Source organism: Hippopotamus amphibius, chromosome 5 (assembly GCF_030028045.1).
Source record: "Hippopotamus amphibius kiboko isolate mHipAmp2 chromosome 5, mHipAmp2.hap2, whole genome shotgun sequence".
In the NCBI taxonomy this organism is placed as follows: domain Eukaryota; kingdom Metazoa; phylum Chordata; class Mammalia; order Artiodactyla; family Hippopotamidae; genus Hippopotamus; species Hippopotamus amphibius.
The window spans coordinates 30,451,161-31,604,593 of record NC_080190.1 but is presented as its reverse complement, the minus strand read 5'-3'; the positions used below and the strand labels follow the sequence as shown (position 1 = coordinate 31,604,593).

The 1,153,433-nt window shown below is 39.9% G+C and overlaps 6 protein-coding genes and 2 non-coding genes across 23 annotated transcripts; 3 read left to right on the top strand and 5 right to left on the bottom strand.

Annotated features, from left to right (window-relative positions):
• The first annotated feature begins 48,942 nt into the window (after positions 1-48,942).
• Positions 48,943-128,593, top strand: R3HCC1L (R3H domain and coiled-coil containing 1 like). Of its 3 annotated transcripts, none has more exons than XM_057736205.1 (8): positions 48,943-49,044; positions 66,992-67,099; positions 97,715-99,531; positions 113,435-113,610; positions 118,610-118,680; positions 119,548-119,643; positions 120,154-120,294; positions 127,815-128,593. In XM_057736205.1, exons 3-8 carry the CDS (start codon positions 97,729-97,731, stop codon positions 127,880-127,882), a joined length of 2,355 nt encoding a protein of 784 aa, XP_057592188.1. In that variant the 5' UTR covers positions 48,943-49,044; positions 66,992-67,099; positions 97,715-97,728; the 3' UTR covers positions 127,883-128,593. The 3 variants fall into 3 exon arrangements, with proteins under 3 accessions (XP_057592188.1, XP_057592190.1, XP_057592189.1); XM_057736206.1 differs by lacking the exon at positions 48,943-49,044 and adding an exon at positions 49,173-49,365; XM_057736207.1 differs by lacking the exon at positions 66,992-67,099 and having other exon boundaries at positions 49,016-49,044.
• On the top strand, positions 92,386-93,451 carry LOC130853827 (heterogeneous nuclear ribonucleoprotein H3-like). Its single transcript, XM_057736208.1, has one exon. The coding sequence runs from the start codon at positions 92,423-92,425 to the stop codon at positions 93,401-93,403; it is 981 nt and encodes a 326-aa protein (XP_057592191.1). The 5' UTR covers positions 92,386-92,422; the 3' UTR covers positions 93,404-93,451.
• A 2,686-nt stretch (positions 128,594-131,279) lies between the features above and the next one.
• LOXL4 (lysyl oxidase like 4) lies at positions 131,280-151,216 on the bottom strand. Of its 4 annotated transcripts, none has more exons than XM_057735480.1 (15): positions 151,108-151,216; positions 146,824-147,141; positions 146,087-146,265; positions 144,978-145,183; positions 143,478-143,516; positions 143,098-143,317; positions 142,050-142,233; positions 141,742-141,896; positions 140,845-141,012; positions 139,615-139,777; positions 137,142-137,385; positions 135,931-136,046; positions 135,126-135,262; positions 134,634-134,745; positions 131,280-132,553 (listed from the first exon to the last, which is right to left on the bottom strand). In XM_057735480.1, exons 2-15 carry the CDS (start codon positions 147,107-147,109, stop codon positions 132,483-132,485), a joined length of 2,280 nt encoding a protein of 759 aa, XP_057591463.1. In that variant the 5' UTR covers positions 147,110-147,141; positions 151,108-151,216; the 3' UTR covers positions 131,280-132,482. The 4 variants fall into 4 exon arrangements, with proteins under 4 accessions (XP_057591463.1, XP_057591462.1, XP_057591464.1 ...); XM_057735479.1 differs by lacking the exon at positions 151,108-151,216 and adding an exon at positions 151,071-151,086; XM_057735481.1 differs by lacking the exon at positions 151,108-151,216 and adding an exon at positions 151,071-151,086 and having other exon boundaries at positions 144,978-145,174.
• An 86,628-nt stretch (positions 151,217-237,844) lies between these two features.
• On the bottom strand, positions 237,845-275,325 carry PYROXD2 (pyridine nucleotide-disulphide oxidoreductase domain 2). 3 transcript variants are annotated; one of them, XM_057737260.1, is made up of 16 exons: positions 273,473-273,754; positions 268,857-268,876; positions 265,795-265,888; positions 265,640-265,713; positions 260,423-260,578; positions 258,311-258,464; positions 256,441-256,502; positions 256,251-256,348; positions 252,554-252,695; positions 252,025-252,159; positions 250,736-250,808; positions 250,320-250,476; positions 249,832-249,986; positions 249,085-249,191; positions 247,478-247,598; positions 237,845-238,221 (listed from the first exon to the last, which is right to left on the bottom strand). In XM_057737260.1, the coding sequence occupies exons 1-16, from the start codon at positions 273,597-273,599 to the stop codon at positions 238,184-238,186; spliced, it is 1,713 nt and encodes a 570-aa protein (XP_057593243.1). In that variant the 5' UTR covers positions 273,600-273,754; the 3' UTR covers positions 237,845-238,183. The 3 variants fall into 3 exon arrangements, with proteins under 3 accessions (XP_057593243.1, XP_057593242.1, XP_057593244.1); XM_057737259.1 differs by lacking the exon at positions 237,845-238,221 and adding an exon at positions 245,692-246,697 and having other exon boundaries at positions 273,473-273,745; XM_057737261.1 differs by lacking the exons at positions 237,845-238,221; positions 268,857-268,876; positions 273,473-273,754 and adding exons at positions 245,692-246,697; positions 275,213-275,325.
• Positions 275,326-275,527: 202 nt separating this feature from the next.
• HPS1 (HPS1 biogenesis of lysosomal organelles complex 3 subunit 1) lies at positions 275,528-298,588 on the bottom strand. Of its 7 annotated transcripts, none has more exons than XM_057737251.1 (20): positions 298,503-298,588; positions 296,904-297,010; positions 295,362-295,478; positions 292,343-292,480; positions 291,978-292,120; positions 291,398-291,506; positions 288,675-288,835; positions 288,060-288,162; positions 287,294-287,389; positions 287,086-287,155; positions 285,580-285,635; positions 284,141-284,308; positions 283,867-284,046; positions 282,736-282,797; positions 282,131-282,265; positions 281,980-282,044; positions 280,775-280,920; positions 278,851-278,964; positions 277,115-277,197; positions 275,866-276,633 (listed from the first exon to the last, which is right to left on the bottom strand). In XM_057737251.1, the coding sequence occupies exons 3-20, from the start codon at positions 295,476-295,478 to the stop codon at positions 276,471-276,473; spliced, it is 2,109 nt and encodes a 702-aa protein (XP_057593234.1). In that variant the 5' UTR covers positions 296,904-297,010; positions 298,503-298,588; the 3' UTR covers positions 275,866-276,470. The 7 variants fall into 7 exon arrangements, with proteins under 7 accessions (XP_057593238.1, XP_057593240.1, XP_057593239.1 ...); XM_057737253.1 differs by lacking the exon at positions 298,503-298,588 and adding an exon at positions 298,291-298,412; XM_057737257.1 differs by lacking the exon at positions 298,503-298,588 and having other exon boundaries at positions 275,529-276,633; positions 296,904-296,932.
• Positions 298,589-312,131: 13,543 nt separating this feature from the next.
• On the bottom strand, positions 312,132-1,061,044 carry HPSE2 (heparanase 2 (inactive)). 3 transcript variants are annotated; one of them, XM_057737262.1, is made up of 12 exons: positions 1,060,755-1,061,044; positions 1,057,682-1,057,839; positions 985,889-986,050; positions 593,678-593,851; positions 574,636-574,807; positions 543,543-543,590; positions 472,299-472,392; positions 455,662-455,768; positions 450,675-450,789; positions 340,701-340,846; positions 334,614-334,760; positions 312,132-312,967 (listed from the first exon to the last, which is right to left on the bottom strand). In XM_057737262.1, the coding sequence occupies exons 1-12, from the start codon at positions 1,061,042-1,061,044 to the stop codon at positions 312,802-312,804; spliced, it is 1,779 nt and encodes a 592-aa protein (XP_057593245.1). In that variant the 3' UTR covers positions 312,132-312,801. The 3 variants fall into 3 exon arrangements, with proteins under 3 accessions (XP_057593245.1, XP_057593246.1, XP_057593247.1); XM_057737263.1 differs by lacking the exon at positions 593,678-593,851; XM_057737264.1 differs by lacking the exons at positions 593,678-593,851; positions 985,889-986,050.
• LOC130854657 (U6 spliceosomal RNA) lies at positions 622,081-622,187 on the bottom strand. The gene has a single exon (XR_009054106.1). It is a non-coding gene; the product is annotated as a U6 spliceosomal RNA (small nuclear RNA).
• Positions 851,382-851,488, top strand: LOC130854633 (U6 spliceosomal RNA). The gene has a single exon (XR_009054082.1). It is a non-coding gene; the product is annotated as a U6 spliceosomal RNA (small nuclear RNA).
• Positions 1,061,045-1,153,433: the final 92,389 nt, after the last annotated feature.

Sequence of the window (1,153,433 nt, the reverse complement as noted above, 5' to 3'; positions counted from 1 at the left end):
GATCATCAACAAGGAGTGGGTGGGTACTGATGTTACCATTCAGAGATGAGATGAGGAACCAAATGGAGGTTGGAAAGCCAGATGAAGCAAGAATTCACACCCAGAAGTCCAAACTGGCAAATGGCGGGGTGGGGGTGACTAGATGGATTTTGGAGACAGGAGTCAATATCCACGGTTGGGCATTTGATATAGAGGTCAGCTCCGTTCAAAGGGGGCAAGGTGGGATGGGTAGGGATGAGACTGTTACTGAACTCAAGTCTGTGTGCCTGACACACAGTGAGACCAAACAATAGCAAAATGTGGGAGTGTGGAGCAGAGAAATATTTATTGCAGGGCCTTGCAAGGAGATGGGTAGCTCATGCCTTCAAAGACCCCTGAACTTCCCAAAAGCTTTCAGCAAAGCCCTTTTATAGGAAAGGTGAAGGAGGGGTGTGGCTAGTTGTTGCAAGTTTCTTGGTGTCAGATTCTTTTGTTCTTGAGGTCAGGTCACAGTCAGGTCACGATATTCCTGTAAGCCTTTACCCAAATAAATGTAATTCCCTGTTCTGACAAGAAAGGGCAAGGTCCCAAGACTCAACTTTCACCCTCTGAAGTCCAGGCCCTGGCTAAGAGGAGGGGATCTCTGCATGGGCCAGTTACTCTGCCCGGAGTATCCGTCCAGTACCCAATCTGGGTCCTCCTGCCAGTGCCCAGGCCCGGCTGAGGAGGCAGATCTCAGCTGGCAGTGCCCTCAGGGCCAGGTCCCCAGATGCTGCCCAGCTGTCGTCAATGAGGGAGTCAGGTGCCCAGCACCCCGCTGGCCCTCAGGCTCCTCAGGCCATCTGAACAGGAGTTGGGTCCCGCAGGCCACCACCCATGGAGACTGCCACTGCCGTTAGGTTTTGGAGGTGGGATGGGGCAGAGGTCCACTGCTGCCTCAGGGCCTGGGCCCGGCCGGTGGGCAGCCATGGCAAGGGCTCTGGAGCTCTGCTGGACACAGCCTTCAGCCTGTCCCTGGACCCCCAGCTCACCAGTTGGCCCGAGCCCACCAGGCCTGGAGGAGGGCCCCGGGGAGAAGACCATGATCCACCTCTCATGGCACTCTCTGCCCTGAGGGCTGCTGCCAGGCTGACGGTTGGCAGAGCGGGAACTCTAACCCTGGGTGCTAATGGTCTCATGCTCGCCTCGCCCCTATTACAAGAGAACACTGGATGCCTTCCTGGGAGGCTAGATCCAGAACAGGTAACAGAGATAGCATTTCCCATTTTCATCTTTCTTTTGAAATATTTTAATTAGGTGACAGAAGTTGTTGGTGCCTCTCTTCCAACTCTGCCTTTTACGGAGGTTAATTAATGATGGTAATAGAGGTGATTTATGGGCTTTAGATTCACTTCAGCATCTATCCTGGGTTATCCCATGATTACACAAGGCCCCAGAGAGCAGCTTCTGCCCAGGTGCCCCCTCTTCCAAAGCAAGTCCAACTGGTTGTCCTTCTCATCCACCAACCAGAAGAGATCATGTTATCTTTCGAACAAGCCCAGGACACCTGATATCCAAACACTGCTGAGCCAGGAGCCAACTTACTCTTTCATCATCAGACTCCTTGAATCTGTTCTCAGGTCTCCATCTCTGGATGCAGTTCTCCTGAACAGAGGTGGGGAATGTGTCTCCATGGCCGAGGTAAGCTGAACACTAGCCTGAGGCTTCAGTGTTGCTGAACAGAGTGATGGAACTCTGAGTGATGGAAGAGAGACCAGCGCTCCATTGTTGTCCTGTTTAGAATTCCTAACTGTATTCCACAGGAAAGGTTTTTCCAGTCTCCCTTCTTCTCTGTCCTGTGATTCCCCCAAATCCTTACTCTGGCACCAGTCAGAAGCTGTGTAGACCAAAGTATATCAGCATAGTCTTCTTTTCCTACCTTCAGCTCTTGGGGTTCCTGGCTCCTTGGTTCCCCCCTCCATGGTGCCACATGGGAAAGGGCTTCATTGCAGATTCAGAGGGAGTCATTGATGGGCCAGGAGGCCTGGATTCTAATTACAGCATTTTCAGAGCTTCAATCCTTGGCCTTGGGAATGTCTTCCTTCTTTGAGCTTCAGTGGCTTGGTGATTCTATAATTCTGAAAACTGGTAAAGCAAATCTCTGTCTCTCTGTCTCTCTGTATGTCTATCTGTCTGTCTCTCTCTGCTGAGAAAGCTGACCACTTGGCCTCTGTGTCTGGATCTTGCCTTGTGAGCTGCTTACATCTCTTTGGGCCGACCACCACTCTGTATATGTACCCTCTTAGCCACACCTTCCTGTAGATGCCTGGAGTTTTTAGTTGGGAAATCCAAAATTGGCAATAATTTTAGATGAGACCAAAATATTGGGCCACCAGAGACCAACAGGGATTTCAATAAACAAAACTTCAGCATTTAAAAGATTCAAGTCCAATTCCCTCCGAAAAGTTCCTGAAAATAGAGATTATCCACTTAAACACCCAAAGATAGCATTTACAAAAAAGGCACTTTGCTGGGAAATCAATCTTAATGTTGCTTTTCACAATTCCAAATCCCTTATGCTCTATTAATAAGTGGCTCTTTAACCTTTCCTTGGGTCTCTCTTCACCAACACCCTCCCCAGGTGGACCCAACCCACTTCTGCCTGGGGCTTGTCTTCTTTTCTGTAATGACAATTATGGGAAAACTGGAGGATTAGCAACAGCCACCCTGAACTAAGCATTGATATTAGGAAGGATCCTGGCCGTTCGGTTCCCATCTGTGAGCAATTACAGACTGGAGGAAAGGTAGTGAGAGGAATGCAAAACCTTCAGCTCAAATTCCAAACTTTAGGATTTTCTCTCAAAATTCTTATGCAGAGAGTGGGCTTTTAGAATCCTTTGCTTACCACTCATGCACATGCTTCTGAGTTTCCTTTTTCCCAAGGAAAAGGAAACAAAATCTTCTTACCATCTTTGGATTAATTTGGGTAGGGGGGAGGGTAGCTCAGAAGTTGGGAAAATATCAAGTGATAAAGTGAACAATGCTATTCCTTTCTTATCTTAGATCAGTTTTTTTCCCACTACAGCAGCATTTGAAAAATAGTAAGACGTATGTGAGAGGCATAGTATTTATTCATTCTATGGCTTTTTCTTAGTTGTCCTGCAGGAATTGGGGTTCCCTTATAATAATTCTGGGGTTCTACTAGGGTCTATTGCCTGCAGATTGGAAACGGCTATTCTAGAACAACAATAAAAATGTATTGATAGCATATACCGAGTGTTTCCTGCATGTCTGTCACTATGCTAAGTGCTAAGTGCTTTATGTACATTCCATTTCATTCTCATGACAACCTTATAAAATGGATACTTATATTATAGTCTCAATTTTATAGATGAGGAAACATAGGCTTAGAGAGGTAAAATAATTCACTCAAGCCCACATAGATAGCAAGTGGCAGAGTCAGGATTTAGACCCACATATTTCTGATTTCAAACCCATGTGCTTAATCACAGAACTAGAATTTGGCATATACTCTGTATATGTGTGTGTATATATATACTTTATAACTGGCTACTTTGAATTTAGCTCTTTGCATCTTCTGTAGATCCTAGCACAAAGAAAAAGCTCAATAAATGCTTTTTAAGTAATTGATTAGTAGTGAGGGTTTAAAAATTTTTTTTTTGATTCCTATGATTTAACTACTTATTTCCAAATAACCTCTTTGAGTGTGGGCCATTGAAGATCTTGGATGGCCTTGACTGACAAGTACCATTGTAAGTTTTGGATTCCAAATCAGGAATTAATAGATAGATGTCAGAGAATGAACTGAACTTGGAGTCCTGGCTCTTGATGTAGTTACGGAGCTTGATGAAGATTATTTTGTTTGCAAACCATGACTCAGCAGTCTTATTTTCCAGGGTGCTCAGCTAAGTTTCATCACCATCATCATCACTGCCATTAATATCACCATAAACATTTTCATTGTTATATATTTATAGAGCTACTTATTCTTGTAAGAAACTTTTCTAGATTCTGGGGATAGATATATAGAGGTATGACACAAATCCTATCCTTGAGGAGCTTTCAATCTAATGGGGAAATCAGGGAAAGCTTCAATGTGGAGGTGTATGTAGCCTGGGCCTTACAGGAGAGAGTGTAGAGGAAAGAAGGAACAGAGTTTGGACTTATAATATTCTAGACAAAGGGAAGAGTATAAGCAAATGCAGAGAGATGTAGAAGTGCATTAAAAAAGAATCCATGTTTAAAGAAATGTAAGCAGTAGAGTTAAGGGTGTTTAAAGGTTGTAACCTACCTGGAGTATATTCTATGTGGTGTGAGGTAGGGATCTGACTTTATTTTTCTCCATCTGGGTGGTTAATTGCTCCAATACAATTTAATTAATCTCCAATTCTTTCCCTAATAATTAAAAATAACATCTTATTCTTATAACACTTTCCCTGAAATTCTTGGGTCTTATTGTGGATTCTGTTCCATTTCATTGTCCTCTTTCTCTGTACCTGAGCCAGCAGCACATTATTTAAATTCATATACCTTTGTAATATGTGTTGACATCTGGTAGGATAAACTCCTCTTTGTTTTTCTTTTTCAAAGCAGTTATGGCTATTCTTGCACAATGACTTGTCTGTATGAATTCTAGAACTTGCTAATCAAATTCTTTGAGAAATCATAGGGGGCATGAAGGGAATGCCATGAGGCATAGAGGGAGTGTAATGGGCCATGAGGTTAGTAAAGCATTATAGTTTGAAGGTCAAATAATGGAAGCTTAGATTGTCAAGCCAAGATATGCAGAGCCTGCAGCACTTCCGGGCATTTCTAAAGAAGCTGAGCTTACTTCTGGCCCCCGCTTAAGAAACTTGTCTGCCAAGCCTTGCAAGTAGACCACCACAGATTAGCCAGAACACCCACATCCCCAGAGCCCACATGGCAGGCTGGAGAGAGAGCTCAGCCTGTGTTAGAAGGCCAAAGAAAGCCTTGTCCATCTTGTCTATTCAGAACTCAGAAGTGACCTGAATCTGGAATCCTGAGGCAGCTCCTTTCTCTGTGTCCTGGTCTTTTCACTGCCTCTGCTCCTTTTCACATGCAGCCCTCCCTGGCTGCCATCTGTCACAGTTACAGATGATTGGACAAGGATGAGGAGAGAGAGTCCACCGCCCGTTGTGTCTTCCCCTGAGGACTAATGTCATCCCTGGATCAGAAATCACGGGAAGCAACCCTGGCCCTTGGGTGAGGGGAGGGAGTATGAGGGCCCTTCAGACAAGCCTCTGAGGATGGGCTGCCCTCTCATCCATCCCATTCCATTAGCTACAAGACAGAGACGTGTGCATAGGGTAGTGACTCTCCTCTGCTTGCCTCTTCGGTTTCTCTTCTTTGGTTTTTGTTTATTTCTTCATCTAACAAGTATTTATTGAATACTTGCTATGTGCCAGGTCCTAGGTAAACAGTGAAAACAAGATGGACTTAGTTTCTGTTCTCATGGAGCTTATAGTCTGGTGGGGGCGACAGCCAGCACTAACAAACACACACATAGTTCTTTTCTTCTCTGCCCTCCTCTCCTCCATGCACAGCTCTCCCCCAGGAAGCCTCTTTCCAGAAGTGGGTAGAGTGGTGTGGGGGTGATATATCTGCATAAAAGGACTCTAAGCATACCAGCCTGATGGTGGTAGAGTGGGAGCATAATGAGTGATTTCTATGCGTAAGCGGCAGTCTGAATGGGTCTTAAAAATCTTACCTGGGTTCCCATTTTTATGACCCTATCAGGTTGCTTCCTATCTCCATTTTTGAGGGTCAGATAAATGTCTCATGTCTGAATAGCACCCCTCACTGAATGACACGAACTGTAAGAGGATGGAAGAGTTTTTCTGCTCTATACAAAGGAGGGGAGGATGGTGAATACTTTCTATATCCAAAGGTATAGAAAGGAGGACAAAATATTCTGACGGAGGGATCCTGGCTTACCAGAGGCAATCTGCAAAACACATCCTCCCCAGAGGGGTTCCTGGTGTTGGTGACCATGACGTGATGTGGATGATTGAAATTCTGGACCAGTTCTACAGCCAGACTAATCTGAGAGCAAGGAATACATAAAAAAGGGAAAGAGCAGTGATGTGGCCTTGAACACAAAGCACAGGCAATCTCATGGAGAAGATGGAGGGGGAAGGAGCAATGTAGGCCTATAATGAGGAGAGCCAGAGGGCTGTTGATCAGAGGGAAAATCATGAAGAACTTTGGGCTGCCCTCCAGAAATCCAAAGATGGAAACCTTTTAGTACTTGAATACAGGCACATGGAATTTGTTGAAAAACAAATGGCAAACCAGAAATGTGGCCTTGGGAAAGTGATGGGGCATCAGTCTCTTATTTATAAATAAATAAGTTGTGGTGAGGAAGGTGGGTTGGGATGCTGAGCATGGAATTTAAGGATTTCTAATGATTTTTCCACCTTTATATCATGTGACTCTGTTTTTGTCCACATGAAGCCTATATCATGTACCTAGAAAAGTGTAGAGGAAAGTTTTTTGTTTTGTTTTGTTTTGTTTTAAGTTTACTTTTGGGAGTCTTATAGGCTCTTTGAGAACAATAGGCATCTTTTTAGGAATTTGCATAAAGTTTTATTGGATGAATGAAGGAATGAATAAATGAGGCAAAAAATCACATATATGAAAAGTTCCCTTTTACCAAGTGAACCTACTTCCATGTTGGAGAGACCAGGTAATACACCTGAAATAGTTAAAGAAGTCTGCTAGACAATCCACATGCAACTTCTAAATTCTGACTGAACTCCCCACTTCCAGGGTACTGCGGACAGCTCCATGGTGCTGAAGGTAGAGCTATAATGAGGTGAATGTACTTTCTAATTCAGTGTTCACTGACTCCTTCACCCCACAAACATTCATTGAAGGCCTATTATGTGCAGACAGCATCTGGGTACAGTAGGGAAGAAGAAGACTGAGTATTTTAAAGTTGAAGATAACTTTAGGGGAAATCACTGAAACTATTACAACATAGGTTTCCAAGAAAAACAGGAAAGAAAACACAAAAGAAAGACAATTTCAGTTTAGAAAGTTGAATTCAGAAAGATTAGGAAACTTTCCATAATAGATACCATTTATTGAGTGCCTACTATAAAGCAGGCTCTGTATATACATCCTTTCTAAATAATTTGGTAAGACAGGAGCCAAGATAGGGTATGGATCCCAAATCACATGGCTTGTAAGTAGGAGCAGGATCAAGACCCATACCTGTTTCCCACTAAAGCCTGGGGTCTTTCTAAATTCTCATGGCTCCCCCTATGAGGCCACTATGGAGGAAGGAGCATTCCAGTCTGCACACAGCTTACTCAAGCTTATGAGGGAAAGACCAGCTCCTCTGCTTTCCTCCCTCCTCTCAGTGTCTCCTTGCCATCTTGGCCCTGGGAAAGTACCAACTGGTTGAGAGAGGAAGCAGAGAGTCCCCAGAATTATTTGAGATGTGTGAGGTGTATTAGATGGAGATCTTTCAGTAAGATAATACTTTCTCAACTCAAATAAGCCTAAGGTAGGTAATTAGCTCACAAGACTAGGAAGTTTAGGGACAGGTATAGCTCCAGCTTCAGATATGCTGACTCAGTGGTGGGGGAGGGTGTTGGAGGGGAGGAGGAAGGGATGTTTATCACTTGATGTTGTCAGGACTCTGCTCCTTCCTCTGGCTTTCATTCTCCAACTTGGCTTTATTCTGAAAACAGGCTCTGATTTGATAATAAGACGGCTGCCAGAAGTCCCAGAATCATACCCTCTCTGATTTGTATCATATCTCTCCCAATTCCCATGTATTAATCACAGATAAGATTCTGATTGGCCCTGCTTATGTCATGTGCACGTAATCTTATTGATCAGCCCAAGTGCCCTGGCTTCACCTGTTGGGAGTAGAAGGGCAAACAGGGCACAAGAATGATGGCTCCAGTGGTGTCCTCTGAAGTGAGGGCAGACCTTCCTAAAGAACCAGAAGAAAGATAATGGGGACTCAGACTGGACAATAAAAATGTTAAGTAGAAACACACAGCTATGTCAGGGGGTCTCCAGGGGTCTTATCTTCTGAGAGGGAAGTGGGGAGGCTGTGGGAAACAGGGCTCAGGAGAGGTTGGCAGCCCTGCTCAGGGGGCTCTTTGAGACAAAAAGTAGTTCTGGTTCCCATTTTTACCTGCAGAGCTCACCTTTATAAGGCAGAAGATAAAGCCTATCCACAAAAACAATAACCCTATCTTTGTTCAATTCTCTGTAGTTTACCAAAGTCTGTCTTACCACCTCCTCAGAGCCTCATAACAACTCTGGCAGGTAGTAAGAGCATGTGTTACTTCCCTATTTTACAGGTGAGGACACTGAGGCTCTGAGATACTAAATGACCTGTCCAAGGTCACTCAAGTTAGTTAAGTTGCAGAGCCATAACTGTCAACCAGCTCCCCAGCGTACAGAATTAATTAAAGTCCTCTGGAAAACAACAACAACAACAAAAGAAACAAACAAAAAAAACCCCAAAAAACCTCCAACACGAACAAGATTGGAAAGTGATGAGGCAAAATCTCATTGGCCAGACAAAAAGCTGCAGAGGAAACAGCTCTGCCAGTTGGAAAGCCAAAAACAGGAAGCTTGGCCTGATCCCCCAAGAAAAGAACAAAGAAATAGCCAGAATTTATAGGTGAGGAGAGAAAAATCAAAGAAAGGAATGAGATGCAACCTGCAAAACACATAAAAGGAAATAGAAAAAACATTCTTTAAAATACACTAGGAACAAGAGGAAGATAAGGGGGAATGTTTCTTCCTAATAGATGATGAGGGAAAGCTGATAATAGATGACACCAGAAATGCATAGGTTTTTAATGCTTTATTCCTCGGGTAGCTGGAACAAACTGCATACAGACTAGAAGGCAAGGAAAAAACAATTGGAGGGTAAAAGGTGAAGGGAAAGAGCCTGCGTGGAACTAATGATCTGGGATCGCAGTGACAAGAAACCTAGACTATCAAAGCTGGAAGGGCCCTGGATGTCATCCGGCCCCATCTCTCACTTTACAAACAATAAAACTGAGGATCAGTGATTGGGGAGTGAGCTGCCCAAGGTCACCCAGTTGGTATTAGAAAAGTCAGACTCTGGCTCTTGGTTCAGTGGGACTTTCTGGCACCCTTGGGAGATGGAGAGAAGGGGAGGTACAGTGATGGGTAAATCAAGACATATAAAATCTAGCATGAGAATTGGGCAAATGCACAAATAACCTTGATTGAAGGAAGGTGAAAGGCAGGACTTGAGGAGGGTCAGGAATGCAAGGTAAGGAGGAAGCTGCTTTGACATCGGGGTTCAAGTCTGGCTGTTGCTCTGGCCTCTGGTCTTCTGGAGGGTCTCTGGATCACTGACTGTGGTCTGGAGCTTGGATGCTCACTGCCTTGCTTTGTCTCTTGCATGAGTTTTCTGTGGCCACAATAATGCTAGCAAACTACCCCAATATTCAAGGTATTAAAACAATAAGCATTTGTTTAGCTTGTTATGGATCAGTGTTGAGACTGGGCTTAGCTGGCAGGTTTTCTTACTCTGGATTCTTGTGCATTTGTGGGGTGGTTGGCTTGCTGCTGGCTCATCGAGGATGGCTGTGACTGGATGGCTTGGATGACTGCTATGAATGAAGTGACTCAGCTCTCTGTCAAGTGTCCACTCAGGATATGTCAAGCCCAGACATATTCTCATGGCATAGCAAAGGTACATGTCCACAAGCCTGATCACACAAAGAATGGAAACACAGCCAGTTTTCAAGTTTCTGCTTGCAAACATTTGCTAACATTTTGTTGGCCAAAGCAAATTACATGGCCAAGTCCAGAGTCAGAGTGGGCAGGAATACAAAATTACAGGGTAGAGGGTGTAATTCAGCAAGGCCATTAACTGGAGCTATTACCACCATCAATCTACCACCAGGCCTCCATCCTCAGGGTCTTTGCTTGTTGTCTTATACTATTTCTCACCACCTCTCAGTCCTGCTGAGTGAGTGGCTTCTCTGGTTCCCAACTCTCATGGCTGAGAGTTCCCTATGCCCTGGGTCCCACAGCCCATTTGCCAATGGGACAACAAACAGTATCGTACCTTGGTTCTGCCTCAGTAGACTTTTGGATGCCTCTAGGCTGAGTTTGCCTTTCCTAGGACAGTGATGAAGACACTCATACAAGGCTAAGGTCCTCTCAATTCTGACCCCTCTGCCTTATCCTGCCTGGCCCTGCACCCACTTCTGTCCCTCCCCTCCTCACCCCCATTAGGTCTGGACTTTCATGAATTTAGAATGTCAAAGCCCATTCTCTTCTTTTTATCACCCTCAACAACATATACTTCAATATTTTTTTTTGGGGGGGGGGAAATATTAATGCCCCTATCATTTGAGAAAGGAGGGAAAGTGTTTCATTATAAGGCAATGAATAAGGACCTGTGTTAAGTTCTGAGGCAGGAGAATAGCCTGTCAAAGGAAGCTTTGATTGGATGTTGAGGCATCCCTTGATGGCAAGGGATGGGCTGGCAGCAGGGAGAGAGCCAGGCGGCCACTGCACTGGCAGGGTGAACAGAGCCCTGGGCTGAGAGTCAGAAGACCCAGTTCAGAGTCAGCTTCTGCCAGTCAAGCCTCGTGCATGTTGAATATGAAGCTGTGTGCCGCTTTGCCAGGTGCCGGGAAGGGAGAGCTGAACACGGCAGACCCGGACCCTGCCCTCACGGGGCATCTACTCTTTTTCAACATGACACTGGACAGTAGGTTCATGCCAGAGCCTCAGTTTCCCGATCTCTAAAACAAGAAGTCTGGACTATGATTTTTAATATCCTTTCCTGCTTGAACATTCCATAAGGGCTGTCCCTCGGGTATGAGGTGTCAAGGACTAAAACCTCTAAAAACGGGAAGTGGGGGATGAGCCCAGAAACATTCCTAAGAATGAATGAGCTCCTCAGCTGTGGGGAAGGAGTGACTCTGATGAGGCAAGGATGCCTGAGGTTTTTAACCTGAAGGTGTTATCCACACAGAAAATTGAAATTGATTGCTGGCCCAAATTAGACTATTTTCTGTATTTTTATTTATACAGGCAAATGGATCAAAACTATGTTTTTTCTCCAAGGAGAGAAGAATAAACTATATAAATGAAAAGCTGTGTGGGGAAGGTAGGGGAAGTACCCAGTGGCTATCTATTCATATGGATGAAAAAGATCCAGAGGTCCTAGTAGAGAATAAGCTGACTCCAAACCAGAAATCAGTACTGCTACAGAAAACAGTCTCAATATGGTGGTGCAATGACAGATGGGAATTGGACATAGAGGGGTCTTTCTCTATGTGCGCTGGAGGCCACAGGCCTGGAGAGGGAAATTGCCAGGTCATTGCTCCATCCCTGGGGGATTATGAGCCCAAAGCGATGTCCTTCTATGAGTGCTTGGTAACCAGCCAAACCATAGTTTAGTCAACTCAATAAACATTATTGTAGTATCTTCCATGCTCCAGGCAACAAGCTAGGTGCCAAGGATTCAGAAATGAATGAGTGAAGCTTCCTGTTTTAAAAATTAGAGAGAAGGTGAGCGGGGAGGCAGACACATGACTGAGCCTAATGCAGTCAGCCTGTGACATACTTAAAACGTTGTTGTCAGCAAAGTGCTGGTGACGAATTCTGATGGCTCAGCTCTGGGAAGGCCTCTTGGAGGAGGTGGCATTTGAGCTGGGCCTTATGTGCAATCTGCAATGGAAGAGGTAAGCTAAATGTAGGGACTTATGGAGGCATCATCTGCAGACTTTGGCAAGAGGAGAAGGGTGGAGGGTGGACTGGGGAGTGGAGAATGTTCTAGACCAAGGACGTGATTAAATTTGGAGGTGGCTTGGTGGGGGGAGGGGGATCCCGTAATGTGACCTTGGATGTCTAAGCACCCGTACAGTACACAACCAGATATACTGATTTAATTCAAAACTAAGTGGGGCCCCCATGCATGGGAGAAGCTACTTTGGTGAGGGCTGGGGAGAGTCAGTTACGGCAGGGGTGAGGGAAGAGGCAGTTACAAGCCACGGGAGGATGTGGGAGGTTTCAGACAATGCTGCTCTTTTGGAAGGGTGAAGCAGGCCAATGCTGCAGAGGCGTAGAAGCCTCCAGAGCCAGAGGGACAGTGCGCTGATGAGCTGCTTGGTCAGTGAAGCAAGAAAGGAGCTGGGATGGCAGCTGAAAAGATCCACGGGGTCAGAGGAGGAGGGAGGCAGTAAGCAGCCTGGGAGATCTTAGTTCCTCCCTACGCTGCCCTGCCTGAGCCTGAGGCTGGACGTGAGGGGGCTGCAGGCTTGCTAGGGCCTGCACAGAGGGGTTCTGGGCCAGCTCTAGGCCTCTGAGCAGCGTGGGGAGTGATCAGACGATAACACACACAGCCGAGCTTCTGAGGCCGTGCAGCTGACCAGGTGCAGACTGCTTACCTGGTGGGTATTGCAGACAGGGAACAGGTGTGAGCCCAGCTCCCCCTGGCTTCCTCCCTTAGAGCCCACCTTCTCTTTCCTCCTCTCCTCCCCTCTTCCTCCCTCTCATCCTCCCTATCACCTCCCTTCCTTTCGACAAAAATTTATTAAGCATTTATTACATTTGCACTGGGCTTGTTTTTCTGCAGAGGCCTTAGAGATCCTTTTAAAGAGGAAACACCCAGGCACAATTATAGCTACACTAGTCTGGCTCCCAGCCCAGGGTTTTTGCATGACCCTGCCTGCACCCTGCATACCAGGGCAGGGTAAACCTTGTTGGCTGCTCTATTCTTATGCCCACTCCCGCAATTGATGGCACACCAAAGGGGATGAGAAGTAGGGCTCTCAAATTATTGGGCAACGTCTCCTCCCTACACACGTTTATTTTCTTCTCAGCCATAATTATCTTCCTAACGTCAGTCTTACCTTCTTTCTCCCTGGCTCTTTATTCCTGGCCCTCTCATAGTTCTGAGAGAAAGCTGGAGGCTTCAGCTGGGAGGGTTATTGATAATAATAATGGCTATCACTTACTGAACGATCCTAGAAATGTCAGGCATCAAGTTAAACAAGTAACTGTATTTAATCCTTACCACACTTTGGTAAGGTAGATATCATTCCCCCCATTTTTCAGATGCGCACAATGAGGCTCAGAGAGGTTAAGTTAACTTGTCCCAGGTCACACAGCTACTAAGTGGCAGAGCTCATATTCCATTCCAGGTTTACCTGATTCCAAACCTATGCTAATCCCACTTCAGTCCGATCCCTTTGATCTTTAAACAATGCCTCATAGGCTTTGTGTCTCACCTGGGATGAGAGAGCAGATGGACCCTTTCCTTCAGACCCATCTCCCCTCCCCTGTGAACTGAGGCATCTTTAGTTCCAGTACCGTCCACACCCTAAGGCATCCAGCATGGCTGTGTTACCTACATAGGGGCGGGGCGGGGGGGAGGGTGGTGGCAGTGGTCATTTCACTGTCAGTTTTTCAGAGCGAGGGGAACAAAGGTAATTTGGCAGCAGAAAGGACAGAGCTCAGACACATAGAACACCCGAGGACAAGGGCAAGGGAGGGAGTTGGTTCCATTTTTCAATCCTGGTGACTTTATTGGCAGGACAAGGTAACCAAGCGTTGCCAAAGCTAGTTCATCAACCTCCTGTACTTTCCTCTCTGGCAGGAGCTGAAACTTCCATTCTGATCTAAGCTAGGTGGTGTTGCAGGGGCAGCTGCTGGCTCCTGCCATGAGCCTTCTACCTCTCCTCCTTCCCAAGGCCTCAGTTTCCTTCTTTGCTAACCTGGAGATGATGCTAACTAGGATAACACTCAGGATGCGTTTTCGCAGGCATCATCCCATCTGCACCTTAGCAGTTAAGGCCCTATTCAGGAGTGCCTTTGTGGCCCCTGAAAGGCCCAGACTACATTCTGAAATGCTGTTCCCCATCTCTTTGCCTGGATTCAAGTCTTCTTCTGTCTCCGTAGCCAGATTTGAATCCCAAACCCTAGCTCCCGCTCCAAGATACATAGACCCTGTTACCTGGGAGGCAAATGGTATGACCTCTATTTAAGATATGGAGAGACTGAGACCCAAAGAGATTGTGTCTTGAGTGAGGGTACACAGCTGTTAAGTAGAGAAGCCAACATTCAAGCCCAGGGCGCTCTCTACTACAGTGCGCTGTCTCCATGCCTGCCCGCCACCCCTCCCCCCGAGTGGGGGGCAGGGCAATGTTTGAAGTGGGCCATGGTGTACAAGAAGGATTTTGATGGCGAGTTTGGGTGTGTGAAAGGCATGAAGGTGTGACAGTACATGGTAAGCCTAGCTGGAAGACAGATGGGGCTAGGGACATGGTGAGGACATGGGGGCCTACTTTGAGGGCCTTTCCTACCATGTTAATGACTTTGAACCTCATTACAGGCATGGCCAATGCGGAGCCACTGGAATTTGGAGGTGGGGAATAGGATCATCTAATCTGGGCTTTAAGGTAGGTGGAATTTCTGAGGGAAATATCTGATACCCCAAGGAAACAGCTGGCACCAGTCCCTGGAGAATCAGATGAAAGAGTTAAAGTTGAATCTAGTGGTTTTGTCCAGTGAGGATATCATGGGAGCTGGGGTCAGTCTGAGGCTTATTGGTCAACAGGGATGTGGTTGTTCCCTGGGCCAGGGCAGGGGCCTTGGGGACTATCTCATGGGATACAGGGAGAGGATGGGTTCACTAGTTTCCCATCAGCTGAAAGACCAGGTGTCAGGACTTCAAGAAAGAGACATAGGGGTGAGAAAAATTGCTTTCAGGCATCAGGTCGCATGGGGGCAGGCACCCATGGATTTGGGGAAAGGGTCCAGGGCTCTGGGGGCAGTGCTGAGTGGACTCTGGGGACCCTCCCCGGCAGCCTAGGGCCTGCTCTCCCATGATCTTCCAAGGAACAGCGGGAGGGGCTCTGTCTTTCAACATGAGATCCCTTGAAGGAGGAGGTTTCAACAGATGCCAGGGTTCTGGCCCCTCGGAAGAGGATGTGGCTAATTCTCCCAGGCCAGGACTAGGCGCCTGGGATTAGGCGCCTGGGCTTCAGTTAGACAATCACCCAAATGCAGGCAGGTTCTTGGCTGGGGAGCTGGGGGCAGTTTTGGATTCTCTCTAACAGTTGCCCCTGCCTCCTCCCCTGCCCACCTCCAATCACTGCCTCCTGGGTCACTACACTCCAGCCGCACTGGCTGCTTTCCTTCCTTTAACTCCCGGTTCCCCTCCCTCTGCAGTCTCCCCGACCTGTCCCTTTCCCCTCATTACTCCTACTTGTCCTTAGATCCTTTGGCTTAGACGCACTTCTTCATGGGGAAATTGCCCAACTCCCCGGACTGGGGCTAGGCCCCCTGCCTGGATCTCATAGTTCCCTGTATGTCCTTATGATAGCACCTTCTTGTAGTTTGCAATTTACGGGTTCACGTGTGTGTGTGGTTTTGTCTCATGTCTGTCTCCTGCGCTAGACTGCAGGCTTCCTGAGGGCAGCTGCCGTGCCTGGTGTGCTCTTCACTATCCCCAGTGCCTGGCACACATGGGCACTCACAAGGGTGATGCTCTCTGGTGTCAGCACTTCCTGCCATTGAACCAGGTCAGCCAGGAGGCTGTGCTGTACCATCACGTTAGCCATGGACATGCGAGTCTAGTGGGGCCAGGGGCTCAGGCATCAGTGGGCCGGCAGGGCCACCACAGCCCCTGGTGAAGTGTGAAGATCCCTCAGAGGGCCTTGGGGCCATTTCAGAGCATTCTAGGTGCAGTTACTCAATCACTTAAGAGACTGATTCTTCTTAAGCATGTTTCTGCCACACTTGCCCTCCAACCGACCAAAATCCCCCGTTTGCCAATTTTCTTCTATAACACCATCCAATAAGAATGCTGTAAGTTGCTGCTGTGATTATTATCAAGATTGTTGAGAGGTTCAGAGTATTCCAAGCAACTCTAGAACCTTCCTTTTATTGATACAAGAACTATGAGGTTGGAAGGGCAAGTATTTCACCCCCATTTGACAGGAGGGGAAAATGAGACTCAGAGAGTGATGTGATTTGCCCTGATCACAGGTTCATAAGAGAGAGCAAGTCTGGAACCTTGGTTTTCTGACTCCTGTGGCAGAGGCCTTTTCCCTATGTCCGTGATGCCTTCACTGAAGGTGGTCATCATTGGGACATACTTCTCCCTTGTCCTCAGGCTCCCAGCTTAACTCCTCTTTGAATCCAGGGCAGCTGTTGTTTGACAGAAGAGAGTTAGGAGAGGGATATCCATTTGCAATTTTTTGTCCACCCCTGTGTGCTAGGCACAGTGCTGGGGCTGCCATTCTTGTACTTCTTCCTGCCTGCTGTCATTGTTACTCCTTCAACAATCCCAGGAGATAAGGCCAATGCTGGAAAATCACTTTGCAGAGAAGAAAATTGAGGACCAGAGATGGTAAGTGACTTACCCAAGCTCACACTATCCACAGCACAGCTAGGATTTAACTCCCTATTCGTTGGCCTCCAAAGCCCATGGGCTTTCCACATCCTTACTTTGCTTCTCATTACCATGTTCTCTGGGAAGAACCCTTGAGAAAGATGGAATGCAGATGGCGGGTACCAACTGTCTTTTACTGGAGGCAAGAGTCAGCTGCTCTGAGAGATGTGATCTGGTCTTTCATCCTCTCGACAGGTTTGCCGATGAACTGAACAAGGAGGATTCTTCCCTAGTTGTTAACCTATCTCTTCCTGTACAGGGCACACTGGACCCAGAGACCAGAAAGTTTATTTAGAAGTTCCAAGAGTGTCTGCACCCAAAAGAGATACGAGCAAGCAGTGGGACATTTGTCAAGGGTAGAAAACTGGAGAGGAGAACAAAGAGAAGTCAGTGGGAAGCAGGGAGAGGAAATAGGAGTCAAGGGGATGGTGGACACAGAGAAAGACAGAATGACTCAGGAAGAAGGATGGGTGCCCTGGGGGAGGGGTTGGGAACAGGGCTGGATTGGCGAGTTGCAATTTGTGAAGTTTACAGATAAATCTTGGTCCTTTCAACAAAGCTTATCTGTAATGGGCTCGGCTCGCTGAGGCCCCGTCTCCTGTAGACATAAATCATTTTCTAATTTATAACATGAATAATTGATTTTGCCTCTGTAGCCTCAACAATAAATCTCCCGATCACACATGCATAAGAAAATAATAATAATGAAAGCGATCAGGATATGCTGCCATCGATTAACTGTGAGAGGGGCCACTTGACTCGCAATTCATGTTTTAAGTATTCCAGGTGGCATTGGGCCCACAAGCCACTTCTGCCCCTTGCCCCTGGGTTCTGCCTGTCACTAGTGGGGACTGTTCAATATGTTTCCTTTCTGTTGGTGATAAAGTTCATGAGGCCAAGATCTGTATCTTTTTTGTTTGCCTCTGTTTCCTCAGGATGCAGTCTAGTGCATGGCACATAGTAGGTGCTCGGTAACTGCTTGTTGAATGAATGAATAAATGATCTTCCTGCCTCTAGCCTATTTCCTCTCTGGATCAGCCTATATAGAATAACTTTGTGTGTGTGTGAACGTCATGCCCAGATTTTTCTGTTCAGGAATTATCACCCATTGCCAGCGGCTGTGTGTGACACCAAATATCCGAGCCTGGCCCTGACAGCAGCAACCTGTCCTACTGGGTCACTCCAACTTCCTGACTCATGAGTCCTCTCAGTGGACTCTCTGCTCACTTCCTGAAATACACTCATCCTTCATGACGCGGCTTGCTTGCCAACTCTATTTCGGCACCTCTTTCTTTGCTTAAGAACTTCCGATGGTTCCCCTTTGCTACTGGATGCAAAGGGAGGACTCGAAGAGTTTTAAGTGGAAGAGCGATGTGGGCAGATTTGGCTTTGGGGTTGATTGTTCCGAAAGCTTTATGGGGGATGGGTCTGAGGGGGAGGGGACTGAAGGGAGGCGGGCCTTTCCCTGTGATCATGACCCTGGCCCCGCCCCTCAGATCCATGGAGCCAGGGGCCTGCGTAGGGCCTCAGGGTAACTCATCACCAGACTTGTTAGATTTACACCCAGTCCATGCCACGGCTGCTGCCATTCTATCCACTCAGATACGCTGCTGGCCCCGCCCCTGGGACTCTGGTTTCCCAGCTCCCTGGATCCCTGGCCTGAATCCCAGGGTCTCCCTTAAAATGGAACCTAAAAATAGAAGTGGCTTCTGTAGTGTAAGGGAAGAGGCAAAGGACCCAGGCAGGGTGTGAATAGACAGGCGTGACGCCAGGAGGGCTCTCTGGGGGCTCACCAGGACGGACCCAGGAGGCTCTGAGTGCGAGAGAGAGCAGAGGCCAGGCCTTCTGGAAGGAGACACAGTGTCCCTGATGGCATTTGGGCAGGCCTGGCTTCCCTTCCCTCACCAGCTCACAACCCCTCTCCCTACGCCTCTTCTGGCTTTGAGCCCAGGCCTTGCCCAGTGCTCTGTCCTCATCCCCAGGGAGGGCTCGCACAGCCATCCGACCAACCCAGGAACCTCAGGGAGCGCTAAGGAGCTACTCAACCAAAGCCAAACAGGGGAGACGAGGGGATGGCGGGGATGGCCCTGGGTGTCCGAAGGGATCGACCACCATCTAGAGCAACACACAGCTCTTGCGGGATGACAATGCATGGACATCGCTGCTCCCACCCAAGTGTCACTGAAAATGCCCTAGATGGGCCCATGGGCCAGGAGCACTGCATCACAAAGGCCTTGGAAGGTTCCCATTCCAACGTATGATGCTAGACAAGTTACCTTCCTGAACCATAGTTTCCTCATATTTACAACGGCAACTTTTTAAATGATAGGGTTTTAATCTTTTTAAAAAAAAACTGAGATATAACTCACATATAATAAATCATACAAATCCTAAGTGTGCAGTTGATAAGCTTTTATATCTGTGTACAACCATGTAACCATCACCCAGATCAAGGCACAGAACACAGGCAGCGCTGTACAGGGCTGCCTCTGGCTCCTTCCCAGTTGGTACCACCCACCCCTGCTCTCCCAAGGGGAACCACCATTTCTGATTTCTATCATTATAGATTAGGCAGATGCAGTTTTGAAATTTATATAAAATCATACAGCATGTGCTCTTTGCTGCCTTGTGAGATTCACATAAACAGTCCATATCAAAGTACCTAGGATGGTACCTGGCATCCTGTAGGCTCTTCATGAATATCCAAGGATATGGGGTGGTTTGAATCAAAAAGACCTGGCTTTGAAATCAACTCCATATCTTGCCAGCTTTGTGATATTCTGAGCCTCAATCTTTCCATCTGTCAAAGGGGATGATAATTGCTACCTCACAGGGTTGTCTTGGCCATTAAATGAGATAGAGAAAGTGTAATACCTGAACAGTAAATGCCTGATAAATGTCTGTTTTGTACTCCCCCCAACTGTGGTTCTGAAGCCAAATCCCCAGACTGTTCTAAAGAGCCAGTTACCTTGCTATATTCCAGCAGTTTTCAAACTGCATTTCTTGGAGCCTCAGAGCTCTGCCGTTATGAATCAGAGGATGAGGGAAAGAAGGAGGAGAACAGAAGAAGGAGGAAGCATAGCAGTTGGGGTTGGGGTTTTCTACCCCAGGTCAGCCAGAGCAGCTCTGCCCTCAACTGTTTGATAAGTTGAGGGATGGCATTTGCAAACAGTGTTCTGTTTCCAAAAGGGTTTGAAAACCGCTATTGTATTCTGTAACCGCAGAGTATTGGCCATCACACCAGCCAGATGTTGCATAAAAGGAAGAACAAGTGAGAACATATCCATGCTAATTGGTTAGACCTTCCCGAAAACCCCTCCAGACAAATGTCCTACACTTCAGTGCAAGGACACTGTAAGATGCCTCCAGAAATGAACAAAGCAGTTTCTTTTTTATTTTGCTCAAGTATAAATTGCTTTCGAGGGATATCTACATACCTATTTATTTTATGAGCTGTATTATAAGAATCAAGTTAAATTTTATAAGAAAAGCCTTCATGATCCTATCGCTTTACTATGACAACTTTGAAACCCATTAAAAAAAAAAACGGGGTATCTGTTGTTTTTGTCTGACAAGCAAGCATTTGCCCCTCTCCTGGTACCAGCATCTCATTTTTTTTCTCTGTGGAAACATTCCTTTCCCACTCTTGGTCCTTGTGGGATAAATCTGGTTTTAAGAATACATGTATGACTCAGAACTGGTCACTCATGAATTCCAACCTCTTGGCCATGGTGATTGTTTAGGGAAGGGTGTCACATAAGACAGGCCAATGACAGTCCATCCTTGGGCTTTTATTGAAACTGATGGGAAAGTGAAGCTCTCTTTTCCATTGGATTTGAAGATTGAGTGGTTGGGGGCCACCATGTTTGAAAGACCTGCTTGAGAGTGAAGAGGAAGCACAGGAGAAGATCTGAGAGATCAAGAAAGGCCAGGTCCCAAATATATTATTTCAGCTGCTGGATTCAGCTATGCCTGAAATGATATAACTGTGAGTGTTTCAACACTGACACAATAAATTATTTCTTTCTCCTCAAGGATTTCTTTCACCTGCCACCAAAAATCCTGCTTAATATACAAGTAGATAAAAGCTTAATCGTGTGAGTGCATTTTCTTTCAAAGCTGTCACCTCGGGAAGCAACTTTTATTCCAAAGTAGTTTTTAGGACTTCCCTGGCGGCGCAGTGGTTACGAATCTTCCTGCCAATGCAGGGGACACAGGTTCGATCCCTGATCTGGGAAGATCCCACATGCTGCTGAGCAACTAAGCCCGTACACCACAACTACTGAGCCCATGTGCTGCAACTACTGAAGCCTGCATGCTCTAGGGCCTGTGTGCCGCAACTACTGAGCCCATGTGCTGCAACTACTGAAGCCCGTGCACCTAGAGCCTGTTCTCTGCAACAAGAGAAGCCACCTGAATGAGAAGCCCGTGCACTGCAACAAAGAGCAGCACCCCACAACTAGAGAAAGCCTGTGTGCAGCAACAAAGACCCAACACAGCCAATAATAATAATAATAATATTAATAATAAAAGTGATTTTTTAAAAAAGTAGTTTTTAGAACTTCTCATTGAGACTACCCTTATATCAACACAACGATAATGTCATCTCCTTACTTTACATCATTTTGAGGAAGGAGAAGAGTTTTCGGTTTGATCACTTTGTTTGGTCACCAGACTTAATTCTGATTGACCATATCTAAAACTCAAGTCTACCCTCAGAGGATGTAGACTTGCTGACTAGGATGCCAACTGAAAATGAGTTACCGGTACAACTTTGAATTGGTGTTTTGCTTTTCAAGGTGAATGGGAGAAAATTAATTTGCGTAGGTGGATTGTCATCTGAAATATCAACCTCATTATCTTTGGTCATACCTCACAATAAGAGCAGTGCTTGTTTCCCTGACCTCTCTTGTCAGAGAACCATATGGACTCCATCTCCCCCTGGTCCTGCTGAGAGGACTTACAGTCACATTCACAGAGAAGAAAATGAAGGCAAATAATTTCAGAATGAAGTGAAGTTGCGTGTGTGTTTGTATGCAGAACACTACATGGAATCACCAGGAGATGAATCTTGGGATCTGGGCAGAGACAGGTGGGGCCAACAGGAAGCAAGATGAGGAACACGGGAAGCGAGGATCCAGCAAAGGCAGTGACTCATCAGGAGTGGGCTGAGGCCAGGTAAGAGTAGAGGAGACACCTAGCAGAGGCGTGAGGACCTGGCTCTGCTGGCATCTCTTCCTCCAGGTGACAGTGGGTTGTACATTGGCCCCAGGAGCACAGCCTGTGTTCCCTGCAGGGTCCTTGTCAGTGTGTGCGTGACCTGAGGGGAGAGCCAGGAGGGACTCCAAGGCTCCTAGCTTCTAAGCTCTGCCCAGGAAAAGGTGTGTTACCCTGAGGAGAGGTTTACTGCATTCAGGCAATTTAATCCTCCCAAGCAGTTGGGCAGGCCCTGGAGATAATAAAGAAAGAAGGTAACAGAGTAGATCTGCAAAGCCTTTAATACACAGCATTAAAGGGTAATGGGAAAATCGATGGAACTGTACAACAGGGTCACCCCAACTGCCAGCAGTGCTGTCATTAATGGGACAGTTGGTACAGCCACTGCAAAGCTGCTGGGCAGGGCCCCAGTACCAGGGCCCCAGCCTGACCTCTTCAGAGCTCAGATGGCTTTATGACTCAGTGTTCTGATCCAAGTGGGGCTTCCCACTCGGATCAGAACACTGGGTGATGACCTTCGTCTCTCCCGCGGGCATACCCCACTCTCCTCACTCTGGCCAAGTGACTTAATGATGGCTACCATTTATTGATCACTTTCTATGGCCAAGGCTCTAGGCTAAGAGCTTTCTGAATTGTTGCATTTAATCCTTACAACAACTCTATAAATTAGCTCCTATTACTGTAGTTTCCATTTCATGTGTAAGTAAAGTAAGGTCCAGAGAGACACATGTGCCCTTGATCGTCAGCTGGGAAAGAGGTTGATGGACTAGACAGATCCTAGGATGTGAGAGCTGGAAAGGGTCTCACAGAACATCTGGATGGAGCCCTCCGGACAGAGAAGTAAAGTGACTTGCCTTGATTCACACAGCTGCTCAGAAGAAAATGTGTGATTATAGAGCAGACATCCCACTTTTAGTCCTGTGTTCTTTGTCCCCATTATATCATCTGATCATTTCCATCTACAAAGCACACACTCCACTGGCTTTGGACTTTGGAGTCATTCATTGTAATTAAAGGGATGGTCATTTAGGAGTTGTTTCCATTCAATGTAAAGTTCCTAAAGCCCCTCACTGTGTTCTAGGGGAGGAGGCACCGCAGAGCAAGGGATCTGGTTATTGTTCTTCAACAGCAATAGCATCTGGCTGGGGAGAGAAAAACACGCAGACCTGAAACAACCTTAGACTAATTCGAAGATGACAGATAACTAAGTGTGAGAGTGTGCAATGCCAACCGCATATGGTGAACATTAGGGAATTAAAAGTAAAAGAGAAGACTTTGTGGGGGTGAGAAGTTTGGAACTGGGTTGTTAAAGGAAGAAAGGATTGGGATTAGAGAAAACGAGAGGGAGGGCTCGTCTGATGGCGGAAACCGTAGAAGCAAAGGCCTAGTGGCTGGAGAGAACGTGGTATAACATGTTGGACAGATAGGAAAGAGGATGCATGCTGCTGAAGGAGGGAGATGGGGGCTGGGCTGGCAGGGGATTTTAGACTCTGAGTGGAAAGCAATGCTGAGCCAAGGTAGATGGTTAAGTAGGGTAATGCAAGCTGACAGCAGCGGGTTTAGGAAGATGTAAGTGACACCAGCCATCCAGGAATATCAGAAGTTTGGAGGACGGAATTCTAGAGAGGAAGGAAATGAAGGAAGTCTTCTGGGCATGGAGCGGTGGTGGTATTGGGGGCTGGTGGGGAGGCCAGAAAGTAATCAAGGGGCCAAGCCCAGAGAGGCTGCAATGAAGGGGTCCCCAGGGTTTGGTTAAGGCTGAAGGACGGAGGGCGTCAAATGGAATGTCCACGTACAGGCCTGGAAGATGGTGCCGAGCTAAGTAGTTTGGGAATTGAGCTCAGGGGCGTGGGGTGGAGAGAGGAGAGTTATTTGGGTTGAGGGCTATCAGGCCGAACACAGGAAGGTCTAAGGGAAGGAAAACAATTGGGAAAACTGGCCTTTTTCCCATTTTCCTTTGAACTTCTTATGGGAAAGGAAGTTTCCATAAAAGAGGTTTCCCAAGTGGAGCGTGTGGAGCGGAGGTTGGGCCATGGGATGGGGAGACTGTCAGCTCAGGCCTGGCCCCTGCTCTGCCTTTACTGGCCTGGAGCCCTGGGCCAGTCACAGAACGGCAGTGAGGGGAACAAGACCCACCGCAGAGCGTAGGCAGGGGATTCGATGAGAGGCTTGCAAGGTGCTTCCCCGGTTCTTTCCCCACGCGCGCGATACCTGTGAGCTACTGTGATGACAAAACCGACGTTGACGTAGCATATGGTTCACGGTCCCAAACCACCAACATGGCTCAGGACTTAAACACATGGATTATGAAAAAAAGTGGCGTTGGAGAAAAAACTATTGGATGGGGTAGTGAGGAGAGTCCGGGGTGGCAATCTGTCCGAGCTCACCCCTGAGTTTCTCGAACAGGGGCGGATGGCCTCCTGCCTGGATCTCTCAAGGGGCTTATGGAAACAGCAATTCCCTGGCCCTTTGCAGGCCTAGAAAGCTGAAGCTCAGGGGCAGGGCAGGAACTATATTTTTAATAACATAACTGAAGTCTGAGATTCTAAGCCAAACCGAAGTCTGAGAACCACATTTTATCTGCTAACACAAATCTCCTTGGCAAGATCTCCGGCCTACGGGATCACCACGAAGGTGACGGGGAGCTCACTGGCCAGCCCACCCATCTCATTGGAGTGTGTGTCCTGTTCACGAGGTCCCTCTGAGAGAAATGAGAGGGAGTAGAAAGGAGGGCGGGATCTGGCAGCGGAGGAGGGGCGAGACGGAGGGAAGCACTGGAGCTGGGGGATGGAGCACGGGCACCACTGGGCGAGAAGCGCCCGCTCTGGCGCCCTCCCCGGTGCAGTCACACTGGCTTATTAAAGGGAAGAAGAATGAGCCTCTGTATCTCAGCGGAGCAGGGCAAGAGTCACCAGCAGCGTTATTAAAATCCTTTCCTCACCAGTGAAAGACACTTATCGCTCTTCATCAGCAACGCGTTCTCTTTTTGAAAAGGAAAGTCAACTTAACAGGTGGGGACTGTCCTTTCACTCCTCCTGTGAAAGAGTCCAAGGCTGCCTCCTGGCAGCCTCAAAACTGGGGCGGGGCTCACAGAACACCCCCAGAACGGCAGGAGAGGGACTTTGGAGCCCAGAGGCTTGGCACTGTGTGTGTTCACCAGGGGGGCCTCTCCCCTGCTGCAGGGAACACAGTGTGGGTGGCAGCGGCGGCAGCACCTGGCTGCTCCGGGTGCCAAGGATGACATACTGCTGCCCTGGGTCCCTAAACAAGAAACCCTGTGGGAGGAGCCCTGCTGCATAGCTGGGGGAGGGGGGGGGCAGGGGGAGGGGCAGGGCGGGATCTGAGCTGCAGCCTTCTTGCTGGCCTCCCGGCCCCTGCCCTCACTTACTTCATCCAGTCCTCCACCCCTCAGAGGCATCTCTCCTGAGCGCATCACTCCCTTGCTAACACATGCTCAGAAACAGCCCACTGGGGCAGAAATCCATCCACACACCTTAGTCCAGGCCCTCTACCCACCTGCCTTGCGGGGCCGCAGGGCAGCACTAGTCACTATTCCCCAATTCCACGCTGCTTTTGCTGCTTCCCTGCTTTTGCTCAAGGCGGTTGCTCTGCTTGTAACATCTTTCTCCTTCTTCTCTGCTAGGGGGTCCGCTTAACAGCGCTACTCAAATGTCCCCTCCGCTGGGACGTCCTCCCTGACCTGTCCAGGCAGAACTAATGATTTCCTCCTCCAGGCTCCCATAGCAGGCATGCTACTCTTTTAACAACGACCCCACAATATTCTAGTTGGTTGTAATCTCTTGTTTATATCTGTCTCCCCTCATTACGGGAATTTCTAGCAGGAAGAGGAGGAGGGCTGAATCTTGCTGCTCTTTGTACCTCCCACAGAACTAGGAGTAGTTGGTAATAAAAACATGTACTAGCCAGCACATGCTAAAGGCTTATTCAGAATTCTCAAGGTCCTTCACGTACATTATTTCATGTGATCCTCTAGGTTATTAAACCCGTTTCGCAGATGAGGAAATGAGGCTTGGGGATGTGAAGTGACCTGTCCAAGGACACATGGCTAGCTTGTGGCAGAGCAGGAATTAGAAACCAGGACAGCTTGAGCTCAGTGAAAGTTTGTTGACTGACTGAACGACCCCTCCCCACAACCTGTGGTGCCAGCAGCCCCTTAGGTAGACTGGCAGAGGGACATGTGGTGGTGTCTAGCTCCTAAACCACATCCCTTCCATCCACGCCTTTCCCCATCTCTGTGAGCTCGGGCTTTCTCTGCCAGCATGGCATCATACCATTTGCTCTGGAGTCTTGAATCCATTTTCACCTGGACAAAGTAAGGCTCTAGAGAAAGTTCTCTGTCACCTCCCCAGAATGAGCCCCCATCACCCCACCACTCTCCCTCTCCCCGGTCAGCAGCCCCACTGGCCATCCCTCCCCAACCCCTCCCCAGCTCCAGTTCCACAGGCAGTATTTCAACCTCTCTCTCCCGCATCCCAGGCCCCAGTGATCCTCCAGCTTCAGGCTAAGTCCTGAAAAACCTGCACAGGCTGGTGTTCTGGTTTTTGCCCCAGGTTTCAGGTAATTCTGGAGGGGATAGAGCCCAGCTGTCTCACAGCTTCTTCCTTCACTGGGGGATTCAGGAGGAGAGCCTCTCTTCTTTAGCCCCAGTTTTTAAGACCAAATCCAATTTTACAACTTGCAAGCTTTCTGAGAACAGTGGCTGAGTTTTTTAAATCTCTACAGGCACCACCCTCCCTAGTCCAAAGCTGTGCACCCAGACAAAGCCTGGGAAATGGTGAATGAATGACTCAACAGCAAACACCAAGAACACTCCATGAATATACTCTTCATGGTAAAATATTGTAAAATGTTGACGCCTATACCGGCATCAATCCTCTTGCTACTCCCTCTGGTTCTAGAAAGGATGGTGTCTCCTCTCCTCTCCAGATGTGTCCCCTCCCTCTCTATCGTCCCATCTCCTGGGGTAGCGACTCTCCAGCTACTCCAGGGTAGGTCAGCAGCCCTGAGAACCTCCCCTCCTCTAGCATCCCGAATGGACCCCGCTCTAAAAGACCAACAGGATTTATCTCATCTCTGTATTCATTTAACAAAAGGTCACTGAACACCAGTCATAAACTAGGACCTGCAATCGAGAGGAAATGTGGTTCAGGGCTACCCAGGGGCAACCGTCAGTGGGGCGAATCTCATTGTTTTGTTCACTGTTGGTTCCCTGCTGCCTAAAACAGTGCCTAGTATGCAGTTGGAGCCCACGAAGTATTGGCTAGGTGGATAAATGAATGAATGGCCATTGTGTTTCTTGTACTTCTCTGTTCATTCCAGACATGTTTATGTGATATCACCATCCTTCTACCTTGTTTACTCCAGGGACCTCTCTCCACCCTCCCCCTCAACCCCCCCACTTCTCATCATCCCATGACCCTGAGTTCTGTGACACCCCTCTGAGGACCCCCAAAGCTCGCCCTCATCCACTTGCATTAGCACAACTTTTCAGCCCCTGGGGTCTTCAGTTTCTCCCCTCCTCCCATTTTCCTGAATCGCCCTGTGTGTCCTGTCTTTGCTCACCTCCCTACACAGCCTGCTTCCCAGTAAGCCATTTCAGCAAAGAACTTGGTTATCTCTTGGTGACCCCTGCCTTCCTGACCCACCACTTGACCAGTCTTTGGCTCTGAATGGCCACCACTCTTGCCTTCTTTCCTTGCTAAGGGGGATTGCCTGAGAGCCCTGCAGAGCAGCATCACTGCAAAGCCTGATGACTAGCTTCAGCTGCTGGACAACTCTTTTAAAAAAATGTGCATTTAAACAATTTCTAAAGGGGAAAAAAAATCTCTTTTCCTCCTCACACCAACCGTTTACATAGTTCAGTGACCTTTCATGAACCCTCATTGTATAAGCATCGTTTTCCAGGGTAGAAATCAACCTATCCCATCCTATTTCATACTCCACCTTGTTCACCTAGCATTTTTCTGTATACGCTTTCTCACGTATTGACAGAGCACTCATATTCATCATTTGAAATGGTTATATAATATTCCATCATATTAATGTCCCATAGTTTGCTTAACCATTCCCCAACTGTGGAGCATTTGGGTGGTTTCCAGAGTTTTCCAATAATGAACACGGCAACAATAAACATCTTTTTGCAAATAGCATCTGTTTCCTTTTCAGTTATTTTTATGGTGTATATTCCCAGAAGAGGGATTATTGGGTCAAAGGCTAGGAATAATTTTATGACTTTTGTTTCAAGGTTCCAGACTGCTCTTTAGAAAGACTGTACTAATTTGCAATTCTCCAGTCTTTTTATTCTTGTTTTGTAGCCTCCTAGTGTATTCCTCCAGGGGTTGTTCCAAATCTTCTGGGCCTGTCTGGGGCATTCGGCCACTCTCACGCTCCAGAGGTGGTTTTACTGAGAAAGTTAAAGGCATTTGTCCCCGAGTTTCCTCAACTTCCTTCCACAGCAACATTTCTATTTTCACCCTGGCTCCCCTCCTGGGCTGATCTCTGAGGAAGAGGTGTCCAATTTCCTCTCCAAACAAACTTCCTTGCCTGCATATTTGACCTCTTTTCCTCCTGTCTCTTCAAAACCATGCTGCATTAGTTATTCTGCTCCTCTCATATCATCCATCTCTCCCTTTTCTCCTGCTCTTTCCCCACAGCCTACAAGTATCCTTTTCCTAAAAGCAATAAGCATTTTCCCTTCCCCCCCTGAACTACTCTCTCCTTCCATCACCATCCATCTTGCTGAAAGAATAGTCTACATGTCACCTTCTCATTTCCAGTTCCTTCTCAGCCTTTTGCTCTCTTTCGCTGATGCCCAACTTGCAACCAAAGTGGCCATCTCAAGGCCACCAGTCACTTTCTTAATCACCCAAACGAATGACCTTTTATCAGGGATCATCCCCACCACCTTGTTGGCTATTGTGTCCTCACCGAGACTGTCTCCTATCTGGGGTTCCATGGCAGAGCAATTTCCTTAGCGCTCCTTCCATCCTACCAATGTTATACCTCTAGAAGAATCTGTTCTGGGACCTTTTAGTGAACTTTAAATTATCCCTACCTCCCACTGTACAGCTACCAGGAGAACTGGATGGAACTGATTTCACTCCCAGCCTTCGTGATGAGCTATGACTGATCTAAGCCCCTTAGTATAAACCCATTCCTTTCCCCACAGTGATGGCTCAGGGCAAAGAAGACCAGAGCAATCAACATGTGACATTTACATGTGACATTTACATGTGACCTATAGTGATTCAACTAGACCAAAGCTCAAGTCTTTAGTTTCATAGTTGAGGAACGTCAGTTCTTTCTCTCCTCGTGGGTATAAATGATAAGGCATTAAACCTAATTGCTGTTGGCCACCAGCTTACAACCTTGAGAGAATCTAGTGTAAAGCCAAAACACAGAAAAGAGCAGAATTTAGAAAACTGAAGCATAATGGATCCAGATTTCTGATGGAACCATGCCTGAAGCCCACTGCACTGGATTTTTCAGTTACATAAGTCAATAAATTCCTTGTATTATTTATTTATAATTTATTATTATCATTATCATTATCATTTTGAGCAGAGAAAGAGTTCTCGCCAAGCAAGGAGAACAAGTGGCTCATGCTCAAAAAGACCCCAACTCCCTGATGGTATTGGGAAGAAGTTTTTAATAGGGAAAATTTGGGGTGAGGGCTGCAGGGTGTATGACTTTCTTCTGATTGGTTGGTGGTGAGGTAACAGGGCAGTGCTCCAGGGATCTTGTGCTCAGCCTGAAGTTCCTTGTATTATTTAAATCATAATGTGTAGAACTTTCTGTTATTTGCAGTTGAAACATATCACCATTATGGCCCTCTTCACTCTTCTCCCTTTACTTCTCACTGTTCTCACCCATTCCAGTAGCTTCCGTGATCACATCTACACAGATGATTCCTCTACACTCCTACCTAACACCTGCCTCCTCACCTCCAACTCCAGCACCACTAGGTTTTTGCTAGGTGGCCGTATGTGGTCTATGAAGCTTTCATTTTGACACATTAACACCAAAATTTTCACCAAGACCACCCAAGCCAAATCAACCTCACTTCCCTATTTCCTTACATCTGATTGTTCTATTGACCAAGTTTGAAACTTTAGAGTCATCCATACCATTCTCCCCTTTACACCCCACAGCCAGCCGGCTGCCATGACCTTGCACTTTGCCTCTGGCTGCTTCATGACCTTCATTACTTTTCTCTCAAACTGACTCTCTTCCCAGTTAGTCTTCTTGCCTCCTGGTTACCCCAGCTTCTGATCATCTTAAACACCTTTATCAAAAACATCTTCCTTGGTGGAGGGGATGGGAGATTGGGGTTGACATATATATGCTAATATGTATAAAATAGTTAACTAATAAAAAATTTATAAAAAAAAATCTTCCTTGGGATTTCCCTGGTGGCACAGTGGTTAAAGACTCTGCCTGCCAATGCAGGGGACATGGGTTCGGCCCCTGGTCCGGGAAGATCCCACATGCTGCAGAGCAACTGAGCCCACGTGCCACAACTACTGAAGCCTGTGCACCTAGAGCCTTTGCTCTGCAACAAGAGGAGCCACTGGAACAAGAGAAGCCACTGCAACAAGAGAGGCCACGGCAACGAGAAGCCTGCGCACTGCAACAAAGAGTAGCCCCTGCTCACCACAACTAGAGAAAGCCCATGCAGCAGCAATGAAGACCCAAGTCAGCCAAAATATTTAAAAACAACAACCCCCCGCCAGAACCCCATCTTCCTAAAACTTCAAAACAATCAAATGTTTTCAATGATTTCCCAATATGTTTCAGATTTAGTCCAGATTTTTCAACCAAAATCTAATTCTTCCACTACAGGTTCTTTCCATCATCTTTCCATTCTTATAATCTCTTTACTCTCTCATTGGTGCCCAAGCTACAGCCAAAGTGGTCTGTTTTCTATTTCTTCCACATCTTGTTGCCAGTGAGATGAATCCTGTGTGGACCACCTTCCCTTCATATTTCATCTATTGAAATCCTACTCATCCTTTAAGATTCCTCTCAAAAGACATCTCGATAAAGTATACTCTGATTTCCCTGAATAGATATGTATTTCTTTTTCTGAACCCCTCCAACTCGTCTCTCTTGTGTCACACATACAAATAGAAAAACTGACTTTTAGTTTCGTTTGCCCTAAGCACAGGGCTTTAAAAATAGTAGGTACTCAATAAATACTCATAAAATTAGCTTGAATCAGGGGTAACCTTTTGAGAACAAGATGCCACAAGAGGGTGCTTGAGAAGGAGTCTTTACCTGCAGATTCACTAGAACCTCTTTTTCTTTTTCATATTTCAGCTAGGGATTTATCAAGTCAACAAATATTTATTTAGTGTTTTTGTGTGCAAGTTAACACTGGGATCCGGGAGAAGCTACCTTTGAAATCTTGTAGCTGGGATGACTTAGAGCTATGGTTCTCAGAGTATGGTCCACATGAATGTTCCTGGCAACTGAGGATGTTCCTACAATATCAATATTTAGGACAGATTCTGAGATGGAGAGCTATTAAGGCTAATGGGAAAAAAGCAATGGACCGAGAGTCCATAGACCTGATCTGGGCCTGGATGTTTTACTTATTAGATGTGTGACCTTGCACAAGCCTTTTAACTTCTCTGGGGCTCTATTACTTCCTTACCTGTGAAACAATAGGGTTAAACTGCAATGTTTCTCAATGTGTGGTGCTCAGAACACTTGCATCAAATTCACCAGAGTGGCTTTTAAAAATGCAAATTCCCTGGACTCAAACCAGTGCTATTGAAAACAAATCTTTGGGGATAGGGTCTAGGGGTCTGCAGTGGATCAAGCTCCCCAGGTGATTCTTGTTCCACTCAAGTGAAACACCTCTAGAATTTTGGAATTACAAGGTCCCTCCTGTTCTAAAATGTGTGGGTTGCTGGATTCAGTAACAATTTGAGTTACTTTGCAGAGATCAGTAGAATGGCCAAGTGAGTAACCAGGAGGACATCTTGCCCAAAGAAAGTGTCTAAGAAAGAAAGCTTAGAGAACCCCTATTCTGTGGCCTACTACCCAGGCCACAGCTCCAGGACTACGCTGCAACTGATGCCCGTCTGCCCACTTGCCCCCTTTCTTATCCCTCCCTCTCTCTATCCCTTTCTTTTCTCCTTTTTCATTCTTTTCTTTCTTCCTTTTCTTCCGCTTCTCTATCTTCCCTCCCTCTGTTCCTTCCTTCTTTCCTCCTTTTCTTTTCTGTTCCTTCCAAAATCCCATCAGCACCTGTGTAAACACATCATTAGCAGTACATTTATTTGCACTTACATAATATACTTTTCTTTTGATGAAGTCTTCCCGGCTCCCTCAATCAGGTATGAGCATTTCCTGCTCAGAACCCTCACAGCACTTTGAATCAATCTTATGCCATTAATCATACTTTGCCATGCAATATTTCTAGGTCTACTCTATCGTATGCCCCTGAGGAAAAATGCTGTTTTATTCAGACACACACACACACACACACACACACACACACACACACACCCTCTGCAGTGCCCAACTTGGTGCCTTGCACATGTTGATGATATTTTACATTTATGGAGTGTACGCTAGTTTAATAAGTATTTTCACAGAAGTTAGTGAATAGCAAACACTGAGTATTTACTGAATGGACCAGTGAACAAATTCCTCTACTTTCCTTATCTTTTTCTTGAACTTGTCTTCTCTCCCGTCCAAGAGGCAGGTTTGCACGGTGGCAAGGCCACAGATCTTGGAGTCAGAGGCTTGAGTCTGAAACCTTGTTCTACCTCTTTAATAGCTGGGTAGTCTTGGGCAAATTGTTTAACCTCTCTGAACCAAGATTTTATATGTAAAGCAGAATAATACCTTATTTTCAGGGTTGGTGATGATGAACTGCAATTATTTGTGAAATAAGTATGTGCCACAATTACTGCATACAGCAGATAATTTTTAAAAGCTAGTTAAATGCAATTCTTCCCTTCCCCCAACCTTTCGCATCCATTAGAATGTCCCTCAGGACAAACAATGGCTTTTCTAATTCTTTCTCTCCGGGTTTGCATGCTGTGTCTTGGTGCACTGCATACAAAGATGTGCAGAATACATTTTGTAGACTCTTAAAAATAGTCAATGTCATAAGGTGAAACACATATGGAAAACACTCAAACTGAAATGAATGGAATATATTTGTCAAGATTCTTTGTTGCAAGGTCCATAATTCAAACAATCTTAAGGAAAAAATTTTTATATTAACTCCCATAATCAGGAAGTTCTGGAGGGCATCCGGCCTTAAGCACAGCTGCACCCAGGGTTACAATACTGAAGTCAGGATTCTGTCTCTTTTTCTCCAGCTTTGGGCCCTGTTTAGATGGCTTCATTCTCAGGAAGGCTCTCTCCAGCCGGTGGGAATGGTGGCTAGTGACTTTCAAGCTGAAAGGAAGAGATGCCTTTTTTACCTTTGTGTCGCATGCAAATCTCATGGAAGAATTCTCACTGACTGGTTGGGTCCAGTGTCCACATCTGGACCAGCCAGTGAGTCTAAAGGATGCAATATGATGGGTTGGCTCAGCCTGGGCCACATGCCCACCCCTGTGGCCCATGGGAAAGGACATAGTGGTTGACAGTCCCTCAGACCACAGGAATGAGGGTGAGGTAGTTCCTCCAAAAGAAGGGGTGTCAGCAGACAAGACCGACTTGATCAGTGCACAAAAGAAAATACACCATTTCCGGTAAGATGCCCTAGGCTTAACACTGCCTACTTTGTATCGTTTGAAGGACCCAGCTTCATTTACCAATTAATTTATTCATTCACTGTTATTGGGGATAATAAAATCATTTTGAGAGTGTCCTAAGTCCCAGGCCCAGTACCAAGGATTGGGGTAAAGCAGGGATGAAGACGAACACGGGTTTCCTTGGATGGAGCTCACAAGCTCTCCCTGCATGGAGTGCCACAGTTCCTAAAGGCTCTTTGCTAACTGTGACCTTTGGCTTCCAGTAATGATTTCCAGAAGAATCGGTGTTACAGTGTTTCAGCTGGGAGGAGCATCACTTTATCCCGTTATCACCCACTTAGCACAATCAGTTAGCTGGCTGAACTGGCCACTCTTGGCAGAGATCATAGAATCACAGGCTGTGGGATGAAAGGTCTTGTAAGGCCAGCTCCTTTCAGAGCTTGTGCTCAGTTCTGGAGAATATCAGAGTTTTGTTGTTGTTGTTGTTTTGTTTCTGTTTGTTTTTGTAATCAAAAAATTTTTTAATTGTAGTAAAATAACATAAACAAAATTTATCATTTTATTTATTTTAAGTACATAGTTCAGTTGTGTAAAGTACACGCACATTCTTGTGAAACCCATCTCCAGAACTTTTTTGTCTTGCAAAACTGAAAGTGTGTACTCATTACACAGCAACTCTCCATCCTCCCCTCCCCCACCCCCGGCAGCCACCATTCTACATTGTCTTTATGAATTTAACTATGCTAGGTACCTCATATAAGTGGAATCATACAACTTTTGTCCATTTGTGACTGGTTTATTTCACTTAGCATTATGCCCTCAAGGTTCACCCATGGTGTAGTGTGTGTCAGATTTTCCTTCCTTTTTAAGGCTGACCAATATTCCGTGGGACATCTACACCACATTTGGTTTATCCCTTCTTCCTTCAGTGGACGCTGGATTGCTTCCACCTTTTGGCTATTGTCAATAACGCTGCTGCAGACATGGTGGGGAAGATCAGTTCTGGTGGTGGGAACCTGTGTATTCTGGAGCTTGGCAAAATCCACGTGAGGTGGGGCCCAGGTGATCTCGGTGGCGTGGCAGTGGTGAGCGGTGGCCTGAAGCAAAATCGTAATTCCCTGCCCAGAAATTGAACCTGGGTAGCCTGGATGAAAATCAGGAGTCTTAGCCACCAGACCAGGAAGGGCTAGAGGCTGGAAGCTATTTTTCTCTGGCTCCTGCTCCCAGTGAAAAATGTATTTCTCACAGAGGCTAAAACTATAAAAGCAGGTACAAAGTTTGTTATTAGAGACATAGTGTAACAACAAGTGGGACAGCACAGGGAGAAACAGTTTGTTTAGTTAAGACAGAAGCAAGGCAGAGATACACACCCGGAGAGAAAGGGTGTGGGCGTCCCCCCTAGTGAGGAGGAGGCAGTTAAGTCATTTAGATAGGGCGGTGCTTCCAGGTCTTTGTTTACCTTTGGCCAGTTATCTGGTTTCTTTTTTCCCTCCCCATCATGCACACCCAACTTTTTCGAAGATGGATTTCAGCCCAGAGGCCCATGGGAAAGGCTTAGCATGACATATTATGGGGTGGTGCCCCCTCCTTTTTGACCTCCAAGGAGCCTTTCTGTGCATGTGTCATGTCTCCTTTGTCTTTAGGATGCAGAGTGTTATGACTTCTTGATCTCTTCACAGGGTTTAGCCCCTCTCTGTCCCTGCTAGAAAAGTGTCCAGTGTCCGGTTATTTACCCTATTCCTGTTGCTCTTTCTTATATCGAAGTGCAGGTATCGAAATATAGACAGGAGTCCGGTCATAGATATGTAGTCCTGGAGCCCGTTTGTCTCTTGCCTCAGGAAATGTAAACAGGGGGCTGGTAACGAATGTCCGGCCTGGAGCTCATCTTTTCTCCGCCTCATGAGATGTAAACAGGAGGCCACTTGTAAATGCCTAGCCTGGAGCCCATCTATCTCCTACCTCACATGTAGAACCCTAAGTGGACAAGCCCTGTGTTTGAAGGGGCAGCATGAGCCTTCAGAGTGCGCTCTTCTGGGGTGGGCTGGGGTTAGTGGAAAGGACGGTTTCCTGGGCCTGAGGAAGTGTGTGCATGTTTGAAGCAGAGGGTCCAGAAGGAAGGGAAATGCCAGACTTTATCTTCCTCACAATTTGTCCCACCCTGGCCCTGATTTCACACTTTGCTGATCAATCTTTGAAACTCTTGTCAGGTCACTGGAGGTGACTTCCAAACTATACCATTGTACTAATTGCTTTAGGAGTGATCTTTACTCCTAAAGAGGAGGAGGATCAGAGGAGGACTCACCACCTCCTCTGCTGAGCCTTCTCTCAAGGCACTCCCAGCGGCTGCCAGCAGCCCCATCCCACCCCCAGCAGAGCTCAGCCCCCTCCTCTGCCATCGTCTAGCCACCTTCACTTTTCTTTGCCAGTATTGCCTATATCAGACTTGGCAATTTGTCTCTTTTTCAGTTGCCTACCCTGGACTGAGATTTGGAACCAGCCTTATGCCAAGTGTCCAGTGCTGTTCCTGGCACCTAAGAGGTAGGTGTTCAACGTGGCTTTGTTTGTAGGTGAAAAAAGGAGGGTCATACTGATTAAACGGAAGCTGCTCAGTGATGCCCAGCCTCAGTAGACTGTTAGCTGGAGACTGAGCCAAATAGAAGTAGAGTGTCTAGGGGACTTTGAAATGGCCACTGAAGACAAGGGAATTGCTTGTTGAAACTAGGCGACCCAAGAGCAGATTTCACCGTGTATTAGATCAATACTGTTCCTTCTAAGGAAACAAACAGAATCAATGCCAGCTGCCCCAGGTGTCTGAGCAGATCTGAAAACCACGGGGCCCACGGATGGAGGCTCCATGCTGATCTTGCAGCATACAACAATGTGTACCCATTTGGGAGACTGAATGACGCTTTACCGAATTTCATACCTGTGATTGTACCTGGGCCATGACAAGCCCAATATACAAGGCTACAGCAACAGAGGAACACACAATCGGGTTGAAAGCATCCTTCACTGTTGGGGCTGGCATCCTTGCTGCCGTTCCCTACTTCTCTACCCATAGCAGACATTGCCTATTGGCATCCACACACTTGTTTGCCAAGCAGAGATGCAGCCTCAAAATATTCTCACCAGCGTTTCAGGCAGCCACTGCCAAGCGTTCATGGCTGGGACTTAATGTGAATGCTTTTCGCCTTTCCTGACCTAATCCAATCTAACATCATTCCAGTAGGACTACCTTCCATGGCTCTCTAGAGGGCTGCTCTAGAAGCTTTGTGAGCCTAATTTAGTCATTGAACTCCAATCCAATTAAAACACATTGCATTCCTACCACAGGAAAGGCCTGGGGCTGGGTGTTGAGAGGGTGTTACACGCAGGCAGAAATCTGCCTCCCTCTGGTCCTATACCTGCCTTCTGGATAACACATAAGGCTCTCCCTGTGTCCTATGGCGTTCCTTTCACTGCTTGAAGAGGGCTGTCGTACCTTCCATCCCACTGCCCCCATTCCACCTAAGTCTTTCTTTTTTCTAGAGGAAATCTTCTAAGTGCCTCTAGGCTTTTTTTTTATAGTATTTAGTTTTTCAGACCCCTCACTCTCTGGTTAGCCTCCCATGGTAACCCCCGATTTGTCTACATTCCTCTTAAATTGTGGTGCCCAGAACTCAGTACTTCATTTGTCATCTTACTGAATCAGAGCACAAGTCAACACAAAAGGATATTTAGTTGAGTCTTGATGGGTGAAAATGAGTTCGCCAGGTTGACAAGGTTCATTAAGGCGTCTCTAGGTAAGGGGAACGAGAATGTCTATGAACGTGTAACCAAGACTTGTTTGGAGTGGATCGTGCAGACTCTTGTACGGACCAAATCCTTTTACTTTTCATGACGTAACCATTACTGTTAGAATTATAAAACTCAGAGTTCCAAAGGTCCTTAAAAGACACAGTCAGCCATCTGATGATGAAATCTCACCAGGCTGCCACATTCCCTGCAAAAGATTGGGGGTCTTGAGTAACTTATCTAATGGGGAACTTTTTTATTTTTGAGGGCAGAGCATTCAATTTTTCGACTTCTCCGTTCAAAAGTTCCTCCTTTTCAGATGAAACCTGCCTGATTATAATGTTAGTCATTTTTCGGGGTTATTGAGCATTTTATTAGCTCAGCACTGTCCTAGGCACTGTGTGTGTGTGGCCACGTGTGTGCTGGGGAACACAAGCGCTCCACGGGGGGTAATTGAGGTGGAAGGACAAGGACAAATAAACTCAGATTTTTGTCTGCCAGGAAATTACAGTCCAGCGGGGAGACACACAAAAGAGGAAAACAAATACTATCGTCGAGACATGGGCTAAATGGTGTGCAAATACAGCGGAAAAGGTAATTACTTCCAATGAAGAGAGTAGAGATGGTTGATTCTTGTTCTACACGGAAGCCAGAGTTCTCTCTTTAAAAACAAAATCAGGTCACATTACTTTCCTGTCCAAAACCCTCCAAGGTTCCCATCACACTCAGGAATGGACCTGAGGTCCTTACGGTGACCTGTAAGATCGTGCACAGCCTCTCACTGGCCACCTCTCTTTGCCGACATGAACGAGCACTTTTCCACCCTGGTCACACAGACCTTCTTGCTGTGCCTCAAACCCACTAGTTGCTCTCTTAGGGCTTCTATACTGGGTGTTCCCTCCCAGGAACCCCATCCCTTGGGCCTCCCCATGGCTTGATCCCTCACTTCATCTCAGTCTCTGCCCCCTTGTCACTTGTGCAGAGACCTTGTCATTTTCTTATCCTGCCTTATTTACTTAATGACATTTATAACTACCTGAAATTATCTTTATTAACTGACAGTCTCTTAGTAAAATGTAAGCTCTTCTAAAGCATGGATTTTATCTGTTTTGTTCCTGTTATATTTCCAGTGCCAAGAATAGGGTCAGACACATAACAGGTATCAAATAACTATTTGTGGAGTGAACAAATGAGTTAATCTTCTCGAAAACCTATTCTAGCAGTCATTCCTAGTAAATCCAGTATTCTTGCCTATAGTTTCTAAAAAGAAAAGTCTAATCTTTTTGAAAAGGAGCCCAAACAGTTTCTCATTTGAAATCCTGTGGCATTTCCTAATTTTTACGATTTCTCAAAGATTTTGATAGTGACACTGAGTTCTGCAAATTCTTTCAGCTGTCTGGGAGATTTTCCTCCTAAGCTTAGGGACCTAGACAAATTGCATGCACAGAGGATGCACATCTAGCATGAAGGTTACATTCTCAAGTCAGCACAGAAAGCTAAAATGACATATTAGAATTTTCCTTGAATATCCTTAGCGCTGCAACAAATCACTGATTCTGTAGTGGTGCACCCAAAGAATTGGTTTGTTTGCATTAGGAGCCCAGTAGTATGAAAAATACGGATCTCTGCCTACCCAAGTTCCTCTCAGCCCCTTTGATGCTTTTCCTATAGGAGGTGTTTGGGAACCGAGTCTAGTGAGTGCTGGAGCCAGACTGCCTAATTTTGAAACCTGGCTCCACCGCTTGCTATGTGACCACAGGCAAGTTACTCAACTTCTTCATGCATCAGTTTCTTCATCTGTAAAGTGGAGTAATAACAGCACGCACCTGCTTCAGAGGCTTATATAGAGGACCAAATTCATTAATGTAGATGAGGTCCTGAGGCTAGCATCTGGCGTGTAGTATTTCAATTAATGTTAGCGATTATTTTATTATCTTCCATCTCCTGTTCATACTGGGGCATATGCTCAGTGGGTGGAAAGGCAAGCCGAATGTGCTAGACTATTTAAATTGTACTTGCTTGCCCCTTCTCTCACTCTCTTTATCTCTGTTTCTCTCTTTCCCCAAATACCAGTAGTTGAATTTGTGTGATGCGCCCTCACTGTAAGTTGCTTAGGCACTTTCCTTCAGCTGGAAATCTATATATTCTTATATTGATTATCATACATTTCTAGTTCGAACACCTTTGTAAAGACTGGAGAAGGTGAGAAAAAACAAACCTGGACTAGTTTGACCTCTGTGTCTCTATCACCCGTATTCTCACACTTTCCACCAACAGGGGCTTAGCCTTTTCTTAATGTTCTCCTGCAAACATGGCTGTGGAGTCCCTTTGGCTGCTTTTAGCTTTTCCTAGAGCACTGGCTCCTTCTCTAGCTTTAGCTTTTTGGACACTCTTCTTACAGATTCATGTTTCTCCCTCTCTTTTAGCACTGAGAAAGTTAAAAAGTCAGGAAGAAAGGCAACACTGCAGAAAATTCATAAAAAATAGCCAGCCAGTTTTTTTTTTTTGTTTTTTTTTTTTCTTTGAACAGAAGAGAGGAAGGAGGCCTGAGGAGCTGGCATGAGGAGAAAGGAGCATTTGCTGTTAGATACACAGAAGCTGCTGTCCTACAGTATGTGATGAATTCCCTGAGGCCAGAGCAGCAGGAGGCATGCAGGGCTCTTGGGGGCACTCGCACCAGGATGCGCAAGTAAGTTTTGAGCACGTCTGGAAGGTTCAGTTATTACAGATATTTGCTTTCCTTCTAAGCCCTGGGACAGGATTCCTTGGTCCTGGGCTGATACTGAGAATAATGAGAGAAACATTATATAAGAACTCAGTAAGGGCCAGATATTATTATTAATATCATCCTTTGGCTCAATACTGGACTCATTCACTCATTCAACAAATATTTACCGAGCACTTATGTATCAGGCACAGTGCAAAACATTGAGGGTAAAAAGATGAAGTAGACACAGTCTCTTCCCTGCTTATGTCTAGTGAGAAAGAGGAGCACAGACAGAGAATGCTCATACAGTAGGGTGAGTGCAGTGTGTTAAGTCGGCTGACCCAGAAGCCACCCTAGGCAGCAATCCGAGAAGTACCAGTTCAGGAGTTGAAGCTGAAAAGGAGAAGCAAAGGAAACCAATACAGGTATGTTAACGAATAGGTTACTGCTGTGGGCAATGGGGGCTCAGTGCCACTGGGGATGTCTCAGAGCTAGTGCAGAAGCTGTCTCGGTGTTGCCCCATCTGAGGGTGAGAATCTGGGGTATTTGCTCATTGACTCTGACCCTCTAGTCTGCTCTGACCTCTGGCTATGCACATGCATGGCCATAGGCAATAGAAAGCCATGGGTGTGTAGAAATGATGATACCAAGAGAATGTGGGCAGAGCACTGACAGTATCTGCTGCATGCACTTACAGGAACAAGCACAGAGCACTGCAGGAGCCCCAAGGAGGAGCTTCCAGCGCAACCTGGTCAGATCTAAGATGTCTGCCTGGAAGAAGTGATGGTTGAGCAGTGTCCTAAAGGATGCCTTCCTCCAGAGCTGTTCAGCAGTGTCTGCGGCAGAGTCTTTGCTGTCTGGTCACACTAAAGATTTTGCACTGAGAGTTCTGACTAAGATTAACAAAAAATCTGCTTATCACTCTACTCGCGGGGTTTGGGAGGTTGAGAGCAGGGCAAGAATTTAGACGGTTGACATCCTCACTGTGCTGTCCCCTCCAGAATTGAGTAGTGAAAGGGAGAAGAACAAGCAGTGAGCCTGTGTTTGCTCTTTGTAAAGAAAGCCTGAGGACGTTTCTGGGTTTGCCCAAAACCTACCCTGGGTTTCTGTCTACTTGTGTATTAGGTGCTTCCTCAGAACATCCTTCCTTCCAGAGCGGTCACCCTGCAGTGGAGCCCAGCCCCCAGGTGCTCGCTGCACTCCCTCCTTCATCAGCACCACCTCCTGATTAGACCGAGGATGTGGCAATCGGGCTGCCCAGAATTGCTCTCCCCACCTTCAGTTGCCCTGAGCAGAGTTCAGATTGCACATTTCCCGACACTCAGAAAGACCCATTAATATTTAGCATGTTACATTTCCAAAGCACTTTGCTAACACAAATTGATCTTTTCGGCACCCCCTTTTGAGACAGTTCGGTACTGCTAGCCCTACTGGGGACATCAGGCTTTGGGAAGATAAGCTACTTAGGAGAGGGCTATGGCTGGGGAGTGATGGATCCAGATTAGAACCAAAAGTCGATGAGACCAGTTGTCTGAGCTTCCAGACAGAACTCCAGAGTGGCCCCAGAGCCCCCTCCCTGCCCAGGATGTGCTGGAACAAATCCAGCCTTCTGAAGATTTAAATAGAATGAGCTTGTCATCTTTAAGATCGGACTATTATGAACCAGCTATTGTTTAGGGAGTGCTTATTATGTGCCAGGAGGTGGGTGCTTTACATGCAGTGTATCGTTTAGTTCTCACAACCCTTGCCCACCTCTGTGATGCCACTACTATTGTTATTTTACGCGTCAGAAAACTGAGGCACAGGAAGATTAAGCAACTGGCTTAAAGTTGCCCAGTAATTGGTAGAGCCAGGATTTAAACCTCAGCTATTCAGCTTCACAGACCTTTAACCATTATGAATGAGGCTAAGGGTGGGTAGAGGGACCGAGTCAAGTGGAATTACTCTCGGTGAAGTTCTGCCTACTCCCAGGCAATTCATCATATGCTTTGCAAGATTGTTTTGGGAGGTAAAGGAATTAGGTGGGGTGAGGGGCTGTCTGTGAAAGTGTTCTTGAGGAATGAGAGTGTAAACGAAAGTTGTTGGTTACTTGATTTCCTCTGATTTTACTCTTGGCTCCCCATTCCCAGCCCTGCCTAAAAGGAGAGAGAGAGGACTAGTTCATCCAATACACAAGTGTGGGGCCCACGTGCCACGCATCGTGTTTGGTTATGATGCTCGCTCTGGTGGCGTAGAGGCATTCATAAATCATGACGATTGGGTTGGGAGCACCGCGACTACAGAGCATGACAGCTCACTGGACAGAGGAGGCAGAAGTGACTTGTTCATCTAGGGAAGCTGGGGAAGTTTCGTGGAGGTGACATGAGTGAGATCCTGGTGGAGATAGAGGAAGGAGAGAAAGGGCATTCCAGGCAGAGGGGATAGCATGTACAAAGGAAGGGAGATGCGAAATAACATGGCAGTTTGGAGCATAACAAGTTCTGTTCATGTGGAAATGGGCTTTTTGTTTTCTTGGTTTGAGTAGGCCAGTTTGTGGCCCCGCTGCCCTAGATGAGGGGCGAGGTTACCAATTCTAGGTTATCCCTGAGAAAGTAACTCTTTGTGACATGCTAGCCAAATTCTTCGTGTTCTATTGCTGAGTAGAAAAGATGATTGTTTAATATTTAGTAAGTTCTACTGTATGCAAAGCACTGTTGTGGATAAGCGAGCATGACTTTTAGTGCTGTGGGGCCACGGGCAAGAGTGTGGGACCGAGGGATTGTGTGCCGGGAAGGAAACTTTGTAAAAGGGTCACTCTGCCCCTACTACTCTTCTAAGGGAAAAAAGAATTAGTGTTGCAATTTAAAAAATCTGTTTGTTCACTACTCATCCCTGTCCTTTATGAGCAAAACTTTGTGTAATGTGTATGCCCCTTTTTCTTGTTGCCTCTTTATAGTTTACCAAACCATTTCCCATCCGTTATATGACTTAATCCTCATGATAACCCAGTGAGGTAGGTGGCGTTGGTGGGTCTCCATTTTACAGATGATGAAATTGAGGTTTGGTGAATATCCAAGGTTATATACGCTTTATAGTAGTAGAAAGTTTCCCCATCCCAGTCTCAAGTTTGTTCCGTTACACACACCACCTTGCTTTCTAGATCAGTGTTCAGCACAGCCTCTGTGCTGTGCATGCCAGGGGCTCCCGATGGCACTCTGGGGTGGGAAGTGTCTTGCTGTAAATCCTGAGGTAGTTTTTGAGAATGTTAAAATCAAAGTACAGATATTGCTGTGTTGGAATCCAAAGCGCAGCTCTAAGTTTTGGACTGGCACAGTTGGAGTTGAGCCAGGAGATTCTAAGTGGCAGAAGTTATTAGACTATTTTCTCAATTATAGCTTCAAGGCGACAAGTTGTCCTCAGATAAGGAAGAATATGGACATAACATCACCTAGTCCTTCCCTCCAAGTGCCGTTGTGTTGGATAGTTTAGCCAGACCAGCCTTGGGGTCAAGTGGCAGATAGAATGGCCTTGGTGCCTGGAAAGCTAATTGTGAGAGTGTGTGTGTGTGTGTGTGTGTGTGTGTGTGTTGGAAGTACTGGCACAGCTTGCAGTTGGATTAGAACATCAGATGTGTGACCTCACAGCCCAGAGAGTCAACAACAACAACAAAGTTGCTGCCATGCCCTTTTAAAGGTGGCTTCAATTAGAGTTGGGAGACTTTTCTGGGCTCCTAACTTAGGCTTGGGGTCTGAAGTCATTGCTGCTCATCAGAGTCCTCTATCCTGTTTTCCTCATGAATTAAATGGGAGCTGTCTGGTTGATACTCTCTTCTCCTACTGTCCTAAAAAGTCTTATTTTTCCTTCAGTTGATACCCAAGACCAATACAGTTCTAGGTAGTAGCACTTACTGATGCTAGTCATGAGGGAAGGATCCAAGTACCCAGAAACCCAATAAAATTTGGATTCTTCTGCATTTATTGGCTGAAGGTCACTAAAGAAAAGAATTCTCTAGTTAGGAGGGAATAGTAGGGCCTGTATTTCCAAGGGGCAGGCTCATTTAGTCCCTCTCTCCTCATAATATTTTCTCCTCCATCGTCCATGCCATCTGGGTAATTATGGTATTATATTGGGGCATATTGAAACTCCAAGGAGATTGTGAAATGTCCCCAGCAGAGTTTTTCTCTAATATATGCCTTGTTCAAATTGTCCATTCTGAAGCTAAGCTGTAGATGACCAAGCCCTAATCATTGAACAGATAGGCAACATGGAATCCTCAAGAGTCTGAGGACCACATATCTTCTATTAATGTTACCTGAGGATTCCAAAGGGTCACACTACTAAAATAGGGGACCTGGCATTAGAAGTATCTGAATGAGAGGCGATGTAATTTAGTGGTTGAGAGCTCAAGACTCTAGGGCCAGATTGTCTTGGTTCAAATCTCAGGTTTGTTGGTTATTAGCATGTCCTTGGGCTTCAGCTTCCTCCACTGTAAAATGATGGTAATAATAGATCATACCTTGTAAGGTTGTGTGAGGATTGACTCAGATCAAGCATGTAAAGGGCTTAGCACATTAAGCACTTGTTAAATGTTAAATGCTATTATTTATTAAAGGGAGAATTCTTTTCCTGCTCTAGGGTGTTTCTTTCTCTTCCTTATATCCTTGACCCCCCATCCCCCTAGTTTATATTTCTGAAGTCAGCTGCTCCAATATCCCCTCCTCTTCTGGTCAAGGATGCAAAGAAAATACAGCTTGCACATGGGCATATTTTCTTCTATATTGCTTACGGCATCACCTTAAACCAACATACCGGAGTTCTTTTTAATCCAAGAGCTAGGGGCCCTTTAAACCAGCCATTCCTTATTTATTCTGTTAAAAAAAAATCAAGGTCTTTTGGTTTCATGTTCCATTATTGTATTTTGTAAGGCACCAAGCACATATTGGATGCTATGTAAATGTGAAATACTCTAACAATAGTAACTGAGACAGATGAGAAACTCAAGGAAGCAAAGTCACCATTTTGAGTTTAGCTTTTTATTGATAGGCTGAGTAATTTGGGAGAGACAGTGTGGCTCCAAAGCTAAAGAGCCCACAGGGATTCAGAGGGCAAATGTGTAAATCTCAGTCATAGCAGCAGCTCTGGTGACCCCAGGCAGGCAGCTCCCTTCCCCTGGACCTCAAATTCTCCCCATAAATACTAGGATTAATGCCATAAAACCATCTCCCAGGGGTGTTGAGCCAGGGCTGCCATGTGTGGTTGTACAAGGGTACCAGCTGAGGGGTAAGTGGAGGCTGAAATGTAGCCCACACTCTGCTCATCAATCTGTGTACCCTGGTGATGGACAGGGTCCACATGGAGGAAGGGACACTTTTTTTCCAATTTGCATAAAGGTAGTATATGGGCTAGTAGAGGCCCTGTGTGAAGCAAGGTGATAGTGATAGGGCACAAAGTTTAGCTCATAGAATGGATACATTTATTCAACACACAGATATTGAACATCTACTATGTGCCAGGCCCTAATCTAGGGGCTGAGAATATGGAGATGAATGTAAACAATTTCTGCCTTCAGGTCCTCATTCCTTCATCAGCCCATCCTCCCCTAACGTTCAATCATCAGCAAGTCTTGTAGACTCAATCTGCCAAACATATGTCAAGTCCCCCACCTTGTTCCACTGCCAGCACTTTGGTTTATAATTTCTTACCTAGGCTACTGCAGCAAATGGGCTCCGACTTCTACTCTGGTCCTCCAAACAAAAGCAAGAGTGACTGTATAAAAGGGTCCATAAGATAACATTACCCCCTTGTTTAAACTATTTGGTGGCTATTTAGTCAAGGGTCCTCACCATGTCCTCAAGGCTGTGCACATCTGGTCCTAATTACCTGGTCATGTCATCTGGATCTCTCAACCCACATGCTCTCCATCTGTATGAGTCAGGGGTTCTTCACAGAAATAGGAACCAATAGGATATGTATATATCTCCTATATATGTGTATATAAATAGGGTATATACATATAACTCCTGTATAGCTGTATATATGTATGTGTGTGTATATGCATATATAAAAGGAGGTTCATTGTGAGGTATTGGCTCATGTGAGTTTATTGAGGTTAAGAAGTCCCATAATTTGCTGTCTGCAAGTTGAAGACCCAGGAAAGCTGGTGGTGTTAATTCCAATCCAAGTCCGAAGGCCAGAGAACCAGAGGGCCAATGGTGTAAATCCCAGTCCAAGAGATGTCCCAGCTCAAGCAGGCAGGCAAGAAGAGAAGGACTCCTCCCTTTCCCCATTTTTTATTCTATTCACACCCTCAGCAGATTGAGTGATGCCCACCTAGATTAGCAGGGCAAATAAGCTACTAATCTGAGTCCACCCACTCAAATGCTAATCTTATCTGGAAATATCCTCACAGACACACCCAGAAATAATGTTTGATCTGGTCACTTAGTGGCCCAGTCAAGTTGACACGTAAAATTACCAATCCACAAAACTGACCATTCTGTCCTTCAAACAACCTAGCTCATTCTTTGTGTGGTCTCATCCATTTGGCTGGAACACTGATTCCGTTGTTCTCCCCTTGACCATCTATTTCTCATCCTTTGGTGCTCAGTGGAAAGGTCACCTCCTCAGAGAGGCCTTCTTGGACCACCTTGTTAAAGTAGCATAGTATTCTATGTCCACCACCACTCATTGCTAGGATGTTCTACAACAAAGCAGCCCAGCTCAATTTGTAAGCACACAGTTCTCTGTTTACATTCTGTCCTTTCTGCTAGATTGTAAGCTCCACACGGTAGGGACCATGTTTGTTTGTTCTTCACTGTAAATCCCTTCAGCATTTTGCTAGACTCAGGTGCACAGTAATAAATATCAATCAATATTTGCTAAATGAAGTTATTACAAAGAATTTGTCTCTCATAGGGGAGTAATCACCACAATACAATGTACAGATGCATTTTATGACAAAGGCAGCGATAGGCTGGTAAACTGACTCTCAACAACAACAAAAGGCCCTGCTTTGTCATTTGCTGCTTTCCATGGTGTTATAAATACTCCCATCACAGCTGATTTCAAGTTACCAATGGTTTAAAAACTGACTTGTAAAATTCCTGAACTTTTAACAGTTAGCTTTTCAAAGCTGGTATGAGCTGGCTCTAGCCTGTCACTGGAAGAGAGGTCAGCATGGGTGCAATGAGAACCCAGGAAAGAACCATTAGTTCATCCTGGGGGAGCTCAGCAAAGGCTTCCTAGAGGAGGTGACACTTGATCTGTGTTTTGAAGGTTGGGTATGTTGGCTCAGGCCCTTTACCTCCAAAGTGGCTAACAGAGCCCTGCTCCCAGTAGCCCACATTCAACTGTTCCTGGCTCCTCTACTCAGCTCATCTCTGCTTACCTGGGAGTTATCACTTGACTCAGTTCAATTCTCAGAAAAATCCTTCCATGTGGCCAGTATTTTACTGAGTTTGCGTTGAATGCAGCAGAGGAGAGTAAGACAGGGTAGAAGTTATTCAAGGGAGAAAGGGAAGGGTTTTCCAAACAGGAACAATTTATGCAGTTCAGCAGTTCCGTAAATCTAGAAGTATATGGGAGGGAGTGGGAGGAGATTAGCTCCTGACAGGCTTTGTTTGACAAGCTGAGGAGTGTATGCTGATTCACACCATAGGGTGGGTGGCAGAGGGAAAGAGAAAGGAATTGATTACTTTTCCTGCATAATAATTCCTGCATAATTCACAGCTGGTAGTTGTGGGGTTTTGTTTTTGTTGGTTTCATTTTTTGGTATGGAATAATTTGATTAATATCTGTCTCATCCAAGAGACTGTAAACTCCACAAGGGCAGGGACTGTCTTGTTCACTATTATTTTCTCAGTACCCAGCACAAAGCCTGATATAAGGCAGTCAACAAAATACATCTTGTTGAATGACTGAATCACCTAGGGAACATTTAACACATGCCTATGTCCACCTACACTGAAACAAGATCTGCTATAAATCTCTCTTCTCTGAAACTATGAACCTCAACATGTGTAAGGATGGAGAGTAAGAAGTGGGGCTGGTGTCCATGTTTTGAAAGAAACCACTCAAGAGATTCACTTCCATTTCTCTTCCCAAAGCCAATCAAGTGGATCCTTTAAATGGTTTAACCAAAAGTGTGACATGATTAAATTTGGCTGGTTGCATAAATAGGCCCGATGACAGTAGCAAGGACTCCACAGAGGTGCTGAAGTGCTGGGACTTCAGTAAGGAGGTCCACAGCTGTAATCAGGTAAGAAATGAGATGAGTCTGATTGAAATCTCTCGCAGTGGGTCTGAAGAGGGAACAGATTCAAGAGATACTCAGGACGGAGAATCTACATGATTTGGTGCCCATTTGGACATGAGTGGAAGAAGGAGTGAGACAGAGGGAGGAATCTCGGTTGAAGATTGGAGTATTAGTGAACAGGGAGAAGGGAAAAGTCGCTTTTGAAGTTGCTACATTTGTGATGCCTGTGGGACATGTAGAGACACTTAAATATTAGTGTTCTCCAAGAATTCTGGAGAACACATTTAATAAGCAGGTTAGAAAAAGAATTTCTTTTTTCAAAGTCCCCAATGTTTTTTTTTTTTTTAATTAAAAATTTTTTTTTTTTACTGGAGTACAATTGCTTTACAAGAAAAAGAATTCTTGAGGAAACTGAGAAGAATTACCGGAGAGGAAGAAGAAAAACCTGAATAGTGGCAGAAAATAAGTGATAATGTCCAACAGCGTCAAATGGTGCCTACAGCTTAAGTGAGATGACCTGAAAATATCTCCCCAAGTGAAGGCAACAAGGGCACGTTCTCTGGGGGCAGAAGCTGCCGGGCAGAGGACGAAGGAGGAAGTGGAGACAGCGACTACCTTTTTCAAGAAACTTGGCTGTGACAAGCAGAGGAGGGATGATATGATTGGGCCGGATGTGAGGAAATTTGAGCCCATTTACCGCTGAGAGGGAGAGGGAGGGTTGAGCAGACAGGAACGCAAACATCTCCCCGCCCACGCCATTTTGCCTGCCCCCCCCCCACGTGACCGGGAGGCGGCCCGCGCTGTCCTCCCTCGCGGAAACTACAGCACCCAGAAGGCCCCGCGGCTTGGGGGGAGGGGGGCGGAGCAGAGGCCTGACGAGCGCCTCAGCGGCGCGAGCGGAAGAGCTAGAGCTTCCAGGAGGCGGCGGATGAGGAGAGAGACTGCGCCCTGGGTAACGAGCCGCCCTGAGTCCCTGTCCCTCCCTGCACATCCCAGGCTGGGGCTCGTAGCTTCCACTTCTCTCCCCACACGTGGGACAAGCTTTGTTTCCCGTTTGTGTGTTACCGGTATTTTTCTCCTCACGTGACGCTTGGGGCCGGCCCCCGCCTGGGACGGAGGTTACTGGGAAGCTCCCGCCCTTCGACCCCTGCGGACCCTGGCTTGCGGGGGACCCTCTCAAGGCCATTTTTCATTCCCTGGGCTGCGTGCTCACTTTGGGCCCTCTCCCCAGATACTCTCTGCGGAGGGGCCGTTCCTTTCCTGGTTTCAACAGGTACTGAGCGGGGACGTGGCACCCTTTTTCTCCCCAGGGGTACGGGGTTGTGGACTGCGGAGGCCGCCCGAGACGACCCCGGGGCTGCGGGCGATTTCGGGGCGCGCGTCCCGAGCCTCTGGAGCGAGTCCGCTGCACTGCCAGGGAGCCCCGGGCTAGGGGCTGGGAGTGAGCAGTCTTTTAGAGAGGGTGTACTTCCTGATTTTCTTGGGCCGCCCTCGGAAAACTCCCAAGTCCGATTTTTAAAGTTTTCTTGATCGATAAAACCTTCACTCAGAGTTGAGTAGGGAAGCACGAGATTTGGAATCTGATGTCTTGGAGGAGTTTCGGGTCTGACACCTGCTGAAACTGTGATCTTTTGTAGCACATTTACCGTAGCCTTGGTTTCCCAGTGTGAAAAATGGGGTAATCATCTTTTTGGCTTGCCTGCCTGCCTTCCAGTGTTGTGGGGTTCAGCATAAGTGACATGTGTGAGAAAGCATGTTTCAAATACATCAACCTCACTATCTTTCCGCCTCCAGCTCAGGTCAGTTGAATTTTAAAACCATGTTCGTGTCTTTATGAACTTGGCTATAAACATGATCTTAATCGTTATGAAGATTAAATGAGTTAATAAATAGGGGGAAAGTGTCTTTGGAAACGAAGGTGAGCCATACAGATGTTCTTATGCTGTGTTGCGGGTGAAGAGGTAACATTAGGGCCCTATCACTTGTGAAGTCAATTTTAAACTTTTAGATTTTAAGGTCCACCAGAATTTGGACACGCCCACCAGCACGTGCGTGCACATGCGCGCGCACACAGTCTTGCTCCCCTCTTGCTTTGTTGTAGCCGTCCTTTCTAAAGTGCTACACAGGTACAAGTATCCCAGAAAGCACTTAATGTTCCTCAGAGGTGGTGCTAAGCTAATGGCTGTCTCCAGCTGGTCTGGTGTCTTTTGCCCCCTTTTCAGATACTACTTGTGCTAAACCTGGCTCTGATTCTAACACAGTACCTCTCACCTGTGTGTGTACTCGCTGAAATAAGAAATGTTGGGGTTCTTTTCACGTATCCTAGGTATATGTGTTAGGAGTCTGTGTTACTTTATAGTTAGAATTCAGACTATAAACAGCCAGTAGTCCAGTCTTGTTTTTATTCTGGCAGTTCAGCTCTGAGACTCCAAGCAGGTGGCTTTTTGTCTTATTTTTCCCCTTGTAGAGAGAGGATTTTACAATCAACTTTTTGTGGGGTTGGAGGTATAGTGATTAGGTAATCTTGTATTTATTCTGAAATCATTGGTTGAAAAGTACTTGCATGTGATTCTAAAAACTAAAAGGATGTACAGTGATTTAGTTGAATGTACAAAGTTGAACAAATTCGAGTTCAAATTCTGGTGCTGTGACTTCTAGTTTATGACTTTTGGCAATTTTTTTCACGTCTCTCAGCCTGTCTACTATTCTAAAATGGAGATGATAGCATTTACCTCACCAGGTGTCTATAAGAATTAAGAGAGACCTGAATATAAAATCGTGCTGGAGTGAGTGTGTGCTCATTATTTGGTTACTGTTGTAATTGATGACTATGATGATGGTGAAAATGATGATGATGTTAGGTATTTTCTTGAGATTCTATTTCTTTGTTGTTGTTGTTGTTTGTAAAATGAGGATAGTTATCCTTAACCCATAAACTTAAAAAAAAAAAAGCTGTAAATAAGTTCTCAGACCACAGGTTTGTTTTGAAGCAATTGCATTTTATATAAAGATTATATTAGGCTGTTTTTTACTTTTAGAGGTTTTCAAAATGCTCTTGTTGTTGGAGTGTGCTGTTGGACTGGTGCTTCATTTATAACCCATAGTAAGAATGCAGTTTTCTGTCTGCACATTGTAGCTTGTAGCAGAACAATTATCTATGTTTATGACTTAGCTATTGACTGTTGACTAGGACAGAGTTTTATAGAGCATTTTTGTTGGTTCCCTCCCCTCCCCGCCTTTTTTTTTTTTTTTAAGCCAGAGCATTTGACTGTAAAAATTCAATCTAGTGGGTAGGGTACAGAAGATTGGTGACCCTCGTTTTTTGAAAGTGGAAACTCTTAGTGACAGATGCTGATGGTGGCACTGGTGTGTGTGTATCTGCAAGGAGTGAGAGTTTAGAGAAACCAAGGAGGAACGCCTAATAGAGAAAACTGATTTGTTGGTCAAAGTCTTAAGAGTTAAGAATTCAGATGTTTACTTTTCATTCCTTTAGATGCTGTGTTGACTAGATGACTGCAGATGCAAATGTTTAGGAAATGTTTCCTTTACTCTCTTTTTTGATGTGGTTTCCCCTGGCTCTGCTTTGCCAGTTTTATCCTGACCTATAGTTAAGAATCAGCAAGATAACTTTTTTTTTTACTACAGACTTGTGTATAAACTATGACAATAGAGAGTCATTTCCATTAAAATCTACTTTGTGTGCTATAATATGTTATTTTTCCCTTTATGTTTTAAACATTTTTGTTCTTGACTGTTTTTTACCTAAAAGAAGTTTTTGGAAGGTAGACCCATTTTCAGGCTTAGTGAAAGATTGATGATATTATTATTATTACTGTATTTAATTTTTATTATTATGTATTTTTCTTATAGTCATGAATTTTGGTGAGACATATATATTCATTCCTATAATGCTTCACGTGATCACTGTATTTTTTTGTTAGCCCAGGTTACGTTTTTGATTGTGACCATTGAACCCTGAAAAACAGCAAAACTAATTGGCTAATATGTTTGAACCTGTGACTCTGTCCTCATTAGCTCCATAGGCTCGCTGTTCACAAAACATCTCACCAGAATGAATGACTGGTATATTGTTGATTTGACACTTGTGCACTCATTAGATGTAATAGAAGTAAATGAACTAGTGCCAGAAGTAAAAGTATAAATAAAGTATAGATAAAAGTATAGATTTTTAATTATAAACCTATAACACAAGACTAGCCTTCACCCTGTGTATAAACCTTGTGACTTGCAGGATGATCTTTGACCTGAACTCTAATTTAGACTTTTCTTTTAGTTGTTGAATTGTATTGGTTGCAGACTTCCCGCCCACAGGAGAAGTGAGAAGAAATGAAACTAGGCTGTTCGTGTTTTGAAAGAGAGCCTTACTTCTGCTATGCGACCCACCAGAAAATGTGCTCTTAGCTAGTGGGGAAAACATTTAGAGTTCTCTGTTAATGAGCCCAGTAAGATGGATGAAGCCCGGGTAACTCGAAAGAGCTTACTGAATTACAAAGAAATTCCAGAGGTTTAGATAGAAGTTATAGGGTATTGCTTTGCAGCGGTAAGCCTGCATTTGAGAGGATCTTCTCCTCTCAATAAAACATGGACCAGTTGCTCCCAGTCTGTAGTGTGCATTTTTCACAGTCTCATACTAGCCTTCTGTCTAGTTTTTCATTCTTCAGATTTGCTCTTCAGTTTCATTACTATCTATTGTCCCTTTTTTTTTTTTTTTTTAATGTCAAACATGGCTGGTTTTGGACTAGGGATAAAAACAGAGACAGAGAAGCACTGTTGGAAACAGCAAGTTCTGGTGTCTAGTATTCCGAGGTTCTCAAATAACATGGGTTAACCTGTGTACATGAAGATACGGATTTCTGGAATGGGCAAGTGGCTGACAGTTTGTTACTGTTTAACTTGGTGCAGAGACAGTGGGCAAATGGTGTGTGGTGCTCCTTAATATGAGATTTGCCTCTTAGGAAAAAATATGTGTAGTGTTGATACTGGCTTGCATCTGGGCTGTTTCAAGTTCTTTGCCATGGAATACCAGAAGAGTATTAAAGAAAGAAGGGAATCACATGGATTTGAATCTTCACCTCTCAAATTTATACCAGTAGTCCTGTTTGTTTTTTCTTGTCATCTGTAAAATAAGGTTAATAATACCAAGCCTGCTTTATAAAGATTAGAGGGAAAAGTTAACAAGAATGTCTTGGAAATGGGTAACTGTAGCGGAGAGACTTATAGAAAGGCAGAGTCTGAGGGGGAGAACACACACTGGGGTGGGTAACTTGAGGAGAGACAGAAAGAGGAGTACACACAGCAAAGGCAGAGAGTGAGGGTCAGAGACAGAGAGGGGACATTGGAAACACTGAGAGGGACAGTTAGACCGAGGCAGTTCGAGTTAGAAAGAAGGGTAATCAGAGATGTAGAGAGAAGGGCTGACTTAGAAATAACAGGTGGATGCAGGAAGGGAGCTGGAGGAGAGACTGTGAGAAGGAACAAAGGGGAGGGCCATGACCAAGAGTTGGGAGCTTATTGAGTTAGCTTTTGTCTGTAATTTGGAGAGATCTTGTAGACATTTGTAATTAGCCAGGAAAGGGAAGAAATGCAGATATTAGTAGTAAATCAAGTAACATGTTTATGCAGTTTTTATTACACTAAAATTTTCCCTTACACCCTATATTTTGCATATTCAACATATAAACACCAAGCCAACCTTTGTTACTGGCCTGTTACCTACTTACCTGACCCCTTCATAGTATAGTTTAAACACATTTTAAAAAATTAAATAAAATGATTATTTTCTTTTTTAGAAATATTTTTTCTTAAAAAATCTAATACGTGCTTACTGTAGGAAACTTGGGGAATACAGAAAAATTTAAGGAATAACAACAAAACTCATAATCTCACAATCTAAGCAACACATAATGAGGCCTGCATTTTTTATGTTTTCTTCCAGTCTTTTTTTTGTTGTTGTTTGTTTTGGTATTTATTAAAGCTCTTCTTCTTTCCTAACAGAACCAAAAAGCTGTTTATAAGTCCAAAATCATTTTTTAAATTAACTATTTGTGGTGGAGTTAACTTTATATGCCTATTTTGGCACTTAGGTACTTCCATAAACTATAGTATTTGTATACCTATTTTTATTTCCTCCCTCCCTAGGTTAGATTAATAACTAGACTATCTGTTATTCATCTTTGTGTTTTAGACTAACAAAGTGTCTTACGTATAGTGAGTACTCAGAATATATTTGAGATTAATTGTTAAGTTCTCTAAGTAGAAACTTTCGTATTTAAGTAGGTCTATCCAGTTTCTCACTGGTAGACTGGATCTTTCTTAAAGTTGAGAAAAGCTTGGTTTTAGGCTGTGTGTGTGCTTAATATAAAGTTATAGAACTCAGGGGTGCTTTTTCCAGTTAGCTTCTGTCATGTAGCAAGCCACTCTGAAAATTAGTGAAGTAAAATAGCATTTTATTATGCTATGGATTCTGCCAGAATTCAGACAGGGCATTGTGGAAGTGGCTTGAGCCTTAACTAGAAAGGCTTGAAAGCTGGTGGTGATTTTGTGGCTGGAAACTAGAATCTGGAGGCTTCTTCACGCATGTGCCTTATGATTGAAGTTGGCTGTCCCCTAGAACACCCACGTATGGTCTCTCCACATAGACTAATTGGGCTTCTTCACAGCATGATGGTGGCTGTTTTCTAAGAGCAAGCATCCCAAGAGAACCAAGTAGAAGCTCTGTTGCCTTTTGTGACCTGGACTTGGAAGTCACTTAGTGACACAAGCTTGCCATATTCAAGGAGAGAGCAGTGGTTACACTGAACCCACTTTTCACAGGAGGCGTATCAGAGTCACCTTGTAAGAAAAACATTGGGGGTAATGGAAGTGGGTAATAGGTGCCATCTTTGGGAAGGACAGCTGGTCACAAGCAGTTGCTTGACCAGGAAATAGTAAGTTAAAAAATGAGTTAATAAAACAGTATCACTTTTTGAATGTTAGTGAATAAGTATCCTATTGAATATTAGTAATGCTAACGGTGTTTTTATTTAGTTTAAAAACTTATACTAAACTTGTAAAGACAAACTTAACGCTATTTTATTTTCTTGACTTTTAGACTCTGAACAAAATCTTATTTCTTTTTTTAACCCAGTTTGCAAGTTGGTGAGTTTCTATACTTGGGCTTTGTTCCATCCCCATTTAAAATTCAACAGAGTCATATTTTGTAAATAATCTATTACTGTATATGTAAATAATATGATACTGTAGAAAATTTGGAAAATCAGGAAAGAAAATAAACCTATAATCTCACCTTTCAGATATAATCAATTAGAAGTCCATGATTTCTTTTCCATGGTTCCTAAATTCAAACTGTTGTGAAGATGTCAAGTTTTTAGGAAGTTTGTGGCAATCTCATTAGGCCCCAAAAGCCAATCTGCACTGATGTAAGGCTATTTGTAGTCTTTATCATATGTAGTATAGTGATTTATACTTTTTCCCACAAAAATTTCAACTTGTTTAATTACAGAGTGTTGCCCCAGACTCTGGTTAGACTATTTTGTAACTTATAGAATATGTACCATATTAACCTTTCTAAAAATCTGAAAAATTTTTCTGAATTCTGAAGCCTTTCTGACCCCAGGAATTTTGGATAGGGGATTTTTGGACTGGAATTAAAAACCTAGTGCTAGGAAAAGATAGGTTTATTAACCTTTTTTAGTGGTTCTAAACTTTTTTTATCATATGAATTGTCCCAGAACTTTTGTGCTTTCATTTCACATTTTTATTTTAGGAGAAGAACCAGAAAGAAAAGTAGTAGTCTTGATCTGTTTTTATGATTGGTAGTTCTCTGCTTCCATGCCAGATAACTCTTTCAAACTCAGCGTGATCATCTTTCAGTACTTTCAGAATTTCCAGGTTCTGGTGTAAGAGCCAGTGATTTAGTAAGTACTGGAGTTGATGAGCCCAGGGAGCCATGTAGATCTTGGTTTTTGCCACCAATGTTGTTAATGTGACACTGCTATTCTTTACTTTTTTACCATAGTGTGTTTTTTTGTTTTTGTTTTTTGTACTGTGCTTCTTGTTTTTCCTTGATTAGTCTGAAACTTTTCTTTGCCTCTGACACGAGTTCAAGGTTGAGGAATTTATCTTTGACTCCATAATGTCAGATAGTTTTAATTTTTAAAGTATTTTCTTATACTATTAACATAAGTTCAATTTGTGCTCATTATCTAGGATTTGGAAAATATAGCCATATTTTCACCACCTGGAAGTAATTTTTAACATTTAGGTTTATTTCCTTCCACTCTATTTTCTGTGTATGTATATTAATGTAACACACACACGTTGGAATCTCTTGATGTTGTATCAATATATAAATTTTGTATTCTGCTTTTTAAAAGGCATAACATGTTTATTGATAGTCTCTAGGTTTCTTTCTGGAGTGAGCATGAATTATATTACTGGGCAGTTACCTTTTAAATTGTATTCATTTTGAGTGGGAACCTAGGCGACAGGTTCAAATTCTGGCATTGCCATTGCCTCACTGAAAACTAGGGCAAGTTATAGGATAGCTCTGGGCTTCCATTGTATCAGCTGTCAGATGAACTTTTCAAGGTATTTGACACAACAATCTGATGAAAGCTAACCCACTCCTTGGAAAATCACTCATATACAAAAAAAGTCCTTGTTTGGTCAAATTTCTTTTAATTGAAGTATAATTGACTAACAATATTATGTTAGTTTCAGGTGTACAACAATAGTGACATGACATTTTTATATGTTACAAAATGATCACGACAATAAGCCTAGTTACCATCTGTTACCATACAAAGTTACTGTAGTATTATTGACTCTGTTTCCTGTGCTGTATATTACATCCCTGTGACTTATTTCTTTTATAATTAGAATTTTGTATCTTAATCTCCTTCACCTATTTTACCCATCACCTCCTACCCCTCTTCCCTTTGGCAACCACCAGTTTGTTCTCTATATATTTCTGTTTGTTGTGTTTGTTCATTCATTTTGTTTTTTAGATTCCCCATATAAGTGAAATCATACAGTATTTGTCTTTCTCAGTTTGACCTATTTCACTTAGCATAACATCCTTTAGGTCCATCTGTGTTGTCACAGATGGCAAGATTTCGTTCTTTTTCTAATGGCTGAATAATATTTAATTGTATATATGTGCCACATCTTCTTTATGCATTCATCTGTTGGTGGACATTTAGGTTGTTTCCATGACCTGGCTATTGTAAATAAGGTTGCAGTGAACATTGGAGTGCATATACCTTTTTGAATTAGTATTTTTGTTTTCTTTGGATAAATACCCATAAGCGGAATTACTGTATCATATGGTAGTTCTATTTTTAATTTTTTGAGGAACCTCCATAGTGGTTGTACCAATTTACTTTCCCACCAACAGTACATGAAGTTTCCTTTCTCTCCACATCCTCGCAACTCTTGTTATTTCTTGTCTTTTTGATTATAGCCATTCTGATAGGTGTGAGGTGATATCTCATTGTGGTTTTGATTTGCATTTCCCTGATGATTAGTGATGTTGGACATCTTTTTATGTGCCTGTTGGCCAACTGCATGTCTTTGGAAAAATGTCAATTTAGGTCCTCTGCCCATTTTAAAATTTTTGATATTGACTTGTATGAGTTCTTTATGTAGTTTAGAATTAACTCCTTATCAAACATATCATTTGCAAATATCTTTTCCTATTCAGTAGGTTGCCTTTTCATTTTGTTGATGGTTTCCTTTGCTTTGCAAAAGCTTTTGAGTTTGATGTAGTCCCATTTGTTTATTTTTAGTTTTGTCGCCCTTGCCCAAAGGAAACAGATCCAAAAAAAATATTGCTAAGACTGATGTCAAAGAGCGTGCTGCCTTTGTTTTCTTCTAGCAGTTTTATGGTTGCAAGTCTTACATTTGTCTTTAATTCATTTTGAGTTTATTTGTATTTGGTGTAAGAAAGTGGTCTAGTTATATTCTTTTGCACATGGGTGTGTGGTTTTCCCAACACCATTTATTAAAGAGACTATATTTTCCCCATTGTGTATTCTTGCTTCCAGTGTTGTAGATTAATTGATCATGTCAGTGTGGATTTACTTCTCGGCTCTCTATTTTGTTACATAGTCTGGTCAACCTTTGCAATTCTTCCCGTTCTGCTACTAGGTGAACTGTATGTTGAGGAATGCAAAATATTGCAGTATCTATTTGAGGTAATTAGGGTTTCATGGAAAAGGAGGGTCTTGAAGGAAGTGATAGAATGACAAATTTACTTGAGAAGACAGAAGAAAATTCCACATAGAGAGAGTGAAGAGAAGTTAGAAGCAAAAAAGTACAATATGTGAACTGAATGCGACAAAAAGGATATTTTAACAATATTGCACAAATGAAAGGTGCGCTTTTACTGATGTTGACAAATAGTAAAGAGATGTGATCTGTTAGTTTTTCCTGTGTATGGTGGTAATGAAGAATTAATGGAAAGCGTTGAGGGTTTGGCTGAAAAACTTAGATGTGATCCTATAGATGATGGTATTTTGGTTGAAGGTCATATGATGAAAACAGTATTTGAGAAAGGTTGTCCTGGCTGCTTTGTGGGATAACCTCAAGTAGGGAGTGGCGTTAGGGTGTTTCAGTAGGACAATTATGGAATAATGTGGAAATAGAAAACATGATAGCTCTTGTGGAGGAAGAGCAATAAATGTGGGGTTAGAAAAGCTGAAAGAGTTGGAATACCTCAAAGTTTTGAGCCTGACAAATCAAGTATGTTGTAGTGTCTTGATAGAGACGTAGAGAAGGGATCTCAGGTCTAGGGAGAAAGACAATGAGTTCAGCTGCTAATACAAGTTTTAGGGATTAGATAATGAGTAGTAGTTGAAAAATCTTGGTGCTTTAAAAGTAAAGAACTTAATAATATAAATGAATGCTGTCCCTTTTAAAATAATCCATTTTTAAGACCATGCATTTATTCTAACAAATAAATATTCTTTGAAATTTGTCATTTGGAACTGCTTTCAGAACGAATAGAGTCATACAAGAACACCAGTGTCATTACTTTATGGTCATATCTTTTGTGCCCAAGGGTATTATCTTGCTTGATCACTCATCTTATTTACTATATTTATTTCTAATTGATACTTAGAAACTCCTGAAAGTTAATCTGCAGAGGCATGAAAGTTATTACCATGGTGGATATTTAAATAACTATCATCATTGCCGAGGACAACCTTAAAAAGTCTTAAGCTGTGATAGCATCCTTAGAAAAGGTGCTAGTGCACGCTGGTTAAGAGGGTGCGTTCTGGAAGCCTAGATTTGAATGATCTCTTTTCCTCATTTTTAAAATGAGGATGGTGATAATATTCCCTATCTCATAGGATTATTGTGAGGATTAGCTCTTAGAACAATGCCTGGCAAATAATAAGAACTCAGTAAATATTAGCTCTCTATTACCATCACGACAGCTACCAGTGTTGCTGCCCACCACCACTTTGTCTGTTTTTTTGTTTTAAAAATCACTTGTGTTCCTGTTTAACTATGTCATGTACAAATGGAGTGATAGACAGCTGGAGATAAAATTAGAGCTCAAATAAATGATCAGACATACAGAGATGAGGTTTTTTTAGAATGTTTGACCCAGAACTTAGTAGGAGAAGAGCAGAAAAGACCAGGGATGGAATATTGGGGAATATTCATGGCAAGGGAGTGAGGGGCAGAAAAGGAGCCAGCAAAAGAGCAGGGGAAGATTGTTTAGAGAAAGAAAGAAAACAAGGAGTGTACATTAAAGGTTATATTAATTAGGATTAGATTTGGTTGCAACCAAATAACAGAGACTTAAGCATGATAGATTTCATTTCTCTCTTTTGATATCAGTAATTCCAGAAGTAGTCTAGGACTGTTGTGGGTTATTATGGTGTCATATTGTTGCTCCACTGTGCATGGATTCTGTTCTTTTCCAAAGTCACTTGATGGTCTAAGATGGCTATTGGAGTTCCAGCCTTTTCATCCACATTCGAATCAGCAGAAAGGAGGAAGAGAATAAGAACACATCTCCCTCTGTTTACAGATTTTGAATGGTCAGTGCCTGGGAAGAAAAAGCAGGACCAGTAAGGATAATCCGAGGGTAGCTAGATGAAGGATATAGGGTAGATAGAGTTAATTGTCTTTAGGACAGTTTAATTCATCATTGGTAATCCTTGATAGAGTTTCTGTAATTGGCAAGACTGTGAGTATGAAACTACTCTTGTCAAATTGCATCAACAGTACTTTGTTTTTAGGGTGTAATCCTGTCATGAATCTTTACTTAATTAGGATTATCAGTCTCTTATGAGGGAAGGATTATGAGTATGTATAATTATGTAATATGTAATATGATATATATCTTCTTATGTAACATTAGTGTTTGCTAAAATTACTTCATATGGCAACAGCATGCTGGTAAAATTGATGATAATTAAGCCTCTGATATCTTTCTTTAGTTGTTTTAAGCTTCTAATTTTACCTAGCCTTCTATCCACTCTCCAGTTTGGTTGTTTTGGGCCATTATTTTTAATCTGTCTCTGTCCTTTTATACTACCACTCTCCCACTGCTGTTAATTGTACTTCCCCAAATAGATAAATGAGCAAAGTTAATTAAATGTGTTATTTGCACTCTCCTGATCATTAATGAATTTGTAAGTAAGGTCAGACCTGCAGTCTTCCTGGTATTACAGTGATTGAATTCTCTCTATCCACTAAATTGGTAATTATTTGCTTTAGAGTGTTTTTTTAATTTTTAAAGCTTTTATATTTTGTATGTTTATGTTCTTTAAATGTTGGAAATATGAAGGTCTTCTAACAAAAAGGGAGAATGTTTTTCCTAGGATTTTTGTCCCTTTCAATTGAAAATGTTTTATTTATATATTTTTGAATGATGAACAATATATTTAAGATAGGAAGTTCATATGTTCCTATTTATATTTTGTCAACGGACATATAGTTTAAAATAGACACAGTTTAAAATGGGTTTATAACAAAATATAGTGAATAGTTATTGTCATTCCTGCTCACTCGCTCTAGTTCTCTCCCTAAAGTTAACCACTTTCAATTCCTTAAGCTGTTCCTTCTGGCATTTACATATCTCCGTATTTTAAAATAATATGTGTGTAATGCAGTCTTTTGATTCACCAATTTATTCATTATATGTTGCGTTTCTGTTGTGATAAAGAAAGTTTTGCTGTTTTTAAACCGCCATCACCGCTGCTACTCCTCCCCTAGCCTCCCAGTTTATGTTACAGTATTTGGTTGAGTCAAATAGTTAATGTTGTGTTTACATTATTATGTCTGTGCAAATTTTATTTGCTTATGGTGTCTTAAATAGTGGCCTCTAAGTTCAGTTTTCCACAAAATCAGTGACAGTAATCTGTCAGTTTAAATTTTCTTTCCTTTTTAAAAAAACTCTTGGAAATTTCTCTTCTGGAGACTTTCTTTGTCCTCCTGTCTGAGCCTACTATTTGGGCCTGCCACAGAGCTCTTTTCCTGGGATAGTTTTCCTTTGTTGTCATCCTTAGACTTTTCTCTCTTTTGGGTGTGATTCCCAATATTGTAATAACTCTTTATCAATTCTTCATTCTCCCTCTTGATTAGGTGGAGCACATCCTCTAGTAGTGTGTTGAAAAGATGGTACTACAGAGACCCTAGGGATGACTGCCTTCAACCTGCCTGTCTTTGTCACAAAGCTTTAATCTGGAATGGTTGCATTCTACTTCTAGCTTACAGTTAACATCCTGAAATTCCCATTCACCAATATTCCTTCACTTCTCTTTCGTGTTGGATATCCTGTTTTCCATATCCCATGTCTGTCTTTGTTTTGATTTATGTATTTGATTTATGTGCCAGGTACTGTGCTAACATCTTTTTTCTGTTTAATTTATGCTGACATTATTTCACACTACAGAAAAGTTAAAAGAATGTACAAAAAATTCACCCAAATACACCAAATGTAAACATTTTTCTATATTTCCTCTCTCTCTCTCTTCCTCCCACCCTTCAATATTTATTTCTTGAACTGTTTGAGAGTAAGGTGTACAGACCTATTGCCCTGCATACCTAAATCCTTCAGAGTACATTTCCTAAAAACAAGGACATTCTTTTATGAAAGTACAATACGGTTGTCAAAATCAGGAAATTAATATTGATTTAATATTGTTATGTAGTCTACAGACTTGTTCAAATTTCACTCATTGTCCCAATAATGTGCTGTTTTATAGCAAAAGAAAATTCTGGCTGATGAAGTGTATTCAGTTGTCATGTCTCTGTAGTTTCCTTTAATCTGGAGCGTTTCCTCACTCTGTTTTTGCATGACATTGACATATTTGAAGAGTATAGGCCAGTTATTTTTTTATACTTATTTATTTTCCCCAATTCATCCTACCCCAACCCCCCCACCCCCCACCTTCCCCACTTGGTGTCTATGTGTTTGTTTTCTACATCTGTATCTCTGCTTCTGCCTTGCAAACCGGTTGATCTGTACCATTTTACTATATTTTGCATCTATGCATTACTATACAGTATTTATTTTTCTCTTTCTGACTTACTTCACTCTGTATGACAGTCTCTAGGTCCATCCATGTCTCTACAAATGTCCCAATTTTGTTCCTTTTTACGGCTGAGTAATATTCCACTGTATATATATGTACCACATCTTCTTTATCCATTCATCTGTTGATGGACATTTAGGTTGCTTCCATGACCTGGCTATTGTAAATAGTGCTGCAGTGAACATTGAGGTGCATGTGTCTTTGAATTATAGTTTTCTCTGGAAGGCCAGTCATTTTGTAAAATGCTTATAATTTGGGTTTATCTGCTGTTTTCTCGTGATTGGATTCAGGTTATCCATTTCTGGCAGGAGTACCACAGAAGTAATGTTATTTTTCTCAGGGCATCACGTCAGGAGGCACAGGATGTTGAAATATTAGTTATGTGATCTTGAATCAGTTCATTAAGGTAGTATCTGCCAGGTTTTCACAGTACAAAGTTACTATTTTTCCTTTTATAATTTTTTTGGTGGTAAAATATACATAACAAAATTATCATTTTAACTGTTTTTAAGTGTACAGTTCAGTGGGATTAAGTACATTGACATTTTGTTTGTAATTTTGAGGTATCTTTGGAAAAATACTTTGAGATTTTATAAATATCATGTTATTCCTTGAACTTTTATCTCTGACTTTAGTATCCATTGGTGATTTCTGCATGAATCATTTTCATGGTGGTTCGTAACTGGTGATTTTCTATTTCCATCATGTCTTCTGCACTTATTTATAATACCTTATTTTATTATTTATTTTGACGCTATTTCTGATTTGGTCAGTGGGACCCCATTCAAGCTGATTCCTGTTTCCTTTTGCCTTGCCCTTATCATACTTGGAGCGCTTCCTCCCTTTTTACCACAAGATGTTCTTGGCTTATCTTGTACTCTCCCAGAGTGAGTCCTGGAATAAGTTACTTCCTCAAAGAGCTCTGGTTTGTTTTAGTAGAGAATGGCTTTGTAAGCCAGGATTTGGACTCTAGATGTCCGCATAGCTGCTGGGTATCAGTATCATTGCTTTTAGGCCCTTTTCAGTAGGCATCTAGAAAATAGAAATATGTGATATATGTGTGTGTATCCACACGCACTCATATACATCTTTATCTGTCTACTGAAAGCAATGAGTTTATATTGATACCTCTGATTTCAGTCCAACACTACAGGGTTTATTCATTCTGTATTTATAACTCCCTCTTCCAAAGGTGCAAAACCTGCCCCCATTATTCATGTTTTTATTTATTGGCCTAATCCTAGAATACCAGAAAATAGTTTAAGAATTGCTAACTCATATCACTACTTAAAAGACACCTAGTAAGTAGAGTTCAATATTTGTGTATAGTTTTTTTCTTTAGCCTATGGGTATATAGTCTAAATCTCCCCTGGCCAATAAAGTAGCCACTAATCACATAAATTGAGATGTGTTGTTAATATAAAATATACACTGGATTTTGTAAATTTAGTATGAAGTAAGAAATGTGAAATCTCATTAATATTTAATGTGTTATGTTGGTTATATGTTGAAATATTTTAGATATATTAGATAAAATAAATTGATAAAATTCATTTTACCTATTTTTATTTTAATGTGGCTACTAGAAAATGTTAAATTTCATATATGATATCCATTATCTTTCTATTGCATATTGCTGAGCAAGAAACCATGTTCAAAAGTTACTTGGATTACTTTTCTTTCCCCAACATTCTTCCTATAATGTGGCTATGTTAGTCATGTGAAATACGGTTCATTTCTATTACATTCTAACTTTTTCTCCCCATCCTAACTGATCTTATTTATTTTTGAACATGTGAAATATTAAATGGTTCCAAAAGTCAGAATAGTATTAAAAATAAATATGTACTCAAAGCAAAAGCAGTATCACCCATTTCTTCTTACTTTTCACCCTGTTTCCACCCACTCTCCATAGGTAGCCAATCTCATCATTCTCTGAATTATCCTTCTTGTGTGTTTTTTCCCCCAGGAATGAGGAGATATATGTTTATTTTCTTATTTCTTAACTTTTTACACAAAATTTAGCATACTGTAGATACTCTTTTGTACTTTGCTTAAGTTAAAAAACTTAACATTTCACTTAAGTATATTTTGGAAAATCCATTCCCTATCAGTTTATAGGCTCACCCTCCCTCCCTCATGCGGTTGCATAATACTCTATTGAGATGTTAACCATTCTTTTATGCCATTTCCAGTATTTTGAATTTATAAACATTGGTGCAGTTACTGACCTTGTTTATATATATTTTTGTATGTTGGAAGTATGGGTAAATTCCTAAAATATGATAGTTGGGTCAAAAGTTTAAAAGCAAATATAGTTTTCTTAAATACTATTAAATCCCTTTCTGTGGGGGTTGTACAAATTTGAATTTCCACCATCAATGTGTGAGAGTTAGTTTTCCCACAACCTCATCATCAGAGTATGTTGGCATACTTTTAAGTTTTTGCCAACCTATTTATAGTTAGAAAGATAGTATCTTGATATAGTTTTAATATTCACTTAGTAGTAGTTAAAAATCTTTTCATAGAATATACAAAGGTCATTTTAATATCTTTGTGTGAATTGTATTTTTAAATTCATTTTTCTATCAGGTTTTTGATTTTTTTTTTCCTCCCTCAATTTTTAAGATTTAAAAAAAATACATGTATATGGTATATTAGCTGTTTATAAGTGATATATGTTACACGTTTTCTCCCAGTTTGTCAGTTGTCTTTTACTGTGTGTGTGTGTGTGTGTGTGTGTGTGTGTGTGCATGCGTGCGAGCGTGCGCCTGTTTATGTGGTCCCATTTTTCAGTCTTTTGTTGCACCTGAATTTTGGGCTATAATTAGAAAACCTTTCCCTTTACCCAGGGTAAAGAGGAATTCACACATGTTTTCTTCTAGTACTTATATGGTTTTAGTTGTTACATGTGGATCCCTGATCCATTTGGAATTTTTAAACACATAATGTATGAGTTAATCTTTTTTCTAGATGCTAATTAGTTGTTTCAACATATTTTCTTTAAAAAGTAAATTTTGGCCAATATCTTGAGGTGCCATCTTTATCATACACTAAGTTGAGTTTATTTTTGGGTCACTTCTTTTGCACCGGTCTGTCTATTCCTGCATCATCACACTGTTTTAATTATAGAGGCTTGATAGTATATCAAGGGCTAGCTTTAAAATTTTTTATTGTTTTATTGGCTATTCTTACATGTTTGTTTTTCTGTTGAACTTAAGTATTAGCTCTCTGTTTCCATAAAAAAGTTTGCTCATATTGAGATTTTTATTGGGATTACGTTAAATTTATAAATTAATTTAGGGAGAACTGACGTCTTTATGATGTTGAGTTTTCCATCCAAGAATGAGGAGTATCTTTCCATTTGTTCAAATCTACTTTTGTGTCTTGCGGGAAAGTTTTAAAGTTTGCCTTATGTTGGTTTTGTCCATTTCTTAAAAACCTATTAATATGGTTTGTAGATCTTTAGGCCAATATTTGTAGAACTACATTATTCTTTTTAATATCTGTATTGTTTTCCATAGTATAAATGTAGCATAATTTAACCTGGCCCATATAGATGAACATTAAAGTTTTTTTTATAATTTTTTATTATAAGCAGTTTTGGAATAAGTATCCTGCAGAAATCCTTCTTTGAAGGAGAATTGCCTGGTCCAAAGGTCCTTTGATATATGAAAGATTTTGAAATATTGTTAAAATGTTTTATATATTAATAAAATGCATACCTCTGTTGACAGTGTGGAGCCCTATTCAGTCTATACTCACCAAAACAGGACCTTATTGCTCTTTTTTTCATCTTTGCCAGTTTGATGGGTAAAAGGTATATTTGTTTTGGATTTCTTTGCTAACTGATGTGATTTATTTTTCCTTTGCTAACTGATGAGGTTTATTTTTTATTCAGCCAGCCAGCCATCTGTTCAGCATATTCTTATTGAACATCTACCATGTGCCATCCTAAAAGTTAGAACTATAGTACCAACTAGCAGTTGAACATCTTTTTGTTTCGATCATTTGTATTATTTTGTTTCTTATCTCTTTCTCTCTTTTTTTCCTTTTTTGATGGCAGTTAGTAGATGTTTTATCCCCCTCAGACTAGTTCTCAGAGGACTGAGAATGAGAGATGACATTTCCTTATTCTGTTTTGTTGTTGAGCTTTTAAAAGTGTGTGTGTTTGTTTTCATTGCACATTCTGTGGTTTATCATTGCATTAAGCTCTTAGTAGTCATGAAGTGAGATTATGAAAGTCAAATGCACCGATAGGTGTCAAAGAAGTGATAACTACATATTTTTATAAAAATAACTTCAATGACTATTATTTTCCAGGTGACGCTGGTATCTATCAGAAGGAAACTTTTATAGCATTTGCCTCAGAGACAGTCTATCTGCACATTCCAGAGTTTTATGATTCAAAAAATAAATGTCACTTATTTGGTAAGTCATTGACTATACTTATGTATATTTTAGAAATATTGTTTATTCTATTTGTTTATATATATATTTTTTTACTGTCATTTAATTTTGTAACTCTCATATAAAACAGTTGTGAAAGTGGCAATATCCTGAAAGACTTTTAGGGTCTTTTGAAAATTTTCTTGCTTCTATTAATTGTCTTTCTTAAAATTTGGTTTTAATATAGAGAGAACAGGGGCTGGTTAAATATTGGAATTAGTTCTCAGAGTTGGATTACTAGCTTTGCTCTTTTCAGTCTCTTTCTGCTGTAAGAACTGAGAATTAATATCTTTCCTGTCCAGCTCTAGCTTCCCTGAGTTCAGATAGGGAGCAGCAGAATTGCATTGTTACTGTAGGGATTTGATGAACTGATTTAGGAAGACTAGATGGTCAATTAAATCCTCAGTAAAGCATAATAAAGCAGAATGAATAATGCTATCAAAGAACTTAGAAATGAAAACTAATTAGATAACTAGTGAAACTGATTTTAATTTTAAAAATGTTACTGTGTTTGTTTTTAATTAATTCTTTTTTCTAAGAAGATTTAAGTTGATATGACCTGCTGTTTTGTGAGAGGTTTTTCTTCCCGCATCCTCTGATGATCTTTTCAGTCTGTTCCAGCTTCTGACTCTCATGTGTAGCCAGTGGCAACCAGGAAGCTGATATATAGGATGAAGGCTTTTTCAGAGGGTCAGTCACAGCAACTGTCGGAAAATAATTGTACTTGTGTGCTGCTGAAGCACATGGCAAAGAATTGGATGGAAACGATAATGAAATGATACTGGTGATTTGCAGAATTTCCTTTTAAATGGTTTTGCACAGCAAAACATAGTGAGAAGTAAATGTTGATATTGAGAGCTGAGCTTAAAACAAAGTATTGTCAAATAAAATTCAGGGATGAGGAGCCATAGGCACAGAAAAAAGGGGAAGGAAGATTCTTCTTTGATATGTTTTTTGGTAGCCTCTTTGCTTCTGTTAGCATCAGAAAGCTGACTTCAGGTGTTCCTAGATTATGCGCGTGGCTTGTGGGAGTGGAGGCGTGGGATTTATTGTGCATGACTCTGAAACAGCCCAGATCTCAGAGTAAACCAAGCGAATTTTAATCTTGGTTATTTAAAATCTCCTTGTACCTGTCTTATTAGGAGTATTATTTTTTTTAAGAAGAAACTAATTTGCAACTGGCTATAAAGAGTGACATTGTGTCTGGGAAAATGCTATACTAACACACTACGCTGTCCCACAGGGGTACTTCTCAAGTCCCCAAACACAGTGCTGACAATCTGTGACAGCCTGTGAATTGTTGGGCAGCAGTTGGGGAGGATGGACAGCAGAGTGAGATGGTCGTGTGCAAGTTACAGAGGAGATGGGGGGGGGGGAGAAGAGCAGAGCAACTCAGGTTCTGTGGTCAGTTCGATGGTAGCCATTCTTGTTAGCTCTGCTGATACGACTGTGAGACGAAAAGCTGGAATTGGTTTTGGTGGAGTAGAAATAGTGTATTTCACTTTTCCTTTCAAGGTGTTATTGTTTCATTGTCTTCAAAACTGTAAGGTTAGATTTTCTGTTGATGAGGGTAGGGATTGGATAGATTGAAAAGTTTTGAAGAGACTAGAAATACCACTTCTTGCTAGGAAATGAAACTATAAAAATCAGGGTAATGGGGATGGGTCTTATCTTTTCCAGAAACTGTTGCAATGGTAGTAAGGCCAGTTACCATACCTAGATCCGAAATGACTGGGCTTTTATCTCAGACAAATGTATATCCCCGTTATTTATTTGTTTATTAGATTTTATACACATATACATATATCACCTGATATTTGTTTCAGAAACACTTGGCCAACTATAGGAGTCTTCATCAGGTATCAAGGCATGAGTTTCTGGATATTACTTGGATTGTGAAGTGGAATTTAATATGGGGCAAGCTTTGGTTCATTTCTTTCTCTGATTGTGAGAATGGCTATACAAAGTAAGTGTATTTGATTGCTCCCCTAGACGTAATGCCTGTTACTGAATATGGGATTAGACTTGGGGCATGTTGTTTTGGAGCCCATCCCTCCTGTTGATCTTGTTTCTGGGTTTTGGTTAAATGTTTCCGTTTGCTTATTGATACTGTTGGGTTAAGCAAGCATAAGAGAGATGTCAATGTTAAGATTGTGTGCTATCTTATCACCTCTACCTGATGGTACTTATTAAAAAATATGCCAGGGTAAATGAAAGGGCAGATGGTGTATGAGAAGGTATGGAGACCTAGAGACACAGTAATAGTATCAATTCTCAGGAATTGTCAGTAGGGTCTAGACTTGACTCTCCATTGCTTGGGGTATTGAATGTCTAAACCTAGTGTTGAAGGCCCTCCAGGCTGAAAACAATCTTTCTGGCGGAATATTCCACATTTTCCTATATTGAACCTTTGGCTCTAGTAGTTTCTATAGCTGTCTCCAAAATCAAGCTTTTTGACTTACTGCATCTTCAAATTGTTCAGGCTGTTCTTTCCTCTTGGAATATCTCCCTTCGATTCTCAATCTACATACCAGCTTCCAGTTCCCCCTACTTTATGACATCTTCAGCCATTCCAGGCCCTAAGTGATAGCTCTCTTTTTATCATTTACAGTTTTTCTCCATTGTATGCTAGCTTAAAACAACTTTGTTTGTTTGTTTGTTTTTTAAATTTCTTATCTTCACAATTAGGTAGAGACTACTTAAAGAGGAGGTTACATTATTCATGTGGTCAAACCATGTTCTTACCAGCAGTCCAGCTTTACAGTTTCCACTGTCCCAGCATAGGTCTCAGTACAATATGTGCACTTAATAAATAATTTCTTTGGCTACAAGAAAATGTCATTACCTATTGTTAGCTTTTACTGACCTTTAGCATTTTTTTTTTAAAGATTTATTTATTTAGTTTTGGCTGCGTTGGGTCTTTGTTGCTGTGTGCGGGCTTTCTCTACTTGTGGCGAGTGGGGGCTACTCTTTGTTGCAGTGCATGGGCTTCTCATTGTGGTGACTTCTCTTGTTGTGGAGCACGGGCTCTAGGCGTGTGGGCTTCAGTAGTTGTGGCGCTTGGGCTCAGTAGTTGTGGCTCGCGGGCTGTAGAGCACAGGCTCAGTAGTTGTGGTGCACGGGCTTAGTTGCTCCGAGGCATGTTTCCAGGCATACTTCCCATTCCAGGGATTGAACCCATGCCCCCTGCATTGGCAGGCAGATTCTTAACCACTACGCCACCAGGGAAGTCCTGACAACCTTTAACATTTATCTTGCTTTTTGTATCGTAAAAATAGATTAGAATACAGTTTAGTACCCAAACTATGTTTGTTCAGTAGATTATTCTACTTTGAAGGCCTTTTGTAGCACTCTGAAAAGGCTTCCTGATCCTTAAAGGAGCAATTCTCTGAAGATATTACTGTATTCTAAGGTTTGTTATTCTTGAAACTCTAATTAGTAAACTTTCATTCTGCATATAAGATAAGCTTTTATTTATTATCTGATGTTTTCTTTGCCTGCTTTAAAGTGAAGCTTACTTCTTTTGGTGTCTCAATTTCTTATCAGCTACGTTTGGCCTTCACACATGCTACTATAGCCACAGAGAGGAAGGAGATAGACAGTTGTTGTAACTGTATCTCTAACATGTACTCCATCTCCTTTACAATTATTCTTCTTTGTTATTATTGCACTTTGGTGTTTCTGTTGTTTTAAAGCTATATCTTAAGCTATGCTATCCTTTGTTTTACCCCATTTTTTAGAAGGTGTGTATTCTAGTCTGCTGTAGTACTTAAGTACAGGGACTTCAAAATCCTAACTAACACTTGGAAGCTGTGTGATGTTAAGTAACTTAGTTTCAGATTCCTCATCTGTAAAACTGAGATAATAATAGCTACCTCTTAGTATGTACTTGAGGTCAAATGAGATAATATATGTAAGACACTTAGCACAGATTAAGCCTAGTAGCCTCTACCTTCAAATTTTACTTAGTGGTTTATTAGCTTTAGTTTGTGAATCCTAGGGGAGAAAAAGATCAAACTTAACACATGTCAAGTTTGAGGCACATCCCTGAAAGCCTTATTCGTTTCAACTCTTTTATTGTCAACTGTAGGATATCATTGCAACCCAGGAGAGGAACTAATTTCAAATAAGTCCAGAAACACAGACCAACCTCCAGATATGTAGTGAGGGAAAGAAATTTTAGGAGGGAGTTTTCCTCTCTCCTCCCTACCACCAGGTACATATACAGAGTAGGAAGCAGAGTTTTCTCTCTGCCTTTCTGTTACATATTATATTGTTATATTTCAGTTATCTGCTTTGATCTGACTACCTTTTGAGGTGGTCAGTAGAAGGTGCAAACATTAAACTTGGAACAGTTAAGTTGGTGAACCATGGGGTTACCACATCAGTGGAGTGTGAAAGAGACTAAGCTGTGGACTGTTTCCCAGCTTGTAAAGCATGAAATCAGTTGGTGCCGATGCATGGCGACTGTGGCCAGTGGAGTGTAAAATAGATTGGGAGCACGAATTGTGTTATGCTGTAAGAAAAACCTTTTCATGCCATAGTTTGTTTACGTATTTGGGGGCCCTCAAGATCCTATTGGAATCATCTATCCCGTGTCTTTCATTGTCTTGATACTCACATTTTTCCTGAAATGTTTCTTCCAGATATGCAAGCTATATTCTTTGTTCAACTGCATGCACAGAGGCAAAGGCTATAAATGTCTGAAGCAGACTAATAATTAAAATACTGTAACTGTTATATTCTGTTTAAGATTACATCTGAGAATACCACCTGCAGTAGGTATTGATGTACAAGTTTCTTTTCTTTTTAGATTCAGATTTGAAAGTACACTCTACATTCTACTTTGAAGATTTCTACAGTCTAGGAACAGTGTTATCAATTTCACTGGTCCTTGTTCCCATGTTCCCATGTGCCTCTGGAGAAAGGGAAGTATGTAGAGAAAGGATAATGTTTTCAAATGGTTGGGGGAGTTGGTAGGAAGTATAGAGATTATTCTTATGGGGAATAGAAGAGAGGGAGTTCCTCTCCTGACACCTGGTGAGGTTTTTCACCATATGGCTTTGAGGGTGAGGCAAGGTGAATGAGCAAGTTTCAGAGATAGTAGTAGATTTTTATTGTCAGCACTTTTAAGTCTGGAAGGTTATTGGGAATAGTCATGCCATGAAAGCATTAATCTTTCATTCTTATCCTAGTTGATTTTCTTGTTTTACTGCAGCAGTCTTTGAACTCTCTTTGGTTGCTTTGCATTTATACAGATTCTAAGCAAATTGTTAATATTTATGAAATTAATAGATGATTGTGAGAGATCATCTTGCTGAATAGCAGGCAGTCTAGTGTAGTAGTTAAATGCAAGGACTTTGAAATCCTAACCAACACTTAGAAGCTGTGTGATCTTGAGTCATTTAAGCTTCAGATTTCTCATCTGTAAAATTGAGGTAATAATACCTACCTCATAGTATTATAGTTGGAATTAAATGAGAAAATAGATATATAAAATATTTAGCACAGTCCCTGTCACATTGTAAGGACTCATTGAATGGTAGCTGTTTAATTTTTCTTTCTCTTCCTTTGCTACTACTATTGGTACTACTCTACCACTACTTCACTTTCACTTGTAGGGCCTAAACCTTAATGGACTAGAAAACAAAATTAGACATGGTTCACAGCAGCAGGTTTTGAAAAATATGTCATTGTTCTCTTGCTTAATCTATTGCTTAATAGATCTTTCTTAACCAAATAGAAACTCTATAAAAAGACTGTAGTGAAAGGAAAGGATCTTTGTGTTGGCTTTAGATAGCCTTGTAAAAAAAATTGATTATTCTAAAATGTATTTGGTTAATGCAAATAAAACAGCTTTCCTATGAACTTAGGGAGTATATAGAAATAAAGTAAGAGTTTAAAGAATCGTCATTCCTTGTTATTCACCTAGCACCAGTAATTTTTTTCTTAGGTGTACCTTTTTTTTTTTTTGAATTCCTAGGAGAAATGTTTTGTCTGGTCCTGAGAATAGTTGTAGTAGAGTTCTTGTCCAGTGTATGAGGACATTTCTGTGGGAATGGGATGGAAAAATCATCCTGATCATTTATACTAATGGAGATGTGCATTAGTGTGGATAATACATTTGGTTTTGATGTGTATTATGTGATTATTTTTGCAGCACAATTAACTTCCTGATTAAACTTTGCTCAGCTCATATTCTACCCAGTATATATATATATATATATATATATATATATATGTATATGTGTATATATATATATGGAAAACTGGTTAAGGCGGCTGTTGATAGTGATAAAACTAACTTAGTTTAGTAGATGGGAGATCTGGGTTCTGGTCTCAGTTACTACTCAGATAGCTATAAGTCTTAAGTAAATTCCTCCAACAGTTTCCGCATCTTTAAAATGAGGAGGTTATACAACATGATTTTCCAAGGTCTCTTTCAGCTAGCTATAAGGTGTAAAGGTCTCCATGGAGGTAGCTTGACAGTCAGGAAATGCAGCAGTGACACATTTTGACCACCAGAGGGTGAAGTCCAATCAGTCAGCTTGTATTCTGTATTTGACCAGAATGTGGTGTCCTTGGAAATGAAGAGGACACATTGCTCCTCTAGACATTTAATTTAAGTTATTGAGCCTCTTGCTTTTCTGATTCTACTTGCATTAGACGTCTTTCTGCTTTTTTCTTTTCCACCTTCTAGATAAAGAAGGGAGAAGAGAATGGTAGATGTTTCTAGTCAGGGATTCATCTAATTTTGTTCTCTAAGATAGAGAATGACTCTCAGGTGACCCACTGGCAACTTTGATGGGAAGCACAACAGTATAAGTGGCTAAATTTAAATTACTTGTGGCCACCTTCCTCCCCCCAAACACACAGGCACACATACAAGTGACATCCATTCTCATTACCCTCACTCCCTCTGAAATCCCAAGGATGGAAGTGGGATGTCTGAGAAATGTAATAAAATAAGCACAATAGTTTTCATTGAAATCTAGGTTCCAGTGTTGCTTTGCCTTTTAGTACCTATCTAACCATGCACAGTACAACCTCAGATCCTGTTTCCTTATTTGAAAAATTAGGATGCTGAATTCTGACCTATACAGTCTTTTTCAATAATGTAATTCTAAGATTCTGTGAAAATTATTCAATGTTTATGTGAAGAACAGTGCTATGCTTGATAAGACATTATAATTAAGTAATACCTTGTGAAAATAGCACATGGTTTCTTTTTCTTTTTGCTAGGAATAGAACTATAGGGGTTGTTAAGTCATAAATATTAAAGTGTTAAAATAAACTACCATTATGGCAAGAAGAACGACAGTTGCCACTCCATTGAGACATTTTTCTGACCCCCAAAACAAACACCAACAAATTCTCTGAGCATCGGCTCAGAGTGGCAGTGAATTAGTCAAGGGGGGCAGGGCCAGGAGCCATGCCAAGCTGAGCTGGGGTACAGCTGCTAGTGAAGCATTTAGAGAAGTCATCTGGGGATGCGTGAGCTTAGAAAGAGAGGGCACGTGGGGTCTAGGAATCTATATCACAAATCTGGATTCAGAGTCCATTTCTTTAACCACGTTAGTAGAAGTAACTTTGATACATAGTCCAATTGTGTGAGTCTGAGAGCACAGGATAACGTGGAAGGAACCAAGAGGGCATGTAGTCCAAATAAACAAGCTAAGATGAGTGTCTGGAAGGTGACAGGCAAGTGGATGCCAAAGTGTGCTTGTGAAAACAGGCAAAGATTAGTACTTAGGATTTAATAATGTACACAAGAGAGAAGAAGCCAACCAGGCAAACTAGATAGAAACAGCATTTTAGGATTATGTGCAAAAGACAAAATTTTAATCTCTCCTGGTTTTAATCACCCTCCTTGATATTGGTAGTCATGTCTACTTAGTATATCCAAGACGCCATATGTGTAAGGCTAGTGATTATGTCACCGACATACTCTGCATGGTTTATATGCTTCTAATAGCTTCACACTCCACTGGATACACATATTCACAGATCTGCTCACTACAACTGCAGAGTTTGTTTCACAGAACTGGCTAGTAAAAAATCTGGCAGGCAAGCTAGCTTTTCAAGTGCTCCTAGGAACGGAGCCCAGCTGCTCCCTTTGGGCTTTGAGCTGTTGGAATTCATTGGGTTAGCTAGAAAGAATGGACTGTTAACATTTTCAGCCTAGTTCCTGACAGCAAAGCAGAGGTGTTAGAATTTCTGTTCTAGAGGTTTATACTTCAAGTAACTTAACCTGATTGTGTGTCTTAATATTACTGGGCTTCTGACCGCTGAAATATGGCTTGGATCGATGGTGGTTTGGAGAAAGTAGGAAGAGGGTTATCCATCATTCAGAGGCTCCATAGAAGCTGCCTGAGGCTGCTGCTTTCACCAGGCAGCCATCTGTCCATCCATCCATCAGCAGGATGAAATGAGATTTAGCGGAACAGGCAGCCGTAACTCTGAGACACTTTCTAACCAACGATTGCAGCCCTGGCCTTAGTCTGACCACAGAGCACAGCACTGGGGTTTGGCGGGATGTGGCAGCAAGTGCAGCCTCATTCCCGTCACTGCCAGCCTAGAGTGTGTTTAATACGAGGCTGAAGCACAGCCGCATCTCCCATACAAAACGTGGCTAAACTTTGCTTGACGCACAGACAGTAATTCTCCTTCAGGTCCATACTGCTTTACAAGTTGAGCAGACTCTTTTGATGGAGAAATTTTTGTCTGACTTGGAGAAGAAATAGAATTAAGAGCTGATTTAATTTCTCTGGAATCCTACCACACAGTTTAACCTATACAGTATATTGGCAGAAGGCTTTGTAAATGCTAATGAATCAGGACGACCACCTTTTTCCTCAGTTGTAAACACTGTGGGTACTTTTGCTGGCAGTTTCCAGTTCGACATGGTAATGAGGGATGAGGCTAAATTAAATTCAGGGATAATTCAATGATTTTATTTTATACAGATTCTTTTTCCTCTAAAATTGAAATTTTTACCTAGGTTGTTAGGGAGCAGAAGTTGCTTATTTCCCTCTACTCCGTGTTAGTGGTGTCAATATGAAAGGAAAGAAAATGTGGACAGGAAAATGGGTAAAAGATTAGAAGTAGGAAGCTGGATTACTCATAAAATGGATAATCAGGCTCTGGGTGTTGAAAGTTAATGGTTATCTTCCTGGTTCCCCTGCTTTTCCAGGGCACTGAGCCTGCTCATATTACCTGTCCTGGTGCCTTCCCTAGCCATGGTCAGGTTCCTTGTCTGTTTTCTTGCAGTGGTCACTTCAGACCTCAGCTCCTGCTCTTTGTTCTGAAGCCTTGCTTTTCATTTTAGATTGGGGGAGGGGTTGAGGGAGCCTAATGTACCGGAGATGCCTCGGAAATGAGAGCCTTGGATGAATTCCTGGGCCTATTGATCCACCGGCAGTTTATGCATCCTGACATTCATAATCTCAGTAGGCTGCTGATGTTCCTGATTAATGGGCCCAGGGGCTGTCCATCCGTCACTTCACATTAATTACTGAAGAGGTGTTTTTTCAGTGATTTACCTGACAGCGGGCTGTGATAAATACCCCTAAGCAGAGTGGGCAGTGATTTATCACAGGGCCACACCCTCCCCCCACTTACCCTTCCCCTAACCACAGGCCAGTATTGGGACCTGACCAAAGAGTGCCCCCTCCCCAGAAGCCATCTATCTCCATGATTGCTTGTGGATGCATATTTATTGGGGCATGGAACCTGGCAGATAGCATTCTAGAATTTGTGCCAAAGATGATGAAAAATAAATCTTCCTAGTAGGAAGAGTAGTGACTAGTATGTTTTTCGTGGGGCAGAGAAGTATATATAAGCTGCTTTTCTGTTACTTTTAAGAAATCTGATGGAAATATTACCTTCCTACTGTGCATGTCCTGAACACTATGATAATTGCTCTATGAGCTTTAAAGAGGGGAGAAAGCACAGTTTTGTCTTTTTGACGTTTGTAGTCTGTTCACAGAGAATATGAAGAAATATGAGAAATTAGAGAACATTTCAAGGCACTAATATAATCTTGGGAGGATTGGGATAGAACTCCAGGGTTCCACTTCCTACTTTATGGCCTTAGAAAGTGAAATTTAGTTAAATATTTAAATATTTAATATTTTGTGTGTCAGACATTGTAGTCAGCTCTGGGAATATGAAGATGAATGTGATGTAGCAGCAAATCCCAGGGAGCAAAGTCTAGTGCCCTTAGCTTTAGTTTCTCAAGCTATAAAGTAAGCTTTTCCAGCGTGTTGTAGAAGTATTTTAAATTAATTTAAAATTAAACTGAAATTAAAGGGATTTAAAATTAACTTCCACCTTCATTTTGTTCTCTAAATATTTATTGAGTACCGTTTGTGTTCCTGAGGATACAAGAAGCATTTGAGAAACAGTATCTGCCCTCAAGAAACTATCATAGAGTATGAGAGTGACATTCATAAGTAAAACAGGAATATAAGGTTGTTTATAATGACAAGTGAATACCATAGGTAACATTTGTACATGGATTCACAGAAGGGTGAAATCAGTGTGTCTTCAAATAGTTAAAGATATGAGATAAGCCTTTTGAATGAATACTAACTGGGAGTGTTTAAACTGAGATAATTCAAGGAGGACATTTCAGAATTTGAAATGAGCGGACCATGAAGCCTTTTGGTACAGAATGGAGGATTTGTGTTTGAGAGTGGTAGAAATATGATTGGAACAGTAGATTGACACCAAATCAAGGAGAACCTTGAATGCTAGGTAAGTTTAGTGACTCTAGTGAGTCACTAATGTTTTTGAGCAAGGAATTATGAAAAAAGATGTTTTAGAAAAAATTATATATTTATGTGCCCATGTCATTTGGAATTGTCAGAGTATCTTCAAATACTCCCTTCTTTTCTAAGATTGTTCAGAATCAGACTATCCAGATTTATTTATCTCCCTGAATGCAGTGCAAAGAATTGTGTTTTGGTTATATATGGAGTAAATAATAGAGTTGATAGTCAAAGAAGACCAAGTTTTGTAATCTTTACTCATGTGAAGTTGAGAAGACAATGGAAGTTTTAAGTAATGACTGCAGAATTAGGAAAGACTATAGCCTGAAGTTCTAAGAGAGAAATTGATCTTTAGTCATGCTAATATAACATCACTGAGGCTGCACTTATTACTCACTATATAAAATAGGTATATTTTAAAGGCAAGAGTCAGAAATTAGAGTTAGTGAGGCCAACTATGTTTTGGTAGGAATTTCTAGAGAATGTGATTATTTTTCATTTAAAAAATTAAGGTATAATTTACATAGAGTAAAATTCACTTTTCTTAGAGTACAGTCTGTGAATTTTGACAAAAGCATATGTCATGATTGAACTTGGTGTACCCCCCCCCAAAAAAAAAAAAAAAAAGCATATGGTCATATAACTCCCACACAGTTAAGATAGAGAACAGTTCCATCAATCCAGAAAATACCCTTGTGCTCCTTTGTAGTCAACCCCTTACCTGAACCTGAGCTGCTGGCAACTACTGATACATTTTCTGTTCTTAAAGTTTTGCCTTTTCCAAAATGTCATATAAAGGAATTGTATTTTGCTACTGATATATGATGTTCTTTGGTGAAGTATTGTTCAAATTGTTTAGTTTTGGATATCAGGTTTTGAGAGTTCAGTATACTCTGGATAAAAGTTCTTTATTGAATATGCAGTTTGCAAGTATTTTCTCTCAGTCTATGGTTTGTCTTTTCATTCCCTTTTAACAGTGTCTGAAGAGCAGAAGGTCTTAATTTTGCTGAAGTCTAGTTTATTAATTTTTTATTATGTTTTGGATCATGCTTGTCATATTGTATTTAAGAAATCTTGGCCTAACCCAAAGTCACAGAGATTTTTCTCCTGTATTTTATTCTGGTAGTGTTATAGTTTTAAGTTTTATATTTAGGTCTATAATTCATTTTGAGCTACTTATTGTATATGGTGTACAGTATGGATAAAAATTATTTTTTTGTTTTTGCTGCATAAGAATTTGTGATTATCTCAGCACCATTTATTGGAAAGACTATCATTTTTCTATTGAGTTTCCTTTGTACCTTTGTTGAAAATCAGCTGATCATATATGTTTACATCTATTTCTGGACTCCTCCCATTCCCACCCATTCCATTGATCTATATTTCTACCCTTTCTCCAATACATTGGTTTGATTACTGTACTTCACGGTAGCTTTGAAACCAGGTAGTATGAATTCTCTAGCCTTGTTCTTTTTTCAAAATTGTTTTGGCTGTTCTAATTCCTTTGCCTCTCTATATACATTTTAAAATCAGCTTGTTAATTTATCTGAGTTCAAGAAAATATGCAGTTTTGCACATTGTCCACCTTTTATTTTGTTTGTTTTAAGGGTGGGAAAGACATTCTCCAGCTTTCTACATCCTAGGTAGAATCCAGAAGTCCCACTTACTTCAGGACGTGATTTTGATGATTCCGATATGGTATTTTTGTTGCTAAGCATAGCATTTAAATTTGTCCCTTTCAAGTTTCTATCTCCGAGTTATTTTTGTTCATTTGTTCATTCATTTATTCAGAAAAAAAATGAGTCTGTGCTGTGTGTCCAATGTTGGGGTACAGTGATGAGCATGAAGATGCAGTCCCTTCTCTAATGAGCATATAGTTTAGTGGGAGAAGACCAGATAACTAAAGAAGTGATTAAAGTAAAATAGAAGAACTGAAATAGAAGACGTATGTGGCAGTGGCACCTACTCTAATCTAGAATGATTAGGTAAGGCTCTCAGAGAAAGAGCTATGATGGAGACTTCCAGGTTATATTGAAATTAGTTAGGTGAAGGTGGTTAGGAGGCTGTAGGGAAGTAGACTAGGCAGAGGAAAGGGACTGTGTAGGACTAAGATGAAAAAAAAAATCCACAAAACAAACAACATGGAATTCAAGAATCTGAGAGAAGTTTGATGTGACCTTACAGCATATATGGAAAAAAGTGACAAAAGAGAAGTTGATTGGCGCTAGGTTAGGAAGAGCCTTGTAAGCCATGTTTAAAAAGTTGATTTTATCATGAGAATGATGGGAAGGTAGTGAAAGGTTTTATGGAGGGGGATGTCTGAGTGGCTAATTGTTTTAAAAGAGTCATTGTAGATGCGAGGTGAGGAACGAGTGGACAGGAAACTAAACAGAGAGACCAGTTTTAATACTATCTAGGCATTTGTGTGTGTTGGTTTAACTTGGAGTAGCGTTAGAATAGGGAAAACTAGACAGATTAGAGAGATATCCAGGTATAATCAGTGGAATTTTTCAGTTGATTGAATGTGGAGGGTGAGGGCGAGGGAAGACTTGAAGTGTATCCAGTAAGTCTTGATGTGTTTCTGCAGAACCTCTAAATTTTCTTTTTTGAGAGAGAGAGCAGAAGAAAAGATCTTTGGTTTGCTTTAATAAATACCACCATTCGTGGCCCATAATTCCAAATTCATTGAACTTTTGGGTAAAAGTAAGTCAGAAAAGGGGAAAAGGAAACAATATCTAAATAATATCTAAGTCATGGTAAATAAAATTCTCTTCCCTGGTTGTTTTTGAGTGTTGAGAAAAACAGAAGACAGTTTGATACCTTCAATTTTGATGTTAGCCTGTTGGCATATAAACAAGTAAAATCTGCAAACTGGCTTTCTTGTTCTTTTGGAACAAAAATAGCATACAATTGATATTCTCAAAGAGCTGGTCCATGCAGAGAGAAACTTACTATATTTAATCACATAATTTCCTTGTTTTTCCCAGATGTTTTTACTCAGCATTTAGTGTGGTGGATAATTTAGAACTTGTGTTAGAGAGTTCAAATTTTCCAAGACTCCAGAGTTACCTAAGGTAGTGACCACCACCACTAATAGCTGTGGCAAGTTTTATACAGGACAGAGTTGGTGGGTGCCAAAAGTGGTGGGTGGGTTTTCTTGGTGTAGGAGGGGCAAAGTCTAATTTTCAGAAAAGGGAAAGTTGGTGATAAACAGCCCCTCTGTGATTCAAGATTTCAGTGGTTAAGGTGGGAAGGTATGTGTGGAGCTTATTAAGGTAAATAATTTTACTTCTCAGTGTTATGAAGTTAACAGTAAACATGGTATGTTAGCACAATATTAAAGTTAGGTATCTGTGATTCAGAAAGTTCAGAGTTGTTTTGTTGAGGATATACTATGAGAGGCAGAATTGTAAGCAGTCAAAACTTGGTTTCAGTTATGGCTCCTACACTTACTAGCTAGCTGTGTGACCTAAAGGTTTAGCACCTTATCTGTGAAATGGTAATGATAACTGTACATATCTCAAGGAGTTGTTAAGATAGTTAAATGAGATAATATATGAGCACTTAGCATAGTACTTCCACTCATTGACTTTAGTGCAGGACAAATATTGCTCTGTAGTTTTAAAAATCCAATATACAAGATTTTTTGTAATCTCAGAAATATTCGTAGTCTTAGTGCTTTCCAGTATTTCTTGTGATTGGGGTATGTCTCTATATCTACCTGTAAAAACGGGTAATACTTGAAAATATAGAGCATCATTTCTTTAATGGTGGCAGGACATTGTGGTTTTCAAAAATGAACCAGGTCCAGGGGACAGGCCTTTAATCTGGCTATAGTTTGATTTTGCTCTCACCATTAGTTTTCACATAAGGCTTCTTTCTGTAAATATATCATGTGTGACATATATAAGTTTAGAAGGGTCTATGTCAGTAGGAAAATAGCTAATGAGTTGAATTAAAAAAACACAATGACAAAGAATTCTTAACTGTGATCAAGAATACACATACCTTTCATCTATACATAGTCTCTAGTTAAGGAGAAATATCTGAGTTGATATTACTTTATGTAATGAACATTTGTTTTTATCCTCATTTTTTACCAACTATTTATTGAATGCCATCCATGTGCCAGGAATGGTGTTGTGCACTGAGGATTTAAAAATGATAAGACATTTCTTACTTTGAAGGAGCTCAAGGTATAATTGGAGTCAGACAAGCTACAGTTTGGTGTGGCAGCAGGGTGCTGAAAATACCTAACCCACATTCTCTCAAAGAATGTTTATTGAAATCTGCAACATGCAACAGGCATTCAGAGATCATTTAGGGCTGCATCTCAAAAGAAACAGTCCAGAACCATCCTTGGCAAGTAGGTCTTCAAATAGCAATGGACAGTCTTGGGTTTGGATTCACTATAGGACAGGCACAGTGTAATCCTAGACAAGATTAGACTCCTGAAAACTTCCTGATGAATTTTGTTGACCCACTGGTGTTCCTCTGGCTTTTCACTTCCGTGGCTCCATTATGTCTTTTGGAGCAGCTTTTGAAGAGAAAGGAAGGTGGTTAAGGTTTCTCATTTCCAAGGCATCAACTAACTGATGCAGTTATTCCTAATATTTTTCTCAGAGGATTGTAAGGTATTAAAGTGGAGGGCATTAAACACTGGTATATTCATATTGCCATAAGGCAGTTATGAGCACAAACACTGGAGTTATATTATCTAGATTAGAATCAGGCACTTTCTAGGTCCTTTGCCTTCGAAATATTATTTAACATCCTGTGCCTCATTTTCTCATCTGTAGAATTGGACTGGTAATAATCTGACTTTGTAGGGTTGTTGGGAGGCTTCAATGAGGACGTTAACTATTTTGAATGTCATCAAGTAAGCTACTTTTGTCACTCAGTTAAGTAGCCAGTTTAGCAGTTTGTTAAAGCTATTTGACCCCTCATTTGCTTTCTATTAATGATCTGTTTACCTTTGAATAAGGGCCTCTAAATGAATGTCTACCTGGTTTAAAAACCTTTTTTCTCTTCAGTCCAGGTATATTAAAGAGAAGACCTAGATTCACTAATGTCACAAATTATTGTCTATTCTGTTAATTTAAATCACAGCATATATTTTGTAAACCTGATTTGAATAGAAGTAAGACTAAACCTCCAAGTAGAAATCATTTTGTGTTTTCAAGTGTGAAATATGTCGTATTAACTAGTACAAGTGTATTTATGGAAGGATGCATTAAGAAAACTACAGCAGAACCAGCTGTGGTTCATTAACAGATTTTATAGTTTTTACAATATGAAACCATTTCTTTGCTGTCCAAGTATAATTTTTCATGTTATTACATCACAAGTGCCTCTTGGTTGTGTTTGGATCAAGTTTTTTTGTTGTGGGTTTTATTTTGTTTTTTTTTTAAAGTAGCGCTCTCTTGCAGAGGGAGGACATTTCTTGGTTTCTTGTTTGCAGAAATGTGCTTGACACTGGGAGTACAGGAACTTGAAAGTGTGGAAAGATTGGGTACATCCCTCATTTTATTATTATACTAAAGACTTCTGGTCAGGTGATATAATCTAATTTTTAACTCATGTTTTACTTTTATCTTGCTCCACAACCAAAATTCCAAATCAACTGAAATAGAGAATGCTTTCTATCCCTGCTGTGAAAATTTCTTGACATTGAATATGCTGTTTTAGAGTGGCTTTTCAATAAAGTGAAACAGCTTAGTGAATAAATTGATTTTAAATTATAAGAATCTAAATTGTTTTAAATTTAAAAAGTGAAATGAAATAGGTTTTAAAAAAAGAGCAGTGCAAATAGTAAGGGTAAGTATGTATTTTATGAAACTTTTTTCAGTCACATGTATGCATATGAATCTGTGTACTGTGTCATGATGTGAAATGTTTTTAACTGGAGTGCAGAAAAAAATTTGAAAAAACTGTCTTCGAAAGTCTTTCTGTACAGGAATCTGTGCTCATAACAGATCAGTTTCAGTCACAAAGCTTTTTAAAAAATATAAAAAGACCTTGAAATATATATAGCAAGATGTTTATAGTGCTCATCTCTGTAAGGTGAAAACACAGGATTTTTTTTGTGTGTGGTTTTTTTTTTTAGGTTTATTGCATAATTCTTTTGTATTAAGGGAAAAAATTACTTTTTTGGTTAGTGTTACACTTCATTACATTTTTTCTTAGAGCTAGAGTTCTCCTCTATTATACACCTTTGAGCCATCTATTATCCTTAAAAAAAGGGTGGCCTGTTTAAGGAAATCCCATTTTTTTTCTACTAGGAGACTTCAGCCCATAGTGACCAAGAAAAAGAACTTTGTAGTCTAGTTTTGTCAGAACATTGAACACTCTAAAAGTTTGTAAATAAATATTTACTGCTACATTCACAAGACTACCCAGTACTCACAAAAAAGTATGTATGTCTATATAGCCATTGCTAAAGAAGCAGAATTCATTTGTTTGTTTTCCTTAAACTGAATTCAGATGACTGAAGAACTGATTTTGCATAGGCTTTAATGAATGCTGAATTTTGCTAAGGCAAAAATAACATTGAAGAAAGATGTTGAATATGTAAGCTTAATTTGTGTATGAAACACTGAGGCTCAAGGTACCTTAACTGTCCTGAGGTGAATATTTGAGCATTTCAGAATATCATATTCTACTTAGTACTCCCCTTGTGTTTCTAATAATGTGACAAAGCAGGTATTGATAGAATTTCTAATCTTATAATTGCTACCTTTTTGTTACAGGATTTTAAAACTATTGTAAATATGCCTTTATTACAATTAAACTCCCCATCCCCTATTTATATCATCGGTTTCTCCCTTCCTATTGGATTGGTCTTCCTCACCTCATTCCTGAGTGAGGTATTTATCTCCCCAGCTCCACTGAAACTATTCCAGTGTCACCAACAACCTCTATCCTGCCAAATCCAGTAGAAAATTCTCAGTTCTTACTACTTGACTTTTCAACACTTAATGCAAATAATTACTCTTGCCTTTTAAAGAAATTTCGTTCATTTGGTTTCTGGGATACTGCATACTTCTGTGTTCTTCCTGTTGTCTTCCTCCATCTCCTATGCTTGGGCGCATCTCTTCTTCCTGACCTCTAAAGTTGTATTTCCCTCATGGCTCAATTCTCTTGGTCTTCTCTCTCTGTCACTCCCTGGGTAGTCTTATTCCTGTTCTTGGCTTGAATCTTTATGTTGATGACTTCTGAATTTTTATCTCCAACTCTTACACCTCCCCTGAGCTTCAGACTTATATTTCCAGTTGCTTCCTTAACAGCTGTACAGTGTCCAGTAGGCATTCAAATTTAAAGTGTCCAAATCACAAGTCTTGATTCCTCTTTTCTCGTTTCCTTCCCCAGTCTTTCCTGTCATCAACCAGGATGAGCAGACCAAAACTCTCAAAGTGACTCCTCTCTTCCCGTCGCATCCCGTACAACCATACCACCAAGTTTTTGTTCACTTTGCCTTCAGAATGTATCATTAATCCAGCCTTTTCTTGTGACCTCCTCTGTTACTGCTCTAGACATGCTGCATGTCTATTTTTAAACTTACAGATTTTCTTCCTCAATTCTTACCCCTTATTGTCACTTCCTCACATTTTTGCTAGAATGATCTTTAGCAAAGGTAAGTCAGATCATGTCATTCTCTTGCTGAAACCTTCCAGTGATTTCCCAACACATTCAAAATAAAATCCAAAGACCTTGTCTTGGCCTTGCAAATCCCTATTTGTTCTGGCCCTTTGCTGTCTTGTCAACTTCTGTGCCCTTTTTCACTCTGCTGTTGCTATACTTGTTTCCTGTTATTCCTGGAACATTTCAAGCTTGGCCTGCCTCGTAGCTTTTGTACTTGCTCTTCTTTTTTTCCTGGAATTCTCTTTTCCAGATAATTTATGTGACTCACTGACTCAACTTAAGTATCAACTCAGGTATTAAATCCTCATAGTGGTCTTCCCTACTTTACCATATGGTCTTCCCTTCTAAAATAGCCACACACCCCATCACTTTGTATTCCTGTCCCTCCTTCATTTTACTCCTTCACATTTACCACTGTCAAACATTAAAATATATATTTAAATGTTTATTTTTTGTCTCCACCATTGCACTGTAAGTTCCACGAGGCCAGACTTTGTTTTGTTCATTGCTGTGTTCCCAGTGTCTAAGACAGGACTTAAGCACATACTAGGTATTCGATAAATGCTTGTGGAGTGAACGGGGCCCCAAATCTCAACTGCGGGTTGGAAGAGCATCACCTATTGAGAAGTCTCACTTGCCATGGTTTAACAAATAGTATTTATTTAGTGCTAAATACAGTGCTGTGACACAAAAAGATACTAACCCTATACTTAAGGAACTTACTGTTTAGAAAAGAGGCAGACATGCAAACACATTACTAAAGCAATGTGATCATTGTTTTAATGAAGGTATTTGTAACAATATATAGTGGGAACTTATGGGTAGGATGGTAGTATATCAGGGAATCAGTGATGAAATTATAGAGGAGGTAACCTTTAAGGTGAGATTTGAAGAACAGGTAGGAGACTATCAGGCAGGCATCTGACTGAGAAGCTAATGTGTCTTAAATCACAGAGGTATCAGAAGGCAGCTGGGCATGTTTCTAGAACTACCAGGAGTTGGAATTGATGGACTATAAAGTCTGATATTAGGGATGTCTGGAGATGAGACTGGACAGCTAGGCAGTTTTAGGGTGGCAGTGGAGCTAGACCATATAGGGCCCAATCTGTTTTAAAGTATGTATGTGGTAAAGAGCCACTGAAGAGTTTTGAACAAGGAAATGACCAAATCTGACTTGTATTTTAGAAAATCATGGGAAACAGTATAGCAGTAGAATGAACAGCTTGGTAATTGATTGAAATGTCAGAGATAATGACTTCCAGGTTTCTGGCTTGAACTACTACTGAGTTGATAGTGATACTATTCACCAAACTATGAAATTAGGGCAGGACAGTGAATCTTTCCGAGAGGATGGCTAGAAGTTAAAAGTGTATAATTATATTTTACTGCTCAGAAATCTATTGGTTTACTTGTGTCACTTAATATATTTTGTATATTACATTTAATTATAAATATACTAAATCTGCTTTTAGGACACTTTTATTCCTTTACAGATACACATATATGCTACTGAACTGAAGGAGGTTGGCATTTCTTAGTTTTGTCTGCTTCTAGGCAGACCAGTGAGGATAAGAATGCTCTTGATAGTCTAGTAAAACCAAGATAGTTGTTTTATTAATATGCAAAGAAATGCTTCTAAATCTAAGGTCCTACACAGTTTTAAACATATATGAAAAAATGCTCCTAAATTTGTTGAGGGTAAATTTCACCACATGGGAATGTTGTCCGTTCAGTCTTATTTTCTGATTTGTGAAACATAAGTAGACTTAACTTCTTTTGATGCTTTATTTTTTGATCATTATGAAATTTGGGAAATTTGAATTGTTTGTGCAGAGATAAGCTTATCTGTATGTTCGTGTTTTAGTTGATTCCTTGGTTTGGTACATTCCCTTGTTGCTGAAAGTGAAAAAATCTGAAACAGGCAAGACACGAGGAAAAGCAAGACTGTGTTTGTTCTTGTGGCATTAAGGGTATAGCAAGATCTTAGACTGGTGCTATCCCATTAGAAATATAACACAGACCACAGATATAAGCCACATATGTAATTTTAAATTCTCTAGTAGCCACATTAAAAAATACAAAAATAAACAAGTGGAATTACTTTTAGTGTGTTTTATTTAACCCACTATATCCAAAATAGTATCATTAAACATATAATTGATATAAGAATATTAATGAGATATTTTACTTTTTATTTTCTATACCAAGTCTTTAAAATCCAGAGATATTTTACAAGCACAGCACAACTTAATTTAGACTGGCCACTTTTCAAGTGCTCAATAACTACATGTGGCTAGTGTATTGGACATTGTAGTTCTAGATTATTCTTAGGTCAAAAAGTAGAGGTTGCTCAGCATTCTGCAGCATTTGTGAGGTTATCTTTCCAACATCAAGTAATTTCCGTTCTGTTTGTTTCATTATCATATGAAGTATATTAAAGAGCTTGCTCTTTGCTTTCTCCTACACCAATATATGGTAATGGCCTCTTATACTAAAGCAATAACATCTTTAAATTTTAATGATTTTGTTTTTAATTACAAAAATAACTACATTTATTGTAACAAATTCAAACAGTACTGAGGTAAATGTATAAAAAGATTGTAGTTCTTAATTCTTTTCCCTCTCTCATTTTCTGCTCTCCCAGATGTAACCACTGTTAACAGTTTAGATAATAGCCTTTCTCCCCTTAGGAATATATATTTATGAGAAAATTTTGTTAAATGAGAAAATTGGCACTTTGAAAATATCTTAAAGTGGACCCATTTCAAATGGAGTTATTAATGAAAAAAAAAACCTGTTAGGGACAATTTTCTGACATGAAAATTTTTATTTCACCATGTATTTAGTAAAGTTTAGGTTGTAATTACAGCTGTGCTAATTCTTAGAATTAACAAAGAATGATTTAAGCGCTCTCTTGGTATAATTTTTCTCCCTAGAATTGTGTGATAGCCTGATAGCCTCCTTCCCTTTGATTTTCTTGGTATTTATCATATAGATTAGACAGGAGCTTCACTTTTACCAAAACTGTTGAGCACTTTAGCAGTTTCTCAAGAGATTTTTCTTAAGCCCTTGACATTTCCTTTCTTGATTCCTGTCCTGTCATCATCCTTGTTAGATTTTCCCTTCAGTTGTTCACTGGTTTGATTCTTCCAGATCTGCATTCTCAAGGGTTTTGCTCTGAGATGAGCACTTCCTTGAATATTATTTTCATAGGCTTCGTGAAATCTTGCATTCTTTTCAACATTTGTATTTTCACCTTACAATTGAATTGCACTATGTTTACTTTGTATTATTGGATGCTTACAACATTAGACTGTTAGTGAGAGATTGATGGGCAAAGCCAGGATACATAGTTACAGTAGATGTTAGTATCAAGTAAAAATGGATTTTATAGGTGATCAAGGCACATTCTGAATATTGTATTATAAGGACTTTTTTGATTCCTTGTGTAAACTTGTAACTTAAGGAACTCAACTACCTGTTTAAATAATAGCTAACTTTTATTGAGACTTTTGATGTGACTGGCAAGTTTCTATATGTGCATTGTTTAATTAATCTGTTCAGTGTGTCTATGAAATAAGTCTTTTGTTATCCTCATTTTATACTTTGTGTAAACTAAGGCTTAAAGTGGTAACTTTTGCTGCAGTTAAGTAATTTACCTGATATAAGGGTTAGTCAAGTCTGGGGCTGGGAACCATAGCCCATACTTGACTGCACACTTTTGTGTAAAAAAAAAAAAAAGAAAAGAAAAAAAAAGGATTGGATTGTAATTTTCTTGTTTCACTTAGTATTATTTTGGATATCAACCCATTATGTGGATGGGCCATAATTTTAATAAAGTTCCCCTATTTAGATTTTGTTTACAGTTTTTGTTTATTTTTTATTTTACTAATGTTGATGGTCTTGGTAACTAAAAGGTTTGGATTTTAATAGCCATGTGGGAAATAAGAGTGGAGGCATTGGACTTGGGAGAGATGAGTTGGAACTAAGTTTACTTCCTAAAGCCTTAAATCTCAAAGTGTTTTATCCTCACTCAAAGCATAGACTAGGAAAAAAAAATACTCAGTTACAGAAAGAAAATAAGGACACTTATCTGTTTTTACCTCGGTTCTGAGTGAGGCGGGCAAAGTTTCCTGAGATTGTGCAGCTACTGTTTTACTCTTAACTGGGTTTGTTTCATATTTATATTTAGTGCATCATTCAGAAAACTTCAAACTTAAAAATTAACATTAATGCAGAACCACTGTATAGAGGAATACTTATAGTCTGGCTGTATGGAATTCCCATTGATAAAGCCCCACTGATATTGAGCTCAGTACCCAAAATTACAACAACAACAGAAAACAATGCTTTAAGCAAAAGTCAGAGATACAAGAGATAACAGAATTAAATCCTCAGAAACTTCACAAAGTAGAACTATTAAATAATAAATATTTAATAGTAAATAATTAAAACTAATTATAAAATTAATTTAAAAGTAAATGCCACAACACATAGTAGACAGTTGAGATCACCAAACACATAACAGAATATCTTGAGAATCCTCAGAGAGGAAAGAGAGATTACTTACAAATCAGTGACAGACTGACAACAAATTTCTTAATGATAACAATAGAAGTCAAAATCCATTAAAGGATGGGAGCAATATAAAGATATTTTCGAACGAAAACTAAGAGTATGTATGAAGGGGTTGTGAGATAAAAGCTTTGTATAGTTGTCTAGGAGACAGATACAAATAATGATCAACTTTAGATATTTAGACAAGTACCCATGTTATTGATAAAATGCTAAGAACAGACTAGGAATTAGAGTATAGAGCTTTCTGAGCAGTAGAAGAAAAATAACTCAACCTGGAAGAAAGCAGGAAAAGAAGAAAACTACAAAAAGTAGGGTAAATGGAAAGGAAACACAAAATAAAATGGTAGAAATACTTCCAGATGTATCTATAATCACAATAAATGTAAATGGACTAAATTTGACAGTTTGACATTGATAGAATGTCAAATTTGATTGACAGTTTGACAGACATTAAAGAATTCATAATTCAGTTGTATACTGTTTGCAAGAGACACACCTGAAACATGATGACACAGAAAGTGTGAAAATAAAAGGATAAGAAGAGATACCTAAGCAAGTGAAAGTTGCTATAGCTATATTACTTTTAGACAAAATAGACTTTAGGGGCCCCCTCTCCAATAGAAGGGATCCCCTTTAGGGTCACCAATAGAAGGAAGGGATCACTTCATAATAGTAAAAGTAAAAATTCACCAGGAAGATAGAACAATCCTGAATATAAGCATTTGATAACATTACTTTGAAAAATTATATAAAAATTAATATGCAAACTTAAATCAATAAATCTACAAACAGTGGGTATTCATACTTCTCAGTGATTAATTAAGCATAGACAGTAAGTAGTATGATTTGAACAGTACTTTAATAAACTTGGTTTAATGAATACACACACACAGAACCACAAAATTTAGTAGCTGTTATACATTATTTTTAAGCACAGATGAGACAGTTACCAAAATTGACCATTTACTAGACCATAAAACAAAATCAACACGTTTTGTAGACTTGATCTCATTTAGACCACAGTGTAATTAAATTGGAAATCAATTTTAAATTAATTAAAAATATATATATACACATTTGGCAGACCCTTCTAAATAACTTATGAGATGAAAAAGGCATGGAAATATGTATTTTCATTATCATTTCATTGCAAAAATCAAAACTTGTGAGATCTGAAAGGGCTTAGACACAGTGACCAGACAAGTAGCAGTGAATTCCTGTAGTACCCATGTTAAAATACTATTTTTCACTAAAATGAACTAGGGCTTCTTGAAAAAAGTGGCTGATTCCAGCTCTGGTTAAGTTCTGGTATGACAAGCTGTCATACAAGAAAGCAAGGAACTATCAAAGATAACTTGGGCTTGTGTAGAAAGGACCTTGAAGGTGCTGCCATCGGCCAAAGATAGTTTGAGCTTCAAGAAGGATTATTGCAATGGATTGAAACAAAATAAGTGAAAATCTGTGAGGTTTTTTGTTTTGTTAAAATCAATAACAATAAAATATTGGTCATGGAACCAGTTCATTCAGAAACTGGTAAATAAATAATCAAATAGTCTGTCTTAACTTTATAAACTGTACCTCAGAATCACAAAATAGTTGATGAAGGAAGGAACTGTAAAAGAATTCCAGCTAACAAATGCGCAACGAATGCCAGAATTTGAATGTCGTCATTTTGCAAACCCTGATGAAATAGTATATCTTGGCAGTATTCCTCAAAGGCTACTAAAACCATTGTGTTAAAAAGACTGATAGGGAACTTTATAGTGGATGGTTGAGGCTGATGGACAGTACCCAAACCCACTGATCAATGTGTAATATTACAAAAAGGAGATAATCAGACATTATTGCTATCTGATGTGATGCAATGGGAAGTTCATAGCACCATCTGTGACATATTCTTGCTGTTAAAAAATTAAACCCAAATTTTATCAAGTCTCTAGATCAGTCACCACTTTTTAGGAAGTACAGAAATTATATATAAGAACTTATTAATGCTAAAGAGTACAGTCAGCAAACTCCAGAATGTGGGAAATTCTAAAGGACACATAACCCTAGTTTCTTTAACAAATGAATGTCAAGATAGGAAAACAAAAACAAAAGCAGTGTGACAGGCAACTATAAAAGACCAGTGCAGAAGCCAGTCGCTCTGCTGCGCAGCTTCCTTAGCGGTTGCCACCGCCGGAGACGGTTGGAAGATCCGTTTTGGGAGTGCTGCACGAGGCGGGCTACTTCTCCCTTCTCACAACCAGACTCCGCGAGCACCAGGGTCGGCGCTGCTGTCCCCCGACAGGCATTTAAATCAAACGGTATTGAGATGGATTGGGTTATGAAACATAATGGTTCAAATGACGCTAGTGATGGGACAGTACGACTTCGTGGACTGCCGTTTGGTTACAGCAAAGAGGAAATAGTTCAGTTCTTTCAAGGGTTGGAAATCGTGACAAATGGGATAACATTGACGATGGACTACCAGGGGAGAAGCACAGGGGAGGCCTTCGTGCAGTTTGCTTCAAAGGAGATAGCAGAAAATGCTCTGGGGAAACACAGGGAAAGAATAGGGCACAGGTATATTGAGATCTTCAGAAGTAGCAGGAGTGAAATTAAAGGATTTTATGATCCACCAAGAAGATTGCTGGGCCAGCGACCGGGACCATACGATAGACCAGTAGGAGGAAGAGGGGGTTATTATGGAGCTGGGCGTGGAAGTTATGGAGGTTTTGATGACTATGGTGGCTATAATAATTATGGCTGTGGAAATGATGGCTTCGATGACAGAATGAGAGATGGAAGAGGTATGGGAGGACATGGCTATGGTGGTGCTGGTGATGCAAGTTCGGGTTTTCATGGTGGTCATTTTGTACATATGAGAGGATTACCTTATCATGCAACTGAAAATGACATTGCTAATTTCTTCTCACCACTAAATCCAATCCGAGTGCATATTGATATTGGAGCTGATGGCAGAGCAACAGGAGAAGCAGATATAGAGTTTGTGACACATGAAGATGCAGTAGCTGCCATGTCTAAAGATAAGAATAACATGCAACATCGATACATTGAACTCTTCTTGAATTCAACTCCTGGAGGTGGCTCTGGAATGGGAGGCTATGGCAGAGATGGAATGGATAATCAGGGAGGCTATGGATCTGTTGGAAGAATGGGAATGGGGAACAATTACAGCGGAGGATATGGTACTCCTGATGGCTTAGGTGGTTATGGCCGTGGTGGTGGAGGCAGTGGCGGTTACTATGGGCAAGGTGCCATGAGTGGAGGTGGATGGCGTGGGATGTGCTAAAACATAACCACCAATATAAAAGTCCTGACAACAGCATCTGTCTACTAGACTTTCTTACAGATTTAATTTCTTTTGTATTTTAAGAACTTTATAATGACTGAAGGAATGTGTTTTCAAAATATTATCAAAATATTTCAAAATATTATATAGTAAAGCAACAGATTGTGATGGGAAAATCTGTTTTCTGTAGGTTTTATTTGTTGCATACTTTGACTTAAAAAAATAAATTTTTATATTCAAACCACTGATGTTGATACTTTTTATATACTAGTTACTCCTGAGGATGTGCTGCTTTCATAAGATTTGGGTTGATGTATTTTACTGTTAGCTCTACAAGAAGTGGTTTAGTGTAATCCTAGAGGACAGTGGTTCACCTCTGCATAAACTACATCTTAAGCAGACATCTGGAATAGAGCTTGGAAAATAATTATTATAACTTAATTTCTCCTGGACAATACTGTAAATATAAAACCTAAAGTTGAGTTTAGGTGGCTTCAGGAGTATAAATTCAGCTAATTCTGTATTGTTTTCAAACGTCATTTATTCAGGCATAGCTCTGAAGTGTTAGTGATCTAAGAGGCATCTGGATTTATGAATATTCATAACTGTTACTTGCAGGTGGGAGTGTTGGAAGTTTAAATTCTAGCCCTAGATTTTAGAATAAATTCCCTCAGCACTTGACTGAAGTACCAAAAAAATGTTTCCCAAAAGTGAGTTTTAAGTTCTCAAAATGTGTTAGCCTAGGTTAAGGTTCTCAGTGACATGAGGATTCAGTGCAAGTACAAAGGTATTTACCGTGGAGTATAATTCTCACAGATTTATTTTCAGTTTCCAGCCCAACAGTTAAAGCGTATGGTTTTTTAATAACTGTATAGATGACTACTTTTTAAAAAATGTAAGACACAAGTCCATGTCTTGAGAGTCTTGCAGTTGGATTTTGCATCTGATATGTTTGGAGTTTTAGAGCCATTGTGTTAAAAATTTATTATATGTAGCAAGAAAAAGGTGCTTTACTTTTAATCCCTTTGATCAATATGGCTTTTTTCCAAATTGGCTATGGATCAAAATGAAACCTGTCAATGTGAATTCAGTTATTGAACTTGTTACTTGTTTTTGCTAGAAATGTTATTAATGTAATAAATATCAATGTGGGAGATAAGAAAAAAAAAAAAAAAGACCAGTGCAGTGTGTAGATCTTTTTGGATACTGATTTTAACAAACAGCCAGTGGTGGTGTAGTGGAACATCTTCTACTGGTGTAAGAGCTAACTGTTAAAAAGTTTAGGAATTTTTCATACTGATTATTAAACATATCCATTATTAAAAATTAAATTATAGATCATTATTAAGTGACATTTATAAAAAATGTTTAAAATTCATCACTTCGTAATTACTTTATTTCATTTACTATGATCTGTGTTTTTGAAGTTTTTAATGTATAGTGTACCTTTATGGTTGAAATACTGTATCTTGGTGTGCTACTGTGTGTCCTTTTCCCAACTCCAGGTTCATTGATAACACATTGGTAGCTTGAGATTAGCCACGGTAGGAATATTTACACCTCAGAGGTCAGCAGATGCCATAAATCAGGGTTTGATTTATTGCTTATTGATTGTTTAGACTTAAAGTGATGGAGAAATGGTAATAATGCTGACTTACAAAAGTGCCATGTGTTTAGCTATTTTTATATTGTGCATAGCTCAAAAAATTGAGAATATATTCTTTTATTCAAAAATGATTGTCCAGTAAAGAAGTCACATCACTCACATTGGTGACGTCATTGATATAAATGAAAATATTTACCAATACTCCAAACTACACTTGGAAAGCCAATTGCTAAACATTTATCAGCACAGTGCTGGTCACGGCATAATTGAATTCAGTGCTTTAGTAGGAAATAGATAATAATTTAAATTTACTATATTGTTATTCGGCTTTCTAAATAATCATGATGACCTGTAGGTGTTAACTAAGAAAAAGCAGGTCAAGTTTTAAAAGTCATTTGCTGTAGCACAAAATAATTTAAAATTTGATATATGTCTATTGTGGATGACGAATAGAATCATAATTTAGTTTGAAGAACACAAAATTAATCCAGACCACTCTGCCTTACAGGTAGAAATTCTTTCTCTAGTATTAATCTGTCGTTTAGACTGTAAATTATTTTAGAGACAGAGCTCATTTACCTGATAATAGCGTTGGAGAACTCTAAAAGTAGAGTTCTCTTTTATATTGAGGTAAATTTTGTTTTCTTTTAATGTCTACCAGTTGGTTCTGGTAACTGACTTCTGGAGAAATACAGAAGCAACAAACCCTGTAGAGCAACCAACATTCAGGTATAAAGGTAGCTGGGATGTTTCCATTTAGACCTTTTTCGGGCAAGAAGTATACCTTTAGTTCCTTTAACCGTACCTTGTGTTGTATATTTTCTAGACTTTGTAATCTAAGACTGTGTTGCCTTTCTAAACATTCACGTCACTATCTTTTGGCTTTTATTGACTTTGTAGATGAAGTAAAAGCCTTTAGATCTTTGTGCAAATTATACATTTTATTCTGTGTTACATGATTCTTTTTGTTGTTGTTGTTAACCCAAAGCAGGTCTTTATATTTATTCATTCTTAGTCTTCATATTGCCTTCAGACATTAAAATTATAGAAGTGATATTATATTGTAATTTTATCATTTTTGGTATTTATTAATCCTGTCAATTTTGTGTCAGTTGTACATTTGATGAACACTCAGTATTTATTGTTTGTGTCTAAGTTATTGTTTAAAATGTTGAATTTTAAAGGGTAATGGGGACATAGTTCTCTGTTAAATAACCCTCTCTAAATTTGCTTCTACCCATTATCATGACTTTTTGTTGTGAGTCCACCTACCAGTTCTTAGTACCCCATATTATACCATCTTACAGTTCATCATGATATATTTTGTCAGATGCTTTGCTAACTGAAATCAAGATACACTATGTGGCATTCCCTCCAATGAAATACACTTTAGTACTTCTCTATTTTTGAAAAGTAGAGATTTTAAAAAGATCCTGGCATGGCTAAATGGTCTTTCACAAATGCAAAGACAGAAAATCTGTGAAGAATGATGAGCTAGATAATAGTTAAGATATTAAAAGAGAAAAGGGACAGATGGATCACTGAGGACACTTGATGATCAGGGCCATGGTATATCCCTGGGCTGAAAAGAAAATAGCCTGTGCCATGAAAGTGGACCTTTTTCACTGAGGAAGTATTCTGATAGGTGAAATTTTAGGGATCTGTAATAGAGTGGACAGAATTTGTTAGCCTTTCCCTCTTACCATCTTTTTCCTTTGAAAGGTATGTGGTGAAATACTAACAATGGGTGCTTCTTAGTATATATGGGTGTTTCTTTGCTATGTATAGACCTTCTTATTCTCTTTGTTCTGGACTAACTAGTACATACTTCACAGTATTATTTTGAAGATTGAAAGGATAACTCAGTATGAAATTGTCTAGTACATTTCCCTGTATTTTGTAGATAGTAGATAAAATTTTATTTAAGCTATGTTAAATTTTTTTCCCCTTGTTTAATTCCATTGACCAAACATGGTGGAGGTTGTCAGGGAATTACTAGTGAGTTGTCCCACCACATTCCTTGGCCTCCATCCTCTATCCTACCCAGACCCATTTTTATTGCTACTGGAAGGAAGAAAAATTTGTAGTAGGTCACTTGATTAAATAGTGTTAATAGAATGATGACTTTCTCTTTACCACTACCTATTTCTTTCCTAAAAATCATAGTTCACAAGCATTGTCTTCTAGAAAGCAGTCCACGATTAGTTGTCTCATTTCCTAGCCCACATTCAAATTACTCTCTCATTCATGTGTTACTCTTAAAATCATATTTATTTATATTTATTTATGTTGAACAAGTGCTTTTAGGGGTCCTCTTTGAATGTATTCTTCAGTGTAAATTCTGAGCTCCTAAGATGGTTGTGTTTTATGAGTACCTGATAGTCTGCAATCACTTTTCTAATAATCTGTTTTAATTCAGCTGAAGACAAGGCTACTTGTTTAAAAAAGTAGAGAGGACTTAGAAGGTAGGGGAAAGAGGCTATGTGGATAAAATTCATGGGCTCATGAATTATTCTGGAATTTACTTTCTTTAGTTGCTTACCTGCTTGCATTAATTATTTTATGGCAGGTTTTACTTTCTTTTAACTTGAGGGTTTCTATAGGATGGATTGGTAGGCCCTCTACCTAGTCTTTAAAAATCTCTTGGTTCAATACATTGTAATTAGTTTTTGGTAATTGAATCATTCTCTCTTTTTTTCTTGCAGATTGAGGTGGTGCCATGCAGCAGGAAGCAGAGAGATGCAGAGTTCGAGCCAGGAGGCCTGACATGGCGCTTTATGTACCCAAAGCTCGAAGGGGTATAGTAGTGCTCAAATCAGGTGATGAGGGAAAAAGCTGTAGTCCACCTAACTGTGTGGTGAAAGAAGAACAAAAGGAAGATTCTCTCTCCCAAAAGGAGACCGTTGGAGAAAACCCTGAGGCTCAGAGACTAAGCATTAATCCTGATAAAAGGGAGCACAGTCGTAGGGAAGGAAAGAAATCTTCAACAAAATTTAAAAAAGAGACGTGTCTTCAAGAAAGAAAGAAAGAGAGAGTTTGTGCTAAGAGGGTGGCCACCGAATCCAAAGAAGTATTATCCCAGGGACATCAGCAAAGAATTCCAAATCCTGGGATTTTATCCATGGTACCTTTACAAAGACATTTTAAGCCAAAGAAGGTAGAGCGTTTGGAGATTGAAACTAGAGATGTGACAGGACACAATGGGTTGCTTCTATCTCAGTCTTGTTCAGAAGTGAGTAAGGCTCAGGTTCCAAACAAACCATTCCAAAATGTGGAATTCTTTGATTTCAGTAAGCATAAACTAAATGGGGAAACATTTGAAGATAGAAATTTGAAAAGCAGAATGGAAACTGATGCCAGGGTTGCGGAGATACTATCCCAATTTCCTGGAGATTTTAGTTCTGTGGTGAAACCTGAGAGTATGATTGCACCAGTAAAACCAAGCTCCGATTCTGGAATTGTACAACAAGGCATGCAAACATCAGGTGGAATGCTGACGCACAGAAATGGAGGCATCACCACTGATTCTGTTCCTGGAAGTCCAGATGGTATCATTGATCAGACTTGCGTAGACTTGGATGCTGGGAATGTTGGTGATATAGCCAATAGTACAGATTTTATCTTGGGTCAGAAAGGTATAGATTCCATTCCTGAGACTATGGGTCACATCTCTCATCAAATGACTGTAGTTTGCAAATTAGAGAGCACATATGATATTTTTGATCCAACAGTGATTAGAGAGTGTGAGGAGAATGACAGCACTGCTGATGAGTTATGTGTAAAGCATGAACCTTCTGATACAGCTGTCCTTGCGCATGAAACATGTACAGATAATGGGTCTAAGAGTGTAGGTGACATCACCAGTAAGACATGGATGATGGACATTACAGATATATCTGATCAAATAACTGTAGGCAGCCCTCATGTAGTTGCAGGTAGAGTAGCTGATGAGGCCTGTAGCAACACAAGTAGTTTCTCAGACTATTTAGAAATGAGTGCAGATACAGCCCTTCTTCATGTCGCTAAAAGTGGGAATGACATTGAAAATTTCAGCAACCTGACTGCTTGCTCAGATGTTTATGCTGAGAGTATTTCATCTAGTTTCACAGAGTCAACAGGAAAGCTGAAAGAGAGCTTGTCAGATTGTGCTTCCTCCTTACCTATAAAGAAGATTGCTGGTAGTAATTGTAACACTTTTTTGGACTCTGAACTCAGTGTGTTAAATGGGACAAAAGTATTTTCAGACAGTGCCTTGGGCAGTGATCTGGATTGTACTGGTGATATAACAGAGGCATTGCATGAACTTAAAGCTGCTGAAGAGTTCCAAACAAAAGAAGATGACTCAGAGAATATAGAATTTGGTGTATCCTTTCCTGAAATAGAATCACTGTCTATGGAAACATCCATGGAACCGAAAGCAACTGATAGGTCTCACACAGAAGGAAGTGCTGCTGTGGAGGAGAGCTGGGAGTCCATGTTTAATGATGATGGTGACTGCCTGGACCCACGTCTTCTACAAGAGGTATGTTTTAGTAGAAATTGCTTGGCACTTAGGTAGTTTATCAATTCATAGAACCTAGGATTATGGGGATAATTTTGATAGACATTTTTTACATTCACACATTCACTCATATTACATCCAGTGTAATGGTTCCTGCAATGAACTAATAGGATTGTAGATTGAGAAAAGAATATCTGATAGATCTTTAAGAAACAAAACATACAGTGTTGAGCTATATCTATAATAGTGAAATCCTGAGAGACCTTGCTGAATAAAGATGAATTTAACAGATTCTGGCTAACTGTTGAGAAAATACAGAGGGAAACTTCTTCCAAAGGGCTTTTCTGTGTTGACAAAATGTATTTTACACCAGCCTATTTGAGGGGAGAAGAATAATTTATTATTCATATTTATTTTATTTTTCCAGGAGATGTTGGAATGTTGTTAGACACTGTAGAGGGAAGGGAAGGGTGTAATAAAGGAAGATGTGATTGTTTTTTTAAGGAGTTTGTGCTGAGTTGAAGAATAAGTGATTGTTGAGTACATATAGAAAAATAATGCTGGCTAGAGTTCATAAATACAAAATTTTGAATTTGAAGGCATCATAGAAATTATTTAGTTCAATCTTTTCATTTTCTTTTTTAGATATTCCCTCTTCCAGCATTTAAATTGCTTACCATAAATAAGAATCATTGGTTTTAAATAGTAGAATCATTCTCCCTTTTATTCCTTATAGTGAGTTCATATAACCTTTGCCCAGAAGGGGAAAAAATGATTTTCCCTATAAAATCTCCAGTTTTATAAATGGGGAAATTGAAGGTTAATGGTTGTATCTTTAAGAAATGCAAAATCAGGATTTCAGTCTACTTCTGTCTTAATCCAATATTTAGGTTCTTTCTACCATACCACTTCCTCCCCTATAAAATAGTTTTGTTTGAGTGATTCCATAGAGCCTTTTAAATACTAAGTGATGAGTCTTTTGTTTCTGAGAGTTGAACCAGAACAGAAAAATGTTCACAAGCATGTATAAAAGAGACATGTGAGACTGAAGAGAGCAGCCCATTGACAGAACTGACTTTCCAACACCAAGCACTTCCTCCTTATTCTTAGGAGGTGTTTGCATGCACATTTGTACCACAGTTAGTACTTCTTATGGTCAAGTTAGGAAACAGTAGGTCTTAAACATTTCTTAGAAAGAATATAGAGCAGAAGGCATTTACAAGTTAACATTCGTGAACCCTTTGAAATTGCATGCAAACTTTTATATATAAGTGCAGTCTTTCATAACTTTCATCAGATTCTCAAAGGTGATAGTTCCCCAAAGTATGGTCCCTGGACCAGCAGCATAAGCATCACCTGGGAACTTGTTAGAAATGCAAACTCCTTAGCCCAGCCATCTGTATGTTTACGAGATTTTCAAATGATTCCAGTGCACATAAAGTGAGAACCACTGCTCAAAGGCAACATACAAACTTAAGTTATATCAAGATGTATGGTAACCAGATATGGCCGTCAGCTCATAATTAGAAAGAAAAACACTGTTCAGCAGAGGTTTTAGATCCAAATCAGGTTAAGGCATACTAATAATATGGTAAGTTAGGTGAATATAGAGAAGTTATTAAGGATCCAAGCGTTGGGAGAAGGCCTTAGTCTGGGGAAGGAAGCAGTGTTCTTGGGAGTTGGCAGAGGGACTGCTTAGGGGGGTAAGAGAGCAGAGCTGTACGTGGGGGAGAACAAACAGCTTCCTACAAAAGATGGGCATGGGACACAGAGCCTTCTGTACATGGTAGGACTCAATAAATTTTTATTGAATGGATGTCAGCAGTAGGGTAGAGTTGCTCTCTGCCTTTTTAGGGTAGCCTCCAGGAGCTTTCAAAGCATCATTGCTGCTGGAACTTGGATTCCGTATGGTAGCTTAGGGATATGGCTTCTGTACTGGGGGGAGGGAGGTTCAGGTGTGCAACTCTTTTGTTCAAATCTTAACACTGTTTAGGTGCAAAAGAATTTAGGCAACTAAGTCTTTTGAGGAGCATAGTAATATAGCCAAAAGAGAACACTAGCATAAGCTAAAGCTGGAATGGCAGGAAAATGGAGCAGGTAGTGTTTTAAGCTGAAGACAGCCAGTGCCTGGGTATTGTGTTTGGATATCTTCTGAGGTGCTTGGTAGGGATTGGGGTCTATGTTGAGGCGTGAGGATAGATGAGAGCAAGAAAGAAGTTGGCTCGCGAATGCAAGTAGTGGATCCAACTCCAAGCTATCATCTCCTGTGCTTTGGGTTTTAGAAGACATAATAATAATAATAATGTTATTAAAAGATGTCACAAATCCAAGAACATTAATAGCCCTTTGGTGACTATTACTCCTAATTTATTATTTATATTGTTCCAGATGTACTTTATTAAAGGCTAAACCAGTGTGTCTGCCTACCTTGAAAACTTTCCAACCAAAGATTTTTGGCTCTTTTCCCAGCTGGCCTATTTCTTTGTTGACAATGGCTAGCCATAGAGGTATACCTAATACTTCTGATAGGCAGGGAAGTCTGCTCTAGACCAGGGTGTGGTAGCCTTTGGCATGTGAAGCAGTTTCCTGTGACGTTTGAACTTCTAAAACTGCCTGAGGGGGATAGGTCATTGTTGAGCTCCCAGAACTGCAACTCTTGATGAGTCTCCAAAGATTACACAGTTTCCTAAAACCGTGGGATGGTATGCCCAGAAATTGCAGTTGGTAATTGATAAAGAAAAGAATGTTGGTATGACTTCTTTTAACCCTTTGAGATCTTGGTATCAGAACACAGGAATTGTTGTTGTCTAAATAAAACTTCCTCTGCTGCCTCCTGTACTGATCAGCAAACCTATTGGTCGAAGGGTTAGTAAGATACCAGCAACATAACATTGATGTTGATAGACACTGGCATCTGGTCCCGACACTGGCCATTTCTGGTCTTGGTGTGTGTTTTTAGATAGCGGTAAATATTTTGGTAGCAGTTTCCTTTCGTTATAGAAGGTTACTAACCATGTAGGGAAAAGAGAAAAGAAACACCATTCATTCCCAAACTGTCTTTCTTCTGTGTGTGCCTACTCATGTTCCTGCTTCATCAATGGTCTTTCCATCCAGTCTTTTCAATCATGCTGGGAAGACAAGGAAATCCAGATATGTCTCCTTTCTTTCTCAGTCTTCCTCTTGACTATAAATTTAATCTATTACAGTGTTTTCACTGTTCAGTCTAGATAGCATCTTCCCAAGAATGCCAGCATCTGTTTGCCATATTAACCTTTCTTTACTGTCTGAATAGGAGCCAGGTCCATGTTGGTTCAGGATATTCCCTTGGTCCCTGCCCATATGTTCATGTGCCATACATTACTGTTCATCAGAGGAAACTAGAGCTCTCAAATTTGTCCTCTGGTGTTGGGGTCAGGAAGTGGTCATCTGACATGCCTCATTATTGTAGCTTTCTTATTTCCTTTTGGTCTCCTATTCTGCATTCTTACTCACTTTCGCGCTTTCTTCTCTTTTACTATGCCTTCATCCAAAGCTGTGGCTATGGATTTCTGTCACTGATGATAAACGGTGATATTGAGACGTTGCTGATACCTATTCTAGAGAAATCTTTAGATGGCACCTTGAATGGCATTCTTCCCATTCTGTGCTATAAATTTTATGAGGTCAAAGTTTGCATTTCTGGCCTTGGTTTCTTGATAAGGTCAGTGGAGGCATATAGCCTAGATATATTAGATAATTTTATTTTCAGATAGGGAATACCACTGAAGACGTCATCTACTCTTATACTTAATGTATAAAATGTTATGTAAAGCAACTATACTCCAATAAAAGTTAACTTAAAAGAAGTTAGAGTTTAAGTCTGAATTTATCCTCCTACTTTTATAAAGGATTTATGCCCAAAGCAGTATAGAAAAGGGTTGGAAGCCATAGCTTATGCTGTATGTTATACACTATAGTTTTATTATCTTTTTAGGGAACTCTCTTTGGATGTGTTTGAACTTAGGTCATGAGAAATTTGAAAAGCCTTGAAATACTTAAAAAAAAAAAATAGTGTTATTTCCCTACTTGCCAAAGATGGGAAGTTAAATGGGCAAAACATTTTAATTCTAGCTTTTGACTTATTCACGTTACCATGGACCAACATGAAAGATTCTTGGTTGTTATTCTCAATTTTTTGTGATAATGGAATGCTTTTGATAGAATCAAATCCAGATAATCCAAAAACCTTATTTTTTGTTTATAGCTTAAGCCTGCTCTTGAACAAAATCTTTTAATTTATCAGTTTGTAGTAAATAATAAATTTTTGAATTTATTTTCTTCAGTGAAAAGTGAGTTAATAAGCAGTTAAGTAAGTACAGGATAACAGTGGAAAAGTGAATAGAAACGAAGGGCTTGAATAACCTAACCTACATAATTGAGAATTGACTGTGAGTTAATTCTGTAAGTAATTATGTAAATAGACATGGTGACATTTGCAGCAACTGCAGTGATGTTATACCATCAACTCCTGGTCAAGTCTCTGTTGTCCATTTCCCTGTAACCTCCTGATATCCCCAATAGTTAAATTTGTTATAGCCACAACTATAAAGTGGTTTATTATGTTTAATTGTGTTTAATTGAAAGTACCTATAGAAATGTTCTTTTCTTTTTAAAAAAAAGATTTATTATTTATTTTTTATTTTTGGCTGCATTAGGTCTTCATTTTGGTGCGTGGGTTTCTCATTGCAGTGGCTTCTCTTGTGGAGCACAGGCTCTAGGTGCACGGGCTTCAGAGGTTGCAGCATATGGGCTCAGTAGTTGTGGCTCTCGGGCTCTAGAGTGCAGGTTCAGTAGTTGTGGCACATGGGCTTAGTTGCTCCGAGGCATGTGGGATCTTCCAAGCCCAGGGATCGAACCTGTGTCCCCCTGCATCGGCAGGCGGATTCTTAACTACTGTGCCACCACGGAAGCCCTTGAAATGTTCTTATTCCTACCTTTCAAGATAAGAGGCAGGATTATAACACAGGCCTTGAAAAATAAGTACTAGGAACTGGAGCTTTAACCTCTCTAAGAGATGGAGCTATTCATGTCTTTTTTTAAAAAGTGGAATGTTAGCATTGAAAGGGACCTGTAACATAATGTTTTACGTTTACCTCTTGTTTTATAGGTAAAGCAAGTAAGGCCCAGAAAGTTTGTTACTGACCTAACTAAGGTTAGTGCCAGAGCTGGCACTAGAATGCCAATCTCCTGGTTTCTAACCCTGGGGTCTTTCCATGACAGTAAGCCTTTGCCTCTACCTAAAGGTCTCAGCCAGTCAACAGACATTGTACAGCTATTCTGTGCCCAGCTCTGATATTGGTGATGTGAGGGATAAAAGAGATGGGTAACAATGTTTAAGGAGTTTATAGTCTTGTGGAGCTGATGAGACTTATTCTGAGAAATGTATACAAAAAAATAAAGAAGTATTCTATTTCATTGAATTGAAAATGCTGTTAATTGTGAAATATTTTTTGTATCACTAAGAAAGAAATTAAACTTTTACTTGGTGCTTACCCTTTAGAATTTTTATTTTGTATATATTGAAAGAACTCTTAATTAGACATAAATTTTTATCACATATTTCTTACATAAAGAAAATATAGGTGAAATAAATTGGTTACGGTTTCCTAAAACTTTGTGTTTATAGTCCAACTCTTTCTAATAATTTCTTGACTCAATCATTGATATTGATGCCTTTCCATCCTGTTACAATCTTCTGTGCCATCAAGAACTTTGACGATACAGCATTTCTTAAAGAATACATAAAAGAAGTAAAGATCATTGTTGCTAGATTCTTAAGCCGTTTTTGCAACTACATGGGGCTATTCTTTTTTATTTTAAGCTCTTTATTGGAATATAATTGCTTTACACAATTGTACCAGCTTTTGAGGTACACCAAAGTGAATCAGCTGTATTTATACATATATCCCCATATCCCCTCCCTCCTGCGACTCCCTCCCACTCTCCCTGTCCTGGTCCTCTAAGGCATCACCCATCATCGCGTTGATTTCCCTTTGTTATACAGCAACTTCCCACTAGCTATCTGTTTTACAGTTGGTAGTGTATATATGTCTATGCTACTCTCTCACTTTGTCCCAGCTTCCCCTTCGCCCCCCGCCCCCCCAGCCCCATGTCCTCCAGTCCATTCTCAGCATCTGCATCCTTATTCTTGCCCTGTCACTGGGTTCATCAGTACCTTTTTTTTTAGATTCCATATATATGCGTTAGCATACAGTATTTGTTTTTCTCTTTCTGGCTTACTTCACTGTGTATGACAGACTCTAGGTCTATCCACCTCATTATATATAGCTCCCTTTCATTGCTTTTAATGGCTGAGTAATATTCCACTGTATATATGTGCCACATCTTCTTTATCCATTCCTCTGTTGATGGGCATTTAGGTTGCTTCCATGTCCTGGCTATTGTAAATAGTGCTGCAATGAACATTATGGTACGTTTCTTTTTGGATTATGGTTTTCTCTGGGTATATGCCCAGTAGTGGGATTACTGGATCATATGATAGTTCCATTTTAGTTTTTTAAGGAATCTCCAAACTGTTTTTCCATAGTGCCTGTACCAGCTTACATTCCCACCAACAGTGCAGGAGAGTTCCCTTTTCTCCACACCCTCTCCAACATTTGTTGTTTCTAGATTTTTTGATGACGGCCATTCTGACTGGTGTGAGGTGATACCTCATTGTGGCTTTGACTTGCATTTCTCTAATGAGTGGTGATGTTGAGCATCTTTTCATGTGTTTGTTGGCCTTCTGTATGTCTTCTTTGGAGAAATGTCTATTTAGGTCTTCTGCCCATTTGTGGATTGGGTTATTTGCTTTTTTGGTATTAAGTTGCATGAGCTGCTTGTATATTTCAGAGATTAATCCTTTGTCTGTAGCTTCATTGGCAACTACTTTTTCGCATTCTGAGGGTTGCCTTCTTGTCTTGTTTATGGTTTCTTTCACTGTGCAAAATCTTTTAAGTTTCATTAGATCCCATTTGTTTATTCTTGATTTTTTTCCCATTATTCTAGGAGGTGGGTCAAAAAGGATCTTGCTTTGATGGATGTCATAGAGTGTTCTGCCTATGTTTTCCTCTAGGGGTTTTATAGTGTCTGGCCTTACATGTAGGTCTTTAATCCATTTTGAGTTTATTTTTGTATATGGTGTTAGGAAGTGTTCTAATTTCATTCTTTTCCATGTTGCTGTCCAATTTTCCCAGCACCACTTATTGAAGAGGCTGTCTTGTTTTTCCATTGTATATTCTTGCCTCCTTTGTCAAAGATAAGGTGCCCATATGTGCTTGGGTTTACCTCTGGGTTTTCTCTTCTATTCCATTGATCTTCCTTTCTGTTTTTGTGCCAGTACCATAATGTCTTGATCACTGTGGCCTGGTGGTGTAGTTTGAAGTCAGGAAGCCTAATTCCACCAACTCCATCTTTCCTTCTCAAGATTGCTTTGGCTATTCGGGGTCTTCTGCGTTTCCATACAAATAGTAAGATTTCTTGTTCTAGTTCTGTGAAAAATGCCGTTGGTAATTTGATAGGGATTGCATTGAATCTGTAAATTGCTTTGGGTAGTACAGTCATTTTCACAATGTTGATTCTTCCAATCCAAGAATGTGGTATGTCTCTCCATCTGTTTGTGTCGTCTTTGATTTCTTTCATCAGTGTCTTATAGTTTTCTGCATACAGATCTTTTGCCTCCTTAGGCAGGTTTATTCCTAGGTATTTTATTCTTTTTGTTGCAGTGGTAAATGGGAGCATTTCCTTAATTTCTCTTTCTGCTTTTTCATTGTTAGTGCATAGGAATGCAAGAGATTCCTGTGCATTAATTTTGTATCCTGCTACTTTACTAAAATCATTGATTAGTGCTAGCAGTTTTCTGGTAGAGTCTTTAGGGTTTTCTATGTATAATATCATGTCATCTGCAAAGAGTGGCAATTTTACTTCTTCTTTTCCAATCTGGATTTCTTTTATTTCATTTTCTTCTCTGATTGCTGTGGCTAGAACTTCCAAAACTATGTTGAATAATAATGGTGAGAGTGGGCACCTTTGTCTTGTTCCTGTTCTTAGAGGGAATTCTTTCAGTTTTTCACCATTTAGAATGATGTTGGCTTGTGGTTTGTCATATATGGCTTTTATTATGTTGAGGTAATTTCCTTCTGTGCCCATTTTCTGGAGAGTTTTTATCATAAATGGATGTTGAATTTTGTCAGAAGCTTTTTCCGCATCTATTGAGATTATCATATGGTTTTTATCCTTCAATTTGTTGATATGATGTATCACATTGATTGATTTGCGTATATTGAAGAATCCTTGCATCCCAGGGGTAAACCCCACTTGAGCATGGTGTATGATCTTTTTAATGTGCTGTTGGATTCTGTTAGCTAGTATTTTGTTGAGGATTTTTGCATCTGTATTCATCAGTGATGTTGGCCTGTAATGTTCTTTTTTTGTGACATCTTTGCCTGGTTTTGGTATCAGGGTGATGGTGGCCTCATAGAATGAGTTTGGGAGTGTTCCTCCTTCTGCTATATTTTGGAAGAGTTTGAGAAGGGTAGGTGTTAGCTCTTCTCTAAATGTTTGATAGAATTCGTACATGGGGCTATTCTTATATTCAGATTTTATACCACACTGCTGACCACCCTTTCTGCAGATTTTGGTACTGGTGCTTTTGGTGCTCATGCATATGCAGGCAAGCAGTGGCAGTGTGCATGGTTAAGATGCGTACTGATGTTGGAGATGTTAAAATGTGAATCTTAGAATTGATGAAATATGGTATATGTCCAACTGCCAAGTGTTATGATACAGTAATAGAGGGAATGGAGAAACCATCAAAATGGGGTCAAATAGGGAAAGCTTCAAGAGGAGATAAAGATTGAAGCTGGGTCTTGGAAGAAGGATCAGGAGCAGACAAGGCATTCCATGCTGTGAGAGCAGCTTGTAAAAAATATGGAATGTTCCCAGATTTAGGTCCTAAATTTGTTACTCTCAAAAGTTTAGATGATCAATTTTAAAATTTTGTTTTTGTTGTTTTCCTTTTATAATTTATTAAATTGGATTTTCTGCATGATTTATGTAACCAGAACAATTAAAGTTTATTGGTAAAAGGAAAGAAAAAAGTGTCATTTCCACCCCCCCAAATTTCAGAATGCCATCTAGAATCATTTAAAAAATATATGTTGCATAAATCAGTTTCTTATTGATGAGGGCACTGTGTAGAATCAGTCTTGATAAGTATGCATTTGGACAGAGTAATTATTTGAGGCATGTGCATTTTATTCATTCCACAGCTATTTTTTGAATGCCTAGTTTGTGCAAGATAATGTGTGTGGGGGGAATATAGGGATAATTATGACATGTCCCTTGTAGTTGAATTATAGAATCACAGCATTGATGAGGAAGCTGAAATTCCAGCCTTTCTTCCAAGGCTTACTCCCTGTATTAGTTTGCTAAGACTGCCAGAGCATAGTACCTAGACTGACTGTGGCAGAGTATCACAGAAATTTGTTTTCTCACAATTCCGGAGGCTAGAAGTCCAAGATCAAGGTGGCTGCAAGCATTGGATTCTCTTAAGGCCTCTCTCCTTGATTTGTAGATGGCCATCTTCTCCCTGTGTCTTTACATGGTTTTCCCTCTGTGTCTGTGTCCAAATTTCCTCTTATTATAAATATACCACTCAGATTAGGGTCTACTCTATTTTAACTTAATACCTCTTTAAAGACATCACTTCTAAATGCAGTCATATTCTAAAGTCCTGGGGTTTATGGCTTTTACTTATGAATTTTGAGAGGACATAATTAAGCCTGTAGCCCCCTCAAGTCCTCACATTATTTAGTGTAACCACACTGAACTATTTAATGAATACCATACTCCTCACATGCCTTTGCACACTTCTGCCTATGGTACTTTACTTTGTATAATTTCTTTACTTGGGCATTGCAGAAGAGTAAGCAAAGTTCATTCTCCTTTACCCACTGCTAATACCTTCTTCATTCTTATAACTTTATTGCATATTAAAATTCTTTGTTCAAGTTCTTTCTCTAATGTTATGTTAAATATATAACAAATATAAATGTTTGTTGAATAGGTGATTAGGTGGTCAGGTTAAGGTTGGAGGAGGAGACAGGTCTAATTAATGTAAGGTGTTATGCAGTGAGTACTGTAAAAGTAGCGCAGGTGAGGTAAATGCTATACAAGTATAGAGGAAGAATCAGATTATACATGTGACCAAAAATAATGTGATCAAAGCAATAGGCAGGAAGAAGCAAGATGCATTTAGGCATAGTATTACTCTTTTGTTGGGATGTAGCATATTTTAAGGGATTGCATGTCATAAAGCTAGAAAAGTAGTATATATATTAGTACACTGTTACTGATATAATAAATTACCACAGACTAGTGTCTTAAAACAACACAAATTTATGGTCTTACAGTTCTGGAAGTCAGAAGTCCAAAATGGCTCTCACTAGATTAATATCAGGTTATTGGCAGGATTGTGTTCCTTTCTGAAGATTCTAGGGGAAAATCCATTTTCTTACCTTTTTCAGCTTCTCTTAGATGCTGCCCACATTCCTTGGCTTGTGGCCCCTTTCTGTCTTCAAAGCCAGCTATGGTCAGTCAGGTCTTTCTCATATTGCCTCACTCTGACACACTGACTCTTCTGCCTCTGAAACAATTCTGCTTTTTAAGGACCCTTGTGATTATATTGGGCCCACCCAGATAATCTAGGATTATCAATTTAATTAGCTGTATGAAGGAAAAATATATGAAGGTTGGTCTTAAAATATGAAGGTTTCACATTGACAGTTGTGGCAAGTATTGTCTCAATACATGTGACTCAACAGTAAATGTTTCAATTGTCTACAATAGAAATATGATGCAAACTACAAATGTGAGCCATGTGTATAATTTAAAATTTCTATGAGCCACATTAAAAAAAGTAAAAATAAGCAGGTGAAGTTCCAAAATATCATTTCAGCATGTAATCAATATAAGGAATTATTAATGAGGTATTTTATTTTTTGTATTGTGTTTGAAATTCAATGTGTATTTTATACATAAAACACATCTCAATTCCAACTAGCCACATTTCAAGTACTCAGTAGCCACATGTGGCTGGTAACTACTGTATTGGACAGTACAGGTCTACTACAAAAAAGTCATTGCATCAAATCCTAGGGCCTCTCCTGAAATAGATTTATATTACTGTGTCTAATCCCTCTCTGACAGTGGTCTTTACCCTGCCCCCTACTACCTTCTCACAATCATGTTCTTATTGTCACTTTATACTGTATGGTCCTCTCTTAGTTGTTTCTCCTTTCTGTGCCACGTATTCCTCTCTACTTTATCCTGTCAAGGCCCCTTTGAATGTTTTGTCGAAATTCTCAGGAGAAAACACCATTAACAGTATGGCCTGCTACCTGCCAGCATACCTCCACAAAAAATGTGTTGCCAGTAGACATGTAAGCTGATTTCGATAATATCAGTACCATGGGAGAATGAAGTAAAGTTCTTCTCCTCTTAAGAAAAGTTAGGAATCCCTGACAATAGTGGAGTCTTGAGTGTCATAGGAAAAACTAGTCAGGAGTATGTTACTTGTAGGCTTTATATTTATTTTTCCATGAAATGTAGAGTAAGAATTGTGTGTTTTGCTGTTATTTACGCTTTGCATTGAATTAGTTCCAGAAGCTGAAATGCTTAAGTTACCTCAGAAATGGGATATAAGTATACAAATTCAAATTTGCTGACCAGGCAAAGGACCATAACCAAATTTTGTTGCTAGACTATCCTGCCTCTCTTTTTTCCTCTTTATAATCAGTTCTTATAGTCGCAAGGTATTTGTAATTATGCATTGTTTACCTCTCACAGTGCATTATTTAGCCCCAATTTATAAATGCATAGACATGCAGTGGTTTGTTTGGTTTGGTTTTTTGCAGAGTAACTCAAAAATGCCAGAAATTCAAAAATGAATGAAGAAAATAGTTCCAATTACAGTAACATAAAAAAGTTAGAAATAAATTCAACAAAAGAAGTATAAAACTTGTACTCTGAAAACTACAAAATATTTTTGGAAGAAATTAAAGAAGACCTAAATAAACATCCATATTTATCTTCTTTAATATTCTTAAGATACTACCCAAATTGATTAACACATCCAGCTCAGCCTTAGCTGTCCTTTATTTTTTGCAGAAATTGACAAACTGATCCTAAAATTCATATGGAAATGCAGGGGACTCAGAATAGCCAAAATGATTTTGAAAAAGAAGAACAAAGTAGGAAGACTCAACTTCTTGATTTCAGAACTTATAAAACAATAGTAATCAAGATAGTGTAACACTGGCATAACGATGGACTTGCAAGTAATTGCAGACTTCTCTCCTTTCTGGGGCTCTGAGTTATTCTAAACTGATACAGCAGTCCACTCTAGGCTTTTAAGAATTTGTTAAACATTTAGCTGATATCTTCTTGCCCACTTGTGTGGTGGCCACTTCTTCCCAGAGGCAAAACAGTTTACATATTCTCTTTCTCTTTGGAGGGACATATCCTGTGGATTTCAGTTTCCTTGCATACCCAAGTGTTGCACACTCAGCTATGGTAAACTCAAGAAAAGTCATGATTTTATAGATCAGTTTGTCTTTTCTCATTGTTACAGTGTGAGGAATATTCTCTTCCTGCTTTTTACATCATAAGCAGGGTAGAAATAACATGGTGCTTGGCCTATAATAGATTCAGCACCAAGTTAAATTGGTTTTAATTGGGTTGAATTCATCGAATACTTACTTAGGTGCCAGTTTGTGTGCTAAGCACTTATTGCATCATCTCATTTAATCTGCACACCTATCTATAAGGCGTTGGTACTACTATTATTCACATTTTTTTAGATGTAAAACTGAAGCTGAGTGGAGAAAAGGAACTAGAGGCATAGCAATAAATAAGCTTTTTTGTTGATTTTACCTAAATCACCTTCCTCCTTCCCTCCCTCCTGAATAAAATTCTTAAATCCATTTTTCACTTCTCCAAGGAAAGGAGATACACCCTTGGCGTTGCAAGTTCTCATTTTCTTATTTGATGGGAAAAGAGGCACAGTATGAAAGAAAGAAAGCTTGAAGGGCTCTAGGTGGACTTTTTATTAACAGAGAACACACTTATGAGTCTGAAGGCTCTGGTGGCCAGTACTAGCCTCTAGGTGAATGACAAAATGACTGTCATGGCTTTGCTGCCACTTTCCATTTTTCCCTTTCCATTCTCCTGCTTCCAGTGTGAAATAGTTAACAGCCTTCAGTTTTTTTCGTAGAATAGAAGAATTATAAGTATTTTTCATTACCGTTGATTCCTTTATTAACCTGCTGTGTGGAAATTCCTTTAGATAGCTCTCATGTTAGGGAACTTAAATATAATTACTTGTGCCGCTTACATTTGTCATAACAAATTTCTTTGTAAGCTACTGTCAATAAAAGGTAGACTAACAAAGTGTTTTCATTCGTAAAAATTTTGTTTTTGTTCACTTTCGGAAAAGAAACTATGGGTCTGATCAATAAGCTCAAATAAAACAAATGTTGTTAATTCATGTCCTCAGCTATTTTCTGAAATTCATTTTCTATGTGTCATTTGTAACTCACCACATTAATCATTCTACATTTTCTCACAAACCAGTTGATAGATGCAAGTTAAGTTTCATTCACTGCCTGCCTTTGCTGGAATTTCAGCACCTTTTCAAGTATTCCACATGTATAATATAAGCTGGGTGATAGACCCCAGTCATGGTTGTGTTCGTGAACAGAGACAAATGATAAAGGTTAAGGAGTAGAAACATGGAGACAAAGAGGAGGATTGTTTATATATGGGAGGAGAATTTATAATGCTCTGGCTTGATATAGCAGTCACATATATGCTTCCTCCTTTCTAGTTATCAGGGAACATGAAGGACAGAGAAAGCATCCAAGAACCGAGATTTGATTATTACAACCACGAAGTTCCTGATATTGACCTCAGTGATTGTGAATTCCCACATGTCATTGAAATTTATGACTTCCCCCAAGAATTTCGTACTGAAGATCTCCTACGGATTTTCTGCACTTATCAGTACGTATTTGCAAATGATTGGAGATGTTAGGGAAGGTGGAATGAAGTTTTCTTAAAATGTCTTCTGAAAGATCATCTCTTTTGTTTTCCTATTCCTTCATTTACTTTAGCATCAAGTTTGTTTGTTGTCTTTTCCTAGCCCATTAGAAATCTGTATCGAACTGCTCTTCTGAGTTCCTTTAAAAAATGCTAAATAGTCTTTTTAGACCCCATTTTAGCATTTAAGAAGAATATCATCAGTAATGACTTTGGAATCTGTCTTCATGGTACATTTAGTTCATTTATATTTATTGTAATTATTGATATATTTGGATGTATGCCTGCCATCTTTTTGTGTGTGTTTACCTGTCCCATATTTTTCTCTTCTATCTTGCCTTCTTTTGGATTAATGAGGTATTTTTTCTCATTCCATATTTTTGGGAAATGATACTGCTTCTATTATGTGGTGGTTACTTCAGAAATTATAAAATGCATGCTTAATTTATCAATGGCTAAAGTTAATGTTTTTACACTCTTTCCAAACATTCTAAGGATTTTAAACTCCATTCCCCAATTCCATTCCAACATCTCCCCAACCTCCAGCTAATATGCTATTGTGATTTAGTATTTTGAATCTTTGTAATTTTTTTCTTTTTAAACTCCATTTGATGTTACGTTAGTGTTTTGTATAATCAGTATTCAGATTCATCCACTTTCTGTATTCTTCATTTATATCTTCTTGCATTTCATATTTTTCACCTGAATTCTTCTTCCTCCTGCATGGAACATGTTCTTTAGCATTTAATTTAGTAACAGTCTGCTAGTAACACACTCAGTTGGGTTTTGTTGTCTTTGTTGTTGTTGTTTCTTAATGGCTTTATTTCAACTTCATTCTCGAAAGACATTTTTGCTGGGTATAGAATCCTAGGTTGGCAGTTACTTTTCTCAGAAACTTGAAGATTTTATTCTATTTTCTCCTGGCTTTCTTAGTATAGGATGAGGAGGCAGTTGAAAGTCTTAACTATTGCTTCTGAGTGTAATCTGTCTTTTCTCTTTGGATATTCTTAATGTTTTCTCTTTGTCTTTGGTATTGTGCATTTTCAGTATGATATGGCTTTGTGTTTCTTTTGTTGTTGTTGTTGTTATTGAGATTATTTGGGCTTCCTAAATCAGTGAATAAGTATTTTTCATTGGTTTTGGAGAACACTAGACATTATCTCTTCAAATATTGCCTCTGTACTAGTCTCTTTTATATTCTCTAAGATGCCAGTTAAAAGTGGATTAGACCTTCTCACTTAATCCTTATGTTGTCTCTTTAATATTTTCCATTTCTTTGTCTCCATTACATGCTGAGTAATTCTTTAGCTCTACTTTCCAACTTCTGATTTTTTCAGCTGTGTTTAATTTGCTGTTAAGTCTGTCCATTGAATTTTTAAATTGCACTTTATTTTTCTCATTTTTCAAAGTTCTCTATTTTTCAAATCTGCATGGTCATTAGTTTCTTTTTTTTCTCCAAATATTTTCAAGATTTAAAAAATGTCTTTAAGTATATTGAGCCATAGACCTTCTATAGTCTATATCTGGTAATTCCTTTACCTGAAGTCCTTTTAATTCTGTTTCTGCAAATTCTCACTCATAGTACCTTAACTTTTTTTGGAGGTTTAGTTATTTTTTTTTAAACTGTACAGCTGACCATTTCCTTTGGAATTTTATTTATGGGAAATGAGCCCTACAATAAAAGAAGAGGATATCTCCTGAGAGGATATGTTTTCTTCTGCCAGGCTCTAACGGCCCTAACAGTCCAAAAGAACTGTAAATTAAAGTATTGATTTGAGGTTATTCTGACCACTGAGATAGAAATAGTCAAGTAGAAAATGATCAAAAATGATTGTTATATGTCTCAACCAGTTTATTTTAACAGTACACATAAATGTCCATTTACTTGTCAGTCTTTGATGTGGTGCCATGGCCTTTTATTTTTTAAGTTACTAATTTGTTAATAGAAGAGGTTTTTTTTTTTTTTTTTTTGGATAGAAGAGTTCTTATGTGTCACCCTGATTATCACCTATGACTTCCAACAAGAACTTTAATGTCCCTTCAGAGTCACCTGAGTGCAGATTCCTTAGAGGTTAAAATGTTCCCTCTCTCTCTCTCTCTCTTTCTCTCTAAAGAATTTTTTTTGGCTGTGCCATGTGGCTTGCAAGGTCTTAGTTCCCCAACCAGGGATTGAACCCAGGCCATAGCAGTGAAAGTGCTGAGTGCTAACCACTGGACAACCAGGGAATTCCCTCTGTCTCTCTTTTTTTTTTACACTCTTTTGCCCAAACATAATCAATAATAGTTGTTTGGGTTTTTTTAGTGACTTCATCTTTCTCTAGTCTTCCAAAGCATTCAGTTAAGTTTTTATAGACACAACAACTTTTCTTTTCCACATTCATATTTCATTGTTTTAATTTTATTTAATAAATTAAATTATGTAGTGAAAATATAAATTGAAACTGACAAGTGGGTTTGAGAATAATTGCACTACCTCTTATATATGTATATAATTCATACGTATGTATGAGAAGGTAAAAGAGTCAGAAGTACACCTCTGTGTCTTTAGCTTATAAGAGAAAATAAGCTTTGGGAATAAAGAAATAATCCTGAAAGTAAGTTATTAAGAAAAAGATTTTCAGGGTCTGGAATAAAGTCATGAACAAGAAGGGATTATACTTTTAATGCTCCAATCCTGATATTAACAATAAACCAGGTCTATTGTCTGATATACACATTTAAAGTTAAAATTCAATTCATGTACATCTTGAATTAGGGTATAGCTCCCAACTTTTCCTTAAGTGTCAGATAGTAAGTATTTTAGGCAACTCTGCTATCATTGCACAAAAGCCATAGACAGGTAAACAAATGAGCATGGCTGTATTCATTGAAACTTAATATACAAAAATAAGCATGCTATTTTTCTATAAAGTTCTGGAACAGGCAAAACTAGCAGCCAGTTATCTCACTTAAATTTTGTTGGTTGAGGGACAGGGGCGGTGCTTTGCAGTTACATAACTAAAAGGAGGAGTGACCGGATACTGGAGGACAGTTAACACTCTCTGCCTTAGCTCTTACTCTAAACATACAGTGTAAGTCAGTCAGTCTAATTCATTTCAGTTATGTTAAGACCCAGTATCAGGGTCTGTTCCAGATAAAGTGCATAATAGCTTTTAAAAAGCAGTCAAAGAGATTAAATCCACAATTAGAACTACCTTAGGTTGTCACTAATAATGATGATTTTTATTTTTATTTTATTTTTTAATTTTTTGTATACCACATCATCTTTATTTATTCATCCACAAATGGAAACTTAGGTTGTTTCCATATCATGGCTGTTGTAAATAATGCTGTAATGAACATGGTTGGGGCAAGGGAGAGGAGGGCGTGCATGTGTCTTTTCAAATTAGTATTTTCATTTTCTTTGGATAAATATCCAGAAGTAGAATTGCTGGATCATATGGTAGTATTTTTAAGTTTTGAGGAACATTCATACTGTTTCCATAGTGTCTGCACCAATTTACATTCCTACCAACAGTGCATGAAGGTTCTATTTTTTCCACATCCTCACCAACAATTATTTGTTACCTTTTTTTTTGTTTTTGTTGTTTTTTGTTGTTTTATTTTTTTTAAATGAAGGATTAATTTTGTTGATGCCTGGAATTTCCTGAAGATTAATTAATTCTTAAGAATTATTAACTTCCCTTTGCTTTGTTTGTTCCCAGTCTTACCTGCAAGATTATTTTTCTATGAAACCCAAAAACGTTCTCAAAAGGGGAGAAGCATTTTAAAGGGTTATGAAATTCTGAAGTCTAAAAGGCCCTCTAGAGCCCATCTAGTTTTTTCTGCCTTTGTCAACTATCTTATAATATAGACTTCTACTCTTGAACTTTCTTATAGTCTTCAACTGCTGTGGTCATTTTATGCCATGGTCAAACTTACCTTTACATTCAGGAAATTGTCTAACTAACCTTCAAAGCCTCTTTATTCCTTTTTCCTTCAAAGGAAATTTTTTGACTGATGTTAAAGAGGGAAGATATTTTAGCAGCTATCTTTTTTTTTTCTTTGTAGTGCCTTATAAAAAAAAGGTCATGGTGCAAAAGCCTATAATAATGCCTGTGAGTCAAACACCAGAGTCAACTTCGTATTTTAATCACATCTTCATCAATATTGGAATCATCTTCCTTATGAATATTTCTATTAATAATGAAAAATAATGGGCACCATTCATTTATTAGATGTTCACTAAGTGCTCAATACTTAATACCCTTTGCCTTGTCATGGATGATCTCATTTCCATTTTCACAGCAACTCTTTTAGGAAGGAACTATAGCCATTTCTACAGATGAGCAGACCTAGCTTACAGAGAGATTAAACCTGTGCATGGTCTCACGGTGGCAGAACCTGAGTTTGCCTTTCTTCACTTATACAACTGGAAAGAAAGAATAGGTCAGCCCCTCTGATTATAGTTGTCCCTTTTCTCCCTTTTTTGATTAATAAATTATTTTGCTTTGAATGACCTGTCTCCCTCTTCCTCTCTGTCTCTTGTCTCTGTCCTTGAGCCTACATTTACATTAAGTCCAGGTGACCTTCCCTGCCTACGTCCTCCTCTAATATTCTTCTACCCCTCCTATGCTTCCTCGTTCCACCTCTTGTTCCAGTCCCTAAGAACATCTCTTGTAAATAGTGTGATAAATACTTTACCTCCCCAGGGAACATGTGAGGATTAATTAGTTGATGTCTATAAAATGGCTGACAACATAAAATACTCCCAAGTAGTTCTTTATGATGGTATTATTGCTTTTAAAATTCAGTGGCTTCTTCTGTCCTCCAAGCCGTTTTGTGGGTCATTATCCCTATTCCACCTGTGTGCTTTTTGAGTGTTTGTATCTCATTGTGAAATGCTTTATGGGACTTTATTTGAAAGATGTTTTTTAAAAGTAAATTTTATTTTAAGGAATAAAATTCTGTTCTTTTGTTGCAGAAAGAAAGGATTTGATATTAAATGGGTGGATGATACACATGCCCTAGGAATATTCTCCAGTCCAATTACAGGTATTCACCCAATGGATTTCAGTATACTTGTTGTCCATTTTCTCTTACTACTTGTCCTTATTTGCTTTTCCAGCCACCTGGCATTTTATTCAATCATTATAGATATCTGGCAGGTATAGGTTTTTGAGGCATGTTACTTAGGTACCCATATGCTCCCCTTGTCCCTTTTTTACTCTAATCCAGTGGTATTTGGAGAGTTAGCTCCTTCCAAGGTTATTTGCTGCATAACTGTCAGTTATGATAGTGCATAAACAGATTATAGGTAGAGATTTAAGAAGCCATTATGACTAAATCTTAAAATATTTAATGATTCTCCGCCCCACCCCCGGCCCTGACAGATGAATCTGCGGTAGCTTTTTAACCTGTCCAGTGAGCATTTGTAATACCTACTTCCTAAAATGTATGATTTGGCCTTTTCACTTATATAATTGGCCTCGAAGAAATTAGAGCTGTTGATTCCTGCCTGAATCACCTAAAATAGGGGTCTGCAAACTTATTCTGTAAAGAGCCAGATAGTAGATATTTTAGGATATAAGGTTTCTGTCACTACTTAAATCTGCTTTTGTAGCAAGAAGGCATCCCTAGACAATATGCAAACGAAAGATCATGGCTCTGTTTCAGTAAAACTTTACAAAGTAGGTGGTTGGCTGGATTTGGTCACAAAGCCATAGTTTACTGATCCCTGTTCTAAAATAATAACTGCCAAGTTGTTCCTTACGGATTTTCTGGAACTTACCATTTCTTTTGCTCATGATGAAAAACAAAGCATAACATCTAGGAAATACTTTCTAAGAACTAGCTTTTTTTTTTTTTTTTGCTTCACTTTTCTTCATGTCTTCAATTTCTTTATATTTATTCTCTTTATAGCTCGTGATGCTCTGGGTAGTAAACATACCATGGTGAAGATCCGGCCCTTGTCACAGGCCACAAGAGCAGCCAAGGCTAAAGCTAGAGCTTATGCTGGTAAGTCTATAATCTCAGGAGCTTTTTCTTGTTGATAGTAGTGTTACTGTTTTTTATACCCCTGTATAGCATCCAGAGCTCTAAAGACATATCACTTTTATTTTTAGTGTTAAAGGAAATTTTTTTTTTTAAGGAAAAAAGAAAAGAGGAAAGGCTATGTTGGAAATATAACATTGGAGTAGCCACTTGGAGAGAGTGAGAGACACTAATACTAACTGCAAGCAGTGCCGCAGCCATTTTCTGATGACATCCTTATCTAGTTTCCCTCTGGGTTTAGCTGTTTGATAGAGTCACTGTAAGAAATTGTGTTAACACAGATAATGGAGGCAGGGTTGTTTGTGCTTTGCAGTGTTGATTTCCTCTGATCTTCATTGGTCAGGCTTGTGTTAATTACTGCTGATGCAGCCCTTGTTAGTCTATTTTGTGTGTTAATTACTGAGTTAAATCACTTGGAGCTAGAGTGCTTTCTCTTCCTTAGTCCCTCATACTCCCTCCCTCTCCTCCATTCAGAGTTTCTCCAGCCAGCAAAGGAGCGTCCTGAGACTTCAGCAGCCCTAGCCAGAAGGTTAGTCATCGGTGCCCTTGGGGTTCGAAGTAAGCAGAGCAAAACGGAAAGGGAAGCAGAACTTAAGAAACTGCAAGAAGCCCGAGGTGAGTTGAAGTTGATGGCGTTCTTCTTTAGTCCCTTTAGAGCTCATTATAAGGCAGGTGTTAGAAAAAAAGAACGAAGCCCATTCCCTTTTGTCATTTCCATTTCCTGGAAGCCTCCCACATATATTGAAGTTGTTTTCATGCTTTATATTTAGGAGGAAGACATTTTAGAATTCGTCTGCCTGTTCCACACACCAAGGCATCCTACTCCATGTTCCTACTATTGCTTTTCCAAGAGATAGTTCAGTCTTTTTAGCTCGTCCATGGCTATTTCCATAGTTCTTGCTCCAGACTCTCAGAAAAATTTTCCTATGAAGACATAATAGTCTCCCAGGCATAAAACATTATTTGCTGTGTTTTTACTGGGCCATGATTGCCTTGATATTATCAAATGGTTTAGATCTTAGATAGAAGACAAGTTAAGAAAAAGCCAGCAACTGACATGGATGGTACTAACTGTAGGAGGTAATTTTTTTCTTTAAGGACAGTCCTGAGTGGCTCCATTAGAGCACATCTAGGTTAACCTAATCTTCTGATTATCTTCCAGTACTTAAGAGTTCTCAGAAAATATTTCAGCTGATCCACAAGCAGGGTTTTTCTTTCCCTATAGTTTGTACTTGAGGTTAAATATCTCTCTCCTCTTTATTGGCTGTTGACTTGTATGTAAAGGCCTGGGACTCTGGTTTACACTTAAGTACTTTTTATCAACCTTCAGGCTTTAGACAGTCCGATTGCCTTTCGCCCACGATCTGTGGAATCTGTGAAGGCAATTTATTCTGAAAATTCCACTTACCGAAAAGTAACTTCATTTTTCCATTAAATGAATTGAAGTTTCAAACTCCTTGTTTATTGCTGGTCTAACAAGGCCATTAATACTTCCTGTCCACTCTGCTTTGGTGATAGCAGGCAGCTTGCAGGCTTTCAGCTGCACTGGCCAGATAACCAGTGACAGAGTGTGTCATGGCAGGTGCTAGAGTTTCAGAGTTGAACCCAACTAACTTTTGAAACCTTAATGATTATAATGAGGCACTTTTGATTTTTCCCATGCATTCTTGACTCAAAGGCTTCCTACAGACTATAGAAACAGGGGAGGATTCCTCTGGTTTTTATATATGGCACTGTCAGAACTAGATTAAAGTAGAATGTGCAGTGTCCTTAACCTTTTATTAATTGGTTATCTCTGAGGAAAAAGATTTCTCTGTGATAACCACAGTTATCTCAGAAAATCAGTAGAGGGTAATAACAATGGCATCTATAAAAGGAGATGTGATGCTTTTTGCAATGTATCCTGCTTCCCTATGAGTGTACTGCAACAGTAGTTTTGTATGGATATCACCTGAGTATCCCCCTCTATTTCCCTGTAGGCACATCAGCATAACAGCTCCACTTGAATTTGTTTTAAATGCCCAGCTATACAAAGGATATTTTAGTGATGCAATTAAAAATGAGGCTGTTGGCTAAGTGGGTACCCTGTTACTTTTTTAAAGAAGGCCTTTAGTTGTGAATAGAGACCCACTGTGATAAATTTCTCCTTTCCATTGGTGCTGAAGCTATACCAGTTATAGACGACTCTTCCTTTAGTGTGTCTCAGAACTCTCCCATTTTTATGTCTGAGAAAATGCGTATGGAAAATTCCTGATATAGCTTTCTGGCTTCTTAATGCATTGAGCATATACTCTTGTAATTGCCTGCATGGAGCCCAAGACTTGGCACTTAAAGATTTTTTTCTTTGGAAATTAAAAGGACTGTTTACGCGTTAAACAGAACAGATACTTTTGTTCCAGGTCTTCTTCCACTGGAGGGAAAGGGGTCAGTACAGTATAGGAAATAACATTATAGACTCTGGAGTCAGACTACCTGGGGCTATATCTAAGCTCTGTCATTTTACTGGCTATGTCACCTTGGTCAAATTACTTACCCTCTAGAGGCCTCTGTTTCCTCATCCATAAAATGGAAATTAAGTGAGAGAGTCCACAAAAGGTACTTCATCATCTTCAGAACCCATAGGAGCGCTCTCCCTCCTGTTTCTCTAGGCCTGTAATAAGTGTGTGATAAATTTTAGCTGCTGCTGTTTTTAGTAATAGTAGCAATATCATTTTATGGTGAGTCCAGCACAGATTTCAGTGCATATTTTTTTCTTGTCATTAGTCTTTATTTTACATTGCCTCTGATACTCTATCAACTACGTTTGGCATTCACTGAATACCTGAGCACTGAGCACAAAGTATTGTGCTCCTTAGGAAAGTTAGAGAAATGGCAAGATTTTTTTCCTCTCCTTAAGACTTGCAGTCTGGTGGGGATATCTGCCTTGAGTAAGAAAGAAAATATGAACCTGATATTTTAAATAGTTGTTTCTCTTCTCTCTTCAGTTCTGAAGATTTTAAGATTAAAAGCCATGAAAAGATTTTTGCAGTTAAAAGGATTAGAAGGAAATTCCTGGCAATATGACCTATTAGATAACTCTAGGTGGGGATAATATTATCTCCAGTTTAGAGCTGGCCCAGAGAGGTGAAGTAACTGGCCTAAGGTCTCCCAGCTGGTAAATTCAGAGGAGGCATTTGAACCTAGGCTTCTCTAATTAAAACCCATGTCCCCTCTACAATACTGTAATCCTTTTTGAAGGAGTTTTGAGGTGACTAACATTTTTTTTTCCCAGAAAAAAAAAATTAAAAAATTTTAAGGTCTTCAGAAACTAAAACACGACAGACTTCTTTTTAGTTATCTGTTCCAATGGTTAGAACTTTTACTATTAGGAAATTCTTCCCTAGGTCTAACTTAAATCTGTACAATAGTTTAAAACAGTTTCTTCTTTTTTATTTAGTAGAAATCAGGAACATCTGGACACCATTCTGTTCTAACAGCCTTTAACTATAAAGATCAGGGCAGATCATTTAGGAATGAGAGGATCTGGACTATAATAGAGTTTTTCCATTAACTAGCTATGTGGCCATGGGCAAGGCTTTTATACCTCTCTGTGCCCCCGTTTTCCAACACAGTGAAAGCAATGCCTGATTTACCTAACCATGGAGAATTTTTTGAGCAACATAAGTTAACATGTATAAAAATGGTTAGAAAGCTGCTTTATGTGTTTAGAATACTGTTATTCATGTGACTCTTGGGAAATTAGTGTTTATTATAATAATACAGGCCAGTAATGACAACTATGTACTGTGTACTGTTGCTTCCCATTCATTACCCATGACAGACAGTGCTAATCAGTCATGACACTCTTTCTTGGTGAGTTTTGACTTGACAGTTGCCAGTAGATCAGAATTAACATAGAAATTGAAATCTGTGTGCCATCCTGATATAGGTACTTTTATTAATAATACTATGGTATAATCTCCTACCCTTTCTTTTTCCCATTTCAGGAGTTCTGCTGTCTGGCACAGTGCCTAGTTCATGAAGAGATGCTCAGTGTGCATATTCATTGAATACATGAATGACATTTATTACTTTAATTTTTCTTCATAAGTCTTATTTCACTTATGATTTTACTCCGAACTCTTTCAAGTCCTCCATGATTTTCTTTATAAAACCAGAGTCGAGCACTGCATATGGAACCCTTCTAATTAATGAATTTGGAATTTGGGGTTTTGAGGTATAAATACTTTCCTGATAACTTTCTCTACCCTACTTTGGTCTTCTTATCCTTTTATTGAGAAGTCTTTGTCTTAACCCTCAAAAAGGACATTAAGAAAGTAAAGCTACTCTGGGAAGAACTGAGAAAAAGGAAGTACCCAAATCATTTTAAGCAAATCATATTTTGTATATCTGGAAGATAAGGGCTTTAGTTCATAAGTCTTTGAATGTCAGGAACAGATCTTTTAGTCTAGCAGAATGCATGACAGAGCAGAACTATACTAAGAGCGGGAAATGAAAGCATAGACCATCCTTGAGTACTCATATTTGACTGAATCACGTTTTAAACTAAGGATTCACACTAAATGATAAAACCACATTTTAAAGACCAAACTCAGGAATACATGTAAAATTTCCCCATGTTCCACTTATCAGAACACTTGATTCCCACCTAAAGTTGGAATCAAAGTTCTCAGAATAAGCTGCTCTCATCTTCAAAGCCTGCCATAATTTTATTTCATAACTTTGTTCCATTTTACTCTTGGGTAGATGATTAATTGACTGGTTCTAAAAGGCCATCTTTTGGGTCATAAGGCCTGAGAGGCAGAGTAAGTAAACAATAATTTGATCCCCTAATTTGATTAATGAAATCACTAAGACCTTAAAAGTAAAATCATCTCTAAAGGATACTTAGTCAACTGTAATAAAAATTTAATCACAATTGCTGCTTTCTGAAGTCCCTTTTAGGAATTCCATTATTCTGCTGTCAAGGACAGTGCTGCATTGCTGACTCATAATCTAGGTCTCATGGCATTTTCTTGGTGTCTCTTCTCCCATGAAGTGAAGTTCCCTTAATTTCTAACTACATTTCCTTTCATTTTAGTCTGATCTTTTTCTGTGGGATACAGTATTTACCCAAATTTTTGGTGTCACCTGCTGTTTAATAAACTTGTATCTCTGGCCTATATCAGAGATGAAAATGTTTATGGACTGACTGACCACTTCACCAATTATTGCTAAGTAAATAGCACGTGTTATACTTAGTACATTGATAATTATTCTACCCTCTGGAGTTAAATGCTCCCTTAACATTTATGTGAGCCAGACTCTATTTTTTCTCAGTACATTAATGATTATATACATACTTTGTAAGCCTAAAATCTAAAACTTGCTAAAATGAAGAGGTTATTTATATTACCTCTCCTTGATCTACCAGGTCTGTCAATCCATAAAAGAAGGCAGTTAGTTTGACCAGACTTGTACTTGAAGTCTTCATGTTGGTTATTGCTCTGTAGGTGGCTGCAGGTGGGTTTTGTGATGATTTTTCTTATTTTCTTAGGTGTAGGAGTAAAGTTTGAAGGTTTAAATTTCCATCCCTTTTCTTTTTTTTTTTTTAAACATGACACCATATTGGCCCCTTTTTCATCTTTAGCACTTTCTGTTCCCTCAGTGAGAACTCATTTAATATAATCATTTCTGCCAATTTATTTATTGTACTGAGAAATAGACATCTTCAGGGGCAGCTTGTGAGTACTCTAGGTTAATCACTTCATGGTAACACTGTATGCTTTAGTTCCTTGCCCTCATGGCTGCTGTTGGGCTTTCTCTTACTTTTTTTCAATGGTGGAGTTAAAGTTAATAGGAGCTTTTTTAATACAGTCTATCAGCTATTATCCACTTTCTTTCTCTTTGATAAAGGGGCAACATGTTTATCTTTCTGACAATACATTTTTTCCTTTTCTGTGTAAATATTTTCAGATCCTTTCTTCAGGTGTCAGGATAGTGGAAAGTATGCTAATTTAAGAATTAAGGACCTGGGTTCCAGCTTCAGGTTTTCCCGATTATGTAATCTTAAGCAAGTCACTTAATGCCTCCAAGCTTCCATTTCTTCTTTAAAATGAAGATGTTTTTAGGTCTCATCCTAACCTGTATTTCTGTATTCTGTTCATGTTCTATATTTCTACATTTAAGCCTTGCATTTTCATTATTTCTTTGTGTTTCTCAGTTTGTCTCCCTACTCTTGCTGATTTTATCATATGGTTTACCACACCACCAGAATTTCCTCTTATATTTACATATATTTGGTAATACAGATCTACAGTCTTTTGTTAGAAAGCATTAGGGTAGGAAATATTTCAGAATTCTAAACTGTTTCAATTTTAGAAAGATACAGTGTTAGCACATGTTTCATAACACCACAATTGAATACATTAACATTAATATCTCTGCAGCAGAGTGTATGACTGTTCACACTAAATGGCATATGAAAACTATAAGCAGCCTCATGTCCTGTCAGGTTATGTTTACCACCAAAGGAGCTTTGACCCCAAACTTTTTAAAAAACAAAACTTTTTTTTTTCAGTGCTACTTCAGTTTTGAAATTGTGGATTATGGGCCAGTCATTCTGTCTTTCTGCTGCTCGTGGATTTCTTTTCTTATAACTTTCCATATTGCCTTTCTGGTTTAAGTTTCTGAGTTTATTGAAGAATTTGAGTTCTAATAATTCACTTTTCTAATTTCTCCACTTTTCTAATTTCTAATTTATCTACTTTTTCTTTGAACCCAGAATCAGTATTTTACTGTTCTTGTCCAAGCTTGCCTTTGCCTTTACGTCCTCTCCTAACTTTTCCCTGTTTGTAAGAATCAGAACCACAGCTGACCTTCCTAAGAAATCCCGGAATCCTTTAGGCAAGCCAGTTATCCTTAGTGCTATCTCCCTGGAGAATCCCAACCCAATTTAAGCCTGGCTTAGAGCTGAGTCACAGGACACTCAGTCTTCATTTTGGAATTTGCTTACCCCCATTTTTAGCCTCTTGTAACTTTGCTGCTGTTTTCAGATAATGCCACAAGATGGTGCCCAAATAGCAGCAAATTTCTCTTTCTCACATTTCCAAGTGCCAGTCAGCTTCCTTATCAAGTTCTTTGCCCTTAAAGTTGAGTCAAATCTAGTACAGGAATTTTGTAAGGGATTCTGCTGATTAGGAAAGATATGTCAAAATAGCAAGAATTTACTCTCAACTCATCTTGACTTCTGTAAAACCCCCCGGTTCATGACTTGCACAATCTTTTACAGACTTTATCTGAAATAATTGCCCTTGGAAGGAAGCACTTAGGCTTGATCATCTACATTTTATGGTGTCAAGATCAATGACTGACTAGCCATGAAATTAGAACTGGTATCGTGGCACCGAGTGAAGTGCTTGGGTCACCAAACCATGTATGGTCTTTATTGTCTCAGGTCTTGGTGAAAGTGTTAAATGGAAACCAAGTTCCTATGTTAAAATTTGAAGATGGATTGCCCAGGTTTATGCTTTTTTTGTTTTTAGAAATAGTTCTTAGTTTCCCTCCATTATGTGGTCATTTTTCCTTGTCGGAATAGGTATTCCAGAAGATTTCTGGCTCCTGAAAGTGCTCTGAAAATATAGAAATTTGCTTTTCCTGTGAAATATTTTTTTTGTAGGATTGTAGTAGAGAGATATGACTAAAACCCAGTGGGTACTATTTCCATTTGAGCAAGAAAGTAGGAGAAAAATATTGAAACATATTCTTGATCCTTACTGAAATATTTGTATAGATCAGTAAGTAGCCTGGAACTAATGGACAATTTTACTGAAGCGCTAACACAGTTGAGAAAGAATTAAAGTAAATACATTATAAGCAAGACAAGAATCTGGATCCTGCTCGGTTCTGACTTATTCCATATGCTTTTTATTTCTATTAGCCCCAGATCTTTCTCTTTTTATTATATAGTAATGGAAACATTGTTTCCACTTACAAAGCACTTGGAAAGTTAAAAATATTAACTCTTGGAATCAGGTAAGAGAAAACTAGGGAATTCACCTGTCTAATGATGAAAGTTTGCCTTGTACTTCGGATTAAGGGAAAGTCACTGGCTATGTGACCATACTACCATTTTTTAACACTGCCCTTGTTTACAGAGAGAAAACGATTGGAAGCCAAGCAACGGGAAGACATCTGGGAAGGGAGAGACCAATCTGCAGTTTGAACATCACTCAATGAAAGGGATAGTTCCAGGAATTCAGAAAATATTTCCAGTCTTCAGAGGATTTTTCCAGAGCTCTGTGTACATGCAGATGTGCATGTTAATGAAAGAAAGAGATAAAGCGATCAAGACAAGAGCTGACTGGGTACAGGAAGAAGATAGACTCCTGTTTGTCTTCACTCCTAAATGCAGTTCTTTGGAATCGCCTTACTGTGTTGGATGTGGAAGGAAGCCATCAGCTAGGAAGAAATTTGGAAGATGTGACTTCCAAGAGTCCTCTGGACAGGGCAAGTCACACTTCCAAGATGTTTTAAGCAAATGCAAAACAGAGGATTCAAACCTGTGACGATGGGAGATTTAGGCCCTGCAAAGTCAGGATGTTCCTTAGTACCTCACAACGCTGAGAACAGCAATGGGGTGGGGGTGCAGAGGGGAGAGAGCCATTAGTACAGAGAGATGGAACGGTGTCTGGTGTACATGGTATTCACAGAATCCACATCGCCGGTTCCAGAACCCCAGAGTTAGTGAACTGTAGGTATTTGCACTCCAGAGCTTGTACTGAGCTGAGTGCCTGGGGCTGCTCCAGCTGCACGGCAGCCAGGGGTGTGCCAGCTTCATTCCTCAGAGGAAGCCCGTCTTGGGAGCTGCGTGCCAGTTCCAGTTTCAGCAGTACTATCATATTGTAAGAGAGGGACATTAAAGCCCATTTTATGACACACGTCACTCTGCTGTTTGTCAGTTTCGTCATTCCCGTAAAGGAATTGAAGAGCAGCTCTCCCCTTTCCTACCCCCTGTAATGCTGTGCGTGGGTTTGGTGGACCTCTTGGTTCTATTGAACCCCGCTGAGTAGACCGCTGATCATCTCTGTGCCCCAGGGTATATGACAGAAATACTCTCCTGGGATTGGTATGTGGCAGTTCCTCTCCCCTTCTTGTCCTCTTTGCACATCCCACCTCGCTTGCTTGCCTTTTGCCGTTTCTGTCCAATCTGGCACCCTACAGAGGGCGTCTGGCACACAGCATGTTCTTGGTATGATCTTCTCTGCCTGTGCCAGAGGTGTTTGGCAAGCCGCACCAGACCATCCATTATAGCGAAGAGCAGCCAGAGTCAAACACACACCTCTGGGCAATGAGAGATTTCCTAAAAGACCAGAACAAGTCAGAGCTGCCATCTCAGGTTTTATCCTTCTCATATCTGCATTCTCAGTGTTTTTGAAGAAATCGTAGTGCTAGAGCTTAAGATGCTGAGGTAGCAAGAAATAGTGTCTCACTGTGCTTTCAATGAGGGCAGCAGCCTCATTTTTGTATGATTTAGTGCCCATGACAATAATAATGGTGGTGGAGTGGGGCTCTGTCCAAACGTTCCTCAAATTTCACTGGCCTTGGGTCTTGATCCCTGCTGCTGCTCCGGTCTTAGAGCCCGCTTAGTTCCTCAGCATTGTTTTTCTCATCCGTGCTCTGTTCTGAAACTGTCCCTTGTTCACGTTCAATACCTCCATTCCAAGTTTGGAGGAGTCATTAAGTCCTTCTCTTGACCCTCTGCCCTGGTACTACTTAGGCCAGGGCCCCTCTCTTTGGCTGTGGGCTGTACAGCTTGTGCTCTCTGTCTTCATAGAACAGAGGCAAATCTGTTTGAACACTGTGGCTGCATTTGAAAGGAAATGCAGGAAACTAGCCAGGTTTCATACTGAACAGTATACCTCTGAGGTATACCTTTGCTCTGTGTTGATTCTTCAAGGCTGAGAATGGCCTTGGGCAGTAAAAAAGTGATTGTTCCTATCACTTGCTTTTGAGGGTGCTTCCCCTTTCTGGCAGCATTTTGGCTTCTAAGGGTGTTGTTAATGGTAACATATAGTCCCATGTTTATTACCCAGTTTTCTTGTAGTACTCACAATTTCAAGAAGTTACTTTTGTCCTCATTCTAATGCTGTGTACTTGGTGTCTAGTAACTTACACTTTTTTTCAGATAACAGCCAGCCACTTCTAACTTTCAGATTTATCCTTATAAGTAGATCCAGAAAAAGGATTTTTTTAGCCAATACTGAAAGCTATGGAGTGTTTCTGCTTCTGCCATTAGTAGAGAATGCGCTTTTTAGTTGTATTTTTCCTGTAACTGGAATCGATATATACTGGCTGGAGGTAAGAGGACCTGCCCTGGCCCAGAAAGGACTACTTGAGCTTGTTCAGACAGGAACCAAATCCTTGTTCATATCTATGCCTTTGCACACTGAGCTAACTGGCGAGCCCTCTGTAGCTGCCACTGGCTCCTTTGGTAGATATTGGAGAAGACAGCTAGCGCACTCTGCTGTGTGTGTATGTTGCTTCCTATATGTTGAACTTCTGAATCCCAGTATGACCTGGAATTTATAGTAGAAAGACACATTCCCCTTGAGTTCCAATATACTCCTCATGGAGTGGAAGTCTTTGTGGAATAGAAATAAATTAGGCATCTGAATGGTAAGCTGAGGTTCCTAGTACTTCAGTTTCTCTGAGACTGAAGAATGCCGAGGTGAAAATCGGACATTTTTGGTTCTGTCTGGAATTTGGTGGTTGGTTTTCTGTTAACATTCCTCATCTAGTTACAAGTCATGCCAGCCACATCTTCCCATGTCCTTCCCTTTCAACTCAGGTGTAACAGCGCAACCCTTGTATAGCTTTTTCCAAGAATTAGAACTGGCTGCACCTATCGAATGTGTGATGTGGGCAGCACGTCTGAGACCAGAGCCGGTGGCTGGCTGCCTGGCCTGCTTTTTCTGGCCTTCTTGGAAACTGGATCCCGCCAGAAGCTGCGGGGAACCTCCCTGCCTGAATCTAGTCATCAGTCACCACATGCTCCCCCACCAGCTACACATTCTTTCACAGACCATTAGCTGCATGTGCGAGTATAATGTTGTTACTGTTTGGGAGATGTTTGCCGGAGCGGACAGGAAATCAGTCCTTCCCTCGTTTACCTAAACTGCCATACCGAAGCATAATACTCCCTCTGCCTGACGAAGGAGAGGAGGGAAGGTAGAGGAGAAGAAGGAAGAAAGCACTTCTTTGTAATCACAGAGGATACCCCGGAGCGGGTCCCTTTTCACTTCCTAAAGAGGGGCAGCTCTCGTGTGGGGATGGGAGAACTAGTGTAATTCTGCCCCATCTACCACCATTCCCTCTGGCCTTGTAAAAGTTTACCATCTCTGGACTTTTCCTTCTTTCCTCCTACTTTTCATCCCTTAACCTCTCCAACCCACGGTTCAGCACAGAGCCTAGGGAGGGAACTGGGAAGCAGACATGTGGCAGGGCTGCTGTGAGTAGTATGTGTGCCCCAACATCTTAGTAACCAGGTCACCAGGAGTGAAAAGGGGTGGAGTAGGGTGCTGGCAGCTGCAAAGAATCACAGCCAGTCTTGTCTTTGTCGCAGTCCATAGTGAGCAACCTTTATTGGCATTAGGGCGTCCGACCTGTAAGGATCATCTCTCAAGTGTGTCTAAGTGGAGACAGGATTAAGAATCATGTCAAGAAGACCAGGGGATTTCTTCCCACCTGAGCAAGGGCATATCACAGCCACATCAGGCAGGGGTGGTGGCCTTTCCTAGGTTTACTCAACTAAATTACATGTTCCCCCTTCTGACTTCTCCATAGTCTTCTGTCCTCCACTCTACCAGATCTGTCTTTTTTGTCCTGCAGAGATGAGTGGCCTGTTTGGCCACTGTTCTTTCTGCTGCAAAACTTTGTGCAATGCAAAATTCACTCCAGAAACTCAGGGGACCTGACATGTAGGCCCATCCTGAGATGCACAGTGATCGTGCCGGCTGGGTTTATGGCAAGTATTTTTCCCTTGGCAGTGGCCCTGGCAGCATCTATGGTCCATATCACCCCAGCCGTCTTTCTGTTTGGCCTTCTCTTGCTGCTCTGCAGGAAAGCTGTATCGGGCCACTTCTGTGAATCTTGCCCCGTCTCAAGCACTCAGTAACGGTGGTTTTGGCCCATCAGGAGATAAGGGGATGCCAGAGGCCTAAGCTTGCAGGGGTATTAGAAACACGCATGTGTGCAGTAGGATAAAGTTAAGGGCACTGAAGAACAGACTCTTAGTGTGACAGCTGAGTTGTAAATGGGGACAGATCGAGATCGAGCAGGGGACTGAATTCACCAGCTTCTCTGCCACTGGTGACTGGGATACAAGTTGTGTTGCGCAGAGCTCCTAGCAGAGCGCTGACCTCTCCTCCTGTGTATTTCACTCCTCCTCCAAGACGTTTGCAAAGCACCATTTAGATGGGGCACCGGGCCATAGTCCATTCATAAGGAACTGACAGAACCAGGAGCCCTGGGGCAAAATCCAGGAAGGACTGGGTCTCCTTATGGAAAAAGAGCTCAGCTGAACAAAGCCTGAAGGCCGTAGCCCAGAGACCAAAGGTCCTCAGGGGACAGGCCCAGAACCATCCTGAGGGAGCAGTGCTGTCCTGGTTTGGTGATCTTGCCGTCAAGAGGCTTCCTGAGCAGGTTCTTGGTGCCCCTTGGCACTGGCCCCTTACCCTCAGAGTTAGGGCTCTGTGAAGGGCATGGCTCCAATAAGCTGAGGTATCTGGTGTACGGGCAGCAGCTGGGAGTGTGTGGTGAGGGCTTCAGATGAGGTTGTTCCTGAGTCGCTGCTCCTGCTCCTGGGAGAGCTCCGTGTTAGCTCGGTATGCGTCCCCTGTGGGCCGAAGGAAAACAGGTAAGCAGCCGACCTGACCAGAGTCTCATCCCCTCCCTGACAACTTCACAAACACCAAGACATCCTGCCCAGCTCCGCCTTTCCATCAGGTTAGTCATGGGCACTAACAGCAATCCGTTGTATGGAAACAGATGCCAGCAGATGTGTAGTTGCAGGGCCATGGGGAAGGATGGGCCGTTGAGTGGGACGGGCTGTGCCAGTTACTCTCGCTTGCCCCCTCCCCCGGTTCCTCCTCTACCCCTCCTCATGCCCTAGAGACCTGACCCCTACACACTGCCTCACCCTGGCTCCCTCATCTTCTGGTTTCTGGTTGATTCAGGTCAGTGGGAAGCAACAGCAAGGGATTAGAGGATGGAAGGAGAGAGGCTGGGGTATTTCCTCCCCCGTTCCTGCAGGGATGGTCTCCTGCGCCTCCGGCCCCGCCAGCTGCTTGCTGCTCCTCAGTGCTAGCGTTCACCTGGCTCCAGGACACGCTTTGCCCCTTCTAGCCCAAAGGGGTGACGTTCTTGCTCATCCCTGGATGTCTCAACACCCCTCATCTCCTTTGTCCTACTCACACCTCTGTATAGTCCTCGCGTTAAATAACCTCATGCTCCCACCTGAGTGGGCGCGCCCTCTTGTTTCCTGCAGGGGCCCTGGGGGGGTCAGAGCTGCGCGGTGCTTCTCTCCTTGCTCGCTGCCCTGGCCCCTCGCAGCCTGCCCCAGCCTCTGCCTCCACGCCGGCAGCCTCGGGTTCCAACTCCTGATTTCCCTCACGGTCCTGTCTCACTTAATGGCAGCAGAATCTACTCAGTCACACAGTTGTCAAACCCTTTTTCCTCTTCTCACTGTCTTCCATCTGTTGCCAGAGTTATCTTCTGAAAATATAAATCGGATCTTCTTGCCTCCTTGAGTGAAATTGGTTCATGGTTCCCAGAAGCCCACAGGATAAAGCCCATTCTCTTAACAGGAACCATCGTAACCCTCCCTGCAAAGAACTCTAGTGGGTTTGAGTACACAGCCCTATTTTACAAAAGAGAAGACTTCTGAGGTGGAGATTTCCTCATGGTCTTAAAGCTAGACGGTGACGGAGCTGGATTTGGTGCCCAGTGAAGCCTTCTGAAGCCACATCCTGCTCTTCCTCCTGCTCCTGGCGGCTCTGACTTCTGCCTCTCCTTTGAAACCACCTCAAATGTCCCTTCCTCTGGGAAACCTTGGCTGGCCTCCAGGCTGTTGCTCAGAGAGCACTCTGCATGCTCAGCTGTAGTTCGCAGCGGCTTGGGGTTCTCAGTAGGGCTGGGGTTGTCCATTTGCATGTCTGCTTACCCTACGTGACCCCTAGCTCCCCATTTTACTCCTATTTGTGTCCCTAGTGGCTGGCAGTGCTCAACACAGAGGTAGGTCTCAATAAATGCTTGTTGATTAAACGAACAAGCCTGCTCCACCCCTATTGCAAAGTGTGGGGGTGAATGCACACACCCCACAGCAAATACAAGCATTTTAAACTTGAAGATAGAGGAACTGCTGCCTTTCTTTACAGGCAAGTGGGGCAACCACCTCCTTAATCTGCACCCCCCCCCCCCCCACTGGATCGTTGCTTCTTCGTCTGAAGCTACCAATCCTGCAAGTGTCCTGAGCCCTGTTCTCCATGGTCCCTTTCCTGGAAGCAGTGATCAGGGCTGGAGGTAGCAACACAGATCTGGGGGACTTCTACGTCTGCCTGTGAGGCAGTGAGCCTGGGATGGAGGCAACTAAGACCTTATGAAAGGACGGGGGAAAATAACAGACTGGAAAAGGGAAATCCTGACGTGGCCTAAAGTAACAGGGAAGATTCCAGGACAGATGGGGGACTGAGTTTACAATCCAAACGACCTTAAGGACAAAGAGGGACATAGAGTTATTGGGTGAGCCTGATGCAGCTTGTTCCAGAAATCTACCCTCTATGAAGCTGTCAAAGGAAATTCATCTCTGTCCCATCCCCAGCCTTGTACACACACACTGAAGTCACACACAGGGACACTGAGGGTCTCCCAGCTCCCCGAGCCCACGTGGGGCTGGTCTCACGGTGGCCCGCAGTTACCTGTGTGGCAGTTGTGCAGCCAGACCCGTTGGCCATCATACTTGCAGCGGCACCGCATCATGTTGTTTGAGAAATCTGACTCTGCCACCTCGAACTTGGGGTTCACAACCACCTGGAGTGAGAGAGGGTCAGCTGAAAACAGGTGATTTGGCTTCTGAGTTGACAGTGGCTGTGATAATCCTTTACATTTCATGTAGTCTTGTAAAGTGTGCTCGTATTTTTCATTAATCCCTACAATCACCCCCAGGAAGTAGGCATTAAGGTCCTTATTTTACAGATGGGGACTAAGCTATGACTTGCCCATTATTCATTGAACCAGGACTCAAACCTAGGTCCTGGATCCTGATCCTTCCCGTATAGCGTAGCTACTTCAAGTGCCAGACCTGTCAGAGGTCCTATTTATGAAGCTCTCCATCTTCACGTGACCTCAGGGAGCTTTTAGAACATCTGGAAGAAATGGAGTTCCTGCGGGGAATCCCCAAGCCCCCTTACCTGGAAGATATAATCCCCAGGGCCCACGTCTGTGATATCCACCCATTGGCAATCAATGTCATGTCGGTAGGTGTCCCAGCAGCCGACGGTCACTCCCTGTTCCCCAAAGTTAGCACACGCGTAGCGCCTCTGCATTCCTGTAAGGGAGGTACTGACAGTTATGAGGCCCTGAACAGGTGCCCGGAAGCCAGCACCTGCTAGGTCTTTCACATCCTTTATCATTTAATCCTCACACCAGCCTTGCTAGTTGAACACAGTCAGACGAGGAACCTGAGCTTCAGCTAAATATCCTGCCTGTCCCAGCCAGAATTCCTACTAAACAGGAATCCAGCACTGTAGCAAAGCCCAGCAGCGACAGAGATTATTTCTTTGGATGTTCTAGCAGAAATTCCTGTTGGCCTAGGAAATGTGGTTGGAAGACTCCAGCCCTACTGTGCTAATTCATTTGTTCCTCCAACCCTGAGAAGGGCCAGTGTTTCACCACGCCATTCTGAAGGGCTAGGAACTGTGGGTGTGCAAATAGGAATCAGACAGTCCGTGCCCTCACAGGGGTGAGGGCGAAACACGCCTGCAACTATTACCCAAAAAAGAAAGCATTAAGCATTTTAAACGTGGCACACAGTAGGTTGGGAATACGGAGGGAGTAGAGAAGGTAAGAAATTCCACTTCTGGAATTGCCTTGCGTGCTGACCGCTGCCAGGCCCGAGGCTCCGGGTGCCCGAGGCTGCTGAGCAGGGCAGAGGGGATCCTGACCCCAAAGGGGCAGAGGAGTGTAAGGAGGATATGCCAACAGGATACCACGTACCTGTGGGGCAATTTGTGTCCTCTAGACAGAAGCTGGCCTTGTGCCCCTCAGCCACCTTGGAGCCATTGAGAGTGAGTAGGTCATAGTGGGTGAAGACCTCAATGCTGTGGTAGTGCCTGCAGAAGGGGCAGAGCTGTCAGCCTGGCAGCAACAGGAGAGGGTCCTCACGGAGGAGTTGGCAGGGAAGACCGAGGCCCTAGGCCCCATCGTTACCCAGAGAGGAGGAGTGTTATGATAGCAGAGCAGTGCCCTTCTCCCTCCCAAACCCAGGGTTAGTGTGACCCACGGCCTACTTTCCTGGCACCCCTGCCAGGCAGCAAGTCACAGCTACCCCCCCACCTAGGGTCTCACACAGGCGAAGAGAGGTGAAAGCTCCAGGAGACTGTGCCTGGCTACAAGGCCTGAACCCTGCGGGTGGAAGGAAGGGGCACGTCCAGGGACCAGCCCAGGAGCAGAGCTGCTGAGTGAGGAGGGATGCTTACTCTGTGCCCTGCCAGCCTGGGCCCAAATTGCTACCATTGTTTCCAGTCCAGCTCTAATGACAACTCTCTTCCTGCTACAGGGAAAGGTGCTTATCATCTCAGCAAAGCCAGGTCCCAAAGTCACTGCCCGTTCCTCTCAGCTTTCCCCACCCACAGCTGTGTCCTGAAGTAAGAAAACACCCTTTTCCATTCCGCCTCTGTCACAGACATCGTCCGTCCTTCTGTCTGGGCTGGAGGCTCCTGACAGGGAAGAACGCTCATTGTCTCCTTCCAGTGCCAGCAGCCTTCGCACTCTTCCTTGGGGGCCTCGCTTTGCTGCTGTGGAAACCAACAAGCTTTTTCTGCAGAGCCAGCATCCTGGATGGGATGGCTATTCTCGGTCTCCAGGTTTCTAGGAGTCCCCACTTCACCTGGCTTTTAAAGACAAGGCCTCAGGCCCAACAGAAAAAAATTGTCCAATATCATTCTAACAGAGCCCAGCTCTGCTGGCCGTGGGAGATGGACACGAGTACGTCCGGGGCAGGCAAGAGAGTGATGGGGAGGGCTGCTTGATGTTCCTGGGATTCCTCACTGCCTCCTGGAGGCAAGGCCAGTAAGGCGTCTGGGAAGGAAAGCTCTTTCCCAGAGCACACACCCCTTCCAGGGAGGCTTGCCCGGGAAAGACCAGACTGGTTTGGCCCCAGACCCTGCTTTTTTCCCCCTAGAGCCGAGGCCTGAGCAGGCACTAACCTGTGGCACTGGTGCCAAATCCAGCTGTGGCGGCCCGTCTTGGGACGAAAGTCAGCCCGGCCCAGGTTGTGGATCTGCGAGGAGAAGCGCAAGAGGCGCCGGTGTCCGTAGGGCCAGTCCATGCGGTCAGCTGACTGGGAGAGGCAGTTCTCTTCGTGGGCACAGTACAGCTGGCTGAGCGGGCGGTCCTCCAGGTAGGCCGTCTCCTGCACTAGCTGGGCATTCATCACGAGGTCGGGAGCACCTGGGACACAAAGGGCATGCTGGAGACCGAAGGCTAGGAAGGCAGCCCATTTTGCTCTCTGGCCTAGAGGACAGGCTCGCCTCCAGACTAAGCTCTTTTGGAGGGCCTGGAAGAGTAGGGCAGCTTAGGAGTCAGGAGATGTGAGTTCTAATAACAGGAAAGATCTATCGCTTTAACCTGGGAGGCAGCTAGTGTCACAGTGAAGCTTGCTGGCTTTGGAGCCAGACCGCCTGGGTTCCTCTCTTGGCTTAACTTCCGACTACACCATAAACTAGCTCTGCGACTTGCGCGACCTTTTGTCTATCATTTTCCTCACCTGTAAGATGGGGACAATGATAGTATTAGTGTGATGGACCTGTGATGTTCTTAGATCGTGGTGTGGTGATAAGCATGCAGCTGATGTAGGCTAGTATTTCTTTTGTAGACTGCGTCTCAGCCCATAAGTGCCTCTGTGGCCGGGCTCATGTAACCCCTCAGTAAGCTTGGCTGAGGCCTAGCTTGTCACCCTAGCACGCTCTTCCTCTAGGCCTCAGTTCCTGCGATGTAAGGGGCAGAGGGAGAGGGCTGGAGAGCTGCAAGAGTTGATCTCCGAGCCTGCTCCTGGGTTCTGCTGTTCTGGTCCATTCTGCTACATTTCCTAAGCTGTGCTTCCTCCAGTTCTACCTTGATTGCTGCTGGGGTGTCCACACCAGGGCATCCTATGCATCCTCCTCTGAGGCATCGCGGACATTCCGATGCATAAAATCCCAGCATGCTGGAGCCTGTGTCTCCTCTCCCATTCCCCTCCTGTCCCAGGGGCTCCTACCCTCCTCAGAAGCTGGCGTGCTGCCACTGCTGGCCCTCACGTGTGTCAGCACGGAAACGTGGAGGTCCACAGCTTTTGCCACGGAACACCCAGAGAGAAAATCGCCAATTCTCAACACTTGTTCATGCAGAACCGGGGTACAGTTTAGATTTGAGGCAAAGCCATCAGATGGGTGAGCCTTGCGTGGACGATGGTGAGACGGGAACAGGGGTTTATTTCAGGGGACAGGTGCCCGGTGGGGAGCTGGTTTGCTGGGTGATGTCCGTACCATCACTGAATGTTCCTGGAAGTCCTGAGGTATATTTTGGAGAGAGCCAGGGTATGCCCACTGACGGACCCTAGAATTCCTGAGGGAAAGGAGTCCTTTCAGAGAGAAGAAGAGAGGGGAGAGGCAAGCAGGAAATGAGAAAAATCACAGAGGAAACTGGGGACGACCACGGAGGTGGCAGGCCGGCTGCCTGTGCTCAGCCGCTGTGAAGCATCGAGTGCCTCCAGGAGGAGAGCTGCCGCTCCAGGCAGTAGAAGAGAGGGGTGCAGGTTCCCAGGGGGGGAGGGAGTGGGGAGCAGGCCCCAGCGTGCTGGGAGCCCTACTGCTGGAGGCCCACTCGGAAGCCCCATCACCTTGCGGGGCAGGCTGTGCTGTAAGGGCTGGCATTCTTCCCCTGTGTGCGGTCAGAGAGGAAGTCCTAAAGCTGGCTGACAGAGGTTAAGGATGTCTGGGCCTTGAAGCCTGGCTGGGAAGAAGGTCAAGTGGTGACTTGGGTCGGTGGCAGCCTGCAGCCTTTGGACTGGATGTAGTTCTTGGCCCAGACCTGGTTGGCAGATGTCAAATCAATGCTGCTACTCCAAGAATCTGGGGGTGGGGGCAGACCAATGCCTCAAAATGGTCTTGACTTAAAGCCTTGTGGGTAAATCCCACAGCTCACTGTAGCCCCATGCGTCCTCACAGTTCTATACCCTCTACAACACATTTCAGACTCTTTTCTTACCACAAACTGCAGTAAGAAATATATTTTATGTTGTGACCTAGCACACACATACATAATTTCAAGAGAAAAACACTACCCTTACTAAATGTAACAACATTCTGCTGTTTTTTATCCTATTTTTTTTTCTTCTTTTAAACTATTGGTCATTACATGAAAATTGAAAAACACTGTTGTGCATCCTTACGTTTTCGTGTATTCTCTGTTTTGATTCTCATGGTAACGCCATGAGATGGGCAGGGCAGGGTTTGCGTCCCCATGCGGCAGGTGATTTGGCCGCACGTGGTAAATAGCAGAGCTGGTGCCCAGTGTCCGGCCCTCCTGCCACTCCCCAACCCCGAGGGCCTTGGAGCCGGGACCAGCACTCGAGGCCCTCCCTGAGGAGGAGAGGTACAGGCTTGCCAAACTGGGGGAGCCCTGGCCCCTCCTGCTACTCACTGTCTGTGCAGGAGACTCCGGCTGAGAAGCGCCCTACGCCGTGGGAGCAGTGCACTGGCCCGTGCCTTTGACACTGCTGCAGGGCCAGCTCTGTGCCCGAGCAGTGCACCCCGCTCATCACCACTTCTCTGGCCCCCGGTGTCCCCTGCCAGTACCAGGTGTCCTAAGAAAACAGCCAGCATCACCCAGTCAGGGCTGAGACATGCTTTTAGAGTCACCCGACTCCCACCTGAGGCTTGGACCCCGTCAGACCACCCGCACCGGGCTGTGCCCAGCCTTGGCCTGAAAATCTTTAGTGATGCCACTCTGGACCCCTCTGGTATTAGAAATGTCTTCCACGTATTGAGGCAAAAATCCACAGCTATGGCTTCCCCCGCTGGCCCTGTTCCCATCACGCTCCCAGACGGCAGCCCTCAGCTGTTTGAAGAGGCTGGTCCTGTTCCCTTCCTGTCCACCCAGGCCTGTCCCTTTGCCCCAGCTGTTCTTCTCAAACCCTAGATGGTCGGTTGAGCTCAGGGCTGAGCCCAGTTCTCCAGGGTGAAGTGTGCCCAGTATTGCCAGACAGGCCAGTGCGGGCGAACTTGAAGAGGTTTCTCCATCGCAGCCATGCCCCAGGCCTCTGGACTTTGTTTCCTTGATATCTTTTGAATCTATCCATCTGTTCGCCCCAGGACTGCCCCTAGCCCAGTGCACGCCAGCACCATTCTCAGCTGGGCTGCTGCAGTAGTGTGCCTCTCTGTGTTAATGTTCATCTCCACCCCAACTGTGTGCGAAAACACCAAGGAAGAAACCTTCTAAACATCTGCACTGCAGGCTTCAGATGGTCTTGCCCCCACCTCCTCCTCCACCCTCACACTTCACACCACTCACCCCAGACTGCCGCACTCCATGCGGGCCCTGACTTCCTCAACAGAGTCAAGTGTTCTCCAGCCACAAGATCTCCACAAGGGCGCTTTACTCCTCCCCCACCTCGTCTGGCTCACGTCTACTCATCTTTCCTACAGACATAATTACGTGCCTGTGGTGTGAACGTTTACGAATGACTGCCTCCCTCTCTTGACTGTATGGGGCGACTGACTGCTCCGGGAGGCAGGAACTGTGTCTTGTTCACCACAGTATCCCAGCAGCCAGCACTATACTGGTGCAGAGTTTCACTCATAATTAATTGTTGAATGAATGAAGGGTCAGCCGCTGTAGCACGGGACGTTCAGGAGCACGGCAGGGACCTACCTGGATGGCATGGCTGGCAAAGCCCAGGCCCAGCTGTCGGCAGGCCACCATGGCTTCGTTGAGGCCCCAGTGGTCGCTGCACACAGTCCCCCAGCGCTGGACCCCGTTCACCTCCACCTGCACCTCCACCACCCCCTCCTCGGCGCTGCGCCCGCCGGCCAAGCGCACCTGCAATGGTCAAGGGTGTGTGAGGAGCGGGGCCGCCTCAGGAGGGGAGAGCCCAGGGCTGCGGGCCTGGAGACGTGCCCAGGCCAGCTCGCCGTGCAGCCCTGGACACCACACTCCCCTCCTCTGGGTTAGTCTCCCTGGTAAAGTGAGGACATTTTATCAGATAGTCTCTAATGTCCCTGCCCGCTTGAGAAACCTGACTCAGAGCGCCTGCCCCTGGGGCTCCCATTCTGGCACTTGCCCTCCTGCTACCTGAAATCCTACCATTGATGACAGCTTGCCTATTGCCAAGGGCTTTCATATCTGTCGTCCCATTCACAAGGACCTGTGAGACAGTTGACCCCATCTTACAGAAGGGAATCAAGGTCAGAGACACGAGAGACTGGCCCCCAGTCCTTGTTAGCGTGACACCTGAACCCTGACCACCCCATGCAGCCTCCCAGTGCCACTCGCCAGCACTGACACCTGTGGCCCTCTGCCCTAGGCGCCTTCTCCCAACTTCACAGGGGACCTGAGAGGGTGGGCTGGGAGAGCCCAGTGACCTGAAGAGTCCCATTGATATTCTGACATCTCCGAAGGCTAGAACCTGGCCCTGAGGGGAAGCAGGCCAGGCCAGGGGAGGCTCACAGAGGAGAGGTCCCAGAGCACTGGCCGCCTCTCGTGAACCCCTCCCCACTGGCTGCGTGCAGTGTCCCAGGTTATCTCAGGGCTGCCCGGACCCGAGCTCACCTGGTCCTGGAAGCCCACATCAGGGACGTTGCATCTCACGGCAGCGTCATTGGCATGCTGGCAACCACTCTGGGACCCCTCCAGGGAGGGGCAGTCACTGAGGGTCCGCTCGTATCCCCTGCAGCGCACCTCACTCAGGTGGATGGGCCCCAGCGCTGCAGGAGGTGGGGAGAGAGGCCGTGGGGGGGCTCCTTCGCTGCCCCACAGCTGCGGCCTCCCCCCTGCAGGAGGGGAGAACCAGGGCCACCCGGGCAGGGACCAGCAGCACACCCAGGCCCTCCCACCCCGCCCCAGGCCTCCTCACTCACCTTGGCCCAGCTGGGCCCCGAAGAGGGCCTCCCGGGCAGAACCGAAGCCGAGCTGACGACACACGACGCTGGCGGAGATGAGGTTCCACCCGTGGTCACAGACCGTGCCCCACTGGCGGTTCCGGAGCACCTCCACCCGGCCCTCGCCCACCTGGGCCCCCGCGCGCAGGCGCACCCTCGTCTCCTGCGGGGAGAAACCCAGGCTTCAGGGAGGGCCGAGGAGGAGGCGGGGAAGGGGCTGCACCCCCGCCAGAGCCCCTTCAAGCCGCGTAGAGCCAAGGACCAGAGTTCCAGTCCCAGCTCCAACTTCTGCAGCCATTGCCTTGAATAAGCGGCTTTTCTCGACGTCCCCCTTCTTCAGTGACAAGGAACCGCCACAGTAATAACTGTGAAAACAAATTCCAGCCCTAACAAAAGAGCCTTAGGAGTTGGGGTCCCTGGTCTTCACAGCTTGCTGCCTAATCACCAGGTAAGTCCCTTCCTCTCCCCCAGCCTCCCTGCTGCTTTGTCCTTTGGGGCTGAACCTAGAGCAACGCTTCCCCAACAGATCTGTGAAATGATTTTAGAGACCCGCAGGGACATGTGTAGTGAAACGCACAATGGGGGAGTCATTTCTGTTCTAATTCTCTCCCATCCTTCTGATTTCATCAAGGAGGAGGCCATCCCAGGTGGCGCTGCCCTGTCTGCACCGCCTCACCAGCACTTGCTCGTTGCTTTTTATAACAAAGAGCCAGGCTCAGGCTCAATACCTTCAGCCTTCAACGGGATGTAGCTACAATGTAATTGCAGTTTTTATGGTTACCGTCTATTCACGGCCAGTGATGTCAGCTTTCCATTTATGATGGGGTTATAAATGTCCCTTTTACATAAATCCCAAAGTTCCACTGTTCTGTGATTTGCTCTCCTCCTCCTGGTCTGAACTGATGCCCCCTTGATAGGAGTGGTTCACCCCTCCTCCCCTGCCTCCTCATCAGTCCCTCCCCGTGGGCAGGGTCCTGTGAGAGGGGCCTGTGCCTCCCGGCCTGCGTGCAGGCCCCTTGGGACCCACCTCTGCCCCGGACTCCTTGCGCCCGGGCTTCGCCTTCGGAGGGTGGAAGCGGGGGCCAGCCACACAGCTGACCACAGCGTGCATGCCACCCGGGCAGGCCGGCTGCAGCTTGCCCTGGGCTGGTGCCACCTGCACCTGGCAGTTGGCCATGTGGGGCTCTGTTCCCAGGCAGTTAACCCGGTGGATCCAGAAGGAATTCTTCCTTGTCAGGCTCTTCAGTCTGGAAGACAAAGGAGACTGAGGGTGGGGGAGAGGTTGAGGGATGGGCTCAGGACTCAGGGAAGCCAAGGCACTGGGGAGGGGAGGAGAACGGAGGGGCGGGAAGGAGGCCCTTCATGCCACACCCCTTAGCATCCTCCCCTGAGGGTGCTGCTCCTTACCTAGACTTGGGATCCGTCATCTTCGAATTCCAGACTTTCCTGGATGGGAGCAGATGGGTGGGGAGTGGAGTGGGTGCAGAAGTCCTGCCCCCGTCACCCTGGCTCCTCACCGTTGTCCTGGAGTTTGCACTAGACGTCACAGTTTGTAAACTAGTTCACAAATCTTATCTCAATGCTGAGCTTCACCACCGCCCTGAGAGAATGGCCACTCCACAGATGACGATGGTCTATCTCCATGTTACAGGCAAGGAAAGCAAAGCCCAGCAAGGTCCCTTGCCTAAGCCCAAAGCAGAGTCTCTTCTGGACTGGGCTGCCCCGGGGCAGGCAGCTCCAAGCTCGCCCTTTTCCCCCGTCCAGATGAAGGGCAGCCTTCAGGGAGCAATTGGAGAAAAGGGGCCCTGGGGAAAGTCCTCTGGGGACAGGTTGAAGATGAAAGCCTTTCTGCTGGGGGCTGCCCACCCAGAGACACAGGCTATAATCAGGGCTGCCTTCCTCATGGGTGGTAGGAGAGTCAGCCAGGCCTAGATGTGCAATTACTGGGCAGAAGGGAGTCAGGGACCCAGATCCCAGCCAACCCCAAGGACGGAGCCACGTGGCTGGCCTTGGAAACCGCGGGGTCATCTAAGTCAGTGATACAGGACAGAACAACTGAAAGTGATTGGGGATGGGCAAGGGTCAGTGACTCAGATGTTTTGTGGGAGATTTATCCCTTGATGAGAAACATACGAAGTTTTTACTGACAGAGCTGGCAGAACTGTGACTGGTCATCATTTACAGGCTGATGCAATCTTGTGACAGTTCTGTCACGTTTCTGACAGAAGAGTTTTATGTCTCCTCTCCCAAATGCTGCCCCGCCCCACGCCTGGCTTACACACAACCCAATCAGAGCCTGGCTTGGATCAGAATTGAGGAAATTCACCGGAACAAAGTTCAGATAATTCCTTGTGGATTGGGTAATTGAGACCCAGATGCCCTACAAAGGCCCCGCAGCTGGTTATCGGCAGAGCTTAGACCAGAACCCAGGCCATCTGTACTTGTGCAGCACTGTATCTTTACCTCACTACATAGGTTTAATTTTTTAATTAGGGACACAATTTTACATTTATTTACATTTCATTTTGGGATTATTCTGTATTATAGTCAATTCTTTTTATCTGATTGGCAAGTACGATGTTTACTTTCTGACTGTTTCTAGGAATTTCCCAGGGTCTCGAAGTTCATCCTCACTCTTAATTATTCTGAGGGGTCTGTTAGCCAGGAAACCTGGGCACATTCCTTGGTTAGGCCTGCTTCCCTCGCAATCCCAACACCCACTGAATGTCCTCCCATAGACACAGACTCCTGCCAATCTCACTGCAGCCTGCAAGGTCCCACATGTCTCACACACACACACACACACACACACACACACACACTCTCACCACCTCCCCCCCCACCCCCCACACACACACAGTCACTGCCCCACATCCCCGCCTCCGGCATGGCCCTCCACCGTCCTACCTGTAGTAGTGGCTGATGACAGGTGCCTCGCTGGGGAAGCCCAGCATCCCGCACACCACCCTGCTGTTGTTCCTGGTCCAGCCCTGGTCACACACCTGCCGCCAGTGGCCATCGTACTTCACTTCCACGGCTCCCTCGGTCACCGGGCTCTGCCGCTTAGCACTGGCAAGGATGGGCTTGAGCCGCACCTCCTCCAGCTGCTGGCCCTGCAGGATGTGTGGTCACTGTGGGCCCCCGGATTCCTGCCCCCGCTGAACCCGTTGCATGTCTTCATGTGGGAAAGCTGGGGCTCAGAGCACTTAGAGATCACCCCACCCAGCACCCTCGTTGGAGGGGCCAGGGAATGGGGGCCCAGAGATGGGGGGGCATTTGCCGTACATAGTGAGTATGAGGCAGATGCATGGGTTACTTAGGGTCCTTTCCTCAACTCCAGAGAGAGCTGGAGGTCCGCACCCTCCCTGGGATCAGGATGTGAGCCCTTGGAGTTTGGGAGGCTTCCGCCTGGCATGGGGGGGGGGGGCTTCTTCATGCCACCCTGGGGAGGGTGGAGGATGGACACAGACCAACTACTTGAGACCACCAGCAGGATCCTTTGGCCCATGAGACCCCTGCCCTAGCCCTGGATGACTCAGACCAGTGCAGAGCCCACTGTCAGGCCTGCCACATTCAGTGGGCCAGGGCCAGCTGTCCTCAGGCTGAGGCTGCCTGGTAGCAGAGGGTAAGAGTCAGAGACCTGCCCTGGCTGCTCCTGTTGTTTGGCTTGGGCTGTTTTTAGCTCGGGGTTGTTTGTGCCAGGAAGAGACAGCAATTGTGGCCGGGCCTTGTGGGTGAGGCAACCCCCTAGCCCCCTGCTGCCTCCCTCATGGGGAGCAGCTTCAGTGATTCCTGGCAGGCCCAGCCTCTGATTCCCCGCCCACCCTGCCTTAAGCTGGGGCCCTCTATCCACGCACCTGCTCCAGGCCACAAGCAGACGTCAGGGCCCCGGGGATGCTGCCCAGCCCGCACTCTGCTCCCTTTCCCCTCCCTCCTCTTCCAGGCTCATCATCTGGAGGCCCTCTGTCCCGTGACCCCCTCTTCAGCTCAGGCCAGAGCCTGAACAGCCTCCTCACCTGGGGCCCAAGGGCATTGGAAACCCTCTCAGAAAGGTAGCCACGCTGGCGCTGGGGGCGGCACACCACCCCAACATCCTCCGAGTGGCTGCAGTCACTGACGCCCCAGCCATTAGAACTGCACTGGTCCAGGGAGCTCTCTGTGCCCACACAGCGTACATTGTCCAGCCAGATGGGTCCTGTGGGGGAGGGGATGAGTGATGCTCAGAGAGGCAAGTCATGGGCTCTACCTCCTGGATAAGACCCCACAGTCATCAACTTTCCTCTTCCAAAGCCTGAGTAGGAAATGGAGGTGGGGAGAGGAGTTGGTTCTCCTGGGAGCTTGGTATCTACAACCCTGCCTACTGCCTTGGCTTGGCATCAGGTTCCATAGAACCTGCTTTTGGAAAATGCTAGGTAGGTCTAGTAATTAGATCTACCTGTTCCCTCATTCATCTATCTAGTCATCCACTCAACAGCAATTGCTGAGTACCTACTGTGTGTGATTGCTATATTCAAGGAACTTAGAGTTGAGTGGTAGTGATGGTGATGAAGGTGGTGGCCTCACTGCAAGTGAGAATGGGAGGGCAGGACAGATCATTTGCAGCTGGAGCACTCAGGAAACACTTCATGGAGGCGGTCATTTGAGCTGGGTATTAAAGGACTTAGGAACGTGGTATGTTCTGTTGGAGGCTCAGGGAGCCCAGCCCCTGAGAGAAGCCCGCTACCATCTCCTTGTCATCCTGCAGGGTACTCACCCTCCCCTGGGCCATACTTGGCACTGTGGGCCCAGGTCAAGGCAGCCTCAAAGCCCAGCTGGCGGCAGGCCACTGTGGCCTCCTGAAGCGCGAAGTTGTCATCACACACGGTGCCCCACTGGCCCTGGTGCAGCACCTCCAGGCGGCCCTCCTCCGGGCTGCTCCCTGGGCCCACCAGTCTTAGCTTCACGGTGCTCAGTGACTGTAGCCGACTGGGAGGGGCCTGGCCCAGCAGCAGGAGCAGCAGCAGCAGGGGCAAGGCGGCTGGTGGGGACCACATTATCATGGTGACTTCAAGGGCAGCTGGGGTCAAGGCACCTGGGGAATGAGCAAACATGACAATGATCACCACCTATATCCCTGACCCCAGTCCTCTTCTGCTGGCAGAGACAAAGGATAGCATGGGTCCCTCAGAGATAGAGAGAGAGAAACTGTGTGGTGGCATCCATTGACTCTGGGCTCTGAGGTTAGTCCATCTGGTTCAAACCCACCATTTCTTAGCCATGTAACCGTGAGGAAGTTTAAGTTTAGCCTTCTTGAGTCTCAAGTCTCCTCATCTGTAAAGTGGGGGCAGTAATCCTTATCTCCTAGTGTTGTTGTGAGTGCTGAATGAAACACTGTATGTAAAGTGCTTATCATGAGCCTACCATATGGTAAGTGGTAGCTGTTTTTGATGTGGTCTTATATGTAGAAAGAGGGGGCTACCCTTTGAGTCATGGGGAGCCCAGGGGCTAGATTGTCTGAGCTGGAGGAGATAAAGGGTATTTGGTTTAACCTCCTGACTCTAGAAATAAGGAATCAGGTCCTAGAGAGTTTAAGTGACTTGCTTGAGCCACACAGCAAGCTCCACCTCTAGGTCCACCAACGTGCATGATTCATACATTGATTCAACAAATGTTTCTGGAATATTTGCTCAGGCCAATTATTAGGCCAGGTGCTGGGACACAGAAGTGAACACATCAAACACTACTCTCTGCCCTCATGAAGCTCAGAGATGAGGAATCAGGGAAGGCTTTCAGAGAAGGGACACTTAACCAGAGCCTTGTCAGATGAATAAGAGTTCTCTTCGGAGGGAAAGGGAAATTCCAGGTAGAGAGTACAGGATGAGGAAAGGAAGGAAGAGGGAAAGAGGTGAGTTTGTGTAAGAGAAGGGAGTGCCCTTTCTTAACCTTGTACTGCAGTATTGGGGGCTTGGAGGGGACTGAGGTGGAGGGACAAGCTGGGACCAGATGATCAAGGGTCTTGTACACCATGTGGTGGGTTTGCCCTTCATCCTGTAGGAAGTGAGGGGCCATGGAGGGTCTTAGGCAGTGACCATACATGGGAGAAGGCTCCCATCTCCAGGAGGCCATCATTAGATGCTCTTTAGGTTCTTATAGGGTATGAGTTGGGGGCTGGTCCTGTCCTGTCCCCTCCCCTTCATACATTAGCAGCCTTGGTCCTAGGAGCAGGGCTGGGAAGAACACAGAGGACAGTCATCCCTGGTTAGAGCTGTCAGAGTGTCTGCAGCCACCAGTGCTGAAGCTCCTCCACGGCCAGCTCTACTGCTGATGGGGAGCTGAGGCCGGCCCAGAAGAGTGGATGGAGAAAGTCTGGGAACTTTGTATTGTGTCCCCAGTGCCCAGAATAGTGCCAGGTAGGTAGGTGGCACCCTGTAAATATCTGCAGATACATGGATGTGAGGTGACAGAGCACCATGCTTAAGCATACAGACTGGGAGTCAGGCTGCCTGAGTTCACATCCTGCTTCCACCAGTTGGTTTATGGGTGGGTGGTCTTGGGCAAGTGAATTAGTTTCTCAATGCCACAATTTCGCCCTCTAAAATGGGGGTAGGATCCTTGTGAAGAGTAAATGAATGAACACATGTTAAACCCTTAGAGGAGCAAGCTCTCAATTGATAGCTATTACTAACAGCAACTGAAATAACTACTATAGAACCATTGGTCTAGGTTGGTCCCAGCCCCTCTTCGGATAAAGAAGGAATGGAGGCCGTGGGCCCAACTCAACAGCAAGTCCCCAGTACCTGATACCCTCTTTGTGACACTTCCTTCCCAGACTTAAGCACTGTTTCCTTCATGTCCCTCCCCACTCAGGGGCTTGTGGGGTCTCCCTGCTGACTGTCACCATGTGCCGAGTGCTCCCCGCTGCTTGGGATGTCCCCATTCCCTCCTCCCTGCACCCCTAAGGAGGAGGTGGACAGCTAGGGACTGAGACAAACTGAGTCACTGTGGATAGGGACCTTCCCCAGGTGACAAAAGAGGATCAAAGGACCCTCTAGCTGTTAGGACCCAGTGGCCACAACCGGTCTGGCCTGAACGATGACCCCACTCTCCACCAGCAGGAGTCAAGATGCTCCTCCCTCTGTCACCAGATTATGTGACTCGAGTCAGATGCTTTCTTCTTTCTGAGACTCAGGTGCAACACCTCTAAAATGAGCAGGTGGCCCTGGGGGCCCCCCACCTGTGATATGCTGTGATGGGCCAGGAGGTGGGCTGGGCAGGTCTGTCGTGTGGCTGTGACTGCTACCCCAGAGTACTGTGGAGGTCTTATTAGAGGCTGCGGACAGTTCTGGGCCAGCAGGCTCCCTCCCACCCCAAGGGGCCTCCCTGGGGACAGGGGTGGGCTTCTGAAGGACCCTGGGTGCTAGACCAGCTCCCTTCCATGAACACCTCCCAGGATGTGGATGGGTGGTAGCAGGAACTGAGTCATATTTAGGGAGAGGCTTCTCCCCAGCCTTCCTGCCCATTGCAGGTCCTTCTGTAGTTTTCGCTCCCATCACACTTTTCTTCTCACGTTCCCCAAACACATCCTTCAATTCCCAGCCTCCAAGCCTTTGTTCTCACTGTTCCTTCTACTTGGAGATCCCTTCCCTCTATCTCAGATTGTTAAATTCCAACACATCTTCCCACACCCAACTCAAATGCTACCCCCCCTCCATTAACCACCCCCCCCCCACCGACCCCCATCGTCCCAGCACTTGGTGTCTTTGCTTCCTGTCTCCCAGTGGAGTGTCTCCCACAACTGTTCCCCCAGCACTGAGCACAGAGAAGAGGACCAGGCTGAGAAGCCTCCCTTAGAGAAGGAAACAGCCTCAAAAGTGACAGTTCTTTTCCCAAGTGAAGGAGAAAGGGACAGAGTGAGCAGAAGGAAGGCAGAGGAGGAGGGCAGATTAATAATGTTATCATTATTACTATTCATTTAAAAATATTTGTTGAATACTTATTTCCACTTTACAGGTGAGAAGATGAGGCCCAGAGAAGCTAAGAAACTTGCCCAGCCAGGATTTAAACCCAGGCAGTCTGGCTCCAGAGCCAGGTTCCCAGTCATGAGAGAGACGGACATGGCAGGAGGGGGAAGAAGGAGGGAGGCAGGGAGATGAATGAAATTCCACTCTGTTGCTGGTTGATTTATGACCCAGCCGTGGTGTGAGGGCACTGGGCTGAGTGCCAGCGCTGAGGGCACCAAGTGACAGATCCAGAAGCCTGCCTGCTTGAAGGAGAGAGGCACCTGATCCAGGTGCTTCCAGGGGACCCTGGCACCTGGCTTGACTTGGCCCCACTAGGGAGGCTGGACGTGCCCGAGGGTGTTCAGGAGAGAGCACTGGGGTGCAGTCCTGGTGGCAACCAGCCCCGGGAATCACTGGAAGCCTCTTCTCCCGGCTCTTCAGGGAGGGGGTGGGGCTTCCCCCTCAGCCCTGATACCCTCCCTGGGACCACTGATTGTGGTGACCTGACACAGTGCCAGCAAACGTCCACCTGTCCAGGCATAGGACACGTAGAGGTGGAAGCCCCCTGTCCACCCTCCATCTCTGTCCCCCCATCTCCCCACCCCCCACCCCAACCCCCAGCACACTCAGTTTTGGTCTGTTTCCTCAGAGAGCCCAGCTCCACCCTGCCTCTTTGTCCCCTAAGTCACAAGAATGACATCTGAACCCACCTGCCCATTCCCCTGCTTCCCCCGCTCCCCCGGGGAGAGAAGGCCAGAGAAATGGTTGTGCTACACGCAGCGTGTCCACAGACGAGACACGCAGGCACCCCGAGGCCTCGATGCACCACCCTGAGCGGGCCTTGGGCCAAGCTGCCCAGCTTGGTCACTGCCACTGGAAGCAGGGTGGTGAGCGACTATAGGGCTAGGCTAACTGTCCATGGGACCCCTGTCCCTCCCATTCCCAGCCTTCAGGAACCCTCAGAGACTTGCAGATCCCCAGAGAGACAGAAGTCGGACAGACAGGACAGCGACAGACAGACCTGGCCGGGGCCAGACCGGGGCCAGACCGGGGCTCACCAGCTGGAGCGCGACGTTGCGGGTCTGGGGCCGGGACTCCGCGGCCGAGCGGCGCTAACGGGCCTCCTGGGGCACCCTGGGGCCCTTTTATCCGGCTGCCGCCCGCGGGTGCCCCCCGCCCCGCCCCGCCCGCCGCCGAGGAGGCCCGCAGGCCCCGCCCCCGGGCGGACCTGGACTCCGCCGGCGCCCCGCCCGGTCCGCCCCTACGAGGGCCCGGCGCCCCCCCTCCGCCCCCCCACCCCGGACACGGCCCAGGGCAGCCGCCCCCCCCCCCGCCCCCCGCAGCCCGCTGGCCCGGAGGTCCCGGGATCGCGAAGTTGCGGGGGTCGAGGCAGCTCTTTCCCGTGGAGGGACCTGGAGCGCTGCAGCAGGAGGGACTGTGGGAGGACCGGAGTTCCCGGGAAAGGACCGCGGCTCGGCGCCAGCTGGCTGCGTCTGCCCGAGTGCCGCTGGGGCCTCGTGAGTGAGTCCCCGTCGGTGGCGCAGCTTCCTCTTTTGCAGAACTTGCTGGTACGGCCACCCCCAGAGCTGACCTGGGGATTACATTCAGTGGGTCCCGAAGCTGCGCAGCGCTCCTCACGTGGTAGCACTTCGCTGTCCTAGGGCCCGGGTCCCACCAGCTCGGGTGCTTGGGGCAGCGCAGACTCCCTTCTGCGGGGGCGGGCCGGGCGGCGAGGGGGCTCTGTTCAGATGCGGCGGGGGTGGTATGGCGCAGGTGTGCTGTTTTTGGAGTAACAGGCGGTCCTCTCCATTGTCCTGGTCCCTGGAAGTACTGCGGGGGCGCGAGGCCGCTGCTCTGCCACTCGTACAGTTGGGAATACTGAGCTCCAGGAGACACCACTTGCTCCCCAAGGTAGTGAACTGTAACCGACAACTTAGAGCCTCCACTACACCGCTTACAGAGTTGAATGAGGCAGCCCTGGCCCTTGACAGGCTCCTAGAGGGGGAGTGTGTGAGGAGGGTGGGGTGGGGGAAGACTGTGGAATAAGACAAAAGTAGGAGAGGCTGACAGAGGGGAGTCCCGTCAGCTTAGCTGCGCACCCAGACATCTGAGTCCCAGCCCGTTTCCTCCAAATTTCTTTCCCCCAGCCCTGGTTCCTCCCAGTGCCTCAGTGCCCCCGTCTGTAAAATGGGCAGAGTTTCAGCCTCCCGGCTTCCTCCCTAGGCCCAAATCAGTACAGTCTGATTCCCCCCTTCCCCCCACCTTGCCTGACTGTCTTCCAAAGGTTCATTCATTCAGCAAATGTTTATTGATTTTCTCCTACTTGCTAGACAGGGGGCTAGAGTGCTAGACATGGCGGGGGGGGGGGGGGGGGGGGGGATGGGAGGGGATTCCCAGTCTGGTCAGGGAGGCAGATGTGTAAACAAACACCCCTACAAGGCAGAAGGTGACAAGGGCTAGGGTGGCAAGGTATACATTTTTGATTCCTGGGTGATAGCCAGGTCACACTGACCTGGCCACTGGAGGACTACTGTTCACCCCTGACTGCCCATGTCCCAGATGTCCCCCCAGTGCCCCTGCCCCACCCCAACTGGGCCCAAAGCATTCCCTGTGATGAATCAACAGGAAAGAATGCTCCCAGCCTTGGGTCAGTGACAGCAGGAGCAGCCCAGCCCCTCCCCCAGGGACAATGAGGCAGCTGTGGGCTGGGGTGCCAGGTATGCCTCGGCGCCCTCCCCGTGCCCAGCCACCTCTCATGCTGAGCCAGGAACAACACGGAAACCTCGGAAAACATGGGCTCCATCTGCTGCCAATCACCCACCCAGGCCTGGCCGCCCAGAACTAAAAATACCCTGGAGGCCAGGAGCTGGCCTGGGCTGGAGCCCAGGGAATGAATGGACGTTGCCCGGAAGTTATTTAACCTACACGTTTCCGGGCAGAGGCTGAGGCTGGAGAGCAGTGGAAGGAGGGACTTCCCCGGGGGGGTCACTGTAAGCCCCCTCTTTGAGAAGTGAGGGGCTTGGGTCCCAGGCCCAGCTCCATGATTTACTAGTGGTGGGATTTTTCTCAGCTGAGTGGCCATCTCCTCATCCTTAAATGCTGTTGCTCTGGGGGTCAGATGGAACTGTTCAGTTCATCTCAATAATCTTTGACTTGATGGAGACTGCCCGCTTCCTCCTTTGTGCCTGACTGTGCTCACAGCCTCAACTGGTGCCGAGATCCTCTGCTGTACTCTTGATATACAGGTCTGTGTCCACCTCGACTCTGGGGCCCCCTTGAGCTTCTTATTTATCTCTAAACCCAGTTTCTATCACAGGCGTCATGCCCTGGCACCCGTAGCAAGTGCTTAATAAGTGCTGGTGGATTGAGTAAATGGGCCTGCTTTGTGCTGGTCCTTAAGCCAGAGCTGGGGAGACGCAGACAAGCTGGATGTGAGATCCCTGTCCTCAAGGAATTTGCAGAGAGGTGAGGGAGACAGACCCACAGTCAACCAACAGACGAGGCATCATGGCCATCATCATAACGGCTAGCAGGTGTGGAGCAGTTGTTCTACATTTCATCTTATTTAATCTTAAAATCCTGTGGACAATACTTTCATCGCCCTCCTTTTACGAATGCTGAACTTAGGGCACAGAGAGGTTAAGTGAGCTTGCCAGTCACACAGCTTTTATCGGCAGAGGGTAGCGAGTGGTAGACTGCAGCCCAAGACAGGTCTGTGAGGTTACAGAGGAGGGAAGTCTGAAGATTGAAGTCTTCATGGAAGAAGAGCCTTGAAGGATGGACATGATGCACTAGGTAGAGAAGTGGGAAAGGGGCGCGGTCACATGTAAAGCTCTGGAAGTCATGGAACACTGTCAGATAGCAGGGTTTCCTATCTGCCATCACCCCTCAACCAGTCCCCCAGGGCCCAGGATGTAAACATCACCATCTGCCCACCCTTCCCAGAGTGAGGGGCTGAGAGGTTAAGAAGTAGTAACACGAATCCCTTCCCCATGGGGTATTTCTCACCCCCACCCAAATCAAAGCCTGTGCTTTCCTCCCAAGTGGGAAGGCCCAAATCTCCTGCACAAAGCTGTGACCTGGGACTTTGCCAGCAGCCCCGGGGGGGAACCTGGCTAGAGTACCCAGTGCCGTGCCCTCTGGGCAAACCTTCCTCCTCAGCAGCCTACGGGACTTAGCCCCACTTCCTTTTACACTCAGTATGGAGGAGATTGTGCATCTTGGGAACTGGGGACCTGAATTCTAGTTCTGACTGACTGCGCCGTGTGGCCTCAGGTGAGCCATTTTGCTGAGCCCAGTGTAGGGCCTCCAGCATCCATTTGTTCTGTTCTGCCTTTGCACTCCTGCCCTCTGACATCCCAGAGCCAAACTGCTCTCCTCTCTTCCCTGCATCTCATCTGACCCTGACTTCAGTAAATCCTGTGCAGGTGGATCTTCCTGACATGTTGTCATGCCCTAGCTCAAGAATCTTCAGTGGCTCACTATTGCCCACAGGATACAGAGAATCCACTGTTGCTCCTCCTGTTCCCTCTACTCCTTCCCTCTCCTGACTTCATTTTCCACCTTCTACCCGTCCCTTACGCCTAACTCCAATTCTAACTCTTCTACGAATTTGTCCCTGAAACATTGCATAAATGCTCTCAAAGTATAAGGTGCTGGCTGAGTCACAGAGCTGAACGAGACACAGTCTCTGGCCTCGAGTTGCTCACCACCTAGGGGGAGAGATGACTTAAAGACACAGTGGTGACGGAGAGTAGACTGTGATAGCACAAAGCAGGACAGATGGAGAGAAGAGACCATTTCAACAGAGGACACGTTTTCCCTTTGCCGGGAGCTGTTTATCAGGCATTTGTTCAGAGTGGGGGCGGGGGATGGGAGCTGAGGGGATCTTGAGCAATCTTGGGGATGGGGGAGTGAGGATGTGGATCTAGTCAGGCTGGAGAGGCTAGCCAAGAAGATGGGCCCTGGGGAGAAAGGAGCGGTGAGCTGGCTGAGTAAGGGGAGGACATATGAGGGAAGAGCTGGTTCAATGGAAATGTTAGCAAGTTTTGCTTTGTGATGTGTAATGTCATCTTCCTCCCTGTGCCTCTGAAAGCTTCAGAGAACTCTCTGTTGCTCAAGAACACTTGGAGGTGGACAGGCCCACCCCAACATTTGCAAGGCTTGGGCCTGAGTCAAAGGGCATACACACCACATGTCCACGTACCTAAGAGTTAAAAATCAAACTCACTCACTGTCCAATAAAACATGGTCTGCCCTCCTGCCTTGACAAATACACCTTCGGAAAGCCCTGGGAGGCCAGGTGTGAATCCAGAACTTTCTAAGTCTTGGAGTTCTGTGTCAAACGTACTATTACGGGGAATATCTACCCTGGGCCCTGAGACCCAGCGTGACCCACCCGCCTCCCTGTCCCACCCTTTGCTCCATCTCACACAGCGAGGGGCCCTTCGCTGTGACAGAAACGTGAACACACCAGGCCCTGTCCAGACCTCCACAACAGTGGCCCTTGGGCCCCCCGAGGCGGGGTGCACGGCCTGGAGGTGCAGTCTGCCCTCCGGAGGAAGGGCTGGGAGGTGGGCTTGGGCAAGAATTCCTGGAGCACGGGAGCACGGGGTTAGAGACAGGGTGGGGGCTCCAGTGGGCGCATCCCCTGGGTCCTGTGAACGCCATGCCCTGCGGGCGTGATTAGACAGGGGCCACGGGGACGCCCCCAGAGGCAGGCCGTCCTTGCCCAGTCTAAGGACAGCCTCAGGGGTGGGGCGAGGAGGTGCCACGAGGAGGTGGGAATGTGGCTTAGAGGTGGGTCCTGGCGCTGCGGGCGGGGTATCAGGTCACTCAAGTCCTGTTCAGAGAGCCGTGGGCCATCCAGCCCCAGAGCCAGATGGGGGCCCTGCCCTACCTTGGCAGGTAGGGGGGCCACGGAAGCTTTCCCAGGAGGGCTGGGGGTGGGTTTGTTTAGAGTTGGGCTGTAGGACTTCAGTCTTTCTGGGTACTGTCTTGAGCGGGTATTTAACTCTTCCCAGATTCATACCTTTTGGTGGGAGAAGGGTGCAGGTTCTGGGAAAGGGGGGGATCTGGGGCGAGGACAGGGAGGATCTTAGTAACCTGTAAGCTGCTAAAAGGCAGAGAACCCGACGGAGACGCCTCCATTTCCACTTCCAGCCCTGGATCCCCAGCACAGAGGCCCGGAGTTCCCACAGATGTTTGCTCCGTAGCCTTTTTTCTGCCACCCTTCTCCCCAGGAAGATAACGTGCTCTCAGCTCATTACCCTGTCCCTCAGGTTTAAGTCCTCACCTGAGGGAGGCTGTCGTCATCCTCCTCTTCCTCCTCCTCCTCCCCATCATCGTTCCCTACCTCCCCCTCTAGACCCCGCCCCACGCCCTGCTCCCCCCTTTCCTTTTCTCTCCCTGCCTCTTCCTTTCAGCCGCACAGCCCTCTCTAATCTCTCCCCCCATTCTTCTCCAGGTCCCTTAAGAATATGCCCCCCTCCTGTTCTCCTTCTTTCCCCTAGTTCCACCGAAAAACCCCAGATTTCCTTGTCTCAGCAGCTAAATATGGGCAGAGTGGCTGGACGTGCTTCTATTCAGGTAAATGAAAGTCATAAGTTCTGGGGGAAATGAGACGCAAGGAAGACTCAGTGCCACGGTCCCGAAGCCCCTGAGGTCCCATCAGAATCTCACACAAGTCTATGCTGACCTTCTCACCCGCCAGTAATTGAACCCCTTTTTCCTCAAGAGACACCAGACAAGTTAAATTAAAAAACATTTCTTATTCCATGCTGTTTTCCTGGATCTCTTAAAATGACTAATGTAGTAACCACATTGCTCCTCCAGGTTTCCGGTGGCAGATGAGGTCAGTCGACCTTAGTGGGCTGGCCTGGGAACCTCGCACTCTTTTGCACTGCTCTCCATTACCCAGGGTCTTGCTTCTTCTTGGACCCTTTGGGAAGATCATTGACTACTTGGGAGCTGAGGCAAACTGAACATGAAAGTATTAGGAGCCACTCAGAGCCCCAGGTTAACCATTTGTGAATTATCTCTGGAATTAACTGAGGCCGTCTGTGGGAAATATGAATGAGTTCAGGAACAGAGCTATGGATCAAAGAGAGATACACGCGACCTACACACTGTTTTGTGTATTTGAGTCTGTTAATCTAGAGTTTTGCACACATTTTTAAGGTTCTTTGTGAAGAATTGGCTTTATCTCCCCAGCTAGAATCTAAGATCGAGGCTGGGACTAAAAGACGATGAAGGGTTAATTTTCCATGCACTCAGCCAATGTCCAGCTTCCAGGAGCCAGGAGGGGGCAGCAAGGAGCTGTCCGGTGGGGAATTCCCCCGAACAGGCCTGCCACAGGGCAGGGGGTGGGACCTGCCAGGATGGAGGTCACGGGAAATCCCTGGATGAGGCAGATGCTGAGCCAAGACGGGCGCTGAGAGCCAGAGGTGAGACGGGGAGCCACTGGCACCGGCGCAATCAGAGGCCAAACCAGGAGCGAGGGTTGGGGCGCAGGGGTGAGAGACAAGCTCCCGCAGGAGGCAGCGCTGATCTGATGGGCCTGTTCAGACAACACCAGACGGGGCAAGAGGCAGGCTGGCAATCTCAGCTCCAGCCCAGCAGTTCTCCGAGTGTGGTCCCAGACTGGCAGCATCTGCGTCACCTGGGTACCTGTTAGAAATGCCAATTATCAGGCCCCACCCCAGGCCCACTCTGTGAGGAACTCCCTGGATGGGGCCCAACCTCTGTGTTTTAACAAGTCCTGCAGGTAATTGCAACACCTGCTAACATTTGAGAACCACCTTTCTAGACCACACCCTTGGAAAATGTTTGCCCTGACAGAGGCTGGAGCCCTGTGAATGTCATTTTCCTAGGAGTCTCAAACCTGTCTGGTGGGCTCAGCCCTCTCAGTGGCCCTCTTGCCTTATGAAGGGCCCCTCCATGTATGATGGGCTGACCTTTGGGGAATCACAGTTTTCTATATCGCAGTTATTCCGAAAGGGATTTCAGTCCCTTCATGGTGGGTGTGGGAGGGCCATATCGTCTGTCCTATGCAGAGTTCTACAAGGACTTCCATGTTCCCAAGGAGCACATCATTGGGGTGGCGGGGGGGGGGGGGCATTCCTCATTTTTGTCCTCAGGGGGCCCTGCCTGTACTGGGCCAGGAGTGGGGGGTCAGGCCAGCACCTAGATTCTGGCAGAATCTTCCTCCATGACAGGAAGTTCAACATCTCTCCAACACCACAAAAATCTGTGCCGTGGCGCACAAAGGCTGAATGTCTGAGGTTGGCCAGCAGGTGTCATTGACGCCCACCAGCTCTGGGCAGGCAGAAGGGCCTGGACCCCGTTCCAAATGCCCTTTCCTTCCCCTTGTAGAAGGGGCTTTCATGATGCACAGTGAACCCTGAGTTGCAGGAATAATTCTTAGTCCTGGACCATTCTGGATATACCAGTGGCCAAAGAAGGGTTAAGCAGTTAGGCAGCTGTTGATTTGTTCACAAAGGAAACTGCCCAGAAAGGACAAGAAAAGCTTCATTTCCTAGCCATTAACTGAAAACCACTTTTCTTAGGACAGCTTGACCCCTAAAGTGTTGACTGAACTATCCAGAAAAAATGTAGATAAATGATGCCTCCTTTTAGCATCAAGTGCTAGTAAACAAGGTGGGAGAGAAGGAATTCCACCAAGATATCAGCAGAAACTTAACTTCTTAGGGGAGAGAATTTCCTCTCCTCATTACCAGTTAATGAGCATACGCTTCTGCCCACCAGCCCTCTTTGAATTACCGTCACTGTGGTGAGGTGGTGTGACGGGAACTTCGTGTTAACGCCTTATGCTTTTGGCAAGGATCTGTAAACCAGAGCTAATAGGTGAACGTTTCTCATTCAGATTGGAGCACTTCCTGTACTAAATGTGGGGCGTGGATCTGTCATATTTGTACAGAGAACACTTTGCTAGGTATAGGCACGGGGCAGACACAAAGGGGTAAAGACCCAGTTCCTGCCCTCAATATGTCACATGTCATGAGTTATATTTATATCATTATGTGAATTATGTGAATTACATCAGCCAGTGCAATCTGTTTGTATGGATGACATCGTTCATTTACTTATTTGTTCAGCGATATTTACTGAGTACCTATTATTTATGTAGCCACTTTGGGAAATCTAGAAAAGTAAATTTAACCCAAGTTTCCCAGGCTCCAGGGTACTGCTGGGGTCACACTAACAGTAAAGGCCATATTTTCCAGGTTCTTCTCTCTGTTATCCTGGTAGAACATTCAACACCATCCCCCCTGCTCCCTCCTGTCCAACCAACCTGGCTCAGTTTACGTGTGGGAGTTTTCAGGGTGTGGTCAACATGGGTTCATAAAGTTGGCTGTAAGCTGCAGTTAGATTGCAGCACCTTCCATAATCTTCCACCCAGCTTTACACGCCCCCCCACCTCTGCCCACCACCACTACCACTGACGTCCATGACCTGAGAAGCTTTTGAAACACTTTGCAAGTATTTGTGGCTAGTACTCACAAGCCAAAAATGCTGACATCCAAGCCAGAGGGGCAGGTTGTTGATGCTTCTAAAGCTGCCATCTCTCAAGGCACAGAATGGTGCTACCTGCCCTCAGAGTGAGGAAATGCCTCTCCTGGATGGTGCCGCGCTGGGTTCCCTGTACCCTATCCTGTTTCCCTGGCCTATGGCCCATTTATTTCCTCAGTATCACACTGTTGATTGTTATTGCTTTAGAAGAAGTCCTACATCAGTCTTACAATTCTTTTTCAAAATTGTTTTATTCTAATTCCTCTGCCTTTCCATATACATTTTAGCATCAGTTTATCAGTTTCTACCAAAAAAAGCCTGCCAGAATTTTGACTGGGATTATGCTGAGTTTATAAATCAGGAAGGAGAAGTAATATTTTAAGAAAATTGGGGAGCTTCCCTGGTGGCACAGTGGTTAAGAATCTGCCTGCCAATGCAGGGTTCGATCCCTGGTCTGGGGAGGATTCCACATGCCTGTGGAGTAACTAAGCCTGTGTACCACAACTACTAAGCCCCTGTGCCACAACTATGGAAGACCGTGCACCTGAAGTGGGTGCTCCACAACAAGAGAAGCCACCACACTGAGAAGCCCATGCACTGCAATGAAGAGTAGCCCCTGTTTGCTGCGACTAGAGAAAGCTCACACGCAGCAATGAAGACCCAATGCAGCCAATAAATAAATAAATAAATAAATAAATTTATTTTAAAAAAAATAGAAAATTGTGCCTTCTGATCCATGAACTCGGTATAGGTCTCCATTTATTTTTCTCCTTTTATTTACTTAATCAGTGATTTGTAGTTTTTGGCAGAAAGATCCCACATATAGCATACATTTGTTAGATTTATGCTTAAGTATTCCATATTTTGATACTATTGTAAATGGCACTTAAAATTTTTTAAATTTCCACTTGGTCCTCACTGGCATATAAAAATACAATCAATTTTTACATATTGATCTTGTATCCTGTGAAATTGGCCCCAAATAAGATTTGTCCAAGTCCTAACTCTCTGAATCTATAAAAGTGACCTTATTTGGAAAAAGAACCATTGCAGATGCAATTAAGTTAAAGATCTAGAGATGAGATCATCCTGGATTTAGGGTGGGTCCTAAATCCAGTGACTGGTGTCTTTATAAGAAAAAGGAAAGGGAGATTTGAGACCCACAGACAGAGAAGAAGGCCATGTAAAAATGAAGTCAAAGATTGGAGTTATGTTGCCACAGGTCAAGGAACCTGAGCTGCCAGAAGCTGGAAGAGGCAGAGAAGGGTTCTCCCCGGAGCCTTCAGGGGAGTGTAGCCCTGCCAACACCTTGATTTCAGACCTCTGGCCTCCAGACTATGAGAGAATAAATTTTTGTTGTGATAACCACCTGATTTGTAGTCATTTGTTTTGGCAGCCACAGGAAGCTAGAACACCAGTCACAGACTGAAACTTTTGCTGTGAGGACCAAGCACCCTAAGATGTAGCAGCTACTCCATTGCCGTGTCACCTCTGGTTGCTGGGATGCAGCCCCTCTGTAGTCTGCTGGCTTCATGGACCTCATCCCTGATGTGACTGAACTTGGCCAAATCTGTGGTCACTGTACCCACTCAATATGGCCTTGACCTGCATGGCGACTCCATTTTTGGTAAACCTGAAGTGGCTTAGATGTCCAGGCACTGCCCCGACAGAGACATGGGATACAGCCTCTTATTTGTCATCTGTCCCCCCTTTCCTAGGACCTTTGAAACTATAGACACCAACTTCCACTAATTTAAACAAAAAAGGGATTTGTTGGAAAGGAATAGGAAAAGCTAAATAATGCAGGCTGGTAAGAGGCAGGCTAACAGCTCCAGGGAACCTGGTTATTAGCGGGAACTAAAGGGCAGTTGATTCAGGCTGCTGCCTGTGGAATGGCCTCAGGTCATCTCACTCAAGTTTAAATTCAACCCAAGAAGGTCTGGTTCGGGCTAATGCTGTTCTGTGCCACAGCTTGCTCAAGGACAAGGGGATGGGGCAGAAAGGGGCACTTTGACAGTGCTACCAAGGCATCATGGAATGGAGTGGGGGGTAGTTCCTCAAAGGGAAACGAGTGCTGATATCACAAAAGGGAAAGGACAGTAGGCAGAGAGAAACCCCAGCTGCCCAGGCAAGGGGCAAGAGCCGGCTTCCTGTTCTTCCCACCTTGATTCCCCACCCCCAATCTCTACTCCTTCCTGTTCAGTTCCTCAGAAGGAGTAAGGAGAAGCCACAAATTGTTCTTTATCACATCAGAGGATAACTGAGTCAGCAATGAATGATGATTAGACTGTGATCAGTCTATTTAAGCACTTCATTTAATCAATGATAATTGCCTATGCTGTCTCCAGGTATTGATTATAGAGTCCTGCCGTATGGAAATCTTAGAGCATCCTCTTGGGATGCTACCACTGACACTGGGGGTCTCACAGGCGTGTGAACACCCTGTGCGGAAGCCAACCTTTCCACGGCGTTGCTTGAGATACTTTTTCGTCTTAATTGTTTCTGACGACAGGACAGAATAGCAGCTCCTTCTCTTGCTAATCTGAATCTAAGCGGGAAGGAGCGGCCAGTTAATGGTGCATACAGCTGTTTCCAGGTGGGAAGGATAGGGTTGGCTGCTTCAGACACCCTCACAGAGAAGATACAGGATGCAGCCTAGAGATTGTCCGTGAACTCCTGTGAGGATGATAATTGAGAAGAGGTGGCTCTGGACTGACACCAAGTCACCTCATCCGCCCATAATCATCACGGCAGCAATGGGGGCTCAGGCCTGTCCAGGGGCCTGGAGATGCCTCTGGTGCAGGCAGTGTAGAAAGGGGAGGAAGGACTAGGTCAAGCAAGGAGGCAAGTCGCAGCGTTTCAACCTGGCTGCATGGTAAAAAAGACCCATGCCTCAGTCTATCCCAGACTCATTGTATCAGAATCTCTGCGGGGGGCGTGGGGGGCGTGTTTTAGGGCATCTGTATTTCCTACGTTCCTAGGTGACATTCTGTTGCATATTGAACATTAAGAACCACTGAATCAGTATGCTGCCCTCAACCTGATATCTGTGGTGGGCCTTGGGGGTATTGCTGATGTCGCCTGATGCAGAGTTATCTGTATATAAGCTTTTCTAGGGAGAGGAATTTATCGCTTTCATCAGGCTCTCAAAGTCTTGTGACCTTGCAAAAGACACAAAGCACTGAAATAACGTGGAGAGAGGGCCTGAGCCAGGAAAGAGGAGGGGGGTTCGAGCCATGGTGATTCTGATGCCAGGAGTCCCTTGAAGCCCTTCTGTCACAACCCCACAAAACTGTCCTTCCATCCTTAGCTCAGCAGCCAGAGGGCCTGGCCACCAGGCCTGCCAGGTAACTTCTCCATCAGCTGCTTGAAACCAGCTGCAAAAAGAGAAGGACAAGGTTTGGAGGCCGATGTAAGGTCACTGGGGATCTGCCTCAGTCTCCTCTGACCCCAAATTAGGGTAGCAGAAACCAGTTCCAAACCCTGTAAAGCAGTGGTTCTCAAAGTGTGGTCCCCAGATCAGCAGCTTTGACATCACCTGAGCATTTAGTAGAAGTGCCAGTCATCAGGCCCTATCCTAGACCTTCTGAATCAGAAGCTCTGGCGACGCCCAACAATCTGTGTCCTAACAGATCTCCTGGATGAACCTCCTGCACACTGGTCGAGAACTACTGCCGCGGGGAGTGAGCATCTCCTCGTTTGTTGATGGATTTATTCTGGGTGAGCTGAACTCCCAGGTAAGGCTGGTCCGGCAGGTTGAGCGCCTCTCTTACCCGCACTGAGACAGGCATGGAGGCCGAGAGAGAAAATGCTTCAGAGGCCTGTCCAGGGTGATGAGAGGAGGGTTGGGCAGCCATGCTCATTTGCTGCACCAGAGACCACGGAGGCTGGGGAGGGGGCAGGTTCTATATCCTGTTCCAGGCACACAGAGACCTCTGTGTAGACAGTTCTAGCAACCAGCTAAGACCTGTCGTCATAACTTTGGGAGATGCAGGGCCGGAGATGTGGTTACTCCTCAGCAGGTAGGTTTAGGTCCTGAGGGGGAAGTGGGAAGCAGTGAAGGAGCTGAGTGCAGAATCTGAGTCCTTCAGGACCCGCTCACTGGGCCCAGAGCACCTGCACTGTGCCGAAGTAGCCCTGATGTCCACAGCAGAGGGGCATTCCTGCCCTCGAGGGCTGCGTCCATCTGCCTGGGAGGAAGAGACCAGCACACAGGGAGCAGCCCTGCTTGGAGGGAAGAATTTCAGTGGTGGGGGGACATAAGTGTCTGTGGAGTGTCTGGGAAGGATGGAGGGGAGTCTTGCGCTACTGGCCATCCCAGAGGGGTTCCCATGGGGGAGTGAACTGTGCCTGGGGGCTGAGGAGCCGGCAGCTGCCCACAGGGATACAACCTGGGCCGGCAGGCATCCCCACCACCTCCCACACGGCCTGAGAGCGCAGAGACTCCCTGCCTGTCTGGAGCATCAGATCAGCCACAAGGGAGGTGAGGCTAGAAGGGAGGGCCCAGTGCTGGGTTGAGGGAGCACGACAGCCCAGGTGTGGAGTCGGGCACCTGCCTCCTGCTGCAGGCCCAGTGGGGGATGAAACAGTCCAGTGGTGGGTTAGGAGGAGCATTTTGGCAGCACAGGCTGGAGACCCCTGAGTGGAGAAATACCTGGGAGGTTACCCCAGGTATGAAGCGATGAGGACCCTCAGTTAAGTAAGGCAGGAGCAAGTTCCTGAGAGAAGCTAACATTGGAGTGAATGGCCTGGTGATTATTTGAAGGCTTTTCATGGACATGTGGAGCATCAACAGCCTGGGTCAGTGCTCCCGCCTCCTGCCCCCCATCCAGAGCCCAGGCCTGGGAAGTGACAGGTTGTGAACGAACCCAAGGACCTGTGCAGAGAGACAGGTTACCAGGAGCGGAGGGAGGGGAGATGGAATCCCCCCATAGCACAGCCCTGGTGTGGGGTGTGGTGCGAGAGAAGAAGTGTGAGGCCAATCTCCACCCACTGACACAGGGTGGTTTCCCCGCACTTTGTAGAGTGAAAAGAAACAGGTTCCATACCAATGCCCGTGGAAGGACGTCACTGGTGCACACAGTAAGAACCTCTTGTCATATGTGACTATGCCGATACATTTTTTAAAAAGTGGTCCAGAAAGGTACACAGCCAATGATTGATGGGCTTACCTCCAGGGAAGGGGGTGGGTATCCACAGCACAGTGTGAGGAAGGCCCAGGCACCCCTTTGTTTTGCAGAGCTGGGGACAGTGGTGGCCTGTAACACATGGCCAGGAGGGCGTGAGATGCGAATGACCCCCATTTCGGGGATTCTCAAGCTCCACTGTGCACAAGAGTTCCCAAGGGGCTGGTTTAACGCAGGTTCCTAGGCCTCATCCCAGCCATACTGAGAAAGACGTCAGGGTGAGGCCTAGACGTCTGCGATTTTACCAGCTTCCCGTGACTCTCATGCCGGTGGTCCCTTGCACACTCCCAAGGCAACTCTGTAAAACTGCCCTCTTCCCTGTAGCCCAGCTGCTCGGCCGCCAGCCTCGCTGGGAAACTGGGCAGGGCGGCTTTCCCTTCAGAGGCGGAGAGGCCGGGGGAGTACTGTGCGGGGCAGCCCTTCCTTTGGACTCTTCGGTGGGATAAACACCATTCTTCACAACCAAAGTCACTCAGCTGGGAGCCCAGGGCACTGAGCTGGATGCCACGGCCGCCTCTGGCTCCTTCATATGTTTTAAGGAGCAAAGGTAATCACTCAAACTTCCCCGGGCAGTTTTTAAAAGACATCTGAGCTACCCAAATCATCCTTCCCAAATTCATTTGGAATTCAAAGCAAGCGGGGGGAAAACCGGCATTAATTAAATACTTAATTGATGCCCGTTAAGGCTGGAATATTGGTTTGAGTTCAAATTTATGACGTGGTTGTATTTTTTATAGCTGCACATATATTGCATATAGGCCATTGGTTCCTCTCATGTAATAAAGTGTTGGGTATATTTATGCCCATTTTATAGGACTTGGAGCATAACTGGAGTAATGCAAGTGATTATAGAGACAACAGTATTTGCTTTTATGATGTTAGTGATGGTATGCATTTGCTATTAAGTCACCACTGATCAGACCAGTAACCACCAATTACGACCCTGGGCCTCTGGGAAAATGCGGACGACGGTACTACAATCCGTTTTATTATGCAGTGTTCAGGTACCTGTTGAGGCAAAATGGAGTGTGTTTGTATATTTACAAGGTCGGGGGTGGTTGACTGTCCGCTCACCTCACGTGACTGAAACAAAGTCCAGAAGCAAACGCCTGCGATTTAAAAGATAAGTTTGGAGATTCACTGAGGAGCAGAAGGGTTGTGAGTGACAGGTGCACGCGGGGCAGGGGTGGGGCCAACAGATCACACAGGTCCCCTCTTGCTCTTTCCTTCAGCCTCTAGAAGCCCTTGACCTGGTCCCGGCCTCTCGGCGGTGACGCTTCCTACCTGCGAGGAGGAAGGAGGAGCTGGAGAATTCCCGGTCTTCCACCGTCAACAAAACGGCTGCTGAGTCCGTTTGGGTTCCGCCATTAAGACTGGGTCAGAAGTAGCCCTTCTCCCGGAGCAGCTCTTTTGTTTCCAATAAAGCCGTTTTGCACAACTTTAAATTTCTAGAATGGCTGAAGTAGGCCCCCGTCTGTTTGAATTAACACAACATCTGGGAGACAGTTTAGAGATCCGAGGTCCAACATCCTTCTTTGAAGTTGAAAAAACAACAGTAACAACAACCAGACAGCAAACAACACTGAACTTTCCTGAAAACACGCCGTGTGCCAGGCCCACGCTGAGGGCTGCCCAGGCGTTGCCTCATTTGGCCCTCAGAACAGCCCCACGATGGAGGCCCTGTTACAACCCCACTTAGAGCCAAGGAAAGGGAGGCCAGGGAAGGTGAGTGATTTTTCCACGGTCACTCAGCCAGAGAGTGGCTCAGCATTGAATGAGGTCCCCCTGGTTCCGAGCCCAAGCTCCCCTCTGCCTTGGGCGTTCATTGTTGTTGCGTTGGCGGGTGGAGGCTTAGATTTTCAAGATCCAGACCTAGGGAAACGGAGAAGGGCAGAGGCATAGGGTGGTCCGGAGAGAAAGTCCAGACACAACCACAGATATACCGCCACTTGTGCCAGAATGCATCTCCGTCCACTGCAGCACATCCGTCGCCTGGCTCCGAAGTCTGAGAACAGTTCCCACAGCACCAGAGACTTCTGAGCTGTGCAGCGCAGAGTTGGTGTGGCTACAACGTAACTCCTCCTCAATACTCCAGGAGGTGTTCTTTGCCTCAGCACGGTTTGGAGGTTGGCCGCTTGAGGGGCCTAAGCCTTTATTTAGACCTCCTTCTGATGCTCAGCATGAAGGCTGGCCACGTCACAATCGAAGCACATTTATCAAACCTGCAGGAGTCAATCCCAGTACACTGGGGTCCAGGGAAACCAGGAGCCTGCCCACAGGCCCAGAGCTGAGTCCAGGCTGAGATCCAGGACCCCTGTGACCAAGCCTCTCCCCGTGATGCTCATGTCCACTTGCGTCCACCTGAAGCCTCAACTTGAGGTGTTTTCAGCCTTAAGCACACCTGGGGGTCAGGCGGAAGCCCCAGATGGGTCACGAGCACTCCGGCCCCCCGTGTTACTCCTTCCTAGACTTCCTTTTCATTTCCGTTTATTGGGCTCCCCTCTCCCTACCTCGACCTTGGCAGGAGGTCAGTGGTTGCCAGGGGATACGGTGGGGAGAGTATGATTACAAAGGGCAGCACCAGTTTCGGGGGTGATGGAACTGTCCTGTATCCTGATAACGGTGGAGGATATGTGAACCTATACATGTGCTAGAACTCATGGAACTCTACACCCAAAACAAAATAAAATGAAAATAAAAAGATCCACCGCTGCTGGAACACAGCCAGCTCTGAGAGCACCAGGAAGGGGGACTTTCGGTGGAGCATGGTGGTTCTGGGGGTATCCTCGTGGACCCTGCCTTTCTGCTCTCCATACCAGCAGGACGGAGCCCTGCTTCTGGCTCTGACCTTACTTTGGGCTCTGACCCGTCCGGTGGCCCTTCTGTCAACTCTCGGAGGAGTGTCCACTGCCTTCCCCCTCATGGGGTTGGGGTGGGGTGGGTAAAGCAGGCTCTGAGGCTTTCTCCGGATTCGCCAAGCGGCCCTAAGGCCCTTTTTCCTCTGGGCATGGGGACCAGCTGGGTGGCTGTGGGGGCAGGGGTGTAACCTACACACTGTTCCTCTGAGCCCTGCTGGGGTCCTGGAGAAAGGAAGCCCACCCTCCACCCCACTCCCTACCCCCAAATCACACACATACACAGGGAGACCAATTCACAGTCACTCCACCCTACTAATGGGAAAAGTCTTCCAGAATCAAATTACGCTGAATTGGCCAACCGAGCCAGGAGCCCAGAGCATGTGGGCACGGATGACCCAGGCATGCAGGAGAGGGCCCACAGGGTGGTGACACCATTGTTGGCAGTGCCCTCTGGCCCTGTCGGAGCTGGAGCTCTGGGGGTGACCCACATACCACAGAGCCGCATTGGGAGGCACGAGGAGAAAAGGTCGAGGTGGTGGTTTTAACCAGCTGTGGTTCCAGGAGGGGGGTTCTCTGAGTGGTGGCTCTTGTCATGAATGACAGGCAAGGCCTTGGCACAGAGAGGGGCGATCCCAGGCAGGCCTGGACCCTCGGCCTCATCTGCCAGTACTTTTCCTCACTTACTCATCAGACTCAAAAACAACTCCACCCACTTGCGGTGAACGCTGCCCTGCATTTTTCACCTTTGGGCTACCATCCTGTGGAAGAAACATCAGCCTGCGAGGAAGGTTTTGGCCGAGTTCAAAGCAAAAGTATTGGGGAATAGAAAGTCCTATGAAACCTCACTCGGATGGTGACTGCCTGACCCAGATTTTCCCTTTTCAAAAGTATGTTCAGAGCTCAAAGGCCCGGGTGTCATGTAGATACGGTTGTGACAGAGTCTTGGGGAAAACACACCAACCAAGCACAGCTGCAGGCTCTCTCAGAGAAACCTCAAGCCTGAGGGTCAGGCCAGACTCCAAAAGGCAGGCCGGCTGCAGGCGCTTCCTGTGGGGGCCTCGGGGGCTGCCTGCAGAAAGTGAGGCTTCAGCCCACCACGCTGTCCCCAGCTCGGTCCTCTCGTGGGGCCAGCTTCTGTCTGGACCTGAGGCCCCTCTCCCTTTTTTCCATTTCCTGGTGTCTTCATTCCCCCAGACCTGGATGCTGAGACCTTTGAAGGTGATCCCGGGAAACACGGCTGCTGGAGCGGGAAGGGGCAAGGGAGGGAGAAGAGGCTGAGTTACCAAGGGAGTTACCACTGTGAGCATCTGGGGTTGAATTCTGCTGGGAAATAGCACAGACTGGCATCTTGCAGTTAGCCCATCTGGGAGCAAGGGAACTGGGGTATTTATACCCCGTTGGGGGTTGGTTTAGGGCCACCAGTTCCATCATTCCATGGCAGAGCAGCCTGCGGGACTAGCAGCGGTGGGGGCTGGGCTGCCAGCTTGGAGGCGGAGAAGGCTGAGGGACAGCAACCTGGCACGGTGCGGCTGCTCCGCGCTGGGCTGCCTTTCTGTGCCTGGTCCTTGCAGATAGCTGCTTCCCAGACTCGACTTTCCTACAGCGCTGCAGCTGGTGAACATGGGCCAACACCCCCGGACACATTGCAGACCTCTCGATGACAAGAAAAAGAGCTCCTGTCCTCTCTCCTTCCAGCAGGGTGAGTGGGTCTGGCCTGGCAAGGACAGCGGCTGGGGGAGGCAGAGGCAGCGCCCCAACCCCCGGAGTGGGGGGCAGTTCAGGGAGCGGGGATGGCTCCTCTCTCCCTGCATCTGCATCCAGGTGTTGGCTCCTCGCCGTCTGTCCTCTTCCCCCAGAGGCAGAGAGGAGAGGACATGGTGAGAATGAAGGTGAGGGGGCTGCACGCTCAGCCTCGCCCTGGTTTCCTGGCTTCCGAGTGGGATCGTCCAGCCCTGAAGTCCGGGGGCACCGGCGAGCAGCCCACGGTCATGCCGAGCTTCGGTCTCGCCCCAAACCCGGACACCGGAGCCTTGCCGTTCCATGCCCCACCAGCCTCCCATCAAAGCAGACCTCAGCTTCATTGTCACCCTGCGGCCCGGGCCTTCTTAATCCTCCCCACCTGCCGTGGGCCCTGTGGCTGCCAAACGTGGTCTCTCAGCCCAACCCTACTCTTCTAGGTGGGACTTTGTGGTGCCTGGCCTGGGACCCTGCAAGCCAGCGGGTCCCTGGTGTGTTCTGCTGATGGGGTGGCCAAAGGAGACACGAGGCAGGAGGAGGAGGGAGCTGGGACTTGCTCCCTCTGGGCTGGATTTGCTTCTCGTTCCGGTCACCCTCACCCTAATGGTGGTTCCTCATCCCGGCAGCAGAAGTCAGTTCCAGTTTCCAGCTTTTCTGGCTCACTTCTAGAATCAGCCTCCTGTGCCCACTCTGATACGCCAGGCCAGCCAGGTAACACCCTTCCTCCGGAGCCCGAGGTCCAGCTCCTCCCCCTGAGCCCCTCTTCTTAAGTTTCCACATCCCGACACCCCCGAGTCTTCCCTGTTCCTGCTCTGGGGGTGGCAGCCGCTCTTGCACTTAGTCACTCTGTTTTCTCAATGTGTCTCCCCTCCTTTTTTCCTCCTCTTCAGTCATCCAATACCTGTTTTACCAATTCTCTAGATCAGATTCTCTCTGTTAAAATAACCATTGTGGTTTCTGTTTTCCGGACCAGACACTGACTGATACAGACCCCACGGCTGCCAACAGACTGCACGAGGAAGTTGTAATTCACCATCTGTTTTTCATCCATCAGAGGCATAGGTGGCTGCCAGCTTACCCAGTTACCACACTGCAACGAGGCCATTCCAGCCTGAAGCAAAAAAACCCAATGCCTTGGTCAACCTCTGTAAGCCGATCATGGGCAGAGTATGGGTTTCCTTCTGTCTTTATACGTAGTGAGGGTTCTTTGCAGGGTCCCTTGAGGTCCTTGGGGTGGGGGGTTGAGTGGGGGGGGAGGAAGACCATGATGGGAGCATCGATCTGGCCTCAGGTATCCTAATTCTTGCAGATCTTTCTGCTCCCCCGATAGCTGTGACACTCCTCCAGGCTCAAGACTCCCATGGCTCCCTCCCAGGTCGTACCCTCCGTCCTAGTTAGTCATTACAGATGGTCCTCTTGGTGTGGTGGGGGGTCCCCACAGGGCCCAGACTGGGGCTGAGGGGGAAGATTCCAGCACACACTGCAGTGGTTGAGTTTTCCCCAGTTCAGCGGCAACAGCATCACCGTTTTGGAGCTGGAAGAGAACCTAGAGATCAACTGCTCCCACCCTGCTGTTCTACTGATGGAGAAACCATGACCCAGAGAGGTTAGGCAGCTTGCCAAAGGTCACACAGCTTGTTAGAGGCAAGCCCATGGCTAAGGCCAAATTCTCTGTCTCTTGGGGGAGTTCCAGGGTCTTTCCATGAGCTACATTGAAATTGTTCAGGCTCAAGTCTCTGCAGGCCAGCTGAGGTCAGCTTGTTTCTGTACAGTATCCTTCTCTCCTAGACTTTCTAAGAAGTTAGCATTTTCTGTCTAATTCTCTGCTGCCCCTGATTTAGCCCTGAATTTCCTCTGAGCTTCCCTATCCCCTCTAGCTCCTTCTTATTCTCTACTTCTGGTCCAGCTCCCCTGATTCTCTGCCGGTCCCAACTGCCCTCTCCCACCCAGCCCCAGGCCTCTCTGTCCCTCTTAGGGATCTGGGGGCTCTCTCTTTCCCATTCCCAATTAACTCTTAGCAATTAGTCTTGGCTACTGGGTTATGTAAATAGTGGCTCAATGCAGGGTATAACCCTGTAATCACAGCAAGTCCCTGTCCTTATGCCCCATGGGCATTGATTTAGCTGTCTTTCCCTAAAATACTGTTTTTCTCAAATTGCAGGTCTGTGGGTACCATTCTTCTGAGGGTTCTTGGGAAGATGGGGTGCCACCCTTAAGAGTACAGATGCCATCATCCTGTGGATCCACTTGGGGTGTCCCCCAAAGCATTGTTTTCTAGTAAGCTTGCCAGTGCAGCAAAAGGAAAACCATCATTTCCTTTAAGGAGTGAAGCAGAGGCACTTCTTAGAAATCACATCTAAAGCTTTTACCCCTGGGCATAGCACAATAGAGCCTCCACTTATGTTTGTGCTGTGAGACTGTTTACCCTAGTTCAGGGCTCTCAAGTCTGATGTAAATCCAAATCACCTGGTAAGCTGTTTAAAAATAAGTTTCTGTCCCCCTACCCCCTGACCCGACACCACCGAGCTTTCAGAACAGTCCCTGGGAAGGGGGTGGGGTGGTCTTAGGATCTCTGTATTTTAAAGACTCTCTAAATGATTCTGATGTTCACCCAAGTTGAGAAGCGCTGCCTATGCAGCTAACAGAGGCTGCTGCAAGGCTGTTAGGACACATTGGTAGGAAAAAAAGATGCAGGGAAGGGTTTGGAGAACCTGGGGGATGAGGCTGTGCAGTTAGGCCCTTTGGGGGTGAACATTTCTCCTAGAACAGGCTGTGTGGGGGCAGATGCTAGATTCAGGTCTCTCCAGGTGTGATCAGCCCTTCTCAGTCAGGAGCATCTCCTTTGGGGCCACGCTGCCCCTGGTGCACAGACAGAGGCCCGGTTACTCTGACATCCTCCCTGCCAGGGACACAGGATGACTCTGGGGGCTTCTGTGAAAGTACAAGTTTGCAGTGTTTCCCAATGTGGCCCCTACACAGTGAAAGTTATCAGACGGCCTTGGTAAGTGCCACTTTGACAAGACCATTAGGTTTTATTTTGCATGAGTCTGATCACAAGAAAAGCACATGTGAAATATATGCAACTAAAGTACCTTTGTGTCTATCAGTCCGAAAGTCCTATCTATCTATCATCTGACTATCTATCATCTATCTATCGTCTATCATCTATCTATCTATCTATCTATCTATCTATCTATCTATCTATCTATCTATCTATGTCTGTCATCTATTATCTACCTATATATGGTACAACAATTCAACAGCTTTTATGCATCAACCGGCATCTGAATGTGGTTTGTATGGGAAATCCAAGTGATGCTACTGGATGTGCATTCACCCTGTCTCCCCTGGGAATAGCTCTCTCTGCCCAGTAGTCATCTTCCTATTGGGTGACTTGCCCCTAGTCAGGCTTGCTTGGGTCAGGGGTCATTCCAAACTGGCTGGATCAGATTTTTTCCCCTCTAATAAATTTGAATTGGGACTGAGAAAATGGAGCCAGTCTGGTCCAGTCTCTATTCTGGACCTACGAAGTGAATACTCATGAACAATGGAGGACATATTCTGTCAAATGGTTGGAAGAACGGAGACAACCACCTCCAGATGGAATGAGCAGCAGAGGTGGGAGATGGTGGTGGGTCCCGGTGAGGTTAGTATATCAGGCTTTTGGCGTCCATCAGACACTACTATGTCCTTGTAAGGCAACCCCTATGCCCATCTTCTGTTCCTTGCTACCACTGAGTCCTAACTCATGAACAGGGAAAGGGGTCACCAGTCCAGGTCCAGGGATTGACAGGTTGCTAAAGCAGCCTAGGCACAGCACGGAAGCTAACTGGATGATAATGTTAGGCGTCTGTAATTGAGCACTTACTGTATGCCAGACACAAGATAAGTGTTTTATATTCACCAGCTTTTAAAATTTTTACAACGACCCTAAAAGACAAATGTTATTATCTCATTTTACAGAAAAGGGAGACAAGGCTCAAAGATAAGGGATAACATTCTCAACTCACACAACGGGTGTAGAACTGAGATTCAAATCCATGTCTGTCTGACTTGAAAATCTAGCCTCTTTCAACTACACCTTGCTGCTTTTTCATGTGGTATAAATCTCAGGAGGATGCAGACACTGGCAAGCTGTCCATATTTGGCATAGCTGGTATCGGAGGGCAAAGCCAGGAAGGCAGAGGTGGTGGACCCAGCTCAAGTCCTGAGGGTCCACTAGGTCGGAAAGAGTTTTAGCAGAAGCTGTCCAGGACCCTGGAGAGCTCCTAAGGACAAACAAAGCCTAAACCTTCCTGCCCTGTAACTCAGCCTCTGTCATGAACCTTTGGATGCTGAAGGCTGTTTACTGGCACACACAGGGAGGGTTTATTCCTCAGGACCCCAGGGATTATCCTGCGTCATCCCATGCACTCACATACCCACCGTAAGTGTTTCTCTGCATCAGCTTTTGGGAGAGAATGCTGACTTAGGCTGCCCATGTCTCCACGTTTAAGGAGTTGAAAATAACTTAAATAATCTCTTTCAAGCTAACCCACCTTTTCATAGATGAAGTGACTCGCAAATGTGCTCTGTTAATCATGCCAAGCCTCTTTTGGCAGTGTAAAACCAAACCGGCTGCTTTGCATAATAAAAGGTTAAAATTATGAGCCGTACAGTGAACAAATAAAGTGTGATCATTCAGGCTCGAAATTTGTGACTGAGCATCCTTGCACTTGCCTTTCACAGTTGCTCCATTATCACATGTCTGCCCTCAGCTAAGGCTGTTTATTTTTAATCCATGTTTTCCCAAAATAGATATTAACAATTTTCCTGCAGCTTTCTGGCAGCACCCTCGGCATCAACCAATAGCAACAGTATCACTTTGACCCTATGCACTGGGGTTTTTTTTGACTGTTAATGGATCCTTTGCTTGGTATTTAAGTTGGCTCTTTGTGGGAAGCGTTGCTAGTTCAAACTTCCTTAATAAGGTCTCCATGACTGCATCTGCGATGACGTTAATAAAATCATTCTGAATATCAGTGGGCAGATAATGAGCCCAGAGGCGGTGATCAGGATGAGGGCCCCGATGGAGGGAGGGGTGGGTGAGTGAGGGGAAGTGGGAGCAAAGCTGTCCTTCCAGCTCCTAAAGCAAGGTGAAAATTAACTCCCCCACCCCAAGTCTGACTTTTCTTTTCTCCCCCCATTTGGAGAGATGTTGGTGGAACATATTCAGGAGTTTAATGGTCTTCCCCAGCCTGTGTAGGAGAATGAGACCCAGGAGTCAGCTCTCCCAGCCCTCCCCTCTCATGGTCTCCTTCTGGAGGGGAAGTTCGCTAGAGTTTTCTTTTCCCAGTTTAGAGAGACCCTGGAGGCAGGATCTTGGTGCTTTCTGGATGTACTTGGCTCTGTGCCTCTACTTATTTCTCTCCCACGCCGTCCTGCCTTCCTATACCTATCACCCCCATCGGCATCATCTATCTACACTGCCGGGGGCAGCTCCCCGCCTCCTGCCCAGCTCTTCCAGTTTCAAGCAGATACTGGCCTGGGCTCCTTTCTCTGCCCTGGGGCCTCTGGCCACTTCCTTGTGCTGGGGAGGCTGGAGGAGGCACTTGGGGCCCCATTAATTGGCTCTCCGAATTTATGGGGCACCGCAGGCTGTCCATTCCAGGCTGAGCCAACTGTTCAGGGAATGGAAGGAGACAATCAAAAGTCTTGAAGGGGTCATTTTGGGAGGATCTGAGACAAGAGACAGAATCAGCCCAGGCCACCCCACACCACCGTGCGAGTGATGTATTGCACAGCCATGGAGGCCTCGTTCAGATCATATACATTGAGGATTTGTAAATGAATTATGACAGTTTCCTGGCAATCATGTGTCTTGTATTAACAAAATCAATATATTACAACAATCTATCAACAGGTTGTGGAAGGGGAATCATTTTCTACTTTGTACAAGGATGCTTGTAGGCTGGAGTGTTCTCTATTTGGAAACCCCATAAGTTTTGAGGGACTTGCTGCATCACACATAGAGAAAAATCTCCCTGCACCAATTGTGCCTGGCCCTGGGAATGTGGCATTAAACTGGCTTCCAAACACTCAATTCAGTGTGGGAAGTACGGGAGCCGTAGACAAGGCTGCTCACGTGACTGGGCAAAACTCAGCTATAGATTGTGGTGGCTGTGAAGCCCACTGACCTTAACCTCCCAGGAGCATTGGGAGGCACAGGCGTGAAAATGATGCATGTGATGTGCTTTGGAATCTGGGGTTTGGCCTTGTTTAAAAACTCCAGCCCTATAACACACAGAGCTGGAGCAGGGGCCAGATTACTCCCCACTGCTGCAAACAGCAGCTCCATTTCATCCTCCTAGACATTCCAGAGCTGCTGAATAACAGTCTGCTCTTCAGAAGAGCCATTCAGTAGCCGTGGCCCTGCCTGGCCCCTCTGGCTCTTCTCATAAGAAAACAAACAGGAAGGCGATGCTGTCAGTAAACAGAATGGGACCAGGGGCAACCGTATGACTGGACAGAAGAGCTGTTACTCTAGGCAACAGATGACCCGGCTGAACTGCCCAGCCAGCGAGTCCCCAAGGAGAACACCACGAGGCCAGGAGCTGTGGCTTTGCCTCACTGAGGACGCAGAGAGCGCTTTCTCCCTCTGAATCTTAGTTCCCCAGCTGGTCAATGGAGGGGTTGGAAGAGGTGATCTCTGTGGTCCTTGCCAACTCTAATAGGTGTGGTTCTGGGCAGCTCACTTCCTGACCCGGCCTGTAGGTTCCAGGTGAGGTTATGGCTCACATGTGGGTCTGTGTCCATCTTGGCCCTGTCCCTGGAACTCTCAGGCCACCCTCAGTTAGTTGGCTTGGAAGGAAATGCATTCCTCTCCCATCCGGGGCTGGGCGTGCCTCAGCCCAGCTCGGCGGCCCGCACTCCTAGACAGCTGGTCCCTCAGCTGGAGCACACAGAGGTGCCAGGGCAGCAGAACTCTTCACGTAATTGAGCCCAGAGAGAAGCTTGGAGGTTATGTGTTTTTTTTCTCCCCTGGAGAAGCTGTTCCCTGCAGCCAAACGTCTCAGCTCAGGGGAGTACAAAGCTGATAAACACAGACTTTAGCAAGAGTAGCAGAAATGGGAGGAGGGAACGGGGCTGAGATGCTCTTCCTGAAAATTTAGCACAGGGCATGCGCACCATCCTGGGAGAGGGGACAACTGGTTCCTGGAGCAATAGCTTCCTGCCATCTCCCATCTCCTGAACCGCCTATGACAGTGTGTGGATCAGTGTCCTCACTCAGGGAGGGACAACAGGAAGAAGAAGCTCCTGTCAGGAGGAAGGCTCCTATCGCTGTTTAAGAGAATGATTGTCAAGCACATCACCCCTGGCCGGGAATAATCATGGTCATCACGGTCATGGTAGCAATAGTAGTTAATGTTTAGTGAGTGCTGGCTGTATGCTGGGAAATATTAAATATATTATTTCATTTAACCTCCATAGCAAAAGTATAAGCGGTTATTATTAGCTCCATCTCCCTGACAAGAAACGGAAGCTCAAAGAGAGTAACTTGTCTGCAGCCTGCAGGCTGCTCCGTAGCGATGCCAGGATTCCAAGTCTGCTCCGTGCCGCCACGCGGTGGTGAGGGGAGCAGACCTGCCTGTGGGGCTGGTGGGTCCGAAGCTGCAGGGAGGGAAAGTTGAGCAGCCAGGGGAGAGAGTGATGACAGATGCTGGTGGCACTGTCCAGCACTTTGGGGATGTCATGCAGGAAATAACCAAGGATATGGGGCTGGCAGATGGCCTCGGCTACCGCTGCCTGGAGTTTGGGGAGGCGGGGGAACTCTGGGTAGGTTGCCTGTGTTTGGACATCTAGAAGGACGGCAAACAAGTGAGCCAGCCTGCAGGGGTCACCCCTGGGGAGGGATGCCAGGAGATGGGGCCCCACCTTGCACTTGGGGATTCTTCTGAAGCCTTCAAAAGTTTCTACACACTCAGAACCCCGGGCCTGCCCTCTCAGCCTCTCTGGGAAGGGGCTTCTGGAGTCGGTTTTGCACAAGTTCCTTGGGTGATTCTGATTCGGAAGCTTGAGGGGGTAATACTTCTGGAAATTCCAGTCCAGAAGAAGTAATGAGAGCTGGGAAGCCCTAAATCTCAGAGAAAATGGGTTTCAGGGCAAGTAAAGACTGGAGCTTGAGCACCAGGACACAAGGCAGGGGCTGGCTACCAGGACAGTGGCACTGGGCCTCCAAGAGGTGCCTCATGTCAGGTGAGCGAGGTCCTCAGATCCCTCCATATGGGGCTGATGGGGCAATAGTTAGGATTTGGGGTTGAAGCAATGGGAGAGATCTTGTCATCTCCCCAATTAGAAGTTTATAGGGGCTTCCTATACCTGCAAAATAGATCCAGATGCCTTCCATGGCCATCAAGACTCCACGTGATCGAGCTCTTGGCTATCTCTCGGGCCTCATCCCCCTCCAGCCTCTTCATCCTCGTCCTACTGTATCCACATTGCTCTTCTTTCAACTCCCCTAATATGTGCTCCTCCCCATTTCTGGGCCTCTGAACACACTGGTCCCTCTGCCCTGAGGAGCCAGTGACAGTCTCCTTCTCTCTATCCAGCCCTGAACGAAGCTTTGACAACCTATCTGAGACGGCCGCCTGCGCTCTTTGCCCCACAGCTATTTTCTACCTCTCATTGCTTTCTTTCGTGGCTCTCACCAATACTCATGATGTCTTGCCCCCACCCACGCCCAACGGACTGTCAGCTCCAGGAGGCTGGGTGGATGAGTCAGTCTTGTTTACCTGTATATCCTTAGCACCTTCCACTTTGGGGACACCTGTTTAGTATCCGGGGTGGTGGGGGATGTGGGGAAACTGCAAGGCTTAGGAAAAAAAATCTCTTTGGGAACTTTCTGAAACATTTTCTTTAACACTAATCTAATCTTCAGTCATGGGAAAGTAAGGAAAGTTCACATCACCTTCTGGTTTCATTGTCCGAGTCTGAAAGAGATGAGGTGGGGGAAAGGATGTACACTCTTGCTGGTGCTTAAAAAGTAAAATAATAAATACAACATCCACTGACAGGTTACTCTTCTTCAAGGCTTTGCTGGAAATGCCACCTCCCTCAGGAAGCCCTTCCTGATCACCACCTACCTTAGCCAGTCAGACATAACTGTTTCTTCCCCTGTATTTTTGTTTGCCTTTGGTATGTCTTCTGTGGTGCTTACCACATTCTGCCTGGATTGTGCTACAGTTGTGTGCACATGTCTTATGTGTTATGTGCCCATGTCTGAATTCATCAGGATGCTTTTGATTACAAACAACAGAAACTCAAAGCAAACTACCATAACCAAGTGGAATTTACTGACTCATGTAACTAGGAATAAAGAGGAGGTGCTAGCATCGGACACAGCTGGATGGAAACAGGATGGAAACTACGATGGGAGCTCCTCTCTCTTGCCTCTCTTTCTCATTCTCCTTTCAAACATATCTTTTCCTCCCCACCCCACTCCTCATTACTCCATCTCTTGGCTCTTCTCTCTATACAGGACCTCATTCTTTTCCACTGAAGAGTTTTCTCTATGTGGTAGGGAATATGACCACGCCAGGCTTATTGCATCATCAGTCACTGTCCATGGAGATTGAATTTTTCTCTCACTGTCCTATATCGAATCCCACCAGAGTGTCCTGATTGGCGCTTCTTTGGTCATGTGCCCAGCCCTCTGACCAATCACTGTGAACAGGGAGGGGGATGGATGAGACTTTGGTTACTCCTGCATCCTTTCAGCCAGGCGCAGTCCACTGTTATTGGCAGCCTCACTAGAGAAGGGGAGGAGTATTTTGCTAAAGAAAAGGACATGGAAAAGGGGTGCTGGGGAGATAAAAGAAGTTTACTAAAATACTTTATAATGGTTTCTATTTCTATAGTGTCTGTGTGTTAGAATTGGTGCAAGACCTCTGCCACATGCTATTTCTAATCCTTTTAATAGCCAAAAAAATTGTGTATGTTGCATCCTATTTTTAAAGATGAGGAAACTAAGTTCAGAGAAGTTAAGTAATTTACCCAAGCCATATAGCTAGTAAGTAGCTAGTCCAGGACTCAGACATAGGTGAGTTTTTCCCCAAGGCCCAAGCTTGAGTTTTTCCACAAGCCCCAAGTCTCAGTGGCTTAAAACAGTTTTCTTTCTTGCTTGGTCAACATGTCCATTGTGGGTCAACAGGATGTTGTTGACATGGTGGCTCAGGGAGCCAGGCTGATGGAACAGCCACCAGCTCAAATGTTGCCAGTCACTGTGCCAGAGGGAAAAGGAGCTTTGGAAGGTCTAGAACCTTCCACTCTCCACTCATTGGCCAAAAGTAGGCACACAACCTCATTCAACCACAGGGGCCTGAAAAATGCAAATTTCCCATGGGACCCAGACAGAGGAAAACGGGAAAGATTTAGAGAACAACACTAATGAATATTTAAAAATCACTTTGTAATTTTTCTGTGGTATGTAAGAGAGTGATTTTTAAATGTAATAATGTAATTTTAGTTCAGTGTATTATTAAAGGTTGTATTATAAAGTTTATTTTAATCCCTCTTTAATTATATCCATTACGTTTAAAGCTGAATCGGGGCATTTTCCCCATTGAATAAGGGACAAATTTTGTGTAATTTACTTTAATTATGTGAAAAGGTGATTTGTTGACAAATTTTAATTTGATATATTATATGTTTCACTTGGGGGCCAAATATATTTTAAAATGTAGGTTGTAATTATAGCTGTAGTATAGAAAACTGTTCTTAGGGCCTCTTATTTGGAGTTATTGGAATTTTTGTGTCTTGAAAAATGTAAACGTGTTCTTCCATTCAACATTGAGGTGAAAGAGAAAGTTTGAAAGTGCTGTTTGTAAGCGCTTTTCAAAAACACATTACAGAAGCAGATCATCTTTATTCTTAAGAAATAAAAAAGCCAAATTGGCTATAATTGCCACTGTGTGTTTTCCCTTTTTAGCACTGGTTTATGGAGTCCTAGGAAAGTTTTGAGAATTATTCTGTTTGTTATGTTCCTCATTAACTTGATATTGTACTTCCATCTTAGAGTTCCTTATGCTTCTTGTCTTAAACCAATGGTCCATGGTGGGTGTAAATTAAACTGAGTATGACTAAACATAAAAAGAATTTAATACCACATGATAGTGGAAAACACCAGGACGGTTCTTGGTGATCAGCTGAGTGATGAGCCAATGGGCTGGAGACTGAGTCACGGGCAGACTTACCTGATCTCAGTGGACTCAAGGTGGTACCTTCTCATGGCATGACTTCGGAGCACGCACATCATCCCATTTCTTTTTTTATATGAATTTACTTACCTTTTTTTTGGCCACGCTGCGCAGCATGTGTGATCTTAGTTCCCTGACCAGGAATTGAACCCATGCCCCCTGCATTGGAAGGACACAGTCTTAACCACTGGACCACCAGGGGAGTTCCCACCATCCCATTTTAAAAAGTAAATATTATATTGATTTAAAAAAGAAAGGGGAGGGACTTCCCTGGTGGCGCAGCAGTTAAGAATGCACCTGCCAATGCAGGGGACATGGGTTCGATCCCTGGTCCTGGAAGATGCCCCATGTTGCGGAGCAACTAAGCCCGTGACCCACAACTACTGAGCCTGCATGTTGCAACTACTGAAGCCCATGGGCCTAGAGCTTGAGCACCACAATGAAGAGTAGCCCCCACCTGCCACGACTAGAGAACGCTCATGTGCAGCAATGAAGACCCAATGCAGCCAAAAATAAATAAATAAATAAATACTAAAAAAGAAAAGGGAGAACATAGTATCATTGCCTTTAAGCTCATGGATCCTTTGCACTAACTTCATGAGCCCTTGGGATCGCAACCAGCCATTGGGAAATGCTTTGCAGCAGCTTCCATCAGACTGCGGGGCCTGGGGCACATGCCAGAACTCAATCCTCTTTACCTGTTGCACCCTTCATGGTGCCAGCTCAGTGTATTTCCGGTAGGCTTAGATGCTGGAGAGTTGTGGATTGGAGCTAGCTAAGATAAAAAGGAGAGGAAGATCATTGACCCCTCTTTGAGTACATTTTGCTTCCCAGTTTACAAGGGGGTTGACAGTCTTGCCCAGGACTGAAGCATGTCCACACTACCAGGGAATGAGAAGTGGCAGCTGGGGCAGAAAGATGCCCACGGGGCTGGAAAGAGAGGCAGACGTTCTCCAGTAACCAGCGTGTGAACTCCCAGGCCCTGCCCTCCCGCGCAGTGAAGAGCCCAGATGGTGAAGAGAGAACAAGTTCAGAGAAGGGCAGCAGAAGCCATCCAGGAGACATGAATTCCGGGAGGAGAGTTTAATTGGTTTAGCCTAAAAAGCCCATTACGCTCTCTGGTGGACACAGTAATGCTATAAATATCTGCAGGGTGACAGCAAGGGAGAGAGGGTGGAATCCATCTCACTGGGCACTAATGTTAAGACCAGAGGCTTGGAGGGAGTGCAGAACCTGCTGAGGGTTGGAGCCAGCTTTAGGGGCTTGAAGGCTTTTTCTCACAGTCGGAAAGAATCCTTTGTTCAAACAAAAGCATACATGGAATTCTGGTCCATGAACACATCCACTGCTGAGCCTCCTGAGTGAAGCGGAGGAGGGGCCCAGGTCTCCTCTCTGCCCCAACCCCCGCAGGCACCTCTCCAGGCTCCCAGGGATTGGTTGGAAAACCTGAATCCTATGCTAGGGAGTGACAGTGTCCAGGCAGGACGCGGGGAGGGGACAAACAAAAGACAGGGGGATGGGATGAGGCTCAAAATAGGGCCGCTGGGTGGAGAGGGGTTTGTGATGAGATCCTGGTGGCTGTGAAACAGTCCCAATCAAGCCATCTGAAGAACTGAGCTCACCACGTGGTGAGTTGTAGCTCAAGTACAGCGGCCGTTTTGGGGCAAGAACCCGGGATGGCGTGTAAGGCCTCGTGCGCGTGCGCAGCCTGTTGGGGTTCCCAGGGTCCGGAGAGGAGCTCAGCTTTCCGGGAGCACATCAGGTTGTCCGGGTGGTAGGCTGTTCGAAGAAAATGGCTGGCATCCTCTGGGCTTGGGGGCTGCCCAGAGGGGGCGGTGTGGTAAGGGTGAGAGTCCTGGATCCAGAGTGTTGATGTGTGGGCTGCAAATCCCAGATATCTGTAAATCTGCGGTGTGGCCTTGGGGGTGGGAGCTGGGGAGGCTCTCAGTTTCCTTACCTGAAACACACGGTTGGTTAAGAACAGGGAGTGAATGGACGGATAAGCCCTGGGCTCTCAGATCCGACAGCCAGGCTCTGGGGGCCAGCTGGGTGTCCTGGAAAACCCCTTGCCTTCTCCATGCCTTGGCTTCTTAGTCTGCGAAATGGGACAGCAGCCTCCACAGCTTTTGTTGAGGATTAAATAGAGTGCCACCGGTAGAGCGTTCAGCACAATGCCCAGGGCAGCTAAATGTCAGCTCTGGTTATTTTTATTATATCAGTTAATTGGATTCCAAGATTCTTTGCAGCTCAGTGATAGGATAGGGGTTTTCTATAGGACAAGGAATGTGCCACAGAGGAGAGCAGGGAAGGGGATGGGGAACTGCCCTGTCCTCGAGCATTCCAAGGTAGAGGGTAGGCCTGCAAGGCCATGGCTTCTGTTCCATGTACCTCCTCTCACCCATGTGTACATTTATTCATCCATTCACTCAGCACACTGTTCTGGAGCATCCATTGACCACAGGCCAGGTACTGCTAAGGACTGAGGCTGCCACAATTCTGACTTGGTCCCTGCCCCTGTGGAGCTTGTGACTAAGTGGGCCACTGGGTGGCTATAACCAGAGTGGTTGGTGCTTTGGGCAGGGGTACAGAGGAAGCAGAGGGGCACAGGGCAGGGGCTCCTAATTGAGCTCTGGGGAGAGGGGACGGGGGGGGGGCTTCCCAGAGCATGTGAGGTTTAAGTGGAGAGGTGGTGGACACCTAGGAGCTGGCTGGAGAAGGTGGGAAGAGTGGGGAAGAGAGAAAGTCTGGGCATGAGCATGCTAGGAAGAGCAGCAGCGTGTGCAAAGGTCCAGGGGCCAGAGAGAGCAGCAAACATTCATGAGCCTCAAGTCCTTAGGGAATGTGAAGAGATGAGGCTGGTGAGGTGAGCCAGACCTCGGGGGTCATGAGTGGGCTGGGGATGGTTGGGAGCCACTGAGGAGTGTGAAGTAGGAGACTGACACAATCATATTGGCGTTTTGGGGAAACGCTCTGATATTCTTTTCAGAATGAATTGGGGAGGCAAAGCTGTAGGCAGGGGACTGCGAGTCATCCAGACAAGAGAATGAGAGAGAGTAGGAGAGAATTAAGAGACGTGGAAGGGGTAAAACAGGCATGTCTGTGATGGAGAGGCTACAGGGGGCTGGGGAGAAAAGAGTCCAAGCTTCTAGCCTGGGTAGCTCATGGCATTCCTGGAGACAGAGAACTCGAGGGATAGGGGAGAAGCTTGCACCTCTAACAATAGCTCTGCAAGGGTAGGGGCTATGTTCCCCCCTCAGAGTCGAGAAGGGAGGCTGCTCCCAAAGAATAAACCATTGTGCTTCTGATCTGCACACGAGCACATCTGCTCCTTACACAACGTCATAAGGCTGGCACTGTGGTTATTCTTAACTATTTTACAGATGAGGACACTGAGGCCCACAGAAGCAAGCTGAATTGCTTAAGGTTGCAGAGTCAGTTCTAGTCCTAATCTGATTCTCAGGGTGAGGGGAGCTATCCTAGGAGCTGGTGCAGGGAAGGCCTTGCCCAGGAGGACTCACGAGTGGATTCTGTGGGGGCGGGGGGGTGGGGGCATCCATGGAATTCTCTAAAAGTGCGTGTAGAAAAGAACGCACAGGGACCTCTTTCTGGGGAGTTCTACGGCTTTCATCAGATTCTCAGCGGGTCCATGAGCCCCTGATTGTAAGGACCTAGAGAGGACCCAGGGCTGGCTGCTCCTGTTTGCATGATTGGGGGTGAAGGCAGGGGAGGAGGAGAGAGCCGCGGGTGCACCTGTGTGAGACTCAGGCAAACTGTCGGTTCCCAGTTATCCCTGGGTAACAGGAGCATAACCCGATAACCTCTGGCCCGCAAATATATATTAAGTGTGCACGGAGAGCTAGAGAGACCCTCTGTTAGGGGCTGGGAATCCAAAGGGGAGTGCTGCCGGGTGGTCCTCACCTCCATGCCCTGGGGGAGTCCGTGGGGGGGGATCCAGCACCCATCTCCCTAACCCTGTAGTTTTAAGGAGCAAAGTCGTAAAAGGACAACGTGGGGAAGGGTAGGGCAGGGGAGGATAAGATGGGGGTCGTGACTGTCTCAGACAGCTCCCTGGAGAGGCCTCCTTCAGGGGTCTGTGCTCGGAGACGGTGGGGGGGCGGTGGGTGCGGGCACACACACACACGTGCGTTCCATGGGCTCTGGACTTACGTATTCTGGGGAAGTGATCCATGCAGGATTCTTAGGTCACAGGTGAGGCCTTCAAGCGGGAGGGAACCCTGGAGGGGGCCCCACACCTGGCAGCACATTCCAGCAGGTGGGAGGCTGGGATCCCAGCAGTCAGGGAGTTGGGTGGCAAGTTGTTTCCTGGTATTGATAGGGAAAGGGATGGGGGTGGGGTGAGAGAAAGAGGGCGAGAGGAGTGTAGTCCAGCCGCAGAGAAGGGCTCTGGGGAGCCTGCAGGCTCTGGCCAATGACCCCCAGGGGACTTTCTTCCAGTAAAGGCGCGATAAGCTCTGGCTCTGACCACACTCAGCCCTCAGTCTGTGCACATGTGTGCAGGGCAGGCATTGGCCAGTGCCTTAGCATCAGTCCAGGCATCCCTCGCCTTCCTTCATGTGAACACCTCTGTAACTTTGCTGTTAGTATCTCCCAACTTGCCAAAGAGGAAATGAGGCACAGAAAAGTCAGTTAACTTGTCCAATCTCACTCAGCCAGGAAGTGGTTCCCCTGGGAATCCAGCCCAGGTCTGTCTGACGCTGTCCAGTTCTTGTCATGGCCTTTGTCCCCAAAGGGCAGTGTTAGCCTTGCTCCTCCTCCCTTCTCCCTCTCCTCCCACACCCAGACTCCAGGCAAGCGCAGGCTCCCAGGGCCTCCAGCTGCAGGCCAGGCCAGCACAGCAGCAGGGGCTGCGCACCAGCCCATTACCAGCCCTCTCCTGCCCTCTTATGGCCGCCCCGGAGCCAGCCTCTGCTACAGGGCTCCCTAGGGTTTACCAGTGACCTCGGCAAGGATGTCCAGGGTCCTGGCTTGTGGAAAAGAGAGAGGGCTCAAATGCACCCTCAGAGAGTGGAGCTGGGAGAGGTCCTTCCCCAAAGGACCATGCTGTGGACAACTCTTGGACCCTCTTTCCAGCAGGGACAGAGACAGTTCCACATCTCCCTCACCCCACCCCACCCCAAACATAGCTCTCTGCTGCCTGGAAATCAAAGAAAAACACCAATGATGGGGGACCACTTCTACACTCTGGTTCCCTCTCTCTCATTCCTCCCAATTTCCCTCCTCCTACTTTTTGCTCCATTTAACCTTCCAGACTCAGCAGTCTCCAGATCTCTGCTCAGTTAGTCCCTTTACTTGCAAATGCAGGTTCCTGCCCTGAAACACCTCCAACCCCACCTCCTACTTCCACTGCACTCCCCAAACTGTGGACACATGCTCCCTCTCTCCTCCTGACAAGACACAATGAATTACTGTTAAAATTAACCTGAAACCCCACTACTCACACTTGGATGTGTAGACCCTCCGTAGGAGCCAGGGTGCGCCTGGCATCTATATGCTACCTATTCCCTATAACAGTAATTTAGTGGCTCCCTGACTTCTTGTCATGTAGAATAGGAGTTCTCAATCTGGGTTTAGGGATGTCCAAGGGGTGACATCTGACCACTCATTCAACCCCAGGAACTTTGCTTTTATCTTTTTTACAACCTCTTTGTCATTCTTGTTGTCATAATACATTGGGGCTCTGGGAAAAATTTTATTTGGAAAAAAATTTTGTGCTTTGAAACACTTAAAAATTCCAAAGGTAAATTAAAGACTATGTATATAACCAAATGTGTCATTTCAAAGAGTGATTTTGTACATGTAGCCTTTTCTTCTTTTTTTTTTTTTTGCAATATTTTATTTCTTTTTATTTAACTTTGTATTTATTTTATATTGGAGTATAGCTGATTAACAATGTTGTGATAGCTTGATGTGCACAGCAAAGTGACTCAGCCATACATATGCGTCCAGTGGTTAAGACTGCGCGCTTCCACTGCAGGGGGTGTGGGTTCCATCCCTGGTTAGGGAACTAAGTATCCTGGTCGGGGACTTTTCTTCTTTTAAAATTATTTCCTCAGCATTTTTCTTCTGCTTGGCATCGCAGTCCTCTGGAGAATGCACGTGACTTGTCCCTGCCCTTGGAACAGGGCTCCTGAGAGTCAGGGGCTGGGTCCTGGCCAGGCGGCTTGCACACAGTAGGTGCTCACGTAGCCCTTGTGGAACTGAACGTGAGAGGGAAGCTTGCTCCATGTGCCCAGGTTAGATGGGCCAGAAGTTCCCGTTCAGAATCGCTCAGAATCGCTCAGCAGATCAGGGAATAGCAGAGGTTCTCCAAGGGCGACTGTCAGCAGGCCAGGGCCAAGACTGCCTCTCTTTGGTGAGCACTATGCAGTGTGTAAAGTCCTTTCCTTTTGCTCCAGCTCATTTAATCTTTGTCATAACATTCTCAGGAGGTAGATATCAGAATTCCCATTTTATAGGTGAGGAAACTGAGGCTCAAAGACATTAGCTTGTCCCAAATCACACAGCTAGTCGGTGGCTGAGTGGGGACCCTGGGTCGTGTGTGTCCCCCCTGCCCCACCCCCCACACCCCTTTGCTGGCTGTGAGCTGCAGACTGCACAGCGTAAGTGGAAGTGCCCTGAACGGGAAGCCGAGTTTGGTGATGGGGGTTATTCATTATTTGCTAAAACCTCAGGCTAAGTACTAGGCATTCTGTGGTTTTGACATAGCGTGAACGCCTTCCCTCGAGTAGAGGGCTTCTGTAAGCTGGGCTTCCTCGGCCGGGAATCCACGTCTGGGGTTCTGAGATGCTTGCGGAGTTGACGGTCCTGAGCTCTTCCTTGGCATCAGTAATAGTTGTCAGTTAAAGGTTTGCATTTTCCCCTCCGCAAGAGCCCTCCCCAGCCTTTAGGCTGAACCCATGCCTGTAACGCAGGCCTTTGAAGTGTTACAGGGAAGGGAATTAACGTCGAGGAAGGGCCTGCCATGTGGCAGCTACGTCACTTCCACTTTTGCGTAATATCCTCTGCGCAAGCCTGGGAAGTAATCAAGCCTGGGTTTCAGGTGACATATTGAGTCTGAGACTTGCCCAGGGCAAGGGAAGGGAGGCGCTGGGTCTTGAACTTGTGTGGGGCTGATTGCCTTTCTCTTGCCTCTAAGGGTAAGGGTCTGGTATCCCAGGGGGCAGTTCTCAGAAACCAGTAACATTCTGGGCAGGAATCTAAGCTGTATCTAATTGAGGCAGAAGTAGAAACTCTTCCAAGAGATCAGGGACACTTGAGAGCATTAAAATCTGTTTCAAGAATTCCAAGGACAGAGTCCTTGGAAAGCTGCTGACAAACAGCTTTAGAATTAAGGGGCTTTTGAATTCTATTCGACAAACTTTTATGACTGCTACTCCCAGCCAGGTGCTGGGCCAGGTGCTTTGGGGAAGCAAAGATGAATAATGCAGGTCTCTGCCTGAGGAGTGCTCTGGAGGGGGACCGGGGCACTTCTGGCATCACCATACTGAATGGAATCCTGGGGTGATGGTCTCCAAGCATGTTTGGGGAGCATTGCGTTCTGGACCCTTCTCTTGTAGCTTATCCACATCAGTATTTTCAAAGGCTTGAGAGGGAAGGGCATTGGTTTGACTTTCTTTAGTCCAGAGTTTCCCAAACTTAGCTGGCAATGGAGCCCCCTCCCCCAATGCTCTCTTTCCCCCAGTGAATTATTTATTAATCTCCTCGGAATGTTCCATGGAACCCACGTTGGGACACGCTGGGTGGCGTGGGGCAGCTCCATGGTGGGGCTGGGAAGCTGAAGAACACAGTCTCATCTTTTCAAATTAAATGAGAAGTTTCTACCCTCGCGGGCAATTTGTCTTTCTCACTCTTTGCCCTCCTGGGGGGAAGATGTGTCTGCTGCTGCTTGGGTCTAGCCTTGGCTGCTTTCTTAAAAGGGTGTCTCTTGAAACTGAGGGCTTCCTCAGGCCTTTGTGCCTTTTAGCTAAAGGGATCTCTTGGGTCGGCAAACAAGTGTTTGGGGAACATGAGTACCGTCACGGCTTTGCACAACATATGCAAGAGCACGATTTTCAACAGGGGACTGACACAGCCTGCATTTTAATAGGGAGAACATACTGGAAAACAGCCGAGGAGGGGCCATCTGCCTCCAGCTTGAGGGGTTCGTCAAGCTCTGCTCTCACCTGTACCGAGGTCACCCTGTCCCTGGCCGGGATCCAGGCATTTATTTTCAGGATGAAAATAGGTGGGCAATTGTCTCCAGCGTGTCAACACCCTTGGCCTTGTAACAGTGGCTTCTTCTTGGGGGTGACACGTAGCAGAGCTGTTTACTCAGCGGAACCAGAGCAAAGAGGTAACCTAGATGCCTAGGGCTGTAACAAAATTAAATGCCTTCATGGGTGTGGTGCTGTTTTTCCTTGGTGAGGCAATACCCTGGCCCTGTGATAAAAAGGATGCTCTCCAGTGTCATGCAGGCTTGGCCCTGCCTTAGAACTGTCATGTGATCTTTCTGAGCCTGGGGTTCTTGTGTCAAACAGGGATAATTCCAGCCTTGGCATGTCTAGTGCTTGATGAATTTGAAGTCTGCCCACCGCCTCCCCAGGTCTGCCATTATTATTGGGATTGTCAAGAAGAGAGAATGTATATGAAAATGTTTTATAAACTGTAAAATGCTATATAGTAGAAAGTGTTATAGCTAAACTTTACTGAGTGCACTATCTGCCAGCGTCTGTTCTGAGTTACGTGCATTATATCATTTACGCCTCGTCACAGCCCTATGTGATAGGATCCTATGATTCTCCCCATTTTATTGTACAGATGAGGAAATTGAGACCTAGGGAGGTTATGTCACCAGCTTAAGGTTACCTGTAATGGAGCTGGGATTCCCACCCAGGTGTGTCTGTGCAAAGGCCCAGGCCTCAGTTCCTGAATCGTTGCTGAGGCATCGCTTTGGGGGCACCGGGCAGGGATCTGAACATTCTGGGAGGGCACACAGTTCCAAGGGCTTCATATTGCTTCCTGGGCTTTTTGATCAGGTGACCCAGCACGAGGAGTAGGGAGGGAGGAGGGTTCCTCTCACTCTGGTCCTGGTGACGAGGAAGGGGTTGTAATAAAGGCACCGCCACGTACTCTGCTGGGAGGTTACTGGTTACAGGAACATTCATTGACCCCTTTGTCTTATTTACTCCTCACAACAAATGTGAAGAAGGGCAACTGGCTCCCCAAGGCACAGAGGAGGACTGTGCCGCCATGCAGCTAGTGAGCTTCAGAGCTGAGCCCCATGCCAGGACCCCGCTCCAGGGCCTGTGTGTCTAACCACCCGTCTGCACGAGGCCGCTGTTTCACACCCACTGAGGGGCCAAGGGGGATGCACAGCCCTTTCCGAGCCAGGCCTGGAGAGAACCAGGGGGGCCTTTGCATACTGAGATTTTATTAATCCACAGGATTAAGGTAGGTCTTACTGTCCTACTTTTACAGATGAGGGAGTTCAGAGACTTGTCCAAGGCCACACAGCTGGGAGGGAGCGCCAGGCCTGCCTGGCTCCAAAGCCCACCTTGTCCTTCTACATCTCAGCACCCTTAGGAGCCCTCTGCTCTCTGAGGCTCTGAGTCCGTGGAAGATCCAGGTGCTCCATGTCCTTCTCAGTGGGACACCCAGGGGACCAGGTCTCTGCACACATCTACTTTCTGCCTCTATCCTCGGCAGCCCAGACCCAAGCGAAGATGGCTGAAAAAAAAAAAAAAAGCGTAACCGTGAAAGGGAGAAGTGCCCTGATGGGGTGAACCAAATCATCTGCCTTCCACCTGTGATGCCACCCCCATCAGAGTGTCAGCAGAGAATTTAGGTTTCTTTTTCCTGTGTCCTCTGGGCGTTTCATGGGACAGAGTCATGACCAGCTCCTCTCCTCCAGAATCACACGCTCACACTGGTACCTCATAGCAATACATAAGGCACCAGACCCAGGTCTTTGCAGCAGAGACCAGGGCGCAGATCTGAGACATGGTTGGAAGAACCAGGCTGCAGAGTCGCCCTGCTGGGCAGAGCTGATGGAGCAGGATAGGGGCATGCTCATACAGGCTGAGCCTGGGCAAAGTGGGGAAGCCAGGAGCAGGCATTCATTCATTCACCCATTTGTTCCTTTCACCACATTGTATGAAATACCTGCTGTCTGGCAGACACTGTGGTTGGTGCTGGGGTAAAGAAACAGAGGCTCTGGAGCACATTGAACTGAATTCAAATTCCAGCTCCAACCCTGGGCCCATCATTTAACCTCTCTGTGTATCAGCATCCTCATCTCCAAATTGAAGACAGTGGCAGCCCCCAGCTCACCGAGCTGCAGTGGAGGATTCGATGAGATTAGGTACATTAAATTCTTAGAACAACGCGTGGCACATAGGTAAGAGCTGAATAAATGGTGGCTATTAGTGCTATTATTATCTCTGTCCTTGGGAGTTCACAGTCTGGTGAGACATAGACATTAAAAGAAACATAATTTCCTAATGACTCAGGCCAGGAAGTGATGCTGAGTTTCACCAAGTAGTGGTGTCAGAATTTCCTGCCTCCCTGCTCTCTATGAAACGCACAGAGGTCACATTCTATGCTTCGCTCCAGAGGTGGGTCTGACTGCCAACACTCCTGACACCCTGAGCCCATGGGGTGTGAGGGCATCCAGGACAGGGACCCTCACTCTTTTATTCCTGTTCAGTTTCACCTTCTGAAAGGAGAGAAAAACCATGTTGGATTGGAAAGAGCTGCAGAGGATCCTTTACAATTCTGCACTGCAGACAAAAGACAATGAGACGGAAAATCCAAATGGCCAAAATGAATGTATAAGAGCAAGGAGTTTAACAGCCTGACAACAAGCAGCACAGGAAACGATAGCCCTCTGGCAGATGTTAAGCCTTTTGGAAGTGATAAGGCAGAAAGGGATCAGCGGGGTGAAGTCGGGGAGCCTCACTCCCGGGCCTGGCAGAATTCTCTGGGGACGGGGTCTCTGGTCAGCTGGCTGGGCTTGGGAGGGGCTCGCCTTTCCATTTTGCTGCACCTGGAGGTGGAACTCTGTTCTCACATATCACCTGCTTTATTATATTCATGACCTTAAGGACAATATTTCTCCAGGGTCAGAGGGGACAAGACTTTCCAGTGGCCCAAGACACTCTCAGCTTTAATTAAACTTGTGAGAATCTCCCTCTCTGATCCTAATTGTAGAAAATAATTCTAACTTTTTTCTTTAGTATTGTCAACTTTGTACCCAAAAGATCATCTTTAGGAGCTAGCTTTAAATGTTTAATTATTAAAAAGTTATCATTTGGAGATAAATCACACTCTGTATGGAAAATCTACTTCCTTCTAGGAGGTCAGGTGTGCTGGCCTTAGGATGAAATGGGAATAAAGGTAGATGTAACTCTTAGGTTTGCCTGCTGGAGGGACCATTGGTTTCCTGAGGTGGCTACTGTCATGTCCGGGCATGATCTAGACACTGCACTATGGTTAAGCCGAGACCCTGTGGGGAAGAGGAGGGTGAGGAAGCTGATTTTGGGGAAAAGGAATCCAGGAGGGATATTTAGGTGAACTAGCATCAGGCCTGGTTTGAGATTTCCCACTAGGGTGATCTTGTCTTGGGGGGTGTGGTTTGAATGGGTGCCCCTCCCCCACAAAGATAATCCTCAGAACCTTTTAATGTTACCTTGTTTGGAAAAAGAGTCTTTGCATGTGTGATCAAATTAAGGATCATCCTAGATTATCTGGGAAGCCATGTAAAGACACAGGCCGTGATTAGAATCATAGAACCTGGAAACATTGGGAAGTGCCAGAAGCTGGAAGAGGCAGGGATTCTCCCCTAGAGCCTTTGGAAGGAGCACAGCCCTGCCAATACCTTGATTTTGGCCCGGGGATACTGATTTTGGAATTCTGGTCTCCAGAACCGTGAGAGAATGAATTTCTGTTGTTTTAAGACCCCACATGTGTGGTAATTTGTTATGGCAGCCTTAGGAGATTGCTATAGTGGGTACAGAACGAAGTGGTAGAAACATTGGTTGAAGACTGGACTGCATGAAGATTGTGGCTCTCAGACAGGTAGGACCTTTCGAGGCAGTGGGCCCATGAGGAGCTGTCATGGGAAAGAAGGGAACAGTGATCAAGAACCTCTTAACCTCTTCCTCGGGCAGCACAAACTCAGGCCAGGGGTGAGATGTCCTCATTACCTGGGAGGGGCCTCTCCTGGGTGACATGGATGGTCAGGTGGTGACTTCCCTTTGATTCCTGCTTCTCCATTCTTCCAGTTATGTCTACCTGGCTTGACATGGTCACAAGGAAGAGATTTGCCCGGGTGACTTAAGGATGCTGAGAACATTAAAGAAGCAGCTAGGTATCGTCTCAGCAGCAACCAACTCGTGCCAGAATCTAGTGCTTCAACCAGATGTGTCAGCAGCTGTAGGGCTTTGGGACGACGCTGGGGGCTGCCTGAGTCCCTGGGGCACTTCTGAGATCAGAGCCCCACGTCTGGGCAGCTGGAAGGGGCTTTCTGACCTTCGTGGCCCAGATTCCTGCTCACCACTGCTCAGTATTCGCATCTCAATTCTTGATATTTTTCTTAAAGCTTTGCTACCTACTGCTCCTTGACCGCGGGGCAGCCTCAGAAGACAGCGGCATGAATGAACAAGCAGAAAACAAATATGAGAGAGAAATCGCACACACAGCCAATCTTGGCTTGGCAGCTTTTTTTTTTTTTCTTCTTCTTCTAGGACACTTGTGTTTGCGGTAGTATATTATACTGCACGCATTAATATAGTCATATTTTCTGCTAGTAAAATTGCTGCTGGCTCATATAACGGGATTAAATATGTCAGTATTTCATGGTGTTCCGCAAAGAGCCCCATAACTTCCAGGTGCTCAGCCACAGGGACAAGTTTGAGAACCACTGATCTATAATAAAGGGTAAAATCATTGAACACACAAGTAAGCAGGATGTTTGAAAGAAGCCATTTGTCACTAATCCGTCAGCATTCTGGGAGGTGGAAACCGAATACGGGTACAGGCAAACTGATAAATGTAAGTTATTTAAATTTTTCAAAGAGTATTTGATTAGACTTCATGTCTAATAGCATTGATATGCAACCCTCTCAAAGACCTCCTTTGGCCTTCAGAGCTAAGCCGGAAAATCAGCCTCATTATTTCATGAGCCAGACATAGCCTCATGACTTCCTGGCCACACTTTGATTTGTCCGTCTCAGCCTGTCCATGTAAGTAGATGCTGCCTGTGTAAAATCCACATCACAGATGCTGGTCCCCAGCCCCACAGCTCATAACCCCCACCTCTCATCCTTGATTTAGGAAGCACCCTCCAGAGAAGGGAACCTCCTGGGATTAGGGCCATTGTCTCCTTGACCTGAGTTGTATTCTACTGAGCTATCACATAAAACCCGGAAAAGGGACCTGGAGGCCCCACAGTTATTGTTAAGAAGACATTCTGTAAAGGCCAAGAAGCCTGGGCATTGACTGACCTCCTGCCAGAAAGCATTATTCTCCATCTGAGCTTAGCAATGGACTAGCCACAGGAGAGTGTGGCCTGCATCTTGGTCACTGGACACCCCCACATAAGAGTCAGTTCAAACGGAAAGTTTCCAGAAGACCAAAGGGGTAGTGATTTGGGAGGTGGAGAGCAGAAACAACACAATAATTAGACCATGCAAATAATAAAATTCTTATTTTATTCATATCAGATGAAGATAAGAAAGAAGATTGTTTAGAAAAAGCAAGTAAGCAAGGGATACACTTTTGACTTAGAAAGGGTGATGAAATCAAGCAAACAAAAATACTCCTTTGTAACCTGGAGTGATTACAAGAAACTATACACAGAAAACTGCTAGAGAAAAAAAGGATTCAGTGAAATCCACCTTCAGTGGATTCACAATTGGCTCTTAAAGAAGATTATGAGTTTGGGGCATGTTGTTCATTCAGTTTAGTGTATTCATTTCCCATCATGTGTCAGGTCCTGTGCTGCGTCCTGGGGAAACGGCTGTGCAGAAGACAGATGCAGTCTGCCCTTTAAGAAATGAACTCCTTGGTGGGAATCCAGGAAGGAAGGTGGTGATTACAGCATCAGGTGTAGTGATGGGAAGGGTCACCATGGGAAACTCAGCATCTGAACAAAGGAGGGGCATCTCCCCAGGCGGGGGGTAGGGGTGCATGTCTCCGCGGTCACTGGTACAGGTGGAATCCTGCCTTACAAGGCCCTTGGTGGCGTTTCTCACACTGGGCCACACCATGCCCCTCGGAGAGGAGCAACCAGAAGCACAAATGGTTTTGAAAGCATTTTGATGACTGACCCCACTCATAATGCAGCTGCTGCAGCCCCAGAAGCTCAGACAACGGGTTGCATGATGGAGTCTACTCTATTATAAATATTTGATCTTCTAAAACGGTATTACCGTAAATATTATTTGCTGCCCTGAAAATCTTCAAGCTCAGAGTTTTAATTTCCCACATTAGGACTCGAATGAAGAGGATTTACAAGTGCGCTCTCTAGGGACAGAGTTTCCTGGCAGGTCCAGTCTAGGCCTTTGAGGGGGGAGGGGAGCTTAAATTCAGATCAGGTGGTGGCTGCCCTCGGCGGGGGACGGGCAGCTGAGAGTGTGAAACTGCAGGTGTGGACGCGCCAGCCTGTGCTGTGTGCCCGAGGAGACGGAGACGTGTCCCGGGGGTCCTGGGAAAGTGGGGGAGGCTGCCTTTCATCCAGGCCCCCAGAGAGGAGGTATGGCCTTTTGGCAGAGCCAGAGCTGCTTCTGATTCACTGGTGGCCTCAAGCAAAATATAAGGTCACTTCATGAGCAAAATGCAGGTAATAACCACCGTACCTTCCAGGTGAATTTGCCAGGGAAGGTGTGCCCGTAGCCCAGCGTCCTGCACAGAGTAAGCCCTCAGGAGGGGCTGGCCCACAGCACTGCTGCTGCCTCCTGGTGACACAGGGTAGATCCCACAGGAGCGGCTGCCACAGCTGCTAATGGACGCCCGTGACCTTCAGGTTAGGCTCCAGCCCCCTTGGCACGGCCCACGAGGCCCTCTGTGAGCGTGCCCTCTCCTCCCCCATCCTGACCTCCTTCCTCACTGCTGAGAAGGTCCCAGCCAGACAGCTGCAGTTGCCCAGCAGGGCCACATGGGCCACACTGTCACCTGCCCTCTTTGTCCTTCTCCACTGCTGTCTCTGGGGGAACACTCACCTCCAGGCGCCGCTGGCCTGGCTGCCCTCTTCGGGTAGTTGTGCTTTAACTGCCCTTGCCTCCTCCATGAAGCCTCCCTGACGTGCAGGCCCACCTGCTACCTCTCCTTCGGCTTCCTTAGACCCCGTGCCTGTGAGGAGCTTGCCGGCTGCCTGCTTCTCCAAATGGCTGTGAACATCTGGTTAGGAAGAGACTCACTCATCTTTCTATCGCCAGGGCCTGACAGAGGGCTTGGTTCTTGGTGGTCAGTAAAAGTTGTTGAACAAATGAATAAATTACACAGAGATTCACAATTGCTAGAGGAGTTTCATCCCTGATGCACTATTTGTTCCACCAAAGCCCCTGGAAGCATTATGACAACTCTTAGAGGCTCAGAGAGGTTAAGTGACTTGTCCAGAGTTACCCAGCAAGTTAGCAGCATGAAGCAGCCCCAGGGCGATTCTGAGTGACTGTAGAGTATTTCAGAGTCAGGCTCATCTAAGTTTGGAGCAGGGCATCTCTTTCTGCTCTGGCTAATTAAGAGATGAGGCCTCCTACAGAAACAAGAGTCCCAGGCCTCTGGTAGTTCCAAGTCATTGCAGGCTGAGCTGGGAGTGGAGGGGCTTTTCCTGGAGCTGGAAGCCACCAAGAGCCCCCAGAGTCACTGGTTTCTGTAACAGCATGCTTGAACTTTGAGAGGCATTCCCTTTCAAGTGCTTACAGCCCCATTTACAGAAGAGGAAATTGAGGCACAGAGAAGTTCTGTCACCTGCTTAAGGTCACACAGCTAGTAAGTGGCAGAACTTGGTGAGCAACCCAAGCTCTTAACTACTGCTCATTTTCCTTGGTCTTGGACACAGAGATCATGCCAGGGCTTAAAACAAATCTAGCCCCCAGGACAGCTGGTGCTGGTGATTTAAAGGGCCCAGCAGTGCTTAATCTTCCTGCCGGGCTCCCTCATTTTAGTAAATGTTGAGATTTAAGAGCTCATAAAACTGAGCTATAACAGTGCCCTGCCAACAGCTCTGCGCAAGGCTCTCCATCCTGAGCTGCACCCAACCCGGCCCGCCCAGCCTTGTCCCAAGTCACCCTGGGAGAGTTCTGTGGCTGATGAAAGCTGCCAGGCTTCTCGAGTCCTCAAGAGGCCCATCAGGTTGTTTATGTCCTCGCTGGGGCTGGATTGACATGCAGCGTGGCAGGGTGCGCGGTGACAGGCTGAATTCGTAAATTGTTTAGGATTTTGGCAGCAGAAGCAGCAGTGTTCAGCTTCGTCACAAAAACAAATGCACGTCGACGAATCAGCTGCTCAGGGACCATTTGCTGTGGCCACAGCAAGACAGAGGCTACTCATGACTTTGGAAGCAACTCTGTGGCTACCAGTAGCACTCCTAACCTGCCTCAGTGGTGGTGACGTGAACCTTCCAAAGTCTAAGGTTCATGTCACCAACGTATACATTCTCTAGCCACGCCTCCAACACCTGGCACGGTCCTGTTGTGCAGTAGATGTCCAGTCAAAGTGTATTGGAGGGATGGAGGGAGGGAAGAATGGCTTGAAGCAGGGAAGAAAGTGAGGACAGGATAAACTGATGATTTAAATGTCCCCAATTCTTCATACACTTCTAGATCCACAGCTTTCGCAATGTGACTTTCAGCTCCTCCCATAAAGAGTTGGAGGTTTTTCCTCCCCCAACGCTTAAATCTGGGCTGGCCCTGTGACTGGCTTTGGCTGATGGAATGCAGTGGAAGGGACAAGCCAAGACCTCAAGACATCTTGTGCATTTCTGCGTTGTCTCTTGGAACCCTGTTGAGCTGCTGAGTGAATAAGCATGAGCTGGCTTTCTGGATGATGAAAGACACATGGTCTGGTCACCCCATCATCTCAGCCTGCAGCCAGCCAACCACCGGGATGTGTGTGAGGGTCCTCCAGCTGACCCACCAGCATCACAGATGCAAGATTGAGCCCGGTCGAGGTCAGCCAAGCCTGGTTTAGATCTGCCCGGCTGACCCACAGTCTCGGTCTCACAGGCAGTAATAAATGCTTGTCACTTTTAAGCTGTTTAGCACTGGAGTGGCTAGGTATGCAGGCATTGCTGATGCAGTGTAAACACCAGGAAAAGAGGCCCTTTAAGTTCAGCATAGCCCCCACCTCCCATCCTTCTTTCTCCTTTTGTGCTATGTCCTCATTTCTTGTCACACCCTAGCCAGAACCTTCTATCCCACGTTTGGACTTCTAAGCCTGTGTCTGAGATGCTGGGCAAGCGCCTTCAATTCAGTTCAGCCAACAGCTTTCGTGGAGCACCGCCTGTAGGAAAGACATCCTTCCAGCTACTGTGGAGATGGAGAAAAACAACCTGTGACTCTTGCCTTCGATAAGCGTCTAGCAGCCGTAAGAATAGCAATATTCACAATAACTGATATCTGCACAGTACCTGAGGATATTCAAAGAGCTTTACACGCAGCATATATGTGAGCTTATGCTTTGAGGGTCGACACAGCAGGCTGGATGCCGATTCAGGTATTACTGAGTGCCTACTGTGTGTGTAGCACCAGGAGAGATGCTGGTGAAAGAGAAACAAATGGCCCAGGTTCCTGTAAGGATTCACATTTCTCCAAGTGCTTGGAGTGGTTGAGTCCGTAGCAGGGAAGAGCTAAATCATACGCCATGTTAGATCTGTTTCTTTCACTTTAACCTTTGTTTTTTGCTGCTTTTGTTATTATAATCATACATAATGGCCTGCCTCAGGGAACACTGCCCCTCTGCCTGAATGTTAAAGTGCCTCTGTTCAGCTCACAGGCAGACAGTCTGCCCTGCCCACCTGTGTGAATGGCTGAAATGAACATATCCCCTCACCGAGGCTGGTCATTCCCAGAGATGTTTTGCAAGACTGATGGCCCTTTCACTTTACTTCCTCACAGCCTCTCCCTCTCTAATTCTATAAAACAAACTGGCACCCAGACCCGATAAGATGGTTTTTTTGGAGACACTAGTCTTCCATCTTCTCAGTCTGCCGGCTTTCTGAATGAAGTCATAGTCCTTCCCTCAACACCTTGTCTCCAATTCATTGGCCTGTCATGTGGTGAGCAGAGTAAGCTTGGACTCGGTAACAAGTCCACGCCCTTTCCACATGCATCCCTGCTTGGTTGAGGAAATGGAGTTGCTGAGCCACAGATCACAAGGAACAAATGTAAAGTTCCACTTTTACATTAAAAAACATCAATGTTGCAAGCCCAGGTTAGGGGAGCCCCAGCTTAGCATCAAGTCCCAGAGAGGAAACTCTGAAGAGGCTTTACTTGTCAAAGCTACAACTGAAAAGCCAGTTCGAATGTTAGATCACAGAAGGAATCTAAATTCATGATGGTGGGGGAGGGGGAGAGCTGCTGGGCTCGTCAGACCACAGGTAGGAGAAGGCATCCCCGCCTGGGCTCTACATTCCAAGGAGCATATTAATACAGCAGGGTGCGGTTTGACGGAAATGACCTGGATAGAGAAGAGGCAGGAAACCGCACCTGGAATGTTTGAGGGAATTTGGGCTATTTAGCCTGGAGAAGGGAGGACTAAGGAAAGATGGGGGGGCGGATTCAAATGGTTGAAAAGCCTGTTGTGTTTAAAAGGTCTAAGCCTTCTCCAGTGTTGTCCAAGAGGTGCAGGCTGAGGAATGGTAAAGGGACAAATTTCAGTTCAACTTGAAACATAACTGTATGAAATCCTGACCTGCCCTCCCATCAACGGAACAGGCTCTTCCTCTGTAGCTCTGCAATATCCATTGACTAATGGTTGCCAGAAAAGCATTCCTAAGCATGGTAGGAGTTTGGATTCAATGACCACCAAGCTTCCTTCCACCTCTGAGTTTCCACGAAGTGCTCTGCAAAAGTAGAGGCTTCTAAGCCCCCAAGGTTCTGCAATGCTCTTCTGTAAAAATAGCTAAGAATAAGGTCAACTTGGAATGTTGCGCCCGTCAGCACATTGGCCACTGGTGGCTGCTGAGAACATCTGAGAAATGGTCTATGCCGGGAGGTGTACATTAACCTTTCTATAGGGACCCACATAAATATTTTATTTATATAAAGGTTCAGATGTGTATGTTATAAAAGCATTGCCTATAATTTATGTAACTATATGTCATCTATAGAAATGTGATGTGTAATTTACAATTCTGCTCTGAAGAGGTGGGGGTAAAAACCAGGGCTGCTCTTCATTATGATGAGTGGCTCGCCTCTCCCAATTAAAGGGTGCAAGAGAATGTAAAGCCACCATGTTAACCAGAGGGACCTGGAGAGGAAGACAGACAAGGGAGGGAACTAACGAGAAACACCAAGCCAAAGGGATGGCCAGAATAGCAGTGCTGCATCACGGAGACAGATCAGCCGGGTGAAGGGCTGTGAAGAGGGCAGTGTTCACTGGCCGTGGGCTCGCTGCTTTGGGATGAGGATGTTGGTGATGGTAACAGTGATAGTAGTTAACATTTACTGAGCGCTTACTTTATGCTAGGGACTATGCTTTACAAATCCTCATTTAAACCTGACAACAATCCAATGTAGTAGGTGCTCTTGTTACTTCTATTTTATAGAAAAGCAATTAAAGCACAGAGAGCTTAAGCAACTTCTCCAAGGTCACACAGCTTAGGGAGTGGCAGGGTTTGCACTTGAACCTAGATCTTCTGACTGGAGCCTGCGCTTTTCACCTCTTCCCATTTGCATCTTCTCCATCTGTCCTTGTAGTGCTAGAGGAGAGCCGTCTGTCTGTCTTTCAGTCGCCTGCAGGCCCCAGGGTGTGTTGGGTGGCATCAAGAAACACGTCGAGAGTGCTGAGGAATCCCACTACCTCAGTGTATTGATTCCTCCTCCGGAATGAGACAGGCAAGAAAGATGAGTTCTACCTGGTGGCATAAATTAGCTCTGTGCCCTTGGGGTTCTGTCCACTGTGCAGCCTCCTTGTCGTGCAGGTGGGGGACCTGCCTGCAGCAGAGACGTTGCTTTAGAGCAATTCATGACCGGCACACGGCAGACGCCGGGACAACATCTTCCACGTCGAGCCTGGACGAATGGCAGAGCAGAGCAGAGGGCAACGCAATTTATAAGGAATCTTAGCAACCAGCCAACGGGCAATAAACCAGAAAATCGCCGAGGAAACTCAGCGGAGCATGAGCTAAACGAATTGCAGGATTTGTGAACCAATTTACACCTGTCAGAAGAGGGGTGAGAGTGGCACAGGGCGGCTCCGAAAGACAGAGGACCGTGAGGCTGTAATCTCCACAGACCTGTCGAAAGGCGGTGAGGACACATGTCCCTGCTGAGGGACAGCTGGGTGGTGACCTCTGGGGACTTTCCTGAGCAGCTCTCAGCCTCCCTCTCTGAGAGGGACCTGGATGTCAGCCCACTGTGGAGGGATGGATGGAGGTGCAGGGGGCAAAGATGTGAATGGAGGGACCCTCTCTTCTCCTTGCTCCCAGGAAATCGATAAAAGATAGATGAAGTGTTTTCAACCAGAAACAGAGCTTACCTTTGGTCTCCATTGTGAGGAGTAAGTCTCTTAGGCAGTGAATACCATTTCTCAGGTGAGACACCTCATTGCCCGGTGAGAGGCAGACTCATGAGGACGTGGGAAATGAGAAAAAGGGAGGAGCCCCCACTCTTTAGGATGACATTGGCTCCTGTCTGCTCAGAAACACAGTCCCATCTGGGAGGGGATCACCTAGGCCCCAGGTTTTCACAAAACAAAAGCTCTGCAAGAGCATCTAAAGGAACACGTGCGACCTTCAGTGGTGCAGGGCCCAGAGAGGGCCTGGCCCGTTCAGTCTCAGTTGAAAGACTTAGAGCATTGATACTAATGAGGGCACAAGATGCAGAACTAGAATTAAGGGATATAATCTCACGTTAAAGACAAAGGCTTGTAATAAGCCTCACTAAGGGAACGAATGTGCTGTCCCAGTAGTGTAATTCCTTTTTTTTTTTTTTTCCAATTTTTATTGGAGTATCGTTGCTTTACACAAAACTAACAATGTTGTGTTAGTTTCTGCTGTACAGCAAGGTGAATCAGCTATATGTAGCAGTGTAATTCTTGTTGAAGCTGCTAGGAAGTCAGGCATGGGAACCTGCATGGTAGAGAAATGGGCCTCAGTTTCCCCATCTGTCACCCAAGTTCTCGAGGGCCGTATCCAGCTCTGCCTTGCCGGGTTTCAGTGGGTCTTGGCAGTAGTAAAGTGCTCAGGCATGGCTTTGGAAGAGCAAGTGTGATCCACATTTTCCACGAGCCACACAAAACTCCTCCCCGAAGCTTCTGGAAGGCTGCCCTGACTATCCATCATTCTTTGTCTCTGAGTTCTCCAGCCTCCACTGGCCACAGAGTGGCTCCCCAAGGCCTCACTACTGCTCAGCAGGATGCAGCATGGGGTGGGGGTTGCTTATACAGGCTATATAGGCTCCTATCACCATTCCTGTCTAGGAGGCCACCTGCAATGGTTGGGGGAGGAGGGGTTGGAGTCGGGGAAGGGAGCAACACAGGGATGGCCACTTCTCAGACCCAGGACCTGGCCCCTCACCAGGCTTTCTGGCCCTGAGCACAGAGATGGGAGAGAGCCCCGCATGACTGAGATTGCTTTGTCTGCCAACCTAGCTGGTGGGGCATAGAGTGATTCACACAATTTAGATAAATAAAAGGGCAACAGCATGGTGTTGGAGAGGACTCTGGAGCTGGACATCAGTGAGTTCAAGTTCTCCTTCCATGTGACTGTGAGTCGTGCGTGGGCAGTTACTTTCCTTTGAGTGCATCAGTCTCCTCAAGTGTACAACAAAGATAATAATACGCCTGCCACATAGCTCTTGGGGAGTATCTGAAATAGCACATGTAGGTACTTAGTGCAGGGCCTGGCATGTTGTTACCATATGTTCAGTAAGTGTTAACTGTTTTTGGTGTCAAGAACCCAAATTCTAGAGACTAAGATGCACACATTCTATGCCTACTTGTTATTAGGACACCCTAGAGATTCCAGCCCCCAGGGGACAAGCAGGAGGCCCAGGACTCTGACCTGAGCCGGGGTCCAAGGCACAGGCTGGGACATGGCACATATGAATGAAATCTAGTTTCCAGGAGACTTGGGAGTCAATTGAATGGTCTGAAGAATCAAGGCCAAAAGGATGAGGACAAGAAGAAGAATCAGATCTTCTGGGAAGGATCTATCACAGAATGTATCTGTCAGCTTTTGCTGTGTAACAAGCAACCACAACCTCTCAGTGGCATACAATAATAAGTGTTTATTTTGCTCATGGATCTACGCGTCATCTGGGGATGCTCTGCCCATGTTCTTCTCATGGCACAGGGAGTTAGTGGAAACTTGCCAGGCCTCTGAAGGCCTAGGCTTACAACTGGTACACTGTCATTTCTGCTCCATTCTACTGACCAAAGCAAGTCACAGAGCCAAGCCTAAAGTTAAGGAGAGGGGAAGTTCACTCTGTCCCATGTTGAAGCATTGGCAGGGGTGTAGTTGCAGGGAGGAGTGAAGAACTGTGGTCTCTAGCTTAATCTACCACGTGAACAGTGTGCCCTGATTGGGGGTGGGGGAGTAGATCTGAGAGCCAGAGAGATCATCAGGGTAAAGGGCAGAGACACACACACCAAAGAAAGTCCGGACTTCAAGGGGAAGGCAATGTAAATGGCAGATCTGGCTCAGGCAGAAGTAATAGTGCCCCTCTCTTGGTTCCCCGGGCACTGCCAAGAAGGCCCTCTCTCTGTTCCATTTCATCAGTTGCCAGTGGGCTGGCGTGGAAGTAGCGTGGCTGTCATCCTTGTGGGGAAATAACCTACTGTTATATCAGCAAGAGGCCATGTTCCATCAGAGAGGCTTATCAGGACTTAAGTTATATAGGACTAAGTGACAGCAATATATAGCAATTCATTCCTAAAAAATCCCATTCTTCTCAGTCTGGCCTAATATGCCCAACTGCATCTTATACTGGCTCCCTGGGCACAGTTGCCTGGAAATACCAGGAAGGAATTTGGAATTAATGAGGGGAATTATTAATTACTAAGGCAGCTATGACTTTAAAGAGATGGCCTACGGGTCAAGATTGTCATTTATTTGTTTATGATTTGTGTTGCTACTAACTTCCAAACAAACTTGAGATGATTGACACTTAAAAATAGTGGCCCCAGGACAGTGAGATTAAAGATGAAATCTCCAAAGTCATCTAAATGAAGGGAGGAAATGATTAAACCAGAAACCCAGCAGAGGATAGTTACTGCAATTGCACATTAAATTGAGCTAAAGCGAAAGGGGAAATATGATGAGTTATTGGATAAAAGGAAGCATAGCCATTTGTCAAGAGAGGCAAACTTTTCCCTGACATTCAATGTGAGCACAAATTTATTGTGAGAATCTCAATATAAGGACAGTGAGGCACATAATAGACGATTCCTCCAAAGACTTCTGCAGAAGAAGCAGAAATATTCTTCAGATGGTCATTTATTATATCGACCCTGAATAAAAGCTGAGGTCTTAGGGATGAACCCTTCTGGATTTAATATAGCCCCAGCTAATGGCTTATAGATTGCTGTAGAGGCAGAACCAGTTAGGAGTGTTTAAAAGGCTGGAGCCAGAGGTCAAAGGCTTGGAGAGATGGTGGCTTTCCTCCTCGAGGTCGGGCTTGAGCATGCACTCCCCTTGCCCGGGACACCACCTTGTCCGTGTCCCCCAAAGGCGTTAGAGGTAAGCAAGGCAGGGGAAGGTCAGTAAAGCCCTTGGGCAAAACAAGACAAATCAGACTACAAAATGGAACGTATTATTCACTTACAGAAACAAAACATATAAGTAAAGAAAAAAGACTGAAAGGAAATCTGCCGAAATATTCATAGCGCTAACCTTTGGGTTGTGGACATTTGGAAGATGTTTAACGATTTTCTTTACTTTTCAAATCTTCTAGATTGACCTTGTGTAACTTTTACAAAAAGAACGGAAAAAAAGATTTCTTTTCTAAATCCTGGTTTTTGAGGTCTCTGAGTGATGGAGAGGCATCCCCAGCCACAGCCCGTGTTTTCTGGAACAGATGGTTGAAGCACTCTCTTCTTTTCCTGCTTCTCCACAAGCTACTAAATCTAACCCATCTTCTCACATTGTGTAAATAAATCACATGTGTTAGCTTCACAATGGGGCGAAGAAAATAATGGAAGAACTTGGCAGCTGTGATCTCCTGAAAATAAGAATATGTTATTTCATTGGTACAAGTTCTCTGTCAGGAAAGCTGGCGATACATGGCGAAAGTCTAAAAAATGTGCATAATGTTGTTTACCTGCGGGTACTTGTTCTGAGGAAATAATCAAGGCTGCATGTGAAGACTGCGCTGTAAAAATATCCCTCACAGCATTATCAAAATATTAAAATGTGGGGAACAACCTAAATATGCACCATTAGAGATTTAGTTAAATGAATTGTGGTCCCAAGGAACACAACAATCACAAAGAATAGCTTGGAAGGTTTCTTAACGGCAAGGGATGATGCTTTGTAGTTCTTTGTTAAATGAAGCTGCAGGGACCATTCTATTTTTGGGAAAAGGAAAAATGTATATGTCAGTAAGATTATAGACAATGTTCCTTTTTCCCCCTCCCCCTATTTTTGGCTTATCTGTATTTACTAAAATATCTAGTATGACTATGTATTTCTTTGGTAAGAAGGAAAAAGGGGATGACAGTTTTTGTTTTTTGTTTTTTTTTCTTCAAAGCAGTACTATTTTATAGTTCTGTTTTCTGGAGGAAAACTAGATGGACATCTCTCATGTTGTGATGCTCTGTAAGATGCAAATTTGAAACAGGCTTGCTGGCTTCAGGACAGGAAGCTGGAGCTGAATAGAATCAGAGCATCTCTAAGCCATTTATCTCCTCTGCTCTTTCCTTTTGTCCTCCCTGGGCTTGAAACAATTCATGTGAGAACCCGGCAGCCCAGCAGGTCCATCCTTCTCTCCTCCCTTCCCATCCGGTGGACATGATGGCAAAGGATTAGGTAGGAGATGATTATGACACTTGTCCTGAAACAGCGGCTTCTGGGTGAAGCACCCTACCATACTGTGTGTGAGAAATGATGGGAGGAAAGACCCAGAGCAATTGCTGACCCTGACATCCGGCTGGCCTTTAAAAGATGACATGCTCTTCTCAGGATAAACCAGCTTCTAAGAGACAAGGACTCAAAGCAGCGCCCCTGTGTCTTGTGTATACACTCCTTGAGATTTATTTGCCTTTTTGCTATTAAGTTCAGCCCTTGGAAAATTCATCTCAGTCCAATTTCTTACCGTGTTGCTCCTCTTTGCAGACAGGCTAAGACAGACGAACATTTTTCCTCTTGGTTTCCCTAGCTTATAAGCCATGAGGAGTGAAGGGAAATGTCTTCAAGGGAAAAGAATAAATTTGGCCACGTCAGAAGTGTTGTCTGGACTTGGGGCCATGAGATGAAGGGATGTCTGGTCGAAATAAAGACAGGCAGGAAAAATGTCATTAGGCGGAAGGCAGGAAATCACAGACTGCAGGAGTCCTGGGCTTGGCAAGACACAAGTGAAGCTGGCCAAATGCCTCGTTGTCTCTTGAGATGGTTCTTAAAGCATGGCCCGGAGATCTGGGTGGGCCTTGAAGGTTTCCCTTGTGTTTCACAGAAAACAAGGAAACAGGTATTTATTGAGGGTCTCCCAAATGCAGGATGCTTCGCAGATGATACCTCCTCAAGCCTCACCACAACAGAGGAAGGAGCTGTTGTTACCCACACCCAATAGGTACAGAGATTAAGATTCAGAAGGGCTGAGTAACTTGCCTGAAGACACACAGCTAGAAAGCAGAGGTGTCTGAATTTGAACCCACATGAGTCTGACTCCCAACCATGAGCTCTTCATGCTCCGCCACACAGTTTCCTTCGGTGTCAGTATTTACAATATGACAAAAGTAGATGAGAATACTTAGGACAATGCTTTTGTCTTGGCACCAATCAGCTCCAACTGTTTGCCAAAAGCACTTGTTTTTAAAACTTTAAAGGCTTTCTATTTCTGGCATGAATCAGTTGTGTGCTTTTGAGATTGTAAACAAAGGGTCACTTCATAGTGTCTTACCAAAGCAGGACCGGTTTCCTATTTACTCTTGTGAGAGACTTTTAAATTTATTTTATTTTGCTTTGGTATTTTGCACTGGTCAGCAGAAGAAGGGGCTTGACTTGCTTCACCGGACTGGATGATGGCTAGAACTTTCTAAGAAGCTCTGCTCATCTCAGTGAAGATCTCCCTTCCCTTCATCAAAGCTTTGGGGGATGTGGATGGCAATTGCAGGACTCGGTTGTTTAACAAACAGATTTTTATAATTGATTTTGTAGTACCTTCCAATGAACAGGAACATTGTGAGAACAGTACCAAGAATTCCTGTCACCCCTTCACCCTGATTCTCCATGTGTTAGTATGTTACTTTATTTGCTCCATTCTTCTGTGTGTGTGTGTGTGTGTGTGTGTGTGTGTGTGTGTGTGTGTGTATCTACCCATTATCATTATTCTTTTTCTGAAGTATTTGAGAACACGTTGCAGACATGATCCCTCACACCCCTAAATACTTCAGTGTGTAACTTCCCCAAATCTACGACACTCTCTTACGTGACAACCACAGATCTCACTCAGAATTCGCCAAATGTCCCAACAATGTTTCTTTTTTTCTTCTGGTTCAAGACCAGTCTGAAAGCATGTACTGCTTTTGACTGTCACCTTTCTTTACTTCCTTTCAATATGGATCCATTCCTCCATCTTTCCCTGTCTTTTCTTGAGCTTGGCAGTTTATAAAGAGTACAGGTCTCTCGTTGGTTTTTTCCGGCATTCCTTATGTGTAGACTCAGGCCACGCATTTTGACAGGAAAACCGCAGAAATGAGGCTGAGGTCCTCTCAGTGCATCTCATCAGGGGCTCATGATGTGGACCCTCCAATCCACTGGTCAAGGTAGTGTCTGCCAGATTTCTTTACTGTAAGCTCACTGTTTCCCCTTTGAGGTTGACAAGTATTTTGTGGGGATATAGTCTATGTCATATTTTATTCCTCATCAAACTTCTCCCCAGCCTTAGCATCTGTGCGTGCCCGGACCAACCACCTCTAAGATGGTTGCCAAACAGTGATGATTGATTTCCATCATTCCTTCCAGATTTGTTTATTGACATCTTATGGTAAAAAAAGAGTTACCTCTTTCTGGTTTACTAGTCTGTCTATATCTGTCATCTCTCTCTCTCTGACCACAAGTTTATATCAACACTTCCAGCTACAGTCTGCTACCTCAGGATTCTTTCTAATCTTTCCCTGTTCCGTATTTGTAAATCCCTTCTCCCACAGTGAAAAACTTGGCTCCAATTAGCCTCAAAATATTTACTTCTTCACTCACTCCCCTTTCTGTACCCTGCAGCCTCTGAGTTTCCAGCCCTGCCACCACCATCTCAGCCCACGGCAACTTCCTGTGTCCAGGGCCTCGCATCACCTCCTTGGCCCTGCTGCTTCTCAGCCCCCTGCCAAACTGCCACCTCCAAGGGGAGGAAAGAGAAAGGTGGAAGAAGAGGAGGAAGAGGACTTTGAGCACTTGATCATTTTCTTCAGGATCGTTGTTCTCTCTTGCTTCCCTCTGTAGATACCCAATCTGGGGCCATGTTCTTTGGGAATCACCCTCACTCCTAGGCTATGCTAAAGGGATGGACCTATTTTTATACTACAGGATTCTCATCCCCTCCACTCTTCCAGGGATTGGATGGGGGAGAATCAGGGCATTCGTTGGTCAACAGCTGGTTGCGATTGTTGAGTCCCTTCTGTCAAGGACTTGAGCTGAAGGCGGTGGACTCTAAGCAACAAAGCTGGGGCTTGTGCTGGATGACGTGGCAGCCCCTGCGTGCAGGTGGGTGGACCAGCAGAGGAGGCCGGTCTCCAGAGAGAGCTGAGGAGCACAAGAATGTGTCTGGCTTGCGTGGGACTTGAAGCTCTTACAACTTGGGGATCCTCTGTAAGAAAAAGAATATGGATATGCATATATACCCTTGTGGCCTTTAGAGAGCCCTTGCTCTTTCCATTATTGTTTTAATTAAATTAGCCCAAATGGCTTTCTGCTTCTTGCATCAGAAGTCTGAGTATTAAAGCATTGACAGTGAGCAGACACTAGCTATTTTTTTCGTTCAATGTTGAAGGCCAACTCAGCTCAACGTTTTTGTTCCTGAAAAATGTTCTTCTTAACTAGACTACTGAATTGCCAGATGAGGTTTGGGATTTTGCAGCTGTAAATAAAGAAGAATCAGAAGTTACTGTTTTGGCACCACTGCCCCAGATTTTAGTCTGGTTCATGAAGATGCCTTCTAAATCAAGTGTCTGCGTGTCCTTCAGGATTACTGTTGATTCAAGATTACTGGGCATACTTTACAGCCAAGTCCAAATAACTTAAGCGTTCACATCAGAAAAAGTCTGCAGACTCACTAGCAGAAGATACTTTTAGAAGTAAAAACCCCCTTTACAGGGAGGTAGTGGACGCCCAGTGAGCAGAAGCTAATTATGGAAGCTCCTCAGGGTTAGCTGACTTGCCAATAGTGGGCAGTGCACTACAGTTTGGAGGGGGTGGCTGTCCCTCCTGCCCACCCCCACCTTCATTTCTTTGCCAACAGGGGGCAGTGTAGCAGTGGGGCCGGGGGTGGGGGGGGGGGCTCCCTCCTGCCCACTCTCCTCTTCCTCCATCCCACCCCTCTCCCATACAACCCAAGAACGGTTAGCAATTTGGGGGAAGGTTTAGGAAGTTTATTGCAAAATTACCTTTGCTGATGTCAAAAAGAAGAAAAACCACGCGGTGCTAGAGAAGGAGGGAGCTTTCTCATAATCTAGGCAATTCCTGACTCAAGTTCTAACTGTACTCACTAACTTTCCTGAACCTTGGGGTCCCTCTTCTATAAAACAGGAGTAAAATCAACACCAAAAGCTCTTTGTAAAGAGCGAAGTAAACCACAACAATTGAACCACGACTAACAGCTATGTATTACGAATGTATCAGGCTCTGTTCTAGGCAATTACATTATTTCATTTAATCTTTACAACAATCACATGTCTAACCACATGAGATCCAAGTATTTTTATTCCCATTTTACAGATAGGAAAATAAGGCACAGAGAAGTTAGATGATTTGCTTAAGGTCATTTAACTAATTGGTTGTTATTTTTATTGCATCTGAAGACACTGGTTCAGAAAAGACTGAAGTGACTTGCTCAAGGTCACGGCATTAGCCTGATGAAAGGATAGTGTTTTAGTTTCAAGGGGCAATTAGCAGCAGGTTCTTTTCCCAATAAACGGGGAAAGCTGAGACTTGGAGGCCACTGGAGACTTATGAGGGGTGGGCCAAACAAGCCCGAGATCCAGTAAGAGAGGAAGAAAATCTTCTATTCCCTTCTCCATGAGGTTGGAGCACGGGGGTGTAGACAAGGGCTGAAGGGCTCTAACATTCTGGTACTTTCTCCTCGGATGAGAAGAGGAACCCCCCTTCTGTCTGTGGGGCTCAGAAGGCCAGCATCAGCAGTGTCAGCCACGGATGGCCTGTGACCTCAGCTGCCCCAGAAACGTGGCCCTCGGGGGCTCCCACCAAGCGGCTGGGCTGCCCAGGCACAAGGAACTCACCAGCCTTTGAAAGGATAGAGCTGAAGCAAGATGCACCTTTACATTTCAGACATAGTGTCTCCTACATTCAAATTGCCATGTTATGAATGAAATGGCATCAGCTAGTTTTTTACTTATTTATATAAGCTAGTTTATTTATTTAATGTATAAATAATACATTATTTATAAATAATATAAATAATACATTATTTATAAATAATATAAATATTTTTTATTTATTAGGCTTTGACTAATTTGGAGGACAATTTGGTGACTTCCCCCTAAAAAAGAAAATCTTATTATAAAGAGACATTGCTTGGAGGATGTTCGGGCCCCCAAAGGGATATTTGCCGGGGACCCTCTCAACTCAGTCCCATTGCTGTGTGGTGGCAGAGCCAGGACTAAACACTTCTTTGGACTTTGGCGCTTGGGTTGTGGAATTGTTTTGATGCGGGTCCAATCCCAGATCTATCACTCACTCACTGAGGGAATTTAAGCAAACTACGCATTGTTTCTACACCTCCCTCTCCTCCCAGGTCTGTTGTGTGCATTAAATGAGATACTGCATGTGGAGGCTTAGCACGGGCCTGGTGTGGTGTTGTCATTGCAGTCTAATGCTCTTCTTATGGCTCGCGAACGATACTGCCAGTCTCGTTCTTTTGAAGTAGGCTTTTGTTTCTCCTTCAATTGTGTTGAAGTATAACCGACATACAATAAATTGCACATACTTAAAGTGTACAGTCTGATGAGTTTTGACATATGCATATGCCCATGAAACCATCATCACAATCAAGATAATGAAGCTATCCATCACCCCCAAAAGCTCCCTTGTGCCCCTTCAGAATCCACCTCTCCTCCTCCCTCTTTGTCCCCCAGCAAACACTGATCTCCTTTCTGTCGCTGTAGATGAGCTTGTATTTTCTAGAATTTTTATAAATGGAATCCTACTGTATGCACTTGCTTTTTTGTCTGGCTTCTTTTACTCAGCATAATTATTTTTCATCCATCCTATCTATTACTGATGTGTTTTTGGAGGGGCCATCCTTTTGTCCCACACGTGATGGACAAAATATTTCTAAGCGAGAGATGCAGGCCAGTTGAGCGCTTCCTGCCGGTGCTGGCTGGGGCTTCTAGGCGCACACTCGCAGCTGCCTGGGGTTTCTAATCTGACACGCACTCTGAGCACTCAGGTGCTCCCTGTGTCCCAGAGGTGTGCGAGTGCAGATGGTTCAAAAGCAGCAGGACTTCAAGGGCACAAACCAGGCAGGCTTTTCACATGACATGTACCCAGAGCCCATCACCAGGGATTCATAGGTCTGAGGTGTGGTGTGGTTGAAGACCACTGTTCTCAAGCAATGTTATGAATTTCCAAAAGTGACCAGGGCCGTGAACACTAAAGCAAGAGGGAAGGAATTCCGGCAGAACCTGGTGGTAAGAATCACATTTCATAGAAAAAAAAATGAGATGCTCTGTAGTGCCTGAAGCATATCGTAAGACATCCAAGGGGGCATCACGAATGTGGTACCTACAGGTTTTATGACCACACATGAGAATGTCTCTTCTCTGGGCTTATTTCCATATTCTAAACATATGTGACCGGAGGGCCACCAAGTGTTGTGTAGACCAGGAAATAAACAAGGGTGGAGCCATCACCTGCTTCCACAAGCGATTCCAGAAAACCACACTCGAGAGGGCATGGAAATCAATATCGAAAATGAGACACTCAAGTTACCACAGAGAGTTATTTTTGCTTATTCCAAATTGCTCTGTTTCTCTAAGCAGCTATTTTCACGGCAAAGCCAGCCTCTTCCCCAGCTATGTATAGGGCCGACTCAGCAACCTAAAAACAAGTGGGAAGAGAAAAGAAGTCTGAAAATAGGCTCACACACCAGGGATAAACCTGGGGACAATTCAAAAGGTGGTGCAAGTTGGTTATTTTCCAAAATATCCGCCCTCTTCGAATTCCACTGTTGGGTTGGAAACCGTCATGAACTAAATATATGTGCACGTTGGAGGGTCACTTTCTAGTAAGCGCTCAGTGTTTATTAAAACAGGGTATTAGAAGGAATGTCTCCTCCGTGTCTAGCGGTGACGGTTCCCTGTGCTGTTCTTTGCTCCGCTATCCAGGGACCCAGTTTTGATGGCAGGTGAGAGGAAGTGTGGGTCTATTTTTAAAGGTCTCTGGTTTTCTGACTGTTGCCAGGGAGAAGGCGGAAAAAAAGAGGAGCACAGCAAAGGAAGATCACCTCAAACATTGGTTCAGTGAGTCACTCAACAATTATTTACTGGTTCTACTGCCCAAAATACGTTGGATCTGTCTACTTGGCTCCATCTCCTTTGCTGCCATGTTTGTCCAGGAGGCCATTATTTTTCACCTCATCTAAGAGCACTTCCTGTTTTCTCTGGGGGCTCCTCCAGTTGTCCCTTCTCCATCCTGCAGCCAGAGAGAGCTTTTCAAAAGTGGACCAAATCACACCCTTGTTTAATAGAAATGCATAATAAAAGATCTGGAAGCATATCTACCAAACTGTTCATAGCGGGTGTCCCTGGGGAAGGCGTGCAGGAAGACCTGAATGCTTTTAATGTATGGCTGGAATTTTCTACAATGAACTGTATTTCTTTCATGATTTTCAAAGGATCTCAAATGTTTAATTTGGTCCCTGTGCCTTAGGAGCACTTAATCTTGCATTAGAGTCCTAGACACTGAAAATTGGAGGAATTATGCTTGTTCGTTATGGCCTTGCGGAGCAGAAGCTGCTATCACAGAGTGGAAGTGAGCTTTAAGAGGGAGCTGGCATAGCAGAGCAGCCCGAAGATTGTCTGGTTGGCCAGTATGGGTGGTGATGGCCAGGGCAGGTGTTGGGGCTGAGGCTGGGTGCCCTCTGCTGGAAGTGGTGTCAGGGACTTGAGTGTCACATGCCCTCCGTGTCCTGGTAGTTCTGTGATTCCACGTGATGCCCCTGAAGGCAGATTTTTTTTAGTCTGACTAGTGACAGGATGTTCTCCAGGGGGCTTAGTCACTGTCTGCTTTCTGTCATTTCTACCTCCAATTTCCATCAGCCAAATACATTCCTCGAAGCCTTGAATTAACCTCTTAGTTTCATGTGCCAAGAAGGTTATGGATGACGATCCCTCTACGAGAAAAAAAGGACACAGAAGATGCACATGGAGCCAAATTGAGTACTAAATTGGAAAGAATAAGGGATCCTGGAAAAGTGGCTAAGGAGAAGTAAACAGCACAACATCCCCTGCTAATCCCGCCTTCGACCCGAGACGTCACTTCGCCATAACTCCATTCCCAGTGCTTGCGCCCCGCTGCCTCCGGCCGCTCGCTCTCTGATCCCAGCTCCTTCCCCAGGAACAGACCACTCCCTGATGCAGCTCCTTGTTTGGCTTCTGGAACAGAAATCATACTGTAGTCCAAAGGGATGACATATCCTTCAAGATGTAATTATTCCTATTCTGGGATGAATAGAGATATTAGTCTGATGGGACAAGCCCTTTATGGGGCCTCCCTTGTTCCCTGTACTGTCCCAGACGTTTACAAATTGGTTGAACCATGTTTTTATTTTTTCCACCCCCTCAAGGCCATACCATTTTTCTTTTTAATATACAGATCATGCCTTGCACAGAGTAAGTGCTCAATAAATATTTGTTGAATTGATTTTCCTGTTTGGAGACGTGACAGAAAGACCCTCTTGCTTGATGTGCGTAACCAGGGTGAGTCTCGGGGTCTGAGCTGAAGACTGCCTGGATCAACAGGAAAAAATGCACCCCAAGGACGGGGGTGAAGCGGGGGACACATACAAGAATATGAGCCGCAGACAGGGGTCAAGGTAGGAATTTGAGAGTGTATGAGATGAGGAACAGGTGAAGGCAAGGACAGCAAAGGAAGATCGTGTGACGGGTTCAAGGGCCAGATGTTGAACAAGGGCTGCCGAGTCAGGCTTCCTGGGCTCGTGTGTGTCCTGGTTCTGCGATGCACGTCCCTTTGGGTAACTCAGCTAATTCCACCCACTGAGCCCCATCCTCATCAGTGAAACGAGGCGGCCCCCAGTCAGTGTGAGGATTTAATGAGGGAGCTAATATATGTGAAAACACTGTACTCTGAGAAATGCGATGCCGAGAGAAGGCGAATTAACAAGATTTGAATGCATCTAGTGTCCTTGAAGAAATCTTTACAAGTATTCTTCTGTCTCCTCATCTCTCCTGCAGTTTTATTCCCAGGAACACAGTATCTCTGAGATGGAGGGATCTTGGAGTTCCTCTGATCCAGTCCTTTCCTGTTCTAGACTAGGAAATGGACTCAAGAGATTCAGTCACAAGCAGCTAAATAAAAAATGAATCAAATAGTATCAAACTGATCAAAGGTTGTCAGCACTGGACTCTTCCAATTTAAAGGTCTACTGTGTTTTTTACTCCTCTAGTTTGCATTTTACTTTCACCCCACATGTCATTTTAAGGACATCCTGATCGTTATAGAAAAAATAGGGTCTTTATTGAAAGCATGACAGAGAAGCTCACTCAGCAGCCCCCAGACCTCTTGTATTCCTAGGAATGATAATTTCCGCAGCTCAGACCTCTTGACTCTCTGCTGCTCTGACCAGGCTACTTTGGAAAGGATGACCTTCTGCAGGGTCTGTATCCTACTGGTCAAGGCAGGAGGGAAAAATAAAGAGCTTCTGTTCCCCCATGTCTGCAGCATCACCGCGCTCTCTCTTGCCTAAGGGCAAGTCTCCTTTGATTCTGTCTTGTTTCCTGCGTAGAGCCTGCTTCCTGCAACTCCTGCATTCTGTCTGGTGTCTTGATAGAGCTCAGCCCCATCTCGATGGCAAATCCCCCTGAGCTCCCCTGTTTGGGCTCTGGTTCATCTAACCAAATGGTACCTACACACACGAGGGACGGATGTGTAGCCGTGTGCGTGTGTGTCATAGCGAGGTCACATAGCAGAATGATTACAGAACCAATCTGAGAATGAATAAAACATGTCCTGTGTATGGTTTTTTTCTTAAACAAAAAGACTAAAATTGAGAAACCCGAAGAAAGATGGGCACATTCTGTTTCTAGCTGTCCTTTTTTGAGCAAGCAGAAGGAGGGAGGAAGTGCTGAGTCCCAGAAAAGCAGAGTGCTCAGGGAGGGAGCCGGAGCACTTTCTGCCACCTCATTTAGCAGACTTCCGGAGGCAGCCACCTCCTCAGTTGTGGAGAGACATTCCATCCTGCTCACCCCCACCGCCCCAACAACCTGCTGGCCCAGCTCGCCTATCCCCTGCAGCCGTACACGGTCACCCGCTGCGGGGGCTGCCCAGCTGCTCCCAAGTCCCAGCCGTTGGACGCGTGGCCGCTTGACCTCCCCAGATGTCTCACCCTGCACTTCCTGACGCGGAAAACAGCCTCCTTGCTTTGCGGTGGTGTCTCTCCATCCCAGCAGGTCTCCTCCTGCCTCCCCACAGGTGTCCCCCCCCCCCCCCGGCAAAGGCTAATTATGACAGTGAGACGCAAGGCACATTTTCCAAACCACCAAAGGCATTGCATACATATATGATGCATACATTTGTCAAAAACTGGCACACAGTACTGCTAGTGACAGAATCAGAGCTGGCTGGGGAAGCACAGATCACCTATCAGCAAACTCGTTCATTTGCGGCAGCCGGACACCATGAAGAGGGTGCCTGTGGCGGAGGGCTGTGATTCTCATACACCCGCTGGCTGTGTTGCTGCTGGAATATCTCAGTTTCCTCTTCTGCAAAATGGGCTTAGTAATAAAAAACAATGCCCATCCTATTTACTTTAAGAGGTTCTTGTGAGGCTCAAAGAGTGTACATTTCTATGAAGCCTATTAAAAAAAACTATGCTTGCATATAAGATTATTAGTTCCATAATTAGCAAAGTGCCTTGCTTAAAACAAGTGCTCACTAGACTTTAGACTGTAGTTTGATTGTGAAAGAAAATGCTATTATTTTGTGGCATTTCATACCTGACAGTCTTATTTGTTTGCCTGTTTATTACCTGTCTCCTCCATTAGAATTACCTGTTTCCTCCATTTGACTCAAAGCTCTATGAGAACAGGAATTCTGACCATCTTAATTCAGAGCTGTAGTACTTATGTCTTGGGTGGTCTTGGTACGTTGATAATGTCATTAAGTAGTTTTAGAGTGGAGGAATGACTGCTTTCTGGCTCAGAGGGAAGCAATGGAGGGAATAGTTAAAATGTGCTTAATTCTTGTGAATACGTGCTTATTTAACTAGAGCTTGCTGCTGGTGTAGAAACAAAACTATATCTTAGAAAGTGACCAGATCATCTTAGATGTGGAAATATGGATGGAAACACTGAGCATGAGGTAAGAGAATTGTAAATTTTGAGTAGAGAGAGAAGATTTATTCTAAATATCTCCTAAAGGGCTGACTCCTGGGTTGCCCCAGCAGGTAGACAGGGACCTGCAGAGAGATGGAGTTTGTTTTAGTTAAAGGTATTTGAAAATAGGCTGGCCCAGGAGGCGTGAGTTTCTTGTCAGAGGAGGTATTTAAGAAGAGGCTGGATGAGTTTTTGGAAGTAATGTTGTAGGTGGATGAGTTACTATGATGCTACATGAGATATAAAAGGCACCCATGGCCCTATTTAATCCTGCCTGGAAGGCTCTGAAGGTAAAGTCCAATATAAATAAACAATATAAAATAATAGGGAAAGGGAAAGAAAGGGAGGGGAGCCGGGAAAGGAAGGGAAGACTTGGCGACCTCTGCTATTTTGCTTCCTTGAGAATCTTTTTCATCTGCAACCCCAGGTCCCCCTCAGGAAACTTTAGACATCACCCACAACCAACTCAGAACAACCCGAGGTTCACATGATCCTTCTCCAGCCAGATCTACACCTCTCGCTGGGTCACATGGCCTCAGTCTAGCCCTCAGCCTCAGTCACCCCTCCTATCAGACCTTCCTAGGTGCAGCTCTCCACCTGTTCTCCTTTAGCATAAGCAAGACAGCTATTTACTTCTTAAGAGGGGCTTTTCATGCATAATCTCAAAATACTCATACTAAGTGGGATTTGGTAGCCCTCATGGATTGCATGTTTGTGTCCTGCCAAAATTCATATGTTGAAACCCTAACCCCCACTGTGGCTGTATTTGGAGATGCAGCCTCTAAAAACAGTGGTTAAGGTTAAATGAGGTCATAAGGGTGGAGCCCTGATCCAATAGTATTAGTGTCCTGATGAGAAGAGACAACAAAGTGTGCTCCCTCCCCCGCCCCCAACCCTGTGTGAGGACACAGAGTAAAGGTAGGTGTCTGCAAGCCAGGAAGAGAGCTCTCACCAGAAACTGAATCAGCCAAGCACCTTGACCTTGCACTTCCCACCTTCCAGAACTCTGAGAAAATAAATTTCTGTTGTTTAAGGCACTATGATATTTTGTTATAGCAGGCCAAGCAGATGAAATTGCCCTCTAGAGGTAAGGTAACTTTAAGAAAAAGGCATGATTTGAATCTCAGTTGTGCCACTTACTACCAGGCGGGGCCTTGGGCACACTGTTTTTTCTCTGAGCCTCAGTGTACTCATTGGTAAAATGTGGATCTCAACACATCATAGAGAGCTACTGTGAGCATGAGGGGAGAAGTCTAATGTAGGGTATGTGGGTATTCTAGGCAAAACTTTACCTTAGAAAAGTTTAGATTTAAAGGAAGTTACCCTCATCTTGAGGCAAGAGCATCTCTTGGTGTGATTCCTTGGAAGGAAAAAACAACAGCCATGACATAAGCCACCTGTCCCCAACAAGGCTGCCTTCTCTGGACATTGAGCTTGAAGTTCCCACTTATTTATCAGTTACCCTTCGGGTTGGTGGAAGAGTGCACCTCATCTACCATCTCCAGCCTCTCCTAACATCCGCATCTAAGAACTCCTTCCTGTGCTCCTCTCTGTAGAATTTTGGAATCACAGCTAAGTGAATCAACCAGTCTGCTGGAACGTTTACATTCTCCTGCCCTCCTGAGATCTGCAGACATAGGTCATAATTCCATGTGCACAATTTCCAAGTAACGATCATGGCCCCGGGGCTATAATTCATTCCCTGAGGCCACCCCCTGAAGGACAGCTGGAGGTCCCCACTGAGGAGCCAACCTACCCGTTCGCCCCATGAGCACTGGCAGCTTGTGAGACCAAATCAGAGGCAGGGAGAGATTTATAGCTTATCTCAAAATACACCCAATGGCAATGTCAATTCCAGACAAACGGCAGGAGAGGGTACTTGGTGCCAAATTACAGGCCTTGCTTCTGAAGAGCAGCTGCGCTGAGTGCTTTCCTTGAACACCTCTCAGCATGCTGTCTCCTCAGAGTGTGCACATCTGGACTCAGAAGTAAGCGCGAGCACTATACATTTTTCTTGCTGTTGAAGTATGGCTCCCCGGGGACCCAGCAGGTCTGGCCAACACAGACACTTTCCGCATCCTGACCTCAAACAAGCCCACATTCTCTAGGATAACAGAGGGAAAGCTTCCGAGTCTACAAGCTGCTGTCAACCAAGAATTCAGGCATCTTTGCTTCATGCTGAGAGGAAGCTCTTAAACAGATCACTGCCTGGGCTGAGCTTAGTAGAGAAGGAAGTAGAAAATATGATTAACATGTAACTATAAAATGTTGCAGCCATAAAAAGAGAAGGGAAAGAAGTTACACATAAGTAATGGCTGTGTGAATGGCCACATCAAGCCACTTCCAAAAGCTCTGTCTCACGGAAGAGCAGTCATCTTGCTTGCCAAGTGGAAACCACCTTAAGGCATCTCAAAATTAGTGCCATTCTGCTGCAGCCACACTAACTGCACGGAGATTCTGACCACAGTCAACTTGCTAGTCTCCGACATCCTTGCACTTGACTTTAAAAAATATGATGCATCCTGCAGGAAAAATGATGGGGGTTAGTTTGTTCTCAAACTGCACTGTCATAATCAGCTGTGACATGTCACAACTCATTTGTTTCGAAAGTAAAGATTTCATGCTGGGAAGAAAAAGAGCTGAGATTTCTCTGTAATGAACATCATCATTTCACTTATATTCTGAACTGATTTCCTGGAGGGAGAGAGAAAGAAATTATTGAAGGGGAAACAAAGACCACAACAGTGATCAACTGGATGAGAGAAGATGTGCCTGTCTCGTGAGGGAACTCACATAAGGGAGGAAGTTCACCACATGGGTCTAGGATGGCTAAGAGCCTGGGGATTTTATGTTCTAGAAAAGGGAGTCTCATCGTGGCCATGCTAATTAAGGCCAGAAGCCTGTAGCTTGGGTAGGGCGGAATAAACCGGTAAATCCACAAGTGGAAGTCCACATCCATGTGATGGACCCACAAGTACATACTGTGAAATACATGGGGAATCCGTACATCTGTACGTGATGAGGTAAAACAAACCCCACTTTTCACTGCTTAGGAGAGTCTTCCTTTAGGTGCAGCACACAGGGATTGCTCACAGTTCACGGTCCTTTATCAGTTTTGCCTTCTTAGACCAAGTAGGGGTGAAACATGACAACCAGTTTTGAGATCTCCAAGGCAAATGATGCTGCAGGTGGAAAGTTCTTCTTTTACAGAATAGAGCTGTTGAGGTGGAAATTGGGGCAAGTACTCCAAGAGTTGGCTCTGAGCAGCACAGCCGGGGTGGGGAAAAACTATGAATAGGACGATTATTGTTTGGAGATTTAGTTTCCTTAACTGGCCTACTTCGTAACCCCAAAACTCTATTTGCTGACCCTGCTGCCTGTTTTCCTTTGCCTATCACCACGGCCCTTGGTTTAAGACACATTACGATCTCTCAGACACACAACTTCAGCCTTCATCCTGGCTCTGCTGGAGACTGTCTTGGAGCCACGTTCTCCTGGGCTATTTCCCTGGTGGGTCACTCCCACAGGAAGTTCCCCCAGTCCTGCCCTACCTCCAGTAAGACCTACAATTCATGTGCTCTGACTTCTCAGGCAAGCTCCAGGACAGGAGGAAAGTCTGTGCTGGGAGAATCCTGTGCCAGGGAGGACTACCCCCCTGTGTGAGCAGTGCTCTCCCCAGGTCCCGCAGGCCTGGCCCCTGGAGGGTCGCCTCATCCCACAACAGTACAACCTCCCATAGTCTCTGAACCTCAGTTTCCCCTTCTGTGAAACAGGCGTGGGGTTACTGGGAAGATTACCCGGGAGAGCAATCAGGCTTTGAAAATTTTAACACACTTCTCCAATGGCAGGTGGCATTCCTATTATGACATCAGAAGAAGCAGAGGTTTTGGAGTTTGGGGCCATTTTCCTGGGAGAATGAAGGAGTAAAGAGGCTAGGAACGTGGGTTCTGCTCCAGATGCTGCAATTGCTGTATAGGAGTTAAAATTGCAGCAAAGGAAATACTGAAAATGCACACAGGACGAGCTCTGGAAAGAACAGGTTCAGGAGACTCAGGAAGTACCCACAAAAGTCTTCAAAGAGCAAAGAAAAAAAGGGCAAGTATGCATGTCAGGCTACGGAGATCTATGATTAAAGAAGAAATGTGAGAATGAACAACAAGAATTAAAGTTCTGCAGACAAGAAAGGGAGGAGGAGGAAACAACCCCAGCCCTCCCCATGCGTACATCCTTCATCACATCTTTCATCGCGCCCTGGGAAGGAGGGAAGGGCGGCACACAGCTTTGAAGGACAAAACAGAGCAAGTCGAAACCACATGGCTGATGAGATAATGAGAAGTTAATAAGAGCAATTTCCAGATCTGTCAGAGAAGGTGGGCGTGACTAAACCTGGACCATGATTTGGGGGTCTCCTCTAAGATGCTACTGACAGAAGGGGAAGTGGGGGATTTTAGGATCAGAAATCATGCCTAGGGACTCAGAAGACATGGAGGGGAAGGACCACTTCCAGAACAGGTATCAAAGAACTTTCCCCCAGCAATTCTCGCCTCTTTGTTCAGAGAGGAAGAGGAATGGAGAGAAAGCAAACCCTGACCAAGCCTGCAGTGGTAGGTGTGACCTCACTCAGCTCCTGGGGTCAAGCTTCGCTGCCGCTCCCCTAACAGCCTGGACAGCCAGTTCCCTGTCCATACCATGCTACATTTGCAAGAATTTGTATTTAATACCAGCTGGTGTTTGAGCCATTTTACTATTAGTGGTGAGGGCTGAGGGAGTGATTCTCAAAGCACAGAAATTTCCCTGAAGAAGGTGGGAGTCTCATCGCCTGAAAGGCAACGACCACATGTGGAAAATGATGGTGTGATAGGCCCTGGGTGTCTAAGCAAGTCAGACCTGGCTTCTGATCCTGGTGCCCCTTACCTGCTAACCTCTTCTCCATGGAAAGGGACTTAACTACTCGGTTTGCTCATTGAGATTCCGTTTTCTCAGCTATAAAATGGGAATGACATTACGTCCCCCAGAAGGTGATCACAAAGATCACTTAAGATATCAGGTGCAGTGCCCAGGGCTACACCTCAGTGCTGTGCTCAAGAAAGCGGCTCCTTTCCAGTACATTCCGGGACACCAAGGTGAATAGAATCTTAGTTTGCAGCTGCCCAGAGTGCACCTAGCATTGTCATGTAGCCATCAAGGCAAGCTCAGAGAAGTCACCATATTCTCCTTTGTCCCTCTTCCATCTTTTTCAAGCCCAGGAGTGCCTTTCATTTTTTATTTATTTATTTATTTTGTCTGCGTTGGGTCTTTGTTGCTGCGCACGGGCTTTCTCTAGTTGCGGCGAGTGTGCGCTACTCTTTGTTGTGGTGTGCGGGCTTCTCATTGCCGTGGCTTCTCTTCTTGTGAAGCATGGGCTCTAGGCTCGCGGGCTTCAGTAGCTGCAGCGTATGGGCTCAGTAGTTGTGGCTCGCAGGTTTAGTTGCTCCATGGCATGTGGGATCTTTCTGGACCAGACATCGAATCTCTGTCCCCTGCGTTGGCAGGTGCCTTCTTAACCACTGTGCCACCAGGGAAGTCCCTGGGGGTGCCTTTTAAAAATCAGGAAAGGTAAACTGTTGAAAAGAGACACCAAGTGCCGGGCAAATGCTGTGGTGGGCCGGTGGGGGACTTGGCCCCTAGGATCCACCTTTGGGCCCTGTCGTTGGCCTGGTCTGTTCCTGGCTGACCGTGTGTTCAGCCCTCTGGGGCCTGGTGGCTTCTTTCCTAGTTTCAGCCACTCCGTCTGCCCTAGGCTAAACCTTCCCTTCCCTCTGAACTCTTCTCTGACAGCCAGCTTTTGCATTCCTAGAAGCCTTGGGTCTCTGGCTGTCTCTGGAATGTAGAGTCCTCCACCTCACCTCAGCCTAGTAGATTGCACTAATTTACACTGAGGGGCGAATGAGGCTGAACTCATGAATATATTTGCAGCTCAGGAGTACAGGAGGGCTGAGGGCTGCGGGAGGGGGTGTGCAAGGGTGGGTGGGCGGTCACCAGGTTTGCAGGCCAGCATACAGCCCCTTGCCCAAGAGAACCAACCCCCTCCTCACCTGCAGACACATTCTCCCTGGGCTCAGCGTAGAGGATGAAGCACCAGATGCGGGACTTGAATTGGCCCCCAGTCTTTGGCGGCCTTCACCTTTTAGCTGAGATCAAGGGTAGAGTCCCTGTGGGCTGAGGCCCTGCTGGCCACTGGATCTGGCCGACCCCCCCACCTCCACCTCCACCATCCTGGGGCACAGACTTCTCACCTGACAAATGCGACCCAGACCTGCTAGCAGTAAGCTCAGTGTTTTATTCCCCTGTTCTGACATGTAGTATTTGAGTTGTGAGATCCCATTAGCTCTCCTCTGACCCTACGGCTTTACATTTTCCATTGAATTCATTTTAACCAACATTTTTTGGCCGTGTGCAAAGCTCTGGGCTCAGCACAGAAAAGCAAATGGTGAATTGGCCCTGGGGGAGCTGCGGTGTAACAGGAACAAACCTGCAAGCCCAGGCTTCTAGTGCAGAGTGGGGTGGGGCTGGGGAATGGGCAGCCTCTGGAGGGCTGGGAGGCCAGAGAATTCCTTCCTCAGGGGTCAGGCAGCTGGTTAGAGAGAACTCCAGAGAGGAAGGAGATTTGACGTGGGCCTTCTTAGGAGAGTCTTCAGAGAGGAGAGGCACAGGGGAGCGGGTGGGGGCAGCCTGTGGCAGGCGGTGGAGAGAAGCTGGAGTGGTAGTTGGGACCAGACCGCAAAGAGCACTGGTTAATACTGGAACCCGATGGCCAGTGTCGGGGTGTCAGGAGTCTGATCTCCCAGACTGCATGGAAATATCTGAGTGTACACACATTTTTTAAGGGGAGACTCTATATGTTTTATCAGGGTCTCGGTGAGATCCCTCACTGCTGATCTAGACCATAAGGGGACCCATCAGAACATTAAAAAAATTATTTATTATAGAGATTTTCCAAATATACCCAAAGTAATGGACTCAATATAATGGACTCAAAATGCCCACCTTCAGGGATGACCGACGCACGGCCAGTCTTCTTCCAGCTATTCCTCCACCTCTTCCCACCCTTCTGAATTAACCTGACACAAATTCCAGACATCGTGTTTCAACTGTAAACACTCAGTATGTGTCTCTAAAAGATTTCTTTAAAAAACAAAACAAAAAAACCCCACAACCTTAAGGCATCTAAAATGTCCAACAATATTTCCTTAATATCATCAACTATCCAGTCAAGTCAAGTGTTCACACTCCCTACTTTTATTAAGAGTTTGCTCATTTGATTCAGGGTCCATATAAAGCTTGTAAATTGGTCTTTAGTCTCTTTTAATTCATAGGTTCCCTTTTCATCTCTCTCTTTTTTTCCTTCGTCTTGCAATTGTTTTTGTTGAAGGAACCTGGTCATTTGTCCTGTAGAGTTTTTCACAGTGTGGGTTTTGTGGGCTGTGTGCCCATGGTGTCATTTAACACGTAGTTCTATCTGTGTCTCCTGTAAATTGGGACTCAGGGCTAGAGACGTCATCAGATTCAGGTTTGCTTCTTTTTCTTTTTTTCACCCCGAGACTACTTCAGGAGGGTCATAATGCCTGGGGTCATAGCCCTTCCTGCCATCAGTATGATTTCACGCTGGGAAGAGAAATGCGGGGCATTTCCGAAAGAGCTGTAGCGCAGCGTCTGGGCAGAGTTAGGGAGACCGGAGGCAGGAAGGCCCCTTGGGAAGCTCCTGCAGTGATCTCAGCAAGCTGCTGTCTTCCAGCCTCGCAGACGATCTCTTGTAAACAAGGGTGCCTTCGAGTCTGCATTTCAGAAGGCCCCCTGGAGCCTGTCCCTCTGAAACAACAGGCTTGTTTTTGTGACCTGGAGGGACTTGAGAGCCACCTGAGGGCCATGGAGCAACTAACTACAGCAAAATAAATGATCCACTTTCACGGGTATGTTGGCTTTTTTTCTGAAGCTTTGCTGGGCGAATTATATCTCCAATGTCCCGCCCCTCCCCAGAAATATAAAATCCCCAGGGGTTAGGAGGTGGGCTGGAAAGGACTGGAGCCCAAGGAGGACCCCTGCCTATGTGGTTTGCTGTGTGTGTTTTAAAGGAGAAAAACAGCAGCTGGTTTTTTTACTGGCAAATGCTTAAACAGTGAAAGAGCCCCAGATTGCAAAATCTCATTCTCCCAAAAAGGTACAAGGAAGTTAATGTTTGAAAACGGTTTTTAATTTCTTTGGGGACCAAAAATAGTCCTGTTGTCTGTATGCCCATCAGCTAGTCCCTGACTCTGCTTGAAATGCAGGAAAGAAAGAAAGAGTGAGAGAAGGAGAGAAAGAGAGAGAAGCATATCATACCCCTTACACATAAAAGTATCCCGTGATGTAATTTTTGAATGTGTAACTCGGCTTATTTTCTGATAGTCTTGAGTCATAAAATCAGACATTAATTTTAGAAAACCCTTTGATTCCAGGATGTAATAAAATCATATTAGATGCTGTGAAATATTTTAAAGTGTGTTTTAAAGGAAAATAATACACTTTGGGTAACTATTAAGGAGCTCAGCTATTCAAAATAAACTATAAAATGCAAATAAAAATGTTCTTGGATTATGTTTGCATTTTGGCAGAATACCTTAGAGTTCTGCAACAAGAATGGCAGCTGCACTGAGCAGACCCCACGGGGCCTAGCACCACCACGGCACCCACTCCCCAGATCCTGCAGCTTGATCTGATGCAAACTGATGCTGAGGGCTCCTCAGTATCTGTGTCTGAATGTTTTGAGGAGGCTGATTTTGAGAATGAGCAGGTTGACGTGTCATGGAGAGAGCAGAGAAGCAGGCAGGGCCCAGCCCTGCTGTGCACACCCAGGAGGCTTTCGGACAGCAGTTGGGGAGGGGATAAGGAAGGACTCTGAAGTCTCATAAGCCAAGGTTTTAGAACTTGACTACCACTTCCTGGCTGGGTGACCTTGAACATGTCATTTAACCTCTCCTTTGTTTCCTTTATCCATAAACGGGTATAAAAATCCCTTGTTTCTAATACTCAGTAATAGGTGGGGACTAGAAATAATGGTTAGGAAAACTGGCTGTGCCAGGAACCAAGTAGTTGCCCAAGAAATGATAAATGTTCTTATTACCAGGACACACAAGAACGTAAATCAGTAATAGAAGAAGAGGTTAGCTATCATTTATAGCTGAGGCAATATTTCGTAATCTCATTTTTGTTATTCAGTAAAGGTAATATCAAGTGATTTCTCTGATTTATGAATATTGAAAGTCTGTGGTATGGTAACCAGCTTCCAAGATGATGCCCAGTGACTCCTGGTCTTCATGACTAGAGGGGGATGTGTAGCCTTTCCATATTGTAATAAAATTGGCCTGTGTGGTCAATAGAATATGGCAGAAATAGTGGAAAGTCACTTCTGAGATTAGGTCATAAAATACATTGTATCCACATGCAAATGCGGGAGGTTGGATCCTTAACTCACAGCACAGGCAAAGAATTTACTCAAATGGATTGAAGACCTGAATATAAGAGCTAGAACTACAAAACTCTTAGAAGAAATGTAGGGATATCTTTATGACCTCGGATTAGGCAATAGTTTCTTAAATATGACAGCAAAAGCACAAAAAAATAAAATAAAAAATAAACTGGACACGATCAAAATTAAAGTTTTTCGGGTTTCAAGACCAAAATCTTGATCAAGAAAGCAAAAATAAAACACACAAAATGGGAGAAAACTTTTGCAAATTATATTTGATAAGGGTCTTGTATCTAGAATATATAAAGAACTCATAACTCAATAATAAAAACACAAATAAATGGACAAAGGATCTGAATAGACATTTCTCCAAAGAAGATATACACATGGCCAATAAGCACATGAAAAGATGCTCAATCACTGGTCATGAGGGAAAAACAAATCAATACCACAATAAAATACCACTTTACACCCACTAGGATGGCTATAACAGAAAAGATAGACAACAACGAGTGTTGGCATGGGCGTGAAGAAATTCAACCCCTTATACATTGCCGTATACATTGGGAATGTAAAATAATGTAGCTGATTTGAGAAACAGTCTGGCAGTTTCTCAAAATGTTAAACATAGAGTTACCATATAACTGAGCAATTCCATTCTTATGTATATATCCAAGAGAAGTAAAAACACAAGTTGACACAAAAGCTTGTACATGAATATTCACAGCAGCATTATTCATAACAGTCAGAAAGTAGAAACAACCCAAATGTCTATCAATTGATAAATGGATAAATAAAATGTGGTCTATCCACAGAATGGAATATCATTCAGCACTAAAAAGGAATGAAGTACTGATATATGCTACCAAAAGGATGCTCTCTGAAAACATTATGCTAAGTGAAAGAAGCCAATCATGAAAGACCACATTGTATAACTGCACTTTATGAAATGTTCAGAATAGGTAAATCCCTACAGACAGAAAGTAGATTACTTGTTGTCTAGGACTGGGAGGCTTGGGGAGAAATGGGGAGAAATGGTTATGGAGTTTCTTTTGGGGGTGATGAAAATATTCTAAAATTTATTGTGGTAATGGCTGCACAACTCTGTGAATATACTAAAAATATTCACATACTATACACCCAAGTACTTACCAGCCAGCTTAAAAAACAGAATATTGCCAAAAATATTACTTACCCTAATGGAATTCCCTTCCCTGCTCCTAAAGGAAACTCTGAATTTTATGTTAATCCTTCCTTTACTTTTCTTTCCATCTATTGTTTCCTAAGGCTTCTGGTTGTTTGTTTTTTTGTTTGCCCATAGTGGCCAGCATGTTTGCAGTGGGGAGGATTCTAGACCAGACTAACCAGTTTTTAGGTTTCTGGGTGAAAAATACAGACAAGAAAAATATAATACCCATCTTCCCTCTCCCATGACCATCCTAAGTAATGTGGATGCTAGGTGGCATGGTTTTGTCTTGAAACAAATGTCATTAGTCACGTACCATTAAAGGACTTTAAATCATGTACCATAAAAGGGACTTTAAATATCTTCGAGGCCAAAGATGGTAAACAGTCGGCAGGGTGCTGCTGTTCCTGTGCTCATGCAGACATCACCAATCAATCAGGGCATTCTTCCATACTGACCTGTCTTGATCCCAGGGAACAGACAGTGGCCGTTACTACCATCAACCAACCACAGGAAGGGAATTAACATTTATTAGACACCTACTATATGCCAGGGACAGTGCCAGATGCTTTACCCTTTACCTTATTTAATCACCACAATTCTCTAGTACCTCCATTTAGGGATGAGGAAGCATCACGCAGAGACATTGAGTGGTTTTTCCATGCAGCTAGCAAATGTCAGAGCAGAGATTGAAACCTGTGCAGCTGGGGAGCTGGGTGGAGCCTGCCCCCGCAAGAGGGATACAAATTAATCACAGTGAAAAGATGCCGCGAGACCTCACAAAAGTCCACCTCAATCAAACACCTGAATGGCGCTACCCAGTAGATCCAGCTCCTCACCTAAAAGGGCACTGCCGCTCTCGGGGCAGACGTTGCCCAGCAGCAATGCTATCCATGGTGCCCAAGATTCTCCAACCCTCATCACCGGAAATGATGAGGAAACAAAGGGAGAAGGGAAGCAAGGTGCTCTTTGTCCCAGAGCTGACACCCCTGCAGTGAGGGCACCTGAAGGAGACCTCTTCTTTCCTGCCCTGACCAACGTCAGGCTTGGCTCTCTGAGGGCTCACTGGTCACCAACACTTTCAGACACAGGTTTTTTTTGGGTTTTTCTTTAATTAATTAATAAATTGGCTGCCTTGGGTCTTCATTGCTGCGCACGGGCTTTCTCTAGTTGTGGCGAGCTGGGGTTACTCTTCATTGTGGTGCACGGGCTCCTCATTTCAGTGGCTTCTCTTGTTGTAGAGCATGGGCTCTAGGCTCACGGGCTTCAGTAGTTGTGGCACGTGGGCTCAATAGTTGTGGCTCACGGGCTCTAGAGCACAGGCTCAATAGTTGTGGTGCACGGGCTTAGTTGCTCCACTGCCTGTGGGATCTTCCTGGAGCAGGGATCGAACCTGTGTCCCCTGCATTGGCAGGCGGATTCTTAACCTCTGTGCCACCCAGGAAGTCCCAGACATAGGTTTTTAACAATTTTGAAAGTTCTGGGCTCAAGATTCAACTCTAGATGGGCCACACAGAAGGCCTAGTTCAGACAGTTCTCATCTGATAGAAAATCTCAGGAGGCCTGTGGGTGTGGCCCACCCTGCAGTGCTCACTTGGACATGGGCATCTGAACACACGCTCAAACCACTTGATGGACAAGTGATCTGAATTCTGGCTCCAAACAAAGGAGGGACTGGTCCAGGCACCCTGGTGAATTTCTGCCATTCCTGCAGGAGAGGCTCCTGCCTCCAGGGGTGGTGGAAGCTGCAATGGAGCCAAGTCAATGGTAAATTATCATCTAAAACCAAAATTTTTTTTAAAAAACATCTCAAAAAATGCTGCTTTCAAGTTTGACGGAAAGGGACTCAGAGTGACGCGCACAGAGCAGGAACTACTCACGGCAACCAAAACGGGCAGGACTGAAGCAAAGTGGCCTTGGGCTTTGCCTCCACATTTCAGAAGCCTGAGTCAGGCCCTGATGTTTTAGGCGCCTGTTGACTTCCTGAAGCCTAATTGCAGTCCCATGTCCCTCTGGTTAATACAGGGAGGCCCACACACAGCCCTGATGACTCCTCTTTGCACACGCGGTGTGAAATGTGAGACGATACACAACAGGAAAGGGTTGTCACACCTCCTGAGCTGGGGCCAGCCTGACGTCGCAGGAATTTCCGACTTCGCCCTCAGCGTGCTCACCGACTCAGTGCCCTCTTTATCCTGAGTGAAAAGGGACGGTTGTCTCACTTGCTGCCCAGAGTCCCCAGCATGTTTACTCTTCTCTGTAGAGAACATTCCTGGGTCTGTCCTCTTTTTCCCACAGTATCTAGCACAAGCTCCCCTCACAGATGGAGGGAGGACTGTGGATCCTGCTCTGGTTCCGAGTCTTCCCCCAGGATAAACAGCTTTACCCTCAGCTTTATGAACTCCTTCCTTATTCTTACTTATCTCAGAAGCTATTTTTAATTGACCTGATGCTTCATGATCTATTGATAAAAGAACCACTAAAAGTGTCCCGCGTGCATGTAAATCACTGTTAATTTGATGTTAAATCGAGGTGTTGGCAGAGATTAGATTCAAACTCAGATTTTTTCCTTGATTCTTCTGCTCTTTCCTTTATGCTATTCTGCTTCCCCTAAGAGGGAGACAGAGGAGAAGGAGGACACGGGAAAGAGAAGGGGAGTAGAGTTGGTCTCTGGTTGCAAGCGACAGAAACTGACCCCTAGCTTGGATGGGAGAGGATTTTATTAGAGGGGCACCAAGTGGCTTTCAGAATCCAGTGGCCTATCTGAGAACAGCGCTGTGGAAAGGACAGGAATCAGCGTGTGCTAGGGTCTGGGCAGGAGAAACTAATGAATAGCTGCCTTGGGGCTCTGCCCCTGGAATAAATTTGCTCCAACAATTTCTGTCTCACTTTGAGCAGCTGTCAAAGTCCCAGGAGAGCACCTGATTGGTTGTACTGGGACCTCTTGCGTACCCTACACCAGGAAAGAGAAGAGCCCCAAGATGCACAGGAGGGGGGAAACACCTAACTCTCTACACGCTGTTAGTAAATGAAGGAGAAGTGGATGCTGAGTGTCCAAACGACACATGACTACTATGCCAGAACTTTCTAAGTGTTGGGGACGAAGAGTCTGGCCCCAAACTGTGTTAGGGCTGGGGCAGGGCCCCGCATATTGAGTCTCACTCATGCCATTGGGACGGCCATCATCATTACCACCATCTCCTCCTGTGTAGGAGAGATGCGCGAGCCCCTACAGCCTCCAAACCTGGCTGCTGGGAGGAAGCAGTTCTCTCAGGAACGAGTCCTCGTCCAAAAACATAAGATCCAGCTGGAAGGTTACAGTCAACTGTGTAGACACAGTGTCATATAAAGACCACTTGTAATGCAATGGGCTTTATAGTCAAACAGCTTTAGTTGAACGTCTAGTACCACTTACCAGCTATGAGATGCTGAGAAAATACCCATCTACTCTCTGAGCCTCAATTTGTTCTGCTGTAAAATGGGGAGATAATAACGTACTCTGCCTCCATCTACATGTCGTTCTATCAAATGAAATAAAAGTCGTCAGTTTGTAAGCTGTGAGCTATACACAGATACAAGGAGGCATGCTATAATTTTAATTACTATCAAGTGAGGCCAAGCTGCTTGGATAAGTGGACGGAGGAAGGAAATGCAGCTGGAAACCACAGTAACTGAGGGGAGGTTTGAGGAGTGGAGGATGGGAGTCTGGAGGGTAATCATCTAGGCTTTCGGATTCTTATTCTGCTCATCAAGCGCTGCGAATAGGTGAGGCTCCACTAGATTCTGTCACACATCCCAAGGCCAAATGGCCTGAGGGTAGAGTTATAAATTCCACCAGGAATTGTAAAAGCTCTGATTTAAGCTCTGTCTCCTTTACTGAGAACCCAACTGCTAAAGCCTTCCTGGCAATTAAGCTTCTTGAGGCTGAGCGTTAGCAAAGCTGGGCTGCCTCCAGACTCCCTTCTTCGCCTCTCACAGGTTGGCATCGTGCAGGCATGGAAGCTGATAAAACACTCCCTCTTCCATCGTCTGCCTGGATCTCGCGGGCCGTGCTTCCTCCAAGGGGAGCATTTCAATGGTCGCTCCTTAATAGCTTCATCTCCCCCTGCTCCAGGGGGACTGGATTCCTCCCCTTGCTCACATGCCCCACTTCAAGCCATCTGCACACACTACAGGACACTGGCCACCTGACATCTTGATGTTCAAAACCAAATCCTCGGGAATCTCACCGCTTGCGCTATTTATGCCCTCGGATCGTGAAACAGAAAGCGGCCCTCTCATCTCTTTATTCTAAATGTTTCACACAGGTTCCATGGACCTGGTCTGTCACAAGTTGGGCTTGGTCTAATGTAGTCTTTTTTACTAATTTCTCATCGTCTTCCATATCCTTGTCCCTTAGTGACTATTCCGGACCCACTCTTCTTCAAAATTCTATTCCAACTCACATTTTTATGCTTATTTACTTCTCAGAGGCTTCTTGAGGTTATGAACTCTGTTCTATTTTTGTCTGTATCCCTAACATGTAGTGCAGTGCCCACTCCTTGTAAGTGCTCAATAAACGCTTGTGAAGTGAGACTGTGCCTGCATGTATAAGCCCTCCGACGCGGCTGTAACATGTCATACCCTTGGTTGAAACGAAGCGTCACTAGAGCAGCGTTCCAGAGAGGGTTCTGCTAACCTGGGCGTCTCACTTTGGGAGTTGAATCTTGTTTGGACAGTCACTTGGGGCACCCTCCATTACAGGTGTATAATTACAATGATATCCAATAACGTTTTTACTCTAAGACTTCTAAAGACAGCAAAAGAATTGTCTGAGACGGTCTGAATCTTCACTCTGGAATGAGAATCATAGCTTACTGTAAACTTAAGCATAATTATATATTGTGAACACAGATATACAGTGGGATTCTGATATAAATTTCCAATCACTCCTCACCAAGGATTGGTGAAAATCCTTAGCCAAGTGTGGTTAAGGAAATGTGCCTGTTTTCACTTGGTTTGGGTTTATCATCGGTGCGCCGCTCACGGATCCTCTTCCTCCAGCCCTGCGCTGTGTGGTCCTGGGAGGCTCCACTCCCTGCATCAGGATTTCCCGTGTCAGGATGTGTGTCATTTCAGAGACTTTTTACGTTCTGATTGCAATCCTACACAATCCAGATTTTAAATTAAAAAGGTGAAAATGGAAAGATTTGGATAGAGGTTCACAGAATATCATCATTGGAAGAGACATGAAATATCATTGAGTTTAAGGATCACACGGTTTTCTTCCTCAGGTATCTTGCCAAAGAGTGTTGTGTCCAGGCTTCGCTGGAAAAAAAGTAGTGACCATTTGGTGATTTGGCCACAGGCACGGGATGAGGAGTGACATATGCCACATGCCTGCCTCCTTGCAGAACAGCAGGGGAGTCATATGGGTGAAGGGAGGGCAGGCTTCCAGTTGAAAATAGCCCTGGGATTTCAGGAAAGTGGAGGCATGGTGGCAGAAATAGTATTCTTTTACTCAATGTCGATTGATATTCAAAATCACTTTCATTCCAACAAGACTAGTAGCAAAGTGCAAAACAGTGGCATGAATGCCACCCAGCTGGTATAGGGTAAAACAGGCCCCAACCCAAACTTCTGTCAAACAACCAAAGCTGCAACTCGGCTGATTTCCAGCTCCTGAGTGTTTGGGGAGGGGTGGGGAGTGGGTGGGGGGTGGAGCACAGGGTGGTGGCAGACCAGCAAAGCCCCTCCTCCCCTGGATCAGGTGAGGCTGACTTCACGGACCAGTCATGTTACGAGAATCTTGGCTCTAAACCGATTTCTGCAAATTCTCTCAGCTTCAGCAGAAGGGAAGTTGCCATCCCATGAGAGAGGGCAAATCAAAGTGTATCCTGGGACACAAAATGCTGGAGACATTTAACGAGTTGTAATTTAAGGAAAGGGGGATAACACTTTGATGAGACATAAAGAAACACATGCATAGGAGCCACAGAAAGTTACAGAGTAAGTTACTGCTCATTAATAAAAATAAACCAAAGGGATTAAAAGAGATAATACAACCTGTAAATTATCTGGTGCTCTGAATTTTTGATGCTGGAAGTGCAACACGAAATTCCTAATTTTAAAATTCCAAACCTAAAATTAAAATGTCCAATTACAGGGACTAAGTAAATGAGGGTTTATATATTTAATGGACTGCTATGCACCTATTACATATTATGATTATTAGGAATGAAGGGTTTAGAACACATGGGGAGATGCTTGTGATGACTTCAAGTGAAACCACAGTTTTGTAAACACGGGGTCATGTGTTTACAACTAGGAAGAAAAGTGCTTCACCGGTAAAAATCCTCTATTCCTTTATGGAGTAGGAAAGGATTAATGTTACATATTACTTGTAGTTACATCATTATAGCTCTTTCCGTGGTTTCATCTGTCCATTAGGCATCAAAATAATCCTAGTATTTGTGCTCAAGTGCTGTAACCATGGGTGGTTTTCCTTTTGTTAGTTTTATTACATCATTTCTTCTAGGTTATCATAGCAATATTTGAAAAGAGATAAAAGTGAAATAAAAACATCGGTAATTCTATCCCAGATAGATAGCATTTTGGAGTTTCCTTTCCAGGTATTTTCGTATACAGATAGATATGTAAGTACATTTATTGTATAAAATTATAATCATACTCTGCATCTGGTGAATATTTATAACCATTGACCATGCACTGGCTGGTGTCATCCTGGCCCCGGGGAAGCTTCCTCTCTCCTCTGGGTGGAAGTTCACAGGCAGTCAGATCACAGAGTAGTTTGTAACCCAAACAAGTCTGTTGTTACTTTATAAGATGTTAAACCTGAAACTGAAATAATGTGCAATATTCTTCGTTTCCACAGAGGCAGCCCCTCCTCCAGTGATCCGATGAGCCATGCGCTTTTGTCCTAGAAAAAAACAGCAAAGGGCAGGACGGCTCATCAAATCCCGTGCCCTTGCCAAGTGGTGTGTGGACAGGAAAATGTCAAGTGGTCCTGCTGGAGGCACTTGACCAAGAACGGCACCCTCGGAGCAGGGAAGGGTGCCTGCCAGGTCCCCCTGCCCTCCTGGTGCCCAGATATCACCCACCCTCTCCATGCCCAAGCTGTGTGCTTACCTCCCCCAGGAGAGGGAGGCCCCAAAGCGCTCTGATGCTGCTATCACAGAGACAGGAAAGACACAATGAAGACACAGATGAGGAACTGTCCCCCCCTCTTTTGTTTCCAAGATATCCAGCCCCTGGGGGCTGTGAGCCACTTAGAAGTCTTGTATGAGTTTCCTAGAGCAGCCGCAACTAAGTACCACAAACCAAGTGGCTTAAAACGACAGAAGTTTATTCTCTCACAGTTCTGGAGGCTGGAAGTTGGAAATCAAGGTGTGGGCAAGGCTGTACCCCTTTTGGAGCTTCTAGGGGAGGATCCTTCCTTGCCTCTTGCTTCTGGCAGCCCCAGGCGATCCTTGGCTTGTGGCAGCATCACTCAGATCTCTGCCTCTGTCTTCACGTGACTGTCTTCCCTCTGTGTCTGTGTCTTCACGTGGTGTTCTCCTGTGTGTGTGTCTCAACCTCCCTCTTCCTATGGGGACACCTGTCATACTGGATTAGGACCCACCCTAATGACCTCGTCTTAACTTGATTACATCTGCACAGACCCTATTTCTCAGTAAGGTCACATTCACAGATACTGGGGGTTAGAATTACAACATATCTTTTTGGGGACCAACCAAATCAATCCACTTTCACTATTTAGATGTATCTGGAGGGAGGGACTAAATAAATAGGACAGATTAAGTATCTAAAAACCCTACAACTCTGTTTCCTAACACACGTCTATAACACTCAGAAAATCTTTCTGGGGTCTCCATGACAATTACAGCTTTGGAAAGGTCATTTAACTTCTCCGGGCCTTAGTTTTCTCATTTATTAAACAAGCTAATGCAGTGCCTTTGAGGGCATTGGCTGTAACACTGGTGGGAACTAAGTGTTGTTTTGATGACTATGAAGGACCAGGAATGCCAGTCTTTCTCCTGGTTCCTGCAGGCGACTCACATATGTTTCTTCTCAGGTACAATTAAAGGCTGCTTGCCAGTAACCCTCAAGAATTTGGTATCCATAAGCTAAAATTAGTGTTCGCAGGGTTCACCATGGACTCAAATTTGTTATTCCATGCTATACACAGGTGGAATTTCTCCAGGTTTTGGAAGGATGCTTTTTAGTTAGTTGTTTGGCATTTGTTTTGAGTTGTTGTGGTTTCTAATAGCTGTTATTCATACTTTTTATTTATAAATTGCTATTGGTTTTGTGCCCTCATTATCCATTTTAGGGTGATGAGAGACATTTGGTTTGTCATAGAGTGGGTATTTGTCTTATAAAATATTCCACTATTCAGATGTGGATATAAATAAATTCTAGTTTAGTGAGTAATCCCTTATAGACCCCAATTGCTGAAGGAGATAGACACACAATCCCTTACAGTTTGCTTGTATGGTAGAGAGACCAGCCATCCCAGTCTGCCCAGGACTGAGGGGTTTGCCAGGATGTGGAATTTTCAGTACTAAAACTGGGAAAATCTGCGCAACCTGGCACCACTGGTCACACTCTAGTGTAGGGACACTTCCTTACTGACTTGCTTGCATGTAGATTTATGCTATTCTAGGAACTTGCACCTCACAATTGAGGTCAGAGTAGAAAAACTAAGCAGGATTATTTTTGATACTGGAGGGCATTCACTTACCATGTAAAATCCAGTGTATGTCAGGCTCTTCTCTTTTAATACAAATGGGAAGTGAACCCGATGTCATATGTTCAACAAGTTCAGTGCAACAAATTCATTGGGTACCTCTGCGATTCTCACCTCCTTCCCTTAAAGCTCCTCCTTCTAATTACCAAACTCGGGAGAGGCATGGAATAAATGGGCGGGACCTTGCTGTTCTTTGGAGCTGCCCAAGTGGGTATAGTTGAAAAAGTCTAGGAACCCCTGGTTAAAGGACTCAGAAGAATGTTCTTCTCCGCCACCAGCCCTCTGCAGCCCTGGTTACAGATCCACCTTGACTTAGCTCGAGGTTCTAGACAAACGCAGAGTGAGGAACACAGCCTTGTGAAGCATCCCCAGAGGTCCTGACTGCTAATTACCCGCAGGGAGGGTAATTCTCACCATCTTAGGAAGACTTTGATACCGAGACAGCCTCCTGGGATAGTGTCCAATATGGATCCTCTTATTTGGGTCCATCGTTTTATGGGGAGCGGGGAGTGGGGGAAGAGAGCTGCTGTTTATCTGTGTTCACCTTCAGCATGGCAGAGCTTGGATTAGGGGCTTTTTGCGTCTGACTTAATTTACTTTTGTTCTCACAGCAACTCTGTGACGTATGACTGACCCGATTTTGCAGATGAGGAAACTAGTCGGCCTGACATACCTCAAACCCCGGTCTCCCCGCCACGCCCTGCAGCACCCCCCCCCGCCGGGGTCCCAAAGAACCAGCACTCCACTCTCCTGAGCAGAGGTCGCTCTCAAACTGTGAAAGAAGCAGAAGCCTTAAAAAGCCCAAGCAAACAAACAAGAGGCTGACAATCTGAAAATAAAACCAACACGTACTGAGCCTGGAATGGAAGCTCCTGATGGGTCTGTCCTTGGAACTCACTGCCCCCGATTCACCCCAAGCCCTGGGCAACCCCCCCCCTGCGTTTAGGTTGCATTTAGGGCTCCATTGGCTCAGGGGGCATCGTCGCCACCATAAAAGGTGGCCGAACCACGGATGGGAGGCTGCTTCCCCCCATATACATCTCTTCCTAACTTGGAATGTCTTTTCAAACACATTTTTCTGCCTTATATTTCCAGAGGAGGTGTCCTTAAGTGTAGGTAGGCCACCGTGTTGTGACCTGATTCCTGCTCAGCTGTAAGGTTTTTCTGTCCCCTGGCAGGGGACAGACACTCAGCATTCCAGGAAGGGTCAGCAGTGGAACTGCTATTTATTTAACTGCTAATCTCACTTATGTGAAATGAATTTACTCTGCTATTAGAACTCACCTTGCTTCCTGCCCTGAAGGGCTCCTATAATTTACACCTGACTGCTTCTCTGTGCACTACTTCCTGGGCTGAGGGTTGGGAGCTGGGTCTTGGGGTGACTCATGTTAGGAGGTTGTTTACACAGAAGAGAAGTTTTCTCATTATAGACTGGGATGGTTACTATAAAAGCAGTGGTGTTGGTTTTTTTCCTCCTAATAACCGATTCCCCTTTAGGCCACCCTTTGCCAAGGAAGTTTGCTTACTATTATTAAACTTCTTCCCAATTCCAAATACAGGCTGCTCCAGTTCAGACAGTGTGCAGATGACTGTCCACCTTCTCCAGGGCAAACCTGGCCCCTGGATTCTCACCTGCCTCCATCCTTGATGAAATGCAGGTAGGCTGCACAGTCCCAAAGCAGGTGTTCATGGCCAAGGTGTCCGGGCCGCTCTTGGAACAAAGGGTTTATGGGGCCGATACTTACCAAGTTTTACAAACATCTCTGAAAAGCAGGGGATGCCCACTAAAGCTTTTAGACCCCTGGCCGGGGTCTTTCACTTTTCTTGTGGTAGGGGTGAGCAAGGAACCATTGACACTGAGGCTGCTGGTGACAGGGCTCTTCTACTGAGACAAGAAGGATTCATGCTGGCCTCCTGCGGACACTCCCACATCAAGCTCTTGGCCTGAGCAGATGGGGGGGTGATGGTCTGAAGATCTGGTTCTGGCCTTCTGGAGACACTGTTCCATTCCTAACCCACTTCCATCTCTGAACAGTTCATTTGGGTGCCTTAGGAGAAGCCAAGAGAGGGCAGCTTAAAAGCTTCTCTTGGAGGGGCTCTGTCAACACTGTGAATGTGGTCACTTAAAAAAATGAAGGGGCTGGTCACCTTCCAGCTTGTATACAATCGCCAGTGTCTGCTCAGATAAACTCCTTGTTGGCTGTAGAATGAAGCCAGCCTTTAGCCAGGCTCGAGCCTTTTGTCCTATTTCCCATCATTGCTTTTCACAAACCCTCTTCCAACAGTGTGCTCCCGAGCTCTCTGCCCATTGCTACCTCCCTGCCTTTGCTACATGCTGCTCTGGAGGAACTAGAATGCCCTCTTCATTTTTTTCGCCCAAGTCTGGAGTGATCTCACTCTAGCTCAGGCCCCCTCTGCTGGAAGAAATACTCCCTGACCCTACCTGCTCACAGGCAGCTCCTCCCTCCATCAGATTCCACTAGTGTGTTCTGTACAGGTTCATACGGGACTGGAGGTGTTACTAATCCTTATATGCATGTCCTCTGCCTCCCCCAACCACCCCGTGGATGCTGTGAGACTAGGGACTATTGCTTCACATTCATGCACAGCCCTTCACAAAAGCAGGGCCACAATGAGTGGCTCTTGCTGATGACACAACCAGTTTTCTACTAGTTGGATCCAGAGAGTAGCTTCTTGCTTAGGAAGTGACTTTCGGTGTCAGAAAGACCTCACTTCTACTCTTGACTGTCTCAACTCCCAGCTTTATGACCTTCGGCAAGCTATTTAACTTCATTGGGCTTGTTTCTCATCTGTGAAAACAGACACCCAGTGTAATTGGCTCCTGGGTTTGTTGTGGATTTAAAGGAAGTAACATGTGAAATGCATGGTTGGTGCATTGGCTGGCACAGAATCAGGTCTCAATAAACAGTAGCCATTATTATCATCTGATACTTTTTTGGGCTGGTGCCCAGGTAGCTCTGCTACAGCAAGACTAAACAAATAGCAAATTAATGGAGATGTTGATTTTAGGGGAGGCATCCTAGTGAGAATGTTGAAGTGACGTCTGGAGATCCAAAAAGGAGAGAAATCAGAGGTAAACCCAACCCTATTTCTCCCAACTTTTCAACCACCTGCAGACAGACTAGTTCTTAGCTGATTCTCCAGATATTGCAGAGTTTTTCCCAGAGGCAGGTTAAGAGTGACTGTGCGTGACTCTGAAGACCTGTACTTGTCACCTGACCTTGAACATAACAAACAGCCCCTGAGGAAGGTAGTTCCAATTACAGTGGACTTGGAAGAGCTCTTTCAAGGCAGATTGATTTATTGGACCAGAAATTCAGCTCAACAGCCCACACACAGAATCTGCCTTTGGCAAACTGCCCTGCCTGCTTCCTTCTCTCTTGCTCTGATATATTGATCTGTGTGTGTGAGTTGGTGCAGTTTATTGTAGAGGTGTGTGTGTACTGTTGTCCCAGGTTGGAAGCTCCTGGCTTGGGGGCTCTCTGTCTGAGGGATCTCCAAATCTGAAACTAAAAGGTCTCTTGCTCCATTTCTTCATGTGGTGGCTTTAACTTCATTCATCTGCTACAGATGGGCCCAGAATGTTCCACACTTCCTCTCACTATGTCTGAACCTTCTGAGTGCGGTAACATGTCCTTTTGCAAGGAAGGAAGAAACCTAGTCTGCGTCGTGTGCCTTGTGCCAGGCAAAACCTCACTCTCCCCATGAGTCAAAAGAAACTGAGACTCAGAGGTGTTAAGGAACTTTCCCAAGGTCAAATGGCAGTAGAGCCGGGATCCACACCCAGGTGTGCCTGAGTGATGACCTCAGTGATGGCAGACTCTGGGCCTAGCCCTGCTGGGGGACAGATGGCCAGACATTACAGGAGGGACATCCAGATCACAGGGTCACCTCAAACGGAAATGCTCTGAAATGTAGGGGCACAATTTCCATTCATACCATCAGACATATATTATACCCACCGTGTGCATGGCTGTTTGGCCTCCCCTGTACTATCTATTGCTATGTAACAAATTACCACAAACTTAGCAGCTGAAAACAACACACATTTATTATCCCATAGTTTCCACCAGTCAGGACTCCAGGCAGGTGTAGCTGAAGCCTCTGCTTAGGGTCTCGTAAGGCTACAATCAAGGTTTTGCCCAGGGCTGCACGCTCATCTGGAAGCTCAGCTGGGGAAGGATCTGTTTCTCTGCTCACATGCCCGTTGGCACCATTTGGTTCCTCAAGGTTGTCGGACTGAGAGCTTGTCTTTTGCTGGCTGTTGGTTGGAGGCTGCTCTCAGGCCCTAGAGGCTGCTTTCCATGTGGAGATGCCCAGTGTGGCCACCTGCTTCCTTACAGCCAGCCCAGGAGAGAGAGATTCTTGCAAGATGGGTGCCACCATCTTTTGTGACATAATCACATACATCCCATCACCTTTGTCATAGTCTATTGGTTAGAAGCAAGTCACAGTTCCTGCCCACACTCAAGGTGAGAGAGTCACATAAGGACATGAGCACCAGGAAGCAGGGATCATGGGTGGGGGGGCATCTTGGGGGTCTCCTGTCCTTTCCCCTCTTCTCCTTTCTTTCTCTCTTCCTTCATTTCACCACCATCCTCACCTAGACTCAGGCCTAGGGCTCTCCCAGTAAGTAAGAGCTTTACAGCAATGATGTCAACAAGTAATATGACTTTGTGCCAGGCACCCAGGTAGTTTTCTTTTTAACTTTTTCTTGAAGTATAATATACACACAGAAAACTGCAATGTCCAAAGTGGAGAGTTGGACGAATTTTTTGGAGACCGAACATACCCACGTAACCATTCCACAGATCAAACAGCAGGATATCATCAGCACCCCAAAGCCCTCGCTGGCTCCCTTCCAATCCCTACACCCGCAAAGGTGAACCTCGAACAGCATAGATTACTTCCTCCTGTTTCTGTATGTTTCATAAATGGCATTCTACAGCCTGTATTATCTTGTGCCTGGCTTTCTTGACTCAACATAGTGCTGTGTCATGCGGTTCTAGGTTGTTCATTCTCATCGCTGAACAGGATTCCCTTGTGTGAACATACCACAATTTGCTTATCTGTTCCATTGCTGACGGGCACCGAGTCATCGCCAGTTTGGAGGTGTTACAAATAGTGCTGCTGTGAGCAGCATATTATGTGCCTTTTGGTGAACCCCTGTAACCACTTCCGCTGGATGTAGTTGTGGGAGTGGCACTGCTGGGGCGTAGGGTGTGCATGTTTTGATGGGCTGTGTTTGTGTGTAGAATCCTCACATTCCCTCTGTGCGGAAGGGATCATCAGCCCCTTTATGCGGGACAGCGTTTGAGCCAGACCTGCACCTCCTCCAGAGCTCCCGAGAGATCAAGCAGGAGGAAAGGCACCGTGGAGAAAGTGTAGGTCTGACTCTAATGCGTTTTCACTACCGACAACCCTCTTTATCACTTTTCTTAAGAGATCCATTGTTCTGGAAGGTTTCTGCATACCAAGCTGCCAAGCAAATGTCGTTTGCTCACTACCATTTAGTTCATCTTCCAGTTCTCTTCAAGGACACATCAGCTGCAGACTGGCTGATCCAACAACATGTATAACAGAACCGATATAATTTCAGAAAAAAACAAAGTCCTGGTCTGGGGTCACGTTTGTAGCCTCCTTACAGGAACGCTGGGTTTCTGCAGGGCTGTGGAGACACTGACAACCTGCTGTCCTTCCCCTTGTTCCCCTTGTGCTGTGAGGCAACTCCAGGTGATGCAGATCCCCACCGCTCCACTAAGGAAGCCTGAGACCCAGACTCTGTCCGAAACCCTCTGATTTATGATCAACAAATATACATTAATGCATAAGTAATTCACAAATCATTTGGACCAGACCTAGATCATCATTTTAAACAAAATTACAAAGCCCCAAGCATTTACTATGGGTTTAGTATTAAACTAAGGTGGGTTATGTGAAGGTAGTAAGAAACCCTTTCCAAACTGCCACCAAGTGGCCAGAAAGGCTTCAGGCTGTTGCTAACATATGGGTGTACTTGGTTCTTCCCCCTTCATCTATTTCTGTTCTTCTCCATCTCTGTCTCTCTGTCTCTCTCTTTGCATCTCTCTCTGTATGTGTATGTGTGATATATATACCATACAAATATCTCCCATATACATATGTCTCCCATATATATACATGTATATTACATCTATATACATATTAGAGAGAGACAGAAAGATGTTTATCTTTATATCTCTATCTCAATCTATAAACAAAATTGGAATCCCACTGTACCTTACTTTTTATTAGCATTTTTTCTATGAGATTAAAAAAGTAATTTCAAAAACATGATTTTACATTAGAGAAATGCAAGTCAAAGCCACAATGAGGTATCACCTCACACTGGTCAGAGTGGCCATCACCAAAAATTCTAGAAACAATAAATGTTGGAGAGGGTGTGGAGAAAAGGGAACTCTCCTGCACTGTTGGTGGGAATGTAAGCTGGTACAGCCACTATGGAAAACAGTTTGGAGGTTCCTTAAAAAACTAAAAATGGAACTACCATATGGCCCAGTAATCCCACTACTGGCATATACCTAGAGAAAACCATAATCCAAAAAGAAACACATACTATAATGTTCATTGCAGCAGTATTTACAATAGCCAGGACATGGAAGCAATCTAAATGCCCATCGATAAATGGATAAAGAAGATGTGGCACATATATACAATGGAATATTACTCAGCCATAAAAAGGAATGAAATGGAGCTATATGTAATGAGGTGGATAGACCTAGAGACTGTCATACAGAGTGAAGTAAGCCAGAAAGAGAAAAACAAATACCATATGCTAACTCATATATATGGAATCTAAAAAAATGGTACTGATGAACCCAGTGACAGGGCAAGAATAAAGATGCAGATGTAGAGAATGGACTTGAGGACATGGGGTTGGGGGTGGGGGTCGAAGGGGAAGCTGGGACGAAGTGAGAGAGTAGCATAGACATATATATACACTACCAAATGTAAGAGATAGCTAGTGGGAAGTTGCTGTATAACAAAGGGAGATCAACTCGATGATGGATGATGCTTTAGAGGGCCAGGATAGGAAGATAACCAAATGTTATCTTCCAGAGACACGAAACAGGGAGGGAGTCGTGGGAGGGAGGGGACATGGGGATATATGTATAAATACAGCTGATTCACTTTGGTGTACCTCAAAACCTGGTACAAGAGTGTAAAGCAATTATATTCCAATAAAGAGCTTAAAAAAAACCCCATGATTTTAGAAATATTGCTGTTTGATATTCCATCACATGCAGTTACCATGATTAATTTAACTAATTCTCTATTTGGGGATGTTTAAGCTGTTTTCAATATTTTGCCATTGCTAATAACACTGCATGAATATGCTTGTATCTAAATCCTTGGCGACATCTCTGATATTTTCCTTAGGCTAAGTGACAAGATGCTGAATCACCTATCAAATGGGTTGGTTTTTGGATGTTTGCTTTTGAGTCTTATTATTAAATTCAAATTTATGCTGCTGCCAACAGTGTACAAGTGTCTTTTCTGCCTACCCTGGTAGTTTTCTAAGTAATTTTTCTCAATTTTATGGATAAAACATGATCGTTTGACTTTAATTGATTCCTGGTGAGGTTAAATATTTTTTCGGACTTGCAGTCCATTTGCGTTCGTCCTTATTTTGCATTTTGTGTTCCTTTTTATGCCATATGTTTTCCAACTCTCCCACAGAATGCCACCCTGCGCTCAGGCAAGACTCCTTCCCTGCTGCATCCCTGCCTTTACTATGGGAGTCATCAGTGTCCCACAGAACACTGGTCAAATGCTTTGCAAACAGAACCATGGTCAAATGCTTTGCAAACAGAGCATGTGTCAGAAAAAATGCGCACTCACAAGGCCCGCAGGTGGCTTGGCCAGCCACATCTGTCATTCCTCCAACTAGGATGCCCGAATCCCTCCCAGAGCTGTAAACCTCACATCTCACCGGGACTCTGGACCACCACCCAGGGGCTGTCAGAGCAGCAGGGGCTGGCCACGGTGCCTAATGACTTAACCAGGTGAGGTTCACGAGCGCACGACTGTGCCTCAGAGGAACTGCTCCCTACTGCTTCAGGGAAGCGGGCAACTGTAAATCAGGTAACAATGTGGCCCTGACTTATTTATCCTTGTAAGAGTTTTACATTCCCATGTCAGCAAGGGGCCCATTACCCGATCCGGCCAACCTGCAGTCATCACTTTGGGAAAGCACAACCCCCTTGCTCAGCGGGACGGCATGCTGGGGGCGGGCAGGAGCCAAGGCACCCCACAGGGCTGGACCGACCCTGTGTCTCATCTGGAACCAAATGTTATCTTCCAGAGACACGAAACAGGGACAGGAAGTCACCACACAGTGGGAAATTCTTCCCCTCACTGCTAACACTGCTCTTCCGCCTCCCCCAGCCTTCTCCTTCAGAGGGGATGTTTGCCAGGACAGCAGCTGCACCCTGGGAGGTGTGAGAGTGAGTCATTCACATCGGAGTGGACATGATAAAAGAGAGGCTCTCCAGCCTTCGGCTGGTTCTGTTTAGCAATCGCGGCCAAGGCTACACTCAATGTCCCAAAATACCAGGTTGGCCAGAAAGTTCATTTGGGTTTTTCCATGAGGTCTTACAAAATCCTGAATGAACTTTTTGGCCAACCCAATAAATCATGGTTATAATCCTTACAAGAGAATATTAGGCAGCCATTAAAAAGAATGTTTTCAAAGAATTTTTATGATACTGAAAAATGCTCATGACATGAAGTACAATGAAGAAAAGAAAGGTGTAAAACCCACCTACAGAATGTAGACTATGATCCCAACCATGTAAAAGACTAGCAGGAAATATTATAAAATAGTGACTCTGTAGGTAAGAGTAGGTTTGAGTTTTATGTTCTTGATTATTATATTGAAAAATTTTCCTACACTAAGCATTTGTAACTTTTACTTACAAAAAAACATGGATATTTTGAAAGAACAAGTCTGAGGCGATTTGCCCCAGGCCCCCGTGATTTCTCTGGTTCCTATTTGTTACTCACTTCTGCTCTCCTGACTCACGTGCTAGGGACCAATGTGTCTGCCCTCGCCCCACGTGCTTCCCTCTTCCCTCCCTCCCCGCCCTATTCTTGCTTCCTTACGTTTCCCCCTCCTTGGGCCCTGGCAAGTCTTTTGAGAAAGGCAAATCTTAGAAATTAGACCAAAATCAAATTTTCAACAAGCTCAAAACTTCAGTTGTACTAATGCTGACTGGGGCAGGGGTAGAGGACAAGACTGACAGCCCTTCTTGTGGGAGAAGCTTGGTGGACCTGAGGACTGCCCTGCTCTGCCCTGGTCACACTGCTCCTAGCGGGCTGGTTTCAATCTGGCGCCTGGTTAAAAGAAGGATGTTGAAAAGACTGCCTTGTGCAGAATCCAGAAATGACAATAGTGTCTCCACCAACAAGATCAGCAGCAAGAGCCCACCGTGTACCAAACGCTTGTCCTGTGCCAGAGAGTGGACTGAACCATGATCTATTGTCTTATGTGATATTTAAAACAACTTCTTGACAGATAAGAAATTTGGGTTTATTGAGGTTAAGTGATAAGGTGGGTAATTGTTAATCTGCATAAATTTGCCCAGAGAAAGGAGGGAGGAGATGCCCCAGGGAACCTTCCACCTCTGCTGCTGATGGGGCCTCTGGACCACGGCTTTGGCTGCTGGGATGGGAGACGCTGGCTGGGAGAGGTGCATGACCACGGGGACATTTGCGTGGCTCTTTCCAACCAAGAGTGACAACCCAGTTCACTTTAGAATAACATAGGTGTATGTGGAAAGATTTAGTGATGTGACCGGTATGGCTCGCTCATTGGAAGTAAGAGGTTGAATCTGCAGAATTGGGAATGTGAGTCCCCAGATGGCCCTCGGCTACACCTACTTTGCACTCACCCCGACTGCTGTTTGCTGAACTCTGGTGGCTTTGATGTGGCCCCTGCGGGTGACTGTGTGGGGCACTGGGGAATTGGGTCCTTTCTTAGACAGTTTGCCAGAAATGTGACAGCAGTAGACCGGGCCTCCCTTCAATCAGCTGGTAGCAGGGACCTGGCAGTCAGGAAAGGATGCTTGCTGGTCAAATGGACGGTTTGGAGTGGATGTTGTGAGATTACTGAGTATCCCAGACAAGTTTATCCCACATTGTTATTTCATATTACCTACTGTACTAATGCACAGAAAAATGCAAACTATAGATATAAAACAAAACCAGTTCATTCATGCAGCCATGGATGTGAGGTTAACTAGGACCCAGTGTAACCTGCACATTTCCTCTAGGGTAGTGGCTTAAGCCTTGAGGATTTGCCTGCCTCAAGCCATATCCTGGGAAGCTGACCCAATGGGGACGTAACATCTCAAGAGTGAATTTATCTTCCTGGGTTAGAGTTGGTTTGGGGTCACATGCTCCTGAGGTCCCTGAAGACCACGTGGGCTGCATTGCGTCCAGCGGCTCCCATGACACCTCCTCCTGGAAGGGAGTCTCCCGTGAACCAAAGCTGTGCTCACCTGCCACCCGCCCCTCCGCCCCCACCAGGGGACTTGCTGAGACACCAGCCACAAAGGAGAGCAGGGATGCCTGAAGGGTGGTGCTGGGGCCATGGGGATCAGAACCATCTGGGATGATTATTAAGACAGATCCTGGACTCCCCTCCAGGCTTCCTGCATCAGTGTAGGAAGGGCCAGGTGCCCTCCCTGCAAGTGGTCCAAGCAAGTGACCCCCTCCCCACCCTCACCCCCAGCCTGAGAGCCGATGGGCCAGATGGCGCGACTCCAAGCACGTGAGACAGAACAAGGGACAAAGGGTTTGAGGGGAAGATGTGGGCGTACAGACCCTGTCTGGGAGGCCGAGGCACACATAGCTCAGAGGAAGCATCTACATGAGATGAGCCTCTGTGGGGTCAGGTAGGCCTGGGATGGGAGCAGGGAAGAATTTTTAAATTGAGAAACTGAACTTTGCCAATCTATACAGGTCTCAAATACGGACGGGGAATTTAGAGACATGGATCTCGCACAACCCACCGTGGGAACTTGGAGAGATGCCTCCACGGGGACGTATCCCCAGGCCTCATGAGGAGTGGACAAGCTAACCCGAGGGTTGTGGCCATTGAATTCTCAATGTGGGAGATGGCGTGCTCTCCTGGGAGTTCCTTCCATCTCGCCTCCCCCCTTGTTTACGCTGTTCCCCTGTCTGCACGCCTCTGCCAGCCCTCGATGCCCTCACAGGGTAGCAGGACTGAAGGTCACTCACCAGGATGGGCCCCACTTCCGCAGAGATACAGGCCCCGGAGAGGGCAGCGGTAGCTGGAGTGCAGGGGCACAGGGCGGGCAAAGTACAGTTGGTCCAGGGTCATGGCACAGTGGAATACGTTCTGCGGGAGGAGGACCACAGTCGTTAACATAGGAGTGTTACAGTCTCCACCACCTCCCTTCCCCTGTTCTCCAAGCAAGGTTCTTTTCCTTCCAGGATGTTTTTTTCTCAGGCTCCTGTGATGCAGAACGAGGAGGGGAAAAGAGAGAATAGTCACACGTGCTAGGGCTGGGGGTGAAGTTTCCTAGAGCATTTTTCAAGAAGGAAGAAGGGTAGGGAGCATCTTCAGAGGGTGAGGAAACCGAGTGGGAAAGAAAAGTGAGATTTTAAAGATGCTGCTGAGGATTATGAATCCCCCTCCCTCTGTCTGAAAGGAATTTGATTTATTCTGACCGCTGGCACCTGTTTCTTTGGCCGCGACACCCATCCGAGCCTGGGCGCTGGGGGTCCACGGTCACAGTAAGTGGAAGACAAGGGCGCTGGGCCCCGAGCGCTGTTCTGCTCCACTGGCCTGAGTCAGACCAGCCGAGGAGGGAGGAGGTGCGGGGGAAGGGGCAGGTCTGCACAAGAAGCCGACCTCTGCTGGACGTCACTGTGGGGATGAGCTTTGCCTGCCCCCTCAACGTGTCCCAGACTGAGCTCACCTCTTCCCTTGAGTCTGCTCTGTCCCATCTTCCCTGCCGCCGTGGGGGGCATCACCTCCCCATCTTTGACCTCCAGGAGGACGCTTTATAGCCCCGCACCCACCCTCTGCTTGCACATTGATCAAGCCTTCTCAATCCACCCGCCCAGGCCTTTAGCCTCCACGGTTTCCTTTCCCTCCTCACTGCCTGGCCTCCCTCACTCTCTATCCGACCCAGCGCTGTCCAATAATGGGAGCCACGCATGTACGTTTAGATTTTCCAGTACCCACATTAACACTCAAAAAGAAACTGGTGAAATTAATGTTAATATATTTTAATTTAAACCAATTAAATCATATATTTAATTTTAACCCAGTCGATCCAAAATATTATTTCAACACTTGATCGGTATAAAAATTATTGTTGAGGTATTCTACATTTTTTTTGGGCTCGGTCTTTGGAATCTGGAGTGCGTTGTATACTTGAAGCACATCTCATTTTGGCCCGGTCAAGTCTAAGCGCTCAATAGCCACATGCAGCCAGCTGCTGCTGTACTGCACCTGGCCTCCTCACTGGCCCCCCGGCCTCCAGGCTCAGTGAGTTTCTGACAAATAAGAGAAGTAGGATGACATGCTGTCTGGGGGAGGCGAGGTCCTTCTGAAGAAAGGCAGATGGGAGAGGCCGACTGGCTGTCCAGGCAGGAGGGCCACAGTCCTGGTGACCTGCTCAGCGGGCGCCGCCTCTCCTCACTCCTCCCCCCTGCCTAGGTCTGACCACGTCTCTGTCCCCTCTCTGCTGTGGCCTCTGCCCGGCCTCCCTTCCTGCTGAAGGCTGGGTGTGGAGGGACACGATAAAGCCACGTGGGCGTGCCAGGGAGCAGGGGTGCGGGGAGAGTGTGATGAGAGACTCCAGTTTTGTACTCACCCCCCCAGGAAGCCCAAAGACTCTCTCCAGGTCAGGGGGTGTGAGGACGTCTCTGCCCACCACGGAGCCCTTGAAGCCAGGGGCGTAGGCCTCAATGCAGTCAAACACTGGGTACCAAACACAGGCACACGAGATGGTGTTAGGAGCAAGAAGAGGCGTTAGGATTGTACAACTCGGCAAATTTGCGAAATTCATTAAACCCTACACTTCAGATGGATATCTTTTCATACGCAAATTATACCTCACTAAGCAAAAAGCAAAAACAGTCCACAGGCAAATAAGCAATTCATTACAAAGGCCTAAGGGTCTCAGGCTAGCCCAGCCTCCCACTCTTTCCTACCTTGTCTACTCCAACCCTAAACACTTGTCTCCCCTTGAGTACGCAAAGATTTCTCCACCTCATTGCTCCTTTAAACCCCAGCTCAAATGTTTCTTCCTTCGGAAAGCTCTCCTGTCTCTGGCTCACAGCTTCCTTCTCTGGTTCACACAGCCTGTTGTGCTGTGGGATTGCTTTATTAGTTTCCTGCACTGGACCGTGAGCAACCTGAGGGCAGAAACTGTGTCTTTTTAGCTTTCTTGGCCCAGGGCCTGACCCCAGCAGGGACTAGCTTTCCCTGGGTACTCCTCTCCCTTGGGCACAGGACTTGCATGTGCTGATCCTCAATGGGACAGTCGGGAGGAGAGGGGTCCAACCGGGCCGCTCGGCCAGCTGTCACTGTGGAGACCGGATGGTCCAGCCCTCCTTACCTCGGTCTGCGTAAGCGTTTCTCTCCTGCTCATCCCAGGTCTTGCCTCCAGCCAGCGTGTAGGGCGTGTACTGAGTGAGGAGGGAGATGACGTGGCAGCCGGGGGGAGCCAGGGTGGGGTCCAGCGAGGAAGGGATGCAGAGCTCAATCATAGGTCTGCGTGTGACACGGGGAGGAGAGAGGGTGGGAGCCGCTCTGAGATGACGGGATCAAACGAAGGCCTGAGATGGGAGGACACTGGGGCCGGGCCAGTGATCTCTGTAAGGTCATGGTGGTGTCTGCCTGCAGGGGCTCGGTGACCACCAGGACAGTCCAGACCACCCACGGGGAGCTCCCTCATCCCCAGGCCCTATCCCCGGCCAGCCCTCCAGGTTGCGGGCTCTCTGGTCCCTCCCAGCCCAGGGGGATGAATGTGCAACATTCCCTGCCTCCCCCCTCAACACACCCCGTGCTCTAACCAGGGGCTCAAGTGTCTCCAGGGTCCCCCACCTGTGGGAGGGCAGGCCATCCACGGCATCTTCAAAAGCCCGACGGAGAAGAAGAGTGTCCTCGCAGTTGAGGTGGATGGAGCACTGGTGATGGGGTAGCGGCTGGCCCCTGGGAGCATTGGGGGCTGCCAGGAAGTCAGGTAGCCTGTCGACAGCCACTGAGGGACCAAAGAGGAGGGTCAGGGCCCAAAGGCCTGTGTCCTCAACTGCCCAGGGTCCTCTACCTCTACCCATCACCTGCTCACCCATGTGGTGGACTGGAAAGAAAAAGCATGAAAAAGTCTTTCACCTTCAACCTTGGAGGCAGGCTGGGGGCAGGGAATAGAGATGATGAAGCAGGTCAGTCTTTCCTGGACACAGATTTCTCACTCAGATAACCTCAAAAGAGACAGCTCTGCAATCTGCTGTGCCTCTTACCATTGATCTTGGTAACAGGCGACTGGGTGTCCAGCTGGGAGATTCTCTCCAGGAACTCCTCAGGAAGCCAGTCCTGAAATGAGAAGGTTTCACTCTGGAGGTGACTGAGGTCCCGGTGGGGAGGGGTGGGGTGGCGCCTTTCTCCTTTGCTCAGAGTGGTCCCTCAACCTCTATTGCTAGAGATCCTCTCCCTCCCTCAGAGCTCAGGCAAGCCACCCGCCTCCTCTGTGAAGCCCTCCTGGACACCTCCGGCTCAGTGCCAACCACTTCTTCCTTTGCGCGCTGCCCGCGTCCTGGCTGTCACTGGCCCACACCAGTTCCTGCTACGGATATGGCCTGTGGGCTGCTGCCTCTTTCTCCTCTGGTTTATAAGTTCTTGGAAGTCTTGATGATTTCAAAATTGTCTTAAGATGATTTTGAACTGATGTTTGCTGAATTTTATTAGTGGAATCACTCAGAAAAAGAGGTGCCTTGTCCCTAAGCGTATTCCCCACACCGTTGGGCGCTCCATGCGCATACATGTCTTACCATATCTTTGGGGGACAGGGAAGGTGTGGCCAATTGCAAAAACTGCCCCAAGTTCCCACCCCTCCCTGTACGCACACCCCTTCTTATTGCCCTCTCACTGTGACTCTGAGCTTGGCACTTGCGTGACTGAGTTTGCTTGATTTTGCCTCCCCCCAGACCCTGAGAGCATGCCTGAGCTGGGGGATGAGAGACACATGGAACAGAGCTGAGTCATCCCGGATATTCTGACAGAAACCCCTGGACTAGCTGCAGCCATCAGCAGGCCCACCAGGCCCTGCAGCTGCCGGAAGATGCACGAGTGAGCCCAGATCAGCTGAACTCAGCCAAGATCCACAGATTTCTCCCACTCTGTGTACTGAATCCGTATTTCTTGTTATACGCCCAGAAGCTGTGTGGTTGTTATGCAACATTCAAGTGGCAATGGGTCACTGACACAAACAGTAGAATCAGAGTTGGTGAGAGGGGAGAAATCAGGACAGTAGGAAAGCTGTAGAAATAACTGAGTTGAAAGTCAGATCTGGCTCTGCCAACTGCCAGCTGCCTGGCCTTGGTCGCCTCACCTCGCTGGACCTTTCCCCTCATCTGTGAGGCTTCTTTGCTCTTTGCTACCTGCCTGTCAGGTAAGGAGAGAAGGACGCACGTCCCCACGGGCAGAGACTTGGCACTTGCGTCTCCCACCCTGATGCAGCCCTGGCCCCCGTCATCCCCCCACGTTCCCACCCCTGTGCTGGCAGACATCTCACCTCCACCCCCAGCCTCACCTGTGGCGTCAGCTTCAGGAAGGTGATCTGCGGCGATGCGTTGGACAGCACCACTTTGCTCCTGACCTCCGAGCCATCCTGCAGCACGACTCCTTGAACACACCCTCCACTGCTCACTTGCACCTTAGCCACCGTCTAGAGCCACCAGAAGGAGCCCCCAGGACCCCAGAGAAGGGAAATGCAAGCTGGGTCTTGGGGGATTTCTGCTGTCTGTGCAGCTCCTAGGCACTCACAGCCTCCTCACCCCTGGCAGATTTTCTGCAGCTCCTCGGGGAGGTATCAGCCCACCCCTCCATTGCAAAGGCTCAGCCCAAATGTGGGATAGTGGCTTCGAATTCAAAGGAGGTGGGCAGAAGGGCTGGGACCTGGTTCACAGCTGTCCAGCCACAGACAGGCTGCAGAGCCCAAGTCTCTTGATTCCGAGCCCAGCCTTGTCCATCAGCACAACGAGGGATGCTCCGAATCCAAGACTTTGTTCTATTCTAAGATCTTTGCCAAAAATCAGGGTGGGAGTAGAGGGGATGTTCACCTTTTCGGTGAAGATGCTTGCTCCGTGCGCCGTGGCCGAGCTTGCGATGGTGTCAGAGAGGGCACCCATGCCACCCTGGACGTAGCCCCAGGCCCCCCGCATCCCATCCAGGCCCCCCATCACATGGTGGAGTAGCACGTACCTGAGGACAGATCATCAGAATCAGTGGCTGGAGGTGGGGTTTGATCCCCCCGGAGTTCTAGGTGCAAATACTCCTTCCCGTCTTGTATCTCCAGCTTCTCCCTGCGCCCATCCAGCTCTGTCCTATTAGCCTTTAAATGAGCTCTTTAAATGAGCTCTTGCAAGAGCCCTTTGCCTCCCATTCTCTCCATGTGAACATCTGGGGGCAAAGCTTTGGTTGCAACCATGTGGCGGCGACACCCAAACCTGCCTCTCCGGCTCTCCCCTGAGTGCCAGCCTGTATGCCCAGCTACCCACAGATATCTCCACTGGCATGGCTTTGGGCAGGCAACTTAAACCCAGCCCCTTGTCCCCATTCCCCAACCTGTTTCTCTGTCAGTCTTCTCCATCCCAGTGAACGGCACCTTCAGTTTCCAACGGAAACCTGGGGGTCGGCCTTGCCTCCTATTAGCCCCTCACCGCCTACATCCAAATTGAGTGCCTCCCAAAGAACTCTCCAAGGCATCGCTCCCTGGTGCCTCCTCCCTGGTCCAGGCCACTCTCTTCTCTTCCTTAAACTGCTGCAGTAACGTCCTCCTAACTGGACCACCTTCTCCCACTCTTTCTTCCCTGCAGACTTTCTCCACATAGGACCTGCAGCCCAATTTCAAACCCAGCTAGGCTCCTGTCACTCGGCTCTCTTCAAGCCTTCACTGGCTCATCTGTGCTCTGAGGGTGATGGTCAGTCTCTGAAAATGGCCTCCAGGCTCCTGCCTGCTCATCAGCCTCATCCCTCCCCACACTCCCCCCCACACCCCACTCCTACTAAACCAAACCTCTCAGTGCCTTGAATGGGCCATATAATCCACTTGCAGCTCCTATATTCCCACATGCTATTCTGGAATCTAGAACCTCCTTCCTCCCTCTTCTTTTCTTTGGCTAATTCCTCCCGTCCTTAGAGTCTCTGATGAAACACCTCTTCCTCACGGGGGCTTCTCTAAGCTGGACCACGTTGCCCCCTGCCTGTTTCCCCATCAGGATGCCCACAGCTCTCCATTCCACTCCTTGCTCTGTGTCGACCTTGCCTATTAGGATTTCAGCTCCATTCACTACTGTATCCCTGGCACCTAGCGCAGGCAAGTTCTCCATCGATATTTATTGAAAGAACGAATGAAAAAAATTTAAAGGCCCATTTCACAAACTGGGCAGTATCTAAGCCTCCTGGACACCCACCAAGAAAAGGACCAGAGGCCCCAGCTGGAAAATCCAAATTGGCTGGTTGATCTTGGCCAAGGTGTTGCAACCACTGCCAACCCCCATTTTTCATTACCCTGGGGGAATTTGGGGCTGGCTTAGTGTGTGTTGAAAAATCACTTCCACGGGGTAACTCTTATCCCTTGACAGATAAGCCACACTGACAGCTTCTAGCTGCATCTTCTGGTGCACTGGAAATGGCCCAAGACCTAACAGCATCCTCTAACCCAACACACACACACACTCTCCCCTTCATTTCTGCTCCTACAAGGGCTCATTAAGTCACACCGCAAGTACACACTTCACTGTGTCTGACTGCCCCCTCTTGGATGAAGATGTCAGTGCACGCTCCACTCACAAAGGGAAAGGCAGCTTCCCGTCCATGCAAAGGTGTCTGTGTGTGTGCGCGTCCTGGAATCCAGGGAAAGGATCTGTGGGTGAGCGATGGGCAACAGGGCTTTATGGGAAGGGAAAAGGTGATAGACAGATGATAAATGATAAATAGATAGATAGATAGATGACAGATAGATGATAGATGATAGATAGATACAGATGGGTAGATAGATAGATGATAGATAGATAGATAGATGATATAGATAGATGATAGATAGATAGATGATAGATAGATGATATAGATAGATGATAGATAGATAGATGATAGATAGATGATAGATGATAGATAGATACAGATGGATAGATAGATAGATGATAGATAGATAGATGATATAGATAGATGATAGATGATAGATAGATGATATAGATAGATGATAGATAGATGATATAGATAGATGATAGATGATAGATAGATGATATAGATAGATAGATAGATAGATAGATGATAGATAGATAGATGATATAGATAGATGATAGATGATATATAGATGATATAGATAGATGATAGATAGGTAGATGATAGATAGATGATATAGATAGATGATAGATAGGTAGATGATAGATAGATGATATAGATAGATGATAGATAGATAGATGATAGATAGATGATATAGATAGATAGATGATAGATAGATGATAGATAGATGATATAGATAGATGATAGATAGATGATAGATAGATGATAGATGATAGATAGATACAGATGGATAGATAGATAGATGATAGATAGATGATATAGATAGATGATAGATGATAGATAGATGATATAGATAGATGATAGATAGATGATATAGATAGATGATAGATGATAGATAGATGATATAGATAGATAGATGATAGATAGATAGATGATAGATAGATGATATAGATAGATGATAGATAGATGATATATAGATGATATAGATAGATGATAGGTAGATGATAGATAGATGATATAGATAGATGATAGATAGGTAGATGATAGATAGATGATATAGATAGATGATAGATAGATGATAGATAGATGATATAGATAGATAGATGATAGATAGATGATAGATAGATGATAGATAGATGATATAGATAGATGATAGATAGATAGATGATATAGATAGATGATAGATAGATAGATGATAGATAGATGATATAGATAGATGATAGATAGATGATAGATAGATGATAGATGATAGATAGATACAGATGGATAGATAGATGATAGATAGATAGATGATATAGATAGATGATAGATGATAGATAGATGATATAGATAGATGATAGATAGATAGATGATAGATAGATAGATGATATAGATAGATGATAGATAGATGATATATAGATGATATAGATAGATGATAGATAGGTAGATGATAGATAGATGATATAGATAGATGATAGGTAGATGATAGATAGATGATATAGATAGATGATAGATAGATAGATGATAGATAGATGATATAGATAGATGATAGATAGATGATAGATAGATAGATGATATAGATAGATGATAGATAGATAGATAGATGATATAGATAGATGATAGATAGATAGATAGATAGATAGATAGATGATATAGATAGATGATAGATAGATAGATATGGAAGAAGATACTCATGTTGAGATATCACGGTGGCAGGACAGAGGCTCTTCCACTGAAGCACTAGGGAGCAGTGGCTGAGAAGGAAGACTTGGTGGGAGTGGGGAGAGGTCAGACAACTCAGGCTGGAAATCAGCTCTGCCACTTACTAGCTGTGTAGCTTTGGGAGGGATACTTCCCTTCTCTGAACCAGGGCTCTGAGATGTTGTTTTGAGGGTTGAGTGAATGCTGTGTGAAGTGCTTGATTCCTGCCTGGCTCGCAGGGGGAGTTCAATGAAAGACAGTTATCACTCTTGGTGGGGGGGAGGGGTGGAATTTACTCTACTCCTGCTGCCCCACCTCACCTCCCACACTCACCCACTCCCCGGCATGTAGGGATTTGTCATGGCTCCAAGCACAGCATCCGTCGCTAGAGTAGCTTTTAGAGGCTCGGACTCAAACCACTGATCCAGCACCTGTGGCAGCAAGACAGCAGGAAGAAGGGCTCACCTCCGGAGCAGAGGCCCGCTCACTGCAAGACCCAGCCTGCGGCTGGGGAACCCCTTACCTTGGTAGCTGGAGCTGTGAGGACCTGGTAATACCGGGGAAGCTGGACTCCCAGGATGCGACCTAAAAGAGGAGATCCATGAACATAAACTGAGACAGGCAAGAAGGGAACACTGAGATCTGTAACGTCTCTGCACATGTTTCTTTATCTGTCAAATGGGACTCATATTTTGTGCCCCTAAGAGCTATTGTGAGGATTAAACAAGGTATGTAAAGCATTTCTAAAGCATTTCCATAGGCACTTAATACATTTTAACTGTTAGAATTATTTTGGGGCAATTTTTAATTTGTTTCTCATTCCCTTACTTTGAGTTCTATAAAGCCATACCCTGGGAGGCAGGAGCTTGGCTAATCCATTCCTCTGATACTGATTCAAACTATCTCAGAGAGTAACTGGGCATTAGGACCTTGAAGGCAGAGGTCGTGAACTCTAGGCATTGTAGCCCCAGTGCCTAATTTGGTGTCTGGTACAGAACAGTTGTTCAATAAATACTACATGAATGTTTATTGCATGCTTATCGTATGAAGCTCCTTGGACTGGTAATCTGGGAGGCAATGTCTACTTTTGGCATTTGTGATAGATTCTACTGGCTCTGATCCTTCACCCCTCCCAATGTCCACACACTTTGCCATGTAACTCAGCACTGCCTTCCACGTTGGCTGAGTTGACCTGCCCTGCCCCTTGATTCTGGGCTAAACATGATATGCTTGGCCAGTGAAATGTTTGCTGATGTGATGCAATCACAGGCTTGAAACTGGCTGGCACACTGGGGCTTCATGTCTGTGCTTCTGTCATTGACATGAGAAGGCCATGCCTGGACTAACCTGCAGCTTCCAAGAAGAGGATGAGAGGCACCTAGAGCAGAGTTGCCCCCGCCACAGACACATGCATGAGACCAGACCAGATCAGCTCAGCCCAGCTGGGATCAGCTGAACCATGCAGACACATGAGAAGTAAATGTTTATTTTTATATGCCACTGGAATTTTGTAGTTTGTTGTGCAGCAATTTTGTGACCACAGCTAACTGATTCAGTATTTTTCTAGAATATAGAAGCTAAACTGGTTTTTGTACCCTAGAGGAGTGGTAGAAAATAATAGGCTTGGTGAAACTTCCCTTCTCATACCCATGCAGACATCACTAATTCGTCACAGATTTTTTTTCTTGCTAAGCCCAATAATCTAGCATCCTTCTTGTATGGGGGGATCTCTTCAAACTCTCTTGGCCCCACCTCTTATCCCAGCCATGGCTATGGTGATGAGCTCCGTGCAGGCTCCGGTCAGCTTCACAGAGTGCAACCTGACAGCATCTCACCTCAGACCTGTAAGATGCGCCTCTTCATTTCTTCCCTGGGGCTTCTCTGGCACCACTACAGGACACCCCCGGGAACCCACCTGGCACCCACAGGTGCACAAGCCAGAAGTTAATGCCTCACGTGAGAGTTAATACCCCAGGGGGCAACCTCTGACCACTGGGGGACAGAACCCGATGCGTAAATGTTTCCCTTTTCTTCTCTTGGGAATGTCCTCACATGCATTTCCTAAGGCTTCCCAGAGAGTCCATGCAGGACCTCATCAGCCACAGTGGTGGCCAGCTCAGTAATGCATCCCGGTATTGACTATCCCTCTTTCCCGTTTCTCCTCCTTTCCCTGGGATCACCCTTCAAAACGAACTACTTGCACATAAATCAGGCTCTATTTTTAGGGCATGCCAGCCTAAGACCTTGTCACTTAAGCGCTCCAGGAGGCCCCTATTAATTGATGGCAGTTGGCAGGCTGCCTTGGAGGTTCAGGCTTATGTCCAATCATGGAGAAAATGGGCTCAGCCAGGCAAAGGTGTGCATCGCGCCCTGATGCCCGCTCTTGGACTTACCCGCCTGCAACAGGGGCTTGAGGGTGGAGAGCGACTTGAGCCTCTGCAGCAGGGAGCCCCGCTGGAAGGCCTCCATGTCCACGGGGGCTGCGTCCAGCAGAGGGCCAATGGCTAATGCCAAGCGATTCATGAATGCCTCATATTTGGGAAAGGCCTGGAACAGAGCTCCGAGTCAAGGCCCCATTGCCTAGAATCCCACAAGGACACTGTTCCCATGCCCTGCCCTCCAGCCACCCCACGTGGCCTGCTGACAGCCCGTCGAGCCTTGTTCTTTCCTCAGGTCTCACGCCCCGCGTGGCTCAGCTTGGCCATGCTGAGTTACTCCCAGCTCTAGGTCTGTGCACTGATGTCAACCCTAGGGGAGTCAAAGAGAGCCTGGGTGGCAGGAGGGCCACCAGGTTGTGGCAAGGACAAGGGGTTGAGGCTGGCCAAGACCAGTCGTCAGCCATGGAAAACTCAAGTATCCTAGGATGTGGTTTCTGTGATAAACCAAAAACCACTTACAGTTTTTCCTCTCTGTCCTGTCTTTCTATATCTTTCTGATAAAAATAAAATCTCTTTCCCTGTATGCCAGCATGTTGACTGTTCCTTCCTGGTCTGCCAATCTCCCACATCCTCTCGTCATGAGCAGGAACAGAAACTTGCATCCCTTCACCCCACACTCTCCTGCAACAGAACCCATTTCAACAGCCTGGTTATGACCCCCACCCCCGCTTCCCTGAATGGGTGACAGGAGCAGGGATGAACACCTGTGCTACCCAAGGCCCTATCTTAATTCTCAGCTGAGAGCTTTTAATTTTTGGTTCATCTAGACTCATGGATATACCCATGGAATTTTACCAACTGTTACGTAAGAAACAGTTGGTAAAAGTTAAAGCACATTGGAGAATCTTGATAAAATGAAGGTAAGCAGCTTTCTCTGTAGCAGGTCTTTAATGTGACCATGCAAAGACAAAACCAGAATTCAGCTCCTTACTTTCCACAGTGGGTGGGATATGGCCTTTGCCTCCTGCTCCTGTCATCACCAGGGACCTGGCCTTATCCTGAATCTTCTCTAGTGCATCTAAGACGAGTAGGACTTGGAGGAGAGGGTATAGACAGTGCAGCCCAACCCACTGTACAAAAGAATCACTTGAAAAGCACTTTTCTTTTTTTTTTTTTAAATAAGCAAAGCTCTCCAGGTGACCTGATCGTCAGCCAGTGTTTGGAAACCACTGGTTGAAGAGAGATGCTGTGTCTGTGGTTTTCTTGGTTTTACCCAAGACTAGCTTAACACAGCAAAAAGCAACATACATGGATTGGTTAACCCAGGTTCTTCTTATAAAAATGTCTCCACCAAGATATGAGTTAATGCTATGCCTTCAGCTTGTATCTAGTCTTGGTACAAAAAATGGCCGTTCAAAGAACGTTTTTACATCTGTAAAACCAATCACACCAGGCTGGTTACAATCAATGACTCATCTAGACAAAGCTACCCAGCAAATTCCTCACAGTGCAATCCCAAGGGAAAAAATGTGGCTTCTCCATCAGATGTGTGTGCTCCCTTTCACAAGACCTGCTCGCCATCATAGACATATGCTTGCCTTGGGCTGCCGGGGGATGATGCCAAAATAAGTGAATATTTATTACAGCTCTCCTGTCCTAAATTCTTGGTCCTTTTTGTTCTATCCTTAACTGTCTCTGATCCTCCCTTCATCTTTCTTTTTGGTCTTTATGTACTTTAATATTGATAATCACTTGGTATTCTGCCTGAAAGCAGGAGAGGTAGAAAGCACATGCACATACACAGCATAAGAACATATCAGTGGATTCTCTTTTGAAATTCAGCAGGCGGAGGCCACCTGAACAGTGGTCTCATGATGAACACACACAGGTTTGAGGGTCCCCAGTGTCCACTGGTCTTAACCACTGTCCTCTGCCCCTTCTCTCTGCAGTGCCCAAGATCAAAGGCTGGCACAGACTGGAGTCCTCCTAGGGCAGATGAGGTGGCCTGTCCACACCCCTGTGGCCTCTGACAACCTGCTCTAGCACAACTCCAACCAGGCTCATTTTTTTTCAAGAGCAGCTGCTAGGCTGAGATGGAGGAGATCAGTCACTGGTCACTTTCCCTACCTGGGCATCCTTCCGTGAGAACTGGGCGATCTGCTTCTGGTTTTCTGCCATGTCTGTGCCCAGCAGAAGGGACCTGGGCACCTTGCTCTCTGTGCCCTCTTCCAGCATAGGTGTGAATGAGTACGGGTTTCGAAGATGAAGCCTCAGCCCGTGTTTCTACAGAACATAGATAGCACAGGTAACATCTGAAGGGATCTGCCCGTGAGCTTTCTCTGATTGTGTTTGTGTGACCATTTAGGTGCCTGCATGCAGGTTCCCGAAGCATGTGGTCCTGGTTCCTATTTTTGATATGTGTATAAAAAGCCCTCTTGCCCAGGCACCCTATGGTAGACCATACCATACCACGCCACGCCACACCACGCCACACCACACCACACATAGCACACCACGGCATGCTACCTGGTGCCAGGGACTGCACTAGGGTTTACAATGGTTACCTCACAACAGCTCTGTAAGTATATCATCCTCATTGTATAAATGTAACAGCAGAGGCTCAGAGAAGCAAAGTAACTTGTACAAGGTCACACTGGGAGGTGGGTCCAGGTTTCGAAACCACATCCCGGCAACTCCAAAGCCCTGGCTCTCAACGCTAGTCTTTAACTGCTCCCATTTCAGAAATAAATAATTAAAACTGAGAATGACACTATAAAGCCACAGTTATGTGAAAATCCATACTTACAAGGTAGATAAATTATTCACATCAAAATAACACTTTTATTTACTTTGCAGACTCATTTACTCCAGGGTCACTTTAAATGGAAGTTCCCTTGATGCATTTAAAATATGATTTGATTTACAAATATTTGACTAGCACACAGAACTTTCCAAGATCACATTTACTTCTTCAAAGAAGGTGGAAATAAAACAAAAAGGGCCCGTGCTACCCCCACAAATAAGACTAACTGTTCCTGCTAGAGACTTCTTTTTTCTTAAACCACTTTATTGAGGTATGATTGACATACAAACAGCTGTACATATTTAATGTATGCAACTTGATGAATTTGGCCTCTAGAGACTTCTTCCCCCAGATTCTTGGTCTGCTCCCTCACCTCTTTGAGGTCTTTGCTCACAGGTCACCTGAGTAGCAAGCCCCCACTTCCACCCCCATCCCCTACTCCCTCTCCCTGCTTTATTTTTTTCCAAAGCACTTGTCACCACCTGGCCAATTACATACTTAGTTTCTCTGTCTCCCCAGGTAGAATGTAAGCTCTGTGAACTCAGAGGCAGGGGCTCTTTTGCTCAGTGCTGTATTGGCAACATCCAAACACAGCATCTAAATAGCATATTCTGTTGACTGAATAACAGAATGCAGTGTTGCAGACAGGGTACCATCCCAGAGGACAGAAATGAGATCTGTGAGCAGAAGTTTTAGGAAAACATGAGGAAACCAAAAGAGATTTTTCCAATAATTACAGTGGAAGTTTCCCCAGACCACAGACATTCCAGGTGGAGATCACGTGGCAGGATCTCCAGGCTGAGCAGGCTGGGAGACCCGCAGGATCCTTTCTAACGCTAAAAGGGGGAATTTCTTTGATTCCAAACTGGAGGAACTTCCAGCTTGGTTCCCCTTGAAACAGTGAACTCTTTACCACCCAGGAAGCATGTATACTTCCTCTGTGTCTCTCACCCTTGGCAACCCATCCATCACCAAGTCTCACAGCTCAGCCTCCAGACCTCGTCCACATCTCCCCATCCCCCTGCCCTGCCTCAGCCTGAGCCATCACCTCGTGAGCCACCCTGCAACCACGGCTGCTTCCATCGCAATCCACGCCATCCAGTGGTGGACTGGCCTCTCATCAAGTCGCAAATCTCATCACTCCACTTCTCAATTCAGCACCTCTACTCTCTCCCTTGTGCTCAGGATAAAGCGCAGGCCCTTCCTCACAGCCCTCGATGCCCCATCTCCTCTGGCCGCGCCCCTCTCCCACACCATCTGCTGTCCCTCCGCCCGGCGCTGTCTGCGGGGGCCATGTGACCTTCCTTCCCCTTGGGCCTGTCCACCTGCACTTCCCTCTGACTGGAATGCTCTCTGCTCAGATGTCCACAGGCCTGGTGATTTCTTGGCATTCGAATGCTAGCTCATTTTTTCCTGGTGATCAGTCCAGGACCTCCAATCCCTCACTGTCACGTTGCCTTATTTTCCCTTTTTAGGGGGCACTTACCTCCATCTGATGTTCTCTCACTAAGAGCAGAAGCCTTGCCCCTCTTCCTCCCACTGTCTCCCCACATGCCTCTCCCAGGGCCTGGCACAGGGCAGGTGCTCAGAAACATCTGCTGAATGAATGAATCAATAACCCCCTGCCCCCTTCAAAGGGGACCCACGAGGATCCCAAGGGCTGTTTCGAGTCTAACAAACCATGATTAATTTATTTGTCTGACTCCAGCATTTCTCTCATGGAGGGAGCCATGGTTACTCTTGATGGTTTTGATGATGTGGTATCAGAATACAAAGGGGATCCCCCTTAGATTTGTTCAGATCACCCAGTTTCCCTCTTGTAAAAACCAAAACGCTTCCTCTGATTTACCCATGGGATTTCTCAGCATGTACAGCCGTCCTGGGTGGAAATTGCTGGGAAGGGACAAGCTGTGTGTGAGGGACTAGAGAAACGGGAGATCTAAGGGGTGTGGCTCTCAGAGGTGTGCTCTGGGGTCCTCCTGCCTCAGAATCATTGGCTCCCGGGCCCCACCACAGTCCCTCAGAATCATCCTTCGTTCCCCTGAGCAAGAACCACCTTTCCACCAGTTTCCCAGGTTGTTCTGAGGGACCTGAAAATTCGAGAGCCCTGTCTTAGAGAGATTCCCGAGGAAAGCAGGATGGGGTTGGGACCCAGAAGATCAGGGCAGGAGGGGAGGGAGGACAAGGGGGTGCCACGTGAATGAGGTCAAGGCTGGTCCAGGAGAGCTGGGGCAGGCAGCTGCTGGCTGACACAGGATGACAAACACCCCCTCCCCTCCGCCACGTACACCAGGGCGAAAGCTTTGCCCTCCTTGTCTGGATCCCATGACTCACCATAGGGCCACTGAAAAGCAAGCTTACTATCCAGGTGGGTAGAACTGGGAGATGATCTCATCGACAGCTGTGGAAACTGAGACCTGGAAAACGGGCCCAGGGAGGCCCCAAGTAGGTGGGGGAGCCATCCTCTGGCTCAAGGAGGGCTCAGTCTAATTGGGTACAGGCCCACAGTGGGAAGATCTGATAGGCAGTAGCAGGCCACGGGTCCTTCTGGCCTCAGTTTTCTCAACTGCCAAATGGGCATAATATTGGGTTGGCCAAAAAGTTTCCTTGGGTTTTTCTGTAACATCTTATGGAAGAACAGAACGAACTTTTTGGCCAACCCAATAATAATAATAACAATGCTGACAGTTGCCCAGCCCTGACCATGCCTCAGGAACAGTGCTAATGATTAGCAAACACCAACCACTACAATAGCCTTACGAGGCAGGTACTATAACATCCCCATCTTACAGACGAGGAAGATGAGCGCCACCAGGCTAAGTCATGCAGCTGGTACCGGCAGAGCAGGGATTCAAAGCCGACCCGTTAGATCTGGGGTCTGCAATCTCAGCCCCGCGCTCTATCGTGGCCAGAGCTGCAGGGAGAGCTTACGTCTGTGACCAGGTCCACTGCCATCGGCAACGTGCTCGGAGCTGCATGAGGCTGAGCAGGGTGGCTGTCAAGATGCCCACGTCACGGCGGCGGCGCATCACAGAACAAAGAGCAGGAGTCAGACTGGGCTCAGGTTCTCAGTCACTTCCTAGTGTGTGAACTGAATCCCGCGAACCTCAGCTCCCTCACCATAAAATGGGGACACTACCTGTTCTTGCCTCACAGATGAGGACCAATTGACAGAGCATTAAAGCTCATAGCCCAAGATGTGACACTGGTAAAATAAGTGCTCTTTATTACTCCTAGAAAGTTTAGTTGCCCTCCTATAGATGCCTTCTGAGTTGCCAATGTCCTGTTAAAATAAGGCACCCGCACTCCAGATGGGATTAGCTCTGTGCGCCATGCAGCAGGACTGCTTCACCCCTTGATCTGAGCACTATTCTCCTATTAATGCAGCCCAAGGTCAGGGGTCAAAGGATATAGTCAATGCACTTGTAAGTTGCTAGTTAAAGGAACCCTATGATACATACCATTTTCAAATGAGTAACTTTTTTTTTTAAATAAAGAGAATAATTAAGTGAAATTTTCTATTCTGTGATCTTCAGCTGTCATAAGTTAGATTTTTCAAAAGGAGGGTCTACCCCCATCCTCTCCCCTGGTACTCACCACTGTAAATAACTGGTGTGTCTGAAAATTGTCTTCAGTTATAGTCTGGTTTGGACTGAAGTCCAGAGACCCATTCCCAGGCCTTGGCAGGGTTTCATCCAGTCCTGGCTGGTGACAGGTGTGTACACACGCACACGCTCTCTCTCTCTCAGGGGCTCAAAGAATAATTTCTTTAATGGGTGACACTGGATTAATGTCTTATTAATTTCAAACTTAGGGCAAAGTTGGTACTGAAGTGCTGTCAGTGTCATATACAGATGGCACAGGGACCCTTTCTCTGAGTGGTGGGTGACAGAGGCACCGAGCAGGTAAGCTAAGTGGGCTCCTAGAATTCATGAGTGAGTCTGTCAAAGAGCCAGTGAGGGGTGAAAGGAATCTGAAAGGACGGGGGGCAAGGCTGTGGACCAAGATGAGGCTAAGAGGAGTCGACCAGGGCAGACTGAGTTCTCAGGATGCCCTCAAAATGGCCCAGGAGCCCAAAGAGGTGAAAGTCCCTGAGTCCAACTTCCTGCTCAAGCTGCCGAGGACGGTGACAGGCTCTCAGGTGCAATGAGGGCAGAAATCAGCTCAGGTCCTAAGGCAGCTTTGCAAACTCAGATGCTCAAGGGTCCTAGCAGGTTTCCTATGGGGGCTAACAGGACCCTGGGAAGTGATGGGCCAAAGCAGAACTGGGACCGAATCCATGCAAAGGGCCAGCGGGTACAGCACGTAGGAACATGGACCTGCTGTTGGCAAAGCTTGTTCTTTGAGAGGTTTGATTTGTGTGTGAAATTTCTTGATCTTTAAGACACTGGGTGGGCCAGACGAAGCCCATCTGTGGGCAGGCACCAAGGAGACCACGGGAGACAGACACACCTTGGGAAGGAAAAATAGCAACTGCCCACTTCCCCAGCCCCCAAGCCATCGAGCAGGCGGACACACCCCCCCCCACACACACGCTCTACCTTCAGCTCCAGTTCAGTGTAAATCTGCGGTCGTAGCAGGCTGAGGAGGTAGGATGCTCTGGAGAACTTAAACCCTGAAAATCAATCGGATGAAGACAGTCACCAGTGGTCACCCGTGCTCACCCCCACACCCCTCACCCACCTCTTCGGCTCACCTGGGAATATCTCCTCGGTGACAGCCGCACCCCCGATCACGTGGCGTCTCTCAAAGACCGCTGTGTTCACCCCCAGTCTCTGCAGGTACGCCGCCTGGGGTGGGGCACACAGGGCCCTCCCTTTACCCTTGGGGGCTGACCCGCAGTCTCAGCACCACAGGGCTGGCTCAAACTGTTCCTGCCTCTGAGATGCCCTTTCTTTTGCCCCCTCCCCCCACCCTTCCTTAAATTTCCACCTCCTCAGATGTCCTCTAAGACCTGACATGAGTGTCCCTGCGCCTCCACTTTCCAGTCCAAGGTGACTTTCCCTCCTGCAAGGTCTGGTGCCTCTGTGAACTCAGCCCATCTCCTGTGGGGGAGGGGGTAGCAAACCTCACCCTCCTCACGAGCCCGAGGCAGGCAGCACGGTGAGCTTGCCTTGTGGGTGCTTCGCCAGACAGCCCAGGTCCCACTCCCCTTTCTCTTTTCCTGCTGGGGCGGCCTCAGTACCTAACCCATCCGGCCTTAGCTTCCTCATGTGCAAAGACGGGGCTGATGATAGTAGCACCCACTTTGCCTGCTTCATGGGGTTTCTGTGAGAATTCTCTGAGCTGGTCTCTAGAAGGGGTCCCTGGCACATGGGACATGCTCATTCAATGAAGCGATGATTACAGCACAGCCTTATTTGGGGAACAAATGATGTGGGGGCAGGGAATTAATTTTTCTCTAGCACTTAGTGGAAAATCAATAAATATTGGTTGAACTGAACTAGTCCTGAGTCTACAGACCCAAAATGCTGGTGCTCCCACCACCACTACCACCACCAAGGTGACAACAGGATGGCGTAGCTCAGAAGGCAGACTTTTAAAAAAGTTCACTTGGCGCCTACAACGTGCCAGGCACTGTGTGAGCGTCATTTCATACAAGCTACCCTAGATGTAGGCACTGTGATTCTCCCCATTTCACAGAGGAGGAAACTGAGGCTCAGTGAGGCTAAGCGCTCAGGATCATGGAACTGAGGAGTAGAGGTGCTGGGAACTGAACCCAGGCGGACTGGACCCAGAATCTACGCTCCTGACACATTCTAATGAGAAAGGAGAAAGAGCAGCCCGACGTGACATTTGGAAGCTGGCCTGGCCCTCAGAGGTAAGCCCTGTTTCTCCCATTAGACGTGAACAATCTCACAGTGATGACCGCAGGCAGGGGTAGTCTGAGACCGTGACAAAATGGGACAGAGAGAGTCCACTTCACAACTGTGTCGAAGCCCAAACGAGGCAAGGGCTTTGGGCCACCGCGAAATACCAAACGCCCCCTCTCTCGGCCAAGATGAGTGGTGCTGCGTGTGCGCCCGCTAGTCTCCGCACCCCACCCCCACCCCACACACGTGGTTTACTGGGATGCCCGCCCACAGGGCCACCCCGCTTTCTGACAGTATCCAATCTAAGGCCAACCCCTACGTCCTTAGGCTCTCCTGAAATCATCCACCTGAAGTGCACACCCTAGAGTAAGTTCTTCCTACACCCTCTTATCCTGGGATGCCCCACGGTGCCCCATGGTCACCATTTGTGTAAGGCCTTAAGCGCCCGGCCCTCAGGGCACATCATCTATTCCCTTCACCTCAATCAATTCTCATTTTACACATGGCTCAGAGAGATGAACTGACTCACCCTAACCTTCATAAGATGGAAAGTGGCAGGGCTGGGAGACAAACCCATGTATGTACTAATACAAAATCACCCATCAACAAATGAATGGATACAGAAGATGTGGCATATATATACAATGGAATATTACCCAGCTATAAAAAGGGATGAGATGGAGCTATATGTCATGAGGTGGATAGACCTAGAGTCTGTCATACAGAGTGAAGTAAGTCAGAAAGAGAAAGACAGATATTGTATGCTAACTCACATATACGGAATCTAAAAATGGTATTGATGAACTCAGTGACAGGAACAAGGATGCAGATGCAGAGAATGGACTTGAGAACTTGAGGTTTGGGGGGGCGGGGGGTGAAGGGGAAGCTGAGATGAAGTGAGAGAGTAGCACAGACATATATATACTACCAACTGTAAAACAGATAGCCAGTGGGAAGGTGTTGTATAACAAAGGGAGTCCAACTCGAGGATGGAAGATGCCTTAGAGGACTGGGGTGGGGAGGGTGGGGGGGACTCGAGGGAGGGAGGGAATACGGGGATATGTGTATAAAAACAGATGACTGAACTTGGTGTACCCCCCCAAAAATAATAAATAAATAAATAAATAAAAAATACAAAATCAATGTTTTAAATTACTGATGAGTTGAGTTAAATAATACCCCTCGTGAGATGTTCAAGTAAAACTGCTATGTCAGGGAAGGTAATAAGATTTAACACAGGTCTCCTGGCTCCCCACATCGCTGAGCCCCCGCATTGATTTCTAGAGCGGCCACTGCCTTGGGAAGATGCGCCACGTTCGTTGCGTGGCCTGAACGCCTCCAGCCACACACTATGGCCTCCTAGGGGTACACGGACTCCTGTCTGAGAAGCACAGCCTTAGGGTAACCCTGGCCCGGCTCAGCTTGGGATCCAGAAGCCACCTGTGCTGGGGCAGGGTCCTGCTTCCTCTGCGAGATCGGCTTCCTCGCTCTCTCCAGTGCACATGCTGGACCACGTGTAGCTGCTGTGTCCCCTAGGTTGGTACCTGGCCTAGACCTAGTTGGGGAACACAGGGCCTGTACGTAAGGACAACCCACCATCTGACGTCAAAGGTCTCCCAGCCCCAACTGCCTGACCCCCAGGCTCTAACCTGCATCCCAGGCTATGCCTGTTAACACACTTTCCCAGCTATTTATTACCTCACTTTTGAAAGGGCATGGGGGAAACCTATGAGCATTAAGGAGAGGAGAGGCAAGGGAGCCCCCGATATCCTCCCTGGCCACTGTGGATGTCCACTCGAGCCAGCTGCTGGTCAGCACCAGGGCAAGGGCACGAGCTGGCCTTTCCTTCTCCCCTGCGGCCCTCATCCTGCCGGCTTCCTCACACTCCTGCTGAGAGCCACACCCCCAGGGGCCAGTGAAGTGGAACAGAGTGGGAGGGACTCACAGCCACCAGCCCGTTGTGTCCTGCAACGAGACAGAGGAGCGGGGAGGAGAGCAACCGTGATCGGTGGGCAGACAGACACATGCCTTGAGGGGTGTGGCCGCCCCCCCCTTTACCCCATGCCCACGAAGATCCTGGAGAGGTGGCAGCACTTGGGGGACCCCCTCAGCCGTACCCGGATGTTGGGATAGCATCTAGCTTGATGCCGTAAGACACCCGGTCTTTGACGAGTCAGAAAACCCTGGTTTTTGCCCTGAAGTGAAAAAAGTCCTGTCACCCTGGCTTGGCCAGTGGCTTGTGCTGGAGTGGGGACGAGGAGAAATCCACAGTCATCAGATGAAAGCTATCCCAACAAAGCCTCGCACTGCTGGGCTTCTCGCACTTGGGGATGAGCAGGTGACTGTCAGAGGGAGTGTCACAGTTGACTCAGCAGGGAAGAGAGGGAGGCATGGCTGATGCCGGACATCCCTGGCTGGCATGGAATCACCAGCCGCCCAGGTGAGTGCTGGTCTGTGGACGCTGCTGCCGAGCATGGCTTGCTTTGCCCAAGCGTGGCTCCCCACAGTGGGCATCTTTGTTAGCTCTGTGTTCCCCCAGTAAAACAGAAAAAGCTCAAAATGAATTAAACACATACAGCTTCGACCTGTTCTAGAGTGTGCTTCAGGGGTGCCAGGTGATTGGGCAGATTTGTCTATTATAAAGTTTGTTTCCAAAAATGTTAGGCAGGCTGGAGCCTTGAAACTTGGCTTGGGATCCTATGTTCCACACCAAGCCCACTGTAGCAAGTGCCTCGCCAGCTCGGAGAAGCTTCAGGATCACTTGAGAACTCATGCCAACACTGATTACCCGACCCCCCCTCCAGAATCTACTCAGCAGGTTGGGGGCGGGGACCAGGACGAACTTCTGATGCAGGTGGTCTCAGACCTACAGGCTGAGCACTGGGGCCCTGGCGTCGGGGCCTCCCCTTTCCTCACTCTCAGGATAAAATGCAGCAGCTGGAGAAGCCCTCGTTGGGCAGACGACAGGCGCCATTTGTTTTCAGGGAGGGGGCCAGGCCTCCCCTGGGACACATGGCACAAGCTTCTCCTTGGTGATGGAAAGTCACTCTGAGTCTTCAAAGATGCAGGAAGATAACTATGTTCTCTGAGCACCAACTTGAACTCAGCGTTGATGCCAATAAAAGGCTCATCCATTAAACTGACGAACATCCACAACCAGGAGGCAGCAATGACCCACATGATGGGTTTCTCATGGCTGAGCTGACTTTGTTTTACATTTTCCACATAGAGACCCCCAGAATTTTCAAGGTCACTGAGCCAATTTCTCATCCATTAAAGGAATCTCTGAAACAGAGTTTTCTAAACCTCTTTGACCATGATCCACAGGAAGAAATGCATTTTACTCTGTGACCCGGCACACTCCCCACATACAAATGCATTTCACAGACACAAAAGTTTCATGCACTAATATTAAATCATCATGTGGTAGGCATGTGATGATCTATTTGATTATATTTCATTTAAAAATGCTGGTTGAGGACTTCCCTGGTGGCACAATGGTTAAAAATCTGCCTGCCAATGCAGGGGACATGGGTTCAAGCCCTGGGCCGGGAAGATCCCACATGCTGCGGAGCGACTAAGCCCGTGCACCACAACTACTGAGCTTGCGCTCTACAGTCCACAAGCCATAATTACTGAAGCCCGTGTGCCACAAGAGAAGCCACCGCAACGAGAAGCCCATGCACCGCAATGAAGAGTAGCCCCTGCGTGCTGCAACTAGAGAAAGCCCGCACAGCAACAAAGACCCAACACAGCCAATAAATAAATAAACAAATTTATATTAAAAAAAGAAAATGGAGACCATTTGTTTAAAAAAATTAAAAATAAAAATGCTGGTTGATATGATGAACAGGAATCATGAACAGATTGCAACCTGAAATTTGGAAAGCCCTGCTCTCAAATACATATAACAAATTAAAGGCAGACTGTCCTGGGCTCATCCTGGCTTCTGCCATCTTCTCATGTGTAAAACAGAGGGGCTGCCAGACCTGCAGTGTTGCAGGGAGAATAACCAGTAATAGAATAACCAGTAATATATGTAAAGTACCTGTTCCTTAGCAGACCCATAATAAAAGGTAGCGGTCTTTTAATCAGTGCTGATCATAAATCCTGGAAAACTAATAGAGGCTTCCAGGCAACAGGGTCTTGTTTAATCATCACATGTAAGCTCACAAATGCACAAACAGACCTCAAATGGCAAAGGGTGAGGATCCAACAGCCCAAGTTCCTCTGCCTTCCACCACTCCCCCACCCCGAGACCTGGCTGAGCCTTCCTGCGGCTTCTGGTGACCTCTACTTTCCCCTTGAATGAGTCTTAAGCTGCAGGCTCAGCTAATCTCCAGGACCGACCCAGGGTTCCTTAGCCAGCAGGCGTGGCGGGGCTCTGGAGAGAAGCTGCTCTGAACGCACGTTCTCAAATATGGAGGCTGCAGCTGCCATCAGATCCACTCCAAGTGTTGGTTAGATGTGCTGACCTCCTCAGAATCCTAATCACGAGGCAGGGAGCCCAGGAACTGCGTATTAACAAGTTCCTTGGGTCCTTCTTAGGCATATTTAGTCAAATGACTAAATCAGGGTCCTCCTGAAGGTGGTTCCTAGGTTACTCCTGTGACTTCAGGGAGCAGAGATAATGCTTACATCAGAAGATGCCGCTGTGTGTTCCTCACTCGGGCTGGAAATGCCTTCAAATCAGGCTCCCCGCTATGCTTCGCGATCAGAGAAGCAACACTGAAGAAAAACTCAGGCCTGAGACCTACACACTTGTGAGCAATTCACCCATGTATCTGGGGACCTACGACCTGCCCTCTCTGCCAAGAGACAGCAGGTGTGGGCTGTCACCAAGGGCAGGAAGAGTGGGAGGCACTTCCATTGACTGAGCCCCGTCAGTGGGGCCTGGAGCGGGAGTCCTCCAACCCTGGAAGTTGGTGAGACAGTTGTCAAACACAGGCCCCAGTAAAAAATTAAATTACACAAACTTATAATGAAATAACTGGATTAAAAACAAAGGTAATAAATACTCAAAGCTGTTACTTCCTAATTATTTCATCATGCTTTCCTGTTGTCTATGCTTTCACTGTTATATTTACCTCCTTGGACTTGCATGGCGGCCATGCTACATGATGCTCGGCTGCATCTTGCCCAAATTCACCTTTGGTGACATTGTATTAGTAATTTTGAAAAAGGCCACAGTGGGAGTGTTCACACTATGGAAATCCACAAACATTACACACCAGGGCTTGAGTTACTATTTTTTTGGTTGTTACACTTAAAGTGATGGAGAAAACGCTAATAACGCCTATTAAACTTAACGGCAGTTGTGTCTGTAGCTGTTACGTTGTGAAACGGTACAAAAAATTGAGGAATTGTTCTTACAGAGTTCGAAAAATATTATCTGATTGAGCAAAGTCATTCCCATCATTGAAGGAGGAGTGAAGTTCAGAGAAATTTTTGTTTCACTTTCTTTCCACTCTTTAAAGTAAATAAAAATATCAAATGACATTCCTCTTGGAACTATTTTCACTTGTCAAATTGCAACCATAGGTTGGTTATTGAGTTCGGCAAAAGTCACAGCAACTTGGTAAGAATGGATTGGCTACCTGGAATTTAAAGTATTGTATATTTTATCTGCAAAACTGTTTGCTGCACTTCTTTTAATTCAGTATTTATAACAAATTTACGGACGGGTATACGTGCACACATCTTCCCCTGGAGAGGTGACTGGTGAACATTTACACGACTGCTCTTTGTAGGGGTGAAAATGAAGAAACGCCAAACAGGGACGCAGCTTTAAAGCCGTGTGATGAGCATGTCTTTCCAGGCCTGTCATCGCCTCTCTATACAGACCCAGCTGGAAATAATATCAGAAGCTGAAATGTGAGGCTCTGTGTGAGCGGGAATCAGAGGCCCCAAGGAAAGGCAGCCTGGTCCTGGCCCACAGCCTCACACGCTCCGGTGGAATCAGATGTCCTGCAGCCTGGGGCTCAGCAAAGCGTAGCATGGTCACTGCACTTGGTTCCCCATGTGCCCAGGTGGGCAAGGCAATGGGGCCGTCACCCTCTGCGCACAGGCAGGAGGGATCTCTGGGACTTGTTTCTATTTTTTCCTAACCCCCCTTTATGGAGAGACTTCAGTGCCCTCAGGGTGGTTCAGTGGTCAGAACTCAGGGCACGCGGGGCGGCTGGATTTCACAGGCCTGTTGTCCCAGGGCACCATAACGCTTTCCAAGAACATGGCAGCAACTAGCTAACTTCACAGGAGAAACATGGAAACCCCTGCATTCACCTAGTCCTCCCTGGTCATTCTAGATGGGAAGACTCAACCCCAGAGAGGGCAAGAATCTGCCCCAGGCCACACAGCAAGTTGACAGCAGAGCCAGCCCCAGAACCCGGGCACCTGCTCACAGACAGGTGGGTTTTCCACACCAGCACCTGCTCTCACCCCAACTCCTGGCCAGCTTGTGGCAGAATAGAGGGAGGGGAGGAAAGGGATTAGAAAGGGCTCCTCCAGGTTTCTAAGTAGGGCTGCCCTCTGGCCCCTCAGCTCCGGCCCAGCCCGCTTTACCTGCTCCTATCACCACCGCATCGTACTCAGGCTTCAGGCATCCCCTGGTGTCTGAGTGAGCTCGTCTCCAAGCAGGGCGGGGAGAGGCACCCACCACCCTGCAGAGCCCTCGGCTATATGCAGCCATTTCTGCCCAGGGCCAGGCCAGGAATCTGCTTGCAAGCAGCTTTCTGTGCCTCTCCAGGCAGGGGGAGGAGCAGGGAGAAATCAGGAAGAGAGGAGGAGCTGCAGCCCAGCTGCTGTACTTGGCCCTGGGCCATGACTAAACAGGGGACGCTGAGCTGCCCGAGGCCCGGCCCGTCCACACAGGGCAGAGTCTCAGGAGGTCTCCTGGTAACTGGACAGAAGTCGCGCACCTCCAAACCTCTGGAGAGTAATCACTCTGCTGCTAACTCTCTAGGGCTCCGGTGTGCCAGGCACTGTGCTGACCACAGTCATGCAGCCCCGCATGTGAGCCCCAGGCGAGGGGCACTGAGCTTGGAGAGAGCGAGCGCGTGACAGAGAGAGCGCGTGCGCAATGTGTGTTCCAAAGGCCTGTCTCCTCCCCTATGCTGCCCTGCTTCTCATTAAGGAATTAACTGTTCAGGATGAGTTGGGGGTGGGAATCCAAGTAAAGGGAGGGACTCGGATCAGACTCTGCTCCAACCTCCCGTTCTTTGGGCTTGTAGGGGAGTAAGTGCTCTATGCCCACAGCAGGCTCGGGGACCCGCTGACTGAAGGCCTCTGGGGCAGCCCCTCAGCATCGCCATGACCAGGGCCTCAGCAACACTGCAGGGGGGCCCATCTGCCCCTGGAACCCCCAGGGAGCCAAGTGTCCTCACCCAAATGCTTAAAGGCCATCCACTTCACAGGCTGCCGCAAAGCCAGAAGGTTTGGGGGTCAGTTCAGTCCTCTCTGATTCTTGGGGTTCACCTTTTTCTTTTGAAGGCCTGAACACTTCTGTGTTTTGGTACCTTTCCCATTTTCCAAGAACCCCCAAGAGTAGAGACCACACCTGTAAACACCTTCAGCTAAGTGCTTGCTCTCCTTCGGCCTGTCCTGAGTCAGGAGCCCCTTTGCTCCCTGCCCACTGGTTAGGCTGCTCCCCGTATAGGAAAAAAGCACCTTAGGGGCTGCAAGTTTCTGTACTGCTCTGACATCTGTCAGTGTTCTAGAAACCTGCTATTATTAGAAGTGCACCTAAAAATTAGGAAAATATGTGGAAAGTTGCCTCTGGGTAAGAGGGACTTCTGGGGACACTTCTACTCTCGATTAAGACACCTCTCCACGTGTCACGGAAAGTTTACACCGCGTGTGTCTCTGCTAAAATCCCAGTCAGGAAATTCTCTCCAGTGTTATTTATAATATTGAGAAACTAGGGACTGGTTAAACTAGACATGTCCCATCATGGAGCTGCTAAAAGTTAAGGGGAAGTATCAGGTGACAGGAGTGAGGCCCCTTAACAGCAGCGGGCCTTTGCGGCAGGGAAGGGCTAAGCTGGACTCCATGCTGGATGCTTCTTTGACTTTAATCTTTGCTTTTCGTGGCTTTAATCATTCACAACGCCCTGCCTCAGGGAACCCGACCCGCCTGTGAAATTAACACATCCCTTCCTCAAGGCTAGTTATTGCAGGAGCCACTCACTCTCTGATTCTATAAAAGAAACTGGCATCCAGACCCTGATAAGATGGTTTTCTGGAGACACTAGTCTGCCACCTTCTTGGGTCTGTTGGGTTTTCCAAATAAAGGTGTATTCCTCACCTCAACCTCTTGTCTCCGAGTCATGGGCCTGTCACGTGGCGAGCTTGGACTCGGTAACACTTCTAGACTTAGTTTTTCCCTTTCAGCTCTTCTGTGTTTTCCACGACCACGTCATAATTCCCACCCATAAAGTCAGGACGTGAAGGAGGAAGGCAGTCCCAGCCACCTTGTGACTCTGTCCCTCACTGCCACCTTCTGAGAACTTTAGCCCAAAGTGTGGTTCTAGCTCCTTCAGTACCTCTGTCCCTGCAAGCTGTTCACTTCATGGGGAAGAACAGTCTTCTCTGCGTGAATTCCAGCTCAGGACTGAAGGCGCGGAAGGCCTGGACGCTGTCTGGTGTCACACACGAACCCACCACTTCTCTGTGCCGTGCTTACTTCTGCCTCCTCACTTTCCTCTGTCTCAGCCGTGGCCTCTCGGCCAGAGAGCAGTGGATTCTCCAAAGTCCCAGGGCTCTGACGGCCTCTTGTCCTTGTGTCTGTCGGGGGGACTTTTAGGTTAGAGGAGGGGCTGTACCCCTGCGGCAGTGCTCTCAATCCCGGGCACACCAGGACAGCCTAGGAAGCTTCAAAAAACCACAAAGCCTGGGATCCACCGGAATGAGTGGCACTGATCTCTGGGGCAGGGCTAGGGCAGGAGCTGAGAATGAAGAAGGGCACAAACAGGCCACCAAGAAGGGCCAGGGGCTTGAGCAGTGACCGGCATTTATTGAGCGCCTGCGGCGTGTCCGGCAGCCCCACGACCGTCCTGAGAGGCGGGTGCCGTCACTCTGAATGTGGGGAGACAGGCTGAGAGGTGGGGAAACCCGCCCAGAGCCACAGAGGGGACGTGGCAGAGCTGGAGTTCAAGCCAGCAGGGGAGCACCTTTCACGTGGGGAGGGAAATGGCTTCCTGAGGGAGCTTTCTCCACTCTGAGAACAGCAGGCACCCACAGGCACTGGGGACTTCCTCTCTGTCTCCTAGGGATAAACAGAGAGGCTGCCAAAGGTCTAACCTCACAGCCACTGCTGTTCTAAGGTGACCAAAGAAACCCTCTGGCCCTCTTCTTCCTCCAGAGGGAAGGATTTGGGGGTCTGCTCATAAACCGGAGTTGAGGCTGGTCTAAGTGGAGTTTCTTTAAGAAGCCCTGGGGCCACCCTGGGGACTGTGCCATCCTCGGGTGGCCGCTGTGGACAGCAGGAGGTTCTCGCCACGGGGATGTCTGCAAGCCGGGTGGGCCTGGAGAACCGGGGGCACAGGCAGATGCACGGGGCAGCCCTAGACTAGGGGCACGCGGGAGGCCTCGCCCAGGCGCCGGGCCAGCTCGCCAGCCTGCTGCACCAACAGGTCCGTGGGGATGACCGACAGGTGAAGGGTCAGCAGCTCGTGGCACTTGACGGCCTCAGCTGGGTGGCCCTTGCTGTAGTAGCGCAGGAGCTTCCTGGGGGAGGCGGGGGGAAGAGGGGATTCAGGAGGGAGCCAGGCCAGGGGCCTCTCCCGGCACCCCCAGGCACGAGGTCACCCCGCTAGCCCCAGCGCTGGGCTGGAGAGGCCTTCCCTGCCCCGTACTGACCCAACCTTACGAGGCTCAGCCCCAGGCCACCATGGCCCTCCCCTCTGAGTTCCTGATCCTGGGGTGGGGTCTGCTGGATGGCAGGGCCCCAGTTACGGGGTGCACAGAGCCAGCAGGGAAGGTCTTCAGGAGCCCAGCAGAGATGACTGCAAATACTGCCTTGAGTGCCAGCAGGAAGAAGGGCAGGAACCCCAAAGAGCACCCCACTCTCTTCCTCTCAGTGCATGTCCAGCCATGAGGAGCTTCTAACAAGGTGGGACGGGCTCAGGGGACATTCCTGAAGGAGGGGCTGCTCCCTCTGCGGGGACTGGCACTTGTCACCCATCATCTGTCCCCGACCCAGCGTCACCTGTAGTAGTCTCCTCCCAGCATGCCGACGGGAGCCGAGTCATCGGAGAGGACAGGCACCTCGATGATCTGGAGTTTGTACCCCTGGGGAAGGAGGAAGGGCGTCTTGAGCGGGGAGGTGGTGGGTGTTGTGGGGAAGAACATGGGCTTCAGGCAGACACACTCGGTCTGAAGCCGGGCTCAGCCCTGCCTGGCGTGTGTTTGGTGCTAGGAAAACGCACTGACCTCTTTTTACCTTGTCTTCTCACCTGTGACGTGGGAATAAGAATAAACTCCCAAATAACCTTAGACACGATGGATATAAAGTTCCGAGCGTCACGCCCGGCACCAGGCAGCCCTCATCCCATCAACCAGCGGACCCGGCTCAGCAGCAGGCACACGTGAGGGAGGGCGATGGGGGGAGGTGTCACGAAACGCGAAGTGTTACCAAAGGCCATGTCTCTCCCTGACACCAATGGGAATTCCCAGGGTAGGACACGGGGCACTCAAGCGCCACTGGGCTCCCACCGTGGGCCAGGTGCCGCTGCCGGGCTCCTGAGGCCCTGTGCTCACCAGGCATGTACGTCCGCCCTGTGGGGAGGAGGGGGGCTCGGCGACGGCCCGGGGGTAGCCAGACTTCACACCTGGGTCTCCCCACCCCACAGCCTACTGCCCCGTGGGGCCAACCACACACACAGAGCCCTGTCTCCCCCTAGAAGCTAAGGTGATGGCCACCCCCACGTCCTGGGCACTTCTGAGGAGGGCACGGAGCAAAGATGGGAGCCTGCAGGTCACGAGAGCTGAGCCTGAGCTCTGACATCATCACGTAGGACCTCAGTGCCCCTGGCCATGGTATCTGATCTCAGGGCATCAGTCACCATCTGCACAATGGGGTCAGTGACACCCGTCCCCACCACCGCACGGGCTGTGTGGATGCGAGGTCGTGAGAACGCAGTGAGAGACCCCAACGGCTACACTGCACCAGGAGCAGAGAGAGGGCAGGGCACGAGTGAGAGACCCCAACGGCTACACTGCACCAGGAGCAGAGAGAGGGCAGGGCACGGGCAGGGGAGGGGACAGGACGGGAGCCAAGGGCATGTGAGGGGGAAGGAATGGCCCTCAGAGAGCCGGAGTGATGGCCAAGGGTGACGAGTGAGGAGGAAACGAAAAGAGAAAAAGGAAAGGAAAGCAAAGGAAAGAGGAGAGACACAGAGCAGGACAGCGAGACAGCGCAACAGGGAGCGGGGGCGGGAGGACGGAGACAACAAACTCCCATGACCCGCGCTCACACGGCAGTCACGGTGAGGCCCGGCCCACAGGGTCGGACGTAAGAGACCCCAGTCATCCTGCCAGCTTCACCCTGGGCAGGGTGGTTAACTGCTCTGAGCCTCAGTTTATCTGCCTCTGCCATGGGAAAAGGGAGCCAGGCTCTGTAAGTGCAGCTGACATGCCGAAGCGCCACTGAGGAAGCGTGGACCGAACAGCCTTGCTCACGTGTCTGTCTGTTCATGTGTCACCTGGACGCTGCCTTGAACAAAGAAAGGCATGCATTCTTCAGAGAACTGGGTGGAGAGGTCACAAAGCCTGAGTGCAAATGAGACCTGAGTTCTGGGTCCCAACCAGATGGGCTTAGCTGTCAGCTCCACCAGGGATGAGAAGAGCCGGAGAGACAGACTGAACAGAATCCAGAAGGGATCCAAGAGTCACAGGGAAAGAAAGCATTTCAGGACGGTCCTGTCCCAGGCCAGCCACACTCACCATCTCGTTCTCAAACCATAGGAAGTAGGAGCAGTAGAAGTCCCCCTCACGGAACAGCAGCGTGGTGTAGCCCTTCTGCAGGTATCTGCGCGACAGCCGGATCAGAGACCAGACCTGGGGAGAGGAGAGAGCGCTCATCTCCGTAGCCTGTGGGCCAGCTCTCTCCCCATGGCAGAGGCTGGGCTCGGGCTCTCAAATCCCGAGGGAAGGAGGCCAGGGGCCTCTTCTGCTCTTCTTCCTTAGTGCCTGGGCCACCCCTGGCTCAGAGCAGGAGCTTAATAATACATGGATGGATGGATGGACAGAAGGACTACCTACCCCTTCAGTTACTGTGATGACAAAATATATGTGTAAACACTTTATGTACCTTTACTACACATACAAGCCATAGAGTAGTCTCCATTCAGGCCAGAACAGAGCCAGGGACATAAGAGGAGAGGAGGGGGTGGCCACCTGGAACCCCTCCTGCTGTCGAGGGCCAGCCGCTCACCTGGGCCCCTCAGAGCTGAGGATCTCTGGCACAGGCTCTATGCCAGGAAGGTGCTGGAAAAGTGTTTGAACACACAGGGTGCCCTGGTTCAGGGGTAAAGTCTGAACAAGGGCTCACCAAGGGCACTGACGGGAACACAGGACCGAGGGACAACGTGCCTCAGATCCCCTCTGCGAGGTTCTCCTGCCTAATTCAAGGGCTTCTGGTGCTGCCTGTGAACTGCCCGAGAGAAGCTGGTGGCAGGGGCGGCTCTGCTCCCCCACCTCCCAGGGCTGGGAAAGGCATGCTGCACCCTCAAAAAGAAGCTCAGTGGCAGGTGTACACGAGCCACTCCAAATCTGCCCACAATGCAATCTCTAATTAAATCTGCAAACAAATATACGCATTGTGCTATTTTTCAGGAAAGCAATTCGACAACATTTATCAATAACCTTAAAAACCTTCCTCCTGTTTGACTTCGTAATTTCATTTCTGGGAATCCATATTGAGAAAATAATCAGAGATGAGGACAAGGATGTATGCCGAGAGGTGTGTGCCGCAGAGTTATTTATGACAGTGAGGGCCTGGAAACAATCTAAATGTTCAACGTTGGAGAAACGGCTAAGTATGCGATGTTATGTTCACGTCATAGACTATTGTGGAGCTGATGAGAATCACGCTGATGAATTAATGACATGAGAAAATGCACCAGACATAAAGTGAAGTGAAAATACGGTAAGTACACTGCATACATGGAACGATCTCAACTACAACAATCCACGCAGAAAAACAATGAAATGTACCACGATAACCTCAACTACCTCCAGAAGGAAGTGAAGATGCTGGTGTGGACAGTGCCAGGAAATGCTCAGCCAACTCCAGCTACACTCAGTGCCACGTGCTGTGCTAAGCATTTTACACGCACCACCGTCATGCACCTGGAATCTCAGCAGTAACTCTATGATGTCACTAGTGTTACTATCCTCTTTTCAGACGAGGAAAACGAAACTTAGACTCCGTAATACCCCAGGCCTCACAGCTGGTGAGGGGCAGAGCTGTGTCTCCAATGGGCCTCTTCTCAGGATCTTGTTTTAACCACTATGATACACTTTATTTGGATACACAAAATATATAAAAAATGTATAGCTTTTTCAGAAAGTGGCAGAGGTCCCCTGTTCTCCCTACCAAAAATGAATTAGGGCCTGGCCATTTCCTCCCCTGAACTCACTGCCCAGACTCTGCTGCTCCAGGCACATAATACACCCAGGGCCCTAAGGTGAAAGACAGGACACTGTTCTTAGAAGCCTAAGGAGCTGGGTGCAGGCTCCAGGAAGAGTGTGGTAAGGGTTCTGGTGGCGGTGCTCAGAGCCTCCCGGGAGCCCGAGGGTGGGGGCTAGTCCTCCCGGGCAGGGGTCAGCCCACCCCGTCTGACACGCGGGGAGAGGCCCCGGTTACCTTGGTTCTGACAAAGGTGGCCAGGGGCCCCCTGCCCAGTTCCGATGAAGTCCTTTCACTGCTGCTGAGAGAAGGGGCCACCATCTGGCCGGTGGTGCGGTCCACGTAGATGAAATGCACCAGGCCTGGGAAGTCCTCCAGGTAGGTGAGGGTCTGAGTTAAGGTGCTCGTTAAGCCAGAACCAGGGAGGGAGCGTCTTCATCCTCAACCTAGGCTTCCAGCAAGCCCCACCCTCCGCCAACAGGTTTCCATTTCAGCCCCCCAACCCCCCACCCCCTGGATCTCCTCTTTCCCAGGTCTCTCTTTACCTTTGAACCCCCAACCCCGAGAAGGTCTAAGATACAAGTACAATGGATCCTTGGCTCTGGCACATCTAATGCAGGGAGTTCTGCTCCCAAAAGGAAGAGGGTATGTTCATGTTTTACCATTTTCACGCAGGATGAGTTTAAATGACACACGTGGTGAGGCGGGTGCGAGAGCAGAGCTACAGAGCTAATGAGTGAGCCTAGCTGGCCGCCCACCCACATGCCTCACCGTGATCCTTTCATCTCTACGCTTCACCTCCAGAAGCTGGAAGGTTCCCATTGGAGAGGAAGGGCAGTGGCTGGTGGCTAACAAGGCCCTCTGTCACCCCTTCCACCTGTGCACTGAAGAATGGAGGCCACGCCCATTAGAGATTTGAATACAGAAATAGCTGCTTCACATAAAGTTCCAAGGAAAATCAATATTTGATAGAACCAGTTCTGTAATAAAAGGGTAAGTCTTGGAGGTGGTTTTTAAATGGGGACACACACACACGTTTACTGCAGGCCTTCTCAGAGCCTTCACACTCCACTGTGTACTATGACCTCTAAGAAGGAGGACACAGCCCCTCAAACCTACCTGATCCCAGGTCCCCGCCCCTCGTGGCAGACTCACTGCCACTCTGCTGGCTGGACAACACCGACATAAACGACCCCCAGGGCTTTCAGAAGTAGCCATGGGAGAGCAGGAATTTCTGAAATTCCAGCCATGGAGCGGTCCTACAGACAAGGCCCCCGGACACTATCTCATACCATTTTTCCTCGCACAGAGGAAGCTGAGGTGGTGAAATATATGCTCTCTTTCCTAAAAGCCAGCTGAAGTCCTTCAAGGGAGCCAGTGGAGGAGGCAGGCAGCCCCGAGAGGCCTTTCTGGGCCGGCTCACAGCCAGGCATCGGGATATGACACCATGGTGACGTTCCGCCTGCTCTTTACCAGCAGGAAGTCCTTCCAGTCTTCCAGCTTTTCTCTATGGAGGAAGCAGGGGGCGCACGAGTGGGGTGAGGGGTGCCCCAGCTCCTGCCCTGGCCACCGCGGGGCCACAGCCACACTTACTGCATGAGCATCTGGACCTGGTCCTGCAGGTGCTGGGGCAGGTGGGGGCCTCCCCGGCCCGGAGCCGTGGCCAGGAAGCTGAGCCGGTAGAGGGCGCAAAGCTGCCGCTTCACCCTCCCGCATGCCTGCAGCAGCCTGGGCACCGGGAGAGGAAATGTCACAGCGGGAAGGAGCCTGGAGGGCATGCCCAGGACGTGGCCACGCCCTCCTAGATGGCCAGGCGACACAGCTGGTGACCCACATCCTGGCCCTCACTGAGCCAGGCGGCAGCTTCCCAGCTGTCCCTCAATGTGGTGCTCTAAGTACCTGGAATCTCGTCCAACCTCACGGTTTCTTTTATGGAGAAGTGAGAGGTCACAAGGTCACACTGAGTCTGTGCTGAAGCCAGGACTCTGCCGGTGGTGTCGGGGCCTTAGGTCCTGCTCCTCAACCTCTGTCCTCTCTGCCCCCGGCCTCCCCTCAGCAACTGTGGGCTGGACCCGCCGTCTCAGGACCCCCTCTGCCCTCAGAAGTGCCTTCCTGAGCATCCTCTCCCTCTAGGCCTCGAGGAAACTTGCCCCTCTGTCCAAATGACTCCCCGCTTGACCTCAGAGCCCACCACTCACTCCCAGGACGATCCAGGCTCACTTCTGGAAAAGGCCTTGGTCTTGAACTGCAGCCAGATGCTCTGTAAGGCAGACAGGTGACAGGCAGCTTCCTGACAACATTCCCACAGCAAGGTCCAGGGGAGACCCTACATCAGGCTCTGAAAGGCTCCAAAAGGCCCCCCGCCTCCATGGCTTATTTAGATGTAGCACATATCGGCCATCCACAGCCAAACCAGGTCTCTGGCAGGTCCCCCAGCACCCTGTGCCCCACTGTACACCACACTCTATTCATTCAGCAGGTATTTATTTAAAAAGCAATGTCTGTGTGCCAAGGACCGGGCTCACTGCCTCACTGGCAGATACCGTAAACCAATGCTGTCAGAGTGACAGGTAGGAGCCTCAAGGTGGGGGGGGGGGGCGGTTACAGGCAAGAGCTGGAGTGCTGATCCCAGGTTTGCATCCTAAGACTCACTGGGGTGCGCTGGGCACCAGGAGATGCTGAGCGCTGTGGACTGACTGGTAGTTTGGGTCTGGGCTTCAGTCACCTGCTCTGCCTCTTCTAATCCCTCTGCTCATTTTCAGACCAGTGCAAACTCCATGCACAATGAATCTCAGTTCTTCACGCCCTGCCAGCTACACACGTGGCCTCAGACCTCAGCCCGTGTTCTACCCTCGAGAGCTCTCTCCTGCGCCAACACCTGGACTGTGCCCTGTTTCCTACTCTGCGTGCACACTGTCCCTGTGTCTTGGCCTCCTCTCCCAACCTGGGCTCTAAGGCCCCTGTGGGTGGAGCAGCCTCCCTGTGTCCTGCATGTCTGTGAGACCAGCCAGGTAGGGAGGGGCGTCGCGGGCAGACCGCTGGCCATCACTGAGTCTTGTGTTGGGCTCTGGCTCCACTGCTCACCAGTCCAGTAACTCTGGCCAAATCATCACGTATCGGAACCCAGGTTTCCTCATCTGAAAAATGGGACCTATAACTTGTGTTCTGCCAAAATCACATAAGAATGTTTTGGAAATGCTGAGTGTCGCTGCTGTAAGTTTCTGTTACTGTTTCCTAACAGGGGAAACAAGGACCACAAGCCTATGGTGGGGACAGAACAGGCCCTGCCTCCTCTGCCTGAGGCGGGGTATCCGGGGCCTGCGTCTCACCTGAAGCTCTTGCCCACCTCGATTCTTGACAAACTTGTCCATCCTCGGGCGTAGGTCCCCCATGAGGGGGTGATTCCGCAGGGAGCTCCCAACCTCCTGCCCTCCCTTCAGCTTCTTCTCCAGTAGAGAAAACCCATCCAGCAGCTGGTACAGGACCAGGGCCAGGGATGTGCTGGGGCTCTAAGGGAAGAAGAGCAGGGCAGGGTGAACAGGGGCAGCTGTGGCGAGCGTGTTCAGGCCGGGGCGTTGCTGGGGCAGGCAGGGGCGCTCGTACTTTGGTCAGGAGCACCATGTTGATGCCCGGCCACAGGGGCAGGCAGTACATGGTGTGGGGCACCATGGGGCAGTAGCTCTCTTTCACGGTGGCATCCAGGAAAATCCTTCTGGGGCTGGAGGGTCCGGGGGAGCGAGGGACCAGCGTCTGGAGGGTGTCCTCAGCTATCTGCGGAGGAAGAGGGGATGGCAGTGGGAGGGGGTGGGCAGCTGTCTGGGCTCCCCCCCACGTCGGGTCCACCCACGGCTGCCCACTGGCTGACCTCCCTATGCATCGCGAGGGATAAACTTCTCTAGCCTCAAGAAATCGCAGTCCTAAATCCCTGCCTCCTGCTGAGGTTGCCCCGGCAGCTCCTGTCCTTCTTGTTGTCTCTTTCTCAGCGTCATCGGGGCCCTTCTACCCAGAGTCAGGACTGGATGCCACGCAGGGGTGGTGGGTGGTAAGAAGGGGGAAAAAGCTGGGAAGGAAAGGTGAGAAAAGCTGATGGGGTGGCGTGAGGGGGAGGAGGCTCCTCTACAACTTCACATGCACAAAGCATTTAAAGCTGATTAGCATCTGTCATTTCACCACCGTCAGGACATCCTGACAGCCATTCCAGGGGGTGCAAGTGAGGCATCACAGGACTAAACAAGCAAGACTCCAGCCTTACAAGGGCTTTGAGTAAGAAACTCTTTACCGGCAAAAGCAGAGAATGAAGGACGTCATTAGGGATGCCACAAAACTTCTCTATAAGGAAATCACTGTAGTCTATGATACCGGAAAAGACTGAATACTGGCTGTTCCAGGAATTTGATAAATAAATAACAACATATACACACGATGCACTCTGAACAGTCGTTAAAAACCACACTGCTGAGGAATGCCTAGTCAATGGGAAAATGCCCCCCGAAAGAAAAAGAATAATGAAGTACATTAGGATTCAAATTCGGTAAAAGAAAAAATGTCATGTGTGTATATATATCGTCATAGGAAAGACTAGAAGAAAACACTCCAAAATCTTAATAGTGGTTAACGTCTGGGGTTGGGATTGAGAGTGATTTTTACTTCTTTTCCATATTTTACTTTTGTTTTTCCCAATTTTTCTACAAAGAACATATTTACTTTCTCATTTTAAAAAAACATTAAAAATTAAGTTGGACTTTGACTCCCAAGAACAGTGAGGATGGGGATTTCTCAGGAGTGGTGGCCCGGTGTCCAGGGGGAGGGGTTGGGGGAGGGGGAGCCAGGAGTTCACCCTTACCCACCACTCCCCCAGCCCTTGCCTCTGGGCTGAGCTCTGCCCCTGCACTGGCGGGCCAGCCCTGAGACAGGAGGAGAAAGGCCAGAGCAGCTGCAGGCTTCAACCCAGGAGGAGTCCTCAGAGTCCCCAGTGCTCACTGCAGCATCTCAGATGAGCTGGTACCCCGGCCAAGCCCCTGGCTCCCTAAGGAGAAACTCACCTGGACATGCAGAGCATCAGTGGGCGGAGTGCCCCCATCCAGCCAAACTGTGCTACCTGCAGGCCATAGGTAATAACACAACAACATACGTAATAAGAAAATTTTAAATATTGGACCAACAGCCTGTCAGCAGGGGAGGACGGAGCAGAGATGGCTGCACCCCATCAGCAGCTCATAGCACCTGGCAAGGCAAAAGCAGCTCAGCGTGAGCTGGAGAGAATTCCCCTTCTCATCTTATCCTAAGCTGGTGAGTGCACGGTGAGCCCTGGGTACCAGAGCTAGAGCAGCCTGGGCTGGGGAAGAAAGGCTCCCCCACCCTGCAATGAGCTCCTGTGCACGTACCTGGTGGTGGTGAGGGTGTGCCCCTCAGCCCCCTCCTCAGGCCCCCAAATTCCCTCCTTGTCTCTGCCCCCTCTATCCCTTCAGGGCCCTTCCTGGCTGTAACAATGCCTCTTCACTGGGAAGCAGCACACACTGTCTACAGTTCCCTATTCATTTAGTCAATCAGCAAACTTTTACTGAGCACCTACTATGTTCTGGGAATTGAAGCAGATTTCCTTTTCTAGGTTAGCTCACAAAAACCTACAGAACTGACTGCATGTTTGAAATATTACAGGTTTGTAATCATAGTGTTCTCTCGTGTATTTCATTGCAAATAACTATCACTTATAATCATGTTTCTCTGGGGAAGGCCTGTATCTACATGTCAAACACCTGACTTACAAATGGATGAATGCAACCTGAAGCATTTGTAAACTGTGAGTTCCATGCACTGCAGAACAGGCATTATTTATAGCTTTGAGGCATGAAAAAGCTAATAACTGAGAGAAAGGGGCCAGAAGGAGGAATGAGGAAGGGAAGCAGTAAGAAGAAAACGGAACTCCAGCCATCACTCCACAGCAGTGCTGTCTGACACGTTCTGGGCTCATGGAGAGCTTAGAGAGCCCACGACAGCTATGACCCTGGCCCCAGAGAAGTGGACAAGCAGGGGTGAGGTGGCACAGGGCCTCAGGGGTCGCAGACTCCTTTTTTGTTTTGTTAATAACATTTCAAATATTTTTAGCTTCTTTTTATTATTTATCCACATACTTTGGAAAAACAGGTAAGGTATGAACTATAAGGACAGAATATTATGTTTTAAATCATTGTACTAGAAATATTACTTAATTAGTTGATTACTTATTAATTACAAAAAAGAAAGAGAAAGCAGAGAGCAGGCATATGAGAGATGAATTTTGAAATGAAATCAACTGTCAAAAAAATTTTTAGGGATCATCTGAGTGGCCTTAATAGTCCTTGAATTCAAGCTGGAGCCAGCAGGGTAGGCAGAGGGGTGGCTGCAGACAGTGTCCTGGGCCCTAGGAATCTGGGTGTCAGTGCCTGGGCCCTTACAGGGTGCCGGGATCCACTGAACCCTAGGACAGAGGCCCAGGGCTGCCAACTGGCATCTGCCTTCTCCCGGTCCCGGTCCCCCTCCCCGTGCCCCTCCTCCTCTCCAGGTCTCACCTGAACTCTGCTCCCCAGGGGAAGGGGCTGGTGTGAAGTACTCCTCAGGGAGGGAGAAGCTGTCTGTCTCCTGGGAAGGAAAAGGGGCAGCTGGGCTGAGGGCTCAGAGAGGCTCTCCCAGGAGGCTTGACCCCTGGCCCCTGCTCTCCAGGGAGAGGCCCACCCTCTCCTCCCCTCCTCTCCCCTCCCCTGGGTACAGAGCACATACAGTCCCCGTAGAACTCCTGGTCGGGTCTGCAGAACAAGAGCTCCAGGCCTGCTGCACGGGGATATTCTGGCTGCAGCGGGGCCTCCGTGGGAAAGGCTGCGACAGGCCCGGGAATGCCAGTTAGAGCTGCCTGACCAGCTCCTCCACCTCACAGTGCTTCACAGCAGAGCTCTCAGCGGGGCCCGCTGGCCCCTGCACCCGCTCCACCATGCAGCCCTCGGTGTGCGCCCTCACTTCCCAGGGATATTTCAATTCTAGTCTTTCTCCAGAACCACAGAAGTTCTAGAAAGTCCAACATGTTGCCATCCAAACCACTGCCACACCACCGATGATGAAAATGGCATGGTGACTGTGGCAACCAGCACTCACTGAGCGTTCACTATGCCCCAGGCACTGCTGAGCTCTAGGTAAACTGTCTCCTTTATTCCTCATGACAACCCTGCGACGTAGATGCCATCATTGTCCCCTTGCACAGATAAGGGAATGGAGGCTCGGACGGGGTAAGCACTTGCACAGCAAACAGCTAAATGGTAAAGCTGGGACTATGGGACTCCAAAAATCTGCACTTTTAACCCACTAAACCACATGCATTCTAGAATTCCCCTGACATCTGAAAGCAGCTGGAAAAAAGTCATGCCCAACCACGTGCCCAGAACTATGACTCGGAAACCACAGCCTCCCTAGCAGCCTGCCCAGCACTGTCCAGACTGGCTTTCTGAGTCGCCTTCCTGGAGGCCTCTTGCTGCCCAGAGAGCTGCCCCGAGACCTGAGTGTCGTTGTCCTCTGCCGTGCTGTCGCTGGGGTAGAGGTCCTGCACCAGAAGGATGAGGGCGAGGAGGTCGGCTGGGCGCAGGGAGCCGGCGCTGTGGCTGCAGAGAGAACAGGCGGCTGGTCAGCATGTGCCCGCGGCCCGCGCCCGCAGGTGGCAGTGGACGCGAACAGGTGGGTTATGGGGGTCTGGAGCACGGCCCCTGCACTCAAGGAGTTTACAAATGTGCCAGCTGACTTCATCTTTTTTGGAGAAAAATATACAAAATTTTTGGTATATACAAAATTACTCATTCATTTTAAAAATAAAACTTGGTTGCGTTGAAAAAAAAATTACCAGTGGAAAATCACCAGGGACCAGGTTTCCAGCACATCAGGAAACCCTAAATTCAGACTCTTGAGACAGTGTTCCAGGAAGAAATAATTCAGAGAAGGAAGCGAGCTGAGGGGGGTGAAGAACTAAAGGATCTAAGAACACTTCCTGGAAGAGACACGTCTGGAAGGTTTCCCTCACCCGGGAGGTGGTGCTTTTCAGGTAGGGGGACTAAGAAAGGGTGAAGGTGAGGGGCCCCGGGGCCTCCGGGCCGCCCTGTGCTGGGGCCTTCGGGCTCACCTGGAGTAGAAAGCCAGTAGCTTGGAGTGCACGAGCAGGAAGGCGTGCACGGCCTCCTCGCCGGCCCGCCCGGGGCTGGAGTTGACCGCCTGGATGACGTGCCGCTCCAGCACCTCAATGCACAGCTCGCAGAGCTGAGGGTGGATCAGCCGCTCCACAGCCTGGGCACACGGGCAGGGAGAGGGAGCCACGTCACCCCCAGCCCTCCTGCTCCAGCCCCAGGCTGCAGGTACATTCACTTGGGCCACAGCACATGCCAGACGCTTGGGAACAGGGAGGCTCAGACCAGCACAGAGCCTGCCCATCTGGGGCTTAGTCTGGTCACTAGACTCTAGTGGATGAGACACACAATATGCAAAGAAAGAGACAAAACAAGTGCTAGTAAGTGCTGTGTAGGAAATACAAGGTACTGGACTAGAGAAAAAGAGCAGAGACCTGTGTGGGTAGGATGTTCAAAGAAAATGTCCCTGAGGAGGTGACCTTTAAACTGATATCTAGAGAAGAAGAAAATCCGTCAGAGAAGGAGGGAGGGGTGAACGCTGACAGCCAAGGAAAGATCATGTGCAAAGACCCTGAGGTGGAGACAGAGTTTGGAGCAGTGCTGCCTAACTGATTACTAGGGCAAGCCCTACTCATCACTTAAAATTTTCTAGTAACTACATTAAAAAAGTAAAAAGAAACAAGTGAAATTAATTTTAATAATTTATTTTACCTAAAACATCTAAAATATCATTTCAATGTCAAGGTATAAAAGCATTATTAATGGAATAATTAATCCCATTTGACATTCCCTTTTTTGTCCTAAGTCATCAAAATCCAGTGTATATTTTACATGTATAGCATAACTCAGTTTGGACTAACTATACTTCAAATGTTTAACAGAGACATGTAGCTAATGACCACCACACTGCACAGAGTTAAATGCCTGAAATGGGAAGAAGTCCCAGGTGGCCAGTGCATGGTGAGTGAGGACCATGAGAGAGGCATGATATGAGGCTGGGGCAAGACAGGCCCTGGATCGTACAGGGCCTGGTAGGCTTGGGAAGGACTGTGTGGGTTTTATCTCAACTGCATTAGGTCCCTCCTACAACAAGCCTTTGCTGATGCCTCAGGAAGAGTTGACTGTGCCAACCTTTGTGCCACCATGGATTTTGAGAAATCCAACATGGCATCTCCCGGGATACTTTGTCTTTTTTGGAACATATGAATGGCTGATCTTCCCTCAGGGGCAGGGACTTTCTTCATCTCTGTATTCCCAGGGCCTGGCACACCTCTGAGCATATGGTAGGTACTATATGTTTATTGGAAGAGTGAATGAGTGGGGTGTGAAAATGAATTCCTTCAGATCTATTTCCCAGTTCACTAATTCTCTTTCTACCTATGTCTCATCTATTATTTAACACATCCTTTAAGGTTTTCATTTTAACAATTATGTTTTCACTTTGAAAACATCTATATGGGGTTTTTCCCTAGCTTTTATGTCTTCAAATATTTCCTGGTTATTTTATGTTCTGTACCTAATAATTCCAGTATATTAAATTCTTTGGGATCTACATCTGCTGGTGATTGATTCACCTGACTTGTACTCATGGTGGCTTATTCTCTTGTGCATCTGACTGTTAATTGTGAGCTCATATTTGTTTGCTCTTAATCTGTCCTCTAAATCAATGGTTTTCAACATGCAGTTCCCAGACCAGCATAACCAGCATCACTTGGGAACTTGTTAGAAATGCAAATTGTATGGGGCTTCCCTGGTGGCACAGTGGTTAAGAATCCTCCTGCCAATGCAGGGGGCACAGGGTCGATCCCTAGTCCAGCAAGATCCCACATGCTGTGGAGCAACTAAGCCCATGCGCTGTAACTACTGAGCCCATGCGTTGCAACCAGTGAAGCCCGTGTGCCTAGAGCCCGTGCTCTATAACAGGAGAAACCACCACACTGAGAAGCCTGTGTACTGCGATGAAGAGTAGCTGCTGCTCACCATAATTAGAGAAAGCCCATGCACAGCAACAAAGATCTAACACAGCCAAAAAATAAAATAAAGGATGTAAAAAAAAAAAAGAAATGCAAATTGTAGAACCTCCCACCCTCGACCCCCACACTGGATGAGAAAAGTGAGGCCCAGAAACCTAACAAGTCCTGCAGATGGTTTTGATGCACACAGAGTGTGAGAATCACTGATTTAGAGAGACGCTGTGTTTGTCTATACGAGAAGCAAAAGAGTGCTGCTGGTGACCACCGCACTCCCCAGGTCTGGGCTTAAGTAGGAGTTGCAGGCTCAGCTCCCCTGTCGCTGCCGGCCGAAGGCTTAGTTTTCTGGTTGTAGTGTTGCTATCATCATCCGCACTCAGGCAATCTTGTCTTTAGTGCTGCTTGTTTTTCACTACTTTCCACTCTAGTTTCAGCTCAATATAATTTGGGGGGCAGTGATCAGAATTGAGGGAGTTATCTTCAGAGATTTCCACAATTTACTGAGAGCCCAGAAACTGCACTAAAAAGCTTGCTTATCCAAAATCTAGCTGTGTTATTGTACGGAGGCCCATCAGAATGCCCAATCGACCATGTGGCCAGAAAGAGCAACCCTCTGAAGTACATGAGCTTGAGGGGCTGCCTGTGCTCTCACTCTTTGGTGGGGGGGTGATGTCAGAACATGGTCTTAAGGCTGCCCGGCCCCTCTGGCCTGACACTTCTGTGGCCCGAGGACTCCCGCACCCAGCAGTCACCTCCACGGCGAAACACTGCTCCTGCTCCCGCAGGCGGCCATAGGTCCACAGCAGGCTCTGGAAGTGCTCCCACACCTGCACGCGCTGCTCCAGGTCTGGGGGCCGCAGCCTGGGGGCAGAGGTGGGGAGACCCATAAGCCAGTTGTCCCCAGCTTCAACCAAAGGAGCACAGTCCTGGATTACCATCAGAGCCAGGTAAGCTCACATGACGTGACCAAACACTTGGGGGAGCCCACACAGCACAAAGGGGGCACGTCGGGCTGTGCCTCCCTGTGGAGTGGAGTGGGATGGGCACCGGACCAGGAGGCGGGCACCTGAGCAAACTGCCTCACTTCTCAGCCTCTCTCTCTCTCTCTCTCTCTCTCTCTCTCTCTCACACACACACACACACACACACACACACACACACACACACACACACACACACACACACACACACACACACGACAAAAGCCAGCTAGAGAGACCCAGCAAGGTACAAGGAAGAAGCTGGGGGCAGAGTGTGACGGGAGCTTCACTGAGGCTGAGCACACACTGCCGGGCCTCTTGAGGGGCTCAGCATAGGACCCAGAGGACTCACTCCTTTCGGATGAGCTGGCCGTCCACAGTAACCAGCCCGAAGTGCACCTCGAACAGGTACTTGAGCACGTACAGCTTCTGCCGCAGATCCCCCTCGCCCTCTGTGTGGTCTCCGCTGATGGCGATGAACAGGCATTCTCCGAACTGCCGGCGCAGCAGTCAGCTGATGTCAGCCAGCCCCAGGGGACCCCCTCACCTCCCCTGATCGCTGGAGACAGAGATGGGGGGGCTCAGGTCCCAGGGAATTTTGCTAAGATGCAGCTTCTGCCTTCTAAAGGAATCTGAGGTTCAAGATGAGGAAGAGGTGTGTGGACTGCCCAAGGAGCCAAGGGAAGAGGAACATGGGCCCCAGGGCTGCACACTCACCAGGTGAAGGACATACAGGTAGCTGTCATTTTCCGTTGAGAAGCAGGTGTATGTGTCTGAGAGCTTCTCCAGCATCGTCATAGAGGAGATGATGACCGGGGCCAGGAGGGTGCTGAGCTGGTCCTCCAGGGCGGGAAGCTGCAGGAGGGGATAGAGAATAACACTGCTTAGTGTGCCAGACACTGGGGACGAAGGAATGGACAAGACCCAGGCCTTGCCATTAAGGGCTCCATAGCTCCAGACCCGCCTGAGAGGCCATCACTGTCCCAACAGGGAGACACTGCCCCAAACCTTGGGTGGTAGTTAGGAAGGCTGGAAGGGTCAGGCAGCTAACTGTGCTGTTCATGGCCTGATTCTAGGAGGAAACGCTAAGGAATTAGGCCACATTTCCACGGAGGAATGTTTGGGGCATTTAAGAGAGAGCTGGGCAACTCTAAGAGAGTTTAATACGTGTACCAAAGTCCATGCCCCTAGCTGCAGTTAAGTCTCCTTTGGGGAATGTATCAGAGGAAATAATCAGAGATGGAGCGGAGACACATGCGCAAAAATGTTCCCTATGGCATAATTTATAGTAGAAGCAACTGGAAAGAATGTAAATGTCCAGTACCAGGGAAAGAGTTAAATACACAACAGTACATCTGGATGATGGGAGAATATACAGCATTTAAAATATCAGAGTGTTTCAGTGACATGGAAAATTCCTATGATACAATGTAATGTTTAAAAAAAATGGTTGTGAATGCTCAGTATTTTCAAATGCATAGAAAAAACAAAGTACTAAAAAATACTAAGAAATTCAACACTATTAAAGTTATTGCTTCTGAATAGAAGGATCAGGAATGATTTCTCCCCCTAATTTTTACATCTTTTGGTGTATTTTCCCTATTTCAGTAACAAGCATGCCTTTACTTTCATAATCTCTTCCCTCATCCATTCTCTCCAAATAAGGAACAGAACAAATAGACAAAACCAAAAAGAAGCTGGACAAATCCGCTGAAGATCTGTGAATAAAAATGGGATAAAGCCAGGGGAATGGTAAAAACCCAAGTTCTCAACACTGGAATGAAAAGATAGGAGGAGACAGCTGACCCTCCCCACACTCATCTCAGGAGCCTTGACCGAAACGGGGAGAAAGCGGAGTCCTAATTTTAACTTGTGTATAAGGAGCTGAGTAAGACCTTGCCTTGAAAAGAAAAACAGGCAAGCAGCCAGAGGTACTGTGGGCACTTAAAATATGAGGGGGGCATGGCACGTGGAGCGTAGTTTCCTCCCACAGACTCGACATCCAGGAACCGTGGTCTGTATCCGCTGCTGTGGAGGCTGTCAGGCACCTTCAACGGGTCCCAGCTCAGGCGGCTCCTCTCCTAACCACCTCCAGGCCACCCAGGCTGCCCGGCCCCAGCCTGCCTGATCCCATACCCTGGTTAAAGAATCCCCATGGTGTTTATCTGCCATCTGGTTCATCTTCTTTAGACTCTAAATTCCACGAGTGCAGGGTCCTGTTGCTACGTTCACTGCTTTGCCCCTCAGAGGCTGGCAAATAGTGGATTCTCGATTAATATTTGTTGAATGAATATCCCTTCACATAGGCAAACGTTGGTTGAATTATTCATGTGCCATAATTTTCTTGAACTGTCATGAACCAATTACGTTAATAGAAATGTCACTTAAAAATCTAGATGGTGTACAGCAACTCATTTTAAAGGTAGTAGCTTTTTCTGTACTTGCACAGATGTAGCAAGAATTCTTTTGGCTGGGGGGAAATAATCTTTGGTGTAGGCAGAGTGTAAAGAGAATTCTCCTCTGTTATTTGGTGTGATTATAAAGTGGTACAATATCTTTGGATGGCTTTTGAATCGATGATTCTATTTTTAGGAATTTATCCTAAGGAAATAATGAGATGTGGGATAAAATTCAAGCACAAACGTTCCCTACAGCAGTAGCTATAGCAAACTAGAAGCAATACACACATCCAGTCCTGGGGAAATGGTTAAATAAATGATGCTATATTTATTCATATACTAAATATAATATTTCCATTAAGATTTATGCTTTTGAGAATATTTGATAAAATGGAATAATGCTTTTGCTATAATGGAAAATGAAAAAAAAAACAGGAAATAAAACTGTAAATGTGGTATGATCCCAACTATTTATAAAAGATAAAGACCCAAAGAAAATTTACTGAAGAGCTAATAGCTCAGGGTAGTAGAATTATGGGTCATTTAAAAATTATTTCTCTGTTAGTTCCCAAATTTTCTACAATTAGTTCATATTTATAGGATCAGGGAAAAAAAGTGTTGTATACATGAAAAATAAAACTTTGAAGACTTTTTTTCTTTACATTAGTCATTTAGGAACTGAAAAGTCAGGAGTTTGTTCCTTTATGAAGTTTTTAATAAAGAGGAAGAGAAATACTATCAAACAGTTTGCCTATTAAATTAACCAAGTTGATATAGCAATTTAAGAACTAAAATACTTAAAAATTCTTAATTTAAAAATTATATATATTAACTCCTAAAAAATAAAAAAGCCTAACAGACAGAACTGTCTTTTTAGCTTTAATAAAAGCACTTAAATGTCTGTGATCTCTGATATGTTATATTATTCCTAAAGAGCATCAGTGATGTTGAGGTAAATTAACTTGCTGATGTGGAGCTGGTCTGGCTGATGACCAGGCCCACTGGAGCAGGAAGAGGAGTGAGAGGCAAACAGTCTGTGCAGACTGCAAGGACTCTCTAATGCATGCCCAATAAAAATTTTGTTAATCCAAAATTAATCTGGAAAAATTTTCAAAATAAATTACTCCTTTAGAAAATTTCCTTCATGGGGTGGGGGTGGGTCACTGCCCTGCAGAGCATCTTGGACTGACCTCTAAGGATGCACAGGTGTGAGGGGCATCACACCACACACATTACCTTGTTCATCCCTCGGGCTGGGCCAAGAGGGGTGAACAGGCTCTCCTGCCTCCTGGTAATTCTGTGCTGTTCCCTCCCATCCGTGCCTACCCTGCACTCACCTCTTCTCCCTCATTCTCTGACTGCCCAAACTTCAGCCGCAGACTCTCTTCAAACTCCTCATCCGTCCAGTAGAAGAGGACCTCCGCGCCCTCTGTGGCCACCAAGACACACTTCATCTGCCAGGGAGAAGCAAGGTCAAGGTCACCTCCCAGCCCCACATCCACACACTCGGCCTGAGTAATGAAAAGGATCAGAATCCCAGCAAACACCTCCTGGCTTTTACTGAGTGCCAGGCAGTCAGGGCCTGCTCTGGAATGGAGGGCAGCTACTGCACCTCCCTCCGGGAAGTCCAGAAAAAATGCGCTCCTCCTCAAGTCAAAAACAGCTCCAGAGGACGAGCTCCAAAGCCCACAGGCAGCCGGTTCAGCATTACAGGAGTTTCATTCACAAGTACCTCCTGCTCTGGTGGACACAGAGGCTGTGTGACCTTGGCCACAGCTCATTCTCACTCCTGCTTAGCTGCTGCTTCCTCCACCAGTATCTTCTGCCCTTCTGGACCGCCTTCCCCATCACCCACACATGTACCCTCCGTGCCACACATTATAATGCTTGATTATATACAATGTGCTTTTGTATTCACCAACTGGTGGATTCCTAATCCGGAGCTTCCCACACTGGGCCTTGGCCCCCTGAGATGCAGTAAGACATTGATCATCTCAACCCTTGGGGAAGCCTGACATGCTTGAATCCAGAGCTGCCAGACCAGCAGCTTGCTCCAACCAGGGGCTTCAAACCTTCTCCTGTACCTCAGCATGTCACACAGATATGAGCACATCTCACATGTGCTAAGACGTGATAACGACGAGGAAGCTCTGCTCTAACTCTTCCATGGGTGGATGTCCAGTTTCCTCAATAGGATCATAGCATCTCAAGGTCTCAAACTTAGTTACATTATTCCGGATCCCCTATGTGACCAGCTTAGTGGTACATACTGAATTCCTTCCAAATCTTTAGTTGGTTTATCAACTTTAACTCAGAGCACCTAGCTTCATGGTGTTTTCAGCACAGCGAAAAATAAAGGATGTATCCTATTCCTGTGGAATTGCTAAACACAAGGCAGAGACTGGGAGAGCAAAGGAGTGTGAAGGGAAGGTTGCAGGATGAGGGCAGGTGGGCCTGACGGGAAGGGAGCGTATGGGTTGGAGAACAGTGGGCTGCCAAATGGAGGCTGTAAACAGCAGAGAGGCTGGTAAAGGTGTGGGCCATGGATGGGTGGGGTCAAGGTTATGGAGGCCAGCTGTCCTGGTGTGGGGTAATGTGGGTGCACTCCTTGGTGGAGGCCAGGGGAGGAAGGGGCTGATTTAAGAGGTGTAGCTTACAGACTTGGTAGGCCATGATGACCTCTTGGATGCAAGGGAGGAAGGAAAGAACAGGCAAAGGTGACATCAGGATGCAGAGCTAAGGCAGAGGATGGGGATGAGACAGCTCCGCACAGCCCGCGAGACCTCAGTCTACTGCCTACCTCACCCTGTCCACCTCCCACAGCCCGAGTAGCCCCAGGGTGGGTGCTGCCTGCCTCCATCTCAGGCAGGATCATCTACCTTGGCGAGGAGCACAGTGGAGCTTCCAGATAGCTGCAGGTTCAGAAAGGGCTGTAGTAGACAGACTCGGTGACCAGTTCAAGGAGAGCACCATAGCATCCCAGGTCCTGCTTAAAACAGGGAGGTCATGAGGGCAAGCAGAGGCTCTTGTTCCAGCTGCTGCCCATTCCCAGGAGTGGACAAGCTGGTGAAGAACCAAGTGGTCAAAGGTCTCTCTCTGGCTCTAAGGGCTTCTGCTCAGAACATACTCCCGATGGCCAGGAGGTGTCCGAGTGCCCCCGATCCTGCCCATCCCTGACCTCCCGTAATGGAGAACATGAACCCGGCAAGCACAGTCCTTTGGACATAGCAGGTGTCCACAAATATTAATTCCCACCTACTGTTTCCTTCTGAACACTCTCACTTCCCTGTGGGTCACTCTGAGCCACGGTGTGGTCAGCAAATCCACCCTGAGCAGCCCAGGGAACCTGCTATGAGTTACTATTGGGAAACAGCATAGCACATTCCAGGGAGACAGGGAAGCAGTCCTGGGGAAGAGAGGAGGTATCCTAGGATGACGTAGTGAATGACAATAAACCAATAAAACAGGCGGGGAAGACCTGGCTCTAGCTTTGGCTTTGCCAAGGCACTTAAATCTCTCCCGGCCTCAACCTCTGGCTCCACCTCCCTCCACGGTTCTAGTGAGAGTCAGGGAGTAACCAGGCGGACACGCCCTTAGCAAACTGCCTTCTTACACAGAGGTGTGTGTGTGTGTGTGTGTGGGGGGGGGGGGGGTCGTTATTCTTATTTCCCACCTCTCCTCCTCAAATAACAGGGTGAACTCAACTGGTTCCAGAATCACTCATATTTTCACGATTAAAAGCAGGAACAACATAAAGCTGTAGCTTACTTAGGAAACCAAACACTGTAAGCAAAGAAGAGTAAGGGCGGTCTGGGGCTCAGCATCTTGTACAACATGAGACTTACTACGCCACTGGTATGACAGACCTTAAAGCCATAGTCCCAGAAAAGTGGAAATGCTCTTTAGAGGACATTAGGTTCCAGTTCTATTCCAAAAAGCTGTTGGAAAGAGAACCTCATCGGTGTTATTTTCTGGTTTCCCTGTTTTCCTCTCTATCCTGATCTAAGGAGGGAACACAGGACTCACTGGTGCTCCAGATGGCGCCGCGGCAACCTGGGGAAACGCCCCCACGCCCATGTTCACCATCCTCCCAGCAAACCGCCCCTACGGCCGCCGCCCCTGCCTCGTCCTTGCCACTGATGGGCTGAGGCCGCAGGAGTGAGGACTTGCAGGCCGCGCCCGCCGCACGGCAGCCTTCCTGGTTGCCCTGCACCTTACAGTTTATGCAGCATTTTCACCCCCAAGTGCCCCGAACTTCACAGCTACCCTGGGAAGAAGGCCCGGCTTGTGGCAACCGCCCCACGTCGCAGCTTCAGAAACTTTGGTTTCTAGAGGTGAGGCGACGGGCCCACAGCCCCACGCCGGGTGGGTGCGGCTGGGGGTGGAGACGCCCCCACTTCCCGGAGGGCCGCGCCGGGGTCCCGGAGGAAGCCCCGCCGGCCACAGAGGCCCTGGGACAGTGCGGGAGGCCCACGTACCGAGTCGTAGGTGACACCGGCCGGCCTGCCTGGAGCCCGCGGGTGCGCTTCCGGGTGTGGCCACGTGACGGCCCGCGTGACCGCCGGGGGACGCCCCGCCCCTGCCTGGCTGACGCCGCGGCCCGCCCTGCCGTTTGCTCTCGCTAGGCGTCCGGGCCCAGCGAGCCCTGAGTCCTGCGCCCTGACTTCTGCCGGGCGGTGGCCACATTCCTCCCGCCAACAAGGAGGGCGCCGAGGCCCACAGGGTGGGGGACTTTGCCGGCCACCGTCAGAGGCACCTGCTGCGTCCGGCACTGCGCTCTGCCCTGTCACCTGCCTTAGCTCAAGCCACTCCCCATCGAGGTACCAGGAACGTCCCCATTTTACAGAAGAGGAAACTGAGGCCCAGAGAGATGAAATAACTTGCTGAGGGGACGAGTTAGCATCAGAATGCAGGTCTCCTGGCTCTCTGCTGGGCTCTTCCCACCCTCTGGCTTTTCTTGCTGAGCTGCAGTTTTGGGGTGAGAGCTGCCTTTCTGTGACTGTTTTCCCTAGGCTCCTTGGGAGGAGACACAGCCTGCAGGAGGACCGAGTTACCCGCAGAGTGCCAACGCTGGACTTTCTTTATAAGGGTTCTCAATCCATTTGGGGGATGGGGGTGCACATTAGGGTCTTTGATTTGAACCTGTGTTTGCCAGAGTCTCTTAAGTTGTGTGTGGCTGAAGGTGGTGGGAGCTGATGAAGATCATGGAAGGGACGAAATTCCCACCCAAGCCACCCCTTAGTGCCCTGGTGCCACCTGGGAGCTTTGTGTGCAGCTGAGCAGGGGATGAGTTGCGAGAACTGGCTGGGTTACAGCCGTTTGAGCACCACCTGGGGCAAGGCAGGGGCCAAGAATTAATGCCTCCACCACCTGCAGACAAAGCGAGTATCACTCTCCATCCCCGTCTTCAGGGCCCACGCCTCCCAGCCCACCTGAAGCCCCAGACCTTCCAGCTCCCCATCTACAGCACATAGACCCTCCTCAGGCATCTCTCTCTGCAGCCCACAGTTGAGATCATTCTGGCTGTGCACTCTTTATCCTGCTATTTTCACTCACCCTGTTTCTCTCTGTGTCACACGTTTCCTGAGCATGAATTTCAGTGATTGGATAAATTCCGTCAAATGGATATGCTGCTCTTTACTTACTCACTTCTGCTACTAGTAGTTTTCATTCCTGCCAGCAACATATCAGCATCCTAGTTTCTTCACATCTTCACCAACACTTGTTATTGTCTATTTTAATTTAGCCATCCTAGTGGGTATGAAGTGTTAGCTTGTGATTTTGATGTGATGCTGAGACTAATGATGTTCAGCATCTTTTCATGTAATTTTTGGCCATTTTCTTAGGGAAATGTTTATGCAAATTCTTTGCCTTTTTAAAAATTAATTGTCTTTTTATTATCAGCTTGTTAGTGTTCTTTATATAGTCTGCATACAAGTCCCTTTTTAGATATAAGATTTGCAATTTTGATGTAATTCAGTTTATTTATTTGTAATTATGTCCAGGTTTTGGTGCCAACATAAATTTTTATTTCACTTGAGTAAATATCTAGGAGTGGGGTGGCTGGGCTGTATGGTAAGTGCATGTTTAAGTTTATATTATACTGCTGAACTGTTTTCTAAATTGCATGCACCGTTTTACATTCCCTCTAGCAATACGAAGGGTTTTAGTTGCTCTGTAGCCTCCTTAGCACTTGATATTGTCCTTTTCTAACTTTAGCCGTTCAAGCAGGTATATAGTGGTATCTCACTGTGGTTTTAATTTCCATTTTCCTGGAAAATGGAAAATGGACTAATGATGTTGAACTTTTCATGTGTTTATATGCCATCTGTATCTCTTCTCTGGTAAAGCATTCAAGTCATTTGCCCATTTTAAAATTGTTTTTCTTCTTATTTATACGATTTCTTTATGTATTTAGATACAAATTCTTTATCAGATACCTGTTTTGCATTACTATTGTTATTTTATTTATTATTTTTGCCAATCTGTGGCTTTGTCTTTTCATTCCCTTTATGGTGACTTTTGAAGAACAGAAATCTTTGTGCTTTTTTGTGTGCTATCTAGAAAGTCTTCACCTAAGCCAGAAGTTTTATAGTTTTAGGATTTGCATTTAGGTTGGTAATCCATTTTGAGTTGACTTTTGTAGGTGGTGTGAGAGAAGGGGTCAGTTTTTGTTGGTTTTTTTTTTTTTTTTGCATATAGATGTGCAGTTTTTGTAGCACCATTTGCTGAAAAAATATCTTTTTTGTCATTGAATTACTTTGACACATTTGTCTCAAATCAGTTGACCATATATGTGTGGACTTATTCTGTTCAGTAAACTTAGAAGGATTCAGGTCACACTAAGGATTTTACTTATTTTCTCAAAGAAACAGCTGTTGGTTTCATCAGTTTTCATTGGTTGTCTGGTTTTTATTTCACCAGTTTCTGCACTGATATTTACTCTTTCTTTTCTTCTGTTTACTTTGGATTTAATTTGCTCTTTTTTAAATATATAGTTTAAGGTAGAAACTGACCCATTGATTTGAGACTTTTTTTCTAACAAAGGAGTTTACTGCTATAAATTTCCCCCAAGGTACTGCTTTCTCAGCACCCACAACTTTTGATATATTGTCTTTCATTTTTAATTAGTTCAAAATGCTTTCTAATTTTTGTTTTAAGCTTTTGACCCATGAGTTATTGAGAAGTGTGTTATGAATTTTCAAACATTTGGAGATTTTCCATATATCTTTCTGTTATTGGTTTCTATTTCAAGTCCATTTGGTCAGAGAATATGCTTTGTGTGATTTGAATACTTCTACATTTATTGATGATCTAGGATATGGTCTATCTTGGTGAATGTTCCATGTGTATTTGAAAAGAATATGAATTCTTTTGTTGGGTTGAGGAGTCTATAAATATCAATTAGGTTAAGTTGGTTGATAGCAGTATTCAAATTTTCTGTATCCTTAATGGTTTTCTGTGAAGTTATTCTATCAAATATTGAGAGAGTGGTATTGAACTCTTTAATCAAAATTGTGAATTGTCTATTTCTGCTTGTAGTTATGTCATATTTTGCTTCATATTATTTTGAAGCTCCATTATTTGATGCATAAACATTTATGATTATTATGTTCTCTGTATGAACCCCTACACCATTATGAAATTATCTTTTAATCTTTGACAATATTTATTGCACTAAATCTACTTTGTCTGAGAATACTATAGCTACTGCAGCTTTCTTTTGATTAGTGTTAACATGGCATGTGAAGGAGTTCAGGACATGCCACCCCAAAACATGCCACTTTGGTATATTGATTATTTTGAGCCGAAGGCACTTGGAAAAACAGCAGATGCATGCAAGAAGGGTACTCTGACTTTCCCTTTTCTGCTTATACTAGGAGAAAAGAAACATTCTTATCACCAGAGATGAGGAGTCCAGGCAGAGAAAAATCTGTACAAATAGACTTTGTTAAAATAATTTTTATCTTTCTTTAGCCTCTCCAAATAGTTTACTTTTCCACAATTGCCACACTTTGTTGAATTTAGTATATAAGCACTTGGGCCCTGCCACGTCTCTGGGTCTTCATTTTTCTTGTGGGGGCTCCCATGTACATGTGAAAAATTACTAAATAAAACTTAAATGCTTTTCTCCTATTAATCTGTTTTATGTCAGTCCTAGCTGGAAACCCTAAGAGGGTTGAAGAGAAATTTTACCTCACCTACGTATGTAATTTTCCATCCTTTACGTTTAACCTACCTCTATCTTCATATTTATAGTGCCTTTTTTGAAAGGCAGCATATAGTTGGATCTAATTTTTTATCCACACTGACAGTCTCCCAGACTAAAATGTCAGATTGTATGTTAAGACAACTTACATATGGTGTGATTATTAATATGGTTTCGTTTAAGTCTATCGGTCTGTTATCTTGCTATTTGTTTTCTATTTGTCCTGTTTTTTTCTTTGTTCCTCCTTTTATCTTTTTAATGCCTTTTCAAGAAATGTGCTGAGTATTTTTATGATTCTGTTTTCTCTCCTTTGTTGGCTTCAGGACTAGGACTGGGGTGAGAATGAGATACTCACCTTGAATGAAAAATTTAAAGAGATGTCAAAAAACTTGGTAATCAAGATAAATACTATATAAATTAATGTTTTTCAAAGTCAAAATTAGTGTAAAAATCCATGATGAATAAAATATCAGAATTTTAAATATAAACATGATCATTATTTCCGAATTTTTCCTTTTGCCTTAGGTTCCAGTATAGCTCAACATGACACTATTTCTGACTGAGTCACATATTCCTGCTTCTTTGTGTGTCTATTAATTTTATATTTTATACTGGACATTTTAAGTGATGCATTGAAAAGACTCTGGATTCTGTTATATTCCACTGAAGTGTTGAGTCTTGTTCTAGGAGGCAGTGGAATTAATGGCAGTTAATTTTGATTGTGGACACTTGACTTTAGGGTTTGTTGGAATGGATGTATTTCATTTTCTTCCTTAATCCTAAGAGGGTATAATCATTACTCTTAAGGTGTGGCCTTTTTGGGGTTTCAGTGGGAAGTCTAAAGGGTTTACCAATCTCCTTTAATTTGGTAGGACCTGAACTCAAACTCTCTCCCCAGCACTGGGCTGCAGTTTATACCTCTGCTGCTCTCTCAGCCTTCTGGCTGTTTCTTTCTGCTAGGGTTTTTGGAGCCTCACTCTGCGAAAACACAGTTCAGAGGTCAGCCAAATATTTGAGGGCACTTGGTTCCAGCTATTTTGACTTCTCTCATTATTTCTTTCTAATTAAAAAAAATAATAATAAATTTATTTATTTATTTATTTATTTATTTACTTACTGGCTGTGTTGGGTCTTCATTGCTGTGCATGGGCTTTTGCAAGTTGCAGCGAGTACGGTGAGTGGGGGCTGCTCTTTGTTGTGGTGTGCGGGCTTCTCATTGTGGTGGCTTCCCTTGTTGCAGAGCATGGGCTCTAGGCACACCGGCTTCAGTAGATGTGGCACTCAGGCTCAGTAGTTGTGGCTCTCAGGCTCTAGGGCACGGGCTCAGTAGTTGTGGCGCATGGGCTTAGTTGCTCTGTGGCATTGTGGGATCTTCCCAGGCCAGGGATTGAACCCATGACCCTTGCAGAGGAATTCTTAACCACTGCACCACCAGGGAAATCCCCCATTATTTTGCCTTTTTCGACCCCCTTTCATTTTCAGCTGCTCTGTCATTCCTGAAAACCAGTCTCTTACTCCACAGTCCAATGCACAGCCGCTTTCTGCTTGACCTCAATTCCCTTTATGTTGTGAACTTGGGGAATTCCTTTAGGGGAAAAGCCAGATAAATGTGGTTCTTACCCTGTATGATTCCTGTCGTTCAAGGGTCATGTCTCCTGGAGTTTCTGCCTGCTTTTAGCTGTTCAGCTGTTCGCTATTGCCTTCAAAGAGCTGTGTGTGTGTGTGTGTGTGTGTGTGTGTGTGGTTTTTTGTTTCTTGTTTTTTTGTATCTTGTCAAGAGGTTAGAATTGCTGTTGGCAAAAGGGTCAGTCTGATAAAACATTAATGTTAATTACCAGAAGTTGGAAGTTCTTCTTGCAAATTTTGATATGTAGTATTTTTTCATTTGAGTTTGAAATATTTTCTACTTTTTATTGTGATTTCTGATTTTTTTTTGATCCATGGATTATTTACAGGCCTGTTTTTTAATTTCTGAACATAGGTAGATAACTGGTAGATTCCAGTTATCTTTTAAAAAAAATTTCCACCTGTATTTCACTGTTGTAAGAGAAATACTTTATATATTATCATTCTTTGAAGTTTTTTGGAACTTTATGTCACAGCATATAGTCAAGTTTTGTAAGTATTTCCACGTGCCTTTGAAAAGAATATTCTGTATTCATTTGTTGGCTCTGCTGTTCTATATGTATTACTTAGGTGAAATTTGTTTATTTTCTGAGAGAAGTATGTTAAAATTTATTATAATTATGAATTTGTCTATTTCTTATTTTATTTCTGTGAGGTTTTGCTTTACGTATAGGGTATTTAGGTGCATGCAAATTTAGAATTTTTACTGTTAAATTTCCTTCTTTATGAATTGTCCCTTTTTATCATTAACACTGCTTTTTGTTTTACAAAAGCATTTGTTGTTTCATATCAATGTAGCTAATCACCTTTTGTTCCATGACATAACTTTTCCTTAATCCTTTTACCTTCTTATTTTTTAGATTTCTTTTCAAACAGCATTTAGTTGGACTTTGTTTCCTTTTATCTCATCTGAAAATCTTTGTCCTTTAATTGGAGCATTTGTTCTGTTGACAGTAACATTACAGATGAATTTGTGTTTTAAATTCATGACCTTACTATTTGCTTTCTATTAGTCCCACCTGTTCTTTGTTGTCTTTCTCTTCTTTCTTGCTTTCTTTTAGATCAACTGTTTTTTTTTAATTGTGATTCCACCCCTGCTCACCATTCACTTAGAAGTAATACACTCTTCTAATATTCTTTTAGCAGTTACCCTAGAGGTTAAAACATGCATCCTTGACTTATCAAAGTTTAATATAAAGTGATACTTTTACATCTTCCTCAAAAATGGAAGGATGTTAGAATACTTTCCACTTACCTGCTCTCAATATGTATGCTGTTGCTATAATGCCTTTTTAATTCTCTCTCTATATTAAATCTCATGAGACATTACTATTATTGTTTTATATTTATTTAGATTTTCCCACATATTTACCCTTTATGTTGCTCTTTGTTCTTTCCTGCATCTCCCTTAGCATTTTTGTGATTATTCATCCTTTTACTCCCCCCATCTTCCCTTTCATTGTCCCTCCAATTTCCCACCTCCTACTGCCTGCCCCCACCTGTAATTAGTTGAATTCCAGGACTTTATAAAATTCCAGGTCATGATAAAATTCTACTGTGCTACATCAGATGCTGCTATAGTAATCCCATGTATGTCTTAAAGTTTAACTAATTTCTCAAAGGTGAGGTCAGTCTTTTTCTTTTAAAAATAATAACAAGATGAGTGTACCTTGGGAGATGCTTCATCTACATTAAATTTGCACTAAATCACTGCTTGCAAGAAATTGGATGGAAGGGGTCATGTCATTAACTCAAAGAAAAATCATGACATTATTTCTAGAAAAAAAGAAACCACCATCAAAATGTGTTGTTTGTGTTGAATTTCACGTGCATGCATCCTGAAAAGCACATTGCATTTATGTAGAAATAGCGCCAAAAAATTTAAGGCTCTTTGAAACCTCTCAAAAAGATATACCTAATATATTAATTGATTTTATACACACACACACATATAAAGTGAAGTCAGTTATATATAAAGTGATTATATATAGATATATATATCAATATAATACACATATTATATATGAGGAAGAAATAGGAAGACAATAGCAGCCAGAGCAGGGACCATCTAACAGAGGCTTGGACAATGGATAGTTTCAGGTGACCCTAGAGTTCACTTAATCCAAAGTCCTTATTTTACAGATGAGGACACTTAAGTCCAGAGAGGCTGAGTAATTTGTCTGACATCTCACAGTTAGTTGGTGGAGAGCTCGGACTAGAATCAAGGTCTCTGGTCAGAGCAGTCTCTTTCAATTATCTGCTCTCCTCAGGTGGAGTCAATCAGTGGGATAGCATTGTTGTGATTTCCAGATATGGGTCCCCATTTGGTCTGTAGCTGAAGCCTCTATGATTCTCCAGTGAACCATTAACCCACTTTGCTATTTGAGGGTTTAAATGATATTTTTGATGTGTCTAGTAGAGGGCACAGTATCCAGTGCTAGGTAAAGCCTAAATGGATAGCAGTGGAACAACACAAAAATTATTCTCTGCTAAAAGTCAGCCAAGTACTAGGAGAGGTGGGACTTAAGGAATGGGGGGGATGGAGAAGAAAGCTCCTTTAGGTCATTATGAAGTATGTTAAAAAAAATCCTTTGGATTTAGATATCACCACACATAGTGTGTAACACTCACTTGATGGCAAATCATCTGGAGGGACCCAATATCGGTGGCTCATCCTCTGGTCTCCTAGCTGTCCATCGAAGCTTTTTGTGCTACTTTTTCATGCATGTCTTAGTCCACTCAGGCCACTATAACAAAAATACCATACACTGGGAGGCTTACAAACAACAGAAATTTATTCCTCACAGTTCTGGAGGCTGGGAAGTCCAAGATCAAGGCTCTGGCAGATTCAGTGTCTGATGAGAGCCTGCTTCCTGGTTCATAGGATATGTCCTTTTGGATATGTCCTCACATGATGGAAGGGGCAGATGAGCCCTCTGGGGTCTCTTTTATAATCCTGTTCATGAGGGCTCTACCCTCATGACCTGATCACTTCCCAGAGGCCCTACCTGGGGATTAGGTTTCAGCAGGAGAGTTTTGGGGTGACACAGACATTCAATCTATAGGAATGAAATATAATTGTTGTTGGGAAGTGGCTGCCCAGCCAGGGACTTCATTTCCTAGACCCCCCCACATTTGATGGGACCATGTGACTGATGTACGGCCTAAAGAATTGAGGGGAAGGAATTTATGCCAGGTTAGGCCCCTAAAATACTCCCATATGATCTGCATACTCTCTTTCCATGTCTGCCAACTGCATATTGATGCCATAGCAACCTTGGAGGCCAAGTGCTGAAGATGGCAGAGAGCCTACATCAGTCTGGATCCCTAAAGGACTACACAGAAGAGAAGCACTGCCCACTTTATCCATTACCATCAACTGAACTTTACATGATCTTTTAGCAAGAAATAAACTTTGATTGTGTTAAGCCATTGAGATACTGGGGTTTACCTGTTATTGCAGCTAACAGTTACTTTAACATAGTCAATGACATCTAATTTGAATAATAAAATTGAATTTCCACTTGGGAGTACTTGAAGTGACACTTGTGGGGAAGAGAGTAGAGGGACACTGTAGCTCTCCATGAACTCAAAGACCCCCCAGCATATGTTAGTTTATCGGGCAATCAGTCTTCAGGTTGAGGTGAAGTGTGGACAACAGCGGCCTCCCTCTCCCCACAGAACACCCTGAGAACATAAAGTTAAGAGTATCTACATTTTATTACAGAACATTACCTCAAAATATAAACTACCTCATGGACCCAAACTGTCATCACCAGGCTCATAGAAACCTTAATATAATCTGTTCCCGGAAGAAAATATTAACACCTGTTAAAATCCTCTGCACAGAGAACATTTCCCTGGGAGGCGTTCCTGCACTCATTTTGCCAATTTCCAGATGAATAAAACTAAGGTTTGTTTTTGCTTCTTCCAAAAATATAATTTATTATATAACATTTACAACTTGAAAAAGAATCTGAGAATATTTTTATGAATAATAATTAGAAGAGTAATATGTATGACATGGGCTGTAAAGAAGGGCCCCCTTTTCTCTGCTGGGTGCACGGGAAAGTGGGATTTACTCTCGGGCAGTCATGTGGAACTTGGTCAGCTCCACCCAAATGGTCCCAGGGCTCCTGGGGCTGCTCTGTTGTTTAGAAGGAAATGGATGCCAAAACAGTTGGTTTGCCTGTATCCTGGCTTTCTTGTTTTACAGTGATATTTGCAAATACTACCCTTAGGGCAATAGTTAATTATTTAGTCTGGGAAGGTGAAGAGAAACTTCCAAAGCTCTGGGTGGCCGGGGAGGAGGAGCAGTGCTCAGAGGCGATGCCTGTGTGGGTGCTGACTGGCTCTGCTACTTACCCCCATGACTTCGAAATACCAAGAGTCATCACCTATGGTGAGTGGTAGTGGTAGGAGTGGCCCTTTAAATAGTTCTCCCGAAAAACAAAGGAGAGGAGCAGACTGGGAGGGCCACTGGTAGGCCAAGGTGAGCCTAGATTCAAAAATACTACAGCTAAGGCTTGTCCCAGCTTGACTCATTACTCATCAGAGCTGCTGGTGAGTTCTTCCAAACCCTGAGATCAACTCTCCTGGGCGAAGGCACCGCTAGGGTTCTGCGTAGACACACACAGGACCTTCAGAAAGCTAGCTGTGGGCAGCAGAGGTGAGAGAAAGTTGGCCACAGCCAGTCCAGCAAGAGTGAGCACAGACAATGAGGGCAGAATTTGGACTCCGACAGATCTGGGTTCAAGTCCTAGTTACGCCACGCTGGTCCTTCCAAACACTGCAACTAGTCACCACCACCAGGGCTGGGCATAGGAAGGCAGTTACAGAAACTGTTAGTGGAACTCTAGAGACGGTGCTCTAATGCTCTTGGGCTTTATAGTAACTGTTTTTCTTTAAGTGCTCCTTACTATCTTTTTTGCAATTCTGGTACATCTTAAGAAAAGACTGTGAACTATTCTACAATCAAAACTTAATTCCCTTTTAGTACAGGGGATTTCCCTGGGCTCTGGGTTGGGGATAGAGTGGCTGACAGAGGTGAGGCTGTGGAAGTGGAAAGAAGGTGGTGGAAAAGAGCAGTGGGCAGTGTTCAGGCTGGGGCAGTGGTGCTGAGGTTGGGGAGAGGGAGGCGTGTTTTTGCCCCCCTTCCCTTGCCTTCTCCAAGCCATATCTTTATGATTTTTGTTTGCTCTATTGATATTTCAAAATTTTAAAGTCCTTCTTTGTCCCAGTGTTTTTATTGTCAGAGTGACCCACCTGGTTTGCCTTGGCTTTTACAGAGATGAAACACTTCCCGTTTTGTTTTCAGAGGTAACGCTGTTCTCACTGCATTTCCGAAGTGAATCCTGCCGCTGCATGCATCCCAGACACAGGGGCCTTGAGTGCGGGCAGCAGGGCCCACCTGCAGATGCTGGGCCTGGCCCGGACCACATGGCCACTCAGCAGGTCGCAGTCCTGCTGGTCCTCCCCACCGTTGAGGGTCCCTGGTGCTGAGAGCTGTGGTCGGGGAGGCCTTTCAGGCAGAATCTTCCAACAGCCTCTGCCCTGTTGGAGGGTACAGGGCTGGGGCTTATCTGCTCAGGAACTGCCCAACTCCTGGGGAGGGGCTGGGGCTACAGTGGGTGAGTGGGCCTTTGGGAATTGTGGTTCTGGGAGTCCCAGACCTTAGGCTCACTGTAGCCCAGGTCTGGTGTTTTCAAGCTTGTCTCCAGCTGGAGATAATGCTAATATATCCCACACTTGCAGCTTTTTCAGGGCACTAGAAGAATTGAGACTTTCTCCTCAAATAACAATGAGAATTTGTTCTGAGGCTTTGCGATAAGCAAGGAGAAAGAAAATCAGTCCTAGGGGCAGGGGGAACAGAAAACCATCTCAACAAAAGACACAAACTTCTCATTATACATTATTTTGCTTTCAGATAAGCATTTGTGCAAACCCCTGCTTTGGTTTACAATAAAATGGCTCTTAAGTCTTAACACTATCTTGGCCATGTCTTGTTTAGGAAGGAGAAATTTGATGGGCGGAAGCTGGTAGATGAGCTCTTTTGTCCTGGGGCCCAGCCTGGCAAGTTGCTCCCCTGATGTGCAGCGTGATGCTGAGTTTTGCCACGAGCTGTCTTTTGGGGGGAGTGTGGTAGGAAAATCCCTTATTTAGTAATTACCCCTCACCCCTAAATGAGAAGGCTAGGACAGATGCCCTATACTAAAATCCCTACAAGAATGTGATGTTATAGTGAGTTTCTCGGTATCCTTTGAACAATGCAAATACTTCTTCCATGAGGCAGCTGCACAGTTAGAATTGTATGACTCCAAAGATAAATTTCTTTGATTCCCTCCTCCCTTTTTGATTAATTAAAAAAGAAAAAACCCCAGACCAAAAACCAAAACTTAAACCTCTTAGGAGCAGTATTTAATATATAAAGACAAAAGAAGCAGGGACTGCCTATATTCTGCAAGTTTAGAGGCTTAGTGAAGAGTCAACACTTATTTACAGAAAGTGTATCTGAATGGAACTTTGGAGGTCCTGGCTGTACTGAATAGCGAACCTATGAAGAGGTAAAGAGGTGAGTTTGTGAATTGGGCAGCCATTGAGCTGGGTGGTTAAATGAACAGGCTGCGGACTATTCTGAGCTCAGCAACCCATTCCCCTGGGTGACCCTGAGCAAGCTACAGACCCTCTCCAGTCCTCATAGGAAAAATGGAGATAAGAACAGTAACTCCCTGAGGGGACTGCTATGTATGTAAAGCAAAGTAGCCCGGGGGGCCTGCGGGGACCTCTGGCTACCCCTGTTATTATGAGGGGCCTGCAGCTGTACCTCTACCTAGAAGAGACTTTGCTATCTGCACAAAGTTTTTAAAATTGGGGGAAACAACCTCTTTGTCTCTTGTTTTTCTTCTTCTTTCTCTTCTTCACTTTCCTTTGCTGCTTCTTCCCTGCCTTTCTACCCCCCCCCCCCCCCATCTTGGCACTTCTCTCTCTCCCCCTCCCAGAACTGAAGCGTCAGTGGGAGGTGCCTGGTTCCGGAGATGAGGGGTCTCTCTGGGCAGCCATGAAGGGACGTGCCAGGTCTGCTCTTCCCTCTGCAGCTGCTTCCAGGCGGAGCCACCACTGACCGGGTCCAGACCCCCTTGGTCTCCCCCTTTCCCACTCCACACCTCCTGTGTGCTGTTCCTCTCTACCTAATCATAAGCTTGTCAAAACCAACTCCACTCTCTTCCTGACATGTGAAATGAGCCTGTTGTCTTCCCTCTCCCAAATTCCCAGTTGTCCACACAGAGAGTCCACTCCCTCCTCTCTTGTCTCATCTTCCTAATCCTCCTTACTACTCACTCTGCAGACCTGACCCTGCTCCTTAACTCCTCCTTGGGCAGTCCCCCTGGTCTCTGGCCTCAGCCACCTTGCCCCTGTCTTCCATTTCTATCCTTTCACATCAGCAGAAGTTTTCTCTCTCTCTACTGGAACCCTATGACATTGTCTAATATCTCCTCCTTAAAAAAAATACCCTTTGTGTCCTTTATCCTGCAAAAGAAAATCACGTCCACAGAAAAGAAAGTCATTTCAGTTGCAGCTTGTTTACAAAGACCCACACAAACCTCTTGAATCATACAGAAGGTCCTCATTGTGAACTTAAAACCACTCCACTCCCTGCTGTCCAACCTGGGGGCCTCTTACCTCTAGTTCCACAGTTTCCCCATCAGACCTTGGTCTCCAGATCCCCTTTCCCCAACATGGCAAGCTGAAAGTGTTGTTCTATGCTCAAATAAGCTGGTCTGGGAGAGCACGGACCTGGTCATCTCTCATGAGCACATTAGATTTCTGCCTAGTACAAGCCTTTGAGAGCACTCAGCTACTTGGGAAGAGGCAGAAAGGTTAGATTCAGTTGTGTCTTACAGTTGTGATGACCTTTGATTTACATCTTTCTTAAAAATGGTTTTGGTCAACCAAGCCATTAAGGGCTTACCCTAACAAGCCCTTAATATTTCTCAAAATTGAGGCAGGTCTAATTATTTGCTTTGTTCAGTTGGAGGGTGTGTGTGTGTGTGTGTGTGTGTGTGTGTGTGTGTGTGTGTGTGTTTGGTGGTTAGGTGTGCTTTCTCTTTGTACGAAAACTCTCTTCCTCGCAGCCACATGACAGATGATGATTGCTTTTTGTGGTGCCTAATACATTGCTCTCCACTCAATGAATATTGTTACCTGACTCCCATTCCAACCCTGGGGGAATCTGAATTCACAGAGGAATAGAACCTTCTGACAAAATCTGGAGTATGATTGCAATTTTACTTTTGAAGCACCCGCTTCCCAGAGGACTAGCTAGTGATTGATGCCACTGTCAGAAACCCAGATGCACACGCTCATACATCAGCCAGGAAATTACATAAACAGCTTGCCCAGCAGGCCAGCACTGACTCACCCACCTGCTCCCCTATGGGAGGAGAGGGGATATGAAACCGAGGGCAACAGCAGGGAACAGAGAAAGGAAAGGAGTTAGGGGGGACTGGGCTCTCGAAGGTCCGCCAGGTTTTTTCCTTCCTCATCTTCTGCCTAGGGCAGCAGCCACAGGCTAAGGTCTGTAGTTATATTGCTATGTGATCAGGATTGTGGGGACTTGTTTTATTTGTCCTGGGAGTGCACTGTCAGCTTGTTCTCATGGTGCATGTACAAGGGTGCATACAGCTCTATACACATACCTTCGTGCTTATATAGGTACAGATGATGTCCACATTTTCCTTTGGGGTGGAAGTGACCTACCTAGGCTAAGCTCATGCTAGGGTATTTGTCTCTTTGGAGAACAAGTCAGTGTTGATTCCAGCAGGATGGGGTGGCAGACACTGGTTCATTGCTCAGAAGATGCCTGAAAAATACTGATACCATTAGGGCAGAAGAGTGGAAAGCAGTCCAGCAGGCCTGCTGGTGACTTGTGAGTGTGAGGGGGTTTATCGGTAGCGGCAGGCCAAAGCGTTGACATTCTTGACCACATAAAAGCCCATGGTGACTGGAGGGATGACCAATGTCCGGCCGGCCCGCAGGGGGCGGGGCTTCAGTTCTGGGAGGGTCCCATCGTCCACCATCACTAAGGGCTGGCCGTTCAGCTGTACTGACCTACAGCGAGGAAAAACAGCATGGGACTGGTTATTGCATTGAAAGGAAGCCATTGCAGCAAAGCCTGGACAGCCTCAGATGGCCCCCCTCTGATGACCATGCCTGGCTGGCTATCACTGACTGACACCTGCTCTGCCCAGGCTCTTAGCTGGGTGCTTTACTCTAACAACACATGCGAACAACCCAGCAATGCTCTGAGGAAGAAACTGTCCTTGTCCCATTCTACCTAGAGTGGTTAAGTGACTTGCCCAAGGCTATACAGTGTGTAGTCCTGGGAGCCAGGATTTGAACACAGCTAGTCTAGTTCCAGAGACACATCATTTATTTAGACACGTAAAAAGTCTCTGAAGCAGAAGCTTAAAAGTGTCTCATGTCTGTTTTTTTTTTTTAAATCATAATAGCAGTTCAGTTTGACTCTTCTACCTAAAGAGTTTTCTTCTACCTAAAGAGCAGAGTGATGCGTAGGCTTAAGATGACTTCAGAAATTCCTAAGTGGCATCTTTCATTAGTTGATTTGAGAGATGAGAGAATTGACATTGTGTCACTTGTCTAGGGCAGTTCTGGAGGAGGACAGAGGCTTATGCAACAACCTTCCTTTCTCTAATCTGAGCATGAGTCCCCATAGCTAATATTTAACGGGTGTTTACATTTTAGGGACACAATGAAGTAGGGGATAAAGCAGGCATCTGTGATTCCAGTTCATCTATGCTGCTTGCTTTTATCCTTCCTGTGTATCAGCCATTTTCAGCCTTGAGAGGGACATAGAGAGCAAAGGGAAACGGCTCATCATGCATCCTGGGCCTGTGGTACAGAATCCAGACAACTTCCCAGCTGTTTCTGATGGCAGAGTGACTTGGACAGCCAGGTACCCAGACTGAAGCTCAGTTTTGTGGGTCCGTAGAAAAGGCCAGAACCAGGCCACTCGCTGGCAATAAGGCTGCAAGTCGCCCTTGGAAAATCAGCATCATAGTGACGACTGTTTTTGGGCCTCACCCGGCCTCCGGTGTGATATCATCGGCAGTGGTATCATCTGAGCGGTGAAGAGAATAAGCTGTTAGAAATTGATATAGAGGTCTCGGTTTAATGTTCCTTCTGCGCTCTGAATGACAGACAGGTTTACAGAGAACTCAGCGGAGCCCTTGCTCAACAGAGCCGTGAACTCCAAGAGATAAGTGCAATGTAAATTGCTCCCAGGGGAGAGCTAGGCAGCGAGGCAGCTCCAGGCCCCCAGGCCTGACAGGTCCAGATCTGACGGGCCAGGGGCAGCCTTCCTCTCTTGTTGGTGACTGAGGAATGAATGAAAGAGCAGGGGGCTCCTGCATGGAGAGCCAGGCCTGCCTCTGGAAGATATAGGGGTGTGAGAATTGAGATCTAAAGATCAGTGTTGACTTCACCAAATATGCAAGAACCTTCTGTAGCCCTCTCCGGTGAAATCAGCATACTCATTGGAGTAGAGGGCAGGGTGAGGAGAGGGGGTTCAATTGCAAAAGAAGCCAGGACAGGTCTTCACAGTGTACTTTTATTATTTGGTTCTAAGTGGTGTGAATATCCGACAATCAGACATATGCACTATCAAATACAATATACTAATTAATCTTTTCACAGTATACTCAAATGGCTGTCGCTTGAAAACCTTCAGGGGTCCCGCCTATATATGGAGTTAGGTGCAAGCCCTCCGCCTGAGGAGTTAGGTAACACCCTCTTTGATTCAGATGATTCAGTATTGCCATCTGTGGGTTCTGGGAAGTTAAAACAAAGTGTGAGAAGCAAGCCTTTTCATTTCCAAACCAATAGTGAGTGGTTATTCTGGAACAGGCTCCATTCTGATTTCCTTATTGGTTGGCTAAAAAGCTGACTCAGGTATGGGTAGGACCAGGGAGCACAACCAAGATTCTGGACTGATCTCTAATTCCAGGACCCCACCACTAACTTCCTAGATGGCTCTGGCAAATCTCTTCACCTCACTTCCTGCAGTTTTGCATCTGTGAGAATAGAGGCTATACACGCTATAGGACAAATGAAGTGAAATAAAAAATGTGAAAGTGCTTCGAAAGCATAATGAGCCATTTAAGCGGGAGATGGTGTTTTTTGTTGTTACTCTTTATATTGTCATTCTGTGTAGGTAAACTTCTTGGTCCTTGTACTGTGGCACTGAGTTTCATGGCTCCTTTCCTAAAGCCCTCTCTTCCCTTTGCTCCCATGCTAGCATTTCTCTCTCTCTCTGTCCCTCTGTTTTCCTCCTTCATTTCTGCTTGCTGTTTCCTTTTTAGGAGGACTATTCCCTTATACCTGCCTCTCAGATGCTGGGGTTCCTGGTATTTGGTCCTGGGACCTCTTTGCTTCCCACACTACATACTCCTGCTGGGTACTGTTACCCACACCCAGGACGTTAATTACTATCTGCATGTCGATGCTTCCCAAACCTGTATCTCAAGCCTGCATGTTTCTTCTAACTTATGTATTGCCACTTGGCTGTCCCACAGGAACTTCAAAGTCACTGTGTCCAAAGTCAAGATCTTCTCCTCAAACCCTGTCCTTTTCTCTGCCTTTTTATCTGTGGGCTGGTACCACCATCTATAAGATTACTTAAGCCAGGAAGCTGGGAGTCATCTGGGTCTTCTCCCCTAGGTCCCAGGTCTGGAGTCGCTAAAGCTAAGCAATTCTACCTTTTAATATGTTTCAAATCTGCTTCTTTCTCTCCCTTCACTGCTATTATTTTAGTTCAGAATGTGCCCTGTGACCTATCTCCTTGCCCCTGGCCTCGCCTTCCTCCCCTGTGCTGGCCACATTGCTGACAGAGCAATCTGTTGCTGTCCCTGCTTCAAACTCTCCCACAAAGCCATCCCTTCCACCTTAATCCGGGTGGTGAAGCCAAGCTCCGGCCACCTCCCTCATCTCAGATGCTGCCGGTGCGCCTTATTCCAGTGCTAACTGTGGCTCACGCACCTCTGGGGCTGGGCTTGGGCTGAGCTGGCAGTGATTGTAGGGACATCATCAGTATATGCATGAACAGATTGTTCCCAGTGGAATACAGTTAAGTTTTGCACATAAGTGAGATAGAGCTTTCTCAAATGAAAATGGGAATAAAATACACAAGTTCATTTACAAGAATAGCAAATATTTTTCAAATGTAAGTGCCTGTACAGTAGACTGAAAAGTCTCTGGTGCTCTAACTAGCCTCCCAAGGTTACCCCAGCTCACATCCAGCTCCAGCTCCAGCACTCTGCCAAGGTGGTGGACCTTGGTGCACCCTGGAAGAAGGCCCAGCCTGCACTGAGCTCCAGCTCTAGCATCTCCAGCTACAGCCCCAACCCATCAATGTTGTGGCCCCCAGCATGGCCTGGGAGAAGCCCTGGCCTATACCAGGCTCCAGGTCTAGACCCTCCAGCTCTAGCCTCACCAACCCCCAAGGCAGTGGGCCCTGGGATGCCCCAGGAAAATCCCCAGCCCGAACCAACCTCTGGCCCCAGCCCCCACTATACTTCCAAGGTGGCAGTTTCCAAAGTGCCAGAGGAGAAACCCTGGCCTGCACTAGGTTCTAGCTCCACCCTCCCTCATCGTCACAAAGGCAGCAGCTCCTGGCTCACTCCCAACTCCAGCTCCAACCCACAGCACCAAGGCGGCAGCCCCAGTGTGCACTGGAAAAAATTCTGGCTTATGCTTCCTTCAGCTCCAGCCCTCCCACCAAAGCCACCAGGCATGTGCAGTCTGTATAAAGAAGATCTCCTACACAAGGACACACCTTCAAGACCAAGAGAAGTAACTGTTTCACCTAATTCATAGAGACAAACACAGAAAGTCAAACAAAATGAGAAGACAGAGGAGTATGTGCCAAATCAAAGAACAAAATAAAATTCCAGGAAAAATCCCTAAAGAAATGTAAATAAGTAACTTACTTGATAGAAAGTTCAAAGTGATGGTCATAAAAATGTTCACTGACCTCAGAAGAACAGAGGAACAGAGTAAGAACCTCAATGAAGAATTAGAAAATATAAAAATGAACCAATCACAGCTGAAGAATATAACATGTGAAATGAAAAATATTCTAGAGGGAATCAGCAGAAGATTGGGTGATACAGAAATGCATAAGCAACCTAGAAGAGAGAAGAGTAGAAATCATCCAATCAGGACAGAGAAAAGAAAAAAGAATTTTTAAAAAATGAGGATAGTTTAAGGGACCTCTGGGACAACATCAAGCATATAACATTCATAGTATAGGAGTCCCAGGAGGAGAAGAGAGAGAGAAAAGGGCAGAAAACATATTTGATAGAATAGTGGCTAAAAACTTCTCTAACCTCAGGAAGAAAATAAAAAATAAAAAAAGTTCAGATAAGAATTTCAATGAAGACTCAATGTTCCAGTGAATTCTGTCTTTTCAAGTAATCTCTAAGACTCTTTTTATCTCTTCCTCATATTAGATACTTAGCATATGAAAAAAAATGTAAATGCCTGTAGACACTGTTGGGATTAATAAGACATAAGTTCATCACTAATCATCAGAGAAATGCAAGTCAAAGCCACAATGAGGTATCACCTCACACCGATAAGAATGGCCATCATCACAAAATCTGGAAACCACAAATGTTGGAGAGGGTGTGGAGAAAAGGGAACTCTCCTGCACTGCTGGTGGGAATGTAAGTTGGTACAGCCACTATGGAAAACAATCTGGAGGTTCCTTAAAAAACTACACATAGAACTACCATATGATCCAGTAATCCCACTCCTGGGCATATACCCAAAGAAAACCATAATCCCAAAAGAAACTTGTACCATAATGTTTATTGCAGCACTCTTTACAATAGCCAGGACATGGAAGCAACCTAAATGCCCATCAACAAATGAATGGATAAAGAAGATGTGGCATATATACACAATGGAATATTACTCAGCTATAAAAAGGGATGAGATGGAGCTATATGTAATGAGGTGGATAGAACTACAGTCTGTCATACAGAGTGAAGTAAGTCAGAAAGAGAAAGACAAATATTGTATGCTAACTCACATATACGGAATCTAAAAATGGTACTGATGAACTCAGTGACAAGAACAAGGACACAGATACAGAGGATGGACTGGAGAACTCGAGGTTTGGGAGGGGGCAGGGGGTGAAGGGGAAGATGAGTCGAAGCGAGAGAGTAGCACAGACATATATATACTACCAACTGTAAAATAGATAGTCAGTGGGAAGTTGTTGTATAACAAAGGGAGTCCAACTCGAGGATGGAAGATGCCTTAGAGGACTGGGATGGGGAGGGTGGGGGGGACTCGAGGTGGGTGGGAGTCAAGGAAGGGAGGGAATACGGGGATATGTGTATAAAAACAGATGATTGAACTTGGTGTACCCCCCAAAAAATAATAAATAAATAAAATTAAAATTTAAAAAAAAAAAAGAAAAAAAAATAAGACATAAGTTCATTTAAAACTGTTATAAAATTCCTAAAAGATTTTTTGGGAGGAAGGGGGCATCATGTGCTTTTTTAAAGCAAGAGGTTTTTAAAGGGACAATTCCTATCGTGTGGGAAGACCATGACATTTGTTGACATTACAAAGGACACTTGGAACTTGAGGGCACCTCTACCCCGGCGTGACCAGTTAAATGACTTGCAGTTCCACTTCCGGGTGTTGTGTGTGCTGCCCTCTCCGCCTGGAGCACACCCAGTCCTCCTCCTCTGTGGGACTAACTGCCTTGGGTCCCTGCAGAGCCTGCTCTCGTGCTGCCCCCTCTGGGGAACCTTCTCTGACCCCTGGGTTAGGAGACCCAACTATGGACTCCCTTGTACCCAAAGCTGACCTATAACTGCCTCACCGAATTGTAGGGACTTCCCTATTCCACCCTCACTGGGCTGTGGGCGTGCTGAGGAAAGGGGTCGTGCATCTCATCCCTAAATACCTGGTATCTAACAAGGTTCTTGGCAGACAATTGGGATGGAATATTTTCTGAACAAGTGAATGGACTTTTGAGGCTCTTTCGCATTATTTCTGGTATTCCTGGACTGAGTTTCTCCAGCTCTAAAGAGGCTCCCAGGAGGTTTGCTGAGTGTCTTTACAGATTTCATTAATGCACCAATTACTCTTGCTCTCAGTGGCACTGGAGATGTTAAATAAGACCTGAATTATCCCTGATTCTCACAGTCACTCACTAGATACCTTATCCCAACTGGACACGAGGCCATTGATCATTGCTAGTGTTTTTCATCCTTAAAAAAGCTCTATATGACCATCTCTTAGCTAAGCCAACATGAGCTAATTTTGTGAGAACTTAAGTCTTCAGAGGTCCTTATCTACAAAGTTCCTTCATTGTAACAATGGACAGTGCGCTTTACCACCTCCATTGTATTTTTTCTGCTTACATTTTTATTTTAATATTTATCCTATTACCCAGTTAAGTCATATCACACTAAATATTACAATTATCTTTCACTTTTATGCACTGAATAAGCTGTAAGTTTGCAAACATATCATGTTAATGATAAAAATCACTGATTACTGAGCACTGTCTATGCGCAAGGCAGGGTGCTGTGATTTACTCTGTCACATTTAGCCTCACAACTACCAGCTGAGGCAGGTATTAGCATCCCTACAGATGAAGACATCAAAGTTTAGAGGGGTCTAAGATTCACCTAAGTCACACAGCCGGCAAGTGGCAGAGCTAAGATTTGCCCTGCAGCCCTTCACCATCGTCCTATCTGGTCTCCATTGTGACTGCTAAGACCAGATCACAGGCTAAGAGCCCTGTGAGTTACATGGGCAAGTATTATTATTATTATTACTGTAACTTCACTACTGAGATGGGGTCGGAGAAGTTAGGTGGCCTGGGCAAGGTCACACAGCTCATAGGTGGCTAAGCTCCGTCTTGGATTCAGGCCTCCTGACACCTGTTTCTACTATTTCGTGTTGCTCTCCAATTCCAGATGGCACTCACCAGGATCATGTTTCTTTCTTTGAAAACCTTTCTTATCATATTTTCATCACATTCTGGGACCTCCTTCCTGGCCTGTGACTTTTCAAACCAAATGCTAAATGATCCAGTTTATGTTGAACTATTTCTCTTAAATCCCTAGCTGCTGAGGGCTTTTAAATTATCCAAATATTAGGACAACTGTGTTTTTATCACCATCTGTTTTTTCAAGTCTGAGTTGCTTTGCAATTCCTAAACTTGTTTTCTTTACTTTGCATGCTATTTGAAATGGGATTCAGTGTCTCAACTTGGAGTCAAGCCCTCTGCTCCCAGGTCTCTGTGGGATCCCCTTGGCTGGGTCACCCTCCTTCCCCCAACCACCTGTCTACAATCTCTGGTCTTCACGTCTTATGGTTCTTGCTAGCTGTGGATACTTAAGCAAGCTTTCAGCAGTTTTGAGGTCTCCAGGAAGCAGGTCTGGTGAGCATGCTCTTTGCTAGCCTTGAAGATAATTTGCTGGTCTCTGGCCTGGCCCTGGGTGGACTTTTTTGGGGGCAGGGGCAAGGGAAGCCTGTGTATTATTGGGAGCAGCCTGGGGGGCTAGTGTTTTTTCTGCTGGCATATTTGGGGCCTTATGGGAGGTGAAGGGACTTAGAGATAACTAGTTCCACTCCAGCCACTTTGAGAGAGTGATTTGCCTTCTGTGAGTTTGGGCTTCTCCATCTGTAAGACAGACTAGATGAACCCTAAGAGTCTTTCTGGTTCCCACATTTTTCAGGTGGGTTGCCCTCAGCCTAATAGCTAGCTTGAAGCAAAGTTTAATGCCAAATTCAGAGTGATCCTGCACAGACAGAAATCTGATCACAACATGCGCCTGTCTAAATGTTCAGTAGCTTCCTGCTGATTTTAGAACGTTCTCCAAAGTCCTTACCAGACGCCTTAAGCAAGGCCATTTACCTCCATCTCCAGGCCTTAGAGGCTCCCTGTAGCTCCCGCCCATCGCAGCTCCCCACCACCCACCACCTTTCATTCTGTGTTGTGCTTTCTCCAGTCACAATACTCCAAGGGTTTTTGTACATGTCGTCGCTCTGCCTGGAACCTTCTCCCTACTCCCTCCCTGCTTCCAGCCTCCTTTACCCTGCTCACTCCAACCTGTCCTTGAGGTCTGGTGCCCGCAAAACGCCCCCCATCACCCAGTACTGCTCGCGGCTCTGCACTCAGCACAGGATTGGGGTTGCTGACTGCTTGTCAGTCTCTCCCCTAGTCAGGAAGACCATGTGTCTGCCCTGCTCCTCTCGCACTCTCCTGTCCACTAACTCACATAGCAGGTGCTCAGTAGAAGAAGGATTGGATAGAAATATATGGGGAGACGAACTACAACCTGGAAGGAAAAGACACTGTGGCGGGAGGACAGACTTGAGTTATAACCCACACTCTGAGTGTGACATGTGCAGGCCTAGAAATGTCACAGTTGGCTCTGGTCTGGGTTTCTGGATTGTTAAATGAGAGAAAGGGAGGGAGGGTGGGCGGGAAAGCAGGAGTGGGAAGCGGAAGAGAGGCAGGACGGAGGAGGGAAAGGAGAAGGGCTGAGAATCTGAGCGGCGGTGGGGGCGGGGAGGGCATCGGCTCCCTTTGCCGCTCAGTAACCCGCACCACCTCCAGGTTCCGCCTCTCTGCCTGCGTGCCTCCCCGCGCGCCACCAGAGGTCGCTCTTGCTCTTCACAGCGGTGCGGAGAGCCCGCGCGGCGGCTCCCGGGGAGCGGAGCTCCTGCCTCCGGCCCTGCGGCCCGCTCCCCAGTCCCGGGAAGGCCCGGGGGCGTGCCCGGCGCCTGGCCTCCTGGGGCAACAAACCGCAGCATCGGTCCAATCCCGACAAAAACTTCGTTGCGGTCCACTTGGCACCCCGCCCCCACCCATGTGGCTGATATTAAGGGACCGTGAGAAGCCGGGCTGCGATTCCTGCCGGGGGTGCGGCTTCCCGGCGGCGTGCGGGGAGGGGGCCGCGCAGGTGCGGGGCTGGCGGCGCCGCGCGCCCCGGCGCCGGGCTCTGCTGCCGGGTCCAGGCGCCCGCCGCACCTGTGTGCGCTTCACAGGCCCCCGAGGCCCAGCTGCCCCTGGAGGCCCCCTCGCTGAGCTAGGAAGCTGGTGTGTGGAGCTGCCCTGCCCTTCTCCGGGTCGGGGGCAGGTTAGCGCCGGGAGGGAGCGCGGCCGGCTTTGAGGACAAGGGGGGCCTTGCTCCGTTTCCCTGCTCCGGGAGAGGCTGTGCATCTGGAGTAGCTTAGAGAGGAGGTTCCTTTGAAATGGCCACGAAGTGATGCTACCCGCTGAGGAGGGCTGCTCAGAAGCGGCCGCAGCAGCCTCGTGTCTCCCGGTCCCCGCTTGCCCAGCTGGGGCAAAGGCTATAGGATGCTCATGACCCTCTCAGGGGAGCTCCTACTCCTCAGGGGTCACAGGAAGGATCACTTCCTCCCAAGTGTGTCCTGAAGCTTTCGCCTGTGTGTTTTTTTGCTTTGCCTGGAGTCTGGTAGACTCTGTCAAAAAGCCTACTTTTCCTTCCAGTCCCCTTTGGATGTGGCCTCCTCCCCCCGGGCCTTATCTGAGAGCCACAGCTGTCACAAGGGGCACATTCTTGGCAGCTTAGTATGCGGCCTTCTCAGCTTTATTTTATCTGTGTGCTGGAGTCATTTCACCTGCTAGACTAATTGTTCTCATTTCTAAATTTTCAGTGGCACGTGGTTCAGTGCCTTCTTGCCCATGATAGTAGTTCAAATTAATGCTTGTCGGGTTCTACTCAGTCAGCCTCTCTAGGCATTCTCATGTGGCTGGCTGGTTGGACACTCCAATCCCTTCCTCTGCTGTTAGAGAGGAGACAAACTGAAAAATGGAGGTGAACACTCCCTGTGCCCCTTACCCCTTGAAGATCCTGCATCATTTATGAAGTTCTTGGCTACTTAGACAATTTGAGGCTGTAAGATCATTTGCCCTATGTCCTATTCTCTGAGAGCATATTGAAATAGTGAGGCGTTTCCATCTAGCTTCTGTGTTACTGAACAGGGAAAACACTAGGACTCCTTTATGCAAGCAGAGCTGGGGATTTTATAGGCAAGTTGTCAGGGATGTAAGCTCTTCCTGTTTGTAGTTAGGTTTGGGGGTCATGATTTGATCTGTGTTCTATTCAAGTCTGTGTAGTAATGGTCTGAGCCATCATGCGACCCTGCCATCTGCTTCTAGTGGTTTAAAATAGCACACTTGGCAAACAAGATGAGAGCCCAGCTAAGGAACCTGGATTTATGCTGATATTGTTAACTTCCAACAGATGATGGAGTCATCTGGGGGCACTTTGGGAAGACAATTTGATTCTGCGACCATCTCAAAGCTCCATATCATAGGCAGATCACACTCAAACCACAATAGGAACCAGCTATACAAACCATGGAGACTTCACCCTGTGGTTAACTCTGTGCCCTCCCATTGTAAAGACCTGGTGCCATGATCACCGACATTCACAAATGGTATGAAAGGGGCATTAGTCATAGTCCTATTGTTCTTTGTGTTGTATAAATTCAATTATAACAGATGTAGTCCTTACCCACTATGAAGGAAAACACAGAAATATGCAAATGTGTGGTCAGACGCACTATAATGAACACATTACACAAGGGGAGTGAGAGAAAGAAAATTAAACTTCATGGCCTGGATTTCAAGGCCTTCTTCATTCTGGCACTAATGTATTTTTATGGCCTCTCCCCTCACCCCGTAAAGCATCCTCTATTCCAGTCATGTGAGATGATATGCCATGCCCCCAAACAAAATGGCCCTTGAACTTCGTACTTTATACCTTTAGTAAGTTCATCCCATTGCCCGGAATCACCTTCCCTCCAGCATTTCCTAGATGTATGGCTCTTCCTTACAGCTCCTGCCTAATGGTCCTTAGCTCTGAGGATTTCCCAGATTCCTTACACTTGCATTCTGTATTTACCCTCTGTGGTCAGTCTTGTCTTAAAGTATCCCAGTGGGAAGGGACCAGGCTTCCCCAGTCCTAATTGTGTGGAGCTGGAAGAGGCAGCAGAGGATCAGAAGCATTCTGTTTATTACAGGCAGTCTGCAGGTGAGATCAAGAGAGTCAGATAAAAGGGCAGGTGTGTGTGTGTGCAGACAGATTTTCCATATGTGAGAGTATGAAATAAGAGTCCACTAGTCATGCCCAAAATGAGTCCCATTACTGTAAGGTCATGGCTTCCTGGATACCCATTCAAATATGTTAAACCAAACCTCAGTTTTATCAGATTTTGACAGAGTTCCCTATAACATCAGGTGCACTGGTGTACCCTCCAAAGGGGAAAATAAGATGGCCCTGGTGGCACACAATCTGCTCCAGGGTCCACAGATGTCAGAGTGCAGCGTGTGGTGACTCTGAGTCATTCTTGAGAAGGTGAGTGGGGAGGAGGTAGACTGTCGCATGATTGCTGGTGTGTGGCAGCTGGTCCACAGTTTGGTGCTCCAGCCTCTTGTCTGGAATAAACCACATCCTGTTGTGGGCTCCTGATGCTGAGCAGCCAAAGCAACACTGATTCAAGGCCCTGGCCCTGCTATAGGGATGAGGTAGATTAGGACTTTTCAGTTCCCTGAGGCCTATGGTTGTCTATCACCTAAACCACAGCCTCTGGAGGATGTGGAGAAAGGAGAAGACAAGGACCATTTCTTCTGTGCCAACCAGAACTGCCTATGTATTCTGCTTCCCTGCCCCTCAGTTTAGAATCAACTGCCTGGAAACATGTTAGCTTTACTCTAAAGTGCTCATTTACCAGGATTTCATGTGGGTCATCTGGAACAGAATGGAAATCTCTGCTTGCAACGAGGGTCCCCGAGTGAGTGGAGCTGGGGTGGGGACACCATACTACTGATGTACATCTATGCAGAGAGGTTCCAGCTGCTGGGAGTGATCTGGAAGAAAATGTATTCTGGAGCTGAGAACAAATGAAATCTCTCAGAAAATAACAGTGAAAACACTGGATTCCTACACGTCTTGGTTTAAGATGTCAAGTCACTGAAAAATATAAAAGCATTTTATAATCCTCTAATCTGCACAGTGATCTGTACATTACTAATCTGGGAGTTAAAACAAAACAAACAATAAAACTTTTGAGAGCCATACACATCTTTCCACTTAGTCATAGAGAACTCCCAGGGGCTCCTGGCATGTTCACACCTTTGGCAAAATGGCTTAGTGCCTGAATGAAGAATAGAATGTGGGTGAAATCAAAGATGCAAATCAGCTGGAATCTTGTTCCAGCATTTTCTAGAGGGACAACAGTTCTCAACTTTGGCCACATATTTGAATCACCTAGGGAGCGTTAAAAAATACTGGTGTCTGAGTCCCAGCCCAGAGACTTTGGTTTAATTGGTCTGGGGTGCGGCTTGGGCACTGGGGTTTTTAAAGCTCCCCAGGTAATTCAAAGTGCAGCCATGGCTGAGCAGCAGGAGCTGATGAAGGAAGAGTGGGAATATGTTTGCAGCTGGGGTGGGGGTGGGGCGAATCAAACAGCTTTCTAACCATTACAGTCTGAATTTATTTTGAGTAAACAGATCTTTTCTTACTCTTTTGGGGTACCACGTAAGAGGCCACATTTTTTTAAACTAAAAGAAAGATGTGAACTTTTCAAAGGCAAATTTTATGTTGAATAGTCTGAAGTGAGCACTTTTGCTATTTCTGTGGAACTGCTGCATTTAATATTTTCCCTGTAGTGAGTGCTCCAGTGAGATGAATATGCTCTTCTGTATGTACCAGGGAAGTGTGTGAATGGCACTTTATAGCAGGGATTCAGAGCCAAATCCAATGGAGCATTTGCACAGATAAGAAACTCTGCATTTCATTAGCACTGGAAAGAAAAACTGTGTTTTTCTTGAAGGGCAGGGTCTCTAAAGTCAATCAGATTTCTCTCAGGTCTTGGGCTGTGTCACAGAGAGTGCCCCCTGCACAAAGAGTGGTTCAAGCTCTCTTCAGGCAGAAGGAACTAAGGGGGTTAGACATATTCAGTACTCTCACTATATTTTCCAGATATGTATATAACTATTTACTTAGATAATGCTATATACATTGATTATAGCTGCTCTCTCTTTATGAGCCACCAAGCACCCTCAAGTGAGCACAAGGGGGAAACGAATCCAAACTCCTCTAAGTTTCGACAAGTAAGCTTACATTAGGTAAAATTTGGAAGGCTTATTTCTCTATACATTTACTTCTCTTTATTTTTTCTACAGACTGACTCTGAGCCTGAAGTACAAGTATTCTTATAAATACATATAGTCATATATATATTTATACTTTCACAGCGTCTATTTCAGACTTTCTGAACTGGAACACTAACTTGAACTTTGCTGGTTAGAAGTACCACCTTCCTGTTTGCTCTTGACCATTTCGTAAATCTCCCCAGTCCCCAAGACGGAGTGGCATCTGTCTTACCCCTCTGTGCTCCCAGCCTCTGTGGCTCCTCTGTCCCCCTGAGGGGCTCTGAGTGCCCTTTCAAAAGGGCTGCAGGTGATGTGGTTACATCTGTAACAGCAATGCCTTTTCCTCCAGGAAAAAGAGATCTCCATCCTCTTTTTTTTCTGACATTTTAAAACTGGCACCTGAAGCCCTGCAGAGGTTAACAGGTTTCCTCCTGCACTCTCAGCTTAAAAAGCACTATTGATGTCCCCTACTTCTTACAGAACATCAAAGCAAATTCCAAACGCATTAAAGAAATGAATATAACAAATGAAACAAAAAAGAAACTAGAAGAAAACAAAGATATGTATTTATCTGATTTCAGGAATATAGACAAACATATAAATGGAATAGAAGGAACCACAAAGTAAAAGATAGATTTAACTATGTAAGAAGGGAATACTTCTGTATGTCAAGATAATACCCTAAAAATGAAATAGTTGAAAAACTGCAACTAAAATACCAAAGAAAATATTTCAACCCATATGATAGGTAGCAAAGGGGAAATTGCCTTGTATTAGAAAAAACTTCCAAATCATTAATAAAATGGATAACAGCCCAAGAGAAAAATAAAGGGGATGTAGAAAATTCACAGAAGCAATAAAATACTAATAGACACAAAAATTTCAACCTCACTAATACTTAAAAGAATACAGCTTAACATAATAATATTATTCATTATGAAGCTGGAAAAAATTTTAAAATATTACTGTTCTGTGTCGCTGAGGTAAATTGTAACAACAAAATGTTCACATTTCCTACTCCTTCTCAGACCTCCACAACTAAGCTTGTCTGAGATAAGAAAATTGAACACTTAATCATATGAGATAAGGTTCTATAACTCAGTGGATTGCAAGATGGACAGTGAGTGATCGAGAACCTGCTATTTGAGGAATGAAGAAGCTGAGTGTTTGTTTAGCTTGGAGACTAGAACTCTAAGGGAAAACATATTGGAAAATTGTTTTCAGGATGGTATAGATTTACTCTGCTTAATTTTTCTTAAGCAAGAGTAGAAATGGGACGAGAACACCCTTTGGCCACAAGTAAGGGGGATCTTTTCTACAATCAGACCTGTCTAGTCTTAAAGTGAGCCGACTCATGAGATGAAGAGTCTCATCAAACAGAAGCTGATGGGCTTTTTGTCAGCTTTTTCCTGATCTCTAAGAGTATTTCCAAAATTCTCCTCTATAAAGTCATATTTTAATAACTGCAGAGCTTTCATAGAGTGGTTTATTTTAAAAAGAAACTAATTTAAATGATCCCAGGCAAGTGAAAATAATGGAAACCTGCAGGGAGTACATCTGGTCGACCAGAGTTCAAAAACTCCAAGTATCAGCTAATATCAGCAGTATAGAACTTAAAAACTTAGATGTCTTGGGTCTGCTGAAATATATGGAGTAACGGTCCTTGAGTCCCAGAAGATAGGTCTTAAGATTTTGTTTCTGAGTGAGAATTCTTGGTATGGGATTCTTAAGGTTAAAGTTTTTCCTAAAGCTCCTTTTGCCAGATCTGTCCATGTCCCAACATAAATGTGATGCTTCCTGTTATGTGTGGTGGGTCAGGTGGTGACTAGTTCAGCCCTAAGGACTTTTCATACTAGCCAAGCTCTGAATCTGGAGATGAAGTATCATAATGTGGTCTGTTCCAACAGAGACATGAAGGTATTTTTAAAGTCTTAGCACCTGGGAGTTGCTTCAGTATTTTCAGAACCACTCTGTTTGGCTAACATCAAATGACACCTCTCTAAAGGCATGCAGTTAGATGCCAGTGTTTTCCTTTGATATAGTATTTAATGAGGGTGAAATCAAAGCAAAAGTCATATCCCAGAGAGATGGAAAAAATAAGCAGTACGTAGAAAAAGAAAAAAAAAAGATGTTCATTTCTTCACAGAGTAGGTAATAAGATTCTTGGTTCATAGGAGGCTTGAAATTCTTTCAGCTAAAAGCATGGCAGCTGAAAGAAAGGCTCATGCGGATATGAAATTTAAACATTTAATATCAAACCTATTAGCCCTGAAGCAGAAATATTTTGCACCTCTCTCATGGCATCACCACAGTCTGCTTCCTGTTAGTTTTTTGTTTCTAATATTAGAGATGAACTTTTCGAGGGCAGAGACCTCAGAATCTGCCCCCCCCCAACTCACACCCCCGCAAACATCCCTATTAAATAGCTCTTGAAGGTCAGGTGATGACGTGGACTGGCATTAGGACAATCAAGAGACATTCTGATCTGAAACATCACATTAAACTTTATGTTCAGACTTTTTTCCTAATTGGTCTACTTGGGTTTCCTGAGTTCTTATTAGTTATGGGACCAGAATTCATTAAGAATTTAGCCAGATTAATTGCCACTGCAAGTTAGAGTGCTGAAAAAGAACAGTTATATCTGGTACAAAGTAGGATCTCAATGAAAGGTGATGAATGGATGAAGATATATACTCTCCAGTTTCCCTGGGAAGCCTCCCCTGACAGCATCTCTCCCTCTGAGGGTGGGCAGTGTCTCCACCATTACGTTTAAGGGATCTGGCAGTGTCTGTGTGCATGGGGTCAGAATATAATATGCTGAGATTGATTTTTAGAGACCTCAAATTAAACCAACTTACAGTCACTCCTGTTATTTAATAATCCTTTTGAGAAGAGCAAGAAGAAACCGAAGGGAATTCCCTGATTTGGCTGAGGAAAAAAAATGGTTTTCACTAAAATTCTGTGATTGGGAAATGGAATCTTAGAAGCAGCTCAGAGAAGAACTTTTAAGGAGGATCTGAAATCAGGACTTGTGAAGAAAAGTTAATGGAACTGGAATGAGTTAGCTTAAAGGAGAGAAAACTGGTGGGTCACCTAATAATGTTCAGATATATTCATAATGTACCATGAATACATAACATTGCATTCATAAGCCTAAGATGAAATGAACTCAGACACTATCATGACAGAGCTCAGCTATCCATAATGCATATCTGTCAATATTATTATAATTTTATATTCCTGGAGTCTTAGGGTAGCACAGTGTTAAAGAAAATGCAGTGCACTTGGGGTCAGGAGAACTGGATGCTAGGTATTTCCTAGCTCTACAACTTCATAGTTATGTGACTCTTGAATGAGTCACTTAGTGTCCTAAAATGCAGTTTCTTCAACTCTCAAATGCTTCGTGGTGCTCTTTATTATCTATAAAGTCCCAGCCACAGGCACAGTTGGCCCCAGTATTCTTATAAAGGTAAATGTTCAGACAGGATTGAAACTGTGGGCACTCCTTCCTTAGAGGTCTTTAGACATAGAGCATCTTCTGGTCCACGTGTCCTAGCCCCAGACTGTCTGAGGCCAGGGGAGTGAACCAGACCACCTCAAAGCATCATTCCATCCCAGGATTCTTAGAGTCAGTGTGTCAGAACAGAAGAGCCAGTGTGATGAAAGTTGTTTCCTTCTTTTCCAATTTTTGTTTTGCCTTCAAATGGATTGAATATGACACATAGGGAAGAATGCTGGGATCTGACCAAACACCTGCTCTTGGTTTGACTTTCCCCTACAAAGAGAGTCCTCCTGTTTTTGTTTTTTTTAAATTGTAAATTGCCTTGTTTGACCCAACTTTACGTTGCTTCTCTGTTTGCTGAAAGGCATTGGAGATATTTATGTCTTGGGTAGAGATGATCCCTAGAGGGCAATGTTCATTGATTTGTGATCACATGAAGCATTAGGCAGATTCTCTCGTAGATGGTAGAGCTGCCCCAAAGGTGCTCTTATACTTACCTAGAAGGGGAACTATTACTGTCTTTGGTGTGAATGGTTAGTCTTTCCTCCAGAAATGTGAGAAAGCAGTGAAAAGGACAGGGAAGGGACCTGCAGCTAGAGATTTTTTGGAAAAGAACTAGCCTAGTATTACCACCATTTTCTCTTGTAGCACCAGTTTCATTGTGTGACTTTTGGTGGCTTGAATAAGCTACTTTTCTAGTGACCATAGAGACAGTAGGCTCCAAGAGTGAAGTGGGAGTGGAGGGAGGGGAATGGAAGAGAATAATAGAATTTTAGAGTTTGATGGGAAGCAGTAAGTTTTTACCTCAACCTCCCACTGAGTAAGGAATCTTAGAGCACCTCTGAGATGGCCATGGCCATTCATTCTTTGATTGTTTACCTCCTGAGAAAGCCTGTCCTGTCCTCAGTTAAACCAGGCAAGCCTTTGGAAAATGAGCTCGTTTTGTGGTGAAATCTTTCTCTTTTAAATTGCAGTTCCTGCTTTTCTGTCATTTTAGTGGATTCTAGGCCAAATCTGTTTTCTTTCACTTAGCAGCCCTTTCAATATCCGAAGAAAGTCCTCACAACTTACCTTATTTTTCTTGTCTAAATTAAATTTCCCCATTTTCTTCAGCCATCCTTGAATAATAAAGAATATATATCCCTGACACAGAATACCCTTCTCTGGTATACACTGCAGTTTTCTAAAAGTTTCCCTTCTTCAGTCTCACATGGTATAGGGCACCTGCCTTTTGTCTGATTCCCAGAGTGAGAACTATCTTTTACATAAAGAACTGAGACTTGAGTGGTGGGTCTTATGACGGGTTCACTCACTGAGATCAGAAACAGGAACCTTCATTGTGGATCTGGATGTCTGGACTATGCCTAATGAGTGGCCCCAAAGGTGCTTCCTGTATAATACCTAACATCCCTGAGCCCAAGTTCACATGCAGCCACCCTTTCAGAGATCTGAACTATTTCCAGTCCTGATGGTAGTGCTAAGAGGAGAATTACCCCATGTTCTCCACCAATCAAAAATGTTTGCCAGATAGACATATATATACTACCAACTGTAAAATAGACAGCTAGTGGGAAGTTGCTGTATAACAAAGGGAGGTCAACTCGATGATGGGTGATGCCTTAGAGGGCCAGGACAGGGAGGGTGGGGCAGAGTCATGGGAGGGAGGGGATATGGGGATATGTGTATAAATACAGCTGATTCACTTTGGTGTACCTCAAAACCTGGTGCAAGAGTGTAAAGCAATTATATTCCAATAAAGAGCTTAAAAACAAAAAATGTTTGCCGGTATCTCCCTAACCCTAAAACCCCAGGCCAAACGGCCCAACTGGTGGCTTGAATGGCACACTGATATGCTTTATATCCTCTTCCTGGTCCCTAAAGACAGGAGCAGTTACAGGTTCCCAGAGCTTTCCATCCTCTTCTGAACTAACATGGCCTCAGGCTACAGCAAGGAATTAGCAGGCACAGAACACAGAATCTGGCCCCAGAGGCTTATAAAAGAGAGAAGGAGACACCAAAGGCTGAAATCACTTCCTAGCATTTCCTTTCATCCATCCTTTCCTGCAGAGTCTGCTGCACCAAAACTACACCCTTCCTGTGAGACCCCCATCCCAGAACCACTGAGGGCTCCTGCTCTCACTAGCAGTGACTGAGCAGGAGAGTGGGATGTGGCACTGCACGTGCACATGGCAATCCCTGTTCTGCCGCTTACAGTCAGAGATGGTGGAGCATGTTCCCTCTGGAATGAGGGAGGTGTTAAGTGAGCAGTAGTTCACAGGAAGAGGAATAGGCTTGGAGACGTGAGTGAGGGGCCCAAAGTTCCTCAGTGAAGTAGTGGCAGGATTAGGGCTGGAATCCAGTTCTGTTGACTTCCAATCCGAAACTCTCCCTAATACAATAGACATAAAATCACATGTGTGTGTCTGTACTTATATATGTATGTGTATGCACGGATGTGTGAAATTTTCATTTGTAGAAGGCTTCATTTCACCCCTATGCTCTAACCTGATTCTCACAATAACCCCACATACAGGTAAGGGAGCTGAGGTCACACAGGTAAATGGTAGAAGCAGGATTCATATCCGGGCTTCCTGGTTCCAGCTCCTCTTTTCCTATTGCATGACATTGCTATTTGATTTTGGAGGGTATTACCAAATTCCTCTTCAGGACCCCTGTGGAATGAAATTCTCTTTTTCCCTGTCCTTCTCTGACATTGTCAACAAAGCTAGAACATAGCTTTCACCAATATGGTGACAAGGTGAGATGCATGACAGTGTAATTGGAAATGCAGCACATCGGTAGCCAGTGAGGGTCACTTCAGGTATAAGGACAGGTATAAGCAGGACAGTGGCCAAGATATGGTCAGGTTCAAACATCAGAGTGGCAGTCCTGGAGGCAGGGATGTATAGTTGGGCAAACAGGGTTAGAGGCCTGTGCCCCTAGTTGATGGAGAAACAAGCTCATAAAATGATGCCACCCTGGACCATCATTTCCTCATGTTTCATGGTTTTGCATTTATGCAATTCTTATCATATCTTTTTATCACAATCTTACCAAATGTCTTATCCACACATTATCATAAAAGTCTGAGAAGACGCCACTTTTGGAGAACATTCTTAGAGCAGTTGTTCCCCTCTTTGTCCCCAACCGGCTACAGTTGTGAGTTGAGGAAAAGAAAGGCAATTGGTGCTTACTGAGCATTTACGATATGTCAGGAACTTTACAGAGATAACTTCATTTACTCCTCTCCATAGGAGAAGTTTTACAGATGAAGAAACTGAGGCTCGTAGAGATGACATAACTTGCCTCAGGCCACACAGCCAGCAAGTGGCAGAGCAGGGATTGACCCTTCAGCCTGTTAGACTAAGGCGTTTCGGTCAGTTCCTTCCATGTGGTACACATGGTCTTCCTGACATTGGGTAGGCTCAGCTCCTAATCTCTTGGGTTCTAGAGGACTCTGAACTGTCACAGTCACTGCTGAGAAGTCTGTCCTTCTACCAGACGTGACTTTGTGGGTCATTACTGAATGGCAGTGGGAGACTTAAACATACGGGCCTCAGAAGATCAGACCAGGGTGAGAATTTTAGAGCTAGAAGGGGCCTTACCAAATATATAGCAACTCTTGAATTTGCAGATGAGGAAATTGAGGCCTAGGGATTAGGATTAAAGGATCTGCCCAGGTTATTCAGTGAACCAGAACCAAGTGTCCTGCCTAGAATGAAGACCAGGAACTCAGTACACCAGTTGTGAACTACTGGGAAATGGAGATGGGAGTTCTGGAAACTGGAAATGCTTGTGGGAGTTCTGCTGGGATAGGTAGGATTGAGAGGAAAGAAAAGTGGAAGCAATGTACATGTAGCCAGAAAAAAAGAGCCAGTATGTGAACCAAGACTGAAAATACAGATCTAGGGTGGGCTAAAGAGACGCAATAAGTGACTTTCCAGATTATGTTTTGTTCCCACTGCATACAGTTGGAAACCAAATGCAAGCCACCAAAGTTGCAGTGAAGCAGCGAACAATTACAGCGCAAATAATTGTGGGCAGCTGTGGGAGTACAAGCCACCTGCTGCAAGTTTACAGCTTTGTTAAACTTGGTAAACGTTAAAAATGGAATGGGAGCGCTCCCAGTTAGAACAGCATCTCATACCCTTCCTGGGAGGCCTTCCTCCGGGATGGAGTAGCCTAGAGCTGCTTTTTGTTGGTAGGGGTCAGTGTTGCCAAAGTCTCTAGAAGAGACTGAGGGAGGTAGAGAGTATCACAGAATCATATATTTACAGAGTTTGAAGAGACTACAGAGCCCCCAGAATATAATTTCTCTCCTAATGTTCAGATAAGGAAACTGAGTTCCAGAGAGGTATGTGCCCAAAGTTACAAAGATAGGGGCAGAACTGACTTTTTTTCTTACAGTGATATTTTATTTTATTTTTCTCCAGGTTTTTATCCACATTTATTTTTTATTAAATTAAAATTAATCCAAATTAACCCCAAATTAAATCTTTTAATTAAATCCAAATTTTTAATTCATTAGAACTGACTCCTGATCTCTGAACTTCTGATCTTTTGTCCAGTGCTCCTTTCTCTAAGCCCCACAAGGTTTGTACATAATGACAAACAGGGAGTTACAGCATTACAGAATGTTACAGCTGGAAGGGACGTTGTTCTTAACTACCACTGCTTTTGGTTTTCACATGACTGGGGGTGCTATTAGCATTTAGTGGGTAGGGACCAAGGATGCTAAATAGCTTGAAATATGATCATCCTACATAATGAAGAATCCTCTAGTCCAGATACCGAGTGCCCTTGTTGAGATATATTTTGTCCATGATTTGACATTATGGTTGAGGACTCTAAGCCTAGAGACAGGGAGGGTCTTGACCAGGGTCTTAAAGGGAGTAAGCAGTCCCTGAGTGAATTAGCAGCAACCTTGGTGCCCTCAGCAAAGGGGCGCCTCCAGCTCCCTCTACACGCAGCTCCTGCTGCACTCACTCCTAAGCTATTTCCAGGTCGGCACTTACTTGGACTTCAGGCCCTCCTGCCCATAGGGCTGCAGCAGGTACTGGTGCACGAGCTTGTCCCTGAGAGTCCCGGCCAGTTTGATTTTCTTTCTTGATCGGTGCAAGTTGATGATAAAAAGTGTAATGGACCCTCGAACATAGTTGTGGCTGATATCCAGAGAGAGAGAGGGAAAGATGGAAACACAGTGGTCTGTTAGATGCTTCTAAACCATTTACAGGCTGCACGAAACAGGACTACCCCAGGAAAGGGCACTTGTTTCATGGTTCTTGGCCATCTTAGACCAGAGACAGGAAGGCCTTATTACTGTGGTTTCCTGCAAAGAAGATACCCACTTCCCACCACACTCCTTTTGGTTTTGTTTAAATGTATTACAATGATTTGAGAAAACAAAATATCTTTTTCTGAATATGGAAGTAAAATATGCTGATTGGAAAAAAAGGGAAAAATATAGAGAAACACAAAGAAGAAAAAGAAAAATCCCCCATAATCCGCGTGTCTTAAGATATAACATTTTGGTAGACACCCTTCCAGTATTTTTTAGTTTACTAATTCGACAAATATTTATTGAGGTCTTTGACACATACATATATTTCTTTTGTAACTGAGTGTGTATACCCTTTGCCCATTTTTCTATTGATTTATAAAAACTATTTATTTATTAAAGATAGTGATCCTTTGTTTACACATATACTGCAAAATTTCCCCCAGTTTTATTTGACTAATGCAGTTTGTTTCCATTGTATTCCGATGTATAAAAGGTAAAAGCTTTTAGGTAGTCAAATTTATTGACCTTTTTAATTCCTACTTTTGCTGCTTTACCTACCCCATGATTATAAAACTATTCATTGTTTTGGAATTCTTTTAAACCAGCACAGGATGTTCAGAAGCCTGAGAGAACTACATGCCTACATGCAAGAGCATTTTTAGCATGTATCAACAAAACTATAATGATTTCCTTCTCTCTTGTAGGAAAAAAGACTTTGCTTCTAAGGGGTCCCTTAGGGGCCCATCTGGATGGGTTAATGAGAGGAAACAGAAGAAAATGGCCCAGTCCTGCCTTCAAAGGAGGAGTTCAGAGAAACTCTAAGTCAACTGTGCCCAGAGGAAAATATCATTCTCTGCAGAAATGGCACACCTCAGCCTCTGGGTCACTCATCTCTCCCTCCAAAGGTGCTAATTAAGAGTTGAGTGACCAAGGGCAGATCAACATGATAACTTGGATTAAAAAAAAAAAACACAGTTTCCAGGGCTCATCCCTTTATTCAATCCATTTGTGATTGGAGTCTGGGAATCAATATTTTAAAAAAAAATCTTTCCAGGATATTTGGCAGATGATTTGGTTTGGGAACCACTTTCCTAGAGCAATCCATTAAGGTTATGAGAAAAATTCCCAAAGTATATCCTTTTGGCTGTGTGTCTGATGATTTTTCTTGCATCTGTAGGAGGGTACATTATTGCATTCAAGGTTTTTTGGATAACTGCATTGATATTCTGATAAATTATTAAATAACTCTTCTATTTGGTCCCTCCTCCTCTGGTTCTTCTTCTCAATCCCCCGAAGCATGTGAAATAGCTTTTGGAGCCAAATGAGTTAGGTCAGAAGAGAATGACAATTTAATTGAGCGTACTTGTGTTATCAGAGATCTGAAGAAAGATGCTGCTAGCCGATGTCAGTGCTTTCCATCATTAAAGAACACCAGCTATATTCCATTGGTGGACTTTGAGCTTAGCTTTGTTGTGTGCAAAACTGAGGAAGACACCATTAAATATAGGTACTCTGGGCTTCAGAGTGTGAGCAAAAGTAGGCATGCATGGGTACCAGTTTTCACAGACTGGTAAACTCTTCTGCTAACTATCATTAAAAAACCTTCTCAAAGGCCAGCAGTGGAGGAGGAGAGAGCTGCATGTTTGCATTTATGAGCTTCTCCTCTGCAGAGCTGGGGCAGAATGAGCCCTTTGAGACCGCAGAGGAGAAGGGCGGGATGTAGGGAAGTGGTGGGTGGGAGGGAGACCTGAAATCACAGCATTGCTTCACGGAAAGCTATCTTTTCAAGCTGCTTGGCAGTGGTTTGATTTCCATTTACATAGTTCCCCTGGGGGAGACAAACCAGTACTGAAAGCCAGCCCAGACACCAACTTGCCGAGGCTCTCACAGAGCTCATGGAGCCTTCTCAGGTAGGAGCTGGCATTGAAGAGCCCCTCAGTCATCCCTTTCCCTGCTTGGCTGGTGGGCAAGGACATTAAGCAGAGGCCCTTGGCTGTGAAGACACATTCTTGGCCGGGGAATGCAGCACCAACCTGAAAGTATTATGTTGAGAATCCAGAGTCCTGAAGAATGTACATTCTCTGCAGACAGAAAAATAATCTTGAAGGAGTATCTATTCCCTGAAAAAATGGGGTCTGACTAAAGATGTGGCCTGGAGGCAGCTGCTGACCTGATGTCATCAAGTCCAGGTGGATTTTCATTCTCTTAGTTAATGCCCCTTTCTGTCTGGTAGAACATCTATCTTGCTCCATGTCTCACTCATGGTGAGACTTTTTCACCAGCAGAGAATGCATGTATCTGGAGTTCATCTTTCCGGCTGCTCTTTTGCTGCCTGACATCTCTGTGTTACCATGGGAAGAGGAGGAAGTGAGTCAGGAAGGGGGCTGGAATTGGAATATCATGGATATGGGGTATCATGTGGGGAGGTGCACCCTGACTTACAGATGAAAAACAGTCCCTGTTCTAGAAATGTCTCCGGTGAAGCTGAGAGACTAGGAAAGGGAAGGGAGGATGATGCTTTGAAATCCATGGCCATGCCCAGTGAAAGTCTACAAGTTTGAAAACTGGGTTGGTCCATTGTCTCCAAATCTAATTCAAAGTTTTTGGGTTTGGTAAAAGTCAGGCCACGTTTTGCCAAACATCTTTTCCCCTAATTTCAAAGCCCCTGTGTATTTTAAGGGAAATTTAATCCACATGTTTCTGATTCATTTACACTTAACTCATCAAAATATTGTTTTGTAAGAGCCATTTGATGTCCAAGAAGCCTCAGGAACCTTTTTATGAGTCTTTAAAAAAACTTCTTCTGAAAAACAGGAAGTCCTGCTTTGCCAATAATAAACGAACTTGAACCCCAAAAGGCTCAATTTTGCTTCAATATCCACCAGGCTCCAATTGGTTCTGAACTTGGCTAAGGACCTCAGCTCCTCCCCAGAAACATACATTGTGTTAGCAGAATGGTTTATAAAAAGAAGATTTCCTAGTCAAAACTTCTTTGTTCTCTTATAAGAAGACTTAGGGTGAGAACTGCTACGCTGCCAGTGTCCTAATTTGTTGGCTCTAGAACAGAAAGCAGAAAAGCACCTGCTGGTGTGGGTATGAGTATCTAACTTTTTATCCTAAATCAGTCATAAAAGACAGTGCTCTACTAGGTCAGAAATGACCCACAATGTAAGAGATGCCACGAGAGGTAGTGAGGTATTCAAGTAGAGGTTCATGACTGTCAGGGAGATGGTAAAGGGAATTTCTGTGTCATATAGGACCCCAGGCCAAAGATCTCTAAGGGTTCTTTACAAATGTAAAATTCTTCATTAATGTTGCTATTTACATATATTCTGTGATACCACAGAATCTTTGGAATTTAATACTATGATACAAATGCAAATATCTGGCAAGAGGCTTGACACGTAGCACGTGTTCAATACATACTGGAGTGCAGGAGTTGTTTTAAAAGACACTTTCTTTGGGTTATTCTACTGGTAAACTTATACTTTCTCACCCAATTCCCTGTTCTGACCAAGGATATATATTTTCAGAGTATTGGTCAAGCCTGAACAGCGTGAAGCTAACTCGCCCACTCTGGGACATGTCTGTGACCTTGGCCTCTTTGGCAACAAACTGAGTGAATCAGGGGTGCTTCCTCATGACTGTTGTGGAGGATGAGGGAGCACAGACAGGGCACGTGGCTTCCCACAGAGAAGGAGCAGAGACTCTTGTATCTGTGCCCACCTATCTAAGGCCCTGGACACCCACTGACTTGGAGGGGATCTGTAAACTCAGACAGCTCACCCTCAGCCAGCTCAGTGTATCCACTGTGGGCTTCCTTCTCTAATAGGAACAAAAAGACCTTCACTCCGGTAATCATTAAGGTCGTCTGTGGAAGAGATTAGTAAAGTCGTTCCTTTCTTTTTTTTAATAGGGAGAAGGAGGGATGGAACTGACAGAAGCACAGTGGCACCGCTTCCACGGAGAGGTTCTAGAGTGACTACCCATAGAAAGTAGAGGAGAGCTGGTGATGGAGAGAGAATATTGAATGCAATGAATGATTGTATGCTAGTGAATGGCAGAATTCTTAACCCCTCCACCACGCCCCTTCCTTCTGGTGGATGTGATGACAGCAAAGGGGAAGAGAGCTAGAACTGTAAATCATCAGTGACGTTGTGATGCCCTATTTCTGCATTCATTCATTCATTCGTCAAACATTCACTGAGGCCTTCTTCAGGCCAGTCACTCTGTACTCACACCAAGAATACAAAAATGCATGAGGCTCTGGTCCTGAGTGCGTGGTATATTTAGAACATCAGTGACAACTTCCCACAAGAATGTCAAAGAATTTCAGGATGAACACGGGGATGAAACGTTGTGAGGAGACCTCCGTGAACACCTCCAGATTCTGCTAAGCCCGCGGCGTGGCTACTGACATTTTCTCCTGTTTCCTCAGACCCACAGTTTAAAGGGCATACACTGATGTGCTTCCTAAAAGAGACAAAAGGTGCCAAGAGTAATTTTTCTCTCTTGAGCTGGGGGTCCACCTTTTGGGTGGTTACCTCAAGGCCAGGGTGGAGACAAGGAATACAATGTTGCCTTGTGTGGCGATCAGATAACTCCAGCCAAGGCCATAAAGCAGTCACTCTCTGTCAGGTATTGGATTGAGCTTCCTGTTGAGCAAAAGGGACGTTGAAAGCCCCTGGCCTCTGCCCAAACCAGCCTGCTCTCATCCACAATAGGCACTTGTATCTACAGACAAGACAACTGGCCCCTGGCCCCCCTATGCTCAGAGTGATTCTTTGAAAAATCTTATCATGATAAATTAATTGGCTTGGCTCCTCTGTCATCGAGGAAGGGGCAGGCGCGTCTGCTGTAACATGACCACTGGAGCTCTTTGTGCTCCCACTGCCCGCGGCCAGTCCCTGAAAGGCTGGCTGGAAGGAAGGTATGGCTGGAGGCACTTGCCTCCTCCCTCACTCCCACTCCACACCAGGTTTCTCTGCATTAAGGGAAAAGGCTCTTATTTCCAGAGCTGCCTACTCTGTTCCTTAAATAGAAAGCGATGTAAGAAAGCTATATTTGGTCAGATGGGTTTTGCTTTAGGCTCAGTTTTAAGTTTTTACCTTATGATCCTCATGTTTTAAAATATTTTATCTGCCAAACTTTACTTACTAATTATTTTCCTGTTTTTTAAAAGACAACTCTGACAACCAGAGCTTCATATGAAAAAGAGGATAACCATACCTGTTACTGTGCTGATTGGTCAAAGGCTGACCCCCTAAAAAAGGGAAGCCTATATTTTATTTAACCTTTAAAATAGCTGAAAAGGTTTTCAAAATACTGAAATGGCTCTAAAGCTGGCGTGACTACCTTTGGGCCCTCCCAGCTTGGGGCGCACTGGGATATGGTTAGGTTTCTAGTGGTCTCCAACAGGCATCTTAGAAAGGTAGACTTATGTCCTCCAGCCTGCCTGGTGTATCTTAGGAACAGATTTTATATCTCTAGCCTCGGTTCAGGCGTAGGCACACAAACAAGCCTCCTGGACATTACCTCAACTGGCTGAGAGAAAATGCTCCATAAACATTTGTTGGATGAAGAAGTAAATAAACAAATGGCTTGTATTCTATGAATATTTTATGAATAAATCCTCTAAGTGTGAGAAAGGGGGTTTACTTGGAGAAAAAGCTGTTTATCAGAAATCATTTGAAACCTGCAAAGAGTGAATCCAGAAGCGGTTTTCAGTAAGTCTTGAAGGGGTCCCATGTGGTATGAAATTCTCAAAGGGGCCTGAAGCTCCTCAGGGGTGGCTTTCTGTGCCAACTCTCTGAAGACTTACTTGTGGTGGTTTGTGCAGTGAGCATAAATCCTTAGTTTGTCCCGGATCACTCGGCCTGGCCGTGGCTTCCGCTGGAGCCCAGCCACATGCACGGCCAAGACTTTGGGGCCGATGAGGCGCTTGTAAAGGAGAGAGAGCCAGTAGTCCTGAGGAGAACAGAGAGGCAGAGAGTCAGAGACAGACACATTCTCAGGTGCTCTGAGAAACACACACACACCTCTTGCCAGGACTATAGCGAATCCACTTCTTACCAGAATCCCCTTCTTACCACAGTATAGTGAATCAGGAGCAGTGAGACCTGAACCCTGTAAGCATGGTAACCCCAATGAAGTGCTCGTCTTTGGCTCATGATGAAGTGGGCACTATCTGAAGTGGCCTTTGCAACTGACCAAATGAGGAAATGTCTGTGGGGAGAACCCAGAGTGGCATACAAAGCAAGTGAATCCGTTTTTCACATAGAAAAAAACAACCAGCTGGGACCCTGAATTTTCAACTTTCTTTTCCTATGACTTTCCTTTCATACTGGTTTATGACTTCTGTTTAATTAGAGAATGGAAGATTTCCAGTCTTGAGGATTGTCACCAGTATGAGAATCCAAAATGTCATCCTCCAAATATTGTCACTAAAGACTATTAATGTTGTGGGAGGAGGATGAAGCTCCTCCAGACAGGAGACCAGAGTCCCGATTCCTCAGTCAAAAAATGTAAATGGAAGAAAATGTCTGCAAACCATGGTGCTACTTCTTAGTCATCCTCAATAATTCTACACTAAAAAGAATGTGGTGCTTTTAACCATTCCAGGGTCCATTTGTAACCGATTAATAAATAATCTGTAATCCACACACGTATTTGAACTGAAGCCTATTTACCACCACCTTAATTTCGACTGTATTTGCTGCTATCATTTTTGATGTTTCTATTTGCTACAAAGCATATTTTGTATTTGTTTCGTATTTGCTTTTGGCTCCTATTATGGGGTAACGACGTCAGTGTTTATAACTCACCATGTAAACAGGGCCTCCTAACTTGTTGAGGAGCTTCCCCCTCTCCCCAGTTCTGGAATTCAGTGAACATACTATTAAGTGCAGGCATGCTATTCAAGATCTAAAGACATCAACCTTGTCTTCTCAGCCTTCATCTTTTCAGTCAGAAGCCTCTCAATAATCTTTTTTTCCCCTCTTTTGTGGTCCTCTATAACTTCAACTGCTTAAAAATGTTTGATGAATTGCATACATTAGAACAAAGTCTCAAATCTCCTCTGTCTCCAGAATAGCTCCAAATCTGCCCTGAGCACTAACCCTTGCCCATTTACCTTAATTAACTTTAAGTGGACTTAGGATGGGTGTTAAATATGGCGTCCTTATATTTAAAATGGCAAGTATTTCATCATTGTCAATCATAAATGAAAAAAATACCTCATTGTAGAATTGACTACAATTTCTGTGTCTTTGATTTGAAGTAATCTTTGTGAAGTGATTATCATAGTCACGGTTTTTCCAATGGGATGTCCACCTTTTTCTCATTGATATTTAACATATCTTTTAATATTAGTGGTAAGAATCCTTTGGAATATTTATGAAACAAATATTCTGTCCAAGTTTGTAGTTTGCTTTTTATCACTGTTTATGATTTTTTGACACGAAGAATTTCAAAAATTTTTATAGAAAAATATATCAATCATTTTCTTTTGATTTCTTCCTTTTCTTTTATTCTTAGAAAGTCCTTCCTCACACAAGGATAAGATCAATCTTCACTGATATTTTTTTCTAGTTCTTTTTATATCATCATTTAAAAATTTAACCTTTTAATTCACTGAAAAACATTTTGGTGTATGGTACTAACTTTTTTATTTCTAAATAATTTACTAGTTGTTGTAGCATCATATAGTGAATAATCGATCCCTAAAGCCACATTTATCACAAACTAAAATTTTTATATGAAATATAAATGTTTATATCATATTATATCACATATAATATCATGTCTGTTAATATATAACATAATATACTGTATATACTATATTGTATTATAGCATATATTGCATATATTATAAAACATATAGTGTAATGTATATTATATATAATACATATATACTATATATACATATATACAGATATATAATGCAGACACACATATATACAATATAATATACATTATGATATATAATATCAATGACGTATGTGTGTTATATAACATATATAAACTCATGTTATATGTAACACATAAACATACATAAACATATGCTTATATCATATATAATATTTTATGATATGTATATCATGATACATACACTGATAAGAAATGTTATATATAATTCTGTGTCTGGATTTTCTATTCTCTTCCACTGAACTCTCCATTAAAAAAAAAAATCAGTTTCACGTCATTTTCATTATTATAATTAGCATTTTAATATGTAGAGATTCAAGTTTATTTCATTATAATTGTTCTTTTTTTGTTCAAATGTTCCTTAATTAGTCATATTCGTTTATTTTTCCAAATAAATTCTGAAATTATTTTTTTGTAGCAGTTGTTGTTGCAGAGAAGTTTGAAGCTAGGATAGATTTTTTTCTATGTTTGGTTAGCCTGTTTGTTTTCAATCTTTTGTGTCCTGCCAGGATGCTTATAGGAGTCATGTTTTATCCTTGATATTTGAACTTTTACCAGGAATGTGTCAATGTGAGTTTCTGCATTAATTTGCCTATATTTGGGGAGTATTTTTAATCAGAAAGACTAAGGCCTTTCTTCAACCTGTGAGAATTTCCTTGAAATATAGCTTCAAATTCTTATGTATATGTTTTCCATAGAATATATCTAACTTAATGACAGTTCTGAAGCACATGAGAAGCTACCATCCATCTTAAAATCTACCATAATACCTACGCTGTTGCATCTAGTTATGTGAATCTTTCTTCTCTAGTTTTTATGTTTTTCATTTCCTTGCTTCATAGTTTAGTTTTATCCATATATACATTTGCTCCTAAGCAGTATATTATTTAATTTGTTAGCTTTATAAAAGTGGTATCACGCTGTATGTAATTTTCTGTGACTTACTTTTTTCACATAACATTATGCTTCAGCGACTCATGTAGGTACTTACATGTAGTTGCAGTTTATTCATTTTCAACATTGTGTGATACTCCATTGTGCAAAAACACTACAATTTATTTATCCATTCATCTGCTGATAGATATTTGAGTTGCGTCCAGATTTTTGCTATTATGAACAATGTGGCTTTGAACATTCTTGTTCCTGTTTCCTAAGACCCAGGTGAAATCTGGAGAAGCATTACTCCAATTGTGATTGGAAACCACCAGCAGCCTCATCACCTGGGTGCTTCTTAAAAATGCAAATTCATGGACTTTATCCTAGATGTACTGAATCAGAATGTCCAGGGGTGAGGACATTGTGTGGCTCTCTAGGTGATTTGGATGCTTGTTAAAGTTAGAGAAGCACTGTTCTACAGTACAGACTGTAGTACTGGAATTGCTGGGTCACACGCAGGTATAAAATATTCAGGTTTAAAGGATAATGCCAAACTATTTTCCAAAAGGATTCCAATTATTCCAACTTGCACTTCCTCCAGCAGTGTCTGTATGAGTTCCCTGTGATTCACATCCTTGCTAACACCTGTTATTTTCAGACTTAATTTTTGCCAATCTAGTGGGCATAAAAAGTCTATTTCTTTTCGTGTGTTGTTTAGAAAGTCCTTCCTCAAGTCTAGTTCAAAGAGATATTTTATGTTTTCTTTTAAGACCTTTAGAGCTTTTTCTTTCATAGTTAAGTCTTTAATCAATGTAGAATGTACATTGATTCCCTCAAGGGAATCTAGGATATGGGTTGGTAAGTCAGTTGATGGTAGGTTAAAAGCCCAGGTGAACATGAAATTTGCACCTTTACTTAGTTCCGTGTACCATTTTCAGACTCCTCTCTCACCCTTATTCTTCCTTCAGTTCCCTATTTATCCTACCACTTTTTAAAAAAACTCCGCTTCCCCTCTCTCACTGTCCTTTTCTCTCCCTCATGTAAACCAGCAGAATCAAATTATATTTCCTTCTTTCCTCCCTTCCTCCCTCTCTTTCTCCTTTTTTCTTTTATTTTGCTATTAATATGTGCCATTTATATAATCACAAATAAAATTAAACAAATAGAATAAATCCTGAATATCTCTTAAGGAAATGACATGAAAAGGAAGAAAAATCTGCATAGAGCAGATAGGAAAAAATAAAGAATGCAATATATATCTAACAACAACAACAACAAAAAGACATTGTATGAAAGATGGAATATAAAGAGAACTTTTCAAACAATAAGAGTCATAAAGAAGGAAGGCAAATATAATAGCTTTTCATGTCAACAATAAAAAAATCCAAAGCAAGGAATGCAGTGCAATTTTCAAGGGACAAAGAGAGACCCAAACAGACATTCTTTAAGTGTATCAGACATGAGAAGAGGTTGAAGAAAAATAATGTCCATTTATTAGTTGGAGAGGGAAAACTAATAACAGATGACACTGAAAAGACAGAGGTTTTAAATCTTTTCTTTTTCTTTAGTATTTGTCAAAAAGTCAGTTGTGGCCCGAAAGCTAGAAAATGCAGTATATAGAGTAAGTTGAACCAAAATAAATGGGAAAAAAAAAGAAACTGACAGAGGGTTGCAGAATTTACTGGATTAATCACTGAACCATGTGTTCCTCAAGGTCTAAGATTACTTACCTATTCCTAAAGCCCATGCCTAGTAGAGTATCTGGCTTATAGGAGGTGCCAGAATTCAATTATGGAATGTGTACTATGTTTAAGGCTCCATTTTAGGCATTAGGAATAAAGTGGTGAATAAGACAAATACAGTTCTTGGTATCATGAAGTTTATAATCTTAGCAAGAAAAATAGTCCTTAAGCCAATGAGTTAGGCAATTAATTTCGATAGAGGTAATGGTAATGGAGAAATCTATGAGAGCGTATTGTGTCATAGATGTGACCCAGTCTAGGCAGGGTGTATGGTCAGGGAAGGAATCTTGTTGCCAGAACCTGCATGGTCCTTAACCTGCATCCTGGCTTACTGGGAGTGGACTGTAGTTTTGGAGTGTGCAGCACTAGGCTGGAAAGGTGGCAAGGGGCAGATGCTGATGGAAATGTGATCAGGGTTGTGCTTGCAGCCTGAGTTGCCCACACTGCATGACCATGAGACCACTGGTGATATACTACAGAACTAGGAGTGGGAAGGGGTGCTGGGTTGTGGCTTTAGGCTCTTAAGACTTTTCTGTGTGCTCAGAAAGTGCTTGTAGAATGGAAGAATGTATTCACAGGCCTCACATGTGAATACATTCTTCCATTCTACAAGCATTTTCTGAGCACATATTAGTAGCTTGCAGATATTATGTTCAGCCCGAATGATACTAAAATGAACAGGATATCTTCCTGTCCTCAAGGAACTTAGGGGCCAAGATACATGTAAACAATTCTCTGTAAAACTAGGCTGACTAAAGTAAACATCACATAAGCAGGAACCACTTGTAATACTTAGGGAATTCACAACAGGAAACAATTCTGACCAGGGGATTCCGGGACGGCTTCGCAGAGAAACAAAAATGGAGAAGTAATTTGCTTAGAGTTGAAAGATAAATATTCAAATCCCGGAAAGTTATTTATTATCTCCAGAACTCAGTTTCCTCATAGGGATTTAATGAGATAATATGCCTGGAAACATCTATCATCAGTGCCTAATATATCGAAATATTTAATAAACCTTTTTTATTCTTCTCTTTATTCCTTGAAAGATTTTTTTTAGCCTCATGAAAATAGTTGTATTCTAGTATGTACACAGTTATGTTCTAAGTTGCCTGAAAAACATAAACATAACTTGTGTGTGTACGTGTGTGTGTGCATGGGTGCATGTGTTGGGGAGGTTGGAAGGAAACTCTTTGAGATCAAGGCTTACTTTTGCATTTTTGGTGCCTGCGAACATAGATATTGGTACTCAATAAATATTTGATTGAATGAATGATCCAATCAAGATTCACCTCTTGAAACTGATGGGAGGTTTTCCAGGGCTGAATGGGAGTGAAATGATAACTTTGCAAGGTTCAAAGGTCATGGTTTTCCTGAGCATTGATAGGTGTTGCTGCAGGTGCCTAAACTTGTTTAATGTCAATATTTTCTGCTTCTGGGAAGCATACCAGCACTGAAGCATGACAGCCAAGTGACAAATATTTTTCCATCATGGAGCCTCTTGCCTGACTTCCAGAGTCACAAAACCTAGTTAGCTCTAGCAGGCACAATGCTACTTCAGTAGCCACTCTTAATCTAGATAGCTGATCTTAGAGAGCCAAGAAGAAGTGAAGTGGAACATTCCCGTGGAGTTTTGCTCTAGATGTGGCAGTGGGCCAGAGTGCATGTGTAAGGGAAAGAACCCTGCTGCTCCAACTTCCTCCACAGAGGGAAACTCCAGGGCAGATCCAGAAAGTTCCTACGTGACTGAAGCATCTTTGGAAATACTAAAAGCTACAATTTTCCCTGCTGCCCTCTCTAGAGGAAATGAAGTCCTCTCCAATCCATTTTTTGACCACCTTACTTAAAACTGCCAAATGGCTCCCCGTCGCTTGCAGGCTAGAGACAGTGGCTAAAACCAGTGGTTTTACCATGAATTGGCCCCTTACCACCTTTCTCTACCTGGCCTTTTATTCTCAAGTACATTGATTTTTTTTCTCCCTCCCACCATGGACAGAGCCTTCCTGTTTCTCTAATTATCTCCCACTGCTATCCCACACTCTCCTCCCCAATATGTGGGGGTACACACACACACACAACACACACACACACACATACAATTTGTTAACTCTTAGCTCAGATGTTAATTCTGGGGTCTCTTTTCCAGGGAAGACTTCCTGGACCACCCCCATCTCCTGGCTGGGCTAAGTCACATTTCTGTTATGTGTTCTCATAGAACAATTTCTTTCTCTTAGGACACTTAGTTCAATTTATATTTACACATTTATTGGTAGGATTTTCTGAGTCATGTGTGTCTTATTTTCTAGACTATGAATTCAGTGATGACAGGACTGTGTTTTCTCACGGCTGCCTAACACAGCACCTAGAACATGAAGGTGCTCAATAAACAGTTGGAACTAGAAGAACTGAAGGTACCCATATCCACCGGTCTGGTCCCCTGCTCTTTGCTTCTCTTAGCCAGTCTTATCTACAACTGGACTTCAGGTAATGTGTTATGAAACGAATTATAGAGTTTTCCATACTCAGCCCCATCAATCCCAGACTTGAGTAAGGGTGGCTGGAAGCACTGGCTCAGCTGGGGTTCTATGGTGCGCAGTGGCAGCAGTGAGGAGTTTCTATCCCGATCCAGTGGGGATGATGCCCAAACCAGAGAACTGAGTGGAATCGAGAATCAGGAAGCCTCCAACCTAGAAATGTAGCCTAGAGGGTCATCGTACAAAGGGCACCAGGAGTACTGAATATGAAATTCTAGGCATGCTGCAAGTGAAGGCAATCACAAGCTTGCACAAAGAATTATAAAGACCTGCCTTCATCTGCTCATTGAGACAAGATAGGTGATGTTGTCTGGGTTCAAAATGCCAGGGGCAAAACTGATAAGTTTGCTATAAAAATGCCAAATTACATGCTTTTAATGAGAGTTACTTTTGGCAGAAAATGCATTTGAATTATTCTTGCTTATCTTGAATAGTCTAATCATGAAGTTTAGCATATCAGTGAAACATTACCCACAGTTTAGTATCAAGAATGATTTGCCAAATGGTATAGCCACTGTGGAAAACAGTTTGGCAGTTCCTCAAAGAGTTAAACATACAATTATCCTAACAGCAATTCCACTCCTAGGTATACAGATACATACCCCAAAGAATTTAAAACAGGTACTCAAACAGAAACTTATATATGTATGTTCACTACAACATTATTCACAGTAGCCAAAAGGTGGAAATGACCCAAGTGTTCATTAACAGATGAATGGATAAACAAAATGTGGAATATCCATATAATGGAATATTATTCAGTTGTAGAAAGGAATGAAGTTCTGACACATGCTACAACACAGATGAACCCTGAAATCATGCTAAGTGAAGGAAGCCAGACATAAAAGGACAAATACTGCATGGTTCCACTTATATGACATATCTAGAATAGGTAAATTCATGATAGAGAAAGTAGAATAGAGGCTACCAGAATCTGGGGCGGGTGGCGGTGGGGGGGGGGGGGGAGGTGGGGGAGGTGAGAATGGAGAGTTATTGCTTAATGGGTTCAGAGTGATGAAAAGTTTTGGAAGTAGACATGGGAGATGTGATTACATTGTGAATGTAATTAATGCCACTGAATTGAATACTTCAAAATGGTTAATCAGCAAATTTTATGTTATATATATTTTACCACAATAAAAAAAAGAAAAAAAAAAAGGATGAATTGCCAGAAATAATCTTTCTTGCGAATAACCTGGTAATATTCATTAAAAGCCTCAAATTGCTGTGCATCCTTTGTCCTAAAATTCCACTTCTCATAACTTATTCCAAAGAAATAATCATAGATATGTGCAAAGATTTATCAGTAAGATGGTTGTAGCAGTCATTGTTTTGTGCCCTAAAATCAATTCTTCCTCTTTCTGATTACAGCATCTGGATTTTCTTTTGGGAAATGGTTCAGACTTGATTGTATACTGTTTATCAAGTTTCCCTGATCTCCCTTGAGAAGAGTAAGTCATCATATTAGGCCAGGTGGACTATCTTTCCGGGGAATCTGGAAACTGAATGGTATGGCAAGCAGATTGAGAGTAGCTGGAATGGATTTACTCTGTGGAGGGGCAACTGGAAGGGACTGAATGTTCATTGGTGCTGCCACTTGGATTCCACATTGCCCTGAATCCTAGCCTCTGCAAGCTGGTTGCTTCAGCTTTTCAACAACCCCATTTCTTCTCTGCTTAAGTACCCTGGATTCCTTCTCTCCCTTTTTTTCTTATGACAAAAGAAACTTAATTGGTTCCATGATCATCACAGCATTATTTTTACTGGGGAAAAAAACTTGAAAACAATTAAATGTTCAATAAATAAATTACTACATAAGCAAATTGTGGTAGATCCAACTATTGACAATTTTCAGTCACTATAAACTCTATTTTAGAAGAATATTTAATAATGTCAAAAGATGTTCATTATAGTGTATATAAAAAGAACAGACTCTAAAATAGGGTGATCTTATTTTTGAGGGGAAATAAGTGTCTCTGTGCAATTAAACTTGAAGGATATACACCTAAATGGAAACAGGAGTTATCTCTGAGCTGTACTCCTTTCCTTCTTCCAGTTCCTCGAAAGGCCTCTTCTCCCACACCTCTGGGCCTTTAGAAATACCGTTCCCTTTGTCTAGGGTACTTCTTACCCCCATGCCCTGCCTAGCTAACTCTTCCTCATTTTTCAGGTTTCTGCCTAAGTGAAATTGCCTCTTAGAAGCCTCTCTGAAGCCCCATGTCCAGGTTAGGGTTTCTCTTGTATGCGATCCTGTGAACCCTGAGGTTCCCCCTTCATAGTGGTTTTCACAGTGTTTGTTAATTGCCTATTAACTAGCATATTCTCCACTAGACCCTTCAGTGAGATCAGGTTCCATGTTTGTTCCAACAATGTTAATGAACATTTCTTGAATGCTTAATATGTGCTTCACAGTGTTAACTCATTGAATTCACCAATAAACCCTATGAGGAAGCACCGTTATTTTTCTTTTTACAGGTGAGGATACTGAGGCTTAGACATAGATATAAAGCAATGTACTGTGGTGACAGAATTGTAGCTCCAGCACCAGTGCTTAATAAATATTTGTCGAATTAATAAATGAAAATACTAAAATTCTGTAGATAAATTTCATTACTTCAGTTCTCTGAATCTATGATTCAAAAGTATTGCTAAATTAAAAGTACTGGCCTGATCAAGTGGGTAAGATGTCAGTACACAGCCAAACATCTTATCTCGCTGATTAGTGAATTCAGTCTGAAGCTTCCTTAAAAATTCAGAGCTAGTGCTGCCTGGAGATAAAAATCAGCCCCATCCCCTCTCCTCCTCTGAATGCTCTGAATTAATAAAATAGAGGCCACACTTCACCGGCTGAATTAGGTAGAGGGGAAGGCAACAGGTAAACACACTCCTCCTTGCTGAACTACCCCCTAGGATGCCCAGTACCCCTCTTTGCTGCACTTTGAAGACCTGAGCAGAGCCCAAGCAGGACCAGAATGTGCCTGAACTGAAGAACTAACCTGGACAAGTGTGATAATCAACTGAATACTGCAGGGAAGGGAAAAGGAGCAGACTGCCAGAATCTCAATTTAAGTTGGGATTCAGCAAACAGAAAAGTAAGTGATAAGAGATTTGATTTCACCAGGATTGTCAAATTTCCTAAATTCGTTGGGTTCTCCTTGATTCTCTGAGAGATTCTCTGAAGTAATAAGTTATATATTATTATTATCTACCCTCAGTTCCTCAGTTCTTTGATCCTGGATCCTGACACAGAGCTCCTAAATCCCTTGAATTTCATGGGTGATAGGAGCATCTTTAGCTCTAATGAGGCTATTCTTATAGGGCTCCTGGACAGGGGCTGGTCACCAGAAAGACCAAGCATATTGAGCAGTCTGGAATATTCAGCCCCACTTCCCCATTCTCTGGAGAGGGGAGAGGAATTAGACATTGAGTTAATAATTGATAATATCTACATGATGCAGCCTTCATAAAATCCCCAAAATATGAGGTTTGGAGAGCGTCTGGGCTGGTGAACACATCCACGTGCTGGAGGGTGGCGCACCCCAGCTCCCCAGGGACAGAAGCTCCTATGCACAAAACTCCTCGGGACCTCTCCCTGTGTATCTCTTCAACTGGCTGTTCATCTGTATCCTTTATCATATAATAAACTGATGAACTTAAGTAAATGGTTCCCTGAGTTCTGTGAGCTGATCTGGCAAATTATCAAACCCAAGGAGGAAGTCACAGGAATGCTGATTTATAGCAGGTTGCCGGTCAAAAGTACCAGGGACAATCTTGGACTTGTACCTGGCATCTGAAGTCAGGGGAGTCTTGCGAGACTGAGCCCTTACGTTCAGGTAGATGGTGACACTAGCTCCAGGTAGATGCTGTCAGAAATACATTGAATTGTAGGATACCCAGCTGGTGTCAGATGGTTGCTTGGTATGAGAAAAAAATCCACACATCTGGTGTCAGAATTACTGTGAGTATGGCAGTAGTATGAGAGTAAAGAAAAAAACAGTAAGGTTTTCCTAGACAGATTCCTGGTTCCAGGCACGGTTATTTTTTGCCGAGGATGCAGGGGGATACGCTAGGAATAATCCCTTCTCTGGAATGCCAGGAATCTGGGAGGAAGTATGCCATTTCCCTGATGTTAAAATGCAGAGCAGGGTCTCTCAGCCTCAGCACACTTGGCAGCTTGGGTGGCAGGTTGTCCTGTGCACTGTAGGGTCCTTAGCAGCGTCCCCAGCCTGCCATTACTAGATGCCAGTAGCACACTCTTCCTCTAGTTGGGACAACCAAAAATGTCTTCGATACTGCCAAATCTCCCGGGGGGGGTGGTGGTGGGGGTCCTCATTTGGCAAACCACTGGCCTAGAGTGTGGAAAGTAGAAAATATTGGTGCATCCCCCTCCCACACTTCATAGGGTATCTCATAAATACACATGTGGACACACTCATACTTGTTTATTTATGTGGAGTATAAGTAAATAGCATCCCATTAAACCTAACATTTTATGTTGGATGGTGATAAGTAAGAATGTCTAAGACCTTGTTAAGAATCATTTAAGAACTTTCCCTCCATTCACCCTAGTCAGCTATTTCCAAGCATGGAAAACTTGTATTACGCTCTTTGCTTTTGCAGTGGAGTTGCCTCCCTGGACCACTTTGGATTTCCAGACACTTGTATATCATCCTCGCAGAGGCAGGAAAGCATGAGCTTTGGAGTCAGGCACTCTGGCTTGGAATTCCAGTTAAATTTCATTTATCTGTGTTCAATTCAAGTCAGTCAGCTGCTTTAAGCCACAAGTTCCTCAACCGTGAAAATCTTTCTTGCTTGATCATGATGGACTTTAAATGAGATGAGGTCTGGGAACGTGCCTGGCCCAGTTGTAGAACCAGTTACTACTCATAAATGGGTTCTTTCTTTTCGTGCTTATCACTCAGGAAGTAGGAGGCAGGGAAAGCTTCCATCCCAGTGTCTAGTGCTCCAGAATATTCCTTCAGCTCTTCCTAAGACACAGTGAGGGCAGATGGCAAAGTCGTGCTGGGATAATCAAGGAAGGCTCTCGAGTATGACTTACAGCTTTTACCTGGCGTTGGTCAGAAGTTGCGAGGCAGTGAGTGAAGACTGGGCTTGAGCGGGTAGGGCTTTGTCAAGGAGAATGTCCTCATAGAGTGAGAGGGCTACTGGTACAGAGGTTTTATTTCACTCAGGAGACTTCTTTGACATCATTTTTGTGACCTATAATGTGGGCGGCAGTAACTGAAGTCAGACTTGGGTTCTAGTTCCACTTCAGCACTTCCTGGGTGTGACTGTCACCTTGGGAAAGTTACTTTCCCTGTAAGCCTCAGGACTGTCATCTGTAAAACAGGATAACACTTGTGCCCACCTCTGAAGATGTTGTGAGGTTTAACCTAATAATGAATGAAAAGGCCCAGTGCCTGGTGAAACAGACATTGAGGAATATCAGCTGATAGTACTATTAATAACATCTTCTATAAATGCCTGTGCTTATATGTATTGTATCTGAATATATTCTAGAAAGGATAAATGATGGGAAAGGCAAGGCCCAAGGTAGATAAGACGTGACTCAAACAACTAGCCAATCAAAAGAGAACAAGCAGAGGATAAAGCATATATGGGAGAAAAATTCAGGAAGAAGATAAAAAGAAAAAGCAGGCAAAAAAGATAAAGGTTAAAAGTGAACAGTGGTGGACTTCCTAGGTGGCGCAGTGGTAAAGAATCTGCCTACCAATGCAGGGGACACAGGTTCGAGCCCTGCCCTGGGAGGATTCTACATGCCACGGAGCAGCTAGGCCTGTGCGCCACAACTATTGAGCCTGTGCTCTGGAGCCCGTGAGCCACAGCTACTGAGCCCATGTGCCACAACTATTGAAGCCCACACACCTAGGGCCCGTGCTCCACAACAAGAGAAGCCACTACAATGAGGAGCCTGCACACCACAATGAAGAGTAGCCCCCACTCGCAGCAACTAGAGAAAGCCCACGTGCAGCAACAAAGACCCAACGCAGCCAATAAATAAATAAAATAAATAAATTTATTAAAAAAAAAAGTGAATAGTGGCACTTCTATGAAAAAGCTAGGGGCCAGTTACTTGTGTGCACCAAAGCCTTAGAGCATCAGGCCAGGGACAAGGCCCCGCCGTCACTAGCAATGAATGAAGAGGTAGCAGATAGGTGTCCTTTGCCTGGATAGCATCATCATCATCATCATCATCAACGTCAGTCTGCACTGGCCAAGCACCTGTGATACGCTGGACAAATAGAAAGCACTAAGACACAGGTTCACACCTTGAAGAGCTCAGAGTTTAGTTGGCCAAAGCCAGTAAGGTCTCTAAGTAAATTCTGAGCAAACTCTGGGGTCCCATCTCTCTCTCCTTAATTGACTCATCCTTTGGGTGTTGGTAGGCGCAGGGGTGTGAGCACCTGTGACCTTGAGTAGAACTTTTCTTTTCCCAAACTTGTCCTCTTTTACACCAAAACTTTTTTGTCCCCAAAGTATTTGTACAGATCAGGAAAGCTGAGTGCATGTGAGGTGCTTAGAAAAGAGGCTTCATAACAACAGGCTGCCTTCTGGGCAGGTCACAGAAGCTGAGCCAGTGGAGAGATTCCTGCAAGCATTTGGAGAGGGGCTGGTTCGCTCCTTTGTCCAGAGTGGCAGAATGCTAGTACCTTTCTGACTAACAAAGAGAGGAATTAAGTCCGTGAAGTCAGCCACAGACTTAACCACATCTCCAACAGGCCAACAGCAGGGTCAACCAGCCCCAGAGGAGAAACTTTCTTGACAGACACTCTGACAAGCTCAAGGGATTCAGAACCCCAAAGTGAAGGTGGTCTCCACCCAGACAGCTCTAGGAAAACTTGTGGAACATTGCGTTGTCCACAAACTATTTTGCAGCTGCTTCAATTAAAGAATTAAACTATATTTGAGTAGCAGCAACATCCACAAGAGCCAAACTGGATTTCTCCTTGGAAAACAAGCTACAGACCACATCTCCATTGTGCAGACATTCATTAACAAATATGTAAAAAATACCAGTCGGAGAAAGATGTTTTCCTGCTTTGGAGACTTTTAAAAAAGCATTTAATTCAATCTGGCACGCATGGCTGAACCTGAAATGGCTACAATGTGTAACTGGTGGGAAAGCATGACCAACCAGTTCTGTCTATCAATCCACCCTCTGCAGGACAAATACACCCCACACTCAGCCACGGTTAGCAGAAGGGGCTAGCTCCCGTTACTTTGTCTGAACACTGGGAAAGGGTTTTCTATGCTTCAGGCACTTCTAAGGTCAAGATTTTTTCCTGAGGAAAAGACATGCTGGCTGCAGATAACTAGGTTAGTCTCTCCACCTCACCCCTTGCTTCTGGGCAGAAGGTAAATTGCTAAGAAGGCCACAACTTATAGACCCTAGGATCATTTACAGAGAGATTTAAAAACTGATTTTCAGGAAATTGTCCCAAATAACCTCACATTTTACTGTTTTAAGTGTAGAATGTGCTGTCTCTGCTTCTGTGGGGGTCCATTAAAGTTGTCTAGACTCCAGACCCTGTTCTACAAGGCCCATTTCAAGCGGATCCATGCCTCCCAGTAGAGTAGACTTCAAGGTGCAAGGTAAGATCCATCCTTTAAGCAGAAACTGTATATCTAATGGCTTCTAGGATATTTTCATTGATATCAAACTTCATGTGATTTTAAAAGAATAGTTAACTTTGCAATCACCAAAGTATTTCTCCCCCAGAGCCAGGGCATGTGTGTAGAAATATGAAAAAGATAAAGAATCAAGCTGGGGAGGGACTGAGAATCTTCGTTTTCCTTAATTTCTTATAATAGAAGCTGGTAGGTACTCTGCTCCCTTTTTATGAAAAGCAAAGAATTGTGTGAGGTTTTGAGGCTGTTCTGGAATGAGAGTAAGTAGGCCTTGTGGAAAAAAGCCCACCTCCCTCAGGGAATCTCAAGAAGGGGAGAAAGAGGCAGTAGAGAGAAAAGGCAGAAGACCTGCATCTATCCTGTGCCTTGAATCTAGTTCTCATTACGGTGACCACTTTTGTCAACATCAAGTGAAGAGGACTGGTAATTAACCTGCATCATCATGCTGCCAACCAGCATCATTCCCAAGAAAATACATTAGAAACAAAATTAACCAAACTGGCCATTCGTATGGCAAAATGGATTGGGGATGGATTTTTTTTTTTTTTTTTATGGATGCAGCCCTCTGACCAGGGACAACAAGTCATCCTCCTGGTTGGACACAGCACAGAACCATTGGAAGAGGTTTTTATTTCCAGCCATTACCTCATCCTTACTATTCAGGGAGTGATTGAGGGTTAGTGACAGGAACACTTTGGAGCAGGTACTTTGCCAATATGTATTATTATTTTTAATAAGTGCAAATGGGAAACCACAGTACCAACTCAGTAATTACCTTTGATATCTCCCCACATATTGGAAACCAATCACTACAAACCCGAAGAGCTTCATTTACAGGGCTTTACAGACTTTGCACAAAGAAATATTAGTTGATGGAGAAGCTGGAAAGAACAGCAACCTTGGCACAGAAACCCAGTATGAAATAGAATATGGACTCTTTGAAATGTGCAGAGTTTTCAAAGTTCAAAAGAAAGTCCAATTCCAGGAATTTGCCAGCTGGAAAACAGCTTACTGAACCCTGAATGAAGACATTATTATAAATCTCATTACATAATTTGATAATTCTGACATTTGCAAAAGCACACTGACATAAGTCTTGAATTGCATAAAGTCAAATTCTCCACACAAGAGAAGTTGGATGGAAAATTCTTATTCTAATTTTGCTGTGATCACCATTTCTTAGTTTTAAGTGACAACAGTTGTTTTAAAAGTATAAGTGGGACACTGAAAATGCATTTAAAATTTCCCTTATAATTAGGAATGAAAGTCTATGTCATATAGGTTCACAACCAGTCTCTCACTTTTACCTCAGTGAAGTTTCCTTGTCAATTGGAATGAAAAAATTGGCAGAGTTCCCTCCTATCTTCTCTACTTCCTCAGCCAAATATATAAACAAAATTGTCAGATGTTCTTGACAGAAGCTGGAGTCTAATAGGTTAGGGGATTTTCATAATAAGAGATTTCCTTTGGCAAAGTCAAGGTTCTGTTCCACCTGCTCTCCCAACTACGCAATCCTATAACCCTCTGTCTGTCCCCAAGCTCAGAAGGGCTCTGTGCTCAAAACAGCCCTGCATTTGGCTTAATGCTCTACTGTTGCTATCTTGAAATTCTTAATAATTTTGTCTTTCAATTCGTGTTTTGTAAATGAAGTCTAATGAGACAAGGGAGCATGCATGTGAGCAGATAAGTGTGTCTATAGTTCTTTGCTCTCCAATGAACAAACTGTTTGTGAGGCTCCACAGCACAGAATGCTGGTGGAGCCATGATGTGTGGGAATGCAAGGCAAGTGTATGTAAGTGGGGAGCGGAGGGGCTGACAGCCTCAAGAGGCCACACTTTCTGTTCACACCAGAACGCAGGGAGAAGGCCATGGCATTCTATGAAACATAAAAGAATCCTACCATATCCTTTCTTACTCATATTACTTCTCTGTATTGGCCAATCACTCTTGCTGAAAATGAAAACAGAAGTACTGTAAGGGAAAGATAGGGCAACTCACAGTTCCTTTTTCTCTCCATCCATTCTTACTTATCAATAATCTGAAGGTAGGGAATATTGGCAGAATGTCCACCCGTCAAGAAGTGAAACAAAAACAGTTGAGTTAACTTTGTGCAGTGTTTCCATTGTTCTGGTAAGAACAAAATACATATGCATGCACAAGCTATGAAATGCAAATTGTATAATTTTGGTAATTTACACAGCCTAAATGGTCTTATATTAGCATTTAAATCTTATGTGCACAATATAAAGATGAAAGGCAAAATTCTTGCTAATTATTTAGGATTTTATTTCTTTACTTAGAGCAATATTAAATAGCAAATAAAAAATACCATAGTCAGGAGAGGGACTGGCAGAAAAGAAAAAAGCTTCGCATTCTAGTACCTTTAATAGCATTTTTTAAAAGTTGAGGTCCCACATTTTCATTTTTGCATGGGGTCCTGCAAATTATGTAGTTGGCATAATCAGTCCTCATTTTTCTTAACAGCACTACAGCATTCTAATAGCTCCTTCTTCTTGTATATTTCACAGACAGGTACTATAAAATAGGATGGGAGTCCAAAAAACACAAGAGAGAACGATGGACTACTTTCTGGGAAGACAGGCCTAAGGGAGATCCAAAGTGGCTTTTTGACTATAAAAGGAAAAGCCACAGAAGAAGAAAAGATAGCAGCTGCTAATTAAGGGAAATAAAAGGATCTTCCTCTGGTGAAAATTGGGTTTGATGAGTGAAGCCCACAAGTTTCAGAGAAAGCAAAGCAGGCCTGTGGGCTGCAGTAGTAACCTACATCTACCTCTGTGGCCACCAGATCTCAGAAGAACAGAAAGCGAAACATTAGGGTAGGGTGGGCTGGGGAGCACGTGAGCTGAGAAGGGTGAGACTGGTAGAAAAATTTTTCAACATTTTACTTCCATAAAAGTATCTGGGAATTTGGCAGCGTGAGGGAAGTAGCATTGGCAGCTTTTAGCATCCATTATGAATAATGTTTCAACTGAAAATGTTTGATGTAGCTCTCCAGTAAGAATACCTATCCTGTAGGTTAGATGCTCTCACGACGGTAAGGCAAAATTACATGAAGAGTTGTCTAAGAATGCATTGTCTAAGATGTAATTTTCCAACATTACATACCCCTTAGTCATGCCACAGAATGGGGATAGTATGATTGCCCCAGGCATAAAGTCCGCAGCCTCAGAAGCTAGAGTTTCTGCTATTTCTATCCTTCTAGTATGGTTAGAGTGGAAACAGTTATGTGGGCTACTAAAGGACCTGGGTGTAGCGGGGAAGGTATAGGAGAGGATTGGGTGCAGCAAGAGAAACCTCAGTCCTGTAAGTACAATGATTAGAAGTAAGGAAATTGTCTTTTACTATGAGTTTGTATTCACGTGGGTGACAGAGATAATAATTGACAATTCTCATAAGAAAACTATAGCTTTATAGCTTTGGTGTGACTGTGAAATAGAAACATATATAAGTCATTTACCCAAACATCATTTCTCGTAGCATAATAACAATCATAACAACATTATTAGATGTATCAGATCAACTCTGATGTAAGTTTTATTTTGGTTACAACACTAACTCCAATATTAAATTAAACTCTATAGTATAAAGCTTAGCACTAGTCACAGGGAACCAGTCTCATTCCAAAAATCACATTTCCTTGGTTCAAATTTCAGTGTCTGTGTTCATACAGCACAGCCATCTGCTCATGACTTCAAAAATAAATACAGAGAACATTGTTTCTAAAGGACCTGGAGGCTAAAATACAGAACATGGTCATCATTAAGTTTACAGATGACACTAATGGGAAGAAGGGTGGGTTAGGAATTCAAATAGGAATAAATGCAGGGTGGAGGCCTGGAGAGAAAATCTCAACCATAAAAGTGAATGATGGTGAAGGACTGCCTTTGTGTGGTCATGACTAGATTGGGATCAGGGCTCACTGGGGTTGAGGGAGACGAGCTGGTATAAATTTCTGGGGCCTACCACTCTGGAACAGGGGTCAGCGTCCAACTGTGCTAATATCAATTCAAGTCCCTTGCAAAGATTTTCAGCCAGCCTACCGTTGCTTGGGGAGGGGTTGAAACATGTTTTCAGGGGAGCTGAAACCCATTCTGGGGTTGGTACTGCATTGTTGTGATTTAGGATAATACTATCTGGGGGTCTGCATGAAAGGAGGTAGAATGTAAAAAATGGTTCTTTTCTTATTCTTACTACTTCCCATCCAGTCCATCCACATGTCCTTTCATTTCTACCTCCTACTCCATCTCTCGTCTGTCCCCTTCTGCCCTCTTCACTGCCATTACCCTAGTTTGAGTCATCATAGTTTCCATCTGGTCTGTAACAGCCTTCTATCTAGACCTCTCCGCCTCTACTCTTGACTGTTTACAATCCATTCTCCACAGAGCAGCTAAAGTCATCCTCCTTACACTTAAACCAGATCCTATCAGTTCCCTGTTAAATCCCGTCAGTGGCTGCCCATTGCTCTTAGACTAAAATCGAAGCTCTTCATGCTCTTTACCAGCTGGCTTTCGCTTAGCTCTCCAGCCCCCCGTCCTGTCACTCTTCTCCAGCCTCACTACATCTAGCTTCCTTCTCTGTTCTATGAATCTTCTGGACTCGCTCCCTTCTAAGGCCCCAGCACATAAGTACTTCCTCTAGCTCTTCTTAAAATTACCTCATTCGCATTCTTTAGGTCTGTGCTTAAGGGTCCCTCTTCAGGGACCTATCTTTATCACTTTATCCAAAATAACCCCTTTATCAGATTTCTCCAAACCTTTATCTCATTTCTCACAATCTGTAGTAATTATTTTATTTATCTGGTTACTTATTTATCATGTCTCTTCCATAGATAGTCTCTGAGCTTCTTGAGAGCAAGAGATCGTCTGTTTCCTTCATAGTTATATTCCCAGAAACTAGCACAGTGCTAGCACAAGGCTGGCTGCTACTCAATAAACATGTGTTGAATAACTAAACTCCTCTCCATTACAAGGCCACTGCAGTGCCTAACATATTTTAAAAATGGACCTCTGAATCTGATGGTCTACAACCACAGCCAAGTATGTGATGAACGTACTTGGACAGTAAAATTAACCATATTTTCAAGCTCCCAGGTTGCTTTTCTGATGCTCTTCAGATGTAGGACAGGTAGGTGTCATGCATGGTCAGATGATCTCTGAACCTCTGAACCTTCTATTACAGTGGTGGCAGCTCTGCAGAAATGTTTTTTTCTTTTGTGTACTTGCGACCATCATTTTCTATGCTTTGGAGAATGCCTCAAAATTTAGTGTCACCTATATTCTCATTAAGGTAATTTTAACATCTGGCCTTCTAGATCGTGAATGATGATGAGAGAGACAGCAATTAAATGGTTCCACATCCCTGACAGCCTCACAGCAGGCATCCCTCTGTTCAGCCCAGAGTCACTCATCACTCTCCTGTGTTTGTCTTCCCCCAGCCAGCTTTTAGTTCATTTGACTGGATTCAATTCAACACACTAAAGTTTTGAAAGCTGAGCTTTATGAGATATAATTCTAGATGCTTACATTCTCTGAGTCATGTCAGTTTATCAAAAAAGCATGTGATGCGAGTTTTAGGGGGCATTTCCGGAGGCAGAACTGGAATTTTTTTTAAAAAAAAGAGTTGGAGAGCAAAAGGATGGATGGTACTTTGATCAACACTCATTCCCTAGACCACATGGTGATTCCATCAGTGGAGCTAAGTGTGTGCAAATCAAACCGTGAGAGCCAGTAGAGGACAGACACCCAATTAGTTACAATAACCTCTGACTGGTAAGTGAAAGGAGAGACCTATGAAATTGTGGACACCCAGAAAGAATTCTGGGATCAAACCATTCTGAGTTTCCAGTCTGATGTGTCAGCCGGAAGTGTAGTCCCTCTGAGAATTGTGCTGTGTATTCATTAGAACATGGGGAGCCAAGTGATTGGGAAGCAACAGCCCCAAATGAGCTTTACAGTTACTGCGAATGAAATAGGAAGGCCATATATTTTTAAGAGAAAAAGCCATATAAATCTGACAGCTCCACCCCACTCATTGCAAATCCCAATCATATCTAGCCAAACCACTTTATTTTCCTGACACAGACATGCACAGTGGGAAGGCACTGTGAAAAATCAGTGGTAATAACCGCAAACCAATTACAGTACACTCTGGGCTCAACCATGATGTCTTTGGGTTCGTTCAGGGCAAGGTAGGTCACCTTTCATTTTCACACACACACACACACACACACCCCAAATCCTTATTCACCCAACAAACATGCAGCAAAAACCTCATACACACAAGATGAATGATGCAAGTAAATTGTTTTTCTCCTTAAATCATATTAAACTTCTCTGTTTTGGAATTTCTGAGTTATTGGTCTTCATATTACTATTATTCAGTTAGTGCTTTTGTTTTTGTTGTGTTGAAAGAGACAGAGATGAAAACAGTGTTGTTGTGTTTTTTTAAATAAAAAAACCATTCCAGTTAAATCTGCAAATATATTGATTGATAGTGATATCTATCAACATTTAAAATGTACCTATCCTTTGATTAAGTAATTGTATTTCCAGATATTTTTACTACAGATATACACAAATACATCCTACAGCAATACAAAAAGACATCCTTAAATACCTGTCTTCTCCATTTTTGTACCCAAGCAGCTGAATGTAGCTGGAGAAAAGTATTCTATCAGGTAGAGAGGTTTCACCTTAAATATGATCCCATACCTCAGGTGTGTTCTTGGTGCTACCAGTAATCCTATGACGTTTCTCTAGTTTCTTTATCAAGCTTGCTTTTCTGACCTCTGAGATGACTATTTTGTTCTATTCAAATCCTCTTCTCTACTAACTTCCCTTCCTCTCAGTCCATAGTCTTGCCTTATGCTTTAAGCAATAAAAGAAATCATGATTTGGGACTCCTTTCTTCCCATCACCCAATCTGTGCATGGCTGTCTCTGTACCCTACTCTTCCTGTACAAGTCAGAAGTGCTGTTTCTCCTAAAGAAGGTTAGTCTCTATCTCTCATCTTGTTTCTCTCGTGTGTCGTCAGTCCTCATACTTTCACCTGGCTTTATAAATACACTGACAAATTTATATCTTCAGTCCAAACATCTCCTTTGAGCTCCAGACTTGTGATTAATCTACATACGCAATGCTACATTTGGATGTCTCCCAAGCATCTCAGACTTAACATGCTCAAAATAGACCCTTGATTCATCCTTCCCCCCAAATTGATTCTTCCCTAATCTTCCCCATACACTGAATGTCTCCACCACTCCTTAGCTGTCCAGGTTTCCCTTCTTCAATTCCCACATCCATTCCTGTTATTCGTGTCAATTCTGCGCTTTAAATATATCTTGAATATGTCTATCTTTATTGCCATTAGTCTGGCCCAAACCGTCCATCACCATCTTGCCTATACTGCTGAAATAGGTTCCTTCCTGCCTTCACCTTTGTCCCATTACAATCTGTTCTCCACAGAGTATCTGAGTAGTCTTTTATGCACTGATATCTATACTTATATCTGTATCTGTATCTGATCACATTACTCTCCTGAATAAAATTCTCCTTTGGCTTCCCATAACACTTCAGATAAAACCCAAACTCCTTACCATGGCTTAAAAGATATTTTACAATTGGTCTTTGCCTACCTTTCCAATGTCATTTCATGTTACTCTCTCTCATCCATCGTCTTTTACCCACATTGGCCTCTTTTCAGTTCCTTGAAAATGCTAAGTTCCTTTCTGTCTAGGGCTTTGAAAATGGTGTTCCTTATGCCCGGAATGCTCTACCATCTTTGGGTCCCAATTTAAATATCAACTTCTCAAAAAGTCCTTCCCTGGCTCTGTGTTCCTAGCTAACTCTACATTAGCACACTTCATTTCTCTCATAGCACTTTTCATAATTTGTAATTATATATTTATATCTTCATTTACTCTATATATTTCTGTTGCTAGATTGTAAGCTCCACAAGGCAAGGAATATTATTCAGATATATATACCTAGTCCTACCCCAGTATGTCGCACATAAAAAGACTAATAATTATTGATGAATATTTGAGTAACAGAATTAATGAATACAAGAATGTTAATTTAGCATTGTGATAGCAAAAATTTAAACAACTTAAATGTCTCTTAATAAGTGAAAAGTTATATAAATGATGGCATATTTTTATAACACTAAGAAGTGGAACTATTTGCAGAGGTAGAAAGCTGTCCAAGATAAAGTAAGTGAAAAAAGCAAACTGCAGAACATGATATTTTAAAAGGTTTATGCTACACATAAATATATTATTGCATATGAATGCAAAGTTTCTGAAACCAACATGAGAAACTGTTAACAGCTGATAATTAAAGGAATCATTTATGTCCTCACATACAACTTGAATTTCCTACCATAAGTATGTGTTACTTTTATAATTTGAAAAACCTCTTAAATTAAAATATAAACATATATTAATTAACAAAATTTGGCCATGTACTGTTTTCCTGCTGCAAGGGGCACTAGTCCCCATTTGCTAGAAGTTACTGGGGTAAAGGACACATGTGTAAGTAATCATTTTCATTAATTAATGGAGACCTGCTCTACCTTGTTCCAAAAAATTAACTCGAGGTTAGAAAAGGTGGATTTGTAACCAGATCAGGGAGGACCCTGTATGCAGAGCAAGTGGTCTGCACTTAACTGGATGGGAACTAGAGGATCAGAAAGTTCAATCTGGGCAGCCAGGAAGATGACTCTACCAGAGCAAATTTAACCTCTTTATAACATTTTGTGATTTAAAACTACAAACCAGGTAACTCTCCCATTGTTCCTCTGCTAACAGCAATAACACGGAGTTGCCTTCAGTTGTAAATCGCTTACGATTAGAATCATCCCTGATGCCTCTGGCGCAGAGCTTCGTGATCCTCACCAAGTGCCAGGGCTCTGTCTGATCTGAAAACTTGCAGACCACATTGGTGTCCACAGGCTTCTTTTGGTTTCCTTCTGGCTGCTTCATTTGTATTTATAGACAGACATAAAAGAGGGGTATATGTAGGTGGGGATGGGGCACGGTGAGGTATGTGGTGTCTTCCACTCAAAGGTACTAAGCCCAGCCAGTTTACTTCAGTTCACTTGTGTGTTCCATCCCCTACTTGGGGGGCTTTAAATCCTCTAGTGATTCTCAAATTTTAGGGTGGGTGCATAAGCACCTGGAGGGCTTGCTAAAACCCAGATTCCTAAACCCCATCCCCAGAGATTCTGATTCAGTAAGACTGGGGTGGGCCCAAGAAATTGCATTTCCAATAAGCTCCCAGGTGATGCTGATGTTCTCCTCCCCATCCTCAGTTTCCTCCCCAGTGGAGGAAACAGACATCTAAGTCGTTACCACAGAAGATCAAAAGCAGTAAGTGCTAAAATGTATATCTGTGGCAGAACAGGAAGCACAGAAGTAGGAACAATTGCTTCTAAGTGGAGAAATAAGTAAGACTTCAAAGAGAGGTTGCCATTTCAGTTGGCCACAGGAGGTGTATGAGAAGAGCAAGGAGTCAGCTTTGGGGAGCAGAAGATGGGAAACAGTGTATTTCCAAGATTTTACTTAGTGCCATCAAAAGCATCAGATCTTTCCAACTGCAGCTCTGCCCTCCAGGGGTATTTGTCAGCTTCCTAAGTTTGCAGCTGCTGCTGAGATCTGTTTTACTATGGGCCTAACAACCTTAGCGCATGTGTAGGCTAAAAATGGTGGGGGGGGGGGGGGGGGCGCGCGGAGGGGAGGAACCCATGACCAATATTCATAGTTTAAACCCCCAAAAGGGGTCTTCCTAGGGAAAGATGCCCAGTTTTCCAAATGTAGGACAGCAAGCTCAGTCTTATACATCTCATTTTCAAACATGTACCCACACTTCAGATGTGGCCTTACTAGACGTGGGCTTTCTTTACCTAGACCCGGTGATGTAGGAAATGGAGTATTTTTCTGAATATTTAATTGAAAATGCAACACAGAAAGCCTTCTAGTGACTTTGAACTTCCACTCTATTATCTAATTCCCAATTATGTAACCCTTAGCTAGTTGCCTTATCTCTCTGTGCCTCAATTTTCCTCATCCATAAATGGGGATCATAATAATACCTACACTATAGGGATGTTGTGAGAATGAAATAAATTAATGTGTAAGCACTCAATAACTATTTGCTGTTTTTCTTTTCTTCTTCTATTGACATGTGAGCCAAGTAAATGTATTTTTAGGTGAATTGGCCTTTCCAGGGGCCAATTTCCACTTTTTTCCATATCTTTAATACAGAATTCTATTTGGATTTTATAAGGGCACTTCCTAGACATGCCATGTGCAACGTTTGCCTTTTCAATATGGAAGGCCCCTAATTAAGTTCTATGGCTGAGCAGTTCTTCAGATATTTGAGAGCTTGGGGGGAGAAAACTCTTTCTGATATGTTGTCAGTCTCTAGTATATCTTTAATACTTCCCCCAAATTGTTTATGAAGTACAAAGTTAGAAAAAATGGAGAAGGTACATCAGGTCCTAAGGGATAATTTACAACACAATGAAGAGCACAGAAGTTTTGAGCTGCCTCTTTCCCCAAAGGGAGTAGGGAATGGCAAGTTCACCAACTCTTGAGTCAGTGTGGGTCTGGATCCTGCCTCTGCTTTATGATCCTGGACATGTACCTTAACCTCTCTTTGCCCAACTTTACTTATCTGAAAACTGGAGATGATAAAAGTATCTACACTCAAGAGGTTGTTAGGGAGATTAAATAATATATTTTGGGTAAAGCATTATTAGTATAGTGCTTGGCACATAACAAGCACTCGATAGTATTAGGTCTTGCAGCATAATGGAAAGATTATACTGGAAGTTGAAGTAATAGATTTTTAGTCCATGTATGCCACTAATAATCTTTATGATATTAGACAACCTCTCGGGGCCTTAAGTTGTTTTTTTTTTTTAAATAAAGATAAAATAAAGGATCAGGAGAGGATGATCTCAAAAGATTCTTCCCAAGTCTAATCAGCTGAGTTTAGCCTATCATCTTACCTTTCAGAGCGTAGAACAAATAGCCTTCTCTCTCTCTGGTAACAGAACAGACTGCAGACCCTGGAAAAGTTTCCCTTTGTTTCTCTATTTGGACCTTTATTGCTTCTGGCCTTATTGATTTCTCAGAGACAAGGGATAATCTGGTTCTTTCTCTTCATGGGTCTGAGTCCGTTTCCATTTTCTCATATGCTCTGAACTTACTCTGATCCCTTGATATCTTGATATTCACTGAGAACCTAGGACCAGATATGCTCCTCCTTGGAGCTTCAGTATTCTCAGTTGTAGGGACTGGATGACCTCTAACGTCCCTTCTAATTTCAATGTTTTATGAGTCTGCAAGTCTGAACGGGTACCCTTTTCCAGTGGGTATTTGGCTGTGACTGCCACAAAGCTGGATGCATTCAAAGGCAGGGTGGGCAACAAAGATTTCAGCCAATGGGCCAGACTGCAAATGAAGCAGCTGTGATATCCAAAAGCATCACTATAACTTGAAGCTCTGTTTGAACAAAGTAAAGTAGAATTTTATAGAATAAGGTAGATTTTGGGGAGATATTTATGGGAGTCACAATGGGACATTCTGAAGATATAAAAACACCATAATACAAAATTTCCTGGCTTTCTTTTGAATCACTGGAACACAGTGTTTATGTTTCGTAATGTTAATCACATGCAATTCTTGTAAATCTGGGATCTAATGAATGCAAAAATTGGTCCAAATGTCAATTTTAAACATATGTTTTTTATATTGAATAGACCTGTATGGTTCCAAACACCAGTTAACTCTTTGATGAAGTTAGGGTCTGATTTTTCAGAAGTGGTTCTGATTGGTATTCAAGATGGAGAGAACTCCTCAGATCACTCCAGCAACAGGATCAGCAGAGGAATTGCAAAGGTACCTCCTGAAGCAAAGCATGAGGCCTGGGATAGCTCAGTGAATATTGCTCACTCTGAGGGATGGAGGGAGTTAGGAAGCTGTCCGGCTTTGGTAGGTTCTGGAAATTTCAAAATTGGACAGAACAATGAAAGCCAATGTGTGAACCCTTTCATGGGGACTTTAACTGCAGATGGAGAACATACTGATTTTGTTGGTCATTAATAGTCATTCTGAATTTCAAAATGACCATTTTTATTTTTTTCTAATGATGTGAAACAGTTTCACTCATTCCTCAGAGAGCAATTAACCAGACTTTTTGTTGGTGTCCAACAACTGTGCTTGTTGTTTTGTCTAAAGAAAAGGAGGCTGGGAGAAGACTTAGTTTTTCAGGACAAAAAGAAATTTATAGTTTAAAAAGTAACAGAAATAAGGGCCAGACATAAAGCTTTAAATGCCAGGACATCACAATCAGAAGAACTGACAAAAACCATGATACTGAGGGATGGGCAGCATCTGCTCTGAAGATCTGATAACTACCACCTGTTTTGTCCTACCAAGAGATTGAGGACGATCTGATTCTTAAAGTTGGACACCAACTTGGTCACTTGGTGCTTCAAATAACACTGTCATGACTCACAACCATTTGGATATTTAAATTCTTTTCAGCCAGTAAAAGTCATGGAAGAAATCCACTTCGTAGTCATAACCTAGGACTTTTTTCACCCCAAGCGAAATTTCTCAGCTGAATTATCCACTCTAGTCATTAGTCTTGGCTCCGAATAACATTTAGCTGTTTCAAAAAATCCAGCCCACCACTACAGGATAAAGATTATCCATGGATAGATACAAAAGAATATGCTGTAAACCCAGGAAGTAATTCCTAAAGAGATGTTTCAGAGATCAAAGGCAATATCAGTAAAAGAACTGCAGAGCCTTCTGAAGTGACTCCTTTTGAAGAGAACTCCATTTAGGTATATTAGTTCTGGCATGTTTGATAAAAAGTTAACATGCTATCTACTAAGCTTACATCATCTGTCCCTTTTTGCACCCCATTAGACATTGGGAGTACAAGTGTAATGGTTTATTGAAAGGGCTCAACTTGGTGGGGGTACCCATAGCAAACAACTTTATGCTTTTTTCCTAACCATTGCCTTTCAAAGCCAGTTTCCTATCCCTGAATCTCATCTCAAAGCTTATTTCTTAGCTTTTGGATATTAATAAATAATTTCATTCTTCAGGTATTAAAAATACCACCCCAATCTTATATCAAAACTTTAGTTTTTCATCCAATTCAATTCATATCTTGACCAGTGTAGGCTTGACATAAATCAGAAACTGTAGTGGAAGAAGAGGATACATATTTTTGTTTGTTTGTTTGTTTGTTTTATTTAATCCTCTTCTCCAGCAATTCCTGAAGGAATAGAGGTAAAGAAGAAAGGTAAAATGGGGGCAAAAACGCCATATTGACTAGTGTTACAGTAATCTGGCTTTCGTGTACTCTCTGAGGGAGATGCCCAAGTCATGGATCCTTCTCTCGTGGGACATTTTTGTAGGTTCTTCCAATGCTTTCCTACTGGGACCCTCCACATTATACTGTTTTCTTATACAGGCAACAGGCTTTACGACTGACACATTAAAATTCCTCTAAGCTTCTACCGGATGACGTATCTCTCACAGCCTCTTTCTGCTGGGGTGTGATTCTTTAAAGACAACTGAAGCTTGGTTGCTTTCTGTGGTGTCCATTCTAGTCCAGGCTCTCTCACCTCATTCAGTTGTTAAGGACATCTCCAGCCAGCCTCTCCATTAGACTTTTCCAAGTAAGGACCAGGCACTGGACTCTGTTGCCTGCCAAGCTTCAGAGAACACATATGAAGTCCTCCTAAGAATTCTCCTTTTAATTCTCCTAGAACACATCTGGAGCCAAGGAGCCCTCTCACTTGGCTTGGGGTAGAGAGGAAGAAATTTCCTCCCGTCCTACTTCCAAGCTAATAAAATTCTCTTCAGATACAGACATAATCTTCTCTCTCATCAACCTCCCAGCCTCTTCTTACATGTAGACAGGATATAGGTAATGGATCTCATCTGGTTTGGGTCCAGAACTGGTTTGGGGCTATCCTGTAAGAGGTCCTATATGGATGGTCTAAATCTAATCTCTCTGTAAGATGTGTGGCACTTTATACCCATTGACCTCAGCTTTGGGGCCTCAGCTGAAATGGACAACAGAAAAGTTCCATTTGTTACAAAAGCAAAGGCACAATGAGAGCCAGAGCCAAGGTAGAACTGAAAGGATATTCTCAGTTTATGATTAGGAAAATCATTTCAGACATAACTATTTCTTGATTACTTTATTTTGGGTTAGTAGGGAACCCAAACAAAACTGCTAAAGGAGCAGTTCTGGTAGGAACCTTTGAGGTGATCCTAGAAAGAGAGAGTGCTCCTGATGTGAACAACGAATATTAATGTCCTTCCTACTGAAATATCAAGGCAGTATTAAGTGACAGGGACCTGGTTATCAGAGAGAGGGAAGAAAAGGAAAGGTCAGGATTGGTAAAACATCAAGAAGTGAGGTCAATAGGATAAGAGGCCAGATTCAGTTTGCTAAGCCAAAGTTAAGAAAAATAGAGATCAGAATCAGGTAGGGTAAGAGGAGAATTATTATTCTGAATCAATAGACTAGTGCTGGTGAATGAGCCCATTGTCAGGGGGGAGAACATTCTAAGGCTTTAAGTGCCTGAAAACATATTCAGTTTCTCATGCACACATACACATAAGCCACAAGTGCTCCTTGGGTGTTTACTTTGTACCAGGTACTGTGGGAGGCACTGGAATTGCAGCAATGAACACTTCTTACCCAGAAATGAGAAAGAAATACCACATTCAAAGAACTAAAAGAAGTTCAATTTGGCTGGAGCACAGGGTGCAAGAAAAAGAATGGCAGGAGATGGGAATAGAGGTATGAGTAGAGACCACATCATGTGGGTCCCTGGGCACCATTTTAATGAATCTGAATTTTATTCCCAAGGCAATGAATTAAAGGGCTTTTAAGCAAGTGTTAATAGATGTGTTTTAAATAATAGCTTTGAATGCACTATAGAAGATAGATTGAAGAGAGGCACAGCAGAAAGACAGACAAGTTAAGAAGACTCAGGGAGTGAGATGAAGGGAGAAGTCAAGATTTCTAGCTCAGACAATTGCATGGGTGGTGTTGCCATTCCTTTAGATATGGCACAAGAGGACTTTCAAACTCACAGCAAGGGACTGGAGAGGTAGGGGAACAGAGGTGTTGAGTTTACATTTAGACATACGTGTGAAGCATCCAATCAGATATATTCAGTAGGAAGCTCAAAGCCAGGAGAGAGAAACGGGCTAGACATATGCATTTATGAATGACCAATGAACCGATGATAATTGGAGATATGTGAGTAGATGAGCTTACATGAGGTATAGGTAGAATAAGAAAAGAAGTAAGACTAGGAAAGAACCCTAAAGAATATTGATATTTATAGGATGAATAGAAGAAGAAGAGCTTGCAAAGGGAAACAAAATGTTGCCAGAGAGGTAGGCAAGAAGCCAGGAAAGAATGGTGATTCAAAGTGAAGCATCTACCATCAGCCTCCTCCTGCATGGGGCTTTCTTCATCTTCCTGTGGGTCCTGAAAGTCATGAAGCTTCCTGAAACTTGGTTTGACTAATATTACTAGTAGATTTGGGAATGTATTTATTACAATTTCACGTTGATTCTCAGGGCAGCTGGGAGCGAACAAGGCGGATTGTTTATTTTCTAGGTCTCTGTAATGTCCCCCTGTATATCTCATTATGAAGGCCCAGGTTCTGAACCTTGGCTGTACACTAGGATCATCTGGGGAGTTTTAAAAAAAACATACCGATAAATGGGTCTTACCCCTTGCCCCTCGATTTAATTGGTCTAGAATGTTGCCTAGGAATTGGAATTTTTTAAAACTCCCAAGGTGATCCTAAATGTGCAGCCAAGACTGAGAACAATTGACCTTAATTAGGATGGCTTCTGATCTTGCATCAGTGTTTCCCAATAAAGGACATGCATTCATCTCTAGAGAGCTCCCTGGTTTAGCTTAATGGAAGAAGTGAAAAGTTTGGACAGGCTTTTGAGGAATGCAAGTGAATGGAGTGAGCATACCCATTTGTGGCAGTAGCGAAGACATTGGCGGGACCACAGCGATGGTTTATTATGTACTGACAAGTATTTTGACATATCTTGTCTAAATTGTCCATTGTTGGGAAGCAACATAGCGTGGCTCTCTAGTAGCAGCACCAAATAGAGAACTAGAATATTGTTCTCTAGAATTACTGACTTGTTACACAGGGAAAGCAATAGGTGATTGCTTAATATTAGGCTCAGGAAATTGATGGCTCTCTCTTGTCAAACCATTTTATCAACAAATCAACTCCACAATATTTAATGGTCTGCTATGTGCAAGGCATGATGCTCACCCACACTTAAAAGGCATGTTAAGAAAGCTGTTTGTGTGACCCTATTTTTAACATTTTACTCATATTATTAGAAGAGTGTGGATATCATTCTACTTCAGCAACATTTCTACCTACCTTTTTCTTGTCACCACTGTATCTCTCTCTTTCTTTGATCCTGGCTCTCTCTGTTTCATACCTCCCTTCTTCACTCTTTCCCTCCACTTTTTCTTCTGTCTCCCACACATCTGCTTCTTTCAGTTTCTTGGCACTTTGCCCTAAGCTCTTTGCCTCTTCTCTCTCTTTTAACCTCCATATTCACTGCTGGTTTTACTCACTCTGAAGCACATATTTCTTAGCTCTGTCTTCCACAATTCTCCCTGGACCCTTGAAGTCTCCTCACTAAGAGGAGGTGTTATGGCAGTAAAGACCTTGAGTGGAGGAGTATGAAACCTGGATTTCAGGCTCTGCCCTGATGGTTGTATTAACTGGAATAAGCCGCTTAAACACTGATAAGCCTTAGTTTCCTCATCTTTTCTCAACCCTGACTGCATAGGGTAGAATCATCTGGAAAGCTTTTTTAAAAATTCCAGTGTCAGGGTCACATTCCACATCAGTGAAATCAGAATATGTGCTGATGAAACCACTGCCAGGTCCACTTTCTTCTGCCTACAGAGATATAAGGAGATTGTTCTCAGAAACTCCAAAATTCGGTCCCACCCTCTTTTTTTAAAAATAATTAATTAATTAATTAATTAATTTATTGGCTGTGTTGGATCTTCATTGCTGCACACAGGCTTTCTCTAGTTGCGGCGAGTGGGGGCTGCTCTTCATTGTGGTGCATGGGCTCCTCATTGTGGTGGCTTCTGTTGTTGCGGAGCACAAGCTCTAGGTGTGCAGGCTTCAGTAGTTGTGGCACATGGGCTCAACAGTTGTGGCTCATGGGCTCTAGAGTGCAGGCTTAATAGTTGTGGCACATGGGCTTAGTTACTCCGCTGCATGTGGTATCTTCCTGCGGCAGGGATTGAACCCGTGTCACCTGCATTGGCAGGCGGATTCTTAATCACTGAGCTACCTAGGAAGTCCCTGTCCCATCTCTTTTGCCTATATCAGTTCTGGCTCTGATTTGGAGAAGCTTTCCAATTTCATAGTTCCAAGGTTCTAGGTTTTTAAGGCTGAATGAAAACAAATGGCGATGAGCAAATAGCACTAAGCATGCAGAAAGAAATGGCTGGAAGGCACATTTAATTTAACCACATCAGTATTGACTTGTATGAAGCAAATGTCACATAGTAAGAAGCATGGATGGAAAAGGAGTAAGATACGTGCATGGAAAACTTCAGTGAGAAGGTAAAGCACTAATCTAAGTGCCAATCAGAAATGTTAACATGAATAAACAGTTTAAACTGTTGAAAAAAATCAAGAATTTCAATTTTATAGAACTACTGATACAGAGATACTAGAAAAACCGTTAGGGATCGTCTAATTCAGCAGATTTCAAAGGATGGTCTGCAAACACCAGGTGATCTAAGACCCTTTCATGGGGTCTGTGAAGTCAAAACTATTTCCCCAATACTAAGACATTATTTGCTTCATTCACTATGTTGCATCTGAATTGACAGTGGAAAAGCAATAGAGGGTAAAACTACTAGAGCCTTGGCACAAATCAAGGCAGTGCCACCGAACTGTACAAGCAGTTGTATTCTTCACCACCACACACTCACAGTGAACAACAATAACAACAAAATCAGTTTCACTTATGGATGTTCTTGACAAAGCAGTTAAAAAAAATTATTAATTCTTGACCCTTAAATACATGTCTTTTAAAAATATTCCATGAGACAAGATAAGTAGGCATAAAGTGCTTTTACCGTGCACCAAAGCGCAGGGAGAAGAGTTCAAGGAGAAGGCTGTATGTGATCGACTTCTAGCTAAACTAACCGCTTTTTCTATGGAACATAATTTTTGCTTGAATGAATGGTTAACAGACAAACTATGATTATTTAGACGGGTATTTTAGCAGACGTTTTCTCCAAAATGAATGAAGTGAGTCCGTCATTTCAAAGAAAATGACTGACAGCATTTATTGCCAAAAATAAAAATCTGAGCTTTCTTTCAAGTGAAAATTAGAATTTTAGAAAACTTTGATCTACCTTCGTGAGTGTGACAGCTTCCCACTAATCAAAAAGTTTCCCGATGAGATTGGCAGAGATATCAACAAAATGATTTTTTGATATTGTATAATTTAATAACAAAATATTTGGAAGATCCCTCTAGCTCAGTGAATCAATATTTTCCAAATGACCAATGAATGATGTTACAAAATCATGCATAAGTAAAAGTAAAAGATCCATTCGAATTACAAGACAAATCAATGAATTTTAATACATCAGAGTATAAAAAGTTCATTGGTAGAGGTCCGGATTCCACACTGCAATTAACCTTTGAAAAAAATCACTGCTAATTGATATAGTATCAGACAGGAATATCTGAATTATCTGAAAATCATAGTAAATAACCCTCCCTTTTCCAACAACGTGTCTGTGTAAGTACAGTTTCTACATATCCTTCAACCAAAACAAACAACATACTGCAAAAAAACTGAATGCAGAAGCAGATGAAAATTCAGCTATCTTTTGTTAAACCAGACATGAAAGAGATTTGAGAAAATGTAAAACAATGCCACTCCTCTCATTAATCACTTTTTTGTTTTGGAAAATAGCACTATTTTTCATAAGATGTGTTACTTATACTAACATATAATGGAATTTATTATTATTTTTGAATGAATTAATATATAAGTACCTAAATTTTTTCTCGGTTTTAATTTCTATAAGGTAAATATTGATAGATTTAATCCACATATCTTTGGGTTATTCAATTATTTTTAAGAGCGTACAGGGAGCCAGAGATCAAAAAGTTTGAGACTTGCTGTCTAATACGGAAAGCTATCAGAGGACGGGAAATGCATCTGTTTAACTTCATGCATCACACTCAGCCTTATGGGCCTAGTACAGCATTATGTATAAGCTTTATGATCGAGTGGAAAGAAAAATAACACTGACAAATCAATCAGGCAACTCATTTGTTCTTTAATTCAATGAAATGTTTACTGTTCTAGGTACTGGGAATGTAGTAGTGAAGAAAACAGATGAAAATGCCTTTTCTGTGGAGCTTTCTTCTGGGGGTTTGGGTTTTAGTTCTAATCCTATAAGTTGGGTAAATAATGGGATCTTCCTAGGGCTTAGTTTTCTCATACATGATATGAAGAATTTGGAGAGAGTGATATCTAAGGGCCCCCTGAATTCTATGCTTCTATGACTTTGGGCTTTTCAAGGTGACCCTATGATTCACCTGGAATGCTGCCCTTCATCATCACCTAGCTAACCCCGCATCCACTAGGTCTCTGTTTAAACGCCACTTCTTCAAATGGACTTCCCCTGACCCTCAGGTTGGCATCCCTTATTATATCTAGTTGTACTCTACCCTTTTAGGACACTTATCAGACTGTAATTTCTTCTTCATTATCTGTCTTACCTACTGGACTGTTAGCTCCCTGAAGGTAGGAACTGTGTCTGCCTCCTCACCAAATGCATGGAACAGAGCAGGTGCTCAATAGATATTCTCAGAGATTCCACTCTATGTAAAATTTTACCTGCCTTGCTAATACTTTTGAACAATCTTACTTACTTTTTAAAGAAATTGTTGGCATTTATCTTTATGTTACATGCTATATATGTTATTTATCATGTTTATTATATTTGGTGGGGGTGGGGGACTATAAAAATTCCATGAGGGCTAGAATAATCTCTTTTGTTCTCTGTGTATCTCCAGTAGCTAAAAGAGTACATGGAATATAGAAAGAAAATAATTTTTTGTTGACTAAACAAATAAATTTGTTGCTTGAATAAGTCATCAATAGTACAGAACATAATTGAACCATTTTTTAAGCAATGGGTTGGGTTTGGATTTATTCATACATATGTTTCCCCCTAGTTTCTCTTGTGCCTAAAAATATACATCTGTGTGAATTTTGAACAAGGTCACAAGCAAGGGCTGTGATCTCTAAATGGTGCGACATAAACTGGCCCATGTGGTAAAGGGCTTGTGACCTTGACCATCACTGGACCATGAAGAAGACGGAGTGGGCCAAATGCAATTACAGTTGGCTTGACCATTCTCTATAACCATTTACAAGTGTGTCTTAAACGCATTTTTCAGGAAATCAAGAGCATATGAAGAAAGCAAAAGAATCTTTTTAGACTACATGGATAGAGAACAGAGTCCAAAGGATCTTGGAGCAATAAACCAATGATATAAAACATAAACTCCTTCAAAAACACATAAATAACTTAAATAATGTTTGCTCTCTGAAAATATAGTTTGCAAGATGGAGCAAAAGTTAAACAGCAAGAAAATTAAGTAAGCAAAAGCAACTAAACCATAGCACATTAAGACTTATAATCCAGTTAGGAAATGGCAAGTTTGAAATGCACAGCCATTTCAAATGCATCCACCATGATATAATTGGATTCTAGATATAGAAAGGAAATATCAGGATAATTAAATTTAGGGTTGTATGGACTTAAGGACTGTAATTAAACTGTATCAAATTATAAAGGAGAAGCAAGGACAATGTGAAGAAGAGGAATAGCTATTCTTTTAGAAATAATCCTAGGCTTCCTAGGTGGTGCAGTGGTTAAGAATCCGCCTGCCGATGCAGGGGACACAGGTTCGATCCCTGCTCCAGGAAGATTCCACATGCCTCGGAGCAACTAAGCCCGTGCACCACAACTATTGAGCCTGTGCTCTATAGCCTGTAAGCCACAACTTTTGAGTCCACGTGCCTGGAGCCTGTGCTCCACAACAAGAGAAGCTACGGCAATGAGGAGCCTGCACACCACAAAGAAGAGTAGCCCCCCAATTGCCGCAACTAGAGAAAGCCCGTGTGCAGCAACAAAGACCCAACAAAGCCAATAAATAAATAAATAAATTTATATATAAAAAAGAAATAATCCTTATTTAGTATCAGATGACTAATTAGATAGAGAACTTTTTATAAATTCTCTTCATATAATTTAAAAAACAGGGTTTCAATGTAATAATTTAGTGTGGCATAAATGTTTAGAGTCATTACAGCTGGAAAATAGTTTTCTATTTTTCATAATTTAAAAGGCTTTAACATTAGAATATCCTTATACTGCTACATTAGGGTTTAATTGCTAAAATTTAATTTTTCGAAGTTGAAATTGACACCTGAAATATGCTGCATATGTCAAATTCTGAATCATACAGAAGCATTACATTTATTGAAACATTGCAACTGTCTCCACAGGTTACTTAAATAAGAACTAAAGTGAGGATATTGAAATTGACATGTCCATGTCTAAGATTTCATTTAAGTTCAAAATTGTTTGAACTAGACATAATTTCCAGAAGTAGGGCAAGTGGTCTTTCTCTCCTACAATAATTCAATTTAAAGACCTATTTTGTACTTATGAGAATCTAGGTACTGGAAATATAGATATGGACAACACATAGTCCCTGCCTCCAAAGCTGATGGTCTCAAAGGGGGACAAAAAATTCCCACAAAAAAGTATAATATAATGAAAGTCATACATTCCATAAGAGGACAAAGCATTAAGGCCACAGAGAAGAAGGATATATTACTCACGTCAATAGCTCTTATAAAACTTCTGCCATCATCTTGATTCTCTGACTTAGTTAACAGTGTCAGCAAAAAATATATTGTTGACAGTGGGTGGACAAATTCCTTTCTCCTCTATCTTCCTGTAGAAATTCAGAGATTCAGAGATGGATACTTACTATTTTTAACCTTCAGGTAAGGGGGTGCAAGAGTCCTTTGCACACTGATACAGCCTATCACTGTCGGAATCCTGTTTAGCACAATGAGAAACTGAGATATTAGGCCCATTCCCCCACCATTAATTCTACAATCAAGTACTTTAGCATCTGGATACATCTTGGAAGGGTCAAGAAAAATAAACACATTAATTGTCCTGTGATAATCATTTCTCTCACTACAGCAGGTAAGGAAGATATGAGTCTTTTGATTTGCCTCTCGACAGCTCTCTATTGAATTCCTTACAGTAGATTCCCAAGTTATCCCTGTTCCCACAGAGGCCCCTAACCTTACCTTCTTTTGCCCACTTGCAGCAGATGGCCTCAAATTGTATTTTACTACATACTTTTAGGCCATCTGACACAAGTATCCTAAACTTCCATTCTAGCAACCTCAAAATTTTTATTATCTTACAGTGTGCTGGTTTAGACTGGAGGCTCTGGAATCAAGTTACTTGGAATTAAATCTTGCATATACCACTTCCTGGCTTTGAGATCTCAGAAAAGTTGTTTAAAACTCTAAGCCTCAAATTTTTCATCTGTAAAATGAGGGAAATAATAGTGCTTATCTCATAGAATTTTAGATTAAACACTTATAAACTACTTAGAATAATTCTTGCTACTTAGCAAAAGTTCAAAATGGTAATACTGTTATTATTATTATTCCTCCATTGTAGAGAATGCAGTGTCCCACTTGTTAAGTATCCGCCTTTACTCTGGCCTCCTTCAGAAGTCAACTCCTCTAATTACCTGCATCTTATATCTTGACTTATTTCCATTTAGTCAATTCCCTCACTACAACAAAATTTCATTTAAAAACCTATTTCCTCACTTCTGCTATAGCACTGTGACTCTTCCTCACAGCATGGACAAACTTCTTGAAAAGATATCTGCAACTCCTGCTTTCTTTTAAAATCATCTACTACTACTTTCCATCTAATCAATCTGAAGCAAGTCTTCTTTCTCATCACCAGTAAGATTCTCATTACCTAATGTGAGGGTTTTCCTTAGTCATTCTTCTCCACCTCTGCATTTAACATTGTCAATTTAACATTGACCAACAATTTCCTCCTTCTTAAAACTCTCTTCTTTGCCTTCTGAGACCTTCTATGGTTTCAGTACTCTTCCCACCTCTGACTGAGCCTTCTATTCTATCTCTCTTAGATGTGGAGTTTTCTCAAGTTGTCCTTAGCTTGTTTCTATCAGCAATATCTTCTACTCCCACAGCCCAGCTCTGCATCTGACTCCCAAATCAATATTCCTGGCCCAATATCTGCCAGAATCTACACACTTGTGTTTCCAACTGAGTAGGGGATATTTGCACCTGCATTTCTCATAGCCCTTCAGAACTCAACCTTTGCAGTTTAAATATTTTCCTTCCAAAGGAAATTTTCTTATTTGACTTTCTTATCCCTGTTGATGATTGTTGTGAACTGAATGTTTACATCTCCCTCAGATTAATATGTTGAAGCCCTAACCCCCAATGTGATGGTATTTGGAGAAGGGGCCATTGGGAGGTAATTAGGTTTAGATGAAATCATGAGAGTGGGGCCCCATGGTGGGATTAGTGTCCTTAAAAGAAGAGGAAGAGAGACCAGAGCTCTTTCTCTCTCTACCATGTGAGGACACAGTGAGAGGGCAGCTAGCTACAAGCCAAGAAGAGGGCTCTTGCCAGGAACTGATTCTGCTGGCATCTTGATATTGGCTCCGGAGCTGTGAGAAACAAATTTCTGTTGTTTAAGCCACCCAGTCTGCGGCATTTTGTTACAGCAGCCTGAACTGACTAAGACAGTGATTTTTCCTGTTATCCCCTTTTAAAGCCTTCCTTCTCTCTCAGCTTCCATCCCCACTCAGCTGACAAGCATTGTAGATTCAAGTCCCATGGATTTGCAATGTCTCTCATGTTCATTTTTTCTAGTTCTGCCACTTACTAGCTGTATGACTTTGGACAGTTTACTTAACCTCTATAATGGGGATAATAATAATAATAATAATTCTTATCCATAGGGTTTTTATGACACAACATAAAACATTTAGAATGCTGCTTGGCACATGATAGGTACTACTACATGAGTGTTAAATAAATGAATCAAATAAAGTTGGATATAAGGATCTGCGTATAAGGGGAGAAATTCTGGCAGGAGATGAAGATTTGTGAGTTAGGATCCTAGAGGGAGTGATTGAAGTCATGTGAATAATCAAAGAAAGTATGTAGTATATAAAAAACAGAAGAACCCCTGCTTGGTGGGCTTTTTCTCTTATTTCAACCTGTCAGAATTCTTCAATTACCACATTTCATCAATTCTAAAGTGATTTAACATCTCCTGAAAAGGAATGCCTCTTAAAATCAAAGACATGTTGTAATTTAATTACCAGAATTCTTTTTTTCTTAGTGGGGCATAAAATAGTGGTGTGTCTCTCAATTTAAAGCATCTAGATTTGATAAGATATAAGAAGTGTGATCTCTCTTCCTTGAACTTTCAAGACACACTAGATGAACTTCCCCTATAACATTTATTTTAGTTTTCCTATATTAGAGACGCCTGTCAACTACTAGACTGTGAGGTCCCCAAGGATCAAGAAAGAGCCCCTGATTCTCCTTTTTGTTTCTCCAAGGACACACTAAATGGTTCTGCCTACAGAAGGACAACAATAAAAATTACTTGAATTAAACTGGATTACAAAGCAGAATATCAATTATTTTTAGAATTTCTGATACTTTGCAGTTAGCCTCAACACTGTTCCCATCCCTCAGTTATTTTGATATGCATAAACACATTTATCTGCAGATTACTACCATTACACCTGATTCAAGTCATCTGTTACGTGAATTCCACAGGTAGTTGATTATATGAACTATTTCAAGAAAACATATTTCTGTCATTTCTAGGAATTTAAAAGATAGGAACAGAAGTCTTACCACAAAGTTATATTGAGAACAGAGAACAATGTTTACAGATATATTAATGATTAATTATGTAATTATAGTGGATGCTTATTCTTTCTGAGTGATCTCAATTTGCATCATCAGTTCTTTCTACCTGTTAATGAAGCTTTATTCCTTTCCTTTCTGACACGTGGGACTTTGGATGGCCCTTACCCATGTGTTCAGTCTCCCAGGATCCCCAGGGGTCAATTACATGCTCAGACTTGCAACCTTAAGTGAAATAAAGGGCTCACCTCTCCCCCAAACCTATCCTTTGCACAGAGCAAACTTCCAGCTTTGGCAATCACCTGGTAAATTCTCTTGGTCTGTTCTAGCTGATCTTTCTACCAGCCTTCTCTCTACCATTTCTAGCCCTGCAATCCCATTGCTCAAGCCCTGATTTCACTTCTTACCCTCTGTATCCTCAGGTCGCATGAAGTCATTAGCCTTCCTTCTTTTATAAGGCCTTAGGTTGCTGAAGCCTCTCTAGTGTCACAATAGAAAAGAGGAACTTACTTGTCCTCACAATGATTGCTATTTTGTTTCTCCCTGTGGCTCTTCCTGTGCTGGTTGAGGAGCTGCTTTTCACCCCCACTGAAACTCTTTTTGTCCTGGTGGGCAGCCAACTGTGTCTCTGTCTAGTTAGTCCTGTAGCCCGTTCCTTTTTATAGTACAATCGGGCATCATGACCTTGTTCATTAGTGCCCTGTCCTCCTCAGAACTCACCAAAGATTCAGGTACTTCAGATACTCTTAGTGTTAAGTAAATGGGGATATAGGCATGTAATGATCACTATGAGAATTTGTGGCTCCTCAGTCCCATTTACCTTGTTTCATCAACTACAGAGTAGAATTTAAATTTCTTGGCACTGCATCCAATGCCCACCAAGATTCAGACTCATCCTGTCCTTCAAGCCTTACCTCTCAGAACATCCTACCCACGGACTCCTCTATACATGCCTCTAGGCAGATTAAACTAGTCACCATTACCCAAACTCACCATGTACTCAGGCATCTCTCAATCTTTGTTCCTACTATTTACTTAAGCCTGGGATTTTCTTCCTTCCTTCCCTTTTTTTTCCTCCAATTCTTTTTTTTTTTTATTGTGGTAACATACATAGAACTTAAAATTTACTATCTTAACCATTTCCAAATGTACAATTCAGTGGTACTATGTATATTCAAATTGTGCAATCATCACCACCATCCAACTGCAGAACACTTTTTATTTTGTAAAGTGGAAATGTTATACCCATTAAACAATAACTCCCCATTTGCCTCTTCCCAGCCCCAGGCAACCACTACCTATTTTCTGTGTCTATGATTTTGACTTCTCAAAGTGCTTCTTCATATGAGTGGATTCATACAATATTTGTCTTTTTGTGATTGGCTTATTTCACTTAGCAAAATGTCCTCAACATCCCTGTTGTAGCATTTGTCAGAATTTCCTTCCTTTTAAAGGCTGAATAATAGTCCATAGTGTCATACACACATTTTGTTTATCCACTCATTTGTCAATGCACGCTTGGGTTGCCTCCACATCTTAGCTATTGTGAATAATGCTGCTATGAACATGGACGGATGTACAAACAACTATTTGAGATCCTCTCCCTCCTTTTTGCCCATTGAAATCCTATTCATTCATCTAAGCCTAACTTAAGCAGCACCTACTTCATGAAGTCTCTCAGTTTCCACCTGGAAATAACTGCCTCTTCCTCTATCCTTCTACAAATCTTTTCTTATATTGCTGTATCTACACTTATTCTATTGTGTCTTGAATAATTATTTTTACTTAACCATCTAATTCCCCATAAAATTACATTCTTTGTGGTCAGGAACCCCATCTTCCTATCTCAGTATTCTTTATATTACTCCCCACAAAGCTTTGTAATGTTTATTCAATGAATCACTACATAAAGGCAGAGAGTTTGTTTATAGTTAAACAAGTATTATAAGGGTAAATAGTAGACAGAAACGTAAGTTGAATACCTAGAAACTCTTCCAATTTTGAATTATCTTAAATTAACTAGGAAATCTTGTCAGTTGCAAAAGAAAGCACACTGGGCTGAGAATTAAGAAACTTGGTTCTGCCTTGTCTCTTCTCTGGCTTCGTTTTCTCTTAGTTGAGATGAGGGGGGTCCTCTAGCTCAGTTATTTCCCAAACCTTCTTGATTTTTGCAATATCTGCACAATACCTGGGCTTTATTTGCTTAATGGTTTTCTTTACATCAACCCAGGCCTAACATTACTACTAACTTTAGCCTCATCCTAAATAAGGATATCTGTGAAATTGTGGTTTCATTGTATTAGCTATAATTTTTTTCTAAAGCAAATTAAAATAAATATAACTATAAAAGTAAAAAAACCTGTGCACCTTTAAAAGAACTTTTTATGCTAGTAGTGGCACATGGACCATGCTTTACGAGGTATTGGCCTAGACTCTCCCTGAGGTCCCTCTCGGCAAAAACAGCTCTATCTTCTCTGGGGACGTCATGCCCCTCTTGAGCCATTTAGCAAAATGCATTAAATGAATCTTTAGGAAGGATTCAGCATTAGCCCCAGGGAATGGAATGTAACTTAATAAGCCTTCCAGCACCTCTAATGCCTGGGATTCCACCCTCTTTATGCCTCCCCTCTGAGCGGTGCTATTTGCACATTCTACCTTTTCTGCAGCCTCCCCTTTCCGTAGTTCCCTGTCTGTGTTTGCCTGCCCAGATCTCCCCTCTGAGGGCTCTTTATGTTTGCACACCCGGCTTGTGCTGTGGACTTGTCTAACTAAACTCCCCTTTGAGGGCTGTATATTTTGGCACAGTCTGGCTCTCTGAGGGATTCTTTTGTCCATTAACACCTCTTGTCTTGCAGTTATACCAAAGTCTTTGCTGCTCTCGCCTCAGGCAAATAAGTCCTTACTATTCTGTTCTTAACAATTCTTCTGTGCATTTCCATTTATTTTCTATACTGTCTACAATGAGCTTGTATAAAGTTTATAATAAAAAAACTATAAATTTTAGTTTTTAAAAATGTGACGGGGAAAAGTGAAGGGGACATCTGGTTGCAGATGATGTAATAAAGGCATTTTAACTTCATTCCCCTCCTTCAAAACCCACAGACAAAAACAGAAAGAGTGAAAAGCAGCATTAAGAAGAAGGCCCATAATCAACAAAACAAGGAAACAACAACAATAATTCATCATTAGCACCATACACCATAATTAGCATCCTTACAAGTGTTAGGCTGGTTTGCTTGAGGTAGAATAGAGTCACAGTCTTTTTTTTTTTCTTCACTGTAAACATGATAATGTTGTTTTTTTTTTTATTTTTTTGGGGGTACACCAGGTTCAATCATCTGTTTTTATACACATATCCCCGTATTCCCTCCCTTCCTTGACTCCCCCACCTCGAGTCCCCCCCACCCTCCCTGCCCCAGTCCTCTAAGGCATCTTCCATCCTCGAGTTGGACTCCCTTTGTTATACAACAACTTCCCACTGACTATTTTACAGTTGGTAGTATATATATGTCTGTGCTACTCTCTCGCTTCGTCTCAGTTTCCCCTTCACCCCCCGCCCCCTCCCAAACCTCGAGTTCTCCAGTCCATTCTCTGTATCTGCGTCCTTGTTCTTGTCACTGAGTTCATCAGTACCATTTTTAGATTCCGTATATGTGAGTTAGCATACAATATTTGTCCTTCTCTTTCTGACTTACTTCACTCTGTATGACAGATTGTAGTTCTATCCACCTCATGACATATAGCTCCATCTCATCCCTTTTTATAGCTGAGTAATATTCCATTGTATATATATGCCACATCTTCTGTATCCATTCATTTGTTGATGGGCATTTAGGTTGCTTCCATGTCCTGGCTATTGTAAAGAGTGCTGCAATAAACATTATGGTACAAGTTTCTTTTGGGATTATGGTTTTCTTTGGGTATATGCCCAGGAGTGGGATTACTGGATCATATGGTAGTTCTATGTGTAGTTTTTTAAGGAACCTCCAAATTGTTTTCCGTAGTGGCTGTACCAACTTACATTCCCACCAACAGTGCAGGAGAGTTCCCTTTTCTCCACACCCTCTCCAACATTTGTTGTTTCCAGATTTTGTGATGATGGCCATTCTGATGGGTGTGAGGTGATACCTCATTGTGGCTTTGACTTGCATTTCTCTGATGATGAGTGATGTTGAGCATCTTTTCATGTGTGTGTTGGCCATCTGTATGTCTTCTTTGGAGAAATGTCTATTTAGGTCTTCTGCCCATTTGTGGATTGGGTTATTTGCTTTTTTGGTATTAAGCTTCATGAGCTGCTTGTATATTTTGGAGAGTCACAGTCTTGAAAGTACATTCTTGTTAGCTCTAAGAAATCTAAGGGCACAGGTGGGCCGCCAGAGAAATGGAGGCTGTTTCTACTAGAGACTTAGCTCCCTACCCAGAAAAGACTGAGTGAATAACAAACCATGCTGACTTCTCACTTTTATTGTTTACTACATGTGCTTCTAGCCAAAAGAGACTGATGATGATAATGGGAAGGGTGAGCTTACCAGATATTAACAGAGTCTAGATCCAAAGGAATTTTCTGAGCTACACTGACCCTTGGGATGCAAAGAACAGAGGGAGGAGCATACTTCCAGGGCAAAGGAAATATGAACTTGGTGGAAGGAGGTATAAACAATGAATCTCAACCGGAATGGTAGATCACCCCCATAAACATACTTCTTCAGCAAAGAGATGGCCCCAATCAAGGATGAGTAATAATCAGAATTGGAGAAATAAAACTGTCATTATTTGCTGATAATATTATCATGTATATAGAAAATCCAAAAGAATCTACAAAATACTATAATTAAGTGAATTTAGCAAGATCACTATATATAAGGTCAACATACAAAAATCAATTTGATTGCTATAAACCAGCAACAACTACATAGAAAAAAACTTTATAAAAGATACAACTTAAACAATTATCAAACATCTAGGAATATATCTAATGAAAAGTGGGTAAGGCCTCTACCCTGAAAACTATAAAATATTATTGACAGGAACTAAGAGATCTAAATAAATGAAGAGATTTACTATAGTAATGGAATGGAAGACACACCATTGAAAAGATATTAATTCTCCCTAAATTAAACTACAGATATAATGCAACTTCTATCAAAACTTTAGAAGGTATAATTGAATCACTTTGCTGTATACCTGAAACTAACACAACATTGTTAATCAACTATGCTCCAATATAAAATAAAAATTTTAAAAGTTATTGATTTTATTAAATTTCAACCCTTGAGTAGATTTTATTAAAAAAAAAAAACAAAAACCAAAAACCAAAAAAATATTCACCAGGTTCATTTGCAGAAGTTAACAAGCTGGTTTTAAAATTCACATGCAAAGGACCAAATGCAAAGGGCCAAAAATATCCAAAGTAACCTCGAAGAAGAAAAACAAAGCTGGAAGAGACTTATACCATTAGATATGAAGGTATCTTACAAAGCTATAGTAATTAAGACACTGAGGTTTTGGTGCTAGAATAGACAAAGTAACAAGTTAAATATAATATAGAGTCCAGAAACAGACACCACATACACGATAACCTGATTTATTACAAAAGCAACACTGCAGAGCATTGGGGAAAGGATGATCTTTCTCAGTAAAGATCAACAAAGATTGGTGTTGAGAAAATTGGATACCCATCTGGAAAAATATTTATTGAGCCTACCTTATATCATACAATAAAACAATTCCAGATGGATTGCAGAGCTAAATATGAAAGGTAAAACAATAAAGCTTTCAGAGGAAACATAGGATAACATCTTTGTGACAGTGAAGTTTGCAAATATTTCTTAAACAAGACAGAAACAATTCTGATCATAAAGAGGAAACTGATAAATTGGATGATGTTAAAAGTTAAGAACTTGTGTTTATCAAAAGACACACTCAAGGAGTGAAAAGGTGGGTGACTGAGTGGGAGAAGATACTCAGGGTACACTTATCTCTCAAAGGATTCACATCCAGAATATAGAAAGAGAAGGATAGACAACTCAGTAGAAAAATGAGAAAATAACTTGAACAGTCACCTCGTAAAATAGGCTGTCCAAATGGCCAATGAACATAGGAAAAGGTTTTCAACTTCAATATTCATCAGGGTGATATAAATCAAAACCACAATGCAATACTACTACACATTCATGAGAATGGCTAAAATGAAAAAACATCACTGTTGACAAGGTTGTGGAGAAACTGGAACTTTCAAACATCGCTGGTGGGAATGTAAATCTGTACGAACACTCTAGAAGTATCTACTATTTTATGACTGTGCTACTTCATTCTTAGGTATACACTCAGTAGAAATGTGCACATATGTTCACCAAAAGACGTCTACTAGATGTTCCTAGTAGCACTGTCTGTTGTAGTTAAAACACTGAAGCTAAATGTCTTTCAGCAGTAGAATAGACATATAAATTGTGGTACACTCACATGGTGGGATATTACACAGCTGAGAATGAACAATCCACAACTACATCCTCAAACATAATGTTGAGTGAAAGAACCCAGACACTCAAAAAATGAAATACTACATGATTCCATTTATAAACCATATAAAATTGGCAAAATTGTTCTGTGATATTGGAAATCAAGATAGTTGTTGCTACTGAGATAGTAAGGACTGGAAGGGAGTATCTGAGGTATGCTTCTGAATTGCTGATAATATTCTGATACTTGGTCAGGGTACTGGTTACATGGATGTGTTTGTTCGGTTTGCAAAAATTCATTGAAAATTCACTCAGGATATGTGTACATTTCTGTATATATCATATGTTTCAATAAAAAGTTTTAAGAATGCTAATCAGTTTCTAATATTTCACAAATGGGAGATTTCACCAAAAATACATATTTCTGGTTTCTCTAGAAAACATTTCAAGATCTATCCATGGTGGCTCACCTGCAAGAACCTACTGTGGCTGAGCAGAGGCTGTGCCCGTCAGAGAAGGTTCGTATTGCTCCCCACTCACCTCACTCATCCATGCTCTCTGTCCAGACTCTGTGGGCATCTGAGTTTATCCCTGAGATTAAAAGCCATTCTGTCAATTGGTTCCTTAGCTCAAGTCTGAGTCCTAGGATAGAGCTCCCTCTTTGCCCTGAATAGTCTCTTCTCCTCTGCCCACTTGTGCTCCCCACCACCAATCTCCACTCCCAGCTGACTGTACCTTAGCATACCTCTCATCATCTTACCTTGACACCTCCTCTCCTAGCCTGCACTGGAACTTATCTGATTATGTCCAGCCTCCCATCCCCACCCCCTCTCATTCCCCTTATCCACCTCTCTGTTCCATTAAGTTATCCATCCCCTGATTTGACAAACATTTATTGAATACCTATTACATGCCAGAACCTATATCAGGGACAGGCGAATTAAGGGCAGTCTCTGCCCTTGAGAGGCCTACCATCCGATGGAAAATAAAGACAACCTGTGAGTGTCATTATGCAGGTAAAGCATTATATGTATCCTGGAAAGTTTGAGATTAATTCTATCTGGGAAGGAGGGTGTGGGGGTTTTGGAGAATACCTGTGGAAGAGAGAGTTTGTGAGCTGAGCTTTGAAGAACTGGCAGTTATTTGGCTACACAGAAATTAAAGGATATAATTTCAGACAAAGGCTAGATTATGGTTTCATTTGGGAGAGAGTAAATACTTTAGTGTGGCTAGAGGTATTGAAGGGGAGCAATGGGAAGTAAGGGTGGAAAATAAAGCTGGGGTCAGACCTTGAAGGGTCATGGATGCCTCACTAAGGACTTAGTTTTATAGGTAGTACAGACTATCGAAAGGTTTTGAAAAATGGAGTGCAAAGCTGGGGTTATAAAGAACCTGTTTCATCCACGCTCACTTCTCTCACTCTCTCTAAATCCCTTGGCCATCCCTGAAGCTCTATCTATCATTACTACCAATCACATCCTGAAATCTTGAGAATCTCCTTCCCCAACCACCACAGCAGTCCTAGGTACTGGGAATGATGGTCACAACTTGCTTCTTTCTCCCTATTCCTTTGCTGGTGAGACTGCAGTCTCCTAAAGTATGAGGGCATGTGCTGCCTTCTTCTCCCAACCAGTTTTTATTGGCATAAAAAGTAGGCAGAGGAAGGGACAAAGCCACACAGGACTTGTCTCTGCCCTGAGATGCACCTCATGGGTGGTCCCGGGCCCTGCCCCTTTCTTTGGGGCCTCCCGATAAGCCCTGAGCAGCCTGAGACCAAAACCTAGTCCTGTCCCCATGTAGGTCCACCATCCTCTCTGCCTCTCAGGTCTTTTCTTCTCCACTGAGTGTATCTTCTCAGTCCACCTCAGGAGAACCTCATCTCCCTGAGAACACTCATGCTACAACTCCTTCACAATTGAACAGCCATTTACAGTATACTAAGCACTCAATCCCAATGGAGCCTCAAAGATACCTTTTAAGAGAGCAAGGAAAGGCAGTGATTAGATCTTTTGACTTCAAATTCATTGTTCTTTTCTTGTATACAATAGATATGCAATAAATACTTGCAATACAAGCAGACAAATAATTCAATGTACATTTCAATCTCCCTTGAGGATGAGTTTCTCATTTTTTATTCTATTTTTATCTTTGTTATTCAATTTTATAAGAGGCTTGACATGGAACATCTAATTTTAAGATAATCTTCTGTGTTCCAGCTATCATATAAGTGGTTCCAGGGGTCTTGGCTTTTTAAAAAATTACTTGTAAAAGGATACATGTGTTCATCAAAAGTTTACACATAGTCAACACTGTGAAAATGACTATACTACCTAAAGTAATCTACAGATTCAATGCAATCCCTATCAAATTACCAATGGCATTTTTCACAGAACTAGAACAAAAAATTTTCCAATTTGTATGGAAACACAAAAGACCCTGAATAGCCAAAGCAATCTTGAGAAAGAAAAATTGAGCTGGAGAAATCAGGGTCCATGACTTCAAACTATACTACAAAGCTACAGTAATCAAGACAGTATGGTGCTGGCACAAAAACAGAAATATAGACCAATGGAACAGAATAGAAAGCCCAGAGATAAACCCTCACACCTGTGGTCACTTTGTCTTTGACAAAGCAGGCAAGAATATACAATGGAGAAAAGACAGCTTCTTCAGTAAGTGGTGCTGGGAAAACTGGACAGCTACATGTAAAAGAATGAAATTAGAACACTTTCTAACACCATACACAAAAATAAACTCAAAATGGATTAAAGACCTAAATATAAGGCCAGACACCATAAAACTCTTAGAGGAAAGCATAGGCAAAACATTCTATGACATAAATCACAGCAAGATCCTTTTAGACCCATCTCCTAGAATAATGGAAATAAAAACAAAAATAAACAAATGGGACCTAATGAAACTTAAAAGCTTTTGCACAGCAAAGGAAACTGTAAATAAGAAGAAAAGATAACCCTCAGAATGGGAGAAAAATTCACAAATGAAGCACCCGACAAAGGATTACTCTCCAAAATATACAAGCAGTCCATGTAGCTCAATATCAAAAAAAACAAACAACCCAATCCAAAAATGGGCAGAAGACCTAAACAGACATTTCTTCAAAGAAGACATACAGATGGCCAAGAGGCACATGGCCAAGAGGAAAAGATGCTCAACATCACTAATTATTAGAAAAATGCAAATCAAAGCCACAATGAGGTATCACCTCACACTGGTCAGAATGGCCATTATCAAAAAATCTAGAAACAATAAATGCTGGAGAGGGTGTGAAGAAAAGGGAATCCTCCTGCACTGTTGGTGGGAATGTAAATTGATACAGCCAACATGGAGAACAGTATAGAGATGCCTTAAAAAACTAAAAATACAACTACCATATGACCCAGCAATCTCACTACTAGGCATATATTCTGAGAAAACCATAATCCAAAAAGATACATGTACCCCAGTGTTCACTGCAGCACTATTTACAATAGCTGGGACATGGAAGCAACCTAAATGCCCATCAACAGATGACTGGATAAAGAAGATGTGGCACATATATACAATGGAATATTACTCAGCCATAAAAAGGAATGAAACTGAGTTATTTGTAGTGAGGTGGATGGACCTAGAATCTGTCATACAGAGTGAAATAAGCCAGAAAGAGAAAAATAAATACTGTATGCTAACTCATATATATGCAATCTAAAAAATGGTACTGATGAACCCAGTGGCAGGGCAAGAATAAAAATGCAGATGTAGAGAATGGACTTGAGGACACAGGTGGAGGGGGCCGAAGGGGAAGCTGGGATGAAGTGCGAGAGTAGCATCAACATATACACACTACCAAGAGTAAAATAGATAGCTAGTGGGAAACTGCTGTTATAGCACATGGAGACTGGCTTGGTACTTTGTGACAATCTAGAGGGGTGGGATGTGGAGGGTGGGAGGGAGGCTCACAAGGGAGGGGATATGGGGATATATGTATAAATACAGCCAATTCACTTTGTTGTACCATAGAAACTAAGACAACATTGTAAACCAATTATACTCCAATAATGATGTATTAAAAAAAAAAGTTTACACATAAACTTAACATATGAGCCAGCAATTGCACTCCTACATATATGCCTAAGAGAAACATGAAAATATATGTGCACACAAAAACTTGTACATATGTTCATAACAGGCAAAAAATTGGACACAAATATTCATCAACTGATGGGTGGATAAGCAAAATGCAATACATCCATATAATGGAATATTATTTGGCAATAAGAAGAAATAAAGTACAAATACATGATATAAATTGATGAACCTTGAAAACATTATGCTAATTGAAAGAAGCTATTAACAAGAGGTCATGTATTGTATGATTAAATCTACATGAAATGTCCATAATAGGTACTTCAATAAAGATATAAAGCAGATTACTGGTTATTTGGGGCTGGCAGGGTGGAGGGCAAATAGGGAGTGCCTGCTAATAATTATGAGTCTTCCTTTTGGGGTGATGAAAATGTTCTAAAAGTGGTTGTGGGGATGGCTGTGCAATCCTGTGACGATACTAAAAACCACTGAATTGTATACTGTAAATGGGTGAAGTATATGGCATGTAAATTATATCTCAAGCTGTTACAAAAAAATACATGTTCATTAAGCAAAACTTAGAAAATAAATATATACAGAAGAAACAAATTACCCAAAATTCTACTATCCACGGATAAACCACTGTTGACATTTTTGCTGTACTTCTTCTTACCCTTTCTCTGGGTAAGACACACACATACACATGCTGTTAGGGTCCTTTTCTATGTTCAAGTCTGCAGCCTGTGTGTTTGGCATAATAGTGATCAAAGGCGCTTTCCACAGGTGCGAAGAGCAGGGGTTCTGGGCTCAAATTGCGTTCCTGAGTCAGAATCTTGCTTCAGCCTCTAACTTGCTATGAGGTCTGGCAAACTCCTTACCTCCTCTAAGCCTTCACTTTCCTTAACTGTGAAATGTAAATGCTGATACCTACTTTCTATGGATGTCATAAGGATTAAATGTCATGAGGATTAAATACAATTTTTCTTCATTTATTCCTCAGCAAAGACCAGTTTGTTTCCCTCAGTCACAAGGCAGTCTGCTCTCACCAGTCACCAACTCAGACAGACTAGAAGCCAACTGGAACTTCTGTCCCCACTTCATTCAAATGGAAGTGTTCTGTCTGGGAGGCTTGCAGTACGGTGGTAAAGAGCATATAGGTGCTGGATCCAAACTGCCTGGGACAAACTGCAACTCTGCCGTTAACGTGAGCAAGTTCCTTCTCTCTCTGTGACTCAGTTTGCTTATCTGTGACTATGCATAAGAGTAGTACTAAATTCATGGGTTTTTTTTGAGGATGAAATGTGTTCATGTCTGTATCGTACCTGGCACATTGTTAATTATCATTGCAGTATTCTTACCCAAGTAGTAGTTTGCATTCTTATTGCAAATGTTCAGTTGTCCAAGAATTTTGTTAATTTCCAACCCACAGCATCTGTTTTCCACAACCTGAGGCAGAGTGTCCCTGGCTCTAAACTCAATAACGGTTGCTCATTCACATCCACTAGCCCACAGCACAAAGCAATTTTGTTTGGCAAATTGAATAGTTAATAATGTTGTTTCCATTAATTTTACTACCTATGTACCTCCTGGAGGCAGGGCAAGGCAGTTTAGTTAAACCAAACCAAACAAAGCATTTTAGGGGTTTATAAATGAGTACTTATTTGCAGTTGTTCTAAATCATCCCAGCCAGATGGGCATGTTTTAAATATTTCCAAGGAAGAGATTTCACAAGCTCTCTTAGTAACCTGTCTTAATGCTTCCAACCCACACTGAAGGTCTTTTGAAAATCTAATGTTTGGGGCGACTCAACTATTATCATCCAAAATGGGACATTTTTAAGGGTAATAATAATTACAACAGGAACAAAGTGGGGCAATTCTGGGCAAAGTGCTGGGACATCCAGTCACCCCACTAATGGCAATCCCTCCCTTTATGAGTGCTGCCCACACCGTTTCACTTGATACGCAGTAGAGCAGAACAAGTGGTTCTCATGGTCTATGTAACAAGCTTGTATTCTTAAGCGTTTCCTTTTTTGTCAATTTGTGGAATGGAAAAATAGGAAGCAGAGAATCTAAGTAGGAAAACTCAAAGAATTTTTTCCTTGTTGTCTTTCCATTGGATGGTGATGATCGGTACTTACAGGGCACTTAATACACACCAGACCCTCTCCTGAGGGCTTTATATGTGTTATTTTATTTAATCTTCACAAAACTTACAATATCATCATCATCAGCATCCTTGTTTTTTCAGATGGAGAAATGGACCACAGAGAGAGGGAATGTCGTGCCTAAGGGTATGCATCCAGGATCTGCCTCTAACAGGAGCCCAGAGGCTGGGCTTTTAACAAGACACAGCTCCAGGCCTCTGCAAAACTGGCAGGGTCAAAGCTTTTTGCTTCAGTGCCCCGCCCTGACGAGCTATACAAGTCCAGTGAGTGGATTCAGTTCTCTCCTTCTTAAGTTGGGACTCAGAAGGGTTTAAACTAGAGGCTCTCCCATGGAAGCGAGGTGACTTAGTCCCTGTGGCTCCAGAGGGAAGAGGAAAAATGGGAAGAAAAGTGGGTGAGAGTTACAGGAGGTCAAATTCAGCCCAATGAAAGAGATCTTTCCCTCATTACAATTATCTCAGACTAGACTCAGCTGCCCAAGGAAGTAGTGAATTCTATTGTACAAGACAAACTGCACTGAAACAGGGGTAGATGGTCTGCTTCTTGAGGCCATTTCCCCACAATGATGATTCCCAGGAATCTGCATTTTTAACAAGTTTCCTCGCTGACTCTGACACAGGTAGCCAAGCAACACTGCTATAAAGGGATTGCTGTTTGGAGTGTGAGAGGAGATGAGGTGGAAGGCAGGGATGAGGGGAGAGAGTAGGGCTGATACACATCCCTTCTGAGCTGAACCATATGGTCTGGGTGAACTTTACTCTTTTAGTCTCTCTAATATTAATCTTCTTTTTGTATGTTTATTCCTTGGTTTCCTGACAGAGAATGCTTGAGTGACATATGAGGTGAGAGATCTGGGGTGTAATAGTACCATGTCATGGAAACACTCATAAAGCCGTGACCCTATGGCATATGAATTCTGTGCGGGTTTTGCACAGGTATTAAATGTTCTGTGGTTGGCTTTTGGAAGGCTGCTCTATCCTGACACCAGGGTTTCTAAGCTGGCCTGGAGGGAGGCAGGCCTGCAGCTCCCTGGTGTTTGGAGCAGATGGGGAAAGAGTCTGAAATACTCCTTGTCATCACCTCCAGCTGACAGACCACAGGCAAAGGAGGCAACAGCGAGGAGTCAGAGTGGTTGATCTGGGAGAAAAGAGAAATCAGTGGTGATGCCTTGTGAATGTTTCCTTCTTTGTGTTCCTCTCCAAATGGATGGGGTGTGAGTGTGTGTGTGTGTGTACACGAGCATGCACACATATGTGTGTGTATACAAAATGATGTAGCACTTGTCTCTGGTTGGAGACAGTAATAAATCAAGGGCTACAAAACCACCCCTAGCCACCTCCTGCAGGCCCTGTCAAAGAAACAGGCCTTCTTGAGCACAGCTGAACCGGCAGGATCCCCAGTGCTGTGGCCCCACCACATGGGATGAAAATCACACATCTGGGATCTAGCATGCCAGATGTGCAAAGGGCTAACACAGAAAAGACACTGCTGGGAAGATCACATGGCTCTCAAAAACATTAGTGAGGGGTTCAAAGATTTTTCTAACCTTAGTCACCAGAGTGCTTTTATCAGTCTTGGGTAGTAGACTTTTTCTTATGCCTTGGTTTCTGTCCTGGGGAGTCAAGAGAGTTGTATAAGGATGTTGATCCCACTGAGGCAGTGGCAGTAAAGACCTAGAAGCTAAATGAGTCCTGGTTGGAGTCCTGGGTTTGAAATATACTCTGGCACTTATCAGGTGTATGGTTTTGAGCAAGTTACTTTAACTCTATGAACTTTAGTTTGTTAATCTCTCAAAAAGAGGGATAGCCATCTCAACCTCATAGGGCTGTTGTGAGGATTAATTAGCTCTGGGAGATAACTCAGAGACAGTCCCTAGCTCAGACCTGGCACTTAGCAGCATCAGGGCAGAAAGGTGGAGATGAGCATGCTCAAGTGCTCCAGGGAAGGGAGGAGGCATAGAAATAGGGAAATAACTTCCTGTTCAAGTGAGTCCTGGAAGGTCTGTGGGGTGAGAACAGTTGCATGATTGTCCTGTAAGATTCTTGCATTCCTGGGGCTGCTGGGGAAGTGCTGCCTTGCTCTCTGCTCCACAACCTTAACCCTAGTTGGCCTCTCCTTCCCTTGGGGCCCAACAGCTCCCTTTCTCTCCCCAGGTTCTCTTACCTGTCCCTTCTTTCCAGGCTCCAGTGCTCCAGGCCCTTTCCTGTCCATCCCTGCAGCCTGGTCACATCAGGATGTTTTTCCCCAGAGCAGCAGTGACATGAGACTCAAAGATTAATGAGAGTCATTCAAGGCTTCTATCCAGCTAAGAAAGAGAATTTCTGGCAATCAGAGCCTCCATTCTCATTGTGTTTGTGAGTTTTAAATTAAAATAGGTCAGTCTACTGCTCATGGCTATGGGGTTTCTTTCTAGGGTAATGAAAATGTTCTAAAATTAGAGAGTGGTGATGGTTGCACAATTCTGTGAATATACTAAAAACCACTGACTTGTACACTTTAAAGTAACTTTTATGTTATGTGAGTTATATCTCAATAAAGCTGTTATAAATAAAATAGGTCAGAGTATCTAGTTAGCTTTCCATTATTCTGTCTTTTTCTAGTTATAATTGAAATATAAATCATAATCTAATTATAAAATTAAATTACAAATTTAAATTATAAAATACAAATTTAAATTATAAAGAGCCATAACATACCATACAGCATTTTGAACCAAAGTTAAATACCACCTCTACTCTTGCAAATCTATATTCCTTCTCATTCTCTCTCTCTCCTCCTCATCAAGTACCATTGTACCTGTCAAAATTCAATTCATCTTTCCAAATTTATCCCACAAAGCCTTTCCTGGTCTCCACCAACGTCTCCTCTCTCTAATCATGTATAAAACCTGTGCTTAGTTACTCCTGTCTGTGCCACACGGGACCAGGCTCTGGGGTGTAGAGATGAGGAGGAAAAGGAGGATATTAACAGGACCACTCTTGGGGAATCCTCCACCTAGAAGTCTCTCCCATTCACCTCTTCCAGGAGAGCTCCCATCCCTGAATCAGCCCCGAAGACTTTCCTGCCTCCTGGATTCTTCTACTTCACTGACTCCCAAAGAGCTGCTGCAAAAGAAACTTTCTCAAACACCACTTCCATTGATTTTCCTCTTTGAATTGAGAACCCAGCATGGTCCCAATTACTAATTGAGTCCATTTAAGTTCTAAGAGGGCTTCTCTGAACCAGCTGTTTTATTTCTCATTGGCATCTCCTGCCACTTCCCAATATACCCACTTGCTGTCTCAAAAGGCTTTTCCTGGCAGGTGAAATCCTCTCTCCAAGCTGCCCCTACCTTGACCCTCACCTCTTTCCAAAGCCAGGTCTGAACATTCCTTCTCCTTGAGGGAAGTCCTCCCCTAAGAGGCCTTATTCCACATTTACCTGATCTTTCTTTGTTTAGCTTATGGTCCATTATTTTGTGCTTGCTGGTAATGTCTACGTGGCACAGCTTCTATTGCTTTTATGCTCTCACCACACAGTATGATACACTGTACCCAGTACGTACTCAAATGAATGCTTGCTGATTTGACTTTTCTTCTTTAAGAAATATGTCCTGGCTGCTTCAGAGCTCTCCCTCTGGACTATAGGAAAGTTTGTTGTGCTATTTAAAATGAACTGTTAATTAATAATTAGCTTTTAATTGTCCATGTGCTGAGAACAGGAAACCATCAGTTAGTGGTAACCGGGTAGTTGGAGTCATTGTTTTGCCTGCTCAGCTCCCAATGATCAATTCCCTTATTTTTTTGCATTAAAACAGAGCCATCTGATGGTTACCATAAAAGCAGCCCTTTGTCCAATGTGACTTTGTGGCCAGAGATGAGGGGTCCAGGGATAGACAACTAACCAGTATAGGTCAACTGGATCTTGACCAAACTATCTTGGATCTTCTGACTCGAAGTTTGAGGCTTAAAATAATCTATCCTGCATAATTTTAAAAATACTATTCCTTCCCAGATTCTGTTTTCAACTGTATAGTGTTAATTACTGTATGTTTAAAATTCTTGGTACTGTATAGTGTAAAATCTCAAGTGTATAAATCTAATGAAATATGCTTATTGTGGCCTCATTGAGGGCAGCAGGACTATACAACTCTCTTTTTAAAATATAATCCAGGCAAATAAAGGCATTAAGTTATCCTAGTGCAATGGAAGATTTATTATCTAAACTTAGAAAACTCAGGAAATACCAGAGGCTGATTCCAGGAGAGATATTTCTAGAAAAGAAAGTAAAAGAGATCTAATGCATGTCACTGTTTGGTCCATTTGCTGCCTGGTACAATAATCCTGTGGATTAAGCATGGGATCATGTTGAGGAGACTCTAGCCCTGTACCTTGCACAAAGGAGACCAATATTTAATGAATGATTGTTGAATGGGTTTCAAAGGAGTAAAATAATTTTGCATTTCTAAAAGCATTTATCCTGAGGTTATGGACCAATAAAGCTACATTATCTCTGTTACAAAAGGAAACACCGAGGAACAATTGAGGAACTGACTAGTGTCTCGTAACACATCCATAGTAGACCTAGGACTGAATTCAAGATTTACTTACTCCAGAGATTGGACTCCAGTTTTGAAGTTACAGTGTTCATGGACTGCTGGCTTACTTCGTGAGATGAAGAAATTACAAGCAGAATAGAGGGAACTCAGTTATATAGGAAATCTCACACAAAATAACTGGTAGGCAAGGGAGGGAGGGTCCTCAAATCCAGCCTGATTCATTTCCAGTACTGCAGTTAGGCCAGGCTTATTTTCAAAGCTGTCTGTTTCACAAGGACTTTTACCTATCTATTCTGGGCTCCAGGTCCTGAAGTTCTAATCCAGAGGAAGAGGATTCTTTTAATCCTTTTCCGTTCTTATCTGGCCTTACTTCTAATTTCAAAGCAAAACTACTTTCCAAATATAGTAGTATCTTGCTTCCTTTGAGGCAAGATGCTATAGTGGATGATTTATTTTTTGTCTGGAGATAGCATCTGCATGTTCCAGAGGTCAGTTTTATTTGTTTCTATGAATATGTAACCATATCTCAATATGCATTATTCTGCTTTGGCCATCCTCGAATTTTCTCTCCTTCCTAATCTGATCCACACATGCTCATGTGCATTAGGGATGACTGGGGTTGGGTTTCTTCCTTCTAAAGGTACTTTGTTAACTCCTGTACCTGTCATTTGCATCCTGCCAACTGCATCCTCTCCATCTCTCCACTTTCATGCTTTCTCAAGAGTGAATTGACCTTCCATGACTAATGTAATCCGTAAGCAGCCTTCATGCTGATTCCACAGGTTTTAATTTCCTAACATTTCCCTTTAGACTCTTCTTAACATCCTCTTTTTAAAAAGAAACCCCCCCTTTCAGAGTTAGTCAGAGGCTCCACCTGGCCTCCTGTGTGAACCCAATGGGGAGCTCATGCTTCAGGTAGTACATGGCCATGCTTAGACAAGGCCTGCACAGATGAAGTAAGGCAGAAGGTTCTAAGAGTACATTTCCACCAACATGTACCAGGAACCAACTGTGTGCCAAGTAGCCTGTGAGAGGTGGCAAATGAGACAGGGATTAATTGAGTAAGGCCTCTGACCTCGTGTCCTCAGGTCCTTAGCATGATATTCAAGGCTAAAATACATGGGAGACGGCATAATGTGGTAGAAGGTGCATAGGCTTTGGGATAGTAGATCTGCATGACTTCAGGCCAGCTACTTAACCTTATTTTCCCCAGTTGTGAAAGGAGATGAAACCTTTGTCATAGGTATCATTCCTTTGAGAATTTACTAGTGTGAGTGGTATATACTAGGCATCCACACATGGTGATTGATTATTGTTTTCTAATATAACAGTAGCATTTACTATTAGAGTCAGCAATACAAAATCTGAAACCCGTTTCTACTGTAGAAAAGCCTTCAAAAAGAGGCCTTTAGTACAGAGGAGAGAGAAACTGCTCCAGCCTCTTTGATAAGCCTGCCTGCTGAGCCTGGCATATAGAACATCTTTGTACTTCTAAGGAAAGGGCCCATTTTTGCCATGAGATGATGAAGAACTCTTTGGAGAGCCCACTCTGGGAAGTGCTGCCTATTGCTCAGGCCACAAGGATGAAGAGGAGGATACTGAGTTTGCTGCCTTCCATTCCAGACTCACAAGTGACATGGGGTGAGAGCAAGTTTCCTGCTTGACTCCTGCTCTTAGGAGAGATGAGGGAAACCAGCAGGAACTCTGCACTGCTCAGCCCCTGTCTACCCCTCTCCTCACTTCTTCACAAAGTTCACAGGTCACATAGGTCATGGCTCAAACCTAAAAAAACTTTAACCGTTACAGAGACTAGACTTATCATAGAACATGCTACACGTATAGGTGAGGAGTTGAGGTTAAAACCACCAGCACCAGTAGGCAGTCCCTGGAGATAACCTCTGATTTAATTAGTCCTGAAGAAGCATATCTAATGAGATCAATAATATATTTATTTTTCTTTTATACAGCTTTATTGAGATATAATGCACATACCATACAATTCATCGATTAATGTGTAGAATTCAATGGCTTTTAGTATATTCACAGAGTTGTGTGTCCATCAACACAATCGACTTTAGAATATTTTCATTACCCTAAAAGGAAAGCCTGTACCCCTCAGCCATCGTTCCCCAACACTGCTCTCCCTTCCACCCCCAGCCAGGAAACCACTAATCTACTTTCTGTCTCTATAGATTTGCCTATTCTGGATATTTCATATAAACAGAATCATACAATATGTGGTCTTTTGTGACTGGCTTCTTTCATTTAGCACTACTTTATTTCTTGAAGACAGAGGTAACGTTAAAGTTTGTCAAAAGGTAAATTGCTAAATAAAGCAGAGTATAGCCATACTGTGGATTACTGTAGCACTTTAAAACATTAGGTAGATCTACATGTATTAATAAAGGTCTCCGATATATGCACATAATATGAAATCTGGAAAAATGCACATCGAAATGATAAAAGCGGAAACCTCGAGGGAGAAAGAGATGGGAATAAGACTGGGAATGGAATACAAAGAAGGCTCTTCTTATTTGAAATATATTAATTTTTTTCAAGGATAGTCTATTCATGCATTACTTTTATAATTAAGAATTAATTTAAAAAAGAACATTAGATTTCCAGTTTCCGATTCCACATGTAAGGAGCTTGGAAGTCGCCATCTCATCCTAACAATAAGTAAAAAGCTGAACAGGCTGAGAAATCAACAACTCTTCTTGGATCCATAAGAGAGGGGAGGACACAGTGCACACTGCTGCTCCCAGGACTGGAGAGTCAGACAGGCAAATACAGGTCATTACCGCTAACCAGAGCAGAGAGCTGGGAGTGTAAACCATCTTGGGAACCAGTGCCTGGGCAGGGAAACCTGAACTGTGATTGAGAGTTAAAAACTCCAGGGGGACCCAGTCACGGCTCTCCCAACCCCCGCTCCCAATATTGTGGTTCCCACAATAAGTACTGGAGAAAAATCCCTTAGGCTTCCAGAGGAGGAGGAAAAAAGGAACCATATTGAAATACAGCAGAGTACTCTGTTGTTCTTAACAAAGCCTACCGTCAGGGGAAACTAGTTAACCAGTGCCTAAGCTACCAGGGATTATCAGAGCCGAAATGACCTGGGGAAGGGAAATACCCAACTCCAACCCACTCTGGGCATCCTGTCCCACTTCAGGGGAGGAGAAAAAGAATGGAGAAACATTGTGGAGTTCACAGTCCAGAGTACACACTCACAAAAAGACCGAGACCTAATCACGGGACTATAGAACATTTCCCCTCCGCCCATACCTCACCACCACATTGCTAAAGTCCTATATACAGCACTTCCTTTTACTCAGTACATCATGTCCAGCTACCAATAAAAAATTACAAGGCATACCTTAAAAAGCAAAAAATGCAATTTGAAGAGACTGAGTAAGCATCAGAATCAGACATGGCAGGGATGTTGGAAATTATTAGACCAGGAACTTCAATCAACTATGATTAATATACTGAGGGTTCTAACAGATAAAGTAGACAGCATGCAAGAATAGATAGTAATGTAAGTAGAGAGACGGAAATCCTAAAAAAGAACCAAAAAGAAATGCTAGGGATCAAAAACACTGGAACCATAAACGAAGAATGCCACTGATGGGCTTGCTTGTCGCCTGGACCCAGCTGAGGAAAGAATCTCTGAGCTAGAGGATATCTCAATAGAATCCTCAAAATCTGAAAAGAAAGAGAACAAAAACTGAAAAAGAAAATGTTAGAAATGAGAGAGAGAAGTGAGGGCTTTCCCTGGAAAGACCCAGAAGGAATCTGGACAGGAAGTCATAGGTGCCTTGATGCATCCTGAAGAACTTGGAACTATTCTGACATCACAGGCCCGTTCAATTGACCCAACGTGCAGACAACATCTTGGATAAGATTCAGACCAGAGCAAAGCCAAGAACAAGATGTTCTCCATTGAGCATGGGAGTCAGGAACAAAGTCTACTTCAACCTCAGGACAATCCCAAGTTGTCCTCAGTTTTCTACTAATTTGAAGGGAAGTGGGAGACTGGGGACTGTGAGCACTGAGAGAAACTACCGAGATCCAGGAAATACAAGGGTGGCAGGAACTCATTACCCAGGATGATTACACAGAAACCAGGATCCAATTTCTAGAACCTTGGGGACTATCTCGACCTCAGGAGTCTCCACAGAGATTAGGGGAATAGCTGTTAAAACAAAAAGAGAAAGGGAACTTTATTCTTTTCTTCTTTCTTTTAAAACTGTTTTCAGGGAAGAAAGAAACTGGGCAGGTTAGTTCTGCAGCTAGTAGTAGGGGAGGACTCCTAAGAAAACAGGCTGAGCAGCCTTGACAAGGAAGAGACTTCAGATAGGATCCCAGGTTTAAGCAGCTAAGTGTGGCGCATGAAAAGAATTTAGGTTCAATGTCAATAGACTCTGATGTTGCTTAAGACCTAAGCATAACGGAATTTGCTTATGTAAAAACCTTAGACCGGATGTTTGCTATCTCTCTACCTGTGGACAGAATACAGGTCACCACATGGGGTGGTCCATGGTGGGTCTTAGGCAGAAGAGAGACGAATTGGAGGGTCACATAAAAACAAAGACAGAGCTCATTTATTCTAACAGACACCCAGATAGGTAAAATCATTTGCCTGAAGCAAAACGGTGAATTTGTAGCAGCAGCAGTCATAGTAACATTGATGATAAATTATTAATTATATTTATATGACACAATTTTAATATTTTAATAAAATATTAAAATATATTAAATATAATATATAATCAGTTGACCGCTGAACAATGCAGGGGTTAGGGGTGTCAATCCTCCATGCGGTCAAAAATCCATGTATAACTCATAACTGGCCCTCCTTATATGAGGTCTGTCCATATCTGTGGTTCCGCATCTGCGGATTCAATTGACTGCATATCATGCATGTACTACTGTCACACTTACCACTGAAAAGCCATGTATAAGTGGATCCATGCAGGGTTCAAACCCATGTTGTTCAAAGGTCACTGTATATACAGATATATAATACAAATATTATATATAATAAATTATAAATATCATGCATATATAATATATAAATAAAAGTTAATATTTATTACATACTTACTATGTGCCAAGCATTATGCCAAGCATTTACTATTCATTATTTCAATTAATCCTCACAATAGCTTCATGATGTAGATGGTATCATTATTCCCATTTCATGGATAAAGAAACATTCTCAGGGAGATTAAGTAATTTGCTAGCCAGTAAGGTCACACAGCTAGTAAGAGGCTAGAACCCCATCTCATGTCTTCTGACTCCAGTCTAATATTCTTGCCAAGCCATGATGCCAATTCTTGACTTTCTTGCCCTAGGCCTCCTGCAACCACTGAAATCTTTAACTTCTTACAAGCTTTCAAATTGAATACAGGTTACTTAATCTTTTCTTGTCATTTCTAACTGTATATTTGAGCTAAATTTATCTGATAAAGACAAAAAGTTATTTTAGTAAATAATTATCTGATAGAATTTTGCTTATCCTGTATAAACCTCCAGTTAGTATTTTCATATGCTGACACTTATAATCTAGGTGTTTATTACCACTATTTAACTAAAACTTGAAATTGACTCCTGAGTTTCTAAGTGGAATGAAACTCCTGCTTCACTTTTTTACTGGAAAAATATATGTAAAGGTCAAAAGTAAGTTTAGAAATACTTTGAATATTATATACTAAGCTACAAAGTGACCAACTTATGACCTAGAGTAGGTTAAAATAATGAAAAGTGTCGTAGAAGAGCACAAATCACCAGGGAAACAATAAAAATTCTGGCATATGAGAAGGCAGATTACATTTACCAAAGGGAATAGTGTAGGCTGGGGGGTGGGGGAGGGGCAAGTCTTTGAAGACTACTCACCCACAGAAGGAAGTCAACTGAAGACCACAGAGAAATAAAGAGCAACTCAATTTAATTTAACTTTTTTTTTGTGAGAAACAGAAAATGTTTAACTCATCTGCTTTTTCAATTATGAACAGGAAACATAAAACTATAGTCAATAAATACACCAAAAATTGTAATAAAAACTACTCCAGACCCATATTATAGCCAGTGAAGAGGAAAAGGAGAAGTAAAGAGGGAGGGAGTGCAGGGGACAGAAGAGAGGACTCTCAGCTGGGTCACAGCCACCTCTGCATGTGCCACAAGCAGACTTCCTTCCCTCTCCCAGTGTCCTCCTCCTGACTCTCCTATTTCTTTGTTTCCTTGCTGCCTAAACTTCTCAAGCACTCCCTTTGCTTCCAATTTCTTCCCCTCCCCCATGCTCTCCCTAACCCTCCCCCCTCACCACTTTGAGCAAACTTGGAGAAGATATTCAATGACCCCTTGTCTAACCAAAGCCCTTATTCTCTAGAGTCTTTCTACTGAATAATCAATTGCTAATTAGTCCTTCGTTTATTATTGTTATTTTTTAATTACCAGAGTAATATATATTCACATAGTTAAAAAAAACAAAAGGTTCATAATGAAGAGTACTGCCTCTTCCACCAAATATATTACCATTTCTTAATTATCAGTTTTGGAAATTATCGCTGACTTTCTTGTATGAAAGGTAAGGGTTTAGCTCTTTAAAAGCCCCCACCCTCTACTCCTTCCTTCCTTCTCCCAATAGGATTAAATTATATTTTTGCCTCCTCTGATTTTTTTTTTATTTCATTTCTTTGAGCTCCTCAAATATTGAAGTTTGTATCCCAGGATTAAGAAACCCATTTTAAGAATCTTTTGATTATCTGATCATATTGGAAAAACTTTTATCCTTGGTGGAAATCTGCCTTATTAGTAAAAACACTACTATTTGTTTCTGACTGTCCTTCCCATTTTTCATTGTACATCTTTAATATGAAATTTCAAAGGGGAGAGAACAAAGACTCAGAGTCCGTTCCTCAAGCTAGCCCCAAGGACTAAGAAGTTCAGGAGGTTTTGGTAGGGAGGAAAAGATTTTCCTCAACCCTCTTAGGGTTCCTGGTTGGGTCTAAAAGTTAAACTCACAAATACAGATTAATAAGAAAAAAGCAAACGGATATATTAAAGTAAGTTTTTGCAAGACACAGGAGCTTTCATAAAGAAATGAAGACCCAAGGAAACGTTTAAAACCTGAGTATTTTTATGTTAGGTTTGATGAAGAGTGGATAGCCATGGAGAAATGTGATTAGTCAAAGAGTATGAGATAAGTGTAGTAAAGTGGGGAAATTTAGGAAGGGCCTGTTTGTTGAATTCTTCTTGACTTCCCTGCTCCAGGAAAGAAGGAGAGTGGGAGAAAGGTGCTTCTGCTGTTCCCTCCAACTCCTTCAGCTTAAAATATTCAACATGGCAAGGTGCCATATTTTGGGGTAGTGTGTCCTGAACCCCAGCAGTTTCTTCTTGACCAGCATCCTTTGGGTAAACTGTGCTTCAGGTAAGTTTTCAAAACCTTATAAGAAATTGTCTCACTCTTGCTATTTTGTCTGTGAGACTGATTCTGGGAGAGATCTTCTCTTCAAACGTTCTGTCCCATGAGAACTGGAAATTCATTGAGTTTTCCAATGGCAATGGCCCAGTCATTTGGATGGGGACCTAGGTCATGAGGCACACAGTGACACTTATAACCAAGTGTTTCCAGCCTCTCATGAGTCTGTCTCAGTCTAAATCTAATGATTCAACCTTTGGGGCTATACGCCTGCTTCTTACATGTACTTATACAAAGTCCAAATTAGTGAACTTATTTTGTAAATGGCATAATTTCACCAAAATTTCTTCCATTTCCCTCTGCTTCTATCTCCTTCACCCACTCTACTTCTCTCCTGGCTGGCCAGAAACCCTCAAAGTTCCTTAAAGTTAAAGCTCTTTCAGAAAAGGGAAAATCCCCAGCTTTTAGTTCCTGGTCTCAACCTGAGCTGAGAGCCATTGAAAAAAGACTTTCCAAAGTCTGGACAAGACATAGTAAATCTGCAGAGGAATTTAGAGTACTTTTGGTTGTGCATAACCCAGGGCTCTCAAATCCACCCCCAATATTTAATTTGCTAGTGGGGACCTCAGTTGCAAACAGTCAGATGGAGAAGGCAGAATGGGAAGACCCTGAGGATGACTTAAAAGATCTAGAACTACATCTAGAACTAGCTCTGATTCAGTCCTATGAGTAAAGAAAGGATGAGTTCATCTGAAACTTCGAGGATAAGCTTTCTAATACCTTTGGACAGCATTCAGGAGTAGATCTTAAAGCAGAGGTGACTCTAGCTCTCTCCTTTCATTTTGTAAATAGCCTTAAGCCAGAATTAGGGGATTTAATAGCAAGCAAAATCTAGAATGGGAAGGAGTCCTGTTGCCAGACCATCAGTACCTCACTGTATTTATTTATTTATTTATTTATTTATTGGCTGCATTGGGTCTTTATTGTTGCATGAGGGCTATCTCTAGTTACGGCGAGCAGGGGCTACTCTCTGCTACGGTGCATGGGCTTCTCATTGCGGTGGCTTCTCTTGTTACGGAGCATGGGCTCTAGGCGCATGGGCTTCAGTAGTTGTGGCAGGAGGGCTCAACAGTTGTGACTCATGGGCTCTAGAGCACAGGCTCAGTAGTTATGGCACACGGGCTTAGTTGCTCCACGGCATGTGGGATCTTCCCGGACCAGGGATTGAACCGTGTCCCCTGCATTGGCAGGCCAATTCTTAACCACTGCATCACCAGGGAAGTCCCTACCTCACTGTATATTAAAAAAGAATCTGAGAACAAAAACAGGATAAGATTTTCCAAGGTAGCGTTTTCCATTTTCTCCACTACTGCAGTTAAGCAATATGCTCATCTTTGCCACAGCAACAGGTCATTTGGGTGGTATTTGCAGGACACTCAACTCCACTTTGTAAGACAAAGTCATTAGTTCTCTCATCTTTCCCTCCATCTCTCCTCTCACCTTCCACTTCCCAACTTCTATCAGCCACGACTTTGTTTTTTACATTTTTCCAAGGCCAACAATATTTATGGTCTTTTCTATAAACATGATTACCTTTCATTATTTGTCTACTGGTGTATTCTAAACACTGAAAATCATCTGCTGAAAGTCATAACAACTTGTAGTTTGCTCATATTTGAATCATGACTTTCTCATTTGGTTCTCTCCTTTCTCCTCATTCTTCCTCTCCACCTCAGAATTTCTAAAGGCTTTTCTTCAGTTTTTCCTAAAATCTCCAACATACTGCCTGTTTCATCAAATTGCCATTTTCTCCCCTGAAACCATCCTCTTGGAGTTGTCTATCTTCCAATGGCTCCAATCTGGACCATCTGCTCTGTAAATTTGCTACACAGCTGGAGCTTTTTGGATTCTCATGTTTCAAAAAGCTTTTGACAAAACTCAACATCCGCTTATGATAAAAACTCTCAACAGAGTGGGTAGGGAAGGAACATACCTCAACATAAGAAAGGCCACATATGACAGACCCATAGCTAACATTAACTCAACAGTGAAAAGCTGAAAGCTTTTCCTCTAAGATCAAGAACAAGACAAGGATGTCCACTCTTACTGCTTCTATTCAAAGTAGTACTGAACATCCTAGCCACAGCAATCAGACAAGAGAAAGAAATAAAAGGCATCTAATTAGATAGGAAAAGGTAAAACCATCGCTATTTGCAGAAGATATGACACTATATACAGAAAGTTCTAAAGTTACCATCAAAAAACTATTGGAACTAATAAATGAATTCAGTCAAGTTGTGGGATACAAAATTAGTATACAGAAATCTGTTGCATTTCTATACACTAACAAACTATCAGAAAGAGAAATGAACAAAATAATCACATTTATAATTGCAACAAAAAGAACAAAATACCTAGGAATAAATTTAACCAAGGAGGCAAAAGACTTGTACTGGGAAAACTGTAAGACATTGATGAAAGAAAATGAAGATGACACAAATAAATGCTCATGGATTGGAAAAATAAATATTGTCAAAGTATCGATGCTACCCAAAGCAATCTACAGATACAACGCAATCCCTGTCAAAATACCCATGGCATTTTTACACAGAAGTATTATATTACACAAAGACTTTTCAGAAGCATTTTACACAAATAATCCTAGTATTTGTATGAAGTTATACACATTTTGGGTTTAGCAACTTTTGTGTTCTTTTTTCAGTTGTATAAATACTGAGACTACAAAAATGATAGGCAAATGTACACTGACCTGCCATTTTGCAGATGGAAACTCCAAAATATTTTGAGACTTTTAATTTTTTAAGCCCTAAAGCTCCAAATATATCTAGTATAGGTTTTAAAAAAGATCTTGAATTCAATCTTACTACTCAAATATATAATTCATGTTCTTTTGGTTCTGTTACATTTCCACTCATATAAATAAGGAATTAATTTTACAGAGCTACAAATGGCTATTTCATAAAATGGTACATTTTAGTAAATTCAGATGGTTAAAACTTTCAATTGAATAAACCATGTGAAGTTCACCTAATTTAGCATTTGTGAAATAGGAACAGAAGCCTTAAGCCTCTGATCCTTAGAGCTAAGCTGGCTCTACTAAAACCTGAATGAAAGAGTACTGGAATTGCAATCAGAAGACCCAGTTCCAGAATCATCTTAGCCATGTAGCTTTAGGAACATCAAAACCTTTCTGAGACTCAGTTTCTTCATTTGTAAAATGGGGATAAAGATCAAATGCCTATATGTCTGAAAGGATTTTTAAGAGAGTGAGACAAAATCTCAGTTAAAATAATTTACTTTGACATTATTTGAGATTGTTAGGAAGTTGCAAAGATAGTACAGATTGGTCTCATGTACCCTTCACCAAGTTTTCCTTAATGGTTATATCTTAATGTAATGATAATATAATATCAAAACCAGGAGTTTGACATACATATAATATGTATAGCTATATGTCATTCTATCCCATGTGTACACTAGTGTAACCACCACCACAATCAAGAGATAGAACTGTTCCATCACAAAGATCTCCCTCACACTACCCCTTCATAGTCACACCCACCCAACAACCCCCCACCATCTCCAATCCCCAGCAGCCATGAATCTGTTCTCCATTTCTATAATTTTGTTATTTCAAGAATGTTATATAAATAGGATCATATATTATTTAACCTCTTGATACTGGCTTTTCTCACTCAGCATATCGCCCTTGAAATCCACCCAAGTTATTGGATGCATCAGGAGTTCATTTCTTTTTATTGATGAGTAGTATTCCATGGTATGGCTGTACCACAGCTTAACCATTCACCTGTTGAGAGACATTCTGGTTCCTAACAGGTTGTTAACTATTACTAATGAAGCTGCTATGAACAACAGTATCCAAGTTTTTATGCAGACATAAGTTTTCATTTTTCTGGGATAAATACTTAGGAGTATGATTGCTGGGTTGCACGGGAAGTATATATTTAGTTTTCAAGAAATTGCCAAAATTTTTTTCAGAGTGGCTGTACCACTTCACAGCAAGGTGTGAGAGATCCAGTTTCTCTGCATCCTCAGCAGCAATATAAAGCAATTGAAACTGTAAAAGGTATACAAATTTGAGGTAGGTTGTTAATATTCACGGAACTGCAGAAATGCCAATTTTCTCTCTCTTCTAAGCTTCTGAAACTTCTGTGTATTGGGCCATTCTCTCAGGCTGACCAACAGGAAAAACAGAATGACAGGAGACTGTGCAGTTATGTTGAAGCCAGGTGGATAATGGGGTGACATATCCTGCTGAGTAGAGCCAGGGAGTGCGAGGTAGAGAAGAGTCCAATTCAAATCCTGGGCTGAGAGTCTGACAGGCAGGCAGGGTCACCTTAAATCATTCACATTTGATTCCACTTGCAGCTCTCAGACTCCAGCCGTGATGAAAGCATTATGGCCTCAGGAGGGGGCGGAAGAGCTAGACTAGCTTTTTTTCTTCCCCCTCAGACGTGAACAGGGAAGGCATGAAGAAAAGAATTTAGGTGACATTTCCATTATAGTGTGTCCTTCTTAAATTAACCTAACACAAACCTAGAAGTATAATGTTTGTCATGGTGGATTCACACACTAGGCTATTTTAGCATACTAGCTCGAATGGACTTATAGGTTATTAGCATCAGGTTAATTTAGAAAATAAAATGTTAACAAAATAATTACAGGTACTTAGGCTGGGGACTAGAGCTATGTGGAGGCATTTTTAGTCACTTCTCTGGTGGCTGAGTTGGCTGTTGGCAGGGACCTCAGATGGGCTAGTGGTTGGAACTCTTCCGTATGGCTTCTCCCTGTGGTTTCTGTGTGTAGGCTAGCTTGGGCTTCCTCAGAGCCTGGAGTCTGGGATACAAGAGTAAGTGTTCTGAGAACTAATCAGAGTGCCTAGTATTTTAGTGATCTAGTCTTGTTAGTCACATGGTGTATCTTCCACTGTACTCTATTAGTGGAAGCAGTCACAGTGTTGTGCCCAGATTAAGAAAGAGAAAACGCAGTGTTCTCTACTCTATGAGTGGAATGTCAAGGTCACAGTATAAGAAGAACATATGGGATAGATGATATGGTAGTCTAGAAAACAATTAGGTGCAAGCATACATCTAGCGTTTTAGTTGAGTGAATTTTCATTGATCTAAATCTACATGGGAGAAGCTCTATTTCTAAAATGAAGCAGCTCTCCTTTTCTTGACTGCCTGATTTTGCTGTGGTTGGGAATTTCAGGGGCTGGGGAAAGTAGTCCTTAGATGGGCATGATGGCACTTCTTTTAATAAGGCTGAGCAGACCCCTTACCCTAAAACAGCTTTTTGAGGGAAGGAATTCTCAGGGCAGGGTGGATTGGCTTCCCTAACCTTATTCTTAAGGGAATCAGGCAGTGTAAGCAGGTTTTGTACACCAAGTTATGGACTATTAGAATTAGTAGGACCTCTTAAACCTGAAAGATGGAGATGGGGAAAAATTATAAAGTAATGTTTATCCCAAACTCACTCTTGTGTATACAGCTGAGCAGAAAGAAAAGATTTTGGCCTAAGATTTCAAATTTGTGAAGGTCCTATTTAAGTGAGCATAACAACCTGTTCTACAAAATCAATTAATGTTTTGTAAGCTGTCAATAATCCAGGAACTCCCCATTAATTGAATGTTGCCCATATGAGGTGTTCAGTAAAATACTGAGGATAAATTAGTTTTTAAATTACTTCAATAAAAAATTGAGAAACATTAGATGAAAGCAAAACAAGTCTTGAACTCTCAGTGTAGAATGTCTTCCCTCTGTTCCACCACCACCTTTCACCCCACATATGTACTTCACCACCTGGAGAACTCTTGACACCCTTAACACTCAGTTTGATGCCACCTCCTATAGAGTTTCTCTCTGCCCATATAGGGCTAGTCACCCCTTCCTTGATGCTTCTGCAGCTCTCTGTACATTCTTACATCACAGCACTAACCAACTGAATTATAGTAAGTTGTTTGTGTGTCTGTCTTTGCCACCAGATGGAGAGATTTTTGAGGGCAGAAAGGATAACATTCATCTTTGTGATCCACTACTTAGCATAGTGCCTGAAGTATAAGAGAAACTGAATGAATGAAGAATTAAAAACATGGAAAGTAAAGAGGGCAGAAAGGCAGGCAGGAAAGGAAGAGAATGGATGGATAGGTTGATGGGATATTTTAGTTCTCCAAACAAACTTTAGATCTCTAACATATGAGTAAATTATATAAGAAGTCTCTAGAATTCTTAATGATTCAGGGTATAGGGTCAATTGGTTTTGTTTTCCTTGTATATATTTATCTTATTTTTCATACATCTTTCCATTGAAAAAGAGGTAAACCCAGACAATATGTCATTACTATGTCAAATGCTCTTATAAAGTATTGTTATAATTGTTTGCTTATTCTTTTCTTCACTTCATGTTCTGGTTATTTTTTATATTAAAATATTTTCAACATTTAAAAAGAAAATGTGTGTTGGGTGCCCCAAGAGCTCAACATCTGGTTATAAGCAGTTTGTAAAAGTCAGTCTTTTCTCACACAGATGGCCAGTAGGCACATGAAAAGATACCCAACACCACTAATTATTAGAGAAATGCAAATCAAAACTATAATGAGGTACTACCTCACACGAAACAGAATAGCCATCATTTAAAAGTCTACAAATAACACATGCTGGAGAGGGTGTGGAGAAAAGGGAAGCCTCCTACAATGTTGGTGGGAATGTAAGTTGGTACAACCACTATGGAAAACAGAAGGGAGTTTCCACAGAAAACTAAAATTAGAATTACCATATAATCCAGCAATATACCTGGGAATATACCTGGACAAAACTATAATTCAAAAAGATACATGCACCCTTATGTTCATAGCAGCACTGTTCACAATAGCCAAAACGTGGAAACAACCTAAATGTCCATCGACAGATGAATGGATAAAGAAGATGTGGATATACAATGGAATACTACTCAGCCATAAAAAGAAGGAAATAATGCCATTTGCAGCAACATGGATGCAATTAGAGATCATCATACTAAGTGAAGTAAGTCAGAAAGAGAGAGACAAAAATCATATGATATCACTTATGTGTTGAATCTAAAATATGGCACAAATGAACCTATCTACGAAACAGAAACAGATTCACAGACATAGAGATCAGACTTGTGATTGCCAAGGGGAAGGGAGGTAGGGGAGAAAAGGACTGGGAGTTTGGGATTAGCAGATATAAACTATTATATGTAGTATGAATAAACAACAAGGTCCTGCTGTATAGCATGAGGAACTATATTCAGTATCCTGTGATAAACCATAATAGGAAAGAATATTTTAAAAATGTCTATTTGTGTATAACAGAATCACTTTGCTGTACAGCAGAGATTGACACCATACTGTAGATCAACTATATTTCAATAAAAAAATAAAATTAAAAAAAATGTCTTTTTAATGAACAGAAACCAATTTTTACCTTGGGAAGTCCGTGTTAACTTATTAAGACTTAGTGTGGGCTTTAGAACCTTCATGAGCTCAGAGGTTTGCTAAAAGTTAACCGTTTAATTCCAGTGCTAGGCTTATATAACAGACTTACAGCAAATTTAAAGGACATCTTTTTTTACTCCTAGGTTTACATATTTTATTCACAGTAACTATAGTTGTTAGAATACATAAGCCATTACTAACCATGGATGTTACATCTACTCAGACTTATGCAACAACATCAGTTGGTGTTCCAGTGTAGTGTAGTGGGGGTAGTCTGCCCTGGTATGGGCATCCAGGGGGGTGCATTATGTGTAGAGATTTCAAAAACCGCAATAAAACCAACTAAAAGTCAGTCTGCTTTTTATTATCACCATGTGCCAACAATTCTAAACATTGCCAGTGATAAAATACTCCTCCCTGAAAAAGTCTTTCTGTTGGCCTAACTTTGAGACAACTGCAGTGGTTACTGCTGAGTTTTAATAATGTATGTGTAAGCTTCAAATTAGCACATTTTAATAATTTAACTGTTAGTAAACACTGTATTCTACATGGAAGTTATTCTGAGAGCTCTCAGTTATTCAGTGGGTTCCCTACACACATGGAATTAGCTACACATATTCCTTTTGAGAATTAGTTCTGAACAGTGTGAGCTGTTCAGAATTGTGCAAACTCTCTTTCAGCCAGCACTTCACATCTCCAACCTCTGTGGTACTACATATTCTTACATTTAAACTGGAGATTCTAAATAAACAGTGATTGCATGGTGATCTTAAAGATGAAAAAACAGAACTAGAGTTATTTCAGTGCTGTTATTTTATGTGACCACTTGGAGACTTTTGTTTAAAATTTAAACAGTAAAACAGAATATAAGCTTAAGGTATACTACTCCTGTTTGACAAATGCAAATTTTAGTTTATACTAAAATCTTCTGAATTTGAAAAATCTATTTAAATAGAAATATCTTTAAAATAGAAATATATTCACTCTTTTACACTGTCAACTGTTTTAATACTAAAAAAAGAATCAAGAAAATAATGCTATTACTGATTATTGCTACAAGTAACTGTCATATTGAGGAATGAGGATTTAAAAAAATGATCCCCCTCTGGGTGCCAAAGCACGTGGAGCACGCCCCTGTGTGACTTGGCCGGCTGCTAGGGCAAGTCCAGGCGGTGTTTGAACCAAGAGAGGTCGGTAGTGCCAGTTCATTAGCTCCACGGGCTTTTCCTCTTTCAGACCCTGTTCCTTCTCAGTCCCCATCCCATTTTTCACCAAATCCAAGGTTCCTTTTCTGAAATTTCACTCTTAGCACTCAGTTAATGTATTCTTTTACAGCATGACTCTCTCTAAAGAATACTTGCATTTGATGGGAACATTTAAAAAAAACAGCTTTATTGAGATGTAATTCACACACTACAAAATTCACCCATTTAAAATGTACCACCTTATTTTTAGTATGTTCACAGAGTTGTGCAATCATCATCACAATTTGAGAACATTTCATCACCCCAAATAGGAAAGCCCATGACTATAGTAGTAAGTCCTCATTCCTCCCAATTCATCTTCTCCCTCCCAGCTGCCAGCCCCAGGCAATCACTACTCTACTTTTTGAGTCTATGAATTTACCTATTCTGGACATTTCATATAAAGCAGCGATACATAATGTGGTCTTTTGTGACTGGCTTCTTTTACTTAGCTTAATGCTTTCAAGTTTCATCCATGTTGTAGCATACACAATAATTTATTTCTTTTATTGCCAAATAATACTCCATTGCATGGACATACATTTTATTTATCCATTCAAACACTGATGGGCATTTGAGTAGTTTCCACTTTTTAGCTATTGTGAATAACACTGCTATGAATATCCATGCACAAGCTTTTGTGTGGACACATGTTTTTAATTCTCCTGGATAGATTCCTAGGGGTAGATTTGTTGGGTTGTATAGTAAGTTTATATTTATCTTTTAAAGAAACTGCAAAACTCTTTTCCAAAGTCGCTGCATCATTTTTCATTTCCATGAGCAACATATGAGCATTCCAGTTGCTCCACATCTTAACCGAAGCCTTTGAAAGTGGGAAGAAGAAAGGAAGGGTGGCGGAAATGAACACTTGCTGAGCACTGGGCTATACAAAATATAACTCCTGATCCTGGGCAGTTTTCAGTGTGTTACCCTGAGGACCAAAAAGCCTGACTGAATCTTGAGCAGTGTAAGGACAGAAATCAGGAATTGGTAGTTGGGTGGTAAGAATTAAAACTGTACCTACACAGCTTACTGTCCACAGTAACCTGACTTTACCATTCCACTTTACCAGTTATCAATATCACCTTACTACACCAGGAAATTCTTGCCCAAGAATGAATGATAGATGTTGGAAATAACTTAATTGTGCATTCTAGGAACTTACTGGCAGATCCACTAACTCTTCAACAGAAAGTAGCAAACAACAGTTTATTCTCCAAGATTCCTTTGAACTCCTTACCTCAAAATCTTCACCTGGCTGACTGCCAATACTGAACTATTATATCATGATTCTTACCCAATCCTAACCAAGCTCCCATACTGAAAGACCCACCCTAGGCCAGACACTTCCAAAGTCTCATAAATATCCTAACTTTGCCCTTCCCACTCTGAGATGCTGCCAAGACTCTGTTTAGGTGATGTTTTCCTTACTAGTATACCAAGACTCAGTTTAGGTTGTGTTTTCCTTACCAGCTAAAACAAACTCAGTTTTGTCTTATCAACAGGATGCTTTGGAGATATTCTGGAAAGCTAGCATTTAACAGTAGATATTTATGAAAGGAAGCCAGCAACCCCAAGTACATATGTAGACAGTGTTTTGTCTTCCTACCTGAAAGGCCAGACCTGCCTAGGAATGAGTAGTAACGGGCTCCTGTGTTAATAAGGAGAATATTTAAAAAGTCACAAAATACAGTGACAGTAAAAAAAACTGTGGTAGTAAAATGAGAAAAGCAAACACAGAAAACAAAATTTAAACTGTGTTAAATCTAATACAAGTTCTGTCAGAGATTTCCAATCATTTAGTGACTTAATCACTCCCCGCCCCGCCCTGCCCCGCCCCCCGCAGTTTGGTGTGTCACCACAGGTGGTGGCAGTGTGACAAAGCCATGACCAGAACACCCTAAGGAATACAGTTTGCCCTGAATCTTGGGTTAGTTGCTACGTGGACCGTTATCGTCAGTAAAGAAAAGGTGCCAAATTATACTACAAGCGTTTCTTTGCTTTAAAAGTTGCTCTTAAGTAGTATCTTTTAAAAGGAATGACTGACGCTAAGCTGAGGCTTAATGCTTTATATTAAAGAGGTTTATTTTTGGTAAGCAACAATGATTAAATGAGGAGGGCAAAAGCTGCCACCACGCTGGGATAAAGACATACCTCTGCCTTAAGCTTTACTTGTCCTTTTTGTCCTCACCTTTAAGGCCAGCTCAGTAACACAGCACATAGCGATGTTGTTATTTTCGGCTTTTGCTATATTTCTTTAGTCATCTCACCTAAGGTATTTGAATTGTCATAAGAAAGCCTCGATTCTCTTCCCTACCTCTCCTTTCTCAAAGATTTGCCTTCTTTTCTGTACAAGTCACAGATGAGAGAGGAAACAGAGAGAAAGTGGGCCGTTTGCTCCAGGGAGCATAATGGTCTCTCAGGCTTTGCTTTCAACAATAAGAAGGTTTAATTGTAACCAAACTACTTTTTTTTTGGTCTTTCTCAGAAATTATTTACCTTATTTAGTTGGAAATGAGTATAACTTCCTTTGTGTATAAATTACCACATACTTCTTTTTCTGTTATTTTACTTGAAATAACTGGAGGTAGAGGATTGGAAAATGTCATGAATTTTCCTCAAATACATTTCTTCAAGGAGATAGGCATACCTCACTATGGGGGCATATTTTTCAAACTAAAAACAGCCTAATTCTTCCCCCACCCTCCTTTCTGAGAAATTTTTGATAGGGCTTATTTGCTTAAAAAGCCTTTGTAGGGGAGAAAAAACCTTTTTCTCCACCCTCTTAGGTTCTGCATCTGGCGCCTGTGAAACAGTCTGACAAACGATAGATTAACAGGAGAAAAGGCATACAAATCTTATTTAATGTTAATATTTTAATTTTTACATGCATGGAGGTCTTCATAGAAAAGAAGTGTAAACCCAAAGAAGCAGTTAGTCTCAGAGGTTATAAACCATTTTAGCAAAAAGTGACAGATTTATGGGGAAGGGGTAAGACTAAGGAAAAGGATACTGGGCTTCTAGGAGTGGTAAACTGTGGGAAGGTAAATATATAGGGGAAACTATATATAGCAGAAGATAAGACTTATTTTAGTAAGGTTTGTTTGTGCTGACATTCTGTCTTCAGTGATAATCATTGTTTTTCTTCCTCCTGGTATGGGAGATGAGAGGGCGAAGACCTTCACAATGGAAAATTTATGTCCTGCTTTTAGGCCAATAGAGGGAGGCAGATAGTTCTTTCTGCATTTGCTGCTTCTCAACTACCTTTAGCCCAAAACAATCCTTATGCTAAAGTGGCATATTTTGGGGTGGCATATTCTGATTCCTTTCATCTTCGTCTCTTAGCTGCTTATATAAAATGAAGCTTTTCAAATTTTTAATCAAAGTTATGGTAACTTCTTACTAAAAAAGAAAGGGGATTTCGCAATAGACAAGAAAGACAAGGATGGTATTTAACATCAGTCACAACTGTATTGTGAAGTTATAAGGTAAAGGATTCATATGTGACAATAACATTGCCAGTTTCATGCCTCAATCTCCACCATACATATTTTAGCTTCCCAAACTGTTCACTATTTCCAAATATATCATATTTTGATATGTTTCTCATCTTGAGTCACTAACTCTTCTTGGAGTGCTCTTTTCCCTTTCCCACGATCATTGCTTATCTAGTGAAATCTCATTCAGCAAGGTACAGTGACTTAGTGTCCCAAATGTCACTCACGCAGGCCACTATCACATTTTCACCATCCATCTCCACTAGCACTTTCCCTATATCTTGAAAAGTGGGAAATTTATACTTTGTAACTAAGTGTATAAATTGGAAACCATATCAAATTATGTAAAATTTTTAAAAGCATCATCGTCCATAGCTAGAAGGTAACTATAAAAATAAGCACTATGAAAAAATGCATTATTAAATTCTAGCTAGAAAGTTACCAAATGCTCTGAGCCCAAGGCTCTTTGTAAAATGAGAGGTTGGCAAGATTAAAGAGTTATAAGGACATATTCCATCAAACTGAAACTTCCTCCCAGACTTTAACAGAATGATGAAATGGGAATGATTGCTCCACTATGGGATTCAATGTTATATAATGCTGTGCCTTGTTTCTCTTAATCTTTTTCACAGCACACCTAGATTTAGCTCCCTCATCATCACTGGTGCCTGTTCCCCACTTTGGGAGCATTAGTGCATTGAGAACAATGGTGGGCTTTGGAGCCAGATTGTTCTGAGCTTGAACCTGAGCTTTGCCATTAATAAATTTGGCTTTAGAAGGTCACTGAACCTCTGTGAGCTTCACTTTTTACTTCTCCTTAAGTACCGTATATAGGATATATCTCAGTGGGTGCTATAGACCCAATGGATCCCCCATCCCTCAAAATCCAGGTGTTGAAATCCTAATCCCCCCAAAATGATGGTATTTGGAGGTGGGGGCTTTGGGAGTTTCCCACCCTCATGAATGGGATCAGGGTCCTTATCAAAGAGACCCCAGAGATATCCCTCACCCCTTCTTCTATGTGATGACACAGAGAAAAGGCAGCCGTCTATGAAGCAGAAAGCAGGCCTCACCAGACATGGAATCTGCTGATACATTGATCTTGGACTTCCGACCCTCCAGAACTGTGAAAAATTAATTTATGTTGTTTATATGCTAGCCAGTTTATGGGATTTTGTTACAGAAGCCAAAATGGATAAAGAGAGTGGAATATTCTGAAGATCTGAGATAATGTTCACATAGAGTGAGTAGCACATGACTGGTCTAAATGAACAGCAGTTTGTATCAATATTATCGTCTCTATCATCGTCATCACCACTACCCTTCAAGACGTAAATCAAATGTCATCCCCTTGGCAGAAATGCTACTTTCTTCCTTGACCTCACAAGACAATATTCTTTCATTTTGACAGAATAATTTGTTTACATCTGTCTCATTTGTTGTTTGGTGAGTGCTTCAAAAGCAGGGGCTCTTCTCAGCCCAGCAAAGCAGATATTGATTGAAAGCCTATTGTGTTCAGAGCTTTTTGAACCATAGCATTATTTGGAAAATTTTTGCAAATGTGGTTATCGAAAGACAGAGTACTCAAGGTGGGTTATGGTCACATCATTAGAACAGTTGCTCAGAAAACAGCCTTTTACATGATGAACAGAGCAACTGATATTTTTTCCATTTTGTAAATTAAGAGACACTTAAGTCCAGAGAATTTTCCACTATGGCCCTAGCATGTCCTTGTCTCCCACAGCTGTTCCTCTCTACTCTTAATAAAATTCAAATTGCCCAAACAATGGCTGCTAACTCACAAGTGCAATTCCTCCCTCTTCTGAGAACTGTCTTGATCCAACTATTCCCGAAACTAGCTGAACTTCGGCTAACCCCTCTTGCTAAAGCCCTATTGGAAACTTCTGCCCTGCTTCCCTAAGTTAGAAAGCTCCTTCGGAAACTTTTCTGGCCTAGCATTTTCAAAAAAAGACTTATGTTAACAGGATGTTGGGCTGATTTTCTTTACTATAGAAGGCAGTAAAGTATAATGAGAATGATATTTTAAGATTAAACCAATGCATTGATATTTAAATTTTTTATTATAAAATATTTCTTAAAACAAAGAATACATAAAATAATTAATTTAGTTTTCATTCTCTATAACCAATTTTAGCTTTCATTCCCTGTAAATCATTATATATTGATTCAGCTCTTTACATATTGAATCAAGGACATTCAAGTTTCTTTAGGAGGTCAGAAACCACTTAAAACAACAGGGTACTGACCTAATTTGAGTTTCAAATTAGCCTAAGAAAGCTCCATGAGGCAAAGTCTTGGACAACAGATTTTGTTAATTTCTTTCCCTCTAAATTCTTAAAGCTAGTCTTAACATATCAAAGCTCAGAGATCTGAACATGAAAGTTTCACTGGAACTCTTACTGTAGAGAGGATTGAGAATATGACATAGGGAAGTTTGGGAGACAAAGAGACCAGGGTTAGAAAGTCGCCTAGATCACAGAAAAGAGACCCTAGTTCTCAGGCCAGGAAGGAGAAACTGGAAGAAGACGGTAGTGTGTTACACTTTTCATATGGAACTCTGGAGGGAGGCTTCACATATCAACATGGGGCAGCTACAGTGGCACAGAAACAGTGGCTTAGTGAGACTGCAAAGAGAGAGGCTGAGTCAGTGTTTCCTGCCTGACTTGGCCTCCATTTGGCTTCAGGAGACCCACAAGTTCTCCGGTGCTCCGGAGGGGTCACAGAGAACTGCTGAGGGGACTGGTGTCCGGAATAATCTTGGTGATAGTACAAGAAAGTCCCAGAGTATGGGGAGCTTAGCATGGAGCAATGGATTCACAATGTTGTGTTAGTTTCAGGTACATAGGAAAGTGATTCAGTTATACATATACATATATCCATTCTTTTTCAGATTTTTTCTCCACATAGGCTATTACAGAATATTGAGCAGAGTTCCCTGTGCTATACAGTAGGTCCTCGTTAGTTACCTATTTTAAATATAGCAGTGTCAAACCACTCCTTTTAAAGGAAGCAGACACTTCTCAGCTCCAGCTAGTAGTTCATGTGCAGTCATCTGGTTACTCAGTCATCCCCTCTGATAACATGACGCACTACCCTGGTATTTACTGAGGTGTAGGGGGTGCTGCCAAGTCTTTTTGGCTTCATGTTGGCACTTGCTATTGAGCATGAAACATGCTGCCCATCCGCATTACCAGCACAAGTCAGCACCCCTTTGTACCCAGATGGCATCTAGGAGGAAGAAAGCAAGGAGGAATAAGAGATCGAAACTCTGAAAAGCCTGTAAAATTACCAGGAAGAAAAGACTGAGCTACCTTTAACTGGCAAGTTGATTTTTGGTTGTTCTACTGTTATGTCCAAGCAGAGGCTCAGAAGGATTAGTTAGTAAAACAGTTTGCTTTTTTAAATATCTGAGTTGTAGAGTATAAATTCAAGCCCTCCTGTTAAAATAATATAGTGGTTAACATAGTGGTACATGTATACAATGGAACATTACTCAGCCATGAAAAAGAATGAAATAATGCCATTTGCAGCAACATGGATGGACCTAGAGATTATTATACTAAGTGAAGCAAGTCAGTGAAAGACAAATATATGATATCACTTATATGTGGAATCTTAAAAAATGATACAAATGAACTTATTTACAAAACAGAAATACTCACATACTTCAAAAACAAATCTATGATTACCAAAGGGGAAAGGCTGGGGGAAGGGATAAATTAGGAGTTTGGGATTAACACATACACACTAGTATATATAAAATAGATAATCAATAAGGATCAACAGTAGTATACAACAATAGTATAGCACAGGAAACTCTACTCAATATTTTATGATAACCTATATGGGAAAAAAATCTGAAAAAGAATGGATATATGTATATGTATAACTGAATCAGTTTCCTGTATACCTGAAACTAACACAACATTGTAAATCAACTATACTCCAATATAAAATAAAAATTAAGGAAAAAAAAGATGAAGTGCTCTGGGGTCAGACTTGGGCTTCAAATCCTGGCTCATCACTTCTGGCAGGACTTGAAATCCTTCTCCTTCCAGTTTCCACCCAGAGGTGCAGTTCTGTGTGTTACAGGAAACCTACACCTAGAAGAAATCTAAACTCTCCTACAGGACAGCCTTTCAGATGTCGGAAGACAACTGTCACATCAGCTGTGAGTTTGCCCTTCTTTCATCTTCTTTCCCCAGGACTTTCAACCCATACTCACATTATATGACCTGGAGTCCCTTCATCATCCAGATGGCTCTGCCTAGAAGCCTTTGCAAGTTGTCTATATTTCCTTCACACACATTCCACACTGCTGCACATCACTGCTTGATAACACTACACTTTTATCCTCAGCCTTGATTGGAATGGTTATTTTCATTCCCTTTGAATCCTCATCTTTGACTTAAACCCGTTATGGAATTACTGCAGAATTTAGTCAGCTTGTTAGGAAAAGGCCTTCTAGCAGCTGTGAGTCAACTATCCAGATGTTCACGATTTTCCCTGCCTTGTCTCCATTAAGCTGGTAGATTTAAACAATGAGGAGCTGAATTAGAAGGTCAGCTGTTGGGTCCAAGTCCCCTGGTCACTACTTCTCCACAGAGTAAGAAGAGAAAAAAAAGAGAGTAATGCAAAGGTATCTGCATGTCTCAGCATCAAATCCCACAGCCTGTTCCTCTTTCTCCTAATCAAAAAAGAGAACTCCATTCTCTCCATTCCCCATTAAGAAGGAAGAAGCAACCATCCTGCCAGTGGGAATCTCTGATTATGCTTCTAGGGTCATATTATTTAAATATTTACAATTTAAATGTCCGTCCTTATCCTTACACTTTGGAATTCTCTTTCCACCCAGGATTTAGCAGTCACAATAGCGGCTGAGACTAGAGTTACATGTCTAGGTTGGAGTCAGAATGTGTCATGTGCTGATAGGCATGTCACATTAGATTTTCTCCAGTACAGAACCATGCAGTTAACTGAAATCTGTACTTCAGGATTAGATACACCCAGAATTAGATGCCAACTGCATTTTGTTATGGATTTCCCCTCACCAGGGAAAATGATATTTATTATAAAGTAGCTTCTAAATTCAGCAAAATGTAGTGGTTAGAGAGTAAGTCCTTGAGCTAGACTGCCTGGATTTGAATTCCAGCCCTTCCACTAACCAGTGGGCAAGTTAATCCCTCTTTACCTCTTTCTCTATCTTTAAAATGAGGGTAATAATAAGGTCTACCTCACAGTGCTGCTGTGAGTATTAAATGAGTCAGTATAGTAAAATGCTTAGATCATCCAATCAATTCGATCAATGAGAGATTTAAAGAAACTTTCAACAAGCTATAGTAATCTTCCCTACAGAGTTATACCAATAAGCTATTAAATTATCTAGATACAGAAAGAATACTAAATTAGGGCTCAGAAGAAACAGTCTTGAATCCCCGACACTACCGCTAGCCAGCAAATTGTCATTTCTGTGCTTCAGTTTCTTACCTGTAAAAATGAAATAGTAATACTGTCTGGTGGTTACTGAGAAGATTATGGGACAATGTTTAAGAAGCATCAGGTAAATGGTAATGCATTGTACAAATGTAAAAGATTGTAATTATCATCGATCATTATTATTTTTCTCATACTTGATTAGGCATCCAGAGACTTTTATAAAATCAAGATATCCAGCTTCCTAGAAAGCAACAGATTATTTTCTTCAACTCTTTTCTAGACTTAAAGACAACCTCTTTGTATTTCCTTGTCTTTCAAGCATTTGGTCTTCACTTCAGTGTACCTGTTTAACACTGCATGGCCCAGTTTCCAAGGCCAGAACTTGCCTAAAATGACTGGACTTCAGTTTGGCCTATTTAGATGTCTGATCTCTTCAAAACGTATTTTCAAATTATAAGGAAGGATAAGCACTTCTAGAAACGTCTCCTATTGATGGTCCATAAAGTGTTCATGGCTTCAAACAAAGATTGTGTCCTTCTCTAGTGAAGGTAACTTATTTTAACTTGAACTTCAGTTTGTCTTGTTTTGGAGCTTGCCTCTGGACTCTATGCTCAAATGCTATAATTTTGACTTTGTTCATTTATTTCCTGAGTTATCTGAAAAAGTTAGTCCAATTTTAGCCAAACCTTTCTTCTGCCAGGTAAATCTTGATATAACCAAAAGCAAAGGCTTTGTTTACATTCTGTGGGCAATGAGTGCTATTTCATAGCCCATAGTCCAGGGCCTTTTGTCTCACATCCTCAGGAATAAGAATGATCTGCCTTCTATCACATGGAACATGCCAACCAAAATTACCCTGAATGTCTGGTAGTCTCCATAACTTTACTGGGTTCTCCCTCAAACAAAATCTCCCTGTTTCTGATTATTTTGCCCCAGATGTACCTGGAGAATACTTTCAAGCTGAATCTCATTTTCTTATTTCCTGTCCATATTTCTAACTTCCCCAGACCCCCTGTATAATTTATCTATTGCACTAATATTAATAGTTAAAGATGTATAGACCTGCTCTCTCTTCATTTTTGGGCTCGGGAAATATCTCCAATCATTTTTCAATCATTTGTGGTCCACAGAGAGCCAAAACATGCCTCTTCTGGGGAAATTTAATCCATGTGTTTATGATTAATTTATATGTAAGTCATTAAATTGGTATTTCTAAGACATTTCATTTGGCAAGCTACCTCTCTCTCACCCTTCAAATCCCCTCTCAGGTCTTATTTGAGTTGGTATGGAACCACTGCACCCAGGTTATTTTCAGAGCTAGCAAAACACTTAGAAAAGCAGTCCTAAATGTATCTGAGATCCACTCTGTCCATATTGCAATTTTTGTTTGTTTGTTTTAAAGATTTATTTTATTTTACTATTTTATTATTTATTTATTTATTGGCTGCATTGGAACTGCATTGGGTCTTCATTGCTGCACACAGGCTTTCTCTAGTTGTGGTGAGCAGGGGCTACTCTGTTGTAGTGTGCAGGCTTCTCATTGCTGTGGCTTCTCTTGTTGTAGAGCACAGGCTGTAGGTGCGTGGGTTTCACTAGTTGTGGCACGTGGGCTCAACAGTTGTGGCTCACAGGCTCTAGAGTGCAGGCTCACTAGTTGCAGTGCATGGGCTTAGTTGCTCTGCGCCATGTGAGATCTTCCCGGTCCAGGAATTGAACCCGTGTCCCCTGCATTGGCAGGTGGATTCTTAACCACTGTGCCACCAGGGAAGTCCCCATATTGTAATTAATATACAACTGCCTGAATGGTTGGTGTTTTACAGAATAGAGAGTGATTAAAGAATATATAATGTGTCCCTTTAGGCAGCAGCTGTAATTATTCCTTAAAATGGGGTATGGCTTCTAATGGCTTATTCACCCAAAATTCAAGCTCATTTCAAATTTAATTCAGCCAATTTAATAATCATTCCTTATGCGCCTATTATGTGCTAGGCACAATGAGTCATAATATCCTCTGCCTTATATTTGTTCATTGTCTAAAAGGAGAGACTGACCTGTGTATTTACAACTTTGATAGACAGTATTGGAAAACCAGGTGTAACATAAAGTGCTACTAGAGAACTAGAGTGAGGGATTCCTATTGGGGATATTAACCTGGGAGTAACTCATTCAAAATAGGACTAGAAAGTGAGGGCAAGTTCAGATTACAAAAATCACTGAATACCATACCTAGGAGTTGAGGGCAATGGGAATCTAACAAAGGTTTTTGAAGAAGGTGAGTGACATGACTATGTCTCTGTTTAATACTGTGGAAGGCATTGGAAGTAGAAGAAACTACAGGCAGGAGACCCATGAGAAGCCCACTGTGACAGTCCAGACGAGAGCTAAAGGGGGACGAAACAATGACGGAGAGACTGGAGTAATGACAGTAGATGTCTTGACTTGGAGAAACATTACTGAGATGGACTTTGAAGAGCTTAGATATGAGAAGGATATGAAGATTAGGCAAGCTGTGAGTTATCTCTGCTTAAGTTACCTAAAGTCCTTAGGCCTCTGTTTCCTCAATAGTAGATTAAAGATAGTATTTCCAGTTCTTTGGTGGTGAATACGCTGTATGGTATATAGAAGTAGAAATATAATGGGGTACACATGAAACTTACATAATGTTATAAACCAATGTTACCTTGATAAAAAAATAAATCTAAAATTAAAAAGTAACAAAGAAAAACTCCAGTTGTTTGAAAGATTAAAAAACGTGGTATGGAAAAAGATGGCGGTGAAGTAGAGAGACGTGGAGTGCATCCCTCTCCACAGATGCATTGGGAATGCACGGAAGGACGCAGTCATTCCCACAGAGAACCAGCTGAACACCAGCAGACGGCCTCGGACACCAGAAAGGGCTGCGGGGAGCCCGACATAGCCGGTAGGGAGGCATCTACGAGGGCTCAAAGAGGGTGAAGCGGCGGAGCTGTGGCAGACGGGAGGGAGTGAGAAACATACGGAGGGTCCGCAGCGCAGCTCAGCGTTCCCGGACCTAGACCTCGATCCGCGGCTGAACGGAGGGTCCAGGAGCGGGAGCGTGGGAACCAGAGAGCTGGTTCAGGGGGAGAAACATTGTTGCCGGTAGGGTGACGGACCGAGAGGACAGGAGGGAGGAGGTCCGCGGAGAGGAGTGCCGGTCCCTGAGAGCTGCCCGGCCATGATGGCGGCTGGAGGCTGCAGGCTCCCGGGCGGGGGGGAGGAGCCGCGCGCATAGCCTCTCCCTCTCTTTCGGTGCCTCTGCAACAGGCAGTGGAGAGATGCCCTGCGGGCCACCTAAGGCGCTCAGGGATAACAAGCACCCTCAGGCACTCGGGCAGGGCTAGATTAAAACCCCTTGCAATGCCAGCAGCAGGGAGGCTGCCGAGAGAAAAAAAAAAAACCAGCATCAAAAAGAAAAAACCCCGAGAGAGGCCCAACTCTAAGACTTTCTGTGTACGCCTGAGCCACCAGCGCCCTCTGCAACAGGCACCTCCAAGCCTGACTGAAACAACAGTGCGCCACTGCTCACTCACTCCCAGGAGAAGGAGCCACTATTGTACCCTCTCCCTCCCCACACACCGAGGCTTACAGACGAACAATAAAGGAACCTCTGCTGGTCACAGAATAACGCAAAAAAAAAAAAAAAAACCCAAGGCAAGGAGAAGGACACTTACAGCTGAGACGCTAAGGACACAAAAATAGTAGTATCAATACCTATTGAATTGGTCCATTCTGGGATCAGTTCTGGATTTTTTTTTTTTTTTCTTTCTCTCTCTCTCTCTCTTTTTTTTTTTTTTTTTTTGATTTATTAAATACGATCTTAGCCCTAAGGGATCTACAAGTTTTACAACATAATTTTTTAAGGATTTTTTTATTCTTTTTTTTTTGCCTTTTAAAATACTTCTATATCTAGCTAAGTTTTTGGTAGTACGGACAAAATATCTTTCATACTTTCCTTTCATCCCTTTCTTTTATACACTTCTATTCCTTTCTTTTTCTTTGCATATTTCCAACCACATTACGCTCTTCTGTTCCCCTTTCTTCCAGCCATTTTAAGTGTATTTTATCTTAACATACTTATAAGCAACACTATCGGTCTGCTCAGACTCCTTGCTCTATTCTCCAGATGACGCACTGCCTTGGTATTAATATTAGGCTTTTGTCTTTATCTTAGTTCTTAGTACAGTTGTCTAATTACATTCTGAGAATCTCCATTCTCGCTGGTGGTACTCCAGCTCATTTCTATATTTGATCCTAGCTTACAAAATCTCCCTGGATTGATGTTTGTATGTGTAGGGTGTTATTTGTTGCTTGTTTGCTTTTGCTTTTGTCTCTGATTTGTTCTGTTTCAGTTGTCAATTTCTGCTGGGTTTCTCTCTGAATATCTGATAGCACACTGGGGTTCTGTCAGGTCTTTCTAGAGCCTTATGTCCTAACGGATTCAATAATTGTGTGTCTTATACATGTATGTGTTTCCTAGACTGAATATTCGTTTAATCCAATACTTGGACATTAGTCTGAGGCTTGGACAGTCTTCTATAAACACCTCTATCACCAGGACAAGCAACCCCAAAAGCTTGGACAACCATGAGGAAACAAAGAAACCCCATGCAGGCAAAGGAGCAGGAAAAAACCCCACAAGACCAAATAAATGAGGAGGAAATAGGAAAAATGCCTGAAAAAGAATTTAGAGTAATGATAGTAAAAATGATACAAAATCTCGATAACAAAATAGAGAAAGTACAAGAAACAGTTCATAAGAACTCAGAAAAACAAACAGCAATGGATAACAAAATAACTGAAATTAAAAATACTCTAGATGCTCTAACCAGCAGAATGACTGAGGCAGAAGAACGAATAAGTGAGTTGGAAGATAGAATGGGAGAAATAACTGCCACAGAGCAGGAAAAAGAAAAAAAAAATAAAAAGACTAGAAGACAGCCTCAGAGACCTCAGTGATAACCTTAAACGTACCAACATTCGAATTATAGGCATCCCAGAAGAAGAAGAAAACAAGAAAGGGTCTGAGAAAATCTTTGAAGAGGTTATAGTGGAAAACTTCCCCAACATGGGAAAGGAAATAATTCACCAAGTCCAAGAAGCACAGAGAGTCCCATACAGAATAAACCCAAGGAGAAATACACCAAGACACATATTAATCAAACTAACAACAATTAAACACAAAGAAAAAATATTAAAAGCAGCAAGAGAAAAGCAACAAACAACATATAAGGGAAAACCCATCAGGATAACAGCTGACCTTTCTACAGAAACTCTGCAGGCCAGAAGGGAATGGCAGGATATACTGAAAGTCCTGAAAGAGAGAAACCTACAGCCAAGAATACTCTACCCAGCAAGAATCTCATTCAGATTTGATGGAGAAATCAAAAGCTTTCCAGACAAGCAAAAGGTAAGAGAATTCAGCACCACCAAACCAGCCTTACAACAAGTGCTAAAGGAACTTCTCTAAGTAGGAAACACAAGAAAAGGAAAACACCTACAAATACAAACCCAAAACAATTAAGAAAATGGTAATTGGAACACACATGTCAATAATCACTTTAAATGTTAATGGATTAAATGCTCCAACCAAAAGACACAGACTGGCTGAATGGATACAAAAACAAGACCCTTCTATATGCTGCCTACAAGAAACCCACTTCAGACCAAGGGATACATATAGACTGAAAGTGAAGGGATGGAAAAAGGTATTCCATGCAAATGGAAGTCAAAAGAAAGCTGGAGGAGCAATCCTCATATCAGACAAATTAGACTTGAAAGTAAAGACTATTAAAAGAGACAAGGAAGGGCACTACATAATGATCAAGGGATCCATCCAAGAAGAACATATCACAATGGTAAATATCTATGCCCCCAATATAGGAGCACCTCAATACATAAGGCAAATGCTAACAGCTATAAAAGGGGACATCGACAGTAACACAATAATAGTGGGAGACTTGAACACCCCACTTACATCAATGGACAGATCATCCAAACAGAAAATAAATAAAGACACACAAGCTTTAAATGACACACTAGACCATCTCGACTTAATTGATATTTATAGGACATTCCATCCCAAAACAACAGACTACACTTTCTTCTCAAGTGCACACGGAACATTTTCCAGGATAGATCACATCTTGGGTCACAAATCAAACCTCAGCAAATTCAAGAAAATTGAAATCATATCAAGCATCTTCTCAGACCACAACGCCAGGAGACTAGATATCAATTACAGGAAAAAAACTGCAAAAAATACAAACACATGGAGGCTAAACAATTCACTCTTAAACAACCAAGGAATCACTACAGAAATCAAAGAGGAAATCAAAAAATATCTAGAAACAAATGACAACGAAAACACAACAACCCAAAACCTATGGGACGCAGCAAAAGCAGTTCTAAGAGGGAAGTTTATAGCAATACAGTCCTACCTTAAGAAACAAGAAAATGATCAAATAAACAACCTAACCTTACACCTCAAACAACTAGAGAAAGAAGAACAAAGAAACCTCAAAGTGAGCAGAAGGAAAGAAATCATAAAGATCAGAGCAGAAATAAATGAAAAAGAAAGGAAAGAAACCATAAGAAAAATAAATGAAACTAAAAGCTGGTTCTTTGAGAAGATTAACAAAATTGATAAACCATTCGCCAGACTCATCAGGAAAAAAAGGGAGAAGATGCAAATCAACAGAATTAGAAACGAAAAAGGAGAAGTCACAACGGACACCTCAGAAATACAAAACATCATGAGAGATTACTACAAGCAACTATATGCCAATCAATTGGATAACCTGGAAGAAATGGATACATTCTTAGAAAAATACAATCTTCCAAGAATGAACCAGGAAGAAATAGAAACCATGAACAGACCAATCACAAGTACAGAAATTGAGGCAGTGATTAAAAATCTCCCAACACACAACAGCCCAGGACCAGATGGATTCACAGGCGAATTCTATCAAACGTTTCGAGAAGAGTTAACACCTATCCTTCTCAAACTCTTCCAAAATATTGCAGAAGGCGGAGCACTCCCAAACTCATTCTACGAGGCTACCATCAGCCTGATACCAAAACCAGGCAAAGATGTCACAAAAAAAGAAAACTACAGACCAATATCACTGATGAATATAGATGCAAAAATCCTCAACAAAATACTAGCTAACAGACTGCAACAGCACATTAAAAAAATCATACACCACGATCAAGTGGGGTTTATCCCTGGGATGCAAGGATTCTTCAATATACGCAAATCAATCAACGTGATACATCATATCAACAAATTGAAGGATAAAAACCATATGATCATTTCAATAGATGCAGAAAAAGCTTTTGACAAAGTTCAACATCCATTTATGATAAAAGCTCTCCAGAAAATGGGCATAGAAGGAAATTACCTCAACAGAATAAAAGCCATATATGACAAACCAAAAGCCAACATTGTTCTCAATGGAGAAAAACTGGAAGAATTCCCTCTAAGAACAGGAACAAGACAAGGGTGTCCACTCTCACCACTGTTATTCAACATAGTTTTGGAAGTGTTAGCCACAGCAATCAGAGAAGGAAAAGAATTCAAAGGAATCCAAATTGGAAAAGAAGAAGTAAAATTGTCACTCTTTGCAGATGACATGATATTATATATAGAAAACCCTAAAGACTCTACCAGAAAACTGCTAGCACTCATTGATGAGTTTAGTAAAGTAGCAGGATACAAAATTAATGCACAGAAATCTCTTGCATTCCTATACACTAACAACGGGAGAGCAGAAAGAGAAATTAAGGAAACTCTCCCATTCACCATTGCAACAAAAAGAATAAAATACCTAGGAATAAACCTGCCTAAGGAGGCAAAAAATCTGTATGCAGAAAACTTTAAGACATTGATGAAAGAAATCAAAGATGACACAAACAGATGGAGGAACATACCATGTTCCTGGATTGGAAGAATCAACATCGTGAAAATGACTGTACTACCCAAAGCAATTTACAGATTCAATGCAATCCCGATCAAATTACCAATGGCATTTTTCACAGAACTAGAGCAAGAAATCTTACGATTTGTATGGAAACGCAAAAGACCCCGAATAGCCAAAGCAATCTTGAGAAGGAAAAATGGAGTTGGTGGAATCAGGCTCCCTGACTTCAAACTATACTACAAGGCCATAGTGATCAAGACAGTATGGTACTGGCACAAAAATAGAAAGGAAGATCAATGGAATAGAATAGAGAACTCAGAAGTAAGCCCAAACACATATGGGCACCTTATCTTTGACAAAGGAGGCACGAGTATACAATGGAAAAAAGACAGCCTCTTCAATAAGTGGTGCTGGGAAAATTGGACAGCAACATGTAAAAGAATGAAATTAGAACACTTCCTAACACCATACACAAAAATAAACTCCAAATGGATTAAAGACCTAAAGGTAAGGCCAGACACTATCAAACTCCTAGAGGAAAACATAGGCAGAACACTCTTTGACATACATCAAAGCAACATCCTTTTTGACCCACCTCCTAGAATCAGGGAAATAAAATCAAGAATAAACGAATGGGACCTCATGAAACTTAAAAGCTTTTGCACAGCAAAAGAAACCATAAACAAGACTAAAAGGCAACCCTCAGAATGGGAAAAAATAATTGCCTATGAAACAACGGACAAAGGATTAACCTCCAAAATATACAAGCAGCTCATGCAGCTTCATACCAAAAAAGCAAATAACCCAATCCACAAATGGACAGAAGACCTAAATAGACATTTCTCCAAAGAAGACATACAGATGGCCAACAAACACATGAAAAGATGCTCAACATCACTCATCATCAGAGAAATGCAAGTCAAAGCCACAATGAGGTATCACCTCACACCAATCAGAATGGCCATCATCACAAAGTCTGGAAACAACAAATGTTGGAGAGGGTATGGAGAAAAGGGAACTCTCCTGCACTGTTGGTGGGACTGTAAGTTGGTACAGCCACTATGGAAAACAATTTGGAGGTTCCTTAAAAAACTACAAATAGAACTACCATATGATCCAGTAATCCCACTCCTGGGCATATACCCAAAGAAAACCATAATCCGAAAAGAAACTTGTACCATAATGTTTATTGCAGCACTATTTACAATAGCCAGGACTTGGAAACAACCTAAATGCCCATTAACAAATGAATGGATAAAGAAGATGTGGCATATATATACAATGGAATATTACTCAGCTATAAAAAGGAATGAGATGGATCTGTATGTCATGAGGTGGATAGACCTAGAGTCTGTCATACAGAGTGAAGTAAGTCAGAAAGAGAAGGACAAATATTGTATGCTAACTCACATATACGGAATCTAAAAATGGTACTGATGAACTCAGTGACAAGAACAAGGAAGCAGATACAGAGAATGGACTGGAGAACTCGAGGTATGGGAGGGGGCGGGGGGTGAACGGGAAACTGAGACGAAGCGAGAGAGTAGCACAGACATATATATACTACCAACTGTAAAATAGTCAGTGGGAAGTTGTTGTATAACAAAGGGAGTCCAACTCGAGGATGGAAGATGCCTTAGAGGACAGGAGCAGGGAGGGTGCGGGGGACTCGAAGGGGGGGGCGTCAAGGAAGGGAGGGAATATGGGGATATGTGTATAAAAACAGTTGATTGAACCTGGTGTACCTCCCAAAAAAAAATAATAATAAAAAAAAAAAAAAAAAAAAAGATGGTAGGATCTCAGATAGTTACCAGCTGTGTGACTTTGGGAATATGGCCACACCACTCAGAGACAGTTTTCTCCTTTAAAATGTGAATAATTTTAATGCTTACTTCCCAGGGTTAGCATGTGGATTAAATAAAAATAATACTAGCAACAGCACTTAATATAATTCTCACACTTTATGACACATTTAATAATATCCTAATTTTTCTCTCGATGTGGCAGACACAGCTAGCTCAACCCCCTAAAAAAAAAAAAAAAAAAAAAAAAAACCTGGTATGAAATGACCTAGTTTCTGGTATATAGCAGCTCTCATTTCACGGTAGCTCAGAAGATGAAGATGATAATGAGATATATAAACTAGGATTTCTAGAAAAATTAGACACCCATGCTATTGGGTTTCTGAACCTTTTGTATATTCTCTTCACAGGTCTTTCACATGTATGCTCTCTGTAAACATCTGGTTATTGGCTCATTTTAAAGGCAACCAGTCATTACAGAGATGTGTGGTAGTTAAAGTGATCATTAGCAAGAGGGCCATGTTTCCTAAAGAGAAACTGAATTGCTAACTAATAATCAGAAACACCTTTAAGACCAGATGTGGATAATTAGCACATTTGCGCCAGTGATTCCCTACTCTGGTTTGAGACAGCCCAAGTCAGCAGACAATTTTTGACTGTTTATTAGGTACCAACTGCATTCTAGGTGCTAGAGGAGATGTAAGAATCAGTATACCAAGTCCCTACTCTTAAGGAACTTATATTCTAGGAAGGGAAATATGACAAGTTTGCAAAAGACTATGAATATTTATAGACAACATATTACCTACTAAATGCATAAAGAGATACAGATAAAATGTTAATGAAATTTAGAAGCAGGAGAGAAAACATTCACTTAGAAGAATTCAAGAAAAGCTCTGACAAAGAGTTGATCTGTGATATGAAGCTTGAAAGACAGCTAGGCATTTTTGCTGGATGGAGATGCTGGGGACGGCAACCACAGGCAATAGAAGAACTCCAATCAGATACACACTCAGTCCCTCCCATTCAACAAACCTTCATATTTGAGGGACAGAGAGATTACTAAAATAGAGTCTCTGTACCCAAAATTTCACAATCTCTTTTAACTCAAATGTTTCTTCTCTCCTGGGAGAGGAGAAGAAAGAAAGATGGAACAGGTGAATTGTAATACAATATTATCAGTATTTGATAGAGGTCCTTCTGATAGTAACTTTAATTAAATGCTATATGTATTAGAGTTTTCTAGAGAAACAGAACCAATAACAGAACCAATAACCAATAACATCCAACATGATGTTATATCTGTATCTCTCTCTCTCTGAGATTGATTTTAAGTAATTGGCTCACATGATTGTAGAGGCTGGCAAGTCTGAAACCTGTAGGGTAGGCCAGTGGACTGAAGACCTAGGGAAGAGTTATGTTGCAGTTAGAGTCTAAAGGCAGAATTCCTTTTGCTCAGGGGAGGTCAGTTTTGTTTCTATTAAGGCCTTCAACTGACTGGATGAGGCCCACCCACATTATGGAGGACAATCTGCTTTACTTAAAGTCTACTGATTTAAATGTTAATCTCATTTGAAAAAATACCTTCACTGAAATATCTCCAATAATGTTTGACTAAATATTTGGGTACCATGGCCTAGCCAACTTGACACATAAAATTAACCATCATACTGTATGAGACATATTGAACAAATTTGGTTCCAGAATTCTGTCAGTCAGATTAACCAGAGTGACTGACAGAGTGTCACACACAGATGTAAATTTGAGTTCAGCTAAGGACACATAGGGCCAAGGGGTGGATTTTGGGGAGAGGTCACCAACGTGGTGACCACCAGCCCTGATTGCCTCTGCATGTTCTTGATGAGTGTACCAACCTACAAGGCTTATCTGTATTCTAATAAAGAGCAGTTTATATAGCCATTCTCACAGGCAGCAAAATGGGTCAAAATGACCACAGTATATAACTACAGTGCATGCTTCTAGGGGGAGGAATATTGGCTTGTGTGTACTGCTTGCTAAAATGATTGCTGCTTGCTCAAAAAGTGCTGGGTCCTTGGTCCTGAATTCCTCAGCTGCAACTCAAAACCACTGCATGGGGGAGCATGTATATGGGCCCATTGCATTGCTTCTGTGGGACCTGGTGGCCAGGAGAACCAATGCTATATGCTATATTCATGATGCTTGCTGTGCATGAGTATATAGTCTTTTGTTGCTGACCCAGAAGTCTTGTGTCTTCTGCTTACATCTATGAAGCAGCAAAGACTAACATACTAGCTTGCAAGTGGGGTAAAATCTAAGGCCCTTCACAGTTCTTGACAGCTGTAGCGATGAGGATGGGATGCTGACAGTGGCATGATTCTATGGAAGTGGAAGGACAAGGGTTTTGCAGGCCAGATTCAGGGATATAAGAAGCTTTCCCAGGATCCGATGGTGAATGCTCTCACCCAAATAGTGGGTGAGGTTGGGAAGTAAGGGTTGCCCAGTGCCCTGCCTATTAATAACAAAAGTTGAATTAATATTTAGAGGCTGAGCTGTGAGAGGTAGGATTGAAATAAGCCACTAAAATTGTACCTTGACTGTTGTTCACTCTCCTCAGGTGCAAGAGGGAAAGGATATTATCATGACAATGGGGCAGTTAGCCATGTGACCCCAACCTAAAGTCAATGTGCCTGGGGTGACTGAGCCAAGTGGTACCTAAAGCTGAGATGGGTGATGCCAGTAATGATGACCTTGCCACCCAATATGGGGCTTTGGGTAGACCGAACACTGGAAGTTCATCTGGTTGAGCTATGAGCAGCTGACACAATGCTCAAGACTGAAAGTAGTTGCTAAGACAATTTTGAAACTGAAGAACATTTTCTTTATGGGATTAATACTTCTCGATTTCAAAATCTAGCACAAAGCTGCAGTAATCAAGACAGTGTGGTACTGGCATAAAGACAGATATTTAGATTAATAGAAAAGAATTGAAAGTACAGAAAAAACCCTTACATTTATGGTCAATTGATTTTCAACAACGATGCCAAGAGAATTTGAGAAAAAAATAATCTTTTCAACAGATGGTACTGGAACAACTGTATCCACATGAAAAAGAATGAAACTGAATCCCAATCTCACATCATATACATCATATAAAATTAACTCAAAATGGATCAGAGATCTACATGTAAGAGCTAACTATAAAACTGTTAGAAGAAAACATAGGAATAAATCTTCATGGCCTTGGATTAGACACCAAAAGTACAAGTAACAAAAAGAAAAATAGATAAGCTGGATTTTATCAGAATTAGAAACTTTTGTGCTTAAAAGACATTATCAAGAGAATAAGACAACACACAGAATTGGAAATATGTTTGCAAATCACATACCCAATAAGGAATTTGAATTATTAAGAACTCTTACAACTCAACAATAAAAGACAAATAGATCCCCACCCCTTAAAGAATGGTAAAGAATTTGAATAGACATTTATCCAAAGAAGATTCAAGATGCTCAATATCATTAGTCATTAGGGAAGAGCAAATCAAAACCATAATGAGGCATATGTCACACTCACTAGGATGGTTATAATGAAAAGACAGACAATAACAAGTACTGGTAAGGAAGTGGAGAAACTGGAACCCTCATACATGGCTGGTGGGAATAAAACACGGTGAAGTCACTTTGGAAAACAGTTTGGCAATTCCTCAACAAGTTAAACACATGACCTAGCAATTTCACTCAAAGGTATATAGCAAAGTGAAATGAAACCATACACCACATAAAAACTTGTACACTAATGTTTAATAGCAGGATTTTTCATAATAGCCAAAATGTAGAAATAGTTCTAATGCTATCAACTGATGAGTAGGTAAATAGAATGTCGTATATCCATACGACAGAATATGATTCAGCAACAGAAGGGAATGAAGTATCAATATATATTATAATATGGATGAGCCTTGAAAACATTATGCTAAGTGAAAAAAGCCAGTCACAAAAGGTCACATACTGTATCATCACATTTATATGAAATATCTACAATAGGCAAATCTAGAGAGATAGAAAGTGGATTAGTGGTTGCCAGAGGCTGGGGGAAAAGGAGAATGAGGAGTAATTGCTAATAGGCATGGGGTTTCCTTTTTGGGTGATATTCTAAAATAGATTGTGGTGATGGTTGCACAACTCTATGAATATAGTAAAAACTGAACTGTGCACTTTTAAAGGGTGAATGTTCTGGTAGGTGAATTTTTACCTCAAAACCTGCTATTTTTAAGAAACTTAAATGTAAGTGCAAAGCCCTGCTTACTGGTGTGGAGCTGCTGTCTTCCTTAGCACCCCTGATCCTTCCCTTCCCCTCTAACCCAGCTCTAGCTGTTTTAAGGGGAAAGATGACCAGAGGTAGAACTGAGGTCTCCCTTTCTTCATGGGGACCAAAGACCATATACATCCATTCAAATATGTTGGGAAACTTTGGGGAGGAAGGAACTCAAACTCTTATGGTTCTTTTAGATACAGGTGTCCAAGTCACCATTCTACCCATTTTGTTGGGGAGGAGGGCTCCTGAATTCAATTAATAAGGTTTGGGCAAGGTTTCCAGTAGGGAAAATAAATCTAAAATGTTCTTTTGGGTGAGGCCCTTTGAACCAATTCAATGTCTTGCTGTTGTGGCTTCCAATATATATTCCCTATAGAATGTACATTGGTGTTGATGTTTTACATGTTTGTGCTGTGAATGCTCATAATATCCAGAGAAGATTCTCCTGATCTAGAAGAGTCACATGCAGAGAAGTAGTGAGACATATATTAGGATGTTTACATGTAGTGGGAATATTCACATCTAGTGGGACACGTGAATCACTCCCAGCTCACCTCCCTATTCCATCTCCAGGTGATCCCAGGAGGAGAAAGGGAAATCACAGTCTTGATTAAGGTCTAATAGGCAGCAGGGATATTAAGAGATGTAATATCTCAATACTACAGCCCTGTATGTCCAGAGGAATGGGAACTGGAGACTTATGGTAGATTATCACCAACTGAATTAAGTTGTTACTCCTACAGCCCCTGCTATTCCAGACATTGTAGCTGCAGCTGAATCCACTGCACAGACTGACGGCACTTGGTATGCTGTCTTGGACACCGACAACACCTTTCCTTTATTTGCTCCTTAGGGCAAGGGTCCAGACCAGTTTGCATTCATGGCAAATTTTCAAATGTATGTTTTCAGTATTTCCCAGGAGGTATGGTTAATGAAGGGACATTAATTATTTTTTGCCTTTCAGAGCCACCTTGGAACTTTCCTTAGGAAAATGCCCTGCTGTGGCTCTCCCAAACAAGTTCATTGACTTCTGGAACTGGATCTGCCATCCATCATCAGGTGGCTAAACATCAGGGGAGGCTCAGCTCCTGCCCTGCTGGAAAGGTTTTAAAGTAGCCCCACTTTCAAGGAGGTAGACATGTACATGTGTAACAATGAGGCAAAATGATAGCTGTGATAAGAGAAGTAAACTATAGATGTCTATTAAAAGAGTCAGTATAAGCAGTGAAATTAACTTGCTGCTGCACGAAATTAAAAAATTTTTCCTTTCTTCCTTTTGTTCTTTCATTATTCAGTAAACGTGTAAATCGATGAGTCAGCCACTGTTAAATCCCAGGTTTTATCTCCTGAATCATTTTATTTCACCCTGAACCCAGCGTTTTTTTGTTTTGTTTTGTTTTGTTTTTGCTTCCTCATTGCCATTTCTATCTGCCTTGGCTGCTAAGAGATATGGTTAACCTGAATTCTTAAGTTGACAAACCTGTGGCAGAACCAACCAGAGGGAGGAGATGAAGTAGTAATGAAGAATCACAGAACTCAGAACAACTGGCTCTGTCTTTCTGTGTTTTCTTGAGTAAGTTGCTGGACGTCTCTGAGCCTCAGTTTTCTTCTCTCCCAAACAGGATGCATATATCTGTGCTATCTACCTGCCTTATCAGCGAGCTGGAAAACCCAGATGACTTAGCAGGTGGAAATACACTATGAAAACTTACGGTGGAACATAATAAATTTAAAGAACCCAAAGAAGAAAACTATTATTATATAGGTTTCTGGAGTATGAAATGACATGTGGAAGATTTTGAAAATCCTAAACAATCTATGTGTGCCAACTAACATTACTGTAACTAAAATGTTTCCTGTTACTAATCATATGTATGTAGAACCTGATTGTTGGGATGACTGTTTCCAAGGTGTTACCATCTTTCCCAAGATGTTAGATTTTCATCCCATACCAAAGAATTTTTTTTAATTTAACTATAGTTGATTTGCAACATTGTGTTAGTTTCATGTGTACAGTCTCAGAGTCTTTTCCATTATAGGTTATTATAAGATATTGAATATAGTTCCCTGTGCTATACACTAAATCCTTGTTATTTATTTATGTTATATATAGTGGTATGTATCTGTTAATCCCGTACTCAATTTATCCCTCCCTTCCTTTTCCCTTTTGGAAACTATAAGTTTGTTCTTTATGTCTGTAAATCTGTTTTGGTTTTGTAATAAGTTGATTTTTTTTATTCCACATATGTGATATCATACAATATTTATCTTTGTCTGACTTACTTCACTTAGTATGATAATCTCTAGACCCATCCATGTTGCTGCAAATGACAATATTTCATTCTTTTTTATGGCTGAATAATATTCCATTGTATGCATACCACATCTTCTTTATCCATTCATCTGTTGATGGATAAAGGTTGCTTTATCCACTTGGTTGCTTCCATATCTTGGGTATAGTGAATAGTGTTGCTTTGAATATTGGTGTGCATGTATGTTTTCAAATTAGAGTTTTCATCTTTTCCAGATATACGCCCAGGAATGGGATCACTGGATCATCTGATATGGTAGCTCTATTTTTAGTTTTTTAAGAAACCTCCAGACTGTTTTCCATAGTGGCTGCACCAATTTACATTCCCAGCAGCAGTGTAGGAGAATTCCCTTTTCTCTATGCCCTCTCCAGCATTTATTACTTGTAGAGTTTTTAATGATGGCCATTCTGACCAGTGTTCGGTGATACCTCATTTTAGTTTTTCGGTTTTTTAAAAAATAAATTTATTTATTTTATTTTTGGCTTCATTGGGTCTTTGTGGCTGTGCGTGGACTTTGGTTGTGGTGAGCAGGGGCTATTCTTCCTTGCGTGCATGGGCTTTTCATTGCTGTGGCTTCTCTTGTTGCAGAGCTCAGGCTCTGGGCACGTGGGCTTCAGTAGCTGTGGCACATGGGCTCAATAGTTGTGGCTCGCAGGCTCTAGAGCACAGGCTCACTAGTTGTGGTGCACGGGTTTGGTTGCTCCGCAACATGTGGGATCTTCCCCAACCAGGGCTCAAACCCGTGTCCCCGGCACTGGCAGGCAGATTCTTAACCACTGAGACACCAGGGAAGCCCCCTCATTATAGTTTTGGTTTGCATTTCTTTAATATTTAGAGATGGGGAACATCTTTTCATGTGCCTATTGGCCATCAGTATGTCTTCTTTGGAGAAATGTCTATTTAGGTCTTCTGCCCATTTTTTGATTTTTCTTTTTTTTTTATATATTGAGTTGTATGAGGTGTCTATATATTTTGGAAATTAAGCCCTTGTCAGTAGCATCATTTGCAAACATTTTCTTATAGTTTGTAGGTTGTCTTTTTGTTTTGCGTATGGTTTCCTTTGCTATGCAAAAGCTTATAAGTTTTATTAGGTTCCATTTGTTTTTTTCCTTTTATTTCTTTTGCCTTGGGAGACTGACCTAAGAAAATATTAATACAGTTTATGTTTAAGGAATAATTTTCATATATTTAGAATAGGTAATAATGGTCACATTATTATATATTTACTGTCAGGCACTGTCTTAAGCATTCACAAAAACCCTATGATGTGCAAACTATTGGCATCTTCATTATACAGCTGATGGAAGATGAGGGAATCTGCCAAATGTGACACAGCAAGTAGACAATGGAGATAAATCACATCCAGATTGGACTCCAGAGCCCAGTCTCTTAAGGACCAAGCTATTCATAGTGTGCATGCAACACCTGACAATAAACACCTGCCCTCCATATTTCCATTACTGAGTGGTGCACTGCAGATTCCCAGTCATTGAGCATCTTTAGAATTCAGTAAGGATTGACTATGAGCAGGGCATTGTGGGACATATAAAGATGATGGCTTGTGTTTTCAAGGAGCTCACCATCAGAGAAGAAATTAGATGTACCCAAATAACTCTATTAACAAAAGAAAGGGATAACTGCTATAATAGGGTTACAAGAGCCTTGAGAAAAGAGGATTTACTGCTTGTATGATTTAAAAGCAAAACAGTGTGGTTTAGTTTTATTTTTAAAAGCTTTTTAGTGTCAGTTCAGCTGGGAGGTATGTCTAAAGATACTGGTATAGAAATCTTGACAATGAATCAGAAAACGTCAGGGGAGGCTGAAGGGGACCTCAAATGGTCAAGTTCAACACCCACATTTGAAATGAACCCAGAGTGCCCAGTGCCCCAGGATGAGTGGACTGGTGGCAGAAACTGGGATCAGATCTAGAACTCCTGGTCTTCCATCCTAAGGCACTCCTTCCTCCCCATGGTCTCAGCAGAGGGTGCCCTGGGGGAAAGGAACTGTCTCAGGAATATGTATTCTTTGAGTAACTAATCTTACAAATGAACACTAATGACGTCTTGTTCTGCAAGCCTTCTTTGATTCTCTCTTCTAGAGCCTTCTCTCCAGCCAACAGTAATATCTCCTACTCGGAGGTCTGGCTCTAGAGATACTGAGTGAACAAGACAGACCTTAGTGCATCACCTATTTGCTCTCTCTCAAAGGCTCTATGTTTTATTACCCAAAGAGATCGTAAACACGGAGAAAAGGAATCTGACTTTATTTTTATGTCCCAGAGCAACTAAAACAATGCTGTGCTTTATTGTATGTCATAACACCCTAGCACGAAGACATTAAAAAAAATCACTGAAATTTTTAAACATATACAAAAACAGAATTTTATGACAAACTCCCAAACATTCATCACCAGTTTCCACACGTATTTGTTATTCTGCCATTCTTGTTTCAAAGCCTGCTGAGAGATGACAGAGTGCACGTGGAAATGGCCAGGTCGGAAACAGGGAAACATAGTAGGCATCAGGCTTGTTCTAGGACCCCAGACAGAGGGGCAGGCAGTGGGATACCATTATTTGCACGAAGAGACAGGAAGCAAAGCTGTTTGCCAGTGTTGGTGATACAGGTAGGGCTGGAAATCAGGTGTGGGACCTGAGATAAATTGTTCCCAGCAGTTGGCTGGCTGCTGCTATGCCTGGCCGTGGGTGGTTTTAGAGGCATTGCAAGCCCTCTGACGTGTGACAGAGCCTCTCCCCACCGCAGCCTTTGCAGGTACTGCTCACCCTGTGAGGACCTGCTGCTCTTCCACCAGCTTCTCCAGTGGCTGCTTCCTCAGGGAAGACTTCCTTGGCCACACTTTCTAAAGAGGTATCTTCTCCTCATGATTCTTCAACTTCACAGCCTGTTTGCTTCCTACACACAATTCTGAATTTTGTAATTAAGTATTTTAGCGTTGTTTTACTTGTTTATTTTTAGTCTCCCCTGCTAGACTGTAATCTCCAATGAGGGCAGGGATCTTGTCTTTCTCCTTCACCTCTATCTTCTCAGAAACTAGAAAAGTGTCAGACACATAATAGATACTCAGCAAATACGTGGCAAATGAATTAATGATAGACAGTTTTAAAATTTTGTTACTATCTTGATTGTTGAAGCACAAGTTGGGTACCAAAGAGCACAGGGAAAGGAAAGGGTAACTTCTAACTTAATCAGGGCAAATGGCACCCTCTGACTCAGCGGTGCTCAGTTCTGCCTGCACATTAGAATCACTCGGGGAGCTTTAAAAATACAAACACCTGCCCTCCTCTATAGACAAACTGAATCAGAATCCCTGGGGGTGATTCCTAAGCACGGGTATTTTTTTTAAAAGACTTTCAGGTGACTATAATGTGCATAGAGTTGAGAATCACTGCTCTAATGAAAAAAGGCTGCAAGGATTTTGACATTAAGATGGGGTTCTGAATTTGGAGTAGAAGGCAGGTCTGCTCAAGTTTAGAGTGAGTCAAAATGATGTAGTCTATTCAATCCTTTCAATGCTTAAAACCAAATCAGAGATGAAATAAACAGAGACTGATAATAGTTGAAAGTTAGTGAGTGAGGTACCTACTGACTGATAGATTTTTAAAAATTTATAAATAGTGTAGTGCATTTAAATAAGAATTAAAAATGATATTCTATTTCTATTTTTAAAGACTTCTGCTTTTATTTAAACTAAAAAAAAACCATAATTGAGTTAGAAAAAAACAACGTACTGTATTATGTTTGGCTCTCATGGTCAGTTCTATCAGAGGGCTATTTCTTGGTTCCTAAATGTCATAACCAGACATCATTGTGCCCTTAATGTTTGCAAATACAATGTTTAAGATGAAATAACCTTAAGTTTGTCATATTGTGGCACACACAACAGATCTTTCCAGCCTACCAAAGGGCACTCCACTTTTCCTCTCCTTTCTTTCTTTTTCTTCCTGCCTCCTTCCCTCCCTTTCTTTCTAGTCGGATTATTTTTAGATACCATTCTGGTGTTTTAGGTGAACTGATGAAGTTAGGTGAGGTGCAGCTTTTCTCACTTCCAGGGCTGGCCTTGCTCCTCCATCATCTGAAGGCTGCTTCGAGGATGGCACACTATGCTCTGAAGCTCAAGCACGGTGAGGCTGTAATTGCTTCTTGCCCCCTCCCTAATTTATTTAGGTTGCCACACAATTTGCTGTAGCTGTAATCCCTCAATATTGCAATCTGGGAGCAGTATAAATGGTTGATGGCAGAGGGAGGTTTTCAATTGTTGCTTCTCAGTGATTCACACAATTTGCTTTCATTAGCACTTTGATGTGACATATCGTGGCTTCCAGGGCTTACTGGGCCATTTATAAACACCAAATGAAGGTGTTAGAGCTAGTGTGGCAGTGCAGTTACTACCTTAATTACCTTCACTGGGAAAGGTTGGCAGCATCTTCTCTGGGGGAAAATAAAATGTATTTTTTAGTTGGTCTTTAACCATTTGCAGTCAATTCCTTTCAGGTGCAGGAATCACAGCTTTCCTCTTGCTCTTCTAATTCTCTAGTCACTTTTTACAAAAAAATCTACTTTTCATACTTTAGTTATCATTACTTGATTGATTTCCAGATATCTGTATGAATATTCAAATATATATTATCTTGCCATGGTTATATTCAAGTTATTAATGATAATTATTGATATTACTGCCTTACAGAATTTTACATTTTACAAAGTGACTTTATAAAACAATAATAGCAGCTGACATTTGTTGAGTGCCTACTTTGTGTTAAAAGATACATATGCATTGGCTCATTCAATCCTCTCCAGCAATGCTCTGAGACAGACACTTTCGTTGTCTCCATTTTATGAAGGGAAATGGATGATTGCTGAGGTTTAGTAATCTGTCTGGGGACGCAGTAGTAAATGGCAGAGCTGGGTTTGAAACTCAGGTCAGTCTGATTCCAAAGCCAGTACTTTTAACCACTGCATTTAGGTACTCCCCACTCCCCAGAACAGTTAGCCCCAGTTTACAAAGCAGGAAATGCAAATTCAAGCAACTGGAACACGGTGGTGCTGCCCTGGAGCCTGCATCTTCTGATTCCAGGTGCAAAGCTCTTTCTACTTCCCGAGGCGGCTTCCACCAGGGTGAGCTGTTCAACTGCTGACATGTGTCGCTGACATCCCACACGCACCACTCAGGTTGATAAATAAGCAACGGATGAGGACGGGTCATTAAAAATCAGAGGGGATGAATTGGGAGATTGGGATTGACATATATACACTAATATGTATAAAATAGATAACTAATAAGAAAAAAAAACTAAAAACATTCCAAAGTAAAAAAAAAAAAAAAAAAAGAGAGGTTTCTCTTTAATGCATCAGGGCAAAAGAGCTGTGTGCCTGGTCATACAGTGCAGGCGCAGGCCCTGATCTGAGAGGCCAGGGTTCAGAGGCACAGAGGAGGAAAGAAGCAAGTCATGCCCACTGGGCATACAGCCCAGGCGCTTCAGCCACTGACATGGAGCCGGCCTGAGTCCCAGTTTGATCCTGCAGCTGAGGATGCCTTTCTCTCAGCAGCCGCAGGTTCCCACAAAGGAAGGTTGCACATGGAGAAGTCTTTGTCAGGGCCTCTAATGAGAGGATTGGGTTTCACATCACAGCTACCCCTAAACAGGTACTCTCTGCTTCTTTCATCTTCCTGATGGCTCCCACGGGAAAGAAAAGAAAGAGAAAGGAAGCTACGCCAAGAAATAGGTCACAGGCGAATTTGGCAAGATTTTGTACCACTGCTGCACCACCTCCAGATTTGTAACTTTTAAATTCCTTGATTTTTATACACCCTGTGTGGCCAACAAACAGCGATGGGAAAAGCTTTCCTAAGTAATTTTTCATAATCTATCCACCATGACTCTCTGGAAAATTAATGCCTCTGACCCTTTGTAGATACTATGGCCTCTACTTGTAAGATTCTCCCCAGACCCCAAACTCTTCTTCCTATGGCTAACTTGCCCTTCTCCTTCAAGATCCAGCTCAGGCATCTCCTCCAGAAAGCCTTCCTTGGTGCCCCATGCCTACCCTCCACCAAGGCTGGCTTCTGTTCCTCTTCTGTCCTGCTAAAGCACTTCTGCCACAGTTCCTGCTGACTTGCTTTGTCTCCTGTCCACACTGTAAGGTCCTTGAGGGCAGGGACACTGTCTCCAGTGTCCAGCACAGTATCGAGCACCTAGCACAAGCGTAATAAAGTACTTAATTCTTTGAAAACAATCTATTTTTTCTTTTAAAAATAGCCTTTTTTTTTCAGATGAAAGCAATAATGCCGATTGCAGCAATTTTTCACACAAAATCCACAAAGAGGAAAATAAAAACTACCTGTAATCCCACCACCCAAAGAAAACCACTTTTAACATTTAGATGTAGTCCCTTCCAGTAATTTTCTATGTGTACATGTATACAAGTAACTGGAATCCTACTGTCATATCTAGTTTTCTCAAGGATTATAACAATATCTTTTGGAGGCAGATAGAGGACACATTTCTATTACAATTTGAGTGATGAGAAAACTGGAACCCAAAGATACACGTCTAATAGATGGCACAGCTAGGACTGGAACCTGTGAATCTTGTCATAGTACCAGGCTCCTGCTGCTTCCCCTGAGGCCTCCTCATTAGGTGATGTTCTTCTTGCAGGAAGAAATTGTGCAACATCCAGCATCAATGAGACATGGGTTTGTAACTGGATGTTCTTCCTCAGGAGAGGGACAGGTTTAAGTTGATCCTGTGTCCACATCATGGTTGTGTAGAGTATAAAGAGCAGTGTCTAATGTTTCAAAGGGAAACAAGGATGGAGCACCTAGGATTTGATCCCTGTGATAGGCTAAGGAGTGGAGCTACATAGATACCATTAAGATGCAGAGTTTCTTTCCAATAGCCAAATGGCACCTGAACAGTGATGGCTTGGCTCAGAGCATGTTCCTATGGGAACCACAGCTACAGGTTCAATCCCACCATAGACTAGCAAGTTGTATGCCAATCCGTGATCACTGACTGTATTCCAGAGCAATGGACACAGCAAGTGTTCAGTAAGCATGCGATGGGCTGAATTGAGTGTTTATAGTTATTCATAAGGGACAGTCAGCAAAAAAGAATGTTGCTAGCAAATATAAATATCCCTACCACTACACCCAGTATAGAAAATGCTATCCAATGTGAACTAGCTTTCTATTTCATTCTAAGGACTAAATTGTAATCCCTCAAACACAAACACACACCAGATTGTTAGCTCTATGGATGAGGGAACCAAATCTTATTTATCTGCATGTCCCCGGAATACCTATCCTAGAGCCAGATACATTTGAAGTGTCAATGTTTTTTGAATTGAATTATATTTGCTAGGCCGGCGTGGGAGTTAAGAAGATGTTGACTAGTAATTCACCATTCCTTTCCCTGAAAGCTCTGTAAATCAAGCTCTTAAAAAAAGCAGCAAGCTAAATTCCAAAACCCTGTCTTAGGAGAAATGCCCACGGCTGGTGGGGTCTGGACTATGTCCACTGAATGTGCAGATCTCTTCTGCACAAACATCCCTTATTCCCAGGGGAGCCCATGACGAGCCGACAGGCTGTGGAGACTCACACGTTCCTTTTTTCCCAATGGCAAGGGGGTCAGGGGAAAGGGGTGGGAGTCAAGTGATGAAGCACTGCTGGACTAAATGTTCTCCTCTTCCCAGGAGAAGGAAAATCTCACAACAGGAGGAGAACTGGCACTTTTCTAGAGGAACAGCCAGAAAGAGCGTGGGCTGTAGTTGAAAATGATCTTTTCTCAAGGCAAGTTTTTTTTTTTTTTTTTTAAAGGGCTACCTTCAATATTCTCTCTTACCTTAGATTGGAATGGCCTTGCCAGAGCTGTACTGGAATCCTGCTCGAACCAAAGCTGACTGGGTAGATGGAGGGGTCATATGGGATAAGGGTTGAGGAGCCATTAGGCTAAGACCCGATAACAACAACAACAACAGAAAAAAAATAGTATTTGCTAATAAGATCCTTTCCTGAAATGCACTGAGCTGAATTTGAAGGGACTGGAATAGAAAATACTGGATTCTTCTGGGAGGCAACCAAAACACAACTCACTATTGCCCTAAACTCTTAACACGCTTGAAGATTTAATCACAATGTAAAACCCACAAGTTTTTATTGGCAGTGTTTGTATATCAACTGTACAACTGTCTGAAGTGGCAACCAGTATGATTCCTAGCTCTGTCTCCATTACACCTTCTGGGGGCCTGCTGGCAAGGTCTCTCAGATTGGTGCCCTGGTCTAGTTTAGTAAGTTCTTTCCAGGAGACTTAGGACACACTCTCCCAGCTGCCAAGTTCTCTGCTTATAAGGTGCAGAATTTATTAGCTCAAAGAAAGATAAAAAGAAAGTCTGCTACCTTTTAAAGTGCTTTTATATACAGTTTCTTTATTAGAGCTTGGTGTTTCCAGAAATACAGCTGCCCAGATCATATGAGCCTTTGTGCTAAATCAATAGGACTTGTTTTAGCTTCCAATGAACCTCTGTACTGCTACTACCTATCAACCAAGGTGTCTCATGGTAAGCTTTTAAAGAAAGCCACCTGCATTCTCTCTCATCTGGGGAGAACAAAGCCACGAGAATTTGCATCTTTAGTCTATACATGGCCATGCAAAGGTATATAGAGAGTTTATATGCAACCCAGGTTTGTCCAGCTCTGGAAATCAAACCTGTCTAGTCACCCAAAGACCATAGGTTTTCTTCTAGTCTAGATTTTCTTCTCTCCAGTTCCTCAAGATGCTGTTCCCATCTCCAAACCCAATCCTGAGACAAATAGTGGCCTCAGACCACAGCACAGACACCAAAGAGAGTACTGGAAGAAATAGTGTGGCACGGTGAAAAGAAAATAGCATTTAGAACTAAAAAACTCTTGAGTTCCAGCTCTTACAACTTGTCCGACCTTGGATAAGTCACTTAATAACTTCAAAGAACCCTAGTTTCTCTTCAGCAAAATAAGTAAGCGTATCAATAGTCATGCTTCTCTCACCAGGCTCTCTTTAGGGCAATTATGACAAAGTGCATTTATCTTATTTATGTGCTTATATACTTTCCATTTCTCAGTTCACTTCAGTAGACTGTGAGCTCCAGGAGTTCCAGGACCTTGTCTTTTTGGTTCATCAGAGTGGCTCATTGCCAGGAACAGTGATCAGCATATAGTACATGATCGAGAGGAGTGAATGGGATTTGAATGCGTGAAGGAAGGAATAAAGGAAAGAAGGAAGGACAGTAAAAAGGAAGGACAGAGAGAAAGAAGGACAGAGTGTTTAGAGTATTATTGATGTGCCGTATATGAACATGGTCTGTAAATTGTTAACTATTATCCATGTTATTAAATATGTAACTAACATTTGATGTATTAATTATACCAGGGTGATCTTTTAAAAATGTAAGTTAGATCATGTTACTTCCCTGCAGAAAACCCTCTAATGGCTTTTCATACTACTTACAATAAAAGTCAAACTCCTTTTAGCTTTCACAGCCCTTTCTGACTGACCTGGGCTGGCCTCATGTCCAACCAGCCTCTCCCTTCCCCACCAGGCCCCCAGCACTCTGGTGTTCTTATGTTTCCTCAAACATACCAATGCCGTCCCTGCCTTGGAGCCTTTGTGCTAGCCCCTTCCCCTACTTGAAAACTCTTCTTCAAAAATCTCATATCTGGCTCCTTCTTGTCACTGGGCTCTTGGCTTAAATGTCACCTTCTCAGAGAAGCCTTCCTTGCATACACTCTAAAGGAGCCCCCACTCACCCCCTTCTACAGTACTGCACTATTTATTCAGTTATCTACTACTAGTCTCCTCCTAAGTGCTTTATGGTCAATAAACATTTACATTTGTGTGACATTATATTTGTTCAGTGCTTACATTTCATGGATGCTTTTCTAATTATTATTTGTTTTTATCACCACAAGTTTATGAGCTCAAAACAAACAATGGACAAACGAAACCCCCTTTGGTTCCAAACCGAAAATTCCCTCTCCACCCCTCCCTATCCCAGCCCCGCACACACTGAGAGAGAGGTATATTGGCCCTGTGAATAAAAGTAACTGTGCCAGTCCGCTTTAATATTTGTGACTTAATTGGAGTCATGTACAATCAAAGATACAATAATAAGTAGAGGGATTCTTTTGAGACATGGAAACGGTGATGTTGGGTGCCAAGCTGTTCTCTCTTCTGGCCTTGGAGGCCTCCTGGTTCGGAGCTGGGGTGGGGATGGTGAGAAAAATAGGGTGGTGGAAATGGGCAGAGGGAAGCAAATGGCAGGAACACCCACTGGTTCCAGTTGGTTTGGTTTACTGTGGACCCCAGGGCAGCAGTAATTCTGTAGGAAGACTGCTGGGCCAGGTCACAGGAACAGGTTCTAGGGCTGGCTTTCCTTCCCCGACCCAAGCTATCAGTCCCTCTGTTACATGAGGTGGAAATGGATCATCTCAAAGGGGCATCTCAGCTTTGACATTCTATGGGTTCATGAGAGGACTCTGACCTTTTATCATGACCAAGATGTCTGTGAGAAGGATAACTCACGTAATATTTTTGGTAAGCACAGTTTTTCTGGACTAAGTGGGATTTCTTTGATTGGTCGAAGTCCCTGGATAAACCCAGATCTGTGCTTTTACCATTCTTCTTTAGCCTTCCCTTTCCTTTCCTTTCCTAGAGAAGGTGATACCCTGGGCAAATTCCTTCGTTGTCACATAGGGATCAACATCCAGTGTAAGCGCACTTCAGCCACTCTCCAAGGGATGGGTTCCTACTGTATCTGATCTTGGCCAGCACTCTCCCATCTGCTTTCAACATGTTGCATATGACGTTAACTAATGTCTCCTATTAGCATTAAAAGAAAACAATCTGGAAAAATTCACTCTCAAGCAGAGTTCAAACAGGCCACAAGTAGATTTGGAATCTCAACTGCATAGGCTTGTTAAAATAATAGTGGTAAATATGTGTGTGTGTGTGTGTGTGTGTGTGCATAAACCCATATGTACATACGTGTGTGGGAGGTGAAGCCAAGAGTCTGTAAAATGGGTCAAGAATGCTTCTGTCCAATTTATGAAATTAACTTGTAACAGAAGGAGGAGAAAAATTCTACCAGTGTGGAACAAAGCACGATCAAAAAAACTGAAGGACATGGAAGAGGAGTTGGGAATCTTTATCTTACACTTACTGGTAATGGGTTGAAATTCTGGTCCACAAGGTGATTGTATCCATAGTCAAAAAATGAGTGCCGAATCACAACATCAATGCCCTGATTGGCCAGCATTCCTAAAGTGTTCAACCATCTGAAAAGCAGGGGAAAAAAATCTACATCAATACATTTAAAATATGGCATATAAAAAGCTCTATAAAAGTTGGCTAACACACACATATACACACCAACCCCACACCCATCAAATTTACCTAGTATTTTAAAGGAAATTATTTTAAGCATTAAATGCACAGATGGAAGAGATCTTTAGAGGTTATCAAATCTAACCTCTTCATTTTATAAGAAAATAAAGAGGTCCAGGGAAGTAAAATGAATTGCTGTTGGTCATAAAATAGCTTGTTGCTAATGACTTATCTCTTATTCCTATAATACTAACAAATGAAATGAACACCCTAGTCACTTGTAAGCTTAAAGTCATTCCCCTTGACCACAAGACACACAATCAGAGAAGTACACATACTATATTTTCCATCACTCAAACTCCTGACGCTAACCCACATACTCCTGTGACCTGTGGTCCAGTCATCTGCATCCCTCACATATCACTGTCAGTAGTCAATGCAATAATAATGTCCCTTACCACTATAAGTAACTATGCAGGGATTAGCGTATGCTACCATCACACACATGTTGTAGTGGAGGACGTGCATTGCTCACACATTTGGCACATACTCCATCATGCCAATATCCCCTCTCCAGGGCATGTTATCCCTTCAAAGATACTGCCCTCATGGTTCTTCCAACACCTACTGCTAGCTCTGCCTTCATGATTTATACATTTAATTCATTCATTCATTCATTTGTGAATTGATTTCATTTTCTTTCTTTGTATTCTTCTGAAATGCAAGAAAACTTCTAATTGTAATAATATACATGTAAGAAACGTGACTTAGAGCTTCAGTCTTCTCAGTGTAAAAGATAAGGCATTTCACAATCTTTCCTAAGAATATACTGTCTGGCTTCACCTATTACCTCTTATCTCACCCTAAAATTTATTCCCCAGGTTCGAAGCCACATAAAACTACTTTTGGCTGCCTAAATACACCATGCTTTCGCATACTTACCTGAGCCTTTATACGTGTTTTAACTTCTCCTTAGGATTCCCTCCCTCTCTTCCACAAACCCACCTCACCTGGCAAATTTCTTCCCATCTGTTAACCTCCAAGTCAGTGTCATCTCCTTCTAAACTCTGCTGCCCCAGCCAATAGTAGTACCTTTCTCCTCTGTACTTCCCCAGAACTCTTATTCATACCCTCTGCTGGCCCACTGAATGATAATTACTTCTCTGTCTTCCCTCAGTTGGTATGAGCTCATCAAGAATAGACACGTTTTAGCTTTGTACCCAAAACAACCATCACAGTTCCTAGCACACTATAGGCGCTCAATAGCGTGAAGTACTTGATCTGAATAAAATTAGATTTTAGGACTTTGAGAATCACCACTCAGCATAGTAGGGACAAATGATGCATAGTTATGATTTCCCAAATCTGAAACCATAGGGAGCTCCAAACCAGTGACCTTACTGTCATAAAGACCACTGCTAATTTTTATGTTATGAATGGATATTATTAAAATATTTTCAAATCTTTTTCACATTGAAAATTATATTTTATTCTCATAAAGCTAACAAATACCTATTGATAATTAGAGTTACAAAAAAAACCCAACAGCAAAATATGAAAACAAAAGTTTTAAATCAAAAAGAAAATATGACATTAATACAATAGAATCATTTTATTGTTGCTATTCAGATTGGGACACTGTGACCCAGGGAACCAAAATTGCTTTTGGAATATCACATGGCTAAGCTGCTTGTCTTTATTATTTTTGTTCATTTGGCAATGCTGAGAAATCAGGAGAACAGGTTTAGTTTTTGCTTTAGCCACTAAGACACAGTATTAGCTGACCTGTGGTAGAACTGTAACATGAATTCTGGGATGACGCCTCCTAAATCAGTGTTCACTCCACTGAAATAGCACAAATACAGGAGGTTCTATCATATAACAAGTATTTATCTGTACAAACAAGTTCTCTTATTCACCCTTCTATCCCCATGCTTACTGAATGAATGAAGAGACAAAATGATGAGTAAATACATAATCACATATATGTGAATCCCAGGTCTTGTTCTCAGCATTGAGAATAGATACAAAAATGCCGTGTGTGACCACATAAGTCATTTGTAAAGCACTGGGTATGTAAATAACTGTACATACACATTTATAAGAATGGTATTAAATCCCTACTTGTGACCTCTACAGAGCCTAGCACAGCGAACTGTAAAGAATATATACTCAACAAATAAATATTAATTAGTACATCTGGGTTTGTTTGGGTTTTTTTCTGCTAGTATATGGGTAGTTGTTGAAGGAACTCTAAAGTGAGAGGGAAGAATATATATTCTCCTCTTCAAACCCATACCTTATATACACATCCAGAGTCTGGGGCATTAAAAAATGACTATGGCCACAGCCCTTGTTTCCCCACGGCTTTTCAGAATAAAACGGTTAGTTCTGGGGTAGTCTTCATCTTCCTCCTGTAATAATTTATTTCCTCCTAAGTAGGGGAAATAAATGGTCTTCCAGGTCTCCCCTTTATGCTCAAGTAGAAAAAAGTGACATAATAACTGGTATATCTCACCAAGGATGCTTCTGTGGCCTATATTTTCCATTCACAAAACTTTATTGAATACCTACTACATGGCAGACATTACCAGGTGCTACAGACACAGCAGTATGCCCACGGTAGGGCATCAAAGAATCTCAGAGCCCTGATTGGGAAAACTACCCTTGAATACTTAGCAGCAGAGAATTCTATTTTGTGCATGCATGTGTAGGTGTCCTGGTAAGCTTATATTGAAAAAAGGCTGTAAAATACCTTCTTTCCAACTCCTTGCTAGCTTTCTGGAGCTTCCCAGAATGCTTTACATTTTTTTCCCCAGGAAGCAATTTATGGAGAACTGGACTCAAAGGACATATATGTGGGTACTGCCAGTGGAGTTGAGAGCATGATAGAGGGTGATAAAGAGGTAAGAGAGAAGACCAGGAGTAGAATGAGCTGGCTGTCATTTGATCTGTCAACCAAGCATTGGATATCTGAACTACAACCAAAATCTACACCACAATGCTAACCTGTGTTCACAAAGTGACTGCAGGGACCTACGGGTGTTTGGCTGCTGCTCACAGAAGGGCGGGTCTCTCTAGCTCTCTTCATGAAGCTCTGTGGTATTCCTCATTTCTCATCACTCTCTAAAGGAAAGAATGTTCATGAAAACACTCAGTACGAGTGGGTTGCTTGCTGGGCCCTGTAGCACAGTCCTTCTGCATAGACTGAGCAAAGGGCCTCCTGCAGTACTGACTGCCAACCTGGCTCTGAAAGAAGACCCTCAGCAACACTGTATCAAATGCTGACTCACTCCATTTCCTTCACTGAACCATGCTCACTGAACAGCCTCTCTGTGCCGCTCGTGAGGACACAGGGCTGGAAGACCCCACGCATCATCATGTAGACATTGACTCCTTATCTTCATCTGTATCTGCCAAGATTCCATCTTAAAGACAATCTACTTGATCAGCCTGATTTGTCCTTCACATCTGTATTAAAGAAGCTGCCTTAATGGAGAGGAACTATAGCTATATAATTAGGAGTGGCTGTTAGTAGTAAAACACATAGTTGAGGGCAGAGCTGCAGTTCTTAGGAGAACCCTGCTCAGACAAAAAACCAGGACCACAGACTAGACTGGACCAGAAACAGGTCACTTGGTTAATCTGTGATCCATGACAATGGCAGGCCAGCCAGAGTCCCTTATGCTTCTGGCTTAAGTCATTCTCCAGATGACTACAGTAGCCTTCAAATTCATTTTCCTATCTCTTGCCTCTCCAAACTCTTGTGCATACTACTATCAAAGCCAACGTTTTAAATACAGGTTAGATGGATCTCTCTCTTCCTCCAAAATCTTCAACGGCTTGCCACTGAGTATAGAACAAGGCCTCATTTCCCCTGCCTGGTTTTCAAGGTCTCCCATGATTTGGTGGCAAAACTCTGTCCCTAATCACAGCCCTCACTGCACCCCTGAAGATACTGAGGCTTTCTCACACTAATCATTCCCCTCATTATGTTCCTTCAGCCTAGAGTGCTTCCCACTACCATCAGCAATGATCTTCACCTACAGAAATTAGAGAAATCTATGTTCCACTCGAATGCCTCTTCCTCCCCAAAGCCCTCCCTGATCCTCCCCGTCAGAAATTCTTGATTTCCTTTGCATGTCTACCCCTTCTGTGGACAGACCATGTAAGGTAGAAAGAGAGACGGTGTAATGTAGAGGCAAAGAGGCTGGACTATGGAGCAGACTGCCGTGGCTTGAGTCCAAGCTCTGCCACTAACTAATAATTGTACCCATCTCACTGGGTGCTTATAAAATAAGCGTATCTAATATACGGGTCATTAAATTATTAAATACATATAAAGCACTTCAGATAGTCCTTGGCACATGGTAAGCACTATGTAGTTAAAATTATTATTATTATGACACTTGTCTCCTGCAGCTTTTCTTATCCTCCATCTCCATTCCTCCAATAGTAAGTTTCTAAAGAGCAAAACCCCTGACTTACTCTTACCTATCTCTCAGGACTCTGGTGAAAATTAGAAGAGCAAATGTATGTTGTCTGTACTGTACTTCACACTGTAGACATAAAATAAAGCCCTTATTACTATCATGATTACTACTACTATGATTATTTTTGTTCTAATACTTGTACCTGAGATTTTAGTATCTAGAAAAGTCCCTAATCACTTTTTGTTGAGTGATTAAACACATTTACAAAGAAATGGATGAAGAATTTTCAATGGGAAACAAACCTCCACCCTATTCAATGGGCAGAATTATGAGCAATTTCACTGTCCTTTCCTGAAAGCCCTTGGGAGTGAAACTGCAAGTGTTACTCACAAGAATCCTGCAGCATAGGAATCTGATAGATTGTTTGTGCCTCCAGCTGAGGTGGTCACCACACCTTCAAGCCAAATCTTCTTTCCTGGGGTGTATGTGTTAACCACCTGTTCACACAACAAAAGCAGAAGGAGATGATGAGATTTTTAAAAGCTGTTCCCAAATGAGAAGGAACATACATTCCCCTAAGGAAGTTCCTCTGATCCCCGGCTCCCAGGTGGTCATGATCTGTGCTTTTTCCATGTTGATGCACGCCACACAGAGAGCTGACACATACACACAAAGGCATTAATATTGATACACGTCCACTCAGAGAAATGATCACTTTTTCCCTTAAGCAAACCCAAGTGACAATGTGACAGGAGAACAAGTGCATGCTCTAGGACATAAGTTGACTGCATCTCCCTGGAAGATAGAGGTGGTATGACGTTTCCATATTAACAAGTACTGAGAAGCAAGCTTCTTAACGCTCTGCTATGGCACGTCCATAGGTGAGGGTACTGTCCATGCACCAGTAGCTGTGAATCACGAGAGAGGGCAGAGATCAATGTCCAGAGAGGTATATTATCATTACCAAGGCATGTGTGTATATTACAACCACATTTTGAAAATAACTGCAGTAAGTGTGAAAAGAAAAACCACTGACTCACAGGTGAAAGATCCTACACAGGGAGCTGCCTTCTAAGCAGACCCAAAGCCTCTTGTCAAAAGGAGGCCCTCTGAAATTTGAAATGTCCCAGTCTCTGATCCACAAGCTGGAGACTGGCCAAACTATCTACATCTGGTCTCAGATCTGGAAAGTAATCTGGCAGTACTTGGGGATAAAGTTGTATGCTGGGTAATCTCTGAGAGCAGAGCCTAAGATGAAGGGTTGTCTATAGGTAGTTCATTTGGGAAGCAATAACAGGGAGCAGGAATGAGGAACTAGGGACTGAAAAAGGGAAGATGAGTAAACAGTACAAGGATGAGTTTTCAAGAAGGCAACCACTGCTGGCAACTTATACTCAGTTCTACTGGGATCTTGGTAAGAGCCTTAAGAACTGTGTCTCAGAACTGTTCCCCAAGGGGGCGACCAAGGGAAGCATTTATCCCTTGGCTCCAAGAGCAACCTTGTGACTGTTATCACCCCATTTCATTGTGCAGGCATGAGTGATGAGCAGGTTCCCAGCATTCCACACTCTGCCTTAGAGAAGTCCCAGAGCGGGAAATGAGAGGTCCTTCTGCACCACACCAGCACCAAGCTGGTTGCAACCTGTGCACCTGCCTAGCTCTGGTCTCTGCAGAGATGGCTAGAGTAGGAGGTGGGACTGAGAGGATGCTGGTTATGCATGAGAGGGGCTGGATAAAAACAATATTGTATTTAGGTCCTATGGCCCACCAATTCCTCTCCTGGACATGTAGACCAAAGCAATTCTGCCTCAGGTCTCTAAGGGGACAAGTATGAGGATGTTCACTACATCACTGTCTGTGGCAGGTGTCCATTGATAGAGGGATGAAAAAGCACAATATGGTGGATACATACATAAAATAGTATTCAGTAGTTAGAGCAACACACTCAGTGTAAATCCAGCAACATGAATAGGCTTTAAAGATTTAGCGAGCTTTTAAAAAATAAAAACAGAATGAGGTTTATGGCACAATATTATTATTATTTTAATAAATTTATTTATTTATTTATTTATTATTTTGGCTGTGTTGGGTCTTTGTTGCTGCACATGGGCTTTCTCTAGTTGTGGCAAGCAGGGACTACTCTTCATTGCGGTGCACAGGCTTCTCATTGCAGTGGGTTCTCTTGTTGCAGAGCACAGGCTCTCAGCACACAGACTTCAGTAGTTGTGGCACATGGGCTCAACAGTTGTGGCTTGCGGGCTCTAGAGCACAGGCTCAGTAGTTGTGGCACACATATGGGCTTAGTTGCTCCGCAGCATGTGGGATCTTCCCAGACCAGGGATCCAATCCATGCCCCCTGCATTGGCAGGCGGATTCTTAACCACTGCACCACTAGGGAAGTCCTGGCACAATATTATTTATGTAATTACTCATTCATACTCAACAACACTAAAAGTACATAAAGATACATCTCTGTTAAGGACATATATCAAAGACATAAGGAAGGCATGTATAAAAGCGGGGTGAATGCAAGTGGGGATTAGAGATGAAGGTGAAAATTAAAACAAAAGGAGGGCCTTGCATGAACTGATGATAACAGTTTGCTGTAGTTGAGGAGTATAATTAATTCTCTGCACCTCAGGTCCAAAAAAAAAACCATATACAGGTTGTAACATATATTCTAGAACTTTCCTTTTCCCAAACCTGTGGGCAGACATTAGAAAGCAATCATATTCCTCTTTTCATCTCTCCCTAGGTACAGCTCCCTGCCTTCTCCCTTGCATCTACTAGAGAATATGCATTATTTGAGACCTATTTTAAAAGCAAGGTTGGCAAAGTACTTGATCGTTTCAGGAATAAAGTTGTAAATATATTTCAAAAAGTTGAGATTTAAGTAAGAATTATGATCAAGAATGGAAGAAAGATCCTGAAAATTAATACTGGAGGTCAAACTGGAATGTTGTTAAAGATTAAATAAGAATTTCCCCTTGCTACTGGTGAACCCAGTGACAGGGCAAGAATAAAGATGCAGATGTAGAGAATGGACTTGAGGACACAGAGTGGCGGGGTGGGGGGCGAAGGGGAAGCTGGGGCAAAGTGAGAGAGTAGCATTGACATATATACACTACCAAATGTAAAATAGATAGCTAGTGGGAAGTTCCTGCATAACAAAGGGAGATAAACTCGATGATGGGAGATGACTTAGAGGGCCAGGATAGGGAGGGTGGGAGGGAGAGGATATGGGAATATATATGTAAATACAGCTGATTCACTTTGGTGTACCTCAAAAACTGGCACAACAGTGTAAAGCAATTATATTCTAATAAAGAGCTTAAAAAAGAAAAGAAAAGAAAAGAATTTCCCCCTGCACCCAGAGTATTGAGGACACCACAAGGTAGTCCTCTCCCCCTTCTTGACACTGCTCAGAATGCCCAACCTAAGGGGAGCTGGAAATAGCATAAATAAGAAAGTGAGAAAAACACCTTAAATGATCAGAAGACAGAGTCACATGGTGAAATTAAAAGCCTACAGTGATGGTTCCCCTTAAAACATACTTTTGATAAACTTTGTGCTTCCTTTGAGATTAACTGGAACTGAGTAATATGTCTGTGTTTTTCATTTTTGCCTTTGGTTTCTAGGATATTAAAAGTGTAATTTTTGCTCAAAGACAGATAGATATTGAGATGATTGCGGCAGTTAGAGAAAGGTGGTTTGGTTAAACAAAACAAAATAAAACAAAACAAAAAGTTAAATAGTATAAGATGCTGAACCTTGAAATCATCAAGCTATGTGAAAGAAGCCAGACACAAAAGGTCATATATTATATTCTTTCATTTATATGAAATGTCCACAATAGTCAAATCCATAGAGACAGAAAGTAGATTAATGGTTTTCTAGGGTTGGAAAAAGGGAGGGAGAATGAGGGGAGAGGATTGGGAGTGACTACAAATAGGTATGGGGTTTTTCTGAAGGGTAATGAACATGTTCTAAAATTAAACAGTGATGATGGTTTCACAATTCTGCGAATATACTAAAACCCACTGAATTTCACACTTTTAAAGGTTGAATCTTATGGTATGTGAATTATACCTCAATAAAGCTATGTGTGTGTGTGTGTGTGTGTGTGTGCATGTGTGTGCATGTGTGTATCATTAGTGAAAGGAGAAGTAGATTCTAGAGAGCAGATAACTGGTGTGGAAAGAGGAACACACCCTGGAAACGTGGGGTCCTACCACAGAGCGGCTGTGAGACTGCTGGCTCATCATTATCTTGGACTTCAATGTCTTCACCAACATGTAAAGACACAAACTTGGAGTAGATGAAATCTAAGTCTTTTCCAAATACAAAATGTTAAAATGTATTAGTATCTTGCAATGCTTATGCACGTCCCCTTGGCTCCAATCCCCCAAAGATCAAGAGTAAATTTGATTATGGAAATTAAAATTATGTAAGCAACAAATATGGGAGATAGAAAAAAAGCCAGAATTGGTCATCTCAAAAACAAAGATCTGGGCTACAGGTAAATATTGAGAGTGGTTAAAAAAAAGCCACAGGAGTAGGTTAAATTACCTAAGGGGAATATTTAAAATTAGACTAAAAAAGGGCTAAGGATGTCCATCCAAAAACATTAAGGCATTATCAAATGCATTTATTCATTCACTCAACAAATATTTATGGAGTACCTGCTATATGCCAAGCAGAGTTCTAGGGGCAGACAGTGAATAAAACAGACCTCTCTGCTCTCATTGGTTTGTATTTTAGTCAGGGGGAGGAAACTGACAATAAACACATGAACATAAACTTGGAAATAATAAGTGCTAGAAGGAAAATGAAACAGCGTAATCTGACAGAAAGTACCTTGGCAGGAGGGGAGGGTTGATATTTTAGACAGTGGTCAGGAAAGATTCCTCTAGCTCCTTTACATAAAGACTTTGAAGTCTAGCTCCTTTAAATGAGGACTTGATTCCAGAAAATGCTTGGATTTATAAATTACTGTGTACACAGGACTCAGCAAGGACACAGACACTGTGTAAATGAAGTTCATCTGAATTCTCTTCTGACTTGCAGGAAGATTTGGAAGGAAACAATCTAAAACTTCTTGTAATTGGTGAGGTAGAATTACTAGTGGTTAGAGGCATGGCCTCTGCACACACATTGCCTGTGTTTGAATCCTGGTTTTATCATTGACTCCCTGTTGACCTTGCTGTGCCTTAATTTCCTCAGCTGTAAAATTAGAATAATAAGAGAGCATTTTCTGGTATTTAAGTGACCTAATATTTATAAAGCACTTGGAAAGGTATCTGGCATATGGTAAGCTCTTAAAGTAAAGCAAATGTTACCTAGACCACTCTCTTTGTCCAAAGCATATGAGATTGTGTTTGGATCAATCTAACATTAGAGTTGGTTGCTTTTCTTTTGGATACGTTTGTGGTGGTAGGTAATAGACCAGATGTATGCTAAGTAGCAGGGAAAGGCCTATTTAGAATTTAAAATGAACATGGATAATTCACATTAATGTAATTAGCATTCAGAGTAGTTCATTTCTCCACTCAACACAGGAGCAATTCTTGTTTTCTGGAGAAGCCACACGAACAAAAAATACCAGGAGGTAGTACTTTGATACAAAACCAAACCAGTTATATGAAATGTTATGTGAGGGAAGGATTCCTAGAAGGTATCAATGTTAAAGGTTCTCGGAGTAGTTGGTATGAATCACCAAGGATTTTTCTGAGCGTTTACTGTCTGCGACATGGTGAGAGACAATGATTCGTGTGTCTACCGTGAGCAGAGAAGACCATCATAGTAATATATGGGGGAGATGCTGAGGCTGGGTGCTGGTTGGGACTGGAGAGGAAATTAGTATGGGCAGAAGAGTAGAGAAAGAAATCAGGAAAAAACAGATGGAACCAGCTGCAAAATTCCCTTAGAAAGTGAAACTCTAAGAAACTGAGGGCTATAGTTCAACACTGCGGTTTTCTGAGTAAATATGATTCCCCCTGTGCTGGAAGAGAGAAAATTAGAGGACTGGAAAGAACAAGGGTACAGTTCCTGGTGAGAAATGATGTGCCAATGAATGTTATTTTAAGGAACACATTGTCTGGGGAGGGAGAAGTACAAATGCTGAGATTACTAACATGAAGGGAGAGGGGAGTTGAGTGGTTGGCTTCCTTTCAGCAGTTTTTTTTCTCCCCGGTAGACTTCAGCACTTGGGCCCATGTGGACAAGGGAGCTTTGAGGCACCCACTGAACACCTCAGCAAGTTGCCAGTGACTGCTGGGGGCAGGATGGTATGAAGGGAAATCCTCCAGCTCCCTTCCCTCTCATTTCAGGGACTGAGGACCTGCTTTGTGTGGCTATATTGAGAGAGGAGGGGTGAGAGAGAAAAACAGCATAAATTTATTTTTAAAGTTTTATTTTCCCTACCACTTTGAATATTTTTTTAAAAAAGAAAACAGTAAAAATAGGAAAATAACAATTTTTGTGGCATATTTTCAAACCTGGGCTTCCTTTTCCTGTTTCTTGAAAACTGTGATCTGTCTTTAAAAAAGACTCCTGAGAGCCTGGTTTGAGCCACTGGCTGTGCAAGCAATGGTAGCCTTGTAGCAGCAGACATATTGTTTATGGTTATCCAAACCCAACACCTTCCTTAATGAGAAAGGAAGCAATAAAACAGGAATAGTGGACAGGCCAGCTGGGCTAATCAGCCCTGGCAAGAGGCCCACCCTCCAAAAGAAGCTGGAGTCCATTAATTCCAGCATCTCACATAGTTGGAAATCAACCTTCCCCAGGACTTCAGGAAGAGCAGTAGCTCTTTAAGCAACCAGAACTGGTTCCCTATGTCGCTGGTTAGAAGGAGCTGAATAGCTTTAGGGAGCTTCTTAAACCTTACCCATGCACAAAGCTCTTCTTGGGGGTGCCCCTGCCTCTTTATTCCTTATTGTATTTATAAGAGGTCCAGGTGAGAGCTCAGTAATGTTCCAGTTTTTCTTTCCATCCTTCTTGTGTGTTTTTGACTTTAAGCTACCTACTATCAGAAGAGGACAGGATCATTCCATTCAGTCCTCTCCTTTTTCACTCACTGTCCCTTCCTGAGTTCCGGATCTTATCATTTCTCCCTTGGTCTTCCTGTAAGTCTATCCTTCTTAAGACTGTCCTCTGCAGTGCTGCTGTCTGTTAACTTGACAAGTTTCTCCCTAGCTTCAGAAACTCCATGGCTCCCCCTTAGCAGCAGCAGAACTCAATCATGTGCTCACAGATTGGTCTGTGTGACTAGTTGGCAGATGTGCTATGAGTGACTTGCTTCTGATAATATTGAAAGCAATGGGAAATGGTTTACCTAAAAATAAAAGAAAGTAGATTCAAAGTTAGCACAATAATATTCTTTGCATTCACCAGAATTGTGAAATGTTTCCTTAACATGGAAAAAAAGCAAAGGAGCCAGTAAACTACACACAACCCATGGTCTGTTTTATCCACTTGTCCAGTGAGGCATGTTAAACATGGAGAAATCGTGGTGAGAACCACTGATCCATGGGATATGAGGCGAACTGCTTTCTTTAACTTGGTATCTAAGACCCTTCATAACCACCCCTTTGCTACCTCTTCTCCCTTCCTTCCCCACAAGACCTGAGGTTCACCACACAAAATGGACTCACCATTTTACAACTACATGATTTTCTTTTAGGTTTTTACTGATCACTTTCTCCCTTACTCATTCCTCACCCATGTTGTCTGATTTTTTTTTTTTTTTTCATGGCTTATTTCAAATATTACCTCCTCTGTGAAACTTTTCTCAAAACTTCAGAAAATTAATTCTCTCCTCTGGCCTCCAAAGCTCTTTGAACCTATCTCTATCCTTGACTTTATTATACTGAGTTGTAAATTTCTGTTTGCCTAGCCCTCCTACACCATAAGCAGCTTGAGAAAGCCACATTTTTTTCCATTTTGCATGCCCTATAGAATGCTTACCAGTCACTTTACTTATTAAATACTTGTTAAATAATGAGACAATGAAGTAGTTTACTTGTTAATAAGTGAGAGAGGTAATATTTTACCAATGGAAAGGATGAGTATCAGAGAAGATAACTAATAACCTCAGAACCATAAGAGCAAACGTCAAATCCTTACAGTTCCAGTTCAGACTCTGTTCACTTTCTAATTGAATTTTCCTGTTTGAGGAGACCTAGAAGCTTCTGGTTCACTAAACTGCCTCCATATTTAATATGTCCTTCTCAGGTTAGACAATCCGAGCTATTCTGAGCTCAGCCATTCCAGTATCTCATCACATTCTTCCTGATTTATTTCTTCTGTCTAATGTACTTCCTGTCAGTTTCATTAATTTTTTTCAGTATAATTTCTTTTTATCATCTCTCTGTTCCGGCGTGCCGTATTTGCCCATTTTCTTTTGGTATCAGATCAATTTTTAATTTGTGGCTTCTGTTTCTGTGTCATTTTTAGGATTTAAAATTGCATTCTCTACTCTTGTTATCTCAAACCACAGAAAAGCAATCGAGTGTAATTGCAGCTAAACATAAAATTAAAATAAGAAAATACACAAAAATGAAAGTCACTGGGGAGGCAAGGAAATTATAAGTATATGCAAGAAAATGAGGAAGAAAGTTTCACAGCCCCAAAGCAGTGACTGTGTTCAAGGATAAGTGCTGGTGGAGGAAAAGACTGGATGGCAGCTACCTGCACATAAATCACTCTTCCTCCCTACTCCAGTCCTTCTCTATGACCTACCAACCCCTCAGGCTTACTGGACTGTCCACCTACTGACAAGTCAGAGGCTCTACCAGCCTCAGAGGTAATTTCCTCTCGCTCAGGACAAACCCTGTAATCTCCCCACTTCCATGTAGAAATGTTAAAAGGTGACCCCAAGCTGCCTCTTCTTCCTGATGAAGGTTTTTGCCCCAAACAGCAATTTGTTCCCAGGGCCATTCGCCCAACATGTCCTTCATATTGGCATTGCCTTCCACACAACAGGACCTAACTATACATTGGCCAAAAAGCCTATGCACATGAAACATATGAATGGAATGCAATGAATAAATGCAAATCACTCTCCGAAAATCCCTGTCCTCTTCCATTATCAACTACTGTGATAATATTAGATATCACCTAATACTGTGGCACCTAACTTTCATTCAGCCCTCACTCCTAGGATACCCACCCCAGATTATATCAACTGACTGAGAAGTCAATTTGATATTCTTTCACCAGGAACATTCAGTATTCTTTTTAAAAAGGTTTCCTGATCCTGGGTAGTCAGGAATATAAATATTACATGAATCACAAAATTAATGGTTAACAAGCATGGGAGATTCAGAGTGGTGTATTGGATAAAGTGTGGGCCCTGGAGTTAGCAGTTCTAATTTTACTACTTAGCAAGTATGGCCTTGAAAAAAATTACTGGTTTCTTCAATGGGTTATGATGCACTCAATAGATGGCATTTGTAGCCTAAAAGGTAATACAATTACTGTATTTCTGTAAGTTGATGATGCATTTTTCACATTTTAATGGCTTTGAAATCAGAATGTTTTTCATCAGGAGAAACTTGCCAGCTGTTTACTCTCTCCCCACAGCTGTCATTAAATCGATGGTACATTTTATAATTGTTTCTGTTTAAGAATCAAGGAAATATGGTTCATGGAATGACACTGACCAAAACTTTGGAGCTCTTTTGTGGCAAACATAACTTTCCAGCTAGATTTCCCTCTTTATCATCAGTATCTTATATCTGAAAGAGAAGAGCCAAAGTTTCCCTTGGGTCATATTCTCCCATTTTCAGATGCATAGCCAAGTGGAGTCACAGATGCTAATTTACTGGGAAGCTCATCAACTTCCAGCTCCCCATTTTCATAGGCCTCTACTAATATCCTGGGAAGGGCCCTAGTAATGTGCTCATATGGTCAGATGTATTTCTAAAACATGCAAATTTGTTTTGTCTTCTTTTTCTTAAATAGGTCCCCATTGTATGAGCTTCCAGCCCCATAAAACTTACAATCACACCTGGATGTCACCTAAGGTATTAGTGTGGCACAGTTTGTGTTTAGGGTCCTCTGCCTCTCTTGAGTACTTCCTTGACCTGTGTTTCTCTTTCCCTCCATCAAAACCTGCTCCTGGGAAGGACAAATATCATATGATACCACTTATATGTAGAATCTAAAATATGACACAAATGAACTTATCTATGAAACAGAAACATGGACATAGAGAATATGGCTGCCAATGGGGAGGCGGGTGGGAGGGTTGGACTGGGAGTTTGGAATTAGCAGGTGCAAACTGGTATCTATAGAATGGATAAACAACAAGGTCCTACCGTATAGCACAGGGAACTGTATTCAATATCCTGTGATAAACCATAATGAAAAAAATATGGAAAAGAATGTGTTATATATATATATACATATATATATATATAAAACAGAGTCACTTTGCTGTACAGCAGTAATTAATACATGGTAATTCAACTGTACTTCAATAACTTTTTTTAATAATATAAAATAAAATTATTGCAAAGAAAAAAAATCCCCTGCTCTTGGGAAAGGATCATCTATTTGATATTAACACCTTAGTGTGACTTTAAATCAGTGTAGTTTACCTCTTTTCAGGTTATTTACATAGTGCATCCTCCCCCTAATGTAGAATGAAAAATTATTTTTCTAAAATGAAATATCTGGCATTAGCAAACGGACTGAAATGTTACTCTGAGCCACAAAGAGACCTTTCTTTCACCCTTAAACACACACCCAGAGGATACTCTCCTACTATGCCTACATATAGGCTGCCTAAATCAATTTCTATCTATTCAACACTATGCTGAAAAGTTCTTTCGCATGTGAATAGCAGAGAGGGCAGATCCAAATGCGATTGGGATAAAGAAATTACTTTGCTTCTTTTACACGTCTTCCACTATTTTACTGTGCTCATTCACCTTCCCCTCCCCAACTGTCTCCCTCTAACATTGACTGAACACCTGGCAAGTGACAGGCACCATGGTAGGCACCGGCACATTGAAATAAGCATTCAGCATCACTGAATGAATGAGTGAATGAGTGAGTGAGTGAATGAATCAATGAATGAAACACTGATTTATTCCGGTGGTGATACTACTGTTCTTACTCTACTAATGTGTTTTCATTTTCCAATTTTCTTCATTAACATTGTCACTGTTACAAAACAAATAAAACAAAAAACAAACAAAAAAAAAAACAAAAATGAAAAAAAAAACCCCCAACATTGTCACTGTCCTCATTTTCCTTTAGTTGTGCGTCCAGTTATTCTGGGACCCTCAAGAATAACTGTTATTCTTTTATCCTCTTCCCCTTCGATACACTTTGATATAATAAGTAGGTAAACCAGAGGTTGGCTGAGAACAAAAGTTTCCTTTTTTAATCTATTCATTACTCCCAAAGGATTAAATATTTATCTGCCTTACCTACTTCCATGATCCTGCAACTAAGATATATTGGAAAAAGTGGTATAATGTTACTGCATTTATTGAGATTTCAAAAGAATTAATCTTTATTAAGTATTATAAGCAATCATAAGCAATGATGATATTAACAAAAGAATAATCATAGTCATATTATAAACCATATAAACCATTCCCTCCACCATACACATCTACCACCAGGAGTCCTCTGATCACACCCTAAGAAGAACTGTATAAATTAGAAGGTGTCTATCCTTTCAGAATTAGCCTAAATGCCACTTCCTCTGGGAAGACTTCCCCGATTTCCCTTCCTTTACAAACTAAGGTAGATACATCCCACCATGGGCTCCCATAGCACCCTAAATGTCTCCTGTTATAGGAGTCACTGCATCTTACTATCATTGCTTGCTTCATTAACTATTTCCCCATTAGACCATAAGGTCTATGAGGATAACCACCACATCAGTCTTGCTCACCATTTTATCCTCAGGAGTCTGGAAGATACAAGAATGTTATAAACAGTTGATAGGGAAGGAAGGAAGGGAAGAAAGAAGGAAGAGAGGAAGGAAGGGAATTTTCAAATATTAGGGAAGCCAATTGTTCAGTTTATTTAGTATTCAAAATGCAATCATAAGGACAGTACTTTTGGAAATAACTCCCTTATGACTGGGATTTCACCAACTCCTTCCTGTGCTTACTGAATTGCTGAGAATAATATCAAAAAGTGTTATTTCCTCCTCTGATTCCTCTAGGTGATGAAGACGCAAATCATAGAGTCCAAGTGACTTAAGCCAAAGTGGCTCATCTTGGTCCTTATGTTATTGTTTTGGAGTCAGCCCAGCTATCTACACTATACCATCTGCACTGTATCCTAAACATCTCTCACTTTCCCATCTGACTTCCCTGTATTGTGAGATTCTCAACTCTTTCCCTTGACTCATCTCCCAAAGTACACAATTATCCTCATTCTAATGGAAGGGAGAGAGTGTGTGGACCATCCAAAGGAGTGGGTTGTCCAAACATTGTTTCTGTTTGGCTTTCAAATGCATCATGTAGATTTTAATGTAATCAGAATTTACGCACTGCCCAGAAAACTGAAAATTCTTAAGTGGCAATCCAAATTTGGAAACCACAGCTGTTTTTACCAATTGAGTCACTGCCTTTCAGGTGCCAAAAATATCACCGATCGTATTCTCCAGGGTTCAAAGAAAGTGGAAAGAGAAAAAAGGCAAAGAAAAAGTTGAGGATGAAGGTAACATGAAGCTTCTCCAGTTACAGAAATTATTATTAAAAATAACCACAATAACTGAAACAACAATAATAGCAATAAGAACTAGTATTCACTAGCAATTAAAAAAACAGGGCCTCATGTGACCTCCCTAATCTCTCTAAGAGGGAAAGAGGATAGTACAGTAGTACCTATCTGTCGAGTACCAGTTCCAGGATCTATTGTAGATATCAAAATCTGCAGTTGCTCAAGTCCCTTATATAAAATAGTATAGCATTTGTATTATAACCTATGCACATCTTTCCGTGTACTCTAAATCATCGCTAGATTCCTTTTAATACCTAATACAATTTAAATGCTATGTAAATAGTTGCCAGTACATGGCAAGTTCAAGTTTTGCTTTTTAGAACCTTCCGAAATTTTTTTTCTTGAATATTTTCAATCTGTGGTTGGTTGAATCCACAGATGCAGAACACATGGATGCAGATACAGAGGGCTGACTGTTTTCTTAGCATCCTCATTTTACAGATGGAGAAATAAAATCAGAGAAGTTAAGTGAATGGCTAAGGTCATACAACCCAAGCCACCAGACTTCAAATCCTGTATCCTATCTCTTCTTCAAACAGCCTCACCACTGACTTATGTAACCAGTCTCACATGGATCTGTTTTGGTGGGAAATTTGCCCTTTTTCCATTACTGTGGACCTAAGGAGAGGTTATTAGGACTTCTCCGAACTTCTCAAAATAGAAAAGAAACAAAGACTCCATTTCTAGCTTCCCGGTATATACTTACTAAAATCTTACCTGGTCCATCTCCAAACTGGTTTTGGGGGCTCTCAAGAAAGAGTTTGATCACTCTGCCCCAGTTTGTATCCTAGAATCAAATTCCCCAAACCATCTCCCACCCACAGGGGACTTCAGGAACAGACAGAGTAACTTTTCAACCGGCAAATCTTGGTGACCCTTCTCTGGTCTCCCAGCCCTCATCTCCCCAGGTCAGGCCAGGGCCTAGCATTTCCTGGGCTGTGGTAAGAGACTCTCATCCTTGAGGCCCTAACAACTGGGTCCAGGCTGCTATAGCCAACAGAAGGTCTAACCCATGAATCAAACCTCAAGGAATCTGTGATCCAGCAACACCCTTAGCAGACACCGTTGAAGGCAATATTTGGAAAGAGCTTTGTAAAAGACAATTGGAGAAAGAAAACCAGTTAGAGAAATAACTGAATGGGCTACTAAATGAAATGAGGAGGATGGAACTTTGGCAGACAGTATTTTCCAAAAATGACTGAAAAAATATTTCTGGTCTTATATGCCCTTCCAGAACCTTACACTCCCTCATTAAGAGGAGTTTACTTCCTCTTGTCTTAAATCCCTGTGGGTCTTGGTGACTGTCTCAATGAACACACTGTGGTTGAAAGTGATGCCCTATGACTTCTGAGGTTAGATAGAAAAGGCGATAGAGCTTCCATCTGGCTCTCTTTCTTGGGCATCTGACTTTAAAAGCTTGAGAGGAAGAGGCTACACGAAGAGGCATTCCAGCTATCAGCCCCACAAAAGTGCTAGTTGACAACTGACATCAACTAACTGCCAGACACATGAGTGAACAAGCCTTCTGATGATTCCAGCTGCCAGACTTTGAATTACCCCAGCCTTTGAGTTCTCTAGTTGAAGCTAATGGAGCAAAGACAAGCCACCCTCATGGGAATTCCTGAGCCATAGAATTCATGGTCATAATAAATGATTGTTTTAAGCCACTAAGTTTTGGTGTAATTTGTTGCACAGCAAGACATAACCAGAACAGGAATGTAGGCCTGAGGGGACCTCTGAACATGTTGTATTTGCAACAACCAAAAGGTGACTCCAGGCTCTACTGCTCATTTTAGCCATCCCTTGCCAGGTGCCTTCTGTATACAGATCATTTCTCTTGGAGGCTCCACTGCTTCCCCCTGCACTTAGCTCTCCCCTTCCAAGTCCATCAGACATGTTTTTAAAAGTCTGAATTTCAGTTGTGCAAAGGGTTTGAGCCCTTTTCCTTAAGTTTCATTGGCCTTGCCTGGACAAATCAGGAGGTGAACTTAGCCCTTTATTTCAGTCTCTCAGCATTTCCGTGATCGTGAAGCAGTACGCAGTGGTGGAGAGTAATGGGTAGTGGGGAGAAAGGGAAGTACCTAATTTTTAATCCATTTGCCTTGGTTTTGGCCTAGAGCTACCTATTCTCCTTAAAGAATTACATGAACACAGTTAGAACCTTCACTCACAGTGTCATGATATCACTGAATCATTTTACTTCCAATGACAATCCTTTGATCAGGTTATTAGCCTCATAACTGGAAAAGCCAAAAATATAAGGACTTGTCTTGTACACTGTTGTAATATGGAAACTTAGCATAGTGCCTGGAGCACAGTAAACACTCAATAAAAATCTATTGAATGAAAGGATGAACGAATGGATGAATGAAAGAAATTTCCTCCCCTCTTTTTAGAGACCAATAACTAATATTGGATTAGCATAACGTGGTTAGAAAACTTAGTGTTCAATAGGTTGACATTCTACTCCATTAAGTAATATGTTTTTCTATCTGCTCAAAGTAAGTACTAAACCTTAAAACTGTGAGTTCCTCAAGGGCAGAGCATGTCATATTCCATTTTGTATCCTCAGCACCTGGCACTTTGCCTGGTACTAGCTGAAAGCTCAGTAAATATTAAAAATTTAAATATTAAAAGCTTAAGTGAATGTTGGGACTTCCCTGGTGGTCCAGAGGTTAAGAATCCGCCTTCCAATGCAGGGGACGCGGGTTCAATCCCTGGTGGGGGAACATGGGATTGAACAAGTCCCCACATGCCTCGGGGCAACTAAGCCTGCACTCTAGAGCCTGCCTGCCACAATAAGAGACAAGCCTGCATGCCTTAAGGAAGATCCCGTGTGCTGCAACTAAGGCCCAATGCAGCCAAATACATAAATTAATAAACTAATTAATTAAAAAAAAAACTAAGTGAATGTCAAACAGAGATTGATAGAGGTATTTCAAATCACTTAGCTCTCCTAGGCTCTGCCTAGTAGGAGACAGTGACAGAGAAGGGTGCTGGTCAATGTACCTGATCCCCAGAGGGATCAGACTGGGCTGCAAAAATTCAGAAGTCCTGAGGCCTCCCAGCCTCTAAAGACTCAAAAGGCTATTTGTAATCTGAGTATGACATTGGTATGAACACAAAAAAGTATACAGACCTCCACTTTAGCAATTAAAAGCACTTTTCTGTGATTGCTCCAAACAATATTTTCTTTACAACCAATTTTATAATAAGCCACTGATTTATTTGCCAATTCATTTATTCGTTCACCCCATGTATATCTTGTTTTTTGGTCGTGCCTCACAGCTTGCAGGATCTTAGTTTCCGGACCAGGGATTGAGCCCATGCCCCTGGCAGTGAAAGCACAAAGTCCTAACCACTCGACCACTGGGGAACTTCCCTCATTCATCCCATATTAATGGGGGCCTACCTGTTGCTATTTTTCTGCAAAGATGTATTTAATCTGCTCAAGAGAAAGCTGAACGTTCAGAAGGTCCTCATTCCCTGGAAAAGGACCTGACAAGGAAACTAAAGATGAGATATCACCATTTTGTAGAGACAGATGGAAACTGCAGACATAAGATCCTCACAATTCAGAATTAATAGTGTATTTCAAAATGTGATCTTCATTGGGTGGATCTGCATTGACAGATGACTATTAAAAATAGAGATGTCTGGGATCCATTCCAGACATACTAAATCAGAATATCAGAAGTGAGACTGGAAACTTCACAAGCAATTTCTGGTGATTTTGATTATACTCAAGTTTGAGAACTATTGACCACAGGTGTCTTGCTAATAGGACCTACATGCAATTGCTTAATTTAATCTATCTTCCCCAACATCTCTTCAAAAGTAAAATGTTACTTGGCTGATTCTAAGATGCCTAGGAATAGTGTAAATGTGGCTCAGAACTGCCAATATCCCAGACCACAATTCCACTGAATGAATGTAATCATTCTCTCCTTAAACTAATCCAGAATAAACTTCTGCAAAAAGAAAGTAAACCTATTCTTCCCTTAAGAAACTCTCAATTTAGAAGCCAAGTATTACAAAATATTTATTATTAAAATAGAGAAGCTTTTAAACTTGGATACGGCACATTTAAACCCTTCTCAATCTGAACAACAATCAATGACAATCATAAGCTGTGAGAGGTGACTTTTGGCCATGCAAATTTAGACTGTGCTATTTTTCTACCCGCAGTGCTAACATCCAGCTGGAACCCTGTGACCTTTTCCTTGCCTTACCCCAGAACTCACTCCTCTCCTTCCCCAGAGATTTTTACTCACTTTCTGAATTTTCCTAATCTGGTCAGAGAGTGTGTCTAACAGGCGAGTTTTCAGGAAGTCCATCACCTTGACCACCCGGCCATCAATGTAGCAACTGGAATAAAAATAAAATAAGAATCAGATAAAATCTCGAGCAGAAGACTACAAATATACTTCTCTAGCCAGAGGTTTCTGTTGCCTGAGGAAATAGCCCAGGGTTCACCTGGGCTCTTCCATTCTGAAAAGTTTTGATCCTTGGTATTTTCAGACAAATAATATACTTTTTAATCCTCTTCATTTTCACCTCCATTTGTGGGCTAATATTGTGATTTTTTTTCAGCCTTTGTACATTGAAACTGAATTTATTGCTTTGCAGGAACTGACAGGAGTCCATAACACAAGTTGGGTAATAGGGACAAGCTTACTTTATTTTCCCTCTAGGGAAAGTAATTTAAACCCCCTCCCATACCATCTCTACTCCCACCTTAAAGTATAATAAAGGTATGTGAGAGGTTTGAAAACCTACTCAAACATTTTGAAAGGTTTTGACACCTTTAAATAAGAAAACAACAAAAATCTGATTTAGTGCAGTTGAGTGGGTCTCAAAGATTTCATCCTCACTTCACTTCTCTGGGCAAAATACCTTGTTGTAGTCAACCTCCTTTCACCTCCAGAATAAATGAATGAATAAATGAATAAAGAAATAAATGTCAGGCAGAGTAAAGTCCAGGTGCCCTCTCCTAAAATAGCAACAAATTTGGCACTCATCAGTGTGGTGTTGTCTCTGGTTTTGTTAGGTAGCTTAAGTGAAACATCAAGTTGTGCTGATTCTATGTTGTTAACATTTAACCAAAACAGATCCATCCGGCTTTGTGGGGACTATGTGTGAATCCTTACTCTGAAAACTAAGCCCAGGGTTAGGTGATCTTCATTGTCTCAAATCTCCCAACACTCATCTTTGCAAAATTCCAAATTAAATCAATTTAATTTAAATCAATGCTTATGACTCCTGGGTGCCTTTTCCAATCCACTTAGGTCTCCTTGGCTGATGGATAATGATAGATTATGTCATTTTTAGTGAGACACAAACCTCTCAGTACATATTATAGAACTATGTAAAAATTCTTTTTAATGTTGAATTCCCATACTAATGCGCAATGTAGTGGAATGGTTAAAGTTCTTTTGTAATTGCACTTTCAACCAGGTGCTCTGGTTGAAGTGAGGATGGGAGATGAGTTCCTCCCACTCAGATTGCCTCTTGGCCTCTCTCACCACCTTACACATTTCCACAGAATCCAATGTTTAAATCATTGGTATATTGGAAAGAGTATGGGTTTTGGAGCCAGAGATATTTGAGTTCAAATTCCAAATCAGGTATTTACTACCTATATGATCTTGGGCAAGACGCTTGGCCTTTATGGGCCTTAGTTTTCTTATTCTTAAAAGAGAGGTAACACATCTACTTCTTAGGATTGTTTGAAGATTGAGCAGATAAACCTAAAATGTCTGGCATATAGTAGGAAATCAACAACTCCTAGTTCTTTTCTGATTTCTCTAATTTTCAGCTCATAAACAATAGGGGACTGACTAAATTATGTGTGTGCATAGAATTCTAAAAGTGAGATTGTTGTGTCAAAGCATACGTGTTTTTGAAAATTTGGGTGGTTACCTATATTAGGGAATAAAACAAACCAATGACAAAAACTTTCACCTCATTCCTGGTACAGATGCTAGACTTAGATCCAAAAAACACTTATTATGTGCAACATACAGAGCTAGTAATGTCCATGTCCATTACCTCACAATCTCCTTCTATTAGTGCTCTGCTGTCAGCACCTCCAATTTTTTTAAAGTTGTGATTAGATAGCACGCTACCTGAAAGCGAGGCATATGACAATACTGCAGTGCTCAAATTAAAAATAATTCATGCAATGTTAATGTAGCACACATTGAAGGGCTTGAATATTTGTACCATATTACATGATGACTATGCATATGATAAAAATGTACTGTAATTAGTGTTCTTTTATGTTTTAGCCAAATATGTTATAGTTTCCTCTTTTTTCTTTGTTAGCTCCCACAAACTATTTTAAACATCAGAGTTTATAAGTTTTGCTGGCAACACATATATTCTAATGCTCATTGAGATAAAAGTGCCATATGTACTTTTTCAAGATGTAGGATTCCCTGTGAACATGCTTCCTACCTCACATAATCCCTGGTCCAGGGCTGAGGGGCCTTCACTCTTCCCCTCCTTCCTTTGGTCTCTTTCCTCAAGTACACAAAACTTGGAGTTAGAAAACCTTGGTTCAATTCCAGCATTGCCACATACTACCTATATGATACTGGGTTTCCCCTTCTTTAAAATTGGTTTAAAAAGTCCCCAAACCTATAGTATTTTCACAGGGTTACTGTACCAATAAAAATCAGGAGAAATTCTGGGCGCAGAACCTGGCACATAAAAGGTATTCAATAACGAGATGGCAGCAACCTAGACTGAAAAGCCATGGGATGGGGTGAGAAGCGGAACATGTCTGGAGAAAGACAGTATGCTCATCCACTGTAGGATTTGGAATGAGGGAAGTACGGAGGAGCAAAAATGGACTCTGGATTTCCAGTAGGTGGGAGGCAGAGAGAGACAGAGGGCCGGGGGCAGCGGGGGTGGCGGGGGGGGGGATGGGGCTGGGGAGAGAGAGAGGGAAAGATGGAGAGGGCTGTGATTATGTAGCAAAAATTTGGAGTTCAAAAGGACCTTAGTAGTCATGTGGTCTAAAGTAGGTAAGCCTGTGACAACATACCTGAGAAATGATTGTGTAGGACAGGGAACCCACTCTCATACACTACAGGTACTGTTCCACTGTACCACAGATCAGATCCTGGAAAGGTCTTCTACCATGGGTCTAAGATTGGCTCCCTCTAAAATTATTCACTCAGTGGCTGTTTTCTTGGAACCAGGAATAGTCCAATTCCTTCTTCATGTGACATGTAGGGGAGGAATTCCAGTAAAAATTTTGGCTTAAGCTTTTTAGAACCTATTCTTGGCCCCACTTTTAACCTAACAAGCTGGATTCAATCAGTCTTCGTTGGTTTCAGGCTATTCCTGTGGACTGTGAATTAGACTGGAGCGGGGAGAGCTCCAGCCAGGAAACCAGTGTGACAAGGTTATCTTATCTCAACAGTGCAGGCAAGAAGCAATCTGGGTCTAAGTAAGGGAGATCATGGGAAAAATCAAAGTATGAGCCTGTGAAGAAAGAACTAGTAAAACAAAGCCTCAGTAGAGTGTGAGAGACAGGGAGTCAGTGATGACCACGAGCTGATGAGATAGAATGCCTTAGAGAGCACTGGTGCCAAGGACACACAGGCTAGTCAGGCTAGGTTTCAGGTTCGTTGAAGGAGATAAATTATTCTGCTTGAGATATCAAAGACAGAGAGAGTATCAAAGAGAAAATATGCACCAGGTACTTGGAGAAAAGTGTGATGGAAAATGTTGACCTGGTTGTTTTATTCAGTTCATAACTAATGAAGGAAGCCATGGCCATAGATGAGCTGTCTAAAACCAGAGAAGTTAACAGAGATGGCAGAGACCTTCTAAAATGCTTCTCAAATATGACCCTGGACATTGCCTCTATCTTAGGCCTGAATGAGTCCCATCCTTGCCAAGCCTGACCATCACAGTGTCTTTTTAATCATTTCAGTCTGAGTCAGATTCACACTTGGATGCGAAAAGAATCTCCATATTATACTGTGAAATTTCAGCAACTTTCATTTGCAAACATAAACCCACATTTATATTGTACTATGGAAATAAGAACTTTGATCCTCCAGAATTTGGTATTCCTTTTTAAGAGAGGGGATAATTTAACCATAGGTATGAGTTGATAACTACCTGAACCTTTTTGTTGGGTACCCCTGCACAATTAGCTTGCTGCACTTACCTTTCATAAATGTGAAGCTTCTAAGAAAACATTCAACATCAACATTCTGTGGTTATTTGAAAAACTCCTGCCTATTACAGAGCTTTGGTTCTCTAACAGTGGCTGCCTGTGGTAAAAGGCTCAATATAACATTTAGATTTGGACAGGATAGCTTTGATGACTACATGGTAAGAATAAATTGTTAAAAATGGTAAAGATGGTGATTTCTAACCAAGACTGGGTAAGAGGAAGTAGGACTGGGTTTCAACTAACTGTCCAGTTACCTGGGGGCAACTCTCTCTGCTTTCCTCTGTCTTCCTCACTGGGGAGATAAAGATGATTCTGAGCCACCAGCTGGTCTCTCCTTAAGAGTTAACTAGTTTAGCAACAGCTACAAAGGCACCGGAAGACAAACAAATCAGAGAGGAAAGGAAGGATTAAGGGAAGGAAAGAGAGAGGAAGTAAGTTCGCCAATTAGAGGTGCTTTGGCAGCTTCCACATAAACCCTGGCAGAATGGCTGCTTCCAGAAATACTTAGACTGGTAATTTTAGGTAAATCATAGTCCTCTAAGCGCTCCTGAAATTTCAGCATCTCTTAGGACCACACCACAAGTGGCTGAGCTGTTCAACTAAAAGCTGAAGCCAGGAGAGGCTGTGCAGAAATAACTTTTCTGTGAACTGTTACTACAAATGCAATACGATTGAAACTTTGGTGTATGGACAAATAGCCTGTCTGGCTCAGTACCAGCAACATCATTCGGTCCTCTGCTGGCCTCTAGATTGGCAGGTCATATCAAGCACACACCTGGGGAAGTGGCAAAGACTGCAGAGTATACAAAGTAAATGGAACTACTTGCCAATTCATTCATCAACTCTTTTCGCGCTCCTTAGTTTTAAATTCTATTTCTATTTTAATACCTTTCATCTTACAGTAAGTCCTCTACATGCGAACCTTCAAGTTGCAAACTTTCAAAGATGTGAACATGTACTTGCATGTCCAATCACATAAGTTTGTTCACGTGAAACTGCAGCTTGTCGCCCCCCCAACCCCCGTCTCCTATTGCTTCAGCTCTACCATTTCCCACCTCCTCTCCCTCCTCCAGTCAGTAATTCTTGCCTGTTCACTCAATGAAAGCCCCTGCATGCCAGCTGTTGTACTCTACTACTGTACTTTTCAAGGTATTGTAAGATTAAAAATGTTTTATTTTTTGTATTTGTTTGATTTTTAGGTATTATTTGTATGAAAAGTATTATAACCCTATTACAGCACAGTACTATATAGCCAATTGTGTTAGTTGGGTACCTAGGCTAACTTTGTTGGACTTAACGAAGAAATTGGACTTGACGAACGCGCTCCTGGAATGGAACTCATTCATATGCAGGGGACTTACCGTATTTAAAATTTTGCCCTTTATCTGTTTATTACAAAAGAAACAAGTGCTCATTATAGACAAATTAGAAAATGCACATAAACAAAGTTAAAATATGAAAATGAAAAATCACTGATAATCCCAACACCTAGAAAAACTCATTAACATTTTGCCTTATACCCTTTCAGACTTTCTATAGTAAATGCACATAAAATTTCCCATAATTAGTTATTTTAGAAACTTACTCCAGATCCTATTCCACTAGCATATAAACTTAAAACTGTCCCAACTGAGATTCCCAAGTCCACATCACAAAGATACTGACAGAAATATTAGAGACTCCAGGTGAACTTTTCTTACTCTTATTTTAATTCCATTCTGGCCACTTAGGGATCCTCTGCCAGGCGCAGGTCTCAACTTTCTCCTCTGCCAGCCAGGTTTTAACCCTGATTCCCCTCCCCCCTTTCCCTAGGCCCCTAGATGTAGTCTTCAGGATTGTACCCCAATTAGCCACTTATGCCCATTAGCCTCTTAAAACATTTAATGAGGAGAGTTTGTTGGCTCCAGGGGCAGCTGGTTTTGTTTACCTGGCTCTTTACTTTAAAAGGAAAAACCTTTGCCCCTTATTATCTGACCTCTTCTTTTATTTCAGGTAATTGCATTAGTGCTGGCTTCCCGATGCTCAGGAATTTCCGGACCTATTTTGCTGCCTGCCGCTTTCAGGGAGGAGGGGCACTCTGCTCAGAATTCTAACACCCAGCCTCTGGCCTGGGCAGGTAATTCCATAAAACTGGGCCCTTCCCCACTGGATAGGGAGAAGTTGGATAATCATTAGAGCAACCCTGTTGACCTATAAAACCTATTCTGACACCTTGAAGTCAAACACCGCAGAGGCTGACGCTAGTCTTTCCAAAGCTTTATAAATTGTATCTGCCCCTCCTCCAAAGGCCTCACTCTGGGTTCCTATGGAGCACATTCTTCTCAGGCTCACCTTTAGGTTTTCTTTCTGAGGCTATGCTACTCTCGATCTTCTTTGCTATGGGTCAGCCTTTCTATCTTGTGTTCAGAACTACTTTAAGCAGGTAAAGCTTGGATGAAATGAATACTGTTAGTAAAAAAAAATCCCACAAAATATAGATGTTTCTTTGGCTTTCTTCAACCAGTTCCTATATAATCCATACAGGAGTCACCCAGGTGACTAAATGGTTGTGGTTCGGGAATCTCAAAAAGTTTGTACTCTGGAAAAATTATACAAGTAAAGGTCAGGGTAGCTGGCAATTCTCAGGCACATAATGGGAACTCAAAAATACACTTAATGAATGCATGAGTGTCTGTGTGATCTAACCCACAGTGAGCCAAAAGGGTGGCCCTGAGGCTCAAGTACTGTCCCAAGGGCCCCATTTTCTTCAACTTTTCTCTCTCTTAATTCCTTGCACACTTTGGGTCCTGAGCTTGGAGCGCTAATCATTCTCCCCAGTGAACACAGTGCATGTGGAGAGACACTTTGTCTTGGCAGGGGCTCAAACAGCTGGCCCTTGATCCTAGCAGCACTGAGGAGAGCTCTAGGGGAAGAGGGAAGGAGAGGGATAGGAAAGCCATCTGCAGCTCCAGCTATGGGAGTGGGCTCTGAGGAGGGCACCTCTGGGCATCTTCAGAGTAGTAGCATGTGATGGCACCAAAAGTGTGAGCAGGAATGGGTATGTTTCAAGTCTGAAATGTAAACAATTTGTGGGACTCTCTCAAGAAAAGGAAATCAAAATTTACAAAACACAAAATTAGGTACAAAAGTAAATATTTATTTAGAATGACAAAATAAATCACGACAAACTCCCTTTTTTTCTGAGAGCTCTTTAGGCAATTTACCAGAAATGTTTACACAGCAATGCTTCCCTCTCACCACCTAGAACATCCTACAATTCTCAGCAACTCGCAGCACTTCTAGGAACCAATGCAAGTGAAGGGTTTGAAGCTTAAGTCATTAGCTTCATGGTCAATCTAATTGTGGGTCATCAATAATAGGAATGGCAGGGTCTAAGTTACTGGAATCTAACCATCTATGTGCAGTATTTATTCTAATTCAGTGTTTGTAGTTTGGGAGCTTATACAGTTACCACATCCTTTCCCTGACCTCTTTTCATATAATTGCCATTGTAGCCGAATAGTACAACTAACTTAACTATAATTAGGTTAGTGCATTACTAACTAGGAGAACATAGAAAGGAGAAAGAGGAAGGGAGGAGCCGTATATGTATTAAGTTCCCTCTTATTTGCTAGCTCTTTTACATATGGTGTCTCAACCTCATAAACACTCCCTGTTTTGCAGATTATAAACTGTGGCTTAAGGAGATTTAGTAACTAGGAAACCGGAGACCAAGTAGGTACTAGGCCAAGTGTGAGAGCTATGCAGACTACTGTGCTTACTGCATTTGTCCTGTAATCAAGTACAATTGCTTTTCAACTTCTTTTAGTCTTGCCTACCTCGACTATCCTGACCACTTAAACAATACTGAGCTAAACTCAGATTTCTCAAGAAAACAAAACAATTACAAGTAAAAACAAAAGCAAAACATTAACAAAAGCAAAAACCTGGGGAGGGACTTTCCTGGTGGTCCAGTGGTAAACAATCTGCCTTCCAATGCAGGGGATGCAAGTTCAGTCCCTGATCAGGGAACTAAGATCCCACATGCCACAGTGCAACTAAGCCTGCGCGCCACAACTACTGAGCTCCTGTGCCTCAACTAGAGGGCCTGAGTGCTGCAAACTACAGAGCCCACGCACTCTGGAACCTGTGCAATACAACTAGAGAAGAGAAAAACCCACACACACGCCACAACTATAGAGAAGCCCGCGCACCATAACTAAGAGCCTATACGCTACAACGAAAGATACTTGCTTCAACGAAGATCCCATGTGCAGCAGCTAAGACCCGATGCAGGCAAAAATAAATAAATAAATAAATAAATAAATAAATAAATAAATAAATAAATAAATAAATTAATTAAATTACTCCTCGGGGGGGAGTGTTAAGTAAGGAATGGAGGTGATACAACTTTATCTTTTTCTTGCAAAAATATTTTCCAAAGTATTTTATTAGTAATTGTTATATGAAGAAAAGGGGCTCCATGGCCAAATAAGTTTAAGAAATGCTGGGTTAAAACCAAGTTAAGAAGTACTTCTTGTTCCAGCCATCATGGAATAGATCAGAATTACCCTTCTGTCATAGACAATTCAAAATCCAACACAAAACATATAAAACAACTGTTTGAAGGAATCTGACAGCAGCCGACTCAAGCTGTGATCCTTGAGATGGGGGGAGGCACATGAGGTTAGACCCACATTCCCCTGGGCTTGCTCCCCTGGATAGGGTGGAGACAATTTCTTGACCACCAAAATTTTGTGCTCCCCTTCCATAGTGCAGAGCTATTGCCAAGAAGCAGCTGCCTTGCCAGAACCTATTATACATCTGCCTCTGTCACAAAAGGGGTGCCCATAAGACTAAACGGGTCAAAGCATTGTGAGAAGAAGTAATGTGTCACTTCAGGCTGAAGTAGTTGGAGATGTGTACTACTTCTGAGCAGAAATTAAGAAGCCATGTCCTTCCTTATAGTCTCTTTTCGCCCCATTGCCAGATGAATGGAAGAGTCTCCAAGGAGAAGCTACAAGATGGCATATCACATAAAAGGCCACCCACCAGGTACCTCAGCATTGGATGTGAAATTTGAGAAGTTTGAGAAACAAACTTCTATTGTTAAGCCACTGAGATTTGGGGGTCTTTATAAAGGCAATTAGTGTTATATTTCCTAGTGCATAGGTATTCATTACAACAAAACTCCATTACACCTATCAATCTGTTTGACCAACAGTGCATAATAAGAAGGCTTTTCCTTTGAGAGGAAATGATCCCTGGTATGAAAATTTTAAAAATTAACACAGAGAACTCTAGTTAATTCTACTTTGAATTGACTGGGTAACTGTCAACAATGGGATGAATTCTAATATCATGCAAAGACAGTTGAGGAGGGGAAAGATCATTCTTATTCTTCTATATCTAGGCAAACTGAGTCCAGGGTGGAAACAATGACTAAGATGATTACTAATGACCAGAGAGAACATAAAATCTAGAATAATGGAAGGGAGGTCACATATCAGTGGGTGGCAGCCTTTTCTTCCTATATAATGTTATCATTTTTCTTTTTAGAAAACTTACTTTAGCCATTATTTTGGTAGGTCTTTGTCAACAAATTCTTGTTTTCCGTCATCTGAAAATGTCTTGATTCCCCTTTCATTCCCCCAAAATACTTTTGTTGGACATAGAATGCTAGGTAGATAATTCTTTCCTAAAAATTGTTGTGCCACTTTCTTCTGGCCTCCATGATTTCTGATGAAAAAAATCTGCTGTCATTTGAATTGCTTTTTACCTGTAAGTATGGTGACATTTCTCTTACTGGTTTCAAGATTTTTCGGTCTTTGCTTTCAGCAGTTTGAGTATGGTGTATCTTGGTATGGATTCCTTTGAGTTTATCTGTTTGGGGTTTACTCAGTTTGTTGAATTTACAGGTTTACATCACTTACCAAATATAGGGAGTTTTCAGCCATTATTTCTTTAGGTATTTTTTTTTTCAGTCTCACCTGCTTTCATTCTGGGGCTCCAATGACATAAGTGTTAGATTTTTTGTTTGGTCTTGTAGATCCCTAAGACTCTGTTCATTCTTTTTTTAAATCCAGTCTGTGTTTTTCTCTGTTGTTAAGATTGGATATTTCTATTACTGTATCTTCAAGTTCACTGATTTTTTTTTCATCTTTCTCCTCCATTCTGCTGTTGAGTCTATCCACTGAGTTCTTTATTTCATTTTTTGTACTTTCAATTTTAAAAATTCAACTTGATTCCTCTTCATATCATTTATTTCTTTGTTGAGACTTCCTACTCCTTTGCTATCTTTCTATTTTTTTCATTTGTTTCAAGAGTATTTGTAATTGCTCATTGAAATATTTTTATGACAGCTGCTTTAACATCCTCATAGTCTGAACATCTCTGTTATCTCAATGTTGGCATCTATTGATTGCCTTTTCTCATTCAAGTTGATATTTCTCTGGTTCTTGATATAAGTGATTTTCACATTATATCTGGTCATTTTGGGTATTGCATTGTAAGACTCTGGACCTTAAATCTTCTGTTTTGGTTGGCCATCTATGACACCACTCTGTCAGGGTAAGGAAGGAATACTGCCTCGTTATTGCCTGGTATGGGTAGAAGTCCAGGCTCCCCACTTGGCCTCCACTGACACTCATGGTTTAGGGAACCTCCTTACTAGTGTGTGGGTTATAGGAGTTCCAGCTCCCTGCTAGGCCTCCATTGTTACACTAGCTTGACTTCAAGGATAGAAGTGCCTTGTTACTGCTCCCCACACAGCCTCCACTCATATGGGTGGGAAGTAGCCTCATTACTGCTGGGTGGTGGTAAAAGTCCTGACTCTCCACTAGGTATCCTCTGACAGCATCCAGAGAGTTGGGGGAGAGGCACCTCATTTCTAATAGCTGGGGGTGGGAATCCCAGCTCTCCATTTGGACTCCACTAACAATGAGTGGGGGTGGTGGAGAGGATCTTTGTTATAACCTAGCAGGAATGAAAGTCCCGGCATTCCTCACTAGGTCTTCACTGATTGGGGCACTGAGATACCTTATTATAGCCTGGAGAGGGTGAGAGTCTCGGCTCCCTGCTTGGCTTTTGCTGGCATGGGTAGAGGTCAGGATGGTACCACAGTTGTTTTTCAGTGGTTGTATGACTAGAGTAGAGTGGTTATTGTCTAAAAGTTTTCTGTTTTGCTAGGTTGTTCCTTTCCTAGTCCTTTGGCTAGAGAGAACTGGCTTTTTTTGGAGCATGTTTTGTTGGTATCTGTTGGTGCTTCTGCGTTAGTTACCATTATTATTTCATTACTTGTCTGCTCTATTCCCTCTTTCTTCTCTTTCAGGTATTCCAATTATGTGTACATTATACACTTTGAAACTGTCCTACAGTTCTTTCTTGTTCTGTTTTTTTCATTCTTCATTTCCATTTGGGAAATTTGCATTGACCTATCCTCAAGCTCACTGACTCCTTAGATGTGTCCAGTCTTCTGATGAGTCCACCAAAGGCATTCTTCATTTCTGTTACAGTATTTTTGGTTTCTAGTATTTCCTTTTGATTCTTTTGCAGAGTATCTTTCTTTATGGTTACATTACTCATCTATCCTTGCATGTTGTGTACTTTTTACATTAGAGCCTTTAACATATTAATCATAGTTCTTTTTAAATCCCTGCCTAATAATTCCAACATCTGTGTCATATCTGAATCTAGTTTTGATGCTTGCTTTGTTTTTTTCAGGCTGTGTTGGTTTCTTGCCTTTTGGTAAACTTTGTAATTTTTTTTTTTTTGAAAACCAGTATGCTGAATCAGGTAATGAAATTGAGATAAATATACCTTTAGTGTGAATATTTGGGCTAGAAGTTGGGATGTTTCATGTTTGTTACAGCTTTAAGTACCAGAGACTTCAAATTTTTCTAATGTCTTTATGTGTTCTCTCTTTAGGCTTCCCTAGTCACTTTTCCTTGGAGAGAGGGTCTGTGTCTTGCATCTCTTTCAGCTGTAATTCACTGTTATTATACTAGAACCCTGTAGGTGTAGTTGTTGGTTATAAAGTAAGGGAATTGTTCCCTAACTTTATGATTAAATTTCAGTTTTTTAGTGGGTCTGTATCTCTGGGTTATAAACTTCACAACTTGTTCCCAATGGTATAGCTTTTACCCCACCCCTCCACCCTCAGGTGAGATGGGAAAGCTGAAGGGGTTAGAGTGGGAGGAATGCCCTTCCCCAGATGGGATAAGGCTCCGGTTATGTCTTTTCCATAGGAGAGCTGGCCTTTGTTAAAGAGAATGCTTTGGTCATATTTTACAGTGATTACTCTAACCTTCTCCCTGCAAGGACTGCTAGGGGATTTTTCTTGGATTCTACAAAAGTGTGTGTGGGGAGGGCCTAAGACTGCAGCCTCCAGGAGTTTCTCACTCTCAAGCTAGTCCATCTAGTAATTCATCAAAATTACCACTTAAATGTTCCTATCAGTTTATGGCTTCAATATTTCCTGTTCCAGGTATGCAAATTTTGGTGGTGACTCTCTGGATTCACCAGAAATCTGAAAAAAAAATCTGTTTTTTCAGATTTCTTGCACGTGATTTGCCCTGCAATCTTAATTCTCTGATGGGCCTAAGCAAATTCATTCATTAACAAATTGTTCAGCTTTTCTAGTTGAATAAATGAGAGTAACAACTTCCAAGCTTTTTACATGCTGGAACTAAAACCAGAAATCTGTTAAAAGCATTCTTATTGGGCATGCCAGCACTGATCTTTTGGTAGTACTTGTATTAAGGGTTGTGTTGAGAAATAGCCTTATCTCCACTTTGTATTATCAATCATGTGTTAATGTGATCAATCAATAATGTCTTCCATGGTAATGAGAGTAGGGAACATAGGCACATATGCCACACATTTGCCATTTTTGTCCAAGATGATTTCTAAGACCCTTTCCAGATCCAAGGCTCAAGGTCGCCTCTTTGACACAGAGTGAAATGATACCACTGGGTGTCCCCCTCAATATGTGTGAGATTACTACATTTCAGTTGGTATTAATGAAATTGTATTTGTGTATGATGTTGTCCAACAGATGAACATAGGAATATATCCAACAAATAAGGAAAGCAAAACAAAATGACTTACCCAAAGGTCTCATGTAAGTGTTCTATTTGAGTTTGATTTTCCACATCCTCACTTATTTATGAGATTGAGAAATTACTGCTATTTTGCACTGCCCCAGACCCTATACCATGCTGTTTCCTTAATGTGGGCTTTGTATCCATGCTTTTGAAAGAATAGGATAGACAAAAAGCATCTGTATTATACTTGTGTGTATGTGTGTGTGTATAAAAGAGTATCCATGTCATCACATACTAAGACTTTTTATGAGAGCCTACCAGAAATGTTTATTTCAAGATTAATATCAGGAAAATGATGTTTCTCATGAAAAGTTAGTTTAGTTTTTGACTCATGGACACTAAATTTTATTTTCCGCTTTGCTTTGGCTACTTGGAAACAGAATCAAATCTGTAGCCTATCTCCAACAGGAAAATAAAACCAGCTGATACACATTACAGTGTTAATCTTTCCCACTGCTTTATTATTCTTCTAACCCTGTTTTCCATTTACTTCCTCATTTATTTATTTTTATCATTTTGCTATTGGACAGAAAAGTGACCAGAAAGAAGGTTGAGAGAAGCTATGAAAAAAAGGCACTCAGTAATTCACAGACTATATATATGGCCCTCTATATACACGAAGCTAAGCAAAGCCTCTTAGTTTTAATTCCTGCTTTATTTTCTTTTCTCCAAAATCTATCTTTTATCTTATCAAATATTTGGGAAAGCTTTAGGAAGCCCTATTCTCTTACCAAGTTTAAAAACACTCTTTTCTTTGTGATATCAAATGATTTATTTGATACAATACAGTTTGAGGTTGAATAATGAATCTATTAACCTTAAGCTTGTCGTAAATGGATTTCCCCTTTTAAGACTTTTTAGACATTTTTATGTTTTCCTGGGGCTAGAATCGGCCCTTCTAAGTGGCACCAAGAATTAGCAAGGGTTGAATTAATATAATGAGAGTTACTGATATTTCCAGAACAGATTTCCCAAAGATCACAGAATACTTCAAAGGTAAACGTAAAGAATCTTTCTGAATGAGAACAGGGCAGTTTTGCTTGCTTCTTTCACAATGAAGAAGACAGTTCAGGGCTTCACTGCTGAACATTCAGTCAGGGTATACGTGTGTGTGTGTGTCTGTGTGAATGTGCACGCATCTGTGTGTGCGGGGGGGTTGCAGGGGGAGGTGGAGAAGTGGAGGCAGACTTGGGGTAATGAGGAGATTGACAGGCTTGTACAGTATGTTGAAAGCCTATAGCCTTGCCCAGGTGTCTGAAACTTTTCCTTCATAGAGACAGATAATAAGTAATTTAGGCCTTGGGGGCTATATGGTCTCTGCTGCAAAGTCTCAACTCTGCCATCGTAATGCAAAAGCAGCCACAGACAATTCATAAACTGATAAGCACAGCTTTGTTCCAATAAAACTTTATTAATGGACACTAAAATTTAAATTTTATAGAATTTTCATGTCACAAAGTATTTTTCTTCTTCTGATTTTTTTCAACCATTTACAAAGGCAAATAGCATTTTGTAAAAGTTGGTGGCCAAACAAAAACCCGTGATGGGCTGGATTTGGCCTATAGGCTACAGGTTGCCAGTCCCTGATGCTCTAAATAATCAAAATTCTCCACAGCTAGAAAACTACCAATTATTCTCTTGGATTAAAGTATCATCTACCAGATGTCCCACCGGTGATATACAACCATCACTCGCAAGGTTAATTAACACACATATCTCTGGGACCTATCTGTAATGATTTTCACACTTGAATATATGAATCACCATCCTAGAAAACATGTTAAATGTAGATTCCCTGGCTCTGGGTGGAGCTCTTGAGTCTACATTTTCAATCAGCATCCCAGGTGATATGATTTGTGAGTAGATCCAAATCCTTGAGAATCATTGGGTCACTGTAAGTTATTAGATACTTTGCTTATTTAAAACACACAAACAAAACCCCGCCAGGTCCCTAGTGACAAAGAGCAAGTGCTCAAAATAAGGTCAACCAGAAAAGAAAGTGCTAAAAGTACACTGGCTTGCCAACACTGGTTTCTAAAGGTTGTGTAAACCTCCAGATCCCCCTATTTCTCTCTTCCTACTCTAAACAACTTCCTTCTCTGTGAACTCTTTTAACTTACTGTGCCCACAATGATTTACAGTAATATAGTCATGAATCCAGAAACAATTCAGGCTGTATCACCCACTCTGATTTAAACTGACTTCATAAAAATGGAATTTGGACTTCTAAGTAAACACACATGACTGGGTGGATGCTAGGAATCCCGCCTCCAATCTTAAACATGTAGTAATGCTGCACAAATAAAGCAAAGAATATCAGCTAAACTTTTCTGAAACAAAGAAAAATCTCTAAATAGTAGAAATAAATAGGGATTCAAAATCAGAATGGTAACTGAGTAGAATCAGGAGAATCTGGATCAGCACAAGCCTCAAGAATGGGGACTGGAGGCTACAAGTTACACCAGGTATCTCAGACTGCTGTTCCATACATGAAACAGGACATTTGGTGAAGTGCCTGTTTGTGTCTTTTGCCCTTTTAAATATCAAATTCCCTGTCTTTTCTTATTGACTAGAAGGAATAGTTTATATACCCTAGATGCAAACCTTTTGTTGTATATATATGGCCAATATCTTCTCTCAGTTTGTGACTTGCCTTTCCACTTATGTATGGTGTCTTTTTTAAAAATTCAATGAATAGAGATTGTTCATTAAAAAGAAGTTCAATTAATCAATCTTTTTTTCAGAATTAGTGATTTTTATCTTATTTAAGAAATCTTTGCCTACTTCAAGGTCATGAGAATATGCTGTTTTCTTCCGAAGCTTTGATTAATCTTTCTGTGATCTATTTAATTAAAATTTTGATGGGCTCCTGTCACTTAGCATAATGTTTTCAAAGTTTATCCATGTCATTCCATGTCATGTATCAGTACTTACTCCATTGAATAGATATACCACATTTGTTTATACGTTCAATAGGTGGACCTCTTCCACCTTTTGGCTTTTGTAAATAGTGTTGTTATGAACACTCATGGAAAAGTATCTGTTTTTAAGAATACCTGTTTGCAAGTTAAACAATACGTGTTTTCAGTTCTTTGGGGTATATAACTCTAAGTGGAATTGCTGAGTCCTATGCTAATTCTAAGTTTAATTTTTTTTAAATGTGAGCTTCTTCAATTTGTGGTATTTCTTGGTCATTCTCCCTTCAGAAATTGCTTCTGTTGCATTCTCTCTTCTTCTGGCACTCTAATTCTTAGTAAAAGTTGACTGTATCACACATATTCCATGTACTAATTTTCTCCATTCTTTTTATTTTTTCCTGTGTTTCATTTGGATATTTCCTATTAACCTGTCTACAAGTTAATTAATCCTTTTTTTTTTTTTGCTATATCTTATCTGTTGTTAACACATCCAGAGAGTTCTTAATTTCAGATATTTTTGCACTTGTAGACTATCCATTTGATTTTTGTAAAATAGGTTCCAATTCTCTGTTAAAATCCTCTACCTTTCGCCTTTTATTCATATTTTCCTCTACTTTCCTGAACACATCCATCAGTTATTTAAATTCCTTGTCTGACAATCCAAATGCCAGAATCACGTGAGTATACACATGACCACTTGTGTGTGTGTGTGTGTGTGTGTGTTTCTCCTCTTTTAGCTTCTGACAACTTAATTCTAATTTTTGGCATGCTTCAAAATTTTCAAGTGGATCTTGGACATTGTGAATTAAAAACCATAAAGGCCATGAACGATTTGCCATTCTCCAAAGACAGGTATTTTTTTTTTCTGGAAAGAACAGAGAATACCAGCAGATTACCTTGATCCTATTAAAGTTTGGTTTAAGGCTTTGGTAGGTTTGGTCTTTTTCAGATTTGCCTTTACTCCTAAGACACTATCCTTACTTCTAGGGCATGGTCATTACTCCTACGGTATAAGCCTTGCAGGGTCTCAACTGAAAACCAGGGGTGTTTATTAAAGCCCCCATCCATTGACAGGACTTGAGCTCTAATCTGTTTCTCTATTATTATGTTGTTGCTGAAATCTTTGTGCAGTATTCAAGCCTCGCAGCTGTTGTTTTTTACTTCATTTCTAGGGGTCTCAACACTTGTACACGCAGCTGAGGAGTTGGCTAATCACTTGTGAGGAATTTGTATCATACTTTTGGGCTCCTTCTCTGTGCTTTGCTTTTCTCTGGGATTTTGCCCTTTAATACATAGCCACTTTGGCAGCCCCAAATTCTAACTCTATTTCCCCAGCCCCAAAAGAATGCTGTTTCTCTTTAAACTCTATTCCCCTAGGTGACAATATGGAAAATGTCCTTAGGGAAAAATCTAGGGATGATGGTGATATGAGGTTCATTTCATAGATTTCCCTTCTTTCAAGGATCTTAGCCCCTTAAGTCTCCCTGTGTTGATTATACTCCAGTGCCTTGGAAAGGTTGTTTCATTATTTGACCCTCTTTTAGAGTTGTTTTTGGTGGGAGGGTCAGTCCAATACAAACTATTCCATCATGGCCCGACCAGAAGCTCTCTACAAACAGGTTAAACAAAACTCTTAAAGAACAAATAATCCCTATATTAAATACATTGTTGCAAGGAATAGGTAAAGAATAGATAAAGAACAAAAACTACTCAAATCATTTTATGACAGTAGAACCCTGATTTTAAAGGCAGTAAAGAAAAGCACAAGCAGACAAAATTACAGAATCATTTCCCTTATGAATATGGAAACAAAAATCTTAAAATACAGTATTAGCAAATAGAATCCAGCAATGTATTAAAAATATTCCAGTCTAGATAGGGTTTATCCTATAAATAGAAAGATAGTTCAATGTCAAAAATGCTGTCCATGTAATACACTATCTTAACATGTTAAAGGAGAAAAATCATATGATAACCTCAATCGACACAGAAAAGAAGTGGAAAAAATTTGACACTTTTCATTACTTAAAGATAATAATATTCAATAGCAATAATCAACTATACTCCAATAAAAATTTTAAAAAAAGAGAAAACAACTCAAGAGGAATACTATAGCAGGCTTAAAAGACCAAAAAGAAAGAACATTCCACACACAGGCTAAATTACTGGTGAGTTTTTGCACATATATTTCATTAAAGAAATATGAACATTATACTTGTCTCATATTTACATAAAAGGAAAAATATTTAAAATAAATAAAATAATGCTAATCTACTTATATGAAAACCTAGTTTGAGTTTTAGAATTATAGGCTTGACTAAATGAGAATGCTGAAATGATAGTGCACCAAAAACAAGTGGATTCAAAACAGTTTATCAAATGTCATTTCCTCATCATTTAAAAATAAATATTTTCAATATTCTTATTTTTAGTAGAAAGCTTTGTCATTTCAACCATTTCCAAATGAATCCCCAAAAAGATAATCATTCATTATCCTTTGATTATACCAAAGGTTCTTTTAATCTGGTTCATTTATTCAGACATTAAACTCTGTTCCTCAATAGGCAATAAATAAATAAATAAATAAAAACAAAAATAATTTAAAAATAATAAAACAACTCTTTAACAGAGATAAGAAGAGCTTCTTAACCTCAAAAAGGCTACCTACCAAAAACCTAGAGAAAATATCATACCGTATGGTGAAAATTAAGTCATTCCCATTCAAGTCAAGAACAAACAAGGATGTCTTCCATTACCCTTACTATTTAACAGTGTACTGAGGATCCTAACTAGTTAAAAAAAAAAAAAAGCACATAGCTATTAGAAAGAAAGAAACAAATTTATCATTATTTGCAAGCAATATGATGGTCTATAGAAAAGCTAAAAGAAACTGTGGAAAATATTTGAAAGCGAGAGAGAAAATTTATCATGATAGTAACTTAAAAGATGAACATATGAAATCTAGTGCTCCCAAATACTAAAAACAACTAATTAAAAACTATATTGAAAATATGACATTCACAACAGTAGCAAATCTGTAAGATCCTTGGGAATCAATTTATCCAAAGGTGCAGGAACTATATGAAGAAAATTACAAAGTCAGATATTTAATTTACATCCAAAACTAAAATTATATTCCAGATGGAATTAGGCCTAAGTATTTAAAAACAAACAAACACCTTTAAAACTCTAAGGAAAGAAAACAGAGAATATCTTTATGATCTTGTAAGAAGTTTTTTTATAATACTGTATAGGAGAGAAAATAAATGAAATAAATTTATATTTAACAATATACATAGATCTTAAAAACATGTTGAGCAAAGAAAGCAATTCTCAGAATATGTAGTGTTGTCACGATATTTATGTAATTTTATATAATTTTCAATTATCTAATTTATGTAAATGTTTAAAGCACACAAAGCAATACAATAGATAAAGATTCTCATGGCTTTAGTAAAACTACAAAAAAATATAGACTGGAAGCATGCAATCTAAAGTTACATAAGCATCTCTGGGAAGTAATGGGACAAGGCAGGGGAACAGATAGACTTCAGTTTCACATCTATGATATTTTGTTTTACATAAATATATCATAAGCAAAACAAAAAATATTAAAACAATTACAAGTGTGGACACGTGAACGTTTTTATGTAATTCCTTCTGTGGCCATTTCTGACTTCTCATAAAACAAGTCAGAGAGAAGGCTCTATGGGTGGTTGTTTTGAAATCACCCTCTCACCTCAGGAAAAGGGTCAGTAAAGAGTTTCCTCTGAAAAAATGTCCACGCAAAAAAATTTAAAAGATAAAGAAAACAAACAAAACCCAGGCCAAAGAGAAATTGAAACTTTATAGGGAAATGTGTTCATTTCTGGAGGTGGAAAAGAGAGCTGACAACAGATGTCAATAGTGTTAGCATTTTCCTCCCTGGGAGCTAGGTGTGGCCAACTTCACTGAATACTTGTGAGACTTTTAATGGGCTAAAAAACCAGGAAAGTTATGAGCGTTTGTTCAATTAAAATTTGGTTGCAGCATCGTTAAAACTAAGCTGTTCCACCTGCTACTAATTTCATTCTTGGCTACTAGACTGGTTATTTATTTGTTTGTCTGAATGAAGAGAGGAAGTGCTGCTGGTGAGGCAGATCAAATTGAAGTACACATGAGAGGAAAAGAATGCTCATGTGTTAATGAACTAGAGAGAGCTGATCCTGGAGTGGTTCTCAGCATAATCCTCTCACTATAAATTTATTTTCTAAATTTGATGACAGTTTGAGCACAGAACGGCACAAATGCCTGGGATTTCTGTTTTCCTTTTTCCGGTTGTGCTGGGTAGTTTTCTTACTTTAGAATTGGAAGGGTCTACATGGTCCTAAGGACCCTCTCATTTACTGACTTGGAAACTGAGACTCAGAGAGGTGAAATTGTGGGTCCAATATCATACAACTCATCACTGGGTCTCCTTCCAATGCCTCTGAACATAATTCCATGTTCTATTTCTAAAATTATTCCATCCCTGTTAAAAAGGAAGCTTTTAGGGACTTCCCTGGTAGCACAGTGGTGAAGAGTCTGCCTGCCTGAGGGGGACTCGAGGGGGGGAGGAGTCAAGGAAGGGAGGGGATACGGGGATATGTGTATAAAAACAGATGATTGAACCTGGTGTACCCCCCCAAAAATAATAAAATTAAAAAAAAAAAAAGTACAATAGAAAAAAAAAAAAAAAAAAGAGTCTGCCTGCCAGTGCAGGGAACATGGGTTCCATCCCTAGTCTAGGAAGATCCCACATGCTGCAGAGCAACTAAGCCCGTGAACCACAACTACTGAAGCCCATGCGCCTGGAGCCTGTGCTCCACAATAAGAGAAGCCACCGCGATGAGAAGCCCGTGCACCGCAACCAAGAGTAGCCCCTGTTCGCCACAAGTAGAGAAAGCCTGAGCACAGCAACAAAGACCCAAGACAGCCAAAAACAAACAAACAAATACTAAAATAAATCTTTGAGAAAAAAAAGTCAGCTTTTAAAAAGCACCTGTGACACACCACAGCCTCTTGGCCATAGGAAAGACCTTGACAAAGGGCTGGCAAGTGAGCCCAATTGAACAGAGAAGGTAATTCCTGGCATCAGCTGAGTCTCTGGATTTCAGCTGTCCCATAATGTCCCTTATATATTCAGGGTGAGGTCCCAGAGATTGAAGAAGGCTGCTTTCTGCTTCCTTTATGAGGGATGGTGGTACAGCACCAGGAATAGTACTGCTTTACTGTCATGTTAGTGGATGCACCTGAAGCAATTTACTTTTCACAATAAATACATCTCTTCCATATATATGGAACCCATTGTGTTTGCCAAAAACATTTTCATCTATAATTTCACTTGAGCCTCAAAACCCCCCTGACACAAGTAAGTCAGACCTTGATATTCCAATTTTCTAGAGGAGATTGAAATGCAAAAAGGGAGTATGCTAAATTGGCACCACAGGTCAGGGTTCATAGCAGGACAGCCACCTTGAATCTGGGCTGCTCGTCATTCCTTGGCCGTTCCTTGCCCTGACACAGCCTATTCCTCCCAGGTTGTATTAAGCCTGGAAAAATACAGAATAACCAGCACTGGAGCTCCCCTGAGAATCACAAGCCTGCCAGAGGGCTGAGAAGTTGGGGATACTGGAGAAGGGAGGGGGCATAATTATCTTTTTCAAAAAGAATGCATAAGGAAAGTCACCAGGGATAGCAAGATAAAACTTGCACTAATGAAGTCTCAAAGGGTTATGATACAGGAGGACAACATACAGTCCAGTGGTTTCCAAATCCTTGCTTCATTAGCATCACCTGAGATTGCTTTTTATTTAATTTTTGTTTTTGAATAGCTAATAGATTTGCAAATTTCATAAATCAAAAGCAAAGACGAGTATATGGGTATTTAATGAAAAGTCTCCTTTTCACCTCTATGTCCTAGTGACCTTATTCTCCTTGGAGGCAAAAAATGATATCCATAACTTTAAGCATATATAAGTAAACCATGTATTTCTCACACACACACCCCATACATGCATTTTTACACATTGTTCTTGACTTTCCCTTTTTCAACTTGATAATATGTTTTAGAGATTGTATCGTATTAGCACACAAAAAGCTTCCTTTTTCTTTGTAAGCTGCATAGTATTCTTTCATGTGCATATAACATGATTTTAACTTAACCAATTGCCTCTTTTTTTTAAGCTCTTTATTGGAGTATAATTGCTTTATACACTTGTGCCAGTTTTTGATGTATACCAAAGTGAGTCAGCTGTATTTATACATATATCCCCATATTCCCTCCCTCCTGCGACTCCCTCCTACCCTCCCTGTCCTGTCCCTCTAAGGCATCACCCACCATCGAGTGATCTCCCTTTGTTATACAGAAACTTCCCACTAGCTATCTATTTTACAGTTAGTAGTGTATATAAGTCTATGCTACATCTCACCTCATACCAGCTTCCCCTTTACCCCCTGCCCCCAACCCCATGTCCTCCAGTCCATTCTCTGCATCTGCATCTTTATTCTTGCCCTGTCACTGGGTTCATCAGTACCATTTTTTTAGATTCCATATATATGAGTTAGCATACAGTATTTGTTTTTCTCTTTCTGGCTTACTTCGCTCTGTATGACAGTCTCTAGGTCTATCCACCTCATTACATACAGCTCCATTTCATTCCTTTTTATGGCTGAGTAATATTCCACTGTATATATGTGCCACATCCTCTTTATCCATTCATCTGTTGATGGGCATTTAGGTTGCTTCCATGTACTGGCTATTATAAATAGTGTTGCAGTGACCATTACGGTACATATTTCTCTTTGGATTATGGTTTTCTCTGGGTATATGCCCAATAGTGGGATTACTGGATCATATGGTAGTTCCATTTTTAGTTTTTTAAGGAACCTCCAAACTGTTTTCCATAGTGGCTGTACCAACTTACATTCCCACCAACAGTGCAGGAGAGTTCCCTTTTCTCCACATCCTCTCCAACATTTATTGTTTCTAGATTTTTTGGATGAAGGCCATTCTGACTGGTGTGAGGTGATACGTCATGGTGGCTTTGACTTTCATTTCTCTAGTGATTAGTGATGCTGAGCATCTTTTCATGTGTTTGCTAGCCATCTGTATGTCTTTGGAGAAATGTCTATTTAGGTCTTCCACCCATTTGTGGATTGGCTTATTTGCTTTTTTGGTATTCAGCTGCATGAGCTGCTTGTATATTTTGGAGATTAATCCTTTGTCCATTGCTTCATTGGCAAGTATTTTCTCCCATTCTGAGGGTTGTCTTCTTGTATTGTTTATGGCTTCTTTCACTGTGCAAAAGCTCTTAAATTTCATGAGGCCACATTTGTTTATTCTTGATTTTATTTCCATTATTCTAGGAGGGGGGTCCAAAAGGATCTTGCTTTGATGGATGTCATAGTGTGTTCTGCCTGTTTTCCTCTAGAAGTTTTATAGTGTCTGGCCTTACATTTAGGTCTTTAATCCATTTTGAGTTTATTTTTGTATATGGTGTTAGGAAGTGTTTTAATTTCATTCTTTTACAAGTTGCTGTCCAATTTTCCCAGCACCACTTGTTGAAGAGGCTGTCTTTTTTCCATTGTATATTCTTGCCTCCTTTGTCAAAGATAAGGTGCCCATATGTGCTTGGGTTTACCTCTAGGTTCTCAATTCTGTTCCATTGACCTACCTTTCTATTTTTGTGCCAGTAACATACTGTCTTGATCACTGTAGCCTTGTAGTATAGCCTGAAGTCAGGAAGCCTAATTCCACCAACTCCATCTTTCCTTCTCAAGATTGCTTTGGCTATTCGGGGCCTTTTGCGTTTCCATACAAATCATAAGATTTCTTGTTCTAGTTCTGTGAAAAATGCCATTGGTAATTTGATAGGGATTGTGTTGAATCTGTAAATTGTTTTGGGTAGGATAGTCATTTTCACAGTGTTGATTCTTCCAATCCAAGAACATGGTGTGTCTCTCCATCTGTTTGTATCATCTTTGATTTCTTTCATTAGTGTCTTTTTTTTTTTTTCGCTCTAAGTAATCCTTTATTTATTATTTTTTTTTGAGGTACACCAAGTTCAATCATGTGTTTTTTTTTTTGAGGTACACCAAGTTCAATCATCTGTATTTATACACATATTCCCGTATTACCTCCCTCCCTCGACTCCCCCCCACCCTCCCCTTCCTAGCCCTCTAAGGCATCATCCATCCTCGAGTTGAACTTGCTTTGTTATACAGCAACTTCCCACTGGCTATCTATTTTACAGTTGGTAGTATATATATGTCTGTGCTACTCTCTCGCTTTGTCTCAGCTTCCCCTTCACCCCCCGCTCCCCCAAACCTCGAGTTCTCCAGTCCATTCTCTGTATTTGCGTCCTTGTTCTTGTCTTGTCACTGACTTCATCAGTACCATTTTTAGATTCCGTGTATATGAGTTAGTATACAATATTTGGCTTTCTCTTTCTGACTTACTTCACTCTGTATGACAGACTCTAGGTCTATCCACCTCATGACATACAGATCCATCTCATTCCTTTTTATAGCTGAGTAATATTCCATTGTATATATATGCCACATCTTCTTTATCCATTCATTTGTTGATGGGCATTTAGGTTGCTTCCATGTCCTGGCTATTGTAAAGAGTGCTGCAATAAACATTATTACATGTTTCTTTTTGGATTATGGTTTTCTTTGGGTATATGCTCAGTAGTGGGATTACTGGATCATATGGTAGTTCTATTTGTAGTTTTTTAAGGAACCTCCAAATTGTTTTCCATAGTGGCTGTACCAACTTACATTCCCACCAACAGTGCAGGAGAGTTCCCTTTTCTCCACACCCTCTCCAACATTTGTTGTTTCCAGATTTTGTGATGATGGCCATTCTGATTGGTGTGAGGTGATACCTCATTGTGGCTTTGACTTGCATTTCTCTGATGATGAGTGATGTTGAGCATCTTTTCATGTGTTTGTTGGCCTTCTGTATGTCTTCTTTGGAGAAATGTCTATTTAGGTCTTCTGCCCATCTGTGGATTGGGTTATTTGCTTTTTTGGTATTCAGCTTCATGAGCTGCTTGTATATTTTGGAGGTTAATCCTTTGTCCGTTGTTTTGTTGGCAACTATTTTTTCCCATTCTGAGGGTTGCCTTCTAGTCTTGTTTATGGTTTCTTTCGCTGTGCAAAAGCTTTTAAGTTTCATGAGGTCCCATTTGTTTATTCTTGATTTTATTTCCATGATTCTAGGAGGTGGGTCAAAAAGGATCTTGCTTTGATGGATGTCATAGTGTGTTCTGCTTATGTTTTCCTCTAAGAGTTTTAGAGTGTCTGGCCTTACATGTAGGTCTTTATTCCATTTTGAGTTTATTTTTGTGTATGGTATTAGGAAGTGTTCTAATTTCATTCTTTTACATGTAGCTGCCCAGTTTTCCCAGCACCACTTGTTGAAGAGGCTGTCTTTTTTCCATTGTATATTCATGCCTCCTTTGTCAAAGATAAGGTGCCTATATGTGTTTGGGCTTACCTCTGTGTTCTCTATTCTATTCCATTGATCTTCCTTTCTATTTTTGTGCCAGTACCATACTATGGCCTTGTAGTATAGTTTGAAGTCAGGAAGCCTGATTCCACCAACTCCATTTTTCCTTCTCAAGATTGCTTTGGCCATTCGGGGTCTTTTGCGTTTCCATACAAATAGTAAGATTTCTTGCTCTAGTTCTGTGAAAAATGCCATTGGTAATTTGATCGGGATTGCACTGAATCTGTAAATTGCTTTGGGTAGTACAGTCATTTTCACAATGTTGATTCTTCCAATCCAGGAATATGGTATGTTCCTCCATCTGTTTGTGTCATCTTTGATTTCTTTCATCAGTGTCATAGTTTTCTGCATACAGGTCTCTTGCCTCCTTAGGCAGGTTTATTCCTAGGTATTTTATTCTTTTTGTTGCAATGGTAAATGGGAGAGTTTCCTTAATTTCTCTTTCTGCTCTTTCGTTGTTAGTGTATATGAATGCCAATTGCCTCTTAATAAAGCATTATGTTGTTTTCAATCTTTTGCTGTTACAAAGTTGCAATAAATAATCTTGTGCAGTAGATGTCTAAGTGAACTGGGTTTTAGTCTAAACTAATACTATGCAGGCTTGCGGCTTTGGGCAATTCAGTTAGAATTTTGACTTTAAGAAATGAACAGAATCTTCATGACCATTTGCTCTAGCATTTTCCCAAAGCATGTGCATGTAACACTAGTCCCAAAGAGTCCACACCCTGAAAATCAGTAGTATACCTTAGAGTCTGAGAAGACCACAGTGAACAAATATGAATTAATCCAGGGTTTCACAAATTTATTTCATAATGGGGTCTTTTTTTTTTCAGAGTCTGTGATGGTTAATTTTATGTGTCCACTTGGAGAGTAATTATGGATGAAATTAACATTTAAATCAGTGAACTCTGAGTAAGCAAACTGCCCTCCATAACATGGGTGGGCCTCATCCAATCAGTCGAAGACCTGATGGAACAAAAAGGCTGGCTCCCCTGAGTGAGAGAGAGCAAGAGGCAGTCCAGCAGATTCCTTTGGACTTCATCTGTACCATCAGCTAGCTCTCCTGGGTCCTGAATCTGCAAGGCCACCCTGCAGATTTAGACTTGCTAGTCTCTATAATCACATGAGCCAATTCCTCATAATAAACCTATTTTTGTTTGTATACACATCCTGTTGGTTCTGTTTCTCAGGAGAACCTGATTAATACAGGGACCAACCAACTGTTAACATGTTGTGGCATTAATGTTCCTTAAATTACCCTTTGAGAAAAGAGAGTCTAGTCCAATCTCCTCTTATTTTATAGCTATGTCATCAGAGAGGTTCAAGGTTGTATGTTCAGCATCTAACACATGCTTGAAAAGTACAGCTCAATAAATACTATTTGATTTGTTTTAAACAGTGATCTGGATAGGAAGATAATACAAACTTGTAAAATAAATTTTAGAAGACTTAAAGAAAGTAAAGAAGAAATTGAAGTGACTAAGATAAGGTATGATGAGTTATCAAAAAATTGCTCCATGTTGAATATGAAAGTTTAGAGACACATGAAGGTCACTTAACATTTATAGAAGAAGTGAGACTTAATATGGGTCACAAAGAATGAACAGATTCAGTGGCAGAGGTGTGAGGATTAGACATTCCAAGAATTAAGAAAATAGAAGGCATAATGGAAACCAGTTTGATTAGGCCTCCAGTCTTCATCAAGATTCCTTTAGTTCTCTCACTCAACAATTCATTAAGGAGGATCCACTATGTACCAAGCACCATTCTAGGTACTGGGGATACAGCAGTAAATAAGACAGAGAATGCCTCTGCTCTCATGGAACTTGCATTCTAGAAGAAGAAAAATAAAAATAAAAATAAACTAATAAATGTATCAGACTGGGAATAGATGCTATGAAGAAGAAAATAAAGTAGGAAAAAGGGGATACAAAAAGCATGAGGCTGGGGGAAATTTCTGTTTTACAAAAGGTGGCCAGAAAAGGTCACTTTTGTTAGGGCACATTGGAGCAGAATCCTGAAATGAGAGAGTCTGGAGGAAGAAGATTCTAGACAAAGGGAAAAGCAAATGAAAAGACCAAAGAAGGGAGCAAGGAGCAGTGAGCAGTTGGGAGTAGAGTTGACAGCGGGTAGGAGGATGGCGGCAGGAGATGGATTCAGGAACTCAGTTAATGTAGGTCCTTATAGGCCAACATAAGAGCTTTGGTTCTTTTTCTAAGCCAGATGAAGAGATATTGAAGTCTTCTGAGTTAAGCAATGATAGTATCACTCTACTTGCTTGTTGAAATAGGCTATAGGTGGGAGCAAAGAGATCAGTTAGGAGGCTATTGCAATAGTCTGGGTAAGAAACGAAAATTGTTTTAAATTTTGATGGTAGTAGTCAAAATGGTTAGAAGTGCTTGGAATCTGCATATATTTTGAAGGTAGAAGCAACAGAATTTGTTGATGATTTGGCTGATGGTAGTGTAGGGCCAAGAGTTCTGCACAAGGAGGGAAAAATCCTGGATTCTGGTTTCTCTTGCTACTATTTGGTCATGTGACTTTGAGCAAGCTACATAACCCCTTTGGTTCTTACCCCAATGTAAAATGGGGTCATTAAGTTCTTGCTTGGAGTTAGGGGGCCAAGTCAAATGATCTCATGAAGTGCCTTCAGTTGTAAGATCTATAAATTTGGTTAACGTGTGCCTCAAAATTAGCACGTAATTATCTACTCTTGTACTAGTTTGATGTAAAGAACTATATTGTAAATTTCTTGGAGGCTGAGACCATGTCTAATACCCCTACATACCATCTGGTGTTTATCAACTGATCAAAAATAACCAATTCTCAAGTAAAAATCCTAGGTGAACTGCACCCTGCGTTCAGTTTGCTAATGAATTTTGTAATTCTTCATCCTCCACTACTTCTTTTGCTTTTCTTGTGAATCTTTAAATTTAATGCTTAAGAACATGCCTCAGTTCCAAAGATCAAGAAAGGAAGGGCAAAGAAGAAGGAAATTCCGGAGTGTACTAAAAGCCACTGAGTTGCATGCTTTAAAATGGTTAATTTTAATGTCATGTGATTTCACCTCAATAAAAGATAATTTTAAAAATAATTGGCATTACTTTTCCAAAAAGCACATTTGTTTTTTGTTTGTTTTAAAAGTTTATTTATTGAGGGAGAAAAAGATGGCGGCGAAGTAGAGAGACGTGGAGTGCATCCCTCTCCACAGATGCATTGGGAATGCACGGAAGGACACAGTCATTCCCACAGAGAACCAGCTGAACACCAGCAGACGGCCTCGGACACCGGAAAGGGCTGCGGAGAACCTGACATAGCCGGTAGGGAGGCATCTACGAGGGCTCAAAGAGGGTGAAGCGGCGGAGCTGTGGCAGACGGGAGGGAGTGAGAAACATACGGAGGGTCCGCAGCGCAGCTCAGCGTTCCCGGACCGAGACATCGATCCGCGGCTGAACGGAGGGTCCAGGAGCGGGAGCGTGGGAACTGGAGAGCTGGTTCAGGGGGAGAAACATTGTTGCCGGTAGGGTGACGGACCGAGAGGACAGGAGGGAGGAGGTCCGCGGAGAGGAGTGCCGATCCCTGAGAGCTGCCCGGCCATGATGGCGGCTGGAGGCTGCAGGCTCCCGGGCGCGGGGGAGGAGCCGCGCGCATAGCCTCTCCCTCTCTTTCGGTGCCTCTGCAACAGGCAGTGGAGAGACGCCCTGCGGGGCCACATAAGGCGCTCAGGGATAACAAGCACCCTCAGGCGCTCGGGCGGGGCTAGATTAAAACTCCTTGCAACGCCAGCAGCAGGGAGGCTGCCGAGAGAAAAAAAAAAAAAAAAAAAACCAGCATCAAAAAGAAAAAACCCCGAGAGAGGCCCAACTCTAAGACTTTCTGTTTAAGCCTGAGCCACCAGCGCCCTCTGCAACAGGCACCTCCAAGCCTGACTGAAGCAACAGTGCGCCACTGCTCACTCCCTCCCAGGAGAAGGAGCCACTATTGCACCCTCTCCCTCCCCACACACCGAGGCTTACAGACGAACAATAAAGGAACCTCTGCTGGTCACAGAATAACGCAAAAAAAAAAACCCAAGGCAAGGAAAAGGACACTTACAGCTGAGACGCTAAGGAAACAGAAATAGTAGTATCAATACCTATTGAACTGCTCCATTCGGGGATCAGTTCTGGATTTTTTTTTTTTTTTTCTTTTTTTTTTCCTTTTTTTTTTTTTTTTTTTTTTGATTTATTAAATACGATCTTAGCCCTAAGGGATTTACAAGTTTTACAACATAATTTTATAAGGATATTTTTTACTCTTTTTTTTTTTTTTTTTTTTTTGCCTTTTAAAATACTTCTATATCTAGCTAAGTTTTTGGTAGTACGGACAAAATATCTTTCATACTTTCCTTTCATCCCTTTCTTTTATACACTTCTATTCCTTTCTTTTTCTTTGCATATTTCCAACCACATTACGCTCTTCTGTTCCCCTTTCTTCCAGCCATTTTAAGTGTATTTTATCTTAACATACTTATAAGCAACACTATCGGTCTGCTCAGACTCCTTGCTCTATTCTCCAGATGATGCACTGCCTTGGTATTAATATTAGGCTTTTGTCTTTATCTTAGTTCTTAGTACAGTTGTCTAATTACATTCTGAGAATCTCCATTCTCTCTGGTGGTACTCCAGCTCATTTCTATATTTGATCCTAGCTTACAAAATCTCCCTGGATTGATGTTTGTATGTGTAGGGTGTTATTTGTTGTTTGTTTGCTTTTGCTTTTGTCTCTGATTTGTTCTGTTTCAGTTGTCAATTTCTGCTGGGTTTCTCTCTGAATACCTGATAGCACACTGGGGTTCTGTCAGGTCTTTCTAGAGCCTTATGTCCTAACGGATTCAATAATTGTGTGTCTTATACATGTATGTGTTTCCTAGACTGAATATTCGTCTAATCCAATACTTGGACATTAGTCTGAGGCTTGGACAGTCTTCTATAAACACCTCTATCACCAGGACAAGCAACCCCAAAAGCTTGGACAACCATGAGGAAACAAAGAAACACCATGCAGGCAAAGGAGCAGGAAAAAACCCCACAAGACCAAATAAATGAGGAGGAAATAGGAAAAATGCCTGAAAAAGAATTTAGAGTAATGATAGTAAAAATGATACAAAATCTCGATAACAAAATAGAGAAAGTACAAGAAACAGTTCATAAGAACTCAGAAAAACAAACAGCAATGGATAACAAAATAACTGAAATTAAAAATACTCTAGATGCTCTAACCAGCAGAATGACTGAGGCAGAAGAACGAATAAGTGAGTTGGAAGATAGAATGGAAGAAATAAACGCCACAGAGCAGGAAAAAGATAAAAAAATAAAAAGACTAGAAGACAGCCTCAGAGACCTCAGTGATAACCTTAAACGTACCAACATTCGAATTATAGGCATCCCAGAAGAAGAAGAAAACAAGAAAGGGTCTGAGAAAATCTTTGAAGAGGTTCTAGTGGAAAACTTCCCCAACATGGGAAAGGAAATAATTCACCAAGTCCAAGAAGCACAGAGAGTCCCATACAGAATAAACCCAAGGAGAAATACACCAAGACACATATTAATCAAACTAACGACAATTCAACACAAAGAAAAAATATTAAAAGCAGCAAGAGAAAAGCAACAAACAACATATAAGGGAAAACCCATCAGGATAACAGCTGACCTTTCTACAGAAACTCTGCAGGCCAGAAGGGAATGGCAGGATATACTGAAAGTCCTGAAAGAGAGAAACCTACAGCCAAGAATACTTTACCCAGCAAGAATCTCATTCAGATTTGAGGGAGAAATCAAAAGCTTTCCAGACAAGCAAAAGTTAAGAGAATTCAGCACCACCAAACCAGCCTTACAACAAGTGCTAAAGGAACTTCTCTAAGTAGGAAACACAAGAAAAGGAAAACACTTACAAATACAAACCCAAAACAATTCAGAAAATGGTAATTGGAACACACATGTCAATAATCACTTTAAATGTAAATGGATTAAATGCTCCAACCAAAAGACACAGACTGGCTGAATGGATCCAAAAACAAGACCCTTCTATATGCTGCCTACAAGAAACCCACTTCAGACCAAGGGATACATATAGACTGAAAGTGAAGGGATGGAAAAAGATATTCCATGCAAATGGAAGTCAAAAGAAAGCTGGAGTAGCAATACTCATATCAGACAAATTAGACTTGAAAGTAAAGACTATTAAAAGAGACAAGGAAGGGCACTACATAATGATCAAGGGATCCATCCAAGAAGAACATATCACAATGGTAAATATCTATGCCCCCAATATAGGAGCACCTCAATACATAAGGCAAATGCTAACAGCTATAAAAGGGGACATCGACAGTAACACAATTATAGTGGGAGACTTGAACACCCCACTTACATCAATGGACAGATCATCCAAACAGAAAATAAATAAAGACACACAAGCTTTAAATGACACATTAGACCATCTCGACTTAATTGATATTTATAGGACATTCCATCCAAAAACGACAGACTACACTTTCTTCTCAAGTGCACACGGAACATTTTCCAGGATAGATCACATCTTGGGTCACAAATCAAACCTCAGCAAATTCAAGAAAATTGAAATCATATCAAGCATCTTCTCAGACCACAACGCCATGAGACTAGATATCAATTACAGGAAAAAAACTGCAAAAAATACAAACACATGGAGGCTAAACAATTCACTATTAAACAACCAAGGAATCACTACAGAAATCAAAGAGGAAATCAAAAAGTATCTAGAAACAAATGACAACGAAAACACAACAACCCAAAACCTATGGGACGCAGCAAAAGCAGTTCTAAGAGGGAAGTTTATAGCAATACAGTCCTACCTTAAGAAACAAGAAAATGATCGAATAAACAACCTAACCTTACACCTCAAACAACTAGAGAAAGAAGAACAAAGAAACCCCAAAGTGAGCAGAAGGAAAGAAATCGTAAAGATCAGAGCAGAAATAAATGAAAAAGAAAGGAAAGAAACCATAAGAAAAATAAATAAAACTAAAAGCTGGTTCTTTGAGAAGATTAACAAAATTGATAAACCATTCACCAGGCTCATCAAGAAAAAAAGGGAGAAGATGCAAATCAACAGAATTAGAAATGAAAAAGGAGAAGTCACAACGGACACCTCAGAAATACAAAACATCATGAGAGATTACTACAAGCAACTATATGCCAATCAATTGGATAACCTGGAAGAAATGGATACATTCTTAGAAAAATACAATCTTCCAAGACTGAACCAGGAAGAAATAGAAACCATGAACAGACCAATCACAAGTACAGAAATTGAGGCAGTGATTAAAAATCTCCCAACACACAAAAGCCCAGGACCAGATGGATTCACAGGCGAATTCTATCAAACATTTCGAGAAGAGTTAACACCTATCCTTCTCAAACTCTTCCAAAATATTGCAGAAGGCGGAGCACTCCCAAACTCATTCTATGAGGCTACCATCACCCTGATACCAAAACCAGGCAAAGATGTCACAAAAAAAGAAAACTACAGACCAATATCACTGATGAATATAGATGCAAAAATCCTCAACAAAATACTAGCTAACAGACTGCAACAGCACATTAAAAAAATCATACACCACGATCAAGTGGGGTTTATCCCTGGGATGCAAGGATTCTTCAATATACGCAAATCAATCAACGTGATACATCATATCAACAAATTGAAGGATAAAAACCATATGATCATTTCAATAGATGCAGAAAAAGCTTTTGACAAAGTTCAACATCCATTTATGATAAAAGCTCTCCAGAAAATGGGCATAGAAGGAAATTACCTCAACATCATAAAAGCCATATATGACAAACCAAAAGCCAACATTGTTCTCAATGGAGAAAAACTGGAAGAATTCCCTCTAAGAACAGGAACAAGACAAGGGTGTCCACTCTCACCACTGTTATTCAACATAGTTTTGGAAGTGTTAGCCACAGCAATCAGAGAAGAAAAAGAAATTAAAGGAATCCAAATTGGAAAAGAAGAAGTAAAATTATCACTCTTTGCAGATGACATGATACTATATATAGAAAACCCTAAAGACTCTACCAGAAAACTGCTAGCACTCATTGATGAGTTTAGTAAAGTAGCAGGATACAAAATTAATGCACAGAAATCTCTTGCATTCCTATACACTAACAACGGGAGAGCAGAAAGAGAAATTAAGGAAACTCTCCCATTCACCATTGCAACAAAAAGAATAAAATACCTAGGAATAAACCTGCCTAAGGAGGCAAAAGATCTGTATGCAGAAAACTTTAAGACATTGATGAAAGAAATCAAAGATGACATAAACAGATGGAGGGATATACCATGTTCCTGGATTGGAAGAATCAACATCGTGAAAATGACTGTACTACCCAAAGCAATTTACAGATTTAATGCAATCCCGATCAGATTACCAATGGCATTTTTCACAGAACTAGAGCAAGAAATCTTACGATTTGTATGGAAACGCAAAAGACCCCGAATAGCCAAAGCAATCTTGAGAAGGAAAAATGGAGTTGGTGGAATCAGGCTTCCTGACTTCAAACTATACTACAAGGCCATAGTGATCAAGACAGTATGGTACTGGCACAAAAATAGAAAGGAAGATCAATGGAATAGAATAGAGAACTCAGAAGTAAGCCCAAACACATATGGGCACCTTATCTTTGACAAAGGAGGCACGAGTATACAATGGAAAAAAGACAGCCTCTTCAATAAGTGGTGCTGGGAAAATTGGACAGCAACATGTAAAAGATTGAAATTAGAACACTTCCTAACACCATACACAAAAATAAACTCCAAATGGATTAAAGACCTACATGTAAGGCCAGACACTATCAAACTCCTAGAGGAAAACATAGGCAGAACACTCTTTGACATACATCAAAGCAACATCGTTTTTGACCCACCTCCTAGAATCATGGAAATAAAATCAAGAATAAACGAATGGGACCTCATGAAACTTAAAAGCTTTTGCACAGCAAAAGAAACCATAAACAAGACTAAAAGGCAACCCTCAGAATGGGAAAAAATAATTGCCTATGAAACAACGGACAAAGGATTAACCTCCAAAATATACAAGCAGCTCATGCAGCTTCATACCAAAAAAGCAAATAACCCAATCCACAAATGGGCAGAAGACCTAAATAGACATTTCTCCAAAGAAGACATACAGATGGCCAACAAACACATGAAAAGATGCTCAACATCACTCATCATCAGAGAAATGCAAGTCAAAGCCACACTGAGGTATCACCTCACACCAATCAGAATGGCCATCATCACAAAGTCTGGAAACAACAAATGTTGGAGAGGGTGTGGAGAAAAGGGAACTCTCCTGCACTGTTGGTGGGACTGTAAGTTGGTACAGCCACTATGGAAAACAATTTGGAGGTTCCTTAAAAAACTACAAATAGAACTACCATATGATCCAGTAATCCCACTCCTGGGCATATACCCAAAGAAAACCATAATCCCAAAAGAAACTTGTACCATAATGTTTATTGCAGCACTCTTTACAATAGCCAGGACATGGAAGCAACCTAAATGCCCATCAACAAATGAATGGATACAGAAGATGTGGCATATATATACAATGGAATATTACTCAGCTATAAAAAGGGATGAGATGGAGCTATATGTAATGAGGTGGATAGAACTACAATCTGTCATACAGAGTGAAGTAAGTCAGAAAGAGAAAGCCAAATATTGTATGCTAACTCACATATACGGAATCTAAAAATGGTACTGATGAACTCAGTGACAAGAACAGGGAAGCAGATACAGGGAATGGACTGGAGAACTCGAGGTATGGGAGGGGGCGGGGGGTGAAGGGGAAACTGAGAAGAAGCGGGAGAGTAGTACAGACATATATATACTACCAAGTGTAAAATAGTCAGTGGGAAGTTGTTGTATAACAAAGGGAGTCCAACTCGAGGATGGAAGATGCCTTAGAGGACTGGGGCAGGGAGGGTGGGGGGGAATCGAGGGGGGGGCGTCAAGGAAGGGAGGGAATATGGGGATATGTGCATAAAAACAGTTGATTGAACCTGGTGTACCCCCCAAAAAAATAAAATAAAATAATAATAAAAAAAAAAAAAAAAAAAAAAAGAAGAAGGAAATTCCAATTCAATGGTTGCTATTTTGATGTAGGTAGATTACTTAAGAAAGACTTAGAAGTTGAAAGTTTGACATGGGAGTGCAGCTCTAAAGGAGAGGTAAGATTTTGTAAGACAGAGAAGGGAAAGAAAGGCATTCCGGGGGGAAGAAATAGCACTAGCGTGAAAGTGCATACTGTGGAATAAGAACCATTATCTCAGTTGGAACACAGCATGCCCAGGAGTGAGGGAGGTAGAGAATGGAGAAGGATAAAACTGGAACAATAAGTAACATCTGGATTATGATAAACCCAACATGTTGTTCTAAATTGTTGATATTACCAAGGAGAAAATGGGAAGTTATCCTTAGAAGGTAATCACCATGACAGCAAGACCTACGCCTATCTTGTTTTCCTTTGTATTCCTAGGGGCCATTACATGCCTGGTACATGGGGGTTCAATAAATAGCTACTAAATAAATCACTATTTTTAAATAGGAGAATGATATAATTAGATGTGTATTTTGGAAAAATAACTGGTGATAGTGATGAGAAGGGGTTGGAAAGTGAGATAGACAAGAGGCAGGGAGACCAGTTAGTTAGCTGAGTATTGACAGTCTAGGTGAGACGAAATAGTCCAGGTATACAATGGTCTTTATTATAATCAAGAGGAACTCTGTTGAATTTAAATAACTGAGTCCTAATAACAAGTATATTTTCTTTAAAAATATTAGCATGCAGGGGTATTCAATAAATATTTGTAAAATTAATGTAGAAAAGGCAGTTTCTAACCTGCTTTGTTTGCTGAGAGATCAATCAATATGCAATGATAATGATACCAAAATTGCTGTAACTGATTAGTTACTTCGGAGAAGAATATTTTCTATGATGTATGCAAAAATAGTTATACAGTGATGGCTGGTTTACATAATTTTTATTTACAAGATGATATCAAAGTCATAAAACTGTAAAAGTCAAGAAGGCAAAGGGGTTATTTGTGAAAAGTTTAGAGATGTATAGGAATTTCTTTACAATGAAAGAGAATTTGCATTAAGACATAGAACCAGAGAGAAAGGGGAGTCTAGGTCTAGAAGGAGTAAGAACCAAGGGAAAAAAGGAATGAGAATATGGGAGAAGTCAGGAGATGAGACAAAGGAAATGAAAGGGTAAGGACTGAGAGATATTTAGAAAGGACTCAAAAGGAACTAAACATTAGTCTTACATAAAAAAGGATCTTGTGTAACGGGGGAACAGATGCTGGTGATGCAAACAACCAACCAACCAACCAACCAAGCAACCAAAAATTAGACAGACCTAGCTTTAAATCCTGAGTAAATTAGTGAAATCCTCTGAGCCTTGCCTTCCTCCTCAGTATACCTCATGGTATAATACTACCAACCTTCCATGGTTGTTATGAGGATTAAATGAGATGATACATATAAAGTACAAGGCACATAATAAGTATGTGATACATTTAGCTATTAATTCCATCAGGGAGAAGGCAAAGGGCTAGTTCTGTAGTAAAAAGGACTTGGGAAAGGTAAACCTGAGGTTATAGTCAGGAGGGGGAATTCTAGTATTTGACATTTTGGAAGCAGAGCAGAATCACACTGAATCACGCTATTCCTTTCCTAATCTTTCACGCCCCTTACTGCATCAGGTTAGATAGATTATTTGATGATCTTCCCAACAAAGTTAAGCATTTTCATGAAAATTTTGAAACGGAGTAAAAAAGCCTAAAAGTGATTATATGGAATCAGGACTGGCTCCATAATTTGCGGGGTCCAGAGCAAAATGAAAATGCAAGACCCTTTGTTAAAAAATAATTAAGAATCTCAAGACAAATGACAACAGAGCATTAATCTGAGTGCAAGGCCTTTCTGAGCATGGAGCCCTATGTGAAACTGCATAGGTCACACAGCCATGTAGCCAGCCCTGCAAGGCATAAACCATGTTGGCATTCAGGTGGTAAAATTCACGTATTAAGGCTAAGTACAAGCATGGGGTCTTGGCAATGTGTATTCTAGGAACATGTCAATTAACTGTGAAGGTACTCGGGTCTTGAGGTACATAGTATAGAAGAGCTAGTCACAGTGCCAACTGGCCCTGAAAAGCTAGTTGATGGCCAACTGGCATTAGAAGGGTTGGCACTAGCTGTTTTTCTGCCTCCTTGATTTTTCACATTTTAGTTAATTAAATTACCACTTGAGGACAGAAAGTAACCCACTGATTTCATTTTTTAATGTCCTTCTAGGACATGTAAAACTTTTATTCTGGACCAACTGAGGTGGGTGCATTTCCAACTAATTTGACATAACAATGTCTCCCCAAATCCATCATTTCCTAATGTGCATACTAAAGGCAGGCCCAGCCCTGAGAAAACTGGTCACTTTTTTTTTTTTAATTAAAAATTTTTTTTAATTTATTATTTTTTGGGGGGTACACCAAGTTCAATCATCTGTTTTTATACACATATTCCCATATTCCCTCCCTCCTTTGACTCCCCCCCACCCTCCCTCGAGTCCCCCCCACCCTCCCCATCCCAGTCCTCTAAGGCATCTTCCATCCTCGAGTTGGACTCCCTTTGTTATATAACAACTTCCCACTGGCTATCTATTTTACAGTTGGTAGTATATATATGTCTGTGCTACTCTCTTGCTTCGTATCAGCTTCCTCTTCACCCCCTGCCCCCCCAAACCTCGAGTTCTCCAGTCCATTCTCTGCATCTGCATCCTTGTTCTTGTCTTGTCACTGACTTCATCAGTACCACTTTTAGATTCCGTATATGTGAGTTAGCATACAATATTTGGCTTTCTCTTTCTGACTTACTTCACTCTGTATGACAGACTCTAGGTCTATCCACCTCATGACATATAGCTCCATCTCATCCCTTTTTATAGCTGAGTAATATTCCATTGTATATATATGCCACATCTTCTTTATCCATTCATTTGTTGATGGGCATTTAGGTTGCTCCCATGTCCTGGCTATTGTAAAGAGTGCTGCAATAAACATTATGGTACATGTTTCTTTTTGGATTACGGTTTTCTTTGGGTATATGCTCAGTAGTGGGATTACTGGATCCTATGGTAGTTCTATTTGTAGTTTTTTAAGGAACCTCCAAATTGTTTTCCATAGTGGCTGTACCAACTTACAGTCCCACCAACAGTGCAGGAGAGTTCCCTTTTCTCCACACTCTCTCCAACATTTGTCGTTTCCAGATTTTGTGATGATGGCCATTCTGATTGGTGTGAGGTGATACCTCATTGTGGCTTTGACTTGCATTTCTCTAATGATTAGTGATGTTGAGCATCTTTTCATGTGTTTGTTGGCCATCTGTATGTCTTCTTTGGAGAAAAGTCTATTTAGGTCTTCTGCCCATTTGTGGATTGGGTTATTTGCTTTTTTGGTATTAAGCTGCATGAGCTGCTTGTATATTTTGGAGGTTAATCCTTTGTCCGTTGTTTTGTTGGCAACTATTTTTTCCCATTCTGAGGGTTGCAAAACTGGTCACTTTTAAGGGATAAGTCTGTTTTCAGCACTCCCAGTTTAAATCTCCCTTTAACTGTCCTCCTAGTGAGTGTTAAAAAAAAGAAAAGCATCTTCTAAAAGGAAAAGCATCATACATGGTCATTTTTCTATCTTTGTTCCTTTTCCTCTGCATCTCTATCTTCCTCCATTTTACTTCCTTATATATTAATATCCAGTGTAAATATAATACCTGATTACAAAGTGCCACATTGTGCCACCACAACATGGATTAAACAGTGGACCAATTTTGTTTCCAATCTATTTACAGATGCTTAATTCACCTCTTTGGGCAGAATATAAAAAAGCAGCACCAGCATCATTATCACAGAAATATTTGACAATTATTTGTCTTGTTTCTATTAAGAACAGAATTGTATCTAGAACTAAAATGGAACCTGGAGATGACTCTACTTAAGCACCTAATTTTATAAATTAGAAACAACTTCAGAGGGATAGACCTGCTCAGGGTGAATTTAGGGGCAGGTGGAGAGCAGGATTGGCAGTTCCAACCAATAAACCACACCATGGGACTGAACAGAAGGAGCACAAAGCCTGTCACATAGCAAGTACTCAATTAATATGTGCCAGTTGAGTAAAGTAATGAAGAAAGACGTGAGATTCTAGAAATCTAGGTTCTAGTAAAGGCTTTGCAATTAACTAAATATATAATTGATTATTATATTATAATAAAGATAAATTGATTAAATTATTTAACTTTTCTCAACCTCTTTTCATCATCTACAAAGTTGAATGATAATATTGTTTTGACCAAAACCATAGTTCCAGGAACACTATTCTTAGTACATGTGCAGCAACATAACTTTTATTAATTAAATAACAGTATAACTTTGGCAAGACCATTGAAAAGTTTAAAAGTACTGTATTTAAGGTTATTCTTTTCCAGAGGGCCTGAAAACCCTCCTGTTATCTAATACTGTGGCCCTGAAACTTTTGTATCTTATCCTCAGGGAAAGTTGTGATATAGAATAGACCTGAATTGTCTTCCCACCACACTGTTAAGGGTGTTCTTCAGGAAGACATGTGATTTTTGGTGTAAGGAAAGATATCTGAAAAGCAACCTGTAATCATTATTCCATTTCCCTCAATTGAAAGAGATTCAGATTCAATATTTATTGACTATTTCCCATTTACAATGGTCTGTGCTTCTTATTAGTTGAACTACATGAAATTGCCTTTCTTGGGAGCCAAAAATAGTTGAATATTGGCAATTTCATATGGTTCAACCTTATACTTTAACATATGTTATCTCCCTTTTCTCATACAATTATTCTATGAGGTAGATGATATTACTCCCTTTTCATGTATGAAGAAATCATGGCTTAGAAAATTAAATTGACTTGCCTAAGGCCCTACAACTTGTCAATAGTGGATTATATGCGTAGATAGAAGCCTAAGATCTCTGGATTCCAAGTAGAGTGGCATTTTTTTCATACTACAAAACAATACATAAATTAAAAAGACAGTGTTTAGTCATAAAAGTGGGCAGGCATTGGGAAGATTGAGTGAGTTGAGAAGCCCTAAGAGGCTCCAAATAAGTTGAGAAGTAGGGAAGTGAAATAAAATGGCAATAACGGATGAAAACATATGTTCCCTTCCTCCTGGAGACACTAGAGTTGTAGCTTCAATTATGTATGTGCCTTGGACAGAGGGCATGGAGGCAAGCAACTGCTGCCACGTGACTTGAGGGTTCCCAGGAGGCAGTAAGTGATTATAATCTGAGTAATGAAGGTAGAGAGAGCACCAAATGGAGAGGAGAAAAAGCGACGAAACTGGGGTAGAGTCAAGAGGATTTTCCTGTCTACTAAATTCACACACAGTGTAGCTCTTGGAAAGCTGAAGGTGAATCACAGAAGCAAGAGAGCAGAAAGCAATTATTAATTATAGATCATACAAAATGATGTTGTGCAAGAATAATTAGCAGCTTTTTACAATCTGTCTGCTAAATGTCTGTTATATATGGGTGCGTTGTTTTCTGTTAATTAAATTTTTTAGCACAATTGCAGTAAAAATGCTTGTCCTTACAGATGTTCCCAGAAGTTCTGAGCAGGAATATATGCCAACCAGCAATGTTCCATGAATCTAAAAGTGAGGAATTCATAGAAAATGTATGTATACAAACATTTCACTGACTCTTTTTCTCTCACACCCAAACTCTGGCAAATATAAGTCCAGGAAAAATAAAATAAGAAAAAAATAAAATGTCTCCAGACATTGACATGTGTCTTTTCTGTGTGTCATCTCCATTTCTCTGTACAATGATTTAATGAACACTAATTATATACAAAACATCAAGTGAAATAATGGAGGGGAGACGAAGAAAGATTTTTCTTCTGATACCTACAACCCCTTTCTTCTCTTGTTATGCAATAATAAATTAGTTTATATTAAGATTGTTAGGCCTTTATGGGTTCTACTTCAAAGGCATTTTAAAAGAGGACTTGGGGGCATGGAAGTTTGTAGTATGGTGTGAGGGCAGGAGGAAGGCTGCCCAAACCTAGTTCTTAACACAGGTTTGGGCAGGATTCCTTTAGGTCCATGAATGGCCTTCTGGGGATCCATAAAAACCTTGAAATCCCACATAAAATTGTGCGTTTGTGGGTGTATTTTTCACATACACACATTTTTTTCTAAGAAAATCAATAGTTTTCATCAGAATTGTAAAGGATTGATTACCTTTAAAGTGCCTTAAACCCAAAGAAATAGCACTGTAGGTTTGGCTTCTGTGGTAAGTAGATAAGGATCTGGGAAATCTCATAAGACCTGGAGGTGTTTCCTGGGATTCCGAGTCCCACCAGTTCATAGTCTGCTCACTCACTAGGTTGGTTCTCAAGCACTGAAAGATTGCTGCTGTTGGTGACACTACTCATACTGCCCTGTCTGGAACAGAGGCTTTTTATGTTCTCCTTATGGCAAAACTTGGCTCTTCATGAAATAAAAACGTCCCCCACGCCACAGGGAAATCACCATCCCTTCATGTAGGGCATGCCAAATATTCAATAAGGAAGGGCATTTTCCAAACCCAGCTGGTCAACTTCCTCTTTGCCCCAAATTTACAAAATTACCCACAAGAACAGGAAATGTAAATGTTAAAGTGCTCATAATACTTGGCCATATTTTTCATGTGATTCACATTAAAGCATCGTATGTAGAAGTTGAACAAGCATTGAAAAACACTATACTAATTACACACAATGTAAATGAATTTTTTCAAATGATAGAAAATTTGAATTCCTTGAATTCTCCAGGCCAAGTTCAGAATTTTAACAGAAGTGTCTGTTGGTGGTGGTTCTTTGTTACTCTTAACTTTGTTTCTTTTTATTTACATGAAATGCAGTGGGAAGAGAGAAAGAAAAAGGGGGGAAATTACAGGAAACAGCTATCCACCTCCGCACTAAAATACCAGCAGAAAACCACAGTTATGCTGCCATCTCACAACAATATAGTCTGTTTAGGAAACTCCCTGATTCCAGAAACAGCCATGTAACTCTAGACAATAATGAAATTACATCCTGCACATGTTCAAAACCATCCTCCCTAGCTTCTAACGACATCTTTTTTTTCTCTCTTTGCTTTCTTGAACTCTGAGGAGATTTTGATCCTTAGAAAGAAGCCTAGCTATGACTTTCAGAGGATGTTGTGATGGTGGGCACTGGCCTGGTAATATAAGTTTATCAGGACTTTTAGTTTCAGCTGCCATAAATTTGGGAGCCGGGATCATTTCTTATCAGAAAGGAGAAAGCAGCCAATTTTCTTAAGGAGAACAAATGTCTGTCAGGGTAAATGATTCATGCAGAGCTCTCAGCCCTTTCTCGTGTGACAGTAGCTGGGCTCACTTTCAATTCATCAGGAGACCAGTCATTTCTAAACTTCTTAGGAGGCAAGATTTAAGCAGCTCTTGAAATTACACAAGTGCATTCAATTTTACTTTGCAAACCTTCAAATGGTGAGTGTCTTGCTTAGTTTTTCCAAGAAAAATGTAAATACTAAATAATAGTAATAACCATAACTTTTGTGCTGAGATCAAGTTTGCAAAGTGTTGCTCACAAAGGTCATTTGAGAGGAGAAAGTGAAATATATTACCAGAAACTGAAATTTGGAGATGACTTTGAATATTTGTATGGTTTTCCCAGATGCCATCAGGTATGGTTTACCCCTGGAAATCAGAGTTCTGATGGTGGTAAATATAACAGTGGTTCTATGAGATCCTCGGATCCAGTCACCTGTGAGGTTGCCATATTCTGTAATCCTAGAATCCAAACTCCCAAATGAATATAATCAACACTCCATGTAATTTGAGGAACACACTCAAACAGACGTGCTCACTGCACAAAGTAAGCCTGAAAGTCAAACATCCACACTGAGGCAATAACAGCACTCAGAGGGATCAAGTGACACCAGAGACAAATGTATCAAGTTGTTGTGGCAACTGATCCAAAGTGTGGTCCAGCTGTTCCCAGTCTGTTTTCCCAACATCAGAGGCGATTCACTCAAGGCAAATCATATAAATACCTCCTTGCTCATAAAATAAGACATTCCCTGACTTGTACGCCAGATTGTTCATCTCCTCAGGCCATGGTCTGCCTTCTCAATTTGCTCTTGTCTTCTGCTCGTCAGAATAGGATTTGGGGAGAATCCTGCCAACAATTACACTTAGGTTCCCTAATTCAACAGAAAGGCAGCTTACCTCTGAAGAGCTGGGAGCATGCGACTCATCCACCGGCAGCCAAACACAAACGCAATTATCATCTTCTAGGCCTGCTCCTTTGGACCAGCTGTGTACACTCAGATTGTCGGGGCAAATGCTTTCAAAGTAGCTTCAAATAGAAGCTAACCTATTTTTTTATCTATAAAATAGACTATGAAATACACATATTAAAAAGATTTCATGAGGGAAATAATGCAGGGGAAAGATTTTGGGCTCTGTGAACAGACCCCAGTTAAACCCTGGATCACCATTTACTTGCGGTGCTTAGACAAGTTACTTACTCTCTCTGAAGCTTACTCTCCTCATCTGAGAAAGATGGTGTTAATTAGATTTGCCTTGTCAGGGCAGTACTTCTCTGACTTTAATGTGGATGTGAAACACCTAGGGTTCTTATTAGAATGCAGATTCTGACTTAATAACTGGTCTGGGGTCTGCATTTCTAACAACTCCCAGGCGGTACTGATGCTGCTGGTCTAGACCACAGTTTGAATAGCAAGGTAGTCAGGTTTTTCAAGGATTTAATTTTATATGAAGCAGGCACAACAATATCTGGCAGACGGAAGGCTTTCAGTTAGTGCTCTTCCCTGTTATTTTCCTCATCCTCACCCCGCACAGTATATTACATAAAACACTGTGGATACAGAGCTCTGATTCAACTGAGGATCTGCAGTTGGAGACAGTCAAAACAGAATTCTAATAACATAAAATCTCTCATTCTTTTCTTCTAAAAAGAAAAGAGACATGGAAAGAAAAAATGGTTAGATTGGTCGGGAATATTGGAAAGTTCTCCCTAGAAAAATGGTTGTGTTTTGACTGCAGCAACCTTTCAGACAATAACCACTGAAAGTCTGATAAAGCAACTGAATACATGGGAACAGTGGTCACAGCTCTCATGTAGCTTCAAAAAAATTTTAATATAACACAATTTACACCTTTTTCATGACTCTTGCCAAGGAAGCAAATTATTCAGAGACAATAATTATTTTTTCATCTCAAAGTAGTATGTATAAAAGTCAAGAATATGTAGGAAGGAAAACAGCAATTTCAAAGAGGTACCATTCCATTCATGTGCTATGTGGATCATTCTGAAAGATTCTACAACATATTGAATATTTAGAAATGACTTCCATAAAAATGATAAATAATAATCATAACCAAAACTTACTAAACACTCATGATTGTAAGTACTAAGCTAAAGGCTTTACATGCATCATTTCATTTATCCTCACAATAATCTTATGTGGTGGGAATGCATATGACACCTAAGACCCACTCCCATCTTGGAATCTGTGATCTAGCTCCTCCTTTGCCTGGAACACATTTCCTCAGGATAACAGCTTAGCTTTACATCTTTTCTGAAATCTCACCTTCTCAAAGATCACTCTATTTAATACCGCAGTCTGCTTCCTCCCTACAGTACTTCCTTTATTTTGACCTTCTAACATACTATATAATTTGCTTGTTATGTTTATTGTTTATTGTCTTTCTACCTACCCATCTCCTTCCCACCAACCCCCACTCCCCTGCCAGAATCTAAGCTCCATAAGGGCAGGGATTTTTGTCTGTTTACTGATCTATCCCAAGAACCTGAAAACGGTTCTTGGCACAGAGAAAAAATTTTTTGAATTAATAGTTACTTTAAGGATGCAAAAACTGAGACAGTGCAGTTAAATGACTTGTACAAGATAAGTAAGCAATAGAACCAGAATTCAAAACCAGACAGTCTGACTCCAGACTAGTGCAACACTTGCTTAACAGAAGAATAAAGAAAGTGAGGGTCAGGAATTTCTGAATCTAAGCTGGCACCCAGACCCTTTGCTTTTCCATGCAGCTATAGGATGGATAGTTAGAACCAACTAACTAGCTTCAGGGTGATTGAGACAAGGACAATTGGGACCTGGCACAAAGGGAGAGGGGTGATCTTAGAATTTCAAGCCTAGAAAGTCCCTAAATGCAGCTCATTTAACATCCATACATGTAGCAGATACCCTTGATATAATGTATGCGGGTGAGTCAAAAATTAACTGCCCTTTGGCTGTAGTTTTAACAGAAGTTTTAATATAACCGGAGTGCAGATAATTTTTGACTCACCCTCATATATCATGTGCTTGGGCAGCTTTAATGAATGGCAGATGTTATTAGCTATGTGCAAGGCCCTAGATCAATGTTTCTCAAATTTTCCCTCCTTAGGCAGAGGATGCCAACCCCTGTGGGAACATGGAGATAATGCCAGACAGATTTAGCCCTCTTTGGGGTTTTGTGTATATGTATATGCTCTGAAATGGGAAGGGAGTAGCCCACTCTCTATTGCCCAAATCAACAGTAGACACTACGCAGCCTTCAGAATTAGGCTGAGAGAAAAGCTATAAGCACACCTCTTGGGCCAATGATAAGGAGCCTACCATCTGGATCACAGGTATTATTATGCCTGTTTTACAAAAGAAGGCATTGACGCTCAGTGAGGTGCTGAGCAACTTGCCCAAGGTCACACAGACTGAAGGTGCTAAGGACCTGAACTCAATCTGTTAGACAGCAAACCCATGCTCTGAGTCCCTTCTGCAAAGAACTTAGCACAAAGCTTGACACCAGAAGGTGCTCAGTTAAAAAAAACACCCTTATAGGTGTGTGTGTATAACCTTTACTTTTTTTTCTTGGCTATGCCACACAGCTTCCAGGATCCCCAAGCAGGGAATGAACCAAGGACAGCAGTGAAAGCGCGTAATCCTAACCACTGGGCCGCTGGGGAATTTCCAATCTTCATTTTCTTAAAGCAAAGAGCTCTTTGATTCTTCAGCTCTCTTTCACAAAGTTTTTTTATTTTGTCTTTATTTTTTTTTCTTTAAGAACTTTTATTGAGATACAATTGACATACAATAAACTGCATATATTTAAAAAGTACAATTTGATACTTTTTTCTTATTACTAATGTATATATGGCAATCACAATCTCCCAATTCATCCCACCCCAACCCCCTGCGCTTTCCCTACTTGGTGTCCATATGTTTGTTCCCTACATCTGTATCTCTATTTATGCCTTGCAAACCACTTGATCTGTACCATTTTCCTAGATTACACATACATGTGTTAATATACCATATTTGTTTTTCTCTTTCTGACACACTTCACTCTGTATGTCAGTCTCTAGGTCCATCCATGTCTCTACAAATGTTCCAATTTCGTTCCTTTTTACAACTGAGTAATATACCATTGTATATATGTACCATATTTTCTTTATCCATTCCTCTGTTGATGGACATTTAGGTTGCTTCCATGACCCGGCTATTGCAAATAGTGCTGCAATAAACATTGGGGTGCATGTGTCTTTTTGAATTATGGTTTTCTCTGGATATATGCCCAGCAGTGGGATTGCTGGGTCATATGGTAACTCTATTTTCAGTTTTTCAAGGAACCTGCATATTGTTCTCCATAGTGGCTGTATCAATTTACATTCCCACCAACAGTGAAAGAGCCTTTACTCCACACCCTCTCCAGCATTTACTGTTTGTAGATTTTCTGATGATGGCCATTTTGACCGGTGTGAGGTGATACCTCATTGTAGTTTTGATTTGCATTTTTCTAATAATTAGTGACATTGAGCAGCTTTTCATGTGCCTCTTGGCCATCTGTATGTCTTCTTTGGAGAAATTCCTATCTACGTCTTCTGCCCATTTTTTGATTGGATTGTATGTTTTTTTTGATATTGAGCTGCATGAACTGGTTATAGATTTTGGAGATTAATCCTTTGTCTGTTGATTTGCTTGCAAATATTTTCCCCCTTTCTGAGGGTTGTCTTTTCGTCTTGTTTATAGTTTCCTTTGCTGTGCAAAAGCTTTTAAGTCTCATTAGGTCCCACCTATTTATTTTTGTTTTTATTTCCATTACTCTAGGAGGTGGGTCAAAAAGCATCTTGCTGTGATTTATGTCAAAGAGTGTTCTTCCTATGTTTTAGAGTGTCTGGCCTTACATTTAGGTCTTTAATCCATTTTGAGTTTATTTTTGGGTATGGTGTTAGGAAGGGTCTAATTTCATTCTTTTACATGTAGCTGTCCAGTTTTCCCAGCACCACTTACTGAAGAGGCTGCCTTTTCTCCATTGTATATCCTTGCCTCCTTTGTCATAGATTAGTTGACCACAGTTTATCTCTGGGCTTTCTACCCTGTTCCATGGATCTATATTTTTGTTTTTGTACCAGTACCATATTGTCTTGATTACTGTTAGCTTTGTAGTATAGTCTGAAGTCAGGGAGTCTGATTCTTCCAGCTCCGTTTCTTTCCCCTCAAGATTGCTTTGGCTATTCGGGGTCTTTTGTGTCTCCATACAAATTTTAGGATTTTTTGTTCTAGTTCTGTAAAAAGTGACATTGGTAATTTAATAGGGGTTGCATTGAATCTGTAGATTGCTTTGGGTAGTATAGTCACTTTCACAATGTTGATGCTTCCAATCCAAGAACATGGTAGATCTCTCCATCTGTTTGTGTCATCTTTGATTTCTTTCATCATTGTCTTACAGTTTTATGAGTACAGGTCTTTTACCTCCTTAGTTAGGTTTATTCCGAGGTATTTTATTCTTTTTGTTGTAGTGGTGAAAGGGATTGTTTCCTTAATTTCTCTTTCTGATCTTTCATTGTTAGTGTAGAGGAGTGCAAGAGATTTCTGTGTGTTAATTTTGTATCCTGCAACTTTACCAAATTCATTGATTGGCTCAAGTAGTTTTCTGGTGGCATCTTTAGGATTTTCTATGTATAGTATCATGCCATCTGCAAACAGTGACAGTTTTACTTCTTTTCCAATTTGTATTCCTTTTATTTCTTTTTCTTTTCTGATTGCTGTGGCTAAAAATTCCAAAACTATGTTGAATAGTAGTGGGGACAGTGGACATCCTTGTCTTGTTCCTGATCTCAGAGGGAATGCTTTCAGTTTTTCACCATTGAGAATGATGTTTGCTGTGGATTTATCATATATGGCCTTTATTATGTTGAGGTAGGTTCCCTCTATGACCACCTTCTGGAGAGTTTTTATTATAAATGGGTGTCGAATTTTGTCAAAAGCTTTTTCTGTATCTATTGAGATGATCATGTGGTTTTTATCCTTCAATTTGTTAATATGGTGTATTGCATTGATTGATTTGCATATATTTAAGAATCCTTGCATTCCAGGAGTAAACCCCACTTGATCATGGGGGATGATCCTTTTAATGTGTTGTTGGATTCTGTTGGCTAGTATTTTGTTGAGAATTTTTGCATCTAAATTCATCAGTGGTATTGGTCTGTAGTTTTCTTTTTTTGTAGTATCTTTGTCTGGTTTTGGTATCAGGGTGATGGTGGCCTCATAGAATGAGTTTGGGAGTGTTCCTTCCTCTGCAATTTTTTGGAAGAGTTTGAGAAGGATCGGTGTTCACTCTTCTCTAAATGTTTGAAAGAATTCACCTGTGAAACCATCTGGTCCTGGACTTTTGTTTGTTGAAAGATTTTTAATCACAGTTTCAATTTCATTACTTGTGATTGGTCTCTTCATATTTTCTATTTCTTCCTGATTCAGTCTTGGAAGGTTATATCTTTCTAAAAATCTGTCCATTTCATCCAGGTTGTCCATTTTATTGGCATATAGTTGCTTGTAATAGTCTCTTATGGTGCTTTTTATTTCTGTGGTGTTCACTGTAACTTCTGTTTCACTTCTAATTTTATTGAGTCCTCTCCCTCTTTTTCTTGATGAGTCTTGCTAAAGGTTTATCAATTTTGTTTATCTTCTCAAAGAACCAGCTTTTAGTTTTATTGTTTTTTGCTATTGTTTTCTTTGTTTCTATTTCATTTATTTCTGCTCTGATCTTTATGATTTCTCTGTTGACTAACTTTGAGTTTTGTTTGCTCTTCTTTTTCTAGTTTCTTTAGGTGTAAGGTTAGATTGTTTATTTTGGTTTTTTCTTGTTTCTTGAGGTAGGATTGTATTGCTGTAAATTTCCCTCTTAGAACTGCTTTTGCTGCATCCCATAGGTTTTGGATTGTTGTGTTTTTGTTGTCACTTGTCTCTAGGTATTTTTTTTATTTCCTCTTTGATTTCTTCAGTGATCTCTTGGTTATTTAGTAGCATAGTGTTTAGCCTCCATGTGTTTGTATTTTTTGCAGTTTTTTTCTGTAATTGATTTCTAATCTCATAGTGTTGTGGACAGAAAAGATGCTTGATATGATTTCAATTTTCTTAAATTTACCAAGGCTTGATTTGTGACCCAAAGTATGATCTATCCTGGAAAATGTTCCATGTGCACTTGAGAAGAATGTGTAATCTGATGTTTTTGGATGTAATGTCCTATAGATATCTATTAAATCTAGCTAGTTATTGTGTCATTTAAAGCTTGTGTTTCCTTATTAATTTTCTGTCTGGATGATCTGTCCATTGGTGTAAGTGGGGTGTTAAAATCCCTCACTATCATTGTGTTACTGTTGATTTCCTCTTTTATAGTTGTTAGCATTTGCCTTATGTATTGAGGTGCTCCTACATTGGGTGCATATATATTTATAATTGTTTTCTCCTCTTCTTGGATTGATCCCTTGATCACTATGTAGTGACCTTTTTTGTCTCCTGTAACATTTTTTATTTTAAAGTCTACTTTGCCTGATATATGAGTATCACTACTCCAGCTTTCTTTTGTTTTCCATTTGCATGGAATATCTTTTTCCATCCCCTCCCTTTCAGTCTGTATGTGTCCCTACGTCTGAAGTGGGTCTCTTGTAGACAGCGTATATATGGGTCTTGTTTTTGTATCCATTAAGCCAGTCTATGTCTTTTGGTTGGTGCATTTAGTCCATTTACATTCAAGGTAATTATCGATATGTATGTTCCTAGTACCATTTTCTTAATTGTTTTGTTGTTGTTTTTGTAGGTCCTTTCCTTCTCTTATGTTTCCCACTTAGAGAAGTTCCTTTAGCATTTGTTGTAGGGCTGGTTTGGTGATGCTGAATTCTCTTAGCTTTTGCTTGTCTGTAAAGCTTTTGATTTCTCTGTCAGATCTGAATGAGATCCTTGCAGGGTAGAGTATTGGTTGTAGGTTCTTCCCTTTCATCACTTTAAATATATTGTGCCACTCCCTTCAGGCTTGCAGAGTTTCTGCTGAGAAATCAGCTGTTACCCTTATGGGAGTTCCCTTTTATGTTGTTTGTCATTTTTCCCTTGTTGCTTTTAATAATTTTTCTTTGCCTTTATTTTTTGCCAATTTGACTACTACGTGTCTTGGCATGTTTATTCTGGGTTTATTCTGCCTGGGACTCTCTGTGCTTCCTGACTTTAGTGGCTATTTCCTTTCCCATGTTAGGGAAGTTTTCAACACTAATCTCTTTTAATATTTTCTCAGATCCTTTCTCTCGCTCTTCTCTTTCTGGGATGCTTATAATGCAAATGTTGGTGTGTTTAATGTTGTCCCAGAGGTCTCTTAGGCTGTCTTCAGTTCTTTTCATTCTTTTTTCTTTATTCTTTTCTGCATCAGTGATTTTCACCCTTCTGTCTTCCAGGTCACTTATTCGTTCTTCTGCCTCAGTTAATCTGCTATTGGTCCCTTCTAGTGTATTTTTCATTTCAGTTATTGTATTGTTTATCTCTGTTTGTTTGTTCTTTAATTCTTCTAGCTCTTTGGTAAACTTTTCTTGCAACTTTTCGATCTTTGCATCCAATCTTTTTTCAAAGTCCTGGATGATCTTCACTACCATTATTCTGAATTCTTTTCCTGGAAGGTTACATATCTCCACTTCATTTAGTTGTTTTTCTGTGGTTTTATCTTGTTCCTTCATCTGGTACAAAGTCCTCTGCCTTTTCATTTTCTCTGTCTTTCTGTGGCTGTGGTTTTCAGTTCCATAGAACAAAATACTGCTGATACTGCTTGATACTGCTGTCTTCCCTCTTGTTGAGGAAGCTATCTAAGAGGCTATGTATGCTTCCTGATGGAAGGGACTGGTGGTGGGTAGGGCTGGGTGTTGCTTTTGTGGGCAGAGCTCAGTAAAACTTTAATATGCTTGTCTGCCAATGGGTGGGGCTGTGTCCCCACCCTGTTGGTTGTTTGGCCTGACGTGACCCAGCACTGGAGCTTACAGGCTCTTTGGCAGGGCTAATGGTGGGCTCCAGGAGGGCTTATGCCAATGAGTACTTCCCAGAACCCCTGCCACCAGTGTCTCTGTCCCTGTGGTGAGCCACAGCTGCCCCCAACCTGTGCAGGCAACCCTCCAACACCAGCAGGTAGGTCTGGTTCAGTCTCCTATGGGGTCACTGCTCCTTCCCCCTGGGTCCTGGTGCACACAGAACTTTTGTGTGCCCTCCAAGAGTGCAGTCTCTGTTTCCCCCAGTCCTGTGGAGGTCCTGCAATCAAATCCCACTGGCTTTCAAAGTCTGATTCTCTGGAAATTCCTCCTCCCATTGCCAGACCCCCAGGTTGGGAAGCCTGATGTGGGTCTCAGAACCCTCATTCCAGTGGGTGGACTTCTGTGGTATAACTGTTCTCCAAGTTGTGAGTCACCCACCCAGTGGTTATGGGATTTGATTTTATCACAATTGTGCCCTTCCTACCATTGCACTACAGCTTCTCCTTTGTCTCTGGATGTGGGGTTTTTGGTGAGTTTCAGTGTCTTTCTGTTGGTGATTGTTCAGCAGTTAGTTGTAATTCTGGTGCTCTTGCAAGAGGGAGTGAGTGCATGTCCTCTACTCTGCCATTTTGAATTGTCTCTAGAAAGTTCTTTTTTTCTCTCTTCCTTTTTCTGTTATCCTTTTGCAGCCAAGCTCCATATCATCCATGGCTCCCTTCCCTCCTTATTCTTTCCTTTTTAAATCCTCTATAGCAGATATTTGTCTAGGTGTAGCTCTCTCTGGGGCCCACAAAGATTTTCTTCCTGTTGTCATCCTTATTTCTCCCACCAGGAGCACCTCTCCCTTTCTACCTTTTCTTCCGGAAGAATAGGCATGGCTTATAGAAGTGATCACTAGAGGGATAAACTCTTTATTAACTAGAAGCCCGGTAAGTTCCCACAGGGAAGGCTCTTGTCTCTTTTTTCTCCCTAGTCTATCTTTAACATCTAGCACAGTATCTAACATAATTGGTTCTCAATAAATATCTCTTGAATGAATTAATAAATAAAATATAACAGGATTATCCCATAGAACAACCTGGTTTCTTCCTTTGGCTGAAAAGACCATAAGCAAAAGACTGGAAGCATCTACACAGTGCTTAAAAATACTCAGTAATAGAATAAGTGCTAAACATCTGTATATTCTATAGCACTTTCATAAACAGAGATAGATTGGGATGGGTTACAGAAAGACAGAAGAGGAAGGAAAAAGGGAACTTACATTTTGTGAGGGCTCAATATATTGTGTGTACTGTACAAAGTGCTTTTCATGCATTATGTCATCTAGTTTTAACAATAGTTTTGTGAAGTAGGCATTAACCCTACTTTATAGATGGGAAAACTGAGCTCTGAACGATTTACTTTCTTTCCAAGGCCACAAACCTACTGAGGGTCAGAGGGGTTCTGTTCAGGCCTGTTTGACTTCAAAGCCCTTGTTCTTTTGCAGTTCTATAGGTTCTTTGCTTCCAAAATAATGTTTTAAATAGTCTTAGCACTCTTGTGAATCACATTCTTTTTTTTCCAATTTTTTTTCTAAATAAAGTTCACATTTTGTTAGCACTCTTTTCTCTAAAATTGATTAGCTATGTGATGGATTCCTTCAGCTTTTTCTTTTAAGCAGAATCTTTGCTTAAGTCATTCTAATGTCCGATCACCCCTGGAAATGTTCATGAATTTCCACTAGATGCTATTCTGAGTCATTTTGCTCATATTTACTTATATTGTGGGCAAACCCATAGTTGCTCTTGCAATGACTTTTTAAAAATGTTCATTTTTATACTTTTAAATATAGCTAACAATCTAAATTATAAAATTGATCTCTTAAAACTGATCTATTTAAGCTATAGTTGTAGTATATGCACCATATTTCGTTTTTCTGCAACAGCAGAAGTGAGGACTGAGGTACATAAGTGAAGGCTAAGACCAAAGAGAGAAAAGTGCTGAGTTTTATATAAGAGAAAAACTTATTGAAAATTAGATGGCTTAAGGCTCTGACTCTTACTACAAGGGGCAGGAATTTTCTAAAGGCTAATTTCCAGACGTAATTTTTTCTTACATCTTTTCTCCCACTGACATGTCAGAAGAGAAGATACTGAAGCAAGTTTTATGCCAAAGAATTCTCGTGATGAATGTATTCTTAGAAAACAGTCTGTCATCTTATATGGCTGTGGTTCTTAAGTTTAGAGCGCATCAGAATCACCTGGAGGGTGATTCCCAAAACTTAAAGACTTTTTCTGATTAGGTCAAGAGTGATATTAATAAATATGCGTTTTTGATGTTCTATAATAAAATATGTCAACATTTGGAAGATCTGCATAACTCACAATTCAATAAACCAATATTTTCCAAATGATCAATGCTTTTAAATCATGCATGGGTAAAAGATACATTCAAATGCAAAACCAAAAAATTTAATGCATCAGAGTATGAAAAGTTCATAGATATGGCTTCATACTCCACATCGCAAACTTTAAGAAACTATCACTTGCTGAATTTTGCTGTAGTATCTGAGAAGAACAGCCACATTAACCTGAAAAAGGCTATTTAAATACTCCTCCCTTTTTAAGGTACATATCTCCATGAGGGCAAATTGTCTTCATATTCTTAAACCAAAACAATACACTGCCACAAAACATATTGGGTTGGCCGAAAGTTTCCTTTGGGATAGTATGGAAAAGCCCGAACAAACTTTTTGGCCAAACCAATAGAAGCTATAAGAATCCATATATCTTCAGTTAAGCTAGGTATTAAAGAGATTTTTAAGAATATAAAATAATGCCACTCTTCTCATTAACTTTTTTGGTTTCTTGGAAAATACAGTTATTTTATAAAAAGACATTATTTGTGGTAAAATGTAATGAATTTATTATTTTAAAATAAATATTTTTTAAATTTCTGCTTTAATTCTAATAATATAGTAGGTATCTATAAATATGATCCACTACCCTACATAGTTGAGAAACTGTCCCATTTCCAAGAGAGCAGAGCATTGGAGGTTGAGCTAGAGTTACAGCCACCAAACATAGTTGAGATGGGGGCAGCCATTCTGAAAACAAAAGGATTAAGTGAAAAGCTACATACTAAACAATGAGATATCCAGCTCCTTTCTTAGATATGAGGATGCTAGCAGATTTATACTTCCAAGTTGGCTAGCAGATTTAAATTCCAAGAGAGAATTCTCCTCTGGAAAAACTAAATTGAACATGAGAAAAGACCAATAGATATGGACAGTTAGATGTCCCCTAATGTAATAACCCAGGCAAATCACCCTGCACAGACCTCCAACCAGTTGAGAAGAAATGTCCATGAACAAACAACATCCAATCAGTTTTTCATGCCTCTCTCTTAAATAGGAACAGAGATCTAAGGATCATTTGACACTTGAGGAAAATTCTTTAATGTGAAAGACAAAAACCAAAATAAAGAAATGGGGGGTGAGGAGGGAAGAACATAGAGGAAAAAAAGTTTAATGAAGAAACCATAAGAAAACTATTGGAGAAGAAAGAAAGGAAAGGAAAGAAAGGAAGGAAGGAAGGAAAGAAGGAAAGGAGGGAGGGTGGGAGGAAGGAAGGAAGGGAAGGAGAAAGAAAGAGGAAGGGAGGGAAGAAGGAAAGAAGGAAGGAAGAGAAGAAGGGAGGAAAGGAGGAATGAAAAGAGAAGGAAAAAAGGAAGGAGGGAGGAAAGAGAAAATAAGAAAAGAAACAAAAGAAACAAACACAACTAAAATTGTTATCTTCAGAGAGAAAAAAGATATTCCATCCAGAAACAAGAAAAGAAGCTATAAAAAGCCATAAAAAAGAAGCTTTGAGGAATAAGAAGACTTTTTGGAAATTAGAAATATGGTAACAGAAATGAAAATTTCAACAGAAAATATAGATGATTAAGGAGATTTAGCAGAAAACAGAAGAAAAACCAAGGGAGAGAAAAATATGTAAAAATTAGACTACTGTTCGAGGGGTTCTGATATCTGACTAGTGGAAGTTCCAGAGAGAGAGAGAGAAAGAGAGAGAGAGAGAGAGAGCACACAAAAAAGAAACAGAAGAAAATCATCAGAGAAAAAAATTTAGAAAAATTTCCATAAACTGAAGGGCATGAGTTTCAGATTAGAGGGTCCACTACATACCTAGTAAACAGAATAAAAAGAGAGTCACACAAAGGATCACTGAGGACAAAAAGAACAGTTTAAAAGTACTAACAGAGAAAAAACAGGGCAAATAAAAGGACTGGAAATTAAAAAGGCATCAGATTTCTCAATAATTACAAGAAAAGCTAGAATAAAATGGAGCCAAAGCATCAAAATCCGAGGGAAATCTGTATGCATCCAAAATGTAAATCAAACTCTAATACAAGGTCTCACCATGTTTACCTCTCATTTATCTTTTCTCAGGAAGTTCTTGGAAAAAAATGTTCCACCAAAATGAGGGAGTAAACCTCATAAAAAGGCATGGATCCAACAACAAATAAGAGAGCCAAAAGGAATCCCTAGGATGATGGTGAAGGGAAATCCCAGGACAACAGCTGTGCAGGAAGCACAGAGATCAACTAGTCCAGATGGGACCAGAGGAGAGACTGCTCCAAGAGAACATCTCCAAGGACAAGATGAAACTGATAGCTATCCAGAGTGTTTGCACAAAGAAAGAGATTTACCCCTCTGGTACAGAGTTTAGGGATGAATTAGGGAAAGACTAATAGGAAATTAAGCAAATGAAAAAAAATGTTATTAACTGCAGGGAAAACAAAAGGTTGTGGAAGAAAGAAAATGTAATCATTGCACACACATTCTCTTCTGCGAGTCATAGTTATGTAGTAATAAAAATGTGAATTCTGATCTAACCAATACTTAAGATATAAAATATTGGAGAACGGGAAAACATAAGTATGTTTCGGTGTGTGAGGAGTTAGGGAGGTATGAGAGCTAAATTCTCATTCTCCATAGTAGGAAATTGACAGATAATATTTAAACTGAAAAAAATTTTTAAATACTATCAGATTGTTATTTAGAAATATGGAAACAAATATAAGAAGTGGCTAAAATTGTGATGATTGCTTCTGGGGAGGGGAAAATGGGGTTGGAAAAGGTGGAGGTGGGTACTGATGGTTTCTATTATAATAAAAAATGCAATACATCCTTATTACAGAAAAATTGGAAACTAAAGAAGAGTAAAAATGACCATAAAAGCATCCCTATACTCCCTACATCTAAAGGTTAATACTATTAACCTATTGGTGCATTTCCTTTGAGTTTCTGTGCATTTTTATATTATTGAGGTATGAATTATATATTTTATATTTTATTTTATTCACTTAAAATCATTTTCCTATTTATTATATTTTCCACAAGTATTTTCACAATATATTATTTAATAATATATAATATTATTTATTTAGGTGTAACAGTTTAGGCTTTTTCCCAATATCTTATTATGAAAAATTTAAAGCAGAAACAGGTGGAAAAAAAATCACATACCCACCACCTAGGTTCTACAATTAACATTTTGCTACATTTGCTTCATCCCACATCAATCTATCTATCCCTTTATCCATCCACTGATCCATTTTATGTTTTGCGGCATTTCAAAATAAGTTGCAGACTTTAGTACACTTCATCCTAAACACTTCATCAGTCACACCATCAACTAGAGTTCAGTATCTCTTCTGGTTCTTTTTCTTAAGTAAATTTTACATACAATAATCTGCACAAAACTTAAATGTATCATTCGATGAATTTTGACAAAAGCATACATAATCCTATGTAACCCAAATCCCTATCAAAGTGCAGAACATGACAATTACTCCAGAAAATTCCCTTTTGTGCCTTTCCCTCTAGATCCATGTCTCTACCCCCTACACCCACAGAGGCAGTCAATTTTCTAATTTTCAAAATCTATTCCAGAACTCCATATAATTTGAATAACACAAATGTGCTGTTTTATAGAAGGCTTTTTTTTTTCACTTAGCATAATGATTTTGAGATTCATTCATGTTGTGAAGTGTATCATTACTTTGTGTTTTGATCTTGTTGAGTACCATTTCTTTATATGAATATACAACAGTTTATTTATTCTCTTGCTCATGGACACCTGGGCTTTTTCTAGTTTTTGCCTATCATTAATCAAACCACTATGAACACTCTCATAAAAGTTTTTGTGTGGCATGTTTTCATTTCCTTTGGGTAAATACCTAGCAATGTAATTGCTTTGTCATAGGAGAGGTATATTTTATTTATATAAGAAACTGCCAGATATTCCAGATATTCCAAAAACCAGATATACTATAACAATATTAAGAATTTTTGATGTGTCACACCTTGATAGGTTGTATTTTTCAAGGAATTTGTCCATTTCAATTGTCAAATTTGTTGGCATAAATTGTTCATAATACTCCCTTATTATACTTTTAATATCAATGTGATCTATAGTGAGAATCCCTCTTTTATTCCTGATACTGGCCATTTCTGTTCTTTCTTTTCCTATTCCCTCTCTCTTTCTATCTCTCTGTCTCTCTCTTTCTCCCCCTCCCTCCCTCTCTCTCACAATCTCTCTAAGTTTTCAAATTTGTTCGCCTACTCAAAGAAATGCTTCTGGCTTTGTAAATTTTCTTTACTGTTTGTCTATTTTATGTTTTATGGCTTTCTGCTTTCACCTTTGCAATTTTCTTTATTTTACTAGTTTGGGTTTAGTTTGTTCTTTTTCTAGCTTTTTAAGATAGAAACTAAGGTAATTGATGTCGATGGTTTTTCTTTTCTAATATAAGCATATTAGAATATAAATTTCCCTCTAAGCTCTGTTTTTGCTGAATTCCACAAATTTTGATAAAATATATCTTCATAATCATTTCAAAATATTTCTTACTTTCCTTCATGATTTCTTCTTTGATCCATAGATTATTTTAAAGTGTGTTAATTTCAAAATATTGTTTTGTAGATATTTTTGTTACTGCTATCTAACTTAATTTCTTTGTCATCAAAACAGGCTCATGAAAAGATGCACAGCATCACTAATTACTAGAGAAATACATATCAAAACTACAGTGAGGTATCACCTCACAATATAGCCATCACCAGAAAGTCTACAAATAATAAATGCCAGAGAGGGTGTGGAGAAAAGGGAACACTCCTACACTGTTGGAGGGAATGTAAATTGGTGCAACCACTATGGAAAACAGTATGAAAGTTCCTTAAACTAAACATAGAGCTACATATGATCCAGCAATCCCACTCCTGGGCACATATCCAGAAAAGTCTAACACCCTAATTTGAAAAGATACATGCACCCCAATGTTTGTAGCAGCACTATTTACGATAGCCAAGACACGGAAGCAGCCTAAATGTCCATCAACAGATGAATGGATAAAGAGAATGTGGTATATATACACAATGGAATATTATTCAGCCATAAAAAGAATGAAATATGGTCATTTGCAGCAATGTGGGTGGACCTAGAGATTAACATACTGAGTAAAGTCAGTCAGAGAGAGAAAGACAGATGTTATATGATATCACTTATATGTGGAATCTAAAAAGTAATACAAATGAATTTATTTACAAAACAGAAACAGTTTCACAGACATAGAAAACAAACTTATGGTTACCAAAGAGGAAAAGGGGGAGGGATAAATTAGGAGTATGTGATTAACAGATACACACCGCTATATATAAAATAGTTAAGCAACAAAGATTTACTGTATAGGACAGGCCACTATATTCAACATCTTGTAATAACCTATAAAGGAAAATAATATGAAAAATATATATATATAACAATCACTTTGCTGTACACCTGAAACTAACACAATATTGTAAATCAATTATATTTCAATTAAAATACTGTATGATTTCAATCTTTTCAAGTTTATTGAGACTTGTTTTACAACTGAGCATATATGATCTATCTTGGTGAATGTTCCATGTGCACTGGGAAAGAATGTATGTTCAACTGTAGCCTTCAACTGTCAATTAGGTCAAACTGATTGATAGTGTTATTCAAATTTTCCACATGCTTCTGGTTTTTATTTTAATCTAGTTGTCCTATTAATTACTGAAAGAGATGCTCTTAAATCTCCAACTATGACAGTAGATTTATCTTTTTCCCTCCCTTTTGTTCTTTTAGTTTCTTCTTCGGGTATTTTGAATCTCTGTTATTAGGTATTGTATTAGTTTTCTATTGCTGCTCTAAACAAATTATCAGTGGCTTAAAACAATCCAAATTTATTATCTTACGGTTCTGTAGGTTAATTAATATGGACCTCACTGGGTTAAAACCAAAGTATTGGGAAGGCTATACTCCTTCTGGAAGTGCTAGGGAAGAATCCATTTCCTTGATTTTTGCAGCTTCTAGAGGTTGTCCACATTCCTTCACTCATGGCCCCTTTCTTTAATCTTCAAATTCAACAATAGCAGGTCCAATTCTTCTCATATCACATCACTCTGACTTCCTCTTCTGTGGTTAAATCTTCCTATGCCTCCTCTTTTCTGATTCCCTCTTCCACTCTAATGGTTATGCTGGGTCCATTTGGATAATTCAAGATAACCTCCCTATTTCAGGTCAGCAACCTTAGTTCTATCTGTAACCTTAATTCTAGGAATACAATTTCACAGTCTTCTTAAATATTGTATTATTTCACATTTAAGAAACTTGGAATAATGTAACTCCATTTACAGCCTGTTCCCTTCATCATCCTTTGTCGTATTATTGCCATATATTTTTACATCTATATATGTTATAAACCCCATAATACAATGTTATATTTTTGCATTAGTCAGGTTTTTCTAAAGAAATTAAGATAAAAAATATATTTATCTATAAATTTACACTTTCCAAAGCATTTCATTATTTTTTTTGAGATCGAACTTTCCTTCGGAAGTTACTTCTCTCTGAAGAACTTCCTTTAGTATTTTGGGTAGCATAGGTCTGCTGTCTTTCATTTACCAAAAACATCTTTATTTCACTTTCATTTTAAAAGAATACTTCTCTAGATAGAGAATTCTGGCTTGACTTTTATTCCTACGGCACTTTAAAGATGTGGTTCCATTTTCTTCTGTCCTCCATTGTTTCTGATCTCAAGTTAGCCATCATTTGTCTCTATGTAAAATGTCATTTTTGTCTGACTATTTTGAAGAATTTTTCCATCCTTTTGTTCTCAACAGTTTAAATATTATGCCCAGGTGTAATTTTCCTTGTATTTATCCTTCTTAGGGATTGCCTAGCTTCTTGTGGTTCTGTAAGTTAAAGTTTTTCACCAAATTTGAAAGCAGTTCAGCTTTGGTTTCTTAAAAGGAGTTTTCCGCCCCATTCTCTCTCACATCCTCTGGATTCTAATTGCACAGATGTTACTTGATATTGAAAATGAGGGTGCTGAAACTGATAATTTTCTTCCCAATATTTTTTCTCTTTTCTTTAATTGTATAATTTCAAATGATCTGTATGCACATTCACTAACCCTTTCTTCTGTACTTTCCAATCTCTTATTAAGCCCATCCAGTGAGACTTTCATTAAGCCCATCAGTGAGTCTTTCATTTCAGTTATCTATCTATCATCTATCTATCTATGTATCTATCTATCTATCTATCTATCATCTATTTATTTATTTTAAGCTCTTTATTGCATAACTGCTTTACACTCTTGTACCAGCTTTTGAGGTACACCAAAGTGAATCAGCTGTATTTATACATATATCCCCATATCCCCTTCCTCCCACGACTCCCTCCCACCCTCCCTGACTGGCCATCTAAGGCATCACCCACCACCAAGTTGATCTCCCTTTGTTATACAGCAACTTCCCACTAGCTATCTGTTTTACAGTTGGTAGTGTATCTATGTCTATGCTACTCTCTCACTTCGTCCCAGCTTCCCCTTTAACACCCACAACCCCATTCCGGGGCCTCCAGTCCATTCTCTGCATCTGCATCCTTATTCTTGCCCTGTCACTGGGTTCATCAGTGCCATATTTTTTTAGATTCCATATATATGAGTTAGCATACAGTATTTGTTTTTCTCTTTCTGGCTTACTTTACTCTGTATGACAGACTCTAGGTCTATCCACTTCATTACATATAGCTCCATTTCATTCCTTTTTATGGCTGATTAATATTCCACTGTATGTATGTGACACATCTTATTTACCCATTCATCTCTTGATGGGCATTTATGTTGCTTCCATGTCCTGGCTATTGTAAAGAGTGCTGAAATGAATATTATGGCACATGTTTCTTTTTGGCTTATGATTTTCTCTGGGTATATGCCCGGTAGTGGGATTACTGGATCATATGGTAGTTCCATTTTTAGTTTTTTAAGGAACCTCCAAACTGTTTTCCATGGTGGCTGTACCAACTTACATTCCCACCAACAGTGCAGGAGAGTTCCCTTTTCTCCACACCCTCTCCAACATTTATTGTTTCTAGATTTTTTTGGATGATGGACATTCTGAAAGGTGTGAGATGATACCTCATTGTGGCTTTGACTCTCATTTCTCTAATGATTTGTGATGTTGAGCATCTTTTCATGTGTTTGTTAGCCATCTGTATGTTTCTTGGGGGAAATGTCTGTTTACATCTTCCACCCATTTGTGGATTGGCTTATTTGCTTTTTTGGTATTCAGCTGCATGAGCTGCTTGTATATTTTGGAGGTTAATCCTTTGTCCGTTGTTTCATTAGCAATTATTTTCTCCCATTCTGAGGGTTGTCTTCTTGTATTGTTTATGGTTTCTTTTGCTGTGAAAAAGCTGTTAAGTTTCATTAGGTCCCATTTGTTTATTCTTGATTTTATTTCCATTATTCTTTTCCTCTAGGAGTTTTAGAGTGTCTGGCCTTACCTTTAGGTCTTTAAACCATTTGGAGTTTATTTTTGGGTATGGTGTTAGGAAGTCTTCTAATTTCATTCTCTTACATGGTGCTGTCCAATTTTCCCAGCACCACTTGTTGAAGAGGCTGTCTTTTTTCCATTGCATATTCTTGCCTCCTTTGTCAGATAAGGTGCCCATATGTGCTTGGGTTTACCTCTGTGTTCTCTATTCTGTTCTATTGATCTTCCTTTCTATTTTTGTGCCAATACCATACTGTCTTGATCACTGTGGCCTTGCAGTATAGTTTGAAGTCAGAAAGCCTGATTCCACCAACACCATCTTTCCTTCTCAAGATTGCTTTGGCTATTTGGGGCATTTTGCATTTCCATACAAATCGTAAGATTTCTTGCTCTAGTTTTGTGAAAAATGCCCTTGGTAATTTGATAGGGCTTGTGTTGAATCTGTAAATTGCTTTGGGTAGAGTAGTCATCTTCACAGTGTTGATTTTTCCAATCCAAGAACATGGTGTGTCTCTCCATCTGTTTGTATCATCTTTGATTTCTTTCATCAGTGTCTTATAGTTTTCTGCATACAGGTCTCTTGCCTCCATAGGCAGGTTTATTCCTAAGAATTTTATTCTTTTCATTGCAATGGTAAATGGGAGCGTTTCCTTAATTTCTCTTTCTGCTTTTTCGTTGTTAGTGTATAGGAATGCAAGAGATTTCTGCACATTAATTTTGTATCCTGCTACTTTACTAAATTCATCGATTAGTGCTAGCAGTTTTCTGGTAGAGTCTTTAGGGTTTTCTATGTGTAATATCATGTCACCTGCAAAGAGTGACAATTTTACTGTTTTTCCAATTTGGAGTCCTTTTATTTCTTTTCTTCTCTGAATGCTGTGGTGAAAACTTCCAAAACTATGTTGAATAATAGTGGTGAGAGTGGGCACCCTTGTCTTCTTCCTGTTCTTAGAGGGGATTCTTTCAGTTTTTCACCATTTAGAACGATGTTGGCTTTTGGTTTCTCATATATGGCTTTTCTTCCGTTGCGGTAATTTCCTTCTATGCCCATTTTCTGGAGAGTTTTTATCATAAATGGATGTTGAATTTTGTCAAAAGCTTTTTCTGCATCTATTGAGATTACCATATGGTTTTTACCCTTCAATTTGTTGATATGATGTATCACGTTGATTGATTTGCATATATTGAAGAAACCTTGCATTCCAGGGATAAACCCCACTTGATCATGGTGTATGATCTTTTTAATGTGCTGTTGGATTTTGTGAGCTAGTATTTTGTTGAGGATTTCTGCATCTCTTTTCATCAGTCATATTGGCCTGTAATTTTCTTTTTTTTGACATCTTTGTCTGGTTTTGGTATCAGGGTGCTGGTGGCCTCGTAGAATGAGTATGGGAGTGTTCCTCCTTCTGCTATATTTTGGAAGAGCTTGAGAAGGATAGGTGTTAGCTCTTCTCTAAATGGTTGATAGAATTCACCTGTGAATCCATCTGGCCTTGGGCTATTGTTTGTTGGGAGATTTTTAATCGCAGTCTCAATTTCCGTACTTGTGGTTGGTCGGTTCATATTTTCTATTTCTTCCTGGTTCAGTCTTGGCAGATTGTACTTTCTAAGAATTTATCCATTTTTTCCAGGTTATCCAACTTATTGGCATACGGTTGTTTGTAGTAGTCTCTGATGATCTTTTGTACTTTTGCGGTGTCCGATGTTGCTTCTCCTTTTTCATTTCTAATTCTGTTGATTTGCGTCTTCTCCCTGCTTTTCCTGATGAGTCTTGCTAATTGTTTATCAGTTTTGTTTATCTTCTCAAAGAACGAGCTTTTCGTTTCATTGATCTTTGCTATTGTTTCCTTCCTTTCTTTTTCATTTATTTCTGCTCTGATCTTTATGATTTCTTCCCTTCTGCTCACATTGGGGTTACTTTGTTCTTCTTTCTCTAATTGTTTTAGGTGTAAGGTTAGGTTGTTTATTCGATATTTTTCTTGTTGCTTGAGGTAGGACTGTATTGCTATAAACTTCCCTCTTAGAACTGCTTTTGCTGTGTGCCATAGGTTTTGGGTTGTTGTGCGTTCATTGTCATTTGTTTCTGGATATTTTTTGATTTCCTCCTTGATTTCTTTAGTGATTTCTTGGTTGTTTAATAGTGTATTGTTTAGCCTCCGTGTGTTTGTATTTTTTACAGTTTTTTTCCTGTAATTGATATCTAGTCTCATGGCATTGTGGCCAGAGAAGATGCTTGATATGATTTCAATTTTCTTGAGTTCACCGAGGCTTGATATGTGACCCAAAATGGCATCTATCCTGGAGAATGTTCCATGTGCACTTGAGAAGAGAGTGTATTCTGTAGTTTGTGGTTGGAATGTCCTATAAATATCAATTAAGTTGAGATGGTCTAATGTGTCATTTAAAGCTTGTGTGTCTTTATTTATTTTCTGTTTGGATGATCTGTCCATTGATGTAAGTGGGGTGTTCAAGTCTCCTGCTATTATTGTGTTACTGTTGATGTCCCCTTTTATGGCTGTTAGCATTTGCCTTATGTATTGAGGTGCTCCTATGTTGGGTGCATAGATATTTACAATTGTGATATGTTCTTCTTGGATGGATCCCTTGATCATTATGTAGTGTCCTTCCTTGTCTCTTGTAATAGTCTTTACTTTAAAGTTTAATGTGTCTGATATGAGTATTGCTACTCCAGCATTCTCTTGGCTTCCATTTGCATGGAATATCTTTTTCCATCCCTTTACTTTCAGTCTATATGTGTCCCTTGGTCTGAAGTGGGTTTCTTGTAGGCAGCATATAGAAGGGTCTTGTTTTTGTATCCATTCAGCCAGTCTGTGTCTTTTGGTTGGAGCATTTAATCCATTTACATTTAAGGTGATTACTGACATGTGTGTTCCTAGTGCCATTTTCTTAATTGTTTTGGGTTTGTTTTTGTAGGTCTTTTCCTTCTCTTGTGTTTCCTACTTAGAAAAGTTCCTTTAGCACTTGTTGTAAGGCTGGTTTGGTGGTGCTGAATTCTCTTAGCTTTTGCTTGTCTGTAAAGCTTTTGATGTCTCTGTCGAATGTGAATGGGATTCTTGCTGGGTAGAGTATTCTTGGCTGTAGGTTTTTCTCTGTCAGTATATCCTGCCATTCCCTTCTGGCCTGCAGAGTTTCTGCAGAAAGGTCAGCTGTTATCCTTATGGCTTTTCCCTTATATGTTCTTTGTTGCTTTTCTCTTGCTGCTTTTAATATTTTTTCTCTGTGTTTAATTTTCCTTAGTGTGATTAATATGTGCCTTGGTGTATTCCTCCTTGGGTTTATTTTGTATGGGACTCTCTGCGCTTCTTGGACTTGATTAATTATTTCCTTTCCCGTGTTGGGGAAGTTTCCCACTACAACCTCTTTAAATATTTTCTCAGACCCTTTCTTTTTTTCTTCTTCTTCTGGGATGCCTATGATTCGAATGTTGGTGTGCTTAATGTTGTCACCAAGCTCTCTGAGACTGTCTTCTATTCTTTTTATTCTTTTTTCTCTTTCCTGCTCTGTGGCAGTTATTTCCCCCATTCGATCTTCCAACTCACTTATTCATTCTTCTGCCTCAGTTATTCTGCTGTTTATACCATCTAGAGTATTTTTACTTTGGGTTATTTTGTTGTCCATTACTGTTTGTTTGCTCTTTAGTTCTTCTGAGTCCTTATTCACTGCTTCTTGTATTTTCTCTATTTTGTTGTTGAGATTTGGGATCATCTTTACTATCATTACTCTGAATTCTTTTTCAGGCACTTTTCCTATTTCCTCTTCATTTATTTGGTCTTGTGGGTTTTTTCCCTGCTCCTTTGCCTGTATGGTGTTTCTTTGTTTTCTCATTTTGTCTAATTTATAGGATTTGCTGCCTTCTTTCCCTATGCTGCCTGGTAGTAATTCCTCTTGTTTCTGCCCTCTGCCCCCTGTGGTGGGGTTGGTCCAGTGTCTTGAGTAGGCTTCCTAGTGGGGGGGTTTGGTGTCTGCTTTCCGGTGTGTGGCTCTGTGTCTTTTCTCTCTGATGACCAGGGCCGTGTCAGGAGGTGTGTTTTAGGGTATCTGTGAGGTTAATATGGCTTTAGGTAGTCTGTGTGCTGATGGGTGGGTTTGTGTTCCTGTCTTGTTTGCCGTTTGGTGTGAGGTGTCCAGCACTGGCAGTTGCAGACAGTCGGACAAAGCGGGGTCTTAGACTCTGGTACAGGGCTCCATGAGAGTTCTCTGCAGTTAATCTTCCCTGTGTCTGAGGATTCCCTAGTAGTCTAGCATCCTGGATTCAGTGCTCCCTCCCCAGAGCCTCCTAGTTGACTTCTGATGGAGTAATCCAGATTTCAGAGGTTGCTTGTCCCAGTTATGTCAAGATCTTTGCAGCCCTTTCTGGTGTGTGAAGTCATCTGCTGGTGTTCAGCTGGTTCTCTGTGGGAATTATTGCATCTTTTGATGTATTCCTCATGCATCTGTGGAGAGGGGTGCATTCCACACCTTTCTACATCGCTGCCATCTTTCTTCCTGTCAGTTATTTATTTATTTAGTTAGTTAGTTATGCTGCACTGCACGGCTTGTGGGATCTTAGTTCTGCAACTGGGGATTGAACCCGTTGAAACTGTGCCCCTTGCGTTGGAAGCATGGGGTCCTAACTACTGGACCACCATGGAATTTCCATCATTTCACTTATTTTTCTATTTTTTTCAATAATTTCATTTGGTGTATATATGTATATATGTGTGTGTGTATATATATATATATAGTTTCCATGTCAGTGCTGATATTTCCCTATGTATTTACTCAGTATGGACATTTTCCCTTAATTATTTGAATATATTTGCTATAGCTTTTTTAAAATCCTTGTTATCTAATTCTATTATTTGGGTCCTCTCAGGGTTTCCAGTTATTGCTCATTCTCTTGGCCATGGGCCACATTTTTCTGTTTCTTTGTATGTCGTGTCATTTTTAAATTGTATACTGGAAAGTGTGGTTGATATGCTGTAGAGTCAGAAGAGTATTGGTTTGGGATCTAGTAGGCAGTTGGATGAATGACTCGCCATCTTTTTCTCGTGGCAGCTGCAGTTTAGGCTTTGTTATGGTGAATCTGTTTTGGTTACACATTAGACTTAACGGCAAATCCTCAGTACTGGAACATAGACTTTACTCCTGAGGTATAAGTCTTTTAGTTTCACAGGAAAGCACAAGGTGTTTATCAAGCCGCTCTAAATTTGTGAGATTTAAATTCCAATTTCTGTCCCTCATGTGACAGACAGCAGCTGAAATTTCTGTTCAACTTTCTCAGGCTTCCAGCTGTTGTTTTATACCAGGCTCCTTGGAGTTCCCCTTAAATATGCACAGTTTAGGGATCAGGCAAAGATTTGAAAGCAAATTTATATGCATATTTGGTGTTTTACCCCACAGTTCCTTCTTTCAGAGATTTCCACCTTCTGACTCCTTTTTCCAACACCTCAAACTGATATGACCATGTATTTCTTTTGAGTTTAAAGCTATCGATTCTTAAGTAACCAGAGATCTCACTAGTGCCATTCACTTCTTCCAGGGATTGAATAACTTCCTCTAGTTTTTGCTGCCTTTTGCTCACTCTTGTGTGTGTGTCCGTATTTATTTATTGTCCAGATTTACCATTGACACCTGATACAAACTATTCCACCATTCCTGTAATTGGAACTTCATCTCACTAACTCTTTCTAGGTTTTCTGCATGGGTTGGTGGGCAGAACCAATCATCAAGTTGTATATCTTGGCCCTGAATATCCAAGAGCATGAAAGTCCAAACCAAAATAGTCTAACTACATAGATTGATTTATTTATGACTTCAGACTAGAGTTCTCGTTGTTCAAGCTCCAAGATCAATATCCCAGTATTGAATTGATTCTTTTGTCTACCTATAGATAGACGTACATCAGCAAACTCTATGTTCCTTTTTTTCTGACAATGACTCTTGATTTCCTTTACATTATTAAGAAATTTTCACCTCAGCATCTCTCAGAGAAACATGGCATTTGGCTTTAATATTCACTGAGTCCTCCTGGCCAGAATTTCTTGGAATTGTTCCGTGACTATTCCAAACCTTGAGTGAAAATGACGGCTGTAAGGAATAAATGGTAGAGTCCAGGTGCTACTTGTTGCCTCCAAATGACTGCTGATCCTGGAGCCAAAAGAAACACAACCCCATGCCTGTTTTGGGGGTATTTTTAGACTAGTTACAAACACATGATATTTATCTTGAGAGAGAGCGAATATTTTTTAAATAGCTAATAAACAAACTGTATTTACATAAAACGTATTTCTCCATTATAAAAAAAATACTGTGCTCATTTCACAGCATTTGTACTATGGAGGGTACTTGAGTGGGGGAAAAAAACTTTCTCTGATCCCTCCCTGTCAGCCATGATAATTGAGCAAGCCTTACATTCTTACCCACTAAGTTTTGTACACTGAGCTCATTACTTCTCCTTATAAACACTGTAAATTCTTCAGTCTTTAGTCTTTATGCTACATTATCCAGATAGCTTTTGGTGAGGACACTGAAGAGGATCTGAATTCCCCTACTAGAATGTAATATTTCCAGTAAAGGATCATTGTCTTGTTACCAAAACAGTATCAGTTAAGAGAAGCCCATGGAGTGAGAAAGACCCAACTTCAAGTCCAAAATATGCCACTTTCTATGTAATCTTTGTATTTTATACAACTTCCTCTTAAGTTGTAGAAAAACAGAGATAAAAACAGTCCTGACCTCATTTGGTTGTTCTGAGGCTCAGATATGGTAAGACACATAAAGATTCCTGCTACATTGTTATTATTTTATCATTGTCGCTATTTTCACCCACAGTAAATGCCCAATTAACAATCGCCTAAATAAGTACTTGTTGAACTGAATAAGTGCTATTCTGGTAAAAGAGACAACACACAAATTACAAAAGCAAGTATGAAAAAAACAGTGATTGTAAGTTGTGGTAAGTACTATGGAAAAACGAGCTAAGAGAGAGAATTAAATAGGGGGTCTTTTTGCATAGGGTCATCAGGGAAGGCTGCTTGGAGGAAGCGACATGTAAGTTGTATCTTAAGAGATGAGAAGGAGTCAGCTACACAGAAAATGAAGATAATAGCATTTCAGGCAGAGGAAATGGCACATACAAAGTTCTTGAGGCAGACATGCACGTGAACCTTCTGTAAACTGAAAGACCTCACCAGCACTTTGGGACAGAATGAGTAAGTGCAGGGTGGTATCAGAAGAGAGCAGAGGCCAAACACAAAGGGCCTTATAGGCCAGAGTAGAGAGTTTGGCTTGTGGTCTACATGCAAAGGGAAGGCATTGAGGGGTTTTAAACAAGGGAATGACAAGATCCTCAAACCCACTCACTCCATGACTCACAAAGACAAACTGAAGGAGGATAAGAATTTCTGGAAATATTCGGAATTTGTTGTTTACAGAAACAAAGAATATAAATGCAGAATAAAATATTTTTCATTATGATTAAAGTTATTGATTGCCAACAACCAAAAATTCTTTTGGGATACTTAATAAAGATTTCATCCACTTCTCTTTCTTTCATAACTATCATGAATCCCAAGGGATTCTGTGACCTACTTAAAATGAAGGACAGACAATAGGAGTAAACGTGCTAAGCAGGCAGGGTTAGAGGAACTGAGAAAGATGGCCATAGCTGAGAACTATGAGGGCCCAGAATGGGAGTGCATGTTTGATCTGTGAGGATCACATTAGATGAGAGATGATTTGAAAGATGCTGTGTGATAGATTTCTTACAAAAAGGAAGGGCAGGATTCCAGTATAAAATTGGTAAGACACTGTGAGATGCTGGACATTCCAGCACAAATACCATAAGGGGACTTAAAGAAAATTAAAATTTATATAACAGATAATTATCTTTACAAGTCAAGCTACCCTAGAGTAACAGGTCTTTGCCATTGTAAGCTCATTTCTGGAATGCTGGGGTAGATCCTCTCTTGAAACTCCTCTCTCTCTCTCTCTCCATAAACATATATGTGTGTGTGCGTGTGTGTATATATATTTTTTACTTGCTTCATATTAGTGACTCTCTTGGTACTAATTAAAACTGCTGCCATTAATGTAATGAAATGTCTCTATTTTCATATGATATATGAATAATTAAAACTATTTACTCTCTTAAGGAAATTTATTCCACCCCAAAAAAGCTTAGGGGGAAATGTGGCATGCTTAGATTTCCATTACCTGTTCACTGATGACAGATTAGTTTATAAGTGCACATAACATCTGAGCTTTCCAAAATATGTCACTGTTTTTGTTTTTGTTTTTGGAAACAATAAAATTATATTACTATGAGACAATATGTTATCATAATAATAGCTTTGGCGTTAGTTCTAACTTTTTTTCTTGGAGGATGAAGGATAGTTTATTAAATGTTAGTTATAACTTCATGACAACTACTTATCTTTCATTTCACAGCATCTGATAATAAATAAGAGCAAAAATGGTGAATACCTACTGTTGCCAGGTAACTGCATCCACTGTGCTTCCTGCCACCTTCATGAATCTGTAAGAAACAGAAAGAACAAAGATATTGCAACTTAAAGTAAACCATATCCCCAGGGTTAAAATAAAATAAGCTGAGACATAGATCAGGTCAATCCTTGGGCAACTCTGCTTTCTGAGAGGGTCCACAGCCATGATCTATCCATAGCTATTGGAAGCTAAAAGGTACAGAAAGTGAAAGTAATCACACTTTCAGCTCTCCACACATCCTTTACTACCTGGAAATCAAGACTCCAAGACGGCATTATACCTATGTCTGTCTTCCCAATTCCATGCCTGATGGCTCCCCCATCACTTTCCCTGTGATCAAAACTTATCTGTCCCATTTCCTATTCTCTAAGGACTCTGAGATCTGCTAGGAAATGAACGATAACATTTTCCAAGGATGATAACACAACATATGACTCTGAAAAACCTCAGGCCTCTCCTTCTATAGAGAGCATGGGAAAACCCAGTTTATTTATATAAGTATAAAATACTATCAAATACACCCTAGTGATGGGCTACCATGCCTGGCTGAGTGTAGAAACCTGAGCACCACACAGAGAAATTTAACTATTTGTCGAGCAGCTAAGTAGAGAACAGACTGTCCTGACCAGAATGCTCAGCTCAAAAAGGAAACCAGACCTATTTCCCTGCAAAGCACTCAGCAAGTCTTGCTGGCAATTCGCCACCCTCCTGTGCCCCTTGGGGTTCCACCACAAACATAGCGCCAGGAGGAAGCATCTAAGGCCACACAGATCCCATAAGGTATGGTAAACTGCAAGTCTGTGAATAACTCAATTACTGACCTGCCTTCTTCTATCCATCCACATGTTCTAAGGCCATGTGCTGTCGTGACTCTTGTTACTATTTGAGAGAGTTACCACTCAGACACAGGAAATCAAAAGGAACATCTCAGTTCTTTGAGATATTACTTTCAATTCTCTTTCCTGAGACCCTGGAAGGGAACTTTTCCTCAGACAGAAACAATCTTCAATAGGTACTTCATAAACAAAGAACTCTTCCACTGAGAAGGGAGATGGATGATATTTTTTCACGAATGCCCTGTCCCTGGCCTACTCCAGCCTAATCTTGCCAGGAGGACATGTGGGCAAGGCGGATGCTTGCACTGCCCAGACAGAAGCTCTGTTTTGCCCTGATGGTAGAAGAGGACTGAGTCTCTGCAGGACTGGATGAGAGACAGAGAGAAGATACCAGGACTACTGTTTAGCAGCAGAGTGATGGTCATAAAAGAAGATGATGAGGATGGAGAGGAGGGAGACTATGAGGAGAGGTAGAGGGGAGAAGGGGAAGGAGGAGGGGGAGGAGGAAGAAAAGGGGGAAGAACGGGGAGGGGAGGCAGCTTGCCTCTTACCTATATGGTTTTGCATCTTTTTCTCTAGGGCCACTCAGCAGTCCAGGAGCAAGAATGTGGGAAATGGAGCATGGGGTTGATCAATTAATGGAACTGGTTTGCTGATCAGGACCAAAACATAAATGGGGATTGGAGGGAATATAACATTTACTGAGTACCTATTTAGTACCAGGCATTCACATTTATTTACTTCGTATAATTCTCAAAATTGTTTTGTTCTGTGAGGTGGATATTATTAATCACAGGTTACTAATTTTCTTATTGGCTAGAGAAGCAGTATTTCCAGACATCCTCAACAGCTCATTTTTATGGGGTCATGCCACCCCTCCTAGCAGTACTTCTTGGGAAGCAGGACACAGGTACCCTCTGCTTTTGGAGAGCATGGATTTCTCTTTCTTGTCTCCTCTCCTTTCTCCAGCCCAGAAAAATCTCTTGAAACTGGGAGGGTAGCTCCACTCTCTTCACTATATCTAGCACTATGCCCAGGATTCTTCCTTTACAATTCAAAAGCGGGAAAGGCTTGTGCATTCTCTTCTCCATCCTGCCATGTGCCACCCCTGAGTCAATAAGCACACAACCAGCTATCTGCTTGAACAGATAAAGAGAAAAATGGAAAAGTCCAGGGAGAAGGAAAACAGATTAGGATCCAAAATACTATCTCTGCTGCATATGCACTCTAAGCTATGGAGACCTGATGATAATCTTAGAAGTAGGATAACCCAAAAATTAAGAGGCGGAAATGAAATTTTGTACCCCCTCCCCAGGGTATTTAAAAATTAGAAAACCTAGATAAACTTAGATACAAGTGTCATTCAATATATATATATTTACATGGGCTTTACTCCTCCAAAATTATTTCTAAAATCTTGGAAAAGTAAAACTGCCTCCATTTACATATAAAAGTAACCATAATGAAAATTACACTGACATTTATAGTGCTTTCTTGTTAAAATTTTTTTCAGCTTCTTATATGTATAATTTCACATAACTCTCAAAACAGCGTAGAGACATCTAATTTATAGTGGAGGTGGCTAAGTCTCATAGAGGTTATGCAGCTTGTTCAAATTCATAGAGTAGTGCAGACTAAACTCAGGTTTTCTGATTCCAAACCCTATGTTGCCTTCAAGCTATTTTCACTGAGGCCAAGAAGTACATGCAACTCTAAGATGCAAAAAATAAGTTGAATTTTTGCCTTGAGAAAACACTACCCTATGTTTTAGAAAAAGAAAAAAGGCCTCAGCACCATCTTTGCTTGTTGGCGTCCTCTCACAGACCTGAGCATCTCAGTGCTCTTTGTAAGACAATGTGCTGGAGCAGGTGTCAAAAGGTGATTGACTCAGGGCCTCTGCTACAAGACAACCACAGTAGAGCTGAGGGGGCAGACACTGAGACAAATTAGCTATCTGAGTCTCTTTACGCTGCACTACTGGTGCAACTAACTGCTGTGGGAGAGCAGTCAAGGGAGCAGTTAGCTCTACCTTCTGTGGTGTTAGAAGAGGGATAAGCATTGAGTAAAACTCTTCACATCTCACAAGACATTGAATCTGGCATTGAAAGAAGGGTAGGATTTTTGCCATGAAGAGCATGCCAGGCATAGGAACAGCCTGAGCAAAGTAAGATAGAGTCAAGGTGAGTGTTTTCTCAGGAGTCCAGGATATCTGGATGTCAGGGGACAAGTAAGGGAGTGGCAGGAAGTCAGACTAGTCAGATTAACTAGTTGCTAGCCTGTGATGCTAACACATCTGGCCTTTATTCCTTAATATCTCGGTACAAGTCGAGGTCTTATTTATCTTTGTATGATTAGCACCCAACACAATATTGTAAAATACAGCTCCTCCTGCATGTTGGATTTAACCTGTGCTTAAGCAACTGAGAGAGTGTCAGGATCAGACTTGAGTTTTAGGAAAATCACTCTGGCTATGGTAAAGTTGAAAGGAAGTGGCGTAGACAAACTGGTGGGAGATGACTGCAGAGTGATGGGACGCTTTGAAATGTGGGAATGAAAAAAGACATAATTGAAAAAAACACTGTTGGAGCATGCAAGAGGACTTGGTGGGTGAATTTAAGTGAGGAAGGGGTGTAAGAAAGAACCCTGAAGTTTTAATTGCAGTAATGCAATTGCCTAAAATGGTAATCCAGGAATAGACTTTAATGCTGGTGTTGGTGAATATGCTCCAATCCTTCTGAAAATGCCTCAAAGAACTTGAAGTAAATAGTCATTGATGATAACAGTTATGCATTCACACGAAAATTAGGAGGAAAAAAAAAATCATCAATGCCCTGCCTGGCTAAAAGGCTCTGGACAGGCGATTAAGAACACATCTAATCTGGTGTCTTAGAAGCTGAAAACTTGTTCTTTATGATACTATAATCTGGAGATCCTCATATGCATTGGATAGTTTTCTCTGCTATAGGATAATTATTAGGTCTTTAAATAACCTTCCATTATCAGAAGTTACATTATAAAAAGAATGGGAAAACTAGAGTTAGGAACATTTAAAGTAATGCTAATGTTTTCTCCCCACACCCCTACCCCACAAGCAAAGAAAATCGATAAAATCTATAATTAAATATGAAATATGTTGGACCCATATATAGAATATTATGTAGTTTACAGAGAAATATTTTTAAATTGAATATAGGAAAATACCTACCATGATCCTGGATAGGAAAATCAATTATCCTTCCTAAGCTAATTTATGGGTTTAATGAAATTCCAATAAAAAAATCCCATCAGATATTTTTGAAACTTTGCAAAATCATTCTAACATTCATCTGAAAGAAGCCAAGAATGTTCTGAAAAAATTGGAATACTGAAGGGACATTTATTTGAACTACCATATATTAAAATATACCATAAAACCTGAAATTATTAAAAAAATTCCTAGGAATTAGTCAGGAGATCTTAGGAATTAGTAAAGAGATCAGGAATTAGTAAGGATATCTATGGAACAGAAGAGATTTTTTACAAAAATTTATATATAAGAATTTATTAAATGGAAAAGAATTTAGTATGTGAAAAACTGAAGCATATTTTTCATGGTGCTATGTGATTTGTGGCTATTTGGGAAAAAAGTGAAGTCAGATCCTTACCTAAGGTCTTATTTTTGTAAAAGAAATCAAAATAGTAAAATATAGTTTTGTTTCATTATAATATTTAAAAAATATGTCAATCACAATTTAATATGTTTAGGCCAATGATATTATTATCTTAACTTTGGTAGCATATTTAAGCAGTAGAAAAGTTGTTTTAGCCAGCTTTAAGGAAAAACATTATTAAACGTGTTCACATGAAAATTGTTGTAAACTACATTCTTCCTTTTCCCCTTTTAGCAAAATGATGCGAACAACTTCAAACACAGAGCAGCATTTCTACACTTATTCTGAGGAGGAAGAATCTAATTCAGAAATAATGTCAAACAAAATATGCATTTCCAAACACTACCAGGATGGCAAAACATACCTTTGTGTTTTGAGAAGTGTATAAAACTCAACTAAAACAGAGCAAGTGTTCTGTTTTCAGAAGTCTTTGAATGATTTAAAAAAAAAAAAACTAGAAAAACAAAAAACCAATGATGGAAATAACACACAAAGGAAATTGATTAGACAAAACTCCATTGAATAGATACAGTATTCAGTGAATTTGGTGAATTTTCCCCAGCCCCATGATACCTCTCTGAAAACTAGGGCTCTCTATATCTACCATGTATCTGTATCATTTCCATACTCTGTTTTTATATCTATATTGGCACTGTGGAGGACGATAAGTCCAAAAAGATTATATTTTTTTTTGTTCAAATCTAACATTGATGGATTCTTCTACTCCCTAGTTTTGCCTGTTTCTCAGAAACTGGCCCAAACCACATAAATGAATAACTTCAACACAGCTGCAGAATGCTCAGCAAGAGTAATATTAGAGGTGGAATAACATGCACACAGACTAGTGCTGTCAGGAGTGAAATACCACTGGGAAAGTGAAATTCCATTTAGGGTCCAGTATTATCCAAGGATTTTCAACCATCCACTTCCATTCTAATCCCTAGATTTAGGTCTATGAATGAACAAGTAAAAGATGACCCAGGATGTGAATAATGACAAAAAAGGAAGATCTTGGTGTTCCAAGGTTGGATGTCTCCACACCTGAATTATGAAGACAGAAATCCTGGATGATTATTTCACAGAACAGAAGATGTCTGCCCTCGTGCTGACATCCAGTCATGCAAAAAAGGGTAAGAGAGGGAAGGGGCAGGGACCTGTACCTAAGGAAATTGGCCAGTACCAGGCAGACCTTTCAGTGTTGGGGGATCTTTCCCACTGGAGCAAATATGCTGCTATAGAAAAGAACAAAATATCCCCTTTCATTGTGAGAGTTCCCTTCCTCCCCCAAGGGACCCCAAATCTGGGAGAATTTCTTTCCTTTGTTATCCACCTGCGCACATGACGTATCTGAAATATTGTTGAGCCTTCTCTCCCAGGGCATATCATAGCTCTCTCTTATAATAAGGCACATCTTTACTCACAGTCTTTGGGGTTTGATTTCCACTTCTGGACCACAGAGTGCAACCCTAAAAAATGGTTTCTGAATTTTGCTCCCAGGAAGGAGGATAAATCCTTCATGGGCACTGGATGTGTAAATGACTACAAACTTCAATAAGAGTGTGGCAGCCTGATCCTTCTTTTCCTTGTCCATGAAGAGAATCTTCGGTTACATAACTAACATGAATAAGATGTGACAGCCATTCTACAAAAAAGCTAGGTAAAACTTGTCGAGAAATTATTCATTTTGAGTTACAGCAAACCAGGCATCTTCCATCTGGCCAAAGCCACTTACATTTCCATGGCTAATTATCTATTAAGCTGTACTAGGTTAGTTATACATTCAGCTCGAGAACAAATAAAATATTGATCTCCTTCTTCCCCACCCCCTCTCTCTTTTTTTTTCTCTCTGTTTCTCTTTCTCTTTCCATTCCTCCCTTCAAGCCTCCCTTTGTCCCTCCCTCCCTTCCTTTTTCTCTCTCCACCCCTATATATATATAATATTACATTGACAGTAGGCTAATAAATAGCATGGCTATATGTTCATTGACTTTAGTGATTAGTTTAGCTCTATATTTAGGCTTCCCTTCTAGCTTATAATTCCCTTAATTTGATAGATTTATAGAGCTTTTAATATACGGGGACTTGAGATGGGTGAGACTCTCCAAAGAATCTCTTTCGCCAATAAAAGCTACATCCATGAGGCTTAATTTAAGAAGGATCTTAATGAAGAAAGGAAAAAATAAGTTAGCTACCACCTACTGATTGACAGGCACTTGGTAAGCAGTTTACATAATCTATAATCCTATAAGGTAGGTATTATCACTTTCATTTTATAGATGAAGAAATTGTGTTCAAGATCACCGAACTAATAAGTTGCAGAGCTGAGAATCAAATCCATTTCTGACTCTAAAGCCATAGTTTTAGCCATGCAGAGATGGCAAATTTGTGATATGTGCTCCCTTTTTCTGAACCCATGGTAGACCTTGGTAATAGATCTCAATACTCTCCCACTAATCTCATAACTGGCCTAAGAATCCTCATGACAGGGTTCCAGGCACTGTTACTTGGAACTGGCCCCAAGGATGAAGGCTATTTGCTGCTAATGGGGACTCGGGAGGAGGGAGGCTATAGAACAATGTCTGGAATAAAATGGAGGCAGATGTGAGACAATAATAAAGGACAAAACAGGTTTGCTTGACTGGAATGAAGACAAACAGCAGGGGGATGAGGGATGATGAAAGAAGATATTGAAACAGATCTGGAAGGCTATGGCTGGAGCTGGAAGGTGCTAGTTAGGGGAATATTATGATAGACATGTCTCAACAGTCTAATATGCTGCTGGATTCAGGCAAAGAAGGCATAACTGACCTGATGTGATTTGCCCTGGCTGTGGAGCCTGGTGGGAAGGAGGAAAAATGAATCAAGATATCGTGATGAATTTCACACAGAAAAGCAAACTTTCCAAAAGCGCAAGTACTGGTATTAAGATGAGTTTATGAGAGTGAAAACTATGGAACTAAGGTGGAGAGGATTATACATTTTCTCCAGTATGCTAGACCATGTGGTTTTACTCAAAGATGAAGATTCAGGAAAACAGCACCACACAGTAGAAAGAACATGGGCCTAGGAGTCAGATAGATACTTGATTTAAGACCTGGCTCCACAATATATTATCTATGTGACCTTGGGTAAGTTGTTTAACCTCCCTGAATATTTTCAACTGGAGAGAAACTACTTCCCAAAGGCACTGTGAAGATGAACAAGATAACATACATGAAGGAACACGGGTACTGCCAGGCATACTGCTTGCACTCAATAAATGTGAGCTTGGTAAATAACTTAGCATTTGTGTGTCTCCATTCCCTAATCTGTAAAATGGGATAATAAGACCTGCTTTGCCTGTATTACAGGGCAGTAGTTCTCATACTTTGGGGTGCAAAGAATCCCTGGAGTCCCTTTTCAAAATGCCAACATCTAGGTCCAATTCTCACACATTCTGGTTTGGTAGGTCTGGGCTGGAGCCTAAGAATCATGTTGCGTTTTTTTTTTGCAAAGATATTTATAGCAGTGTTATTCGTAATAAACAACAACAGGGCAAGATATCCTTCAGTGAGAGAATACTTAAACAAAATGTAGTCCACTCACAACACGGAACACTACCCAGCAGTGAAAAGGAGCAAACTGTAGACACACGCAACAACCTGGTTGAATATCCAGGGAATTATGCTGAGTGGACAATCCAATCCTAAAAGGTTGTGTATTATATTGTTCCATTTATATAACATTTTTGAAATGAAAAGATTATAGAAATAGGTAACAGATTAGTGGTTGGCAGGAGTTTTAAGGAAAGAGCTAGAGTAAAAAGGGTAAAAGAGCGACATGAGATATCCCTGTGGTGATGGAAATGGTCTGTATCTTCACTGTATCAATGCTAACATCCTAGTGGTGATATTGTCCTATAGTTTTACAAGATGTCACTATTGGGAGAAACTGGGTAAAGGGGACTTGGGACCTCTCTGTACTATATCTCATGCTGCATTTTAGAGAAGCTCTACAGGTGCTTCCAATGCAGGAGGACCATGGGCCACACCTTCTACAGATTTTTATTTTAACAGCACCTGTTATGGTAGGCCATTCTTGGAGGAAAGTAGAATGGGGAAGGGAGGAAAGGAATGGAAAAAAAGAAAGTGAGGAAGAATATTTCCCAAGACCATATGCATCAAACCTAAGTCTATGTCCTAGGACTCCAGTCTCCATCTCCAATATTCTTTCTAATCCCCATCTGACTTCTCTGACAACAGAAGAAGAGAGAAACACCCTTCATCATAATGGCGATACCTGATAACTTTGGGCTTGCGTCAGGAATTAGGAAATTTCTGTAATCAAGAAAGAAGTTCTGTCCCAGAAAAAAATAAAAAGAAAAGAAAGCAAGTTTAGAAGTAAGTAGTTACTAGCATAATTCTCAGCTAGGGAGCAGACCTTTGCAGTAGCCAATGTTTCCTTTTTATTTAGCACTGAACAGCTGCTGGGAGGCCTTGCCTCTCTCTAGAGGCAGAGATGGAAACTCTCTTCTTATAAACTAAGAGGAATAAATTGTTCTCTCCTCCTGTAGCTTAAGTCATAAAACTCTTTCACAGTTGAAATAAAACAGAACAATTATTAGGAATAACATTGTGATAATTTCTCTGTGCACCAAATTGTCCCCAGCTGTGCAACTTCCCACTCCCAACAAGAATGTGGTGTCAGTAGGTTCCTAGGCAGGAGCTGTGATCACCCTCATTATAATGACATGTTATTGTAGCTAATCTTTCCAGCTCTCATTCTCATTAAGTTCTCTGAACTGCTTAGAATGCTACATTGAGTCACATGAAAAAAGTCAGTTAGAAAAAAACCCTGCGTTTTCGTCTTTGAAATACACTTGTTCCTAACAATTGTGACTGACATTTCTTTAGGTGTCAACTGTGCCAGAAACTACACTAAGAACTTTAAATTCATTATCTCATTTAACTTCACAACAAGCCTAAGAAATAGGTAATTTCATTTGCCTCATTTTACCAATGAGGAGACTGAGATTTTAGAGAGATTAAATAATTCCTCAAGGTGACCTAGCTAGAAGCTGATCTGGGTCTCATCTAGTTCCAATGTGTATGCTCTTTACCATCCTGCTATTTCTACCCTCTCCCCCAATCCTGCTATATTGACTCAACTACAGGAGAACACAGAAGGCTGTTGTTTTAATACATCTTTGTGGAAGAAGGGACCCATGAGGTCGAAAAAGCCCAGGGCCCACAAAAGTCATAATGAGAGCTTGTGTATAGGAACATAGTGAACTTTCCATCCTTACCCACCCTACTGCTTTCACTGCTGTCTATGCTTTGAGTGCAAGTGGAGTCTATAAGTCAGCATTAGGCGCTTAGGAGAAGTTTTGGTACTTAGATACAACTAAAGATAGAAATTCCAGATATAAGAAGGCAATTTTTCTGTTTCTGGTTTGTAGACCATTGAGCATATAGCATACATAGTGTGGTTTGCTGTGATGGAAAAGATCATCATTTGCTTCCTAATTCTCTTCTGCTTTTATCCTCTTCGCCCAAATTAGAATGCTTTCCATAGCTCTCTGGGCCACCATGGGAGCTAAAGGCCCTGTCTAGCTTTCTGTTCTAACCCAGGTTCAGGTTAGAATATGCCATTAGCAACTTTGTAGAATGTTAGGATAATTTCCATTCTCCATTCAACAAATTTGAGCACCCACCATGTACTAGGCTTTTTGCCAGCACTGCATATACATTAGTAAATACAACACACAACTTCCTGCTTTCATGGAGTTTAGATCTATAAGCAACAAATAAATAATAAATATGCAGTTATAAACTGTGATAAATGCCATAAAGAGAACTAACAGAGTGTGCTGTTAGAGAATCACTTTGCTAGGCTATTCAAGAAAGGACTCGGATGAGGAGAAATTAGCCATGTGGCAAGCTGAGAGAACACTCTAGGTAGAAAGAAGAGCATACATTGTGCAACCCCACCCCAACCCTTCCTGCCAAAAAAGAGACAGAGAGAGAGAGAGAGAGAAACAGCACATCAGTGAGGCCTGAATGAAATCAGAAAAAGGGAAATCTGTAGAAGATAAGAATGAAGAGCTGGGCAGCAGTCAGATCATTCATTGTAGAGCCTTACTGGATGTGGTAAGGGGATTAAATTTTATTCTAAGAGTAATGAAAAGTCATTAAAGAGTCTTTAGCAAATGACTGGTGAATTATATTTGTAAAAGATTTTCTGGCAACTGAGTGGTGAATAGATTGGAGAGGACAAGAATGGAAGCAAATAGACCAGTAATGGGGCTATTGAAGTGGTCCAAGTCCTGAGTTCTCCAAATTGTAATTCTTTTGTTATTGTTTGCTCTATGGCCATCCCTCACCTAAAGCAGGGATCGTATTCCAAGTCAGTGTCGTCCAAACATGTTAGTGGAACACTAGTCCCTCAAGATACTCTCTGAAAATAAGACTATGGTCAAATAAATTTTTAAAATTCTGTGTGCTAAATCCTCTTCTTGGAGTTTCAGAATGTAAACTAATATAATAAAGATGCTGGAAAGTGTTTCCGTACATTTGTGTATTCCAGTATTTCTCAAACTTACTTGACCGTGGAACCTTTTACTTTTTCCCCCCTCCACATAATATTAGTATCCTGCAGAACTGATACTTTCCAGAGCACGTTTAAGGAAATGCTGCCATAAGTCATTCTAACCAAGGGTTAACTCCATGTGCATGGTTTACTGGGCCCCCTCTTCTCCACATCTCAATTTATTATTTCAATGGCTTAGACAATATTTTCTAACTTCATGCATATTATATGAGGATATCAGCCTTTGTGAATCATATTTCTTTTCTCCATTTCTACCACCTATTTTCTGTCAACTGTCCCCTTACTTTTACATAGTAAAAGTTAATAAGGTTTTCATTCTTTTCTGGAATCATAATTTTCTTCCTTGTTTCTGGATCTGGATATTTATGAGATAGCTGTTGGGGATCCTGAGTTGATCTTTTATACCAGTAAGATTTCAAGTCAAATTTTTTGTCTCTGTCTAAAACTCTGTATATGGGAGATTTCCCTGATTTTATCTTCCAATTCTTTTATTGGATTCTTTCTTTTACCTTCTTTTCAGAGATAAAATTTAATACCATATAATCCTCTCATTAACTGTACAGTTCAATAGTTTTTATTATATTTACAAATTTGTGCATCTATCAACATAATCTAATTTTAGAATATTTAATTTCAAAAAGAAACCCCATACTCATAAGCAGTCATTCTCCATTTTTCTGAAAACTCCACCAAGTCTAGCCAACCCAAGCTACTTTTTGTCTCTATAGATTTGCTTGTTCTGGACATTTCAAATAAAGGAAATCATACAATGTGTGGGTTTTCGAGACTGGCTTCTTTCAGTTAGCATAATGTTTTCAAGGTTCATCTATGACAATATGTATTGGTACTTCATTTCTTTTTATTTTCAAAGAATATTCCATTGTATGGATTTACTGAATTTTATTTATCCATTCATCAGTTGATGGACACTTGGGTTGTTTCTATTTTTTGGCTATTATGAATGATGCCACTATAAATAATTGTGTACAAGTTTTTGTGTGGACATTGTTTTCATTTCTCTTAGGTATACACCTAGAAGTGGAGTTGCTAAGTTATATGGTAACTCTATGTTTAACCTTTCAAGTAATTGCCAGTCTGTTTTCCAAAGTAGTTGTACCATATTACAATCCCACCAGCAGTGTATGACGGTTCCATTTGTTATACATCCTCTCCAATATTTGCTTTTGTGTGTCTGTTTGATTGTAGCCATCCTAGTGAATGTGAAGTGGTATCTCATTGTGGTTTTGATTTGCATATTCCTAATGACTAATGATAGAGCCATTTTTCTTTGAAGAAATGTCTATTCAAATCCCTTTTGGTCATTTTTAAACAGATTGTCATATTATTGTTGAGTTGTAAGAATTTATATATATATATACATACATATATATTGCGGACATGAATTCTTTATCAGTTGTATGGCTTGCAAATATTTTCTCCTATTATGTGTGTCTGTTCACATTCTTAATGGTATCATCTGATACACAAAAGTTCTTTTATTTTTTTAAGCTCTTTATTGGAGTATAATTGCTTTACACTGTTGTGCCAGTTTCTGTTGTACACCAAAGTGAATCAGCTGTATTTATACATATATCCCCATATCCCCTCCCTCCCGTGACTCCTTCCCACCCTCCCTATCCCACCCCTCTAAGTCATCACCAATCACTGAATTGATCTCCCTGTGTTATGCAGCAGCTTCCCACTAGCTATCTATTTTACAGTTGGTAGTGTATATATGTCAATGCTACTCTTTCATTTCGTCCCAGCTTCCCCTTCGCCCCCCACCCCGTGTGCTTAAGCCCATTCCCTACATCTGCATCTTTATTCTTGCCCTGTCACTGGGTTCATCAGTACCGTTTTTTTTTTAGATTCCACATAGATGAGTTAGCATACGTATTTGTTTTTCTCTTTCTGGCTTACTTCGCTCTGGATGACAGACTCTAGGTTCATCCACCTCACTACAAATAACTCAATTTCATTCCTTTTTATGGCTGAGTAATATTCCATTGTATATATGTGTCATATCTTCTCTACCCATTCATCTGATGATGCGCATTTAGGTTGCTTCCATGTCCTGGCTATTGTAAATCGTGCTGCAATGAACATTGTGGTACATGTTTCTTTTTAGATTATGGTTTTCTCAAGGTATATGCCCAGTAGTGGGATTGCTGGGTCATATGGTAGTTCTATTTTTAGTTTTTTAAGCAACCTCCATACTGTTTCTTAATTTTGATGAGATCCAACTAATCAGGGTTTTCTTTTATCACTTATGCTTTTAGTGTTGTATTTAAGAAATCATTACTTAACATTTATTGGGCTTAATTTCAGCAATTATATATTTAGTTTAAAAAACATTTTTTTCTGACTATATCTTTTTCTCATAGAAATGTCTTTACTGTATAAATACAGTACCTTACTATATTTTTATAAGGATATTAATTACAGCTTTTCACTTTTCAAGTTCTGATCTTGAATTATAATTCTTCTGGGGTGAATTTTTTCAATGTATTTGTCTTGGTCTTTCTCTTTTATGCTATTTGTTTCCTTCTTATACCTTGTGATCTTTGCCCATCTATTTATTTTTAAAAATTGGGACCAAGTAGATTCTTCTAGGTAGTAGGTGAAGATTTGTCTCAGCTGTTGAATATGTGGGTTCTTTTGACAAGCCTCTCCTTTCCCCAGGATCTCTATTTTGTGGGCAGAGCTTGTTGACCAAAGCACTTCCCTTTAGAGAGGGAGGAGAGGGCAAAGACAACCTTTGGGCTAGGGTATCCCACAGTGCTCTACTGAGCATTTTACTATGCAGAAGCAACCCCACCTTAGCAATGCTAGCTCATCCCCAGGCTTTTCTGGCAGGGTTTTAGTTTGTTTTGTTTTGTTTTGTTTGTTTTCTTCTTTTTTGTTTTTTGGGGTTTTTTTTGGTGAAGGCTACTAACTATTGGTTTGGCATTTTTTAGGAGATAATAGACTGAGCTGTCTTTGTTCTGTATGGCAGGGTAGGGGACTTAAAATGATGGAGGGGAGAGTTGACTTTAGGGTGTAGTTCCTCCACAGACAGACTTTCATATTAACCCCTTGGCTTGGTCCCCCTTTCCCACCTCAAGCCCTCTTGACTCAGCCTATTTACAAGGCAGATTCTCTATCTTTTCTCAGAGCCCATGTTCTCTGAGTTGCCACTTCCTCCCTATGATTACTCTGTCAGCAGGCTTTCATCTGTCTATTGTCTTACAGAAATCTGTCAAAAGTCTCTCATCTGCTGATGATCTCTTTTTTGTGTGTTTGTTATCATGGAATTGTTCTTTATCAGTTTTTAGTAGGAGTTGGAATGGTGGTTCCGGAGGAAATGGAGCTTGTGCTCGGATCACTATCCAGAACTTGAAGCACACCCAATCTAGTTTAAAGTCACCTCTGTTGCTTCATCAGTACTATTTCCTGAGTATGAATATGTGCTCATTTTGGTGTAATTTCTTTTTGAAAACCTCCCTTTTCTGCAGGTGATGGTCTTGATAGAATGATGCTAACTGTTCAAAAGGTGGAAGTCATCCTTTATTAATTCCTCCCATTCTCTCTCCCCCACCTTGCTGAGATATCCATCAGCAAAGCACATCTACCTTAACTTTTCTCCATCTCTTCTGCCATTACCTTAACCCAATCAAACACACCTTGCAGTGAAAACCCTCCTTACTGAGCTCTTTTGATTTCTTCCTTTTGCACCTTAAAATCTATTTGGCACACAAAATAGAGTAGATGCTGGTACATGCTGCTGCCCTTATAAAAACCCTGTAATAGCTTTCCATTGCTCAGAGAATAAAATATACAACTTCTTTACCATGGTATATACATGATTCAGTAATGATCTAGTCCTTGCCTGTCTATGCATTCTCATCTCCTACTGCTGTCCTTTTGCTCACTATAATGCCCATCTTTCTGTGGCCCAAATGCCTTAACCTTGTTTTTGATTCAGGACATTGACAAACATGACCTACCACCTCTATCTAAAACTTTCTTCACTCTACTCTTTGAACAGTTGGCTCCTTCTCATTCTTTTGTTCTTGGCTTAAATAAATTGTTCCTCAGATAAGTCTTCTCTGATCACCTTGTCCAAATAAATTCTTCAGGTATCCTGATCATTTCCTTCACAGAATTACATACAATTTGGGATAATTTGTTTTCTGATTTACTGTGGCTCTGTCTTGCTAAGCTTCAAGAGGGTGAGAGTTATTTTGGCTTTATTCTTTAATATAAACCCAACACTTAAGCAAGGATCAAACACAAAATAGGTATTCAATAAATGATTGTTGAGAGATAGTTTAGTATTCATCTCACTATGATTTAAAAGCCCCAAAAGAAGCCTCAATAAACATGCTTTCAATGAATACCTGCTTTTCTTGACACTGCCACATTACCAAAAGATAGATTAGATCCTTACTCTATAGTAGATACAGCAACAATCTCCAAGTGAGTTAAAGAGCCTAACATTGAAAATTAAAACATTTCTAAAAGGTTAGGTGAAAATGAAACAGTAACTTTATCCTACCTGTGTAAGGAAAGAAAGAGAAGACAACTAACAAAAAAATAGGTAAGAACAACTATAATAAAAAGTAACTTCTGAAAGAACAAAAACATATTTGAAAGTAATAAGAAAAGCAATACATTTTTATTTATTTTTTAAAAGTATTTATTTATTTATTTGACTGTGGCAGGTCTTAGTTGTGGCACATGAGATCTTTGTTGCCATGTGCAGGATATTTAGTTGCAGCATGCGGGCTCTTAGTTGTGGTATGTGGGATCTAGCTCCCTGACCAGGGGTCGAATCCAGGCCCCTGCATTGGGAGCATGGAGTCTTAACCACTGGACCACCAGGGAAGTCTCAAGAAAAGCAATACATTAAGATAAAATTGTCATTACAGAAGAAAGATGGCAGCAAAGTAGAAGGACGTGGAATGCATCCCTCTCCACAGATGCATCAGGAATACACCAAAAGACGCAATAATTCCCACAGAGAACCAGCAGAACACCAGCAAACAACCTCGGACACCAGAAAGGACTGCAAAGATCCCGACATAACTGGGAAGGACTGAGGGGAAAAAAGAAAAGGAGAAAGAGGAGGAGAAGAAAGGAAAGGGACAGGTCCCCCACCCTGGGGCAGGGGGATCTGAAACAGAGGAGAGATTGCCAAATTCGAGGAAACATCCCTTATCTGACAGGGAAACCCCTTCTCCAATGGGGAATTTCCCTGGGTCAGAAGGGAGGTGTTTGGGACTGTTCAAAGAGGGTGAAGCAGCTGAGCTGTGGCAGATGGGATAGAGTGAGAAACACACGGAGGGTCCACATCACGGCTCGGCGTGTCCGGATTGAGACATCAGTTCACAGCTGAACAGGCAGTCTGGGAGCTGCAACGTGGGAACCGGAGAACTGGTTCAGGGTGAGAAACATTGTTGGCAGTGGGGAGATGGACTGAGAGGAGAGGAGGGAAGAAATCCGCAGTGTGCCTACCGAGGAAAGCTGGGTGGCCATGGCAGCAGCTTGATACTGCTGACTCACAAGCAGTGGGGAGGAGTCCCGGGTTAGCCTCTCTCTCAGCGCCTGTGACAGACAAAGGAAGAACCCCTCTGGGCCTGGCTAACGCACTCAGGGATAACAAAGGCCCCTGAGCGGGGCTGGCCTAGAGTGCCTGCAGCCGAGAGCCAAAAGCCCTCAGAGTGGCCCAGCTCTGGAGACATTCTGTTTACACCTGAGCCACCAGCATCCCTCTGTAACAGGTACCGCCATGGCTGACTGAGCCACCATGACCCAGGTAGGGCTTCCCAGCGGAGTCATAACAGGGGGCAGGAGCCGCGGTAGTAGTAGCTTTCTCAGTCTGAGCCATCGTGATCCAGGCAGGGCGCCACTGCTCACTCACTCTCAGGGGAAGGAGCCACTACTGTACTCTCTCTCTCCCCACACACCAGCGCTTACAGACAAACAATAAAGGAAGCTCTGCTGGTCTCAGAATAATACAAAAAGCCCAAGCTGGGTAGAAGGACACTAACAGCTAAGACCCCAAGGAATCAGAAATATTATTATTAATTCTATTGATCTGGTCCATTCTGGGGTCAGTTCTAGTTTTTCTTTCTTTCTTTTCTTTTTTTTATTAATTACTATCTTAGTCCTAAGGGATCTACACATTTTATAACATATTTTTTTATTCTATCTTTTATTCTATTTTTATTTTTAGCCTTTTTATATATTTCTATTTCTAGCTGTTTTTTGTAGTGCTGACTGTATCTCTCCTATCTTCTTTTCATCTCTATCTTTTATACATTTCTATTTCTTTCTTTTTCATTTCATATTTCCAGTCACACTACGCTCTTCTGTTGCCCTGTCTTCTATCCTTTTTTAGTTTATTTTATCTTAACAAACTTATAAGCAATATTATTAGTCTGCTCTGTTTCCTTGCTTTATTCTCCAGATGAAACACTGCTTTGGTTTTTATTATTAGGTTTGGTCCTTATCTTAGTTCTATGTGTAATTGCCTGATATTGTTCTGAAAATCTTCAGTTTGTCTGCTGGTACTCTTGCGCTTTATTATATTTGATGCTAGCTTTCAAAATCTCCTGGGATTTGTGTTTGTGTGTGTTTGGTTTTTGGTTTGTTTGTTTGCGTTTCTGTTTGTTTTGGTTTTGAATTTCTGTTGGTTTTCTCTTTGATTGTCTGATGGCATACAGGGGTTCTTCTGTCAGGTCTTTCTAGTGCCTTATGTTCTATTCAGTTCAGTATTTTTGTGTCTTACACATGTGTTTCCCTGACTTAGTATTTGTTTGACTCAACACTCTGCCATTAGTCTGGGGCTTGGATAGTCTTCTATAAACCCCTTTATTGCTGGGACAAGCAACCTCTGAAATCTGGATTACTCCATCAGAAGTCAACTAGGAGGCTCTGGGGAGGGAGCACTGAATCCAGGATGCTAGACTACTAGGGAATCCTCAGACACAGGGAAGATTAACTGCAGAGAACTCTCATGGAGCCCTGTACCAGAGTCTAAGACCCCGCTTTGTCCGACTGTCTGCAACTGCCAGTGCTGGACACCTCACACCAAACGGCAAACAAGACAGGAACACAAACCCACCCATCAGCACACAGACTACCTAAAGCCATATTAACCTCACAGATACCCTAAAACACACCTCCTGACACGGCCCTGGTCATCAGAGAGAAAAGACACAGAGCCACACACCGGAAAGCAGACACCAAACCCCCCCACTAGGAAGCCTACTCAAGACACTGGACCAACCCCACCACAGGGGGCAGAGGGCAGAAACAAGAGGAATTACTACTAGGCAGCATAGGGAAAGAAGGCAGCAAATCCTATAAATTAGACAAAATGAGAAAACAAAGAAACACCATGCAGGCAAAGGAGCAGGGAAAAAACCCACAAGACCAAATAAATGAAGAGGAAATAGGAAAAGTGCCTGAAAAAGAATTCAGAGTAATGATAGTAAAGATGATCCCAAATCTCAACAACAAAATAGAGAAAATACAAGAAGCAGTGAATAAGGACTCAGAAGAACTAAAGAGCAAACAAACAGTAATGGACAACAAAATAACCCAAAGTAAAAATACTCTAGATGGTATAAACAGCAGAATAACTGAGGCAGAAGAATGAATAAGTGAGTTGGAAGATCGAATGGGGGAAATAACTGCCACAGAGCAGGAAAGAGAAAAAAGAATAAAAAGAATAGAAGACAGTCTCAGAGAGCTTGGTGACAACATTAAGCACACCAACATTCGAATCATAGGCATCCCAGAAGAAGAAGAAAAAAAGAAAGAGTCTGAGAAAATATTTAAAGAGGTTGTAGTGGGAAACTTCCCCAACACGGGAAAGGAAATAATTAATCAAGTCCAAGAAGCGCAGAGAGTCCCATACAAAATAAACCCAAGGAGGAATACACCAAGGCACATATTAATCACACTAAGGAAAATTAAACACAGAGAAAAAATATTAAAAGCAGCAAGAGAAAAGCAACAAAGAACATATAAGGGAAAAGCCATAAGGATAACAGCTGACCTTTCTGCAGAAACTCTGCAGGCCAGAAGGGAATGGCAGGATATACTGACAGAGAAAAACCTACAGCCAAGAATACTCTACCCAGCAAGAATCCCATTCACATTCGACAGAGACATCAAAAGCTTTACAGACAAGCAAAAGCTAAGAGAATTCAGCACCACCAAACCAGCCTTACAACAAGTGCTAAAGGAACTTTTCTAAGTAGGAAACACAAGAGAAGGAAAAGACCTACAAAAACAAACCCAAAACAATTAAGAAAATGGCACTAGGAACACACATGTCAGTAATCACCTTAAATGTAAATGGATTAAATGCTCCAACCAAAAGACACAGACTGGCTGAATGGATACAAAAACAAGACCCTTCTATATGCTGCCTACAAGAAACCCACTTCAGACCAAGGGACACATATAGACTGAAAGTAAAGGGATGGAAAAAGATATTCCATGCAAATGGAAGCCAAGAGAATGCTGGAGTAGCAATACTCATATCAGACACATTAAACTTTAAAGTAAAGACTATTACAAGAGACAAGGAAGGACACTACATAATGATCAAGGGATCCATCCAAGAAGAACATATCACAATTGTAAATATCTATGCACCCAACATAGGAGCACCTCAATACATAAGGCAAATGCTAACAGCCATAAAAGGGGACATCAACAGTAACACAATAATAGCAGGAGACTTGAACACCCCACTTACATCAATGGACAGATCATCCAAACAGAAAATAAATAAAGACACACAAGCTTTAAATGACACATTAGACCATCTCAACTTAATTGATATTTATAGGACATTCCAACCACAAACTACAGAATACACTCTCTTCTCAAGTGCACATGGAACATTCTCCAGGATAGATGACATTTTGGGTCACATATCAAGCCTCGGTAAATTCAAGAAAATTGAAATCATATCAAGCATCTTCTCTGGCCACAATGCCATGAGACTAGATATCAATTACAGGAAAAAAACTGTAAAAAATACAAACACACGGAGGCTAAACAATACACTATTAAACAACCAAGAAATCACTAAAGAAATCAAGGAGGAAATCAAAAAATATCCAGAAACAAATGACAATGAACGCACAACAACCCAAAACCTATGGCACACAGCAAAAGCAGTTCTAAGAGGGAAGTTTATAGCAATACAGTCCTACCTCAAGCAACAAGAAAAATATCGAATAAACAACCTAACCTTACACCTAAAACAATTAGAGAAAGAAGAACAAAGTAACCCCAATGTGAGCAGAAGGGAAGAAATCATAAAGATCAGAGCAGAAATAAATGAAAAAGAAAGGAAGGAAACAATAGCAAAGATCAATGAAACGAAAAGCTCGTTCTTTGAGAAGATAAACAAAACTGATAACAATTAGCAAGACTCATCAGGAAAAGCAGGGAGAAGACGCAAATCAACAGAATTAGAAATGAAAAAGGAGAAGCAACATCGGACACCGCAAAAGTACAAAAGATCATCAGAGACTACTGCAAGCAACTATATGCCAATAAGTTGGATAACCTGGAAAAAATGGATAAATTCTTAGCAAGTACAATCTGCCAAGACTGAACCAGGAAGAAATAGAAAATATGAACCGACCAACCACAAGTACGGAAATTGAGACTGCGATTAAAAATCTCCCAACAAACAATAGCCCAAGGCCAGATGGATTCACAGGTGAATTCTATCAACCATTTAGAGAAGAGCTAACACCTATCCTTCTCAAGCTCTTCCAAAATATAGCAGAAGGAGGAACACTCCCATACTCATTCTACAAGGCCACCAGCACCCTGATACCAAAACCAGACAAAGATGTCAAAAAAAAGAAAATTACAGGCCAATATGACTGATGAAAAGAGATGCAGAAATCCTCAACAAAATACTAGCTCACAAAATCCAACAGCACATTAAAAAGATCATACACCATGATCAAGTGGGGTTTATCCCTGGAATGCAAGGATTCTTCAATATATGCAAATCAATCAATGTGATACATCATATCAACAAATTGAAGGGTAAAACCATATGGTAATCTCAATAGATGCGGAAAAAGCTTTTGACAAAATTCAACATCCATTTATGATAAAAACTCTCCAGAAAATGGGCATAGAAGGAAATTACCTCAACGGAAGAAAAGCCATATATGAGAAACCAAAAGCCAACATCGTTCTAAATGGTGAAAAACTGAAAGAATCCCCTCTAAGAACAGGAAGAAGACAAGGGTGCCCACTCTCACCACTATTATTCAACATAGTTTTGGAAGTTTTCACCACAGCATTCAGAGAAGAAAAGAAATAAAAGGACTCCAAATTGGAAAAACAGTAAAATTGTCACTCTTTGCAGATGACATGATATTACACATAGAAAACCCTAAAGACTCTACCAGAAAACTGCTAGCACTAATCGATGAATTTAGTAAAGTAGCAGGATACAAAATTAATGTGCAGAAATCTCTTGCATTCCTATACACTAACAACGAAAAAGCAGAAAGAGAAATTAAGGAAACGCTCCCATTTACCATTGCAATGAAAAGAATAAAATTCTTAGGAATAAACCTGCCTATGGAGGCAAGAGACCTGTATGCAGAAAAATTTAAGACACTGATGAAAGAAACCAAAGACAATACAAACAGATGGAGAGACTTACCATGTTCTTGGATTGGAAGAATCAACACTGTGAAAATGACTACTCTACCCAAAGCAATTTACAAATTCCACGCAATCCCTATCAAATTACCAAGGGCATTTTTCACAGAAGTAGAGCAAGAAAGCTTACGATTTGTATGGAAACATAAAAGACCCTGAATAACCAAAGCAATCTTGAGAAGGAAAGATGGAGCTGGTGGAATTAGGCTTCCTGACTTCAAACTATACTACAAGGCCACAGTGATCAAGACAGTATGGTATTGGCACAAAAATAGAAAGGAAGATCAATGGAACAGAATAGAGAACCCAGAAGTAAACCCAAGCGCATATGGGCACCTTATCTTTGACAAAGGAGGCAAGAATATGCAATGGAGAAAAGACAGCCTCTTCAACAAGTGGTGCTGGGAAAATTGGACAGCAACTTGTAAAAGAATGAAATTAGAACACTTCCTAACACCATACACAAAAATAAACTCAAAATGGATTAAAGACCTACATGTAAGGCCAGACACTCTAAAACTCTTAGAGGAAAACATAAGCAGAACACTCTATGACATCCATCAAAGAAAGATCCTTTTGGACCCCCCTCCTAGAATAATGGAAATAAAATCAAGAATAAACAAATGGGACCTCATGAAACTTAACAGTTTTTTCACAGCAAAAGAAACCATAAACATGACAAGAAGACAACCCTCAGAATGGGGGAAAATACTTGGCAACGAAGCAATGGACAAAGGATTAATCTCCAAAATATACAAGCAGCTCATGCAGCTGAATACCAAAAAAGCAAATAAGCCAATCCACAAATGGGCGGAAGATCTAAATAGACATTTCTCCAAAGAAGACATACAGATGGCTAGCAAACACATGAAAAGATGCTCAACATCACTAATCATTAGAGAAATGCAAGTCAAAGCCACAATGAGGTATCACCTCACACCAGTCAGAATGGCCGTCATCAAAAAATCTAGAAACAATAAATGCTGGAGAGGGTGTGGAGAAAAGGGAACTCTCCTGCACTGTTGGTGGGAATGTAAGCTGGTACAGCCACCATGGAAAACAGTTTGGAGGTTCCTTAAAAAACTAAAAATGGAACTACCATATGATCCAGTAATCCCACTTCTGGGCATATACCCAGAGAAAACCATAATCCAAAAAGAAACATGTACTGTAATGTTTATTGCAGCACTCTTTACAATAGCCAGGACATGGAAGCAACCTAAGTGCCCATCAACAGATGAATGGATAAGGAAGATGTGGCATATGTATATACAGTGGAATATTAATCAGCCATAAAAAGGAATGAAATGGAGCTGTATGTAATGAGGTGGATAGACCTACAGTCTGTCATACAGAGTGAAGTAAACCAGAAAGAGAAAAACAAATACTGTATGCTAACTCATACATACTGAATCTAAAAAAATATGGTACTGCTGAACCCAGTGACAGGGCAAGAATAAGGATGCAGATGCTGAGAATGGACTGCAGGACACGGGTTGGGGGGTGGCAAAGGGAAAGCTTGGGCAAAGTGAGAGAGTAACATAGACATATATACACTACCAACTGTAAAATAGACAGCTAGTGGGAAGTTTCTGTATAACAAAGGGGGATCAACTTGATGATGGGTGTTGCCTTAGAGGGCCAGGACAGGGAGAGTGGGAGGGAGTCGCAGGAGGGAGGGGATATAGGGATATATGTATAAATACAGCTGTTTCACTTTGGTGTACCTCAAAAGCTGGGGCAAGTTTGTAAAGCAATTATATTCTAATAAAGAATTTAAAAAAAATTGTCATTACATAGATGTTGCATAAAAGTTTACAAAACAAAAGCAAAGGAAAATGATAAAACCCTAAGAACACTACTTCATGCCTTTAGATAAAAATCAGTTGCTGGAAAAAGCCAGTTCCTGATTGAGGAAATGAAAATAATAAAACAAGCATTTATGTATTTGGCATATTCCAGGCAAAATGGTAGTCCCTGAAGACCCAAATTGAAGATTCTCTCTCTGTTCGTTCATATCCTAACTGGGAAGATAGTCCTGTATAGTGCAGTAAATATCCAAGTAGTTTTAAGCTTTGAAGCTTAAAAATTAGTTTGATTCTATAAAATGAAAGCTATTCCTAAATTCTGAAGGCTACAGAATCAATAAAACCTAGACCGAGTGCTGATCCTAGTCTGCAGTCTATTAGGGGAGGCAGATATATAAGTAAATGTTATCATTAATTTGGTAAGTTCTGCAGCAGAAAAATAAAGTACCATATAAGGACAGAAGAGATGATAAGAAATCTGCCTTAAGATGTCAGAGAAGATCTTTTGGAAAGAAGAAAAATGAGGAAAGAGAGTGGTATTCCAAAGAGAATCACACAAAATAAAAAGGTGCAAACGTAAAAAAGTGTGGTATCTTCTAAAATGGATATATACTTTGACGTACTAAGGGCAGGTTGTGCAAGGGTGTGTAGCTGCTGACTAGCTGCAAAGAAGGCAGGCACTGGACCCTAAAGGCCAGGGATGTGTGTGAAAGGTTTTGGATTTCAAGCAAGAGTGACTTGACCACATGTTGCATTTTTAAAAAAACTACTTAGAAATCTATATGGAGAAATTAGAGTCTGAGACTAGATATGGATAAATCATTTAGGAGGAAAAATGATAAGGTTTAAAGTAAAAATGAAAGCAAGATGGGATATGAGTGATACTAAGAAGTCAGAAATAACAAAATTTAATAACTAACTAATGGAGTCTGTGAACAAAAGACAGGAATGAATCTAAAATGACCTTCTGGTCTGTGCCTCAGGCAAAATTATTATTGTGTCATTAGCCAAATGGGGGATAAGAGGAAAGGAGACAACGTAAAGTTTTGGAAAATGTTTGGTTCTTTTCACAGTCAACAGGATTCAAATTTAAACAACCATGAGATACAATCTTGCATTAATTAAAATATAGTATATTAATAAAAATAATACTCATTGTTGTGGGGTATTGATGAAAAAGATACACTAACACATTGCTGCCCTGAAACCTGGCGAAACTGTTCTGAAAAGAAATTTGGCAACAAATACAAGAACCATAAAAATTATATTTTACAGTACTTTGACCCAGAAACCCAGCTTTTTGGAATATAGCCCAAGGGCATAATTCAGAAGAAATAAAAAAAAAAAAAACCCTATTTGTATAATGAAGTTTATAACTGTGCTATATATTATAGACAAAAACTGGAAACAGCCCAAATGCCCAACAGTGAGGGAATGCTCAGGAGACTTCAGTGCATTAATGCAATGGAATATTTTATTGGTTTTAAGAATGACAAATATGAGAACTATGTAGAAATAAGGAAAGGGCAATGTAAAGCAAAGAGCAAAAAATGCAGAATTCACAATGATGCATATACAATGATCACAACTATATAAAATTATATCTGTGTAACCGGGAGGATTGGAAAAACTACAGCACTGGTAATTTAGAGTGCTGACATTTTTGTTATTGTTGGTTGAGTCGCTGGGAATGTTTATGTGTTTAAAGTTATATTTCACTGTATATTTAGCGCACATACTTTAAGAAAGGTAAATCTCCATTTTTTGTCCGATACATAAAGGTAAAAAATGTTAATCAGGACCTTTCCTTCTTGCCCTATGTAATTTTTTTCTAGCCTCTTGAGTGCTATTAGTTTTTGGATGTATGGAGAAGTAGGCCTCACCAACTGCCACCACACCACCCAGTCACATGCTCATTTCTTTCATTTGCTTCTAACTATTGTTTCCAAGTTCTTGACTTATTCACAACAAACTAGCATCTATGTGCTCACAGTTATACTATGTACACAAACTTGGATGCCTTAATTATACCTTATATACTGGGTAGAAGTGTCCCCTCAGTATGACTTTTTAATCTCTGACATAGAGAAATATTTATTTCTTACCTTCTGTTACCCTGGTGTGATTGTCTCTCCATTTAATGAAGGCCAATTCCTCTGGATTCCATTTCTTCTAGCCTTAAGAGACTTCTCATTTTGGTTATATTCTTGATCTCTTGTATTATCTAGCTCTTCTCTCCTGGATAAGTCTCAAAGTACAAACCTGTTCTGCTGTCTCCCACATTAAATTAAAGGGAAAAAATGCCATTATCTTCCTTGACCCCAAATCTGCCTTCATTTTTGTACCCTCCTTCACAGTAAAAATTCTAAGAGTTGTTCACACTATTGTTTCCAATTTCTTACTCCCCATTCACTCTTCAAACTATTGTGTTCTAACTTCTGTTCTACCACTCTGCTGTACTACGAGGGTGAGTCAAAAATTATCCGCACTCTGGCTGCAGAATTTATCTTAATTAACTTTTAGAAAAGACAGATACATCATTTTTCTACAAAGTCTCCTTGCTTTTCAATACACTTTGTTCATCTGTCAACAAGCTTTTGTATTCCCTCATCAAAAAATGTTTTGGGCTGAGCTGCGAGCCATGAATGCACCACTGTCTTTACTTCATCAGAAGTGAATCTTCGTCCTCCTAGAGTTCCTTTCAGGGACCAAACAGGTGAAAGTCCAATGGAGCAAGATCGGGACTATAGGGAGGATGCTTTAACACCTCAAAACGAAGTTTTTGCAGAGTATCGACAGTGTGGGCAGAAGTGTGTGGACTTACATTGTCATGCAAGAGCACAATGCCCTTGGACAGCAGTCCTCTGCGTTTAATCAGAAGTTTAGGCTTCAGCACAAACTTTTTGAAACCTAAGTCATTGTGGATTATTTCATAGGCAGAGCCATGGCTGATTTGCAAATGATTTGCCACATAATCCACTGTCACTCGTCTATTCGACAGAATCTTTTCAGATGTATGCTAAATGTTGTCATTAGCCGTGGACGTGGACAGGCATCTGGCTCCTTCTTGATAGTTAACATTTGTGTGACCTTTCTTGAACTTTATCCATTTGGACACACTTCTTTGTGACAAAACACTCTGTCCATATTGAGCACAAAGTCTTTGGTAAATAACGGCACCAGGTACACCCTGAGACCACAAAAAAAGAATCACTGCACCCTGCTCTTCTTTCTTGCAAATCACAAGTGGGGCATCCATTTTTGTTCACACTGCAGTTACAAATGAACTGATGTAACGCATTCACACCCGCACAGCAGTGACTGGGGAGACAGTCGCTTTGAAAGGAAAGCACTGACAAGAAAGTGCGGCCAACAGAAGTTTTAATATAACTGGGGTGCGGATAATTTTTGACTTACCCTCATATATTTCTCAAGGTCACCAACAACCTGCATGTTGCCAAGTTCAATGGCATTTTTCTGTCTTCCTATTACTTGACCTCCTGGCCTTCTAGCAGCACTCCTTCCTTATTTAAAACTCTCTTTTCTTGGTTCCCACACCTCAATTTCTCCCTTTCCTCTTACCTCTAAGGCCATCCCTCTTTTCTCACGTCTAAATGTGATAGTTCCTCTGGGCTCTCTCCTAAGCCTCTGTCTTTTTTCTTTACATATTCTAACTGCTCTCCTCTATTCCCAAAGATGGCCTTAAATCCCACTTGCATGCTAATGACCACCAAAATTAATATCTCTAGCAGAGACCGCGATCCCTTGACTCATATTCAAAGATATACTTGACATCTCCATTTAGATTCAAGCACAATAAACGTAACATGAAAACTAAAGTCATGATTTTTGCCCCAGAACCAGTTATCCCCCCAGTCTTCCCATTTTCATAAATGATAATAACATTCACCCAGTTACTTACACATCCCTATGTCACATCACCATACACTTATTCAATAAGTCAAGTCCTGTGGTTTCTACCTCCAACAACATATTTCACCGCCACAGCCCAATTTAGGTCCCCATCATTGTGTGTACTACTACAACAGCCTTCTCATTGTTTTCCCTGCCTCCTCTCCAATCCATTTTCCACAGAGGAGACACAACATACTTTTTGGTATAATAAATCAAACTAGTGATTCAATATTTTTATAGATTATATTCCATTTAAAGTTATTGTAAAATATTGACTATATTTCTCATGCTGTACAACATATCCTTGTAGCTTATTTTATACATAGGAACTTGCATTTGTACATCCTAATCTCCTACCCTTATCTTGCCCCTTCCCCCCTCCTTCTCCCCACTAGTAATCACTAATTTGTTCTCTATATCTGTGACTCTGTTTCTGTTTTTTAATATTCATTTATTTATTTTTTAGTTTCCACATATAAGTAATAACATACAGTATTTGTCTTTGTCTGACTTATTTCACTAAGCACAGTACCCCTCAGGTCTATCCATGTTGTTGCAAATGGCAAAATTCATTCTTTTTAATGGATGAGTAATATTTCATTCCACCTCTTTATCTATTCATCTGTTGATGGACATTTAGGTTTCTTCCATATCTTGGCTACTGTAAATAATGTTGCTATGAACTTTGCAGTGCAAGTATCTTTTTGAAATAGTGTTTTCATTTTCTTCAGATACATATCCACAAGTGGGATTTTTGGATCATATGGTAGTTTTATTTTCAGTTTTTGAGGAACCTCCATACTGTTTTCCAAAGTGGCTGCACCAATTTACCTTCTCACCAACAGTCTACTAGGGTTCCCTTTTCTCTAAATCCTCACCAACATTTGTTATTTGTGTTCTTTTTGATGATAGCCATTCTGACAGGTATGAGGTTGTATCTCATTGCGGTTTGGGTTTTTTTAAAAAATATTTATTTATTTGTGCCAGGTCTTAGTTGCAGCATGCCGGATCTTCATTGCCTTGTGCAAAATCTTCGTTGCAGTATGTGGGATCTTTAGTTGTGGCATGTGGGAACTTTTAGTTGCAGCATGTGAACTCTCAGTTGTGGCATTTGGGATCTAGTTCCCTGACCAGGGATTGAACCTGGGCGCCCTGCATTGGGAGCTCAGAATCTTAGCCACTGGACCACCAGGGAAGTCCCCTCATTGTGTGTGTGTGTTTTATTTTATTTTATTTATTTTATTTTTAAGAACTTTTATTGAGATACAATTGACATACAATAAACTGCATATATTTAAAGTGTACAATTTGATTTTTTTTTCTTATTAGTAATGTGTGTGTGTTGAATTTATTTATTTTATTTATTGGCTGCATTGGGTCTTTGTTGCTGTGCGCAGGTTTTCTGTAGTTGTGGAGAGTGGAGGCTACTCTTCGCTGTGGTGCACAGGCTTCTCATTGTGGTAGCGTCTCTTGTTGTGGAGCACAGGCTTCAGTAGTTGTGGACCATGGGCTCATTAGTTGTGGCTCCAAGGCTCCAGAGTGCAGGCTCAGTAGTTGCGGCATATGGGCCTAATTGCTTTGCCGTATGTGGGATCCTCCCAACCCAGGGATCGAACCCATGTCCCCTGCATTGGCAGAAGGATTCTTAACCACTGTGCTACCAGGGAAGTCCTCTCATTACGGTTTTTACTTGCATTTCTCTGATGACTAGCAATGTTGAGCATCTTTTCATATGCTTGTTCCTCTTATGTGTGACTCCTCTAGGGAACACTTCCAAGCACCTAACTTAGTCAAATTCCATCCCTTACAGTACCATGTACCTCTCCTTGGTATTGTTTTAGTCTTAAGATAAGTTGATTATTGTCTATGTCTCCCCTACCATATTACATATCCATGAGGGCAGAGAAAGTATCTATTTTTATTATTACGTTCCCAGTTTCTAATATAGTACCTGGAACATAGCAATTATTCAAGAAGTATTTGCAGAATGAATGAATGATTGATACAGGGTCATGCTACTGAGAAGATGTCAGTCCCATGAAAATACATTAATCAAATCATTAAAGAAAAGGTATAATCTAAAAGAATAACTATGTGGACTTAACTGATAGTTATTGGCTTTGCTTGATTATGTATTATGAACTATGAAAATGTTCTATACATGTGATTCTTATCCCCTAATTATAATATGTAAAATAAAACCATCGCCATCCCATATACACACACACATGCACACACACACAGAGAATAATTTCAAAGTTCAGCAAAAGTATGCAAAGGGAAGCCCAGAGCTGTATTTGTAGGTAGGAGTCAAGGTCAGAAAACTGTTCTGCAAGAAAAAAGAGAAGTTCCTACTGAGAGACAAGGAGAGAAAAAAAGAAGGATGGGGAAAGGACAGGAGTTAAAATAAGGGCTTGGGGAGTCTTTATAAAGAAGAAAATACCCAAAATTAAATTTCAGGTTGTCAATGTTGTTACAAGGTAAATTGTTCCACCTTCCCAAGTCTTCAATAATGTCTGCTATGTTAATTAGCTTAGATTAAGACTAAGCTACCACAATAGGGAAGAGAGAGAGTCATAAGAGCCATCAAGCCACAGGGCCATTCAGGAGGTTGGCCAGAGGTTTCTTTCTACTGGAACATATCTGTCTATACCTGGATAGAATTTATCTAACCTCACTTGGGCTGTACACTTCACTGGGAAACATCTTACTTGTCTTTGAATTTGTAGCAATAACCATACCTATCCCAGAATATGACAGGATGCCGCATAAAAGGTGTGCCTTGGTGCATACTGTGTGTGCCAGATGAACTCCTGCCTCTCCTAACTTCCTTGTTCCCACCCTCTCTGCTGTAGTTACATCTTCTCTTTGGGTCTTGGAGTCAACATATATCTTCAGTCTTCCTCATGCTATTCCCTCAGACATCCCCTCCAACCCTGCATAACTGGACCCAACATGCACGTACGTTCCACTTATTTAATCTGGGTCTCGCCCACCAGCAGGACTGGGGAAGAGAGCATTTACCATAGTGCCCCATCCATAACCAATGCTTAAAAAATGACTGTAGGTTCAGTCAAAATTAAATAAATCACATGATAGCAATTCTCTAGAATACCTAATAAATGTATCTGTTAAGTTGTGCTTTAATGTACAAGTATTTGTAGTGTTTCTCAACTTTTTAACCCAGCTCCACTGTCCAGGATTTTGTCAAACTTTACTTTCTGTAAGATGTCCCAAGAATACAGTAGATAATATTTTACCTTTTAAAAAATATTAAGTGATGCTATGCAATGCTGTAATATTAATTGTGCTTTTTAAAATAACGCATCCTTTCCAACTTGTTCTGGAGGTTGTGATATCCCTCCCAACCTTACCCTCTTCTGCTGACTGTGGAAGGCCTGGAGAAATAAGTTCTTCCACTATGTGGTAGAGAATCCCTAATTTATGGTGGGAGATGTCACTATGAAAAAGTCCTTCTGTCCTTCGTAAGACCAGAAATAACCGGGAAGAATACAAATACATTAATTCATTGCATTTAACGAACAATGTTTTAAAAACTGCTAAATAATCTGACCTACCCATCTAGGAGGGCGATGACGTTCTTCCTGGGCCGCCCAATATTAGGGCCATACAAGCTGGCTCTGGAGTAAATCCGGATGGGTTGCAACAGGCTCTTCAGCTGGATGTAATCCTTTCCCAACTGGCTGCCATTTACTGCCCGGCCATGCATGGTCCGATAGTTATTTGGCTCTAGATTAAAAGCAGACATGCAAGTCAGAGTTGAGACGAGTAAGGTTCTACCAACTCTTCCTTGTCCACAGATCTCTCTGCCTTTTTCTTAACAATGTAAACAAAATAATCAAAAAGAGGGTGCAAGCTAGCTTAACTTGAGAAATTAGCCCAACAAAAAAGTCAAGTGCCATTTTACCATTCTATTTATTTTGAAACTAATCTTCACAAAAGATCACCTAATCCACAACAGAGAGACCATACTGATTTTCAAATGATACTTTATAATGAGTATTGTACTGAGTTGAATAGTGTCCCTCAAAATTCATGTCAACCCAAAACTTTAGAATGTGACCTTATTTGGAAACAGGATCTTTGAAGAAGTAGGTATTCAAGATGAGGTCATATGGGATTAGGATGTGCCCTAAATGCAATGACTGGTGACTTTATAGAGAAAGGAGAGGGAGATTCAGGTACACAGACACACAGGGAGGAAGGCCATGTGTCGTTGGAGGTAGAGATTGAAGAGATGCTGCTATGCCAAGGCTTACTGGCAGCTATTAGAAGCTAGAGAGAGGCATGGAATAGATTCTCTCTTAGAGCCTCCAGAAGGAATTAACCCTGGCAATGCTTTGATTTCAGACTCCCTGTACTGTGATAGAACAAATACCTGTTGTTTTATACCAAATAACTTGTCATGGAAGGCCTAGGAAACTGATACAAATGGTAAGAAAGAAAAGCTTCATAAAGATGTTCCTTGTATTAAAAAGTTAGAAAAACCTTAATGTTCAATAATAGCAAAGTGGCCTAATGAAATGACTTAGAGCAAAATCTCCTCCCCCAGTTTCTATTAACTTGGTAGTTCTAAAAAGACAAGGAAGGTCCTAAAAACTAGCAGCTCTGATGCTGGAGGGGGCGAATGTGATTCAGAATGAAGCACATATCCCAGGGAGGGTCAACATTTTGGCTAGCTTGAGGTTTTGACACTGGTTGGGGCAAGAAATAGACCAGCAGACTTGCAAGAAATGTAACAGGGAGATCTGGGGAATAAGAAAGCCACTGAGGATTTTGATAAGTCTACAAATACCCCTTGTAGTCTGGAAGTCTATGGATGCTCATGAGGGACTGGAGAGGGCACTAGCTATCCATGCATTCCCAGTTGAACATGAAACCTAGAACACTCATAAAGGAGACATGAGAAGGCATGTCAAAACGTAAAAGCCAGTCAGACTTGTAAACTACTTAAATTTTGAATGTGTTCCCAAACCCACACACAGATCTACTGGCAAAGGGTGAAAGCCTTATTAGCTTAAGGTAAGCACAACCTCTGATCAATCATCATCTCACCATTAAGCTATGCTGACTCAGGGGCAATCCCTAGGAAGCTGGCCTTAAAAATAAGAAATGATTAAAAAATTAAAAACTTAAGAGATATTAGCAGCCACATGATACAAAGGAGACAGACTCTATGGAACTAGTCCAGGAAGTGACTAAATAAATGAACAAACAGAAAAGAAACAGCAAAAATAATCTCTGGAATGGAGGATCTGGAATCCAGAGTTGCTCCAACATATTATCTAAAATGTAGTTTTTGACAACAACAAAAATTACAACATGCAAAGAAATAGGAAAGTGTGACCCATAAACAAGAAAAAAAGAAACTATCTCTTAGGGGACCCAAATGTTGGAACTTAGCAGACAAGGACTTCAAAACTGCTATTATAAATGTTTAAAGATCTAAAGGGAAGAATAAAAAATTAAGGCAAATATGATTTTATTGACTAAATATAAATAAAGAGACAAATTATGAAAAAATTATCAATTGGAAATCTTGGAACTGAAATGATTCTTCACATATAGAAGAATACAATGAAATTAGTAGCTGAATTTTTACCAGAAATAATGGAAGGCAGAAGACAGTGGGATGACATATACTGAAAAAAATGTCAACCAAGAATTCAACATGCAGCAATCTATCCTTCAAAACTGAAAGCAAAATTTATACCTTCCCAGAAAAACAAAGGACAGAATTTGTTGTGAGAAAATCTGCCTTACAAGAAAATAAGAAAGGGCATCTTTTAGGTTGAAAGGAAATGAGAGCAGATGGTGATTCAAAAGCACAATAAAGAGCATCAGTAAAGGTAGCTACATAGAAAAATATAAAAGACAGCTGAAAATATTCATTACTCATCTCAACTAAATTAAATGACAGTTGCATAAAACAAAACTATGTAACTGTATTGTTAGGCTTATAACATATAAAGATGTAATATATAGAATAATAATACTACAAAGTGGGGGGAAATGGAGCCCTATGGAGCAGTTTCTATACCTAACTAGAATTAAGTTAGTGTTACTCTAAAGTAGATTGTAATGAGTTAAGATGTATTATAATAAGAAATTACTAGGAAAATAACTAAAACAAAACAAAAATAAATTAAAATAGTACCTTAGACAATATCCGTTTCACATGAAAAGACAGTAAAGGGGAAACAGAGGAATAAAAAAAAATGAAATAAATGGAAAATAGCAAGATGGCAGATGTAAGTTCAACCATAGTAAATGTAAATGGATTAAATATTCCAATTAAAAGCAGAAATTACCAGGCTAAATAAAAAAAAAAAATAAGATCCAACTAGAGAGACACACTTTAAAGTCAAAAACACAGACGGCTGAAAGTTAAAAGGATTGAAAAAGATATGCTATGTGGGACTTCCCTGGTGGCACAGTGGTTGAGAATCTGCCTGCCAATGCAGGGGACATGGGTTTGATCCCTGATCTGGGAAGATCCCACATGCCATGGAGCAACTAAGTCTGTGTACCACAACTACTGAGCCTTCACTCTAGAGCCCTCAAGCCACAACTACTGAGCCCACGAGCTGCAACTACTGAAGCCCATGTGCCTAGAGCCTGTGCTCCACAACAACAGAAGCCACTGCAATGAGAAGGGTGCACACTGCAACAAAGAGAAGCCCCTGCTTGTCACAACTAGAGAAAGTCCAGGCACAGCAGCAACAAAGACCCAATGCCACCAAATAAATAAATAAATAAAGATTTGCCATGCAAATGGTAACCATAAGGGAGCTGGAATGACTATACTAGCACAGACAAAATAGACTTTAAGACAAAAATGCCCACAAGAGACAATGTGGAACATTTTATAATGATAAAAGGGCCAATTTTTCAGGGAAGATATAACAGTTATAAACATATACATACCAACAACAGAACACCAAAATACATGAAACAAAATTGACAAAACTGAAAATAAAAATAGAAAATTCAATAATAACAGAAAGAGACTTCAAACCACATTCTCAATAATGGATAGAACGACTAGAAAGAAAATCAGTAAGGATATAGAAAACTTGAGTAACATTATCAGCTAACTTGACCTGATTGATTTATCTGCAGAACATTGCACCCAACACATTCTTTTTTAATGCATACAGAATATGTTTCAGGATAGACCATCTATGCTAGGCCATAAAACAAGTCTTGTAAATTGAAAATGATTAAATCATATAATGTATGTGCCCTGACCACAACAGAATTAAACTGGAATTCAACAATGGAAAGGAATTTGAGAAATCTATAAATATTTGGCAATCAAACAAATAACCCATGAGTCAAAGAAGAAATCACAAGGGGAATTAGAAAATATTTTTAATGGAATGAAAATGAAAATATAATATATAAAAATGTATGGATGACACCAAAAGCACAATCCATACAAGAAATAATTAAGAAACCAGATTTCATTCAAATTTAAAACTTCTGCTTTGCAAAAGACAATGTCAAGAGAATAGAAGACAAGCTATAGACTGGGAGAAATTACTTGCAAAAGACATATCTAATAAAGGGCTGTTATTCAAAATATACAAAGAACTTAAAACTTAATAAGAAAACAAACAACCTGATTAAAAAATAGGCTAAAGAACTTAACAGATACCTCACTAAAGAAGATATACACATGGCAAACAAGTATATGAAAAGATGCTCTACTTTATATGTCATCAGGGAAATGCAAATTAAAACAATGAAATACCATCATATACTTATTAGAATGGCTAAAATTTGTAACACTAACAACACCAAATACTAGCTAGAATGTGGAGGAACAGAACTCTCATTTATTGCTAATGGGAATGCAAAATGATATGCTTACTTTGGAAGTTTGGTGGTTTTTAACAAAACAAAACACACTCTTACCATACAATCCAGCAATCATGCTCCTTGTTTTTACCCAAGGGAGATGAAAACTTATGTCCTTGCTTTGTCTGCACATGGATTTATGGCATCTGTAATCACAAGTGCCAAAACTTGGAGGTGAGCAAGGTATTATTTAGTAAGTGAATGGATAAACAAACTGTGGTACACCCACACAATGGAATACTATTCAGCACTCAAAAGAAATGAGCCATCAAGCCATGAAAAGACATGGAGGAACCTTAAATGAATATCACTAAGTGAAAGAAGCCAATCTTAAAATGCCATATACTGTATTATTCCAACTATATAATATTCTGGAAAGCAAAAACTATGGAGATTGTAAAAAGATCAGTGGTTGCCAAGGGTTGGGGAGAGCAGGGAAGGATGAATAGGTGGAGCACAGAGGATTTTTAGGGCAGTAAATACTCTACATGATACTATAATGATGGATACATGCCATTATACATTTGTCTAAACCCATAGTATGTGCTAACCAAAAGTGAACCATAAAATAAACTATGAATCTTGGGTGATTAAGATGTATAATGTAGGTTCATCAATTGTAACAAATGTACCACTCTGGCGAGGAATGTTGATAGTGGGGGAGGCTATGCATGTTTGGGGGCAAGGAATATATGGGAAATCTCTGTACCTTCTCAATTTTTCTGTGAACCTTAAGCTGCTCTTTTTTAAAAAGTCTTTAAAAAAGTTAATTTGAGCACAAAGAGATACTAGGGATGTACACACAAAAGGGACACCATGTGAAGACATAGTGAGAAGGTGGCCATCTGCAAGCTGAGAAGAGAGACCTCAGAAAAAAAAAAGATCTGCTGATACCTATATGTTAGACTTCTAGCTTTTTTTGTTGTTTAAGAAAAAAACCCAGTGCTTACAGGGAAATTTACAGCCTTAGACTCCTATATTAGAAAAGAAGAAAGATCTCAAATCAATAATCTAAGCATCTAGGAAGAATCAAGATGGCAGAGTAGGAGGACGTGCACTCATTCCCTCTTGCAAGAGCACTGGAATTACAAGTAACTGCTGAACAACCATCGAGAGAAAGACACTGGAACTCACCAAAAAAAACCACCCCACATCCAGAGACAAAGGAGAAGCGGCAATGAGATGGTAGGAGGGGCACAATCGCGTTAACATCAAATCCCATAAATGCTGGGTGGGTACTCACAAGCTGGAGAACAGTTATACTGCAGAAGTCCTGAGGGTTCTGAGCCCCACATCAGGCTTCCTAACCTGGTGGTCCAGCAACAGGAGGAGAAATCCCCAGAGAATCAGACTTTGAAAGCCAGCGGGATTTGATTGCAGGACCTCCACAGGACTGGGGGAAATGGAGACTCCACTCTTGCAGGGCACACAAAAAAGTGTGCTCACCGGGACCCAGGGGGAAGGAGCAGTGACCCCATAGGAGACTGAACCAGACCTACCTGCTGGTGTTGGAGGGTTGCCTGCAGAGGTGGGGGGCAGATGTGGCTCACCGAGGAGACAGGGGCACTGGCAGCAGGGGTTCTGAGAAGTGCTCATTGGCGTGAGCCCGTCCAGAGTCCACCATTAGCTCCACCAAAGAGCCTGTAAGCTCCAGGGCTGGGTCGCCCCAGGCCAAACAACCACCAGGGTGGGAACACAGCCCCACCCATTTGCAGACAAGCAGATTAAAGTGTCACTGAGCTCCACCCACCAAATCAGATTAAAGTTTTACTGAGCTCCACCCACCCAGCCCAACCCACCATCAGTCCCTCCCATCAGGAAGCACCCATGAGCCTCCTAGACAGCTTCCTCCACAAGAGGGCAGACAGCAGAATCAAGCAGTATCAGCACTATTTCATCTTGTGGAACTGAAAATCACAGCCACAGAAAGACAGAGAAAATGAAAAGGCAAAAGACTTTGTACCAGATGAAGGGACAAGATAAAACCCCAGAAAAACAACTAAATGAAGAGGAGATAGGCAACCTTACAGAAAAAGAATTCAGAATAATGATGGTGAAGATGATCCAGGACTTTGAAAAAAGATTGGATGCAAAGATCAAAAAGTTGCAAGAAAAGTTTACCAAAGAGCTAGAAGAATTAAAGAACAAACAAACAGAGATATGCAACACAATAACGGAAATGAAAAATACACTAGAAGGAACCAATAGCAGATTAACTGAGGCAGAAGGACGAATAAGTGACCTGGAAGACAGAATGGTAATAATCACTGATGCGGAAAAGAATAAAGAAAAAAGAATGAAAAGAACTGAAGACAGCCTAAGAGACCTCTGGGACAATGTTAAATGCACCAACATTCGCATGATACGGGTCCCAGAGGGAGAAGAGAGAGAGAAAGGACCTGAGAAAATACTGGAAGAGATTCCAGTTAAAAACTTCCCTAACATGGGAAAGGAAATAGCCACCCAAGTCCAGGAAGTGCAGAGAGTCCCAGGCAGGATAAACCCAAAGAGAAACACTCCAAGACATAGTAGGCAAATTGACAAAAATTAAAGACAGAGAAAAGTTATTAAAAGCAACAGGGGAAAAATGACAAATAACATACAAGGGAACTCCCATAAGGGTAACAGCTGATTTCTCAGCAGAAACTCTACAAGCCAGAAGGGAGTGGCGTGATATATTTCAAGTGATGACCGAGAAGAACCTACAATCAAGAATACTTTACCCAGCAAGAATCTCATTCAGATTCGATGGAGAAATCAAAAGCTTTCCAGACAAGCAACAGCTAAGAGAATTCAGCACCACCAAAACAGCCCTACAACAAATGCTAAAGGAACTTCTCTAAGCAGGAAACACAAGAGAAGAAAAGGACCTACAAAAACAAACTCAAAACAATTAAGCAAATGTTAATAGGAACATACATATTGATAATCACCTTGAATGTAAATGGACTAAAGGCACCAACCGAAAGACACAGACTGGCTGAATGGATACAAAAACAAGACCCATATATATGCTGTCTACAAGAGACCCACTTCAGACGTAGGGACACATACAGACTGAAAGGGAGAGGATGGAAAAAGATATTCCATGCAAATGGAAATCAAAAGAAAGCTGGAGTAGCAATACTCATATCAGATAAAATAGATTTTAAAATAAAAAATGTTACAAGAGACAAGAAAGGACACTACATAAAAATTGAGGGATCCATCCAAGAAGAAGAGATAACAATTATAAATATGTATGCACCCAATATAGCAGCACCTCAATACATAAGGCAAATGCTAACAACTATGAAAGAGGAAATCAACAGTAACACAATCATAGTGGGGGACTTTAACACCCTACTTACACCAATGGATAGATCATCCAGACAGAAAATTAATAAGGAAACACAAGCTTTAAATGACACAATAAATTAGCTGGATTTAATAGATATCTACAGGACATTACATCCAAAAACAGCAGATTACACATTCTTCTCAAGTGCACATGGGACATTCTCCAGGATAGATCACATTTTGGGTCATAAATCAAGCCTTGGTAAATCCAAGAAAATTGAAATTGTATCAAGCATCTTTTCTGACCACAATGCTATGAGATTAGAAATCAATTACAGGGAAAAAACTGTAAAAAACACAAACACATGGAGGCTAAACAATACGCTACTAAATAACCAAGAGATCACTGAAGAAATCAAAGAGGAAATAAAAAAAAAAAACCTAGAGACAAATGACAATGAAAACACAATGATCCAAACCCTATGGGATGCAGCAAAGGCAGTTCTAAGAAGGAAGTTTATAGTGATACAATCCTACCTCAAGAAACAAGAAACACCCTAAATAAACAATCTAACTTTACACCTAAAGAAACTAGAGAAAGAAGAGCAAACAAAACCCCAAGTTAGTAGACGGATAGAAATCATAAAGATCAGAGCAGAAATAAATGAAATAGAGACAAAACAGTAGCAAAAGTCAATAAAACTAAAAGCTGGTTCTTTGAGAGGATAAATAAAATCAATAAACCTCTAGTAAGACTCATTAAGAAAAAGAGGGAGAGGACTCAAATCAACAAAATTAGAAATGAAACAGGAGAAGTTACAACGGACACTGCAGAAATAAAAAGCACCATAAGAGATTACTACAAGCAACTATATGCCAATAAAATGGACAACCTGGATGAAATGTACAGATTCTTAAAAAAGTATAACCTTCCAAGACTGAATCAGGAAGACATAGAAAATATGAACAAAGCAATCACAAGGAATGAAATTGAAACTGTGATTAAAAATCTCCCAACAAACAAAAGTCCAGGACCAGATGGATTCACAGGTGAATTTTATCAAACATTTAGAGAAGAACTAACACCCATCCCTCTCAAACTCTTCCAAAAAATTGCAGAGGAAGGAACACTCCCAAACTCATTCTATGAGGCCACCATCATCCTGATACCAGAACCAGACAAAGAAGCTACAAAAAAAGAAAACTACAGACCAATATCACTGATGTATTTTGATGCAAAAATCCTCCACAAAATACTAGCCAACAGAATCCAACAACACATTAAAAGGATCATACACTATGATCAAGTGGGGTTTATCCCTGGAATGCAAGGATTCCTCAATATATGCAAATCAATCAATGTGATACACCACATTAACAAACTGAAGGATAAAAACCACATGATCATCTCAATAGATGCAGAAAAAGCTTTTGACAAAATTCAACACCCATTTATGATAAAAACTCTCCAGAAGGTGGGCATAGAGGGAACCTACCTCAACATAATAAAGGCCATATATGACAAACCCACAGCAAACATCCTTCTCAATGGTGAAAAACTGCAAGCATTCCCTCTAAGATCAGGAACAAGACAAGGATGTCCACTCTCACCACTATTATTCAACATAGTTTTGGAAGTCCTTGCCACAGCAATCAGGGAAGAAAAAGAAATAAAAGGAATCCAAATTGGAAAAGAAAAAGTAAAACTGTCACTGTTTGCAGATGACATGATATTATACATAGAAAATCCTAAAGATGCCACCAGAAAACTACTCAAGCTAATCAATGAATTTGGTAAAGTTTCAGAATACAAAATTAACACACAGAAATCTCTTGCATTTCTATACACCAACAATGAAAGATCAGAAAGAGAAATTAAGGAAACAATCCCATACACCATTGCAACAAAAAGAATAAAATACCTAGGAATAAACCTAACCAAGGAGGTAAAAGACCTGTACTCAGAAAACTGTAAGACACTAATGAAAGAAACCAAAGATGACACAAACAGATGGAGGGACATACCATGTTCTTGGATTGGAAGAATCAACATTGTGAAAATGACTATACTACCGAAAGCAATTTACAGATTCAATGCAATCTCCAACAAATTACCAATGGCATTTTTCACAGAACTAGAACAAGAAATTTTACGATTTGTATGGAAACGCAAAAGACCCTGAATAGCCAAAGCAATCTTGAGAAGGAAAGACGGAGTTGGGGGAATCAGGCTTCCTGACTTCAGGCTATACTATAAGGCTACAGTGATCAAGACAGTATGGTACTGGCACAAAAACAGAAATATAGATCAATGGAACAGGATAGAAAGCCCAGAGATAAACTATGGTCAACTAATCTATGATAAAGGAGGCAAGGATATACAATGGAAAAAAGACAGCCTCTTCAATAAGTGGTGCTGGGAAAACTGGACAGCTACATGTAAAAGAATGAAATTAGAACACTTCCTAACACCATACACAAAAATAAACTCAAAATGGATTAAAGACCTAAATGTAAGGCCAGACACTATAAAACTCCTGGAGGAAAACATAGGAAGAACACTCTTTGACATAAATAACAGCAAGATCTTTTTTAATCCACCCCCTAGAGTAATGGAAATAAAAACAAAAATAAATAAGTGGGACCTAATGAAACTTCAAAGCTTCTGCACAGCAAAGGAAACTATAAGCAAGACGAAAAGACAACCCTCAGAATGGGAAAAAATATTTGCAAATGAATCAACAGACAAAGGATTAATCTCCAAAATATATAAGCAGTTCATCCAGCTCAATATCAAAAAAATAAACAACCCAATAAAAAAATGGGCAGAAGACCTAAATAGGCATTTCTCCAAAGAAGACATATGGATGGCCAAGAGGCACATGAAAATCTGCTCAACATCACTAATTATTAGAGAAATGCAAATCAAAACTACAATGAGGTATCACCTCACACCGGTTAGAATGGGCATCATCAGAAAACTGACAAACAGTAAATGCTAGAGAGGGTGTGGAGAAAAAGGAACGCTCTTGCATTGCTGGTGGGAATGTAAATTGATACAGCCACTATGGAAAACAGTATGGAGGTTCCTTGCAAAACTAAAAATAGAACTACCATATGACCCAGCAATCCCACTACTGGGCATATACCCAGAGAACACCATAATTCAAAAAGACACATGCACTCCAATGTTCATTTCAGCACTATTTACAATAGCCAGGACATGGAAGCAACCTAAATGTCCATCAACAGATGAATGGATAAAGAAGATGTGGTACATATATACAATGGAATATTACTCAGCTGTAAAAATGAGTAAAACTGGGACATTTGTAGAGACATGGATGGACCTAGAGACTGTCATACAGAGTGAAGTGAGTCAGAAAGAGAAAAACAAATATTGTATATTAACACATATATGCGGACTCTAGAAAAATGGTACAAATCAACCAGTTTGCAAGGCAGAAATAGAGACACAGATGTAGAGAACAAACATATGGACACCAAAGGGGAAAGTGGGGAGGGTTGAGGGGGGAACGAATTGGGAGACTGGGATACCAAATTGTACACTCTAAATATATCAGTTTATTGTAAAAAATAAACAAAAAGTTAAAAAATATATATTAAACATAAAAAATTCAATTAATATAAGAAAGATAGACAAGCTAACTTAATTATTCATTAACTAATTCACAATGTAACCATTAAATAAGTAATGTTTTAACATTACAAAACCCTAAAAAAAAAAAACCTAAGCTGCTATCTTAAGATAGGAAGAAAAGAAGCAGGAATTAAACCCAAAGCAAGAAGAAAAAAGGAAATAAAAATTAGATTAGAAACCAATGATATAAAAAATGGAGAAAAATCAGTTAAGTAAAGGTTGGTTCTTTTAAAAAATCAACAAAATTGATATAACCTTCAGCTAGACCAACCAAAAAAAAGAGATGCCACAGAAGACCAAAGTTAGGAATGAAAGAGGAAATACCACTAAGGCCCTCACAGTAATTAAAAGGATAAGGGACTACTATGAACAACTTTATGCCAATAATTTACACAACTTAGATGAAATGAAAAAGTTTTCAAGAAACACAAATTACTGAAACCAGCTCAGAAAAAAAAAAAGAAAAGAAAAGAAAAAGAAAATCTGAATAGGCCTATAACATTTAATTAGTCATTATAATTATTCCCACAAAGAAAGCCCAGACTCAGATGGATTACTTGGTGAATTCTACCAAGTTTTTAAGGTAGAAATAATGCACAATTCTTCATAAATTCTTCCAGAAAATTGAGGAAGAGGGAACAAATTCCAACTTATTTTATGAGGCCAATATTTCCCTGATACCAAAGTCAAAGACACCACAAGAAAACTACAGATGAATATCTCTCATAAATATAGATTCAAAAATATCCAACAAAATATTTACAAATCAGCAATATATAAAAAGTGTTATAATATCATGACCAAGTGGAATTTATACCAGGAATGCAAAGTTGATTTAATATCAAAATCCCACTAATGTAAAATACCATATTAATAGAATAAAAGACCAAAACCACATCATCATCTCAACAGATGCAAAACAAAACAAAACAAAACAAAATAAAATAAAAAATCTTTTGACAAAATCCAACTCCCATTCCTGATAAATACTGTCAGCAAACTATGAATAGAAGGGAAATTCCTCAATCTGACGAACAGTATCTAAGAAAAATCTACATACTTACCAGCGAAATACTGAATGCTTAATGGTAAAACATCATACTTAATAGAAATACTGAATGTTTCCTCCCTGAGACTGCAAACAAGGCAAGAATGTGTGTTCTTACCACTTATATTCAATATTTGTATTAGAAGCTCTAGTCAGTGCAGTCAGGCAAGGAAAAGAAATAAAAGGTATCTAAATTAGAAAGGAAGAAGTAAAACTGTCTTTATTCCCAGACAACATATCCTGTATACAGAAAATCCTAAGGAATCCACACATGTAGGGGAAAATATACAAGATCTAAAAACTTCAGTCAGATAAAAGATCAATATATAAAATCATTTCTAAATACTAGCAATGCACAATACAAAAATGAAATTAAGACAATAATACCATTCACTATTGCATTGAAAAGAATAAAAGAATAAAGTTAACAAAAGAAGTGCTAAACTTGTATACTGAAAACTACTGAACATTGCTGAGAAAAATTAAAAATTAAATAAATGGGACAAATATATGCTCATGGGTAGGAAGAGTCAACATTATTGGGACTGCAGTTCTCCCTAACTGACCTATAGATTCTATGGTCTCTGTTGAAATTCCAGCAGGCTTTCTTAAGGAAATTAACAAACTGACCCTAAAATTTACATGGAAATGCAAACACCTAGGATAGCCAAACCAATTTTGAAAAAGAAGAATGGAGTTGGAGGACTTATACTTCCCAATTTCAAAACTCATTATAAAACTGTTGTAATCAAAACAATGTAAAAAAAAAAAAAAATGGAAAGGGAATAGATTGGTGGTTACTGGAGACAGGCATGAGGGTGGCAAAATGGGTGAGGATGATCAAAAGGTACAAACTTACCTTACAAAATAAATAAGTCATGGGGATGTAATGTACATCATGGTGATTATAGTTAATGATACTATATTGTATATTTGAAAGTTGCTATGAGAGATCTTAAAAGTTGTCATCACAAGATAAAAGTATTTGTACCTATGTGAGGTGATGGATATTAACTGATTTATCATGGCGATCATTTTGCAATAAATACATATACCAAAAAAAAAAGGACAATGTAGTCCTAGTATAGTAGTCCAAGAACAGACACACAGGTTGGTGGAAGGTAATTGATTTCAGAAAAAACCCATTTATGGTCAACTGATTTTTGACAAAAGCGTCAAGAGAATTCAGTAAGGAAAGGATAATCTTTTAAATAAACAATGCTGGGACAATTTGATAGCCACATGCAAAATGATGAATTTCGATTCTGACTTCACACCACACTCAAAAATTAACTCCTAATTGATCTTATACCCAAACTTAAGAGCAAAAACTACAAAGCTTTTAAAAGAAAAAATAGGAAAAAACCTTTGTGATCTTGGGTTAGGCAACAATATGATACCAAAAGCATAACACATCAAATAAAAAAATTGATAAGCTGAACTTTATCAAAATTCAAAATGTCTGAACTTCAAAATATTCCATAAAGAAAGTGATAAAACAAGCTACAGACTCGGAGAAAATATTTGCAAATCATGTTTGATAAAGATCTTGTACCCAGAACATATTTAAAACTCTTACAACTGAATAATATGATAACCCAATTAAAAAGACAAAAGCTTTGAGTAGACATTTCACCAAAGAAGATGTAAGAATGACTGATAAGCACATGAAAAGATGCTCAAAAGATGTTTGTCATTAGGGAAGTGCTAACTAAAGCCATAATAACATACTACTTCAAACCCACTAAAATGGCTATAATCAAAAAGATAGACATTAACAAGTGTTTCCATAGATGTAGAAAAACTGTGATCCTCATACATTGCTGGGGAAAATGTAAAATGGTACAGCTACTTTCAAAAGTAGTGTGGTGGTTTTGTTTAAAAATAAACATACATTTACTATACAAACTAGCACCTCCACTCCACTCCACTCCACTCCCAGGTATCTTCCTAAGAGAAATGAAAGTATATATCCACACCCAGACTTGTATATGAATATTTACAGCACCATTACTTATCATAGTCAAAAAGTAGAAACAATCCAAATGTTTGTCATCTGGTGAATGGAAAAGCAAAATGTGATAGATATATATTCATACATTGGAATACTATTCAGCAATTAAAAGGAATGAACTACTTTTACATGCTACAACATGGATACATGTCACAACATGGATACATGTCAAAAACATGCTAAGTGAAAGAAATCAGATGCAAGAGACTACATATTGTATAATTCCGGGCATATGAAATGTTCACAAAAGACAAATCTATAAAGACAAATCTATAAAGACAAAAAGCAGATTAGTGTCTCCTGGGACTTGTAGTGGTTACAGAGACTTACTGAAAACTGGCATGAGGGATCTTTTTGGAGTTATGGAAATATTCTAAAATTGGACTGTAGTTATGGTTGTACAAGTCTATAAACTTACTAAACAGCATGAGAGTATGTATGTAGATGGGAGTATGTGGTGAAAGAATGGAGAAGATAAAGGTGATGAAGGCGAGAAGCAGGCAGGGAGAGGGGAAAAGGAGAAAAGTAAGCAGGTAAAGAAACTATATATGTTTTCTTATCTTCCCTTCTCCTCCTCTTTCCCCCTCTTCTCCTTCCCTAACCATCAAACTCTATCCAATAAAAATACAGTTCTCTAAAGCTCTGGGCTGTGATCTAGCCTCATAAACAACTGGAAGTGTGTCTGAAAACGATGGCTCAACCCCGTGTTTGGCCTTCACAAGACTATAACTGTTATATAAAGACAAATATAGGGACTTCCCTGGTGGCACAGTGGTTAAGAATCCACCTACCAATGCAGGGGACACGGGTTAAATCGCTGGTCCAGGAAGATCCCACATGCCGCGGAGCAGCTAAGCCCATGTGCCACAACTACTGAGCCTGTGCTCTAGAGCCCATGAGCAACAACTATTGAGCCCCCATGCCACAACTACTGAAGCCCGCACGCCTAGAGCTTGTGCTCTGCAACGAAGAGTAGCCCCCACTCACCGCAACTAGAGAAAGCCCGCATGCAGCAATGAAGACTCAATACAGCCAATAAATAAATAAATATTAAAAAACCACAAATATATACAATAAAAATGTGTAAGTGTCTATACATAAATACATCATACATTAATCCACACAAACACAGACTAAAAGCTTAATAAATATTGAGTTAATGAATGAATTAATAAAGCTGGGCTGGCAGAATCATCATCTCTAAGGGGCTAAGTTTTATAAGGTCAGATATTTGATTTTATGAAATTGCTCAGTAGACAGCAGGTTCTAGGCAACTGAGTCATATAACTAAAATTATACAAGAATAGTTGGTGAATGTATAGGTCAGGCATAGGTATGAATGTGACACTGATTCAGTAATTAATTACAGTGGCTTTTGTTCTCAGAAGTGGGCACATCAATTTGGGGAACACACCTAATCTGGGAAGCAATTCATAATGTAGTGTTCAATTAGAGATGCTGCATTAACTTCAGAAAATTTTTGTTAAGGATAGCCCTCTATAGAACAAACACTATCTCTCCAGAGCAGAATTGGATCAAATTTCTTATTCTACACTTCCAAGATCTGAGTCTTGGCTTCAAAATTTCCCCCTGTTCTTCCTTACTTTAGATTCACCAATGATTAACAGATGCAAATAATTACAATAATCACCCAGCATTAATCAAATATAGAGTTTACAATTTATGATATTTAAGGAAATATTTTATATCTACAAAACATAGTTAAAAATCCTGTATCAAGAAAGTCATTCTCTCATTGACTTTGACATCCTAAACTTTCTTAATCTTCACCTCTTGCTACTGGGTATATTTTGCTTTCATGGTTGGTAGCCCACACTATTCATTGATTCTAAAGGAGGGAAAAAAAAGGTAAGTTAGTCCCTTGAAGTTTAGCCACTCCAGGAGAAACAACCAAAGAAATATCTACTTTAGTTTTTCCAATGCCAGATTTGCTCTAAAGATAGAGTGTTTGTTAACAGGATGGGGTAAATGGGAGGATGAGTGATAAAAGAACCAACCAGTTCTACTGTCCCTCCCTAAATGTGGATATAATACTTAAACTATTATGTTTGCCCAAAAAGATAAGGTTACAAAGAAGAAAATGAATAAAAGATTGAAGAGACAAGTCCAGGCCAGGAGGATGACCAGATAATTTTTGAGGGGCAAGGGCCTGAGTATACAATACAGAATAGTTGTGAACAGAATACACTGGTATCTTAAGGGATATCTAAGCACAAGAAAAACAATCAGTAGTTGTAAAATGAATTAGAAGAAACAGCAAAATAAATCTTCAAATCCTAAAAGGTATGTTTAGTTGACTAGTTATTTGTCATATCAATAAATGGAAATGCAGCTTTTAAAATAAAAGGAAGGGGGAGGGGAACAGACCAACTCTAGTCTTCTTGACTAGAGACTCAAAAACCATCTATATCTACCTTGATAGAAATGCTCACAAGAACATTACCAGACACTTTCTACCTTATTGAATTCTTAAATTCATAGATTTGGTTATTTTGCTATCTATATCCCGTTCTATTTTTCTATCTACCACAGTGCCTTTTCTCCTCTTCAAAAATGATTTTTTGTTTTTATTAATCCTTGAAGAGACACTTAAAAGATAATGATGGGAGTCAAGTGTTGTGTGGCTAAGGTGATTAAACAACATTTTAAAAATATAATTAGCTCTGTCTCCAAACTGTTTAGCATGATTTGAGGGAAGGATGGAAAGAGGCAAACTCTCTGTTATTTGGAACAGACAGATATATACAGAAAGATGTGTGTACTCGCCCCATCCCACACCTCACCAAATCACTTCAGTTATGCCAATTAAAGATTTATTTAGTTTAATAAGTTCCCAAATTCAGAGATGCCAAAAACCCTGGAAGAATTTATTCCCACCAGTAAGTTTTAATTGCTTTGTGCTTATCTACAACTAGCTGAGATTCTTTTACAAACCAATTTTATTTAGAAATATTTTTAAAAGAAAACACTTTAGGCACAGCCTGTATTCCCTAGCTCACCAGAGGCCCTACCACTCCTTACTGTTTAAAATTACCCGTTTTAAACATTATACCTAATTGGTCCCTCATGACAGGTATAAATGCCCTGCTTGGGGAATGCATTGTTTGAAGAATATTTTGCTGCGTTTGGAGAAAAGAGCTAAGCTGGCTGGAGTCTGATACTGGAGCATGGTAAGGGTAGGTGGGGTAGTCATGAGTAGACAACATAAAATACCAAAGAATGTCAAGGAGCATGAAATAGAAGATATGATGGGGAGGGATCAGTAAATGGCTTTGTATACTGTAATAATTTTGCCTCATTCTAAGCTGATCACATCACTCTTGCTTTTGTCCTAGAATGTATGAAACCTAGGCTGGCTGGGAAGATGAAAAATCTCAGGCTACCCTAGTTATGCCCCCTATAGACAAATTATCTTCAGTTCAGCTCAAGTCTCCATTTGGTACCTAACTCTCCTCCAGTTTCCTCCACTCCAGGGAAGGAAGAGAAAGCTACATTTCAGTTAATGGCTACCGAATGGAAAAAAGACACTTGTTCTTATAAAATCCTCATCCTTATGAGAACTTCAAATTCTAGAGTTCATAAATACACACACACATGTGTATGTATACACACACACACACACAAAGTGCTCCAAACAAATATGGGTTAGCTACAGATATACAAGGCCATGGACAAAAATGTTAATATCAACTTGTAACAGTAATTTTAAGAGAATTCTTGGTTTGTTAGGATCAATTGTTTTGTTCTAAGGTTTACCAAAATATCTTTTAATTAGGAATCACAATATTTTCAAATTTATACTATCCATAATTTTAACTATAACCCATATTAGTTGACTCAATATTAGAGTCATGCATTCTATAGAATATCATATACATACATACATACATATAGATCACTAGGAAAAATAGTGTGATTTAGGCACTATTCCTCCCAAGTGTGTTCCATGGAACATTGTTCCATGAGATGATAATAGGTTTCTCTCTCACACACACACACAGACACACACACACATGCACAGAGTGTAATGATTAAACAGGACTGGCAACATAATTTGCAGAGCCCCATGCAAAATGAAAATGTGGATCCCTTTACTTAAAAAATTAAGATGGTAATAGCAGAGCATTAAACCAAGCATGGGTCTCTTCTAAGCATGGGATCCTATGTGACTGCACAAGTTGCATGCCCCTAAAACCAACCTGATTAAATGATTTAAGAAATGCTGGGTTAAAAAATGTTATACAGATTTCATTGCATCAGGACTTCTAAGAGCCTTTTATATGCTAATGTGCATTGTGAACCTTTAGGAGGTACATATACTGTAGACCAGTTCCCAAATATACTTGACCAAACTCTTTTAAAATTATTATAAGGGTCATCTTTAGGACCTGTGTTCCACAGAAGACACATTGTAAAATGCAGCTTAGGCTGTGCAGATAGGTCGCATCTGGTTTAACATCAAGTTGTTAATCATAAATCACATTTGGCATTTCTCCTATATTTGGAATAAGGTAACTAGGGATAACTATAGATGCAAATGGTGGGATTCACTAAATCTACTGTCCAACTGTTTGGTCTTTTGCTACTTGGAAGGTCAATTCAGTGGTCAAACAACCCAAGTGCTTTCTGGGCCACTGTACTAGAGATGGTCTGAGCCATCTTATTTTTTACCCTCTGTCTTGTCAATTCAGAGGAAACAACATCCTTACTTACCATTACCCAGTTCCCAAGAAATGTTGTACTTTTTGCTGGCGCTGTACTTCAACAGACTCAGGGCACTAGAACTGTTCCAGGAGTTATTGGGATTACGACGCAGTGCATTTAGAGCAAATATCAGGTGGAGTCCAGAGCAATCAGCAAAGTTATAAAGTTTGTCTAGAGACCTGGCTGGGAAGAAGCAGAGAAAGGCTTGTAACTTTCAAATCAACATGCCAACAAAAGGAAAATATTAGCTATTACAAAAAGCCTTTCCATGAGATTTCTGCTAATAGGAATTACACAGAGGCTTCCAAAAGGGACTATTACCATTTGGTTTAGGGTACATTTCAAGGCGATTTTCGAAAGCAGCACACACAACTCCAGGTAAGAGTGGAAACTGGCAACCAAGTCTAGTCCATAATATATTTTATTTGTTAACAAAAAGTTGAATTGCTAACCTTTAGAAATGGGAAGATATCACAAACTAGCTAGATTTATAGTTTTTTTCAAAAAATGAGAAAACCTGGCACTGCTGGATCTGTCCTCCTTTATGAAATGATAGGAATATTGTCAGGAGACAAGTCCAGCAAAGATGACTGGCTGGGGAGTCTTAGAAAGTAGCTCAACCTAGCAGCACTTCCAAAAAAAAATTTTCACTCAATTACACATTTCTAATATTTCTGAGAATGGAAGTACCATAGCCACTAATAGAAGTATGTTCATTGTCAGGTTGATCCCAGATACCATGAATGCTATTTACCATATGTCCCACACCCATCCCATTCCTTTATGTCTATTGCCAGCATTCTGGTTCTGGCTCTCATTTCTACTTGCGTGAATTATCACAAGAATGTACTTGCCTATCTACTTCTAGATTCTTCCCAGACTGCCAGATTCATCTTCTCCTAATCAATTTCATTAGTTTCACTTACTCCTCAAAACCTTAGTCAATTTTCAAGACCTTTGTTTTTTTTAGTTCAAGGCCTCTACAACTGAACCATAGCTTTTCCCCCAATTTCAAGCCTCTCTATTATTGTCAAAGAATTCTTTGTGGGTGTCATCCAGTTCTACTTATTATAGAATCCCCTGCCCCACTGGCCTTTGCTCTGATTATTCTCATTTGTCATGCCTTTTTTCCCCCTCTTTTAAACACATCCAGATTTTACTTGTCCTTTTATACAGTTTCACAAAATATGGACGACATGATTTTAGGTGGCATGCAGATTAAAAAAAAAATTTAGGTTAATAATTATGTACAGGAGTTTACATTATCCTAGTGTTCATTATCCAAATCCCTAGAGCTGGGTTTCTCAAATGGGATTCTGTGGAATACCATAAGATGTCATTAGGGGGTTCTGCAAAAGATGACACAGAGTAACCAAGGTGCTCCATTAGCAGCTGTTACAGGTCTTTCAGTCCTACAAAGCAGGACCATGATCATTTGGTTGAATCCATTATCAGTTTTTGAAGTGGGATATAGGGTTGCTGCCATTTTTATCTCCACATATGTATGAGAAAGTGTTTTTTAAGATGCATCAAGAAAAAGGATGGAAATTGTCTCATTTTAGTTGAAAAGAAAATCCATGGGAACTTTTCTCACATTGAACCCAGAATCAACTAGGCAACAACAACAAACGGCATAGGTTTCACATTAAAGAAATACACGTAATTATTTTAAAAAATATATAAACTTATTTATTTTTAGTTCTAAAATAACAATTAAAATTAAAATGCATTTTAGGCCTATTAAAATGATCATGAAACCAACACATGTGTATACTGATCTTATAATCATCTACATAATCCTGACCATGCTACTCAGTAAGAAAATGGTTTTCTCAAAGTCTCATAGAAAATGTTGTCTTAGACTACTAATTTTACTCATATTGCTTTGACACATAGTTTTAGTAAATTTACTATTCAATACTGTTAATTTATTTTCATATTGAAAACATTAACATAAATTCATAAACTTTATTAAATAAACCTAACAAGCCTACCTTTAGAAAAATTATACCCCATTTTGGCTTAAACCAGTTAACAAAAACATATTATGTTTGCCTTATAATTTTTCAAATTCATAAAAAGGAATAAAGGGATTAATTTCAAGAAAGAAAGTTAACTACTTTTTCTTTCTTTTCTAGAAAGGTTTCTTCTAGAGAAAGTCATTTTCAGTTTTAAACAGGAAGGAAAAACCCTAAGCTTGCAGGTTACCATATATCACATACAATACCTTAATAACATTTATATGATAGAAATTTGTGGTAATGCTTTTAGCCTTACTTGGGTAAGGTACCAAAAAGTCAAGTAGTACATTTTAAAAAGGAAAAACTGAAGTTTCTTCTATCTATACAACTGACCTTTGTGGGGAGGGGGAATGTATGAAAGAAGAGACAAAAATGTCAGCCAAACTAAACAGATTCTCAGGAAAATATCACTCTATTTAAAAGAGCATTGGCAATTATTATTGGATTATAATATCTACAACTAAATGATTACACTGACATACCATGAGATTTAGCTATAATTTTTATCCAAAAGTTCCCTGACACTTGAGACTATTTCAAGTTTCTCTGATATATAAAAAGTTTGAGAAGGCTGTCCTAGAGTTAAAGGATGCATAGGAAAATAAAGGTAATCCTAACACTAACATATTCACTGTTGAGCTGAGAAATGACTTACACATTCCTTCCACTTGGCAATATCCTCACTAAGCAAATCAATGATGTTGTAAATTTCTCCAATATAAGACAAACCCAGTACAAATCTGTGGGAAAGCCAAGTTTCTGAGCAAAAGACGCAGGATTTTGTGAGATCAATGAAAATAATGTTTGATAATTGCTTAAATCACATGCAAATCCACTAATAAATAATGATCTAGAAGAATTTTATCAGTTAACTGAACAAGAGAAAACTCACAAGAGTGATAACAAAATAGGTTGCTCAAAAATATTTTGAATATTAAAAGATCAATGAGGTCTACTTTGATGTTTTTTAATATTTATGATTGTGCACAAAAGTTAAATTATTTTATCAGAAAAATAACGTTCAGTTAAATATCATTTGGTTCATTCAAAGTGTTCATAGTTGCAATAATAGCTCATAATTTGTTAAGTATACAATGAAATACATTTATTTTCATAATTTTTAGTTTTATTTATAAACTAAAACCTTAAACTTTTGCATCAAAATTTCTTATGAATGATGCTCTTTTTAGGTAGATTAATCCCCTTTAAGCGGTCTTTTTCTAGATCTGATTATCTCCATATAATGAGGATGTTCTGCATTTGTTTCATGTGTAATAGAAAAATATATATCAAATGCAAAAGCATATCAAACCTGTGATTTCATGGATTTGATAGTTTAAAACAAGGAAAATAGTATTTACCAAAAAAGTGTCAGTATAAAGAAAAGTGTGGAAAAATAACAATATAGACAGTTTGTTAATATGGTAAAAATTGAAAACCAGAGTGCTAGAAGTTTGGGAAATATTTTGTGAAGGATAAGTTTAAGTCTTGCCCCCTCCATGAAGCCATTCCTCAGTGAAGACACCAGTCTCCCTACAGTGACCTCAACCTTCTTTAAACTCAGGGTTTATGCCATTTGTTGGCATCTGAGTGCCTCGTGACATCTTCTGTGACATTGTCTTATCTTGGGTTACCTCCTGATTTAGTCACTTCTCCAGAGTGAATGGCTTGTTTACCCAGTTAAACTGTCAAGTTCCTTAAGACTGGTACTATATCTCATTATATCCTTCACAGCATCTATCAGAGAACAATTTCCTGCCTTAAAATCGTGCTTAGAAGTTCACACAGCCCAAACCCTGTTTGTTGCATAAAAATCATCTAGTAAGAATGTGAAAGTTCCCAATGAAAGATATGTCTAATAATTAATATTGCTAGTTCAAGAAGTATACCCTACAGTTTATTTAAAAATCACATATGTTTTGAATATAGAGCATTTAGTAGTTGCTCAACAAATGTAATCTTCCTTGCAACATCTGCTGTCAGGTTCCATCCAAGCAAGCAGATACTTAAAGACGACTTCTACTCTCTCCACCAGAGGGTGCCAATGCCTCTATATCCTATAGTCAGGTTGTCTTGGCATTTCATAGGAACAGAACTTTAAGGAGCCTTGTCTAGCAGGCAGTTAAAGATAAGGAGCTAGGGTCTGAGGCAGATGCAAGAGAGAGGCTTGGGAGTCATCTATGTAGTGCTGAGATAGTTGATGTTGTGAAAGTTCTGGGACTTTTGAAGGACAAAATGGCAGGACAAAACCTTAAGAAATGTCCACATATAAAGGTCAGGAAGAAGAAAAAAGGAGGGGAGGACAAAGAAGAAGGAGGAAAATCAGAAATATATAATTAAGGAACCCCAAAGAAGACAGTTTCAAGGAGGCACTGGTAAGTGACAGTAGATGTTGGTAAGAAATTGAGGAGAAAAAGGAGAAAGGGGAAGTAAATTTATTATGGTTAATCAAAAAATGAGATTAGAGTCTCGATTTAGGCTGGGGTGTGAACTTAAAGAATTAGTGGTAGAGAAAAAAGAATAGACTCTGGTACATTGAACTTGCTTTTTGAAGTTCTGTGGCAACAAAAGGAAAAAAAGAAACAAAATAGTAACTTGAGTAGTACCAGAGATAGGCTAAATTTTAAAAATCAAGAACCAAGACTGCAATCTGTCAAAAGCCATTTTTTCAACGAGGCTAATCTCAGCTCTATAATACAAATGCATAAGGTCAATGAATTCACACTAAGATATAAATGATGGGCATTTTCCTTAGTTTCCTCAGCACTTGGCACTTTAACACTAAAATAGGCAAATAACAATCCAACAAACAAAAAAATCTCCCGTTAATCTAAGCAACTAGATAGCTGGGATTTCAAGCAGGATTCATTCATTTATTCAACAAATATTTTCTGAGCACCTACTATGTGCCAGGAAATATTATAGTCTCCAGGGTTGTAGCTATGAATAAAACAGAAAATAGGTCCTTGCCCCATGGAGTTTACCTCTAATGTGGCTGTAGTGGGGGCTGATGGAGTCTGTAAAGCAGGGAAGGGGGTAGTAGAACCAATGGGGGTGGTACGCTATTTTAAATAAGCCTCATTGATAAGATAACATTTGAGGAGAGACCCAATGGAGGTTAGGGAGCAAGTCAAGGGGATAACTATGGAAAGAATTCCAGGCAGAGGGTATAGTAAAGGCAAAAGTCTGAGACAGGTATGAGACTGATGATTGTGAAGAACAGCAATGGGGCCAGTGTGGCTACCCAAGAATGAAAGTAAGGGAGAGAAATAGGAGATGAGGTCAAGTGGCAGCACGGTCAGATTGTGTAGTGCCTTATTGGCCATTGTAAGGACCTTGGCTCTTATCCTAAATGACACAGGAAATGAATGGATATTTGTTTGTTTGTTTTAAATTTTATTTATTTATTTTTATTGGCTGTGTTGAGTCTTCCTTACTGTGCACAGGCTTTCTCTAGTTGCGGTGAACGGGGGCTACTCTTCCCTGAGGTGCTTGGGCTTCTCATTGCAGTGGCTTCTCTTGCTGTGGAGCACGGGCTCTAGGTGTGTGGGCTTAGTAGTTGTGGCACTTGGGCTCAGTAGTTTGGCTCGCAGGCTCTAGAACTTAGGCTCAGTAGTTGTGGTGCATGTAGGATCTTCCTGGACCAGGGATCGAACCCGTGTCCCCTGCATTGGCAGGTGGATTCTTAACCATTGAGCCACTAGGGAAGTCCCACTGGATGGTTCTGAACATGACCAGATTCACATTTTAAAAGCATGACCCTGGCTGCTGAGCCAAAAAGAGACTGCAGGGTGAATAGAAAGCAAAGGTGAGAGCGAGGAAAGTAGCTGGACTTCTATAGTCATAATTCAGGCTAGAGATCATAGCGGCTTGGACCAGGGTGGCAGCAGCAGAGTAGTGGAAGTGGTTGCGTTCCTGGGATATTTTAAAGGTAGAAGATTTGCTGAAGATTGGATATGGAGTATGAGGGGAAAAAAAGAGTCGAGGAAAATTCAAGCTTTTGACTTGAGCAACAGAAAGATGAACTTGACATTTAAGAAAGAGGTGTAAGTCATCACCCATCATTGGGAGTTGATCTCCCTGTGTTATGCAGATGACTTAGAGGGCTGGGATAAGGAGGGTGGGAGGGAGTGGCAGGAGGGAGGAGATATGGGGATATATGTATAAATACAGCTGATTCACTTTGGTGTACCTCAAAAACTGGCACAACAGTGTAAAGCAATTATATTCCAATAAAGAGCTTAAAAAATAAAATAATATAAAACAAAAAGAAAGAAAGAAGTGTAGAAGATTGGGAGATGGAAGGAAGGGAAGGCAAAGATCAGAATTTTGGTTCTGGCTACATTAAGTCTGAGATGCCTAATTGACATATAAGTGAAGAATTTGAGTGGTCAGAATATACAAATCCTGAGTTAAGGGGAGATGTTTTGACTGAAGATATAAATCTGGTCAAGCAAAACATTTTGAAAGGTTGGGAGTAGAGAGCTATAAAGGAGGGAGAGTGGAACTGTCATTGGGATTTTCTGATTTACAGATAACCTCTGTCCTCAAAGCAGCGTATCCCAGCCCCTATTAATTTTACAGGAACAATGAATATTTTCTTAAGCTTATGTAAAATGCTGTATGAACCAAACTTATAGATGTGGACTTATCCCTCACTTCCTAACTGATAGCCACCTCTAAACTCCTCTTCTATGGAAATTATGGAGGCACAAGTGTCACCTGGGAATTAAATGTGATTTGCTAAGTAATTTTGGCTTCCAATTTGTGCTTCCTCAGAATTCTGTCAAGATGAGGCATGAAAGTCTCTTCATAATTCGACACCTAGGAAGTCATCCCAGTATTAACCCTACCCCAAACAGGCCCCTTTCCATTAAGTGCTTTTTTTCTTTGGAAGGGTTGGGTAGGGCAGGAGGTAGCTGCCTCAGAGGATGTCAAAGTATCAATTGAGCTCTGCTCAAGTATGTCCTATTTCTACATTTTGTTTTTCATGTGATTTGATAATCTGTTCATATTCTCATGTGCTCATAATTATAATAAGCTGACAATACTCTGTTGATCTCAGCACCAATTTCCCCTTATGCAGTTCAGTACTGTCCTCAAAGAGCTAAGAGTAAGAAACACGTCTAAATCCTTAGCCACATAGAAAAAGCACTCTCCCTTCACATGAAGTTTTCAAAAGCACAAAATAGTTACCAAGGGGTATACTTGTCCTTTTTGCCAATTTAGAAATGAATAAGATTGGGCTGAGTCCTTAAAACAAATAAACTATGTTTTCCACATGATACTCGCTTAAACTTGGCCAAAGAGTTTCTCAAACACTAGTCTGATGAATTTTGGGCTATGTTAGAACTCCTCACCATTCCTTGACAAACCACATTATTCCATGGCTCTCATTGTTCTAAGCTTTCTATCTCTGCCTGGAATAACCTTTCTCTTTTCTTTATTCTTCATAGCTTAGGTCTATGGCTTTCTCTGGGAGGTTTTCCCTGATTCCCCAAGGTAGAGACACTGGGGCTCCCTCCTCTCATCTCTCCCCACTCTTTATTGGCTCCTGTTGCAGCAAGAGACAACCATGCTAGTATTGTTCAGCTCTGTGTCCCTTTCTAAAGACAGACTGGAGCATTTTCCAAAGAGAAGGTACAATGTCTGCTTTTTTTAGCATCCATTTCAGTATCCAATACACAATAAGCCTTAACAAATGTGTGACTCATTTAGGCCCATTCAATATCACCTGCAATCTATCTATACCATATATAAAACCCAACCTGAATTATCATTATTTATTGCAGCAAATTCTCTCTAGATTATGTCTATCACTACATGCTGTTAAATGCATTCAAATAATATACTCATTGCCTTAAGTGTTCTGTTTGGAATGAATAATATTGGGGAGGCATAGGTGACTATTCAACATAAACTGAAAGAACAGAGGAATTTCTAGTGGAAGCCAGGAAAAAAAATGTAAGAGTAAAAACAGAGTGAGATGAACCCTGTACTAACTCTGCCTTTTGTGATTCAGAGAGACATCATCAGTTAGCAGGGAACCATTAGAATTAGTGAGTACAACCAATAAGAAGTGGGGTGTTTTAATTGTAGCTATTAAGAGAGAACAGGTTGAGAAATGCTTTGGAAGAAAAAGGCCATTTCGCAGAGTGAAGATACCTCTAAGCTAAGAGCTAATTTTAATACAAAGAGAAATATCTCCAGTTTAGTCAGGGGAATGAAACCTTAACTAGATTATAAAGAAATTGGTATAAATGTCTATAATTTGACTGAAGCTGCTGAAGGAGAATGAGATTTGGAAAATGTCTATGAATAAAAAGTACAATATTATAGAAGACTCTGGGCTGGAGACTAATTATTGCATTAATCAATTTAACTAGATTAAAGGGAAAACTAAATGCTACTGAGTATAGTAAGACCTTTGGATCCCATCAGAAGTTCACCTAAACAGTGACAGGAAAAGAGTAAAAGAGACACTGACATTATTCAAGAGGCTAAGACTGCTTTTAAGAAACACACCCTTATGAAAATGATTTTAAAAGATGCAAGTAGTATTTCTAGAGGATAGTTTGGAAATATCTATCAAAATTTTAAATGTACATTCCCTGAGACCAATCAAGCCACTGCTAGACATTTTTCCTATATATATATATATATTTTTAAGACCTCTCCAAGTTACATGTACAAAGATTATCATTGCAGCACTTTTTTAAAAAAATGAAGCATAGTTGATTTACAAAGTTGTTTTACAATAATTTCTGGTGTACAACAAAGTGATTCAGATATATATATATATATATATATATATATATATATATATATATATTCTTTCTCATATTCTTTTCCATTACGGTTTATTACAGGATACTGAATATAATTCCCTGTGCTATACAGTAAGACCTTGTTGTTTATCTATTTTATATATAGTAGTTTGTATCTGCTAATCCCAAACTCTCAATTTATCCCCCCCTACCCCCTTTCCCCTTTGGTAACCATAAGTTTGTTTTCTATGTCTGTGAATCCGTCTCTGTTTCGTAAATAAGTTCATTTGTGTCATATTTTAGATTACATATATAAGTGACAGCGTATGGTATTTGTCTTTCTCCTTCTTACTTCACTTAGTATGATAATCTCTAGGTCCATCCATGTTGCTGCAAGTGGCATTACTTCACTCTTTTTAATGGCTGGGTAGTATTCCATTGTGTATATATACCACATCTTTATCCATTCATCTGTCAATGGACATTTAGGTTGCTTCCATGGCTTGGCTATTGTAAATAGTGTAGCACTCTTTTTGATAACCAATAAGTGAAAATAACCCAAATGTCTATCAAATGGGGACTGGTTAACCAAATAATAAAGACTATGTTACAGAAAGAGGTTCCAAATAAGGAAAGGGAGAAGGCTACAAGAAGCCCTGTGGAATTGGATTGGAATTGGAGTTATCAGTATAACTCATGGTTTTTAACATATGTACAGATGAATAGATACAAAAATATAGATGTATATATGGGTGTGTTTAAATACACACACATATATTTCCTATCCATTGAGCAGGCCTCGAAGCAATGATATTCCAGTATCAATGACCACACCTGGTACCCAGATCTTGGTTTTTAAATATCATTCTCTAATAAAAGGAACCAAAGCTCCTTGGAAAAATAGCTGATGCCATAGCTAGATCAGAGAAAATATGAGAGGAGCTAGAACATCTTGTGGTACCAGAAAGTAAGGAAGTGCTCAAAAAATGATGGAGGCATGTTAAAAGAACACAGGAGCCAACCTGAAGGAGCTCCTCACTTTGCCAAAGCTGAGACAATGTGAACAACAAAATAATGGTAGCACTGGATTATAACCCACAGAATAAAATAAATACCCAAAAGTCATTTTGTATAAAGAAATAATTCACTAAATAAATGAAAGGGAAAGGAGGAACAGCTCTTCTTCACAGAATACCTATTAATAAATGTAGAAGAATGGACATAAAAAATTGCCATTAGGCAGTACCTCAGTAATAATTGTTGCAGTCAAGAACCATTGACATGATATGTGAGCATATGATGACGAAAAAAAGATATTTGGGTTGCGTCAAAGCACCTCCCCACAAGATATTCATTAATTACTAAGATAAAATAGTAACTTTACAGAGGAAAACCCTGGCAGATACCAGGTTTATCCTTGTGATCAAAATTAACCGCAGTAAACATATTGACATGAGGTACCCTGACATGAAGCCCTGAAAAGGGTACACATTAGTTTAGTTTAGTGGTATTTCAACTAAAAATATAAAACCTCAGTTTACTCATTAGAAAACATCAGACAAATCCAATTTAAGGGACATTCTACAAAAGAACTGGCCTGAACTCTTCAAAAGGATCAAGATCATGAAAGAGGATGAAAGACTGAAGGATGATCACAGATTAAAAAAGACATGACAAATAAATGCAATGTAGTATACTAGATGGGATCCTAGAACATAAAAAGGATAATAGTGGGGAAACTGGTCAATTATGTAAAAGGGATAGAGGAAAAAAGATGGCGGCGAAGTAGAGGGACGTGGAATGCATCCCTCTACACAGATGCATTGGGAATGCACCGAAGGATGCAATAATTCCCACAGAGAACCAGCTGAACACCAGCAGACGACCTCGGACACCAGAAAGGACCTCAAGGAGCCCGACATAACTGGTAGGGAGGCATCTACGAGGGCTCAAAGAGGGTGAAGCGGCGGAGCTGTGGCAGAAGGGAGGGAGTGAGAAACATATGGAGGGTCCGCAGCGCAGCTTAGCGTTCCCGGACCGAGACGTCGATCCATAGCTAAACAGAGGGTCCGGGAGCAGGAGTGTGGGAACCGGAGAGCTGATTCAGGGTGAGAAACATTGTTGCCAGTAAGGTGACGGACCGAGAGGACAGGAGGGAAGAGGTCAACTGCGAGGAGTGCCTGCCACTGAGAGCTGCCCGGCCATGATGGCGGCTGGAGGCTGCAGGCTCACAGGCGGGCAGGAGGAGCTGTGCGCATAGCCTCTCTCTCTCTTTCGGTGCCTCTGCAACAGGCAATGGAGAGACGCCCTGTGGGCCACCTAAGGCGACCAGGGATAACAAGCACCCTCAGGCACTCGGGCGGGGCTAGATTAAAATCCCTTGGAACGCTGGCAGCAGGGAGGCTGCCAAGAAAAACAACAACAACAACAACAACAACAATAAAAACCCGAGAGAGGCCCAACTCTAAGACTTTCTGTTTACACCTGAGCCACCAGCGTCCCTCTGCAACAGGCACCTCCAAGCCCGAATGAAACAACAGTGTGCCACTGCTCACTCACTCCCAGGAGAAGGAGCCAATATTGCACCCTCTCCCTCCCCACACACCTATGCTTACAAACGAACAATAAAGGAACCTCTGCTGGTCACAGAATAATGCAAAAAAACCCAAGGCGAGGAGAAGGACACTTACAGCTGAGACTCTAAGGAAACAGAAATATTAGTATCAATTGCTATTGAACTGGTCCATTCTGGGATCAGTTCTGGATTTTTTTTTCTTTTTCTCTCTCTTTTTTTTTTTTTTCTTTATTAAATATGATCTTAGCCCTAAGGGATCTACAAGTTTTATAACATAATTTTTTAATGATATTTTTTATTCTTTTTTTTTTTTGTCTTTCTATATACTTCTATCTCTAGCTAAGTTTTTGGTAGTATGGACAATATATCTCTCATACTTTCCTTTCATCCCTATCTTTTATACATTTCTATTCCTTTCTTTTTATTTCCATAATTCCAACCACACTATGCTCTTCTGTTCCCCTTTCTTCCAGCCATTTTAAGTTTATTTTATCTTAACATACCTATAAGCAACACTATCGATCTGCTCAGACTCCTTGCTCTATTCTCCAGATGACGCACCACCTTGGTATTTAATATTAGGTTTTTGTCTTTATCTTAGTTCTTAGTACAGTTGTCTAATTACATTCTGAGAATCTCCATTCTCTCTGGTAGTACTCTGGCTCTTTTCTATATTTGATCCTAGCTTACAAAATCTCCCTGGATTAATGTTTGTAAGTGTAAGGTGTTATTTATTTGTTTGTTTGCTTTTGCTTTTGTCTCTGATTTGTTCTGTTTCAGTTGTCAATTTCTGTTGGGTTTCTCTCTGAATATCTGACAGCACACTGGGGTTCTGTCAGGTCTTTCTAGAGCCTTATGTCCTAATGGATTCAGTAATTGTGTGTCTTATACATGTATGTGTTTCCTAGACTTAATATTTGCTTAATCCAATACTTGGACATTAGTCTGAGGCTTGGACAGTCTTCTATAAACACCTCTATTGCCAGGACAAGCAACCCCAAAAGTTTGGACAATAATGAGGAAACAAAGAAACACCATGCAGACAAAGGAGCAGGAAAAAAACCCACAAGACCAAATAAATGAGGAGGAAATAGGAAAAATGCCTGAAAAAGAATTTAGAGTAATGATAGTAAAAATGATACAAAATCGCGATAACAAATTAGAGAAAGTACAAGAAACAGTTCATAAGAACTCAGAAAAACAAACAGCAATGGATAACAAAATAACTGAAATTAAAAATACTCTAGATGCTATAACCAGCAGAATGACTGAGGCAGAAGAACGAATAAGTGAGTTGGAAGATAGCATGGGGGAAATAAACACCACAGAGCAGGAAAAAGAAAAAAGAATAAAAAGATTAGAAGACAGTCTCAGAGACCTCAGTGATAACATTAAGCGTACCAACATTCGAATTATAGGCATCCCAGAAGAAGAAGAAAACAAGAAAGGGTCTGAGAAAATATTTGAAGAGGTTATAGTGGAAAACTTCCCCAACATGGGAAAGGAAATAATTAACCAAGTCCAAGAAGCACAGAGAGTCCCATACAGAATAAACCCAAGGAGAAATACACCAAGACACATATTAATCAAACTAACGACAATTAAACACAAAGAAAAAATATTAAAAGCAGCAAGAGAAAAGCAACAAAGAACATATAAGGGAAAAGCCATAAGGATAACAGCTGACCTTTCTGCAGAAACTCTGCAGGCCAGAAGGGAATGGCAGGATATCCTGAAAGTCCTGAAAGAGAGAAACCTACAGCCAAGAATACTCTACCCAGCAAGAATCTCATTCAGATTTGAGGGAGAAATCAAAAGCTTTTCAGACAAGCAAAAGTTAAGAGAATTCAGCACCACTAAACCAGCCTTACAACAAGTGCTAAAGGAACTTCTCTAAGTAGGAAACACAAGAAAAGGAAAACACCTACAAATACAAACCCAAAACAATTAAGAAAATGGTAATTGGAACACACATGTCAATAATCACTTTAAATGTAAATGGATTAAATGCTCCAACCAAAAGACACAGACTGGCTGAATGGATACAAAAACAAGACCCTTCTATATGCTGCCTACAAGAAACCCACTTCAGACCAAGGGATACATATAGACTGAAAGTAAAGGGATGGAAAAAGGTATTCCATGCAAATGGAAGTCAAAAGAAAGCTGGAGTAGCATTACTCATATCAGACACATTAGACTTGAAAGTAAAGACTATTAAAAGAGACAAGGAAGGACACTACATAATGATCTAAGGGATCCATCCAAGAAGAACATATCACAATGGTAAATATCTATGCCCCCAACATAGGAGCACCTCAATACATAAGGCAAATGCTAACAGCTATAAAAGGGGACATTGACAGTAACACAATAATAGTGGGAGACTTGAACACCCCACTTACATCAATGGACAGATCATCCAAACAGAAAATAAATAAAGACACACAAGCTTTAAATGACACATTAGACCAGCTCGACTTAATTGATATTTATAGGACATTCCATCCAAAAATGACAGACTACACTTTCTTCTCAAGTGCACATGGAACATTTTCCAGGATAGATCACATCTTGGGTCACAAATCAAACCTCAGCAAATTCAAGAAAATTGAAATCATATCAAGCATCTTCTCAGACCACAATGCCATGAGACTAGATATCAATTACAGGAAAAAAACTGCAAAAAATACAAACACATGGAGGCTAAACAATTCACTCTTAAACAACCAAGAAATCACTTAAGAAATCAAAGAGGATATAAAAAAAAACTAGAAACAAATGACAACGAAAACACAACAACCCAAAACCTATGGGATGCAGCAAAAGCAGTTCTAAGAGGGAAGTTTATAGCAATACAGTCCTACCTTAAGAAACAAGAAAATTATCGAATAAACAACTTAACCTTACACCTAAAACAACTAGAGAAAGAAGAACAAAGAAACCCCAAAGTGAGCGGAAGGAAAGAAATCATAAAGATCAGAGCAGAAATAAATGAAAAAGAAAGGAAGGAAACCATAGCAAAAATAAATAAAACTAAAAGTTGCCTCTTTGAGAAGATTAACAAAATTGATAAACCATTAGTCAGACTCATCAAGAAAAAAAGGGAGAAGATGCAAATCAACAGAATTAGAAATGAAAAAGGAGAAGTCACAACGGACACCTCAGAAATACAAAACATCATGAGAGACTACTACAAGCAACTATATGCCAATCAGTTGGATAACCTGGAAGAAATGGATACATTCTTAGAAAAATACAATCTTCCAAGACTGAACCAGGAAGAAATAGAAACCATGAACAGACCAATCACAAGTACAGAAATTGAGGCAGTGATTAAAAATCTCCCAACACACAAAAGCCCAGGACCAGATGGGTTCACGGGCGAATTCTATCAAACATTTCGAGAAGAGTTAACACCTATCCTTCTCAAACTCTTCCAAAATATTGCAGAAGGCAGAACACTCCCAAACTCATTCTACCAGGCTACCATCACCCTGATACCAAAACCAGGCAAAGATGTCACAAAAAAAGAAAACTACAGACCAATATCACTGATGAATATAGATGCAAAAATCCTCAACAAAATACTAACTAACAGACTCCAACAGCACATTAAAAAAATCATACACCATGATCAAGTGGGGTTTATCCCTGGGATGCAAGGATTCTTCAATAGATGCAAATCAAACAATGTGATACATCATATCAACAATTTGAAGGATAAAAAGCATATGATCATCTCAATGGATGTAGAAAAAGCTTTTGACAAAGTTCAACATCCATTTATGATAAAAGCTCTCCAGAAAATGGGCAGAGAAGGAAATTACCTCAACATAATAAAAGCCATATATGAGAAACCAAAAGCCAACATTGTTCTCAATGGGGAAAAACTGGAAGAATTCCCTCTAAGGACAGGAACAAGACAAGGGTGTCCACTCTCACCATTATTATTCAACATAGTTTTGGAAGTTTTAGCCACAGCAATCAGAGAAGAAAAAGAAATCAAAGGAATGCAAGTTGAAAAAGAAGTAAAATTGTCACTCTTTGCAGATGACATGATATTATATATAGAAAACCCTAAAGACTCTACCAGAAAACTGCTAGCACTAATTGATGAGTTTAGTAAAGTAGCAGGATACAAAATTAATGCACAGAAATCTCTTGCATTCCTATACACTAACAACGGGAGAGCAGAAAGAGAAATTAAGGAAACTCTCCCATTCACCATTGCAACAAAAAGAATAAAATAACTAGGAATAAACCTGCCTAAGGAGGCAAAAGATCTGTATGCAGAAAACTTTAAGACATTGATGAAAGAAATCAAAGACGACACAAACAGATGGAGGGACATACCATGTTCCTGGATTGGAAGAATCAACATTGTGAAAATGACTGTACTACCAAAAGCAATTTACAGATTCAATGCAATTCCGATCAAATTACCAGTGGCATTTTTCACAGAAGTAGAGCAAGAAATCTTACAATTTGTATGGAAACACAAAAACCCCGAATAGCCAAAGCAATCTTGAGAAGGAAAGATGGAGTTGGTGGAATCAGGCTTCCTGACTTCAAACTATACTACAAGGCCATAGTGATCAAGACAATATGGTACTGGCACAAAAATAGAAAGGAAGATCAACGGAATAGAGTAGAGAACTCAGAAGTAAGCCCAAACACATATGGGCACCTTATCTTTGACAAAGGAGGCATGAATATACAATGGAAAAAAGACAGCCTCTTCAATAAGTGGTGCTGGGAAAATTGGACAGCAACATGTAAAAGAATGAAATTAGAACACTTCCTAACACCATACACAAAAATAAACTTCAAATGGATTAAAGACCTAAAGGTAAGGCCAGACACTATAAAACTCCTAGAGGGAAACATAGGCAGAACACTCTATGACATCCATCAAAGCAAGATCCTTTTTGACCCACCTCCTAGAATCACGGAAATCAAATCAAGAATAAACAAATGGGACCTCATGAAACTTAAAAGCTTTTGCACAGCGAAAGAAACCATAAACAAGACTAAAAGGCAACCCTCAGAATGGGAAAAGATAATTGCCAACGAAGCAACAGACAAAGGATTAACCTCCAAAATATACAAGCAGCTCATGAAGCTGAATACCAAAAAAGCAAATAACCCAATCCACAAATGGGCAGAAGACCTAAATAGACATTTCTCCAAAGAAGACATACAGATGGCCAACAAACACATGAAAAGATGCTCAACATCACTCATCATCAGAGAAATGCAAGTCAAAGCCACAATGAGGTATCACCTCACACCAATCAGAATGGCCATCATCACAAAATCTGGAAACGACAAATGTTGGAGAGGGTGTGGAGAAAAGGGAACTCTCCTGCACTGTTGGTGGGAATGTAAGTTGGTACAGCCACTATGGAAAACAATTTGGAGGTTCCTTAAAAAACTACAAATAGAATTACCATATGATCCAGTCATCCCACTCCTGGGCATATACCCAAAGAAAACCATAATCCCAAAAGAAACTTGTACCATAATGTTTATTGCAGCACTCTTTACAATAGCCAGGACATGGAAGCAACCTAAATGCCCATCAACAAATGAATTGTTAAAGAAGATGTGGCATATATATACAATGGAATATTACTCAGCTATAAAAAGGGATGAGATGGAGCTATATGTAATGAGGTGGATAGAACTACAGTCTGTCATACAGAGTGAAGTAAGTCAGAAAGAGAAGGACAAATATTGTATGCTAACTCACATATACGGAATCTAAAAATGGTACTGATGAAGTCAGTGACAAGAACATGGACGCAGATGCAGAGAATGGACTGGAGAACTCGAGGTTTGGGAGGGGGCGGGGGGTCTAGGGGAAGCTGAGACGAAGCGAGAGAGTAGCACAGACATATATATACTACCAATTGTAAAATAGATAGTCAGTGGGAAGTTGTATAACAAAGGGAGTCCAACTCGAGGATGGAAGATGCCTTAGAGGACTGGGGCTGGGAGGGTGGGGGGGACTCAGCAGGGGGGGGAGTCAGGAAGGGAGGGAATATGGGGATATGTGTATAAAAACAGATGATTGAACTTGGTGTACCCCCCAAAAATAATAAATAAATAAAATTAAATTAAAAAAAATAAAGTCAATAATGTTAAACAAACAAACAAAAAGAGCTAATACATAATAAAATATACATTTAACACTTAAAAAAATATGTAAAAGGCCTACAGGTTAGTTCATAGTATTGCATCAATGTTAATTTTCTTGTTTCTATAATTATACAATAGTTATGTCAAATATTAACATTAGGGGAAACTGGATGAAGAGCATATAAAAACCCTATGAACTATATATGAATTATGAATTTATAAAATTTGATGGACTTTTCCATAAACCTAAAAAATTTCAATATAAAAATTTTTAAAAAGAACAAAGGGCACTGCCCCACCCACCAGTAGGCCTGTGCCTTAAGACCTCCTGAGCCCACAGAAGCCTCAGACTTGGCCCTACCCACCAGAAGGTCCAGGACCCAGCCCCCAATAGCAGTACACTAGCACCAGCTCCAGGAACCCCAGGCCCTTCAGCCAGAGACCCCAGGACATAGCTCCATCCACCAGTGGGTCAGCATTATCCCCAGGACCCAGCCTCATACACCAGCGGGTAGGCACCAGCCCCACGACCACCGCAACCTCAGAGCCTGCTGTACCAGGACCTACTCCACCCAGTATCAGGATATTACCAACCCTAGGTCCCCCTAGGCCCTGACCCTGCCCACTAGTAGGTTGACACCAGTTCTGGGGCCCCCAAGACTCTGCAGCCAGAGATGAGGGAACACTAGCCCCAGGACTCCTTAGGTCTCAGCCCTATCACCAGCGAACTGACACCATCTCTAAGATACGTTGTACCCCTCAGTCAGCCTCCCTAGGATCCAATCCTATTCACCAGTGGGCCAACACCAGCTTTGGGATACCCTGGACCCTGCATCCAGCAGCCTTGAGACCTGGCTCCTCCTACCAGTGGCTGGCAGCTTCCATGCATGGCAGACCCTGGCAACCAACCAGAGGGTAATGCACTGCTGGAACACATAGGACATTTCCTACAAAAGGCCACTTCCCCAAAATTGGGAAACAGAGCCAACCAAATACATAGAAATAAAAACAGCATTAGGCAAAATGGGGTGAAAGAGGAACAAGTTCCAAATGAAGGAATAAGATAAAACTTTAGAAGAAAAACTAAGTGAAGTGGAAATAGACATTCCAATCAATAAAAAGTTTAAGGAAATGATCATAAAGATCATCAGAGAACTCAGTAGAAGAATGGATGAACAGCACAAGAAGTTAGAATTTTTTAACAAAGAGTTAGAAAATACAAAGAAGAACCAAACAGAGATGAAGACTACAACAGCTGAGATGAAAAATACACTAGAAGGGACCAATAGCAGGTTAGATGATACAGAGGAATGGATCAGCGAGCTGGAAGATGAAGTAGTGGAAATCACTGAAGATGAACAGAAAAAAGAAAAAAGAATGAAAAGAAATAAGGACTTTAAGAGAACTTGGGACAACATCAAGTATACTAACATTCACATGATAAGGGTCCCAGAAGGAAAAAAGAGAGAGAAAGGTTCAGAGAACATATCTGAAGACATAATAGCTGAAAACTTCCCTAACCTGGGAAAGGAAATAGATATTCAAGTCCAGAGTAGTACAAACAGAAATCTAATAAAAATCAAATAAAAACTAACACAAATCAAAGCAAAACATTAAAATTACTGTTGTATCCTGAGTCCCACTCTAAATGGCACCAGATCCTCTTTTGTTTTATTTAGTTGGGATTACATATTTTTTATTTTTGTATCTTTCACTCATTGGTTTACCATCAGTTGTCTTTCTTGCTGATGTAACTTTCTAAAAATCCTCTTCCCATTCTAATACATTACTTTGCTTCTTTTTCTTTGATTTAGGTTGGGAAATGTATAAATAACCTAATAGTATAGTTTGATAAGTAGGAGTTACTACAATGAGCTATCATAAGCCATGGCTAAATGCAGTGCTATTTGGGAATATGGGTTTTGCCACTGCTATTTCAATTTGGAAGGGGTTCTTTCTCTTACTTTTATCTCAACAATTATGGTTTCAGATATTCTGATTTTTGATATATGAGGCATTACAAAGTTCAATTTTTTTAATTTTAAATTGAGAAAATAGTTTTATTATATATTGCCTCAATGATAAATTCACTGTTTATTTCCAGCAAAAAAAATTACTGCTATAACTCTATCAGTAATTAGGTTAAATGTAAACACACCAAAAAAGACAAATGTTATCAGTTTGGATTAAAAAAATACAACTAGTATAAGTTATCTATAAGAAACCTACTTTAACTGTTATATAAATAGGTAAAAGAATAGAAAAATACATACCACGCAACACTAATTAAAACAAAACTTGAGTGTCTATATTAATAATAGATATAGACTTCAGAAAAAGGAAATTTATTAGGAATAAAAGAGGACATGATATTATGATACAAGTCAATTCACAAAGAAGATATAATAATCCTAAGAGTATATGCACCTAAAAATAGTTCTAAAATCCTTGTAGCAAAAACTGATATAACTAAAAGGAGACATAGTTAAATCCACAATTACACTGAAGATGTCAACATTTCTCTCAGTAATAGAGAAAACAAGCAGACAAAAAATTAGCAAGGATATACAGACCTGAACAATACTATCAACCAATTTGACCTAAGTGACACTCATAGGAGACTTCAAGCAACAAATAGAAAAAAGGAAAAAAAAATTCAAATCTTTTAAAGAAAGGAGCTGGCTGGGCCAGTCCATGCCCGACCATACAGGTGCAGACCCCAGTCCAGTGGAGGGAGAACCCTCAATTGGACATGAGCACCACCCCCCTCCCTGGGCAAGAGCAAGAAAACTTGAGGAACTCCCTGAACCTTGAAAGAGAAGGAGGACCAGGATCAAAATGGATTGGTTGAGAATAAATTACTGGGGTCTTCTTGCCTTCAATAAAGTCTGGTATTTGTAAAAGATGAGGGCCCTGAGCCCCATTCAACCAGCATATATATATTCTCTGGTGACAGCAATTCATTTCACATCAAGGTTAACCTAAGGAAATAGCAGAGCCATTCACTACTTGTAAAGAGTATCTTTACAAGTACAGAGTATATAACATAACATATAACATATATATAACATATTCACCAAGATAGGCCTTGTTATGGGCCATAGAACAAACTTAAACAAATTTAAAAGAATTGAAATCATAAAAGTATGTTCTCTGATCATATTGGAGTTAACCTGAAAAATAATAGCAGATATATATCTGGGAAATTCCCCTAAATATTTGGAAATTAAACCACACTCATAAATAACTTTTAGAAAGAGGAAGTCAAGAGAGAAATTAGAAAATATGTCAACAGAGTAAAAACAAAAATAGAAGCTTTCATATTTGTGGGATGTGACCAAAACAGTGCTTAGAGAGAAACTGGTAGCATTAAACACCTTCACTTAAAATTTTAAAAGATTTCACATTATTAACCTAAGCTATAAAAAGGAAAGCAAATAAAATCCAAAGCTAACAGGAAGAGAAAAATAATAAAGGTAAGAGTCAAAATGAATAGAATTGAAAAAATAGATAAAAATTAATGAAACCAAAAGCTAGTTCTCTGAAAAAAATCAATAAAATTGATAAAACTTTAGCAAACTGGCAGAGAAAAAAAGGCAGAAGACACAAATTACCAATATCAAGAATGAAAAAGAGGAATTGTTACAAACCATATAGATTTTAAAAGGAAAATAAGATATCAGGAACAAATTAGTGTCCATAAATTGAGAACATGCATAAAATGGAAAAATGCCTTGAAAGACACAAACTACCAAGATTCACTTAAGAAAAAAACTTACAGGAATAGTTGTATATCTACTAAAGAAATCAAATTCATAGTTCAAAACTTTTCAAAAAAAAATAAATATACAGGCCTAGTTGATTTCACTGGTGAAACCAATTCTACATCAGTGAATATTTAAGGAAGAAATACTACTAATTCAACACAATCTCTACTAGAAAATAGAAGAGAAGAAAACAGTTCTCAATGCATTTTAGGAGACTAGCATTACCCTGATGCCAAAATGAAGCAAAGACATTACAAGAAATAAAAGATACAGGCTAATATCCCTCATGAAAAAACAAGAAATAATCCTCAACAAATATTAACAAATTCAATCTAAAAATATTAAAAAAAAGAATAACACAATGAAGTGGAGTTTATCACACTAATGAAAGGCTGATTCGACATTCAACATTCAATCAATGCAATTCACCATTTCAACAGACTAAAGAAGAAAAGTTACATTCATTCCAAATCAATGCAGAGAAAGCAACTGACAAAAATTTAACATCCATTCACAATAATAACCTTTAGGAAACAATGAATAGAAGAGATCTCCCTTGACTTGATAAAGGGCATCTACAATAAACCTCCAGCTCTTAGAGGAAAAGCTTTAGCTTTTCACTAAGGAGTATGATGTTAGCTGTAAACATTTTTCAAGTCAGAGCAATTAAGCAAGGATAAAAAAAAAGTATCCAAATTAGAAAGAAAGAAGTAAAGCTGTCTATGTTGGGAAGACAGTATGATCTTATATGTAGAAATTCTAAATACTCCATAAAACAACTTGTAGGACTCATAAGCTAATTCAGTAAAGTCACAGGATATAAGATCAACATACAAAAATCAGTTGCATCTCTATAACATTAACAATGACCTATCCAAAAAGGAAATTAAGAAAACAATTCCCATTTACATTAGCAACAAAAAGTATGCAGGACTTAGGAATAAACTTAACCAAAGAGGTGAAAAAGTTGTGCACTGAAAACTATAAAATAATGGTGAAAGAAAAATTTAAATATATAAATAAATGGAAGGATATCCTGTGTTCTTGGACTGGAAGAATTAATATTTTTAAAATGTCCATACTTTCCAAAGTGATCATAGATTCAATGCAACCCCTATTAAAATCCCAATAGCATTTTTTACAGAAATACAAAAATCATCTTAAAATTCATTTGGAAGCACAAAAGACCTCAAATAGCCAAAGCAATTTTGAGCAAGAACAAGGCTAGAGGTATCACATTCTCTACTTTCAAAACATACTACATAGCTACAGTGATCAAAACAGTATGGTACTGGCAAAAAAGCAGACATACAGACAAATAGAACAGAATAGACAGCCCAGAAAGAAACTTATGAATGTATGGTCAACTTATTTTCAATAAGCATGCCAAGAATATTGAAAAGGGAGAAAAGATAGTCTATTCGATAAATTATGTTGGGAAAATTGGACATCCACATGCAAAAGAATGAAACTGAACCTTTTTCGCACACTATAATACAAAAATCAACACAAAATAGATTAAAGACAAGTATAAAACCTGAAATTATAAAACTCTTCAGAAGAAAACATAGGAAAAAAGCTTCTAGAAATCAGACCAGGCAACGATTTCTTGGATATGACATCAAAAGCACATACAACAAAAGCAAAAATAGACAAATGGGATTACATCAAACTAAAAAGCTTCAACATGGTAGAGGAAACAACAAAATGAAAAGGCAACCTAAAATGGGAAAACATATTCATGGATCATACACACATAAAGGGTTAATATATAAAATATACAAGGCACTCCTACAACTCAAAAGCAAAAACCAAATAACCCTATTAAAAAATGGGCAAAGGATCAGAATACACATTTCTCCAAAGATGACATACAAATAGCCAACAGGTGTAAGGAAAGATGTGCAACATCACTAATCATAAAAGAAATGCAAATCAAAACCACAATGAGATATCACCTTACACTTGCTATGATAACTATTATCCAAAACAAGGACAAGAAGTGTTGGTGAGGAGGGAGTGAACTAGAGGAGGAGGTGTACAGAAAAGGGAACCCTTGTACACTGTGGGAATGTAAACTGGTACAACCACTATGGAATGCAATATGGAGGTTCCTCGAAAAATTAAAAACATAATTACCATTTGATTCAGCAATATCACTTCTGGACATACATTTAAAAGAACAGAAATCTGAATCTCAAAGAGAGATCTGCACTCCACATTCAATGCAACATTATTCACAATAGCCAAGGTATGGAAACAACCTAAATATCCATCAGTAGTTAAATGAATAAAGAAAATGTGGTATATATATATATATATATATACAATGGAATATTATTCGGCCCTACAAATGGCAGAAATCTCTTCTTTTTTTAATGCTGAATAATATTCCATTGCATGTATATACCACATTTTCTTTATTCATTCAACCATTGATGGATATTTAGGTTACGAGAATAGATAAACCTATAGGACATTATGCTAAATGAAATGAACCAGGCACAGACAAATACTACATGATTTCACTTATTTTTTAATTTATTTTTTTATTGAAGTATAGTTGATTTACAATGTTGTGTTCATTTCTGCTGTACAGCAAAGTGACTCAGTTATACACGTATATACATTCTTTTTTATATTCTTTTCCATTATGGTTTATGCCAGGATATTGAATATAGTTCCCTGTGCTATGCAGTAGGACCTTGTTGTTTATCCATTCTATATGTGATAATTTGCATCTACTAACCCCAAACTCCCAGTCTATCCCTCCCTCACCCCCCATCCCTCTTGGCAACCACAAGTCTGTTCTCTATGTCTGTGACTCTGTTTCTGTTTCACAGTTAGGTTCATTTGTGCTATATTTTAGATTCCACACGTAAGTGATATCATATGGTATTTGTCTTTCTCTTTCTGACTTACTTCATTTAGTATGATAATATCTAGTTGCATCCATGTTGCTGCAAATTCTTTCTTATGGCTAATATTTTATTGCATATATGTAACATATCTTCTTTAACCATTCATCTGTCCATGGACATTTAGGTTGTTTCCATGTCTTAGCTATTGTGAATAGTATAAGGGTGCATGTATCTTTTTGAATTATAGTTTTGTCTGGATATATGCCCAGGAGTGGGATTGCTGGATCATAGGTAATTCTATTTTCAGTTTTTTAAGGAACCTCCATACTGTTTTCCACTGTGGCTGCACCAACTTACATTCCCACCAACAGTGTAGGAGGGTTCCCTTTTCTCCATACCCTCTCCAGCATTTGTTATTTATAGACTTTTTATGATGGTCATTCTGACCGGTGTGAGGTGGTACCTCGTTGTAGTATTTTGTTTGTTTTTTATTTTTTATTTTTGGCTGTGTTAGGTCTTCATTGCTGTGCATGGGCTTTCTCTAATTGCAGCAAGTGGGGGCTACTCTTCACTGTGGTGCGTGGGCTGCTCATTGTTGTGGCTTTTCTTGTTGCAGAGCATGGGCTCTAGAGTGCAGGCTCAGTACTTGTGGCACATGGGCTTAACTGCTCCATGGCATGTTGAATTTTCCCAGACCAGGGATTGAATCCATGTCCCCTGCATTGACAGGTGGCTTCTTAACCACTGTGTCACCAGGGAAGTCCCATCAATGTGGTTTTGATTTGCATTTCTCTAATAATTAGCGATGTTGAGCATCTTTTCATGTGCCCATTGGCCATCTGTATGTCTTCTTTGGAGAAATGTCTATTTAGGTCTCTTCCCATCTTTTGATTGAGTTATTTGTTTTTTTGTTGTTGAGTTGTATGAACTGTTTGTATATTTTGGAAATTAAGCCCTTGTCAGTTGCATTGTCTGCAAACACTTTCTCCCAGTCCATAGGCTGTCTTTTTGTTTTGTTTTTGGTTTCCTTTACTGTGCAAAAGCTTGTAAGTTTGATGAGGTTCCATTTGTTTCTTTTGTTTTATTTCTATTGCCTTGCAAAACTGACCTAAGAAAACACTGGTATAATTTATGTCAAAGAATGTTTTGCCTATGATCTCTTCTAGGAGTTTTATGCCATCTTGTCTTATATTTAAGTATTTAAACCATTTTGAGTTTTTTTTTGTGCATGGTGTGAGGGTCTGTTCTAATGTCACTGATTTACTAGCAGCTGTCTAAATTTCCCAGTACAACTTGCTGAAGAGACTTTCTTTTTCCTATTTTATATTCTTGCTTCCTTTGTTGAAGATTAATTGACAATAGGTGTGTGGGTTTATTTCTGGGCTCATTATTCTGTTCCATTGATCCATATGTCATTTTTTTTCGTGCCAATACCACACTGTTTTGATTACGTAGCTTTGTAGTATTGTCTGAAGTCTGGGAAGATTATGCCTCCTGCTTTGTTCTGTTTCCTAAGGATTGCTTTGGCAATTCTGGGTCTCTTGCGGTTCCATATAAATTTTAGGATTATTTGTTCTAGTTCTGTGAAAAATGTCATGGTAAATTGATAGGGATCACATTAAATCTGTAGGCTGCTTTGGGTAGTATTGCCATTTAACAATATTAATTCTTCCAATCCAAGCACATGGGACATTTTTCCATTTCTTTGAATCATCTTTAATTTACTTTATTAAATTTTTATAGTTCTCAGCATATAAGTCTTTCACCTCCTTGGTCAGAGTTATTCCTGAGTATTTTTTTTGGAGGGGTGCAATTTTAAAAGTTTTTTTTTTTTTTTTTTTACATTCCCTTTCTGATATTTCATTGTTAGTGTTAAGAAAGGCAACCAATTTCTGTATATTAGTCTTGTATCCTGCTATCTTGCTGAATTTATTTATCAGTTCTAGCAGTTTTTATGTGGGGTCTTTCAGGTTTTCTATATATAGTATCATGTCATCTGCATAAAGTGACAATTTTACCTCTTCCCTTCTAATTTGGATACCTTTTATTTCTTTTTCTGGTCTGATTACTGTCGCTAGGACTTCCAATACTATGTTGAATAGAAATGGTGAGAGTGGTTATACTTGTCTTGTTCCAGATTTTAGCAGGAACACTGTTAAGTATTATATTGGCTGCATGTTTGTCATAAATAACTTTTATTATGCTGAGATGTGTTCCTTCTATACCCACTTTGGTAAGAGTTTTTATCATGAACAGATGTCAAATTTTGTCAAATGCTTTTTCTGCATCTATTGAGATGATCATGTGGTTTTGTCTTTTGTTGATGTGGTGTATCACATTGATTGATTCGCATGTGTTGAACCATTCTTGTGAACTTGGGATGAATCCCACTTGGTCATGGTGTATGATCATTTTTATGTTATGGGGTTCGGTTTGCTAGTGTTTTGTTGAGAATTTTTGTGTCTATATTCATCAAAGATATTGGCCTGTAATTTCTTTTTTGGTGGTATCTTTGTCTGATTCTGGTATCAGGGTGATGGTGGCTTCACCGAATGTCTTTGGGAGTGTTCCCTCCTCTTCAATCTTTTGGAAGAGTTTGAGAAGAATCAGTAAAAGTTCTACTTTATATGTTTGGTAGAATTCACCTGTGAAGCCATCTAGTCCTGAACTTTTTGTTTGTAGGGATTTATTGTTATTATTATTATTACAGATTCTATTTCACTTCTAGTTATCAGTATGCTCAAATTATCTGTTTCTTCTTGATTCAATTTTGTTGGGCTATGTCTCTAGAAAGTTGTCCGTTTCTTCTAGGTTGTTGAATTTGTTGGCATATAATTGTTCACAGTATTCTCATTTATTTATTTTTTTTTTTTGGATTTCTGAGATATCAGTTGATTTTCTCCTTCTGCATTTTTCATTTTATTTGGGTTCTCTCTCTTTTCTTCTTGGTGAGCCTGGCCAGAGGTTTGTTAATTTTGTTTACCCTTTCAAAGTACCAGTTCTTGGTTTTATTGATTTTTTTCTATTGGATAGCTCTATTTTTAGTTTCTTAAGGAACCTCCATACTGTTCTCCATAATGACTGTAGCAATTTACATTCCCACCAATAGTATAGGAGGGTTCCCTTTACTCTACACGCTCTCCAGCATTTATTGTTTGTAGACTTTTTGATGATGGCCATGCTGACTGGTGTGAGGTGATACCTCATTGTAGTTTTGATTTGTATTTCTCTGATAATTACTGATGTTGAGCATCTTTTCATGTGCCTTTTGTATGGCCTTTGTTTTAAACTCTATTTTGTCTAATATGCATATTGCAACCCCTACTTTCTTGTCATTTTCTTTTGCATGAAATATCTTTTTTCATCCCCTCACTTTCAATCTGTGTGTGTCCTTTGCCCTAAAGTGGGTCTCTTATAAGCAGCATATTATAGGCTCTTGTCTTTTATCCAGTCTGCCACTCTATGTCTTTTGATGGGTGCATTTAGTCCATTGACACTTAAGGCAATTACTGATAAATATGGATTTATTGCCATTTTAAACCTTTTTTTTGTTGATTCTATGTTTCTTCTTTGTTCCTTTATATTTATTTTCATTTTTCTTTTTGTGGTTTGATGATATCCTTTTATTTTATGCTTATGTTCTCTTCTTTTTTATTTTTGTGAATCTGTTCTATGTTTTTGATTTGTGGTTACCCTGTTTTTCAAGTATGTTAACACCTTCTTATACCTGCTTACTTTAGACTGATAGTCATATAGGCTCAAACACAATATATATATAAAAAAAAGAATCTACCTTTTCTTACTCTCTTCCCCATATTTTGTGATTTTGATGTCCTCTTTTACATCTATTCTTTTGCTGTCCCTTGTATTTATCATCGCTTTCACAAGTACTTTTTTAATTCTTTTTGATCTGTATACTAGCCTATTTAAGTGATTTAGTTTCCAATTGTGATTTCCCTTTCCTATATCTTCTTGATTCATTTCTATTTAAAGAAGACCTTTCAATATTTCTTTTAGGATAGGTGTAGTACTGCTGTATTCTTTTAGTTTTTGCTTGTCTAAGAAATTCTCTCTCTCTTTCTATTCTAAATGATAATCTTTCTGGGTAGAGTATTCTAGGTTGCAGATTTTTCCCTTTCAAGACTTTGAGTATATTTTTCAGCTCCCTTCTGGCCTGCAGCATTTCTGTAGAGAAATCAGCTGATACCCTTATAGGGGTTCCCTTATAGTTAACTCTTTGTTTTTCTCTTGCTGCCTTTAAAATCCTTTCTTTATCTAAAAATATGGAATGCTTCAGGAATTTCCATGTCATCCTCGCACAGGGGCCATACTAATCTTCTCTGTATTGTTCCAATTTTCATATATGTGCTGCCAAAGACAGCACCATGATCTCACTTACACGTGAAATAGTCAAACACATAGAAACAGAGAATAGGATCATGGTTGCCAGGGCCATGGGAAAGGACAAACAGGGAGGTGTTGGTCAAGGGACATAAACTTTCAGTTATACAAGATAAATAAGTTCTGGGAAAGTGGCCAAGATGGTGGAGTAGAAGGACCCTAAGCTCACCTCCTCTCACAAGGACACAAAAATCACAACAATCTGCAGAACCACCATCATTGAAAAAGACTTAAACCTACCAGAAAAGATTTTCTATAGCTAAAGACATAAAGATGGAACCAAGAGACTGGTAGGAGGAATGGACTTGCGATATAATCAAAGCCAATACCCCCAGGGTGGACAACTCACAAACTGGAAAATAATTATATTACAGAGGTTCTCCCACAGGAGTTCTAAGCCCCATGTAAGGCCCCACCAGGGGCCTCAGTAAGAGTTGAGAGTCCAGCACCAGGAAGAGGAGCCTCCAGAGAACTTGGCTTTGAATGCCAGCAGAGCTTGATTGCAGAAGCTCCACAGGATTAAAGGAAATAGAGACTTTACTCTTAAAATGTGCACACAAAAATCAGGACCAAGAGCAAAAGCAGGAGCCTGGTCCACTCCTAGCTGCTGGTCTTAGAGGGTCTCCTGGGGAGGCAGGGGCCAGCGGTGGCCCACCCTGGGGATATAAACACTGGCAGATATATAGGGGGCATTCATCTGTGTGAGCTCTCCTGGAGGATATTCTGGCACCAAGCCCTGGCCCCACCCAACAACCTGTGGGTTCCAGTGCTGGGATGCTTCAGGCCAAACAACAAACTGGGTAGGGACATAGTCCAACCCATCAGCAAACAGGATACCTAAAGACTTCCTGAGCCCACAGCTGCCTCTAGACATGCCCCTAGACACAGCCATGCCCAACAGAGGACCAAGACCCAGCCGCAGGCACTGGCCCTTCCCACCAGGAAGCCTGCACAAGCCTCTAGACCAGCCCCGCCCTCTAGGGGGCAGACAAACAAGAAGACTACAGTCCCATAACCTTCAGACTGAGTCTACAAATGCAGGCCAAAGCAAGCTGGCCTATAGCCCTTGGATGACAAAAGGGGACTGCACTGCTGGGACACATAGGATGTCTCCTACAGAGGGCCATTTCTCCAAGGTTGAGAAACGTAACCAACCTACCACAGGCATAAAAATACAAATAGCAATTTAGACGAAATGAGGAAACAGAGGAATATATTTCAGATGAAGGAATAAGATAAAACCCCAAAAGAAGAACTAAGTGACATGGAGATAAGCAATCTACCTGAGAAAGAGTTGAGAGTAATGATTGTAAAGATGATCGAAGAATTCAGGAGAAGAACAGATGTACAGAGCAAGAAATTAGAAGTTTTTTTAAAAGGAATTAGAAAATATAAAGAATAATCAAATAGAGGTGAAGAATACATAACTGAAATGAAAAATACACTAGAAGGAATCAATAGTAGACTAAATGAGGCAGAATAACTGATCAGTTAGCTGGGAGACAGAGTAGTGGAAATCACTGCTGCTGAACAGAAAAAAGAAGAAAGAATGAAAAGAAATGAGGACTTTGAGAGACCACTGGGACAACATCAAGCACACAAATATTCACATTATAGGGGTTGCAAAGAGAAAGAAAGGGCCTGAGAAATTATTTGAAGAGGTAAGAGCTGAAAACTTCCTTAACCTAGGGAAGGAAACAGTCACCCAAGTCCAGAAGCACAGAGAATCCCATATAGAATTAACCCACAGAGGAATACACCAAGACACCTTGTAATTAAAGTGACAAAAATTAAAGAGAGAATATTAAAAGCAACAATTGAAAAGCAACAAATTAACATACAAGGGAACTCCCATAAGGCTAACAGCAGAAACTCTGCAGGCCAGAAGGGAGTGATAAGGAGGGATACACAAAATATTTACATGTAAAATATAAAATAAAAAACAGTAATCATGAGGGGAGGAAAGTATAAATGCAGGGTATCTAAAATGCATTTGAAATTAAGAGATCAGCAACTTAGAACAAACATGTATAAATAAAGACTCCTATACAAAAACCTCATGGTCACCACAAAATAAAAAATCTATCATTGATAAGAGTTACAGGGCTTCAGAGACATTTGAATGCTCAGTCAAGACAGGTCTGTTATGGTATCATCAGGGCTCTGGTTGGAAAAACCATGCACCACAAAATATGAGACAGGGACATCTGGATGGATGCCCCAGATGTTGGGGCTGAACACCCCTCCAAAACCTCCTAGAGCTTACAAAGTGGCCCACCCTTACCTAGTAATAGGTAGCATTTGCCCTGTGTTGGAAAACACTTCAGAAGCCTCTCCCTGCAAGACAGCAGGTGCCCGCCTCAGGACCTGCCCTACCTCATCTAATGGCTGCAAGGCTGATGACTAGGACTAAAGTCCAGCATTAGAAAAGGAGGAAAATGAAGAGACTATGAAATTACGGAGTTGTGAGAATTAGGTAGTATGTATCAGCAGAAGCCAAGGATGTACTCCTGGGATTGGATTATGAAAATGCCTGATTAAGGGAGCCAGGATATAAGACTGGATGATCAAGAATTCATTGACTTGTGGATACTCTCCTGGAACATGGGATTTAACATCCTGGCAAGGATACCAGGGGATAGGGCAAACTTGCTGCCAGGATGACTTAGAAGACTTGAAAGAGTAATGGCCGTGTTGAGTAAAGTAGAAATGCCTGTTACCCTGACTGATGGTAGAGGAAGGAATAAAAGAGACAGAGGGAAGTGGCCATGCTATAATGGATATATTAATAAAGCCAGAAGACCCACCAGATGATTATGGGCCAGGAGAGAACCCAAAGGATACCGTTCTACCAAGGCCATTAGGAATGTGCTGGTGAGAGGGGTATAGCATCACTAAGAAGTTCAGTGATTGCTCTTTTTTTGAAAGCCAAGCTTGTCAATAACCATGAGGATGGGATGGCGGGGGAGGTGTGCAAAGCAATAGAGCACAGGCAGCGGTTCTTAACTATAAGAAGACAAAAGGTTGTAATTATCATGACGGCCAGAGAGGTCAGAGGGACAGCCAAGGGGGCTTGTGGAAATGATTAATAGAGCATGACACCTCTAGGGGCAAACAGATGGGCAGCCAACAGGAGTGTTACTTAATATCTATAACCACAAAAAAGACAAATATGGCTGAGCAGGAGGCTGGGGATGGTTGCCCCAATGAAAAGTCCTGCTCCCTTGCTAGTTCTTGGTCCTGAGCCAATTTTTAGATCCAGAACCCACTGACTGAAGACATGGCCAGATTTTTAAGTCTGTAGCATCATATATTACAATGATTCTCCTTCCCCAAAGGGACCTATAGTCATTTACTCGGGTGAGAGTACACTGAGGTAAAGGGAATACCCAGACATTTTGAGGAATATTTAGCACAAGATCTGAGTGGACAGTGATATCTGGAGACCCAAAGTGTCAACATGACCCTCATATTAGAATGGAGATTATGGAGGTTAGGTAATAAAATGGAGTCCTAGAATTGAGCCTAATGCAAATTAGATGCCTACTCTTTATTGATTTGATTTACTACCAGAATGGGTATGGAAAATAAAGAGAAAGCTTCCATGCTTGGACAAAACTACAGAATGTAACCTTCCATGTATAAATTCTAGAGACAAAAATGTTATTAGTAAAATGTGTTGAGTATAAGAATTACTGCTGAGAGGTTGGAACTCTGAGTGAAAATTTATTAGACACCAGAGGTTTTTAGAAAAGATGAGAATTGCAAAGACAATTCTTCCATTAGGCTACAGTAAACTAATGAAGCCAGCAAAGAATTATGATTGATTAGGAAAGATCTATTTCCTTTTCTTCCAGAGGCCCTTAACTTTTACTTTGCCCACTCTCCATTTAAAAAGCTACTTTTGGCGGCTTGTTTCCAAGATCCTGGACAGAGGTATATGAACCTTCACCCAGCAGTCAAAGATATTCTGTGCATCAGAAGTATTTAATCCAGTGGACATAGCAGGAATCTATTCTTTTACAGTTTAATTATTTCCCTACTATACTATCTCCTTTTATTTTCTTAGATTAAAAAAATAAGACTCTCGGCTTTAATATTCTGCACCTCAGACCCTGTGGGTTCATTTAGCACTAATTATGCTTCAATGAGTACATCATCAATGATGAATCAGAGGCTCAGTTCTCAGATTAGCTCTCTTTCTCTGAGCTAGTCCCAAAAGGTAGATAGGACTTACTCTTGCATAGTCTTCAATGACAACTGTCCTAGTTATTCTGGCCTAGACACTTTTAGGATATACAGTAATAAACTCTCTTGTATGCTGTAATCCTCTGGTTTAAACCTCAATCTGTTTACAAAAACTTCAGATCATATAATCATCATAAGATTTGAAAACCTCCTTTGGAAAGAGACATTTGGCAATATGTATCAAAAGCTTTAAAAAAGCATATACCCTTTGGATCAAAAATGACTTCTAAAAATTTTCTCTGAAAAAATATATAGAATTGCATGCAAATTATATAAAAATGTTCATCGCAGCTTTGTTTAATGATATATATATATAGAGAGAGAGAGAGAGAAAGAGACAGACAGAAAGTCTGTGACTCGCTAAATTTCCAACAGGAGAGTGAATAAATAAATCCACAAGTTAGAATTCAATAAATGCACTACAGAAAAATATTTTTGGCCAGAAAAAATATTAATACATTGCTAAGTGAAAAACAACAGGCTGCAAAACAATACATATAATACTTCTGTTGTAAAAAAAAATCACCACAACAAATATTTCTGTGCTTTAAAAGTTTTCCTCATTGGCTGCAACTTTGGGCTTTTGTCTTATTACAGCCTTAATGGAGATCTTTTATATTAAAATTAACATCAGGAAACTTGGATTATCTTTTGGGTAAGCATACATATACCTATATTTTAAATATTTTTTTACATTTGTATATACATACATACATACCTAAACACATATATTCTCTCTGGTCCTTAATGTCTTCTCAGACTTCACTGTATATATTTGTACATACACACATATGGATATGTGTGTAGTGTACACAAAGGCTGAGAAGACATTAAGGACCAGAATAGAAAATAACAAAATAATTGAACATTAGTGCCCTGATCAACTTTCACAGTTCTCCTTGGCAAGGATAATATAATATTTAAGAGAAAAATTCTAATCTGTTCCACATAGAAAGCAATGCTGGTGTTTCAAGAAAGAAGAAGCTAGAGAGCCACAGCTATTAAACCAACACCACCACCACCACAACCAAAATAAAATATATAGCATTATGTGTAAATGATTGTGTCAGCTATCTCTCTTGCTTTTTAGCACTTGACTATATTGTTAGCGTGTGTTAGCACGTGGTAGAAACCTTCTACATCAGCTGCACAATCAGATCAGAAGTCTGATGGAGACTCTCAAAAGGTTCCCACTCATCCCAGCCCCCACTCACCTGATAATTGCATCCTCGTTTCTTTTAGCCCTCATGGCTCTGACTGGTGAGGCATGGGCCTGGTCAGGAAAGCAGCAGGGCAGATGCTACAGTTTTAAGTGAAATCAGGTGTTGCCTTGTCTGAAGTGAGATCTGGAAAATGTCAGTCCTTACGTAATAGATACTGGCAGCTGAGCACTCAGCCTTCCCCACTGGGCTCAGCCTTCCCTTTCCCTGCAAGAAATATTCAGGCTTTCCCTTTTCCTCTTACATTGCTGGATCTCCTTCATCTCCTCGTTAGAGGTCAGTGAATAAGAACTTCCATTATCTGGATATTCACCTGACGATTCTAAGTGTGTTGGGAATGGGAAGGTTTTTGGTAATGGAACACACAAGTATCAATAAAACACTCTCTGGTGTTGTTGGTGACCTAGGCTTCTTCCTGTGCAGGAAGAATAAAAGATTTCTTGGAGGTGTAGGAAGGGATGATTGAGTCCTGACTCTCTTTTCTCTGTATGTTAAGAACTACAGGCAGAAACACAGCACACAAGTTTGATAAAGTCAAATCATCTAATGCAGCTGAGAGAACATTCTTTGGGTTTCTTTTCTTTCTCTTCTGCTAGGTCAGTCAGGAACTATTCCATAGCAGAACTGCAATCCAGATTGCAGAAACACACATGTGCACATGCTCAGCTGACATATGATCATCTTTATTGTGTTTGGGTGATTTGCATAATGTGCCTCAGCACTTTCTGGGATTGAACCAAGTAACAATAGGGGAGGTCTGGCAATCCCATCTTAACTAGGATGTGGCTCCTTTAGAGGAGACAGGCCCACACTTACTCAAATGTACCTGGATTAAACATAGATCACTATGTGTATGGGGTCAGTACCAGTGATTCTTTAGTCTACTTGCGACAAATGCAATCTGTGATGAGGTTCAACAATTCTGAGTTTAGTTCGTGGATTAAGACCAAATCAGTGCAACAACCTCAGAACTTAAAATTCTGAAAAACTAAGCAACAACTCTACAAAAAGAGTCCTGAACTATGAGCTATGGGTAAATCCTAACTAAGAATGCTTTATTACCCCATCTCTCTTCACCTAATACTCTTTCTAGGTAATCTGATCCATCCCTATGATTTTATCCCCTACCTGTATGCTAATATATCAGGCCCAAATTTAAATCTCCAGTCCAAGGTTCATCTCCTGAACTCCAGACTGTTCATATCAGTCATCTCTAGGTGAATGATCCACAGGCATTTCAAATGGTACATAAACTCGTCAGATATCCTGATAAACATTTCTTTTTTTATATTCTCTGAATTGATGAATGACATATTCATTCAACAACTGTGGAAACTATCCTATGTTCCTTCTTTATGATCAAGATGGTCAAGTTCATTTTCTAAACTTTTCCCAGATTTTCCCTACCTTAGTCCCCACCATCTCTACCCTAATTCAGGCCCTATATCATTCATACAAATAACTATCACAGCTTCCCCATTTAGCACCCTTCAATCCCATTTCCATACTGCAGCCCACAGAGCTTTCTAAAAAGGAGATCTACACATCACCTATGTAGAATTCTTGCCAAATATATTTAAACAAAATCTAACCATAAGGAAACAATGAGATAAATTCAGATTTAAGTTCATTCTACAAGAAAATTGGCCTGGACTCCTCAAAAGTGTCAATGTCACAGAAGACAAAATATAATTGGTGAATACTTCTAGATTAAGGAAGATTAAGAAGACAAGGAAACTAAATATAAACACGATCCTTGTTCGGATGCAGGATTGAGGGAGGGGGTATGAATAGCTACCATGGACATTATTGGGATAATTAGGGAAAATTAGGGTATGAAACTGTATATTAGATGATATTTAATCAATGAAATCAAGTTTCTTTGGTATTTTAATGGCACTGTGGTTACACAGGAGATGGTTCTTGTTCCTGGGAGATGTATGCTAAGGTATTTAGGGGTGAAATGTCATGATGTTTACAACTTACTCTCAAACAATTCAGAAAAAATTACATAGATAGATGAATAGGTGACAGAGAAAAAGAAAGCAAATGTGGCAAAATGTAAACAATTGATGAATGTAGTCTGTCAGTCTTCCTTCAAGTTTAAAAATTTTCAAAATAAAAAGCTGTGGAGGATAAAGGAAAGAGAGAATATCCAGTCACTATTGCTAAACTATCCTTCAAGTAGATATCTTCCATGTCTGCAAAACCCTTGAATTTCTTGCAGATTAAAAAAAAATGGTAGGGAGGTCATTAAGGTTGAGTTATCAAAGCCATTTCCTCTCATCCTCAGCACCTTGGGCAGGCTTAACTCCCAAGTAAGCACAATAATGCAAGTTAAAAACGCAAGACTTAAAAGCTATTATATAGAAGTGGTTAGGTAGTTCAACAGACAAAGTGAATTCAAGCCAGCCATTTTTTTTTTTCACATCAAAGAATACAAGCAACACAAACAGTTACAAGAAGGCTCTCATTGAATTCCACAATGACCAAATGAGATACTTAGCTTCATTTTAGAGATGAGAAAACCAAGGGAAAACCAAACTGAATTATATCCTAGAGTTTTTATAACTGTCAAACAAATAAATTACATTATTAGGTGATACTAGAAGTTATCAAAGGGTAAACATGTTAAACTTTTAAAAGTAGGATGCTTGAATCTTTTTTTTTTCTTCTATGGCATTAATAATTGGCTATTGTCCTTTATATTATAGCTTTATTCTGGCTCACCACAATAAACAATTTTTAAAAACCTACATCAAGCCCTGATAAAATCCTTGTTTCATTTAGGATAGCAACCTGTAGGTGCCTTATGAAGGAGTTACTGTCTCCCTGTCCTTCCTCTTCCTTGTCACATTCCCTTTTTACTCTCTATGCTGCAGCCATACTTAACTACTTGTACTTCCTTGAAGCATAGGTTCTCTGATGACACCAGCATTTCCTGGTGATGATTTAAATTAGGGGAAATATGACGTGGTTCTTCATGCCATGGCTATGCCTAATGCAAGCACATCAGCCACAAAAACACACAAGACCAAATCTATACATAGAAGGAGTCAGGAGACCAGGATTCTGCCTCCAGGTTGGCTGGTAGGGCAACTCCCTTATCCTCAATGAGCTTCAATTTGTTCATTTATAAAAGGAAGTGATTAAATCAAATGATCTCCAATTTCCATCTGCTTGATGCTCTCAATGTCCATGAATCTATGAAGTTGCTCTAGAGAAAGCACAGGAAACCTGTGTAATAAATTCTGGTATAAAAGAGGTTTTCCTCCTAAGAGAAATCATCTCAAAGAAGTTGTGAAAGTCAAATAAAGGATAAAGTTCCAATTCACAGTCAAGTTTAATGGACTTTATTGATGATATAACATAAATCCAAAATGTGTCATCTTTGGAGATTATATCAAATTACTCATGAAAATCTAAATAATATGGTGAAACAGATGTGAAGTGAGAGATTAATTTTAAGCTGCAGTATGAGCTTTAGCTCCACTTTGGTTACCAGGCAGAAAACAGGTTCAGGGGGCAATGAGTCTATATAGTAAATGTACTGATATGATTGTAGCCCATGAAGGAGAAAAATTATTTTCTTAGTATCTCATTTTCCCTCATCTGTTAGACACAGAAATAAATCATTAAAACCTCTGGAGAAGATTAGGGCCTGAAATCACTAACACAGAAATACCTTGAAATTATTCAATCTCTCTCTCTTTTTCTTCCAAAAGTCTCAGAGCTCCTTCCACACATTGAAACTGACACCTGGGTGGTGTGGAATCAATTGCAATAAAACCAGAGGAAGAAGAATTCCCATATTATTTGACTCACTCAACATCAGAAGTGGGAGCACAAATGAGGGAAAGTACTATTTTCGACAGTTCCACTCTTTTATTCAGGGAAGACTTCCAGCAAGGAATAATTTTAGGAAAAGCTGGTGTGTTTATACATACCATGGGTTCTACTCTTAGGAAATTATTTTGAGAATTAGAAAACTTTAATTTTAAAATATATTTTTAGATGTTCAGAAGCAAAATTAGCAAGAATTCTTAAAGAAGATTCTAGCATTCATTCATTCATTCAACATTTATTGAAAACCTAGTAACAGCATACACTGAGTAAGGTAAAGGGAATACACAATCCCTAATCTCAAGAATCTCACAGGCTAGAAACCTGTCCTAATACTGCAAATGTCTTTTAAGGATGTTTATTTTCAAATCCAAACCATTGAAGTTAACTTAGATAGTTTTTTACCAAGAAGCTAACATTAAAGGGTAGAGGGTTTCTTGATTTGGGAGAGACTTACTAGAGAGCCACATGTTGATTACAACAATGTGGGTCTCCTATAATATATGTTTTCTTCTCCTTCAAGCTGAAATTCTCTGAGCAAATTTCCTTAAATTACATGACATTAAAATTGTTTCCTCTATAAGAACAAATGTGCGGGAGAGAGAGAAGGGAAAGAGAGAGAAAGAGTATATGCAGGAGGGCAGAATTAGGAGGTTCTGAGAGCTATTTACAAAGTACCAGAAAACAGGTGATATCTTCTTTATGATAAATTACTGGCAGATAGTTTAAGAGTGATGGGAAGTGCTGAGATAAATGGAATCATGGTGAAGAACAAAATAGAAAATCACTAATTCTTAGGAAAAATTTGTTTTATCAATTAGTGTTTGCAATGATTAATAAATAGCTAAATTTTTATTAGGAAGTTATTTCACTTATACGTAAGTGCTTATATATTTTTAAAATATTGCTCTTTGTTGTAACTTTTAAGATGTGTACATGGGTTGGAGACAATATGGCAGAGTAGAAGAACTTGAGCTCACCTCCTCTCATGAAAATACCAAAATCACAATTAACTGCTGAACAACCATTGACAAAAAAGATTGGAACCTACCAAAAAAGATATTCCACATCCAAAGGCAAAGAAGAAGTCACAAAGACAGTAGGAGAAGTGCATTCATAATATAATCAAATCCCATACCCACCAGGTGGGCAACCCACAAACTGATGTGTGTATATATATGTATGTGTATATATATATATTGCAGAGGTTCTCCCACAGGAGTGAGAGTTCTGAGCCCCACGTCAGGCTCCCTGGTCTGGGGGTTTGGCAATGGGAGGAGGAGCCTCCAGCACATTTGGCTTGGAAGGACAGTGGGGCTTGATTGCAGGAATTCCACAGGACTGGGGGAAACAGAAACACCACTCTTGGAGGGTACACATAAGGACTTGTGGGCACCAAACCCAGGGAAAAGGCAGTTACTTCATAGAAGCCTGGGCCAGACATACCTGTTGATCTTGGAGGGTCTCCTGGGGAGGCAGGGGGCAGCAATGGCTCATTGTGAGGACAAGGACACTGCTGGCAGTGGTACTGGGGAGTACTCACTGGTGTGAGCTCTCCTGGAGGCTGCCATTTTGACACCAAGATCTGGCCCCAACCAACAGCCTGTAGGCTCCAGTGCTGAGATGCCTTAGGCCAAACTACCAACAGGGCAGGAACACAGACATCCATCAGCAGACCAGCAGCCTAAAGTCTTCCTAAACCCAGAGCTGCCCCTAAACACACCACTTGACATGGCCCTGACCACCAGCGGGGAAAATCCAGTTCCACCCACCAGTTGGTAGGCACCAGTCCCTCCCACCAAAAATCCTCCACAAGCCTCTAGAGCAGTCTCACTCACCAGAGAGCGGACACCAGAAGCAAGAGAAACTACAGTCCTGCAGCCCACGGAATGGAGACCATGAATACGGAAAGTTAGACAAAATGAGACAGCAGAGGAAAATGTTGCAGATGAAGGAATAAGATAAAACTCCAGAAGGACACCTAAGTGAATCAAAGATAGGCTATCTACCGAAAAAGAATTCAGAATAATGATAATAAACATGATCTGAGATCTCAGAAGAATAATGAAGACACAGACCAAGAAGATGCAAGAAATGTGTAACAAAAACATATAAGAACTAAAGAACAAACACAGTTGAACAATATAGTAACTGAAATCAAAAAATACACTAAAAGAAATCAATAGCAGGATAACTGAGACAGAAGAACGGATAAGTGAGCTGGAAGACAGAATGGTGGAAATCACTGCCACAGAACAGAATAAAGAATGAACAGAAATTAGGACAGTCTAAGAGACCTCTGGGACAACACTAAATGCACCAACATTTGCATTACAGGGGTCCCATAAGGGGAAAAGAAAGAGAAAGAGCCTGAGAAAATATTTGAAGAGATAACTGAAAACTTCCCTAACATGGAAAAGAAAACAATTTCCCAAGTCCACAAAGAACAGAGAGTCCCATACAGGACAAACCCAAGGAGAACCACACCAAGACACTTAGTAATGAAACTGACAAAAATTAAAGACAAAGAGAAAATATTAAAACCAACAAGGGAAAAGCAACAAATAACATACTAGGGAATCCCCATAAGGTTATCAGCTGATTTTTCAGGAGAACCTCTGCTGGCCAGAATGGTGTGGCACAATATATTTAAAGTGATGAAAGGGGAAAACCAACAACCAAGAATACTCTACCCAGCAAAGCTCTCATTCAGATGAGAGGAGAAATCAAAAGATTTACTGACAAGCAAAAGCTAAGAGAATTCAGCACCATAATCAGCTTTACGACAAATGCTAAAGGAACTTTCTAGGCAGAAAAGAAAAGGCCACAACCAGAAACAAGAAACTTACAAATGGGAAAGCTCATTGGTAAAGGCAAACAGACACTAAAAGCAGAAAACCACCCACACACAAATGTGATATGAAACCCAACAATCATGAGACAAGGAGAGTTCAAATGCAGGCTATTGGAAATGCATTTGAAACCGAGACCAGAAACAATATATATATATATACATATTGATCATCCAGACAGAAAATCAATAAGGAAACACAGGCCTTAAATGACACATTAGGCCAGATGAACTTAACTGATATTTATAGAGCATTCCATCCAAAAGCAGCAGAATACACATTGTTTTCAAGGGCCCATGGAACATTCTCCAGGATAGATCACATCCTGGACCATAAAGCAAGCTCAGTAAATTTAAGACAACTGAAATTATATTAAACATCTTTTCTCACCTCAACACGATGAAGCTAGAAATCAACTACCAGAAAAAAGAACAACTGTAAAAAACAAACACGTGGAGGCTAAACAATACACTTATAAACAGCCAATGGATCACTGAAAAAATTGAAGAGAAAATAAAAAAATACCTAGAGACAAATGAAAATGAATAAAACAATGATGGGATGCAGCAAAAGCAGTTGTAAGAAGGAAGTTTATAGCAATACAATCTTATGTCAGGAAACAAGAAAAATCTCAAATAAACAACCTAACCTTATACTTTAAGCAACAAGCAAAAAAAGAACAAACAAAACCCAAAGTTAGTAGATGGAATGAAAACAAAGATCAGAGCAGAAATAAATGAAATAGAGATTTAAAAAGCAATAGAAAAGATCCATGAAACTAAAAGCTGTTTCTTTGAAAAGATAACAAAAGTGATAAACCATTAGCCAGACTTATCACAAAAAGAAGGGAGAGGGCTCAAATCAATAAAATCAGAGATGTAAACTAAGTTCCAAAGGACACTACAGAAATACAGAGGATCATAAGAGACTAATACAAGCAATTATATGCCAATAAAATGGACAACCTAGAAGAAATGGACAAATTCTTAGAATGATACAATCTCCCAAGACTGAACCAGGAAGAAATAGAAAATATGAACAGACCAATCACAAGTACTGAAATTGAAACTCTGATTTTAAAACTTCCAACAAACAAAAGTGTAGGACTAGATGGCTTCACAGGCAAATTCTATCAAACATTTAGAGAAGAGTTAACACCTAACCTTCTGAAGATATTTCAAAAAATTGCAAAGGAAGGAACACTCCCAAAATCATTTTATGAGGCCATCACCCTGATAGGAAAACCAGACAAAGATACCACAAAAAAAGAAAATTACAGGCCAATACAACCATTGAACATAGATGGAAAATCCTCAATAAAATACTAGCAAACAGAATCCAACAATATATTAAAAGAATCATATACCACAATCAAGTGGAATTTATCCCAGGAATGCAAGGATTTTTCAATATCTACAAATCAATCAGTGTGATACAGTGCATTAACAAATTCTAGAATTAAAAGCATATGACCATCTTAATGGATGCAGAAAAAGCTTTTGACAAAGTCAACATCCATTTCTGATAAAAACTCTCCAGAAAGTGGGCATAAAGGGAATGTACCTCAACATAATAAAGGCCATACACAACAAACCCACACATAAGATCATACTCAACAGTGAAAAGCTGAAAGCATTTTCTCCAAGATCAGGAACAAGACAAGGATGTCCCCTCTCACCACTTTTATTCAACATAATTTTGGAAGTCCTAGCCACAACAATCAGAGAAGAAAAAGAAATAAAAGAAGGAAAACTGTCACTGTTTTCAGATGACATGATACTATACATAAAATATCCTAAAGATATTAGACCTCATCAATGAATTTGGTAAAGTTGCAGGATAAATTAATACACAGAAATCTGTTGCACTTCTATACACTAACAATGAAAGGTCAGAAAGATAAATTAAGGAAAACAATCCCATTTACCATCACACCGAAAATAAAAAAAAAAAAATACCCAGGAATAAACCTACTCAAGACCTGTATTCTGAAAACTATAAGATGCTGATGAAAGAAATCAAAGATAACACATACAGATGGAAAAATATATCATATTCTTGGATTGAAAAATCAATATTGTGAAAATGACAATATTACCCAAGGCAATCTACAGATTCAATGCAATCCCTATCAAATTACCAATGGCATTTTTTGCAGACCTAAAACAAAAAAATCTTAAAATTTTTATGGAAACACAAAAGACCCTGAATAGCCGAAGCTACCTTAAGAAAGAAAAACAGAGCTGGAGGTATCAGGCTCCCTGACTCAGACTGTATTATAAAGCTACAGTAAGCAAAATGGTATGGTGCTGGCACAAAAAGAGAAATATAGATCAATGGAACAAGATAGAAAGCCCAAAAATAAACCCATGCACCTATGGTCAATTAATCTATGACAAAGGAGGCAAGAATATACAATGGAGAAAGACAGTCTCTTCAGTAAGTGGTGCTGGGAAGACTGGATAACTACATGTAAAAGAATGAAATTAGAACATTCTATAACAACATATACAAAAATAAACACAAGAATGGATTAAAGACCTAAATGTAAGACTAAATACTATAGAAGTCCTAAGGAAAAGATAGACAGAAACTTTTTGACATAAATCACAGAAATATATTTTTGGATCCACCTCCTAGAGTAATGAAAAAAAATAAATAAACAAATAGGACCTAACTAAACTTAAAAGCTTTTGCACAGAAAAGGAAGCTATAAACAAAATGAAAAGATAACTACAGAATGAGAGAAAATATTTGCAAACAATGCAACCGACAAGGCATTGGTCTCCAAAATATACAAACAGCTCATGAAGCTCAATATCAAGAAAAACCCCAAAAAACCCAATCAAAAAATGGGCAGAAGATCTAAACAGACATTTCTCCAAAGAAGACATTCAGATGGCCAAAAAGCACATGAAAAGATGTTTAGTTGCTAATTATTAGGGAAATACAAATCAAAACCACAATGAGATATCACCTCACATCAATCAGAATGGCCATCATCAAAAGTTTACAAACAATAAATGCTGGAGAGGGTGTAGAGAAAAGTGAACCCCCCCTACATTGTTGGTAGGAATGTAAATTGGTACAGCTACTATGGAGAACAGTATGGAGGTTTCTTAAAAAACTAAAATTAGAGCTACCATATGATCCAGCAATCCCACTGCTGAGCATATATTGGAGAAAACCATAATTTGCAAAGATACACGCACATCTCAATGTTCACTGCAGAGCTGTTTACAATAGCCAAGACATGGAAGCAACTTAAATGTCCATCAACAGATGAATAGAAGGAAGACATGGTACATATGTACAATGGAATATTACTCAGCCATTAAAAAGAATGAAATAATGCCATTTGTGGGAACATAGATGGACCTGGAGACTATCATACTAAGTGAATTAAGTCAGACAGAGAAAGACAAATATCTTATGATATCACTTATATGCAGAATCTTAAAAGTGATACAAATGAACTTATTTATAAAGCAGAAACAGACTCACAGACTTAGAAAACAAACTTATGGTTACCAATGGGAAAATGTTGGGGAGGAGGGATAAATTAGGAGGTGGGATTAACATGTATACACTACTATATATAAAATAGATAACTAATGAGGACCTACTATATAGCACAGGAAACTCTACTCAATACTTTGTAATGACTTATATGGGAAAAGAACCTGAAAAAGAATAGATATATGCATACGTTTAGCTGAATCACTTTGCTGTACACCTGAAACCAACACAACATTGTAAATCAACTATACTCCAATATAAAATAAAAAATTTTTTAATGTAGTAGTAGTAGTGGGAAAATCACAAATGTATGGTTACAATTGGGTTTCTTATATCAGTCAAAAAAAATAAGGAAAAGCAATATCAACAAGATTTTTTCTTTAGAACTTTCACTCTGGGTGTAGCATGTAAGATGGATTGGAGGCTGGAAAGTAGGGAAAAGCTAGAGATAGAAATAGAATATAGGAGATTATTGCAATACTATAGATAAGAGTTAGACTTTTGATTGGTTAGATAGAGAAGAAGAAAGGAGAACAGGAGATAATTGCAAGTTTTCAATGAGAAAAGGGTTGTGAGTAATACTATATTTGAAACAAATTCTAAAGTACAACAAAAATTCTGGGAAAATTCCTCCAGGTCTCTATTCAAATATCTCTTTTTTCAGTGACGCCATCTATGGCAGGAAAAAGGATGGCATGTTCACTTCACTGTTCCTGGGCATATAGGAGGACATTTGCTGGATATCCTTGCAGCTAAGGGTGGGAGCACGTGATTTAATTTTGGCAAAAGGGAATGTGAGCAGGAGTGATGTATTGCTTCCAGGACAAGTAACTTATCGGATACTGATCTACCCCCATCCATCTCTGCCCCTAGAAACCATATGTCGATGTGGCAGTATCACAATGTGGACGAAGCTTAGAATCCTGAATCACAGAATGGAGTGATGAATCACCTAAATCAGACTTCCTAAGAACAAAAACTAAACCTTTGTTGTGTTAAACCATTGATATCTAAATTTCTAACATACCTTCCCTGGCCACCATTTCTAAAATTTTCTCTGCTTCCCCACACACATACCAAAAAAAACCCAAACACATATACACATATGCTCACACACACACTTCCTATTTTGCTCTTTTTTTTTCTCTTTAGCAGTTTGTCAGTGTATAACCAATTTACATGTTATCTGTTTATCTTGTTTATCTTCTGTCTTCCTCAGTAGAATGTAAACTCTGTGAAGGCTGTGAAAACTCTGGTTTCAGCGTTTGGAATATGGTAGGCACTTAATAGATATTTGCTGAATGTATGAGTAAAAAGATGATAAGCTTAGCTCTGTGTGGAAAACAGACCTTTAAGTGGAGAGGCACCATGGATCACCATGCATGAAGGTATGAGAGATCCACAGACACATACTCGGGACATATCAACATAGTTGGAGGCGTCATAATGGAAGTCACAGGAATGAGTTGAGAGGTTGGATTCTTCAAGAACAGAAGCTGAGACAAATCTGGATGTGTATTAAGGATCAACATTTTTGAAAGGAAGGGAAGGAAGTGGATTGGACAGAAGAAGCCAAACCGCAAGGCAGACTGAAAATGCCTTGGTCAACCTGGTGGGTAGCTCTAAAGCAAATGCTTCCTTGCATCAGACAAAAATGGTTTGGTCATTATACTCCCACTCCATTCAGTCACTGATATGAGCTGCCCTGAGAAGGGCTGAACTTGCGTGAGACAGATCCTGAAGGGACTGACAGCTGGAAGCTGTTGTCTGCTGACTTCACTCCCCACCACTGGGCAGCAAGTACTTCTTTGAAGAGAAATCTGAGCAGTACATCTCCATATCTATCACAAATGAGGAAAGGAAAGAAAGCTAATGGCTAGGATTGTCAGATTTAGCAAATACAAATACAAATAATGCTACTGAATTAATACAAGCATGTCCCATTAATATCTGGGACACATGCTAAAAATTATTCATTGTTTATTTGAAATTCAAATTTAATTGGGGGTCTTGTGTTTTACCTGGCAACTCTACTAAGAGCTGAGTCTTAGAGTAGAGCCACAGTTGTCAGGAGAGAAGTAAGTGGAATTGCGAAGAAGAGATAAGAGAAAGTCATAGAATGATCCAAGAACAAAGATGAAACAATAGCAATGAGATCCAAGGAAGAAGGTGATTTTCAAAATAATAAGGAGATATAATATCAAATCTTGGAAAGTAAAGAAGATACATAAAGGAAAACAGAGGTTGAGAATTATTGCAGTGACTTATAAACTAGAGATTTAAGAAAAGCTTCAAAAAGGAACAGACACCAGTATCAAATGACACAAACAGGCAGAGCACAGCTAAAATATTTTGAGGAGAAGAGGGACAAATGCGGTATGTCAAATTAGCTGTGGTAGGGCATGCCTTGCCACAAGATGGCACTCATAGTTCCTCTTTTTCTGAGTTTCTATCAATAAACAGTTTGGAAAAATTTTATTGTCATAGAACAAAAAGAATATCTTATGTTTCACAACTTACATATAACCTTGTGTTTCATGGTCTATCACTTTTCCACAGCTTATCATTGTTTTTCCCTTTAGAATATGAAAACATAATAAATGATAGAACTGAGTTGGGGGGTGGGGGAGGCATTAGAACCTGGAGGAGGGAACAAATGTAGTGCTATAGCAGATACGCAGTACAAAGCCTTAACAAAAGGACTGGCCATCAAATGAAGACTGATGAGCTGCAAGAAAACTCATACAGACAGAAATGGAAGCCAGATTGCTTAGTGTTGAGGACCAATAATGTGCTGAGAAAGTAGACTGTGTTTAGCACATCTTCTGGGAAAGATAGGATGGAAGACAGGTGGACTTTTTCCTTATAAGTAATTACTTCCCAAATCAGAGTTTGTTTGCCTTATTCATAAGTTTCAAATATTTGACAAAAATACGTGTTAAATGGCAGTTGACCTCATATAACAATATTGCTACAACACAAATGCATTTGTGTTGTAGAGATACGTCTACTTAACTAAATAACCCCTTTGGACCCCCAATATTATAAAACTTATTTCTTTTCAAAATAACTTCGTATCTATTTATAATATTATCTTGCCCATAGATTGAATGTTTGAATGGAGGCCTAGAGAGATCACAAGATTTGCCTAACATTGCACGGAAACAGACCCATGGGTCAGGTTTCTGATGCCTAATTCCATACCCCTTCTACTGAATTATTCTTCCTGTCACTCGATTTCTATTTCAGGTTTTCCACTTATCTAATTTTATTTTTCTGGCATGTGTAAAATGAAAATGGCTCTTTGAAATTACCCTGTTTTGAATATTTTCCACACTGTACTAGATATGTAACAGTTAAAAATTACCCATCTCAAGAATAGTATGGGAAAATATGTTCATTACCATCTCTGATTTTTTACAAAACTGAGTGTAACCTTGAGCTGAACTTAAAAGAAGAACTTACAAATTAATGTACCATTGAAGAGGTAAAATCCTGTGCCTGTTGATTCAGGTGTATAGATACTTCTGCTAGAATACAGTCCTACCAAACAATCCAAAACAGTTTTCCTTTCAGCCAATAAACCTAATCATTAGCTATTTGTTTTTATCTTTCTTTGATTGTCAAAGTGAAAACATTATTTGTATCTGTATTCATGTAAAAATCTGTTTGATCCCTTTAGACATAAAGAAGAGTGAAATGAAGACAACTTTAGCTTTGTTTCTACTATTCACCTCCCCCACCTCAAAAATAAAAAAGGGTGGAGGGGCTTCTATAGCTAGTTCACCAATAATTTCATATAAGCCAAACAAAAGAAAACTTCAAACTTGCTTTGTGGCTAGGCCTCCATGGGGGAACAGCCTTCTTACTGAGTTGGAAAGAATAAAGGGTATTTGTGAACTCATAAGTGTCTGAAAACATCATGTCTGCAAAGTGTGGTTGCATTTTTATGCATTTAAAAGAGTCTAATGAAGCCCAGCTCCTCACAAATTCCTATAAAAAAATGAAGAATGGGAAATGGTTTCTGCCACGCAGGGGTCAGAGTGGTGGTATTGCTCCAACCAACTGTACAAAGGAGACCTGTCATTTATAGATAGCTCCAAAGTCTTACATAGTAAGAACATGATGAAGACTGGCCCTTACCCAAAGAATTTACTCAGAGAGACATTTAATATGGAGTAAATACAGCCTCAAAGAGAACAGCTTTGAAGAAGGGCTTTGAAAAGGTCGGAAGAAGATGAAATGAGGAATGTTGTTACTTAGTGCCTGTATTAAACAAATGCTTGCCTTAGCTCTTCTCCAGCGCGTCTGAAAATGTGGCAAAGTAATAATGACATGCCCACTTCACAGAAAAAAAAAAAAAAACTTGGAATCTGAAATTCTTCATTAGGATGGGCCCTCAGGCCAATGGGTTGTTCTCAAAGTGTGCGAATGCAGTATTTCCATCAGCCTAGAGACCCTTCCTTTCTCAGGGGCATATCTACTGCTCCATGAACAGCCCAGGAGAGTCTGGAAGTCAGATGTTTTCCCCTGTTATACCAGTTGAATTTGAAAACGCTATTTTCCCTAATCCTTATATCATATCCTATCTCCTCAGACTTTTGCTTGAGGAAGAAGTAACCAATCACTACTACCATTACAGCAGATAGCACTCAGGGTGTTAACTATTTTGGAGTCATGGGCACTTTCTATTATAAAATCAACTAGCTGGTGGTATTCAATAAATTTTTTAGTTATCCATAACATCACTCCCTACAACTGATTATTTTTGTGCTGCTATTCATCTCTAGGCTTTGCACATATAAATGCATTTATCCATTTGACAAATATTGCTCAGTACCTGTTATGTGCCAGGTATTGTCCTAGGCAATGGGTTTATGTCAATCATTAAGACAGACAATGTCCCTGCTATCTGAGACCTATACTCTAAACTAGGTAAGAAAAGAAGAGTGGGAGTGAGGGCCGTGATAGGCAATAATAAACAAGATTAATTCGGATGGTGGTAAGTCCTATGAAGACAAGAAATCAGGTTAATGTAATGGAGACTGGGTGGAAAACTATTTTTGTTTGAGTAGTCAGAGACTCCTGCCCTGAGGTGAGGTGCTGAAGTGTCACACTGCTAAACCATGAAGAAGTTTTACGTGAGGGATCTCAAGAATTGTGAAGCTGTTTTTTTTTTTTTTTTTTAAACTCCTAAATATTTTTGTGGGTTTTTCCTAAGATCAAGGACAATTATGAAGGTATAATGATCAAAATCAGGAAATTTTCACTAAAATAACCAATAATAATCAAAATCAGAAAATAACATCAACAAAAATTAGATAAAAATATTATTATCTAATTTATAGACCTAAATTTTACTAATGGCCTCCTTTCGGGCCATAATATCCTTTGTAGAAATTTTATTGATCCAGCCCATGATCACACATTTCATTTAACCTCCAAGATTCTTTAGTTTCCTTTAATCTGGAAAAGTTCCTCATCTTTTCTTTGTCTTTCCTGATATTGACATCTTAAAAAGTACTGGCTATTTGTTTTGTAGTATTAAATTTGGGTTTATCAGTTGTTCCATTGCTAATATGCAAGGGGGATGGAGTGAAAAAAATGTATCTTTTATTAGGAAGAGATCAATGTACGTTTATCCTTCAGATGGCAGCAAAAATGTCAATTCTAAAAATAGAAGTATAATATGGACAAACCCTATCAATTAGATGCAAATGCAGGAAGGCTTTCCTTACTTGTTGAAAACCCTGAATATAGAGCTTAGGAAAATCTCAAGAGTCACTAAAAAATTAAGGAAGAATGAGATGGAAAACAGAATGTGAGTTTATTAATAAGAATAAAGATATGTTTACAAACTTCCAACAAATAAAAATAACTGTGATTTTGAATATAAATCTATACAGTTTAAATAAAATAAACTAAATACTTAGGTAAATAAATAAGTGCTTTTACATAGCTAATGTGAAAAGGAATTGTTAAGCATTTATGAAAATGAAATTTGTGTACACACAGGTGGCAACTGCAAAGTCTCCACTGTAGTGTAGCTTTTCCTTCAACGGTAGTGTAGTGTAGTTTATTTTGCCACAAATATTAACTAAAAGTAAATAAACAAACACACAAGAAAGGTGTGGTTGGGTAGTCTGTTACTAGGAATAATGGAGAAGGAAAAGACCAGAAAATCCAAAGTCTATATAGAAAATATAAGGAATGAGAGTGGTAGAGATTGAGCAAGAAATACTGTAACATGAATTTAGCTAGACCACTAGATCATAAGGGCCTTGAGGGCATGGACTATGATTGTTCTCTGGTTATAGTTCTCTTTATCAATGCCTATCTTAAAATATGGTATCCAGAAATTAAATTAAAACTCTGATTATGAACTAGCACATACAACAGGACTGCTGCTTCCCTTTTTATTTCTACACCTCTATTAGTGCCTAAGTTACCATTGAACACAATCTGTGAAATTTTAGAAATGAAGAAGAACCAAGACCGTCATTTAGTTCGGTTTCCTTCAATTTTCAATCGACAAGAATGAAGTGACTAAAGTTAACTGACGTACCCAAAGTAACCCAACAGTAATACTACTAGGGAGCAGACAGTTCAGGCTTGGAACCCCAGAAGACATCAAGAAGATGTCACTATCAAAACAACACCACTCACAGAGCACAGGGAACAGAGCACTGGACTTGGAGCTGGAAAACTTGTATTTGAATCCCTGCCTCTTACTTTCTATGAAACCATGGGCAATCATTGCAACTATCTGTATAAAGGGAATGATAAAACCTGCCATGTAAAAATGTCACGTATACTCAATGCAAAAGTAATTTGTAAAAAAATTAAATATTAATGCTATAAGGATGTGTTATTATAATGATGATCTCATAGTCACGATTTGGTTAAAAAGATATATGTTTTTCCAGTAAGTAGATAGTTATGGGGATGTTGTATAACAGGTAGTTTATATCCCCAATCCCCATGCTTCAGACAAGATGTTGCATGAATTTAAATCTGATTTTAAAGAATCTTAATTTTTAAACTTTTGATTATGGAAAATTTTAAACACATACAAAGTGAATAGAATATAATGAATCCCCATGTATCTTTCACACAGCATCAATATCTTCAAAATTCTGCCATTCTTTTTTTCTTTTACTGTGGTCATATACACATGACATAAAATTTACCATTTTAACCATTTTTAAGTGTGCAGTTCAGTGGCAATAAGTACATTCACATGTTGTGTCTGCCAATCTTAGGTCACCTAAACCTCCACCTACTCCCCACCTATTCATTCCATGATATGAGAATTTCACGTTTTAAATCAGACATCTAACACTTCAGTTTCCATCCAAATTCACATGCAACATTTTTGCTCTAATCCTCAGTTCCCCTTCAAGAGTGTCATAACGCCTCTCTCTCAAAGTTGCTGTGAAGTTTAAAGAATATACTGTACTATCACATAGCAGGCACTCAACAACTTAGTTCACTTGCCCACACCATTCCTATGGTATGACTGATCCTAGCAATGCTGTACTGCTAACACAATGGATTCCATTTCCATTGGTAACTGATGTGATAACTCATGTGATAACCCTCAAGTTTTATTTGGAATATTTGTTTGATATTTCTTCATTGTTCCTTTGTACCCTATCTAGGTGGTATATATAAATCTAATTAAGTTTCCAATATGATAATTGTCTCTGTAGAAAAGTAATGAAGTTCTTTATATCTTGGTGATAGTATTTAATTACAAAAGTAATAAAATAAGCTCCAATAGCCTAAGTGAGGAGTTTCTCGACTCAGTGCAGTAACTTATTCAAGTGTATTGATGGGAAAATCAGAAACATCTTTGATTTCCCTTTAATGACTAAGTCACTGTGGAAGACACAGGAAAGTGCTGACTCCCCTTTTCTGGGTCACTGCTCTGATTAGGCTCTCATCTCTGACAGGTTCTTCTCAGCCTCTCTTTATCTTTCTGCATACTAAATGGGGAGAACAGGCTCCAACAGATGACTTACTTCATGGCTTCAGTCTACAGCTCTATATGAGCCGCTCTAAAATCAACATCTCTGACTCACAATTCTCTGACTGCAAGAATCTTCTGAACCCATCATTATCCCTCCCAACCCCCGCCACCCCCCGCCTCCGAAATCCTGTTTCTGTCAATGGTACCATCACTCTCCTGGTCATCCTGTCTTAAACAAAACCTCATCCTTCCATTTTTTAAATCCATATCTCCTACATCCAATTCAATTTGAAAGAAGAGTGATTCTTCCTTAGAAATATCTCTTTTATTTGCTCCACACTTTTCCCAACTCCACTAGTTGGAAACATTACAACTTCACAACCTAATTATATGCAACAGCTCATGTGGTCAATCATATATGATTTCTAGCATATAACGCTTAATCAAGAAATCAGAATTTTGAACTCTTCTAGAAATCAATCATGCCTCAGCAGCCCTTCAACTAATACTTAGGAGTGTTTAAAAAGATACAAATCCTTTTTCTGAGCCAGATAAAACAAAGTTCTCTTTATTGGTGAAGCATGTTATTTTATAACTAGGTCTGAATAATGCAAACATCTGATAATCTTCAGAGAAATCACACTAACAAAATCTGAGTGCAATCTGGGCCCTCTCAAATACAGCTCACATTTCCCTAATTTTACAGTCTCTACATAAAAACTTATATTCCTATTATTACATTTAGAGAGTCCTTCAAAGGTGCCATAAATTTCCAGTCTTGATAATCTCCAATTAGTGTCCTAGTTACATAGCTCTGAAGTTCCAGTTTACTAGCTTAGCATGCAAGCTAGAGCTTATCTTAACTGAAAACATTTATCAAATTCTAATGACTGGTTTCCATTCCAAGCCCCCAGCTATACAAAACAGCTAACTTCCAGATTTTAGTTTTCTGCTTAGTTTTTCTCAGGCAATTTAGTGCAGTCCAAACATCTACCTTCCCAGGTGACTCTTCTATCAGAGAATACCCCAATTGACATTCACTTGCTCCGGGGCTCTGGGGCTCAAAGTTTTGATAACATGCACACACAGATACAATTACAAATAAATTATACTCACATTTGTTTAGTAAAATCTTAGCCATAACCTTAATGTCTATTCATAAGTGGGTAGGAGAATGGGTGAGTATACAGATGTAACAAAATTGCTGAGGTGTTACTTGTTGAAATTGTGATGGTTTCATTATACAATTCTCTCTGCATTTTTACATATGCTTAAATTTTTTTCTGCAAAAATTTTTAAAATTAAGGTATAAACCTACTATGAATATGATGTAACACTAGAAACAATTAATTGGTTGACCACTACTGACAGAAATAGAGCTATGATACACTGTTAAGTGAAAAAGAACAATACACAATAAGTATACCATGGTTCCTTTGGGGGATTGTGAAAGCTCTCTTTACGTTTATGAGTATATATATTTGCATATCCACAGATAACGGTCTGAACAGAGTCCCACCAAAGTGACAGATAACCCTGAGAATTAGGAGGGATAAGAGTGGATGATCATGTCTTACTCTATATACTGCAATAAGGTTTGAATTTTTACCAGCATCTGTAACTTTGAAAAATAAATAAAATAATATTAATAATAATATTAACAACTAAAATCTTTAGTGCTACAGGGACTAGAGACTTATATTCTCTGGAGTACTAAATACTGAGGAATACTAGAGGTATACATCTATACTTCAAAGCATGAAACATATTGAAGGTAAAATCCAATCCATTTATCTGACCTACTCTCTCAAGGCATTGACTTTAATTGTTTCCCCTACCAACCTTATCTGGGACTGCCTTCTGTTACAAGGTTTTACTTAATTCTTTGATCTTTCCTTGTTATAGGCATAACAGATGGAGGAAAGCCATAAAAGATTTTTTTTGTTCTTTAGTCTGGTCCAAATTCATAATTTTCTTCAAAATCATGATTGGAGTCGATTTACATGGCAAGCAGTAGCTACTAACTTTCTGCTTGGCCCAAAGACACTCCTCCTCCTTCTCTGTTTTTACTCAAGGAGCTGAACCTCTCTTTGTTTTTGTACCTACTAATTCTTATAAGCTTCAGGTCCTAATTTCCCTCTCTTTCACTATCTCCCCATCTATGTCTGGGTCTAGTGCTTTCCTCTGTCAAAGTACTTGTCATATTATACTAAAATTGTTTATTTAACTGCCTCCCTTGTAAGACTGTAAGAAAGCTGCAACGAGGGGTAGATCCAGGTTTTGTGGATTCTAAAACTAATACAACTTAGGGAGCCTTCTTTAAGAGAAGGATTTAAACTATAAAAACAAAATATACAAAATTATGTATAAACATGTATATTATTTAGAATAAGAAAAGAAATCACAACAGGTTATTGAGGCTTCCCTCTCTTCTGAGACTTCTTTAGACAATTTACTAGAAATGTTTATATAGAAATGCATCCTGATTGCAACCTGGCTTTGCTTTCTCATTACTGGCACTCACACACTAGCAGGTGATGCACCTTAAAGGCTAAGCTTCAGTAGCTTCACCATGAGTTTATGTCTGGCTTCTTCATTGCTGAACTCTCAGCAATCAGCTTAGTGCCCTATACTTATTAGGTCTTCAAAAATATAGCTGTGATGCATGAAAGCAGGATGGATGGATTAATCATCCTTTTACCAAATACCTTTTACAAACCCTTCAATAGCTTCCTATGACTTTTAAGAGAAGAGGTTACTGTAAAATCTAGCCCTTGCCTTCCTCTCCAACAGCCTCTTGAACACCTCTCTTCTTCATTTTACATGCCCAGCCACACTGACCTTTTCACCACCTCAGGACCTGTCCATTGGTGGTGCCCTCTGTCTAGATCCTTCTTCCTATTTCTTCTATCTCAGTTTAAATGTTACTTCCAGCCTAGGTTAAATCTCCCAGTCATCTCATTCATAATATTCCCTACTTTTTCAAAACACTTTTCATAATTTAATCGAAGAGTTGCATAAAAAGTAGTTTAATATCTATTCTGCTCCTGCAATGAAAACTTCAGGAGGGTAGAAGTCATAGTTAGCCTATTTATTCATTGCTTCCCCAGCTTACCACAAAGCTATGTACAGAGTAGGTGCTCAATAAATATTTGCAGAATGAAAGAAAAAATGAATGAGGATGAGTGCCCAAAAGAATACAACTCTCAGTACATATTGAAGAAAATGTAGTGTCGAAGATCAAAGATATCCATTGGCCAAAGGGAGCAATGAAATGACTGTAACATATACACGTACTATATATAAAATAGATATACAACAAGGACCTACTGTATAGCATAGGGAACTATTTCAATATCTAGTAATAACCTATAATGGAAAAGAATATGAAAAGAGAATATACATATACATATACATATATGTATGTATAACTGAATCACTTTGCTATCCACCTGAAACTAACACAATATTGTAAATTACCTATACTCCAATTAAAAATGATTTTAAAAAGATTGAGTAATAATAGTATTTCTTTCTGTATGTTAGGCTTTGTAGTAAACTCCTTATATGTAGTTATTTCATTTCATCCTAAGGACAACCTTATAAGGAAGTAAATTTTAGAATCAGTTTGTTAATTTCTCAAAACATCCTGATGGATTTTGGTTGGGATTGCATTCTACAGATCACTCTAAAGATTAGATTGCCATCTTAACAATAATGAGTATTGCAAACCATGAACACAACAAAATCTCCATTTATTCAGGTATATTTTAAAATTTATTTTAGCAGTGTTTTGTATTTTTTAGCGTGCAAATCTTACACATGCTTCCATGTCTGGGCTATTGTAAACGCATATTTTGCTAGAGTTATACCTAACAGTTACATAGTTTGGGGTGCTACTGTAAACGATATTATTTTTTAAATTTAAGTTTCCAATTGTTCATTGTTAGAATATAGAAATACAAAAATTTTATATCAGCCTTGTATCTTGCTACCTTGCTAAACATACCTTATCAGTTCCAGTGATGTCTTTGTAGATTCTTTGAAAGTTTCCATATAATCATGTTGTCTCTGAATAGAGACAGTTATTACTTAACTTTTCCAATCTGGATGCCTTTCTTTTTTTAATTTTTATTTTATATTGGAATATAGTCGATTAACAATGTTGTGTTAGTTTCAGGTGTACAGCAAAGCAATTTAATTATGGATATATTTACATGTATCTATTCTTTTTTCAAATTCTTTTTCCATTTAGGTTATTAAAGAATATTTAGCAGAGTTCCCTGTGCTAGTAGGCCCTTGTTGGTTATCTATTTAAAAAAAGTAGTGTGTACATCTCGTTGTGTGTCAATCCCAAAGTCTCAATCTATCCCACCCCTCACCCTTCCCCCTGTGACCATAAGTTCATTCCCTAAGTCTATGGGTCTGTTTCCATTTTGCAAATAAATTGGTTTGTGTCTTTTTTTAATATATTCCCCATATAAGCAGCATCCTAAGATATTGTCTTTCTCTGTCTGACTTACTTCACTTGGCATGATAATCTCCAGATCCATTCATGTCACTGCAAATGACATTATTTTATTCTTTTTAATGGCTGAGTAATATTCCATTGTATATAAACACCACATCTTTATCCATTCATCTTTTGATGGACATTTCAGTTGCTTCCATGTCTTGGCTATTGTAAACAGCACTGCAGTGAACATTGGGGTGCATGTATCTTTTGAACCCTGTTTTTCTCTGGATATATGCCCAGGAGTGGGATTGCTGGATCATATGGCAGCTCTATTTTTAGTTTCTTAAAAAACCTCCATTCTGTTCTCCATAGTGGCTGCACCAATTTACATTCCCACCAACAGTGTAGGAGGCTTCACTTTTCTCCACACTCTCTCCAGCATTTATTGTTTGTAGACTTTTTGATGATGGCCATTCTGACTGGTGTGAGGTGATATCTTATTGTAGTTTTGATTTGCATTTCTCTAATAATCAATGATGTTGAGCATTTTTTCATGTGCCTCTTGACCATCTGTATATCTTCTTTGGAAAAATGTCTATTTAGGTCTTCTACCCATTTTTTTTCAAGGCAAATACTTATTGTTTGAGTTGTTGAACATAGATGTGTGGACAGAAGTTTAATGTCCATGCAATCGGTTTCCAGTGCGTTAGCTATCACATTACAAATGGCAAACAAGATTCTTTCTTGTTTAAAATGTGTCCCACATGCTCAGAATCAATCTTGATCAACAGACTGTAGTATAATTTGGCAGTTCAGAGATAAGAAGATTATGGACAGATTTCAATAAAAAAATAAATTCACAGAAGACAGCTTAGTATGCATGACATATCCTAAAAATGCTTCTGAAAAACATTTAGGAATCTGCCAAGTCAACTCTGAACAGAGAGTTTTGGTCTACTTTGTCAAACAATATAATGTAGATGAATTGCTCTTTTTTGTGGGGGGTAGTTTCTGCCCATTTTTTGATTGGATTGTTTGTTTGTTTGTTTTTGATATTGAGCTGCATGAACTATTTGTAAGTTTTGGAAACTAACCCCTTGTTGGTTGCATCATTTGCAAATATATTCTCCCAATCTGTGGGTTGTCTTTTTGTTTCATTTATGGTTTCCTCTGTGTGCAAAAGCTTTTGAGTTTATTTAGTTCCCATTTGTTTATTTTTCTATTTATTCCCATTACTCTAAAAGGTGGATTCAACAAGATATTTCTCCAATTTATGTCAAAGAGTATTCTGCCTATATTTTCCTCAAATAGTTTTACAGTATCCAGTGTTACATTTAGGTCTTTAATCCTTTTTGAATTTATTTTTGTGTATGATGTTAAAGAATGTTCTGATTTCATTTTTTTTTTACATGTAGCTCTCCAGTTTTCCCAGCACCATTTATTGAAGAGACTGTCTTTTCTCCATTGTGTATTCTTGCCTCCTTTGTTGTACATTAATTCACCACAGCTGCGTGAGTTTCTTTCTGGGTGTTCTATCCTGTACCATTGGTCTGCATTCTTGTTTTTGTGCCAGTACCATACTGTTTTGATTACTGCAGCTTTGTAGTATAGTCTGAAGTAGTGTAGAATCAGGGAGTCTGATTCCTCCTGCTCCATTTTCTTTCTCAAGATGGCTTTGGCTATTTGAGGTCTTTTGTGTCTCCATACAAATTTTAAGAATTTTTATTCTAGTTCTGTGAAAAAGGCCATGGGTAATTTGATAGGGATTGCTTTGAATCTGCAGATTACCTTGGGTAGTATAGTCATTTTGACAATATTGATCCTTCCAGTCCAAGAACATGGTATATCTTTCCATCTGTTTGTGTCATCTTTGGTTTCTTTCAGCATCTTACAGTTTTTGATGCAATGATAAATGGGATTTTTTCCTTAATTACTCTTTCTGATCTTTCCTTGTTAGTGTATAGAAATGTAACAGATCTCTGTGCATTTTTTTATATCTTGCATTTTACAGAATTTATTGATGAGCTCTAGTCATTTTCTGGTAGCAGCTTTAGGATTTTCAACATATAGTATCATGTCATCTGCAAACAGTGACAGTTTTACTTCTTTTCCAACCTGGATTCCTTTTATTTATTTATTTTTTTCTGACTGCTGTGACTAGGACTTCCATAACTATGTTGAATAAAAGGGATGAGAGTGGACATCCTTGTCTTTTTCTTGATCTTACAGGAAATGTTTTCAGCTTTTCACCATTGAGTATGATGTTAACTGTAGGTTTTTCATATATGGCCTTTATTATGTTGAGGTACATTCTCTCTATGCCCACTTTCTGGAGAGTTTTTATCATAAATGGATGCTAGATTTGGTCAAAAGCTTGTTCTGCATCTATGGAGATGATCATATGGTTTTTATTCTTCAATGTGTTTATTTGGTATATCACATTGATTGGTTTGCGGATATTGAGAAATCCTTGCATCCCTGCAATAAATCCCACTTGATCATGGTGTATTATCCTTTTAATGTACTGTTGGATTCAGTTTGCTAGTAATTTGTTGAGAATTTTTACCTTTATGTTCATCAGTGATATTAGCCTATAAGTTTCTTTTTTTCTGGTATTTTTGACTGGTTTGCTATCAAGGTGATGGTGGCCTCATAGAATGAATTTTGGAATGTTCCTTTCTCTGATTTTTTTGGAGTAGTTTCAGAAGGATAGGTATTATATCTTCTCTAAACATCTGACAGAATTTGCCTGTGAAGCCATCTAGTCCTTGACTTTTGTTTTTTGGGAGTTTTAAAATCACAGTTTCAATTTCAGTACTTGTGATTGGTCTGTTCATATTTTCCATTTCTTCCTGGTTCAGTTTTGGGAGATTGTACCTTTCTAAGAATTTGTCCATTTCTTCTAGTTGTCCATTTTATTGGCATATAGTTGCTTATAGTAGTCTCTGATGATCCTTTGTATTTCTGTGCTGTCCATTGGAACTTTTCCATTTGCATTTCTGATTTTATTGATTTGAGCCCTCTCCCTTCTTTTCATGGTGAGTCTGGCTAACAGTTTATCACTTTTATCTATTCAAAGAACCAGCTTTTGGTTTCATTGACCTTTTCTATTGCTTTTAAAATCTCTATTTCATTTATTTCTGCTGTGATCTTTATGATTTCATTCCACCTACTAACTTTGGGTTTTGTTTGTTTGTTTTTTCTCTAGTTACTTAAGGTGTAGGGTTAGGTTGTTTGAGATTTTTCTTGTTTCCTGACATAAGATTGTATTGCTATAAACTTCCTTCTTACAACTGTTTTTGTTGCATCCCATAGATTTTGGATCATCTTTTTTTTTTTTTTTTTTCCATTCTCATTTGTCTCTAGGTATTTTTTGATTTCCTCTTTGATTTCTTCAGGGATCCATTGGCTTTTAGAAGCATATTGTTTAGCCTCCACGTGTTTGTATTTTTTACATTTTTTTTCTTGTAGTTGATTTCTAATCTCATGGTATTGTGGTCAGAAAAGATGCTTGGTATGATTTCAAATTTCTTAAATTTACTGAGACTTGCTTTGTGGCCCACCATGTGATCAACCCTGGGGAATGTTCCATGTGCACTGGAGAAGAATGTATATTCTGCTGCTTTTGGATGGGATGCTCTATAAATATCAATTAAGTTAACCCAGTCTAATGTGACATTTAAGGCCTGGGTTTCCTTATTGATTTTCAATCAGGATGATCTGTTCATTGATGGAAGTGGGGTGTTAAAGACCCCCACTATTATCATGTTACTGTCAATTTCTCCTTTTATGGCTTTTAGCATTTGCCTTATATATGAGGTGCTCTTATGGTGGGTCCATATATATTTACAATTGTTACCTCTTCTTCTTGGATTGATCCCTTGATCATTATGTAGTGTCCATCTTTGTCTCTTGTAACAGTCTTAATTTTAAAGTCTATTTTGTCTGATGTGAGTATTGCTACTCCAGCTTTCTTTTGATTTCCTTTTGCATGGAATACATTTTTCCATCCCCTCACTCTCAGTCTGCATGTGTCCTTAGATTGAAGTGAGTCTCTTGTAGACAGAATATATATGGGTCTTGTTTTTTATCCATTCATCCAGTCTGTGTCTTTTGTTTGGAGCATTTAATCCATTTATGTTTAAGCTAATTGTCAATATATATGTTCTTATTGCCAGTTTGTTAATTTTTTTGGCTTTGGTTTTATGGGTGTTTTTATTTCCCTTCCTCTTTTGTTCTCTTCTCTTCTGATTTGATGACTGACTTTAGTGTTATGTTTAAATTCCTTTTTCTTTTTTGTGTGTGTACCTATTATAGATTTTTGGTTTGTGGTTACCACGAGGTTTAGATATAGCAATCTATATGTAACCAAGATTGTTTCAAGTTGCTTTTCTTCTAATTTCGAATGCATTTCCAATATCCTGCATGTATGCTCTCCTCTTCTCATAATTGCTGGGTTTTATATCATATTAGTGTGCAGATAATTTCCTACCTTTACTGTATGTTTGCCTTTACCAATGAGCTTTTCCATTTGTAATATTCTTGTTTCTAGTTGTAGCCTTTTCTTTTCTGCCTAGAGAAGTTCCTTTAGCATTTGTTGCAAAGCTGGTCTGGTGGTGCTGAATTCTCTTAGCTTTTGCTTTTCTGTAAAGCTTTTGATTTCTCTGTCAAATCTGAATGAGAGCCTTGCTGGGTAGAGTATTCTTGGTTGTAGATTCTTCCCTTTCATCACTTTAAGTATATCGTGACACTCCCTTCTGGCCTGCAGAGTTTCTGCTAAAATAAAACAGCTTATGGGAGTTCTCTTGTATGTTATTTGTTGCTTTTTTCTTGTTGCTTTTAGTATTTTTTCTTTGTCTTTAATTTCTGTCAATTTGATTACTATGAGTCTCAGTGTGTTCTTCCTTGGGCTTACCCTTCTGGGACCCCTATAATGGAAATGGTGCATTAAATGTTGTCCCAGAGGTCTCTTAGACTGTCCTAATTTCTTTTCATTCTTTTTCCCTTATTCTGTTCTGCAGCAGTGATTTCCAGCATTCTTTATTCCAGCTCATTTATCTGTTCTTCTGCCTCAGTTAATCTGCTATTGGTCCCTTTCAGTGTATTTTTCATTTCAGTTATTGTATTGTTCATCTCTGTTTGTTCTTTAGTTCTACATCTTTGTTAAACATTTCTTGTATCTTCTTGGTCTGTCCTTCCATTCTTTTTCTGAGATTTTGGACCATCTTTACTATCATTACTCTGAATTCTTTTTCAGGTAGATTGCCTATCTCCACTCCACTTAGTTGTCCTTCCGGGGTTTTATCCTGTTCCTTTATCTGGGACATATTCCTCCACCATGTCATTTTATCTAACTTCCTGTGATTGCAGTTTCCATTCAGGCTGCAGGGTTATAGTTCTTTTTGCTTCTGGTGTCTGTGCCTGGTGGATGGGGTTGTCTAAGAGGCTTGTTCAGGCTTTCTGGTGGGAGAGACTTGTACCTGCCCACTGGTGCATGGAAATGGGTTTTGTCCCTCTCATGGGCAGGCTTGTATCAGGGGTGCGTTTATCAGGCACCCATTTACTCAGGAAGATTTTAAGCAGCCAGTCTGCTGATGAGTGAGGCTGTGTTCTTACCCTGTTGGTTGTTTGGCCTGAGGCATCACAGCACTGGAGCCTATAGGCTGTTGGGTGGGGCCAGGTCTTGGTGAGAAAATGGCGGCCTTCAAGAGGGCTCATGCTAATGAGCACTCCCTGGAACTGTTGCCACCAATATCCTTGTCCCCACAGTGAGCCACAGCTGCCCTCTGCCTCTGCAGGAGACCTTCCAACACCTGCAAGTAAGTCTGGCCTAGTCTCCACTTTTTTCCTTGGATCCTGATGACATGAAACCCTGTGTGCACCCTCTGAGAATGGAATTTGTTTCCCCCAGTCTTGTGGAATTCCTGAGATCAAACCCCACTGACCTTCAAAGCCAGATTCTCTGGAGGCTCCTCCCCTCTTTGCCAGACCCCCAGGCTGGGGAACCTGACATGGAGCTCAGGACTCTTGTGGGAGAACTTCCGTGGTGTAATTATTTTCCAGTTTGTGGGTCACCCACCTGGCATGTATGAGATTTGATTTTATTGTGATTGCACCCCTCCTACTGTCTTGTTGTGGCTTCTTTTTGTCTTTGGATGTAGGATACCTTTCTTTGTAGGTTCCATTGGGGTTTTTTTTGTCAAGCAGTTAGTTGTGACTTTGGTGTTTTCATAAGACAGGGTGAGTTCACATCCTTCTACTCTACCATCTTGTCTCCTCCCCTGGATGCCTTTCATTTCTTTTTTTCTTGCCTATTGTCCTGCTGAATAGGAGTGGTCAAAGTGGATATCCTTGCTTTGTTCTTTATTCAAGGGAAAATCATTTAGTCTTCCACCATTAAGCATTAATAACAGTGGCTTCTGTAGATGTCCTTTATCTGGGTAAGGAAATTTCTTTGTATTGCCAGTTTGCTCAGAGTTTTCATCATTAATGGATGTTGAACTTTGTCAAATGTTTTTGCTACATCTATTGATGCATCTGTTGGTTTTCCTTATTTAGTCTAAAGAATACTGATTGATTTTTGAATGTAGAACCAGCCTCATTTTGGGATAAATGCTACTTGATCCTTTTGATATATCATTGGATTCAATTTACTAATGTTTTGTTAAGGATTTCTGATTCTATATTCATGAGGAAAATTAGTCTGTAGTTTTCTTTTAATAACTTTGTGTGATTTTGGTATCAGGGTAATACTAGTCTCATAAAACGAGCTGGGAAGTGTTTCCTTCTTTTCTATTTTCTTGAAGTGTTGGTATAGAATCTGTATTTTTTTTTCTTATATGTCTGGTAGAATTTGCAAATGAAACAATAAGGCCTAGAGTTTTCTTTGTTGAAAGATTTTAAACTATTAATTGAATTTCTTTCTTTAATAAACACAGTACTATTCAGGTTACCTATTTCTTCTTGAGTGAATTTGTTAGTTCAGGTCTTCCAAGAAATTTGTCTATTTCATCTAAGTTCTCAAATTTGGGGGCATATGATTTGTGTCTTATCTCTTTTTTTTCCCTTGGGCATTCTGGCTAGAGGTTTGTCAGTTTTACTGATTTCAAAGAACTGGCTTTTGTTTCACTGATTTCTTATATTGTTATTCTGCTTTCAGGTTCACTGATGTCTCTTCTTATCATCACTATTGTCACTATTTCCTTTCTTCTCATGCTTTAGATTTAAATTTTTCTTCTTTTTATAGTTCCATAATGTTGAAACTTAAATCTCTGGTGTTTACACAAGTATTTAATCATACCAATTGTCCTTAAAACACTGCTTTAGCTGTATTCCACAAATTTTAACATAGCGTATTTTCATATTTATTCTATTTAATGGTCCCTCTCTTCTATTCCAGTCAGCTACTGCCTTACACTGTGTTGTCATCTCTGATTCACCCCTTATTTTCTATGCAGGGTGACTCAGAGTGGGTAAAATGCTATGAAAAGTCTTGCTACATTTAATTGATAAAATATAGCCAGTTACTGCCAAGCCAAAGGGGGCAAATGGATAGTCCAAGGATGCACTGAAGTAGAACACTAAGCAACCTGACAAGTGGTGGTGGCTACAGACAGCTAAGGAGGGACAACAGTGGACTGGTTTAGCTGGCATTCAGCCATTTTGAGGAAAAGCGTCAGATGCTCTAGGGGACAAAAAGGCAGAGCCACAAGCATCGATATGGCCTGTAAATGCCAGCCAGGGGCACAGAGGCAGGCCACAGTGAATTATTTTAGTCATCTATTAAACTTATGCTAAATGCTGTGAGAGAAGCATTATTGTAGGACAGTAAGTTATACATAGAGGAGCAAATACTCTCTGCACCCAGCAAGCCAGACCCTAATTACATGAGATAAGATAGCAAGAAATCTGATACTCATTTTGAGCAATAACTAAAGAATATTTATTTATGTTTTTTTTAAGATTTATTTTAATATACGAGGGTGAGTCAAAAATTATCCGCACTCCAGTTATATTTGTTGGCTGCACGGTCTTATCAGCACTTTCCATTCAAGGCTATTGTCTCCCCAGTCACTGCTGTGCAGGCATGAACACGTTACATCAATTCATTTGTAACTGCAGAGCAAACAAAAAAGGATGCCCCACTTGTGATTTGCAAGAAAGAAGAGTAGCATACAGTGATTCATTTTTTGTGGTCTGAGGGTGTACCTGGTGTCATTATTTATCGAAGACTTTGTGCACAGTATGGAGAAAGAGTTTTGTTGTGAAGAAGTGTGTATGAATGAACAGAGAGGCTCATTGAAGAGCTGAGACCTAAACATCAGATTAAATGCTGAGGACTGCTATCCAAGGGTGTTGTGATTTTGCATGACAGTGCATGTCTGCACACTTCTGCCCACACTGTCAACACTTTGCAAAAACTTCATTTTGAGGTGTTAAAGCATCCTCCCTATAGTCCTGATCTTGCTCCATCGGACTTTCACCTATTTGGTCCCCTGAAAGCAGGCCTATGAGGATGAAGATACATTTCTGATGAAGAAGTGAAGACAGCGCTACATTCATGGCTTGTAGTTCAGCCTAAAACATTTTTTAATGAGGGCATACAAAAACTTGTTGGCAGAGGGATAAACTGTATTGAAAAGCAAGGAGATTATGTTGAAAAATGATGTATTTGTCTTTTTTAAAAGTTAATTAAAATAAGTTCTACACCCAGAGTGTGGATAATTTTTGACTCATCCTCATATATTTATGTGTTTTCTATATTATATATATCCTACACTGTATATTATGTATATATACACATAAATATACATACACACACACACACATATATCTACTTTTTTTTAAAACAACCTATCTATTGCCCTCCCCAAGTGCATGCTGACTGAACCTACTCAAATGCAGAAAAGCTTGTGATCATTGGCTTTAAAACCAAAAATTACTATTTAAAAACACCTTTTTTATAAAGTGTAAGTACCATGTGCAAATGCAATTTGCTTTGGATAGACTAATACTCATAAAAACAGAGAAAAGAAACTTTTAAAATTTATAATTTTTAAAATATTTTAATTGGGTTAGAATATAAGCTTGTCTTGATTGACTCCATTGGAATCTGTACTCCCTGCTTCTGAATTCAAGGTAGTGGTTATTTACAGGGGCTGAAGAAGAAATGTTGCTTCACCATCAAGAGGGCTGGGCAGTCAGCAGGCAGTGGTGATGCATGTGTTGGGAGGCTGTGGGCACCATACTGTTCAACCTACTTGCCAGCCTGGTTCCTGGGCTCCTCCTTATATAAGTTTAAATGCCTAATAAGTTAATATTTTACATTATAGGTAATGTTTTACAAAGATAATTCTGATGGTGGGATAAAGAATGACTTAAAGGTGGAGCAAGATTAGGGGTAGAACAGTTAGGAGGTTATTGTACTAGGTACCTAATAAAACATAGTGATGTGGGAATAGAGACTCCAGAGAGATAAAGATGATAGAACTAACTTGGGCATTGATGGCACGCTGAGACAGGGCTTATGTGCCAAAGAGAAGAGCGTCTTCCATTTACATGCCCGGCCTCTAGCTATAACAGTGAGTTTAATTTCTAGCATATGCTATAGTAACAAATAGCCCCCAAATCTCAATGGCTTAACATAGTAAATTAAAACATTTTTAACAACTTCCTTTGTGACTTCCTATTTGACCTGTGGGTTGCTTAGATTTGTGCAGTTTAATTTACAAATATTTGAGGAATTTCAAAAATATTTGGTGAATTTTCAAAATATCTTTTTGTTATTGATTTCTAGTTTATTTCCATTCTAGTCAGAGAATATTCTTTGTTTGATTTTAATCCTTTTAAATTTATTAAGATTTGACCTAGATTTATGGCCAGAATTTGGTCTATCTAGGTGAATGCTCCCCATGCACATGAAAACAGTGAGTATTTTGCTGTTGTTGGATTGAGTGTTCTATATTTATTTATTTATTTATTTATTTTATTGGCTGTGTTGGGTCTTTTTTGCTGTGAGCGGGCTTTTAGTTGTGGTGAGTGCGGGCTACTCTTCGTTGTGGTGTGCGGGCTCCTCATTGCTGTGGCTTCTCTTGTTGTGGAGCATGGGCTCTAGGCACGTGGGCTTCAGTAGTTGCGGCACATGGGCTCAACAGTTGTGGCTCATGGGCTCTAAAGCGCAGGCTCAATAGTTGTGGCGCATGGGCTTAGCTGCTCCGTAGCATGTGGGATCTTCCTGGAGCAGGAATCAAACCTGTGTCCCCTGCATTGGCAGGCGGATTCTTAACCACTGTGCCACCTAAGAAGCCCTGGATTGAGTGTTCTATAAATGTCTATCCATAAAGTTGGCTAATAGTGTTGTCAGGTCTTCCACACCCTTATTGATTTTCTGTCCACTTATTCTATCATATTGTAAAAGGAGTACTGCAGTCACCAAAGATAAATGTGAATTTGTCTATTTCTCCTTTCAATTCTATCCAATTTTGCTTCACACACTTTGAATATTTGTTGTTATATGCCTACACATTTAAGATTGTTTTGTCTTTTTGATGATTCAACCCCTTTATCATTATGTAGTGTTCCTCTCAACTCCAGCAATATACCTATTCTGAAGTCTACTTTATCTCATTTTAATAAAGATACTCCAACTTTCATTTGATTACTGTGATTCTTTCTCATAAATTTATCTAACACTAGCCAAGGAAAATGCTACATTAATACCAGACAGGTTTCAATCACAGGATAATCTTCTTATGGGTAACTCTTGCTCCAACCTCAATCCACATGGAATATTGTTCATAGAGGATTATGAATGGATCAAGAGTTACCCAATAGGATATTATCCAGTTGTAATCCCGAATTGATCTGAATTGTTCTGACTCCTGTGATTTGGAAATGGGGAAAACAGAAATGAAGAACTTTTCCAGGAATTCTTGAACTTTACAATGCACAGGAATCAACTGTGAACATCTGTTAAAAATACAGATTTCCAAGGCCCACCCTCAGAGATTCCTATGCTATTGCTAACCCAGGACTCTGCCATTTTAACAAGCCACCCTAGGTGAGTCTGATGCAGGTAGTCCATGAACCATACTTGAGAATCACTATTCTGTGCTGTCTAAAGCAACACTGTCCAGAAAAACAAATGTCATACAAGCCACATATGTTCATTTAAAATTTTTTTGTAGGCCGGTTTAAAAAAGCAAAAACAGATGAAATTAATTTTAATAATACTTTTTTTCAGCCCAATATATGCAAAATATTATCAATTTGACATGTGGTACTGGCCACATTTCAAGCACTCAATACCCACATGTGGCCAGTGGCAACTGTGTGCAACAGCACAGATTTAAAGCATTGTTTCTCAACTTTGATGACAGTCACCTTGTGGTTTTTCTATTTTCTTTTTTTTTTCTTTGAATGCTTATTACATATATGGATTAATAAGCTTCTCCCCTGAAAATTCTACTTCAGTAGCTTAGTGTGGGTAACACCAAGAATTTGTGCCACTTCAGGTGATTCTTATTTTTAAGGATGTTTGGGACTCAACAGCATCAGGGCATGGACCATAGCTCATGTGGGCTCTCAGGCAAATATTCTTTATGGGCTACATGGGGCCAAACACATGATAAAGAGATCCCAGGACATTAAAGAACTGGTGATCAGTCCTGGCGTTCTCCAGCCTCCCAATTCTGTTTACTTCCCATTACCTCAAGGATATTTCTGTTACCTCAATGAAAACTTGGGGTTTCTTCCTCCAAGGAAAATTGCTTTCTGATCTATCATTCCTATTAAGAGACAAACAAATAATAATGTCACTCATCATGAGACTTGAGCCACCTAAGCATAAATGTGGATCAAAGACTCATGAACAGAATTTTTTTTCCATTTTATTTATTTATTTATTATTTTTGGGGGGGTACACCAAGTCAGAATTTTATTTTAAATATTCTCTTCCTACAAATCATGAAAAGGCCCAGAAATTCCAGCATTTTTGGTCTATAAATTATATCAGCCCTTAGATAAAAGCAGGATGTCTCTTTTTTTAGGCAGTGTCCCAGTCATTAACTTAAATATGGTCACCTTAACAAGAAGCTTCAATTCATTAGCTCCAAAGCATTGTGAAGTTGAAGAGGGGTATTGTTGATCTCAGAACCCTTAAAATCACTTCCTTCTTCATCTAGCTATAAAAGTGGCCTTTGCCCCCCAAGAGTCTAATAGAACCAGATCAATTAAAGGAATGCTAAGCAAGAGTAAAATATAATGTTTAAAGATGTAGATTCCAGAATCAATCAGCATGGGACTGGGTCCAAACTCCATTGCTGAGCAGCTTAAAACCTAGGCTAGTTTCTTTATTTCTCTAAGCCTCATTTTTATCAATTGAAAAATGTTTTGCAGGATTGTTGAGAGGTAAATTATATATATATAATTATAATATATAATACAATATATGATATATAAATTATATAATACACACATATTTATATATAAAGGCATTACATATGTATATTATATAAATGTATCACATATGTATTTTACATAAACATATCACATATATTATATATTATATAGAACCTATATATTACATGAATACATAAATATATTGCATATATTCATATATAAATATATAGAAAATGTTATTTATCATATACATACTATATATTATTGATTATAAAGTGTTTATATGTATAAAATATAAGATATATTTAGTTAAGTAATTTGTAAAGTATAAAACATATTTATATAATTATATATAGCATATAATGAAACAAATTATATAAAGAGAATTATTTATTGATTTAATTATTTATGATAAGATTTAGTGAATTATTTATATATTTATAGAAATTACATATATATATCTATATAGATAAAATATGTAAGTACTATAGCTACTGTGTTTTGAGGTTCTCAAAACACAGTAACCAGTCTAAAAGAAGTCAGATGATCTATTAGATGCAATGACCTACTTCAAGCTCTTATATCTGGTTCTGTCCTCATGTTGCATTTCACAATCAGCTTTCCTGGAAATCAATTGCTAACTAAAAATATTTTAGGTAATTTGGGATATAAGGCTACAATAATATGCTTTTTCACAGAGCTGATGCTCTATGTGTCTGACAGAGTTAAAGTTTATAAAATAAACTATTCTTTCTCTGAAGGAGTAATGTATACCCTTAAGATAATTAACTTCATTTTATTATGTTGTTATTAAAATAGAAAATGCTTTACTTTATCCTATGGATTCCAAATTACTATCTCTCTGTAAATAATCTTCTTTGTCCCTATCAGTATTTATAGGGCAGCATTTTTCACATGACACTTCCCTGGTCTTTGTTTTGTGAATTAATTGGTATACAAACAGTCATGTTCATTATATTTCCTTCAATATGTTTTTATTTTAATAAACCAACCAGTATCTGAAAAAGTTAAGATAGCCAAGTTGGCCATATTTGAAATAAAACATTTTGAATTCAGATGTAGAGTCCCTATATTATTAGGCAGAGAAGAGAGAAACAACTAATATTTACTAAGCACCCGCTATGGGCCATATATGTTGACTCATTTCAACCCCCTGAGGTAATTTTTACTATCCTAATTTTACAAAAAGGGAAACTGAAGTCTAGAGAGGCTAAACACCTGTCTATCATTACCTTGTTAGTAATTGGTTAAGAGGCAGGATTTGGATTTGTTTAACCAAAAAGCTTGTACAAGTTAATGAAAATGTTTTATGTAAATTTTCACAGATCCAACTTATCAAATCTGTTACTATGTATATTTGCTTTTGATACTATTGAAAATGGTATATTTTAAATTTTATTTTCCAGTTGTCTGTGGCTAGTACGTAAAAATATGATTGATTTTTGTATACTGACCATACAGCCTACAATCTTGCTAAATTCAGTCATTACTCCTGCCAGTATTTTGTAGATTATACAGATTATTTCTCTGTGCCATGTCAAGTAAAAATGATCTTAAGGATTTTTACCCATTTTGAGGCCATGACTTGCGATGAGACAAATAATCTACCCAAAAATGACCAAAGGGAAAGTCCACACTTATTAAAATACCAGAGACAGATAAAATAACCAATTAAGGAGCACATTAAGGGCAGACATATTAAACTGGAATTTATGACCTGCTTTTCATTTGGGCAACTCCATGTATTATCATGTTCTGTAGTGAAAGGCAGCAGAGATTTATTTATTTAACTATTGTAAACAATAACTTCAGCAATAGGGAAGTCAGCCAGTAAAATAACCATTATTTATTGTTTCTTAATGTTATCTCTGCCCCTTCCTGTTTATCACCCAATATAACTTGTTATTTTGTTATACCCTTGTGGCCAATAAATTTAAAAACAACTCCCAGACTTCCACTCTTGACTATGAAGTGTCATGCTGTATCAGACTATCCTTCCAGTTGCTAGAAAAACTGGACTTCAAAAATCAGTTTGAAGGCATTGGAGAGTTATCAAGAAAAATCAGGACCTGAGAGGTAGATCTATGAAAGAAGGGTATTTTATTGAGGTTAGCTGAATATTCTTTCATGGTCTTTCTCTCAAAGTGTTTGCTGATTCACATAGTACAGAGATAAGAAGCTGCAGAGTCAAGGAGAAAGCAGCAGCTGAAGGGCTGAGACCCTGAGCACAGTCACACCCTGCTGGGATATAACACTTATCCTGAGCTTTCTGTTGCAACCCTGAAAGGATGCATCATAGTTGTAAGAATTAATGAGAAATAGAAGTCCTCACAAAGATTGAAACAAGTTTCAAGTCAGCTCAGTCCCAAAATGGATTAGTGTAAATGGCTTCTACTCTTGTCTGATAGCAATGAAAGTAAATACTTTCTGGAGGAAAATGACAACCTGAGTGCCTCCTCCTGTCTCCTCGTCAGTGGCCATGGTGAGTCAGTGGGAAGAGAGGTCTAGGGAGACAGCACCTGGCAGCTGTGAAGGACCCCTCCATAAGTCCCTGGCACCACAGTGGCATGCAAGCGCGGAGCGGAGTGGCGTGAACTGCAGATTATCCTGGCTCACTGTTCGCCATGCTTCTGTTTGGCTGAAGGCGTCCCTGAGGTAAAGGAACAGTATTTGTTTGACTTAACACTCTGCCATTAGTCTGGGGCTTGGATAGTCTTCCTGAAACACCTTTATTGCTGGGACAAGCAACCTCTGAAGTTTGGACTACCATGAGAAAACAAAGAAACATCATGAAGGCAAAGGAGCAGGGAAAAAACCCACAAGACCAAATAAATGAAGAGGAAATAGGAAAAGTGTCTGAAAAAGAATTCAGAGTAATGATAGTAAAGATGATCCAAAATCTCAATAACAAAATACAGAAAATACAAGAAACAGTGAATAAGGACTCAGAAGAACTAAAGAGCAAACAAACAGTAATGAACAACAAAATAGCTGAAATTAAAAATACTCTAGATGGTATAAACAGCAGAATAACTGAGGCAGAAGAACGAATAGTGATTTGGAAATTAGAATGGGGGAAATAACTGCCACAGAGCAGGAAAGAGAAAAAAGAATAAAAAGAATGGAAGACAGTCTCAGAGAGCTTGGTGACAACATAAAGCACACCAACATTCGAATCAGGCATTCCAGAAGAAGAAGAAAAAAAGAAAGGGTCTGAGAAAATATTTGAAGAGGTTATAGTGAGAAACTTCTCCAACATGGGAAAGGAAATAATTAATCAAGTCCAAGAAATGCAGAGAGTCCCATACAAAATAAACCCAAGGAGGAATACACTGAGGCACATATTAATCACACTAACGAAAATTAAACACAAAGAAAAAATATTAAAAGCAGCAAGAGAAAAGCAACAAAGAACATATAAGGGAAAGCCCATAAGGATAACAGCTGACCTTTCTGCAGAAACTCTGCAGGCCAGAAAGGAATGGCAGGATATACTGACAGTCCTGAAAGAGAAAACCTACAGCCAAGAATACTCTACCCAGCAAGAATCCCATTCACATTCGACAGAGACATCAAAAGCTTTACAGACAAGCAAAAGCTAAGAGAATTCAGCACCACCAAACCAGCCTTACAACAAGTGCTAAAGGAACTTTTCTAAGCAGGAAACACAAGAGAAGGAAAGGACCTACAAAAACAAACCCAAAACAATTAAGAAAATGGTACTAGGAACACACATGTCAGTAATCATCTTAAATGTAAATGGATTAAATGCTCCAACCAAAAGACACAGACTGGCTGAATGGATACAAAAACAAGACCCTTCTATATGCTGCCTACAAGAAACTCACTTTAAACCAAGGGATACATACACACTGCAAGTAAAGGGATGGAAAAAGTTTTTCCATGCAAATGGAAGTCAAAAGAATGCTGGAGGAAAAATACTCATATCAGACACATTAGACTTTAAGTAAAGACTATTACAAGAGACAAGGAAAGACACTACATAATGATCAAGGGATCCATCCAAGAAGAACATATCACAATTGTAAATATCTATGCACCCAACATAGGAGCACCTCAATACATAAGGCAAATGCTAACAGCCATAAAAGGGGGCATCAACAGTAACACAATAATAGTAGGAGACTTGAACATCTCACTTACATCAGTGGAGAGATCATCCAAACAGAAAATAAATAAGGACACACAAGCTTTAAATGACACATTAGACCATCTCGACTTAATTGATATTTATAGGACATTCCATCCACAAACTACAGAATACACTTTCTTCTCAAGTGCACATGGAACATTCTCCAGGATAGGTGACATTTTGGGTCACAAATCAAGCCTTGGTAAATTCAAGAAAACTGAAATCATTTCAAGCATCTTCTCTGACCACAATGCCATGAGACTAGATATCAATTACAGGGAAAAAACTGTAAAAAATACAAACACATGGAGCCTAAACAATACACTATTAAACAACCAAGAGGTCACTAAAGAAATCAAGGAGGAAATAAAAAATATCCAGAAACAAATGAAAATGAAAACAAAACAACCCAAAACCTATGGGATGCAGCAAAAGCAGTTCTAAAAGGGAAGTTTATAGTAATAAAGTCCTACTTCAAGCAACAAGAAACTTATCAAATAAACAACCTAACCTTACACCTAAAACAATTAGAGAAAGAATAACAAAGAAACCGCAAAGTGAGCAGAAGGAAAGAAATCATAAAGATCAGATCAGAAATAAATGAAAAAGAAAGGAAGGAAACAATAGCAAAGATCAATGAAACGAAAAGCTCGTTCTTTGAGAAGATAGACAAAATTGATAAACCATTAGCCAGACTCATCAGGAAAAAAAGGGAGAAGACGCAAATTAACAGAATTAGAAATGAAAAAGGAGAAGCAACAACTGACACCGCAGAAATACAAAAGATCATGAGAGATCACTACAAGCAACTATATGCCAATAAATTGGATAACCTGGAAGAAATGGATAAATTCTTAGAAAAGTACAATCTTCCAAGACTGAACCAGGAAGAAATAGAAAATATGAACAGACCAACCACAAGCATGGAAATTGAGACTATTATTAAAAATCTCCCAACAAACAAAAGCCCAGGTCCAGACGGATTCACAGGAGAATTCTATCAAACATTCAGAGATGAGCTAACACCTATCCTTCTCAAACTCTTCCAAAATATAGCAGAAGGTGGAACACTCCCAAACTCATTCTATGAGGCAACCAGCACCCTGATACCAAAACCAGGCAAAGATGTCACAAAAAAAGAAAATTACAGGCCAATATGACTGATGAATAGAGATGCAAAAATCCTCAACAAAATAGTAGCTCACAGAATCCAACAGCACATTAAAAAAAATCATACACCATGATCAAGTGGGGTTTATCCCTGGGATGCAAGGATTCTTCAATATATGTAAATCAATCAACGTGATACATCATATCAACAAATTGAAGGGTAAAAACCATATGGTAATCTCAATAGATGCAGAAAAAGCTTTTGACAAAATTCAACACCCATTTATGATAAAAACTCTCCAGAAAATGGGCATAGAAGGAAATTACCTCAACAGAATAAAAGCCATATATGAGAAACCAAAAGCCAACATCATTCTAGATGGTGAAAAACTGAAAGAATCCCCTCTCAGAACAGGAACAAGACAAGGGTGTCCACTCTCACCATTATTATTCAACATAGTTTTGGAAGTTTTAGCCACAGCAATTAGAGAAGGAAATGAAATAAAAGGAATTCAAATTGGAAAAGAAGAAGTAAAATTGTCACTCTTTGCAGATGACATGATATTATAGATAGAAAACCCTAAAGACTCTACCAGAAAACTGCTAGCACTAATCGATGAATTTAGTAAAGTAGCAGGATACAAAATTAATGCACAGAAATCTCTTGCATTCCTATATACTAACAACGAAAAAGCAGAAAGAGAAATTAAGGAAACTCTCCCATTCACCATTGCAACAAAAAGAATAAAATACCTAGGAATAAACCTGCCTAAGGCGGCAAAAGATCTGTATGCAGAAAACTATAAGACACTGATGAAAGAAATCAAAGACGATACAAACAGTTGGAGAGACATACCATCTTCTTGGATTGGAAGAATCAACACTGTGAAAATGACTGTACTACCCAAAGCAATTTACAGATTCAACACAAGCCCTATCAAATCACCAACAGCATTTTTCACAGAACTAGAATAAGAAATCTTACGATTTGTATGGAAACGCAAAAGACCCTGAATAGCCAAACCAATCTTGAAAAGCAAAGACGGAGTTGGTGGAATTAGGCTTCCTGACTTCAAACTATTACTACAAGCCCATAGTGATCAAGATGGTATGGTACTGGCACAAAAATAGAAAGGAAGATCAATGGAACAGAATAGAGAAATCAGAGGTAAACCCAAGCACATATGGGCACCTTATCTTTGACAAAGGAGGCAAGAATATACAATGGGAAAAAAAGACAGCCTCTTCAACAAGTGGTGCTGGGAAAATTGGACAGCAACATGTAAAAGAATGAAATTAGAACACTTCCTAACACCATACACAAAAATAAACTCCAAATGGATTAAAGACCTAAAGGTAAGGCCAGACACTATAAAACCCCTAGAGGAAAACATAGGCAGAACACTCTGTGACATACATCAATGCAAGATCCTTTTGGACCCACCTCCTAGAATAATGGAAATCAAATCAAGAATAAACAAATGGGACCTCATGAAACTTAACAGCTTTTGCACAGCGAAAGAAACCATAAACAAGACAAGAAGGCAACCCTCAGAATGGGGGAAAATATTTGCCAACAAAGCAATGGACAAAGGATTAATCTCCAAAATATACAAGCAGCTCATGAAGCTGAATACCAACAAAGCAAATAACCCAATCCACAAATGGGCAGAAGACCTAAATAGACATTTCTCCAAAGAAGACATACAGATGGCCAACAAACACATGAAAAGAAGCTCAGCATCACTAGTCATTAGAGAAATGCAAGTCAAAGCCACAATGAGGTATCACCTCACATTGGTTAAAATGGCCATTATCAAAAAATCTAGAATGAACAAATGTTGGAGAGGGTGTGGAGAAAAGGGAATTCTCCTGCACTGTTGGTGGGAATGTAAGCTGGTACAGCCACTATGGAAAACAGGTTGGAGGTTCCTTAAAAAACTACAAATAGAACTACCATATGATCCAGTAATCCCACTACTGGGCATATACCCAAAGAAAACCATAATCCAAAGAGAAATATGTATCGTAATGTTTATTGCAGCACTATTTACAATAGCCAGGATATGGAAGCAATCTAAATGCCCATCAACAAATGAATGGATAAAGAAGATGTGGCATATATGCACAATGGAATATTACTCAGCTATAAAAAGGAATGAAATGGAGCTATATGTAATGAAGTGGATAGACCTAGAGTCTGTCATACAGAGTGAAGTAAGCCAGAAAGAGAAAAACAAATACTGTATCCTAACTCATATATACAGAATCTAAAAAAAAAAAAATGGTACTGATGAACCCAGAGACAGGACAAGAATAAGGATGCAGATGCAGTGAATTGACTAGAGAACACAGGGTTGATGGGGCAGGGGGCGAAGGGTAAGCTGGGATGAAGTGAGAGAGTAGCACAGACCTGTATACACTACCAACTGTAAAATGGAGAGCTAGTGGAAAGTTGCTGTATAACTAAGGGAGATCAACTCGATGATGGGTGATGCCTTAGAGGGCCGGGACAGGGAGGGAGGCGTGGGTCGCAGGAGGGAGGGGATATGGGGATATGTGTATAAATACAGCTGCTTCACTTTGGTGTACCTCATAAGCTTGTATAGGAGTGTAAAGCAGTTATATTGCAATAAAGAGCTTTAAAAAAAAATGACCATCTGAATGTGACGTTCATTTTGTGCAAACTTGGATTGTCCAGATAGGCTTGATTTAATCACAGGACTCCTTGTAAAAGCAGTCAAACAGGTAAACAGAGTCAATGTGATGGTAGCATCAGAGAGACAGATAGAGATTTGAATATGCTATGTTGCTGGCTTTGAAAATAGAAGAAGTGAACCACAAGGCAAAGGATGTAGACAGCCTTTGGAACCTGGAGAGGGCAGGGAAACAGATTCCCCCTGGAGCCTTTAGAAAGAGCACAGCCTGAGGGCACCCATTTTAGACTTCAAATCTCTAGAACTGCAAGATAATAAATTTATGTTGTTTAAAGACATTAAATCTGCAGTAATTCATTACAGCAGCGATAGTAACTAATACAGATAGATTATTATAGACAGAGAGAAATAATGATTAGGGCGTAAATTCAACAAGAAGATATAATAGTTCTAAATTTTCAGGCCTATAAAAACATAGCCTCAGTGTATAAAGCAAAACTTAACAGACCTAACAGCATAAATAATCAGGTTCACAACCACAGTGGAGATTTTAATACATCTCTAATAGTAACCTTCCGAAGCAGATTAAAAAACTATCAACAGGGGAATGAATTGGGAGATTGGCATTGCCATATATACATTACTAATAAGAAAAAAAATACCAAATTGTACACTCAAAAACAAACAAACAAATCAACAAGGATACACAATATTTAAAGAGCACAATCAACAGACTTTACATAATAAATATTTATAGAACTCCAAACAGAAAAACACATGCTTTTCAATGAGCATTTACCAAAATAAAACATGTTGGGTCACAAGTTAACTCAAAAAATTCCAAAGGATTTTAAGAATGTATTCTGTAAGAAAAAATAATATTTTAAAAGATAACTAAAAATTAAGCAACACTCTTTTAAATAATCCATGAATCAAGAAATAGGTCAAAAGAGAAGTCAGAAAATATTTTGAATTAAGGGATAATAAAGTAATATTTAAAAAAAAAAACCTCAAGGGATGTAGCTATATCAGTATACAGAAGGAAAGGAAATTTTTTAGTCTTAAATACACTTATGTATTAGAGAAGACAGTCTAAAAGAAATTATATAAGCTTCCATCTCAAGAAGTTACAAAAAGAATAGCAAACTAGACCTCAGTAGTACAATGAAGGAAAAAAAATGTAGAAGCAGAAATCAGTGAATACAAAACAGAAAAAAATCAACAAGGCCAAAAGTTAGTTCTTTGAGAACATTAACAACATTGATAAACTCTTCACAGGTCTGAACAATAAAAAACAGAGAACACACAAATAGCAATATTAGGAATCTAAAATTGGCACATCACCCTGGATACTGTATACATTAGTAACATATGAGGATAGAATGACAGTCAACTTCTCTCAATGGATTTGAAACTATAGATGAAATGGACAAATTCCAATAAAAATCAATTTACCAAAATTGACATAAAAATAAATAGAATCAATGGAACATAATAGAGAGCCTAGAAACAAACCCACACATATATGGCCAATTAGTATATGATAAAGGAGTCAAGAATATACAATGGGGAAAAAGAAGTTTCTTCAATAAATAGTGTTGAGATAAAGCTTAAACAAAAGACCCAAAACCATAAAATCCTAGAAGAAAACATAGGTGGTAAGCTCCTTGACACAGGTTTTGGTGATGATTTTCTGAATGTAACACCAAAAGCAGAAGCAACAAAAGCAAAAATAAACCAGTGGGACTACACCAAACTGAAAAGCTTCTGTACAACAAAGGAAACCACCAACAGGTGGTTTTCGTCAACAGAATGAAAAGACAACTACCAAATGGGAGAAAATATTTTCAAATCATATATCTGATAAAGAAGGTAATTCCAAAATATATAAAGAAGTCATACAACTCAATAGCAGAAAACTGAACAATCCAATTTAAAAATGGGCAGAAGATCTGAATAGACACTTTTCCAAAGAAGACATACAGATGGCCCACAGGTACATGAAAAGATGTGCAACATCACTAATCACCAAGGAAATGCACACAATAATATATCACCCTCACACCTGTCAGAATGGCTATTATCAAAAAGACAAGAAATAACAAGTGTGGGTGATGATTTGGAGAGAAGGAACCTTGTGCACTGTTGGTGGGAAGGTAAACTGGCGTATCCACTATGGAAAACGTATGAAGATATCTCAAAAAATTGAAAATAGACTACCAGCAATTTTACTTCTGGGTATTCATCTGAAGAAAAAAACCCTAAGTTAAAAAGGCTTATGCACCCCATTTTCATTGCAGCCTTCTTTACAATACTCAACATATGAAAAACAGCCTAATGGATGAATGGATAAAGAAAATGTGGTGTGTACATATTAATATATATACAACATATATATATACACACACACACGTATATACTATGTAAAGCAGAATATCATCCAGCCATAAAAATGATGAAATCTTTCCATTTGTGACAACATGGATGGGCCTCAAGGGCATTATGCTAAGTGAAATAAGTCAGACAAATACCATACGATCTCACATGGGATAAAAACAAAACAAAACAGACAAACAAAAAATAAGCTCATAGATACAAAGAACAGATTGGTGGTTGCCAGAGGTGGACTGTGAGGGTTTAGAGAAATTAGTGAAGGGGGTCAAAATGTACACATTTCCAGTTCTAAAATATAAATCATGAGAATGTAACGTACAGCATGGTGACTATGGTTAATAATACTGTACTACATATTTGAAAGTTGCTAAGAGAATACTAAAAGTTCTCATTACAAGGAAAAAAAGTTTTTCTAACTATGTAACGTGACAGATGTTAACTAGACATCGTGGTGATCATTTCACAATGTATACAAATATCAGATCATTATGTTGAACACCTGAAAGTATCATAGTGGTATATGTCAATCATACTTCAATTAAAAAAAAGAAAAAAGAAACAGAATTATGAGTAGACTAATGTTTATTAAAAATTTTAATTTATTAAAAATTTTTAATTTTAATCTTTACTATTAAATATTCCCACAAAAAAATCTCTACAGCTAAATAGCTTCACTGGTAAATTCTCCCATTGATTTAAGGAAGAAATGCACCTTACACAAAGTCTTTCAGAGAATTAAAACAAAGAGGGTACACTTCCCAATCCATTTTATTAGATAAAACATAAACTTGATATTCTTAGATCCAGCAAACCTTGATTCAAAAACCTAACAAAGACATTATAAGAAGTAAAAGAATACAGGTCAGGCATTCCCATGAACATAGATGTAAAAATCCTAAATAAAACCTTAGCCAACAAAATCTAGCAATATATTAAAAGGATAGTACATCAAATCAAACTGAGTTTATTCCAGTAATGCAAAGTCAGTATAATATTCAAAAATCAATGTGATCCACCATGTAAGAGAATAATTATATGATCATCTCAATAGATACTGCAAAAGCATTAGATAAAATTCCACACTCATTTACAATAAAAATTCTGGACAAATTAGAATTGAAAGAAACTTCCTTAATATGATAAAGAGTATCTGCAAACATCTTCAATAAACCTCATACTAATGATAGAAAAGTGAAAGCTATCTCCCCAAAATTGGTAATGAAATAAGTATGCCCATTAGGACATTTTATTTTATTTTATTTTATTTATTTTATTTTATTTATTTATTGGCTGCCTTGTGTCTTCGTTGTTGCATGCGAGCTTTCTCTATTTGCGGTGAGTGGGGGCTACTCTTTGTTGTGGTGCAGGGGCTTCTTAGTGCAGTGGCTCCTCTTGTTGCCAAGCACAGGTTCTAGGTATGTGGGCATCATCAGTTGTGGCACGTGGGCTCAGTAGTTGTGGCACATGGGCTCAGTAGTTGTGGCTCGAGTGCTCTAGAGTGCAGGCTCAGTAGTTGTGGCACATGGACTTAGTTGCTCTGAGGCATGTGGGATCTTCCCAGACCAGGGAACAATTCTGTGTCCCCTGCACTGGCAGGCGGATTCTTATTCACTGCGCCACCAGGAAGGTCCCCAGGACCATTTTTTGCCATCATTGTACTGGAGGTCCTAATCATCTAATAAGTCCAGAATTAAAAATAAATGTTTAAGAAATGGAAAGGAAGGAACAAAACTGTCATTATTCATAGATGACATGATTGCATACAAGGAAAATAAAAAAAAATCTGCAGATAAAATTTTATTTTATTTTTTACTTAATTAATATATTGGCTATGTTGGGTCTACGTGCTGAGTGCGGGCTTTCTCTAGCTGCGGTGAGCAGGGGCTACTCTTGCAGTCCGTGGGCTTCTCATTGTGGTGCCTTCTTTTGTTGTGGAGCACGGGCTCTAGGCGTATGGCCTTCAGTAACAGTGGCACATGGGCTCAGCAGTTGTGGCTCAAAGGCTCTAGAGCACAGGCTTAGCAGTTGTGGTGCACAAGCTTAGGTGTTCCACAGCATGTGGGATCTTCCCTGATCAGGGGTTGAACCCCTGTCCTCTGCATTCGCAGGTGGATTCTTAACCACTGTGCCACCAGGGAAGTCCTCCAGATAAAATTTTAGAATGAATGAGTAAATTAAGCAGAGTAACTGGATATATGTCAACACATAAAAAATCAGCTGTATTTCTATATTCTGTCAACAAATAATAAGAAAATTGAATTCAAAAAAAAAGACTATTTCCAATAGCATAATGCATATGAAAACAGATTGCTTTGAATAAATTTGAATAAACTTAAATGTCTATAAGACATCTACACAGAAAACCATGAAATACTGCTGAAAATAACAGATAAATAAACGAATGTATATATCATGTTTGTGGGCTGAAAAATTCAATGTTCGTTCTCCCTAACTAATTTATAGATTGAATGCATTTACAATCAAATCATGAGCAAGCTTTTTGTAGAAACTGATTAGCAAATGATAAAATTCATATGGTAATGTGAACGCCAAGAATTGCCAAGGCAACTATGAAGAAGAACAAAGTTGGAGAATTTATTCTACCAGATATCACTTATAATCTACAGTAACTAGGAGTATGTGATATTGGCATAAGGATAGGCAAATAGGCCAGTGGAACAGAACAGAGAGTCAAGAAGCGTATCTGGACACTTGCTTTATGATAAAGGCCACTCTGAAGATAAGCAGGGAAAGGATGATCTTTTCAAAAAATGGTGCTTGGTCAATTGAATATTCAAATAGAAAAAGTTTTAATGTACTCCCCTATTTCCAAATTATATACAAAATAATCCAATTGATATTGTAGAACTAAGGGTAAGGGTAAAACAATAAAGATTATCAAAAATAAAACAGGAAAATACTGTTCATTGCATGGGGTAGGCAATAATTTCTCGAACAGAAAGGCACTATCAGAAAAAGAAAAGATTGATAAATTGAACTACAATAAAATTTAAAACTTTTTTTCATCAAAAGACACCACTAAGCCAGTGAACAGAAGAGTGAAGAGAATGGGTAAAGATATCTGCAGTACATATAATCCACAAAGGGAGTGTATTTAGAATATATAAAGACAGAACACCTCTTCAATAAGAAAAAGACAGGTAATAGAAACTGGGTGTATTTGAAAAGGCACTTCAAAGAGGAGACTAACCAATGGTTATTAAATATTTGAAAGGGTGCTTAACTTCATTAGTCATTAGGAAAATGCAGTGAGATAACACTATGTACCCACCAGAATGGCTAAAATGAAAAAGACCATTAATACCAAGTGTTGGCAAGAATGTAGAAAAACTGAAACAGCTAATGGATATATAAATTGGATAACCATTTTGGGAAACTGTTGTGCAATATTATCCTATGACCTACCATTTTCATGCCTAGGCATATACCCAATAAAATGTGAACATATGTTCACCAAACCCAAAAATGCCTCTAGACATTCCTCTATAGAAGTGTTATTTTTCATAGCCCCAAACTGGAGAAGCCCAAATGTTCATTAACAATATACACATTCAATAAACTTGGCATAGCCACATAATAGACTGCTATACAGCCATGATAGTGAACACACTACAGCCACATGGAGCACGGATCTCACAGAAATAATGGTGAGTGAAAGAAGCCAGACATAAAAGTTACTCTGATATACTTTGTTTCCATATATATAAAGTTCAAAACTAGGCAAAACAATTATGGTGTTTACAAGTCAGAACAGGGGTTACCTTCAAAAAGATTAAGATTAAGTGAGAGAGAGTGGTCATGGTGAGACTGTTACCACATGGAGCTAAATCAGACTCCATATTAGCTATGTTTCTTTAACTTTAACCTTTGCTTTTTGTGGCTTTTGTTATTGTAATCATACATGATGGCCCTCCTCTGGAACACTGCCCCTCTGCCTGAATGTTGAACTAAAGTGCCTCTGTTCAGCTCACAGGCAGACAATCTGCCCTGCCCACCTGTGTGAACGGCTGAAATTAACATATCCCCACACGGAGGCTGGTTATTCCCTGAGGTCTTTTGTAAGACTGATGGCCCTTTAACTTTACTTCCCCACAGCCCCTCCCTCTCTGGTTCTATAAAATAAACTAGCATCCAGACCCCAATGAGATGGTTTTTTAAAGACAGGAGTCTGCCATCTTCAGGAATGCCGGCGTTCCCAATAAAGTCACATTCCTTGCCTCAACACCTCGTCTCTGATCCACTGGCCTGTAGTGCAATGAGCAGTGCGAGGTTGGACTTGGTAGCAAGACCTCGGTGGTAGTAATGATCTACTTCCTGACCTGGGTAATTGTTATACAGTTGGGCTCACTGTAAAAATGCATCTAGCTATTCACTAATATTGTATGCAGTTTTCTGCATGTGTGTTTTAATTCAATAAAATTTTATTAAAAACCACCCAGAATATATTCCTTCCTTTTTACTTCCTGTGGTACTTGAAGGTTTTGCATATGTCCTAATGGCCTCTTATCATTATAGAGAACTAACAACGTTAACAAAATGCAGCTTCATTTACCTTAACTTTAAAATGAAGGAGTTAGTCTTTAGATGACTTCAGATGTCTATCTCATTTCTAATCTTTTATAATTCTCTAAACTAGGGGGAAGATTTAATCACATTCTGATTCTTACACTAAAATTATTTTATTCCCTCAAGCTATTCAGTTGGGCCATTTGAGGACAGAATTAAGTGATGGGAATTGCCTAGAATACAAAAACCACTTAAATGAATCAACTTTGTTTTCAATCAGGCAGAGTTAGTTGTTGCTGATTTTGCCCTTAAAACCCTTTTAATATCTTATTTCTATTATAAGCTTGTAGCAGGCGACATTAAAATTATTTCTCTGTTTTCCTTTGTAGTCTGTATGTATCTTAAGAGTTGGGATTCCCTCCCTTCCTTGTATTCACTCAAAAACATTATGACACACCTACTATGTGTCAGGCTTTGTGCTAGGCATTAGCAATATGATAAAAAGGAAAGAATGGATACATTGTCTGTCTTCTTGCAGCCAAAGGTATAGTAGGAGTAGCACATGCTACTCAAGTGATCATACTCAAAAAACTGTGCTGTTTTAATTACAACAAAAGAGAGATACATGCATCTTACAAAAGATACATGGTTCTTTAGAGTTTATTAATCCAGAAAGGTTTGATCTGGTGTTTGGATATATGTGACCTGGAGAGGCAAAAAAGGTTTTTCTGAAGAAATAATACTTGAGCTGAGGTTACCTGAGAGAAAATAGATACCACTATTATGAAAGGAGAAAGCATACAGCCACAAGGAATGTCACAGCAAAGGCTGGAATGAATATGTGGATAACTATTTGAGAAGAGGCTGGAAAACTGGGTAGGATGCTAATTACATAGTTCCTTCAGTGTTTCCTTTTCTTCTAGCAAGGCTGGCTCCTTCCTGTCATTCAGATTTCAGCTTAAATGTTACCCATTCAAGAAAGGTCTTTCCTAACCTCCCAACTTAAAATTTAGTCACTGAAGTTAAAGCCAGCTCTAATTTTATTCCCTTTTTCTTGAGGGGACTGGTGCTTGAGGGGAGACAGACTCCATCCCCAGGGGATGAATCCTGTGGTCTAAGTCCCGTATAGTGGCTGCAGTCCATCACTATGATTGGTTTAAGTTTGGGCATGTAACACAATGCCAGTCAATGAGACATGAAGGAAACCTAACTCTGGGAATTTATCCCTCACTTATGCAAAAAGAAAAAAGAGATGTTCATGCACATCCCTTCTTTTAACCTCTTTGTTGCCATAGTCATGAATGTGATGCTAGAACAGCTGCAGCCATTTTATGACTATGGGAAGGGAAACAGGGAAAGCACCTGGGTTCTTGATGATGTCCCTGACCACTAAATTAACCAGACAGAACTACCCTACTTCCAGACTCCTCATTATTTAAATTGCTCTTAACAAATTACAAGCTGTTACTTGCAGCTGAACGCTTTCATTTCCAGTCATTTTAACACATTATTATAGTTTCTCTGAATTGTATCTATCATCATTTGATTTTCATGTGGTGTCCCCACTAAAATACATGATCCAAAGAATGCAAAGACCTTGTCTATCTTGTTCACCATTGTATTTAAAGTGTTGAAAATAGTGCCAAGTACATAGTAGATGCTCAATAAATATCAATATCTGTTGAATGAATACGGGAAAATTCTGAAAGATTTTGTGTCCACACTGTGTAGGAGCAACAAAAACAAACTGACTCTATTTCTAATGTTTTTTATACTAATTTTACTACATTAATTATTTTTTTAAATAGCAACACTGAAAAGAGGGTGGAGACAAGACCCAACTGTGAGTTTTATGGAAGTACCTTTGTGTCAGATTTAAAACATGACTGCAAGTTTTTTGACACTCCTCTCATTGTCAGGTGGGATCTATGTCTCCAGTCACTGGATCTGGTCTCTGTGACAATTTCACCAATGGGATACTCCAGAGGTGACAATGTGCCAATTTTTAGGGCCAGGCCTCTTCAAAAACTGGTAGCTTCCATTTTCTGTCTCTTGTAATGCTCACTCTTGGTACCCAGTCATTATTTTATGAGAAAGACAAGCAGCCCATGGAGAGATCCACGTGGAGAGGAATGAGGCCCCTAGCCCTCAACCCCAGTAGGCATTTGTGCCAGCTCCAACTTACTGGCCATGTGAGTCAGCCACATTGGAAGTAGATCCACCAGCTCCCAGGCTAAGCTGTCCAGTTGGCTGATACCAACTGGAGCAGAGATGAGCCTTCCCTGCTGAACACTGAACAAAAATTGAGAACCTGAGAGCTAAATAATTATTGCTGTAAACCACTAGGTTTGGGAGTGCTTTGCTATGCTGTAACAGATAACTGTAACAGCCTTCAACAGAAAAGTGCAGAGAGATGCTTAGAGAAGAGCAGCTTAAATTTGGTCACAAAGCAGAAGCAATGGTAATTATAAGTATGGTAGTGAAGGACTGGGAAATGAAAGGGTGAATGAATTATATATTTTATCGTGTGGTGAAAGTTAACAGTTAAAAGTTGCTTTGAGATTGTTGGGGCAGTGGTGCCACCAAGGAATATAACTGCCCACTATATTACCATGTGGTGTTTAACTTTATATGTCAAATTTGCTGGGCCATGGTACCCAGATGTTAGGTCAAACATTATTCTAGACGTTTCTGTGAAGATATTTCTTTTACATGAAATTGACATTTAAATCAGTACACTTTGAGTAAAACAGCTTACCCTCTATAATGTGGATGAGCCTCATCTAATCAGTTGAAGGCCTTAATAGGAAAAAAGACTGACCTCCTTAGGGCAAGAGGGATTCTGCCAGTAGACTGCCTGTGGATTTAAACTGCAACTCTTCCCTGAATCTCCAGCCTGCCAGCTTCCCCTGCAGATTTTGGACTTGCCAGTTTCTACATTGTGAGAGCCAATTCCTTTAAATTAGCCAGTCTCTCTCAACCTCTCTCTTCTCTCTCTCCCTCTCTCTCTCTCACACACACCCACATACACACACCCCCCCCCCCCCGCTCCCCCCCCCACACCCTATTGGTTCTGTTTTTCTGGAAACCCCTAACTAATATACATTTTGCTTCTTCTTTGCATAAAGCTTTGTAGCATTCAAAAACGATTCATATGTATTTTCTTATTGGATGTCCACAATCTTGAAAGGTAGCAGAGTGAAAATTTCAAGGATGTTCAAGTTAAAGAATTCTTCCAATGTCACAAGGCTGCTAAGTGGCAGAGCCTGGGCTAGAACTCATAATCATCTGATTCTTGGTACAGACTATTGGTGCTATATCATCCTGCCTTCTGTATGAACTTTGCAACATTCTCATGCAGTCTAAACCCATATTCTGATGAATGGATAAACTTTGAGGACATTATGCTACCTGAAATAAGCCAGTCACAAAGGACAAATACTGTTTGATTACGTTCATATGAGGTACTTAAAGTAGTCAAATCCATGGAGACAGAAAGTAGAATGGTGGCTGCCAGGGGCTAGGAGGAGTAGGGAATGGGGTATTGGTTAATAGCTACAAAGTTTCAGTTTTGCAAGATGAAAAATGTCCTGGAGATGGATGGTGGTAATGGTTGCACCTCTTCCCCTTTAGAATGTAATCTCCCTCAGGACAGGGGCTGCATTAAGGGACTGTGCACTTAAAAATCATTAAAATGATAAATTTTATGTCACTTTTTTATCACAATTAAAAATAAATTTTAAAAAAACGAATAACAAAACTCCTCAAAACAAACAAACACCCACAAAAGAACCCATCCAGCATTTATTATAAGGGCTTAGACTGCATTTTCAAAGTGATTTTACAATACCACCTTGACTTAGGAAATTTTTACCTCTCACTATTCTCCAACACTACTGGGAGTTTTAAAAGTAACTTGTTTCTTTTCTGGATGTTCTCATTCATTCATTTATTTAACCAGGCAGTCTTTCAGTTAGTCAGTAAATATTGTTGTCTATTCTGTGCCAGGCACTGAGGAAACTGCAGTGAATGAGGCAGATGTAGTCCCTGTCTTAATGGAGATTACATTCTAGTGGGGAAAACAGAAAACAATAAGTGTAATGGAGAAGTAAGGAGAGGAAGAGAAGAAGGGGAATAAAGAGAAGAGTGGATGATGAAGAAAAAAGAAAGCAGGCTAAGGAATAGGACTTAACGGAGAGGAAGGGATTGTTTTAGATTAGTATCATGCCTTCCTCTATTTCATGGGCAAAAGACACCAACAATTCACAAATGAAAGGCTTCAGTCTGAAAATAGTAGGTTCAGTGACAGAGCTCTGAGCCTCAGGGGTTATACCCTTCTGAGAAGGAGAAGAATTTACAAGAATTATGCTTGACTTTTGCTGAATCTAATTCCATGGTAAAAGTGTTCGTGTAGACACAAGAAAGACTTATTAACAAAATTTCAAACATGAGAATTTTGTTTCACTTTAACAAAGAAGCTGAAAAAATAAACAGCCATCTTGTGTATGGGAAAAACACTTGATGGTTTAAAAAAGTCTTTAACTTAACAACCCTTGGTTAAAAGCGAACACACACATGTCAGCCCTAGAGAGCATGATTCTCCCCTCAAAATCAAAGGCCATGCATCTTCAATGGTGGACATGAAATTCAATTTGAGTCACAATAGTCCATGCAGATTTTTCCCAAGTTATTTTTATATTAAGGCATGCTTGAAAAACTTCAATCCAGATTTAGGTTTAAGTTTCCCAGACTTAGTAAGTAATTGCTACAGTAATGAGTTCTTATGTCTTAATTTGGTCTGCTCCAGATGTTAGCATCTAGATTTGTTTGTTTTTCATTCTTCACCACTCTGCATTTCCTTACAAAACAGCACATTTGTAAATGTTCCGGATTTTTTTTAATATATATTAGGGGAGTGCAAGAGAGAGGGAAGAAGTAGGGTGGGCAAGAACTAGGGTCTCACCTGCTGTGCCAATTTGACCAGTATGTCTGCTGGAGTGAAGCTGGGGGAGGACCAGTTTTTACCTTAACAGAAGTTATAATGGCCTTTCTATATTTGCAGGATGGTGTGGTCCTAAGGAAACGCATTCAGGGCTGCTGGTATGCTTCCCCCAAGGCAGGATACTGTATTGGCGGTCCTCTTTGAGTGAGAAATAAAATCCCTGTGGCAGAATTGGCTGTGCTGTCCACAACTCAGCTTATTCCCCTCCCCCCATATTTATTGAACCAGGGGAATAAGTCCCATCTTATAAACCAGCACAACTGAATAACGGTTAGGAAAAACTTGGCGTATACATCCAAGCTAATAAAGTAATGTACTGATAGAGTATATTAATAAGAACCTGCATTTTAGACCCAGCTGGTAAGCAGCTGGATGGCAGCTGGGAGATCTGAGATTGTTCTCCAACAGATAAGGGAGACCTTACTCAAGGGCAATGGTTCTCAAATTTTAGTGTGTATGGAATCAGCTAGAGTGCTTGCTAAAAATGCAGACTCCATGGTCACAGGTCTAAGAATTCTGAGCCAGAAGAACTTGGAGAGAACCCAGAAATCTGCCTGCAGACTCAGGTGATTCTGATGCAGGTTATGGTAAACCACATTTTGAGAAGTACTGCTCCTCAGAGTTACTAATATCATCATTCAAAATCTTTAGCAGCTGAAAAAGATAAATAGGCTTTCAACCAATCTTTCCACTTGGTTTTTTTTTTTTTTTTCACCATTATATTTATTTATTTATTTATTATTTTTTTGGGGGGTACACCAAGTTCAATCATCTGTTTTTATACACATATCCCCGTATTCCCTCCCTCCCTCGACTCCCCCTCCACATTCCCTCGAGTCCCCCCCACCCTCCCCCTCCCAGTCCTCTAAGGCATCTTCCATCCTCGAGTTGAACACCCTTTGTCATATAACAACTTCCCACTGGTTATCTATTTTACAGTTGGTAGTATATATATGTCTGTGCTACTCTCTCGCTTCACTTGGTTTTTGACAGCTGAGTCCAATCCACAGCTGGTAAAGAGGTTGGATAATGACCACAGATAGGTTTTATCCCTCGAGATAGAATGCTTAAAATGGTTTGGGGACCTCTGTTTCTCCCCCATCAATAAGGGGGCTGGAAGGCAGCCATAGACAGGGCTCAAAATCCAGCTGGCACAAAAGTTGGAAGACAATCTTCAATGAGGTCTGGGTTCAATATCTAACCTCTAAAGAGCTTGGCTGTCCGCCTTCTCTTATGCAGTCAATCTCCAACTGATACAGCGCTTTGATAACATATGAGCAGCATGGGTTAAATCCAGCAACTGTAAAGAACTTAGATAAAAGTCCTAAGACCTAAAGTTTGGTCCCCAAATGGCATGAAGTTTGGACAATATTTGAGAATGAATTTAATCCTCAACTGGTAAGAGTTTGGGATGTCAGGAATGAGGTCTGGGTTCAATCTCTTGTCATTAAAAAGCTTGGAAGACCAGCTTGGGGGTCTGGTTTCAATCATCAGATGGTAAAGAGTTCAAATGACAACAATGGTTTCTAGGTTCAAGTGAAGGCTGACAAACAGCTTGAAATAAACTGCAAGATCTGGGTTCAATCTCAAAATATTAAGGGTTTAGATAATTGTCATGAGAAATGAGTTCAGCTTAGAGGATTCTAAAGTCTAGGTGAGGTAGCTAAGAATGTGCACCAGATGATTAAAGACAACTTGTGGTCATGATCCACACAGGGAAAGGATTTAGATAGTGGCTACTCTTTTCAGATTATGAGAGAGAGAGGGTGCCCAAATACCACTGATCTAGGGCTACATATTTAGCTAATGTAGAAAGAAGCTTGAATTCCAACCATGGGATGCGAAAATGTATATACAAGTACCAGGTCATGGGCTAATTTTGCAAAAGAATATTATGGGATTTCTCCATATCTATAACCATGGAGATACAGGCACCAGACCTGGAAATGTGACTCCTGAAATAACGGAGCTCTTGTACCAGGACTTTGCTGACAGAATGACTGCTTTACATGGCTGAGAAAGCAAAGGTCTGAAAAGCACTGAAATCTATGATGTGTGGATGACAGCTGGCACCACTGCATAAAATCTTGTTCCTACTTTTACAGTTTCACTAATACTCTTCTTTCTAATTATTCCAATTTATCAACAAACAGCAGTTTCTGGAAACTTTTTAAAGCATACTCAAATAGTCAAGACGCAGACAGCTCTCCAAACACCTAACAATCCATGAGCCACTTAGAGAGACAAAAATGGAACCAGATGCCTTAGGGAAGAAGCAAAAACCAAGCCATGACTACCAACTATCCTTCCTCCTAGATATCTTTATTCTTTGACCTGACAATTCATGGTGAATTAAAAAAAGATGGCTTCATTAGGGAACTAGTTTAGAGCATGGATATATCTGCCAAAACCTTCTGTGGTTCCTAAATCTGAGCACGTTCTGAAGAATACCTTTTAAGGAATAACCATGTGCAGACTTCTGGAACATATTAGGCATTTAAGACATTGCTATTGAAATAATATTGTTATTAACATGTAACATTTACTGAACACTTATTATATGTCAGGTACTGAATGAAATATTTTATGTAGTAACTTATTCAATCCTTAGCATAACCCTGTAAAGTAAGTCTTGTTATTGTCCTCATTTTATAGATAAGAAAACTGAGACACAGATGCTAAGCAATTTACCTAATGTTATAGAGGCATTGCTGTATTCACCATACCACTTTTTCCTAGGCACAATGGAAGACTACATTTCCCAGCATCCCTCACAATTAAGTTGCAATCAGGTCATTAAATTCAGTCAATGAGGAATGTGGGTAGAAGTGATATATACCACTTTGGGACCTAGACTTTTAAAGCATCTGGTACAATCCTCAAATTTTCATAATCCTGTCACAGTAAACCTAGAGGCCAGTGCTTCAGATGATATAATAAGATGGACATGCGCTGCTTAAAGTCTGATTGGCATGCCTCAATCAGACTTTAAGCAAAAAATAAACTTAATTGTGTTAAAGTAGTTCAACAAATCTGATGCCACTGATTGTATTATCCACTATTATTTTATATATCACAGAAAGAAAAAGTACTGTTTCCAAGTAAACAATGACACCCAACTAATTGTAAGATACACAGTTATTTCAGAGATGTTGACTGTGAAAAAATGACAGCTTAGCTTCCTCACTATCAGGACTCATGAGGCAATTTCAAGAGGTTCCAACTAGCTAAGATGGAGCAATGTAAGCTTCGAAAAGGTTATAACTGCAATTTATTGGAATACATGAAATATATTTAAGTCCATTAACACCTAGAGATGTTTTAAAAACCAATTGATCACCATTGGGGGATAACAAAGAACCAATTAATTATCTTGAAAATTGGTACATAAGGGAAAAGAATCATTTATTCTATCTTTTCTGTATTAACTGTACCACTAAGCACACAGCAGATGTGGGAAACAGATTTTCATAAAAGTATTACAACCAATACATTTAAAATAAATGATAGAATATTACCAATTTGCAACTTCCAATGATTTAATGCATTTGGGCATTAAATCAATAGCTGCTTCACCATAAAAAAGATGGGCATAGTATCCCTCTTGTATAAAACTCAAAAACACCTATAGACTTGCCCAGAGATTCTCTAAAGACCCTGGAACCCTTTCAGGGTATCTGTGAGGTCCTTACATTGCCAACAATATCGGTGTTGGAAATATCAGGCTTTCTTCATACACTTCAAATAAAACAACATAATGCAACAGGTTGAATGCAGAAGCAGAGATGATAATCCAGCTGCCTTCTATTAAGCCACACATTAAAGGGATTTGCAAAAACGATAAAATGATGTCATTCTTCTGACCATTTTTTTAATTTGGTAAAATATGGTTACTTATGATTTTTAAATGCTATTTATCAATATGTTAACGTAATTATTATTTTTAAATGAAACATTACATAAATATTTTTAAATTTCTCAGTTTTAATTTCTAATATAGCAAATATTGATAAATATGACTCACAGAAACAAAAGCTTTTGAGGGGGGTTCTTCGAAATTTTTAAGAAATAAAGGAATCTTGAAATTAAAATGTTTGAGAACTGTTGGTCTTACCAACGAGATCAAACCTGAGTCTGATCAAGCCTTTGGATTCAGTTGCCAATTTTCAGGCAATACAGAGGAGAGAAGAACATGTTGAACAGCAACATAAGTATGTAATCAGTGGACTTCCTAGGTGGCGCAGTGGTTAAGAATCCGCCTGCCAACGCAGGGAACACAGGTTCAAGCCCTGCTCTGGGAAGATTCCACATGCTACGGAGCAACTAAGCCAATGCGCTGCAACAATTGAGCTTGTGCTCTAGAGCCCATGAGCCACAACTATTGAGCCCATGTGCTGCAACTATTGAAGCCCACGCGCCTGGAGCCCGTGCTCCACAACAAGAGAAGCCACTACAATGAGGAGCCCTTGCACCACAATGAAGAATAGCCCCTGCTTGCATCAACTAGAGAAAGCCTGTGTGCAGCAACGAAGACCCAATGCAGCCAATAAATAAACAAAATTAAAAAAAAAACAAACTATGTAATCAGCACAAATCAGACTATGGGAAACTCTATAGGTCAAATATCCTGGATTCTTCCACAGACAAACTGTAAGGAACAGAAAAGGATGAAGGGAGAACTTATTAAAAGAGACTTCGAAAACATGAATATTTTTTAAATGGGCAAGGCTAAACTATAGTATTTAGGGATACACACTTGGATGACGAAATATAAAAAAATACAAGAAGTGATTGCTATAGTGGTTACCTTGGAGGGAGGGGAGAGGGTTAATTGTGATGGGGCACACTGAAGGGGTTCAGCATGACTAAAAAAGTTTTATTTCTTGATCTCAGTGGTGGTTTTATAAAGGTGTTCACCATATGATAACTCATCAAACCCTAAAGAGCCCATCTGAGAATCAATAAGATATGGCAGATTCCTGTGCCACTCAAGCCTCTCCAGTGCAGGAATGAGTATAAAGCCTATCGGCTTAACCATTATGCTATACTGATGGATGTGTTACAACTCAAAAAAACCACTCTTTAACTACACATTTAAAAGAAAATGGAATGTTAGCTATATGCCTTTTGAATTCTTTTGTCTATAACTCTCGAATCATGGGTTCTCACACTCTTTCTTTGGAACCTAAATCACCTTTGAAAATGAAATAATGTTTCACATGTTTAGTCAGTAACCTGCCTCCTTGAGACCCTTGAAATAACCCATGCAAACCTCTAGCACAACCTTGGCATGCTTTGCTATCTTTATCCATTCACAATCTATCTGCGTCCTTGCAACAGACTGGCACAAAGCAGGTTCTTAGGAAACCAATTACACAATGATCTGACAAACTTTAAAGCAGCTTCTGAAAAGAATTCACAGATGAGCCAGATGCAAGGAAATTCATGCCATTTATTCTGTTCCTCCAACCTAGAGCCTACCTACTCTTTCTACATACACTTTTCTTAAATACTTGCTTCTCTGGTTTATAAGCTTATATAGTATGTTAGAACTGAAGATTTAGAGAGGAATGGCTATAGACTGTGTATTGTGTACCCATTATGTGCAATACACTGTTAAATGATGGAAGATAAAAATAAGTCTCAGAGAGAGAGAGGGGATAAAAGCTCAAAATAATAAATTTTGAATGACTGAATATTAATAACAATATACCTAATATTTTTTTAAAAAGGGAAGGAGGAAAGTGAGAGGAAGGAAGGAAGAGAGGGACAGAGGGAAAAGAGAGAGAAGAAGAAAGAAAGGGCAAAGAAAGAAGAAAATAGATACCCTACCAGAATTTTTTTCAATATAGTGTATGTATCAGTCAGAGTCAACCAAAGAAACAGAACCAGTAGGAGTTCTGCTTAATTCCAGTTAATATATATATTAAGAGGTTTATTACAAGGTTTATGCTATTGTGGGCTCTGGCTAGCAAGTTTGAAATGTATAGGACAGGCCATCAGTAAGGATAGGCTGAAACTCATAGGCACAGACTGAAGCTGATGTCTATTAGCAGAACTTCCTTTTTCCTGAGGAAGTCTCAATCCTGCTTTAAGGCCTTTCAGGCCCACCCAAATTATCTAAGATAATCTCCTTTAAATAAAATCAACTGATTATGAACTTTAACCACGTCTACAAAATACCTTCACAGAAATATCTAGATTAGCATTTGACTGAAGATCTAGAAACTTCAGCCTTGACAAGTTGACACATCAAATACCACCACAGTGTAAGACAGTATCATCAGTAATACTCATAATTTGACTCAGCAACATGAGAAATGTCTGCATTATTTTAAGTTGGTGATGACAAGAATTTCTGTGTTGGAGAGGCTTAGAGCCAGTAAACTGGTTAGAATGGAAGCTTAAATAACATTTGCACTGCACTTTACATAAGGTAGAGAAATGACAATTTCTGGTACCATTTCAAAGAATGGGGCAGGTACCAGAAAATGATGGGGGATGCTAAGGCTGTCATCCAATGCCATCCCTTGGCGCTACTACTATTTCCTATTTTCTATGCGTAACAATAAAAAAGATCAAATTCAAAACAAATATGAAAATAAAGATATTCATTAAATTATGAGAGAGAAGAAACTGTATCTAGGGATTACAAAGACCTTTAAGTATATGTAAGGTTTTTATTGGAAAAAAAAAGATTTGAAGGAAATTTGGTAAAATACTAGCATATGACAAATCTGGGTAGCAGATACGTGGATATTCATTGTATCATTCTCTATATTATTCTGTATGCTTGAACTATTTCACAATTTTAAAAAAGACATCAGGAAAGTATTATATATTTTGATCAAATTCCTATCAAAAATAGTTAAAATTGTCCCTAAAGATGCGATTTGGAAGTACTTTTTCTCTCTAATTTCCTATAGCAGTTTATACTTCTCACTTATGTTTCAAATCCTGCTATAATTAACTTTCAAGTCAAACAGACATAGATTTAAATTCTAGCTTCATAGCTTACTATTCGGTAAACATAGACAAATTACTTTATCCATTTGAGCCTTAGTTTTCTACTCTGTAAAGTGGAGACAATAGTGTGTATCCATCCCTTTCATTAAAATATAACAATAATGTATACACGGCCTGACACATAAGAGCTGAATGTGTTGTATTATTTCTGTCTACTTTGTAATATAATTATCTTTTTACATTTTCATCTTCTCTTTTAGAGAGGGACACAAACCCAATTCATTTTTATATTCCTCACAGCACCTTCCACAATGCTAGGTGTTCAAGTGATCATAAAAGAATGTGGGAAAGTGTACATTCCCCTATTTTATACATGCTACTGGCCTCTTAACCCCTCAGCTGACCTCCTATTTGGCAGAGCTCTCCTAACAATGCATATAGAGGAGCATATACAGTCTTCAGCTGGCTACAGGAGTTTAGAAATTTATGATCTAAAATTCATAAACTATCTATAGAAGTTAATATAAAACTGTAATAGATAAGTTCTAGAAATAGACCAGTAAAAAATATGTGATTCACATTTTACTACAGTGTCTTTACTAATGTAGGTAGTGAGTCATATAAAGAACACTCACTTCATTCATCTAGACACGACTAAAATACAGAAACTGTATAAATTAAATGGCCAAAACCAAAGCCATGTGATATTAAGCCTAAAAATCTGAATGAAGAACTTAGGAGAGGTAATTTTCTCTTGTTAGTGATATCTGGTAACTCAACTCACACAGCTGTTGCACTTGATAATAGTTATGAGGCTCTAAACTCTTATCAGATTCAAACCCTTCCCAAACCTCACTAGTATTCTGTTCTTGAAAGATAAGATGGAGATTAAAAAAGAAACACTATAAAAAGGTGAATAATACTTTTGTAACCATAAATTCAAATTCATCATTCATCTATTAAGTATAGTAGAATGTTCAGAATGTTCAAGACACCATGCTAAAGTTCCAGGAGGTAGAAACAAACCCAGTCCCCTAGATCCTTACAATTTATTAGGAGAGATAGGACATAAACATACATCTTTATAATGAAAAGAATGCTGGTTAAGTCACCCAAGTAAAGTATAGTGAAAAGGTTACTGGGGTCCAAAAAGGCAGAACTTACTTTCAGTTGGAGGAAGAGGTGATGATGGTAAAAGAAAATTTCCAAGAGAAGTGTTCAAGATCATCTTTGAGAATCAGAAATGGGAGGAACTAATTACATTTTAAGATATTTTACAAAGCATTTTAAAAATATATATTTGCATTTAAAAATATATTCTTATTTAAACCTTTATGACAAACTTCAGTTGGATTTCACGTTTTTGCAGATAAGGACATTGAGGTTTGGAGAAATTCAGTGACTTGTTCAAGAACCTACAACTGGTGAACTTAATCTCAACTTGCCTTATTTCATGTTCATTGTTCATTCCAGTAGACAAATTGTCCTTTAATTAAGAAAATCTCTTATCAGGATGGGGCAGGAAATCATTTACGAGGAAAAGTGAGTTAACAGTTCAGCTGTATTATACAATGGGTAAAAGGAGAAGAACAGAAAATATGATTGAGAATAGGCAGGGTAGATGGCAGGTCTGGAAGAGCAACCTATGGAGTTTAGACTTTATCCTTAAATGTTAAAAAGTTCTGAGCCGAGGTGTGCCATGAAATCTGAAAGTATAAAGGGAGAATAAGTCTGACGGCACTATGAGAATGGATGGGAGAGGTGATAGGCTAGAGGCAGAGATGGCAGTTGGGAGCTATTTCAATATTGTGAGAGAGATAATAAGAGCTTGGGTGAGGATGATGACAGTGGGAATAGAGACGAGGGGGCCAGAGAAGACTATACAGGGCTTGAAAACTGACTGGATTTGGGAGGAGACAAAAGAAAAAGTAGGATTCAGAGATGACTCTAAATTTTCAAGCCTGAGTGGCTCAGAGGACAGTGTCATTGACCTAAACAAGAAATACAGAAGAAAAAAATGGGAAGAAGACGATAAGTTGACTTTTAGTCATACAGAGATAAGTGAGAGTGATTAAAGAAATTAGCACGTCTAGCCTGGAGCTAAGAAAGTGAAAGGAAGTCAAGATAGCCATGTTTATTTAAAGGTCTGTCACTTAACTTTAAGAGCAAAAAAATGCTTTAATCTACTGTACACAGTACTGAATTAATCATAATTCTTGGTTCATGACACACTCTATTATTTAGTCAACTAATTAACACTTAAGAACTCACCACTCAACACAAGAAGTGTAATAATGATAATAACATACATTTACCTATATGCTCCTTCCTTATCCCTTCCCTCTGCCTTTCTGATAGTATCTCTGAGTAGTTACTCTGAGGTAACTACTACCCTATCTTCTGTTTATGATTCCCTTAGCCTTTTTAAAAGTATGTAGGTTGGTAATACATATGTTCCTAAAAAGTATATTTCTTAGTTTTGGTTGTAATTTAGCATCATTAAAAAAGATATCATGACTTTTTATACTCATACTTTAAGTAATCTTCTGGAACTTACTTTTTTCACTCATGTTGCTAAGATTTATCCTCACTTCTATGTAGCTATGATGCATCCATGGAATCCTATTTAGTCTTGCCCCCAGAATTGTAGCTGTGAGTGAAATAGGGGCAGCAATTACTCCCCTGAGCATTTTCTCCATAAGGATTCCTTTTCCAATAATTCTCATGTAATATGCTAACATAAGAGTTGTTAAGGATATGACAAAAAAATACATTGTCTTCCTCCAGTAGAAAGTGAATTTCATGATTTTTGGCAGGGCTTAGTCTTCCTTATTCCATGCTCTGTCTCCTTGCCTGAATCATAATAGATAGTCAAGAAATATTTCCTTACAGATATTGAAGAAGTGGGAACTAGTACACAGAAACATTAGTGGCCTAAAGACAGAGTAGGTCATCAGAAGGGTCTCTTTTTATGTGCTTTTTCACCTAGGAGCAACAACCAGTGCAGACTCCAAGTTCCTCATGGCCATGGTCTCTGCCTCCACAAGTCCACTTTTTTTAAAGTTAGTTTTTTATTATTTTTTTAATTAATTTATTTATATACTCATTTTTGTCTGCGCTGGGTCTTTGTTGCAGCGGGCTTCTCTAGTTGTGGCATGTGGGCCATAGAGTGTGCGGGCTCAGTAGTTGCTACTCACAGGCTTAGTTGCAGTGTGTGGGATCTTAGTTCCCTGACCAGGGACCAAACCCTGCATTGGGAGTGTGGAGTCTTAACCACTTGACCATTAGGAAAGTCCCCACAAGTCCACTTTTATAAGGGACAGTGTCCAGTTGAATGAACTGCTTCTGCCTGAGTTTGACAAAAATTTGCCTCATTATTTTACAGTCATGTCAATGATGTGAAGTTGAATTCACTGAGAGTTAAATCCCTTCCAATTTAAAATTCTATATTGGGATATAAAGGAAATGGTTGATAATAGAAAGAAGAACCCAGTACAGAATACAATACATTCTCAGTTATGACAAAACTGGAGTGAAACGGGAGTGATATAGCTAATTCAAAAGTTATTTGTATTTGGCTTATGTTTGAATATGGAGAGGTTTTGGAACTATATCAAATTTTAATAATTAAATTAAACCATAACATAAAGACCAATGGAAAAAGAAGTGAAAAGTTCTTCAAATTCCCTAACCTATTTCCTGCTAACAGCTAGTCCCATACCCATTCTCACTGTTGAAAGTAAACACATCTCTCGTGAAAAAATTGCATTCTACACAAACCTACAAATAATAAATCTTCTCTTCTAAATATTTATATTTGTATGTTACTCTTTCCCCAGGTTGGGGAAAGGGTATTCAAAGGTTTTTGTTCTACAGCCTGCAAGTAATGAGTTTACTGTCTGGTGAACAAAGGTAAGTAAAATCCTGAGCCTTCTGATTTAATTTTAGATATATATATTTCTTATATTTTTAGAAAATGTTATTACCTGGATTGTAATTCTGGCTAAAGGATTCTTTCATGCCTAAGGTGATAGTTTCATTGGAAGATAGGAATTCCCCGGTGCTTCTAAGGCGTTACCAGTGGCAAGGGCTCATTTAAATTAGGCATTAATTGTGACTAATTAGACAAGTCACTTTCCCTCCCTGGCGCCTGAGTTCCCTCATCTATAAACTGAGGAAGTAGACTAGATGATTTCTGAGGTCTTTTCCAGCTCTGATATTCTCTGAGTTGGTAAGTAAAAAAGGGAGAAGAGCTTCTTCAGAAGGCATCTGCAAGGTTAAAGCTTTCAGTAACAACAATTCAGTGTGTGTGGAATGGTCAGTCTCTCGACTTCATTTAGAACTGCTTACATTTTCGGGTTGTGGGCTATGCTCAAGTTTATTCATATTTTTATGTGGTTTTGATAATTATTTAAATGATAGCCATATATCTAAAAATAATTTCCTTAGAAGTAGACAGTAGATTGAAGAACTTAGATATTTGTCTATTTTTGACCTGTGCTTCAGAGACAAAGACAGATAAACATTAATGAAGTGAAAAAGTCAGCACCTGGATTAGCAGTAATGAGAGGTACAACACACTTGAATGCAAGTCCATACCAGGATACCAATCAGTCGTGTGACCTTGGGAAACTCAGCCTCTAAGAACTTAAGCATTTACTTTTAATAATAGCTACCACATATTAAATATATATTATGTTCTAGGCATTATGTAGGTTTACATTACATATATATTCCTAATGATTTATCTTTACAACAAATCTGTAAAGTCAGCATTACTATTCCTGTGAGGAATCTGAAACTCAGAGTGGTAACACTGCTTCAGAATACCAAGATTCTAACCTTCCTCCTTCTATTAACAAATTAAATCAAATCAAGGATATTTATTTCTATTATGTGCAAGATAAGGCAGTTGTTAAATTCCATTAAGATTTTTAATTTCCTGGGAGTTCCCTGGTGGTACAGTGGTTAAGACTCGGAGCTCCCAATGCAGGGGTCCCAGGTTCAACCCCTGGTCAGGGAACTAGATTCCAAATGCCACAACTAAGATCTCACATGCTGCAACTAAAGATCCCGCATGCTGCAATGAAGATCCCGCATGCGGCAATGAAGATTCCACGTGCCACAACTAAGACCCAGCATAGCCAAATAAATAAACACTTTTTTTAAAAAAAAGATTTTTAATTTCCTGGATGAACATGTTGCCAAGTGTGAGCCAAACGAAATGGCCCTAACACCTAAAGTTGTAACTGGGAGAGGAAAGGTGGTAAGGGATGGCTAGTAACAAGGGAGTTTCCTCAGAGCTAATCAGGGATGAGGAAGACTTAGAGAAACGGAAATAAAAAGCAATTTGCCAAACTAAGTTAGGAGCATGGGGTTGGGGCAGGGTTGAATACTTTATTCCTCTTAAATGAATGTTTCAGTGATGAAGACTGGGTGAGTAGCCTAAAGATGACTTTCAACATCAGTTTCTTATCTCTTTTTGTTGTTTCTAACAGGTAGTTTGTGGCAATGATGACACCTCTGGTGGTGTATATCTCTTGTGCAGACCTCTTTTCTGAGCTCCAGATCTATATAGCAAATCACAAAGTTTTTGGTTAAAAGATTGACATGTGAGTATTAAAGAAATGGACAAATTTTCTTGAGAAGATCATAATCTCTAAAGGCCATTCTCAAGGAGAAATTCTAAAAGTACAGTGAGCAATGGCAGCATTTTATGTTTTCCATGGTGACCACTTTGAGAAACAATACTCAATTGAATGCATAAATCCTGTTCTTGATCCAGTTGTCTTGTTTTGTTGCTGACTGAACCTCATTACTTTCCAGTCACACCTGGTGTGTATCTCTGATGTGGCTGCTAGCAGCCTGGACAAGGGACTTCCCGTCTACTCTCCAGTGTGTCCTGGCCAGTGCACAGGTGTGTCATGGACTAACATCAGGTTGGGAACTGGGTCATTTGCAGACTAAAGGCAGCTGGAGTCTTTAAAGCACAAGCTTCTGCTGATTGCCTTGGGACTGTTCAGTAAAGGAATCAGAATTTTTAATTACCAGTAGTTGTGTTTCCCAACCAATAGGAATTCTTTTCCATTCCAAGTATTCCCCTCTTGAACAGATGCAGAGTAAGGGGCCTTAGGTCTGGCATGTGGTGTGGGATTTCTGTTTCCTATCAAGCAAGATAACTTTGCAGAGTTTCTTTACAGCTAGACTTCATTCACCATCAGATGGGAATTTGTCAGAGCTGATTCTGCAGAGAAATATATTATTATAAACTTCTTGATAGAAAAATTTTATTTTGTTTTTATACAGCTTAACAAGAAAATAAGCCTAGGCTAAAAAGCCTACCCCAGCTTTTGAGAGTTTTAAAAAAGAAGCAAATCAAAGATGAAGCTTTTGATAGCTGTATAATACCCTGCCTGCCTACCTCTTGGGATCACTATACAGATCTATTTATCTGAGAGTGCTTTGAAAAGCAAAATGTTCTATTTAGATCCAACATACAGTTACTTGACTATGAAGAAAATTAAACCTAATGACTTTATTGACCATGGTGATATATGAATTATTTTAAGTTCTCTTTTGATAGTTACATTAAGAAATATTGAGTGAAGACTTTTCACCCCTTTCAAGTAGAACATTCTTTAACATTAGTGAGAAATTTAAAAGCATAACTGCTATCTTATGTTCAGATGTCATGTTTTGGATTTTTGAAGTAGAAAACGTAGAACACTATTTTAAGGGATGCTTTTGGAAGAAAAAACTTTGAAATGGCAGTTGTTATATTACCTAGAAATGAACACTTAAAATTAATAAGAAATAATTTTAAAAATTAAGGTTCAAGGAGCAGAGAGTGGAAAGTAAGAGTAGAAGGGTATTACTGTTTGATTAGCTTCTAAATGCTGGAAATTTTGTTATATTCACATTTGAACACAGCAATTCTAACAGATTCCAACATCTCTAACATGGCAAATAAATGTAGAAGAGGTCAGAGATACCTGCAAAGTTTGGTTTCTTAATTTTTTTTAACACATGTTCTACTAACCAAGAAGAGTTTTTTGAGTTTTATTTTCTGTTTCTCTATGGCAATGATATTTTTTTATTTTTCAATTATAACATTACAATATTGAATATACCTTTTCAGATTGCTCATATAACATGGCATTCTAAAAGGACCCAGAGGCTCCTCCAAGCCACCAAGAATCAGTACTATGGGCCTACACATTCATATAGGAGACAAAGATACTAAAGCTCAGGGTGATTAAGTGAATTAAGCAAGAAAAGGTCAGACAGCTAGTTAGTATCAGATCTGGGACTAGGATCCAAGGCTCCTGGATCTTTTAGTTATGCTACACTACTTCCTACACTTGGTTATATTTCTTCTTTCTCAGGACCTGGGTTTTGAAGTTCATTATTAGATAAAAAAGAATCTGAAAATACAGCACAAGTCTATATGTGAGTATGCTGAACATGGAGACATGCCTTGCTACATACACATCTGTGTACATTTTTTCCCTGTTGTCTAGGAAACCCAGAAATAGGGTAGCATATGTTGGGGATATCTCTGGAATAACTGATGTACAATTTAAACATCTTAATCCTTAAGGAAAAAACTTTCAATAAAATCTGGAAAATCAAAAAGTTAAGCCAAGCAGCAAAGAAACAGATTAAAATAAACAAACGAGCAAATGATTCCTTAAAGCAGCTGCAAACTGCTGTAATGGCACATTATTTTCAATGACAGGGTTCACACTGATGAGTGCAGGAGATGAATTCCATAATATCCTTGACAAATCAGAGAATATGTATCTGCAGATACAAAACAACTTCAGAGAAGTTCCAAGCAAGTATAAAATACAGAAGAAGAAGCCCAAGCATATCCTTGACAGTCTGGCACATTTATTTCTTCAATTCACCATCCACTTTCAGATTCAATGAAAACATTTGACATGAAACACAAACTCCAAAGTATTAAAAGTTTTTCCATAGTTATGTAGATGCGTTATTAAGAGTGTAATCTATGCCCCTTGCCTTTCAGTCAGGGATGGGTCATACTGCCTCCCAAAATGCATTTAGTAACTTTTAATTCTAATCATAATAGCAGCTACCACTTACTGAACACTTGTTATGTGCCAGGCATTTGTTGAGTGCTTCATATTATATCATTTAATAATAACAACCCTAGGAGGCACTTATTATTATCCCCATTTAATAGCTAAGGGAATTAAGGCTAAGAGAGGTTACACAGCTAATAAGTGATTGGGCTGGGATTAAATCCAAATTTGCCTAAACAGTAAAAGCTGGTGGTTTTAATCACTATTCCAGGCATGGCTATTGGATTTCACTTTATATGCCAATTTTCTTGGATTAGGAATACATTCCCAGATTCTTAGGCAAAGTGTAACCTCAGTGGGGAAAAAATTGTGATCATTTATTGATATCTGCTACATGTAAGGAGTGAAATGTGGTAGCAGTGACAGGCCTATCAGGTATTTGCCAACTCTGCCCTAGGTAATGCTTCCTCTATGAAGTATTGATCTCTCTACAAATGATATGTGATCTACTCTGCAGACCATCTTGTGTCATGTCTGCATGATCATATTTTGCCAGACTAATGAGAACACTTTGTCAACTTGACAGAATTTCTTTAATTAGAAATTAGAATATTCAGGCTGAATGGTCACCATACTATTTGTGTGAAACAGGGACTGGCTTGAGTTTTTCATAAGAATTTGTTGGCTCAACTGGATGAGAGAATAACAAGAACCAGCATATTAATTTTTCAAATGTTAACAAACCTTTATGCACCAGCATATCACTCATAAAATAATTCAGGTGAAAAAAAAATAGTCTTAAAAGGATTAAGACTTGGATTTACCTGGTGGTGCAGTGGTTAAGAATTTGCCTGCCAATGCAGGGGACATGGGTTCCATCTCTAGTCCGGGAAGATCCCACATGCCGCAAAGCAACTAAGCCTGTGCACCACCACTACTGAGCCTGCGCTCTAGAGCCCATGAGCCACAACTACTGAGCCCATGTGCCACAAATACTGAAGCCATCATGCCTAAAGCCCATGCTCTGAAACAAGAGAAGCCACTGCACTAAGACTGTTCACTGCAACGAAGAGTAGCCCCCGCTCACTGCAACTAAAGAAAGCCCATGTGCAGCAACAGAAGATCCAATGCAGCCTAAAAATAAATAAATACATACATACATAAATACATAAATAAATAAACACATAAATGAATGATTAAGACTAAGATGAAGCAGACTTGTCCATAGCCAAGAGAGTTAATTCAGGATTTGAGACTGAAAAGAAAATTGATTCAGCAGGAGGAGTGTAAAGGTATTAAAAACTAAGAAAGGGAGAGGAAAAAAGATGGCAGCAAAGTGGAGGGACATGGAATGCATCCCTCTACACAGATGCATTGGGAATGCACCAAAAGATGCAATAATTCCCACAGAGAACCAGCTGAACACCAGCAGACGGCCTCGGACACCAGAAAGGACCGCAAGGAGCCCGACATAACAGGTAGGGAGGCATCTACGAGGGCTCAAAGAGGGTGAAGCGGCGGAGCTGTGGCAGACAGGAGGGAGTGAGAAACATATGGAGGGTCTGCACCGCAGCTCAGCGTTCCCAGACTGAGACGTCGATCCACAGCTGAACAGAGGGTCTGGGAGCGGGAGTGTGGGAACCGGAGAGCTGGTTCACAGTGAGAAACATTGTTGCCAGTAAGGTGACGGACCGAGAGGACAGGAGGGAAGAGGTCGGTGGTGAGGAGTGCCCATCCCTGAGAGCTGCCCAGGCATGACGGCGGCTGGAAGCTGCAGGCTCACGGGCGGGGGAGAGGAGCTGTGCACATAGCCTCTCTTTCTCTTTTGGGCACCTCTGCAGCGGGCAGTGGAGAGATGCACTGCCAGCCACCTAAGGCGCTCAGGGATAACAAGCACCCTCAGGCACTCGGGCAGGGCTAGATTAAAATCCCTTGGAACACTGGCAGCAGGGAGGCTGCCAAGAAAAAAAAAAAAAAAAAAAAAAAAAACCTGAGAGAGGCCCAATTCTAAGACTTTCTGTTTACACCTGAGCCACCAGCATCCCTCTGCAACAGGCACCTCCAAGCCCGAATGAAACTACAGTGCACCACTGCTCACTCACTCCCAGGGGAAGGAGCCACTATTGCACCCTCTTCTTCACCACACACCTATGCTTACAAACGAACAATAAAGGAACCTCTGCTGGTCACAGAATAATGCAAAAAACTCCAAGGTGAGAAGAAGGACACTTACAGCTGAGACTCTAAGGAAACAGAAATATTAGTATCAATTCCTATTGAACTGGTCCATTCTGGGATCAGTTCTGGATTTTTTTATTTCTCTCTCTCTGTTTTTTTCTTTATTAATTACGATCTTAGTCCTAAGGAATCTACATGTTTTATAACATAATTTTTTAATGATATTTTTTATACTATTTTCATTTTTGCCTTTTTATATACTTCTATCTCTAGCTAAGTTTTTGGTAGTATGGACAATATATCTCTCATACTTTCCTTTCATCCCTATCTTTTATACATTTCTATTCCTTTCTTTTTATTTCCATATTTCCAACCACACTATGCTCTTCTGTTCCCCTTTCTTCCAGCCATTTTAAGTTTATTTTATCTTAACATACCTATAAGCAACACTATCGATCTGCTCAGACTCCTTGCTCTATTCTCCAGATGACGCACCACCTTGGTATTTAATATTAGGTTTTTGTCTTTATCTTAGTTCTTAGTACAGTTGTCTAATTACATTCTGAGAATCTCCATTCTGTCTGGTGGCACTCTAGCTCTTTTCTATATTTGATCCTAGTTTACACAATCTCCCTGGATTAGTGTTTGTATGTGTAAGGTGTTATTTGTTTGTTTGTTTGCTTTTGCTTTTGTCTCTGATTTGTTCTGTTTCAGTCATCAATTTCTGTTGGGTTTCTCTTTGAATACCTGATAGCATACTGGGGTTCTGTCAGATCTTTCCAGAGCCTTATGTCCTAATGGATTCAGTAATTGTGTGTCTTATACATGTATGTGTTTCCTAGACTTAGTATTTGTTTAATCCAATACTTGGACATTAGTCTGAGGCTTGGACAGTCTTCTATAAACACCTCTATCACCAGGAAAAGCAACCCCAAAACTATGGACAACCATGAGGAAACAAAGAAACACCATGCAGGCAAAGGACCAGGAAAAAAACCCACAAGGCCAAATAAATGAGGAGGAAATAGGAAAAATGCCAGAAAAAGAATTCAGAGTAATGATAGTAAAAATGATAGAAAATCTCGAAAACAAAATAGAGAAAGTACAAGAAACAGTTCATAAGAACTCAGAAAAACAAACAGCAATGGATAACAAAATAACTGAAATTAAAAATACTCTAGATGCTATAACCAGCAGAATGACTGAGGCAGAAGAATGAATAAGTGAGTTGGAAGATAGAATGGGGGAAATAAATGCCACAGAGGAGGAAAAAGAAAAAAGAATAAAAAGAATAGAAGACAGTCTCAGAGACCTCAGTGATAACATTAAGCATACCAACATTCGAATTATAGGCATCCCAGAAGAAGAAGAAAACAAGAAAGGGTCTGAGAAAATATTTGAAGAGGTTATGGTGAAAAACATCCCCAACATGGGAAAGGAAATAATTAATCAAATCCAAGAAGCACAGAGAGTCCCATACAGAATAAACCCAAGGAGAAATACACCAAGACACATATTAATCAAACTAACGACAATTAAACACAAAGAAAAAATATTAAAAGCAGCAAGAGAAAAGCAACAAACAACATATAAGGGAAAACCCATCAGGATAACAGCTGACCTTTCTACAGAAACTCTGCAGGCCAGAAGGGAATGGCAGGATATCCTGAAAGTCCTGAAAGAAAGAAACCTACAGCCAAGAATACTCTACCCAGCAAGAATCTCATTCAGATTTGAGGGAGAAATCAAAAACTTTACAGACAAACAAAAGGTAAGAGAATTCAGCACCACAAACCAGCCTTACAACAAGTGCTAAAGGAACTTCTCTAAGTAGGAAACACAAGAAAAGGAAAACACCTACAAATACAAACCCAAAACAATTCAGAAAATGGTAATTGGAACACACATGTCAATAATCACCTTACATGTAAATGGATTAAATGCTCCAACCAAAAGACACAGACTGGCTGAATGGATACAAAAACAAGACCCTTCTATATGCTGCCTACAAGAAACTCACTTCAGACCAAGGGATACATATAGACCGAAAGTGAAGGGATGGAAAAAGATATTCCATGCAAATGGAAGTCAAAAGAAAGCTGGAGTAGCAATACTCATATCAGACACATTAGACTTTAAAGTAAAGACTGGTAAAAGAGACAAGGAAGGACACTACATAATGATCAAGGGATCCATTCAAGAAGAACATATCACAATGGTAAATATCTATGCCCCCAACATAGGAGCACCTCAATACATAAGGCAAATGCTAACAGCTATAAAAGGGGACATCGACAGGAACACAATAATAGTGGGAGACTTGAACACCCCACTTACATCAATGGACAGATCATCCAAACAGAAAATAAATAAAGACATACAAGCTTTAAATGACATATTAGACCATCTCAACTTAATTGATATTTATAGGACATTCCATCCAAAAACGACAGACTACACTTTCTTCTCAAGCGTACATGGAACATTTTCCAGGATAGATCACATCTTGGGTCACAAATCAAACCTCAGCAAATTCAAGAAAATTGAAATCATATCAAGCATCTTCTCAGACCACAATGCCATGAGACTAGATATCAATTACAGGAAAAAAACTGTAAAAAATACAAACACATGGAGGCTAAACAATTCACTTTAAACAACCAAGGAATCACTACAGAAATCAAAGAGGAAATCAAAAAATATCTAGAAACAAATGACAACGAAAACACAACAACCCAAAACCTATGGGATGCAGCAAAAGCAGTTCTAAGAGGGAAGTTTATAGCAATACAGTCCTACCTTAAGAAACAAGAAAATGATCGAATAAACAACCTAACCTTACACCTAAAACAATTAGTAAAAGGACAAAGAAACCCCAAAGTGAGCAGAAGGAAAGAAATCATAACGATCAGAGCAGAAATAAATGAAAAAGAAAGGAAGGAAACAATAGCAAAAATTAATAAAACTAAAAGCTGGTTTTTTGAGAAGATTAACAAAATTGATAAACCATTAGTCAGACTCATCAAGAAAAAAAGGGAGAAGATGCAAATCAACAGAATTAGAAATGAAAAAGGAGAAGTAACAACGGACACCTCAGAAATACAAAACATCATGAGAGACTACTACAAGCAACTATATGCCAATAAATTGGATAACCTGGAAGAAAGGGATACATTCTTAGAAAAATACAATCTTCCAAGACTGAACCAGGAAGAAATTGAAACTATGAACAGACCAATCACAAGTATGGAAATTGAGGCAGTTATTAAAAATCTCCCAACACACAAAAGTCCAGGACTGGATCGGTTCACGGGCAAATTCTATCAAACATTTAGATAAGAGCTAACACCTATCCTTCTCAAACTCTTCCAAAATATAGCAGAAGGCAGAACACTCCCAAACTCATTCTACGAGGCTACCATCACCCTGATACCAAAACCAGGCAAAGATGTCACAAAAAAAAAGAAAATTACAGACCAATATCACGGATGAATATAGATGCAAAAATCCTCAACAAAATACTAGCTAACAGACTGCAACAGCACATTTAAAAAAATCATACACCATGATCAAGTGGGGTTTATCCCTGGGATGCAAGGATTCTTCAGTAGACGCAAATCAATCAATGTGATATATCATATCAACAAATTGAAGGATAAAAACCATATGATCATCTCACTAGATGCAGAAAAAGCTTTTGACAAAGTTCAACATCCATTTATGATAAAAGCTCTCCAGAAAATGGGCATAGAAGGAAATTACCTCAACAGAATAAAAGCCATATATGAGAAACCAAAAGCCAACATTGTTCTCAATGGGGAAAACCTGGAAGAATTCCCTCTAAGAACAGGAACAAGACAAGGGTGTCCACTCTCACCATTATTATTCAACATAGTTTTGGAAGTTTTAGCCACAGCAATCAGAGAAGAAAAAGAAATAAAAGGAATCCAAATTGGAAAAGAAGAAGTAAAATTGTCACTCTTTGCAGATGACATGATATTATATATAGAAAACCCTAAAGACTCTACCAGAAAACTGCTAGCACTAATTGATGAGTTTAGTAAAGTAGCAGGATACAAAATTAATGCACAGAAATCTCTTGCATTCCTATGCACTAACAACAGAAGAGCAGAAAGAGAAATTAAGGAAACTCTCCCATTCACCATTGCAACAAAAAGAATAAAATACCTAGGAATAAACCTGCCTAAGGAGGCAAAAGATCTGTATGGAGAAAACTTTAAGACATTGATGAAAGAAATCAAAGACGACACAAACAGATGGAGGGACATACCATGTTCCTGGATTGGAAGAATCAACATTGTGAAAATGACTGTACTACCCAAAGCAATTTACAGATTCAGTGTAATTCCGATCAAATTACCAATGGCATTTTTCACAGAACTAGAGCAAGAAATCTTATGATTTGTATGGAAACTCAAAAGACCCCGAATAGCCAAAGCAATCTTGAGAAGGAAAAATGGAGTTGGTGGAATCAGGCTCCCTGACTTCAAACTATACTACAAGGCCATAGTGATCAAGACAGTATGGTACTGGCCCAAAAATAGAAAGGAAGATCAATGGAATAGAACAGAGAACTCAGAAGTAAGCCCAAACACATATGGGCACCTTATCTTTGACAAAGGAGGCAAGAATATACAATGGAAAAAAGACAGCCTCTTCAATAAGTGGTGCTGGGAAAATTGGACAGCAACATGTAAAAGAATGAAATTAGAACACTTCCTAACACCATACACAAAAATAAACTCCAAATGGATTAAAGACCTAAAGGTAAGGCCAGACACTATAAAACTCCTAGAGGAAAACATAGGCAGAACACTCTGTGACATACATCAATGCAAGATCCTTTTGGACCCACCTCCTAGAATCATGGAAATCAAATCAAGAATAAACAAATGGGACCTCATGAAACTTAACAGCTTTTGCACAGTGAAAGAAACCATAAACAAGACAAGAAGGCAAGCCTCAGAATGGGGGAAAATATTTGCCAACGAAGCAATGGACAAAGGATTAATCTCCAAAATATACAAGCAGCTCATGAAGCTGAATACCAGCAAAGCAAATAACCCAATCCACAAATGGGCGGAAGACCTAAACAGACATTTCTCCAGAGAAGACATACAGATGGCCAACAAACACATGAAAAGAAGCTCAGCATCACTCGTCATTAGAGAAATGCAAGTCAAAGCCACAATGAGGTATCACCTCACACCGAGCAGAATGGCCATCATCACAAAATCTGGAAACAACAAATTTTGGAGAGGGTGTGGAGAAAAGGGAACTCTCCTGCACTGTTGGTGGGAATGTAAGTTGGTACAGCCACTATGGAAAACAATTTGGAGGTTCCTTAAAAAACTACACATAGAACTACCATATGATCCAGTCATCCCACTCCTGGGCATATACCCAAAGAAAACCATAATCCCAAAAGAAACATGTACCATAATATTTATTGCAGCACTATTAACAATAGCCAGGACTTGGAAACAACTTAAATGCCCATCAACAAATGAATGGATAAAGAAGATGTGGCATATATATACAATGGAATATTACTCAGCTATAAAAAGGGATGAGATGGAGCTATATGTAATGAAGTGGATAGACCTAGAGTCTGTCATACAGAGTGAAGTAAGTCAGAAAGAGAAAGACAAATATTGTATGCTAACTCACATATATGGAATCTAAAAATGGTACTAGTGAACTCAGTGACAAGAGCAAGGATGCAGGTGCAGAGAATGGACTGGAGAACTCGAGGTTTGGGATGGGGCGGGGGGTGAAGGGGAAGTTGAGACGAAGCGAGAGAGTAGCACAGACATATATATACTACCAACTGTAAAATAGATAGCTAGTGGGAAGTTGTTGTATAACAAAGGGAGTTCAACTCGAGGATGGAAGATGCCTTAGAGGACTGGGACGGGGAGGGTGGGGGGGACTCGAGGGAGGGTGGGGGGCGAGTCAAGCTAGGGAGGGAATACGGGGATATGTGTATAAAAACAGATGATTGAACTTGGTGTACCCCCCCAAAAAAAAAAACAAAAACAAAACAAAACAAAAAACTAAGAAAGGCCAAAGAGCAGCAAGGTTAGAGAAAAAAAGAATAAGATCAAAGCTTGAAATTCATAAAAGCCATGACCTACTCTAAACAAAGAATTATTTACTTACTCCTTATCTGGTAAGTTTTATCCCTGCACTAAAACATGTGAGTCAAAGCTAGTCTTGTGGATGCAAAGAATGGAACATGCATTTCAGAGGCCATGGAAATGGGTGAGAGTGGCCAGGTCCTGAGGCAATGGCAGGGAAGTTGAGTTGTTAGTGTTCCTTTAGCTCCAACACATTGCTATAGCTGCAACACAGTCTCACCTGCTGAACTCAACAGAAATAAGAAAATATCAAATGCACTGAAGATTTTTCCTCCGTCCTCTTCCTTTCCTCATAATTCTGTGTTCCCTTCTGTCCTTCCTCTTGCTGCCTTTCCCTCCCCTCTTTGCTCTCTCCTTTCCTTCCTCTGATGAGACATTGTTGAGGTCCTACTATATTTCAAGTACTTTGGCTTTTCACAAGTGAATCAGATTCACTTTCTGCCATTCCAAGGCTCACAGTCCAATGGGGAAGAAAAAAAATCCATTGTAACTACACAGCACTTTACAAAACACTTTCTCACACAAGGCAGGGAATTACTATCTCCCTTTTACAAACAAAGAAACCAATGCCCAAAGAGGTTAAGTGAATTGTCTAATATCAACCCTCTAGAATAGAATATAGGTACTGGGGAAGAGACAAGAAGGAAATAATGAGTGAAAAGAAAGTGAAAGATACCCTCTTTCCCTCCCAGCTTATTAAGTTTCACCATAAGTTGCACAATTAATATATACATACTTTGCATATGTGTATAAAACACATACATGTACAAACATGCACACATGTGTGTAAAGGACAACACTAGATGTATGTGAAAGTAGTCTACTCCTTGCAGAGTATAAGTCAGTACCATTATTACACAGAATCAGAGTAAATAAACAAAAGAAAAAGCTAAGATTTGAAATATCTGGCAACCACTCTTATATTTGCAAAAGGCAATACATTTCAAGGCTCAGGATCAACCATTCAAGAAACTGAGCCGGACTGAAGAAGTCTAAAATAGAAAATCAAATAAATAAATAAGTTTATTAATGTAGCAAAATAGTGGATTTATCACCAGGAAGATATGGAACAGATTCTCCAAAGGCTTTATGAGTGAATGTCAAGAGTTTAATACAGCCATAAGATCTTCTAAAGGGAGAGGAAAGATGAGAACTAGAAAACTGGAAAGATTCATTCTTCTTTCTCCATATATAGATAAATAAAAAGAAGTGATAGTTAGCAATAAGTTAGCCTTATTTAAAAGTAAAAATAAAGAACTATGAATTAAAAAATATTTGTTCTTATTTAACATATGAAGAAGTAAATTCAAATATACCAATGACATCACTTTTGTATGAAGGGCTAGTTTTATACAAGCTAATGATGATAGAAGTTTCCTGATAGGAAAGGCCTCTCTGTACCACACAAATCATCCCATATAGAGCAGAAGGCACATTCCATGTCTATTTGACATTGTTCAACAGACGACCCAAACTCTTAAATAAATGAGAAACAAGCTTAGGAGTCATGAGGAAATGATTAATAAAAATAGTTTTTATCAACTTTAGAAGTAACCATCTGAAACAAACTGGTAGACTCCTTACTTACAGGGAACTAGAAATTATGTTAAATGGGTTAGAATTATTACTTTAATTCTCCCAACAAGACTGCAAAGTGGATGTTACCACTGTCATTTTATCGGTGAGAAATCTCAGAGAGGTTGAATAACTGTCCTAGCCAAAACCTAGTAGGTACTGCTTTTTCCTTATGTTGTCTTCCAAGAGAGCTGGGAGAAACAGATGTTTAATTAGCAGGTGAACCAAAAAGGGAGACCAGAAATGACTGTAAAACGTAGGATTTATTGTGAATCCACATCAAATTGAGTTGGCAATGTGACTAAAACTAAGTTTCTGAAACTAACGTAGTCTGTATTTTGAGATTGTTCTACACAGTAATAACATGACAAACAGCTAACCATATATGTTGAGTAGAAGTAAATCTGGAAGAGAAGAGCTATCTCAGGAGAGATATTTATGTGATCTGGACTTTATAAAAACTTTGAAAGTGAAATCCCAAAAAGTCATGATGACAGAGGCAGGACTTTACCTGAAGCTTTGGGAGCTGGCTGAACAGAGGAAGCCTTGAAATTCAGTGGTGCTGTGGTTGCAGCTATTCTTCTGGAATGCCTCAATTCCCCCCACCCCATTCCCACTTGTCCTTAAATTCAGTGTTACACAGGTTTTTAGAAAGTGAAAAGGCTTTATATTTTTGTTTGCCACTAAGTCAGGAAGGTACTCCTCAAGAAAGTATGTCCCAAAACCAACTCGCACCTCTCATGTAGCTTCCTCCCAGATGCCTTTGCTCTTCCTCTTTCTGAAAAGAGCAAGTGTCTCTCATACAGAACAACACTTTCTCTGTAGTTTCTCCCTGGCTTTTCACCACTTGGGTCTTATTTCCCAGATTTCTTCATATTTTGAGGGGTTCTTTCTTTAAAAATTTCTCAAATCCTACACTCATCCTCCTTAAAACCTTGCTAGAATGCTGGCTTCTTGAGGTCATTAAGAGTAAACTGGTTTTATTTTAATTGTGCTGCAAATAACCTCACTTCTACCTCGAAGAAAGTTTCTATATGGGATCAAACCAGCTATTTCTGGAGTCCTTTTCTCTACAACCAAGTGTCCTAAGAAACCAGAATCATCTAAAATTACCTAGACAAAGCCAGGTTGGTAATCCTTTTCCCTTACCTTGTCTCCTAAGAGATTTGGGAGAAATAGATGCTATACTTGAGAGGTAAACCAGAAAGAGAGACAAAAAATGACTCCAAAAATGTAGGGTTTATCATGAATCCCCCATGTCAACAAGACTGTCCAGCTATGGTAGCCCCCACTTTCATTTACATTCAAAAAACTAATTCTCTTTAGATGAGGATTTCACAAACTTTATAACCCGGCATCTTTTCTAACAATCTACAAACTGAAGAAATTGGAAAAGCTATATGAGCTTTTCTACACACCTGCAACTAGAGAGCAGCTGACTTCCTTTAACAAGAGCTGAAAAGTTTCCTATATGCATATAACATTCATTGGATCACTTATTTATTTGTTTACACAGCTTCAAAGCTCTCTGCAGGGCTATATGCTGTCTGGATGAGCTCCAACACAAAAGTTTTAGAATGTAAATTAAATACAAATGGCAAAGGCCACATATCTGAATAGTTACAAATGAAAGTCACAGAAATATTTTCATAAATATCCTTATCATTAATCTTCTTTGAAAAATTCTTATGAAAGAGGCAATTTATGGAAGGCTGAACCATTTTATTCTCACAGCTAAGTGAGGAGGAATAGAAAAACTTCCCCTAAAAGTCCTGAGCATTTGTGGAGGGCTTGTACAGAAAACACAGACAAGGGGAGGTGTTTTCCCTGTTCTGTTTGTCACAAAAACAAATGAAGCATTGGGGCAATTTGTTCCATTCCTCTCCTGAGAAGCAAGGTGCTTCAGCAAAAAAGGTTCCCCAAGATTTGAGTTCTAATCCAAGTTATCCCAGGCAATGTTACTGCCTTTGATACTGACAACAGACAAAAAAATTGAGCTTCCTATCTTTACCTTTTTCTCATTCTCTTTTTTTTGTTTCATCTCCAAATCACCTCTCCTTTCTTTTCATCTCTTCTCCTTTCCACATACATCATTAGGAAAAATGTTTTGGCATAATGAGGTAACATGGTTTATAGTAAAATGGCCAAGAAAATCTAAAAGTGCTATCTCCCCTATGAATCTCTCCTTCCCACAGTAATCTCTTCCTAAGCACCAACTATTCAATTGGTGAAATTTAATATAGATATAAAAGAATCCTAACAAAAAACAGAGAAGTAAGAGATAATTTCTGATGCTAAGTCAGAGGAGATGGTCCAATTCTACTGCTTACTGCATGACTTTGGGCCACTCATATACCTGCTGTGAGCTTCAATTGCTTTATCTGTAAAATGGAACTAAAGCCCCTGCCTCACATATGAGGTATGTGAAATTGTTTTGTAGACTGTAAAGTGCTAAACAAGTGAGAGGGAATATTCTTATCTTCTTCATCTTTTCTCTGATCTTGTCTCTAACTCTAAGCAGGCTCATCAGAAAAATCAAGATAATAAACAAGATTTGTGTGTCTCAATAATTTTAAATTATATTAAGAAAGGCAATCTAGAATAATATAAGAAAAAATTGCCTCATTTCCTTTACTCTGGGAACTGAAGATGTTAAAGGCAAGAATGAGAATTTAGAAGTGAAGCTTTCTTGTATGTCTTCTGCTCTTTCTCTTAATTTCCTCTACACTGCCTTCCTTATATTGCACATTTCATGCAAACTTTGTATCATAATGACTATTTTATGAGTTGATTCTTTTATGAGAAATGGTTTACTGTGTAATCAAGCAGAGAGGGAATTGTCTCAAGGTTCACTTACAAGAAATTCAATTATGAATTGGTAAATGTAGTACTTACATAGAGAAGGTTAAACCTGTTTTTGTTTTTGTTTTTTTTTTTTGGTTTTTTAATGTATCATTAGGCATTAATGTCAGCATACCTTTGCTTGTCAAGGCCAACTCATGACATTTCAATTTTCCATTCAGGGAATTAAATGGCTCTAAAGAAGCAGTGGTCTGGTGATCTATAATTGAGGGTAAATTTTTAAAATTGGAATTTAGAAAACATATAAACTTACTGCTTTGCTATACACAGGCAGCATGCTATGGGGAGGTGGGGAAGGACAAATATGAAAAGTAAATATAACTGCTGCCCTCAAGGAGTGGAAATTCTAGTAGGGAGAAAAGAGAAGGATACACAACATATAAGGCGCATACTGAGAAATATATGAAAACCAGGATCCACGGGCACTAAAGAGGGAGAGACACTTACTACTAGTGAGGGTCAAGAAAACCAAGCTTTCTGTACTTGTAGCTTTAGTTTTTATGTTGTTGTTTGTTTTTGGTTTTTTTAGTCACGCCATGCAGCCTGCGGGATCTTAGTTCCCCAACCAGAAATTGAACCCATGTCCTCTGCGGTGGAAGTGTGGAGTCTCAAGCACTGGACTGCCAGGGAAGTCCCTCAGGTTTAGCTTTATAGAGAGTTATTCTAAACCACTGATGCTCCTTATATATAACATTCACCTATAATAACCAGTGAAGCTAACAAAAGGTGAGAAATTAATCTGTTCCACATCTTTAAAAGTTCTGGTGTCAACTCACTAGACTTTTGATAACTTCTTAGAATATGGGAAACTTCACTCCCACCCTAACAACAAGAAAAAGCCAGATAATCTACAAAATTATTTCTTGCACCAATCAGAGATAGTTAAAAAAGCTTAGATAACCAACTATTATAAATTCTAAGGAAAGACAGTCACTTCCAAGGAGAGATGGGATGCCTGCAGTTGCTTACCTGGGGCATAACATGAGAGCAGGAGACGCCAGACACCATACAAGATGGTAAGAAGAATGCAGTAAAAGTTAAACAAATTGCAAAATGCAGAATGTGGGCTAGCATGAGAATGTACAATCCCTGGGGGTCTGAAATACAAATTTTGCAACCACTTGCAGGGTCTTCTGGCTCTCACTAGGTAGGCATGAAAATAATTAGGTGTGGTGGCAGGAAGGGCAGGACAGGAGAACAGGGAGAGCTTTCCTCAGTGGTTCAGGCCTGGAAAGGGTGAGAGAAGAATAACAGTCATTCTGGGAAAGGCACAAATCCCTGCCCGGGTCCTTCTCCCCTATCATCTCGAAGGTAGGAAAGGTCTAAGCTGCTAGGGTACTGGAAACACACCTATTGCTCTTAGAGCACAGTTGAAAACCCAATGCAGCTGAGGAACAGGAACAGAAATAATCCACTACCACTGTAGGTGGGGCAGGAAACAGTCCTGAGCTTAGACCACTATAGATCCTCTATTACCCAGGATGAGGCAGAATCAATGATGAGAAGGCTCCACCTCAGAGACCCAGGTGCCTATCTAAGAGTAAGGCTGAACCAGGACAACACAGAATGAATCTTCTGTCCCTTGCCTTTCCTGACTAAGCTACCCAGCATACAGTCATGCTGATGTAGCTGTCCACTGTCTCCAGTAAGAATCAGAAACATTGTGATAGGTACAATGTCTCCCGTTATTCCCAAAAGAGAACTTTTGCTGCTCAAGGAAGCCCAAGATCAGCTGCAGTCTGGCTTAGCTCAGTGATCCAGTGAGTAGTCTAGCTTTTCCACAATGTAGATAATGCCTCCTTCTCCTGTCACTTCTTCACACTCAGTTTCTCTTCAGCTGACTCTTATCTCTAGATCCATGTCCTAATCACAACATGTTATAATTAGTAGAGTCACTCAGAGATACCATCTCTCAAGAGATATCAGACCAAATATGTGCAGTCAGCTCCCTTTTTGGAATTGGGCTAATTCATCCTCTTCCTCTTGGACCTTGTTTTCTGCTAATTATGTTGATCAGCCCTTCCTATTTATTCCAGGATCATCTGTTGTACTTACAGTCCCCTTTGAGTACCTTATTTACACAGGCAGAGAGGACTTCATGTCTATATTTTGTAGCCAGACATACATATACATATATATGTATATATTTTATATATATATATATATATATATAATGAAAGAAATAAAACATGTTCGTATGTCTACATAAGCTACAAAATAGCTCATAAAATGTGAAGGCAATTCAGCTCTGCAATTGCTAGTTGGAGTAGGAACAGTATGATCTTTGTGGAGCAAAAAATACCTCTTTATTGATTGAGAACACTGAACACCATAAATTTTTAGATCATTCCCCAAAGTATATTCACACAAGTACAGTATTTACAATATAAAAATGAGGTTTTGAAATACAGACCAGTAAACACACACACCCCAAATCAGGTTCCAAAGACATTAAAAAATGTACAGTATGGATCTCAATGGAGTGGTGTCTTACACTAGAAAGAGAATTATGCAAAAGATGAAAGGTAAATGTATATGACTTTTACTAAAGAATTACTAATAATGGAGTTACCCAGAGATCTGGTCTAAGACAGTTTTATTTAGCATTTTTATGCATTATCTGAAACAGGGAATGCATAGCGGAAACTTTGTGGAGTACAGAAATTTTCTAGATTGCAAGATGTCAAACAGATGAGAAACTGTAATGTGATTTCATACAACATTGTGAGCAGAAAAAATGTGGAGACTGAACTATTGAGAAAGAGATAGTTTTATAAAAGGAAAACACTGGTGTTAGAGGCAAACAATAATAGCTATCAAATGATAATCATAGCTATCAATAGCCATCAGGTATCACATATCATCTATTCAATCCTTAAAAATCCTTCAAAATAACTATTCTTCATATTTTACAGACAAGCTAACTGAGATTCAAAATGCTTAAGTAGCTTTTCCATTGCTACAACAATGGTTGTTGAATGCCTACATGAATGAATCTGTCTTAATCATTAGCATCCTTAACTCTGGAGGCTGATATTTAGATTAGAGAAGGGTTGACCCAGAAACTGTAACTTCTGCCACTCTTCACCTGGATTGTCTGGAAGAGAGTAAGTGCTGACAATTAGCAGCCTGTTAAGAACAAACAAACAAACAAGCAGACAACAACAACAACAACAAAACCCTGAGGTGTAATAAATTTTGATTCCTTGGAAACTTTAAACACCTGTGATATTTTTAGGGCAACTAATAGAAAACCAAATATGACAATAAGAATTTCATTCCTGTTCTTAGTAGGTTGACTTCTATGGTCTTAAAGCTACAACCATTAACAAATCAATAGGAAGTTAGAGAAAACTAAGTTTGAAGAAGGAAGAGTAGTCCATATCAGAGACTAAAAGCTAGATGAGAAGTTGGTGAAAAGCCTCTTTAGAATTGTGTGAAAGGATGCCAAAATCAATATTACTAGTAAATGTGAGTTAGTGTTACAATTATTTGTAAGGGGAATGAATTTCTAAGAATTTGTGTTCATGATGACGTTTGTGAATAAAATCAACCAGCAGAGGGGGCTGCTAAGAACAGAGAGGTTATGTAGACCCCACCTTACCAACAGGTTGTATTACAAAAGTTTGTTTCAAAGTCAATTGTTTAGAATGCAGAATTCATTTCACCAAGGGAAAAGATTCCCAATCTGGGCTCAGCACTGTGGTCTGCAGGCCAAATCTAGCCCACCACCTGTTTTTGTATGGCCCACAAGCTAAGAATGATTTTTACATTTTTAAATGGTTGAAAGAGTCAAAAGTTGACTAATGTTTTATGATACATGAAAATTACATGAAATTCAAATTTCAGTGTCCATAAAGTTTTATTGGAATACAGCCACACTCATTTGTTTATATATTGTATATGGCTGATTTCACATATAACAGCAGAGTTGTGACAGAGACCATATGGGTCACCAAGCCTAAAACACATACACTCACACACTACCTGGCCCTTTACAGTAAAAATTTGCTGGTTTCATTACAAATGATTAATATATTCCCAGATTACCTGGCAAAAAGTGGTATCATTTAAAATGTGGTTGTGCTGTGGTATTAATATCATCCCCAAATCTATGCCTTGAGCTCTGTGAGAATTCTAGTGGCAATCCAGCTGTGGAAGCACTGAATATTACAGTAAACTTTCAGGGTTGAAGGGAGATAAGATGGTGGAGTAGAAGGACTTGAGCTCACATCCTCTCACAAAAACACCAAAATCACAACTCACTGCTGAATAACCATTAACAAAAAAGATTGAAAGCTATCAAAAAAGATATTCTACATCCAAAGACAAAGAAAAAGCCACAATAAGATGGTAGGAGAGGCGCTTTCATGATATAATCAAAGTCCATATCCACCAGGTGGGTGGCCCACAAACTGGAAAATAAGTATATCGCAGATGTTCTTCCATAGGAGTGAGAATTCTGAGCTTCACATCAGGATCCCCAGGCTGGGGGTCTGGCATCCAGAGGAGGAGCCCCCCAGAGCATTGGCTTTGAAAGACAGCAGGGCTTGAATGCAGGAGCTGCACAGAACAGGGGGAAACCGAGATTCTACTCTTGGAGGGCATACACAAGGTTTCACTTGCACTGGGACACAGGGCACAGTAGTGACTCCATAGGACCCTGGGTCAGACCTACCTGCAGATCTTGGAGGGTCTCCTGGGGAGTAGGGAGTCAGCTGTGGCCCACTGTGGGGGCAAGAACACTGGTGGCAGAGGCCCCGGGAATATTCCTCAGTGTGAGCTTTCCTGGAGGTCGCCATTTTGGCACTAAGACCTGGCCCCACCCATCAGCAGACAGGCTGCCTAAAGTCATCCTGAGCCCACAGCCACCTCTGGACACACCCTTTGACATAGCCCAGAGGGACAAGGCCCAGCTCCACCCACCAGTGGGTAGGCACCAGTACCTCCCACCAGGAAGCCTGAACAAGCCACCGGACCAACCTCACCCACCAGGGGGCAGACACCAGAAGCAAGAGGAACTACACTCCTGCAGCCTGCGGAGTGGAGATCACAAATACAGAAAGTTAGACAAAATGAGATGGCAGAGAAATAAGTTCCAGGAGAAGGAACAAGATTAAACCCCAGGAGAACAACTAAGTGAAGTGGAGATGGACAATCTACTCAAAAAGAAATTGAGAGTAATGATAGTAAAGATGATCCAAGATGTTGGAAAAATAATAGAGGCACAGACCAAGAAGATACAAGAAATGTTTAACAAAGACGTAGAAGAACTAAAGAACAAGCAAACAGAAATGAACAATACAATAACTGAAATGAAAAATACACTAGAAGAAATCCATAGAAGAATGAATAAGTGAGCTGGAAGACAGAATGGTGGAAATCACTGCTGCAGAAGAGAATAAAGAAAAAAGAATGAAAAGAAATTAGGACAGTTTAAGAATCCTCTGGGGCAACATTAAACGCACCAAGATTCACATTGTAGGGATCCCAGAAGAAGAAGAAGAGAGAAAAAAGGCCTGAGAAAATATTTGAAGAGATAATAGCTGAAAACTTCCCTAACATGGGAAAGAAAACAGTCACCTAAGTCCAGGAAGCATAGAGAGTCCAATACAGGATAAACCCAAGAAGGAACACACTGAGACACATATTTATCAAACTGACAAAAATTAAAGACAAAGAGAAAATACTAAAAGCAACAAGAGAAGCAGCAAATAACATACAAGAGAACTCCTATAAATCTATCAGCTGATTTTTCAGCAGGAACTCTGCAGGCCAGAAGGGAGTGGCATGATATATTTAAAGTGATGAAAGGGGGAAAATTACAGCCAAGAATATTCTACCCAGCAAGGCTCTCATTCAGGTTTGAGGGAGAAACCAAAATCTACACAGACAAGCAGAAGCTAAGAGAATTCAGCACCACAAGACCAGCTTTACAACAAATACTAAAGGAACGTCTCGAGGTGGAAGAGAAAAGGCCACAACCAGAAACAAGAACCTTACAAATAGGAGAGCTCACCAGTAAAGGCAAACATACAGTAAAGGTAGGAAATCATCCTCACACAAATATGATATCAAAACCAGCAATTTTGAGAAAAGGAGAGTACAAATGCAGGATATTGGAAATGCATTTGAAATTAAGAGTCAAGCAACTTAAAACAATATTGTATATATATATAGACTGCTATATCAAAACCTCATGGTAACCAAAAACCAAAAATCTGCAATAGACACACACACAAAACCACAGTAAACTTTCAGTCATACTTTCCTACCTTTGCTTATGCTGTTCAGTCAACTTGGAATACATTTCCCCCCTTGAAATAAAATAGCTAAAATTTTTGAGTTCACGAAACTGAGCATTTTTTCTATGCTTTGAGAATTTTGCATGCATTTCTGTACTTAATCCTCACAACAAATCAATGAAATAGTTGCTATTAATATGCCTATTTACAGATTGGGAAATTGAAACCAAGAGAAATTAAATAACTTGCTCTAAGTAACACTTCTATTAAGTGTTACAGCCAGGATACAAACCCTGGTGATCTACCACAATCTCAGATACTGTACTATTATCCACTAGCCATGAGGCTATATTCCCTTACTCAACTTTTGAAAACTCAACTTTCAAGACTTACTTCAAATGCTGGCTTCTTCCTGAAGCCTTTCTCCCAGATTCCCTATGCCACAGTTCAAAATAATTGCATTAATTGCTTTATCAGCCCTCTTCATTTCTATAAAAGCATGCAGTTAATTTTACTCTGTATTTTAATTTTTATGTCTCCACCCCACCCTCACAGGCACATACATTAACAAAGTTTGGATTTTAGGTTCACTGATGGCAGGGACTACACAATTCACTATATCATATAGTGTAGGTGTTTCATAAAGGCATTCTAATTAAATGGATGAATGCAGAAGCAGCTGGCTTCTGATATTAAATGAAACATTCTAATGAAGAAAATTCCTCAGCGGTAAACATATTAAAATATTCTTATTATGCAAGGTAGGAAGCTTGGTTTCATTTGCTGTTCAGAGTGAGTCATAATCAAGATACTCTTCTCTGACTCACATTACCATCCAGAACAAGCCTTAAGTATAGCCAAATACAGGGCTTGAAGGAGCTCTTTCCTACATATGTGATCTAGCCAGAGAAACAGAAGCCCCCAACAATCATCCCTCTTTGGCATTTAGGTAGTGCTCTTCCAATATTTTTTATTCAGTGACTATTTTATCTATGAAATCCTACATGGAAGATCAAACTACAAAATAGATGAAACTAAACCTCTCATGATTGAAGCAGTGGAAGTTAGAGAAGTAGGGAAAAGAATAATTTAGAATCCCTCCATCTTCAGGGGACCACTGGAACACCACTAAGGAAGATCTAGGACACAGAGCATAATATGGCTTTGGAAACCATGTGGAAATAAATGTTAACCCACTCATGCAATTTCATCCATTTTTACTTTATTACTTACTAGATCATCAGTTATCCCTGTATCAAGGTAGGGCCTTGAAGTAGTCAGCATTCAATATATGCCTGTTGACATAACGAGAAAGTAAATTTTGATAGATATGGCGTCAAGAAAGGATCTTGAGGAATCAGGAGAGGATAGACATGAGAGGGCAGCCATATCAGAGGGTCACCGGACAACTAAAAGATAATGACCCTGGCACAAACAAGAGGGGGATGCACAAAAGATGACTCAGAGGGCCACATCTCAACACTGTAGCAGGCTGACTCTAGTGCCACCAGTGATAAGGAATGTAGCCATTGCTACTTATGACTCCAAGATGTTTCACAATTGAAACATCACTTGGAGGGGTTGAACCTTTGAAATATAAGCTCTCTGGTGTTCGCAGGAATAATGAGTTGTCCAGTATGATTTTAAGGTGAAAATACATGCCTCAACTGAAAAAATTAATTATGTGCTCCTAGTTAAATATTGGTTAACAGATATATCAATAAATGAATCCATAAGAGGGGTACTGGCTGGGCTGGAGTCAAGGTTCAGATAGCTATCCATTGTGTGGTATGGAACTACGTGACATCTTTAGTATTATGGAACCAGAGCCCCAAGGGTACTGGATATCAGGCCCAGAGCATGAGAGCACAAGAAAAGAGGCAGCAAACTGACTTACAGAGAGAGAAAAATAGAGAGTTAACATAATCTCTGGGAGATCTTTTCAGTAATTTTAATAGGTAAGAAAGAGGAATAGACCTGGCAAAAATAAAAAATAAATATATATAATTGAGATATAATTTCCCTAATTTAGGAACAATTGCCCTGTCAGCTACCCGTATGTACACAGTTTCTGCTTCTTAGCTACTCCTACTCACCCTGTCCAGTACTACTAAAAGGTCATCAGTAGAGGAAACCTACAGCCAGCTGCCACTTCTGCCTCCTTAAAGCTTTGAAGGTGCTCATCTCAGGGTACTCAAGTCTACAGTCAATAAGACATCTCAGCTACCTTATGGGTTAAATAGTTCTTCAATGTTGATCCAAAAATCTCTCTCATTTATAAGTGTGTTTGCCAACCTTATACCAAATATAAGGAGTTTTTCTAATAGAAAAACATCTTCAAATGATGGTAGCTGGATTTTTAAACACTCTATTAGTTAAGAAAACACATAATGAAGAAAGTTACTATGAATTCAAAATTTTCAAATGAATTTCAGTTTTTATTCATCATAATAAATATATATTTGAGAAGTTGTACATATTTATAACAATATATATAGTATATATATACACATACATAATTAAGAAGTTATATTTACTATACAAAACATAAGATTTACTCAGCCTATAAGGTAATAATTGGTATATAAATGGATTCAAAGACCTCTTCTAATTCTGAGGTTCCCAGAAACCTTTAGTCCACATATTGGGAACCACTGATTTACAAGACTGATCTTACACAAAAAAATGCATTCTGAGTTCTAATTGATCAACCAAACTAATAAACTAATGATAATAGCTAAACACTGGATTAAGGCAGTGATTCTCAAACTTTTTTTATTGTCATCTCCCCCAAGAGCCTTTTAGACATTTATTTTTCTTAATCACCTTCCTTCCCACATGAAAATTTAATACCACACATATACTATATATCTGTTTTATTACTATAGCCCTTTGGAAGGGCATACACCACTGTAACATCTAAGTTTTTTTTCACATACTCCCCTAAGAACCAATTTTTTTACCAACTTGAGGGCTATACTGCCCCTACTGAGAATGCATGGACTAAGGAATTATCTTATTTAATCCTTACCCTAGAGGTATTATTATTACTATTATTATTACTCCCACTTTTACACATGAAGACAATGAGGCTGAGAAAAACTACACTAACTTACCTAGTTTGTCAGACTTAAAATGCCCACACGAGGACTATGTGAAAACACTATATGGGCACATTTCCAAGACCAGTCAATGGGATACCCACAAATACAGCTTGCCTCTAAAGAATGACAGTGTCAAGCCATGTATTCTGCATCAGGAGAAGTTTCTGTATAAATGGCCAGGTTTCTTCCCTCTGACATTCACTATATGACTAAGCCTAAAAAGTATTTGCTAGCTTGGTATTAAAATAATTTTTGAGCTCTACTGATCAAATATATATTATTTAACACAGTTTTTAAATGTTTTGAAATTTTCATTTCCTAATAATCCAAAGAATTTAAAGAATTATGACCCTTAGGCCATCTCCTTCTTCAATACCTTAGAGGAGATATGACAGCAGATTTTACCACTGGTTAATTTTAGCAGGCAGTAATAATATCTAGTTAGGTCAAATTAATTTTTTTTTTTGTTACCAAAACAGTTTGTGACTATTGTCACAGGAGAACAGATGCACAAAATGTTGGTGTTAAAAAGTTCATAAAGATAATCTCAACTGAAGCCCAACAATAATACCCCTAAGTGAGGAGAATAATTAAGACTTAAATTATAGTTGAGAACTTTCTCTTAAGAAATAATTTAATCTAAGTGGCCATAAAAAGTAAATAAAATTACAGATTGAAAAACAGAGGGTATATTGACTGATTCCTAAGATATTCTCAAGTTAGAAATTCACTAAGTGTACTTTAAAGGAAAATGTGGGATACTTCTGCTTCCAGCCAAAATGGAATAACAAGGACCAGACTCAATATATGAAATGATGAATTTCAAGACATTGCATATCAGACAGCAAAGGACAGTGAACTCTAAGAGATGAGAAACAAATAAGGTGAGTACTATAATTACCCAATTTTCTGCCTTGAGAGGGTTTATAGGCCACAGCACAGGGAGGAAGTGAGAGGGAGGCTGGTAGACTCCATGATTGGAGGAGATGAAGGTCTGGGAGACCAAGATACCTAGTTCAGAGAACCAGAGGGGAGAGAGATGCACAGGAACATAACTCTGATATCTGTAGAAAGTTCTTAGAGACTTTCAGCAGAATACAGATCCGCACATGGGTATGAAGAAACTACCTAAGGCCATGGGATGAACCAGCCAAAAAAATAGGGAACAGTGCCTGATGCTGAACAAGACTGAAAATAGTACTAATTCCCACCAGCCAGACCAGGAATATTAATAATTCACAGCACACTGGATAAAGTATTCAGGAAGGTCTCAGTTATAGAGAATATTAGCCCTAGACTGAAAACTGCTCAAGACTTACACCAAATCATAAAAGCAAGCCATAAAAGGATCAAATTGTTTGCAAGTAACTTAACTCTATCTATAAACAAAGTTCAAAAAAATGTATGAGAATGCAAAAACATACAGATTCTGACCAGGTAAAATTCACAATATCTGGCATTCAATCAAAGATCACCTGGGAGTTACTGTGCAAGTTCACATAGGACCTGCTGGCAAATCATTTTATTCAACCTAAAAGTTCATTTTTCTCTTCTGATTTTGACAGAACTTAAAACATTATTATAGACTCCTAAAAGCATTGTAGACCCTAGGCACTGTGCCTGCTGTAACTGATGGATAAGACAGCCCTGCCTCAGCCCACCAAAAGGAAGCTCAAGGTTGTTTTTGGCATTTAAGACCTTTCATAAGCTGGTTCTGCCACGGGCAAGTGAGATTTCATTGCCAAAAATGTACGGGAAAGGATTGGTTCAAGATGGCGGAGAAGAAGGAGGTGTACTCACTATCTCCTGTGAGAGCACCAGAATCACAACTAACTGCTGAACAGTCATCAACAGGAAGACACTGGAACTCACCAAAAAAGACACTCCACATCCAGAGACAAGGAGAAGCCACAATGAGACAGTAACAGGGGCACAATGTTAAAATCAAATCCCATAACCTCTGGGTGGGTGACTCACAACTTGGAGAACAGTTATACCATAGAAGTCCACCCACTGGAGTGAGGGTTCTGAGCCCTACATCAGGCTTCCCAAACTGGGGGTCCAGCAATAGCAGGAGCAATCCAAAGAGAATCAGATTTTGAGGACCAGTGGGATTTGATTGCAGGACTTCCATAGGACTGGGAGAAACAGAGACTCCACTCTTGAAGGGCACACAAAACATAGTGTGCACACTAGGATCCAGGGGGAAGGAGCAGTGAACCAGACCTGTGAGTCCGCTATTGGCACCACCAAAGATCCTGTAAGCTCCAGTGCTGAGTCACCTCAGGACAAACAACCAACAGGGTGGGAATTCAGCCCCACAAATCAGCACACAAGCATATTAAAGTTTTACTGAGCTCTGCCCAGCAGAGTGACACTCAGCTCTACCCATCACCAGTCCCTCCCATCAGGAAGCATGCACAAGCCTCTTAGATAGCTTCCTCCACAGGAGGGCAGACAGCAGTATCAAGCACTATCAGCAGTATTTTGTTCTGTGGAACTGAAAACCACAGCCACAGAAAGATAGAGAAAATGAAAAGGCAGAGGACTTTGAACCAAATGAAGGACTAAGATAAAATCCCAGAAAAACAACTAAATGAAGTGGAGATAGGCAACCTTCCAGAAAAAGAATTCAGAATAATGATAGTGAAGATGATTTGGGACTTCAAAAAAAGACGGGATGCAAGGATTGAAAAAATGCAAGAAAAGTTTAACAAAGACCTAGAAGAATTAAAGAACAAACAAACAGAGGTGAACAATACAATAACTGAAATGAAAAATACACTAAAAGGAACCAATAGCCGAATAACTGAGGCAGAAGAACAGATAAGTGACCTGGAAGACAGAATGGAGGAAATCACTGCTGCGGAAGAGAAAAAGAAAAAAGAACGAAAAGAAATGAAGACAACCTAAGAGACCTCTTGGACCATGTTAAATGCACCAACATTCGCATTATAGGGGTTCCAGAAGGAAAAGAGAGAGAGAGAAAGGACCCAAGAAAATATCTGAAGAGATTATACTTGAAAATTTCCCTAACATGGGAAAGGAAATAGCCACTCAAGTCAGGAAATGCAGAGAGTCCCAGGCAGGATAAACCCAAGGAGAAACATGCCAAGACACATAGTAGTCAAACTGACAAAAATTAAAGACAAAGAAAAATTATTAAAAGCAACAAGGGAAAAATGACAAATAACACACAAGGGAACTCCCATAAGGTTCACAGCTGATTTCTCAGCAGAAACTCTGCAAGACAGAAGGGAGTGGCATGATATATTTCAAGTGATGACAGGGAAGAACCTACAATCAAGAATACTCTACCAGGAAGGATCTCATTCAGATTCGACGGAGAAATCAAAAGCTTTCCAGACAAGCAACAGCTAAGAGAATTCAGCACCACCAAACCAGCCCCACAACAAATGCTAAAGGAACTTCTCTGAGTGGGAAACACAAGAGAAGAAAAGGACCTACAAAAACAAACCCAAAACAATTAAGACAATGGTAATAGGAACGTAAATATTGAGAAATACCTTGAATGTAAATGGGCTAAATGCTCCAACCAAAAGACACAGACTGGCTGAATGGATACAAAAACAAGACCCATATATATGCTGTCTACAAGAGACCCATTTCAGAACTAGGGAAACATACAGACTGAAAGTGAGGGGATGGAAAAAGATATTCCATGCAAATGGAAAACAAAAGAAAGCTGGAGTGGCGATACTCGTATCAGATAAAATAGACTTTAAAATAAAAAATGTTGCAAGAGACAAGAAAGGACACTACATAATGATCAAGGGATCAATCCAAGAAGAAAATATAACAATTATATATATATATATATATATATATATATATATATATGCATCCAATATAGGAGCACCTCAATACAAAAGGCAAATGCTAACAAGTGTAAAAGGGGAAACTGACAGTAACACAATAATAATGGGGGACTTTAACACCCCACTGATACCAATGGACAGATCATCCAGAAAGAAAGTTAATAAGGAAACACATGCTTTAAATGACACAATAGACCAGATAGCTTTAATTGATATTTATAGGACATTCTATCTGAAAACAGCATATTACACTTTCTTTTCAAGGGCACATAGAATATTCTCCAGGATAGATCACATCTTGGGTCACAGATCAAGCCTTGGTAAGTTGAAGAAAGTTGAAATTGTATCAAGCAACTTTTCCAACCACAACACTATGAGATTAGAAATCAATTACAGGAAAAAAAACTGTAAAAACACAAACACATGGAGGCTAAACAATATGCTACTACATAACCAAGAGATCACTGAAGAAATCAAAGAGGAAATCAAAAAATACCTAGAGACAAATGACAACAAAACCTGTGGGATGCAGCAAAACCAGGTCTAAGAGGGAACTTCATAGCAATACAATCCTACCTCAAGAAACAAGAAAAATCCAAAAAAGAAAAAAAAAAACAATCTAACCTTACACCTAAAGAAACTAGAGAAAGAAGAGCAAACAAAACCCAAAGTTAGTAGAAGGAGAGGAATCATAACGATCAGAGCAGAAATAAATGAAATAGAAACAAAGAAAACAATAACAAAGATCAATAAAACTAAAAGCTGGTTCTTTGAGAAGATAAACAAAATTGATAAACCTTTAGCTAGACTCATCAAGAAAAAGAGGGAAAGGACTCAAATCAACAAAATTAGAAATGAAACAGGAAAAGTTACAATGGACACTGCAGAAATAAAAAGCATCATAGGAGACTAATAACAAGCAACTATATGCCAATAAAATGGACAACCTGGAAGAAATGGACAAATTCTTAGAAAGGTATAACCTCCCAAGACTGAATCAGGACAAAATAGAAAATATAAACAGACCAGTCACAAGTAATGAAATTGAAACTGTGTTTAAAAATCTTCCAACAAACAAAAGTCCAGGACCAGAAGGTTTCACAGGTGAATTCTTTCAAACATTTAGAGAAGAGCGAACACCCATCCTTCTCAAACTCTTCCAAAAAATTGCAGAGGAAGGAATACTCCCAAACTCATTCTGTGAGGCCACCATCACCCTGATACCAAAACCAGACAAAGATACTACAAAAAAGAGAAAATTACAGACCAATATCACTGATGTATTTTGATGCAAAAATCCTCAACAAAATACTAGAAAACAGAATCCAACAACACATTAAAAGGATCATACAACATGGTCAAGTGGGATTTATCCCAGGGATGCAAGGTTTCTTCAATATATGCAAATCAATCAATGTGATACACAGTATTCACAAATTGAAGGATAAAAACCCTATGATCATCTCAATAGATGCAGAAAAAGCTTTTGACAAAATTCAACACCCATTTATGATAAAATCTCTCCAGAAAGTGGGCAAACAGGGAACCTACCTCAACATAATAAAGGCCATATACGACAAACCCACAGCAAACATCATTCTCAATGGTGAAAAACTGCAAGCATTCCCTTTACAATCAGGAACAAGACAAGGATATCCACTCTCCCCACTATTATTTAACATAGTTTGGAAGTCCTTGCCACGGCAATCAGGGAAGAAAAAGAAATAAAAGGAATACAAATTGGAAAAGAAAAAGTAAAACTGTCACTGTTTGCAGATGACATGATACTATACATAGAAAATCCTAAAGATGCCACCAGGAAACTACTTCAGCTACTCAATGATTTGGTAAAGTAGCAGATTACAAAATTAACACACAGAAATCTCTTGCATTCCTCTACACCAACAACGAAAGATCAGAATGAGAAATTAAGGAAACAATCCCATTCACCACTGCAACAAAAAGAATAAAATACCTAGGAATAAACCTAACCAAGGAGGTAAAAGACCTGAGTCTGAAAACTATAAGACACTGATGAAAGAAATCAAAGACGACACAAACAGATGGAGAGACATACCATGTTCTTGGATTGAAAGAATCAACATTGTGAAAATGACTATACTACCCAAAGCAATCTACAGATTCAATGCAATCCCTATGAAATTACCAATGGCATTTCTTACAGAATTAGAACAAAAAATACTAAAATTTGTATGGAGACACAAAAGACCCTGAATACCCAAAGCAATCTTGAGGGGGAAAAATAGAGCCTGAGGAATCAGACCCCCTGACTTCAGACCATACTTACAAAGCTAGAGTAATCAAGACAATATGGTACTGGCACAAAAACAGAAATACAGATCAATGGAACAGGAAAGAAAGCCCAGAGAGAAACCATGGTCAACTACACTATGACAAAGGAGGCAAGGGTATACAATGGAGAAAAGGCAGCCTCTTCAATAAGTGGTGCTGGGAAAACTGGACAGCTATATGTAAAAGAATGAAATCAGAATACTCCCTAACATCATATGCAAAAATAAACTCAAAATGGATTAAAGGCCTAAATGTAAGGCCAGACACTATAAAACTCCTAGAGGAAAACATAGGAAGAACACACTTTAACATAAATCACAGCAAGATCTTTTTTGACCCACCTCCTAGAGTAATGGAAATAAAGACAAAAATAAACAAGTGAGACTTAATGAAACTTAAAAGCTTTTGCATAGCAAAGGAAACTATAAACAAGACAAAAAGACAACCTTCAAAATGGGAGAAAATATTTGCAAATGAATCAACAGACAAAGGATTAGTCTCCAAAATATATAAACAGTTCATGCAGCTCAGTGTCAAAAAAAGAAATAACCCAATCAAAAAATGGGCAGGAGACCTAAACAGACATTTCTCCAAAGAAGACATACAGATGGCCAGAGGCACATGAAAAGCTGCTCAACATCACTAACTATTAGAGAAATGCAAATCAAAACTATGAGGTATCACCTCACACCAGTAACAATGGGCAACATGAGAAAATCTACAAACAGTAAATGCCGGAGAGGGTGAGGAGAAAAGGGAACCCTCTTGCACTGTTGTTGGGAATGCAAATTGATACAGTCACTATGGAGAACAGTATGGAGGTTCTTTAAAAAGCTAAAAATTGAATTACCATATGACCCAGCAATCCCACTACTGGGCATATACCCAGAGAAAACCATAATTCAAAAAGACACATGCACCCCAATGTTCACTGCAGCACTATTTACAAAAGCCAGATCATGGAAGCAACCTAAATGTCCATCAACAGATCAATGGATAAAAAAGTTGTGGTACATATATACAATGGAATATTACTCAGCCATAAAAAGGAATGAAATTGGGACATTTGTAGAGATATGGATGGACCTATAGACTGTTATACAGAGTGAAGTGAGTCAGAAAGAGAAAAACAAACATTGTATATTAACTCATATATGTGGAATCTAGAAAAATGGTACAAATCAACTGGTTTGGAAGGCAGAAATAGAGACACAGATGTAGAGAACAAACATATGAATACCAAGAGGGGAAAGCAGGGGGATGAATTGGGAGACTGGGGTTGCCATATATACATCACTAATAAGAAAAAAATATCAAATTGCATACTTTAAATATATGCAGCTTGACTGAGGATCAAGATGGAGGAGGAGGAGGAGGACATGCTCACTCCCTCTTGCAAGAGCACCAGAATTATAACTAACTGCTGAACAATCATCGACAGAAAGACACTGGAACTCACCAAAAAAGACACCCCACACCCAGAGACAAAGGAGAAGCCACAATGAGATGTTAGTAGGGGTGCAATCGCGTTAAAATCAAATCCCATAAATGCTGAGTGAGTGACTCACAAACTGGAGAACAGTTATACTGCAGAAGTCCACCTGCTAAAGTGACGGTTCTGAGCCCCACATCAGCCTTCCCAACCTGGGAGTCCAGCAACAGGAGGAGGAATCCCCAGAGAATCAGACTTTGAAAGCCAGAGGGATTTGATTGCAAGACCTCCACAGGACTGGGGGAAATGGAGACTCCACTCTTGGAGGGCACACAAAAAAGTGTGCTCACCAGGACCCAGGGGGAAGGAGCAGTGACCCCATAGGAGACTGAACCAGACCTACCTGCTGGTGTTGGAGGGTTGCCTGCAGAGGTGGGGGGCAGCTGTGGCTCACTGAGGAGACAGGGGCACTGGTGGCAGGGGTTCTGGGAAGTGCTCATTAGCATGAGCCCTCCCAGAGTCCACCATTATCCCCACCAAAGAGCCTGTAAGCTCCAGTGCTAGGAAGCCTCAGGACAAACGACCCACAGGGTGGGAACACAGCCCCACCCATTAGCAGACAAGCATATTAAAGTTTTACTGAGCTCTGCCCACCAAATCAGATTAAAGTCTTACTGAGCTCCGCCCACCCAGCTCTACCCACCATCAGTCCCTCCCATCAGGAAGCACCCATGAGCCTCCTAGATAGCTTCCTCCACAAGAGGGCAGACAGCAGTATCAAGCAGTATCAGCAGTATTTCATCTTGTGGAACTGAAAACCAAAGCCACAGAAAGATAGAGAAAAATGAAAAAGCAGAGCACTTTGTACCAGACTAAGGGATAGGATAAAACCCCAGAAAAACAACTAAATGAAGAGGAGATAGGCACCCTTCCAGAAAAAGAATTCAGAATAATGATGGTGAAGATGATCCAGGACTTTGAAAAAAGACTGGATGCAAAGATCAAAAAGTTTACCAAAGACCTAGAAGAATTAAAGAGCAAACAAACAGAGATATGCAACACAATAACTGAAATGAAAAATACACTAGAGGGGAACCAATAGCAGATTAACTGTGGCAGAAGGGCAAATAAGTGACCTGGAAGACAGAATGGTGATAATCACTGATGCGGAAAAGAATAAAGAAAAGAGAATGAAAAGAACTGAAGACTGCCTAAGAGACCTCTGGGACAATGTTAAATGCACCAACATTCGCATTATAGGGGTCTCTGAAGGCGAAGAGAGAGAGAGAAAGGCCCCAAGAAAATATCTGAAGAGATTATACTTGAAAATTTCCCTAACATGGGAAAGGAAATAGCTACCCAAGTCCAGGAAGCACAGAGAGTCCCAGGCAGGATAAACCCAAGGAGAAACATGCCAAGACATATAGTAGTCAAATTGACAAAAACTAAAGACAGAGAAAAGTTATGAAAAGCAACAAGGGAAAAATGACAAATAACATACAAGGGAACTCCCATAAGGGTAACAGCTGATTTCTCAACAGAAACTCTGCAAGCCAGAAGGGAGTGGCATGATATATTTCAAGTGATGACAGGGAAGAACCTATAACCAAGAATACTCTACCCAGCAAGGATCTCATTCAGATTCGATGGAGAAATCAAAAGCTTTCCAGACAAGCAACAGCTAAGAGAATTCAGCACCACCAAACCAGCCCGACAACAAATGCTAAAGGAACTTCTCTAAGCGGGAAACTTAAGAGAAGAAAAGGACCTACAAAAACAGAAACAAACAATTGAGAAAATGGTAATAGGAACATACATATCGATAATTACCTTGAATGTAAATGGACAGACTGGCTGAATGGATACAAAAACAAGACCCCTATATATGCTGTCTACAAGAGACCCACTTCATACGTAGGGACACATACAGACTGAAAGTGAGGGGATGGAAAAAGATATTCCATGCAAATGGAAATCAAAAGAAAGCTGGAGTAGCAATATTCATATCAGATAAAATAGACTCGATACTCATATCAGATAAAATAGACTTTAAAATAAAAAGTATTACAAGAGACAAGAAAGGAGATTACATAAAGATCAAGGGATCCATCCAAGAAGAGGAGATAACAATTATAAATATATGTGCACCCAATATAAGAGCACCTCAATATATAAGGCAAATGCTAACAACTATGAAAGAGGAAATGCAAGGCAGAAATAGAGACATGGATGTAAAGAACAAGCATATGGACACCAAGTGGGAAAAGCGGGGAGGGTTGGAGGGGAATGAATTGGGAGATTGGGATACCAAATTGTACACTCTAAATATATGCTGTTTATTGTCTGTTAACTGTATCTCAATAAAAGTTCTTAAAAATAAATAAATAAATAAATAAATAAATAAATAAATAAATAAATGCAGCTTATTGTATGTCAATTACATCTCAATAAAATTCCTTAAAAATTAAAATAAAAATTAAAAAAAAAGAAAAAAGAAAAATGTATGGGAGTTTACAAATATCCTTTTTTTTTTTTCAGAAATACCTGAGAGTGAATCTCTTCTCTGCAATTTACTAATTATTTCTTTGGGTATGTCACTTGATTTCTCAGATCTTAAGTCTCTTCACAATAAGAATAATAATATCTATCTCACATGAGTCCTTGTGATAAGTAAATGAGATAATATATGCAAAAACAAAACAAAAAACAAAACAAAGGTCATCTGGTATGTGAAGAGGCATAAAAACATGACCCATAATAAGGAAAGTAGTCAGTTAATCAAAACCAAACCAAAACTGGCAGGTGTGTTAGAACTGGCAAAGAAGGACTTTAAAACAATTATTATAATTGTATTCCATTTGTTCAGAAAGTTAACTAGAGACATGGAAGATATAAAAAGACTCCAACCAAATTTCTAGAGATAAAATATACAATGTGTGAAGTGAAAAATAAATGAGATGTGATTAATCATTGATTAGACAATGAAGGAAATAATATCAGTGAATTTGAAAGAGCCACATTAGAAACTATTCAAAATGAAACACATAGAGAAAAATTTTTTTTAAAAACTGAAAGAGCACAAGTGAGCTGTGGGACAACTTCAGATGGCTTACTATACAAATAACTGGAATTGCAGAAGAGACAGAGAGGGGAGGATATAAAAAATATTTGAAGAAATATGAATGAAAAGCTTCCAAATTTGATGAAAAACCATAAAAGCACATATCCAAGAATCTCAAAGAACCCCAAGCATAAAAATTATCAAGAAAACCCCATCAAGACATATCATAATCATATTGCTCTAAACCAATGATAAAGAGAAAGTATTAAAAGCAGTCAGGGAAAAAAATACATGTTACATACAGAAATGCAAAGATAAGTAAGACTTAAGATTTCTCATTAGAAACAATGCAAGTTAGAAGACTGGAGCAATATCTTTAAAGTACTTAAGAGTATTTTTTTTAAAAACCCTGTCAATCTAGAATTCTATAACTGGCAAAAATATCTGTCAAAAAATAAAGCTAAAATAAAGATATTTTCAGATATATAAAAGGTAAAATAATTCATCACCACAAGACCTAAAATAGAAGAAATGCTAAATAATATTCTTAAGGCAGAAGTAAAATAATAACAGTTGGAAATCCTGGATCTACACCAAAAAAAAAAAAAAAAAAAGAGTACCAGAAATGGAAAATATAGGGATAAATATATCAATATAAATTTTTTTCTAATGATTTTAATGTCTGTGAAAGATAATTAGCTATTAAAAATAGCAGCAATGTATTGTGGAGTTTATAACATATATAAAAGTAAAATGCACAACAAACATACAAAGGCTTGGAGGAAACAAATGAGTGTATATTATTGTAAGTTTCCTATACTATACATGAAGTGGTATAATATCACTTGAAGGTACTCTATGAGAAGTTAAAGATATATATTTTTTCTTTATTGAAGTATAGTTGATTTACAATGTTGTGTTAGTTACAGGTGTACAGCAAAGTGATTCATATATATGTATTCTTTTTCAGATTCTTTTTCCTTACATGTTATTACAAAATATTGAGTATAGTTCCCTGTGCTATACAGCACATCCTTCTTGGTTATCTATTTTATATATAGTAGTGTGTATATGTTAATCCCAAACTCCTAATTTATCCTCCCCCCCCCCGCCCCCCGGCCTTTCCTCTTTGGTAACCATAAGTTTGTTTTCTGTGTCTGTGAGTCTACTTCTGCTTTGTATATAAGTTAATTTGTATCGTTTTTTTAAACCTGAAAGTGATCACTGAAGTAAAACAGAGCTAATAAGCAAATAAACCAACAACAATAACAAAATGGGATCATAAAAAAATCAATTAATCCAAGAGAAGGCAGGGAAAGAGGATAAAGGAAACACAGGTGTGAAACACAGAAAACAAACTGCATGACAGATTCAAACCTAAACATGCCAGTAATCAATATAAATTCTCTAAATACCCACAATTATATTCAGAGATTTCAATACCCCTCTCTCAATAATTTATAGGAAAGTAGGCAGAAAATTAGCAAGGATAGAATAGACTAGAACAACACTATCAAATAATTTGACCTGATTGACATTTATAGAACATTTTATCCAACAGCATAATACTTATTCTTCTCAAGTACACACAAAGCATTTACCAAAATAGACAATATTCTGAGCCATAAAACAACAAAATCAAAAAAATTCAAGTAATAAAAGTATGTTCTCTGAACACAACGGAATTAAATTAGAAATCAATAACAGAAAGATCCTTAGAAAAAACCTTAAACATTTGGAGACAAAATTAAACATATCTTAATAACATACAATCCAGGAATTGCACTCCTTGATATTTACCTAAGCGAATTGAAAACTTTAATTCCACACAAAAACTACGCATGAATGTTTATAGCAACTTTACTAATAATTGCCCAAACTTGGGTGCAATCAAAATGTCCTTCACTAGGTGGAAGGATAAGTAACTGTGGTACATACAGACATAGGACTATCATTTGGCACGAAAAAGAAATGAGCTATCAAGCTGCTAAAGATGCAGAGGAATCTAAATATATATTACTAAGTGAAAGAAGACAAAATGAAGATATTATACACTGTATTATTCCAACTATATGACTGACATTCTGGAAAAGGCAAAACTATGGAAACAGTAAAAAAAAAAATCAGTGGTTAACAAGGGTTGGTGGAGCGTGGGTGAATAGGTAGAACACAGTAGATTTTTAGTGCAGTGAAATGATTCTCTATGATGCTATGATGGTGAATACATGTCATTATACATTTGTCAAAACCTACAGAACTACAATACTGAGAGTGAACCCTAATGTAAACTACTGACTTTGGTTTGATAATAATGTGTCAATGTTGACTTATTTATTACAACAAATGTACCACTCTGATGAGGGACTTTGATGATGGGGGAACCTGTGCCTGTTGGGGGAGGTAGGTATATGGGAACTCTGTATTTTCCACTCAATTTTGCTGTGAACCTAAAACTGTTCTAAAAAATAGAAAGAGAGATATTAGTATACTTAAACAGAATGAAAATAAAAACATATAACATAGAATTTATGGGATACCACTAAAGCAGTACTTAGGAAGAAATTCATAGCGTTAAATACCTATATTAGATCTCATATTCTCCCTTAAGAAACTAGAAAAACAAAGCAAGTTAAAGACAAAGTAACTAGAAGAAAGGGAATAATAAAGATCAAAGCAGAAATCAAGGAAAGAGAAAAATAATAATAAAAAAATCAATGAAACTACATGCTGGTTCTTTGAGAAGATCAATAAAACTGATAAATCACAAGCCAGTCTAATGAGGAGCAAAAGGGAGAAAGACACAAACTGCTAGTAATAGGTATGAGAGAGATGTCACTGCAAATTCTACAGATTAAAGTAGATAACCTAAATAGCCTTACATCTATTAAAGAAATTAAAACTAGTTAAAAAAAAAAAAAACCTTCCCCCTAGAAAACTGGTCCAGATGGTGTCATTAGAAATTCTACCCACATTTAAAGCAGTGCCAGATTATTCAAGAAAATAAAAAGGAGGGAGTACATTCCAACTCTTTCTATGAAGCCAGCATTACCCTGACATCAAAGTGAAGACATTACAAAAAATGTACAGACTGTTATCCCTCATGAACATGATGCAAAAATTCTAAACAAATTTTTAGCAAACTGAATTCAACTATATATTACATGGGTAATACACCATGACCAGCAGGGTTTATCCTAGGAATGCAGAGCTGGTTTAACATTCAAAGACCAATCAGTAAAATTTCCTATATTAACAAACTGAAAAAGAAAATATTATTATCTCAACAGACATAGAAAAAGAATTTAACAAAATCCAAACTTTATTCCAGATAAACACTCTCAACAAACTAGAAATAGAAGGGAACTGCCTCAACCTGATAAAGGGAATCTCTGAAAAAACTAGATAACAACATACTTAATGATGAAGGAAGGAAGGAATGTATTTCTATCCACACTGACAATGAAACACTGGAAATAGAAATTTTAAAAATAATATTTAAAATATTATTAAAATACAAAATATTTAGGGACATATATTAGTCTTCTTGGGCTGCCATAACAGAATACCATAGACTGGCTGACTTAAACAACAGAAATTTATTCATTTTCTCATAGTTCTGGAGGCTGGAAGTCCAAGATCAAGGTGCCAACAGTGTTCGTTTTTGGTGAGACTTCCTGGCTTGCAGACAGCCACTTTTTCATTATGCCCTCGCATGACCTTTCCACTGTGCACACACATGCCTGGTGTCTCTTCCTATTCTTATTAAGGACAGAAAGTCCCATTGGATTAGGGCCCCACTCTTATGACCTCATTTAACTTTAATTACCACCTTAAATGCCCTATCTCCAAATACACCGGGGGTTAGAACTTCAATATATGAAATTTGGGAGGGACACAATTCAGGCCATAACAAGATAAATCTGACAAAATCTATAAATGACCTGTGCACTGAAAACTACAATATATTGTTGAGAGAAATTAAAGAAGACCTAAATAAATGGAGAGAGATTTATTGAGCCAGGAAACTCAATATTGTTAAGCTATCAAGACTCCACAAATTAATCTATATACACAACATAATCCCAATCAAATTCACAACAAGCTTTTTTTGCAGAAACAAACTGATTCTAAAATTCCTATAGAAATGCAAAGGACCTAAATTAGCCAAACAACTCTGGAAGTGAAGTACAAAGTCGGAGGGCTAATATCATTTGATTTCTTTTAGGGGTGATGCATATACTATCTTCATTGTGGTGATGATTTTATGGGTACGTGCCTATGTTAAAAGATAGCAAATCAGACACTTTAGATATGTACGTTTTATTGTATGTCAATTAAACCTCAATAAAGCTATTTTTTAAAAAGAAGTAAATAAACAGAACTTAATATGGATAAGAAGAATACATAAACAATTTAAGAAGCAAATAAACCATTTACTAATGGGAGTAGTAATGTAGTTTCGTATTTATCTTAGGAAGGCTTGCTCACTTTGAGAATATTAATAGATTTTTGTTAAAGAGCAATGCTTTATTTGTATTTTGTATGTGTCTTTCTAATGAAAGCAATCAAAGGCAATTTGAAAAACAAAACAGAAAACAGTTTAATAATATTTAAATGGATAACTGCCTTAAGTCTTTAGAACAAAAAGTGTGGCATCCAATAAATTTGTTTTCTATGAATTTATAGATATTGAGGGCTGCTGATCCTTCAAGATGAGATTTGTTTTTTCCTCTAAGAATTTAGATTTCACATACAGCATTGTCATTGACAGGAAAGTTTTTGTTTGCTTCTTTTTATTTTTCTAACTGGCTTGTATTCTAGAAAGTGGGTCCCAAAAGGAGTCATTTCTAGGCAGTATTTCAGAAGGCTAAAGGATTTGGCAGACCTCACCCTGTTTTAATTGGAATTCTATATAAATTAAATTTATATATTATAGTTTAACCAACTGGAATTTTAATTTGAAAGTACCAAAAGAAAAAATGTAGAACACATTGTTCACTATATTTGTTATTTGTGCCACACTGTAATATTTTGTTATTAAAAAGCAGGTGGAAGTTTTATACAAATAATTACTTAAAGGAGAAGGGTGTTCTTTCTAAGCAGCTAAAGTGACATTGAAGAACATTATTAGTAAACAGCCACAGGGTCACTACAGAGGTCCATGGTTTCCAACAGGAAATCAGTACTATAAATTAGATGCCAATAATTAGAATGGGTAATTCTATGGGTACCAGTGGGTGTTTACTAAGAATTAACTATTTGATTAATAACAATAGTAGTTGACATGTTTGAGGATTTACTATAAATTGGGGCCCATGATCAATATTTTGCACCTATTTTATCATTTAATCTGTCATTGAGGATATGAGCTAATGTTATTATTCTCCTCATTTTACTGATAAGCTATCTGAAGCTTAGAGCAGCAAATTCTTTAATTTGGTCAATATCATGCAACTAGCAAGCGGCAGAGCTAGGATATAAGCCCAAGAACACTTTTTGTTCTGTTGATTGAGAAACTGTGTAATAATAAAAAGCCTCTCAGAATTCAGAAAGCCCAAAGCAATACATAAATTCAAAACTTAATTCTCACATTTATATGAGAAGAATATTGCTTTTTTAGTGCATAGACAATACTTAATAGCAACATGGATTTGAGGATTTTTTTCAATGGGCGGCTGAGGTCTCAAATGAATCTATAAGCATCCTTATAAAATTATTTATTTTGCTTATGTTAATATTGATAATTGTGCACAAATGCTTTCCATTTACCATCCAACATGAGGGGAAGGTAACTACTCTAAAAGGCAGGAGTTTTTGTGAGGGAGTCTATAAAAGGGTGTAGTAAAATGGAATTGGAGTGAGGTATATCCAGTTCCTAATTTAAAGCATAGAATATGCTTGGTCAATGTTTCTCTGCCTCTCCTTTTCCAGGTTAGGGCTACTTCTAGATCTCTATTATCCTGCCTTTCCTTATCATTATATTTGTTTCCTATTGTTGCTAAAACAAGTTATCACAAGCTGTGGCTTAAAACAATGCAAACTTATTCTCTACAGTTCTGTAAGCCAGAAGTCCAAAATCAGTTTCACTGGGCTACAAGCAAGGTGTTGTCAGGGTTGGTTCCTTCGAGAGTCCCTGAGTAGAATCTGTTTCATTGTCTTTTCTAGCTTCTAGATGTCACTTCCCTTCCTTGCTTTATGACTTCTTCCTCAAGACACTCCAACTTCATGGTTCCATTGTCACATCTTCTACTTTCTCTTATGTATTAAATCTCCCTCTGTCTCTCCTTTATTAAGGACACTTGTGATTACATTTAGGGCTTATCTGCTTAATTTAATGATAATTGCAAATTCCCTTTGCCATATAAAGTGACAGATTCTGAGGACTAGGATGTGGGTATCTTTGGGGGCCGCTATTAAACTACCACATCACTGGAGAGTGCCACATGATTATTATATATATTCTTTCATATCTTATATTCTGTTTTGCCTTTACCTTTCTCTTAGTTCACTGTTTCCCAAGATGCATTCATTAATATATTAGCTTTGTAAAATGTTAAAGTTATTGTGTTAAAAAAAAATGGTCTGGGACTTCCCTGGTGGCGCAGTGGTTAAGAATCCGCCTGCCAATGCAGGGGACACGGGTTCCATCCCTGGTCCAGGAAGATCCCACATGCTACGAAGCAACTAGGCCTGTGTGCCGCAACTACTGAGCCTGTGCTCTAGAACCTGTGATCCACAACTACTGAGCCTGCGTGCTGCAACTGCTGAAGCCTATGTGCCTAGAGCCCATGCTCCACAACAAAAGAAGCCACCGCAATGAGAAGCCCACGCACTGCAACGAAGAGTAGCTCCTGCCCGCCACAACTAGAGAAAGCCCGCGTGCAGTAACGAAGACCCAACGCAGCCAAAAATAAAATAAACATAAATATAAAAAATTTAAAAATAAATAAAATGGTCTGTAGTCAAAAAGTATTTAGAGAAATGGAGTAAAGAAAATGTTACTTTCTTATTATAGTACTTCTCAGAGTCTTTAATATGTGAACAAGCATTGAGAATTTCCAAGAGGAGGGTATAATTTGTAGCCAGTCTCATGTTTAGTTGGCCAAAGAACCTCTTTCTGTAGAGAATCTCATAGGGTTAGTGTTCCGTTGCACACATTTTTTGGAGACTCTGATTTAATTGATATGTAGGATTTATGTAATTTTGCTGCAATTTTTATTTATACATGTGGCATCCTTGGTGCCAAGAAAATACCAGCCCTAATGAGACAATTATGTTCTTATAGGTGAGTACAGGTATTACCAGATCCTAAGACCTCACAAGAAGATAAGATTAACTAGATAGACACTGTACAAAGTCAAAATTTTTAAACTGATAGGGTAGGTGATGAGAGTGAGTTTTCTTCTCTCATTTATCCTAATAATGCCATTACCGCTGTGGTATGTGAGTTGATATGATGGTAGAATAGGTTTGCTCTTGGAGGGGATTATTAATAGCCATTTCACAGGGATACTGAGAAACTTGAATGATGAATGTATGAGAAGTGGGCTTTGCAAAGTGAAAAACTCTAAGCAAATATAAGAGCTCACCATTAATAACACCTGAATTGCAAAGTTCCCTATTAAAATTGACTGTGTCTCTAGGAGACAAGATTAAGGAAGTAAATGAATAAAACCAACAACCAGTAAGAGAAATCAGGTACCTAATGAATGCACTTAAGAAAGGAAAGAGATTAAATCTAAAAAGAGATGTTGAATATTGAGTTGATGAGCAATGGTGACAATATATTAAGTTGGTACAGTGACACAAGAATGGATATAAAGAAGGGTTGGTGAGAAGAATATTATATAGCATGATTGATTCTCTGCTGTGAAACTTAGTCCTTCTGTAAACGTATTCTAGAAGATAAATATGGAAGCATGGGAAAGAACAATATAACGTAAAATGTGAAATAGATCATAGATAAGATGAAAAATACTTGGTAAACAGATTTTTTTATTAACCATTTTTAATTGAATTCAATTTACAATGCTGTGTCAGTTTCAGGTGTACAGCAGAGTGACTATATAATATATATATATACACACACACATATGTATATAATTTCAGATTCTTTTCAATTATAGGCTACTACAAGACATTGAACAAGTTCCCTGTGCTATATAGCAGGTCTTTGCTGTTTGTCTGTTTTATATATAGTAGTGTGTATATGTTAATTCCAAACTCCTGATCTCCCCCTCTCCACCCCACTATCCCCTTTGGTAACCATAAGTTTGTTTGTTACGTCCATGAATCTGTCTCTGTTTTGTAAATAAGTTCATTTGTATCATGTTTTTAGATTCCACATATAAGTCGATATGATATTTGTTTCTCTGACTTACTTCACTTAATATAATCTCTAGGTTCATCCATGTTGTGGCAAATGGAATTATTGCATTCTTTTTATGGCTGAGTAATATTCCATTGTATATATGTACCACATCTTCTTTATCCATTCTTCTGTTGATGGACATTTAGGTTGCTTCCATGTCTTGGTTGTTGTAAACAGCACTGTTATGAACATTAGGGTGCAAGTATCATTTCAAATTAGAGTTGTTTTCAGATATATTTTCAGGAGTGGGATTGAAGGATCATATGGTAACTCTATTTTTAGTTTTTTAAGGACCTTCCAGACTGTTCTCCATAATGGCTGCACCAATTTATATTCCTACCAACACTGTAGGAGGGTTCCTTTCTTTCTCCACACCCTTTCTAGCACTTATTATTTGTAGACTTTTTAATGACGGCCATTCTGACTGGTGTGAGGTGAGACCTCACTGTAGTATTGGTTTGCATTTCTCTAATAATTAGCGATGTTGAGCATCTTTTCATGTGCCTGTTGGCCATCTGTATGTCTTCTTTGGAGAAATGTCTATTTAGATCTTCTGCTCATTTTTTGATTGGGTTGTTTGTGTTTTTTATATTAAGCTGTATGAGTTGTTTGTATATCTTGGAAATTAATCCCTTGTCAGTAGCAACGTTCACAAATATTTTCTACCAGTCAGTAGGTTGTCTTTTCATTTTGTTTATAGTTTCCTTTGTTGTGCAAAAGCTTTTAATTTTAATTAGGTGCCACTTGGTTACTTTCCTTTTATTTCCATTACTCTAGGAAACAGATCCAAAAAAATATTGCTGCAATTTATGTCAAAGAGTGCCTATATTTTCCTCTACTAGTTTTATAGTATTCAGTCTTACATTTAGTTCTTTAATCCATTTTGAGTTTATTTTTGTATATGATGTTAGAGAATGTTTCAGTTTCATTCTTTTATATGTAGTTGTCCAGTTTTCCTAGCACCACTTATTGAAAAGGCTGTCTTTTCTCCATTGTATATTCTTGTTTCCCTTGTTATAGATTAATTGACCATAAGTGTGTAGATTTATTTCTGGTCTTTTTCTCCTGTTCCACTGATCTGTATGTCTGTTTTTGTGCCAGTACCATACTGTTTTGATTACTGTAGGTTTGTAGTATAGTCTGAAGTCAGGAAGCATAACTTCTCCAGCCCAATCTCAGATATTTTTATTTTGAGAAATAAGAGAGAACTGATAGGTCCTATATGTTATATTGTTCTTAGTAAACAATATTTAAAAGAAAAGGCTATCACAAATGAGTTACTTATTTATTAAGAGAAAGAAGTACTGAGTCACTTCAAAATCCTGATGTACCCTCTAAGATCAATAAATAAATGGAGTATGACTGACTTTCTGGGATTAAAGAAGGAGGATGACAGAACAAGGTTGTAGACACATATATACACAAGAGCTACAAAATAATAGTAATAACATATGTCAGGCTCTGGCAGGTACTTTACAAACATTACTTCACTTAAAATCTACCTCTGAGTTTAAGTTCCATGGAAGGAGGGACTTTATCTATTTTGTCCACATTTCTTTCCCCAGTACATAAGAGTAGGGTACTCAGAAAATCTTTTTCAAGTGAATGAGAGTTATGGGTGGAAAATATAAAGCAAGTGATTTCTCCCCTTTGGATCTCAGCTCCCTCATCTAGTAAATGACAGGGTGAATTAGCTGATCTCTGAGATCTCTTTCAGTTCCCACATTCTGTGATGATGTCTATACATGTTGGGGTCAACTACAATAAATTCCACAACCATAGTTAAAAGTCTTCTTTGGATTCTTTCCTTTCCTAGAATAAGAACAAATTTCTTAAGGTAGCATTCAAGACCCCAATACATTATGGACCCCAATACTACATTATAGACCCCAATAACTGTACAGTGTTCTTAATGGCACTGTCCTTTAGGAATGCATATCTTAAGTCTCTGCCCAGTACCCAATCACTGAACAAGATCTGTGTTTTCCCACTGCCATCTTTTGATTCATGGCATTCCCTCCAAACCAATCCCTCCAATCTGTCCAAATCTTAAGGTACGCTTGTCAAAGATCATCTCAAATATCACCTCTTTCAAATGTCACACTCTTAAGTGTTCCCATCTCAAATATTAGTTCCTTTATGTGATCTTTTCATATGACTGCTAATTATATGGTATCTCTCTTTCAAATCTTGCATGACATGTTGCACAAGATGAGAAGTATGATATAATGAATAAAAGGTGAAGCTCTTAAATGCAACTGTCTGGATCCAAATCCTGGCTCTACACTATCTGTGTAACACTGAAAAAAATAATTTAAACCTCTTCTCTTGGGAATTCCCCGTCAGTCCAGTGGTTGGGACTCTGCATTTCCCCTGCTAGGGACCCAACTTTGATCCCTGGTCAGGGAACTAAGATCCCACAAGCCATGCAGAATGGCCAAAAAAAAAAAAAAACCCAAAAAAGAAACAACAAAAAAAGACAACCTCTTTAAATCCCTCTGTAAAATGGAATTTTTGTAACAAAAAAATAATCTAACATAAAATGCTGAACAAAGTGCCTGGTATATAGTGTGCATTCAATAAGTGGAATAGATTACTGTTTTCTTGTAGCACTTAAAAAGAAAAGAGATAAAAACTAGTATGCTTTGTCCCTCTTAATAGATTATATACTTCTTGTGGGTAGAACTTGAGGCTCATTCATCTTTGAATCTTCTGTCATGGTATAGTGCCATGTATTCAATAAGAGTACCATTTTTAAGTTTTCTAGTTAAATATATAATTTTTTAAGTATCTGAAGAAAAAATGATGTAACTCCAAGATGTAAATTAATATATAACAGGACAACTGAGGAAGTGTTTGGGCATAAACTACAGCATTCATCTCAGGCCAAGCAATAGATCTTTCCCATAATTTCTTTCTCATCTCTTTGCTACCCTTGCCATCCTTACAAACATCCCTGACAAACATCCAAGTGACTAGGGCTAGACAGCTATAGCAATTGATGGTTCCAGTGCCGTTTCTCTCTCAATGCAATGTCCTCCTTGAAATGGAATATCTTTGTTTCCTTTGAAAGTACAGAAAACTCTCAGTCATTACAAATATTTCTTCTGCTCTGTTTCCCCTCTTTTCTCAGTCCAAATTTAATTATACATATATTAGACTGTTTGATATATCCCACAGTTCTCAGAGGCTCTGCTCTATTTTTATTAACATTTTTTTTCTCTTTGCATTTCAGTCTGGGTAATTTCTATGGACATATCTTCAAGTTCATTGATTCTTTCCTTGGAGTCTACTGGTCAATCCATCAAAGGCTTTCTTCACCTCTTTTACCATAGTTATTTTTTTAATTTCTAGAATTTTTTAAAGGTTTCTAAAATTTCCATTTAACTCTTTGCTATGGTTTCCATTTCTGCTAAAATTCCCCATCTGTTTTTGCATACTATCCACCGTTTCCAACCAAGACTTAGGCACATTAATTATAGTTATTTTAAATTTCTTTTCTGATAGTTGAAACATCTGAGTCATCTCTGCATCTGGTTCTGCTGACTGATTTGTCTTTTCACAGAGAACTATTTGGTCCTTGCATGTGAATGTGTCTCATAATGTTTGACTGAATTCCAGACACTGTATGTAGAACTGTAGAGACTGAGATAAACAGCATTTATGCTTAGAAATGAGCATGCCATTCTTTGCTAGGAGAGTGGTAAGGGGTGGGGTGAGTCAATCTAGTAGGGAACTAAGCTGAGTTGGGATTTTGTTGTGGTAGTGGTGGTTACTATCAGGGTGACACCAGCTTCAAATCACCCCAGCTTTACCTTGTGCTTAGGGTGGGGTTGATCTGCTGGAGAATTTTTCTCCATGTTCCTGCCCCACCCATGGCTTTAGGCCTTCTTTGTGCTCCTATGTCTCAGAATCTCTGGAAAGTCTTTAAATTCAGCTTTAGAAAGGTCCATTCCTACCCCAGGAGTATATTGATATTGTCTTATTACTCAGTAATAAGAACAGGAACAGTGATGTGAAATATGAAACTGCCTGTCCCAAATTGTAACAAACACAACAAACAACAACAACAACAACAAAGTGATGATAGGCTAGAAATAGGTTTCTCTGTTGTCCTTGTCCAGCTTCAGTCTTGGGCAAGCCCTGTGTTCCTAGGTCTTGGAGGCAAAAAATTCTCAGTGATCCTGCCCTTCCCCTAATGTTAGAAGACCTCTGGTAGTCTGGGCCCAACACAGTTTCTTTCCCAAAGAAAAGTAAAAATTTTTCTTCCTTTTCTCATTTGTCAGCTATGATCGGCCTGTGCTCTATGGCAACACAGTTTGCTGCCCTTTCCCCTTAAGGCTCCTGTTCCTTAGGGCAAAGGCTCCAACTGGGAATTTTTACCTTTCTTGCAATGTCTGCCACTCGCTTCCTTCAGTCCCCACTTCATCACACTCCCAGTCTTTCCTGTGAGAAATCACTAAAAGTCCATGGAGAAGAGCCAGCAAGTGAGTCTGAACTCCCCTTGTGTCCGAAGCTCCCAGAGGTTCCATGTTCTCATCCTCACCCACATTTAAAACAACACTTTGTTAAGAATTTTACCTGAATTCATCTGACCTGCCTGATGATGGCCCCATCTTCCTCCTGTGGCTCTGTTGCATGTACCCTCAGATTTCAAGCTAGATGGTTTCCTTGCAACATCAGCTCACCGATGGGTTCAAGGAAAGTTATGATTTTTATATAATTTGCCCTTTTCTTGTTAAAGTAGAAGTGACCCTCTTTCTAGCTTTCTACATCATTGGTGGAAGATGCCCACATCACTGCCTCCAGATCTTCATTTGAAAGATGGTGTTCAGTATTTCATTTCATTTTAACAAGAAGTTGTCAGTATGTGCATTTGTATAAGCTGTCATTTATATGAGCAAGAGGATCAATTGAGTCCACTTGTTGGTTATAAAAATGCAATTTCTGTGCTATTCTCTCTGCAAGTATAAATGTGCTTACCTTCTACCTTAGACTTGAGCCCATCATGTGAAACATAGGGTGGGAAAGCGCAATGATCCTGAAGCTCCCAAAGAAACCACAAATCCCTTTTCTGCCTCTCAAGAAGATCTTCCAGCAAAGAATCCCAACCTGACTACCGGATACATCCATTTATGAGCAGCATGTAAGTACAGTGCCATTGCATTTTGAATTATTTAAATCTGAAAAAGTTTGATATAAAAATAGAAATAAAGTCTCAGTTTATGTGCGAACTTTGGAAAAAGGTGTCAAGATACACAATTTCTAAGCTGTCAGATCAAGTGAATTATAAACAGTTCATAATTTGCTACATAGTAGTACCATGTAAGCTGGCAAACAGACCAGCTAATGATATTAATAAGGTGAGAACTATACTGTTAATGTGTATTAAAACTTGGGTAAGATGTTTTGGTAACTATTGTGTAGTTAATTTAACAGTAGCCATCTTTGCAATTTAAAATAATTTTGATTTATAACAAGTTTATCCCATCGCTTAGTAGTGAACCTCATGTTTAAAAGTATATTCAAGAAAATTAGATCTGATAAAATGCTTTGAAGAATGTTGGACAGCTACCACAGTATGTCATGCTTCTCATTTAGGAGAGTGTAGTTTCTCCTGAGTTACTTCCATTATGTAGAGATAAGGTTAGGAGAACACAAAGCACCATTAAAGCCAAAATTTTTCTACAGTGGTTACAAAGCTTCACACTTATTGCTGTAGGAAAATATATCATTAACTATATAATTTTAAATATATAGAGAATTCAGGAAGCTATTCCACTAAAAATGTGTTGTAATAAGTAATTTTTGTGATGGACCATGCCACTTATAGCAAGTCACATGCATTAAAAGAAATAGATATTTCTACTCTAAACAACATACTCGGCAGAAACAGAAGGTTCAAATATCATTACACAGGCTGATTTTGACTTCTCTCCTGAAAAATATGAAGTTTAGGGTAATAGCTTTTGTTGCCACTAAGCTTTTTTTTTTTTTTGTCTTGTGACATCCTCTGACTTTCAGCTGACAGCCTCTGTTACATGCACATGTAAGAGACTGCAACAGTCAGGTGGCCTCAACCCAGGGGGACATTAGCATGTGACCCTGTCAACAAATTGCAGTTTACCACATCACAGGACATACTCCTGGGCAAGAATTCCATGAAAATTTGGAATTCGCTATCAGATATATTTTAGCATATTTTCTTGTTAAAAAAATAGTCTTTAAAACTTGAAGCAGTTAATAACAACTTTAAATGCTATCTTTATTATGACTTTTCAATTTTAATTATCAATTTTAAACTTAAAATTTTGTCACAAATCCAAAGGAGAAGAGGAATGAGCAGGAGAAGAGAAAAAAAGGAGAAAAGATAGAGTCCTGTGTATTACCTAGAAAGACACACAATCACACTTTGTTTTGCACACTTGTTCTCCTAGATGCCTGGGTATAGATGGGGTTATTTATTTATTTAAAAAGAACAACACTGTAAATGTCAGATGCACCAAGTTACTTTTATATTTAAAATAAGCAAATAATAAATCCTTCAATACTTCATATTTAATATGTAGAATCACTGACTATCAGAGACAAGTTTAAAGTCTTTAGAGAGTATCTAGCCTAACATCACCCATTTTATAGAAGAGGAAACTGAGCTCCAGAGAGGGACAAGGAGGTTAGTTAGTGACTTCAATGAATTGCCTTTATATCTCACTGTTATAAATAACCCATGCCTAAGTTATCTGTTGCACACATCTGGAATATAATAGAATGAGGATAGCTGACTTAGACCATGACATAAGATTCTTAACTATAGAGACACAAAAGATCCCAAATAGCCAAAGCAATCCTGAGAAACAAAAGCAGAGCTGGAAGAATCTGCCTCCCTGACTTCAAATTATACTACAAAGCTGCAGTAATCAAAACAGTATGTTACTGGCACAAAAACAGAAATATAGATCAGTGGAACAGGATAAAAAGCCCAGAAATAAACCCACATACCTATGGTCAATTGATCTTCAACAAAGGAGGCAAGACTATACAATGGAGGAAAGACAGTCTCTTCAATAAATTGTGCTAGGAAAACTGGATAATTACATGTAAAAAATGAAATTAGAACATTCTTTAACATCATACACAAAAATAAACTCAAAAAGGATTAAAGACCTAAATGTAAGACTGGATACTATAAAACTCTTACAGGAAAACACAGTCAGAACACACTTTGACATAAATCACAGCAATATCTTTTCTGAGCCATCTCCTAGAGTAATGGAAATAAAAAGAAAAATAAGCAAATGGGACCTAATGAAACTCAAAATCTTGCACAGCAAAGGAAACCATAAACAAAATGAAAAGACAACCCACAGAATGGGAGAAAATATTTGCAAATGATGCAACTGACAAGGAATCAGTCACCAAAATTTACAAACATCTCATGCAGCTCAATATCAAAAAACAAACAACCCAATTAAAAAGTGGTAAGAAGACCTAGACATTTCTCCAAAGAAGAAATACAGATGGCCAACAAGCACAAGAAAAGATGCTCAACATTGCTAATTATTAGAGATATGCAAATCAGCACTACAATGAGGTGTCATCTTACACCAGTCAGAATGGCCATCATCAAAAAATCTACAAACAATAAATTCTAGAGAGGGTGTGGAGAAAAGGGAACCCTTCTACATTGTTGGTGGGAATGTAAATTGATACAGCCACTATGGAGAACAGTACGGAGGTCCCTTCAGAACCTGAAAATAGAGCTACCATATGATCCAGCAACCCCACTCCTGGAGATATACCCAGAGAAAAACATGATTCAAAAGGATACATGCAACCCAATGTTCATTATAGCCCTGTTTACAATAGCCAAGACATGGAAGCAACCTAAATGTCTGTTGACAGAGGAGTGGATAAAGAAGATATGGTACATATATACAATGGAATATTACTCAGCCTTTAAAAAGAGTGAAATAATGCCATCTGCAGCAACATGGATGGACCTGGAGATCACCATACTAAGCGAAGTAACTCAGAGAAAGACAAATATCATGTGATACTGTTTATACTCAGAATCTTTTTTTAAAAAATGATACAAATGAACTTATTTGCAAAAGAGAAACAGGCTCACAGACTTAGAGAACGAACTCACAGTTACCAAGGGGGTGGGGGCGGGAGGACTGGGGGAGAGGGACAGAATGGGAATTTGGGATTGACATGTATATACTATCTATTTAAAATAGATAACCAACAATGACCTACTGTATAGCACTGCTAAATATTCTGTAATAACCTAAATGGAAGAGAATTTGAAAAAGAATGGATACATGTGTATGTATAACTGAATCACTTTGCTGTACATCTGAACTAACACAATATTGTTAATCAACTATGCTTCATTATAAAACAAAATTTTTTAAAAATTTCTAGCCATTTTAAACATTGGAAAAGTCTGCTTTATTACTACTGCTTTATTACATTTTCAGCTTTTATTAACTGCAAATGAATATCTACTTTAACTTACATTTTAATAGAATTACAGAATTTTTGGCTAGAAGGATCCTTGAAGTTTCAGTCCTCCCTCAAATTAACAAGATTCTCTACATGATCCTGGAATCTCCTCTGTAACATCCATACCAAGTAGTCACCTAGGTACCTGCTTGGATACATTGGATCTTTGAGAACTTTTGACTGTTAAAAAGGTTTTCTTTAATTGTGCCAAAATTTATATCCCTTTGATCTCTCTACCCGCTACCCCTACCCAGGGCACTACATTTTGAAGACACATAAAAGTATCTTATCTCTCTCTTCCTCAGAGCTAAGAGGATGGTGAACACATGGCTTCTCCTCTCCAAGCAAATCAACTCGGATTCCTTTACACATTGTTCATATGACACGTTTGGGAAGAGGTGAATCATAGTGGTAAAGAGTAAAGTATTTGGCATCACACTCCAAAGGTTCAAATCCCATAACAACAACCTATTGACCATGTGATATTTGGATACTTAATCTCTTCTCTGTATCTCAGTTTACCCCACCTGTAAAAGAGAAATAGCAATGGTATTGATTCCATAGTATTGCTGTAAAGATTAAAATAAATTATGTGCAGAGCACTGGGGTAGATTGGACAATCATTGTTCCCAACTTTTTTCACCTTCTCTGTTAGAAGTATACATTCATCTTCTTTGCCATGTATGCAGGGCCTATACTGGGGGTGAAGCATACTTACCTGTACCCATGATGTTAGATTTAGCCAAATGACTTGCTTTAGCCAATGTAATGTTAGCAGAAGTGACTTAATCAGAAACTTTAAACATGCTTTCATGGTTTTCTTGCTCTCTTGTGCTGTGATGATCTTCCATAAGAATATGGCACAAGGGAGTCACTGATACAAGGAAAGTAAGAAAACACACAAAGTAGACTTGAACCCAACCTGCACTATGAAGTCAAATCTACCCAATCTCAGCCAAATCCTGTAGAACCACAAGTGATTCACAGACTTTTGAGAAGAAAAGGTTTTTGTTATAAGCCATTGAGTCTTTAAGGTTGTCTGTTATAATACTGATCAACTATTGCCACAATAATGCTGCATAACAAACCACCCCAAAACTCAACAGCATACAACTATAAGCATTTATTTCTAGCTTACTTGTCTACAGATTGACTGGGGTTCAGCTGATCTACACTAGTCTTAGCTGTGATTTTCTACAAAAGCTGCTAATTTGGTCTGGGTCTGCTCCAAATATGACCTATCCTCCTCAGACTAGCAGCTACCCAAGGCATGTTCATGTCATGGTGAAAAGCAGGAGTATAAGAGGGGAAATCAAACTAAGAAAACACACACAAAAAAGCTGGGCTTCTGCCTATCACATCTACTAGCTTACCATTGGTCAAAGAAAGTCATGGGCCCAAGATCAAAGTCACGAGCAAAAGAAGTAAATTCTACAGACCATGAGTTCAAAGCAAGTCACATAGCCATGCTCAACATCAATGGGGTGGGAAAGTTTACTTTCCTAATGGGTTTGGGGAGAGGGAGGAGTGAGTATTTACTAAACAATAATCTACCAGTTATGCAAGAAAAACTAATACAAGCTCTTAAAAGAATGTTTGGTGCATAGCAACTGGTAAACAAATGCTAGTTATCAAAATTAAACATCTTCACACTGATACAGGTTCTTCTCCATTTTTGTTACTCTCCTATAAATGCAGTTTGTTACTATCCCCCTCAAAAATAAGTTGTTACTACAGAAAGTAAGAGTTTATTTATAATCTGACAGGGTGGAATTATTATAGTTCTCATTCTAGGTATTCTTATTTTAAAAGAGCCTAAGCATCAATGTTTTTGGTAGACCATCACTTTCATCTAAAATCCTAGTTCTCTTTCATACAGACTGATGCTCAAACATCTCTTCTCATTAAGTGATAGATCATTTGGCCATATGTATATTTGTCTATCATGCTATATTTAGTTAGTTGCAACCTACCCAGATATTTTTGGACCCTGATTTTATCCCCTTCATGTCATATATGTACTCTTATCTTCTTCCAAGTCAGTAAGAGAAATGTTATACTGACAACATAGGATGGAAGGACTCAACTGGACTATATCTATCCAGGGAAGCTGTGGAATCCCTACCCATAAAAAGAAGCTGACAGCTTTCTGTAAGAGTAGACCTCCTGAAAACACTGGCAAGTCTATGAGTTCATCATTCTGTGTTCTCCCTGAGCAGCTGCTTGCAGCCTGTGCTGAGGCCATGAGACTGTGGGGAGAAAAGGGTGGAGGCTCAAATCTGGAAGCAAACAAAGCAATGCTTCTGGGCAGGAACTAGTGGGTCTTACAAGCTGTCTGCAAATAAAGGAGCAACACTATATGATAGAGCAGCAACAGCAGCAAGTACAAATCCTTTGCTGGCACAGCAGACTTTCCACTGAAAGTAAAGAGGATTGACCACTTAGGACTGGGAGGGTAATCTTAGGAATATCTGAAAAGACAAAAGAATAGAAAATAATTCTCACAATTCACAAGATAGAGGCTTGTATTCATATTGATTTTGCTTTGCTGTTTTTAAAAAGTAATACATGAACATAGAAAAAATTCAATGGTACAAAAGGATATGCATATAGTGAAAAATCTCTCCCCTTACCTCTGGTCAACCCTTGGAGGCAACAATTGTTATTCAGATTCTGTAATAGCTCTGCAGAGTTATTTCAATGTAATTATGAGTATTTAGACAGGCAGATAGATAGATAGATAGATAGATAGATAGATAGATAGATGATAGATAGATAGATAGATTTAATAATCAAAAGGAAGCAGAGAATATAGAGTTATTTAATTCTGAGTATTCATTTTGTAGCTGGTAAGAGCAGAACATCTGAGTTACACATATGAAGCTCCTGAGGTTCACAAAGGTTAACTGACTTGTCAAGGTCATAAGCCTATAAGAGAAAAAGCTAGCATCAGATCTGAAAAGCAAGACCTGGAGGGAGACCTAAGCCTAACAGTCATGAGTTTACATAAAGAAACACCCACCATACTATTTAAGGAAGATTATCCAAATCTGCAAATAGTCTGTAGTCATTTAAAGGGGCAAAAAAGAGTTACTTAGTTGTGACTGTGACCCAAATCCATACCCTATAACCTTAGCCACACCATGGCAGCCTAAAGGAGTGACCGATTGTTTTTTTTTTTTGCACTTTGTATGTTGGGGATCTGGTATTTCTCAAAACTCTAAAATATTCTAACTAAAAACTGTCCTAAGAAAAAGGAAATGTTTCAATTTGAAATCCTTAATTAAAACCACATTCATAATTCTAAGTATTTAAAGAGAGAGTTAAAGAAGAAATTTACTTCTGCACATCACAGAGATTATAATAAACACAGAACCTTGCCAAAAGACATGCCTCCAGCTGCACTGAAGAAACATCAGAGCAGACCAGCACTGCAGCTTCAGCAGGAGAAAGACTGAAGGCAAAGTAATGTACAGAAAGGCAAACAACCATAATGTAAAACTCATGTTCCTTGTTGGAAGAGAATTCTGCAGAAATGCATCTTACACACACACACACACACACACACACACACACACACACACACACACACACAGCCACAGTTGTTCCCCAGTATTAACTCATAATTTTTCAGCTGTAAGTCTATTTTCTTGAGGTCCACCAAGGCCACAGATGTTTGCTCCGTAAAACCATTGCCAATTTGGGGACAAGCTCAATCAACTTGTGCCTGAAAATGATTCACACGGGTCTTTACACCGTAGAGCTCATTACTTCAGGGATTTCCCAGAGCTCTACATTCCTGGTTGCCTGATCCAATAAGGGAATGCATATTTATTTTCCTAGGATACACATCATGGTAGAAGAAAAAAATCCTTCAAAATTCCTGTAATTCCTAAGATACCTATTGCCTCAAATGTGGAATGATGTACCTGTTAGAAAAGTGTATCCTTGCCAGTCACCAGGTGGAACAGGAATAATTCTTCCTGGTTTCTCTATCAAAAGTGTTTATGGTGCATGCACTATGTATAGAAGTTTACACAAGAAGACCGGAAGAAGTAGGAACTACTCTAAAGGAAATCAAAGACTAAGAGCATCTCTTACAGAATACCGATGTGACTAGAATACCTTAAAACAAATACTAAGCATACAGAGAAGTAAAAACAAAACAAAACAATAGATGCTTAGGCATATTTTTGGGGACAGAGGTACTTTTACCAACACCCATGACTTTTATCACTGTCTACATGCTGAAGTCTCCCACAGATTGCTGGCACTCTCACCTGAGCTCTAGCCTTGTGTATTCATTACCTTGACAACTCTATGTGGATATTTCATAGGCATCTCAAATGCAGTATGTAAAAGTTGAATTTATTCTCCCCCAAATATACTTTCTTCAGAGTTGTCTCTTCAGAAAAAAAAAAATCATTCTCCCAATTGCTGAAGACAGAAACAGGGATGTCATCCCTCACATCCCCCTCTCCCTTTCATCCCTCCCCAGACAGCTGATCTAGCACCCAATCTATCTCACTCATTTACTTCTTTCCATTCCACTCTCACACTGTAATTCAGTCCCTATAGCCACTCACTGGGGCATCTGCATTAACCTGCTAACTGATCTCCCTGACTCTTGCCCATTCCAATTCATTCCTGACTTGAAGCCAAAGTGATCTTTTAATAATATATAATTGACTCAATCTCTCCTTTGCTTAAAAACATCAGAGGTTTCCTATTACCACTGGGATAAAGCATTATACTCTCAACATGGCCTACAACCCTCAGCATGCTCTGATTCCTGCATCATTCTCCAGCTTGATCATAGCTCTTAATCTGTCCTCTATTTCCATTCTAATCAAACTAAATGTTTAATTGCTTGGACATACTAGGATCTCTCTCATTTCTAGGTCATTGAAGCTTCTCTTTTTTAGTCTAAAATATTAGGTGGTTATGTCACCCCTAACCTCTTATTCCTCACCAGGAAATAAGTACATGAGAGAAGTTACCTACCTTGTCCATCTTGTTTAGCTCTGCCACCCTAGCACCTAGAATAATGCAGGAATGTGACAGATGCTCAATAAATATGTGTTGAATGAATAAATGAATCTTTTAGGTCTCAGCATAACTATCACTTCCTCAAGAAAGCCTTCTATGACTCCCAGGAAAAAATTTATATCCTTTTATTATACATTCCTATAGCATCCTATACATGGGCTGTGCCCTAGAAACTACTTGCAGGCAATAAGCTGGAGACATTTGTTTCCCTTTTCTCAGTGACAGTCCTGTGCTGCCTGCTGTCCAAAATCTGAAACCCATCTATATTTTGTCCAGCTTTTGAGTTGTTTAAATCAAGAGCATAATTCTGGTTGCTATTATTCCATCTTGGCTGGAAGTAGACATTTCAGGTTAGTTTTAAAGACTAGAACTCACATACTTTCCTTTGTAATTACTATACACTAGCATTCTCTGTGGTTTAGATTCTATTTCCCCCCATGAAGCTATCTTTCTTCCCTTGATATGCTCTTAAACCTAATGCTAATTTTCACTGGGCTAAGATTTTATTATGTTCATTTCTGAATCCCCAGAGCCCAGAGCAACACGTGGAAGATGGTAGACAATGAATAAATTAAAAGTTGACTGTAAACTGCCCCAAAATATCATCACTCATTGCATATCTGCCACCCAACCTAAAAGAGGACACAGGCCTTGGTAAATCACAATCCTATAAATAATTGGTACATTGGTTTCAGAAGTGAAAAAACTGCACAGTTGATTTTTTAATTCTTTATCAGTTTACTCTTCATCATGATTAAATCCTACTTATTAATTAATTTACACATTTATTACTTTTGAAAAACAGCTAACATTTATTTTTAGTTATGATTTGCCAGACACCATACTAAGCATTAACTGATTTAATCCTCTCAACAAACTTATTAGATGGTGTCTGTTATTATTCCCATTCAATTGATGAGAAACTGAGACACAGATGGGTTAAGTAAATGTCAAGATAACACAGCTAGGACACAATGGAGCCAGAATCTGGACACAGAGAGTTTGAGCATGTGCACTTTATCACTACCTAAACTACCTCCTAGTACCTCCTACTTGCAAACAGAATTACAGTAAAAGACATATATGAAATATTTAATTACCATAGAAATTTAAAATAAAATTAATAACGATAGGAAGCATATATTTCCTTTAAAATTTAGGCTAATGGATGCAACTATAAAAGAATATTAATTTTAGTTGCAAGCTTCCGATCACTTAAAAGTAAAAGGGATACTCAATGAGTCCACCAAATAAATTTTATTTTATGATAAAATGAAGGATGCTCACTTATCTTCTGAAAGGAATTTATACAGTATGTTCTTATATAATAAATTTTTCATAACAAAATACACAATGTTTTTGAAGACGGTTTTATAAAATATTCAATAACATTCCTTTTAATAAAGTCATGTCCTATTAACCCCAGAGGTATAACATAAAAAACTCAATGAAAGCATATATGCAGGATAATAAGAAATAATATTCAGATAAATATTCATCTGTTGGTTTTATGTGGTCTGAGCATAGAACTTAAAATTCATAGAAAGGTAGAGAGAGTATATTCTTTAGTCCATCTTCTTCAACTCTTAATGGTCTCAGCTAAGTTATGTGGCAACAGTTGTGTAAGTGACATTTCAAGACAAAGCTCTCTAGTGAGAGACTGCAGTGAAGATATTCTATTGCTGCTGCTTGGAAGAAAATCCATACGCTTTGAATATTAATGTAGAGCTGGTAAAGTTGCCATTTTATTATGAAAGTAATTTTTTAAAAACCCCCCTAAGTTTGCTTAGAGATGGGTTACAGGATGATTGAAAATAGGCTCGACATATTCCTCAAAAAGAAAAATAGAAAAGATGACTTTTAGCCAAGGAAATTCTGTTAAGTCTATATACCAATTATCTGCACTCATTCATTACTCAACAAATATTTATAGAGTTCTTGCTTGCTATGTGTCAGGCTATGTGCCAAGTCCACTGGTCACAAATAAACTTTGGAGTAGTTCCATGGAACATTTAATTTGGGAGGCACTACCTCTTGATGGCTCTACCAGAACTGGTTAATTCACTTGTAAATAATAATCTCGCATACTACATTCCAAAGTTTAGTCACCTACCTTCATGATTTTAGCTATAGTTTCCTACTATCTGTGCTAGTATTTACTTAATATTTTTTCTAAATTGACCATTTTTAAATTTTATTTTAACATAAATTTAATTTCCTACAATAATAGAAAACTATTATCACTTGCCAGAAATATTGATAAATACAACAGCTAACAATGACTATTTGCTAGTGCTTGGTGCTATTTTAATTGCTTTACATGTATCAGCTCTTTTGATCTTCCCAGGAACCCCATGAAGTGGGGTGACTGTTAGATCCATATACAATTGAGAGCAACAGAGACACAGACAAGTTAAGTAACTCACCTAAGACCTGACAGCAAATAGGTAGCACACTCTGATATTTTCAATCCAGGCTGATTAACTTCAAAGCCTGTCTGCCTAACCACCATAATATACTGTTCTGTAAACAAAGATATAAAGGGGAAAAAAACAACACTATTAAATCTAGTTATATATTGTTGCCTGACTTTTGAAGTATTTGAGAGATATTTAGCTTATGCCAAACTAAGAAGGTGTACTTGATTGTAAACAGAACTGAAGGAGGCTTGAAACTAGAATAACTTCCTCACTAAGTGATTCAAATGTTATTTTTTTTTCACTGCCAGGAAGAATTTTTTTTTTAATTTTTATTGGAGTATAGTTGATTTATAATATTGTGTTAGTTTCAGTGTATAGCAAAGTGAATCAGTTATACATATACATATATCCACTCTTTTTAGATTCTTTTCTCATATAGGTCATTACAGAGTATTGGGTAGAGTTCTCTGTGCTATACAGCAGATCCTCATTAGCTATCTATTTTACATATAGTACTGCCTATATGTCAATCCCAATCTCCCAATTTATCCCTCCACCCTCTCTTTCCCCACTGGTAACCATAAGCTTGTTTTCTACATCTGTGATTCTATTTCTGTTTTGTAAGTAAGTTCATTTGTACCATTTTTTTTAGATTCCACATGTAAGCGATATCATATGATATGTCTTTATCTGACTTACTTCACTCAGTATAAGATCTCTTAACGTCATGTCCATGAACCATGTGAAATCTATTCACATAAAACCTAAAATTGTATGTCCTTTATTTTGCAGAACAAAACTTCAACATTAAATGAGGTTAAACAGGGGCCCCTTTGACTATGACGGCACTAAGAAAACTAAGTGTGGTTGAGTTTAACCTTTTCTGGTTAATCTACATGAAACAAGCAGATGCTGCATGGTATCCTTTCAATGGAAGCCATAATCTGAAATTTTCTGGGTAAAAGGATAAGAAAGAATTTGCGTCTTCAATTATTCATAAAATTTTATCGAAAATCTATCATATTCCAGAAATTGTTCTAGGTACTGAGTGACAGTGATGAACAAGAAACTTCATATTCTGACACGGCAAGAAATAATATCTAGAACTTGCTGTAGTTTTCTTGGTGCATTTCAGATATCATTTTCTTAGATATTCCAGTCAGCAATGTCAAGGGACAATGGTGAGTTGAAATAACCACTGTTCAAAATGTTGGATGTATTCCACTGGTGGCTCATGAGATGATTCTGGGTGATTAATAGGCAGGCTTTTAAATTTTACTGTGAATTAAAAAACATAACTATCATATCAAACCTGACATTTTTACAGATAGAGGTGAGGTAAATACAAGTACTTAAGTAAAAATTAAGTTGCTTTAAATAAAAATATTAAGCCAACAAATGAGTGAGTAGATATGGCAAAAGTCATGAAGATGGTATAAATGAAGTTTGGGAAACTCTGGCTCAGGCTAATGCTGAGATTATATATCTCATGCTGACCACCAGAACTGAGCCTAGTAATCTCTCTACCACAGGAAGGAAAAGAGGACATTCATTCTATCCACAGGGCTGGAGACACAGTAGAGCAGATGCCCTTGTATTTCAGTACATCTAGAAGCATTTGATTGTGTTCCATTTCATAGCAGGGGAAAAACAGTTCTTCCTTGTTATCCATGCTGAATACTTTTTTCCTAATTAGTCTTTAATTCTAGTTCACAGGAAGGAACCTAAACAAAATGTCTAAATAGTTGATATAATGGTAGAAGAGAAAAAGGATTCGGCCTAGATTTTTATTTATCTCTCCTGAATAGAGGCAGGGAAATAAACAAAGAGCAAGAAGCAGATTCATAGATTTGTATTATTTGCACCACAAACATCTTTACTTTTTTGTATTTATTATTTTACATCTTCAATGAGTTCCCATCTTTTTCAGGTTTTCAACTTGAAGAGCTGACACTATTTTCAAAATAGAAATTGTCACAATTTTACTAATAAGGGACAGTGGATTACTGCTTACAGAGTTGCCAACTCTACCAAAGACAGGCAACACTTTACCTGCTTGTCTACAGCAGCCGGTTTCCTCCAATACTTTGCTCAGGATATTTTTCTGCTTGGAATGACCTGCCCTACTAAATTTTCATGTCTAAATCCTTCCTTCAAGGTACTAATTACATGCTTCGGTATCATGTTTTCAGCATGAAATTAATAAATATCTGTTTAAGCAAGGAATAAATGATCTTAAATACAATTATATAACATAATTATCTTAACTTTAAAATATTTGCTAAATTATAAGTAACATTATACACTATTAAATTATTACAACATGCCTAAGAATCTAAGTTATTTTAGCTAAAAAGTACATAGGATTTTTTTTTCTTTTTAAAGACCATGACCCAGGAATACCAACACTTCTGTGAATGTAGGGAAGAAAAGTACCTGGTTCTGTCTAGTGCTGAGAGGGTAAGAACCTCATCTGGGTGCAGCATGTAACTGTGCTTTCCATATGTAGCTAAGAGGGTTATGTCCTACCCATTCTTAACCCCTTGTGGGGCTGTATAGATCAGAATTACATTTCCATGAGCCCTAAATAATAAACCAGGTACATAATCAAAATCCCATTTATTGAGCCTCTATGCTCTGCATACACTTTCTCATGACAACACCACTGCAAAGTAGGTAGAATTATTCCCATTATGCAGATATGGATGGTGAAGCTGAAAGAAGTGAGATCACTTTCCTGAGGTCACTGAACTATAAGTGGCAGGGCCAGGATGTAAACCTAGATAATCTCAGACTCTAGAGCCTATACTTTTTCCACTAGTCTACCCTGCTTCTGAGAGATTCTCAAGGACATTGTGGCTTCAATTCTGGCTGCAGCTAAACTGGTATTCTGAGAGCCAGCTCCTATCTTCATGGCTATGCACCCTTCTGACCATGAGGCCATCGCAGCTGCCTTGGCTGCCAATTAAATTATATATTCATGAATTTGGATTCTGATCACTGAAAGGCAATGTAACAAAAAAGGACAACATTGAATTCCTGGGTTCTAGTTTGAGTTTCAAATTCACAATTAACCATTTTTCACTGGATAGTTCATTCCTTCCTGACAGCCTTTTGCATAATACAATACCAATTCTTAGCTATATATTTTAGACTTGCCTCTCCAAATAAAATGGCAGTTGCGAGAATTATTTTTCCAAATCCAAAGAGTTAAAATTTAAATTATAGCATTAACAAACAATCAAGAGGACTTCCTAGGTGGCGCACTGGTTAAGAATCCGCCTGCCAATGCAGGGGACATGGGTTCAAGCCCTGCCCTGGGAAGATTCCACATGCCACTGAGCAACTAAGCCCATGCACCACAACTATTGAGCCTGTGCTCTAGAGCCCATGAGCCACAACTATTGAGCCCGTGTGCTGCAACTACTGAAGCCCACGTGCCTAGAGCCTGTGCTCTGCAACCTACTACAATGAGGAGCCCACCCACCACAATGAAGAGTAGCCCTTGCTCACAGCAACTAGAGAAAGCCCGTGTGCAGCAACGAAGACCCAACACAGCCAATAAATAAATTAAATAAATAAATAAATAAAGCCATATTCCTGGTTAATATTCATCTCTTCCCTGTCTTGAAGCTCTAACTCAAGTTGCTACAGGTTATTACTTTTATATACTATTGAGTCTCTACTGTGATCATTAAATGATAGAATTTGACATTATCCCCCTCAATAGACTAAAGAAGGAAACTGAGGCCCAGAGGAAAAGACAAATGACTTGTCCAAGATCACACAGTATAGGAAATGTATATTTATTCCAAATTTGCTACCATTGGTTCTCCTTGGACATTGCCTTCTGAGTCCGAGGCACATTATTTTAAACAAACAGTCTCACTGGTGATAAATGACAAGCAAGTTGGAGCCAAGTTACTAAAGAAAGTTTTTGACTAAATGACCTAATTATATTTGGAGTTAAAAAAAAAGAACAATTCTTAACTACATTATAGTGAAATTGATTTTCTTCTGGTGAAGGCTTAACATAACTGCCTGCAGCTAATTCCCCTGGACAAAAATGTTTAGCATGATAATAATATTGTGTAGTATGTCAGACCTCTAATAAGAGCTACTTTAAAGAGATTAAAACTCATTTAGACATTGGCATTCTAATATCTCTTAAAAAGATTCTTGTATTTTTCAGTTTGGTATCTAATAAAATTTACAACAACAGGGACTTCCCTGGCAATCCAGTGGTTAAGACTCTGTACTTCCAATGCAGGGGGGTATGGGATCAAACCCTGGTCAGGGAACTAAGATCCCACATGCCACACTTCACAGTCAAAAAAAATTTTTTTTTAATAAAATTTTAAAATGTTAAAAAAAATAAAATTTACAACAATGAAATAATAAAAAAGAATAATAAATAACAATAGAAATAACCAGACACTGCACTTAATACATGTTGTCTTATCTAATACTCCCAACAGGAATTCCTCCACAACACTTAATACTTTGGATAAAATTCTAGTATAGGCAGATTTTTGCATATCTTTCCTTTTACAATGAATATATTTCAAAATATGTTAATGTTAAGCCCCTCCTATTAGAGATATTAGATGTAATAACAATATAGAGAATTGTTTATTCTCTTTGCAAATGTTAAGACAGCTTCTTTTGGGGAGAGCACAGAACTTAACTGAAGAAAATATTTTATATTCTTAGAGTTTGGGGCAACACCCCCTCAAGGATTAAAAGAGGATCATGCCTTGTAAGCAGCATAGATCCTACTACTAACAGCCCTTTGGTATTTTTTGAGCATTGTGATGGGTTTAGACATGTAAATTGTCAGGCAGGAGCTAGAACTGACCTCAAAAACTTTGCATAATAAAGTGATGAGGAGATGAGAATTCTTATGGAAATTATGGTAGAGAAAGGTAACAAGAAAATTAAGTAATGTATGGGGAAAAAAATAAGGGAAGAAAATCTTTGATGGTAGCAAGGCTAAAGAGAGATTTTAAAGATTATAAATATCTAATAGGGATTTTGAAGGTGTTGGCAGTAGAATGAGTGATAAAAACACTCCCCTCTGCTCCTTCAGGAAATCAACAAAGTCTACATTGTTCACTAGTGCTTTAGAGCAAGTGAATTTAAGAGCAGTGGTGAGGAGGTTCCAATAGGTGCTAAATTCTACATACATAACCACTCAAACATATGCAAATAATGAACAGCTGATTTGAGAGGTACTCAAGAAAAAGAAGGATGGTGTTGGGAATGAAAAAAAAATAGTTAAAATGTTGGCAAAGCAGGAGTAGAAACATTTGCCATGTTGCTTTGAAGTACATAAAGGAAACTATAGAAAATAAATCCAGGACTTGGAACCATATGCTTAGTTTGTTAGAAGAAAAGAAGTTAAAATACATAGAATAGAGGCTGAAAAAATTTACTATGGCATTGACAGAGCTAGGTCTAAGAGAATTGGGAACTGTCTACTCAGTTGTGCAGAGTATATTAAGGCTATCTGTAGTTTTTTTATTTTTCTTACTGTCTTTCTATTCAAAGCATCCAAATTATTTTCACATCTGGGACACCATGGTGATAGCCAGAGACAGAGCATACACCCTTAAAGCTGTTGAAAGTTTAGATGAAAGCCCAGCAATAAACTTCCCCTTAATATCCACATTATCTGCAAAAAAAAAAAAAAGCATAACCAATTTTTGAGTATCTTGTTAAAATTTTGAATGAAAAGAATCTGAAAATTTTCTTTTGAGGTATTAATACTAGAATACACAGGCCATTTTGCAACAGAAACTTTGGTCTGAAGGTGCTGCATTCGAGGCCTCTGTTACCAGTGAAACTAGAGTAAGCACAAAGGAAAAGAAAAAAAGTGGTCTGGCACAGAACCTGCAATATCTTTGAGGTCTGGCTGTATACAATTCAATGAGCTTGGACATATACAAATACTTGTGAAACTATCACCACAATAAAGGTTACACTCCCCTGGTTGGAGACAAGATGATGAAGTAGAAGAACTTCAGCTCAACTACTCTCACCAGAACACCATTAATTGCTGAACGACCATCGACAAAAAAGACTGGAACCTACCAAAAAGATATTCTACACCCAAAGACAAAGAAGACAGAACAAATGATAGGAGAGGCGCATTCTAGATAAAACTACATTCCACACCTGCCAAGTAGGCAACCCAGAAACTGGAAAATAATTACATCACAGAGGTTCTCCCACAGGAGTAAGAGTTCTGAACCCCGCATCAGGCACCCCAGCTGGGGATTCTGTCACTGGGAGGAAGCATTTGGCTTTGAAGGCCAGCAGGGCTTGATCACAGGAACTCCATCAGACTGGGGGAAACAGAAATACCACTCTTGGGGGGCACACACAAGGTCTCGTGCACACCAGGTCCCAGGGTAAAAGCAGTGACTTTGCATGAGCCTAGGCCAGACCTACCTGTTGGTCTTGGAGGGTGTCCTGGCTATCTCTTGGGAAATAAAAGCTGGCTGTGAACATATACAGGAGTATTCCTCTAAAGACTGACATCTTGCTTGGGACAGCAGCACTAAGACCTGGTCCCATGCAACAGAATGAAGGCTCCAGTGCTGGGATACCTCAGGCCAAATAACCTAAAGGGCTTCAACACAGCCCCACCCATCAAAAAATATGCTGCATAAAATCTTCCTGAGCCCACAGCCACTTCTAAACATACGTACTGACACACCCTACCCAGCAGAGGGACAAAACCCAGCTCCACCCACCAGTGGGCAGGCACCAGTCCCTCCCACCAGGAAGCCTGAACAAGCCTCTTAGACCAGTCTCACCCACTATGGGACAGACACCAAAAGCAAGAGGAACTACAACCCTGCAGGCTATGGAACAGAAACTGCAATCACAGAAAGTTACACATAATGAGATGGGAAAGGAATGAATATGTTCCAGATGAAGGAAAAAGATAAAACCCCAGAAGAACAACTAAGTGAAGTAGAGATGGACAATCTTCCTGAAAAAGAATTCAGAGAAATGATAGTAAAGATGATCCAAGATTTCAGAAAAAGAATGGAGGCACAGACCGTGATAATACAAGAAATGTTTAACAAAGAGCTGAAAGATATAAAGAACAAACAGAGTTGAACAACGCAATAACTGAAATGAAAAATACATGAGAAAAAAATCAATAGCAGAATAAATGAGGAAGAAGAACGGAAAAGTGATCTGGAAGACAGAATGGTGGAAATCAATGCCACAAAATGAAAAAAAGAAAAAAGAATGGAAAGAAATGAGGACCATTTAAGAGTCCTCTGGGATAACATTAAATATACCAACATTCGCATTATAGTGGTACAAGAAGGAGAAGAGAGAGAAAGGATATGAGAAAATATTTGAAGAGATAATAGCTGAAAACTTCCCTAACATGGGAAAAGAAGAATTCACCAAAGTCCAGAAAGTGCAGAGTCCCATACAGGACAAACCCAAGGAGGAACACATCGAGACACATGTTAATCAAACTGACAAAAATTAAAGACAAAGCAAATGTTAAAAGCAACAAGCAAAAAGCAATAAGTAACATACAAGAGAATTCCCATAAGGTTATCAGCCAATTTTTCAGCAGAAACTCTGCAGGCCAGAAGGAAGTGGCACAATATATTTAAAGTGATGAAAGGGAAGAACCGACAACCAAGAATACTCTACCCAGCAAGGTTCTCATTCAGATTCAACAGAGAAATGAAAAGCTTCACAAACAAGCAAAAGCTAAGAGAATTCAGCACCACCAGACCAGTTTTACAACAAATGCTAAAGGAATTTCTCTAGGTGGAAAAGAAAAGGCCATAACTAGAAATAAGAATATTACAAATGGCAAATCTCATCAGTAAAGGCAAACATACAGTAAAGGTAGGAAATCACCCAAACACAAACATGATATAAAAACCAGCAATTGTGAGAAGAGGAGAGTAAAATGCAGGATATTGGAAATGCATTTGAAATTAAGAGATCAGCAAATTAAAACAATCTTGTGTGTGTGTGTGTGTGTGTGTGTGTGTGTGTGTAGATTGTTATGTCAAAAACCTTATGGTAACCTCAGGCTAAAAATCTACAACAGGTACACACATGAAAGAAAAAGGAATCCAACACAACACTAAAGTTACTCATCAAATCATAAGAGAAGAGAACAAAAGATGAAGGGAAGAAGAAAGACCTACAAAAACAAATAAAAAAAAAAGGCAATAAGAACATACATATCAATAATCAGCTTAAATGTAAACAGATTAAATGCTCCAACCAAAAGACACAGACTGGCTGAATGGAAACAAAAACAAGACCCATATGCATGCTGTCTACAAGAAACCCACTTCAGACCTAAGGACACATAAAGACAAAGTGAGGGGATGGGAAAAGGTATTCCATACAAATGGAAATCAAAAGAAAGCTAGAGTAGCAATACTCATATCAGACAAAATAGACTTTAAAATAAAGCCTGTTATAAGAGACAAAGAAGAACACTACATAATGATCAAGGGATCAACCCAAGAAGAAGATATAACAATTGTAAATATATATGGACCCAACATAGGAGCACCTCAATATATAAGAAAAATGCTAACAGCCATGAATGGAGAAATTGACATTAACATAATAATAGTGGGGGACTTTAATATCCTGCTTACATCAATGGACAGATCATCCAGACAGAAAATCAAGAAGGAAACAAAGGACTTATATGACACATTAGATCAGATGGACTTAATTGATATTTATAGAGCATTCCATCCTAAAGCAGCAGAATACACATTCTTCTCAAGTGCACATGAAATATTCTTCAGGATAGATCACACACTGGGCCACAAAGCAAGACTCAGTAAATTTAATAAAACAGAAATCATATCAAGCATCTTTTATGACCACAATGTTATGAAATTAGAAATCAACTACAAGAAAAAAACTGTAAAAAAACACAAACATATGGAGGCTAAAAAAATATGCTTCTAAACAACCAATGGATCACTGAAGAAATCAAAGAGAAAATCAAAAAAATACATAGAGACAAATGAAAACAAAGACAAAACAATACAAAATCTATGGCACCTAGCAAAAGCAATTCTAAGAGGGAAGTTTATAGCAATACAATTGTATCTCAAGAAATGAGAAAAATCTCAAATAAATAGCCTAAATTACACCTAAAGCAACCAGAGAAAGAAAAACAAACAAAATTCAGAGTTGGTAGAAGGAAAGAAATCATAAAGATCAGAGCTGAAATAAATGAAATAGAGATGGAGAATACAATAGAAAAGATCAATGAAACTAAAAGCTGATTCTTTGAAAAGATAAACAAAATTGATAAATCTTTAGCCAGACTCACCATGAAAAAAAGGGAGAGGGCTCAAATCAATAAAATTAGAAAGGAGAATGGAGAAGTTCCAATGGAAACCATAGAAATACAAAGGATCATAAGCAACAACTACAATCCACTATATACCAATAAAATGGATAACCTAGAAGAAATGGACAAATTCTTAGAAAGGTACAATCTCCCAAGACTGAACCAGGAAGAAATAGAAAATATGAACAGACAAATCACAAGTACTTAAATTGAAACTGATTTAAAATTTTCCAACAAACAAAAGTCCAGGACCAGAAGGTTTCACAGGCAAATTCTATCAAACATTTAGAGAAGAGTTAACACCTTACCTTCTAAAACTATTCCAAAAACATTGCAAAGGAAGGAACACTTCCAAACTCATTCTATGAGGGCACTATCACCTTGATACCAAACTAGACAGAGATACCACAAACAAAGAAAATCACATGCCAATATCACGGATGAACATACATGCAAAAATTCTCAATAAAATAGCAGCAAACCTAATCCAACAATACATTAAAAGGATCAAACACCACAGTCAAGTGGAATTTATCCCAGGGATACAAGGAGTTTTTAATATTTGCAAATCAATCAGTGTGATATACCACATTAACAAATAGAAGAATGAAAACCATATGATCATCTCATTAGCTGCAGAAAAAGCTTCTGACAAAATTCAACACTCATTTCTGATAAAAACTCTCCAGAAAGTGGGCATAGAGGGGACAAACCTAACATAATAAAGGCCATATATGACAAACCCACAGCTAACATCATACGTAATGGTGAAAAGCTGAAAGCATTTCCTCTAAGATCAGAAACAAGACAAGGATGTCCATTCTCACCACTTTATTCACCATTGTTTTGGAAGTCCTAGCCATGACAATCACAGTAGAAAAAGAAATAAAAGGAATCCAAATTGGAAAAGAAGATGTAAACTGTCATTGTTTGCAGATGATATGATACTATACATAAAACATCCTAAAGATGCTACCAGGAAACTACTAAGAGCTCAGCAATGAATTTGGAAAAGTTGCCAGATACGAAATTAATATACAGTAATCTGTTGCATTTCTACACACTAACAATGAAAGATCAGAAAGAGAAATTAAGGAAACTATCCCATTTACCACTGCATCAAACAGAATAAAATACCTAGAAATAAAACTGCCAAAAGAGGTAAAAGATTTGTACTCCAAAAACTGCAAAATGCTGATTAAGGAAATTAAAGATGACCCAAACAGATGGAAAGATATACCATCTTCTTGGATTGGAGGAATAAATATTGTCAAAATGACTATACTACCTAAGGCAATCTACGGATTCAATGCAATCCCTATCAAATTACCAATGGTCTTTTTCACAGAACTAGAACAAAAAATATTTTGAAATTGTGGAGACGCAAAAGAACCTGAATAGCCAAAGCAATCTTGAGAAAGAAAACTGGAGGTGGAGGAATCAGGCTCCCTGACTTCAGACTATATCACAAAGCTACAGTCATCAAAACAGTATGGTACTGGCACAAAAATAGAAATATAGATCAATGGAACATGATAGAAAGCCCATGCTTAGAAATAAACCCATGCACCTATTGTCAATTAATCTTTAACAAAAGCGGCAAGAATAAGCAATGGAGAAAAGATAGTCTCTTCAATAAGTCATACTGGGGAACACTGGACAGCTGCATGTCAAAGAATGAAGTTAAAACATTCTCTAAAACCATACAGAACAATAAACTCAAAATGGAATAAATACTTAAATGTAAGACTGGATACTATAAAACTCTTAGAGGAAAACATAGGCAGAACACTCTTTGACATAAATCACAACAATATCTCTTTGGATCCACCTCCTGAAGTAATGAAAATAAAAACAAAAATAAACAAATGGGACATAATTAAACTTAAAAGCTTTGCATAACAAAGCAAGAAACAAAACAAAAAAAGCAACCCACAAAATGGGAGAAAATATTTGCAAACAATGGGATCAACAAGGGATTAATCTCCAAAATATGCAAACAGCTCATGCAGCTCAATATCAAAAAAACAAACACACACACAAAAAATGGCGGACTTCCTAGGTAGCTCAGTGGGTAAGAATCCGCCTGCCAATGCAGGGCACACGGGTTCGAGCCCTGCCCTAGGAAGATACCACATGCCGCGGAGCAACTAAGCCCGTGCGCCACAGCTATTGAGCCTGCACTCTAGAGCCCATGAGCCATGGCTGTTGAGCCCATGTGCCACAACTACTGAAGCCCATGCTCCTAGAGCCTGTGCTCTGCAATAAGAAGGGCCACCACAGTAAGAAGCCCATGCACCACAACAAAGAGTAGCCCCCGCTCGCTGCAACTAGAGAAACCCTGTGTGCAGCAACGAAGACCCAACATAGCCAATAAAATAAATTAATTAATTAATTAATTAATTAATTTTAAAAAAAGTTCAGGGACACTTATTAAAAAAAAAAATGGCAGAAGACCTAAATGGACATTTCTCCAAAGAAGACCTACAGATGTCAAAAAGCATGTGAAAAGATACTCAACATCATTAATTATTAGAGAAATTCAAATTAAAACTACAATGAGGTATCACCTCATACCACTCAGAACAGTCATCATTAAAAAGTCTATAAACAATAAATGCTGGAGAGGGTGTGGAGAAAAGGGAACCCTCCTACACTTTGGTGGGAATGTAAATTGGTAGAGACACTATGGAGAATAGTATGGAGATTCCTTAAGAAACTAAAAATAGAGCTACCATATGATCCAGCAATCCCATTCTTGGGCATATATCCAGAAAATATCATACCTTGAAAAGATACATGCAACCCAATCTTCACTGCAGCACTATTTACAATGCCAAGACATGAAAGCAACCTAAATGTCCATTGACAGAGGAATGGATAAAGAAGATGTGCTACATATATACAATGAAATATTACACAGCCATGAAAAAGAACGAAATAATGCCATTTGCAACAACATAGATGGACCCAGTGATTATCATACTAAGTTAAGGAAGTCAGACAGACAAAGACATACATCATATGATATCACTTAAATGTGGAATCTTAGAAAATGATACACATGAACTTATTTACAAAACAGAAACAGACCCACACACTTAGAAAACAAATTTATGGTTACCAAAGGGGAAAGGTATGGGGGGATAAACTAGGAGCTAGGGATTAACACACACACATATATAAAATAGATAAACAAGGACCTACTGTACAGCACAGGGACCTCTACTCAATATTCTGTAATAACCTAAATGGGAAAAGAATCTGAAAATGAATAGATACATGTATATGTATAACTGAATCACTTTGCTGTACACCTGAAACTAACACAATGTTGTAAATCAACTATACTACAATATAAAATAAAAATTAAAAAATAAAAAAATTTTCAAGTTATACTCCATTTAGAGTTATTACTGTACAATATGAGGAATACAGGAAATATTTTATAATAATTATAAAGAATCAGATTTTAAAGACTACTTTGGCAAATTCAGATATCATTTTATTAAATGGGGCAGGATGAAAAGACATATTCTGTTACTCAGAGTAAAAGCTCTCAAAGTGAAATTTCCTTTGATGGTTCGTTGGCTTGGAAGTTAGGTCAATTTTAATCCATCACCTTGGACAAATTATTTAATCTTTGATACTTATTTTTCTTACCTGTAAAAAGGGTGTAATGAATTATATACATAGGTACATCCAAAACATATAAGGTAAAACTACATTGCTTGGACTAAATAAAAGGCATGCCAATCTAATCTAGTAGAATATATTTAATAAAGATCTAATATTTTCACATATGCCCAACTGCACATAATTTATAGAGCATCTACTAAGTATAATGCCTTAACAAGGAGTTAAAGGTCTACCGGGGACAGAAGAGATGCATGCTGATGAATCAAATACACAGCCTATGAAGAGGGATAAAGGATTCATTAGAAGGGACAGTGAGGTTCATCCATACATAGAACAGAGAGTTGAATGAACATCCCTTCTTAACATTTTCCAGGCTTAGTGCTAAATACTGGAATGGCCTGATGAGTAAACTTATCAAGATTGGAGATTAGGGAAGGGAGAAGGGTTGAGAGGATCAGAAAAGCATGAGAAAAGATTGATGTACTTAATGTAGAGCCAGCCAGATACGGCTCCTGGAGTGCTTCCTTAATTCATCAGGGAATGGGAAGCCAGAATGCTATTTTTAAGGAGGTGAGTGATAGGATGAATCATGAATTTGGAAGATACAATAATATAATTGTCTAAAAATAGTTTCCAATTTCAATGGATCTCATTTGCAATTAGTCATATTCATATAAAGACAAACAATATGGTCAGATCCTTCTCAATCTTCTGCTTTCTAAATAAGGCAAAGCAGACTTAATGCTTTTGGTTCCTTTGTAAATTTATAGAGATAGCACAAAGGAATGCCTCAGTGCTAATTGTTTAAAAAGTCACAAATTTCAAATAATTAAGATACTAAACAATGAGTTTTCCTGTATCACAAAATCTTTATCACCTCTGATTCATGCTCTACAGAACACAATCATACAGTATTTTTTCCCCCCAAGTCAAAGTTCGGACTCATAATAGTAGCTTTAATACTGCATGAATTCCGGGGTTGGATCTCAATTTACCTCATTTTCTTCAAGTTATTAGCCCCCTCTGTTTCTGCAGTGGGAAAAAAAAAATGACACTACCCACTCACTCTGTTGTTGTGTAAAAGAACTAAATAACATTGGTAAAGAGGTCTAAGACATGGAAAGTGCTAAATTTAATTATTTATTATTAGCATCTCCTCCCCATGCAGATGTTTCTGGTTTAAAAAATGTGAACCATGTGGGACAACACAGGATCAGTGAGTCTAGTAAATGGGGAGCAAGAAGGATAGACAGAGAGGCATTGTGAAGCCATGTGGTGAGGAAAGAAAGAGCATCTGAGGTGTGGTGGGAGTTTAAAAGTAAAATAGGATTAAACCAAGAAATATTCATGGGAATGGGCTTTGAAGAAAAACAATTCAGCAACCAGAAACTAACAGAAAAAGCAAAAAGGGAGAAGGGGCAGAAATGATGCAGTCTTGAAGATGTGAAGGGAGAACCTACAGTGGAGAAAGTAAGAGAAGCAGCATGGGGGAAGAGATGAAAAACAAGCCTTTGCCAAACTTGATGCAAATGTATCCTTTAGAAAACAGGAAATGTAAGCCTTGGTGAAAACAACATGACCAAGGGAAATACAAGGAAACTAATTTTAAAATGAAAGTTCTAACACACAGAAAGACCAGCTGCACCTTTAAACACTCATGTGCATGCACACACACACAGACACACACAAATATCAGGGTAAGTTCTAAAGAAAGTCCAGCAGTATATGGTAATTAGCCCTGAAGGAAATTTAGTAAATAGATTTTTCTTTCCGTTATCTCTACATTTATTTTCCATTGAAATCTGTTGATGGAGTCTCACCACTTACATTCACATATTTAAGGAAATGCTTCAGCATAACTCTTAGAGTCATTATTCAGAAATCACCTTTCTAAAGTCAGGAAAGGATAAATATTTTTGTCTACTTATTAAAAATGATAATTATAATCAACTACCCCAATTTTTGTACTAGTAAATTAAGGCAAAAATGTCAGTGAGTGTCAATGAGAGAAGAAACCAAAGGGAAATCAGAGAGATACCATCTCACTTCTTATCTCTTGTGACCCTGAGTAAGTCAGGTAACTTTTCTGAGCTTCAGTTTTCTCATTTGTAAGATGGGAATGATAATATCCCCTGTTTGAAGATTATGTATGTAAAGGTATGTTAAACACAAACCTGGTACATATTTAGTTCTCAATTACCCTGTCCTTTTCTCCTCCTCAAACTGAGTGGCATAAACACTCTGAAACACACATAATTCATTTGTATATCAAAATATGTTTCTCTATAATCCATAAAGGCTTAGTAAATCTCTTGTTAACTATAAACAAGGCATTCCTCTGCCAAAAACAAGGAACTATGGGAAGCCAATTAAATGTGATATACCTTTCAATATGAAATTGCTTAAAAGATATGTGAAAATTAGTCATTTGGAGCTACATCCTCAGAATTAGCAACCTTATCAGTGTTATATCTATCACTTTCTTTTCTAAAACAACATGGATTTTTGCTTTAGATTTTTTCTCTTGCCCCTTCTCCAATAAAAATGAACTGGAAATGAGGTTTTGGTTCTTACATTTTTATTCTTGGGCTCACTCTACAACATTTACAGTTGGCATCTGTGACCATGGACCAAGTGAGAACAAGAAATAGAACACAGGAGGAAGACCCCAACAGCTGGATGGCAGCAAAGTACACTGCAAAGGGCACTAGCCCAGGGAATCAAGGATCCCAAGTTGTTCCTGGACAAGTTTCTTCACTCTGAACTTCAATTTATCAATCAATAAGATGCTATTCCACGAATTCTCTTCCAGCTCTAATATTATAGATTAACTATGGGGTATCTTTTGCTTTTAATACATTAACAAGACTGAGTAGAGACTGGGACAGAGGGGAGGGGAATGCATATACTTTTCTAAGTTCACAGTTTGGGTGGACAGGACAAGTACTACAAATTAATATAACTCTTTAGAAGAGCAATTTGGTAAAATACATCCAGAAGATGAGACTCAGATAGTGGTTGCAAGTTGCAATTTTGTTGTTTTCAAAATGGCAGGATTTCAATGCCTATTTAGTTAAGTTGTTTAACATAGTTATATCTGTAAATTAAAGATAATAATATAGTTATCTGAAGGGGATTATTGTGAAGATTACATTCAGATACAGGTCTGCTCCACTCACAAACCATCACCTGGAAAGTGCTGAAGACATGTAAGTCATTATTTTTTACTATGTTTTGGCCCAATAACCTTGAGAAATAATTATAAAGAAGAAACAAGGTACTGGATGAGATAAATTGTGGTAATTCTGACTGTAGAAGGGGAAAAAAACTGCAAAGTATCTAAATGTTCAACAAGTGGAAAGTGTTTAAAAACCTGATAGAGAATTAAGCCACTCAAATTATTATTATAAGAGGTAGATGATATCATGGGAAAATGTGTATGACATAATACTAAGTGAAGAAAGCATGATCCAAATGCTTGTACGTTATGATTTCAATGTGCATACATGTATATAAGGAGTAGAAAAGAACACAGAAAAATGAAATGAGTTGATAAATATATTTGGATAAATTGCATTATCCTGTTTTTTTTGTTTAAAAACTTTTTTCAATATTAGTGTAGTATTGTTATATAATGCACTTTAAAAATTAATTCAGTAGATTAAAACAAACAAATAAAACAAAACAAAAGAAAAAAAAAGTTCCAGGTAAAGGATAGCATTAAAAAATGATAGTTTGGGCTCATTTGGGGTTGTAAAAGGGGCATCAAGCCCAGGACATCCTAACAGCTAACACATTTCTACATTGTGTGCATAGGGTGATTAGAAGGTACGCTTCTGTCATGGCTACTTTACTGATAGAGCTAGATTTTACACTCTTCTGATTACTCCATTTACTCCAATAGCAACTGAATATCCATTGAACTTAGAAAGAAACAAACAAAAAAGAGAACCATATCCAAACTAGCAACAATAGCTAATTAAAACCACTGAGCAGCAGGTCATCAAAATTTCAAAGGGATCCCATAAGCATAGAAGGGTTGAAATAAACTGAATAAATAATTAAAACCATACAGAATCAGTGCAGCTAAAAGCCTATAGATGTGGAACGTTCATTTCTAACTGATTCACGGAATGTAGGCAATGGAATTAACAGTTGCTACATTCTTAAACTGGAAGAGTGAATTATTTATACTTCTAGCGTTTTGCCACAAGTCTTTCAGACATAAAACTAGGGATGGGGAATATTTAAAAAAAAAGATGAGCAAAGTGTTGAAAAATATTCTTTTCAAAATTAAGTGAAAAGGAAAAAGAAAAACTTAAGTAAAATAACTGCTGTCAGAAAATAACAGGGCCCTCGGGATTAGGCATGCTATATCCCTGTTGCATTATGCAAATCCTCACTTGTCCAAGGTCAGAATCTAATATGAAAACCAAGGCCCCATCACAATCCCAAGGATCCTAAATGAGCTTTGGAATAAATTTGGAATAAAAGTTTTTCAATATATCCTGATACCACTTAGTCAATTTTCTACTTAATTTAACAAATATTTATTAAGGGCTCATTATGTGCAGAGCATGGGAGTAAGTAAAGGAAATCTATTGAAAATGAACAAATATGAACCTTTCTTTCCTGATCTCCCAATTTATGAACTCTCGGGCCTTTCTTGGGCAGAAGAACCCTCTACTATCCTTTACAGATCAATTTGGAAAAAGCAAGATATTCACAACTGGGTCAATGTCTTTTCTGCTGAGTTCAGTTTCAGTCCCAACTTCCAAAACCATTAATCAACCAGTTAATTGTCTGACATTGAAAATAAATTGCCTTATGACAAGTCTCTTGTTTCTCCTGAATGATTTTAATTATCTCTGTAGCCAAGAACTGTGACTAACTTCTGTTACAGAGTGAGAAGTACAGTGTTGAAAAAGCCATTAACACTTTTATTTTCTGGTGTTAAACCTTTGGAGAGCCACCTCCTCTTCTGGAGCAGGGAGGAGGAGGGTAGCTAACTTGAGTACTTACCAAATGCCATAACTGGTCCAAATGTTTTATGTACATTAGCTCATATAATTCCTGCAAGCAATACTATGAAGTAGGTATCATTATCACCCTCATTTTCAGCATGAGGCTGGTGGGAATGTAAGATGGTACAACCACCTTCAAAAACAGTTTGGTAGTTTCTTACATTTACCATACAACCCATGAGTTCCACTCTAGCTATTTACTAAAGAGAAATGAAAACAAATTCCCATACAAACATGTTTACATAAATATTCATAGCAGTTTTTTTCAGAATAGCCAAAAACTGGAACTAAATCTACGGGTGAATGAATTAAGAAATTGTGGTATACCCATATGAAAGAATACTACTTAGCAATAAAAAGGAATGAGCTACTGATACATGTAACATGAATGAATCTCAGATATATTATGCTGAGTGAGAAAAGCCAAACCCAACATACACTATGATTCTATTCACATGAAACTCTAGGAAAGACCAATCTAACCTATGGTAAGAGAAGCATATTAGTGTTTGCTTCAGGCTGGGAATGGAGGGGGCATTCACTGGGGAGGAGCACAAGAGCACTTCGAAGACTTGAAATGTTTTATATCTTGATTATGGTGGTGGTTACATGATTGTATAAATTTGTCCAAAATGTACAATTAAAACAGGTACATTTACTGCATGCTAATTTTACCTCAATAAAGTTGGTTTGAAAAAAAAAATTCCTTCAAGTGATTCCAGTATTGGGGAAGAAATCTCTGAACAAATCCAGTCTCCAACTGTATACAAATATCTTCTCTACAACAGTCACCTACCTCTGCCTGAATATTTCTCATGTCTGAAGCTACCTTGTCCACTTCTTGACAGCTCTGTCAGAAACGCTTCCCATGCTGAGTCTAAATATACTTTCCCCTAATGCCCATATTTGGTCCAAGTTCTACCCTCAGCAGCTGCCCTAATATAATCTTATTGACAGCCCTAGAATATTCAAAGATACCTGTCTTGGAATATAGCAGAGCTGTTTTAACATGGGCTCTGGGATCTGACAGGTCTGGAATTTAATTCTGGTCATCTCATTTATTAGTGAACTTGAGCAAGTTACTTAAGCTTCCTAGGACTCAGTTTCTTCAGCTGTAAAATATTCATAATAATAGCTCTATGAGGGTTATAAGAATTAAGAAGATGATGCATATAAAGCTCTTCACATAATGCCTGGTATATAGCACATCCTCAGTTATTATTACCAGCTCTCCTTATCTCTCTTAAGCAGGCACATCAACACAGGTACCTCAATTGTTCAGACTTTAATTCCAGAGTACATGACCTAGTGGTTGCTTGAAAATGCTATAATCTGTTAATGTAATCACAACCCACACAGTCATCCACTTTTTTCTTTCAGCATTAAATATGCCTTAGGATCTCAATTCAGTGCTGACTTAAGAGGTATTCATTATTCGATACAAACAATAAGTGTAAAAGGATTAGAAAAGAGATTTGGAATAAAGCTTTAGCAGAAGTAGTACTTGAATATGATTTTGCAGACTAGGAAGTATATAAATAAAGGTGTGTTTGATTAGAGAAAAAAGTGAGAATTTAATTTGTGATCTTGGTTAGACTTTCCAGAGTCTTAACCTATTTTCTTTTCATGAAGCGCTCTGAAAATAAACTTTATTACTTGACATATAAAGCCCTACTTCATTTAAGCCTATGAACGATAAGCATGAGATTAAAGTCTAAGATTACTGTCATGTTAGGGGGCTGCCTATGGATCACAGTAACCTCAGTATCTAAGTTCTGGATGACAATGCGTGTCAAAGCATGCTAAGATGATGCTCTACTCTTCTATGGATTTTGGCCAAGTTATTTCCCTTCTCTGGACATCAGTTTTCCTAAATGAAAATTGGGAGGGGGACGTCTAATGATCTCCAAGGTCTTTTCTAACTTAAAACCCTATAACCTGCGTTACACATGTGTATGCATTTATTAAAATTCAGTCAATATGTCCTTATTATTTGTGCATTTCATTAGATGCAAATTTTGTGTGACATTAAACTCCATATATGAATAATAAACTTTAGTTAATGATATGCATGCTAAAACATTTAAGGATGAAGTATACTGATTTCTACAATTTATGTTAAAATGCACCCAAAATAAGATGGATAAATGGATGGATACATGGATAGAAAGATGATAAACAAGTGTATAAAAATGTTAATGGTAGAATCTATGTGTCAAGTATATGATGGTTCACTGTAAAATTCTGTCAACCTGGCTCTTTGTTTGAAATTTTCATAATAAAATGTTGAAAAAAAACAGCAGTTAAGTAACCTTTTAAATATCAGAAAAATACTCTATGATCTTGATTTCTTCTTACATATTCAAATAACATTGGTAATCCTATATATCCCTATCACATGGTAAGGTTCTCTTCCCTAATCTTTCAGCACAGTTCCTTAGTCCCTTATATTGAAAAAAAAAAAAAAGACAAGGCTAATAAAAAATGAAGAAAGGGTATGAAGAAATTGGAACTCTCATGCACTGCTGGTGGACATGTAAAATAGCGTAGCCACTTTAGAAAACAGTCTCACAGTTCCTCAAATGGTTAAACACAGGGTAACCATGTGATCTGACAATTCCACTCTCATACATATACCCAAGAGAAATAAAAACATATGCTCACATAAAAACTTGAACACAATGTTCATAATAGCATTATTTATAATAGCCAAAAGGTGGAAACAACCTGAATGTTCATCAAGTAATGAATGGATTAACAAATATGGTATATACATCTAACAGAATATTATTCAGCCATAAAAAGGAATGAAGTATTGACACATACTACAACATGGATGAAACTTGAATGCATTATGCTAAGTGAACAAAAACAATCACCGAAGACCATTCATTGTATAACTCCATTCATATGAAATGTCCAGAATAAGTAAATCTGTAGAAACAGAAAGTAAATTAGTTATTCCCTAAGGCTAGAGGAGATGAGTGTTTGAGGGGTGATGGCTAAGGACTGCAGGGTTTGGGGAGGTGAGAATAGGAAAAATGTTCTAAAATTAAAAATAAAAATAAAATAAAATTAATGGTAGGGGGGACTTCCATGGTGGCTCAGGGTTTAAGAATCTGCCTGCCAATGCAGGGCACATGGGTTCAATCCCTGGGCTGGGAAGTTCCCACCTGCCACAGAGCAATGAAGCCTGTGCGCCACAACTGCTGAGCCTGCATGCCACAACCACTGAAGCCTGTGAACCTAGAGCCCGTGCTCCAAAACAAGAGAAGCCACCACACTGAGAAGTCCACGCATCACAACCAAGAGTAGGCCCCGCTCGCCACAACTAGGGAAAGCCCATGGGCAGCAGCAAAGACCCAATACAGCCAATAAATAAATAAATACATTTAAAAATAATAATAAAATAAAATTAATGGTGGGGATAGCTGCATACCTTTGCAATTTTTCTACAAGTCACTGAATTGTACAGTTTCAATAAGTGAATTGTGTGGTATATAAATTATACCTCAACAAAGCTGTTAAAAAAATTAAAAACCATGTCAAAAATTATCCAGTCTCTCTCTCAGCTCTTCTCCACCCTATGCCTCATTAGCTCTATGGTCAAGAAGTGGTCTCACCAGCTCTTTCTCTTGTCTTTTTGTTTTAGAGGCACTTAAGTTTTCTTATATATTCCTGGTAAACTACTCCTCAGATTTCTTTGGGGGTTTTATTTCACCTTTATTCTTGAACTACAATAATTTGTGAGGCTTTCCCGATTCCATTCATTCATTTGACAAATTTATACGTCATGTCAGACACTCTATTAAGCACCTAAGGATTAAGGTCAAATAAAACCTCCTGGTGCTTGCCCTCAGAATGTTTGCAGTCTATTAAGGGAGGCAGATATGTAAACATATAATTAGGATATAAATCAACATGTACCATACTTGAAGCAGGTAAAAGTGCTAAGGGAGAACAGACTTTGCCGTTAGATTTAAAGCCAGAAAACTTGGGTTAAATGAAGTAGGTTTAATAGCTTTGTGGTCTTAAACAAGTCACCTAATTACTCCTGAGTCCCAGTAGAATGCAGAAAATGCCACCCAACTCACTGGGTTGTTGTGATAATTACTTGCAAACATAATATGAAAATATTTTGTAAACTATATATTCTAGTACACCATGAATAACACTATTTAGAAATAATTGTTGCTTCATCTACTTTCTTTGTAAATTAGTAAGGATAAAGTTTGTAATGTGCTCTAAGATCTGAGAAAAAATAATAGATACAATATTTTTCTTGTAACTTAAAGTAACAGATGGAATTTTAATAGTTTCTGGAAGAAAAGGAAACATCTTGAAACGTAATGATTTCAAGACTGACTAAGGAGATGGAGAATATCATGGATAAAGGGTTAGATCATGGTTGGAAGAGACAAAGGCCAACTGGATAGCAAGTTTGAACTGAATGTAGGTATGGCAGAAAACATGGTATTGAAGGCAGGACTTTGAAAGTGAGGAGAGATTTTAGTGAGAGCTATGAGCTTGCCATACTCTTATCAATCACATGCATTTTCTTTTAACAGGTCAAAGTGAACTTATCTCAGTGAGGACAATGTCCTCTCCCAGAATAATTTAAGCACAAAATTCTACTGTACTTCAAATCTCCCACAAACAAAGAACTAATTTTAGCTACATGCACAGGCATAAGAACAGTCTATTTTCTGGTTGATTGAATCTCTGCTTATCTATACAGTGGTGGCTTCTGGTAAAAACTGTGGAGTCTCTGCATATTTTCTAGCCCTCCCCTATCTTTAAAAAAATACCAAATAAATTATAAGCTAAAGAACAAGTTAATCAATAGATCCATATAAAGTAAAAAAAAAAAAAAACCAAAGGTAAAAGTAAGTTGGCTCTACAGATTGTCTATATTAAAGATAGGCAAACAACAATTTATAATCTCAAATAATAGAGTAATATAACAGAGTTAATAGTGCTATTCGACATTTAATATTTCACTGTCCCAACTCACGTATATACATAACTCATATAGATAATATACATATTTCAATCTTAATGACATACAAATGTAAGATATTTCCAAAAGAGTCTTTAACATTTAACACATTATTGCAAGATCTCACTTAGCTGGACATAGTAAGAGACAAAAATAATTAGAGACCACAAATAACATCAATCACACATAAGGGCTAACTGTTTGCATTTATTCCTATATAATAATTATCATGCTTACTAACAGGCACTTCTGATTGGAGCCCAGCAACTGATAGATGAGGGGGGGGGAATTAAACTAACTTGGGAAAAGGTGGATATTTTATTTACATAACCTAGATGTTATGTAAATGTTCAGGCCCCAGTGATTCCTATCCATCTAGCCTATAGGTATGGCGGTAGCTACTATCACCCATGGCATTTTGGTGGCCCTCCCTCCTAGATCAGCATTAGAAAACTGGTTATAAAGATTTTTTCGATTAGTTGCTATAAATAGTGCCAACATGGTACTACTCAACAAAGGCTGGAAAGGAGTAGATTGAGAATTCCTCGCCCTCGATTTTTAGCTCTTTGTTATGTTCAGATGCACTGTAGAGTTTCTGAGCCAAGAAAAGAAGGACACAGCCCAAGATAGAATTGGAAACTAAAAAAAATGATATTCGATAGAGACAATGGAAGACAATGCCCTTCAAGGTTGTAAGAGACAACTGCACAAAACAAGCTGTAATGGACACTATGTTGCACCTACCCGATCCCCCTTCAGGACTGAAGGGCTTCTTTCCCTGGCCGCTGAGAGTGCTGCCAGCTGACAACCCTCAGCTGATGGCCCTCTCCCGGAACTGTCCTTGGTTGAAAAGAGCTGCTTCTTCTAAGGTCATATAGCCTGCTTTCAATGATTGGTTGATGTTAGGGTCTGAATGTCTGAGTCCCTCACCTCAATTCTGAAAGACCATCCCAGCTCCAGAGCTTTGGTCTCGTTTACTGAGCCTTTGTTTCAAATGTTACCACAGACCAACCTCTCCCTCTGCCCAATTCTGACTCCTTTTCTTCCCCACAAAGTGTTGCTACTGAGAGCACTTCTCAGAAAACTCTGCCCATGTTAATCTCTATCTCAGAATCTGCTTTCTGGGAAACCCAATCACCACATCAAGGAGTTACTGAACAACTGCTATGCAGTTTCACTGTGAATAAATTATGATATTAGGAATATCATAGGCCTCCAGGTAGTCCAGTACACGAAGCAGTTTATCAAATTATTTCTCATTTACAGTCTTCAACTCAGTACTTGACACCTGAATATCAAGCCATGGAAAACCTGGAGAGCCAGAGGTGCCAAAGGAACATTAGAGTAAAAGTGATAGGAATTGGAATTATGTATTTCAAGACAAGTGAAAGGGAGAAAACCAATAGTATAAGAATAGAAAGTAAAATTTTAGTATAAAGGATATAGATTAGATATAAGATTTTGCCAACAATTAAAAGTGCTAGAATATTAGAACAACTTGGTAATGAAGTTAGATTATTCATTTAATACCATTTATAATAACAATCATTTGAATTCACTCTATGTTAAGAGCTATGCTGAGCATGTCATATAGCATATTTAAGTATTTAATCTTCAAAACAACGGTATGGAAGTACTATTATTCTGTACATTTTATAGATAAAGAAATTCTCAAGGCCTATAAGGATAAAGTAACTTGTCTCAAGTTACACAGCTAGAAAATGATGAACTAAGGATCCAAACCCAGGTCTTTCTGACTCTAAAGCTCATGCTCTAAACTACTGCCCCTGTGTATTGTGTGCTGTGTTAGAATCTGAGAAGATGAAAGGACCTGCCTAATTTTCTCTAATCCAGAGGGAAAAATGGCTAGTTGACATCAATTTTGACAAATCATAGAATCTTTCGGAGCCTCTGTTGCTCTTTGTGTCAAATAGAGAGGATGATGCCTTTTTCTGCCTAAAGGCATTCAGAAAAACAAATGATTGCTTGATGCCCATAAAATGTGGGACTTTATAATTTTTTGTTGAATAAAATAAAATTTTTCAGAATGTTATATGCCTTTAAGAAACTAAACGGTATTATTCACTAATAGGAAGGTGCTCTGAGTAAGTAATTTGGGAAAAACTGGGAACAGAAATAACATCTTTATATGCAGTCCCTTTAAAAGGCAAGTCTTATGCTTCTGGAGGATAGATGAGACCAAAAGAGTAGGAATTCTGTAAACAGAGTAAATTAGGATTAAGCAATGGGATGTGAAAGTTCCCAGAAAGAAAGAGATAAAGATGAAGAGCTGGTGGAATCAGGATAGATGTAAGGTAATACAGTAGGTTATTTAAGCAAGACAGAATAACATGAACAAGGATCAAGAATAAGCATGGCATGTCTGAGGAAGATAAGACTTTGAAAAGAAAGAATAACTCTCATCCATATGGATTAACTTAACACCAACTTTTTATTAAGGCTGGGGAATAGCCCAAATCAGTGCTTTTGCAAAGTTTTTTGTTTCAAGGCACGAGTGCAAAATTTCCATTTGCCATGGCACACACCTGGAGGATTAACAGACCACTGTACTGCCATTTTTAGAAATGAAATATTTTATGCATTGACAGGTTAGGATATCCACACTGTATCTCTGAGTTGGAAAAAAAATTGTAGATATGTATTTGTATGTATACGTATACATGTGTGTGCAAAACGCTTGAAAAGTTTCACCTAGACTTTTAAAGATACACACAAACACACCCACACACATATATATATATATTCTACATTACAATAAACATTTCTCATACACACAAATTACTAACATAATTTTAAAAATTAAAAAAACACAAATGTTAGAATGTTAAAACAAGAACTTAAAGATCATATATGTAGAAAGATCATATCCCTTTCTACATGAGGAAACAGACAGAGGAACATTAGCCTGGGACTGGAAGCCAAGACTCCAGTCCAGGGCTGTTGTTCATCCCATTATGTCATATATCTCATCGTCTCTGTGAGGGGTTTTTCCATAGATTGATCTGCCAGAAATCATCCAGATCAAGGGTCAGCAAACTTTTTCTGTAAATGGCCAGACAGTAGATATCTTTGGCTGTCAGGATCTGTCCCATCTTCTTTTTCCCAACACTTTAAAAACATAAAGACTCCCTGTGTCTTCAAGTCTGTTCTCTACATCTGCGTCTTTATTCTTCCCCTGCCACTGAGTTCATCAGTACCATTTTTCTAGATTCCATATATATGCGTTAGCATACGGTATTTGTTTTTCTCTTTCTGACTTACTTCACTTTGTATGACAGAGGCTGGGACAAAGTGAGAAAACAGCACTGACATATATACACTACCAAATATAAAACAGATGACTAGTGGGAAGCAAATACATAACATAGGGAGATCAATTCGATGATTGGTGATGACCTAGGGTGGTGGGATAGGGAGGGGATATGGGGATATATGTATAAATGCAGCTGATTCACTTTGTTGTACAGCATAAATTAGCACAACAGTGTAAAGCAATTATACTCCAATAAAGATCTGGAAAAAAAAAGATTAAAACAAAACTAAAAAAAATAAGAGTGTATAACTGATTCACTTTGCTACACACCTGGAATTAACACAACATTGTAAATCAACTATACTCCAATAAATATTAAAAAAAAAAAAAAAACGTAAAAACTATTTGTAGCTCTCAGGACTGTGCAAAAACAGGCCACAGACCAGATCTGGTCCACAGACTAATCTAGATTAAGCAGAAGGAAAAAAGACCAGAGGCAAGGAGATTTGTCATAGGGTGACCACAGCAGTCCATTAGTGAGGTTACAGAGACCCACCTACGGTGGTAGAAATATAACTGAGAAGAGAAAGAAACTTAAATGGTAATTGTGCTCAAACTTACCCAAGTTTCTGTATCAATCTAGATTGAGTTTTAAATGGACAGCAAGGTAAGTAATTAACATAGAAAATTTTGAGATATAGTTATATTTGTGTTTTTATATATATTTAAAATTGATGACTCAGGGCAATGTGGCTAATACACACAGAGTAAGGAGGTAGAAGGTTGTACACTGTTTTTAATGCTAGTACATTGGTTAAATGTTTGTCAACTAGAGTTAACAGCTCTTTCTGGTTCTCAATTGAAAATTTTTGAAGAAAAAAAAAAGATGATGGAGAAGTAAAGAAGCAGCTCTCAACCTTAAGCAACTCTCATTTCGGGTTTCTTTTGATTAACAATAGTCATTAGAATTGCTCTGATACTGCCTGGCCTAAAAAACTGCACATTATTCCACATGAACATATCACAAGTGCAACAGGCATCCTGGTATAAATAGGAGGCATCCTGGAATAGTAGAGATACTTTGATGGGAAAAGATCCAGTTTAAATTCTGCTCCTACTATGGATACTTACTAGCATTTATGATCTTTAATTAATTACCTGAATCTCACTTTCCTTATCTAATCAATCTGGATAATAATACCTGCTTTACAGAGTTGTCGGGAGAATTACATGAGATATGGTATAAAAATACAAAACAATGCCTGACATATGGTAGGTGTTCAACAAACTGTAATTTCCTTTCCCTCCCTGTATCCTCAACCACCACCCAGTATTTATGGAAGATCTCTTTCACCACTGTAGTTAAGCTTACATGATAGAGATCACCCTATTTTGTGAATAAAAGTTACTTAAAAAGTGTTTAGAACATTCAGTATCAAACAGAGGGATGCAAAACATACTAAAGATATTAAAGTGAAAGCCTAAGACTGATAGTTGACTTGCGGAGTTCAAGCCGCTTCATACCTAGTAATAGATAATATTTACTGAGGATAGGCCCAGAAGAACAGTAATCCCCCAATGTCAGTGTATTGCTTTGTAGCCTGCAAAGTGCTTCTATATGACATACCACATTTAAGACACAGAATGACCCAGAACAGAGACTTTGAACCCAGGTCAGCTGATCATCCAGTGATGTTTCCAGTAGACCAAATTCAATGCAAAATACATTGGTTACTTTGCTAAAAGTCTTAAGGCATGAGCATTGAGTCTTCCTCTAAAACCTTGCTTAACTAAAAGGTATTAAGTTTTTGCCTGCTCAGCTTTATGTGACTGCCCTGCAGGAGGATAAATGCCCCCAATTGATAGTAAATTATGTGGGATTAAGAAATTTATAGTGTTTTTTGTATTGTTTTGCCTCTTACTTTTGTTGAAGAAATAGAACCAGGTCTCTCATTTTCACCTACTAAAATTTTGTTTCCCTCAATGATTATATGGGAAAGAGGAGAATATTTATTAGCTGTTTATTCATCTCAATTTTTTATGGGTCTGAGTCTCCACCAGTCATTCTGAAGAAATTTCTATCTCCACAAGAAAATATTTTTCTAGTCTTTGTGATGTAGAATATGAAGAATCAGAAATGAAATATAGAATTAAACCAGAAGAAAAGCAAGAAGAGCTTAGCCAAGAAAGAAGACAGGGAACGAGGGGAAAGTATCAGACAACAATGAGAAACAAGTCTATTGGGTATGGAAGTGGCTTGGAGAGGAAAGAGGGCCTCACCAGATATTGTTCTAGTCTTGGACTATATTTCTTTGACCAAGACATAATGTAGTGCCCAGTTTTCTAGGGGAAGCACATTAATTGGCACCTACTGCCAAACTGTTTGCTAGGAGCTACAGGAGACAGTACAAAGATTAAGATTTGGCTCCTGCTCTTAAGGGGTAAGAGACACATAAGCAATTAAGGCTCTTTAGTTAGTGCACAGTAGAGGCAAAGCAGGGCCCAACAATTCTTGGACAAAGAACTGGTCTCAGAGAAGACTGAACTATTTCTGGATTTTGGTTTCCTTTTGAAATATCATAAAATATCTCCCTAAAGACACGACTTGTAAGAAAAATTGGTCTAAAACTTTTGCAAATGAACAACCCAAATGCCACTTATGAAGCCCAGGGATGTGGGCAACTGACTGCCCTCCATGGCTTGGAAATACCTGAATCAGAGCGAATAAAATGAAATTAAAGCTCTCACTGGGGAAATCTGAGATGGATCTTAAAAGTTTTTTAAACAGATTTCTTGAAAGGGAAGTATTTAAGAACTTAAAAAGAAGGGGATGATTTCTTAATAAAAGCCAGCAAAGTACCATAGTGAATGACTGGTGTAGCCTCAAATCCACAAATAATTGAGGGGAATAAAGTAAACAGCTAATATTTTTTTTCCTCTTTCTCATAAGATCAGTGAAGGAAATGAAATTTTAGCAGGTGAAAATGGAGGACTTCAACATTGTGAGACCTAGTGCTATTTCTTCAACAAAAATAAGAGGCAAAACAAACAAAACAAAAAACACTATGATTTTCTCAAACCCACACAATTTAGTACCAGTTGGGGTATTTATCTTCCTGGAAGGAACCATAAAATAAAAATTAAGATTGCTCCAATATGTTGCCTAAAGGCCAAACGGCAAACATTTCTTAATCCAGGGCAGCCACACATAGTAACTTGCTGTAACATCAGATGTATGTCTGATCTAATATCTTTTTACATACAGAATGTGTGCTTAACAAGAAAAGTTGCCCAGGTCCTATGAAAAAGCACCTTAGTAGAAGCTGAGAAATCTGAACTGTGGCAGCACCAAGGTACCCGCCCCCTCTACACTCACGGGCAAAGGAAGAGCTTAGAAAATGGACACACATCTGTTGTGAAACTGAAGTCAATTCTATCACATTCCAGATGTCCTGTTAACTAAACATTCAGAAAATAATGGAAGGGAGGTATGTGGTAGACTTCACCCCAAGGCCAGGCCCTTTCATCAAAGATCAATTTAAGAAAAAACTATTATAAAACTTTCCAAAGTTAAAGCAATATCCAAAAGTGTATACACAGTATAATCTCAACAGCATAGAAAGTATTATACACTAAAAAACAAATAAAAAAACAAAAACATTGGAAGGAAATATGACAAAACTAAGATTATTATTTTTCTTCTATATACTTCTATATACCTCAATAAACTTTGATACAATTTTATACTTTTCTGAATTTTCAATTTTTTCTACAATGAGCAAGAATTAGTTTCACAGTAAAAACAAAAAAAAATGTTAAAAGGAAAAAAGAAAAATGAGAGGGAGGGAAAAACTTAGTTCTAAGGGGTAATTCTAGAATCTTCTTTATAATGTCATCATCAACTCTGGAAGTTAACATCACCAAAAGTCTGGGATTATGCTTTAAAAAACACAACCAACAGCCTAACATTTAGCATGCTCCAGTTGCTGGTCTTTCTGTGTTTGCTTTTTCTCTGCGCAAACTCAATGAAATGCTAACAAAAATCTCATTCCAGGAAAAATGTGTGAGTGAAAAGAGAAAGAAAAGGAGAAATTTGCACTTAAGGAGAGGAAAAGTGTTGGGAAAGGGTGTGAAGAAGGAGTGACAAACTTTTGGAAAAATATGAATGGGTAAAAATGCAAATAAAACTCCAAATGTGATCTAATTGAGGCTGGCCTTCCCAACAGGGAGTAGAGTATAGAAAGATTATAATGGACAGGAGAGAACAGAATATAAAAGAAAGGACAGCAGGAAACATACAAACTCTGTGTGTGTGTGTGTGTGCCTGTGTGTGTGTGTTTCACATAGGATTCACAACATTCCTCAGAAAATTCAATTTAGTTGCCCTGTTCTAGCTTGCTAACCAGAACCAATTTAATTTTAAATCTACACGCAGAGCCAAGGGGGATGAAATATTTTGCAATTACTTTTAGCTCCCTTTTGGAAGGCAGAATAAGATTTAACTAGTTCTGCTCCGGCTACAGTAACCATCTAGGTTTGTCAGAGGCCTAGATGATGTCCTTCGATTGAAGAGTAAAGAATAGAAAACTCTGTACTGCAATTACTTGCTTTGTTTAACAACTTAATGGGAGTGAATTTTTGAGAATGTGACAAATTGCTTTTGCTTTATCTGCACAGGGCGTGAAAATCTGGTGCAAGAGAGCAATTTGTTTCCCAGACAGTGTCTACCCTTGCTATAAATCTTTCCACTGTCACTCTCTATTTGACAACCAGTTAGGTGATTTTTGAAAAACTAGTTTATTACTGCATTTAACAAAGAGCAGAAAACTGATATATGACCCTCTTGTTGCTTCTCAGCTACCAGGAACACATTTCTCAGATATCAGTCTATACAAGCATTTAGGTTTTATGCTCTATTGTGACAGATAGGTAAACAAACTGATAAAATCAAGTGCATTCAAAAAGGAAAGGTTATCATATTCATGTATGCCCCTGGCTTGTCACAAAACTTCAAACAGTTTCTGGTTCTGCTTACCATCTGCACAGATTTATTCCAAAGAACATAACAAAGTTTGTTTCTTGATTTCTTTCAACATAAATAAAACCATTAAGTTTGGGGAGTGTTTATATTCTGGGAGATCATCAGATCATCTATTCTGATTAGCCTTAACACATAGGCCTGGCCTCCGCCTCTGCACAGAACTCCGCCCCTGTTCCCCTCCTCAGTCAGCACTTTCCACATTAGCATTGCTATATCTCTGGAGCATCTATCCTCAGAAACATTCTTTAACATGCCTCCTACTGGGAGGAAATGAGGCTGCTATAGGTCTGACTGGAGTTCTCCTTGGGCTATATTGTGGTCTACCTTTATTAAAAGCAAAACAAATGCCTCACATGGGGATTTAGCAACTATTCCAGATTGTGCCAGATTTTTCAGTTCTTGCTTTTTTGGAGGGGGACATAGGGAAGGAGGAAGCCATTTATAAATGTTATACACATACAGACCCACACAAGACTATTTCAGCATTGTCAGTTTAAATGCAGACACCATCCCCACCACCCCAATTTACCACTAGCTGTTTGAAAACTGGGAGAAGTTGAGGAAGAATCACTAGCACTTTTAGTAGAAATAATTCTTGTTGGTAAAATAAGAGCTAAATTACAAACGTTCTAACTATACACATAAGCTGTCCAATAAATATAATTATGATTCAGAATTTAATTTTGTATGCCAGTACCTAATTTAGAAGTTGGTATCATCAGATTCTTGGATTGAGTGGGAAAAAAACCTCAGCAATATAAATAATATAAACAGTCTTCAGATGAGGAGGCGGAAATGATTCTGAAATCAATCGTGGAATAGGGCTATTTCACAGCACTAACCTCTGCCTCCAAATCCTAGCTCCACCACTTAACTTCTCTGAGCATCCAATTCTTTATCTTTAAAATGAAAATAATATTTTCTACCTCATAAAGCTGTTCTGAGGATTACATCACCTAGTTTGGTACCTGAATGAGCACTCAATAATTGGCATCTATTCTTCTTATTACTATTATTTTTTCTGGTAGATTGTTTTTACTTGCAACTATAGGCTGAAATATGAATGAAGAAATGAATGAATGAAATGAAGGAAGGAAGAAGCAAATACATATACTATAACACTTGTAAAGGACAGATTCTAGTAGGTACCTAGCAAGGAAGACTCATTTCTTTTTTTGTTAGTCTTTCTGATGGCAATGCCCACAGAAACTGTAATGAAGAGCAGTCACACATCACCAGTGACATTTTTCGCAGATACAACCTAATATTAAGGTACAAATTATATGATAATTAAAATGACATCATGTCAGGGCCATGCTTCCCAGATAGAACTAAGGCCCTCAATTCTTGCCTATTGCATTATCACATTTATATATACACACATGATACATATATGAATGGTGTTGATCCCTTAGCAAGGCAAATAAGGCAACTGCTCTTAAGTAATGAAAATGATAAGATTTAAACACCATCAACAATTAGTCCAGTTAATGAATACTGAAATTGAGGTTTCTTATGGTTCCTTAAGTACATTTTCACCTTATTCATTTACATCCCATAATACCAATATTTGTTCAAGGAGACTCTGTGGTAGACACTGTGAGCAATACAAAGAATGTAACTCAATTTTGGCTCAGTTCACCAACATTTAATGAGTACCTCTCATGGGCCAAGCACTGTGCTAGGTACAAGGGTTATAAAGAAAAATAAGACACAACCTGGGCCCTTGAGGAAAGTGTACAAATAATTATAATACAAAACATGGAGACTGGTAGGAGATGCAATAGGAATACAAAAGATGAAGTGATCAATTCTGAAAAGAAATCAGGAAAAGCTTCAAAGAGAATATAACACCTGACCAGATTTTTAGTATCGGTGTGTCAAGTGGACACAAAAGAGTACAGTCTAGACAAAGAAAAGGGTATTACATAGGCATGCAGTGTGCAGAACTACAAATGTTTCAGAAGCACTAGAATAGAAAGCACTTAGGAGAGAAAAGAAAGCGATATGGTTAGCAAGGTGAGGAGGGTTAAGTAATGAATTGCCTTACTTGTCATGCTATGGGGCTTGGAATTTTTTCCTCTTAATGCTAGTAAGCCATTAAAGTTTTCTACAAGGCTCAGATTTGTCTTTTGTACCTGTAGAGAAGATGAACCAAACAGCAACAAGACAGGAGCAGAGACAGCAGATAAAAAGCTATTAAAATGATCCAAAGAAGTAAGGAGGGAACTGAGCTAATCTAATAGCAAGGGAATGGAGAGAAAAAACAGTTTTTAAATATATTCAAGAGACAAAATTATTCTAGATTAATCAATATTTATGGAAAAGTGAAAGTGAAAAGCATATACAAGTGTTCTTTCTACTCCTACCAGAACAGAAATTTGAAGCCTTTAGAAAAACTATTAGATACCAAAATGGCACAACTTTAATAGATTCCAGAAACTAAAAAAGCCAGATAGTTGGATATGATATCTAGAAAGGAAGAGATGAAGAGATTTTTATAAACAACATACTTTGGTACCAGAGGATTTACATTTAGGGGAAAGTATGAATGAAATGGAAAGTATGCTTCTTTTTTTTAAAAATTAATTAATTAATTAATTAATTAATTTAATTTATTGGCTGCATTGGGTCTTCGTTGCTGCACACAGGCTTTCTCTAGTTGCTGTGAGCGGGGGCTACTCTTCATTGTGGTGTGCAGGCTCCTCATTGTAATGGCTTCTCTTGTTGTAGAGCACAAGCCCTAGGTATGTGGGCTTCAATAGTTGCGGCACATGGGCTCAGTAGTTGTGGCTCACGGGCTTCAATAGTTGCGGCACATGGGCTCAGTAGTTGTGGCTCACGGGCTTCAATAGTTGCGGCACATGGGCTCAGTAGTTGTGGCTCACGGGCTTCAATAGTTGCGGCACATGGGCTCAATAGTTGTGGCGCATGGGCTTAGTTGCTCCGCGGCATGTGGAATCTTCCCAGGGCAGGGCTGGAACCTGTGTCCCCTGCATTGGCAGGCGGATTCTTTACCACTGCGCCACCTAGGAAGTCCTGGAAAGTCGGCTTCTTGGTTCACTTGACACCAGCAGTAAATTTTGGGGACATACCCCAGTTTGGCAACCCAATATGCAACTGTGGCAGACATGAAGATGCCCCACTCAGCTCTCCCTTCAAGAGAACAAACTACTAGAAGCCTAGCTATCTGACAGCCTCCAGCTGCCACACCTTTAGATCCACGACGACATTCACTCTAAGGCCATGCTCCCAATCCCATCCCCCACCTTCTGCTCCCAGGCAATGACTAAGCACAGAAGATGCAGTAGAGCTAGGCCATCTCCCCAGCGCAGATATCTCTAACAGGGAACATTTGTCTAAAGACTCTCATCAGCCTGCTCAAGACTTTCTCAGAACTGCATAGTGGTCTGAAGCTCTTCCTGACCAATTTTCTTTCCTTCCCTTGCTCCTTTCACAAGTGTCAGACCTGCATCACTGCCTGAAGGCTCTCCCTGCCTACTCCTGCTCCTTTCCCTTTACTCTTCATAGATGTTTCTCCAAATAAACCTCATACATATCTAACTCCTGTCTTAGTATCTGCTTCTCAGAGGACCTGAACTGACACAATTATTTAAGGAATTTTATTATGAATAAGAATTACACCAGGAACTAACATAGTATTGTAGGTCAATTATACTTCAATTTTTTTAAATTAGGAAATGTGAGCCATGCCAATATATGCAAAAACTTGAATGGAAACGGACAATTTTCAAAAAAAGTTAAATTACCAAAATTTACTCAAGAAGAATTATAAACCCCCCCAAATCAATTACCTTTACAGAAATTGAACTACTACTGAGATATCTACCCCCATAAAAGACACCAGACCCAAATGTTTTACAGAAACAGCCAAACCCTATGAAATAGTTTCAGAGCTTAGAAAGAGAAAACAACCCAACTTATTTTATGAGGTAACGATATCTTTGAGATAAAAACCAAATAAAGACACTATAAGAACAAACAAAGAATAGGAATCACAAGACAACATGAGGCCCTCCACGGACAATCTCACACTCAAACCACCTCCGGGAAACAAAAATGTAGCTAGTCCTCAGGATTTTCCAGAGATGGTACAACAGCCCACTGTTGAACAGCCTTCACAGACAGACGCTTTATTCCTAATCACTAACCCACATCCCTTGGGTCATATGTTCCATTCTAACTTCCAGAACATCTTTTACTAACATTTCATATAATTTAATTAAATTAGATTAAACTTCCCATAAAAACCAGATTGAACTAAAAATAGTGAAAACTCTACCCATAAGAATTTTGTTTTAAACCAAGCGGATTCTCAACTTAAATAATCATAGCCTCCTCTTTGAGCCCCAGGGGCACAAGCAATGCAGGCAGACAACACAGTCTTCTCTGGAGTACACATTCATCCATTTCTCAGGAGAATTTGCCTTTCCTGCTATAAGAAGCTTCATCCAGCTGCCAGGAGAATATTTGGATGACATTGCCTCACAGTCAACACACAAGAATTCTAATCAAGGGAAGTAGTCTGGCATGACAGTTAAGTGTACAAGCTCTGTATTCCTACATGCTTGGGTCTAAATCCTGGCTTTACTAGGTGCTCAAACTGGGTGACCTTGGGCAAGTTTTTTTTCCTCTCTGATCCTCAGTTCCTTCAATTGTAAACTGATTATAATAACAGTATCTATCTTGTGCACTTTTTGTGAGGATTAAATGAGCCAAGTCAGATAGAGCATTTAGCACAGTTGCTGGCACATACTGAATAATCAGTAACTGGAAATTACTATTATTTATGTCATTGTCATCAGTGGGAACATCTGCTCTGGGAATGGACAGAGTAGCTCTTCACATTGGAGAAGCCAGTGACCATATATATAAAGTGATCTGACCTCTTTTTGACTAGAAAGCTACGTAAGTGGCCACACATTAAGACTCAGCCTTCACTCACAAACAGCAAAAGGGAAGCTGGCCTCTCTCTGAATAAGAGGCAGACAGCTGGAGAGGGCCAAAAAGAGGGATTACCAAAAGATTATGAGGGTGAGGGGAAAGTTGAAATAAACTATTTTAACAGACAGTTTGTGCTCCAATTACCATCTAAATGTTCATGGTAAATAAGGATCCATAAAAACACATCTGTAAAACTCCAACTTTAGTGACTAGGGCTTTGCATGGTTCATTAGCACATACTCCTTTGCCCAACTGTGACATCACTTATCAGCACAGACCTTTTCTTTTCAAAGTCTATTCTCTAGTAGTTGGAGCCAGCATCCTGTGAGGAAATTTTCTGAAATCAGTGTAGTCACAGACCTGCTCCCATGGGTGCAAAAGAACCTTATTAAGGAAATTCTCTCCATGATCTTCTGTCACCTATACTCATGCTCTTCTGTTAAGGTAAGGGTTGGTCACTATAAATTAGTAAGGTGAATATTTGTGAGGAAAGACTTATGTGCTAGATGCAAGTGACTGGCTGTAAGAAAAGGGCTAAATCTAGGACCTCTCTGGCATTCCCAGAGATTCTGCGAGCTACCTAATATTCTTTAATAAATTCCCCTGGTGTTTAAACTAGCTAGAGTGGGTTCTATAGTTTCAACTATGAATCCAAATTGATAAATAAATCTGGAGAATGTCCTATCCAGATTTTGATATTGTGGAGACAGGGTTCAAGTCCCAGATCTGCCATCTACTGGCCCTATTACCCTGAATAAGCCACTCATTCTCTCTGGATCTCCATTTCCTCATCAGTATTTGCAGGGACCATAACAATGTTTTCCTTGCAGGGTAGCTGAGGATTAACAGAGATAATGTGTGTCATGTTCTTCACACAGTGCTTGGTACGTTGTTTCTGCTCATATAAAATACACCCAACCATTATCATGATCAAAATTGACAGGATAGAGTACTCTATCTTCTTCTTTGTGACCCCTCCTCACTTCTTAGTAAAACGTAGGGTGTCTCAGAGACTAACAAATCGAAGTTAAGCTACAAAAGGCCATCAGGCTAAGCAAAACAAATATATTTGCCTTTGCCTTGGAGATGTTCACTCTGAAACACAGGATGAATGGACACACACGGAGAGGATTCTCACCATTGTTGAGCACAAACGTGGCAGCAACATGAAGTAGACATCCATGAAGAGTAAAGAAGAAAAGGAGGGAAGGAGGAAAACAAATCAAAGGCTTCTGAGCACCTATCTGAATCATATTCTATGAAATGACAGGAAAACTAAAGGGAACAAAAATGGTTTGCCCCCTCCTCAGGGCTCTTAGTGCATCCATGATTGACAAACAGTAAGATTATTTGTTTCTGATGATGAAATACGCCTGTACAACAACAAAGTTACATTGTAACCCTCCTTGTTATATTATAAATAAAATTCTAGGCATAATAGTGGGAGAGTTGGATCTTTATATTAAAAAGTTAAAGACAAAATTAAGGAATTTACTCTATGGCTATGTGCCAGGTTAGGCACAGGAAATATAAATGCAAATGAGACATAGACTTAGTCTTCAGGAAACTCAGATAATATATAAGCCATTAATTATAAATCTTACAATCAAGCTACTGTTTACACTGGCTTTTCCTTCCATCTGAATGGTTTCTCTCTTAGATAGGCACATGTTTAACTCCTCAACCTGCTTAAATCTTTGCGCCAATGTCGTTGTCTCAATTAAGCATAATCTGACCACTCTAAAATCATACCTCCTCCCTGCAAATCTAGAATTCCCAGTGCCCCTTACCCTGCCCTACTTTGTTTTTCTATGGCATTAATTATTTTTTCATCCACTCTTATTGAGACACAACTGATAGACAAACATACATACGTTTAAGGTGTACAGCATAATGAATGATGACCACAAACTTAGTGACCATCTATCATCGTATATAGATACAAAATTAAAGAAAGAAAAAAATTTTTCCTTGTGATGAGAACTCTTAAAATTTACTCTCTCAACTTTCATATATAACAAAGAGCAGTGTTAATTATATCTATCATGTTGTACATTACATTCCTACCACATACTTATCTTATAACTTGAGGTTTGTACCTTTTGAATGCCTCCATCCTATTCTCCTTCCCCCATTCCTACTTCTGGTAACCATACATATAATCTCTTTTTTATGAATTTCTTTGTTTATTGTTTTTGAGGTATAATAAACCTACAAAACTATATTAGTTCCTGTTACACAACATAGTGATTTGATATTTCTATACATTTCAAAATAATCACCATGATAATTCTAGCTACAATCTATTACCGTACAATAACTATTACCTAATGATTGACTGTATTTCCCACACTGTGCATTTCATATCTATGACTCATTTAGTTTGCAACTGGAAATTTGTACCTCTTAATCTCACTCACCTATTTCTCTCCTCACCTAAACCCCCTGCCCTATGGCAACCACCTGTTTGTTCTCTGTATCTATGACTCTGTTTCTGTTTTATGTTTGTTCATTTGTTTTGTTTTCTTAAGATTCCACATGTAAGTGAAATTGTACAGTATTTGTCTTTCTCTATCTAACATACTTCACATAGCGTAATACCTTCTAGGTCCACCCTCATTGTCGCAAATGGCAAGATTTCCCATTGTGTATATATACCAATCTTCTTTATTCATTTATCTATTGATGGATACTATAGTTGCTTCCATATCTTGGCTATTATAAATAATGCTGCAGTGAACATGGGGGCATTTAACTTTTCTAGTCAGTGTTTTTATTTTTTTTCAGAAAATACCAAGGAGTGGAATTGCTGGATCACATGATAGTTCTGTTTTTATTTTGTTGAGAATCCTCCACACTGTTTTTCATGATAGCTGTACCATTTTACGTTTCCACCAATAGTACACAAGGGTTCCCTTTTTTCCTCATCCATTCCCATGCCAGCATTTGTTATTTCTTGTCTTTTTAATGATAGCTGTTCTAAAAGGTGTGAGGTAATATCTCATTGTGGTTTTGATTTATATTTTCCTGATGATTAGTGATGTTGAGCATCTTTTCATATGCCTATTGGCCATCTGTATGTCTACTTTGGAAAATGCTTACTCAGATGCTCTGCCATTTTTTAATCAGATTCTTTGGGGTTTTGTGGGGGGGTTTTATGTTGAATTGTAAAAGTTTTTTGTATTTTTTTGGATATTACTCTCATCAGATATCATTTGCAAATATATTCTCCCATTTAGTAAGCAACTTTTTCATTTTGTGGATAGTTTCTTTTGTTGTGCAAAAGCTTTTTGTTTGATGTAATCCCATCTGTTTATTTTTGCTTTTGTTTCCCTTACCTGAGGAAACATACCCCCAAAAAATTTGCTATGACCAGTGTCAATGAGCATGCTACATATGTTTTCTTGTAGAAGTTTTATGGTTTCAGGTCTTACATTTAATTCTCTAATACATTTTTTTAATTTATTTTTGTACACGGTGTGAGAGATTAGTCTGGTTTGATTCTTTTGCAAGAAGCTGTCCACTTTTCAACACCATTTATTGAAGAGGCTGTCTTTTTCCCATTGTCTATTCTTCTCTCCTTTGTCATAGATAAATTGCCATATAAGTATGGGTTCACTTCTGCACTCTCTAGTCTGTTCCATTCAAATTTTAAAATTGTTTGTTCTAGTTCCATAAAAAATGGCATTGGTAATTTTTTCAACCATGTTCTATGGTAGTATAGTTAATTTACAATGTTGTGTTAGTTTCAGGTGTACAGCAAAGTAATTCAGCTACATATGTATATTCAGGTTCTTCTCCATTATAGGTTATTACAAGATATTAAATATAGTTCTCTATGGTATACAGTAGGTCATTGTGGTTTACCTAGTTAATATAAGGTAGTCTGTATCTGCTAATCCCAAATTCCAAATTTATTCCTCCCCCTTTTTCCCCTTAGGTAACCATCAGTTTGTTTTCTATGTCTGTGAGTCTATACCTGTTCCGTAAATAAGTTCATTTGTATCATTTTTTTAAGATTCCACAATAGGTGATATCATATGATATTTGCCTTTCTCTGTGTGACTTACTTCACTTAATGTGGTAAGTGGATTGCCACAAATGGCATTATTTCATTCTTTTTATTGCTGAGTAATTTTCTGTATATATATATATATATATATATATATATACACACACACACACACACACACACACATATACATACCACATCTTCTTTTTGCTTTCCTCTGTCAGTGGACATTTAGGTTGCTTCCGTGTCTTGGCTACTGTAAATAGTGCTGCTATAAAAATTAGGGCATATGTATCTTTTGAATTGGAGATTTTGCAGGATCACATGGCAACTCTATTTTCAGTTTTTTAAGAAACCACCAGACTGTTCTCCATAGTGGCTACGCCAATTTACATTCCTACCAACAGTGTAGGAAGGTTCCTTTTTCTCCAAACCCTTTGCAGTACTTATTATTTATAGACTTTTTAATGATGGCCATCCTGACCGATGTGAGGTGACACCTCATTGTAGTGTTGATTTGCATTTCTCTAATAATTAGCGATGTTGAACATCTTTTCATGTGCATGTTTACCATCTACATATGTTCTTTGGAGAAATGTCTGTTTAGGCCTTTGGCCCATTCTTTGCTTGGTTTGTTTGGTTTTTTTTTTTTTTTTGATATTAAGCTGTATGAGCTGTTTGTATATTTTGGGAATTAACCCCTTGCCAGTTGCATTCTTTACAAATACGTTCTCTCAGTTAATAGGTTGTCTTTTCATTTTGTTTATGGTTTCTTTTGCTTTGCAAAACCTTTTAAGTTTAATTAGGCCCCATATGTTTATATTTGTTTTTATTTCCATTACTCTAGAAGACAGATCCAAAAAATATTGCTGCAATTTATGTCAGAGTGTTCTGCCTATGGTTTCCTCTAGGAGTTTTATAGTATATGTTCTTACATTTAGCTCTTTAATCCATTTTGAGTTTATTTTTTGCATATGGTGTTACAGAATGTTCTAAAATCATTCCTTTACATGTAGCTATCAAGTTAGCCCACAACCACATATTGAAGAGACTGTCTTTTCTCCACTGTATATTCTTTCCCCCTTTATCATAGATTAATTGAGCACAAGTGTGTGAGTCTCTTACTGGGCTTTCTGTCCTGTTCCATTGACCTGTATGTATGTTTTTGTGCCAGTACCACACTGTTTTGATTACTGTAGCTTTGTACCATAGTCTGAAATCAGGGCGTGTGATTACTCTAGCATTATTCTTCTTTCTCAATATTGTTTCAGCTATGTGTCTCCATACAAATTTAAAATTTTTTTATCTAGTTCTATGAAAATCTACATTGAATCTGTAGATTGCCTTGGGTAGTATGGTCATTTTAACAATATTGATGCTTCCAGTCCAAGAACATGGTATAACTTTCCATCTGTTTGTGTCATCTTCAATTTCTTTTATTAGTGTCTTATAGTTTACAGAGTACAGGTCATTTGCCCCCTTAGGTAGGTTTATCCTAGGTATTTTATTCTTTTTGATGTGATGGTAAATGAGATTATTTCCTTAGCTTCTCTTTCTAATCTTTCATTCTTAGTAAACTCAAGAGATTTTTCTATATTAATTTTGGATTATGCAACTTTACCAAATTCATTGATAAGCTCTAGTCATTTTCTGGTAGCATCTTTAGGGTTTTCTGTGTACAGCATCATGTCATCTGTAAACAGTTAAAGCTTTACTTCTTTTCCAATTTGGATTCATTTATTTCTTTTTCTTCTCTGGTTTCTGTGGCTAGGACTTCCAAAACTATGTTGAATAAAAGTGGTGAGCATGGGCATCATTGTCTTGTTCCTGATCCTACAGGCAATGCTTTCAGCTTTTCACCATTGAGTATGATGTTAGCTGTGGGTTTTTCATATATGGCCTTTATTATGTTGAGGTAGCTTCCCTCTATGCCCACTTTCTAAAGAGTTTTTATCAAAAATGGATGGTGAATTTTATCAAAAGTTTTTTCTTCATCTATTAAGATGATCATATAGTTTTTATTCTTCAACTTGTTAATGTGGTGTATCACACTGATTGATTTGCAGGTATTGAAAAATCCTTGCATCCCTGGGATAAATCCTGTTTGATCATGGTGTGTGATCCTTTTAATGTACTGTTGGATTTGGTTGGCTAATATTTTGTAGAGGATTTTTGCACCTATATTCATCAATGATATTGGCCTGTAATTTTTCTTTTGTGATATCATTATCTGGTTTTGGTATATGGGTGATGGTGGCCTCATAGAATGAGTTCAGAAGAGTTCCTTCCTCTGCAATTTTTTGGAATAGTTTCAGAAGGATAGGTGTTAACTCTTCTCTAAATGTTTTGTAAAATTCTCCTGTGAAGCCATCTTCTCCTGGACTTTTGCATGTTGGGAGTTTTTAAATTACTGATTTAATTTCAGTGCTGGTAATTGGCCTGTTCATATTTCTATTTCTTCCTGGTTCAATCTTGGGAGATTATACCTTTCTAAGAATCTGTCCATTTCTTCTAGGTTGTTCATTTTATTGGCATATAGTTGCTTGTAGTAGTCTCATGATCCTTTGTATTTCTGTGGTATCAATTGTAACTTCTTTTTTCATTTTTGATTTTATTGATTTGGGACCTCTTCCTTTTTTCCTTGGTGAGTCTGGCTAAAGGTTTATCAATTTTGTTTATCTTTTCAAAGATCTGGCTCTTAGTTTCATTGATTTTTTCTATTGGTTGTTTTTTGTTTGTTTGTTTGTTCTCTATTTTATTTACTTCTGCTCTGCCCATTTTGATTTCTTCTATTAACTTTGGGTTTCGTTTGTTCTTCTTTCTCTAGTTGCTTTAGGGGTAAGTTTAGGTTGTTTGAGATTTTTCTTGTTTCCTGAGGTAAGCTTGTATTCCTATAAACTTCCCTCTTAGAACTGCTTTTGCTGTGTCCCATAGGTTTTGGATCATTGTGTTTTTGTTTTCATTTGTCTCTAGGTATTTTTTGATTTCCTCTTTGATTTCTTCAGTGGTTGGTTGTTTAGTAACATATTGTTTATCCTCCAGTGTTTCTGTTTTTTGCAGTTTTTTTTCTTGTAGTTAATTTCTAGCCTTATAATGTTGTGGTTGGAAAAGATCCTTAATATGATATCAGTTTTCTTCAATTTACTGAGACTTGCTTTGTTGCCCAGCATGTGACCCATCCTGGAGAATGTTCTGTGGGCACATGTATTCTGTTGCTTTTGGATGGAATGCTCTATACATATCATTTAAGTCCATCTGGCCTAATATGTCATTTAAAGCCTGTGTTTCCTTATTGATTTTCTGCCTGGATGATCTGTCCATTGATGTAAGTGGGGTATTTAAGTTTCCATTATTATTGTGTTACTGTCAATTTCTCCTTTTATGCCTGTTAACATTTGCCTCATATATTAAGATGCTCCTATGTTGAATGTATGTATATTTACAATTGTTATATCTTCTTCTTGGATTGATCCTTTGATCATTATGTAGTATCCTTCTTTGTCTCTTCTACTTGTCTTCTTTTAAAGTCTATTTTGTCTGATATAAGTATTGCTACTTTGTCTTTCCTTTGATTTCCATTTGCATGGAATACCTTTCCCCAATTCCTCACTTTCAGTCTGTATGTGTCTCTAGATCTGAAGTGAGTCTCTTATAGGCAGTATATATATGGGTTCTGTTTTTATATCCATTCAGCCAATCTACATCTTTCAGTTGGGAGCACTCAGTCCACTTACATGTAAGGTAATTATTGATGTGTATGTTCCTATTGCCATTTTGTTAATTATTTTGGATTTGTTTCTGTAGATCTTTTTTCTTCCTTTCCTCTTTTGATCTCTTCTCTTGTGATTTGATGACTATTTTTTCACGTTATATTTGGATTCTTTTTCTTTTTGTGTGTGTGTATATCTATTATAGATTTTTGGTCTGTGATTACCATGAGGTTTTTGTATAGTAGTCTATTTATGTGCTTGTTTTAAGTTGCTGATCTCTTAATTTCAAATGCATTTTAGATATCCTGCATTTGTACACTCTCCCTTTATGATTACTGTTTATAATATTATATTTTAATCTAATTGTTTTGTGTATCCCTTAACTGCTTATTGTGGATACAAATGACTTTACTAATTTGGCTTTTAACTTCCCTACTAGCTTTGTGGACACATGATTTCCTACCTTATTGCATGTTCACCTGTAGCAGTTAGCTTTTCCATGTCATAATTTTCCTGTTTCTAGTCTTTTCTTTTCCACCTAGAGAAGTTCCTTTGGCATTTGCTGTAAAGCTGGTTTTATGGTGCTGAATTGTTTTAGCCTTTGCTGGTCTGTAAAGCTTTTGATTTATCCATCAAATCTGAACAAGAGTTTTGCTGGGTGGAGTATTCCTTATTGTAGATTTTTCTCTTTCACCATTTTAAGTATATTGTGTCACTCCCTTCTGACCTGAAGAGTTTCTGCTGAAAAATCAGTTGAGAGCCTTATGGGAGTTCCCTTATAGGTTATTTGTTCCTTTTCCCTTATTTCTTTTAATATTTTCTCTTTGTCTTTAATTTTTGTCAATTTTATTAATATGTGTCTCATTGTGTTCCTCCTTGGGTTTATCCTGTATGGGACTCTCTGTGTTTCCTAGATTTGGGTGACTGTTTCCTTTCCCATGTTACAGAAGTTTTCAGCTATTATCTCTTCAAATATTTTCTCAGGCCCTGTCTCTCTCTCTTCTCCTTCTGGGACTCTTATAATGAGAATATTAGCTTGCTTGATATTGTCCCAGAGGTCTCTTAAACTGTCTTCATTTCTTTTAATTCATTTTTCTTTTATCTGTTTGGCAGTGGTGATTTCCACTACTCTGTCTTCCAGCTCACTGATCCCTTATTCTACCTCAGTCTACTATTGACTCCTTCTAGTATATTTTTCATTTCAATTATGTATTCTTCATCTCTGGTTATTCTTAATATTTTCTAATTCCTTTTTTAAAACTTCGAATTTCTCACTCTGTGCATCCATTCTCCTCCTGAGGTCTCTGATCATCTTATGATCATTACTTGAACTTTTTCTCAGGTAAATTGCCTATCTCCCATCACTTAGTTCTTCTTCTGGAGTTTTATCTTATTCCTTTGTCTTAAACATATTCCTCTGTTGCCTCATTTTGTCTTAATTGCTATTTGTATTTTTATGTATGTGGCAGGTTTCTCCACCATGTAGTAGCCCCCTGTAGGAGACAACCTATGCATCCCAACAGTGCACTTGTCTCGTCACCCAAGGGCTGGGGGCCAGCTGATCCCATGGTGATGTCTGGCTTGTGTTTGCAGGCTTGGTCTGCACACTGCAAGATTATAGTTTTCTTGCTTCTGGTGTATGCCCCCTGGTGAATGAGGCTGGTCCAGAGGCTTGTGCAGGCTTCCTGGTGAGAGAAAACTCAGTCTTGGCCCTTTGGTGGCCAAGTCCTGTGTCTAGGGGAGCATCTAGAGGTGGCTGTGGGCTCAAGAATTCTTTAGGTAGCCTATCTGCTGATGGATGGGGAGGTGTTCCCACCCAGTTAGTTGTTTGGCCTGAGGCATCCCAGCACTGGAGCCTATAGGCTAGTGGGTGGGGCCAGGTCTTGGTGCTAATGACCTAAGCAAGATGTCAGTCTCCAGAAGAGTTCATGCAGATGAATACTCCCCAGTATGTCTGACACCAGTGTCTATGACTCCAGAGTAAGCCACAGCCACCCTCTGTCCCCCCAGGAGACCTTCCAAGACCAGTAGGTAGGTCTGGCCCAGATGCCTTTCAAATTACTGCCTTTGCCCTTGGTCCTGATACATGTAAGATTTGGTGTGAGCCATTTAAGAATGAAGTCTATATTTCCTCCAATTCTGTGAAGCTCCTGCAATCAAACTTTGCTGGCCTTCAAAGCCAAATGTTCTGGGGACTCTTCTGCCCTGTGCTGGACCCCTAGGCTGGGGGTCCTGACATGGGGCTCAGAACACTCACTCCTGTGGGAGAACCTATGTAATATAATTATTCTCCAGTTTGTGGATTGCCCACCCAGGGAATATGGGATTCGATCACATCATGAGTCTGCCCCTTCTATTGGTCTCACTGCAGTTTCTTCCTTATGTCTTCAGTTGTAGATCTTTTCTGGTATATTTCAGTCTTTCTCAATGCTGGTTCTTCTGCAGATTTTTGTGATTTTGGTGTGCTCTTAAGAGGAGGTGAGCTCAAGGTCCTTCTCCACCATCTTTGCTGCTCTTGCCAATGGTATTTTGATAGGGATTGCATTAAATGTGTAGATTGCCTTGGATAGTATGGCCATTTTAACAATACTAATTCTTCCAATTCTGGCACACTATATATCTTTCCATCTGTTTATGTGATTTTCAATTTCTTTCATCAGTATCTTATAGTTTTCCAAGAACAGGTCTTTAATCTCCTTAGAGTTATTCCTAGATATATTATTCTTCTTGATGTGACTGTTCATGGGATTATTTTCTTAATTCCTCTTTCTGATAGTTCATTACTAAATGTATAAAAATGCAATAGATATCTGCATATTAAGTTTGTATCCTCCAACTTTACCTAATTCATTGACAAGTTCTAGTAGTTTTTTGGTGACATCTTTAGGATTTTCTATGTATAGTGTTATGTCATCTTTAACAGTAACAGTTTTACTTCTTTCCCAATTTGGATTCCCTTAATTTATTTTTCTTGTCTGACTGCTGTGGCTAGGACTTCCAATACTATGTTGAAACAAGTGGTGAGAGTGGGCATCCTTGTCTTGTTGCTGATCTCAGAGGAAATCTTTTCAGCTTTTCACCACTGAGTATAATGTGGGCTTGTCATATATGTGTTTTATTATGTTGAGGTATGTTCCCCCTATAACCACACTGTAAAAAGTTTTTATGACAAATGGATGCTGAATTTTTTCAAAAGCTTTTTTGATATGTATTGAGATAATTGTATGATTTTTATTCTTCAATTTGTTAAAGTGGTATATCACATTGGTTGATTTGTGGGTGTTGAACCATCCTTGCACCCCTGGGATAAATCCCACTTGATCATGGTATATGATACTTTCAATGTACTATTGAATTCAGTTTCCTAGTATCTTGCTGAGGATTTTTGGGTCTATGCAAAATTCACCAGTGATATTGGTCTGTAATTTTCTTTGTTGTGTGATATCTTTATCTGGTTTTGGTATCAGGGTGATGCTGGCCTCATAGAATAGATTCAAAAGTGTTCCTTCCTCTGCAAATTTTTGGAATAGTTTCAGAAAGAAAGGCATTAAATTTTCTCTAAATGTTTCATGGTATTCTCCTGTGAAGCCATCTGCTCCTGGACTCACAAAAAACTGTTGTGAGGTTTTGTTTTTTTATTATTGATTCAATTTAGTGCTAGTAATTAGTCTGTTCATATTTTCTATTTCTTCCTGGTTCAGTCTTACAAAATTATACCTAAGAATCTGCCCATTTCTTCTAGGTTGTCCATTTTATTGGCATATAGTTGTTTGTAGTAGTCTCTTCTGATCCACTATATTTCTGTGGTGTCAGTTATTACCTCTTTCTGTCTGATTTTATTGATTTGGGCCCTCTCCCTGGGTCTAGCTAAAGGTTCATCAATTTTGTTTATCTTTTCAAAGAACCTGCCCTTAGTTTCATTGATCTTTTCTACTATTTTTTTAGTCTCTATTTCATTCGTTTCTGCTCTGATCATTATGATTTCTTTTTTTGTGCTAACCATGGGTTTTGTTTGTTCTTCTTTTTCTAGTTCCTTTATGTGTAAAGTTACGTTCTTTGAGATTTTTCTTATTTCTTGATGTAGGCTTGTATTGCTATAAACTTCCCTCTTAGAATTGTTTTTTGCTATGTCCCATAGGTTTTGGATCATTGTTTTCATTTTTATTTGTCTCTAGGTATATTTTGATTTCTTGTTTGACTTCTTCAGTGATCCATTGGTTTCTTGGTAATAAGAATAAATACAGTCAAGATACAGAACTTTTCCATCACCACAAGGAACTTTCATATTCTCCTTTTACAATCATACCCATTTCCTTTCTATGCCAACCCCCTTCCCAACTTAACTCCTGTCAGCCACTAATATGTTCTCCTTTCTATAGTTTTGTAACTTCAAGAATGTTACATAAATGGAATCATTCAGTATGTAATCTTTGAGGATTTGCTTTTTTTCATTCAGCATAATTTTCTGGACATTCATTCAAGTTGTGGTGAGTACCAGTTATCTGCTCATTTCCAAACTGAGTACTATTCCATGCTACTTTGGATGCATCATTGAAGGACATGTAGGAAGTTTTGTTTTGCATTTTGGGCTATTACAAATAAGCTACTATCAGCAATCATGTACAGGTTTTTGTGTAAACATTTTTTCATTTTTCTTGGATAACATCCAGTAGTACAACTGTTGGGCTGAATGGTGATTGCATGTTTAGTGTTTTTAAGAAATTGCCAAAGTGTTTTCCAGAATGGCTGAGCCATTTTACATTATCACCAGCAATGTATGTTTCTTCATACTGTCACCAGTATTTATTGTTGCTATTTTTAATTTTAGCCAATTTGATGAATGGTAGTGATATTTCATTGTGCTTTCAATTTGCATTTCCCTACTGGCTAAAGGTATTGAACATCTTTTCATTTGCTTACTTGCCATGCATACATCCTCTTCAAGTTAAGTATCTGTCATATTTTCTGTTAGTTTTCTAACTGGATTGCTTGATTTTTTAATGTTGAATTTTGATAATTCTTTATATATTCTATTTTTTCAGATATGTGACTTGCAAATATTTTCTCTCAGTGTGTAGCTTGTCTTTTTATCCTTTTAAATGGACCTTTTACAGAGCAAGCTTTTAATTCTGATAAACTGCAATGTAATAATTTTTTTAATGGATCATGCTTTGGTGCCAAGTCTAAGAATTGTTGACCCAGCCCTAGATCCTGAAGATATTTTCTTATTTTTTTTTCTGGAAAATTTATTTTCGTTTTGTATTTTAAGTCTATAAAAATTTTGAATTAATATTTTGAATTAATATTTGTGTAAGGTGAGAGATATAAAGCAAGGCCCCTTATTTGCCTATGAGGTCCAATTGCTCTAACACCGTTTGTTGAAAAGGCTGTTTCCCCCTTTGAATTGCTTTGCATCTTTGTCAAAAATCAATTGGGCATATTTGTGTGGGGCTACTTATAGATTCTCTATTCTCTTTCACTGATCTGTGTCTGCCCATCTGCCATTACTACATATTCTTGATTACTATAGCTACCTAATAAATCTTGAAATTGGTAAGCTGATTCTTCCCACTTTGGTTTTCTTTTTCAAAATTACTTTAGCTATTCTACTTTTTTTGTTTTTTTCATTTAACTTTTAAAACAACCTTGCTGTATCTACAAAAAATCTTTGCTGTAATTCTGATAGGAATTACATTAAATATGTATGTTACTTTGGAAAGAATTGATATTCTACTATGTTAAGTCTTCCAATCAATAAGCATGGCATGTCTCTCCATCTATTTAGATCTTTTCCTGTTTCTTTCATCTGTATTTTATTGTTTTCATCATACAAGTCCTGCACATGCTTTGGTAAATTGATACCTAAGCATTTCACTTTTTTGAGCAATTATAAGTGGTAGTGTATTTTTCATTTCAATGTTCACATGTCCCTTGTTAGTATAAAAAGTAAAATAGATTTTATAAGTTGATCTTGCATCCTACAACCTTGCAGAATTCATTTTTCAATTCTAGTTTTTTCCAGATTTTGTTTTATTTTGTAAACTCCTTAATATTTTCTACAGAGGCAAGCATGTCACCTGCAAAAAGAGGCAGTTTTATTTTTCCTTTCTGTCCTGTACAGCTTTTACTTCCTTCTCATGTCTTATTGCAGCAACTAGAACTTTCGGCATTATCTTGAATAAGAAGTGGTAAGAGCAGACATCTTTGTCTTGTTCCTGATCTTAGGGAGAAAGCACTTAGTTTTAGTTTTCACCATTAAGTATAATGTTAGTCATACATTTTATGTATATGCTCTTTACAAGTTGAGGAAGTTCCCCTCTATTCTTATTTTTCTGAGTTTTTGCCTTGATAAAATGTTCAATTTTGTCAAATGCTTTTTCTGCATCAATCGATATATCATATTTCTTCTTTAGTACCTTAATATGATGGATTACATTGATTGCTTTTTGAATCAGCCTTACATGCCTGGAATAAATCCCACTTGATCATGGTGTATATTTCTTTTTATATATTGCTGAATTTTATTTTCTAATGTTTTGTTAAGAATTTTTGCATCTGTATTAATGAGGGATGTCAGTCTGTAGCTTTCCTTTTTTGCACTGTTGTTTTCTAGGTTTGATATCAGGGCAATACTGGCTTCACAAAATGAATTGAGAAATGGTCCCTTCTCTTTTATTTTCTGGAGAAATTGCATAGAATTCCTGTAGAATTCTCCAGTGAAACCATTTAAAGCTGAAAATTTCTTTATATGGAGTCTTTAAATTATGAATACAATTATCTTTATAATTACACAACTATTTAGCTATTTCCTATTGAGTGAGTAGTGGTAGTTTATGTTCTTTGAGGAATTGGTCCATTTAATTTATGTTGTCAAATTCATGTATGTAGAGTTATTTGTATCATTCTTTTATACTTTTGGTGTCTGCAGGGAGTGTAGTGATAGCCTGTTTCCTTATATTGGTAATTTATGTTTCTCTTTTTCTTTTTCTGTCCTACTAGCCTATCCATTTTCTTTTTTTTTTTTTTTGCTCTTTCCAAAGAATCAGCTTTCAGTTTTGTTGATTTTTTCTTTTGTTTTTCTATTTTTAATTTAATTGATTTCTGCTCGTTATTATTTCTTTCCTTCCTCTTACTTTGATTTTTTCTCTTCTTCTACATCTTACGATGGGAGCTTAGAGTATTGAATGGAGACTTTTCTTCTTTTCTAATGTATTAATTTTGTGCTGTAATTTTCTCTCCCAGCACTACTTTAGCTGTATGCTGCATATTTTGATATGCTGTGTTTCTTTTCCATTTTAATTCAGTTCAATGTATTTTTTAAATTTCCCTTGAGACTTCCTTTTAAAATTTAAAACAAAATTTTAATACAGTTTTAAAGGTAACTTTCTATTTAGTTATTACAAAATATTGGCTATATTCCCCATGTTGTACAATAAATCCTTGAGACTATCTTACACCTAATAGTTTGTACCTCCCACTCCTCCACCCCTACATTGCCCCTCCTTCCATCCCCTTTTTTAACCACTAATTTGTTCTCTATATCTGTGAGTCTGATTGTTTTTTGTTATATTCAACAGTTTGTTGTAATTTTTATTCCACATATAAGTGATATCATGAAGTATTTGCCTTTCTCTGTCTGCCTTATTTCACTTGACATTATGCCATCCAAATCTATCCATGTTGCTCCAAATGACAAAATTTAATGCTTTTTCATGACTGAGTAGTATTTCATATTGTGTGTGTGTGTGTGTGTGTGTGTGTGTGTGTGTGTGTGTGTGTGTGTGTGCGTGTATCAAATTTTCTTTATCCATTTATCTGTTGATGGACACTTAGGTTCTTTCCATATCCTGGCAATCGTATATAATGCTATAAACACTGGGGTACATGTAACTTTTCAAATTTTTTTGTTTTTTGGATATATACCCAAGAGTGGAATTGCTAGGTCATGTGACAGTTCTATTTTTAGTTTTTTAAAGAAACCTTCAAACTGTTTTCCACAGTGGCTCCACCAATTTACATTCCCACGAACAGTGTACAAGGGTTCCCTTTTCTCCACATCCTCCCCAACATTTGTTATTTGTATTCTTTTTGATGATAGCCGTTCTGACAGGTGTGAGGTAATATCTCATTGTGGTTTTTCAATTTGCATTTCCTGATGATTAGCAGTGTTGAGCATCCTGAAATTTCCTTTTTGACCCATGAATTACTTCCTGTGTTGTTTATTGTTTGCTTTCCAAATATTTGGAGATTTTCCTCCTATTTTTCTGTTATTGATTTCTAGTTTGTTTTCAATGTGATTGGATTACACACTCTGTATGATTTCAATTTTTTTAAATATGTTAAGTTTGCTTTATGACCCAGGATATGATCTACTTTGGTATATGTTTTGTGGGCATGTGAATGTGTATTCTGTTGGTGGTGGTGGAATGTTCTATAAAGGCAGATTAGATCCTCTTGGGTGATGGTATTATTGAGTTCTTCTATACTCTGCTAATTTTCTGTGCAGTTGTTAAGTATTGTTTTTCGCTCCTTGCTTTCAAGATCTTTGTTTTTAGTTTCTGGAAGTGCAATTATGTGTCTTGATGTGCATTTCTTTGAGCTAGACCTGTTTGGGGTTCACATAGCTTCTTGAATCTGTAGGTTTATACCTCTTGCCAAGATTTTAGCCATTATATCCTTGAGTACTTTATCAGCCTCATCCTCCTTATCCTCCCTTTTCAAAACCCTAATACAGAGAGCTGTGGCAGACGGGAGGGAGTGAGAAACACGCGGAGGGTCCGCGCCGCAGCTTGGCATTCCCAGACTGAGACGTCGATTCACGGCTCAATGGAGGGTCCCGGAGCGGGAGCGTGGGAACCGGAGAGCTGGTTCAGGGTGAGAAACATTGTTGCCAGTAAGGTGACAGACCAAGAGGACAGGAGGGAAGAGGTCCACGGCGAGGAGTGCCCATCCCTGAGAGCTGCCTGGCCATAATGGTGGCTGGATGCTGCAGGCTCACGGGCCGGAGGGAGGAGCTGTGGCCATAGCCTCTCTCTCTCTTTCTGTGCCTCTGCAACAGGCAGTGGAGAGACACCCTGTGGGCCACCTACTGCGCTCAGGGATAACAAGTACCCTCAGGCACTCAGGCGGGGCTGGATTAAAACCCCTTGGAACACCAGCAGCAGGGAGGCTGCAGAGGAAAAAAAAAAAAACCTGAGAGAGGCCCAATTCCAAGACTTTCTGTTTACACCTGAGCCACCGGTGTCCCTCTGCAACAGGCACCTACAAGCCCGACTGAAACAACAGTAGGCCACTGTTCACTCACTCCCAGGGGAAGGAGCCACTATTGTACCCTCTCCTTCCCCACACACCGACGATTACGGACAAACAATAAAGGAAGCTCTGCTTGCCACAGAATAATGCAAAAAAACCCAAGGCTAGTAGAAAGCCACTTACAACTGAGACTCTAAGGAAACAGAAATATTAACATTAGTCTGAGACTTGGACAGTCTTCTATAAACACCTCTATCACCAGGACAAGCAACCCCAAAAGTCTGGACAACCATGAGGAAACAACGGAACACCATGCAGGCAAAGGAGCAGGAAAAAAATCCACAAGACCAAATAAATGAGGAGGAAATAGGAAAAATGCCTGAAAAAGAATTCAGAGTGATGATAGTAAAAATGATAAAAAATCTCGAAAACAAAAAAGAGAAAGTACAAGAAACAGTTCATAAGAACTCAGAAAAACAAACAGCAATGGATAACAAAAGAACTGAAATTAAAAATACTCTAGATGCTATAACCAGCAGAATGACTGAGGCAGAAGAACGAATAAGTGAGTTGGAAGATAGCATGGGGGAAATAACTGTCACAAAGCAGGAAAGCGAAAAAAGAATAAAAAGAATGGAAGACAGTCTCGGAGAGCTTGGTGACATCATTAAGCACACCAACATTCGAATCATAGGCAACCCAGAAGAAGAAGAAAACAAGAAAGGGTCTGAGAAAATATTTGAAGAGGTTATAGTGGAAAACTTGCCCAACATGGGAAAGGAAATAATTAACCAAATCCAAGAAGCACAGAGAGTCCCATACAGAATAAACCCAAGGAGAAATACACCAAGACACATATTAATCAAACTAACGACAATTAAACACAAAGAAAAAATATTAAAAGCAGCAAGAGAAAAGCAACAAACAACATATAAGGGAAAACCCATGAGGATAACAGCTGACCTTTCCACAGAAACTCTGCAGGCCAGAAGGGAATGGCAGGATATCCTGAAAGTCCTGAAAGAAAGAAACCTACAGCCAAGAATACTCTACCCAGCAAGAATCTCATTCAGATTTGAGGGAGAAATCAAAAGCTCTCCAGACAAGCAAAAGTTAAGAGAATTCAGCACCACCAAACCAGCCTTACAACAAGTGCTAAAGGAACTTCTCTAAGTAGGAAACACAAGAAAAGGAAAACACCTACAAATACAAACCCAAAACAATTCAGAAAATGGTAATTGGAACACACATGTCAGTAATCACCTTACATGTAAATGGATTAAATGCTCCAACCAAAAGACACAGACTGGCTGAATGGATACAAAAACAAGACCCTTCTATATGCTGCCTACAAGAAACTCACTTCAGACCAAGGGATACATATAGACTGAAAGTAAAGGGATGGAAAAAGATATTCCATGCAAATGGAAGTCAAAAGAAAGCTGGAGTAGCAATACTCATATCAGACACATTAGACTTTAAAGACTATTAAAAGAGACAGGGAAGGACACTACCTAATGATCAAGTGATCCATTCAAGAAGAATATATCACAATGGTAAATATCTATGTCCCCAACATTGCAGCACCTCAATACATAAGGCAAATGCTAACAGCTATAAAAGGGGACATCGACAGTAACACAATAATAGTGGGAGACTTGAACACCCCACTTACATCAATGGACAGATCATCCAAACAGAAAATAAATAAAGACACACAAGCTTTAAATGACACATTAGACCATCTTGACTTAATTGATATTTATAGGACATTCCATCCAAAAACGACAGAATACACTTTCTTCTCAAGTGCACGTGGAACATTTTCCAGGATAGATCACATCTTGGGTCACAAATCAAACCTCAGCAAATTCAAGAAAACTGAAATCATATCAAGCATCTTCCCAGACCACAACGCCATGAGACTAGATATCAATTACAGGAAAAAAACTGCAAAAAATACAAACACATGGAGGCTAAACAATTCACTCTTAAACAACCAAGGAATCACTACAGAAATCAAAGAGGAAATCAAAAAATATCTAGAAACAAACGACAATGAAAACACAACAACCCAAAACCTATGGGACACAGCAAAAGCAGTTCTAAGAGGGAAGTTTATAGCAATACAGTCCTACCTTAAGCAACAAGAAAATTATCGAATAAACAACCTAACCTTACACCTAAAACAATTAGAAAAAGAAGAACAAAGAAACCCCAAAGTGAGCAGAAGGAAAGAAATCATAACGATCAGAGCAGAAATAAATGAAAAAGAAAGGAAGGAAGCAATAGCAAAAATAAATAAAACTAAAAGCTGGTTCTTTGAGAAGATTAACAAAATTGATAAACCATTCGCCAGACTCATCAAGAAAAAAAGCGAGAAGATGCAAATCAACAGAATTAGAAATGAAAAAGGAGAAGTAAAAATGGACACTTCAGAAATACAAAACATCATGAGAGACTACTACAAGCAACTATATGCCAATAAATTGGAGAACCTGGAAGAAATGGATACATTCTTAGAAATATACAATCTTCCAAGACTGAACCAGGAAGAAATAGAAACTATGAACAGACCAATCACAAGTACGGAAATTGAGGCAGTGATTAAAAATCTCCCAACACACAAAAGCCCAGGACCAGACGGATTCACGGGCGAATTCCATCAAACATTTAAAGAAGAGCTAACACTTATCCTTCTCAAACTCTTCCAAAATACTGCAGAAGGCGGAACACTCCGAAACTCATTCTACGAGGCCACCATCACCCTGATACCAAAACCAGGCAAAGATGTCACAAAAAAAGAAAATTACAGACCAATATCACTGATCAATATAGATGTAAAAATCCTCAACAAAATACTAGCTAACAGAATTCAACAGCACATTAAAAAAGTCATACACCATGATCAAGTGGGGTTTATCCCTGGGATGCAAGGATTCTTCAATAGATGCAAATCAAACAATGTGATACATCATATCAACTAATTGAAGGATAAAAAACATATGATCATCTCAATAGATGCAGAAAAAGCTTTTGACAAAATTCAACATCCATTTATGATAAAAGCTCTCCAGAAAATGGGCATAGAAGGAAATTACCTCAACAGAATAAAAGCCATATATGACAAACCAAAAGCCAACATCATTCTCAATGGGGAAAACCTGGAAGAATTCCCTCTAAGAACAGGAACAAGACAAGGGTGTCCACTCTCACCATTATTATTCAACATAGTTTTGGAAGTTTTAGCCACAGCAATCAGAGAAGAAAAAGAAATCAAAGGAATCCAAATTGGAAAAGAAGAAGTAAAATTGTCACTCTTTGCAGATGACATGATATTATACATAGAAAACCCTAAAGACTCTACCAGAAAACTGCTAGCACTAATTGATGAGTTTAGTAAATTAGCAGGATACAAAATTAATGCACAGAAATCTCTTGCATTCCTATGCACTAACAACAGAAGAGCAGAAAGAGAAATTAAGGAAACTCTCCCATTCACCATTGCAACCAAAAGAATAAAATACCTAGGAATAAACCTGCCTAAGGAGGCAAAAGATCTGTATGCAGAAAACTTTAAGACACTGATGAAAGAAATCAAAGACAATACAAACAGATGGAGGGATATACCATGTTCCTGGATTGGAAGAATCAACATCGTGAAAATGACTGTACTACCTAAAGCAATTTACAGATTCAATGCAATCCCGATCAAATTACCAATGGCATTTTTCACAGAACTAGAGCAAGAAATCTTACGATTTGTATGGAAATGCAAAAGACCCTGAATAGCCAAAGCAATCTTGAGAAGGAAAAAATGGAGTTGGTGGAATCAGGCTTCCTGACTTCAAACTATACTACAAGGCCATAGTGATCAAGACAGTATGGTACTGGCACAAAAATAGAAAGGAAGATCAATGGAATAGAATAGAGAACTCAGAAGTAAGCCCAAACACATATGGGCACCTTATCTTTGACAAAGGAGCCACAAATATACAATGGAAAAAAGACAGCTTCTTCAACAAGTGGTGCTGGGAAAATTGGACAGCAACATGTAAAAGAATGAAATTAGAATACTTCCTAACACCATACACAAAAATAAACTCCAAATGGATTAAAGACCTACATGTAAGGCCAGACACTATAAAACTCCTAGAGGAAAACATAGGCAGAACACTCTATGACATCCATCAAAGCAAGATCCTTTTTGACCCACCTCCTAGAATCATGGAAATAAAATCAAGAATAAACAAATGGGACCTCATGAAACTTAACAGCTTTTGCACAGTGAAAGAAACCATAAACAAGACTAAAAGGCAACCCTCAGAATGGGAAAAAATAGTTGCCTATGAAACAACGGACAAAGGATTAACCTCCAAAATATACAAGCAGCTCATGCAGCTTCATACCAAAAAAGCAAATAACCCAATCCACAAATGGGTAGAAGACCTAAATAGACATTTCTCCAAAGAAGACATACAGATGGCCAACAAACACCTGAAAAGATGCTCAACATCACTAATCATTAGAGAAATGCAAGTCAAAGCCATAATGAGGTATCACCTCACACCGATCAGAATGGCCATCATCACAAAATCTGGAAACAACAAATGTTGGAGAGGGTGTGGAGAAAAGGGAACTCTCCTGCACTGTTGGTGGGAATGTAAGCTGGTACAGCCACTATGGAAAACAATTTGGAGGTTCCTTAAAAAACTAAAAATGGAACTACCATATGATCCAGTCATCCCACTCCTGGGCATATATATACCCAAAGAAAACCATAATTCCAAAAGAAACTTGTACCATAATGTTTATTGCAGCACTCTTTACAATAGCCAGGACATGGAAGCAACCTAAATGCCCATCAACAAATGAATGGTAAAGAAGATGTGGCATATATATACAATGAAATATTACTCAGCTATAAAAAGGGATGAGATGGAGCTATATGTAATGAGGTGGATAGAACTACAATCTGTCATACAGAGTGAAGTAAGTCAGAAAGAGAAAGACAAATATTGTATGCTAACTCACATATACGGAATCTAAAAATGGTACTGATGGACTCAGTGACAAGACAAGAACAAGGACGCAGATGCCGAGAACGGACTGGAGAACTCGAGGTTTGGCGGGGGTTGGGGAGTGAAGGGGAAGCTGATACGAAGCGAGAGAGTAGCACAGACATATATATAGTACCAACTGTAAAATAGATAGCCAGTGGGAAGTTGTTATATAACAAAGGGAGTTCAACTCAAGGATGGAAGATGCCTTAGAGGACTGGAACGGGGAGGGTGGGGGGGAGTCGACGGACGGTGGGGGGGAGTCGAAGGAGGGGGGGAATACGAGAATATGTGTATAAAAACAGATGATTGAACTTGGTGTACCCCCAAAAAATAATAAATTAAAAAAAAAACCTAATACAGGAATATTAGCTCATTTATTATAATCCCTCAGATCCCAAGTCTCTGTGAGTTTTCTTCATTTATTTTCTACATTTGTTCAGATTGAGTATTTTCTACTTTTTTTTCTAGCTCATTTATTCTTTCCTCTGTTCTCTCCATCTACTCTTGAGCACATCCACTGCACTCTTTTATTTTGGTTATTGTACTTTTCAGTTTTAAAATTTCCATTTGCATCTTTTTTTTTTTTTTATGGTCTACTAGGGATCAAACGCAGCCCCCCTGCAGTGGAAGTGCAAAGTCCTAACCACTGGAATGCCAGGGAATTTCCCATTTGGTTCTTTTCATACTGTCAGTTTCTTTGCAGAGATTTTCTATTTTCCATTTTTTTCAAGTATGTTCTTAATTGCTCATTGAAACACTTCTATCATGGTTCATTTAAAATCTTTGTCAGATAATTCTAACAGTTCCTCTATCTCATTGTTGGTATCTGCAATGGACTCAATGTTTGTGTTTCCCAAAAATTTATATGTTGAAATCCTAACCCCCTAATGTGATGATATTAGGAGGTGGGGCCTTTTGAAGATAATTAGATCATGAGGGTAGAGCCATCATGAATGGGATTGGTGACCTTATAAAAAACTAAGACACCTCCTACTGATTTTCTTTTCTCACTCAAGATCTGGTTCTTGGTATGACAAGTAATATTCTATTGAAACCTGGAATGTTCATGCTTTGTTATGGGGCTCCGGCTCTTCTTTAAAACTTCTGTTTTAACTAGCTGTTTTTTGTTTTCTTTGACACCATTTTGGTAGGGGAAATGAGGGTACTGCCTCATTACTGTCAGGTGGAAGTAAAAGTCCAGGTTACCCACTCAGCCTCCACCGACATCTTAGCAGAGCTCTTTGTTGCTGCTTAGTGGGGATGCAAGTTCTATCTTCCCGCAGTCTCCACTAACACCACAGTGGAGGAGGAAAGGAGTGCCTCATTGCCAGTCAGTTGGGATGACAGTCCAAGTTCCCTAGCTGGATTTGACAGCACTCTGGCTAGGCTGTTGGGTAACAGCGTTAGAGCTTCACAAGGATGAAAGTATAGGCTCCCCAATCAGCATTTGATAACATGGCGGGGAAGGGAAGACACAATTATTATCTGGTGTTTGGGTAGAGTAGAGCAGTTAATATCTAAAATTTTTCTGTCTGTCTAGGTTACTTCTTTACTGGTCTTTTGGCTAGAGATAACTGGCTGTGTTTCTTTGGACTGCCTTCATTGGCATTTTTAAGGTTCCCATTTCTTCAACTCCAAGTCTGGGATGTATGAGGCAAAAGAAAACAGGGAACTTACCACTACGTCATTCCTTGGGTCCTAGTCTGCCTTCTTTTCGCCACCTTACAGAATCTTCTTATACGATTTTTAGCTGTACTTAGCAAGATAAATAGGGGAAAATATATCTACCTTATCTTCTTGGAAGTGAAAGTAGGCTACATTACCTTTTAAAATACTATATTTATTCAGCAGTAATGTTTATTATTTATTGTGCATCTTTCCCTGCTAGAAAACAGGCCTCAAAAGGGCAAGCTTTTTGCATGGCAATTGTAGCTTATTGAATGAATTTATGAAGCCATAAAATGACTGCTCTCAGAAAAGAAATAATAAAAGAACTCTAGTTTTTTTAATGGTTCTTAGCCAGTGGGAGGAGGTTTAAAGGTCAATAGGATGAGTCAAGAAAAGATCTAAATATGAATTAAAAGTAGGAAACGAAATTAAAATAATATATGATCATAGAATAGTGTAACAGAGTACACACACCTGAACTAAGGGAAAGTAACAGTGCAATACAGCTAGGATTACACACTTATGGTGACAGACCCTGATTTAGTGTACCCCATGATCAGCAAGCACATGAAGCATGAAAAAAAGGAGGCATGCTTCATATTAGCTCTTTAGGTAGTGGGAAAAGTTGGTCCATTTAAATCATCACCAACCTATTTGTCTAAATACTTTCTCATTGCCTTCCCTCCTAATCAACCAATGTTCCCAGCATTGACAGCAATGGTCATGACAACAAAATATCAATATGTCTTCAAGGCACCACTAAATATGAGACATGTTTTTTCCACCAAGCCCACAAAGTGAAAAAAAAGGCAGCTATTAAGACACATGAAGTAAAAGTTATAATACATCTCATCCTTATTCTTTTCTTGACCCTGAATCCCTGGCCCCAAATTAAATTTTTGAAAAAGCCAACCAGACATACAAACAAGCTTTTATTTATCCAGTTACCACTAAATACGATATTTCTACCACAAACCCACCCCTCTTTTGAGTCCTCCCTAAACCCTGACCTTCCCTAGCAGCCATCACCACCTTTCCACATTCTCATTAACAGCCATGGTACATTGAATGTGCTCTTGTAAACACACATAGCAGACACAAAGTTCTAGAAACACACAACACTGTCACTGTGCCATCAAAACAGAGAAATTGGAAGCTTCAATGACAGTGGACACTGCAGAGTCTATAATATCCCATTTTCCCACTGTCTATGACCTATAACAAAGTAAGGCTTTCCTTGACCAGGGTTGTAGTACTAGCCCTTACCTTGAATGGAATAAAATTTTTAACACTCTAGACTTCAGATGCCGTGCCTATGAAATGGATAAAGGAGTAGGAAGGTTGACAAGATGATATCCAAAGTCTCCTTTGGCCTTATTGATCTAAGAAACATACTAAAAATTTCCTCATTCTGAAAAAGGGCAGGAGAGGCCCAGCTTTGTGAAGAAGTATACATGTTGACTGGCTGTTGAAGACCTAGGGTAGTTGACAGAAGAATTTCCAACAACCAAAATTTGAGAGACTATATATAGATAAGAGGCTTGCTCTAGAGTGACCCAGAATTGTTTAATGTTCCTAAAGGAGAAAAAATAAAACTACATTTTCATATTTCCTTGTATTTGCATAAAAGAAAAACTAGAACAGAGGTTGGCAAACTACTGCTAGTGGACAAAATCAGCCTGTTCTAATACAACCCACAGCTAACCATTTTTTTTTTTCATTTTTAACCACTGAAAAAAATCAAAAGAAGAATATTTTACAATACAGAAAAATTTTTAAAAATTCAAATTTCAGTGTCCATATCAGTTTTATTAACACAGAGACATGATCTCTTCCTTACTATTGTCTTTGGGTACATTCATCCTACAACAAAAGAATTAAAGTAGTTGCAACAGACACTGTATGGTCCATAAAGCCTAAAATATTTACTAACTGACCTTTTATAAAAATGTTTTTCCAATCTCTACTCTAAATTAATATATATGAAATTTTTTGAAATGCTTACTTATGAGAAGGGGCAAGAATGAGGGCAAGAATAGGAGACTTGTATTGAATTTTTTTATATTATTTGGTTTTTTGGACTACATGAATGTATTCCCCCATAAAATAGCTTTAATTTTAATTGCTTTTGGACCTCCTTGCCAAACAGCATTCCTGTACTCTTGTGGTAGCCAGCCTCCAAGATGGACCCCAATGATCCCCACCTCCTGGTATTCACACCTTTCTGTAGTCTCCTACCTCGCTGTACCAGGAAGGTCTGTGTGAGAAATAACATGAAGCAGATAGCATTTCACTTCTGAGATTGGATTATAAAAAAACTGGCTTTTCTTTCCCTCTCTCTCTCTGTCTTTGTCTGTCTGTCTGTCTCTCTCTCTCTCTTAGTTTACCAGCTCTGGGAGAAACCAGCTGCCATGACATGAGAACACTTGGGCAACTTATGGAAGGGTCCATGTGGTGTGGAACTGAAGCCCCTGACCAACAGCCAGTGAGGTATTGAGGCCTGTCAACACCATGTGAATGAGTTTGTAAATGGACTCTCCCCATATCAAGCCTTCAGATGAGACTACAGCCCCAGCCAATATCTTGACTGTAATTTCATGAGCGGTCTTAAACCAGACCCACCCAGCTAAGCATCTTCAAGATTCCTTCCCCACATAAAGTAAGATGATAAATGTTTGTAGTTTAAGGCAGTTAATTTGGAGGTAGTCTGTTATGCAGTAATAGATAATAAAACCATCAACCATCTTTCTAAGAGAAAAATAAAGAATTAGGATAGTGTTGAGGACTAAAATCCAAGATTGAGAGCAGTGATGAGTATAGGGAAGGCTTCTCAGCAGGCCTCTACTAAGAGGCAAAATAGGCATAAAAATAAGAATGCAAATCAATTTAGCAAGCAAAGAGTGGAGGTAGGGAATGAGCTCAAGAGTGATGGACAGGAATCCATTTACATCAAGTGCTCAAGTATATTAGAAGACTTGCCTATGAGGCAGCTGAGGCAGAGATCAGCAGGGCAGGAAGGAGGCAGGGAGAGCTTTGCTGGACTAAGATCAAGAGATAAGCATTTCCTTAACCAATTGTGTTTCTAATTAGCTATGAGATCTTGGACAAATCTCTTGGTCTCTTTGAGGATTCAGTTTCCCTATCTAAATAGGAGAGTTGGTTAAGATGTCTATAAACTCTACCATTGGAATATTCACTTTGAACAATGCTAGAGGCAGTAGCACTGCCTTGGGCAAATTATAAATTTACACTGTTTCATTGGTCTTGAGAGATGGACCTATTGGCAGGGCATGTTCTCAGCTTGGAAGACAGCCTTGTTCATGTATTTGCATTTATCATTTATTCAATAATTGTTTACTATTTTCTCTGTTCCAGGCATAATGTGCTAGGCTTTAGGGATGACAATGAATTTCATAGGTCAATGAGATACAATATCCTTCCTTAGGAAACCCATAATACACTCATTCTGGCTGGTCTGACACTATCACAATACCTGCCTTTTGGCTTAAGTAAAAATGTTCCTCTTTCTTTCAACCATCTCTAAAATCTAAAATTAGCTTTCAGTTTCTTCATCCCTGACCTTTTTAAGCTTGCACATCTATTCTTTTATTTTCTCTACAGTGCTATCTTTGGAAGGAAAGGGTACCCGAAGAAGCAAGGACCTTCCTGAGCACTGTTAATTTTAATAACTGAGGTGGGGGAGGGGGAGGACTACCCTAGTGGCACAGTGGTTAAGAATCTGCCTGTCAGTGCAGGGGACACGGGTTCAATCCCTGGTGCAGGAAGATCCCACATGCCCACGCACAACAACGAAGACCCAATGCAGCCAATAAATAAATAAATAAATTTATTTATTTTTAAAAATAATAATAATAACCAGGGAGACTAGTATTTCCCTTTTTATGGACATTACACATCTATTAATGGCTCATAAGATTACTTAGATTGTTTTGCTGTCATACCACAGTGGTTGCTCAATCAACTGCCAGTTCACACAGGTACAAATTCATCATTTTAGCTACAAGATATACGACATGGAATTCTTTGTAAATTGATTTTCTGAAACCAATATACCTTTTGTGTATGAGATTTTCGAATATATCAAGCCACTAACCCCACCCAATAAGGAACCAAATTTACTTTGGCAGGGTTTCTTCTTAACACAAGTTGGCTCTTAGTGATCACTAGTTTTTCTTCTAAATGTTCACAAAGTACAAGTTTTATAATTCTCTACATTGTCTTTACATATATTGGAACATATAAATCATTCTATTGTTTCCAGAATTCTTTCCCTTCCCTTAAAAAAGATGACATTTTGCTCACATTTGATCTTCTGATAGCTTTACCTACTTATCACATTTGTTGATGACACAGAAGGATTCTCTCATTGCTTTCTTTCTTTACTCTCTTAGACATAAAACAATCAATCAAATATGCAAAGGATTCATAAGATATCTTGCCGTTGGCAGACACTAGCTTCCAGCAGCCATCAAGATAGTTAAATTGCTCACAATTACTATAGCTTGGTCTTTGTAATCTGTGTTAGGAAAGCATTATCAATATCCACTCTTTGGTCAGACTGTCTATACACGCTCAACATCAGACAGTCAAATAATTTTTTATTTGAAGGTAACTTTAAATGTCCTCTAGAAACTGAGGCTCAGGAGAGCAAACGGTTTGTTCAAGGTCACAGATCTGGCAGATACAGAAGTCAATGTTCTTGATACAGAAAGCTTCTTAATTGCAACACATCTCTCCCTCACCACAATTTTCAAGTGCACATAACTTTCCCTCTCCTTTTAACCTCAGCCAAATGTTCTTTCCATGTTAAAGTCTACTTACTCCACAAAGCCATTTTTTGACACTAACTTATGCAACAAATATTTATTAAACACTTAGCCAGTACTGTAACTGCCTATTTGTGAACAACATTATGCTCATATAACCTATTTTAATCCAGTACACTGAATGTGTAGTATCAGAATGTAATCTGACACTATCTATAACAACCAAAATTAAATTAAATTAAATTAAATTGTAAAATCCAACCAAAAAATAGGAAGTACAGCATAAATTATGATTCCATCAACATAATGGAAGAGCATATAGCCATTACATTTATATTCTGATTGCTACCTAGAATGATGGGAAATATTTATTACATAATATTAAAAGCAGAATAGAAAGTATAGGTAAATACAATTATAACTCTCTGGATGTTCAGGGGATATGGAAGAGACCTAGAAGGGAATATGCAAAAATACATTAGGTAAATGGGATTTTGTGGGTAATCATTTTCCCTCCTCAAAATTTTTCTTTACTCTTATATTGAACGTTTTCAATGTCAAAATCCTCTTTAGAAGACATTTAATAGTACCTAAGGAGAGACAATGAGATAACACTAAACTCTTGTTTTACAGTTACCACTGACATTGTAATATTTCATTCTGCCCAATAAAATTGGTTGGTGATAAATCTAGAGCACATACTATAGTCTCTATTTTACACATACAAATGAGACTATTTTTTTCACACTCACAGAAAAAATAACACAATTAATGTAAGCAAAGTACTTCAGAAGAATTTTTATTTGTAACTTATAATAATCCTTCAAAAATGGTGTAATGCCCCCTTCACACATGATAACCAGGTAATTTCCTTGAGGAAATTATAGGCTTCTGCCTTTTCCCACAACCAGTGGAACCCAAGGTGGGTCAATTAGTCTTTCCTTGCAAGGTGGGTCAATTAGTCTTTCCTTGGCGTTTGTTAAATTGAATCTTGGAAAAGAAATTCAGTCCCTTTCTGATGGCAAAGCTATGTCAGAGATGCAAGAAGTAGGAGCTGCTGGTAACCAAGTTTCCAGCCTTGTGAAAGAAGCCAGCCTGAGAAAATGAAGCTGACCAGAAACTAGCAGAGTTTATACATGAAATGGGACAGTTCTTCAGTCTCAGGTGTCAGCAATTCCTGAGCTTCAGTTGCACCCCTTTCTGAAGTTACCTCAATCAATAAATTTCTAAATTTCTACTTTTATTGTTTGCCTAAGTCTGAGTTGGGTTTCTGTCGCTTGAAATAAAAAGGTCATGCCTAATATAACAGATATTATTCCTATTTTTCACATAGGAGAACTAAAGTTTAGAAAAATTAAGTAAGACTACAAAGTCAATAAGCTTTGGCCTTGAAGCACATATCTTTTCTTTAAAGACAAGCTGCATCCCATGGAACAAAAAAAAAAGCACTTAAAGAAAAAGTCATAAAAAGTGAAAACAGAAAATAGAAAAGCAGAGAAGTATGGCAAATGGAGAAATATGAAGTAAAGATACCAGAAATATATATATATATATATATATATATATATATATATATATAAACAGCATTATATATATAAACAGCATTTATATCTAGTTGAAACTGAGAAAAGATCAAGTATTTCTATATTGCTAGGAAACAGACCTCTTGAGAATCTTTAATAATAGCCCATTCCATCTCAGTGTTTGCTGTTTTCCTTTTTTATATATATTTTACCCAAGAGCAGCTTAACTAGGTTTTCTGTTCAGAGTCTCTGATGTGGGCCTCTCCACAGAGCATATCACAACATGGCAGCTTGCTTTACTAGAACAAATAAGCACAAAGGCAAAGGAGAGTGCCAGAAAGAGAGACAGTCTTAGCAAGATTAAAGTCATGATCTTTTGTAACCTAGTCATGAAGTTACATCCCACCTGTTTTCTCTCTATTCTTTAGAAGCAAGTCCCTAGGTCCAGGCCACATTTAAGGATTACCCAAGGGCATTGTTATTAAGAGGTGGGGATCACTGAGAACCACATAGAGGCTATTTGCCACTTTAGTGGTACCTGAAATAAGGCATCTTATAATGGATAAAGTCTCAGATTCATTGGGAGAAACTCAGTAAATATTTGTTGAATGATTGAAAAGAATTAATAAAAAATGACACTAAAACGATAATGTCTTTTTTCAAAGAATCAATTATAATTTTCCTGCATATGTTGTCAATATATCCAAATGTTTCTCACCATCTCTGTGGCCAAGTGACTTCCCTAAAACCTTTGTACTTTTCTAAAAGTACAAAATCCTAGAAACAATATAATGAATCTGGCATTTTATTACCATATCATATGATGGTAGTATGTACCATCACCTTTTTTTCTTCAGTGCAATATTGGCTTGTGCTCACTCAATAAACAAATCAACATTTCCACCTCAAATAATTCATTCAATGGGATAAGCAATTCAAATAAGTCATGAGCTGAAAAACATGTTCCCCCTTCCAGATACCACATAGTATCATTGTGATTTTTAGCACCACATAGTATCGTTGTGATTGAGAAGTAGGTTAGACTTTTTTCCACTTTACTCGTTCTAAATACTGGCATCACTGTTTACACATGCAATGACCTCTGTCTAGCCTTCTGTGCCATCTTAAGTCAGAGACTGTAATGAAGGAAAGTTCACATAAAGGCTATCTAAGCCAGGGCTTTAAGTACAAGTGACAAGAAGTGGTGGTTAGCCCGTTTTGCATACTACTCATTTAAATATAGAAGGAAGAGGGATGCAAAGTGAACTAGAAGGTGAAAGTCATTTTATAAGCACAAGGAGATAAATATTGGCTCCTTTTCTTTTTCAAACCAAATGCACTGCAATAACTCTGTCTGGACAACAACACTGTCACTACAAAAATACTGCAGCCTTGGATCTAACATAGAAGAGAAGCAAAGTGTTTTTATCCTAATTGGTACCATTAAGATACTCTGATCATTCCTACAGAGCTATTTTGCTTTGTTTGTTTATTTCAAGATAATATATACTATCTTTGTGAAGAAACGAGAAAGTCAGCATATGTGATACATGGAGCCTTTGGACTAGATGTTCTTCCGAGGAAATCTCTCTTGCATTAACGTGCAAGAAAAGGGTCTGCTTTGGAGAAGCACCAGGGAAGTGACAAAAATAATAATACATGAGGTATAATATTTGGCCACATTGTACACAGGGCTAGGAGTAAAGATGCAAAAAAGTCTAGTGTAACTGACTTCAAAAGGCTTAAAAAGAAGATAAACTGAGTGTTCAGGAAAGCATGACAGTAGCTTTTCTGGAAAACAGGAATTTTGAAGATGTTTTAAAAGCCTTGCTGTCTATGAGAGTCCCTTAATTGCACAGGAATCCTACATGCTGTTATTTGTACTTGTAAGCTCCCCACAGGCAGGAACAGAGCATTATTTCTCTGTGTATTTCCAAGTGTCCTTTACAGAATGTGCTTAGTAAATGATAATAAAGCTAACATTTACTAACTACTTAAATAGCCAGATTCTCTGCTATAAGCTTAACATAGATTATCCAACTAAATCACCACATCCCTTCAAAAAGTTATCATAAACCCCATGTTATATAGATGAGGCAATAAGGCTTGGAGAGGTAAAGTCTTACCCAAGTTCATACAGCTATAATCTGTGCAGTCAAGATTCAAGCCCGAGTAGCTGATTCCAAAGCCTAACTGCTCATAACCCTATACCCAATAATTGCTGGCTTGAACTGCTGTTCTTAGTTACAGAGGGGAATGATGAGTGACCTCCTCCTGATTATGTTTTACAGGATTTTGTTTTTCATATGTCACGGCCAGAAAAGAACAATCTCTACTGTCAGAGGTGGCCTCTCTTTCACAAGTGAGATGCTAAGCAGATCACCTCTTTTTCTCGTGTCCTACCACCCCCATGTGTGTGAAAAAAGGGTGGTCAAGAAAGTCAAGGGCATTGAGGAAGGATTCTTTGCTCAAAAGGATTAGTATGTGTACGTGTGTGTGTGTGTGTGTCTGTGTGTGTTTAGCTGGCCAAAATAAGCCAGGATTGGGGGTGGAGGGTGGAGAAGGAGTGAGAAAGGGACTGCAACAAATCTCATTTAAAATGGCTTTACAAATTCAACGCAATCCCTATCAAATTACCAATGGCATTTTTCACAGAACTAGAACAAGAAATCTTATGATTTGTATGGAAACATAAAAGACCCTGAATAACCAAAGCAATCTTGAGAAGGAAAGATGGAGTTGGTGGAATTAGGCTTTCTGACTTCAAACTATACTACAAGGCCACAGTGATCAAGACAGTTTAGTACTGGCACAAAAATAGAAAGGAAGATCAATGGAATAGAATAGAGAACCCACAGGTAAACCCAAGCACATATGGGCACCTTATCTTTGACAAAGGAGGCAAGAATGTACAATGGAAAAAAGACAGCCTCTTCAACAAGTGGTGCTGGGAAAATTGGGCAGCTACATGTAAAAGAATGAAATTAGAACACTTCCTAACATCATACACAAAAATAAGCTCAAAATGGATGAAAGACCTACATGTAAGGCCAGACACTAAAAAACCCCTAGAGGAAAACATAGGCAGAACACTCTATGACATACATCAAAGCAAGATCTTTTTTAAACCATCTCCTAGAATCATGGAAATCAAATCAAGAATAAACAAATGGGACCTCATGAAACTTAAAAGCTTTTGCACAGTGAAAGAAACCATAAACAAGACAAGAAGACAACCCTCAGAATGGGAGAAAATACTTGCCAACGAAGCAATGGACAAAGGATTAATCTCCAAAATATACAAGCAGCTCATGCAGCTTAATACCAAAAAAGCAAATAACCCAATCCACAAATGGGTAGAAGACCTAAATAGACATTTCTCCAAAGAAGACATACAGATGGCCAACAAACACATGAAAAGATGCTCAACATCACTAATCATTAGAGAAATGCAAGTTAAAGCCACAATGAGGTATCACCTCACACCGGTCAGAATGGCCATCATCACAAAATCTAGAAACAATAAATGTTGATGAGGGTGTGGAAAAAAAGGAACTCTCCTGCACTGTTGGTGGGAATGTAAGTTGGTACAGCCACTATGGAAAACAGTTTGGAGGTTCCTTAAAAAACTAAAAATGGAACTACCATATGATCCAGTAATCTCACTACTGGGCATATACCCAGAGAAAACCATAATCCAAAAAAAAAAACATGTACCATAATGTTCATTGCAGCACTATTTACAATAGCCAGGACATGGAAGCATCCTAAATGCCCATCAACAGATGAATGGATAAGAAGATGTGGCACATATATACAATGGAATATTACTCAGCCATAAAAAGGAATGAAATTGAGCTATATGTAATGAAGTGGATAGACCTAGAGTCTGTCATACAGAGTGAAGTAAGCCAGAAAGAGAAAAACAAATACCGTATGCTAACTCATATATACGGAATCTAAAAAAAAAAAAATGGTACTGATGAACCCAGTGACAGGGCAAGAATAAGGATGCAGATGCAGAGAATGGACTTGAGTTGAGGACACGGGGTTGGGGAGGCAAGGGGCAAAGGGGAAGCTGGGATGAAGTGAGAGAGTAGCATAGACATATGTATACTACCAACTGTGAAATAGATAGCTAGTGGGAAGTTGCTGTATGGCAAAAGGAGATCAACTCGATAATGGGTGATTCCTTAGAGGACCAGGACGGGGGGGGGGGTGTGGGAGGGAGTCGCGGGAGGGAGGGGATATGGGGATGTGTGTATGGATACAGCTGATTCACTTTGGTGTACCTCAAAAGCTGGTACAAGAGTGTAAAGCAATTATATTCCAATAAAGAGCTTTAAAAAATGTAGAGATACCAATGATATCAAAGAGAAATTTAAGTCAAAAAAAAAAAAAAGGCAAATCCCTCCTCCCTCAAGTTAAACTTGTTAGTCATTTACAACTCAGCGTGAATTACATTGATCAGTTTGCTTCTCTTTTAGAAACTGAAAGAATTCCTGCTGTTCTGGCCAAAGAAAATAACCAGACACTAAGGACAAAGGCCCTGATGATAAAGTAGTTGCATTTATCAGCTCAGGCTGCCATAACAAAATACCATAGACTTGGTGGCTTACATAACAGAAATTTATTTTCTCCATTTCTGGAGGCTGGAAGCCCAAGATGAGGGTGCCAGCATGGTCGGGTTCTGGTGAGAGCTCTCTTCCTGGCTTGCAGACAGCCCCATTCTCTTTGTCTTCACATGGCCTTTCCTCAGTGGGTGTGCATGGAGAGAGACAGACATCTCTCTCCCTCTTCTAAATTCACATGGGTTTTGCTAGCATTAAAAAGGTAATGCAAGCAGAGTGTTGAGTACAGTGTCAAATCTATAATAAGCACTCAATAAACAGTAGTTACTATCATTAAGAAGAGACGTGGAGTGAGAAGAAAAGAGCACTAATAGTTTGGAAAGGGCTACAGGCACCAAAGTGAGAAGGCCCCCAAATCTTCTACTGGGAGCCCTAGTGTCACCAAATATATAACTAAAAATCTTCTTGATTAAACATTATAGCAAGATACCAAGGTTTTCTAAAAAATGACAACACTAACTTGTTAAGAAGAACATAATAAGCTTTAGGCTTTAGAAGTCATCAACTGGTTGAAATTACTTTCCAACATTTCTGAAGTTTCTTTATTGCCTATGCTGTTACTTTTCTGTAATAGAAAGGTAATTTACAGATTGATTTTAATATAGATATTTTTCAGCTCTATTGGAATATTAATTGCTTTACACTGTTGTGCCAGTTTTTGCTGTACACCAAAGTGTATCAGCTGTATTTATACGTATATCCCCATATTCCCTCCCTCCCACGACTCCCTCCCACCCTCCCTAACCCAGCCCTCTAAGGCATCACCCATCATAGAGCTGATCTCCCTGTGTTATGCAGCAACTTCCCACTAGCTATCTGTTTTACATTTGGTAGTGTATATATGTCAATGCTACTCTCTCACTTTGCCCCAGCTTCCCCTTCGCCCCCCCAACTCCATGTCCTCAAGTCTGTTCTCTACATCTGCATCTTTATTCTTGTCCTGTCACCAGGTTCATCAGTACCATTTTTTTAGGTTCCATATATATGAGTTAGCATATGGTATTTGTTTTTCTCTTCCTGGCTTACTTCGCTCTGTATGATAGTCTCTAGATATTTTAATATGGCTATTTAATATGGCTATTGTAAATTTGGCATAGAAAGCCTATTGATTCATATGAAGGAATATAATGAAAGAAACTGCTTCTTTCATCTTGAAATGTGAAATAAGATGTAAGACTGATGGTGCCCACACAGAGGAGACACGTTATACTTTTTCTATTCAATTCACCATCTGCTGAACACCCCTAAGTGGCAGCTCTGTGTGAATGCTGAGGGCACTGAAATGAAGGAGTATTTTGGAGGGAGAGCTGTACTGTCCAGCTTTTGTATTTTCTCTGCCTTTCCTTCTAGTTTTATAATCCTTCTTGCCAACACTTTCTCTCAAACAAAACCATGAAATCTCTTATCTTTCACAATCTACTCTTACCCTAAGGTGTACAGAAGTCTCATTCTCGATTCTATAAGTTGAACATAGGGCATCGTATTTTATCATCTCTTCTCAGAGACTACCTATAGACATTAATACTATTGGTCCTGGGTAGTTTCTCATTTTCCTCCCTTAAAACATTAGAAATATTTCAAAGTTAAGAAGTGTCCCTTGGTTTCCCACTACTTGCAAAGTATTCTAAACATTTTCTCATCTCACCAGTTGTTGCCTTTGACTCATTTTTAGGGAGATCTAGTGTGTTTCTCTACATGGGGTCAAAAGAGATGGCAAGCTGAACACAGATCAGCAACATGTAGCTGCTGGGATCCTCAGAGCACAGCTCTACAAAGTACCAGCTTTGTACCACTTAGCACGTTAGTGAGAAATAAAGGAAATAAAAGCCTTTCATTCTATTTGAGGCAAGGCAGTTATAAATATAATATTGAAGTGAATACAACATAAACCCAGCATTTTTCACCCTGTTTCTTTCTAATGTATGTAGTTTAGGTTACACAGTAGTGAAACTAAAAATAATTCAAATTTGATCTCTTTAAGTACTTAGAGATTAAAATGGATGCCCCACTCAAAAAATTAGAAATAAAGGTTAAATTGAGAATTAGTGATCAAAGCATCGGTGATACGCAAACTTCCTGGGAGACATTGTGGGTTCAGTTCCAATAAAGCGAATTTTTGAAATAAAGCAAGTCACACAAATTTTTGGTTTCCCAGTGCATATAAAAGTTATGTTTATACTATACTGCAGTCTATTAAGTGCATAATAGCATTATGTCTAAAAAAAGAACATACATTAATTTAAAAATATTTTACTGCTCAAAAATGTTAATCATCATCTAATAATGCAGGGTTGCCACAAACATTCAATTTGTAAAAATTGAAAGCGCAAAGTGCAATAAAGTGAAGGACAATAAGATGAAGCATGCCAAGGCTAGAAAGAGTTATTCAATACATTATTATATCCAAAGGAAGAAGGTGTGATTCACAGGAAGGCTGGTCAACCATAGAAAAAGAATCACAGAGACAACTGCAGGTCGGAGTAGGAAGAATTTTAGCCTACAGATTTCATTCACTCGACAATTTTTTTATGGAGTACCTACTAGACATTTTTAAATTTTATTTTATTTAGATATAGTTGATTTACAACCTTGTGTTAATTTCTGCTGTATAGCAAAGTGATTCAGTTATATATATATATTCTTTTTCATATTCTTTTCCATCATGGTTTATCACAGGATATTGAATGTAGTTCCCTATACTATACAGTAGAACCTTGTTGTTCAACTACTCTATACATAATGGTTTTCATCTGCTAACCCCAAATTCCGATTAATCCTTCCCCCATGCCCTCTCCCCCTTGGCAACCACAAGTCTGTTCTCTATATCTGTGAGTCCTACTAGACATTTTTTAGTTCTGAGGACACCATGTTAACAAAGATAAGGTCCCACCCCCACAGACCTTACATTCTGGATGGGAGGGACAAACAATAAAGAAGGAAAAAAATGAGAATTTCCAATTGTTAAAAAGTGCTATGAAGAAGACAGGCCACACTCCAATGTCCATTGCAGCACTATTTACAATAGCCAAAACATGAAAGCAACCTAAACATCTATCAACAAGGAAATGCATAAAGAAGATGTGGTACATATATACAACGGAATATTAGTCATAAAAAGAATGAAATAATGCCACCTGCAACAACAAGGACGGACCTAGAGATTATCATACTAAGCAAAGTAAGCCAGACAAAGACAAATATTATATGATATCCTCTTATGTGGAATCTAATTTAGAAAGTGATACAAATGAACTTATTTACAAAATAGAAACAGACTTACAGAAATAGGAAACAAACTTATGATTACCAAAAGGGAAATGGGGGGGAGCAGATAAATCAGGGGCTTGGGATGAACATACACATACAAACAAGGACCTACTGTATAGCACAGGGAATTCTTCTCAATATTCTGTGATAACCTATAAGAGAAAAGAATCTAAAAAAGAATGAATATATGTATATGTATAACTGCATCACTTTGCTGCATACCTGAAACTAACAACATTTTAAATCAAGTACATTCCAATAAAATTAAATACATACATACATACATACATACATACATAAATAAAAGACAGGCCAGAGAGTAATGTTTGATAAAGCAGGGTGTGTGCAGGCAGGAGAAGGATGCTTTAAATTGGTTTTGTGCAGGTTTCTTTTTTTTAGTTGAAGTATAGTTGATTTACAATGTTTTGTTATTTTTCAGGTGTACAGCAAAGTTATTCAGTTATATACATATAGTTATATGTGTATATAATATACATACATATATAATATATATAGTTTTATATATATATATACACAGAATACATTCTTTTTCAGAGTCTTTTCCCTCATAAGTTATTACAAAATTTTGAGTATAGTTCCCTGTGCTATACAATAGGTCCTTATTGGTTATCTATTTTATATATACTAGTGTGTATACGTTAATCCCAAACTCCTAATTTATCCCTCCCCCACCTTTCCCCTTTGGTAACCATAAATTTGTTTTCTATGTCTGTGGTTCTATTTCTGTTTTGTGTATAAGTTCATTTGTATCCTTTTTTTTTTTAGATTCCACATATAAGTGATATCATATGATATTTACCTTTCTCTGTCTGGCTTACTTCACTTAGTATGATAATCTCTAGGTACATCCACATTGCTGCAAATGGCATTACTTTATTCTTTTTTATGGCTGAGTAATAGTCCATTGTGTATGTGTGTGTGTTTCTTCCATGTTTTGGCTATTATAAATAGTATACAAAAATCCTTAACAAAATACTAGCAAACCAAATACAACAATACATTAAAAAGATCATACATCATGATCAAGTAGGATTTAACCCAGGGATGCAAGGATTTTTCAATATCCACATATCAACCAGTATCATATACCACATTAACAAACTGAAGAATAAAAACCATATGATTATCACAATAGATGCAGAAAAAGCTTTTGATGAAATTCAACATCCATTTTTGATAAAAAAAAAACCAACTCTTCAGAAAGTGGGCACAGAGGGAACGTACCTCAACACAACCAAGGCCATATATAACAAACCCACAGCTAACTCATACTCAATGGTGAAAAGCTAAAAGCATATCCTCTAAGATCAGGAACAAGACAAGGATGTCCACTCTTACCACTTTTATTCAACGAAGTTTTGGAAGTCCTAGCCACAGCAATCAGAGAAGAAGAAAAAATAAAAAGAATCCATATTGGAAAAGAAGAAGTAAAGCTTTCACTGTTTGTAGATGACATGATACTATACATTGAAAATCCTAAAGACTTTACCAGAAAACTACTAGAGCTAATTGATGAATTTGGTAAAGCTGCAGGATACAAAATTAACACACAGAAATCTGTTGCATTTTTAAACACTAACAATGAAAGATCAGAAAGAGAAATTAAGAAAACTCCCATTTACCATCACATCAAAAAGAATAAAATACCTAGAAATAAACCTACCTAAGGAGGCAAACGACCTGTACTCTGAAAACTATAAAGCATTGATGAAAGAAATCGAAGATGACGCAAACAGATGGAAAGATATACCGTGTTCTTAGTTTGGAAGAATCGATATTGTCAAAATGACCATACTACGCAAGGCAATCTACGGTTTTGTGTAGGTTTGACTGAATATACAAAGAACAAAAATAGCAGTGGCTTAAATGAGATAAAGTTTATTTCTCACTTATTTAAAAGAAGCCTGGAAGTAGAAAACCATGACTATGTTAGAGACTCACAAATTCATATGAGGCACTCAGGCTTTCCAAATCTCTGCTCCAACATACCTAGTGAATGCCCTTTTCTCCATGATTGAAGATGGCTGCTAGAGCCCACTCACCACATTTGGTGTTTCAGGGAAAAGAACTGAGATGGGGAGAAAGAAAGATGAACCTCCTTCATTTTAGGGATTGTTTTCAAAGGACCACATTATACTTTGGCTTACATTTCTTTAGTCAGAACAGAGCAATATCTAGCCGCAAGGGAGCCTAGGTAATATAGTTGTTTGTCTGTATGCCAATGTGCTTAACAAGGGAAGAAAGGGAAAAGGAATACTGGGAAGCAAATAGCATTCTTATCAAAGGTGGTCAGGGAAAGCCTCTCTGAGGAGCTAACACGTGGCTTTAAGCCTCAGTGATGAGAAGAAGGCTGCCATGAAAAGATCTGGAAGTAGACATTTCAGTAAGAGGGAAGGACTAGTGCAAAAACCTTAAGGGGAAATGAACTTTGTGTATCTTTTTTTGTTGTTTGTTTTCTTTTTTGTTTTGTTGTTGTTGTTGTTGCTTGCTTGTTTTATAGGGCCTGGGTATTTTTTTCCCAGTAGGAACAAATAGAAATGAAACATATTCCCTCAAGGCAGGAGACAGTAAGAAAAACAGCTCACGTACTTTCTTAAGTGGACACTCAGAAATCATCAAATAGTATTACCAAAAGGGAGAAGAGACACTCTGGATTAGCAGAAAGTCCCAGGATGGCCCCAAAGCCTATTCCATTCAACAATTATTTTTTTGTGTTGCTATTCCATTCAACAATTATTTGTGTATTGTGCGCATGAGGCAGGCTGTAAAGACCTATGTTTGAGTGCCAGCTGCTGGCGAGCTAAGTGACTATCAGTGGTCAATCACCAGCCATTTACTCCACGTCCACTGTATGCTTACTCAGCACTGGGGAAATAAAGATAATTGAAACACAAACCTTGCTCTGTTGGTGCTTACAAACTAGAGAAGATGACAGACAAGTAAATGATAAAATCATCGCACCATGGCAAGTGCAGCATAAACCAGAGGTGGCCATGACTGACTTTGCCCAGGGAGCCTGGAGTGATGTCAAGAACATATGTCTTGCTCAATATCTTACAAGATGAAAGTGTTTGCCACATTGCTGAGGGAGAGGACGTTGCAAAAGGAGAGATGTATGAACATCAACAATGAGGTGTAATGCTGCTGATAAAGTCAAGTCTTCACCAAATCCTGGGCCCAGGGAAATCAAGAGGTTCTCTGGCTTGATGTCTCTGTGCATGATGCTGAGGGTGTGAAGGTACCTGAGGTGGCTAGGTTGTACAACACGGCACTGCCATCGTGCTCAGTGTGCTTGGTTGAAGAGGTAACCGCATCAAATAGATCTCCACCTTTGACCAATTCCATCACCAGAAAGAGCTTGGTAGCTGTTTCCATGTCCTCAACCAGCATGATGATATTTGGATGTTTCACTCTGAGCAGTATCAACACTTTGTTCTGAATCAGATGCCCCTTTCCACAACATTTGGCTTTGTCTATAATCTTTAAGGCAAACTCCTTTCCAGTGGACCTGTCCATGCACTCTTTGACTACTGCAAAATTGTTATCACCAATAACCTTCCCAATTTTGTATTTCTCAAGAAGAGTTGATGACTCAGAGCACCTGTTTCCATTCACACCTTCAGGACTCATGTAATGATCAACTTCAGGCTGCCATTTACACTGGAAGATCGGCCATGTGCAAAAAATCTGCTTTAATCCTCTGAAATTTCCTGGGCTAACTGGAGAGGAACTGGAGGATTTCATACATCTAGGAGTGGAAAGCTGGCTGCTGGGAGTTCCATTAACTGAAGCTGGTGATTTGCTGCATTAAGAAGGCCCAGGGCTTTGGATCCAGAACACTTAACAGCTGAGGAGTGAGAATAAGAAGACTTCAAGACATGTCATTCACTGTGATCCAGGACAAAGTTATCTTGGGCACAACAGAATTTTTCAGGTCCACATGCAATAAAAACATCATCATCACCAGAAAATTCCTGAAAGTCTTGAAATCAAAAGAAAACTAGGGCACTTGCGAAAACTGAATGAGGGAAAGGGTGCTACAGAATGAATTTAGGAGATTGGCATGTTAGACCGTATAATAGTCCAGAGTAATTAGCTTAGACTGGAGTATTTTCAGTCCTCTTGAAAAGGCCATCCTCATTGTGATAAGGATGGACAAGGTCATCCTCAGATCTAAGACCATCAAACATCTGATTTATCTTAGTTCCATTGTCATGAGTAGTCTTCTAATTCTACATGCTCCATCAATAAAGTGACTTCTGATTCTTGAGTCTCATTCCTCCTCCTCCTACTTCCTTGGCAGATTTTCCCAACTGTAGCACTGGAGTGCTTGAGCTAAAGAAGATCATGTAGGTATGTCATAAACAGAGAGATACAGTTCAAAATTCAAGGTAGTTAAATCTTAAATTCCCTCAAAATAAACATATTAGTCGAGTAATGTAAGATTTCATTCTTGGCTCCCAAGAAAAATATTCAGAAAAGACTATCTTAACCTTTGTTTGCAATAAAATAAACAGCTCAACAGTTTCCCTTCTGTTTCTCCCACATTTCATACAGGGGTTTGCGGGAAGTGTTCACATCTGCAAAGAGGAGAAAGGAAACAGCTGGAGGGGCTGTCTCTTCTTCCAGCATTTGCTCTCTGTAAGCTTTGACAATTTGAGTCACAAATCTTCCAGAAAGTTTAGCTGTTTAAAGATGGATCTGGATTTCCAAGAGGAGATTAGTAGGGCTGTTAACAAAATAATGCCCTATAAGGTTAGCGTCTCAAAGATCTTTCATTGTCTCTATATATACCACTCACTTACACGCTCAAACACACACACACACACACATTTGTATATATTTATATACATGTACAATAACTAAACCAGGCCAAGTAATTGGCATATGACACTTTTTTAACACATTTTTGGAACCTGGCTGGGCATTGCAGAGAACAAGTTTAAGTCAAGGATTAGTCAACCAGATAATGTAGTTTAAGAAAACACACACAGAAAAGGAGGTCACTCAAAGAACTATGGAACAAAAGAGAAGCTGACACAAGAGGAAAAGTCAAACTTTGACTAAATAAATGAATAATGATTATCATTCATGCAATTATTGAACATTTACTACATGTTAGGCAATGTGCTAAGCATTTAAATTACCTTATCTCATTTAATAATAATAACCTCAAGAGACAGGCACTATTATTACATCTGATTTATAGTTAAAGAAACGGAGTACCAGAAAGATTAAATCTCTTGCCAAGTCTAAGAACTAGTAAGTGATGGAGCTGGACTCAAACCAGATCTGTCTCATTCTAAACCCTGTGCTCTAACAACTTCTTACGCTTACATGATGCTGATATGCCAGAGGGGGTAGAAATGAGGAGAGAGAAAAATGTAAACTTAAGCTATATTAATATTAAAAGTTTATAATATTTCTACTGGATTATATTCTCATCACACCTGTAGAATCATGTCAAATTTAGGAGCCAAATTTAATGACAGAGAATTGTAAAATTCGCAGGTATTGGCTTCCACCAGTCTTAGCCAGTTCCATAAGAACCTCGATCTCTCCATCTGAAGTGGGAAAAGAATCTACTTTACAAAGTTGATGTGAAGATTAAAGATAATGTGTGTGAAGTGAAAAACACAGTGTCTGGCATAGACTAAGCAGAAAACACACTAAAAATATGGCAGCCAATAAATTCACTATTATTATTCTGAGAGGAGGGCGACTAGGATATTGATTATATTTTCTGAACATTAGCATGAGTTGTGAATTCATACTTTCTAAGGAACTCATTTCATTATTACTTTGCATTCTGCTACAAATTATAATTCTTACCAAGCTCAAAGTTGGGCTCTTCTGAGGCAAACAAGATAAATCTTATAAATCTAGTAATTTCATATTCCCCAGGGAACTGAGAGGGATTGTTTCCAGTCTCTTGTCAAAATTATCTCTGGAAAAAAATGGCTAGTGGAAAGGAGTCCCAGTGGCTGCTGATGTGCTGCCAAGTTCAACACCCGTATCTCTTCAAAGGTCTAGGCCATACAGAAATATCATTTTCCGTCTTGACTGACAGCATTTATCTTGGATTTCAACGCATCAAAGGACTGTTGGTCCCCAAAATGTTTTGTGAGATGATACTAATGTGTTCAATGATCTACATTTGAGAGGTTGTATTTCTGAAGCTGCTAAACTCCAGCAAACCCCACTAGTGAAGTCCGTTTTCAGTATATAAATGTCATCTGCATTTGAAAAGGCACCCATTATTCACATCTGTAAATGCATTTATAGTCTAAAGCAGACTCAGGATTGTGGGTGGAGGCCTTCGTCTAGATGGAGACACCTAAGAAGAAGGGATTAGAAATGAGCTTATCTCAGAAACAAGAAATAGCATTCAGCTCATCCTTACTTCTAGACCCAGAATGTGTTCTAGGGGCAGAAAAATAAGACTGTAAAATAGAAGCTAGCCTTCCTCCTCCTCTTTCTATTGCCACCATAGAAACCAGCATGCTTCTCTGCAGTTTCTCCATGGTAATATCCTTGCCTTAGATTCTGTCAACCAAAAGCCTCAAACACAACTTCTTCCATGAAATCTGCCTCTCTTCTACTGAGATCATAACTATCAGACCTAAACTTTGTTGATTCACCAAAGAACTTCTAAAAAAGTGAGATTGGTACCAAAAATGGTAAGAAAAGTCATTAGCATTGAATCACCTAGTAAAAAATCCATTCTATAATATTTTCAATTCTTTTTCTGGTTTTCTGATTTGGTAAGAAACAAGTCACAGTGCCATGCTAATATGTCATTAGCATCTCTCCAACACTTGCTAAGCTTTTCTTTTTAACAAGGACTTAGACTCAGAGCCAAGGAACAGGCAACACTACCTAGATAGAATTTAATAACACTATTTTGTTTATACCATTTTTATTTTTAGTTACTGTCTTTTTATGGCAAGTGAACTGGTTTTCCATTTATAGTACTAAGATAAAGTTTACTTAATTCATTTATTTGAATTATTAAAGTTAAAAAGATGGATCAACTGTAAAAATGTATATAGATAAAAAGGAAATTATGAAGGTGGGCTGAAAATGATGAAATGAGAGATACTAGTTATTATATAATCTGAAAACAGAACATTAAAAAAATACATCCCTCTACTACCTTAAGGCAGAGCTAATCTCTCCCTCGTCTGTAGTTCCACTGCCCTGTTTGTGCCTCTAACACAGCATGAATCCATCTTCTTTGAATTGTAGTCATGTACATTTCTTACTTCCCATAAATAGAGTTAGCTCCTAGAAGTTTTGCTCATATTTGTAGATCCCCTCTATGTTATATAGAGTACATTCTCTGTGAATGTTTGTTGAATAGGGAACCTGATTCACCTTGATCCACCTGCAGAATACTGGTAGTCACATTTAGGATCCTCAGGGCCCAAATAGCATAAGATTTCTCTATATCACATGGTTTTCATTACTTTATTTAAATATCAGTCAATAAACAGTAAAGAGAGATTTATTAAACTTCTATTATGGGAGAGTGATGTCACCAAGATGGAAACATAGATTGTTCCTGACACTGCTTCCCCTCACAAGAAGAACAGCTAGTAACTATTTAAGAACAAGACACCACTGAGAGAATCCTAGAACATGGGGGTAAGACTAAAGCACCCCCCTGCACCACAGAGACCAAGAGAGACTGTGTTAGAAGGGTAAAATAAGTGGCTACATGTTGACTGCATTACCCCTCCTCCAGACCAGTGCAGCGCCACTGAGCCCCCAGTTCCTCCAGTGGGAAATGAGAACCCAGGGGTAAAACCAGCACTGCCTCCAGCACTGTGGGTCACTTTGTGGGAGTCCCTACTCTGATCTTGTACCACAGAGATTGCACGGGAATCTGTGGGTCTCAACAATTGGGAATCTGACTATGATGGAGAACAGGGGAAGGGCTTGCAGCAACCAGTACATGGTCTTAGCAGACCAAGTTCATACCTGCAATGCCCAAGTAGTAATCCCAACCAGTGGCTTTGCTCATTTGCAAAATCAAGTCAGGGGTGCACTCTGAACTAGGAACTCAGTGGGGTGCAGATTTGCCTAATTTGGATCCTCAAATGAGGAGTTATACAATCCCTAGAGCTCAGTTTACCCATGCCCAGACAAGGAGCTGAATCACAGTCCCATCCACTTCTGTTCTATCTGGCCAGAGGGCTGGAGACAACTCCTGAAAGCAGTGCAGCCCAGTGGCACTCAAGCAAGAGTTAGGTGGACAGAGCTGATCACCCCCTAGAGCAAAGCTTCTTTGGGCATGGAGTGTTTCCATGCTATGTAAAGGCAGGGGGATTAATTCATAGCCAAGGCTGAGAGTAGCTCCCAGACCCTCTGAACCAGAGAGCCCATTTGGTAAATTGAGAGTAGCCTGGAACAGCCCCTTCCCCTCCCACCCAGGTAAGGGAGCTGACACATAGCCCCAACCACTGTGGAAAGTGTGGAGACACAGCCCCATCTGACCAAAAGGGCTAGAGACAACTCCTGAAAGCTGTATAGCCCAGGAGCACTCATGCTCAGAGGCAAGCAGGCAGCATTGATAGTTTGCAGAGCAAAGCTGGTGGCCCTGTTTGGTCAGGAAACTTGAGCTGCAGGTCAGCTTGAGTTAAGACAAAAAGCAAAGAGCTTTACTGGCTTTAGAGCTGCTTCTCCTACTGTACCCAGGCAGGGATTCTCATTTGTAGCTTCACTCATTGCTAAATACAACCTTCAACTTGTCTGACCATAGGACCTAACCAGAGCACCCAAAGAGCCCACAGTCCATTCAAAAGTCAGAGGAGCAAAAAGAAAAAGAGTGAAAAAAAGCCTGCAGAAATTACAGAAAACAATGAAAAGAAACACTTGCATTATGGGAATATCAGAAAGAAAAGATAAAGAGACAGGGACAGCAAGTATAGTTAAAGCAATAATTACTAAAAACTTCCCAAACCTAGGGAAAGAAATGGACATCCAGATCCATGTGCCCAAAGGATACCAAATAGGTTGAACACAATTAACGCTATATCAAGACACATTATAATTCAATTGTCAAAAACTAAAGACAAAAAAAAAAAAGATTTTTAACAGCAGCAAAAAAAAAAAAAAAAAAAAGAGAGAGAAGTTACGTGCAAGTCATAAGACTATCGGCAGATTTTTCAATGAAACCTTTCAGGCCAGGAGAGAATGGGATAACATATTCAAAATATAGGAAGAAAATAACTCTCAACCAAGAATTCTTAGCAAAGCTGTCCTTCAAAAACAAAGGCGGGATAAAGACTTTCCTGAACAAACAAAAGTTGAGGGAGTTCGTCACTACCAGACCTACCTTACAAGAAATGCTAAAGGGAGTTCTTTGAGTGGCAGTAAAAGAACACTAATTAACATCATAAAAATATAAAAAGGTAGTGTAAATCTCACTGGTAATGATAAATATATAGTCATAGTTAGATTCTGCAATATGCTAATAGTGGCATATAATTCACTTACAACTCAGTTTTTTAAAAATAACCATAAACATTCAATACAATAATCTGTTATTAGTTACACAATTTTTTAAAAAACATGTAAATTGTAACAGCAAAAATCTAAAATGTGAGGGGGAGAAGAAGAAAAAGTGTAAAGTTTATAAATTCTATTGAACTTAATTTGTCATTAGTTTAAAATAGGGTGTTATAACTTTAAGATATTTTATGTAAGCTTCATGGTAGCCACAAGGGAAAATCCTGTCATAATTACACAAAAGAGCACAATAATGAAGTCAAAGAATACTGATACCAAAAGATATCAAAACAAAAAAAGGCAGCAGAATAAGAAATAGGAAAAATGAATCTATAGAACAACCAGAAAACAATTAACAAAATGGCAATAGTAAGTTCCTACCTGCATAATTACTTTAATGTAAACAGATAAAGCTCTCCAATTAAGAGACATAGGATGGCTGAAAAGAAAAACAAGATCCAACAATATGCTGCCTACAGGAGACTCACTTTAGCCTTAAAGACACACATAGACTGAGAATGAAGGGATGCAAAAAGACATTTCAAGCAAATGGTAACAACAACAACACAAAAGTAGTTATATCAGATAAAGCAGACTGGAAGCTAAAAGTTAGAAAAAGAGAAAAAGAAGGTCATTACATAATGATAAAGAAGATACATCAATTTTAAATATTTATGTGCCCAACATTGGAGCACCTAAATACATAAAGTAACAATTAACAGAGCTAAAAGGAGAAAAAAAAGGTAACACAATAAGAGTTGAGGACTTTAATACCCTGCTCTCAACAATGCACAGATCATCCAGACAAAGAATCAATTAGGAAACAGTGGATTTGAACAATACTATAGACCAAATGGACCTAACAGACATCTATAGAATATTCTATCCAACAGCAGCAGCATACACATTCTTCTCAAGTATACATGGAACATTTTCTAGGATAGACCATATGTTAGGCAACAAAACAAGTCTTACAAAATTCAAGAAGATTGAAATCACATGAAATTGGCATAGTGCTAATACTGGGAAAATAGGGTTGATAGGACACAATTCAGCCCTAAAACTGCTTACAAGGTAAGTGCAGCTTGGGAGATCCGGGCAGAAGATGGCCTTGGATACTGAGTCAAGGAGGCTGGATGTCATCCTTCAGGGCAAAGGGCTTTTCCCCCTACAGCCTTTTATTAAAATTTTTTTCAAATCTCCAAAACTTGAATGTATAGTACCACCTACTTAGACTCACCTTTTGTGACTGTTGTACCATTTTTTCTTGCTCTCTCTCCCTCTCTCATGTATGTATATGTACATCTACATACACATATATTTATATATTTACATTTTTGTTGCTTAACCACTTGAAAGTAGATTGCAGACATTGTGATATCTCACCCCTAAACACACCAGCACTTATCTCCCAAGAATAAAGATATTCTATTATTCTCCAATTGTTTACTTTTTTTGTATAGGATCCAGTGAAAAGATATCTGCATCCCCATCTTTATAGGAGCAAAATTTACAACAGCCAAGACATGGATATAACTTAAGTGTCCATCAATAAATGAACAGAAAAAGAAGTTTAAATTATATTTATAATGAAATATTATTCAGCCAGGAAAAATGAGGAAATCCTACCATTTGCGACAACATGATGGACCTCAAAGTCATTATGCTAAGTAAAATAAGTCAGATAGAGAAAGACAAATACTGTATGGCCTCACTCATAAGCAGAATCTAAAAACAAAACAAAACTAAAAACTCATAGAAAAAGAGATCAGACTTCTTGTTGCCAGAGGCAGAGGAGGATGGGAGAACTGAAGGAATGTAGTCAAAAGGTAGTATGTGCTTCCAGTTATAAGATAAATAAGAATGAGGGATGTGATGAACAACATGATGACTATAGCTAATACTGCTATATGATATATAGGAAAATTGTTAAAAGAGTAAATCCTAAGAGTTCTCATTACAAGGAGAAATTTTTTTGCCTTTTTCCTTTCTCTTCTTTTTATTGTAGCTATATGATAATATGATGTTAGCTCAACCTATTGCAGTAATTTCACAATACATGTAAATCAAACCATCGTGCTATATGCCTTAAACTTATACAGTGATGTGTGTCAATTTTTTTCTCAGTAAAATTAGGGGAAAATACCTTCCATCAAGCAAGCTCTTTTGGTTTGGTTTGGTTTTGTTAAATACTTATTTATTTGGCTGCACCAGGTCTTTGGTTGCTGCACATGGGATCTTCATTGCTGCACATAGGATCTTCATTGCAGCATGTGGGATCTTCACTGCAGCATGCAGAATCTTTTTAGTTGCAGCATGCAGGATCTTTTAGTTGCGGCATGTGGGCTCCTAGCTGCAGCATGCAGGATCTAGTTCCCTGACCAGGGATTGAACCGAGACCCCCCTGCATTGGGAGAACAGTCTTAACCGCTGGACCACCAGGGAGGTCCCAGCCCTTTTGGCTATGCACAAAAAACTAACAAGATGCTTTTGTGATTATAAAAATTAAAATGTGATAACTGCAGAAAATTTAGACACTACATAAGGCAAAGGCAAAAAGTTATAAAAATATAAAAATAAATAAACCATAATTCCCACACCTGCAGATAACTACTGTTAATGTTTTAGAATGTTTTCTTCCAGTCTCTTTTCTTTGTTTTTAGCATTGAAAATGCATTTGTGTATTAAATTGTGTTCCTGCCTTTAATCTCACTAATCCTTACATTCACTCTTGTGCCACCTTGTCTTATACTTGGTTTCTATGTACCAGTCACATGAATGACTAGAAATGTAGAAACATCAAGAAATACAGAAGTATGGGTATGAATGCTCCCTTATAGCCTTTTGCCCAGTAGGGGATTCCATGACTTAAAAAGATACACAAGGAGTTTCAAAAAAGAGGTGCCAAATGTTGCTTTAGATGGAACATCTCCAGATGCAGAACATCTCCAATTGTATGTCTTGCTAGCATCATATAAATAATCCAATTTCATGACATTTTCCCCAAAATCAATATCAATCTCTGGTTTCCTTTTCTTTTTTAATAGAGGTAAACGATTCTCCTACAGATGACTCAAAATCTTAGAATTACCCATGGCTTCTCTTTCTAGATCATTATATTTAATGTTCACCAAGTACTGTTGATTCTTCCTTGCTCCTCTTCCTAATATTGGTAACTTGCTTCCTACATTTCCAGTTTTCAAATAGGGCCACACATTACTTCACACCTAGACAACCCCAACACCTTCCTTACTAGTCTCTCTGTCGAAATGCTCCCATTTCTCACCTACTTTGCACACATACCTACTAGAATAATCTTGCTAAAATATTACTTTCATCATGAAATTCCCATGATCAAAAAATCATTAAAGATTTTTTGAAATACTAGTGCCAAATAAAATAAAGTTCAGATTTCACATTCAGGTCCTCTAGAACCTATTATTTTCAACCCAAATTATAATTTTAGGACTGTCTGTAAGAAGTAGCATGCGGAAGTAGAAAGAGAACTATACTCAAAGTGAGGAGATTAAAAAGTTAAAATTCCAATTTCTGGCACTTGCTAGTTGTGTGATCTTGGGCAAGTCACTTAACCTCTATGAATCTCAATTTCCTTATCTAGAATATAAAGAAAAGTAATAGTATTTTCATATAGCTGTGGTAAATACAAATTAGGTAAACAAATGCTTGACACATGGTAGGCATTCAAAGTCATCTGAAACTGAATGTAAGGTCTTTTCTATCTCTAAATTTCAATGATTCTCTTCCCCAGTCTCTCCACTCCAGTCCAACTCCCATATTCACCTCTCCCAAATAGGAATTCTTCCATTTTCTTGTGCCCCTCTTCAACATCTATATAAATATTAGCATCCTTCAAGTTCTTTTCAAAACCTAACTATTCTATAAAGTCCATAACAAAAACCTCAGCTAAAAATGGTCACTGCCTCTTTTAAGCACTCAGGTCTCTTAACTAATCAGCTGTTTTGAATCATAAAATTTTCATGTACTCAGAATGTATCATCCTGGCAATATTACATGCTCCTTGAGGGCTACTGCACTGCATTGTTCCTCTTTGTATCTCTCAGCATTTATTCAATCATTCATGGAAAGTCCTCTTTAATGAGGACTGGATTGTACTGACTTCTAAAGGATAAGTAGAAGTTGATGAGGCAAAGAGAGGGAGGGAAAGCTTCAGGCAGAAGGAATAGCTTGTGTGAAGGTCCTGAGGCAGAAACAGCTTGACCAATTAAAGTAACTGAAAAAAGAGATGAGGTAGAGAAACAGAAAGAGAACAAAAAAATACAGTAAAGTGGGAGAGGAGGAGAAGCAGTTGCTTCCCCAAGCATATTCTACCAAAGTGCCATTTCTAAGGTACTAATAGTATATTAAATTATAGCTGTTAATACTACAGTGAAAGGACTTCAAAGATAGCGATATGAACGCTGCCAGGGTGACAAAAAGAGTAGTTAAATGGTGGTGCTCTTTTTTTAAACTGTAGATTTTCTATCAACCAATGGCCAGGCTCCCTTGGTCTACTCCCTCCCTAATCCTTTCCCCACCTCAGCTGACATTTAAATACTTCTAGGCTGGGACTCAGATCATGCTGAGATCTCCCAAGCTATGGGAAAAAAGTTATAGAGTTTTACGCAAGGGAGTGTATAATCTTGCTTTCATTCTAAGAAGATCATCCTCTGCCATGTGAACCATGCTTTAAAGGAGAGAGCAGTTTGAAGTCGGGAGACTCCAAACTGTTTTCTTCTGCCTTTTCGCCAAGAGTTTCCATGGAGGTTTAAGCTCAAAAAGATGATATGGATACTGGAGCTAGTTGTAAACCAAAAAGCAATAGAAACAGCTTAGCAAATACTACCATATTACGCCCACCCCAGCCATGTCCCAAGTGTGGTCCTGTACTGGAGTTTATGACACTGTAGAGTGCTATAACACAGACATGAAGAAGTCCTATTTTCTTTTCTCCACTTAAGTCACTGGAAGTCTTCCTTCCACAGGTTTCCCCTTATCTAACCCTTCAGCTATTGCAATGTGAAACGTCTCCAAACCATCTGAGGCTGTAACATCCCTATGCTCTGTCTCAGCACAAATAGACTCTTTCTGGGAAAGTCTGAGATATTTGTATGTTTTATTTAGTTTTTCAAGTGGAAAAAACAATAGACATTTCCCTGTTTAAAAAGAAAGAAAAAAAATAAAACAAATCTGTTGACTCTTACATACAAATAACTCAAACCAGCTGACCTTCAAAATGTCAAACTTCACATGTGGTCAAGCCTCAGACAGACTCTAAGTTTGGAAAAAAAATAATTTAAGTAATGAACTGGTAAAACAAATAAAGTAAAATATTTGGATGATGATTCAGTTGAGTAACCACTAGTGAACCCAAACCGCCACTTGTTATGGATAGATGCCTTGTAAGATTTCTAACTTGGGAGAATTCAGAAACAACCCAATTATGGTGGGTGTCTTTCCAAATTGACCAGAGGCTAGAAGCAAGATGAGAAGGAGTGCCTGATACACTCAAGATTGAAATTCTGAGGCTTTTGGGAATACTAGAAACAACTCTATCACACACATGATTCATTCACTCCTGGCTTGAATAATGAACTTCTCAGATTAGGGACTAAAACTTATGTAGGACTGAAAAATTATGGACTCCCCACTCCTTATACATCTTCTACCATGTAATTCAAAATAAAAGCAATGTCAACCTGTAAAAGAAAAAATAGTGTAAGAAAGCCAAACAAATTTCTGATTTTCCTCATTGTGACCACTTTGATACTTTCAAAAAATATATATTTTTAGTTTTCAAAAGCCACTGCACCTATTTTCACCAGCACCCTAAGCATATGTTTAGTTTGCCTTTGGGTAATCAGCACTGTCTGGATCCCCATATCCAGCTACATTGTTTTGGTTTCTGTTATCATTAAAATTCCCTGACTTTTACAAAGTAACTATTGTGGAAACTCTTTGGCAATTACTTTTCTTATTTTGCATAAATCAAAGTCACTTTACATTACTAAACAATTGGCTATCTGCAATTAGAAGAGAGAGAGAGAGATTGGGAATATGACTTCTCAATGAGACTCCTGTCAGGTCTTTTCATCCCTCACACAACAAACTACTCAAGGGTAAACATGACATATATGTTTATGCACCATGAAAAATTTATCTTGGCTTATGGAAAACTGTAAAGCCAAGTTTACGCAAGTCTTAGTAACCCAAAGACCTTCTACACTAACCTTTCCTTTTTCCACCTCCTGCTCAGTATCAGAAAAGAAATATCCACTGTTCATTTGTAGTTCAGATAGTTAATGGTTGCACTGGTCTGATGCCCAATGCCAGCTTTTTTTTTGTGGCCAGACTTCCCCTATCCATAGGAAAGGAAAAATCCCATAAGCCACAAAGTGGCAAATGGACAAGTCTGCACTTTAATCTTCTATATGTTCCTGGCTTTATCTTTCCAGGTACCTGTTCATGTTTTGTTCTTATTTGAGATTAACTAAGAAGCAGCATGATATGGTTTCTAGAAAGTACCCTTGATTGAAGACAAAATAATGTCCCCCTACTGCCTTCAGTCCCTGACCAGTGATATGAGGGTATGCATTAGAGTGACCTCAAAGGCCCCTTGCAACTCTGACATTTTATAATTACAGGACCTTCTCTGGCTCAATGAAGTCAAGGATAGGGTTAGATTCGTGTAAAATTAACAATTTGTTAACCCTGCACAAAGTGGGCTAATACTAAAAAGCACACTGACTTAAGCAATGTACTCTCTTATCATTGCATCTCTTGAATCCAAGACAGTGTTTAACATAAAAAACTGGCTTGAAACAGACTTTTTTGATTGTCACAGGTATCTAAAACCACCTTGTAAACTTCTTCAGTGAAAGAGCATTATTCTAGGACCAAGATGTGTAGGGGCAAATGGTCACCAAATATGTCACATTTATGAAATTAAAGAAATTCCCAATGGCATGGAGCTCAGAGTGCTTGAGGAAAGGGATGAAGCAAAAAGATATAGTCAGAAGAAATCATTTGCATGTTAAGTTTTAAAAACTCATTTTTAAAAGAAAAAAACAAAAAACAAAACTCATTTACCCCCTAAAAGCTTAAATGGAGCCAATAAAGCCTTTAATCGTGGAAGTAATCAAATTTGTATTTTAGAAAGCCTCTGATTTAATTAAAACATTTTGTGATATGATGCGCAGAGCTACCACAATGGAGAGGCTATATTTATTTCTCTGATTCAGAGCAGTTTAAAACATGGAGATAACAACTGTAAGGAACATAAGATGACTGAAAAATAATTAGTTGTATTCATTCATCCATCCATTTTACTCATTTAACTAACAAAAATTTACTTACTACTTACTATGTGACAGGCACCAGAGTTATAAAGACTAACAACAACAAAATTCATTCTTTCAAGCAATATATAATTTGTAGACGAATTATAGATGATTTTTAAAATTTTTAATTTTTGTCATTGTTTTTGTTTATTTTATTATGATCTCAAGTTCAGAGGGTAGAATTATATTCAGTCATGACACATTATCATCACGGATCTTTACAAAGCCTCTCTCTTATTGCATTTATATTGTTATTTCTCTTTATGCCTTAGCACATTAAAGTCCCCCCATCCTGAAGACAGACAACCACTTAAATGTGTTTTATATATTTTTCTGTGCATGTGCTTTCATAAATGTATTATCTTGTGAGCATGTATTTTCTATTCATGTAAGTGGTATTATTGTATCACTATTTCTTTCACAATGTTTTTACGATCCATCCATATTGCCATGTATAACAACAAATTGATTGTTTTCAACTGTTGCATAATACTCTTTGTACTCATTTTGCCTATGCACCCTCCCAGTAATGAACACCCAGATTGCTCTAACTCTCTCAACCACAAATAAAGCTGCAGTGAATACCCTAGTAAATGTCCCTTTATGGATCCACGTGAGAATTTCAACGGGGGTAAGAACACATGAGTGGAATTTCAAAATAAGAGAGTAAGGATGCTTTTCATTTGCTCTCCAGTACAGCTATCCCAGGCTACAGTCCCACTGGAGGTGCACGAGGTTCCTGTGTCCCTCATGCACCAACACTTGGCTTTGTTAAACTTTCCAGCTTCGCCAGTCTACTATGTAGAAAGTAATAGCTCATTGTTTTTACAATGTGTGTCTGCAAAATTACTAATAATTTTGAGCATAAGCTTGTTAGCTTTTAGGGTTTTCTCCTAAGTATATTTTCTATACTTTCACCTATTTTTCTCTTCTTGTTGATTCCAGGAGTATACCCAAGATATTGATCTCTTGTTGATTATAGACTTTGCCAATATATACTCTTCTTCTATTATCTTTCAATTTTGGCCCTGGAGGGTTCATTGCACAAAAATCCTTAATTTTTATTTATCAGTGTTTCCTTTATGGGTTATGTTTAAAATTTTGTTGAGAAGTCATTTATTGAGACTTTAGATCACACAGCTACTCACTTACATTTTCTTCTATTAATCTTATATACTTATCTTTCACACATAGGCCCATAGATTTGTGGTGCCACCTTATCACATATAAGTAATACATATACACAGATCCTTCCTTGAGATCTCTATTCTGCTCCACTGAGCTGTTTATATGACATTGCATCATTATTTATGCAACAAACAAAACAACTTTGCTACTGTCTTTCCTTCTTTCTCTCTTCTGTTACTTAGCTCAAAGCACCTCCTAAATCCCCATCCCCAAAGGCTCAATATTTCCAGCAGAAGGAAGACAACCATCCTAGTTCTATTTAATCAAGTCCTACCCCTAATCAGCAACACAGAAAGTATTTTAGTTCCCAGAAATATAGTCCCATTTAATGCAGTTATCTCTTAATGCATTTATTAGATATATATTTTAGGGGACAACCCCATGTGGGCATGTTCTTTATTTAGAGATAAAAATATTTTTGATACAAATGATTATTTTTTAAGATAACAAATTTATATATTAATTCCAAAGTCATGTAATAGTAACACCATTGTGTTGACTGTGTGTATGTTCTAGATTTCAGTAAGCAATCAAAAAAAAAACTATGAATTTTTTTCTTATGAGGATTCCAGTGACTTCCACTGTCAATATAATTTTGTAATAATTTGTACAAATCAAGTGAGAATGATAATAAACTACATTAATAAACTATAAACTTAAGTTTTATTGTGCCTTCCATCAATCAGAAGCTTGCCAAGAAAGCCCTCAACAAAGTAGTAATAAAATTGACAGTGTTTGTAATTTTGTACATTTGAGCTATATAACCATGATTACATCAAAATTACCTGAATAGATAAGCAATCTTCCATCTAGATCAACTGCAAGTAACAACTTTGACACAAAGAAAGAAATATCTTTCAGAAGAAAGCTGCCATCCAAGCTGATTCAATAATTTCAGAATATCCCTCCCATGTATCACCATCTGATAATGTTCAAAGAATTTCCTGCTCACAAATGCCTTTGTTCCTGAAGGCAAATTCTTGTGTATAGTGAAGACATTGCCTCCAAAGTAAAATACCCAGGCCTGCAAAACTTTAAAAAGCATCTGCTGTATAAATAGTGTAGTGGTGAGTGTGAAAGGCAAAGAAATTTACAGTCACATTACCCAGGGTCAGGAAAATGTTACAACCTTCTCAGCTAGTGTTTTATTATAAAGAAATACTCCATACAACTGAAACTGAGCAGGACCCTGTAAGGCCTTCCTGGGTGCAAAAACCCCTCCATGTCCCCCATTTCTTGTTTGAAGAAAAAAAGCTATAGTTTCCTAGGCCTTCCCCAAGTTCTAAACAGCAGACACAAGAAGTTAACAATTAGAGAAGTGAGGGAATGCAGAAACAAAGAAAAAAGTCAATCAAGAAAAGTAATGATGGTTTAAACAATAATTCAGCAATAAAACAGAGTCCTAGTTCCTCCTCAAGGGATCTACATAACAATCTGTTGCATATCTTTGAGTTGTTCTGCAGAAACTAAGACCCTCAACCAGGTGGAGAATGGTGACTAAATGCTGACCACAAGTATCAATACATATACCCCAGACTGGCTGGAACCAGAAGGGTGATGATTAAGATTCCCAAAACACCACCCTATTACTGTACCACTAACCAATCATAAGAAAGCCCATGAGTTCATCACATACCCTACAACCCTCACCCTAATGTTTTCTTTAAAAATCCTTCCCTAAAAGCCATTGGGGAGTTTGGGTCTTTTGAGTATTAGCTGCCCATTCTCCTTGCTTGGTGCCCTGCAATAAATGCTATACTTTCATTCACCACAACCATGAGTCAGAAGATTGGCTTTGCTGTGCATGAGCAAGCAGAACTGAGTTCAGTTTGGTAACACAATTATTTACAGGAAGTACATATTAAATAAGATGTCTTTAAACAGAAACACATATAAAACAAGGCTATGTGTTGATCAGTTGATGAAAATGTGGCCAGAAGCTCACAGGAGCTCATATTTCCCACAGGAGCAATGGCTCAGTAGTCCCTAATTGAGTGTTTCTGGCAACTTTATAAAACAGCTACTATGGTAGCTTATTTAAAAAGAAATAACAAGAAGAAAAGAAAGAAATCCTTTCTTATTGATATACTCTTTCAAACATCCTATTTTCCAAAAGAATATTTAAGCAACAAAAGCAAAAATGTCTAGAGAAGGAGTTTGCAAGGCAAGAAAAAGGGAAAATCACATTAGATTGGTCTCAGAATAAGGAAAGTTATTCTAAACTTGAAGCCACATTAGGAAGGTACCTACAGTTAGAGAGGCAAGACATTTCTGCATGGCTTAATTAAAATGTAAATAACATTCCATGTGAGATGAATACCACAGAGAGGTAATTATTACTATAAGCTGTCTTCATTTTTATAGTTCTCCATAAGGAATCAACCTAGTCTACTGAAAGGCAGGGCATTTACAGTCAGAGAGACTTCAATCACAATATGAACTCTGCTGCCATCCAACCTACTAAATCACAAGGATTTAGTAATGTCATTAAATTATTGCTCTTATTATTTTATTATTCTTGTTAAGAATGGTGGAATATTGGCAATTCCATTTGGTTGAACCTAATGTTATTACAGGAGGATTCTTTTCTCTCCACACCCTCTCCAGCATTTGTTATTTGCAGACTTTTTAATGATGGCCATTCTGTCTGGTGTGAGGTGATACCTCATTATAGTTTTGATATGTATTTCTCTAATAATTAGCAACACTGAGCATCTCTTCATGTGTTTGTTGGCCATCTGCATGTCTTCTTTGGAGAATAGTCTATTTGGTCTTTCCCCCGTTTTTTTGATTTGGTTATTTGTTTGTTTTGATATTGAGTTGTATGAGCTGTATATTTTGGAAATTAAGCCCTTGTCAGTCATGTCATTTGCAAATATTTTCTCCCAGTCCATAGGCTGTCTTTTCATTTTGTTTATGGCTTCCTTTGCAGTGCAAAAACTTTTAAGTTTGATTAGGTCCCATTTGTTTATTTTCCCCTTTATTTCTATTGCCTTGGGAGACTAACCTAAGAAAACACTGCTATGATTTATGTCAGAGAATGTTTTGACTTCCTTCATGGAATCTTTAGCCAAAGATGGAAATATGTCTATGTTAGGTGGCAAAATTCCAACATGTTGGGTATACGATATTGAGAGAAAAACTCAACCATACAAGCCACCAGAGAACTGAAAAAAGATCTCAAACAGAATCAATTTCACATTTATATATCCTGGTTTTGAATAAAATATTACTAGTGAAACAATCAGATTTTCATACTGCCTAAGCAACACCCTGTTTTCTTTCTTAGACAACTTTTTCATGCTTTCCATCTACCCCTCTAATACCAAAATTACTATCCCCAAAGTTCCTTTCCAGTTTTCCTATTTCTAGGTGTCAGAATCAGTGTGATATAAGTAGGAAAAGTGTGGACTTTGGAAACAAGATACTGAGTTTAGCCCTGGCTCCAACACATGCTAGCAAGTCCTTTAACATCCTCATCTGGAAAATGAGGCTCATACCCTCACACTGAAATAACTCTCATCAAAGGTTAGTATAGTAACCAGTTTCCTGATGGGCTCAAAATGTTCATTTCTCCTGTTCCTTCTCACTCTGGCTCCACCAGGAGACCCAAACTGTCTTTAGGTAAAAGGACACTAGAGTACTGAAAGTTCAAAATTCTATTTCCAATATTGACATCACTTCTAATTTCCTGTCCAATATCATTACCTACCTGGTGGCTATTTCTACCTCTATGCCCATCTCCCCTCCCCCACCCCAATATATCTAAAACCAGTTTGCCCTCTTAAATACCTTATATCTACCACTATTTTTATTTCTCCCTTACTACTCTTCAAAAAAAAAAATCTCAATCCTATCCTTACATTCATACAGTCTTTCCTATTTCTCAAAAATCTCCTTAACACTAATACTTGAGTACTGGATTAAACAATACCCTCCTTACTGGCCTCTTCCCTCGAACGGTTCATATGATTGGTCACTAACTCCACGCTCATCTTAAATAACTGTTTCTAAATTACTACCATGAGAAAACACCTCTTCTATCCCTTATTTCACCTCAAAAATTAGGTTTTCTTTCATCTTGATCAACACATTTTCAAAATATTTTTTAGAGGAAAGAGGCTTAGCCCCTATCAGAAATTCAGGTAAAGAGATTAAAGGTCATCTGTCATAAAAAAAGAAAATGTGTCCTCTGACCTGAATAGTGTCATGTAAATCTCTCTTTCAACTGCCACAGAATATACCCACAGAGAAATAGACACTGTCTTGTGGGGAATCTGGGACAGGGAGAAGAGAGATGAATGTAAAGTTGCCAAGTTATAAGATGTTTACATTAATCACACAAAAAAACAATAAATACAGTGCTCGCTTCGGCAGCACATATACTAAAATTGGAACGATACAGAGAAGGTTAGCATGGCCCCTGCGCAAGGATGACACGCAAATTCGTGAAGCGTTCCATATTTTTTTGAACCTGGTGTACCCCCAAAAAAATAATTAAAAAAAAAAAAAGAGTAAAATAAATAAATAAATACAGATGAAAGAGCTAGGGGCAAGGGGGAAGCTCTATGGAGTAAGTTTTCTCTATGAACTCAATAGATTTCCTAACACAAGAGTTTCATAGAGACAAGTGGATTCCTGGCTCAGTTTTTAGGGTAAAGTCACTGAATGTCTGACATCTTACAGCAAAGGAAGTAAACTGCGTTTCTTTCTGATAAGAAGGAATAAAAGAAAGTCACAAATCAGAAGAAGAGAGTTTTTAAGCACCTATAAACAGATGTGGCATTCTAATGTCAATGTTGCCAGTAAATAATCAAGCAGAGGCCAAAATAAAAGTTATAGTAAATAAAATTCATTATGCATCCTAGGTAAGATTATACTCCTAATAAGCAATCAACTAGGGAAAAGTAACTTGCACTGACAGTTCTATTCCATTCCATTTTAATCCAAAGTATCTTTCATTTAGTTATCTCCCTCTAATATAACAAATACTGTTGTATTTTTAATAGTTAATCATTTCGGGGGGGGGGGGATCTAAGTCTAGAGTTTGGATTATGTGATTAATCTCTTGAATAACTTGCTGTAAAGAAACCATGAAGAAAAGTTGCCAAAAGACTAGAGTTGGGAACTACTCTGTTGGGAAACCTTAAGGTAAGTCACTCAAATTCTTTGGGACTTGTTTCCACTCAACAGTTTGTACACAATATTTACTGGCTCCTACTAAACACCAGACAAATGTGAAACAATGGTTCTTGCCATGAAAGTATTTACAGCATCATGTAGTAGTTTGAACAATATGTCAAAATTTCTCCCAGCTCAAAACTGAAAATTAATTAAAATCTGTTCATCTATATTCCAAAATAAGGCAAGCTTCTGGAGATCTGGCAGTAGGGACATTGGACAGATTGATAAGCTTCCATGGTATATGCCTAATGGATTCTGTCCCAGTGGCAAGAAAAACACACTCCATTCTTCTAAAACCTGACATCACTTCACATTATCTACACATACAAATAAAACACCTTAGTTTGTTTTTCAGAATTTTTCACAATGTACCCCAGCATGACTTTCTAAACTTTGTACTACCATTTCCTAACTCAAACCCAATGCTCCAGTCCTACTGGTCTACTCACGATCTCTACAATTGAGGATGCATATTCCCACCTCTAATTTTTTCCTCATACCATTACCCTCACATGAAATGACTTCCCTAGCCTTCATCTATCAAATGTCTACCCATTTTTCAAATGTCTACTAGCTCATTCATTCATTCAAAATTTAGTGTGTACAACATGCAGGCTTTGGGAATATAACACAAAATAAAACAAAGTCCCCTACATTTAAATGGGAAGTGACAGACACTAAATGGATTAAACAAGTGTGTGTGTGTGTGTGTGTGTGTGTGTACAGAGAGAGACAGACAGATAGACAGACAGACATAAAACAGAGTAAGGGAGCTGGAGAGTGCTGCGGCGTGAGTGGGGATTAGTATTCTATACAGGTGGCCAGGAAAAGCCGCTCTAACATTTGAACATAGGCCTGAAAAAAATTAGAGACAAGATACACAGGCATCTGAGGAAAGACATTTCTAAAGAAACGGATAGCTATTGCCAAAGCCCTTATATAAGAGCATTCTCTGTATTTTCAAAAGAAAGCAAGGAGGCCAGTGAAAGTAACAAATGGGGGAATAGTAGGAGAAAGGTCATACTGTAAGCAGGCAGAAGTGGGTGGGGTGGAGGGTGGATGGCAGACCACAGAGCCTGGTAGGCCACTCTATAAACTTTGGCATTACTCTGAGAGACATGGGAAGTCACTGGGAGATTTTGTGCAGAAGAAATATATGGTCTGACTTAGGTTTAAAGGATCCATGTTTCTTAGGCCAGTGAAAGTAAAGGATAAAGGGAGAAAAAGAAGTGTTACAGGTTTTGAGGAGAGAAGAGAAAGTGAGAATAGAAGAGTGAATGGACAAGAAAAACAGTAAGATTCCTGGGCATCACCAAAACCTATTTCTGCTTAATAATTATGATATTAAAGTGAAACTGGTCACCAAAGTGGTGTGTTTTTCTCCAGCCACGTAAAACTGCCTAGGAACAGTTTTGAAGCAGGCTGCACCCAGACAACTCCACTCTCTCCAAAACCCTTCCTGATCATTCCAGGTTTCAACCACTTCTTCCATTTCATCAGTTCCACAGATATTTCTCTGAAGACATATAGATTGTTTTCCACTCATGTAGAAAAAAGTAAATTGCATCTTTTAACTTTATCTTGTCCTCCCAATGAGATTTTAATTTCTTCAAAAAACAAAACAATATGTTACTACATATTCCTAAATACAGGATAAACTCATATGTAAGGCAAGGCTATTTTTTAAAATAAATGTTAAAAGTGACAAAATAAAATTTACTGTATAAAATATTTTTTTCTTCCTTTGGGCTGTAGGGGACTAGAATAGCCCCTTTTCCTTTAACTTTCTGTCTTCTTTAGAACAAATTCTATAAACAGCTGTTTTTTCATAGTAACTGTTTTATAATAGAACTTCTTTAGTAATTACTCTCTAAGAGAGCCAAAATAAGACACATTAAAATAGAAAATGTTAATGTATTCCAGAATACAGGCATGAGATTATGTTGCTGCCAATCATTTACTGGAGCAATCTATAAGGAAGCTGAAGCCAATGAGATTTTTATTTCTAAGCCACAGCCCAGCCTCTGTGTTGGATTACTAGAGCACAGAAAGATTTAATTCAATTTAATAAATTTTTCATTGAGCACCTATTATGTGCAAGGCTGCCCTAGATCTACAGAGTAAAGATGAAGATAAGAAAAGTCTTGCACTCAAGGGCCTTATTAAGCAAGAAAGTATGTACAAGAAAGAGTAAAATGATGCCTGTTAAAGAGGCACAAAGCACTTAAGGAAAGGAGTAACATCCTTCTTCTCTACGAATATTCTCCATGATAGCCAGGTATGGAGTAATTAAAATGTGATACAGGAATCAAAACGTCTTCATTTCATACTGATTAAATGCATGAGGATATGGGGATATATGTATAAATATAGCTGATTCACTTTGGTGTACCTCAAAAGCTGGTAAAAGAGTGTAAAGCAATTATATTCCAAAAAAGAGCTTAAAAAAATAAAAAATAAAAAAAAAGCATGCAGTTTGAAGTTAGGCAGTAAAGAGTTACAATCCTGGTTATACTTCTTTGCAGCTGTTTGACCTTGGACAAATTATTTAACTTCTCTGAGCCTTAGTTCACAATATGGATAACAGTTGTGGCTGGAATCATTACAGTGAACCAGTATTCAGTTTTATACTTCTGAATACACAGGAGGATTGTACCTTCTTGTCTCCATTTTGATCTCTTTGACTTCGAGATTTGCCATCCAGCCATTTACCCGTAAAAATTTTGGCTATAAGATTGCCTAAGCACTATAATTGGTACTAAAATAGAGAAAATTACAAGAAGCACTGAGTAAGGAGTAACTGACTTCCTGGAAATGTTGGGCAAGGCTTCACAAAAGAGGTGCTTTTACAACTGACAAAGGATTAATCTCCAAAATATATAAGCAGCTCATGCAACTTAATATTAAAAAAGCAAATAACCCAATCCACAAATGGGCGGGAGACCTAAACAGATATTTCTCCAAAGAAGACATGCAGATGGCTAACAAACACATGAAAAGATGCTCAACATCACTAATCATTAGAGAACTGCAAATCAAAACCACAATGAGGTATCACCTCACAGCAGTCAGAATAGCCATCATCAAAAAGTCTACAGCAATAACTGCTGGAGATGGTGTGGAGAAAAAGGAGCCCTCCTTCACTGTTGGTGGGAATGTAAATTGGTACAGCCACTATGGAAAACAGTTTGGAGGTTCCCTAAAAAACTAAAAATAGAACTGTCATATGACTCAGCAATCTCACTACTGGGCATATACTCTGAGAAAACGATAATCCAAAAAGATTCATGTACCCCAGTGTTCACTGCAGCACTGTTTACAATAGCCAGGACATGGAAGCAATGTAAATACCCATCAATAGATGAATGGATAAAGAAGATGTGGCACATAGATACAATGGAATATTACTCAGTCATAGAAAGGAATGAAATTGAGTTATTTGTAGTGAGGTGGATGGACCTAGAGTCTGTCATACAGAGCGAAGTAAGCCTGAAAGAGAAAAACAAATACCATATGTTAATGCATATATATGGAATGTAAAAACATGGTACTGATGAACCCAGTGACAGGGCAAGAATAAAGATGCAGATGTAGAGAACAGACTTGAGGGCACGGAGTTGGGGAAGGGGAAACTGGGACAAAGTGAGAGAGTAGCATTGACATATACACACTACCAATGTAAAATAGAGAGCTAGTGGGAAGCTGCTGCATAACACAGGGAGATCAATTCGATGATTGGTGATGACTTAGAGGGGTGGGATAGGGAGGGTGGGAAGGATTCATGGGAGGGAGGGTATATGGGGAGATATATATATATAAATACAGCTGATTCACTCTGTTGTACAGCAGAAACTGGCACAACAGTGTAAAGCAATTATATTCCAATAAAGAGCTTAAAAAAAAAAGGGGGGGGGGTATTTTTAAAGCTGAGTCTTGGGACTTCCTCGGTGGTGCAGTAGTTAAGAATTCTCCTGCCAATGCAGGGGACACGGGTTTGATCCCTGCTCCAGGAAGATCCCACATGCCGAGGAGTAACTAAGCCCGTGTGCCACAACTATTGAGCCTGCACTTTAGCGCCCATGAGCCACAACTATTGAGCCCATGCTCTGCAACTACTGAAGCCCAAGCGCCTGGAGCCAGTGCTCCACAACAAGAGAAGCCACAGCAATGAGAAGCCCACGCACCACAATGAAGAGTAGCCCCCACTTGCCACAACTAGACAAAGCTTGTGTGCAGCAACGAAGACGCAACACAGCAATAAAGAAATAAATAAATAAAATTAAAAAAATAAAGTATTAAAAAAAAAAGCTGATACTTAAAGGATGTAGACGGCTAGGGCATCTGAGCCAGACAATGCTGCTTATACAACAACAAAAATACAATGTCATATTCTGGAAAAGACAAATTGTTCAGGTATACAGAATGTCCTAAAGTTTTAAACTGAGATTTATTTAAAACGAACATAGTTGTCCTCTTGGACATCAGCTTCAAAGCCCTGTCCCTTCTGTGTCACAGCCTGGTTCCCCTAAATAATCCGTGGAACTGCCATTCATTGAACCATTCGATCATTCCTCTGAATATATTTCACCCTTTACTATCTCTTCAGTAACAAGGTCCATAAATTGTGTAAAGAGCTCTTCCTTTTATTTTACTTGAGATTCCATTCATGGAAGGAGGCTTAATGATAGTCTTCTTATTCCAGTCCGGGGATTCAATGACTAAGACCATGTTCATTTTGCCAATACTCTGGATGCTTTTATATATTGGTTATATTCCCTCTCTGCCTCATATATCAGTTCCAATCTACATAATTTGTTCTTGAAAATTTCCATCACTACACTCTCCTCCTCTCTTATTTTAGTCGACCTTTTTGATTCCATCATTTTGAAATTTGGTGTCTAAAAAAATCACACATGGTGCTCTAGGTAGAAGGGCATCTATTTCATCCAAGGATAAAACAGTGTTTTGCAGAAAATTATCAATATACACATTTTGCCACAGCAATGATATCAGGAAGCAGCATTCCTTGGCTCCCATGCTCATAATCACATACACTGAAGTTCACAGATTTTCTTTCTTTCTGTCAGGATGGTACAGAAATTAAGCCTACAGGCTCTGGAGTCAGACTACCTGAATTCACCATTTTCTAACCATAATTTGAACAAATTATTTAACTTCTTTAAGCCTTGGTTTCCTTGCCTTTCAATGTGGATAATCATAGGATTTTTATTAGAATAAAATAAAATAATGTCTAAAAAGCAATAAGCAAAGGGTCTGCTACATAGTAAGCACCCAACATAGTAAGTATTAGCAATTACTGTTGCTATTATTATTATTAGGTCCATTCCTAAAATATCCCCCTTCAGGTTTATATCTCAATGTCCAGACAAACTTAGTTCAACCTACATTTTTGAAGAAGTCACTGTATGTTCTTCTCTCCAGATTAATTTATTTTTAATATTTATTTATTTATTTGTCTGTGCCAGGTCTTAGTTGCAACACACTGGATCTTCATTGCCACCTGCAGGATTTTCATTGCGGCATGCAGGATCTTTTTAGTTGCAGCATGCGGGATCTACTTCCCTGACCTGGGAGCGAACCCAGGGCCCCTGCGTTGGGAATGTGAACTCTTAACCACTGGATCACCAGGGAAGTCCCCAGGTTAGTTTTTAAAATATTAAATCTGAGTCTTTTTTCTGATCCATAGGAACTCTAACATACTTCCCTCTTAAGATAAATACTCACTTCTATTCATCAAAAGACACAATTAAGAAAATAGACAAGCCATAGACTGGGAAAAAAATCACAACACATATATCTGACATGTATATCTGACAACAGATCTATATTCAGTACGAATAAAGAGTTTTTAAGAAATCCATGATAGGTGCTGCCCTAGTTGCTTATAGCAAACTTCTGGGGCAGTAAAAACAAACATCCCTGGATGGTGAGGGAAGCCAGGAAGATCTGAGCTTTGGTGTCTGGAGACCAAGGAACTTTGGAAACTCCATGCAAGCCCCTTCTGCCCAGTACATACTTTACTGCTCATAAAGCTCTTCTCCCAGCCCTAAAAGGGCTTTTCAATTTTCAAATCATCCCACTGTCATTTTTTTAAGTGTGAAGAAATCAAATGTTTGGAAATACTTGCCCCAGACTAGTAAGGAAAGGTTTATATAGTTCTATTTAGATAGATAGATAGATAGATAGATAGATAGATACACACACATAGAATACAGATAGATGCAGAAAATGAGTGGGCAAAAATATTAGCCCAGCTAGTAAGACGGTTCCTCTCAGAGGGAACACATGAGGGTGAGTCAAAAATTACCCACACTCCGGCTATAGAATTTATCTTAATTAACTTTTAAAAAAGACAAATACATCATTTTTCAACATAATCTCCTTGCTTTTCAATACACTTTGTCCATCTGTCAACAAGCTTTCGTATTCCCTCACTAAAAAATGTTTTAGGCTGAGCTGTGAGCCACAAATGCACTGCTGTTTTCACTTCTTCATCAGAAGTGAATCTTCATCCACGTAGGGCTGCTGCTTTCATGGACCAAACAGGTGAAAGTCTGATGGAGCAAGATCAGGACTATAGGGAGGATGCTTTAACACCTCAAAATGAAGTAATCCACAACAGACTTAGGTTTCAAAAAGTTTGTGCGAGATGTTCCAAAACAACTCATGGAAGAGGATAAACAGAAGCATTGACTATCTGCAAACAAAATTTGGGCCGATACTCTAAGGAAGGTGAAAGTTTCTTAAAAAGAATCACTACTGGTGACAAGACATGGATTCATCACTACAAGCCTGGGAGTAAGCAGCAGAGTATGGAATGGAAACATCCTCAATCGCCGACCAAGGAAAAGTTCAAAAGCCAACCATCAGCTGGAAAATTGATGCTTACAGTTTTCTGGGATTCTCAAGGGCCAGTATTGGAACATTATCAGGAAAAAGGTTCAACAATCAACAGTGCTTGTTACAGTGAGATGCTTATTAAAGAGCTGAAGCCTAAACTTCAGATTAAATGCAGAGGACTGCTATCCACGTGTGTTGTGATCTTGCATGACAATGCACATCTGCACACTTCTGCCCACACTGTCAACACTCGCCAAAAACTTCGTTTTGAGGTGTTAAAGCATCTTCCCTATAGTCCTGACTTGCTCCATCAGACTTTCACCTGTTTGGTCCCCTAAAAGCAGCCCTACGAGGATGAAGATTCACTTCTGATGAAGAAGTGAAGACAGTGGTGCATTTGTGGCTCACAGCTCAGCCTAAAACATTTTTTAATGAGGGAATATGAAAGCTTGTTGATAGATGGACAAAGTGTGTTGAAAAGCAACAAGATCATGTTGGAAAATGATGTATTTGTCTTTTCTAAAAGTTAACTAAGATAAATTCTACTGCCAGAGTGTGGATAATTTTTGACTCACCCTCATAGTATTTGATATGTTGGTAAGTCACTTGGAGTAAGGGTGAGGTCCCAAGAGGCAGGCTCTTAGGATAAAAGATGTTCCCTAAATTGCTTTCTAAGGAGAGAGGGTCTTGCTGATTTCAGGGTTTTAATATTGTTGCACCCTGATGGTTTGTTAAATAGGTCTGGGTGGTTGCTGCGGTAGACCTGTTCTGCAAACTAGAGGTGAAAATTTGAAACTGGGGATGGAGGATTCAGGGAGAGAGGAATGAACCAATAACACAAGGCTTTGTATGCAAGAAAGGAAAGAAGGAAAAATTTATTTCTTAGCAGAGTAGGAGAGCTGTAATATCTAAGGGGGATTCTGAAATTATTTGCTGGAGGAGGTACATGGTAAATTCCTTCTATCTACCCTAGAAAACTATTTCCCAGAAGCAGACCCTGAAGCTAGGATGGTGTGCGGGGGGTTATTAAGGAAGACCAGTAAGGAAGCAGGGAAATGAGACAGGGAAGAGGGAAAAGCCAAGCTAAAGTGTGAGCCAGGCAAAGTCCATCAGCCTGATCCCACATGGGAACTCTATAGAGTGTAAGTACAGCTCAGGGTATCTCCACCAGGGGCAGGGAGCTGGGCTTCCACACTCCTACACTTGTCAGGGTGGGATGGAGGAAGGGAATAAAGCCCCAAGCACTCCAGGGCTCTACTGTGGAGGGAAAGCAGCTCCAGCAGCCAAAGGGCAGTCTGAAGTGTTCTCAGAATAAGAGTTGCACAAGTGCTGAGTGTGAAAAGCCAAAGCAGCAGGTGGGGATGGGGGGAGAGCACAAAAATGGTTAAAGGGGAATCTTCTGAGGAGATCTGGTAGAGCACTGATATTGTCCACTACAAAAATCTTTAATAACTCTACATGTGCTCACAAAAAAAAATCCATGATAGGGACTTCCCTGGTGATCCAGTGGTAAAGAATCTGTCCTGCAATGAAGGGGATGCAAGTTCTATCCCTGATTGGGGAACTAAGATCCCACATGCCACAGCACCACAACTACTGAGCCCATGTGCCTCAGCTTGAGAGTCAGCGTGCTGCAAACTACAGAGCCCATGCACTCTTGGAGCCCACACGCCACAACTAGAGAAGAGAAAAACCCACATACCACAACTAGAGAGAAGCCCATGCACCACAACAAAAGATCCCACAAGCCCCAACGAAGATCCCACATGCTGCAACAAAGACTCAATGCAGCCAAAAATAAATAAATAAATAAAATAGATATTAAAAAATCCATAATAAAAAGGCAAATAACCACCCCCCTCCCAAAAAAAGAAGACAAGACACCTGGACACTTTACAAAAGGAAATCTACAAATGGCCAATAAACACATGAAGAAAATGATAATCATTAGTCACCAGAAAAGTTCAAATGAAAACCATGATGAGATTAAATACAATATGATATCCTGGATTGGATCCTGGAACAACAACAACAACAAAAATGGCAATAGTGGAAAAACTGAGGAAATCCAAATAAAATCGGTAGATCAGTTAATAGTACTATAACAATGTAATCTCTTAAATTTTTTATTGAAGTACAATTGACATAACATTATATTTTAATCTCCTTGTTTTGATCAAGCAACCAAGGAGATGTAAGATGTTAACATTAAGGGATACTAAGTGAAGGTTTTATAGGAACATTCAAAGCCAAACTAACAGAAATTTTGAAACTTCTATAAATCCAAACTTATTTGAAAATAAAAAGTTTTAAAAAATGAGGTACCACTCCACATAGACTAGAATTGGTAAAATGACAAAGAATTAATGTTGGAACATGGAACAACCAGAACTCTTGTACATTATGGGTGGGAGTATAAAATGGTATAATCTCTTTGGAAAATAGTTCAACAATTTCTTAAAGCATGAAACATACATTTATCTACCCTTTGACTCAGCCGTTCCACTCCTAGATATTTATATGAGAAAAATGAAAATGTATGTCTAAAATAAGCCTTCCAAAAGAATGTTCATGGAAATTTTATTCATAATAGCCAAAGACTGGAAATAATCCAGATAGCCATCAACAGGATAATGGATAAACAAACTGTAATATATTCGTATAATGGAGTAGTACTCAGCAGCAAAAGAAAGGGACAAATCATTGATACAAACAACAACATGGGTGAATCTCAAAAACATTATGCTGAGTGAAAGGAGCCAGATGCAAAAAAGTACATGCTGCATAAGTCTATTTATATGGAGTCCTAGAAGAGTCAAACTCAATCTATGGTGAGAGAAATCAGACCAGAGATTGAGGATGGGACAGGGTGAGCACTGACTGGTGAAGGGTATAAGGAAATTATCTGGGGGTGATGTAAATTGCTGGATGCTAACAGGAATGGGGTTATTTAAGCGTATGCATTTGTGAAAAGTGATCAAACCTGCTCTCTTAAGACTTTTGTCCTTCTCTGTGCAAAGTATACCTCAGCAAAACAATTTTTAAAATAACATAAGTATGTATTATTCCTTCCTTTTGTTTCCTGTTCCTAAAGTCCCTTCTTCAGTTAAAACAGACCCTTCGCACTCCAAAAACCATGCAATGACTATATTTTAAAGGCCTTTGATTAGAATCCTTGCTATAGATTTTTGAAAGTCTTAATTGGATTATACCCACTCAATCTCCTCAAAATAGCTGTCAACTTATCGTCACATCAAGAGACTGAGGGACTACAGTATTTCCACCCTCTGTATTTTATACTTCGGCACATTTTTCACGGACAATTTAAGAATATACAAATAGCCCTCTTATCTGAGGGAATCCTAAGTGTTTTACAAACCTTCAAAACAGATTTTTAAACTATCTAATATTTTATAGGAGGAACATTTCATGCACACTAAAGTGCAACGACATCTGGCCTGCAACATGGCAGCTGTTTAACAGCCATGACACCTCACAAAAGTTTAGGACAGGAAGTGAAGAATTCTACAGCCAACTGAGGCGAAGACGAGGAAGGCTGCAGAAGCAGAAGGCTGCAATGGCGTGGGCTGGAGCACAGCCAGCACGGTGTGGTTAACACCTCTGTTGTAATGAAAAGCACAAGTGCCATTAGTGGTCAGAGCCTCATCTCACAGAAGGCACGTCCCACAGCACTGTGACCTTTCCCTTCCATCAGGAGCACTGGTTTATTTCTAATACAGCAAGAAAAATGCTCCCACTAGCCATGTTCAAATCATTCCTTTCTGAGGTCTCCTTTCCAGGTACTAAACTGCACACGAGCTTAACTGTGCTAAAATATGACAAGGTCTTTATCCTGATGTCAGAAGGTCAAGCCAACACTTAGTTGAGTATATTTCAACACAGGCAAATAGAACAGAGAAAGCTGTAATTTGAGTTAAGGGAGTACAGACAAACACACTGTCATCCAAAGACTCTTCCTTTAGATGCTTTTTGAAATTTCTTTAGTTTTGCTAAATTAAATGAAAAAAATTTGAGTGTTTCCCACCACCCCCACCACCCCCGCCATGATAGCCTTCAAGTATCTTCCTAATGGAAAGCTCATCTAGTTTTTGTTAAACGTAGAGGAAAATCCTAGATGTAGAAGACATGAAAGAAGACCACAGATTTCTTCACGTGCTTTTGGCCAGTACTATCTGCCTATAGAAAGCTTCTTGTAAGAAGGGCATGAACATGCCTGTAAATAACCATCACATCTTGGCCTCACATCTATGGAAACATAAATCCTCTTCTGTTTAGCTTTAAACTGTTCTGGATGCTAGGTCTCAAATCATTTTTCCCATACACAACAACTGAACCAGATCACTCAGCCTTTCAGAAACTCCCCATCATTCCTCAAGAGTACATAAGGAATTGTGCCTTGAATTTCAATGCTTCCCTCTTGATAGTCATAAATGCACTATTTGAAAGGCCAGATAAAGATAACCTAGTATCCAGACTACCATACTACCATAAGAGGTTCACTCATGCAAAAGATACGTTCTACCCTTTCACAATGCATATAAGGCTGTAGTGACACCTCTTGGATACCAGAGGATACTAAAGAGACTCCAACCTTGTAAACTCGTTAATTAGCAAAGGACAAGTTCTTTGTTTCCTTCCATTCTACGCAAAGGGAATGGAAGGTCAATTTACATTGAATTTGAGACAACTCAAGACACCACATGAAAATGTTTGATGGAAATGATTACCCAAGAGAAAGATCAGGCTGGAGATTTAGACTGGACCACCATCTGCTATGAGCTGAGTAGGGAACAAAATCACCAAGAAAAACTGTATAGAGTGACAAAAGCTAATGGCTAACAACTAGATTTTACAAACAAAACAAACAAACAAAAAGACCCCACACACATATTCAGAGGTGCAAAACAGTTTCAAATTTGCATGCAAATCAAGGAGACTAAGGCTGGGAAAAGACAGTTCTAATTGGCAATTAGGAGGTCATCGTGATCTTCAAGTATTCAAGAAAAAGGCAGATTTCAGAGAACTAATGAGAGTGTGGATTGAAAGTGGAAGCTATGGGACAGACCACATATTTGAAAAGATTGGCAGTGAAAGAAAAAAGAAATGACTTTATATTATGTGCTAAGCTTAATGTACCAGGGAGAACTTTAACTTTCTCGGTCCATTATTTTTATTTTTATAGTAAAATTCTATTGTAAAGCACCACTATGATATATTCTGAATCAAGCTGGGTCAAATCCTGTCCCCTGTGTGTATGGTGTTATATAGAATATCAGTCTCAATACACCAGAGAAAACATGTATTATCCTTGTGCACTCCACTCCTATCTGTATTATTACAGGATTGAACTGTAATTTGAATTTATAACACTAATGTTGTTTCATTGGGACTTTAACATACTTATTATTTGAAATAAATCACCCCATTTCTCTAATCACCCTCTATTGACAACTTTACTAATTTGGTGAGATGATGATATTGGAGTGTGAAAACTATACTGAAATAAGATTTATGTCTAAATTCAGATGTTTAGACATATTACACCACTATGGAGCCTGATGATTTATTTTCTCTCACTATAGGTCAGAGCATATGGCTTAGAGAACACTTAAGAGAAGTGAGCTAGTGTACTCATATTTCACTACTGGAACCTTTGGTTCTGATTTGAGTAAACTTACCAATGAAATAAGCTTGATGAACTTGTAAGAAACTCAACATTCTTCACTTCACATCAAATTCTCCACCTGTCTTGGTTCCACGGGGCAGACTTAGTGCTATCATCAAGGAATTTCTCAAAGACATGGCCATTTAAATAACTCAGACCTTGGTTATATGAATTTTTTTAGTCCAAGTTAGTAAAAGGAATAAACATTCAATAGACCTGCTATTTAAATTTTTCCTTTCACTGAAAAAAATGCTGCTGACAGAAAAGGCACTTTACAACTAGTCATATACCCAGGTAAAGAAACAGTCGTAGCAAAAAGAACATAGCTACCCAAACCCATGAGTGTTTAGTGAAGGCTTGTTGATGATACCATTAGTGACTATACTTCAGGGTCAAGATCATGTTCTGAGTAAAAAAAAAAAAAAGTAACAAAGTTAAACCTGAAAATGCTGGAAATTATATTCCATCAAGTTACAGCTATAATGCATTACTGGAAAACAGAGAATGGTCTAAATCAAGAGTCAGCATACTTTCCCGTAAAGGGTCAGATAGTAAGCATTTTAGGCTTTGCAAGCCATACAGTCTCTACTGCACTGATGTAGCTCTGCCTTTGTCATGCAAAAGCAGTCACAGAGAATATGTCAAAGAAAAGTGAGGCTGTGTTACATTAAAATTTTATATACAAAAACAGGTGGCAAAAGGAAGTACTCAACAACAACAGTAACAACAACACAAACTCAATGATGGAATATGTCAAAGGGATATGGGAGCCAACTGAAAGAGCGCCCAGTGGCCAAAGCTGCAACAATTTGAGCAATGAAATAAAGTAATATTGAATTATAATCAAAAGAATAAAATAAGTATCCATGAGTCCATACTGATATTAATAAATGACTGAATAAATAAGTAAATGAGGGAGAAGAGATGAATCTCTCCTGCAAAGGAATACAAATAATTTATGTAGATATTCCATCTTCAAGGAGGTGGATTAAAAACTCCCCACTCAAGTGTGGGCTGCACATAAGGACTTCCTTCCAAAAAAGTATATTATGGAAAGAGGAGGAAAAAGAGAAACTTTATAGTGGAGAAATCTGACAAACACTACTTCAGCCAGGTGATCAAGGTCCAGATCAACAGTGATAAGTTGTTTATGTACTCTTTATATGCTGCATTGAGAACATGGCACTTTATTTCTGTGGTTTTCTTTCCCAAACCAGTAGCCTAAGTCTAGTCATGAGAAACACATCAGGCAAATCTCCAATAAAGAGACATTCTATAAAATATCTGACAATTCTCCTTAAAACTGTCAAGGTCACCAAAAACAAGGAGAAGTCTGAGAAACTCACAATCAGGAGGAGCCTAAAAAAGGCATGATAACTAAATGTAATATGGTGTCCTGGGTAAGATCCTGAACAGAAAAAGAACATACTTAAAAACTAAGGAAATCCGAATAAAATATGGACTTTTTAAGTTAATTAAAAAAAATAATAATAATAGATGGCAGGCCAGATTTGGCCTAGGCCAGCCTGGGTTAATTACTATATTCACTGTAGGTCACCCAAAGCACAAAATAAAACACAGAAATAGATGACAGAATGAGAGCAGGATGTTTAGGGACTATCCAGTCTAACCCCTTATTTTACAGCTGAGAAAACAGGAGCAGAGAGGTTAAGTGTCTCACCCAAGTCCAGCCAGCCTATAAGTAATGGAACTCAAGCTAGGATTTGGGGGTTTAACTTCCCGGTTAATGCTCTTTATGCTACAACTCTGTTGCTGCCCTCTTCCCTTTCCCTATATACATAATTTCAAGTCACTACAGAAATAAGGGAGCACTTTGGCAACTCGTCTGACTTATGCTTTCCAAAAAAGAAAATCCTACTATGCCTTCCTATTTTCTTCCCAGATAAGACTTTTTCCCTAAATTCCTGTAATTGAAAGCTAGAACCCACAAAGCACCAGAGCCCAGAGAGAGTGACTTCTCACTGCTTTCCATCTCCTGATCTTGTTTACATGTGTTTGTCTGCAAAAGTTTTAATGAAATAAGAGAAAATGAGTGCTTTAATTTCCCAATAAAAACTGTGCTGCAGTATGAGTCATTGTTTTCTTTTTTTACACTAGCCAGGGTAAAGCCTTCTGGTTTTAATAACTAATACTGCTGAGTTCAATAAAAAGCACTTAATTTAATTTAATCCAAATCTTGATCAATGCCAGCTTCCCCTGGAATTTTATCTTTGTTTTAATTTGAGTCTCTATGTTGAGAAAAATGAGAAGCCAAGAGGAAAAGAACAGAAGTCAATTAGCTTGTAGGCTTGTTTCAAGGGAAAGGACACGAAAATACAAGACTGACAGGTAAACTCCAAGACACTAACATTTCTGCTGTGCTGAACAAACTTTTCCTGGCAGAATTAATGTTTTCTTTAGTCCTGAATAAAGAAACTGAACAATTCATAGACCCATTTGGAAAATATTTTTTACATAAAATATCCCAAAGCCAATTAGTATCAGATTTCTAAGCTGGAAGTATATTGCCTTTAATGTGTTAATAATTGAGAGATATGCTACTGTAAAATTAGATACAGAAAGCCTCTTGAGTCAGTCTGCTTGAACACTAAAGCAGCCAGACTTAGTGCTTAGGGGAATGCAATGGATATGAAGACTGAAATGGAAATAGAATGAAGCAATTCTGAGGAAAGTTTGATAAGCTTTTCTTAAATGGTCCTTTTATTACTGCAGTAGAATTCACTTCTATGTCTGAAAACATACATCATTTTAGAAAAATTCCTCCTTACTATGAACTGATACCACTTCCTTAACTTATACCTGCAAGTTCCTTACTGTGCTGTCAAGTGTGAACCAAAAACTTTTCTAGGTTGGGGGGGGGGGGTGTGGGGAGTGGCAGTTATTAAAATCTACACTTTAGTTCAATTATGTAGTTTTTCAGTGGAAAAGCTCTTAGAGCTTTTCTGAGGATCTTAAAAGAGTCCTGAACATTAGGGCCAACTTTCATTCTCCCCTGAGAGCAGGGTTACTGGCAACCACATGTCCTTGTCACCATCCTGAAGTACTGATTCAAAAGTGAACCACTGAGACAAAGGCAGCCAGTCTCTTAACAGAATTCCAAATTTCAGTTCCTGTAGCACCTGGGTTCTCCATAGGGGTTTTGTGTCTAAACCTGATCCAACTGCAATTCACAGACTATAGAATGTTAACCCTGGGAGGAAACTTAGAGAGCATCTGAGCCAGTGATTCACATACTTACAGATTTCATGGATCAGTAACATTTCAAAAAAATAAATATTGAGGGCAGCAAAACAGGATTGCTCATTTTTTCGTAGTCATTTGTTTTAACAAAATAAAGACATTTAAAATAGCTACTGCTGGGGCTTCCCTGATGGCGCAGGGGTTAAGAATCTGCCTGCCAATGCAGGGGACACAGGTTCGAGCCCTGCGCCGGGAATATCCCACATGCCATGGAGCAGCTAAGCCTGTGTGCCACAACTACTGAGCCTGCGCTCTAGAGCCCGTGAGCCACAACTATTAAGCCTATGCTCCTCAACTACTGAAGCCCGAATGCCTAGAGCCCATACTCTGCAACAGGAGAAGCCACCACAATGAGAAGACTGCGCACCGCAACGAAGAGTAGCCCCTGCTCTCCACAACTACAGAGAGCCCATGCGCACAGCAACAAAGACCCAATGCAGCCAATAAATAAAAATGAATATAAAGTTATTTAAAAAAATAGCTACTGCCACTAATTATTAGCACTAGTTCATAATATTATAGATGTTTTAATACCAAAAATATGGGAAGGACATAAACTTGGAACTTAAAAATTACATAAATTTAGCCTCATTAAGAACTTGCTACATTTTTCTTATTTTCTCATTTTCATCCTAAATTATTCATCCTAAATTCTTTCATTCTAAATATTCATCACGGCCTTCTCAGTGAGCCACAGCTGCCCCCCCATCTCTGCAGGCAACCCTCCAACACCAGCAGAGAAATGTCTATTTAGAGAGGTATCACCTCACAACTGTCAGATGGCCATCATCAAAAAGCCTACAAACAATAAATGCTGGGGACTTCCCTGGTGGCGAAGTGGTTAAGAGTCCACCTGCGACATGGGTTTGATCCCTGTTCTGGGAAGATCCCACATGCTGCGGAGCAACTAAGCCCATGCACCACAATTACTCAGCCTGATCTCTAGAGCCCGCAAGCCACAACTACTGAGCCCAAGTGCCACAACTACTGAAGCCCACACACCTAGCATATGCACTCTGCAACAAGAGAAGCCACTGCAATGAGAAGACTCGTGCACCGCAATGAAAAGTAGCCCCTGCTCATCACAATTAGAGAAAGCCTGCACTCGGGAATGAAGACCCAATACAGCCAATATAAATAAATAAATGTATTTAAAAAACAATAAATGCTGGAGAAGGTATGGCGAAAAGGGAGCCCTCCTTCACTGTTGGTGGGAATGTAAATTGATACAGTCACTATGGAGAACAGTATGGAGGTTCCTTAGAAAACTAAAAATAGAGCTACCATATGATCCTGCAATCTCACTCCTGGGCATATATCTGGAGAAAACCATATTTTGAAAAGATACATGCACCCCAATATTCATTGCAGCACTGTTTACAGTAGCCAAGACATGGAAACAACCTAAATGTCCATCTACAGATGAATGGATAAAGAAGATGTGGTGTGTATATATATATATATAATTATGCAATATTACTAATCCATAGAAAAGAATGAAATAATGCCATTTGTAGCAACATGGATGGACCTAGAGATTATCATACTAAGTAAAGTAAGTCAGACAGAGAAAGACAAATATCATGTGATATCACTTATATGTGGAATTTAAAAAATGATACAAATGAATTTATTTGCGAAACAAAAACAGACTCACAGACTTAGAAAACAAACTTATGTTTACCAAAGGGAAAAGGTGATGGGGAGGGATAAATTAGGAGGTTGGGATTAACATATATATAAAAGAGATAATCGACAAGGACCTACTGTATAGCACAGGGAATTCTACTCAATACTCTGTATTAACCTATATGGGAAAAGAATCTGAAAAAGAATAGATATATGCATATGTATGATGAAATCACTTTGCTGTACACCTGAAACTAACACAGCATTGTAAATCAACTATACTCCAATATAAAATAAAAATTAAAAAAACTGTAATTCCAATGCATACAGAATAGTGTCACAAGTTATATAATCAAACAGGGTAGATTCAAATCCTTTCTTGACAGCTTATGCACTGTGTGACATTGGACAACACCATAGTTTGCCTTCAATAGAGGGGATTTGTGGATAACAGAAGTCCAAAAGTGGACTCCAGGATTCAAAGTCTCATCTAAAAGTATTTTGTTTACCTTCTGATTTTTCTGTATAGGAGACTTTTCTATCTTTCCAGGACCTCTCATTTTGCATAAATGGAGCAGTAGACATATAACTGAAGTTCTTAAGCTTTTAAGAAAATTACCAATTCGTCAAGATTCAAAAAAAAATTATGTCAAGATTCCTTTAGACTTTTATCATCAGGTTATTTTATACCACAATTTTCATCTTTAAAATGGGGCAAATACCACACCCACCTTTAGATGACTTACAAACGCTATGCTTTTAGAACTGTATGTGGCACTAAATAGTAAGCACTCAATAAGCCATTTATCACTATTAACATTCCTGTATTTCACAGAGGTGCAAAAACTCATAAAACTGGAGACAATGTTTGTTAATTTCATAAGAATCAAATTTATGACACATTTTAAAATCTATGTGCAGTCATTTGGGTCTTGCATGTTTTACAATTTTTTTCTTAGCAATTTGAACAAATGGCAAAGGCAGCAGAAGGAATTCCACACATGTAGATTTAGTTCAGAATAAGTGATATAGACCAATTGAATTTTAAAGGGAAAAGTCAGTAAAAGAAGGAAAAATAAAAGTAAATGATGGTACGTGGCCATCTGGAAGAAGACAAATATTATGTTGTTATTATTAGACTCTTTTTAAAATTACCAGGTTTGTGTGCTGCCTTCTCAGAACCCACACACTTTGAGTGTTAAGAGGAGGAGTTGTTAGTACTGAAGTAATTATAACAAGGGTGTAAGTTTCTGTAGGTGGGAGACAACGTATTATATGGAGATGTTTATTTTAGGCTTAGAATAATATTTTATTGAATTTAGATATTTAGGTAAGACTAAAGTTCTGCCTTCAGGGTGAAACACAGGACTGACAGAAGAAAAATGTATGTCATACTTTCACAATGGAAAGTCCTTTCTGTTTATAGGAAACGTTAATCAAACATATCAAGAGACCGAACTTATCTTGTGGGACATATACAGATCCGACCTTGTGTGAACTGTAAAAGACAATTTCATCATTTTCCTTTGATAATTTACTTGCCTAATATCTTTACTATCATAAAATATTAATAAGAATACCCTAGAGCCTTTAATTTAAAGTTTTGAACGCTGTCAGGGAACTATACTCAATATTTTGTAATAACCTATAAGGGAAAAGAAACTGAAAGAAAGAAAAGTATATATATATGTGTTTGTGTGTATGTGCGTATAACTGAATCACTGTGCGTTATACCTGAAACTAACACAACATTGTAAATCAATGACACTTTAATTAAAAAAATTTTGAATGCTAAAAAAAAAAAAAAAAAAAAAAAAAATATTCATCACACACTGACTGACATTCATTTAGAGACCGCTGTTTGGGAAACAACCAACTTGTCCAATACTTTTACTTTACTGATGAGAACACTGACTTCCTGAGAGATGAAGACTTGCTCACAGATATCAAACTGACTGATGGCTGAGACTGGATCAGAACCCAGATCTCTAAATTCTGAGTATTTTGCTTTTCCATTGATAACAGATTATGTCATTTGCTCAACAAACTTCCTCATCCCTGACTACATGCTTATGGAAAAGTTAAAAAAGAGATCTCTCCTTTAAAATTTATGGTCAGGGTGGAATAGGCAGGTAAATGGAAGTTTGGAGAACAGGTAAGTAACAACTCTAATTTAGAGAAGAACGTAATATGCAGGGAGATGCAAATTGCTATGAAAGTTTTAGAAAAAGGAGGAACCACCTATAGTTGGGGACTTCCTGATGTCTTTATAGAACAGGTCACATTTGAATTAAGCCTTAAGAAAAGAAAGGCAGTAAGGACAAACATAACTGAGTGAATAGTATGAGCAAAAATCAGTAGAACAGTAAGTTAAGGATCTATGAAGGAATATCAAGTATTTCGATCTGGGAAAACCTTAAAAGTAGATAATAAGGAAAGAGCAAGAAAGGTTGTTTGGGCATTTCAGTAGATGTTGAATTCAGTCTAAGAAGTTTACACCAATGCTTCTCAAACTTTAGTGTGCATAAGAATCTCCTAAAAAGTTATCAGAGTACAGATTTGGAGGACCAGAGCTTCTGATCCAATAGGTCTGGATGAGGCCTGGGAATTCATTTCCAATAAACTCCTAGGTAATGTTGATGATGCCCATTTGTGGATCACACTGTTAGCAACACTACGTTCAGAAACATTTACACATAAATGGAAGACATTCACAACCAACTGAATCTTTTTAAGCAGAGAAGTGATACACCCTATCCTTGTCTATTTATTCACTTATTTTGGACTGAAAAGTGGAATTATCCAAAGACCAATTATTAATGACAGACCTTTAGAATTTTCTCTGTTGTAACCACAGTTGTTCTCCCATTAAAAAAAAATAATCCAAAACTCAGTTTTTGGGGGGATTTGACTTTGGGGGGAATGAGATTTTTGGAAAGTCAAAAGACTAGCAAGGAGACTAAATGTGTTTATTAGCTACCACTGAAAATCCTTCAGCACAAAATATTATAAAAGGTAAGTAAAACATACTTGAGAAGGAAAATTACCATCAAATCAACCTGACTAGGAATCTTCATCCTCCCTTAGAAGCAGGAATAATGTTAACAATACATCCTCCATGCACGGAAAAAAACAGACTCATGAAATGCAGTCTTGTGGAAGAGGAATCGCATATCCTGATTCCAGAGATCAGAACTACCATCAATGGGTAGAATGTTAAATTTTAAGGTATTAACAATATTGCTAAAGATAAGAACTTATTTTTAAAGGCATAACCTTCTAATAAGTCTGTTCAAAGATGGCTGGACCAGCTCATGATATGTGGAGCCACCCTATCTTGGAAGTGCTTTACGCAAAATCTGGTTAACAATCTGGCAGGTTTATTGCAAAGAGAAACCAAGCAAGCTTGAGATAACAGTTTAGCCTAGATGATCTCTAAGAAGTCATCCAAGACCAAGAATCTAGGATTCCTTTCTCATCTCAATCCCTAGCAACCAAGAATCAGCAAAAGATTAGTCAGATACTTCAGAACAGACACAAAACCCTCATGAAGATGAATGTTAATTACACAATTTCAGAAAACTGACAACTCAGCAATCATCAGTCATGCTTGGATGAGCTATTACTAGGGTTGGGAATCTGGACTCAAAATGCTCATTCTTCAATAGAATGTTACTTTCCATTATATCAAAATCTTTAAAACCATTTTGATATATGCTTTCAATACACATTTTTAAGCACCTACTTCATGCCAGGCACTGTGCTAAAGTGTTTTTCTGAAATAAACACACGCAGGTATTATGGGGAATTAAGCCTCTTTAATTTTAAAGAGTCTTACTCCCTAGCAGTGGCGGAGTTAGTACTAATAAGGGGAAAAGTAGAAGAAATAGGCACCTACTTGAAGAGCTTCCCTGTCCAGGAATAGCTCCCCACCTTCTGGCAGTTTACGAAATTCCATTAATAAAAATCCTTTCTCTTGGTTCTTAAAGAATTTGTAGAAGGCTTCCACTGAAAAGCAAATACCTCCTGGGAAGGAAAATAACTTAAGGCTCTAGCAGCTTAATAACTTCCCCTCCTTGGACTTCAGTTTCCCTACCTGTAAAATAAGTGGTTTTGACCAGATGATCTCTGTGGTATCCTCCAGCTATGCAAATCTAGGACTTATTAGGCCTACAGGCCAGAGAATGGGAACAACTTGTGGCTGGGTTTTAAAGCCTGCCTAGAAACAAAGGTTAGAATCATAAGCAGTCAAAAGTACTTACAATGCTCAAACCCTGTGCTCAACCTGAAGTTATAGGGAAAGATTTAAACATGCCTCCAAGCCTCATGGGCAATTCATTCCCTTAGAGCTGCTGGACAACCTTTGGCTAATAAAGATTAAACAAATAAATATAAAAAATGGTTCCATCCAGTATCCTGAGAGGCCAATTTGCTGTTAATGGTGGTGTTTAGGCCCTAGAAGGGTATTAACTTACAGAATAGTTAAGTCTCCAAACACAGACCAGAGCTTTAAAAGATGTACAGGTGCCAAAATTAAGGGCCAAATTACCAATCTGTTTTAAATGATGATCTGGGAATGCTCAGTATGACAAGGAAAATGTATGACAAATAATATCTTCAATACAAAGAAAAAGCTGCTTGAATTTATTAGAGGAAATGTGCTGCCTCTTGGGACTTCTTTTTTGCCCATTTCACAAAGAGGCGATTTTTCAAAATTGACTTGAAGACACAGCTAATGCAAAATGACTCTTTAAACACAAAATAAGGTTCATTTTAAACTAAAACAGTTTCCACATCAGCATTTGCCAAAACCTCTGAGAACCTAGAAATCTCAAGGAAATGAACATTCATTAGTATCAAAACTAGGTGCTTCCTTGGTACGCTAAATGCCTACATTACTCAACATGTGCAAAAGCTTTTGACCAGAGTAAAGCTGGCGGCCTCTCTACTCACCAACAAATTTAAACCATTGTGTTGGCAGCCCTGCTAGATGACAGCAGAATGACTTTCTGTCAAGTAACCTCCATCCTCCAAGGTGACAGGAAATGGTTTAAACACTGGTAATATTACTAATCAATCTAAGGGAGCACATGTTCCTAGCCTGCAGTTGTGAAGTTTGGTTGCAATGTGTTAGCTGCTTGCTAGGCCATGTGATTCAACATAACAACAGATGAAAGGAAAGGTCAGATTTACTAAGTGTTGAAGAAGAGTCATCAGAGTTGTATATTACTTCAAGATGTCCTCTGCATCAGAGGCATCTCACATATAGGGGTCGATTTCTTCTACAGAATTCTTCAGTTTCCCAATTACTTTTATGAAAGCTCCCGAATTTATTTCAACACATGAGGAATTGGACTTTCTCTTATTTCTGATTGGGACCAGATAGTCCAAGGTAATGGTCTTACCTTTACATGATCCTACCTTGGTCTTTAAGATAAGAGCATGCATGCATATACTTTCTAGCTTTGCCAATTCACTCTTGTCTAGTTAAAATAGCCAGATTTTCCTCAAAAGTTCTTTCAAATGCCCCAGTTATCTTGATGCTTCAGGGACTGAGATGGTTCCCTCCTCAAATACACTGGCATTAGGATTCTTTTTCAAAGAAGCGCTATTCAGTTTTACACTAAGGAGGGCATGAGGAAATATGTTTCCCTTTATTTATAGAACAAAAGGGACTTTAGGGATCCTCTTCCAGAGCCTAGTCTATCATAGATTCATTTCTTCAGTCAAAATTATTTTTGGACCACTTACTCTAAGTCAGGAATGGTGCTAACAGTTACAATAATGAGTAAAACCAGACATGGTCCCTGATCTCTTAGAGGCACTTAATTAAATAATAAAACATCAACTAAGTAATTATTCAAATAAATGTATAATTCATAAATTAAATATTCATAATTATGAAACAAGTTAATTCAGTTAATGTATAGTCATTAACTGAGGATGAGTAAATAGACATTGAAAGGTAAAGTGACTTCCTAAGGTCCCACAGTAAGTCTTTTATAGAATAATGGGTCTCCTGACTTCCAGCCCAGTTCTCTTTCAGGCTGTACCCCAGTGCGTTTCACTGTGCTTCCCCTGGACTGAAAGATGATCTGACATTCTGTTTTTAATAGTAGTCTCACAGCAGGCTTCTCCAGAGCAGGGCTTTCAAAGCTTTTTACCTCCTACTACAGCTATAAAATGCTCTGCTCTTTGGTAAGTCATACCTGGGGGAAGGGCAGGGAGGGTACATGTTTGTGTGCTGGGAGGCATGATTGAGGGCAGGGTACCTAGAGGCGACATTATGATGGAGGTCTCCTAAGTTATTATGAAGAACACCCAAGAATACACTAGTGAAAATAGAAGACAGCAGGGCCTACATAGCTTTTCTTTGGGGATCAGGATAAACTGCCTAAAAAGAAAAAGAGGTATACCTGGGGATATGTGAAGGGAGGCATTATAAGTGATTTTTCTAGAATAACTATAAGCTTTGTGTCTTAAATACTGGCTGAAAATGATCACTAAGCTCAGCTTAAAGGGTCAGGGAACACAGAGGCCATGAACATGACTTGGCAAACCAAAAAACCAACTATGGTACAGGATGATGCTTCTTGGCTAGAAGAGCAGAGTCAGGGCCCTCTGAAGCACTACCTCAAAAGTCAAGGTAGCAGGACCAGGTAGTCCAATTCCTCCTTCCCAGAGGAGGAGGAGAGGACATGGAAGTAAAGAACTCTCAGCTATTCAATCCCTCCATGAAGAGCTTTACAATTTCCTGTAAACTTTAAAATGTTCTCCCATAAATATAATGATATTGAGCATCTTTTAATGTGCTTTTTGTTTTTGTTTTTGTTTTTTTGGTTCTGTGGGGGTTTTTTGGTGGGGGAGGGGTTCCTTCCAGTAGACCAAGCTTATAAATAACTGGGCAGTTTTATGACTTCAAGATCCAGGATCTTAAAACAAAACAAAAATTTTTTCAATCTGTCCTTCCCATACCCTCTCCCCTTAGATTAGGTTCTCTTTTCTCAGCTGGAATGGTAAGGTCGGACATTCCAGAATTTCCTTCAGTCCCTTGACTTTTTTTTGATGTATTCCAAGAAAGGGGCTATCCAGAAGCAAAAAAAAGGAGCTTGAAGGGGTCAAGACACCAGAGATCCAAAAAAGATAAACAGAAGATTTGGTAGGGAAGAAGAGCAGGAATAGGGAGAAATATATAGTATATGAACTAAGACAAATGTGGAAGATTGAAACTGTTCCAAACTATCTCTTTTAAGTTTCTGTATAGCTTTATTCAGGCATAAACAATATACAATAAACAATACATATTTAAAGTATACAATGTGATAAATTTTAAAATATAAGCATATACACAAGAAACCATTACTACAGTCAAGAAAATGAACATATTCATCATCCCTGAAAGTTTCCTTGTGCCTCTTGCTAATCCTACTCTCTTGTACCCAGGCAACCATTGATCTGATTTGTGTTGCTGTCAATTAGTCTACATTTTGTACAATTTTCCATAAATAGAACCATGTTTAATGTAACTTATCTAAATAATAAATTTATCCTAGTAATGTTTTGCTCCATGTATTTTGAAACCCTATTATTAGGTACATACAAATTTAGGATGGTTATATTTTCTTGGTAAATTGATCCTTTTATCACTATGTAATATCCTTCTTTATCACTGGTAATTTTCTCTTAAATCCACTTTGTCTGATATTAATGTGCCTCTGCAAATTTCTTTTTATTAGTGTTTTTGCAGTATACATTCAGCCTTCCATATCTGCAAGTTTTGCATCCACAGATTCAACCAACTGCATATTGAAAATACTACACAATCTGCAGTTGGTTGAATCTACAGAAAAAAGAGCCTGCAGATTCAGAGGGCTGACTATAAGGGACTTGAACATCCTTGGATTTTGGTATCCATGTGCAGGTGGTGCTGGAACCAATCAGATACTGGGAATGACTGTAATTTTTTCCATCCTTTTAGGTTTTTTTTTATTGTGATAAAATATGCATAACAAAATTTATCATTTCTATTGCTATTCCTTCATTTCTGATCTTCTAAGTTTCCTTCTGGTACCATTTCCCTTCTGTATGAAGAACTCACTTTAACAACTTTTAAGGAAGTTTCCAGGAAATGAATTATTTTCATTAGTTTGAGAATGTCTTTATTTCAGCTTTTTTCTGAAAGATATTTTCACCTGATACAGAATTTGGAGTTGAGAGTTCTTTTCTTTCAGCACTTTAAAAATGTTGTTTCACTTCTTTCTGGCCATCATGTTTTCTGACAAGAAAGCTGCAATTATTTGAATTGTAATTCTCCAATAAATAATACATCATTTTTCCCTGCTGCTTTGAAGATTTTTTCTTTAAGTTTTCAGCAGATTGATTATGATGTGTAAAGTGTAGATTTCTTTATGTTTATACTTTTTGGAGTTCTCTGAACTTCTTGAATCTGCAGGATTATGTCTTTCATCAAATGTGATAAGTTTCAGACATTATCCCTTTAAATATTTTTTCTGCACTGCACTTCTCCTGCTCTCCCACTGAGACTCTGATGACACAAATGTTAAACATTTTAGTATTGACCCTCAGATCCCTGAGGATCTGTTAAATTATTATTCAATCTTTTTTATCTCTTTTGTTCAGATTGAATATTTTATCTTGATCTATTTTCATATTCACTAACACTTTCATCTGTCATCTCCATTCTGCTATTGAGCCTCTGCAGTGAGTTTTTTATTTCAATTACTATATTTTTCAGTTCTAAAATTTCCATTTGCTTCTGCTTTATATTTTCTATTTCTTTACAGAGACAGTCTATATTTCCATTTATTTTAAGAGTGTCCACTTTTACTTGGAGAATTATTATAATAGCTACCTTATAGTCTTTGTCAGATAATTCCAACATCTGTCATCTTGTTATTTGCAAAGTTGAGATTTTCTTGGTTATTTGTATGCCACATAATTTTGGATATATCCTGGAGATTTTGAAGAATATGATATAAGACTGTGGGTCTCATTCAGTTCTATGGAGAATATTGATATTTTTGTTTTGGTAGTCAATCAACACAGATGAGTTCAGGCCAGAAGCCCAAACTAGTCCTCCATGGGTTGCAGTTTCAATAAGAGTTGTGTTTTCAAAGCCTATACAGTGCTATTTAATATTTTCTGCATGTGTGCCTCCCCAGCCCCTCTGACAACTACAATACTGGATCAGTGGTCTAGTTCTTAGTTCGGTTCTGATAGTTTTTAATATGGTGTTTAGGATCAGATTTATGAATACCCAGCTCAGCAATGAGCACATAAATAACTCAGTTACTCTCCTGAGCTCCTCCCTTTTGAACCAGTTTTATTCTTTTGATGCCTGCTTTTTAGTTTTGTTGAACAGGACCAGAGCAACCTTTCAGCCAATACTGATCTTACCGCACCAATGAGAGAATACCTTTATGAGTAATTTATCCAATGTCCCATTACTTATGAGGCTTTTAACTATGGCTGGTAAGAATATTAACTACTCCTAGACCTGTGTAAACCCCACATATTATTTCTTCTTCTTTTGGGTAGACATTCCTGGCTTCTGACAGCTTCAACACACATGTGCTGGTCAGTAATCAGCTGAAAATTCAGTGGGGACCCTCTGAGTATCTCTGAAGCTCTTTCTGTGTACAGATGTAAACTCTAGCCACCTTGGCCTTCCTGGACTCCCATTTCACTCTCCTTATCTCAGGGAAACCAGGGAGAGAGGTTTCCTGCTCCTTCTACTGAAGACTAGAAACTTTCTACAAGCAGTAAGCTGGTGCAGTTATAGAGTTTATCTCATTTGTTTCCTATTCCCAAAGGTCATTGTCTTGAGCTACCTAATGTGCTATGTCTTCAAAAATTTACTTCATATATTTTACCTGGTATTGTAGATATTTCAGGTAAGTCCAGTCCCTATTACTCCCTCTTGGTCAAAAGCAGAAGTCCCCAATCTCATTTTATAGCAAGCTCCAGCTTCTGATCATGAAGAACAGTGATTAAGAATGAAGATTAAGAATGACAGTGAATTGAGGCCAGAGTGTTGGGCATCCAGATAACATGGGTTCTAAAGTGCAATATAATGACAAAAATAAGGTCAAGTCACAAAGGAAGGTAGAATTAAGTCCAACATGGTAGCTGAAGTCAGCAAAGATTTGGAAAGAATAGGAAGATAAGAAAGCATCGATTTTCAATGAGAAAATGTTCAGTTAATGATCTGGAAAAGGTCCCCATAACATAATTGCTATATGAAGGCAACTGTCTTACTCACTGGCGTTTGGGCTAGACACTGTTCTAGGTACTCGATAAACATTTATGTTGAATGAACATTTGTTGAATTAATATAGTTGAGGCTAACCCTCCATTCTTTCCCCTTGAATATATGGAAATGGGGTAATGAGAATTATGTGTAGGTGATCTATCTGGTTTCACTTGAAAACTAGCTTTTTGGTTAGAGAAGCTGAAGAAAGAAATGAAAGTGTTTAACAAGAAGGAATTTGCCCATAATAGGATAAGAACCCCTGAAAGAATCTTCATCTTTACCCCTCTTAGCCTTTCAAGACTTAAACAAGGATAATAATTTCTTGGGCATTCTTCAATTATAAGATGAGCTCAAACATAGCATAGTCAAATAGTCCCCTTCTTTACTCTGAATTAACATTACCAAGGAAACTAATATATTATTTGTTCTTAAATAGTCTAATTCTTTGAACTCTGCATGTCAAATATATGAAACCAGTGCATTAGGAGTAAAAATACATTAATGCAAAATAAAAGGCACACATATAAACACTGAAACCAAATTGCCAAAAGCTAGTTTTCAAATGTGAAGAACTGGCCGTGTGAGTGGACCCATGTCAGTTGTCCTAGTTTTCCTACTCTAACAGTTATTTCATATAAGCTTATGCAATATCTCCTGAGAACCTAAAATTTATACTAGGTCCTAAAGAAATGAAAAAAATAATTCTGAAAGTCTCTATCTTAAGGAGTTGATAAATACTTAAATTTCCATAATACATGACACAGTATTTTAACCTCTCTGTGACGAATTCCTTCCAAGAATAAGAGAACACTTCATGTAAGGAGATAGAATTTCAGCAGGGACTTGAAAAATGTTTGAAACTTCTGTGAGCTAAGATGGAAGAAGGATGGTAAGGAATTCTAAGTAGAGGTAGGCATAGAAAGGAAAAAGTATGGACCAGTTGTATGGAATAGAAAACAACCAATTCTGATAATACATGGATTATTTATAAGCTACTATTGGGAGGCAAAACAGGGAAGGCTGTGAAAGGTCCTCAAATACAGGGTTAAACAATTTGTAGTTAAGTCAGTAGGTCCACCTCTAAGGTAAATGTGACATATTTGCAATGAAATAGGAATAGGCTCAGAATTTTTTAGGCTTATGCAGAGAATGCCAGAAGTTCAAATATGGCAAGGTATTAGTGATTTTTGTTTCTGGGATTTTGAATACCTTATTAAGTATGAGAGCAATCACAACATCCACAAAATATGCACGAATCAACCTAGGCTTTTAGCCTTAGTTTGAATGTCTGCATCAATCACACCACATATATCTGACTGAAGTATAAGCACGATAATCTTAATCTCCACTTGCCACATCATAAATAAGACATTTTAAAAGTGTTTTTCATAGATACTACTGAAAGTTTGGAGCACATCATAAGAAAGTGAGAAACAGCTGTTGTATCTAGATTCAGCAGACACATATTTGCACATAGGGCAATGTTTAGAAAATGTCTTCAACCTGTTCCATTACTTCTTGAGAGCATGAGGTCCCCCTTCTGTTTACCCACTGCTTGAAAAATAAGATAGAGAGAAAAAATATCAGCACATAAGAAACTCTGGGTCTACAGAAGCAGAAAACACACCACTATTTAATCATTAAAAATCAATCTTCCATTGAAGTACCTCAGGATCCCCACATACTCCCTTCTCCCATTTATTCAAATTCATGTTTACCTATTTTAACATATATTTATGTCTCTGCTTTTTAAAAGTTTTTTTTTTTAATCCTTAGTGGCTGAACATTTAGTCATGTAGAAAAATTATCTTGCCACTTATTTTGCCACTTTCCATTCGTTTTCTATTTCTACTGTAACAAATTACCATAAATTAAATGGCTTAAACAATATAAATTTATTATCTTATATTACTAAAAGTAAGAAGTATGAAATGGGTCTCACAGGACTAAAATTAAGGTGTTAACAGGGCTGCATTCCTTTCTGGAAGCTCTATGGGAGAATCCATTTCCTTGTTTTTTCCAGCTTCTAGAGGCTACTCACAATTCTTGGTTCATAACCTCCTTCCTCCAACTTCAAAACAAACAATAGTATGTCACATCTAATCTCTCTGACTTAAACTTCCACTTTGGTCTTCCATTTTTAAGGATCCCTATGATTACACTGAGTCCACCCAGACAATTCAGAATAATTATCCTATCTTAAGATCAACTGATTAGCAACCTTAATTCCACCTGCAACTTACATTTTCCCTTGCCATGTAAGGTGACATATTCACAGTTCCAAGGGAACTCAACAATAAAATAACCAACCCAATTTCAAAATGAACAAAAGATATGAAAGATATCTTTCATATGGCAAACAAGCACATGAAAAAATATTCAACAACACAAGCCATTAGAGAAATGCAAATTAAGACCATAATGATATCACTACGTACCTATTAGAACAGTTAAAATAAAAATAGTAACATTACTACAAGGTGGCAAGACCACAAAGAAACACTGCATTAAGAGTATAAAATGGGAGAGAGAAAAGATGGCGGTGAAGTAGAGAGACATGGAGTGCATCCCTCTCCACAGATGCATTGGGAATGCATGGAAGGATGCAGTAATTCCCACAGAGAACCAGCTGAACACCAGCAGACGGCCTCGGACACCAGGAAGGGCTGCGGGGAGCCCGACATAGCCGGTAGGGAGGCATCTACGAGGGCTCAAAGAGGGTGAAGCGGCGGAGCTGTGGCAGACGGGAGGGAGTGAGAAACATACGGAGGGTCCGCAGCGCAGCTCAGCGTTCCCAGACCGAGATATTGATCCGCGGCTGAACGGAGGGTCCAGGAGCGGGAGCGTGGGAACCGGAGAGCTGGTTCAGGGGGAGAAACATTGTTGCCGGTAGGGTGACGGACCGAGAGGACAGGAGGGAGGAGGTCCGCGGAGAGGAGTGCCAGTCCCTGAGAGCTGCCCGGCCATGATGGCGGCGGGAGGCTGCAGGCTCACGGGTGGGGGGGAGGAGCCACGTGCTTATCCTCTCCCTCTCTTTCAGCGCCTCTGCAACAGGCAGTGGAGAGACGCCCTGCGGGCCACCTAAGGCTCTCAGGGATAACAAGCACCCTCAGGCACTCAGGCGGGGCTAGATTAAAACCCCTTGCAATGCCAGCAGCAGGGAGACTGCTGAGAGAAAAAAAAAAAAAAAACAGCATCAAAAAGAAAAAAACCCCGAGAGAGGCCCAACTCTAAGACTTTCTGGTTACGCCTGAGCCACCAGCGCCCTCTGCAACAGGCACCTCCAAGCCTGACTGAAACAACAGTGCGCCACTGCTCACTCACTCCCAGGAGAAGGAGCCACTGTTGTACCCTCTCCCTCCCCACACACCTATGCTTACAGACGAACAATAAAGGAACCTCTGCTGGTCACAGAATAACGCAAAAAAAAACCCAAGGCAAGGAGAAGGACACTTACAGCTGAGACAAACAGAAATAGTAGTATCAATACCTATTGAACTGGTCCATTCTGGGATCAGTTCTGGATTTTTTTTTTTTCTTTCTCTCTCTCTCTTTTTTTTTTTTTTTTTTTTTGATTTATTAAATACGATCTTAGCCCTAAGGGATCTACAAGTTTTATAACATAATTTTTTAATGATTTTTTTTTGCCTTTTTATATACTTCTATATCTAGCTAAGTTTTTGGTAGTACAAACAAAATATCTCTCATACTTTCCTTTCATCCCTATCTTTTATACATTTCTATTCCTTTCTTTTTCTTTGCATATTTCCAACCACATCACGCTCTTCTGTTCCCCTTTCTTCCAGCCATTTTAAGATTATTTTATCTTAACATACTTATAAGCAACACTATCGGTCTGCTCAGACTCCTTGCTCTATTCTCCAGATGACACACTGCCATGGTATTTAATATTAGGTTTTTGTCTTTATCTTAGTTCTAAGTACAGTTGTCTAATTACATTCTGAGAATCTCCATTCTCTCTGGTGGTACTCTGGCTCTTTTCTATATTTCATCCTAGCTTACAAAATCTCCCTGGATTGATGTTTGTATGTGTAGGGTGTCATTTGTTGTTTGTTTGCTTTTGCTTTTGTCTCTGATTTGTTCTGTTTCAGTTGTCAATTTCTGCTGGGTTTCTCTTTGAATATCTGATAGCACACTGGGGTTCTGTCAGGTCTTTCTAGAGCCTTATGTCCTAACGGATTCAGTAATTGTGTGTCTTATACATGTATGTGTTTCCTAGACTTAATATTTGTTTAATCCAATACTTGGACATTAGTGTGAGGCTTGGACAGTCTTCTAGAAACACCTCTATCACCAGGACAAGCAACCCCAAAAGTTTGGACAACCATGAGGAAACAAAGAAACACCATGCAGACAAAGGAGCAGGAAAAAAACCCACAAGACCAAATAAATGAGGAGGAAATAGGAAAAATGCCTGAAAAAGAATTCAGAGTGATGATAGTAAAAATGATACAAAATCTCGATAACAAAATAGAGAAAGTACAAGAAACAGTTCATAAGAACTCAGAAAAACAAACAGCAATGGATAACAAAAGAACTGAAATTAAAAATACTCTAGATGCTATAACCAGCAGAATGACTGAGGCAGAAGAACGAATAAGTGAGTTGGAAGATAGCATGGGGGAAATAAATGCCACAGAGCAGGAAAAAGAAAAAAGAATAAAAAGATTAGAAGACAGTCTCAGAGACCTCAGTGATAACCTTAAACGTACCAACATTCGAATTATAGGCATCCCAGAAGAAGAAGAAAACAAGAAAGGGTCTGAGAAAATCTTTGAAGAGGTTATAGTGGAAAACTTGCCCAACATGGGAAAGGAAATAATTCACCAAGTCCAAGAAGCACAGAAAGTCCCATACAAAATAAACCCAAGGAGAAATACACCAGCACACATATTAATCAAACTAACGACAATTAAACACAAAGAAAAAATATTAAAAGCAGCAAGAGAAAAGCAACAAACAACATACAAGGGAAAACCCATGAGGATAACAGCTGACCTTTCTACAGAAACTCTGCAGGCCAGAAGGGAATGGCAGGATATACTGAAAGTCCTGAAAGAGAGAAACCTACAGCCAAGAATCCTCTACCCAGCAAGAATCTCATTCAGATTTGAGGGAGAAATCAAAAGCTCTCCAGACAAGCAAAAGGTAAGAGAATTCAGCACCACCAAACCAGCCTTACAACAAGTGCTAAAGGAACTTCTCTAAGTAGGAAACACAAGAAAAGGAAAACACCTACAAATACAAACCCAAAACAATTCAGAAAATGGTAATTGGAACACATATGTCAATAATCACCTTACATGTAAATGGATTAAATGCTCCAACCAAAAGACACAGACTGGCTGAATGGATACAAAAACAAGACCCTTCTATATGCTGCCTACAAGAAACTCACTTCAGACCAAGGGATACATATAGACTGACAGTAAAGGGATGGAAAAAGATATTCCATGCAAATGGAAGTCAAAAGAAAGCTGGAGTAGCAATACTCATATCAAACAAATTAGACTTTAAAGTAAAGACTATTAAAAGAGACAAGGAAGGACACTACATAATGATCAAGAGATCCATTCAAGAAGAACATAGCACAATGGTAAATATCTATGCCCCCAATATAGGAGCACCTCAATACATAAGGCAAATGCTAACAGCTATAAAAGGGGACATCGACAGTAACACAATAATAGTGGGAGACTTGAACACCCCACTTACATCAATGGACAGATCATCCAAACAGAAAATAAGTAAAGACACACAAGCTTTAAATGACACATTAGACCATCTTGACTTAATTGATATCTACAGGACATTCCATCCAAAAACAACAGACTACACTTTCTTCTCAAGTGCACATGGAACATTTTCCAGGATAGATCACATCTTGGGTCACAAATCAAACCTCAGCAAATTCAAGAAAATTGAAATCATATCAAGCATCTTCTCAGACCACAATGCCATGAGACTAGATATCAATTACAGGAAAAAAACTGCAAAAAATACAAACACATGGAGGCTAAACAATTCACTCTTAAACAACCAAGAAATCACTTAAGAAATGAAAGAGGAAATCAAAAAATATTTAGAAACAAATGACAACGAAAACACAACAACCCAAAACCTATGGGATGCAGCAAAAGCAGTTCTAAGAGGGAAGTTTATAGCAATACAGTCCTACCTTAAGAAACAAGAAAATGATCGAATAAACAACCTAACCTTACACCTCAAACAACTAGAGAAAGAAGAACAAAGAAACCCCAAAGTGAGCAGAAGGAAAGAAATCATAAAGATCAGAGCAGAAATAAATGAAAAAGAAAGGAAAGAAACCATAAGAAAAATAAATAAAACTAAAAGCTGGTTCTTTGAGAAGATTAACAAAATTGATAAACCATTCACCAGACTCATCAAGAAAAAAAGTGAGAAGATGCAAATCAACAGAATTAGAAATGAAAAAGGAGAAGTCACAACGGACACCTCAGAAATACAAAACATCATGAGAGACCACTACAAGCAACTATATGCCAATAAAGTGGATAACCTGGAAGAAAGGGATACATTCTTAGAAAAATACACTCTTCCAAGACTGAACCAGGAAGAAATAGAAAATATGAACAGACCAATCACAAGTACAGAAATTGAGGCAGTGATTAAAAAACTCCCAACACACAAAAGCCCAGGACCAGATGGGTTCACGGGCAAATTCTATCAAACATTTCGAGAAGAGTTAACACCTATCCTTCTCAAACTCTTCCAAAATATTACAGAAGGCGGAGCACTCCCTAACTCATTCTACGAGGCCACCATCACCCTGATACCAAAACCAGGCAAAGATGTCACAAAAAAAGAAAACTACAGACCAATATCACTGATGAATATAGATGCAAAAATCCTCAACAAAATACTAGCTAACAGACTGCAACAGCACATTAAAAAAATCATACACCGTGATCAAGTGGGGTTTACCCCTGGGATGCAAGGATTCTTCAATAGATGCAAATCAAACAATGTGATACATCATATCAACTAATTGAAGGATAAAAACCATATGATCATCTCAATAGATGTAGAAAAAGCTTTTGACAAAGTTCAACATCCATTTATGATAAAAGCTCTCCAGAAAATGGGCATAGAAGGAAATTACCTCAACAGAATAAAAGCCATATATGACAAACCAAAAGCCAACATCGTTCTCAATGGGGAAAAACTGAAAGAATTCCCTCTAAGAACAGGAACAAGACAAGGGTGTCCACTCTCACCATTATTATTCAACATAGTTTTGGAAGTTTTAGCCACAGCAATCAGAGAAGAAAAAGAAATCAAAGGAATCCAAATTGGAAAAGAAGAAGTAAAATTGTCACTCTTTGCAGATGACATGATACTATATATAGAAAACCCTAAAGACTCTACCAGAAAACTGCTAGCACTAATTGATGAGTTTAGTAAAGTAGCAGGATACAAAATTAATGCACAGAAATCTCTTGCATTCCTACACACTAACAACGGGAGAGCAGAAAGAGAAATTAAGGAAACTCTCCCATTCACCATTGCAACAAAAAGAATAAAATACCTAGGAATAAACCTGCCTAAGGAGGCAAAAGATCTGTATGCAGAAAACTTTAAGACATTGATGAAAGAAATCAAAGATGACACAAACAGATGGAGGGACATACCATGTTCCTGGATTGGAAGAATCATCATCATGAAAATGACTACTCTACCCAAAGCAATTTACAGATTCAATGCAATCCCGATCAAATTAACAATGGCATTTTTCACAGAACTAGAGCAAGAAATCTTACGATTTGTATGGAAACGCAAAAGATCCCGAATAGCCAAAGCAATCTTGAGAAGGAAAAATGGAGGTGGTGGAATCAGGCTTCCTGACTTCAAACTATACTACAAGGCCATAGTGATCAAGACAGTATGGTACTGGCACAAAAATAGAAAGGAAGATCAATGGAATAGAATAGAGAACTCAGAAGTAAGCCCAAACACATATGGGCACCTTATCTTTGACAAAGGAGCCACAAATATACAATGGAAAAAAGACAGCCTCTTCCATAAGTGGTGCTGGGAAAATTGGACAGCAACATGTAAAAGAATGAAATTAGAACACTTCCTAACACCATACACAAAAATAAACTCCAAATGGATTAAAGACCTACATGTAAGGCCAGACACTATAAAACTCCTAGAGGAAAACATAGGCAGAACACTCTGTGACATACATCAGTGCAAGATCCTTTTGGACCCACCTCCTAGAATCATGGAAATAAAATCAAGAATAAACAAATGGGACCTCATGAAACTTAAAAGCTTTTGCACAGCGAAAGAAACCATAAACAAGACTAGAAGGCAACCCTCAGAATGGGAAAAAATAATTGCCTATGAAACAACGGACAAAGGATTAACCTCCAAAATATACAAGCAGCTCATGCAGCTTAATACCAAAAAAGCAAATAACCCAATCCACAAATGGGCAGAAGACCTAAATAGACATTTCTCCAAAGAAGACATACAGATGGCCAACAAACACATGAAAAGATGCTCAACATCACTCATCATCAGAGAAATGCAAGTCAAAGCCACAATGAGGTATCACCTCACACAGATCAGAATGGCCATCATCACAAAATCTGGAAACAACAAATGTTGGAGAGGGTGTGGAGAAAAGGGAACTCTCCTGCACTGTTGGTGGGAATGTAAGTTGGTACAGCCACTATGGAAAACAATTTGGAGGTTCCTTAAAAAACTACACATAGAACTACCATATGATCCAGTAATCCCATTCCTGGGCATATACCCAAAGTAAACCATAATCCCAAAAGAAACTTGTACCATAATGTTTATTGCAGCACTCTTTACAATAGCTAGGACATGGAAGCAACCTAAATGCCCATCAACAAATGAATGGATACAGAAGATGTGGCATATATATACAATGGAATATTACTCAGCTATAAAAAGGGATGAGATGGAGCTATATGTAATGAGGTGGATAGAACTACAGTCTGTCATACAGAGTGAAGTAAGTCAGAAAGAGAAAGACAAATATTGTATGCTAACTCACATATACGGAATCTAAAAATGGTACTGATGAACTCAGTGACAAGAACAAGGATGCAGATACAGAGAATGGACTGGAGAACTCAAGGTTTGGGAGGGGGCAGGGGGTGAAGGGGAAGCTGAGACGAAGTGAGAGAGTAGCACAGACATATATATACTACCAACTGTAAAATAGATAGTTGGAAGGTGTTGTATAACAAAGGGAGTCCTACTTGAGGATGGACGATGCCTTCTAGGACTGGGGTGGGGAAGGTGGGGGGGACTCGAGGTGGGGGGCGTCAAGGAAGGGAGGGAATACGGGGATATGTGTATAAAAACAGATGACTGAACTTGGTGTACCCCCAAAAAAATAATTTAAAAAAAATACTTTATTGCTAAAAAATGCTATCTGTCATCTAAGCCTTCAGCAAGCCTTAATCTTTTTCCTGCTGGAGGGTCTTGCCTTGTTGTTGATGGCTGCTGACTCATCAAGGTGGTGACTGCTGAACACTGGGATGGCTGTGGCAATTTCTTAAAATAAGGCAATGAAGTTTGCCACATTGATTCTTCCTTTCACTTGAACACTTAGGGGCCATTTTAGGGTTATTAATTGGCCTAATTTCAATATTTGTATTTCTCAGGGAACAGAGAGGCCCAAAAGGAAGGAGAGATACCAGGGAAACAGCTGGTTAGTGTAGTAGTGAGAACACACAAAACATGTATCAATTAAGTTGGCCATTTTGTATGGTCACAGTTCGCGGCACCCCAAAACAATTACAATAGAAGCATCAAAGATCATTGATCACAGATTGCCAAACAAATATAATAATAGTGAAAAAATTTGAAATATTGCAAGAATTTCCAAAACGTGACACAGAGACATGAAGTGAACAAATACTATTAGAAAAATGGCACCAATAAACTTGCTTGACACAACTTTGCCACAAACCTTCAATATGTCAAAAACAGTATCTGTGAAGCACAATAAAGTGAAGCACAATAAAATGAAGGTATGCCTGTAATTAAAAAGATTGACAATATCAATTTTGGCAATGATATGGAAAAACTGGAACTTTCATACATTGCTAGTGGGAATGTGAAATGGCAATCATTTTGGAAAATTTTGGTGATTTTTTTTTCCAGATCTTTGTTGGAGTATAATTGCTCTACACTGTTGTGCCAGTTTCCACTGTATCTATACATATATCCCCATATCCACTCCCTCTTGAGCCTCCCTCCAACCCTCCTTATCGCACCCCTCTAGGTCATCACCAATCGAGTTGATCTCCCTGTGTTATGCAGCAGCTTCCCACTAGCCATCTGTTTTACTTTTGGTAGTGTATATATGTCAGTGCTACTCTCTCACTTCGTCCCAGCTTCCCCTTTCCTCACCTCATGTCCTCAAGTCCATTCTCTACATCTGCATCTTTATTCTTGCCCTGCCATTGGGTTCATCAGTACCATTTTTTTAGATTCCATATATATGCATTAACATATGGTATTTGTTTTTCTCCTTCTGGCTTACTTCACTCTGTATGACAGTCTCTAGGTCCATCCATGTCTCTACAAATAATTCAATTGCATTCCTTTTTATGGCTGAGTAACATTCCATTGTACCTATGTGCCACATCTTCTTTATCCATTCATCTGTCGATGGGCATTTAGGTTGCTTCCATATTCTGGCTATTGTAAATAGTGCTGTGATGAACATTGGGGTACATGTATCTTTTTGATTTATGGTTTTCTCAGGGTATATGCCTAGGTGTGGGATTGCTGGGTCATATGGTAGTTCTATTTTTATTTTTTTAAGGAACTTCCATACTGTTTTCCATGGTGGCTGTATCAAGTTACATTCCCACCAACAGTGCAGGAAGGTTCCCTTTTCTCCGCACCCTCTCCAGCATTTAATGTTTCTAGATTTATTGATGATGGCCATTCTGACCCGCGTGAGGTGATACCTCATGGTGGCTTTCGTTTGCATTTCTTTAATGATCAGTGATGCTGAGCATCTTTTCATGTGTTTGTTGGCCATCTGTATGTCTTCTTTGGAGAAATGTATATTTAGGTCTTCTGCCCATTTTTGGATAAGGTTGTTTGTTTTTTTGATATTGAGTTGCATGAGTTGCTTGCGTATTTTGGAGATTAATTCTTTGTCAGTTGCTTTGTTTGCAAATATTTTCTCCCATTCTGAGGGTTGTCTTTTTGTCTTGTTTATGGTTTTCTTAAAAAGTCAAAGTACACTTAATGAATGCTGAAGCAATTGCAATCCTTCATATCTACACAGAAGAAATGAAAACAATAGATCCAAGACAAATGTTTATAGTGACTTTATTTGTAACTGCATAAAACTGGACGCAAACTAAATGTCCATCAATGAATGAATGAATAAACAAATTATAGAATATCCATATAATGGAATATTATTCAGGAATAAAAAGGAATGGAAGTCGATGTATGCAACAAGATGGAAGAGTATTAAAAAAGCATTATGCTAAGTGAAAGAAGACACTTTATTATTCCATTACTATGATGTTCTGGAAAATGCAAAACTTTAGGAACAGATATCAGATCAGAGGCAGCTAAGGACTACAGTAGGGAGACTGACTACAAAGGGGCAGAAGAGAACATTTTAGGCTGACAGAAATCTATATGTGGGTGGTGATGGTGGTGGTAGTTATTTCACTATATACTACAATCATTTCTCAAAATATTTTTTTTGCTGCATGTAAATTCTGTCTTAACAAACTTGATTTTACAAAACTATAATATACACATACCTTTTGACCTCGACATTCCAATTTAAAAACCAATGTAGCTCTCAGTTGGCTACTACTTTAAAATACATACGACTAAATTCCCTTACTTCAAAATTGAACATCTTTTAAGTGTAAACTTGTTATATAGCTAACATTTTGAACACGGCACCAAAGTGTGCATTATCTCATCTAATCTTAACAATCTTTCATAGTAATTATTATTATTTTCCTCATTTTACAGATAAGGAGACATCCTAAAGGAGTGAAGTAACTTAGCCAAAGCCACATAACTAAAAAGTGACAGAGACAGGGTTTGAGCCTGGTCTATTCTAGAATTCATGTTCTTAACCATTATGCTATTCTCTTCTAAATCAATCCTGTGCCATAACCTGCGAATGCAAAAAAATAAAAATAAAAAAAATAAAAATTCTAAACCAACACACTGAACAAGCAGACTCAGGGGAGATAATCAGGTACCATAGCTACTTTTGTCTCCCACTCTCCTTTTAAAATATATTCTATGGGGGAAGCATCTCCTATGCCCCTGGATAGAAACTGGGCAATTCCATGGCCTTTAATTCTCACTCTCAGGTAGCAAATGCTCTATGGTCACTTTAAGCCTTAACTATAGTCTTAAATTTCACAAAATATCTAATCCCAGATTATAATCAAAACTTTATGCTACTTCATTCAAAATTACATCTACCTCCTCTCAAAGGTTAACACAGGAGTAAAAGAAAAGTAAGGGAAGCAAAAAAACTCTCATCTAATTAGTACTTTTATAATTTGGCTTCATGTTCTCTGAGCCTGTCAGAAGCTTAAAGCTATTCTTTCTCTTGCAGGTGCTTTCACAGATTTTTCGAAGCACCACCCGCCTCCCCACACACCCTCCCATCCCTCAAGTGCTGACAGTCTGTCACATTCATTTCCCTCAACTTGGAGGAAGGCACTCTATATTGACAGTCATTTATCCTTTCCACAGGCTCTAGGGACACAGTAGTTCACCTCTGCTTTGATCTGCTTGCCCTTCTGTGAATTTCTATTAAACTGGATCTAAGAACAAGGGCTCCCCATACTGGCCCTCGTTCATATGACCCCACATCTGACCAACTAGAAACACTCACGGATTCTTTCCCCCCACAAATACTCGGGAAGTGCAGGCCAGTTCCAATACAGTATCAATTCTTCCTTGTCCCACCATAAAAGTAGCTAGGCCATATATCCTTTATTCTCTGGATTTCCTGAAGATAAGTCAGTTCAACGCACTCTCCCATAAGCAATGGTAGGAAATTCATATCAAGTGCCTCAGGCAGCCCTTTTCTCTTTACCTTAGGTGAAGAGGGAAACACTCTCACCCTGTACCTGGGAGAGAGGTATGGAGATAAAGATTCACAGCACCAATTTTTCCAAATAAAGATTCCTTTAAAATCCTCCCCAAATGTATAATAATCCTCACTTTAATACATTCCCTATGAGTGAGGAGTTTTTAAGATTAAGTGACCTACTTTCAAACATAACCTTTGCATCCTGGAGTGGTACTTTACTTTAGCATGTGACATCTATTGTATATTGATGCCTTAGTAGAAACTTCCAGTTTAACATGCTGCTATACTTCCTTACATTAGAATGCTTAATCTCCATATAATTCTACGAGTCCACTGGCCAGGGCCCCTACTCAACCATCAGAATATGAAGCAACTATAGGGAAGAAGCTGGGAACTCTAGTCCCTGGACTATTTGATTCCTCCTTTAATATCTTCACTCATTCTGCAAAATGCTAGTTGACCAGAGATAACTTGGTAATTAATCTAGTCATGAATGAGGCAGAATCGTTGAGTTGAAATTTGAAGGTGATGTGTCCCATGCCTTTGGTGGCAGAATTCTATGTTCTCCTTGCCATTTCTGATAAGAGCCTTCCAGAACACCAAGCTCTTTGAGACCCTAGCTCTACTTCTGATTTCATAGAAAATACTCCATTGTTCTTAATCCTTGATGATCCAAAATAAAATTTTTGAAACTATATAACCTTCTATCACTGGTCATCTGGCCAATATTTTAACAGTAATAAATTTTCTTCAAATCCTTGAAACAACTGATTTGAAAATGCTTACCATTAGTTCATAAAATTTGGAATTTCATGAAATGATTCTTCTGAAAATGTCAACTGCTTATTTATTTTTAAACGGTAATTCTCACCTCAAAAACTCGTACAAGAGTGTAAAGCAATTATATACCAATTTAAAAAAGCGGTAATTCTACATTTCTTATTTGATGACACATTTTTGTGAGGAACTGGGAAAATTTGTGCAGCAGCATGCTAAGTGAAAACTGGCAAGGGTTGTTTCCAAACTGGTACACTTGATTATCATGATATAGAACTCTTTATTTTAAAACAAATAAACAAATAAAACTTTCATTTTCTTCACAGATTCTAAGACCTTGAAAACTCTCAGATAATGGGAAGTCCCAGAGCTCTCTAGAAAGTGCGTTCTAATGTTCTGTTCCTGCTCAGACAGCTGCTCCTTTGCAGCAGTAGGCAGTTGTGACCCTATTTGTAAAACTTCAAGTAAAATCTTTCATTTTTGAAGAGAAGGAGAGAGCAAATCCTAGGCTTCTCAAATGTCTTTACAGGTTGAGTATTTGGAAAGGTCAGGATACCAAACAATGTTGGAATATGGGGGATCTATTTAATTTTCTACCAAACGATGTATAAAATAAGTCCTTTCTCAGCTTAATGATTATTTCACTTTCGTTTGATAAAGAATTCTTGCCAACACTTCTGGGATTACCCAAGGAGTGAATTTTTTAAACTTGAATTAATAGCATTTTTCCAAGAATCATGTTTTGAAGATCCATAAAGAGCTCTAGCAAAGTCTGATATGAGAAATGAATGTCACACTGACCCTTCACACAGTCTAAGTAGGATTTAAAGTAAGACGGAAAACAGAAGGTGATGAGAGCTTTCTATTCCACTGGGAGGCTGGCAAGCCATTTCCAAAAGAAAGGGCTCAGAGTCTTAAACAGGGACAAGTACATTAGTGGATTTTGAGTTTTATCTTCCCAGAATCACTAAAATTTTGATGGTGAATAGGCTAATTAAGTTATTTATTGTTCTTCCAGTATTTGTTAAAAGGTTTGTTTCAGATGTCTTCTGAGGGAGCAGCTTTCACATTGTTACTCATTTTGTGGCTATCAGATTTCTTTGGGTTAGACTTGAGTGTATTCCAAGTTAGATGATCCATAAAGCATAAGAGCAGCAGTTTGCTCAGTGACCTCACTTCACTGACAGATCTAAGAAGAGTTGATTTTTCAGTTTGTTCAACTTTTTATTTCCTGTTAGGATGACGTAGAAATATTCATGCTCCTTACACGCAGGACTGGAAACCAGATGTCACAAAGTTCATTTTTAATTTTAATTGTTTGTCAAATTCCTCTCTATAAGGATGACTAGCACCCCCTCCCACACACACACAAGTTTTTATGATGATTATGTCAGATAACATATGTGAAAGCCCCTAGCATACTGGCTATTTTATATAAGCACTTAAGCATTTGTCTAAATTTGTTGACAATGAATCTCTCCAACTTACAATCATGTTGTTTCATAAATTTCCATTAATATGATGGATGTTTACAACTTAACAATTCCACAATGAAATAACCATATGCATGGTAATTAATTTCCAGATTTTCACCAAAAGCCTATTCTTATTTAACCCATAGTATAGTAACAGTATTTCTCAAAAAAATCCCTACCAAAAGAGCTATGACTCTGAAATCACCAGAAACTAAGAACCTGAGAACAGAAGGAGGAAGAACAGGAAAATGGAGATAGCTGTGAGAGTAACAAATACATCTTAATCAGGTGCCATCATTTCCATTTCCTAAATCATTCTCCCGCAACCAGTCTGTGACATCCTCTAGGTCTCCTACTTCACAAATGTTATTTCAGTAACACTAGTGGAACTTCCCCAAAGTTCAAGATACAGAACTGATATATCTGAAATAGGTATTTTTAGAGAAAGAGCTTCCTGAGTCCTTTAATGTCCTGGGTGCAGAGTTGGGGACAAAGACATGAACATATATGAGAAAAGGAATGAACTTACTGGCCATTTTTCAGTGTATACACATATGCACATGTGCAAACGTATGCACGTGCGCACACACATACACATATATATTCCTGTTTCAGATATCAACATTGGACCACTCTGGAGAAATGAGGGTCTAGCTTCAAATTTACTCCCTCTGGGATTTTCTTCTCTAACAGTCATGTCCCCAGTGATATATCAAGGAAGTCATTCGATGAACAGCTTTGCCAATTTCTGACTGTTATTTCTCAGAGAGATGTTACCAGGTAAGAAAAGAAGAATTTGGAAAGCCAAAGTCACCATCATTTCATAATTATTCCAAAGGCCATTCATTCTATTCAACATTCATTCACAGTGTTCCAGGCCTGTATTAGATGCAGAAAGTGCAATAGTGAGAAAAACATCATCTTTGCCTTAGGAGCTAATGGTCTAACCTGAACAGATATATCCTGAGGAGAATTCTATTTGGTCTTATTTATATCCTGGCCATACTTGAACCAATCACTACAGTAATTTTGGGCCACATTTCCATCCATGAGGTGAGAAAGATGGCACATGGATCAGGAGAATAGGCAAGGAGCTCAAGCATGCAGACTGAGTGCCCCACATAAATGACATGAAGGATTCTCCAAAGGAAAGATGGGGTAGGAGGGAAATGCTATACTCAGAAGGAAGAAAATAAAACATGTTGGGCAAACATACTAGAAACCCTTTCCCATGAATGATACAAATCAGAAAGAAGACACACAAAATTCTATTTTACAAGGTATGTGAGGTTTCACAAATCCACTTACCTAGGCAACTCACCAGGTAAAGTATCTTTCCCCATTTATTACAACCAAACAGCAAGGGGAAATGCACACTCTACAGGGGAATCCTGTTTCGAAAAAAAGACCTGGTAATATAGGTTGTTCAATGATCTGTGGTTATGAGATGTTCCTAATTTGGCTACCAGTGAGATAGAATGTGTCATTATATCATTGCCAATCGTTTCCCAGGCCAGTCACAGAAGAGCTATGTGAGTCTGTCACCACAACATAGCATCTATTGGTACAATTGGCTTTTAATAAAACACTCTCCTTTTGTTACATGCAACATTGATTTGGTCCACAGACAGAAAATGAAAGAGCCAAATACAATATTTACCCAATAATGTATTCAAGGCATTCTCTAGTCTGTGCATAATGGTGCAGTAACCCCTAGGGCACAGAGTTTAGGGCTGGCAAAGAGTCTAAAAATTGAGATAGAAAGTGCAGGAGAAGAAAAATCCACAGAAGAGGGAGGCCTCAAAACTAAGAATAAATTCTAAGAATAAAATTATAATCTAAGTATAAAATCTAAGTGTAAACTGACCGCTGAACTGTGAGACTCCGAAAAGTCTGTTGTAAAGCAACAGCTGGAAAGCTGAAAAGGCTGAGCAGAGATTTCAGTTGTTGTCCAATGCAGGGAGAGAGTGTTTTGAGTTTGAATTTTGCCAAGTTAGAAAAGCATGATAATCATCTGGACTCTCCAGTAAAACTGCAGAAAGGAGTAATGCTATAGGAGCAAAAACTATGCTTCACCCTAAGTTTAAAAGAAAAAGTGAAACAGGACTGCACTGCCAAAGTGTAAAACAAAGTCTACATTAGTTCAAGGTAATCAGCCAATAACGGAGATGTTTCCTTGCATTAAAAAAAAAAAAACAGAGAACTATTCAGAAAAAGAGAACATAATCCAGATTCTCTATAATGTATTAAATATAAGGTCCAGATACAATTTTAAAATTACTAAATATGTGAATAGAAAAAATGTGACCCATAGTTAAAATAAAAAGCAGTTAATAAAACCCCAAAATGATGCAGATGTTAGAATCAGCAGTCAAGTACTTTAAAGCTGCTGTCATAAATATGACCAAGGACTAGAGGAAAAGATGATCATATTGGATGAAATGATGGACCATCTAAGCAGAAAAATACAAACTATAAAAAAGATCCAAATGAAAACTCTAGAAATGAAAAGTACAATATCTGAAATTTTAAAATACAAGGGACAGGCTTACCAAAAGATTGGAGGCAACACCCAAAAGATCACAAACTTGAAAAACAGATCAATAGAAAGTATTAACTCTGAGAAGCACAGAGAATAAAAGATCAGAAAAAATTAACAGAGTTTCAGGGATCTATATAGAACAATATCAAATAGTTGAACATATGTGTAATAAGAATCTCCAAAGAAGAGCATGAAATTGTGGGAAATTTTTTTGAAAATATAGTGGATGAAAAATTCCCAATTTTGATGAAAAGCACTGACTTTTAGATCCGGGAAGTTCACCAAACCCAAGTTAGAAAAAAACATAAAGACAGCCACATTAGGCACATCTTAGTAAAAAAGCAGAAAAATAAAGGTAATAAAAAAAAAATCTTGGGAGCAGCCAAAGCAAAATGAAACATGACATATAATGGAAGAATGATACAAATGAAAGCTGACTTTTCAACATAAAGAATGACAGTCAGAAGAAAGTAGAACAACAGTTTTTTAAAAACAAAAAATTAAAAATAAAAAAATTTAAAACTGTCAACCTAGAATTCTATAGCTAGGTAAAGTATCCTTCAAAAATGAAGGATAATTAAAAATATTTTCATACAAACAAAATTTGAGGATCTGTCTTCAAAAAAAAGCATACACTTCATGCTAACAGAAGTTTTCTGGCAGAAGACAAATTACATCAGATGGAAATTTATACATACAAGGAGAAATAAAAAAGGACTGCAAGTGGTAAATATGTGTTTAATTTTAACAGATTACATTTTCCATCTTTTATTAGTTTCTTGAAAAAACAACTGATTGTATATATATAACACTACTGAACTATACACTTAAAATAGTTAAAATAAATTTTATATGCACTTTTTACCACAATAAAAAGAAAAAACAACTGAATACCTAATAAAAAAATTATAATATTGTGCTGTGGGAATTATAATATATGTAGATGTAAAAATATATAACAACAATATCACAAAGGATAGGGATGTACATGGAATTGTAGTGTTACAAACTTTTACATTTTATTGGAAATTGTACTATATTAACTCTAAATGAAAGAACCATATTGTAATCTCTAGTAAAGCCATTTAAAAATAATACAGGAAAAAAGATGGTGGCGAAGTAGAAGGACGTGGAATGCATCCCTCTCCACAGATGCATCAGGAATATACCAAAAGATGCAATAATTCCCACAGAGAACTAGCAGAATACCAGCAAACAACCTCGGACACCAGAAAGGACTGCAAAGATCCCGACATAACTGGGAAGGACAGAGGGGAAAAAAGAAAAGGAGAAAGAGGAGGAGAAGAAAGGAAAGGGACGGGTCCCACACCTTAGGGTGGGGGGATCTGAAACAGAGGGGAGATTGCCAAATTTGGGGAAATGTGCCGTATCTGATGGGGAAACCCCTTCTCCAATGGGGAATTTCCCTGGGTCAGAAGGGAGGCATTTAGGACTGTTCAAAGAGGGTGAAGCAGCTGAGTTGCGGCAGATGGGAAAGAGTGAGAAACACACGGAGGGTCTGCACCATGGCTCAGCGTGTCTGGACTAAGACATCGATTCACAGCTGAACAGGGGGTCTGGGAGATGGAATGTGGGAACTGGAGAACTGGTTCAGGGTGAGAAACATTGCTGACAGTGGGGAGACGCACTGAGACGACAGGGGGGAAGAAATCTGCAGCAAAGAGTGCCTACCACAGAAAACAGTGTGGCCATAGTGGTGGCTGGATACTGCTGACTCAGAAGTAGGGGGGAGGAGCTGTGGGTGTAGCCTCTCTCTCAGTGCCTGCGATGGACAGAGGAAGGACCCTTGTGGCCATAGCTAACTCACTCAGGGATAACAAAGGCCCCCAGGTAGGGCTGCTCTAGAGTGCCTGCAGCTGAGAGCCAAAAGCCAGCAGAGTGGCCCAGCTCTGGAGACATTCTGTTTACACCTGAGCCGCCAGCATCCCTCTGCAACAGGCACCACCACAGCCGATTGAGCTGCCAAGACCCAGGCAGGGCGCCCAGTGGAGTCGTAGCAGGGGGCAGGAGCTGCAGGTGGAGTCACATTCTCTTGGCCTAAGCTGCCCGAGCCACAAAAGCCACCGACCAAGACAGGGCACCGCTGCTCACTCACTCCCAGGGGAAGGAGTCACTATTGTACCCTCTCTCTCCCCACACACCAGCGCTTACAAACAAACAATAAAGGAAGCTCTGCTGGTTGCAGAATAATACAAAAAGCCCAAGCTGGGTAGAAGGACGCTTACAACTGAGAACCCCAAGGAAACAGAAATATTATTATTAATTCTATTGATCTGGCCCATTCTGGGGTCAGTTCTAGTTTTTTGTTTTTTGTTTTTAATTATGATCTTAGTCCTAAGGAATCTACACATTTTATAACATATTTTTTATTCAATCTTTTATTCTATTTCTATTTTTAGCTAAGTTATTTGTACTGCTGACTGTATCTCTCCTACCTTCTTTTCATCTCTATCATTTATACATTTCTATTTCTTTCTTTTTCTTTTCATATTTCCAGGAAAACTACGCTCTTCTGTTGCCCTGTCTTCTATCATTCCTTAGTTTATTTTACCATAATATACTTATAAGCAATATTATCAGTCTGCTCTGTTTCCTTGCTTTATTCTCCAGATGACACACCACTTTGGTATATATTATTAGGTTTTGCCTTTATCTTAGTTCTAAGTATAATTGTCAGATTTCTTTCGGAGAACCTTCAGTCTGTCTGGTGGTACTCTTGCTCTTTATTATATTTGAACCTAGCTTTCAAAATCTCCCTGAATTTCTGTTTCTGTGTGGGGTGTTTTTTTTGTTTGTTTGTTTGTTTTTGTTTTCGTTCTTGTTTTGTTCTGCTTTGGTTTTGAATTTCCGTTGGTTTTCTCTTTGATTATCTAATAGCATACAGGGGTTCTTCTGTCAGGTCTTTCTACGGCCTTATGTTCTATTGGATTCAGTATTTGTGTGTCTTATACATGCATGTGTTTCTATGACTTAGTATTCGTTTCACTCAACACTCTGCCATTAGTCTGGAGCTTGGACAGTCTAATTGAAACCCCCTTACTGCCGGGACAAGCAACCTCTGAAGTTTGGACTACTATGAGAAAACAAAGAAACACTATGCAGGCAAAGGAGCAGGAAAAAACCCACAAGACCAAATAAATGAAGAGGAAATACAAAAACTGCCTGAAAAAGAATTCAGAGTACTAATAGTAAAGATGATACAAAATCTCGATGACAAAATAGAGAAAGTACAAGAAACAGTTCATAAGAACTCAGAAGAACTAAAGAGCAAACAAACAGTAATGAACAACAAAATAACCCAAATTAAAAATACTCTACATGGTATAAACAGCAGAATAACTGAGGCAGAAGAATGAATAAGTGAGTTGGAAAATAGAATGGGGGAAATAAATGCCACAGAGCAGGAAAGAGAAAAAAGAATAAAAAGAATAGAAGACAGTCTCAGAGAGCTTGGTGACAACATTAAGCACACCAACATAGGCATCCCAGAAGAAGAAGAAAACAAGAAAGGGTCTGAGAAAATCTTTGAAGAGGTTATAGTGGAAAACTTGCCCAACATGGGAAAGGAAATAATTCACCAAGTACAAGAAGCACAGAGAGTCCCATACAAAATAAACCCAAGGAGGAATACACCAAGGCACATATTAATCACACTAAGGAAAATTAAACACAAAGAAAAAATATTAAAAGCAGCAAGAGAAAAGCAACAAAGAACATATAAGGGAAAACCCATAAGGATAACAGCTGACCTTTCTACAGAATCTCTGCAGGCCAGAAGGGAATGGCAGGATATACTGAAAGTCCTGAAAGAGAAAAACCTACAGCCAAGAATACTCTACCCAGCAAGAATCTCATTCAGATTCGACAGAGACATCAAAAGCTTTACAGACAAGCAAAAGTTAAGAAAATTCAGCACCACCAAACCAGCCTTACAACAAATGCTAAAAGAACTTTTCTAAGTAGAAAACACGAGAGAAGGAAAAGACCTACAAATACAAACCCAAAACAATTAAGAAAATGGTAATTGGAACACACATGTCAGTCATCGACTTACATGTAAATGGATTAAATGCTCCAACCAAAACACACAGACTGGCTGAATGGATACAAAAACAAGACCCTTCTATATGCTGCCTACAAGAAACTCACTTCAGACCAAGGGATACATATAGACTGAAAGTAAAGGGATGGAAAAAGATATGCCATGCAAATGGAAGTCAAAAGAAAGCTGGAGTAGCAATACTCATATCAGACACATTAGACTTTATGTAAAGACAATTACAAGAGACAGGGAAGGACACTACATAATGATCAAGGGATCCATCCAAGAAGAACACATCACAATTGTACATACCTATGCCCCCAACATAGGAGCACCTCAATACATAAGGCAAATGCTAACAGCCATAAAAGGGGACATCGACAGCAACACAATAATAGTAGGAGACTTGAACACCCCACTTACATCAATGGACAAATCATCCAAACAGAAAATAAATAAGGACACACAAGCTTTAATTGACACATTAGACCATCTCGACTTAATTGATATTTATAGGACATTCCATCCAAAAACGAGAGACTACACTTTCTTCTCAAGTGCACATGGAACATTCTCCAGGATAGATCACATCTTGGGTCACAAGTCAAGCCTTGGTAAATTAAGAAAATTGAAATCATATCAAGCATCTTCTCTGACCATAAAGCTATGGGACTAGATATCAATTACAGGAAAAAAACTGTAAAAAATACAAACACATGGAGCCTAAACAACACACTATAAATAACCAAGAGATTACTAAAGACATCAAAGAGGAAATCAAAAAATATCGAGAAACAAATGAAAATTAAAACACAACACAAAACCTATGGGATGCAGCAAAAGCAGTTGTAAGAGCGAAGTTTATAGCAATACAGTCCTACCTCAAGAAATAGGAAAAATATCGGATAAACAACCTAAACTTACACTTAAAACAATTAGAGAAAGAAGAACAAAGAAACCCCAAAGTGAGCAGAAGGAAAGAAATCATAAAGATCAGATGAAATGAATGAAAACGAAATGAAGGAAACAATAGCAAAGCTCAATGAAACTAAAAGCTGGTTCTTTGAGAAGAGAAACAAAATTGATAAACCATTAGCCAGACTCATCAGGAAAAACAGGGAGAGACACAAATCAACAGAATTAGAAATGAAAAAGGAGAAGTAACAACGGACACCTCAGAAATACAAAACATCATGAGAGATTACTACAAGCAACTATATGCCAATAAATTGGATAACCTGGAAGAAATGGATACATTCTTAGAAAAATACAATCTTCCAAGACTGAACCAGGAAGAAATAGGAACTATGAACAGAGAAATCACAAGCACTGAAATTGAGACTGTGATTAAAAATCGCCCAACACTCAAAAGCCCAGGGCCACATGGATTTACACGTGAATTCTATCAACCATTTAGATAAGAGCTAACACCTCTCCTTCTCAAACTCTTCCAAAATATAGCAGAAGGTGGAACACTCCGAAACTCATTCTACGAGGCCACCATCACCCTGATACCAAAGCCAGGCAAAGATGTCACAAAAAAAGAAAATTACAGGCCAATATCACTGATGAATATAAATGCAAAAATCCTCAACAAAATACTAGCTAACAGACTGCAACAGCACATTAAAAAAATCATACACCATGATCAAGTGGGGTTTATCCCTGGGATGCAAGGATTCTTCAATATATGTAAATCAATCAACATGATACATCAAATCAACAAATTGAAGGATACAAATCATATGGTAATCTCAATAGATGTGGGAAAAGCTTTTGACAAAGTTCAACATCCATTTATGATAAAAGCTCTCCAGAAAATGGGCATAGAAGGAAATTACCTCAACAGAATAAAAGCCATATATGAGAAACCAAAAGCCAACATCGTTCTAAATGGGGAAAACTGAAAGAATTCCCTCTACGAACAGGAACAAGACAAGGGTGCCCACTCTCACCATTATTATTCAACATAGTTTTGGAAGTTTTAGCCACAGCAATTAGAGAAGAAAAGAAATCAAAGGAATCCAAATTGGAAAAGAAGAAGTAAAATTGTCACTCTTTGCAGATGACATGATACTATATATAGAAAACCCTAAAGACTCTACCAGAAAACTGCTAGCACTAATTGATGAGTTTAGTAAAGTAGCAGGATACAAAATTAATGCACAGAAATCTCTTGCATTCCTATACACTAACAGCAGGAGAGCAGAAAGAGAAATTAAGCAAATGCTCCCATTTACCATTGCAACAAAAAGAATAAAATACCTAGGAATAAACCTGCCTAAGGAGGCAAAAGACCTGTATGAAGAAAACTATAAGACACTGATGAAAGAAATCAAAGACGATACAAACAGATGGAGAGACATACCATGTTCTTGGATTGGAAGAATCAACATTGTGAAAATGACTACTCTACCCAAAGCAACTGACAGATTCAACACAATCCCTATCAAATTACCAATGGCATTTTTCACAGAACTAGAACAAGAAATCTTATGATTTGTATGGAAATGAAAAAGACCCCGAATAGTCAAAGCAATCTTGAGAAGGAAAGATGGAGTTGGTGGAATTAGGCTTTCTGACTTCAAACTATACTACAAGGCCACAGTGATCAAGACAGTTTAGTACTGGCATAAAAATAGAAAGGAAGATCAATGGAACAGAATAGAGAACCCACAGGTAAACCAAAGCACTTATGGGCACCTTATCTTTGACAAAGGAGGCAGGAAAATGCAATGGAAAAAAAGAGAGCCTCTTTAATAAGTGGTGCTGGGAAAATTGGACAGCAACATGGAAAAGAATGAAATTAGAACACTTCCTAACACCATACACAAAAATAAACTCCAAATGGATTAAAGACCTAAAGGTAAGGCCAGACACTATAAAACTCCTAGAGTAAAAGAGGCAGAACAATCTATGACATCCATCAAAGCAAGATCCTTTTTGACCCACCTCCTAGAATCATGGAAATCAAATCAAGAATAAACAAATGGGACTTAATGAAACTTAAAAGTTTTATTAAAACTTAAAAGCACAGTGAAAGAAACCATAAACAAGACAAGAAGACAACCCTCAGAATGGGAGAAAATACTTGCCAACGAAGCAACAGACAAAGGATTAATCTCCAAAATATATAAGCAGCTCATGCAGCTGAATACCAAAAAAGCAAATAACCCAATCCACAAATGGGTAGAAGACCTAAATAGACATTTCTCCAAAGAAGACATACAGATGGCCAACAAACATATGAAAAGATGCTCAACATCACTAATCATTAGAGAACTGCAAGTCAAAGCCACAATGAGGTATCACCTCACACCAGTCAGAATGGCCATCATCCAAAAAATTTAGAAATAACAAATGTTGGAGAGGGTGTGGAGAAAGGGGGACTCTCCTGCACTGTTGGTGGGAATGTAAGTTGGTACAGCCACTATGGAAAATAGTTTGGAGGTTCCTTAAAAAGCTAAAAATGGAGCTTCCATATGATCCAGTAATCCCACTACTGGGCATATACCCAAAGAAAACCATAATCCCAAAAGAAACATGTACCATAATGTTTATTGCAGCACTATTTACAATAGCCAGGACATGGAAGCAACCTAAATGCCCATCAACAAATGAATGGATACAGAAGATGTGGCATATATATACAATGGAATATTACTCAGCTATAAAAAGGGATGAAACGGAGCTATATGTAATGAGGTGGATAGACCCAGAGTCTGTCATACAGAGTGAAGTAAGCCAGAAAGAGAAAAACAAATATTGTATGTTAACTCATATATATGGAATTAAAAAAAAAAAATGGTACTGATGAACCCAGTGACAGGACAAAAAAAAGCGATGCAGATGCAGAGAATGGACTGGAGGACACGGGTTTGGGGGGTGAAGGGGAAGCTGGGACAAAGTAAGAGAGTAGCATAGACATATATATACTACCAATTGTAAAATAGAGAGGAGTGGGAAGTTGCTGTACAACAAAGGGAGATCAACTCGATGATGGGTGATGCCTTAGAGGGCTGGGACAGGGAGGGTGGGGGAGAGTCATGGGAGGCAGCAGATATGGGCATATGTGTATAAATACAGCTGATTCACTTTGGTGTACCTCAAAAACTGGTACAAGAGTGTAAAGCAATTATACTCCAATAAAGAGTTTTAAGAAAAATAAAAAATAAAAAAATAAATAAAAATTAAAAAATTTTTAAAAAGATACAAAAACTCAAAAAATAAAAATAATAAAAAGTTATAGCTAGGAAGTTATTAGAAGAATCAAAATGAAATATTTAAAACTTTGATTAATCCAAAAGAAAACAGGAAAGGAGAAAAAGGGAGAGGGAAAAAAGGCAGCACAAATAGAAGACAAAGAGCAAAATGGTGGACCTAAAATTCCACTTTCAACTATGTTGGCGTAGCTGGTGGTACATCAGCCCTCCTGACATAAACAGCTATAAAACTGAACAAACTATTTGAGGCAATCTTTTAAAGACAGTGGACAACAGACAGCACATGACTGAGACCCTTGAGGGACATTCATGAGGTGAGTCCCATGATCACTCAGCTAACTGTATACAATTTCCCAACTGCTGTGCAGAGAGCAGGAGTGTGAGCAAGTCAAGGTGACTGATTCCACCGATCTGAGAAGGCAGAAATCAGAGTTCAAGCTGGTTGAGGTAGGTACCTTGCCTCATAGGGGTAAGAGAAAAGGTGGCTGTGCAGAGACCTCAGGAGTCCATGTGGGAGGTCCTGTGTAAATCCCTGACCCAGGGTGAGACTGTACATATTCAGAGTGAGACCATGAAAGATTTACCAGATAGCAGTTACTGTGGAGTTGAGAGGGGAATAGAGCTATTAGAGGAAAAGAAATGCTAGAGGAAAAGCAGAATTCCTGGTCCCTTCAGAGTGGAAAGATCCTGTTAATACTTTGATAACATTCCTGTCATTCAGTTGAGACACCAGAAGGCCACACGACAGGAGTAAAAACCAAGTTTTAGTTTGTAAGACCTACTCTAGACCCACTCTAACAAAGCCTGAAACCAAGTCCTAATGAGATCCACAAGGGAGACACAGTTTGAAAGTCAAGTCCTCCCAAGCTAGAGGGGCTTGAGAAACATCCTGAACTTTCCATAGATCTGAAAATAGCTAAAACAAAGTCTACAAAAGTTTAAGGTGACCAGCAAGTAATTGTCTGTTAAAATAAGAATCAATACTATTCAGAAAAAGATAACAGAATCCAGACACTGCAATATTTTTATTCACAGTATCTGTATTCAGTTAAAAATCACCACATACATTAAAAAAAACAAGAAAATGTCATCCATAGTCAAAAATAAATAAACAACAAAAATTAATCAATAGAAAGCGGATCAGAAATGGCCCAGATGTTGAACTCAGTAAACAAAGACTTTAAATCACCTATTACAAATATGTAAGGAGTTAAAAGAAAATACAATTTTAATGAGTTAACAGATAAGGAACCGCAAAAGAGAAATGGAAACTGTAAAAAAAAAAAAAAAAAAAAAAAAAAAAAAAAAAAAAAAAAAGTAATAAATAAGAAGCAATTAGAAATTTTAAAATTAAAATTAAAAATTCACTAGATGGGCTTAGGAGCAGATTGTAGAAGAAAGAGCAGTGAACCTGAAGACACAGCAATAAAAATAATTCAATTTAAAGAAAGAAGGAAAGAAATTTTTGAAAAAATTTAATAGAGCTTCATATGGATCTTTGGGAAAGTATGAAAACATCTAACATATATATAATTGAGTCCTGGACTGTGGGGCAGAGAAAATATGTGAAGAAATAATGGCCCAAAACTTGAAAATTTTAATGAAAAACACCAACTGTAAATCTAAAAGACTGAAAACTTATGCAGTGTGTTGTCCAACAAAAAAATTAAATTAACTTAGAAATCAATAATAATGAGATATCCAGAAAATCTCTCAATATTTAGACATTAAATAACACACTTATAAATAACCCATTGGTCAAGGAAGAAATCACTAGAAAAATTAAAAAATACTTCAAGCTGAAAAATAATGACATATCAAAATTTCTGGAATGCAGGCAAACAATGCTTGAAGGAGCAATTTATTGTTTTAAATTCATAAATTAGAGAAAATAGAAAGATTTAATATCAATTATGTTTCCACCTTAAGAAGCCAGTGAAAGAAGAGCAAGTTAAATCCAAAGTAAGTCATAGAAAAGGAATAATACAGATCAGAGTAAAATTCAGCAAACATTAGAGAAAATTGGCAAAGCTAGATTTTTTTTAAGGGATTAATAAAGCTAACAAACACCTAGCAAGAATAACTAAGAAAAAAAGAGAGAAAAAAACACATATTAACAATATCAGGGAGGGGGAAAAAGATGGCGGCGAAGTAGAGGGACGTGGAATCATCCCTCTCCACAGATGCATTGGGAATGCACCGAAGGACGCAATAATTCCCACAGAGAACCAGCTGAACACCAGCAGACGGCCTTGGACACCAGAAAGGACTGCAAGGAGCCCGACATAACCGGTAGGGAGGCATCTACGAGGGCTCAAAGAGGGTGAAGCGGCGGAGCTGTGGCAGACTGGAGGGAGTGAGAAACATACGGAGGGTCTGCAGCGCAGCTTAGTGTTCCCGGACCGAGACGTCAATCCATAGCTAAACAGAGGGTCCGGGAGCAGGAGCGTGGGAACCGGAGAGCTGATTCAGGGTGAGAAACATTGTTGCCAGTAAGATGACTGCCTGAGAGGACAGGAGGGAAGAGGTCAACAGCAAGGAGTGCCTGCCCCTGAGAGCTGCCCGGCCATGATGGTGGCTGGAGGCTGCAGGTTCACGGGCAGTGGGGAGGGGCCCACGCATAGCCTATCTCTCTTTCCGCACCTCTGCAACAGGCAGTGGAGAGACACCTGTGGACCACCTAAGGCGCTCAGGGATAACAAGCACCCTCAGGCACTCGGGCGGGGCTGGATTACAACCCCTTGGAATGCCGGCAGCAGGGAGGCTGCAGAGAAAACAACAACAACAACAACAACAACAACAAAACCCTAGAGAGCCCCAATTCTAAGACTTTCTGTTTAGGCCTGAGCCACCAGCGTCCCTCTGCAACAGGCACCTCCAAGCCCGACTAAAAGAACAGTGCACCACTGCTCACTCACTCCCAGGAGAAGGAGCCACTATTGTACCCTCTTCCTCCCCACACACCAACGCTTACAAATGAAAAATAAAGGAAACTCTGCTAGTCACAGAATAATGCAAAAAAACCCAAGGCGAAGAGAAGGACACTTACAGCTGAGACTCTAAGGAAACAGAAATATTAGTATCAATTGCTATTGAACTGGTCCATTCTGGGATGAGTTCTGGATTTCTTTTTCTTTATTAAATATGATCTTAGCCCTAAGGGATCTATAAGTTTTATAACATAATTTTTTAATGATTTTTTTTAATTTTTTTTTTATTTTTATTTTTTTTGCCTTTTTATATACTTCTATATCTAGCTAAGTTTTTGGTAGTACGGACACTATATCTCTCATACTTTCCTTTCATCCCTATCTTTTATACATTTCTATTCTTTTCTTTTTATTTCCATATTTCCAACAACACTACGCTCCTCTGTTCCCCTTTCTTCCAGCCATTTTAAGTTTATTTTATCTTAACATACTTATAAGCAACACTATCGATCTGCTCAGACTCCTTGCTCTATTCTCCAGATGGTGCACCACCTTGGTATTTAATATTAGGTTTTTGTCTTTATCTTAGTTCTTAGTACACTTGTCTAATTACATTCTGAGAATCTCCATTCTCTCTGGTGGTACTCTGGCTCTTTTCTATATTTGATCCTAGCTTACAAACTCTCCCTGGATTAATGCTTGTATGTGTAAGGTGTTATTTGTTTGTTTCTTTGCTTCTGTCTCTGAGTTGTTCTCTTTCAGTTGTCAATTTCTGTTGGGATTCTCTTTGAATATCTGATAGCAGACTGGGGTTCTGTCAGGTCTTTCCAGAGCCTTATGTCCTAATGGATTCAGTAATTATGTGTCTTATACATGTATGTATTTCCTAGACTTAATATTTGTTTAAACCAACACTTAGACATTAGTCTGAGGCTTGGACAGTCTTCTATAAACACCTCTATCGCCAGGACAAGCAACCCCAAAAGTTTGGACAACCATGAGGAAACAAAGAAACACCATGCAGACAAAGGAGCAGGAAAAAAACCCACAAGACCAAATAAATGAGGAGGAAATAGGAAAAATGCCTGAAAAAGAATTTAGAGTAATGATAGTAAAAATGATACAAAATCTCGATAGCAAAATAGAGAAAGTACAAGAAACAGCTCATAATAACTCAGAAAAACAAACAACAATGGATAACAAAATAACTGAAATTAAAAATACTCTAGATGCTACAACCAGCAGAATGACTGAGGCAGAAGAACGAATAAGTGAGTTGGAAGATAGAATGGGGGAAATAAATGCCACAGAGTAAGAAAAAGAAAAAAGAATAAAAAGAATAGAAGACAATCTCAGAGACATCAGTGATAACATTAAGCGTACCAACATTCGAATTATAGGCATCCCAGAAGAAGAAGAAAACAAGAAAGGGTCTGAGAAAATCTTTGAAGAGGTTCTAGTGGAAAACTTCCCCAACATGGGAAAGGAAATAATTCACCAAGTCCAAGAAGCACAGAGAGTCCCATACAGAATAAACCCAAGGAGTAATACACCAGGACACATATTAATCAAACTAATGACAATTAAACACAAAGAAAAAATATTAAAAGCAGCAAGAGAAAAGCAACAAAGAACATACAAGGGAAAACCCATGAGGATAACAGCTGACCTTTCTACAGAAACTCTGCAGGCCAGAAGGGAATGGCAGGATATACTGAAAGTCCTGAAAGAGAGAAACCTACAGCCAAGAATACTCTACCCAGCAAGAATCTCATTCAGATTTGAGGGAGAAATCAAAAGCTCTCCAGACAAGCAAAAGGTAAGAGAATTCAGCACCACCAAACCAGCCTTACAACAAGTGCTAAAGAAACTTCTCTAAGTAGGAAACACAAGAAAAGGAAAACACCTACAAATACAAACCCAAAACAATTAAGAAAATGGTAATTGGAACACACATGTCAATAATCACCTTAAAGGTAAATGGATTAAATGCTCCAACCAAAAGACACAGACTGGCTGAATGGATACAAAAACAAGACCCTTCTATATGCTGCCTACAAGAAACTCACTTCAGACCAAGGGATACATATAGACTGACAGTAAAGGGATAGAAAAAGATATTCCATGCAAATGGAAGTCAAAAGAAAGCTGGAGTAGCAATACTCATATCAGACACATTAGACTTTAAAGTAAAGACTATTAAAAGAGACAAGGAAGGACACTACATAATGATCAAGAGATCCATTCAAGAAGAACATAGCACAATGGTAAATATCTATGCCCCCAATATAGGAGCACCTCAATACATAAGGCAAATGCTAACAGCTATAAAAGGGGACATCGACAGTAACACAATAATAGTGGGAGACTTGAACACCCCACTTACATCAATGGACAGATCATCCAAACAGAAAATAAATAAAGACACACAAGCTTTAAATGACACATTAGACCATCTCGACTTAATTGATATTTATAGGGCATTCCATCCAAAAACGACAGAATACACTTTCTTCTCAAGTGCACACGGAACATTTTCCAGGATAGATCACATCTTAGGTCACAAATCAAACCTCAGAAAATTCAAGAAAATTGAAATCATATCAAGCATCTTCTCAGACCACAATGCCATGAGACTAGATATCAATTACAGGAAAAAAACTGCAAAAAATACAAACACATGGAGGCTAAACAATTCACTCTCACACAACCAAGAAATCACTTAAGAAATGAAAGAGGAAATCAAAAAATATTTAGAAACAAACAACAACGAAAACACAACAACCCAAAACCTATGGGATGCAGCAAAAGCAGTTCTAAGAGGGAAGTTTATAGCAATACAGTCCTACCTTAAGAAACAAGAAAATGATCGAATAAACAACCTAACCTTACACCTAAAATAACTAGAGAAAGAAGAACAAAGAAACCCCAAAGTGAGCAGAAGGAAAGAAATCATAACGATCAGAGCAGAAATAAATGAAAAAGAAAGGAAGGAAACAATAGCAAAAATTAATAAAACTAAAAGCTGGTTCTTTGAGAAGATTAACAAAATTGATAAATCATTAGCCAGACTCATCAAGAAAAAAAGAGAGAAGATGCAAATCAACAGAATGAGAAATGGAAAAGGAGAAGTAACGACGGACACCTCAGAAATACAAAACATCATGAGAGATTACTACAAGCAACTATATGTCAATAAAGTGGATAACCTGGAAGAAATGGATAAATTCTTAGAAAAATACACTCTTCCAAGACTGAACCAGGAAGAAATAGAAACCATGAACAGACCAATCACAAGTACGGAAATTGAGGCAGTGATTAAAAAACTCCCAACACACAAAAGCCCAGGACCAGATGGGTTCACGGGCGAATTCTATCAAACATTTCGAGAAGAGCTAACACCTCTCCTTCTCAAACTCTTCCAAAATATAGCAGAAGGTGGAACACTCCGAAACTCATTCTACGAGGCCACCATCACCCTGATACCAAAGCCAGGCAAAGATGTCACAAAAAAAGAAAATTACAGGCCAATATCACTGATGAATATAAATGCAAAAATCCTCAACAAAATACTAGCTAACAGACTGCAACAGCACATTAAAAAAATCATACACCGTGATCAAGTGGGGTTTATCCCTGGGATGCAAGGATTCTTCAATATACACAAATCAATCAACGTGATACATCATATCAACAAATTGAAGGATAAAAACCATATGATCATCTCAATAGATGTAGAAAAAGCTTTTGACAAAGTTCAACATCCATTTATGATAAAAGCTCTCCAGAAAATGGGCAGAGAAGGAAATTACCTCAACAGAATAAAGCCATATATGAGAAACCAAAAGCCAACATCGTTCTAAATGGGGCAAAACTGGAAGAATTTCCTTTAAGAACAGGAACAAGACAAAGGTGTCCACTCTCACCACTATTATTCAACATAGTTTTGGAAGTTTTAGCCACAGCAATCAGAGAAGAAAAAGAAATCAAAGGAATCCAAATTGGAAAAGAAGAAGTAAAATTGTCACTCTTTGCAGATGAAATGATATTATACATAGAAAACCCTAAAGACGCTACCAGAAAACTGCTAGCACTAATTGATGAATTTAGTAAAGTATCGGGATACAAAATTAATGCACAGAAATCTCTTGCATTCCTACACACTAACAACGGGAGAGCAGAAAGAGAAATTAAGGAAACTCTCCCATTCACCATTGCAACAAAAAGAATAAAATACCTAGGAATAAACCTGCCTAAGGAGGCAAAAGATCTGTATGCAGAAAACTTTAAGACATTGATGAAAGAAATCAAAGATGACACAAACAGATGGAGGGACATACCATGTTCCTGGATTGGATGAATCATCATCGTGAAAATGACTACTCTACCCAAAGCAATTTACAGATTCAATGCAATCCCGATCAAATTAACAATGGCATTTTTCACAGAACTAGAGCAAGAAATCTTACGATTTGTATGGAAACGCAAAAGATCCCGAATAGCCAAAGCAATCTTGAGAAGGAAAAATGGAGTTGGAGGAATCAGGCTTCCTGACTTCAAACTATACTACAAGGCCATAGTGTTCAAGACAGTATGGTACTGGCACAAAAATAGAAAGGAAGATCAATGGAATAGAATAGAGAACTCGGAAGTAAGCCCAAACACATATGGGCACCTTATCTCTGACAAAGGAGGCATGAGTATACAATGGAAAAAAGACAGCCTCTTCAATAAGTGGTGCTGGGAAAATTGGACAGCAACATGGAAAAGAATGAAATTAGAACACTTCCTAACACCATACACAAAAATAAACTCCAAATGGATTAAAGACCTACATGTAAGGCCAGACACTCTAAAACTCCTAGAGGAAAACATAGGCAGAACACTCTATGACATCCATCAAAGCAAGATCCTTTTTGACCCACCTCCTAGAATCATGGAAATAAAATCAAGAATAAACAAATGGGACCTCATGAAACTTAACAGCTTTTGCACAGCAAAAGAAACCATAAACAAGACTAAAAGGCAACCCTCAGAATGGGAAAAAATAATTGCCTTTGAAACAACGGACAAAGGATTAACCTCCAAAATATACAAGCAGCTCATGAAGCTTAATACCAAAAAAGCAAATAACCCAATCCACAAATGGGCAGAAGACCTAAATAGACATTTCTCCAAAGAAGACATACAGATGGCCAACAAACACATGAAAAGATGCTCAACATCACTCATCATCAGAGAAATGCAAGTCAAAGCCACAATGAGGTATCACCTCACACCAGTCAGAATGGCCATCATCACAAAATCTGGAAACAACAAATGTTGGAGAGGGTGTGGAGAAAAGGGAACTCTCCTGCACTGTTGGTGGGAATGTAAGTTGGTACAGCCACTATGGAAAACAATTTGGAGGTTCCTTAAAAAACTACACATAGAACTACCATATGATCCAGTAATCCCACTCCTGGGCATATACCCAAAGTAAACCATAATCCCAAAAGAAACATGTACCATAATGTTTATTGCAGCACTCTTTACAATAGCCAGGACATGGAAGCAACCTAAATGCCCATCAACAAATGAATGGATACAGAAGATGTGGCATATATATACAATGGAATATTACTCAGCTATAAAAAGGGATGAGATGGAGGTATATGTAATGAGGTGGATAGAACTACAGTCTGTCATACAGAGTGAAGTAAGTCAGAAAGAGAAGGACAAATATTGTATGCTAACTCACATATACGGAATCTAAAAATGGTACTGATGAACTCAGTGACAAGAACAAGGATGCAGATACAGAGAATGGACTGGAGAACTCGAGGTTTGGGAAGGGACGGGGGGTGAAGGTGGAGCTCATACGAAGCGAGAGAGCAGCACAGACATATATATACTACCAACTGTAAAATAGATAGTCAGTGGAAAGTTGTTGTATAACAAAGGGAGTCCAACTCGAGGATGGAAGATGCCTTAGGGGACTGGGACGGGGAGGGTCGGGGGACTCGAGGGGGGGGGAGTCAAGGAAGGGAGGGAATATGGGGATATGTGTATAAAAACAGATGATTGAACTTGGTGTACCCCCAAAAAAATAATAAATAAATAAATAGATAGATAGATAAATAAAAAACAAAACAATATCTGGAATGAAAGAGAAGCATCACTATAGATCCTACAGACATTCAATAAGTTAATATTATGAAAAAAATTTATGCCAATAATTTCGACAACTTAAATAAAATGAACAAATTTCTTTTAAAAACACCAAAAAATGACTGAAGAAATTAAAAAATTGAATAGTCCTAAATATATTAAAGAACCTAAATTTATAATAAAAATTTCCTATAAAGAAAACTCCAGGCCATGCTGGGTTCACTGGTAAAGTGTATCAGTCTTCAAGGAAGACTTAATATCAGTATTACACAAACTCAAGAAATAGAAAAGAATGCTTCTACCTTATTTTATAAGTCAGCTTAACTCTGATACCAAAATCTGACAAGGACATTAATAAAAAAGAAATTTACAGACCAACAGCCTAAATTCTCAAATGTATAATTAAGTGGGGAAAGGATAGTGTTTTCAACAAATACTGCTGAAATAACTGGGTAAACATATGGGAAAATGAACATTAATCTCTCCTTGACACATTTAATTAATGTGAAATGGATCACAGACCTCAGTGTAAAAGCTAAAGCTATAAAATGTCTGGAAGAAAATATGGAGTAAAATTTTTGTGGCCTTATGAGTATACAAGATTTCTTAAATGGGACACAGAGAACATTAGCCATAAAAGAAAATTTTGATAAGTTGAACTTATCATAATTAAAACTTTCTGCTCTATAATACTGAAAACAAGTTAGAAGTTCGTTAACTGGAGAAAGCATAAATTGTGGGATACGCATACAATGGAAAACAACTCAGAAAATTTTTTAGATGAACTACTGATACACACCACATGGATGAGTATTGGAAACATTATGTTAAGCTTAAAAAGCTAGGCACAAAAGAGTACATATGAAGTTCAAGAACAAGTAAAATAATCTATGGTGACAAAAATCAGAACAGTGGTTGCCTTTGGGAGATGGAGATTAACAGGAAAGGAACAATAGGGGACTTTCAGGATGATGGAACTATTCCAGATGTTGTTTGAGGTGGTGGTTATATATATGTATGCTTTTATCAAAAGCAATCAAATTGTACACTTGAGATCTTTGTATTTTATGATATATAAATTTTACTTCAATTTTTTAAGTGACAATATGGGAAAAGAAATTTCAGTTCCTGCCAATTTCTGTAATCTTCCATCTAGATTTGAAAAGGTACCAAGTATTGTACCAAGTAAAATAAAACTTAAGTGACCCATGCACCCTACCTGAACCCAGTTATCAACTATAACATAGGTAAAATGAAAGGTTCCAAAATTTACCCATCTATTATTCTACAGATTATGAAAGGCATAATTCACTATAGAAAGACATAAACAAGGGCAGAAGGCAGCCAACTACATGGGGTTTCATCTGTTATCTGCTTCTTCCCTTCACCTCTCCACAGTGTCCAACTTCCAAGGAAAGCCCACCTGAACCCTCTGGAGCACAAAAGATGCCCATAAACTTTCAGGTCTTGCTACCATAAGTTAGCAATAACTCTAGACAAAGCTTATCATTAAGACAATATCCAGAACCAATCCAGAAGCAATCACTTCTTTGGTAGTCCCATCAAGGTCATTCAAGTCAGTGAGACTGACCTTTCCCAACATTAACCCAGGATTCTAATCAAGTTTACATGGAGATTAACTTATTTTGCCCAGCTGGCTATAAAAACATGTGCATGAATTCTTTCTTGCTCACCCTCATGCTAGCCTTTCCCTGCATTCTTCCTGTTTCTTTTCTTTTTCACACATGCATAAACAGTCACGTCGTCATATGAGACAAGTGAACACTGAATCTTATGGGTAAAAAACAGATGTTTCCCAATTTTCCTTCACAAAGCCATATTTTATATCAGGTTCTTCTATGGATTTATAGCCAATGAAGAGATGTTACTACATTAGCTCATGGAGGGGGATGATAAAAACTGGAAAGGAAGAGTCAGACAAGGCAAAGAGAAGCTATCCAGAAGGCTGCAATTGGAGAAGCATGACAAATGGGCAGCACAGTTTTAGAGGGTTCCGGCAGAAAGGCAGATTGCCTGACTGGGAGAGATTCTCCACAGCTGGAGCATCGCACACACCATCTGGAATTTTTTAAATCTGTTTTCCCCAGGTGATCTGATTCTCAGAGTGCCAGTGGAGATGAGAAAAGGAGTAATTGCATAGCTCAGAACAGCTCTAAATTCTCCCCAAATTAGTTAATGAAATCTTGTTTGAATCAGTTTCAACTTCTCCCTCAAACTTAGTCCCTAGTTTTGCATTACTGCTTCTCCCACAAAGAACTGAATGTAGGAGTTTAACCCCTAAAGGTTTTCTGTACAGTGGGACAAAACAGGATTCCTAGCACGGTGGTCAAAAATGGTGCTCCAACTGTCGGATCTGGTCCAAATTTCCCAATACAGGCCAACAAAGCTTCATCTTCATTCTCACTCCTCTTGACTAGTCTTAGCACTACTTTTAGCTGTTGCCAAATGGAGAGCCTATATACTGAGGTCCTCAGTTTTCTTTCCCAGATGGTCCAAACTCCAGATGTAAAACAGTAAAGGAAAATATAGTTTAAAAAACTAAGAGCAACTGCAAACCTTCAAAATAATAAAAGACTTTGGTTTTCTTTCTTTCACAACACGTATGTGTTTGTGCATACAGACGTGAGTGCATGGGGGAAGGGAGGGAGAAAGAAAAAGATAGAGCTTGCAGGGGAACAAGAAGGGCAAAGGAAGGAATAAAAGGTAGAGAGAAAAGGGATTATGCCTCTATCTTCTATCCTCATTTCTATCCCAACCAACTTATTTTTTTGTCTCCTATTCTATCTTGCTTTAAACCAAGTGTATAAAAGTAAACTCTTCCTGTAATAAGTCAGATAAGAAATTATTTCAGGCTTTGTGGGCCATGCGGGTTCTCTCACAGCTACTCAACTCTGCTACTGTAGAATAAAAACAACCACAGACAATATGTAAACTAATGAGTATGTCTTTATTTCAATCTATGGATTCTAAAATTTGGATTTCATATACTTTAACATTTCACAAAATATTATTCTTTTGATATCTTTCCAACCATTTAAAAATATAAAAACCATTCTTAGCTTGCAAACCATACAAAAACAGTCAGTGGGCCAAATTTGGCCTATAGGCCATAGTTTGCCAATCACTCTTTAATACCAATAAAGACCACTACTCCAGGTTCTGTTCCAAAATTGTACAATGGTTACAGCAAGAGTCTCACATGATTCTTAGAGTAGATTTTTTAAAAATTGAAGTGTTATATCCTACCATGAGTAGCTGTGGTGAAATTTTCATTCTCAGGTATAGCACGCTAGAGGTCTAAATAAATGTATATCTAAAATAAATTCCTTCTCCACTTTTAAACTTTCAAGAATTTTCTACTTCACCTATTCTTCTTATGTATCTTCTTTCATTCTTGATGGCATCAAGAAAGGGTAGTCTCTTGACAATTACAAACATTTTCAAGTCTCTACTAGTGCTTTACTTTGGTGATAATAAAGGTTAATATAGATACCAGTATGTTTCTTTTCTCTTCTCTCTTTTCTTTAATGAAAACACTAACATGTTCACCCAAATAAATTAACATCTCTACTACTGTGGACTTATTTGCTAAGAATAACAAATTCATTTTCAAAGAGGAAAAATTTCTGGGTACAAATAAAAATAGGCAAGAAGAACAGTTTATAATTTATAACTGTAAGTTTTGGTATAGCACTTTTCACAGAGTTTTCACTGAAGGGACCATTCTGAGATAAAGGTAATCAAGCCAGGATCTGGTACTAAGGATACAATCCTGCCCTCAAAAACTTACAATCTAGTTGTGGAGGCATAAGAGACACAGAATAGTAATATAACATCTACAACACTTCACATAATTCAGTATATATGAAAATGCATAGTAATAGAGAATCCCATAAGATACAATATAATGAAAGCTTAGAGAAATTATATGAGGAAAAAACCTCACTCTCAAAATATATTTTAGAAATTCTTCCTGTCTAACAAGAACAAAATTAGAAAAATGCCAGAAAAGGCAATAATAAAATGTAAATGCCCTACCCACCCACCCCACACTCCAAAAAAACTATGGATAAAAAATAATGACCATCCCCAAAGAAAAAGAGAACACATTACAAATATAGTAAAATATAAGAAATAAATCACAAAAGACAAATGGACATAATATAAAATAATAATATGGACATAAATGAATGTCCTTGAAGCATACATCAGGGGACATATTTCTATATTGAAAATCAAATGTGAATTTAAAAGTGTGAGCTTGTAGTGTTTAAAATTCTAGAGAAAATGCAAACATGGGTAAAAATAAATAATTCAAGGTAACTAAGTATCTGGTAAGAGGTACAGATGACAAATAACCCAGGAATTCAGAGAAGGCTGAGGACTAGGGCAATGGTTTACAGTCGAAAGTAGCCCTACACATATAGCCCTGCACAAAAGAAACCCAAATGTTGTGATGAAGGGTGGTGCACCAGAGAGGATAATGGTGGAAGGGAGCTTGGGTAGGAAGGAAATCTGCCTGCCCATGGTAAAGGCAGTCCATCAGTTGGAAAATAACCCCTAAAAGACCCAGACAGTATAATATCCAACTGGATAGCCAGGCAAAACCAAACTGTAAGATAGCCTAATATCTCCTCTTTATAATCAATGTGTGGTAATAATCAATGAATATTAGAAAGAGCCTTTGAGATTATCTAATCCTATGCATTAATTTCATATATAAGTCACTGAACCAGAGAGGTAAACAAACTTACACAAATTCACATAATGAGTTGGTGGCAGGCCTGATTCCAATTCTAGTATCCTACCTCCCATATGGTCCAGTATGCTGTCCACTGCACCACACTGCCTCCACACCAAGTCCTCAAGTGATGTGTATCCATTCTTGTTACTCTCTCAGAAGTTTCTGAAAGTTGCCTTTCAGTGTCTAAATGTATAACTGTAGGTTTATAAGTTCAATACTTAGAAGACTAAATGCATCTAGGTTTTACTGTTTGTTTTTCTCAGTATATAGAATTGTTAACATCATAGGTCCTGGCATCACACAGATCTATGCTTAAATTCTATCATCGACGTTACTAATTGTACAGCCTTGAGCAAGTTACTTTACCACTCTAACCTCAGGTTTTACATCTATAAAACAGATATAATAATAATGCCTCCCACAAAGGACTGTTGTGAAGATTAAGTAACATTTTACAGGTAAAGTATGTAGACATGTCCTGAAATATAATAAACACTCAACAAATATTAGCTATAACAAATATTAGTGATTGTTAAAACATTCACCCTTCCCCATATTTTCACCCATAACAGGCAGCACAGCCTAGCAGTTAAGATGGTAAAGAGGACAGACTCTAGATCCCCCTGCTCTACCACTTACTAGGTGTGAGCTTGGGCAAATTACTTAAACTCTCTGTGTATCACACTCCTTATCTATAAATAGGGTTGTTGTAAGGACTAAATGAGATATTGTATGTAAACAATATTTAAACAAATAGAAATGTTAACAAAAATTAACTTACATGATAGAAACTTCCATCTGCTGGGAAGTATTAGGGTGAAAATTTTGGCTTTTCCCCATGGATGGGTATGAGAGAGAGTGACTGTATATGCTTATAGTAAATTCAAGGTGCTAGTGGAAGGGAGAGGGGAAACGGGCAGAAACTGCTCCAAGACTTCTACCAATCTGTCACTAAAATACCTACTGAGAGGTTTTCTGCTTCAATTAGCCAGAGTGGGATTTCACTGCTCATGAGTTAGAATTCTAACTGCTATTAATATTCTAAGGTAGGGTTTCATTTCTTAACAACAGGATTATACTATACACAATGTTCCATACTTTGCTTTCTATTTGACAACAGTTTAACTTTAGTTTCTAAATTTCAGATTGGCTAGGAGGTGCATGCCAGCTTCTTTTAGTCCCCCGTTCCTCTCAAACACTGGTGACAGAATGATTAAGGAGAATTTATATGACTTCAACCCATGCTGAGAGAGTAAACTTCCCGTAACAAGTTCCTTCCAGTAAGAAAAAAGAATGAAATGTACTACATTTCCAACCTACCCCTACTTCCTCACTAATACCTGGTATCCAGTAGCTGAATTTTCTCCTTAAACATTTTCAGGGCATTTTTAAATAAGGTGTTTTCTGTTGCATTTTCTCCAATGAAACTCTCCATCTTTCTGTCATCCACTAATATAAAGATCTAAGAGCCAAATATCTCCACCATGGCCTTTAACTTGGGGCAAAATCCTAGATCTGGAACCAGGGGATCCACTAAGATTGCAGCAAGTAATCTGTCCATAGGCATATCCATTGGTCAGAGCCAGAAGATATGAAGTAAGCAACGTTAATATCCAAGATGTAAGCCAAGAACCATAAAACAAAATTGGCAGGGAGAGGTGAGGAAGGAAAATGGGTGTCAAATCTAAGCCAAAGGAATTACAAACACCTTGTATCACCATAACCAACTAGAGGCCATTGAAAACTATTACTGCAAGAAGAATAAAGATGGTGGAGTAGGAGAACATACACTCACTCCCTTTTGCAAGAGCACCGGAATTACAACTAACTGCTGAACAACCATTGACATAAAGACACTGGAACTCACCAAAAAAAACCCACCCCACATCCAGAGACAAAGGAGAAACCATAATGAGATGGTAGGAGGGGCACAATCACATTAAAATCAAATCCCATAAATGCTGGGTGGGTGACTCACAAGCTGGAGAACAGTTATACCACAGAAGTCCACTCACTAAAGTAAGGGTTCTAAGCCCCACGTCAGGCTTCCTAACTTGGGGGTCCAGCAACGGGAGGAGGAATCCCCAGAGAATCAGACTTTGAAAGCCAGAGGGATTTGATTGCAGGACCTCCACAGGACTGCGGGAAACGGAGACTCCACTCTTGGAGGGCACACAAAAAAAGTATGCTCACCAGGACTCAGGGGAAAGGAGCAGTGACCCCATGGGAGACTGAACCAGAACTACATGCTGGTGTTGGAGGGCTGCCTGCAGAGGTGGGGGGCAGCTGTGGCTCACCAAGAAGACAGGGGCACTGGCAGCAGGGGTTCTGGGAAGTGCTCATTGGTGTGAGCCCTTCCAGAGTCCACTATTAGCTCCACTAAAGAGCCTGTAAGCTCCAAAGCTGGGTTGCCTCAGGCCAAACGACCAACAGGGTGGGAACACAGCCCCACCCACAGGCAGACAAGCAGATTAAAGTGTCACTGAGCTCCACCCACCAAATCAGATTAAAGTTTTACTGAGCTCCGCCCACCCAGGCCAACCCACCATCAGTCCCACCCATCAGGAAGCGCCCACCAGCCTCCTAGACAGCTTCCTCCACAAGAGGGCAGACAGCAGAATCAAGCAGTATCAGCAGTATTTCATCTTGTGGAACTGAAAATCACAGCCACAGAAAGACAGAGAAAATGAAAAGGCAAAAGACTTTGTACCAGATGAAGGGACAAGATAAAACACCAGAAAAACAACTAAATGAAGAGGAGATAGGCAACCTTACAGAAAAAGAATTCAGAATAATGATAGTGAAGATGATCCAGGACTTTGAAAAAAGATTGGATGCGAAGATCGAAAAGTTGCAAGGAAAGTTTACCAAAGACCTAGAAGAATTAAAGAACAAACAAACAGAGATATGCAACACAATAACGGAAATGAAAAATACACTAGAAGGAACCAATAGCAGATTAACTGAGGCAGAAGGACGAATAAGTGACCTGGAAGACAGAATGGTGATAATCACTAATGCAGAAAAGAATAAAGAAAAAAGAATGAAAAGAACTGAAGACAGCCTAAGATACCTCTGGGACAATGTTAAACGCACCAACATTCACATGATAGGGGTCCCAGAAGGAGAAGAGAGAAAGAAAGGACCTGAGAAAATACTGGAAGAGATTCTAGTTGAAAACTTCCCTAACATGGGAAAGGAAATAGCTACCCAAGTCCAGGAAGCACAGAGAGTCCCAGGCAGGATAAATCCAAGGAGAAACACGCCAAGACATATAGTAGGCAAATTGACAAAAATTAAAGACAGAGAAATGTTATTAAAAGCAACAAGGGAAAAACGACAAATAACATACAAGAGAACTCCCATAAGGTTAACAGCTGATTTCTCAGCAGAAACTCTGCAAGTCAGAAGGGAATGGCACGATATATTTAAAGTGATGAAAGGGAAGAACCTACAACCAAGAATACTCTACCCAGCAAGGATCTCATTCAGATTTGATGGAGAAATCAAAAGCTTTCCAGACAAGCAACAGCTAAGAGAATTCAGCCCCACCAAACCAGCCCCACAACAAATGCTAAAGGAACTTCTCTAAGTGGGAAACACAAGAGAAGAAAAGGACCTACAAAAACAAACTCAAAACAATTAAGCAAATGTTAATAGAAACATACATATCGATAATCACCTTGAATGTAAATGGACTGAAGGCACCAACCAAAAGACACAGACTGGCTGAATGGATACAAAAACAAGACCCATATATATGCTGCCTACAAGAGACCCACTTCAGACATAGGGACACATACAGACTGAAAGGGAGAGTATGGAAAAAGATATTCCATGCAAATGGAAATCAAAAGAAAGCTGGAGTAGCGATACTCAGATCAGATAAAATAGACTTTAAAATAAAAAATGTTACAAGAGACAAGAAAGGACACTACATAAAGATTGAGGGATCTGTCCAAGAAGAAGAGATAACAATTATAAATATATACACACCCAATATAGGAACACCTCAATACATAAGGCAAATGCTAACAACTATGAAAGAGGAAATCGACAGTAACACAATCATAGTGGGGGACATTAACACCCCACTTACACCAATGGACAGATCATCCACACAGAAAATTAATAAGGAAACACAAGCTTTAAATGACACAATAAATCAGCTGGATTTAATAGATATCTATAGGACATTACATCCAAAAACAGCAGATTACACATTCTTCTCAAGTGCACATGGAACATTCTCCAGGATAGATCACATTTTGGGTCATAAATCAAGCCTTGGTAAATTCAAGAAAATTGAAATTGTATCAAGCATCTTTTCTGACCACAATGCTATGAGATTAGAAATCAATTACAGGAAAAAAACTAAAAAACACAAACACATGGAGGCTAAACAATATGCTACTACATAACCAAGAGATCACTGAAGAAATCAAAGAGGAAATCAAAAAATACCTAGAGACAAATGACAATGAAAACACAATGATCCAAAACCTATGGGATGCAGCAAAGGCAGTTCTAAGAGGGAAGTTTATACTGATACAATCCTACCTCAAGAAACAAGAAAGATCCCAAAAAAACAATCTAACCTTACACCTAATGAAACTAGAGAAAGAAGAGCAAACAAAACCCCAAGTTAGTAGACAGAGAGAAATCATAAAGATCAGAGAAGAAAAAAATGACATAGAGACAAAGAAAACAATAGCAAAAATCAATAAAACTAAAAGCTGGTTCTTTGAGAAGATAAATAAAATCCATAAACCTCTAGCAAGACTCATCAAGAAAAAGAGGGAGAGGACTCAAATCAATAAAATTAGAAATGAAACAGGAGAAGTTACAATGGACACCGCAGAAATAAAAAGCACCATGAGAGATTACTACAAGCAACTATATGCCAATAAAATGGACAACCTGGATGAAATGGACAGATTCTTAGAAAGGTATAACCTTCCAAGATTGAATCAAGAAGACATAGAAAATATGAAGAGACCAATCACAAGTAATGAAATTGAAACTGTGATTAAAAATCTCCCAACAAACAAAAGTCCAGGACCAGATGGATTCACAGGTGAATTTTATCAAACATTTAGAGAAGAACTAACACCCATCCCTCTCAAACTCTTCCAAAAAATTGCAGAGGAAGGAACACTCCCAAACTTATTTTATGAAACCACCATCACCCTAATTCCAAAACTAGACAAAGATACCACAAAAAAAGAAAACTACAGACCAATATCACTAACGAATTTAGATGCAAAAATCCTCCACAAAATACTAGCCAACAGAATCCAACAACACATTAAAAGGATCATACACCATGATCAAGTGGGGTTTATCCCTGGAATGCAAGGATTCCTCAATATATGCAAATCAATCCATGTGATACACCATATTAACAAACTGAAGGATAAAAACCACATGATCATCTCAATAGATGCAGAAAAAGATTTTGACAAAATTCAACACCCATTTATGATAAAAACTCTCCAGAAGGTGGGCATAGAGGGAACCTACCTCAACATAATAAAGGCCATATATGACAAACCCACAGCAAACATCCTTCTCAATGGTGAAAAACTGCAAGCATTCCCTCTAAGATCAGGAACAAGACCAGGATGTCCACTCTCGCCACTACTATTAAACATAGTTTTGGAAGTCCTTGCCACAGCAATCAGGGAAGAAAAAGAAATAAAAGGAATCCAAATTGGAAAAGAAAAAGTAAAACTGTCACTGTTCGCAGATGACATGATACTATACATAGAAAATCCTAAAGATGCCACCAGAAAACTACTTGAGCTAATCAATGAATTTGGTAAAGTTTCAGGATACAAAATTAACACACAGAAATCTCTTGCATTTCTATACACCAACAATGAAAGATCAGAAAGAAAAATTAAGAAAACAATCCCATTCACCATTGCAACAAAAAGAATAAAATACATAGGAATAAACCTAACCAAGGAGGTAAAAGACCTGTACTCAGAAAACTGTAAGACACTCATGAAAGAAATCAAAGACGACACAAACAGATGGAGGGACATACCATGTTCCTGGATTGGAAGAATCAACATTATGAAAATGACTATATTACTGAAAGCAATTTACAGATTCAATGCAATCCCGATCAAATTACCAATGGCATTTTTCACAGAACTAGAACAAGAAATTTTACGATTTGTATGGAAACGCAAAAGACCCCGAATAGCCAAAGCAATCTTGAGAAGGAAAGACGGAGTTGGGGGAATCAGGCTTCCTGTCTTCAGGCTATACGACAAGGCTACAGTGATCAAGACAATATGGTACTGGCACAAAAACAGAAATATAGATCAACGGAACAGGATAGAAAGCCCAGAGATAAACTACGGTCAACTAATCTATGATAAAGGAGGCAAGGATATACAATGGAGAAAAGGCAGCCTCTTCAATAAGTGGTGCTGGGAAAACTGGACAGCTACATGTAAAAGAATGAAATTAGAACACTTCCTAACACCATACACAAAAATAAACTCCAAATGGATTAAAGACCTAAATGTAAGGCCAGACAATATAAAACTCCTAGAGGAAAACATAGGAAGAACACTCTTCGATGTAAATAACAGCAAGATCTTTTTTAATCCACCCCCTAGAGTAATGGAAATAAAAACAAAAATAAATAAGTGGGACCTAATGAAACTTCAAAGCTTCTGCACAACAAAGGAAACTATAAACAAGATGAAAAGACAACCCTCAGAATGGGAGAAAATATTTGCAAATGAATCAACAGACAAACGATTAATCTCCAAATTATATAAACAGTTCATCCAGCTCAATATCACAAAAACAAACAAGCCAATCAAAAAATGGGCAGAAGGCCTAAATTGACATTTCTCCAAAGAAGACATATGGATGGCCAAGAGGCACATGAAAAGCTGCTCAACATCACTAATTATTAGAAAAATGCAAATCAAAACTACAATGAGGTATCACCTCACACCTGTTAGAATGGGTATCATCAGACACACTAAATGCTGGAGAGGGTGTGGAGTAAAGGGAATGCTCCTGCACTGCTGGTGGGAATGTAAATTGATACAGCCACTATGGAAAACAGTATGGAGGTTCCTTGCAAGACTAAAAATAGAACTACCATATGACCCAGCAATCCCACTACTGGGCATATACCCAGAGAACACCATAATTCAAAAAGACACATGCACTCCAGTGTTCATTGCAGCACTATTTACAATAGTCAGGACATGGAAGCAACCTAAATGTCCATCAACAGATGAATGGATAAAGAAGATGTGGTACATACACACAATGGAATATTACTCAGCTGTAAAAATGAGTAAAACTGGGACATTTGTAGAGACATGGATGGAATTAGAGACTGTCATACAGAGTGAAGTGCGTCAGAAAGAGAAAAACAAATATTGTATATTAACACATATATGTGGACTATAGAAAAATGGTACAAATCAACCAGTTTGCAAGGCAGAAATGGACACAGATATAGAGAACAAACATATGGACACCAAGTGGGGAAAGCGGGGAGGCTTGGGAGGGGAATAAATTGGGAGATTGGGATACCAAATTGTACACTCTAAATAAATGCAGTTTATTGTAAAAAATTTAAAAATTAAAAATTAAGGAAAAAAAGAAAACTATTACTGCTGCTTTATGCATAACCTTCTTAAAGATTGCTGCCCAAGTGGCTGGGCCCTGAAGAGTAGTTTGTTCTGTGGCTCCTTAGCCTAATCACCTGTTCTCTACAGTTTCCTTTGTGGTATACATTTCTAGCAGTTCAAGCTTAAATGTAAATCCCTTCCTCCTTGGGTCAGTCATTTAAGTTCTAGGAATCTTAGCTAGCTCATGTGTACAATGATGATAGTACTTCATAGATTTGTTTTAAGGATTGAGAGTACATGTGAAAATCTTGAATATTTGACTAAATCTAAATGAATCATTTGTAAGGCACTATAATCAAAGTTAAAAGATCAATGTTAAACTGAGAGAAAATGTTCATTGCAAATATTTAACAAAAATTTTAATATCCCAATAATTTAAAATTTCTACAAATCAATTATGAAAAATACAAATGACCCACACAGAGAAAAAAATTGCAAGGCATACACAGGCAATTCACAAAAGAAATACAAGATGTTCAACTTCACTAGAGATCAGGAAATTGCAAACTAAACGAGGAGATACCACTTTTCTGCTTGAAAAATAAAGAAGTAAAAGGATCGATAATACCCATGTTGGCAAGGGTGTGGGGAAAAGGATACTCTCATACATAGTCGGAGGGAATATAAACCGTTCAGGTAGGTAATTTGCCTATAATATTTAAAATGTGAATAACCTTTACTCTGGCAATCATATTGCTAGTAAACTATCATAAGAAATACTATCGTACCATATGACCCAGCAATCCCACTGCTGGGCATATACCCAGAGAACACCATAATTCAAAAAGACACATGCACTCCAATGTTCACTACAGCACTATTTACAATAGCCAGGACATGGAAGCAACCTAAATGTCCATCAACAGATGAATGGATAAAGAAGATGTGGTACATATATACAATGGAATATTACTCAGCTGTAAAAATGAGTAAAACTGGGACATTTGTAGAGACATGGATGGACCTAGAGACTGTCATACAGAGTGAAGTGAGTCAGAAAGAGAAAAACAAATATCGTATATTAACACATATATGCCGAATATAGAAAAATGGTACAAATCAGCCGGTTTTCAAGGCAGAAATAGAGACACAGATGTAGAGAACAAACATATGGACACCAAGTAGGGAACGCGGGGAGGGTTGGGCGGGGAATGAATTGGGAGATTGGGATTGCCATATACACATTACTAATAAGAAAAAAAATACCAAATTGTACACTCTAAATATATGCAGTTTATTGTATGTTAAAAAAAAAAAAGATGGGATTATCTAAGTATATACTCCTATTAGCCTAGAAATTATGTCAAATGTTAAGATATATATCTCGAGAACTATAATAAAGTTCACTAAAATTAAAAAAAAAAAAGAAATACTATTGTAAATTCTTAAAAATATATGCCCGGGATGTCCACTAAAATCACTAAATTAATTGTGAATAAATGTGTACTTATATGTAGATATTTTATATTTATTCCTTTGCTATATGTGTTATATATACACACATAAATATGTTTATAATAAATAGAAAAAGATCTAGAAGTTTACACACTGTTGATGTTATCCATTCCAGGGAAGTAAGATTGGAGAATATGGGAAGGAGAACTTATACTTTGTATATATTTATATATGATAAATATATATACAGTATATCCTGTAATTTTCTACAACCAAACTCCAACCAAATAAACCAAATAATTTTTAAAAACATAAAGAGAGAATATTTTGCAGATTATGAAGCAAAGTACAAGTGTTATTATTCTTAAGTTATACTTTATCAACCAAAAAGAATTTAAGATGATATATAAACATGTAGTGTTATTATTTCTTACCCAAATTTCTTACTTAAAATTATTTTCAAGTCAAGAAAACAAAAGTTGTCAAGCCTTCCATATGCTTAAAAATGTGGTGATTCTACGTTTAAAGTACAGAATTATAGTTCTCTTTAGAAAGGGTATAATCAGAGAAAATGTTCTTGTAAATTTTAGCAATTCTTACATTTTTTTACTATTATTCTTATGCTTAAAGCATATTACAGACATTAATACTATTTCCAGAATATGACACCATCTCTGAGCTACTTATCTTCTAAAGTAATTACCCCAAACTAAAATTCCCTTTTTTTAATATCTTCCTTTTTCTCAGTTTGTCAGATCATTTAAATTTGAATATATTCCTCTGAAGTACAACAAGATCACCAACTCACTTTTGTTAGATAAGCAAATTAAGCACACACACCTTCCATTTCATCATTGAAGGTAATATAAAAATGTTGCAAATTTATCAAAAAACAAGAATTCCCAATAAACCATGTTAAGCTCAGAGGTAAATGGAGCCTTTAGTGTGCCCTTTACCCCTTTCTGTGCCCCGTTCTCCTATGGTGCTGGCCTCCCAAAGCACCCCAAGCTCCCTCCCAACAAAACCTGCTTTCAGGAAAGGATCTGAAAAACAAATTTACATTGACAAGTGAAAAACATACAAAGAAATAAAGCCATAATTGCTAAATTTCAGAAACTGATTCTTTAAATTCAACCTGAGTACCCAGTATAGCCAGGTATTATATACGATGTGAACCAAATTGATGAGCCCCGTCCTCAGAAAACATGGAAAACAAATAAACAGGAAGCTACACTGAAGTGTGGAAATGGCTATGACACAGTTGACATGGTGTTGTAAGATGGGAGGTCTTACCAAGTTCAAAGGGTGGAGAAATTCTAGAAGAAATACCTAAGCTAAGGATTTAAGAGTAAGTGGGCATCAACCAGACAAAGATGAGTAGGAAGAAGGAATGAATATTTGAAGGATGCTTTCTTGACACCTCTGAAATCACACTGCCCCAACTGTCCAAAATAAATGTCTGACTCTGGTGACAAGTGAAGTTGGAAATAAAATTCAAGCCTTCTAACTTCCAGTTTCTTTCATCATTTGAAACACTATATCCCTCACTTCCTTCTCCTCTCTTCAAATTATCATGGCAAACAACTGAACTAGTAAAATAAGAAGTTATAGAAAATCACAAATGCAGGGCCGAAAGTGAATAGGTATAGGTAGACAGCTGGATAAATGGCTTTGTAAGACTTTCTCTGGAGGACAAATGTTTGGGACAAAACAGAATTCCCAGCAACAGTGTATATATGCCCCTAAAGATTGTGGCTTTGGCAGGGCAGTAAATATTCAACTCCAATGTCCAAACAGAAGAAATATCTGGATAGTCTCTGCCAAACCAAGATTAAAAACTGCTACTATATCTTCTGAAGTAAAAAATAGCAATAAATTTGTCTATTTTCAGCTAAGCAATACTTAGAAGGGAATTTATAACTTTAAATGCCTCTGCTAGAAAAAAGATCTCAAACAAATAACTTAGGATTCTACAATACCTTAAGAACCTAGAAAATGAAGAGTAAACTCAACCCAAATCAAAGAGAAAGGAAATAATAAAGTTTAGAGTGCAAATCAACTAAGCAGAAAATAGAAAAGCAACAAATAAAATAAATAAACCAAAAAAAAAAAAAAAAGAAAGAAAAGAAAATATGCTTCTCATAAAAGTTTGACAACTGTCAAACTTTTAGCAAGACCCACTAAGAGAAAATGAGAAGACAGGTCACCAAAATCAGGAATGAAAAAGAACACAACACCACTAATCCTAGAGAAATCAAAAGAATTATAAGGGAGTATTATGAACAATTTTATGTCTACAAATTAGACAACTCAGAGGAAGTGAACAAATTCCTAGAAATATACAAATGACCAAAATTGACTCAAGAAGAAATAGATAATCTAGATAGACTTATAAATGAGTAAAGACACTAAATTAGTAATTAATTTTTTTTGCTCAAAGAAAAGACCAGATCGCAATGGATTTACTGGTGAATTCTATTAAAGATTTAGGAACAAATAATACCAATCCTTCATAAACTCTTCCAAAAATGGAGGAGCAAATAATTCCCAACTGATTGTATGAGGCCAGTGTTCCCCTGAGAGTACTCTCTAAACTTGGTCTGAACAGAACCCATGATTGCAGAACTCAGTTATTTCTGATACCTCTGAATTTTAGATGGATTCTTAAGGTCAGCTGAGAAGCTAGAAATGTCATCCAAGGACATCTTAAGAAAGCTCTAGAACCAACATGGATCTCAAAAGTCCTTTAAATGTTTAAGGTTATCTCATGGGGAAATTGAGAACAGCTACCTAAAAAGGCCAAAAAAAATTTTTTTTCCTATCTCTACCCTGAAAAGATATTTTGGCTTGCAGGGCAATATTGGGATCAAGTCACCAAAGCTGGGCCTCTCAGTTCTTACTTATAGATTTTGAACATCCTTATTGGTTTAGGTGACATCTCATATGTGAGGTTACTACATCTATGGAAAATAAGTAATTTTCCAACTTAAAAAACTTATATTTAAGAGTATGTTCCAAAAAAAGAAATTTTCTTTCCTTCCTTCTTATGTGTACATTTATTATAAGTACACTATAGTTGTAGGTATATAGTACCAATACTCAACGTCACAGTTGTGAGTGATGCTGAAAAGTGTTTAGCTAAATCAGTATAAAATGGCAATGATAATGATAGCCTTATCAAGCATTTACTTAGTACTCAGCACTGTCATTTACCACCTCATATAATGCTCACACTGCCCATGTTTGTTCTCATTTAAAGACGGTTAGATAGACACTGCAACTACTAGAACTGTAGCCAGCTTTTTATTTGGTAAACTGGAAAAAAGTCTATGCTTACTTGGACAAATAAGATTGGGACATTTTGTCCATAATAAAGACAGGGAAAGTGAGGTAGAGGCAAAGAAACAAAAAAATCTACATATCTAGGTATTAGGGTGATATGGCGAAAGTATAGAGCAAGGTTTTTCAGTACTTTTGTCTGGAGCAATTTAGAGAAAGAGATGTCTAGAGACTTTTTTTTTAAGTTTTTCTGTGCATTAAGAATGTAACAAACACCAAAATCATGGCCCGTGAAGGAAAAAAAAATAATAAACTGGACTTCATCTAACTCAAGAATTTTTGCTCTTTGGAGGACACTGTCCAGAGAATATAAAGACAAGCCACAGACTGAGACAAAATATTTGAAAATCACATATCTGATAAAGGACTTTTATTTAGAATATGTAAAAAAAAACCCTCAAATCTCAATAATAAATAAAACACCCAATTTTTTAAGTGGGCAAAATATTTGAACATATACTTCTCCAAAAACAATATGTTGGTGGCACATAGCATATGCTCAACACCATTTTTAATTAGGAAAATGCAAATTAAAACCACAGTGAGATACCACTACCTATCTATTAGAATGCCTAAAATTACTAAGACTGACCAGACCAAGTATTGACAAGGATGTGGAGCAATTAGAATTTCCATACAATAATACTAGTGGAAAGTAACATAGATGAATCTCAAAATAATTATGTTTAATGAAAGAAGCTAACAGCAACAACAAAAAAGTACATCCTACTTGATTCCACTTATATAAAATTTTTAAAACTGCAATCTGATATATAATGACAGAAAACAGATAAGTGGTTGCCTGGGGATGGGGGAGGCAGGGTGAGATAAAAGGAAGGCATTACAAAGGAGCATGAGGAAAGTTTGGGGGAACATAGATGTATTCATTATCTTGATTGTGGTGATGACTTCATGGGTATACATAAATGTTAGAATTTATTAAATTTTATGCTTTAAATATGTGCAGTTTACTGTATATCAATTTTTTATTTATATGAATAAACCATTATATTTTTAATTTTGAATTTTAAAGACTAAATATCTTAATTACTTTCAGTTATAATTTTCTGCTAAATTGCCATTTCTTTGAATATAATACTACACAGAGATTAGTCACGTGGAATTCAAGCCAATATTTGGGTGTCAGTTGTCATCTTCATTTTATAGATAAAGAAACTGAGAACCAAAGTAGATAAACAACTTGACCAAATGCATAGAGATTGTACATGATGGAGCCAAGCTTTGAATTCAGATCTGTCTGGCTCCAAAGCCCACATTCTTCACACTGTTATAATTCATGGGAAAAGTGAAATACAAAATGGTATGGACACAACATTGTAATTATGTAAACATAGCAAAAATGAAAATATTTGTCTTAGGTTGCTGAGATAAAAGATAATTTCTTTTTGGAAAATAAAATTTCATTGGGGTTTTAAGTTGTTAGCCTAATGTTCCTTATGGAACATAACTTTGATGTACCTAGTTTGAACTATCTTGGCCAAAAAAACAATAATCCAATGTGAAATGCTTTTGTTGCTTCTCAATTATCTAGTAAACAGTATAAACTGGGCCTACCTCATGTGGAAAATAATGGCTTTTGGAACAAACGCCATCATACATTTTCTTCTTAAAGCCATAGATTCTGTCACAGAGAGGGTATCTTGGGCATTGACTCTGGAGAGCCTGGAACTAAGTACTCTTAGGTATGTGAGAAAATAATGTTTAGAGTTCATCCCATTGTTTTACTTGGCATTATGCTGACACTGTTCAATCATTTCGTAAATCTGAGTGATACCAAGACTACATGTTTCTGATTTAGTTCCATTTACCAAATCAAAGTACTGTTTTATGAGTGCTGTTTGAGATTTAAGGCAATACTCAAGTGGTATCCTTTGAAATAAAGAGACTGAGTCAGAAGCCATCACTCAAGTGGCAGATGCTTTATACAAACCAGCTCTATCAGTTTCCACTGAAGTTCATGTTCTTGCCAAATGCATTCTCTTAGAATACACAATGAGATTTTTTTTCACATTTATAGGCCAAAATTCCTCTTGCAGCCACATCTTGCTTCAGTTTACTTAGAATAATTTTCTACCTCCTTTATATAATGCTAGTTACAGAATATTTAAAGCCATGTTGCTTGAATTCTAGAAGAGTCAAGAAAGGCAATAGAGTTGAAAGAGAAGTAAAGTGCAGAGAACACGAGACCAGAGATACCAGGAGTACTTATATTTAAAAGCAAATAGATTGGGAGATTGGGGTTGACATATATATGCTAATATGTATAAAATAGATAACTAATAAAAAAAAACAAAGGCAAACAGATGAGAAATAAATGATAAGAAATGGAAATGTGTGTAACCACCAATCTTTCTTGAAATGAAGGTGGGACTGAGATGAAGTGAATGGAGATAACCTACGTGTCTGGAATTTTAAAACACTGCTGGAAATTCATATAGCTAAATGGAGAAATAAGTGCTAATCCCACTTTCTCTCTTCTTCTCTCTTGGTTTCTCATCCACTTTCATGATTCTCTCCAACTCTTTAAATTTTTCTCCTATTCAATGATGACAGAAAGTGTAGTGCAATGAGAGTAAAAAATAAAAGAAGGAAGAGGGGAGGAGAGGTGAAGAGAGAGAAAGACCTAGATGGGAAGAAATGGGAACAGAGAGGAGAGAAAAAAAGGAGAGTATTAAAACAGCTAAGCACCTGATAAATTTTAAGCACTGAAGCAGTTTCAAACATGATCCCAAATTTTTTGACACTTTTCCCATCAATAAGTGTACTCTGTGTCCCTTCCCTTGAATCAGAGTAGTCTTTTCATTGCTTCTACCAAAAGAGTAGGGCAGAAGTGATATGTGATATCCAAGATGAGGTCATTAATTGCCAAAAAGTTTTTACCTGGTTCTTTTGGAATATTTGTCCTCTATGAGGTCCCTCTAAGGACTCTACCACTTGGTACCCAACCGCCATGTTGGGAGAAACCCAATTCACATTGAGAAACCACATGTACATGCTTTTAGTCAACAGGCCCCACTGAGTTCAACCTTTGAGTCATCCCATCCCAGGCATCATAAATGTGAGTGAAGAATCCAGGACCAGCTTCATAGGCATGCAACCTACATAGTCCCACAGGTCCACCAACAGGAGGGCCTTATGGTTGTTTTAATCTCTATTGTTACCAATTCTTAATAATTTTATCTTTGAACTTGTGTTTTACAAGTGAAGTCCATGGGACCATGCGGTATGTGCACAAGTAGAGACAATATGCACAATATGTGTATCCCCCACACACCACCCCAACTCTTGCTATCCCTCGCCACCCCACATATAACATTCATGATGCTCCATAAGCACAGAACCCCGATGGACCCACAATATGTGGGAGTTCAGGAAGACTTAAAGAGAGTCCAGGATAAGCATGTTACATCTACGATTGAGTAAGTGGAGGCACTAACAGCCTTGAGAAGTCACACTTTTCATTCAAACCAGAACCTGCACTGAATGCAGGAAGGAGATGGCATTCTAAGAAACTCTAACCAAAGGAAGCCTATTGTATGCTTTCTTTTTCATACTCCTTCCCTTTATTAATATACAACCACTTACAATGAAAATGATGACATGAAAAGAAAGGGAAAGATAGGACAACTGACAGTTCTTTTTCCTTTTAGTTCAGCCCTACTTAACAGTAAGCCAAAGGTGAAGAATGTTGGTAGAATGTGTGCATTATCAGAAAGTGAAGGAAAAACTGTAGCAATGGACTGCACAACATTTCCATTGTTGCAGTAAGATCAAAATACGTATGCATAAATGAGCTATGAAATACAAATCATATACTATCTGCGGTTCTGCTTATAAGTTAAATGCTCTTGCATTTAAAACTCAAACTCTAAAATATAAATATGAACAGTGGTCCACCTTCTCCCATGTACTGCTTCAATCTCTCTACAACATCACCATCTGCCATGTGGCCTAGATGCAGAATGAGGAACTCACAAACTCTCATGTTCCTCACTGTAAAATAGGGATAATGATACTTCACAGGATGGTTTGAAGATACAAAATAATGTCTTTAAAGCTCTTAGTACACTACCTGGACATACTAGTCACTCAATAAGTAGCTACTCTACTTCAAAAAATAATGCTGATGACGATGAAAGTGCTGGTGATGATGATGACATGATCTCCTAAAGCTACCCATTCATTTTCACACAGCTTTACTGCAAAGCCCTTCCATACAATGAACTAAAACATGTCTCCCTTTAAATTGTACCCATGATATTTCATAAGACCCTAGACTCTAAAGGCCATGGTTAATCCTTCTCTCACAGCCCTTCAGATGACTAGAAATAATAACAGGGTCTGTCATTTTGTAAATTAAAGAATTACTATGGAGCCTGATGCCTTTGCTGAGGCTGAACACTCCAGTTAAACTCCTAAATATTGGGCAATCAGTCTGCTGACACTGATTCCTCAGAAATTCATAACTATTCTGTGTTATATTCTGTGTTACAGCTGAGCAGGTGACTTGCTATCACCCACCTTCCATATCCAGTCTCAGCTAAATTCTTAGCTCATGTAAATTTCAAATGAAAAAGTTGGAAAGTGAGAAATTATTGACTGGAATGTTGATTCCAAGAAGGCAGAGATTTTTTTCATCTTTGTCTACTGCTAAATTTCTGGTACCTAGCACACACTAAATACACATTATTTGCTGAATGAATTTAAAAAATGAATCACAGGGAGCATAAACATCATTAGTTATGCCATTTCTTCCACCCTATTTCCTACGAACCTCAAAGTTCATATTTACCCATATCCTAAATTAAGGCCTTAATACAAAAAATAGAAAAATATCTGAATGTCAGAAACTTCATTATATCATTTGGTAGCAAAAAAAAATATGATTGTTATACATAGAAACACATATAAGAGAACAGAAAAGAGACAAATTCATCTTCCAGCACTGACAGTGACTTTAATTAGAAATCACTACTTTGGGGATCTGCAGTTAAAACAAGATTTGGAGAATTGAGAAGATGTTTGGAAGAATAAAGTTTTGGAAACATCCACTATACGGAAAATCCAAAAGAAAACAAATAAATTTCATCCAGAGAATCTGAGCCTTCAAGAATTTAAAAGAACATTATATTAATCATGGTGAGTGGTTGTCTTGTTTCCACTGTAACGGGACAAAAGAAACAGCCTTAAGTTTAGAGCAAAATGTCCTCAGACTGAAGATAAGAATTCACATCTCAAGGGATGTGAAGCACTGGCAAAGCCTGCCAAAAGAGACATGGATTCTTCTACTCTACAGGCTTTGATGAAAAGAGGATCTATCTTTCTAAGATTATTTAAGTGGATTTCTGGCCAAAGGAAAGTATAAACTAGATAACTTCAAGGTAGCTATTCTTAGAATCTCTGAATAAAAAGCAACTGTGAAAAATAGTGCATTTCCTAGTACTTAAAGTAAATCACATAATAGGTCTATGAGCTCTTTTAAAACCCTCCATTAAATTTTTAATAAGATTTTACATTTAAATAGCATTTCATAATTTACAGCAAACTTTCATTTATTTCACATCTTTATTTTTATTATGACATGCTACCCCAGGTATCCTGCCTAAGCTTGAAGGATAAGGAGGGTGAAGGGAAGAGAGAAGAAGTCTTGGTTTTAAATATGCCTAGATTTAGGAACTCACAAAGGCCTCATACATAAAAGACAATGTAATTTCACAGAGTATGAGAAGAACAAAAGAGAAGACTGCAAAGATACATAGACCCACGGCACAGAGAACACTAAAAAGCAGTAAAGATCTTTTCTTCCCCAATCCAGACAACACTATTCTGGGGTACACTATGGGCAATCCAGAAGGCAGTGAAAAGTCCTCCATCACTTCTCAACTACCTTGTCATTCATTTTTCTTCGAAAAAGGTGTTTGTTGAGAGGGATCCTGAGTTTCTTTTACTCCAAAAAATATGCTTTTAGGATCAATAATGAAATATTTTTTCTTTTTCTTAAAAGAAAAATAAATAACAAAGAAGACAATGAGAACATTTACTAAAGCCTGAAAAATGCCTATGATCCAGAAGGCATTGTTCATCTGCAAGTCTGAACCAAAACCTGCAAAGCTGTATGGGAATGTGCAAAAGCCTTTTTTATTTATTTATTTATTTATTTATTTATTTATTTATTTATTTATTGGCTGCGTTGGGTCTTTGTTGCTGCACACGGGCTTTGTCTAGTTGCAGTGAGCAGGAGCTACTCTTCGTTGTGGTGCGTGGGCTCCTCATTGCCGTGGCTTCTCTTTTGTGGAGCAGGGGCTCTAGGTGCATGGGCTTCAGTAGTTGCAGCACATGGGCTCAACAGTTGTAGTTCATGGGCTCTAAAGCACAGGCTCAATAGTTGTGGCTCATGGGCTTAGCTGCTCCTCGGCACGTGGGATCTTCCTGGAGCAGGGATCGAACCCGTGTCCCCTGCATTGGCAGGTGGATTCTTAACCACTGCACCACCCTGGAAGTCCCAAAAGGCTTTTTTTTTAAATAACTGCTCAAGGTTTTCTCCCAACAGTCATTTCATGCCTGGTCACCCCATCTTCAATCTGAAACATAAGATACCACTATTGGGAAAAGGCTGCCATTCATAGCCAGGTCAGAAGTCTGAGATTTGTTTGGCTTGTGCCCTTTGCAAACAGGACCACAAAACTTGATTCCTCCTCATCCAGAAATAAATGCTAGGCAGAGTAATGTTTCTAGAATGTCAACAGAATGCCACAGAGAAGCGTTTGCTTTTCTTGGTAGCCAGTGCTTTTAAGATCCCTGAAGCCCATATTTTCAATTCCAGAGAACTAAGGACAATGACAATGATTTCAGGCTTTTTTCCCTCTATGGGAAATACTGGAGGAAATTAAGATATAAAGTGGCCTTTTTTATACACAAATATGTATTGGCCCCTTTCACTAACAAACCACTTGGTGCCCATTAGTTAACAGGTAGGTCAAAGGTCCTCACAGAAGATGGATCCAAATGTTTACAGGGCATAGGTTTTCCTTTATACTCAGGGAGTTATTTTTAAAGTTGGATATTTCTGCAAACAAGCCAACACTGAGCCTCCCTGGGGAACCACTTTTGCTGGGCACGTTGGCTCCACTGGTTAGACACTAATTTGAATGAGGCCAACTATTTGAATTTTATCTTTCAAGGACCAAAATTCTAGAAAGGGAAACAAACAAAAACTGATAACCCCAGAGATAGCACCTCTTATAAATGTATGCCTTTGGTTGCCAGCAGACTGTATTTGAAGAAGTTAAGAGAGTAGAATCTGCAAAAACAAGTCAATGGACCAAATGCCCCCCACTGCCAGCCCCTGTCAATATTGCCTGACACACAGAAGGTACATTAAAAAGCAACATACTAAGTAGTGTGAAAGATCAGCTTTATCTATTTTGTAGTTCTCCCTCTCCCAGTCCATATCCTTCACACCTCCAGCTCAAAGTACACCTTGACTACCAATATTCCTCTCTCTGTCTAGTACCTCTCATTCCCATTTCCTCCACCACCCTTCCTGGCCTGTAGGTATGAGACAAGGGGAGGGAGTAGAGGAAGCCAGATTCAGGGATCTGAGTGCTTCCAGAGTGAAATGCTAATATGCCTCAGCATTGCCCAGCAGCAGTAAATAAAAACCCAAGAGGGGGTTCCCTGTTGCTAGGTGCAGCCTTGACTCTTCAGTATTTTTTTTTAATTTTTATTGGAGTATAATTAATGTACAATGTGGTGTTAGTTTCAGGTGTACAGCAAACTGAATCAGTTATACATATACATATACCCACTCTTTTTTAGATTTTTTTCCCATATAGGCCATCATAGACTACTGAGTAGAGTTCCCGGTGCTATACAGTAGGTCTTTATTAGTTATCTATTTTATATATATGTGTGTGTATATGTCAATCCTAACCTCCCAATTTATCCTTCCTCCCCCATTTTCCCCCCAGTAACCCTAAGTTTCTTTTCTACATCTGTTACTCTATTTCTGTTTTGTAAATAAGTACATTTGTACCATTTTTTTAGATTCCACATACAGGCAATATCATATGATATTTGTCTTTCTCTGTCTGACTTATTTCACTCAGTATGAAAATCTCTAGGTCCATCGATGTTGCTGCAAAGGACATTATTTAGTTCTTTTTATGGCTGAGTAATATTCCATTGTAGATATGTACCATATCTTCTTTATCCATTCCTCTGTCAACAGACTTTTAGGTTGCTTCCTTGTCCTGGCTATTGTAAATAGTGCTACAATGAACACTGGAGTGCGTGTATCTTTCCAAATTATGGTTTTCTCCAGATATATGCCCAGGAGTAGGATTGCTGGATCATATGGTAGCTCTATTTTTAGTTTTTTAAGGAACCTCCATACTGTTCTCCATAGTAGCTGTACCAATTTACATTCCCACCAACAGTGTAGGAGGGCAGGCTCTAGTCACCACAGCACTAGTCAAATTCCCTATCAAGGGGATAACAGTCAGCATACACTGAGGAAAGAGATGGCAGTCATGCATACTAAAAACAGCCCTCACACCAAAAAAAAAAAAATCAAACCCATGCAGGTTACACAGGGATGTTCCCACATAAAAACAGCCCTCCAAGACAGTCTGAGGGTCTGGCACCAGGAGGAAGAACCCCCTAGAGCATTGAGCTTTGAAGGCCAGTGGGGCTTGAGTGCAGGAGCTTCACAGGGCTGGGGAAAACCGAGACCCCACACTTAGAGAGTGCACACAAGGTCTCACATCCACTGGGACCCAGCACAAAGCAGTACCTCCATAGGAACATGAGCTAGACCTACCTAGGAGTCTTGGAGGGTCTCCTGGGGAGACAGGGGTTGGCTGTAGCTCACTGTGGAGGCAAGGACACTGGTAGTGGAGGCCCCAGGGAATATTAATCAGCATGAGCTCTCCCAGAGGTTCCCATTTCAGCACCAAGATCTGGCCCCACCCAACAGCCTGCAGGCTCCATGGCTGGAAAGCCTCAGGTCAAACAACCAGCAAAACAGGAACAGAGCCCTACCCATCAGCGGACAGGCTGCTTAAAGTTGTGCTAAGTTCACAGCCACCCCAAAACACACCCCTTGACATGGCCCTGCCCACCAGAGGGACAAGATTCAGCACCATCCACCAGAGGGCAGGCACCAGTCCCTCCCACCAGGAAGCCTGCACAAGCCCCTGGACCAACCTCACCCACCAGGGGACAGACACCAGAAGCAAGAGGAACTACAATCCTGTAGTCTGAGGAAAGGAGACCAAAACACAGAAAGTTAGACAAAATGAGATGACAGAGAAATATGTTACAGATGAAGGAGGAAGATAAAAACCTACAAGAACAACCAAATGAAGAGGAGATAGGCAATCTACCTGAAAAAGAATTCACAGTAAAGATCACAAAGATGATCCAAAATCTTAAAAAAAAGAATGGAGGCACAGACTGAGAAGATACAAGAAATGTTTAACAAAGAGATAGAAGATTTAAAGAACAAAGATGAACAACACAATAACTGAAAGGAAAACTGCATTAGGAGGAATCAATAGCAGAATAACTGAGGCAGAAGAACAAATAGTGAGCTGGAAGACAGAGTGGTGGAAATCACTGCCACAGAACACAATAAAGGAAAAAGAATGAAAAGAAATGAAGACAGTCTCAGAGACCTATGGGACAGCATTAAATGCACCAAAGTTCATATTATAGAGGTCCCAGAAGAAGAAGAAGAGAAAGAGAAAGGGCCTGAGAAAATATTTGAAGAGATTATATTCAAAAACTTCCCTAACACAGTAGAGGAAATAGTCACCCAAGTCCAGAAAATGCAGAGTCCCATACAAGATAAACCCAAGGAGGAACACACCAAAACACATATTAATGAAACTAACAAAAATTAATACAAAGAAAAAATATTAAAAGCAAAAAGGGAAAAGCAACAAATAACATACAAGGGGATCCCCATAAGGTTATCAGTTGACTTTTCAGCAGAAATTCTGAAGGCCAGAATGGAGTGGCATGATCTATTTCAAGTGAAGAAAGGGAAGAACCTACAACCAAGAATACTCTACCTAGCAAGGCTCTCATTCAGATTTGACAAAGAAACCAAAAGCTTTACAAACAAGCAAAAGCTAAGAGAATTCAGCACCACCAAACCAGGTTTGAATCAAATGCTAAAGGAACTTTAGGTGGGGTGGGGGTGGGGAAAGACCACAACTAGAAACAAGAACATCACTAATAGGAAAGCTCACCAGTAAAAGCAAACACACAGTAAAAGCAGGAAATCATCAACAGACAAATATGATTCAAAACCAGCAACCATGACAAGAGGAGAGTACACATGCAGGAAATGGGAATTGCATTTGAACTTAAGAGACCAGCAACTTAAAACAATCTTGTACATATATAGACTGCTATATGACTGTTCAGTATTGAATCATGGCACAGGAAAGGATCCTGCAGCACATTCAGACCAACTCCTCATTTTCAAAATAAGGAACATGAAGCCCAGAGAAGTGGAGTAATTTGTCCAAGCGTGTGTATGGGGCTATAGAGGCCCAAGATTATTTCCCAGCACCACAGTACGCCAGGCTGGAGATTAGTTGCATGCCTGTGCTAGTATCTACATCATCTCTAAGATGAGAAGATAAGAGCTGAAAGCTCTTTCTACTTCATGTGTCCCTTTTTCTCACCCACAGATTTTCGCATCACCATTTTTCACCCTGAATCCCTTCTATGATATCTATCATCCTGGTTCATAAACCTGTTTATTCAATATTAAAACTTTCCTGAACAGGTAGAGAATCACTTTCATTAAAAGTATTAAAAGAAAGAGAGAAAATATAAACTGGATTGAATTAAAAGAGGATTAGAGGTAATATCTGAAACTATTTTTATTAAGAGAAATGACTGGAATTTTATTCTGATATGGACTGAGATTGAACAAAAACACAAAGAAATCTGAAGTGCTTTCATAGCAAAATTAAAATTCCTCAGCTTCACATTAAAGGGCCAAAGGTTGGTCCTAACTATTTTATCTCTACTATATTCAATACACTCTATGTTCTAACCACACAACATGCCTCACTGTTCCCTGATACTCATATCAAGCACTTATCAGATTATTTTTTCAGGCTTATCACTACACCTGGAAAACTGTTCTCATTATCCTACCCACATCTCTGTCATCAGTGAAAACCACACTTATTTTCAAAGTGCATCAGATGATCAGAGTTACTTGAGGCCCTTCCAAAACAGCAGACAAATCTGAACTTTTCCCCTCCCAATTTATTCTCTTCCAGAATTTTGTCTATATACCTATTACAGAACTTACCACATTTGTCTTCTGTGCATAGTGTATTGTGTCTGCCCCATCAACAGATGCTAAGTACTTAGATAGCTGGAACTGGGTTTTCAGCGCAGAGAAACAGCCCTGAGACTGGCCTAAAGGAGTCATACAATAAATGTTTCTTTAACTGAATTGAAGGTTTGGGGGGAAAGGAAGTATTATCAATCAGCATTAAACAGCTTAAATATGGTAATACACAAGAGTACTTTCATCTGAAGAGATTAAATGGTGACCTCTGTACATATTTGAATTGAATTTCTTACAGAAAACAAATTATCCTAATCTCATCCTTCATTCAAAGAACAAATGCGTTTTCCACATTTTGTATCTGTGTCACAAAATAAAAACTATTCTATTTACTACTAAGTAAAAAAAGGACAATTTCTCTCCTTCTGAGTATTGACAAGAGAATCTCCAATCAACCTGCAAATCAGAAGATCATGTAGAGTACCATTTTCCCATCTGTTGAGTCCAAAAGATTTCTAGCAATTCTCAAACTCTAGACACCTTTATTGTGGAAAATACATCCAACAATAGATGAAATGTAGCACTAGTCTGGAGAATGGTTAGTTTTGTTTCTCTATATTATTCCAACTCAATTATAAAATGAGAGTGATTTTGGAATGTTTGGGTTTAGCATTTTAATTTCATTGTATTTAAAAGCATACAACAGGCAAAGGATCAAAACTTTACTAGAGCCATCTCCTGCATGTTTGAAAACTCATACATACTCTTGAAAACACACTTGCAGATCATAAATATTTGTAAACTTAAACAGTAATGAGCGGGGCCCATATTTTGCATCCCTGGGCCATCTTAATCTACCACTGTTGACATTACCACAGAAATACTTCCCTTTCATGGTTAGTAGCTTATCCGTCTCAGCAGATCTGTGACACTTTCTGGCATTCCACACAGGGAATTATTTAATTCCTAAGGGCCAGATTCCGCCCTTGGATATGTGTGAGCAAGAAGTATTGACGTCAATGGAAATTCTGGGTATGCATCTGAGGACAGACTATGGTCCTTTGCATACTCCTAATGTGACTGCTGAAATTCTCTTTGTTAAGATTGGTTTGATTTTGGCTCCCTCTTAAATGTACACACAATACCAGAAATGATGCATGGAGGCTGTGATCAAATAAAGAGCTTCAGAGCCAGGTGGGTTCCTGTGTAGCCTTTTGACCCAAGGAAAGAACTAGATATTGTCCTCTATGTTCCCTGATGTACTATTGCCCAGATGACCAGCCCAGAGCTGCTATTAATTTAAATGCTATTAATTTAAAAAACAGTTTTTAAGAGTTTTAGGATGAAAGCAGCACTCAATTCTGAAACTTGATTGTCTTTAGCTTCTAAATTGTTATATTTTTCCTTTTTTTTATTTGTTTTTCACTGAATTGAACTGTAAACGCTAATAATCCCAGGACATTTATGAAATTACATGCAAATGGAGACAAATTGGTAAAGTGGCAATCTGGATCTACCTGGAAACCCAAGACTCATCCTAAACTCCTTAGTCTTCCTAGCCTGATCTCCACCCACATTCTCCCCGTGCACACACATAAACACATACACATTGTCACCAAGACCTTTCAATTCTATCTCCTTAACTCTGAGTCTCTCCCTTCTTCTTCAGCTCCACTATCTTTAGCCCTACTCATTTTTTTCCTAGACTATTGCAATAGTCTCATTGTTCTGGTCTCCTGTCCCCCTATCTTGAATACTATCCATTATCCACACAGGTGGCAGAATGATACTTTTAAACACTAAATCTAAGAATGATACTCTCATGAATATAATCCAATGGCTTTCCACTGGCTTCAGGCAATATTTAACAGTTCATTACTTGAACTGTCTCAAAATTGCAAAATCAATAATGTTACATAGGTCCCTCTATGAAACCATCCATCAAGTTCAATAAGATTTAGAAACTTAAAATTAAGCTCTAGCTTCTTTACAATTTTTTAAGTTCCAGACTTAAAAAAAACCCTGAGTGATCATAAACATGATATTTGGAAGAATGGGTGCAATACATAATTTAAAAACTAAAGTAAAACAATGTTTAAAAAATTTGAAGGGAAGACATATCTTTTGTCCAAAAGGAATGTTTTTGTGGTTGTGTAAGCCTTGAATTAACTCGTCTGAGGACTCGGAGTTCACATCAAGAATTGATTATCGGAGCTTCCTAGGTGGCGCAGTGGTTGAGAATCTGCCTGCCAATGCAGGGGACACGGGTTTGATCCCTGCTCCAGGAAGATCCCACATGCCGCGGAGCAACTAAGCCCGTGTGCCACAACTATTGAGCCCATGTGCTGCAACTACTGAAGCCCATGTGCCTAGAGCCCATGCTCTGCAACAAGAGAAGCCACAGCAATGAGGAGCCCACGCACCACAATGAAGAGTAGCCCCCACTCACCACAACTAAAAAGAAAGCCTGTGCACAGCAAAAAAGACCCAACACAGCCGATAAAATAAATAAATAAATAAATAAATTTATTTAAAAAAATAATAATTGATCATTATCAAGCCTTGACTGAACTTTGGCATTTATTATCAAAATCAACTTGTAAATAATTTCTTCTAAAAAAAGTTTTAATGTGGAGATCTCAATCCCAAACCACATTTCTGACAATCCATTTCAGAAATTCAGCTCAACAAAATATTTATTAAATGCTTACTTTGCAGGCACTGGATTTTCAAAGAGGAATAAAACATTTTGCGTGTCCTTGAAAATTATTTTTTTGCAGTAATGATCTTGTGGAGCAAACCAGAGTATTAAAACTCACTCAGAATGACGCAGTGCTTTCTGACTATTTTCGGATCATTATTTTAACTTGAAAAATTCTCAAGACCATAAATTATCCGTCCCCTCCCATCCTTTAATTCCCTAAGCCCCCTTCTCATTAATTCTCTGAAAATATCTCCCTACTGCTACATTCCCCTTGCTCACACCTCTCCAGCCACACTGGGTTCCTGGCTGTCCCTGGCTCCCTGAGTAGACATGCTCATGGCTCAGGGTCTTTGTCCACGATGCTCCATCAGCCTAGAACATTCTCTCCCTATTACCTGTATGACTTGCTTCCCAACCACTTTAGGTCTTCCTTGAATGTCACTTTCCCAATGGGTTCTTCTCTCAACACCCTGCTTAAAATGAAATACCTATCTCAGCACTCCTAGCTCCCTTCTGCTTTGATTTTTCTCCATAGCACTTATCACCACCTATCAGAGTAAATATTTTATTCATTTAGTTTACTTTCTCTTCCTTCCTAGTATGGTCATTGGTATATTCTGCAACAATTAAAACAGTGCCCGACACATAATGAATCCCTAAGAAATAAATCCTGAATAAATGAGGGAAATTGCCTAAGAACCTGGAGCATTTGGGGAGTTCTACTGCAACAAGACTTCCCCAAAGCAGTAAGTCATTATCAGAATAATCTCCTTTTATAGGTATAAATTTAAATATCTATAAATTCTAAACAAAATTTAAGTATACTTGTTCCAATGAGAAATACACAAATCAATAGATGAGTAGCATAAGAAAAAATATTTCAAAGAATTTAACATGGTGATCAAATATGTAAAAATGTTCATTAAATTTTCTACAAACCATTTTTCACCTGTATATCATTATTTCATTTTATTTCACCAGTATTATGATAGTTTTATAAGGGCTGTAGCTCAGTTTTTTCAAAGTGTGATCAAAGATCTAGCTGCATAAAAAAAAAAATCTGAGGTGCTTATTGGTAAAAGTGGAATTTCCCTCATCTACTCAAGAGCTCTGGGGCTATGGTCTATAAATCTGTATTTTTCTAACAAGTTCCCCAGTGGATTCTTACGCTTACTTAAGTTTGAGAACTATTGATTTAATCCATCAGTCCTCAAAGCCCACTGTAGCCATCTCTGTCTCAGCCTCCCTCCCAGAGGACTCTCCCTAAGTCAAGATGATCTTTTAATTCAAACACTTCGATTTTACTTTAACTAGGGATTAAAAAACCAAAACTATATTTTCTTCTTTTGATGGTAATAATCCTTCAGAGATGTTATCTACTGACCAACATTTCTATCAGTGACAAAAAACTGTTCCTTTTAAATATTTATTTATTTATTTGTTTGTTTATTTATTTATTATTGGCTGTGTCAGGTCTTAGTTGAGGCATGCAGGCTTCTCTCTAGTCATGGTATGTGGGCTTAATTGCCCTGTGGCATATGAGATCTCATCAGGGATCAAACCCACATCTCCATGCACTGGAAGGCAGATTCTTAACCACTAGACCACCAGGGAAGTCCCTAAAACTGTTCCTTTTAAACGATTAGTCCTTAGCAGCTTCTTGTAATATCCCATAAAATTAAAAAATGAAATAGAAGTTTTAAAATATCCTAAACTTCTTTTATGTACTCAAAGAGACACAGAGCTACAATTAAACTTACTAAGCTCCTGCTATGTAGCACAGAGAATCTCATTCACTACTTCACTGACACTGAACCTTGCAAAATAAGGGTAAATAACATTGTTATTTGTCCAGAATCACTTTGCTGCAAGCAAAAACTGAACCCCAGATGCCATGATTATTTTATCTATAAAAAACATAATTCTTTAAAGTCACAACCACTACTTGCTTATAATTTTGGCCCAATTCTCTGTTTCCTTAAAAAGTGGAGTTGCTCTGATTTAAATTTTTTAAATGAAGGGCACAAAGTCTCCTACACATGTTCCATTTGGTATTCTGTGCTCCACTCCCTATTGTGATGTTTCTTGATACCTCTGCCAGCATATTCCTCTGCCCCAGCATTTTAATATACCCTTTTATGGGCGCATAAATGTCATTACTATGTGCCCTAATTCAAATGTTCTCAGTGTCATGGTTCTGCCATATCAACTTTTTTTCTGGTCCTTTTATCATATTTGCTTTCAAAAAGGGAAATGTTACTTTGTTGATTAACTTAAAATAAAATTCACTATGGGTTTTTAATTCTCTATGAGCTTTCCTTTTAGAAGCCTTTAATTTAACTCAAAGTTGCCCTTAATATGCGGCCCCCTTCTACTTTATTAACTCATCCTTCTATATAGTCTAGATTTTACACACTTACTAGTGTATCTCTTCTGGGCTAGCTGATGAAACTTTTGCCTTTGGGGACAATCCATACTGGGGACATTGAAATATCTTCCAGGACTTGTGTTTTCTTCCTAAATTGCAGAAATTGGAATAAAATGTTTTTCTTTCCCATAGGAAAGATAAGCATCCTTCTTTTGATTAAAGAACTTTTATAGCACCTGAGTCTCTACAAAGCAAACAAAGTTTATTTTAGATTTTAAAAGGCATTTGGTTATTATGGCAGTATTAGAAAAATTTATGTCTTTAATGTGACTTTAGATTTCTCTAAAAATTCTGGAAAATAACTGATCCATTCCAATTAGTTCTGTGGCTTTCTTTTTGAAGTAAACTGTAGCGTTCTCTTCTTACAATCTATTGCCATTAACAAACTTTTAAAATTCTGTTTATTTTGCTACAAGTGAAGGAACTTCTTTTTAATGTGATAAGTATTGTGCAATAATAATCTCTGTAAACTATTGCCTTAAACACAACATAGTTAACACTTAGGAATATCCCTGTATTATAATGCTGCCTCATAATTAAGTAATGTTTTATAATTTGCAAAGCATTTGGTTGGCCAAAAAGTTTGTTTGTTTGTTTTTCCAAAAGATAGCTCTAGTAGGCTTAACTGTCTTTCATTCGAAACAATTTTGTTAGGTTGTATTGTGACAGCTCTCATATCAGCATACATTTTAAAAATACTTATCAAAATTGGTGAATTTTTGTGTAGCCATTTTATATTGAAGATGGAAGGAAAAAAGCAACATTTTCGGCATATTATGCTTTATTATTTCAAGAAAAGTAAAAACGCAACTGAAACACACAAAAAATGTTTGTGCAGTGTATGGAGAAGGTGCTGTGACTGATTGAACATATCAAAAGTGGTTTGCCAAGTTTCATGCTGGACATTTCTCGCTGGACAATGCTCCATGGTCAGGTAGACCAGTTGAAGTTGACAGTGATCAAATCAAATCGAGACAGTAGTTGAGAACAATCAGCGTTATACCACGCGGGAGATAGCTGACATATTCAAAATATCCAAATCAAGCGTTGAAAATCATTTGCACCAGTTTGGTTATGTTAATCGCTTTGATGTTTGGGTTCCACATGAGTTAAGTAGAAAAAAACCTTCTTGATTGTATTTCCACATGTGATTCTCTACTTAAATGTAACGAAAACGTTCTGTTTTTAAAACAAACTGTGACAGGCAATGAAAAGTGGATACTGTACAATAATGGGGAATGGAAGAGATCATGAGGCAAGAGAAATGAACCACCACCAACCACACCAAAGGCCAGTCTTCATCCAAAGAAGGTGATGTTGTGTATATGGTGGGGTTGGAAGGGAATCCTCTATTATGAGCTCCTTCCAGAAAACGAAACGATTAATTGCAACAAGTGCTGCTCCCAATTAGACCAGCTGAAAGCAGAACTCGACATAAAGCGTCTGGAATTAGTCAACCAAAAACGCATATAATCTTCCATCAGGATAACACACGACTGCATGTTTCTTTGATGACCAGGCAAAAACTGTTACAGCCTGGCTGGGAAATTCTGATTCATCTGCTGTGTTCATCAGGCACTGCACCTTCGGATTTCCATTTATTTCTGTCTTTACCAAATTCTCTTAATGGAAAATATTTCAGTTCCCTGGAAGACTGTAAAAGGCACCTGGAACAGTTCTTTGCTCCAAAAGATAAAGTTTAGGGAAGATGAAATTATGAAGTTGCCTGAAAAATGGCAGAAGGCAGTGGAACAAAATGGTGAATATGTTGTTTCATAAAGTTCTTGATGAAAATGAAACGTCTTTTATTTTTACTTAAAAACCAAAGGGGGACTTCCCTGGTAGCACACTGGTTACGAATCTGCCTGCCAATGCAGGGGACACGGGTTCGATCCCTGGTCCGGGAAGATCCCACATGCCAGCAGAGCAACTGAGCTTGTGCGACACAAGTGAGCCTGTGCTCTAGACCCCATGAGCCACAACTACTGAACCTGAGTACCACAACTACTGAAGCCCACACGCCTGTGCTCCACAACAAGAGAAGCCACCACAATGAGAGGCCTGCACACCGCAACGAAGAGTAGCCCCTCACTCACCACAACTAGAGAAAGCCCATGTGCAGCAACGAAAATCTAATACAGTCAAAAATAAATTTAATTAATTAATCTTTAAAAAAATTTAAATTAAAAAAAAAAACAAAGGAACTTCTGGCCACCCCAATAATTCTACATACATTATTTCATTCAATCTTGAAAACAATCCTATGAGCTAGATAGACAGAAATCATTATCCTCATTTTACAGATCTGAAAATGTGTTCACAGGAATTAAGTGACATGTCCTAAATCAAAATGCTAGTAACTGAAAGAACTAGGACTGAATTCCAAGTGTTCTGCTTTCCAAAAATGCACATAGGAAAAGTCACTGACTCCTAATGAACTTGTCAACACTCTGAAGTGAGCAGGAAGGGATGGGGGCTTCTAGGGTGATAACTTATTCTTGGAGGTTCTTTTCCTAACACTGAACCTGTCTTTCTTAGAGATCCACCTTTTCCATTTCCAAATTTAATCCAATCATAGGCCTTTGTGATCAAATTCTAACATAAGATACTAGTGAGTGAAAAACACACATCTTATGTTTTAAGAGGGCCTACATATCTTGCAAATATGCTGAATTTCAATTCCAATGATTTTTATCCTTGCTTTCACAGAGCTTGAATCTCTCTTATTATGATTTATTTAATATGATACAATAAATACTAAATGAGTGCTTCTTATCTGCCTCTTTTATTCTTAACTCCACCTATTACTTGAATCATTAAGTAATGCAAAAATTATCTGCTGTACTGGTATTGAGCTTTGTAGAAAATCTTAGTTCTTAAAAAGTTCTTAAAATAACCAATCACTCCATTTATCAAATTATGAAAATGTATTCTGAAATCACTATAAGAAAAAAACTAACAATGTTTTGCTTATGATAATCATTTTATTGATATAGATTTTAACAGGGTTTGGAGGCAATTTACATACACATTAATGACATTTTATCAACACTATTTTACCATCAATTTTTTACTGAAATATAGCTGATTTTCAATATAATATTAGTTTCAGGTCTACAAAATAGTGATTCAGTATTTTTATAGATTATACTCCATTTAAAGTTACTATAAAATATTGGCTATATTCCCTGTGCTGTACAATATATCCTTGCAGCTTATTGATTTTATACATAGTAGCTTGCACCTCTTAATCCCCTACCCCATCTTGTCCCTCTCCACTTCCCTCTCCCCACTTGCAAACACTAGTTTTGTTCTCTATATCTTTGAGTCTGTTTCTGTTTTGTTATATTTCACTTGTTTGTTTCACTTTTTAGATTTCACATATTGATATTAGCAATAAAATACAGTATTTGTCTTTCTCTGTCTGACATAGTTCACTAAGCATAATATCCTTCAGGTCCATCCATGCTGTTGCAAATGGCAGGGTAGAAGCGAATGGCATGATAAAATTAAAGTGCTGAAAGGGAAAAACCTACAATATCTTGGATATTAACCCCTTATCAGTCATATTTTTGCAAATATTTTCTCCAGTTAAGTAGGCTGTCTTTTCATTTTGGTGATAGTTTCTTTTGCTATGCAAAAGCTTTTAAGTTTAATTAGGTCCCATTTGTTTATTTTTGCTTTTGTTTCCTTTATCTTAGGAGACAGATTAAAAAAAATGTTGCCACAATTTATGTCAAAGAGTGTTCTGCCTATGTTTTCTACTAGAAGGTTTGTGACTTCTGGTCTTACATTTAGGTTTTTAATCCATTTTGAGTTTACTTTTGTATATGGTGTGAAAAAATGTTCTAATTTCATTCTTTCGCAAGTAGCTGTTCAGTTCTCCCAGCACCACTTACTGAAAAGACTTTTTTCCATTGTATATTCTTGCCTCCTTTGTTGTAGTTTAATTGACAATAAGTGCATGGGTTTATTTCTGGGCTCTCTGTCCTATTCCATTGACCAATGTTCTGTTTTTGTGCCAGTGCCATACTGTTTTGATTACTGTAGCTTTGTGCTATAGTCTGAAGTCATGGCACATGATATCTCCAGCTTTGTTCATTTTTCTCAACATTACTTTGGCTATTCAGGGTCTTCTGTGCTTTAAATATAAACCACTTATAAATTTTAGGATTATTTGTTCTAGTTCTGTGAAAAATGTCATAGGTATTTTGATAAGAGATTGCATTATTTTTTTAAGAACTTATTTTAAAATATACTACATTGAGGTAGAAATTAATTACACAAAAATGCACCCATTTTAATTGTACAGTTTGATAGAATTTGACAAAGGTACACCTATGTAACTACATTTCCATCATCCCAAAAAGTTTCTTCAGCACTTTCCCCACCATTCACTTTATCCCCACTCAAGCATCTAATTTTTTTGTCACTGTAAACTAAATTTGTCTTTCCTAGAGTTTCATGTAAAATGAATCATACAGTGTGTACTCTTCTATGCCTGACTTCTTTTTAACTTTTTATTTTATATTGGAGTACAGTTGATTAACAATGTTGTGTTAGTTTCAAGTATACTGCAACGTGATTCAGTTATACATATATATATATTTATTCTTTTTCAAATTATTTTCCCATTAGGTTGTTACATAACACTGAGTAGAGTTCTCTGTGCTATACAGTAGGTCCTTGTTGGTTATCCATTTTAAATATAGCAGTGTGTACATGTCAATCGCAAACTCCCTAACTATCCTCCCCCCACCCCCCATAACCATAAGTTCATTCTCTAAATCTATGAGTCTGTTTCTGTTTTGTAAATAAGTTCATTCATACCATTTTAAATTCTACATATAAGCAATATCATACAATATTTCTCTAAATCTGTAGACTGTTTTGGATAACATGGACATTTTAACAATATTAATTCTTCCAATCCATGAACATGGAATATCTTTACATCTGTTTGTGTCATCTTCAATTTCCTTCATAAGTGTTTCACAGTTTTCAGAGTAAAGGGCTTTCATCTCTTTGGTGAGGTTAATTCCTAGGCATTTTATTCTTTTTGATGTTATTTCAAATGGAATTGTTTTCTTGGTTTCTCTTCCTGATAGTTCATTATTAGTATATAGAAAAGCAACAGATTTCTGTATATTAATCTTGTATCCTTCAACTTTACTGAATTCCTTTATTAGTTCTGAGTTTTTTTTGTAGAGGATTTAGGATTTTCTATATATACTACCATGTCATCTACAAATAGTGACAGTATTACTTCTCCCCTTCCAATCCGAATGCCTTTTATTTCTTTTTCTTGTCTGATTGCTGTGACTAGGACTTTCAATACTGTGTTAAAGAGAAATGGCAAGAGTATGCATCCCTGTCTTTTTCTTGATTGTAGAAGAAAGCTTTCAGCTTTTCATTGTTAAGTATGATGTTAGATGTGAGTTTGTCATAAATGGCCTTTATTATATTGAGATATGTTCCCTCTATACCAACTTTGGTGAGAATTCTTATTGTGAATGGATGTTGAATTTTGTCAAATGCTTTTTCTGAATCTATTGAGATGATCATGTGGTTTTTATCCTTCCTTTTGTTAATGTCTGTATCACATTGATTGATTTGCAAATACTGAAACATCCTTGCATCCCAATAGTAAAACTCACTTGATTATGTTTTATGATCCTTTCTATATATTGTTGAATTAGGCTTGCTAACATTTGTTGAGGATTTTGCATATATATATATATATATATACACACACACACACACACACATATACACATACATATATGCATATATATATATATACACACACACACACGTGTGTGTGTGTATGTATACCAGAGATATTGGCCTGTAACTTTCTTTTATTTTAGTGTCTTTGCCTGGTTTTGGTATCAGGGTAATAGTGGCTTCATAGAATGAATTTGAGAATGTTCCCTCCCCTTCAATTTTCTGGAAAATTTTGGAATAGGTATCAGCTCTTCTTTATACAGTAAGCCCCCTACATATGAACCTTCAAGTTGTAAACTTTCAAAGATGTGAACAAGTATTCACATGTCCAATCATGTAAGTTAGTTCACATGTCTGGCACATATTATCAGGTGTGTGCATCCCCTACAAGTGGTTGTGCTTTTGTGTACTTTATTGTACAGTACTGTATAGAGAACAGTAGTACAGTATCTTTATTTCAAGTCCAGGATGTGCAAGAGCAAACGTAAAAGCAGTGGTGATGTAGCTGGTACAGTACTACCCAGATATCACTGGACCGTTTTCTCAAGAGGGTAGATAGAATTGAATCCAGCAAGGAACCAGAACCTGTGCCAACAACGTCAGGCATGAGTGAAACTGCAGCTTGCCCTCCATCCCCTATTACTGATGATCCTTCAGCTCTACCATCTCCCACCTCCTCTCTCTCCTCCAGTAACTCTTCTTGCCTGTTCACTTGATGCCAGCCCGTGTATGCCAGCTGTTGTACTGTACTGCTGTACTTCTCAAGGTACCGTACTGTAAGATTAAAAATGTTTCCTTTATTTGTTGTGTTTGTTTTTTATGTATTATTTGTGTGAAAAGTATTATAAATCTATTACAGTACAATACTATAGAGCCAATTGTCTTAATTGGGTACCTAGGCTAACTTTGTTTGACTTACAAACTGGACTTACAAACACACTCTCAGAACAGAAATTGTTCATATGTAGGGGACTTGCTGTATGCTTTGTAGAAGTCTTCTGTAAAGTCTTCCAGTTTTGACCTTTTCTTTGCTGGAAGTTTTTTGATTACTAACCCAATTTCACTACTGGTGATCAGCCTGTTCAGATTATCTATTTTTTCCTGTTTCAGTCTTGGAAGGCTGCATGTTTCTAGAAATTTACTCATTTCTTCTAAGCTGTCCTATTTATTGGCATATAACTTTAATCTCATTTTTTTTTGTATCTCTGTGATATCAGTTGTATTTTCTCCTCTTTTCACTTCTTATTTTGTTTATTTAGGTCCCCTCTCTTTTTGTCTTGACAAGCCTGATTAAAGGCTTACCAATTTTATCTTTTCAAAAAAAATGCTCTTGGTTTCATTGATCTTTTCTGTTTGTTTGTTTGTGGCTTTTGTCTCCACTTCTTTCCTCTCTGATCTCCATTATTCCTTGCCTTCTGCCGACTTTGAACTTTGTTCTTCTTTTTCAAATTCCTTTAGATGTTTTTATTTTCATTTGAAGTATTTCCTGATTTTCTTTGATTTCTTCATTGACTCATTGGCTTTTTAGTAGCATGTTGTATAGTCGCCATGTGTTTATATTTTTTCCATTTTTCTTTCTGTAACTGATTTCTAGTTTCATACCCTTGTGGTTGAGAAAAATGTTTGATGTAATTTCTATAAACTTAAATTTGTTGACACTTGTTTTGTGGCCTTGCATGTGACCTATGCTGGAAAATTTTCCATGTACACTTGAAAAGAATGTATATTCTGCTGTTTTTGAATGGATATCTATTAAGTCCAACTGCTCTAAAGTATCATTTAAGACCACTGCTATCTTATTGATTTTCTGTCTAAATGATCCATTGATGTAAATGGGGTGTTAAAGTTCCTACTATGTTTATATTATTGTCAATTTCTCCTTTTATGCCTGTTAATATTTGCTTAATATATTTAGGTGCTTCTGTATTGAGTGCATATATGTTAACGAGTGTAATATCCTCTTCTTGTATTGATCCCATTATCGTCATATAATGCCCTTCTTTGTTTTTTGTTATGGACTTCATTTTAATGTCTACTTTGTCTGATATTTGCATTGCTAAGCCTGCTTTCCTGTCATTTCTACTTGCATGAAATATCTTTTTCCAGCCCCTTACCTGCTGCCTGTATCTTTAGCTCTGAAGTGAATCTCTTGTGCAGAATATAGATGTCTTATTTTTTTATCAGCCACCCTATGTCTTTTGATTAGAGCATTCAGTTCATCGCCATTTAAAGTGATTATTGATAGGTACGTACTTATTGCCATTTTTTAATGTTTTTAGTTGTTTTTGTAGTTCTTCTCTGTTCTTTTTTTTAGTTTCTTCCCTTGTAGTCTGATAATTTTCTTTAGTGGTATGCTTGTGCTCCTTTCTCTATTTTTGTGTGTCTACTGTAGGTTTTTGATTTGTGGTTACCATTGGGTTCATATATGTTGACCTATAACTATATTCACTTGTTTTAAACTGACAGTTATTTAAGTTCAAACACATTCTAAGAGATCTACATTTTTACCCCTCTCTGCCACATTTTGTGTTTTTGATGTCATATTTTACATCTTCATGTTTGTCCCTTTTCTGCTTATAATAGTTACAGTTGATTTTACATTTTTTTGTCTTTTAATCTTCATACTAACTTATTTAAGTGATGGATCCCCAGTCTTTACTATATATTTGCCTTTATAGTAGGATTCTTCTTTTCCTATAAATTCCTACTTCTTGTTATAGCTTTTTCTTTCCCACTTAGAGAAGACCCATTAACATTTCTTTTAGGGTCAGTTTAGAATTTATAAACTTAGTTTTTGCTTGCCTGAGAAGTTATCTCTCCTTATATTCTGAATGATAATCCTGCTTGGTAGAATATCCTAAGTTGTAGGTTTTTCCCTTTCAGCACTTTAAATTTATCATGTGAACCTAGAGGCAGGGCAAGAATAAAGATGCAGGTGGAGAGAATGGATTTGAGGACATGGGCAGAGGGTGGGGGGTGGGGGGGCTGGGGCGAAGTGAGAGAGTAACACTGACATACATAGACTACCAAAAGTAAAATAGATGGCTAGCGGGAAGCTACTGCATAGCACAGGGAGATCAACTCGATGCTTGGTGATGACCTAGAGGGGTGGGATAGGGAGGGTGTGAGGGAGGCTCAAGAGGGAGGGGATATGGGGATATATGTATAAATATTGCTGAATCACTTTGTTGTACAGCATAAACTGTCACAACATTATAAAGCAATTATACTCCAATAAAGATCTGAAGGGAAAAAAAAGCAGGCAAATAACTTGAATGGACATTTCCCTATAGAAGCTACACAAATGGCCAATAAGCACTTGAAAAGATGCTTAATGTGACTAATCATTAAGGATATGCAAACCAAAACCACAATGAGATACCACCTCATACCATTAGGATGGCTACTATTAAAAAAATAGAAAACAGCAAGTGTTGTGAGGATGTGGAGGTATTGAAATCTTTGTGCATTGTTGGTAGTAATGTAAAATGGTGCAGCCACTGTGGAAAACTGTATGTCAGTTCCTTAAAAAAATCAAAAATAGAATATATAATCCACTTCTGGGTGTATGCCCAAAAGAATTAAAAGCAGGGTCTCAAAGAAATATTTGTACACACATGTTCATGGCATCATAATTCACAATAGTCAAAAAGTAGAAGAAACAACCCAGGTGTGCATCAAATGACAAATGAATAAACAAAATGTAGTGTATCCATACAACGGAAAATCATTCAGCCTCCAAAAGGAAGGCTGAACATATGCTACAACATGGATGGATCTTGAGGACATCATGATAAGTGAAATAAGCCAGTCACAAAAGAACACATACTCTATGATTCTACTTATAGAGAGGTACCTACAGTAGGGCTGGGACTGGGTGGAGAGAGAATGGGAGAGTGATTGGTTAATTGGCACAGAGTTGCAATTTTGCAAAATGAAAGTGTCCTGGAGATGGGTGGTGGTGATGGGAACACAGCAAAGTAAATGTACTTATTGCCACTGAATTGCATGCTAAAAAATGGTTAAGATGGTCAGTTTTAGGTTGTGTGTATTTTAACACAGTTTGCAAAATAAAACAATCATTCTTATAAATAAATAAATAAATAAATAATAAATTTATCATGCCACTTCCTTGTAGCCTGCAGTTTCTGCAGAAAAATCAGCAGACTGGGGCTACCCTAGTGGTCCAGTGGCTAAGACTCCATGCTTCCACTGTACAGGGCACAGGTTCAATCACTGGTCAGGGAACTAAGGTCCCACATGCCACATGGCATGGCCCCCAAAAAAAAAAATCAGCTAGCCTTATGGGAGTTCCCTTATATGTGACTCTTTGTTTTTCTCTTGCTGCCTTTAGAATTCTCTTTAACTTTTGCCATTTTAAGTGTAATATGTTTTGGTATGGGTCTCTTTGGGTTCATCTTGTTTGGGAGTCTCTATGCTACCTATACCTGGATGTCTGTTTCCTTCTTCAGAGTCAGGAAGTTTTCAGCCATAATTTCATCAAATACTTTTTCAATCCTTTTCTCTCGCTTTTCTTCCGGGTCCCTTATACTGCAAATGTTACTATGTCTGATGTTTTCTCAGAGGTCCCTTAAACCATTCTTATTTTTTTAATTTGTTTTTCTTTTTGCTGATCCAATTGGGGGATTACCATTATTCTATCTTACAGATCACTTATGCATTTTTCTATATCACCTAGTCTGCTGATAATCCCTTCTAGTGTGTTTTTCATTTCAGCTATTGTTTTCAGTTATTGTATTGTATTCAGTTACTGTATTGAACCAGCACTGACTAGTTCTTTTTCACATTTTCTAATTTCTTGTTAAAATTTACACTGTGTTCATCTATTCTTTTCCCTAGTTCACTTAGCATTCTTATTACTAATGCTTTAAACTCTTCATTTGGTAAATTATTTATCTCTGTTTCATTAGTTCTTTTTTCAGGGTTTTTTTCCCCTTGTTCTTTCATTTGAAACAAATATCTCTGTCTTCTAATTTTGCACAACTTTCTTTGTCTATAAAATTAGGTGAAACAGTTAGTTACCTATTCTGTTCTTGAAGGCATGCCCTTGTGTGGGAGCATCCCTGTGCAGTCACGTGTGCTCAGTGGCTTCTGAGAGAGAGCTGGCTCTGAAGTGAGCATGGGTCACATCTTCCCCTGAGACATGCTGGCAATTATAACATTGATGGGAGGTGGGGCTGGAGGTGAAGGGGCTGAAGCCAGAGCCAGGTTTGAGCTGGGCTTCTCCTATGTTCATTGGCCATCATAGCCTTATTGAGGGTGGGGTCAGGTCCAAGGTGCTGGAGCAGAAGACCTGAGGGTGGAGTCTGAGCTGGTTCTGTTTCCTCTAAGTATGAACTATCTCCCCTCCCAGCAATGCACCTTCGCCCCAGCACTGGAGCAAGAAGAACTGGAGAGGGTGCCTGATGCAGGCTGGGGCACATGTTGAGGTAGTCCCAGCACTTCTGTCAGAGCTCCAAACCACTCTGGGTCTGCCACCTCCATGAACGTCAGTTATAAACACCCTTGCCCATTCATTTGCAGTGCTGGGTCAGAGCAGGCTCCATACCCCCCAACAGCACGCTCTCGTAGGCAACAGTAGCCTTCACCCTAGTGGGAAGCTGCACTGAAGCTAGAGGCGCCAGAGCAGGCACTCAGCATGGGCTGGGGTGTGGGCTGCAGTGGTGGTGGGAGAATAGCCAGAGTCCCAGGCTATTTCAATCTGTTCCTCCACCTTGTTCCGGGAGTAGGCAAGCATGTGCACACTCTTCACAAGATGAGTCTAGGTTTCTTAGAGCCTTCCTGTTAGTCCCACTGGTTTTCAAACCTAGCTAAGGGGCCTCATTTTCCCAGAGCTTGGGCGCCCAATATGGGTTTCAAATCATTCACTCCCAGGGGAGTTTTCCAACCCTGTATAATCTCCCTTATCTTCTGTACCTCCTCTTAGGGGTACATGTCCCAACCTGATCGATTCTCTTCTTTGCCTACCCAACTCTGCGTGGACCTTTCTTTATACCCTTGACTGTGTAAGAGTCTTTCTGTCTGTCTCCAGTTTGTTTTCAGTGAGAATTTCTCCACATGAGATGTATTTTTTTTATGTGTTTGTGGCGGGGAGGTGAGCTCAGCCTACTCTACAATCTTAATCTCCTCTCTCACCAACCATTTTTTTTGAAGTGCATCAACTAACTAAAGTGCTAGCTGCTAGAGTTTTCACAAAATGATATAAGAAGAACAATTCTGATTTAAAGATAAGAGGAAATAGTGCAAAAATTTAAAAATATTATTATATTTTAAACCCCTTCTATTTTTTCTAAGCTTTTGTTTTATAATATTTATAATGGTTGACATTTACTTGAGGGCTTTACTATAAACTAAGCACTGTGCTAAGCCCTAAGCATACATATTACTTAATTCTCACAATATTCTATGAAATACTACTATTATCCCCATTTTATAGCTGAGGAAGCTGAGACTTAAAGAAGTTATTTTCAAAGCCCCACTGTTGATGTTAACATCAGAATTCCAGTCCTGCTGGCCTTTCTGACTCTCATGTTTTAAGAATTTCCTACTCTTCACTAATTTTTCTAGAACATGTTCCATGTCCTTTTCTCTGAAATTAATCTTATAATAGTCTAGGTATCTTTTGAAACAGCATATTTAAACTTTCCTTTAAACAAACTAATAAGTTCTAAAAGGTTAACTACACCTTTATATACTAATCATTTTCTATTCTGACACTATAATTTTTCAAAATTTTCTGTCATTGGTTTTCTAGCCCCTTATCATTTTTCAACTAATTTAGAGAATGAGTTAGTGTTCTCTCCATAGAATTGTTTCCCCAAAGAACCATGTCCTTCTCTACCTCAACCAACACTAAGCATAAATTGTAACAATTTCACATTTGCTATTAACTTTGTCATTTTAAATGATATTTTATATTGGTATTTATTCTTAGATCAATATTTAACACTTTGTTTTAGCTACTCTAGAAATCAAGAATATATATCAATATTTAACTTCTTTTTCTCCATGGTTCCCAGCATTGCATCTTTATACATTTGATTTTCAGTTAATAAATGATCAATTGATAAAAGACTGCTCAAAATGACAACAGCATATTATTGGAATTGTCACGGAACTTCTGGATGAACATTCAATACATATATCCCAAGGATATGCACACTAAGCTTCCCTGGTTTTCATGGAATGAGAAAGGGGAACAAAATGAACACTAAGGGTCGATTGGACTCATCTTTCTAAGAGGGCATCTCACTAGACTTCTTCAAATATTAATACTCCATCAAGAAGTAAGATAGGAATAACTGTAAGTAGATCTCTTAAGCAGCTTAAATCTATTTTGCTTTTTTAAACAAGACATAAAAATACAGATCTAGCTCCTTTAAAATAAAACAGGCTATACTACTCTCCAGATGAATAAATTATAAATAGCTGAAGTAGACAATGACATTGTATGTCTCCTCTTTTAAGACATAATTTAGAACTACTGTAGAGTTAAAAGAAGATACTGTCATTTTGAGCTACGAGACAGCAAACAGCTGAGAACAAAGAACTACAGAATGCAAAACTAGGCAGTTGGAAAACAGACTTGTGCTGAGAGTATCTGAGTCTGTTAAAAGCTTATTGTGCTCAGAGAGATTAGCAGAAAAGTACTAACCACAAATTTTGCAACTTCAGAGTAACAGCCATAAACTAAAAAGAGAGGGCATACTGAAAGTGATCTGTAGCAACAGACAAATAAGAAAAAGAGGAGACACTATTTAGAGGGGAAAACATAGTTTAAGTAACACATATTTAGAAATCTGTTTCTTCTAAATTCTCTGTATATAATATTTCATGGCTAATTTGTAGTCTCACCAAGGTAAATTATTATAATTCTATTAAAAATACAAACATACAATGGAGGGATATTGTTTTTCTCCATTATCTATGTCTAAAATCTAATCATTACCCTAAAAAGAGATCATATTAGCAACTACCACCCAGCCTACCAAAAGTAAAAAACCTAAAGAGAATTTTAAAAGTCCTCTTGGATTTATCCTGTAGCCTTAATCCTCTTAGTCCGAAGTGGTTTCTTCAATTGGATGCTCTTGTAAGTGACACCTTTACTACCGGGAGTTGGAAGTCTCAGTAGGCCACAAAGGGCTGAACGATGTCACATTTTCAATAAAATTAAACTGCATCCTCTCATGCATTTTACAATTCATATTCTTCCTTCAAGGCTCAGGTAAAATGTCCACTTCCCTATTTCCCAGGCAGAGGTACTCTGGATCGCCACATCTGAGAGTAGAGCACTTAGCCTCCTTATGTTGCCATGCATCTGTCTTTCAGTTGCACCAACAGACAGTTGGCTCATCTGTGGCTGAAACAGTGACTATTTACCTCCATATTGTGAGTGTCTACTTCTGCACTAGACAAGTAGCCCCTCAATAAAACTTCTGGAGTACATATGTGAGTTTTTCCTTTAAGTGTATAATTTTTTCAATTGGACAGAAGTTATTTAATTTCCAGGAAAGAAAGTATTTTGAAGTGTAGTGGAAAGAGCAATGAACCCAAGAATCCAAAGCCTGGATTTTAGTCCCACCTAGGCAACTATGCGACCTTGAACAAGTAGCCTCAGTTTATTTACCTATAACATGGCAAGGTTGGATCTGATTCCTAATAACACTTCCATCTATAAATTTAACAATTTCAAATATTTAATTTGGAAAAATGTTTATCTGGATAGTTTTTTATGAGTTTCTTGGAATTCTTGCCTAGAATACCAAATGCTAAAATGATGACTTCAGCCAGGCAAACAAGAGTCATTCTCAACTAGCATAGGGTGGAATGGATTATTTTCCAAACAAAAATGGGGTGACTCCAAGAATGGAATGATAATACTAAACAGGAAGCTCTTGTGCTATGTGGGGCTGGCTCCTTACTTCCATTTCCTCTGAAGAAAAAAAAAATAGAACAAAGCAGCAGCATTCAATATCCCCCAAATATTCTAGAATGTGGTTTGCCTGCATAACTAATGTGGGCCCTATTTTTCTCTTCCATTCACTTATTCTACAAAGAGGTTGAAGATGACACAGAAAAAAATTTCCTATACACTGGAAAGCCAGCACATGAAAAAAAGTGGAGCCATCACAGATAAAACAATTAAGTTAGAAAAATAAAAGTAAACATCACTACTGGATGACACTGGTTGTGTGAGGTCCCACAAAAATCAGGTTATGTTATTTTACCCATATGGAAGATGAAGAAATACAGATCTGGAGAGAGTGATGTGACAGGGAGAGAGTGATGTGACAGGGACAGAGGGAGTGTAAATAAAAAATCTTTAATACAATCAGCAATTCCACCCCTTGGTATTTATCCAAAGAAAAGGAAAACACTAATTCAAAAAGGCATATGCACCCCACTGTCCACAGCAACATTATTTACAATAGACAAGATATGGTCAGAATGGAGGAAAATATCTGCAAATGAATCAATAGACAAAGGATTAATCTCCAAAATACATAAACTGTTCATGCATCTCAATAACAAAACAACAAACAACCCAGTCAAAAAATGGGCAAAAGACCTAAATAGGCACTTCTCCAAAGAAGACATACAGATGGCCAAGAGGCACATGAAAAGATGCTCAACGTCACTAATTATTAGAGAAATGTAAATCAAAATTACAATGAGGTATCACCTCACACCAATCAGAATGGCCATCATCAGAAAATCTACAAACAATAAATGCTGGAGAGGGTGTGGAGAAAAGGGAACCCTCTTGCACTGTTGGTGGGAATGTAATTTGATATAGCCACTATGGAAACAGTATGAAGGTTCCTTAAAAAACTAAAAATGGAATTATCATATGACCCAACAATCCCACTACTGGGCATATATCCAGAGAAAACCATAATTCAAAAAGATACATGCACCCCAATGTTCATTGCAGTACTATTTACAATAGCCAGGACATGGAAGCAATCTAAATGTCCATCAACAGATGAATGGATAAAGAAGTTGTGGTACATATATACAATGGAATATTACTCAGCCATAAAAGGGAATGAAATTGGAACATTGCTAGAGTCTCTAGGATGGATCTAGAGACTGTCACACAGAGTGAAGTAGACATAGTATATCTACACAATGGAATATTATTCAGCCAAAAAAAATGAAGTTTTGGTATTTGCAACAACATGGATAGACCTGGAGGTATTATGCTTAACGAAATAAGTCAGACAGAGAAAGACAAGCACAGTATGTTATCACTTATTTGTGGAATCTAAAAACAAAACAAATGAACAAATATAACAAAACAGAAACAGACTCACAGATACAGCCAACAAACTAGTGGTTACCACAGGGGAGGAGGTAGAGGGATGGGCAACATAAGTGAATGGGATTAAAAGGTATAAACTAGCAGTTATAAATAAGGCACAGGAATATACTGTACAACACAAGGAGTATAGTCAATATTTTATAATAACTTTATATGGTGTGTAATCTATAAAAACATCAAATCACTGCTGTAAACCTGAAACTTATTATTATATTGTAAGTCAACTATAATTCAATAAATATTTTTTAAAACATTAAGGAAGGCAGACCAATTTGTTCTCCAGAAATCATATGCCAGCAAGAGTCTGTCATAAGCAAACATCTCTTAAACATCATAAATAGAATTATCTAACTCAAAGACACAAGAGTGTTAGTCTTGGGGTTTCTGCTCCTAAGAAAATATAATCTTGAAGACATTTTAAAAGAAAGAAACATGTTCCTCAGCATTAGCTTCCTATACTGTTTCCTGCTTAGCACAGACTCTTCTTTCAACCAGGTCCAGTTGAAAAGGAGATTGCATTTTCAGCTCCTGGTCAGCTCTTCAGCCCAAACTCCTCTCTGAAGAGAAGGGGGCAGCAGCCACAGCACAAATGTGGTAACTGCTCCTCAGGGTATGTGCAAAAGCTCCATGTCCTCCTTGCCTTAGGAGCATAGAATAATATGCATCCTCCTCTCTCCCAACATAAAGTATGATTTCAATGCATTAGAAAGGGGAAGATTTATGGAAAAGTAAGACATCTATATCAGAATGTATAGAGTCCCATTTTCAAAAAAATGCGTTGAGAATAAAAATTAAATTGGACTATAGCTGATTTAAAATGTTGTGTTAGTTTCAGGTGTACAGCAAAGTGATTCAGCTATACATATACATATACCTATTCTTTTTCAAATTATTTTCCCTTTTAGGTTATTATAGAATATTGAGCAGAGTTCCCTGTGCTATCAGTAGGTCCTTGTTGGTTATCTATCTTAAATATAGTAGTGTGTATATGACAATCCCAAACTCTCAATTTATCCCTCCCTCCCACTTTTCCCCTTTGGTAACCGTAAGTTTGTTTTCTATGTCTGTGAGTCTGTTTCTGTTCTGTAAATAAGTTCATTTGTATCATTTTCTTTTTCAGTTTCTGTATATAAGTGATATCATATGATATTTGTCTTTCTCTGTCTGACTTACTTCACTTAGTATGATAATCTCCAGGTCCATCCATGTTGCTGCAAATAGCATTATTTCATTCTGGCTGAGTAATATTCCATTCTACGTATGTACCACATCTTCTTTATCCATCCATCGGTCAGTGGAAATTTAGACTGCTTCCATGACTTGGCTATTATAAACAGCACTGCAATGAACACTGAGGTGCATGTAGCCTTTAGAACCATGTTTTTCTCCGGATATATGCCCAGGACAGGATTGCTGGATCGTATGATAGCTCTAGTTTTAGTTTTTTAAGAGACTTCCATATTGTTTTCCATAGTGCCTGCTCAAATTTACACTCCCACCAACAGTGTAGGAGTGTTCCCTTTTCTCCACACCCTCTCCAGCATTTATTGTTTGTAGACTTTTTGATGATGGCCATTCTGACTGGTCTGAGGTGATACCTCCTGATAGTACCTGAGAATGAACTGATTTATGGAAGATTGCTGAAAGGACAATCTCTTTATTAATAATAAAATAATTAAAATAATAGCAACAAAAATAGCTAACATTCATTACATGTATGGCTTTATATTAAGCACTTTATAACATTAGTTAATGTAGTCCTCACAAACCATGTAAGATTTTATTTTTTCTATTTTACAAATGGGAATGAAATTAAATAGTTTGCCCAAGTTCACACAACTAATACATGGTAAGTGCAGGATAAAAACCTTAGTCTGTTTAACCCTAAAGTTCCTACTCGTATCTACTCGCCCACGCTGCCCTGAGGAACACAGGACTTCATAGATTTCTGGTCCCTAATTTTTTTTATTGCATATCAGTAACGTATTTTTATCATAAATCATCCATATGTATAACAACATAAAATTACATATGTGTAATACATACATATATTACATATGTACCTACTGCAGTAATATTTTTATATTATAAAACACAGGTCAAAGTAGAAATTTTAAATTAATCATCATATTTTAAAATTGTGTTTATTTTTTATAATGGTTCAAAAAATTTTTTGCTCCTATTTTTTAAATAGTACTATTAATAATGTCTAGGCATTACATAAACTTTCAATACGACACATTGTTAAAAATAACATGCAAATTCACTTTTCAAATAGTCTTCTTGATAATTGAGGCATTTTTTTGGACAACATCTTGTCAGATTATTTTTACTGCATTATGTGGCTGACAAAGATTTCTTACTAAAAGATGAACTGTCAGTTTTTCAATTTTCTTGCTGTTCCTTTGTGCTGGCATTATTAGAATTATATTTAATCCAGTTTCTTTCCAAAAATCCCTCTAAGACTACTTGGCTGTGCACACGTGAACTGCAATATGTTTAAAAAGACTGAAAATTAACAGATGATGGTACATTGTCAATTCCTCCCAATTAGGAAAATTCTCACCCTATTCTTAGAGTAAATAATAAATGTACAAAACTAATAACCTTCTGACAAGATGACTGCCTAATAAATAATCAGCAAAACTCCTCCACTCAACGGATTTCCTTGCACATCTCCTGCAGTGCCTATACATCCTCTCCCATACCCACCTGGACCTTACAGTTTACTGACCTAAATACTCTAAAATCCACTGTTGGATTGAACCATATTTGCAGAAGGCTGTCTGCACTTAATTCACTGTCCAAAAAATTGCTTTTATTCAATTATGTTTTGATGTGATGCCATCAACCTAAATGAAGGAATCTATAAAAAACTGCTTCTCATAGTGGAAAATAGGAGAGCTGAAGTATAAATAAATTCAAAGGACTCCTTCCAACATCATCTTTTACAGAGTATGGGTGAAGCAAGATATAATCATCATCTCCCCAAGTCTCCTAACACAAAGACTCCTGAAAACAAGGAATTTCATTCTGTGATTCAAAAGACAAAGATTCTGTCAACTTGGAACATAAATTAATCAATGCTCCCAAATTTAATTTTGAGAGAAGCAGAACATGACCACTTTTTTAAAAAATATATTCTTTAGTGATTCTCTATACTATTGCCAATACAATGCTTTTAACATACAAAATGAACAGTTTTTGCAATTATATCTTTTTGTCCTATGTTATCTTTTTTTCTGATCATACTTACTGAAATGTAATTTATGTTTGTTGAATATAATAATAAGAACTGAGTTTGAAAAAACTTCACTTATGTGATGGTTCATAAGAGGACTTAAAAGCAACAGAGTATATATATATATATATATATATACATATATATATAAACACACACACACACATACACACACACACACATACTCTGTATATATACTTTGTACTTAAAATCAAAAGCAGTTAGAGGAAAGGGGGAACTTCTAGTCATGTGCTACATAACCTCATGACTATGCACTTGTGTATGCCACTAACTTTTATGCAGACATGTCATTGTTTTGATAATAGCATTGGGCTCATTCTAAATATGTAAAGTACCATCTAATTTATGTTCTGCTCAGCCTCAGAGCTTCATTTTAGGGTATTCAGGAATAATTCTAATACCAACAAATACTCATCGAGTTAGTATCATGCCTTCAAGGAACTCAAAATGCTTGACCAAAAAATTCTGAACAATGCTTCCCACACATGACACATTTTTAGACTTTTATTTTCCACAGGACTTTGTGACTCATGCTTTATTTTACTAATTCTTACACACATCCTAGATAACTACAAAATCTAAGGTTCAGGGTGGTAGGGAGATTTATCATAAAATTACCACAAGTTAACAGAAGAGTTCAAAATTGTTTCTGATTGGTTTTATCTTACCACACTGTCAGTTAAGGTCTTTTTTTTTTTTTTATGTACACACACATTTACTTTTTTTTTACAAAAATAATAATAACATAGGGTTTACAGAGCTCTATTAATTCTTTAAAGTTACATAGGCAAGGTCTATGCTTCAGTATAATCATTTTTTACTTTGGATTAAAGAGGGACTTTTAGGCCTAAAAATAGATTTAAGATTACTGAAGAAAGGCCATAGAGCAACACAGACTTGATAAATCTTGATCATCACATAACCAGAATATGTTGTTGTTATTCTTATGCTGGGTGCTACACATTCCCCATCGATTATTTTCATTTTAACTAAAGGAAAATAGTTCACCAAAGTAATCTTCTATTCATTACATAAGCACATGTGCCAAATTACACTAACTACATGATAATCTCTATGTATGGAGGCTATAATTTTAGCATGTGTTCATCTCTACTTCATTAAATACAGTATCCAGCCAGCAACCACAAAAAAAGGAATGCATGCTGTACAGCAACAGAGAACAAGATCCGCAGGGTGATATCTTACATGGCAACCAAAGACAAAACAAGTCAGAGAAACAAACCTTACAAGAGATATAAAACTAATTTGCAGTGACATTTAATATATAGTTTTTTTATCAGAAGGAATACATGTAAGTCACAGTTACATGGAAAAACACACAGACTATGTGAAATTCCAGGCTTTCTCCTAGAATATTCAAAATGCTCATCAAAAGTTAATTAGTGCAATAAAGGTGGCCACCAGGTGATTGAATAAACAGAATGTCATTTTCAGTTAAGGTCTTAAAGCAGAGAGATTTCAGTACCAGAAAAGCAACTAAGCTACTGAAGAGTAATATTTGCATTTGAAAGCATAGTAAGATGAATCACAATAATATAATTAACATATATTGAATACTTACTGTGTTTCAGGCACTGTGCTAAGGAATTATGTACATAACCTTATTTAATCCTCAAACTATTTTCTTAAGTATGAAAGATACAATCACCTGAGTAAATTAAAGCTAAAGAGAGGATAAAAATCTTCCCAAGGTAAGGGAGATAAGCAGCTGTTCTAGAATCAAGCCCAGATTGATTCCAAAACTCACATGTTGAATCAATACACTAGGTGGAATTAAAAGCTGCCTAACCACTTGCACATTTCTGCACCAAGGAACCACTATGATTCCTTCACTTATAAAAAGGTGAAACAAATCTCTTACTACAAAGTTATTGCACACTCATTATCTTGTTATTCAAATATAAGAACAGAGCATTATTCCTCTAGTTTTGACACACTCCAAGGATTCGCAAAAATAACTCGAAGAGAAAAGCAAGGCATATATTACTACCTACCAATTAATGATGGGAACACTGAGGCTTAGAATACAATAATGATTGATTACATAGCTGGAATGTCTCAGCTAAGAGAGGTCTTCCCTGACTGTCATATCTAAATGAGTCCCCTGTTCCAAATCAGCCAACCTCATCACTGTCACAGTGGCAGCCAGTAGTTTAACTAAGAGAGAATGCAGATTAAAAAGTGCGCTGGGAGAGATGGAGGGCTAAAGCCAGATTCACTAAATGGGGGGAAAAAAAGGCACTGCAGGCCTACTGCCAGAGGCAACAGTTGACAGGAAGTGGCAGAGAGAAGGGGTGAGAGGGATTACAGGACACCTAGAACTCAGACAGGCCTTGTGGCCCCAGGACTGGATGTACAACATCCCAAATACCATCACAGAGCAGAACAAACACCACTATAATACCTAGTTCTAGAGTAGGAATACCAAGGGCAGGATAGAGACAATCCCCAAACTGCTAGCCTGGCAGGATAAGTACAGAGAGAGGGAGAGAGAAAAAAGAAAAACAAAATGGAAAAACAACTAAACTATACATACAAAAAGGACAAATTTTAAAAGCCAAAGAATACATTTTTTGGCAATATACACGACAGAAGATACTATCCCTAATATATAAAATGACCTTATCGTTCTGTAAGAAACTGACCAATAACTCAATAGGCTAGAGAAATGTACAATTCACAGAAGAAATAAAAATGGCAAAGAATGTAAAAAGATCATTAACCTCACTAGTAACCAATGAAATATAATTTAAAACAATGCCATATCGATGCTGTCTATTAGAGTAACACAGATAAAAGAACAGAAAATAATCAGCATGAGCAAAAGACAAGATAAGTGAGTTCTCTCATACACTGTATAAACTGGCATGATCTTTCTGAGAGTCCATTTACTAAATGCATCAAAATTTTAAATGTACATTCTTTTGACATAGAACTCATAGGAACTACACAAAGATAAATATGCAATGCTGTTCATCACATTATTTATAATCTTTAAAAATTAGAGACAATCTTGATGTCTATCAATAGAAGAGCAGTTAAACAATTATGAAATATTCATATAATAATGCAATTCTAATGTAGCCATTAAAAAGAATATGAATCTATGTTCTTTGAAATAGAAAGATGCCTACAAAGTATTATTAAGAAAAAGATGTTACAAAAAAAAAGACAAAGGATGTTAAAAATAACAGGCACGTATATTGTATAAAACTAGTTTGTATAAAAGCATACGTGTGTGGGGAGGAGAAAAGATGGCGGCGAAGTAGAGGGACGTGGAGTGCATCCTTCTCCACAGATGCATTGGGAACGCACGGAAGGATGCAGTCATTCCCACAGAGAACCAGATGAACACCAGCAGACGGCCTTGGACACCAGAAAGGACCGCAAGGAGCTCGACATAGCCGGTAGGGAGGCATCTACGAGGGCTCAAAGAGGGTGAAGCGGCGGAGCTGTGGCAGACAGGAGGGAGTGAGAAACATACAGAGGGTCCGCAGCGCAGCTCAGCGTTCCCGGACCGAGACGTCGATCCGCGGCTGAACGGAGGGTCCGGGAGCGGGAGTGTGGGAACCAGAGAGCTGGTTCAGGGTGAGAAACATTGTTGCCGGTAGGGTGACGGACCGAGAGGACAGGAGGGAGGAGGTCCGCGGCGAGGAGTGCCTGCCCCTGAAAGCTGCCCGGCCATGATGGCGGCTGGAGGCTGCAGGCTCACGGGCGGTGGGGAGGAGCCGCGCACGTAGCCTCTCTCTCTCTCTTTTGCGGCCTCTGCAACAGGCAGTGGAGAGACGCCCATGGGCCACCTAAGGCGCTCAGGGATAACAAGCACCCTCAGGCACTCAGGCGGGGCTAGATTAAAACCCCTTGCAACGCCAGCAACAGGGAGGCTGCCAAGAGAAAAAAAAAAAAACAGCAACAAAAAAAAAAAAAACCCGAGAGAGGCCCAACTCTAAGACTTTCTGTTTACGCCTGAGCCACCGGCATCCCTCTGCAACAGACACCTCCAAGCCCCACTGAAACAACAATGCGCCACTGCTCACTCACTCCCAGGGGAAGGAGCCACTATTGTACCCTCTCCCTCCCCACACACCGACGCTTACAGACGAACAATAAAGGAACCTCTGCTGGTCACAGAATAATGCAAAAAAAACCCAAGGGAAGGAGAAGGACACTTACAGCTGAGATGCTAAGGAAACAGAAATATTAGTATCAATTCCTACTGAACTGGTCCATTCTGGGATCAGTTCTGGATTTTTTTTTCTTTTTCTCTCTCTCTTTTTTTTTTTTTTTTCTTTATTAAATACAATCTTAGCCCTAAGGGATCTACAAGTTTTATAACATAATTTTTTAATGATATTTTTTATTTCTTTTTTTTTTTTTTTTGCCTTTTTCTATACTTCTATATCTAGCTAAGTTATTGGTAGTACAGACACTATATCTCTCATACTTTCCTTTCATTCCTATCTTTTATACATTTCTATTCCTTTCTTTTTATTTCCATATTTCCAACCACATTACGCTCTTCTGTTCCCCTTTCTTCCAGCCATTTTAAGTTTATTTTATCTTAACATACTTATAAGCAACACTATCGATCTGCTCAGACTCCTTGCTCTATTCTCCAGATGATGCACTGCCTTGGTATTTAATATTAGGTTTTTGTCTTTATCTTAGTTCTTAGTACAGTTGTCTAATTACATTCTGAGAATCTCCATTCTCTCTGGTGGTACTCTGGCTCTTTTCTATATTTGATCCTAGCTTACAAAATCTCCCTGGATTAATCTTTGTGTGTGTAAGGTGTTATTTGTTTGTTTGCTTGCTTTTGCTTTTGTCTCTGAGTTGTTCTGTTTCAGTTGTCAATTTCTGTTGGGTTTCTCTTTGAATATCTGACAGCACACTGGGGTTCTGTCAGGCCTTTCTAGAGCCTTATGTCCTAATGGATTCAGTAATTGTGTGTCTTATACATGTATGTATTTCCTAGACTTAATATTTGTTTAAACCAACACTTGGACATTAGTCTGAGGCTTGGACAGTCTTCTATAAACACCTCTATTGCCAGGACAAGCAACCCCAAAAGTTTGGACAACCATGAGGAAACAAAGAAACACCATGCAGGCAAAGGAGCAGGAAAAAAAAACCCACAAGACCAAATAAATGAGGAGGAAATAGGAAAAATGCCTGAAAAAGAATTTAGAGTAATGATAGTAAAAATGATACAAAATCTCGATAACAAAATAGAGAAAGTACAAGAAACAGTTCATAAGAACTCAGAAAAACAAACAGCAATGGATAACAAAATAACTGAAATTAAAAATACTCTAGATGCTATAACCAGCAGAATGACTGAGGCAGAAGAACGATTACGTGAGTTGGAAGATAGCATGGGGGAAATAAACGCCACAGAGCAGGAAAAAGAAAAAAGAATAAAAAGAACAGAAGACAGTCTCAGAGACCTCAGTGATAACATTAAGCATACCAACATTCGAATTATAGGCATCCCAGAAGAAGAAGAAAACAAGAAAGGGTCTGAGAAAATATTTGAAGAGGTTATAGTGGAAAACTTCCCCAACATGGGAAAGGAAATAATTCACCAAGTCCAAGAAGCACAGAGAGTCCCATACAGAATAAACCCAAGGAGAAATACACCAGGACACATATTAATCAAACTAACAACAATTAAACACAAAGAAAAAATATTAAAAGCAGCAAGAAAAAAGCAACAAACAACATATAAGGGAAAACCCATAAGGATAACAGCTGACCTTCCTACAGAAACTCTGCAGGCCAGAAGGGAATGGCAGGATATCCTGAAAGTCCTGAAAGAGAGAAACCTACAGCCAAGAATACTCTACCCAGCAAGAATCTCATTCAGATTTGAGGGAGAAATCAAAAGCTTTTCAGACAAGCAAAAGGTAAGAGAATTCAGCACCACCAAACCAGCCTTACAACAAGTGCTAAAGGAACTTCTCTAAGTAGGAAACACAAGAAAAGGAAAACACCTACAAATACAAACCCAAAACAATTCAGAAAATGGTAATTGGAACACACATGTCAATAATCACTTTAAATGTAAATGGATTAAATGCTCCAACCAAAAGACACAGACTGGCTGAATGGATACAAAAACAAGACCCTTCTATATGCTGCCTACAAGAAACCCACTTCAGACCAAGGGATACATATAGACTGAAAGGAAAGGGATGGAAAAAGATATTCCATGCAAATGGAAGTCAAAAGAAAGCTGGAGTAGCAATACTCATATCAGACACATTAGACTTTAAAGTAAAGACTATTAAAAGAGACAAGGAAGGACACTACATAATGATCAAGGGATCCATTCAAGAAGAACACATCACAATGGTAAATATCTATGCCCACAATATAGGAGCACCTCAAAACATAAGGCAAATGCTAACAGCTATAAAAGGAGACATCAACAGTAACACGATAATAGTGGGAGACTTGAACACCCCACTTACATCAATGGACAGATCATCCAAACAGAAAATAAATAAAGACACACAAGCTTTAAATGACACATTAGACCATCTCGACTTAATTGATATTTATAGGACATTCCATCCAAAAACAACAGAATACACTTTCTGCTCAAGTGCACACGGAACATTTTCCAGGATAGATCACATCTTGGGTCACAAATCAAACCTCAGCAAATTCAAGAAAATTGAAATCATATCAAGCATCTTCTCAGACCACAACGCCATGAGACTAGATATCAATTACAGGAAAAAAACTGCAAAAAATACAAACACATGGAGGCTAAACAATTCACTCTTAAACAACCAAGGAATCACTAAAGAAATCAAAGAGGAAATCAAAAAATATTTAGAAACAAATGACAACAAAAACACAACAACCCAAAACCTATGGGACACAGCAAAAACAGTTCTAAGAGGGAAGTTTATAGCAATACAGTCCTACCTTAAGAAACAAGGAAATGATCGAATAAACAACCTAACCTTACACCTAAAACAACTAGAGAAAGAAGAACAAAGTAACCCCAATGTGAGCAGAAGGAAAGAAATCATAAAGATCAGAGCAGAAATAAATGAAAAAGAAAGGAAGGAAACCATAGCAAAAATAAATAAAACTAAAAGCTGGTTCTTTGAGAAGATTAACAAAATTGATAAACCATTCGCCAGACTCATCAAGAAAAAAAGGGAGAAGATGCAAATCAACAGAATTAGAAATGAAAAAAGAGAAGTAACAACGGATATCTCAGAAATACAAAACATCATGAGAGACTATTACAAGCAACTATATGCCAATAAATTGGAGAACCTGGAAGAAATGGATACATTCTTAGAAAAATACAATCTTCCAAGACTGAACCAGGAAGAAATAGAAACCATGAACAGACCAATCACAAGTACGGAAATTGAGGCAATGATTAAAAATCTCCCAACACACAAAAGCCCAGGACCAGATGGGTTCACGGGCGACTTCTATCAAACATTTCGAGAAGAGCTAACACCTATCCTTCTCAAACTCTTCCAAAATATTGCAGAAGGCGGAACACTCCCTAACTCATTCTACGAGCCTACCATCACCCTGATACCAAAACCAGGCAAAGATGTCACAAAAAAAGAAAACTACAGACCAATATCACTGATGAATATAGATGCAAAAATCCTCAACAAAATACTAGCTAACAGACTGCAACAGCACATTAAAAAAATCATACACCATGATCAAGTGGGGTTTATCCCTGGGATGCAAGGATTCTTCAATATACACAAATCAATCAATGTGATACATCATATCAACAAATTGAAGCATAAAAACCATATGATCATTTCAATAGATGCAGAAAAAGCTTTTCACAAAGTTCAACATCCATTTATGATAAAAGCTCTCCAGAAAATGGGCATAGAAGGAAATTACCTCAACAGAATAAAAGCCATATATGACAAACCAAAAGCCAACATTGTTCTAAATGGGGAAAACCTGGAAGAATTCCCTCTAAGAACAGGAACAAGACAAGGGTGTCCACTCTCACCACTATTATTCAACATAATTTTGGAAGTTTTAGCCACAGCAATCAGAGAAGAAAAAGAAAAATAAAAGGAATATAAATTGGAAAAGAAGAAGTAAAATTGTCACTCTTTGCAGATGACATGATATTATAAATAGAAAACCCTAAAGACTCTACCAGAAAACTGCTAGCACTAATTGATGAGTTTAGTAAAGTAGCAGGATACAAAATTAATGCACAGAAATCTCTTGCATTCCTATACACTAACAACAGGAGAGCAGAAAGAGAAATTAAGGAAACTCTCCCATTCATCATTGCAACAAAAAGAATAAAATACCTAGGAATAAACCTGCCTAAGGAGGCAAAGATCTGTATGCAGAAAACTTTAAGACATTGATGAAAGAAATCAAAGACAACACAAACAGATGGAGGGATATACCATGTTCCTGGATTGGAAGAATCAACATCGTGAAAATGACTACTCTACCCAAAGCAATTTACAGATTCAATGCAATCCCGATCAAATTACCAATGGCATTTTTCACAGAACTAGAGCAAGAAATCTTACGATTTGTATGGAAACGCAAAAGACCCCGAATAGCCAAAGCCATCTTGAGAAGGAAAAATGGAGTTGGTGGAATCAGGCTTCCTGTCTTCAAACTATACTACAAGGCCATAGTGATCAAGACAGTATGGTACTGGCACAAAAAGAGAAAGGAAGATCAATGGAATAGAATAGAGAACTCAGAAGTAAGCCCAAACACATATGGGCACCTTATCTTTGACAAAGGAGCCACAAATATACAATGGAAAAAAGACAGCCTCTTCAATAAGTGGTGCTGGGAAAATTGGACAGCAACATGTAAAAGAATGAAATTAGAACACTTCCTAACACCATACACAAAAATAAACTCCAAATGGATTAAAGACCTACATGTAAGGCCAGACACTATAAAACTCCTAGAGGAAAACATAGGCAGAACACTCTATGACATCCATCAAAGCAAGATCCTTTTGGACCCACCTCCTAGAATCATGGAAATAAAATCAAGAATAAACAAATGGGACCTCATGAAACTTAAAAGCTTTTGCACAGCAAAAGAAACCATAAACAAGACTAGAAGGCAACCCTCAGAATGGGAAAGGATAATTGCCTATGAAACAATGGACAAAGGATTAACCTCCAAAATATACAAGCAGCTCAAGCAGCTTCATACCAAAAAAGCAAATAACCCAATCCACAAATGGGCAGAAGACCTAAATAGACATTTCTCCAAAGAAGACATACAGATGGCCAACAAACACATGAAAAGGTGCTCAACATCACTCATCATCAGAGAAATGCAAGTGAAAGCCACAATGAGGTATCACCTCACACCAATCAGAATGGCCATCATCACAAAATCTGGAAACAACAAATGTTGGAGAGGGTGTGGAGAAAAGGGAACTCTCCTGCACTGTTGGTGGGAATGTAAGTTGGTACAGCCACTATGGAAAACAATTTGGAGGTTCCTTAAAAAACTACAAATAGAACTACCATATGATCCAGTAATCCCACTCCTGGGCATATACCCAAAGAAAACCATAATCCCAAAAGAAACTTGTACCATAATGTTTATTGCAACACTCTTTACAATAGCCAGGACATGGAAGCAACCAAAATGCCCATCGACAAATGAATGGATACAGAAGATGTGGCATATATACACAATGGAATATTACTCAGCTATAAAAAGGGATGAGATGGAGCTATATGTAATGAGGTGGATAGAACTACAATCTGTCATACAGAGTGAAGTAAGTCAGAAAGAGAAAGACAAATATTGTATGCTAACTCACATATACGGAATCCAAAAATGGTACAGATGAACTCAGTGACAAGAACAAGGACGCAGATACAGAGAATGGATTGGAGAACTCGAGGTATGGGAGGGGGCAGGGGGTGAAGGGGAAACTGAGAAGAAGCGAGAGAGTAGCACAGACATATATATACTACCAACTGTAAAACAGATAGTCAGTGGGAAGTTGTTGTATAACAAAGGAAGTCCAACTCGAGGATGGAAGATGCCTTAGAGGACTGGGGCGGGGAGGGTGGGGGGGGACTCGAGGGGGGGGGAGTCAAGGAAGGGAGGGAATACGGGGATATGTGTATAAAAACAGATGATTGAACTTGGTGTACCCCCCAAAAAATAATAAGTAAATAAATAGATTTAAAAAAAAAAGTATACGTGTGTGTTTCCTATACATTTACAACATGTATATGGGTGTGTACAGATAGAGAGATGCCTAGAAGAATGTTAATAAAAATATATTTCCTCTATCATAATGATAAATAATAATAAAGTCATTCTAATTTTGAAAAAAGTATATTTTATCTTTCAAGGGATTGGTTCTAGTGTATAAATATTCAGATGCTTATACACATAAAATAGTGAAGTCATTTTTATTAAAATCATGTGAAAAGCAGCTATCGCTACTATTTTTCAATATTTTGGAGTGGTTTTTAGAAATTAAAAGGAAAACAGTAGACAAAAATTTAGAAAATGGAAAAATCTACCTTCGTCTTTGATCAATAGCTTCTCTTTATACTGGAAATAAGTTATAAAGAGAAAGAAACTTACTGTCAACAACAACAAAAGTATAAAATATTAAAGAATGTATTTAACAAGAAAGGTATAGAAAAATTATAAAATATTATCAAACAACATAAAACAAGAACTGAACAAGTAAAAAGAACTGTACCATGTTCTTAAGTGGAAGACAGCATCAGAAAAATATCAATCCTTCTCAAACTAGAATATAGATTGAGTGTAATTCCAATCAAAATCCAGTGATGAATTTTCTTTAACTAGAGACAATGAAAGTTCATTTCAAAAAGTAATTATATGAGAATGGCTGTAAATACATTAGAAAAGAAAAACAAAAGTTAATAAGCCTTACCAGACATGAAATCAGTATAGCACTAGCACAGAAATAAAAAATATAAAAATAAGAGAAAGTAGTGTTCACAAATAGGTATAAATATATGTGGGAATATAATATATAACATATATGATGTTTCAATTCAGTGGCAAAAGAATGTTTTATTTTTTAAAAAAACAGTATATGCAAAGCTGGCTAGCTGCGTGGAAGAAAATAATGTTATATGCTTACATCACACTGTATATAAACATAAATTCCAGTCATAGTAAAACATTAAAGCTCTAAACCAAAAATAAATAACACTCAGGGAGGAAAATGTTTTGCAATACATATGACAAAGTATTAACACTCCTAATTCACAGGGAGCACTAATAAACTGATAAGAAACAAACTAACACCCCATTTTTTTAAAAGGCAAAGACTATGAACAGGTAATTTCACAAAACAGAAAATATAAATCACCAATAAATATGGGAAAATATACTCGCCCTAGCTATGGCCAGAAAATTGCAACAATGAGAGAATATGTTTCACCTGTTAAAATGGAAAAGATTGAAAAGCTCAGTAATACCCAGAGCTAATGAGAATGATAGGAAATAATTGCTCTCATACACAGCTAGTGGGAAAGGGAATTGCTACAATTTTTCTGACAATTATCTGGCAAAATGCATTAAAATTTAAATGCAAACCATAAAAGAAAAATTGGACTTCATCAAATTTTAAAGTTTCTGAACTTTGAAAAAAGCTATTAAGAAATACAAAGAACAAGTCACAGAGGAAAAAATATTTGCAAATCACACATCAGATAAAGGACTTGTAGCCCAAAATATATACAGAACTCTCAAAACTCAATAGTAAGAAAATAAAAGTCATTAATTTTTTTAAATGGGCAAAAGGCTTGAATAGACACTTCACCAAAAAAGATATATAGATAGCAAATAAAGAAGAGATGCTTAATATTATTAGTCATAAGGTGAACTGCAAATTGAAACCAAAGATACTATTACTACATATTCACTAGCATAGCTAAAATTTAAAAGACAGACAATACTAATTATTGGCAAGGATATGGAGTATCTAGAACTCATGCACACTGTTGGTGGAATGCAAGACAGTACAGCCACTTTGGAAAACAGTCTGACAGTTTCTCATAAACAGGCACTGTAAAATCAAGCAATCCCACTCCTAGGTACCTACCTGAGAGAAATGAAAACATATGTCAGCACAAAGATCTGAGAACAAATGTCTACAGTGGTTTTATTCCTAATCACCAAAAGCTAGAAATAAACCAATGTCCATCAGCAGATGATTGGATAAATAAATTGTAGAATATTCTTAACATGAAATATTACTCAGCAATAAAAAGAAATCAACTGCTAATATATGCAACAAGATGACTGAATCTCAAAAAAATCATGCTAAGTGAAAGCAATAAGACACATATAACCACTTTATTTTTCCACTGATATGACATTTAGGGACAAATATCAGATCAGACACAACTAAGGACTGGAGGTTGGGAAAGGAGAGTGACTGCAAAGGGAGACAAAAGAATTTTTAGGGTGATGGAAATGTTCTATATCTTGATGGTGATGACAGTTATATGACTATAATATATTAATTTGTTAAAATTTGTTTATACTATAATGTAAATTACAGCTCAATAAACCTGTATTCATAAAATTTAAAAATACATATCTTTTGACCCGGACATCCACTTTCAGAGATCTATTCTACAGAAATAAATGTGTAAATATATATATATAAATTAATACACGTTAATGGGGAAATGGTAAAATAAAGTATGTTACATTCAGTACTACAGAATGTAATGCAATAATTAAACAGATCTGGATACAGTCCTTTGAGAACTGAAAGAATAATTTTCATACCACTTGTTTGAGTCCTTTCCTCGATTAAAGTTAGACAGATTGGCCACAACAGGGAAGTATGAGCCTCTTTTGCTCAATTCATTTGCCACAGTCATAGAGTAAAGCTAACCACAGGACTCTCAGTCTACTTTGGAATCTAATAACTGAAAAAAGAGGTACAAAACCAAAAGTAGCAGAATATAACATGGCAAGAGTCCTCATAAAGGAGTTTTGGAAAGCATCTTGAGTAATGCCATCCAACTATAATGGCTATATAGTTCAGGCTGCCTGGAAATGAGAGTTGACTACATGATTTCACAGTACAAATTTTTTAAAAGATGATTTCATTTCAGGATCATTCACTATGTTCTACTTACTATGCAGAATGTGGCACAAATATGATATTCCTTGCCTTCTGGGAGTTTATGTTCTAAACAAAATCCTAGAAAGTGTATTGTCCCTTAAGGCTGGCTTTTAACTTTTTATTTTCTGTTTTTCATTTGATTACAGTACAGGCATCTGCCACAGAAGTTCAATTTACACCTCAAAAGAGCGGGGTTCACCAGGGGAGGGGAGACAAATAACTAAATTCAAACCTATAAAAGTTATTAAATAGATGTCCAAATTAACCCTTAAAAAGAAGTCTTCAAGTGAGTTTATTCATTGTGTACACAGCAGAACATTTTCAACAAATTTATAGAGCCTTATCACATTAAGAATCATGATGAGGTAAGGAGATAGATGGGCCCCTGGGCCAGATAGCTGGTGTTTGTCAAGTGGAGTAAAACTGAAGCTTTGTTCTCACACAGACACTCCAAGGAGAAAGCTAGTGACAGAAGCTGAGCTCTGCTAAAGTAAAGAGATAAGGTGCCCACTCCTGAGGTTAAGGAAAACTTCCCTATTGGCACAGGTGCAGGAAGGCTCTTTGGGGGTCAAAAAGGGAGGGGACGCCAACCCATAACGTGTATGGACACACACCCACAGGCCTCTGCGGTGGGATCCATCTTAGCAAAAAGTTGCGCACACATCTTGGGGAGGGTCTTAGGACCAATCAGGTCCTACATAAGTGATTTAAATCACTTCCTTACGGCGCTCCTCATTCAGGACGCCGGCACTCCTGTCCAGGTGTGCATCTCTGCCTACTTTCTGACTTACTGCACTCCTCCTCATTAGAGAGGACCCCCATACCCTTTCTCTCTGGGTATGTATTTCTGCCTTGCTTCTGTCTTAAACGAACAAACTGTTCTTCTGTGTGCTCTCCCATACATTGTGCTGTGTCTCTAATAATAAACTTTGTACCTGTTTTTACAGTTTTTGCCTCCTTGAAACATTCTTGCTTTCAAATGGGGGAAAGAACTAGGGCAACTTTGCTTCCAGCCTCTAGCCCCTGGTGGACTAGCAATTAGGATTCCTGGTTTTCATCCAGGCTGCCCAGGTTCAATTCCTGCACAAAGATACAGAAGACATGATCCCTGTTCTTCCTTAAAGTCACCTACCAAGCCCTCCCTTTCATTTATCACTCCTTGAGTAACAAGCACAGTGACATTTATTATGCTCAGATTCAAGAAGCTACAGGACAAGATTACATGCATGTGTTGGTGAGTCAGTGTGAAAAAGTGCAGCATATTTCAAATAGTTCTATCATTGATGTTCTCCTGGAATCCTCCATCACCTTCACATAACCTTAGAATTTACTTCAGGGGCTTCCCTGGTGGTGCAGTGGTTAAGAATCTGCCTGCCAATGCAGGGGACATGGGTTCAATCCCTGGGCCATGAAGATCCCACATGCCGCAGAGCAACTAAGCCCGTGTGCCACAACTACTGAGCCTGTACTCTAGAACCCGTGAGCCACAACTAGTGAAGCCCATGTGCCTAGAGCCTGTGCTCCGCAACAAGAGAAGCCACCACAATGAGAAACCTGTGCACCACAAGGAAGAGTAGCCCCACTTGCCACAACTAGAGAAAGCCCGTGGGCAGCAACGAAGACCCAACATAGCCAAAAAAAAAAAAAATTTTTTTTTAAAGAATTTAGTTCAAAATCCCTCTAGATTAGGTGAGGGTAACATTACTTCCAATACCATGTAAATCATTCACATGAAGATATTAAGACATGTTTAATATCATGCAAAAATACAATCTACTTTTTTAAAATATGATATGAGAACTACTTGTTTCCATTACCTGGGTTGTCACTAGGACTGTAGAGTTGTTTTACCTTTTATTAATGTTCAGAAGGCCCTCAAGGCTAGAATATCATTTGCCCTCATCTGAGAGATGGATGTTTAAGAGAGATCATGAGCTAGAATGTAGAATATGAAGGCATACCTCTCACCTCAATGCTGACAGTCAGATTAGCTAAGGATGGAACACCTAAGAATGAGGGCTTGCTTGTGAGGTAAAAGGCATTACCCACCATTTTTAATATGCTTTTAAGCAGCTGCGATTTCCATCACTTTATTAATTTCTTACTACACTGACATTTCAATCATTTTATTAATTTTTTTCCTCTACTCTTATCTTAGTTGTCCAATTTAAAAATAACGGCTATACCACTAACTGACCACTAACAGGAAACAATTATGATACACTGCTACCCATATACATGAAATCTTGTAAATAACTGGGGAGAGGGGTTGAGGGGAGAGCAGATGCACGAAAAAGTGATCTCTTTCTGAGATTTTGGAGGCCCAGTTTCCTCATCCTGTTCCCACATACTTTCATCGCAGATATTTCAAACATTATGCCAGACTTATACAAAATAAGTGAAACATCACCAAGCAGAAATTCTAGGGTAGGTGTTCTGAACATGTTGGTAAAGAAAGTCACTTCATTTGAGAGGTCTCTGCCCCTTCAACCTCACCCTCCTTACCAATATACATTCATCACCGAAAAGGGAAATATTTACAAAAGTTAGTTTAGTTATGTTTAAATATTATGTTTAGCTGTCTGGAGACCATGTTCTCAAAATTTATACAAGAAATCAAGGATTAAACTTCATAACAATTAGAAAACCACACTGTGTAAAATCAAAGACTTAGTTAAAGGATATTAAAATAGTTTGGTGCTAAAATGAAATGACTCCATCTCTTCCCAACACCTGGAAACAAAACCTTTTGAACTTTCATGTAAACAAACCAGGGCACACCAAATGCTCTGTCTGCAGCAAGGTACCACCTCTGCACAGGCATTTGGGTGAAAAATGTGGAAAATGCCTGAGGGCTCTTTGAAGCAGCTTGGGAGAAGTGAGAGCAGGAAAGAGGCTCTTCTCTAGGGTAAGTTTGTTTAGAAGAAAGTAAGCAAGTTGTCAGGGTAAAAGTTGACAATGTTGACTCCAACAGTTTGAACTGCGAATAAACATCCAAAGGGATTATGTTACTGAGAATTAGAAAAGATTCCATTGAACTCAATAGAGCACTTGTGTTTTCAAAGATAATATGCCTTCAAGCCACACTCTGGATGCACAGTTAAGGATTAGAATTACCCTAAGCTCTTTCTATGCCACATTAAAGAACACAGGGTCTGACCTCTCTAATGTATGCCTAAAATATTAGAATAAGGATAGTTTAAAATACTGCATTTCCAATAACTGAATCAGGAAATACTACATACATGTACATTTGTACATTTGAGGTAGACTGAAGAAGTTTGGAGAAAAATATGTTCTTCCCAAACATCTAAACTTAAACACAGTTTCACTAACCAATTTAGGATTTATTAGCCATAAATCACTTTTAAGTTTTCCCTCCTTAATGACCTATCAAAGAACAAAAAATAGGGCCTATACTTATGAAAACCATAATCCTCTTCTCTGCTCTCCAAAGCCACATTTAAATCTGGCTTTCATCTTATGCTGTTGTGTTTTCCACCAGGTACAAGAAGAAAAGTTGGAAAAGGCTTGTGCTTTTTCAAAAGCAAAACAACTTAGTTGCCACTCATCAATTTCTGGTGAAATGCCAGGAAGCCTGTAAAAAATTTTTAAATTTTCCTAACTTGGAGTTTACAGAAATAAATGTGAGATGTTCATAGCCTGTCCGACATTCAATCCTTTTATTTCTGTAATATTCATAAGCAAGGGGAAACACACACTGTGATTTATTAAAGTTTATTTGAATCAATATAATACAGATTTACCTTGCATGCTTTTAAGAAAATGGAGGTAACTCGGACTGCTTTTCTTAGTTCATCCAAGTCCTTCATGATTCTCACATTAGAGTGGGCTATTAGAATTTTTCCAAAGTTTGACAAAGGCATGCAACTCACATGCTCTTTACCAGCAAAGTTTGCAGCAGCCCTGCAAAAAGCTGTTTCTCCTTTAAGCTCACATATATTCACTTCCCTCCTAGAACCAAGGATGTAAGGGAGTATGGCTCAGTCTCATAGCCTCTTTGCTCTTAAAAAGAAAATCAAATTCCCTAGATATTTTCAAACTCCACCAAGAATAGAACATTCTCAGCTCTGCCTGTGGATCATTATCTCTTTTACATTTCATCTTTATATTCACTGGGTTCATAGAAAGGGCATACACAGAAAGAGGAAAATAGCTGCTTCTTGGACACCAAATTTAGTAATTCTCTCAAATCTACTGGCACACATCTAAAAATTCATATTTTTACAAGGCTTCATTAGGTTTTCATTGGTTCTCTCTTTTGAGAACACACATGCTAAACCGCCCATAACCTCAAGCCAAACTACATCTGCAAAATATAATAAATATTTTTATATGAATACAAGTCATCACAATTTTAAAAAAGGATAGTGGGAAGAGACAGACAGATGTAGCTCATCTGAATCCCACTTTAGTGTCTCCTAAGCATCAAGCTGCTAACTGACGGAGACCATCAATTTACCATGCTCTAAGATTCCAGCCGACACCAATAGCCTTACCTGTTAATATGAGGTTACTATAAGTATTGGAGAACTGCTCCTTTAGAAGAATCAGATGCATCTGAGCTGCCTTTTCCCTTTGGAGTTCCAGCATAATATCAGGGTGCTGGGCAATCTTGCAGCCTTTCTGTTTATCCAAGGCAACATCACTTCGAACAATGTCTAAAAAAAGAAACAAAGAAGGCAGGCAGCAAAAACAAAAAAACAAAACAAAAATCATATACACATCAAAGTCCTGTTTCACCCAAAATGACAGAATTTATAAACTACCAGCATTTTCATCAAAATGAAGAGATTCAAAAATAATAAACCTGAAGGGTCTCCTATTTCATGATGCATCCTATAAGTTTCTCTGGTCATTTCCAAATTCTTCGCAGATTGCTAATTCTTAGCTTTCTCTGACATCGTTTAAGATTCTTACTCCTCTGTTCCCCTTCTCAGCTCACCTCCAGGACTCTTTTACCTCCTGGGGCCTTTTCTTGGTATCTTTTACTACGGGGAAAAATAATACAACTTTGTCTGAATACTAGTGACTGTGAAGGTCATTCCCTCTACTTCAGGCTGTAGGACTGGGTGATAGCAGCAGCATGTATATTCAGGATACTTGGCCTGTTTTCAAATTTACCCCCCAGCCAGCCTGTTCAGCTCAAATGAAAGCTGCCATTCTGTGGGATAGCTGCTAAGGATTTCTACTACTATTTTTCTTGTAACTCTGAGTAAAATCAGATTCAGTAACTGTCCTTTAAATATATATAAGTATATAAAGTGCTTTGTGGGTCAATGAAGAAAGCAAGAGTAGGGCTAAAGTCACTTTGCAGATATGCTTCTTTCCCAATTATTTTGCTACTAGTAATAGGCTGCCTTTCACACTTCAGTATGATTTTCACTCAAAGCATATGTATTCTCCAGAAAATAGCCCTTCTCAAAAACAAACATTCATCTAAAATGCTTCCCAATAAGCAGGGACCTTTTATGCCCTGAAGTAATTTGTTTATTTTTATAAATTAAAAGATAACTCAGCTGATTATCATAGGAACAAATGATATTATCAGCAGCGATCTGAATGACAACTCTAGAAACTTTGAAGTTTTACACAACAAACTGAAGGATTTTAGGGAAAAAAATGCTAAAAAAAAAATCTGCTCTGCCACTGTTGACACCTATGCCTTTGGAAAAGAAAAACTGATCCCCATGTCAATGGCACCAATAGGAAAGATTTGGCTCTTTAAGCAATATTAATGACACCTAAGAGAAAATAGCGCATGTGACACGAAGGGTGGATCATCATTCTGTGCAAAAGATTTTCAAACACATCAAAAGGGCCCTAAAAGAGAAGCTCAGATATAAAACAAACTCATGACAATTGAGCATTAGGATGTGTGGTTCACAAAGATTAGCCGAATGTGAGAACGGTCCTCGCTCATTCTCAGATAAAAATACAGTAGCTGGTTGGAAATAATGCAATATCTATGCCTAAACATATTTACACTAATTTCTAGGATGTAGGCAATAAGTTAAACTCATTTAATAATCAAGTAAGTAACTAATCTCGCAGATTTTCTGCACCTTGAATACAAAATTAGGCTAAAGTCAAGAATACACTCTACTTTATAAGATCATCAATAGAAGGTAAGAGGAATAATAACTATAGTTTACATTTATTTAAATTACACTCTATAAAATTTTTAAACACAGTGTATAATTGAATCCTTCCAACCATCAATGAAAGCAGACATTGTTGACTAGCTGACCCAAATCCTGAACACAATTCCTTCTCCTTTGCCTTCCTCTAATATAGAGACTGAAGAGCTAAAATATATAATTCCCCAGCTTTCTTGAAGCCAAAAGTGGCCACGTAACATGCTTCTGGCCAATGAGCTGCAGGCACACATCCCTAGGGGGACTTCCCTGGCCAAATTAAAAGATAGAACTTCGCTAAGAGAAAACCAGCTTTAGCCTTTTGGTCCTCCCTATTCTTTATGCCTGAAACATAAAGTTATAGTAGTCATTTTGTGTCAATGAATCAAGAAGCAAGAGGGCAAAGGTCTTACGGACTAAAAATGGTGAACAGGAAGATGGGAAGAGCTTAGTCACCAATGTCATTACTGAGCTACCATATTTGTGATACATGGCCTATCTTTTGTTTCTTGTTATGCAACATAAAGGCACTATTTGTATAAACCATTAATGGTGATCTATTTTTTAAATCCTAATCTGTTTTGTAATCCTAAATGATAATGAGTAATATTAGTATCTCTAATCTATATATGGAAAAACCGAGGTCCACAAAGCTTAAGTGACTTGCTCAAGTACACACATGGTCAGTCCCCAAATCCAGCAATTTTCAAAACCAAATCCACTGATCTTTCCAGAAGTTACTCCTATAGAGAAACTCATGAACTTAGTAAAGTATGGCAAACAATAAAACTAAGGAACAAAAAAGAAAACCTTTTTATACTATATAGTAGCATACCACAGCTGATCTATCCAGGAAAGAAATATGGATGATACTTTCCCAAAAAACATTACAAAATTTGTACCAAAATACACTGTAAAGAGGAAAGAGGGGTTTCAATAATCCTAATATCTTCTGATAGAAGTCTAATTCAAAGAGTAGACTACCCACTAAACTCTCTATTTCCTAACAAACGTATTGCTCAGAAGGCAGAAGAAGCAATAATTATAACTGATATCCTCAGTGTCATTTAAGCCAGAACCTTGAAATAAAGTGAACAAATTACCTTAATATTAAGAATAGTAGGAGAAAAAGATGGCGGCGAAGTAGAGAGATGTGGAGTGCATCCCTCTCCACAGATGCATTGGGAATGCACGGAAGGATGCAGTCATTCCCACAGAGAACCAGCTGAACACCAGCAGACGGCCTCGGACACCAGAAAGGGCTGCGGGGAGCCCGACATAGCCGGTAGGGAGGCATCTACGAGGGCTCAAAGAGGGTGAAGCGGCGGAGCTGTGGCAGACGGGAGGGAGTGAGAAACATACAGAGGGTCCGCAGCGCAGCTCAGCGTTCCCGGACCGAGACATCGATCCGCGGCTGAACAGAGGGTCCAGGAGCGGGAGCGTGGGAACCAGAGAGCTGGTTCAGGGTGAGAAACATTGTTGCCGGTAGGGTGACGGACCGAGAGGACAGGAGGGAGGAGGTCCGCGGAGAGGAGTGCCAGTCCCTGAGAGCTGCCCTGCCATGATGGTGGCTGGAGGCTGCAGGCTCCCGGGCTGGGGGGAGGAGCCGCGCGCATAGCCTCTCCCTCTCTTTCGGCTCCTCTGCAACAGGCAGTGGAGAGACGCCCTGCGGGCCACCTAAGGCGCTCAGGGATAACAAGCACCCTCAGGCACTCGGGCGGGGCTAGATTAAAACTCCTTGCAATGCCAGCAGCAGGGAGGCTGCCAAGAGAAAAAAAAAAACCAGCATCAAAAAGAAAAAACCCCGAGAGAGGCCCAACTCTAAGACTTTCTGTGTACGCCTGAGCCACCAGCGCCCTCTGCAACAGGCACCTCCAAGCCTGACTGAAACAACAGTGCGCCACTGCTCACTCACTACCAGGAGAAGGAGCCACTATTGTACCCTCTCCCTCCCCACACACTGAGGCTTACAGACGAACAATAAAGGAACCTCTGCTGGTCACAGAATAAAGCAAAAAAAAAAAAACCAAGGCAAGGAGAAGGACACTTACAGCTGAGACGCTAAGGACACAAAAATAGTAGTATCAATACCTATTGAATTGGTCCATTCTGGGATCAGTTCTGGATTTTTTTTTTTTTTCTTTCTCTCTCTCTTTTTTTTTTTTTTTTTTTTTTTTTTTTTTTTTGATTTATTAAATACGATCTTAGCCCTAAGGGATCTACAAGTTTTACAACATAATTTTTTAAGGATTTTTTTATTCTTTTTTTTTTTTTTTTTTTTGCCTTTTTATATACTTCTATATCTAGCTAAGTTTTTGGTAGTACGGACAAAATATCTTTCATACTTTCCTTTCATCCCTTTCTTTTATACACTTCTATTCCTTTCTTTTTCTTTGCATATTTCCAACCACATTACGCTCTTCTGTTCCCCTTTCTTCCAGCCATTTTAAGTTTATTTTATCTTAACATACTTATAAGCAACACTATCGGTCTGCTCAGACTCCTTGCTCTATTCTCCAGATGATGCACTGCCTTGGTATTAATATTAGGCTTTTGTCTTTATCTTAGTTCTTAGTACAGTTGTCTAATTACATTCTGAGAATCTCCATTCTCTCTGGTGGTACTCCAGCTCTTTTCTATATTTGATCCTAGCTTACAAAATCTCCCTGGATTGATGTTTGTATGTGTAGGGTGTTATTTGTTGTTTGTTTGCTTTTGCTTTTGTCTCTGATTTGTTCTGTTTCAGTTGTCAATTTCTGCTGGGTTTCTCTTTGAATATCTGATAGCACACTGGGGTTCTGTCAGGTCTTTCTAGAGCCTTATGTCCTAACGGATTCAATAATTGTGTGTCTTATACATGTATGTGTTTCCTAGACTGGATATTCGTTTAATCCAATACTTGGACATTAGTCTGAGGCTTGGACAGTCTTCTAGAAACACCTCTATCACCAGGACAAGCAACCCCAAAAGCTTGGACAACCATGAGGAAACAAAGAAACACCATGCAGGCAAAGGAGCAGGAAAAAAACCCACAAGACCAAATAAATGAGGAGGAAATAGGAAAAATGCCTGAAAAAGAATTTAGAGTAATGATAGTAAAAATGATACAAAATCTCGATAACAAAATAGAGAAAGTACAAGAAACAGTTCATAAGAACTCAGAAAAACAAACAGCAATGGATAACAAAATAACTGAAATTAAAAATACTCTAGATGCTATAACCAGCAGAATGACTGAGGCAGAAGAACGAATAAGTGAGTTGGAAGATAGCATGGGAGAAATAAACGCCACAGAGCAGGAAAAAGAAAAAAGAATAAAAAGACTAGAAGACAGTCTCAGAGACCTCAGTGATAACCTTAAACGTACCAACATTCGAATTATAGGCATCCCAGAAGAAGAAGAAAACAAGAAAGGGTCTGAGAAAATCTTTGAAGAGGTTCTAGTGGAAAACTTCCCCAACATGGGAAAGGAAATAATTCACCAAGTCCAAGAAGCACAGAGAGTCCCATACAGAATAAACCCAAGGAGAAATACACCAAGACACCTATTAATCAAACTAACGACAATTAAACACAAAGAAAAAATATTAAAAGCAGCAAGAGAAAAGCAACAAACAACATATAAGGGAAAACCCATCAGGATAACAGCTGACCTTTCTACAGAAACTCTGCAGGCCAGAAGGGAATGGCAGGATATACTGAAAGTCCTGAAAGAGAGAAACCTACAGCCAAGAATACTCTACCCAGCAAGAATCTCATTCAGATTTGAGGGAGAAATCAAAAGCTTTCCAGACAAGCAAAAGGTAAGAGAATTCAGCACCACCAAACCAGCCTTACAACAAGTGCTAAAGGAACTTCTCTAAGTAGGAAACACAAGAAAAGGAAAACACCTACAAATACAAACCCAAAACAATTAAGAAAATGGTAATTGGAACACACATGTCAATAATCACTTTAAATGTAAATGGACTAAATGCTCCAACCAAAAGACACAGACTGGCTGAATGGATACAAAAACAAGACCCTTCTATATGCTGCCTACAAGAAACCCACTTCAGACCAAGGGATACATATAGACTGAAAGTGAAGGGATGGAAAAAGATATTCCATGCAAATGGAAGTCAAAAGAAAGCTGGAGTAGCAATACTCATATCAGACAAATTAGACTTGAAAGTAAAGACTATTAAAAGAGACAAGGAAGGGCACTACATAATGATCAAGGGATCCATCCAAGAAGAACATATCACAATGGTAAATATCTATGCCCCCAATATAGGAGCACCTCAATACATAAGGCAAATGCTAACAGCTATAAAAGGAGACATCAACAGTAACACGATAATAGTGGGAGACTTGAACACCCCACTTACATCAATGGACAGATCATCCAAACAGAAAATAAATAAAGACACACAAGCTTTAAATGACACATTAGACCATCTCGACTTAATTGATATTTATAGGACATTCCATCCAAAAACAACAGAATACACTTTCTGCTCAAGTGCACACGGAACATTTTCCAGGATAGATCACATCTTGGGTCACAAATCAAACCTCAGCAAATTCAAGAAAATTGAAATCATATCAAGCATCTTCTCAGACCACAACGCCATGAGACTAGATATCAATTACAGGAAAAAAACTGCAAAAAATACAAACACGTGGAGGCTAAACAATTCACTCTTAAACAACCAAGGAATCACTACAGAAATCAAAGAGGAAATCAAAAAATATCTAGAAACAAATGACAACAAAAACACAACAACCCAAAACCTATGGGATGCAGCAAAAGCAGTTCTAAGAGGGAAGTTTATAGCAATACAGTCCTACCTTAAGAAACAAGAAAATGATCGAATAAACAACCTAACCTTACACCTAAAACAACTAGAGAAAGAAGAACAAAGAAACCCCAAAGTGAGCAGAAGGAAAGAAATCATAAAGATCAGAGCAGAAATAAATGAAAAAGAAAGGAAGGAAACCATAAGAAAAATAAATGAAACTAAAAGCTGGTTCTTTGAGAAGATTAACAAAATTGATAAACCATTAGTCAGACTCATCAAGAAAAAAAGGGAGAAGATGCAAATCAACAGAATTAGAAATGAAAAAGGAGAAGTCACAATGGACACCTCAGAAATACAAAACATCATGAGAGACTACTACAAGCAACTATATGCCAATCAATTGGATAACCTGGAAGAAAGGGATACATTCTTAGAAAAATACAATCTTCCAAGACTGAACCAGGAAGAAATAGAAACCATGAACAGAACAATCACAAGTACAGAAATTGAGGCAGTGATTAAAAATCTCCCAACACACAAAAGCCCAGGACCAGATGGATTCACAGGTGAATTCTATCAAACATTTCGAGAAGAGTTAACACCTATCCTTCTCAAACTCTTCCAAAATATTGCAGAAGGTGGAGCACTCCCAAACTCATTCTACGAGGCTACCATCACCCTGATACCAAAACCAGGCAAAGATGTCACAAAAAAAGAAAACTACAGACCAATATCACTGATGAATATAGATGCAAAAATCCTCAACAAAATACTAGCTAACAGACTGCAACAGCACATTAAAAAAATCATACACCACGATCAAGTGGGGTTTATCCCTGGAATGCAAGGATTCTTCCATATACGCAAATCAATCAACGTGATACATCATATCAACAAATTGAAGGATAAAAACCATATGATCATTTCAATAGATGCAGAAAAAGCTTTTCACAAAGTTCAACATCCATTTATGATAAAAGCTCTCCAGAAAATGGGCATAGAAGGAAATTACCTCAACAGAATAAAAGCCATATATGACAAACCAAAAGTCAACATTGTTCTCAATGGAGAAAAACTGGAAGAATTCCCTCTAAGAACAGGAACAAGACAAGGGTGTCCACTCTCACCACTGTTATTCAACATAGTTTTGGAAGTGTTAGCCACAGCAATCAGAGAAGAAAAAGAAATTAAAGGAATCCAAATTGGAAAAGAAGAAGTAAAATTGTCACTCTTTGCAGATGACATGATATTATAAATAGAAAACCCTAAAGACTCTACCAGAAAACTGCTAGCACTAATTGATGAGTTTAGTAAAGTAGCAGGATACAAAATTAATGCACAGAAATCTCTTGCATTCCTATGCACTAACAATGGAAGAGCAGAAAGAGAAATTAAGGAAACTCTCCCATTCACCATTGCAACCAAAAGAATAAAATACCTAGGAATAAATCTGCCTAAGGAGGCAAAAGATCTGTATGCAGAAAACTTTAAGACATTGATGAAAGAAATCAAAGACAACACAAACAGATGGAGGGACATACCATGTTCCTGGATTGGAAGAATCAACATCGTGAAAATGACTGTACTACCTAAAGCAATTTACAGATTCAATGCAATCCCGATCAGATTACCAATGGCATTTTTCACAGAACTAGAGCAAGAAATCTTACGATTTATATGGAAACGCAAAAGACCCCGAAGAGCCAAAGCCATCTTGAGAAGGAAAAATGGAGTTGGAGGAATCAGGCTTCCTGACTTCAAACTATACTACAAGGCCATAGTGATCAAGACAGTATGGTACTGGCACAAAAATAGAAAGGAAGATCAATGGAATAGAATAGAGAACTCAGAAGTAAGCCCAAACACATATGGGCACCTTATCTTTGACAAAGGAGGCACGAGTATACAATGGAAAAAAGACAGCCTCTTCAATAAGTGGTGCTGGGAAAATTGGACAGCAACATGGAAAAGAATGAAATGAGAACACTTCCTAACACCATACGCAAAAATAAACTCCAAATGGATTAAAGACCTACATGTAAGGCCAGACACGATAAAACTCCTAGAGGAAAACATAGGCAGAACACTCTTTGACATACATCAAAGCAACATCCTTTTTGACCCACCTCCTAGAATCAGGGAAATAAAATCAAGAATAAACAAATGGGACCTCATGAAACTTAAAAGCTTTTGCACAGCGAAAGAAACCATAAACAAGACTAAAAGGCAACCCTCAGAATGGGAAAAAATAATTGCCTATGAAACAACGGACAAAGGATTAACCTCCAAAATATACAAGCAGCTCATGCAGCTTCATACCAAAAAAGCAAATAACCCAATCCACAAATGGGCAGAAGACCTAAATAGACATTTCTCCAAAGAAGACATCCAGATGGCCAACAAACACATGAAAAGATGCTCAACATCACTCATCATCAGAGAAATGCAAGTCAAAGCCACAATGAGGTATCACCTCACACCAATCAGAATGGCCATCATCACAAAGTCTGGAAACAACAAATGTTGGAGAGGGTGTGGAGAAACGGGAACTCTCCTGCACTGTTGGTGGGACTGTAAGTTGGTACAGCCACTATGGAAAACAATTTGGAGGTTCCTTAAAAAACTACACATAGAACTACCATATGATCCAGTAATCCCACTCCTGGGCATATACCCAAAGAAAACCATAATCCCAAAAGAAACTTGTACCATAATGTTTATTGCAGCACTATTTACAATAACCAGGACATGAAAGTAACCTAAATGCCCATCAACAAATGAATGGATACAGAAGATATGGCATATATATACAATGGAATATTACTCAGCTATAAAAAGGGATGAGATGGAGCTATATGTAATGAGGTGGATAGAACTACAATCTGTCATACATAGTGAAGTAAGTCAGAAAGAGAAGGACAAATATTGTATGCTAACTCACATATATGGAATCTAAAAATGGTACTGATGAACTCAGTGACAAGAACAAGGATGCAGATACAGAGAATGGACTGGAGAACTCGAGGTATGGGAGGGGGCGGGGGGTGAAGGGGAAACTGAGAAGAAGCGAGAGAGTAGCACAGACATATATATACTACCAACTGTAAAACAGTCAGTGGGAAGTTGTTGTATAACAAAGGGAGTCCAACTCAAGGATGGAAGATGCCTTAGAGGACTGGGGCAGGGAGGGTGGGGGGGACTCGAGGGGGGGGGCGTCAAGGAAGGGAGGGAATATGGGGATATGTGTATAAAAACAGTTGATTGAACCTGCTGTACCCCCCAAAAAAAAATAATAATAAAAAAAAATAAAAAAAAGAATGCAAAATAGAACAACAAAAAAAAAAGAATAGTAAAAGAAAACAATGGGCACAGCCTAACATATGTCCTAGACTTTAAAAAAAGTACATCCCAATAATGTTTGGGGAAAACATAGATTTGCAACATAGACTCCTTTTTTATTGACATATAGTTGATTTACAATATTATATTCATTTCAGGTCTACAAAATCATGATTCAATATTTTTATAGATTACACTCCTTTTAAAGTTATTATAAAATATTGGCTATATTACCTGTGTTGTCCAATATATCCTTGTGGCTTAATTTATTTTATACATGGTAGCTTATACCTCTCTATCCCTTATCCCTATTTTGCCCGCCCCCCACGTTCTGGTAATCACTAATTTGTTCTCTATATCTGTGTCTTTTTCTGTTTTGTTATATTCGTTCTTTTGTTTCATATTTTATATTATTCCACATATAAGTGATAACATATAGTATTTGCCTTTCTCTGGCTTATTTCACTAAGCATAATACCCTCCAGGTCCATCCATGTTGTTACAAATGGTAATATTTCATCTTTTATGGCTAATAGTCCACTGATCCATTAACAGATGAATGGATAAAGATGTGACAGATATATATATATATTGGTCATATGATTTACAAACTTTTTTTCCCATTCAGTAGATTGTCTTTTCATTTTGGCGATGGTTTGCTGTGCAAAAGTTTTTAAGTCCATTTATTTATTTCTGCTTTTGTTTCCCTTTATCTTAGATAGATCAAAAAAATATTGCCATAATTTATGTCAACGAGTGTTCTGCCTATGTCTTCTTCTAGGAGTTTCATGGTTTTCATTCTTACATTTAAGTCTTTAACCCATTTTGGATTTATTTTTGTATATCGTATGAGAAAGTAGTCCAGTTTGATTCTTTTGAATGTAGCTGTCCAGTTTTCCCAGCACCACTTATTGAAGAGACTTTTTTCCCCATTGAATATTCTTGCCTCTTTTGTCATAAATTAATTGACCATAAGTGTGTGGGTTTATTTCTGGGCTCTCTATTCTGTTCCATGGACTTAAGTGTCTGTTTGTGTGCCAGTACCGTTCTGTTTTGATCACTTGTAGCTTTGCAGTAGTCTGAAGTTAGGGCATAGTACCTCTGAATCTGTTCTTCTTAACACTGCTTTGGCTATTCAGGATCTTTTGTGTTTCCATACAAATTTTAAAATTGTGTTCTAGTTCGGTGGAAAAATGCCATTGGTATTTTTATAGGGATTGCGCTGAATCTATAGATTGCCTGGGGTAGTATGGTCATTTTAACAATATTGATTCTTCCAATTAATGAACATGAAATATCCTTTAATCTGTTTGTGTTATCTTCAATTTCTTACACCAGTGCTTATCGTTTTCTGAGTACAGGTCTTAGGTAGGTTTCTTCCTAAGTATTTTATTATTTTTGATGTGATTGTAAATGGGACTGTTTCCTTAGTTTCTCCTTCTGATAGTTCATTGTTGTACAGAAATGTAACAAATATCTGTATATCAATTTTGTATCCCACAACTTTACCAAATTCATTGATGAGCTCTAACAGTTTTCTGGTGGTGTCTTTAGGATTTTCTATGTACAATATTATGTCATCTGCAAACAGTGACAGTGTTATTTCTTCCTTTCCAATTTAGATTCCTTTTACTTCTTTTCCTTCTCTGATTGCTTTGGATAGGACTTCCAAAACTATGTTAAAAAGAAGCAGTGAGAGTAAACATCCTTGTCTTGTTCCTCATTATAGAGGAAATGCGTTCAGCTTTTCACCACTGAACATGATGTTAACTATGGATTTGTCATAAATGGCCTTCATTGTGTTGAGGTATGTTCCCTCTATGCCCACTATCTAGAGATTTTTTACCATAAGTGGATGCTGAACTTTATCAAAAGCATTTTCTGCATCTATTGAGATGACCATATGGCTTTTATTCTTCAGTTTGTTGCTGCGATGTATCACATAGATTGATTTGCGAGTACTAAAAAAACGTTGCATCCCTGGGATAAATCCCACTTGATAATAGTGTATGATCCTTTAATGTATTGTTGGATTCAGTTAGCTAATATTTTGTTGAGGGTTTCTGCATTTATGTTCATACAGTTAGCTATCATAATTTTCTTTCTTTGTCCGGTTTTGGTTTTAGTGTGATGCTGGCCTCGTAGAATAAGTTCAGAAGTGTTCCCTCCTCTGCAATTTTTTTGGAATAGTTTCAGGATAGGTGTTAACTCATTTAAATGTTTGGTAGAATTCACCTATGAAGCTATCTGGTCTTGAACTTTTTATTACTGATTCAATTTCATTACTGGTAATTGGTCTGCTCGTATTTTCTACTTCTTCCTGATTCAGTTGGGAGATTGTACATTTCTAGAAATTTGTCCATTTCTTCTATGTTGCCCATTTTATTGGTGTATAGATGTTCATAGCAATTTCTTATGATCCTCTGTATTTCTGTCGTGTCAGTTATAACTTCTTTTTCATTCCTAGTTTTACTGATTTGGGCCCTCTCTCCTTTTTTTCTTGATGAGTCTAGCTAAAAGCTCATTAATTTTGTTTATCTTTTTGAAAAACCAGCTCTTAGTTCCATTGATCTTCTCTGGTTTTTTAGTCTCTATTTCATTTATTTCTGCTCTGATCTTTATGATTTCTCTCCTTCTACTAAATTTGGGTTTTGTTTGTTCTTCTTTTTCTAGTTCCATTAGGTGTAAGGTTAGTTTGTTTCCTTGAGATTTTTCTTCTTTCCTTTGGATCATTGTGTTTTCATTTTCACCTGTCTCCGGACATTTTTTTTATTTCTTCTTTGATTTCTTCAGATACCTTGGTTGTCTAGTAGCATATTGCTTACCTTCCACATGTTTGTGTTTTTCACTTAACTATTGATAGTGGATATAGACGATTTTACTACTTTTGTGTTTTAATCTTCCTACTTGGTTTTGTATGTTGTTGACTCACTACCCTTACTGTATATCTGCCTTTACCAGTGAGCTTTTTCTTCTCATAATTTTCACATTTCTAGTTATGACCTTTTCTTTTTCACTTAGAAAATTCTTTTTAACATTTTTGTAAAGTTGATTTTGTGGTGCTAAACTTGTTTAGCTCTGCATGTCTGTAAAACTTTTGATCTCTCCAAATCTGAATGAAACCTTTGGCAGGTATTCTTGGTTGCAGGTTTTTCCCTTTCATAATTTTAAATATATCGTGCCACTCCCTTCTGGCCTACAGAGTTTCTGCTGAATAGTCAGCTGACAGCTTTATGAGAGTTCCCTTGTATGTAACTTGTTGCTTTCCTTTCCTGCTTTTAATATTCTTTATTTATCTTTAATTTTTGCCATTTTAATTACAATGTGACTTGGTGTGGTCCTTTTGGGTAGATCCTGTTTGGGATTCTCTGTGTTTCCTGGACCTGGACGTCTGTTTCCATTCTCAGGTTAGGGAAGTTTTCGGCTATTATGTCTTCAAATATGCTCTCTGCCTTTTTCTCTCTCTTTTCTCTTCTGGGACCCCTACAAGGCAAATGTTGATAAGCCTGATGTTGTCTCAGAGGTCTCCTACACTGTCTTCATTTCTTTTTTTTTTTCTTCTCTGTACAGCTTCAATGATTTCCACTACTCTGTCTTTCAGCTCACTAATCTGCTCCTCTGTATCATTTAAACTACTGTTGACTCCTTCTAGTGTATTTATTTATTTATTTATTTATTTATTTATTTATTCATTTATTTAATTTACTGTGTTGGGTCTTTTTTGCTGTGCGCGGGCTTTCTTTTTAGTTGCGGTGAGTGGGGCTACTCTTTGTTGTGGTGCGCGGGCTCATCATTGCCGTGGCTTCTCGTTGTGGAGCATGGGCTCTAGGGGCGTGGGCTTCAGTAGTTGCAGCACATGGGCTCAGTAATTGTGGCTCACAGGCTCTAAAACGTAGGCTCAGTAGTTGTGGCACACGGGCTTAGTTGCTCTGCGGCATGTGGGACCTTCCCGGAGCAGGGATCAAACCCGTGTCCCCTGCATTGGCAGGCAGATTCTCAACCACTGCGCCACCTAGGAAGCCCCCTTCTAGTGTATTTTTAAATCTCAGTTATTGTAGTCTTCATCTCTGTTTGGTTCATCTTTATATTTTCTAACTCTCTATTTAAAACTTCTAACTTCTCACAGTATTGATCCATTCTTCTCCCAAGCTCTTTGATCATCTTTACAATCATTACCTTGAACTCTTTATTGGATATACTGCCTACCTCCACTTCACTTAGTTCTTCTGGGGTCTTACTTTGTTCTTTCATTTGGAACTTGTTCCTGTTGCCTCATTGTGCTTAAATTTGCTGTTTTTGTTTGTATATATCTGGTGGGTTGGTTACATTTCCCGACCTTGGAGAAGTGGCCTTTTGTAAGAGACATCCTGTGCATCCCAGCAGCATACTCCCCTCTGGTCACGAGAGCCATATGCTCTAGGCATGCTCCCTATGTGGGCTGCATGGGTCTTTCTGTTGTGGTAGGGCTGACTACTGTGGGCAGTCTGATAGGCATAGCTGACCCCAGTTCAGTTGGTTGCCAGGCCCTGCCTTGTATGGAGGTTGCTAGCTACTGGTTGAGGGGCTGGGTCACAAGGTGGCTGTCTGTGGAAACTTGGGGGGTCCTGGGGCAAGTGCTGGCACATTGGTGGGCAGAGCCAGGTTCTGAAGTTGGTGTTGTGGGACCTGGATTCCTAGATCTAGTGCTGGTCTGCCAGTGGGTGGCACTAGATCCTGACACAATTGGCTGCAGGTTCTAGGATGTCCCAAAACAGGTGTTGGCCTGCTGATGAGTGGGGCTGGATCATGAAGTGGTTGGCTGAGGAGTGGGTGGGGCTGGGGCCCAGAAGATCCCAGGGCTGGTGTCAGCCTGCTGGTTGATGGGGTCAGGGCACAAGGGGTCCAGGGGTTACTGCTGGCTTACTGGTGGGCAGAGCTGAGTCCCAAGATCTCTGGCTACAGGGCCCAGGGGATCCCAGCATTGGTGTCGGCTCACTGGCGAGCAGCCAGATCCTGATGCAGCTAGCTGAGGGGTCCAGGGCATCTCAAAGCTTGTATTGGCCTGTTGGTGAGTGAGGCCAGACCCTAGGACAACTGGCCAAGGAGCGGTAGGTGTCTCAGAGCTAGGGTTGGCTGGCTGGTGGGGAGGTTCAGTCCTGGTACAGCAGGCTGCAAGGCTGTGGTGGTCCTGGGACTGGTGTCTACCCACTGGTGAGTGGAGTTAGGGCCTAGGGGATCCTGGAGCTGGTGCTTGCCCATCAGTGGGTGAAGCTGGGTTCTGGGGCTAAAGCCAGCCCACTGGCAGGCAGAGCCGGGTTCTGGGGTCTCTGGCTGCTGAACGCAGGGGTCCTAGAGCTGGTGTCAGCCCACTGATGTGTGGGGCCGAGGCCCTGGGAGTTTTGGGGCTAATGTTGGCTCACTGGTAGATGGAGCCATGTCCAAGATATCTGGCAACAGGGTCCTGGAGGTCCTGGAGTTGGTGTTGGCCCACTGGTGGGTGGGGTTGGTTGCACAGCTCAGAGTGTCCCAAAGCTTATGCCAGCCTGCTGGTGAGTGAGCTGGGTCTTGTCACACAGGCTGCAGGGCTTCAGTGGACCTGGGGCTAGTGTTGGCCCACTGATTGGCAGAGCTGGGTCCCGAGGTCTCTGGTTACAGGGCCCTGTGTGTCCCAAGGTTAGTGCTTGCAACAAGGGTATGTGGGGCCCAGTCCTCAGCCCTCTGGCGGATGTGGCCTCAGGAAATCTTAAGGCAGCCTGCTTGCTGGTGGGTGGGGCTGTGTCCCTGCCCAGCTAGTTGCTTGGCCTGAGGCATTCCAGTACTGGTACCAATAGGCTGGGAGTGGGGCCAGGTCCCAGTGCTAATAAGCTAAAAGGAGAATTCCAAATGGCGCTTGCCAGCTCTAATGTCCATATGGTATAATGAGCTCCCCAAAATGGCTTCTGTCAGTGTATATGTCCCCAGGGTGAGCTCCAGTTGCCTCCTGCCTCACCAAGAGGCTCTCCAAGATGAGGAGGTGGCTCTGACCCAGGCTCCTTTCAAATTACTGTTTCTGCCCTAGGTCCTGGAGGGTGTGGGATATTGCATGTGCCCTTTAAGAGTGGAGTTTCTATCCCCCGCAACCCTCTTGGTCTCCTGAAAGTAAGCCCTGCTGGCCTTCAAAGCCAAACATTCTGGGGGTTCATTTCCTAGTACAGGACCCTCAGGCAGGGGAGGCTGCTGTAGGGCTCAGACCCATGGCTCTTTGGGAAGAATCTCTGCAATTTTAATTATCCTCCCCATTATGGGTCACCCAACCAGGGGTATGGATGAGTCTTGACTATACCACAACTCCACCCCTCCTGCCCACCTTATTGTGGTTCTTTCTTTATATCTTTAGTTGTAGAAGATCTTTCTTTTCTGTTAGATTCTAGTCTTTCTCATCAACAGTTGCTCCGTATATAGTTGTAATTTTGGTGTGCTCATGAGAGGAGGTGACTTCAGGGTCTTCCTACTCCACCATCTTGGTCAAACTCTCTATAGACTCTTTATTCAACCCTAATCTGTTTGAAATTGTACTAAAGACTAGATAAACACAAAGCAAGGATGCTTATCAAAGATGTATAAGGCCACGGGTCTAGGAAAATAGTTAATATCATAGATGTAGACTCAAAATTCAAAATTACCTTGGGACCCTAGAAACTAAGGGTGAAATCTCCAAAATGTAGGGTGAAGACATGAACACAAAGTACTGCATTTATACTGAAAGTTATTTATATAAGATGGGAAGACCAGATCAGACAGAAGCTTGAAAATTTAACATCTTATTAAGATTTGTAGGTTTCAGTTGAATATAAGCTTAATATAAGTCAGTGATATGCTGCCAAATACAATATTACTGCAATCAGGATTAGTGCAGTCAGACTAAATTAATAGAACTAGAACATCCAGAATATAGGAGGTAACATGGCCATACTGCATTCTATGCCAGTCAAGGGCAGCACAGTAAAGAGTTAGAGTTAAACAAACCTAGGTTCAAATTATGGCATAGAGGTCACTTATTAGTTGCAGAAGGGACAGACAAAAGCACCTATGTAAGCCTCAATTTCTTCATCTACTGTTATTGTAGAGATGAAGAAGACTTAGCACTATTCATGCAACATAATAAGACCTCTATAAAGGGTAGGTATTATTACTGTTATTAGTATCCTACTTGTGGTATTATTTACTTCCAGCTGTAATTGTCTCAGCAGTATACTAATCATTTGGAGTGCATCCAAAGAAAAGCACCAAAATGTGAAATAATTTTATTTCTTAAATAGCTTAAAAAAAACCTGAGAGTGTTGACCTTGGCAAAGAAAAAAGCTAAAGAAGACTTTCTTTCATATATAAGAGACTTATCCTGTGTAAATCCAGAAAGCCAAACATTATAGGAGTAATCAAAAGACATACTATTCAATTACACATGAGAAAAATGTAACAACAGAAGCTGTTCTATAAGAAACAGAGCTGCTTGAGGATGGGATGATTTTCTCACCCCTGGAGATAGTCAAGCAGAGACTGGATAACACATGCACAATAAAATGATTTCAGTATAGTCATTAAAGCCTGCCAAGTACAGGATTAGGTATTTTCACTGACATCATGTGAGGCAATATAACAGATAGCTAAAGGCACAGGCTCTGAATTGAAATAGATACAAGTTTGGATCCAAGCTCTACTACTAACTGTCTGAGAACTCTTGGACAAATCACTAAATCTCTTCCTTCTTAATTTTTAAAAATGAGAATACTAATAGCATATTTGTAATGAGCTTATACTGCAATAGGAACATACTAGGCATTCAACAAGTACTGGTTGTTTTGATGGTTGCTAATAATAATTTTAATAATATCAGAGAGTTGTTATATAATATTAATATTATATAATAATAATGCTCTGATATTATAATAATATAATCGGTCATCTTAAACTCGAAGGTTTTATGGCTCTACAAAAACTTATGCTTTCTTGGGTTCTTTGCCAAACAGGATAAAAAGAATAAAGATTCAAAGCCAAAAGACTTAGGTATGAATTTCAACTAATTTACCAAATAATCATGATACTATAGACTAAAAACCTAATATCCTTGTGCCTCGGTTTTTTCCAGGTCTACCAAACAGAGAAGTTAATGGAGTGGATTATCTCTAAACCTCTACTTTCCCTCTACTAGCTCTCCCCTTCTTGCTGATATTCCTTGTTGTTACGTGCCAAATATCAAGCTATCCATATGCCCAATACATACCCTGAAGGAGGAAACAAGGGAGAGAGCATCTTATACCAAAGTTGATACGTTACCATCAAGTTACTGCCCGTCATTACTTCAGGACACACATGAGTATGGCAGTGTTTGTATTTTTGTCCTTGCTTCTTTCTGCCACATGTATCTCTCCACCCTTCAATCAATTATAATCCACAGTGCTGCTAGCCTAAGGTTACAGTTCTGATTGGGGCAAGCAAGAGACTGTCACACCAGCCAAAAATTTTTACAGAGAAATTCTAGAACTTTGAAAGACATAAAAATGAGCTACGTAAGCTATCTACACATCCTTGGCTGACTAGGAGGTTGTATGCACATGCATGGGAGACTCAGCATAGAATTTTTCATACAAAACTAAGTGAGATACAAACACAAGGGAAACCCAAGAGGCTGGGAGTAAAGTAAAAGGCAAAGTAGACTTAAAAATTACCACAAAACTCAACATCTTTATCAACTCACACAGAAATCCATCTGCAGAGAATAGAAGCCTAAAGGATTCAAAGTGCTTTAAAGACAACTTCTGAGCAATCACTGGCTGAACACTAAGCTATGAAGACTCAGAGGCAAACCCTAGGAGACCAAGCTAAAAAATAAAAATAATAATTTTTAAAACTGAGAAGAAACATCAGTAGCAACACAGGATAGGAGGATTAAATCCAAATAATTTACTTTATAAAAAGGCAAAATAACAACAATTCTCATGGGAAAAAAATAATATTACAGATTGGCTGTGATATATCTAAAATATCCAATTTCCAACAAAAAATTATGTCATACAAAAAACAGGGAAGTATGACCCATACTCAAGAACAAAAGCAGTCAATGGAATTAACTCTATATGGGCCCAGCAGACAAAGACTTCAAAGAATATACTACAAAAATGTTTCTAAAAATTAAAATAAACCATGTGTAAATAATTTTTAAAAACATGGCAGTGACTCAATAAATAGGGGACTGACATAAATATAAACTTTATAAAAAAAAAAAGAGAACCAAATGGATATTCTAGAGTTTAAAAGGACAGTAACTGAAATGAAAAATGCACTAGATGAGCTTAACTGCAGATTTGAGAGGGTAAGAGAAAGAATCAGAGAATGTGAACACAGATGAATAGAAATGACCTAATGTGGAAAATAGAAGAAAAAAAAAATCAAGGAAAAATTGGAATCTCAGAAGAAGAGAAGAAAGAGAAAAAGGACAAAGTTATCTGAAAAAATAACAGTCAGAAACATGCCAAATATCATGAAAATTATTAACCTACATATCTCAAGAACTGCAACAAACAAAAAGGATCATTACAAAGACACCTACACCTAGATACATCCCAGTAAAGTTGTTGAAAGCCCAAGATAAAAGAAAAATCTTAAAGGCAGGGAGGGTAAACTCAAAAAGGGAACCAGCAGTACAATTAATGATTGACTTCTTATTTGAAACAATGGAAGCCAGTAAAGCAGTGGAATGACATATTCAAACTGCTGAAAGAAAAAAAATTCTGATAATCAAGAATTCTATATTCATCAAAACTACCATTCAAAACTGAAAGCAAAATAAAGAAATTTCCATATTAAAAAAAGACTGAATTTGTTACTGGCAGAACTGCAACACAAGAAATACTAAAGGAAGTCCTTCAGGTTGAAAGGAAATGATACCAGGTTAACTCAAATATACAGAAAGAAAGGAAATACATTAGAAATGGTATATGTGTAAGTAAATACAAAAGACCTTTAATACTCTTAATTTCTTAAAAATGCATAAGATTATACAAAGAAGAATATGCTATAGTTACAACATATATAGATGTAATATAGAGAAAATCAACTCAAAAGAAGAGATAAGAAGATGAGTTGTATCAGAGGAAAGTCACCATAACTTATCAAAATTAGGTTAGTATTAACTTGATTTTGACTGCAAAAAGTAAGTTGTGCAGTGTAACCCCTGGAGCAACCACTAATAACTGAAGATAATACAATGTAAAAATCGACATAGCAGGGCTTCCCTGGTGATCTAGTGGTTAAGATTCTGCACTTCCACTGCAGGGGGCATGGGTTCGATCCCTGGTTAGGGAAGTTCTGCATGTCGCAAGATGCAGCCAAAAAAGATAAATAAATAAACAAATATTAAATAAAAGGCTACTTTATAAAAACAACATAACCATTAAATGAGTAATATAAAAAATAACTTTTAAAAATCTAGAAAATTTCTTTAACAAAAAGAAGGCAGTAAACATAAGAAATACAGAAAATATCAAAATGATAGACATAAATTCAACCATATCAATGTCTGCATTAAATGTGAATGGGCTATGCACTCTAATTAAAAGATACAAATAGTAAGATTGAGTTTAAAAATCAAGACCCCAAATATATCCTTTTGAAAAGAGACACATTTTAGATTCAAAAATAAAAATAGGTTGAAAGTAATGGAAAAAAGATGAATCATGCGAACAATAATCAGAAAAGAGTGAATTGACTAAATTCATAACAGACCCCAAAAAATTTTATGAGGGTTTGGAGTGGCACCTATTGTGCTGTTATTTAATCATGCTTTTTCTGGGGAGAGGAAGAAAGGAAAAGATTTTCCTTTTTCTATCAATAATCATTCTCATTTCTGCATTAGGACAGTGTTTTTTATAGTATTTTTCCTGTAATTTCTAATCTCATAGCACTATGATCAGAAAAGATGCTTGATATGATTTCAATTTTCTTTACTAAGTCTTGCTTTGTGATCCAAGATGTGATCTATCCTGGAGAATATTCCATGTGCACTTGAGAAGAAAATGTATTCTGCTGCTTTCAGATGGAATGTCCTATAGATATCAATTAAGTCTATCTGGTCTAATGTATCATTTAAGGCTTGTGTTTCCTTATTAATTTTCTGTCTGAATGATCTATCTATTGGTGTCAGTAGGGTGTTAAAGTCCCCCACTGTTATTGTGATATTGGCTGTTAGCATTTGCCTTATATATTGAGGTGCTCCTATGCTGGGTGCGTATATATATACAATTGTTATATCTTCCTCTTGGATAGATCCCTTGATCATTATGCATTATGTAGTGTCCTTCCTTGTCTCTTCTAACAGTCTCTATTTTAAAGTCTATTTTGTCTGATATGAATATTGCTACTACAGCTTTTTTTTGATTTCCACTTGCATGGAATATCTTTTTCCATCTCCTCACTTTCAGTATGTATGTTTCCCTATGTCTGAAGTGGGTCTCTTCTAGACAGTATATATACAGGTCTTGTTTCTGTATCCTTTCAGCCACTCTGTCTTTTGTTGGAGCATTTAATCTATTTTCATTTAAAGTAATTATCAATATATATGTTCCTATTGCCATTTTCTTAATTGTTTGGGGTTTGTTTTCATAGGTCTTTTTCCCTCTCTTCCTCTTTTGTTCTATTCTCTTGTTGTTTGATGATCATCTTTAGTGTTGTGTTTTGGTTGCTTTTTGTTTTTTTGTGTGTGTATCTATTGTAGTTTGGGGGTTTGCTATTCCCATGAGGTTTTGATATAGCAGTCTATATACATATAAGGTTCTTTTAAGTTGTTGGTCTCTCTTCCACCTAGAGAACATCCTTTAGCATTTGTTGTAAAGCTGCTTTGGTGGTGCTGAATTCTCTTAGCTTTTGCTTATCTGTAAAAGCTTTTGATTTCTCCATCAAATCTGAATGAGAGCCTTGCTGGGTAGAGTATTCTTGGTTGTAGGTTTTTCCCTTTCATCACTTGAAATATATCGTGCCACTCCCTTCTGGCCTGCATAATTTCAGCTGAAAAACTCAGCTGATAACCTTATGGGGATTCCCGCATATGTTATTTGTTGCTTTTCCCTTGTCACATTTAATATTTTTTCTTTGTCTTTAATTTTTGTCAGTTTGATTAATATGTGTCTCGGTGTGTTCCTTCTTAGGCTCATCCTGTATGGGATTCGCTGTGCTTCCTGGACTTGAGTATTTCCTTTCTCATGTTAGGTAAGTTTTCAGCTATAAAATTTTCAAGTATTTTCTCAGACCCTTTCTCTTTTTCTTCTCCTTCTGGGGCCCCTATAATGCAAATGTTGGTACATTTAGTATTGTCCCAGAGGTCTCTAAGACTGCCCTCATTTCTTTTCATTCCTTTTTCTTTATTTTGTTCTGTGGCAGTGATTTCCACTACTCTGTCATCCAGCTCACTTATTTGTTCTTCTGCCTCAGTTATTCTGCTATTGATTCCTTCTAGTGTATTTTTCATTTTAGTTGTTGCATTGTTCATCTGTTCATTCTTTAAATCTTCTAGCTCCTTGTAAAACTTTGTTCCTCCCTCATTCCCCTTAGTCAAAGAATCCGTGGCACAGATTAACAAATGCCATTGGTTTTGACTTTGGGTTGCCCTAGTCTGTTTTTCTCCTTCTTTCACATTACCTAACACATAGGTAAGTCTTTCTAGCCAACACTCCCTAAGGGTGGGATGAGAAAAACAACCTATTTAAATTTTATTTTTTTGAAGTTTGGGGTATTCTGATTTTTTATTAAGGTAAAATTGACATAATATTATAAGTTTCAGGTATAAAGCATAATGATTCAATATTTGTATATATGGTGAAATGATCACCACAACAGGTCTAGTCCATCACCATAAAGAGTTACAATTTTTTCCCCTGTGGTGAGAATTTTTAAGATTTACTCTCTTAGCAACTCTCAAATATGCAATACAGCACTACTAATCATAGTCACAATGCTGTACATTACATCCCTATGACTTATTTATTTTTTAACTATAAGTTTGTACGCCCTTCACCCATCTTGCCCACCCCCTGCTTCTGGCAACCACCAATCTGCTCTCTGTGTTTATAAGCTTGGTTGTTTCTTATTTAATTTAGATTGCATATATAAGTGAAATCATACAGTATTTGTCTTTCTTTGTTTGATTTAGTTCACTTAACATAATGTCCTCAAGGTTGATCCATGCTGTCACAAATGGCAAGATTTCATTCCTTTTTATTGTTGAGTAATAGTCCATTGTACATGTATACCACAATTTCTTTATCCATTCATCCATTGATGGACACTTAGGGATTGTTCTCTATCTTGATTTTTTGGGTATTTTTTGTTATAGAGTTGTAAGAATTCTTTATATATTTGGGATATTGACCCCTTAACAGATATATCTGCAAATATTTTGTCCCATTCAGTAAGTTGCCTTTTCATTTTGTTGATGCTTTCCTTTGCTGTGCAAGACAAAAATATTTTTAATACAAGAAATATTACTGGAGACAGACAGGGACAAATCATAATGATAAAAAAGTCAATACATCAGGAAGATATAACAACCATAAATATATATGCACATACCAAGTGAATTCCAAAATACATGAGGAAAAATCTGACTACACTGGAAGGGGAATACAACAATCATAGTTGGAGATTTCAGTACTCCACTCAGTATTTGATGGAACTAGACAGAAAAACAGTAAGGGTATCAAAGATGTGAAAAATACTATCTACCAGTTTGACCTACTGACATTTATAGAACATACCAAACAAAAGCAGAATAGACATACTTTCTAAGCACGCATGAAACAACCAGGATATTCCTATGCCAGGCCATAAAGTAAGTCTCATAAATCTAAAAGGACTAAAGTCATACAGAGCATGTTCTCTGACAGCACTGAAATTAAATCAGGGATCCATAACAGAAAGATCTCTAGAAAATCCCCAAATACTAAGAAACTAAACAACACACTTCTAAATAATGTGTGGGTCAAAAAATCACAAGGGAAATTAGAAAATATTTTGAACTGAATGAAAATGGAAGCACAAAATATCAAAATTTATGGAACAAATTTCTCTCTAAGCATTTAAATTAAATTAAATTAAAGCTTTACACACCTATATTAGAAAGGAAGAAAAATCTCAAGTCAATAATATAAGTTCCCACTTAGGAGCTAGAAATTAAAAATTAAACACAGAGCAAGCACAAAGAATAAAATAATAAATATTCCTATTGATTTCTATTCTGACAGAAATTAAATAGAAAAGAGAGAAACAACAGAGAAAATCAGTGAAACGAAATATTGCTTCTCTGAAAAGATAAACAAAATTGGAAAACCTTGAGCTAGACTAACAAAGAAGACACAAATTATCAAAACCAGGGGAGGAAAGGCAATTTCAAAATGCTACATACTGTATGATTCCATTCATATAACATTTTTTAAATGACAAAATTATAGTAATAGAGAATAGATTATAAGCAAGTAGCAAGAGGTTGTTGCTTTCATGTGGTATAATAGGTCTATATTCTGATTATTATACTGGTTACAGAACATGTATGTAATAAAATTTCATAAAACTATACACACACACAGGAAATGAATACATGTAAAAACTGGTGAAATACAAATAAAGTCTGTAGTTTAGTTAACCTACTGTACTATTTTTACAAATTTTCATGGGGTTACAATTATTTCAAAATAAAGTTGAAAAAGAGCTTAGACCTTTTTAGCCTCATACCACAAACAAAAAAGTTAATTCAAAATGGATCATATGTCTAAATAAAAGAATAACAGCTATCAATTTTCCAGAAAATGTAGGAGAAAGTCTGTTTCCTTAGGTTAGGTAAAGATTTCTTAGTTATAAAAACAAAAGTACAATTCAGAATGGAAAAAAATAGTAAATTGAACTTCACCAAAAGTAAAAGATTTTAATCTTTAAAAGACATCATTAAGAAAATGAAAAGACAAAAATAAATAAATAGGACTTAACTAAACTTAAAAGCTTTTTCAAAGCAAAGGAAACCATCACTAAAACAAAAAGACAACCTACCTAACAGAAAAAATACTTGTAAATGATATGACCAAGAAGGGGCTAATATCCAAAATACATAAGCAGCCTACACAAGTCAATATTAATAATTAATATTGTAACAACATGAATGGACCTGGAGCGTTTATGCTTAGTGAAATGTCAGACAGAGAAAGACAAATATTATAAATACCATATAAATATCACTTATATACTGAATAATCTAAAAAATGAAAGAATGAATATAACAAAACAGAAAAAGACTCACAGATATAGAGAACAAACTAGTAGTTACCAGTGGGTAGAGGGAAAGAGGGAGAGGCAAAATAAGGATAGGCGATTAAGAGATACTAAATACCATGTATAAAATAAATAAGCTACAAGGATATACTATACAGCACAGGGAATATAGCCAATGTTCTATAATAACTTTAAATGGAGTATAATCTATGAAAATACTGAATCGCTATCTGAAATTAATTGACCTGAAATTAATATACAAATAATATTGTAAATCAACTATACTTCAATTAAAAAAATTTTTAAGAAAATGAAAAGACAAGACAGCTGAGAGAAAATACTTGAAAATCATATATATGATAAAATATATTATACTACTTAATTTAAAAACTAACAACTCAATTTAAAATGGTCAAAATATCTGAATAGCCATTTCACCAAAGAAGATATACAAATTTCTAATAAGTACATGAAAAGTTGTACATCGGTAGTTATTAGGAAAATGCAAACTAAAACCACAATAAGGTGCTACCCCTGTGATCCAAAAGACTGACAATATCAAGTGTTAACAAGGATGTAGAGAAACATGAGCCTTTCATATATTGCTGGTGGGAATGTAAAATGGCACAGCTACTTTGGAAAACACTTTAGCAGTTTCTTAAAAAAGATGAACTTACATCTACTGTACAACCCAACAAAACCACCCCTAGCATGTTCATAGCTGCATTATTCACAATAGCCAAAAGGTAAAAGTAGCTCAAGTGTCCACTGACAGATAAGTAAACAAAATGTGATATATATACAATGAAATATTATTCAGTCTTAAAAGGAAGGAAATTCTGACACATGGATGAATCCTGAATACAATACACTATGCTAAGTGAAATAATCCAGTTACAAAAAGACAAATACTCTATGATTCCATTTGTATGAGGTAAATAGGGTGGTCAAATGTATAGAGACAGAAAGTATAATTGGTGGTTGCCAGGGGACTGGGAGGAGGGGTGAGTGGGAAGTTATTTTTTAATGGGTACAGAGTTTCAGTTTTTTTTTTTTTGTTTTTTTTTTTTTATTATTTTATTTTATTTTTTTGGGGGGGTACATCAGGTTCAATCAACTGTTTTTATACACATATCCCCATATTCCCTCCCTTCCTTGACGCCCCCCCTCGATTCCCCCCCACCCTCCCTGCCCCAGTCCTCTAAGGCATCTTCCATCCTCAAGTTGGACTCCCTTTGTTATACAACAACTTCCCACTGACTATTTTACAGTTGGTAGTATATATATGTCTGTACTACTCTCCCGCTTCTTCTCAGTTTCCCCTTCACCCCCCGCCCCCTCCCATACCTCGAGTTCTCCAGTCCATTCCCTGTATCTGCTTCCCTGTTCTTGTCACTGAGTTCATCAGTAACATTTTTAGATTCCGTATATGTGAGTTAGCATACAATATTTGTCTTTCTCTTTCTGACTTACTTCACTCTGTATGACAGATTGTAGTTCTATCCACCTCATTACATATAGCTCCATCTCATCCCTTTTTATAGCTGAGTAATATTCCATTGTATATATATGCCACATCTTCTGTATTCATTCATTTGTTGATGGGCATTTAGGTTGCTTCCATGTCCTGGCTATTGTAAAGAGTGCTGCAATAAACATTATGGTACAAGTTTCTTTTGGGATTATGGTTTTCTTTGGGTATATGCCCAGGAGTGGGATTACTGGGTCATATGGTAGTTCTATTTCTAGTTTTTTAAGGAACCTCCAAATTGTTTTCCATAGTGGCTGTACCAACTTACAGTCCCACCAACAGTGCAGGAGAGTTCCCTTTTCTCCACACCCTCTCCAACATTTGTTGTTTCCAGACTTTGTGATGATGGCCATTCTGATTGGTGTGAGGTGATACCTCATTGTGGCTTTGACTTGCATTTCTCTGATGATGAGTGATGTTGAGCATCTTTTCATGTGTTTGTTGGCCATCTGGATGTCTTCTTTGGAGAAATGTCTATTTAGGTCTTCTGCCCATTTGTGGATTGGGTTATTTGCTTTTTTGGTATGAAGCTGCATGAGCTGCTTGTATATTTTGGAGGTTAATCCTTTGTCCGTTGTTTCATAGGCAATTATTTTTTCCCATTCTGAGGGTTGCCTTTTAGTCTTGTTTATGGTTTCTTTTGCTGTGCAAAAGCTTTTAAGTTTCATGAGGTCCCATTCGTTTATTCTTGATTTTATTTCCATGATTCTAGGAGGTGGGTCAAAAAGGATGTTGCTTTGATGTATGTCAAAGAGTGTTCTGCCTATGTTTTCATCTAGGAGTTTGATAGTGTCTGGCCTTATATGTAGGTCTTTAATCCATTTGGAGTTTATTTTTGTGTATGGTGTTAGGAAGTGTTCTAATTTCATTCTTTTACATGTTGCTGTCCAATTTTCCCAGCACCACTTATTGAAGAGGCTGTCTTTTTTCCATTGTATACTCGTGCCTCCTTTGTCAAAGATAAGGTGCCCATATGTGTTTGGGCTTACTTCTGAGTTCTCTATTCTGTTCCATTGATCTTCCTTTCTATTTTTGTGCCAGTACCATACTGTCTTGATCACTATGGCCTTGTAGTATAGTTTGAAGTCAGGAAGCCTGATTCCACCAACTCCATTTTTCCTTCTCAAGATTGCTTTGGCTATTCGGGGTCTTTTGCGTTTCCATACAAATCGTAAGATTTCTTGCTCTAGTTCTGTGAAAAATGCCATTGGTAATCTGATCGGGATTGCATTAAATCTGTAAATTGCTTTGGGTAGTACAGTCATTTTCACGATGTTGATTCTTCCAATCCAGGAACATGGTATATCCCTCCATCTGTTTGTGTCATCTTTGATTTCTTTGATCAATGTCTTAAAGTTTTCTGCATACAGATCTTTTGCCTCCTTAGGCAGGTTTATTCCTAGGTATTTGATTCTTTTGGTTGCAATGGTGAATGGGAGAGTTTCCTTAATTTCTCTTTCTGCTCTTCTGTTGTTAGTGTATAGGAATGCAAGAGATTTCTGTGCATTAATTTTGTATCCTGCTACTTTACTAAACTCATCAATGAGTGCTAGCAGTTTTCTGGTAGAGTCTTTAGGGTTTTCTATATATAGTATCATGTCATCTGCAAAGAGTGATAATTTTACTTCTTCTTTTCCAATTTGGATTCCTTTAATTTCTTTTTCTTCTCTGATTGCTGTGGCTAACACTTCCAAAACTATGTTGAATAACAGTGGTGAGAGTGGACACCCTTGTCTTGTTCCTGTTCTTAGAGGGAATTCTTCCAGTTTTTCTCCATTGAGAACAATGTTGGCTTTTGGTTTGTCATATATGGCTTTTATGATGTTGAGGTAATTTCCTTCTATGCCCATTTTCTGGAGAGCTTTTATCATAAATGGATGTTGAACTTTGTCAAAAGCTTTTTCTGCATCTATTGAAATGATCATATGGTTTTTATCCTTCAATTTGTTGATATGATGTATCACGTTGATTGATTTGCGTATATTGAAGAATCCTTGCATCCCAGGGATAAACCCCACTTGATCGTGGTGTATGATTTTTTTAATGTGCTGTTGCAGTCTGTTAGCTAGTATTTTGTTGAGGATTTTTGCATCTATATTCATCAGTGATATTGGTCTGTAGTTTTCTTTTTTTGTGACATCTTTGCCTGGTTTTGGTATCAGGGTGATGGTAGCCTCATAGAATGAGTTTGGGAGTGCTCTGCCTTCTGTAATATTTTGGAAGAGTTTGAGAAGGATAGGTGTTAACTCTTCTCGAAATGTTTGATAGAATTCGCCTGTGAATCCATCTGGTCCTGGGCTTTTGTGTGTTGGGAGATTTTTAATCACTGCCTCAATTTCTGTACTTGTGATTGGTCTGTTCATGGTTTCTATTTCTTCCTGGTTCAGTCTTGGAAGATTGTATTTTTCTAAGAATGTATCCATTTCTTCCAGGTTATCCAATTGATTGGCATATAGTTGCTTGTAGTAGTCTCTCATGATGTTTTGTATTTCTGAGGTGTCCGTTGTGACTTCTCCTTTTTCATTTCTAATTCTGTTGATTTGCATCTTCTCCCTTTTTTTCTTGATGAGTCTGGCTAATGGTTTATCAATTTTGTTAATCTTCTCAAAGAACCAGCTTTTAGTTTTATTTATTTTTCTTATGGCTTCTTTCCTTTCTTTTTCATTTATTTCTGCTCTGATCTTTACGATTTCTTTCCTTCTGCTCATTTTGGGGTTTCTTTGTTCTTCTTTCTCTAGTTGTTTGAGGTGTAAGGTTAGGTTGTTTATTCGATCATTTTCTTGTTTCTTAAGGTAGGACTGTATTGCTATAAACTTCCCTCTTAGAACTGCTTTTGCTGCGTCCCATAGGTTTTGGGTTGTTGTGTTTTCGTTGTCATTTGTTTCTAGATACTTTTTGATTTCCTCTTTGATTTCTGTAGTGATTCCTTGGTTGTTTAATAGTGAATTGTTTAGCCTCCATGTGTTTGTATTTTTTGCAGTTTTTTTCCTGTAATTGATATATAGTCTCATGGCGTTGTGGTCTGAGAAGATGCTTGATATGATTTCAATTTTCTTGAATTTGCTGAGGTTTGATTTGTGACCCAAGATGTGATCTATCCTGGAAAATGTTCCGTGTGCACTTGAGAAGAACGTGTAGTCTGTCGTTTTTGGATGGAATGTCCTATAAATATCAATTAAGTCGAGCTGGTCTAATGTGTCATTTAAAGCTTGTGTGTCTTTATTTATTTTCTGTTTGGATGATCTGTCTATTGATGTAAGTGGGGTGTTCAAGTCTCCCACTATAATTGTGTTACTGTCGATGTCCCCTTTTATAGCTGTTAGCATTTGCCTTATGTATTGAGGTGCTCCTATGTTGGGGGCATAGATATTTACCATTGTGATATGTTCTTCTTGGATGGATCCCTTGATCATTATGTAGTGCCCTTCCTTGTCTATTTTAATAGTCTTTACTTTCAAGTCTAATTTGTCTGATATGAGTATTGCTACTCCAGCTTTCTTTTGACTTCCATTTGCATGGAATATCTTTTTCCATCCCTTCACTTTCAGTCTATATGTATCCCTTGGTCTGAAGTGGGTTTCTTGTAGGCAGCATATAGAAGGGTCTTGTTTTTGTATCCATTCAGCCAGTCTGTGTCTTTTGGTTGGAGCATTTAATCCATTGACATTTAAAGTGATTATTGACATGTGTGTTCCAATTACCATTTTCTTAATTGTGTTGGGTTTGTATTTGTAGGTGTTTTCCTTCTCTTGTGTTTCCTACTTAGAGAAGTTCCTTTAGCACTTGTTGTAAGGCTGGTTTGGTGGTGCTGAATTCTCTTAACTTTTGCTTGTCTGGAAAGCTTTTGATTTCTCCCTCAAATCTGAATGAGATTCTTGCTGGGTAAAGTATTCTTGGCTGTAGGTTTCTCTCTTTCAGGACTTTCAGTATATCCTGCCATTCCCTTCTGGCCTGCAGAGTTTCTGTAGAAAGGTCAGCTGTTATCCTGATGGGTTTTCCCTTATATGTTGTTTGTTGCTTTTCTCTTGCTGCTTTTAATATTTTTTTCTTTGTGTTGAATTGTCGTTAGTTTGATTAATATGTGTCTTGGTGTATTTCTCCTTGGGTTTATTCTGTATGGGACTCTCTGTGCTTCTTGGACTTGGTGAATTATTTCCTTTCCCATGTTGGGGAAGTTTTCCACTAGAACCTCTTCAAATATTTTCACAGACCCTTTCTTGTTTTCTTCTTCTTCTGGGATGCCTATAATTCGAATGTTGGTACGTTTAAGGTTATCACTGAGGTCTCTGAGGCTGTCTTCTAGTCTTTTTATTTTTTTATCTTTTTCCTGCTCTGTGGCGTTTATTTCTTCCATTCTATCTTCCAACTCACTTATTCGTTCTTCTGCCTCAGTCATTCTGCTGGTTATAGCATCTAGAGTATTTTTAATTTCAGTTATTTTGTTATCCATTGCTGTTTGTTTTTCTGAGTTCTTATGAACTGTTTCTTGTACTTTCTCTAATTTGTTATCGAGATTTTGTATCATTTTTACTATCATTACTCTAAATTCTTTTTCAGGCATTTTTCCTATTTCCTCCTCATTTATTTGGTCTTGTGGGTTTTTTTCCTGCTCCTTTGCCTGCATGGTGTTTCTTTGTTTCCTCATGGTTGTCCAAACTTTTGGGGTTGCTTGTCCTGGTGATAGAGGTGTTTATAGAAGACTGTCCAAGCCTCAGACTAATGTCCAAGTATTGGATTAGACGAATATTCAGTCTGCTGGTGTTGGAGAGTTGCCTGCAGAGGTGGGGGGCAGCTGTGGCTCACCAAGGAGACAGGGACACTGGCGGCAGGGATTCTGGGAAGTGCTCATTGGTGTGAGCATTCCCAAAGTCCACCATTAGCCCCACAAAAGAGACTGTAAGCTCCAGTGCTGTGTAACCTCAGGCCAAACATTACACAAGGTCAGAGTTTCAGTTTTACAAGATGTAAAGAATTCTGAAGGTAGATGGTGGTGATGGTTGTACAACAATGTGAATGTACTTACCATTTAATTGTACACTTAAACATGGTTAAGATGGTAAATTTTACTATGTGTATTTTACCACAATTAGAAATCTTTAAGTAATAAAAATAACCAGAAACATAGGGTTTTTTAAAAATTAAAACGAAACATGAGCCACCTTAAAACCTTGGGACTGCAAAGCTATTGTTATATAGTTCATGTTCAGTTTTCTCTGTAGATTGTATGAGTTTAGATATCACAGCTTTGATAGAATTTTGTATGCTGCTATTGCAATGCCAGATCCAAAAGAAAAAGGTGCAGGCCTAAAGAACAGCAGCCTAACTTTGTCACAATCCAGTCCCTCAGGCATATCCAGCCCAGGACACAGCCAACAGAAACAAACAGAATAGGCAGGATAAGGACTCTTCCATAACACGACGATGCCACTTCCAAACCAAGGCCTGGCCACCGGATCCCATTCCAGGAGGCCAAGGCTGGAAGAGGGAGGGAAGTGGGCAGTGGAGGGGAGCGTATTTCCTATGCCCAGCCTGTGGCTCTGGCCTTTCTTCTTCTTTTTTTCACTGACTAAATTTTAGTTTGGGAAAAAAAAAAAAAAGGTAAAAGAACGTGAGTTTGAGATTTACAGAAAACAATACCAAAAGAAAACCCAAAAAACAAAAAAAATGGGGACTGTTCTCACACAAACTAACCAAGGATGAGACTAGAGACACTCTCTCCCCTCCTGGCTTCAATCCAGCCACTATAAACAGCAGCAGGAAAAGAAAGATCCTAACTATTCCAAAGATCCTAACTATTCCAAAGATCCTAACTATTCCAAAGATCCTAACTATTCCCTTGAAAAAGATTCATGGATGTTAGAAGAGCCTCTGTGCTAAGAGGCTGCAGTCCCAAGCCAAAGTATTCAACTTCCCTCATCTCCCCGCCCTGGCTTGTCCTTTAATTTCCCCAACCCAGTCAACCACATATTTTCCTAATATTCTAGTTTCTGATCCCCAGTCTTTCTTGTATTCCTCTCTCTCTCTCCCTTTCCCTTCAAGTCCCCAAGTTTATACACTTTGGCTTCAAAATGTGTCTTAGAGCTGCCCCTTCTTTTCAATTCAATTGATACCATGTACCTCAAACCTGCACAACTAAATGAATATTTTATAGGAGAAACTTTGAGACTATGCAATACTGCATTTTTCTGTAAACTCTACCCAGTAATTTTAGCATTCATCAGTGGATCTTGCCTACAGCAATTCTTCTTCTGGTATTCTAACGGTGAGTTTCTATTTTTCTCATTCCTTCTATATTTATTAACTGGAATTCTCCTGTGAGAGAAGAGCTGTCCCTTCTCCTAATTTATGCAATCACTGTTTATATCAGCATGAACTCATAGGTATTTATTTTATTCTTCATGTCATCATATTTACCTATTTTGTTACACAAATTGTTTCAGCTTTGGCTATTTGGAGCTCTTTCAGGTTAATGTCTGCATCTTTCTGATATACTCTCATCTTTTTTTTTTAAAGCACTTCCTTTCTTTTTTTTTAAGATTTATTATTTATTTATTGTCTGCGTTGGGTCTTCGTTGCTGTGCGCAGGCTTTCTCTAGTTGTGGCGAGCAGGGGCTAGTCTTTGTTATGGTGCACAGGCTTCTCATTGTGGTGGTTTCTCTTGTTGCAGAGTATGGGCTCAAAGCACACGGGTTCAGTAGTTGTGGCTCACAGGCTCTAGAGCACAGGTTCAGTAGTTGTGGCGCACAGGCTTAGTTGCTCCAAAGCACATGGGATCTTCCCACCCCGGGGATTGAACCCATCTCCCCTGCATTGGCAGACGGATTCTTAACCACTGCACCACCAGGGAAGCTCTACTTCCTTACTTTCTAACACCACAAATGTTCCAGGATCACCCTGTATTTTCTCCCTGCCCCAATTCTGGAATTAGACACTTCTCCAAGGAGCCCTGGTTCCTTTTGAGAATGGTATTTAAAAATCAAGATCTGGACACATGTGCTTGTTGCTATCGGGGTCCTTCTAGGACAGAGATAGGAAATGTATATGTATATACTAACTGATATATGCCCACATGTCTATATTTATTTCTGTAGCTATCTACGTGTATAAGCATTAAAAGGTGGAAAAAACACAATGCATTAGTTCTTCCTGATGCCTCCAAATACAATCCAGTTCCTAAGGGTTCATTCTAGAATTCCCATTTGCTTGTCATTTCTTTCTCTAGTAGTGAGAAACCTGCTTGTCCTCTACTATATTTATTTGTTCAACAGTAATAAAAGAAACGCAGTTTCAGAATTTCTACTCCATACCCCTATGAGAAACAAATTTATCAACTACAATAGTATTTTTGTTCAGTACTTTTTTTACTATGTAACCAGCACTACTTTATTTTTTAATCTTTTTTCTTTATTTTTATACATCTTTATTGGAACATAATTGCTTTACAATGTTGTGTTAGTTTCTGTTGTACAACAAAGTGAATCAGCTATATTTACCAGTACTTTTTTCATTAGCCTTGCAGAATCCAGTCAAAATAAAGCTTCTTATTTAAAAATCCTTTCTTCTCCAAGCATTTAGTGTGGTTGTGTCGTTCACTGTAACAGAGTTAAGATTCATTTGTAAATCTACATTCCATCTTTAGTTTCCCACCATCCTGGTTGATTTTTTTAAATTTGAGAACAGTAAAATTCACTCTGTGCTGTAACATTTCTCTGAGTTTTCACAATTGCATAGAATTGAGTATCCACTAGCACATCACCACACAAACTGATCGGATTACCAAAGAAGCTCCTTCATGCCACCCCTTCATTTTCAATCCCTTTCTCCAATCTCACCCATAGCAAACTGATGTGTTGTTTTTTGGTTTGGGGTTTTTGTCCTACAGCTTTTTTTTTTTTTAAAGAATGTCATATCAATGGAATCATACAATACTTAGCCTTTGTATTCATTCACTTAGCAAAATGTATTTAGGATTCATACATGTTGTTGTGAATCAATAGTTCATTCTTTATTGCTGAACAGTATCCCATTGAATGGATGTGCCAATGTTTGTTTACCCCTTCATTCACATACAGCTTTTTCTGTAAACATAAGTCTTCAATTGACAAGTAAATTTCTAAGAGCAAGACTAGAGGGTCATATGTGTATGTTTAGCTTTAGAGGAAACTGCCAAACTCTTTTCCAGAGCGGGTATACTAATTTGCCTTCTTACCAGCAATGTATGAGAGTTCTTATTGTTCTACATCCTCAGCAGCACTTGGTATTGTCAGTTTTGTTTGTTTGATAGTCTAACAGATTTGTAGTGGTAGCTCATTGTGGTTTTAATTTCCATTCCCTAATGATAATGATGTTGAACATATTTTCATATACTTATTTCCCATCCAAATATCTTCTCTGGTGAAGTTTCTGTTCATATCTTCTGTCCACTTTTTAATTCAGTTTCTAATTTTTTTAACTTTAAGATTCTTTATAAGTTCTGGATATAAATCTTCAACCAAATTTGTGATTCTTTAAAAATATTTGCTTCCAGTCTGTGGCTTCACTTCTTCATTCTCTTTACAGGGTATTTCACAGAGCAAGTTTTTAATTTTGATAAAGTCTAATTTATCGATTTTTCTTTTATGGATCATACTTTTGATATTGTTATTTTAAAACTTTTCACTAATTCCAAAGTCACACAGATTTTCTCCTACTTTTTCTTCTAGAACGTGTAAAAGTTTTGCATTTTATATTTAAGTATATGATCAATTTTGAATTAATTGTTATATAAAGTACGAGATATGTATCAAGGTTCATCTTTTCACAGAACTTCCAATTGTTCCAGTGCCACCTGTTGAAAAGACTTCCTTTCTCTTGAATTGCCTTTGCATCTTTGTCAAAAAGAAGTTGACAACATTTCTGTGCATCTATTTCTAAGCTCTCTATTCTTTTCCACTGATCTATGTGTTTTTCCTTTTCCAACACCATACTCCCTTGATTACTGTAGCTTTATAATAAGTCTTGAAATGAGGTACTGTGAGTCTTTCAACTTTGTTCTTATTTCTCAGAATTTTTCTGCCTATTCTAATTTCTGTGTGTGTGTATATTAAAATATATATGTACACATATATATGTATGTGTATAAATATATATATAAAGATGGAATTTAGATTTACAAATGAATCTAACTCTATTACAATGAATGACACAACCACACTAAAAGCTTGGAAAAGAAAGGAGCTGACCTAAGTAGCTTTATTTTGACTGGAGATATATATGTATATTCACACAGACACCTATAGAAGAATTTTCTTTGGTTTTGATTGGGATTGAGCTGAATATATTGATCATGTATTAGAGAGAATTCACCTCTTAACAATATTGAGTCCTCTATTCCACAAACATGTTATCTCTCTCTTCATTTCTTTGACTTCTTTCACCTCTGTTTTATAGTTTTCAGCATAAATATTTTGCATATATTTTGTCACATGTATATCTTTTGGTGCTATTATAAATGGTATTTTTGGAAATTTCAGATTCCAAAGTTCATTTTATAGAAATATGATTCACCTTCATACATTAACATGCTATTCAGAAGCCTTGGTAAACTCATTGTTAGTTCCAGGAATTTTTTATAGATTCTTTGGGTTTTTTCTACTGTAGATTATCATGTTATCTGCAAATACAGACAATTTTACGTCTACCTTTCCTGCAGCCTTGGTAAACTTATTATTAGTTCTGGGAAATTTTTAATAGATTCTTTGAGATTTCCTAAGGTACTTTATCATGTTATCTGCAAATAGAGATAGTTTTATGTCTACCTTTCCAAACTGCATGCCTTTTATCTGTCTTGACTTATTGCACTATGTGTAAGTATGATGTTGAATAAGAGTGGTGTGAGTGAAATCCTGCCTCCTTCTCAATCTCAGATGGATAATATTCAGTCTTCCATTATTAAGAATGATGTTACTGTAGCATTTTTATAGATGCTTTTCATCTGGTTAGGGAAGTTCCTATTTTACCAAGAGCCTATATCATGAATGAATGTTAAATTTTATTAAATGCTTTCTCCACATATATTGAGATGATCAACCTGTTAAGTTAGACACCACACACACATAGGCACGTGCGTGCACACACACGTGCATGCACACACACGCACAGCACACACACACATAAAGCTTGTAGGAGCTTAAACTACATTAAATTTGTAAATTAATTTGGAGACAATTTCAAGATATTTAGTCTTCCTACCCGTGACATTGTGCATCTCCATGTAAACCTTCTCTTATGTTTTTCCATAAAGCTTTACAATATCCTCTATTTAAATTGGTGCAACATTTCTTAGGTATTGATTTTATAACTAGTACCATTTTCATAATATTCTAATTTTTGTCCCTTGTTTATAAAAATGCAAATGGTTTTGCTATATAGAGCTTGAATACAGCAATCTTGATGAACTCTCCTATTCTTTCTAGCCATTTGTGACTAGATGTTTATGAATTCGCTAGGTAAACAATTATGCATCTGCTAACAAAAACAAGGTTGTTTCTTCCTTATTAATTCTTACATATTTTACTTATTTACTTTTCTTATTTGTTGGAAGACAGAACTCTTGCATTTCTTCTTAAATTACAATCAGAGACACTGGCTGTCTTTGTTGCAGGTTATCTTTTCAAAGATGTTTGTATATTAAACAGTTTTAGGAGATAGATATAGTGCCTACCTTCAGAGCAAAGGGCAGACATGCTTAATGTCCAATATAATAAAGATAACATGTCCCTCCAGAATAAAGGGCGGGCTTGTTTACTTCTCACTGTAAATGATTCAGGTTCCCTAATCTCAGGGTTATCCTCCTGTTATATAACCCACTGCATGTTCAAGTATCACCTAGCAGACTTCCTGCTGTCCTATGGGAACTGGGACTCAGGAAAACATCACAAAAAAATTGCTGATACTCTGGCCACTGCTATTGCCATAAAAAAATAAACTTCTTTGTGTCTGACACAGGAATCTTATATCTTTTGCCAGCATCCATGAAACTGGCAGGCTATCTTGTTAGCTTGCAAGTAGGGTAAAACTTCAGACTCTCAAAGTTCTTGACATTATTCTGCTGGCTACAACTTCTAATACAATGGTGACCTGAGTGCATTGTTGCTTCTTCCTGATTTAAAGAAAACACTGTTAACATTTTCCCATTAAGCATAATAATTGATTTAGATTCTTGGTGGATACTCTTTTTCAAGTTATGAGAAGTAGTTAAAAAGAATTCCTAGCCCACTTAACTTGGGAAACTGCTGCCTTAGTGGCCTAAAAGAGCTGACGCAGCTTTCAAAAGTGGCTCTCCTTAGAATAAAAAATAGGAAAGAAATCCCTAGGAGGGAGCTACTGGAATTTCATGTAAGACAGTTCTTCATTATGTCCTGCCCTGCTGGACATTTGACATTCTTGGTCTCAAGCAACTAGATACCAGTAGCATCCCTAGTCTCAATGACTGAACCACCCCTTCCCCCACCGATTTTTTCAAATGGGCTCTAGAGCCGGGGTTGGCAGTCTTTTTCTATAAAGAGTCAGACAGCAAATATTTTAGGTTTTGTGGGCCATATAGCCTCTGTTGCAACTACTTAAGTCTGCTACTGTAATGCAAAAGCAGCCATAGACAATACATAAATGGGAATGCCTGTGTCCCGATAAAACTTGACAAAAACAAGTGGTGGCAAGATTTTGCCTGCAGACTGCACTTTGCTAACTCCTGCTCTAGAGCAATGGTCCCCAATCTTTTTGGTACCAGGGACCAGTTTCATGGAAGACAATTTTTCCATGGGCAGGGCCAGCAGGTGTGGGTGGGGGTGGTGGTGGTGGTAAGGTTCAGGCAGTTATGAGAGTGATGGGGAGCGGGAGATAAAGCTTCACTCACTGGCCCGCTGCTCACCTCCTGCTGTGCAGCCTGGTTCCTAATAGGCTGGGTACCAATACCAATCTGTGGCCCTGGGCATTGGAGATCCCTGCTCTAGAGGGATGGGTAGAGAGTGGAATACCCTCAAAGTTCACAGATAAGGAAAATGGGGTCAGGATGAAGTGATTTCCCCAGTATTTTGATTGCACAGCACTTTATATCAAGCAAAGATTAGAACCTAGGACTCCTAACTACTGGTGCTCTTCCCACTAGGTCACCCAATAGAATAAATGACAGCCTGGCAGAATCTGCCTCAGCAAGTATTTTTATCCATTTCTACTAAATGTATGCAAATATATATGGATACTTGGCAGATGTCCATGAATATTTAAGTCTCTTTTCCATCTGTCTCCGTCCTCTGTGGTGTGCAGTATTTCTCTAGTTTTACATCATCCCCAGATGAAGACACTATTGTTCCATCCCAATAACGTTCATGCAAACATGCAATAGAATTGGGTTGAAGGCTGAATCCAGAAGCAGAGACTTCCCACAACAGCTCAGCATAAATCATTAGTCTGCTAGATATTTCTAAAGCCATCCTCACAGTACTGACCACAGCCCTGATTTTTCATCTGTACAACAGGACTCATACCCAATCAACCTGAAGTCTATTTTCAAGTGAGAGTCCCTGCAGAACTGGATCTAATACTAATCTGTACAAAGTATAAGAATATATAACATCTACTTTTCATTAATTTGCAATTGCTAAGATTCTACCCACAAAGATATTTTGTTTGCCCTGATTGATTCTTCACAAAAGTGCTAAATAAACTTCCTCATGGAAGGACTGTGTAATAATAAATAGCTGTTAGCAGTGATACACACAGCTTGAAGTAAAGCCATAGTTCTCAGAAAAGGACTGGGCTTAAACAAGAAGAACGACATAATCGCCCTCAACCAAAATCAAGACATTTGCTTGATATCAATGTATCTGGGGCCATTTTTACCCTCACTTGGTATGACTCACACGTTGGGTAGAAGACTGGACTACATAAACTAAATTTCTTCCAGCTCTAAGATTTAGTTAGTCTAAATTCAGAAAAAGAAAAAAAAAAGAGAGAGAATGTTACATCCTAGAGAAACCATCATACGAGATGAACTCAGGCATGAAGAACAGATAGAAGTTAGATGTGGAAAGAGAAGGGAGAGGTGCATGAAGAGATCAATATAGATCTGTACAAATGGGCTCCTCTCTTCCTCCTCATATCCAAACAGTAAAACCCACTCAGAAGCTCTAAGGCTATCCCAATATTAAGAAGCCCCTAAAGAAATAACCTTCTAAGAAATGATTTAGAATTTACTGCACCAAAGCAGCAGTAATGATGCCAGTTAGAGCCAGTGGCCTGGCATATTCGGTCACTGAGCAGTAATAATCTTAGATGGCAATTTCTGTTGGAATCTGATGTAGTCAAATCTTTTGAGCTAAATAAATGAAGGGCAAGAACAGGTACCAACAATTACACTTAATGCATGCTTTTTGATGAAGAGAAGAAATATTTAGGCACTGGAATAGAGTCAGTAGCACTTGCCTTCATCCTGTGCCTGGAAAAACTAACTCAGCTTCTTTGAAAGTTGACTTCCCCCATGGTATGGGTAGACTAACTAGGTCTAGAATGTTTATATCCTTGGCTTACATCATTTAGGTTTAAGTTCTCCAAAAGGTAATGTGTAATCCAAATCTGCTAAATGTCAAAGTCAACCAAAAAACAAAACAGAATTCTAAAGAAATCAAAACAAAGGTTTAGACATCCGAAATTTTGATAAAGATTTGTCAAGCATCATCAGTTCCTTGCCTAACTTGGAAGTAAACCAAATTTCCTCATGTGGATGGTTTTGGAGCCTCCTAGTGGCAGCCACAGGGGACCTACAGAACTCAAGTCCTCAAAAAGACCAGGCTTTCAAGAAAGAGTGTTCATTATAGATGCTGGTGATCAATTCACACAAACATTATCAGCTCCTACAATGTGCTCAACACACTACATTAAACACTAGGAATGCAAAGATGAAAAAACGTTGATCTCTACCCTCATGGAACTCACAGCGTACTATGCAAACAAATAAGAAGAGAAATACCTCTGCAACAATGTAGTAAGCACTATCATCTGCATAAATAGGGAAAGAGGATGAAGTCAGGAGTGTGTAATAAAGGGAGCTGACTTCTTAGCCAAGTCCTGACTAAAGGATAAGTAGAAGTCTACCTGGTAGAGAATCCAAGTACATGTATATTTTCATGTCTTCGCTAATTCTGCTTCCTGTTTGGAATATTCCCCCTTTCCCACATATCATACTTAGAATACTAAGACTAGAGTACAGTAGGGTGGAAAGAAATTTGGAAAAACAGACTTGGAGCAAATTAATCAGTGGTTTGGTTCTGGTTTTATCTTCCAGGCTCTGAAGAGATGTCAGAGGCTCTGAATCAGAGAAGGGACTTATTGAAGGCTATTCATGAGAATAATTCTGATAGTAATATGAAAAATGTATTGGGAGTACTGGGGAGCAGAGACACCATTAATATGTCATAATATTCCAAGGGAAAGGTAAGGGGTGGCAGCACAGCAGTAGCAAGTAACTACTATACCTGACGGCCAAACGAATATGGGAGATTAGGCTCTGAAAACAATAAAAAATAGTTCAAAGTTTTCCTTAAGAGACAAGGTAGAGAGTGGTGCCTTTAACCAAGGTATGGAACACAGGAGAAGTCAAGGGGATGAGTAATAATGAGGAACTTTAGTAAATTTTATTTGGGGTACAAATTAGATCAAGGATTGAAGAAACACTAGCAAGTGTCTGCAAAACTCCTAACTCTGAAAAAATTATAACCATCTCAAAATAATCAAAAGTTATAACCACTATTAAAATGTTAATTATTGTTATCTCTTAGTGATACACAGGCAAAAGAACAATCATTTCCATTTCCATAAATAACATACTGAAATCGACTCAGTCTCAGAAGATTAAACTCTCACTAGACAATGAAAATTTTCTAGCAAAGGTAAACATCTTATTCCCCTTACTTTTGTCCCCTTTGGCTTATGCAAAAATATCCATCTTTCAAGGAACAACTTGAGTTCCACCTTTGCCACAAAGCCTTATCTTACTCCTTCAGACCTTACACATTAACCTATTAGGTTAACATATCTAAACTCTCATAGCACTTAGCATAAATAATATTCTACTACATTGTCCTTTATGATTTGCTGGAGTTTTAAGGAAATTTAGTCGTGTTTTTCCAACCATATTTAAGTTCCTTAAGAAGTAAGGCACTGGCCTACTTCTGCTCTCAGCCAGAAGCCAACTAATCCTTATTCCAACTGATCACCTAATCCACCTCCCTTATATTTTACAAATGATAAAACTGGGCCTAGACAAGTTAAATAAGTTGGCCAAGGTTCACAAGTAGTTTGTGGTAAATCTCAGACTGAGGCCACATACCCAGAGTTCTATTTCTATAATATTTCTATGCTTTCCGATGCTCCATAAATATTTAGTGAGCTACTTATGCTGTTATGCTTCCTTTCCTATAGGGCATGTTTGCATATCAATAAAACATTCAAATACCAAAAGATCCAAATTAATGATTATTCAACAGTGGAATTATAAGCCTACTGAAAGACAGTAAGGAAGATATTTGGGGACAGGGAGACATTCTGGGAAACTCAAAATCATATCACAAATTTCAGTATCCAGCCATGCTAGAACAACAGAAACTAGATTAATCCTTCTACCTTAAGTGACTGTTAAAAAGGGCCAAGATACATGAAACAATGGTTTCAGACATAAAAACATAAAGTACAGGATGATGATTCCTGAAGAAGGAAAAACAAACAAGGTGAGCCCTATCATGCCCCATCTTACTACCTGGAGAGAGCTTTCAGGCTGTAGTACCGAAAGGGGAACCCAAACAGAACTCAGCAGTCTTGCTGAGTTGATGAGACAGAGTTCAGAGCTAAAAGAGGCCAAGGCAACTAAAGTTTACAGAACAGAGTACAGGAGATGAGGGAACTACACAAAGAACATGAGCTCCAGAGATCTGCAGTGGAGTCTCCTGATATCCTTGCATATGTGAGAAAACTACCAAGGCAAGGAAAAGAACCACCAGGAAGGAGTAAGTAAAACAATCACCAGAGTACACACAGGACCAGGAATAATTCATGTTCTGGGCAACCAGACTGAAAAGACCTCATAACATACAAGGCATCAAGTAAGAAGGGTATAGGTGTAGAAAGGTACTGCTTCAGAAAGGTACTGCCACAAAAGAGAAGCCAAATTAGCCATATACTACCCTAACAAAATTTAAAAGAAAACCTTGAAAAAAAATCAAACTGATCCCAAGGATCTTAACTTCATCTCTCAAAAAGACAAATAATATTTAAAGGAGTATCAAAATATCCAGCATCCAACAATGTAAAATTTAAAATGTCTGACATCCAATTTAAAACTACTAGCATACAAAGAAACAAGAAACTATGACCCATAAACAGGAGAAAAATCAATAAATGTAAACAGACACAGAAATGACACAGATGATTAAAGTAGTAGCCAAAGATATGAAAAAACTATTTTAAAATACACTCTATATGTTTAAGAAGATAAAAGAAAGCACAGGAGTAAAAATGACAAATATAAAAAATGTAAAAAGAAACAAATTTTAATTTCTAAAAATAAAAAATATAGTAACTGAAATGAAAAGTATGCTGAATTGGATTATCAGTAATTTAGATACTGCAAAGCAATTGATGGCATAAAGTGACATATATAAGGAGAAAAAAGACTGAAAAAATGTTAATGGAGCATCACAGAGCTCTCAGACAATATTAAGCAGCCTAACATGAGTAACTGGTGCCAAAACAGGATGGGAGAAGAAAAGGAAAAAATACCTGAAAAAATAATGGTCAAAACTTCTAAATTAGATGAAAACTATAAACTCAGAGAACCCTAAAAAAAAGAAACAGAAATAATAAAACACAAAAGTGCATCACAATCAAATTCCTGAAAAGCAGAGATTAAAAGAACATCTTAAAGATAGAGCAAAAAGACACATTAAGTAGAGCAGACTTTTTGTCAGAAACAATGCAAGCCTGCAAGACAGGACAAGTCAAATATAGATTACCAAAACGAAATGCAAAGAGAAAAAAAAAAGAACAACAACAACAAAACAAACCAGGGAATCCAAGAGCAGAGGAACAATATCAAATGGTATATTATATGCATGACTGGAATCCTAACAGGCAAAAAAAGGAACTATAGAATAAAGGCTAAGAATTTTCCAAAATCAGTGACAGACAACACACCAAGGCCTGGATTCAGCAAACTCAGATAACACTAAACAGGATAAATAACAATAACCAAACACACACACATGAAAACATACACACAAACAGATACACACACACACACCCCTAGCCATATCAAAGTCAAAATGCTACTAAAAAGCAAAACAAAGAGAAAATCTTGAAAGCACTTAGGGACAAAAAAAAGATATACAGCTTAAAGAGGAAAAAGAGTAAGAATTACAGGGACTTCTCTGGTGGTCCAGTGGTTAAAAACTCTGTGCTTCCACTGCAGAGGGTGCAGCTTCGATCCTGCATGCTGCACTGGTACGGCCAAAAATAAAGAAAGAAAGAAAGAACAAGAATTACAGCAAATTTGTCATCATAAACCATGGAAGAAAATGTAATGAAATCCTTACAGTGTTAAGAGAAAAAAAGGTCAACCCAGAATTCTATACTATACAAAAATATCCTTTGAAGGTAAAGGAGAAATATTTTTTCAAACTCATTGTCAGCATACCTATTCTTTTAAGAGATGTCAAAGAAAGTATTCAGGCAGAAGAAAAAAAAAGAAAAGCAGATGTTAAAAAAAAAACAGTTGATGAATGTCAGAAAAGAAGTAAATAAAGGTTAAAAAAATATCTTTTTTTCTTATTTTTAGTTACTCTAAGAGATACCTGAATGATTCAAGCAAAAATAGCAACAACAGATTTTGTGCATGGCATATGTTAAAACTATGATATCAATGGCATGAGGGATGGGAAGGATAATATGGCACTTATAAAATGCATGTAACTGAGTAATATTAATTGAAAGTAGATTCTGATCATTTAAAATCCATTTTATAAACCCTAGAACACAAAAAGCAAAAATTAGGTTTTTCCCCCCACCACTGCCCTCCTCCAGGCAATATTCCTGCAGTCCTATTGCTCCTATCCATTTTATCATCTGCAGCCCTTGCTTCCCTCTGCCTAGAATTTACTTCTTTCCAGCTCTGCCTGATAAATTCTTCCTATTATATAGGGCTCTGAAATATGAACTAGAATGGAAGTTCCACAAGGCTGGTGACTTTGTCTGGAACATGGTAAGCTCTCAATCTATTCATAAGCTCTTAGATCAATTCATGATCGAATGAATGAAATGTTACCCCTTTTGTGAAGCCTACCAGAGTGGATCCTACAGAATTAATTTTTCAATTCCAAGGTTCTTTGCTCATCCTGTTGTCGTTTGTTTAGTGGTCAGTTGAAAACCCAATAGTTGAAAAGCTTCTCAAGCGCAGGGACTGTGTCTTAATCATGCCTGACTTGGAAGAACTCTCAGAAAGAGGTCTTCTATGCATTTTTGTCAAATTAAGTTAAAATCATCAAAACTCCAGGTACCCTGGTGTTAACATGCACGTGGATGGGAGTCTGTGCTGGGAAGGAGCCTCAGAAGCATGCAGTTAACAGCCTGCTAATTATGTTGCACAAAGGGGGACCTCTTCCAGAGCCCAAGAGTGGGCTCTTGTTTACCACCTGAAAATTAATTGTCTGAGGAAATACATGTACTGACAAAGAAAAAGAGTTTGTTGGGAAGGGGCACCCGGGTGGAGAGTAGCAGGGTAAGGGAACCCAGGAGGACTGTTCTCCACAAACTAGCTTTTAAATAAGTTGAACTTCATCAAATTAGAAACTTTTTTTTAATGTTTAGCATACTGCCTATCATGTAGTAAGCACTCAATAAATGTTACTACTATTACCACGTGCAGTGTCAGGCATGCTGAAAATACATACAAAAGCACAATCAGCCCTTGCCCTCACAAAGCACACAGATCATCCCAGAAAGTTAAGGAAAGGATGGCTTAGTATAATTTACCAGTGAATTTGGCTCTGAGCTTCCTTTCGTCCTCAAGGCAAAAGTGGAACCTTAGTGATGCATACCTGAATTCATCTAATGGAAGGATGCACAGCTATTTTTTTACTGTTATTTTTTTTTTTTATTTTTATCTTTTGACCCCCCCCCGCCATCCTTTTATTTTTCAAAAGACACATTTTAAGAAAATGAAAAGGCAAACTAGATACAGGGGGAAAATATTTACAAAACAAATGTCTGACAAAGGATTTGTATCTAGAATATATTAAAATTCTTACAACTTAATAATAAGAAAAACAACCCATTTAAAGACAAAAGACTTGAACAGAAATTTCACTAAAGAAAATATATAAGGTAAATAAGTATATAAAACAATGTCCAATATCTTTAGTCATTAGGGAAATGCAAATGAAAACATCAGTGACCACTGTATATTCTCTAGAATAGCTCAAATTAAAAAGACTGACCAAAAAAAAAGAAAAGACTGACGACATAAATTAAAAAAAAAAAAGACTGACCATATCAAGCTTTGATGAGGATGTGGAGCAACTGGAACTCTCTTATACTGGTGGAGGGAATGCAAAATGATCCAATCGCTTTGGGGAAACGTTTGTCAATTTCTTAAAAAGTTAACCGTACACTTCTCAAACAATCCAGTAATTCCACTCCCAGGTATTTAACCCAAAGAAATAAAACATATGTTCGTGCAAAGGCATGAATTTTCACAACAGTTTTACTCATAATAGCCAAAAACTGGGAAGTAAACAAATTTCCACTAGGTGCTAAATGGATAAGCAAATAGTAGTGAATCTGTTCAATGGAAACTACTTAACAATAAAAAGGAACAAACTATTGATACATGGAACAGTATTGATGAATGTCCAAAAAGGGGGATAGAGAGGAGATGCGAGAAGAAATTTTTTACAAAATCATTTGCAAAAGCTGTCACTTTTTCTACCCACTCACAAGGTAATTCCTCACCTAAATCTAATTGAGAGACCTACTAAATACACTTGAAACACCAGCAAATAGTACAATACATTGGAAAAGAGCAATGGTTATTATCTCCTACTGCTTCAGAACTTCAGACGAGAAGGCTTAACAAAGCCACTGTAGTAAGAGAAAGTTTAGGAGTAAAGGTAGGATTCAAATAGGATGTGGAAGGCCAAGTAAATCTGGAATACAAAAAAAGCCTTTGGACAAGTGAAATAATTTGTTTAAATATTTTTGGAATATCGAAATGGAAGTTCATTTGCAGAGATGAGAAGCTATCCTTGGGAAAAGCCCCTGAATTCCTTACAGATTAACATGGACTAGTCTCTCCTCATAACTTCCCAATCCTGAGGAGAACTGAAAACTCCACACTCCATTCTCTCACCAAGAGTCCTGTTCCCCCACACAACTTTTCCTCCTTTTAACATAACAAGAGACATCTAATTAACTTTTCTGACACATGCAGCTGGCACCAAAGCAAACCAAGCTGTGGGGTGGCTGACCCAGAATTACCGATGAATGTTCAAAGTAAACACATTTTCAGACAATCCGGAATGGTATATTTCTAAGAGGACAGAGAGCTCTTAAAATTAATTAACTCATCCGGACAAACTGTCCATCCAACGGAAGCGCTTCCAATAATGAATATCAGACCACAGATCTTCCTGTAGCTGAGCTTGTTTATCATTAAGGAGGCTGCTTCTGCATGTCTCATGGATAGCTACATGATTTTTATTTTCACGGGCTTCTGGCTTCTTATATTTATATAAATAGGCCAAGAAAGCAAAACACACATGAGAGCAAGTTTAAATGGTAGATTCTCCATTTCCCCAAAAGGCAGAGACACCTACCTTTCCTTTTGTACATGTCAGATAGACAACTGAGGAAGAAAAGATCCATGTTTGGGAGGATAGGGGAGGCCCTTGTTGAAAAAGCATAACTTACTTAAGTGGTTTCTGTCACTGTGTAGAAATTCTAATAAAGTGCTCTCTGCTGCAATGTCTGTTGATTGCCTAGTGGGACCTATACACTAAACGACATCAAACCCACATGAAGGGTGCAGCTGAACCCTAAGTTAGTATTCTGAAACAACGTGATTGATGATAAAGATAACATCAATTTCCCAAAAAGCATGATTTTTTTCTGCTGTTTTGCCTGTTTATTTTTTGTTTATATTGAAAATAATCTTTTGAATGAGCTCTGATTGCGGTTCTAAAGGGAGTGGCAGGCAGGTCTTTTTTGAGATAGAGGGAAACCCTTGAAATATCCTAGGAATGTCTTGCCTTCCTCTGAATTTATCAACCACACTACCTGATGGGGAGTTCTTACTGTTCTCTTAGTCACGGGAGGCCTGAGAGATGCTGTGGCCAGCTTAGGAAGCAAAGAGAGTGCCTCCAACCCTCTGAGAACTAACCTAGGTAGTTGCTTGTTACCCCATATGAATCTCCCCCACTGCTTGCCTATGGATTTTTTCTAACTTCGTTTGGTACAGAGTCCTTCCTGTCACAGATCACTTTATGGGGCAATCATGTAATGACTCATGTAAGAGAGTGACTACCATTTGTTACGTATCTACTATGCATGGGGCACCATGCTAATACTTTACACATCATGCCATTTAATGTTATAACACAATATCATGTCATTCTACAATAATGCAGTAATAGTAATAATGCAGTATAGAGTAATAATTAAGATCACAGGATCTAGCGTCAGACTATGTGAGCTAGATTTTTTTACTTCACCATTTATAAACTGAGTAACCTTGGAGAAGTTACATAATCTCTTTGTTCCTTAGTTTCCACATCTATTGATATAAAGTAGAGATAATGAGAGAATTTATTTCACAGAATTTCTGTGAAGATTAAATGAAGTGCTCAATAAATGTTAGCCACTTATTTTTTGTTTTACAGATATAAAACTAAGATCTAGCAAGATTAAATAACTGTTCAAGATCACACAACTAGAGTTCAAATATGGGTCTGACTCTAAAGTCAATGTCCTTAACTGTTATACCACATTTACTCCAAAAAAAATATTTTCGGATCCAGAGGTTCTCAAAGTATGTTCTGTGGAACACTAGCTTCATGAAATACATACTTTTTTATACCTTTCTCTGAGATTTACACTGCATATTAATATATTAAAAGCTCCTTTAAAATACCTATTTAATTTGCTTTAACCTGATGTTTCACAAACATATTTGACAATTAAACTGTATTTCACAGATATTCAGGATTACAGGAACATCCTTTGCTAAAGGAATGAACCCATCACAAACAAAATGTGGGTACTATTGGCAAGAATTATGTTCAAATGTCTTGACTTCCACAATTAGTAAATACACCCGTTATTACCTACAATCCTAGACCAACTCTATGGTAAGAAAGAGCAAAGTTACAACCTGTTTACAGAAAAAAACAGCTTTTGAAATTCAAGTTTTAAGAATAAACAGAGGCCCAGAAATAATAAATTACTTGGCCGAGGAAACAGAGCCAGGAATAAAACCCAGCCTTCTGAATCATAGTTGAACACTCTGTCTTCTACACCAGTGATCTCCAAAATGGATTATGTGTGCACCACCAATGTGAGGAGAAAATAAAGTGACATCTATTTATTCACTTTAATTGGTTTTAACTTCTATTTTTGTTGATATGCTACATTAGTATAGCATATAATTAATACAATGATACAAATATATAACTTATAAATGAACACACAAGCAAAATTTGTTGGTGTGCACAAAAGTTTTTACGAACAGGAATACACTGTCAAAAAAGTTGGGAGTCCACTATTTTAATCTCTAGACCCAAAGAGTAGCATGCCACTGTGACAAAGGACAGAATATCAGAATATCTATGACATTTCCTGGTAGTGTCTTTCAGATATAGCTCTCCTTTTAAAGACAAAGAGGGGGAAAAGAAATTCTTATGGACCACTCCCAAAGTTAAATTATTTTCATCATCATGCTTTTAAATATCAAAAACTATAAGTATCAGCCTCTGCCTATAGTTCTTAACAACTACAAAAAACAAATTTGTAAGTTAAATAGAAACAAACCTCCACCAAAATCCATAAAATTTAAACTACCATCATGAATTTAATGTGATGGTGTTATTTTATTGAAATACCAAATCACTATTCCTGACCTGACTATAGCTGATCTATGGTACAAGTTAGGCCTCAGTTTCCTCACAAAGAAAATAAGAAAATAAAAGTGCTTAGCTCATAGAGTTATTGTGATAAGTTAATAAGCAAATATCTGTAAAGTACACAGTACTTGGTACACAGTAAGCACCCAAAAACGTTAACTGTGACGAGAATCAGCATCACCATTCTTGTTACTGTCATTATCAACATCATCATCTTGAATTTCGTAAATAATTGAACGACACAAACTATACTAAACATTTAGCACACTGTCAAGCACACAGTAAATGTTTGAAAATATCAGTTTCTATCACTTTGAATGTCTATACCTTCCTCATAATTAATAAATCTATCCATTAATCAAAATATTAACTATCTACTGTGTAGTTCTCGACCATTTTAAAAGCATGAGGTATGGAAGAAACAAAAGACATGGACTCCATTTTCATAGAGCTTACAACTGAGTAAGCACGCTGAAACAGTCACAGAGAACACTTTAAAACCCTAATATATTCATATAATAAATTTTAGGGTTTGTAATATGTTTAAGATGGAAATATTTTTATGAGATCAACCCTCTTAAAATTTTAAATGTTATGTCCTCAAGATTCATACATGTTTCTGCATATGGCAAGATTTCTTTCCTTTTTAAGATTGAATAATATTCCACTATATGTATATACCACATTTTCTTTATCCATTTGTCCATCAATGGACACTTAGGTTGTTTCCATATCTAGACTACTGTGCTACAATGAACATGGGAGTGCAAACATCTTTGAGATTCTTTGGATAAATACCCAGAAGTGAAATTTCTGGAAGGTATGATCGTTCTATTTTCAATTTTCTTAGGAACCTCTGTACTATTTCCCAGCTATAGCAGCTGCAGCATTTTATATTCCCACCAACAGTGCATAATGGTTCCAATTTCTCTATATCCTCATCAACACTTGCCATCTTTTGTTTCTTTGATAATAACCATCCTAACAGGTGTGAGATGATATCTCACTGTGGTTTTGATCTGCATTTCCCTGATAATTAGTAATGCTGAGCATCTTTTCATATATCTGCTGGCCATTTGTATAGCTTCTGTGGAGAAATGTCTTTTCAAGTCCTTTGCCCAGTTTTTAATTGGGTTATTTTGTTTTTTGCTATTGAGTGAGGATTTTTTAATATATTTTGGATATTAACCCCTTATCATATACATGGTTTGCAAATATTTTCTCCTATTCTGTAAGTTGCCTCTTTACCCTGTTGTTTCCTTTGCTCTGCAGAAACTTTTTAGTTTGATGTAGTCCCACTTGTCTTTTCTGTTTGTTTGTTTGTTTTTGTCATCTGTGCTTTTGGTGTTATAACCACAAAATCACTGACAGGACCAATTTCACGAAGCTTTTCACCTATGTTTTCTTCTAGAAGCTTTACAGTTTCAGGTCTTATTTTGAAGTTTCTAAACAATTTTGAGTTTATTTTGTTTACAGTGTAAGGGTCCAACTTCGTTCTCTTGCATATGGATAGAGGATATCCAGTTTTCTCAACACCATTTGTTGAAGAGACTATCCTTTCCCTATTGCGTATTCTTGGCACCCTTCTTGAAGATCAGTTCACTGTACATGCACGGATTTATTTCTAGGCTCTCTATTCTGTTCCATTGGTCTATATGTCTGTCTTTATGCCAGTACCACACTGTTTTAATTATTGTAGCTTTGTGATATATATATATATTTTTTTTTGGGGGGTACACCAGGTTCAATCAACTGTTTTCATACACACATCCCCATATTCCCCCCCTCCCCGACGCCCCCCCCGAGTCCCCCCCACCCTCCCCGCCCCAGTCCTCCAAGGCATCCTCCATCCTCGAGCTGGACTCCCCCTGACATACAACAACTTCCCACCGACCATTCCACAGTCGGCAGTACATACATGTCTGTGCCACTCCCTCGCCTCCTCCCAGCCCCCCCCACCCCCCGCCCCCCCCACACCCCGAGCTCTCCAGTCCATTCTCTGTATCTGCTTCCTTGTTCTTGTCACTGAGTTCATCAGTACCATTTTTAGATTCCGTATATGTGAGTTAGCATACAATATTTGTCCTTCTCTTTCTGACTTACTTCACTATGTATGACAGATTGTAGTTCTATCCACCTCATTACATATAGCTCCATCTCATCCCTTTTTATAGCTGAGTAATATTCCATTGTATATATATGCCACATCTTCTGTATCCATTCATTTGTTGATGGGCATTTAGGTTGTTTCCATGTCCTGGCTATTGTAAAGAGTGCTGCAATAAACATTATGGTACAAGTTTCTTTTGGGATTATGGTTTTCTTTGGGTATATGCCCAGGAGTGGGATTACTGGATCATATGGTAGTTCTATTTGTAGTTTTTTAAGGAACCTCCAAATTGTTTTCCATAGTGGCTGTACCAACTTACAGTCCCACCAACAGTGCAGGAGAGTTCCCTTTTCTCCACACCCTCTCCAACATTTGTTGTTTCCACACTTTGTGATGATGGCCATTCTGACCGGTGTGAGGTGATACCTCATTGTGGCTTTGACTTGCATTTCTCTGATGATGAGTGATGTTGAGCATCTTTTCATGTGTTTGTTGGCCATCTGGATGTCTTCTTTGGAGAAATGTCTATTTAGGTCTTCTGCCCATTTGTGGATTGGGTTATTTGCTTTTTTGGTATGAAGCTGCATGAGCTGCTTGTATATTTTGGAGGTTAATCCTTTGTCCGTTGTTTCATAGGCAATTATTTTTTCCCACTCTGAGGGTTGCCTTCTAGTCTTGTTTATGGTTTCTTTTGCTGTGCAAAAGCTTTTAAGTTTCATGAGGTCCCATTTGTTTATTCTTGATTTTATTTCCCTGATTCTAGGAGGTGGGTCAAAAAGGATGTTGCTTTGATGTATGTCAAAGAGTGTTCTGCCTATGTTTTCCTCTAGGAATTTTATCGTGTCTGGCCTTACATGTAGGTCTTTAATCCATTTGGAGTTTATTTTTGTGTATGGTGTTAGGAAGTGTTCTCATTTCATTCTTTTACATGTTGCTGTCCAATTTTCCCAGCACCACTTATTGAAGAGGCTGTCTTTTTTCCATTGTATACTCGTGCCTCCTTTGTCAAAGATAAGGTGCCCATATGTGTTTGGGCTTACTTCTGAGTTCTCTATTCTATTCCATTGATCTTCCTTTCTATTTTTGTGCCAGTACCATACTGTCTTGATCACTATGGCCTTGTAGTATAGTTTGAAGTCAGGAAGCCTGATTCCACCAACTCCATTTTTCCTTCTCAAGATTGCTTTGGCTATTCGGGGTCTTTGTGATATATTTTGAAATCAGGAACTGTGATGCTTCCACCTTTGTTTTTCTTTCTCAAAATAGTTTTGGCTATTCAGGGACTCTTGTTGTCCCAAAAGAGTTCCAAACTCTTATGGCAGTTTTTTCTATTTCTATATAGAAATAGATGCCAAAATGCCATTTGGGGGTTTATAAGGATTACATTCAATTTACAGATCACTTTGGGCAGTATGGACATTTTAACAATATTAAGTCTTCCAATCCACAAACACATGGATGTGTTTCCATTTATTTGTGTCTTTTTAATTTCTTTAATCAATGTTTTGTAGTTTTTAGTGAAACATCTTTCACCTCTCTAGTTTATTCCTAAGCATTTTATTCTCTTTGACACTATTGTAAATAAAACTGTTTTCTTAATTTCCTTTTGGATAGTTCAGTGTTGTAGAAATGCAACTGATTTTTGCACGTTGATTTTGTATTGTGCAACTTTACTAAAATCATATATTAGCTCTAAGATGGTAAATTGTATGCTATGTATTTTTTACCATATTTTTAAAAATCCTACCTGGGCAGACCGTGACTTATTACTATTAGCCACTGACTTATTGAAATGTGTTCATTATGTAGCCAAGTGATAGGCACCTAGAAAAATGGCATCAAACATTTTATAAATAATTCCTTGCTCCTATAACCAGATTTCTCTTTAGGAGATATAATAATATTATGCTGTTGATTTTTAGCTCTAAAACTGATGCTCCCCACATGTCTGCAGGAGATGCACTTGGAAATGTTTTAGCATATATAATAGAGCTTTGGGGTCAAAGTGATCCTTGTTCCTGTCCTAGCTCTCCCACTTACCAGCTGTGCGATCTTGAACAAGTTTTTAACAACTCTGAGCCTGAGCTTCCTCACCTGTGCCTATAATAAAAATGTACCTACCTCACAAGATGGTTATGGGAATTAAATAAAATAGATACAACATGGGTACAATGTCTGACTCAAATTTTTAATACAAGTCATTAGTAATAAAAATTGCTATGATTATGACAGTAACAATGATGATGATGATGATGGCAATTAACTGGGCCATCCACTCACTCACCTAATCCCTATTTACAAGCAAGAATATATAACTATAGGGCAATAGAGCAGGTTTAAGAGTGCTACAGGAAAGATTTTTCCCCCATATGTTAACTAGATTAATATAACTCTCACGCAGATATGTGACAAATACCTGGGGAAGTCTGAAATACAAAAGTGTTTTCTATCCATGTACTGATACTTAGAAAACACTTTTAACCCCATCCTCAACTATCCAACTGTCTGGCTTTATTTGCCTTTTGAAAGAAAATTCAGGCAAAAAAAAAAAAAAAAAGGAAAAGAAGAAGTGAAAAGGGGAATTGTTTCCAGTTGAACTGACAGCCAAAAACCTGCTTTGCACTGACCAAATTTTTAAAAATTAAGTTTGGCTCATGTCAGTGCTATTAATCCCTCAGTTTATAAGGACTGTTTGATCCCAATGAATCTCTTAAAAAAAAAAGTCTCCCTTTCATGTTAGAACTGGAGCACAAAGTAATTGCGAAGGATACTATCCATATCAAATCAATTACCATGTCCTGTCAACTTTTCCTTTGTGATGACCCTTAACTATTCCTTTTCTTTCCTACTGCTCCTTCACTAATGTAATCTGTCCACATCTCACTCCTGGATATCTTCATTAGCCTCTCCTTGGTAGCTCTGCAGCTAGGAATCTACCACTGTTCTATTCTGTTCTGTGAGGAACTATGAAATAAATCTTCCTAAAATATCACATACAATTTTCTTAATCACAATCTTTCCTTGATCCTCTGTTATCTAAAGGATAAAACCCAAACCCCTTGATTTAACTCTCAAGTTAACTCTCAGATTGTCTTCCACAATCTAATCCCAAATCCCAATACAATTTCATCTCTCTAGGAATGCCTTTTACAACTGGTTCCCAAATGGCCTCGGTATATTGGAAATGGTATTGGCCCAATGGCACATAATCATTATCTTCGCTTCATCAATTCCCAAATAGTAAGCACTTACAAACAAACAAAAAAGATAAAAAAAAGAATAGCATTCCTTCATTTCCAAATACTCCTGACCACAACTAAAAACCCCAGAAAAGGGATCAAAGGTTAATATTCATAAAACAAAAACCCACTCTATATATTCTTTCATTCTCAAGAAAATTTTACTTCTCAAACTATGTTCACAGTTATTTCCAGAGCCCTTCCAAATTCCAATAAAACAAGACTGCCAGAGGATGAGTATGACACTGGTCTCTATGGCGGTAACTCATCAGCCTACCAATGCCATCAAGGTTTCACAATGCTCGTTCCATGCCCTCACCACAGCCCTCTCTTATACTAGTAAAGCAAATGAGAATACTGGGGAAGCAAGCCAGGGGCTGGGAGAAGCTGAGTAAATCAGCTGCCAGGCTGGGAACAGAATCCAGGAATTCTATTCCCTCCTCTATCCAATTACTAAGAGCTGTCCGTTCAGCTTTTGTCTGTTTTTAGTTTCTCCCTGTATTTTTTTTCCTTCTGAATAAACTAAATAAGCTTGCTCTAAGACAGCAAGACTCAAAATGTGAGGGCCCCTTCTTCACATGCAAGCTGCACCTCCTCAAGATCTCTACTTTCTGCATCTAAATATTTCATTACATTCATAGATTCATAGATTCTCTGTGGACTCTGGGGCTCTTGTGGTTAATGGTGATTGCAAACACAGATCCAGAAACAACCACTGGAAGGACAACTACCCTCAAGGTATGTGAATTAAAGACCTTTGTTTTCAATTTTGATGGATTCCAGACCACTACAACCTAACTCATTCATTATTCTTTCAACAAAGTTTACTGAGCACTTACTATGTCCCAGGCCTATGCTTGGCACAGAGTACATAGTGATTTTAAAAAACACCACCACACACTCAAGGGCAGAGACACCAGGGACAGAGGTCTACTCTAAGATGAAGTGTGGAGTAAGTCCTTAGGCATCATTATTTTATAGTAAGAGGATCATTAGTCCCTCTCTAACTTTTAAATGCTGTAAGGGTATGTTAAAACAGGAATTCAATACAAGTAAGTAACCATTTTTGACCACCCATTATGACTCATCACTAAACCAGCTATGATAAAATTCTAAAATGGACTGGAAGCAACCATACATTGTTAAAAAAAAAATAGTTTTTGGAATCAAAAACTCTGACTCTGGCAAGTCCTAGTTGTAAAGCTGGGACAAGTTACTTAATCTCCCTGAACTTCAGTTTCCTCTATTTGAAGTGGTGAGAAAACCTGCCTGGTAAGGATTAAATGAGATATAATATAAAGTGCCTTGTAGAGGGGAGGTGCTCAATAACTGTTTATTGTCTTCCTTTCAGAGAAATTAGGGCAACTGACACCAATTAGGAGATTACCATTTTAGTAGATGGTCTAGACTGGGACAGCAACAGTAAGACCAAAGGAAAAGTAAGAAATACGAAAGGCAGTCAAACAGGCAGGAAGGAGATTTAGCATTGCATCAAAAAGGTTTCATTATACTCATGAACCAAAAGAAACGTTCTTTTTGAGTTTATTTTTGTGTATAGTGTTAGGAAGTGTTCTCATTTCATTCTTTTACATGTAACTGTCCAGTTTTCCCAGCACCACTTATTAAAAAAGCTGTCTTTTCTCCGCTGTATAGTCTTGCCTCCTTTGTCAAAGATAAGGTGACCATAGGTGCGTAGGTTTATCTCCAGGCTTTCTATCCTGTTCCATTAATTTATATTTCTGTTTTTGTGCCAGCACCATACTGTCTTGATTATTGTAGCTTTGTAGTATAGTCTGAAGTCAGGGAGCCTGATTCCTCCAGCTCCATTTTTCTTTCTCAGGATTGGTTTGGCTATTCAGGGTCTTTTGTTGGTTTGGCTACTCAGGGTCTTTTGTGTTTCCATAAAAATTGTAAGTTTTTGTTCTAGTTCTGTGAAAAATGCCATTGGTAATTTGATAGGGATTGCAATGAATCTGCACATTGCTTTGGGTAGTATAGTCATTTTCACAATGTTGATTCTTCCAGTCCAAGAACATGGTATATCTCTCCATCTGTCTGCATCGTCTTTGATTTCTTTCATCAGCGTCTTATAGTTTTCTGCATACAGGTCTTTTGCCTCCTTAGGTAAGTTTAATCCCAGGTATTTTATTCTTTTTTGTTGCAATGGATTAAAGACCTAAATATAAGGCCATACACTATAAAACTCTTAGAGGAAAACACAGGCAGAACACTCTTTGACATAAATCACAGCAAGATCCTTTTTGACCCACCTCCTAGAGTAATGAAAATAAAAACAAAACTAAATAAATGGGATCTAACTAAACTTAAAAGTTTTCCAGGCAGACAATCTGCCTTGCCCACCAGTGTGAATGGCTACAGAAAAGAAGAAATTAATATATCCCCTCACTGAGGCTGGTCATTCCCAGGGATGTTTTGCAAGACTTATGGCCCTTTCACTTTACTTCTTCACAGCCTCTTCCTCTCTGATTCTATAAAACAAACTGGCATCCAGACCCAATAAGATGGTTTTTAGGAGACAGCAGTCTGCCATTGTCTTGGTCTGCCGTCTTTCTGAATAAAGTCATATTCCTTGCCTCAACAAAAATAAATACACAAACAAAAGTTTTTGCACAGCAAAGGAAACCATAAACAAGACAAAAGACAACCCTTAGAATGGGAGAAAACATGTGCAAATGAAGCAACAGACAAAGAATTAATCTCTAAACTATACAAACGGCTCATGAAGCTCAATATCAAAAAAAACAAACAACCCAATAAAAAAATGGGCAGAAGACCTAAATGACATTTCTTCAAAGAAGACATACAGATGGCCAACAAACACGTGAAAAGATGCTCAACATCACTAATGATTAGAGAAATGCATATCAAAACCACAATGAGGCATCACCTCACACTGGTCAGAATGGCCATCATCAAAAAATCTACAAACAATAAATGCTGGAGAGGGTGCAGAGAAAAGGGAACCCTCCTGCACTATTGGTGGGAATGTAAATTGGTACAGCCACTATGGAGAAAGGCATGGAGGTTGCTTAAAAAACTAAAAATAGAACTACCACATGACCCATCAATCCCACTACTAGGCATATACCCTGAGAAAATCATAATTCAAAAAGATACACGTACCCAATGTTCTCTGCAGCACTATTTACAATAGCCAGGACATGGAAGCAACCTACATGTCCACTGACAGTTGAATGGGAAAGAAAATGTGGTACATATATACAATGGAATATTACTCAGCCATAAAATGGAATGAAATTGAGTCATTTGTAGTGATGTGGACAGACCTATAGTCTGTTATACAGAGTGAAGTAAGTCAGAAAGAGAAAAACAAATACCACATATTAACACATATATATGGAATCTAGAAAAATGGTACTGATGAACCTAGTGGCAGGGCAGGAAAAGAGATGCAGATGTAGAGAACGGACATATGGACACAGAGGAGGAAAGGGAGGCTGGGACAAATTGAGAGAGTAGCATTGACATATATACAAAAGCATGTGTAAAATAGATAGCTAGTGGGAAGCTGCTATGTATCAGCTTAGTGCTTGTGACAACCTAGAGGGGTGGGATGGGGAGGGTGGGAGAGAGATCCAGGAGGGAGAGGACATACATATACATATAGCTGATTCACTTTGTTGTACAGCAGAAACTAACACAACATTGTAAAGCAATTATAATCCAATAAAGGTGTAAAAAAAATTTCATTTAGGGATAAACAAAACATGGTATATCCATAGTGTAATACTGTTCAGAAATAAAAAGAAATGAAGTACTGATATATGTTACAACAAGGATGAACCTTTAAAACATTATGCTAAGAAATTATTCCCAAAGAACCACCTATTGTATAATTTAATTTACATGAAGTACCCAGAATAGGCAAACCCAAACGGACAGAAGGTATATTAGTGATTGCCTACATCTGGGGGGGTGGGGAGATTGGGGGAGATAACTAAGGGATGTGAGGTTTCCTTTTGTAGTGATGAAAATATGATTGTGATGGTTGCACAACTCTGTGAATATACTAAAAGCCACTGAAGTGTACACCTGAAGTAGTATGTGAATTGTACTGAATGTGAATTATATATCAATAAAACTATTTTTAAAAGATTAAATAAGACAATGCTTATAGCACCTTGGAACTGTTCAATAAATGTAGGCTGATGATGTTACTGATATTGTTGTTTCCAGAAGAAAATACATTTAATCTCAATTTTTTTCATGCACATAATTGATGTGAATCATCTGCACCCTTAATCTCAAAATTGTAAAACCATTATGCAACACAGAGGAAATGTTAAGAAATCTCAGCAATGGTCTAATAACCTAAACTCCTATAAATATTTACAATAATCAGAAATAATAACATTTATAACAATCGGAAATAATAACAGTGATACCAATGAAGTCTTCCTCCACTACTTCAGGTAAAGTTTACTGCTTCTTCCTCTATAATTTGTCTATTCATATTTCCATCACATCATTATCTGTTGTATATGACATTTTTCCCACTAAAGTATGAGTTCTATCAGAGCAAGGACTATGTCCCATTCATTTTTGTACCCTTTGGGAGAGCATATTGCAATGCTGGTACATAGTAGTGCTCAATAAATGTTATTGAATGAGCATTTAACTGAAAATTCGTGGATTTCTTGTCTGAACTCCTGTTTCAGCCTACCTAAAAAAAGAGGAAGAGAGAGTTTTGAAAGATGACCGATTTAACAATTACAACCCACATCTATCTCTACATGACTAACAAATGAAAACATCTCAACAAGTGATGTGTTACTAGTTTTGCCACAGTCTTGAACTTCCAAGGATCTCAGGAAAAGGGAAATAACCTGAAACAGGTTATTCAGCCCTAGGAAAACCCTGAAAAGTTTGTTAATCAGCCCATGATCCCTGCCATCATTACTAAAGTAAAATTGATGACAAGCCCCTCCCAGCTCCTGATCTTACTGCTGGCTTTCAGTGAACATTTCCCCCTTCTGGCTACCATAGGTACTAATATTAGTAATCAGTAGCAAAGCCTTGTTCCCCCAAATGTGGCCCCCAGACCAGCAGCATGGGCAAGACCTGGGAGTTTGTTAGAAAAGGAGAATATCATTTTTAACTAGACCCCCAAGCAATTCACATGCACATTAAAGTTTAGGATTTACTTCAGTAGAGTTGGCTATGACTGGTTTCTAGATTCAGACTGTCTAGACTTGAACTCCACAACAGACATGCTGGAGTACCTTAGGCAAATCACTTCACCCAGAGGTTCTTACCCTGGTGTACACTTTAGAACCACCTGGAGAGATTTTTAAAAATCACAATGCCATGCCTCCAGCAGAGACTGATTTAATTAGCCTAGGACTCAATATTTTTTAAAGCTCCCCTAGCTAGGGGAATATAGCTAGAATTCAGAAGCACTGACTAAATTCTCTAAGCTTCTATAAAATGGGAGCATTAATACCTGCCTGAAAGGGTTGTGAGGGAAAAATCTGATCACCTTTAAAGAGCTTTCGGCCCAGTACTTGGGACATATAAGTGCTCAATAATTGGTAGTTATTATTATCAGACCTGGAAACCTGGAAATGAATTGTCCTACAGTAGGGATAAAAAAGAACAGACTCAAAATACTACTATGGCAGGTATCCTACAGCTAGGTACCTGCCAAACTCATGAGGTGCAAAAGAAAGGACACAATCAAAAACACATTATTGGGCTTCCTAGGTGGTGCAGTGGTTGAGAATCCGCCTGCCAATGCAGGGGACACGGGTTCGATCCCTGCTCCAGGAAGATCCTACATGCAGCGGAGCAACTAGGCTCGTGAGCCACAACTATTGAGCCCATGTGCTGCAACTACTGAAGCCCAAGCGCCTAGAGCCTGTGCTCCGCAACAAGAGAAGCCACGGCAATGAGAAGCCCATGCACCACAACTAAGAGTAGCCCCCACTCACCACAACTGAAAAGAAAGCCCGTGCACAGCAAAAAAGACCCAACACAGCCGATAAAATAAATAAATAAATTTATAAAAAAAAAAAAAACCACACACACATTATCCCCAGGATGAGCTCTCCTAGCAGCCAACTATTGATTGAAGCTTCAAGGAAACTACAATGTGTCGGGTAAGGGGTACACCATCTCTGTAGGGTGTCAGAAAAGGCCAGCATCTTAATTTGGAATGTACTGATGGCAGGTGGGGGAGCATTATTTCAGCAGTTCTGTAACACAGGAAATCCCCTTTACCACACCTTCCTGATATACACTGACTCTTGATACACACCACATGTGTCCTCAAATCTCTTTTCCCCTCCCCCCAAATTTTCAATCATTCTGTTCCACCTTTAGGTGATGAAAACTTAAAACCTGTGGTTATAACTTCCATGAGAAATTTCATTTTGAAAGCTTTCTAAATTTCAACTTTATTGCCATGAAGAAAACAGAAGAAACAAAAGACCTCAGTCATCCACTAACACAAAAACCCCTAGTGAAGACATTTAATAAGTGTAAGTTTTCTGCTGCAAGTTGTTGAAAATTCTAACCTTTGGACTGGGGTACCATTCACTTGCTTCTACAAGTGTTCCATGAAACAATAGCATTTATTTTTCTAATGGTTTCAGGTTACGAGCTTAGTTTCACCTGTGGGTTTTAACTTGGCTAAGCCTGGACGGTTGTTTCTTTAAATCTACAGCTCAATGAATTTAACCTGAGTTGACTCTTCCACGAGGATTCATAATGGCCAGGCAAATAAGTCCACGATCCGGTTTTCTTTCAACAATTGCAAAGACATAAGCACCCAGATGAAAACAGTGTACCTATTAGGGCACTGAGATTTATCTCAATGGTGATTACAAACATTTAAAAGTGTGCATGGTTTAGTGACTATCACAAAAGCTCATGTCCTATTTCCAGCTACTGTGCTTACAAAGTATGGGACTCCTCTGTGGTAAATAAACCCTCTCACTGGATGTACTGTGATAGCTAATCAATGTCTGAACTTAAAAGGCTTTTAAACTGCTCGTTGGAAGTCTCCTGAGTGATTCTGGCATCCACAGAGTGCTCTCAAAAGTCCCCTCTGTGCCGTTCTCTGGACTGGTTCTGACCTCACCCTTGGTTTGGATCCCAGTCTCAAGGGAGTCTGAGATTCAGGGCCAAATCTACAAAAATGTTATCATACAACCTGTCCAGAAGTTTGTCAATGAAGAACAGTTCAAAAAGAATCTGGGACTAAGCTAGACCCCAGCACACCTACAAGCAAACACAGCCTCTCACAAAAAAAAACAATAGACCCTTTCTAGCCTTCCTATTTCAGATTGGCCCAACCACTGCAAAACACAAATATCCACCGGTTCACTGAAGTGGAGTGGAGGGATTATCATTAGCTTTGTATACGTCATTTAAGAATGTCAGGCTTAAAGGTGGAGGTATTGAGTTCTAATCTCAGTTCTGCCACTTAAAAACTGTATTACTTTGAGCAACTTCCTTGAGTCTGTTTTCTCATTTATAATATAGAAATGCCAAAATTTAGAGTAAACTTACTATACACAGCTCCTGTGAGGATCAGAGGAATTTTTATAATTCTATAGTTCTTTAGTTCTATAATTCTATAGTTCTATAGCTCTTTGAGTTTTAAAGAACATTACCAGTGTAAAGTGTGATTATTTTTCTCCTGCAAACAACTGCCTAGGGAGCTATTCAAAAATGGTTACCTCTGTCTTCTTTAGTCTGTTTCTAAGAAAACATTATGTGAGGGGACTTCCCTGGTGGCGCAGTGGTTAAGAATCCGCCTGCCAATGCAGGGGACACAGGTTCAATCCCTGGTGTGGAAAGATCCCACATGCCAAGGAACAACTAAGTCCATGCACCACAACTACTGAGCATATGTTCTAGAGCCCAAGCTCCACAACAAGAGAAGCCACCGCACTGACAAGCCCTCATACCACAATGAAGAGTAGCCCCCACTCGCCACAACTAGAGAAAGCCCGTGTGCAGCAACAAAGACTCAACACAGACAAATGTAAATAAATGAATAAATAAAAATTATTTTTAAAAAAATTATGTGAGGTCTTTATAAATATCTCTTCTTTGGCTAACTACAAGGGTTAGTCAAAAATTATCTGCACTCCGGTTATATTAAAACTTACGTTGGCTGCACTGTCTTAGCACCTTCCGTTCAAGGCTACTGTCTCCCCAGTCACTGCTGTGCAGGTATCTTACATCAGTTCATTTCCAAATGCAGTGTGAGCAAAAATGGATGCCCCACTTGTGATATGCATGAAAGAAGAGTAGCGTGCAATGCCATTATTTATTGAAGACTTTGAACACAGTATGGAGAAAATGTTTTGTTGCGAAGAAGTGTGTATAAATGGATAGAGATGCTTATTGAAGAGCTGAAACCTAAACTTTGGATTAAACACAGAGGACTGCTATCCAAGGGTGTTGTGATCTTCTTGCATAACAATGCATGTCCGCACACTTCTGCCCACACTGTCGACACTGCAAAAACTTCACTTTGATGTGTTAAAGCATCCTCCCTATAGTCCTGATCTTGCTCCATTGGACTTTCACCTGTTTGGTCCCCTAAAAGCAGCCCTGCAAGGACAAAGATTCACTTCTGATGAAGAAGTAAAGACAGAGGTACATTTGTGGCTCGCAGCTCAGCCTAAAACATTTTTTAATGAGGGAATAAGAAAGCTTGTTGATATATGGACAAAGTGTATTGAAAAGCAAGGAGATTATGTCAAAAAATAATGTATCTGGGGCTTCCTAGGTGGTGCAGTGGTTGAGAATCCGCCTGCCAATGCAGGGGACACAGGTTCGATTCCTGCTCCAGGAAGATCCCACATGCCACAGAGCAACTAAGCCCGTGCACCACAACTATTGAGCCTGCGCTTTAGAGCCTGTGAGCCACAACTATTGAGCCCATGTGCTGCAACTACTGAAGCCCACACACCTAGAGCCCGTGCTCCACAACAAGAGAAGCCACAGCAATGAGAAGCCCGCGCACCACAACGAAGAGTAGCCCCCACTCACCACAACTAAAAAGAAAGCCCGCGCACAGCAAAAAAAGACCCAACACAGCCAATAAAATAATTAATTAATTAATTAAAAAAATAATGTATCTGTCTTTTCTAAAAGTTAATTACATTCTACAGCCAGAGTGCGGATAATTTTTGACTTGCCCTCATTGTATTAAAATTCAGAGTAGCTTTAACAAGATGAGTGACATTCAAAGAGAATCAAGAAATCCACAGATAGGACTTCTTTCAAATCACAAACTGATATTCTATTTGAACAAAAATCAAAATAGTTTTAGTGTTACTTTCTATCTGTATCCAAAACTTTAAAAAGCACTTGTTTTACTAAAGAAAACTGTACTTTGATGCACAGGGTTAGTTTTGCTATGACTGCTTTCTTGACATTTGCTCAAAGAATGCATTATAGCTAAAAGGATTAAAATGGATAAGGGTGTTTAGAAAGACATTGGGGAAAATAAATAATTTAGATCAAGTTCCAATACGGAGAAAAAAAATATGATTTTACAGCACTGCTTTGTTAGAAACTACAGACAAACAGCAATCAGAGAAGTTCTTGCAAAAAAGTACCAATGAATTAGTAAGAATGGTTACATTACAGCTCATCCACATATGGATTATTCTTTAGCCACTGAAAATGAGACCATAATTTCTGACTAAAAGATTATCTAGATAAACAAGTTGTACAATTCCACTTATACATTTAAAATTTTATATACACATGTATGCATAGAAAAAGATCTAAAAAGATACATGCCAGACTGTTAAAAGTGGTTATATCTATGATACATGTATTATTGAATTTATATTAATGATCATGGATTTCATTGGTATTAATAAGATAAATGAAAAGCCTAAAACTTCAAAAGTAAAAATACGAATAAGGAAGTTAAGCATTAACCAGAAATAGACTATGAGTTTTTTTAAAAGCAGAAACAAGGAATGGAAGAGTAATTATTCCTTTTAGTGTATTAAGCTACCAAATAAATGGCAATCAGTCAACAAGTATTTACTGAAGGACTATTAGGCAAAAGGTATGCTACTAGATTTGTAGAAACAACAAAAATGATAAAATCACTACTCTCATAGTGATCTATAATCTAGGGATAGAGCCAAGTCTACATGTACATACACAAAAAGATACCTGAGAATATAAGGCAGAATATGAAAACAGCCAAAAGAGTGATTTTTATACAGCAAATGCCTTAGAAATTCAGGCTCAATAAATGTTTCATGAATGAATGAGATAGTGAAGAATTCATAGAGAAGGAGGACAAATTTGAGCAGGGTTCTGAAAGGCAGGGAGAATTCAGAAGTGGGTAAAAAGTAGGCAGACAGATGATGGAGGGATTTGGAAAAGAAGAATGGGAGAGGACAAGGGTCATTGTCCATGTTGAAAACATGTCCTTCCCCTCTCCAATGGAGTAAAAGAACTTAGCCTCTATTTTCCTATAGCACCAATTCTATTTTACTATGCTTAAAATTCGAAACTCTCATCATCTGACCTGAATTTACCCAACCTTTACTCTCACACATGTACTTTCTTCTTCTTTTTTAATTACATATTTTGGAGCTAACAAAAATACATTAGAACTTCTTAAAATCCAAATTAGACAAAATTCTAGAAATGTGAACTTTTCTTAGAATATTTTCTGATGTGTCTCTTCATAATTTTCAAGTTATAAATATTTCTGAGTTAACAAAAAATATGCAAATAGGCTTCTATAAAAAAAACAATCTGTTATGCTTCTAGCAACATGAACTAATATAATTTCTAACATGTACTTCTATTTAGGCAGGGTGGTCTCCTTATCGCCCAAACACATATTTAAGCTTTACCTCATGCTCTTTCCCTTGAATGAAATGTCCTCTCTCTTCATCTCTACTTCTCCAAAGTCTAGGCGTCTTTCACAAGGCCCAACCTAACTCCCACCTAAATCTGGCCAGTATTCATCTCCATTTTTCCTGTCACATCCTAGCAAACTATTTTGTTCCACTTAGCACTTCATTCTATATTGTCTTTGTGTTATTATTCAGTTTTATCATTATAAATGTTACCTCACTAACAAGCTATTAGATCATTGACAGCAAGGACAGTGTCTTTTGAAGAGGAAAGGCCAAGTATTTTGTAGAGTATCCTTCAATTTGACTAGCATTTTCTCATATCTACAGAGAGTTATGGATTTGGGGGAAGAATAGCACAAAGGTGAAGTGCCCTTCTCATCACATAATATCAGGGAATACATGATATCAACATGACTTATCTGCTGATGTTAACCTTGATTACTTTGTTGAAATGATATCTGACAGCTTCTCCACTGTAAAGTTACTATTTTCCCCTTTACAGACTCTCTTCTTTAGAAACAAGTTGTTAAATCCAGTCCACACTCAAGGGGAGAACAGAAGCTCCACATTCTAAAAGTATCAAAGAATTAGTGGCCATATGCTACAACCACCACAATAATTAACTAATTAATTAATATTATGAGAGAGATGCTTTGAGGCTATGCAAATATCCTCTTTTGCCTTAAACTTCACCTACTTATTTTAACACTGATTATTTGATCTTGCCTACAGCAATAATTACTGTTGTACTCTAATGTTGACATGCGACTGTATCTTTTATTTATTTGATAATCTTCATTTTGTCCAGCATGAAACTAAACACTGACCATGAAAATAAACACCTGTTAAATGTAACTGAATTTCAAGAAACATTTATGTAAAATAAAGTTAGATGGTGAAAGGTGGATAAGTTCAAGGCAAATGTGTATTTTGGCATCTGTGCTATTCTTATGTCATATATCTTGATTGATGAAATAGGAATAGAAAGATAAAGAATTAACCACCTCACCTCTACTAAAACTAGAAAAACTTCCTGGAGAAAGAACAATAATAATAGTTGTATAGTGCCTTAGAGTTTACAAAGTGTACTCCACATTCATTATTTAGGATTTCAGAAGCTCTCAGAAGAGAAAATTTTCAGGAGATGAAGATTGAAAAAACATTTAAATTTGTGAAAAGGTACTATTAAATTGGGAACTGGAAAATCAGGCATAGAAACTACATAAGGCTAACCAAGAAAAGTAAAAGTAAAGGCAAAGAAGAAACAGATACAATAAAAAATAGTATGAGTCCAGTGCAAGGCTTTAAATCAGGTGGTAAAATTGATTTAATGCACAGTGTGAAACTAAGACACTTAGACTAACAAAGATAAAGAGTACATAGTTAAAATAAGGAAGTATGTCATTAAAATAAATATTAAGAATGGACTTCATGAGAAAATGCTTTGAAGGTGAAAAATGAATAGAATCCTTATAAATGTGTTTATTCATTTCTTCATTAGTATCCTCCATTTTTCCAGTGCCTTTAACAGGCTCTTAGCCTAATATGTATCCAAAAATATTTGCTTACGTTCTATTATGTGTCATACATAATGCTAGACAATTGGGGATATAAGACAATTAGATATGGTCCCTTCTTATCAAGAAGTTGCATTCTAGTTGAAAAGGTAAAACAAACATATATATGTATATACACACACACACATACATATACACATGAAAAGTTAAAAAGCAAAACAAAGCAGGAGGGGCCAAAAGAACAACATAATGAGAAAGAGCTGCAACAGTTCAGAGAAAGAAGAGATAACTATGATATGACCTGTTCAGGAAAGGCTTGTGAAAATAAGGGGCATTTGCAATGGGGCTTCAAGAACTGGGTGGAGTGGGTGGTGAGATTTTTAACAAAGCCAAGAAAAAGGCATTTAAAGCAGAGATAGAATGGCTGAACAAAAGGAGTTGAGATAAAGGTGTTTTAAGGAAACTGAAAATCAAGCAGGGCTGTAACAAAAGGTATATGAAAACATAGGATACAAAAGGTAAGCTGAGATTTAAAAAGGCTTTGAATGCCAAGTTGAGGAGTTTGAACATTTTCTGTAAGCAATCCAAAAATAATCAAAATTTTCCAGCAAAAGAGTGACATGATGAATATGATATTCTAGAAATATTAAGCTGGCTTTTGACGTGCATAATAAATGGTGTATATCTTGATTAAAGATATGGTTATGGCAGTAAAGAGACAGGCATACAAATAAAGCATACTGAATATATAACAAAGAGGGGCAGACTGTAGCAAAATAAACTTAAGAATAAAAGATTAACTCAAGATTTCTTTGTTAGGAGCAAGAAAAGCATATCACATAGAACAGAGAGGAAGTTAGGCAAAGGGTAAGACTCCAAAGTACAAAGAACAATCCTATTTTTATTTCCTCTATCACCCTCACATTTGTATGAAATTCAAGTTGCCTCACCTGAGTGGAATAGGTAACTATTAAAGGACTAACTAGAGAAGTTCCCAAAGTGATACATAAACAGTGACTTTAGAAAGAGAAAATGCAGCTGCATTAAAATCTTTAAAAGTATTTGTAAAATATAAGCCACGTGACTTCTTAATTGCCCCATTAATTCAGGAGAAAACAACAACGATAAAAATCACACCACGGTAGCAATATCAATGAATTAACCAGAAAAGTGTCTTACCCAAGCTGGAACTATCCGTTCATTTTAATGTCAGTATATAACAAAACTAAAGATTAGTGTCTTCTTTCATTACCACACACACAAAAAAATAGCCACCCTATGTTCTCCACCTCAGTTCCTTAAAGACAATTCTCCCTACAAATTTTCCCTACATTCTCTTAACCCTCTCAAAACAATTCCCTAATTCTATCTCCTTTCTTCTGTATAAACTTTGGTCTACCACATCTTATTCACTCCTTAATCCCACCTTAAAGTATCACATATATATATTATACATTTTCTGAAGCTACCTTTAATAAATATAGGAATACTTAGCCTTCAAATAGTGCTTTGCAGTTGGCAAAATATTTTATACACATTACCTCTCAGAACCCTCACAGAAGCAATATACAGCAGGTATTATCATCATCCATATATTATAGAGAAGCAGCAAGCCCAGGGCCACATATTCATAAGTGATAGAGCCAGGCCTGAAATATAGGCTTTCTGAGTCCAAATTCCATATTCTCTTCCCTATGTCACTCAGTTTCATAATGTGCCAGTAGCTGTATCTAATTATTCAAAATGTATGTTATTATTCTATATTATGTTTAAGCCAATACATCCCCTTTTTAAAAAATAAGGTATTTATGCCCAAATGCCTATTACAGGGCCATTTACTGAGAAGACCTAAGTATTTTAAGAGGCTCATTATGATGACAGTTATCACTGGATGAAAAGTGACAACTGAAGTTAAAGTCTGCAAAATTGCTGAGGCTATACCAAAACCATTTTTGTCTTTAATTCTGCAAGGCAACATGCAACAACGAAGACAATATGGGTGATTTAAGGATATGTGAGCATCAAAGGGCAGAAACAGGGCATTCCTACTCTCTTTAACTGTGCTAAGGCCTCAAATACTGATATAGTTCAGAGCATCTTATTACCAGGGAGACATAAATCAAAAGGAGTTCAGCTAGGAGCAATAAAACAGATTAGTGTCTGGAAGGACTGACTTTAAAGAAAGTTTTAAAAGAATTAAATCCAGGTAGTCTAGATAAAAAGCAGCTATTGAGGGAACCTTTTTTTGAAGCTGACACAACAAAGACAGAAATTATTTTGAAGGTAAATGTCTAAAAGAATGCAAAGAGGAATAATCAAATATTTGCAGAATATAAAGGGAAAATTCAAGAGAAATTTACCAGCAAAAACCTATGGGACAAAAAACTCTCCCACAGGAGTGGTGAAAACTACATTCCTAGAGATATTTAATACCATGTTGGGCAAAACAAGAAAAAGATTCCATATGGAATGATCCTGTACTGGCCCCTGAAGTGGTGGGAGGATTGAAGATGACCTCTTAGATCTTTTTCATTTCTGATTTTTTCCTAATTCTATGAAGTTTTATGGGGCACGGCCTTCTGCCAATTTCCTTTCTCCCCAGGATGCCCACTTTCTCCTTTTACAAAGGGAAACAAATTGTATCCTTCATTTTAAGCAGATCTCCCATTCTCAATGAATAGGTAATATAATCCTAGGTACAAGTTTGGGAGAAAAAGGCTAATTCCTAAACTTATAATAGTCTTTTTTCTTTCCCACAGTGGTTCCTGGGGCTCGTACAAGTTTTTTCACAAACTAAAGAGGAAGAAGAGCTGTTTCATCAGGAAAACCACTAATATTCTCCCTTCTTGTATCTGAACACAGAGCTGACAGTGACCCTGGGAGCTATAAAGCCCTGGGTCAAATTACCATCAGAGCTGCTGTTCAGGATTATCTTTTACCTTCAGCATTTTATGCTGAGTGACAGCAAAATCTACTTGCAATCCACATTTTTATGGCAATGACATTTACCTTTGAAAAGATGTAGCCTTAAATACCTATACACTTGGCAAATGTTGTAAAAGAGCAAGCCTGATTCAGGATTCAAACTCAAGAAGCCTCAGCCTTGCCCTCTTTCTCCAGTCTGGCACTTTAAAAAAAAAAAAAAAAAAAAAAAAGTTTCTCAGCTAACCTTGAAATAGATCCCAAACTCTCCAGAATTCCCATTCAGTGAAAGCCCCAGAAATTACAACGGCTTTTCCTCATTTTGCTGATTTATAAGGACAAGATGTAACAAAATACAGGGAGCTCTGAGAACATGTCCCTGAGCCCCTTAAAAATAAAACTGTAGCTCACTAATGAGACCAGACAGCAGGGCAGAGACAGCCCTCCAGGATGGACATTAATGCTTCTTCTATCCAATCTAAACAACCTCAGTGGCTGAAGACCTATCAATTGCCATCTTGCCTATTTGAAAAAAAGTCTGTTCCTCTACCCACACAGAAAGTTCATAGATATTAACACCAAACTCTCTAAACAATTTTTTTAAATAGCATTTCCATTTTTCCCTAGTAAAAATGAGACTGTTCAAATCTAAAAAGACTGGCCTCTCACATCAGAATAGGACTTAGAGTTTTCAAAGCTCTTCCAACTCTTAACTCATCTGATTCTGGCAGGAAAGGCTGGCATTTATAATCCCATTTTGAAACTGAGGAGAAAAAAAAAAGTGTGACTCTGAGATTAGGCAGTCTAAAGGAGAATCCACTGTGAAGATTTTCAAACCTTCCCAATAAGGGACCAATCTAAAAGAGATTATTCCAGAAAACTTTAGAGTGGATTTCAAAAAAGGCTAAGCCATGCGTAGCCTCATCTCAGGAAAGCAAGGAATAACAAAAACACAAAGGCACTCTTTTCTATAATTTTAGAAAGGAAACGTGACCCTGACCCTTTAACAGCCCATGAACGTGACTGAATTTTCTCAAGAAACCCACCGCACCTTCTCCCCACAGGACTAGCCAGTCAGAAGTTTTGGCTACTAGTTCTCTGCTTCTGAGACTCAGCCGCCCAAAAAAGGCTGGCAGCCTGGACAAAAACAACCTGATTAGCTCCCTTTGCCTAATCAAGTCAGGATCCCACAGTCCTGTGTCTCCTCGCCTACAGCCACCAGTTTTTCAGGTGAGCTTCAACCTGGCCCTCCTCCAAATCTGCAACCTCCCCACCCCACACACACACACAGATTGCTCGCTCCTACTCCCCAAACTTCCCCCAGGCCACAAGACTGGGAAGCAAGTTTCTCACCATCCTCATAGTTTTTGAGATAGTAATCCGGGCCGGGGCCCCCACGGCTTTTTGCCGGGTTCCTCAGGTTCTGGAACTGTAGGAAGTCGGTCCTTTTGCCCCCGAAGCGCAGAAAGGCGGGCGAAAGTCCCCGGGCCAGGGTCACCAGACGCTTGGAGCTGCAGGGGTAGAGAAGGAGAAAGGAAAGGATCCGGGGGACAAGCGAGAAGGCGTGGGGTACCAGCAAGGCCCTCTTCCCACTCTCTGTGAAGTTGTGCCTGGCGCCCCAGCCCGCTCAGCCTTGGGCCGTGGGGCTCCGGGAGCTATGCCTCCTGCACCCATCTGGTCGCGGCCCCCTCCCTGAGGCACCCCGACGATGCTCACCAAAGGTAGTATTTACAAAGAGATTGTGTTTGTTAACAGTGTGTGCATAAAGTGGGGGGGGGGGGGGGTATACTTCTGCAGAGAACACAGGACTAATGCGCAGTTGCCGGGCTTCTACCCCTGGGTTTCTACCCGTGGCGGGGAAGCGCTCTTGGAGCAGACGCGCAGCGCACGGACCTGGCCTCCGACTTTTGCCAAACTTCTCGGCTGAAAGACGGAATCTGCCTCCTCTGCCCCAGAGGCATCGCAACCTCTATGGAGAAGGTGAAACACGCCTTCTTTCTCCCAGACCAGGCACCTGAGGTCAAGGTGATTCTTTATTTCAATGCCAAAGTTGACTTTCCTTTTTCACTACCTTTTAACAACTGCATGCATCTCCCAAATCCCTGGGCAAGAGAGACTCCCGGGGTAAATCCTTGCTTTTCTGAGAACACTCTCCACCCCCACCTTGCACAGTAAAAGTAACATCTCTTTGGCCCCTGAAATAATTCAGCCTGATCTTAGGAAAGGTAACATCCTCCTCTCCACCGCCCCCCACCCCGAATTGGGCTCCATCTTTTTTCCTTCCCACTTGGGGCCATTTGAAAGCTCTGGGGAAAGTGAAGTTTGCCGAAATGTGGAACCTGCGAGTCGTAGGAGACTCGAGGAGCATCAGAAGAATAGCATTTACACCTATTTAGGTTCAGGATTTCCATAAATATATATTTTAAAAGTCCAACGCTACTGATGCCCTTAATGCTAAGGACATCAGCTGTTGAGTTCCGGGTCTCCAAGTCATTTTTAATGCTTTGCTGGTTCATGCTTTGAAAATCCAAATGGTACTAAAGAGTATCTTAAAGGCGGTGGACAGGCGAAAAACAAACAAAAGTTGGAGACTTCAGTTTCAGAGTTCCTGACAAAAGTCGTGGCCGCCCGGAGAAGTCCAATAGCTGGAAGGATCGCTTGGCCGAGGACTCCCGGACTGCATTCCCAGGCGGGCGCAATCGGGCGTCGTGCGGGCCCACGGCGGGCAGAGGAGACGCCCGCGCGAGTCCGGCCCCGCGGAAACGGCGTTTCCAACAACCGTCCAGCCGGAAGCCTGCACAGCCAATGCAAATGCGCCCCGCCACGGCTTCTTCCCCGAAAAGCCGCCTTCCACAAACTTTTCTGCGGCAAGCATTTAGGGAGAACAAGCAAGTTTTGCTGTCGTTTTTTAAGATCAGAAGGAGTCCGCGCAGCTGGAGAAGCGCGATGCAAGTGGGGCGTGTAGTCGCCCCCCACCTTGCCGGACGAGCTCACAGACGCGCGCTGCTGCAGGGAAGAGCTTCCGAGGAGGAATCCGGGCCGCGCAGAGCTGTTCCCGCCCTCCCAGCAGAGGCGCGGGCAGGAACCGAAACGGCCTCAGCGGCGGCGGCGGCCGCAAAAAGCACTTAGTCCTCCCGCAGTGCTCGCTCCACGTGGAAGAAGCGCTCCACACAGTGCCTCCCGCTACCTGCCGCGTCCGCTGACCCGGCCAAGGCCGGGGCGACCCGGAGAGCTGAGGGGAGGGCGCACGCGAGAAGCAAACTCGAACTTCGCAGAGTGAAAGATACTCACGAAAGACGCGCGGCGGACGCGGCCTCAGGTCAGAGAAGCGAGGCTGAGCGCGCTCGGAGCTCTTCGAGGGAGCCCACAGCTGAGGCTCCAATTCGGAGGGAATTTTTTAAAACTCAGCACTTGGATTCGACATTGTAGACCATTTATTTATTTATTTTTACAATGCAACTCTGTCCCTATTGGGAAGGGATCGTGGTTGCCTTACTGCTGAACAGTAACAACCGGAGAGAGGGTGAGCCCAATTAGAGTCCCAAGCCCTAGAGTAATGCAGAGTCCATGATCACAAACCTCCCGGCTTCCTAATCCACCGGTGCCGGATTCAGATCTCCGAAACATCCCCGGAGTATTTCTAGGACCCTTTCTGCTCTCCTTATATACGCTATGACCGGAGCGAGGATTTTTTTTTTTTTTTTCCTTTAAAGAAAAACTAAACTATGCAGTTACCGCAGGAGATTTAAGGAGGAGGGACTGGGGGACCATCCGGGCTATAAAAAGTATCCTACAAAGTCCTGAAGTCTGGAGAGGACAGCAAAGGATATAAAATTAAAAATTAAAGATCCTAACCAAATTGCCCACCGCTCAAGCCTCTGCTTAGATTCATTTTCTGTCTGAGAGTGGGAGAGAACTGACGAAACGATCTTTCCGTGGAAAATTCCACTTTCGTGCGATCCCCGCTTAAACATTCACAGACACACGCAGACACGCACTCTCACACACACACACACACACACACACATACACACCCATTCCTCTCGGGTCTTTGTTGCTCGAGACCTTTTCTTCGCTTTTGTAACTGCCCTGAACTCTTGTTTCTTTTCAGAAGAAGACGGGGAGGCTAATTGTGGATATATGTAAGCACAACATTTTTTCAGTCATAACTGATAAGTTTCTGAAATGCCTTCTGCATTGCAAACATGTGCATCTTAATAGAAAACATTGCTTTTCTCAATCACCAGTTACAGCCTCACAGCAAATATTCCAGGAGGAGGAAAACCTTTCTTCTCTTTGAGAGATCCACTTGGCTTATTTTCTTCTTCTTCTTCCCCCTTTGGAATGGGGGGATAGGAAGGGGTGGGGGTTTCTACTTCAAAAAAAAAAAAAAAAAAAAAAGGATCCATCGAAGCCCCTGCCTTACCTTAAGAAATCGAGCCAGCCATCATGAATGATGGACGGATCCAGCTGCAGAGAGAGGAAGTTCTCATTGACTGTCCTGACTGGGTTCTTGGTGCTCACATCAAGTAGAATCAGGGTCTTTTCCTTCAAACCTGGAGCTCTGTCTACAGGCAAGGGTCTCCTGTCTCCAGCTTGGGAGGAAAGGGAGAGATGGAGCAACAGAGCCAAGAAGAGAGCCACCGGGGCTAGGCACGCGGGGGGGCGGGAGTTGCTGGAGGGCATGGCTTCAGGGAAGGCACACAGCACCCTCATTAAATCCCTCTGATTTAAACCTCTCTTCCTGCAGGGTCTCGCTGGTGACTAATTGTCCTTATCTAAAGTGTGTGTCTGTCTGCCTTTTTTCCCCCTTTTTTCCCTTCCTCCCCCCCCCCCGCTTTTTTTTTTTTTTTTTCTTTTTTTTTTCCTTCAGTGTTTTGGTGCTGGTGGAGCGAACTCACGCCCCTAGCCAGCCTTCTCAGAGACTCGTGCCAAGAGTACTCGTTCACCAGCACCGCCCCTTTAAGAGATTTCGACTGCAGACATTTTTTAACTTTTTAAAGGTAAGGGGGTTGGGGGGGAGGGAGGCGGGAAGTAGGAGGAAGGGGTGGCGTTGTACCCTCCTGATTTAACCCTCTAGGGTCGGGAAATGGAGGGAGGGATAGAAACTGTACAGCTGTAACATTTGGGGTACGGGGCGGGAAGTCTTGTTTTTACTTCCTTCCCGGCAAGGTTCTGGGGAAGGCAGTTGTAGCTGCGACCCCGAGGCGAAAGCCCCTGCACCAGTCCTGGGCGCGCTGGAGTAGGCTCTGCACCAGTCGCGCCCGTTTGTCCTGACAACGTCCGGCATTTCGTCCGCTCCAGGCCCTTCCCTTTGGTTTGAAGCAGCGAGAGCAAGGCTAGTTAACTTGCAGAGACGTCCCGCGGTGACGACTGTGATTCCTGCCAAAGCACACAGGGCAGAGGGAGACTCCATGGACGCAAGTATGGACCTCTGCGACGCGCTGGGCAGCCACACAGAAGCTGCCTCTGACCTCGACAGGGCAAAGAAAGAGTGGCCAGAAGGAATACACAGAGTGACCAACCAGGTCAAGGGGTTTATCCGCCCCTAGGGGCAAAGGGCCCAGGCTGCGCGTGACTCCATTCTGCCTACAGCCGAGGCTAAAGTGTCTTGGGGGATTCAATATACGCTGACTTAGGCCAACTCAAAGTAACCCTGTCTGTGCTTGGCTACTTTGGGCGGCGCTGTGCCTATCTGAGCCACTACTTGGCCACAGTACTACACTGCAGCAGCAGAGCCACCTCTCCGGCTCTTCCTCTAGGTCAACCTTGGGCTTATCCCGCCCGCGGGGAATTGCACCTCTCTGGTGGCGGAGAGGAACAGAGTGACACAGTTAGGTTTTCAAACTCGGCCCAGAGCCAAAGCCAGAAACTGCCCGCAAGTAGTTCCTGGATGCTTGAGAACAGCCACGAGCCCCGCGGTGCACCACCCGCCCTAGCTCAGGGATCCCCGATCCACAGCACCTCTCAAATCGAGCCCTGGGTCCCCAGTAAAAGCGCAGGGAAGAGGCTTGGCCTGGTCTGATGCAGTCACACCGTTGGGCTCCACTTTCGGCTTCTTTCTGGAACAAAATGGGGCTTCTACTTGGCAGATGAAGAGACTACTTTATGCAGTGTGGGTATGCATGAGCCTCCCAGGGCCTCCTGATATCAAACAGGCAAAAACTCTTAGAATGCAGTGCCAAGGTTTTCCCCAAGGGTTCATGAGCCAAGGGCAGTATCACAGCCACGGAAAAACACTGAAATGGCAACCTGCCTCTCCTTCCCTTGCCTCAGATAGGATTAAGAAATCTGAAAAGGACTGGTGTACATGACCTTCAACTGAAGTTCCCTGAGGAGCTTCTACCAAACTAAGCAACCAGGAAATACAGAGCTTAGGTTGGCTTAGACTGGGAAGTGCCATAAAGACCTTCTAAAACAAGGCCAAAGGAGAAAGAAAACCCAAACCATATTATTTAAAGATGAGTTTTAAAGCCAAGATGTTAATAAATTGAACAATTAGATGGGGCCTCTGGCCCTAAGGCCTGCTTCCTTCAATTCCTGAAAATTTCTAACAAAACCTAGATCCTTTAAAATATGTTTTTCTGGGGTGTATGGGATGGTGTGAGTTTCAGTAGAAATTACTGTAATTTTTAAATGTGCACTGAGCACCTCCTAGAGATGGTGACAGCCTGGTGAACAAAGGTTTTTATTTATCTTTATATCACCAGAACCAGGCACTTAGTAGGCACTCAATAAATGCCTGTGAGCTAAATTAATAGTAAATCAAATCATGCTCAACACACTAAAATCATATACTACTCTCAAGAAGAATGTGAAAATAAATACATATTTTTGTCACAGTAAACTTTTAGGTTTCTGTTCAATAATTTGTTTTCCCAGTTATTAGCATTTTCCTGGTCATCTCCTTTAGGAAATACTTATCTTGCAAATTCAGAAGCCATTAGTTCATTGCTTATATTCAAAATTAAAACTAATTGTATATCTTTAACAAGGAGCCTAAACACCCCCTGGATTACAAGTGAATGTACTTTTAGAAGCCACATTAATTGGGACCAGAGAAAGACCACCTGAATGAAATAAAGAAATCACTCACCCACTAGATGTCTATAATTAATGTGCCTTTACAAAATACCTACTCTTGTGACTAAGAATGAACTTAGGTGTAATGAGAATCTGCTTAATTATGAATCTTATCCACAGTTTTTGCTTCTAACCCAACCATTCAGTAATTTTTTGGTGGTCTAATTAGTTACTTTAACCAGTATTTAATGTTTTCACCAGAACCTGTATGTAGTATAAAAATCAAATCCAACAAAACAGTGCTTTTTTCTTAATTCCTGATGAAAACCGTCTCTCTAGTCTGGCCACTGAAATTCTATAGTCATGTCCAGCCGCAGGACATTGAGGCAAGTAAAGTGATTCAATAACATTTAAGGAGTTCCAGATAGCCCTGGTTGACTCTGAGATGACCTGATTGTTTCGTCCTTTGGTCTAGTTTGGGTATAGCTCCCCACAGGTCTACTCTTCCCAAATAGGACCTCCCTCCCCATATCATGGTTTTTTTTGTCTTACCTCTCATCTAACCCTAAATTATATTCTGTAAGTAGCTCATTATTAATGTGTATATTAGATTGATGTTTCTATCCTATCGTCAGTGTGCCACATGACAACAATCTGTATCTCTGTTCTGCCTTAGATTGTAATTTCCTAGGGGACAAGAACTGGGCCTCTGTATACAATATGAATTATTGGGAACTAGATGCACTGAAGTCTCTCCTTGGAAATGCTCTGCCTGGTGTTACTAAATGGTCCTTATAGATAAATTATTTTAATATCTAGGAGTCTGAGTTCCCAGATTTGTGAGAAATCTTGAAGACTAACTGGTCCAGTGATTTCTAGACAATAGGATTTCAAAATAAATATTACTGTAGAAGAACTGGCATATATTTGCCAGATTTTTATTTTGTCTAGTAAGGATCTTAAATCTATCAACTACTTATTACTATTTTTTCCCAGAAGAAAAGAACGTTTTAACAGCCAGAAAAAAAAGCTGAAATGATACGTCAAAATAAAGAGCAAGTGTGTAAACTAAATAAATTTAGCTTCATGAAAAATCACTATAATGTTTTATCATTTCATCTCAGAGCAGTGGAAATATGCCAGTGACCAACATGGATACTAATATATCCCGTGTTTATGGCCAGATTCTACTTTGTAGCATACAGTGTGCATACTTTTTGATGACTACAATAGTTTCCTTCCACTTTCCTATGCTTTTTTCTCATTTTTAGCCTGTCACAAACTCATTGACTCCCTTTCCTTCTATTAAACATTCAAAGCCATGATTATTTGTATGCCCACTTTCCCCTTCTGAGAGAACTATACCTAAATGTCTAATAGCTAGAAAAAAAATTCTTTCTACCATAACTGGGACTGGGAAGCATGAAGCTATAGCAGCCAGTCCACTGTCATTGCTGCCTGTGTATTTGACCATGATGACTACAATTTATTGAGATCTTACGGTCCAGGCATGGTGCTCAGGACCATTATATTACTGATCTTGAATAACTCTGAGAGGTAGATATAATTCATTATTACACCTAGTTTACATATGAGAAAATGGAGACTCAGACTTAAGCAACTTTCTCATGGTACACAGCTAATAAATGGCAGCAAGGATTGAAATCCAGGGCTGCCTGACTCCAAAGCCTATGTCTGTGCTGACCACCACACAGGCTAAAATATTGCATTCCCCTAAGAACTTGTCAACTTGTCCCAACTTTTCACATGAAAAATCTTGGAAGAGGAGTTGGAAGATCTGAGTTTAAGTCCTATCTTTGCAGATTCTAGCTTTTTTACCTTAGGTAATTTTTTTAACTGTTCTAAGTCATAGCTGCGTACTCAGTAAAATTGATATCTTAGAGTAAGAATCGAATAAGTTTATGTATAAAGTGCTTTATAAATCCTAAAATATTACACAGTTGTGCTATTTGTTTCTTGTTATTTCTTATTCCTTCTCCCACACTTGCCACAAATATATTCCTTTAATTGACAACTGGAGCAAGAATTAAGCTATATATAAATAACTTAGTGATAAACTTGAAACAAAAGGTCAACTCCACCTAATATGTCAATAAATGTAGTAAGAAAATGAGTATGTACCACATATTTTAACCCTCTTCTGCCTGTGATTAACATCTGATAAAGGAAGGAAAGTTAATAAGTAGGTTTTATATGCCTCCTTCAACTTTCCATAGGGACAGGGGAGACAGGAGTAGAAAAAGGACAGTGCTGGGAGTAACAAAGACTGTGTTCTCTGTCCTGCTTAGAGGAGCAAGGGATAACAACACTTTCTCCATTTGGAAAGTTGAAGGGGAAAAAAATTTATAACTCTATGACTGTTCTATCTCATTATATAAGAAACTCTAGCTGGGTGCTTTTTGTTCCCATTGTTACCATTAAGCAGTAAACTTATGTGGGGAAGATAATAACCATAATAGATATAGTTGACTCATTAATGAGTTCAGTTTGAAATCCCTTAACGTTTTTGGAGGTAGGGATGACAGATATATGAGGAACTGCTACAGGTAAAAAATCAAGTAACAGAAAAATATGTTAAAAGTATTCATTTCCTTAGTCACACTCATTGCAGACTTGTCCTGTCTGCCTTTTGTACATTCAGGTAAGTCCCAAAATGCATCATGTGGCACTGGAAATTGTATGGGCTCTACAGTTCCAATGACTTTGACTAAAACCCAATTCACAATTTACTGTCTGCTCATGTGAACCTTTGGTGAATAAGTCATTTATTCTTGCTGAGTCCTTACTTCCCCATCTATAAAATATGCATAAGTATACTCCCCTCCATGTGTGTTATGAGAATTAAATGAGGTATTAGTTCCTCGCACACAGTTACCACTCAACTATCAATGTCACTGACTGGGTTTCATGGTGGAAATAAATATAATTGGCATTGATAAGGTAGAAAGAAATTTATATACCCACACCTGAAATTTAAGGTTTCAAAATAGTATAATAATAACTTATTTAATACTATCCATTTTATGCTCACAGCATAGGTAGGACAAGCTGTGTCCTCATAATTCACGTAAGGAAATCGAGTCAAAACATTCAAAATGACATTTCTTGAAGAATCTGAGACTAAAGCCCAGCTCTACTGACTGAAAACTAGATTACACTTTTGGTATGTTTGTTATTGAAAATACCTGAGAACTTTTACACATGATGTCCCAGGACAAAAATTCAAATTGCCTTTCACGTGTTTTATAGCTTCATTAATTATAAGTTGTTTATACATACCGTCAAATAACAAGTTGTTTATAGTTTCCACTATACCACCTTCCTAGTAAGACAATTCTAAGAATTAATGCTAAAGATAATTTCTAAGAAAGTGAAATATATAAATCATACATATTTATCTCAATATACCTCCTATTTTAGTCTCAACATTGACAAGTTGAGCTTGTAATAAAATATTTGCACATAAGTGAATAGCTATGATTATATTTTCCTTGTTCCCGAGGCTAATGGCACACTTTGACCTTTTTAAATACCCTAATATACTTAGATCATAATAACAGGAGTTAAACAAATATTGACAATAGAAAGCCTACCACAGGTTCAGTTCACTCCTCAATAATCAAAATCAGCTGATACACTCTATCTATACACGCTTATTTAACTGAGTATTTTGCCTCTGCCTGAACTAACATCTAGATCCCTAATTCTTTGGAGTAGTTTTGTCACCACATAAGCAGATGCAAGTCCTTCCTCATTCAATGCCAGTTATACTAAAGCTTACCCGCCTTAACACTCAACAGATTTCCCAATTCTTCTACTCCTTTTGGTCACCCAGAGACTCTGACATACCATGACTTTTAGAAAGTTTAGAAATGTTTCATTTCCATCAGACACTTAAATTTTAACTTTCTCTTTTGATCTTCTAAAGCCTAGCCATCATAATACTGTGTTTAAAAACTTAAAAATGCTTTCCCTTTCAGGAAGACATAAAAATCAATTTGAGAGTTTAGGTCAGTGATTCTCAGCCTCAGCTGCACATTAAAATCACCTGAGAAGATTTTTTAAAATAATCATGCCTGGGCCCACCCCCCAGATATTCTGGTAATTGATTTGGAGTGGGGCCTCAGCATATTATGGATCCCTTGCTATACAACTTTATTTGGTTTCTAGTTTCAGGGGTCAAATTTAGATGACAAGGGATACCACATTATTTGAATTTATTTGATTTCTAGGTTTCAGATAGTGAGGAGCAAGAATTCAAATACTAAGGGATAGATAACTCAAAACAATTTTTTCAATCTATCCTGTTCTAAGTTTGGACAATGAAAGTTCAGATACTGAGGGACCATCCTAAAAGGGCGAAAATTATGCAAGTAAATACCATATATCTTAGTAACTTTAGTGGATTCTCAACTGATTATTCCTTCATTGGAGAAATGTTTTCACTTTACACCATCTGATTGGGAAAATGTAAATATTGGATAACTAACTGTGGATGTAGGGAGATGGGAAACTTCTTGCATGCTGATAGGAGTGTAAACTGGTTGAGCCATTCTGGAGAATGATCTAGAAATATTTAGTGAAATTACATATGTGTATTCCCTACAACCTAGCAATCCCACTCTAGGCATAAATTCCCAGACAACTCACAAAAGGCTCATAAAAGGACTTGAATGAGGATGGTCAGTAAAACACTGATTTTAACACCAAGGAATTACAGGCACCTAGATGTCCAGCACAAGGGAAATGGAACAGGTAAAATGAGGAAGGCAGCAGTTAGAAGCGACAAACAATATACATACAGCAACATGGATGGGCTTTAAACAGAATGATATATGAGAAACAAACAGAAAAAAACCAGAAGGATAGCTATAGCTTTATAACATTAGTGCAAATTAAACACACACACACGAAACAACATATTGTACAAGGATACAAAAACATCAAAGGACATACATCAAACACATTAGAGTTGATGCCTATAAGGTAATCACTGAAAGAGGAAAATTAAACAAAAGGCTTTGCATGGACCAATGTTCATAAACATTCTCCTGCATTCAAGGCAATACTTAACCTATTTTCCAGAGAGTTAAAGGGAGAAATATTTATTGAGTTCTGACTATAGGCTAGGTAGTATTCTCTGCCTCCCCACCTTGGGATCCAAAGAATATCTCTGCCCTTGGAAGCCTCATAGGCCAGCTGGAAAAATGAATAAGTTAACAAAAATCCATTTGATAAGTGCTACAAATAGAGTTTGGTGGAAAGTGCTGTGGAGTACTGTAAGAGATTATGACAACATTAATTTGTGTTTATAAAGGAGTCTATTACTTAATGTATATGTAATTTTCCATCATAATGATGACTGAAATATACTTTGAGTTGGGTTTTGGTTTCCTTTTTTAGGTTTTGCTTTGGTTTGGTTTTGGAGGGGGGTTATTGGTTTTTGTGTTGAGTTTTTTTGTTGTTATTGTTTTGGGGTTTTTTTCCTCTTTCTTAGTTATCTGTTCCTAGTTTTGTGTAGTTTCTACTTTAGGAATAGCTAAGGCTTGCCTGCTGTAGAAATGTTGGAGTGCCATCTGCTGGTGGAAATGTTTTATATTCCCCCCTCTATCTTACAATCCACTTTAAAAAACAAAAATGTCACTCATATTATATGATATCTGGGCTTGAAGGAATCTTAGAGATCATCTATTTCATGCCCTTGGTTTAGAGATTAGGAAATATCTCCTTACAAGATTTGATCTCATTTAAGGTAAATGTGTGTGCACATTTTCACATACCCCTTTCATCACCTCTATGAGCTTCAGAGAACTTTGCAAAGACTCACAAAGCTAAACTATCTTAATTTTCCCAGAGAGATATACATATAAACTCCTTTAGAGGGGTCCATAAGACATGTTTAAACATTTATATAAAGCTCATTTCCCAGGAAAACACTCTTAGGAAGGCAGCTTACTGCAGTGCCAAACAAATGAGCTTCAAGCTCAGACTTACATTCATCTCAGCTTTACTATTTACTAAGACGCCTTAAGGAAGTTATTTAACTTCCCTGAATCTCAATTTCTTTATATGTGAAATAAAAACAGTAACCTAATTTACAGGGATATTGTAGTAATTTGTGCAGTACATGTAAAACTAAAATGCTTAGCTATGTCAGAAAAATATTTAACACCTAAACTAAACCCCTAATACTAATTTAAATGTGCTTCTTAATCCATCCTTAATGAAGCTAAACACTGTAAAAGGATCTTCCTCTCATTTATATTTTATATTTATATTTAATATAAATAATCTGCTGCCTCTAAAATATTTCATACAATTTATTCCCATAAAAATGTAAATGGAGGACTTCCTAGGTGGTGCAGTGGGTAAGAGAGCACCTGCCAATGCAGGGGACACGGGTTCAAGCCCTGCCCCAGGAGGATACCACATGCCGTGGAGCAACTGGGCCCGTGTGCCATAACTATTGAGCCTGCGCTCTAGAGCCCGTGAGCCACAGCTGTTGAGCCCATGTGCCACAACTGCTGAAGTCTACGTGCCTAGAGCCCATGCTCTGCAACAAAAAAGGCCACCGCAATGAGAAGCCCACGCACCACAATGAAGAGTAGCCCCCGCTTGCCACAACTAGAGAAGGCCCGTGTGCAGCAACGAAGACCCAACACAGCCAATAAAATTAATTAATTAATTATTTCTAAAAATGTAAATGGAAGGCAAAGTGTGTTTTAATAGCTCAATGAATATCTGGGCAGATCATACTTCTGTTTGAAGGCCTTGCTATTCATAGTGTGGTCCACAGATCCAGCAGCATAAGCATAAACTGGGAGCAGTTAGAAATGTTGAATTTCAGGCTCCATCCAGACCTACCAAACTAGAATCTACATTTCAACAGGTTCCCCAAGTGATTAAAATTCATATTTAAATTCTGAGAAGCATTACTTTACAGCACAACAAATAGAACCTGAGCTCCATTATTTTAGGAGAGGTTGCCAGAACTAGCTTTGCTCTGTTCCTCTTAGCTAAATTTATCTATGTTTTAAAGTTTAAGTACTGAAACTTCTTCAGTTTTTTTAAATTTTAGTGAAACATCTTTGCATAACACAGAGCACTTAATGCGGCCTATGGAAAGAAGGGAGAAAGGAAAATATAATACTACTATCATTAATCAAATGATGTCCCAAAGCCAAAGAACACAGAAATTGACTGAGTAAACACTATAAGCAATACCAAGTCATAGGGTTTCTGTTACTGATGGTGAATAAGCAATTGTCAAGTATGGAATAGATCAGTCAGAAACATCATGAAAATTATCCATACAGGTATGTCTATGCATCTTTGTGAGACTAATGATAGATGAAGCAGCAATTTCAAACCTAGCAACAGCCAGCACCAGCTTCAGAAAAACTCCCAGTTGCTGAGAAGTCTGAATGTCCAGGTGGTAAAAAAGCATGAGTTTCATGAAGACAAGATTGGGCATGGCTCAAGTGAGCTTTAACCAGATTATCAAAAAAACAAGTAATATGTTATTCATATTCTATGAAGACAAAAAAAAGTTACCAAATATTGGGTTGGCCAAAAAGTTCCTTTGGTTTTTAAATTAAAAATAAAAGACACATTTTTTTCATTTTCACCAAGGACTTTATTGAACAACATATTCACTGTTTTGTCCCACTACCTTCTGCCATTTTTCAGGCAACATTATAATTCCATCCTCCCAAAACTTATCTTTTTGAGCGAAGAACTGTTCCAGGTGCCTTTTACAGTCTTCCAGGGAACTGAATTTTTTTCCATTAAGAGAATTTTGTAAAGACAGAAATAAATGAAAATCCAAAGGTGCAATGTCTGATGAATACACTGGCGAATGAATCAGAACTTCCCAACCAAGGGCTTCCCTGGTGACATAGTGGTTAAGAATCCGCCTGCCAATGCAGGGGACACAGGTTTGATCCCAGGGCCAGGAAGATCCCACATGCCGCGGAGCAGCTAAGCCCGTGCGCCACAACTACTGAGCCTGCACTCTAGAGTCTACGAGCCACTACTGAGCCCGCGCACCACAACTACTGAAGCCTGCGCACCTAGAACCCATGCTCCACAACAAGAGAAGCCACCGCAATGAGAAACCTGTGCACTGCAACGAAGAGTAGTCCCCCTGCTCGCCACAACTAGAGGGAGCCCACGCACAGCAATGAAGACCCAACGCAGCCAAAAATAAATAAATAATAAGATAAATCTTTAAAAAAAAAAGAACTTCCCAACTAAGCTATAACAGTTTTTGCCTGGTTATCAAAGAAACATGCAGTCATGCATTATCCTGATAGAAGATTATGCATTTTCTGTTGACTAATTCCAGACACTTTTCAGTCGACTGCTGCTTTCAGTTGGTCTAACTGGGAGCAGTACTTGTTGCAATTAATTGTTTGGTTTTCTGGAAGGAGCTCATAATAGAGGACTCCCTTCCAATCCCACCACATACACAACATCACCTTCTTTGGATGAAGACTGGCCTTTGGTGTGGTCGGTGGTGGTTCATTTTGCTTGCCCCACAATTCCACATTATTGTACAGTATCCACTTTTCATCGCCCGTCAAAATTTGTTTTAAAAACAGAATGCTTTCCTTATGTTTACGTAGAGAACTGCATACAGAAATACAGTCAAGAAGGTTTTTTTGCTTAACTTATGTGTTAAACCCAAACATCAAAGTGATTATCGTAACCAAGCTGATGCAAATGATTTTCTTTTTTTTTGTCTTTGTTGCTGTGCATAGGCTTTCTCTAGTTGCAGCAAGCGGAGGCTACTCTTCGGTGTGGTACGCGGGCTTCTCATTGTGGTGGCTTCTCTTCTTGCAGAGCACAGGCTACAGGTACTCGGGCTTCAATAGTTGTGGCTTGCAGGCTCTAGAGCACAGGCTTAGTAATTGTGGTGCACAGGCTTAGTTGCTCCGCGACCTGTGGGATCTTCCCAGACCAAGGATCGAACCTGTATCCCCTGCATTGGCAGGCAGATTCACAACCACTGAGCCACGAGCGAAATCCCAGGTACAGATGATTTTTAACACTTGATTTGGATATTTTGAGTATGTCAGCTGTCTCCCACATGGTATAACATTGATTGTTCTCACTTAATGTCTTGATTTGATCGCTGTCATCTTCACCTGGTCTGCCTGACTGTGCAGCACTGGTCAATGAGAAATCTCCAGCACAAAACTTTGCAAACTACTTTTGACATGTTCGATCACTCACAGCACCTTCTCCATACACTGCACAAATCTTATTTTTGTTTGTTTCAGTTGTGTTTTTACCTTTCTTGAAATAACACAGCATAATATGCAAAAAATGTTGCTTTTTTCTTCCACCTTCAATATTAAAATGGCTACTCAAAAATTCAATTTTGATAAGGTTTTTTTAAATGCACATTGATATGACAGCTGTCACAATACAATCTAACAAAACTGTTTCAAATGAAGTTAAAGATAAATAAGCACTACTACAGCCATCTTACAGAAAAAAATAAATGAAATTTTGGTCAACCCAACATTTACCTAGTACCCACTGTGTACAAGCCATGACGGAATCAAAACAAAGTCATACAATTATAGAGAAAGAGTAAGCATACACTACCATGTAGGCAGACAAAGAGGCAAAAACTGTTTACCAGTGGAAGACTCAATATGAAAATACAGTTGAAAACTGAAAGCATTTCCTTTAAGATCAGGAACAAAACAAGGATGTCCACTCTCGCTACTATTATTCAACATAGTTTTGGAATTCCTAGCCATGGCAATCAGAGAATCAAAAGAAATAAAAGGAATACAAATTGGAAAAGAAGAAATAAAACTGTCATTGTTTGCAGATGACATAATGCTATCTATAGAAAATCCTAAAGATGGTACCAGAAAAACTACTAGAGCTCATCAATTAATTTGGTAAATTTGAAGGATACAAAATTAATACACAGAAATCTCTTGCATTCCTATACACTAACAATGAAAGATCAGAAAGAGAAATCAAGGAAACAATCCCATTCACCACTGCATCAAAAAGAATAAAATATCTAGGAATAAACCGACCTAAGGAGGCAAAAGACAGGTACTCAAAAAACTTTGAGATGTGGATGAAAGAATAAAAGATGACACAAACAGATGGAGAGATATACCATGTTTTTGGATTGGAAGAATCAATATTGTGAAAATGACTATACTGCCCAAAGCAATCTACAGATTCAATGCAATCCCTATCAAATTAACCAATGGCATTTTTCACAGAATTAGAACAAAAAAATTTTATAATTTATATGGAAACACAAAAGACCTTGAATAGCCAAAGCAATCTTGAGGCAAAAAAAAGGAGCTGGAGGAATTAGGCTCCCTAACTTCAGACTATACTACAAAGCTACAGTAATCAAAATAGTATGGTAATGGGGACTTCCCTGGCAGTCTAGTGGTTAAGACACTGTGTTTCCACTGCAGGGGAGGCAGGTTTAATCCCTGGTCAGGGAACTAAGATCCCACATGCTGTGCAGTGTCACCAAAAATAAATAAATAAATAAAATTTTAAAACTTACTAAAGTTTAAAAATTATTTAAAAAATAAAAAATAAAAACCCAGCATAGTGCTGGCCCAAAAACAGAAATATAGACCAGTGGAACAGAACAGAAAGCCCAGAGATAAATCCATACACCTATGGTCACCTAATCTAGATAGAGGAGGCAAGATAAAGGAGGCAAGAATATACAATGGAGAAAAGACAGTCTCTTTAACAAGTGGTGCTGGGAAAACTAGACAACTACATGTAAACGAATGAAATTAGAACACTCCCTCCTAAACCATACACAAAAATAAACTCAAAATGGAATAAAGACCTAAATGTAAGGTGAGATACCATAAAACTCTCAGAGGAAAACAAAAGCAGAACACTTTCTGATATAAATTGCAGCAAGATTTTTCAGTCCACCTCCTAAAGTAATGAAAATAAAAACAAAAATAAATAAATGGGTTAAACTTAAAAGCTTTTGCACAGCAAAGGAAACCATAAACAAGACGAAAAGAAGGGGCACCCTGGTGGTGCAGTGTTTGGGAGTCTGCCTGCCAAAGCAGGTCAGGTTCGAGCCCTGGTCCAGGAGGATCCCACATGCCTCAGAGCATCTGGGCCCATGTGCCACAACTACTGAGCCCACGTGCTGCAACTACTGAGGCCCATGTGCCTAGAGCCTGTGTTCCACAACAAGAGAAGCCACCGCAATGAGAAGCCTATGCACCACAACAAAGAGTAGCCTCTGCTCTCCTCAACTAGAGAAAGCCAATACACAGCAACGAAGACCCAACACAGCTAAAATAAATAAATAAATAAATAAATATAAAATAAATATTTTTAAAAAGACAAAAAGACAATCCTCATAATGGGAGAAAATATTTGCAAACTAAGCAACCAACAAGGAATTAATCTCCAAAATATATAAACAGCTCATGCAGCTCAATATCAAAAAAACAAACAATCCAATCAAAAAAGGGGCAGAAAATCTAAATAGACATTTCTCCAAAGAAGACATACAAATGACTAACAACCACATAAAAATATGCTCAACATCACTAATTATTAGAGAAATGCAAATCAAACCTACAATGAGGTATCACCTCCAGCAGTCAAAATGGCCATTATCAAAAAATCTACAAACAATAAATGCTGGAGAGGATGTGGAGAAAAGGGAACCCTCCTGCACTGTTGATGGGAATGTAAGTTGGTACAGCCACTATGGAAAAGTTTGGAGGTTCCTTAAAAAACTAAAAATGGAACTACCATATGACCCAGTAATCCCACTACTGGACATATACCCAGAGAAAACTATAATCCAAAAAGAATCATGTACCATAATGTTCATTGCAGCACTGTTTACAATAGCCAGGAAGTGGAGGCAACCTAAATGCCCATGAACAGATGAATGGATAAAGAAGACATGGCACATATATACAATGCAATATTACTCAGCCATAAAAAAGAATGAAATTGAGTTCTTTGTAATGAGGTGGATAGACTTAGAGTCTGTCATACAAAGCGAAGTAAGTCAGAAAGAGAAAAACAAACACCATATGCTAACTCATATATATGGAATCTAAAAAAAAAAAAAAGGTACTGATGAACCCAGTGACAGGGCAAGAATAAAGATGCAGATGTAGAGAATGGACTTGAGGACACAGGGTTGGGGGGGTGGAGGGTAATGGGGAAGCTGGAACGAAGTGAGAAAGTGGCTTTGACATATATACACTACCAAATGTAAAACAGATAGCTCGTGGGAAGTTACTGCATAACATAAGGAGACAAACTTGATGATGGGAGATGACTTAGAGGGCCAGGATAGGGAGGGTGGGAGGGAGTTGCGGGACGGTGGGGATATGTGTATAAATACAGCTGATTCATTTTGGTGTACCTCAAAAATTGGCACAGCAGTGTAAAGCAATTATATTCCAATAAAGAGCTTAAACTAAAAACAAATGACACCACAGAAATACGAAGGATCATAAAAGATTACTATGAACAACTTTACATCAATAAAATGGACAACCTAGAAGAAATGTATAAATTCCTAGAAATACATCATCTATTTACAGATTCTATTTCACGTCTAGTGATCAGTCTGCTCAAATTATCTATTTCTTCTTGATTCAATTTTGGTGGGCTGTATGTTTCTAGAAAGTTGTCCATTTCTTCTGGGTTGTCAAATTTGTTGCCATATAATTGTTTATATTACTCTCTTATGGTTTATTTTTTATTTCTGCAGTACCAGTTCCTTTTTCATTCTTATTTTGTTTATTTGGGTTCTCTCTCTTTCTCCTTGGTAAGCCTGGTCAACAGCTGTCAATTTTGTTTACCCTTTCAAAGAACCAGCTCTTGGCTTTATTGACTTTTTTCTGTTGTTTTTTCAATCTCTTTTATTTATTTCCTCTCTGATCTTCATTATTTCCTCCCTTCTGCTGACTTTAGGTTCTGTTTGTTCTTCTTTTTCAAATTCTTCTAAGTGGTAAGTTAGGTTGTTTATTTGAGATTTTTCTTGTTTTTTGAGGAAGGCCTGCATTGCTAGGAACTTCTAAGAACTGCTTTTGCTGCACCCCATAGATTTTGTATGGTTATGTTCTCATTGTCATTTGTCTCAAGATAGCTTTTAATTTCCTTTTTGATTCCCTCACTGACCTATTGGTTTTTTAGTAGCATGTTTTGCAGGATTTTTTTTGATAGTTAAATCTTTATTTCTTTCAAAACAGTACTTCACATTCCAGAGAAACAAAAATCACTTCTTCAAAATAGGAAAATGCATTCTAAATAACATATATATATCACCAAACTATTAACAAGCCTAATTTGAAAAGTGGAAGTAGGTGGATAACTGATGATTAGTACCCTCACCCGCAAAGCATTACAAGAAAACCTAAAGCATATGCCCATTGCCAGACTCCAAATAAAAGACACATAATGAGTGTGTTATAACTGCCCATTTTATCTCCATTGATGTTCTCAGTTTTTCTGTTTTTTGTTTTTCTTTTTGTTTTTCCTGATTGGTGAATATTATCTATGCCTTTCCTGGTCTAAAATCAATATGAGCTGTACAATGTTTGTATCAGAAAAGCAAGTACTGGATACTGGGTACAGAGTGATAAATGCAAGAAAAAAATAACTTTAAGAACAGAAAGTTATTATCTCCTGATTTAAAGGAGGTAATTTGCTTGTAGATATTTGAATTCTTTTAATGGTTTTTATTACAGTTTGTTGAATATTTCACTCAGGAATTTGAAATGTTAATTAGGAATGCTGTTTTTTCATCTCATCCATCAGAGCACTCACTCAGGAGTTTGTTTTTGCTAGTTGGTACAATAGCTTACTGTCAGTTATATTAAGTAAATATTCCTTAAAACCAGATGAAGCTTTCCACAAATAATTCAACTCATCAAGTAGCCACTGAATGCCCACTTTGTGTGGTTGTTGTTGACTTGATGTCTCCGGGTTTCTGCTCTATCTACCACTTTTTTCTCAGGTAATTTCCTTTTCTTCCACCTTTCCTTTTTAGATTATATGCTCCATGCTGGGGAGCAGGTTGTGACTTGTTTTGCCAGTGGACACCTGCACTCATGAATGCCCTATACACAAGTGGCATTCAGTGTGGAGTGGCAGCAAGCTAGAAGTCCAATTCCCCTCCATATAGATCATTTGATGTATATCATGTCTCATGTCTTCTTTTTTTTATTATTTTTTACTAAATTTTTTTGGAGTATAGTTGCTTTACAATGTTATGTTAGTTTCTGCTGTGCAGCAAAGTGAATCAGTTATGCATATATATATACACATATGTATATATATGTGTGTATGTGTGTGTGTGTGTGTGTGTGTGTGTCATCTCCACTCTTTTTTAGATTTCCTTCCCATTTAGGTCACCACAGAGCACTGAGTAGAGTTCCCTGTGCTATACAATAGGTTCTCATTAGTTATCTATTTTATACATAGTAGTATATATATGTCAGTCTCAGTCTCCTAATTCATCCCACCCCCACCTTTGGTAACTGTTTGTTCTCTACATCTGTGACTATTTCTGCTTTGCAAATAAGTTCACCTGTACCATTTTTCTATATTTCACATATAAGTGATATTATATGACATTTGTTTTTCTCTTTCTGACCTACTTCATTCTGTATGACAATCTCTGGGCCCATCCATGTCTTTGCAAATGGCACTCTTTCATTCCTTTTTATGGCTGAGTAATATTCCATCGTATATTTGCACCACATCTTCTTTATCCATTCCTCTGCTGATGAACATTTAAGTTGCTTCCATGTCCTGGCTATTGTAAATAGTGCTGCAATGAACATTAGGGTACCTGTATCTTTTTGAATTATGGTTTTTTCAGGGTATATGCCTAGTAGTGGGATTGTTGGGTAACATAGTAGTTCTATTTTTAGTTTTTTAAGAAACCTCCGTACTGTTCTCCATAGTGAGTAGTAGCACATTTTGTTTAATCTCCATGTAATCATTTTTTCTCGTTTCTTTTCTGGTGGTTGATTCTCATTTCAAGCTATTGTGGTCAGAGAAGATGCCTGAAATAATTTCTATATTCTTAAATTTGTCAAGGTTTGTTTTGTGCCCTAGTATGTGGTCAATTGTAGAAAATGTTCCACGTGCACTTGAAGAGAATGTGTATCCTGAGTTTTCTTGGATGTAATGTCCTGACGATATCAATTAAGTCTGAGTGTTCTATTGTATCATTTAGGATCTCTGTTGCTTTACTGATTTTCCTGGTCTGGAAAATCTGTCTATTAATGTGAGTGGGGTGTTAAAGTCTCCTACTATTATTGTATTCCCATCAATTTCTCCCTTTATGTCTCTTAGTATTTGTTTTATGTACTTAAGTGCTCCTATATTAGGTGCATGTATGTTGACAAGTGTAAAATCCTCCTCTTGTATCAATCCTTTCATCATTATATAGTTTCATCATCTATATTTCTTTATGGCCTTTGTTTTAATGTCTATTTTGTCCACTATAAGTATTGCAACCCCTGCTTTCCTGTCATTTCCATTTGCATGAAATATCTTTTTCCATCCCCTCACTTTCAATCTATGTGTGTCCTGTGCTCTAAACTGGGTCTCTTACCAGCAGCATATGATAGGCTCTTGTTTTTTATCCAGTCTGCCACTCTATGTCTTCTGATTGGAGCAATTAGTACTTTGACATTTAAGGTAATTTTTGATAAATATGTATTTATTGCCATTTTAAACCTTGTTTTCCAGTTGATTCTATGTTTCTTCTTTGTTCCTTTCTTTTACTTTTTTTCTTTTTGTGGCTTGATGATTTCCTTTTATGTTATGCTTGTGTTCTTTTTTGTTTTTCTAAGTCTATTATATGTTTTTGATTTATGGTTACCCTGTTTTTCAAGTATGTTAACCCCTTTCTATATCTGCTTGCTTTAGACTGATAGTCATATAGGCTCGAACATATTCTTATTTTAAAAAATTTACATTTTCTTCTTCTCCTTCCCCACATTTTATGATTTTGATGTCCTCTTTAAATGTTCATGTTTATCCTTTTGCTGTTCCTTGTGTTTATCATCACTTTCACAATTACATTTTTTTTTCTTTTCACTCTGTATACTGGCTTATTTAAGTGATTTACTTTCCAATTGTGATTTTCCTCTTTACTGTATCTTCTTCTTCTTTTCTATTTAGAGAAGATCTTTCAATATTTCTTTTAGGATAGGTTTACTATTCCTGTATTCTTTTAGTTTTTGCTTGTCTGAGAAATTCTGTATCTCTTCTTTTATTCTAAATGATAATCTTGCTTGGTAGAGTATTCTAGGTCACAGATTTTTCCCTTTCGAGACTTTGAATACATTTTGCCACTCCCTTCTGGTCTGCAACATTTCTGTAGAAAAATCAGCTGACAGCCTTATAAGGGGGCTTGTCTTGTAATTAACTCTTTGTTTTTCTCTTGCTGCCTTTAGAATCCTCTCTTTACCTTTTGCCATCTTGATTATGTCTTGGTGTAGGTTTGTTTGGGTTCATCTAGTTTGGGATCCTCTGTGCTTCCTGTATCTGGATATGTTTCCTTCTTTGGGTTTGGAAAGTTTTTAGCCATAATTTCTTTAAATATATTTTCAATCCCCCTTTTTTTTTCTTCTCCTCCTGGAATCCCTATTATGCACAGATTGGCATGATTTATAGTATTCCATAGGTCTCTTACATTGCTTTCATTTTTTTTCATTTGGTTTTTGTTCTGATGTGCTGATTGGGTGATTTCCATTATTCTATCTTCCAGATCACTTATTCATTCTTCTGCATTATTCATTCTGCTATTCATTGTCTTTAGGTCAGCTTTCATCTCAGCAAATGAATTTTTCGATTTTTCTTGGCCCCTCCTTATAGTTTCTAGTTCCTTTTTACAGTAATCTGCATTTCTGTCAATAGCCTTTCTTAATTCCTTCAGTATTTTCATTACCTCTTTTATGAACTTGGTGTCTATTGGACTGAAGAGGTCTGTTTCACTGTTTGTTCCTTCAGAGAAGTTCTCTTGGTCTTTTAAGTGGGAGTGATTTCTCTGCTTCCTTATTTTACTTATATTTCTCTTATTCTATGAGTTTAAGAGAAACAATTATCTACTATAGTCTTGGAAGGCTATTTATATGCAGGAGTATCCCTGTGTAGCTTGTGTGAGTTTAATATTTTGGGCACAAGCACTGTTTTTAGTTTGGATGCCCTCCACCTCTTTCCTCAGCCTAAGCTGGCTGTTATCCCCTTGATGGGGGTATGAAGATGTGGCAGTCTACATGTGCTCCTGGGGCCTGTGCCAGTTAGGGCAGTAATTGACGCTTGCTCTTGGTTTTCTCAGCAGTGGTGGCAGCCTATGCCTGCCTCTGGGGCCTGTGATGGTAGGTACAGTTCGTGCCTGCCCCCCCAGTGCTCACGTAAGCAGTGTCTTCTTGCTTGAGCATGCGTGTACAGGAAAAGAAGCACCTATGGCAGTCCCGTCCCTCTGCTCATGTGGTCCCCAACAATGGCAACTTGCCTATCTGATGGGCCCAGGCTTATTCCACACACACCCTCTGTTGTGGCTGCACCATGCTCCAGCCCCTTCAGGCTGTCTCCACATAGCCAACCCCAGTCCTCTCCTGGGGTCTGACCTCTGAAGCCCAAGCTTCAGCACCCAGCCCCGACCTGCACCAGCAGATAAGTATCTCAGGCTGGGGAGCACAGGGCACCGGTACCAACTGTCTCTGCAAGTCTCTCACCATTTTGCCTTCTGCAAACCGGTTGCTGTGCTCTCCTCCAAGGCTCCAAAGCTCCCCCTTCATCTTGGCCAACCTCCCAACCAGTGAGAAGACTTCCCAAGGTGCAGAAACATTTCCTCTTTCACAGCTCCCTCACAGGGGCTCAGGTCTCATCCTGATTCCTTTCTCTTTCTCTTTTTTCTTCCTTCTTTTGTCCTACCCAGTTATGTGGAGATTTTCTTGCCCTTTCAGATGTCTGAGGTCTTCTGCCAGCATTCAGTAGATGTTCTGTAAGAACTGTTCCACGTGTAGATGTATTTTTGATGCATTTGTGGGAAGAGGTAAGCTCTACATTCTACTCTTCTGCCATCTTGGTCACTCTCTCTGAACTTTTTTTATTAGCTTATTTTACTAATTTAACTTAGAACCATGTAAATAATTACCTAATTACAAAAGAAAAAAATTAAGCAACCATTAAAAACTGAAAATAAAATAAAACAAAGCAACTTAAAAGTGTATCCACATAGGGATATAATTACACACAGAGGAACTATTTCAAGTGACTTTAAAGCCTAATAATTTATATATCTACAGTAGTCATAATTGTTGGCAGCAGTGTTGGTATTATTATCCTTAGACTATTATACGTGTAATGTGGGATAAAGCAAATTAACTTTCATGTAGTATTCTATTTTTTTCTATCATATCCAGCATTCATGAGACCCAGAGCTCTCAACAAAAAAGAAAAAGAATTAGAATATCATGTAATATTAAAAGACAAACAAAAAGATAAGGTTAAGTAAAAAAAATCCTATAGTATTGAATTTGAACTGGAAGCATTACTAAAAATTCAGGATGCATTTTATCTTTTTAAAAAAATCATATTTCCTGTTCTATCCACTGAACTAGCCTGGAAACAATGGTCAACCCAGTAGCAATGAGCACCTTTAATGCACAGATTTTCCCTACCAAGAGGAATTGTAGATCCTTGGGAAAATATCATTACAAGAAGAGAGACAATCATATATGGCGTGCCACCTAGTAGAATAACACAGCATTAACTATGAAGAAATCTTGAGGGAACAGAAAAAGAACCTGGATCTCTAAACTTAATTACCAGTTCACAAGAAAATACAGAGGGCAAAGGAATCCATTAAACATCAAGGAAATGCAAACAGGAAAATCCAGACTCAGTTTCCTTTCCATAGGACAAATGATCTAGTTTCTTCTATACATAGACACACACACACACACACACACACACACACACACACACACAGGATTGTAAAGGGGGAGACACTTTAGATTAAAGGAGACTTAAACAATATGTCATCTGATGGACCTTAAGGGTATTTTGCTTAGTGAAGTAACTCAGACAGAGAAAGACAAATACTATATACAGTAAAACCTTGGTTTGCAAGCATAATTCATTCCAGAAACATGCTTGTAATCCAAAGCACTTGTATATCAAAGCATATTTCCCCATAAGAAATCATGGAAACTCAGATGATTTGTTCCACAACCCCAAAATATTCATATAAAAATGATTACAATACTGTAATATAATACAAAATAATAAATAAAATACAAAATATAAGCAAAAATAAACAAATTAACCTACACTTATCTTTAAAACCTTGGTGGCTGGTGTGAGGGAGACAAGAGAGAGGAGGGTTATTGTGTAGCACGACTTTCACTATCACTAACAGAATCACTGCTATCTATTGGCTCAATGGAATCTTCTTCTTTTCATGCAAACTTTAACAAGGAATCTATCCAATGACACTTGCTTTTGCCTCCTTTTGAGGATTTCATGGAAATATGACATTGCATTGTCATTAAACAGATTCATCACTCTCACTGCTACAGCCTTATTTGGGTGGTGCTTTTCTATAAAATTTTGCACTGTTTCCCACATTTTACACATCTCCCTAATCTCATTTGAAGTGAGGGATTCCTCTGCCTTTTTCTCCTCCTCCTCTGCAGACGAGATCTCCTCCGTAACCTCTTGCTGTTGCTCGTGATGCAGATCTATCAGTTTCTCGGTGGTCACCTCCTGGCCATGTTCCTCCACCAGCTCTTGAATGTCATCCTCATTCACCTCAGCCCCATGGTCTTCCCCAAGGATACAATTTCATCAACAACTGGCGGGTCCTGTTCATGAGCAAGCCCCTCTAAGTCATGTCCAAGAACGCAATCAGGCCACAGTTTTCTCCAAGCAGAACTGAGGGTTCTCTTGGTGACCCCATCCCAGGCTTCATCAATGATGTTGAGGCAGTTTACAATGTGGCAATGACTTTTCCAAAACTCTAGGAGGGTAAGGTTTGTTCCTTCAGTCACCTCGAAGCATCGCTGAAATAGTGGTTTGGTGTTAAGCTTTTTAAAGTTAGAAATGACCTGTTGATCTGTGGGCTGGAGGATTGGAGTGGTGTTGGGAGGAAGGAACTTGACCTTAATGAACTCAAATTCCTCCAGTAAGTCGTCCTCAAAGCCTGGAGGATGAGCAGGGGCATTATCCATAACCAGCAAGGCTTTGAGTGGCAGATTGTTTCCTAAAAGGTATTTCTTCACTGCAGGACCAAAGACCTCATTGATCCACTCAATGAACAAGATACAAGTGATCCAAGTCTTGCTCTTGGACCTCCACATAACGTTTAACTGGCTCTTTCACACACTGCATTTCTTGAAGGCTCATGAATTCTTGGAATGATATACGAGCAGGGGATCGACTTTGAAAACCCCGCTTGTGTTAGCACAAAACAAGAGGGTGAGACAGTCTTTCATGGGCTTGTTACCAGGCACTGCATTCTCTTCTTCTGTAATGTAGGTCCTCTTTGGCATCTTTTTCCCAAAAAAGCCCTGTCTTATCACAGTTAAAAACTGGCTCTGGCAGGTAACACTCGGAAATCATGAGCTTCTGGAAATCGGTAGTGAATGCCTCAGTTGCCTTAGCGTCCAAACTCGCAGCCTCTCTGTGCCTCACAACACTATGGATGCTACTTCTCCTCTTAAAGTTATCAAACCATCCCCTGCTTGCCTTGAAGACTTCTTCATTTTCTGTTGATGTACCTGACAGTTTACTTATGAGGTCGGTATACAAGGCCTCTGCCTTCTTGCAGATAAAGTTCTCAGTCACAGTATCACCTGCTAGGTGCTCCTCATTTATCCAAACCAGAAGCAACTTTTCTACATCTTCCAGAACACGTGGCCATTGCTTTGATATTCTCATGACTCCTTTTGCTGCATCTAGCCCCCTTATTTCTTCTTTCTTTTTTAACGCTGTGTAAATGGTCGACGTAGACTTCTTATAAAATCTTGCAATTTTGGCCAATCGCATACCTTGTTCATACTTCTGGATGATTTCCTTCTTAACTTCCACCATAACCATCTTCTTCTTACCACCTTTCTTTTCAACCTTTTTCTGCATGGGGGCCATTGTATATGCTCACATCGATGCTGACTACAGTATAGTATTAATAAACTCTTGTCATATACTGTATTTAATGTAACTGGCAATAAGGCAGCAGAGGAAAGGATCTATATCTGCAAGCAGACTGACCTAGAATGATGCAAAGCATTCCTAAGCTTACTCTTGTATGGAAAAGCAAAGAACTATCCATAGATGCTTTGAAGTGACAAAAAATACATTAGTGCCAGTTGTGGGCACCTTCCAACATTCTGAAAAATCACTCATTTCTGCCAAACACCACAGCCTGAGACCGAGCATCTGAGCATGGGAGAAAATCACCCACAATCCCACAGAGAGAGAGAGAGGGAGAACCATTGGCTCAGCATCATGTACTGCTCATATTGCAAGACATCGCTCGTTTATCAAGTTAAAATTTATTAGAAATGTTTGCTCATCTTGCAGAACACACGCAGAACAAGTTACTGGCAATCCAAGGTTATACTGTATTTTCATTTATAAGTGGAATTTCAAAAATAAACATTTATTTATATGTGGAATTTAAAAAAATAAAACAAATGAACTAAATTAACAAAACAGACTCATAGATACAGAAAACAAAGTAGTGATTACCAGTGGGCACATTAAGGGGAGGAGGGCAGGCAAGACAGGACAAAGGAATTAAGAGGTAAAACTACTAAGTATAAAATAAATAAGATAGGTCGGAAATCAAGATGCCAGAAAAGTAGGAGGACATGGAGTTTATCTTTCTCCACAAATGCATAAGAATACATCCACAGATGAAAAAATTCTCACAGAACACTGGCTGAACACTAGCAGAAGACCTTGAACACCAGAAAGGACAAGAAAGATCCCCACATAAGTGGGTAGGACAAAAGAAAGAAGGGAAAAAGAAGAGAAGAGGAAGCGGGATAAGATCTGCACCCCTGGTGGGGAGCTGAAGCAGAGTAGAGGTTCCCACATCTGGGGAAGCCCTCTCTCTGATACGGAAATCAATTGGGACAGAAGGGGAGCATCTGAGGCTGTTGGAGGAGGGTGAAACAGCTAGTCTGTGGCAGACAAGACAGAGTAAGACCTAGACAGATGGCCCATGTCACAGCCCTGTGCACACCAGACTGGGACATGTGTCTGCTGATGCACACAGGGGCTGAGAGCTGGAATGTGAGGATTGGCGAGCAAACCCAGGGGGAGGACTGCTGTTGGCTGTGAGGAGGCAGCCTGAGGAGATGAGAGGGAGGAAATACACAACCGGGAATGCTTGTGGAGGAAACCCAGACTGTCACAGAAGCGACGTGCCACTGTTCAGTGATGCGCATGGGGTGGAGCTGCCATTGCAGCCTCCCTCTCCACGGGCTGGCTCCCGTCCCCCCAGGCAGTAAGAAAAGCCCCCACCCGAGCTGACCTTCTCGTGCTGGCCACCAGGCACTAGGAAAGGCTCCCACTAAGGGCTGGATCTCTCACGCCCATGGTTGCCGGCTTTCCCACACACCTGTTGCCACTGGAGGCTCCACGATCCCAGCAGTCATGCCACCTCCATGCCCTGTCCTCACCAGGGCAGACCCAAGTGCCCCAGGACAGCCTCGGGAGCAGACTCCTATGGGTGGCCCCCACACAGAGGTAGGGCTAAAACCACAGCTGAGCCCCAGAGGCAGGGCGACTAAGGAAGAGGAACAAAAATCTTTCAGTGCAGCTGCACAAACTGCAGATTAAATCCCCGTGATGGGCTTAGTAAACTCTACAACTGTAGAATATCTGAATGGACGAGTGTTTCCCAAACTGAAACCAGCCTAGCACTAGCAGCTGTGGACTTTGGGGATGACTACTACACGTGGGAGTTGGACCAGATCAGAGTCTGAGATGCCCCCACAGTGCCCACAGAGGAACCAAAGATCTACCCAGAGGTTTTGGAGGGCCTCCTGGGAAGACAGAGGTTGGATGTGACTCACAGTGGGGGCAAGGACACTGACAGCTGAGACCCGAGGAAAATATTATCACTATTTTTTTATGCTTTGTTTTGTTCTGTTGTTGTTTTATATTATTTGTTTTTACTTTAGTTTTCTTTTCTAAAATTTTTTAGTTTTTATTTTTTTGTATTTCTATTTCTACATTTTGTTGTTCTGTGTTTTTTCCTTGTTTTTTTTTTCTTTCCTTTGTTCTATTTTATTTTTATGTTTTTTTCTTTGTTCTATTTGTTCTTAACTTTTTAAAATTTTTTTTACCATTTTTGTATGTTTTGTTTTCTTTGCTTTTTCCTTCAGTTTGCATTCTGCTTTTGCCTTTTATTTTGTTTATGTCAGTTTTGTTTTTAACTGTTTGATTTTGTTTTGGGATTCTTTTGTTTGGTTGTTCTTTGTGTTTTCTCTATTTTTGTATTTGTTTCTTATTTTGTATGTGTGTGTATCTCTTTGGTTCTGGGTTTTTGTTTCTGTTTGTTTGGTTTTGCTTTTATCATTTGGGGCTCTGTTTGTCTCATTCTTTGTTTTTAATTTTTGCTGTTGCTGTTTGCTTGTTTTTATCTTTGCTATTTGTCTTGAGTTTTGTATGTGTTTGTTTTCATTTGTTTTCGTCCCACCTTTTTCTTTCTTTCTTTTCTTTTTTTTCCACCTTCTTTGCTGAGCCATGTGGCTTGCAGGGCCTTGGTTCCCAGGCCGAGGGTTGGGCCTGAGCCTCTGGGGTGGGAGCACTGAGTCAAGGATGCTGGAACACCAGAGAATTCCTGGCTGGCCCCAGAAAATATTAATGGGGTAGTGCTTTCCCAGAGGTCTCCATCTCAACTCCAAGATCTGGCTCCACCCAATGCCCTGCAGACTCCAGTGCTGAATGCCCCATGTTAAACAAACAAGACAGGACACAAACCCACCCATCAGCAGACTGGCAGCATAAAGTTGTACTAAGTCCACAGACACCACAAAACACGTCTCCTGATGCGGCCCTGCCCATCAGAGGGAAAAGAACTAGCTCCACCCACCAGAAAGCAGACACCAGTCTCCTACTAGGAAGCTTACACAAGCCACTGGACCAATCTAACCACTGGGGGCAGACACCAGAAGCAATTGAAACTACAACCCTGTAGCCTGTGGAAAGGATACCTCAAACACAGTAAGTTAAACAAAATGAGAAGACAGAGAAATACATTGCAGATGAAGGAGCAAGGGGAAAACTCACAAGACCAAATAAATGAAGAGGAAATAGGCAATCTACCTGAAAAAGAATTCTGAGTAATGACAGTAAAAATGATCCAAAAATCTCAGAAACAGAATGGAGAAAATACAAGAAATGTTTAACAAGGACCTAGAAGAACTAAAGAACAAACAAACAGTGATGAACAACACAATAACTGAAATTAAAAATACACCAGAATGAATCAATAGCAGAATAACTGAGATAGAAGAACGGATAAGTGAACTGGAAGGTAGAATGGTAGAAATAACTACCACAGAGCAGAATAAAGAAAAAAGAATGAAAAGAATTGAGGACAGTCTCAGAGACCTCTGGGACAACATTAAATGCACCAACATTCGAATTACAGAGGTCCCAGAAGAAGAAGAAAAAGAGAAACAGTCTGAGAAAATATTTGAATATATCATAGTCAAAAACTTCCCTAACATGAGAAAGGAAAAGATCAATCAAGTCCAGGAAGCGCAGAGAGTCCCATACAGGATAAACCCAAGGAGAAACACACTGAGACACATATTAATCAAACTACCAAAAATTAAATACAAAAAAAAATGTTAAAAGCGGGAAGGGAAAAGCAACAAATAACATACAAGGGAATCCCTATAAGGTTATCAGCTGATCTTTCAGCAGAAACTCTAGAGGCCAGAAGTGAGTGGCAGGATATATTTCAGGTAGTCAAAGGAAAAAACCTACAACCAAGGTTACTCTACCCAGCAAGTATCTCATGCAGATTTGATGGAGAAATCAAAAGCTTTACAGACAAGCAAAAGCTAAGAGAATTCAGCATCACCAGATCAGTTTTGCAACAAATGCTAAAAGAACTTCTCTATACAATAAACACAAGAGAAGGAAAAAACAAACCCAAAACAATTAAGAAAATGGTAATAGGAACATACATATCAATAACTGCCTTAAATGTAAATAGATTAAATGTTCCAACCAAAAGACAAAGACTGGCTCAATGGATACAAAAACAAAACCAATATATGTGTTGTCTACAAGAGACCCACTTCAGGCCTAGGGATACATATAGACTGAAAGTGAGGGGAGGAAAAAGATATTCCATGCAAATGGAAAGCAAAAGAAAGCTGGAGTAGCAATATTCATATCAGACAAAACAGACTTTGAAATAAAGACTGTCACAAGGCACAAGGAAGGACACTACATAATGATCAAGGGATCTATCCAAGAAGAAGATATACCAATTGTAAATATGTATGCACCCAACATATGAGCACCTCAATACATAAGGCAAATGCTAACAGCCATAAAAGGGGAAATTGACAGTAACACAATGATAGTGGGGGACTTTAACACTCCACTCACACCAATGGACAGATCATCTAGAAAGACAATTAATAAGGAAACACAAGCCTTAAATGACACATTAGACCAGATAGACTTAATTGATATTTATAGGACATTCCATCCAAGAGCAGCAGAAGACACAAGTGCACATGGAACATTCTCCAGGATAGACCACATCTTGGGTCACAAATCAAGCCTGGTGAATGTAAGACAACTGAAATTGTATCAAGCATCTTATCCAGCAACAATGCTATGAGAGTAGAAATCAATTACAGGAAAAAAATGTTAAAAAAAAAAAAAACACACACACACATGGAGGCTAAAAATATGCTACTAAATAACCAAGAGATCACTGAAGAAATCAAAAAGGAAATCAAAAAATACCTAAAAACAAATGATAATGAAAGCATGATGACCTAAAACCTACAGGTTGCAGCAAAAACAGTTCTAAGAGGGAAGTTTACAGCAATACAATTCTACCTCAAGAAACAAGAAAACTTTCAAACAACCTAACCTTATACCTAAAGCAACTAGAGATAGAAGAACAAACAAAACCCAAAGTTAGCAGGAGGAAAGAAATCATAAATCAGAGCAGAAATAAATGAAAAAAACAATGGCAAAGATCAATAAAACTCAAAGCTGGTTCTTTGAGAAGATAAACAAAATTAATAAACCTTTAGCCAGATGCATCAAGAAAAAGGGGAGAGGACTCAAATCAATAAAATTAGAAATAAAAAAGAAGTTATAACTGAAGCCACAGAAACACTAAGCATTATAAAAGTCTACTACAAGCAACCATATGCCAATAAAATGGACTACCTGGAAGAAATGGACAAATTCTTAGAAACTTACAACCTTCCAAGACTGAACCAGGAAGAAATAGAAAATATGAACAGGCCAATCACAAGTAATGAAATTGTGCTTAAAAATCTTCCGAAAAACAAAAGTCCAGCACTAGATGGCTTCACAGGCAAATTCCATCAAACATTCGGAGAAGAGCAAACACCTATCCTTCTCAAACTCTTGCAAAAAACTGCAGAGGGAGGAACACTCCCAAACTCATTCTATGAGGCCATCATCACCCTGATACCAAAATCAGACAGAGATATCACACACACACACACACAAAAAATTACAGGCCAATATCAGTGATGAACATAGACACAAAAATCCTCAACAAAATACTAGCAAACAGAATCCAACAACACATTAAAAGGATCATACCCCATGATCAAGTGAGATTTATCCCAGGGACGCAAGGATTCTTCAGTATACACAAATCAATCAATGTGATACACTATATTAACAAACTGAAGAATAAAAACCATATGCTCATCTCAACAGATGCAGAAAAAGCTTTCAACAAAATTCAACACCCATTTCTGATAAAAGAAACTCCCCAGAAAGTGGCAATAAAGGGAACCTACCTCAACATATAAAAGCAATAGACGACAAACCCATAGCAAACATTATTCTCAATGGTGGAAACCTGAAAGCATTTCCTCTAAAATCAGGAACAAGACAAGGGTGACCACTCTTGACACTATTATTCAACAGAGTTTTGGAAGTCCTAGCTATGCCAATCAGTGAAGAAAAAGAAATAAAAGAAATCCAAATTGGCAAAGAAGAAGTAAAGCTGTCACTGTATGCAGACAATGTGATACTATACATAGAAAATCCTAAAGATGCTATCAGAAAACTACTAGAGCTCATCAATGAATTTAGTAAAGTCGCAGGACACAAAATTAATACACAGAAATCTCTTGCATTCCTATACACTAACAGTGAAATATCAGAAAGAGAAATTAAGGAAACAATCCCATTTACCACTGCAACAAAAAGAATAAAATACCTAAGACTAAACCTAGCAAGGAGGCAAAACACCTGTACGCAGAAAACTATAAGATACTGATGAAACAAATCAAAGATGACACAAACAGATGGAGGGATATACCATGTTCTTGGATTCTGAAAATGACTACACTACCCAAAGTAATCTACAGACTTAATGCAATCCCTATCAAATTACCAATGGCTTTTTTCACAGAACTAGAACAAAAAATTTTACAATTTGTATGGAAACACAAAAGACCTCAGATAGCAAAAGCAATCTTGAGGGGGAAAAAAAAACGGAGCTGGAGGAATCAGGCTCCCTGACATCAGACTATACAACAGGGCTACCGTAATCAAGACAGTATGGTACTGGCACAAAAACAGAAATATAGATCAATGGAACAGAATAGAAAGCCCAGAGATAAATCTATGCACCTATGGTCACCTAATCTATGACAAAGGAAGCCAGAATATACAATGGAACAAAGACAATCTCTTCAATAAGTGGTGCTGGGAAAACTGGACAGCTACACATAAAAAAATGAAATTAGAACACTCCCTAACACCATATACAAAAATAAACTCAACATGGATTAAAGACCTAAATGTAAGGCCAGACACTATAAGACTCTTAGAGGAGAACCTAGGCAGAACACTCTTTGACATATATCGCAGTAAGATCTTTTTTGACCCACCTCATAAAATAATGAGAATAAAAACAAAAATAAACAAATAAGACCTAATTAAACTCAAAAGCTTTTGCACAGCAAAGGAAACCATGAATAAGATGAAAAGACAATCCTCAGAATGGGAGAAAATATTTCCAAACAAAGCAACCGACAAAGGATTAATCTCCAAAATACAGAAAACAGCTCATGTAGCTCAATATCAAAAAACAAACAACCCAATGGAAGAGCTAAATGGACATTTCTCCAACGAAGACATACAGATGGCCAACAAAAACATGAAAAAATGCTCTACATCACTGATTATTAGAGAAATGCAAATCAAAACTACAATGAGGTATCACCTCACACCAGTCAGAATGGCCATCATCAAAAAAATCTACAAACAATAAATGCTGGAGTGGGTGTGGAGAAAAGGGAACCCTCTTGCACTGTTGGTGGGAATGTAAATTGATACAGCCACTGTGGAGAACAGTATGGAGGTTTCTTAAAAAACCAAAAATAGAACTGCCATGTGACCCAGCAATCACACTACTGGGCATATACCCTGAGAAAACCATAATTCAAAAAGACACATGCACCCCAGTGTTCACTGCAGCACTATTTACAATAGCCAGGACAAGGAAGAAACCTAAATGTCTATCAACAGAGGAATGGATAAAGATGTGGTACATATATACAATGGAATATTACTCAGCCATAAAAAGGAATGAAGCTGGGTCATTTGTAGAGATGTGGATGGACCTAGAGACTGTCATACAGAATGAAGTAAGTCAGAAAGAGAAAAACAAATATCATATATTAACACATACATATGGAATCTGAAAAAATTGGTATAGATGGTTTTACTTACAAAGCAGAAATAGAGACACAGACGTAGCGAACAAACATATGGATACCAAGGGGAAAGGGCAGTGGGAGGGTGGGATGAATTGGAAGACTAGCATTGACATATATACATTATTGATACTATGTATGAAATAGATAACTAATGAGAACCTACTGCACAGCACAGGGAACTCTACTCAATGCTCTGTGGTGACCAAAATGGGAAAGAAATCAAAAAAGAGGGGATATATGTATACATACAGCTAATTTGCTTTGCTGTACAGTAGAAACTAACACAACATCATAAAGCAACTATACTCCAATAAAAATTAAATAAATAAATAAATAGATAGATAGATAAGATACAAGGATGTAATGTACAGCACAGAGAGTATTTTTTTATAATAATTTTAAATGCAGTATAATCTATAAAAATATTGAATCACTTTATTGTGCAACTGTAATAAATGTAACATTAGTTTACAACTGTAAATCAACTATGCTTCAATTACACACACATATATAAATATACATAAATAAACCAATCACAGCATGGTTCAAATAAAATGAAAAATATCCAGAGTATTTATGAGGCAATTGGAAAATTGGTTATTTATTGATATTAATGGCTTATTGTTAATTCTTTCATGTGATATGCTTCTAGTGATATAACTATATAATTACAGTTGTGTTTTTTTAAAGACCTTATGTTTTAGAGATACATAATGGAATATGTATTAAAATCTCCTCAAGCTCTGGACCTGTGTTGGGAAGCCCTAGAAAAATATCTGCTTACAAATGAGATTAAATAATAATTGACATGGTGATATCAGGTAACCAGTTAGGGTTTGAATCATCTGGTCATTTATATCTAATTTTAAAAGACTGATTTAAATTCCCTTTAACAACTGTGACCTTCACTGCTACTCTCCCACGCCCCCACATATACACCCCAACTTCCCCTTCATTTCTTCTTTAAACTCTTCCCATTATAAAAGTTCCCTTTAAGCAAAAACTAGAACATCAAGGATAGAACAAAACTCAGGCTGTCACTGTGATGTCTAAAAAAAGAAAAAATCCTCAGATTTAATGATGCATCCTGAAGTACTTATAAGTAAAATTTCATGTTGGGATCTGCTTTAAAATATCCTAAGAAAAAAGAAGAGAGAGGGAAGATAGCTGAAAATGTTCTCAAAATGTTGTAATTATTGAATCTAGATGATAAATACATGGGGTTCATTATATAATCCTATTCTGGGAATCTTTTGGAAACTCTCCATTAAAGGGTCTTTTAAAGTAAAAAGAAAAAAATTAAAATATTAAAATATGCAATGGCCATACAGCAGGTTAAAGGTAAATACTTAACAAATTACAAAGAAAACAGAATCCAAGAAAATAGATCCCATATCTAGGTGCTAAAACCTGGAAGAATCAGTTCCAATAGTTTCTAAGAGAAACAAAGGATATGTCTTCTCTCCTGGAGTTACTTGATACAGATCTTTAGGCAGGGCACATATACAATGGGCAAATGAATAGACAGACAGTGGATGGATGCATGGATGCATGGATGGATGCATGGATGGAGTGACAGATAAATGATCCAGTAACTGACCCTCTAAAAAATGAATGCTACACAGAGGGGGAGTGACCATTAATGGCAGGGACAAAAAGGAAGCCATGATGTCCTGGCCAGTTAGGATATGTGCACTCTATCTGATGCCAGGGACATGACTTCTAAGATCTAATCTGAAGCAAGCCCTTGTAAAAGATAAAGGCAAACAGATCATTAACCAATTTGGGATCATACAACTTCTCTGATACCATTTGTATAAAGTGTAGCTGAATGCCTCTTAACAGTATGAGACAAGAAGTTCAAGGAGACAGGAACAGAAACTAAGCTTGGAGCTCCTGAGCACTAATTTATCAATCAACGGACATGGAAACAGAAAGGGGGCTTTCACTTCCTTCATCAGAACTGCCTTGGCAAGAGATAACATCTCTGGGAGCAGTTGGATGTTTTCAGAGCTTCCCATTCTGTCTGGAATCACTTCTTAGGAGGCTAAATGCAGGTAATAAAAATCTCTAACAAGGATGGCACTAGAGCTGTCTGAAAAACAATTTTTTTTCTCAATTTCCACAAAGCAAACAAGTCTTCATGTACTATAAAGTCAAACCACACAACACTCAGCTGGGGAATATACTTCACCAACAGCAGACTTAGTGATACACAGATTATACCTTTTTTAAAAAAATAAATTTATTTATTTGTTTGTTTGTTTTATTGGCTATGTTGGATCTTCATTGCTGCACACGGGCTTTCTCTAGTTGCGGCGAGTGGGGCCTACTCTTCCTTGTGGTGCGCGGGCTTCTCATTGCTGCAGCCTCTCTTGTTGCGGAGCACGGGCTCTAGGCGCGTGGGCTTCAGTAGCTGCTGCACAGGGGCTCAATAGTTGTGGCTCATGGGCTCTAGAGCGCAGGCTCAATAGTTGTGGCGCACGGGCTTAGTTGCTCCGCGGCATGTGGGATCTTCGTGGGGCAGGGATCAAACCCGTGTCCCCTGCATTGGCAGGCGGATTCTTACCCACTGCGCCACCTAGGAAGTCCCATAACTTTTTAAACTAGAACAAAATTCTGCAAGGGGAATATTTTCCTGTTCACTTCTCATGAACAAATAATCATTTAATATCATAACTGCAAGGAACCTAAGAAATAATTTAATTCAGTCCCTCATTTTACAGATGTGGAAACACAGGCTCTTGCAGGGCCAAAAGGAAAAGTCATATAGCGAGTTACTGACTGAGTTAGGTCTAGAATTCAGTTCCTCCAAAATCCAGTATTATGGTTCTTGAAGAATTGGAGCACTTTTGAATTCAGTTAATTTTTCCTATTGATATGAGGACAGGTTGAAATTACATCCTTAAAGTTTACCTTGTTGATTGCAGTTAACTCTTTTTGTTATCATTTCCCCCCAGTATGTCTCTGTTCTCTCTGTTGGTAGTCATGTAGATGGCATGAGCCACAGGAACTTTCTTTAAACCAACGATTTAGTGTCCTAAAGTTAGAGTGACCATATAGTTTATCATTCAACATGGGACACTTCTGAGCGCTAAGGGAATAACACAAGGACCAAGGTATAAACAGGGCTCCTCTGGACAAACTGGAATACATCATGGTCATCATACGAAGTATTACCTGCTTAGGCTGTCTGGGCCAGAAAGGATTCCAGGGACAGGCCCCTTCCTTCCTTCCTTTTTTATTTAATCCTGACCCATCTTAATGAATCCCCCCTCCTCTCTATCTTCCCCATCTTCATCTCCCACCTCTTCCTCCTAAGGTCCATCCCAGGGATACGTAAAGCCCATTCACTTTGAATACTTCCTTATTCTAGCTGAGCAGCATCCTTCCTGGATCTTCATCCTCTCTCTCCCAGCAAGATGACTGTAGTGTTCCCCCTAGGGCAACCAACCTCACCCCAGGTACCAGCCCAAATAGGCTCCCTCAGGCCAGAATATCTCTCAGGACATGAGACTATAAGAAAACCTTTTCACTGGAAGTGAAGGAAATAGATTGTTATAGGATGGAAAGGAGGTGTGTGTGTGTGTGTGTGTGTGTGTGTGTGTGTGTGTGAGACAGACAGACAAACCCTAGTAATGTTAAGGACTCAATACTAGTACATGGTATTGTGAACACAGATTTGAAAAACACAGCCAAAAAAGACACTAAAAATTTTGATTTATTAGTAATCTTTAGTAACAATAGTTACTATGTAACAATATTTTGTATGTCCAAAATAAAGTATCTTATTCACCTTATTATCACATGTAGTACTTTGCCTACAATAAATGCCTAATAAATATTTGTTGAAAATGAATAAAACTAACTTTTTTATCACATATATATAACAATATTACTACTCAGAACAATAATCATAAAAGGTCCATTTAATAACACCTACAATGAACCAGACATTATGTTCAGTGCTTCATAGTAATGCCTATTTACCTACAACCCAAGAACTAGTCTATGTATCACTAAATGTCTTTATTTTATTGACATACAAAACCCCCAAAAAAGTGTTAAATTTTCATAATTGGGCAGTTGGTAGCACAATTATCTAGTCACAATTTTTAAAGTAATTTTGCTTCCAGCCCAGGTTTTTTCACTACACACTAATCCCTTTAACATAGTATGTCTTAAATAACCTATTAGCTCCTTCTGTTACCCTGTACTTTCACCTGAGCATTTATAGCCTCATCCAAATTATATTTATAAGGCTCATTTACGCATTCCAGAGTTTTTTTTAATCTGTGGGATTTTTTGATCTGTATTTAGAGTCTTAAAAATCCCATAACTGGCAAATAGGATAACTGTTGTTAGTAACAGCAGAAAAGAAACTGTTGAGTTCTATTCTCTTCAGGGGTTATTAAACCAATGAAAGTGATACATGTATTGATACCTGCCCAAACTGATGACTGCAACCATTTAAACTGATTATAAATTACATGCTAGGTAGAAATATTATGGTACTATATTATCCAGAGTCATAATCTTTAAGTCACCAGGTTAGTTCTGAAAGAATAAGACAGAGGGAGAAATGGATAGCGACTATCATCTGGTAAGTTTTTATCTAATTACAGGGAAAATATTTAAACCAAACATGCTGGAAAACTGCTGGAAGTTAATTTATCCCCCATTCAAACCAAGATATCCCCCAAGGGGTGGGAGGGGAAATAGCATAAAAACAATCATCTCTATCATTTCATGGCATTTAAAGTACACACACACACACACACACACACACAGAGCCCCCACATGCACCCAAAACTTACAGAGCAACTCGAATAATTTAAAAAAAAAAAAAAAAAGAACATATTGTGACAGAGGGAAAAACAATTTTGCTAGGTAGGATCCTGGAAGGAAGCAAACCCTGACTTTACAGCAGTAAAATGTTTCTGCACTTCTCTTCAGATAATCTGCATTTTAAAATCACAGGTGCACTGATTTAAACCTGCAAATATCTTCCTTATTCCTGAGATAAAATCTACCTCTACGAAATGCCTTAATTAATACTCTTTCATTTACATTGTTGTTAGCCCAAAAATTAAATCAAGGAAAAGGGTATTTAGCAAATAGCAAATAATTGCTGTTCAGAACAAATAATCTGCAGTACAGAGAATATAGCCAATATTTTATAATAACTTACATGGAGTATAATCTATAAAGATTTTGAAACACTATGTTGTGCACCTGAAACTAACATAATATTTTTAAATCAACTATATATCATTAAAATTAATTAATTTAAAAGTCACAATGGGAAAGAAAAGAAAAATGGGTTATTAGTATAAAAATGTTTTATATCATATAGTGATTCACTGTCATATGACAAACATGTTTAATGTTGTCAAACTTTAGAAATTAAGCAATTTTTAAAAAGTATTATAAAAAAGAAAAAAACAAATGTGCCAGCTTTGTGATCATTTCTGTAATTTTAAAAAGCCATCAGGGGAGATTGGGATTGCCATATATACCTTACTAATAAGAAAAAAAATACCAAATTGTACACTCTAAATATATGCAGTTTACTGTATGTTAACTGTATCTCAATAAAAGTTCTTTAAAAAAAAAACTAATGAGAATTCATAGCCAGCAGACTTGCACTACAAAAATGCTTAATACAGCTTACTCTGGGATAAAGAAATTACATATGTTAGAAACTCAGATCTACAAAAAGAAAGAAGAGTGTTGCAGAATAAATAAATAATGGCAAAATAAAAAAAAGCCATCAGTATTCTACTATGTTGCATATATTAAAACACACAAACACATAGCTGACATTCAGGTGCACACACACATACACACCTCCTTCAAGGTGAGGCTGACATCTTAACAAATGGGATATTAACTGCTTTCTGGAAAGAAACTCATGCTACGTAAATAGACTTCTGGAAACTGGTGTTTGAAAATACTTTTCTAACTGCATCACTTAGTTGCCATGAACATTACAGCAAGTTAGCTATAAAAATCTCGTAACTTAAAATTTTCAATTTTGGAAAAAATTGTCTAATGCAATAAATACTTTAAATATTTTTTAGAATAATATACAGAAGAGACAGACTTTGGTGCAATATAAATTATCTACAGAAATCACAGAACACCAAGAATCAAAGAAGTTAAAAATAAAAAACAATGAATTTCATTTTGTCCATTTAATTAGAAAACAGTATAATAAAATATTAATGCCAAGGAATATAATTAATTTTTGCCATGGCTATAATAATTAGATACTCTCATCTATTTCTGATGAAAGAATAAAGTGACAATCTTTCTAGGGAGCAATTTGGCAATATATATCAAATGCCTTAAAATAGTTGTTTATTAATAGAATAATTCCAATTATGAAGGTATCCTAAGGAAATAATCAGAATGATACATAAGAATTCATGTACAAATATGAGCACAGAGTATTATTTATAAGTTGGAAAGAACATAAATGTCTAACAAAGGATGGTTAACGAATTCATGGTACAATATAAAATTAGGGTCTATCCTCACAAAATGTTGTTCTACCAGGGTAGGCCACATCTGGAGGGACATTGATAAGCTAGAGACCTTCTGGGGCAAGAAACCAAGTGGTAGAAGTCTAAAATCAGCATATTAGGAAGGTCAGTTGAAGAAAAGCCCCAGGAGACTCCTTAACTGGAAAAAGGACTGTAAAAGAGAGACTTCTGAGATTGGAAGGACATTGGAAGAAGAGTGATCTCCAAACTTTTTGACCATATTTTAACAGATCAATATACATTATTAATTTATGAATTATATACATTTAATCCTGTACCAAAGAATGTACATTAAAAGTATGCAAAATATAAATCAAAAAGATGCATCTCATTCTCCTGGTATGCTTGAGAAAAATCTGAGAGAAGATGAAGTACTTCTTTTTTGCTGTGGAGAGCAGAGCTAGGGCCAACGGGTATAAAAACAAAGGAAAATAAGTTTTGGGCCCACTGTGAAGAAAATCTACTGAGTAAAGTTGTTCCACAAAAATGAAAAGGATGCCTTCTGAGGTAGTGACCTCAGTCTCACTGGATGAAGCCATGAAAAGACGGAATAATGGAAGGGGGTTGGTTTCCCACTAGATGAGATCCCTACAAGCCCTTCCACTTCTGACGGTACTTTAGATACCACCCCTACCCTCCATGTTAGAAGACATTTAATAATAGAACTACTTATCATTTGTGCATCATGGTAGTTTTTGGAACAATTAGCTAACTCTGGATAGTGTAAATGCCATATGCACAATATAATGAAATATAAATTCTCAAATTCCTAAGAAGAGGATGAATCTTCAAGATGTCTATCACACAATACAACTTAATATATGCGCACCTCACTTTAAGAAAAACTGATACATAAAACTCCAAACTTAATAAACTAGGGACAGCAGCATTCTTCATAATACTTTGACAACAAATATGTGTAAAGTAATACATATATCCAAAAAAAAGTTTGAAAGGTAGACATGGCTATTTCTGGGTTTATAAGAGATTTTCATGTTATCCTCTTTATTTTCTATATTTCCAAAACATTCTACAATAAACACATTTGAGTATTATTTACAGAACTGGAAAAAATAATAATAGTTTAAGAAATAAAATTTAAACTATAAGGTTAAAGAAGGATAACTTGGAACTTCCAAAGTGCAAATTTTATTCTGAGTATTATCATTGTTCCTTTATGTAAGTTCAGTTAAAGAGTTCTGGCAGAAAAATAATGCTGTTAATGCCAGTAATAACTGATGTTTAATAAATAACGGCATTACTATAGTTTTGTATCTATTATGTAACTTGTTTCAATGTATCAAAATCTGTGAAGAAAAAGATCAGAGGCTATTTCAATTAAAGAGAGAGAGAACTTACCAAAGACTACAACCATGAGATCACTTTAAATGCTTAAGAATACAGGTTCTGGAATCTGACAGATTTCAATTCCAGCCCCAGTTTTACCATAAACTAGCTGTCTGAGAGTGTGCAAGTTACTTGAGCTCTCAAATCTTTAGTTTCTTCACTTGTAAATGATAATGATGATGATGATGATAATGATACCTGTATTCACTGGATTGTTTTGAAAACTAATGCAAGTAACTGGCACCTAGTAGTATGTCAGCCAAAAAAAATTTTTTAAGGAATTGTCCCTCTGTCCTGGTGGATTTAATTTACAAAATACGATTTAATTTACAAAACTTTGATTGCCCTACTGTTTCTCATAAAAATATCTGTTTCATAAGAACACTTACAAATTCATTTTCAGTTAAGAACTTTTTGTGACCATAAGGCAACCAGCGTTTCTCAAACTTTAATAGGCATACAAGTTACCTGGGGATCTTGTTAAACTACAGACTCTGATTCAACAGGTCTACAGTAGCACCTGAGATGCTGCAGTTCTTACAAAGTCCCAGGTGATGTTAATGCTCTAATCCACCCACTACACTTTGAATAGTAAGACACTGGACTGTACTAAACTTAAAAAGTCACTCAGCTATTCAAAAAATGGCATGCAGACCAGCCATACTGGTCTAGTGTAGTGAATGTAGAATGGTTCTTGAAGTCTGTCTTATTTAGGACACTGCATTCAGCTGCTTGTTACACAGTCCTGACAAATGGGTTTTTTCCCTCTCTCTCTTTCCATTAACATAGTCTGAAGGTATGCAGTCCAGAGCTGTTATGGCAGGACTACATTGTCACCAGGGTCTCAGACTTCTGTTTTTCTACTTCTTAGCACTGGCAAGTAGTTTCCATTTTCAAGGTTCCCTTATGTTTATGCTGGAATTTCAGCCATCACTTCTAATTTCTAGACAGGAAAGATGAGAAGAAGAGCGAAAGACAACTCCCAGCTGAGTCATTCCTGGAAGTCCCATCCAACAATTTCCACTCATATCATTGCCACTCCTAGCTGAAAAGGAAGCTGAAAAATACAGTCTTTTGCCACCTAAAATAAAATTGGGGTTCTGTCTATAAGAAAGAGGAGAGGAGAGGATGAATACCAAGTAGGCAACTGGCATTCATTGCCACAGAAATCAACAAATCTGGGTTTAAACCCCAGCTCTACCACATTATGTGAACTTACGCAAATTAATTGGGCTTTCTAACCATCTATTAGTATAAAAATAACCATTTCATAAAGTTGTTGAGGAGATTAAATGAGCTAAAGTATGTAAAAGTAGCTGTCACACAGTAGGTGTTCAGTATATGAAAGGTTCAGATCATTCCTTTACTGAAGTACCAAGTGGGTATTCTGCAAAAGGGGAAGAGAGTAACAGCGTAATGTTTAAAAGAGACTATGTTCTAGGCATATGTTTTCCCTTTAAAAAAAAAATGCCTGTTTAGATTCTGGACTTCAAAATACCAAAGATAACTGATTAAGTGATCAAAATCACAATTTATAAAAACCATTATTTCTCTCCTGGTCACTGAGCTCATATAAACTCCCTGGGTCTTCATTTATCATCAGAAAAAAATGTCTCATTTCAGAACAACAGAGTTTCAATTGTTGTTCTTTTTGATAAATAACAGAATCAATTAGAAAGGAGGAAGAAATGGCTTCTTTTCATGAAAAGGTTGCATTGTTCTTTACTGATACCATAGAAAGTGACAGCACATAAATGAGCTCTCTCAGAAAAATGCTGCAAGCAAATTACAGAAAGGTAAGATGATGCTGGATTTTTGGACCAAGAACATCCATTCTAATAAAGAATATGCTAAAAAACGGAGGTAAAAGAACTCATAATTCTCAGTAAGAATCAATGCTTTTATTCTTTACCTAAGGGAGTACACTTCACTAAGAAAGATTCCTAAATTGCAAATAAAACCCAGGTTCTGATTTCTCACACTATAACTAAAAGGCTAACTTTCCTTCATCAAATACTATGGTTCATCAGAATACCCAAGAAACCAATTTTTGAGTGGTAGATTTTGGCAAGTTCTAAATTCAACACATAGAGGAACTTCACAAGTAAATATGCATGCCCAACGTACATAAGACAGAAGCATTTAATAATCTCCAGCTTCAGCGCATATGGAACTACCCAGGGCTCTTTTCATTATGGGAAATCAAGCTATGAAAAACAAAACCCATGGGAAACATGAAATGTGTTCCTCCCCCCTCAGAGACTGGCAAGTCACCAGAGGAGGCAGACTAAATAAATTCTATATTTGCATATTGCTGTCAGGGACTACACTGAGTAAATAATAAAACAGACGTGACTTTCTTGAAAAATCCCATACTCTGTATATGAAAATCACACTGGCACATATTTTGAAGTTGATGTCAGAGGAGACCCAGAGGCCCTCTCAGCATATTCTTTAGAGAATGCGCCTAGCAACCCAAAAGTGAAGCAGAGTGCAGCTGTGCACAGAGCCTGTGACTGCAAGTTCAGGAGAAGTGGGTTCTTCACTAGCCTTGCCATTAACTGCTGTGTGACCCTGGCTGGACAAGTCTCTTCAGCTTTCTGGATCAGAAGTTCTTCAAAGTCCCTTCCAACTCCAAGATGGTGAGTTTGTGAATATTCCAGATTTATCACAAGAGAGATTATAGTCTCCACTAGGCAAGAGCTCAGGGAAGGGAAAGTGAAAGGTCCATTAGAGGCGCAGTGAATGGAACTTCCCTGGTGGTGCAGTGGTTAAGAATCTGCCTGCCAATGCAATGGACATGGGCATGGGTTTGATCCCTGGTCCAGGAAGATCCCACATGCCATGGAGCAACTAAGCCCATGACCCACAACTACTGAGACCACATGCTGTAACTACTGAGGCCTACGCGCCTGGACCCCGCACTCTGCAACAAGAGAAGCCACCGCACTGAAAAGCCTGAGCACCACAATGAAGAGTAGCCCCCACTTGCCACAACCAGAGAAAGCCTGTGCACAGCAATGAAGATCCAACACAACCAAAAATAAGTAAGTAAATAAAATAATAAATTATTAGAGAGGCAGTGAATGAACCAAACATCTGAAGAAGGATTCAGCAAAGGTAACAATGGAAGAAATAGACAGAAAGGGAAGTTTGGAAAAATCGCCAAGAGTTATTGAATGCCACCACATTTTTTTAAAACACACCTGTATTTATTTAACATCTACAGTACAGTAGAGCCTCAAATGTCCCCTGTTATACAGAAAAGGAACAAAGTGGATATTTGATTCATTCCCAAAATCCCAACTATCTAATAATTACTTCAACCTCTCTTTCACACCTTTCATCAGCAGCTAAACAATGACAGAATTTCCCTTTAACCTTCCCCAGATTCTAGGGAACAGTGAAACAGCCACAATTTGAAGCATAAAAGCAAAGACCCTCTGGCCAAATTTAGGAACCATTTCCTATAATCACTACCTCTCCTGCATATGTAACAAGGCCCTCTCTTCCTGCCATCCTGTGTTATGGTTAACTGTGAGTATGCCAGACTCATGTTGCAAGATAAGCAGTTGTTAAAATTCCAGCTCTGGATTCAAATCCAAACTCCTATACTTAATAGCTCTGAGAACTTGAACAAGGCACTTAAATTCCCCGAGCTTCAATTTCTTTATCTATTAAATGAGATCTCATTCACTCACTCAACAAGTATTTGTTACAATTCTATTCTGCCCTTTTCTGTACCAACAGTTTTATGATTCCCAGGTCTCAGTTCTCTGATTGTTTTCTCTCCATTCTAATGGAATTCCAGTGCTTAGCCTTGAAGCTATGGTCTTTCAAAACTACGAGACAGAAGTCTCAAAAAGACAGTAAAAGGGGCTTCCCTGGTGGCACAGAGGCTAAGAACCGGCCTGCCAACGCAGGGGACACAGGTTCAAGCCCTGGTCTGGGAAGATCCTATGTGCCATGGAGCAACTAAGCCCGTGCACCACAGCTACTGAGCCTGTGCTCTAGAGCCCGTGAGCCACAACTACTAAAGCCCGTGTGCCTAGAGCTCATGCTCCACAACAAGAGAAGCCACCACAATGAGAAGCCCGTGTACCCCAATGAAGAGTAGCTCCCACTTGCCACAAGTAGAGAAAGCCCGCACACAGCAACAAAGACCCAATGCAGCCAAAAATAAATAAATAAATAAACAAACAGACAGACAGTAAAGAAAAATATTCTCTCTTATACAGCTATGAGAAAAGAAGGCTCCAAAGTATTACAACAAGCTATATAAACTTTCTGTACCTCAATTTATCCTCTGTAAAATGATAAAAAAAATTCTTTTTTAAATTTTATTTATTTATTTATTATTTTGGGGGGGTACACCAAGTTCAATCACCTGTTTTTATATACATATCCCCGTATTCCCTCCCTCTCTTGACTCCCCCCCACCCTCCCTCGAGTCCCCCCCACCCTCCCCAGTCCTCTAAGGCATCTTCCATCCTCGAGTTGAACTCCCTTTGTTATACAACAACTTCCCACTGGCTATCTATTTTACAGTTGGTAGTACATATATGTCTGTAAACCTACCTCGTGAGTTGTTGGAAGGATTAAGAGTTAATAAATATAAAAAAGTTAGAACAGTGCCCAGCACATAGCATGTTACTTATTACTGTTGTTATTTTTGTAATTACTATATTTAACAAGGTTTTATATTGAGAACACAAAAAATATCCAACTTACTCTGCTATCTACTGTGAGGACTTTGAAAATATATAATACTGCCTTTGGAATTCCCTTTTTCTTCCCTTTATCATTGAAGGTTGTAATAAATCTCGTGACTCTGATTCCCTATTTAAAGTCTGTCTCAAACAGATGAGGAAGATGGCTGAGGAGTAAGACATGGAGATCACCTTCCTTCCCACAAATACATCAAAAATACATCTACCTGTGGAAAAGCTCCTACAGAACACCTTCCGAATGCTGGCAGGGGACCCTCAGACCTCCAAAAAGGCAAGAAAATCCCCACGTAACTGGGTAGCACAAAAGAAAAAAGGGAAAAAAAGAGACAAAGGAATCCTGAGGAGACGTGCCCCTCTGGGAGGGGACGGTAAAGGGGGTAAAGCTTCCACCAGGAAGCCCCCTCACTGGTGGGGACGGACGGGGGCAGCTTGAGAGACCCAGAGGAGACAGCAACAACAGGTGTGCAGAGGGCAGAGCAGAAAGATTCCCGCACAGAGGATCTGGGCCAAACAACACTCCCTAGCCGGAGACACTAGTCTGCTCACCCACAGCGGCGGGTGGCGGCTGGGTGCCGAGGCTCGGGCTTTGGAGAACAGACACCAGGGAGAGAACTGGGGCTGGCTGCATGAAAACAGCCTGGGGGGCAAGTGCACCACAGCTAGCTGGGAGGGAGTCTGGGGAAAAGCCTGGGCCTGACAAGAGACAGGAGACCTTTGTTTCCGGGTGCTGGAGAAGAGCTTGCTGGTCCACGAACTCACAGGCTGCAGAGCAGCACCAGCAAAGCACTGTTACAACTCGTAGATGCTAAATCAAAACACAGAGCCTGCCGCAGCAGCCACCAAAGGTCTTACACACCTTACACAACAAAAATCCTGTGTGTAAGGCAGGTCATTGGCCACACCCTCCCGACAGCAGGTGCAGCCCGCCAATGCCAAGGGTCCCATGTTCAGAACCAATTTCCCTGGGAGAATGCACAGCACACCTCAGGCTCATGCCGACCTCTGCTGCTGCAAGCACTCCTGCAAATTTCAATGAGACTGCCATATCCCTCCCTCCCCCCGACCTGAGTTTGCAAGTGAGCCCCAATCACCCTCTTTCTCCTCCTCTTGCCTGGGTGGGGAACCGACTCCTGAGAGCAGCCCACACACAAAGAAGGGACCAAAACCAAAACTGATCCCTGAGGACTGCAGGACCAAAGAAGAGAAAGGGAAACAGCCATAGGAGGAGCAGATTTAATACCCACAATAGGCTTGAAAGACCCTGCATCTGTGGATCACCTGAATAGATGACTGTTTCTACAATAGAGGCTGTAGACTTAGGGGGCAACTGTGGACTGTGGGGGCAAATACACACAGGACTAATATCAGATCACAGTCTGAGCTCTCCACAGTCCTCCCCACAGCAGAGATGTACCTAGAAGTATTGGAGGACTTCCTGGTATGTTTGACTTGTTCCTGGTTTTATGTATTTGTTAGTTTAATCTTTACAGTATATATTTGTATGTGGGTTTGTTTATTGGATTGATTACTCCCTTCTCTGTTTTCTTTGTTCTCTCTCTTACTCTTTTCTTTGTTTTCTCTTCTTCTTCTCTTTTTGCAAGTGCAAGTGTGCACATCTTGTGTGATTTTGACTGACTAGAGTTGCTTTTGCCACCTGTCTTGGGAATTTGTCCTTTCCCTTTCTTCCTTTTTTTTTTTTTTCTTTTTTTCTTTTCTCTCCTTCTGCCTCCTTTTTCTCCATGCTGTGCAGCTTCCAGGGTCTTAGTGCCCTGGTCAGGGGTCAAACCTGGACCTCTGAGGCAGCAGAGCTGAGTCCAGGACGTTGGACCACCAGAGAACTCCCGACCCCATGGAATATTAATCAGCAAGTGCTCTCCCAGAGGTCTCATCCTCAACACTAAGATCCAAATACAACCAAAGGCCAGCAAGCCCCAGTGCTGGATACCTCAAGCAAACAATTAGCAAGACAAGAACATACCCCACCCATTAGCAGACAGACTGCCTATAGCTATACTAAGCTCACAGACACACCCAAACACACCAACAGATGTGGCCCTGCACATCAGAAGGATAAGATCCAGCTCCACACACAAGAACATAGGTACCAGTCCCCGACCCACCAAGAAGCCTACACAACCCACTGGACCAACCACCCCACTGGGGACAGACAATAGAGTTAAGAAGAACTACAACCCTGCAGCCTAAGGAAAGAAGACCCCAAACAAAGTAAGTTAAACAAAATGAGAAAACAGAGAAGGATGCAGCAGATGAAGGAACAAGGTAAAACCACACAAGACCAGGCAAATGAAGATGAGACAGTCAGTCTACCTGAAAAAGAATTCAGAATGATGATAGTAAAGATGATCCAAGATTTCAGAAATAGTATTGAGGCACAGATGGAGCAAATGAAAGAAATGCTGAAAAAGGAGCTAGAAGAACTAAAGAGCAAACAAACAGTGATGAACAACACAATAACTGAACTTAAAAATACTCTAGACAGAATGCAGAGCAGAAAAACTGAGACAGGAGAACAGATAAGTTACCTGGAAGATAGAATGGTGGAAATAACTGGCACAGAGCAGAATAAAGAAAAAATAATGAAAAGAATTGAGGACAGTCTCAGAGACCTCTGGGGAAACATTAAATCTACCAACATTCAAATTATAGGGGTCCCAGAAGAAGAAGAGAAAAAGAAAGGGTCTGAGAAAATATTTGAAGAGATTACACTGGAAAACTTTCCAAATATGGGAAAAGAGTCCATCAAGTCCAGGAAGTACAGAGAGTACCATATAGGATAAACCTAAGGAGAAACACACCGAGACATATTAATCAAACTATCAAAAATCAAATACAAAGAAAAAATATTAAAAGCAGCAAGGGAAAAGCAACAAATAACATACACAGGAACCCCCATAAGACTAACAGCTGATCTTTCAGCAGAAACTCTACAGGCCAGAAAGGAGTGGTAGGATATATTTAAAGTGATGAAAGGGAGAATCCTATAACCAAGATTACTCTACCCAGCAAGGATCTCATTCAGATTTGAAGGAGAAATTAAAAGCTTTATAGACAAACAAAAACTAAGAGAATTCAGCACCACCAGACCAGCTTTACAACAAATCCTAAAGGAACTTCTCTAGGCAGGAAACACAAGAAAAGGAAAAGACTTACAAAAACAAACCCAAAATCATTTAAGAAAATGGTAATAGGAATATACATATCAATAATTACCTTAAATGTGAATGGATTAAATGTTCCAACCAAGGGACATAGACTGGCTGAATGGATACAAAAGCAAGACCCATAGATATGCTGTCTACAAGAGACACACTTCAGACCTAGGGACACATACAGACTGAGAGTGAGGGGATGGAAAAATATATTCCATACAAATGGAAATCAAAAGAAAGCTGAGGTAGAAATACTCATACCAGACAAAATAGACTTTAAAATAAAGACTGTCACAAGATACAAGGAAGGACACTACATAATGATAAAGGGCTTAATCCAAGAAGATATAATGATTATAAATATCTATGCACCCAACATAGGGGCACCCCAATACATAAGGCAAATGTTAACAGCCATAAAAGGGGAAATCGATAGTAATATAATAATAGTAGGGGACTTTAACACCTCACTTACACCAATGGACAATTCATCCAAACAGCAAATAAATAAGGAAACACAAGCTCTAAATGACACATTAGACCAGATGGATTTAATTGGTATTTATAGGGCTTTCCATCCAAAAACAACAGAATACACTTTCTTCTTAAGTACACACAGAACATTCTCCAGGATAGACCACATCTTGGGTCACAATCAAGCCTCAACAAATTTAAGAAAATTGAAATTGTTTCAAGCATCTTTTCTGACCACAACACTATGAGACTAGATATCAATTACAGGAAAAAAACTAAAAAAATACAAACACATAGAGGCTAAACAACACTCTACTAAATAAACAAGAGATTACTGAAGAAATCAAAGGGGAAATTTAAAAAATATCTAGAAATAAATGACAATGAAAATATGACAACCCAAAACCTATGGGATACAGCAAAAGCAGTTCTAAGAGGGAAGTTCATTGCAATACAATCCTACCACAAGAAACAAGAAAAATCTCAATAAACAACCGAACCCTATATCTAAAGCAATTAGAGAAAAAGGAGCAAAAAAAATCCCAAAGTTAGGAGAAAGAAATAAGTAATAAAGATCATATCAGAAATAAATGAAAAAGAAATCAAGGACACAATAGCAAAGATCAATAAAACTAAAACCTGGTTCTTTGAGAAGATAAACAAAATTGATAAGCCATTAGCCAGACTCATCAGGAAAGAAAGGGAGAAGACTCAAATCAACAGAATCAGAAATTAAAATGGAGAAGTAACAACTGACACTGCAGAAATACAGAGGATCATGAAATACTACTACAGACAACTATATGCCAATAAAATGGACAACCTGGAAGAAATAAATTCTTAGAAAAGTACAAACTTCCAAGACTGAACCAGGGAGAAACAGGAAATATGAACAGCCCAATCACAAGCACTGAAATTGAAACTCTGATTAAAAATCTTTCAACACACAAAAGCCCAGGACCAGATGGCTTTACAGGCGAATTCTTCCAAACATTTAGAGAAGAGCTAATACCTATCCTTCTCAAAGTCTTCCAAAATACAGCAGACGGAGGAACACTGACAAACTCATTCTATGAGGGCACCATCACCTTGATACCAAAACCAGACAAAGATGTCACAAAAAATTACAGGCTAATATCACTGATAAACATAGATGCAGAAATCCTCAACAAAATACTAGTAAACAGAATCCAACAGCACATTAAAAGGATCATACACCATGATCAAATGGTGTTTATCCCAGAAATTCAAGGATTCTTCAGTATACACAAATCAATCAATGTGATACACCATACTAACAAACTGAAGGGTAAAAACCATATGATCATCTCAATAGATGCAGAAAAAGCTTTTGACAAAATTCAACACCCATTTATGAAAAATACTCTCCAGAAAGTGGCCACAGAGGGAACCTACCTCAACATAATAAAGGCCATATATGACAAACCCACAGCCAACATCATCCTCAATGGTGAAAAACTGAAAGCATTTCCTCTAAGATCAGAAACAAGACAAGGGTGCCCACTCTCACCACTATTATTCAACACAGTTTTGGAAGTTTTAGCCTTGGCAATCAGAGAAGATAAAGAAATAAAAGGAATCCAAATTGGAAAAGAAGTAAAAATGTCACTGTTTGCAGATGACATGAGACTATATATAGAAAACCCTAAAAATGCTACCAGAAAACTATTAGAGTTAATCACAGAATTTGGTAAAGTTGCAGGATACAAAATTAACACAGAGAAATCTCTTCCATTCCTATACATCAACAATGAAAAATCAGAAAGAGAAATTAAGGAAAGACTCCCATTTACCACTGCAACAAAAAGAATAAAATACCTAGGAATAAACCTACCTAAGGAGGCAAAACACCTGTATGCAGAAAATTATAAGACACTCATGAAAGAAATCAAAGATGAAACAAACAGACAGAGAGATATACCATGTTTTTGGATTGGAAGAATCAACATTGTGAAAATGACTATACTACCCAAAACAATCTATAGATTCAATGCAACCCCTATCAAATTACCAATGGCATTTTTCACAGAACTAGAACAAAAACTTATACAATTTATACAGAAACACAAAAGACCCCAAATAACCAAAGCAATCTTGAGAAGAAAAAATGGAGCTGGAGGAATCAGGCTCCCTGACTTCAGACTATACTACAAAGCTACCGTCATCAAGACAGTATGGTACTGGCACAAAAACAGAAATATAGATCAATGGAACAGGATAGAAAGCCCAGAGATAAACCCACATACATATGGGCACCTTATCTTCGGTAAAGGAGGCAAGAATATACAATGGAGAAAAGACAGCCTCTTCAATTAGTGGTATTGGGAAAACTGGACAGCTACTTGTAAAAGAATGAATTTAGAACACTCCCTAACACCATACACAAAAATAAACTCAAAATGGATCAAAGACCTGAAAGTAAGTCCTGACACTATAAAACTCTTAGAGGCAAACATAGGCAGAACACTGTATGATATAAATGACAGCAAGTTCTTTCTTGACCCACCTCCTAGAGTAAAGGAAATAAAAACAAAAATAAACAAATGGGACCTAATGAAACTTAAAAGCTTTTGCATAGCAAAGGAAACCATAAATATAATGAAGAGACAACCCTCGGAGTGGCAGAAAATATTTGCCAAAGAAGCAACTGGAAAAAGATTAACCTCCAAAATATATAAGCAGCTCATCCAGCTCAATGTCAAAAAAACAAACAACCCTATCCAAAAATGGGCAGAAGACCTAAACAGACATTTCTCCAAAGAAGACATACAGATGGCCAACAAACACATGAAAAGATGCTCAACATCAATAATCATTAGGGAAATGCAAATCAAAACTACAATGAGGTATCACCTCACACGGGTCAGACTGGCCATCATTGAAATATCTAGAAACAATAAGTGCTGGAGAGGCTGTGGAGAAAGGGGAATGCTCCTGAACTGTTGGTAGGAATGTAAATTGATACAGCCACTATGGAAAACAGTATGGAGGTTCCTTAAAAAACTAACAATAAAACTACCATATGACCCAGCAATCCCACTACTGGGCACATAACCAGAGAAAACCATAATTCAGAAAGATACACATACCACCATGTTCATTGCAGCACTATTTACAATAGCCAGGACATGGAACCAACCTAAATGTCCATCGATAGATGAATGGATAAAGAAGATGTGGCACATATATACAATGGAATATTACTCAGCAATAAAAAGGAATGAAATTGAGTTATTTTTAGTGAGGTGGATGGACCTAAAGTCTGTCATACGGAGTGAAGTAAGTCAGAAGGAGAACAAATACTGTATGTTAACACATATATATGGAATTTTTAAAAAATGGTGTTGATGAACTCAGTGGTAGAGGAAGAATAAAGATGCAGAGGTAGAGAACAGAATTGAGTACAAGGGGAGATGGGGAAGGAGAAGCTGGAACAAAGTGAAAGAGTAGTATTGACATTTATATACTACCAAATGTAAAATAGCTAGCTAGTGGGAAGCAACTGCCTAACACAAGGAGATCGGCCCGATGATTGCTAAAGACCTAGAGGGGCAGGACAGCGAGGGTGGGAGGGATGCTCAGGAGGGAGGCTCAAGAGAGAGGCGATATGGGGAGGTATGTATAAATACAGCTGATTTGCTTTGTTTTACAGTGGAAACTGGCACAACCATGTAAAGCTATTATACTCCAATAAAGATTTTTTTAAAAGTCTGTCTCATTTAAACTAAGATTGATAGCAAGGAACAGATTGTATAAGACCCTGTAGATCATGGTAAGGAGTTTGGACCTTATTCTACATGTACCAGAAAGTCACTGAAGGGTTTTAAGCAGAAGAATGACATAATCTTACAGACACTTAATGGAAGTTCATGATGACTGCTATGTGGCAAGAGAATAAGAATACAAGTAGGGAGATCAGCAGGTTACATGAGAAATTACTGAGCTTGGACTACAGTAGTAGCAATAAAGATGCCAAAAAGTAGATTGAAATGGGATATATTTTGGAAGTAGAGCCAAAAAGACTGGTTGATGTAGTGAAGGAACAAGAGAATAATAACACTACTCAATGCCAAAAGATAAGTGTAAGGATCAAATAAACTCACATTTTAAATGGTTTAACATTGTGCCTGTCTTTGCTCAACAAATGGAGGCTGCCATTATTATTTTTTATTTTATATCATTACAGAGCCAAGCATTGTATTTTGTAAATATTGTGTCTAATAAACAGCTGTTTTAAAATGAACTTTAAATAACTTCATCTTTTTCAAGAATGTTCCACTTTCCTTAAAGACTACTTAACATTTGATAATTAGTCTCTCTAACCTTGGTACTGAATCATATAATGTGTATATTTTTGAAAAGTACTTTTAAGTATTAAAACCATGATACTTTCATTTCCCCCACAATACGAGGCCTGTAGAAAAATCAAGGAATGAGAAGCACGTACAACACACAGAAAACAAATAGCCAAATGGCAGAAGCAGGTCTATCCTTATCAGTAATTACTTTAAGTGCAAATGGATTAAACTCTTCAAATAAACAGCAGAAATTGGCAGAATGGATTGACTCTACAGATACATAGAAACAAAAAGTTTGAAGTGTAAGGATGAAAAACTATATTCCATGCAAATAGTAACCAAAAGAGATCAAGAGTAGCCACAGTAATATCAGACAAAAAAGACTTTGTCAAAAAGATTACAAGAGAAAAAGGATGTTATATGTTAATAAAAGGTTCAATTCAGCAAAAAGATATAACAATTATAAACATTTGCACACCTAATGACAGACCATCAAAATTTGAGAAGCAAAAACTGACAGAATTTCAATACCCCACTCACAATAATGGATTGAACAAACAAAAAAGATAAGTAAGGAAATAGAGAACTTAAGTAAGACAATAAGCCAACCAGATCTAACAGACATATACAGAATACTCCACCCAATAACAGCAATATACACATTTTTCTCAAGTACACATGAGATATTTTCCAGGATAAACCATATATTAGGCCACAAATTGTCTCAATAGATTTAAAAATATAAATGTCATACAAAGTTTCTTCTCTGACCACAATAGGATGAAGTTAGGAATCAATAACATAAAGAAAACTGGAAAATTCACACATTTTTGAAATTAAACATCACACTTTTAAAAGACCAATGAATCAAAGAAGAAATCACAAAGGAAATTAGAAAATACTTTGAAAATGAAAATACAACATACCAAAACTTACAAGACACAGCAAAAGGACTGTTAAGAGGGAAATTTATAGCTACAAACTCTACATTAAAAAACAAGAAAGATCGCAAATCAATACCCTAACTTTGCAACTTGAAGAAACTACAAAAAGAAGAAAAAACTAAACCCAAAGATAGCATAAGGAAAGAAATTATAAAGATTAGAGTAGAGATAAATGAAACCAAGAATAGAAAAACAACAGAGAAAATCAATGAAACAAAAAGCTGATACTTTGAAAATATCAACAAAATTGACAAATCTTTAGCTAGATTGACTAAAAAAAAAAGACTAATTACTAAAATCCAAAAGTGGGCACATTAGTACCAATTCTACAGAAATAAAAAGGATTATAAGAGAGTACTATGAGCAACTGTACACCAAAAAGTTGGATAACCTAGATGAAATGGAAAAATTCCAGAAACACAAAACCTACCATGGCTAAATTATGAAGAAATAGTCTATCTGAATGGACCTATAACTAGTAAGGAGACTGAATCAGTAATCAAAAATCTCCCAAGAAAGAGAAACCCTAGACCTGATGACATCACTGGTGAATTCTACCAAACATTTACAGAAAAACTAGTACCAGTCATTCTCCAGCTTTTCCAAAAAAAATTAAAAGGAGAGAACACTTCCTACTTCATTCTATGAGACCAGCATAACCTTGATATCAAAGCCAGACAAAGACACTACAAGAAGACTACAGATCAACATCCTTTATGAACACTGATGTAAAAATCCTCAACAAGTCACTAGCAAACACAATTCATCAGCATATTAAAAGGATTATACACCATGACAAACTGGGATTAATTCCCGGTGTGCAAGGGTAGTTCAATATACAAAAATTAATCAATGTAATAATACAGCACATCAACAAAATGAAAGGAAAAAACACATGACCATCTCAATTGATGCAGAAAAAGCATTTGACAAAATTCAACACCTTTTCTCGATAAAAACACTACATAAAATAGAAATGGAAGGGAATCATCTCCACACAATAAAAGCCATATATGAAAAACCCACAGCAAGCATACTATTCAATGGTAAAAGACTAAAAGCTTTTCCTCTAAGATCAGGAACAAAGAAAAAATGCTCACTTTCACCACTTCTAGTCAACATAGTGCTGGAAGCTCTAGTCAAAGCAATTAGGCAAGAAAAATGGGGAGAAGCATCCAAATTGGAATGGAAGAAGTAAAATTATCTCTGTTTACAGATAATATGATCTTACATGTATAAAACCCTAAAGACTCCACAATAAAGCTGTTAGAATAAATGAATTCAGCAAAGTAGGAGGATACAAAGCCAACAAACAAAAATCAGTTGCATCTCCAGACACAAACAATGAACAATCTGAAAAGGAAATTAAAAAAACAACACCATTTACAATAGCATCAAAAAGAATAAAATGCCTAAGAATTAACTTAACCAAGGAGGTGAAAGACTAATACGTTTGACTACAATGGTTTGTAGCTAAAACATTGCTGAAAGAAATTAAAGAAAACATAAATAAATGGAAACACATTCCATGTTCAAGGACTGGAAGAACGAATACTGTTAAAACATCAGTATTACCCAAAGCAATGTACAGATTCAATGCAATCCCTATCAAAATCCCAATGACATTTTTGTAGAATTTTTTTGCAGAAAATTCATACAGAACTTCAAGGCACCACAAATAGCCAAAAAAATACTGAAAAAGAACAAACCTGGAAAACTCACATTTCCTGATTTTGAAACCTACTGTAAAACAACAGTAATCAAAAAAGTGTGGTATTGGCATAAAGACCATTAGACCAATGTAATAGAATAGAAAGCCCATAAATAAACCCTCACATTTACAGTCAAATGATTTTTTACAAGGGTGCCAAATCCATTCAATGGGAAAAGGACAGTCTTATCAACAAATGATGTTGGGAAAACTGAACATCATGAAATTGGACCCTTACCTAACACCATATACAAAAATTAGCTCAAAATGGATCAAAAACCTAAATGTAAGACCTTAAACAATGAAACTCTTAGAAGAAAACACAGGATGAAAGCTTCACAACATTGGATTTGGCAATGATTTCTTGGATATGACACCAAAGGTACAACCAATGAAAACAAGGACAAACTGCACCTCATGAAAATTTTTAAATTTTGTACATTAAGATATTTACCCACAGAGTGAAAAGGCAACCCACAGAATGAGAGAAAATATTTGCAAATCATGTATCTGAGAATCATGTACCCAGAATATTTAAAGAACTCCTAAAACTCAGCAATGAAAAAACAATCTGATTCAAAAAAGGGCAAAGGACTTGAACAGACATTTCTCCAAAGAAGACATACAAATGGCCAATAATCACATGAAAAGATGCTCAACATCACTGATCATTAGGGAAATACAAATCAAAACTGCAATGAGATACCATCTCACATCCATTAGAATGTCTAATATTCTTTTTAAAAATAGAAAATGTGTTGCTGAGAATGTGGTGAAATTGGAACCCTTGTTCACTGTAGGTGGGAATGTAACATGGTACAACCATTGTGGAAAACATGATGCGGTTCCTCAAAAAACTAAAAATAAAATTACCATATGACCCCCAATTCCACTTCTGGGTATATACCAAAAGAATTGAAAGCAGGGTCTTAAAGAGATATTTGTACATCTATGTCCAATGTTCATAGCAATACTATTCACAATAGCTAAAATATGGAAGCAATCCAACAAATAAATGGATAAGCAAAATGTGGTATATAAAATGAAAATTATTCAGTCTTAAAAAGGAAGGAAATTCTTCAATATGCTTCAACATGGATGAACCTTGAGGACATTATACTAAGTGAACTAAGCCAGTCACAAAAAGAAAACTACTATATGATTCCATTTATATGAGATACTTAGAGTAGTCAAAATCATCAAGACAGATGATAACAGTGGTTTTCAGGGGCTGGGGGGAGGGGAGAATAAGGAGTTACTGTTTAATAGAGTTTCAGATTTACAAGATGAAAAGAGTTATGCGGATGGACAGTGGTGATGGCTGCACAACCATGTGATTGTATTTAATACCACTGAACTATATACACTTTAAAACGGTTAATATGGTAAAAAAAAAAAAAAGTGTTATGTGTTTTTTAACATAATTTTTTTAAAACGAGACAAAACAGCAATTGTTGAACAACCATAAGTAATTAGAGCTAAAGCGAACCCTGGAGGAGTCCCCTTCTTATAGATATTCTGTTTCCAGAAGTAATACTAGGGAAGAAAGAATAAAAAGTAGGATTAAAGAGTAAGAGAACTTACAACATTGATGTTAGAATAATACAGCACACAAGGTCACAAAAGGTGGGTCAACCAATGGAGTTCCCATCCTGAATTCACAATGGTTTGATCTTCTTTTGTTTCTCTTTCTGCCCTCTCTAGTTTGTGGTTAGAGAATCACTGAGTGTTAGTGCCAGAAGGGAACACAGAAATGACCCTTATCTCCTCAGTTTTTTCTAATGAACATCTGAGACTCCAAGAACAGATTTCCCCAAAATTACACTCCTAGTAAGGACTAGGGCTGGCACCACCACCCAGATCTTCAGACTATCCGTGTGTTTATAAGCTTTATCTTCCTTGGCTCACATTCTCTCTTTTCTTCTCTCTTGCTCTCAGTCCCATTTAGTTATAAAAGATAATGGCCTGAAGACGGTTCCAAGCTGCCAAGTAAATCACACTGTAGTGAGCTCCACTGAGAAAGGCCTGTACAGGTGTCTGGGCAAAGAGAGAGGAAAGCTAGATCTTCCTCTCAGCCCTTGGCAAGCTCCAGTGAACTTTAATTGAAATCTACAAGGAGGAACAAAATCTAGAAACAGGAGGGGGCTGACTAAATAGCTGTAGAAGGAATAAATAAACGGTTGTCAGGACCTACATACCTCGATGGTTTGAAGATGTCCAAAAAAGAAGAGTTCACAGGGACAGGGAGAGGGGAAAGGAGAGGAAAGGAAAGGGGCAAGTAGCCAGACATATCACACTGGAAATTTTTGAAACCCAGCTGGGAATTAGCTAATAACAGAGGAAGTGAACATTTGGGAAGTTTCCATCAGAAAGTGTTATTTTATTCACTCTTCTAATAATAAATATGCCCTGAATGCCTACTATGTGCATAATACTCTACTAAGCCTATGGGGAGTTATTCAAAACATTAAAATGCAGTCCTGAGTTGTCAGAAGCTTGTAATCTAGTTGGAGGGAAGGACATATGATTAAGCAAGCATTCAAGGTGTACTTGGCACTGTGCTAAGTAGTAGGTATTACAGAGATGAATGAGACAGCCCCTGTACTTACGGAATTTGCATTCTAGGGCAGTATTGCCCAACAGAAATATGAGAAGCACAAATACAAGTATCGTAATTTTAAATTCTCCAGCAGTCACATTAAAAAAACAAAGGTAAAAAGAAACAGGAAAATTACTTTTAATAATATAATTATCCCAATACATCTAAAATATTATCACTTCAACATGTAATTAATGTAAAAATTATTGATATTTTACATCTGACGTTCTTCTTTTCATACTAAGTCAGAAATCCAGTGTTTATTTTACACTTATAGTACACCTCAATTCACTCTAGCCACATTTCAAGTGCATTTCAAGTGCTCAAAAGACACATGGTTGGCTAGTAGCTACCTTACTGGAGAGTACAGTTCTAAAGTGATACTTCTCAAATTTCTTTCAATAAACCTAAATATCTCACATACCTCTGAAGTTTCTTCCCTGCTCCCACTTCCGCCCAACCCATGTTCAAGGAGGAATTCCCTTCCATTTTCACTTTCCCCTGTCTATCCCTACTTACTTGGTATCTCTACTTTACTGGCTAAAGCAGGAGGCCAGAAGTTCCACGCTTTTCCAAGATGTCACCCTCTTCTCTGTAAGGTCTGATAAGCAGCTACCATCCCCCATCACTACCAACACACACACACATACAACACCTGAGAGCCACCACTGAATCTAAAGGGCCACAATATAAAATGTTATAAATAGCACCTTTTCTTAAAATTTCATACTTTATTTGCTTGTTGCTGGTATATAGAGATACAATTGATTTTTAAGATATTGACTTTGTATCCAGCTACTATGCTAAATTCACCTTTTTTTTTTGGCCGCAGTGCCTGGCTTGTGGGATCTTAGTTGCCTGACCAGGGATTGAACCTGGGCCCTTGGCAGTGAAAGCGTGGCATCCATACCATTGGACTGCTAGGGAATTCCCTAAATTCACTGCTTAATTCCAATAGTTTACCTGAAAATTCCTGTAGATTTTATACATCATAATCATTTGGTAAATATTACAATTTTATCATTTCAATGCTTTTGCTTTTCAGTCCTTTTGCTTTTTAAAATTAATTAAGTAATTTAGTTTATTGCATTGGCACTGTTGAATATTTCTAGCCGGCATGTTTATTCATTCCTGATCTTAAGAGGGAATGTTTCTCCATGCTCCAATCAGCTATGATGTTTATAGTGAATTATTTTGATTATTCTTCTTATCAGATTAAAGAAATTGTTTTCTATTAGTAGTTTTCTAACAGATTTATTTATGACTGTGTATTAAATTTTATCAAATTCTTTTTCTTCAACTATCAAGATAATCATATGACTTTATTCTTTTATTCTATTAATGTGGTGAATTACCTTGATTGATTCTTATTTGCTTCTATTTTCATTTATATTTCATTGAGGTGAAATTCACACAATACACAATTAACCATTTTAAAGTGTACAATTCAGTAGCATTTAGTGTATTCACAGTATTGTGTAACCACCAGCTCTTCCCAGTTTTAAAACCTTTTCATGACCCCATAAAAACACCCTGTAGACATTAAATAATCACTCTCCATTCTCCTCTCCTCCCAACCCTTGTTAACTCTAATCTGCTTTCTATCTATGGATTTGTCTATTTCGGATATGTCATATAAAAGTAATCATACAATATGTGACCTTTTGTGTCTGGCTTCTTTCAATTAGTATGTTTTTGAGGTTCATCCAAGTCGTAGCATGTACAAGTACTTTTTTCCTTTTTATAGCTGAATTATTCCATTGTATGGCCATATCACATTTTGTTTATCCTTCCATCCACTGATGGACATTTGAGTTTCACTTTTTGGCTGTTATGAATAATGCTGCTAAAAACACTCATGTACATGCTTCTGTGTGGAAATATATTTTCATTTATCTTGGATATATATGTAGGAATAGAATTGCTGGTTCTTGTGATAATTCTGTGTTTAAGTTTTTGGGATCCTATAGACATTAAAAAGAAAATAGGTACAATGAACAACTTGATTCCAATTAATCTGAAAAGCTGGATAAACAGTTTTTTTAAAAAACAAGTACTCTGTAATCAAATATTTTTATTTTCTCCTGTAGTACTAATTACATATTCTTTTGTCAGTTCAATTATTCTAGATATTACAGCATACATTGTCGATTTAATATAGTCTAATTAAAATTATTGCCTTTATCATTTTTCTAATGCTCAATTCTCTGGTAAATAACACTTCATATATGTTGGCAAAACTTGTTGCTGGAAGAATTAGGTATGCCTTGTGTGACTCCATGGAGAAGGTACTCCTGGGAGCATGTACCTGGTTTCCTTTGGACTTTGCTTCATATACCATTTCCCTTTGCTTACTTTGCTTTGAATACTTTTGCTGTAATAAATTATAGCCATGAATGTGACTATAAGTTGAGTCCTGTGAGCCTTTCATGTAAATCTTTGAACATAGATATTTAGATGAGTGGTGGCATACATGCTCGAGAGGGTATGAAAAGAATTATTACTTACATAATAAGGCTTTCCAGGGAGAGCAGGGCAGGCTCCCAACAGGTTCAAAAATGACTTGAGAGAACAAGGAGAGTCTTTTATTGTGGTTAGAGGTTTGTTTTTTTTTTAAGGAACTTTTATTGCGATGTAATTGACATACAATAAACTGCATATACTTAAAGTATACAATTTGATATTTTTTTCTTATTGGTAGTGTATATATGGCAATCCCAATCTCCCAATTCATCCCCCCCCAACCCCCGGCTTTCCCCCTCGGTGTCATGTTTGTTCTCTACACCTGCGTCTCTATTTCTGCCTTGCAAACTGGTTAAGCTGTACCATTCTTCTAGATTCTGCATATATGCGTTAATATACGATATTTGTTTTTCTCTTTCTGACTTACTTCACCCTGTACAACAGTCTCTAGGTTCATCCATGTCTCTACAAATGTCCCAATTTCATTTCTTTTTATGGCTGAGTAATATTCCATTGTATATATGTACCAAATCTTCTTTTTCCATTCATCTGTTGATGGACATTTAGGTTGCTTTTGTGACCTAGCTATTGTGAACAGTACTGCTTTGAACATTGAGGTGCATGTGTCTTTTTTTTTTTTATCTCTATTGGAGTATAATAGCTTTAGACTGTTGTTCCAGTCTCTGCTGACCAGAAAGTGAATCAGCTGTATTTATACATATATCCCCATATCCCCTCCTTCTTGAGCCTCCCTCCCACCCTCCCTATCCCACCCATCTAGGTCATCAGCAATCATCAAGTTGATCTCCCTGGCACCTGTCTTTTTGAATTACGGTTTTCTCTGGGTTTATGCCCAGTAGGGGGATTGCTCGGTCATATGGTAATTCCATTTTTAGTGTTTTTAAGGAACCTCCGTACTGTTTTCCATAGTGGCTGTATCAATTTACATTCCAGCCAACAGTGCAAGAGGGTCCCCTTTTCTCCACATCCTCCCCAGCATTTATTGTTTGTAGATTTTCTGATGATACCCATTCTAACGGGTATGAGGTGATACCTCATTGTCGTTTTGATTTGCATTTCTCTAATAATTAGTGATGTTGAGCAGCTTTTCATGTGCCTGTTGGCCATCTGTATGTCTTCTTTGGAGAAATGCCTATTTAGGTCTTCTGCCCATTTTTTGATATTGAGCTGCATGACTGGTTAGGGGGTAGGTCTGGAGTGAGGGATCTCATGTGTGGGCCAGGGCTTGCAAATTTTAAAAATTCCCACCCCTACCAAAGGAGGAAGCCCATGTGCATTGTTATTAGCTTTCTTACTGGGGTTTGAAAGCCGTCAGCAGTCAAACATGGAAAAGGGGGGTCAGACTACTATAATCCAACTTTGATATTTGACAACTGAAATGTTCCATGTTTCATTTAATTGAATTTGAACTTGTTTAAGCCATATGATTTTTTTTGAGGCCTGCAGCCTGAGACTGCTAAGGGAGTTAAAGTTCTACTGAACTTGCTCAAGAGCCCATTATTATATATTTTGAGAATTGAAATGAGTGTCTAGCTCACTATAAATAATGTTTAGAATACTACCAAAGGTGATAAGAAATGTCTTGGTGAGACCTTGTGGTGTGGCTTTAGTGTGTGCAGAGATGTGTGAACATGATATATATTTTGGATATCAGTAAGGCACGAGATTCTGAGAGTTCTTTACCTCAAATGGGGCAATCTTAGAGAAGAAATTGTTTCTACCATTTGCAATGACCTAAGGGTCTGTAAAAATGTGTAAATGGGAAGCTTGTTGACTAGGGCATCTAGTGCTAAATTGTAGTTTACTTCCTAAAGTTTGGCCAATTTTGCTGACCTGTGGGTTCTATCCTTTATCAGAGATGTCCCATTAAGGGATGAAAAGCAGCAGTTCTCCAATGAATTCTATCACATGTGATGGTAGTACTGCTGTCTGTAAAGTATATGACTCCCTTTGATGTGGACTCAGTTGATCCCAAGGGCTCCTCAGGCATCTGAGAGATAAGTGACCCTCTCCAGCACTATGGTATCTGTCAAGGGACTGAGGACAGGTAAGGCCACCCCCTCACCTGTACCAGGGGTGGGATGTGGGATGTGCCAGGAGGCCCAGGTTTGGTTCTACCTTGTTGGTTCTATTTTTGTTTTAGCAGGGAGGCCTCAGTGGTCATGCTGAGTTTGTGGGTGCTGTTTCCATGACCCAATGCATAATGGGCAGCTGGGTATGGGGCACTACTGGGTCAGGGTCTGTATGTCCTCTGTTTCCAGGAGAGTCCAGTAATGAGCCAATAATTGCCTCTCTAATAGCATGAAGTGTGTGCCTGGCTGTAATCAGAGGGAGATTTAATTACAGAAAAATGGTCAAAGAGGTGTAATGTTGCTGGCTTTGAAGATGGAGGAAGGGACCTTGACCTAAGGAATCTAGGCAGCTTCTAGAAGCTGCAAAAGGCGAGTAAATGGATACTTCTCAAGAGCCTTCAGAAAGGAATGTAGCCCTACTGACAGCTTGATTTTAGCCTAGTAATAATTATGTTGGGCTTCTGACTTGAAGAATTGTAATATAATAAATTTGTGTTGTTTTAAACCAACAAGTATGTGATAATTTGTTATAAGAGTAACATAATAGAAAACTAATAGACCTCTACAGTGAAATTTGGACAGATTTTAGAGCTTTTTATTATAGGGAGCGCCACTCAAAGTCAGCCAATTTGTGATCAGTAGCACAAATGAGCTTGAGTAAAGTTTGTTAATGAGAAATACATTGCTTCCAGAACCCCAAAAGACCTAAAAGATTGGGTTTGTTTAACATTGTGAGTGCTCGGAGGCTCAATAGCTATTTCTTGACAGTGTTAGGAATGGAGGCATACCTGTTTGCTCTTTGTCCTCTATTTTATTTTTTTGTAACTCCTCTAGGATCATAGAGGGTATCTTGTTTAACTTTTGTGGGATTGCCAAGCATAACTCTAATTTGAGCCTCAGTATCAATTAAGGCCGTGAAGATTTACCAATTGGTTTATTTCAGTAGATGTTAATGTTAATTCAGAATCTATGTTGTAGACGCACAAAAGCGAATTGGTACTCTTTTTTTTCTTTTTGTTGTATAAATTCTTTTAGTAAATTTTGGATTCTCAATTGGTTTCAATTGCGAATCTCTGTTCCAGATTTTTGTTTCCTTCCACTGTTATAGTGTGTGGGTGTGTTTACTAGGTATATTTCAGGGTGGGGTGCCTCTGTGTTCTGCTCATATTTATAACTTTTTTTCTTTTTTTTTTTTTATTTATTATTTTTTGGGGGGGTACACCAAGTTCAATCATCTGTTTTTTATAACTTTTTTTCTTCCGGAGATTCTCAAATCTGTACCAACAAGTTAGGGGCCTATTCCATGACAATGGTAGTTTCATTAGATTTAAGGATCTTGGGCTTAACTGAAGTTTGAACTAACTCCTTGACTGTGCCATGGGGGCACCATGGGTGTTTTTTCCCTGTAAACCCAAGGATTAGAAATTTTTTTTTGAAACTGAGGCCTAGCTGGCAGCAACAGCAACAGAAGTATTTAAGGCATAGGATGCTAGTGAGCCATATGCTCTTAGGAGGGTGGACCTCAGCATGCTATCTGCTAATTAGTCTTCTTTCACACAAATGATGATTTGAGCTGTGTATTGCATTATATCAGTCTTTCCCCTGAGTGTTGTATAGAACACCTGGTTGAGACATACAACCATTGGTTATAGGGTAAGAATAATTTCCCTGAGTCATGGCTTATGCTGGAGTAGAGACACACAATTCAATAGGAGACACATAGATAGGTCCTGGTCAAGACACACGATCCAGGGCCACTTTAAGGACGTATCTACGCCCATGGTCCTGTCTATAATTGTCAATTATTGAAACTTCCAATTTAGGTAGGTTAAATCTCTAACAAAAGCTTAGTAGGAGTCAGCAAATGCAACACAGAGCAGTACATCTCCAAGTCTATGTCCTCAAGCAGGCATCAGCACAGCTCAAAGAGCTTGCTAGCCAGCAGACAGCAACTTAGAGTACATACATGCTAGCAGTCAGCAGAACTAGTTAGCAGGCTAAAGGAAAGGAAGAAAGACCCCCAGTGGCAGTTGTCATCATCTGAACATTCTACTCACAGCACCAATTGTGTTATGGTTGTCCTGTGAGGGGCAGGATCAACCCCCTCCACCAAAAATTTCATTCAGATGTTGAGATTGATTTTAGCACACATAAATCAAGAGAATGAAAAAGGATCTATTATTCTGACGGAGAGCAGCACAGGCTCCCAAGCGGTCTGAAAATAGCTTGAGAGAGTGAGGAGGAGAGACTAGCTTTAGCTTTTACTGTGGAAGTAGAGTGTGGATGGGGTGATAGTAGTTATCCCTGGGCCAGGGCTTCTGTGGTTTGGAACTTCTTGCTGGTGCCAAACAGGGGGGTATGGAGGCTTTCTTGATGGCTTGCCCATTTGTGGGGCACAAAGGTAAACAAGAGTGGAAGGCTTGAAAGCTGCCAAAAATGGAGTGAGACTTTTTATTCCAGTGGATTTTTGATCAGTTTCAGAAAATCCTCCATCATCTCTTCAAATACTGCTTCTGCCCCATTTTCTCTCTCCTATTCTTCTGGAGCTGTAAATTACATGTATGTTGGATCTTTTGACTGTGTTCCACGTCTCCATGTTCTGTTTATTCTCTCTTTCTCTTTCTCTTCTCTACTAGCCCCAGCAGTCTTTTTTCTTTTTGTGCTTCAGTTCGGATATTTTCTATTAATTTCTCTGAGTTTACTTCTTGTCTTTGGCTAGGTCAGTTTATTTTTAGACACATCCATTGAGTTCTTAATTTCCTATGTTCTATTTTGTTTTAGGATGTCCATTTGACTCCTTGCGTAAATTTCACTTCTCTGTTGCAATTCTGTGTCTTTTCATCTCTTTGTCCATCTTTTCCTTTCTTTTATTTAATATAGGAATCATTTGAAGTCCTTCTCTGTTAACTCTAATATCTAGATTACCTACAGCTCTGCTTTTATTGGTTACCAGTCAAGTGGTTATGTTTTCATATACCTAGTAATTTTTTTTGAATGTCAGATGTTTTACATTAAACACACATACACACACACAAGCCCCCAGTAACAACTTTAGAAGCTTCAGATAATGGAATCTTTTACCAAAGAAGTAAGATGGTAGAATGCGGGTCACCTTAATCCTGTTGTAAACTTATTTAGGTCAAGCTGGTTTGCAGTTTTGGTCAGATCTAGTCCACCTTTGTTTTCCTTATTCCTAGGACATGGTCCTTCATGGTTTTTCACTGAGATCATGAGGGGAAGGGGGGAGTCCTATGTTTAGAACCAAGACTGTAGAAATTTTCACGCTACTTTCCAGAAGTATTTGGATTAGCCTTACACCCTGTGAAGCTTCAAAATATTTCACATCTTTTCAGGAAGAGATTGGCTATGGGCTTGAGATCTCTCTCTCTTTTTTTTCGGGGCGGGGGGAGATCTCTTAATTCTCCAGTTTTGGTGCTCCAGTCCCCGCAACTGCTAAGACTACTGGTTTCTCTATTTTCTAGGAGCAGTGTTCTGAAGCCTAAATCCTTGGCTTCTAGCTGTGTCCATATTAGAAAATGTGATGAGGAAAAAAGTGATAGTAGATGGTAGCATTAATCTATCATTTTCGCCATGGCTCTCACTTCTCAAGGCCCTTTTTCTCATAAGTATCCATAGAGTCTAGAAAACTCTACTCTGCTTTCTGGAAGTTTTGGCTTATCTTCAGAATTTAGCAAATACCTTGAGGAAGAAACTGGCCTTGTGTTTGAGGCTTTTCAGATCTTGTTTTGTCACTCCATCCCAAGCAATTGTCAAAGATTTGGCTCATTTCTCTGCCCTATAGTAGCATTCCTATGCTTGCCCCAATTCCAGATCTCAGCCACCAGCTGTCATTTTTGGCCCAGAAATGCCAAATGTCCCCCAAACACTGTAGATCCTAAGATTACCTCTGAATGGTTCTCTGCTCTCTAGAATTTTGTCCCTGATATATATTCCTTATTGCCTTTACAGTGCTTTTCTTTCTTTCTTTCTTTCTAAGTTTTCTTTTTTTTTTTTTTTTGGCAACACTGCACGGCATGCAAGATCGTAGTTCCCTGACCAGGGATGGAACCCATGCCCCCTGCAGTGGAAGCTTGGAGTCCTAATCACTGGAATGCCAGAGAAGTCTTGCCTTTGCAGCTCTTTGATGCCTTTAAATATATGATTTTTGTAATTTATCCAAATTTTAGTTGTTGTTAAGTAGTAATATTTACCTGCTTCAGACTGCTTTACCCTACATGGAATAATAGCTGTCTTTACAACCAGGTGGCCCACCAACACTTTTAAAGCATATTCTTACTTTAGACTCATCTTGTGAGGTAAGCCTGGCATTTTTCTAGTGCAAAACAGCTCAGAGAAAGTAAAGGACAATGATGGGCTTTTCTTTGTGTCCTTAGTAGGCCCAAAGTGGTCTGGTGGAGTCTGGAATATTTTAGACCCCATTTGGAGCAGATCTTCTTTCATTGTAGTTTGTCTTATTTTGCCGTTTCACAGCCCAATGTTTCCCTTTTTTTTAATATTTATTTATTTACTTGTTTATTTTGGCTGTGCTGGGTCTTAGTTGCGGCACACAAGATCTTCGTTGTGGCATGTTTAGTTGAGGCATGCAGACTTTTAGTTGCGGCATGTATGTGGGATCTAGTTCCCCAATTAGGGATAGAACCTGAGCCCAATGCACTGGGAGTGTGGAGTCTTACCCACTGGACCACCAGGGAAGTCCCTCACAGCCTAGTGTTTTTAATGCATCTCCTGCTGCTTTAGGCTAAAGTTTGATCTGCTATCAGTCATTTATGAATTTGAATAGGCTGGCTCAGCAGGGACTATTAGAGATCTGTTCTCAGAAACTACTTGGTGAGAAGACCTTCTATAGATTTAAACCGTTTTATATTTGTTGGTGTTTTTATTGCAGTCATATACCGTTTTAGCAATGTGGATTGACTGGGAGTTAGCTGTCCATTTACGTTTCTGTAGGAGAATGTATTTGACTTTACAGCAAACCAATGAATACAGCTTATTTGTAAATTTTAAAGTGACTGTAATTAAGGGTTTTTTGTTCGTTTGTTTTTGGTAAATATCTTGATTTCTAATGGGGATATAACACCTTTTGTTTAAGTTAGCCTGGATGCAGAGAAGGCTAGGGGTATTATGATTCTCTTAACACTATGTTGCTAGTGCTTAGGGTTGAGAAGGAGGAAGTAGAGGTACTGTCTGATAACAATCTCAGCTTGGCTGATGTACAGATCACTTCTCAGGGTTGGCACGGTGGGGATTATTTGGATATGAGAGAGACATCTCCTGGACTTTGAGGCCACTGAACTAGAGAAGTACAAGGGTGAATCAAAAATTATCCGCATGCTGGCTGTAGAATTTATTTTAATTAACTTTTAGAAAAGACAAATACATCATTTTGCGACATAATCTCCTTGCTTTTCAATACACTTTGTCCATCTGTCAACAAGCTTTCTTATTCCCTCATTAAAAAATGTTTTAGGCTGAGCTGCAAGCCACAATGCACCGCTGTCTTCACTTCTTCATCAGAAGTGAATCTTTGTTCTCTTAGGGCTGCTTTCAGGGGACCAAACAGGTGAAAGTCCGATGGAGCAAGATCAGGACTATAGGGAGGATGCTTTAACACCTCAAAACGAAGTTTTGTCGACAGTGTTGGCAGAAGTGTGCAGACATGCATTGTCATGCAAGACCACAATGCCCTTGGATAGCAGTCCTCTGCGTTTAATCCAAAGTTTAGGCCTCAGCTCTTCAATGAGCATCTCTATCCATTCATACACACTTCTTCGCAACAAAACACTTTCTCCATACTGTGCACAAAGTCTTCAATAAATAATGGCACCAGGTACACCCTTAGATCACAAAAAATAAATCACTGCATGCTGCTCTTCTTTCATGCAAATCACAAATGGGGCATCCATTTTTGTTCGCACTGCAGTTAGAAATGAACTGATGTAACATGTTCACACCTGCACAGCAGTGACTGGGGAGACAGTAGCCTTCAACAGGAAGAGCTGATAAGACAGTGCAGCCAACAGAAGTTTTAATATAACTGGAGTGCAGATAATTTTTGACTCAACCTTGTAAAAATGGGCTCACATAGGGAAAGAGGAGAGAGAGACTTGCAGCCCAGTTTACCTGGAGAGGAGGAAGGAGTACCTTGATCAAGGCTAGGAAATAATACCAAAATTCTTTCCAATTTATTTTCACCTGAATTATCTTATTTGGCTTTCATGGTACAGTTGACCCTTGAACAACATGGGTTCACTGCATTGGTCCACTTATGCGCGGATTTTTTTCAGCTTATACGAACTGTAGTACTACATGATTTGTGGTTGGTTGAATCTCCAGATGTAGAACTCCAGATACAGAACAGAGGTCCAACTGTAAAGTTATAGGCAGACTTCTGACTGGAGTAGGGGGGAGTCGGCACTTTTAACTCCCTGTTGTTCAAGGGTCAACTGCAGTTGTAGGATTTATTTACATTCCTGCATAATAGGGTTTTTTGTTTGTTTTGTTAAGGAAAGTTTTTTTGATTTTGTTTTCTAATTTTTGGTTGTGCCAGGTCTTAGTTGCAGCAGGTGGGCTGCTTAGTTATGGCTTGCCAGCTCCTTAACTGCAGCATGCGAACTCTTAGTTGTGGCATGCATGTGGGATCTAGTTCCCTGACCAGGGATTGAACCCAGGCCTCCTGTATCAGAAGTGTGGAGTCTTAATCACCGTGCCACCAGGGAAGTCCCAACATTCCCATTCTACAGATGAGACTACTCTGCCTTGAAGGAGTTAAGTGAAATGTTTCAGGTTTTTCAGCCCAAGTCTTTTAGTTCCAAAGCCATAATCTTTATCTGCTCTACCTTGCTGCCTTATTACTGTTATTTATTTTTTATAAATAAGATTTTGAAAACAAAGGGTATCACTGGGATATTCTATTTTAAGTAGAAGTATGGGTGTACTTTACAGTTGCCCCTTGTTTCAAATACAAATTTAAATATAGCATTATAATTTGGAAAATACAGAAAAGAAGAAAGAAGAGGAGAAAAACCCACCTTTGTCTTCTTTCCTTGCTTTTTTCACATAGTTCAAATAATAACTGTGTTTATGTATAATTTTATCTTGCTTTTTCCAGTTAACATTACAACATAAACATTTTCAAAGTTTTAATAAACCATTCATAACCTAATTTTAATGGCTATTTGATAATCCATTGTGTGGATATACCATAATTCCATTTTGCTGAGGGACAGTATATATAGTGGTTAAAAACACAGAATACAGATTACTTGTGTTTTAATCTTGATTCTGCCACCTTTCAGCTGTCTGTATGACCTTGGACAATTTAATTTAGGTATCTCAGTTTCTCCATTTTAGATAAAGAATATCTAATGGAGCAATGGAATATTACTTAGCTGTTAAAAAGAATGAAATAATGTCATTTGCAGCAACATGGATGGACCTAGAGATTATCATAAGCGAAGTAAGTCAGAAAGAGAAAGACAAACACCATATGATATGACTTATATGTGGAATCTAAAATAGGACACAAATGAACATATCTGTAAAACAAAAACAGACTCACAAATATGGAGAAAAGACTTGTAGTTGCCCCGGGGGGTTGGGGAAGGGAAGGATTGGTAGTTTGGGATTAGCAGATGCAAACTATTATATATAGGATGGGTAAACAATGAGGTCCTACTGTATAGCATAGGGAACTATATTCAGTATCCTGTGATAAACCATAATAGGAAAGAATATGAAAAAGAATGTATATATATATAACTGAGTCACTTTGCTGTACAGCAGAAATTAAACACAGTGTTGTAAATCAACTATACTTCAATAAAATAAAAAATTGTTTTCTCTGTTTCAAAATTGAGAATATAGTACCTACCTGCTGAGAGGATTAAATAAGTCAACACATGAAAAATCCTTCAAATATTGCCTAGTACAAAGTAAATGCTATTTAAATAAAGGATACTATTATTATTAATTTTCTGTTGATAAATATTTAGGTTATTTCAATTTCTCATCTGATAAATAATGCTATTACAAACATCTGTTTTTAGATTTTTGTGGGACTTTGATTACTTAAAATAGATTGGATTGGAATTATCAAGTCAGAGTGTATTTTTTAAAGCTCTTAAAACAGCTCATCAAATTGCTTTTCAAGTGTGTTGCTGATTTACAATTAACCCTTCCACTTGCAGTGTTAGAATGATTGTAGCTCTGTCCTGTGAGTGCTGTTGGTAAAATGTAACAATTATAGCACAGCTTTTCCTTGATACATACACACACATATTTTTTATTACATATTTTTAATTAGAAGATTTATCTTCAATTAGAAATATAGCTCCAGGAACTATCATATATATATATATATACACATATATATGTGTGTGTGTGTGTGTGTGTGTGTGTGTGTGTGAAAAGCCATTCTCTTGTAGATAGACTAACATAGAAGCCATGTTTTCTGAGCATAGACCCAGAACAAAGGGAGTTGATGGACAAAACAAATGTTTTATGTTACTAGGCTGATATTGCCTGATATATCTACCTCCACAATGGAGATCATCATGTCAATGGGAAAATAATGATAATAAAATCACATTGAGCACTTACTGGGTGCAGGCCCTTTATATATGATAAGTAATTTATACCTATTATGTTATTTGAGGTTGTCAGCTTTAATAATATAATAGCAGCTTATTTTACCAGCAAAAGTGAGTTTATTTGGGAATAGCCAGAGGAATTCTATTTCATGGTATGTGAACTATGGTGGACCATTAGCAAATCCAGAGAACAAGGAAGAGGAACTTGCTTTTATAGGAAAAGGGGGGTGTTGGGAGGGGCTGTAACAGGCACAGAGTCCGTTGGAAGAAGCTGAGTCTGAAGTATGGAGGCTTCTCATTGGTAAGGCTGCTACAATCTCTGGCTGGACTGTCCTCTTGTGGAGAGTAGTTTTCTTCTTCCTGCTTGACAGAAAAGTAGGCAACACCTTCCTGTCAGAGATATAAGTATACCTCTCCTCCTGTTTGGAGTAGTTGATGAGGGACATGAGAACTCCCCCTGCAGGCCTGTCCTGACTCCAATTTTAGGTGAGATTTCTTTGGTTAATTCCACAGGACTACAAGAATTTATGAGGTAGTATTATTAGCACTGTTTTACACATGTATAACTGAAGCACTGACAAACTAAGTAACTTTCCCAAGATCATCAGAGTGGGGATTCAAACCCTGCAAGTGTAATGCCCGTATCTGTATTCTTTACCGCTACCCTATTTTGAGTATTGAAAATTGTCAGTTAAGGTATACTCTTATTTTATATAATTAAAAAAAAAAACATAATCCACTGATGAGACAGTACTGTTGCATTCACCTGAGAGAAATATCCTTAGGATATATCCCTAGGGGTATTCTTCTAGAAAATTCTGTCAAGAGGTGAGGACTAAGGGAGAAACCTGGAACCTCATTTGAAGTTTAAGATGTTAGCCTTGCCCATCAGCAATGGACCTGGACAACTATTTGTCCAGTCATATTGGCAAGCATTTTGGCTGGTGGACTTGGAAAATCACAGGGATAGTCAGGGTTTGGACTGAGAGAGTAAGACATTTTTACTTTTCACTGATCATATTTTCCTCTCCTTTCTGTCTCCAGTAATTGCCTATAATCTGGGGCTGAGGTTTAAAAAATCGTAATTGTTATATTATTAATTAAAATCTAATTTTCTGTTTTCTTGATCAGTTCTTCAATTCTTCTTCTGTGGCTATATACAGTTTTACATTGCTTAAAGTTTAAAAAATAGTTTTCCAGTACCTATGTTTTCTTTTAAAATCGGAAGCTGTAAAAAAAAAAGTTGTTTTTCACTTGAGCATGACCCTTAATTGACTCCCCCAACCCTGCCCTTGTTTTTATAGGAAGAACAAAATGTTCCTATCCCCTTCCCCCAAACATATTTTAGGACTGGGTACACGGTCTCCTCAGATTTTTTAAAAATGCACTTTAAGTCATGGTTTGCTCAAGTTTTCAAATTCCTGTTTTTGTATGACAAAGGCAAAGTATTTTAAATCTTATTTGAAGGTGCATTATTCATCTTTCAAGACACAGTTCAAGTTCCACTCCCTCAATAAAGCCTTGCCTGACTGCTCTGGCCTATCCAATATTTCTCGGTCCCAGCTCAGCATTTGCTATATAATCGTGCATTGCTTTGTGAAATAGTTTACACAGTGTGCCTTTTTTTTTTCTTTGCTATTTACTTCCTATAATGTCAAATACCTAGTAATAGGTTTTTTTTTTAAAGACATGCAAGACTATCACATACTGAAATAGATACACCATGAGTTGGAATTGTTAATATGTTAAATTGTCAGTTCTCCCCAGCCAGATCTACAGATTTAATGCAATCCCAGTTTAAATCTGGCCAGGTTTTGTGTTGTTGTTTGTTTGGAGTTTTTTGTTTGTTTGTATAATAGACAAGCTGATTCTAAAATCTGTAAGAAAATACAAAGCACCAACAACAGTAATCTTGAAAAAGAATAAAATTAGAGAACTACCAGATAACAAGGCCTATTATAAAACTCTAGAAATTAAGACAGCATAATATTGGCACAAGTATAAATAAAAACTAATGTAATGATACATGCTACAATGCAGATAAAAGCAGAAAACACTGTGCTAAGTGAAAGAAGCCAGATATAACAAGTAACATTTTCTGTAATTCAATTTATATGAAATATCTAAAATGAATTCATAAACTAAATCCATAGGGACAGAAAGCATATTGATAGTTTTTAAGAGCAGACAGTAAAAGAAAAATGGAGAGTATCTGCTTAATGGGTATGGGGTTTTATTTTGGAGGGATAAAAATGTTTTAGAACTAGACAGGGGTAGTGGTTGCACAACACTTGCATTAAATGCCACTGAATCATTCATTTTTAAATGGTTAATTTTATATTATGTAAATTTCACTTTAACTTTTAAAATTATGGCAAATGATTTCAAACTAGAAACAGTAGCCATGAAATAATACAGAAGGTGAACTGAATGCATGAAGAGTTTAAAAAACATTTTTCCTTACTATTGGAACAAAACAGAGAGCCCAGAAACACACCCACATATGTGTGGCCACCAAATGCTTAAAAAAAAGATGACAGTCCAATAAGGAAAAAATGAATTGGACGTCCTTATGTAAATAAAAGTAACCCTGTCCTCTCTCTAACATCTAAAAATCAATTCCAGATGGACTACAGATCTAAATGTATAAAGTAAACAATAAAGCTTTCAGGAAAAAAAAACACAGGAAAACATCTTCATAATCTTGAAACAGACAAAGATTTCTCAAATAAGGCACAAAAAATGTTAACAGTAAAGAAAAAAGGTAAACTGGATTATATTAAAATTAAGAACTTTTGCTCATTAAAGGACATCATCATTAGGAGTGCTATAAGACCAAAAGAAGATATAAGGAACTCCTACAAATAAAGTCAACAACAAAAAAGTCCACAAATCTTAAAATGAGCAAAAGGCAACATGTAAAAAATACTATTAACATATGAAAATCAATGAAATAAACCATATACGCATATATAAAATAAAGGACACTAACCATATGACCATCTCAGTAGAAAACATTTGACAAATTTCAACACCCTTTCATAATAAAAGCACTCAATAAACTAGGAATAGAAGGGAACTTCCTCAACATGATAAAGGTCATCTACATAAAACCCAGAGCTAACATAATCTTCAATGGTAACAGTCTGAAAATTTTCTCACTAATAATCAGAAACAAGACAAATATGTCTGCTCTCACCACTTCCATTCAACATTTCACTGGAGATTCTAACCTAACTAGTACAATTAGGCAAGAAAAAGATTATAAAAGCATCCAGATTAGAAAGGAAGAAGTAAATCACTCTCTATTCACAGATGATGCAATCTTTTATATATATATACATATATACATATATATGGTTTATTTCATTGATATATATATATATATACACACACAGGTAGATATATATAAATATATATATATGTAGAAAACACTAAGAAGAAATCCAACAAAAAATGATTAGAACTAATAAACAGCTTCTGCAATATTGCAGGACACAAGATCAACACACAAAAACATTGTATTTCTATACACTTACAATAAACACCTATAAATGGAAATTAAACAATTCCACCCACAATTGCATTAACAAGAATAAAATACTTATGAATAAATTTAACAAAAGAAGTACAAGAGTTGTACTTTGAAAACCACAAAATATTGTTAAAGGACGTTTTAAAAGCCTTAAATAAGTGGAAGGACATCCCCTGTTCTGATATTCATGGATTGAAAAACCTCATATTGTTAAGTTGGCAATACTCTCCAAAATGATCTACAGATTCAATACAATCCCTATCAAAATCCCAGCTTTCTTTTTTTGCATTACCTAACAAGCAAGGGACCCAGAGAGGCCAATACAACCTTGGAAAAGAACAAAGTTGGAGGACTGACACTTCCAGACATCAAAACTCACCACAAAGCCACTGTATTCAAGAGAGTGTGGTACTGGCATAAGGACAGACATCCAGACCAATGGAACAGAATTGAGAATTCAAATGTAAACCCATACATGTACAGTCAACTGATTTTCAACAGTGATGCCAAGACCATTCAATCAGGAAAGAAAAGTCTTTTCAACAAATCTTGGGACAAGTAGATATCCAGTTTCAAAACAGTCAAGTTGAGCCCTTTCCTGACACCATATATGTATAAAACAAAATGGGTCAAACAGCTTAATGTAAGAGCTAAAACTATAAAAACTCTTAGAGGAAAATATAGGTGGAAATCTTTGTAACCTTGGTTTAGGCAATGGTTTCTTAGATATAATACTCAAAGCCCAAGTGACAAAAAAAAAAAAAAAAACAGATAAGATTTCATCAAAATAAAAAATTCTGTGCTTCAAAGGACACCATCAAGAAGTGAAAAGACAACCCCTAGAAAGGAAAGAAATATTGCAAATCATGTATCAGACAAGGGACTTGCATCCAGAATATAAAATAAATCTGTCAACTCAACAATAAAAAGGTGGGTGACTCAGTTACAAAATGGTCAGAGAATCTGAATTGACATTTCTCCAAGGAATATATACAGTTGGCCAATAAACCATGAAAAGATGACTCCACATCATTAGTCATTAAGAAAATGTAAATCAAAACCCCAATGAGATACCACTTCACATCCACTAAAATGGCTATAATAAAAAAGACATACAATAACAAGTGATGGTGAGAATATGAAAAAATTGAAACCCTCAGACAGTGCTGGTGGAATTTTAAAATGATTCACCTGCTTTGAAAAAGTTTGCCAGTTCCTCAAATGTTAAACAAAAAGTTACAATATGACCCAGCAATTCCACTCCTAGGTACATACTCCAGAAAATTAAAAACATATGTCCAGGGAAAAAGATGGCAGCAAAGTAGAAGGATGTGGAGTGCATCTCTCTCCACAGGTGCATCAGGAATACATCAAAAGATGCAATAATTCCCACAGAAAACCGGCTGAACACTAGCAGAAGATCTTGGACACCAGAAGGGACTGCAAAGATCCCAACATAACTGGGTAGGATGGAGGGGGAAAAAAAAACGGAGAAAGAGGAGAAGAAAGGACAGGGACAGGTCCTATACCCTGGGGCAGGGGGAGCTGAAACAGAGGAGAGATTATCGAATTTGGGGAAATCTGATGGGGAAACCCCCTCCACAATGGGGAAGCTGATTGGCTCAAAAGGGAGGCATTTGGGACTGTCCAAAGAGGGTGAAGCGGCCCATCAGTGGCAGATGGGAAAGAGTAAGAAACACCCAGAGGGTCCGTACCATGGCCCTGCATGTCCCAGAGTAAGACATGGGTTCACGTCTTAGCAGTACAGGGGGTCTGGGGAGCTGGAACGTGGGAACAGGACAGGGTGAGAAACACTGTTGGCTGTGGGGAGATGGACTGAGGGGACAGGAGGGAAGAAATCCACAGCGGGGAATGCCTACTATGGAAAGCTGGGCAGCCGTGGTGGCGGTGCACTACCGTTGACTCATGCAAGGGGGAGGAGCCACTGCTGTAGCCTCTCTTTTGGCACCTGCGGCAAGCAAAGGGAGCCACCCTCTGGGCCTGGCTGTCGCAGTTGACAAGGGATAGAAAAAGCCCCCTGGTGGGGAGCTGGCCTGCTATGCCTGCTGCCAAGAGTCAGAAAAAGTCTGCAGAGTGGGCCAGCTCTAGAGACATCCCGCTTATACCTGAGCCCACCAGCTTCCCTCTGCAATTGGCACCACCACTGCTGCCAGGGCTCCTGTGATGCAGGCAGAGCACTACTGCTGAGTCACATGCAAGGGAAGGAGCCACTGTTGTAGCCTCTCTTACAGCACCCATGACAAACAAAGGGAGGCCCCCTCTGAGCCTGGCTGTCACAGTCGACAAGGGATAGAAAAAGTCCCCTATGGGGGGCTGGCCTGGTGTGCCTGCTACGAAGAGCCAGAAGAAGTCCATAGAGGGGGCCATCTCTGGAGACATTCCACTTACACCCGAGCCCGCCAGCTTCCCTGTGCAATAAGCACCGCCACCGCCACCAGGGCTCCTGCAACCCAGGCAGGGGACTACTGCTGACACACACAGGGGAAGGAGCCACTATTGTATCCTCTCTCTCCCCACACACCACAGCCTACAGACAAACAATAAAGGAAGCTCTGCTGGTCACAGAGTAATACAAAAAGCCCCCTAGGGCTGCCCCTCAGGCACCTTGCGCAGGTACCAGTAAAGAAAAACACTAAGGCCAGATTGCCTATACTCGTGGCCACCAGCATCCCTGCGCATTCGGAGTCATCCCCGGGGCTCTCGCAATCCAAGCAGGGCACTACTGTTGAGTCACACGTAGGGAGAGGAGCCACTAACAAAGCCTCTCTCTCTCCACACACCTACAACTGCAGATGAACAATAAAGGAAACCCTCACTGAGGTAGACCCAAAGAGCTCCAAGGCAGCCTCAAGACCAGACTCTGGCGGTCAGACCACACACAGAAGCAGGGACAAAACCAATGCTGAACACCAGGGACAAAGGGACCAAGGAATAGGTTCTAAAATCTTTCCATCAGATACACACGCTGTAGACTAAATCCCCATGATCAGCTAGGTAGACCCTACGTCTTTGGAATAACTGAGTAGACAATGAATGTTCCCACAAATGAAAACAGTGTAGCTCTGGCAGCTGTGGACTGTGGCAGCAAGCACACACAGGCACTGGGCCAGGTCTGAGCCTAAGTGGACCCCATAGGACCCACAGCAGGTCCAGAGTCCAATCCAGAGGTAGAGGAGGGCCTCTTGGGGAAGCGAAGGTGGCTTGAGGCTCAAGGCATGTACAAGGACACTTACATCTGAGACCCCAAGGAAACAGAGTTATTATTATTAATTCTATTGATCTGATCCATTCTGTTGTCAGCTCTAGCTTTTTATTTTTTAATTATGATCTTAGTCCTAAGGGATCTTCATGTTTTATAACATACTTTTTATTCTATTTTTTACTTTTATTTTTATTTGTAGCCTTTTTATATATTTCTATTTCTAGCTAGCTTTTTTGTAGTGCTAAGTTTATCTCCCCTATATTCTCTTCTTCTTTATCTTTAATACATTTCTATTTTTTTTTCTTTTTATATTTCCAGTCATACTATGCTCTTCTGTTGCTCTGTGTTTTAATCCTTTTTATTTTATTTTATCTTATTATACTTTTAATCAATATTACTGGTCTGCTCTGTTTCCTTGCTTTATTCTTCAGAAGACACACTGCTTTGGTTTTTGTCTTTACCTTAGTTCTAATTATAATTGTTTGATTTTGTTTTGGGGATCTTCAGTCTATCTGGTTGTTCTCTTGCTCTTTGTTATATGTGCTCCTTCTTTCTATTTGGTCGCTGTTATATTTGGTGCTTATTTTCACAACTTACCTGGTTTTTGTTTTTGTTTTTGTTTTTGTTTTGGGGTGGGGAGGATTGGTTTTGAATTTTCGTTGGTTTTCTCTTTGTCTGATTGCATTCTGGGGTTCTTCTGTCAGGTTGTTCTAGTGCTTTGTGTTATATTGGGTTCTGTTTTTCTCTTTTTTGTGCATGTACGTGTTTCCTTGATTTAGTATTTTGTTTGTTTGACTTAACCTTTTATGATTAGTCTGGGGCTTGGATAGACTTCTTTAATCCCCTTTATTGCCAGGACGAGGGACCCCTGGAGTCTGGATTCCTTGACCAGAAGTCAAGTCAGAGGCTCTGGGGAGGGAGCACTGGGTCCAGAACACTAGACCACTAGAGAGTCCTCAGCCACAGGGAAGATTAACCACAGAGAACTCTAACAGAGGCCTCTATCAGAGTCCAAGACCTGGCTTCACCCGACTGCCTGCAACTGCCAGTGCTGGATACCTCACACAAAACTACAAACAAGACAGGAACACAAACCCACCCATCAGTACACAGACTACCTAAACCTATATTAAGCTCACAGATACCCTAAAACACACACCCTGACACAGCCCTGCTCATCAGAGGGAAAAGACTCAGATCCACACACCAGAAAGGAGGCACCAGACCCTCCCATCAGGAAGCCTACTCAAGATACTGGACTAACCTCACCACAGCGGGCAGAGAACAGAAACAAGAGGAATTACTACCAGGCAGCATAGGGAAAACAGACAGCAAATACTATAAATTAGACAAAATGAGAAAACAAAGAAACACCTTGCAGGCAAAGGAGCAAGATAAAAACCCATAAGACCAAATAAATGAAGAGGAAATAGGCAAATTGCCTGAAAAAAAATTCAGAGTAATGATACTAAAGATGATCCAAAATCTTGAAAACAAAATAGAGACAATACAAGAAACATTTAATAAGGACAAAGACGAACTAAAGAGCAAACAAATAGTAATGAACAATACAGCAACTGAAATTGAAAACACTCTAGATGGTGTAAACAGCAGAATAACTGAGGCAGAAGAACAAGTAAGGGAGTTGGAAGACAGAATGATGGAAATAACTGCCACAGAGCAGGAAAAAGAAAAAAGAGTAAAAAGAATGGAAGACAGTCTCAGAGACCTAGGGACAACATTAAGTGCACCAACATTCAAATCATAGGTGTTTCAGAAGAAGAAGAAAAAAAGAAAGGGTCTGAGAAAATATTTCAAGAGGTCATAGTGGAAAACTTCCCAAACATGGGAAAGGAAATAGTAAATCACGTCCAAGAAGCACAGAGAGTCCCATACAGAATAAACCCAAGGATAAACACACCGAGGCACATGTTAATAAAACTAACAACAATTAAACACAAAGAAAAAATATTAAAAGCAGCAAGAGAAAAGCAACAAATAACATATAAGGGAAAACCCATAAGGATAACAGCTGATCTTTCTGCAGAAACTCTACAGGCCAGAAGGGAGTGGCAGAATATACTTAAAGTCTTGAAAGAGAAAAACCTTCAGCTAAGAATACTCTACCAGCAAGAAACTCATTCAGATTCAATGGAGAAATCAAAAGCTTTACAGACAAGCAAAAGTTAAGAGAATTCAGCACCACCAAACCAGCCTTACAACAACTGCTAAAGGAACATCTCTAGGCAGGAAACACAAGAAAAGGAAAAGACCTATGAAAACAAACCCAAAACCATTAAGAAAATGGTTATAGGAACATACATGTCAATAATCACCTTAAATGTAAATGGATTAAAAACTCCAACCAAAAGACACAGACTGGCTGAATGGATACAAAAACAAGACCCTTATATATGCTGTCTACAAGAAACCCACTTCAGACCTAGGGACACATACAGACTGAAAATAAGAGTATGGAAAAAGATATTCGATGCAAATGGAAGTCAAAAGACAGTTGGAGACTGCGAACAACCCCCTGAAAGGAGTTATGGGTGGAGAGCTGAAATGAGGCACTCTGTGCTCTGTGAAAAACTGGCAGAACAGGTCTTCAGATAGTCAGATGTTTTCAGAAGCCAACTTTATAAGCGCAATTCTTGTATCTCCTCATATCTAGAAAAACACTAAAATCCTTCATAGTGACAACTGCTCCTCGTGACTAGCCTACAGGAGACTAGCAGAAACCTTCTGTAAACAATATGTGCTTGATTTCATGTTTTCCCCTTTCACCAAAACCACATACATACTGAGCTTCCCCCCTACTTCTTGGGAACAGTTTCTCAGAGCTATCTAGAATGCTGTCTCCTGGGATACAGTCCTCATTTTTCCCCAAATAAAACTAAACTCACAACTCTCAAAAAAAAAAAAAGAAAGAAAGAAAGAAAGCTGGAGTAGCAATAATCATTATCAGATACATTAGACTTTAAGTAAAGATTATTACAAGAGACAAGGAAGGACACTACATAATGACCAAGGGATCCATCCAAGAAGAAGATATAACAATTGCAAACATCTATGTACCCAATATAGGAGCACCTCAATACATAAGGCAAATGCTAACAGCCATAAAAGGGGAAATCGACAGTTACACAATAATAGCAGGAGATTTCAACACCCCACTTACACCAATGGACAGTTCATCCATACAGCAAATAAATAAGGAAACACAAGCTCTAAATGACACATTAGACCATCTTGACTTAATTGATATTTATAGGACATTCCATCCAAAAAATACAGAGTACACTTTCTTCTCAAGTGCACACAGAATATTCTCCAGGATAGATCACATCTTGGGTAACAAATCAAGCCTCAGTAAATTCAAGAAAACTGAAATAGTATCAAGCATCTTCTCCGACCACAACGCCATGAGACTAGATATCAGTTACAGGAAAAAAACACTGTAAAAAATACAAACACATGGAGACTAAACAATACATTATTAAACAACCAAAAAAATCACTGAAGAAATCAAAGAGGAAATCGAAAAATACCTAGAAAGAAATGACAATGAAAATACAATGACCCAAAACCTATGGGATGCAGCAAAAGTAGTTCTAAGAGGGAAGTTTATAGCAATACAATCCTACCTCAAAAAAAAAAAGAAAACTCTTGAATAAATAAGCTAACCTTACACCTAAAACAATTAGAGAAAGAACAAAGAAAACCCAAAGCAAGCAGAAGGAAAGAAATCATAAAGATCAGATCAGAAATAAATGAAAAAGAAATCAAGGACACAATAGCAAAGATCAATAAAACTAAAACCTGGTTCTTTGAGAAGATAAACAAAACTGATAAGCCATTAGTCAGACTCATCAGGAAAAAAAAAGAAGATGCAAATCAACAGAATTAGAAATGAAAAAGGAGAAGTAACAACTGACACCAGAGAAATACAAAAGATCATGAGAGACTATTACAAGCAACTATATGCCAATAAATTGGATAATCTGGAAGAAATGGATAAATTCTTAGAAAAGTACAATCTGCCAAGACTGAACCAGGAAGAAATTGAAAATATAAACAGACCAATCACAAGTACGGAAATTGAGACTGTGATTAAAAATCTCCCAACAAACAAAAGCCCAGGGCCAGATGGCTTCACGGGAGAATTCTATCAAACATTTAGAGAAGAGCTGACACCTATCCTTCTCAAACTCTTCCAAAATATAGCAGAAGGAGGAAGACTCCCAAACTCATTCTACGAGGCCACCATCATCCTGACACCAAAGCCAGAAAAAGATGTCACAAAAAAAGAAAATTACAGGCCAATATCACTGATGAATATAGATGCAAAAATCCTCAACAAAATACTAGCAAATCCAACAGCACATTAAAAAGATCATACACCATGATCAAGTGTGGTTTAATTCCTGGAATGCAAGGATTCTTCAATATATGCAAATCAATCAATGTGATACATCACATTAACAAATTGAAGGATAAAAACCATATGATCATCTCAATAGATGCAGAAAAAGCTTTTGACAAAATTCAACATCCATTTATGATAAAAACTCTCCAGAAAGTGGGCATAGAAGGAAGTTACCTCAACATGATAAAAGCCATATATGACAAACCAACAGCCAACATCACTCTAAATGGTGAAAAACTGAAAGCATTTCCCCTAAGACCAGGAATGAGATGAGGGTGCCCACATGCACCACTATTATACAGCACAGTTTTGGTAGTGTTAGCCACAGCAATCAGAGAAGAAAATGAAGTAAAAAGAATCCAAATTGGAAAAGAAGAAATAAAATTGTCACTCTTTGCAGATGACGTGATATTATACATAGAAAACCCTAAAGATGCTACCAAAAAACTGCCAGCACTAATCGATAAATTTAGTCAAGTAGCAGGATACAAAATTAATGTGCAGAAATCTCTTGCACTCCTATACACTAACAACAGAAAGAGCAGAAAGAGAAATTAAGGAAATGCTCCCATTTACCACTGCAACAAAAAGAATAAAATACCTAGGAATAAACCTGCCTAAGGAGGCAAAAGATCTGTACGCAGAAAACTATAAGACACTGATGAAAGAAATCAAAGATGACACAAACAGATGGAGGGATATACCATGTTCTTGGATTGGAAGAATCAACATTGTGAAAATGACTGTACTACCCAAAGCAATTTACAGATTCAACGCAATCCCTATCAAATTACCAATGGCATTTTTCACAGAACTAGAACAAGAAATCTTATGATTGTATGGAAACACAAAAGACCCCGAATAGCCAAAGCAATCTTGAGAAGGAAAGACAGAGCTGGAGGAATCAGGCTCCCTGACTTCAAACTATACTACAAGGCTACAGTGATCAAGACAGTATGGTACTGGCACAAAAACAGAAATATAGATCAATGGAACAGAATAGAGAGCCCAGAGATAAATCCACGCACATATGGGCACTTTATCTCTGGCAAAGGAGGCAAGAATATACAATAGAAAAAAGACAGCCTTTTTAATAAGTGGTGCTGGGAAAATTGGACAGCTACATGTAGAAGAATAAATTTAGAACACTTCCACACCATACACAAAAATAAACTCAAAATGGATTAAAGAGCTACATGTAAGGCCAGACACTATAAAACTCTTAGAGGAAAACATCAGCAGAACACTCTATGATATAAATCAAAGCAAGATCCTTTTTGACCCACCTCCATGAATAATGGAAATAAAATCAAAAATAAACAAATTGGACCTAATGAAACTTAAATGCTTTTGCACAGCAAAAGAAACCACAAACAAGACAAGAAAGCCCTCAGAATGGGAGAAAATATTTGCCAATGAGGCAAATGACAAAGGATTAATCTCCAAAATATACAAGCAGCTCATACAGCTTAATGCCAAAAAAGCAAATAACCCAATCCAAAAATGGGTTGAAGACCTAAATAGATATTTTTCCAAAGAAGACATGCAGATGGCTAACAAACACATGAAAAGATACTCAACATCATTAATCATTAGAGAAATGCAAGCCAAAGCCACAATGAGGTATCACCTCACACTGGTCAGAATGGCCATCATCAAAAAATCAACAAACAATGAATGCTGGAGAGGGTGCGGAGAAAAGGCAACCCTCCTGCACTGTTGATGGGAATGTAAACTGGTACAGCCACTATAGAAAACAGCATGGAGTTTCCTTTAAAAACTAAAAATAGAACTACCATGTGACCCAGCAATCCCACTACTGGGCACATACCCAGAGAAAACCATAATCCAAAAAGAAACATGTACCATAATGTTCATTGCAGCACTATTTACAATAGCCAGGACGTGGAAGCAACCTGAATGCTCATCAACAGATGAATGGATAAAGAAGATGTGGCACGCATATACAATAGAATATTACTCATCCATAAAAAGGAATGAAACTGGGTTATTTGTAGTGAGGTGGATGGACCTAAAATTTGTCATATAGAGCAAAGTAAGCCAGAAAGAGAAAAACAAATACTGTATGATAACTCATATATATAGAATCTAAAAAAAATGGTACTGAAGAACCCAGTGACAGGGCAAGAATAAAGATGCAGATGTAGAGAACGGACTTGAGGACACCAGGTGGGGGGTGAAGGGGAAGCTGGGACGAAGTGAGAGAGTATCACTGACATGTATACACTACCAAATGTAAAACAGATAGCTAGTGGGAAGCTGCTGCACAACACAAGGAGATCAACTCGATGATGCGTGATGACTTAGAGGGCTGAGATAGGGAAGATAGGAAGGAGTCACGGGAGGGAGGAGATATGGGGATATATGTATAAATACAGCTGGTTCACTTTGTTGCACAGCAAAAACTGGCACAACAGTATAAAGTAATTATATTCCAAGAAAGAGCTTAAAAAAAAGTTACTGTGAAAGAAAACTAAAAAAAAATTTTTTTTTAAATGTCCACACAAAAACTCATACATGAATGTTCACAGCTTCAAAACAGACAAAACTGGAAACAATCCAAATGTCTACCAACTGATGAATGGATAAACAAAATGTGATCTATCCAATACAATGGAATATTATCTGACCATAAAAAGGAATGAAGTACTGATATATGCTACAACATGGGTGGACTTTGAAAACATTATGTTACGTGAAAGAAGCCCAGACACAAAAGATCACATATTCTATGATTCCACTTATATGAAATGTCCAGGATAAGCAAATTCATAGAGACAGAAAGTAGATTAGTGGTTTCCAGGGGGCAGGAGTAGAAGGAATGGAGAGTAATTGTTAATGGTCATGGAGCTTTCTTTGTCGGGGGCGGGGGTTAAGAATATGCTGTGAAATTAGGTAGTGGTGATGGTAACACAACTCTGTAAATATACTTATGACCACTGAATTGCATGCTTTTTTAAAAGGATGAATTTGATAGTATGTGGATTATATCTCATACCAGTGCAGTAAGTTCCGTACGTACAAATGAGTTCCATTCCAAAAGCACATTTGTAAGTCCAATTTGTTTGTAAGTCCAACAAAGTTAGCCTAGGTACCCAACTAACATAATTGGTATATAGTACTATACTGTAATAGGTTTATAATACTTCTCACACAAATAATTTGTACATACAAAACAAACACAAAAAATAAAGAAAACATTTTTAATCCTACAGTACAGTACCTTGAAAAGTACAGTAGTACAGTACAACAGCTGGCATATGGGGGCTGGCACACAAGTTCACATCTTTGAAAGTTCACAACTTGAAGGTTAATCTATAGGGTACTTACTGTATTTTAAAAATTAGCAAAACACTTGAACAGGCCTTTCACAAAAGAGTATGTCTAAGTGGTCAACACCTGTTCAACTTCATTAGTCATCAGAGATGTGTGACTTAAAACTATAATGAGAGACTTCCCTGGCGGTCCAGTGGGTGGGACTCCACTCTCCCAATGCAGGCGGCCTGGGTTAGATCCCTGGTTGGGGAATTGGATCTCACATGCATGCCACAACTAGGGGTCCACATGCGACAGCAAGGAGTCCACATGCCACAGCTGAGAGGCCAACATGCCACAACAAAGATCCTGTGTGCCTCAACTAAGACCCAATGCAGCATGAATGAATGAATGAATGAGTGAATAAATAACCATAATGAGATATCACTACATGCTACCAGAATGGCTAAAATGAAAAGTACAAGGAGGCTCAAGAGGGAGGGAATGTGGGGATATATGTATACATATAGCTGATTCACTTTGCTGTACTGCAGAAACTAACACAACACTGTAAAGCAGTTATACTCCAATAAAGATATATTTTTTAAAAAAAGCCAAGAAAAAGAAAATACCAAGTGTTGACAAAGACATAGAGCAAGGGTCAGCAAAATAAGACTCACCACCACCTTACTTGTAAATAAACTTTTATAGGAATGCAGCCATGCTCATTCATTTATGTTTTGTCTTTGGCTTCTTTCATGCTACAATAGCAGAGCTGAGTATCTGCCATAAGTCCATATGGCCTATAAAGCCTAAAATATTTACATTCCTGTTCTTCGATATCTAACCCCCAACCCTTGATGTAAAGCAAAAAGAACTCTCATACACTGCTACTGGGAGTGTAAATTGGTACAACCACTCTGGACAACTATTTGGCAGTATGTACTAAAACTGAACAACTGCATACACTATAAACCCTATTATTAATTTCCTGTGGCTGCTGTAACAAATTACCATAGCTCTGTTGGCTTAAAACAAAATAAACTTATCCTCTTATAGTTCTGGAGGCTCAGAGTATTAAAAAATTTCTTCTGAGTTACACTGTCATTACAATTAGTTTTAGCACCCAATTGAGCAAAACAGCATAAACATAATAAAATGTATATATTAAACATAAGAAAAATCATATTTGCATCATATCTCTCAGTGAGATAAATGTGGCTTTTATCTCATGAATCCACGCTTGTACTGACAGTAATAGTCGATGTACAAAATCAATCCCTTTCCTATATTTATTTATTTTTAAATACAAATGCTGAGGAAGCTTATTTACATAAACAAGTAACTAGGAATAATAATCATTTTGCTATGGCAACAGCCCATAATTCTTTTTTTTTTTTTTTTATTTTATTTTATTTTTTTGGGGGTACACCAGGTTCAATCAACTGTTTTTATACACATATCCCCATATTCCCTCCCTTCCTTGACGCCCCCCCCCTCGATTCCCCCCCACCCTCCCTGCCCCAGTCCTCTAAGGCATCTTCCATCCTCGAGTTGGACTCCCTTTGTTATACAACAACTTCCCACTGACTATTTTACAGTTGGTAGTATATATATGTCTGTGCTACTCTCTCGCTTCTTCTCAGTTTCCCCTTCACCCCCCGCCCCCTCCCATACCTCGAGTTCTCCAGTCCATTCTCTGTATCTGCTTCCTTGTTCTTGTCACTGAGTTAATCAGTACCATTTTTAGATTCCGTATATGTGAGTTAGCATACAATATTTGTCCTTCTCTTTCTGACTTACTTCACTCTGTATGACAGATTGTAGTTCTATCCACCTCATTACATATAGCTCCATCTCATCCCTTTTTATAGCTGAGTAATATTCCATTGTATATATATGCCACATCTTCTGTATCCATTCATTTGTTGATGGGCATTTAGGTTGCTTCCATGTCCTGGCTATTGTAAAGAGTGCTGCAATAAACATTATGGTACAAGTTTCTTTTGGGATTATGGTTTTCTTTGGGTATATGCCCAGGAGTGGGATGACTGGATCATATGGTAGTTCTATTTGTAGTTTTTTAAGGAACCTCCAAATTGTTTTCCATAGTGGCTGTACCAACTTACAGTCCCACCAACAGTGCAGGAGAGTTCCCTTTTCTCCACACCCTCTCCAACATTTGTTGTTTCCAGACTTTGTGATGATGGCCATTCTGATTGGTGTGAGGTGATACCTCATTGTGGCTTTGACTTGCATTTCTCTGATGATTAGTGATGTTGAGCTTCTTTTCATGTGTTTGTTGGCCATCTGTATGTCTTCTTTGGAGAAATGTCTATTTAGGTCTTCTGCCCATTTGTGGATTGGGTTATTTGCTTTTTTGGTATGAAGCTGCCTGAGCTGCTTGTATATTTTGGAGGTTAATCCTTTGTCCGTTGTTTCATAGGCAATTATTTTTTCCCATTCTGAGGGTTGACTTCTAGTCTTGTTTATGGTTTCTTTTGCTGTGCAAAAGCTTTTAAGTTTCATGAGGTCCCATTCATTTATTCTTGATTTTATTTCCATGATTCTAGGAGGTGGGTCAAAAAGGATGTTGCTTTGATGTATGTCAAAGAGTGTTCTGCCTATGTTTTCCTCTAGGAGTTTTATAGTGTCTGGCCTTACATGTAGGTCTTTAATCCATTTGGAGTTTATTTTTGTGTATGGTGTTAGGAAGTGTTCTAATTTCATTCTTTTACATGTTGCTGTCCAATTTTCCCAGCACCACTTATTGAAGAGGCTGTCTTTTTTCCATTGTATACTCGTGCCTCCTTTGTCAAAGATAAGGTGCCCATATGTGTTTGGGCTTACTTCCGAGTTCTCTATTCTATTCCATTGATCTTCCTTTCTGTTTTTGTGCCAGTACCATACTGTCTTGATCACTATGGCCTTGTAGTATAGTTTGAAGTCAGGGAGCCTGATTCCACCAACTCCATTTTTCCTTCTCAAGATTGCTTTGGCTATTCGGGGTCTTTTGCGTTTCCATACAAATCGTAAGATTTCTTGCTCTAGTTCTGTGAAAAATGCCATTGGTAATCTGATCGGGATTGCATTAAATCTGTAAATTGCTTTGGGTAGTACAGTCATTTTCACGATGTTGATTCTTCCAATCCAGGAACATGGTATGTCCCTCCATCTGTTTGTGTCATCTTTGATTTCTTTCATCAATGTCTTAAAGTTTTCTGCATACAGATCTTTTGCCTCCTTAGGCAGGTTTATTCCTAGGTATTTGATTCTTTTTGTTGCAATGGTGAATGGGAGAGTTTCCTTAATTTCTCTTTCTGCTCTTCCATTGTTAGTGTATAGGAATGCAAGAGATTTCTGGGCATTAATTTTGTATCCTGCTACTTTACTAAACTCATCAATGAGTGCTAGCAGTTTTCTGGTAGAGTCTTTAGGGTTTTCTATATATAGTATCATGTCATCTGCAAAGAGTGATAATTTTACTTCTTCTTTTCCAATTTGGATTCCTTTAATTTCTTTTTCTTCTCTGATTGCTGTGGCTAACACTTCCAAAACTATGTTGAATAACAGTGGTGAGAGTGGACACCCTTGTCTTGTTCCTGTTCTTAGAGGGAATTCTTCCAGTTTTTCTCCATTGAGAACAATGTTGGCTTTTGGTTTGTCATATATGGCTTTTATGATGTTGAGGTAATTTCCTTCTATGCCCATTTTCTGGAGAGCTTTTATCATAAATGGATGTTGAACTTTGTCAAAAGCTTTTTCTGCATCTATTGAAATGATCATATGGTTTTTATCCTTCAATTTGTTGATATGATGTATCACGTTGATTGATTTGCGTATATTGAAGAATCCTTGCATCCCAGGGATAAACCCCACTTGATCGTGGTGTATGATTTTTTTAATGTGCTGTTGCAGTCTGTTAGCTAGTATTTTGTTGAGGATTTTTGCATCTATATTCATCAGTGATATTGGTCTGTAGTTTTCTTTTTTTGTGACATCTTTGCCTGGTTTTGGTATCAGGGTGATGGTAGCCTCGTAGAATGAGTTTGGGAGTGCTCCACCTTCTGCAATATTTTGGAAGAGTTTGAGAAGGATAGGTGTTAACTCTTCTCGAAATGTTTGATAGAATTCGCCAGTGAATCCATCTGGTCCTGGGCTTTTGTGTGTTGGGAGATTTTTAATCACTGCCTCAATTTCTGTACTTGTGATTGCTCTGTTCATGGTTTCTATTTCTTCCTGGTTCAGTCTTGGAAGATTGTATTTTTCTAAGAATGTATCCATTTCTTCCAGGTTATCCAATTGATTGGCATATAGTTGCTTGTAGTAGTCTCTCATGATGTTTTGTATTTCTGAGGTGTCCGTTGTGACTTCTCCTTTTTCATTTCTAATTCTGTTGATTTGCATCTTCTCCCTTTTTTTCTTGATGAGTCTGGCGAATGGTTTATCAATTTTGTTAATCTTCTCAAAGAACCAGCTTTTAGTTTTATTTATTTTTCTTATGGTTTCTTTCCTTTCTTTTTCATTTATTTCTGCTCTGATCTTTATGATTTCTTTCCTTCTGCTCGCTTTGGGGTTTCTTTGTTCTTCTTTCTCTAGTTGTTTGAGGTGTAAGGTTAGGTTGTTTATTCGATCATTTTCTTGTTTCTTAAGGTAGGACTGTATTGCTATAAACTTCCCTCTTAGAACTGCTTTTGCTGCGTCCCATAGGTTTTGGGTTGTTGTGTTTTCGTTGTCATTTGTTTCTAGATACTTTTTGATTTCCTCTTTGATTTCTGTAGTGATTCCTTGGTTGTTTAATAGTGAATTGTTTAGCCTCCACGTGTTTGTATTTTTTGCAGTTTTTTTCCTGTAATTGATATCTAGTCTCATGGCGTTGTGGTCTGAGAAGATGCTTGATATGATTTCAATTTTCTTGAATTTGCTGAGGTTTGATTTGTGACCCAAGATGTGATCTATCCTGGAAAATGTTCCGTGTGCACTTGAGAAGAACGTGTAGTCTGTCGTTTTTGGATGGAATGTCCTATAAATATCAATTAAGTCGAGATGGTCTAATGTGTCATTTAAAGCTTGTGTGTCTTTATTTATTTTCTGTTTGGATGATCTGTCCATTGATGTAAGTGGGGTGTTCAAGTCTCCCACTATAATTGTGTTACTGTCGATGTCCCCTTTTATAGCTGTTAGTATTTGCCTTATGTATTGAGGTGCTCCTATATTGGGGGCATAGATATTTACCATTGTGATATGTTCTTCTTGGATGGATCCCTTGATCATTATGTAGTGCCCTTCCTTGTCTCTTTTAATAGTCTTTACTTTAAAGTCTAATGTGTCTGATATGAGTATTGCTACTCCAGCTTTCTTTTGACTTCCATTTGCATGGAATATCTTTTTCCATCCCTTCACTTTCAGTCTATATGTATCCCTTGGTCTGAAGTGGGTTTCTTGTAGGCAGCATATAGAAGGGTCTTGTTTTTGTATCCATTCAGCCAGTCTGTGTCTTTTGGTTGGAGCATTTAATCCATTTACATTTAAAGTGATTATTGACGTGTGTTCCAATTACCATTTTCTGAATTGTTTTGGGTTTGTATTTGTAGGTGTTTTCCTTTTCTTGTGTTTCCTACTTAGAGAAGTTCCTTTAGCACTTGTTGTAAGGCTGGTTTGGTGGTGCTGAATTCTCTTACCTTTTGCTTGTCTGGAAAGCTTTTGATTTCTCCCTCAAATCTGAATGAGATTCTTGCTGGGTAGAGTATTCTTGGCTGTAGGTTTCTCTCTTTCAGGACTTTCAGTATATCCTGCCATTCCCTTCTGGCCTGCAGAGTTTCTGTAGAAAGGTCAGCTGTTATCCTGATGGGTTTTCCCTTATATGTTGTTTGTTGCTTTTCTCTTGCTGCTTTTAATATTTTTTCTTTGTGTTTAATTGTCGTTAGTTTGATTAATAGGTGTCTTGGTGTATTTCTCCTTGGGTTTATTCTGTATGGGACTCTCTGTGCTTCTTGGACTTGGTGAATTATTTCCTTTCCCATGTTGGGGAAGTTTTCCACTATAACCTCTTCAAAGATTTTCTCAGACCCTTTCTTGTTTTCTTCTTCTTCTGGGATGCCTATAATTCGAATGTTGGTACGTTTAAGGTTATCACTGAGGTCTCTGAGGCTGTCTTCTAGTCTTTTTATTCTTTTTTCTCTTTCCTGCTCTGTGGCGTTTATTTCTCCCATGCTATCTTCCAACTCACTTATTCGTTCTTCTGCCTCAGTCATTCTGCTGGTTATAGCATCTAGAGTATTTTTAATTTCAGTTATTTTGTTATCCATTGCTGTTTGTTTTTCTGAGTTCTTATGAACTGTTTCTTGTACTTTCTCTATTTTGTTATCGAGATTTTGTATCATTTTTACTATCATTACTCTAAATTCTTTTTCAGGCATTTTTCCTATTTCCTCCTCATTTATTTGGTCTTGTGGGTTTTTTTCCTGCTCCTTTGCCTGCATGGGGTTTCTTTGTTTCCTCATGGTTGTCCAAGCTTTTGGGGTTGCTTGTCCTGGTGATAGAGGTGTTTATAGAAGACTGTCCAAGCCTCAGAATAATGTCCAAGTATTGGAGTAGACGAATATTCAGTCTAGGAAACACATACATGTATAAGACACACAATTATTGAATCCGTTAGGACATAAGGCTCTAGAAAGACCTGACAGAACCCCAGTGTGCTATCAGATATTCAAAGAGAAACCCAGCAGAAATTGACAACTGAAACAGAACAAATCAGAGACAAAAGCAAAAGCAAACAAACAACAAATAACACCCTACACGTACAAACATCAATCCAGGGAGATTTTGTAAGCTAGGATCAAATATAGAAATGAGCTGGAGTACCACCAGAGAGAATGGATATTCTCAGAATGTAATTAGACAACTGTAATAAGAACTAAGATAAAGACAAAAGCCTAATATTAATACCAAGGCAGTGCATCATCTGAAGAATAGAGCAAGGAGTCTGAGCAGACCGATAGTGTTGCTTATAAGTATGTTAAGATAAAATAAACTTAAAATGGCTGGAAGAAAGGGGAACAGAAGAGCGTAATGTGGTTGGAAATATGCAAAGAAAAAGAAAGGAATAGAAGTGTATAAAAGAAAGGGATGAAAGGAAAGTATGAAAGATATTTTGTCCGTACTACCAAAAACTTAGCTAGATATAGAAGTATATAAAAAGGCAAAAAAAAAAAAAAGAGTAAAAAATATCCTTAAAAAATTATGTTGTAAAACTTGTAGATCCCTTAGGGCTAAGATCGTATTTAATAAATCCAAAAAAAAAAAAAAAAAAAAAAAAAAGAGAGAAAGGAAAAAAAAAAAAAAAAAAATCCAGAACTGATCCCCGAATGGAGCAGTTCAATAGGTATTGATACTACTATTTCTGTTTCCTTAGCATCTCAGCTGTAAGTGTCCTTCTCCTTGCCTTGGGTGTTTTTTTTTTGCGTTATTCTGTGACCAGCAGAGGTTCCTTTATTATTCGTCTGTAAGCCTCGGTGTGTGGGGAGGGAGAGGGTGCAATAGTGGCTCCTTCTCCTGGGAGTGAGTGAGCAGTGGCGCACTGTTG

Excerpts from the sequence above, each read along its gene's own strand:
- PYROXD2 (XM_057737259.1), bottom strand. The coding sequence starts at position 273,599 with ATGGCTGCATATAGCCGAGGGCTCTGCAGGGTGGTGGGTGCCTCTCCC. Across the intron at positions 268,877-273,472 it reads TGCGGTGGTGATAGGAGCAG|GACACAACGGGCTGGTGGCT; the intron begins GTAAAGCGGGCT and ends GTCTCGTTGCAG. Across the intron at positions 252,696-256,250 it reads CCCTACATGCCGGGGAGTGG|GTACGTGCTACTCCACCATG; the intron begins GTGAGTGTGGGA and ends ATCTGTCCTCAG.
- LOC130853827 (XM_057736208.1), top strand. The coding sequence starts at position 92,423 with ATGGATTGGGTTATGAAACATAATGGTTCAAATGACGCTAGTGATGGG.
- HPS1 (XM_057737251.1), bottom strand. The coding sequence starts at position 295,478 with ATGAAGTGTGTCTTGGTGGCCACAGAGGGCGCGGAGGTCCTCTTCTAC. Across the intron at positions 287,390-288,059 it reads CAGAGGACAACGACACTCAG|CCTTTCCCACGGAGGCCCCG; the intron begins GTCTCGGGGCAG and ends GGCCTGTCGCAG. Across the intron at positions 285,636-287,085 it reads CCCTGGGGAGCAGAGTTCAG|GTAGCACAGTTTGGCTGGAT; the intron begins GTGAGACCTGGA and ends TATGGCCTGCAG.
- HPSE2 (XM_057737262.1), bottom strand. The coding sequence starts at position 1,061,044 with ATGAGGGTGCTGTGTGCCTTCCCTGAAGCCATGCCCTCCAGCAACTCC. Across the intron at positions 986,051-1,057,681 it reads TCTCAAAAACTATGAGGATG|ACATTGTTCGAAGTGATGTT; the intron begins GTGAGAAACTTG and ends TTCTTTTTTTAG. Across the intron at positions 312,968-334,613 it reads CAGGAGGGCCTGAAGTCCAA|GTCAGTACAGCTGAACGGCC; the intron begins GTAAGTGCCGAC and ends TCCTCGCTGTAG.
- LOXL4 (XM_057735480.1), bottom strand. The coding sequence starts at position 147,109 with ATGATAATGTGGTCCCCACCAGCCGCCTTGCCCCTGCTGCTGCTGCTC. Across the intron at positions 145,184-146,086 it reads CCAATGCCCTTGGGCCCCAG|GGCCAGCAGCTGGAGGAGGT; the intron begins GTGAGGAGGCTG and ends CACATCCTGCAG. Across the intron at positions 143,517-144,977 it reads GTCATCAGCCACTACTACAG|GAAAGTCTGGAATTCGAAGA; the intron begins GTAGGACGGTGG and ends GCTCCCATCCAG.
- R3HCC1L (XM_057736205.1), top strand. The coding sequence starts at position 97,729 with ATGCAGCAGGAAGCAGAGAGATGCAGAGTTCGAGCCAGGAGGCCTGAC. Across the intron at positions 119,644-120,153 it reads TAAAGCTAGAGCTTATGCTG|AGTTTCTCCAGCCAGCAAAG; the intron begins GTAAGTCTATAA and ends TCCTCCATTCAG. Across the intron at positions 120,295-127,814 it reads GAAACTGCAAGAAGCCCGAG|AGAGAAAACGATTGGAAGCC; the intron begins GTGAGTTGAAGT and ends CCTTGTTTACAG.